The sequence below is a fragment of the Schistocerca americana genome, chromosome 2, assembly GCF_021461395.2.
Source record: "Schistocerca americana isolate TAMUIC-IGC-003095 chromosome 2, iqSchAmer2.1, whole genome shotgun sequence".
Taxonomy (NCBI): Eukaryota; Metazoa; Arthropoda; class Insecta; order Orthoptera; family Acrididae; genus Schistocerca; species Schistocerca americana.
This window is the reverse complement of record NC_060120.1, coordinates 1,036,671,084-1,037,824,516: the sequence shown is the minus strand read 5'-3', so window position 1 is coordinate 1,037,824,516 and position 1,153,433 is coordinate 1,036,671,084. Positions and strand designations below refer to the sequence as shown.

The 1,153,433-nt window shown below is 44.0% G+C and overlaps 1 protein-coding gene and 4 pseudogenes across 3 annotated transcripts; 2 read left to right on the top strand and 3 right to left on the bottom strand.

The window, feature by feature from the left end:
• Positions 1-130,222: 130,222 nt before the first annotated feature.
• Positions 130,223-130,340, bottom strand: LOC124597560 (annotated as a pseudogene).
• Positions 130,341-284,959: 154,619 nt separating this feature from the next.
• On the top strand, positions 284,960-893,587 carry LOC124596430. 3 transcript variants are annotated; one of them, XM_047135562.1, is made up of 10 exons: positions 284,960-285,246; positions 671,696-671,837; positions 795,932-796,089; positions 827,608-827,680; positions 827,996-828,163; positions 831,299-831,497; positions 853,699-853,949; positions 864,157-864,253; positions 886,063-886,346; positions 892,028-893,587. In XM_047135562.1, the coding sequence occupies exons 1-10, from the start codon at positions 285,185-285,187 to the stop codon at positions 892,040-892,042; spliced, it is 1,449 nt and encodes a 482-aa protein (XP_046991518.1). In that variant the 5' UTR covers positions 284,960-285,184; the 3' UTR covers positions 892,043-893,587. The 3 variants fall into 3 exon arrangements, with proteins under 3 accessions (XP_046991518.1, XP_046991517.1, XP_046991519.1); XM_047135561.1 differs by having other exon boundaries at positions 284,965-285,246; positions 886,063-886,311; XM_047135563.1 differs by lacking the exon at positions 284,960-285,246 and adding an exon at positions 540,438-540,743 and having other exon boundaries at positions 886,063-886,311.
• Positions 440,863-440,980, bottom strand: LOC124596809 (annotated as a pseudogene).
• On the bottom strand, positions 500,766-500,883 carry LOC124597558 (annotated as a pseudogene).
• Positions 893,588-938,037: 44,450 nt separating the features above from the next.
• Positions 938,038-938,155, top strand: LOC124597542 (annotated as a pseudogene).
• Positions 938,156-1,153,433: the final 215,278 nt, after the last annotated feature.

Below are 1,153,433 nucleotides of genomic sequence, written 5' to 3'. Positions count from 1 at the left end.
TCTTCCTCAGATTAAGGTCTACGTTTCATACTAGCAGACTTCTCTTGACCATGAATGCCCTTTTTGCCTGCGGTAGTCTGTTTTTGATATCCTCCTTGCTCCGTCCGTCATTGGCTATTTTGCTGCCTAGATAGGAGAATTCCTTATCTTCATCTACTTCGTGACCATCAGTCCTGATGTAAAGTCTCTCGCTGCTCTCATTTTTGCTACTTCTCATTACTTTTGTCTTTCTTAGATTTGCTCAATATTCTGTACACATTAGACCGTTCATTCCATTCAGCAAATCATGTAATTCTTCTTCAGTTTCACTCAGGATAGCAATGTATTGCTGTCCTTTCAACCAGAACTTTAATTTTACTCATGAACCTTTCCTTTATTTCCATCATTGCTTCTTGGGAGTACAGATTAAACAGTAGGGGCGAAAGACTACATCCCTCTCTTACACTCTTTTTAATCTGAACACTTCGTTCTTGGTCTTCTACTCTTAATAGTCCCTCTTGGCTCTTGTACATGTTGTGTATTATTACTTACCCCTATTTTTCTCAGAATTTCGAACATCTTGCACCATTTGACTTTGTCGAACGCTTTTTTCAGGTCAACAAATTCTATAAACGTGTCTTAATTTTTCTTTACTCTTGCTTCTATTATCAACCGAAACTTCAGAACTGCCTCTCTGCAGCCTTTACGTTTCCTAAAGCCAAACTGACCGTCATCTAATACATCCTCAATTTTCTTTTCCACTCTTCTCTTTATTATTTTTGTCAGAAACTTGGATGCATGAGCTGTTAAGCTGATTCTGCGATAATTCTCGCACTTGTCACCTCTTGCATTCTTCGAAATCGAGTGTATGATATTTTTCCGAAAGTCAGATGGTATATCGCCAGACTCTTACACTCTACTCACCAATGTCGATAGTAGTTTTGTTGCCACTTCCCCCAATGATTTTAGCAATTTTGTTGGAATGTTATCTATCCGTTCTGTCTTATTTGATCTTAATTCTTCCAAAGCTCTTTTAAATTCTGATTCTAATACTGGGTCCCCTGTCTCTTCTAATCTTCTTGTCTCACATCAGACAAATCTTCTCCCTGATGTACTCTTTCCACCTATCCGCTTTCTCCTCTGCATCTAACAGCGGAGTTCCCACTGGAATCTTAATGTTACTACTATCGCTCTTAATTTCACCAAAGGGTGCTTTGACTTTCCTATACACTGAGTCAGTCCTTCCAACAATTATTACTTTGAAAGCACTTGCCCGGAAAAAGGCAAAGGCTCCGAGTTCGAGTCTCGGTCCGGCATACAGTTTTAATCTGTCAGGAAGTTTCATTTTAGCGCACACTCCACTGCAGAGTGAAAATCTCATTCTGGAAATTATTACTTTTTCGATCTCTTTACATTTTTCATGCAGCCATTTCGTCTTAGCTTCCCTGCAATTCCTGCTTACTCCTATTTCGTTCTTCAGCGACTTTTATTTCTGTATTCCTAAATTGCCATGAACATTTTTTTATATTTGATTCTTTCTTCTGTTACCCATGGTATCTTCGGAATTACCTTCTTTCCAAATTGACTGATTCCGCTGTTTAGACGTGTCCATTCCTCTCCAACTGTAGTGCCTAGTGAGCTATTCCTTATTGAAGTATCTATAAAATGGTTCAAATGGCTCTGAGCACTATGGGACTTAACATCTGAGGTCATCAGTCCCTTAGAACTTAGAACTACTTAAACCTAACTAACCTAAGGACATCACACACATCCATGCCCGAGGCAGGATTCGAACCTGCGACCGTAGCGGTAGCGCGGTTCCAGACTGAAGCGCCTAGAACCGCTCGGCCACAACGGCCGGCGCAGTATCTATAGCCCCAGAGAAGTTACAGAGTAAATCGTCATTGCTCAATCCTCTCGTATCCCACTTCTTCGCGCATTGATTGTTCCTGACTAAACTCTTAAACTATAGCCTACTCTTCATCACCACTAAATTGTGATATGAGACCATATCTGCTGATGGATACGCATTACAATACAGTATCCGATTTCGGAATCTCTTTCTGATCATGACGTAATGTAACTCCGGTCTTAAGTATGCGTCCTCCTTTTGTGATTCTTGAACAGAGTATTCGCTATTACTTTTTGAACAGCGTATTCGCTACTACTAGCTGAAATTTATTACAGAACTCATTTAGTCTTTCTCCTTTCTCACTCCTAGTACCAAGCCCATATCCCCCGTAACCCTGCCTTCTAGTCCTTCCCGTACAACCGCATTTCAGTCCCCGACGACTATTAGATTTTCATCTCCTTTTACGCACTGTGTTACCCGTTCAATATGCTCGTATACTTTCTCTACCTCTTCATCTTCAGCTTGCGAGGTTGGCATGTGTATCTGAACTATTGTTGTCGGTGTTGGTTTGCTATCGATTCTAACAAGAATTACCCCACCGCTGAACTGTTCACAGTAACATCTAATCTTTGCTACCTTCCTATTCATAATGAATCCTACTCTCGTTATGCCATTTTCTGCTGCTGTTGATATTACCCTACACTCATCTGATCAGAAATCCTTGACTTCTTTCCATTTCACTTCACTGGCCTCCACTACATCTAGAGTGAACCTTTGCGTTTTCCTTTTCAGATTTTGTAGTTTCTCTAACACGCCCAGGCTCCTAACATTCGAATCCACGACTCGTAGAACGTTTTCCTTTCGTTGGTTTTTTAATCTTTTTCTCGTGGTCACCTCCCCCTTGGCAGTCCCCTACCAGAATGGGAGACTAATCCGGAATCTTGTACCGATGGAGAGATCATCATGACAGATTTTCAGTTACAGACCGCTTGTCTTATGGATATACATTACGTGTTTTTAGTGCAGTGATTTCCATTGTCTTCTGCATCCTCATGTCGTTGATCATTACTGATTCTAGCTGCTTTAGGGGCAGTTTCGATCTCCAATAAGGAATGCCCTGAAGCTCTGTCCGCTCCTCCATCCTCTCTGACAAGGCCGTTGGCAGAATGTGAGCGACTTCTTACGCCGGGAGTTTTTGGCCGTCAATGCTGATTATTATTCAAAATTTAAGCGGTGACGGGTTTCGAACCCAGTACTGAGGACGTTTTGATTACTAATCAAAGACACTAACCCTAGACTTATCGATTATGTCTCATAAATGTTCTATGGAATTCATGTCGGGCGATCTGGCTTGCCAAATCTTCGCTCTAATTGTCCAGAATGTTCTTCAGACCAGCTGCGAACAACTGTGGTCCGGTGACATGGCGTATTGTCAACCATAAAGATTCCATTATTGTCTGCGTACGTGAAGTCCACGCATGGCTGAAAATAGTCTCCAAGTAGCCGAACTTAACCATTTCCAGTCAATGATCGGTTCAGTTGGACAAGAGCACCCAGTCCATTCCACGTAATCACAAAAAAAATGGTTCAAATGGCTCTTAGCACTATGGGACTCAACTGCTGAGGTCATTAGTCCCCTAGAACTTAGAACTAGTTAAACCTAACTAACCTAAGGACATCACAAACATCAATGCCCGAAGCAGGATTCGAACCTGCGACCGTAGCGGTCTCGCGGTTCCAGACTGCAGCGCCTTTAATCGCACGGCCACTTTGGCCGGTCACACGTAATCACAACCCACACCATTATGGAGCTATCAGCAACTTGCATAGTCTTGTTGACAACTTGGATCCACGGCTTCGTGGTGTCTGCTCCACACTCGAACCCCTTCTTCAGCTGTTACCAACTGAAACTGGGACTCATTTGACCAGAGCATGGTTTTCCGATCCTCTAGGGTCCAACCGATATGGTCACGAGCTCAGGAGAGGTACTGCCATACCCCATTAACGCCAAATTTCGTGGCACCGTCCTAACGGATATTTTCGTCGTATGTCTCACGTTGATTTCTGCGGTTATTTCACGCTTTTTTGCTTCTGTGTAAGCAATGACAACTGTACGCAAACGCTGCATCTCCCGGTCGCGCGGTCATGAAGTCAAGGCCGTCGAGCACTGCGTTGTCCGTGGTGAGACGTAACGCCTGAAATTTGGCATTCTCTACACACTTTTGACGCTGTGGACCTCGGAATATTGAATTTCCTAGCGATTTCCGAAATGGAATGTCCCATGCGTCTATTTTCAACTACCATTCCCCGTTCAAACTCTGTTAAATCCCGCAGTGCGACCATAACTTTTTTACATGAATCGCCTGGGTAAAAATGACAGCTCAGCCAGTGCACTGCGCCTTTATACCTTGTGTTCGCTATAGTACCGCCATCTGTATGTCTGCTTATCGCTTTCCCATGGCTTTTGACACCTTAGGGTAAGGGCGTGGTACTAAAGATGCATGTCGTATTAGTAGGTGTATTAGAGGTACCATTATACGGTTCTACTGATCTGAAAATCGTGACTTGTTACCACACTTTTTTTTCCATGCAGCTCTTCGTGTTGGCTGTGTTTTTCGAACGCATATCTACGATTTTACGGTGGCGTGTGTACCGATGTGCCTTAAAGACAACACCGCACAAGGAGCTGAGACGACAAAACAAGCACCTTTCTTGCAACAAAAGTGTGCCCTTCACTCTTTCAACGACAGAGAATCAGTCACACGTTCGTCCCACGGCCTAATGGAGCAGGGTGCTGAACGGCTTTCCCCAACCGCAACCATTCACTGTCGTTTACAGTGTCGTTATCTCGGTGGCGCCCAAGTATTTCTATGGCAGATAGAAATCTCTTTCTCACTCATCTCCTCTCTTCGTCCCATCCTTGCTTACTGCAATTACTGGTAGCTATCTCTAACAGGACTCCCTAATGAAGTGTCGCGTTCCTCTCTAATTTCCCACTAATCAACATGTAATGTTGACGACTGGTGTGTTTTCTCTGGGCTGCGGTGGGAATAACCCTTTAGTTTCTCTCGCCTTAATGAGATTACGTCACCAACCTTGGCACGCATGTTTACAGTGATACTACCTTAACGCAATTTGAATGCTAGCGAGTATAAGATACGACGGATTGATGTTTTTCTAACGTATTTTTGACTGGTATATCGTGAGAGGTGATTTAATCATGTCATTGGAAAGCCTTACTTTACTTTCACATATAGTCGCATTTCCTTCGTGAGCTATCATTGATGTGGATGCGTATGGCGAGAGCTTGCAGACCATGTTTTAGACATTGTTTGCCGCAGTGGTGAGGTGCAAAATTTGAAATGTGAAAGTGTTGCAGGGCCTAAGTTGTCGATTACACGGAGGCTACTGAATTGAGTGTCTTTTCTCTTTAACTGACTTGTCACTGTTATCCACAGCTCAGCACCATCCTCTATTCGGAAAAAGTGCCTACTCAATATCTGATCAGATTTACCAGTGAACTGAAGACGTACTAGCAAACGAAAACCACTAAGTTGTCGTTAACGGAGACACATCTACAGAAGCGAAAGTAGTGTCCGGTGTACCTCAAGGTAGTGTGATGGGCCCACTATATACAGGAAGGATGGTCAGAAACAGTCTCAAAAGTACCTTGGAGGAGCTGTCATTTTTACTCAGGCGATTCATGTAAAAGTTTATGGTCGGGAATTAACAAACTTTGAACGGGGAATGGCAGTTGAAAATAGACGCATGGGACATTCCATTTCGGAAATCGTTAGGAAATTCAATATAACAATAGTGACAGTTAACGAGAGCGCAAGTACAGTTGTTAGATCGTTGTAGGGTAGGTTGTGCTGAGAAATAATTGTTCAGAAAAGAATTCGATAGATTGCGCCGTTCCAGAGTTAATAAACATCATAGTAGGCCAATCAGGCTGTTGCACGCACAAATACAAGCGCCCCGCCAGATACAATTGATGCCGGTTGTTCTCACAGCGTAGAAGATAGCGCACGAGATTGCTAAGCTTTTGGCTCGGGTTTTATCCTTACTACCGTCCTACGTCCAGTTTTTGCACCGCTCTCTTGTTCGGTGTTAGGAAATCAAACGAAGGGCGCGCTTGGCGACATCGCCCAACGGGCAAATTAACTCGGGGACGGCGCAAACCATCTAATTTGTTAATTTCCTCTTCTAAATAAAAGTAATGTGATGGAAAGTGAACGGCGTCTTCTGCCATATTAATTCATGAAACAAGAGATGGCTAAAGTAATTATGTATTTCCATGTGATACACATCCGGATCGTGGAATTTTCTGCTATTAACTGGGAACATAAATTTTCAAATTAATCTTCAAAATAATCTGGACATAAACACTGTATCCTGTAGTGGAAAGTAAATAAACATAAAGCATAAAGGCAAAGGTAGCCGTAAGACGATTTCAATGCTTTATCTCCTCTACCAAAGAGGTGTAATACATATTAGTTGATTTTGGCCAGTAAGGTTCTGTGAAGGCCAGATCGTGTGCTAAGGTATTTAGTATCGGTGACATTATAGTGTACTCTTGTTATCAGAGTGTCATATACGCCGTGGGTAGAATACTGGATACGCTGATTCTTGTTGATTACAGTTGGAGCTATCGTAGAGCACGTGAACGATTTACAAGTTGCACAAACATCTGCAAAACTGTCTTAACGAAACCAGTAACAACAGTTATAGTTAACGAGAACGGAAGTACAGTTGTTAGATTGTTTTACTACTGCTAGGGACCATGAGAACAAACCCGTTTACGTTCTGTGTACATTAGATAGCTGAGAGCTTTAACATATGCGTATATTGTAGATGTATATTGAGTTGTAACTCATATTAGTCTAGCATGTAAACAACTACGACGTTTTGTCTCCTAAGATAGTTTTAAAATCACCTTGTTTAAATAAATAAAAGGTAAATTAGCTGATTCCTACCTCATATCAAAATAATAAGCTCTGAATTTATAATATTTAATTTGAAACCCTATAGTGGATTAATGAGCCAAACATATTGTGAAAATTAAATTAAACGTCTTCTTTTAAGTCAGTAGAGAAATAAAAAAGCACGGAGAACGGAACAACAATACATTAATGCACAGACTACATATTAATTAGATAATAACACATTTTAATTTGTTCGATTGTGGTATTCGATGTTATTGGAAGTGTTCTGTTCAAATGGAAGTAAAGAACTTACTTAAAAGCGATATTTTGAAACATCGCTGACGTCAGTGTATCTCATTTAGGATGTCAAATTTGTTATAAACCTTCTGTCTTCCGTGATGCCTATATCATGTGTATTTACTAAGAACTTGTTAGAACGAAAAATTCGTAATCTTATTTATCATTTCCCTTGCAAGAAGCTGCTATATTTTGTGACTTTACTTTCGTACGCGGATCTGAAGATGGTCGTTGTTGATTTTTCTTTTCTATAAGTGGTCGGAAATAGAGAGAGAAATAGCTTCACTTTTGGGAGCGCTGCGTTCTTAATCGCGATGATACTGCAAACTCATAAAATCTGTGTACTATTTGGTGCCATTCCGTTCAGATACCTGGAGAAATTGTCTCTACACCATCGATTTTCCAGAATCGTCGAATGGATGCTGTGTTAAAAATTCGACTGTGATTGAGTTCAAACGATGAGATATCGTCAAAAGAGAGAATCAATTCTGCATCAAAAAAAAATTCAAAGTATAAGAATGTTGACAACTTCTCTGAAACAAGATCTTTCGATTTCTATGATATTAATAAGCTGCGTATCTAGTTCTGTCTTCGTTGCTTGTTTATTCAGCACTACAGACTAAAATATACATACTCTGTAGTAAAAAAAGTGAAAAAAACCAAGAATTGAAGTAAATGAATGTACAAACTGATAATAGTTAGCCGGCCGAAGTGGCCGTGCGGTTAAAGGCGCTGCAGTCTGGAACCGCAAGACCGCTACGGTCGCAGGTTCGAATCCTGCCTCGGGCATGGATGTTTGTGACGTCCTTAGGTTAGTTAGGTTTAACTAGTTCTAAGTTCTAGGGGACTAATGACCTCAGCAGTTGAGTCCCATAGTGCTCAGAGCCTTTTTTTTTATAATAGTTTTGAAGATTACAACTGCTCTCTATTCTGGCACGCCGATAATGTGACTGCTAATTTTCGTAGTTTCACCCGTTCTACCGCTAGATGACTGTCGCGCTAGACCAGTACCTTTCGCGGCGGATCGTCGTGTAATATCCACTTACTGCGCTGAGGGTCTCTTTAGTGTAATATCTGCCATCTTCAAAACAGCGTGCCACGGAGATAGGTTCTGGAAAAGTTGTAGTGTGTCCCGCCCAGCAGCCAGTGTTACTCGCTGCCTGCTGCTTCGCTCACTCTAAGGCAGCGAGAACCAGGCCGTGGCAGAGGCGGCTGGTGAAGCTGTGCGACTTTGAATACAATGGCCCGTTCCCGCGGCACCACGTCCAGCCGTTTGGGGACAATTCGCTCCTCTAGAGTCTTAGAGTTAGGAGACGTGGCACGCGCCGAACAGGCAAAACGGCGACCACACAAAGCGTCGCCACCTTTTCTGCGAGCTGCCGCTGACAGTGGGGTGCGTTTGTGTTGAGCACAATGGGAGCCGCAGAAGGCGCTGACTTAACGCGTGTGGCCGTCTCCTCCGGAAACCTGTTGATAGTACCCTATTTCATCCATACATGGTCAGGTTGTCTGTGCAACAACGCGGCATTCCTTTCTCAAAATTCTATCACTCTCATAACTGACCATTGACAATGACACTTAAAAGGGGCGATCTACATCTACATTTATACTCCGCAAGCCACCAAACGCTGTGTGGCGGAGGGCACTTTACGTGCCACTGTCATTACCTCCCTTTCCTATTCCAGTCGCGTATGGTTCGCGGGAAGAACGACTGCCGGAAAGCCTCCGTGCGCGCTCGAATCTCTCTAATTTTACAATCGTGATCTCCTCGGGAGGTATAAGTAGGGGGAAGCAATATGTTCGATACCTCATCCAGAAACGCACCCTCTCGAAACCTGGACAGCAAGCTACACCGCGATGCAGAGCGCCTCTCTTGCAGAGTCTGCCACTTGAGTTTGCTAAACATCTCCGTAACGCTATCACGCTTACCAAATAACCCTGTGACGAAACGCGCCGCTCTTCTTTGAATCTTCTCTATCTCCTCCGTCAACCCGATCTGGTACGGATCCCACACTGATGAGCAATACTCAAGTATAGGTCGAACGAGTGTTTTGTAAGCCACCTCCTTTGTTGATGGACTACATTTTCTAAGGACTCTCGCAATGAATCTCAACCTGGCACCCGCCTTACCAGCAATTAATTTTATATGATCATTCCACTTCAAATCGTTCTGTACGCATACTCTCAGATATTTTACAGAAGTAACTGCTACCAGTGTTTGTTCCGCTATCATATAATCATACAATAAAGAATTCTTCTTTCTATGTATTCGCAATACATTACATTTGTCTATGCTAAGGGTCAGTTGCCACTCCCTGCACCAAGTGCCTATCCGCTGCAGATCTTCCTGCATTTCGCTGCAATTTTCTAATGCTGCAACTTCTCTGTATACTACAGCATCATCCACGAAAAGCCGCATGGAACTTCCGACACTATCTACTAGGTCATTTATAGATATTGTGAAAAGCAATGGCCACATAACACTCTCCTGTGGCACGCCAGAGGTTACTTTAACGTCTATAGACGTCTCTCCATTGAGAACAACATGCTGTGTTCTGTTTGCTAAAAACTCTTCAATCCAGCCACACGCCTGATCTGATATTCTTTGCTCTTACTTTGTCTATCAGGCGACAGTGCGGAACTGTATCGAACGCCTTCCGGAAGTTAAGGAAAATGGCATCTACCTGGGAGCCTGTATCTAATATTTTCTGGGTCTCATGAACAAATAAAGCGAGTTGGGTCTCAGACGATCGCTGTTCCGGAATCCATCTTGATTCCTACAGAGTAGATTCTGGGTTTCCAGAAATGGCATGATACGCGAGCAAAAAACATGTTCTAAAATTCTACAACAGATCGATGTCAGAGATAAAGACCTATAGTTTTGCGCATCTGCTTGACGACCCTTCTTGAAAACTGAAACTACCTGTGCTCATTTCCAATCATTTGGAACCTTCCGTTGCTCTAGAGACTTGCGGTACACGGCAACAAAAAGTTGAGGCGTTACTGCAGCCTATGTGCTACGTAGCGCGACTCCGATGCAGGTATATAAGTACCGACATGTAGGCAAGCTATAAGTGTGGCATTCGTGCCTTTCCGACCTGCGTGCGGTAAATGCTGAAAAATGTACTATGGCGACGTTATTACCAAATGCAACCAAACAGGACTAAGGTTATTGTTGTCTTGGCTGCCGAAGGACGCACACAGGTAGACATCTATCGGACAACGGAGAATGTTTATGGGCAATTTGTCCCTCGAAAATTACCATTGTGGAATGGTGCGCCAAGAGACGCTAGTTTGTACGGCCTTCGAACGGAAACTTTTTGATCGTCTCTTATAGAAAGCAGGACGAATTTGCCCAGTGATAAAAAATCGTATTCGCATTCACTGGGGATAAACTTCTGTTCCTGTTCTGTGAATCCCACTTTTCGTATACATGATTTCAGGCGAAAACCAGAGTTGTTACTTCCACAAGTGCACCTTCTAACAGTACTACCACTTGCAAAGTAGGTTAGAAATCAGATTAATAATGTTGCTCACGCAGCATATGTTCGCTTTATCGAGCAACAACAAAATTATTGACTGTGGATGGTATCGTCAGAATGGAAATAATGAAGTCACTGTAAAAAAAGTCATTAATTTTGGCCCTTATCTTGAATGGATTCCCACGTAGATTTCGTCGAAGTTGTTATGGCTCATCTTGTTGATTCTAGGGTGATTCCACTGTGACTGCTAGAAGGTCCAGATCTGTATTTTAGCAATATTTGAAGAGCTAACAAATATGTTTTTCTGGAAATTCTTAATGATCAAACAATCCCAAATCAGAACAATGGTATGGTAGAAATAATTTTTGACTTGTTGTTCACGATCCACATTTTTTATTAAACTTCTTGTAAATTCACATATACTTCTTAATTGTCACATCATCAAGAAAACAGTTTTGTATCAGTCTTCATGTATTTAATTTCCGCTTTAACCAAACACAAGACTTCACTGTTCTTTTACAAAGCGAAATAACAACTTAACTTCTGCAAAGTGAAACAAAGACTGCTCTGTGCGCATTCGCGCCAAAACGGTTACAAGTAAGTCAAAGATTATGACAGTCTCACAGAAATGAGTACACACAAGAACCATATCACTGTAATATATCGATCCATCGGAGTACCTATACATCAATAAAACCAAATGTGAATATTGTCACAAAGATATGTCTGTTACTTCGCAGAAAATTAGTACGATATTACTGGTATCGAGAACTGGGGTTGGAGTGCCGTAATGGTCACGTAAATATAGAACCATTACAACCTTCATTTCATTACCAGGTAGTTGTACAAAGTGCGGAAGAGACCATTGCCGACCACAATATGAATGCGATTTGAAACTCTAAACAGAGATATGATAGTTTTTTCATAATGTGGGGCCACAGTCATAATATATTTCTTTAAAGTCAGTACCGCCATTAGACTGTATTTTATTTGCAGTCTTACATTTACACGATCATGATTAGTGTTTTAAGTGTGAGGCACTGTATAAGTGCCATTATCAAGTGTTTTAAGTGTTAGGCACTGTATAACACTTAAATCACTCGATAATGACACTTTCAAGCCGAAATCATGATCGTGTAAATGTAACACTGCAAATAAAAAACAGTCTAATGGCGGTACTGACTTTAAAGAAATCCAAACAGAGACTCTGAAATCTAATATAGGGAGGATCTTTCAGCTGTGTACTATACTCGGAATGAAACCCGCAAATTAAATATCAGACGTATGTGACTGGCTGGAACAATAAACCGGCTGACTCAGCTGCCGTTAGCGATGGGTTTTATGCAACTTGCATCGACTTCAGATACCACGCGCAAGATTTTCATATTCTCTCGGTCACTACACGCAAACTATTAGTCCAATAGAAAAAACCGAACAGCCCTTTCTCTAGAAAATTTAATCTAGTTTAATTTTGTACTGGAATATGTTTTCGCTAGAGGTCGTAGTTTCCGAATTATTTAACAAAAAACTAAAAAACTGGCCATCAAAAGTTTTTTTTTTTAATAACTCCGAAGCTGTGGGCTCCAGCGAAAACGTATCCCAGTGGAAAATTCACCTTCATTTAATTTCTTACCAATAGGTCCTGTTCATTATTTATGCAGACGTAATAGGTTGCGTGTAGGTAGCGAGAGAATATTAAATTTTCGCATGTGGTTTTTCAAGGTATTGGAGTTGCATAAAACCCATCAGTAGGGGCAGCTCAATCACCCTGTGTTATCTGTCGATTTAATGGAAGTATGAATAAAATAAATTAAAATATGTATAATTAATGATTTATATAATAAAACGCTGCATACCACGATGTATATTTCTCAAGTGCAACTATTTACATTAGTACAACACGTGACGCCTGCGTGTGTTTTGCTGTGTTTCCCTTGCCCTTCAGTCTCCTTTATAACGTTTTGCTACGAGAGAAAAAAGACTTTGGATTTCTTAAATTTTAATCTCAGAAAATAATAGTACATTAAGCTAATTTTACATGTGATTTTGTTTTTGCTCAAGCTTCTATATAAAACAGATTGCACGGAATTTTCATTCTCGGTACACTTACACATCAACTGTTATATACTTAACCAATTCACAAAGCCAGCCGTAGGAACACTCGTAGGACGCTGTAGACCCATCCACAAACAAAGGAGAAGATCTTAAGCTAGTCCATCGTTTCCAGAAATCACAGATAATGGATTTAATGGAGGAACTGAAAATTCTTGTAAACCGAAAAAATCAGGAGAAAAGTTCTGACATGCTATACAGTGAATTGGTTAATTCCTTCAAATGTTTCTCCTGCATATAATAACAATAGGAAATCCATAAATATGTTGGTTCCTTCATACATTCCACTCAATATTTGTAACAAAATACTAGAAAAATACAGTAGATTGTAAAACGCAACTAATAATTTAAGTAGTCAGAGGAGTTACTGATAGGAAAGTTTGATGTAATTAGTCTAATCCACGAAAAATGTAACACTTCTGGCTGAATCCACACTCTTCGTTTACCAATACTGTGGTAATATATTTGTAAAATATTTCGATTTCACGTAAACGAACGAAGTGAGTGATGGTTCATGTGGATTTCTGCTCTATGAAGGAGGCACAATACCTTTAAGTAGATACAAAAAACACGAACTTCTAATATTACTGTCTAAAATATTACGAGATTTATTTTTTCCGGTTGCAGTAAAACTATAAAAGACGACTGCAGGGCAAGAGACGCAGAACACACTTGTAGACAACACGTGCAGTATTAAAATAAATAGATGCTCTTAAAAATGGGAATAAATTCCTGAAAAGCGTTGTGCTGCGCATGAAAGTACGTAAATGGTGCAGTGTTTTGCTATTTAAATGTTAATGAAGCAGCAGGAGTCTTTCGAAAAATATCGATTAATTAAAATATGTAATTAAGCGTAATACAAAATTCATGAGCTGCTTTCAAGAGAAAAATCTGGACCACTTTCGTATACAGAAAAACACAAAGACGAATTTTTCATTATTTTGTTTATCCAGGTCCACTAGAGCATGCTTCAAAAATTTCCCGTTATTGTTAGAGATTTAGCAGCTTTTGAAGTTCACCGTAGTATTGCAGAAAGGCTGTAATGCAGATTGAGTTGCTAATTTATCGAATGTGTGCTACTCATATTTGACAGTTATCATAATTTCTATATATATTTCAGGACGCCGTCAGTTAAGAGCAGCGGGTGTCGTTAATTCTGCTAATGGCCGCCAGATGGTAGGGCGATAGCGCGTGCTTCGGTAATTGCAGCGAGGAAGACGGTTGGAGCTGCATCGTTCACCCGGCACGCGTGGCGGCCAGATGGGGATCTATTTGTCCGTTCAGTGCACCGGCGGCAAGCGCATTCCGTCCGTCATCCCGATAGCCGACCGTCGCCTTTAAACTGTGCAGGCGCCGCACGTTTAGGTAGGAGACAATTCAGCGTGCGGCATCAGACTGCCGTATCGACAGCCGTGACAACAGCAGATGCGAGATACGACCCATTCATCGCCGGTCACGAATCTGTAACGAGTACCGAGAAGGATGCGTCTGCTCTGATCACAATCGCGAAAGGATAAGAAACTTTACATCACGTCGAACTGTCAAAACCCTTTCAGGTGTCAGAAAACTGATTTTTTTCCGAACATGTTGTTAACGTTGCAGATGTAACGGACGTTTCACACTGTTCTCATGTCAACGTCCCTGGGGATAAAATCTAATCGTTAGATACATATCAGACTGCTCTTGCAATGTGTGGCTAGCTTATATGCCACGATAAGCAATCATAGGAAAATAAAATAAATTAATTCAGAGGTTCTTCAACCTGAAAACCTTCCACCACAATTTTAATCTAGCCTGTGAGCTCATAAGAGACTATAATCCAGGTTTTATGTCCCTCTAAGGGAAATCCAACACATATGCGAATGAATGCAATCTAACTTTTCTTTCAACTTTCGGACACTGCAACGGAAGAATTAACGAGCTCTTTTAACAAGAGTTAACCATACTATAGCACTCATGGAGTTGGTAAATAGACGGGTGAATGAGCTGCATTTTATAGATGCAATTCGTGTGAAGCAAATGTTTTTCGCTCTCCATATCGTACACCGCCAAGTAAACTCAAAAGATCTGAGCTAATCTGGTAGCAGAATTTTCAACTTCTCCACCTTCAATGCCTCCTGTCCCGAAGTTCAACTACGTCACAAATTTACTGCATAGATGAAAACCGTAATCAATAAAATTTTCGTAGCTGCATAAGCTAAGTTATTCCCTCTGGGGTTTAATTGCAGTTAAAGTGAGAATATACTCCATAATTGAAGTTATGGAACACATGGAAGGTTCACTCGAAAATGAAGCAAAGTAAATGAAAATAAGCCCTTAAGAATGTTCACACTCAGTGTATGATGTTCGATAACTAAATACAATAAAATATTTAATGTATAAAGTCAATTCAACGGACCGTGTGGCTTTACTCCCATCCATATACAGAGTATTTAAAATTAAACTTCCGAACCGCTGTAGAAATAACACAACTGGTCAGAATGACGTCAAACTGCAACGGAATATTATTGGAGAAGGGGGAAAACGCATGGCAGAAGAAAAATAAATAGTTACAAAATGTAGCAATAGATGGCGCTGTAAGTATCATAATTTAGCAGTGGTCGACTACAAATGACAAATGAATCATGCAAGAATGTCTAAACTGTACGTTGACGCTAAACAAACTATAGCACTCAGTGTGCATGGGTGTGATACTGTTAGTTACGTAATCTCATTCACCACGGCAAGGTTATATCACATCGGATGGGAAAAATCGGTTTTGAATTGTCCTGAGCCCAAAAACCGCATAAAATGCATAAATCAAATTGGATAATTAATTTCCGTGTGACTGGCGCAAAACATGTTCAATATGCTGTCCACCGTTTTCTGCAACAAGTTGAAATTGAGAAACAGCACGTTCCACAGCTGATCGAAGTGCTTCCGGGGTCACGTTCAGAATGTGTTGCGCAGTGCGTGCCTTCAATGCAGCTACGTTTTCAATCGAAACACTGAACACAACACCTTTCAGGTAACTCCACAGCCAGAAGTCACACGGATTAAGATCAGCAGCTAAAACTGGATTTGCAATGTGCAGAGGTGCGCAATCTTGCATAAAAATGATACCATCCACACACCCACGCTGTTGGAGAGCCGGAATGACGTGGCTGCGCAAAAGAAACTCATAGCGGTTACCAGTGACGGTGCAGATAACAGGACCGGAAGCACCTGCCTCTTCGAAAAAATATGGCCCTATGATAAATGAGCCTTAAACACGAAGCACACAGTGACCGTTTCAAGACGAAGTGGTACTGGTTGATTTGCTTCGTCTGTCCTCAAAATCTTCCACGGCCAATCATTGTCTACTTCCATGCGAGCAAGAAATTCTAAAGCAAAGGTCTCTCTTGCTGGTAGGTCAACAGGAGGCAACTCGTGCACATGGGTAATTTTGAATGGATAGCAAAAAGGATGTTTCGTAGGATTTTACGCACCGTGTCCACGGGTATGTCCAATGTTCGGGCAGTTCTCCGTGCACTACACGTTTGCACACCACCACTCGTCTCCTCCTGCATTGCTGTGGCCACTGCTTTTATTGACGTCGAATCTATTCGTTTCCTCCCTCTACCAGGTTACACACCAAAAGAACCAGTCTTTTCGAATTTCCCAATCACTTTCTCCAGACCCACTGCAGTCATCGGGCCAACGCCTGTTTTCAAACCCTTCAGTGTCCGGAACTTATGCAGAGCGACGTGTGCAGTCATCATTCTTGTAATACATCTTTTGCTATTTGAGCAGCAAAATAACTTATAATGGCCGAATTAGAGAGGACATAAAATCTGGACTGGCAATGGCAAGAAACACTTTTCTGAAGGAGATAAATTTGTTCATCGAATACAGATTTAAGTGTTCGGATATCTTTTGTGGAAGTACACTGCTGGCCACCGTAAATGCAACACCCTGAAGGAAGCATCCGATTCAAGCGAATTTTACACCATGGGTTTGCAGCGATGAGATATGCAACTGATTAGAATTTCAGCGCAGACGCACATCACGCGCGCCTGTGGCGCCACCTCATAGCGCCATTTAAGGCATGGCGATTTCGACGAGTGTACGTTCGGCACGTGTGTTTACCTTGTGGTTGTTTCGCAAGACGATCAGTTATGCCTCGTAGACAACAGCGAACATCTTTTGATCAAGTATCTGAGTTCGACAGAGGAAGGATAGTGGCTTACCGAGATTGCGGACTATCATACAGAGAAATCGCTAGTCGTGTTGGACGAAACCAAACAACTGTAATGCGGATATGCGACCGTTGGATGCAGGAGGGTACGACGGAGCGACGTGGTCGATCGCATTCACCTCGGTGCACCACTGCACGTGCTGATAGGCAAATTGTGCGCATGGCAGTGACGGATCGCTCAGTGACATCCCGAACCATAGCACAGCACATTGCGTCTGTAATGCATCATCCAGTGTCTGTGCGTACCATTCGACGCCGTTTACGGCAGGGTGGCCTGTCCGCAAGACGTCCATTGCTTCGTCTACCATTGACGCAGAACCACAGACGTCTCCGTCGCCAGTGGTGTGATGACAGACGGATGTGGACGGCAGAATGGAATGACGTTGTCTTTACTGACGAGGCACGCTTCTGTCTGCAGCACCACGATGGTCGGATTAGAGTGTGGAGACACCGTGGAGAGAGGATGCTGGACAGCTGCATTATGCTCCGCCACACTGGTCTTGCACCGGGTATTATGGTATGGGGCGGTATTGGATATTAGTCTCACATGCCTCAAGTACGCATTGCCGGTACTTTAAATAGCCGGCGCTACATATCCGAGGTGCTGGAGCCAGTTGTCCTTCCTTACCTTCAGGGCTCGGCCACAGCCATATTTCAACAGGATAAATGGCGACCACACGTGGCACGCATTGTCCAAAGGTTCTTCGTCAATAACCAGATTGAATTGCTTCCCTGGCCGGCTCGCTCTCCGGATCTTTCGCCGATGGAAAACCTGTGGTCCATGGTTGCTCAACGAGTGACCCAGATTATATCCCCAGCTGCCACACCAGATGATCTTTGGCAACGTGTGGAAGCTGCTTGGGCTGCTGTACCCCAGGAACACATCCAACGTCTCTTTGACTCAATGCCGAGACGTGTGGCAGCGGTGATCTCCAACAATGGCGGCTACTCTGGCTACTTATTCTGGCAGGAACCACATGTCACAGACGTCTGTAAACGTAATCATTTGATACTTGGTCAACATGTTATCTACAAAATAAATCTTGTTGTGCTACCTCTTGTCTCTCTTGGTGTTGCATTTACGGTGGGCAGCAGTGTATTTGTCTGGAGCGTAGTCATGTATGGAAGTGAAACATGGACGATAAGACGTTTAGACAAAAAGAGAATACAAGCTTTCGAAATGTGGTGCTACAGAAGAATGTTGAAGATGAGATGGGAAAATCATGTAACTAATGAGAAGGTAGTGAACAGGATTGGGGAGACAAGAAATTGCAGCACAACTTGACCAAAAGAAGGGATCGGTTGATAGAACACATTCTGAGACCTGAAGCGATCACCAGTTTGTTACTGTGGGGGGAGGGGTATAAATCGTAGGAGGAGACCAAGAGATGAATACAGTATGCAGATTCAGAAGGATCTAGGTTCTGGTAGTTATCTGAAGATGAAGAGGTTCGCACAGGATAGACTAGCATGGAGAGCTGCATCAAACTAGTCTTCGGACTGAAGGCCACAAACAATACGGAATCAACTGTTGGAAATGCATATTTATTGTGTTATGGATATACACAGCACACATCACATAACGATGACGTAGGACATGGTAATCGTCTAAAGTGACGACTGCTAGTCTCAGAGATGGCATGAAGTTCTGCTGCACATTGTCAAAGATACCAGCTAGCAAGCAGGTCTTCATCCGTTTCTACAGGGTTTCATACACCAATGCCTTGACGTAACCGCAGAGGAAAAAGCCCGGACGTGTGAGATTCGGTGGTCTCGTGATGGGACAGGATCTTCCCTTCCAATCCAATGATGAAGGTACGTGTTGTTCAGGATCTCGGGGACATTAAGATCGAAGTGCGCTGGAGCACTGAAGCCATACACTCCGTCCTACGCGCTGGGATCAGTGTATCAGTATCAGTGTATCAGTATCAGCAGCACATATTTTGTAGATGTACTGTTGCACATGAGCTGTAATTACGATATTTTTATCGAAATTTCTGTAGATGTAAGTATAGTGTCTTTTTCATTTGAACACACCTTATAGTTTGAGCTACATGACTCTTAATTATTGAGACTTCGAAGCTGTGAGAGGGTTAACCCTGTCACTCCGGTAAAGCGAGGCTGGAGACCCTTCAGTGATTTGATAATGTTACGGAGCAGGGAATTAATCTGCGTCCACCAGTGAACATTTCCGATTAAATCCGCGGAGGAATACGTCGCGTAATATGTCTCGACCGCTGCTCGTTGCCATGAGGTTGTGGATTCAGGCCAATGCTGTCAGTGTGACTTCGGCAGTGGCATGGAAGCTCTGAGGTACGTACGTAGGGAGCCTTTTACTTGCTCTGATCTTATTCTGAGGCTGCTTTTCTGCAACTCGTAGAGATACCTATCAGCCGAGTGGATAGAATAGAAAATCGCCAAAATGGTACCGGGTGGATATAATTAAGGTGCAGAAACTCACAAAGGTCCAGTGTGGGATATAATTATGGTATGGCAGCGCAGATTGGTAGCTATTGTAATGTTTTAATGCGGAACCAGGTGCCAGTCTGACGCTCTGAACAGTGAATGTAAGAAATGGGCATCGAAGTGTTTCCAAATGTAATGAATTAGGAAAGGGGGCGTGGGCAGAAAAGGTCAAACAACTGCGAGTTATTATGTTTATTTTGTTATCAACTCCCACTCTGTCTGCAGCTCGTGGTCTAGTGGCTAGCGTTGCTACCTCTGCATCAGGGGGTCCCGAGTTCGATTCCAGGCCGGAATTTTCTCTGCTCAAGGACTGGGTGTTAGTGTTGTCCTCATCATTTCATCATCATAATTTGTGACTGTGGTTAGATTGGACTGTGTAAAAAAATTGGACTTCGTAAAAATTGGGACTTCGTACGGCCTCTGATGACCACGCAGTTGAGCGACCCCAAAACCAATCATCATCATCATCATCACCATCATCATAAACTTCCGCTTTCACAGTTTCTTAATATTAGCATAGACCAAAATTGGAAGTGATTTGTTTCCCAGCGTAAATCGGTTCCGCATTATCGCAGTTGCATATGTCAAATTTTGCCATACGATAGTTATCGACCTCACTGAACCTCTGTCAGTAGCTGCACTTTACTACGTACAGGGTTGTTATAATTAACCTTCCTCTTGAAGCGTGCGGTGACTTGCGGAGGGTACAAATGCGTGACTCAGAAGGGCGAACGTGTGTGGGCTCTTCTTGTAACGCGTTGGACGAGCGGCGGTCCCTATGAGTGGCCGCCAGCACGTCTCGCCCGTGCTGTGTGACAGGGATTGTGAACGCCGGACGGCAGGATGGAATGGGCGCACACACAGGGTGGGAGTCGTGCCTTCACGGCCCATAAAAGAGCGAACGAAGCCTTACGTGAGCGAGGGCAAGCTCTAGCTGCCCGTGATGCGGCACATTCCCCGGTTCTGAAGCTGCCACGAACCTGTTGTTGTTGTTGACACTATTGTGCGGTGTCTGTCAGTGTCGCCGCACTGTTTCCATTCGTACGGATGAAGAGGGGGTGGTGTAAAGCGTTCCAGTAGTCTGTGACAGCTGTCACGCAACAGCTGACCAAAGGTAACATACACGACGTGATCATTGAGCTGTACTTACTGTTTCGAAAAAGAAATGAAGTTGCGTGATTGATGTTGTGTTCGTAAATGAACACTTGAAACAACTAAAGAGTTTCCAAGAACAAAAACTTGCCCTGTGAAGATTGGCTTGGAAGTGAATAGTAGTAAACCAAAATACTAATCCCAGATAACGAACCATTTAAGAGGCGGAAACCAATCAATAGAAGCTATTGATGAATATATCTATCTTGGATACAAGATTAAATTAGGAAAAAACAATCATAATGCAAAAATCCCCCTCAAAACAGGGCTCAGCTGGGCAGCGTTTCGGAAACTAAAACTCATCCTGACCAATAAAGACGTCCCATATAACCCGAAAGCTAAAGCCTATAACATGTGCATACTATCAATTACAACCTATGGCTTGGAAACTATGACTCTGACTAAGGAAAGTGTTTGTAAATCACAGTGGACATAACCAGCCGTGGAGCGACAGATGCTAGGAGTCAGTCTCAGGGATGGGTTTCGATCCTACACTAGTAGGAGAACACAGGTAACAGACGTCTTAGAAAAAATTAGAATAATGAAATGGCCGTAGGTCTGACACGTAGCTCGACAAGATCACAGTAAGTGGACGCCTAGGATCGCTCACTGGAGACCATCGGACCACAAGAGAGACACTGGAAGACCTCAGATGGCTTGATGAAGCGAAACTGGTGCTCAAACTCGAATGTACCAGGTACGAAGGCGATGGAAACATATGGAGCAGGTATATATCCAGCAGTGAACTGAGACAGCCTACAGAAGGAGAAATGTGATTAATTTTTGTTTCTTTAGAAGAGTGAAAAGAAAATTGCGCAGCCCATTCATAAAGCGGAGTGTAGTGCGTTAGTTGTTTTCTGCATCTGAAGAGGAACAACGCTGCAACAAACCATGCTGAGTTAGCGGGAGCATACGGCAACAGTGCACCATCAGTTGACATAGAGATATCGAGGCGCAGACGCTTCCATTGTGGTCAAACAAACCTGAATGACGAAGAAGATCATCTCTCTGTGAAGATAAGTGGAGCCCCTGGTGGTCGAAGTCCGGCGTATCACAATCGAAGCGATAGTCGAAAAACTCCAAATCAGGCATTGATCAATTTCCATGTTACACATTTCAGACACGACAATGATTGAAAATGGCAGTACCCGTTCAAACAGCCCGTCTAACATAGACAGCAGCGAAAATGCTGCAGTTTCACCAGGTTATCCTAGATGACTTGTTTAGATTCGTAATCGCCATGGACGAATCTGAGTGTTTCACTAGGACCAAGAGACAAAGTAAGTAATGGATACATGTGGATTCGGCACCTTGATCGGGCGAGGTGTTGTTTCTATGGACCGCAGTGGTGTGGTACCAACAGATTATCATAGTAAGCGGAAAACAGTCATAGCAGCATACTACCGAAATCTGACGAGGCTGCGAGAGGGTGTCAAGACGAAGCTTCGCGGGAATCGTCCTAAGGGTGTTTCTGGTCCACAAATATGTCCCTGTTTACTCCGCACAGGATACAAGTCACACATGTTGCTTCGTCGGGCTATCAAATTTTTGCCCCCCCCCCCCCCCCCCCCCCCCCGTATTCTCCTACTTGACATCCATTGCGTGGAAAGTATATCCTGAATGACGGTGGGTTGACATCCGAGGTGGATCGTTTCCTGATTACCGAAAATGCAGACTTTTACAACCGAGGTCTCCATCAAGCACGCCATCGCTGGGAGAGATGTGTCGTATTGAAGGTTGAGTATGTACAGAAAGACCGACACCATCACTAAGTTTGATGTTCGCCGCTTCTTCTTCTTCTTCTTCTTCTTCCTGCGAGTATTCTACACCATTTGGCGTCTCTCGCATCCATTGTAGCTGGGGACTTCCTCTTTTTCTATCTCGTGGACGTCTCCAGTGCTACATTCTAGAAGACCATTTTTCCTGAAGCATTCTTCTAAGATGTCCACATAATATTAGCCGTTTGGTTTATATTATGTCTACAATACCCGTGGAAACTACCATCTATTCTCTTCATTTCTTATTTCGTGTTTCCTTCCTACTTCACAACTTTGTCATCAGAACTCTATTTCCATTGCTTTTTATTTCTTCCCAGTGACCGTTCAGACTTCCCACAGTTCAACACCATACCGAGCTAAGCTCTCAACTACTGTTTTGTATATACTTTTCAATTTTTTACGTATTTTTATTCCAAATGATGGTATGTAGCTACTTGATTGCTACCTTTCCCTGGCTTGTTCTGTGCTTTATTTCCTCATTGCATCCATCCTTGTCCGAAATCATTGCCTCCAAGTATTTATATGATATAACACACTTAAGATCCATCACCCGAAGAAAGATCCCCTCCTTTACCTCGACAACGAAGTATTCAATCCTTTTGAAGTTTATTTTCATGCCCTTCTGTTCATATTCTTCTTTAAGGTTTCTTAACATGTAACATATATTCATTTCTTCCTCGGCGAAAATGACCTTATCGTCGGCGAGATTTGAGAGAACAGGGTATCATTGCCAGTTCTAATGCCCATGGTTTTTGCACTTCCTTACAAATTTTTGCTAGGCGATAGTACAAACTGTGTCAACACCTCCTACCCTACTGAGACTGCAAATGAGTGTTGTTTGTAAGCTTTGTTAGTCAAATAAGACTTATTGTTGTCCACCTTCAACAAAGATATGCTACTTCAGTTATGACACTCTTGCTCCAGTTCACAGCGCGGGAAAATATATTCGTTGTCCATTCAGATGCGCAGAACAGAATTTTTGTTGTCAACATATATTGTCTCCAACGTCACGTGACTTTGATTAGGCATAAAGTTTCTCGGCAAGCGCCGTGTAGAATTGTGGTCTTGTATCTCTGCTACAACTCCACCTCACTGAAAAGTGCCCTGGATTTTCATAGGCATCTTAAGAATTTGCGTTCGATATCTGAAAGAAGTTTGGTTGTAAGTTATGAAGAGAAATCTAAGAATTTACGAAGAGAGAAATATAAGAAGTTACCACTTTTTGCGACAAGTGTCACAGCTAAGATGCCGCTTTTTTGTTAGCCGAAATGATTCGATAGCCGTCGCTAATTTTTAAGTTGTATACTGGACTTAGCGTATTGATTAGTCTCTGTTTTAATAGGTTATGGTGCAGCAGCACAGCTTTTTAGAAGGAAAAAGTGAAAGTATTCGGAAGGTCATCGAATTTGGAGCAATGATAGTAATTTATGACACACTGAAAGATTTTTAGCGACGAAAGTTTTCCACTTATAGTTAATAAAATTCTTCTGGCTTTGAGGCCGCATTGTCAGCTGTAAAATTCCTACTTTTCGGTGACTATTGCAAGACGCCTTCCTCATGGTGTATTGCAGTTAGCAACAAACCGTGTATTGCAGTTAGCAATAAACCCCGAGGAAGGTATTTTGCAGTAGTCGCCGAAACGTCGGAATTTTATAGTTGACAATGCGTCCCCAAACCCAGAAGAATTTTATTGGAAGTGACAACGGCCGCGGGAGCCTACGTTTGCATTTTCCCCTTTACTGTGTGGTACCATATGTTTTAAATATTCGTTCACCCTTAGGGAAACCAACATTGTACACATCATAGGAACCGTTACTACGTTCCTTATTGTTGGTACCTTAAAATAGGCATTAGTATAATCCGGAGGTAATGACTCAGGCTGTGATACAACCACCTTACCTGCAGCTGAAAACTGCTCTCCACGGGTATACGTTCAAAGGATTAACTGGTAACACACTCCTACGCTACTGAATTTATGTAATACTTAGCTCGTTAATATATTGCCATGCAATCACAGGAATTGGCTCTACAGTATTAATTCTGCATTATGCTATGACTCAACATTTTCCGACGGATGCAGCACCTCTTACTACATCTACATGGATACTCTGGAAATTACACTTTAATGCTTGGCAGAGGATTCTACCTTCACAATAATACGCTATTATCCAATCCGAATGAAATGGTTCAAATAGCTCTCAGCACTATGGGACTTAACATCTGTGGTCATCAGTCCCCTAGAACTTAGAACTACTTAAACCTAACTAACCTAAGGACATCACACACATCCATGCCCGAGGTAGGATTCGAACCTGCAACCGTAGCAGTCGCGCGGTTCCAGACTGAAGCGCCTAGAACCTCTCGGCCACTCCGGCCGGCCAATCTCGAATAGCACGCGGAAAAATCTTCCCGTGCGAGTTCTGATTTCCTTTATTTTATTATGATGATACCTTCACTCTATGTAGGTCGACGTCAACACAATATTTTCGCATTCGGAGGAGAGAGTTGGTGACAGAAATTTCATGGGAAAGTCCTGTCGCAACGAAAGATGCCTTTGTTTTAATTATGTCCACCCAAAAAGCTGTGTAATGTCAGTGGCGCTCTCTCCCCTATATCTCGATAATCCTCTTTGAACTTTCTCGGTGTACTCCGTTAATCATTTGGTAAGGATCCCAGACCGAGGACTGACAAGCGTAGTGTAGGCAGTCTTTTTAGTAGATCTGTTGAATCTTGTAAGTGTCCTGCCAATAAATTGCAGTCTTTTGTTCGCGTTCCACACAACAGTTTATATGTGTTCTTTCCAATTTAAGTTGTTCGTAAATGTAATTCCTAGAATTTACGGCCTTTAGATTTAACTGATTTATCCTGTCACCAAAATTAAACAGATTCCTTTTAGCACTACTGTGGATGGCCTCACACTTTTCATTATTTAGGGCAGTTGCCAATTTTTGCACCACACAGATATCTTTCTTTTCTAAATCGTTTTGCAATTGGTTTTGATCTTCTGATGACTTTACTAGACGATTAACGACAGCAGCCTCTGCAAACAACCTAAGACGGCAGCTTAGATTGTCTCCCAAACCGATTTTATATATATATATATATATATATATATATATATATATATAAGGAACAGCAGAGCCTATAACACTACCTTGGGGAACATCAGAATTTTCCTTTGTGTTACTCTATGACTTTCCGTCAGTTACTACGAACTGTGATCTCTCCGGCAGTAGTCACATAACTCTGACAATATTCCATATGCACACAACTTGATTACAAGCCGCTTGTGAGGTACTACTAATATAACTGCATCATTAGACCTTTCCTATGCCAAGTAATTTACCTTAATGTGACGTATTTCGATTTACATCCGTTGCAGCACAATTAGCCACTATTGTTGTTACTAATAAATTAATGTGTAAAGATAGGGAAAATGTGATCTCCCGAACTGCGTGTCGTACAATGATGTAATTCTGCGGGTGTATTTACTGCGATATGTAGATGCTGTCTGCAAAATGTATAGCCGGCCGTGTGGCCGAGCGGTTCTAGGCACTTCAGTCAGGAACCGCGCTGCTGCTACGGTCGCAGGTTCGAATCCTGCCTCGGGCATGGATGTGTGTGATGTCCTTAGGTTAGTTAGGTTTAAGTAGTTCTAAGTCTAGTGGACTGATGACGTAAGATGTTTAGTGTTTAGAGCCGAGCAAAATGTATTGCGTGTAGAGTTAGTAGTAAAGAAGTAATAATTTAAGACGTCGTGTCTGATGCTGCAGTTTTACTTCATGAACAGAAAAAGTACAGTAAACGGTAAGCTTTTTACCTTCATCGCTTGGTGGGACTGTCAGCGAGAAAAAAATCGTTAAGTTTAGGAATTACGTGTAAAGTTTGTCGCAAGTAACTTCAGGGCACTAATTATGAAATACTCGATGAATATAGTGTGGGTATTTGTGCGCCGTGACTTCTGCTGCCTCAAGACATAATACACGATTTCTACCTGTAACATTTATCTTGGTGTCTTGCAGTTGCGTTGTATATTGAAAAACCAATCACGCTCCTATAATGTTTTTATTGAGGTGTTCTGATTGCTATGAGCTCATTTCGAACCGCATGGTAATTTTCAAGCTATCTGAAAAAAAAAATCAATTTTGAAGTTTGTGTACGTTTTCGTTATCCACAAATTATGTTACAATTTTGAAATACTTAAATCATTAACACATCTTTATTGCTAATACTGTGTAAATGTTAACGTAGGTGGAGATATATTGGCCTTCAGTTTATCCAGGTACTGCACACTGTTTTTGAGATGGTCGATCATTTTTGTATTAGACTGCTTCTTTTGACAGCTTTTAGCGATGTACTATGATCATATCTCTGATATTCTTTGTGAGATGTTGTAATCTTTGTTTTGTTTACTTGAATTATCGTTAAGTATCTGATTTATTTTATAGGTTTGCGAGTAGATATATTTTTTATTCTATTTATTGGCACTATTTTTTACGTCTCGGTTATTACTCTGTGGATTTATGTGGTTTTTTTTTACCTTTGTTTTGTTTAGTGGTGGTGTTATGCTTGCTTAATTTATTTACCCATGATTGATTTCGATGATTTCAACAAAGTTGTCGATATACTTGTAGTTTTTATATTTTAATTCAATTTATTTATTGAAGATTTTGTTGGGATATTTGCGCGTATGAGTGTAAATTTCAATTTCTTTCGAACGATTTCCATAGCGTGTTCTGAAAGGTTTATTTGGTGATTTTCAGTTCTGATGTGATGATAGAATGTGGACTGGTTCATGTCGATATGTTTTACGTGTTTTGAAATTTCTGACCGTGTGTGTGTGTGTGTGTGTGTGTGTGTGTGTGTGTGTGTGTGTGTGTGTGTGTGTGTATTTTCCACATCTCCTCCTAAACTATTGGATCTATGTCAACGAGACTTGGTACGCGTATCGTTTACTCTTCGACAACAGTCGCTGTCGCATGAGAACCGCCTTCCTATATAGTTCAGGAGATAATACCTGATAAACACACATGCGTGAAAAAATGCCTCGTCATTCACGAAATTTTAACACATTTATTCTTTACTGCTAAGACACTCCTACAGTTGAGTGATTTTAAGGAAATCCCTGACAGCTGACAGCGCTTTCGACAGCCTTCAAACGCGAAGTGCAAATGGCTATAGGCGAAAGGAGTTGCCGTCTATAGTGCTAAGAGGAGGTGTTGCTATAAAGACGTTTACAAAATAGTGTCGTAGACACGCGAAGCAGCTGTGTCTAGCGTGCAGAAACTGTCCGTGATATTACTCTACAAACACAAATCGCTTTTTGTTTTCGTTTCTAATAGAAAATTGACAAAATCAATACCCCGGAAATGCTTGGTTTGTTAGCTAGTTCTGAAAACGTAAGTTTTATTGTCCTTGCAAGCCGATAGACAGACAACCTGGAACTCGGGCAGTTTCTTGGATTAGCAATTTAGTACTATGGATTGACTTCATTAATGGACGGTTTCTCTTTAAATAAGTACCATTTGCATCAAAAAATGATTGTCTATTGGTGAGAGATCCTTCGAGAACTAGGAGTGCCAGGAGCATTTACACTCACAGCTTGTAGCATAAGATCCTCTTCCGGTACGCAGACAGGTGGTGGTGTGTGAAGAGAAAGGCTCAAATTTCTGTCCAGACACACTGATTTAAGTATTTCATTATATAACTTTACACTAACGTCAGGATGGTTCACCAACAGGCTACAGCCGAATTACTTCCGCATCCTTGTCCTTTCCCACCTTGTACCCCGCCTGTAATGACACCGAACTTTCCAACCTTCCTGTTTTCTTCGTCTTCTTCCTCTCGGGGTCAGGTCTACAGGTAGTTCTCCCTCGCCCAATATGTTTCCTTTCACGTCATCATCACTTTCAACTGCAACAAAAATGAAGAAAAACAAATATCACTAGAAGCTAATATCGTTTAATAGGAACTCCAGATCTAGGTCCTTCCACGTTATCATCGCTTTCAGCCACTAAAAAAGCGTCGCCTCAACGAAATGTGTTAAACTTTTTATCATGTCAGATGCTCTGAATCTCGGCACCTCCTTGCCCTCCAGAGAAATTCGCGGTACTGAACGTGGGATCGGATTATGCTAACCCATTACTGATCTATGTCCTGTCTCCTTCTGTCTGCATACTTCTGTTCAGTCATCGCATAAAGAAAAGTAAAAAAGGTCGTCGTTATTTCATTCTGGAAAAACGAAAAAGAGTAAAACTGGTTAGGGCTACATGATTATTATAAGCACTTCATACCTTAAGACAACGTATCGTGTTAAACACCGCCCCCCAGTAAAGTTGATAGGATGATTTTATACTTTTCATTAATAATCATGGCTACTGGAAAGCAACTTCACAATTCAGTTACGGGTATTGACTTATACCGGTACCCTTACTCCTCGCTCTGTCACATAGTAGGTTTTTTCAGATGAATAATCCCACAGGAATACAGCTTTCAGCAAGTTCATACATGAACTTCACTACCTTCTACTCAGGACTACGTGCTCTCCACAGCTTACAGTTACGTCCACCACAAAGCTTCAACTGTCTCTGCTCCCGAACAGGGAACTGCTTCAGATTGGACAGTTAAAACCGAATAAAAATGAAAACGGGTTTAAAATTCGGAGATGCGTCTGTTGTACCACGGAACAAGGACAGTTATCCGTAAAACATTACGTTTGGGTGCAATCGGTGTCTGTGGATTAACGAATGTAAGGACTGTAGATGCGCAAGTAGCTGAAGAAACAATATCGAGTAACACACAGTCATGATTAAAGCACATCGGAATAGAACGGAACGTAAATTTGACGTTCGGCGCGCAGCATTACTTGTCACAAATTTGCATCGCGGCCTGTACTCCGCTCGTAATCATAAATATAAACATCATCATGACAACCCCAGTTTCATGGAGACGGAAGTGGTAGGAGGGGCGGGGGGGGGGGGGGGGTGAATAATGCAAAAGCGTTCGCCATGTCTTCCTGTCATTGAACAGTTCTTGGCCCTTGACATCCGTACCAGTTTAGCTTCTGTTTTTCACCTCTACTTTCACAGTCCCTAACCATCGTTTCCTGGAGCTTTCCCTTAGTCTTTTTTTCGTGGTTCATCTGCTTCGAAGTAATTTTTGCTATTTTACATTTTACCATGCCCGTCAAAGGACCATATCTGCAGTGTGATGTCTTCTATAACACCGGTACTGCCTGTTTTGAAACCAGCTTTCTTCCCGTTTATTTCAGTTTTGATCTAATGTTTTCTTAGTCCATCTGATTAGGTGTTTAGATGCCAGCTTCGTTCATGTTTAATTCCATTGTCTTATTTAGCCTTTTTAACAACGTTTATAACGAATTTCACTTCTACAGCTTGGATGTTTCTGGTTTCTTTACCTAGAAGCGTACATGATTTCAGTTCATAGTTCAGAATTGGTACAAACAGTGGAGCTGTACTATTGGATACTTTGTTATTCCGCAGAATATATTCCGCTTGTGTAAAGAAATGTGAGGCCTTTTGGGTTCGGTTGGTTAATTGTATTGCGCTATTGTGCTTCAAGATAATACTCACCATGTACTTTGAGCTGGAAATATATTCCAATATTTAATGTTTGAAACTTTTCTTTCCCTGTGTGCCGTATTTTCCACTGCCTTAGTTTTGATTGTTTATTGATCGAATTCACGGAATAGGTTTCTCCAAGTACTCAGCGTCACTTGCACTTCTGTTTCACATTCCCCTCCCGAATAGCAGAACGTTGCCTGGAAACATCACGCCATTAGATACACTATAACTTTCGTTAATGGACTTAATGATTCTGTCCATGACGAAGATATATGTTCGTGGTGGTAAGACACATCCTCCTTGAACTCCTCTCTGTGTTCCAGGCGTTCCATCCTTCATATGAGCACAGCTGTAACATTTCTGCTATAACACCTTCGCTTTATTAATCAGGAACAAGAGCAGGTTTATATCTTCTTATACCCCGCTAAGGACTGTAAATAGGCCATTTCAATATCAATGGCAACGGCAGAAAACGACGATTATTAAGAGTGAAAGTTATAGGTGACGTTTCGTGAGTTAACCGTGTCTTAAAGATTTAATGTCGATAAATTTCGTGGAGCGCTGTTCCATACGACCATCTGTGAGCTAATTGGTGGGAACACTTAAAGATGTGAGGGAGACTGCGATTACCCGTTGTAATGCAATTAGCAACGACTTGTGGAATCACGTATTTGTGGGTAGGAATGTGATGTAATACGGACGTAAAGAGCCTTGAGAGAAGCCGATTGGCAGAGCTGTCTTCTTCCACACTGACAGCACTCGTTTATTTAGCTTTCCGCGGCGAATTTGTCGTGGCGGCACAAACCGTGTGATGTCCGCCAACCGCACCAAAAATGGGGCTGTGACGTCACGCTTGCTGAGATGGAGTCGCGACGACCAGCGTTGCGAAAGATGCCTACAGCGGGCCCGTGTCACAGGCCTCGGAGCTTCGCTTTTGTGAGCGGGGTTCCCGACATCCGAACGCGGCTGAAGGACGCGGTATTTTCCCGTCTTTGGCGACGCTCCATTGTCCAGCTCGGATGGACAAAGTGGCCCTGGAACGCTGTAAAAGTCCTCCGTCACCATTCATTCATTGGGCCACACTTAACTTCCTTGGAACGAAGTTTTCGTGGTTTGACGATGAGAGAAGAAAAAAGTAGGTGTAATATAATGCCCACCTGTCGACTTCTATTAATGTTATTTCGATGGCTGTTCGGAAAGCAAGTTCCGATCCGTCGCGAAATGAAAATCACTGTGGAAATCAAAACTATTTTATATGCAATATTTAGTTGCACCTTCCACTTACTTCTCAGCATAGTCGCCGCTCCGACTTAGACGTCTGTCGTAGCGTTGTGTCAGCTTTCCTATACTCTCATGATAGAGGGCAGACGCCTGTGTTTTCCGCCAATACTCTACGCTGGTCCACAGCTCGTTGACTGTACCAATATGTTGCCTTTTTAGCCAGCGATTCATGTGGGCAGAGATGAAACTCGGGGACTGCCAGTTACGGGCTGTATTGTGGGTGATAAAATACTTCCCGTCGAAACCGCTGCATGAGCATCTTCATTGCCCCTGCAGAGTGCGGCCGGGAATTACCATGAAGAAGGAACTGCATGACAGTTGTGTTATGTGGGTTGCATGACATCAGGCGAAATCTCCCACTAGGCCTTCATACTTGCTGGGAGACGCTATTGGCAGTGCTCACTATGCACTCATAACTGAAAAGAGTTACGTGACTCGATCGACAGGCGTACTGGAGACACCGCCCAATACATCTGTGCAAAGCTTCATCGGATTTTCACAGTGGTTTCCATTTCGCGATCAATCGGAACTTACTTTCCGAGTGTTGTGGTTTCCAGTTCAGAGACTGATTTGGTGCAGCTCTTCATGCTACTCTATCCTGTGCAAGCTTCTTCTTCTCCAAGTACCTACTGCAACCGACATCCTTCTGAATCTGCTTAGTGCATTCATCTCTTGGTCTCCCTCTACACGATTTTTACCCTCCACGCTGCCCTCCAATACTAAATTGGTGATCCCTTGATGCCTCTGAACATGTTCTACGAACCGATACCTCCTTCTAGTCAAGTTGTGCCACAAATTCCTCTTCTCCCCAATTCGATTCAGTACCTCCTCATTAGTTACGTCATCTACTCACCTAATTCTTCTGTAGCACCTCATTTCGAAAGCTTCTATTCTCCTCGTGTCTAAACTATTTATTGTCCATGTTTCACTTCCATACAAGGCTACACTCCATGAAAATACTTTCAGAAGAGACTTCCTGGTACTTAAATTTATACTCTATGTTAACAAACTTGTCTTCTTCAGAAACGCTTTCCTTGTCATTGCCAGTCTACATTTTATATCCTCTGTACTTCGACCGTCATCAATTACTTTGCTCCCCAAATAGCAAAACTCATTTACTACTTTAAATGTCTAATTTCCTAACCTAATTCCCTCAGCATCACCTGATTTAATTCGACAACGTACCATTATCCTCATTTTGCTTTTGCTAATGTTCATCTTATATTCTTCTTTCAAGACATTGTCCATTCCTTTCAACTACTCTTCCAGGCCCTTTGCTGTCTCTGACAGAATTTTCCGAGTAGCCGTTACTTTATTTTGTTTAGCTCTTTGAAGAGCAAGTGGAACCACTAAATTAGCTCTAGTCTTATTGTTCATATGTTGCCAAAACTTCTTCATGCTGCCGCTATGGGTCTGTCGACGTTCTAGTGTTCATGCCTTTTTATTTAGTCTGACTTCTTTCTGTTAGTTGTTTTGGCGTGGACGCATGTTGAGTCGATCTCTGTAATTGCCTCTGAGTGAAAAGCTACTTCGTTTCGATCCTTTATGGTGTCGATTAGCCATCGCACTGAAGTTCCCCGGTTCCGTTTTTTGATGCTGAAGATTTTCTTGTGCAATCGTGAGTTGTCTATTCGTGTTCATAACATTTCAGACATTCTTTCCGTATAATTTAACTTCAACATTCTGTCCGTATATACAGTTTTCAAATATCTTCCAGTATAGGTCGTTCTATTTATTCGATAAGGCTGACATTCGTCGTTAACGATGATGTCTCAACTGCTTGGAGTGCCTCTGGGAGAACGTTAAGTAGTAGTGTAGTCTGGATTTGATGGGAAAGAATTCCTAGTAACAAATGTTCCATATGTGTGTCTAGACCATTTTCAGCGTTTCTGCACGAGTCATATTAGTCTTTTGACATTGTCCAGAGCAATAGCAATTTCAGCCAAGTACCTGAAGAGTTGAACCGGAGTGAGTTGGCACATCTGTCGTGAAGATTTACAGGTCTGCGTGTCGTGACCTGAGCCTTATTGTAAGCGACTTGTGGGTCACTTTTGACAGCGATCTCACGAAATTTCTGTAGGACGTGTCCGGCTTCATTCATAGTTCTGGTATTTATTACTAGGTCATCGGCAAAGGGATGACTTTGATGTTACTACTTTTAGCTTTTGTTCTCAAATTTATTTTGATGATTTGTTTAGAATCAAATTGGAAAGATGTGAATATAATTCACACGTCAGTGTAGGACAATGTAGTTCAGCACAATAAAACACTTCCTAAACAAATAGCTCAGTGGGTAAGTATCCAACAAAAAAATCCAGAAGTGAACAGTTCCAATCCTGCCCGTCCATGGGTTGTTTCTGTCAGTTATCACGTCTTTTACTCCTGCCAGTTAGTTGTGAATTCGAAAAACGCACTGCTGTGGTCTGGAGTTCACTTTAAACTGTAGCTCCTCCCATTACTGACTGTGATCAGTCAGTTTGAAGACCGTAGGATGGCAAAGGCGTACCAGCTCCACTAACAAGACCATCCATGCCTGGTAAAGCACTGTGCTGTTAAAATCATCCTTCGGACTCTGGACAACTTCATATTACTGTACTGCTTAAAAGTTCATTTACAGACGTAAGTTACGCGATAATCATTTTACCTACTGATATGAGATTCGTCTTTGAAACTGCTCGTTTCATTTGTGGTCGAGTCTCAATGTCGCTGAATTTACAATGACCAGTATCGAATTTCCGTAGACGTCGTCGGACATCTGGGGGACAAAATTGCTCGGAGACCCCGATATACATTGACGTGACGAAAGTCATGGGATACCTTCTAATATCGTGTCGGACTTCTTTTGTCCGGCGTAGTGTAGCTGCTCGACGTGGCCTGGACTCAACAGGTCATTGCAAGGCCCCTGCAAAAATATTGAGTCATGCTGAGTCTATAGCTATCCGTAATTGCGAAAGTGTTGCCGCTGCAGGATTCCGTGCATAAAATGACCTCTCAATTACGTCCCATATGCGTTCGATAGGATTCATGTCGTGCGATCTAGGCGACCAAACCAATCGCTCGAATTGCCCAGAATGTTCTTCAAGCCAATCGCAAAGAACTGTGGCCCGGTGACATCATCCGTGAAGATGCTATCGTTATTAGCGAACATGAAGTCCATGAATGACTACACATGATCTCCAAGTAGCCGAATATAGCCATTTCCTGTCAATGATCGGTTCAGTTGGACCAGAGGACCCAGTCCATTCCATATAAACACTGCCCACACCATTATGGAGCAACCGCCAGCTTGCACAGTGACTTTTTGACAACTTGGGTCCATGGCTTCGTGATGTCTGCGCATATCCGAATCCTGCCATCAGCTCTTACCAACTAAAATCGGGACTCATCTGACTAGGCCTCTGTTTTCCATTCGTCTGGGGTCCAACCGATACGGTTACGAGCCTAGGAGAAATGCTGCAGGTGTTGTTAGCAAAGGCACTCGCTTCGATCGTCTGCTGCCATAGCCCGTCAACGTCAGATTTCGCGTCACTGTCTAACAGATAAGTTCGTCATACGTCCCTCATTGATTTCTGCGATTAATCCACGCAGTGTTTCTTGTCTGTTAGCATTGATAACTCTCTCAAACGCAGCTGCTCCCGGTCTTTAAGTGAAGGCCGTCGACTGTGTTGTCCTTGGTGAGAGATAATGCCTGAAATTCAGTATTCTCGGCGCACTCTTGACACTGTGGATCTCGAAATACTGAATTCTCTAACAATTTCCGAAATTTAATGTCCACCGCATCCAGCTCCAACTACCACTCTGCGTTCAGAGTCTGGTAATTCCCTCTGTGCGGCCATAATCACGTCGGAAACTTTATCACATGAATCGCCTGAGTACAAATGACATCTCTTCCAATGCACTACCATTTTATACCTTGTGTAGGCCATCTGTATGTTTGCCTATCGCTGTCCCATGACTTTCGTCACCTCAGTATATGGCTTCTCAAAAAACAGTAGTTATTGAGACAGCTACGAATATTAGGAGAACTACCAAATATGCAGCATCCAGTCGCAAAATCATGTTTTATTTATTCACTTTTGCAAATCTATTTCAACTGATTCCTGCATATTTGGTAATTTTATAGTTTACGGTCGCTGCACAACTTGGGAAACACATGGAGCCCACCATTCATTAGGAGAATTGGCTTGAACACATCGCATGATCTCGTCGTGCCAGATATCGCTGCTGCTACTGTAGAACGGTTACTGCTGATCGACGTTATAGTGGCCGACGGACTTTTCCTGGATGCCGGTGGCGTTCCAGAATTCTTGAAATCACTCATTTGCAACGATTTCAAGGCTGCCGAATTTGTGCTCTATTTTTCGCCTACTTCAAAGCGTTAGGTTATTTTGACTTGCAAACCAACGTACTAACGGGACCTTTGGTGTATTTTGTACAAAATTTGACTAGTCTACCCTTTGTTCACAACGAAACTGCGAATTCCAATAAGACATTACAGATTTCTTGCATTGCTTCTCCGTATGTCTGAATCACGCACTTATTCAGTCTTAGTTATACTCTTTCCGTACATAGATATCACAGTTCTGTTTCCTGGGAAAACTTTGACAATCGTTTGGAGTCACTATCCACCTTTTTTCCATATTTAATTTTTCTCGACGGCGTTTAACGTTACGAGATTTGTATACGCCTCTATGTGAGTAAGATACTGGCTTCGGAAATTACTGTCAGCCGGTACCTGGTAATCACTTTATTTCACATCCACTTCTAACATGAATCCTCAGCTCCAAAGACGATTTCATTATATGCATGCGCATTTTCAACTTAGGTGATAATGATTTAATTTCATCCGGAGGTGCTTCTTTTTTATATAGTTAAACTAACATTTTGCAGGCTGTTGAAAGTATCGTACGCCAACAGTACAGTATATTATCACTGTTATCTGTTCAAAGCTGTTTATGTCGTACTCACACAAGCAAAATGATACACAATTTCTATAACGGTATGTAGATTCCACTTCACAGCGCATGGTGGCTTGCGGAGAATAAGCGTAGATTTAAAGTAAGTGCTAGGCATGCAGATATATTCGATTGAATTTCGAAAGATGTAGCTCTTTTAAACAAAATAGTTAATGAAAGTCTCTGTTTCCTGTGGCAAACAGTATTTACTCAAACGCTTCGCAGTGGGTGCAGTTATCTGTAAACGGGTACCGTAAGAACAAAGCTGCATAAATATTCGCTTTGAACTTCATGTCCGAATAAGTAAACACTTACAGATGCACGTGTTTAACAGTTTTGAGGGATATGAACTGGATTGATCTCGCAAACTCGGTCGTGGATAAGGCATGTGACAGACTTCGGTTCGTTGTCAGGATACTGGGAAACTGCAGTCAATCTGTAAGGGAGATTACTTGCAAAACACTTGTGCGACACATCTTAGAATATTGCTCAAGTGTGTGGGTGGGAACTATACCAAACCGAGGATATTTACCAGCCTGGACTAACAGGTATTATTGAGCGTATGCAAAGAAGGGTAGCATGAGCGGTCATAACTTTGGTGAATTCATGACCGATACTGAAAACCTGGGTTGGCAGACTCTAGAAGATAGATGCCAACATCTCATGAAAGCCTACTTACACAATTTCAAGAAGTAGTGTTATGTGAGTAATCTGGAAATATACCTACGTATCGCTGCCACAGGGACCGCCATGACAAGATTAGGCTAATAACATCGCCCACAGAGGTATCTAACTCGTCATCCTTCCTGCGCTCCATACACGACTGGAATGGGAACAAACCCCAATACCTGATACAGCTGGAGGTACCCTCCGCCATGCACTTCACTAAAGTTTACAGAGTACAGATGTAGACAGACATTTTGTCATATGGCCTTGCGTGAGGTCAGTGCCTCATCTTCGCATAAATAAAAGCACTTTTCCCACAAGCTTCCATTTTGTGAAGTCGAAAATTTATTGGTCGGTTGATTGATTCACTGCTCTCACGATATTGTAGTGTGCGTCATTCGCACACTACAGTACATTCTACTAATTTGCAGTGTGTCTGGAGAGACAGACAACTCTGACCGTAGTTAGCACTAGGGTTGTAAGCCCTAGAGCCGAATCTCCTCCCACCCCCCCCCCCCCCCCGCCCCACCCCCCCTCCCTGACGGTGTAGAATATTCCTCCACAGAGTCTCATCATCTTACAGCAGAGCATGGTAAAATAGTAAAGTTGATAATTTCATATACGTTGGTGATACAGTAAAGATGAAAACTAGCGAAAAAGAAGCCAACAGCGGCAGGGGAGAGAAGATAGCCGCTTCTTATTGTAGGACGCATATTGTACGTAAGACAAAGACACACTCAGCGAAAGCTAAACGGAAGCACTGTAACACAGCAATCAAACCCAAATGCCTAAGCACGCAAGTGAATGCCACAGAATAACGGGAAACGATGGACTGAGGGAAACCGACGAGTTAGAGTTCAACTACTTTCTTAAAACGATGGATCCTAAGGTTACAGACGAACACAATAGACGGCGAGGATGAGAAGATTTATACGGGAATAACAAACGACTGATGCAGTCAATAAGGAAACGACTTCTAATGTTCTACGGACGCCATTGTCATAGGAATAACTGCCAGCCAATTTCTGGGATTCATAGTTCAGTAAGTTAAGGTATTTTGCATAGTTTCGTTCATTGATGTTTTATGGAATAATATCCTAAGCTATCTCTTCGATTAAACCAAAAGTGTTTATTGCACAAAAGAAAGTAAGTAGAATAATGTTTAGTGTTCACACTCATACACGTTGAGGGTATCTCTTTAAGCAACTGGGAATGTTAACGACACTCTCACAGTACATTCATTCACAAATGAAATTTGTTACCGGCAATTCATCTGGTTTGAGAGTAACAGAGATATTCAGAAGTACGACACTAGAAGGTAAACTGATCCACATTACCCTGTAATCAATCTAACTTTGACACAAAATGGGGTGAAAAATGCAGTGGTACCTTGACAATTTACCCATGGAAAAAGAATGTCTTACAGGTGATGGTGTTTTCAAATTTGGATTAAACAACTTTCCTTTAACAACTGCTTCTATATCATAATGAGATTCTTGATTAGAGGTGATTATTTATTTTAATAGGAAATAGCTGTAAATTGCCAGCATGTACTAACACAATTTTTTTAAGTTTTATATAAATATTCCATGTTTATAGTGTTCACTCATTCCATCTGTATCGTGAATGTAATTTGTGAAACAAGTAACTAACTATCAATATAACTGTCTCATTCCATGTAGGCTTTCACGGCCGGCGTCTTTATCAGTAAACTCTTCCGGGCTAAGTTGCCGCGGTCGATCTGTAGAACTTCTTCTCCCTGACGTTTCGTTCTCAACTACGGAGAACATCTTCCGAGGTGAGTCGACGACTGGCAGCTAGGAGCTGGGGCCGCCGCTTGTATAGAGATCGTAGGGGGCGCCACCACACGTCACGTGGCGTCGATGTGCAGCTATCTCTGGCTATCGTCTGTTCTCTCGATTGCAGGCAATCGATTGTCCCGTGATTGATGCAACGTCGACCGCCATATCTTATCCAATTTTAATCCTTCTTCTTTACGATTAAAATTGTATTGATGTTTGTGGATTTCAATTGCCTCTCTATACATACGTGTATAATAGTGCGACGTCCTCGCTAGCACGCTTGTTTCACCAAATTTTATTTCGTGATCTCCATCCTTAAAAACATGTTCCGCTACTGCCGATTTGTCTATATGTCGCAAGCGACAGTTTCTTTTGTGCTCCGTCAACCGTGTATTGATGCTTCTTTTTGTAGTTCCTATGTAAATCCTGCCACGTAATTTTGTATACCCCGGGCGTGGCTAGGGGGTGACGAGCATCTTTTGTTGATCTTAGGCATTCACTAATTTTCTTAGTAGGTCTAAAAATGGTCTCTACCTGAAACTTGGCTAGTAAATTTCCAATGCGATCCGTGATATTATGGATGAACGGAAGAAATACTTTTTCAGCTGATGGTTGTTGCTGTCTGCTATTTTTAGGCATTTTTCTATTTGTGTGAAGTGCTCGGTTAATCTCGTTTTTCGTATAACCATTTTTCGCAAAGGCCATTCGTAAATGATTTAGTTCTTCTTGTAAGTGGCCTGGTTCACAAATATTATTGGCCCTATCCACTAGTGTTTTTATGACCCCCCTCTTTTGCCTAGGGTGGTGGTTTGAGTTCTTATGGAGGTAGCGATCAGTATGTGTACCTTTCCTGTAGACCTTATGGACTAAGGTCCCATCCGCCCGTTTGATAATTGATACATCCAAGAAGTTAAGTTGTCCATTCTTCTCCTTCTCCATAGTAAATTTCATCTTTGGGTTGATGCTATTTAAGTGCAGCAGGAAATCATTCAAGTCTTCTTCCTCATGATTCCATATTACTAAGGTATCATCCACATACCGATACCACTTCGAGGGGCTTTTTTTGGCCGACTGCAGTGCTTGATGTTCAAAATATTCCATGAATAAATTCGCAATTGCGGGACTTAGGGGGCTTCCCATGGCTACCCCATCGATCTGTTCATAAAATTCACCATTGTACTGAAAATAGGTTGAGGATAAACAGTGTTGGAACAAGGCTACTATATCAGTAGGGAACATATCGGCTATATGGGAGAGAGCTTCATCAACTGGAACCATCGTGAACAAAGACACTATATCAAAACTGACAAGTATGTCATTAGGACCGACAGTAATTTCCCTCAATTTCTCAATGAAGTGTAGAGAGTTTTTAATATGACTCTCAGTTTTGCCTATGTAAGGTTGTAACAAAGAGGCAAGGTGTCTGGCTAGTTCTTGGGTAGGAGCTCCAATTGCGCTGACTATTGGTCTCAAAGGAACATCAGGTTTATGTATATTTGGTAATCCATATAATCTCGGAGGATAAGCCTCCGTTTTACAAAGATACTTTTTAACTTCTGTAGGAATGGAAGACTGTTTTATCAGCCGATTGGTGGCATTCAGCACATTCGTTGTGGGATCCTTTTTCAACTTCTTGTATGTGCTGGGTTCCAGGAGATCACTGATCTTCTTGTGATAATCCTCAGTATTCATTAAAACAGTAACATTTCCCTTGTCAGCGGCAACTATAATAACATTCTTGTCTGCATTGATCTCCCGCAATGCCTTCCTTTCCCCTTGAGACAGCTTGCTGCTGGGTGGCTTAGCTTTGCGTAATATCCTGGAGGTTTCCATTCTAATTTCATCAGCAGAATATGATGGTAACTGACGAATTCCTGCCTCTATATTAGCAATAATGTCCTCCACAGGAATCTTGGATGGAGTTATTGCAAAATTCTCTCCTTTAGACAGAACAGAAAGTTCTTCCTTAGACAATTATTTTTCCGATAAATTAATAACCGTTTGGGAATTGTTTGGAATCGGTGTTTCCTGTCGATCCTCTTGTAGACGATCAAACTTCTCCTTCTGCCTATTGGAAGACACTTCTGCACTAATCTCCATAGATCTAAATGTTAAACTGTCCACTTTGTTCCAATGACAAAACTACATAGTATTGTTAATAAGTAAATGAAGATTTAGCAGTTGGCCATCACATACCGCCAGTCCTCGTCGTGTCTGATGTATCCGCTCACGTAGTAATGCCAGTTTCATACGAGAGTAAATACGGTTAGCTTGTGCCGAATGAAACATTCTTCTCACTTTAATATAACTGTCTGTCTATTCACAACTGCCGAAACAGATTTTAATGTACTAATACTTAACAAGAGATATGAAATCTTCAATAAGTGGTTCATGGAAGTAAAGGAGGACATCAAGAGAACTGAACTGAATCCGGAAGATATCTCTAGCCGATCAAGGTAGAGATCATCGCTCAACAGCTTTAAGGGGGTTCAAAAAGCAGAACAGTAGTTGGACAGAGGGGAGAAGGTACGCGGTCAGGAAAACAATGCGAGGCTTTCGGGCTGCAAACGAGGCTTCCAGAAATATCTTCCACATACTTGGCGTAGTCTCTAATGGCCTAAATAAAAAACGAAATTCTGCTTCTGCTAAATAACTGCTTTTTTGCTTTTCATAGTATCGCAATAGTGAATCAGATGCACGTTAACCACTAATCTACTTTTGTATAAGCTCTCTCTTAAGACTCTGCAGAAGGAAATATGCGGCAAATACACTGCCGGAATAAAATCACAACACCAAAAAGTAATGTAGAGTAATTAAATTTCTGGAATACATTAGTCCAGGTATAATATTTCGGTGATTTCAGTGATTCAATAGATTCAGTGGTACATTAATAACCGGTGCAACCGAAAGAATGTTGAATACAAACAATGCAATGTGTTACACAGGTGCCAGATGTCAGTTTGTGGAATGGGATTACATGCCTGTTGCACTTGGTCGGTCAATAAAGGGACTGTTAATGTTTGTGGATAATGGTGGAGTTGCCTTCCGATGATAAAGCATATGTGCTCTATTCGAGACAGATCTGGTGATCGAGCAGGCCAAAGCATTCTGTAGATGATGTTAGGTGCTAACAGCGGTATGTGGAAGGTCGTCATTCTGTTGGAAAACCCCATCCTGGAATGCTGTTCATGAACGGCAGCACAACAAGTCGAATCAGTAGACTGATGAATAATTTTGCAGTCAGTGTGCATGGGATCACCATGAGATTGCACCTGCTGTTATACGAAATCGCACCCCAAATCATAACTCCAGGTGTAGGTCCAGTGTGTGTAGCACGCAAACAGATTGATTGCAGATTCTCAACTGGCCTCCTTCTAACCATCACTCGGCCATCGCTGCCACTGAGCCACAACCAGCTCTCATCAGAAAACGCAACAGATCACCACCATGCCGTCCAATCAGCTCTCGCTTGACGCTACTGAAGTCGCAAACCGTGGTGGTTTGGGGTCAGTGGAACGCACGCTACAGGGCGACTGTCTCGGAGCTGTCCTTGAAGTAACCGATCAGCAACAGTCCGTTGTGTCAGTGTGGTGCCAACTGCTGCTCAAATTCCTGCTGCAAATGCAGTACGATGCATCACAGCTGTAGGCCAAGCACGATGGTCTTCCCTCTCGGTAGTGCCACGTGGCTGTCTGGAGCCCGGTCTTCTTGCGACCGTACGTTCTCGTTGACCACCGCTACCAGCAATCATGTACTCGTCCAGTGCCTCCATTCCTGTCAAATCTTCCTTCAGTATCGCAGAAGGAACATCCAGCTTCTCATACCCTATTACACGACCTCGTTGAAACTCAGTGAGGTGTTGATAATGGCATTTATTTGTTTATTTACTCGTCAAGTTCCGTAGGACCAAATTTAGGAGCAAATCTCCAATTACAACATAAAAGTAATAACAGATAAAAATGAATGTTCATGAACCTTAAAAAAGTCAGTCCATAAGTTTAAGTAAGCGCTATCAGGAAAAAAAAGAAAATGACAGATTAGTTTTTCAAGGAACTGCTCGACGGAATAGAAGGAGTGACCCATGAGGAAGCTCTTGAGTTTCGTTTTGAAAGCCCGTGGATTACTGCTAAGATTTTTGAATTCGAGTGGCAGCTTATTGAAAATGGATGCAGCAGTATACTGCACACCTTTTTTGCACAAGAGTTAAGAAAGTCTGACCCAAAAGTAGGTTTGATTTCTGACGAATATTAACAGAGTGAAAGCTGCTTATTCTTGGGAATAATCTAATATTGTTAACAAGAAACGACAATAAGGAATATACGTATTGAGAGGCCAATGTCAAAATACCCAGACTCGTGAACAGAGGCCGGCAAGAGGTTCGTGAACTCACACCACTTATTGCCCTTTGAGCCAAAAATATCCTTCCAGAATGAAAAGAGTTACCCCAAAATATAATACCATACGACAATAGCGAATGAAAATAAGCAAAGTATACTAATATTCGTGTCGAACGATCACTCACTTCTGATACCGTTCGAATAGGAAAAATGGCATTATTAAGTCTTTGAACAAGAACCTGAACGTGTGCTTTCCACGACAGCTTACTATCTATCTGAACACGTAGAAATTTGAACTGTTCGACTTCACTTATCATGTGCCCGTTCTGTGGAATTAAAACGTCAGGTTTTGTTGAAATGTGTGTTAGAAACTTTAAAAACTGAGTCTTACTGTGATTTAGCGTTAGTTTATTATCTACAAGCCATGAACTGTACTATTTGAAACCGAGCCAATGTTGCACACAACATCCTTTACTACCAAGCTAGTGTCATCAGCAAACAGAAATATTTTAGAGTTACCCATAATACTAGAGGGCATATCATTCATGTAAATGAGGAACAGGAGTGGCTCCAACACTGATCCCTGGGGCACCTTACCACTTGACAGTACCCCACCCAGATCCCACATCACAGCCGTTATCAACATTGTGAATAATGACCTTTTGCTGCATGTTGCTAAAGTAAGAAGTGAACCAATTGTGAGCTACTCCCCGTATTCTGTAATGGTCCAACTTTTGGAGCAATATTTTGTGATCAAGACAATCAAATGCCTTAGTTAAATCAAAACATATGCGAAGCGTTCGAAACCTTTTGTTTAACCCATCCAGTACCTCACAGAGAAAAGAAAATATAGCATTTTCAGTTGTCAAACGACTTCTACAGCCGAACTGTACATATGATAACAAATCGTGTAATGTAAAATGATCAATTATCCTTACATACACAGTCTTTTCAGTAGCTTTAGCAAATACTGATAGCATAGAAATAGGTTTAAAACTGTCTTTCTCCCTTTTTATAAAGCGGCTTTACTACTGAGTACTTTAATCGCTCAGGAAACTGACCATTCCTAAAGGAAAAATTACAAATATGGCTAAATACAGCACTAACACGTGCACCATAATACTTTAATGTTCTGCTAGACACTCCATCATATCCATGAGAGTTGTTAGTCTTCAGTGATTTAATTATTGACTGAATCTCCCTCTTGTCTATATCACAGAGGAGTATTTCAGAGGCCGACCGGGGTGGTCGAGAGGATCTAGGCGCTACAGTGTGGAACCGCGAGACCCCTACGGTCGCAGGTTCGAATCCTGCCTCGGGCATGGATGTGTGTGATGTCCTTAGGTTAGTTAGGTTTAAGTAGTTCTAAGTTCTAGGGGACTGATGACCTCAGATGTTAAGTCCCATAGTGCTCAGAGCCATTTGATTTGAAGTATTTCAGACATCAATGTTGGAAAGGCATTTTTCGCCTTAAAGACATGCTTGGCTGACGTCAACTCAGGACATCCAACCTCAAAGGTACCTAACGCTCGCGACCGTTACAGCGTGTATTTAAAGCAAACCTGATTTTCATCCTCATAATGGCGCTACTATCGCCACTCTTATGCGACTGGCGAGAAATTTGAATAGACATCGACTTCCAGATGGAAAACGCTCCTACCAAATTTCGTTTACGTCGCAAAACTCCTCCTTGTATTACGATTTTTGCACCGTCAGTGTATAATATTTTTGAAGTGTGTAAGAGGTCCATGATTAAGGGCTTTGTTGTTAGCGCAGTCGAGAAGATGTAATTTCGATGGATTGCTCACGCGCTGCCTGCGATATGTAAGCTATAAGAGAATCTCAGACCAGAGAGCAGTGTTGGCTGCAGTAGGAACTGTGTAATAGTAGCGAGCAGTCGTGTGTGTGGAGTTGGCTGGGTCGGTCGTGGGGATCGATGGCGGAGCCTGAGCCATGTAGTATACAGTAAAAGCAGTCTCGCGCATATGTACTATTTTTATATCAAGTCCCATGTAAATGTTCTTAAAAAATCTCTTAATAATCTTTCTTATAAAAATTAACTTTTGACAATTATTCATCTCAGTTTAAAGAATTTACTAGTTTCTCCAATCCATGGTCATCCCGATTATTGCAAAGAAAAATCAGTTGTTCTTTTTATACATGACAAATCTATTGGCCAACATTGCACTGGGCTGTGCCAGAAAAATTTCTTATAGGAGCAGATATATACGCGTTATCCGGCGACTTAATTGAGGTAAGAATTTTCTATTTATTCAGTATGATCTTTCAGGGCCATGACGCGGCACTGCTGACATCCAAATTTACCAGTTTCAATTCACAGTCAGTCAATTATTGAAAGCTGGTATATGAGTCAGACTTTTTATTAGGAGGTTAGTCACATTGTATTATTGGTAGGTTACGGAATTTATTTATTGGGAGGTTACGCTAAATGTGAATGCTATATATTTATTATTTACTGTTGGAAGGTTATTATATTGTTGGGCGCCGTGTCGTGAGTAGGTGTGAGCTCGGCATCTCGTGTGCACACATTCCTGCGCCGGCGCACTCGCTAACGGCGCGGCGCCACAGCAGCGCCGGCCGTCGCCTTGACCATTCATCTTGGTCAGCCACAGGGGCTGCCCCCATCCCCAATAGCGCCTCAGCTCACGCCGTCCAGGAGAAGGAGAAGAAGCTATTAGCGTGGCCAGCACGCACCGACGCACCGCCACTGAATAATTCATGTGTGTATATGTGTGTGTGTGTGTGTGTGTGTGTGTGTGTGTGTGCAGCGCAGCAGAGCTGGGTGGTGTAGCCAGAGGTCGCGCAGCCATGAATGGCCGCAGCCTCTCTAATACCAGCCCCACGGAGCCGTTTGACTGATGATGGTTGACGCGGGGGTCTGGCGGAGACGTTCTTCCGTTGCGTCAGGTGTCGTCACGCGCTCACTGCGATTACTTTCTCATTCATTACGCGGCGGTCGCTACCTCTCCGTTCCGAACTCACGTCAGCCAGGAATGTTTCCACATCGTCATCGCGGCGTGTCTACGGCGATAGGTAAAAATGTTGGGGCTATGTACCAGGTGGTAAGAATAATAGCGGCTGCAGATATAGAAAATGGAAACACAGTGAAATAAACACTTCAACGCAGTCAAATGGCTCTGAGCACTATGGGACTCAACTGCTGAGGTCATTAGTCCCCTAGAACGTAGAACTAGTTAAACCTAACTAACCTAAGGACATCACACACATCCATGCCCGAGGCAGGATTCGAACCTGCGACCGTAGCGGTCTCGCGGTTCCAGACTGCAGCGCCAGAACCGCGCGGCCACTTCGGCCGGCTTCAACGCAGTCAACAGCATGAATACGTAGGGACGTCTGAAAGCAAGTGACACGTGTAGTTCCACTCTAAGACGAGAGAGATAGAACACAAATTCGGTGAAAAAATAGCGAAGTGAAAATAGTCAGTGGAAAGTGAAGTGCACTGCAGATTATCACCTAAACGGTGAGTGTCACAGAAATGATACAGGATTTGGGCTGGAAATCGTTAAAAGAAAGGCGTTTTTCGTTGCGACGGAATCTTCTCACGAAATTCCCATCACCAACTTTCTCTTCCGAATGCGAAAATATTTTGTTGACACCGACCTACATAGGGAGGAACGATCACCACGATAAAATAAGGGCCGCGCGGGATTAGCCGGGCAGTCTCAGGCGCTGCAGTCATGGACTGTGCGGCTGGTCCCGGCGGAGGTAGAGTCCTCCATCGGGCATGTGTGTGTGTGTGTGTGTGTGTGTGTGTGTGTGTGTGTGTGTGTGTGTGTGTGTGTGTTTGTCCTTAGGATAATTTAGGGTAAGTAGTGTGTAAGCTTAGGGATTGATGACCTTAGCAGTAAGTCCCATAAGATTTCACACACATTTGAATATTTTTTGATAAAATAAGGGAAGTAAGAGATCGTACGGAAAGATATAGTTGTTTATTCTTTCCGCGCGCTGTACGAGATTGAAATAATAGAGAATTGTGAAGGTGGTTCGATGAACCCTCTGCCAGGCACTTGAATGTGATTTTCAGAGTATCCATGTAGATGTATATGTCTTCAAGGCATATGCTCGGTGCCTACTAGATGCTGCCGAAAACTGGTGCGCAGACGTCGTCTTCCATGCATTACACCAGCCGGCACAGAATTTCGCCGTTTAGGTTACAGGGCCGCTATGAAATTAAACTCCCTACGCCGTTTTGCATTTGCGCCCTGTATCTTCGCTGATTACCTGCAGGAGTTTCAGCTCACCTGGGTCGTCTTCTATAGATGCAGTTTATAGATATTGATGTCTCCATTGGGATTCTTCTTCTCAGCAGGTCGCGAGTTCGTTGCTCGTATATTGAATGGTGCACAGACGAACAGTGGTGCAGAATAAAATTCCAGACTATGATTCGGCAGAAATAAAGAAACGGACACTGACTTAGAGTGCTTCTCAAATGCCTCTCAAAATGTATTCAAACCATGCCGTAAAAAGTCTGCAGACGCATACGCCAGTAAAGGTAAATTTTGAAACTTAAAGTATTTTCTGAATTCCGTGAATAACAGCCTCACTGTACGCCATATGCTTTAACATTTACTTTATATATCTTCCGGTATTATCACACGCAATATTTCAGTGTGACTCAGTGTTCTCTCACTTACAACAAACGTCTTTCACACCTTTCGGTCCCGATCGCGACTCCTGCAGACGCTGAACCACCGTTTCGGCCCTGTCTCCTCCTGATCGCTTCTGATTGGTGCATCTCAGCATCCAATGAAAGTTCGCCTTAATTAAAACTTCTGACTTTTCTCATAAAAATTATTGAAGTTGTAATTATTAACTGGGTGTTCTCAGTACAAGTAGGACCACCGATGTGGTTGGAAGTTATAATTTAATGGTAATCTGTAAAAACAAATGGTGAACGACATGCGGCTTGGCTCCCAGTCTGAACGGTTACTCCCCGCTACTCCAGCATAGGAAGCCTCTCGAACGATCCGTTTTCCCACATTACGTGACTATATGTCGTCGCGTGTTGTAAGGTCAGCTCTCTACTATCGGCTACTGATGCACCTTCGCTCTATACACTGGAGCCTGTAATGTAATGTAGGAATAAAAGTGGGACGCAATGTGTCATAAATGCTTCAATTTAATGTTCGTATTGTCCTGCAGACATACTTCCACTGCTGTACGGTTAGCAGGTGCTTCATAGTGCGACACTGAAATGGCGCGGCAACTGGGATATGTAAACTAAAGTACGCGGGACAGTACGATTCTTGTGGGCAAAATATCTGAATTGAACAAAGATTCACTGTGAAATTCTAGCTGTGTATGGACCAAATGCAGTGTCGCGTCCAGCAGTAGTGAGACGGTGCCAACAATCTCAGGAAGACTGCACTGAAGCTGATTGCGAAATGCACATTTTGCACAGTGCTGTTTCCTTCTTTACGGCAAACTGAAAGAACATCTGGAGGGAAAGAGATTTTCACACCTGTTTTCCAATGGCTCCATGACCAAGGAGCGAGCTTCTATTGTCGAGGAATTGGACAACTGATAGACTTTTATTTACAGAGACTTGGTGACTAAGCTGAAAAAGAGTGTCATGCATCTGTGTCATTTAGATGTGTAGTGAAGCATTCAATAAAAGTTATTTGGCCTGCCATCATAAGGCCTAACTTACTTTTATGTAAACTTTTATAAACGAGAGAAAAGGAGGAGATTAGTGTTTAACGTCCCGTCGACAACGAGGTCATTAGAGACGGAGCACAAGCTCGGGTGAGGAAAGGATGGGGAAGGAAATCGGCTGTGCCCTTTCAAAGGAACCATCCCGGCATTTGCCTGAAGCGATTTAGGGAAATCACGGAAAACCTAAATCAGGATGGCCGGAGACGGGATTAAACCGTCGTCCTCCCGAATGCGAGTCCAGTGTGCTAACCACTGCGCCACCTCGCTCGGTGAGAGAAAAAATTGCAATATTTCTCAAAAAAGGGCTTTTTAATTCGCCCATTCGTCACTGATAAACTGAGTGTAAGGATTTAGAAGCATGTATCAGTAGAGAAAGACAGATGTCGCCTACAGAAAAATTAGAGACCTTTGGAGAAAAGAGAACAACCTCATTGAATATAAAGAGCTCAAACGGAAAACTAGTCCCAATTAATGAAGGAAAAGCAGAAAGGGGGAAGGAATATATAGGGGGTCCTAGTTTACGATATACGTCTTTCAGCTAATGAAGAACAGGATGTAGGCATTCTCATCGGCCATTAACTGCTCCTGCCTTTACGGCAGTTCTGTAAGGCGCGATCTCCTGGCATGACACTAAGAACTGCTTTGGCAACGGAAGTTAACCGTCAGAGGGAAAATGCTCTCCCAATAAGCCCGCCATGAAGACTCCGGTCACAATCCATTTAGGAGGTTCAGGGAACCTCCGTCACCTCCAAGACTTAGAAAAAAAAAACCTTCACTCTGCAGCCGCATACTGGACCAGATTACTAAAATAACGAACAAAGCTAGCGCACGCAGGTGGCTGAGAAGCAATACGTTACAGTGTGATCTAAAATGTTCTAAACATTTAAGTCACCACTGTGTTTGAACGAATACTTTAGTGTACGTATAAACGTTGGCTTCTGGTCACGTGCAAGCAACGAACTCCTCCTATCTTCTGCTAAGCATTTTAAATCGAGCTGCGCTCTCGCGCCGCTAGCATTGGACCCACACAGCGAGTTTACGTAAGAAAGCTGCCTTGCTGACTGTATAGTGTACAGTGCCGCCACCTGCCAGCTCTCTACGCAAGCAGAGAGAGCTAAGGACTATGGTTGAGCCGCCGTCCGCTCTCTAGCGCTGTAGTCTGCTGTCGCTCTTTCTCCAGCTCTCTCGCCAGCTCGGTTGCCGTTTCTGGTACGGAAACGGCAGGAGTAGTGCAATCCATACATTTGTGCGTTTACCATCAGGGCCGGATTTACGCTTAGGCCAGGTAGACCCCGCCTAGAGAGCCGAGAGGGAAGGAAAGAGGGCACCTCGTTCATATTTTCCGTAAACTTGGCAAGAAAAAACGATAGTGACTTGAAAACATGGAAAGCAAGCTAGTATAATTGTCGCCAGCGTAGGTTCTGGTTCATTATTGAGATTATTTGGAGGTTGGTTGATAATATAATTGGTAATAATTACTGTATAGTGGTGTTTCTCTTCGATTAGTGACCAAGTTGTCATTGCTTTGGTTTTCAGTTGCCATGAATAAGCCCTTAGGTATATAGGGTGTTTCCGCAAGAGCGTGTAAAAATGTAACGCGAGAGAGAGAATGCTCCACTGAATAATTTGAGGTAGGGAACCTGGGGTCGGAGAAGCCAGCTTAAGCTGATATGGAAGTATACTTCTGTCGCTTTGTCTAGCATTACTGTTCTCTAGTTTATTTACAACTAACTAGTGTACAAGTTTACAAGTACTGTGCTGTTTATTTACGTGTACATTCTTTATTTCTTCCAAGGAAACAAGGACGATGACCCTGTGCACTAGGAAGTCTTGATGCAGGTTTTGTTTACTTGTCCATAAAGAGATTCTGTTATATCGTATTTACATTGTCACATGACAGAAAGTCTTATGAATCCATAGAATGACAGTGGATCGCCTCACTTCAGGCTGAATGTCCGCAACTACCTCAATGCTGTATTTCCTGGCCGCTGGATTGGCTCATAGCACTATGGGACTTAACATCTATGGTCATCAGTCCCCTAGAACTTAGAACTACTTAAACCTAACTAACCTAAGCACATCACACAACACCCAGTCATCACGAGGCAGAGAAAATCCCTGACGCCGCCGGGATTCGAACCCAGGAACCCGGGCGCGGGAAGCGAGAACGCTACCGCACGACCACGAGCTGCGGAGGCGCTGGATTGGAAAGGAGGTCCTATTCCAAGGACTCTAATTATCTCCTATGGGGATATCTAGCGTCACTTGTGTATGGGTCCCTAGTGAACACGGAGATAGTTGCCAGAATTGTAGCGGCCTGTGATGTGGTTCTAAACGCACCAGGAATATTTGTCAGGGTGCGTCAGTCTTGTTCACCGATGTCATTCTTGCATTGAGGTTGAGGGCCGTCAGTTTCAGCACACTTAGTAAGACACAGTACAAAAAATGGTTCAAATAGCTCTGAGCGCTATGGGACTTAATGGCGGAGGTCATCAGTCCCCCAAAACTTAGAACTACTTATACCTAGCTAACCTAAGGACATGACACACATCCATGCCCGAGAGAGGATTCGAACCTGCGACCGTTACAGACTGAAGAGCCTAGAACCGCTCGGCCACTACGGCCGGAACAGTACAACTGGTACGTTGAATGTGTCAGTGGTGGTATTTGCAGTTAACTCTAACTAAAGTGTATAAAAAAGTACACGGTAATGTGATTTTATTCCTTCTATCTCCTTAAGCTGGCTTCTCCTACTCCTGATTCACTATCTCAAATCGTTCTGTAGAGCATCCTCTTTTTCCTGTTAAATTTTTGCAAGCGCTTACCGAAACACCCTGTATATTTTTAGAAAGTAGCGCATCGAACGCGATCAGCGACGTGAAGAATCTAAGTTCTGCTCAAAATAAGTAACCATTTCTTGAATGAGAAAAGGAAGATTTCGTTCAAGCTAAAATATTTGTGAATATTTTTATCAGCGTACAAATTAAAATTTAAACAGCCCGATCTGTACTAGCAATGTTAACAGTTGGTGCGAAATTTTTATACCATTTTATGAAAAAGTTGTTGGTTGTGAAACGAGCGAGTTCAGTGATGGTCGAGTTAGAAGTGGGAACGACATTATTGTTGATTTGATGTTGATGTTAAAGAGGCACTAAAGACGAAAGTGTTTCTCGGTTACGGCAAACTTTCTAGGTCAATCTTTATTTTCAGCATTCACATTAAATTTTGTTTTTGTTTTCTTTCTGCGGAGAAACCCGCATCGCCCTGATTTGTTTCGTAGTTACTCTAAAGTGCAAGTCGCTACTTTTCTTATGACTTACCATTCCCCCCTCTCCATTTCCGACTAAAATGAGACGCCACGTAAGTTGAGCCTCTTCCTCCCCATTGCACCGTCTGGATTAAGATGACCTTAGGCAGAAATATTAATATTAAATGCGAGGATCTTGATACGCGTACTACAAGTATTTCCATTAGTGATTACGTTATTCGTTATAAGGAATCTTACTTCTGCAGTGCAACAAAAATGTGCTAAAACTAAAAACCTTGAATGTCCAAACCAAACGAGTGAGAGTACGAGGGTGGGGGAGCTAGGGAGGGGGGGGGGGGGGGGGAGGAGAAGAAGGGGGTGGGGCACCGGGAAAAGATTTTCCTAGAGAGTCGCCGTTTGGAAATCCGTTCCTTTTTACCATACTATCGTGTGCTGTACGCTGGTTTGCATCGAGTGTAGTGTGCGAGGCCCCCTTGTTACAAATGGTTTCAATCTGAGGAGCTTACGTTGCCACACTTTGATTCACCAGTATTGGTAGGTGTATCTGCTGCTACCTCTACCTTCATTTCCTTCTAAAATTACTTTACTTGACAACTACTGAATCAAAATCACTTTTTATTAAGAATTTGAATTCATCTACACTACTTGCCATTAAAATTGCTACACCACGAAGATGACATTCGACAGACGCGAAATTTAACCGACAGGAAGAAGATGCTGTGATATGCGAATGCTAACCTTTTCAGAGCATTCACACACGGTTGGCGCCGGTGGCGACACCTACAACGTGCTGACATGAGGAAAGTTTCCAACCGATTTCTCATACACAAACAGCAGTTGACCGGCGTTGCCTGGTGAAACGTTGTTGTGATGCCTCGTGTAAGGAGGAGAAATGCGTACCATCTCGTTTCCGACTTTGATAAAGGTCGGATTGTAGCCGATCGTGATTTCGGTTTATCGTATCGCGACATTGCTGCTCGCGTTGGTCGAGATCCAATGACTGTTAGCAGAATATGGAATCGGTGGGTTCAGGAGGGTAATACGGAACGCTGTGCTGGATCCCAACGGCCTCGTATCACTAGCAGTTGAGATGGCAGGCATCTTATCCGCATGACTGTAACGGATCGTGCAGCCACGTCTCGATCCCTGAGTCAACAGATGGGGACGTTTGCAAGACAACAACCATCTGCAAGAACAGTTCGACGACGTTTGCAGCAGCATGGACTATCAGCTCGGAGACCATGGCTTCGGTTACACTTGACGCTGCATCACAGACAGGATCGCCTGCGATGGTGTATTCAAGGACGAACCTGGGTGCACGAATGGCAAAACGTCATTTTTTCGGATGAATCCAGGTTCTGTTTAGGCATCATGATGGTCGCATCCGTGTTTGGCGACATCGTGATGAACGCACATTGGAAGCTTGGATTCGTCATCGCTATCCCGGGGTATCAGCCGGCGTGATGGTATGGGGTGCCATTGGTTACACGTCTCGGTCACCTCCTGTTCGCATTGACGGCAGTTTGAATAGTGGGCGTTACATTTCAGATGTGTTACGACCCGTGGCTCTACTCTTCATTCGATCCCTGCGAACCCCTATATTTCAGCAGGATAATGCACGACCGCATGTTGCAGGTCCTGTATGGGCATTTCTGGATACAAAAACTGTTCGACTGCTGTCCTGGCCAGCACATTCTCCAGATCTCTCACCAATTGAAAACGTCTGGTCAATGGTGGCGGAGCGGAGCAACTGCCTCGTCACAATACACTAGTCACTACTCTTGATGAACTGTGGTATCGTGTTGAAGCTGCATGGGCAGCTGTACCTGTACATGCCATGCAAGCTCTGTTTGACTCAATGTCCAGGCGCATCAAGGCCGTTATTACGGCCAGAGGTGGTTGTTCTGGGTACTGATTTCTCAGGATCTATGCACCCAAACTGCGTGAAAATGTAATCACATGTCAGTTCTAGTATAATATATTTGTTCAATGAATACCCGTTTGTCCTGCATTTCTTCTTGGTGTAGTAATTTTAATGGCCAGTAGTGTACATTTTAAGTCACCAATTCGAGGCCCGGAAAATCGGTACGGGCTGCAGTGTGCCTATCTACCGGCTTTCAGGGCAACAAAAATTTGATTTTCTGTATTTCATATAAGTATTTACCGGATTTGAAAATATAAAATGTCGTCATACTCTTCTCATTACCTTAAAGGTTTAACACAATGAGACAAGTATTACACTTAGAAACTGTGTATGTGTCATAAGGCAGTGTAGCTCACTACATGCAAATATCCCTACTACGAGGACGTGCTGAAAAGTAATGCCTCCGAATTTTTGTTTTTTCTCACTATGGTTGTGCTATTACATGTCTTGCATATTACTTATTCGACTTTCCCTCTTGGCTGATGGAAGTTGCGACCCTCTGCCACTAGATGGCTCTGAATTGTAGCGAATAACATAGCGGGGTGTAACGTAGCTATGTCGGTACATGGGAAAACTGAAAGCACGAATTCGAAAAGTTCGTCCAGACACGGACCACCCCCTCCTTCATCATGACAATACCAGACCTCACACGAGACACGAGCGCTTAGACATCTGCAACAATCCGACGCTTTGGGTTCACTGTCATCCATCATCTTCCACAGAGTCCCGACTTGACCCTATTCGATTTTCGTCTGTTTTCAAAAATTAAAGAACAACATCGAGAAGTTCACTGTGATAGCGACGAAGCGGTACAAGCAGACGTTAGGTTGAGGCGCCGTCCACAAAATCAGACATTCAGTGACGGGATCAACAAACTGGTCTCGCGTTGGGAGAAATGTGTTCGTCGTCAAGGTAACTACGTTGACAAATATATATGTAGACATAAGGATTAAAGACGTAGAATGTTAATAACGTTTGTTGTATTTAAAAATCTTTAACAGTTTTCACATACGAAACTCGGAGGCATTATTTTTCAGCACGTCTTCGTACATTCACCCAGTGTTTGAGAAAGAGAGCCCTTAGCGACTTCCACCCAACTTAAACTTAATTTCAAACCTTTTCTAAACTTTTACTCGGTTACAGTGTTAACGTATAGTAATTGACTCATTAAATCATTGATGCGTCCAACTCGTTTCCGAAAATTTTCTGGAAATTCTCTTAATGTGTTAAAAGAGTGACTTGTTCATCCACGTTTTTTTGTTAAGTGGTCATCCAGTTACATTTCCCTGTGTCTTTCTTTTAGCTCTTGTAAGGTTTTCCATCTGTTTTATTCCCAGGTGTAGCGCCTTCTACCCTTACTCAGTTGCCTTCATGCGTGTGAGATAGAGTGATAGTGTGGCTCAAAGCTAGTGAGATGTGAGTGAGTGAATGAGTGACACTTTAGAGATTTCCTCCACATTGTGTGCAATAATTTTAGAGATTTTATTCACATTCGTTTGTTTTGATGAATGTGAGGGCGCTGATAATCTCGCCGTTGAGCGCCCATAAGCTGCGAACACACACACACACACACACACACACACACACACACTAACTCGGACTTCTCAAGCTGTTCTATAGATAAGAGTTCGACTCTTTAAGGAAGAGTTAGTGGTATCTACTATTATGATGTGCATTGGTCTCTGATATACTCATGAAACACCGTTGAGATGATGCTGATGATGGTGACCATGATAATGATGGTTACGATGAAACATATGGATCAGTTTTGTGCTGGCGTCAAAATGTAAAATGCGATGTCACATTTCGATTTACATTACATTTTAAATCAGGCCCGCTAGGATGGGGTGACTGAATAAACCGTTAGGTTGGAGGAGGATAAGGAAATATCACTTCCAATGGGACCACCCTACAAAACCATTAGGTAGCGGTGCCGTAAGTCCCAGTTACTGTGAAAGGTCATGGCCAGTTTCCGTTTCCACATCTCTGCTTACCGTCCTTCCCTATTGACCTTGTCGCCGAAAAGACGTTAAACTCTAATCTTCCTTCATTCATTCTTCCTTTTCCAAGGTTCCTTACGCTGCGTGGGGGTGATGAAGAATGTTCCAGTATCGCAATGTTTTTTTTACAAAGACACAAGTCTATTGTAAACAATGAAATGAATAACACATGGGTACTGAATCCGAAGGTAACTGCTTGACATTTGATGGCCTGCCCTCTGTTTCTTGCTGACCTGCATGGCTGAGCAGTCTCACGCTTGTACAAGAAGTCGTTAATGGACAGGTGGAGCTGTAAGTGAAATGAAATAAATCGCGAGATACAAAGAGAAGGCTTAAAACTAACAATGGATAAGATCAAAGGCCAGGAAAACCGCTTCGAGTGTCACGTTGTGGAACTCATACGTAGAAACTAAAACCACTTGCCATAACTAACTGAGCGTGAGATTTTTGTACTGGACTCTGAAATGCAGCTCATCGTCAGTGCTAGGTGATATGGAGAATAAACGAGAAACGTATACAGACCTGACAGGTACATCATTTCAAGTAGATGAGCACTGAATTAAGTTTCTACTTTAGTTCATACGAAGTGTTCTCTTGTTTCTGACACAGGCATGCATAAATTTGTTGTTTATCTTCTATTTCAGATACCACAGATGATGAGCTATATGCACGAACATCAATCTGGCAAATAAATAATTTTGAAGTGCAAGTCATGGAGTATAACAAGATGTCCTTTATCAAATACATACAAACTGCGAAGCATCCAATACCCAGAATTTCAATATCAGACGTTGACGGCGAGTTTCTCCTTCCGAAAGAGACACATACAGCAGATTTTTGGTCTTGAATAACTGAAAGAGGAGACGAATAAAATAAAAATTATCACCTGTAGTATAGAACATAATGATACTGCGAGGGAAATGTACAATGGGTGTCTTAATTTGCTGCAATTCTGCACTTTTCTGACTTCCGTTGAGATAAGTTACATGGATGAAAGAGCGCAGGTTGAATATTAGTACGGTGTGTAGAACACACTAATTGCAGGTACTGTGACAATATATGTTCAATTGTTCCGTCACGTTTTGGTAGAACAACTTCATAATCATAAATGAAGAGAACAATATAGTGTATTTTCAACAGTATTAATTTTTTTCTCTTCGACAATTTTCCGTTCATAGGACCATCCTCAGACTTTAAAGTTACTGTAGAATATGAACTATATTGTGCTTTTTATTTATAATACGTTTCATTCTTTGATAGCACGTTAAACCTTTATTGGAAACCAATTCCCAGTTCCAAACGAGAGAGAAGTTTCAGCTCTTAAGTACATCTGTCATGGCTTGACAGTTGTAACAATGTTGTTAAAGTAAAACTGGGGAACAAAATGTATACAGCTATCAATTCGTGCGAACCGTAGTGTTTATCAATGACTTGCCTAGCCGGCCACGGTGGCCGAGCGGTTCTAGGCGCTTCAGTCCGGAACCGCATGACTGCTACGGTCGCAGGTTCGAATCCTGCGTCGGGCACGGATGTGTGTGATGTCTTTAGGTTAGTTAGGTTTACGTAGTTCTAAGTTCTAGGGGACTGATGACCTCAGATGTTAAGTCCCATAGTGCTCAGAGCCATTTGAGCCATTTTTGAATGACTTGCCTATCTTCGTTTCTTCTTCTACGTCCATTTACGACAAAATGAACAGCAGGTATTTTAGCAGTTCATGGCCGTCCTCAAATGCTTGGTTGTCTACCTACATTACTCCTACACAATAGACTTGCACAATTAGACTTGCTGTAGCGCGCGTACACACACACGCACTTGCTGAAGTGATGATAATTACACCGACCATTCGCATTAATGTAATGTAATCCTGTTCCTTATTAATATAAATGATATGCCCTCTAGTATTACGGGTAGCTCTAAAATATTTCTGTACGCTGATGACACTAGCTTGGTAGTAAAGGATGTTGTGTGCAAAATTGGCTCGGTTTCAAATTGTGCAGTTCATGACCTAAGTTCATGACTTGTAGATAATAAACTAACTCTAAATCACAGCAAGACTCAATTTTTAAAGTTTCTAACACACAATACAACAAAACCTGACGTTTGAATTTCACAGTATGGGCATATGATTAGTGAAACTGAACAGTACATATTTCTAGGTGTTCAGATAGTAAACCGTCGTGCAAAGCTCACGATAAGGATCTTGTTCAAAGACTTAATGCTGCTATTTTTACTATTCGAACGGTATCTGAAGTGAGTGATCGTTCGACATAAAAATTAGTCTACTTTGCTTATTTTCATTCGCTTATGTCGTGTGGTATTATATTCTGGGGTAACTCTTCCCATTCTAGAAGGATATTTTTGGCTCAGAAACGGGAAGTTCGGGTAATAAGTGGTGTAAGTTCACGAACCTCTTGTCAACCCCTGTTCACGGGTCTGGGTATTATGACATGGGCCTTTTAATATATATATTCCTTAGTGTCATTTCTTGTTAACAATATTAGATTATTCCCAAGAATAAGCAGCTTTCACTCAGTTAACACTCGGCAGACATCAAACCCGCATGTGGATCGGACTTCCTTAACTCTTGTGCAGAAAGGTGTGCAGTATACTGCTGCATTCATTTCAAATAAGCTACCATTCAAATTCAAAAATGTTAGCAGTAATCCACGCGCTTTCAAATCGAAAGTGAAGAGTTTCCTCATGGTTCACTCCTTCTATTCTGTCGAGGAGTTCCTTGAAAGATGATTCTTGTTGTATTGTTGATTGCGTTTACTTAAACTTAAGGATTGACTTTTTTCGGGTTCGTGAACATTTTATTTTTGTTATTACTTTTATGTTGTAATTTCATGTACTGACACGTTCCATGACCTTGGAGGTTTACTCCTCTATTTGTTCCTACGGAAATTGACGTGTAAATAAAAATGAAAATGAATAACCTTTCAAAAATCTTAATAACCAGCTTTCGCAGCGTGGACCGCTGCTAAACGTGCAGGAAGAGTATCTGGAAGGTACCGACAGGGATGCGAACTCATGTCGACTCCAGTGCCGTGGCCAGCTGCGCTAGATTTCTCGGTTGAGGATACATGGCGCCAACAGCCCGATCGAGGTGGTCCCGCAGATTCTCGATTGGGGTTAAATGCAGGGTCTGGTGGCCAGGGGAGTATGATGGTAAACTTATCCTGGTGCTCTTGGAACCACACACGAACACCGCGAGCTGTGTGGCGCTTTGCTTTGTCCCGTTGGTACATGCCATCGTGCTGAGGAGAAACAAATTGCATGTAGCATGGAGATGCCCCCCCCCCCCTCCACCCAAGATGGATGCATACTTGTGTTGACCCCCTGTGCCTTCCAGAATAACGAGATCATCCAGGAATGCCACGAAAGCTTTCCTCCGTCCCGGACCCTTTCGATGACTGTTGTAGGATGTTTACTTTCAGACATTTCACGCTGTACGAGCCAATGACTGTCTGTAATCTGAAACGGCCACCTCTCGCCACTTAGTGAGCGTTTAGTTGCGGTAATGACGTGCAGATCCCAGCGTTCGTAGCCTGTGAACAGCTGTCGGCATGTATACGTGAACCAAGCACCTGCTGCAGAGGCCCATACGCAGCAACGTCCGCTTTACGGTCGTTGAGGAGTCACTGTTGGCAGCCCCTTGGTTCACTTGGGCGGTCAGTTGTTCAACAGTTCCAAGTCTAATTGCCCGTAAACATCGTCGCTCACCCCTGTCATCCATGGCCCGTGGTGTACCATAGTTGCCTCGGCGCCGGTTTTGGATAGTGCCATTTTACCATGCACGGTTGAAACGTGGGACTTCCGGAAAGCAGGAAAGGTGTGGACGGTGCCTAATCAGGTAACCGTTGGTTGCACAGAAAACACATACACTTTATTTTTAAAAAACAAAACTCTCAACAATCATTTTTTTAAATTTTACTACACTGGCGGCTGAAAGCCTTATTAGGAAAATTGCAAGCTATTGTCGGCTGAAGACCACAAGCAATTTCAGAATACACAAGGGCTGAAGGCCTGCATTACATGTTGTGACTTGGCAAGACAGCCAAGCCACTACGAGGCACGCGTTTAAGCTCACGCAGGCTGGCGTGAGGTCTGGAACAGGTAAAGTAATTATACTAGCAAAAAAGGTACATGGCTGCTGGAATACTTAACTTTAATCCATAATTGGTGAACATCGGTCTGACGGTACATGCATCACAAGATAAATAGCAATTGATAATGGCGCCTTGCTAGGTCGTAGCAAATGACGTAGCTGAAGGCTATGCTAACTATCGTCTCGGCAAATGAGAACGTAATTTGTCAGTGAACCATCGCTAGCAAAGTCGGCTGTACAACTGGGGCGAGTGCTAGGAAGTCTCTCTAGACCTGCCGTGTAGTGGCGCTCGGTCTGCAATCACTGACAGTGGCGACACGCGGGTCCGACGTATACTAACGGGCCGCGGCCGATTTAAAGGCTACCACCTAGCAAGTGCGGTGTCTGGCGGTGACACAACATTACAAATAGACAGTTACACTTCAAAAATACTAAAACCCTTTCTAATTATCTTTATTAATTGTAACAAGCTATAGTGATGGCTGAATGACTCACTAAAACAGGATTGAAAATTATTTGTCGGCTGAAGGCCACAAGCAATGTTACAAACAATTAACAGCTGAAGGCCTGATTAAGAAAGGATTCAAAGTTATTGGGGACTGAAGGCCAGAAGCAACTTTCAGAGTACTCAACGGCTGAAGGTCTGAATTACTTGCATGTTAAAATACTAAAGCCTTTTTAAAAACAATCTTAACGAACTGTAACAGGCAATAGTGACTGCTGAAGACCTTATTAAGAGAAAATTGAAAATAATTTGTTGGCTGAAGGCCACAAGCAGAGTTACAAACAATTAACGGCTGAAGCCTGGAAGGAAAGTGGGGAAGGCAATAACATGTTAAAACACTATGTTAAATTTTAAAGAATTATGACAACTTGTCCAAATAAGACGGAGTGATCCACAGACAGTGCTCCCTGGATCGACCTGAGGAAGGTGACTCCAGCTGTGTAAGCGGTGAGACAGGCAGCCAACAGTTGTACTCACGTAACAGGATGGCAACTCACCCTAGGTGTAGCTTAACCACCGACCGACCGACTAACCAATCCGCCTAACGTCCGATCACTGGTACAACAATGGAATATTTTTAGGCAAGGGCGAATAGACGGACAGCACTACATCTTCAGAAAAACACCCAAGGCCGAAGGAAACACTAGAACCAAGGTAGATCTCCCAAAAACATTTGCACAGTACAATTAAAGAGGCTGTCGAACTACACAACGTGTCGGACAGCATCAACACGACGAGGAAAGGTACACTGCCGGAAAAGAAAGCTAACCTCCAGGGCAGGTAACTGGTGCGTTAGCGGCCACAAGGCAGAGAGTACCGCTGGTTGCACTTCACTTATAAGAACAATAATAAATCCAACTTAACATCAAGGAGTAGAAGGCGGCTAATGGTTTCCGCCAACCTGACAGACTCCACTTGTTGCAGTTGGTCTCACCGACCCTGGGAGCAGCAAACAGCGAGATCTCTCTCTCTCTCTCTCTCTCTCTCTCTCTCTCTCTCTCTCTCTCTCACACACACACACACACACACACACACACACACACACACACACACCATTCATATTATGTTTGATGAAGTGATGATAATTATGTCGGTAGAGGACGTTCAGATGCACGGTTAGCATGGCCGTTATATAATAAGAAGTAAATGCTTAACTTAGTGAAAATGAATTCTTTCCTCATTAGTAATCTTCTTCAGACAATGACGTGTGGGCATGTTTTAGAAATTTCAAACACTGTCTGGAAATGGCAACATATACAGTGGTTACATCAACATACACTGTGTTTAAAAAAACAAGTTCCCCATATATCCCTACAGGAGGCAGTATTGGGCAAAATGGAAGGAAAGTTCATTTAGCGATAAATATTTCCGGAAACCAATACCTGCAATATGGGACAAACTATCCCTTAGCTCCACTGGCAGACGTTACGAGGGGACGTGGTGCATCACGGAAAGATTTACTATTGAAATTTCGGGACAGTCCTTCTCAGGAGGAGTCGGACAACATATTACCTCCCCCCCACCCCCTCCCACATCTCGCGTATTGACCACGAGGGGAAAATTCGAGAAATTAGAGCCATTACAGAGGCTTACCGACAGTCATTCTTCCCACGCACTATTCGAGAGTGGAACAGGATTGAAGGGATCAAATAGTGGTACCGAAAGTACCCCTCCGCCACACGCCATTGGTTGGCTTGCGGAATATGATGTATATGTAGAGAAACATCATGATATATCCCCCAGTCCTTCTTCGTAGTGTGATTCACTCATTCTTTCAAATACACCTGACTCTCTTCGGATAGCGTCACATGTGCTGGTCAGACGTCACGCTCCTGTAACGTGTGCTCGTTCTCCATGGATTGAGCATACATCAGTGCCTTTAACCCTAGGATGCATATACAGGGCCTCCTAGGCCCTTGTATGTCTTCATTTTTAACGATTTCAAACTGCTTTCCAGTACTCTTTCACTGACACTGTGACATTCCTCCTATCAAGTCTGAACGAGATACCTTTTTAAGTTTTTTGTATAATTCAATACGTTTACCCATACACCGTGAATGCATAAGCAGGACTTCAGAAGCCATCACACATTTATAAACGTTCTTTAGCCTATATTGTCTTCAACATTTGTTTGGGAGCAGTTATTAATTCAACAATAACTGTAGTGGTATTTTCAGCAATAGGAGTGCCAACAGCAGCATTAGCTGTAGTAGTAATAGTATAACTAGAAAATCACAAGCTGCTGTTCGAGAGACACGCCTTTTGCTATGAATTCGACACGCAAAGCAAGAGACTCAGTACGTGCAAATGCAGCTAATTTTGAAAGTGTTGTGGCTCAGTGGTTTGAAGAAGATGATTCTTGCGAGGAAGGAAATGTTTTTGAAGATGCAAGTAGTGAAGAATCAGCCAATGAACCTGCAGATGTGAATATTGAGGCAGATGACAGTTCTTCAGATAACATTACTTCATCAGAGTCTGAAAATGAAGAACCACCACAAAAAGGTATTGAAAACCACACATACATTAGTCGGAATGGAACGATTTTGAAATTAGATCCTCCTGCAACTTTTCGTACGCCTGTCCATAATATCGTAAAGAAGACACCTGGTCTAGCCCGTGGTTTGAAAACCTGTAAACCTAAGGGTTGCCTGGGACTATTTCATCTCCAAGGAAATACTAGAGGAAATCATCAACTGCACAAATATTGAAGGCAGAACAGTGGCTGCTTTTCGCGGTAAAACGTGGAAAAACGTTTCGCTTGCTGAAATGGAGGGTTTTCTTGGCCTTTTACTACTTTCTGGTGTTGAGAAAAGTTGGGATGTCCCTGTTAGAGAATTATTCTTGGATGAAAAGGCAAATCCTACATATAAGGCCACCATGTCAGTAAATAGATTCGAGGATATAAGGAGAATGATTAGATTTGATGACAGGCGTACCCGTGAAGCTCGATCTGCAGATGAAAAACTTGCAGCTGTTCGCGATGTATGGGAACTATTTCTTGACAAGTGTAGAAATAGAATTATTCCCAATGATTTGCTCCCAGTTGACGAACAGCTGGTCCCATTCCGTGGAAGATGCAGCTTCACCCAGTATATGCCCTCTAAACCAGCCAAGTATGGCATAAAAATATTTTGGTTATGTGATGCTACATCTGCATATGCTTTAGACGGAATTGTTTACACGGGAAGGAAGCTCCATGAACCTATTCAGAAAAATCTTGGATTGAATGTGGTGAAAGATCTTGCTAAAAGCATTGAAGGATCATCAAAAAATATTACTGTTGACAACTTCTTTACTAGTGTGCAGCTGGCAGAAGAGTCAGAAGAGATGCTTCAGAAGCAAATTACAGTGGTGGGAACAATCAAACAAAATAAACCAGAAATTCCTAATGAGATGAAACCATCTGCCTCAAAAGCGATTCATTCCTCTTTGTTTGCATTTAGAGGTGACATTACAATGGTGAGTTATGTTCCCAAAAAGAAAAAGTCTGTAGTTCCCCTTAGCACAATGCATCACGACAGAAACATTGATGAAACTCATGCAAAAAGAAACCAGATATAATAAAGTTATATAACTCTACGAAGGGCGGAGTAGACCAAATGGACCACAAAATTCGTTATTACACTTGCAAGAGACAAACAAGAAGATGGCCATTTGGATTATGAATGAATATGATGGACGTCGCACCAATGAACAGTGAAATTTTATTTTCCGCCCAACATCTGACGTACCATAGTGGAAGAAGTGATAAAAGGCATTTATTCCTAAGAGATTTAGCAGAGGAAATGGTAAGACCACTAATGGAACTTCGTATTCAGATCCCTAATCTTCCAAAAAAAATCGTTGATACCATGCAGAGATGTGGTGTTCAAAACGATGTCACACTGCCGAACCAACTACCTGTTTCAGGAAAAAGAAGAAGATGCAATTATTGTCCATATAACAAACACAGGATAAGTGCTATGACATGCATTAAGTGTAAAACCAACATTTGTAAGGAACATAGTGGCGTTCGTTGTACTTCTTGTTTGTAACATGTTGAAAACTAAGAAAAATGCAATTTTATGTGAACAATGAATAATAACTTTTTGTCAAAATATTGCCTATATACATAATATTGTGACTAATGAGTATGTTTTAATTGAAGAAATTGGTTGTAATAAATGTTATAAAATGTAAACTGCAAGTGTGAATTAATAAAATTATTTGTATATGTTGTATGTAAATGGATGTAATTCACTCTTGGTTTTTTAAAAAAAATTAGTAAAATGTTAATCAGGCCCACCAGATCCTGTTGCTGTATCTTAGGAATTTTTCAATATGACAATAAATTTGACAGAAATAAATTTAACTCCAAAGAATGATTATATGAAAAGAGGAAAATTTTAAAGTAGGGCAGGGCCTTGGAGGCCCTGCATATGCATTCATGTGTGTTTTCGGCACCATGCATCCTAGGGTTAAATGTCCCCATTGCCAGAAGTATCACGGATTCTGGTCCGGTGAGCGAGGAGCCCACGCTACCGAACCCCCCTCGAGCAGTCCACCGCCCACGAAACGGTGAGGTGAAGTACTGTTGCACAATCCGTGGGAAACGGCGTGGTGCCCTGTCGTGCATAAAACCACAGTAGCTGTCTTTCTGCGAATACGAGATTTGTTCAAAAAAATCGGAAACTTTTACCACAAAAATTTTCTCGCTCACCTATTACTTATTGTGCATAGTCTCCTTCGAAATACTCTCCTCTACAAATGATACACCGCTCCCAACGTCGTTTTCACTTCCGGAAGCAGTCTTCGTACGCCCCTTGCTGGGTCGCGAGAAGCGCCGTTTGCGAATTCTCTTTTATCCCGTGCATCGTTGCAGATCTTCGTCCTTTCAAGAGGGGGAAAAAAGTCCGCAGGAGCCAGGTCTGGAGAGTAGGGAGGATGAGGCAGCACAGTGATTTCCTTTTTTTGTACAATAGTCACGCACCAATAGGGATGAACGTACGGGTGCGTTATCGTGATTCAAGAGACATGAATATTTCAGCCCGTTTCCGTCTCACATTTTCTCGCATGCGTCGCAACACGCCTCGATTGTACTATCGATTAACAGTTTGTCACTGTCACACGAATTCATGATGAACTAACCCTTCATAGTCAAAGAAAATATCAGCATGCCTTTGACATTTGGCCTGACCTGATGGACTTCTTTTGGTCTTGGAGAATCTTTCCCGATCCATTGTGAAGATTGAACCTTGGCCTCAACATCATAATCGTAGACTACGTTTCATCACCAGATATAATTCTCTTCAGAAATCTCTCCTTCTCATTTGCGTGATCCAAAAGCTCTTCACAGATTGTGAGGCGAATGTTTTTCTGGTCTTGACTCACGAAGCGTGGGACGAACTTGGCGGCAGCACGATGCATCCCAAGATACTGTGTCAGGATTACTTGACTTGATCCAACTGGAATGTCACACTCGTCTGCAATCTCTCGGGCAGCCAGTCATCGATTGGCACACACAGTTTCGTTGACGTTCCTGATATGAGCGTCGACGGTAGACGTCGAAGGGCGTTCTCAACGACGGTCATCTTTAATTTCCGTTGGGCCATTCTTAAACCGTATGAGCCATTTGTAGCACAGAGTGCGGCTGAAGCACTCAACACCTTAGGCTTCCTGCATCATTTCTTGTAAGTGTATGGCACAATTCCCACTCATACATTGATACTGAAGCGGTCCTGATGCATCAGCTCTATGACTGCTCGAGGATTTCCGCCTGCCCATAAGTATTTATTGTAGTAATTTACCACGAAATGTACAGTGAATCCTGCCTCATCTATAAATAAAATGCATGTTGTCAACCGCGGATCTTGAACGGCCGATATACGAACAGGTATTGGTGTCCGCACCATTAATAAAAACAGGGAATACCCGGCCACAGTACTAACAAGTAAACGTTGGTAAACAATTCTATGCATGGATGTTCAAGGTTCTTCAATAAAAGCCTGCGTCTCAGCTATTTAAGCCGGGAAATGGAGATGCAGTCAAAATTTTGAAACCATTAACTGCTATTGGATAACCCTCAAAACATTCACCGTTATATTCATTCATTTCCTTATGTGGGGAACAAGCTTTTCCTTTCTTGACCTGTCAGTATAGGGTTGATCCATCATTTCCTCTTCTGCTTTCTTTCATTTCGACGACGAGGAAGAGTAGGCCCTAATATACACAATGCGGAAACTAATTTGCTATCTGAAGATAAACTGTACATTGCTGTTCTCGTGAAGTTGCTACCCCGGCGCCTGTGCTTGACCGTAGTGCCAATACCATACAGATTCTCCTGCTCTGTATGGCCGCTGCACCTAAAGATACTCATGACGCGCTTCTTTCAGCGTAAATCCCGTTGGAGAATTCGCACGTGTCGCCAAATAGTCACTGTAGACAAATGTGCGCCTCCACAATGCTTAGTCACTGTGGGATTCAAATTAAGCACAGGCTTGAGAACAGCTTTAGTTTTAGTGAACAGTATATCTTTGTTTTCTGTCCACTCAGTTTTCAATCATTCAAGTAAACTCTGTGTTGCTTCTATAGTTAAATTCATATAGGTTTCCGGAATAATTAAGGAAACGGCAGGCTGTGGCAGGCTGCCGTTCAGTTAGTGTGGAGTCTGTACGTAAGAGAGCGCCATGTGCACTTGCGAAGTGAAAGTAGTTCCAACAGAAATCGCGGAGTGGCGCTGGCATTCAGACGGTAGCTTTCTTGCTGCGGTCTACGCCGCGATTATTTGAAGTTTTCCCGTGGAGGTATATCAAAGTTTTCTTTCTTTTTTTCATTTTGACTCCTCTTAAAACTAGCTTCACAGAGTGGTATGGCAAATAGAGAAACGGCATCTGAATCAATAACTAGATACTTAACGACACAATTACCGGCACTGGAAGAAGAAATTACACGTAAGGTCGTGCTGGAGCTTTTCTATGAATGCCTATGAAATTAGGTTGATGAGAAGTAAATAGTTGTTCTGCTTCTGACGAGAGCTGAAAATGATTTCACCTAACACCCGAGAACAAGGGCACTTCGTGTCACCATTTTCTGGAATTTGTTTGCGGCAGTGGTTATCTGAATTTTTGTTTCAGTGCTATTGATCTGGCCTTAAATAGATAATCACAAAGTTGTGTACCTTGAAATATGAGACATCGTATGTTTTCTGTTACATTTATGCGTTCAACGATACTTTGGAATTCTTGCAAGATGGCAGCCAAAGTGTCAACTGCAATACGCAATTATGTTCTTATTGCAGGCTAAAATATCGTTAATTAGCCTAAAGGATTCTGATTGTTAAAGGGAAAAGGTGTACTGTTTGTTGAGAACGGTAATCACACAAAACTCAGATAGTCTTTTCGTGTGAAGCTTCCTCTTGCACTCTTCATAGTTTTCGTTTGTTTGCTTTGTAGCGCCATAGCGGGCTTACGTAGCCCACCAGATGGATTCGTGTTTCGTCCAACTTTTAACTGACGTCTTACATATCCGAATTCTGAGTGAGTAAATATGCAGCCGACCTGGCTTTTCGAGCCGCAACGGATAAAAACACTTGAATGCAGCAAGGGTTCGGCCCTCTCAATGAGAAACAGGAAAGATTAGTCTCCTGGGAATATCTTCGTACTGGATATGATGACTCCTCAGTGTCATGTTCCGACAGAACGAAGCGGAGCTGTGGTTAAAGCACCAGTAGTTCTAATCTCTGTCCGACCGCTCAGTTTGTTTTTCGTGGTTTCTTTAACAAGAGAAGAATGAAAACAAAGGGTTTCGCACATGTTTCGCACGATTGTAATACGTTCTTATGTATCTCAAATAATGCTCTAGAACGGCACGCTTCTGCAGCATTTTCGAGAAATCAAGGTTCAGTCTTACGGCCCGACAATCAGGACTGACAGTCTGGGACGCCATTTATTTTCAAAGCACGACCCCTCTCTCGTTATCATTCACGGCACCCTAACAGCACAGCGGTACGTCGATGATACTCTGCGCCCCGTTTTGTTACCCTCACATGGCGCGCCATCCTGGCTTACATTTCAGGAAGACAACGTCCATCGGCACTCGGCGAGAGTTTTTATTGCTTGTCTTCTAGCTTGCCAGACCCTTCCTAGGCCAGCCAGGTTGCCAGATCTCACCCCAATTCAGAATGTTTGGAACATTAAGCGCTGTGTCCTCCAACAACTTACTTCGGGATTTTTTTACAATCTAACGCGCCAGTTGGACAGAATTTGGTACGATATCCCTCACGGTGATCTATCAATCAATGCCAAGTCGAATGACTTCTTGCTCAATTTGTGAAGCTCTTTCTCTTGAATAAGTCGTCCAATTTTTCTGAAATTGAAAGCATTTGTTTTTCCGTACATGTAGATCACATCTACCGATTTCCGTACCATTCGGATAATTCCTTAGTGATACATCGCTTTTTTTTCTTTCAGCGTATGTGTAAAAAAAATGGTTCAAATGGCTCTGAGCACTATGGGACTTAACTTCTGTGGTCATCAGTCCCCTAGAACTTAGAACTACTTAAACCTAACTAACCTAAGAACATCACACACATCCATGCCCGAGGCAGGATTCGAACCTGCGACCGTAGCAGTCCCACGGTTCCAGACTGCGCGCCTAGAACCACTAGACCACCGCGGCCGGCGTATGTGTAAAATGAGCTTTAACAGCGAGAGGATGAAATTTATTGACAATGATAAGGAGAATGAATTGACAATGTTAACAGATAAGGTTGCAGAACGTTAAACAAAATCATAAAGCTGAGTAAGCTAACGGTGAGAAAATTAAGCGAACAAGAAGCGAAATGTACACAATAGTTTTCACTTTTGGTTCAAATGGCTCTGAGCACTATGGGACTTAACATCTGAGGTCATCAGTCCCCTAGAACTTAGAACTACTTAAGCCTAACGAACCTAAGGACATCACACACATCCATCCCCGAGGCAGGATTCGAACCTGCGACCGTAGAGGTCGCGCGGTTCCGGACTGAAGCGCCTAGAACCGCCACAACGGCCACAACGCCACAACGGCCGGTCCCTTACAAACGATTCTCACGTTCCTGCGTAAGAACTTTTCACGGATGAATCCTGTTTCACCCGAGATGGAATGCTAAATAGTCGCAATACTCATGTTCGGGCTGATGAGAACCCGGTGCTATAACAGTGAAGAGCCATCAACAGAGATCGTCACTCAAAGTGGGGACAGGCATAGTCAGTGATTGCGTACTAGGCTCGTTTTTCGTTCCTTCCCGCAGAAATGCACCAGCGTACACAGTGTTTATCAGTGTCGTATTACTCAGGTTCCCAGAACATATCATATTTGTCATTTGTCAACGGGTGTGGTCCCAACGAGATGGAGCCCTACCTCACTTTGGGCTTAGTGTTCTTGAACACGTGGGTGAGACGTTCTCTGGTGAGTGGATAGGAGGAGGAGGAGGCCCTACCATATTTCGTTGCGAGCACGTTCGCCTGATCTGACCCCACATGACTACTTCTTGAGGTGCCCTGTTAAAAGTCTTGTGCATGAGTCGCCTGTCGAGACTGAAGAGGATCGCCTGGCAATAGTTCTCCCTGGCTGCAACACCGTTCAAGCGACCCTGGAGATACTGGAAAGGGCACGATAGAACTTTGTGCGGCGATGCCATGCCTGTACTGGCGCTGAGGGACGCCATTTTGAGCAGCTGTTGCAATTGTAGCAGCTTGTGAAACTTATACAAGTAAAAGGAATTCATTGTTACTGTACCCTACATTTAGGATTTTCGGTCTGTCTGACATCGAGTTACGTCCGCCGCTACTAGACCATCAACAGTGGAAATCATATGAGGGTATTAGGGTGTATTATGCGGGAATTCTGTACGTCATGACCAGGGTTCGGAAGTTGCGATCCTTAGTTTGCTGCGAGGCTAAGGCGGCACTTGATTTTCGCTTATACCTTTCGACTCGGTCGTTTCGCCCTATCTGAAATTGTTACATTCCTCCTCACGGAACTAGTTTGTGTGGAAATTCACACACGTTAGCGAATGAACACGATTAAATTGAACTAGCCGAGTACCGGCGTTTCCGTGGGATGTATTTACTTCAATTATCTCCTCTTTCCCTCTCTCTCTGCCCATATCCTTTGCCTCTCACCAGTCCATCTCTTCTGCCCCTTCTCTCTGCCCAGTGTCCACCTCCTTCACCCCCCAGTCTCTGTCCACTTCCTCCTGGTCCTCCCTTTGTCCATCTGTTATTTCCCCCCCCCCCCCCCTATCTCTGCCCATCTGCTCCTCTTTCTTTCTATGTCCATCTCCTCTCGCCATTCCTACGCTATCCCTCTCTCTGTCCATCTCCTCCTTCCCTCACTTCTCCTGAACTATGCGTCACAAAATAATATAATTTTGTAGTTACATTTAAAGGCGTATGTGGATTCTGTCTGCTAAATAGCTGCAAATGGAGTTAGTTGCAAATGAGTAATAAATTTAGGGGTCATGACTGATGCGACAGTTTCTGCATTAAAAGCGAAAATGCAGGAAGCGACAATCTTTCTTTTTTTCTTTCATCAATTTGTGGAGGTTGTCAGCGAGAAAAAGTTTCGTAAAGGTTTAAAATTGTGTGTAAAGTTTGTTGCAAGTCACTATGTGCTGTCATTCTTAAATACTGGCTGGCGCGCTTAGCAGCTATACATTATGCTACGCGTACATTATGCAACAAATAATGTGGAAGTATGGACTGAGCATATTGAGAATTGCAAAAGCGTTGCATTCATTACTTTCAGTCCTACCACGTGGTACGTTGTACGAATAAAACCATTTTCAAAAATATGATAAAGTTCTAAAGTCAGAGACTAAATAGCTTTTTTAGTAGATTTTGCCCCTAATTCGCGTATAATCGTCAAATCAATAAGTATTTTGTACTACACGCTTTATAAAGTAACTTACGTTCTTCCCCAGGCTTCAAGTTATCTCCTTACCAAACTCCGTCGAAATCGGTTCAGTAGGTTAGTAATAGCAAATTTAAACATCACATAAAATGTGGCAGTTTTACACGCATTTCCGTGTTTGTGACGTCATATATCCTGAACTGTTAGTTGTACAACGCCGTAATTGTGCAAGTACATTTAGTGGTATACGTGACCACTGTCTGCAAAACGTGTCGCGAATACGGTTAGTAACAAAGAAGTAATAAATAAAAAGGCCATGCCTCATTCAAAGACGAACAGCGAAAATGTAGTAAGCGATAAACATTTTTCCTTTCACTATTATGTGGAAAGGGGGGGGGGGGAAGAGTATCACCGAGAAAAGTTTGGTAAAGGTTAAAAATTATGTATGAAGTTTGTTGCAAATCACTAAGTATCATCGTTGTCAAATACTGGATGAATGAAAACTGGGTGCCCTCGCGTCGTGGCCTACACTTCATTTTCACTTCCTGCCCCCCCCCCCCCCCCCCCTCCTCTTCTTACCGTTTTGACAGGTAGGTTTTTTACCTCCACAGCGATTTTTTTACAGATTATGACATGTGTTTTAAGTTTGGTTGAAATTGGTGCAGTGGCTTCGGAGGAGATGTGGAACATGCGAACATACGTACACACATTTTTATAATATGCTTGAATATACTTCTTTCTTCGTTATCCGATCTTGACGAAATACAGAGCCCGTAGCTAAGAATGAGTTACTAGTGAAAACCCCATAAAACTTCGTCTAGTAGTTTTGCAGACTGGCGTGTCCAGTCAGTCAGGAAGATATAAAAAAGTTTTAGTGAAACTTTGAATCTCGATATCTTTTTCGTCTGTGATCCGATTTTGTTGAACTAAAGCCTGTACCGTGCCCAAACTAGGCACTATTTACCTGCGAAAAACTCCTGAAAATTCGTCTGTTGGGTTTAGAGATTCAGCGCGTTCAAAGAGGGACGGATACGACGGTTTTACAGATTTTATTATTAGTATAGATGATGGCGACGGTCATCTCCACAGACCTCGAAGTTGACGGGAGTTCCTCTCCCCTAACCTTCCTTTCCAGTCTTTAGGAAGTGACAGGATAGCCGCCGGCTTCTTCGGGCTGGGTAACAAAAGGGAAACGGCCGTGGCAGGCAGAATGACTTTCCTTCCCCAGGTCAGCAACGTCACCAGCAGATCCCGCGAATCTCCGAAGGTCAGCGACGAGCAGAGGTACACAACCACAATGAACTACAGAGTGCAGTTTCCTTTGTAACAACTACGCGCGGACCCGTAAACCAGGGGGCCTTCTTCAGAGTGACTTATAAGTAGTCTGGTGATCGCTGCACCGGGTCTCCGAATATTAGCAGAAACAAGGGCGTTAACTGATGCCATTTTATCCGTTCTTTACTGCAAAAAAGTTTCGCAGTCGTAGTGTTTTACTAAAACTATTTAGTACTAGTACTGTCTCAGAGACCCTAAGCGTAACATACGCACCTAATTTGAAATATTTCAGTTAATAACGCATGTTGACTCATTTACTTAATGAAATGCGAATTTAGTTCTTCAAGAATGTTTGCTGCAGGCGAGTGTGATGAGTCCCTTTAGAGTGTATTTTTTGGTTGTAGTTGTATGCTAATATCGAAGGGAGAGGTTAAAAACCTTGTACTCACAGCCTACTCCTTTTGAATAGTAGCACGAGTCGCACCAAGCTTAACGCTCCATTCTAGTGATGGTAATCACTGCAAGTAAAAGAGCGCGGATGTGTGGCGTTTAATTAATGATTTTCGTGTGCAGTCTGGTGATGAGGAAGGAACTGTACATTGTTACTTTACCAAACCTTACCGGCGAAATTCCACGGACGAATTTATCTTCTACTGAACTCCCGTACTTTGAAAGCCATCAGAAACAAACTAGAAACGACACAAACATGTTTCGTTTTTTTTTCTAAACGTACTTGTAAAAAGGTTCTTGAACCTAGGTTCTCAAACCTGCTCCAACTGACAGCCATCACATGCGACACGCAAGCGAAGATTTTCCGCGAAGTTTTTCGAAACTTTCCGCAGTATATCCTGAGCAATGGCTGCGATTTATTCTCTTATTGCCCTCTCAAGTTATTGGATGGTTTGAAACCGATGTTGTAAACCTTAGTTTTAATTTAACGCCGTCCGCCCCGATAGCTGCGTGCTCAGCGCGACAGAATGCCGTGCAAAGGGACCCGGTATCGATTCCCGGCTGGGTCGGAGATTTTCTCCGCTCAGGGACTGGATGTTGTGTTGTCCTCATCATCATCTCATCCCCATCGACACGCAAGTCGCCGAAATGGCGTCAACTCAAAAGACTTGGATCAGGCGAACGGTACACCCTAGCCACACGACATTTCATTTCATTTAACGCCAAAACAAATAAAAATATTAGAGTCCCTGATTTCATCTACATGTTCATGATTACTCTCCAATTCACAATTAAATGCCTAGCAGACGGTTCATCGAACCATCTTCAAGTTATATCTTTCTGCCGTTGCACTCTCGAACAGCGCGCGGCAGAACGAACACTTAAACCTTTCCGTGCGAGCTTTCGCAGGAGAATGTCTTCAATAGCTGCTCCCAGCAGCCTACGTGCGTGGCGCGCTGCTCGTTTGGAGGTTGGGTTGGGCTGTTTGGGGGAGGAGACCAGACAGCGAGGTCGTCGGTCTCATCGGATTAGGGAAGGATGGGGAAGGAAGTCGGCCGTGTCCTTTCAAAGGAACCATCCCGGTATTTGCCAGGGGCGATTTAGGGAAATCACGGAAAACCTAAATCAGGATGGCCGGACGCGGGACTGAACCGTCGTCCTTCCGAATGCAGATTTCGAGCCGCCGTTCTACTGGATGACGACCATCGACCTAGTGCACCAAAAATTTGATTCACCCGAAGAGCTGACACGTTCCATTGATCCGCGGCCGAATCCCAATGATCCCAATGATCCCGAGCCCACTGAAATCATAATTGATGATGTCGTTGGGTCAATATGTGACCGCGTAGGGGTGTTCTGCTCCGGAGTCCCAAGTTCAACAATGTACAATCTGCGATGAACGCACCAGCATTTTGCTCTTTCGTCAGAGATGGCAAAGATCAGCATCTATCCTAATTTACAGAACAGACAAGCCTCCGAAACCCACGTTCTGTAAAGAGTCGTTAACGTCCAACCATATAGCGTCCAGTTGTCGTTTCACTGGCCTACTTCTTTCCGTAGACGCTCACGACAGCAGCACGTGAACATTCGATCAGCTCCGCCGTTTTCGAGGTACTCGTTCAAAGGCTCTGCGTAATAATAATCTGCACTTTCTCAGAGTCCCTTATCTCAATGTATTTCCCCATTTGCAGCCCATATCTTCGCCAGGGTGATTCACTGTCCGCATCTGCTGTGCTTACATACTGTTGTTACTGCGTCACGTGCCCGCAACGCGCCAGGCGGCGGCTTCCAACATCGCGGTGGGCAGTGGTCATAATGTTCTGGCTTATCAATGTAACTGTGCGTGTCAGAAGGCCAGAATCGTGCTACAGTGGTCTGAAGAACATAATAGCGGACTTACGACATAATGGGCACCGAAGTCTCCTGATTGATCGGAGCCCGGTGGAAAATACCTGGGACGCTATGGGGCGCCAGCTGCGTAATTTAAGGAAATTTCGCGGCCGTTGCGTAGACGTGTGATACCGCATACCTTCGGAAAACTACCAGGGACTGGTCGCAGAATCACCGCTATATTATGTTGCAAAGGTAGACCGACACGCACCTAGGTAGACTGTCATAGTGTTTTGACTCAGCAGTATATGCGATTGTCTTCGTGTAGAACACTCTGGAAAATTCAAATGTGTGTGAAATCTTATGGGACTTAACTGCTAAGGTCATCGCCGATCGGTGTGGCCGAGCGGTTCTAGGCGCTTCAGCCTGGAACCGCGCGACCGCTACGGTCGCAGGTTCGAATCCTGCCTCGGGCATGGATGTGTGTGATGTCCTTAGGTTAGCTAGGTTTAAGTAGATCTAAGTTCTAGGGGACTGATGACCTCAGATGTTGAGTCCCATAGTGCTCAGAGCCATTTGAACCATTTTGCTAAGGTCATCAGTCCCTAAGCTTTCACACTACTTAACCTAAATTATCCTAAGGACAAACACACACACACCCATGCACGAGGGAGGACTCGAACCTCCGCCAGGACCAACCGAACACGCTGCAGATTACTCGACGGACCCCTTGACAGCTGCGATGTTTTTTGGATTTCTGGATCGACTAGAATGACCAGATTGTTTCCTTAGTAACTTAGGTCCAGTTTTCCTTGGATTTAGAACCCGTCTCTGTATTGAGTCTCCATTTGACACGGCCAGGTTAGGATTGTTACGGATGCTCTTCTGAATCAATCTTTGAATCACGTTCCTCCATTCAGTGTTACTGAAGAGTGATATAGTCCGATAATCCCATTGTTCTCTTGGCCATGACATTTTGCTAGCGGGAAACCTTATCAGTTACCAAGGGGATAGGACGTCACCCTGCCTGCTTTACGTCCATCTTCGCTAAGTCTGTAACGTAACGAAATATGGGAGTCTATTCGGCCTCGCCCTTACCTTTGGGACCTGGGGCACCTACATAAAGATTGCGAACAGCTAATCGGCGGTGTCGTGTATGCGTTACTGCGGAACCGATTTACGGTGGAAAAAGTTAGTTCCAGTTTTGACCATCGCGTGGAAGTCTGGCCTTTGTATGCAAGAAAAACGTACAGAATTTCCATGTTTAATGTGTTAGGATCAGGATATCGGCAGAAAAAGTCGAACAAGTGTGAAAGGCAAAACCTTGATTTTGTTAATAACCGAGGCTTACACAGTTTGTTCAATATGAGTACCGGAAACATCGACGAATTGCTGCATCCGTAAAACGACGTGACCGGCAGCGCCAGATTTGCACCTGGTGGTGAAAATTGGAACTAATTTTTTCAGCTTAAAGCGGTCCCTCATTAACTTATTAGCATATCTACCAAGTTTCGCTGCCATACGGTAATTACAGCCCATACCCGACATCGGTGAGTAGCCGCACCTCAATCATAACCTCCTGGTACATTGCTTGTAATTTAAGGTGAAGGGAATACCAGCCGGGCAGGGGTGAAACAGATGTAGCAGAGATTGAAACAGCGCACAGAAGACGTGAAAGAGCGATGGGAGTAATGTTGATTGCTGCCTCAACCACAGCCCATCGCCAGACAGACTAGACAATATTACGGTGCGTGGGTGTTACACTTCGGAGATTGAACTTCCGGAGGTCTGTCTAACAACTAAGGGCTAGGAGGAAGACATATTAACTGCTATTCACGCCGAATTTAGACGCATGTCCTAGAGCTCAAATTACAAATCCCTTTCTGTTCCACTTCATTACGCTTTTCATTTATTATTAAGCCACTTCATGCACATACTAAGGTGGTTCCCATATTGAGGCAACTGCCATTGGCCGAGCGGTTCTAGGCGCTTCAGTCTGGAACCGCGCGACCGCTACTGTCACCGGTTCGAATCCTGCCTCGGGCATCGATGTGTGTGGTGTCCTGAGGTTAGTTAGATTTAAGTAGTTCTGAGTTCTAGGGGACTGATGACCTCAGATGTTAAGTCCCATAGTGCTCAGAGCCAACTGCCATTTCCTTTCCGTGTCCCTGTTCAACTGAACTAGTTCTACCTTGCTAATAACTTCAGTAACGAGTAGTGACTTCGTGGCAGATCACACGACACGACATTTCGTCGTTTATCAGCGTATTTAGGGTGTTGTAAGTAACAATCTAAAACAGCTTGCATCCACAATTCCAGTGTAGTGATTTGTTCAGTCCTTGAGCGTATAAATCTGGTGATACCTCTCATTGGAAGCTGGGAGGATGGAGGGCGGAACAACGGCGTGGTTATCAATTATTAATACTCATTCTACAGAAAATATCTACTCACCTTCGTCTACAGTCCAGTCCACAAGCCTACCCTGTTAGAAAACGAACAATCTATTTCGACTGGAAAAGTTGTAGTGTAACCAATCGCATCATTCGTGTCTAGAGGTTGCAACAAATGTTTTGTAGTTTCAAGATTACACACACACACACACACACACACACACACACACACACACACACACACACACACACACAGGGAGGGGGAGGGAGAGAGAGAGAGAGAGAGAGAGAGAGAGAGAGAGAGTCAAAGTCACTTGCATTAGCCAGTTCATGGTAATACATCGAACCCGTTAGAAAGAGATTACAAAACGTACTGACTGTGACAAATGCTCGCTCAGATATTCCACAACACGACTGGACATTTGGACATTCAGGTTCCGGTCTCGATTTGCACAAAACATCACGCACATTTTAGTTTATTCAAAAGTTACAGTTTCTGCATGAAAATCGAAATTTCGCGTGTTTGTCTCTCACACAAACATGGTCGCGCTCACATTGTGGCACTCCACAGTCAAGTTTAACTCATAATTCCGCAAAATCATGACTTCTCTTAAGGGCTCTAATACAAGCGTCCCAACTCAATAAAGGCTGAGCTGCAACTGCCCTATACGTCACAAATCAGTTCATAAGTTCACAAAACACGCGTGAAAGTACCGCCCTGCGACTGTCTGATAGATATCACAGCCAATCCGATATCAGTACTAAACCCACGCTACCCCGCGTCTTTTACATTTAACCAATCACAGCCTAACAGCTTTTATGAATAATTCATTAAATAAGCAAATTTAAAAAATACGCAGATAACAAGATGGCTATCTCGTCAAATAATTGAATAATAGTAAGATATTTCTTGTTTTCTCAGTATCAGTACAATAAACTGGCTAGTGGCATTTTTGAAATTTCCCATGATACTATGATTCACTCTACATCCACAGTTCTCACGCTAAGCAAGATTAATAGACATGATAATGTCCATTGATTATATTATTTCACATCCACACCTGCATTCACAGTAATAACTAAATTTAATAAATCAATAGTAATTAATAGATGACGTAATATTCACAGAGGATACAGTACAGTTTCCAAAAGAAATTATTTTCACTGCTAAGAATTTTATGGTGCGTAAGATGCTGACACCTTTCAGGAACAGCCATAACTACTTGCAGCTAGCTGTTTGATCTGATCGTAAGTCTATTACGACATACTCATGACTCATCCCTGCGGGAAGCTGGTCACTCGTATTAATTGCTATAGGCGCGACGTGATGTAACGGTGCTACGTCTCTGGGGAGAGTGGCGGGGTAGGGGGTTGGGAGGGGGAAGAGAAATGAGGGGATATTGGCCAAGAAACTGCAAGATTCTTTTAGGATTATACAGCCGTGGGTGAGGCAGGCGCGACAAAATTCATCCATTTGGTGAGTAAGATGTATGAGACAGGCGAAATGCCCTCAGACTTCAAGGAGAATGTAATAATTCCAATCTCAAAGAAAGCAGGTGTTGACAGATGTGAAAATTACCCAACTATCAGTTTAATAAGTCACCGTTGCAAAATAATAAAACGAATTCTTCACAGACGAATGGAAAAACTGGTAGAAGCCGACCTCGGGAAAGATCAGTTTGGATTCCGTAGAAACGTTGGAACACGCGAGGCAATACTGACACAACGACATATCTTAGACGATAGGTTAAGGAAAGGCAGACCTGCATTTCTAGCATTTATATGGTTCAAATGGCTCTGAGCACTATGGGACTTAACATCTGTGGTCATCAGTCCCCTAGAACTTAGAAATACTTAAACTTAACTAACCTAAGGACATCACACACATCCATGCCCGAGGCAGGATTCGAACCTGCGACTGTAGCAGTCGCTCTAGCATTTATAGACTTCGAGAAAGCGTTTGACCATGTTGAATGAAATACTCTCTTTCACATTCTGAAGGTGGCAGGGGTAAAATACAGGGAGCGAAAGGCTGTTTTTGAATTTGTACAGAAACCAAATGGCAGGTATAAGAGTCCAGGGACACGAAATGGAAGCAGTGATTGAGAAGAGAGTGAGACAGGATTGCAGCCTATCCCCGATATTATTCAGTCTGTATATTGAGAAAGCAGTAAAGGAAACAAAAGAAAAACTTGGAGTAGGAATTAAAATTCATTGAGAAGAAATAAAAACTTTGAGGTTTGGCGACGACATATAATTCTGTCAGAGATAGCAAAGGACCTGGAAGAGCAGCTGAACGGAATGGACAGTGTCTTGAAAGGAGGATACAAGATGACCATCAAAAAAAGCAAAACGAGGATAATGGAATGTAGCCGAATTAAATCGGGTGATGCTGAGGGAATTAGATTAGGAAATGAGACACTTGAAGTAGTATGAGTTTTGCTACCTAGGAAGCAAAATAACTGATGATGGTCGAAGTAGCGAGGATGTAAAATGTAGACTGGCTATGGCAAAGAAAGCGTTTCTGGAGAAATTTGCTTACATCGAGTATAGATTTAATCGTCAGGAAGTCGTTTCTGAAAGTATTTGTATGGAGTGTAGCTGAGTACGGAAGTAAAACATGGACGATAAACAGTTTAGACAAGAAGAGAATAGAAACTTCCGAAATGTGGTGCTACAGAAGAATACTGAAGATTAGATGGTTTAGGTCACGTAACTAATGAGGAGGTGCTGAACAGAATTAGGGAGAAGAGGCACAACTTGACTAGAAGAAGAGATCGGTTGGTAGGACACGTTCTGAGACATCAAGGGATCACCAATTTAATATGTGAAGGAAGCGTGGGGGGTAAAAATCGTAGAGGGAGGCCAAGAGATGAATACAAGCAGATTCAAAAGGATGGAGGTTGCAGTAGTTACTCGGGGATGAAAAGGTTTGCACAGCATAGAGTAGCGTGGGAGAGCTGCATTAAACCGGTCTCTGGACTGAAAACAACAACAACAACAAATGGTTCAAATGGCTCTGAGCACTATGGGACTCAACTGCTGTGGTTATAAGTCCCCTAGAACTTAGAACTACTTAAACCTATCTAACCTAAGGACATCACACACATCCTTGCCCGAGGCAGGATTCGAACCTGCGACCGTAGCAGTCGTGCGGTTCCGGACTGCGCGCCTAGAACCGCTAGACCACCGCGGCCGGCTCAGATTTAAATTTTTCGTGGTTTCCCTAAATCGCTTAACGCACACGACGGGATGGTTGTTTTGAATAAGACATCGACAGTTTCCTTCCGTCAATCCGAGGCTCTGTGTTCCGTCTCTAACCACGTCGCTGAGCACTAATCTAATTTCCTTCTTTGAGTTTTTCCTCTTTTTTTTAACATATCGTAACGGAATGCGTCAGTGTACGGACTTACGCCATTAATTACGGGGATCACTCAGTGAAACGGGACCCGCTGGAGTACAAACCGTCTTTCGCGTTTCACCGCGACGACTCGCGTGTGGTCGTAATTCTCTACATATTGTTACATCATATAACAGTCGCCACTCTCAACACACACGTTAAGTAGTAGTTGTTGCACCGGCTTCCGGATATGTAATAAAGGAAAATAATACAGGAAGCCTGGCTGTTAAAACGAGAGGGAGAGGTGTCAAAACAGCGGTGTTCCATCACCACGTTCAGGTTTATGTAGCACTGCAATACTGAGGTTCTGTTGTGCATTTTTCGCTAAATTATGAAAACCAAGACGCCCAGTGAATGTATAAAAGTAGAGGTTTTCTTCTCTGGTGAAGTGGAACATTAATTTTTTTTTTCTTTCAAACTTGAAGAAGAGTTTGTGTGTGGAGGGGGGGGGGGGGGGAGTCTTTACGCACATCGTGAATATTCTCGCTTACATATTTTTGTCACTAACACACGTCGAACGGAGATTTATCTTTCTAAATATCAACTACTTGTGTCACATGATATTTTAAACAAAAGAGTTTGACAAATATGAAAACATTTTTTCTCCATAGGATATATTTGCCCTGGATATAACTACTCCTACACCAAAAATAAAACACCCGCTAGCACCTTTTTAGTACTGCTTTTGTGTAATATCCAGGTCACTGATGAAACCTTCTCTGTTTGTCATCTGAGTAGCAGTGTCGCCCTTAAGCAAAGTTTCAAGTTTCCCACTCGTCATCGTTGGGCAAGAATGGTATCAAACTTTTTGAAATGTGTCTTCAAGACGACACTGTCACTCGGATGATAATGCGACTGGAATTTTTCGAGAGAACCGCCAACTTCATATCCAAATTCTTCTTCCCTCATTCAGGGAGCAGCACGCCCAATTACGGATACAGTTCATGAAAAATCTGTTTCTCCAGAATGGAAAGTAAATTTCGGCTTGAATTTCTAAGTACATTCTGACTAAATATATGCTTCCTGATTGAGTTATTGTGTGTTTTATCCAAAACCGTACTGAATACTTGAATAAGAGCAAATTTAAATTAAATAACAAAGGACGCTTCATTTCGGATAGTGCAGTTACCTAATTTCGTAATCTAAATTATTTAGCTTAAAGCTGATAACGGAAATCCTTTCATTTACTCCGTAAAATATTTGATTCATACGTAGATTTAGGGGTGTCATAATGAAATGTAATTTGCAGCAATGCCATCCTTAATGTGACAGTACTACAGAATGGAAAGTAAATGAAACAAAATACTGTATAAATTGCGCACAAGCCTATCACAGCTGTTGTTTCTGCACAATCGTTTGGCCGGCCGCGGGGGCCGAGCGGTTCTAGGCGCTTCAGTCCGGAACCGCGCGACTGCTACGGTCGCAGGTTCGAATCCTGAATGGATGTGTATGACGTCCTTAGGTTAGTTAGGTTTAAGTAGTTCTAAGTTCTAGGGGACTGATGACATCAGAAATTAAGTGCTATTCGAGACGGAAACGGCAGAGAAATATCCTGAGAGTTGTTCGATGAAGCTTCTGCCAAACACTTAAGTATGGATTGAAGAGATGTAGATCTAGATGACGAATATACAGACAAACCACCACAGGTAAAATATTATTTTGTTTATTACTAGTTTCGCTCATAAGACGCGATCATATTCACATATTCATAGCACGATAGTCGTGTTTTATCATTACTTTCACTGCAGAATGGAACCACAAAGTGGCACATGCTAAATTCAGATAGTGTAAAAATGAAAAAGGTGGCTGCCACATAGACACCTTTACCTTCCGCTTTGGGATCCAACTGCGACGCGGCACAATTTTTGGGCTTAGATTCCGGCACTTACTTGACCATTTCCGACAGTATCCGAAATTGGGAACTTACCTGAAAATGAGGCATTTTATCTAACTTCCTTCAATTTCGAATTACTAGCAATATGTCTCTTCTCGAGACTCCGTAGGCAACGGTGTTGGCGTCTTCAGGCTGTACGGATGATTACAAGGCATGTGGTGTATGGTGCAGCCAGTCACACACGGGCGATATTTATGTCGTGCTTGGTACCCAGGACGGCAATTTAGGGTGCGTGGGAAGGGGGGGGGGGGGAGGGGAACGGGAACGGGAACGTAGGTAAACGACAAACGACGCGTGTGCCAGGTGTGCACGGAAGGTGATGCGGAGAATACGATATGCAGAGAGCGGTAGAATTTGGGAGAACTAGGAATCCAGTCAGCTTTAGTATAGGCAAGAAGAGATCTCAAGGTTTTTGAGGGCTACAATGGAGACAGAAGGGCGTACCGTTCATTTCGTGACCAGTTAGGAGTTTATTCTCTGCTGTAGCAAGTCATCCTTGTGAACTAATACATCGACCAATTTTAATAGTAATACGAAAGTTGGAACTTTAATAGTGACAACTATTTGTTTACAGCTCGTACAAAATAGATACGTGTTTTAAAGTTTTACTGACCTTCAAAGCAGTCACCAGCATTGTGTATAACCCGTTGCCAGCGATATGAAAGCCGTAGGATACTCTTAGCAGTGCCAGTTGTGTTGACAGTTCGAGCGGTGTTGCCCGACGAATTTGTAGCAGTTCTGAAGCAAATGCCGTGAAGTGTTTCGTTCAGTTTAGAAATCGAGTTGAACTCACTAGGGCTAAAGTCAGGGGAGTGCAGTAGGTGGTGTAGCACTTAGCAGCCCCATCAGTCAAACAAATCAGTAACAGCTTGCACTGTACGTGCTTGAGCATTGTCCTGCAAAATGATGGTCAGGTCCTGCAGAAAGTGTCATCACTTCTGTCTCTATGCTGATCATTTTTGGAACACAACCTACGATCAGCTTACAGACAGAAGTGATGACACTTTCTGCAGGACCTTACCACTATTTTGCAGGACAATGCTCAAGCACGTACAGTGCAAGCTGTTACTGATTTGTTTGACTGATGGGGCTGCTAAGTGCTATACCACCTACTGCACTCCCCTGACTTAAGCCCTCGTGAGTTCAACTCGATTTCGAAACTGAAGGAAACACTTGACGGCATTCGTTTCAAATCTGCTACAAATTCGTCGGACAACAGACCGCGCCGCTCGAACTGTGAACACAACTGGCACTGCTAAGAGTATCCTACGACTTCCACATCGCTGGCAACGGGTTATAAACAATGCTGATGACTACTTTCAAGGTTAGTAAAACTTTGAAACGCGTATCTATTTTGTACGAGCTGTAAATAAATAGTTGTCACTAGTAAAGTTCCAACCCTCGTATCTGATGGAGAACTGATAAGTATATGTGTGGAGCTTAAAGATCATCGCCAGACCGAGGAGAAAGTGTGCCATTTGGTCTCTCTCACGTCGTAGGTCTCAGTACTGAAGCACATTTAGGCTAGAAATGAAGTGAGTGCATAGTGTGTGTTTGGACCCATCCAGACACCAGATGGGCGAACGTTTTCTCGTGTTTGGAGCGCAATACGCAGATGAGTGCCACAGAGGCAGCAGACTGGGGAATGCGGAAAGAGCGGACAAGGCCGGCCGGCGTTACTCAACGTGATGACTGGCAGTCTGTCTGTGGCCCACATGAAGCTCTCTCGACACACATTCGGCATGCCAGCCAGACGCGTTCGCTTTCACTGATGGTTCTGATGAGCCGGCTCCTACTCTCAGCTCCTCTGCAGCAGCTTCCAGGCACTGTCGCCTACGTTACGCGGCGCACGTTTTTCTACAGAGTTCTCCTCCTTCACTTTGTGTACCTTAGAAAATGTTACAATGTGATGTTCTTGTGACAGGATCTTCACAAACATCTGCTATACATCACTGTACTGATTGCAGGAATAATGTCAGAGGGCCAATCAGGACAGCCATACTTCCGCTACGATGTAATAATAAAACGGTGAAATAGAGCTGCCAAACAATACACTGAGGTTACAAAGGCTGCGGAATACCTCATAATACCGTGTAGGTTGGGTTGTTTGGGGAAGGAGACCAGACACTGAGGTCATCGGTCTCATCGGATGAGGGTAGGATGGGGAAGGAAGTCGGCCGTGCCCTTTCAGAGGAACCATCCCGGTATTTGCCTGGAGTGAATTAGGGAAATCACGGAAAACCTAAATCAGGATGGCCGGACGCGGGATTGAACCGTCGTCCTCCCGAATGCGAGTCCAGTGTTACCGTGTAGGGACCGCTCTTCGCCGGCGTAGTGCAGCAACACGACGTGGCATAGACTCAACGAGTCGTTGTAAGTCTCCTGCAGGAAAATTAAGTCATACTCCCTCTAAAGCCGTCCATAATTGCGAAAGTGCTGTTGGTACGGGATTTCGTGCACGAACTGACCTCTCAATTATGTCCCATAAATGTTCGATGGGATTCATGTTGGACGATCTGGGTGGCCAAATCATTCACTGGTACTGTCCAGAATGTTCCCCAAACCAGTCGCGAACGACTGCGCCCCGGTGACTTGGAGCATTGTCATCAATAAAAATTCCATCGTTGTTTGGGAACATGAAGTCCATGAACAGCTGCAGATGGTCAATGATCAGTGCAGTTCTAGCAGAGGACACAGTCCATTCCACGTAAATACAGCCCACACTGTTAAGGAGCCACCACCAGCTTGCACAGAGCTTGGTTGACAACTTGGGTCTGCGTCCGGCCTTTCTGATTTAGGTTTTCCGTGATTTCCCCAAATCACTCCAGGCAAATGCCGGGATGGTTCCTTTGAAACGACACGGCTGACTTCTTTCCTCGTCCTTCCCAAATCCGATGAGACCGATGACCTCGCTGTCTGGTCTTCTCCCCCAAACAATCCCAACAACTTGGGTCTGTGGCTTCGCGGGTGGTCTGCGCCGCACTTGAACCCTACTATCAGCACTTACCAACTGAAATTGGGACCTGACCAGACCACGGATTTCTAGTCGCCTAGGGCCCAACCCCATATCGTGCACGAGCTCAAGAGAGGCGTTGCAGGCGATGTCGTTGGCAGAGGCACTCTCCACGGTCGTCTGCTGCCGTATCCCATTAACGGCAAATTCTCCGCACTGTTCTAACGGATACGTCCGTCGAACGTCCCACATTTATTTCTGCGATCGTTTCACGCAGTGTTGCTTGTGTGTTAGCCCTGACGATTCCACGGAAACGCCGCTGCTCTCGGTCGTTAAGCGAAGGAACGCGATCACTGCGTTGTCCGTTGTGAGAGTTAATGCCAAAAATTTGGTAATTCTCGATACAATCTTGAAACTGTGTATCTCAGAATATTGAATTCTCTAACAATTTCCGAAATGGGATGTCATGCGTCTAGCTCCAGCTACCATTCCGCATTCAAAGTCTGTGTGGCCATAATAACTTCGGCAATCTCTCCACTTGAATCACCTGAGTACAGCCGGCCGGTGTGACCCAGCGGTTCTAGGCGCTACAGTCTGGAACCGCGCGACCTCTACGGTCGCAGGTTCGAATCCTGCCTCGGGCATGGACGTGTGTGATGTTCTTAGGTTAGATAGGTTTAAGTACTAAGTTCTATGGGACTGATGACCTCAGATGTTAAGTCCCATAGTGCTCAGAGCCATTTGAATTTGAACCTGAATACAAATGACAGCTCCGGCTATGCACTGCTCTTTTTATACCTTGTGTGCGCGATACTACCGCCATCTGTATATCGCTGTCCCATGACCTTTGTCACCTTACTGTACACCCCAATGAGGACCAATTGTTAACTTTGAGTCATCTCGAAATTGTTATTAGTAACTAAGGATGGGAGGATCTACGTGAGGCATATCGCACTTTAACACAGAGATATGAAGAAGCGAGGTGCAGAGTTACTCATCTCCTTAGTTTTTATTTGAGGTTTTGTTCAATGGTCATGGACATTCATTACGATGTATTAGTGGTGGAAATGCATGTAAGTGCTGCTACATCATCTGCCCTCGAACTTTCTGCGAGGAAGCATCACATTAACCTTTGGGCACAGTGAGAACAAGGACATCGCACCACCGCATTTCGAGATAGACGTGCAAACCAATCTTGAAAAAGAGAAAAAATAAAAATAAAATCACTCCCAAGAGTACTTCGCGCAAGAAAGTGCAAATGAATACCGACCGTTCTCATATTCTTTGGATTTAACACTGTAACATTTCTAACAAATGAGGAATTCTATAGTATGTTGTCAATTGCTGAGAACAGGCTGCACTAGTAGATTATTGTTGTGGTCTTCAGAGAGTGTTATGATGCAGCTCTCCATGCTGCTCTGTCCTGTGCAAGCTTCTTCATCTCCCAGTACCTACTGCAACGTACAACCGTCTGAATCAGCCCAGTGTATTCATCTCTCGGTCTCCCTCTACGATTTTTACCCCTCCCCCTACAATACCAAACTGGCGATCGCGTCCCTCCAATACTAAGGTGGTGCTGCCTCAGAACGTGTCTTACCAACCTATTCCTTATTCTAGTCAAGTTACGCCGCGAATTCCTCTTCTCCCCAATTGCATTCAGTACTTCCTCATTAGTTACGTAATCTACCCGTCTAATCTTCAGCATTCTTCTGTAGCACCACATCTCGAAAACTTTTATTTTCTTCTAGCCTAAACTAGTTATCGTCAATGTTTCACTTCCATACAAGGCTACACTACATACAATTATTTTCAGAAAAGACTTCCTGAACTTAAATCTATACTCGATGTTAACAAATTTCTCTTCTACAGAAACGCTTTCCGTGCCATACCCAGTCTACATTTCATATCCTCTCTACTCCGAGATTCATCAGCTATTTTGTTTCCCAAATAGTAAACCTCATTTACTACTTTATGTGTCTCATTTCCTAATCTAATTTCCTCAGCATCACCTGATTTAATTAGACTACATTCCATTATCCTCGTTTCGCTTTTGTTGATGTTCGTGTTATATCCTCCTTTCAAGACACTGTCCATTCCGTTCAGCTGCTGCTAGTAGATTACTGGGAAGAAATTGAAAACCCATGTGGTGCAACCTGAGTGGGCACATTCCCAAATATTTATAAGCTGCAATTTATTGTAATCAGAAATATTTTCGGAAGTATGGTGGTTATTTCAAACTATCGCACTTATCTTAGAAGCCGAAACTGACTAGCACTGATCTTCCTGCGATTTTATCAGGTTAGTACTCTAATGTTTATGTAATCTTTTCTCTCCATGTTCAGTTTATCTAATTCGTTTTTACGATTCTGTATTTCATGACTGCCCGGTGGCGGTCAACACAATGCAGTTGCACTTGAGAAGCCCCTCCGGCCATTCCATCTTTTCGACGTTCCCCCAAATTCAGACTGAAATCAGAACTGATTCCTGTGTAAAGGACACATCCTATTTCCTTCATCATTCGTGTTGTTTTCAAATTTGTGCTGTATCTTAATAACCAAAGGGTTCCTATTCTGCATCTCTAGAAATCTCGTTGTCCACCTGACGTACCACAGTCTTCTTTCCTTCGATTTATTTTAGGAAAGAACAGCACACACTTTAGAGCTAAGCAAAGCGCGCTCATTTCATGGTTGTTACCAAAGCAACCTCGTTCGTCTTGGTGGTGATGTGATGATGCACCGTTATGTTGGAAACAAAATTATCTTGTCTGATAGTGTCTACAACTGGACGGTGAGGCGGATGTGCAAACTGTGTTCACATGTAGGCTACCTCGAGCCGTTTTCTGTACCTTCAAAGACAGGAGACCCGATGATATGTTTACAAAACAATATTCGCACAGATTTTTTCTATTAAACTCAATTTTCTTCCACGAAAAGCTGTAATTTGACTGATCATCAAGATCTTCCATAATACATTCTGTACTGAAGATACAATTTCGGGATGCAGTTACACACTGCACATTCGAAATATCCTTACGATTTATTATTTTCGAGCTATGTAATTTACAGCAGACATATACAATACAAATATTTCTGAGTGACTCCATAATTCTTGGAAATGTTAAGGTTCATTTTTTTATTGCACTATTTTCGCCTTAGGCCGTTTCTCAGGTTCTGTACCTCAGTCGGTAAAAACGGAACTCTTATGGGTACACTTCGTAGTCCGTCCGACTGTTAAAAACTACTGTACTCAAGTAGTGGTAGTCACACCCAGTTCAAATTTGTATCCCTTGGCGGCGTAAAAAATTGAAGTTTTCTTGTCCGTGCACTCAAAAGAAATGGCCATTTATGTCACGTATTTTGACACTCCGAAACGCATTCATCAAAATCTGTAGGGTTGCTTCCCGTGGACCCACAATCATGAGATTTGGCAAGAAGCAAAGTTTCACAGCACAAGTAAAGGAAAAATATCCGAAAATTGTTAATTTATGATTATATCTCACGAAAAATTATTTCTTTTGTCATTTGTCATCCAAGTCAAAGTTGCAATGAAAACAATCAGTAGTTCTGCGTTCAGACTGACTCGGTTGCAACGGCGAAAGCCAGACATAAGGCAACGTACGCCTTTGTTGCTCACATGGCGCGTTTCGGAGTATATTCATCATAAGATATCGAGGAGCGATTGCTGCACGTAGAAATGAAGATTCCAGATGTATGTGAGACACACAGTCGTAGACTAGTCTATCTGAACCGAGAAATGCTGATTATTATACACTGAAGGGCCAAAGCAATTGGTATATGTATGCGTATTCAAATACAGAGGTATGTAAACAGGCACAATACGGCTCTGCGGTCGGCAACGCCTATATGAGACAACAAGTGTATGACACCGTCGCTAGATCGATTACTGCTGCTAAAATGGCAGGTTATCAAGATTTAAGTGATTCTGAACGTGGTGTCCTGGACCATCACCAAGCTTCAGCCTGCGAACCATTCAACTAAACTTCATCGATGTGGGCTTTCTGAGCCGAAAGTCCACTCGTGTACCCTTGATGACTGCACGAGACAAAGCTTTACGCCTCGTCTGGGCGCGTCAACACCGACATTGAATTGTTGATGACTGGAAACATGTTTCCTGGTAGGACGAGTCTCGTTTCAAATTGTACCAAGCGGATCGAGGTGTGCGGATGTGCAGACAACCTCATGAAGCCATGGAAGCTGCATGTCAGCAGGGGATTGATCAAGCTGGTGGAGGCTCTGTAATAGTGTGGGGCGTGTGCAGTTGGAGTGATATGGGATCTCTGATACTTCTGGATACGACTCTGACAGGTGACACGTACGTAAGCATCCTGTCTGATCACCTCATTGAGGTCCATTGTGCATTCCGACGGACGATGGCAATTCCAGCAGGACAATGTGACACCACGCATGTCGAGAATTGCTACATAGTGGCTCCAGGAACTCTCTTCCGAGTTTAAGCACTTCCGCTGGCCGCAAAACTCCGAAGACATGAACATTACTGAGCATACCTGAGATGCCTCGCAAAGTGTTGTTCAGAAAAGATCTCCGCCCGCTAGTGGTCTTACGGAATTATGGACAGCCCTGCAGGATTCCCTCCAGCATTATTTCAGACATTAGTCGAGTCCATTCCACGTCGTGTTGCGGTACTTCTGCGTGCTGGCGGGGGTCGTACACGATATTTGGCATGTGTGCATGTTTATTTGCCTCTTCAATGTAAAAATGGTCGTCTACCTCCTGCTTGACTTTTTTATTGAAACTGAAACATTGTCGAAAAGCTTGGTATTCCTGAGATCAATATCTTGCCAGTATAAATGTCGATAACAGGTGAAAATGATCAAGATTCTCGATTCCCGAAATGGATGAACTTTCTATGCATATAAATAAATTTGTACGCAACCCTGAATGTGCGCCTACTACTCGCCCTCTGTTAGGTCTTCAGCATATCATTTTTTAGTTAAAGCTGAAAGCAGTGACCAAACCGAATGTAAGTTACGCTGTGTGTTATGACTTCTTAGATACATTTGTTAGGTGTTTGATAAGAAAAATATGTGCGATGGCAAATAATGCCCATTCAGAAGAACGGTTTTGTCACAAAGGACTTATCCCAACTGCAGACTGTAGCCCTAGAAAGATGATAGCACATGCCTCGTAGCTTTTCTGTATCCAACAGTGCAGGCAGTGGTAGGTGCATTGGGCGATTCTACTGACATTTCAGCAACACTATGTATAGTACATCAGTTACAGTAAATAATAAAGTATGGTGATATTTGACAACAGCATATTAAAACTGCAGTGTCTTTGAATTGAAGTATCTTCATAACCATCGGTACTGTGTCTGTGTCTATCGTCAGCAAGATATAGAAAACTTGTGTCACATGTGTCTATCAACTTTGTAAAGTTTGCATAACTTCTTTGTAATAACACCTTCCGCTGAATGGCGATATTTGGCATCGCAGATTTTTATGTTCAGATAACTAATTAATGTATCCACTAAGTCATTAGATCTAATATTTCTTATATTCTGTTATGTCGCCACTTTTAACTTTAAGTACAAAGTTATGTACTGAAGACGTAATATTTTTGAAAGGGTACTTGGAAATAGCCCATACCGAACTTGTACAATACTGTAAAAGAAAATTAAAAAAATGAAAGATGCAGGAATCATAGTCATTCAAAAAGCTCATGTCTGTGTGAACCCAGGAACCAAAAAATCACTTAATCACATCCTAGCGAGGCACGTAAGAACGTGCTGCATTATCAACAATATAAATAACTAGCTGCAGTGTCCGGTATCGCCCTGGATGTTTAATATCTGCCGCACAAAGTGATTGGCCCTGTGCCTTGTTAATACCACAGCGAATTCAGGCCAGTTGGTTTAAACCTAAGGGGACATTTGATTGACTGGGTGTCAACGGAACGCGTCGAATGAATTCGTTTCCACCTATGTGAAAAGGTGATTAGTTGCGCCATCAGGTGTTACACATTGCGATTCGTCTTCCATTTTTTCAGCTCAGTTTTCTCCATTTGGAGTGGAGGTGTGTTCGAGCACGATTCGAACTTTTCGAACAGCTTACGTCACAGTTAGGGAAGTCTCGGGTTTTATTCAATCTTTTGATTGGCCCGCGGTCTATAACTTTTGTTGGTACTATATCCACGACTTGCCTTGCCGTTTGTATAGCAGTGTGGTATTGAATAACATGTAACATGTAACAACGGCAACTAATTAATAAATCAGAGTTTGTAATCATGTCCCTGTCAAATTCTCGAAAATTCGCTCGTCCCCCTATCTAGCAGCTTCTGATAGTACTACGTCGAAGATGAGTATTTCCGCTGTAGGTTATTCTCGCGACGGGAATTACAGTCAATTTACTACAATATAGTTCGTTTGTTAGGCATTTAATTTTTCATTAATTACCTTCGTTGTTTCATCTGAATGTAGATATTTGCAATAAATCGGAGATTTTTGGCAACAGCCTTTCCCGTTTATGTATTACGTACATATACGTTCCAAGTCAGATTATGAAATCTTATGCAGACACCAATCTTCCCCTTGTCTTGGAAGTTAATTGTGCAAAATTTAATCAATGCCGGAATAAAACTGTACATTTGTACGAATTACAAACAAATAAATGGACCCTCTTCTTTGTATTTTTAGCTGTACTAAACAATATTTCCAGAGAAAACTCCAGCACCAAAAAAATTACTGGGAAGTACCTGTTTACTGCTCAGATACATATGAAATTTCGATAGGCAACGGATGCAAAGACAAAATATGTGACGTCTTATTCAAATGCGGTTGCGACAACATTACTTTCGGGCAGTGCGAGTGGATTTCCAAACAGCCCCGTTCCCAAACGTCAGCGTTTGTCACTTGCTCGGAAAGTTGGCGGTAAAAGCGGTGTAATTAGCTCAAGGTCTGCCGACGTGCTGCTTGCTTTCTCTTCCTCCCGCGTCGCGAGCGGGCGGTGCTGATTCAGGCGCTCGTGGCGATGAGGTCCAGCTCCTGGGCACGCCCCAACTTTCCCTTTCTAATGTTGTGTGTCGCGTAGCTTAGAGGAGAACCATTCGTCCCCAGTGGGGGAAAACCCGACATGTCATCTCAGTGGTCAATTCACCACTTGCGTAGACGCGCCTTTTCCATAGGTCTATTTCATTGTTTAGATCCCATTTCATCAAGTTACACCAGTTCTTGCAGTACTTGTGTAACCATTACTTAACTGTATGAGGCGAAGTTTGTTCCCGTCGTCAACTATTTGTTTGGATCTGTCAGACGTACTAGGGGCGTTCAGTAAATAATGCTACACATTTCTTTCTCGTCCGGTTTCAGTTGAGAAAATGCGGAATTTTTTGTGGAACGTAGTGAAATATTCCCCCTTCAGCCCCCTCTAGTTTCACGGCACAATTATACGTAGCCTTCATAATGGCGTCTGTAACGGAGTGATACATTTTGTTACTAGGAGTTACACTGAAACGAAATGAAACAAGTTTGGCGAAATGGAAACGGCATGCCAACTAACGGAAGATTGATATTATAAAAAGAATCCCTCCTCAGCGTCATGTTCAGTCACTATAACTCAATAGTAAATCCCGCAAGAATTAATGATGCAGAATGCACTCTCAGTTATAGTGAGGGAAATAGAAAAGAAAGGAATATTTTAGCAAATTTCTTGGGGTTGCAAAGAATAGTGGACGGACAATTTGGGCAAAGAAGAAATGAAGATTTCTACAAGAAAGAAGAAGGCTAGATGATTCACGTTAATATGGAAGAAGCAAATTAGGTTTTTGGACCATATATTTAAGACGATCGTAACAGATTCACCAAATAAATTTTTAAGCGGAAATAGACAGCCAATACTTGCACCAAAAAAGGAGACAGTACAAAAATGATTAACAGAAACACGACACAAAGAAATATCACGTTTATGAATTTGTTAAAGATTTGTCTACCAGAAAGCTGGAAATGGAGTGGAGAACTGACGTAAACCAATTTAGTGGGTAATTAAGCGTGGTTTGTAGATGTCGGACTCCACTTACTCGTAAGGGTATTCGTCATCTGGGGCGACGGTACTTTTCCTTTGGCAGCGATGCTACAGTGAAAAGCCTGTTCATCAGAATACGGTCGTGATAGACGACCAACAGGTGTGAGCAGTGTTCAAAATGGCTCTAAGCACTATGGGACTTAACATCTGAAGTCATTAGTCCCCTAGACTTAGAACTACTTACACCTAAGGACATCACACACATCCATGCCCTAGGCAGGATTCGAACCTGCGAGCGTAGCAGCCGCATTGTCCCAGACTGAAGCGCCTAGAACCACTCGACCATAGCGTCCGGCTGTGAGCAGTGTAGACGAGTGAACGTTTGTGCTATTAAATGAACGACCGGCTAACTAAGTTGTATTTCAAGGTTTGTAAAACAGTTCCCACTTCTCTCGTAATTTTGTTTTTGTAAGAGAACGCCAATGTCCGACTACATTTTATGATAACACACGGTTTCTGCTCGAAACCGGCACGGAGTTGAAAGAAAACATGCATTATGAATCCGGTTCATCATTACTAAACTTGCGGGACGCGTACTATTTAATGAGGCCGTAAAGCAAAAAACGTAATTGCCTGCAAAGAAACAAACAATCAGTAGAGCAAATTGATTAGGAGCTGTATAGTGATTACGCTGTTAGCGCTGGGGGCATCCCGAAACCGCGGAACCGGACCTCCACGGCCGAGCAATGCTATCCAAAGACTGATGCGGCATTTAGGTGGCAGCATCTGGAAGTTACGAAATGGTGGCTATTTTCGTGCCGCAAAACTGCTGAGTATCTCGAATCGCACTAAATTAACCATTCTCTTCGTACATCCACGAAATTAAGGCGCAGTGTAAATCAGCTTCCGAGGAATTTTTGTCTTGTCGGTCTAATTTCAGTGTCACATTATCATTTCTCATGGCTGTGTTTAAGTGTTATAGGACCACTGTTGTTCGCTACATAGAAGATTCATATAACAGACGTGGTGGACGGTGTGGGCAGGAGTCTGCGGTTGTTTGTTGAAGATGCCGTAGTGTACGGTAAGGTGTCGAAGTTGAGTGACTCTAGGAAGATACGACTTAGACAAAATTTTCAGTTTTTATGATGAATGGCCCTAAATGTGGATAACATGTAAGTTAATGCGGATGAGTAGGAAGAAAACATCTGTAATGTTAAGATGCAGTATTACTAGGGTCCAGCTTGACGCAGTCCAGTCGTTTAAATATCTGGGCGTAACGCTTCAAAGCGATATGAGGTGGAACGGTCATGTGAAAGCTGTGGTAGGGAAGGCAATTGGTCGACTTCGGTTTATTGGGAGAATTTTGGGAAATAGTGATTCACCTGTAAAGGAGACGGCCTATAGGACGCTCGCCCGACCTATACTTGAGAACTGCTCGAGTGTTTGCAATCCGTACCACATCGGATTAAAGGAAGACATCGAAGTAGTTTAGAGAGAGACTGCTAGAGTTGTTACCGGTAGGTTCGAAGAACGCGTAAGTGTTACGGAGGTGCTTATGAACTCAAAATGGAAATCCCTAGAGGGGAGGCGACGTTCTTTCGAGAAACACTATTGAGAAAATTTAGAGAACCGGTATTTGAAACTAACTGCCGAACGATTCTACTGCCGCCAACATACATTGCGCGTAAGGACCACGAAGATAAGACTCGAGAAATTAGGACTCTCAGAGACAGTCGTTTTTCCCTCGCTCTATTGGCGAGTGGAACAGGAGGGTGGTGCAGAGCACCTTTCGCTACTCACTTTACGGTGGCTTGCGGAGTATCTGTGTAGATGTAGGTGTAGAACGATATTTCATAATCAAAGCAAACGGTAATATGATTACACATGTTGCTTCATCTTAATATGTTCCAAAACTTCGTGCATAGAAACAGAATATTCCGGTGCTCATATCACGGGATCCATTTGTGATAAAAAGGTAGGGTCAAATGTTTTAGATAGCCCTTGGGCTAGGCATCATCTATCAACGGAAGGATCGTCTTAGTCACTGTCCTATAGTACAGGTTCTAAGTATGAATATTGCACACTTTCTGCTGCTTAGGCAAACGGAGTAAATGGTTGGTTCTTTTTGAATTTTAGGTGGTCTTCGGTGGGTTCGGTGGGGCTTATGTAGGTACCTTTAGTTCATTGGCGGTTCCTTCGGAAAAATGATTTTTGTACTACGCTTTCGCCATCACCAGCGGACCAGAACACAGTCGACGGTTCCGAGACGGCTATGCACAGCGAATGGCTGAAATTTTTACGATATGTTCCTTATATTCAGAACTAGAACAAAGCTGAAAATTTTTTCACATTTTTATCCGTTTCCAAGATACAGAGGTTCAAGTTCCCCAAACGTAAAATCGCGGAGTGTGACGAAAACGTTGTTTGACGTAGCACGGAGAAATATGCTCTAAAGTATCTCCATTATCAACTGTGAACCTCATTTTGCAGTAATGAAGAACTTGCAAAATTTTTTTGCACGTAAAATCCGATCTGAGGTGTAAGATTAGTTTTACATTACTTCAATTTCACATAAGTAAACTATCTAAATTTTACTGACAAATACATACTTTTTCATACGACTTATGCCCAGCTGCAGCAGGGAAAAGAATGGAACCAATGCAAAAATACTCCTATCGGAGTACCAAAAATTCCAATATTTTTCAGTTTATTTAAAAGATTCCGACTGGAAAGTGGGGCACCAACTGCTTCGTTCTACCTTCCTGAGCTCCTTTAAAAAAATTTCCAAAAATTTTGGCATTGGAACATATTCGCGGTTTTTTATGCTGACAAAGGAGGAGATTGTGGCAGCGGGACAGAGACGGAAAAGTAATAAACACTGGAAGATAGTAGACAGTGGCTGTGCTCTAGAAACATTGAAGGAGACAATGGCAGTGTAAGAGAAAGAGAGGGACACAAGGGCAGTGGAACATAATTGACAGTGACAGAACAGTGTTACGAAAACAGTGAAGGATACAGTGACAGGTGGGGGGGGGGGGGATTAAAGAGAAAGAGATAGTGAAAGTGGATCGCAGCCAGTGATAATGACAGACAGAGTATTTGACAATTTCAACGAGGAAGAGAAACAGTGAGAAGAGACAGCAGCAGTAGGAAGGAATGAGGTATTATCAGTAAGAGGGAGTAAAAGGAAGACAGCAACACTGAGAAGAGACTGTAGTAGAGACAATGATAGAAATACACAAAGAGACATTGACAATGAAATAGGTTGAATGAGTAAGAATGAGCAACTGGGATTGGATGGGTATGAGCGACTTACAGATGGACGTGTAAGTGAGTTACAGTTAGGGGAGCTTGTGGCAGTGAGAGGTGAGTTGCATGTTCAAAAAAGCGCGAATTTGTTCACACATCAAAATTTTTGGAAAAATTTTGAAGTCGGCCCCGGTGGCCGAGCGGTTCTAGGCGCTTCAGTCTGGAACCGCGCAACTGCTGCGGTCGCAGTTTCGAATCCTGCCTCGTGCATGGATGTGTGTGATGTCCTTAGGTTAGTTAGGTTTAAGTAGTTCTAAGTTCTATGGGACTGATGACCTCAGATTTAAGTCCCATAGTGCTCAGAGCCATTTGAACCAAAATTTTGAAAGCTGCTGAGGAAGGTAGAATGACACAGCTGGCACCTCCCGTATCAGTCAGAGTCTTTTAAATAAACAAGAACGTATTCGTACTTTTTGTGCTTTTTCCCCGATGGTTGTGTTATGGAGGCTACATTCGCGAGGATAGTAATCTAAGACATCATGACAGTCCAGGTCTTCTGAGCGTTGTTAGGAATTGCCTGCAGCCCTTCATGCACAATGTCTCCTCCGATGGCGTGGTGCCTTCCAGCAGGCTAACTATCGAGTACAAGGTCGTTGTACAATAGTCTGAGGAGCATGATAGTGAACTCATGTTGATATCTTCGCCATCAGATCCACCTGATGTGAAACTGTGGAACACGTCTGGGATCCTCCTCCTCTCCGACAAATCATTGGCCTATGGTTTATGGACTTTGCGTGATGGATAGACTTCTGTTACCTTATACATCCGGAAATATACCAAGGACTTGTCGAAGCCATGCCTCGTAGAATCGCTGCAGTATTGCTGTCCAAAGATGCACCTCTACGCTATTGAACAGGGGTCATAATATTTTGGTTCGTCAGTGTATATTGCTTACTATCTAGGAAAACATTTTTGTGGAAGTAAAACGTTCCTAGCATTCCCGTTTGTGAGAGTTTAGAAAGGATAGTGGTGAGCAGAGTTGTAAAGCTACTGCAGCTTACTGTAGGCTACCGTGTGTGTAGACTATAGTAGCTTTCCTGGTAGCTTTGGTCAGTGAAGGTCGTACCTGCGTTACCTGTACATTGGGTGTGCTGCATACCTATTGGGCGTCACCTTATAATGATCGCTTTCTTTACATATTGCGATAGTGTCTTGCTAGATTACTCCAAAAACTGGAAGCGGTGAACCATCTAGAAAATTCTTACTAAGAATTAACAGTATTTATAGCAAAACTGAAACTGTCAATGTATGTCTCGAGTTTTGTTAGGAAATTGTTTCTTTGCAACGTGAAATAGAAGCAGGGTGTAGTAAAAATAAAAAAAACAAATACAGATGTATCATATAGCGCTAGAAAGCGCAATTTCCTCAACAAAAAGGTAAAATAAAAAAACACGACATAAAAATATATGAAATATCGCTTCAATACTTAGTGGAACATACATAAAACATGTTTCTATTATTCATAAACAGCTTTCACATTTATCAATAATAATTGGAAACTCATCATGATGAAGAACTTTCTAATGAGTACAAAATAACAACAATAATAATTACATGTATTATCTTTATGTTTGAGCATGTAAACTGTTCTTGCATCAGAAGTAATTGCTCTGATTACATAAGAGCGCAGAAGTTATGCGATCTTACCTACAAAATGCAATTTATATTATTTAAGCATGTAAAATGCACTATGGACTAACACAGAATGCTGCGCGGTTCTAATTATTTGCAAAATAAATTTAAAAAAACAAGGAGAAGTCGTAACTAGCTGATGCCATTTGGTCCGACAGATCTTCATTTTAAATTTAAGAGAGATAATTCAGAGGCGCAGCTTATCAAATACTGTGGAGTGGACCTGAGACCACCATGTTCCTCTCTGAGGTAACTATGTTGTTTGCTCAAGAATGGGTCCACCCAATAATATATACTTGAACATGGTAGGGAACGTATGCAATAGAGTTTTGTGTTCATGCTGGAGTGAAATTGAAAAATCTTTACTTTATAACATGTATACTGAATTTATACTTTCAGAATAAGAGAAATAAGCGACTGGGTAACTTATAGCGCTGTTGTATTGCGAGTGACGGAGAGTGTTCCGTACTAATGCTAGAGATTTTATTTTCTGTTCCATTTGGTTTCTGAGGAAGGAAAAACTACAGCCGTTATTTCTTAGTATGCTTCCTAATCTCTCTTGTCACAGTGGCGCACAGCGGGCTAGAATCTTAGAAGCATGGTCAAAATTGCAAAATCTGCTCCAATATGGTCAAAAATGGGTGTAATGGGATTTGTAACCTTCCTAACAACGATTTTCTAAATGAAAATTGAAAAATTCAAAATGGTGGATCGAATAAGGCGAAAAAAATTAATGAATGGAAAAAAATGCTTTTGGTGTACATTGATAATTTTTATGGTAAATATTATTACAAAACTGCCTTATTACTGTCTTCATTACAGAAAATATATATTAGTAACAAAAATAGCCTTCTTAGTCTTCTTCCTTTTATGCTTCTTGTTCTTCCTCTTCTTTTCCTTTTTCATCGTCTTCCTCTCCCACATTTGTATCCTCTTCATCATTCTCAGCATCGGCTTGCTTGTAATCCTCTGCAACAGATACCAAGGTAGTAACAGTCCCCGACAACAAAGTTTTCACTTTCCTCGAAGATGGTTTCCGCAAAGAAGAAATACGTAACAGTAAAATATAGTTTTAAAAAATATAATCTATCACGGAAAAGACTAGATATGAAATAATGTAACTATCTTATAAAGTGTCTTTCTATGTATTTTGATTTATTTAAAGTATATTATTTTACTCGGAAATTGATGTTTATAATAGCTCATTTGCGGTGTTATAGCAATGAGAGTTCCATGATTATGTGTGTATGTGTGTTTTATTCGTATTTTAGTGAAATTTTAAATTTTGTTTTCTCAGTATCAATAACGACATTTTGCAATTATCGCTTAAAAATAGCTCAACGACGGACTTGCGTCTACTGGCTGGATTTTAAGACTGATTCGCAAAGATAATAGCACATACTTCAGGACGGAATGAAAAAGAAGGCGGAATGTCGTGGAATCCAAAACGTATTTCTCATTTTCGCTCGCGTTTTACAATTTTTTTGCTTGCATTCCGGTACGAAGTTAATTAACAAAAACCAAATATAAATTAATGGCCAAGTAATGAAATAAGAGTTCGAAATTAAATACATACCTCCTGGAATAGCCTCGGTCTGAAAAGAAAATCTGTCTGATTTCGCTGAACAAAGATATTTCACCCGAGCGAAATTTAATATTCGGAAGAAACAATTGGCAGCTTCTAAGGCCGGGATTCAATAGTCTCAACATTACTCTAGCCCATCTATTAAATGAAACTTCTTAACCCTGAACTTTTTTTAAATTTATGGCCACTTTTTCGGGATTCTGACGGGGACGTTGGACCCTTATTTATCTGGCCCCAAGATACGGGTTTTCTATGATTTCCCTAAATCGCTTAAGAAAACTGCCGGGACAGATCGTTTCGAAGGGAACAGTTTATTTCCTAACGCATCCTTCCGCCATCCGAGCTTGTGTTACGTCTCTAATGACCTCGATGTCGACGGGACGTTAAACATTAATTTCCTCTCTTATCGCAGGTCGGAGACGCCGAGCGGTTCTAGGCGCCACAGTCTGGAACCGCGCGACCGCTACGATCGCAGGTTCGAATCCTGCCTCGGGCATGGATGTGTGTGATGTCCTTAGGTTAGTTAGGTTTGAGTAGTTCTAAGTTCTAGGGGACTAATGACCACAGCAGTTAAGTCCCATAGTCCTCAGAGCCATATTGCCTCTCTTTTCATTTGCATTTAAGTTTCTTGTGCACCTCTGCTACATTTTCATGTTCAGCAACCTGTTATTCTTCTAGTAGCGCATCTCCCAACTCGTGCGATGTCTGTTACCATCATTGCTTGATGAGGATCCCAACCGCTGGAGCAATAACTTAGAACTGGTGGCACTTGCATCTTGCATACAGTTTCATCTACTATCTAAGAAATCTCCCGACAAACCATACTTACTAATGATTCATCACTTTGTACTTTTACTCTTACACACACAAATGCTATGATGTAGTCAGTAAATATCCGATTAGTCCTGTAACCTAACCGGATTCTTTATTTTTGTTACAATTGAGATGCTCATGAAGTTGGAGGTTTATAAAGTCTAGATCTTATTTTTTGTCCACTATATGGAAAATCAAAGCCTAACAACGTGTGAATTTATCACCATACATGGCTATTTATTTGGAACAATGCTCGAGTGAACGAATCTCTCTTACATTTCTTTATGAGAACATTAGGTCAGCTCAAAAACAAAAGAAAAGTAAGAAGCTGACAATTTGCATTTAGCATACGTGCTAATTTCTGATTACAGTTAGTCATCTTAAGCCACAGGATCGTCGTGTATACCCTCTGGTCATTAACTACAATGAAGCGGAGTTATTCTAGTGACAGGAGACGGAATTCGATTCTGCCACACTTCCAGGAGGTGGCGTCTACTTTTCAGAGTTCCTCGCAGGTTTCTCCTGACATGTAAACGACTCAGGTGGCATTAGGGGTATTCCGTGACGCACGTCACGTAGCGTGAGCTGCAACGCTGAGCCATTTTGCGTAACGGCGTGGCAGGATGCGCGGGATATAGCAAGTGCGAGCTGAGTCGACGCCTGCCGCGGCCGACATTGACCCACTGCCGGGTGGACAAGCCGACGACCCACTTCTGCCTGTTCCTCCATATCACGAAGGCGGAGTCACTGTTTTGATCACAGGTTTTTTTTGTTACATACGTAATACTGCATGTTTGTCCCGTCTCATTTTAGTATTAGAGTAGGTGACGATTTCTCCTCCGATTGTTTTTCTCCTATCGTCGCCTCATTCTGAACAGAAATGATTAAAAACCGCGACTGTTATAACCTCAACCTAATTTGCGTTTACAGTACGGCAATCTGACATCTGTGAGCCTGCGCTCTGCTTCCAGCAACAGGGAACTATGCCTAAACGATTGTTCATTAAAAATCGAGCTTATTGCCTAATTTTACTTTCGTTTGTTTTATTTCTCGGAATGAAGCAAGTAAATAGCCCTATTTCACTCTCGTGCAGTTCAAACAATGGTTCTCGCTCGGATGATACACTTCTATCATTTTCAACTCCACAAGCTCAGTGATTAATAAATTCATATTCACAATTTAATCATTATTTCTGTAGATTACTGCAAGCCATTTCAAGGTCCTCTATATTACAAATAATCCTTTGAAATAATTTCTCTTCGGTAATTACACTACTGGCCATTAAAATTGCTTCATCAAGAAAAAATGCAGATGATAAACGGGTATTCATTGGACAAATATATTATACTAGAACTGACATGTGATTACATTTTCACGCAGTTTGGATACATAGATGCTGAGAAACCAGTACCCATAACAACCACCTCTGGCCGTAATAACGCCTGGGCATTGGATGGCGTGTACAGGTACAGCTGCCCATGCAGCTTCAACACGATACCACAGTTCATCAAGGGTAGTGACTGGCGCATTGTGACGAGCCAGTTGCTCGGCCACCATTGACCAGACGTTTTCAGTTGGTGAGAGATCTGGAGAATGTGCTGGCCAGGGCAGCAGTCGAACATTTTCTGTATCCAGAAAGGCCCGTACAGGACCTGCAACATGCGGTCGTGCATTATCCTGCTGAAATGTAGGGCTCCGCATGGATCGAATGATCGGTAGAGCCACGGGTCGTAACATATCTGAAATATAACGTCCACTGTTCAAAGTGCCGTCAATGCGAACAAGAAGTGACCGAGACCTGTAACCGGTGGCACCCCATACCATCACGCCAGGTGATACGCCAGTATGGCGATGACGTCGCCAAACACGGATGCGACCATCATGATGCTCTAAACAGAACCTGGAATCATCCGAAAAAAATGACGTTTTGCCATTCGTGCACCCAGGTTCGTCGTTGAGTACACCATTGCAGGTACTCTTGTCTGTGATGCAGCGTCAAGGGTAACGGCAGCCATTGTCTCCGAGCTGAAAGTCCATGCTGCTGCAAACGTCGCCGAACTGTCCGTGCAGATAGTTGTCTTGCAAACGTCCCCATCTGTTGACTCAGGGATCGAGACGTGGCTGCACGATCCGTTACAGCCATACGGATAAGATGCCTGTCATCTCGACTGCTAGTGATACGAGGCCGTTGGGATGCAGCACGACGTTCCGTATTACCCTCCTGAACCCACCGATTACATATTCTGCAAAACAGTCATTGGATCTCGACCAATGCGAGCAGCAATGTCGCGATACGATGAACCGCAATCGTGATAGACTACAATCCGACATCAAAGTCGGAAACGTGATGGTACGCATTTCTCCTCCTTATACGAGGCATCACAACAACGTTTCACCAGGCAAAGACAGTCAACTGCTGTATGTGTATGGGAAATCGGTTGGAAACTTTCCTCATGTCAGCACGTTGTAGGTGTCGCCACCGGCGCCAACCTTGTGTGAATGCTCTGAAAAGCTAATCATTTGCATATCACAGCATCTTCTTCCTGTCGGGCCGGCCGGAGTGGCCGAGCGGTTCTAGGCGCTTCAGTCTGGAACCGCGCGACCGCTACGGTCGCATGTTCGAATCCTGCCTCGGGCATGGATGTGTGCGATGTCCTTAGGTTAGTTAGGTTTAAGTAGTTCTAAGTTCTAGGGGACTTATGACCACAGCAGTTGTTTCCCATAGTACTCAGAGCCATTTGAACCAAATCTTCCTGTCGGTTAAATTTCGCGTCTGTACCACTTCATCTTCGTGGTGTAGCAATTTTAATGGCTTGTAGTGTACTATACCTACGTGCGCGGACTACGTTCGTCTGCCATCGGCAAGAACCCATCACTGACTCTACCCTACACTGTCGGTGATATCAGGCAGTAGCTGCAGTTGAAGAGAAGAGAAACCGTCAACAATATTCTGGAAAATCAGCGATATTCGCAGCTATGTGTACCGCTGGCTAGGATACCGATATCGCTAGCCTTCCAGTCTGAGGCAAAACAGTGAAAACTAAGTGTTCAGCTTGGCAGAAGCATGTCATCACCGGAATTAACAATGAAAAAATATTTACAAACGCTTGTTGTTCTGTGTATATTTGACATATTTTCATTGGGTGCCAGTCATGAAATGAATACCAATATCCACATGTGACAGTGCAAGAATTGTGGTAAAAAACAAGCACTACAATGGGTCTGTGAAAGTTAGTTGCAAGTGTTCTTCTGTTGTGTCTTTATGTGCTTTAAAATAGCTTTTTAAACTGATACATTAAATGTAGTTGAAATAATGTGGTAGCGGGCACAACGGTTCAAAATGGTTCAAATGGCTCTGAGCACTATGGGACTCAACTGCTGTGGTCATCAGTCCCCTAGAACTTAGAACTACTTAAACCTAACTAACCTAAGGATATCACACACATCCATGCCCGAGGCAGGATTCGAACCTGCGACCGCAGCAGCGCACGGTTCCGGACTGCGCGCCTAGAACCGCGAGACCACCGCGGCCGGCGCACAACGGTGGTTGACAGTCAATGTAAAAGTAATAAGACGAATTTAGTGGTTTCCAATGTGGTGTCCATTATATTAAAAAAAATTATCGGTGAATAACAAAATTTCTGGTGTTCAAGTATACAGATGACTGCAAGAAATGATATGTGAAGTTTTTACATTAATGTTGCAGGAAATCTATAATAAATAGAAAAACAATTTTTCCTATCTGGGATACATAAGGTATACTTGTGAACACTGAATGTGGACACTACCAAATGATAGTACAATTGTCGTCACAAAAAATTCGGTTTGTCCTCAATTCTTGAATTTACAGATCCCATATCTGTAAGTCTCAGATGTGTGACATTTGTGTAAGTGAGGGATCCCCAAGTGCAACCAGCTGTCTCCAGCTATTGTACCTGCCAATGTACCAAACAGACAAACAGCTTGTGATTGTATGCAGGTCGAAGGAACCTGACATACTCACAACACGGATTTTTGCAGCTATAGCATAACTACTCAAGACTACTAGAAAGCTTTTAGGGAGGAACGTTCTTGGAAAATGCATTAGGGTGATACGCAACAGTAATGAAATTTGTTAATGAGTAACTCAGCTGGCAAGACAAAAAATCCAAGCTGGTCACCCAGTTAGTCATCACCAGTAGCACCTGGCTCTACTCTTTGTCACCGCCATGGGAGCTCCCTTGCTGGCCCACTTCGCTGCTGTTACTCCTTTCCTTGTCAATTACTGGTAGTTCCTTAATTAACATTATCTGATCATCGCTTGGGTAGAATTCAGTAAGCACAACGGGTTGAGATGTCCCTATCAGTTAATTATATACTTTGTGGAAAACTGTTATTGAGCTATACTAAAAAAATTGTATCACGATTACTGGAGACATAGTTCGTCTAATGCAACTTATTTAAAGGCTATTTTTATTGTGCTATGCATGTTTCGGTACATTTTCTTTGTGAAGCATGTTCGGATGCCTGTAATGTGTACCTGTTTTCTTATAACTGCGCTGTACATAACACAATTATCATAGCTGCGTTAGACGAAGTGCATCCTAAGAACCAAGGAACGATGATTATACGACGATATTCGAATAAAAATTCAGATTTGATGAATCCTCCCATCTTCGATGACTGCCCGATTACTGCTCCGTGCAATTACTACATTTCGCCTGAAACGCGACCGTAAATTTCGGTACACGACTCGGTTGCCATTCGACTGCTTCCTCCGGCAGGTTTTTCGAGACTGCTCGCTACTGTGGACTATAAAGACTGCCACCCTAGCAAGTGCTCAATAACAAACACCCGTAAAACACATTGTAGGGTCCAGAAATGTTTAAGCGCGGATTGTCGCAACTCATAGAGGATGTGCCCCTTTGTTGTATCGATCAAGATACAGCAACGGTGACCTCGGCATCTCCATGTAAAACCTCCCATCCGTATACGCTGTCTGTTCACTCCTGCACACAGTATGGTTTGGTTTACGCCATCCAGAATGGAATAGCCCCCCTGGTAAAGATATGCACTAAGAAACCACAGTGAAAATCAGCCTGCCAATTGTTCCTTTGTCTAAAATCTGAGAAGACGACCCTGAGATGATTATTATATTTTTCTGTAATGTGCTATAGATAACTATTAAGCGTGCCAGAATAAGCTTATTAATGGGTAATGACAGGAAGTGCGGCTGTGATCCAAACGATACACAGGGTGAACATCAATAAAGCCGACAAACTGTAGGGACAGGTTCCTAACTGGATATCGGGGAAAAAAGGTCCTATGAACATGTGTCCGCAAATGGACAGTGTGCCTGCGACGACAACAAATAGTCCCGTAACACAGCACAGAGCTACATCGCATCCACGTCACAAATGTTCAGGGTGGCCTCCGTGAGATGCATTGTACGCGTTCACACGTCGCATAATGGACTGCCGCACTCGTAATCCTACTTTGCCTTACACCATGTTGGCGGACCACTTGCCCGGAGCTTGTACTAGACTCCGTCTCAGTATACTGTAGAACCTGGCCCTCCACATTTGGTGTCCGCACAGTACACCACCTCCCTGCGCGTAGGTCTGTCTGGAAGGACCCGTGATCACACAGACGCTCAAAAAGGGCTTCAAATGTTGTGTGATGTGGTTGGTGTCTGTTAGGGTACTGTTTTGGTATAGCCGTGCTCTTTCGACCTTTTCCACCTGCTTGGCTGTACACAAACACAATCACGATCTCGGCTTGTTTCCAGTATGAATACCTGACCATTCTGCTGCTTACGGTACGCTGGGTCAATCTCACAGCCTGCAACGTGCAAGGAACACACGGCACTTGGTCAGAGGAACAGTCATTCAGCAGCGCCATCTATCGCGGCAACGATGCATTGCCGTACACGTGTTCATAGGATCTATTTTCCTCCACTTGCAGCCAGGAATCGTTCCCTGCCGTTTGTCGGTTTCGTTAATGTTCATCGTGTATATTTTGTGGCAACAAAATGTTTGTAATGTATCCTATGAACATTCCAGCATTCTATACAACCAATCCTTTTTTGGTTACTGATTTCAAATGCTGTTCTCAAGTGTAAATTATTTTTGTGTAATAAATTGAGTAATAAACGAATTTCCCCTGGGATAACAACACTGCAATAGCTGGAAAGTGGCAAACAGGTAGAACAACCTCACTCTTGCACCCTTCCCCTTCTCTTTCATTATCATCTTTTCCAGAAATAATGATGGTGCTCTCCACATGCTGTGGAACATCAAAAAACTTAAAGCACTTGACTCGCAGGAGTCAGCTATGAAGGGTTTCACCAAGCCATGAACTGGCATGAACGAAAAAAAGGGTCTCCCATGGAGAGATGATGATGATGATGATGATGTTTGGTTTGTGGAGCGCTCAACTGCGCGGTCATCAGCGCCCGTACAAATTCCCAATCTGTACACAGTGCAATCTAGCCACTTTCACGAATGATGATGGAATAAAGAGGACATCACAAACACCCAGTCCCTTGGAGAGAGGATTCACACTGAAGCTCTTTACTTGGTGATATAGTACGGATGCGTCAGTACGCCTGGTAGCCATGTTGGTTTAATTATCACCTCGAAAATACAAAAACAAAAACAAAAAACAAAAAAAGAAAAACAAGCTCTGACCATGAGACCTGACGGTGGTGGTAGTCCTGCTGTTCATATTCACTCTTCAGTGGTACACCTTTTCCCCAGCGACTGATGACTTGGCGAAGACCATGACTGTGGAAGTCACAAAACGTTTCACCTCGAAAATCACTTTTTCCTCACAATTTAAATGAATGCCATGATATGTTTTGGAAGCCCGGTTGTTGTATTGTGAATTAATGTCAGTCTTCGACTAACTTATACTTCTAGGGGAAGTGGATTTAGCTCTCCCTAGTTAATAAAAACAATTTGTGTTAACACAGGACGAGCGATTGCAATTCTCTTTGCTCTCACAGAGTAATACTCGTACGTCTATTATCCTTGTTCTTGGCCGCTGTGTGCAAGGACAACACGGACACGCTGTAATGTGTCAGGCAAATCCAACACCTTCTATGAAAACCCTGACATGATAAGCAAATCAAGTAGTATGTCACATAACTCCGAATAAATCGGGACATTAAATTAACCAAAGTAATACGAGTAACGAGTGAGCAAATGGAATACCACAGGCTAACACAAGAATGCCTAAATGCATGTCATACCTTCCCGCCGTGAGACAGACGCAGTTCCGAGGGGAGAAACGAGAACAGAAGCCGAGAGCAGAACCGTGTTAAGCTAGAAGGCCCTACGATAAGGGACGGACCCCCGCGTCGCCAGCTAACCGCTAAGACAACACCCCAGCCGCAAGTTTTAGCGTGAGACTTTTTCGCGTCTCTGTTACGTCAGGACCACCCCCCAGCCCATGTTAAAAGCTAGAACCCTCCAGAAGAACAGTATAGATCTTACGATAACACAAAAAGGACCACACCAGTTGCAAGTTTTAGCGTGAGACTTTTTCGCGTCTCTGTTACGTTGCAAACTTTAAAAACATTGCCCCACCACGAAAAGTATAACGTTTCTCATTGGATAGACAGAATTTTTGTAGGCGGAGCTTAAGGTTAACATTGAGACCCTGATTGGTCAGATGAAAACACAGCCAGATAGTTTTTTTAAGCCAACTTCGGTAAATTGTAGTAAGGAGAAGTAAGAGGGGAGTTGCTTCCGAGACGGCGAGGTGAGCGGAGCTGTGCTGCCCGCCGCCCCCTGACGAACACCGACAAGGTAATGAACGCACGCGATGCCGCCTAACAGCGCATAAAGCTTCACTCAGAAGTGCAAAAGTCTCATCTGTTACACCCCCTTTTTGTGTACTACTAGTGTCGATCGTCAATTAAAGCTCATCGTGTTCACATTTGCCACTTGAAGTAAAGATTTGAGACACGATGATTTTTCTGTTATATAGTTATTGAGAAGCCACATCAGCCACTGTAATTTACGACAAGTTAGATAAGTAATTAAAGATAATTGAGGGTCACTGTAGACCATTTTGATAGTTTTCTCTCTTGTGAAACTTAATTTAAACCTAGATTATAGATGTGATATGGCATAGGACATCCTTCGATCCATTGTAGAACTTGGAAACCCACTCAGGAAATATTCGTTCACATTTTTGTTGAACGCAGGTGCTTTTTATCGTCCTGTATTAAAACATTTCCTTTTATCAATAGTGCAATTTATAAACAATGTTTTGCGATTAGAATAAAATTTCCAATGGTAAACTTAATTGCTTTTTTCGACGTTATTTTACCAGCTAACTAAAAATAGGAAAGCCTTGAACCCCTTCCACTAAATTTAGTTAGTATTAAGATTCTTTTACAGGGAGTGCAGTGGAGCTGACGCTGAAATCATTAAGTATTTGGTTATATCATCGCTAGTCTCACTGAACTCTTCTGAATTCTACATGTCATGTGTGGTCTGGCGTCTCCTTACCAGCAACAGGTCCCAGGTTCAAACTAGTCAATTCCCTAAAAAACACGCTCAGAGCGTCGTTGCGCGAAAGTGGTAGGGAGACACGATATAGAACAAACAGACACCACGCAGAATGTTAGAACGCCTTAAGTCAAGCAATTTGGTAGAAAACAAGATATGTTTATTTTTAATGTGTCGCCTACCCACGAAAAGTTGGCGGACAAGTTAAAGATTCTTGAAAATTAAGTCACGTCTGTGTATAGCAGGGGTTTATTTGTACCGTCCGTTTCATGAATTTAACAACAAACTGAAAGGGATCTAAGTCATCTGCATATATGTAAGTTGACTGATAATGACTCTAATAGTGTTGGAGTACCAAAATATACCTGGATGACTGCATGGAAAAGGAAACACCAGAATTCTTATATTTTCAACTAGCGGTTTCAGAGTTAAGGAATCCAAAGTTACAGAACACAGTCAATCAAATCCGCAACACTCGCTGCATAATTGAAACACACAAGTAAGTGAGTTGCTCAGAATGACACCCAAGATTGCAAACTTACATTTCCTCAGGAACACAAAGTCTACCAAACAGCACCAATTCGGGAGAGCGACGCTTCAGACCCGCGTCCGGCCATGCTAATTTAAGTTTTCCGTGATTTCCCTAAATCACTTGAGGCAAATGCCGAGATGGTTCCTTTGAAAGGACACGGCCGACTTCCTTCCCCATCCTTCCCTAATCAGATGGGACCGATGGCCTTGCTGTTTGGTCCCCTCCCCCAACCAACCAACCAAACAGCCAACCAAACAGCACCAGAGGCCGCTAGGAGGCAATCCATCAAAATTATCTCCCCACACAGCAGCCGGCTGCCAAGTGATCCTAACTGTCTTACTCCTTCCCAACTCATCTCGAAAAACTCAACATGGAGGATACGATTCCATGCTGTTGTCAATATGATGGGCTAGGAGTGTTGCTAAATTCATGAAAAAAGTGTGGGAAGCAAATGTAACTTCCCTCCTTATGCTTACTACATGCAAGTTGGTGCTGGTCCGAAAGCAATGTCTACACGACTGGTCAGCCTCCCATGAGCTGAACATTGCCTTGAGCGACGCAATACTATTGGCTGAACCCAATTTTTAGAGTCAACGCAACTGTTTCTTCTATGCTGGTCAAACAGAGCCGTGGCATCTTGCTTTTTTAAGTTCATGCATTGTCTGTGGACTGTAGGGCAGCTGCGGCATTCGCTGACCACAGGAGATGTCGGCGCGAGCCTAGCTTTCTAAAGCCGTGGAGCGGGCAGCTACCCGACTTCCGCAAAACTGCCTGTATTCTGAAGAAAGGGGGGGGGGCTCTTCACCTAATGAGATTCACGGACTGCCTTCTGCTAACAAAAGAGGACATAGAGACATTTCCAGCGACACACGACCCAAATGTGGAAGGCGCAAGGCTATCTTTCCAAGCACACGGCATCAGTATTCTCACTAAAATAATCAAGAAATAGAGGGAGAAACTGAACTACTGTTGTATAGTGTTGTGTGACAGTAACATCACAGGTTTCTCTGGTACCGAGCGCCGCGGGTTCCGAATCCGCACCGGACGGCAAGGACGTCGATTACCACTAGAGGTCTCTGCAGCCGTCGCGCCGTATGCCGTGACTGCACGCGCGTTCCTGGCCTTCATATAACGTGAGGGCGCCGCGGTGGAGCAAGTGGTCCCGGCGGCCAATAGCGACATACTCTATCATGTATTGAAGCGCCTGCCTCTCGCTCAGCAGGCAGTCTGATATTCACGTTAGTCTATCAACATTTCGCCTACATACTGTGTGTTTACTTTACGTTGTTTCCGTGTAGGAGTGGATGTTGTCGTTTGTGACCCTGTTGCTATTTGCGTATTTTTGTTCGTTAGGTCTTGCTCGGTCGTCCGTCGTTGTTCGTGTCCATCCTTCCCCGTTCGTTTTGTTTGTTCGCGGACCGCTCCCGTTTGGTCCAGCAGCGCTTTCTTTCTCGGCAACCCCGCGACCGTTCCGGTCGCGGTTACAAAAGTTTCTGCATCCGAGGAAACTGGAAAGACTTATTGGATGACACGTCGGGAGAGTACGGGATAGTCTGACGAAGCAGCATTTGTGACTATGTCCAGTACAGATGACCTTCGTGTTTTTCTGGAGCAAAAACACACCTTTGATACGCTTCACAGGATGCTTTGTGTTGATAACCTCCCATACCCTCTTCAGTTTATTTCGGTAGTACTCTCCTGTTCCAGTGTGCCTTTTATGAGGATTAACTGTTAGCATGCATCATGGCAGTCCCAAAGAATACTCATCATCACCTTGATCGATGATAGCTTTGCCGGTGGTGGCTAATCCATGCATCAACTGGCTGCTTTTCTTCATTGTCTCAGGCTTGTAGTGATTCAACCAACAGTCGTCCATGATGATTAAGAGCCCAAAGTCATCCGGATTTTCCTGACACGCTGCAACATTTCCGCTGCTGCCTCGTCTCCGTGAGGTGTGAGCGAGACTGATTTTGACTTCATTTTCACTATCGCTTAGATTGTGATACGCAGGTGTTTGAGCACCTGGACTTCCAATACTATTACGTTTCTTGGATCAGAAGCATGGTCTGCCACTTTGTTCTTAGTCATTCATATTTGCTTGTCCACATTGGTAGCGTCGGAACCACATGACCACATTGTCGTATGGTGATGTACTGTTGCTGTTCAGTTACACAAACTCAGTGTCGATTGTTGTGGCGCTGTTCCTCTTCACATGAAGAAAACGAATTACAGTACCACACTCGACTCAATCGAAGGGGTGCGCTATTTTCCTTTGGCCACTTTAGCGGCCTGCTGTTGTATGGAGACACAGGGTCCTCAGTACTTATCAAGACAGCAGAGATAGGGAACAAATAAGAAGTTGATTATGTAGCTTCATTTACACTGAAGAGCCAAAGAAACTGGTACACGTGCCTAATATCTAGTAGGCCCCCGCGAGCACGTAGAAGTCCCGAAACACGACGTGGTATGGTCTCGTCTAATGTCTGAAGTGGTATTCGAGGTAACTGGCACCATGAATCCTGCAGGACGGTCCATAAATCTGTTACGGCCTAAAGTAAAGCGCCGGCACGCCAGTCGGGAACGTCAAAGAAGAGAAGGCTGTGAGACGAAGTCAGCCAATTGCACGCTGACCGGACCTCCCTCCATGACGACAACGCGGCAGCAGCGGCTCATATGTGAAGAAACAAAAGCGCCGCGACCGACGGGTGACAGCCCAGTTCAGTAGCAGCTTCAAGATTAGCGACTTCGATAGGAGCTTCAACTCTAGGTACTTTGCTTGTACTCTCTATGTGGCACAGACTTGGGACTGTCTATACTGAAGAAGATTGATTATTTTGTGTGTCGCCCTTTGCTTGTGAATCATCTGTGTGATTGCCAAAGTTAAGTACTGTAATTTTCTTATTGTAATAAAACTCCTTAATAGGACTTCGTCCGCCCCCGGTAGCTGAGTGGTCACGGCAACAAACTGTCAATCCTAAGGGCCCGGATTCGATTCCCGGCTGGGTCGGAGATTTTCTCCGCTCAGGGACTGGGTGTTGTGTTGTCCTAATCATCATCATTTCATCTCCATCGACGCGCAAGTTGCCAAAGTGGCGTCAAATCGAAAGACCTGCACCAGGCGACCGGTCTACCCGACGGGAGGCCCTCGACACACGACATTTTTTTTAAAGGACTTGGTTGGTTGTTTGTCTAGCGAACCGAGTACACAGGCTTTCTAGAAACTACAAAATCCGTAAGAGTACGAAGGGTTGGAGATCTCTCCTGAACAGCACGTTGCAAAGCACCCCAAATATGCTCGACAATGTTCATGTCTGGGGAGTTTGGTGGCCAGCGGAAGTGTTTAAACTCTCAAGAGTGTTCCTGTAGCAATTCTGGACGTATGTGATGTCGCATTGTCCTTCTGGAAGTGCCAAAGCCCGTCGCAATGCACAGTGGACATGAATGAATGCAATCTTCGTTGATCCATTATGGATCGTGGGACGACGGCTGGCACGAACTTCTTGATGCAATAATTTACCAATAGCCGTATTAATTGTAGTAATTTATTTTATTTTATGAACTTATGTGTGCTACCAATTTCGGCATTACATTGATGCCATCTTCAGGGCCCACACGTCATAGTCGTAAGATCGCTATACACGGAAGGTCAGTGTCGCCTGTCCACCAAGAGCTGTTGCAGGACGATTTGATTCACGGATCCAGTTATATGGCTCCTTCCGTGTATAGCGATTTTACGACTGTGACGAGTGGGGCCTGAAGATGGCATCAATGTAATGCCGAAACTGGCAGCATATAGAAGTTCATTAAATAAAATAAATTTCTACAATACATACGGCTATTGGTAAATTATTGCATCAAGAAGTGAATGAATGCAGGTGATCAGACAGGATGCTTACGTACGTGTCACCTGTCAGAGTCGCATCTGGACGTATCATGGATCCCGTATCACTCCAACTGCACACGTCAAGCACCATTACAGAGCCTCCACGAACTTGAACAGTCAACTGCTGACATGCAGAGTCCATGGATTCATGAGGTTGTATCCATACCCATACATGTCCATTCGCTCGATACAATTTGAAACGAGACTCGTTGGACCAGGCAACATACTTCCAGTAATCAACACTCCAATGTCGGTTTCGACGTGCCCAGCCGAGGCGTAAAGCTTTGTGTTGTGCAGTCAGCAAGGGTACACGAGTCGGCCTTCGGCTCCGAAAGCCCATATCGATGATGTTTCGTTGAATGGTTCGCACGCTGACACTTGTTGATGGCCCAGACTGAAATCTGCAGCAGTTTGCGGAAGGGTTGCACTTCTGTTACGTTGAACAATACTCTTCAGTCGTCGTTGGTCCCGCTCTTGCAGGATCTTTTTACGGCCGCAGCGATGCCGGAGATTTGATGTTTTTCAGGATTTGTGATATTCACGCTACACTCGTGAAATCGTCGTACGGGAATATCTCCATTTCATCACTATCTCGGCGATGCTGTGTCCCATCGCTCGTGCGTCGGCTATAACACCACGTTCAAACTCAAACTTTGATAATCTGCCATTGTAACTAACAACTGCACTTGTCTTATAGAGGCGTTGCCGACCACAGTGCCCTATTCTGCCTGTATTTGAATACGCATACCTATACCATTTTCTTTGGCGCTCCAGTGTATTTGTTTTGATAAATAAAACTTTTTGACTATCGCTCGTATGCTCTGTTACATAAGGATGATTCAGAATTCGGCGATGGCCTTGAGAAAAGAAGTATTTTACTGAAGCTACCTTTATGTAGGAGCGAGACTCAAAACCGGGACTATTGCCTTTCGCTGTGCCAATTGAACTATGCCAGCACGATTCATAACCCGTCTTTACAGCCTTACTTCCACCAGTACCTCATCTCCTAGCTTTGTGATATCACAGAAGTCCTTCTGCCTAACTTGCAGGATTAGCACCGCTCAACGAAAAGATGCTGCCGAAACATTGGTTAGTCACATCCTGGGCGATTGTTTCAGGAATGAAATTTCCAGCGCTGATATTAAACATCTTGGCAGTTTGCAACTCGAATCTGGGACCTTTGCCTACGACGGGCAAATTTCTTTCTGAAGTATCTTACTGTTTGATTTGGTGAAACTGCTGACGATGGGATTTGAACTTCGGCCCTTTAGAACAGTGTGTGGTGTCGTAACCACTGCGCCACGAGGAGCCTAATTGCTATGATGGTGCTGAGAAGCCGCTGTGTCGGCTTAACGATCGCTTTTACGGCAATTATGTGAGCATTTCAGCTTTGTGACCGTGGGGTAGGCCGAATCGTTAAAGACCTGTACTATCTGGCCACCAGTGGACAGTTTTACTGTCGTCTTTACCTCCGCGGTACATTCAATAGCTACTCGTATTTCACGTCACTTCACTTTGGACAACGCGATCGCTCATCTCGGCTGTGGACTAAGCGGCCTCTGTGATCAGCACGGTTCCCGTTTCTCCCGTCTTTGTATTAAAAGCGTTTGGGTACCCACCAGGTAGACGACTGGTGAAAGCGAACCCGAAGTTACTATTCTTGTCGTTTGCACACTGGGTAGCAGGAATACGTAGCACTTGAATGGTTCAAATGGCTCTGAGCACTATGGGACTTAACATCTGAGGTCATCAGTCCCCTAGAACTTAGAACTACTTAAACCTAACTAACCTAAAGACATCACACACATCCATGCCCGAGGCAGGATTCGAACCTGCGACCGTAGCGGTCTCGCGGTTCCAGACTGACGCGCCTAGAACCGCTTGGCCGCACCGGCCGGCACGTAGCACTTGAATTTCGTTGATTCACAAACGAGAATTGGTATGTCAGACTGTTCAACACTAGTTTAAAGAAACCACAGATGAAAACACGTCAATTTTATGCGGAGACTAAATAATTTGATCAGACATCATATGTTGTGTAAATATGATTTTTAAATCCACTCTGATGCCATACGTTTGACGGAAGCTCACTAGAAGAAATGTGAGTCGGCCCTTCAAAACGGCCCACTGCTTCCTTTACGGCGCTGTAGATGGTGCAGAGCTAGTACCAGGCTGCCATGGGCCATCCAACGCTGACAAGAGTCAGTCGGTTGGGAGCCAGCGAGGTATACGGACCTTGCAACAATGACGTCACACTAGTAGGATTGTCCGTTACACTTCGAGAATGTTCGGCTCCGTGCAGGGCCCACGGGAAATCAATGTTTAACTGAAAAGATACCCAAATAAGATCTAGATTTTGTCGTCTGCTGTCGAGAACTTTCATCCATTGAAAAGTGCAGTTAAGAATTCGTAAAATCATCTGAAACAGTTACTCGTTGCTCTCCGTAGACGGCTGCTGGCACTCGTAAGACGTACATTATCACGCGCTGTGACGTACGCGCCACAGCCTGTCTTTCTCGTGGACCTCGGTCGGTTGCATGGAATCAGCACAGTGGTATAGGTCGACTGGCGGACTTGAGAAAATGGCAGGGAGCTACTGTCGTATTTCGGCCTGTCCATGTCAGCACCGTGACTTAAGTTGCAGAATATGTTGGCGTATCAGCTCGGACAGTCAAGTTTGTCTACAAGGCATTGAGTGTCACTCACAGTTACTCAACAACGTGTAACGGCATTGATCGTAAAAACTTTCTCACAAACAGAGACGAATGTCACGCCTTGTCTATGACAGTTGGTTTCAAAGCCGATAGGAATTACTGTTGGCAGTGAATTCAGGTCGATGTCAACTACTTACCGAACAAACATACTCGTAACTAAGAGAAACGCATACCATGGACGTTTGGAGTCGCGTCCCTCCCAAAAGGACGCTGCTAACAGTGCCATCCAAAGCTGCACGTCGGCAGTGGTGCAAACAGTTCAATAGCTAACGGGAAACGTGTAATGTGGTCCGATAAATCACAATTTCTCCTCCTTTTTACACCAAGCAAAGCGTAGAGAACATCGGCGGCGCAATGATGCTTTTAATCCGAAAAAAGTATAGAGTGTATAGTTAGTGTAGGGGGCCGTTCTCTAATGTTTTTGGGATGTTTTTCGTACCACAATGGGATACATTCATAGGTTACCGTTAATATGGAGCAGAATATCGAAATAACCAGTCTCGGTGCCCATATATTGCCATTGTATACTTTAATGATGAAAATGATGTGATGACTTCCGTCTTTCTAGACGATAACAGGCGAGTTCCCAGGGCTGTTCGCACAAGTTCCTGGTTTGTCGAACGCTTCCCGCTAAATCGCCTAATGTAAGTCCCATGAAAAAATGTGGAACAGCGAGTTAAATGTAGTAACCGGCATCCCTGTTATTTGGTACCTCTATGGGATTTAAACACCGATGAGTGGCGTCAGTTGGTTATGGGATACCTGGACACTGTTCGTCATCGAACTGAGGGCATTATGAAGGCTACATTCGGTGTCATATAATATCTGGCTGACAGCTGCTTGCGGGTGACTAATTTTTTGCGCTGTGTCATTATATCCGAATGCACAGTGACATTATAACACACTGTTGTGGGTGCTCTGTAATATGTAGTTCAGTGCAATGGGAAAATCGTTCATATTAGTAAAAAACTTAAGTCATATGGCGTTATCGCCTGTGAGACGAAGAGAGAACCCGCCAGGGTAATCGAGAGCTCTAACGCGCTGCTTCCTGGACTCGGGTAGGCGCGCCGGCACTGGATCGAATCTGCCCGGCGGATTAACGACAAGGGCTGGTGTGCCAGCCAGCCTGGATGTGGTTTTCACGCGCTTTTCCACATCCTCCTAGGTGAATACCGGGCTGGTCCCCACGTTCCGCCTCAGTTACACGCGCCCCAGACACTTGAAACACGTCCGCATTATTTCACGATTTCCACTAGACGCAGACAGTTGGGGTACACTGATTCTGTCCTGGGGGGTACAGGGTGGCGGCAGGAAGGGCATCTGTCCACCCCTAAAACAACTAACATTGCCAAATCCGTTGTAACCACGCCGACCCTGCGATCGCTGCGGGACTGTGGCGTGAACGAACGAACGAAGGAACGAACTGGGAGACGCCGAGAGGCATGTTCAGCTGCCTAATTGTAAAGGTACTTCCTCTTCTCCGCACCTGCTGCACCTGTCCTTCGCGAAGTGTGAGACCGCCGAGCCTAAGGTCCCCTTCCTAGGGCGGGTCACCTTCAGCATCGTCACGTGCCCAATGAGACACTGCGTCTAGAGTTAAAATTTAATTCAGGAGACTGGCGTGAAGTCTGGTGATCAGGAACTTTACGCCACCACTCCTCTTCCACTTTGCCAGAAAATCAAAGGGAAAATTACCAAGAAGCGTAACGTACCCGGGCGATTAATCATGCGAACACTGAACTCATTCTTTCAGTCCGTGGTACAGGGATTTTGTAGCATCGGTGATTTCATACTAATGGCGTATTTCCAAACAGAATGAGTAGAAATGTCTGTTGCGGCTGAAGCCAATGGGGTTCAAAGGATTAACTTGGGTGATCTGAGGCCAGCCGGGGTGGCCGACCGGTTCTAGGCGCTACAGTCTGGAACCGCGCGACCGCCTCGGGCATGGATGTGTGTGATGTCCTTAGCTTAGTTAAGTCCCTTAGTGCTCAGAGCCATTTGAACCATTTGGGTGATCTGACGGTAACCAGTGTATTTAACAAGACAAGGCCATCGGCTTCATATTAATAACTACTGTCTCTTATTGTGGTGTTATCGCAGGTGTTCTTCGTGAATTCGTCGAGATCAATTACGAATTCTACAGAAGGTTACGAATTATATATAGACACCATCGGAAGCTAGTCCAAGGCTACGTCTTAGCGCGCAAAATGTCGATCGCCACCAACGGAATGATAAAACTGTTGCGACGTTCCCTTTTAAAAATATTGGAAGCTACGACATTTCGTCCCTAAATAAATAATAAATGGTTGCGGTGATGAATTTACAGCACAGTACGGGCGTAGCACTGGTTCTGTTCTGATTGTGTGTGTGTGTGTGTGTGTGTGTGTGTGTGTGTGTGTGTGTGTGTGTTTGTATTTTAGAAAAATATCACAATTACGAAACTTCCTGGCAGATTAAAACTGTGTGCCCGACCTGTGTGAGGCAAAGGTCCCGAGTTCGCGTCTCGGTCGGGCACACAGTTTTAATCTGCCAGGAAGTTTCATATCAGCGCACACTCCGCTGCAGGGTGAAAATCTCATTCTGTTTGCAATTGCGCTTAACTGTATTTTTATGTCAGTGGTTTGCGTCCGTCATGAGTGCACTGCTGATTGAACTGCACATATAAACGACAAGGCAAACGCCTTATTACGGCACTGCTGAAAGTATATCATAGACCGTGGTATTACAAAAACCAAAACATTGTACGTCGCAGAATCGTAAATATACTCATTGCACTCCGTGACGTTTTTAATACATTCAGAACAATTTCTTTATCGGCTGGCAGTGACTACACACCCATCAACAAAATAAGGATCAACAAGATGTAGGAAAACAATCCTTAATTTTTACAAACGACGGGTAACCTATTCTTAATAACCATGGGATGTCGCTTGGTTAGCTCGGTGTAATTTCTTATCAATTTCGAAGACACATGTTGAGAGACGCTACCTTCTTTGATGTTGTTAAATGAACGTTTCAGAAGCAGTTCTTTGGCATATATTTCCACAAAAAGGAAAAAAAGGACGCTTCTGAAATCTGCGAGGACCATTCAGTAATTAAAGTGACAGATTGATCCGGGGAAAAAAACTGTTAGTAGGGGAAGTTTGGAACTTTTATGGCTTTAAATTTGCGTTACTGAGATGAGCCCTGATCAGCTGATGCATCAACATTGTTTTGTTTGTAACTTCAAAAATACATTTCAAGATGGCGAGTCCTCTTGAAACGTCCACATTAGTTGAACAACGTCTGTTATTCGTTTTTACTTCCTGAAGGTAAGAAACCAATGAATATATGCTGTAGAATGTCTAAAGTTTATGGTGAAGGTTGTACGAATCTTGAAAATTTTTACAATTGGGTAGAGCAGCTCAAAAATGGTCGCGACTCAGTGGCTGATGAACACCGTTCTGGCCGACCAGTTACAGTTTCAACTCCCTCACTTGAAAGTCGAATTGATGACATTATTCGTGCCGACCGCCGTGTAACTGTCGAAATGATAGTTGATAAGGTTCAGGTTAGTACTGGTACAGTTCATAACATTATCTGTGACGAGCTGAAGTACCGCAAAACATGTCCAAGATGGGTCCCAAAGGAGTTGACGCGGCTACACAGGGAAACAAGGTTGAGAGTGTGCAGAACTAAAGGTAGTGGTGAATGCATAAAAACCTCAAGAAGGAGATATCTTGAGCTACCTTTACTTTTATCGTAATAAAAAATAATCTAGTCACATGCAGAGTTCAAGAAAGTTTTATTTAAACTGTTTAATTATTATTAATACTTCACAATCAACTGATCACTCTCACTCTTGACTAATCTTCACACTTGCACGTGCTGCAACTAGGACTTTTTACTTTTTAATTCTTCAGTCGTAATATTTCTGCTTCTGAATGTAAACTAGCTTCCTATTCGGCGAATAGTCCGCATTTATGCATAGAAGGTTCTCTGTACAAGAAAACAATAGAATATTCGCGACTTTTCTCAAACAAATGCCACACAGAATAACGTATCGAGATCACTAGAATGGCCGCGACTTTTCTCGCAGGTATGTGTTAGCTATCTATGTGCCAGATAGAAAAGTATAAAATATGATGACGCGGAAGCCAGTGCTACATAGGAAAGTACAACTACTCGATAACTTGATTCAGTTGAGTCGACTGACGTAAGAAGCGAACGAATAGCGAGCTGGCTGACTGGCGGGGGCGGCGAGGGTGCCAATGTTGGCAGCCCCGCGCGCCCCCCACATGTATCCACCATTGGCTAAAGAAACATTATGAAAGAGAAGGTGAGCACTTCCTCAACAAAATTTTGACTTGTGATGAAACTTGGGTTCACTGTTATGAGTCAGAATCAAGAAGACAAAGCATGGACTGGAAGTAGACCAACACACCTGTCCACAAAACATTAAAAACCCAAGCATCAGCAGGAAAAGTCATGTTGACGGTGTTTGGGGATTCCGAAGGTCTAGTTTTTTTTATTATCTCGAAGAGCAGCGTACAAAGAACAGCCCATACTACTCGGATTTGTTTTTAAACAAGGTGAAGCCAGCCACGAGAGAGAGACGTCGTTGATCTCAGAGGAGAGGTGTGATTCTCCAGCAAGACAACGCACGCCCTCATATTGATCAACTAATACGTGAAACCATCGACAAAATGGGCTGGGAAGTAATGGCTCATCCTCCTTACAGTCCTGATTTAGCACCTAGTGATCTCCAGTTGTTTGGTGCACTGAAGGTGGCATTACGTGGGAAGAGGTCCAGGACAACAAGGACGTGAAAGAGTTTGTGGGAAATTGTTTCAAACATCAAGATAAAGAGTTTTTTGCAGCTGGAATAAAAAAAAGCTTGTAGTCCGTTGAAAAGTAGAAAAAGTATTGTTTTGTTAACGCACTCCTGGAAATGGAAAAAAGAACACATTGACACCGGTGTGTCAGACCCACCATACTTGCTCCGGACACTGCGAGAGGGCTGTACAAGCAATGATCACACGCACGGCACAGCGGACACACCAGGAACCGCGGTGTTGGCCGTCGAATGGCGCTAGCTGCGCAGCATTTGTGCACCGCCGCCGTCAGTGTCAGCCAGTTTGCCGTGGCATACGGAGCTCCATCGCAGTCTTTAACACTGGTAGCATGCCGCGACAGCGTGTACGTGAACCGTATGTGCAGTAGACGGACTTTGAGCGAGGGCGTATAGTGGGCATGCGGGAGGCCGGGTGGACGTACCGCCAAATTGCTCAACACGTGGGGCGTGAGGTCTCCACAGTACATCGATGTTGTCGCCAGTGGTCGGCGGAAGGTGCACGTGCCCGTCGACCTGGGACCGGACCGCAGCGACGCACGGATGCACGCCAAGACCGTAGGGTCCTACGCAGTGCCGTAGGGGACCGCACCGCCACTTCCCAGCATATTAGGGACACTGTTGCTCCTGGGGTATCGGCGAGGACCATTCGCAACCGTCTCCATGAAGCTGGGCTACGGTCCCGCACACCGTTAGGCCGTCTTCCGCTCACGCCCCAACATCGTGCAGCCCGCCTCCAGTGGTGTCGCGACAGGCGTGAATGGAGGGACGAATGGAGACGTGTCGTCTTCAGCGATGAGAGTCGCTTCTGCCTTGGTGCCAATGATGGTCGTATGCGTGTTTGGCGCCGTGCAGGTGAGCGCCACAATCAGGACTGCATACGACCGAGGCACACAGGGCCAACACCCGGCATCATGGTGTGGGGAGCGATCTCCTACACTGGCCGTACACCACTGGTAATCGTCGAGGGGACACTGAATAGTGCAAGGTACATCCAAACCGTCATCGAACCCATCGTTCTACCATTCCTAGACCGGCAAGGGAACTTGCTGTTCCAACAGGACAATGCACGTCCGCATGTATCCCGTGCCACCCAACGTGCTCTAGAAGGTGTAAGTCAACTACCCTGGCCAGCAAGATCTCCGGATCTGTCCCCCATTGAGCATGTTTGGGACTGGATGAAGCGTCGTCTCACGCGGTCTGCACGTCCAGCACGAACGCTGGTCCAACTGAGGCGCCAGGTGGAAATGGCATGGCAAGCCGTTCCACAGGACTACATCCAGCATCTCTACGATCGTCTCCATGGGAGAATAGCAGCCTGCATTGCTGCGAAAGGTGGATACACACTGTACTAGTGCCGACATTGTGCATGCTCTGTTGCCTGTGTCTATGTTCCTGTGGTTCTGTCAGTGTGATCATGTGATGTATCTGACGCCAGGAATGTGTCAATAAAGTTTCCCCTTCCTGGGACAATGAATTCACGGTGTTCTTATTTCAATTTCCAGGAGTGTATAAACGCTTTTTTCTCCAGACCAATTTGTCTCATTAATTACTGAATGACCCTTGTATTTAGACGAATTTTTCTCATAACACAACGAAAATCGGATATAACTCCAGGCCGCGCGACTGCTACGGTCGCAGGTTCGGATCCTGCCTCGGGCATGGATGTGTGTGACGTCCTTAGGTTAGTTAGGTTTAAGTAGTTCTAAGTTCTAGGGGACTGATGACATCAGATGTTGGGTCCTATAGCGCTCAGAGCCATTTGTACCTCCAGGCGTAATAAACATGGGCATCGTGCAAAACCGGAGGAGCTCTTTCGCTTTGTTGTGTGAATGATACTGAACAGTAGCGTACGGAACAAGTTTGTCAAAACAATAATAAAATACGAATAGCCGTTATTTTGCTTTTATTTGTTAGGTAGCCAGTTTCGTCATTACAATATGCCATCTTCAGGCCTGCGTATAGAAATCTGTAAACTGGTATCGTGAAGATTTTTTTTCCCACGTGCATGTGCGCTCCTTGGACAGTTATCAGTTATTGAGTTGTTGACAACTATCAAGAAGCACACATGCCCGTGGGAAAAAAGCCAAAATAACGGTTGTTGGTATTTTAGTATTGGAAATTGACCAGCCGAAGTCCCGCACTCCGGACATAGGATGGAGTTACATTTATAGGTTTCTCAGATGTCGTAAACTGCCGCTGCACCAAAATGAACGGCAAAAGCACCACTCACAGTAACAACGGTTTGTGCGTAACACACATATTGCACAAGAAAATTTTCTTATAAACATGTGTCTAACTACACGGTTTTTAGCTGTGAACGATATGGTCGTGAGAATTCAAAACACGAGGGGAAACTGCGTCAGCATCAAGAGTGCTTGCCGAAATCACAAGTTACTCCGAAGTTCTTTCGCAGGCGCCAACTTTCCCATTATTAATGCAACCGTGGTCTGTAGGTGGTGTTGCGTTCGGAGGGAAATCGAGCTACAGGAGGCAGGCGCGAACTGCTAAAGAATTCCGGAAGCGGTGTCCTTGGCATACTGACCAGAAATCCACTTCTGGCAGGCCAAACACGCAAGTATTCTTGCAGCGTATAACGGAACACTCGAACAAACTGTTGCAGTAAACGCTGAGAATTTGTGAGAATGACAAGCGTTTGTAGGCACTGAACGGCATAAATTTTTCAGCGATGTTCTAGTTTTTAATGTACTACTTTGCGATCACAAGACTCGATTACGATGTATAGTGCAGGGGAATTTATGTAAGATCTATCGCTACCTGCGTGGTGGCCAAGCAATCCGTCAGAGAATATTACTTCATTATACTCGTATGATGTGACCACAACCAAGGCATCTACAACAGGTAGTCGTAAAGTTCTACACAGAAGAGCCAAAGAAATTGGTACATCAGCCTAACATCGTGTAGAGCCCCCGCGATAGGCAGAAGTGCTGCAACACGACGTGGCATGGACTCGACTAATGTCTGAAGTAGTGCTGGAGGGAATTCACACCATGAATCCTGCAGGGCTGTCCACAAATCCGTAAGAGTACGAGGGGGCGGAGATCTCTTCTGAACAGCACGTTGCAAGGCATCCCAGATATCCTCAATAATGTTCATGTCTGAGGAGTTTGGTGGCCAGCGGAAGTCTTTAAACTCAGAACAGTGTTCCTGGAGCCACTGTGTAGCAGTTCTGGACATGTCGGGTGTCGCATTGTCCTGCTGGAATTGCCCAAGTGCATCGGAATACACAATGGACATGAATGGATGCAGATGATGAGACAGGATGCTTAGGCTCGTGTAACCTGTAAGAGTCCTATCTAGACCTATCAGGGGTCCCATATAACTCATAATGTGAATGTTTCGGTCTCCTAGATCTCTTTGCAAATCACGAACAAAAGCTAATTTCACGCCATACCGCACATGCCGAAGTTGAGAGTATTTCTGTTTTTCTCGGTTATGACGTATATTTTATTGCTGATTAAGAGATATTAAGAGTTGTTAAGTGGTGTGGAGTGATGTGTTGCTGAGGATAAGTTATTCTGGTGGAAAGATTAATCCATTCAATGCCTACAGCCCGCCAAGCTTAATGCATTATCTGACAAAAGGATGGCCATCACCAATGCCATATGAGATCATAGGACGCTTAGGGCAATATTGGAATTTAGTGCACAATACTGGCATACTGTCGTCAGGACTGAATTTACTTATGACCATTGCTGGTCGAGCTCTCGAAATTTTCTTGCACCGCCAACACTCTAATTGGGCAGCTTCAGATAGGATGACCCCCTATTTTACTGGCCGTGACCATTGGAATGAATTTTTTCGTCATACGAAGGACAAAATTTGATTATTACCAGGGTCAGATGTTTCTAATCATATATAGTACACCTTGCCCGCTGGTTCTACCAGAATACAAACCGCAACAGAACAAGCTAACCAACCGTCTTGTCTGCGGTTTTGCAGTTTTCAGCTCATATTAGATCGAGGTCTCTACAGAACGGATAATTTCTCTTGCTTGTGTATTATTAACAAATCGGAAATGGTCTGCAGTGGAGACCATGCTGGGAAAAAGATCTGTATTTCGTTGTGCACCTCGGACTGACCTACTCGTGTAGCGTAACGCGCAGCGCTCAAACTTGCCAGACGGGTAGGTGAACCAGAGCCTCGCGGTTGATTAAAGACCGTGCGATGGTGTACCCGACCAGCTTGTGTGTGGCTTTTAGGCGGTCTCCCTCATTCGTTTAGGCAAATGCAGGGTTGCTCCCCAAATTCCACCTCAGACAATACAATACACAAACAGTTCAAACAAAATAACATCCAGAACAGAGTTAAACGATTTACATAGACTTCACCCGGCCGGGGTGGCCGAGCGGTTCTAGGCGCTACAGTCTGGAACCGCGCGACCGCTACGGTCGCAGGTTCGAATCCTGCATCGGGCATGGATGTGTGTGATGTCCTTAGGTTAGTTAGTTTCAAGTAGTTCTAAGTTCTAGGGGACTGATGGCCTCAGAAGTAAAGTCCCATAGTGCTCAGACCACTTCACCCCCATATGTTACTATGACGACTGTGGAGGCATGAAAGGTCTTCCGCCCACGAAGTTAAATAATGAAATAAAGTTTGCCAAGTAGTGAAATACCTGACTCGGAACTAGCCGTGTTAAATGGTAGGGAAAAGAAGAAAAGTGCACTCATCAGATTCCACGCACTACAAGCTGAGTGGGACGCTCAGGTATCCAGCGTGTTGGAGATCACACGAGATGCATGTGAAAAGAAATACTCGGCCCAGTCACATTACTATGATCGCAGCCTATGTTCGACGCCAGCGTGCAGTAACCACTCACAGATGATGATGATGAGGATGATGATGATGATGATGATGATGATGTTTGGTTTGTGGGGCGCTCAACTGCGCGGTCATCAGCACCCGTACAAATTCCCAATCTCTATACAGGCCCCACTTTCACGAAATGTGATGGAATGATGAGGTCGACACAACACCCAGTCCCTGGGCAGAGAAAATTCCCGAGCCCGCGGGGAATCGAACCCGGGACCCCGTGAACCGGTCACAGACGGCAGGTGACAGCACCAGCTGTGGAGGGTATATAAAGCGTGTCGAGGGGACGGGGAAAAGAGTGCTGTCGTTGTAGTAGTGCAGAAACGGAGCGATGTATCTGACAGACCAGTGACTTTCATGCCAAGGCTGGAAGTATTTCCGAAACGCCTAAGTTGGTAAAGTGTTCGCGTGCCGCCGTGTGCGACAAAACGGCGCTATACAAAACCGGTGCCGAGGCAACAGTAGTGCACCACGGGCCGTGACAGGGCTGAACGACGGCTGCGCAGATGTGTACGGGCGAGCAGACGGTCAGCAGCTGACCGCCCAGATAAACCAAGGGGCTACCAACAGTGTCTCCTCGATGACCGTTCAGCGAACGTCGCTACATGTGGGTCTCCGCAGCAGGCAGTGGTTCATGAATCCATGTTGACTGCTGTTTGTCGCCGACGAAGGCTGGAATTTGCACGCCACTATCGCTACTGGAGGTCCACTGACAGACGACAAGTGGCCCTTTCAGATTAATCACGATTTACGCTCCATCGGACAGATAGCCATTGACCTGTACTGTCTTGCAACAATCGTCGAAGGGTACATGCCGGAGGAGAGATTGTTATTGTCCGGCATGGATCCATCATTGGAGACCATGTCCGACCCTACATGTGGTTTGTTTTCCCTCGCCAAGATAGCATGCACCAGCAAGCCAGTGCAACGTGTCACACAGCTAGCAGTGTACGTACGTGGTTAGGAGAGCCCGAAGATGGATTTACCGTACTCCCCTGGACACCAAACTCCGCGGATTTAAACCCGATCGGGATTATGTAGGAATACAACGATCAGGTTATTCGCGCCATGGAACAGCAACCGAGAAACCTAGCGCGCTTGGCCGAGGCACTGGAGTCATCATGGTTACACATCCCTTTCGGTACCTTCCAGAAACTCATCGACTCTCTTCGTGGACGTCTCGCAGCGGCCCACTCTGCAAAATGGGTTTTTCAGGCTTTTGACAGATCGTCACATTAACGTGACTGGACCGTTTATAATGTTCACTGCCTCATCTTGGAACACGGGCTTTAGGAAGAAGAGGTGAGGCGCTGTGCAGCGCGCCATTAGGAGACTAACTAGACACATCCGTCTCGTATGGCTGTGCTGTGAGTCTTCAATATCGCTTCACTTAATTCAGCTTTATAATAGGTCCATCAGTACTCAAGAACTTATCAGGTTATAGTTCGGGGAGATTTGATTACTTTACCTTTGATTATTTCTATGAAGCGCTTGTAGGACACTGGACTGGTGGTTGTAAGCACTACGGCTCGCATCCGCATCCAGCCTTCCTGCCTTGGATTATCCGTGATTTCCATAAATTGCTTAAGGCTAATGCCGGGATCAGTCCTCCACTAATTGGAGCTAAGAGTCTGTCGCTAATGACCTTGTAACCGATGCGACATAGAAGTCTAACCTTCCTTCTTCCTCCCGCTATTCAACACGGATTACATTACGTTTGACTGTGCTATGTGGCAGCTGCCATTCTTTGCAAAAAGCATTGGTAACCTACAGCTCTTCTGCATTCCACTACAATACAATTTTTAACCGTTTTTTTAACGTGAAGTAAGTCATACCTCATTTTATTGGCGCTCCTACTGCGAGTTATATTTGAATTTATTTCCTCAAAGTTTTCACTATGCTTCCAGAATGAGATTTTCACTCTGCAGCGGAGTGTGCGCTGATATGAAAGTTTGAAAAGTAGGAGACGAGATACTGGCAGAAGTAAAGCTGTGAGGACCGGGCGTGAGTCGTGCTGCGGTAGCTCAGGTGGTAGAGCACTTTCCCGCGAAAGACAAAGGTCCCGAGTTCGAGTCTCGGTCGGGCACACAGTTTTAATCTGCCAGGAAGATTCATATTCACTATGCTATTCATTCACTACGTTGGTTGTGTTTCATCCATCTAGCCAGAGAGGAAGGCACCAAGGTTGGTGTTTAATGATCCCGAAGTCACCAAGTGTTAGAGTTGGTGCAGTATCTCGTGTCTAAAATGGGAAAGCGAAGCTAACGTGATTTCGTATTATGTTAGATGCCCCTTTGGTTTGAAGTACAGAATGGTTATAATTAAACTTTCGCCGTTTGAGAGGGTCTCTATGAAATCGTAAGACAATGAAATGCTAATGCCACATTTGTAAGGACATGCAGCAGCAGAGAAATAATGAATAAACCGTTGAACCAAACATATTTTAACCTCCGCGTGATAAGACAACATTTCTTAATTGAGTGTCATGTTTATTTTCCATACAGATTTCGCTCAGTGTGACGACCACCTGCATCCACGACAGCCGGGAACCGCACTAGAGGTTGCTCTACTGCTGCCCAAAATATCTCCTTCGCTTTGCTCATCTACAACCACCACCGTGTGTTAGGATCCCGTTCATAAAGTCTGTCCTTCAGATAATCCCACAGTCAGAAATTACACGATTTCAGACCTTGTAATCTTGATGACCACGCATTTTCGAACGACCTTCCAATGACTCGATTTTCTGCAGGTGTATTGCGGAGTAACCAAGTGACATCACGAGCAATGCGTCGATATTGAAGAAGAGTAGCAGCACTATTGCTGTTTTTTCGACAAAACAGCTTTAGAGTAAAGATCTGTGCCCACCTTGTTCACAACCATGTTGACTGCCTGCAACCGTAATGCACATTGACAGTTATGTTTCAGCCCTTCGTCGCCGTACCAGTAACGCAGGCTAACAGCAAGTTATGGCAGTAACACTACTGTAGCGCATAGGTCTGAACACCATTCCTGTAAAGTTGGGTGCCCGTACCTTAAATAGTTTAGCATCTGCGCTGGCTCAAGTCGCGAAAGTTTAAATGTAACAGCCCTGTAAGTTAGGAGAACCGCAGAAAACTCATATCTACATGGCTGGACGTATTTCTCAATCCTGAAGCTGTTGAAGCATCATTTATTATTTGTGTACTTAGAAGAATAAAGTAAGAACCAATTACCGATCTCACAGTAAACTACAAAAATATTATTTTCACGACGGACATTCTCATTAAAATTGTGATAAATCCATGAGCTGAGTTAAGCGTATGCAATGACTGGAGGCAGGATAGTGCTCCTAATAGGTTGCCGACTTTCCCAGTCATACGCATCTGTAACAAGATAGTGGTAATAACGGGTTGTCGATAGTCACATTACTATGCATCTGTACGCGGCGTTCCTAGCTGGCTTGCAGCTGTAATCTTCTTCAAAATCTTAAACATGGCTGCGAAACAGCAACTGTATAAATCTTTTTCTTGTGATTTTGTCCCAAACTGGGGAAGACTCGGGGTGGTTGTTATCGGATTCGATATGGTTAATTTGGCTGGAAGCCCTTTCTGTCGCTGCCCTCTTACCCCTGGGACGGAATATGTGTACCCCAACTGTCTGTGTGCAACACCACTCATGTGAAAGTGAGTGAAAGTTTTCTAAATGTTTGCGAGTTGTGTAAGTGAGGCGGCACTTGGGTACCAGCCCGGTATTCACATAGTGGGATGTGGGAAAGCACCTAATAATCACATCCAGACTGACTGGTACACCGACCCTTGTCGTTATCCGTCTGGCGGATTCCATCCGGTTACGAGGTATCTCCAAAGCGCGCAAGCGGGAATTTAACACGCAAAGCTATCCGTGCGGGTCAAGATATGCAACTCTAATAATGCGAACATTTTCAGCACGTCGTGTACTAAGAAAAACCTAACCTCGTCCCTAACAGGTCATGAAGGCCCAAAGGGACCGACTAGCCGCCGTGTCATAGGCGTCACTGGATGCAGATATGGAGGAGCACGTCGTCAGCACACCGCTCTCCAGGCCGTATGTCAGTTTCCGAGACCGGAGCCGCTACTTCTCAGTCAAGTAGCTCCTCAGTTTGCCTCACAAGGGCTGAGTCCACCCCGCTTGCCAACAGCACTCGGCAAACCGGATGGTCACCCATCCTAATGCAAGCCCAGCCCGACAGAGCTTAACTTCGGTGGTCTGACGGGAACCGGTGTTACCACAACGGCAAGGCCGTTGGCACGTCGTGTACTGGAGCTGTCAAATATTGAAGAAGAGACATTTTAACACCAAAGCTGCTGTTTATTTACTGGCTGACTGGTTTCGGGCTTTGCCAATTTTCACAATCCACCTATTTCAGAGAACCTGTAAGCCGTGGGAGGGAAACAAGGGGGAAACAAATGGTAGCACCAAAATTTTTCTTTTAACAGGGCGGCTTTATTGGAGTGAACAGTTACACTAATTCTCAATCTTTCAAAATTAGCTTCAGTTCTTTAAGGCAAGCAGCTGCGACTAATCAAAACAACAAACACTTTTAATACATTAGCAAAGGGCAAGCTGGGAAGACAATGAAATTTAAATAACAACTCTCCACAAATATGGCTTCACAGATAAGATTAAATTTATGATTGTTAAAATTCTTTTTTTTTTAAAAAAACTTTCAACAAATATCCCTTAATGCCTTTAGTAAAACAATAAGTGATAGGCCTAACAAGAAGGTGCAGTCCACCCAAACATTTCCATAGATCAAAGACAGAAGTTGCACAATTTAACCCCAAGGATTTTCCAAGATAAAATTTCCGCAAAACGTAGAAGATAAATCACTACACTAAAATGCTGCATCAGTTATCAACATGAAAATTCACAAGGAGGCCAAGGTTAGATTTTAACATTTCTGACATCGCAGCAGCAGGCAAGATAAAATTACCTCAGTTAACAAAATACAATTACACCAAAACTCAAATACAAGTTAAAATTCAACACACACGGCGACAACCGCCAGCTTACAATAGTTCAAAACATTATTCAATCTCATAGGTGCGCAGATGTCATTACCAAGTGGAGTGTGCGAACCAACTTGAAGCAACTATAACATGGCATAGACCAAATTACAGATTCGGCAGTGTATACAGAGAAGTCGGCAAGGAACGGTAAACAAGTCAGGAAACGATCACCGTCGCCCACATACACACACTCGCGCACGGGCACAGAGGAGCCAACCTTAAGCCAGGGAGACAGGACAAGCAGGGTGAAAAAAAAAAAAAAAAAAAAAGGCAGTTCGTCATTCGTCACGAGGCCCACCGAACCACTGGAAGGGAACTACCAAAATTCACTCACCTTAAACTTTACGTATGACCACCGGGCGAGGAAATGGGAAATCGTACGGGCACAGGCCAGCAAAAATACCAGACAAACACACAGAATCTCATAAATTCCAAAACATAATTTAATCAGTTATCCCTGAAAACCGTGGAACTTGGAACAAGCGAAATTACAGGCCACAGGATCCAAAGGCACTCTGCAGGAGAGTAAGGAGGGAAAAGGTTAAACGAAGTTCTGCAACGGCACAATAGAACGCCAAGAAAAACACACTAAGTAAGGTACATCACCCCACAGTAGGCCGAGAAACACGAACACTGGGGTTTGCCCACGTTTCCGACATAACAACGAAGATAATCTTCTTAGCCGTAGCACCCTGAAACACACGAACAGCACCAAACATCCGAGGACGGAAAAGTACTCCCTGTAAACTATATCCAGGAGCAGCACAGCCACAAGCTCTTGCCAAGGCACGGTCCAGGGAAATCGCCGCGAGAAAGATGATCCAGCACGAGTATCGTCACCCAGACCTCAGCGAGGCGCAGTCAGACAGGGCAGGAAAGCTGGTAACCAGGCGACGACTCCAACCACGGACCCGGGGAGCAGCGAGTAACACCAGCCCCGGCCAGCGACAGCGCGGAGGGACCCACCGTCCGACGCAAAAAGCAATCCTCGCGCCGCTCGCGCCCAAACTTGACAGCCCGCGCACACAACACGCCACCGGGCAGAGACGGCGCCACCCGCCGCCAGGTGGCGCCCCGCAGCGGAGAAACAAACACCACTCGGAGGCCCAACGATCGAGAATGGATCGGGAATACCGCCACCACGGCACAACTTGCAGTTGCTATGATTGGATCTGTAAATGTGCATAATAAGTCAGTGATGTTAATACAGTAGCTAAGTATTGACTGTATTAGAAATTACATAAGACCTTATAATAAAATTCTTTGCATCACCGTCTATTAAAATTTCCACAACAGCTACGATAAATAAGTCTGCGTGGTACACAGTGTAATCCAGTAAGAACAAATTCTCCATTGCGTACACAATACTGTTGTCACGTGAGCCGGCCGAAGTGGTTGTGCGGTTCTAGGCGCTACAGTCTGGAGCCGAGCGACCGCTACGGTTGCAGGTTCGAATCCTGCCTCGGTCATGGATGTGTGTGATGTCCTTAGGTTAGTTAGGTTTAATTAGTTCTCAGTTCTAGGCGACTGATGACCTCAGAAGTTAAGTCGCATACTGCTCAGAGCCATTTTTTTGTTGTTGTCACGTGGGTCACTTCATGCTGGATAACAAAGGTACCACAATTATACGGGGTGATTTTTTCCGCTGTGTACAAAGGACTGATCGATGAGAGGCTATGGAACAAAAAAGGTATAATGAACTTATGTCCGGAAATGCATGGTTCACATGTTAGGGACCATTTATTCAGTCACACATTGTTACAGAGACAGCGGGTTAATACGCGCTGTACCATGCAGCCACAATTAAAGTATGCGTTCAAAATGATTTCCATGTGCCTCAACGCAAGAATGTATGCTCACGTTCACATAGGCCAGGCGCAGTCCGAACAGTGTCAAAGGCAGCACGTATTTTTCTCTGCCTCGTGATGACTGGGTGTTGTGTGATGTCCTTAGGTTAGTTAGGTTTAAGTAGTTCTAAGTTCTGGGGACTGATGACCATAGCTCTTAAGTCCCATAGTGCTCAGAGCCATTTGAACCATTTGAGCAGCACGAATACGCTGCTCCAGTGTTTCCACATCTGGAATGCCTCGCATACACGATATTTTTGAGATGGCCTCATAAGCAGAAATTGCAGGGGTTGAGATCCGGTGAACGAGCAGCCCTTGCAGCTGGACTCCTCATCTGATCTATCGACCAGGGAAGACACGACTGAGATGCGTCCGAACGTTAACAGCGAAGTGGGCTGGAGCACCATCATGGAGCAGCAACATAGCCCTTCGAAACATCAGTGGCACTCCTTCCAGCAGGGGAGGCAAAGTCACCCACAACAAACGCCGATATTTCCGGCCTGTTAGGCGACGTGTAAGGAAGACTGGTCCCTAAATACGGTCACCAGTTACCCCGACCCACAAATTCCCGCTGCACCGATGTTGATGATTCGCTGTCTCCATACCATGGGGGGTTCTGCATACTATCCCACAGATGACTGTTATAAAATTTGAAGATACCACTCCACGTAAAGGTGGCCTCATCTGTGAATGGGATGGATGACACAAATCCCGGAATTATGGTTGCTTGGTGAAGAAACCAGTGACAAAACTGCTCCTGATGTGGAAAGTCTGTCGCTAGTAAGCCCTGTACAAGCTGTAAGTGATAAGGGTAGTAACAGTTGTCGTGGAGAATGTCCCACACGGTCGTCTGGCTTACCCTGTACTGTACAGTCTGGTACTGTCAAGGCGGTCGCCTTCCACAGGGTTAATCACACTTCCCTCCAAGTTTGTCGTCCATACATTTCGGGTACATCCTTCATGATTTCCTGATTACTGAAACCACCATGTCTCAGACAAACGGCGAAACACTGTTTCAAATGTTCGATTCTGTGATTGTTGTCGATAGGGACAGGTCTCCAGATACAACCTTGCTGCCCGCCGCCGGCCGCCCGTTGTCGTTTGCTTTTCCGTAAGTAAACACCATGTCGGCAAGTTTTCGATTCGAACGCGGAACCATTGTGTACAAAGCCGTATCACATCCACTACACGGTGAGTCAGCAAGAAAAGTCAATCGGACACGACCTTACAAATTACTAAGGCAGAAGAGGGTGCTAGGTCATGACGTACCAGGGTAGTGTTGAACGAACTGTGACAGAAGCCCGAACAACAGCGGACTGACGTACTACAACATGCATTGATAATGGCTAGGCACGAGGCGAAATCTGGGAAAAAAAGGTTCAAATGGCTCTGAGCAAAAAAAAAAAAAAAAAAGAAAATGGCTCTGAGCACTATTGGACTTAACATCTGTGGTCATCAGTCCCCTAGAACTTAGAACTACTTAAACCTAACTAACCTAGGGACATTACACACGTCAATGCCCGAGGCAGGATTCGAACCTGCGACCGTAGCAGTCGCGCGGTTCCGGACTGCGCGCATAGAACCGCTAGATCACCGCGGCCGGCGGCTCTGAGCACTATGCGACTTAACTTCTGAGGTCATCAGTCGCCTAGAACTTAGAACTTATTAAACCTAACTAACCTAAGGACATCACACACATCCATGCGCGAAGCAGGATTCGAACCTGTGACCGTAGCGGTCGCTCGGTTCCAGACTGTAGCGGCTAGAACCGCACGGCTACTCCGGCCGGCCGCGAAATCTAGATTTGCCTAATAAAACATGAAAGAAAAGAACGACTGATTGCTAAGCTCTATCATTTGAAAGTCATATCACAGTCGTTGAGTGCACACACATTCCTAATGGAAGGTAACTTGATGGTTGAATAAATGGTCTCTAGCATGGAAACCATGAATTTCCGGATAAAAGTTTATTAGACCTTTTTTTGTTCCGTATCCTCTCATCGATCAGTCCCTAGAGTCTGTACACGGTGGAAGAAAATTATCTTGTATACTATGCACTTTAAATAGAGATGGGGCTCCTCCACGCACGCACCAACGTGGTGACCAAACCAAAAGTTCTGTCACCTCCGTCAACATGTTAGTTATATAACAGGTGGATCATAGGATGCTGGGGCCGGCCGAAGTGGCCGAGCGTTTCTAGGTGCTACAGTCTGGAACCGCGCGGCCGCTACCGTCGCAGGTTCGAATCCTGCCTCGGGCATGGATGTGTGTGATGTCCTTAGGTTAGTTAGGTTTAAGTAGTTCTAAGTTCTAGAGGACTGATGACCTCAGTAGTTAAGTCCCATAGTGCTCAGAGCCATTTGAACCATTTTGAACAGGATGCTGGTCTGTGATGTTATCCGTGCGTCTGGGTAAGACTACGCATTAACACGGTCCATCAGGTGACAGATAGTGGACGAAACGCGAGTGAGAGTAGCGATTTGAAGAGCAGAGGGAAAAAAGTGCCAAGGCTCGTGCCGTGGCAAAAAACCTCTGCGACAGTGGGATGGGTAGTAAGAGCAGTAGTGGCTTACTAGCTGCGATAGTTCATGCAAGGTTGGGTTTGTTAGTATGGGTATCATGCATCATTACCGTGGCAAGCGATGCCGATGTATCCGAGTTTGCTGCAGCCGTTGCATTCCTGGAACAATCAAGATCGTTATATATTAGTGGGAGATCGGCCATAGATCATCTCACTGTGTGGGGTGTGTGTGGAGCTTGTCTGCATGTAGTGTACGGTACGGCTTCCCTGTGTGGTGCCAGTTATCCGGCAAGTGTGTTCCAATTGGATATCCAGTAATGACGGCTGATTAACAGGGGCTCACCTGTACCGTTGTGTTTGCCTGTACTTGGCCATAGATGTTAGGTCCTTACAAGTATGTCTTTTGGTCTTTTATGTTTCCATCTATGGTTGTGGTCGTAGTTCCCCAGATTCAGAATAAACAGGTTCTGCGAATGTCTGGAGTTTCTGTATAGTCTTGTGATGAGTTTGTGGATTACCTCCGTGAGAGTCTCAAATCGGTATTCCCGGTGAAGGTCCGCGATGCGTGTGTATCGTGGAGCATTGCTTATGATTTTGAGTACTTTGTTTTGTATGAGCTGCAGACGGCGCAGGCGTGTGGGCGCAGGGTATCCCCAGACAGGAGCTGCGTACGTCATCAGGGGTCGAATAAGTGTCATGTACATGGATCTCGACACCCCTCTGTTCAGTGTGCTATGCCTGTTGAGCATAGGGTAGGGCTGTTTGAGTCTCGCGCTTGCTCGGTTGGTCATGTGTTGTATGTGGTCCCCCCAGAGTAATTTGCGGCCCAGCCAGACACCGAGGTATTTGACTTTCTCGCGGAAACGTATAAGGCGTGCATGTAGAGTTATTGGTCTGCAGTAGCGGTGTTTGCGCAGTTGCTTCCGTCTTCTAGTGAACAGAACGGCTTCGCCCATGTCGACGTTTACTCTAACACGACATTTCTCTAACCAAGGCTCAGCCACTGTGAGTGCGGTCTGTAAGCGTGGCGTAATGTTTGATGGTTTCCAATCTTGCGCGAGGATGGCGGTGTCATCCGCGTAGATTGCCATCGTTGTGTGTGGGTGGGAAATCGTTTATGTAGAGGTTAAACAGTAAGGACCCTAGAATGCTTCCCTGGGGTACTCCCACGTATATACCGTGTCGTTTTGATTGCTTTCCCTGCACGTCGGTGTTGAAACTCCTGTCTGTGAGGTATGAGTGTATTAGACGCACCAGTCCGTCGGGGAATCCCGCGTCGCTGAGTTTGCGAATGAGGCCGTTGTGCCATAGACGGTCGAAAACCTTTTCGATGTGCAGGAACACCGCCCCTGTTGCTTTGTTTGTGTTGAAGCCATGTGTTATATGTTCAACGACCCGTAGGAGTTGTTGTGTTGGGGAGTGATGATTCCTGAAGCCGAATTGCCCCGGTCTCAGGATGTCATTTGTTATGCAGTGCCTAGTGATACGTTTGATAATCACCTTCTCAACAATCTTACTGAGCGAGCTCAGGAGACTGATGGGTCGGTAATTTTGTGGTTCATTAATATAATACTGTAAGGTGTAACTACATGTGTGATATCTTCTAACGTACATATTTACGTGTGATAACGTAAACAGAAATGTCCACACCCACCATATCTTAAATACTAATATACAAGTTGTTACCACGTGAATCAGCCTACCACTGATGTATTTATTATCCTCGTTCTGTACGTCTAATCCTAAAAAAAGTTGTTTTCTGTAACAGGTGGTTTCTGAAAATGGGCAAAGCCCATAATTAGTTAGCCAGTAAATCAATGGCAGGTTTCGTATTAAAATGTCTCTTCTTTCGTAATGATACGATTATGGCACCAGTGTTCATGATAATGTAAAACAATGGAGACTAATTCAGTCACGTATAAAAGTCCGAGCACTGACCTCATGAGTGTACATAGGATTACTTAGGTAATGTGAACGCTACTGCTATCGAAAGAAGGTTTTTATTAGTGAGGCGAGTATTGTACTGTATTTTTAATATCTGCAACTTGTTGAGATGCAGAGATATTGGAGTGATGACGATTTTTTTTTTTCGGAATAAAAGATGTTAGTTTCTAACGGCACCTACAGGTCGCGGAAATAGCACAGCAATGTTTCACGCATCAACATCAGAAGTGAGACTTTCGGAAAAATGTCCTTGTCATTTGCTCTGTGTATGAGACTGAGATCCGGTAGAGTTTCGTTTTCTTGTAAACGCAGCTTAAAAGACTTGTAACTTCCTTCAGTTACAGCAACATTAAAGATAACTTTGGGAAATGTATCACTGAACTACTCTATTCAGGAAGTAAGGAAAACAATTACGGAAGTACAGGGTGTACATAAAGCCCTGGAACATGTTCAATTACTTATTGCACAAGAACCAAATATTGTACAGATATCATACATACATCATTTTGAAGAGAAACCCTGAAATTTTTTTTCATGTATACTGAAACAGCATAGTTTGGCAATTTGCCGATAGTCGGCGCTAGTCGCAAACATGGCGAGTTCAGGTGCGGAGCGAGCTTTCTGTGTGTTGTAGTTCGACATAAACATGTGTGCTACAGCTGCTCAACGTGTGTTTAGAACCAAGTACGGTAAGAAGCCACCAACAAGGAGGGCCATTTACCACTGTCACAACAAATTCGATATGACGAGTTGCTTGTGCCCGGCAAAGAGAAGCGGACGTCCCAGTGTGAGTGAAGGGAATGTGGAGCGCGTACGAGAGACATTCATAAGGAGTCCAAAGAAATCGGTGTGTCGTGCATCCCGTGAACTCTAAATGGCTCCAATGAGAGTGTGGAAAGTCCTGCGACAGAAGCTGTCTATGAAACCATTCAAATTGGAGCTAGTGCAGAAGCTCAATGACGGCGAAAAAGACAAGCGTTTTGAGTTTTGTTCGCAGTTGCAACAATTGAATGACGACGGGGATGATATTGTTGAACGCTTAATTTTTAGCGACGGAGCCACTTTTCACACTAATGGGAAACTGAACAGACATAATTGTCGAATCTGGGGTAGAAAGCATCGAAACGAATGCATTGAATTTGAGCGTGATTCCGCAAAGATAAATGTTTTTTGTGCCTTGTCACACTGAAAACGGTACGGGCCATTCTTCTTCGCCGAGAGCACTGTCACTGGATATTTCTACTTGGACATGTTGCAGCAATGGCTGATGCCTTAAATGCAATCGGACTCTCCGTTCATCTTTCAGCAGGATGGGCTTCCACCCCATTTTCATCGTGAAGTTCGTGGGCAACTGAACACGGAGCTGCCGCATTGATGTATTGGATATGCTACGGAAGGGGACAGCTGTTTCAAGAAATGGCCTCCCCGATCACCAGATCTCATTCTGTGTGACTTTTTCCTCTGGGGACACATTAAAGGTCTGCTGTATGAACCGCCTCTACCACGTGATGTAGCAGAGCTCCAGGAGAGAATACGGGAAGCGACTGCCGGGTCTGTGGGATCACTCATGGTTCGCATATTGAATGTTCCTATAAAAAAATAAAAAAAAGACCTTTCAGAGTTTCTCTTCAAAATGCAATATGTATGACATCTGTACAATGTTTAGTTCTTGTGCAATAAATAATTGAAAGTGTTCCCAGACTTTATGTGCACCCTGTATATCGTTTCTTTTAATGCGAGATCATAAATACCCCAGCATATCTCCAAATAAATAAAAACATTCCTAGTATTAACCATGCATTAAACGGTATATTGATAATTTTTACTGTATGGACCGTCAGACAGCAACTGAATGAAACACACACACAAACATACACTCCCCCCTCCCCCCACCACACACACGCTTCCGGAAGGCGTTCGATACAGTTCCGCACTGTCGCCTGATAAACAAAGTAAGAGCCTACGGAATATCAGACCAGCTGTATGGCTGGATAGAAGATTTTTAGCAAACAGAATACAGCATGTTGTTCTCAATGGAGAGACGTCTACAGACGTTAAAGTAACCTCTGGCGTGCCACAGGGGACTGTTATTGGACTATTACTTTTCACAAAATATATATATGACCTAGTAGATGGTGTCGGAAGTTCCATGCGGCTTTTCGCGGATGATGCTGTAGTATACTGCAGCATTACAATATTGCAGCGAAATGCAGGAAGATCTGCAGCGGATAGGCACTTGGTACAGGGAGTGGCAACTGACCCTTAACATAGACAAATGTAATGTATTGCGAATACATAGAAAGAAGGATCCTTTATTGTATGATTATATGATAGCGGAACAAACGCTGGTAGCAGCTACTTCTGTAAAATATCTGGGAGTATGCGTACGGAACGATTTGAATTGGAATGATCATATAAAATTAATTTCCGGTAAGGCGGGTGCCAGGTTGTGATTCATTGGGGGAGTCCTGAGAAAATGTAGTCCATCAACAAAGGAGGTGGCTTACAAAACACTCGTTCGACTTATACTTGAGTATTGCTCATCAGTGTGGGATCCATACCAGGTCGGGTTGACAGAGGAGATAGAGAAGATCCAAAGAAGAGCGGCGCGTTTCGTCATAGGGTTATTTGGTAAGCGTGATAGCGTTACGGAGATGTTTAGCAAACTCAAGTAGCAGACTCTGCAAGAGAGGCGCTCTGCATCGAGGTGTAGCTTGCTGTCCAGGTTTCGAGAGGGTGCCTTTCTGGATGCGGTATCGAATATATTGCTTCCCCCTACTCATACCTCCCGAGGAGATCACGAATGTAAAATCAGGGAGATTCGAGCGCGCACGGAGGCTTTCCGGCAGTCGTTCTTCCCGCGAACCATACGCGACTGGAACAGGAAAGGGAAGTAATGACAGTGGCACGTAAAGTGCCCTCCGCCACACACCGTTGGGCGGCTTGCGGAGTATAAATGTATATGTAGATGAACTGAGGAAGACAGGACTACGAAAGTTGAACATACATTAAACACTTGTCATTTCGAAATTTGGTTGACGCCTAGTTCATATACATGCGCTAAGTACTTCTGCAACACAAAGGCCATTATAGTGATTTAGTCAGTGTTTTGAGGCGAATAATTTGTTGCCGCCGTCGGTTAACTGCAGGAGACAAGTAATGGCGCACGTATCGACCCTTGAGGAACGCGGCTGCCAGATATATAGTCGGTCCTGAAGCATGTGGCCGTTGGTGCGTGACGGCGGCGAAATTCCACAGCGCGCGCGCCCTGTTCATTGTTTACTCTGCCTCCCACTGTTTATTGGCTCTGTCCCTCCCCGCCTCCGTTGCATCGCTTTTGGGCCCGCATGACACTTTGCTCTTTCGCCTCACAATGGGGAAGGAACCCCGCTGCTCCTTGCACTGGGCAGTAAAAATATCAAAACATTTGCATCGCCAACGCGGTATCGGTCCATCGCTTTATTTTTCTTTGTACCTTTTTCCTGTCTGCGTCCCCCTTCCTCCTCTTACTTAGTCCGGATGCTGCGCTTTGCCTTCTTCGTGACCCGGCTGTTCGGTATTTTGGGACTGGACAGGCCACCGTTGTCGGCGAGCGACGTCGATGCAGTACGAAGGCAGGCAGGACCGCCCATGTCACGTTCCTCGGATCTTCGCCCACGTAGCAGCCTCCACAACGTCGCCAGTGAAAATACCTTTCAGCGTTGAATACGCCCCCCAGCTGAATAGCCCACATTCTTAACATCGCACGGGCAATACAATGAACGACAATGACGCTTAATTTTTCACAGTTTTTATTTTATTCTGCGTGACCAAACCTGCTTTAATTTTAGAGAGAATTGGCCATTCATTGTGACGACAGATATTTATGATGTAATACTGTGTATTCCGATCTTTTTGCGACGTTAGCAATAGGTAAATGGAAAAATGAAGACTTTTTTCTTTAGCACATGGTGTACTTATCATGCAGGCATCACTTTACTTCGTAGGTGGCACAATGATTACTCAAAAATGTTAAGGGCGTAAGTAGCCTACAATGGTAAGTAACAGATCGTTAATACCACGTCATGGTAAGTAGCAACAAAAATTACTCAGAATATTGCGATGGGGGGATAAAAGGTAAGAGGGACGTTCAATAAGTCCTGCAATACTTTCTTTTTCCGAATACAGGTTGGTTTTATTCACGATATCATTTCTCACTCTTTTGGCTGCAAAACACTATTTTTCAACATAATCTCCGTTCAGTGCGGCGGCCTTACGCCACCTCACTGGGAGGACCTTGCGGCGCCGCGGTTCCTTTCGTCCATTACCTGCACCTACCTGTGAGCTCGCTGCAGCAGATCGCCTTTAGTAAAGCCGAGCAGCTGCAACTTCCACCAGGCTGCATACCACGTAACTACTCTAAGAATCGGGAAAGTTCTTAATTCTGAATGGAAGGTGAAAATGCTGGCAAAACTTCGGTATATTCTGAATCTTGACAATGTACACGTTCATTGCCAAACCCGTGCTACTCTTAACAGAGTCATGCACAAACCATTTCATTCACGTTAGCGTTCGCCCCGATAGCTGAGTGGTAGCCGGTGCGGTAGATCAGCGTGTTCGGTCAGAGGGTTAGCTCCCCTCTGTAATAAAAGAAACTGAGTTAATCGATCAACAACGGACTTAAACGGGTGTCTTACGACGCCCGCCCCGAGCAGAAGCAACGAACGAAAGCGAAAAAAATGAGTTTCTATGCTCAGGGACTGGGCGCTGTGTTGTCCTCATTATCATTTCATCACCATCATCAGTGGAAGGCAACGGGAAACCACCACTGGAATCACTTCCCTAGACGCTCATCCGGTGGACCTCTCTGACGAGGTGTCCCCCTGCCGTAAGACAGAACACAAAGTTAAAGTTTCACGTTAGCATGTTTATGGTAACGTATTTCCCGAAATCTGAGCAGCTACTAAGAACGGATTGTTCTTAAATGAAAATGCTCGCCATACTGTTAAGTTTATCGGTGTCTAATGCACTCAAGTTTCTGGTCGCCAATCTGCTCAATATGCCACTAGGAATTACTGTCGCTTCTCATACACCAAATTACTTAAAAAAATCCGTACTTTCTAAAACACGCTCAGGAATAAATACTTCTTCACTTTACAACACTTTAGAAACATATAGCACAACTAAAACCGGCAAATTGTAACTTCCTTTGGAGATCATACTACGCACGACGGTACCATTGAGAGGCTGGGCTCCGATTCCCTAGACTGCTCTAAGCATTCTGTCTCCAAGAGGAAAGAAGCGAGAAGTATACTACGCAATGATTGGTCAGTTTTATTTAAGGCCAATAGAGAAACATTATTCTCCTGCGTTAGTCCGTCTTTTCATCACTAACCATTCAACAAACAACACACTTCCGAACTGTACTTTTTCCCGAAATAAATATTTAACATTCTGGTATTTTGTTTATACTTTACATTATTAACTATTTTCATTTGCACTCGAATTAACTTTCCTTTTACCACAAACTTACTTAACGTATTGTTGTTGTTGTGGTCTTCGCTCCAGAGACTGGTTTGATGCAGCTCTCCATTCTACTCTATCCTGCAAGCTTCTTCATCTCCCAGCACCTACTGCAACCTACATGCTTCTGAATCCGCTTAGTGTATTGATCTCTTGGTCTCCCTCTACGATTTTTACCCTCCACGCTGCCCTCCAATGCTAAATTTGTGATCCCTTGATGCCTCAAAACATGTCCTACCAACCGATCCCTTCTTCTAGTCAAGTTGTGCCACAAACTTCTCTTCTCCCCAATCCTATTCAATACCTCCTCATTAGTTACGTGATGTACCCACCTTATCTTCAGCATTCTTCTGTAGCACCACATTTCGAAAGCTTCTATTCTCTTCTTGTCCAAACTGGTTATCGTCCATGTTTCACTTCCACACATGGCTACACTCCATGCAAATACTTTCAGAAACGGCTTCCTGACACTTAAATCTAAACTCCATTTTAACAAATTTTTCTTCTTCAGAGACGCTTTCCTTGCCATCGCCAGTCTACATTTTATATCCTCTCTACTTCTACCATCAGTTATTTTGGCCCCCAAATAGCGAAACTCATCTACTACTCTGTCTCATTTCCTAATCTAATTTCCTCAGCATCGCCCAATTTAATTCGACTGCATTCAATTATCCTCGTTTTACTTTTGTTGATGTTCATCTTATATCCTCCTTTCAAGACACTGTCCATTCCGTACAACTGCTCTTCCAGGTCCTTTTCTGTCTGTGACAGAATTACAATGTGATCGGCAAACCTCAAAGTTTTCATTTCCTTTCCATGGATTTATATTCCTACTCCGGATTTTCTCTTTTGTTTCCTTTACCGCTTGTTCAATGTACAGATTGAATGACATCGGGGATAGGCTACAACCATGTCTCACTCCATTCCCAATCACTGCTTCCCTTTCATACCCCTCGTCTCCTATAACTGCCACCTGGTTTCTGTACAAATTGTAAATAGCCTTTCGCTCCCATTATTTGACTCCTGCCACCTTCAGAATTTGAAAGAGAGTATTGCAGTAACATATTATGACACAAAATTCCCCGTCGTCTGCATTGACACTGTCTTAAAACTTTCTCACACTAGTTCGTACAGCGTTCATCAGTAGAACCATGATCTACAAATTTATTTTAGACGACATTTACGCATCATTCACATTACTAAAAGCATATACAAAATTGTACAAACATAAATGAACAAAAGAGCCTTCAAGAAATAAACAGAACAATTCCCAAAACCATTCTCTTGGTCTGTTTCTTGAATAGATCTGTTCGCTACTGTCCTCTAGCAGATGAAAATTAGAACTACGCACTCGACTGAGCCCGCTTCAGACCACCTGTAACTGTGCACGCATGAGTCCTTCTCCCGATACACAGGCTGAAGGCTAGACAAAAGGGATATAAGGTGCCACGCCTCAACCTGTGTGCCTCCGTGGACTGCTCGACTGGTCGAAGTCGGAGTCAACGCCTTGCCACATCAATAAGCTCCCTATCATCCACGTACTTCTTCCTGCGGAGTGCATCCCTCTTTACGTCAGACAGATGAAAGTCAGAAGCTGCGAAATACTGGTGGTGGGGTCAATGAGGAAGAACGATCCAGTAAAGCACGAACGAGTGATTTGTAAGTCTCCTCCTTTGTTGATGGACTACATTTCCTAAGGACTCTCCCAATGAATCTCAACCTGGCACCCGCCCTACCAACAAGAAATATTTATTTCTGGAAGACGTACAGTTCGAAAGCGTATTATTTGTTGATTTTTAAGTCATAAAAGCGCTGACTAACGCGGGAGAATAATGTTTTTCTATTGGCCTTAGAGAAAACTGACCAAACAGAACACAGCATGTTGTTCTCATGGGAGAGAAGTCTGCAGATGTTAAAGTAACCCTGGCGTGCCACAGGGGAGTTTTATGGGACCACTGCTTTTCACAATATATGTAAATGACCTAGTAGATAGTGTCGGAAGTTCCATGCGGCTTTTCGCGGATGATGCTGTAGTATACAGAGAAGTTGCAGCATTAGAAAATTGCAGCGAAATGGAGGAAGATCTGCAGCGGATAGGCACTTGGTGCAGGGAGTGGCAACTGACCCTTAACACAGACAAATGTAGTATATTGCGAATACATAGAAAGAAGGATCCTTTATTGTATGATTATATGATAGCGGAACAAACACTGGTAGCAGTTACTTCTGTAAAATATCTGGGAGTATGTGTACGGAACGATTTGACGTGGAATGATGATATAAAATTAATTGTTGGTAAGGCGGGTGTCAGGTTGAGATTCATTGGGAGAGTCTTTAGAAAGTGTAGTCCATCGACAAAGGAGATGGCTTACAAAGCACTCTTTCGATTTATACTTGAGTATTGCTCGTCAGTGTGGGATCCGTACGAGGTCGGGTTGACAGAGGAGATAGAGAAGATCCAAAGAAGAGCGGCGCGTTTCGTTAATATTTGGTTAGCGTGATAGTCTACGGAGATGTTTAGTAAACTCAAGTGGCAGACTCTGCAAGAGAGGCGCTCTGCATCGCGGTGTAGCTTGCTGTTCAGGTTTCGAGAGGGTGCGTTTCTGGATGAAGTATCGAATATATTGCTTCCCCCTACTTATACCTCCCGAGGAGATCACGAATGTAAAATTAGACAGATTCAAGCGTGCACGGAGGCTTCCCGGCAGTCGTTCTTCCCGCGAACCATACGCGACTGGAACAGGAAAGGGAGGTAATGACAGTGGCACGTAAAGTGCCCTCCGCTACACGCCGTTGGGTGGCTTGCGGAGTATAAATGTAGATGTAGATGTAAGGTTTTGTGAACTCCTCTCGGGTGCACGGCCTTGTGTGAGGCCTTGCTTTGCCATGGAGAAGAAGTTCGATTGCATTTTCATGAGCGTAGCGCAGCACACTTCAGAGTTGACCATTGAGCCACGAGGGAAGACATCAAGCAGAATAACCCCCCCCAGAAGACCGTCGTCATGATTTTACCGGTTGAGAGAGCGACTTTAAAGTTTCTCATCGGAGGAGAGGTGGTGTGACGCCACTCTATGGATTGCCGTTTTGTTTCGGTTCGAAGAGATGAACCCATGTTTCAGCGCCTGTGGCAATGTTCGACAAAAAGTTGCCGCGATTAGCCTCTTAACGCGCAAGCAACTCCGCGCAGCTGATACTCCGTTGCTCCTTGCGCTCTCCTGTTAGGCGGCGAGGAAGCCAGGGGCCACACACCTTTGAGTACCCAAACTGCTGGACGAATGTGTCTGCACTACTAACAGAGACGTTCAGTAGAGCAGCGAGGTGTTTGATTGAGATCCGTCGCTCACCTCGAATGGTAGTGTCCGCACGTTTTAACACTGCAGGAGTCACATGATACGGTACTGCAGTGGACACTGCGGAAGGTTCAAATGGCTCTAGCACTATGGGAATGTGTGTGAATTTCTAAGGGACCAAACTGCTGAGGTCGTCGGTCTCTAGACTAACACACTACTTAAACTAACTTACGCTAAGAACACCACAAACACCCATGCCCAAGGCAGGACTCGAACTTCTGGCGGGAAGAGCCGCGCAATCCGTGACATGGCGCCTCTAACCGCACAGCCACTCCGCGCGGCATAACGGAAGGACAGATCCAGCCAACACCAGTCCTTTAGATGCATTTCAACTCGACAGTCCAGAAACATATCATAACTAGAATTGTGAATGGTGCGTATCCCAGCACTATAAAGGTGACCACCTAGCGGCCAAACAACCGAACGTCTCTTCGCGGCCATGGTTTACCTCGAAGACGTCATCAGTCCCCTAGAATTTAGAACTACTTAAACCTACCCAACCTAAGAACATCACACACAGCCATGCCCGAGGCAGGATTCGAACCTGCGACCGTAGCAGGGGCGCGGTTTCGGACTGAAGCGCCTAGAACCGCTCGGTCAGAGGGGCCGGCACTACGAAAGGTCTCTGTTGGAACAGATGCTCAGTTATAAGTGTACCTGACAAAAAATCGGTTACCTTCGGGAGACATTACGGTAATATCGGGGCGCCTAGCCTTGATAGTGGCGATAAGAGAGTTCACAAGTTCCTACATGTATGTCTCATCCATCCGAAGCCACCGATTGATGATTAGATCTCATAGAGTTATCAAACTGCAGGAAGTAGATTCTACGTTTTACCCACTATGCCAAATAATCCCAGATTTTTCTTTGGAATTAACGTTGGACGATTCAGCGGGCCAATAGAGATGCGATAGGGTCTGAGTGTTCGTCAAATAGAAACGTGTGCGTGGAGTCTTGTGAACGCGGCTGTTTTGAAAGACGCGAGTGTACGGGTCATACACATAATGGATATAATGTTGAAATAAAGACCGTTGTTTATTTTCACGGTAACCTGAACGAGTGGCCCCAAGTCATACTACGAGAAACACGCTTAAAATATCACAGAACAACCACCGGCCCAAATTACACTCTGTGCACACCGTGGTTTAAAGGAGCGTCGTCTGTCCGTCTGGCACCCGAGACGTTGCATCATTTGGAAAGAGGCATCAGCTCGGCTGCAATACACGCCCCCAGTCAGCTACAGCTCCGTTTCTGTGTCGTTTGGTCCATTGAAGACGTGTAGATTTACGGGCGGCTGGGAGCACTAGCTTTCCGAGGTGCCCGACTAAACGTCTATTGCATGAAGTTCCCTACGTGTTGTTCGCTCAGAAAGTGGTCGAGATTGGCCAGCATTTACTGGCGACGTCATTTGCTGCCTGATTTGAAATCGACTGACATTGATAAGGCGTAACACTCGTGCTTGGTCCCTGGCGGCACGAATCTGTTTTAAGCGATTTTACTCCGCTGCAAGTTGTGCACCATTCCTACACACATCGGACATTATGCGTTTATATGCCAGCAAATTGGGCAACTCCATTCACGGTGTGGTCGTGGCCACGTCTGAACACGGTGCTCCTTTATGCCATTCTGTGACGACGCTACGTTGAGCCATCTTACTGGCGTGATACCATGCGACCGACTGGCACATACACACCCCTTTAGTGCCATGACATAAGTCAGCGTTGGAGGACTTTGGGCAGCAAAGATCGTACAGTCAACAGTAGTTCACTACAGGCACACAATTGCAATTTCCACAGAAAAAAATAAAAAGAATTCGATGTACAAATTTAAGTTGGTAACGTAAAATAAAAACACTAATAGACGAACATCAGACAGACAGTAGTAGTTCCATCAGTGACAAGTTAATATTAGTGCAATTTTCACAGTAGAACTATGGTAACATTTTGAAGTTCAAAGTTAGGTTCGTTATATGAATTACAAAAGAAAAAAAAGAAAAGAAAGTTACGACCCAGGGTTCGAACCGGACAGATTCCAGAGGAGAATGAGATTCATGGCTACTTACAACTGAAAGCTGGACAATGGCGTCGTTCACAAAGATAAGTTCCTAATGCGAAGTAAAAATACACACAGATGTACCAGTTTTCGAAACGGGCTGGTTCCATGGGAGCACGAAATCGGCACTGCTTGCAGGTCAGAACTGGATACCGGCGTATTTTAAGTAGTTTGCGAGCAAATACTACCTATCGCCATCACCGTTGTGTCCCGATCACATTATCCACAAGCGATGATTTTTAACCGGTATAGGTACGAGCATGTTCCATCCACATGCGAATGAGAGAGGTCGAGGCCCAAGACAAAGACAGACCGCAGCGCCTACGTCACAGCCCGTGATATTACAGATCTTCCGAGTGCCGCAATCGTTTCCGGCGGAGAGCGAGTAACTATTTCAGACGAGTTTAATAATTATAATTTTTGACTGCCTGTTTAAATGCTTGCAAGTTCTCAGTAGCACACAACAAAATTAAGGCTTTTAGAGGGCACCTTTCCGATTAAATATTGATTTCCCGTGGACCTTGCACGGGGCCGAGCGTTCGCTAAGTGTGGCGCACAAGGCGACTAGTGTGACGTCACAAGTTCGTTGTAGGGTCCGCATTTCTCGCTGACCCCGGAGAGAGGTCACATGACGTCTGTCTAACTTCACCGAGGTAAACAATTGCCGCGAAGAGACGTTCGGTTGTTTGGCCGCCAGGTGGTCACCCTTATAGTGCTGGGATACGCGCCATTCACAATTCTAGACATGTTTCTTGACCGTCGAGTTGAAATGCATCTAAAGGACTGCTGTTGGCTGGAACTGTCCTTCCGTAATGCCGTGCGGTTATAGGCGACATGTCACGGATTGCGCGGCCCTTCCCGCCGGAGGTTCGAGTCCTACCTCGGGCATGGGTGTGTGTGTTTGTACGTAGGATAATTTAGGTTAAGCAGTGTGTAAGCTTAGGGACTGATGACCTTAGCACTTAAGTCCCATAAGATTTGACACACGTTTGAACATTTGAACGGATCTCTGACTGGCAAGCTGTTTTATAGGTCTGATCGGACGACTGTTATCTAAGCTAACTCCTTCGTTGACGGAATGCATTTCCTGGGGATTCCTCCAAAGAATCTAATTCTGGCAACTGCCTTTCCTGCGACTACTTCTATGTGGTCGTTCAGCTCTATAGACGTAACTGTTTCCAGTGATCATTCTGCAATCTTGTAATCATACAATAACGGCTCATTCTGTCCATGTATTCGCAATACCTTACATTTGTTTACGTTAAGGGGCAATTGCTACTTCATGCACCAAATGAAGATCTTTTCCATGTCATTCTAGATTTTGCTATAATTTTCTAGCTTCGCGACTTCTCTATATACAGCAGTATCATCCGCGAAGAGCCTCATGGAACTTCTATGTCATTTATGTATATTTTGTGAAAAAAATATGAATGTATAACACTCCCTTGGCGTACACGTGAAGTCACTTTTTTGTATGAGGACTTCTCTCCATTCAGAATGTAATGCTATGTTGTGTTTACGAGAAACCATCCAGTTGACACACACAGTTAGTCTCATATTCCGTACGCTCGTATTTCGTTCACTAGGGGGCAGCACGGAACATATCGTACACTTTCTGGAAGTCAAGAAACACAGCATCAACCCGGGCGCGGAACTGCTTTCTGGGTCTCACGGACGGATAGGGCAAGCTCTGCCTTCATGTGTCTTAACCGTTTTCGCCTGTTACTGCAAGTAATGGCGTTGAGAGGAAGATTAACCTTCGGTAACTCACCCTTGATTAGACATTCTCTATTTCTGTTCTGTACAGAGGTAAGGTAACTTTGGAGTTGCGAAAAACAAATCACAACTGAATACCAGCAATTCTGTGGTATGCAGTCCCTGGACTGCAGCGATCACGAAAATCCGTACCTGTTACAATTTTCGATCTATGAAACAATGAACTTGACACTGAAGAAAAACCAGTTACGTCTTCAAATACGCACTGGATCAGATAATCTACTTTTGATTTGTTTCGTCCATAATGCAGGTTGCAGGTTCTTGGTCGTATGCTAGTGGCACCAGAAAAGAATTTTGAAAACTGAAGTGGATGTACTCTCAAGGCTAAAGCGAATGAGTCTTTAAATTCGTTAACCTGGACTTCGTCTTCACGCTTACCGAACAAAGAAAATTCAAATATCAGAACGCTTTCATGATATGCATGGGCCTACTATTAAAATCACGTTTACAGACTCTGAATAAAATTTGGGATGATAAGCGCCAGTGGAGTGGATAAATTATCCTGTCATGAACATAGCGGAGAAACTAGTGCTTGCCGTGGATAGAAATTAATCACTCTCGTTAATTAGAGGAAGTCTGTGTGGGACGCGCTAGATGTTCACTCTCACCCGGTAATGAATATTTAAATTGGCGCTCTAATTTCTCACCTCGTTGTCTCGCTACAAGGCGCAGCTACTGACGGGAACCTCGCCGCTGGAATCTTCGGTCTCTCTAAGTGGAGACGAGTGTTTTCCTCCTTAGCAAGTGTGCAGGAGCGAGACGTCAGCTCAGTAGTTCTGTGTAGAGAACTTACACCTCTTAGAAAGCTGTTTGGGACTAAAAGGACACATGATCGGAATATTTAACCATGCCTCACTATTTCCAGGTGCATCTAGGTGCAATATTTACAAACAATGAACAACCATTCTGTCAGTTTTCATTTTTCTTGAAGTGTAATTTGCTCTGTGACACATGACAGAACAGCATCTGGAGAACCCAATATTGCCTTTAACCATCTATGACTGACATTATTTGAAATGCTTGGAATCTTAACTTCCTCTCGTCTTTGAAAGCCGTTGGTTTTTGCGTTACAAGTATAGTGTAATTCAGCACGTCGTGCGACATAAACAGTTACAGAAGGACTATTGAAACATTACCATAAAGAAGGGCGAAGACTGACAGTTTTTACTAAACATGTTGAATAAAAGGCCTTCCGCTCAGGTCGTTAAAGTCCTTTATTGAAAAGACACGACCGGTTTCGCATTCTTATAATGCATCTTCAGATCATAGCATCCTTTAAATTATTGTAGCGCACAGGAGAAACAGTTATAGTCCCATCGCTCATCGTCAAAGCTATAAAAATAACTTATTGTAAAGCGGTAATCAAGATGTATTAGGTTAGTTAAAGAGAGTGCTTCGACGCTATCAGCGCTCCAAATTCTAGTATTGCACATATCTGTGGAAAACTGCTTCTATGGGAGCACAAAAAAATGGGACTATGTTCCTGTTTATTTAAAAGACTCTGACAAGTGGGCCGCGCGGGATAAGGCGAGCGGTCTAGGGCGCTGTAGTCATGGACTGTGTGGCTGGTCCCCGCGGAGTTTCGAGTCCTCCCTCGTGCATGGATGTATGTATGTTTGTCCTTAGGATAATTTAGGTTATAATATTACTTGAAAATACAGCTCTTCGGTTGCACAGGTAAAAAATTTTAAACTTTACCTAGGTTTCAACTGCTCAAAGGCAGCCTTCATCAGAAGTAAAAAAATTTTACATTACATAGAGTAAATAGTTATGAAATGGTTTTGAGCAACAGTGCTCACGTTGAAGATAAAAATATATTTGTACATTATAAAATTTTCCTAGGAATGCACAACTTGATTAAGACGCGCCGCTAAGGGTCGCGTGTGGGGCCGGCACTGTAAGCGGCATCAGACTGGAAGATAGCAATCAATGGTTGTGTTACAGATAGAGCGAAAGAGACAATGTGTGAGAGGGACACAGTGGCAGTGAAAAACAGTTGACAGTGACAAAACAATGCTAGGAAAAGAATGAAGGAGACAGTGCCATAGGGGGGGGGGGAGGTGGCGGGGGAGGGGAGGGGGTGGAGGAATAAAGAGAAAGGGAAAGTGGAATTGGATGAGAGACAGAGTATAAGACAATTACAATGAGGAAGAGAGGTAGTGACAATGAGAAGAGACAGCAGCAGCAGTAGGAAGGAAGGAATGAGATAGTAGCAGTGAAAGAAAGCAAGAGGGAGACAGTGACAGTGAGAGGAGCAGATAATGAGATTGAGTTGGGCTGAATGAGTGAGTGAGAAAGGGCAACTGGGAGTGGATGGGAATGGAGGAATTACAGCCATGGGCTAGCGGGTGTTTGTGAGTTACAGTCAGGGGATCTTGTGGGAGTCTGAGGTGAGTTGCATGTCAGAAAAAGCGCGAATATGTTCATACCCCAAAATTATTGGGAAAATTTGAATGGTGTTGAGCATGGTAAAATGAGGCAGCTGTCGCCTTACTTTTCAGAGTCTTTTGAGTAAACAAACATGTTTTCGCCCGCATCTCGTGCTCGTGCGGTAGCGTTCTCGCTTCCCACGCCCGGGTTCCCGGGTTCGATTCCCGGCGGGGTCAGGGATTTTCTCTGCCTCGTGATGGCTGGGTGTTGTGTGCTGTCCTTAGGTTAGTTAGGTTTAAGTAGTTCTAAGTTCTAGGGGACTGATGACCATAGATGTTAAGTCCCATAGTGCTCAGAGCCGCCACAAACATGTTTTCCATTTTGTGCTCGGATAGGAGCATTTTTCAACTGGTATGTACAGTACACGAACTTGGAATGTTGATAGGGACTTGGCGCCCGAGTTAAATTCCTCTCCTTTAACGACCCCAACACGACGAAAGTTAACTACCTACTCTACATAGTTCTGTTTGGACTGAAGTTATGATAGTTTATGTGCCTAGTGAATCTGAATTCACAAGACACATGACGTTTCACTGTCTGGCAATCATTGGTAAATAGCGTCTTGCCGTTATAGAGGCAACAGATGATCATTGCCGGCAGGAAGTATAGCTCGGAAGAACTGACAAACCACAAATGGATCCGCAACTGCGGAAATGCAGGAAATGGCTGAGTGTCGTTGTGTGCCGCCATTCATCCGCGGCCAGCGGAATAATCTAGCATTTGTGATCTCGTTGAGGAAAGCAGGAAGTAGTTGCTGATTTCGGCGCCCCCTGTGGCATCTGAATTCACTAAGACGGATCGATCCGTTGCTTTGGATGACCTTTAGAGGAGGCGTCCGTTATTTCAGTATGTGAGCGCCATCTATGTGACGATTCGCCGGGACTTCGAGATGCCCGGCGTGAACGGCGTGCGCTTGGCGGAGTCCTCTGGTGATGTCCCTGTGTAGCTATTGACTGCCTATACAAAAGCATGTAACATAGCTTAGGAGTGGTTGTAGTATACAAATCCTAATCGACGGGGACCAGAGGCTATACCCCGACAATGATAACCGGTTTCGAGCACGACATGAATTGCTGTTACGGTGGATGCAGGTCCGTGTTAACCATTTTCCGACCAAACATGGCAAAGGTTGATGATGTTGGGACAGCAACGAGTCACAAATTTACTTTCAGTTCCTTTATTTAAAGGGTGCCGTTACCGGTTTCGAATCGTTATGATTCATCTTCAGACGGTTTGCATGCCTTCCTTACAACATGTGGTGCGTTTTTTCCATATTAACTGTCGTGAAATGTCGGTTTGAAGTGTTTGTTTTCATAACATTCGTCCAACAGACTCCAAACCGACATTTCACGACAATTAATCTGTAAAAACGCACCACATGTTGTAAGGAAGGCATGTAAACCGTCTGAAGATGAATCATAACGATTCGAAACCTGTAACGGTACTCTTTAATAAAGGAACTGAAAGTAAATTTGTAGCTCGTTGCTGTCCCCACACCATCAACATTTGTCTTCAAATAACAGCCACGGTCTCCAACCATGTCATCATATGACAAAATTCCATGGCGAAGGTTTACTTATGGCCTACAGCACTGGAGCTCCGGAAAATATCATTGCTCACATCTGCACACTTACCTGTATGTCAACGGGCCAAACAACACAGGAACTAGACGTAACTGGCTAGAGACGACTTAGACCCTTTTAAAGTGATGCAGGGTCCTGTGAAGTGTTTAACCCGCAATGTGTGGAAGGTGTGGTTGAGAATGACGTTCGTTTCTTTGATGCTTTGGGGTGTTTTACGTACGGTGGCTGGAGCCTACTGATTTAGGTTAGGGTGGACATGAGCCAGGATGTTTATATCGACATTGTTTTCATGATGAGCTTGCTGTGGATACTCTCCTCATCCCAGATGACAAGAGCAGCGTTCACAGTGCTGCACACACTGGTTTGACGAACACTCTGGCACCGTAACGCACATCCCCGAGCTGTTAAACCACCTAAACTTAAACCTACAGAACATGTCTCTTATTATTTGCAAGGCGGCTGATGTGCATCTGCGTACATCCACGCACTTTCGTAGCTGCACGGGATCTAATTATCAACGAGTGGCTTCAGATGGATGTGGTGTATGTCAGTTATGAAAGCTGTGTTATACTGTACTAGCGTGACGCGGGTATTGCAGTGGCTGTGTTGTTAAGAAGAACTAAGTAATGATCCTACGGACATGCATGCATGCATGCTTCCCTTTACGGAAATAACATAATTGTATACAAGTACGGGTTGTGACCCAGGAACGTCGACATGGAAGTTTGGGTCTTGGTGTGGGTCGCGCACGGATAACGAATGCGGAGCATGAAAAATGCTTGATAAGATCTGGAAACTGTCGCCGTACAGGTGCCTACACCACGAACCCGTTACGTGCATTTACGTATCCGAGCCTCCGAGCCATGGGAAAATAAGTTGCGGAATAGGATAATTGTTCTCATAGTAGCACTTACTTGCTATTCGTCGTATGTTTATCTACCATATTACACATGCCACTGCTGTCACATTTCAGGACTTTTGACAGCAGTAGCTTGGGAGTTGACTATGACTACACAAATAGTAGGGACAGACAATTTGGATCATTTCTATTAACAGTACACCGACAAGCAGATATCCACTGATGTAATGTACTGTCATATTCGTTGTGATGCACTTTAACACTTGTAAATAATTACAGTTTTGTATTTTTTTTATAAAGGAGGTATGTTTTATTTTCTAAACTCAAAACTGATGAGAGAGAAGATGCAGTAGTTTATTAGATTCCTAGAACTCGGCAGGTGCTGATTATTTTGCACATGAGGCTGATAGATAATTGACGTGTGTTAGTGCATTGAGTCGCACTTAATGTTTCCTTTTTTCTGAAAAAATAGGAAAATATTTAACACAAAGTGGTTTAAATTCTCTATTTCTTCAAGTTCTGTGAGTATTACATACTGTTTTTTTTTTTCTTTGTTGTGATTTCATTCCCCTGCCCCATATGGGCAGGGGAGGGCTGTCTGCGGCACAATCCGCCGCTCTTCAGCCGAGTGACATACATTACATACTGGTGACTTCTTACGTTTTAAGTTAGATCAGTGCCATTTAAGTAAGACCAAAGTGACAGTACTAATCCTAAATCGAAAGTGTGCCTAGATTCTCTTCCGTATCGAGTAAACACAGTTAAGAAGTTTCTCATTAAAGAATGGATCAACACCTGTTTTTATTCCATAAAAACATTTTGATCAGTAATTTGAAAATATTGGAGAGTAATTCTCAAACATACACTGGTATCCAAAATTAAAGCAACTAATCGCTATTCCCCCTTCCTATGTCTGATTCACTATATAATCATAAAAACTGTCAACAGATGTCCGTACGATCGTGTCCTGCACGTAATATGACATTCCGGTCAACGGGTAACGACGCCAGTGATGACGTCAGGGAACCCATCAAACGGGGTAGTGTTTGTCGGTTAGTCCTACTCCACAATCGCTGTGCACACAGCCACAGACGGTGCAGTATGTCGTAGAGAAGATGCATACCAGACACTCTACGGTGGAGGGCCACAGAAAGAAAGGAAGCAGGACAGTCGCAAACGGATGTGGACCGATAGCATGACGTGAATCGTACTGTTGTTTCTCTGATCTGGCGACAATTTATAGAGACCGAAACTGTATCCCGAAGACCAGGGCAGGGCCGACCACGTGTGATGTCAAAAAGGGCTGTAAGGGTACAACGGTATCGCTTTAGTAGTGCACGGCAACTGGCATCTGAACTCGCAAAATCTACTGGACGTGTCGTATCGAGGCAAATGCTGTAGAGAAGGCTTCAGAAGACTGGCCTTTATTGTCGGAGACTTGATGTATGTGTACCTCTGACACGTCTTCACAGAAGGGAACGTCTAGAGTAGAGTCATCGACATGCCACCTGGTCGTTCGAACAGTGGTCCAATGTTCTTCTCACAGATGAGTCCTGATTTAGTTTGGAGAGTGATTCTTGACGGATTCGGCTTTGGATGGAACGTGGAATAGGATTTCGGGACCCAAACGTTGTGGAAAGAGACAGATATCCAGGAGGATCACTAAAGGTGTCAGCAGGGATTACACTGAACAACAATTCTTCATGAAATTGTACAGGTGAATCAGTAACGTTTAACTGCTGTGAGGTATTGTGATGAGATCTTGGGCCCTCTTGTGCGGTTGTTGCAAGGTGCTGTGAGCCCAGGGTTTGTATTGATGGGCAATAGTGATCGGCCTCATAGAGGACGGGTGGTTGATGTTTTCTTGCAAACGGAAGACGTTGCACGCATGGCGTGGCATGCTCGCTCTACGAATCCCACAGAGCGTGTCTGGGATACACTGTGGAGACGCTTTGCATCACGTCAGCATCCACCAACCACTCCCCAAGACTTAGGAGCAGCTCTGCAGAAAGAATGGGCGTTATTGCCTCAACATGAGATTGATGACATCATTCTCAGCATATCCCGTCGTTGCCAGTCCTGGGTTGCTACCAGAGGTGGACACACCCCGAACTGAGTACCTTAATCAGTTGTCGGAATGTGCGTGCAAATTCGTTAAGTTGGAGAAAACGGAGAACATTTTTGTCTACCGTTACGCATGTTGTAGTTCCGTATTCTTTACATTGTTTCTACTTTACCATCACCTGTTTATTCTGTTGTATGGTAAAATAAACGCAACCTTGCAATTCCGTTCGTTGCTTTAATTTTGGACAGCAGTTTAATTGTACAGTAATTCATTTCACTGATTACTATTTTACATTTTTGAAGCAGCAATTGACTTCAAAGGTAAGATAGTTACTGTACCAACTTACAATAACGTGTTTAGTGGGGAATTAGAAAAAAAAGTTTAAGGCGACTGCTCGCATAAAGCGGGAAATTTGCGTTCGAGTCCCGGTCTGGCACAAATTTTCATTGTCATTCCCTTACACAGCTGATGGTTGTTCGTATTCACAACAGCGAATACATTTCATGTGTAGGCGTGATGTCGTTCTAGGGGTGACTGCTTATCCGGTGCGATTACTTTTGTATCTGCTCTACTAATAACACAGTGAGCACTGTGGAAAGGCTACTGTCATCCACTTGACGTAATATCAGGTACTTTGGGCGGCCGCCCGCATCCTTTATTGCTATGTCACAACACAGTCAAGGCAATAATGTTCACTGCAGGAGAAAGGCCGTGGTCGTAGCGATGGCTCTCGTTTTGCAACAAGAAGAACGGCGAGGCAATATCGTTCCAGAGGCTGTGTTGGGCTCACGACACCGTTTACGATGTCTCATCTTTAGTGCCGACCCATACAAAGGGAATGTTACGTCAGTGAAAGGGCATACGTAAAGGGTCGTTGTGGAAATTTTACTTCCAGTAAAACAATATTCTTTCCTTGCAGCGTCGACGCCCGGGTGAGGCTGTAAAATTAATGAGCTGTATACCTGACAAAAGAAGCTACCACCATCTCGGGGTGGAATCCCAGTTCGGTTTTACAAAGTGTACTCTACGGCATTAGCCCCTTACCTAGTCTGCTTTTATCGTGAATCTCTCGCCCAACACAAAGTTCCAAACGAATGTAAATAAGCGCAGGTGACTCCAGTGTATGAGAAAGGTAGAAGAACGGACCCGCAAAATTACAGACCAATATCCCTAACTACGGTTATCTGCAGACTTCTTGAACATATTCTCAGTTCGAATATAATAAACTTTATTGAGATTGAGAAGCTTATGTCCACGAATCAGAAAGCATCGCTCGTGCCAAACTCAGCTTGCCCTATTACTCACATGATATACTGCAAACTACGGATGAAGGGCAACAGGCGGACTTCATATTTGTAGATTTCAGGAAGGTGTTTGACACGGTGCCCCATTGCAGTCTGTCAACGAAGGTGCGAGCATATGGAATACGTTCGTAGATATGAAAGTGTCTCGAAGATTTCTTAAGTAATAGAACCCAATATGTTGTCCTGTAACGGCGAGTGTTCATCAGAGACAAGGGTATCGTCAGGAGTGTCCCAGGGAAGTATGATAGGACCTCTGTTGTTCTCTATATGCGTAAATGATTTGGCGGACAGGGTGGGCAGCAATATGCGGTTGTTTGCTGTTGGTGCTGTGGTGTACAATAAGGTGTCGAAGTTGAGTGATTGTAGGAAGATACAAGAAGAATTAGACAAAATTTCTAGTTGGTGTGATGAATGGCAACTTGCTCTAAAAGTGGAAAAATGTAAGGTATTGAGGATGAGAGAGCCGGCCGGGATGGCCGAGCGGTTCTAGGCGCTACAGTATGGAACCGCATGACCGCTGCGGTCGCAGGTTCGAATCCTGCCTCGGGCATGGATGTGTGTGATGTCCTTAGGTTAGTTAGGTTTAAGTAGTTCTAAGTTCTAGGTGACTGATGACCTCAGATGTTAAGTCCCATAGTGCTCAGAGCACCTGTAAATTACGGGAAGTTTGTGACCTGTGCCTAAGCATCTAGTGCCACAAACCTCTGGAAACTTATCAGGTACTTTTAGGATCTGTGGCATGCAGAATCACTGCTGAACTGCGTTCCATGGATGGACCAACATGCTTTTAAGTACTCACGTTCATAAATTAAGGATAAATGCAGAATGTGGTGCCACATATCGTGGCAATACACAAAACTGGCGCTAATAGCATAGGCACATAGGGTACACACAAGACACAGATCTGTAAGTCCACGGTATTGGTGATAAGTTGAGAAAACCGTCCCGAAACATTTGTGCTACAAAACGGCACTGTTTCCTGCGCGTGTACCCCGACATCAATATGGGATATGATCACCATGCACACGTACACATGCCGCACAACGGGTTGGCATACTCTGGATCAGGTGGTCGAGCAGCTGCTGGGGTATAGCTTCCACTCCTGCACCAGTGCATGTCGGAGCTCCTGAAGTGTCGTAGGGGTTTGAAGACGAACAGCGATACGTCGACCGAAAGCATCCCAGACGTGCTCGATGGGATTTAGGTCTGGAGAACAGGCAGGCCACTCCATTAGCCTGATATCTTCTCTTTCAAGGTACTCCTCCACAATGGCAGCTCGGTGGGGCCGTGCGTTATCATGCATCAAGAGGAAGGTGGGACCTACTGCACCCCTGAAAAGGCGAACATACTGGTGCAAAATGACATCCCGATACACCTGACCTGTTACAGTTTCTCTGTCAAAGACATCCAGGGGTGCACGTGCACCAATCATAATCCCACCCCGCACCATCAAACCACGACCTCAATACATGTCCCTTTCAAGGACATTAAGGGGTTGGTATGTGGTTCCTGGTTCACGCCAGATGAAAACCTGGCGAGAATCACTGTTCAGACTCTACCGTGAACATAACCTGGGACCACTGTTCCAACGGTCATGTACTGTGTTCTTGACACCAGGCGTTACGGGCTTTCCTGTGACCATGGGTCAGTGGAATGCACCTTGCAGGTTTCTGGGCGATTAATAACCATGTCTGTTCAGTCGTCTGTAGACTGTGTGTCTGGCTGACAACTGTTCCAGTGGCTGCGGTAAAGTCCCGAGCAAGGCTACTTGCAGTACTCCGTGGCCGTGTGCGGGCACTGATGGTGAGATATCGCTCTTCTTGTGGTGTTGTACACTGTGGACGTCCCGTACTGTAACACCTGGACACGTTTCCTGTGTGCTGGAATCGATACCACAATCTTGAGATCACACTTTGTGGCACACGGAGGGCCCGTTCTACGACCTGCTGTGTTTGATCAGCCTCAAGTCACCCTAGTATTCTACCCCTCATACCGTCATCAATATGTGTTCTTTGAGCCATTTTCAACACACAGTTACCATTAGCACGTCTGTAAACGCCTGCACACTTACTCATTGCACCGTACTCTGACATGCATCAACACACCTCTGCGTATGTGGACTGCTGCGAGCGCCACCTTGGTACGACCGCAGGTGAAATGCACCGTATGGTCATACGCCGAGGTGATTTAAACCCGCATACCGCCGACCAGGGCGTTTCTTCCCCCATGTATCAGCATTATCCTTAATTTATGAGCATGAGTGTAGATGGTCATTGTTGTGGATTGGCAGGAGCCAATCCACGGGGTTTGGAGGAAGCCGAAAGGCACGCGTTAAGCTCACGCAGGCTGGCGTGAGGTCTGGAACAGGTCAAGTAATGGATACTAGCAAACAAAGTACGTAGCTTCTGGAATACTTAACTTTAATCCATTATTGGTGAACATCGGTCTGACGGTACATGCATCACAAGATAAATAGCAAATGATAATGGCGCCTTGCTAGGTCGTAGCAAATGACGTAGCTGAAGGCTATGCTATCGTCTCGGCAAATGAGAGCGTAATTTGTCAGTGAACCATCGCTAGCAAAGTCGGCTGTACAACTGGGGCGAGTGCTAGGAAGTCTCTCTAGACCTGCCGTGTGGCGGCGCTCGGTCTGCAATCACTGACAGTGGCGACACGCGGGTCCGACGTATACTAATGGACCGCGGCCGATTTAAAGGCTACCACCTAGCAAGTGTGGTATCTGGCGGTGACACCACAGTCATAATGTTGTGGCTCATCCATCACGAACATCTGATTATATACTGTCACGGAATTTCTCATCGTAGAAACCTTCTGTAATCACGAACGTTGTTGTTACAAACTGTCATTGTAACTCGGCCAGATACGTCTCGGAGTGTAGCAGTACCACGAGCACCAGCTTATGAGCCGAGGGAGGCAGACATCACCGGCAAGTGCTGGACTCATCGCCGTATCTCTGCAGATTACCTGGTCGGAGCAGCCCGGCACGCGCAAGACCCGGAATAATAGAGGGGTGAACAATGCCGACGGGGCCGCACCGTACTTAACCGCCTGCTGCATTCCTGCGCGCAACCGCCGCACCCGCGCGATATAGGTCGAGTCGGCCGCGAAATGCCAGCAGTGAAAGGGAAGCCGCGATAGTAAAGCGGCGCTGCAAAGTGGTCACTGGACGCTGCTGCTGGCGCCAGTCGCCGCTCTCAGACTCCAGGCGACCGTAACATACGTATTGTCGGTGCTCTTTATCGCTCTGTGTATCTTCTTTCTTTGCTTATTTTGCATGTACTTCAAAAAACTAACTCGAATTCACCGATCGGGGTGGCGCGATAGTTGAGGCAGTGGACTCGCGTTCGGGAGGTTACTGCGGTGTCGAGTCCGCAGACTGGTTTGAGGCAGCTCTTTGCACTAGTCTGTCCTGTGCGAGTCTCATCATCTCCGAATAAAACAGCAACCTACATCGATTTGATCCTGCCTACATTGTTTACCCCCTCCCCTAATCTTTCTTACATTATCAGACTGATGATCCTCTGCTTAGGATGTCTCCTATGAACCGATCACTTCTTTTAGTCAAACTCTGCATAAATTTCCTTTTCCCATTTCGAATCAGCACCTCCTCATCAGTTACTCGATCTACCCGTTTAAACTATCCAAAGATTTTTCTGTCGCGCCATATTTCAAAGGCTTCCGAGAAGCAATCAATAAGGAATGTAATGCATTTTGATCTCGGCCAATTTCGGCTGAAAAATCGTTGTGGGACTTCTTGGAATATTCCTGCCTCACCCCTATAGTTTCACGAAGTTCCGATAGGTGGCTGCACTATAAGCAGCATTCAAAATGACGTCAGTAACAGGGGAGCTTTCCAAACAGAGAGCTGTATTGAGTTCCTTTAGGTGGAAGACCAGAGCATTGTAGCTATTCCTGGGCCCTTGCAGAATGTCCACGGAGACCAGGCAGTGAACAAAAGCGCGGTGAGTCGTTGGGCGAGGTGCCTGTCATCATCGTAAAAAGGTCGCGCAAACCTGTCCGATCTCCTGCCTGCCCGCCGACCGCACACAACTCTGACTCCTGCAGTGCTGCCCTCAGGAAATTGAAGTAACTACTTCAGCTTGTTCTTCGTCACAAAAACGCAAACGAACTTACCTTTCTGCAAGACAATGCAAGGCCTGACACAAGTCTTTCCTACCGAAAGGAACTCACAAAACTCCCCTGAACTGTTCTTTCTCATTCACCCTGTGGTCCGGACCTCATACCCTCTGCCTTCTATCTGCTTGGCCCAATAAAGGATGCACACCGCGGGAAGCAGTACGTGGATGATGGGGCGGCAATTGATGCAGCAAGGCTTTGGCTTCCATGTCAACCAGATGAGCAGTACCAAGCAGGCATACAGGCCTGTTAAATGCAGAGGAGAGAGCAGATAGGTGGAAAGAATACATTGAAAGCCTCTATGAGGGTGAAGATTTGTCTGATGTGATAGAAGAAGAAACAGGAGTCGATTTAGAAGAGATAGGGGATCCAGTATTAGAATTGGAATTTAAAAGAGCTTTGGAGGACTTACGGTCAAATAAGGCAGAAGGGATAGATAACATTCCATCAGAATTTCTAAAATCATTGGGGGAAGTGGCAACAAAACGACTATTCACGTTGGTGTGTAGAATATATGAGTCTGGCGACATACCATCTGACTTTCGGAAAAGCATCATCCACACAATTCCGAAGACGGCAAGAGCTGACAAGTGCGAGAATTATCGCACAATCAGCTTAACAACTCATGCATCGAAGCTGCTTACAAGAATAATATGCAGAAGAATGGAAAAGAAAATTGAGAATGCGCTAGGTGACGATCAGTTTGGCTTTAGGAAAAGTAAAGGGGCGAGAGAGGCAATTCTGACGTTACGGCTAATAATGGAAGCAAGGCTAAAGAAAAATCAAGACACTTTCATAGGATTTGTCGACCTAGAAAAAGCGTTCGACAATATAAAATGGTGCAAGCTGTTCGAGATTCTGAAAAAAGTGGGGGTAAGCTATAGGGAGAGACGGGTCATATACAATATGTACAACAACCAAGAGGGAATAATAAGAGTGGACGATCAAGAACGAAGTGCTCGTCTTAAGAAGGGTGTAAGACAAGGCTGTAGCCTTTCGCCCCTGCTCTTCAATCTGTACATCGAGGAAGCAATGATGGAAATAAAAGAAAGGTTCAGGAGTGGAATTAAAATACATGGTGAAAGGATATCAATGATACGATTCGCTGATGACATTGCTATCCTGAGTGAAAGTGAAGAAGAATTAAATGATCTGCTGAACGGAATGAACAGTCTAATGAGTACACAGTATGGTTTGAGAGTAAATCGGAGAAAGACGAAGGTATTGAGAAGTAGTAGAAATGAGAACAGCGAGAAACTTAACATCAGGATTGATGGTCACGAAGTCAATGAAGTTAAGGAATTCTGCTACCTAGGCAGTAAAATAACCAATGACGGACGGAGCAAGGAGGACATCAAAAGCAGACTCGCTATGGCAAAAAGGCATTTCTGGCCAAGAGAAGTCTACTAATATCAAATACCGGCCTTAGTTTGAGGAAGAAATTTCTGAGGATGTACGTCTGGAGTACAGCATTGTATGGTAGTGAAACATGGACTGTGGGAAAACCGGAACAGAAGAGAATCGAAGCATTTGAGATGTGGTGCTATAGACGAATGTTGAAAATTAGGTGGATTGATAAGGTAAGGAATGAGGAGGTTCTACGGGGAATCGGAGAGGAAAGGAATATGTGGAAAACACTGATAAGGAGAAGGGACAGGATGATGGGACATCTGCTAAGACATGAGGGAATGGCTTCCATGGTACTAGAGGGAGCTGGAGAGGGCAAAAACTGTAGAGGAAGACAGAGATTGGAATACGTTAAGCAAATAATTGAGGACGTAGGTTGCAAGTGCTACTCTGAGATGAAGAGGTTAGCACAGGAGAGGAATTCGTGGCGGCCCGCATCAAACCAGTCAGTAGACTGATGAGAAAAAAAAAAAAAAAAAAAAACAGGCCCTCGCAATAAGGTGCCGCAAGTCCGTCGCATCAGACGGACATTATATGGAAAAATAGACTGGCAGCCAAGAGCGTAGGGAATAATAATGTGTCCTGGAATCTTGAATAAAACCATCCTGCTTTCAGAAGAAAAAATATTGTGTTACTTATTGGACGCTCCTCGTATCTCCTTGTCCGAACGCCGGTCGGAGTCGCCGTGCGGTTCTAGGCGCTACAGTCTCGAACCGAGCGACCGCTACGGTCGCAGGTTCGAATCCTGCCTCGGGCATGGATGTGTGTGATGTCCTTAGTTCTAAGTTCTAGGCGACTTATGATCTCAGAAGTCGCATAGTGCTCAGAGCCATTTGAACCTTCTCCGAACTGTTTATTATCCACATTTCAGTTCTGTGCGGGGCTACACTTCACACAATTACCTTCAGAAAATATTTCCTAACACTTAAATTTATATTATATGTTAACACATTCCTCCTTTTCAGACACCATCATGTCCGAGCATGCTTTTAGTCTCTCATGACCGCGTTGTCGACGAGAAGTTGCACCCTAAATTTCAGTGATGTAAGTGGAGAATTTACAGACAGGCAGTTTGTGACTTTTATATTGCCTGATCATTATGAATATTTAAACAATTAGTGGTTGTGAAGGTAAGAGATAATGCCACCATGGCTGTGTCCTTTGTTACAGGAAGCGATTGCTCTGACTGAAAACCCATGAAATGTACGGTGCACAGCTTTCAGAGCTTTGTACAGTCCCAAGTTACATAATCTTTAATACCTTACTTAATAAATCAGTTGATTATTGAAATTTAGTTTTATTTCAGGTAGTAAGAGAACGGTCACAGCAGACAAGAGTCATTAACTGCGTAGCTAAGGAGGTTGTCATAATTAGTTATCAGGGAAGACATAGACTTGTTACAGAAAATTCAAATAATGTATTTTGTTATACAGATGAAACCGATTACCGATGTTTCAAGTGTCGTACAATGAACTACTGTGAAATGCATCTATGAATACAGAGTTTCACTGTGGTTTAATTATACTAGTGTGATAGTCACTTTTGGATGAGAAACCATTCTTCTTTATTACTTTTCAAACAGTAAATTTTTGGCCGTTTTTTTCTATCATCAGTCACTTTAAAAATACTTCTGATTAAGAAAAACTATAATATGAAAGGACTCACATACGGTATTCATTCATTGCGCTCGGGTAGCCTGCCTCCTGGAACATCGTGATTGTTTTAAAAGGTATTGGACACTGAATAAAAGTCGTCTTTATATATAGTACGAGGAAATTTCAAAATCAAATAAACCTTTTTCCTTGCGTACGTAACTAATGTTTCACAGAACGTACAATAAAATGAGCTTCTTTTTGTTAATTTCTGCGTACTTTCCTATGCACTGACGTTCTGAAACCAAAATCAAATAGCAGAGGTTGAAAACAACACTATTGTTGTAAGGTTCTTTTAATTAGAATACGACAGGTTTCGGGCTGTTATACGCTCATCTTCAGGTGTTGTAGCTTGGGGCGCCGCGGTGGACGAGTACAAGACGCGGTTTGCTACCAGCGAGCGCAGACCACGGAGTCTATATTCGTGGACGCATTGCACAATGCTCTGTGCTCGCTGGTAGCACACCGCGTCTTGTACTCGTCCACCGCGGCACACCGAGTTATAACACCTGAAGATGGGCGTCTAACAGCCCGAAACCGGTCGTGTTCTAAATAAAAGTACCTTGCAACTGTAGCGGTATTTTCAACCTCTGGTATAAACCGCAGTTGCGGATGTGCCTCTGACAGGGTTGTTTGTGGCAAAATCTAATTATTTTTAAGTGAAAAGAAAATAAAAATCGCACCAAAAAAATATGGAGGCATAACTTTTAGATTCCTGTGTAACTGTTGTTATCAAGATATTTATTTATAATTCCAAATAAATTAAGAAAATAACTGCTGATGATGGTGGTGGTGGTGGTTGTGGTGGTTAGTGTTTTAACGTCCCGTCGACAACGAGGTCATTAGGGACGGAGCGCAAGCTCGGGTTATAGGAAGGATTGGGAAGGAAATCGGCCGTGCCCTTTCAAAGGAACCATCCCGGCATTTGCCTGAAACGATTTAGGGAAATCACGGAAAACCTAAATCAGGATGGCTGGAGACGGGATTGAACCGTCGTCCTCCCGAATGCGAGTCCAGTGTGCTAACCACTGCGCCACCTCGCTCGGTTACTGATGATGACAAACGAGATGTGAAAGGAACTTGAGCAATGAGATCAAGAAGATTATGCCTTTGTAAATAGAGGAGAATCGGATTTGTATCACCAGTTCTACAAACGCGAATATTAGAGTGTCACACAAACCAAGCATAGCGATCATTAGTGCCATTCCCGCTCTTAATAACCTATTCAGAAAAACGGTTCCGTTAAATCTTACTGTCTGAACATATACATCATTGGTCGCGGTACTGTGTTTACACACAATATTCGTTTAATCGAGTATAAGACTCAAGAAACTTTTTGTCAATAAGCTCCCAGTTTGGTGTCCTTTACTTCGCGCCCACCGTGGTGGTAACCACCTTATCGCGTGCGGCCAAGGGCACTCCAGGTTCCGTTATCTATTTCCCCCTTCCTTGTTCCATTCTTGTTATCTCTAATTTCCCGCAGTTTCTCGCTGTGGTCATCTCGCGAACCCTATGTAGTCCGGCTCTTCTCGGAACGTACCCCCTCGGAATTTCCACAATAACCTCTGAGTGATGCGCAGTACGTCTCTTGCAGCGTCTGTGGCTAGAGTATGCTGAGCATTTCCGTAACGCGATCGTATCGACTAAACGGACCCGTGACAAAATGCGCTACTCTTCGTTGCATCTTTCTATCTGTTCTATTAGCCCTATCTGATAAGGGTCCTGTACCGATGAGTTATAACTAGTCGAAGAAGTGTTTTGCAAGCAACTTCTTTAGTGGATTAATTTCGTTTACGTAGGTTCTTCCTATGAATATCAGACTGGCACCTGCTTTCCCCACATTTTGTTTTTTGTGGTTATTCCATTTAAGGTCGCTCCAAATGGTCATTTCTCGTCTATAATGCAATAGTACAGTATTGGAATCTTCACTTACGTACGCGTACTACGTTACATTCATTTAAGCTCAGTTAACCGCCTGCCCCCACATCAATGATCGATCTCTGCAGGTCTTTCTGCAGTTTGTTAAAGTCTTTTGCTGTTGCTGCCCCCTCTTATAGACAATTGCATCATCCACGATCGGCCATACAGAGCTTCCGACATTATTCACTAGGATATACGTGTGTATTCAAACGGCCTTGCCACAGTGGTAGCAACCGTTCTCGTCGGATAACCGAAGTTAAGCACTGTTGGTCTTGGGTAGCACGTAGATGACTAACCATCCGGGTCTGCGGAGCGCTGTTGGCAAGCGGGATGCACTCATCCCCTTGTGAGGCAAACTGAGGAGCTACTTGATTGAGAAGTAGCGGCTCGGGTCACGAAAACTGACAACGGCCAGGAGAGCCGTGTGCTGACCGCATGTCCCTCCATATCCGCATCGCCTGAGAATGACACAGCGGTCGGTCGGTGTCGCTCGGCCCCCCGAAGCCTGTCCGGACGGAACACATATACGTATGTATACAGGGTGATCGATAACTCCACGACGCTTTTCGAGGCGGTAGTATACAGAAAAATAATAAACTCCAATAAACATGGACTCTAAAATGCATGCCTTAAGAGCTGTTAGGAGTCGTTCATCTTCACTAATGTGAAACGAGTCTCTCTTACTGAACAAGTTTTCATAGCTCTTCAGATTTATGTTATACAGCCCATGTTTACTTGACAATTTTTTCATGTTTTTGTCCATACTACCTCCTTCCAAAATATGGAAACGAACGAACTTGCAGTAGAAGGTATGTGTTTCACAGTGTCGAAGATGAGCAAGTGCTCATACCTTTTAGTGTATGCGTTGTATGGCCCATGTTTACTAGACTTTTTTTTCCTATTTTGGTCCATACTACCACATCTGAAAGTTGTAGGTGGGGCTCTTCCGTATGCACTGGGGTCCCTCCTGAGAGTGATGAGACGCATTTGTTATAATACTTCCGCAGATATTTGCAATTTTGTTTTTGCAAGGTGTAGTTGGAGGCAGCCGTAACAAATTCTGCTCATCACGTCTGTCACACTACACCCAGTGTCAGCGGAAATCGTCGGTTTATTTCCCGTCACAAACAAAATGTTTTTTAAAGCTGGATTTTACGTGCCTATGCGACAGAGCGGCACGAATTAAGGTAGTGCGATATTAGTTTTAGGCATATGTGTCAATAGAAAAAGTGAAAAACTGTCATACCCTTACTTACATTTCCTCGGGCATGGATGAGTGTGATGTCCTCAGGTTAGTTAGGTTTAAGTAGTTCTAAGTCTAGGGGACTGATGACCTCAGATGTTAAGTCCCATAGTGCTTATAGCCATTTGAACCATCTACCCTCATTTAGATGTTGATGAAAAGTAACAATACTCCAGCAGTGACAGCAGCGTCATGGACTGCATCGTCTGCTAGCGCCACGCAGCAGCGCTGCTCAGTCGCTACTGGAGAGCTCGCAATTCTTCGTGTTTTACTGTCCCTGTTGATACATGTCCATAAAATAAATATCGCACTGGACCAGGTTGGAATCATTCTATCGAATGGAAACGTGTAATCCCGCTTTAAAGGTAATTTTGTTTGTAATGGCAATCAAATCGAAGCTTTCCGTCGACATTAGCCGCCGCATGAAAGACGTGTTGAGCAGTATTTGTTTAGACTAATTCCAACTACACGTTGCAAAGAAGAAATTGCAAATATCTGCCGAAACACGTGGAGAAATGCGCCTGATGACTCTTAGGAGGGACGCCCTGTATATATTGTAAACAGTAACGGTGTTATCACAGTTCCTTGGAATAATACTGAAAGTACCTTTACATCTGTCGATTCTGTGCCTTTAAGACTGACGTATTGACTTTTAACCGCAAGGAAATTCTGAATCCAGTCACAAATCTCCTTCGGTAAGCTTGTCTTTTGTTCAGTAAACGACAGTGCAGAACTGCATGAAATGCCTTCTCGCAGTCAAAGAAGCCACCTGGGCATCGATGTGTGTCTGCATGTCATGGACGAACATTGCGGGCTGAGTTCCGGTAGACCTATGTTTGCAGAATCCTTGCTGAGTTTTGGAGATTAGGTTTTCGTTCTCCGAAAACATAGTAATGCGTGAACGTAAAAAATGGTTCAAATGGCTCTGAGCACTATGGGACTGAACATCTGAGGCCATCAGTCCCCTAGAACGTAGAACTACTTTAACCTAACTAACCTAAAGACATCACACACCTCCATGCCCGAGGCAGGACTCGAACTATCGACCGTAGCGGTCGCAGACTGAAGCGCCTAGAACCGGTTGGCCACTCCGGCCGGCGTGAGCTTAAAAGATGTACCATGTTTCTAGACAGACTGTCTTGCTGTTCGGCCCGCAGTGACGCGTGTGAGGCCGTGTCTGCCGATCTCGCGCCCCGCTGCCCGCTACGCAGCCAGTTGCGACACGTACCGCAGCCCGCTGTACCGTACGGCCGCAGTTGATCGCCTCCGCATGCCTGCGATCTCGGCCGCGCTTGCGCAAAGTGCCCGCCTCCAGAGGCGCTGAACTCGCTCGCGTTCTCCACCCCACCCCACTCCACCATGGGCCTCAGTGGAAGCGCCGGCAGGGGTCGTTCTCCCTGTGGCCGGCGCGGCGTGGCGTAACTGCGGGCGGCGAGCGGTCACGTTCCGCACTGCTCTCGTGCACGAATTACGCCGCTCATTGCTCGTGCAGCGCACCAGGCCGCGCCAGTGAAAGTGCCCAGCTGATTCAGCGCCACAGAGCTTCGCCCCACCGCCGATATCTCGACATTCAAACCACTGTACTCACAGTGTACATGCCGCGTAGGTACAGGATAAAACTCCAAGCTTTCGACCACTACTTCCATGGTCGTCGTCAGGGCTAAGACTGACTGTCGTAAACTAGCGAGGCTCCCATTTTTATATGCAAATGACGTCTTCTGATTGGCTGGGATACGTCATGGCGACAGCGATATGGCGCTTAGTGAAGTGGTGCCCTCTACTTCCATACATGTAGTTTCTATCCCGTGTTGCTTGCAGCGCCATCTCTTGAATCAGGAGGTAAAGTGCGGGAAGTTTTCCTTTGCAATTTTTTTTTATCCAACGCGGGATAGAAACTACGTCTGTGGAAGTAGAGGGCACCACTTCACTATGCGCCATATCGCTGTTGCTACGACGTATTCCAGCCAATCAGAAGCCGTCCTTTTCATATAAAAGTCGGAGCCTCGCTAATTTACGACAGTCAGTTTTAGCCCTGACGACGACCATGGAGGTAGTGGTCGAAAGCTTGGAGTTTATCCTGTATTGACGCGGCATGTACACCGAGAGATTTTTATTCAAGAAGTACGTCGCGAAAGACTTCGTAGCCACACTGTATTCACAGCTCCCTTCCAGTAGAAGCTTCTCAACTTCCTGAGTCACCTTCACAGAAATTGGTATCTGGTGTGTCATCTAGGATCACAAGGACCCTAAATTCATCGCCGTAGGTTCTATTTGGTCCTCCACGACTACGCAGCATATGGGTCGACATATCATTCAAAGACAAAAAAAGGAGAAAAAACACGCACGACAAAGGAATTATCCAAATAGGTAGATCTGGTGTACATGCACAGTCAAACAAATGATCACAATCTCAGAAGAACTGGATGATTTATTCAAGAGATACAGCTTCACAAATGGCGCAAGTGAAAACGCGTTGCCCCACCTCTGGCCCTTATGCAAGAAGTTACGGCTTCGCTCTGATTGGTAGAGTTGCGGATGTTCTCCTGAGGGGTATCGTCTCAAATTCTGTCCAACTGATGCGTTAGATCATCAAAATTCGTAGCTGGTTGGAGGGCCGTGCCTGTTATGTTCCAAACTTTCTCAACTGGGAAGAGAAACGGCAACCTTGCTGCCCAACTTAGGGTTTCGCAAGCACTAGAAATTCTCGCCGTGTGCGGGCGGTCATTATCTTGCTGAAATGTAAGCCCAGGATGGCTTGCTATGAAAGGCATCAAAAGGGGCGTACAATATCGTCGGCGTACCGCCCTACTGTAACGGTGTCGTGGATGTCAGCCAAAGGGAGTCTCCTATGAAATGAAATGTAACCCTAGACCTTCAATCCTGGTTGTGGGACGTAAGGCGGGTGACCGTCAGGATCGAATCCAACCGCTGTCCGGGTAATCTCCAGACACGCCTTCGCTCATCATCGGGACTCAGTTCGAAGCCGGACTTTTCACTGAATTCTATTCCGGTCAGTGAGGCTCCAGGTCGAAGATGTACTCGGAGACGTCCTGGACAACGGTGGGACACCAACCTGACTGTCTGCCGCTGTACGGCCCGATCACCAGGAGGGATAGACTAGGGTGTCATTTCTTTTCATAGCAGGACTTCATCGGCTGCACATATACATTATAGCGGTTTGTCGAAAACATTCTATTTCTCGTTTTGTTGCACTCGGTGGCAATCCATCCTCGGCTTACTTTTCAGCAAGACAACGCCGGCTCGCATACGGCGAAAGTTCCTATTGCTTGTCCTCGTGCTTGCGAAACCCTACAGAGCCGCTGGATCTCTCCCCTACTGAGAATGTTTGGAACATTAAGTGTAGGGCCTTCCAACTAGCTGGGGAGTTTGACAATCTAACACACTGTTTGGACAGAATTTGGCACGATATCCCTCAGGAGGACATTCAAGAACTCCATCAATCAACGCCAAGTCAATAACGGCTTGCATAAGGGCCCGACGTGGTCCAACGCGTTATTGACTTGATGAATGCGTAAGCTCTTTGTCTTGAATAATCATCCAATTTTTTTGGAAATTGCAATCATTGTTTGTCTGTACTTGTATATTAGATCTACCTATTTCCGTCTCATTCGCACAATTCCTTCGTAGCACTCTGCTACACAATTTCCTGAGTGTGTATGTTTAAAAAGCTATAGTTTGCAAGTTAATAACGAGAGACGAGGTAAGGTTTGGAAGAGATGGAATAACAAATTTCCACAGTCACGACGTCCGGGCCGATCGAAATACTAGTCCTACAGTTCAGGCTAGATATCAGTGCCAGTTTAAGAGTAATGTGTGAGCTGGAAATGAAGGCCACTGTATAGCAGATCCATATGTTGTGCCAGCATCTCTCACGGGTGCTTCCCACAGGGACTTTACTCTGAATACTCTCCAAGACTTATTGGAAGTTGTGCCCCTGCAAGTAACAAGAAACGCATTGTTCATTGGTGACTGAGCCGCGCCACAAATAGGTCTTTTTAGATATATATGGTTGGTATCTACCGTGGAAGATGGGTGGGTAGAGAGGGACCTGTTCTGTAGCCAGACTTCAGTTCTTTGGATGTAGCAGACAAATCGGATGCAGAAACTCTTCATCATCGTGTCATAGAAGCCTACGATACCATTCGATACCGTTAGGATGTATTTGAAAGGCTGTGACGGTCCATAATTCGACGAGTCTATGCTCGTGTCGATGCAAGGGGACTTTCTGAATATTTATTATGGGTTTCTGAGTTGACAGCACTTTCAAGTTGACAATGTGTGGCTGATTTGTTCAGCACAAAGTTTCATTAACGAATTTAGGTTTTTTACACATATGTGTGAATGAACTTTTTCCCATTTGTATGATGAACCTATCCCCAAACTTCGTGAAAGTAATTTTGAATAACCCTGTATACATATGGCTCCAAGGACAATGAGACTGTCAGCTATGCATTTATGGAGCAAACAGAAAACTTTATTTTATTTTGAATTTTTCTGGTTTGGATCGCTTTGTGACGCGGGCGGTCAGGCTGTAGCCTAGATAATCTGCACACAAATGCGGCCGTTGGACCACCATAGCACTACTTATCACCTTACAAATAAATGGCGGGTCGTTGTGGCCGAGCGGTTCTAGGCGCTTCAGTCCGGAACCGCACTGCTGCTTCGGTCGCATGTTCGAATCCTGCCTTGGGCATGGGTGTGTGTGATGACCTTAGGTTAGTTAGGTTTAAGTAGTTCTAAGTTCCAGGGGACTGATAACCTCAGAAGTTAAGTCCCATAGAGCTTAGAGCCATTGGAACAAATTAATGACGTGGTAAAGACTTCTTAGTGTATGTTGCACAATGATATGCAACAAATTACAGAGGCGTGTCGTGAGCTGCTGGTGAAAAGCAAATTACTACTGGAACTTCAGGTCTCCCAAATGACACGTTGGTCGATGTTTCCATCCAATTTGACCCTAAGTATATTTGGAGCTTTGTGGCTACAACTGAGCATGTTCCAAGGTACCGCTTTAAAAGTTTCAGAAAAACAGACTCGATGGCGAAAGACACTCCTGCTACATTTTCATACAAGGGTCATACTCTAGTCGGCAGCTTTTCGTGAAGGGCTGATTTTCCTAAGGCAAATACAATTACCTATGGGAAGGATTCCAACGCTATGCACCATTTCGCCTATCAACTGAAAATCGAAGAAGGTGATGCCGTACCAGAACTGTCTTGGAAGCGTTTGACTCGATCTCAGTACAGGTGTGAATCAAGCACTCTGAACATCGATTAATCGAAGCTTATCGTGGAGATATAGATGACCGGGAAGGACTGAAACACTATCATAACAATGGGAGGCGCCCGGATTTGAATAATTAATTGAAAAGATCTCTGCGTAAAAATTTACATACAATCGAAAAAACCAAAAGCTGATATTAAGCACTGCAACTGCGAGGAAACAGTGCTCTCTCTTTCTTCCCAGTTTCAGTGCTTAGTATTCGTTTCCCTGTGGTATACATAGGGTGGTTGCAAAATCGGTACGTTATGTTTCAAAAAGTATACAATTCGTCGTGGTTTTATTTCTATTGAGCATATTGTTAAGGTGTAACGTTTGGTTGTCAAGTTACATTCCAACATATGTACCCTCATTTGCCACACAAATCTTCAATTTTTTAGGAACCGAATCCACGGCTTTTCCTAGCAACTCAGTTGATATATTTACAAATACATCATGGATATTTTGTTCATGACTGTTAGTATCCTTTGGTTTTAACCTGTACAATTGTTCCTTAGCCCAGTTCCAAAGGGAGAAGTTGCATGGAGTTAGATGAAGGCTGCGTGCAGGCTGTTCTGTCGGTCCCCGGCCACCAGTCGACCAGCCATGGAAATTCTCTCACTGGAATTGCGTAGTAGGGTGGAGGCCCATTTTGTATGAACAGAAATTCCCTTCCGTTTTCCCATTCTTGAATCACAGGCCATACGTACGTTCGAAGCAGCTGTAAATATTGTGCACCATGCATGGTGCCTCATAGGACGTATGGGCCAAATAATCTACTTGACGACATCCAATACGTGACGGTACCTTTTGGTGTTGATTGCATTTTTTCAGCCGTTAAATTTGGATCCTGATTTCAGCAATAATGAAAAATGTGAAGGTTCACAAAACCTCCAACGTGAAATACTGCTTCATCATGGCGCGTGATATTGTACGGATGGGGACGATCACCTCCCCAACCAAGCATAAACTCACAAAGTTCCATTCTCGTGCCGCAGTCTTCATCGAACAGTTGTTGCGCATAATGTGGCTTCCAAGATCGATGAAAATCGCTCACTTTTTATAACTGTCGTTACCGTGTGACGTGACAATCCCTTTTCCCTAGTAGCTTGTCTTGTTGAATTTGAAGGGCTCTGTTCAAAGATGTGCTGAACAACATTCACATTATCTTCCGATCTGGATGTTGAAGGTCTTCTACATCGACTTGATTCTTTAACTCTACCAATTATCATTGATTTCTTCTTACAGTTCTTTTTGCATTCCTACCTCACTCTTGCTTCCACCATGACTACCGACAGCCAAACTTCATACCTGGCAGCAATGTTAGCTCTCCCTTCTACTATGAGTACACCAGTAATTTTTTGGTTCTCACTCGATCAGCCTCAGAAATCATAAATAGCAAAGATTGGTCAATGTTCTTACACGCCAGCAAGAGATGATCGTACCTTCCAGGAGAAACAAAATTAAAAATAGGTATTGACTTTACAACCATCCTGTAAACCTTAATTCGAGGAGAGATTTCAATTAATGCGTCAAATTCGAGTTTCTCTCATTGTCGTGACTGTGGTGTGGCCCTTCCTGTTGTTTTCTTTATCAGGTATCAAATAAAGGTAAATGTTACAAAATGATAAATAAGCCACTTTAGGATAGAGACACGAGAAGGAAATACCAGCAACGACGAGCAACAGTGGGGCATGGTGGCGTGTTGCCTAGCCTGCAGTCCGTTGTATCTCGCCGTGTTGCGCAGACGGCGGTCGGATGATGTCCCTGATCGCGCGAATCGCGCGAATCGCGCGAATCACGTAGATCACGTAGGTCTCGCGAATAGTAAACGTGCTCGATCTTCAAAGACACTACTCCTGTAAGTATGTGAGGTCTTAGAGCCGGCCTTGCTCCAACATGGCGCCTAGCAAGAGGTCCCCTATGACGTACACTGAAAACACGGGCGCTCTGTTTCGACTGCTCCAGGACGCCAACGAAAATGCGGCTGAGTGACTTGCTTGGTTTTGTTTAAAGACTGGGCCCAGAAGAGAGAGGACTGTGAGGGTAGCATTATTTATTGTTGTCAAAGGAATCGGCTGTTTCTACAAAAACTTACGTCGCGTCCGGCGTACGCTTTAGTTCTGGGGGAAGTCTGCAGATTTGTAAGATGGTAGCTTACTGGCTGTTGACTCCCTCCAAGGAAGGTATCGCTGCGCTTCAAAAAGCGATGGAGAACATACTGACCGTAGTTTCCAGTCTGTAAGTCCACGTTACGCTTTGTGCTCACTGAAAAAAAAATGTTTCTACTTGCTATTTACTAAGCGGGATCTGGAACAATGACTATAAATAAAAGTTTTTTGTTCTAACTGACAGATATATTCTGTAAAAGTTCACTAGCACAATATAAAATAACATGTCCCTGTCAGAAAGAGCACTACTAAAAATTCAAAGGCGATCTCTCTGAGAAGTTCCAAGCAAAACGGTCTACCGCCCTGACTTCTAATCATCAAAGTTAATTGCTCGCCTTAAAAGTTGAAAATAATCTAGCCACTTGTCAACATTACCGGCACCACACAAACAGTTACCTCCGGGAAATACAAGCGATCAAGGACAGTGCACGGTCCTCGAGAGTTCACTTCTTACCTTTACGGAAAATGCTTTTAATAGATACTTTCACTGCCCTCTGGCTATATTTATACACACATCAAAAAAAGTTTTGCATCACTTCGGTTCCTAGAGTTCTGGAAACTGTACAGAGAATTGGAATAGAGATGAACATAAAAATCATTTCCGCCCTTTTTATTGCTCATGAAATCGACACATTATATGTTGTACCACCGCAGCGGAGGTACAACATATAATGTGTCGATTTCATGAGCGTAAATCCCTCAGAGTGATTGGTGGGTCACGTCGTCCATGAACAACCCTTTTCAATCTATCCCAGGCAAGTTCGATAAGGTTTACGTCTGGAGAACATGCTGGGCACTCTAGTCGAGCGATGTCGTTATCCTGAAGGAAGTCATTCACAAGATGTGCATGATGGCGGCGAGAATAGTCATCCATTAAGACGAATTCCTCGCCAATATGCTGCCGATATGGTTGCACTATCGGTCGGAGGATGACATTCACGTATCGTACAGCCGTTTCGCACCTTCCGTGACCACTAGCAGCCCACGTCGGCCCCACATAATGCCACCCCAAAACAGCAAGGAACCTCCACCTTGCTGCATTCTATGGACAGTTTGTCTAAGGCGTTCAGCCTAACCAGGTTGCCTCCAAACAGGTCTCCGACGATTGTCTGGTTGAAGGGATATGCGACACACGTCGGTGAAGAGAATGTGAGGCCAACCCTGAGCGGTCCATTCGGCATGTTGTTGGGCCCATCTGTACCGCACTGCATGGTATCGTGGTTGCAAAGATGGACCTTGCCATGGACGTCGGGAGTGAAGTTGCGCATCATGGAGCCTACTGCGCACAGTTTGTGTCGTAACACGACGTCCTGTGGGTGCACGAAAAGCATTATTCAACATGGTGGCGTTGCTGTCAGGGTTCCTCCGAGCCCTAATCCGTAGGTAGCGGTCATCCACTGCAGTAGTAGCACTTGGGCGGCCTGAGCGAGGAATGTCATCGACAGTTCCTGTATCTCTGTATCTCCTCCATGCCCGAACAACACCGCTTTGGTTGACTCCGAGACGCCTGGACACTTCCCTTGTTGAGAGCCCTTCCTGGCACAAAGTAACAATGCGGACGCGATCGAACCTTAGTATTGGTGGTGGTGGTGGTTAGTGTTTAACGTCCCGTCGACAACGAGGTCATTAGAGACGGAGCGCAAGCTCGGGTTAGGGAAGGATTGGGAAGGAAATCGGCCGTGCCCTTTCAAAGGAACCATCTCGGCATTCGCCTGAAACGATTTAGGGAAATCACGGAAAACCTAAATCAGGATGGCCGGAGACGGGATTGAACCGTCGTCCTCCCGAATGCGAGTCCAGTGTGCTAACCACTGCGCCACCTCGCTCGGTCCTTAGTATAGACCGTCTAGGCATGGTTGAACTACAGACAACGCGAGCCGTGTACCTCCTTCCTGGTGGAATGACTGGAACTATTCGGCTGTCGGACCCCCTCCGTCTAATAGGTGCCGATCATGGTTGTTTACATCTTTGGGTTTAGTGACATCTCTGGACAGTCAAAGGGACTGTGTCTGTGATACAATATCCACAGTCAACGACTATGTTCAGGACTTCTGGGACCCGGGGTGACGCAAAAACCTTTTTTTTTTTGTGTGTGTGTGTGTGTGTGTGTGTGTGTGTGTGTGTGTGTGTGTGTGTAGGTGCAGCGTACCGCTGAATAGAACATACGCTATCAACCGCTCAAGGCACAGGTACCAGCATCTAAATGGCCCTTTCTCGGACACGTATTAATGTGTCTATCATTTAACAACTGACAATCTTATTAATTTTCGTATGAATGTAGTTAAGTTTGCTTTAGTTACTGAAAAAGTTTTAGCTCGATTGTATTTAAACTGTGCCGGCTAGAATTTTTAGAACGGTACCGAGAGTAGAACACGACCTTTGAGCTTCCTATTTTAGATTCCTTGTGATGATTGTTATTTTCACTAAAGTTTTGAAACTTGATACAGCTGCATTGTTTTATCAGTGTAATCAAGTGCTGTAATTAGAACTTTCCGTATCAAATACATATGATACTTAATCTGTTATGAATAGGGATGTTTTCGTTCCAAATTTAATTTTAGCTGAATGTTTGAAAACTATGAGGTAGCTTAATGGAATCACAGAGTTAGTGTTTTTGTATCAAACTGAGGCTACATACCAATTTTCATCTTTATGAGTCTAATATTTAGCGCCCTCAAATTTTCTTAAAAATTGAGATCTTGACCAAAATATTCTCCGGATCAAGTTGGGATTTGTAACTTTTGGTTGTGACTTACATTTGTACGTTCTGAACAATTTTTAGCTTTCTAATTTCATTATTTAGCGCCACTTATTTTTTCTTTAAGTAATACATTTAGCATCATATTCTATAGATCATTCTGAGACTTCACAATGGTAACATTAATACACTGAAGCGACAAAGTTTGGAAAAGTTATTTTAATTTTTAATTTCACAGTTGATTGTGTCGCGTTCACACCCGCTCGCCTCTGCATGTCTCGAAATAATACTCGTACAGCACTCGTTTCGCCACACAACTACAAACCAATGAACATCTCTAACAAACACAGTCTTCTTGCTGACCACCAATAATTACAGTTTGAAAGCGTGGGATTAGAATTCATCTAGCCCTAAATTACTCCTTTAGAGAGAAAATGAAGGTATGTAATTTCCGTCTCACACTCGCCTCGAGCACACACAGAAAATCTGGAGTCAACTGTATTTGAATTTTAAATTATTCATTAATTTCATAATAAAATAAATATATTTTTAGATAAGATGTTTGGAGATTTGGCAGAGGTCTATTGCAAATTATCAATTAATAAAAAAGTGTAGGTCGCAGTAGTCTTTTTCTTAAAAATGATCATCTCCAGATTTAACGCACCTTGAACATATTAAGAGTATCAAATTAAAAATCAAGTGATAAAACAACAAAGTGTGCGAAGGAAGAAATAAGATCAAAACGAGTTAAAATAACGTAGCATTTACCCATATGGCTTCAGCCGGAACAGTTGTGTGAACTCAGTCATCCGCTGCTTTGGGCCAATTTCAAGTGATACAAGTATAAAAAATCGTTAGACTTGAGTAGAACACAAGGCATCTTAAAAATATGTATCTTAGATTGTATGAACCAATTATATCAAAAGTAAATTCGAGAACATTTGTGTAATAGGCTAATTTTCTGGCAGTTAGCATGAGATATTCACTTGATATGGTTGTGGAATAAGGTAGATGACCAAATTAAAGGTGACTGCTTAGAACCAGTGTAGCAAAGTTTAAAACCTGATAGTTGTAACACTTGAAAATGGCCTAAGTCCGAAATCTAGAGTGTGAATAAAACCTGTTGATTATCAGACTGGCGATTATATTTTTCAAAAAGTAAAAGTATTTCTAAAACATCATACCAAATGTAACTTACAAATAAATACATCTTACGTAAGTCATTTCTCGTTGGCAGAGGCTGATGTCATGCGACATAAGCGCGCTTTTTCCACTCTGTTTAACTTGTGGCAGCCATTAGCTGCAGCAAACGACTGTAATTTCACGCACTGCTGGCTGCAGCCATATTGGTAAATGCTACGTTATTTTAACTCTTGTTGATCTTTTTTTCGCATACTACGTTATTTTCTGACTCCCCTATTTAATGTGGCACTCTTTGTATCTGTATAATGTTTTAGGTCCGAAGATGTCCACCATAAAGGCCGAAACCGGTCATCATTTTTAAATAAATGATCAACTGTTTTCTTAATTGATAAAAAAGTAATAGCACCAGGAAGAGAACAGGCCCACGAAAAGACTGCACTAACGAGAGACGCGTGATTGGCTGAAGTAGACGCTGCGTTATTTCAGAGGGGCACTTCTGTAGAAAATGCCAAGCGGCTTGTAAACAAACAATTGATTTGTCACAGGGCTACATTTTGAATAGCTTTCCGAAACTGTTCTGGACTCGAAACATCGGAGAGACGAGAGCGCAATATCATAGAATGAATGGGCGCAGGTTTGGTGTTTCGCAAGGCGAGGAAGTTCTTATTTTGGAAGGTGAGGGATACCGTCGCCAACTACCAGACCAGTTACATTATAAATGCGTAGATGAATGCGTGCGTCACTTTTCGTCTGGAGCTCATCATTGGGCTACACCAGACAAAAGTCATTCACCGTGGGTGCAGACAATATTGAAGCAGAAATAAGCACCGTTGCAAAGTATTCGCATTTACGTGACTCTTATGACAAACAAAGTTTAACATGGCGAGCTTTTTTTCTCCACCAGAGATCAGAGAGCGTTGCAAGGACCAGTCAGTGGTTGAGTGTAAATCTTAAGAGGGGTATAATTTTCGATTTAGTGGTCGAGTAATTCATTTTCGGTCCAGTGGTCGTCGGCTCTGGTGGTTTCAAGCGTGTTATCACGTAGCAGCTGGACTCAAATCAGCGGCGCCGGAATCGTGACTAATTAACGCTATCTCACTGTCGAAACGTGACTGGCGATCCTTGTTAAAACAATTGCGCAACCGTAGGAGTGTAAGTGGTTGATTCGTATCCAATAAAATGTTTTCTTTGCCGACCTTGGGATAGTCACTTTACGTTGTAAAATCACGTGAGTTGCATTCTAGATTGTGGTAGGGGTTCTCGTACTTAGACAAGGTGAAAGTATTTTACAAAGCAAGTTGTTGATGTTGTTGTGGTGGTGGTTTTCAGTCCGAAGATCGATCTGATGCAGCTCTCCACGGTAGTCTGTCGTGTGCAAGTCTCTTCATCTCTGTACAGTTAATGTAACCTACATCCATTTGAACCTGCATGCTGTATTCATGCATAAACTACCCTCCTGCAAATTATTACTCCCTTGCCCTACCCACATACTTCCATTACCAAATTGACCTCAGAATATCTGGTTCTATCAGCCCATGTCTTCTTTTAGCCAAGTTAGGCCATAAATCTCTTTTTACCCCAATTGGATTCAGCACCTTTTCATCACTTATTCAATCTATCCATCTGTTCTTCAGTATTCTCCTGTAGCACCACATTACAAAATCTTCTTTTCTTGTCCGAACTGATAGCCAACGTTTCACTTCCGTAATGATCTACGCTCCAGACAAATAACCTCAGAAATGATTTCCTAACAGATTTACGTTAGGTGTTAACTGATTCTTCTTTTTTAGAAACGCATATTTTTCTGTTACCAGTCTGCTTTCTATAACCTCTCTAGTTATTTCGCTGCCGAAATAGCAAAAATCATCTACTTCTAGTATATTATTTCGCAATCCAATTCCATCAGAATTGCCCGATATAATTCGACTCATTCTGTTACCGTTGTTTTATTTTTATTGATGTTCATCATATGGTGTCACATTATGTCAGGACACTATCCTTTTCTTTCAACTGGTCTTCCAATTTCTTTGCCGTCTGACAGAATTACAGTATCATCGGCAAACCTAATTCCCTTTCCAGATTAGTCCTTGGCTTCCTTTACTGCTTTCTCTGTGTAAATACTGAATAACATTGGGGATAGCATACAACACTGTCTCACTCCCTTCTGAACCACTGCAGTCTGGTTTCTGTACGAGTTGCAAATAACTTTCGCTCCCTGTATTTAAATTTGATCTCCGCTACTTTAAAATTTTCAAAGAATGCAGTGCAGTCAATATTGTCAAACGCCTTCTCTAAATCTGAAAATGCTGTAAATGTAGATTTCCCTTTCTTTAAGCTATCTTCTGAGGTGTGTTGTACTGCCAGCATTGCATCCATGTTCCTACATTTCCCCAGATCTTCCCCGAAGTGTACTTTATCAGTTTTTCTGTTCTTCTGTAAACAGTTCGTGTTAGTATATTGTAACAATGTTTTATTAAACTGATGCTTCAGGAGTATTCAAACCTGTCTGCACCATCTTTGGATTCGAAAATATATGACCGGTGCATAAGTTCGTTCCTGTTTTGCATGTTGGTATTCCGATTGCTATGGGTTTATTTGTCGATTGTTATCCTTTATTTGTAATTGACTGTTACTATTTGAGTTAACGTATTATCGTTTTGTCATTTGGAGATAGCGAGTGGGGGCTGTGTACGCCACAGAATGGACTGCCAGATGGGGAAATAGGAAAATTTCGGACATATTCTTCGGTTTGAGTTCAGTGGAGGGGTGATGGCAGCGGAGGCAGCCGAAACATTTGCGCCGTCTGCGGGTAGAATTCCACTGGGCAGAACACGGCAAGGAAACTGTTTTCTCATTTTAAGGACGACTCCTTTGACTCTCCACGTTCAAGAAGACGTTGAGGGTTTGATGAAGATCGTTTAAACGCATTAATCCACATTTATACCTCAGCGTACTCGAGAACTATGATCATTCCACCATCGTGAGACATTTGCATGCAAAGGGAAAGGTTCAAAAATTGGGCGTGAGGGTACCGCATTTTCTGGACTAAAACCATCAAAATCATCAAGTGGCCGTATGTGCATCTCTGCTTGCTCGTCATCACTTGGCTCGTGAGCATCATCGACCTTTCGTATCCCGTAACGTAACTGGTGACGAGAAATGGTGTCTTTGTGGTAAAGTAAGGGAAAAAAAGGAGTGGTCGAGACCAAAGCAGCAGCTACCCGTACAAAGACCTGCTCGGATCCACAAAAGATAGTCTTGATCCATCTGGTGGAAAAAAATAGTTCAAATGGCTCTAAGCACTGTGGGACTTAATGTCTGAGGTCATAAGTCCCCTAGACTTAGAACTACTTAAACCTAACGAATCACACACATCAATGCCCGAGGCAGGATTCGAACCTGCGACCGTAGCAGCAGCGCGGTTCTGGACTGAAGCGCCTAGATCCGCTCTCCACAGCGGCCGGCCACACTGAAGCAAGCCCTTTCATATCCAACGTCTGGGATTGCAACAGCTGTGGAAGACAGCTGTTGGCGGTACCTCAGAAAACAAGAATTTCAAACTAACGTAGTGATGAACTATCTCTGCAAATATAACGTACAACAAAAGTCCGCTGGATGAAGAAAAATAAGCCACATACAGTAAATGAAATACATAGGACGCTCGGCCACAGCGGCCGGCATACATCTGGTGGAACACCGATGGTGTGGTGTACTACGAATTGCTTTCCCGACTTGTAGCCATCAGTTCTGACATTTTTTATCAACGACTGGGGCGTCTTGCAGACGCATTCCATGGGAAGAATGCGTGAAATGATGCTATTGCACGATAGCCCTCCCCTCCCTTCCCCTCCCCACCCACCTCCCCCCCCCCCCCCCCGCATTCTGCTAAATGGACAAAGAACACTGCACAGGAGATGGGTTTTGAAGTCATTCCGCGCCCATCTTTTTCACTTGATTTTTGCCCTCAGATTATCACGTTTTCCGCTATCGAACAACCTTCAAGAAATTCTCTTTGCGGATCAAAATGCTCTCCGAACATGGCTCGATGATTTCTTCGCCCCAAAACCACGTGATTTCTACAGTCGCGCAACAGAAAATTTACCCCAGCGTTGGCAGACTGTTGTAAATGGTAAAGGAGAATATATTATTGATGACTGATGTCTGTGTTATGTGTATCGCTAAACTTATGGAGAAACGCTACGAACTTATGCACGAACACAATATTACATTCTTCCTGAAACTTCATATACGCATCTCGCACAGCAGGTGGAATAGCTTTGTTGTGGCTGGCTCTCAGAGGATGTCAACATGTCAACGATTCTGAGGGAATGTAGGCTACTCCAGGGCCCTAGTTTCGACTTTGGTCTTTGAGTGCCCTGTCGAACATTTCTCACTGTATCATACCTCCCATCTTGTTTTCACTTACTTCCCTCCCCATTTGATTATATAACCTTCGATAAGGCATATAACACAAGATCATTTAATTTTTACGTGAGCCGAAACGGCAAATAATTTTACGCAACGGTATAAACATTAGCGAACGCAGACATACAGTATAAATATTGAATGCCCGAATCCTTTCCTTTTTACGAAACTGCTATTCGCTCGTATCCAGGCATTGTACCTTCGTTCATGATATGCATAATAAGAGCCATGCACGCTTGAACATTGTACAATTGATTGTTCAGGTTGACCCAACACTGAGTACTTACGTGAGAAGCTAATTGAAAGATCGTTGCCTCCCTTTTGCTAGGTGAAGTTTTATTTGGGAGCGTGATCGCACTGTAGTAGTACCTGTTGGCTATCCGAGGCGCTTCGCATCTGTTGCTGCTAATTAGCGCCTTGGCGGCAGGTTGTGGGATCGTTTGGACGATGACATCATGCGTCCAGCCCGATAAACAATGCGCTGTAAGAATTTATTGCACTCGCTTAGTGACGGTGCCAAATAAAGAGTGTAATCCCTCATCGCATTCATTCACTGTTCTCAGTACACAGCCGATATGATTTGCATATTTTAAGAGCGTCACCTGAGGGTATGGAGAATATGCTGCAGAGGAAGGAAATACTTTTAATTGGCTATATTTATTTACTATTCGTACGGCAAATGACGCAGCAGGCCTTGTCGCCGTTGATATGTGAATAATGCGCAACGTTTTTATTCAAAAGAAGTCTGGTAAGTACCTATGCAAGTGTTTACAATTTACGCAAACTTTGGAGAAAAAACTGAAAATGTGAGAAGTTACGGTAAACGACCGCCAAGGACCGCCACAGACTGGATCTGTGCTATGGTACAGGAAAAAGAGTATGTCCAGCTTCGAATAGGCCGGTGATTCAAAAATGTTCAAATGTGTGTGAATTCCTAAGGGACCAAACTGCTTAGTTCGTCGGTCCCTAGACTTACACACTAAACTTAAACTAACTTATGCTAAGAACAACACACACACGCACGCCTATGCCCGAGGGAGGACTCGAACCTCCCGCGGGAGGGTCCGCGCAATCCGTGCAGGACGCCTCAAACCGCGCGGCCACTCCGCGAGGCTGCCGGTGATTCAAACATAAAGAAAATACATTAGACCCCAATGAGGTTTCATTCGTCCTTACACTGTAGCTGGGAACAAAGTTCAGTTTCTCGGACGCTGTATCGCCAATATGTGAACTTATACATCTGTATCCTGCATCTTCGGATGCTTTGCGGCAGGTCACTTGCAGACCGTAGTCTTTACGGATATGTTCATGACATTTGAATACTGTTAAGAATCATAGAAACTTCGAAGGCAAGGTATAATTTTGACTGTGTGTTCTTTATGCTGTCTTGACCAGTGGATATACGGAACTTCAAATTTTAATTGGCGGTAGAAGGTATCTTGTAAACCTGCAGACGCACAGAGATGAGATACTCTAGCTATATGTAGGAGAGGTGGAGAATTACACTTCATAGACGATAATGTTCTAAGTTATGGTTAAGCTACAATATTTGAGTGCTGATGCAGAATATCTACAGGGGGTGGAAAAAATGTAGATTACCGTGCGGCGTAGGAAAACAGTTGGCTTTCTAAACAACTTCAGTCATCACGATATGGATAAATACAGCTCCTGTACGATTTTCAAGACAATATTGTACCGTTACTCCTACAAAACAGCGGCAAGTTCAGAGAACTATGATGGAGATGGATATCGACCAAAGTAGAGCACTAGTGCTGAATAATTTTCAGATATGGGAGCTGTGAAGGCCAGAGGAGAGCCGCCAGTTCATCCACGCGGAAAAGAAAAACATCTACAATCGCTTAGTAGTGGAAAGGACCACGAGAGATATCTATAAGAGTCTACAAAGATTGTGCGAAAGAACTTGCTCCCCATCTAGCAATAATTTATCGTAGATCGCTTGAGCAGCGAAGGGTACCTAGCGACAGGAAGAAATAGCAGGTCATTCCCGTTTTTAAAAACGACCATATGAAAGAGGCACACGATTATAGATATATATCGTTGATAGATATGTCAATATGTTGAAGATTTCTGGAACACGTTTTATGCTCAACAATTATGACGTTTTTGGAGAGCGAAAACCTCTATAAAAAGGAACATGGATTCCGCAACACAGAGATCCTACGAAACTCAGCTCGCTCTGTTCCTCCATGAGACCCACAGCACCGTATACAACGACGCTCAGGTCGATGCCGTGTTCCTTGACTTCAGTAAGGCATTGACTCCGTCCGGCACTCCCGTTAAGTGAAAGAAAAATACGAGCTTTTCGAGTTGAAATGGTTCAAATGGCTCTAAGCATTATGGGACTTAACATCTGAGATCATCAGTCCCCTAGACTTAGAACTACTTAAGCCTAACTAACCTAAGAACATCACACGCATCCATGCCCGAGGCAGGATTCTAACCTGCGACCGCAGCAGCCGCGTGGTTCCGGACTGAAGCGCCTGGAACCGCTCGACCACGGCGGCCGGCGCTTTTCGAGTATCGGAGCAGATTTGCGATTGGATTCAAGACTTCCTTGCAGACACAACTCAACACTTCGCTCTTAAAGGAACAAAATAGACAAATGTAAAGGTAGTTTCCGGAGTACTCCAAGAAATGTGATAGGAACGTCACTGTTTACGATATATACATAAATAATCTAGTAGAAAGCGTCGGATACTCTTTAATGCTATTCGCAGTTGATGCGGTTGTCTACAACAAAGTAGCAACGCCAGGAGATAGTAACGATTTGCAGAATTATCACCAGAGAATTGATGAGCGGCGCAGGCTCTGGCAGCTGATCATGAACGTAAGTAAATGTAACATACTCCGCATACCTAGGAAAAGAAATGCAGTACTGTACAGCTACACTATTGATGACAAACGGTTGGAAACAGTACCTACAGTAAAATATCTATGAGTAAGTATCCAGAGTCACCTTACGTGGAGTGACCACATGGAACAAATAGTGGGAAAAGCAGATGACAGACCCAGATTCATAGGAAGAACAGGGAAAGCAACTCATCGACGAAAGAAGTGGCTTATAAGGCGCTTGTTCGACCGATTCGTCAGTACTGTTCATGTATTTGGGATCCCTACCAGGTAGGACTGATATGAGAGAGAGAAGATCCAAAGAAGAGCGGCGCGTTTCGTCACGGGATCGTTTAGTCGGCGTGGGAGCGTTATGGACATGCTGAACGAACTCCATTAGCAGACATTACAAGAGAGGCGTTGTGAATAGGGAGAGCATTACTATCGAAATTTAGAGAGAGCACTTTTCCGGGAGGAGTCGCTCGACAAATTGCTTACACCCACGTACGTCTCACGTAATGACCACGAGGAAAAATTTCGAGAAATTACGGGCAATACAGAGACTTGCTGACAATCATGCTTACCAAGCGCTATGGGCGAGTGGAACAGGGGTGGAGGGCTAAGTTAGTTGTAAAAAAAAGTACCCGCCGCCACACACCATTAGGTGACTTGAGGAGTATGATGCAGATGCAGATGTAGATATAGATACTCACAACATCAGTCCAGGACGATGCGAGCTGTGTGAACATTTGGAACACAGCATCACCATTGGGGAACAAAGATTGTACCATGGGATGCATCTGATCAGCCAAAATGGTCACACAGTGCTTGGAAATAACGCGACCTTGCAGATAACCATGCGGTCTATGGAATACAACGATATGTCTGCCCAAATCACCACCGAACCCTTGCCATGTTTCACCCTTGGGACGTAAATTCGGCCAGAAGCTGGAAACAGTGTGAAGCAAGACTAATCTGACAAAATGCCTTTCTGCCGTTGACCCATACTCGATATTTTATGGTTTCGGTGGCACGTTTTTCTTTTACGGACATCTGCATCACTGATGAGTGGTTTTGGGATTTCAGGTCGCCTTACAATTATCTGCTTATGGAGCTCCATTCGTGTTGTTTTAGTGTTGACAGGGTTTGTGAAGACGACATTCAGTTCCACAGTGACTTTTGCAACCGTCATCTACTTATTTTTTGTAAAAATCCTCACCAGTGACCACCTGTCACGACCACTCCACATACACTTTCGTTCGCGTTGTGACTTGGTCGACATTGCCAGAGCACCTGATGGTATATGGCGGAGGATACTTCTGGTACCGATACCATTTCCTCCAGTCTGTGTTCCTTCCGACAGTGATGCCAGAGAAGCACGACTGCTGGTAAGACTCAGTAAAAGTTCTAAGTCTTTCTTCAAAAATGGTTCAAATGGCTCTGAGCACTATGGGACTTAACATCTATGGTCGTCACTCCCCTAGAACTTAGAACTACTTAAACCGAACTAACCTAAGGACATCACACACATCCATGCCCGAGGCAGGATTCGAACCTGCGACCGCAGCAGTCGCGCGGTTCCGGACTGAGCGCCTAGAACCGCTCGGCCACCGTGGCCGGCAAGTCTTTCTTCTCGTGGTCGCTTGCCAAGCTGTGTGTGGGAGAAACTAATATATCACCTGACTCTTCTTGCGATGTAAGCCCTCGAAATATTAACAGTACATTTATCAGTGACGCACTGCGTACTCTTGTAGCCTCTGCCACTGAAGTTTATCGAGCATCTTCGTAACGCCCTGCACCTTATTGAACTATTCCGTGAAGCTTACGCACCGCTCCTCGTTGGACCTGTATCTTTCTGAGAAACCGTCGAGTACCTGTGAGGAAGCCGAGGCTTGTTCGCTTATTTTGGCCCTTCTTCCACCGAGCGAAGTTACTAGGAAATCGGGTTATGGCACTTGCCGTGTTCGCCTCGTAAGTGGACTACGTCTGTCAGTATAGTAACCGTTTTGTGTGCACACATCCACACTTCCAACATCTGACCTGCTGCCCATGAGAAAGTAAGCATTAATGGCTTGCTCTTTCCACATGTACTAGGGGGTACTAACCAAGCTAAAAACATGAGACTTGTAATAGCTACAATTATGAGTCTGCAAATGACGTACATACTGATGTAATGTTATTCAGCACACCGTCTTCAGTCACCAATAAAAATACCCGCAGCACCCATTACACCCTGTATACGCAGACGTAGAAAGATTGCCGGAGGATGATGGCACCGTTAAAAGCCGCTTGCTGTGTTCTCTCACAGCGCTGGCCCCTCCCTCCCGCCAAGTAGATGGCTCCTTCGGCCTCCACAGGTGTTTGCGGCCGTGGCGGCCCGCCTCTAGAGAAAGTGTTCAGCCAGGCCAAGTGCGGCTCTGCCGCCGCCGCCGTGGCCGCCTGCGCCTCTCTTTGCTAAGCGATGTCACCAGACGCCCGCGGAGAAGCGGCCCAGCAGCTCTGTCGAAAAACTTTCGCCCGCCCGTCTTCCTCGCTTCACTTCCGCAGTTATTAACATCCCCGCTTCAGCATTTGCTACTTCCACTCTTTCCTACACGACGCCAGTAAAGACTTTCGTGGCGGCAAGGGGAGATGTTGCACTTTCTTTCTCGATGATTTGTAATTGCTGCTGGATTTACTAAGCTTACGTAGTAATTACACTCGAATAGTAGTTTAATGGAAGTTCAGGAAGGTATGTCTGTGAGCAGTTTGTTAATAAATCTTCGCGCGTTTCTTGGTTAACACTGGTTTCTATCTGTCCATACTACTGTATATGTTGTGACCATACGAAACTACAATCGTCCAGCCGTAACTGTGGTTTCTTTGATCGCTCTGCAAGAGGGCTCATCACGTTATAACACATGAAATATTAATGCACTTTATTTCATAATTGAATAAAAGATTTACGTAACTTGGACACAGTTGTTTGCCACAGGACTGCTTGTAACGTACACCAGTCATTGACTATGAAAGCATAATTTGATGCACGGGTTAAAAAGTTGTTCTCTTGTAGTACAAAATGCAACATTTACAAATTACAGTTCATCGGAAACTTTTACTGTCACTGTCCTACACGATGATGCTGACTTCTGTAGCTGTTGTCACGAACTGGGATAGGCTCTTGCGTGCTCGTCACTATATTGACCTCAGAGTGAGGGTGGGTCTTTTTTTTATTTTTTTAGTTTACACGTCTAGTTCCGCAGGACCAGGTTGAGGAGCAAATCCCCAAGGTCATGGAAGTGTCAGTGCATGAAATTACAACATAAAAGTAATAACAGATAAAGTTAAATGTTTATGAACCCGAAAAAAAGACAAGCCATAAGTTTAAGTAAACGCAACAAACAATATAACGTAGGATTCGCTTAATTTTTCAAGGAACGTCTCGACAGAATAGGAGGAGTGTCTCCCATTGATGGTAGCGGATTGCAGCGAGTGGTCCTCGCTAATGTGTGTGAGATCTATTCGCGTTGTCAGCTTCCTGTGGCACTGCGATCTGTGGACGAGCACCACAGTATATACAATAAGTATAATTTCTAGAACGCAACAAATATTCCAGACTGTACAGTAGCTTAGATTACGCAAGCCAGAACAGGTCTGTAACTGCAACACTGATACAAAATCTCTCTAAATAAAATAAGAAATTTGGAAACCTAATACTCGAAAAGAAATGAAAAGTTAAGAGCAATGTGGGCAGAAGAAAGAAACAAAAACGTGAATAGAAGATGAAGTAGAGTAGGAAAAGCAAGTTGGAATGGGATTAAGCTCTTTATATGGAATGCATATTCTGTGATACACTATAGCAAGTAGCCGCACATCGCACTGTCGAGATGATCGATTCGAACAGCGTTTTAACGGAGCTGATTTTGTGGTTGTTGTGATGTTCAGTCCTGAGACTGGTTTGATGCAGCTCTCCATGCTACCCTGTCCTGTCCAAGCTTCTTCATCTCCCAGTACTTACTGCAACCTACATCCTTCTGAATCTGCTTAGTGTATTCATCTCTTGGTCTCCCTCTACGATTTTTACCCTCCACGCTGACCTCCAATGCTAAATTTGTGATCCCTTGTTGCCTCAGAACTCAGCTGATTTTACATAATATTTTGTTATGGCACGATCGCGTAGTTACTAAAAAAATATTCACCTTACCGGTTGCGGTAAATCATCTCTATCGTAAGATGTGATAATTAATCCACAAATAGTTTTGTCATTGTGTATAAAAACTCTAGTTGTGTGCACACAGCACACTGTCCAACGGTGTAAAATATGTCAATAGACTATGCTTGCTAAAAGTGACTCAACGGTGCACTGAATTTTATCCATTATTGTCAATGTGGGAGCCATAACCGACTTACATTTATAAAATAATCATCTTTAGTCATATACCTTTCATTAAAAAATCACGATGAACTTAATATAATTATGTCGTCTCTCTTGATACACGAGACTTCCTACTGGAACTACGATAGTTGTTTGATGCGATAAAATTATGACAAACTTATCACTTGTACAAAATTACTTGTAGGTTCTGGTATCAGTTGCACGGGCTTGAAGCATACATGATTAATGTTTAAAACTACATTTTCTTGCTTACACATGTTAAGATTTTGAATACTTCTGTATACTTCAAAAATACGAACATTCTAAGGAATATCTGTACACAATAACATTACATTTTTCTCTATTCTAAGACTTGGGTTTGGTTAAGATTATAGCTTCCTGCAGATTTTTGTGCTTTAGATGGCTGTAGTAGCTCAGGTTTGAACATTTCTTGAAAGGAATTTTTAAAATTAGAGAAAAAAATGTGTCTGTTGAAATTAGTTTGTCCATTTAAAATGCATTGACAGTAAAACTAGTACACAATTTTTGTGCAAATGATTATTTTAGTCACATTGCATCATAAAATTAACTCGTATGTGGGTAATACGAACAGTGTGAACTAATATGTACCGTGGCAACATAATAATACTAAGCACTTAAAGAATGGTTTTCAGAGCTCTAAATGCATCGCATAACGTTACATTTTATCGTAACGGAAGGCTATGAGTCCTTCCTGAGGTTTGAATTAATCAGTTGCTTAGTTATAAAACTTCACTAAGCATAAGATTTTCTCACTCACTGTGCTCTGAACATATTGAGTAACTACTGTATTTTAAGAGGATTGTTCTAAATACCGCCACTGAACATGGTATCGCCGACATCTGTTCTGAATGCTATAAGAAAGCCATCTTGTAGTTCGACGTATAGTTTTGGGGGTGCCACTAAATACAGTTGTAGCATCTCGCTCCCTGTGATAAATAAGGCAGCGATGGAAATTTTCTAATCTTGTTCATATATATGCCTCCGTTCGTGCTGGGGAAAGACAGGGTGAATGCGACTGAGTATTATTGGTGCTGACACCATTTGAAGAGGTATGAAACAATATTTCGCAAAGAGCCCTATTTTAACTTCAGTCATTTAAATGAATGCTCGAACTGTACTGTGTGCATGATATTGCCCACTGACATGGTCCAAATGTTCCCTATAAACAATACGTTAGTGTCGGGGATCATATATCTGAATGCGCTTAAGTTCTTCAACCGTTTTGTATAAATTTAATCAATTTAATACTTTACCACTAGTTTTGTTTAACTAAGAAGGCATCTAAGGTGCCGTCTGACAGGAAGTAAAAGCCAAAATGATTAGTTCAACTCCTCAATCTGGGTGTCAATCCTCGTTCGAAATAAAGCAATGAGAAGACTTAAAGTTGAGTAGAGACAGTACGAAGATCAACTAATTATTCGAGACTACATAAGAAAAAATGAGGAAGGGCGAAACAAAATAACTGCAGTAGAAAGAAAGAAGCTCGGGAGGAAGCAAGTAGTGACTGTAGATTTAGAAACAAGACTTTGTTAATAACTAAACTCATATGAGAAGGTATGTTCTGGGCCTTACTCAGAACAACATGAATCAGTGACTTTCCATCTGTCTACTAATAACACTCTTCGCCATACGTTTTCCAAAGCAAATACAGTGCTGTTCAAAAGCGGTTGCACTTAGTTTTGAGGAAGACTCCAACTTTGTGATGTAATATTCCTCAAGGTCTTTAAGGAACTACTATCTAAGGGTTCATTGAACAAAAGACGATTTTAATTTTCACCATCAATCGTAAACACTGAACCTGAAAAAAAAGTCCGTAAGGTTATTTTTAAATTGTGTTCGATTAAATTATAGAAGCATCTCTGTATTGCTCTTTAAATCAGTTTACATCACATAGCATTGGAGAAACGTTGATTTTATAATTGGCATGTCTCGAACTCCTGTAACAGATGTTTTTAAACTTGCCTGATAGGCGGTATTAGGACAGCGGTGGGCGGAATACGGAACTCGTTTTCAGAAATATAGATTGTCTATTTTCCTGGAACTGGCTCTTATGATACCAACGGTAAAGGGTTAGAAAGGAAATGACTTTTGAAAACGTAAGTAGGGCGGATACTTGTAATTTTTATGGAATGTCTTTCATCTGTCGTCACAGGGGGGTGGATGACAAAATATAATAGCTACGGTAAGTGGAATGTTGGACACTCATTCTAATATCAGAATTCATGTATCATGATTCCAGCTGGTACTCAAGACAAATCATTCAACAAACAATATTTCAGAGCCTGTTTCAGACGTTCATGTCTTTAAGGAATGTGTTGAGCTGAAAGACTGGAATCCGTAAGTTGTCAGGGTTTGAGTGTTATTATGTACAATGATAGGAAAACATTAATGGCTTATAAAATCTCCTTTAAGATGTTCTCCACATCCTTGACAGCACACCTGTTTAGATGTATCATCAAAGAACTGCTATAAAACTTTATTTTGCTGCAACCCTTCCTGACTCTTTTGTCATCACCTGACGAAGTTAAATCATAAGTGGAATATACGATGGTTTGTAATTTCAGAATATGTTAAGTACATATTTTTTTAGATTGTGGAAACAATTGCACTTGGTTTACGGCACATCATCATCCAGCACACAGAGACGATTCAAGTTAACTTTAAGTGTAATAGATGAAGTCGAAATAGTCGCATCTAGCTGCACAAATATTAAGTTTTATAGCAGCTTTTTGCTGGTAAATATGAAAATAACTGACTCAGTTACAGTCTTTGAAACACAGTAAAGAGAACACTCCAAACGAGACATCGCATTCCATTATCAATAAAATAAGTGTCATTATAATACCGCGACAAGGTGTTACTGGTGTATCCACTATACGGCAAGAAACAGACTGCTCTCGTCCCCATTCTACTGTACAGCGAGTCCCATTCAGCAGGCTTTGCGCCTGTCGTCTGTCTGAGACGAGTTTTTGCGCCCTTCTTGCAGCGAGTGGCCGACCTGGGAGCCGGTCGTGAATTATTTGCCTCCCTTCTTCTGTATGTACCCACTAGAGCGCCCAACCGCTGAATGAATTTCATCGTCAAGCACCGTGAAGAATGTACGTCGTAAACCGCAGCTGCATTGCGAATCACTGAGAGTGCAATTTTACGCTGGGTCGTTGCTTCTGAGTTATTGGCGAACGAGGAATGGCCACACAGGAGAAGCAGGCGTTTGTGCGTACTCCGTAGGGGAAGATCGTCCAGTATCAGACAGCTTATTATTAACATGAACTCTTATTAAATTCTAGCACTAACGGAAGGACCCAATGCGCCACTGAAGTATAAAATAGAGAAAAGCAAGAGCGATCATGTTATTTTCAATCCAAAAACATCGAATTTTTCAGTGCACGAATTTAAGTTTGCAGTGCTGTATTGTGTTTGCAAGTAAGTAATATCACATTTACGAGGGGCATTCGATAACTAAAGCAACACTTTTTATTTTTTTCTTGGCCGGTTTCAGTTGGAAAAAAGCTGAATTTGTTGGGGGAAATCGTGGAATATTTCAGCTTCAGCCCCTATGGTTTCATGAAGTTCGTAAAGGAGATGCGTTCCAAGCAGAGAGCTCGTTGAAAAACACCGTTTTGTAGCCAAAAGCGTGGGGACTAATGTGGTATATTGGAATCCTAAATAAAACCGACCTACAGTCAGAAAATAAATCGTTGCATTGCTTATTGAACGTCCCTTGTATCTTTAGATACAATTGATATTATTCCCTGTAATGTAGACTGTCACAATGTCTGCTTCATAGCTCCAAAGGGAATGTTAAATTATGACACTGTTGCGTTCTGGTTGTATCAGACAAAACATTTTTATGCTCTACTGGATAAAAATTTAAATTTTTACGGTTTTAAAAAATTTAAGTCAAGTTTATTTCAAAGAAGTGCATGAGGAAATAGACGTAAACCTTTATGGGAAAAGAAACAGGTAGCTACACTATCTGATCAAAAGTACCGTGACACCTCCATAAAACAAACGTTTGTCATGTTAGGTGCATTGTGCTATCAACTACTGCTAGGTACTCCATATCAGCGACCTCAGTAGCCATTAGACATCGTGAGAGAGAAGAATGGGTCGCTCCGCGCGACTCACGAACGTGGTCAGGTGATTGGCTGTCATTTGTGTCATACGCGAGATTTCCACACTCCTGAACATCCCTAGGTTCCGATGTGATAGTGAAGTGGAAACGTGAAGGGACACGTACAGCACAAAAGCGTACAGGCCGACCTTGTCTGTTGACTTACAGAGACCGCAGACAGTTGAAGAGGGTCGTAATGTTTAATAGGCAGACATCTATCCGGACCATGAGACAGGAATTCCAAACTACGTCAGGATCCACTGCAAGTACTATGGTAGTTAGGCGGGAGGTCGACAGACATGGATTTCATGGTCGAGCATCGGCTCATAAGCCACACGTCACGCCGGTAAATGCCAAACGACGCCTCGCTTCGTGTAAGGACCGTAAACAATGGACAACTGAACAGTGGAAAAACTTTGAGTGGAGTGACGAATCACGGTACACAATGTGGCGATCCGTTGGCAGGGTGTGGGTATGGCGATTTCCCGGTGAACGTCATCTGCCAACGTGTGTAGTGCCATCAGTAAAATTCGGAGGCGGTGGTGTTTTGGTGTGGTCGTATTTTTCATGGAGGGGGCTTCCACCGCTTGTTGTTTTGCGTGGTACTATCACAGCACAGGCCTACATTGATGTTTTAAGCACCTTCTTACTTCCCAGTATTTAAGGGCATTTCGGGGATGGCGATTGCATCTTTCAGTGCGATAGAGCACCTGTTCATAACACACGGCCTGTAGCGGAGTGGTTACACGACAATAACATCCCTGTAATGGACGCCTGCACAGAATCCTGACCCGAATCCTACAAAACAGCTTTGGGATGTTTTGGAAAGCCGACTTCGTGACAGGCCTCACCGACCGACATCGATACCTCACTGCAGCACTCCGTGAAAAACAGGCTGCCATTCCCCAAGAAACCTTCCAGCACCTGATTGAACGTACGCCTGCGAGAGTGGAAGCTGTTATCAAGGCTAAGGGTCGGCAAACGCCATACTGAATTCCAGCATTACCGATGGGGGGCGCCACGAACTTGTAAGTAATTTTGAGCCAGGTGTCCGGATACTTTTGATCACATAGTGTATGAAACCTGTTTCAGGATATAGCTTTTTCAGAGAACATTCAGTGATAGACAGGATACAATATTGTACTATCTTTGAAATCTTCGCAGAAGACAGGCTTCATTGCCACATTTGTAGGGGCAGGGCCCTTGAGCATTGTCCTCGTTTAGAGCTAAATAGTCCTTAATATATTTGTGGTAAATATTTCAGCAATGGTTAATCTGAACGTTGACACTTTATAATATGCTTTTACTTATTTGAGACAACTTCCTCCCGATGTGACACCATAGTACCTATGTACAACATGTAGTTATTTTACTTTAATGTTTATAACCATTTATGATCAAGTTTAAACCTTTTTTTGTAACAGATATTACATTTTTCATGTTATAATTTCATGTCTGATACAATGCTTCAAAAATTTAAGCGACCGAAAAGTAAAGGGTGGAAAGAAGACAAAAATATCAACCCATGTATATTCTTATGACATCGTGTTTTATAATTCTATTAAGTAAGTATCACAGAGTTATTTAGAGCGAAGAATGTCCCTATACAATGGAAACTGGAAATTTGTGGTTATTTCCTACGGGACCGAACTGCTGAGGTCATCGGTCTCTAGGCTTACACACTACTTAATCTACATTAAACTAACTTACGCTAAGGAGAACACACACACCCAGGCCCGGGGGAGAACACGGACCTCTGACGGGGGCAGCAGCGCGAACCATGGCAAGGCGCGCAAGACAGCGTCGTTAGCCCCCACCGCTCCTATACAACCGTCAGAAAATATTATAATTTGTTACATGTTCACATTATATGTGTATATTTTTATACATAATTTTCTTAACTGTTCTCATTAGGTTTGATGTGTAGCATGTATCTGTAACTTGAACTAGATTTTCACTCTGCAGCGGAGTGTGCGCTGATATGAAACTTCGTGGCAGATTAAAACTGTGTGCCGGACCGAGACTCGAACTCGGGACCTTTGCTTTTCGCGGGCAAGTGCTCTACCAACTGATGTCATGGTCCCTCAGAGGTCATGGAGGAGATACAGAGAGACTGGAACTGTCGATGACATGCCTTGCTCAGACCGCCCTGCTATACTACAGCAGGAAATGTATTTCTTTTAAATTAGTTTTAAAACGCCACGTGTACAAAGGTACAGAAAAAAATTAATATGGATACGTAACGAAAGGATTTATCTGTGTGATCTAGCCTGTGCTAGCTCATCAAGGAAGACGGAATAATACTGATGTTTTTGCCACATGTCTGTCCCAGTAAGAGTATGCAAGGTCTTTCGCTCATTGTGTTCTTCAACTTTTGTACTTATCTTATTCGAGTAGGAAGTTGCACGAGACAGCGGGTTTTGCGTTTAATGATGTCAATATAATGTGCGGGCGCCCCCTAGTTGCGCAGTACTCGCATAAAGAGCTGAGAGCTATCGACGTCGCTAATTGCAGCTTAATGGGCGAGGCTGGCGTAACCGGCGACTCTGGCGCGGCAACCAAACACGGCGAGGAGAGGAGGGAGTCCCTCACTGGAGAACGTGGCGGGGAGGAAGCGGTCAGGACCCGTTCCGCTAGGGCGGGCAGCCGCGGGCTGTTTCCAGCGCAAACACGCCGCGGCCACCGCCGTTTATAGAAAGCCGGCCACCAATCTCCCGCGCATGCGTGACTTACGCATTAGGCACAGACGCCGTTCCGACTGAATCCCCTCACACTGCGAGGAAAGCGGTCCGAAGTTCGCGATTTGAGGGTCTGCATTCCTGTCGATCGTTGACGTGCTTCATTTCCGGTTTTATTTTATCGTGCTGAATTAATCAGTAAAGGAACCAGAAAGTGTGAAATATTGGGTTGTGGCATAAGTTCGTAGAGTTCTTTGCTTTGCATGTTGCTATTCCTGCTTCTCTTGGTCTATGTCTTGAAACTTCTTGGCACATTGAAATTATGTGCCGGGCCGGGACTCCAACTCGAGACCTCTGTTTTTCGCTGTCAAGTCCTCTATAGATTGAGCTATGCAAGAAAGACTCACGACTAGCTCTGACAGCTTTATTTCTGCCAGTACCTGGGTAGCTCAACTGCCGGCACGGTAGCTCAGCGTGTTCGGTCGAAGGTTAGCTGCCCTCTGTAATTTAAATAAATAAATGGTGTAGCAGGTCTGTGAATTATATCAGGATCCGTCAATAATTCATCATTTGGTTATCTGCCTTCCGGGAGGATTAGTTTCCAATCTTCTCTGTCCTCTGCTTTCCTCTTTATTCTTTGGTACCCTCCTCGAGGTTTACTGACGTCATACAGCATCTGGTACCTTTTCTGCCTTTCCCTCTCTTCTACGAAATGAAGTCTTGAAGTGTAACTACTATAAGACAATCTCGTCTCTGATTATGTCCTATTCGGTTTAGCTTAACATTTCCACTGTCAGCAACATCCTCCGGTCTTCTCCAACTCTCTTCAGTTCCTCCTCATTCCTGACCTCATCAGTTCAGCTGATCCTCCCCACTCCGCGCCATATCCACATTTCACAAGCTTCAGTTCTCCTCTCGTCTCACTTTCTCAGTTACCACGTCTCTGCTCTATAAAAGGCTGCGCTCCAGGTCGGGCACTTCACTAGCGCTTTCTTAACTCCGTGTTCAAGCCACTAACTAAGACTTTTTCCTGATTTAAAAATGCCTTTTACGCTGATGCCATTCTGACTTTGATGTCCTGTTCACAATGCGTATCTTTCCTGATTCAACTTTCTAAATACTTGAATGCTGCCGGCCGGTGTGGCCGTGCGGCCGTGCGGTCACCGGTTCGAATCCTGCCTCGGGCATGGATGTGTGTGATGTCCTTAGGTTAGTTAGGTTTAAGTAGTTCTAAGTTCTAGGGGACTAACGACCGCAGATGTTAAGTCCCATAGTGCTCAGAGCCATTTTTGAACTTGAATGCTCTCACCTGTTAGTTTCAGGCCCTAACTTAGCTTTTTTTTCTTTAAGCTCTAACCATGCTTTTGTTTACTTTTTATTTATTTTCATTCTGGTCATTTATCATGTAAATAAGAGGCCCTTCATTTTCTGCAAGAATCACCACGTCACTTGCGAATCTTATTCATTCTGTTTCCCGTCCATCAATCCTGACGCCTCTTTTCCCTTAAAAACAACTTTTCTCTATTTTCTCCATATACACTAAAGCGCCAAAGAAACTGCTATAGGGATGCATACTCAAATACAGAGCTATGTAAACATGCAGAATACGGCGCTGCAGTCGGCAACGCCTATAAAAGACAACAAGTGTCTGGCGCAGTTGTTAGATCGGTTACTGCTGCTATGATGGCAGATTAACAAGATTTAAGGGAGTTTGAATGTGGTGTTATAGTCGGCGCTCGAGCGATGGGACACAGCATCAAATGGTTCAAATGGCTCTGAGCACTATGGGACTTAACATCTGAGGTCATCAGTCCCCTAGAACTCAGAACTACTTAAACCTAACCAACCTAATGACACCACACACATCCATGCCCGAGGCAGGATTCGAACCGGCGACCGTAGCGGTCTTGCGGTTCCAGGCGGAAGCGCCTAGAACCGCACGGCCAGAACCGGGCGGCGACACAGCATCTCCGAGGTAGCGATGAAGTGGGGATTTTCCGGTACGACCATTTCACGAATGTCGAATGTACTATGAATATCAGGAATTCGGTAAAACACCAAATCTCCGACATCGCTGCGCTCGGAAGAAGATCCTGCAAGAAAGGGACCGACGACGACTGAAGGGAATCGTTAAACGTGACAGAAGTGCAACCCTTCGCAAATTGTTGGTGATTTCAGTGCTGGGCCATCAACATGTGTCAGAGTGCGAACTATTCAGCGAAATATCATCGATATGGGCTTTTGGAGCCGAAGACCTACTCGTCTGCCCTTGATGACTGCACAAAGTTTTACTCCTTGTCTGGGCCCGTCAACACCGGCATTGCACAGTTGATGGCTGGAAACATATTACCTGGTCGGACGAGTCTCGTTTCAAATTGGATCGAGCTGATGGATGTGTGCGGGTATGGAGACAATATCATGAATCCATGGACCCTGCATGTGAACAGGGGGTTTTTCACGCTGGTGAAGGCTCTGTAATGGTGTGGGGCGAGTGTACTTGTGGTAGTATGGGACCCTTGATACGTCTAGATACGACTCTGACAGGTGACACGTACGTAAGCATCCATTCTTGTACATTGTGCATTTCGACGGACTTGGACAACTCCAGTAGGACATTCAGACACCCGAAACGTCCCGAATTGCTGCCGAGTGACTCCAGGAACACTCTTCTGAGTTTAAACACTTCCGCTGGCCACCAGACTCCCCAGACCTGAACATTATTGAGCATATCTGAGATACCTTCAACTTGCTATTGAGAAATCGTGTCCACTTCCTCGTACTCTTACGGATTTATAAACAGTCCTTCAGGATTCTTGGTGTCAGTTTCCTCCAGCATTACTTCAGACATTCGTCGAGTCCATGCCAGATCGTATGGCGGCACTTCTGCGTGCTCGGGGAAAGGGGGGTGGGCTACAAGATATTAGGCAGGTGTACCAGTTTCTTTGGCTCTTCAGTGTATACATTAAGTAGGATCGACAAGACAACAGCAACCCTGCCTGACCCGTCTCCCGACGTCGCTGTCTTGCGAAGTGTCATTTCCTACCCGTATCCTTGCCGGCCGATTCAAGTTCGGGTTTGCAATCAGTCTTGTGTCCTCCCACTTTACTCCCTTTCTCTTCGAGGTATCCACCAGCTTCTCCCACTGCACTCAGTGTAAGGAATTTTCGAGGTCTGTGAAGGCTGCAAATATTTCTTTGTCCTTTCCCATGCGTCTATATATAACTGCAAAGCAATACATCGCATAACTTGTCTCCTACGCCGTAGTGGATTCTGGCCTCGGCCCCAACTCTCTTTTCAAAACTATTAGCCTGCAAGCAAGTGTGTCATACATTGAGCTGAAAAAAGTCGTGAGATACCTCCTAATATCGTCTCGGACCTCCTTTTGCCCGGCGTAGTGCAACAACTCGATGTAGCATGGACGCAACAAATCGTTGAAAGTCCCCTGCAGCAATACTGAGCCATGTTGTCTCTATAACCGTCCATAACTGTGAAAATGTTGCCGGTGTAGGGTTTTGTGAACGAATTGACTTCTCGATTATGTCCCTTCAATGTTCGTTGGATTTATGTCGGCCGATCTGGAGGGCAAAATCATTTGGTCGAATTTTCCAGAATGTTCTTGAAAATACGCAATTGTGGTCCACTGACATGACATCGTTGTTTGAAAACGTGAAGTCGATGAATGGCCGCAAATGGTTTCAAAGTAGCGAGGTGGCACAGTAGTTAGCACACTGGACTCGCATACGGGAGGAAGACGGTTCAAACCCACGTCGGGCCATCCTGATTTATGTTTTTCGTGAATTCCCTAAATCACTTCAGCTAAAACCCAGGATGGCTCCTTCGAAAGAGCATGGCCGATTTCCTTCCCCATCCTTTCCTAATCCGAGCTCTTTCTCCGTCTCCAGTTACCTCGTTGTCGGCGGTACGTTAAACACTAATCTGCTCCACAGTTGCGAAAGTGTAGGATTTTATGTAGTTGCCTCTCGATGACGTCCCATATATTTTGGTTGGGGTGCATGTAGGGCGATCTGGGTGACCAAATCACTCGCTCGAATTGTCCAGAATGTTCTTCAAACCATTCGCGAACAACTGTGCCACAGTGACAAGGCGCATTGTCATTCATAATAATTCCACCGTTGTTTGGAAACATGAAGTCCATGAATGGCTGCTAAGGGTATCCAAGTAGCTGAATGATCAGTTAAGTTGGACCAGAGGACCAACTCCATTCCATGTACACACAGCCCACACCACTGTGGAGCGACCATGAGCTTGGGACAGTGCCATGTTGGGAACTTAGGTCCATGGCTTCGTGGGGTCTTCGCCGCACTCTAAACCTACCATCAGCTCTTACCAACTGAAATCGGAACTCATCTTCCCAGGCTACGGTTCTCCAGTAGTCTACAGTCAAACCGATATGGTTACGAGCTCAGGAGAGGCGCTGTGGGCGGTGTCATGCTAAGGCACTAGAGTCTATTGTCTGCTGCCATAGCCCATTAACGCCAGATTTGGCCGCACTGTCCTAACGGATGAGTTCGTCATACGTCCCACATTGGTTTCTGTGGTCATTCCGCGCAGTGTTGTTTGTCTGTTAGCACCGACAATTCCTACACAAACGCAGCTGCTCTTGGTCGTTCAGTGGAGGCCGTCGGCCATTGTGGTGTCCGTGGTGAGAGGTAACACCTGAAACTTAGTATTCTCGAAACAATGTTGACAATGTGGCTGTCGAAATATTGAATTCCCTAACGATTCTCGAAATGGAATGTTCCATGTGTCTAGAGCCAACTTTCATTCCATGTTTAAAGTCTGTTAATCGCCGTTGTGAGGCCATGAATACATCGGAAACCTGATTACAAATGACAGCTCCGCCAATGCACTGCCCTCTTATACCTTGTTGTGCGATACTACCGTCATGCGCATATCTCTATACCATGAGTTTTGTCCCCTCAGTGCAAATACAAAATGGTTCAAATGGCACTAAGCACCATGGGACTTAACTTCTGAGGTCATCAGTCCCCTAGACTTAGAACTACTTAAACCCAACTAATCTAACGACATCACACACATCCATGCCCGAGGCAGGATTCGAATCTCCGACGGTAGCAGTAGCGCGGTTCTGGACTGAAGCGCCTACAACCGCTCGGCCACAGCCCATAACAATAAAGAGAAAAAACACATACACAGATATTAGATCCGACATTTTCCACACCAACTATTCGTTGCTTTTCTCTTTCATTCACAGAAGTCAGTCGAAGTTCCATAATAAAAGTGAGCGGCGGGCTGCAAATACCAGAAAAAACAGGGAAGCTCTCGCATTATATCAGAGGCTATGGTGACGCCTTACGAGGTCAAACCAAGGTGGAGGGTTGGAGGGTGGGACCATCCAACTGTGGAGCCGCGTATTGTGAGGGTAAAACAGTGTTTCAGAGGGTCGCAATGCCGAAAGACGCGCTGTTGTGATACGAAAGAACTGTGAAATATCATGCGTATCATGACCTGACAGATGTTTTTAATAGCCTGACCCTCTTCGAAGCGTTCTGTGAGCTGTGATAAACGTTAGTCGTCACCCTCGTTATGACCATGAGCAATTTGATATACAAAAGGATGGTAGAAAAGTACAAATTTCATTAAGTGATTGATTTGGCTGTGGCTGCGATGGTGATAGGTATGATATGATGGAATTGGTGTTGCTGATGCTGACGCTGATGATGATTAGGTGCTGTGGTTTGGATATTGTCGTCAGTGACTCGATTTCCAGTTCCAGATAAGAAAAGCCGAATAGAATGGAAATTTCTCAGAAGCAGCTTTCAGTATTTAGGAGAATTGTGGCCAGGTTCAAAATGGTTCAGATGGCTCTGAGCACTATGGGACTTAACATCTGTGGTCATCAGTCCCCTAGAACTTAGAACTACTTAAACCTAACTAACCTAAGGACATCACACACATCCATGCCCGAGGCAGGATTCGAACCTGCCACCGTAGCAGCCGCGTGGTTCCGGACTGAAGCGCCTAGAACCACTCAGCCACAGCGGCCGGCCGTCCTCGTTTCACTTCTGTATAAGTCTACACTCCATGCAGATACTTTCAGAATAGACCTCCTGACAATTAAATTGATATTCAACGTTAGCAAATTTCTCTTTTTCATAATCGCTTTTTTTTGTATTAACGGTCTGCATTTGATATCAACTCTATTTCCGCTGTCGTTAGTTACTTTGCTGTGCAAATACCAAAACCATCGATTGCTTTTGTGTTTCATTTTTTAATACTATCTGCACTGCCTGATTTAATTCGATTACACTCCGTTAGCTTTCTTTGACTTCTGTAGATTTTCAACTCACAATCTCTTCTCAAGACACTGCCCGATCCATTCCACTTATCTTCCAAGTCGTCTGCTGTCTCTGACAGCATTTCAGTGTCATCGGTAAACTTTAAACTTGTTATGGCTTCTTCTTGAACTTTAATACTTTTTCCACATTTCTCCTTGCTTTGATTTATTTCCTGGAATATGTTCCAAATCCACGTGATAGTACACAAATGAGATATTGTTGTTGGTTGTACGCCCGTCGCAAGAGGATCTGTCACTTTGAGTCGTTGTGTAAGATGGGTGTTTGTCCTCAGAAGCGGGACTGGTACTGGCGAAGCGACGTTCGCTCATTTAACGGCTGTGGGAGGCGTCTGTGACGGGGGCCTTGAGGCAGACGCCGGGACTCACAGCTCGCGACACGCAGTCGTGACTGCGCGCCTTCTCCTTGACCTACGGACGCGTCGCAACATTCCTCGCAGACCGTCGGCGACGCATCCGCGTCTTAAAAATTTGTCGCGATCCCGGATACTGGAAACCAGTTACCACGTTTCTCACAATCCTCATTGTTCATTTTGTGTTCCTATAATTTATCACTGAACAGCACGTCTAATTCTAGAGTCCCCACTGGAAACAGAACACAAATCATGCCGACACTGGTTAAAAAATGGCTCTAAGCACTATGGGACTTAACATCTGAGGTCATCAGTCCCCTAGACCTAGAACTACTTAAACCTAACTAACCTAAGGACATCACACACATCCATGCCCGAGGCAGGATTCGAACCTGCGACCGTAGGAGCCGAGTGCTTTCGAACTGAAGCGCCTAGAACCGCTCGACCACAGCGGTTGGCGGCACTGGTTAGTCGATAAACATTAGAACAACAAATATTCGCAGTTCGGCCAGAAGCTGATGAGAAGCGGTACATAAACATTCATTCTGACAAGAAGGTAACCTAAGAAGACAATACAAGCTGCGGTCAAAGAGTAACGCAGAACTTAAACCACAAGTCTTCTAGCGACATGTGGATGATACTTTTGCAATTTGGCCCCACCGATGAAGAAAGACTGACACTCTTTTTGCAGCATCTGAACTCTATCCAAAAGGATATCAAATTTACGAAGGAAGTGGACAAGAGCGGCTGTCTGCCTTGATCAGACGGAAAGTGGGTGGATTATTGGGGCATTCCGTTTACCGTAAGACCACCCACACAAACAGACCTGTATTTGCAATAGTCTAGCTGCCACCACAACACTGTTTCCCGTCTGACCACCTAAGATAAGCGCTGCCGGGCTGTGCTAGCACCGATCCAAGTGCTAGCACTTGGATCGGTGACCATCCTGTCTGCCGAGCGCTGTTGGAAAATGGGGTGCACTCAGCCCTTCTGAGGCAAACGCAGGAGCTACTTGATTGAAAAGTATCGGCACCGGACTCGTAAACTGACATACGGCCTGGAGAGCGGTGTGCTGACCACAGGCCCCTCCATATCCGCATCCAGTGACGCCTGTGGGGCAGTCCGGGGTGGCCGAGCGGTTCTAGGCGCTTCAGTCTGGAACGCGCGACCGCTACAGTCGCAAGGTTCGAATCCTGCTCGGGCATGGATGTGTGTGATGTCCTTAGATTAATTAGGTTTAAGTAGTTCTATGTTCTAGGGGAATGGTGACCTCAGATGTTAAGTCCCATAGTGTTCAATTAGAACCATTTGACGCCTGTGGGCTGAGGATGACACAGTGGCCGGTCGGTACCGTTGGGCCTTCATGGCTTGTTCGGGCGGAGTTTAGTTTTAGCTGCCACCACCCATACTATGGCCGCCCTTGGAACATTGTTTCACCGGGCACATATATCTCATGAAGACAGTCTTGCACAGGAGCTGGAGCACCTGCAATCAGTGTTCAAATATAATCGATATTCTCCACATTAGATCAGCACAGCTTTAAACAAGAAAAAATGTGACCATCTACGCGATCAAGACCAGAACGACGGTTGAAGTCCAGGGAGTCCTTCGATATGTCGGTAATATTTCGTCGAAATTAGGCAGAATATTAAGAAAACATAAAATCAAAGTAAATTCGGCCCACCTACAAAGACCTGTGCTCTTCTAGGTTCGGCAAAAGAAGATCTGGGATGCGAAAGGCTGGAAGCTATAGAATATCTTGCCAGTGGCAAAGCCGTCGTTGGTCAGACAACGCGCACAGTGCGTAAAAGATGCGTCGAACATGATCGCCACACTCGCCTTTCGCAGCCCTGTAAGCCAGCCATATCTCCACAGGACATTCCATGGTTTAGGCCCTCTCTAGCCTGTCCTTGACTGTAAGGAGCAGATTCGACAGTATGTTCACAAGCTTTATGCTGGCAGCTCTAAGACATCAAGACGAATGCTTTCGACATCCTGTTTTATACGAATGTGGAAGGGCTGGATAAAATGTAGTTGCAACCTGGTTGTAATTCATACCAGAATTTATTAACAGACATTCACCGTATTACATGCGCTCAGTATAATCGCCCCGAGTCTCGATCATCATCTGCCACAGAGATGTATACCGTCAGTGCATCCATCTCTATCGATGTCTTGCAAGCAGCGCTCTGTGGTAGGGATGGTGGCGTCTATTGTGTTGTAGAGACTGCCATTGTGGTGAACAGGTCGTAATCACATGGGCACACACTGGGTGACTAAGGTGGATGTTACAGTATATCCCACCCCCCAGGTACGCAACACTGCATTTTGGTTCGCCTTGTAGCATCGTGCATTGTCAAGATGGATGATGGAATGCAGTGCCAGAACGAAACATTGTTGTGCGCTCCGACCACGTGTCAATTCCATCTCTATCCACACACGTTGTTGATAATTCCTACACATACTGTTAGGGAGCTTGAATCGGCATCCCGCACTTTCAGACAGTAGATACTGCAACTGATTCCAATACAGCCACCGTCGTTCACAGCATTACTTCAGCTGACCTTCTGCTGTCCGCTACAGACAATGGGCATACCATGTGACGCACATCCTTCATGTTATGGCAGTGTTGCCATTACTTTTTGTCGAACCTAAGTAACGTAGAAATCGTTTGTATCCCCCAACTTAATTACATCTTAATTCGTTGAGGCCATATTAAAAGGATGTCATCGATTTTTTAATTTCTTTGCTTCATTCTAGAGAGCTTAACACCCCATCATCAACAAAATCTACGACATATTAAACAGCCTGGCCACAGGATTTGCTGAAAGACCAGCACCTAGCGTGATCTGAGGGGCCCAGGGAAAACATCAACTGTACAGATTTAACTGGGATTTGACACCGAATCTTCCTGAATATGAGTTCAACGTTCCACTGCTTCACTTCACTTGCCATCCACCTTCACGTAGCCATTTAATGTTCCATCAACATTGAAACCTTCCCGTCTCCTCTATATCCCTTTCGTTACGCAACCTTCTCTTCTACAATAACCTATGAAACCTTTCCTTAGGATTTCTATCTCTTGCTTAATAATAACAAATGAAATCTTCCCTCTGAAATTAATTCTCTTTCTCAATCTTCACATACAAATTTAACTCCTGCTTATTAAAAGTGATTTTCTGATTATTTCGACGAAACATAGAATGTGTCGTCGTCGTGGCCCTCAGTCGTTACCTGCAATAACCCAAAACTGTTCCTTACCTTTTTTACTGTTACTGGATCGGCATCTGACTGCTACATCGAACTGCGACATGAATATACTTACTGTGTTTTACCATACTCTATTAGTTGCTGGTGGGCTGTCATAATAAGTGGCTGTATTTATTACCAAAGCTGACATTATTCTTTAATAGCAAAGCTGACGTTATTCTTTAATTAATTTGACTGAAGTTAGGTAATTCATAGTTAAACTTTTTCTTAACAACAATAAAACTTTGCAAAGCTTTACGTTGATGGTTTTTGGATGGATTATAATCAGTAATGCAATATTGCTGGCAAAAATTAATTATATTCTGAATGAAATGATTTTGCAAACGTTCAAATGGGGCTTACATTTTACAATAATCTTACAACTAGCACTGCGCAAACATACCTTCAGTAGTCATGAGTTTCTAAAAAAAATAATTCAATAATATTCGTTCCTCTTCTGATAACAGTTAGCTGATGTCTGTGTACATCCGATTATAATCTCTTGTAAATCATAGCTGGTGGCTGGCAGGCACACCGCTCCTCTCAACGTCTCGCTTCAGACCTGCTACCGACTCGCTTCACTTCTCGCTTACTACAGACTTCCTACGAACGATAAAGTGCGGTCTCTCCTGCCAACAATGCTTTCTGGTGCAGACAATCCCTGCTACCATTACAAAATGTGTCAATGTGCGGTCTCTCCCGCTCTTTTCTTAAGATGTATCCATACGCGGTCTCTCCCTCCCTTTTTAAAATTATATCAATGTGCGGTCTCTCCTGCGAACAACAGTTTGGTGCAGACATTCCCTGCTACCACAATTATTTCCAACATGACGAATGTTAATTATTCCTATTTAAGCCTATTATTAAAATATAAACATATTTCATAAATTGTGGTTTGACAATAGACAATAGAAATATACACGTCTTACAACATCAGTCGGCATGAAGGTAAGACACAGCCCACCTTACCTCAGAGACGCGCTCCTTGATGAACCATCCCGAATCACCCGCCTTGATAGATGTGTGACCCTGCTGGCCCGTCGGGTTCACCGACCCCGTTTTCATTAGCAGCTGTCCCTCCAGGGTGTGACAGGCGCAGCGAGCGCCCCTGACCTATCGGCAGGACGCCCCCACCCCCCTCCACTGCCGCATTCTCGGCGGGTCGGGTCACGCCAATAGGTTAGCCGGGCGTAATAATACCCGGTGCCCGGCACCCAGCACTCACTGCCCGTGACTGCACGTACCGACATTCACCCTCGATACACTGCTCTACTGCCGTGCTCACTCGCTGACGCAACCGCGCTTTCTCTCAGATCGTTGCCAGTTCGCCTGGATGAGAGACATGCGAGAACTCTACTGAGAACATTTCGCAGCTGATTTTGCATCTACCGTGGCATACGAGGGCAAGACAAACAGTTTTAAAACTGAAATGAGATTTTCACTCTGCAGCGGAGTGTGCGCTGATATGAAACTTCCTGACAGATTAAAACTGTGTGCCGGACCGAGACTCGAACTCGGGACCTTTGCCTTTCGCGGGCAAGTGCTCTACCAACTGAGCTACCCAAGCTCGACTCACGCCCCGTCCTCACAGCTTTACTTCTGCCAGTACCCCGTCTCCTACCTTCCAAACTTTACAGAAGCTCTCCTGCGAACCTTGCAGAACTAGCACTCCTGGAAGAAAGGATACCGCGGAAACATGGCTTAGCCACAGCCTGGGGGATGTTTCGCAGGAGAGCTTCTGTAAAGTTTGGAAGGTAGGAGAGAGTCGTGCTTGGGTAGCTCAGTTGGTAGAGCACTTGCCCGCGAAAGGCAAAGGTCCCGAGTTCGAGTCTCGGTCCGGCACACAGTTTTAATCTGCCAGGAAGTTTCAGTTTTAAAACTGGCTTGGAGGTGGCGTTGATATTAACATACTTCTACCCGGACTGGCGAGACTGCCTTGGGAAACAGTGAGTGTCCGGCAAATTTTTTGTTAAATGTATATTTCAGCCTCAATTCACTGAGATGGTATCATTTTGACTATTACCAGGTCATCATAAGCTATTAAAATAATGTTGTTTTTGCTGTGGTTTTGACTCAGAAAACTGATTGGATGCAGCTCTGTATGGTACTGTATCCGGTGAGGCCTCTTGATCTCCGAATAACTACTGCGCCTTACATCCTTCTGAATCTGCTTATTGTATTCATCTCTTTGTCTCTCTCTCTACGATTTCCTCCGCACACCCCACACCCCTCATCCCCGCCTTATCTCGCAGTTGCCTCCAGTACTAAATTGGTGATATCCTGATGTCTCAGAATGTGTCCTATCAACTGCTCCCTTCTTTTGGTCAAGTTGTGCCACAAATTTCTTTTCTCCTCAGTTCTGTTCAGTACCTCCTCATTAGTTACGCGATCTGTCCATATAGTCCGCAGCATTTTTCTGCAGCAACACATTTCAAAACCTTCTGTTCTCTTCTTGTATAAACTGTTTATCGTCCATGTTTCACTTCCGTACAAATACTTTCAGAAAAGACGTCCTATCACTTAAGTCCATACTCGATTTAAAAAATTTCTCTTCTTCAGAGACGCCTATTTGTCATTGCCAGTCTGCATTTATATTCTCTCTTCTTCGGCTGCCATCAGTTAATTTTCTACCTAAGTAGCAGAACTTAGAGTAAACCTCGTTTCCTAATCTAATTTCTTACTGATTCCAGTGTCTCGTTTCCTAATCTTAATTTCCTCACTGTTTTCTAAACTAATTTCCTCACTTGATTAAAATAATAGGAAACTAAATGACGTCTGTACACAGCCACACCCCGCCAGTCCAAAAAGTTACGAGACTGGATTAATAAAAAATAGAGAACTGTCAATATATGGTGGTTTTAATGTTATAGATGTTCTACAAAGCCCCCCCCCCCCCCCTCGCCCCACTTGAATACAACTCACGGAACGTTCGTAAAAGTCCTTCTTTGTGCATCTTGTTCAACTCGTGTCACATTTATTGTACTGTCAGTTACGTCTTTAATGTGTTCAACCCTTCATGCGTATTTCTGCATATTTACGTTTTATGGTAGGTTAGTACTGATAACACCGTCTCATCACCCACGATGTTTTTTCTAAAAAAGCATTGTCGACGTTCTGCATTTAAGTACAGTCACGGCAAGCGCCCGGGCGCCGCTGTCTTTGTTCGGGAGTCAAGATTATGAGACCTTACGCATATGCATCTCATCACATCTCCATTAACCTTAACACAGTAACTCATCAACTGAAAAGATCCAGAGGGTCGCTCATTGTCGACACACATCTGCTCTCTTGTTATTGGAGGTGAAGTCTAGAGGTAAATCATCATAAGAACATCTAGATAGTTAAACTATATCCTTCAGTTCCAAACGATTATTGTGTTCACTTGACGAGTTACTTTTTTGAGTCATGAGTCTTCTGCCTGGTTTGACGCGGCTCCCCTCCTGTTCCAACCTCTTCACCTCAGAGTAACTCTTGCACTTAACGTCCTCAGCTGTCTGTCAGATATATTCCAACTTCTGTCTTCGCCTCGGGTTTTTACACTCTACGGCTCCCTCAAAAGTTGATCCCAGATGTCTTAACACAACCCCGATCACCCTGACCCTTCTACTTGTCCGTGTTTTCCGCATACTTCTCTCCTCACCAGTTTTGCTGACAAGGGAACCTCCCCATCGCACCCCACTCAGATTTAGTTATAAGTTGGCACAGTGGATAGGCCTTGAAAAACTGAACACAGATCAATCGAGAAAACTGGAAGAAGTTGTGTGGAACTATGAAAAAATAAGCAAAATTTACAAACTGAGTAGTCCATGCGCAACATAGGCAACATCAAGAAGAGGAACTCAGGAGCGCCGTGGTCCCGTGGTTAGCGTGAGCAGATGCGGAACGAGAGGTCTTTGGTTCAAGTCTTCCCTTGAGTGAAAAGTATAATTTTTTATTTTCAGTTTATGTCACAAACTCTTATGTATTCTTCACTTTTTTGGGAGTGATTATCACATCCACAAGAAAACCTAAATCGGGCAAGGTAGAAGAATCTTTTTACCCATTCGCCAAGTGTACAAGTTAGTTGGGTCGACAACATATTCCTGTCATGTGACGCACATGCCGTCACCAGTGTCGTATAGAATATATCAGACGTGTTTTCCTATGGAAGAATCGGTTGACCTATGACCTTGCGATCAAATGTTTTCGGTTCCCATTGGAGAGGCACGTCCTTTCGTCTACTAATCGCACGGTTTTGCGGTGCGGTCGCAAAACACAGACACTAAACTTATTACAGTGAACAGAGACGTCAATGAACGAACGGACAGATCACAACTTTATGAAAATAAAGAAAGCAAACTTATCACTTGACGGAAGACTTGAACAAAGGACCTCTCGTTCCGCAGCTGCTCACGCTAATCACGGGACCACGGCGCTCCTATGCTCACATTATCCTTGATGTTGCCTATCTTGCGCATGGACTACTCAGTTTGTATATTTTGCTTATTTTTTCATAGTTCAACGTAACTTCTTCCTGTTTTCTCGATTGATCTGTGTTCAGTTTTTCAAGGCCTACCCACTGTGCCAACTTATAACTAAATCTGAGGGAGGTGCGATGGGGAGGTTCCCTTGTGAGAAACTTCTCTTATCAGTCCGCCTAACTGTCAACGTCCTCCAATAGCATCACATTCCTAACGCTTCGATTCTCTTCTTTTCAGGTTCTCCCTCAGTCTATGATTTAATTCCACACAGTGCTGTGCTCCCAATGTACATTCTCAGGAATGTCGTCCCCAGATTAAGACCGATGTTTCACATTAGCAGAATTCTCTTGGTAACGAATGCCCACTTCGCCTGTGTTGGTCTGATTTTTATGTCCTCCTTGCTTTGTCCATCATGTATTGTTTTGCTTCCAAGGTAGCAGAATTGCTGTTAGGAGCAGACGATGGCGGACTTACTATGTAACACTTTCAAGCGTTACGGCGTCACGCTGCTATAATGAGGTGTTTTAGAGGCTCTATGTGCTGGGTATGTCAGGGAGGTTATGCATCGAGATTTGTCCCTGTACAGAGAGATTGGTGTATTTCATTGTGTACCTTAAGTTGGCTGCATGTTTAAATCATCTCACTTATATCTTTGATTACATTTATAACTGCAACTGCCCTTTTTTGACAGACAGAGCAAAGCAATAAACAGAACAATATCACTTCATACCTCCGCATTCAGTTGTTAACATTACGTATGAAATGATCGTATGGAATTGTTGGCCGGGAGGCCCCTTCCGGAAGTTCGGCCGCCGGGTTGCAAGCCTTATTTCAGGTGACGCCACATAGGGCGGCTTGCTTGGCGGTGATGATGAGATGAAGAGGAGGACAACACAAAACCCAGTCCACGAGCGGAGAAAATCTCCAACTCGGCCGCAAATTGAACCCGGGCCCGCTGCATGCTAGACAAACACATTACCACTCAGCAAAGCAGGCAGGCTATATTCCACATATTTTTAACTGATAAGATAAAAGCCGGCCGGGGTGGCCGAGCGGTTCTAGGCACTACAGTCTGGAACCGCGTGACCGTTACGGTCGCAGGTCCGAATCCTGTCTCGGGCATGGATGTGTGTGCTGTCTTTGGGTTAGTTAGGTTTAAGTAGCTCTACGTTCTAGGGGACTGATGACCTAAGAAGTTGAGTCCCATAGTGCTCAGAGCCATTTTTTGATAAGATAAAAACTTATTTCAGGTGCTCAGACTGAATACCCAAAAATATAAATAATCTTACTACGCCATGTGTATCAGCAAATAAATACGTTTGTATTTGAAAATATTGTTTTTATGGTGAAACGAATTTAATCTTAGCAATTTAGAACATTTGAAATGCAAAGAACTGAATCTGGAAGTGTGAACAGATCTTGTTGTGTTTATTCCTGTGCTCTGTGTGCCGAAGAAGGATATACTCAACTAAAAATATAAGTAAAGAAATAACAGGTTATTAAAAAAATTCAGTCTCCTGAAGGATCACACTGAAACAGTCTGTGCACGGGTAGGTTTCAGTACATAGCTTCATTGATACACCAAGAAAATATCTCTCAGCACACTCCAAATAAATACACAGTTAAAAGTTATTGAAAACTGAACCCTGAGGCTCCTGACGATGACAGAATTTTGCTGATATGAGCTGTGCCCATAAATACCGCTAAGTAAAAGTGACTCAAGCTGAAAAACTAAATTTTGCAAAACAGTTACTGATCACCAATTTCTGCATTAGACATATACATTAATTTTAAGCTTTTTAAAATACTGTCGACGGTAAATATGAATTGAATCGTAAACAAATCAAAATTTTTTTTTGCATCATCTCGACTCCGACAGTTCCGGAACCTGTACAGAAAACTGGAATAGAGATCAACATTAACATCATTACCGCCCATTTTATTGCTGACCAAAACCACACATTGCATGTTGTAGCACTATACAGCGAGACCTTCAGAGGTGGTGGTCCAGATTGCTGTTCACACCGGTACCTCTAATACCCAGTACATCGTTCTCTTGCATTGATGCATGCCTCTATTCGTCGTGGCGTACTATCCACAAGTTCATGAAGGCACTGTTAGTCCAGCTTGTCCCACTCCTCAACGGCGATTCAGCGTAGATCCCTCAGAGTGGTTGGTGGGTCACGTCGCCCACAAACAACTCTTTTCAATCTATACCAGGCATGTTCCATAGCGTTCATGTCTGGAGAACATGCTGGCCACTCTAGTCGAGCGATGTCGGTATCCTGAAGATCCTGAAGGAAGTCACTCACAAGACGTCCACGATGGGGGCGCGAATTGTTGTCCATGATGACGAATGCCCCTCCATTATGCTGCCGATATAGTTGCAGGAAGGAATTCACGTATGGTATAGCCCTTATGCCGCCTTCCATGACCACCAGCGGCGTACGTCGGCCCCACATAACGCCGCCCCAAAACATCAGGGAACCTCCATCTTGCCGCACTCGCTGGACAGTGTGTCTAAGGCGTTCAGCTTGACAGGGTTGCCTCCAAATACGTCTCCGACGATGGTCTGGTTGAAGGCATATGTGACACTATTGCGACAGTATTGCGCACAGTTTGAGTCGTAACACGACGTCCTGTGGCTGCACGAAAAGCATTATTCAACATCGTGGCGTTGCTGTCGGGTTTCCTCAGAGCCATAATCCGTAGGTAGCGATCATCCATTGCAGTAGTAGCCCCTGAGCGAGGCATGTCATCGACAGTTTCTGTCTCTCTGTATCTCCTCCGTGTCCGAACAACATTGCTTGGTTCACACAGAGGCGCCTGGACACTTTCCTTGTTGAGAGCCCTCCCTGGATCAAAGTAACAATGCGGACGCTATCGAACCGTGGTATTGGCCGTCTAGGCATGGTTGAACTACAGCCAACACGAGCCGTCTTCCTTGTACAATGACTGGAACTGCTCGGCTGTCGGACCACCTCCGTCGAATAGGCGCTGCTCATGCATGGTTTTTTATATCTTTGGACGGGTTTAGTGACGTCTCTGAACAGTCAATGGGACTGTGTCTGTGATACAACATCCACAGTCAACGTCTATCTGCAGGAGTTCTGGGAACCGGGGTGATGGAAAACATTTTTTGATGCGTGTATAATCGCTCAGAATAACAACAATCGAACCATATTTTTAACATATGAAAATAGCATATTACAGAGGAATTTTCGAACAGTTGCCTAAATGCTTTGAGATTTTATTTCTGTTTGTAATGTTTGTAGCAGCGCTGTCCAGCTGCTTGTGTAGTAAACCCATTGGCTTATTCTTTGAAAAGCAGCGTAAACATGAATATGTGGCTTTTGCCACCCATGTCAAACTGTCGTTAGGAACTGCGACCTACTATGACAGTAAAGGATTAATTGAAACAACATTCTGTGTCAGTCACTTTTAATTTACTGCCACGAAGCGTCCAAAGCGCTTACACCTTCCTCTCCAAGTGGATCAGTGGAGTACATTGGATTTTTGTTTGCTGGACGTATACCAGTAAGGTAATTGAGTATTTGTTTACATAATATGCCACTAGGAAAACATTTTTTTTAAAAAAATAATATAGCTAATTGCAATATGTTTCAGAAAGATAAAAATGTATATTTTTGACTACCATCAAGGTTATTTTTGCTGGAACATGTTTTAAGCAGTTTTATTATTACAAATTTGTAATCCTTCTACCATTATTGCTTATTTGTAGCGAAATAAAACACAAAACTGACAAAAATGTAGTGTAATCCACTGATCCACTTGAAAATCAGAAATGGTTCAAATGGCTCTGAGCAATATGGCACTTAACATCTTAGGTCATCAGTTCCCTAGAACTTAGAACTACTTAAACCTAACTAACCTAAGGACATCACACACATCCATGTCCGAGGCAGGATTCGAACCTGCGACCGTAGCAGTCCCGCGGTTCCGGACTGTAGCGCGTAGAACCGCACGGCCACCGCGGCCGGCCCGAAGATGAGAATGTAATTCGTCGAAACTCGTCGTGAGAGTAAATAAAACGTGACTGACGTAGATAATTGTTGTATTTTATCCTTTACGAGTACAGTGAATAGCAATTTTAAGCGTGACTGACAATGTTTTGCGGCATTTCACTTCGATGTATTCACATTTCATTACAGCTTGGATATTCTTCTTAAGTAAAATAATTGTTTTTATAATTATATGTTTTTGGCCACCTGTTCAAAAAAAGTTACTCGCTGCTCTGGATAATCTAATTGGTATTATGTAGCGATGTTGCCTAGTGCCGCTAGTTAGTTTGCTTTCCGCGTTACTTGTGGGAAATGACATAACCCGACACCAAGTTACGTGTCGGATACGGAATCAGATGTCATACACCGTACATTGCGGTAACAAGCGTGCCTGGCGCCGTTGTCTCCAGACATCATTATGACAAATTGCTGACTGCGTCCTTCAAGTCTGCAAATAAACGGGCGACTCTTATAATGGCTGTGTCGTCATCTCAGTTGTGTCCTCGCATGTAATTAGGTACAAGCGCATGCTAGATGAATCCGTAACTGCTTGAAAACTTTACAAAAAATTGTTGCGGGGAGTAATAGAAACGAAAAATCAACGTCTTTTCGAAGTCATCAACAAGTTGCGTTCTTGCCCTGTGGTTTGTAATATTAGATGTACTTCGAAATATGCGGGATGCGCTACAGAGGTGAATACAGAGAGCTTACATCTTCAGCACCTATTTCAGTCAGTTTCAGTTAGACTCACCAGAGACTCCGTATCCCTTGGTAATAGCTCTGATATCACTAACGCATCAAAACAGAATCTAAATTACTCTAATATAATAAGCAAAGGCTTAGAAAAATCTCGAGATCAATATTTGCAAAGAGATGTGTTAATATTTCCGGGTTGTACTTAAGAGTGATAATGATATAACTAGCATAGTTCAATCTTTTTTTTAAGGAAACTCTCCTATGGTCTAAATAGACGATACAAACGAGGATTTAGTTTTCTTTTTTATTTTTAGGTTGTGGTGCTGTCCATTAAGCATGTTTGAAAGGTCAATTATTGTAACTGAATCCGTTTACTTTTTGCAAATATACACCTGATTACTTTACACAATATATTTCGACACTTCCTAGACGTCTTTGGTAAGATTTCATTTCATATTCGAAATTTCAAAATTTTTTCATAAATAGTAGCAGTATACGTTGTTACTGTTGTTTGCCCTTTTTATTTTTGGGGGGACCGTTCCTTTAAACTTGTTGTTAGCCTCTCAACTTCAAGAACATTGTTGTTTAGGGAGCAGGTGGAACCTCAAGTAACTCTCATGACAACATTTGAGTAATTAGGGATTCTAGTGATTTTAACTTCGATTCTTACGATAATTGCTATTTCATTTTCGTTGTAGAACATTAATTTATTGGGTCTGGACAGCTTTTCATTAACTGACGTTCACTACAGTATCATATATAGCATAAATCCCACCACTGCGCATCATAATGATAGTGCGGTGCAGAGCTTAGCAGAGTGGCAACGATGAAAACATACATACAGAGTCATTGTCGATGTAATATTATCTCGGAACACCATGTGCGTGAAGAAAATTGGCATCGTCAAAAGAAACGGTTACTTGTAAATATTTGCGGAACAGACACGCTAGTTGACTGTCATTAATTTTCGCCTACTGTCCTAAACAGTAATATTCTCGTAGGTGAGAGGCTGCCTACGAACAGCAAAGGAACGGTCCCACCAAAAATAGAACAAAAGGCAAACAATAATAACAACAGTTTGCGCCTCATTTTTTAGAGATGAAAGAAATTATGGCCCGTTGCTGATAGCACGAAACTGTCGAAATATGTTTGACGAAAGAGATCAAGAAGAATTGCGTTTTCGCAGACATAACGCACCGCTCATTTCCATCCGTATATGAAATACCATCACATTACATAAAATTTAGACTGCAATTTAAAAGTGCTCACAGAAGACGCCAGAGAAAAAAACATTGAATCTATATATACTAGTACATCAATGCAAGTCTTTGCTTAACGTTTTTGACAAAAATCTCGAAAAGTAATTGCTCGTTTAATTCAGATTTTTGCGCGATACTCTGATACAAGTTCGGCCATACATATTTTTAATACACATAGTATTTAAATATACATGTAATCTATACTACTATATGAAGACAAGTCATTATTTAAAGTTGTTAGCAAAACTCTCGTAAAGCACTTGAGTAATTTATATCAAACTTTTATACAATGTTCTAATGATGATTCGGACGGACACAGGCGACATGGTTTTTTTTGTGTAATATATAAAGGAGAAACGTTGTTACCAAAACTCTCGAAAAGTTCTTGACACATTTACTTCAAATGTTACGCGATTAATAGACACTCAGACGGACACATGCTACATATTTTTTAAAGAATAATGTACAGGAAATTTTGAAATTTGTGGTAAGATCTTATCGGACCAAACTGCTGAGGTCACCGGTCCCTAAGCCTACACACTACTGAATCTAACTTTAACTAACTTACGCTATGGACAACACACACACACACACACACACACACACACACACACACACACACACACACACACACACACACACACACCCATGCCAGAGGGAGAACTCGAACCTCCGACGTGGGGAGCCGCACGGACCGTGACAAGGTGTCTTAGGCCGCGCGGCTACCCCGAGCGGCCAATGTACAGGTTTGCCGCTAAAACCGACTATGATAAAGAAAAGGCTGTGCTGTGATCTTCTGTGAATATGTGCTGTTTGTTTTCTTTCTCACAGTAAGCTAAGCTGTTTCTCCCATACATATTATTTTTCATAATACACACAATCCTTTTTTTCTTTTTTTTTTTAAATGGAAACACAACAGTGTGCTGTTTTCTTTCCAGCAGTCAGTTTTTATTGCAAACATAAGTTTTGTTTATAACTTATCAGGTTACGATTAGAATACCACAAGGGAATAGGAATCTGCAATAACAGTAACCGAGATTCACAGTGAGAGAAAGAGGAGGGAAGACGAGGGAGACAGAGGGTTGAGAGGGTGAGAGTGGACATAGAGAAGGGAAAGGAGGAGATGGACAGAGAATGGTGGGAGGGTGGAGGAAGTGATGAACAGAGAGAGGTGAAGGGGGGGGGGGAGAGGAGGAGACGGACAAAGAGCGAGTGAGGAGGAGATATATTGGGGGGAGAAGCAGATTAGAGTCTATATCTGATTCCCATACATGTTTAGCAATTTCAAAGCATTGCCGTATAAAACGAGAACTGTAGATCATTTCAGAATAACGATAATCAGAAGATACATTGAGATTCGCTGTCACATAAAGGGCGAGACGCGCCCGCTCGGATAGCGGCGCGAGCTGACGCTCCTGCTTCCGGGATACGGAGAGGCGAGCGAGCCCTGATCGAATCCGCCTCGCGGGTAAGCAAAGAAGGCAGGTCAGACGGTCAACCTGGATGTGGTTTTTAGGTGGCTTTCCACAGCCACCTAGGTAAATACCGGGATGGAAACCTCGTTGGGCTTCAGTTACCATTTACGCAAACAATTTGGAAACGAAATCACAGTTGAAGAAGAGAATTACACCAGATGCAGGCAGACGGGGTACACAATTTTGATGTATATATGTTATGCATACTAAAGGGATCAATGAAAATTTGCACAAAGTCCAGGGTTCAAACCAAGGTCTCCTGCTCACTAGACAGATGTGCGAACCATTACGAACCCTGGCAAACCCGGGTTCGATTATCGGCTGAGGTAAAAATTTTCATTCGTTGCTTGAGTCGGTACGTATACAACATAGATGTTTGAGACTTAGGAAGGTCTCTCGAAACATATACAGGGTGTTTCAAAAATGACCGGTATATTTGAAACGGCAATAAAAACTAAACGAGCAGCGATAGAAATACACCGTTTGTTGCAATATGCTTGGGACAACAGTACATTTTCAGGCGGACAAGCTTTCGAAATTACAGTAGTTACAATTTTCAACAACAGATGGCGCTGCAAGTGATGTGAAAGATATAGACGACAACGCAGTCTGTGGGTGCGCCATTCTGTACGTCGTCTTTCTGCTGTAAGCGTGTGCTGTTCACAACGTGCAAGTGTGCTGTAGACAACATGGTTTATTCCTTAGAACAGAGGATTTTTCTGGTGTTGGAATTCCACCGCCTAGAACACAGTGTTGTTGCAACACGACGAAGTTTTCAACGGAGGTTTAATGTAACCAAAGGACCGAAAAGCGATACAATAAAGGATCTGTTTGAAAAATTTCAACGGACTGGGAACGTGACGGATGAACGTGCTGGAAAGGTAGGGCGACCGCGTACGGCAACCACAGAGGGCAACGCGCAGCTAGTGCAGCAGGTGATCCAACAGCGGCCTCGGGTTTCCGTTCGCCGTGTTGCAGCTGCGGTCCAAATGACGCCAACGTCCACGTATCGTCTCATGCGCCAGAGTTTACACCTCTATCCATACAAAATTCAAATGCGGCAACCCCTCAGCGCCGCTACCATTGCTGCACGAGAGACATTCGCTAACGATATAGTGCACAGGATTGATGACGGCGATATGCATGTGGGCAGCATTTGGTTTACTGACGAAGCTTATTTTTACCTGGACGGCTTCGTCAATAAACAGAACTGGCGCATATGGGGAACCGAAAAGCCCCATGTTGCAGTCCCATCGTCCCTGCATCCTCAAAAAGTACTGGTCTGGGCCGCCATTTCTTCCAAAGGAATCATTGGCCCATTTTTCAGATCCGAAACGATTACTGCATCACGCTATCTGGACATTCTTCGTGAATTTGTGGCGGTACAAACTGCCTTAGACGACACTGCGAACACCTCGTGGTTTATGCAAGATGGTGCCCGGCCACATCGCACGGCCGACGTCTTTAATTTCCTGAATGAATATTTCGATGATCGTGTGATTGCTTTGGGCTATCCGAAACATACAGGAGGCGGCGTGGATTGGCCTCCCTATTCGCCAGGCATGAACCCCTGTGACTTCTTTCTGTGGGGACACTTGAAAGACCAGGTGTACCGCCAGAATCCAGAAACAATTGAACAGCTGAAGCAGTACATCTCATCTGCATGTGAAGCCATTCCGCCAGACACGTTGTCAAAGGTTTCGGGTAATTTCATTCAGAGACTACGCCATATTATTGCTACGCATGGTGGATATGTGGAAAATATCGTACTATAGAGGTTCCCAGACTGCAGCGCCATCTGTTGTTGAAAATTGTAACTACTGTAATTTCGAAAGTTTGTCTGCCTGAAAATGTACTGTTGTCCCAAGCATATTGCAACAAACGGTGTATTTCTATCGCTGCTCGTTTAGTTTTTATTGCCGTTTCAAATATACCGGTCATTTTTGAAACACCCTGTAGTTTCATTTGTTCAGAGATTTCATCCCAGTAGGAGTGGTGGAGTTAGGAAGGGCATCTGGCCACCAACGCATTAACACTGCCAAAACCGATATATAATAATGTCTACCCCATAGAGAAACGGGAAAAGACAACAGGAAAAGAAAGAAGAAATAATAAAGAGTGAAAGGCGTCTGCGGCTGTAAAGTCTAACGTTGTAGCATCAGTAAGGAGTTTTGTTCGTAAACGAATATCATTGTAACATGTTAAATAATTTGATACACGACTAATTAAAGATATTGTTCGTCACGTGAAGGAACAAGTTATGCAGAGTCGAAAGGCTTTCGGAAAAAGCGACACTAGTCGTGGATCCTATCAAGAGACACTCTAACGGTGAAGAAGCTAAGGTAACTTTGAGGAGGCCGATGCAACGTGGCTGCACGAGAGTTCGTCTTACAGTCGAGTCCGAGCAGGATACGGTGGCCGATGCACACCGACCAATTTTCGTCCGAAGCCTGGGCGGGTTCATTCGTTTGTTGTGAAGGAGAAGCCAACTGTTTACCCGCTCTCGGCCGGTTGGCGACGCAGAACTCTGACAGAATCGAGGCACACTCCCTGTAATACTTCTCAAACGATTTTACAAAATCTAGATGTTTGGCGCCTTATTAATAGCTTTATATGTCTGCTTCATGACGTGCCCTTCATTTCGTTAATGGCCATAGTTATTGCGATATTTGCAATTAAGTAAGACACTGCACGAAATTCGAAAAAATTTGCAATAAAAGACAGGGGTCAATATGATTTCGCGTTTGGTGCGCATTACATAATAAGTTGCTGCATATGAAATTTAACTAAGATACTGAATTTTTCTTTAGACTTGGGTAGAGGACTCTATCTTCTCATATAACCAAGAAAATTCATCTTTCGTTCAAATGGTTCAAATGGCTCTGAGCACTATGGGACTTAACATCTGTGGTCATCAGTCCCCTAGAACTTAGAACTACTTAAACCTAACTAACCTAAGGACGTCACACAACACCCAGTCATCACGAGGCAGAGAATCCTCACTTTCAGAGTTCTCACTCTATTGTATTTGCACAACGTATTAGTCAAGTGACATCATATAAACTCTTCTGTGTTTTGGCAAGAGAAGCAAATTTTAACAAATCAACAAGAGAAATGTAGGTTTTCATCAAAATTCGACACTCACGACGCTTCTATGAAAGTTGCAGATGGTTAACAAGTCAAGCGAAAATAAATTTCTGTATTTGCTACATTTTCAATGGAAATATTTTTACATACCAAACAAAACGAAAGTGACTTTAGATTATTAGCACGGTCACCATGGAAGGGCTCCACTTAATACAGTATCTGCAAACAGATGTGAGTGTAGGCTTCAGTTTAGAACGGCGCTTTCCCTCCAGCGCTCGGCTTTTCCTCTATATCGTGTTGCACGCAACCCCCACCACTACCATTCTGACCATTCTTGCCCTGCCGACTGCACTTCTACCGGTCGTATTATTCAGCGCGCACTGTAACATGCTTCGCGGGTGCCACGTGCTAGACTAACTGCGTGGTGCGTCGGTAAATAAAAATTAGTAGACACCAGTATTTCGATAATTTCTATGGCGTGATGATGGAGGGCTGAATCAAGGCGGGTAGTACTCAGGAGTAATGGGTTAAGAAAGCTGGGCAGCGAGAAGTACCTTTTCAATTACAGGCCTAGAAGAACGAACGTAACGTCAACCGCAAATAAGGGATAAAGTGCATGGTCGCCTGAACGCTACACCGTGAGAGAGACGCAGCGGCCCTAGTCGTAATATGTCCGCAAGTTATAAATTATCCAGCCTCACAGACAGCCATTAGAATGAAGTCTAGTACCTGTAAAGGAGTGGTTTCCAAGCTTTCTTAACCCATTACCCCCGAGTACAACCGCCTCCTTGTTGCGACCCATCCATTTCTCCCCCGTCAACATTAGCGCCCAAGAAAACTTAAGAATGGTAAAAAATATTCTTTGAACGTTTTTATTTTTCAAGTAGCGAAAGATAAATGATATGTAGTTGGAAATGTTTTATTGCCGGCCGAAGTGGCAGTGCGGTTAAAGGCGCTGCAGTCTGGAACCGCAAGACCGCTACGGTCGCAGGTTCGAATCCTGCCTCGGGCATGGATGTTTGTGATGTCCTTAGGTTAGTTAGGTTTAACTAGTTCTAAGTTCTAAGGGACTAATGACCTCAGCAGTTGAGTCCCAGAGTGCTCAGAGCCATTTGAACAATTTTTGTTTTATTAAAAAAAGAATAAGTCAAGGAGATAATGCGTGATGCTTGATTCTGTCAACATTTTTGTTATAGAATGATGAAGCAATTCGCAGTGCATTGCTTGTGCAACCTTCTCAGAACAGAAAGCTAGCTATCCACATTCAGAGAAGGCATATCCTACAAATTAAGTTCCTCAGAACTACTTGCCTCACTACCGACACGTACTTCACACACACCATGCGTCCCCATCCAAGTTAAAATGTGATCTAGGCCTGTTGTTTGTAAATTACTTGATTGTGGACTTCTCAATTCTGAACTGGCAGCAACTGGAAGACTTCAAGCTGCCAATAGCACGTGTGTGAACACTGCCACTAATAATAATAATAATGATGACAATAATGATAAGAAAAAGAACAAAAAAACAGTTTAGGCCCCTAATGCAGTGTAGTAACCATTATACAGTTACTGAAGTGTCGTGCTGCCAGTTAGTTCGTTCACTGTTGCGAAGTGAATATTAGGCAATTTCCGTTCTAGCGCGGGAACTATCTACAACTGGGAGAAAGCATTTTCATAAATATTTATGCGTATATGGTGTATACTGAAGAGCCAAAGAAATTGGTATTCCTGTCTTATATCGTGTAGGGCCCCCGCGAGCACGCAGAAGTGCGTGACACCACGTGTCATGGACTACACTAATGTCTCAAATAGTGTTGGCGGGAACTGACACCATGAATCATGCAGGGCTGTCCATAAATCCGTAAGAGTACAGGGGGTGGAGATCTCTTCTGAACGGCACGTTGCAAGGCATCCCAGACATCCTCAATAATGTTCGTGTCTGGGGAGTTTGGTGGCCAGCGGAAGTGTTTAAACTCAGAAGCCTGTTCTGGAGCCACTCCGTAGCAGTGTGGGGTGACGCATTGTCCTGCCCGAACTGCCCAAGTCTGTCGGAATGCACAATGGATGCAGGTGATCAGGCAGGATGCTTACGTACGTGTCACCCGTCAGAACGTATCAGGAGTCCCATATCACCCCAACTCCACACACCCCACACCATCACAGAGCCTACACCAGCTTGAGCAGCCCCCTGCTGACATGTAGTATCCATGGATTCATGACGTTGTCTCCATACCAGTACACGTCCATCCGCTCGATACAATTTGAAACGAGACTCGTCCGACCAGGCAACACGTTTCCACTCATCAACAGTCGACTGTCGGTGTTGACGGGCCCAGGCTAGGCGTAAAGCTTTGTGTCGTGCTATAATCAAGGGTACACGAGTGGGCCTTCGACTCCGAAAGCCCCTATCGATGATGTTCCGTTGAATGGTTCGCACGATGACACTTGTTGATGGCCGGCATTGAAATCTGCAGCTATTTGCGGATTGGTTGCAAGTACATCACGTTGAACGATTCTCTTCAGTCGTCGTTGGTCCCGTTATTACAGGATCGTTTTTTCGGCCACAGCGATGTCGGAGATTTGATGTTTTGCTGGATTCGTAATATTCACGGTACACTCGTGAAATGGTCGTATGGGAAAATCCCACTTCATCGCTACCTCGGAGATGTTGTGTCCCATCGCTCGTGCGCCAACTATAATACCGCGCTCAAATTCACTTAAGTCTTGATAACCTGCCATTGTAGTAGCAGTAACCGATCTATCAACTGCACCAGACCCTTGTCTTATATACGCGTTGCCGGCTGCAGCGCCGTCTTCTCCTGTTTACATATCTCTGTATTTGAATGCGCACGCCTACACCAGATTCTCTGCCGCTTCAGTGTATACGTCTCAATTTTACTGTCATAGAAGCATGATGCAAAGTACAAGTATGTGTATAGTGGGTGAACTATGTGAGGAAGCTGTTATTCATACATCACTTCACAAGCTGTAACCACTACACTGTGTCACATGATACTGTTGTAAAAAATGTAATTATTGGTAACTTACATAATAAGTACCATCATTTACGAAACACTGACTGTAGTAGTGATCTCTTAAAAATAATTTATGGCTGGCTCTGAGCACTATGGGACTTAACATCTATGGTCATCAGTCCCCTAGAACTACTTAAACCTAACTAACCTAAGGACAGCACACAACACCCAGTCATCACGAGGCAGAGAAAATCCCTGACCCCGCCGGGAATCGAACCCGGGAACCCGGGCGCGGGAGGCGAGAACGCTACCGCACGACCACGAGCTGCGGACAAAAAAATAATTTAGTTTAGTGATAAAAAAGTATTGAACTTTTTCTTTTTACACTGCGTCAGGGGGTAATTACCCCCAGGCTGGGAACCACTGCCGTAAATCAACCCATGAGTTACGACGAAACCAAGTAATCAGTCGATAGTGACTCTCCACGCACGTTTGTATGGAGAAAACTGGGTGAACGAGGTAATCCACTCAAATTCCTGGAATACACGAGGGCAGTGAGCAACACTGTGGTGTAGCTAGTGCGGCTGTAAGGGCCGTGCTTCGATTGCCACTCGGTACCTCTGAACTGTTTTTAGCGGAGGAATGTCTGTACCTGTGATCACTCAGTTTCTTAAAGCCAGATAATAATCTGCTAGAATAAATAAGTAGCGACATTAGTAAACGCTTAATTGGCGTCAAATCGATAAGCCTGAATCTAGCTGTGGCGAGTAACACGGAATTTATTTCTTTGCCGGCATTTCCTGAATTAACACTTAGCTCCTCGTGCACCGGCCGGCCGGAGTGGCCGTGCGGTTCTAGGCGCTACAGTCAGGAGCAGAGCGACCGCTACGGTCGCAGGTTCGAATCCTGCCTCGGGCATGGATGTGTGTGTTGTCATTAGGTTAGTTAGGTTTAAGTAGTTCTAAGTTCTAGGTGACTGATGACCTCAGAAGTTAAGTCTCATAGTGCTGTTTGAACCATTTTGAACCTCGTGCACACGGGCCCAAGGGGATATACGGATCCTGCAACGAACTTGTGACATACTAGTAGTCTTGTAAGCCACACTTCAGGAACGTTCAGCTCCATGCAGGGCCCACGGGAAATCAACATTTACTTGTTTCAATTTTGTTGTGTACTATCGAGAGCTTGCATGAATTTAAACGTGCATTTAAGAATTATTAAACTTATCTGAAACAGTTACTCGCTCCCATCTGGAGACGGCTGCTGACACTCGTAATACATGAGGTGTCACGTACTGTGATGTACGCACCGCAGCCTGTCTTTCTCGTAGGCCCCGGCGTGTATCTGTGTGACGTCACGGTTGCACAGTGATGCCGGGACGTAAGTGTGAAGGGTTAGATACTCACAAGGAAGGGCAGTCATTTAAAATGACAGTAATCCCAACACACACAGCACGTGTCGTTAACGAAAACGTTTAGGAGCACATTATGCAAAGAACATACCAACCCGTCACGATTCCGGAATTCAGTGATATCGATAGAGTATTGGACAACCTCTACGATGCTTTCTCTGCTCTTGCCTTCCTGCTGACTACACACAACCGTTTCAGAGCTCTCTCCAGTTGAACGATGATGGAACGTATTTCCATCAACGGTTCTCAAGCGCCCCAAATCGTTTCATAATATTTCAGTGAAATACTTTTTGGTGTTGCATCACGTCATTTTAGAACAGTGAAACAATAATAAAATCGACGTTTCTGGTGTCTTGGCAGGGGTCCTCTTCGGGGCAACTAAACTATTACGGTGACACAGTTAGGGCAGCTCCGTTGGTAGAGCACTTGCCCGCGAAAGGCAAAGGTCCTTGGTTTGAGTCTTGGGCCGAAAAGAGAGTTAAAGTGTGCCAGGAAGTTTCATATTAGTGCACACTCCACTGCAAAGTGAAAATTCATTTTGCATTAGTACAGTTCAGTTCGTGTGCAGGTGTGGTACGTAGTGTGTTGTAGGAGGAATGGTAAATATTTTAGGAAGTGGTAGTATAGTAGAATTGCATTTAAATGCCATTTAACATGTGTCCAATTTTGATTAAGTACAGAGATTCACCTAGTTAATATGTAACCGAAACGAACTTAAAGCAAATCAGGAAGTTCACAGTTGATTTTCAAACATTGCACCGCCAACTCCAATTCATTTTTGACGTCTCTTAGTAACACCATTCGTAGCTCTTCTGAGGTCTTCTTTGAGTTACTTTATGAGGGTTCCACTTCTCATAATCTGAAGGATCAAAATGGATCTTGTGGCTAAACTTACTTGTTAGACTTCGCCTTTCAACCATCCCCACAGGCTAAAGTCCAAAGGGATAGCGTCCGGCGACCTTGGTGGCCAAGAAACGTGCCCATATCTACCGATCCATCTTCCAGAGAATATTCGGTTTAGCTGATGAGTCACCTGACGACAGCAATGTTCAGGAGGCCCTTTATGCTGGATGAACATACGCATTCTTGTCGCCAAAGGAATTTCTTCCAATAATGCAGAAAGCTCATTTTGAAGAAAGTGTAGATAACAAGATCTTGTGAGACGATGCGGAAATACAACAGGCCCAATCATCTGATGGTCTATCAAACAACGCCACACATTTAGAGAGACACTACTTCCACTGACTGAATAATGTCTTCTACTTCATGCACACTCTGCTCATTTACACGTTCGTATGCAGTATGACTGCTTGGCACTGTACCAGTGTCACGTACTGTATTGAACAAACGAGTAAACATTCTTGAATCTGGTAGTCTGCGGTTAGGAAATCGTATGCCGTATTCTCTACAAGCAGCAGCAGCGTTTCCATTACAAAACCCATACACAAATACCATATCGGCATACTCAGCATGTGTAAATATGTGCGGCATGTTTACACGCTGCTGTACGGTAGACTTGGCCAATAAATCGCAATACAAACTCCATTGTAAACTAAAACACAACTTCACAACGTGAACATCAACACTCTACTGCTGACATAAATGTGCCCATAGCAACCTGTGTACCAACACACGAAACGAAAATGCATTGAACTCAGCTGTATGTCTGCACTCTGTAAAAATTGGACACGTGTTGTATAGCATTTTTATCGCAATTCGTATATACTGCCACCTCCTAAAATACACTGAAGCGCCAGAGAGACTGGTGCAGACATGCGTATTCAAATATAGAGATATGTAAACAGGCAGAAAGTGGCGCTGCGGTCGAGAACGCCTGTATAAGACAACAACTATATGGTGTAATTGTTAGATCGGTCATTGCTGCTACAATGGCAGGTTATCAAGATTTAAGTGACTTTGAACGTGGTGTTATAGTCGGCGATCGAGCGATGGGACACAGTATCTCCGCGGTAGCGATGAAGTGGGGATTTTCCCGTACGACCATTTCGCGAGTGTACCGTGAGTATCAGGAATCCAGTAAAACATCAGATCTCCGACATCGTTACGGCCGGAAAAAGATCTTGGAAGAACGGGACCAAAGACGACTGAAGAGAATCGTTCATCGTGACAGAAGTGCAATCCTTCCGCAGAGTGTTGCAGATTTGAATGCTGCGCCATCAATAAGTTTCGGCGTGCGAACCATCCAACGAAACGTCATCTATATGGGCTTTCGGAGCCAAGGGCCCACTCGTGTAGCCTTGAAGAGTGCACGACACAAAGCTTTACGCCTTGCCTGGGCCCTTCAACGCCGACATTGGACTGTCGATGACTAGAAACATGTTGCCTAGTCGGACAAGTCTCGTTTCAAATGGTGTCGAGCGGATGGACGCATACGAGCATGGAGACAGCCTCAGGAATCCATGGACAACGCATGCCAGCAGGGGACTGTTCAGAGTGTTGGAGGCTCTGTAATGGTGCAGTTGGAGTGATATGGGACCCCTGATGCGTCTAGATACGACTCTGACAGGGACACGTACGTAAGCATCCTGTCTCATCACCTGGATCCATTTACGCCCATTGTGCATTCCGACGGACTTGGGAAATTCGAGCAGGACAATGCGACACCCCACACGTTTGGAATTGCTACAGAGTGTCTCCAGGAACACTGAGTTTAAACACTTCCACTGGCCACCAAACTCCCCAGACATGTACAAGCCGTGCAACGTGTTGTTCAGAAGAGATCTACACCCCCTTGTACTCTTACGGATTTATGGACAGCCCTGCAGGATTCATGGTGTCAATTCCCCCCAGAACTACTTCAGACATTCGTCGAGTCCATGCCACGTCGTATTGCGGCACTTCTGCGTGCTCGCTGGGGCCATCACAATATTAGGCAGGTATACCAGTTTCTTTGTCTCTTCAGTGTATTTACCGTTCCTCCTGAAACACCGTGTGTAGGGGACGTGAACAGCGTCGGATGTTGGGTGATCACTGTGAATGAAAGAGAGATGCAGCGTACTCTTCTGAGATAGTGATAGTAGCACCAGGCAGAGTATGAAAGGGGTCTCGTGGTGGGCCGGTCTCTGGAATCTTACGTTATCCAGATTTGTGGGGCATTCAGGTGTGACTGTGACCCGACTTAGATTGCATGGGAACGTGATGGCAGGCATAATCGTCGTCAAGATTCCGGCCGACCGTATCTCCCCATTACAAGGGAGGATCACGGTACCCCCTACACAGCGACAAGAAAAGAACTCCCTGCCACGTTCTGAGTCATGCCGCACCACTGGTCAGAGACTAACAGCAGGTGAACTGGGGATTTACCGTCCTATATAGGAGTTGACATCAGCACAGCACAAACGGCAGCGACCGGGAAGTAAAGAACTGCTGATAAATAGCGTCGTATCGTGTTAATCGATGAATCAAGTTCTTTGTAAGTCTGCCTCGATTAAATGTTCATTGAAATGACATCACTTACCTCTTCATTTCGTTTCCTCTTCCCCTTTTGGGTGAGTCACTCTTCCTGAGATGTAATCCTTAGCTCTGTTTGGAGGGCGTTTCCGCAGTGGTAACACCGGTTCCCGTCATACCATCGAAGTTATGCGCTGTCGGGCTGGGCTAGCACTTGGATGGGTGACCATCCGGTCTGCCGGCCAGTTGGCAAGCGGGGTGCACTCAGCTTACGTCAGGCAAACTGAGGAGCTACTTGATTGAGGAATAGCCTCTCCGGTCTCGTAAACTGATATACGGCCGGGAGAGCGGTATGCTGACCACTTGCCCCTCTGCATCTGCATCCAGTGACGCCTGTGGGCTGAGGATGACATGGCGGCCGGTCAGAACGGTTGGGCCTTCATGGTCTGTTCGGGCCGAGTTTAGTTTAGTTTGGTTTGGAAGTAAGAGTGGAGCCTTATGCGCCGCTAGCATTGAGGTGATTTTAAAGGAGCTATCTAACACATATATGACGGTAAGTCGGCACATGTAATTTAATTAAAAATGTGAAACAGAAGGGACAATAGATGAGAATTATCTCAGATATCTGCTAGTACACAGTTGCTGAATTCTGTCAAGACGGTTATGTCGACTTTAGAGAATAGATCTTTAATTGAAGGTGGATCGCTCATCCGGATTTCTAAACCAGTGCCATTTCACTCCGGAGCACAGCTTCGTGTTTAAGAAGAGGTCCAAAAAATATGAAGACGCTCTATCAGCGTTCATAAGCATTCACTGTAACCCATATGGAAGAGAAGAAATAGTAGTGTCTGTGTTATTAAGAAGTACGATGTAATTTTCCTTCGGACATGCATGTATGCTGTTTCGTATTTATTCACCAATACCAGGTCCTCGACTCTCAATAAATACGTCCTTCCAAGACCGCAATATACATAACATACGAATGGAGGTTTTGATACGTGGACGACGACTTACGGAAATTTGGGTCTGGTGGTATTCGTGCAAAGATAGCCGAAAGTGGTCCGTTATTGTTTTGCACTGAAAGAAGCAGTTTATATTTGTTATTGTTAAACCATTTATGTAAAAAAAGTCCACTTATTTTTGTTTCCCAGGAATATTTTATTTTATTTAAAAAAGTAAGCAGGAGATCTAAAAAAAAAAGGAAAAGTGGGCAGAGCACTTGCATTAAAAAATGATAAGCAGGAGATCCTGGGTTCAAATCCCATAGAGTAAAAAAAAAAAAAGAAAAGAAAACCTGCTCGCGTAAAGCGCGAAATGCCGGTTCGAGTCCCGGTCCGGCACAAGTTTTCGTTGTCGTCTTTCCAGTATACAGCCGATATGAAAGCATTACGGAGTTTTTCTGTGGAGTTAGAAATGACTGGAAGAAAGGTGACTTTTACTCAGAAACTGCAACTGGGTCAGTCTGGTGTATCTTTATGCCATGCGACGGTCACATTTCATCTCTATGACAGCAACGGCATCAATACTTTCATAATCTCATTTTTCTCCGTTCCCTGAGTTGACAGATTACCTAGTCGTTTGGGTTCGTAAGTCCTACAAATCAAAACCTATTCCTCACAAGGTTCTTCCATAGATTCTATTTTTACTCTGAACTGTTCAATGATTCTGCATTTCAAACGTCATCTGTCCACATAACTGCCAATACGATTTTTCTTTTTTTAAAACTGTGTTTCAAATGTTTAAAGTTTCTCTCTTTCTATTTTCTGTACATTGTGTAACACACACGCATCCATTTGCGTTCCTTTTATGTCGGATGACAGCCGGCCGGAGTGGTCGAGCGGTTCTAGGCGCTACAGTCTGGAATCACGCTACCGCTACGGTTGCAGGTTCGAATCCTGCCTCGGACATGGATGTGTGTGTTGTCCTTAAGTTAGTTAGATTTAAGTAGTTCTAAGTTCTAGGGGACTGATGACCTCAGAAATTATGTCCCATACTGCTCAGAGTCATTTTTTTGTCGGATGACAGCCGCATTTGACTGTAGAAACACAAGGTATAGTAAATGACAGGATAGACGCCCGTCTTAACTCAGCAGTGTAGCGCTACGCACGTGAGTTACATTCACACTGAAGGATTTGTGGGGCAGATTTGTACCCTGCATAAGCAGTGGAGAAGAGTATCTCGGCACATGTATGTCGGGACTTGGTTCAGGGACATTTGCTCCGGCAGAAGCAGCGAACATGAGCGTTCTCACTGCCGACATACAAGCAGTTAGTATCACGGAATATGGCTCCCAACGCACAACTTCTCTTTCCTTATGCTAGCGCTGTAAATACTCGAGAAAAGAAACGTAGATAGCGGGCGCGTAACTTTCTCAGTAAACGGTGTAGTCAGGGAGCTGACAGTCCAGTGACCTAAAAGTTCAAGACATACACAGTTTCAAATATTATGTTCGTATCTCTATCTCTATGTCTATGACGGACTTTGAAGTGTTACTAAATGCGACAGCTCAATACTACATATTAAAGGATACAAAGTTTCTTGAATCCGTAACATCTGCTGATCAACTTTCCATTGCATTACGCTTTTTAGCTACTGGAGATTCGTACACGTCCTTACTGTACATCATAGGATTTAAAAATCCGAACTTGGTGAAATAATACAGAAAATCTCATATATTTGACACTGCGGGAGTTTGGAGGCGATTTGAGAGTTACAGTATTCTAAAAGAATCAAGTTTTCCAAGATAGTTAGCAATTCTTTTTATTACTATGATTGCTTTCGACAGTTCTATGCTGTCATCATCGGATCTTGTAACATTATTATTTATACATGCTTTTTAGAAAACTGAAGAATGTGTCTTTCATTATTGTAACAAGAATGTACAACTAATAAGATTCGAAGATGACAGCGTAGAGCTATCGAACCGTTGATGATAATAAAAAGAATTCCTCGCGATCTTGGCCGGCCGCTGTGACCGAGCGGTTCTAGGCTCTTCAGTCCGGAACCGCGTTGCTGCTACGGTCACAGGTTCGGATCCTGCCTCGGGCATGGTTGTGTGTGATATCCTTAAATTAGTTACGTTTAAGAAGTTATAATTTCTAGGGGACTGATGACCTCAGAAGTTAAGTCCCATAGTGCTCAGAGCCATTTTTTTTCTGTGCACTATCCTGATGTCCTCGAGGATAAAAATCTGTTAAATTCACAAAGAAATAGTGACCTCAAGTTCTGAATTTTTCTGTCCAATTCTTTATCCGAAACGTGACGTTAGTCCTTTTTCGAAATTCTTCAATTAGTTTAACGGTATTGTTTTTCGTTCACTACGTCTAAACAAACTGCTACTGAATGTACACAGCTGATCACCTTCACCCAAGATGCGATACCACCAGTCTGCCTGTGAACTCACTGGGCATGCTCAGTAGAAAATGTATCAGGGATTTGTGTTATGTTTCCTATGAGCGAACGGACACAGGCGAGGGTGCTAAACAGAACAAAAAATGGTTCAAATGGCTCTGAGCACTATGAGACTCAACTGCTGAGGTCATAAGTCCCCTAGAACTTAGAACTACTTAAACCTAACTAACCTAAGGACATCACACACATGCATGCCCGAGGCAGGATTCGAACCTGCGACCGTAGCGGTCGCGCGGTTCCAGACTGTAGCGCCAGAACCGCTCGGCCACCAGCGGCCGGCAAAAACAGAACATTTCTCGGAGTTCTAGTCTCGATGTTGCAGGTACATTTCGCAGGAACATGCAACTTTTGCGAAACCGTGTCGGCTGCATGACAAATCCTCCAATGTGAACGTAAATTTAGGAATCCAGTTCGTAGTCAACAGTCATCGACTGCAGAAGCACCAGTAAATCAGACTCCCTGAGAGAAAAAGCGACTATCGTGGCAACGTTAGCCGACGTAGCGTCCGGCTGACAAATCACAGTGGTAAACAGCACAGGCGTAGTACCATGGGGGTGAGGGTGATGCTGCGGACACCCCCAGCCCCTTCCGCCTCGCCCCTGGGCTATCCTAGATAAAGAGGCGACTGGACACCTCGTGACGGCGTTTGTCGCCTAGTTCTCGTGTGACGGCTTAGGGTCCCTCTCCCGAGACAGACCCAGCTGGATAGCAGACCAGCCGATCTGATAAACAGAACTGCCGAGTACTAAAGTTCCCGCCTTACATTACGTAAGAGCGGCAAATTGTGTTAGACGTATCCGAAAATCCACTGAAATTGCTTTCAAATTGAATTCAGCATTTAAAGTTATTTCCATGATCTTGATAAAAGCATCTCCGACAATCTCACATTAATCTTTCTATTTATAGTGCTGCGCTATTCGTCATTCTGCTCCTACTCCCCTTCGTCCTTCTCCTCCTTCTCCGCCTTCTCTTCCTACTTTTTCTCCTCCTCCTTTCTCCTCTTTTTTTCTTCTTTTCTCATCCTCCTCTTTTTCTTTTTCTTCTTCTCCTCCTCCTTTCTCCCCTCACTTCCGTATTTCCGCTCCTCCTCCCTTTTCTTTTCTTTTATTCGCTTCCTCCTCCTCTTCCTCTTTCTTTTCATTTCTCTGGGCCTCCAACTTCTTCTTCTCCTCGTCTTCTTCCTCCTCCTCCTCCTCCTCCTCCTCCTCCTCCTCCCCCAACTTCTCCTTTTCTCCTCCTCCTCCTCCTCCTCCTCCTCCTCACTCTTCTTTTTCCTCAACGCTATAAAAACCTTCATTAATCTTCGCACAACGCCTGGGGACAGGAGCTGGACTGTAACACACATCAAAGTGATATTATTATCCATGGAAACCCCAGGTAATTTTAAAGCCTGTCGTTTATCGAATATAACAATTGCTACGACTAGCAATGATTTAGAAGGTTCCATCAACTGAACAATGGCGACGAAGAATTGTGTAAGGTCTTATGGTGTACCAGACCAGGCTAGGTTACAGGATGGGTAGCCTTAATGAAACAAGAGCCCGGAACTGGAGCGCCTGTCGACCTTCTCTTGAGAAGACGAGGCGAGAAGAAAGTGTGACCGACACGGTGAATTAATGCGGCGAAGCCCGCGAGCAGAGCAGCTACAACTAGGCGCGCGTCCGTCTGCGATACAGAGCTCTCTCGTCTGCAGACTCGTTTCTAAACGATCACTCTGGCGCGCAATTCACTACAGTACGAGTCGTCCCGCCGTCTGTGCCACTACCTTTGATTGCATCTACTTACTTTCCCAAATTCAAAGCTTTCCGCCACGAATACCTTGACCAAGCGCTACCCAAATGATACTCTATTTTTTCCACGACTGTCGAATGTGTTGATTAAAATTTCATTCTAAGCGAGCTTACGTTTAGTATTTCTAGTACAAAATTAGCCAATACTACAAATGAACAGCTGTGTGAGTACATGATGGCTACTGAGTGTGTTGCTATAACTTCTCAGGTTTAGATCTCAACAAAGTATATCCGGGGACGTGCATGTCCAGCTTATCGTCTGTTGTGGACTGGCAAAACAGCCAATCCACTGTGACGGGTAGCCGAAAGGCACGCGTTTAAGCTCACGCAGGCTGGCATGAGGTCTGGAACAGTTAAAGGAATTGAGTGTAGCAAAAAAGGTACATAGCTGCTGGAATACTTAACTTTAATCCACAATTGGTGAACATCTCTCTTGACGGTACATGCATCACAAGATTAATAGCAAATGATAATGGCGCCTTGCTAGGTCGCAGCAAATGACGTAGCTGAAGGCTATGCTAACTATCGTCTCGGCAAATGAGAGCGTATTTTGTCAGTGAACCATCGCTAGCAAAGTCTGCTGTACAACTGGGGCGAGTGCTAGGAAGTCTCTCTAGACCTGCCGTATGGCGGCGCTCGGTCTGCAATCACTGACAGTGGCGACACGCGGGTCCGACGTATACTAGCGGACCGCGGCCAATTTAAAGGCTACCACCTAGCAAGTATGGTGTCTGGCGGTGACACAACATCGTCATCTTTCGGACTTCGAGAAAGGTCCAGTCGTTGGCATGAGGGTCATTGGAGCATAATGCCCATAGATCGCAATGACAGCTATAGTACCATGACGACATAGCGAGTGGTGACGAGATGGACTCGAGACGACAGTGTGGCAAGAAGTACAGGCTTCCAGAAGGACTCGGCCACGAGAAGATCGTAGGATTATTCTACTGGCTGTGACGAATAGACGGATGACAACAGATGAAATATAGGCAGAGCGACGCTACGAGCCGTCGACAACAGATTACACAGAAGTTGGGTTCTGATCTCGAGTTTCCACAGAACAAGAGCGATTTGCATGGTGTACTAGTCAAATGGAGAATTAAGTGGCATTCTCTGGTGTTTGGCAATGAGTCCCGTTTCTGTTTGAGGCGGTGAGAAAGACGCCAATCCGTCCCTAGAAGATCTGTTAAAAGATCATGTTATTGTTGTTGTTTGTTGTGGTCTTCAGTCCAGAGACCGGCTTGATGCAGCTCTCCATGCTACTCTATCCTGTGCAAGCTTCATCATCTCCCATTACCTACTGCAACCTACCTCCTTCTGAATCTGTTTAGTGTATTCATCTCTTGGTCTCCCTCTACGATTTTTACTCTCCACGCTGCCCTCCAATACTAAACTGGTGATCCCTTGATGCCTCAGAATATGTCCTACCAAGCGATCCCTTCTTCTAGTCAAGTTGTGCCACAAATTTCTCTTCTCCCCAATTCTATTCAATACCTCCACATTAGTTATGTGATCTACCCATCTAATCTTCAGCATTCTTCTGTAGCACCACATTTCGAAAGCTTCTATTCTCTTCTTGTCTAAACTATTTATCGTCCACGTTTCAATTCCATACATGGTTACACTCCATACAAATACTTTCTGAAACGACTTCCTGACACTTAAATCTATACTCGATGTTAACAAATTTCTCTTCTTCAGAAACGCTTTCCTTGCCATTGCCAGTCTACATATTATATCCTCTCTACTTCGACCATCATCAGTTATTTTGATCCCCAAATAGCAAAACTCTTTTCACTACTTTAATCTAATCCCCGCAGCATCACTCGATTTAATTCAACTACATTCCATTATCCTCGTTGTAGGAAGCAGTAATTCTCGAGATTCCTACAGCTCCTGCATTCATGGTGTGTACAACTATTGGATCTGGCATTAGGATTGATTTGGCGACTGTTGATTGGAGCCAGAATGTTCGCTGGTATCTGGGTATAATGATAAACTCTGTTGTCATATCCATTATGACCATGGTACCAAATAGCATAATCCAGCAGGACAATGCAGCATACCACACCGTAGTTCACACCAGAAAACCTCGAGGAATGTATAGATCCTTGACTGGATTGGTCGGTTCCCTGATTTTTCACCCATAAAGCTTGTCTCGAACGCGGTGGAGGTACGTATATTTTCATACTAGCCTCCGTACAGCAACCATCATGAACTGACAAAGCACGTTTTTCAGACATTGTAAGAGGTTCTTCAAGATGACATTCGGAGTCACTTTGCTACCATGCCACAATGAACGCAAAAATGTACTCGTGCCTGTGTGCGTCACATCTCATAGTGATGCTGATGGTAGACATTAATTCCGAATGGAATGGAAGTTTAATCACTTAGTACCAGTTGTGTGATGTTCATCTCCTCAGCCTCTAATGTATCATAGAAGTTGTCATCCATATGTTAGCGAAGTGTTTACTATATTCATTTCGTATGCGGAAGGGGCTTAGTTGCATTCCTGTTCAGCCTCCTGATATATTTGAAGTGACTGACTTCTTCAGGCTGGGAGCCACAGTCTCGATAAATTAACAGAATGACCGTTTCCTCCAAGCTGTAATATTTTCTTTATTAAGCAATTTAGCAAGTTTTGTGCTTTTCTGATTCTGAAATGTAGTCTGGAGTGTTGTTATGGTTGGGGATGCACGTAAGAGTGAGAACAACAAGAAACTGGCTAGTAATTATTAATAAACTATTATTTTAAAATAAGAACAGCCTGGAAACGATGTCATTCTTCATATCTGAATCGAAGTAAATGCGTCAGTGTGTATGGATCGATGGAGATGAATTCAATCAAGATGCATTGTCACTAAATGATATCCAGAATGAATTTTCACTCTGCAACGGATTGAGCGCTGGTTTTAAACTTTCTGGCGGATTAAAATTGTGTGATGGACAGGGATCGAAATTTTCGGGTAAGCGCTCTGCCAAAGGAGACTTCCAAGTAGAACTTATATCCGCCCTTACCGGGAATGTGGGAGGTTAAGAGAACAGGTATCGGCGGAAGTACAGCTATGAGGAAGGTTATGAGTGGTATTTGGATAGCTCAGTCGGTACAGAAATTGACCGCAGAAAGCAAAGGCCCGAGGTTCGAATCCCGGTCCAGCAAGGGACACTATTGGCGTCTTCATATATAATCATTTGTAGACAAAATAGGTCATAGTGTCTGGTATACCCAAAAATACACTTAAAAAAAAACGTGTGGCCTGAATATTCATTTAGGTTTCACAACTATAAAAATTACAGAAAAGTAAAATAGTTGACAAGTATGCATCCCAACCTTTTCTTATTAAAGAACACGAAACACTAAGTGAAACAAGCTGTATAGTCCACAATTAGTTTAGATACATCCAAGTACCCACTTTTCCGTCTAATATAGTATTAACTATTTAGTTTTACTGTTTTCGTTCAAATGGTTCAAATGGCTCTGAGCACTATCGGACTTATCATCTGAGGTCATCAGTCCCCTAGAACTTAGAACTACTTAAACCTAACTAACCTAAGGACATCACACATATCCATGCCCGAGGCAGGATTCGAACCTGCTACCGTAGCAGTCACGCGGTTCCGGACTGAAGTGCCTAGAACCGCTCGACCACAACGGCCGGCTTATTGTTTTCGTCTGTTCTGTAAACTGGGTATCTTCTTATCTTCTTTGAGAAGAACGTTATTGTAGCACGCCTCCTATTTTGTTAATATATGATTATATAAAGATGCCAATAACATTCATCTGCAGCACTTTTAAATTGTGAGTTGTACAGGCTGTAAGAAAAAACTTACGACAGGATAATTTTTTTTTACAATGCATCGGAAAGAATTTGTACCTACGTAACTCATAGAACCAATGCAAATGTGGGTTGTAGTCTTAAGTTTGTTGTAACGTAGTCTATATTTGCAGTTTTTCTTTTATATTTGCTGTAACAGAGCTGGAGACAGTCAACGCCTAAAACGGTAATCACAGTATGGAACATGGAAATGATTGTAAAAGTACCATACATGTTGAATCAAGAGAAGGATGCACCCTCTAAGAAAAAAAAAAGAAAAAAAAGAATCACGCACCACGAAGGAATTATCCGATTATGGTGAAAATAGGTAGATGTAATGTATACGAACATACAAACAAATGATTACAACTTCATTTATTGAAGAGAAAGAGCTTCACAAATGGAGTAAGTCAATGATACGACGGTCTTTCCCTATCCCTTATACAAGCTGTTATTCTGCTTGGCAATGATTGAGAGAGTTGTTGGGTGTTCGGCTGAGGATATCGTGCCAAACTCTGTCCAATTGGCGTTTTAGATCGTCAAACTCTGGAGCTGGTTGAAGGGTGCTGCCCATAATGTACAAAACGTTGTCTTCTGGCGAGAGATCCGGCTACATTGTTGACCAAGGCAGGGTTTCGCAAGCACGAAGACAAGCATTGGGAACTTTAGCCATCTGCAGGCGGTCATTATCTTGCTGAAATGTAAGCCTAGGATTACTTGCCATCAAAGGCAACAAAACGGATCTTTGATGGACTGCTATTACTTCCCGGTCGTTGTGTGTCGACCAGCCAGTTGGAACTCGCCAGCTGTTAGTTCGGACCTGGCAGTGATTGAGTTGGCACGCGGCACAGGTTTCAGTTGGGGCGCGGCAGTAGTGAGGTCCGGACGGCCATGGCTCGCCTGACGGTTGCCGACACACATGACTGGAGTGGCGACGACTTTGGTTGGTCGTCGGTCGGTCGTCTTGGCGGACAACGTGTGTTTGGCCGGCGATTGCTTATGGGTTGGCTGTGTGTGGCGACCCGTGATTCTTCCCTGTTATTGGTTGGTTGGTTTGGTTGGTTGGTTGGTTGGTTGGTTGGTTGGGGAAGGAGACCAGACAGCGTGGTCATCGGTCTCATCGGATTAGGGAAGGATTGGGAAGGAAGTCGGCCGTGCCCTTTCAGAGGAACCATCCCGGCATTTGCCTGGAGTGATTTAGGGAAATCACGAAAAACCTAAATCGGGATGGCCGGACGCGGGATTGAACCGTCGTCCTCCCGAATGCGAGTCCAGTGTTTAACCACTGCGCCACCCCGCTCGGTGTCCCTGTTATTGTACAGTCACTTGCGTTAGCATTGTCTGGTTCTTCGTGCAAATGTTCGTGAAACTGTTGGAAGACTTGTTTTGGGGTAGTGGCCGCTATTAAACTTGAATAAAATACGTTACTGTGACAGTGACGGCTAACTGCCACCAACTACTGAATCAAAAGGGATATTGTAAATAACTTGTATTTATTGTAAATTATCTCACGATAGAAATTAGATCATATTGAACTAATCATGAATGAAAACAAATTAAACAAATTGTACACTGTTCTTAGATATACTACGCTGGTAAGATTGGCTCTCAGCTCTTAATGTTAAGTTGATGCGAAGTTAGATTTAATTATGCCCCTGGATAAGCAAATGGTAAATGCGATCTGACTGCGTTCCTATAATCTTTTTCTTTTTCTGTGTGTCTGAAATAATACGCACTTCGGACACCACCACCAAGAAACAAACCAAACAACATGCTAAAAGACAAATAACCAATAACGAATCGTAAGCAAAACTGCACGGATGCTCAGTGGATGGCAAGAACACGATCCAACAACTATTTCTGAACTTTACTGCCGCTGCTGCAAGTTTTACAATTCCGTCTACCAGCGTGCTGGCTCCGTCGATACTGCTGGGGCGACGACTGCAGTCGCTGAATTTAAATAAGTCTCTCAAATATCTTGAGCAGAATAAACTACTCAGAAACTACTAATACCACAAGCCCTATATTTCCTCTAAATGGTATACAACGCTTTCGAGACTGGCTCAACAACCTTTAAGGTGCAGCCCAGTGTGTCTTGTACTAACGTGCAATACCAGTATGCTAGCTCTGTGCACTGGTTGACTACGTTTAATGGTGACTGCCAGCCTATAAGGCGGAATCAACGTTTTGGGTTTGGAGTTCCTTGTGTACTAGTCGAGTGGATAGCAAGTCGTCTTGTCGGTGGGTCCGTTGACTGCCTCTTGGTTGGGTTGCCGGCGGATCGGATATAGTTGGGCCAACTACCTGTCTCCCGTAAGCGAACGTTAATATTTCAAGTGCACACCGACCCCTGGTAACTTTGGATCGCCGCTGGCTGTACTGCCTTTTCTTATTGGTGTTTGATTGTGTATTTTAATGGCTCATAGCCGATGGTTTGAATTTGTATGCTTTTAGTTGGGTTTTAAATAATGGGCCTTCAGCTGTTTTAAAAGTGAAAGTTCCTTACTTGTCAATTCTTGCAGTGTTTGGGCCTGCCTCATTTAAAATATTTTTTGGATAAAGCTTTGAGCCTTCTGCCTTTTGAAAATTTATTGTTGTTGTGTTTCTCAAAGATGGGCCTTTAGCCGTCTTAAAATTTAAATTCCTTACTTGTTCAATCTTAGATTGTTTGGACCTTCAGCCTCATTTGAAATATTATTTAAGGATTAAACCTTGCGGTTTATGCCTGTTGAAAATTTATTGTAGTTGTGTTTTAAATCATGGGCTTTCAGCCATTTTAAAAAATAAAGAGGTTGTGTCCTTGAGCCATAAGTTTGTGTGACATATTCAGTCGATAGTTAAGCTCGGAAATTTGCGCTGTAATGTTTGGGCAACTAAATAAAGTTATATGTGTTCGAGTGTAACTGAGAGCCGACCATTTTTGGCCCCTTTCCACAATTCCAACTACCTGTTCTGTTCTGCGGATTTAACCAGGCGTTTCATCCGCCCCATTTGGATAAGTCCTTCATGGGCGTCTTTCTTTTTTGCCACTGGGTGTATTTAGCGTGGTTTGTTATAATTGATAGGATGGATAGATCTCATAGATTACGCTAATTTGTTGGAGAGATGGACTGTCAAACTGCTGTGGTATTTAATCAACCAGACGAGCCTCTGGCTCCGGCTATAAATCGTATCTGCGGTGACCGACAGGAATAGCGAGGACACAACTGGCGTGAGTCTGTGCCTCAATAGAATCCATGTCGGTCGCATCTATAGCCTCTTCTGATGGGGATGCAAAACGAGAGATGGGAATTGACGACTTGTGGTATTTGTTGTCCTCCGCGAAAGAACGAGACCTCCACGAGACGGAGGACGCGGCGTTAGCCAGCGCATTCCGCCTGGAGAAGAGCAAGCCGCACTCGCGCTTTCCTCGCGGACCGGGCGTCCTTGCCTTGCAGCCCAACCGCTGTTGGCAGAGTAGCGGCCGAGTAGCGGCTGTGTGCGTACAGTACAGCACAGCACTGCGCTGGCGGTGCCGCTGCCCGCCTGCATCCGGCTGGCGCGGTGCGTCAGCGTTACGTCAGCCGCCACCCGCGCCGCCCGGCCGGCACTTCACACCTGGCCCGCGTGGGCGGGCCGCGCCAAACTGATGGTTAGCGGCGCTCCGTGAGCGGCCCTGGGAGGGGAGGGGGGGGGGGAAGTGGGCTCGCGTCTGCCGACAAAGGACGCCTCCGAAATAATGGCGGCAGCGCGCTGCTGCGATTACCCAACCGGCTCGTTTAATCTTCTAAAACTGCATCCTGCTCAGAGTCCGGATCTGGTTGCTTACGAGGGCCTCGAATAAACTTATGAGCTGTAACGGCACCAGATGCAACAGCAGACGCGGAGGCGTCAGCTGCAAGAAGAGCCCAAGTACGCCAGAAGGTCGATACACGTCTCAGACCTTTGCGATCAGCATCGTGGAACTCTTCGACTCGGCGTCAGAGCAGAACTGATCTGTACCAGTCTTTTGTATTTGCCAGTAAACTTACCTAAGGGATACACTTAGATGTAGTCCGACTTTGAGTATGTTGCAGTGTAGAGGAAAATAATATGCCTGTTAAGGGGCTGAAACATTTATTTGGAAAAATTGAGTTTAATAGTTTTGAGTTCACCGTTGAATCGGTAGAAGATATAAAAACATACTTCACATAAAAATTTTCTGGTTTTAGTGTATGTTACAATATTGCACCTAGATTTGTGAAAAAACGTAGTTCTTTTTGAAATCCGCTCCCTTCACTATTTTGTTTTTCATTTCGACATTTAACTAATACTATTGTGGACTGACCCGATAGCCAATCCACTAGGACGGGTAGCCGAAAGGCACGCGTTTAATTACATGCTGACTGGCGTGAGGTCTGAAACAGGATACGTAATGAATGCTATAAAGAAAAGTACGTAGCTGCTGGAATACTTAACTTTAATCCATAATTGGTGTACATCGCTCTTGTACAGATATAATATCCATTTTAATATACACTAGAAATGGCGCCTTGCTAGGTCGTAGCAAATGTAGCTGAAGGCTATGCTAACTATCGTCTCGGCAAATGAGGCCGTAATTGTCAGTGAACCATTGCTATTAACGTCGGCTGTACAACTGGGGCGAGTGCTAGTACGTCTCTCTAGACCTGCCGTGTGGTGGCGCTCGGTCTGCTATCACTGACAGTGGCGACACGCGGGTCCGACGTATACTAATGGACCGCGGCCGATTTAAAGGCTACCACCTAGCAAGTGTGGTGTCTGGCGGTGACACCACAAATACCAAAACGTATAGCATCGTTAATGCCAAATTCAAAAAAATTGTTCAAATGCCTCTGAGCACTATGGCACTTAACTGCTGAGGTCATCAGTCCCCTACAACTACTTAAACCTAACCTAAGGACATCACACACATCCATGCCCGAGGCAGGATTCGAACCTGCGACCGTAGCAGCAGCGCGGTTCCAGACTGTAGCGCCTAGAACCGCTCGACTACTCCATCTGGCCCCGAACTCAATCATATATGATGAAGTAATATTTCAACGACACGTTTGTGGGAAATAAGCTACAAATATCTAGATCGCTGTGGGGCGCTCGATAAGTGTCTACTTCAATGCCAGTTGTCACGTTGGGTTGCTTAATGAGTCTTACCCAGATATACATATATATGAAGTATAAAAGAATCTTACGTTGTATTTGTGTTTTCTTTTTACATTTGGTGCATCTTTTTCCGTTTTCAAGTTGTAACCTTTTGAGATTTAATCATTTTATTTGAAATTGGTCATAAATTATTGTTGTAACGTTAATGTAAATCCGTACAATAATGACGAACCACAGATTTGTTCGGGAAGAAAAAAAAAGAAAGGCTGCTGAATGCTTGTCTTTTTTCACCCACTTAATGACCCTATCGGCACATATAACAAAATATGTATCTCTTATTTTTCTGTACACTACAACGTATCCGATCAAAATCGAAGTGTATTCCTTGGGTAGGTTTACTTGGTAGAATTTCACTGTCATGTTTATAACTTCTTTTTTACGTTTTATTCCCTGCATGATGGGCTGTTCGAAATCTCGATCCGTTGTTCAAAAATGGTTCAAATGGCTCTGAGCGCTATGGGACTTAACTGCTGAGGTCATCAGTCTCCTAGAACTTAGAACTACTAACATCACACATATCCATGCCCGAGGCAGGATTCGAACCTGCGACCGTAGCGGTCGCGCGGTTCCAGACTGTAGCGCTTAGAACCACTCCGGCCGGCTCGGTTCGTTGTAGAGACCGCATCTTCTCAGCCAGATTTCAGAGAGCTGCGATTGGGAGAGGTGGCCCCCGCATGAATGGAAGTATGTGGAAGAGAATTACCAGTGCCTTACGATCAAGGGGAGTCTCCTGAATAACTTGTTCGGAACGGGGAGCTGGAACTATTGTTTAGTATATCCTTCAGTATTTCCACCCAGACAAAAATGGAGGGAACTAAAGTGTGTTCATGCATGTCAGTCACCAGCTTGATATGTGCTTACCTGCTGCTTTTCTTGATACGTTAAATACCTTTCTTCAAAGAGTAGAGCCGACTGTGGGCTGTTTGAGATCTGTCCCAACTGGTCCAATTTTTCTTAGCCAAATATGACGAGAGCTAGTAGTCTCAACAGAGAAGACTTTTTATTTTATTTTGATACACTTCGTTCTCTATTCCTAAACGTACAAGCTGTTCGGTGATTTTTTTATTCTTTTATTTATTCATTACATGCTGCAAAGAGATCAGACCCAAAATAACAGACTCGGTTCTTTTCAGCCAAATAGCTGGCAAAATGGTAGTTCGGCAATAATAACTGACAGTAGTCCACCAGTCGTGGCAAGTGCCTTACAACCAAGCGAAACATCTCAAAGCTCGTAGTCAGAAGCTGGGAAGAACATCTCAATTTAGTGTGTGTGTGTGTGTGTGTGTGTGTGTGTGTGTGTGTGTGTTCATATTTGCCTCGTACTTTTATTAATAGAGAAAGACGCAGTACTTCGATACATTGCAATAGCACTAAGAAGATTAACTGATCCTCTGTTTCACTATACTTTCGCCATCATGATGAAGTAGATATAGGACTAGATGCTGCACGATTTTTAATGCGACTTTTTTTCGACAGCCACTTTTCTAAAATCTATTCTCATAGTAAGACCGATTTTTGTAGTTATTTGAGGAGGGGGGGGGGGGGGATGGATATTATGAAATCACTTACAAGAAAGGAATGCATGGAATTGTAGAAAAAATAAAGCTCATATCCAATGATTGTTGAGTGTTTCTCTGTTTCTCGCCTGTTTTAGACCCATGATAGGTATTTCGTAAATAAGAGTGAGAGAGAGAGAGACGTTCCAAAGAATCGCACAGGTTAGTTTAATAAGCGCGAGAGAGATGCTTGGCGATGCTCATCTAACTACATAGGCAGACGCTACGAGAGAGATGTTTATCATGGAGGAGGAATTTGAAATTAAAATACCGGCAGTGTACATTTCCGTCAAAGATGAACGTCGCAACGCATTGTTTCTGACAATAAGTGAAATAACCACGAAGGGAGAATTCATAGAAATTCAAAGAGGGAAATCAGCGGCGTGCTGATAATCGCCCTTGCCGAACACCATTCACGAAAGAAACCGGATCTGAGGGAAAGGATAATGGTATACAAAGTACCGTCAGCCACACACCGTGAGGTTGGTTTGGTAATGTATACAGTGACTTTCACACTGATAAGAGAGCTCCATAGTATCAGTAAAAAGGAACTTACACATGTGAATCACATAGTGTGCATATTTGATGCAAGTGATAATGAATGTGTTGTTCTTTCTTTTCGTTTTTTTTTTCGTAATTTATGAGTTACTGAGTGCTCATGAGAAATAGACCACTAACTGAGTGTATTAGTGTTGAGTGATGCAAGTGATTGCAATCTTGTTAAGTAATGATGCTGCTGTTTGAAGTAATCTTCCGAAAACGTGGGATGTCGAATCCTCAATAGCCGAATCGGAATTTCATAGATCGTGCTCGGAGATACAAATCCCGTTGCATAACTATTATGTTCATCAGTTTTGAATTTAGCTGCAGAAAAATGAAATAGCCTATAGAGACCACCACTACCGTCATCGTCATCATCATCATCATCACCCAATGCTCCTACTTTCGTAGGAGAGGAAAGGAAATTTTAATCCTGTTAAAATTCTTGTCTGTTAAGTTAGTTTTTTAAATGCGGTGAGACATCAAGTACTTGGAAGGAGGAAGAAAGTTTAGGGCGTTCTGTCCCTCCGAATTCTAGGTTGCCAGAGGCGAAGCACTAGCTCTGTTGGGGAAGGATAGGAAAAGGGAGTGGCCGTGGGCTATTTCAGAAACCATCCTGGCATTTAAGGGAACCATCGATAACACAAATCAAGAATTGTAGGTCGGACACTTGAGTCCCACAACTCCAGGACACGAATCAAATAACTTTCGAGAGCATTTCTCGTGAAAAGAAACAGCAATCTGCCTAAAATACTTCAAAATGAGTTAAAACAGTTTTGACTGCAATAAAATATGTATTTGCAATGGAAACCGGTTATGCTCAGAATGTGACCGTTTCAGACCATTTATATCATCATGGTAATAATGTCCTGAGTGAGAGCACATAACTGTAGTTTTATTGGCAAAAGTAATGTGAAGTGTAAGTAACGCCAAAAGAGTTTAAGAGAAAGCGCAGAAAAACAAAAACTGCCAAGTGTATACGTGTAACGCTTGTTCCACTCTCCTCTAACAAAGAAGGAAGAAGCAATGGTCTGAAGAACATCACCGAAGATGCATTACAAATAAAAGCGAAACGCGTCTGGTACAAAATTCTCTTTAATTAATTGCAGTACGGTTAAGATGGAAAAACCAATAATAATTGACCTTACTTTTATTACTTTTGGCATGTAGTTCAAAACGGCACCAACAGTGAACACTGCAGACAACTCGAGGAACACTTATACAAGAGGTGTGTAACATTCGGTTGTTTGAGCACGTCACTCCAGCCCATGACATGTTTCATAGACGAGACAGGCTAGGTCACGTCATTTCCACCAGCTCCATTTTCATTCATGAGCTTGTTAGTCGCCTCTTCTCGCATATAATGCACCTCTTATTGGTCCATAACTGCAATGTATATGCCCAGCGTCTTAGTTGTACCTGTGTTTACCTGTTGCTCCATCATCTTTTCCAGTTCAACCATACAACTCTGGATCAACCTACCTTTTAACAACCTGTGTCTTATACAAAACCACTCTGCATTCGGGAGATTAAAGAGGTAACTATTATCATCGATGTTGCCTCCCTCTCTGTATATTTCAGCTGTCTTCTTCTCACATCCTAACTTCCAAAGTCTCATATTTTCTGCCAGCAAACCTCTCTGAGATACGAGAATTTTTTCTGTCTCCTCTTGCCATATTGTTTTCGGGCGTTCTCTACTTCTTTTGTTAGTTGGAATGCATTCCATGATCTTCTTAGGCCATGCTTCATTCAAACGGCATAGATGCCCATACTATCTCAATCATTTTGCTTCGACTGTATCCACTACTTTGGTGCCCAGGTTCATTCAATTGCTTATGCCTTCACTTTTTAGTTAATCCTGTAGTGTGAATCTACAGCAACATCTCCAAAATTGCATTTCCATTCCTCTTAATTCTTTCACCTACACCTCAAGTTTTTAATCCATAAGTTGTTATACTTTCTAAGATACTTTTTTATGTGCTAATTTTGGTTTCCCATTTAATATGTGTATCCATTTAATTGCTTGACTGTTTGTCTACCTCAGCCAAGGCGGTTCTTAATTTTTATTTTATTGAATCCCTCTTTGGTAATAGTAGCTCTCAAACAATCCTAAGACTCCAGAGAGCTTACTAACCCAAAATTTAGCTTGAGATGTTGATTCAGTCCTCCAGTAACCAAATATTCAGTTTTCTTTAAATTAATGATTCACCCTCATTTTGATATTCTCTGTGCAGCTTTCTAACCGTAAAGATCTTAGTATCCTCATTATGTCCAGATTCCGTTAGCCATCAGCAAGTGTAAAGTCAATAACTTGTCATTATTTGTAGACAGACCCATACTGCGACAGGAACGTTTCCACGATCTTAAGGCGGAATTAAAGTATGCTTTAAATAACGTATCTGATTTGGCGCATCCATGCAATCCTTTAATCACTATAATCTCTCTAGATATTTCTGTACCTACTTCAGTTCTACAATTTGTGCCAGTATATAAGGCTCCAACGGCCTGAACACGTTACGATTCACTATATTATCTAACGCTCCAGTCCACAATCTACACGAGGCAAAGCTGTCATAGGCTTCCTTAATATCAGTGAAAACTATATGGGTCTCTAAATTCCTGGCCAGTCTTTCTTCGACGATCTGTTTTGGCAAAACATATTGTCTCTGCATGTTCTTCCGGCGCGGAACCCGTTCTGCTCTTCTTTTTTCGAAATCTGTGATCCGATTCTCGCTTTTATAATTTTCTCATATAATCGAGAGACTGAATTTGTTGTTACAGTTGTTCGTCTTTACTTGAAGCTTCTTTCCTGTCAGCCGTGCTATGTACGAAAGGCGTTCAATAAGTAACGATGCATTTTTTTCCCTTGGTCAATTTTGGTTGAAAAATTGTGGAAACTGTTGTGGGACATCGTGGAATAAAAAATGGCTCTGAGCACTATGGGACTCAACTGCTGAGGTTATTAGTCCCCTAGAACTTAGAACTAGTTAAACCTAACTAACCTAAGAACATCACAAACATCCATGCCCGAGGCAGGATTCGAACCTGCGACCGTAGCGGTCTTGCGGTTCCCTACTGCAGCGCCTTTAACCGCACGGCCACTTCGGCCGGCATCGTGGGATATTCCCGCTTCAGGTCCTATAGTATGCAGTTCCGATAGGCGGCGGAGCTATGAGTAGCCTTTAGAACGGCGTCTTTAACGGAAGTGCGTTCCAGGCAGAGAGAGCTGTCATTGAGTTTCTTTTGGCACAAAACCGGAGCTTCCCATATATTCATAGACCCTTCCAGAATGTCTACGGTGACCTGGAAGTGAACAAACGCACTGTGAGTAATTAGGCGAGGCCTCTGTCATCATCGCAACGAGGTTGCGCAAACTTGTCCGATCTCTCGCACGACGGCCGGCCGCACATAGCTGTGAGTCCTGCAATATTGGACCGTGCGGACACTCTCACTGAAAGTGATCGGCGGATCGTAGTCGAACACCTCGCTGCACAATTGCCTTCACACAAGTTCGCGCAACAGAGAGGAACTCACAGAACTTCATTGGACTGCTCTTCCTCATTCACCCTACAACCAGGATCTTCCGACTTCCATCTCTTTGGCACAATGAAGGTTGCACTCGTCGGGGAGCAGTATGTGGATGATGGGGTGGTTATTGACCCAGCGAGACGTTGGCTCCGACGTCGACCAGTAGAGTAGTACCACGCTGGCGCATAGGCCTTCCCAGTAAGGTGTCTCGAGGCTGTCACACTGAACGTACATTACGTTGAAAAATAAGGGGTCTTGCAGCCGAAAGAGAAGGGAATAATATGGTCTATTGGAATCCTGAATAAAACCGACTTGCTTCCAGAAAAATAGTGTTGCATTACTTATTGATGGCCCCTAGTGTGTTGGATATGTATGATGGTTTCAGTTTCTCTGGTTATTGTTCTCCTAATGGGGAGCAATTGGAAACATAGGCTATTAACTACAAGAATTTAACTGATGCAGAATTTATCTGATGTAGAATTTATCTGATGTAGAATTCGATGGGTAATCCATTTGGACCCGATTCTCAAAATGTGTGTGACTTCTTAAGGGACCAAACTGCTGAGGTCATCGGTTCCTAGAGTTACACACTACTTAAACTAATTGAACACTAAGGAGAACACTCACACCCATGCCCAAGGGAGGACTCGAACCTCCGGCGGGAGGGGCCGCACGATTAGTGACATGAGGTCTCTAACCGCGCGGCCACTCCACCCGGCTTGGCCCCGATTCTCGTCGAATCTTCGTAGCCATATGGAGTTTCTTGCCTTCTGCAGGCACGATTGTTTCAATTTCTACGAGTACACATGTCTCACAAGAATATCCGAACACGCTCGAAGAAGGTTTGTTCATACAGCCTCGGAGAGCAAATGTATACAGTCTGTTCCTCCGACCTGGATTTCGAGAAAGTGCTAAGCGCCAAAATTACCGCCAGCTTTACAACCGCTCTTGCTCCGGCAATCTGCAGGCAGCAATAATTGTTGGCGAGGGCTGTTGTTAGGGCTTGCTAAGTGGAGCAGCGCCGGAGCTCGTCTGGAGACGAGGCTGGGCCGGCGGTTTCTCCAGCTGAGGCGGCCCTGCCTGCCGCAGACACGCGGCGCGTCCTCGCCACGGGAGAGAAGAAGGCGGCCGCGCTAATGAATCAGTGCGTGGCTGGCGCTGTGGGTGCCGGCGTGCACCAGCCAGAGACACAGACAGACAGCACCTCACCACCTGCTCGTCGCGCCACGACCTGCAACAGCAAAAAGCTCGAAGTAGCTGTCGCTACCTGGTTTCCTTGTGCCATTCCTACATACGACACACAGCGTAACGCGGCGGATCTTCCCAGGACGGCCACTTGCCGCGATGCACGCCTGGATGGTCGAGTCGGGTAGGAAATAATAAGCAATCAATCAGGGGATTGTTCCAGGACTATATGTACGTGAAATGTATTCGCAGTTGCGAATACGGACCATTAGCAGCTGTATAGCGGAATGACGACAATGAAAGTTTGTGAATATTTCGTCCATAAGAGACGACATTGTAAGGGCCGCGACTGTTGATCAACACAGATGAACCAGTTTCTGCGCCAATCACTTGTTTATTTTGCAGCTACGCGTTTCCATGATACACACCATCATCTTCAGGTGGAGAACTGTTTATTTACATGGCTGGTGTTAGTGAAGAGTACAGACATCTTTTCACAATCACAGGCCAAGGGCAGTGTAGGCTGTTTTGCAAATGAAAAAAAAGTTTATTTAGAAATGGCAATTTGGAGGTTCTAACAACCCTACCATAACAAAGGTCAAAAATTAATTATGATTGTAGTGATGCTCACGCTGCTAAATATTGCATTTTCGGGCAACAACAAAGTTATATTATGTGTGCAGGTGTCATTAAAGCACAGTTAATAAAGTCATTTCTTGAAATAATGGATAAACTAGGCACTAATCTTTTCGTGTTTCCACGCTGGTCTCGTTGTGAACTCATGGCTCAATCGTCGAAAATCTAGGTAGTGATGACGCCAAGCTCGGATGCAAAGAGGCCTAGGTGTTATTCTGCGATATTCAAAAGTTTTGTAGATGTGTGTCATAAACCATTCTTGAAGATTAAACTTTTGCAAGTTAGGACAATGGTGATGTAAAAATGTAATCAGCACTCCGAATTTAAGTTACACTTCTTTTTTATTACTTTTGTTGAAACATCACTTCACAGTATAAAACATACTTTAAAATATCTTTCTCACTGTTAAAGTTCACATTTCATAAACTGACTACAATTTTCGTCTTTTCAACATGACGATCACGACTTGACTCTCTAATAACCGCTTACGCGCCCAAAATTCAGAATTACAACTACTTCAAAGATCATAGTGACAAAAGAATGAATAAACATAAGAATAATATCATTGCAATATAAACATATCGATGTATCAAAGTACCTCTACATTAATGAAATCGAATCTGAATGTTGTCACAGAAATATGTTAACTATTTTACAGAAACACAGTAAAATATTGCTGGTATCGAGAGGTTGAGGTGAGGTGCCGTAATGGTTACGTAATTCAAGTACCATTACAAGGTTACAAACATGAATTTCTGACAGTGAATTGCACTTACAGGGACGATAGAGTAGTAGAAGGTCTGCATACTACTGGCTGATGTATGTCCTCTCCACTGCAACCAGAAGTTGTACATGTCACAGACATGTTTGTTTACATTGGGTACAGAGATACAAGATTAAATAGTTTCTACAAAAATGGGTTTATCTTTTTTAAGTATATGAATGGGCTGTACGAGAGTACTGACACGCGCACAACTCAGTTACTATGTAGCTATATATACATTCTTTAACGCTCTCATTTCTTAAAAAGCACGAAAACATGTTTATGTACATAGCCATTTAAAAATTATTTTTGTATCCAGAGCTCTGTATGCCAGTAAGGCTGACGTTCAGCTGAATGAGAATTGTAACGGGCACCCTGAGATCAACCCCACCACTAGGCTGTCTGCTCTCAGTGGCACCGCCCCAACACTTTTGAGACGACAAGAAGCAGCGGCCCGCGAACGGGAAAATATTAATAACGAAGAGCTTCCCCAAAGCTACCCGACCAGGAAATACCGCTCAATCCACCCTGCACACGTCTCAAATCAAGAAAACCATTCTGGACAGATCGAGAACCCGAACCATTTAAAATTGAAGATGTGTGGAAGGAGAAATGGAAAAACTACACCAGCATACGTCGCCGACCCCGAAGACCTACATGCATATCAGGCTTCCAACTACCTAGAAGAACATGGTGTGTGCTCAACAGAATCCGATGTGGACATGGAAGAACTAAGTCTTTCACGTACAAATCGGGACTCTCAGCCGGCCGGGGTGGCCGTGAGGTTCTAGGCGCTTCAGTCTGGAACCGCGCGACCGCTACGGTCGCAGATTGGAATCCTGCCTCTGTCATGGATGTGTGTCATGTCCTTAGGTTATTTAGGTTTAAGTAGTTCTAAGGGACTGATGACCTCAGATGTTGAGTCCCATAGTGCTCAGAGCCGTTTGAACCGCAGCAATGTCGCCAGCACACATACGCCTATTCGTTCAATCGTCGATCGCTACTATCCCTCTCTCCACTGGCTCCAGTCACGTGGTATGATTCACCAAAACCTGCCCCTTCGTCAGTTTAATGTGTGTCAAATGGTTCAACATTCTCTTCCCGATTTGATCACAGCTCTGTGTATCGTTTCAGTATGTCTCTTCTGTGTCGTTTTTTCACTGTGTAACGTCATCGAAGGCTGCCCTCGGTTTAATATTGTGTTTTGCTCAGTTCTGGTTCTAGAACAATTCTCTGTCGTTATTACTCAGCAATTCTTTTCATTTCAGTATTGTAAGATCCTCCCACCTTCCTCAGTATCCAAACAAACCAAGGAACACCTACAAGTAGCAACGTAGATTACACCTTACACAGTCGGGTAACTAATTTAAAATCCCATCTGCTTGGTAAAATTTATCGTGCTCGCACACTGGAGCTCAAAAAATGGTTCAAACTGCTCTGAGCACGATGGGACTTAACTTATGAGGTCATCAGTCCCCTAGAACTTAGAACTACTTAAACCTAACTAACCTAAGGACATCACACATATCCATACCGTAGGGAGGATTCGAAACTGCGACTGTAGCAGTCGCGCGGTTCTAGACTGAAGCGCCTAGAACCGCTGGGCCACAGCAGTTAGCACGGAGTTCAGATAACGTCTCAACGTGAGTATAGTCAGAAAAAGTGCTCTCAATCAATGAACGCGCGACTCCCTACCCGGAGGCGAAGTCCAGAATCGTGTAAGTTCGCAACAGTGCAGTGCCTAACCGTTCTAACTATAAAATCTCCTGAGAGCAAAGACAGCAAGTCCGTATGTACCAACAAAAGCTGATACTGAGTGACCACCAAACACGGGCGCCCAGTACGGAAGACCACATCCTCTCCACTGCTGGCTTCCCAGCAAAGCTCGGCTCCCCTCCCTCATAACTGCAGAATGCGATCATATTCTCGAAACCTCTCTCTACAGATTCTTCCGAACGCCGACTAACCATATTTTAGTCTTTTGTCGTCCAGCGCGGCAAGTTTGCGAGGAAATACCTATTCCTGTTCATTAGGAATGCATACAATGGTACGATTCTCAGAGCAAAAATCCTCGGAAATAACCCAGCCTGCATGACTTCCGAGGTAGGGCTTCTTCGTTCGTCTCTGTTGCATCCAAGATTTTCAGAGTTTCCGAAGTTATCCTTCCGTCCTCGCTACAACACCAGCCGGCCGCCATTGTGTTGCTTCAGCGCTCAGGTGCCCTAACCGTCCGTCTTGGCTACTTCCTGTGTCAGCAGGACCAACACACATGTGCAGGCTTTTCCACCCAGGGCCTGAGCTACGCCCGCCATTTCCACTGGCGTTCCAACCTCTACTAGTATAGGCAATCGTGCATTACGCCGTTTTGATAATAAAGACACTCCACCATCTTTCATGCAATAAGCGTTAACAACTATTTGCAAGGTGTACGTGACAATGTCAGTCTTCTTTAAATATTCATATATACGATGTACAACCTATCAAATGATACCTAATTCCGGTTGTAAATCACGGCAATTATGTAGACGAGTGCTCGTAAGGTGCGAAATTATAGCCACCTTAGAAAGGTCATGTTTGGTTGGGTTTGTGGGGCGCACAACTGCGCGGACATCAGTGCCCCTACAAAGTCCCAATTTTTACACGGTCCAATTTTTACTGTCACTGTCACGAATGATGATGATGATGATGATGAACTGATGATGATCAATTGATGAGGACTCCAATTTTTACTGTCACTGCCACGAATGATGACGATGATGAACTGATGATGAATTGATGAGGACAACACAGTGGAACTGCAGCGGCCGGGAATCGAACCTGGGAGCCCGTGATCCAGAGGCAACAAGGCTAGCCACTAGACCACGAGCTGCGGAAAATTTGTAAGGGTGAGCCCGTGGTCTAGGGGTGGCCCTGCCTACTAATCAAAACATTAGTGTTTCGAACACAGCCATTGCTTAATAAGGGTTATGCCTATGTGACATTTGTTAGTCTAGATCGGTCTTGGAGGCGTACTCGGATAGTCGAAGTTGTTAAGGCGAGCGGTCGCGATAAATGGGTAGTCCGGGAACGAATTCCAGTCCGGCACAAATTTTCAAACAACCGACGATAATGCATAGTCGCAGAATGCGGATACATTTCGTAATGTTGACTGCAACTGTAATCGTCAGTCTTCATACATGCATGCCTGTCTGAAGACAGTACATTGCGAAGATACAGATACCGTATCAACACAGACACCGTAAGCGTCAATGATGTCTGCATTGAACTTCGTGATATCCGTAAACTGTAGTGGGTGATTGCTTTCTCAATATCCCACAGTATTGGGTTTCTAATTTGTGAACTTTTTGTAATATGATATATTCTTGTCGTTAGCTGTTCGGAGACTGCTGCATACGTAACGTTCAGCGTTAGTTTCTCTCAACGTACGTTACCACGTGGGCCGTCGTTACCACAGGCACTGGTGCCTAATTCGGTAGGTCGTCCTGTGCGCAACTTTTAAATGACGCATTTAAGCCGACGTGACCCAGTGCAATAACTTCTTATCAGAAATGAAAGGGACACGTCGATTCTGAGTCGAAACAAGGTCCCCGGAGTAGACAACATTCGATTAGAACTACTGACGGCCTTGGGAGAGCCAGTCCTGACATAACTCTGCCATCTGGTGAGCAAGATGTATGAAACAGGCGAAATACCCTCAGACTTCAAGAAGAATATAATAATTCCAATCCCAAAGAAAGCAGGTGTTGACAGATGTGAAAATTACCGAACAATCAGTTTAATTAGCCACAGCTGCAAAACAGTAAGACGAATTCTTTACAGACGAATGGAAAAACTAGTAGAAGCCGACCTCGGGGAAGATAAGTTTGGATTCCGTAGAAACACTGGAACACGTGAGGCAATACTGACCTTACGACTTATCTTAGAAGACAGATTAAGGAAAGGCAAACCTACGTTTCTAGCATTTGTAGACTTAGAGAAAGCTTTTGACAATGTTGACTGGAATACTCTCTTTCAAATTCTAAAGGTGGCAGGGGTAAAATACAGGGAGCGAAAGGCTATTTACAATTTGTACAGAAACCAGATGGCCGTTATAAGAGTCGAGGGACATGAAAGGGAAGCAGTGGTTGGGAAGGGAGTAAGACAGGGTTGTAGTCCCCGATGTTATTCAATCTGTATATTGAGCAAGCAGTAAAGGAAACAAAAGAAAAAATCGGAGTAGGTTTTAAAATCCATGGAGAAGAAATGAAAACTTTGAGGTTCGCCGATGACATTGTAATTCTGTCAGAGACAGCAAAGGACTTGGAAGAGCAGTTGAATGGAACAGATAGCGTCTTGAAAGGAGGATATAAGATGAACATCAACAAAAGCAAAACAAGGATAATGGAATGTAGTCTAATTAAGTCGGGTGATGCTGAGGGAATTAGATTAGGAAATGAGGCACTTAAAGTAGTAAAGTAGTTTTGCTATTTGGGGATTAAAATAACTGTTGTTGGTCGAAGTAGAGAGGATATAAAATGTAGACTCGCAATGGCAAGGAAAGCGTTTCTGAAGAAGAGAAATTTGTTAACATCGAGTATAGATTTAAGTGTCAGGAAGTCATTTCTGAAAGTATTTGTATGGAGTGTAGCCCTGTATGGAAGTGAAACATAGACGATAAATAGTTTGGACAAGAAGAGAATAGAAGCTTTCGAAATGTGGTGCTACAGAAGAATGCTGAAGATTAGATGGGTAGATCACATAACTAATGAGGAAGTATTGAATAGGATTGGGGAGAAGAGAAGTTTGTGGCACAGCTTGACCAGAAGAAGGCATCGGTTGGTAGGAGATGTTCTGAGGCATCAAGGGATCACCAATTTAGTATTGGAGGGCAGCGTGGAGGGTAAAAATCGTAGAGGGAGACCAAGAGATGAATACACTAAGCAGATTCAGAAGGAAGTAGGTTGCAGTAGGTAGTGGAAGATGAAGAAGCTTGCACAGGATAGAGTATCATGGAGAGCTGCATCAAACCAGTCTCAGGGCTGAAGACCACAACAACAACAACAACAACAACAACGTCGATTCTAAAGCAAACCTCACAACCGGACTCGTTTCTTCGGTGGTGCGACTTTCAAATAGAACATACACTTCGACTAGGTTTCCCATTGCGTCCTTAAGTCCCTTGCTGCGAATGTCAGTATGGTTTCTTTAGTAGGTCGCGGCCAGTTTTTCTTCACTTCAGCTATTGTCCCGTCTACAGTGGTGATAAGGACTCTGACCTTAATTCCTCGTTACGGTCGCAGGTTCGAATCCTGCCTCGGGCATGGATGTGTGTGATGTCCTTAGGTTAGTTAGGTATAAGTGGTTCTAAGTTCTAGGGGACTGATGACCTCAGATGTTAAGTCCCATAGTGGTCAGAGCCATTTGAACCATTTTTGAACCTTAATTCCTTCATGCCGTTTCGTTTTCAGAATGCCGAATCGCGCCTTTATCTACCAGAACAAACAATAACGTCGTGTTGTGATCGACATCAGTAAGTACGCCGAAGGAATCTGACTTTAGAGGTGGTTTCCCTTCGTTGCGAATCCAGTGTCTTAGCCCTGCGCGTACTCCACGCGCTTGGCTCATAGCACAGAGGTGCGTTGGTTGACCCTCTCACAGAGAGAATGAATCGTTAGCGGACTTCATTAAGAATGCTCACGTAATTGTGACGTCGTAGTGCCGTAGTAGGATACCGAGACCTGCGAAGGTGGGCGGCTTTTCATTGTGGAAGCTGTCGGAATTAAAAGTGATAGCACATTGTTTTCTTCAGCCGCAGAATAATAGAAACGTAGGAGCGAACCGAGGTTCCCACAAACGTACGAGCAAGGTGGGCCAGGTCGTAAGGTTCCACGGTGAGTCGTCTAGCGAACTGAGTCAACTATGAGCCTGAACACTGTGCTCATTAGGGGGGCCAAACGTATCACACAGCCCAGTGACATTCAGCGCACTGTGGCTATCTAAAGACGGAAATACAGTTTTTCAATCGGGCGGAAATTTTATTTAGTGTTTGAAAATCTGACAGTTTACCTTCATATTGAAAGATGTTGTTGTTGTGATCCTCAGTTCGAAGACAGATTTGATGCAGCTCTTCGCGCTAGACTATCCAGCGCAAACCTGTTCTACCTGTTTTCAGCTTAACTTCCTGTTTTCAGTTCAACTTCTTCCTGTATTCATCCCTTACACCCTACACATTCCTCCGTTACCAAATTGAAGACTTGTTAATGCCTTAGAATGTGTCCTATCAACCATGTCAAGTTGTGCATTGAATTTATTTCTTCCTTAATTCCATTCAGTGCCTCCTCACTAGTTATTCGATCTACCCATCTAATCTTAAACCTTCTGCAGCACAACATTTCAAACGATTCCATTCTCTTCCTGTCTGAGCTGTTTATAGTCCACTTTTCACTTCTGTGCAACCTTACGCTCCACACAAATACCTTCAGAAAAGTTGTTAACAAATTTCTCTTTTTAGGAGTGCCTATCTTCCTACGGCCAGTCTGCGTTTTATATCCCCTCTACTTCTGCCACCATCGTTTTATTTGCTACCTGAACAGCGAATCTCATCTACTACTTTTAGTGTCTCATTTAATAATCTAATTCCCTCAGCATCAACTTAATTATTTCTACTACATTTCTTTAGCCTTGTTTTACTTTTATTGATGTTCATTTTATAACCCGTTTAAGACACGGCACACGCCGTTTTCCATCTCTGACGGAATCTCAGTGCCATCGGCAAACGAAGCTTTCATTACCTCTCCCAGAATTTCAGTTCTCTTTCGAAAATTCTCCTTGGTTTCTTTTACTGCTTTCTCAATGTATGGACTGAGTAGCATAGGGAGTAGGCCACTAGTATATGTTTCTTCTCACTTGATGTTTCCCCTCATGTCCCTAGACTCTTATCACTGCTATCTGGTTTCTTTACAAGTTGCAAATAACACAACGCTTCCTGTATTTTATCCCTGCTATCTTTGCGTTTAGAAGTGTGCACATTGTCGAAAGCTTTCTCTAAATCTGCAAATGATATAAAAGGAAGTTTGCCTTTTTTTAACCTATCTTCTAAGATAAGCGCCAGCACAAGTTGTAAACAACCTTTCGCTGTCTGTATTTTATCCCTGCTATCCTCAGCTTCTACAAGAGTGCATTCCAATTGACGATGTCAAAAGCGTTCTCTAAACCTACAAGTGATATAGACATAAGTTTGCCTTTCCTCAACCTATTTTCTCAGATATGTTGTAGAGCCAGTACTGCCTCGCATATTCCTACATTCCTTGGGAACCAGAGATATTTTCTCTCTTCTTCAAGGCAGCGTGGTAATATCGCTACTTTTAATATCACTGTTTTTCATCTTGCACTGTAAAGAAATAACTTTCCGAATTGCAGAAGAATGTTATCCGTACAGATCTGCTGTATTAACCGTGTTTAAAGAAGTGCGTCTTATTCTTGTAGTAGGAAATGTTGGTCAAAAATAGAAAAGGAAACCTTACAGCCATATATGCGGAAACAAAAACCAGCTGGTATATGTATCAGTCTGTCCTCACACAGAGACCTGTGTTTTAGCAATACAGATATCTATACGTATTACAATTTTCAACCCTACCGTCAGCAGTAATTTCGTTATCAGTTTATTGCCAACCAGTTTCAGCGATACATTTCGTCATCGTCAGGTCATAATAGTAGTATAAAAGCATCTACATCAACAACAGCATGACATCAAAACGAAATACTATCTAGAATTAAAAATGTAATACATACCTAACCTATTGTTTAAAGTAAAAATTGTGTGTGTGTGTGTGTGTGTGTGTGTGTGTGTGTGTGTGTGTGTGTGTGTGTGTGTGTGTGTGTGTAGGGGTGTGTGTAGGGTTGTAATCATCATGTAGTGCTCTGTCAGTACTGCTATGCACACTGTCAGATATACTAAAACTCAACACTGTACAAACAATGTAACGTGAAAATAGAAATGACTACCTATATGCAATTAAGACCCAATAAAGAACCAATCATGTACGTACTTGGAAGACTAATACAATGGAAACCAATCTATATCACAATAAACGACATAATTAAAAATACTTTGTTAATGACATCGCGCAAATAAATATTCACAAATCTTGGGCACGATCGCGAATACAACATAATTACAAACATAAACTAGTGGTATGAGATACATACACCTGTACAGTTAGCGTTCGTGGTAACCGTCAATAAAAATGAAAATGCATGTCATATACACTATAGACCCTTGAATATCAATAAGGTGATGTAAACTGACGCTTCTATGTGCGATAAAGTAAGTGATCGGATCCATTCTACGAGTGGGAGACTTGGAAACTGTTCTCTGTCTGTTCATATTTCTTGTAAAAAACTTGTTAGAACTATACCGGCATGCAGTTTCTGAACTATCTAGAGATAGTTTCTACAGGGAATCATATAACTCTCTTGGCAAATACCTTTCCGAGATTGATGTCTAAAATACTCCTGTGTTATACAGACAAAGGGGAGATAAAGTCAATAATTATATCACTGAAGAGTAAGGACTCTCATAGATATGATGGGGTGCCTAGCCGAATATTAAATTACTGTGCTGCACATGTTAGCCCTGTATTTAGCCATATTTGAAATTTTTCCTGTAGGAATTGTCAGTTTCCTGAACGATTAAAGTACTCAGTAGTAAAGTCGCTTTATAAAAAGGGAGAAATGGATTATGTAGACAATTTTAAACCTATTTCTATGCCATCAGTGTTTGCTAAAGTTATTGAAAAGGCTGTGTATGTAAGGAAAATTGATCATTTTATATCACACGATTTGCTATCAAATGTACAGTTCGGCTTTAGAAGTAGTTGAACTATTAAAAATGCTATATTCTCTTTCCTCTGTGAGGTACTGGATGGGTTAAACAAAAGGTTTCGAACGCTAGGCATATTTTTTTATCTAACTAAGGCGTTTGATTGTGTTGATCACAAAATATTGCTCCAGAAGTTGGACCATTACGGAATATGGGGAGAAGCTCACAGTTGGTTCACCTCTTACTTTAGCAACAGACAGCAAAAGGTCATTATTCACAGCGTCGAGAACGGCTGTCATGTGGGGCCTGAGTGGGGTACGGTCAAGTGCGGTGGTGCCCCAAGGATCAGTGTTGGGGCCACTCCTGTTCCTTGTTTATATGAGTGATATGCCCTCTAGTATTACGGGTAATTCCAAAATATTTATGTTGCTGATGACACTAGCTTGGTAGTAAATGATGATGGTTGAAACACTGGTTCGGTTTCAAATAGTGCAGTTCATGATATAAGTTCATGGTTTGCGTAAAATAAACTAACGCGAAATCACACTAAGACTCAGTTTTTACAGTTTCTAACACATAATTCAAAAAAACCTGAGGTTTAATTTCACAGCATGGGCATATGATTAGTGAAACTGAACAGTTCAAATTTCTAGGTGTTCAGATAGATAGTAAACTATCGTGGAAAGCCCACGTTCAGGATTTGGTTCAAACATTTAATGAATCCATTTTTACTATTCAGATATCTGAAGTGAGTGATCGTTCGATACGAAAATTAATCTACTTTGCTTATTTTCATTCGTTTATGTCGTATGGTATTATATTCTGTGGTAACTCTTTCCATTCTAAATGGATATTTCTGGCTCAGAAACGGGTGGCTCGGGAAATAAGTGGTCGACCCCTGTTCAAGAGTCTGGGTATTTTTCAATTGGCCTCTCAATATATATATTCCTTATTGTCATTTCTTGTTAACAATATTAGCTTATTTCCAAGAATAAGCAGCTTTCACGTAGATAATACTCAGCAGAAATCAAATCTGCATTTGGATCGGATTTCCTTAACTCCTGTGCAGAAAGGTGTGCAGTATACTGGTGCATCCATTTTCAATTAGCTATCACTAGAATTCAAAAATCTTAGTAGTAATCCACGCGCTTTCAAATTGAAACTTAAGAGTTTCCTCGTGTGTCATTCCTTCTATTCTGTCGAGGAGGTCCTTGAAAAATTAAGCTGATTCTTGCTGTATTGTTGATTGCGTTTAGTTAAATTTATGGCTTGACTTTTTTCGGGTTCATAAACATATTATTTTTATCTGTTATTACTTTTATGTTGTAATTTCATGTACTGACACGTTCCATGACCTTGGAGACTGGCTCCTCAATTTGGTCCTGCGGAAGTTGACGTGTAAGTAAATAATTAATATTTCTCACAGACTGGACGTGAGAGAGTACATTAATTTGGACGAACTTTCACAGATGGATAATCAAATTCTCCAGACACCTGTTATCTTGTGGAAATATACACAAGTCTAGTTACAACAATAGACGTATGTAGGAAAATATAAGTTATGCTTAGCCCATATTTTGCAATGCTTTGTGTGGTATACTTTCTTCGTTTGTGATGTTGGGTAGTTATTAGTCTTACAACTCGCTAGATATGGCCTATGCTAAAATATCATCTTCCATGTCAAATTCTCTGCATATCTCAGTTATTTGTTTTGTACAGACCACATTTCGGCTTTCCCCAGAACTGTTGCCTCTACTGTAGCGCCCTAGCAAGATGGAAGTTACATGTCCCTTCATCCTGTCCCATCAACTAGCTACAGATTCCCACATAATCTTTCCCTCGCCGATTCTTCGGTCAACCTCCTCATTATTTATCAGTCCACTTAATTTTCAGCATTTTGTTGTAACAGCATGCGTCAAACTCTTAGATTTTCATTTTTTCCAGTTTTCCCGTGGTACATAATTGACTCCTATACAACGTCGCGCTCCAGACATGGATTCTTTGAAATATCTTTCTCAAGTTAGGTCCTATGTTTGACACTAGTAGTCTTCTTTTGGGACGAATGCTCTCTTTGCTGTGCTAAATTACTTCTCAAGTGTACTTTGCTTCGTCCGTTTTGCGTTATTTTGCTTCTAAGATAGCATAGTTCGTTCATATCAAGTATTATGTTGTCCAGAATTTTGCTGTATTCTTTTCTTTTCCTGAGAAGTATTGTATTTACGTTTTTCGTCGATTAATTGAATTTTGTGGATCTGGGAATGGATGGAGTGAAAACCTGTGCCATTATGCGCGCTCGTGAGCCGTGCTGGGATGATCCCATCGCAAGCATTGAGAGATGTGGAACAGTGGTGTGTGGCTCGACACGTATTCCGTAGTGCAGCGCTTCAAATTACCGTCTTGTTTTCAGTGGTCTCCCTAAATTGCTTAAGACGAATGCCGGGATGATTTCTTTCCAAAAGGAGACAAACTTTTTCCTTACCCATCCTTCCGCAACTGAGCTTGTGCTTCGTCTCTAATGACCTCGTCGTCGACGGGACGTTAAACACTAATCTTCCTTCCTACCGTCGCACAGTTTGAGTGTGTTGTTAACGTGTAGCCCAGTCACCGGTTGAAGGGGCTTGCGTTCCGGTGGTCCACAGGCGGGCATTGGTGCTCGTCCCAAACAATGTGTAAGTTCAGCCTTGGTCGGGGAGAGGAACCCAAGCCTGGCATTTTACGGCCGCTGACCTTCGTGTTCGATTGCCTCTCGTCTTGGCAGACGCGGACCGTACCGTTTGTGGACGTTTAGCACTCGGCGTCTACTGCTGTTGCAATGAAGTGAAGGCTAGGTGCATCGTGAGATATGCGTAATGCGTAACTCTTTCACGAACAGCTGAAAGCGGGACGTGATTCCCACTCATTAAGTCGACAAACTGGTTTGTGTAGCGTTACTGTAACATTGCCGGAGTTCCGCTTTTTTTTAGGAACTCCACATGTCATACATGAAGACTTTATAGTTTCAGTATTTTCCACATGTCTACCATATTTTCTGTTTTTCCTGTAATCCCTTTCATTTTTAATGAAAATGATGCTGATATTACTATAGTTTGCTTCCCGTCTTCAGCTTATAGCAATTTAAGAGTGGTGTTCACGAGACACTGTTCGCTTTTAGCTACAAAGAATCTTCAGCGGTCGGTCGGGAATGGCGTATAAATGACATGTTCTACATTGTGCTACGTATAGATAAGAATAGATTTCTTAATAAATTTAGTGTACTGTTTGCCTACTGTGTTTTGTCCTCTGGTTTGCATGTTCTCAAGTCTGGTGCTTTTTCCCCCGTTGGTAGCTGTGGCTGAAGTCGGAAAAATACCGGTTGCGCATTCACCTTTCTCAACTTTTCGGCTTTTAAGACCTCACATTTTGTGTGTGTTTTTGCGCTTCAGTTGACTTTTGAAAACTTCAAAAAATCCGTCTTCATAATAGTACTAGTGTAGTTTCACCAATTTCGCACTCAGCACAGTGCTGTTTGTTAATTCATTTGTTTTTTCACGTAGGTTGTGAGTGTTCTCAGCCTCGTAAATACAATATTTTTACTTATTCATGTCGTGTTGTTAATACTCGCTACCTACACCGAAAAGAAAGTGAACAAACATTTAAATTGAAGGTGGAGGAGAGAGAAGACAAGGAATGAGTGGAGATTACAGATATCAGCTGCATCGGGACATTAGCGGAATCAGAGGCGACGAATGAAAATGTGTGCCGCACCGGGATTTCCCGCTCACTGGGTAGGTGCGGTAACCACTGTGCTCCCCGGTACACAATGTTCATCTCACCTGCGCGGACTACCCCTGGACGCCTCACGGCCGACCCACATTCCCACCGAGAACCACCTGTCTGCTGGTCCCTGTCCGTTTCCTCCATGCTCGCTATTGTGAGATTACCTTAGGAGGTCGGCCGTACTTTTGCATCCGCACTGAAGAAGGTGGATCCATTGTCAATCTAGGCGAACCAATTATATGGATGCGTGGTGTCTGTTCTTTCTGGCAAGTCCGAAAGAACAGGCACCACTCATTCATATAAATGAACAAACAAAACGCTCTGCTGAGTGCAAAACATGTGAAAATGCAACACTTTGTCTGTGAAAACAATGTTTGTGAAGTTTACGAAAGCGAAGAGACGTGCAAAAATCGCAAATACGACTAAAGAAAATGCGAGTTCGTAAATGCTGAAAACTCGTGAAAGGTGAGTGTGCAACGATGTGTTGTTTGTCTTCAAACTCCGCTAACAACGAGGGAAAAGGCAGTAGATTTCAGTGGAAATCTAAAAAAGGGGAATGAAGAACGTAAGTAAATTCCACACCAAATTTATAAAGAAAACTATTTTTAATCTGATGATGATGAAGATGTTTGGTTTGTGAGGTGCTCAACTGCACGGTCATCAGCGCCCGTACAAAGTCCCAATTTTTTTCACAGTCCAGTTTCTTACACAGTCCAATCTAGCCACTGTCACGAATGATTATGAGGAGGAGAACAACACAAACACCCAGTCCCCGGGCAGATAAAATCCCCCAACCCGGCCGGGAATCGAACCCGGGACCCCGTGATCCAGAGATAGCAACAGTAGCCAATAGACCACGAGCTGCGGGCGTTTTTAATCTGTAAATAGCAAAATGTAGAAACATATTACACACACCATATTTCGAGAACGACCAATGACGATGCTTTGTGAACAAAAGCGAAATGCATCTGGGGAAAAATACTCTTAAATTACAATAAGGTTAAGACGGGAAAAAAGTAATCACTGATACCTAACAGCTACAGCGGAAGATGGCCACGCAAAGAAAAACATCTTGTATATTTCGGTCTTAAATGTAACCTATGTCAGTCACAATTAGTGACTTAAAATCTTTCAGGTAGTACTCCTTTTATATTCGCGTTTGCGCCCTCCACGGATCATGTTATGGCTTCTAGCCGCCCTCTGTTGGTCACGTAGGGGACCTCTGCTGTTTCTCGGGTTTCCTGAACTCTTTGCGTGTTTTCGTGATATACGTTGCTGGGGACGCTGTATTCCTCTTCTGCATGAAAGCAGTCGAACTTTGGTGGAAAGTGATTAAAGTTTGCATCGCTTTCATCTTGGCAGGAAACATCTGGTCAGGCTATGGCGTCTGCTGGTACTAAGATTTTAGGACTAGAAAAATTCGTTTAGGTAGTGATCCGTCATATTTAATATAGAAAATTTTTATACAATCGCCCTATTCATTTGAAGAACGATAACTGTATTTTCATGCCTCCGCCCTCTACAACAACCAAAATGCCATTATGAGATATAATAATGTTTAAGCACTTCCGTTTATTGGCAGAACAAGTGAGAAATTATTAAACGTCATTTTAAACTATTAATACCACATGTCTTTGCTTTATTAGTGGAAAAAGATTCGCTGCGTGGGGCCTTTAGAGGCTTTCTATTATTCTTCTGTACGCGTCTCTTGTCTTCTGTGGTTAGGGATATTTGCTCTACGTCTTTTGAAACTTCTCTCATCCATGCCATGATGGTCTTGCATTTCTTAGTGTACTTCCCGATTCTTCTAGAATTCTGCTGCCGCTCATTCTAGAAATATGCCAGTCAAACTTCAACTATAATATATATAATTTCTTCTGTCAGTTCATTGGTATGTGTACGCAGCTCATGATTTCTCTATTTTTTCCAAATTTCACCTGTCTTCCTTAGTATTTTTCTCGCCTTTTCTGATCTCCACGGTCTCTTCGTTGTGTGGCTTTAGTTTACTTTCGATAGACGATTTCTTGTTGTAAATGTATTGCTTGTGCTGTAGGCCAATTCCAAATTCGTAATCCTCTTTTATTAGCGTCTTTGTTTACACATTTGGCTGTAACCATTCTCGACCACACAGTGTTATTTGTACACTTTCAGTTTTCAGGCTTCTATTCTGGGTTGCTTCGTGTAGCTTCTGCAGCATCATCTTCCCCCACCCAGTCTTCTCTGTCAGTAAGGATCGCTGCGTCATCACTATAAGCTGTACATCTACTCGGCGCATGAGCTTCCTTTTCTAAATATACTATTAATGTCTTTTCCTAAATGATTTCGTATTTCAGATCGGAATAACGATTTCCTATCTTTACTTTTTTTTTAGTTTACCATATAGAGTTCGGCCAGCAAACCACTCTGTGGTAACAGCTGCTGGCTGCCTTTCCACTCCTCATGCAGGGGAAAGGACGAGCTGCGCAATTATGTGGGCTGTCTAACGAAAAACAAGACTTCCTCGTGAGCTTTCACCTACTTACGTAAACGTATTGCCACTTACTGAAAGCGAAATTCACAAAATATCCGTCAGATAACGTCGACTTTCTTTCTGATTCATGTGAAAAAGTTTAGCACCTGAAATAACCTTGAACTGCACTGAATGTACCCTATTCTGAAGTAACTGGAACAATTTACGCTTTGACCGCCTAAGTCTAAGTGTAATGTCCTTTCTGTATTTTTTTTTCAAGGTAAGCACCGCGGTAGTTCTACTGAATAGGCCAAGTCAGTTTTCCTCCGCTAGCCATAAACAATATGAGATTGTGCTCATCTGCAACAGTACTCCTTAGCAGGATACTACACACAAAATAGTGAGATGCAGTGGCAAACGCATTACCACGTCGCCGTTAATTCAGGATGGCAGCTCTGATTGCAACAGCTGGGAATTTATGGGAAAGAACAGTAATTTTAGAAAACATGCGTACGAGAAGCCAAAACCAATGATGAATCCTCAAACCTCACATTTGGATTTGCAAGGTTTGCCCAGTGTACTTCATGAGAACGCCGGAAAAGTTGTTTTGACAAGCCACGTCTGATCTCCTTCCTCGACTTTCTGAAATTGATCTTGAGGAACATGGCTCTGAGCACTATGGGACTCAACTGCTGTGGTCATAAGTCCCCTAGAACTTAGAACTACTTAAACCTAACTAACCTAAGGACAGCACACAACACCCAGCCATCACGAGGCAGAGAAAATCTCTGACCCCGCCGGGAATCGAACCCGGGAACCCGGGCGTGGGAAGCGAGAACGCCACCGCACGACCACGAATCTTGAGGAACATAGTTATTATTGCATGCCGAGGCTCACTCTTATCAATAGGAACAGTTGCCAAAAACAAATGTTCCTGATTCTTCTTCAAAGCGACATACGAAATATAACATATACTGATCCAAAAAAAAAGTAACACAAAGAAGTTGAGCGAAATAAACGAAAGTTGGTAGGCGTGTTTCTACATCTAAAAGACGGTGTCTATTCATATTTCGCACCAGTTGGATAAGAGTGGCGCTTGTAGCATGCAAATCAGGTTTGCTTTAAATACACGTTGTAACATCTTGATGTTGAAGCTCTTTTGTCTGTGTTTGCTTTAACAATAACATATGTTTTTGAGTGGGGTCCACCTTTATGTACACTCACACACACACACACACACACACACACACACACACAGGCCCCTCTGAGAAATTCAAAACAACCGACACTGACATCTTCAACTTTCCCATTGTCTACCATCTTGTTTTCACACCTTCTACTGTTCCACTGTCCGCCATCTTGTTATTTCAGCTGGTAAACAGTGACAGTGACAACTCAATACACACACTCTTTCAGATGAATTATTAATCTCAGGGGTAGCCATAACAATTTAGAAAACGTAATTCTTGCGTAAATCACTCAATACACACAATCTTTCAGATGAATTATTAATCTCAGGGGTAGCCATAACAATTTAGAAAACGTAATTCTTCCGTAAATGTTTTGCCTACATTAAGTTGTATATAGTTGCAGGTGACAAACTGTAAAGAAAAACAGTCACTGTAGAAACGTAATACAGCAGGAAAACCACACCATGTGGTAAGAAGGTATGAATAGACAATTTTATGTGCTCTTCAAAAACCTGTAATTACGATTTAGAAACTAATATTTATATGTATTTAAACAGTAAAGAACATTCCTTATGTTTAACAGCCATAATAATTAAAAAAACACTGATGATGCTGCAACTGCAGTGAAACATGTCTGGGACAAAAAACAAAACTGTGTTTTGCTAAAAGCGGACGCCATTCAAAATCACCTTGTAACGCTCGTGAGCGTTAGTTAGCTTTGAGACACGTGGTGAGTTGATGTTAACCAAGAATAATTTTAACGCGACAAGGACCCTATTGTCAACACCTCACTGAGTTCGAAAGACGTCATGTAATAGTGCTACGAGAAGCTAGATGTTCCTTCTACGATACTGCAGCCACTGTACATGACTGGTGGCAGTGGTGGCCACGGTAATGTACGGTCGCAAGAAGATCGGGCTCCGGACGGCCACGTGGCACTGCCGAGAGGGAAGACGAATGTGTTCGGCGTACAGCTCTGAGGCATCGTACTGCACCTGCAGCAACAACTTGAGCAGCATTGGCACCACAGTCACACAACGAACTGTTACAAATCAGTTACTTCAAGGACAGCTCTGAGCTGGACGCTCTAAAGCATGGGGTCCACTGTCCCCTAACCACCGCCATTTGCGCCTTCAGTTGTGTCAAGCGAGAGCTCGTTAGAGGATACGGTGTAGGTCTGTTGTGTTTTCTTATCGAAGCTGGTTGTGCGTCGGTGTCAGTGATAACCGTGAGTTGGTTAGAAGGAGGCAAGTTGAGGGCCTGAAACCAACCTGCCAGCATGCTAGACATACTGGGCCTACACCAGGAGCTATGGTCTGGGGTGCGATTTCGTATGACAGCAGGAGCACCGTCGTGGTTATCCCATTCACCCTCACTGCAAATTTGTGCGTCAGTCTGTGGATTCGACCAGTTGTCTTGCCGTTCACGAACACCATTCCAGCTCGCCGACATACCGCTGTTGTAATACAGCATCCTCTACAGAGTGTCGGCATGTTGCCCGATCGCCATATGAGTCTCCAATCGAGCACGTATGGAGCGTCATCGCACAACAACGTCAGCTTCATGAACAGCCAGCATTAACCGTCCCTGTATTGACCGACCAAGTGCAACAGACAGGAAACTCCATCTCGAAAACTGGCGTCCGGCACCTGTACTACACAATGCACGCACGTTTGGATGCCTGCACTGAATATTCGGACGGTTACTACAGTTATTAATGTACCAGAATTTCACATGTTCAGTCGCTTTTCTCTCGCTTACATTAACCTGTGATCTTGCAATGTTCATCACTTAAACATGTTACCTAGAGAAATGTGTTCTCGAAATTTCATTACTCTATTTCGTTTTTTGGTGTTGCTAGTTTTTTCCGTCAGTGTAGTTGGAAGAAAGGTTGGATATTATTGTGGACTGATTGTCTGTTTTACTTCCAACATGAAGATCAACTAAGACGCCGACGGATGTATGGCGCTTACAGTTTGTCAGGGAATGAGGGAAGGTTCCAGCGTAGCCCTTGCCACGTACTGAAAGAACAGACACATATCAAAATAACATTACATGGCGGAATAAATCCTAAGAGGGAAGTAGGATAACTTCTCACGCCTTTACGTTTGTGTTGTGAAAGCCATCAAGTTGCACATACCAAGTGCATAACGCTATAAAATGCTATCTATATGTTTCACCCTAGTTTTACGTCTGTTGATGATTAAAGCCATTAGTGATAGATGATGTGTAAAAATTAGTTCATTTCTTTTAGATGATGTGTAAAAATTAGTTCATTTCTTACCTACCACGTCTATTTTGTTTTTTTTTGCTGCCGTCATTCATCTTGCGTTTTTGCATCCGATAAGAAAACACTTTCTTATACGTAGTATGTGTGCTACGTTCATACACATTGAATCCGTTTCGACGATTTCTGTGTTTTAACTGTATTCGTGTTTACTTCGCAAGACGGCGATTTACTGTTCGTCTTCGCCCAAGGGATGTACAAAAATCGCCTAAAATACACAGCTACACTGTTACTGTAAATCCTTGGTTTGAAGCGACCAGATGCTATAATAAGAAGGAAAGAGAGCGGGTGTCGTCCAAATATTTCCCCATCACCATTGCAAACTTCTAATTCCTAGCAGAGATAGTGCGGCGTCTTAGCGTACTACGAGCATTCTGAAGAACGCGAATCTTGTCTTTCGGAAACTACACACATGTCGAAGGAAGTGATCGCATGAAACTCTGTCGTAGAAGCAACTGGAGCTTCAGCCGTAAAATTGCGAGAATTCAGCAATAACTAAACTGTGTATGCTGCTAATATTTCGACTGCAAACCGTTCATTCATCTTTGGGACGAGTCCTCCTTGTACACCGATAGAGTGAGACCAGGGTGAAACAGCACATGGAAAATCATAGTGGGAGGAGTACCATACGGGAAGCAGAGATATATGCTACCATGAGCCCTCTGTGAACGATGTTGTTTCAAAACTTCTGGTCGACATGCAGACAGTACCGTTGTCTGTGACAGCTAACTATTGCCAGTGTGGATCCCACAATTTGTCAAGGTTAAAACCGTCGTCATGTTTAATTAAATCATTCATTGAACTATTCCAGTGGCTCCCCTGAAAACTGAATCCCAGAAGGATGAATCAGATGTTTAAATCTTAGCGTGCTCGCAGTCCATAAGGTGGCTTGCTTGTATACAGTGCTCCACCAAGACAGATTTGTCACGTCGTCTCCATATACGCATCCAGTGACGCCTGTGGGCTGAGGATGACACGGCGGTCGGTCGGTACAGTTGGTCCTGAGTGGCTTGTTCGAGCAGAGTTCAGTTTTAGCAGGCGAGTGTAGCGTTTCTGAACTTTACCTAAAGTATGTCCGATAAACGGAAAACCACACTGACAGGGAATATCATGCTCGAGTTCCTTTCGTGGAATCAAGTCATCCTTCACGACCTATTTTACAAGACAGATTTTCTAAGAACGTTAGGCTTCTTGATACGGAATACTCAATTTCGGTTTGAATTACAAAATCTTGCGGATTGTCCATGATAGATAAGCTGTTACCTTTAGTCTCTTCTTCGACATTTTAAAGTTCTTCTTTTACATGGTCGTTATCTGCAGTCATGTATACCCTCTGTACAAGTGCTTTCAGGACACCATTGATCTCCGCAGAATGACGACAGCTGTTCCCTTCCAAGTACAGATTTGTGTATGTCGGCTGGCGAAAGACACCATGTCCCACAGTGCCGTCGGTTTTACGATGAACCAAGACATCTAAGACAGGGGGCATCCGTTCTTTCCCTGTTCCGGATGTTCCTATAAATCGCCCAAGAACTGATCAAGTTTCTTCTCACAATGGAGTCACACTACAAAAGTGTCATCCACATACCCCCAAAAGATTTGGAATTCAACGTCATCTCTTCGAAATCTTCCACAAAAATGTTGATCAATTAGGGAGATAACGCAAATACGATCGCATCCCCATGACTTTTGTCACGTAATTCAGTATTAAATAAAGTGTAAGATGAGGAGAATACTTGCTGAAACAATCTTATAACCTGTTTGCTTTAAAAAGTTTTCCACTGAAGTATAGAGATACTGCTGGTGGAACTTTAGCAAATAATGACACGACACTAAACTAACCAGCAAATCAGAGCTGCTGAGCTTTAAAGTCCTCAGCCTGCTTAATCCCGGATGTGGTGAGGGCACTTCTCAACAAGGGCCTCAAGAAGTTAAATGCTAAGCTTCGTAATATGTGGGGATAGCAAAACTGTCAGAGCGCAGGAGTACATCGTTCTTGTTGACCTTAGGAAGCTCATATAATCTCTGCAGATCCACGCCCCCGGGGTTCTAACCTGCTCCCAACATCTTCGGCATTTTCATGAGTTGGGCCGCTATGTGTACCGACGAGTCCGTATGATCCTTATTCACCTTGTGGTGTTTGGAAACATCCAACAGACATTACGTCTGAGAAGTGTAAACCTTGCGAGATATTAACTCGATGGCGTTATCGAGACGGAGAACAACCGTGCCCGCATCCTCACTAAGTCTTCGTAGTGCCGGGCTTTCAACACCGGAGATATTACTTCATTGTGGGCGAGAAGTGGTTCGAGGAGTGTGTACATGCGGATATAATCTTGGAACATGGTATCGGTGATCGTCACAGCGGAAGTATGAAGGAATTTCATATTCCTGGGAGATTGCGTGGGATAGATCTTTCTTTAGTACAGACGGAAACTAAACATCTAATATTCTAATATATACCGTTTCCCTCGACGTTTGTAAAAGTTTTATTCGTTTACTGGAACATGTAACTCCTGTTGATTTCGAATGTTTCTGTCAGTGTGGAACGCTGCACTTTTCCAGTGGCCGGTCAGTCTTGTCGGAAAGTGGGTCTGCGGTTTCGCGTTAGCTTCTGTTTACGCGAATTCCACCACACAAAATACTTTCTCTCGCCTCGAGTACGCTGTTACGCATAGCCAACGCTGCTGGCCTTAGTATCGGCATTTGCCCAAATTACAGAGACAGAGAACATGATGAACGATTTCTGATAAGTGTGATCAATACATGTAAGTTTTTATCAAATTTGCTATACACCTACCACTTTGCACGGATATTTTCGACTGACTTAGTGACACAAAGAGTGACTGTAGTAGTACTAGTACGCATGGATTTCCCAATAGCCTTTGGTTCTATAAACACCGAATACTTCTGTGGGAAAGTGTGTTTCTGCATTTGAACCAGAAAATTTCTATACTGAAAACAGATGAACAAGAAAAACAAGGAAAAGAGTTTCACCTCGTCGATTTTTAATACCTTATACGCCTTGAGAGCAACATAGCATTAGCTCAGATGGAAAAACTTTGTGAAAGAAATCGGCCGTGACTCATTCAAAGGAACTATGCTGCCATTTGCCAGAAATAATGTTTGGAATCCACGGACAATGCTCAGCACAGTGCCAATGTTATTATTCTGTTGACGCATATCTTTGGAGCGAGTGATTTCCCCATCTTGTAGAGAAAAGACAGCAATGACGATTTGAAAAATATGAAGTTAGCTTGAAGACCATTGTAGACGTTCAATTAGTTTGGCAAACTTAACGTGTTTATCAAATTATTTGCCACTGTGCTACTTCGTTTGACGTATTTGTCAGACATAGTCTGTGTTTGACGTGTTTCATCGACGTTTTGATTGGCGCACGAGTTGAAAAATAAGTTTAACCATTTACCCATGTGTTTATCACCAGCTTACCGGACTATTATTTGTAACTGCGATATCTGGCAGCTGAAGCAGATTTCGAAAATGTGAGGTTTCTATCTTGCATTTCAACTCGTACATTCCCCACCAGTGTCAAAAATAAGCACAGCTTGACAGCTGCTGCAAAAATGGTGTTGCATTTGATAGACTTGCTTGGTAGGACTGCGAGCTTGTTTGTAAAAACCCGGGAGTAGCAAACAGTGAATTTGAGAAGTTTCATCGTTTACGGCGCCTGATGTGTAAATTGTAAGCATTTCGGATAGGGTGTCTCAACTTAATCTACGGAGCTGCGTAGCGTCTGCTTTAAAGTCACTTAAGAACATCTCGTATCTCTGAGTTCGGTGTTATTCTGTCTGGCATCATTCATCCACAATGTAAGTAACGGCGGTAGGATCAAACTATAACTGCGTGTAGTCTTTATCTCAAGTACCAGTTTCACGTCATTACAATACGGTACCTAGCTTCGTGAAAATAGCCGGCCGAGGTCGCCGAGCGGTTCTAGGCCCTAAATTCTTGAACCGCGCGACCACTAGGTCGCAGGTTCGAATCCTGCCTCGGGCATGGATGTGTGTGATGTCCTTAGGTGAGTTAGGTTTAAGTAGGTGTAAGTTCTAGGGGACTGATGACCTTAGAAGTTAAGTCCCATAGTGCTCAGAGCCATTTTTTTTCGTGAAAATGCCTAACAACTTTCTGATGGAGTCTCTTTATCACTCCCTCTCCTATCTGTAGAAATAAGAATATCGTGAGTTATTTGATAATTTACTAAAATGATAAATGTAGACAGTATTTATCATATTAGTGTCATAATTTCAGTTATGAGGGTCACTGTGGTAGGATGGGCAGGGTTTATTGCTATGTTCTTTTAACTGACGTGTGTTGCAGGTACCTATTTCAGCAGCGAACCATTAAACAATTGAAATGTAGAATCAAGTATCAGGAAAGTCGAGAATACGTAAACAACTTCCTTCCATTCTGTAACTACATACCACAATACTACAATAATAACATTAGATAAATTGGGAAACTCTGTACCCTTAGAATCTTCGTGTATTAACCATGTTGGGTGGCAAAATTAAACTGTCTTCATTTCCATCTATATGAGCGTCTACATACGCACTTATAAAAGACTCTGTGAAGTGCACGGCCTAAAATTGGGACAGGATCAAAAGAAACATACCATTATAAATCCTCGAAACTATCTTGTTTGATCCTTAGTACGATGGAGAAGGAAACTGTTTCAATTTATTTGAAATTGTTATTTTCTAATTTTTTAAATTAAGAATTTCATCTTCTGTTCAAAGAGCTAGGCTGAGAACGTGAGCATCACAAATTATTCCGATAAATTTAATTATCCCAATGTTCCTGGTGCCTAAGTACGTTTCATGTTCATTCAATTTCATGTTCATTCAATTTCGTATTCCTTTTGTAGCGCCAGTGGAGTCTATGAAATTTTCAATAACGGATAAAGGCGCTCTGTACATGAAGAGTAATTTTGTGCAAGTGGTTTTATGTGCGTTTACTGCAATTTTACTATGACGGTTTTGTGTAGACAACAGAATCATTGGTGATGAAAGTGGGTGTGTTCCCTATGTCTGCTTGGTAAATTATTTGTACACACATTGCTCCTTGTAACATTGAAGTCCTAAATGCTTTATAAACAGTTAACGGTGTCGATATGAGCTTTTGTAGAAGCAACTTTATGCAAGAGAATTTTCTTTGTGGTTTTGCTCCGTGTAGCGAAAGAAGGACGCTGACTGTTGGCAAAGCTATTACCATAGGAACGTAAACAAAACTGGTTACTTGACTGGTCGCAGAAGGTGCATGAAGCAGTCACGGCAAACAAAGTCTAAATGATTGAGCTCTTACTTCGCCGTAAGTACTAAAACACCCTTTGCCTCTTTAACTTTTCTGTTATTTTTTAAATTAAGCAGGTGTTTTTATAGCCGCATGCAATGTGAAAACCAAGTCTAACCCAGTTTCGTCAGTGCTAAGAAGTATTCAGTAAAATCGTTTGGTATTGCTGACTGGAAGATCTTTGAGTGGTTATTAAGCCACATAATTGGAAAAGGTTTTAATGCTCTGCGAGCAACGACTCGTTTTCTCACAATGAATGAGCATTGTAGTGTTTTATTTGTACCTCTTGAGTGTAGGTGACACTAATGTGTATAGGTAGTGTCATGTTTGTGCTGTATAATGGTATGGAAAAGGAGAGTGTGACACCCTGTGCCGATACATGGTCCACTCCGCTCGAACAGCACCAACGGGGTTACCGAGCTTAACGTCCACAACCGATGGACGGATCACCACAATGTCAGATGTCCTGCCCTCATTCGATGAGACACTGCATTGAGGTTTGGGATTTGATCCACAGCATTTGCTCAAAGTCTGCTGATCAATATGTTTACACCACCACCTCTACTCCCTTTGCCGGTTAGGTCCTGCCAATAAAAATCTCTTCCGCCACCAAGGCTCGATCAGGCCACCTCCGAATCCTCTGCCACCGCACAGGCTGACGTTAGCAACCTCTGCGACGGAGGCGGATACGATTTGGGCGTGGTTTCAAAACAATGATATTCACATTTCAAATAATTTCTCTGTTGTCTTGAGGAAACGTTACACAGCAAATACAGGTGTTGTACGAATCAACTTCTCCTTCTTGATGTCTCAAATATCTGTACGAAATATTTGACCAGGCAGACATCAGCGACTGCGGAACATATTTATATAAATCCAGCTGTCAGTAATTTCTTATTTATTGCACGACTGGTGTCGAAGCTTAAACCTTCATCTTCAGGTGCCACGAAGTAATTACAGAAACATAAAAGCGTGGCGGTCATGGGGGTCACGCCCAAGTCAAACAAACGCATGGGAGCGTAGGTCGTTTTCTCCAAAGAGATGTGTTCAGCACCCCGTTGAATGACAAAGAACTGGAGCATGGAGTAGCGCTGTCTTATCAAGATTTACGAGATGTTTCGGTGGTGTCATCGCAGAGGTGAGTGCAGTATTGCAAGAAATGCGAAGATGACATTAGAATGCCTCCTTCAACAGATACCAGTGTCAGTAAATTGTAACAAGTGCTGAAATTTTATTGTGTTTCTTGTTAAGCCAGGCCACAGGCCATGGTTGAAATTTCAGCGCAACTACTTGGAGATGTCGTCGAAAGATTTACATTTCGAATACATTTGTTCTAATTGCGACAATATTTGATACTGAAGTCAGTGGAGCTTTGTAAGCATACATTCGCAGTTATCTCTCAAAAGGTTTGTTTGCAAACCATTGTTTATAAGCACTGTTATAATGTGCTTTCCCCCGTGTCCCTTTTTGCTGTTAATGATGAGACACCTTATATACAACTGCATCGTCATGCAAAATTCTGAGGTTACTATTAATATTGTCTGCTGGACCACCGACATACTACATGAAGAGCAACGGTTCCAACACACTTCCTGGGGCACGCATTGATATCTCTCGACGTAAAGAAGCAACAGAGGAGAATCATCAGATTCACAAACAAGAGAGAAATGCAGCAGTCGAGCAGTGAAACTAGTTCGCCAAGAATGTTGGGATAGGTTTACAAATTTAATACAAGGCGGTGTTCACGGAAGGCAAATCATAGATAATAAAACAATGAAAATGCTAAATAAAACAGAAAAAGAAGTTACTAAAATAAATCAACCCAATAAGCAAAACGGATAGAACATTGCAAGCACTTACGGTGTGAAAAAACGTGCTCCACAGAGAATGTAGAGGATGAAATTGAAATTGGATGTGTAGACAATTTATGCACACATGATTTAAGAGAAGCTTTCAACTCCACAAGAAAAAGAAAAGCTAATGGTGCGGATGGTATAAACGCTGAACTCTTAAAATATGGAGGCACTCTACCGCAAAAGAGATTGCTGCATTCATTTAATGTGTGCTGGATAAATGCAACTGTTCCAGAAGCATGGTCACGTGCAAAGGTGGTTTCACTATTTAACAAAGGAGACAGCTATAGCTGTGAGAACTATAGAGGAATCAGCTTACGTGAAACCGCATACAGAGTTTATGCAAAAATATTGAACAAGAGGTTAAAGATTACAGCCGAGACTTTATTAGGCGAAGAACAGATGGGATTTCGGAGGGGCAGATTGACAACAGCTGCATTATTTATAATAAAAGAAAATTTCGAAAAACAGTGAAAAGGTAATAGGGAAACCAGTTTAGCGTTCAATGGTTTTATTAAGGCTTTCGATAATGTCGATAGAAAGAAATGGTGGAGAATTATGAGGAAAAGAGGATATCCACAACACCCAATAAACATTTCAAAAAGTTTGTACAAACATACGACTGTAATTTCAGATATAACCGCTACTCCCACACAGCCTGTAACCACAAACAAAAGAGTAAGACGATGGTGTAGCATTTCACCCACACTTTTTAACGTTTATTTAGATGATGCGATTCGGAAATGGAAGGAGATTTTTATCGGGGATTAAGATTAACAGTAACTCCCGCTTGAATTGTCTTTTATATGCATACGACGCCACGCTGCTGGCTGATAATGAAGATGACCTACAAAAGGGAATTCATTTATTAGGTAAGGTTTGCGAAGAGTACCATTTGACGATTTCAGAAAAAAAGACCAAAAGCAATGGCTTTCAAGGGGAAATATCCTGTGCGGACAAAAATTGTGATCATCAATAGAACAATTGGACAGGTCAAATATTTTAATTATTATGTTGTGACGTCACATATCAGTATAACGATGATAAAAAAAGAAAACACATTCAAAAATGGCTCTAAGCACTATGGGACTTAAGATCTGAGGTCAAGAGCCCCCTAGACTTGGAACTACTTAAACCTAACTAACCTATGGACATCACACACATCCATGCCCGAGGCAGGATTCGAACCTGCGACCGTAGCAGCAGCGCGGTTCCGTACTGAAGCGCCCAAGAAAACAGGAAAAACCAAGACTGAATTTTGTAAGACAATGATAGTTCCAATACTTTTTTACGAAAGTGAAATGTGGGGGTATAAGTAAACGCCACGAAAGATGCATACAGGGCACAGAGATGAGGTTTCTAACAACATCTGACAGATTTCGAAATTCGGGATTTAGGGAAGAACTAAATACATTTAACATCATCAGCAGCATATAAGGAAATACGAGAACTGGAATAAACATCTCGAAAGAATGAGTGGAGAAAGATCGCGTTTCCAGGTAAGACGATTTTAACCAGTTGGGAGAAGTAGTCAAGGAAGTGATCGGTACTGTAACAGGGAAAACGAAAAAAGCCTAATGCCTGAAGTAAAGATGATGATGACTAAAGATGTCGGGATGTGGGTACAGTACTTCACAGTCTGGTTGGAATCCAGACAGCGAGATTGAAAAACGCAGTTCGCAGCACCTGAAGAGGACGATAGAGGCAGTCGTCGAAATATCGTGCAGAAAAATGGACATAACTACTCGACTGAACTCCTGAAAGCACTTGCCAGGAAAGTACTTGGGCTCGAACAAACACAAATACACCAAAATCAAGTGAGAAATAATGTAAAGGTATCTTATTGCGCTAGTGATACTCCCGCATCTGCAAAACTCTGCAGTCGTCCGGTAGAGGCCTCTGCGTATGCCACGCCGCATTGCACACTGACCTGCCGGTACGCCAGTCGGGACCAGCAGGGACGGTGCAGTGCGCCTCTGAAGTTGCGTTTTGTGACATTATTTGTGTACTGAAGCGTCAGATGGCTCGGCGATTGGTGATCAATCCTGCTAATGTTTTACGATTGGTTGAGATGAAGTTACGAAGAACCCTTCTTCGTGAAGATGGTATTGGTGTAGAAGACGAATCATTCGCAAGTTTTCTGGTATCTATTATAGTGCAGAAATATGAGCATAAGTTATAAACAGATACTGTTGTAACACTACCACATAATGATGATGATAGGACTGATAATGACGAACAACTCATTGCAAACGGTAGTGCTACGGCAAGTGCGGGAAGAGGCGATGGAAGCAGTGACAGTGAATGCCAACCGTCTCCCAAGAAGAAGGTTACAGTTGCAAGTATCATCACGGCGTTTGATGATAACACACTGGAGAACATGTACGATGATTATTACGTAAGAGGTTTCGACACATACGACAAGCTTCTGAAAAGATACCCTAAACTGAAGTCTAAAAGCGATATTAAAAACATACTGGATTACGTGGCAAAGGAAAGAGAAGGACATACAATTTTCAAAGGAAATCGTACACTGCTGTTCAAGACCATCAACGAGCGTGTAATGGCGAAATTCGATGAAGCGCGAGAATGCGGTTCCGCCGTTCATTATTGGCATTTACAACATTGGGCATTGGTCGTAGCCAGAAATCTCGGGTGTACAAACTTCACAGCTTCACTAAGATTTATTACTAATTTGAAAAAGGAGTTTAGGATAACATCACGCCGTATCACTATGCTCCAAGCACGAAAACATAAGGATGACGAAGAAGTGCTGATTGAAAGAGCTCAAACGTTTGTTTCTGACGTCAGTGAGATTATCACGAGAGAAATATCGATATTAGTTCTGTATGGAACTGTGATCAGAGTCAGTTCAACTATGAACTTTCTTGCGACAGAACACTATCCATGAAAGGGGAGAGAAACACTGTCGCGATGTTGCAATCAGTTAACTGTGCAACACATAGTAGATAGTGTCGGAAGTTCCATGCGGCTTTTCGCGGATGATGCTGTAGTATACAGAGAAGTTGCAGCATTAGAAAATTGCAGCGAAATGCAGGAAGATCTGCAGCGGATAGGCACTTGGTGCAGGGAGTGGCAACTGACCCTTAACATAGACAAATGTAATGTATTACGAACACATAGAAAGAAGGATCCTTTATTGTATGATTATATGATAGCGGAACAAACACTGGTAGCAGCTACTTCTGTAAAATATCTGGGAGTATGCGTGCCGAACGATTTGAAGTGGAATGATCATATAAAATTAATTGTTGGTAAGGCGGGTACCAGGTTGAGATTCATTGGGAGAGTCCTTGGAAAATGTAGTCCATCAACAAAGTAGGTGGCTTACAAAACACTCGTTCGACCTATACTTGATTATTGCTCATCAGTGTGGGATCCGTACCAGATCGGGTTGACGGAGGGGATGGAGAAGATTCAAAGAAGAGGGGCGCGTTTCGTCACAGGTTTATTTGGTAAGCGGGATAGCGTTACGGAGATGTTTAGCAAACTCAAGTGGCAGTCTCTGCAAGAGAGGCGCTATGCATCGCGGTGTAGCTTGATCGCCAGGTTTCGAGAGGGTGCGCTTCTGGATGAGGTATCGAATATATTGCTTCCCCCTACTTATACCTCCCGAGGAGATCACGAATGTAAAATTAGAGAGATTCGACCGCGCAAGGAGACTTTCCGGCAGTCGTTCTTCCGCGAACCATACGCGACTGGAACAGAAAAGGGAGGTAATGACAGTGGCACGTAAAGTGCCCTCCGCCACACACCGTTGGCTGGGTTACGGATTATAAATGTAGATGTAGATGTAGAGATAGTTACACGATCGATGTTGTTACATCGATGGACGGACGATTGGCAGACAAACTCTATATTTGCTTCCAAGAATCCAGTGGAAAGTTTGGACCCCGCGTGTCAAGGGAAATAGAAACGCGGTGCCCTCCAAATGTCGTCGTCGATGCAAGTGTGAGTGGGAAGATGACGAAACAACATCTGAAGACGATTTTTCTATCAGTTTTGAATCCACATTTGTCGAGAAAGTCATTAGTACTTTGTGACTCCTGGTCTGGACATAAGGATGAACGAGTACTACTGGAAGCATCAGGCGGAAAACATATAGATTTAAAAATCATTCCGCCTAAAATTACAAAATATGCACAACCTCTGGATGTGCATTTCTTCAGGCAATATAAAATATATGCCAGGAGAATAACAGACTTCATTAAACTACGTTCCAGTAATTTGCAGCCGAAATTGCATGACAGATTCTTTATCATGAATATGCATTCTGTCATTTACAGTCAGTTATCTGCGGGAGTATACAGACCAATACTTCGTTACGCGTGGCAGAACGCTGGCTACGATATTGGTGAACCAGTAAACAAGTTCAAAAGTGTCACTTACGTGGCGTTCAACACTGATATTATAGAATGTGCAAATGCGCCATGCGATCAACTTGGCATTTCTTCACTGTGCGTTTTGCAGTCATTCGTATTGCTCGGAGCATTTTATTGACATTCCGCATTTACATTTATAGTTAAGATTGCTGCATTGCGTATGGCGTCTACAATTACATCTACAGTGATATCTAGAGCATGACTGCAGAGTTTCGCAGAAAAACGACACCCACCAGCACATTCAGAGGTAGATAATGGTCCTGTAACCAAACGTTCATACAGATCTGTTTGTTCGAGCCCAAGTACTTTCCTGATTAGTATTAGGGCGCCCGTGTTACGTAGGACACCAATTTTAAAAACTGGGTGTTTTTGGAAATCAGCCTTATGCGAACACATTTAGTTTAGTTCTACATTTACCCAGACATGTTACCGAGCGAGGTGGTGCAGTGGTTAGACACTGGACTCGCATTCGGGAGGACGACGGTTCAATCCCGCGTCCGGCCATCCTGATTTAGGTTTTCCGTGATTTCCCTAAATCACTCCAGGCAAATGCCGGGATGGTTCCTCTGAAAGGGCACGGCCCACTTCCTTCCGCGTCCTTCCCTAATCCGATGAGACCGATGACCACGCTGTCTGGTCTCCTTCCCCAAACAAACCAACCAACCAACCAACCCAGACATGTTTCGACACCAATGTGTCATCTTCACGGAAGAAAGAAAAGAGGAGCTTCAAACCTTAGTAAAATGAGGACATACATTTTCTTACTGAAGATATAGACCCTTCGGCTATACCTACAGTAATGTAGCAGAGCTCATAAGCAGTGGCGGATTTCGCAGAAAGTTGCAACAGTCACTGATGTCAACTGTTTAGTCATCAGCGTGTGTACACCGCGAGCGTGTACACAACATCGCAGTTCGCAAAATTCTACGGGCTTTTCTTCTGACGCGTTCCTCCTCTAGAGCATCACTGTATCCCTGACCCAAATCCCGACGGCAGGTAAATTCCGACACCACCGACTTGGGTGTCATCAGGTGTGGGAGAGATTCCATTCGCGTTTGTGATTCATCTCGGCAGTGCCGCGACATTCCGCGGCTCCGCGGATGACACGCGTTGGCGGCCGTTCGGACGTAACCGCGAACGGCTAGCGGTACCTGCCGAGACAGCTCAGCCCTTAGCCAGCAGCTGCAGCGAAAGTCGCCCGTGCGCGCAGCGGCAGCGGCAGCGGCGTGCACGCGCCCACCTCCGGCCAGTAGTACCGCGCCGACTTCCCAGCGAGCACCAGCGCGTCCGCTCTCCACCGTGCCATGACCACACGGACCGGTCACCTGCCATCTCGTCTGCACTACTGATCGTCTCCCGTTTGTCGCGGCTCTGGCAGTAGTTGGCTGTGTGCGATAACTTTACTCGCTCCGCGTCTTCCGTTCTGGTGCTATACTCTACGTGTGCCGATACTAGTAGTGGTCAGCTGTTTTCCTTGTGTGTCGACTCTGTACAGTTCTCATTTGTGAGTGTTGGGGAGTGATTGTGTGCTACGACGTCGTACTCGGCCAAGATGATGTCCTTATACCGAACCCTCAAAGGCGGGGGAACGAAGAGGAGTAGCAAAAGTAGCAGGTAAGGCAATATACGTATAACACATTAATGAAAAAAAATACCTGTGAGATCATTGTGCGGAAGGATGATAGATAAGAGGTCATTAGAGACAGTGCGCTGGCCGCTGTGGCCGAGCAGTTCTAGGCGCTTGAGTCTAGAACCGCACTGCTGCTACGGTCGCAGGTTCGAATACTGCCTCGGGCATGGATGTGTGTGATGTCCTTACGTTAGTTGGTTTGAGTAGTTCTAAGTCTAGGGGACTGAGGGCCTCAGATGTTAAGTCCCATAGTGCTCAGAGCCATTTGTACCAAAGAGACAGTGCGACACGTAAGTTGGAGATGTATGGGGATGAAATCGAGTGTGGCCGTATTGGAGAAACCATTCCAGCATTCGCCAAAAACTTACGAAGTTGCTAATAGAAAATGCATAGCACTGACTCACTTCGACACCAGATGGGAAGAAAGGACCAAACTGGGAGCGAGGGAGTGGGGGGGGGGGGGGGGGGGGAGGCGCGGAGAGCACCCGAATGCTGCAAAACCAGCCAAAAACTTGTTTTCAAAAAGAAAAATGACTTTTTCTTTCAAAAATGGTTCAAATGGCTCTGAGCACTATGGGACTTAACACCTGAGGTCATCAGTGCCCTGGAACTTAGAACTACTTAAACCTAAGTAACCTAAGGACATCACACACATCCATGCCCGAGGCAGGATTTGAAACTGCGACCGTAGTGGTAACGCGGTTCCAGACAGATGCGCCTAGAACCACTAGGCCACACCGGCCGGCCTTTTTCTTTCATCAAGAGATGAATTTATCAATTTTGTAGCTTACAGGGTAGCTATAAATTAATGGAGAAAAAAAAAGGGAAACTGACTGTCAGTTCAAAATAATATCCACATCTACATCCATACTTCACAAGATACAGTGAACCGCGTGATGGAGGGTGCATCGTACCAATATTATCGGATTTTCTTTTCTGTTCCATCCGTGTAAACAGCGAGGGAAAAATGACTGTCTACATATCTCCGTACGTGCCGTAATCTCTCTTATGATCCCTGCGCGAGATAGACGTGGTAGCATAATGGTAGCACAATCTTCTCCAATAAGGTTTTCTAAATTTATCCGGTAGGGAAGAACGATATATGCTAAGTTATCACAGACGGAATAACACGTAAGTTGGAGACGTATTGGGAAGAGGACGAAACTGGCTGTATTGCAGGAACCATATAGGGGTTCGCCTAAAGTGATTTAGGAGAACCACTGAAGAAGTGGCTAATAGATGGAAAATATGCAACGGATGTGGTGTTGGTTCGTTTGAAGACAGAGTCGGAAAAAATGTTCAAACTGGAGAGGTTGGGAAGCGTTGGATGCCGCAGGGGGGAGAGGGGGGGGGGGGGGGGGTGGGAATGTGAAAGCTACTGATGAGTTACTAATAGTGCTCAAAGTTGTGAAACGAACGATACATCAGTTGTCACAAAGAAAAAGAGAACTGCGAACCATACTACGCTACATCAGGACGTGACTTTGTCAAGGGAATCCGTAGACCGTATAAGATGTCCACGAAGAAGGGCTTATATGGAAGATAGAAATTAAGTGAGGGGGAAAAAAAATTCGTTGCGAGTAATATCTACTTCTATGAATATACTCCGCGAGCTACGGTACAGTGCATTGCGGAGAGTACTTTGGACTAACACTAGCGATTTTCTGCCCTATTCCTTATGAGTTTTGAGCGAGATATAAATAAAAGACAGACATAATGTCACGTTGAGAGCCCGCGATCACGAGGCACTTCTATTGCGATTATTTTAAGCTGTTGATCGCATAAGCAGCTTATTATGATTACCGCTTTCGGCGTTAGCCATCTTCACTCTTACTACTGAAAATGTGAAAAAAAATCTGGACTTGAGAATTTCATTTACAGTAAACTTAAATAGGTGCAATTCATATTTGTATAACCGATACGATTAACATAGATACGATGCACAAACAGCAATTTTTCCCACTGCTAAATACAAAATGTATCTTGTAAGTTTTTCTCTGCAGCGTATAAACGTCACAATTTAAAAGTACTGTGGGTGAGTGACATTGGCATTATTACATAATCATACATAAGTAAAACAGGTTACTTGCTTCTGAATGTCTGGTATACGGAATAATATACTTTCTAAAATACGCAGTTTTTTGAAAAGCACATAAATTTATATTAAAATTGTCCTGAATACTCGTTCAGGTTTTACAAATGAGAACATAACAAAAATAAAAGTAAAAAATTTGTTGAGTTGTAACATCTAAATAAATATTCAGGTCAGTTTTTTATGTAAATTCATGTATATTTTTAAACAACTGCATATTTTAGAAGTACATTATTCCGTTTCTTAGATATGGATGATGCCATTTATTTTACCTACTTATTTTTGTATATACATGCCATTACCACCCATCGGCAGCACATTTATATAACGACATGTACACGCCGTACAAAAAACAACTTACGACAAGATGAACTTTGCATTTAGCAGCAGGAAAAAGTATTATGTTTGTACATCTTACCTGTATTACTCATCGGAGCTATATAAATATGAATTACAGTTCATTATACTTGTTGTAATGTAATAATAAATTGTAGATCTTTTTCTACGTATTTGCTGTAAGAGATGTGAAGAAGGCTAATGCCGAAGACGGTAAAGTGCATATGCAATCAATTACTTTTCATGATTCCTATACGAGATGTGCAAGGGTGACAACAGAATTTTCTCAGAGTCTTCCTCGAACAGTGGCTAAGTGTATCCAATAGGAATAGGGAAGGGAGAACCAAGTCGCCTTCCTTCTAGAGGTTCTCAGCCGGCCTCTGTGGCCGAGTGGTTCTAGGCGCTTCAGTCCAGAACAGCTCTGATGATGCGGTCGCAGGTTCGAATCCTGCCTCGGGCATGGATGTGTGTGATGTCCTTAGGTTAGCTAGGTTCAAGTAGTTCTAAGGCTAGGGGACTGATGACCTCAGATGTTAAGTCCCATAGTGCTCAAAGCCATTTGCACCATCTAGAGGTTCTCATTCATTTTCCTCAAGCATCTCAGTACCGGCTATACTTCCCAATTACGAACCTAGCAGCGCGTCTCTGGTAAGGACTCCAAACGCTAGAGGAGTCTTCTGTAACTGGTCTCGCTAGCCTCTGTTGGGTCTCTGTTGCAGATGTACTGCTCTTTCCTAGAACCCTTCCATTCGCCTTCCCCAGTACTGATATGTTTTATTCGTCCTGTTCGTGTCACTCCTCTCTACAACCCCTAAATACATGGTCGATGTTAGTGAATGAATGAATGAAACAAACTTGTATCCAAACAAGACACAGCGAATATCGTCGAAATTTGCAGTGGGCTGCAAATATTTCCCGTGTAATAAATACAAAAATAAATGGGAATAAAAAATCAAACGAACTACACTCACTCTGTAACGAGCCAACGGATACCATTGGTATCGAAATACTCAGAAGATATTCCTTAACAACATCCCAAATTTTATCTCTGCAGTTCGGGTTCTTCCCGTAAAATGTTAATCCGCTACTGGTTCCCTTTCCTGGAAAAAAGAATTACTTCAAACTGTTTATCGAAAGTGTGCTAACGTTTCTAACGATACCCAGAAGACTGCAAGAAAAAGTAGTCCCTTAATATCAACTGTTCGTAGATAGTTGTCTTAAATCAAGGAAAAGGTGATTCTATCAACAATTGTGTTGGGAATATCTTACTTTACACTGAAGATGTTACAGCATAGAAAACTGAATCAGCGTGACTACGAGATATTATCGGGCATGGTTTGTAAGCTGTGTGAAGAGTGACTCGATAGACTTGGGTTCGTTGTTCGGAAGTGATCCGAGTAGCTGTTGGCATCTCAGAACGAGGCATTGCACTGAAATATCCATCCTCTCAAGTTGTTCACCAGCACCACTATTTTTCAATTCACACTTAAGTGCTTGGCAGAGGCTTCATAGAACCATTTTTTGTTAGACTACAGTGTTTCTTGACCGTTCCGCTCTCGAATAGCACTTGGGAAAAATTAGCACCTAAACCCTTTCGTGCGACGTCTGATTTCTCTTATTTTTTGCGATGGTTATTTATTCTCATGTTGGGGGAACCAACAAAATAATTTTGCATTCTGAGGAGAAAATTGGTGATTTAAATTTCGTGAGAAGATCTCCAGAAAACGAAAAACGCATTTGCTTTGGTGACTGCGACCCCAACTTTCGTATCGCATCCGTGACACCCTCTCCCCAATTTCACGATAATACAATACGAGCTGCCCACCTTTCAAATTTTTGGACGTACTGCGTCATTGCTATCTGATAAGGATCCCATACAGCACTGCAGCACTCTTTAAGGGATAGGCAAGTGTAGTATAGGCACTCCCTTTAGTAGATTTGTTGCATCTTTTAAGTGTTCTGCCAATAAAATAAAGTCTTTGGTTCACCTCCCCAGTTTAATTTGCTCGTAATTATAATCTCTTAAGTTTTTACTTGAATCGGCAGCCTTTAAATTTGTGCAGTTTATAGTGTATTTGAAATTTAATACTTTTTTAGTAGTCATAAGGATGACCCCACATTTTTAATTGTTCAGAATCAACTGCTATTTTTTACGCCGTACAGATATATTGTATAAACCATTTTGCAAATCGTTTTGCTTACTTCACTAGACAATATGCGACAGCATCATCTGAAAACGATCTAAGAGGTCTCCTCAGATGGTCCCCTTAGTCGTCTGTATACATTGGGGACAGCTGAGTAGGGGAACACCAGATGTCACTTGAGTTTCAGTCGACGACTTCTTGCCAGTTACTACGAACAGTGACCTTTGTGACATAAATCACGAATTCGGTCGCCCAACTGAGACGATGTACAGTAGACATGCAATTTGATTAAAAACTGTTTGTGAAGAACGGTGTCAGAAGCCTTCTGGAATCTAAAAATATGGAATCAATTTGATATCCACTATGGATAGCACTCATTACAACGCATGAATGAATAACCAATTGTGTTTGACATAGACGGTTTTTTATACATCCTAGTATGTGTTATTTCTAGAAGCGCCATTTGCCAACATTCCATTCGTCAAAGTGAAGTCGTCATCACAAGGAGGACAGAGCGAGATGACTCAGCGTTAAGACACTGGATTCGAATTCGAGATGGGAGCCGCTTAAATCCCCATCCGGCCATCTATCTATAGTTCTTCCGAGATTTTCCTAAATGGCTTAAAGTAAAAACTGTGATTGTTCTTTGAAAGAGTACGACTTATTTCCTACCTCCGTCCTTCCACAATTCGAGTGTCTCTATTGACATCATTGTTAACCACTACGCATACTTCGTTCCTTTTCCATCGTTAATAGTGAAAAACTGTCTAGAAGTGGTGCAACTTCTGTCCGAACAGATAATTAAAGGCTTCTATACAATCTCGTTCAGGTCATGATAAAACTAATTTATCGTACAAGAACTTTGATAGAAGGCTTTAGTGACTAGTGTAAAGATGGTACACGCCAGTACGAGTGAGTCAATGCCTGTTTTTCTGCCTTTGGGAGAGGCCTTCCACACTGGATCAGGTTCTGTCGTTTCATCCCGTAATGGACAGCCGCCAGTTGCAAAGTAAGGAATACCCAAGGTTAGCTCTCTTTGATCGGCTTCTTCCGTTTCGTCAAAGCAATGTAAGCCGAAGGATCACTTGAATACCACAGCGCTTTAAAGTCATGATGGTCTTAGGATGCTAACCACGGACTAACCTCACCTAGAGATGTAAATTTTATGATAAAGGGGAGGAAATATACTGGAGCAGAACTAAGACAAAATCTGAACGTATGTATTCATCAGAAAGTCATCTTCTCCGCTACCAAGACCGTATGTTCTGTCGAAATATCAGCCATAACATTGTACATCTGGAAGTTCCCGTTTCAAAGAAGTGCTAGTTGCTAAATGTCGACCATTGATACAACTGTATGATGTCCACATGTCCAGTGAATATTATTTTAACAGATGTACTGCACTTTCTGCATAAACCCTGCGAAATCAATCATGTTACTGACGTTTACAAAGGTGCGTGAAAATTTAGCATTCGAGTAGGAGCTTTTTCAGGACGTTATGCACAGATAAACCGCCACACACATCGCATATTGCTTGATTTACTGCTAGTTTTGTTCACCACACACGAGCGTCTTCAGATATTCACGGTCCTGATATATACGGCTCAGTTAATCTGTCCTAGACATTTGGCGTATGTACCACATTTCTGGTCTCCTGTTTCACTTCACGATTGTGCTCGAGGCACTGATCGGCGACAGCTGATTTGCTTGATTGTTTTAGGCGTATATGTTGCTAACTGTTCTCGCACCTCTCCACGACTGTTCTAAAAGTCTGCTTTTGTGGGCATACTATTAGAGCAGTCCAGGACAGGTGTGATGACCATCAGTGACACATCCGCCTAAAACAACCAGCATAGCCTCGAACGTAATCATGAAATGAAATACGATGAGGCCAATATCGCGCTGAAAACGCCAAGTCTCGGAGAACTTAAGTAACGAGTCTATCGAAATAAAATGTTGGAACATCTAAGAAATCTGGACAGTGGTTTCAACTTGAGCAGGACTTGGGATCCGACACTCAACTTATTAAAAGTGTGCCGGCCATCTCACGAGCTGTAAAAACGCCAAGAGACTGCGCGTTTTGGCCGGCCGATGTGGCCGTGCAGTTCTAGGCGCTTCAGTCTGGAACCACGTGACCGCTACGGTCGCAGGTTCGAATCCTGCCTCGGGCATGGATGTGTGTGATGTCCTTAGGTTAGTTAGGTTTAAGTAGTTCTAAGTTCTAGGGGACTGATGACTACAGATGTTAAGTCCCACAGTGCTCAGAGCCATTTGAACCATTTGAACTGCGCTTTTTACGGAATGACTGGAGGCACCGAAAAACGAATGAGCATCATAATGCGTAGCGGACGCCGGGACTCGAACTTACGTATAAGTAGCAGGCGCGACACCAACAATACATCACAGGTTGGTTGGAATCTAGGTAGCGAGTACACGTAAACAATCAAGCTCGCAGCACCTGAAGAAGACGACTGGGTCGTTGAAATGCGAGTGTCTTGCAGCTAAATAGGATCAACAACTCGGCAGTACATGCGAAAGCCACCATTAATCATACACGCCAAGAAAACCGTAGTGATGGTGTTTATAACGTGTCTCTTCATGTTTTCGCACAGCAGTGACTAATCCATTAGATTTAGTGCGTGCAGCAGCAGAACCCCTCTTTCTTCTTATGATATTCCGGCTTGTACCTCTTGGCCTGGTTCCGAGGGAGCTGACAAACTGAAACTACAGCAGCCGCTCCACCCTTTGAGGGTTGAGTTGGGTTGTTTTGGGTGAAGAGACCAAACAGCGAGGTCATCGGTCTCATTGTGTTAGGGAAGGACTGGGAAGGAAGTCGGTCATGGACTTTCAAAGAAACCTTCCCGGCATTTGCCTGCAGCGATTTAGGGAAATCACGGAAAACTTAAATCAGGATGGCCGGACGCGGAATTGAACCGTCTTCCTCCCGAATGCGAGTCCAGTGTGCTAACCACTGAGCCACCTCACTCGGTCCACCTTTTGAAATCCCGCGGACCGCCCCAGTGCGCTTGCAGGCACAAACACCAGTGTTGATGCTCGGCGTCAAAGACCTACGCATCTGTTGTGCTATGACGTGAAGAAACTACAATCGTCTGGTCATAACTGTGGGTTCCTTTGATTGCTCTGGGGTATGGCTCATGACATCTACAACATGTCAAACATTAGTTCACTTCCTTTCAAGAATGATATCGATGATTACCTTTATACAGTCCACTGCCACAGGAGAGTGTGGAATATTTACAACTGCCTTTAGATAATAAGTCCAACATTTACAAAAGTACAGTTCAAAATGATTCAAATGACTCTGAGCACTATGGGACTTAACTTCTGAGGTCATCAGTCCCCTAGAACTTAGAACTACTTAAACCTAACTAACCTAAGGACATCACACACATCCATGCCTGAGGCAGGATTCGAACCTGCGACCGTAGTGGTCGTGCGGTTCCAGGCTGTAGCGCCTAGTACCGCTCGGCCACCCTGGCCGGCGTACAGTTCCATTTGAGACATGAATACCATTGGTATCCTTACCAGATGACGCTGACTGTTTCATCAGATGTCACGAACTGGGACAGAACGAGTCGACGGTCAGCTCCATATCGATCTCAGTGTGATGGCGCTGCAGTGCTGAGAGAGAGCTGTGTGTTCAGGAGCGCCTCCCATTTGAAGCGAGACATCGTCTGTGGTATCGATGCGTGTGGTGTGGCATAACGATCTTTGGACGATAGCACATACTGAATATGTTGTTATAAGGTCGATCCATACTGCTATATCTATGTATCATTAGGCGGTGCACTGTACCAACGTCTTTGCGAATTTATTAAAGAAAGGGCGCAATTACATGCTTTGTCCAAGTTGAAACAGCTGTGTTTCCGTTCTTCGTAAAACGAATTTCCGCTACTTTCGTTACTACCTAGTCCCAAAAATATGAAGTCAACGACAGAATTCCGATTTTACACAGCGTAGAGTGCCCCGTAACGATGCCCTGCTCCAGCTCAGCCGATTTATGGGGCTGTAAGAACCGGATGTATGTATGTTCTGTGTACGCTGCATCTTTCACCAACTATACGCGTCGTCTGCCCGATATACGAAAGGCCGCAATTTCAGGGGTTCTTATATATCACATCCTTGCAGAGCATCGTCTTTTGGAGGTACCTAAAAGTCTTGCTGTCTTCGATGGAGGGCGAAAACTCACTTTGACTTGATGATTGCTGAGGATCCGATCAATTTTAGACCACAGTCAGGAAAGCCTACTTTAGGTTTTATCCTCGGTACCTTAGGCTATGTACCTTTCGTGGAGAATGCCCCTTTCCTTGAAAAACTCCTTTTAACCCTTTCCGAGCCCACATTTTATGTCGCATTAGAAAAAGGTAAAAACTCTATTTTTGACTTGTAAGTACTTCTAGAAGCACTGTAAGCATAATTTAAAGTTCTTTTTGTGTTAAGGCATTATTTTTTCTAATGGACCCAGACTGAGAATACAGTTCAGGAATCTGAATACAGTCAATAATATTCATAACATTATTTTGGAAACTTTAATCAAGTACTTGAATACTTTCTTGTTATAGGAAAAAAAAATTGTGATATCCAGTACAAACAGTCGACCTCATTGGAAGAAAATTGCAATATTCACTTCGAGTCAAATTTTACACAGATATACACAGGTTGCATCTTTGTTTGTTACCGTCTTGTACAGTCCATTGTACAATATGGTCGAGCATAACATCATCAACAAGTGCAAGATGAACAGCATGGAGGTTGCACACTCGCTGCTTTAGCTCCTCTTGTCAGGTTTCTCAGTCCGAAGCAATGCATTGGCCATTTGTATGCCGAACTTTAGCAAAGACATAGGCTCCTCTTTGGGCTGGGAACGACGAGGCTTATAAAGAAGCCGAGCGTTCACTACGCATACCTTTTTGCCTTTGGATTCGCTATTCACACAGTAATGTTTCCTTGGATGACTACTGGACTCGCATTCGGGAGGACGACGGTTCAATCCCGCGTCCGGCCATCCTGATGTAGGTTTTCCGTGATTTCCCTAAATCGCTCCCGGCAAATGCCAGGATGGTTCCTTTGAAAGGGCACGGCCGACTTCGTTCCCCGTCTTTCTCTAATCCGATGAGACCGATGACCTCGCTGTTTGGTCTCTTCCCCCAAAGAAGCCAACCCAACCCCCCTTGGATAACTTCACTTGCAGATCTACGACTAGGTACTAATGTTCCCACTGCGTCCCTGTGGGCCCATTTCTTTATAACCTTGTGATACTTCTCTGAAAAAATACAATTTTTCAAAAGCATTTCGTACAGTATAGCTACATATTTTTAAATTAAAAAATAAACAAAATTTACCCTAAAAATAATTCGTTAGCAGATCTCCTGCACTAACGACCCCATGCACACAATTGAGCACAAAATGGAAGAAATGTCCTGTGTACCATCCTCTTGGTACTGCCATCTGATGAAGTTTACACACTAGCATGCCATATTGACATGTGGAACCAGTTCGATTTCGTGGATTGTTCAGAAATTTCTAAAAATTGTAATAGGTCGAAGTGGGCCCAACGGGCTGGAAAGGGTTAAGTGTAGAAGCTTATCCAGCAGAGCACCCAGTGTGTAAGGTTTCGGCGCTGCCACACGCGGCGAACGTGTTCAGCGAGGGCTCGGTGGTGTGTCGTCACTGCACGGGGCGAGCCCGGGGCCTTGGGCACGCGACCACTGCAGCCGGTTGCTGGGTATTCAGCGCTGGCGGCGCAGCTGAAGAAGTGCGGGCCGCTTGGCCACCGGCAGCCGTTCCCACGGCCCCCGGGCGAAATTGCCCTCCCTGCCAGCCCCTCTGTAGGTCAGCGGCGCACCGGGGCGTGGCACGGCCGCCGCAAATGTTACCCGCGGCGTTACAGCTCGTTACGCCTTCTAGATCCGATCGTTCGGCCACACCTTCACCTTTCTTTGTTCCCTTGAGGAATTCCACAGCACTCCGTGCAAGTACGCACACCCCTCTCCGTCGCCGGACGGAGTGCACTACCGTTACTTTCGCTCTGTAATACGCTCAAGTGACCTCTTCTGACCTACGTCCTTGCAGCATATGTTCCGTGCAGCCAGTTCGCTCCTTTCTGGACCGGAATCGTGTAATTTCGCTGCGGTACTAGTCTACATCTACATCCATACTCCACAGGTCTAAGGCGCTGCAGTCATGGACTGCGCGGCTGGTCCCGGCGGAGGTTCGAGTCCTCCCTCGGGCATGGGTGTGTGTGTTTGTCCTTAGGATAATTTAGATTAAGTAGAGTGTGAGCTTAGGGACTGATGACCTTAGCAGTTAAATCCCGTAACACACTTTTTTTGAACATACTCCGCAAGCCACCTGACGGTGTCTGGCGGAGGGTACTTTGAGTACCTCTATCGGTTCTCCCTTCTATTCCAGTCTCGTATTGTTCGTGGAAAGAAGGATTGTCGGTATACCTCTGTGTGGGCTCTAATCTCTCTGATCTTATCCCCATAGTCTCTTCGCGTGATATACGTAGGAGGGAGCAATATACTGCTTGACTCTTCGGTGAAGGTTTACCGACGATCAACATTATATGATCATTCCATTTTAAATCACTCCTAATGCGTACTCTCAGATAATTTATGGTATTAACCGCTTCCAGTTGCTGACCTGCTATTTTCTAGCTAAATGATAAAGGATGTATCTTTCTGTGTATTCGCAGCACGTTACACTTGTCTATATTGAGATTCAATTGCCATTCCCTGCACCATGCGTCAATTCGCTGCAGATCCTCCTGCATTTCAGTACAATTTTCCATTGTTACAACCTCTCGATATACTGCAGCATCATCCGCAAAAAACCTCTACGAACTTCCGATGTTACCCAAAAGGCCATTTTTATATATTGTGAATAGCAACTCCCCTGCGGCACACCAGAAATCACTCTTACTTGGGAAGACTGCTCTCCATTGAGAATGACATTCTGCGTTCTGTTACCTAGCAACTCTTCAATCCAATCACACAATTGGTCTGATAGTCCATATGCTCTTACTTTGTTCATTAAACGACTGTGGGGAACTGTATCAAACGCCTTGCGGAAGTGAAGAAACACGGCACCTACCTGGGAACCCGTGTCTATGGCCCACTAAGTCTCGTGGACAAGCAGCGCGAGCTGGGTATCACACGATCCTCTTTTTCGAAACCCATGCTGATTCCTACAAAGTAGATCTCTAGTCTCCAGAAAAGTCATTATACTCGAACATAATACGTGTTCCAAAATTCTACAACTGATCGACGTTAGAGATATAGGTCTATAGTTCTACATATCTGTTCGACGTCCCTTCTTGAAACTCGGGATGACCTGTGCCATTTTCCAATCCTTTGTAACGCAACGCTCTTCTGGAGACCTACGGTACACCACTGCAAGAAGGGGCGCAAGTTTCTTCACGTACTCTGCGTAAAATCGAACTGGTATACCATCAGGTCCAGCGGTATTTCGTCTTTTTAGCGATTTTAATTGTTTTCTATCCCTCTGTCATCTATTCCGATATCTACCGTTTTGTCATCTGTGCGACAATCTGGAGAAGGAACTACAGTGCAGTCTTCCTCTGTGAAACAGCTTTGGAAAAAGACATTTAGTATTTCGGCCTTTAGTCTGTCATCCTCTGTTTCAGTACCAGTTTGGTAACTAGTGCACTTAACATTACATTCATCAACCACATTTTGAGAAGCAAGGGAACTAAACCTGTATCAATCATCATATGACTGGAAAGTTATTGCTTGTCAAAAATACTCCTCCATGTGTTTTTAGAACCGATTTTGCGGAAAAAAGCTATTTTCCTCGAGCATCTGAACTGCTGTTACAAAATTAATCATTTATAAAAAGCTTAAAACACCAATGTTCACATTTACCTCGGAAACTTAGTCATTAAGGTTAATTGGGCTTTGATCCGGGGTTGGTGGCCAGGGGAGTACGGTAAAAGCATCCTCGTGCTCTTCGAATGGCGCACATATACTGCGAGCTGTGTTACACGTTGCATTTCATTGTCCTGCTGGTATATGTGTCGTAAGGGTCTAGACCGGAGGAGAGAGCGTTATGGTCTGGGCAACGTTTTCGTGGCCGTCTCTGGGTGATCTCGTCATTCTGGAAGGCACAGTGGATCAGTCCTTGGGGACCTTGTCCATCTCTACATGCAGTTTGTTTTTTCCCGCATGTTGCGCCGCGTACCACGCTGTAAAAGGTAGGTGTTCAGGCTTTTAACAGTGGTCGCATTAATGTTGGTGGACACTGTGTGTACTATGCAGCCGATGGCAGTACCTCAACCTCCATCTTCCTTCTTCACAGCTTGGGCATCTAGCAATCCAATAATTTTTAATTTTAATGACCAAGTTTCCGAGGTAAATGTGAACGTTCGCTGAATGGTCGTTGAGAAGACACTGTTGGTGGCCCCTTCGTCCATGTGGGTGGTCTGTTGCTCTACAGTTGCAAGTCTGTAGGCTCGTGTTGGCTCTGTGGGGCCACCTCCATCGGGCTATATGCCCCCTGGATTCTCAGCCAAGAAACCTAGCGCTGCTACTCACGGCACACTCAGTGGACGATCGTTGAAATGCAATACACAGCAACGGTCATCTTTACGGTGGCGCATGAACCGTGATTTATCTGGAAAGACCACTTGTCTCAATGGACGTCCAGTTGCGGTATTGTGGTGCTAATTCCACATTTCGCCACCGATGAAGGGTAATCAGCATGGGTGCATGAAACTGGCGCCTGCTGTGGAGTCGCATACGCAACAACGTTCGCTAAATGGTCGTTGAGAAGGCACTGTTGGTGGCCCCTTCGTCCATCTGGATGGTCATTTCCTCTACAGTTAGAAGTCTATTGGCTCCTACACATCTCTACAGTTGTCCGTGGTGCTCCACTGTGGCCTCGGCATCAGTTTTGGATAGCACCATCTTTCCATGCACGGTATACTTTAACCACGCGAACGGCTTACAAACTTAATCCTTCGCACAAAGGCCAAGTATCGTGTCCTTTTGGACGTTAGATAAGTTGCTCCGTTTCCAAATTACGACGACGAATACATTGTTCCCCGCGTCCCCCCGACACGCTATATGCAGCCACCATGGTTAGTGCTGGCACCTGCCCCCAGTCAGGTTATTGCACGATGAGGTCGTTGTCTCATTGATGTGACTGGACTCTGTATAAAGGTCCAACTATTACTGGAACAGTGAAATAAGCGAGATTGTCTACGTTGGGGCACGTGGCACGGATGAGCGATTCAGTTGTAACTGAGAAGATCTCAGATGGGACTTCAGGGGGTCAAAGAAGACGTGATCGACCGAGGACTAGACCGGTCTATGGCGTCATGGGACACTGCAGAAAATAGGCTGTAGGAACGTTCGTGCGTTGGATCGTGATTATTAGCCGAGAACTACTGAAGAATTCAAGGTTAACAATGAACTGCAAAGCCAAAGAAGAAGAAGAAGAAGAAGAAGAAGGAGGAAGAAGTAGTAGTAGAAGAAGAAGATACGTTTTTTGGACAAGTAAGTCTTTCGCTTAGAAAAAATCATCAGACATGTTGTGGGTCAGCTATTCTCAAATAATTAACAGGGTGTCCCAAGAGAAATGGTCAATGTACAGGAATATGGCCTGGTCACTATCAATGGACCACCCTGTATATAATAAACTACTGAACTACACTAGACGTTCAAAATTTTCTTCTCAGTTTATGTTATTAATAGTTTCGAATTATCGTTATAATGAATCCAGAAATTGGAATGTAAACGTTTACTATATCATACAACATCTCTTCACAACCAACGCTATAAATGTAGGAGATATTTGGAAACAGTTGAAATTATTCCCATAGTCCAAAATTAGCTTCCAGTATGACGGTGCGTTTGTCGAGTAGCTGTTAATTTACAGATCGAGCACGTTTGTTTTCATAAGACTACTTCTACATTCACATTTTGTCTTCTGTTTCCGTAAGTCAGATATATTGCCTAAAGCGAAAAACTGCTTTTCGTTACATAGACGACCTCGAATTTCGTAGAGACTTGTGGGGAAGACGCTAGTACCATCTTCTTTTGAGATCAGCACGATGCTTAGCTGTTTGTGAGGTCAGATTTTCCGGGGATCTTTACCACGATAGATTTTCTGGGGCAAGAAGGAATTCTGATTTCTTAAATGTACAGATGTTGGGTAATCCATTCATCTATTTAACTGTTGGTATTTAACTCAACTGGCAGTAATTCTCTACTATATTTTATGTATTTTACTGTGTTATTGTTGACAGATCAAAGTAGTTTAAGTTAGATCGGTCCACACAATGATGGGAGTGTAATATCACGTGGTCGGATTGCCGTGTAAGTTGCGTCCACAGATACACTTCCACTGTTCCCCTTAACTTCCGCTCTCACACGATCTTTCATTTTCCTAAATTAGAATAAATAAGTTATTTTGCAATCTTTTGCCTGCATATATTTGTGATAGCAGTTCGTATGTTGCTGTGTTGTAATGATTTTATATTCATTATGGTTTGGTTATAACACGGCTGAAAATTTAATTGTTTAAATCCTGAAGCGATCATTTGAATTAAATACTATCAGTAAAACAATTGAGTACTTCATCCGACAGCAGTACACTGACGAAATACAGAGCTTAACGCCCTTAAGATTCCATCCATGAAGATCGCGATCATCTGAATTAAATAGGTCTACATCAATAAAACAACTGAATACATTGTCCGATAGAAGTATACTGACGAAACACAGCTTAGCGCCCATCAATGTGGATGAACCACACTAGAATTCGGATTTCTTGATAATTGATTTAGTCAGTACCATGGCGTCGCGGAGACGTTCAGGGTGTATTGCCAGCGAAAACGGCGTTCCTTCTGCTAGACTCTGTAGTATATATTTTATAACAACTCTTCAACGCATACTGTACCAAGTTACTAGTGCTTCCATAGTATATCCCGCCTTGCAACGATTTTTTTAAAAAAAGAGTGTCAGGATGAATTCAAAGACACGCAGTTTTTTTCCCGAAATTCATCCGCAAGTAGTCCGAAGGGTCCTCGGTAACGAAGTGAGAAGTACGTGCATATAGGTAGATGTACAATACCTTTCCCGTAGTATTTATTGTTGAAAAACCGTAAGTGAAGTTACACTGTCTTCGTTCTGCGTAAATAGTCCGTTCAGAATTGCTACAAACTCAGTCCCGTTAATGTAAATCAGACGGCAGAAGTAAGTGGAAAACTGAGAAATATTCAGCAATTAAACTTGTTAAAGTACGTGGTTGCTGTTTCGAGTTGCTGTTGATACGTGTACTCTGATTCGTTTGTGATGTTACACTAGTTACTCTGGATAATTTCGCAGATTTTGTAACGAGCGTAGCGCTGTGAAAAGCGCTTCACATGCTAGCAGCAGGTGTAGTGGATGTTTTAACGGTATCCGAGGCAGAAAAAAAAAACTGGCTCTCAGTGTGTCAGCGAAGTACCAACGTGGGCGTCCCGCCTGCGACGGCTGGAATGCGAACGAAGCCGTTCACCTTTAGCACGTTTCCTTTTTATGTGGTGCCGCGGCGGGTGATCGCCATTATGGTTTATGTGAAGTTACGCAACGGCACGAATCAGGGCAAGCAGGTGCGGCGCTAGGGGAGCGGGAGGGGGGGGGGGGGGCGTGATTTGACGGCGACGGTGCCTGTCGCTGCAATCTGGAGGCGTCGCACTTAGGACCTCCCTCGTGTCACGTGCAGAGCGGGGCCACTTACGCGGTGTGGTCCATAGTTTCGAAATTCAGCAACTTAGTTAACTATTCTATCAAAAATTCCTTTTCTCGTTTCAGGGCGAACCCGATACGAACCGACAAAATTTCGGATATTGTTCGTGGGTAGTTTCTCACTATTTTGATAGAAGGCGCCCGAAGTCTCTTATGGCTCGTTACAGAGTAATAATCTATTTACAAGCTTTAACAGAAGTAAAAAGGCTAAACGATTATGCACTGATGTGATAAGTCATGGAACAGTGGTATGCACATATACGTACGGCGGTAGTATCGCTTACACAACGTATAAAAGTGTAGTGTGTTGGCGCAGCTGTCGTTTGTACTCAGGCGATTCATGTCGAAGGACTTCCGATGTGGTTATCACCACTCGACGGGAATTAACAGGCTTTGAAGGCGGAGTTTTAGCTGGAGCTAGACACATAGAACATTCCATTTCGGAAATCGTTAGTGTATCCATTAGTTGGAGATCCACAGTGCCAAGAGAGTGTCTTTCACCACGGGCGACGCAGAGGTCAACGCCCTTCACTTAACGACCGACAGCAGCGGCGTTTGCGCAGCGTTATCAGTGCTAACGGACAAGAGATACTGTGTGAAATAACCGCAAAAATCAGTATGGGACTTACGACGAACGTGTCCGTTAGGACAAGGAGAGAAATTTGGTGTTAATAGGCTACGACAACAGACGAGAAGAGAGTGCCTTTGCCAACAGCACATCGCCTGCAGCGCCTCTCCTGGGCTTGCGACCATATCCGTTGGATGCTGTACAACCGTGACCTGGTCAGACCAGTCCCGAGTTGAGATGGTAAGAACTGATAGTAGGGTTCGAGTGTGGCGGAGACCAAACGAATCCATGGACCAAGTTGTCAAAAGGGCACTGTGCGAGCTGGTGGTGGCCCTATAATGGTATTAGCTGTGTTTACATGGAATGAACTGGGTCCTTTGGTCCTACTGAACCTGCCATTGCCTGGAAATGGCTATATTCGGCTACTTGGAGACTATTTGCAGCCGGTCATATAATTCATGTTCCCAAACAACAATGGAATTTTTATGGATGACAATGTGCCATGTCATCGGGCCACAATGGTTCTCGATTGGTCTGAAGAACATTCTGGATAATTCGAGCTAATGATTTGTCCACCCAGATCTCCCGATATGAGTCCCATCGAACATGTATGGGTCGTAATCGAGAGGTCAGTTCGTCCACAAAATCCAGCACAGGCAACACCTTCGAAATTATGGACGATTGTAGAGGCAGCATAGCTCAATATTTCTGCAGAGGATTTGCAACGACTTGTTGAGTCCATGCCTTGCCGAGTTGCTGCACTAGGCCGGACAAAAAGAGGTCCGACACGATATTAGGAGGTATCTCATGACTTTTGTGACCTCAGCGTAGTCGAGTTGGGTTAGGAAATTCGATACTGAAAGTAGTACAAGAAGTTTGCTCTTTGGGTGGCAAAGTAAATGGTGGCGATCGAAGAAGACTGGATAAAAAACGCGAATTGCCAAAATTGTTAGGGATGCTTTTTGAAGGTATTTGTATGGAGTGTAGCCTTGTGCGGAAGTGAAACGTGGACTATAAGCAGCTCAGTGAAGAAGAGAATAGAAGGTTACAAAACTTGGTGTCAAAGAAGAAATTTTGAAAATTATTAGATCGGATAATTAATGAGGAGATACTGAATCGGGTTAAGATAAAGAGAAATTTATGTCACCACTTAATTAAAAGAATGGATCAGTTAATAGGACACATCCTGAGGCATCAAGGAAGCGTCAGTTTGGTGATGGAACGCATTGAGGATAGGAAAAACTGTAGATGAAGCAGAGAATACAGTGAGCAGGCCAAATATATCTACGCTGCTGTAGTTATCCAGAGATGAAGAGATATGCGCAGGACAGATTAGCTTGGACAACTGTATCAAAGCATTCCAAGCACCGAGAACCACAACAAGAACGCCATATTGTACTATAAAGGGTGAATCCGAAACGAACCGACAAAATATGAGAGGCTCTTCAAAGGTATATTCTATTTTCAGACGAGTATTAAGGGACCCGTTGTCTCCTATGGCTGTTTACAGCTTAATTGATATATATTGCACAAAATATAGTCCTGTGAGATTCCTCTGGCGCGCGCCCGAAATTACTTTTACGTCTGAAGAGTTCTCTCCGTTCAGAATGACACGCTGTGATCTGTTTTGTAGAAACTCTTCATTCCAGTCGCACAGTTGGTCCGATATTCCATACGCTCGTACTTTTTCCGTTAGGCGACAATGCGGAACTTCATCGAATGCCTTCCGGAAATCATGGAACACGGCGTCTACTGGGCTCCTAAATCTACTGCTTTGTGGGTCTCGTGGACGAACAGAGAGCGCTGGGTTTCATAAGATTGTTCTTTTCGGAATCCATCTTTGGTTGTTATAGAAGAGATTTTTGGCCTCCAGAAATGTTGTAATACTGGAGCAGAAAACATGTTCCAAAACAGTGCAACTCACTGACGTCAAAGATATAGGTCTATAGTATTAATCCGTTTGTTATCTCAGTTACATTACTTTCCGTGGAAATATGTTCAAAACAGTGAAAAAGCCCGTAATACGCTTTCACCAAAACTTACAGCAAAAAGCATAGAAGTAATGTGACAATGGTCTGAGGAGAGGTCACAGTTCGTAGTAATTGACGGAAAGTCATCGAGTAAAATAGAAGGGATTGCTGGCGTTCCCCAAGGCAGTGTTATAGGCCCTTTGCTGTTCCTTATGTACACAAACGATTTGGGAGACAATCTGAGCAGCCGTCTTCTGTTGTTTGCAGATAACGCTGTCGTTTATCGACTAATAAAGTCATCAGAAGATCAAAACAAACTGGAAAACGATTTAGAAAAGATATCTGTATGGTTCGAAAATTGGCAGTTAATACTAAATAACGAAAAGTGTGAGGTCATCCACATGAGTGCCAAAAAGAATCCGTTAAACTTCGGTTACATGATAAAGCAGTCTAATCTAAAAGCCGTAAATTCAACTAAATACCTAGGTATTACTATTACGAACAACTTAAATTGGAAAGAACACATAGAAAATGTTTTGGGGAAGGCTAACCAAGGACTGTTTTATTGGCAGGACACTTCTAAAATGTAACAGACCTACCAAGGAGACTGCCTACACTACGCTTGTCCGTCCTCTTTTAGAATACTGCTGCGCGGTGTGGGATCCTTACCAGATAGACCTGACGCAGTACATCGAAAAAGTTCAAAGAAAGGCAGCACGTTTTGTATTTACGCGAAATATGGTAGAGAGTGTCACAGAAATGATACAGGATTTGGGCCGGACATCATTAAAAGAAAGGCGTTTTTCGTTGCGACGGAATCTCCTCACGAAATTCCAGTCACCAACTTTCTCCTCCGAATGCGAAAATATTTTGTTGACACCGATCTACATAGGGAGGAACGATCACCACGATAAGATAAGGGAAATCAGAGCTCGTACTGAAAGATATAGGTGTTCATTATTTCCGTGCGCTATACGAGATTGGAATTATAGAGAATTGTGAAGGTGGTTCGATGAACGCTCTGCCAGGCACTTAAATGTGATTTGCTGCGTGTCCACCTAGATGTTGAAAAGTACTGTAATGTCGTTCAACATAGCTTCGTAGTGCCGCTGTTCCATTGCATTTAGTGGACCCGCACACGGGGTGTGCGTATCGTTCAATTCTTGATCGGTGTACTTATCTATACTGCTATGTATCACTGTGAATGTAAAACTAACACAGCTGGAAACGCAAACCCGAGACAGATGTAATTCTGGCGCCGTGAACGGAAGAAAGACGTTTAGAAATGTTTCCATATGTGATGGATTAAGAATGGGATGTGGGCAGAAAAGGTCAAACAAGTGAGAAAGGTATAATGTTGATTCTATTATTAACCGCCACTTACACAGTTTGCTCAATATTTGCACCGGAGACATCGACGAGATGCTGTACAGCGCCAGATTTGCACCTAGTGGTCAAAATTAGAACTAATTTTTTTACCAGCTTAAATCGCATCCGCATCAACGCATTAGCATATCTACCAAATTTTCTGCTATACGTTGATTACAGCTAACACTGGACCTGCATGAATAGCTGCACTTGAATTATAAGCTGCCGGTATTCTAGTTGGAGCCACCTGTCAGGCGTACAGCTTTAATATTTAGTTAACGACTCTGCGAAGAGGTAAAGCAGCCTATGTCCTCTCACGAGTACGTCAAGAGCAATGTTGTAATCTGAATGCCACGCATAGTGTACAGTTTTTCACGAGAAACGAAGTGGGTGTTTGTAGCGAGACGTGTTCCGGAGTGCGGCGACTTTCTCCATGCCTGACACCTACGACGGCGAAAGCTGCCAGGTCGAGATGGTTCCTAAGGAGGTGTCCGCCCATGCGATAACGCGTCTCAGAAGACACGCAGCCGCGCCGCATCCTGCGACGGCTTTCTGCGGATGTCCCTCGCGGACGAAACTGGGCCAACTGTCAAAGTGCATCCCACTTTACTCGCTTTCCTCTACCTGGTTTCCCAAAACAAAAAAAAACTGCGGAGCGACCCGAACAGAGCACGCGATCGGCGCTTGTCACGTCGCGATGGCTCCGTTTCCACTCGGCTGGTGGCTTGTCGAAAGATCGCCCAGCTGGCAGCTCGTCTAGCTTTGGGCTACGAGTTTCGTTCGGGACGATGCGCATCTTACGCTCCGATGAGCAGAGATGATGACAATGAGGCAGAACTGGGCCAGCAGGCTGCCTAGCGATTTATCTGTGGGCAGCCCTAGGGACGTCACACCTGAGTGATTGGTAGAGAGCGGAAAGCATACTCGTTCCTCCTACAGCTACTTAATACTCTCCGCAAGCCACTGAACAGCGCATTCCAGATATTATTGATTAGATATGGCAGGGGCAGTGATCTTGTGGAAGACGAGGAAACGACATTATAAAACGTGCTGGACGGCCAACGGATGCATGTAACTGGCCATAATGCATGGAGAAATCTGAGCTCTTGCTGCGTAAGGTGGTGGGTTTAACGTTTACCTCGACGAACACCTTATTTTAATTATATGATATACTTTTGCCCCAACTGAAAGTTTTCTTTACAAATAATAGACTTTCCGTAGTATTGTCCTATATGTTAGTAGCGAAACAAGGAGACTGTGATTTTCACTATCATCTTTATTCATCCAACCATTATCTCACAATACCATACAAAATATAACAACAGAATACATGACATTCCGCGCGGGATTAGCCGAGCGGTCTACGGCGCTGCAGTCATGGACTGCGGCGGAGGTTCGAGTCCGCGCTCGGGCATGGGTGTATGTGTGAGTTTGTCCTTAGGATAGTTTAGGTTAAGTAGTGTGTAAGCTTAGGGACTGATGACCTTAGCAGTTAAGTCCCATAAGATTTCACACACATTTGACCAATATATGACAAGGTTTGTGAGGATAGGACAGAAAGAGGATCAGCCGTGGCCTTCATTAAGGAACCATCCCGGTATTTACCATAGTGATTGAGGAAAACCACGGAAAACCCAAATCGGGGAGTGCATCTCCATCTTCCCGAATATGAAATCAGTGTCGCAACAGCTGTGCGGCCTCATTTGCTTGGTCGCTGTTGTACAATGTTCCTTGATCCAGACAGTTTATTTGAGGTATCTCTTAATACACACTAACGTTCTTCATCTCCGAAGCCTTCCACTGGAGACTTTCGGACTGTGAAGATGCTGCCGTGCCCCTTGCTCTATCATTAGTCTGTTCCGAAATCAGATTCCATGTCCACACATATTCGACTATGCCCCTCAGTTGACATGAAAAACTGAGTCACCGAGCGAGGTGGCGCAGTGGTTAGACACTGGACTCGCATTCGGGAGGAGACGGTTCAATCCCGCGTCCGGCCATCCTGATTTAGGTTTTCCGTGATTTCCCTAAATCACTCCAGGCAAATGCCGGGATGGTTCCCCTGAAAGGGCACGACCGACTTCCCTCCCCATCCTTCCCTAATCCGATGAGACCGGTGACCACGCTGTCTGGTCTCCTTCCCCAAAACAACCAACCAACCAACCAACCAAAAACTGAGTCAGCATTCCCCGTGATGAGTGAGATGGTGAAGGCAGGAGAATGACAAGACATCACTATCATGCATTTTACATCTTGACACGTCATTTCCTTGTCAAAGAAGTAAATCGTGATCTCGAATTGAAATGTGGCAAGGTGTCGTAGTTATTCCCTTTCATTACTATCCTCTACTCTAACTCATCTAAGTGAACGTTAATTGTGTGGTATGCGTTACTTGTAAAGAATGTTTAGCTGCCTTTTTAAACAGGTGTACATTAGTAATCTTTTTCATTTCCTTTGGCAGTTTATTATACAGTTTTGTTCCTTGATACAAAATTTTGTTTTGAATATTTTGTTTAATTTTCCTCAGCAGATGTAAGTCAGAGTGGGCTCTCATTCCACGATTATACATAGAATTATTAGTGAGATACTTGATAATATTTTCCCCGGTTCGCACAACAAACTGGTGCCGTAAGGATGTCCAGTTCTTTAAACAGCTTTTTACAATGACCCCGCCTACAACTTCTAGCTATTATTCTTACCGCCCTTTTCCGCACTGTAAAAACTGGTTCCATATTTCATGGCTTCCACCCCCAGAAAATACTATGTTAACGTATCGATTTGTCACCGAACTTTGCAAGAACAAGAAATTAAAACAATGCCAAACTGTTTGTTATTTTTTTATTGAGTTTTATTTTATTTTAAATTTCGCTACTAGACCATACATCCGGCTCGTCAGCAGGGTGGCTGCAGTAGTCTTTCGTGTGTTCATCTCAAATTGATTATTTTCTGTCATCAGTCTCCTGACTGGTTTCATGCAGTTCCCCACGAATTCCTCTCCTGTGCCAACCTCTTCATCTCACAGTAGCACTTGCAACCAACGTCTTTAATTATTTGGTCGATATATTCTAATATCTTCCTCCAGTTCTTACGCTGTATAGCACCCAACAGTACCATGAAAGTTATTACTTCATGTCTCAACAATCTATTACCACCCTGTTCTTATTCTTGTCGATGTTTCCCACTCGTTCATATCTTCACCGATTCTCTGGAATCTCCTCGTTGCTCATCTTATCAGTCCACCTAATTCAGTGTTCTTCTTTAGCACCAAATCTCAAACATTTCGATTCTCTTTCCACAGAGCATGATTCACTTTCACACAGTGCTGTGGTCTAGCTCTACATTCTCAGAAACGTTTTCTTCACATTAACGACAATGTTTGATACCAGTAGACGTCTTTCAGTCAGCAATGCCCTCTTTGCCGGCGCTAGTCTGTTTTTTACGTCCTGCTTGCTTCGTCCTTCATTTGTTGTATTGTTTGCAAGGTTGCTAATCTCATTTCTGCTACTCATCATTACTTCCTTTTTATGCCGTTAGGTACAAAACAGTAATATTATACTTACCATACTTACTTCATCATCATTCTCTTCTTTATCATCAACCAGTCTGATTACTTGGTGATGTGGCCTGTTTTAGTCGGCGTGCAGCATAATATCCCTGCAGGTTCTTCCATTGAGTTTACTGTTGCCAATTCAATACAGATAGCTGCCTTTCTTAAGTCTCTGCCTGGTGCTCTTCCTCTTGGTCTTTTTGGTAAACTCAGTCTTGTACTTGTTTTGACCAAATGCCATCTTTTCTTCGAGGAACATGAGCAGTCCGCTGCCATTTCAAGGTATTCGCTCTTTCCATTGTGTCACTCACCTTTGTTGTCCGTCTGAAACCAGTTGCTTTCTTTCTGTCTTTCTTTGCGGAGCCCAACAGTGGTCTTTCCATTTCTATTTGGATTACTATTATTTTTCTAACAATGAATTCTCTTAATGTCCATGTCTCACAGAAGTTAGTTATTACTGGCATTATACTTTGCTCGGGAACGTTTTCTTCAGCTCACTAACATCTTAGACTTCAAAATTGAAAAGTATCGTCCATAAACTTGCCGGATAATTTAATACACCGAAATATTTCTGGTTTTACGTCTCCTTTCATATTTACAAGGTGACTCAGATAGACGCATTCCATGACCCTTTGCAGATGCATACTTTCAAAAGATATATTTTCCCTCCGGTGTCCATCATTCATCATGACTTTGGTTTTATCATCGCTCATTTTTAGACCAGTTTTAGAGCAGGCTAATGCAAATTCCCTAACAAAGATCTGAAGTTTTCACTTATTACAATGGATTTCCTTATTTTAAATTTTAAATTATTATTCACAATTTGTTCGCATTTCTGTCGCTTAATTTCACCAGTAGTGGACATACGCACTAACGGCACATTTTAAGCCCACACCGATGGCATTTTACTAGGCAGTACTATCACGGAGTTCTGCACTCTGAAAGTTTTGAAATGTGTTTCTTGCAGTTGAAATGCGCTCTTAAAATTTAGAAGTGTCTGCCTGTCCATATGTTCTCTTGTACATTTGTATTTTACTAGTCGTTAGCTTCTACTCTGACATTTCAAGAACACTCACACTCAATAATACAGCAGAATACCTATGAGATAAAAATCGGATTACTCTGAAAGAAACTGAGGGACAACGTCTGCATGTGCATGCACTGCAGAAAGGTAAGGCTGTAAACAGAAAGGGAGACGTCGTTTATGTGGACAAATGAGATGCTTGAGAGGAACAAGTTAATGCAGGCCATCTGGATTCAGTGCGTTATACAGACTGTTGATGAATGTGAAATCGACGACGTGTCTGGCGTGCTGTAGAGTGCGGTAGAAGTCGCTGACCAGGTTCCGTGTCACTGGGAACATTAGTTCCACTAACGGGAACCTATTCGTGGTAAACATCATGTGGCTTTTGTGAAGACCATAAACCACCTATCACAAGAGGGTAAACCAATGCAGTACCTACCAATGATACTAGGTACCGGGTGCTGGAGAGCCTCGTAATCCTCTCAATGAACAGAAAGGCAGTAAGACGCGCAGTCAGTGACAGAAAGAATGGAAAACTTCAGGCCGTTGTTACACGTAACGAAGAAAGCAGTAGTGCACTAAAGTTTTAAAATGGGATGTCTTTGTTCCCTTAAACTCTCTAAGTCAGTTTTGAAAAGTGTGATTTTTAAGTGCTGCAGAAGTTTCACCAAAGCATTTTAAAACTAGTTCATACAACCACGTACAGCGTCCTTCGTATGTATGGTTATTAGTAAGCTGACGCTCGAATCGTGGGTAGTAGAAATTTTCGTCATCAATAACAGTTGTTGGAATACACACTACTGGCCATGAAAATTGCTACACCATGAAGATGACGTGCTACAGACGCGAAATTTTAACCGACAGGAAGAAGATGCTGTGACATGCAAATGGTTAGCTTTTCAGAGCATTCACGCAAGGTTGGCGCCGGTGGCGACACCTACAACGTGCTGACATGAGGAAAGTTTCCAACCGATTTCTCATACACAAACAGCAGCTGACCGGCGTTGCCTGATGAAACGTTCTTGTGATGCCTCGTGTAAGGAGGAGAAATGCGTACCATCACGTTTCCGACTTTGATAAAGGTCGGATTGTAGCCTATCGCGATTACGGTTTATCGTATCGCGACATTGCTGCTCGCGTTGGTCGAGATCCAATGACTGTTAGCAGAATATGGAATCGGTTGGTTCAGGAGGGTAATACGGAACGCCGTGTTGGATCCCAACGGCCTCGTGTCACTAACAGTCGAGATGACAGGCATCTTATCCGCATTGATGTAACGGATCGTGCAGCCACGTCTCGATCACTGAGTCAACAGATGGGGACGTTTGCAAGACAACAACCATCTGCACGAACAGTTCGACGACGTTTGCTGCAGCATGGACTATCAGCTCGGAGACCATGGCTGCGGTTACCCTTGACGCTGCATCACAGGCAGGAGCGCCTGCGATGGTGTACTCGACGACGAACCTGGGTGCACGAATGGCAAGACGTCATTTTTTTCGGATGAATCCAGCTTCTGTTTACAGCATCATTGATGGTCGCACCCGTGTTTGTCGACATCGCGGTGAACGCACATTGGAAGCGTGTATTCGTCATCGCCATACTGGCGTATCACCCGGCGTGATGGTATGGGGTGCCATTGGTTACACGTGTCGGCCACCTCTTGTTCGCATTGACGGCACTTTGAGCAGTGGACGTTACATTTCAGATGTGTTACGACCAGTGGCTCTACCCTTCATTCGATCCCTGCGAAACCCTACATTTCAGCAGGATAATGCACGACCGCATGTTGCAGTTCCTGTACGGGCCTTTCTGGATACAGAAAATGTTCGACTGCTGCCCTGCCCAGCACATTCTCCACATTTCTCACCAATTGGAAACGTCTGGTCAATGGTGGCCGAGCAACTGGCTCGTCACTATACGACAGTCACTACTTTTAATGAACTGCGGTATCGTGTTGAAGCTGCATGAGCAGCTGTACCTGTACACGCCATCCAAGCTCTGTTTGACTCAATGCCCTGGCGTATTAAGGCCGTTATTACGGCCAGAGGTGGTTGTTATAGGTAATCACTCATTGACAGCAGGTGGCAGCATTGTCAGTGGAAGGTATATAAAGCGTGTGGGGTGGCGGGGGGGGGGGGGGGGGGGGGCACGCGGGAAACAGTGCAGGCCTAGTCGTAATGCGGAAACGAAGCGATTTATCTGACGCCCAATAGGACATGATATTTGGCTTGCTGACTTCCGCTGATCTGTGACGAAGGCTGGAATTTGCACGCTAACATCGGAACTGGACCTCCATTGAGTGGAAACAGGGGATCTTTTAGAATGAATCACGTTTTATGTTCCATCGGAGTGAAAGGGTTGGAAAGGACATACACAGCAACAGTCATCAGAAGGGCCCAGGGCGGAGAAAGGAGCATTATGGCCTGGGGAATGTTTTAGTAGCATTCCCTGGATGATCTCGTCATTATGGAAGACACAATGGATCAAAAAGTATGCGTCAATCTTAGGGACCATGTCCACCACTACATGCAGTTTCTTTCCGCTCTGCATGATGGCGTTTACCAGCAGGAGAACGCAACGTATCACACAGCTCGTAGAGTACATGCGTGGTTCCAAGAATACGAGTATGAGTTTACCGTACTCCCCTGACCACCAAGATCTCCGGGTTTAAACTCAATACAGACTCTGAGGGACCACCTCGATCGGGCTGCAAAATGTGACTATTCAGACACATTAATGTGAATCAACAGTATAGATTCGCTTCAGTCAGTACCTCATCTGGACTAGAACTTAGATATGGTCTAGAAGAGCTTTCTAAGAGCACATAGACGCATCTACTTCTACGCCAAGGAGGCTACACCCCAGTTTCGCTTACACTCAGTTCCCGCTCTGAAGACAGTACAGTTAAATTGTATGAGGAGTACTTTACTAGGTATCGAACTTAGCAGGCTTCTGGACGAAGTAGGAGCGGATGTGTTCTGTCTCTAGGAACAAACCATAGGTGGTGAAAACGTTCAAGGGCTTCCAAAGCATTACATGACAGTCACAGAGGCAAAAGACGTAATGTTGCTATAGTAATAACAAACATGACCTTCACGGTAACAAAGGTTACACAGCTCTGTTAGGGGACATAGCCACAGAAGACATTACTCAATATACGCACATTAATCGTACGACACTGAACCATTTGCATACCTAATCAGGCACACTCCACAATTTTGCATAGATAGAAGACTACGTATACTCACAGACATTAACTCCTGCTCTACGCTCTGGTACGCTGATAGAATAAAATGAGTGCAACCTCTTTGAATCAAAAAAGAGAGGACAAGCACCAACATATCGTGGTAACGCTGTGGGTGTCAGTAATATAAACATATCACTAGCAAACAAAAACTCACTAGCACACGTAACAAAACGGGAAGTACTGGGCATAGCAACACACATTGACCACAATGCCATAGTCATTCACACAGACACATATACGAACACACTCAGCATGACCTCGCAGCATCAGCGATTGCTTCTAGTTCGTGAAATAACAGAGGAAAACATTGTAGACATGCGTCAATTAATGAGATGGCGCCCTAAAACATGGTGACGGGTGTGGAAGACGACCGAAAAATGCCGTCATGTGTTTCCCTTCTTCCTCAGTATATGGGAACGGCTGAAGCTGAAGCATGCTGATCCAAGCCGCGGCGTGGTTCAGTTTTTGACTGGCCTCGGGCCGTACCCAACAAGTTCGAATCGCGTGGGCGTTAGCCGCAGTGCTACGTACACATGTGTGACGTATGGGTCTCCTGATCACGTGACAATACATTGCAACTCTCTCACAGACGTAAAAAATATAGCAGAATACAATGACATCAAAGAAATGTTTCGCGATCCAGACAGAGTGTGTGCTCTTGGCAACATCACTGATAGGGTTTCAAGGACACTACGTGATGTCTGTAGACAAGAAAACCCATACGTCAGATCTCGAACAGAAATTTAACAAACACGACAACAAGATCATTGGGAGAACACAAACTCAGACACAGCCACACACACTGATGTAGGTGCAGAAACAGAAAATGTTATAAACACAGCAATAACATTCCCAGAATGCCAGGAAGTTTCAGCAATAACATTATTCACAGACTCATAATACATAGCAATATAACACCTAAAATAGATAAATAAGATAATTATAAGAAAATCAGATACATCACGTGATTGGATCATGCATCTAAATTGCTCTTCAAATATTAAAACTAAATAATGTAAAGGAAAATGACTAATATAAGCAACGAGACAGTCATTATATCTAAACAGTACGCCATACGGGGAGGCGAGGCCCGAAGTTTAAGTTCCGAGGTTTCCCTCTCGCCTTTGATACTGGCCAAGGGAAATAGTATCACACACACAAACAACACCACCCACGCAACATGCAGAACAATATCTCGCTGTAGCAATACAAACAGAACTACGTCCAGATACAATGGTTCAAATGGCTCTGAGCACTATGGGACTCAACTGCTGAGGTCATTAGTCCCCTAGAACTTAGAACTAGTTAAACCTAACTAACCTAAGGACATCACAAACATCCATGCCCGAGGCAGGATTAAAACCTGCGACCGTAGCGGTCTTGCGGTTCCAGACTGCAGCGCCTTTAACCGCACGGCCACTTCGGCCGGCGTCGTCCAGATACAGCAATACCAATATTGTAATGTATATGTCCTACATAAGCCCTTAAAATGTAACAAGTAGTACTAATTCTTAGACAGTAGAAACAAATACCCACAGTCATTCATGGTGTATTTCTTTCAGTAATGTAAGAAGACACAGTTTTGTACGCTACTTTAGGTGGAACAGGCTCGATGTTTCTGCCGAGGCCCTCCCTCCTGGAATAGCCCCACGAAGCATAATTTATATATTTTGTTTTAACAGTAAAAGAAAATTTGTAGATCGTTCCTTTCCTATCTTTCTATTATTTTCTTCTAAATTGCTAACATTTATTATTTTAACGTTCTGTTTACTATAGCTAATTTAATTTTCTTCGAATCTCATTGTATTTACCTTTGTTTTATTGTTCAAAACAAAGTTTGATAGTAATGTGCATCAACGTACTATTGCATATCGTATAATGTGCGACCTTATTTTTAAAATATCGGGTAGCATGTCTTAAATAAGCAATAAACGAAGTGAAATGAAATCTCTTATTTTCTAAACCTCACAGAAATTCTTTATCATACCTAACGGGACTAGCATTCCGGGAAGAATGGAAATTGCAGAGAAGTGGTTTAAACACAGCCTAGAAGGGCGGGAGAGAGGTATTGACAGTAATATAGCTCTGAGGACGGGTTCTTCGTCGTGCGTGAATTGTTCAGTCGGTAAGAGAAATGCCCGCGAAAGGCAATGTTCAAGCTTCGATTCCCCGTTAGGCACACAGTTTTAATCTGCCAGTACACAGTTTTAATCTACCAGGAACTTTGGTAGCTGGTGTTACAATTTGACACTCTCACTTTATGGAAATAAAACTGACATGGGACACAGAACAACCTTTAACGCCTCAGGTGGGGAGTTCATCCCGCTACGGCTAACGGCATTCCGTGTGTAGCCGACGAAGCGGAGGAGATAAACACAGTTGCTACGGAGATATGCGGGTCAAGGAGATCCGCTCAAGACCGCCACCTCTACGGCGAACCCTCCAGCCGCGCCTGTCCATCACAGGTGAACACGCGAGAGATACGCGTCTTCTCTACTGCTCCGATCTACGTTACGTCATTTAGGTTGTCGCCACTCCTCAAAGGCCAACTCTACGCCAAACAGTAGCTCGTTCTCTTGCGGATACGATGAAACTGATAATGGGAGAATGGTAAGGTTTTGATCAGTTCTTTTAACAACTTCCCCCTGAAGCCATGTTCCCGCTGTTAGTCTATAACACAATTTACACTACTTCTTTGCAGCCGAAATATAACTGACAAAAGTGTATTTGAATTGGATACACTAAAGATGTGGCCCAATGGAGAAATGCTTTACCTATATCTCAGAAGCATTATGTTTTCATCTCGACAGCGCTGCCTTATTATTCGGCTTTTTCGATATTTCCCTACACGACAGACTCGCTTCAAGAACGTGACAATCGACGCCTGCTGCAACTGAATTAGTGCTCCGGCATCAATGATCCCTTCAGTTACTGGATCCTTTAAGTTGCCAAAGCTGAAGCAATTACAATATTCCTGGTATTCACTCAAAATTTACTTAGTAATATTACCTTTTACGTATGCTAGATAACAACCTGATTTTTATTACTACTATGTACCCGTGTACAAGCAATAGTTGTATGTTTCTCTGTGTGAACACACGTTAAAGTAGACAGAGAACGCCGGCCGGTGTGGCCGAGCGGTTCTAGGCGCTTCAGTCTGGAACCGCGCGACCGCTACGATCGCAGGTTCGAATCCTGCCTCGGGCATGGATGTGTGTGATGTTCTTAGGTTAGTTCGATTTAAGTAGTTCTACGTTCTAGGGGACTGATGACCTCAGATGTTAAGTCCCATAGTGCTCAGAGCCATTTGACAGAGAACCATATGCCTACCTTCAAGGAAGTCACATGGAATGCGAAATTTTTGAGTCTACTCATTAAGCAGGTAGCGAAGTATATATTTCTTCCATCACATATACTGTAACATGGAAAGGAAATGAGTGAGAATGTTTGTGTTGGTCTTAATGTACTTAGGAACTGAAGATATGGGAAAAAAGTGAAAAAGTCGTAAGATTATTTGGCAAATATTTTTAAGGTACATCAAATATTTAGGGATCTCATGCTTATGGTTACAGATAAGTAAATTTATATACTTAAAAAATTAAATTGTCCAATGCTCATATGGATTAGCGTACTTTCAGACACACAGACAAAGTGAACTTAAGTTATTTTTCTTGTTTTCTTATGTCTGTGAGTTTCTTGGGCGAAAGTTGTGTAGCATTACGTATATGAAGGGAAGTACAGAGTCGTAATGTCTAACTGATGTTAATATGACTCTAAATGTATTGTAAAATTAGTTCCGTAACACAAATTAAGGATTTCAATAGTTAAAACTAATACTGAAGACAGGAAATACTCATTTAAAGACAGCCTGAGATACATACTACTAACACAAAGGTTAACATGATGACGCATCCACAGGAACAGCCCTGGAAAAAACGTTTCTCATTCCAACAATAAAAGTGTTAGGGAAACCCCTGTTCATATGCATATGCTCGTCTTAGATGTTTCTGTCCAGCAAGAGCTTTTTCTTTCCCAACCTCCAGATAACAGAAACCCAACGTAAAATACGGTAAACTGACGCAAACAGCTTTTGTCGCTTTTCTGGACACCACTCATGATAACATGTGTATGTAAGAATGACTCTGCTATTTCAGTGAGCTAATAACGCTTGGGCACACGACGACTATTACTTTAGTTTGCTGTAATAGTCTAATACAAGCTGTTATCAGGCAGTACAGTCCATAAAATAGATGAATTTTGTCTCATTGCTTCTTATTGTTACCAATAGAGAAAAAATGTTGATAAACATAGTAAAATGCAAGTATTTCTATAATTACGTTACGCCGGCCGCGGTGGCTGAGCGGTTCTAGGCGCTTCAGACCGGAACCGCGCGACTACTACGGTCGCAGGTTCGAATCCTGCCTCGGGCATGGACGTGTGTGATGTCCTTAGGTAAGTTAGGTTTAAGTAGTTCTAAGTTCTAGGGGACTGATGACCTCAAATGTAAAGTCCCATAGGGCTCAGAGCCATTTGAACCATTTATAATTACGTTACACAAAACTACAAAGTAGTAATATTTTATGAAGTAAGACACCTCTTGAAACAATTATTTACTGATGTAAGGCAAATGAACTCTTACATCATCCAGTGCACCTCACATTGTCAGATTTGAAAAAAACTCGTTGTCCTCCCCCCCCCCCCCCCCTGATCTGTTGTTTTTTCTTCCCATAGGCATTTTAAACGATTTTAGGTATTTGTAGAACACATTTTTATCTATTGGGAATAGTTGGCAATGGCTAAATAGATTTCCTCTTGTTTTGCTGTTCTCCTTCTTCTAAGAAGGTGGGTCGATGAACCATCTGTCATGCACCTAAAGGTGAATTTCAGAGCAATGATTTAGTCATGTAAGAGGGGTGTTCAATAAGTAATGCAACATTTTTTTCTGAAAGCAAATCAGCTTTATACAAGACCTAATACACCATTATATTTCGCACTCTTCAGGCTAGGAAACCCTATTCTTCAGCGTAATCGCAGTTCATTGCCTTACGCCACCTCCCTCGGTGCCCTTGGATGCCCGCGTGGTACCACTCTACGGGTCGACGTCAGAGCCAACGTGTTATTGCATCAATTACGTCACCATCATCCATTTACTGCTTCCCGCGTAGTGCAACCTTCATTGGGCCAAACAGATGGAAGTCGGAAGGTGCGAGATCCGGGCTGTAGGGTGGATGAGGGAGTACGGCCCATTGAAGTTTTATGAGTTCCTCTCGGGTGCGCAGACTTGTGTCAGGCCTTATGTTGTCATGGAGGTGATGGGTTGTGATTCGTCGATCTCCTCGACTGAGAGTGTTTGCGCGTTCCAACACTGCAGAAGAGACAGATGGCGGCCGGCCGGCACGCAGGAGATAGGACAGGTTTGCCCGACATTGTTACGAAGATAGACGCCTCGCCCAACGCCTCGCCGTGCTTTTGTTCACTTCCAGGTGTCCGTGGATATTCTGCAAGGCCCTATAAATATTTGCGATGTAGTGGTTTTCCTCCAATAAAAACTCAATGGCATCTCTCTGCTTGGAACGCACCTGCGTTACGAACGCCATTTTGAAGGCTACGCATAGCACCGCTACCTATCGGAACTTCATGAAACTATTCGGGCTGAAGCGGGAATATTAGTGCAAGTTAGTACTATATAGTCTACAGTAAGGTAAACTGAAATAAAGAGTGATTTCTTAATCTCACGTAAATATTTAATCATTACAGTGGTGTACGAAGATAGCTCATTTTCCTTCTCGTCACAGTAAGGCTAAAGATCATGTTTAGAAAAGTTACTTCAAGGAGTTGAGATGAATTATATTTGGGTAATATATATTTTTTTGTGGAGAATATGCTTGTTTATAGCCTGTTTCCACGGGCTATTGAGTTCAAGGGCTGCCTCCTCGTTAACATGCGGCACGGGAGATTCGGCTGCCGATTGTTTCTCCGCTGTGGAGAGGAAGTACCGGCGGCTTTCCCCCCCTTGTGTTTGCCAGTCAAGCTTCCAGGCTCTTTACATAACCACGTCGCGTGCAAACAACCGTGCCTTACCGCGTCTTAATGAAACAAAAATTTCTCCACGTCGCGTGGAATTATACGTAGACTGATTTCCACATGACACGGTAGATACTTTCTAACTTTCTACGTCTCAGCTGCTTCATCCGTCTTACTAGCGACATATTAAATTTCTGTCCTGTCGTCGAGATAAACTATCGTCTCATCACGGTACTTAAGACGTGCTGACCTTTCAAAGTTCCTGCCTTATTACACTAACAACAGCAGCTTTCATACTACTATGCTTGAGACGTACAGTATCAGAATTCGCACTACACAATACAGATTTATGAATGGGTTGCATGTGCTTCACATCGAGTTGGTGTAAGAAAGAAAAAAAAGTTGACCGTTAAGATAAGTAATCAGAATGTACTCCACAGAATCGTCGAGGATAGGAATATGTGGATCATATTGACAAAGCCGGTCGGAGTGGCCGAGCGGTTCTAGGCGCTATAGTCTGGAACCGCGCGACCGCTACGGTCGCAGGTTCGAATCCTTCCTCGGGCATGGATGTGTGTGATGTCCTTAGGTTAGTTAGGTTTAAGTAGTTCTAAGTTCTAGGGGACTTATGACCAACGAAGTTAAGTCCCATAGTGCTCAGAGCCATTTAAGCCATTTCATATTGACAAGAAGGGACAGGAGGATAGGACGTGTGTTGAGACATGGAGGAACAAGTTCCATGATACTAGAGGGAGTAGGCCGGCCGGAGTGGCCGAGCGGTTAAAGGCGCTACAGTCTGGAACCGCACGACCACTACGGTCGCAGGTTCGAATCCTGCCTCGGGCATGGATGTGTGTGATGTCCTTAGGTTAGTTAGGTTTAAGTAGTTCTAAGTTCTAGGGGACTTATGACCACAGCAGTTGAGTCCCATGGTGCTCAGAGCCATTTGAACCATTTTTTTTAGAGGGAGTACTCTCTGCAGGGGCAGATAGAGATTGGAATACATCCAATTAATAATTGAGGACGTCGGGTGTAACAGTTGCTAGTTTTTGTTATTTTCCACTTTTTCCTTAGTTTTCATCAATAGCCTTTGCTTTCAGACATTTTAGTTTTTGTTGCACCAATCTCTGGGAACTTAACGTAATGCCACTCAAAACTTTATACGACAGTTTTGCTTTCGGAAGGCATTCATTTCTTCCGGCTGCAGGGGACCATCAGTTTCCAACTTATCTCTACACCGCAAGCGGTACTAGTTGTTTTGGGCTTTTGATTCCATTTCCATGTTGTGATTATTATTCTCCATTTGTTTCATCTACCGTGTTAAGACTATAGGAGACTGTAGACAACTTTTCCGAGTTCCACCACTCGTTGAACAACCATCTGGATCAAAACTGCGTCAAGTGATCTTTTCAAACGAGAGATAAGATTATAGAACGTTGCGCCATTCAGAGGTCACACTTAAACACTGATTACGATGCTACTCTGACGATTGTGCAACATCGAAAGGGCACATAATTTAACACTCTATCTTTTCAGAATCTAGTGAAGGGTCAAGTTCACGAGAAAAAAAAGCGTCATTTATGCAGTGACGCAGCTTCAAATATGTTTTTATAAAAACAAGGTCTTTCCAATTTATAATCTATACTTAACGTTGTTCGGAAAACGCTATTCATGCGTGTAGGTTCCATAAAACGGACACGGCAACCGTAGTTCAATCGACGTTTTGTATCTAGCACTGGACATTCCAAACTGGTCTATAATTTACTTACAGCACAAAGAGTTTGATGAGACTGGTTATTAAATCAAACTTCATTGACTATCCTTCTATTTCTCAATACTGAAGTGAAAGAAATCAGAAAGTGATATTTTTAAAACTCTAACGAATCACCGCCATCTGCTATACAACATAGTTTCTTCTGCTTTACGAATACGGTTTTGCTAAAGGCAATAGAAGCCATTCTTATGCAATATCGTTTCCAAATAGCATAGGGCCTATTCCAGCAAAATGATATCTCAAACAGTGATCCAGTTTTTCACACATGTGGCGTTGCATACGTCCGAAAATGTGGAGTGATTAAATTGGCAGTCTTAAAACGCAAGCTTTCGGAACGGCGATGTTACAGTTATTTAAATTTCCCGCCTTATTTTGCGCTGGTCGACTGGATTTTCTTTGTACGTCTTACATTTTAATAATTGTAAACTGTCCATGTGTCTTCGGCACTAGCAGGGAGTGTAATCTGTTTTGAACGCTCTGGAAGGTTAAAACAATGTACTGGCCGGGAGTCAGACTCGTAACCTAGCATTTCGCGATTGATCACCTTAGTGTCTGATAACTGACCGCTAAAAGTAATGTTCTACATTCGAGTCTCGATACGTCATTCAGTTTTTAATCTGTCACGAAATTTCGACACTCATTAAAAAATGGTTCAAATGGTTCTGAGCACTATGCGACTTAACTTCTGAGGTCATCAATCGCCTAGAACTTAGACTAATTAAACCTAACTAACCTAAGGACATCACACACATCCATGCCCGAGGCAGGATTCGAACCTACGAACGTTGCGGTCGCTCGGTTCCAGACTGTAGCGCCTACAACCGCACGGCCATACAGGCCAGCGACCCTCATTAAATTAGAATATTTTGTGAGGTTCTTTTTCCCAGAGAGAACGCTCACAAATTTGCACAGTTCATCTGCGAAGATGATCAGTACGAATGGTTTCGGTGCTAGCAAGAAAGGACGCCACTTCTCTCGCAAATAACGGATTATTACTATCTCAATAAACTGTCCTATTGGGCGTTCACGTAGCTGCCTATGCCACCATTTTTATATCCTATAATAAAGGGGGTCCCAATGAAAATGCACTGTTTTTGAATTCAACAAATTAGATACTTCAGAAGTTGAAATGTTTTTATTTTTAACTCAAAAGTATGCAATATAGTTCAGCGTGGAAAACGGCTGACAAAGTCTGACATTTTTACAAACTTTGAATGACATTCTCACGAATTCTTTGATCTTTTTCCGCAATGACTCTCTCAATTTGATGTTTAAACTCAGTATTTGTTCGCGGTCTGTCGTCATAAACACGTGACGTTACGCAACCCCAAAGGATATAGTTACCATGATGAGGCAAGACGTTGATTGTCTATTCTGATCTCCAAGGTGTGAGATGCCACGACCAGGAGATTTCTCGTAGCAACCAGTACTGTGTGTGAACTGATTTGCTTTTTCCCGAAGAAGACATTCAGCGCATGCCGTCGACGTTTGGACACTTGTGCAGATAAATTCATTCAATGCGGTACAGATACGAAGATTCGTGGGGGTAAGAAATCAGACGAAATGCGATTACGAAACAGCATTGCTTCTATTATTAATAAATACGATGCAATGTTCCGTTGGACATGCATGCACGTCCGAAGGAACATTGTATGGTACTTCTTAATAACGCAGGCACTACTATTTATTTATTAATCGTCAATACGAGGCCCTCGACTCTCAATTAATATGTCCTTCCTGGACGGGAATACACGTAATGTACAAGTGCAGGTTCCGACACTTTGGGTCTGGCCGTGATTCGTGCACGGATAGCCGAAGCGGTTAAGGCGACTGGTAAGGCGTGAAATCCGCCTTCGACCCCCGGTCCGGCACAAATTCTCACTCTCGTCATTCAAATACACAGCCGATGGTTACTCATATTCGCAATTGCGGGTATGTTTTATGGAATGCAATTGATCTGCAACTAGCCATCGGAGACAGTGGGTCGCTTTGAAACTATCTCTGAGTAGCTTCCGAAATGTTGTCGACGGTGCCGAGCGCCTGTGTAAAACAAACTCAGTGTGTCTCTTGACTAGCATTTTTGGGGGAGACTGAGAATACTTTTGCCACGGCGTGGTTGGTCGAGTTGGAATAGCTGAAGAACAGCCTCGCTGTGCATCCCGTTCCGCCGCTAGGACTGCTGGACGCCGCCAGGTAGTTCTGAAATGCTCGAAGGCCAGAAGCAAGCGGCTGGGGACACGATACGGATCTCCATCCGGCTGCCGGCGCACCTAACGGATACACTCCGTCTTCGCTCGGAACTAGGCGAACTGACGGCTTCGCGTGGGGTTTCACTCAGAGTAACGCGGCCAACGTGTAGTACGAGGTGCTACCCTTGACACTACACATCCTCTGGGAAAGTACGTGTTAGCAGGCACCCGTCCGCGCGCTCTCTCTAACGCGCAGGGCGAGTGAGCACAACTCAGCGGCGTTATAATTTTTTTTCCGTAGAAGTAATGAATTACACGCTGCGACCACTAGGAACTTGATCATTGCTTGAAAGTATATGAGCCATTAGTTTCTACTCATAGCTCATTTAGTGCTAGCTTGTGTATCAATGTGACGAAAGTGTAGTACAGATGGTTAAACTAATTTTGCTTTATATCAGCATATACGTCGACACAGAATACAGCATCTCATTCATAACGCGAGAAATATTCAGATGTAAAAGTAACTTCAGGTGTGTGCAGTAGTATATAACTGTTTACAAAATACCGGGTGCTTCTCCTATGCATCGTCAGGCGCACTTTCTCCTGTGTTTCAGTAGATACTTGCAATTTAGTTTTTACATTGTGAAGAATGAGTCAGACCAAACAAGTGTAGCTCACCACGTCTCTCATGCGACGCCTATTTCCGACGGAAAGCGTCGCTTTGTTTCTCGCTACAAACCAAATGATTCTTAAATCGGAAATGTACGTGTACGTTCGATAGAGCGGTTCCAAATTAGGCCAGTGCGATATTCGTTTTATCGACATGTATTGACAGGGACAGGAAAACTCGAAGAATAACCAGTACTGCAGCAGAGACTGAGCAGCGCTTCTGCAAGACGGTAGCACTCAGCGCAAGAGCACTGGTTATTCTTCGTGTATTCCTGGCCAAGCCAATACATGTCAATAAAACGAATATCGCACTGGACTAATTTGGGACCGCTGTATCAAATCGGCAAGTAAAATTTCGGTTTAAAAATCGTTTACTTTGGAGTGGGAAACAACCAATGCTTTCCTCCAATGCTGCATGTAGCATGAAATATGTGGAAATTAGTGTTTGTTTGGGCTGACTCCATTTAGTTTTTGCAAAAACGAAACTGAAAATATGTGCCAAAACATCAGAGAAAATGCGCGTTACGACTCTTAGGGGAGACATCATGTATACTGGATGGTTCAGATGCCCCTACCAGTGGATTTTATGCAACCCGCAGTGCCTTCAAAAACCACAGCCGAGATTTTCGTAATCTCTCACTCACTACGTAAAACTATCAGTCATGCATAAGAAATAAATGGGAGTTTCTTGTAGTAAATTTAACAAAGCCAAATTTTGAACTACGATGCATTTTCACTTGAAGCCACGGTTTTCGAATTCTTCAAGAAAAACGCTTCTGATGGTTATTTTTGTACGTTTCTCTTCAATAATTCGCAAATTACGGCTTCTAGCAGAAACATAACCCAGTACAAAATTGAAATAAATTAAATTTTTTACAAAAAGGTCCCATTCATTTTTTGCTGTAGGACTAATAGTTTGTGTGTAACGAGGAGAGAATACGAAGATCTTGCTCATGGTATTCGATGCCACCGCGGGTTGCATAAAACCCATAGGTAGCGACAACTGAATTACCCTGTATAAATGTCCTAGTGAATAACTTAGGAATCTGTATGATAGAAATTGCAACGCTAAAAAATTGTATCAAAGTGCAGGAAGAGCTGCAGAAGGTCGACACCTGGTGCTGGGATTGCTTGTTGACCCTCAAGATAAACAGACATAGGTCTAACATACAGAGCGTATACCGACTGGAAGACCCGTTATTATACGATTATTCCGTTGCAGAACAGTCACTGGAAGGGATCCACTCCATTAAATATCTGGGAGCGAATTAAAATGTAACGACTCGCAGGTAAGCCAGATGCCAGACAGATTCGTTAGAAGAATCCACAGGAAGTGTAGTCCAGCCGCGAAGGTGATATTTTCCAGATCACTTGTTCAACTAATACTTGAATATTGTTCGTCAATCCGAACGAGTAACACGGGAACGCGTGAGGTAGCCGAGCGGTAGCCACGGTTCTCGCGGCTCCCCCCCCCCCCCCACCTCCCCTCCCGCCGCCGTCTGAGGTTCGAGTCCTCCTTCGGGCAATGGGTGTGTGTGTTGTCTCCGTAGCGTAAGTTAGTTTAAGTTAGATTAAGTAGTGTGTAAGCCTAGGGACAGATGACCTCAACGGTTTGGTCCCATAGGAACTTACAACAAATTTCCTTATTTTCTGAAAGAGTATCAGATTAAATTCGTATAGGAAATAGGGAACTTCCAAAGAAGAGCAGCACCTTTCGCCATAGGTTCTCATAGTACGTGCGGAGGCGTCACAGAGGTGCTCAAACAACTCGAGTGGCAGACGCTAAATAGAGGCTTTCTACATTACGGTGTGGTTTACTATTAAAATTTCCAGAGCGTGCTTTCCTAGAAGTTTCGAATTATATCTTGCTTCTTCCAACTTATATTTCACGAAAAAATACATGAAGGTGAAGTTAGAGTCGGGTGCTCTCCAGCAATCGTTCTTGCTACGGAGTATTCGCGCCTGGAACAGTGGTGAAGGAATGGGAGGGAGGGGCGGCGGCAGAAGGAGCGAAATGTCAATGGCACACACCATGCTTGAGGATTACAGACAACAGCTAATGCTACAATGAGGAATGTGCTTTGGAGAAAGATGGAAGTTCCTGTATGCTTCTGAAAACCCATATCGTCGCTATTGAGTGCTCCAGTTTTGCTGTCATAACGAATCTAACAGAAAGAGAGATTCCGTAAATGTAGGACACAGGAAAGTAATTCATTCTGGAGAGCGCATTAGCCTTCTCGGACAAGCAGCAATGGAATTTCGCTAGCCCCTCTCTCTATCTTCCTCTGCTCTCTCTCTCTCTCTCTCTCTCTCTCTCTCTCTCTCACACACACACACACACACACACACACACACACACACACACACACAAACGGCCGTACACAGTACAAAATTCTAAGTTTCCCATTCTCTGCATGAGCTACATGTGTATAAAAAGAACCACAAATTTTCTGTAGTTGAGTTTACTGAACAGAGGAAGTAGTATTCCACCATTAATTGTTGCATGGGATTTCGCTTACCTTCTGGTCCCTTACTTGTCTGTCACTGTAGATTATTGTGCACTCGCGTGTTTTTAATCATTTAAATTACTCTTGTCACAGGATGTGGAGCGTGTGTAGCTGTAGGATTGGTGTATTGAACAGTTTTTCGAAAACATTATTTTCTTTCGTCATCTCTTCCCATCTTCACATCTCTGTAAGTTCCCGGCAATCACCATCCTCGATAATCTATTCTACACATTAATTTGTGGTCTCCCTCCCCTTCCCACTGCCAAGCAAATTAGCTCAGTATGTCTTAGAAAATTTCCCGCTGACTTCTGATTAGTGCTTTCCCATATACCCCTTTTCTCTCCTTTCCATTCCACTGCCTCAGCATGTCGTACTTCATCCACACATTTTACTTTAAAAATAATTAAGCATGATCTCATTTCAAACGAAGTCAACGAAAATATATTACTGATCACTAAAGTGTCTCTTATGTGTATCCGTTGTGTTTAAACTTATGTTGGTGCATAAATTCGTAGCATTTTTCCATAACATTACTTCTAGGGAGCCGGCCGGATTGGCCGAGCGATTCTAGACGCTACAGTCTGGAACCACGCGACCGCTACGTTCGCAGGTTCGAATCCTGCTTCGGGCATGGATGTGTGTGATGTCCTTAGGTTAGTTAGGTTTAAGTAGTTCTAAGTTCTAGGGGACTGATGACCTCAGAAGTTGAGTCCCATAGTGCTCAGAGCCAGAGCCACTTCTAGGCAGGCATATATGCGATGCAGTTACCTCATTCTCTCACAAACTGATTAAAAAGTTAATATTTGAAGAGGCTGAAAAATCAGACAACCAGTTGCAAACAAATCGTTTCCCTTGACTTGGGTTTTATTTATAAAAATGTCTTCTTCAAAAAAATATCGAAACCTAGGTCAAGGGCTAAATAAAACTTTGGTTTGCATCTGGTTGGCTGATTTTTTTCAACCTCTCCAAATTTATGCAGTTACTGAAAAGCAGCCATGTTTAAGATTTCAAAATGTTAACCTCGACACCGGCCAAATGTGAAATATTAATCGTCACATGCTACTCTGTTGATCCCAAACGACAATCGAAAATACGCTGCAATCCAATAACGATGTTCGCGGTATTCGCTGGAAACGTGCAGATAATAACTTAATATCGTAAGATTAATAATTTTAATACTGTAACGCTTTGCGTTGCGTATATGCGTACGTACATACATACATATGTACGCACACGTACCTCCACATGCACATACACTACATGATCAAAAGTATTCGGACATCTGGCTGCAAAATGACTTCGTGGGGCCCTCCATCGGTTTGCTGGAATTCAATATGATGTTGGCCCTCCCTTAGCCTTTACGACAGCTTCCACTCTCGCAGGCTCACGTTCAATCAGGTGCTGGAAGGTTTCTTGGGGGATGGCAGTCCGTTCTTCACGAGTGCTGCACTGAGGAGAGGTATCGATGTCGGTCGGTGAGGCCTAGTGCGAAGTCGGCGTTCCAAAACATCCCAATGGTGTTCTATAGGATTCAGGTAAGGACACTGTACAGGCCAGTCCATTACAGGGATGTTATTGTCGTGTAACCACCCCGCCACAGGCCTTACATTATGAACAGGTGCTCGATCGTGTTGAAAGATGCAGACGCCATCTCCGAGTTGCTCTTCTGTAGTGGGAAGCAAAAAGGTGCTTAAAACTTCAATAAAGGCCTGTGTTGTGATAGTACTACACAAAACAAGGGGTGCAAGCCCCCTCCATGAAAAATACGACCACACCATAACACCACCGCCTCCGAATTTTACTATTGGTCCTACACACGCTGGCGGATGACGTTCACTGGGTATTCGCCATACCCACACCCTGCCATCGGATCGCCACATTGTGTACCGTGATTCATCAATCCACACAACGTTTTTGCACTGTTAAATCGGCCAATGTTTACGCTCCTTACACAAAGCGAGGCGTCGTTTCGCATTTACCGACGTGATGTGTGGCTTATGAGCAGACGCTCGACCATGAAATCTAAGTTTTCTCACCTCCCGCCTAACTGTCATAATACTTGCAGTGCATCCTGATGCAATTTGGAATTCCTGTGTGATGGTCTGGATAGATGTCTGCCTCTTACACATTATGACCCTCTTCAACTGTCAGCGGTCTGTGTCAGTCAACAGACGAGGTCGGCCTGTACGCCTCTGTGCTGTACGTATCCAGTCACGTTTCCACTTGACTGTCACATCGGAAACAGTGGACCTAGGGATGTTTAGGCGTGTGGAAATCTCGCGTATGACACAAGTGACAGCCAATCATCTGACGACGTTAGAAGTCCGTGAGTTCCGCGGACCGCCCCATTCTGCCCTCTCACGATGTCTAACGACTACTGAGATCGCTGATTGGAGTGCCTGGCAGTAGGTGGCAGCACACTGCACCTAATATAAAAAACGTATGTTTTTGGGGCTGTCAGGATACTTTTGATCACGTAGTATACGTACATACTGACATACACTCATGAGCCAGAGTATTATGACCAGTGCCCACCGCTAGATCGAATGGGGCCTAGTGAAGTTGTGTGCCCGTCACGTGCTAAGGGAAGTCGTAAGCGGAGCAGAGACGAATGGGGCTACAAGTGGGGTAATCGACTGGTATAAGCGACTTTCACAAAGGGCAGATTACTGTGGTCCGGCGCCTGAAAACGAGCTTCTCTGAAACCAAGGAGCTGGTCGGCTGTTCGGTTGCTGCTGTCTTGACCATCTATGATAAGTGGTTGATAGACAATGAGACCACTAACAGGCGACAAAGTGTTGAATGTCCACGCCTCGTCACAGAACACAGAAGTCGGAGGCTTACCCGCTGTGTGGAGCAGAACAGGTCGCGTTCCGTTACGGATTTGACGACAAAGTACAATGCCGATGCAGGCACAAGTGTTTCGTAGTGCATCGTTCGGTGTACAGGACTGGATATGGGGTTTCGCAACATGTTGTCAGGTTGGTTCAGCGACGTCGTCAAGTACGACTGCAGTGGGCATGCCATCATCCAGATTGGACATTGAATCAATGGAAACGTGTCGTCTGGCTGGATGAATCACGTTTCATGTTTCACCAGATGGTTAATGGTTTCCTGATACGCTGACATCCAAAAGTAATTTTCAGTCTACCGATTTTTTTTTCACGCAACAATATTGTCCCGCACAAAGTAGTTATCTTCGGCATCTATACCTTGACAGAGTCGTCCTTCCTAATCTTGGTACAGCACTGCAAGGCATCAACTGGTAAGCCTTTTAACATTTTGGTCACGTTATTTTGAATTTTTTCTAATTTCGGGAAAAGAAAAAAAATCACGAGAATTCAGATCATGTGGATAGGGAGGCTAAGGAGTACGGGAATACCTTTTGACGTTAAAAGTTCCGTGATGGAAGTGGCCGTCCGACATGATGCAGCAACCACTTGTATGCAATGCCCGATCTCTATCAATTCACCCTTTTCATGAGTCTTCCAAGAACATCTTTGTAAAATACATGGTTGGCGGTCGGTTCTGCTGAAACAAATTCCTTATGCACTATACCCCTACTGTCGGCATTGTTTTGATCTTTGATTCACACATTCCAGCTCATTTTCGGTCGAGGAAGTGTCTCAGTGCGCCTCTTTCCAGTTCGCTGCTTTGTCTCAAGATCGTACTAAAAAGTCTAGGATTCATCACCTGCGATCACATGGCTGAATCATTCGCGATTATTGGCACCCCTCTCAGGTTCATCGCACACGTTTTTTCGGTTGTACTTCCGTTAATTTGTGAAGTTTGGTGTAAACCTTGCGCATGACCAAAACTTCGTTGAAAATTTGATGTACGATGAAAGTGTTTATGTTCAACAGGTCATATTTATGATAAACGTCGATCTGATATCACAAAATCACGCACATGTTCCATGTCTTCGTCGTTTTTTGAGGCTGACGGAAGCAGGTTAAACTTCAAAGTGTTCTCGGTCTTACACAAATTATTTGTGCCAGCAAAAGACTTGTGCTCTTGATAAGGAATGTTCCCCATTGGCCTGTTTCAACTTTTCAGAGGTCACATTCGCAGGATTCCCCAAATTTAATACGAAACTTGATTGCGTAGCGTTACTCTAAATTCCGCGATTCCATTTTCGTAACACACAACAAAAACACAACTCCATTGATGCCGCTCTCAAAAATCACGTGGTGGCTGTACGGAGCTGAAACTCGGACGGAGCATCTGGAAGGCACGAACACACCGGTCTACATAAGTAGAACAAAACAGCGTTTCCAGGTTGCTCGCTTTGTTGTCAGTCTCATTACTTTTCGCGCACAACTCGTACATGCGACGTCTGTCAGTAATCGGAAGCAGAACGACAGCTTTGGACTACGCGAACATTACTGCGGTCTATGTGCATTCCTTTAAGTTTTCCAGATAGCGATGAAGTCTTCCAGCAGAACAACTGTCCGTGACGTATGGCCAGGACCGCTCTAGAGTGGTTTTAGAATCATAATACTGCACTCAAGTTCAGCTCATGGCCACCAAATTCGCCTGATCTGAACTCATTGGAACACCTCTGGGACGCTGTCAGGCGCCAGATTGGCACCCACAAGCCATCCGCCCCTAATTTAGCTATTAAGCATGTGGTCATAATGTTTTGGATTATCACTGTATATCATCCATCTTCAACGCACCATCCTTTTCTTTAAAAAAAAAAATGCGAAAACTCATATGTTAAAAATAAGCTTTTACATTTTTGTATGCAGTCGGCTTAGAAGCGGCAATTGATTCGCTTCCAGCACACATTCCAATAAAGAAATGAACAGTACTTGTCGACGACGCTAGTGAGTGTTCAGTGTGACCTGCTAGGCTGCAACGGAACGCTTGCAGCAGGCAGAGGTAACTCGGTCTGTGGATACCTAGGCTGCCCAGCGCCTCGCGCGCTCTCCCTGAACGCCGCTAACCGGCCGTGGCGCGTGTCTATCGGCTTGCGTAAGACCGCCTCTGGATTAGCAGGTGCGGCCCAAGATGGCAGTCGTGCCCGCGCGGGAGAAAGTGCAGGGTCTCGAGAGAAGACCTCTGCTAACAGCTCTGGCGCCACTTTCAGGCGGCGCTGGCTGATCGGAGAAAGGCAACATCATCTTTCCTCTATACAATTCGCAGAGATGCAACTAACTGCAGCTAGCCTTTCGTCGACACGCTAGATGGTCACGAGCTACCTACGGTTATATCCTCCTGGTACCTTACCGTTCACTTCTTTTTTCTACTCGAAACATCACTACTTTCTAAACCACTCTTGCACGAGGATGATTCAGTAGATATCCCTCTCAGGTGTTTAAATACCTTGTGTGAATTAAATTCCATGTCCAGATACAAGAGTTCCACCAAAGTTTTACAAATAACGTCCAATTCTTTCAACCCTTTCCATTTCGCATTGATTTCCGCATACGTTTATCTTTCCCCACATCTGTTACCACCTCATCAAATTTCTGTCTCTCCTCACTCACATTGAACACGTACGAACACGCTGCTGAGTCTGTACCGAAACATTATACGAACCCTACACTTACCCACGCTCCTCATTCTCTTGGAACGAAATTTCTGCCTTCTTCGTCTTCCAGACACTGAAATCCTTTCAATATTCCAACTATAATTCCACTCCGCTATCCCAGTTGGTCACGGCTCCCTCTTTTGCCCTTCTCTCTCCATCTTTCCCCATCTTTCCTCGTAATCACATCCCAAACCACTCATCCCTTCCTATCTTCCCACACACACTCCAACACCTTTTCCATCGCTTCATGAGACCTCTAATGCCAACACTCTCCTACCCTACTAAAAAATAACTTTCTTCCCTATAGCAGAATACCATTGTTTCCCAGGAAAGTTCAACTATTACTGAACGTACAGTCCTCCACTTTTTAGCTCACCGAATTTACAACATGTGTAAATCTATTCTTTCTATTTTTATTTTGTCTTTTACACATTCTTTGTTGTTTTAACTTTGTTAAAGCAAAGAAAATTAAGTTTCTTTTGTACGAAAAAAGCCTTCAAAATTGTACTTTTACAATGTTATTAATAGCCATTAAGTAGTGGGCTGCCATTGACTGAAACTTCTAGTTTAGGGATTATTTATAAACAATATCCCGTCGTCACTCATGAATATTATTTTCTAATTGGTACTTAACGCAGTTCGGAGCTACAGTTTCATTTTCAAGAACTGTATGGATATACTGGACGTCGCATCTGCTTCACTTGTTCATCTACAGAGACAGAACGACACAGTTGTTAGATTTAACGAGGTAAAGTATGCCACAGGTTGTATTAATGAGATAAAACTAACGAAATAAGAGAAATAAAGTCTAGTTACATATTACCTGCGACTGACCACATGACTTCCACATTTGCACGTGGATTCTGAAACTATTTAATATGTTTATTACAGAACTACATGATTCGGAAGGTGCATATTAACCTATGTTACAATGATGTGATGGAGTATTAGATTTACTGTTCAAAAAAATGGTTCAAATGGCTCTGAGGACTATGGGACTTAACATCTGAGGTCATCAGTCCTCTAGAACTTAGAACTACTTAAATCTAACTAACCTAAGGACATCACACACATCCATGCCCGAGGCAGGATTCGAACCTGCGACCGTAGCAGTCGTGCCGTTTCGGACTGAGCGCCTAGAACCGCTAGACCAGCGCGGCCGGCAGATTTACTGTTATTTACTTTTACATGTAAAAGTAAAACTGTTAACGGTCACTGCTCTAAGTAAATTTACAATTTATAATTTTATTTCCTCAACCGTTTGAGTCATGTAATGAACGTGTTGAACAGTTTCAAAAAGTAAATGTAAATACGGAAGTTTTTCACCAACGCAGAAGACAAGTCATGTGGTCAATCGTAGTTAATATGCTACTAGACTTCCGTCTAGTTTCTCTAGCTTTATCTCATTAACCCTCCCCCCTCCCCCCCCCCCCTGGACTATATTTTATCTCCTTTAATCTAACAACTGTGTCCTCCTGTCACTGTTAGGTGTAGAACTGAAAGAAATGTAACTCCCAGTACATCCGCACAGTCCTTAAAAATAAGGTTATAGATCCGAAATGCGTTGAACTGCAATTAGGAAATAAAATTGGTACTGTGGGCGGAATATTATTAATTAATTGATAAACCCTAACTTATCCTTTTGCAAATTTGTTGTTCTTGTGTTACGTATAAATCGCTTGCTTGAAGAGCGGGTTCATTATACTGTTGACAGCCCACCTGTCCCCAATAAGGGGGGCGGGGAGGGGGAGGGGGCGAAACGACGAAAGAAGGGGATGACAGAATTTTGTATGTCACAGCAATGACATTACTCTTCAAAATCCGGGTATATCGTCAGTAATTGAAGTGCTGGCAAAGCACGTCCACCACAGATGACATAGTATGCCGCGCTGAGAGGTTGATTCACGTTGCTTGTCGCATTCATGCTAGGCCGATTGCACGTGAACCCAGTATTGGAAGTGTAGTACAAATCGTGTACAACTCAACTGCCTACTGGAAAACGTATTCTCTTTGAGTATGGCGGCAACTGTCAAGCTAAGTAAATGAGACTGTCTCTCCTGCACATAATGCGTTATCAAGTGGAGGTTGTTACATTCCAGCACCGTATCTTCAAAGGGGACGAAACATAGGTCCATCACTGTTATCGAGACACCCCTGTTTAATCCCCATTAGAAGTTTAAAACAACGGTATCGGCGAAGAAAACTACGGTCACAGGCTATTGGGTCCCACAGGGAGAGCCGCTGATTGATTTCCTCACACGCAGAGAGACTGCGGCTGCTGCCGGTTATTGTTCCACGTTGGAATGGTTACGCAAGGCGATTCGGAGGAAATGACCGGGACTGCTTTCGAAATGTGCCGTGCTGTTGCATGGCAATGTACGACCGCATACGGTTTCGGATACGCATGGTTTGGTCCGGCATTTTGTATGGAACGTATTGGAAAGCAATACAGCTTGGACCACCGCCCAAGGGAGTTAGCACAGGTCTCCTACCAAATGGTTTTCATGTCTTCTGACCGTTAAAGAAGCGCCTGGCCGATCACCACTTCAGAGCCGACGCCTAAATTCAGGAGGCTGCCGTTGAGTGGCTCTTAGATTTGAAACATGACTGTTTTTTATGCCGGTTTCGGCAGAACGATTTTCCGGTAGACAACAGTGATGGCCATGTGGATAAGTAATATCTGCCAGTGCCTCACTAACCTGGTGTTCTTCCTTGATTTCCTGAATGAACATTTTCTCGCAGGTGACATGTTACCTTTACTATCTGAACAACTCTCGTATTTTGATGTTTACAAATGGTTCAAATGGCTCTGAGCACTATGGGACTTAACATCTGTGGTCATCAGTCCCCTAGAATTTAGAACTACTTAAACCTAACTAACCTAAGGACATCACACACATCCATGCCCGAGGCAGGATTCGAACCTGCGACCCTAGCTGTCGCGCAGTTCCGGACTGAAGCGCCTAGAACCGCTTGGCCACCGCGGCCGGCTTGATGTTTACATCCTGATGATTTTTCTACTGATCGTTTTGAGCCACAGTAGGCCTGTGGTCATCAGTCCCCTAGAATTTAGAACTACTTAAACCTAACTAACCTAAGGACATCACACACATCCATGCCCGAGGCAGGATTCGAACCTGCGACCCTAGCTGTCGCGCAGTTCCGGACTGAAGCGCCTAGAACCGCTTGGCCACCGCGGCCGGCTTGATGTTTACATCCTGATGATTTTTCTAATGATCGTTTTGAGCCACAGTAGGTCGCTACTGCGTTAATTGCGTCCGTAAATATACTGAGTTTCCTTAGAGCAGCGGTGTAATAATATTACCTTCAAAGATGACTTTTGAAGGAAGCATGTGTCCATATGAGAGTTGTCGAATAACGCCAGTTTTCTCCACAATGTTGCAATTTGCAGTTCTGCTTGATCTGATGTTCACTAATAGTTACAGACAGAATATGACTTACATTTTCGGTCACAGGAGCCGCTACAGTAACTTTCTTGACTTGCGTTGCATTACTTGTACGTTATTTACTAGTGATTTCTTGAATAGCCATTAGTGATAAAATAATACTATGATTTTATGTCGAAAAGAGTTTCGTAATTCCAGGCCATAAACGCGTAACCTCTCACTTTCAAACATTTTGCCTATGAAGGATGAAAGTTACCGGTTACCACATGGCAGAGGGTATTTGCTCTTGTATTGTAGGGCTAAAATTGAGTTATTGTTCTTTCTTTCTTCTCCCCCTCGTTCTTGTATTATACTATGATAACGTAGAAGCTACCCCTGGAGAAAGAAACACTTGACAGAAGGGAATTGCCCATGAATACTGGTAATAAGTATCACGATGGCAATGAGCAACGGCAAGGGTCAAGATACAGCAGGTGGCGTACTGCCTCACTTCCACAGTAAAATTTATCACACGGCCTGTTTCGGACAAGAGCAAACGAAAGATTATGCCTTTAATACGCAAATTTAATACCAGAAATCGGCTCACATAATCGAACTGTGCAAGTGAGACTACGTACCATACACTAGATCATCGCTGGCCGGAGTGGCCGAGCGGTTCTAGGCGCTACAGACTGGAACCGCGCGACCGCTACGGTCGCAGGTTCGAATCCTGCCTCGGGCATGGATGTGTGTGATGTCCTTAGGTTAGTTAGGTTTAAGTAGTTCTAAGTTCTAGGGGACTGATGACCTCAGATGTTAAGTCCCGTAGTGCTCAGAGCCATTTGAACCATTTTGAACTAGATCATCGATGTGTCATACAGAATAAATAAACGTCACAACCGCTTAGCCTTTGGGCGGAAGCAAATCTTGCGCATATGCGCAGCACCTCTAATACTGCAAGCGTATCGATGGTGCTGAACAACAACATCGTATATCAAAAAATTCTGTTTTAGAAGAGTGAAAAACATTATTATTATCTCGATGTCAAACAAATGTAAAATTATTATCGTTATATTATATCTCACTAACAAAGTGTTTGTTGAAAAAAGATTGGAAAATAAATTTCAAGTCATGCATTAAATAAAAACTGACGTACGTTTTACTGTATCAATAAAGTGACAAACGAGTTTGCTGTTCAACATAATCGATATCACGTGTGCTGGAGTCATTGTTAGTATGAGAAGTCCACATTAACGATGGTTAAAAATCACGAAGTCTCTATGAGTTTGAATCGTATTTGGGTTCGCCTACCGCTCATCATTTGGAGCTGCAGAAGGAGTGGATAAGAAACTGAAAAGCGCGCTAAATAGGTCTGACCGCTTATCTGGCTCATTTCGTTAGTAGTTCTCGCTGAGCTGAGGGAACTGACGTCCTACTCGTCTGTCACAACATTAACCATAATGCAGCGTCGACATGTGGGCAAATGTAGTATCATACGGTATATACTGACTCTTCCTTCTGTGCGCGCTAAGTTCAACATACCTTCGACGTCTCTATCATTAGGGATAACGTACCAAACTGGTTGGACAAGAATGGAGAAAGAAATAAACCGTGATCTTGGTGAACACACCACTTTGTCATGACAAGAAAGCTGTCATGATAAGAAAGCTGTAAAGGAAACAATAAGATAACGGTAAAGTTCGTCTTTCTGGCTCTTGAAGGGCCTTGCGGTCCGACCGACCACCGTGTCATCATCTAGCAACGACGTCATTCCTAAAGAATCAAGATTCTCTCAAAGACATTGTGGAGATAGTTTGAGAACGTCATCAGGCTCTCGTTTCTGGCCAAAGCTAAATTACTTCTGTGGAGGTAGCCTGACTAGAAAAGATTTCGTCAGATATTGGGGTGTACACTTAAAAACACTTAAAAACTAAACAATGTTACCAGAATGAGATTTTCACTCTGCAGCGGAGTGTGCGCTGATATGAAACTTCCTGGTAGATTAAAACTGTATGCCCGACCGAGACTCGAACTCGGGACCTTTGCCTTTCGCGGGCAAGTGCTCTACCATCTGAGCTACCAAAGCCCGACTCACGCCCGGTACTCACAGCTTTACTTCTGCCAGTACCTCGTCTCCTACCTTCCAAACTTTACAGAACTTTTTCGAACTTCTTCAAATCATTATGAAGGTGTTTCACAGTCTTTGCGACTAATGTCTAGGAGTGATGGATCGTGTCACGAGGAACGACTTTTTTTATAGGCAAAATGTTCGCCGACACTTCCTGACAATGTTAGGCGTCTTGATCAGTCAATTACGCTCCTTAGAGGCTTCTTGGTGTAGGCACTCCGCGGTGTTCGCACGCAATGCGTGTTGCCTACCAGTCATCTGCTCCGTGTGAAAGACGGTAGGCCGAGCTTCTAAAACATCTTTCTCCGCTTAGAGACACTCATTCTTGGGGTTTTCTTGTCGAAAGTCACTCTACCAGTTTACTAGGGTAGGCAATATGCAGATGCAGCATACCAGCTTAGTGGGCCCTGCTAGTTCGGTGAAATCCAGTCGCCCCAAGGCCAGCGAATTCAATAAAACGACGCCTGGCGTCACCGAGAAGCGTCAGTGAATATTGTTTCTCCAGCAGAAGTTGTTCGCCATGACGTGATCTGTCACCCCAAGACGTTTGACGAAAAGACTTTGAGGTGCAGTGGATATACGCACTGCAAGTCGATATTTAATTTTAATGTTTAGAATGAAAACAAGGCAGATGAAAAAAGTAAGTAAACTGTTTCTTATTTCAAAAGCACCATAACTGTTAAAAGACAACACTCTGGGACAAGACGGCGAATGTCTTCATGGAAAAATGCTTGCGATTGCGTACGGAAGCATGACTTTACCCTGACGTACACCTCTTCGTCCGAAGCAAATCGACAGCCACGAATGTCTTTCTTCAAGGCACCAAAATAAGGAAATCGCATCGGGAGAGATCGGTACTGTGTGGAGGACATGTAAGAGCATCCCAGCGAAACCATATTGGAAACATATGAGGAGGCATTATCCTACAACAGAATGATGCCCTCCGCCCATCCTCTGCTCACAGGTTCCTGGAACACAGCACCTCAATTAGAGGACACTTTGCTAAAATTATAGCGCGTCATCAAATCCAAACAGCCAGGAATGTTGATGGACAGCATCTTTCTGTTGAAAGATAATGCCCGCCCACGTATAGCCAATGTTGTTTCGACACCTACAGTGCAGAAGTTTCGCTGGGAACCCCCTACACATCCTCCGTACAGTCTCTATGTCTCCCCATGCAATTTCCATATTTTTGGAGCGCTGAGGAAAGACGTTCGTGGCCGGACTAAGAGGCGCACACCTGGGTACAATTAAGTTTTTGTAACGAACCATAAATGTTTCCCCATGAATGTCTTGATCATCTTGTCTCACAGTGGGATAAATGTATTAACAGATATGGCGATTGCTTGTGAAATAGTAAGCAGTTTACTTACTTTTTCCCCCTTTTGTCCCATTTTCATCTGACTCTTATATATCCATGGTAATGGTGGTTCAGCCCCATGGCCGTGGACTGAATAATATGAAGAACTACAGCAAATAGAAACATTTTATATAGAGTTTTTGTTCCAAGACGTGTTTCAGGCTTTCACCAATTTAGAATTGTATTGAGTCGTTTGAAGATGAGAGAAAGACAAGAAACTGCTGGCAAAAATAGAGCTATACTAAAAGTAAGATAATGATGGAAGGTGAAGAAATGAATTAAAATTTGTGCCACAGCTGGGATTCTAACCCAAGCCCCTTGCTTGCTAGGCAGGAATGCTTGCCATTACATCATCACGGAACTGGGGCTAACATTGCTGCACAGATTACCGAAGTGCATTGCCCTCCCCAACAGAAACTTCAATTCATATCGTCAGCTTATTTTCCCCTTCTTAGACCGTCTCTATTGCCGAGGCTCTCTAGCATTAGAATAGCACCCCAGGATTGGAAGTAATAAAGAGATTCTGTCCCCCAGGTGTGGGTGATCCATTGATCTTTTGGAAGTCTGTGCAGAAATGATAGCCATTGTTCTGCATTGCTGTAATGCCTAGCTTTCCTGCCTTCTAAGCAAGGAGACGCACAAATTTTAATTCATTTCTTCAGCTTCTTATCGTAGATAGGAATGAGACTCAAATGTCTCGATAAAAATTTAATTATAAGACATATTACAAGGGTCTGCTTGCTGTATTTCTTCAAGTAACATGAATATTTGGTCGCAGTTATACTGTACAATTAGAGAAGTTGGAGAAAAGTTACCTTAGTGTGATTGAGAGATAATTTTTGTGTATGAAACATAGTTTGCTTTAGCCGAGTCTGTTAATTAGTTGAAACGCATGGTAAAACAAAGAAAGAAAGTGAATAGGAACAGAGAACCTGTTTTCGACTTCAAAGTAATCGTCCTCAGTCACAATATCAGTTTTGCAACGTTTATAAAGTTTATAGAACTGGTTGAAACGGATGTCGTGCGTCTTTGGATGTGTGTCGAAATGTGACGCAGGTAGCTGTTCTAACAATTCCACCACTTGCAAAGTGGGTTAGAAATCAGGTTAATAATGTTGCTCACGGAGCATATGTTCGCTTTATCGGGCAACAACAAAGTTATTGACTGTGTATGGTATCGTCAGAATAGAAATAATGAAGTCACTGTAAAAATGTCATTACTTTTGGCACTTATCTTGAATGGATTCCCACGTAGATTTCGTCGAAGTTGTTATGGCTCGTCTTGTTGATTCTAGAGTGATTCCACTTTCACTGCTAGAAGGTTCAGATCTGTATTTCAGCAATATTTGAAGACCTAACAAATGCGTTTTTCAGGAAATTCTTAATGATCAAACAATCCCAGATCAGAACAATTTTTTACTTAGTGTTCACGATCCACATTTTTATTAAACTTCTTGTAAATTCACATGTACTTCTTCTTAATTGTCGCATCATCAAGAAAACAATTTCGTATCAATCTTCATTATTTAATTTCCACTTCAGCCAAACACAAGACTTGACTGTTCTTTTACAAAGCGAAATAAGAACTTAACTTCTGCAAAGTGAAACAAAGACTGCTCTGTGCGCATTCGCTCCAAAACGGTTTCAAGTAAGTCAAAGATTATGACAGTCTTACAGAAATGAATACACACAAGAACCATATCACTGTAATATATCGATACATCGGAGTACCTATACATTAATAAAACCAAATGTGAATATTGTCAGAAAAATATGTCTGTTACTTCGCAGAAAAGTAGTACGATATTACTGGTATCGAGAACTGGGGTTGGAGTGCCGTAATGGTCACGTATATAAAGAACCGTTACACTGCGTAACGCGGCTGTAATGCCCTACTCCGCTCAGACAGGCCTGCCTGTTTCTGCAGGCTGCAGGTTGCACAGCTATCTGTCCCATCGCCAGTTGTCTGCCGCGCTACGCCGTCCCGGATCGAACCCGTACCCTTTCGTTGCGCTGCAGGTGTTGCGTCACGGCGAAAGCTGCAGAATGCCTCCCGCTCCCAGCCGGACGTCAGAATAGTGCAGCCGCACAAGGTGCACGGAAGAGATAAGGCATACCTGAACCCGGCTGCTAGGGCTCAGTAGTGTGGAAACTGCCAGCAAGGAGAAGTAACTGAGCTCAGCGGACAAAATGTTAGTGCACAGCGGTCGCTAGAACTTTCTAGTTGGTGTAGAACTGGTACTAGGCAATCATTTGACCCTCCAACGATGACGTACGTGAAATGAAATGATTGTATGCCGGAAGTCCCCAAACGGTGAAGTTCGGCCGCCGTGTGCAAGTCTTTTCAGTTGATGCCACACTGGGTGACTTGCGTGTCGGGTTGGTGGTGATGAAGTGATGAGGACAACTCAACACCCAGACCCCCCCCCCCCCCCCGCCCCCCAGCGGAGAATCCGATCCGGGCGTGAATCGAACCCTGACCTGCTGTGTGGCAGTCAGACGTTCAAAAATGGCTCTGAGCACTATGGGACTTAACATCAGAGGTCATCAGTCCCCAAGAACTTAAACTTAGAACTGCTTAAACCTAACTAACCTAAGGACATCACACACATCCATGCCCGAGGCAGGATTCGAACCTGCGACCGTAGCGGTCGCGCGGTTCTAGTCTGAAGCGCCTAGAACCGCTCGGACACCCCGGCCGGCGGCAGTCAGACGTGCTGACCACTCAGCTAAAGTGGCGGACATGGCGTTAAGTCATGGTAGTGGAATGGCGAGTACGTGCCAATCAGTTGTAAGGATTCAGCGCACTGACAAGCAGATCAAACGCTAATCGGATTTCTTAAATTTATTATGATTGTGGTTCAAATATCAGTCGAGCAAAGCATTTCGATGCAACTCTAAAAAAATTTCGAGAAAACTGACTTCGAAATTTTCCGAGAGTATTTAATTCAGCAATTCTCGGACGATTTTGTCGATGCTCGACATGACTGTCGTAAAATGCTCGCTTGCAACGAGAGCGATCGGGGTTCGATTCCCCCCCCAACGTAAATTTTTGAACAATGGTAGGCATTATACGAACATTTCCATGATGTGTAAGATATGTAAAGGTGAAAAAAATCGTTACTTTTCTAGACGTAATTGCTGGTTAAAGTCTTTTATCGGTCATTATCTTTTCGTGTTTTCCGTTCAGAACGAATGGCTATGTCATTTAAATATAAAAGTCACAAAATATGTTTTGATTAACACATATCTAATTAAGATGCAATAGAATTACAAACACTGATGTGAGCGGGCATTGATTGAAATCAATGGGGAAAGTTAAAAATTTATGTCGGACCGGCATTCGAACCCAGGTCTTCTGCTTACTAGGCAGATGCTCTGACCACCAAACCATCCGGACACAGTAGTCATGGCAACTGATTGTGCTATCCTAGCACGCCTCCTGCCAGACCCAAATTCTCAGTTTATCCACACACTATTAACGTAGTGCTCCTTACCCATTATCCTCTATACTCGCGGTATTTCGCCTATTATGCAGGGTGGTCTATTGATAGTGACCGGGCCAAATATCTCACGAAATAAGCATCAAACGAAAAAACTACAAAGACGGAAACTCGTCTAGCTTGAAGGGGGAAACCAGATGGCGCTATGGTTAGCCTGCTATGGTTCAAATGGCTCTGAGCACTATGGGACTCAACTGCTGTGGTCATCAGTCTCCTAGAACTTAGAACTACTTAAACCTAACTAACCTAAGGACATCACACACATCCATGCCCGAGGCAGGATTCGAACCTGCGACCGTAGCAGTCGCACGGTTCCGGACTGCTCGCCTAGAACCGCGAGACCACCGCGGCCGGCTTAGCCTGCTAGATGGCTACTTCTGCTACTACTAATACTACTATATTCAAATGAAATACTTCAAATATTTACTGAAAACTGTAAAAAAAATAAAAAAAACACAATATCAGTCCTCAATATTGCCAATTTTGATTTCGACATATCAATATATTGGGTGAAATTTATCGCTGGTAAGTATCTACATTTGTTCGATGAAATATCGATATATCGATATTTTATTAACAAACGTAGTCAATTGGGAGAAAACAGCAACTGACGGAATGCAATGGAGATCGATTGTTGACGCAGCGCGGTCTACAGAACAGGTGACCGCTGGGGACGTGAAGTAGGTAAATAAGTAACTGTTTGCAACGCCTAGACGTGGTATCGAGTGTAGCCGTGCACTGACCGGGACAAGTCTGGCACGCTGGCGCTTCCAGTGTGTCGCAAGAGCCGCGCCAGTGACTGGGATGCGAGCCGCGTCCCCTGACATTACACGCCGCATTCCTGCGCCGAGTCGACCTCGTTGTCTGCAGCGGGCGGCGATGCAGGAAGCGAAGCGCAGCAACAGGCAGTCGCGGCGCGGCGGCACGGACAACTGGACCGCACAACGACCCATTCACATGGAGGAGCGTGTAATACGCAGTAACTAGGTTTTACAGGACGTGCAAAATTGTGTCTGGCGAGCTAAAAGCTGGTTGTATCAACTGGTTGCTAACGTACAAGACACAAACTCTTGTATGAAGCGTGCAGAAGGAGATCATTGCTGTCAGCTGCAGCGAGACATTACGCGGAATCAGCGGCGACGAACGAAAATGTACAGTGGACCGGGATTCGAACCCGGGATCTCTTGCTTACCAGGCAAGTGCTTTAACCACTGCGCTATTGGGGATACAGCTTTATCGCAACTCCGCGGACTATCTCGATCCCATCCAGCGCCACCTGTTCGCAGCCACTGTCCATTGTTCATTCACTGTTGACCACTCTAAGCGCAGTGGTTAACACACTTTCCTACTAAGCAGGAGATCCCGGGTTCGAGTCCCGGTCTGGTACACATTTGCGCTCGTCGCCGTTGATTCCGCGTAGTCACCCGCTACAGCCGACAGCAGTGATTTCCTTCAATTTACATTCAAACGCTTGTGGCACAAATACACGGAACAGCAATATCCAAGACGTTGCTCCACCAGACATAAAAAAGGTCTAACAATAACCATTCAGGAAATATGGAAAACATAAAAAATCCCATACGAGTGGAAGGAGCGTCTGGTACATCTACTACACAAGAAAGGCAATGAACAAGACGTTAGCAACTAGGAATGAATTCCAAGTGGTGTCCGAATGTCTGTGGAGGAAACGAAGCTCATTCTTGCTCAAGAGCAGAAACCAGAGCAGACAGTGATTTGGAGTCAGGTCGACGTTCTAACTCATCCCACAGATGCTTTATTGGGACCAGGTCGCGACTCGGTGAAGGCTTGTCCGTTTCCGTAATGTTATTATTTACAAATTGTTGCTTCAGAGATGTTGCTTTATGACAGTGTTTATTGTCATGCTGATTGTCATGCTGTTCCTCCACTGTACGATGTACACAATGCTGTAAAATGTATTCATATTCTTCTGCAGTTAGTGTTTTCTTAAGTACAATAACGGGACCACACGAATAACACCTCCATACCGCAGCATCACCTCCTCCGTACTTTACTGTTGGTACTATACCTGCAAGATTATTGTTTATTGGTTGGTTGGTCGATTTGGGAGACGGGACCAAACAGCGAGGTCATCGGTCCCATCAGATTAGGGAAGGATGGGGAAGGTAGTCGGCCGTGTCCTTTTAAAGGGACCGTCCCGGCATTAGCCTGAAGCGATTTAGCGAAATCACGGAAAACATACATCAGGATGGCCAGATGCGGGTTTGAACCGTCGACCTCCAGAATGCGACTCCAGTGTGCTATCCACAGTGCCACATCGGTCGGTCCCCCATTGTACACCATTACTTTTAACTCCTTACGCACAGTTGTTCTGCTAGCTGGACTGCTAGAATCACTTTGGAACTCACGAGTGGTTCCTTCCACTGATTTGATGCGACTCTTTACGACCATCGTGCACAACGCTCAATGATACCTGTCCTTCAGTACATGACCTCTGCCTGGTCTTGGTTTACCCGTCTCTGTTCCGTCCCATATCCACTTCGCAGTCACAACACCAACAGTCGCTATAGGCGGCTTTAGAAGGATTGAAATGCTCCAATGACATCGCTACCCAGGTGACATCCAATGATGACTCCACATCCGAAATGACTGAGCTCTCCTGGCCGAACCATCCTGCTGTTACTGCTTGTGTACTGACAACGCAAGGCTCCCCACCTCTTTTTATGCTGTCGGGTGCACCTATCGTGACATCTAGCGGTCAGTTGCGCCTTGTATACTGATGTCCAGACGCTTTTGATCTCGTAGTGTTCATCTACATGCTTACTGTACAATTTACTTTACAGGTTTCTTGCGGTGGAAATTATCGTAGACGCTGCATGTAACTTGCAGTATCTTAATGTGTAGGTCCGCAGCTCGTGGTCTTGCGATGCGCTTTCCGCGCACGGGGTCCCGGGTTCGATTGTCCCCGCCGCAAGATGACTGGGTTGGCTGTTGTGTCGTCTTCATCATTATCATTCATCCCCTTTACGGTCGGAGGAAGGCAATGGCAAACCAATTCTGCTAGAACCTTGCCTAGTACGGCGGTGCGGGTTTCCCGCATCGTCCCCTACGCTCCTCGAAGTATGGGACCTCATCGTCATTAATGTGTAGCGTGCATAAGGCGTTTTTATTTCATTATTTTTTATTGTTATGCTCTCAGACAAGTCTCTCCTTATTTACAAGGCGTCCTCAGTGGATGTCTTTAAATATTACATGATATTTTCGTTTTGCACGCAAAGCTTATAGATTTTATAACAGAATGGAAATGTTCTTACAGATCACCGTCTGATTCATTATTTGTAAATCAAACACCTTGATCCATTGTGAAAAAATCAAACAGTTTTCTTATGAGAGAAAACTGTTTGGTTTACAAATAATGAATAAGACGCTGATCTGTAAGAACCTTTCCGTTGTATTATAAAAGGTTCCATGTCTAATAAAACAGCCAGTTTTCCACATACGAGAAAGCTATTTGATTTACAAATAATGACTTAGATGCTTATTTGCAAGTACCAATCCATTTTATTATAAAATGTTTCCGTGAACTGTTTTACGCTGATCTGTAACGTTCCATTTTATTACAAGAAGTTCCATGAACTATTTTAATTCTATAACCTATGTCATACAATATTTCAAGACAGCTATTGAAGACACCTTACAAATAAGGTGAAACGTCAATTGGAAAGAACAGTCAAGATCGCAGAATCTCTCATTTATTCAAATGACCGGTTTCGGCCCGTTTAGACGGCTGGAGCTAGCAGTGTGGCGAACAGCTGCGTGTGGTCATAAACGTCACCGTTGTGATCACACGCGACTGTTTTCCATGCCACTAGCAAGGGATGGAGGTTATCGCATTAACAACCGGTTATCGGTTATATCGACTTATTTAAACGCCAGTTTAACCTGGCTGTTGAAACCGTTCAAAAAAAAAAAAAAAACAGTTTCTGAAATAAACTATTTTCGAATTTTTATTCGTCCTTTAATAAACCTAGGAATATAACAAAGATTGAAAAAATTTGGTTCCTTTTGTTTCAAGATACATAATATCAATATATCAAATTAAATACGCAAATAAAAGAAAACAGTCCATTCACCGTTTGCTGCTTTTCTGAGAAATTGATGAGTAGTTGATTACTACAAAGAGGCATCAGTATTCTTCCACTGATTACAATTTTTCAGAGCTCTGCTAAAAAATCGTTTTGTAATCGAGGAAGGGTGAAAACTCAGGCTGAAGAACCCTGTTTTTCGTTTTAATTTGTCCGGTTTCATGGGCTACAAGCACATATATCCATATTATGTAGATAACGCAGCAGAGCATCTATTTTCTATACTTATTCTAAATTATGAACGAATTGCGAAGTTTTAAGTTTTAAGTTTTTTCGTTATACGACGACCCAAGTTTTTTTTCTGACTGCTCCCGGTTTTAATCTTTTAAAGCAACTGTAGCATTGCGCTTTATTGATACCACACTTCCTAAATTACTTGTAGACTAGGCATGGTGCCAGCTGACGTCCAATTACGATAGTGGCGAACTTCCCTGTAGACCAGATGGAGCGAGTCTTGCACACTGCATGTGGAACGTACTATCTAATAGGTCACGCCACATGCTAACAGGTACGTAACTGTCAGTAATGCTGAGCCAATTCTTATGCAGCGTTTTTGTTCCTCGTTTCAGTCTGTATTTTCCTTAAAATAGCACTGATCGCTTTCCACTTTTCAACAATAGCGTAATATTTCAAAGCAATGGAAATTTTACGAATAAAAATTACTTGTTTTAAAAAAAATTATTTGAAGACAAAAAATTTTAGCACTGTTACTATGGCTAATTCAATTTCGTTATTTTTACTCGGTTATTAGTAAAGAATAAGGAACACCTGTTACACCCGAGACCGAACAAATACCGGCTATTCAAAACTAAAATACCGATATCGGTTTAACTGATAGTTTTTTTCCATTCCTGCCGCCAGCTCCAGCTAAATGGTGCTCATAATCTGAAGGTGGCCGTTTAAACGTACTGAAAGCAGCCATTTCAATAAATGATAGATTCTGCGATACTGACTACTTTTTTTCAATTGATCACTAAGAACAAATCGCTGTTACCTCCATGCCATGATGGTTAAAATTATGAAGGCGAGACGTGTCTGGGTGCACAAGGAAAATAAAAGAAATTAATGTGCGTCATGCAATAGGCGTAATCTTTTCTTTTTTTTCTTTTTACTTATGATGTCAAAAAGACAATGTCACATTACATATTGCTTAGTTAAAAGACTCACGATTTTTTTACACCAAGTTGCCACTTCAAACGATCTTTCTTCCCCAAGTGACTTTGTCAGCGCTCTGCGGGAGCTATGAAGTGCACAACCCAAGACGTCTTCACCGTTTGACAGCGGACTTAATGAGTAAACGTTTCGGCATCGATCTGCAGCATTCGTCTAACATGGTACTCACTTTCGGATATAGACTTAGTCTTCGTATTCCCGCGACATGCAGCAGCAAGGTGGAAGTAGCGAGTTCAGGCAGCTTGCGGACTCCTGATGTGCGCAAAAAGAAACTTGTGTAAAGACCCCGACGATGACGACGTTGTCTGGAACGAAAAATGTCCAGCTGACAGCTGGTGACTTACCAACAGATTAAAACTCTATACACGAGTGGCTCTTGAAACCAGACCCATACCTGTCGTGTCGTATAAGGCACTTCGGCAATGGAGCCTCCAGAACACGCCTCACAAAGCTAGATTCTGCGAGTACCTTTTCCTACAAACAAAGCGATTTCTATTAGTTCGTTTTGTGACGTGCTTAGTTCCCAGGCACGGCTGTAAATTCGTTCGCAAATACGTGTTAAAACTGACAAAACGGTGGAAATTACGTGGTTAGCGTCTATCGAAATGCAGAAGGCAATGTACATGTGGCAAGTAGGAGCTACCTTGCAGATTCCTTCTGGCTCGGCGTCCAGCGCTGATAATGTCAAGGCCAAGCGATTGTATCTCTCTGCGCGCAGAATGAATGGACTTCCGGCCGTGAAAAATACCTGATGCACAACATTTTCTCTGTGTGGTCACCACAGACGATACTGCAGTCTCCGCAAAAAGGAGGAGCACGGATCTACACCACCCACCCACCCTCCCCCGCGCGCACACACACACACACACACACACACACACACACACCGGTACGCAATCTCTGGTACTAAACCTCCGACTACCAGCGATTTTTTGTGATGTACCGGTGTCTTTAGGATGAAACCACGTTGCTAGTCGAATGCAGAGACTCCTAGTGGTGCACGGACAAACTTCTAGGAATGTAGTGCGCTGTACAGTCCCGATTAGCTTTTAAAGAAACGGTCGACACGGACATAGCGCTATGTGACGGTCGGAGATTCTGACTTTTTTTTTATAGTAGTCGTATTGAGGACATCATCGACAGTGAAATTAAGTATATCTAAGATGCTGTGACGTAAATTCGAGTTTGTAGTACTGCTTTTCTGAGTATTACTGAATCGAAACCACTGCGCGAGTACGTAGTGTTGATACAAAATTTGCTAAATTTTAGGCCCACTTTTGTTTCTTATTTATGACTACAATTTGTTTTATGCATTATGAGTTCATGAGAGTTTCGAGATGTGAAACTGTGTTTAGGATTAGTTCCTTTGCTTTCAAATACGAGTATATCACATGAAATGATGCATGATTGAAAACTGTACGTCCCCGTGGTTCCAAACTGAAACCACCACCTTAAAACAACTGACTGTTTACATTTCGCCAATTTCTTCTTATTTTCGTTGCTTACTATGGTAACAAAGATTAATTTTAATGGTAAAATTTTTCAGTCTCATTCTAAAGAACAAGAACCTCCTTAAAACTATTGGCTTATTGCCAATTTCTTCTTGTGTTCGTTGCTTATTATGACAATAAAGGTCAATTATGTGAACAATTTTAAAATTAATTTTTTTCATGTTATTTGACTCAGATGGTTAACAAACGTAGAACTCACTTCTCCCGGTGATTGTCAGTTTTCCCTAGATGTATCTTTACGTAAATAAGTTTTCAGTTCTATTACGGGCTGTTAAGAGGTCTAGCTTTAATTGTGAATTTAATCCGATGTGGCCCCAAGTTTCCTCATAAAAATGACGCAGTATTTCTCCGCTCCTTCACGATATTAGTGTTCGAAACCATCCTCCTTGTTGGGCCTGCTGATGTAATGGCATAACGCGTGCCTGGAGAGGTCGCAGGTTCGAACACTGGTCGGACCACGGAACATTTCAGTCTGCCTTTAACCTAGCCTACAGCGCTCAGTGTTGTGAAGCGTCGCCCGGAGTGACTCGACGACAAACTTAAATAATGGTTCAAATGGCTCTGAGCACTATGGGGCTTAACATCAGAGGTCATAAGTCCCCTAGAACTTAGAGCTACTTAAACCTAACTAACCTAAGGACATCACACACACTCATGCCCGAGGCAGGATTCGAACCTGCGACCGTAGCGGTCGCGCAGTTCCAGACTGTAGCGCCTAGAACCGCTCGGCCACGCCGGCCAGCCGATAAACTTAGACCCCATTTCTCCTGCAGGCTTGCTGGAGCAGGAAACGTATTCGCAATTGCGAATATGGACCAGCATCGGCTGTATACTGGAACGAAAACAATGAAAATTTGTGCCGTACCGTGACTCGAACCCGAATTTCCCGCCTTAAGCGAGCGGCCGCCTTGCTACCCGTGTACGGACAATGACCAGATGCAAACTTCTATATGTCGTCGTCCATGTAGCACAACCTGTACTCGTACGTTACGTATATTCCCGTCCAAGAAGGACATATGGACATATTTATTGAGCGAAATTAGAATTATATTAATGCTTTCAGCTGCTAACGGGCGTTGATATATATCAACGGGGACAGGTGAAAATGTATGCCCCGCCCGGGACTCGAACCTGGGATCTCCTGTTTACATGGCAGACGCTCTATCCTTCTGAGCCACCGAGGGCACGGAGGATAGCGCGACAGCAGGGACTATCTCGCGCACGCCTCCCGCGAGACCCACATTCTTCCTTTTATGTCCACACACTGCATTCGTAGTGTCCCACCCCAACACACACATTACTCGTGGAAGACACTCTTACCAAGTCCCGTAAGAGTTCGGGGAATATGTGTGCATCCGCACAGAAGAAGAAGGTCATGGCCGGTGTTGCCAGAACTACACTCCTGGAAATTGAAATAAGAACACCGTGAATTCATTGTCCCAGGAAGGGGAAACTTTATTGGCACATTCCTGGGGTCAGATACATCACATGATCACACTGACAGAACCACAGGCACATAGACACAGGCAACAGAGCATGCACAATGTCGGCACTAGTACAGTGTATATCCACCTTTCGCAGCAATGCAGGCTGCTATTCTCCCATGGAGACGATCGTAGAGATGCTGGATGTAGTCCTGTGGAACGGCTTGCCATGCCATTTCCACCTGGCGCCTCAGATGGACCGGCGTTCGTGCTGGACGTGCAGACCGCGTGAGACGACGCTTCATCCAGTCCCAAACATGCTCAATGGGGGACAGATCCGGAGATCTTGCTGGCCAGGGTAGTTGACTTACACCTTCTAGAGCACGTTGGGTGGCACGGGATACATGCGGATGTGCATTGTCCTGTTGGAACAGCAAGTTCCCTTGCCGGTGTAGGAATGGTAGAACGATGGGTTCGATGACGGTTTGGATGTACCGCGCACTATTCAGTGTCCCCTCGACGATCACCAGTGGTGTACGGCCAGTGTAGGAGATCGCTCCCCACACCATGATGCCGGGTGTTGGCCCTGTGTGCCTCGGTCGTATGCAGTCCTGATTGTGGCGCTCACCTGCACGGCGCCAAACACGCATACGACCATCATTGGCACCAAGGCAGAAGCGACTCTCATCGCTGAAGACGACACGTCTCCATTCGTCCCTCCATTCACGCCTGTCGCGACACCACTGGAGGCGGGCTGCACGATGTTGGGGCGTGAGCGGAAGACGGCTTAACGGTGTGCGGGACCGTAGCTCAGCTTCATGGAGACGGTTGCGAATGATCCTCGCCGATACCCCAGGAGCAACAGTGTCCCTAATTTGCTGGGAAGTGGCGGTGCGGTCCCCTACGGCACTGCGTAGGATCCTACGGTCTTGGCGTGCATCCGTGCGTCGCTGCGGTCCGGTCCCAGGTCGACGGGCACGTGCACCTTCCGCCGACCACTGGCGACAACATCGATGTACTGTGGAGACCTCACGCCCCACGTGTTGAGCAATTCGGCGGTACGTCCACCCGGCCTCCCGCATGCCCACTATACGCCCTCGCTCAAAGTCCGTCAACTGCACATACGGTTCACGTCCACGCTGTCGCGGCATGCTACCAGTGTTAAAGACTGCGATGGAGCTCCGTATGCCACGGCAAACTGGCTGACACTGACGGCGGCGGTGCACAAATGCTGCGCAGCTAGCGCCATTCGACGGCCAACACCGCGGTTCCTGGTGTGTCCGCTGTGCCGTGCGTGTGATCATTGCTTGTACAGCCCTCTCGCAGTGTCCGGAGCAAGTATGGTGGGTCTGACACACCGGTGTCAATGTGTTCTTTTTTCCATTTCCAGGAGTGTATATACTTGTGTGAATATGGTGTCTGTTCTTTCGGACATGTCCGAAACAACAGACACCATATTCATACAAATATTTATTGAGTGTCGAGGGCCTGGGATTGGCGAATAAATACGAAATAGCAGTGCCTGTGTTATTAAAAGGTACGAAGGAATGTTCCTTCGAACGTGCATACATGCATGCATGCGTGCGTGAATGAATGATAGCCTGAAGGAACATCGCATCGTTGTTCTTAACGACACAGGCACTGCTATGTCATATTGCTGGAGCAGGTTAGCGACACGCAAGTCCAGTTCAAGGACGTGCGCACCACAGGCCCTTCAGGCACACGGAGTTGTTATTACCAGACTGCGTTGTATTTTCCAAATTTTTAGAAGACCACATGTTTACGTTTAAGCTCAGTTAATATCTTAATTTTGCAAACTCTGTACCCAACTGAACTTGTAGCCACAGCCCTGTAATTTTTCACGTATCAGTGTAATAGATGATCGGAATCTGTCCATATTGTTTAATTCTAATAAGAATAGATCAATTTTCCTAACGCAAGCTACTAAACCAACCATGTGATTATGACATTGCGCGAAAACTGAGGGTTTCGCTTCGCATACGGTTATCTGTACATATACAAAGTGATTCCATGATGATTTTACAGACTGTCACAGATTATGTATCAATTTGTGGTCCGGAAACGACCAAGTCGGAAGTTATAAGCGAAAATTATTCTGATATCCCTGGCAGTGGACCTCTTCTATTTCAGCCTCTTTGCTTTTCATATTTTGAGAGGAGGTTGTATGGTTCAAATTGTTCTGAGCACTATGGGACTTAACATCTGAGGTCATCAGTCCCCTAGAACTTAGAACTACTTAATCCTAACTAACCTAAGAACATCACACACATCCATGCACGAGGCAGGATTCGAACCTGCGACCGTAGCAGTCGCGCTGTTCCAGACTGAAGCGCCTAGAACCCCTCGGCCACCACGGCCGGCGAGGTTGTATGGACCAAAACAAGAAAAAAAATGTGGGCTCTAAAGAGCACACCTTCAGAGCTATGAACACTCGTTCATCTTTGCTACTGTGAAACACATATCGTCTACTCAACAAGTTCTGTAGCTCTCAAGGTGTGTATCTTAGAGCGCATGTTTGCTACAAGATTTTCTTCTTGTTTTGGTCCATTCTATCTCCTCCAAAATACGGAAATCATTGAGCTTGCGGCGGAGGAGCTCCACTGTCGGACGTATCAGAACGATTTTCGCTTACAACTTTCGACTAGATCGTTTCCTCGTTTACCTTAAATTGGCACATTTACCCATTTACATACCGAGTGAGGTGGCGCAGTGGTTTGTACACCATCTCGAATTCGGGAAGACGACGGCTCAAACCCGCATTCGGCAATCCTGATTTAGGTTTTCCGTGATTTCCCTAAATCACTTCAGGCAAATGCCGGGATGGTTGCTTTGAAAGGCCACGGACGACTTCGGTTCCCATCCTTCCCTAATCCGATGGAACCGATGGCCTCGCTGTGTGGTCCGCTCTTCCCCAGATCAACCAACCAGCCCTTTTCCTTCATATCTGAAAATTTTTAACATAATCCTGTAATCACCATGTACAAAGAGAGATATTTCGCTGGCCTTTCAGGATAAAACATTAGCAATGAAATGTACCCACCGGAAAAGCAAAACAAACACAGCACATTGACTTGAAAGGAAACTACATAAAGAAATAAGTATTATTGTTGTTGTTGTTGTTGTTGTGGTCTTAAGTCCTGAGACTGGTTTGATGCAGCTCTCCATGCTACTCTATCCTGTGCAAGCTTCTTCATCTCCCAGTACCTACTGCAACCTACATCCTTCTGAATCTGCTTAGTGTATTCATCTCTTGGTCTCCCTCTACGATTTTTACCCTCCACGCTGCCCTCCAATACTAAATTGGTGATCCCTTGATGCCTCAGAACATGTCCTACCAACCGCTCCCTTCTTCTGGTCAAGTTGTGCCACAAACTTCTCTTCTCCCCAATCCTATTCAATACTTCCTCATTAGTTATGTGATCTACCCATCTAATCTTCAGCATTCTTCTGTAGCACCACATTTCGAAAGCTTCTCTTCTCTTCTTGTCCAAACTATTTATCGTCCATGTTTCACTTCCATATATGGCTACACTCCATACAAATACTTTCAGAAACGACTTCCTGACACTTAAATGTATACTCGATGTTAACAAATTTCCCTTCTTCAGAAACGCTTTCCTTGCCATTGCCAGTCTACATTTTATATCCTCTCTACTTCGACCATCATCAGTTATTTTGCTCCCCAAATAGCAAAACTCCTTTACTACTTTAAGTGTCTCATTTCCTAATCTAATTCCCTCAGTATCACCCGACTTAATTCGACTACATTCCATTATCCTCGTTTTGCTTTCGTTGATGTTCATCTTATACCCCCCTTTCAAGACACTGTCCATTCCGTTCAACTGCTCTTCCAAGTCCTTTGCTGTCTCTGACAGAATTACGATGTCGTCGGCGAACCTCAAAGTTTTTATTTCTTCTCCATGGATTTTAATACCTACTCCGAATTTTTCTTTTGTTTCCTTCACTGCTTGCTCAATATACAGATTGAATAACATCGGAGAGAGACTACAACCCTGTCTCAATCCCTTACCAACAACTGCTTCCCTTTCATGTCCCTCGACTCTTATAACTGCCATCTGGTTTCTGTACAAATTGTAAATAGCGTTTCTCTCCCTGTATTTTACCCCTGCCACCTTCAGAATTTGAAAGAGAGTATTCCAGTCAACATCGTCAAAAGCTTTCTCTAAGTCTACAAATGCTAGAAACGTAGGTTCGCCTTTCCTTAATCTTTCTTCTAAGATAAGTCGTAGGGTCAGTATTGCCTCACGTGTTCCAACATTTCTACGGAATCCAAACTGATCTTCCCCGACGTCGGCTTCTACTAATTTCTCCATACGTCTGTAAAGAATTCGCGTTAGTATTTTGCAGCTGTGACTTATTACACTGATAGTTCGGTAATTTTCACATCTGTCAACACCTCCACTCTTTGGGATTGGAATTATAATATTCTTCTTGAAGTCTGAGGGTATTTCGCCTGTTTCATACATCTTGCTCATCAGATGGTAGAGTTTTGACAGGACTGGCTGTCCCAAGGCCGTCACTAGTTCCAATGGAATGGTTTAATAGGGACACTGTTAAATTCTTTCACTGTTGTTGATATATGTATTAGTCTTGTAAACGTGTTACTAATTTATACCGAAGGGAACGCGAAAAATGTAGTTTTTTGTCAGTGAGGCAGAAGATCCATACCAAACACCTCACTGAAACAGAACGAAAGGTATTCTAAAACTTAAAAAAAATTCGTGTTATGCCCGAAAAATGAGAATGGCACATGTCATATTTGTTTCAAATATTTGTAGAATTACATTAAGATCAAGCGTGCACTGAATCACATTGTACGAGGATATACGACTTAGTCCGTCAGAATCGTAGCTACACTATGTGCTCAAAAGCATCCGGACACACCCAAAAACATACGTTTTTATATTAGGTGCATTATGCTGCTCCCTACTGCCACAGTAGTCATTACACATCGTGAGAGAGCACAATGGGGCGGTCTGCGGAACTCACGGACTTCTAACGTCGTCAGATGACTGGGTGTCACTTGTGTCATACGCGAGATTTCCACACTGCTAAACATCCCTAGGTCCACTGTTTCCGATGTGATAGTCAAGTGGAAGCGTGAAGGGACACATACAGCACACAAGCGTAGAGGCCGATCTCGTCTATTGACCGACAGAGACCGCCGACAGTTGAAGAGGGTCGTAATGTGTAGTAGGCAGACATCTATCCAAACCATCACACAGGAATTCCAAAATGCAGCAAGATCCACTGCAAGTACTATGACAGTTAGGCGGGAGATGAGAAAACTTGGATTTCGTGGTCGAGCGGCCACTCATAAGCCACACATCGCGCCGATAAATGCCAAACGACGCTTCGCTTGGTGTAAGGAGCGTAAACAGTGGACGATTGAACAACGGAAAAACGTTGTGTGGAGTGACGAATCACGGTACACAATGTGGCGATCCGATGGAAGGGTGTGGGTATGGCGAATGCCAGGTAAACGTCATCTGCCAGCGTGTGTAGTGCCAACAGTAAAATTCGGAGGTGGTGGTGTTATGGTGTGGTCGTTTTTTTCATGGAGGGGGCTTGCATCCCTTGTTGTTTTGCGTGGCATTATCACAGCATAGGCCTACATTGATGTTTTAAGCACCTTCTTGCTTCTCACTGTTGAAGAGCAATTCGGAGACGGCGACTGCATCTTTCAATACGGTCGAGCACCTGTCCATAATGCACGACCTGTGGCGGAGCGGTTACACAACAATAACATACCTGTAATGGTGTTCTATAGGATTCAGGTCAGGACTCTGTGCAGACCAGTCCTTTGGGGTGTTTTCGAACGCCGACTTCGTGCCAGGCCTCACCGACAGACATCGATACCTCTCCTCAGGGCAGCACTCCGTGATGAATGGGCTGCCATTCCCCAAGAAACCTCCCTGCACCTGATTGAACGTATGTCTGCGAGAGTGGAATGTTTCATCAAGGCTAAGGGTGGGCCAACACCATATTGAATTCCAACATTACCGATGGAGGGCGCCACGAACTTGTAAGTCATTTTCAGCGAGGAGTCCGGATACTTTTGATCACGAAGTGTAACTGGCGGCCACATCTATCGACAAGCACATGACTTTTTACGTTCGATTTTTTTCTTTTTTTTTCAGGGCACCACATTTGCAATGGTTTAAATATTTTGAGAAAAGTTGCGCTTTTGCGAGATAATGTACAAAGGGTTGTTTCGGCCCTTGTTTTAAAAGCAAAAAATTTTAAGGCAAATGACCTAGCAAATCTACGCAATAAACATTTTTCGCCTTCCTATTTCGACACAGAATGCTTTGTAATGGGAAAAAGTTAGAAGAATATGACTTGGCACCAATTTTTATTTTTCCTTCTCTTCACAAAATAAGATAAAAAACAGAAAATGTACCGTTTCAGAGAATCAAACAAGAAGAGCCATTTACATTTTAGAGCGAAATGTAAGTTGCACTTTATCAGTACATTATTCTTCACAAGTTCCAAGCCCTCAAATGTACAATTTCATACCATATTAAACATCATTTAGCTAACGTTAGTTCAAAAACGCAAGAGGGGCATCACGACTAATGTCTAATAAGAGCTGCTATTACCAGAACATTAATAGTAGGGGGCTCAGTTGAAAACTTCAGTAGTAGAATGTGATGCATGGAGTTGTAGACGTTTTGTAGCAAAAGTTTGGCACTTGATATTAAGAATCAGTATAGAAGAGGGAATTTATATCTGTCCCCACGTCGAAAACTCAAGGAATTTCGAAGATTTTAAGGCAAAAAATTAATAAATTATCTGATCCCCTACAAGAGTTTCCCTAATTATTAACATTTTTCGTTATAATCGGCTTCGTATGTTAATATTGTCTCAGTATTTATGCTGTATTAAACTGTAATAAAAAATGAACCTCAATTTTGCGTAAAAACAGAACGTGATGGATAAATGTGTATGTCATGTTAGATAATGGCATAACAACCTTTTTACACGTGTTTCTGAGAACCGTCTGAAAGCGAAATGCTTTCTCGCAAACTGATACGCTGTGTTCCAGGCTTACATGGACTGTGACCTGGATGAAGCAAAGTGTAGCAAAAAACGGAAATACGGTACGTCGAAGGAAATACGATATTTCAAACTGGACATGTTACACTTTTACGTGACCAATTGTTAAAAAGTGAATTAATTTTACGATTTTCGCAGCAAAAATGTCAATTGTAGCTGTTAAAATTAGTGCTTCATTTCAGCTATAAATGGGAAAAATTGCGATTGTCGAAATTAACGTAGCTCGCAATGCAGGAACTTTGTTTCACCATAACGTGATTCAGAATGAGGTTCCAAATCCCAGCACTGGTGAGCGTGGTCTAAAAATATTGATATAACCCAGATTGTGTTCTGTTTTATCACCTGAACATGCCCTGTACAAGCAAGCAATCATACTGCGTGACAGGTTTGTGAAGCTAAAGTAGTCACCGTAATTGGCGCTTTTTGTATTTAAAAATTTTAATGTTACGTAATTATGAAATTCGATCTTCTAAAAAGTGTCTTTTGTACCATTTGCGGTATGCAACTGCCGGGGAGCGTGACGCCTTTGGATACAATCATTGTGTTACGTCAGCGTATCACCTAGCATGTAATAGCCATCGGAGGATTATTTCTTCTAATACGAAATCAGTGTTTATTTGAATGAAAGATTCAGTCTTGAGTTTTATAGTTTTTGAATTACAATTTTGTTATAAGCTTGGAGTGCTTGTAATGATAACCGCGTTCTCGGAGATTAAATACTTGAATTTTGCCGGCTGCCTCGCGCAGAGTTTAGTACCAGCGATTGGCGTGCACGGCAGCGCCATGCAGTTGAGAGGCCGCCTCATAGATGGCAGCACGCGTCCCTAGTGCGGGAGCGAACCGCTTAGCACCGCAGCGGAGAGTGAAAGTTAGGGTCGGAGGTCGGACAGCGAAGAGCCTCTACCGCTATTCCAGCGGAGGACGTTCGCGTAACAGGTCCGAATTAGCGGTCATAAAGCGGCATGACGACGGGAGTTTTCGCTTCTCTCGCGTCCGTTTTCGTCGCAGAATTGTTCGTTTTTCACCCTTCGAGGTCGGTGGTATACTGCCAGTTAATGCGGGACACACAATACGCCTAAAATGTTCTAAAAAGCGAAGCACTTTTCCTTAACTGGATCATTAAGTTTGAAAGAGTGTACGATTCAAAATGGTCAGCAGTTTTCAGATTAGTTACGCTTATCAGAATAATACGAAAGATAACTTGAAAACAGTTAATGGGGCGTGGTTTAGGTCTAACCTGATAATGGGGCGGGGAACAAAGGCTTTGAAAACCGTTTTTCTCCCTTTCCTTCTGTTTGTGCGTACATGATCGGTCTAATTCCATACTTGCTCATTCTGTCAGAGAAACGATAGCATTCATCGAGATTCGTGGCACATTGCTTGTCCATAATAAAAGCTGTTCAATATTTCTGGTCTATTATAGCGTAATGGTTTTACACACAAAACGAAAATTGGAAAAGAGTCGGTATAAGGAACTCTTAACTTTATATGGGGTCCCAAAAATTTTGTGCAAAATGTAGAGGCACTATGGCATATTGGAAAGAAAATTCTCATTGTTTGGCGCACATGAAGATTGCTTTTCGTCTAGTCAAACAGGAAACATTTAAGTTTAGCAGCCACATGTCCGTTGTTCAGTTTCAGGTCATGTCATATTTATGTTAGAAATAAAGAGAGTTTACATGTAGAATATAAAATTGTCCTCAAGTTTAGCGCGGCCCAACGGCCGTCTTGGTTCCATTTTGGCTTTTAACCTGACAATTATCGCCCGTTTGAGGGACAGCTTGGTGCCGCTTTTACTTCAAATTGGGTTGAATGCACCAGTTGTGTGACAAACTAGCTCACAAACCTACCATGTCCCTGTTTTGCAATTTGCCCGTTTTCTATTATAAACGGAAACAAAACATGAACTGCGTTTGTACTGTAATATCGAAAAAATTTCGATTCCATGTATTCGTGAAAACACTTCTGAAATTGTGAAACAGTCGTACAAGGAAATATGCATAATGTATAAATTAAAAAGTGCAGCTGCTTCGGGTGTGTCTACAACGCTGCTTTGTAAACGTCTATATGGCAACGCCTGTTCATAGCTCAATAGACGGCGATAGTATTCGCCTGCATCTGCTTTGTACTTCTCAGTTGAAAGCCGTCTAATGCGCTGCCAGGTGTCAGGGATTTCCATAGGTGGAGTCCAGTGTAGGAGTGTCTTAGCAGTAAAGAGTAAATGTATTAAAACTTTTTGCGTGATGCTACACTTTTTCACACACCTCACAGTATGTGTCGCCTGGCCACCAAGAGCTGTTGCATAGCTATGTGGTTCACGGATCCTGTTATTTGGCTCCTTCCGTGTATAGCGATGTTACGACTATGACGTGTGGGGCCTGAAGATGACATCAATCTAATGCCGAAACTCGTAGCACATAAGAAGTTCATAAAATAAACTTCTACAATACATACGACTGTAGGTAAATTATTGCATCAAGAAATAAAATGTGGTTGGTCGGCGTTCGGAAGAATCTGTAGAGAGGGAGAATATTCCTTGGTTTCGAGAATATGATTCGCTTTCTGCAGTTACGAGGGAGGGGAGCCTAGTTTTGTTGGGAAGCCAGCGGTGGAGAGAAGGAAGTCATCCGTACTGGGCGCCCGTGTTTGACGCTCGCTCGGTATCAGCTTCTGCTGGTACAGACGGACTTGCTGTCTTTGCTCTCAGGAGATTTTATAGTTAGAACGGTTAGGAACTGTACTGTTGCGAACTTATACGATTCTGGACTTCGCATCTGGGTAGGGAGTCGTCGTCGAGTATGCAGTGTTCAGTGATTGAGAGCACTTCTTCTACCTATACTCACGTTGAAACATGATCTGAACTCTGTCTTTGTGGCTGGGAGTTCGTGTTTCTCGTCTGTAGAACACAGAGAGAGGAGAAGACAGTGTTAGATTATACTAGTCAGAAGACCGTCTTCTGCCGTCCGAGTGTCTGAATGAGGCTTTTTTTTATATTTTGTGGCTGGAGTTCTTCCATCATCGCAGACCTGTACGAGAACCATCTCCCGACGCAGTACATACGATCATATTGCTACTTGCTTCGGCTTATTAGGGCTATAAAGCTAAACAGCTGTGATCATGTAAATTTTATTTCCACTGAGGTTGCACACCAATGTAGATCATCTTTGAAAGTAGTGTCCTCTAGTGTTTCGTACGTAGGTGATATCAGTCATCTCGCGTTATTTATATTAGATGGTGTAGCCATAAAAAGGGGCAGATTTGGGCAACTGATCAGTCGTATTAGTTAGGAAATCAATTTGTATCTCTTTATGCCCATTGGACATTGATATGTAAACGTTTGTAATATATAAAGGGGTTTTAATCTACAATAAATGTATCAGCAGAAACAGCATTTATCATTTGTAGTTACTAGTTCCCTTAATTATTCATTTATGTTGATGTTGTAATTTATATGTTAAAGAGCAAGAAGGAGGAGATAATATCACCATTAAGAAATTCCTAAGATCTGCTTCATGGGGTAGCAGACAGAGCCAAATCTTGATTTTCGCGTTCAATTTTTTCTGTTGCGCACATTCATTTTACACCCGCCTGGACTAGCATCTTGGAGTCGAATTAGCTGGCAGTTTGGGAGTTGTTTGTGGGAGAGGCCGACGGCCAATTGCGCCAGAAATCGTTGAAGTTATTCAGAAAACTGGACGCGACGCGTGATCTTGGCTCAGTGCCGGAGCTGTGCCACGGCGGCTAGAAATTCCATGGTCCACCGTTCAGGTAAGTGCGAAATGGTATCCAGGCTGTCGCGGCTGTACGTGATCGTCACACTGAGCAACATCTGTAACGTGGAACGTGAACATGATACGCAATTAACAAATGTTGCCCTGTATTATGAAACGTAAAATGTGTTTCTTCCATGGTTTATTTGTTATACCTTTTCTGCATATTCTTAAAAAAGCTTCCACAAAGTGTCAATGTCCAACTGTCATTAGTTTTTCATGGGGGCATCTCAAGTAGCGAAAGTTTAACTATACCCACCCTGCATATTGCACAACAGCTCCAATGACGACTTTCCCTCGTCTGGAGTCGCAGATGTAATCGCCACTGCTTCTTCTCCTCCTCACATAATCGTTAAAATGTACGAAATCATCTAGTGTCACATTTGACCCTAAATCAAGCGAATGACACAGCGTAAGTCAAGCATTTGGACTTCTACGAAGTCATTTTCGCAATTGGTTTTTTGTACTGCACTACGATATTCATTATTGATACAACAAGTTAATGCCGTGAATAGTTGAATATCGAAACAATTACCAAAACAGCTGACGAAAACATTCGAATTCACAAATGTTAGATAAACACTAACTTCGAATTATAGAGAGTTTGTTGACGGTATGACACAATATAATCGCTTAGATTTACCGACTGTACCCAAACACACAGTACTTCTTCGATGTACCGAGATTTTTTTTCCCGAGACAGGCAATTAGTTTTATGTATCGAGGAATTCCATTTATCTAGGTTGGAATTAGCAAGAGTCGAATATATAAATCGAGCTGAAGAGCGACAATGTACCGCTGCCAGTCCATAACAAATGGTTCAAATGGCTCTGAGCACTATGAGACTTAACTTCTAAGGTCATCAGTCCCCTAGAACCTAGAACTACTTAAACCTAACTAACCTAAGGACATCACACACATCCATGCCCGAGGCAGGATTCGAACCTGCGACCGTAGCGGTCGCGCGGTTCCAGACTGAAGCGCCTAGAACCGCACGGCCACAGTCCATAACAATTAAGAAAAAAAACACATACACAGATATTAGAACCGACATTTTCCACACCAACTATTCGTTGCTTTGCTCTTTCATTCACAGAAGTCAGTCGAAGTTCCATAATAAAAGTGAGCGAGACGGCGCGCTTATTTGGACATTCCAGAGGTGCAGGTTTCGCATCCACATCACGCCATCTTCATTTAGGTTCCATTGACTATGATACAGCCGCATTTGTTTCGCAGTCCGAGCTTCTGCTCCGTCTATAATGACCTTGTTCAGTTCTGTAAATACGCAGTATAAATATCTGACAAATGGAGGGAAATGTGAAATTGTGTTTTACCCGTAACTACGTGGTTTGCGTGATAGGAATAATGCAAAGCAAGGCAATACGAACAAGAGGAACTCTCGTCTCTTCCTGCTACCCGTTGCTGCAGGCGCATCAGAATACTGTACTTGTGCTAGCAGTAGATAATCAACCGTACGGCGCCCTTGGAATACACAACCAATAAGCGCTGCCTGCACTCTGCAAGGGTGACGCAATGGTGAAACAATCGACTTAAACACGGCGCCAGCAAGATTCTCAGTCCTTGTAGTCGTCGCTGTTCTTTTTTTCCTCCAGACGGTTCTCACCACCAGCCAAGGACACGGCCCTGAACTTCGCCACATGGAAATCAGTTACGACTGTACCTCTCGTACTTCTGCCGCCATACAGCCTCCACCCACGCTCTAGACACTCTCTAACTACATTCAATATCGTCAGTTACCCGCAGTAAATTTGTAATTCGTCTGGCCTTACTGGCTGGAAACGTTTGATACTTCTTAGCGCAGGATCCTTTAATTTCCTTCGCCTTTTCAGAGTGTTTCTTAGATCGGTTGTACTGGTCGATATAAAAAAAAAAAAATTAGCTACACGATTAGACCTTGTCCACACACCGTGTAGTATCCCCGTCCTCCCGCGGAGTCGTAGTTGAGCTGCCGGCCAAAGTGGCCGTGCGGTTAAAGGCGCTGTAGTCTGGAACCGCAAGACCGCTACGGTCGCAGGTTCGAATCCTGCCTCGGGCATGGATGTTTGTGATGTCCTTAGGTTAGTTAGGTTTAACTAGTTCTAAGTTCTAGGGGACTAATGACCTCAGCAGTTGAGTCCCATAGTGCTCAGAGCCATTTTCGTAGTTGAGCTGACGTAGCAACGCAATAAAATAGTCCATAGGACTTCATTAAGAAATATTTTGCTGAGATCGATTAGGTCAGTAGTTGGATATTATGCATTACTGTCTGAACCCGGAGACGTGAAACGTACTTTCGACCACTATTTGTGTCCAGTACACAATATCTCCGTCAAATTGGATAGACACTTTAGCAATGCGACATATTTCCATTGACCCACGGACCAGTCTCGATGATCCCATCACAATCATAGCTGACGATGTCGTTGCGTCAACACGGGAACATGCAGGACTCGCCTGGTGCGTAGCCGCATGGTTCAAATGGTTCAAATGGCTCTGAGCACTATGGGACTTAACATCTATGGTCATCAGTCCCCTAGAACTTAGAACTACTTAAACCTAACTAACCTAAGGACAGCACACAACACCCAGCCATCACGAGGCAGAGAAAATCCCTGACCCCGCCGGGAATCGAACCCGGGAACCCGGGCGTGGGAAGCGAGAACGCTACCGCACGACCACGAGATGCGGGCGTAGCCGCATGTTCAACACTGTGCGCTGAACGACGTGCTCGGAAATACCTTTGCGTCCACAAGCATTATTCTCTGTCATCAGATCGCTGTATGTCCTCCTTTACCGAGCGCACAAGTCTCCGACATCCACGTTGCGCGATGAAGCCTGGACGTCCAGTATCTTGTCGCCTACTCACGGTTTCACCGTTCTTCAACCACTTTCCGTAGATGTTCGACAGTAACAGTCTTTTCCGTATCCGAGATGATCGTCTGCAGATTCCGGACCATAACTATCTGCCGCTTGCCAGAGATGTCAGCCGATATCCTCATCCATTGCTTGATTGATTCCCCATTCGCCTCTTCTCTGCTTATACACTTTCCTCACAGCGAAATGGACCCGCGAAGCCATCAGGTGACTTTCAGTCTCGCTGTGGGCCGTGACCATTTTTGTTCTGGCTAATCAGTGTATTGTGCATATTACGATTTCCACTCCAACTAATCCTCTGTTCCACTCGCTTTTTTTTTGTCCCTCAGCTGATGCATGTTGGGAATCACTGAGAGAGTGTATATATATTTCAGAAAACAGACTAGTAGAAGTCGCAATTATGATAGCAGAATTCTATGTTGCAGCGGAATCACTCTAATGAAAATCATTTACAGGTGAGCGAGATATTTATCATGCGAACGTATAGTAGAGAGACCAACGAGATTGCTGAATTCAAAGAAATGAGAAAGTACCGAGGGGTTATATTGGATGGTGGGTAGAGGACATTGTAAAATATCCAGGAACAACATGGGTAACAGAAAATCATAATGAATGGGAAACTGTAGACGGGGGTCTTTAGCCAGCGTAGAGCTCAAATGAATGACACCCACTCGGATAGCTCTACGCGTTAAAGCGCCCGCATCCTAGATGGGTAGGCATCCTTGCACGGGTTTGAATCCAGCCGACGGATTAACAATGAGGATTGGTGTGCTGGCCAGCCTGGATATGGTTTTTAGGCGGTTTCTCGCATCCACCTTGGTGAATGCCGGGCTGTTACCCACATCCCGCTTCAGATGCACGCTACGCGCCATTTAGCACACTTGAACATAGGGTTTACCCTAGACACAGACAGGTGGGGTACTCTGATTCCGCCCTAGGAATGGGGAGGGAGGTGAATGGGTGTCTGACGATTCAACATGTTGAACCTCGTTAACCCCATAATCAACAGCAGCAGAAATAACTGACAGTTATGCTGGATGATGTCGATAGTTGTGGGTGGTGGTGGTGGTGATGGTAAAAGTATTCTAACTGAATCTCGAAACAAATTTAGTTCAGACAGCTCTGTGCTTCTGAAGTCATTCGTATGTAGTACCGTCACTGAGTTTGTAAGCAGCATGTAACCTAATTTCACGAGTCTTCTAAACATGCTATCTGCGTGCATTTTCTTGTATTTGAAAGACATGTACCATGTCTAAGGAACATGGAAGAAGGTGCAGAGAGATTTAAATACATAGCTTTTCTGCCATGCGTGGGAAGCCTAGCGTCAACAAAAGGTCGCATCCTCCTCAAGCACAAACTTGGCCATTTTTCTCGCTCTCCACCAAAGAAAGCAGATTTTTGAGTTGAATTAAGGATGACCTGATGCTCGGCAAGCCTGCGGTTTACACGATTCCCTGCGAGTGTGGTCTTTCGTATATCTGCCAGACGATTCGTACTGCCGATGAAATATGCACGGAACACCGTAGGCACACCGGGCTCCTACAGACCAGCAAATGGGCTGTGGCAGAGCATTCATCCATGCCAGCCACACCGTGGGTATGAAAATATCGTAAATCTAGCGTGCTTCAATTTTTTGGGACTCGTCTGTAAACGAAACAGCTGAAATTAGCTTGGTGTAGATTTTAATTATAGAGATAGCGGTTTCAGCATGGACAAATCATGGAAACCGGCTCTTTCTTTAATAAATTCGCAGAGACTTTTCTACAGCGCTGCTATGATACATCGAATCAAGTATGGATCGACCACGTGGCCGCAGATTCAATTTATGCATGCTTCTTTGCCACAGATCAACGTCTCTGGCGCTTGTGTATCTCTGGTTGTACGCGCAGCGCCGCGGTTTGCGGTTTAAAAGGTCGAAGCGTGTGCTGGAGCTTCAGCCTGTCGACTGCATCTGAACACGACTCCATCTGAACACGCCTGTAATTACGGCCGAAATATTAGGAGAAGCAATAGGGTTCGTGCGGTTCCTCGGCTGAAATTTAATTGGTTCTCAGTATTGTATATGTGACACACCTTCTCGGAAAAGTGTTTATTGCACTTTCCATGAGCGTACTTCAGTCGTGGAACCGCTACTGAGACCTTACAGGATTTGCTGAAGAGGCATACCCGATTGGAAAGATCTGCAGTGCTTTTCTTTGCTGACTGTTATATTTTGATATATATATTTTTACGTGGAACAAAAAATTAAGGGCATGTATTTCGTTGCTCTATTGCACAGTCTCTGGAAAACTGCTTTTGTGGCTAGCTATTTCGTCTTCCATTTTTGTTACCGGAAATGTAATGTGCTGTTACCCAAATCATAGCGAGTCTGTTTCCCTCGGTTATTCTTCACGCCACTTTTAAAGTACCTTGGACGAAAGATGATTCTGTCGTTGTTCTGAGCTACTCTTCAGTAGTGTCTAGGTATAACAGAGGTGTAATTGTACAGCAAAGGTGTCTCCAGTCCCTTGTTGTGCGTGTTTAAGACGGCACTGCAGGTAATTTCGTTTCTGTTATCGACTAACTGTGAGGTATAGAGCGTGCACTGCTCAGCCTGAAATATTGTCGTGTCTGTATAAACGAAACCTTTTGAAATTAAATATTTCCAACCGTCCGTGTAGATTTGTCCCGCGTTACTCAGATATTATTAAGGAGGTTCGTACCGGATCTTATTTCAAAGCGTGTAATTTGATGCTTTACTGAGAACATCAGTATTTCCAGCTCAAGGATATTATCTAGAAATTCAGTATTATGAGCTATTACGGATCTGCCAACACATCCTTTAATTACACCTGCCGAGCTTACCACTTTTAACAGATAATTGTACGCCATTACCTGAACAAACTGTGGCGATGAGAATTAATTCTACCGGTGTATGAGCAACCCCAGCTACTGTTGATGGAGCTGAGAAAAGCACGATACTTAATTCGTTACTCAACGCGCATATAGGTTTCCTTTGCAGGCCTTTGTCATATAACAATGACAATTTCACCGTGTCTTAGAAAATTTAATGTTAATGGCTTGTTTTGATCCTGTAAGATTATTCGAAGCTATTGAAAGCTAAGCGAATAATCATCCGCACTGGTCAGGTATATCACCAGAAATTGCGCGGAAATGAATAGGGAAATTTCGTTATCCTGTCAATTAGAGTATTTGTTGTCATGACATGTAGTAACATTTGCAGTAAAGCGCATCTTACGACGCAATGTCGAGAGATGGTTAGATCAGCGTTACTTAATAAGATGATTACAAGAGGGAAAAAGATATTGTTGAGTCTCTCAGCTAATAATTACTTCTATGAAATCCTTGACAGACAGGTTCTGAGACAAGAAGTAGGCGCCTTCGCCACAAACAAGCTGAGAGGAAGGAAGGTCATGACGCAAAACGCGTGTGTTTAGACTGAATCACGAAGACTATACACATGCTTTATAGCTTATTGTGCGGGCGTCAGCTGGATACGTCGTGCTCCGTCAGTACTTAATGAACACCGAAACTCTACAGCAGAGAAATACAGTGCACCTCCTCAAACCGAATCTTTTATTTGTACGTCACATCACCAATACAGGGTGATTATGAAGTCCATGAAACTTTTTAAAAAATCGTCATAGATAAAAGGCTAAACATAATGTAACGAATGAAAAAAATACGTGAACGATAAACTCTCAAAGATTTTTTGAAGCGTGGTGACGGCAAGTTAGTTTGGAAAACCTCCGTCAAGGGCGCCAGCAACTTGGCTGCTGAAAATGACGGCGTGCTAGAGTTTGCCCTTTGCCAGTCGGTTGTGAGTGCGCAAATAGCTTTCTGTGACAAATTTACGAGAAAGCGAACGTGTTCTGTCTTGTGTCCAAGAAGACAGTCTATGAACCCTTCCTCTTCGCTGAGAGAACTGACGGTGGTTGGTATCAACTGTCTCGAAATGCTGCAGTTGTGGCTCATGACACAACTTTAAACTAATAGCAGCGATTTCATCTTTCAACAAGATGGCCCTCCTTCACATTTCCGCAATTGTGTACGAGATTAGCTGAAAGAGACGTTACCACGTCGATAAATAGAAAGTGTTGTGAGGTACGACCACTGGCGGGGTGCTAAGCGAGTGACCACCATTTCCACAGATCTTGGCAATTTGCAATTTTTTTTCTTCTGCTATTACGTCAGTAGTATGTCCCAGTTCTACCACAGAACCTCTAAGACTTGTAACACCACATCACAGCAGATGTCATTACTGTCACTCTTTACATGCTAGATTAGCCACGGCAGAATTAGACTATATCAATTAGATGTTTGTGGTGTGACGAAATATGGATTCAGAGAATATTTACAAACGTAGTAAAAAAACGAAAATAGAAAAAAAAGCTTTCAAATCTTGTTTTCCACATACCGAATCTTTTGTTATGTTGTTCTTGCCCATTTATCGGTCCAGATTTTTTAAAAAAAGTTTCATGGACTTTACAATTAATTTACTGGTATTACTTCAATGTAAGACTCCTCGGTTGTTCTTTGCTTAGGTCTTTTGATAGTATCAATTACAGATGATGATGATGATGATGATGATGATGATTGGTTTGTCGGGCCCTTAACTGTGTGGTCATCAGCGCCCTTACAAAGTCCCAATTTTTACGGAGTCCAAGCTTTACACAGTTCAATCTAGCCACTGTCACGAATGATGATGAAATGATGAGGACAACACTAACACCCATTCCGCGGCCAGAGAAAATCCCCAACCCGGCCGGGAATCGAATCCGGGACCCCGTGATCCAGAGGCAGCAACGCTAGCCACTAAATCACGAGCTGCGGACACCAATTGCAGCGAGTAGTGGTTTTAATCTCGCATTTTTGTAGTCGTACCTCAGTTACGTTCCACAATAAACATGTGAAACTCATGTATGACTTCTGTGGCGACTCATCCCATCCACCGGCTGAGACGCGACTCGTGTTTGATACCTGTTAATAAAACCAAACGGCGATTGACGAAAGCGGGAAGTGTCTCGCAGTTCCTTAAGCCCATCACTAGGTGTGTCAAATCAAGAGACTGAAAGCTATCCATCATGGGACACTAGATAACGCTCTATCCTTCACAAAGAAGAAACTGTTATAGTGTTCATTGTTACTATTGATCTCAGTATTATCAAGGACTGCCCTTAGACGAACCAGAGATCGCGACCTCTCTAGCTCTTAGCAAAATTTAGCCACAAGTGGAATTAGAAAGTCTGCTGGTCTACTGTTCACTGGGGAAATATTTGTTGATAACGATATGCAGATCAGTAACAATTTAATCAAAGTTATTTTTAAATCAAAAGCATAAAAAATAGAAACAACTACAGGGCACATACAGCGCATCCCAGGAGGCATAGTCAGTATCCAGGGATACGACAGGACACATCACTCGATGCAAAACAATTCCAGTGAATATGGGCTCTAAAATACATATTTCAAGATCTGTGGGCAATTGTCCCTTTTCACTTCTGTGAAACACATCTCTGTTACAGATTAACTGTTATAGCTTTTTCAGTATACATTTTAGAGCTCATGTTTACTATACAATTTTTTCTTGTTTTGTTACATCCTACCTCTTCTAAAAAAACATGGAGAACAGATAGCAATAGAAGAGATTTGTTTCACAGTACCAAAGATGAAGTACTGCTCTTATCTCTTAACGTATATATTTTAGAACCCATGTGTACTGGATTTTTTTGCTTTGAATGATCGTCCCTGTCATATCAGGATTTTGGAACATATATTGCGTTCCAACATTATGAATTACCTCGAGGAGAACGGTCTATTGACACACAGCCAGCACGGATTTTGAAAACATCGGTCTTGTGGAACACAACTAGCTCTTTACTCACATGAAGTGTTGAGTGCTGTTGACAAGAGATTTCAAATTGATTCCGTATTTCTAGATTTCCAAAAGGCTTTTGACACTGTACCACACAAGCGGCTTGTAGTGAAATAGCGTGCTTATGGAATATCTTCTCAGCTGTGTGACTGGATTCGTAATTTCCTGTCAGAGAGGTCACAGTTCGTAGTAATTCACGGAAAATCATCGAGTAAAACAGGTGTGATTTCTGGCGTTCCCCAAGGTAGTGTTATAGCCCCTTTGCTGTTCCTTATCTACATAAACGATTGGGCAGGAAATCTGAGTAAGCGTCTTAGGTTGTTTGCAGATGACGCTGTCGTTTATCGACTGGTAAAGTCATCAGAAGATCAGAACAAATTGCAAAACTATTTACAAACGATATCTGTATGGTGAAAAAATTGGCCCTAAATGGCCGGCCAGTGTGGCCGAGCAGTTCTAGGCGTTTCAGTCTTGAACCGCGCGACCGCTACGATCACAGGTTCGAATCCTGCCTCGGGCATGGATATGTGTAATGTCCTTAGGTTAGTTAGGTTTAAGTAGTTCTAAGTTCTAGGGGACTGATGACCTCATATGTTAAGTCCCATAGTCCTCAGAGCCATTTCAACCATTTGACCCTAAATAATGAAAAGCGTCAGGTCATCAAATGGTTCAAATGGCTCTGAGCACTATGGGACTTAACATCTTAGGTCATCAGTCCCCTGGACTTAGAACTACTTAAATCTAACTAACCTGAGGACATCACACACATCCATGCCCGAGGTAGGATTCGAACCGGCGACCGTAGCAGTCCCGCGGTTCCGGACTGAAGCGCCTAGATCCGCTCGGCCACCGCGGCCGGCGTCAGGTCATCCACATGAGTGCTAAAAGTAATGCGTTAAACTTAAACCATAAATCAGTCAGATCTAAAGGCCGTAAATTCAACTCAGTACTTAGGAATTACAATCTCGAACAATTTAAATTGGAAGGAACACATAGAAAATGCTGTGGGGAAGGCTAACCAAAGAGTGCTTTTTATTGGCAGGACACTTAGAAAATGTAAAAGGACTACTGAAGAGACTCCCTGCACTACGCTTGTCCATCCTCTTTTAGAATAAGGCCGCGCTGTGTGGGATACTTACCAGACAGGATTGACAGAATAAATCGAGAAAGTTCAAAGAACGGCAGCACGTTCTGTATTATCGCGAAACAGGGGAAAGAGAGTCACTGAAATGATACAGGATTTGGGGTGGACATCATTAAAACAAAGGCGTTTTTCGTTGTGGCAGAATTTTCTCACAAAATTTCAAACACCGGTTTTCTCCTCCAAATGCGGAAATATTTTGTTGACGCCCCATCACCATAATAAAATAAGAGAAATCAGAGCTCCCACGGAAAGATGTAGGTGTTCGTTTTTTCCGGGCGCTGTACGAGGTCGGAATAATAGAGAATTATTGTGGAGGTGATTCGATGAACCTTCTGCCAGGCACTTAAACGTGATTTGGAGAGCGTAGATGTAGATCCCTGAATATTGTCCGTTCCTCCTGGGTGACCTGTATGTGAGAACGGGTTCCTTTATGATACCGTACTCCAATAGTTTTCATTCTGGTAAATGTTTCACTTATCAATTTGTGATTGAGCACCGTAGTTATAGATCTAAATACGTTTTTGAATGTAGCCAAGTATATGACATTGAGTCGCCATGCTGTTTACGTCGTTTGACGTATATTTACAACGTCACTTGTCAAAACCAACGACTAGTATCACATTTTCATGTTTTTCCGAGATTTAAAGTCGCTTGAATATCTGCTGAAACACTTAGATCTAGTGTGTATGATACATTTTCTGTTTAGAACCATCTTCACAAATGCTTAGAAAAGACAGCTTTATTTTGCAGTCTCATAGATAAAGTGGTTACCCAAAAGTTATAATACCTAAAATTTCTGAAGAATGTGTAGTTGCCGCTCCAAGTGTTAAATTTCCAGTGCTTGGGAATAAGTCTGTTCATCTCAAAGTACTTTGTAGCACATAACGGAAATTTATTTCACAATCGTCATCATACGTATCATACTGAAATTCCTGCTGAACTTTGAACACAGGTATACCGCACGAATAATTGCAAAGCCTGAAAGGTATAGTCACTTTAAATTCCAGTTTATGGGTTGACATTTTCTTCATTAATTTACATTATTTATTATCGTTTAATCCTTACTATGAGCAAATTCCGAGCTCTGAAAAACGCAAGGGAATTTTGGTGACCTGGCTTGACTTATAGTAACACAAAATTTCGATCTTCTAACTCGATCAGAGTAAGCAACGGCAGCAGAGCAAACTTGCTGTGTGACTCCGTCGCTAACAAAACGTAAACTTTCATACGTTAATGAGTTCAAACTGTAATAGATGAGCTTAAATAATATTCTCACTGACATTTGGAGAGCATTGTGCTTTCTGTTGTTCAAGTAGTTTACATTGTTAGTTTTTACCCGCGTAGTATGTGCCATTGATTTGTTGTCTGTATCACGAATAACGAACATACCTTTGGCGTTGCATGTATTGTTTCATTTCTTACGGTGAAGTCGGTGAGATATGTCCACGTAACTCGGATAATGCTCTTTGAATTTGTTTCGGTATTTTAAATTTCAGACAACCACGTCCACTGGCAATATCGTTCCTGAATTTTGAGTGTTACTCCCAATTAAAACGTGTAACTGAAGATAGAATGGAAAAGTATTTTCGTGTAACAGATTCTTTTTAAAAGTACGATTTGTATGTACGTACATCCTTAGTTTTCACGCAGATGTGGAGAACCCGTAGATTTACTCAGGTTCGAAATAGTAGGTATCGTATTTTCTAGAATGTTGCTCATTGTACTGCTGTTCCATAGCGCACAGCAAGAAGACATTCGACGCTGTGCGTGATGGAATAAGCAGAATCAGGAACCGTCACAAGATAGTATACGTCCTTGCAACAAAATCCATTTGTTTCGAACCTCAGCGCAGCATGCAAGACAACGTACGCGGACGTTGTTGTCGGCATTCTGTGTTGTCTTCAGTGTGCTGAGTATTGGTTCGTGTGTCGTTAAAGTCAGGAAGTCACGTTCACTTTCATATACAAAAGCAGACGACGCGCTAAGCTCAGTGCTGCCTGCTACCACAGTCAGACTATGTTGACAGTGAGGGCAAGCTGTCACTGCCCCTCGAGTACCTTAGATTTGTATCGACTGAGATACGCCTCATCACCCACCGCGTTGAATATCTTCAAGTAATGTGCGAATACTACCCAGATACTTACTTAAAAACTAACACATTGACACGAGTGCGTCTGCATTTTTTTCATTTTTGAAAAGGATTTGCAAGTCTACCACATACTTTATTTTCATTATTTCATTACTCCAGATAAATAATTATTTTGGCAGTGATTCGTGATAGAGTTTATTTCTATCAATCCGATAGTTTATATGCTTGTCGAACTTTACTCAGAGAAAATTATTATGTTTCCGTACTTCAGTTATTTAGATCGAACTTTTCTTCATATTTCCAGTAAGAAATCCAGTCTGGAATATCATTAATTTGTAATTAAAAAAGAAACATTACTTCTGTAACTGTTCTCCTTCAGATAAATCAGCGTTCGTAATTGACTTTGTTATAAACCATAGACTCATATATGCAGTGCATAAAATCATATACCGTACTACATCGGGATCTAAGCACGGCTCCACACTATTTTCACGTAGTGTGAGACGACACATATGACGTTCGTCTTTTGCCAGCCGGAGTGGCCGAGCGGTTCTAGGCGCTACAGTCTGGAACAGCGCGACCGCTACGGTCGCAGGTTCGAATGCTGCTTCGGGCATGGATGTGTGTGATGTCCTTAGGTTAGTTAGGTTTAAGTAGTTCTAAGTTCTAGGGGACTGATGACCTAGAAGTTAAGTCCCATAGTGCTCAGAGCCATTTGAACCATTTTGACGTTCCTCTTTTTTTGCTTGTTGTTCTATTATTTCAGTTTAAGAGCCGGCGGTAAGCGAAACAAAGATTTAGAAGCAATTAAGCATTTACCTGAAAACTTAGGAAAAAATTAGCATAGCAGAGTTTACGTCCAGAGGTTGTGTTTGTTTCATTGCCGCTTAACGCCACCGTCTGTCTTAATGGCTGCAGGTAATCTGACCGCCAGTGTACAGTGAATATTAGAGGGCACTATGTAGTAATATTGGGCGCTTCTTGTTCTCTCACATTCGGGTATGCAGTGAGAGGAAAATTATTGATTGTGTGCTTCCATATGCAGCGTAATTCCTCCTATCATTTTCTCTTCAACCACACACACGGTACACGATGGAGACTGTAAAGTTATTACGCAATTTTCTTTGTAAACTTTTTATTTAAACTTTTTATTTAAACTTTTTCTTCAAACTTGTTCGAAAGAATAGTCTTCCTCCTTCAAGGACCAATACTTAAAATCGCTGCAAGGAAATACATCCTGTCTGCGACGACGTCGTTAGAAACGGAGCACAAGCTCGAAATCGGAAGTGATGGAAAAGGAAACAGGGCGTTCCCTTTCAATGGAACCATCCCGGCATTCGCTTCAACCAGTTTATGGTGGTCGTGGATAATATAAATCTGGATGGTCGCGCGGGGGTCTAAACCGCCGTCTTCGCGAAAACGAGTTTTTTTTTTTTTTTTTTTTTTTTTTTTTTTTTTTTTTTTTAAAAATTGGAAATTTGTGGTAAGGGCTTATGGGACCAAACTGCTGACGTAATCGGTCCCTAAGCTTTCACACTACTTAACCTAAATTAAACTAACTTACGCTAAGGACGACACACACACACACACACACACACACACACACACACACACACACACACACACACACGCCCGAGGGAGGACTCGAACCTCCGACGGGGGGAGCCGCGCGGACCGTGGCAAGATGCCTTAGACTACGCGGCTACCCCGCGCGGCGCGAAAACGAGTCCAATGTCTCACCACTACGCCCCCATCTTTTTGCCACTTACCCACAAAAAATACTTTTTAACAGGGAGTAGCACTGAAAATTAAAAATGATAAAACAAATTGCTCCGGAAAACTGAGCGTCTACGTTCCACTTTCGTGCCGTCTATGCTCATGCGTTATGATCCTAGCAATACGTCTCTTATTTCCTTTGGTGTCCTGCGTCTGCCATACCTTATAACACTGGTTGGAATAGTCTTAATTGCGGATTTCTCAGCGGATGCACTGTATTTCTTTCAGAATTCACCCAGCAAATCGATTTCGTATGTTCTTTGCAGTTCGTATCGTTTTGTACTACACCCCCTAGAAATCTAAACGGTGCAACGGGCTCTAGACGTTAAACGTTTTCACTGTAACAAGACACCATCGCATTCTTTCTCTCGTTCATGAGCACTTATATTAATTTGTCAGCATATAACGTTGACTTCCATTCTGCAACCCATATGAAAATGCTGTCAAATGTTATGTAAACTGAAAGTGGAGGGGAGAGAAAGGAAAGGAACTGATGATATCCGTTGGACCGGGACTTTAAGCAGCAGCGAGTGAAAATGTGTGCCGGACTAGTACTGGATCTCCTGCATGCTAGGCCGTTGCGTTATGCATTGCGCCACCTGGACACAGTTTTAATACCACATGCTTGGACTACCTCGGCACGCTCCTGGGCCTGCCCACATCCCCACCAGCACCACCGCTTACCCTCAGTCTCCGTCGATGTCCTCCGTGCTCGGTAGTTTTAGATTTCCGATGGAGGTCGGTTCGAGGTGGATTCACAGATCATCAAGGCATATCATAAAACTGTGGCGCCGTCTTTCGGACTTGTTCGGAGGCCATGGGCGGCGACTGCGGATAAGTTCAAAAAAATGGTTCAAATGGCTCTGAGCACTATGGGACTGAACATTTATGGTCACGAGTCCCCTAGAACTTAAGAACTACTTAAACCTAACTAACCTAAGGACATCACACAACACCCAGTCATCACGAGGCAGAGAAAAATCCCTGACCCCGCCGGGAATTGAACCCGGGAACCCGGGCGCGGGAAGCGGGAACGCTACCGCGCGACCACGAGCTGCGGACTGCGGATAAGTGGTGACACCAGGTAGGAATGTGGGTCGACTTAGGAACGTACTGAGATAATCCGCGAATATGCGATTAAAACTGTTTCCAGGTGGCGCAGTGGTTAACGCAAGTGCCTAGTATGCTGAAGACCCCGGATTCGAGTCCCAGTAAGACACAAATTTTCACTCGTCGTCGCTCATTGCACATATGGTCCCTATGCAGCCGATTCCATCAGTTCCTTCCCTTTCTCCCCGCTCCACCTTCAATTAAAATAACATGTATCACAGCTGTCGATTCCACGTGGTGTCTTTCGAACATATCCGAATGAACAGACACCAAGTATTCATATAAATGCCCTCGAAGTCCTGCTACCAAACTCTCAAATGATACAGTGACGATATCGTCCTGGAGACAAAAGCGTAGTTATCGGACATCCTGAGAGTGTTGCTCACCTCGTCTTATAATATGTCTAAGTGAACTGAGAACATTATCAGTACTACCTAGCTTATTTGGAACACTATCCGATGTTGCTCTCATATCTTTTTAACGTACATCCATCGCAACGTAGAGTTCCGTCGTATTGGAGTCTATACTTGTAAAACATACTACCTGTTTACAGCCTTGTTTACGGTCAAAGAGAAGTGTTAACGTCTTTGTGCTGATACTTCAAGCTACCGCAGAATCATTTTGCCCATTCAGTATCGGGAAAGAGTCGCCCACAAAGAATGACGCGCCAAGTCCAAAATAAGAAATATCCACCAGCCATTAAGAAATGTCCCCAAGGTCGTACAACATAATATGTTTTCCACGGGCATTTCCGGAGCAATAGTCCGTTTCGTAATGGAAGAACGACGGTGAAATGGCGGTGGTAAGAGGGGGAGGGAAGGTGGGGGGCGTTAAGGTGTCGTTGATGGAAGCAGATAGCAGCCGTCCAAAGCTGAAAAACCAGGACGTCCCCGGGCGAACTAAATTCGTTGCGCCACCAACTTAAGGTAGAAACTTGCAGCACGTGTGTTGTCGTTGGGTGATGGAAAATGGAAAGCAATGTGTTAGGTCTTGTGGGATTTCGTTAACATTGTATCTGTTTTTTAGAGATATGCCGAAACAACAGAACACAAGACACAATGCAACCTCCTTTTCTAATATAAACCTGCTGTTACAAATTCCAGATTATGTTGTCAATCAGGTGCTTGAGTCCACATTAGCGTTCCAAATGCGATGACCTCTCTGCTCGTAATTGCGGTTCGAACCAGGCTTTTTTTTCAGTATTGTCTAACCAATTGACTTTAAATTCTCGTCAGTTATCGTAATTCTTCTCGAGTGCAGATACTGCAACAATGCCTCTCCTTTTATCTTACCCGGCGTTGACACTGCTTTCTGGACCGGTTCGTTTGATTTCATGGAGAAGGGAAAAGTTTCAAAGTGATTGACTTAAAAACCTTCAATTTTACAACCTAAATAAAAAACATGTTCTTTGTTTATGTCTGAGTTGCGTAAGTTTATCTTCCACAGCGCTATGTCTGGTGTCATAATTGAGAATTTGTATGCTTATCGTTTTTTGCTTCAATAGATTATCGCATTTCTAGTCAGAATCTTTGTCATTTAGAGCCAAAATTTTTAATGGTTCGAAATTGTCTGTATAGAATTTTCGTAATATTTCCCGTAGCTACTTTGACTCAGTAGATTACAAGGTGAACAAATTTAAATTCTGAACACTGACGTGTTTCAGGATTTAGCAAATGTGGAATGCTGCAGCGTTCTCTGCAAGTTTGTTGGGAAACTGGTCGCTACTCTCTTCCAGTGTTGGAGCACCATGACAGTCTGATCTTAAAGGAATACGTTTCCCTTGCATTTCTTTTTAGCACTCAGGCCTCGTTTTCCTTACTGTTCCTTAATTCAAAGCAATCTGAACAAATTTTGGAGATTAGTTAGTGAAACAACTCTCGTACTCTCGCTCGTCCCAGTCAGTAATACTATTATATACTTTATGCATGAGGAAATAGATGAAAAGCTGTTTACACTGACGGGATTTCCCAAGCTGATCTATCAGCACCTCACCTCCTGGGTAAAATTTTTATTTGATCGTTTGACTGGAAACGGCTACGACTATTGATAACAGACTATTGTCCTCCACACGGATGGCACTGTCTGCGTAAGTTTAGACAGTTAGCGAAGTTTAGGGATTACCCGTACCTTAGGAAATTGGAAGAGGCAATATTAATCACAACACAAACCCTGTCGCAGATTGTGCATTGGTAGCTATTGTTTTTTCGATTAGGAAACAGTTCTTTCGGCCTAATGCAGCAAGAAAAGAATCATCAAGGTTTCCTGCGATTGGAAACGAGGGGACAGAGATGAAGATGAACCGTATCCGCTACTATAGGGGAACTACTTAAATCGCTGGCTCCAAACGATTCGAAGTATCACTTGCATTCGTCTATAACATTTGTTTCTGGCGATGTAAACGAACACTGTAACGGCTTGAAAAGTAATTGCAACAATGCAGGGATGTAGAGACTGATCCCTGGACTCATTTCCGGCGCGGATGTGCTTCAGATCCTCACTTGACCGTCCCGATTTGCGTATTAGTAATTTCGTTACTTTTAAAAATTGGCAAAGTGGTTATTTCGAAAAAGGCAGGACCGGTTCGTTCGTCTGAGCTAATGTTCGTAGTAACCTGTCATCAACAGAATGGCATGCTATAGCTATATTTCTCAGGAACAGATATGGTGAGCGACATAAATTTTGCTAGCAAAGCAAGCAGCTGGCCGCTGTGGCCGAGAGGCTCTAGACGCTTCAGTCCGGAACCGCGCTGCTACTACGGTCGCAGGTTCGAATCCTGACTCGGGCATGGATGTGGGTGATCTCCTTAGGTTATTTAGGTTTAAGTAGTTTTAAGTCTAGGGGACTCACGACCTCAGATGTTAAGTCCCATAGTGCTTACCTCAGATGTTAAGTCCCATAGTGCTTAGAGCCAATTGAACCATTTGAAAAAAACAGGCGTTGGCTCGATAATCTACTTGTCTGCAGTGGATCACATTGGTGTCCCTTTTGAATTAATATGTTATCAAGTTTCGTACCGTGAAACATAACGCCTATTGGAAGGCTTCACTAGACTGGAAACCCGAGATCTATACATTAACTGTTTCAACAGCCGTTATCTCTTCTGAGCCCCCGGATTCCATACCCCTAATTTCCGTAAAGCACATGACACGGTGTCACAATGTCGACTGATAACGAAGGCACAAGCATACGGGGTAGGTTCCCAGATGTATGAGTGGCTCGAATAATTCTTAAGTAACAGGACCCAGTATGTTGTCCTCGACAGCAATTGTTCATCAGAGACATGGGTATCGCTAAGAATGCCACAGGGAGGTGTGATAGGACCGCTGTTATTTTATATACGCATAAATGACCTGGCTGACACGGTAAGTAACACTCTGTGACTGTGTGCTGATGATGCTGTGGTGTATGAGAAAGTGTCGTCGTTGAGTGACTGTTGGAGGATACAAGATGACTTAGACAAAAATTTTAATAGGTACTGCGAAAGGTGGATAGTTCTAAATGTAGAAAAATTTAAGTTAAATAGATGAGTACAGAAAACAAATCCATAATGTTCGCCGGCCGTTGTGGCCGAGCCGTTCTAGGCGCTTCAGTCCGGAACCGCTCTGCTGCTACGGTCGCAGGTTCGAATCCTGCCTCGGGCATGGATGTGTGTGATGTCCTTAGGTTAGTTAGGTTTAAGTATTTCTACGTCTAGGGCACTGATGACCTCAGATGTTAAGTCCCATAGTGCTAAGAGCCATTTGAACCATCCATAATGTTCGAGTAGAGCAATAGTTGTGTCCTACTTGACACAGTCGCTTCTTTTAAATATCTGGACGTAACGTTGCAAAGCGACATGAAATGGAACGAGTATGTGAGAACCTGTGGTAGGGGAAGGCGAATGGTCGACTTCGGTTTATTGGGAGAATTTTGGGAAAGCATGGTTCAACTGTAAAGGAGACCGCATATATGTAACTAGTGTGAGTCATTGTTGAATACTGTTCGAATGTTTGAGATCCGCGTTAGGTGCATTAAAGGAAGACATTGAAGCAATTCAGAGGCGGGCTGCTATATTTGTTACCGGTAGGTAACGCAAGTATTGCGGAGATGTTTCGGGAACTCAAATGGGAATCACTGGAGGGAGCCGATTTTCTTTTCGGGGAGCACTATTGACCAAATTTAGAGATTCCGTATCTGAGGCTGACTGCAGAACGATATCTGCTGCCGCCAAAGTGCAGTTCACTTAAGGATCGTGAAGATTGTAGAGACTAGAGCTCTTACGGAGGCATATAGATAGTCTTTTTTTTCCCTTGCTGTATTTGCGAGTGGAACAGGAAAGGAAATTACCAGTAGTGGTACAGGTTACCCCCAGCCATACACCATATGGTAGCCTGCAAATTACGTCTGTAGATATGGATGTATGTCATAATAGTACGGAGTTCCTGAAGTAGAAAATAATATTAAGAGGTCTCCGACACATATTTGCTGGAAAAGAAAGAGATGTATTGAATGTAGCGGTTTTAGTTACTTGTAAGTTACAATGACGGCCAGAACTGACACGTGGGTGTAGGGGAATGAGAAAATAGGCAGGGTTTCACATAAGTGTATTGCATCAAATGGTACATGAGGAAACTCATTACCGTCAAGTTAGTTCCCGGATAGCAACATCTTTAATGATGTCCGTCATGCCCTGCAGGCAGCACGTCGCACCACGATACAAAGTCCGAAACTGCTCATTCATGAGGTAGGGTGTAGCGTCAATTTCTTTCCCCAACCACAGAGGGAGGCGGAAGACACGCAAGGAGGACGTCACTGGGAAGTAAGACGACGTGCCGATGTTCGTATACCGGATATTTTGGGATAACAGGACTGTCTATGAACGTGTGACGACACATCTCGGAGGGCCTAGTCATTTGCTTAGCACACAGCCTCTGACCACAAGGACGGACGGAGTGACGCGTGCATACGTCAGCTGCTCACTAAATGTCATTGTGGTCAGCTAACTGGCTGTAGCTTGTCGCATCATCGCCTGAGGCGGCGTTTGGGACTACTTCCTTCGCAAGTCAGCAAGAATTTCAACATCCGTATCCAGCGGAACTACGGCTGTAGAGACGTACGGTCTGCTTATACATTGAGATCTCGTCGGTCGGCGTCCTCAGTACGATGAGGATTGCTGCGCGCAGGCGCTTCCTCTGTGTTGACACCATTTTTCTATCGGGCTAATTGTTGTAATTACTGATTGCAGTCAGTCTTGCGGATTTTGTTCGCCAAATTCAAACCAGCTGTGCCGCACTTTTATCGAGTACCTACACCATCCCCTTCCCATCTGCACCGTCTTCCTTGAAAGATGTGGAATCTAGGACATTATCTGTTATGCGTTCTGCAGTTTAATTTTCAACTGCAGGAAGTTGCAGAATTCCAACATAAGTTCCGTAGTGATGTTTGCAAAGATTGGGGAAGAATGTTCTCTTCGAAATACAGAGAGGTAGTCAATTATAATTTGCCTCAGATCGTCTTTTGTGCGTTTGATGTTAATTACATATTAAATTTCAATAGCGGGGAAACACTTGCACACTTAAAAATATTTATATGTTCCAATCATACACGATTTTTATTGAGCATAGCTTGTTAGGAGTCGTAGCATGACAGCATGTAACTTGGTTGTCATACATCAGATTTAGATGAGACAAGTTGATCCCTAGTGTAATAGCACTGGCTTTATATCAAGGACTCAGTTGTCTTCTAATAATTTACTAACTTCAACTTGTACTACTTGCTACGTCTCTGATGTAAATTAGAGAGGATGCGTAAGTAGTCTCCGCTGACAGAGTACTACTGATGGTAGTCTCGAATGATGTATTCACTATTATTTTTATTTATATACTAATCGCCTGACATTGTTCTGTTATTTATTTTTCACTATCTTCCGTAGTGCCGTTTTAAATAATTTTGATTTAAATGTGCGAGTATAGTTTAAAAACCGAAATGAGTTGAACGTACTAGAAATCAGAGTTCTGTTCGTTATGCTCTACTAAATGTGCACTTAAATGCCATCAGTTTCACCACCAGTCAGACAAGCGACTCTGAAAACGGTTGACTTGACGCTAATATTGATAGTTTTCATTTACTTTACGGCTCCAACCTCTTATAAACTATAACTCGAATTTTAGGCGTACCAAGAGCGTCTCCTTCGCACAATATCTTCTTTTTTTCCTGATTGTAACGTATAAACTAATTTTGGTTGAAATTTCCGAAGGAGTTCCAGAACTACGCTGGAACATGCACAGGTATATGTAGACTTTTTTTTAATTTTCTGTTCCATAGCACCATTATTTCGCCTCTGTTATTATTTAACCCCCTTGCTGGTGTGTGACATGGCACGGGGGCTATTACCGGTAACATTACGTCCGCACATCTGTCAGAGACATTTAAAATACATAATATTTATTAAATACATTAAAAAGTGTTAAATTACACGCCGTTTATAAATTAAAGTACAATCTCCTTGAGAGTTATATAAATAAAAAATGACGTGTCCCATGTATTTTTTTCCAGTGAGCATTTTACTTAATTCAGACATCGCGCTTGCACAACATATGAAAAAATAAAATACCACTCTTCCATCTGCAGGAAAGGATTCCTAGTTACGTTTAACCCTCACTCCCACCCGAACCTATCCTCACCGCTTCGCATGCGTTCCATCTGAGCGCTGATGTTCCTCCAGGTTAAAAAAAAAAAGTCCTCCAATTAATTAATAATGCAGCAATCACCAGTGTGTTCGACATCACCCCGGAGAAAGATATAAACCTGTAAACATGTACTGAGGTTTATCGCAATCGAGAGTCATTAGTTATCCATCAGGAAGCGATTTTCTTCAATACGTAAGTTACTTTGTATGTACGTAACTGTTGATCAAAATCAGTAGCAAAAATGCTTGTAATTCCGGCAATTCAAACAGCCTTTGAGCTATTGGGTATATCTCACGGAAGTATAAAATATTAATAGAAAATGTAGGTACAGCAAAGTCTTCCAGTTTATCTTGATTGAGATAACGTTCTTTATTCCATTATAGTTGGTTCCTTCTGTTAATTCTAACTGTAAACTAGAGGAAAAATAAATTTTTGTGAGAAGTGTACTTCGTTCACTTGTCCTGAAAACAAAGCAGCATAATTTTAAAAGCTTCCACTTGGCTTTTGTAGTACGTCGGCATGTTTCTTTTATTTTCCTTCTTCTCTTGGAGGAGCAGTATCCATTAAAAGCACGTATTTGAGAAAAATCCCAGTCTTAATTTTTTTAACGCAGTGAATATTGTGTCGCATAGTAAAAAATTTCTTTTCTGTAGTAGATATGGTACTTGTAGGTGTTTGCTTGTATGAAAAAGAATCACCAGCAGTGTCCGCACGAGCACTAATGGACCACGTGGCTGCACCTTTCGTCCGTTGTATAAAGTCCGAGTAGTTACAAACGTGCCGCAGAAAGCATCTACCCGGTAGCTCTTTATTCGCACGAAGTAATGGCCGCTATCGACAGGGGATCTCAAGTTGATTCCGTATTTCTAGATTTCCGGAAAGCTTTTGACACGGTTCCTCACAAGCGACTTCTAATCAAGCTGCGGGCCTATAGGGTATCGTCCCAGTTGTGCGACTGGATTCGTGATTTCCTGTCAGGAAGGTCGCAGTTCGTAGTAATAGACGGCAAATCATCGACTAAAACTGAAGTGATATCAGGTGTTCCCCAGGGAAGCGTCCTGGGACCTCTGCTGTTCCTGGTCTATATAAATGACCTGGGTGACAATCTGAGCAGTTCTCTTAGGTTGTTCGCAGATGATGCTGTAATTTACCGTCTAGTAAGGTCATCCGAAGACCAGTATCAGTTGCAAAGCGATTTAGAAAAGATTGTTGTATGGTGTGGCAGGTGGCAGTTGACGCTAAATAACGAAAAGTGTGAGGTGATCCACATGAGCTCCAAAAGAAATCCGTTGGAATTCGATTACTCGATAAATAGTACAATTCTCAAGGCTGTCAATTCAACTAAGTACCTGGGTGTTAAAATTACGAACAACTTCAGTTGGAGAGACCACATAGATAATAATGTGGGGAAGGCGAGCCAAAGGTTGCGTTTCATTGGCAGGACACTTAGAAGATGCAACAAGTCCACTAAGGAGACAGCTTACACTACACTCGTTCGTCCTGTGTTAGAATATTGGTGCGCGGTGTGGGATCCTTACCAGGTGGGATTGACGGAGGACATCGAAAGGGTGCAAAAAAGGGCAGCTCGTTTTGTATTATCACGTAATAGGGGAGAGAGTGTGGCAGATATGATACGCGAATTGGGATGGAAGTCATTAAAGCAAAGACGTTTTTCGTCGCGGCGAGATCTATTTACGAAATTTCAGTCAACAACTTTCTCTTCCTAAGGCGAAAATATTTTGTTGAGCCCAACCTACATAGGTAGGAATGATCATCAAAATAAAATAATAGAAATCAGAGCTCGAACAGAAAGATTTAGGTGTTCGTTTTTCCCGCGCGCTGTTCGGGAGTGGAATGGTAGAGAGATAGTATGATTGTGGTTCGATGAACCCTCTGCCAAGCACTTAAATGTGAATTGCAGAGTAGTCATGTAGATGTAGATGTAGATGTGGATGAATGTAAACGTGTGTAGCAGGGAGTATTTCAAGCTCAGAGTAGATGTCATTTCTTAGAAGGAACTGTAATAGATAAATGTATTCTCGGACTGCAAAATAAAATGTTAAAGAAGAATGCGTGTGGTTGGGCACTGGATTCTTCGCAGAAGCGGCCACAGTACGTGGCAGACAGGCCTTGGACCTGTTACGGCGACATTGCGGCCACTTGCAAGTCACGGCAGGGAATGGAGGCGGTTGTTAACCCTGAGTGAATCACTCCACAGATCGAGTGTGAAACCGCAGAAAAACGGGCGCGGCTTTGCAGTGACGTGGGCGTTGCGCTGTGACCAACACATCCCATCCCACAGGGTACCATTCTTTCCTGGACTGCGATACGCCGCTGGGAAGTCCTAAGCTGTAAAACCTCTTCAAACAAGGCTACGTGAGTGCTTCGAGTTGGACTCGCTTACACACGACAGAAAGTAATCATTTTTCGCTTTTGTACCTGAAACACAATGACGGGGGTAGAACACCGCTTCAACAAGCTTTCATTAAAGAGTAGAACTGATCTTCTTCAGGCGATACGAGTGTCAATACATGTAACGATAAAACAGTGAACAGTTATTACGAAGGTCCTGACTTCAGACCCCGGTCCACACATTGCAATTGCGTCTAATGCATGCGATCATGGCCTCGGACGTTTTTCACAACAAGGACGTCGTCAACAAGTTTCACTGTTCAAATGATGCGATTCTGGCCCCTCCATCTCCTCCATCATGACACGCGGTAGTCAGGACTTTTAGTATATTGTAAAGAATGACGTAGTTCAGAGGATATTACTCACATCTTGAACTTTGATGTCAGAGCATGTAATCGCAATGGATGTTAATCTCTTATGGCTTATGGAACGTTTCTCGGTAGCGTAGTGTGAAATACAGATTTGATTTGAAATTTTGTAGTGATAAGGTGGTCGGTTTCCTCGTTGCGACATTACTCATCGAGAGTTATTGGAAGGAAGAAATTGCGACGTGATGCATCATTCTAACTTGCTTTACCCTTCTGTTTCCAAAAAATTTTCTTATTGCTGCAATGTTTTTTGATATAGGCGTTTGTGAACGAAGTAACAGCTGTTGTAAATGATTTAGCAAATAAAGCAGCGTGCTACTACCGACTTGTGGCTTGCGAACTGCAAACTGTAGCTTAACTGCTATCGAACACAATGAAATCAATTTTTGACAAAGAATTCTCGTTTTCGTCAAAGTAAAATTTATTGTTACGTGATCATCGAATAAACAGTGAAATCAAACACATCAAATTCTTTGATGCGAAGAGAGATGGCAAAAATTCGTTAAGTACCAGGTTCGAGACCATGCATGAAAATCGAGTGGTATTGTCCTTACCATAAGAATAATCTCCGTGCACACAGAGCCTCGAGAGCGAAAGTTTCTTTATTTTGATTATTTGTAGTAAATTATGTCCACCGGTATTATATCTTGATGAAACTCTTTTCTTTTATAAAGACTATGCTTAGCCCAGAACAAAACGGTCACAAAGATTCGATATGTCATAGCCCCAACTCAGCCATGCATATGCGTATACTAATCCATGGTACCAGAAGGAAGAAGTCGGACTCGTCCAAGAAGGATAGCAGTATTACCTTAGCCTTGACTTCACAGGAATACTATATCCATTTGCGGAACGCTTCCTTTATCGCTTATCTTATCTTGTGCTGGGATCATATTCATGTGGAATTTGCTTTTGGAAAACATTTTCGCCTTTGTTCGCTAAGCACGAAATTTGCCGCTTGTTAATGAATTCATGACAGAAATTGTAGTAGTGATATAAAGCTAACAGTCAAAGGCAGGAAGATGTTAAAAATATAATTTTACACTGTTTTTTGATCAGTTGCTGTGATTTTTGTATGCTGTGACTCGTCCTCTAGTTGAGTATCATCTGCTCACGCGGTCTCAGAATATACGGCGAAAATAGAAGACACAATGAAAAAATTTCCTTTCGAAGGCCGCACAGTCCAGGATCGATATAACAGTCTGGCATAATCTCCATGAGCATCGAGGCAACCATTCCACCGACGCACCGGGCTGAAGGTGCCCGTTTGGTAAAACACTGTGTCCTGCTCTGTGAACACCTCGGTAACTGCTTACTGCACTTCCTCGTCCGCAGGAATCGTCGACCTATTAGGTACTTTTTTAAGGGATTGAAGCAGTGATAATTGCATGGGGAGAGACCAGAGCTATAGGGCGAGTGTTAGAGCGTCTCCAAGTTGAGTTGGCGTAACTTCTGCGTTACATTTGCGATATGGGAGCGTGCGTTATCATGAAGAAGCAGCATCCTTTGTCGCATTCCCAGACGTTCCCACAGCAGTGGTTTTCGATAGACGTGCTGCCTCATACGCATTCTTCATTCTCCAATAGATACCTACCAGTGTTTGGCCTTCGGCAGCCAAGAAAAGAACAACAGCACGTTGGTCCTGTTTGGATGCATATGGTAACAACTTCGGCATAGTTCACGTTTCCGCATTTACCGCACGCACGTCGGAAAGACACAAATGTCACAGTAATCCCTTGCCTCCATGTCGGTGCTGATATACCCGCATCAGGGTCGCGCTAAGTTGTATATACACTAGAGCAGTGGTTCCCAATAGGTGGTCCGCGGACCCCCAGGAGTCCGCGAGGTATGCCAGAGGCGTCCTCAAGATGCTATTAGAACAAAAAATTTATTAAATATATTTCGTATGATAATAGATTTTTTTTTGGCCGCTTCCTGCATGAGCAGAGTTTTAGCGAACGCTAACTTCTGCGTCTAGCGTCTTCCTAGAGCCAACTGACACTAGCAGACTCTAGCGCAAAACTAGAATTAGATAGAAGCAAATAGTTCTGCTGTATGCCGTCAGACTGCGCGCGCTGTCTCTTTGCAGCTGACAACTGACAGCCACTTTACACATAAACTCGCATTTTAGACGACAATCGGCCATTGTTGATTTATTGCCAGTGCTTTCACAGACCGTGTTGTTTACATATTCAATGTTCTGTATTACGACAGTAGTGTTTGTAAAGCGTTGTTTTTTCGCGGAAGCTACGGTTCGCGTAGTTAAAAATGGACCGTTCGTTAAAAAGTAGTTCGTTAAAACGAGAACAACTGAAAATTAAAACTAACTGTATACTGATGGAGTACTCTGTTGTAGCTGTATTTTTTTCAAATAAATAATACCTTGTATGAAATCAGTGTTTTCTTATTTTTCACATTTGTCTACTCAATGCAATCTCAAGTGTAGTACACTTGAAAGACCAATACACTCACTTTTAATTTTTTCCTGTCATTCTCAGTTCATACTCAATTTTTATTTTTTTAAGGAGTTTGTTATACTAAACACCCAGATCTGAAGATAAAGATTTTAAGCAATAATCAAAAATTTAACAATAAAAAAAAATGAAATGATCGTTTGGCATTGTTGGCCGGGAGGCCCCGTGCGGGGAAGTTCAGCCGCCGTATTGCAAGTCCTTTCTAGCTGACGCCACTTCGGCGAATTGCGAGTCAATGATGATGAAATGATGATGCAGAACACACAACACCCAGTCATCACGATGCAGAGAAAATCCCCGACCCCGCCGGGAATCGAACCCGGGACCCGTGCGCGGGTAGCGAGAACGTTACCGCAAGACCACGAGCTGCGGACTTAACAATAACAAATATGGCTAAATTGAAAAAAAAGTTTTAAGCTCAATATTTTTTCAATAATAATTATGTCAATGTTTTTTCTAAGTACCAAAAATAGAAAACGTATAAAAAGACTCTTAATTTGGCTTTTTTTAGGTACTTGATACTGTCATATGACAAGGTACCAATCATGCTCGATGAGGGGGGGGGGGGGGGGGGTCCTCGAGAAAATTTTGTTGGGAACCCCAGCACTAGAGCAACGCCCTCAAACGTAATCTTTTTTTATCGCCCCCGCTAGTAAGAACAAAAGACAATGATGTTTTCGGAAACAAAACGATAGGTCGGTTGATATATATATAGCTTGTAGGTCTCCAATAATCAGTTGCCAACGCTGTTAGCATGCACATCAAGTAACTCTTGCAGACAAGTATAAGAGCAAATTCTCTTCCTTGTACGAACAGACTTCATATTGTGGATGGACCGTTATGTCATTAGAAACTCAACAGGTAAAATATTAGTCAACTTTTCAAAAGAGCACACTGTTCACTTTGGCGCGCTGAAGACAGCGTAGAACTGATGTACCGGCCAGTCACGTAACCCTCCATTGTTGAAGTAAGTCAGGCAGTGAGTTAGGTATGAATATGCTCCAGCTGGTATTATGGAATCATAAGAAAAATGGGTCTACCTGGAGACGAAACTTAATCATATTTCGGTGTGCCCATGACCACAAGATGAATGAAGTTGCCTAATTTGTTGGTATATCAACCCGATAGTCGAACGTCTCTACAAGGAATGGTGTACCATTTGCAGCCATGTAACAAGGAATAAGAACAGTTGTCATAAAAAGACCATAACCGTCGCCTTGTCTACACCGGACAGTTTCAGACCTACAAGAATTGTTGCTTTCAGTGATTTTAGGTCCGTCTCAATCAGCATCCGAGTGAACTACGCGAAGGGTACTGCGGGCACTAAGCATTTGGAGTCGAGTACCTCCCAGAGCGAAACATAAAGTCACACGTCTTCAGTGGGCTAAAATCACAGGAAATGGTCAGTAGCTGAATGGAGTTCAGTCACGGTTTTGCCTCTTTTCAAACTGTGCAAGAAGTCGAGTGGACCGTCGGCACAATAACGCGGTTAACCTACAATGTGTGGAAGACGTGGTTCAGACTGTAGACCTTTGTGACATTCTAGGGGTCTTTTTCGTATCACGATATCAATTCACTCATTTAGGTTACTTTGAACGTGAACTCGGACGTTTATTTCAACATTCTCGATAAACAAGTGTCTACATTCTTTATCGAGATAAACACACTATCTAATAAAAAAGATAAAGCCACTTATCTGTGGACGTTATTAATATGTGTCCACTCTTCGCCTTTATGGCGGCTTCTACTCATGTGGAGACACTTTCAACGAGGTATCTGAATGTCTGTGGAGCAATGGCAAATCATTCTTCCTCAAGAGCCGAAATCAGAGAAGAGTGATGTTGGACGCTGGGACCAGGAGCGAAGTCGACGATGTAACTCAACCCAAAGCTGTTTTAGTGGGTTGTGGCCAGTCCATTTCAGGAATTTCTATTCAGACAGTATATGCTTGCATCTTCTAAGATGACAACAGCCGTCTTCGCGGCATACGTTCTTTGTTGACGAACGCTTAGGCATACTAACCTTAATCACACAGAAAATACGTAAGTGTAAACCTTGGCAGTCAATATCCCCGTAGTCCGGTAGCTATACGGGATCTAATAATCAGTGGGTGGCTTTAGATGGGTACGGTATACCTGGACATACTTGTCACACTTGTCGACTCTCGCACCGCCGAATCGAGGTCATTATCAAAGCTAGATTTGGTGTTTTGGAGCGATGGCTCCTGAGGTTGAATAATTCTTTTCTAGTCTTGCTCATTAGTGACGATAGTCGCCCTGGAAGTCTAGTAGCAAAGCGAATGTCTGGAAACCGAAAGGTCGTGAGATCGAATTTCAGTCGGAACACGGAATTTTTTGTCTGCCTTTGCACTAGTGTTAACCTCAATTCAGTGTGAAATTTCACCAAAAACGACACGTGTTTAAGATTTCACTTTAAACTATAGGTCCTATTTACCCGGTAGGATTACTGCGGACAGACTAATCCTGTGTGTACCGGTGCCTTATTTCTGAAGCCATCATTATACAACTTTTGTTTTTAACGATCAGTGACTTTAGCATGAAACCACCGATGATGTTGCAAGATAAAAACATCTGGTGGTACAATGAGGTACGGCAACGAACACTAATAGCATTTAAAGAAACGGTCGGCGCGGAGATTGTGCTGTGTGATTGCAGGAACTCGTGACAAGTGGTCTTTTTTTATAGTGGTCATATTGAAGATATCACCGACAGTGAAAGTAGGAACAGCTAAAATTATTGTAACGTAAATTTGAGTTTGTGCTACTGCTTTCAGGTGTCGTTTCGAAATGAAACCAGTGGGAAAGTGCGTAGTTTTGATAAAACATTTATCAAATTTGAGGTCCATTTTGCTCTCTGTTTAGAGCTATAAATTGTTTTAGGCACCATACGTTTGTGAACGTTTCATGAAGTGGGATTGTTTCTAGGAACAAAAAGAATTTTCTTTCAAATATGCCATGTAAAAATGATGGCTGCTTGAAAACTGTGTGTCTTGGTGGTTCCTAAGTGAAATCGCCTGCTTAAAACAACTGACAGTTTACTTTTTGCCAATTTCTTCTTGTATTCGTTGCTTACTACGATAACAAACATTAATTCTGTGAAAAATTTTTCTTTGAGTCCCAGCAAGACACGTAAGCCGCCAAGGTGGCGTCCAATTGAAAGAATTGCACCCACCTGGCCGTAGAGCCACATGAAATTATTATTATTATTATTATTATTATTATCATTACTATTACTAGCGATATTGTGGAGGGTATGGCGCAGCACTCACCACAGTCCCTTTTTTGTGCCATTATTTGTTGTGCGTAACAAAATGGTTCAAATGGCTCTGAGCACTATGGGACTCAATAATCTGAGGTCATCAGTCCCCTAGAACTTAGAACTACTTAAACCTAACTAACCTAAGGACATCACACACAGCCATGCCCGAGGCAGAATTCGAACCTGCGACCGTAGTAGTCAGGCGGTTCGGGTCTGAAGTGCCTAGAACCGCACGGCCACCGCGGCCGGCTTGTGCGTAACACAACTGACAGTTTGAACGACTCGTCCGGAAAAGCAAGAGGAGACGCTTGTAACAGAAAGACATGCTACGTGCGTGTGGAAATACCTCGGATGCATTTAAACGAATGGTGCAAGTACGTCAGAAAAGATATCGACTAACGGAATTGCGCTAGCGTAAAATGTAAACGGTACTGCCGAGCAGCTACGAGCGGATTGCGGGTGTTCCTGCTAGAGAGGGAAGCGGAGGTTGCGTTCCACTCGCACTGTTGTTCCACGGCCATCGAGACATTTGATCGTAACTTGGCTTCGTGACAGGAAAGCGCAGCAAGGCGCGCTGTGCGCTTTACTAGTGAAAGCTCTACACACACACACCGTCTATCGTCTTACGTAACGCTGCTACGCTAACGCGCAGAAGCAATTGTGCTTCAGTTTGGTCTTTGGTATTTCAGGAAGAAATGGACAGATGTTAAGATGCGATTCATTGTACAGGATCGAGTCACAACTGTACCCTTACATGTACCTCGCTGGGGCATCTGCAAGGATTATATTGGTATTATAGTATTTTTGCACCAGCATACAATATATGTTTGAGACAAATAACTCTCGTAGAACTGTCAAGAAACTAAAGACCAAAAATACAATGAATACAGGGATTTTTATGCTACTGACGCGGCCATTTCAGTGGCGCACTGCCCGTAAATTTACGCCGTTCTCCGCCGCCGCATCAAGCGATAGGCGATGATTACGTCACACTGGACGGAGACTGGAGTAAACTTGCTGTCGGGTGCACCATTCAAACGACCTCAACAACAGCAAAAGTAAAAACAAAATTTCCTGTATTCATTGCATTTTTTATCCGCAAGTTCTTGGAAGATCTTCAAGGTTTAAATCACTGAAGTTCTCAAATAAATCAGGTATTCTGGCAAACAAAACATATTGTATTCACATTTTTTATTAAAAAAAAGGCTTACGATTGATGCAATTTTAGACCATCATTCACGAGATTTTGGAACCAAACAGCCTCTGTCACGTCAAAATTAGCACATCAGAATTAACATAAGTGGAACACTGGTCCACGCTGATTGCTACCACCATGCAGCAGCGTTCCTCAGTGGCTGCTGGAGTACCGGTTGTTCTTCGTGTTTTACTGGCCCTGTTTACATATATATCGGTAAAGCGTATGTCGCACTAGACGCATCTGGGAATGTTCTATGGCATGGGTGCGTAGAATTCCGCTCTAAAAATCAGTTTGTTTGTAACGGGAAGCACTAGGCGTCGCAGGAAAGACATGATGAGCAGTATTTGTTTGCCGGCGCCATCTAGACATTGCAAAAACGAAACTGCAAATATCTGTCGAAGTATCGACGAAATTCGTCTGACGACATATACAGAAGCATCTGAGAAAGAAGCTAAAGCTGAGTGCCAAGGTGCCAGGAATCGGGTGTTTCGGTATAAACGCTACCAAGTGGGCCGTCATGCCGATCTCCGTCGTTGCATGCAGCAGGAAAAGAATGTAATAGGTCTACGGTACTACGATCAAAGGCATTTCATTTTGCACTTACTTCATACATTATTGTTACACGCAAGCTTACATTGTTGTAACTGGAACTGCATGCTAACTTCTAGCGTTGCTATTCATAATATACATAAATGACCTTACGGATGACATCGGAAGTTCACTGAGGCTTTTTGCATATGATGCTGTGGTCTATCGAGAGGTTGTAAGAGTGGAAAATTGTACTGAAATGCAGGAGGATCTGCAGCGAATTGACGCATGGTGCAGGGAATGGCAATTGAATCTCAATGTAGACAAGTGTAATGTGCTGCGAATACGTAGAAAGATAGACCCCTTATCATTTAGCTACAAAATAGCAGGTCAGCAACTGGAAGCAGTTATTTCCAGAAATTATCTGGGAGTACGCATTAGGAGTGATTTAAAATGGAATGATCATATGAAGTTGATCGTCGGTAAAGCAAATGCCAGACTGAGATTCATTGGAAGAATCCTAAGGAAGTGCAATCCGAAAACAAAGGAAGTAGGTTACAGTACGCTTGTTCGCCCACTGCTTGAATACTGCTTAGCAGTGTGGGATCCGTACCAGATAGGGTTGATAGAAGAGAGAGAGAAGATGCAACGCAGAGCAGCGCGCTTCGTTACAGGATCATTTAGTAATCGCGAAAGCGTTACGGAGACGATAGATAAACTCCAGTGGAAGACTCTGCAGGAGAGACGCTCAGTAGCTCGGTACGGGCTTTTGTTGAAGTTTCGAGAACATACCTTCACCGAGGAGTCAAGCAGTATATTGCTCTCTCCTACATATATCTCGCGAAGAGACCATGAGGATAAAATCAGAGAGATTAGAGACCATGCAGAGGCATACCGACAATCCTTCTTTCCACGAACAATACGAGACTGGAATAGAAGGGAGAACCGATAGAGGTACTCAGGGTACCCTCCACCACAGACCGTCAGGTGGCTTACGGAGTATGGATGTAGATGTAGATGTATCAGGAATGCCTTAAGAAAAATGTGTTTCAAATGTGTGTACATACTGCGGACAGCTTTTGTGAAAACACGAAAAGAGCCGATACAACGGCGGAGCCTGGAGTGAGAGCCACACTTCGAGGTGTTTACACCGAAATAGCCGATTCCTGCCTCTTTGCCCTTCAATTTAAGCACATTGTCGGATGTTTTTCGCAAAAAATTTCAACGCAAACATTAATATGCGTTACATCACCGTACTCGTCTTATCAAGAGCTTTCGATTGTCGTTGCCAAGGTGTATCGTTCCTTTAAAAAAAAGCTGTAATTGTCTCAGTCTGGTTGATGCAAGAGCTAAGGAGATTACGCTCTGTCCTGCGTACTATCGTTGGCCTAATACCTGGTTTCGATACCTTTAACCGTTCACGATATAAATGCCGCTCACCCTGTACATACAGAGTGTTTCCGTAAGAGCGTGCAAAAATTTATGACACAGAAGATGCTCCACTGAGCAATTTGAGTTAGGGAACCTGGTGTCAGAGAAACCAGATAAAGAGATAATAGGAATAAAATCACATTACTGTGTAGTTTTTTATTTACATTAGGTACAGTTAACTGCAGATATCACCATTGACACAATGAAAGTACCATTTGTACTGCACCTTACAAAATGTGCTGCAACTGACGGCCATCAACCTTAATGCAACCGAGCGAGGTGCCGCAGTGGTTAGCACACTGGACTCGCATTCGGGAGGACGAAGGGTCAATCCCGCGTCCGGCCAGCCTGATTTAGGTTTTCCGTGATTTCCCTAAATCTCTCCAGGCAAATGCCGGGATGGTTCGTTTGAAAGGGCACGGCCGACGTCCTTCCCTACTCCGATGAGACGATGACCTCGCTGTTTGGTCTCTTCCCCCACACAACCCCCCAACCTTAATGCAAGCATAACATCGGTGAACGTCTTCAAAATCGGGTGTGACAGTGGTCCGCATGTTGTCAGGTCCCTCGTTTCTTCTTTCCAGTGAGCCAGTCTCCCGCATTCGTCGATCGAAAGAAATAAACACTCTTCGTGACGGATGTTGCCTGTTAGTAAATCGATCCCTGGACAGCCTTTCAGCATTGAGAGCATTTCAATGTACTTCCCCCTACACATTGTGCATGTCAGTCAGTTCTGCGAAACTGTACCGTACTGCTCCATCGCACTGAGTAATGAATGAGTCTCTCGCTGATTCATAGCACGTTCTGTCATGGGAAAATGTAAATACGATACGACAGAGCCACCTCATGGACAAGTAAAGTAAACAAAACCTGAATCATGAGTTCCTAGTAATCAAGTTCGTTCTCCTTGTTTCCTTGCAGGAAATAAAGAATGCACGGTAGATTAACACCACAGATACTTGTAAACCTTTACGCATGTTAGTTGCAAATAAACACAAAACAGGAATGCTAGATAAAGTGGTAGACAAGTTTACTTCCATAGCTCCTTACAATGAAATACACTCCTGGAAATGGAAAAAAGAACACATTGACACCGGTGTGTCAGACCCACCATACTTGCTCCGGACACTGCGAGAGGGCTGTACAAGCAATGATCACACGCACGGCACAGCGGACACACCAGGAACCGCGGTGTTGGCCGTCGAATGGCGCTAGCTGCGCAGCATTTGTGCACCGCCGCCGTCAGTGTCAGCCAGTTTGCCGTGGCATACGGAGCTCCATCGCAGTCTTTAACACTGGTAGCATGCCGCGACAGCGTGGACGTGAACCGTATGTGCAGTTGACGGACTTTGAGCGAGGGCGTATAGTGGGCATGCGGGAGGCCGGGTGGACGTACCGCCGAATTGCTCAACACGTGGGGCGTGAGGTCTCCACAGTCCATCGATGTTGTCGCCAGTGGTCGGCGGAAGGTGCACGTGCCCGTCGACCTGGGACCGGACCACAGCGACGCACGGATGCGCGCCAAGACCGTAGGATCCTACGCAGTGCCGTAGGGGACCGCACCGCCACTTCCCAGCAAATTAGGGACACTGTTGCTCCTGGGGTATCGGCGAGGACCATTCGCAACCGTCTCCATGAAGCTGGGCTGCGGTCCCGCACACCGTTAGGCCGTCTTCCGCTCACGCCCCAACATCGTGCAGCCCGCCTCCAGTGGTGTCGCGGCAGGCGTGAATGGAGGGACGAACCGAGACGTGTCGTCTTCAGCGATGAGAGTCGCTTCTGCCTTGGTGCCAATGATGGTCGTATGCGTGTTTGGCGCCGTGCAGGTGAGCGCCACAATCAGGACTGCATACGACCGAGGCACACAGCGCCAACACCCGGCATCATGGTGTGGGGAGCGATCTCCTACACTGGCCGTACACCACTGGTGATCGTCGAGGGGACACTGAATAGTGCACGGTACATCCAAACCGTCATCGAACCCATCGTTCTACCATTCCTAGACCGGCAAGGGAACTTGCTGTTCCAACAGGACAATGCACGTCCGCATGTATCCCGTGCCACCCAACGTGCTCTAGAAGGTGTAAGTCAACTACCCTGGCCAGCAAGATCTCCGGATATGTCCCCCATTGAGCATGTTTGGGACTGGATGAAGCGTCGTCTCACGCGGTCTGCACGTCCAGCACGAACGCTGGTTCAACTGAGGCGCCAGGTGGAAATGGCATGGCAAGCCGTTCCACAGGACTACATCCAGCATCTCTACGATCGTCTCCATGGGAGAATAGCAGCCTGCATTGCTGCGAACGGTGGATATACACTGTACTAGTGCCGACATTGTGCATGCTCTGTTGTCTGTGTCTATGTGCCTGTGGTTCTGTCAGTGTGATCATGTGATGTATCTGACCCCAGGAATGTGTCAATAAAGTTTCCCCTTCCTGGGACAATGAATTCGCGGTGTTCTTATTTCAATTTCCAGGAGTGTATATGTAACAGGATAAAACATAAATTGTCACTTTTCAACCTCTTAATTACGATAAACATCGGTGTCCAGAGTTTTTTTAAGACCTATTCAGTGCCAAAAAATGCCTAAAGCTCAGTATTTATCTTTGCAAGTACTACCTCTTGCACTCTGTCACTCCGAAATTTCGCCTTACCGAGGTGAGGCTTCAGTGACTGCGCACACACAAAGTAAATGAGATTCAGAAGTCATCACTTTCTTCCCGGCGGAACTGTGTGTGTGGCCTCTAGGTACCATGCCACAATTTCCTTCTCATTGCAGGCTACTATTGTGCAATAGAATACTTTGGTATAGGGAAGGAAGATCGCGGGTTAACATCTCTTTGGCGTCGAAGTCAGAGGCGAATCACAAAGTAGGATTGTCGGAATGGCAGGTAAGGAAATCGGTCGCGTCCTTTTCAAAGGAACCGTAATGGTAGTTGCAAAATTTTCCCTAGTTAGGTGCTGGATCATGACATACTTATTAAAGAAAATCACTGCAACTGGAGATGTTCTAAAATCGAACTCACCTCGGTAATCATTATAAACACAAATGTGGCTGCAGACTACATAAAAAATATTACCAGTTTCTGATATATCTCCACTCGAATCACGTCAAGTCTTCATGAATAAATATTTGTTACTATCCACACATTATTAGCTGTTACGTAGCCTTAGAGTCATCTTGACGTCTCTGCAGTATGGAGGCATTGTTCCAGCCCTTGTATAGCTACATAATTTGTAGCACAGGACACGTTATTTACTGCGTGTATATGTTGCATGATACAGGTTCAGAGAATGGAAATTAAATGTGTCACTTCGCTTTACTCCTTATTTGTATTATCTGTTTGTGTTATGAAAATTGTCAGAATTCTCTACTAAGACTGTACATTTATCTTTCTGTTGCAGGTAAGTGTCACAGATGGCTTCTGGCTTTCAGCTGTTAAGTTACTGTGTACACCGCACGCAGAGGTAGGCTTCTGTAACTACTTTTGTTACTGTATACGTTGAAGACTTCGGAGGCAAAGGGGATTACACTGTTAAAGCAGAAATATTTTACTTTTGGCTTCATTAGTAAGATCTATTGTGTGACCAGGAGCTAACTGAATATGTACCTACATACATTTTAAAAGCGTAGGCGAGTTTTCAAATTTTGGTAATAAGGAGCGCCTAAAGCTGCGCAGTGCCGAACAGTTGGATGCTTACCTAATCTTTCTTGTTGTAAAACGAGCCATGAAATCACTACATGTGTTCTATGAAAGTTGTAGGTTTCTTATGGTCCTTCTTTGTCTCTTCCTTCCCGCATCGCCTTCTGCCTCTTTCCCGATATCTTATCGAATCATCGTTTCTCTGTTATTGTCAAGTACACTCTCAGTAATACGAAACAACTTCTATAAACTTGCACTACAATCATATTCTGCAACTTCTCACTGCCCATGCATGTAATTTACCATTTATTCATGGTTTCATTAACGAATATTTCTCTATGGAATTAGTTTCGTGAAGCGAGACAGTAGGTTAACAGAGTAGACGCTATGATTGCAGCCGAAACATAAAAAAGGTTCTCAAATATGAAAATGAGAGATGTGCACCTCTTTACAAGTCACTCTCATTCACAAGGCTGGATCTATTTGTTCATAGACTACAACTAGGTTCAGGCGTTTTCTGTTCTTCTTCAGATATTTTGAAATGCATTAAAAATAGTTAAAGAATTAAATTGTTGTTAAGAAATGCTTTTCCAAACGTCGAGATAGTTCTGAGGATATTTAAGACTACGCCAGGGCCTGCAGCATCTTGTGAACCAATTTTGGTGAATTAAAGAAGATAAAAAGACTTCGTAGGGCCAAGTATCGACAGTCAAACGACATGCCTAAACTTGACGTCAGTCACATGATTAATGAGATTGCTTCGCTCAAAGCAAAAGAAATGCAAAACAAAATTGTAATAAAAGCACAACACCTGGAAACTGGTATTTTCTTAACTCTTAACTACACCCCTTTCTCTTTTATTTCTGATCAGTATTTTGTGCACTATTAATATTATTTGACGAGGAGCAAATATAATCTGTTCTTCATAATACATCTTACTGAAACCAATGCAAGTTAGTTGCTACAAACAATAATACATGTGTGTTTAGTTTACTTTCATTTTATTTTGAAATTTTTTGCAATTTCTGATTTATTTAGAACAATGATTCATATAATTTATTATGTGCAATATTTTTCGCCATTAGTTCATTAAGGTAAAATTTTTCAGTAACGCTTCATTTTTATTAAACCTGCTTACACACTTCACATTTATAAAATTTGTTAAATCTGAGTAGAAAATGTGTATAAAGGTAGTTTGATGGGGGGTGGAGGGGGGGGGGGGGGGAGGGAGGCATTTCTTCCAGGGGAGCAGGATGACATCGATATATTTTGATTTAACAGCTTGCAGTTAGGCTATTGACCATATTAAATAATTCTATGCAAATTCTGTATTGTGCTGCCACAGCTGTACTCGTAAAACGAACTCGGCCGCTGTTAAGAAATACGTTAATTTCCACTGCCGGTTACGGCACTTTCTGAAGTGTTTTACATGCATTTTGAAATAACCAGTTTGAATTAATATTATAGCTCCTGTGGCCAGTTCTGAGGAAGACTCGGATGACCTTTCGAAAAGAACGGACAGCACCCTTAGCATAGAATGTGCCTTACGGGTAAGCAGAGTGAAGACGAGGCTGATGAAGATTAACAGAAAGGAAAATAACGTCTTGCTTAGAATCAAAATTTGGAACGACATGAGAGTGGAGAAGTGAAAAGATTCTCCTGTCTAAGAAGTAAGATTAACAAGGATGACCGATGGGAGATATCACTTGCACATTGGACCGGATGAAGTCCTCTACCCACATCAAATAGTGAAACACAAATGAGAAAAAATACCCTCAAAGTAGACGTCTAGACGACTGAGAGTGCGAATAAAAAATTGGAGGCTTTGAAACATGGTGCTACTGAAAATAGTTAAAAATGATGGGGACAGTTTAAGTACAAAATAAACAAGTGCTAAGAAGCATCAGCGAGGAATTACAGCAGAAGATATCGGAAGGAGGAACATGGACGGTATGGTCGAATATTTACAGCAGCATCAAAAAATCCAGAAACAGTGAAGTTAGCGCAGAAGAAGCAGCAAAGTAGAGATGTAGCAGAGCAGACAAATTGTAGAAATGCAAAATAGATTGTAGACAATGTTCGGTGTAGTAGTTTAGTAGAGATGGCAGGCGCGCTGGACGTCGGATGTAACGACATAATGTAAGGAGCCCTCTTTTGCTGTGTGCACAGTGGAAACGGAAGCAAAGATCTACAACGCAAAAATAATGACTACGGTGGTGAAGGTCTATCTTGCGTTCTAATTAAGGATAGTACTGAAATTCTTGTCGACGTCGACGACGTTAGTGATAAAATTCATAAAATTGCAGTTTCTGAGCATCAGTCACGTTTTTATTCCAATATTTATAGGCACGACGCGTTGCGGCAGCATCAGTTGCCTACTTTTTGCACATAAATCAGTTTCCATCTCATAGATTCCTATGAAATGTAAAGGAATTCTCTGTTGGGTCTACCACTGAGGTTATGTGCCGAAATATTGTCGGCCCGTCCGGGTGGATTAATATGCACCATTCGGTGTACTGTATTATTTAAATAATCTCAAAGTTACTTTTACTTGCACGTAAGGACAGTGCACAAGAACAGATATCGCTTCACACTTTCTCATACAATTGTTTACAGCGCAATGGCTGGGGCATGTAAAACTTTCTGCTGCTGTTAAGATAATACATACACTATGGATGCAAGTATTTTTGTAGAAGCATAATTGCTTCATGACAAATGTTATACAGCGTTATAATCAGTTTATTTAATAAAATCTTAATCAGGGCTGCAAATTCTGCAACTGTACGACGATAAACTTTGAGTGATTGAAAAAATAAGCCAAGGAATTGCAAATGAAGGTGTATTGGCACCGTCGTTCTAGGTTTTGACAATTTTAAAAAGATTTCTTCTGAAGGTATACGGCACAAGATACATTATATGTTCTGAAGAACACAATTTTAAAATTACCAAAATCTAGGTCAAGGGTTTCAAAAAACAATTATTTGCATCTGTTTGGCTGATTTTTTTCCAGCTCCTCACACTTACATGTTAGAGAAAAGAAGATTTCTTTTTTTTTTTTTTAACTTTAGTTCATGGGACCAGCGCTCATCACGTATGTATTCCAGTATTGGACAAATACTCCCTATGTTTCTTTAAAATTTTATTTTGGACCATAACCTCATTGGTAGATCCAACAAAAATTTTGTGCAGTTTAGAAGAATACGTAATACAACAACTAATGTACAAATAACAAGTAATTGATGAAGACATGCTGCCGAAACGAGTAGTGCCAATAAATAGTGGAATAAATCTTGAATAGAGCTGACAAAAATGGTACTTTATAAATGTTGTACCACAGTAACAGTACTTAAGCAATCCTATCCGACATTGACAAATTTAGCTAAAGTTAGAGAGATCTCGTTCACAAGGGCATGGACGGGGGAAGGAACTAGTGCTCAGTTGTTCGAGGAACCGCACTGTCATTCAGCCCAAGTAATTTAGTGAAGTGCCACAGAAACAAAATCAATATAGCTCGACGAGTATTTGATTCCCACTGCTTCCGGATGGGAATACGGTATTATGAATTCACGAATTGGCCAACACGGTCTGTTTGTTGCGTGGTCGACCTTCAAGAGAACATACGCCTAAAACTGTTCTCTGAGACACGCTGTCTACCTCGAACAACTGTAACATATAGCCCTTACGCGTTTCTACTTTTCATCTTGATTAATGGCCCTGTTTTACATAAAACCACACGAAGTCGTATACAAAGGAGAAACGGTTACGCAAGATACAAATTACATCCATTGCTTCTTTGGTAAAGCGATATGCATTGTGTTACATTTATGGCTAGCACAAAAAATGCGTAGGCGAAATTTATAACGCGAGTCAGAGGAAGCTAATGACAAGGAAGGGGTGAGGAGGGGGAGGAGGAGGAGGAAGCGGATACTACTGTCTGCGGGACAATAAATTCCCCCCGCCTGTAACACAATACGTGAACGCCGGCAGCTAAGGCAGACTCATGACTGCGCCTAATTAGAGTCGAAAGGCGCCATGGGTGACACCGCCAAAGCGGAGACCGCCTCGGTTGTATACGGCCCTTAAGCCCTTGTCGCGTGGCAGTCGTAAAACACGTCACTCCATGAAGCAGTGTTTTACCCGTGGATCGGGCTGTGATTATAATTCTAACAACGCTGTGGAAACCTCCAGAAATTAACGTTAAACCGAATAGGGACGTCCATATGATTTCTACATTTTTCTGAAGACTGTGTGAGTATGTGACCAACGAGACCATTTACACTAAATACTCAGCATTCACGTCGTGAGAAGCAAAGATGATTAAAGACTTTTCTTTCCAGCGACAGATGACTAAAACGGCGTTCGGGAATTTCCATCCAGTAGTTCCAAATATCTTTTGCGAGCTGTATGGAAAATACTTCACTAAGAGATGGAGTGAAATTAGTGAGCCATACTGAAAAGATTTCGAATGTTCGTATCCTCCGGCATAATTAATCCCCACTTCTCTGTTTCGTCGATCACATTTCCTCCTCCAGAACCTTTTGTTGATCACTGTTACGTAATCTGCCCCACCACCTATTTTTCACCGTTTTGGCACCCTATAACTTCTACACGTATACTCTGAGAATCCCTTTAATGCATGGTACAGGATACCTGTTATCGTAACATTTTCAAGGGTTTCTTTCTGCGCGAGTCACAGATAGAGAGTGGCAGAAATGATTCCTTATATGCCTTTGTGGATGTCGTTTTTAAACTTATTTTACATTCAGCCTACACGTGGGTGCAAAACGTAGGGTTCTGACCAATATTTGCATATTATGACTTGAGAAACGCGTCCCTAAATCCAGTTGTTTCTGGGGCGATATTAACCCGTGATTGTGGATGTTTTTCCTAGTCGCGATAACATATTTGATAATGGGAAGAGTTGTTACACTCACATATATTTTTATAGTCAGGTAAATGTTGGCGGGTCACCTACAGGTTAACAATTTCATTATAGCTGTTTTGGTCTACTTCTTTAATCAAGAATCTGTAGAGGAATTGAGCGTTCGAATCCGCGTCTTCGTGATTTTAAAAAAGTGTAAATCCGATATTTTAGCTTATTTTGTAGCTGGCTGAGAAAACACAACAGTTACATAGCTCGGAATCTGTAAATAAGATCATCGTCTCTTCTTTTTTCATCCGAAACTGTTACACCGAGTGAAGTGGCATAGCAATTAAAGAGGTGGGTTCACATTCCTTTGTAACGGGATTAAAATCCTTGTCCAGAAAAACAGACTTACTTTTCTATGAATTCTTCAAACCACTGGAGGCAAATTCTGACGTGGTTTCTTTGAAGAGAATACAGTCGATTCCATCAGTACCCCTGTCATGTCTTCAGACATCCGTCTCTAATGATCTCGTTATCGACATAACGTTAGCGGTAATGGTACTTCAGTAACTGTTCTCATATTTAATGTGTTAAAGCGCCGTGAAATTAGAGACCGAACATTTCCACCCACTGGCTTTCGAAAAATTGAGGCACAGAGTACAAAGAATTTTTTTTTACGTTGATCACAGATTCAACATTAATCAAAAACTGAAACCACCTAGCAACTGACCGTGTGCCGGATCGCTACTCGAACCCTGAATCTGCTATCCACATACGACTCATGTGCGGCCCCCAGAGCTTCCTAACTAGCACAGCTGGTAAATGCGTTACGCGCGAAAGGCAAGATTTCGTGTCCTAAATTGCTAGGAAGTTACAAAACAACGCTCACTCCGCAGCAGAGTAAAAAAAAAATCATTCTCTAAATCCAAAACTGTCGTAATCTTCACTATCTGCTTCAAATAGCCGCATTATTTATCAGAATGCGATTTTTTAGCACTTATTTTGCATAATCCAAGAAAGACGAATGTAATGAGAAGTAGCAGAAATGAGAACAGCGAGAAACTTAACATCACAAATAGCGATCACGAAACAGACGAAACTAACGAATTCTGTTACCTAGGCAGCAAAATAACCCATGACGGACGGAACAAGGAGGACATAAAAAACGACTATCTCTGGCAGAAAGGGCGTTACTGGCCAAGAGAAGTCTGCTAGTATGAAATATAGGTCTTAATCTGAGGAATGTACGTTTGGAGTACAGCATTGTATGGTAGTGAAACATGTACTGTGGGAAAACCGGAACAGAAGAGAATCGAAGCATTTGAGATGTGGTGCTACAGAAGCATGTTGAAAATTGGGTGGACTGATAAGGTACAGAATAGGAGGTTCTCCGGAATGTAGGCGAGGAAAGGAGTATATTGATAATATTAACAGGAAGAAGGGACAGGATGATATGACATGTGTGAAGATATGAGGGAATAACTTCCGTAGTACTGGAGGAACCCGTAGAGGGTAAAATCTGTAGAGGAGGATGGGAACTGAAATACATCCAGTAAGTAATTGAGGACGTAAGTTGCAAGTGCTTTTCTCAGAAGAAAAGGTAAACACAGAAGAGGACGTATACTGTCCTAATCTTGCGATTCACTCTGTGCAGCCAAGTAAAGCATTGATTCGGACTCTAGAATCGTACTCCGGAGTACTGGAGCTCAAATTCGCGTTCAGCTGCCCTTATTTGAAATTTACATTGTTCCCTTAAACTGCGTCCCACCTAATGCCAGGATTATACCTTAAAGAACGCCGTATCCTTCAATTTTTTTCTCATTCTTATCCTGTTGAAATATCGCTCCAGTAATGTTGTATTTCGTTAATTTGTTGATTTACTTATCCTGACAAGATCAGAACGATCAGGCCTTCTTTTTCTTCTGATCAAGTATCCTACATGTACACTATCTGATCAAAAGTATCTGGACATCTATTAGTGGAATTTAATGTGAAGTGTTTCCAACCTTCATGACGACTTGATCTCTACTGGAGATTTCCAATTACGTGTCTGAATGTCTGTGGAGGAATGGCAGCTCATTCTTCCTCAAGAGCCGAAACCTGACAATGTAGTGATGTTAAGCGCTGGAGTTCGAAGCGGAGCTGACGTTCTATCAAATAAGTTCTGCTATGTTCAGGTCGGGACTCTGTGCACGCCAGTTCTAGTTCATTGCAGAAATGTTAGTGACCACATACGTTCCCTCCAGATGCTGCTTTATGACAGGCTGCATTGTTATGCTGGCACAATCTCCTCCGAACTGTTCGTCTGCTGTACGCAGTACGCAATGCAGTCAACTCTGTTCGTATTCTTTCGCCTTTAGAGTTTGCTTAAGCGCGATAAGGAGCCATATTCTAACCACGAAAAACATCCCCATTTCGTAAAACGACTTCCTCCGTAGTTTTCTGTGATCTCTCACTACACATGACGGCACGTAAACTTGGCCAGGCATTCACCAAGCCCATTCCTTGTATCGGATCGCAACACTGCACTGCATTACGCGTGATCAGAGGTAGGTGGACTGCCAGAGGATGTAGCGTGATTAATCACTCCAAATCACTGGTGTCGAATCGTTCACTGTCCAGTGGCGTCGCTCTTTGAATCACCTCAAGCGTCGTTCAGAATTAACTACAGAGCTGTGTGGCTGCCATTGTACCCAATTGGTTTCAACTCCCTACACAGTCATTGTGCTAGGTGGACTGCTGGTAGTGCTTTGTAATGCATTAGCGATTCCATCACCTGATTTCATTGCGATCTTCTCCCACCATCCTCCGCAATAGTTCAAATGGCTCTGAGCACTGTGGGACTTAACATCTGAGGTCATCAATCCCCTAGAACTTAGAACTAATTAAACCTAACTAACCTAAGGACATCACACACATCCATGCCCGAGGCAGGATTCGAACCTGCGACCGTAGCGGCCGCGCGGTTCCAGACTGAAGCGCCTACAACCGCATGGCCACTGCGGCCAGCCCTCCGCAGTGCTCAACGGACAGTGTCTGTCAGTACATGAGATCTCCCTGTCCTCAGTTTAGCTGCGGTTTTTCCTTCACGTTTCCACTTCCCACACAGATCACCGACAGTCGAGCTGGGTAACTTTGGGAAGGTTGAAATGTCACCCACGGATTTGTTACTCAGGTGACATCAATGCCTATATCACGTTGGAAGTCACCAGTCTCTCCTGATCGACCCATTCTGCTGTTATTGCTTCCCTACTGACAACGCTCCCCTTTATATTGGCGGGCTCGGCTCTCGTGGCATCTGGTGGTCAATTCTGCATTACATACGAGTGTCTGCATACATTTGATCGTAGAGTATATTTCACATTACATTCAGTACGACGAACGTGTGGTAAAAGCGATTAGGTATAATATACACTATGTGATCAAAAGTATCCGGACACCCCCAGAAACATACGTTTTTCATATTAGGTGCATTGTGTGAGAGCAGAATGGGGCGCTCCGTGGAACTCACGGACTTCGAACCTGGTCAGGTGACTGGGTGTCACTTCTGTCACACGTCTGTACACGAGATTTCCACACTCCTAAACATCCCTAGGTCCACTGTTTCCGATGTGATAGTGAAGTGGAAACGTGAAGGGACACGTACAGCACAAAAGTGTACAGGCTTATCTCGTCTGTTGGCTGACGGAGACCGCCGACAGTTGAAGAGGATCATAATGTGTAATAAGCAAACATCTTTCCAGACCATCACGCAGGAATTCCAGACTACATCAAGATCTACTGCAAGTACTATGACAGCTAGACGGGAGGTGAGAAAACTTGGATTTCTTGGTCGAGCGGCTGCTCGTAGGCCACACATCACGCCAGTAAATGCCAAACGACGCCTCGCTTGGTGTAAGGGGCGTAAACATTGGATGACTGAACAGTGGAAAAACGTTGTGTCGAGTGACGAGTCATGGTAAACATTGTGTCGATCCGATGGCAGGGTGTGGGTATGGCTAATCCCCGGCGAACGTCATCTGCCAGAGTGTGTAGTGCCAACAATAAAATTCGGAGGCGGTGGTGTTATGGTGTGGTACTGTTTTTCATGGAGTGGGCTTGCATGCCTTGTTATTTTGCGTGGCACTGTCACAGCACAGGCCTACATTGATGTTTTAAGCACCTTCTTGTTTCCCACTGTTGAAGAGCAATTCCGGGATGGCGACTGCACCTTTCAACACGATCGAGCACCTGTTCATAATGCACGGCCTGTGGCGGAATGGTTGCACGACAGTACCATCTCTGTAATGGACTGGCCAGCACAGAGTCCTGATCTGAATCCTACAGAACACCTTTGGGTGGTTTTGGAACGCCGACTCCGTGCCAGGCCTCACCGACCGACATCGATACCGCTCCTCAGTGCAGCACTCCGTGAACAATGGGCTGCCATTCCCCAAGAAAACTTCCAGCACCTGATTGAACGTGTGTCTGCGAGAGTGGAAGCTGTCATCAAGGCTAAGGGTGGGCCAACACCATATTGAATTCCAACATTACCGATGGAGGGCGCCACGAACTTGTAAGTTATTTTCAGCCAGGTGTCGGGATACTTTTGATCACATAGTTTATAATCGAACATTTAAAGGAACTATGACAAAACTAGTGCTGAACAGTGGTTTGTGTAGCAGAAAAAATCTTTTACCTTCGTTCATGGAAAGTAGAACAAGAAAATAAATAAATAAAATACAGGCAGATGGATTTAAACTGTGGGCGCTGGAAGTAATGGATATCGCAGAACGCACGGAAGAGGGGAGAAAGGGGATCACTATACAGATAATGAACATACAAAGAAAGTGGAGTGACTCATCGAGAAATGCAGAGAAATAAAGAAAGAAGTCTAAGTGGGAGAAGATGGGAGGATTTGTTTTGCTGTTTGACAGAAGCAAACTTTTGAAGAAAGTTTAGAGGTTGATAAAAGGAAGATGGTTCAAATGGCTCTGAGCACTATGGGACTTACCATCTGAGGTCATCAGTCCCCTAGGCTTAGAACTACTTCAACCTAAGTAACCTGACATTACACACATTCATGCCCAAGGCAGGATTCGAACATGCGGCCGTAGCAGCAGTGCGGTTCCGGACTGAAGCGCCTAGAACGGCTCGGGCACAGCGGCCGATGGTAAAAGGAAGAGCTACAGCTGTTTCTTAAATACAACGCTTCACTGAATTACGCACAGAGTCGTTGGTAGACGGATCATTAAACATAAAATTTCTTTTCTTTCATTTCAAACTGTCAAGTACTGTACTATGCTGGAAAGATCACACAGATAATGTTGTATAATGTTGTGGGGAGGGCAAAACAAGGACTGCGATTTATTGCCAGAACACTTGAAAGATGCAACAGGTGTACTGAAGAGACTGTTTACATTTCGCTTGTCCGCCGCCACTTGGAGTGTTGCTGTGCAGATGGGAGTCTTACCAGATATGTTTGACGGCGGACGTCTAAAAAGTTCAGAGAATGGCAGCTCGATTTGTGTTATTGCGAAATAGGGAGAGAGTGTCACAGGTATGATAGGAGAGTTGGGGTGGCAGTCATTAAAGAAGAGGTGTTTTTAGTTGCGGCGGTATCTTTCCACGAAATTTCAACCTCCAACGTTTTCCTCTGCATGCGAAAATATTTTCTTGGCACCCAACTACGAGGTGCATTCAAGTTCTAAAGCCTCCGATTTTTTTTCTCCGGACTGGAAAGAGATAGAAACATGCGCATTGTTTTAAAATGAGGCCGCGTTCATTGTCAATATGTCCCAGAGATGGCAGCACCGTACGGCAGATGGAATTTTACCGTGAGCGGCGAGAATGAAAACTGTTTTAAATACTTTAAATGGCGACGTTTTCCTTACTTGAACAGCGTGCAATCATTCGTTTTCTGAATTTGCGTGGTGTGAAACCAATTGAAATTCATCGACAGTTGAAGGAGACATGTAGTGATGGAGTTACGGATGTGTCGAAAGTGCGTTCGTGGGTGTGACAGTTTAATGAAGGCAGAACATCGTGTGACAACAAACTGAAACAATCTCGGGCTCGCACAAGCCAGTCTGACGACATGATCGAGAAAATGGAGAGAATTGTTTTGGGGGATCGCCGAATCACTGTTGAACAGATCGCCTCCAGAGTTGGCATTTCTGTGGGTTCTGTGCACACAATCCTGCCTGACGACCTGAAAATGCAAAAAGTGTCATCCAGGTGGGTGCCACGAATGCTGACGGACGACCACACGGCTGCCCGTGTGGCATGTTGCCAAGCAATGTTGACGCGCAACGACAGCATGAATGGGACTTTCTTTTCGTCGGTTGTGACAATGGATGAGACGTGGATGCCATTTTTCAATCCAGAAACAAAGCGCCAGTCAGCTCAATGGAAGCACACAGATTCACCGCCACCAAAAAAATTTCGGGTAACCGCCAGTGCTGAAAAAATGATGGTGTCCATGTTCTGGGACAGCGAGGGCGTAATCCTTACCCATTGCGTTCCAAAGGGCACTACGGTAACAGGTGCATCCAACGAAAACGTTTTGAAGAACAAATTCCTTCCTGCACTGCAACAAAAACGTCCGGGAAGGGCTGCGCGTGTGCTGTTTCACCAAGACAACGCACCCGCACACCGAGCTAACGTTACGCAACAGTCTATTCGTGATAACAACTTTGAAGTGATTCCTCATGCTCCCTACTCACCTGACCTGGCTCCTAGTGACTTTTGCCTTTTTCCAACAATGAAAGACACTCTCCGTGGCCGCACATTCACCAGCCGTGCTGCTATTGCCTCAGCGATTTTCCAGTGGTCAAAACAGACTCCTAAAGAAGCCTTCGCCGCTGCCATGGAATCATGGCGTCTGCGTTGTGAAAAATGTGTACGTCTGCAGGGCGATTACGTCGAGAAGTAACGCCAGTTTCATCGATTTCGGGTGAGTAGTTAATTAGAAAAAAATCGGAGGCCTTAGAACTTGAATGCACCTCGTACATAGGAGGACGCGATCTTTGTAATGAAACAAGAGAAATCAGAGCTCGCACGGAAAGATTTAAGAGTTCGTTTTTCCCGCGCGATATTGGAGAGTGGGACGATAGACAGATAGTGCGAAAGTGATCAGACTAACCCTCTGCCAATCACTTACGTGTGAGTTGCACAGTAGTCATGACAGAGGTTCGAGGGAAGGAACTTCTTTATATGCTCTTGTGAGCTGAAGAGGATCCAAACAGTTACCTGGCATGAGTGAGGCAGGGAGGTAAGACCTGCAGAGATCCCGGCCAATCGGCGCGGCTTGTCCTCCCGCTCAGATCCTCTACGGACCATCGAGTGCTGGAGAAAGGAGGGGAGGGGGTGTGGGGTTCAAGGCCGGTCACGGCCGCGGCTAAGGACGATCGCTCCGCAGCGGTGGCCCTCAATTTACCGCCAGCTACCAGCTACCAGCTACCAGCTAGCCTCGGAGCTAGCGTCCTCTTTCTGTTGTTTTTTTTTTCCTCCCGGTGGAGGCTGCGCGCGTCCGCTGGTTCACTCATGTGGCACGCCGGGGAAGGACGCGCCGCAGACGAGTTACCGCTGGAGACCGGACAGCTCGCAAAGCGGACTCTGCGGAAAACGTAATTACTTCTCTTCCGATCCACTTGGTAGGTTGGGGAGCCGTAATTACTAGTGTGCTCCTGGGGAAGACGTAGGTGGAGACGTCTTTGAGCACTACGCAGACTCCTAAGTGCAACTCGGACGCTGTTGACTGTCGTCTAATCGTTTAGTTGCTAGTGACGCCCTACCACCCACAATTCCTTATAGAAACGGACTCCCTGTACAAAACACCTGCATTTGATTATTTTCCAAATGAGTGTTAAATTGGTTGAAAACACAGGAGCCTAATTATCTTGCTGTTATTAGTTCCGGATTACTGACTGACGAAAAAGTCAAAACTAAAACCTAAATTATGGAAGTAATAACCCCTTTCTGTACTTACGTAAGATCTGTTTTTGCAAGTAATACATAGTTTTCACACACCTAATATTTATGATGTCACATGTCCTGAACTATGTGTCGTACAGTGACATAATTTCGCAGGAACATTTAGTGGCATATGTAGATACTATATAAAAGATGTGCTGCCAGTAAAATCAGCAGTAAAGAAGTAATAAATTAAAATGTTACGCTTGATGCTGGGGATATGCTGTATGAACAGCGAAAATGTAGTAACCGATACACTTTTTCCTTTAATTATTTTGTGGGGGAGTCTCAGGGAGAAAAAGTTTCGAGAAAGTTTGAAAGTATGAGCAAAGATTGTTGTAGACCTCTAAGTGTTCTTCACTAGTTGTGGGCAAATATAGTCTGGGTAATCTGCGCGGCCTGATTTACGCTATCGCAAGACGTACACATAGTTTCTAACTTTAGTAGTTGACTTACTGTCTTAAAGGTTTAATGTGACATTGGTTGGTTGATTTGGGGGAGGGGACCAAATTGTGAGGTCATCGGTCCCATCGGATTAGGGAAGAATGGGGAAGGAAGTCGTCTGTGCCTTTTCAAACGAATCATCTCGGCATTTACCTGAAGCGTTTTAGAGAAATCACGGAAAACCTAAATCAGGACGGACGGACGCTGGTTTGAAGCGTCGTCATCCCGAATGCGAGTCCAGTGTGCTAAGCCTTTAGGTAGGTAACCCGAAACTTGACTGGGTGACCGTTTTAGTCTTTTGTAACATGCGTAATACATAATTTTTCAAATAACTCTTCCGATTTCACAAGACTATATCTTCTCGGTGGCTAAATTCGAAGGTGTCGGGTTCAATACCTGATCGATCATAGGATTTTTATGTCTCACTTCATTCAGGTCTGGCAATATCTTTTAACGTCAAAACTGCTGAGTTTTACCGTTGCTCGGAGCACACGTTAACCTTTAGGTACCCCCACCACTGGCTGTGTGAGTCAGCTCAAAGGTCGCTCGAAGGCAATGGCACACCACCTCCATGAGGACCATGCTAGTGAAGCACTAAAGCGTTCAGACCAATCTTTGGAATGATGACAGATTTACTTCGTATCATAAGATAGAAACTTGGGGTAAATATTAGCTTAAGCACAGCCTTACGAAGTTTTTATTTTCACCAGAACCACACGATTTTACATGCATGCAAATACAGTCTCGGGTTATAGTTTAGAATTGCGTTTAGAATCATAGTTTACACTTAACTTTCATAAATATTCAGTGTACCGTCCACAGGACCGTCGATAAAATCTAGACGATAGTCAAACTCGTACCATACATTTGCAAGCGAGCTTGGAGTTAGTGGATTCACCGCTGCTGCTATGCGCACATTTATTGTAAGGGAAAGTAGATGGACAGAGTCTTTCACAACCCCGCCCCCCCCCCCCACCATCTCCTCCCCAAAAAATAGGCACACCGTGAGATTATGGGAACTTCATAGCCAATGCTGCTATGCGAGATCCGTACACCACTAAGGACCCGTCCGGCGATGAGGTAGTTCTTTGTTAAGGAATGCTTTTTACATGCAGGCACCACTGCGCTGATGCTCCGTCCGGTTGTATGATAGAATTTTCGACACGTTCTCGCAATTGTGGAAAAGGCAAAGTTCCAGGATATCCAGCTACGTGAGTCCTACAACACAGCGAACGGACTATCTGCGCCAGGGAGACCTCTACCGGCAACCAAATGAAACAAAAACTACAGCTGCCGCAGCAGTAAATTTTCCGTTTCGAATCGTAAGTTAAAATTACTAAAAGTTCTTATTCTCATTCATGTAGAAGACATAGTCTTATGAAACGGGTTGTTTCTTTTTGAAGAAGCTTGACTTTCAGCTTTTGGGTTCCTCTGCTTCTTTGATTGCGTGCGTTATCGGTGTGGATCACTTACTTCTCTCCTCTTCTCCGTTATACACAACTCCGGATATCAGTCATATCAGTCCAGGAAGAAAATTGCCCCACACTGGAACAATGCTAGAATTATTTGTTTGAGCTGAGTCATTTACCGGCGTTCCCTGCTTTTTTAAGGTTTGAGGTAATGACTGCATTACATAATTTATCGATTAGCTAATTTTGCCTCCTTTGGCATTGTCAGTTTATATACGGGCTTCACGTCAGAGTGTTGTGCCCTTATCTCATATTACTGCGCGAAACCATAATATTTTGCTTCCTCGTCACGCTTGTGAGGAAAGTATCTTGCTGTATACGTAACAACTTGATAATATCCAAGTGGCTGAAATTAGCTAATCGCTAAATTACGAAATGAAGCGTTCATTTCAAAATAATACTGAAACCTATGAAGGGAAGTGAATTCCCTCAAGAAATTCACATTGCCTATGAACTTGTGCATACAAAACACTGGTAATGCTATAACTGAAAGGTCCTGACAGAATAAAACTGTGTGTCGGTCTGAGGTATCCGCTCAAGATTCACAATCTACGAGCACCGCTTCACGTCTGTAAAACCTCTCCTCTACATTTCACGGAAGCTCTTCTGCGTACCTTGGAAGAATAGTTATTTTGGAAACAACCCTATGGGCTACGACTAAGACGTATCTCTGCAGTATCGTTCCTTTCAGTATTGGTAGCCAAACAAGGTAAGGAAGGGAGCTACTGTGAAATTTGTAAAATAACAGAAGAGGAACTGGCGAGAGTAAAATCAAGAGCTCAGATCGTGTAGCCATGATTGGGTAGCTCAGCCGGTAAGAGCATTGCCCACGGAAGGCCCGGCATACAGTTTTAATCTGCCAGGAACTTTCAAAACAGCGTGCACTTCGTCGCAGCAGAGTGCCAGAATCATTCGGGAATGTCGTAATTGTTCTATTTCACAACAGTGGATGGAAGCAAGAGATGAAAAGCTGTAGACATATCAACAGCCTCGTCGTAGAATATATTCACTAAAATCATTACCAATCCCTTAGAAGGAAAACACTGACCTTTAACCAAGTAAAGTACACGCAAGACCCAAGGAAACCGATACACCTGCCTAATGTAGTGTAGTGCCACCGCGAGCACGCAGAAGTGCCGCAACACGATGTAGCATGGAATCGACTAAGAAACTGACATCATGAATCCTGCAGGGCTGTCCAGAAATTCGTGAGAGAGAACTAGGGGTTGGAGGTCCTTTCTTAACACCAAGATGCAATCCATCCCAGATACGCTCCATAATGTTCATGTCTGGGGAGTTTGGTGGCCAGTGGAAGTGTATAAACTCAGAATATTGTACCTGGAACCAATATGTAGCAGTTATGGACGTGTGGGGTGTCGCTTTGTCTGCTGGAATTGCTCAACTCCGTCGGAATGTACAACGGACATGAATGGATGCAGGTGATCAGGCAGGATGCTTACGTACGTGTCACGCGTCGTATATGGACGTATCAGGAGTCCCGTATCACTCCAACTGCACATTCTCCACACCATTACAGAGCCTCCACCAGCTTGAACAGTCCTCTGCTGACATGCAAGGACCATGGATTCGTGAGGTTGTCTCCATACTCGTACACGTCCATCCACTCGATACAATTTGAAACGAGACTCGTCCGACCATACAACATTTTTCCACTCGTCAACAGTCCAATGTCGGTGTTGACGGGCCCAGGCGAGGCGTAAAGCTTTGTGTCATGCAGTAATCAAAGGTACACGAGTGGGCCTTCGGCTCCGAAAGCCCATATCGATGATGTTCCGTTGAATGGTTCGCACGCTGACACTTGCTGATGGCCAGCATTGAAATCTGCAGCAGCTTGCTAAACGGTTGCAGTTCCTATACGTTGAACGATTATCTTCAGTCGTCGTTGGTCCCGTTCTTGCAGTATCTTTTTCCGTCCGCAGCGATGACGGAGATTTGATGTTTTACCGGATTCCTAATATTCACGGTACCCTCCTGAAATGGTCGTACGGGAAAATTCTCATTTCATCGCTACCTCGGATATGCTGTGTCCCATCGCTGGTGCACCGACTATAATACCACGTTCAAACTCACTTAAATCTTGATTACCTGCCACTGTAGCAGTAGTAAGCGACCTAACAACTGCGCCAGACACTAGTTGTCTTATGTAGGTGTTGCCGACCGCTGCGCCATATTCTGCCTGTTTACATACTGTACCTCTGTATTTCAATACGCATGGGTATAGCAGTTTCTTTGGCGCTTCAGTGTATATTCACTGAAATCATTGCCAACCCCTCAGAAGGAAAACACAGACTTTATCCAAGTACAGGAACAAGTTGGGTTTACAAGTGGAGGTAGCACAATGGAACATTAGCGACTCTTGAAAGAAATATATAGAACGTGGTAGTGCGAATGAATTAGTATTTTATCTGCGATTCATAGACACCGAGGAAGCTTATGGCTCGGTTACATCGGAATGTGTATTGATATCCTTTGAGATTCAAGTCGCTGAATCAGCCTATGTTAGTGTGGTGAAGAATATAACCAAATAAACATCACTGCCCGTCACTCTTTTGCATGACTTGCATAGAAGAGTCAAGGTATAATGTAAAAGATTTTTTCTGACTTCAACAGGATTTCGTGAAACACTAAGTTCCCTTTCTTGGACTCTTATTTCGTAAATTCTTACGAGCAAATTTGGAAGCGCTTTAGCACTATTCGGATTTGAAGCTCTTAGTTACCGAGTCATGCTCACCAGAGAAAAACTGTTGCTAATATCTCTCGAGCTTTGAATGCAGTAATACCTGCAGAGAGCCGTATTGAAGAGAGTGGGCTGTTACGCACGAACTCCGTATCAGACGTGCCCCTCAGTGCTTCCACACATTCCCTGCCAGATAACATGCGCCAGTGCTCCATCTACAACCTTTCTTCGTGCCTGGCAACCTAGCTACTCATTCCGTCCGCGCAGCCGGCTTCAAAAGGAGGTCGAGATTAGCTTCCGATCACGAAGTGATTACAAAACGGCGGATCTAGCCTCGGAAAACGAGTCAGGAGCACGAATGTAAGCAGAGCAGTAGCTCTAACCGCGAGAGATCCATTCGGACGATATGTAGGACTCATCTAGATGCAAGCACTACGATGAGAAAAACATTCCACTTGCGTAATAAGAGAAATTAACTTCGTTTCCAATTTAAATCTGCCTGCACCACTCATAAGTAAAGCCCTCATTTTGAAATGAGCTTTCCGTTCGCGTGATATATATCGGCTGTGTTTAGCATAATCTTATAAAGGGTCTAGATACGATTCTCCGCGTCATACTTAATTACCTTCGATACTTTTCGCATTATATTCGCTGCATGATATAAAGAACAGCCTCTACAGTTCGCTTAAGCCACGTCAAACATTATCTTCATCTTCCTGACGTGGTTGATCGATGTGTTGTTATATGGATGTTGCCTCGAGCGATATTGTATAGTTACCTCTGCTGCCATTGTAGAGACGGCTCTAGATTTTTCGTGAGCGCTGTAGCAGGGAAGAGTGTTCGAGAAACCTGGTAACGGCAACTGAGATATAGCAGCCCTGTTAACACACTAGTCACTGAACTCTCGTCAAACCGAAAGACATGGGTGGTGTCCAGTACCACACGAAATTTAAATAGATGGCAACAGATAAAACGCGCAGAAAACAATAAATCTCCAGAAGTATAGTTGAAGCGTTGTTCTCACAAATATGTCGACGTAATATATTCAAAAAATAGAAGTGAAATGTAATTATTCATCAAGAAAAATACGAAATGTTTGCAAGAATTTCAACCGATTTCACAAGGCTATGTCTTCCATACGAACGAAAATAGGAAACTAGGGTAAATTTTTACTTAAGCTTAGCAGTTATATATAAAGTATGGAAACACCGAAAACACAACACTTATCATGCGTAACACGCTGTAGGAAAACCGTTGGCATCGAAACAGCTTCCAGTCTTCTGAGAATGAGTAAATACAGGCCCTGTATGGTTTTGAAGGGAGTCTTACACCATTCTTCCTGTGAAATAGTGGCAGAGAAAAACTGTTGCTAATACTTCTCGTGCCTTGGATGCAGTAACACGTGTAGAGAGCCGTATCAGAGAGAGCGGGCTGTTACGCATGAAGTCTGCACCAGGCGCGCTGCTCAGCCCTTCCGCACCTTCTCTGCCAGATAACATGCACCGGTGCTCTGGTAACGAAGATGGAGATGGACAGCCATCACGCGTCCTTCTCTCCAAAGTACACCACAAATGCTCAGTAATACTGAAATCTGGTAACTGTGTTGACCAGGAGAGATTCAACAATTCATCCTCGAGCTCACAAAATCATCTCTCGACGATGCAAACTGCGTGAAAATGGGCCCTCTCGTCTTGGAACTCAACGTCAATACTGGATACCAAATACTGTGTCCTGGATGGACCTGAGCAACCAAAATGGTCGCATAATCAGGTCCGCAGCTCGTGGTCTAGTGGCTAGCCTTACTGCCTCTGTATCACGGGGTCCCGGGTTCGATTGTCGGCCGGGTTCGGGATTTTCTCTGCCCGGGGACTGGGTGTTCGTGGTGTCCTCCTCCTCCTCCTCCTCCTCCTCCTCCTCCTCATCATCATCATCATCATTCATGCCAGCGGCTCAGTTGAATTGTGTAAAGATTGGACTGTGTAAAAATTGGGACTTTGTATGGGTCCTGATGACCGCACGTTTGAGCGCCCCACAAACCAAACATCATTATCGTCTCACACTCATTGACGATAATGCGACCTTCCATAGTAACCATGGGGCACATTGGAGTACCACGATGTGGTTCTCCAAATCGTCACCAAACCACCGCCATTTTCACTATTGGAACGTGAGCTTGCCCACAATTGGGAAATAGTGGGAAACGAGACTCATCCGACCAAATGCCTTTCTTCAGTGCTCCATATTCGAGGTTTTATGACTTCGGCACCACGTTTTCCTGTTACCGGCATTTGCATGTGTGGTTTTTGAATTCCTGTACGTCCTGCAATTCCCAGCTTTTGGAACTACCTTCGTGTTGTTTTCGTGCTGCCAGTGAATTCTGCAGCTATCGTCTTCTTATTCTTCGTCGAAATCCTCTTAAATGATAATCTGTCACGATCACTATGCACGCAGTTTCGTCCGCGTTGTGACTTAGCGGGTGACGATTTTCCGCGTTCCCTGTATGTGGTATAAATCTTCGATATGGTGGCTTTTGAAACAACAAGCACTTTGTTTCCCCTGATTACGGAAGCTCCCACCATGTGAGAAGCAACAATTTGCCCACGTTTTATTTCTCCGATCTCCGACAAAATGCAGTCACAACTTCACAGAACACTGTTCTGAACACGACTGACAGTTGCAACGTATTGATGACACTAAACAGGTCTCTATCATTGTCAAACACAACAGCGCAACATGTAGACTTGGCTAGCATTTGTATCTACACTATGTGATCAAAAGTATCCAGACACCTGGCTGAAAATGACCTACAAGTTCGTGACGCCCTCCATCTGTAATGCTGGAATCCAGTAAGGTGTTGGCCCACCCTTAACCTTGATGACAGCTCCCACCCTATGTTTAATCAGATTCTGGAAGGTTTCTTGGGGGGTAGCAGCAGATTCTTCATGGAGTGCTGCACTGAGAAGAGATATCGATGTTGTTCGTTGAGGTCTTGCACGATGTCTGCGTTCTGAAACAAGATGTTCTGTAGGATTCAGGTCAGGACTGTGGGTAGGCCAGTCCATTACAGGGATGTTATTCTCGTGTAACCACTCCCCCACAGGCCATGCGTTATGAGCAGGTGCTCGATCGTGTTGAAAGACGCAGTTACCATCCTCGAATTGCTCTCCAACAATGGGAAGCATTAAGGTGTTTGAAACATCGATGTAGGCCTGTGCTGTGATAATGCCACGCAAAACAACAATGGGTGGAAGCCCCCTCCATGAAAAACGCGACCGCACCATAACACCACCGCCTCCGAATTTTACTGTTGGCACTACACACGCTGGCAGATGACGTTCACCGGGCATTCGCAATACCCGCTCCCTGCCATCGGATCGCCACATTGTGTACCGTGATTCGTCACTCCACACAACGTTTTTCCACTGTTCAACCGTCCAATCTCTACGCTTCTTACACCAAGTGAGGCGGCATTTGGTACTTACCAGTGTGATATGTGGCTTATGAGCAGCCGCTCGACCATGAAATCCAAGTTTTCTCACCTCCCGCGTTACTGTCATAGTACTTGCAGTGGATCGTGATGCAGTTTCGAATTCCTGTGTGATGGTCTAGTTAGATGTCTGGGTATTACACATTACGACCCTTTTCAACTGTCGGCGGTCCCTGTCAGTCAACAGACGAGATCGGCCTGTGTGCTTCTGTGCTGTAGGTGTCCCTTCACGTTTCCACTTCACTATCACACTGGAAACAGTGGACCTAGGGATGTTTAGGAGTGTGGAAACCTCGCGTACAGACGTATGACACAAGGGACACCCAATCACCTGACTACGTTCGAAGTCCCTGAGTGCCGCGGAGCGCCCCATTCTGCTCTCTCACAATGTCTAATGACTACTGAGGTGGCTGATGTGGAGTACCTGGCAAAAGATGGCAGCACAATGCACCTAATATGAAAAACGTATGCTTTTGGGGGTTTCCGGATACTTTTGATCATATAGTGTATGTTCAAGCATGCATTTCTCGCGGTCTTTCTACAATTTTGTCCCACCCCTATATTTACTTTGACGCCAGTTAGAAGTTACCTGCTGACGTTCCCGGCAGGGGTCTCCATAGCGCAGACAGCTCGCTCGCTCGCACGTTTCTTCGTTATCCAGTGTCCGCCAAGGCGAGATGGTGATGACTCCTTCAAGATCTACAGTATATTCGTTAGAGTTTTGATTGTAGTCCACAGAAGTCTACTCGTCGTGGTAGTCGAGAGCAGTCCATTCTAGATGTGTTTGGAAGCGTTCTGTGGCGACGTTTGTGTTTCAAACCATAGAGGTTTCAGTTGCAGCAAGCTCTTCATGACGGTGACAGACAACAGCTTTCGAAATCGTTGGGGGGCCATGCTTGATGACGAGAGAGACACCCCAAAGCCTCGTGTATTTTGCGTCGTTTCCCGATAAAAGACTTTTCCCTTTTGTTTTGCTGAAAAGGCTGTTACTGGGGTCGTTTACTTGCGTATGTTGGTGATCTGGCTTTTTCTCCAGTTATGAGAACATGCCAAACATTTCATTTTTGGACATTTCGGAACATCAGCACTCAAACACCTGGCAGTGACCAATGAAAAACTGACAGGCATAAATCGGATCCTGACAGATGCCCCTGACACGTTCTAATGCACCTATCCATTGCTCAATTTTCAATTACCTGTCTTCTAACCAGACAATGATAATTATTTTTAATTTAGTTGCATCGAACTGCGCACCCACATGGTAAATTATTACTTGGTTGATTATATCGTTGGTTGTCCCGTTGTCTCCTGTAGGGCATGATGCTGGTCGTGGATTCTATTCTTTCGAAGGTAAATTAACTGCTGAAAGTATTGTGATATTATCTGATGAAAAGATTGTGATAATCAGACGGCTTTCAAAGATTGTCGAACGAAATAAAGTTTCTGAATTTTCAAACAATTATAATCAGCAATATTTCACACTCTGAACTAGTAACACAAAATACATCTGCCTTCAGTAGTCTTACAAAAGCACACCAGCTCCATTTGCAACTCCGCTCCCATCAAGCACAACTAACAAGAGCAGAGGTATAACATAGAAACCAAGAAGTTTACATCTTTGATAACAGCAATCGCCGGGACACCATCAAAAAAATTAATTTACTGCATTTTAAATTCATATGCGTAGGGTACGAATATTTAAGTATGAAATAACCACTTTTTATGAACATGTATTTGTACAAAGTTATTTTTATGTAACCAAAGATGTCAATAACCTCTGGCATCACAGGTTTCCTATTGTATCATTAGCTTGTTGCATGACAACATGCAGTGAACTCGAAACGGTGGGGCACGATATTTTGTGTCGGACGGTCGCAGAATATATCTTTGTAAAATATCGAATCAAATAAGAAATACACTTACGTACAATTGAGTTAGACACAGCTGCATAGTAGAGCGTACTGCCAACTGTAGCCCTGAAGGTGGTCGTGTCATGTCAAGTGTGGACCCTATGACGCACCGAAAGCGTTGTGGAATCATCGTGACCATTGACCATTCAACCAAAGATCGTAGCGCACGAAGATTGGTCAGTGCACACCAGGATCGATGGCGTCCCAGATACGCTTAATTGGGATCACACAAGAGCACCATCATCTCCGTTGGCGAGTTAGATGGGGATTCAATCGAAAAATTTATCTATCAATACGTTTACAACTACTAGAAAAATACAGAGTGATTCAAAAAGGACTTTCCAACTTCGGAAAGGTAGGCTATAGAAATTTATTGAGGTAACTTACAAAAACGGTAGCCGTGTCATTTTGTAGTAAAAACCTCAAGTTTGACGTACAAGTGTCACTTTAGTTTGATGTGACTACCATTTGTGATGCGGCGAACAATCCACTGGCAATCACTTCCTTCCGTCACTCGTCGGAGCAAATAGGGTGTAACTTGTGCAATGGCAGCGTAGATCCGATTTTTCAGGTCGGCTAAATTGTCTGGTAGGGGAGAAACATACACACGGTCTTTAATGACATCACAGAGAAAGAAATCCAGTGGTGTCAAGTCTGGAGAGCGAGATGGCCATGCAGTTGCGCCCTTCACGGCTAGTCCACCGGCCTGAGAAATGATTATCGAGGAAACCTCCAACTTCCGTGAGGAAACGAGATGGTGAACCGTCTTTCTGGTAGTAAATCATCCCATCTCGGTCATCTTCATCGATCCGTGGAATTAAAAAATTTTCAAGCGCATCTAGATAGAAAAAAGATGCAGTGGAGTACATTCCGCACCAGTGAAAGTAACTATTGTAGCTGTGCACTACCCTGGCGCTCCTGGTGGCGGATGGGTTAGTGGAATGAAATGAAATGCCGTGTGGCTAGGCCCTCCTGTCGGGTAGGCCGATCGCCTGGTGCAAATATTTTTGGTTGACGCCACTTCGGCGACTTGCGTGTCGATGAGGATGAAATGATGATAAAGACAACACAGTAACCAGTCCCCGACTGGAGAAAGTTTCAGACCCGGCCGGGAATCGAACCCGGATCCCTCGCATGGCGTTCTGCTGCGCTGGACACTTTTTTTTTCAGTTAAACATATACAAATGAGTGTTAGGTAAACAAATTATTAGAATTAGAATAACATGAAATACAACAAATTAGAACATATCCTGTTTTTTTTTGTTTTTTTTGTTTTTGTTTTTGGTTAAAAATTTGTATTGAACAAACTAAAAGTACATATATATTCACTATGCAAGAGTTCTTCAAGGTACCATTTAAAAATATACAAATGACTGTTAGTTAAACAAAAAAATTAAAAAAGAAAAACATTAAATACAACAAAATATAACATATTCTGTCTTCTTCCTTTTTTTTATTTAAAAAAAAAAGATGTTTGTTTTTGGTCGATGCATGAGAACGTGGATAAGGGTGTTGCATCATGTGACAGGTAGGCATGGTACACCCCAACTTTGAGGGGGGTCAAGGAAGACGCTGCGGAGATAACCGGCAAAAGTTTGTCGGTAAGATGGTTTTCGGGTGAGGGTGCTATGCGCGGTCACAACTTTGTACCAGAAGCCAAGGACTGTATGCGGACCACTCCGAAAGAGATATTCTAAAGCCTGTCCTCGAAACCAGATTAGGGTATGGTGCTTAGCAAGAGGGTAGTGAAATGTCTGGGGCAACAACAGGAAATCCGGGGTTACCGTCGTTGGCGGGGCACGGAGGTAAAAGCCCACGATTCGTTGGATGAGGAGCCATACGTTTTGTTTCAGGGGGCACGTAAGACGGTGCTCGTCGGTGTCTTCGAGCTGACAGTCAGGGCAGAGTGGGGAGGTGGCCAGTCCTATGCGATAAAGTCGACTATTAGTCGGGAATTTTCCATAGACTAAAACATACCAGAGTGCAGACACAGACGACGGTAAAAAGGGTGCATGCACACACCCCCAAACCGTGCGCCAGTTAATGTCAGGATGCTGTAGCACCATGGGGTCGCAAGGGTTGGACAGCATAAACAAACGATAATAATCTTTTGTACGGGGAGGACGGGTGACTGGAAGATCGGCCCGAACGTAGCTGAGTTCTATGAAACAATTGGCGACGTAGTACAATAATGGAGAAATAGGTGCCACATTGATCGGTGGATCGAGAGAAGCTGGTCGTAGGATATCTAAGAGACTGCGTGTTAAAGACGGGACCGGCCCCTGCCAGTGCCGCAACAGAGTGTGGACAAAGAGTGCAGAAGAGCGTGCCCGCACGTTGATGAGTCCGAGGCCACCTTTTGCAGGAGGCAGTGTTAGAGTGTTGTAGCGGACTTTGAAAAGTGCCCCTGCTGACACGAAATATCCAAAGGCTGATTGGATGCGGCGGCCAAGGAGTAACGGCATTGGGAGGATCTGGGCGACGTGTACCAGTTTAGGGGCGACATAGATGTTGACATAGGACACACGTTGGAGTTGGTTTAAGTTACGGTGCACTTGACCGCGGACATGGTGCCGAATCGACTGCAAAAGCCGCCGGTAAGCCAGGGCCACTGTGCGGTGTGTGGAGCTCGTAAATTCGATACCCAAGTAACAAAGGGTGGCACTAACTGGGAGTGGGGTCGGCACCATAGCCGGGACACTGAGCTATGTAGGCGGACTGGATGCGGTATTGATGCACTACGTGAATCAAACTTGAGGATGTTTACTACAAAATGGCACGTCTACCTATTCTGTAAGTTGCATCAATCCAATGTTATGAAGTCGTTTTTGACTCACTTTGTATATAATATTGAAGTGCCTGGCCGCTGGTAACCAGATATTCACAGTTGTCATTCATACACCTCGTTCGCGGAGCATGTTTACTGGAATGTTTTTGTTGCCTGGCCGCATATTTCAACCGTGTCAGTTGCCGCTACTAATCAGAATTCACCCTGCATTTGGCACAAGAAACACTCCAGGAATTTAAAAAAAATGCAGGCCATCAGGCTGCCTGAGTTAAAAACGGAATAGTTCGCTTTCAAACTTATAACTGGAAAGGCGAGACGGAACGGCATTCTGACACGGAGATGTTTCAATGCTTCTTCGTCGAACGTTACGGTTGATTCCGAGCTTCAGAAAAATAGCCTCTCGTGTAATGGCATCTCCAGGGCAGCAGCTCTTATGACAATTGGACGGATGGCCGCCCGTGCTACGAAGTACCTCATCCGTCAGCACTTTCTTTTGGGCAGTGCTTTTTCCCTGGGTTGCGCCGGCCAGCGTGTCGTGTTGACGCGCCATTAGGGGCTTCATTGAGCACGTGCAGTCGCGGGTGCCGCTCCACTGCGAACTGCAAGTGTCTGGGATGGGGCGGCCTTCCCACGGTGCGACCTCAGCGTCTCGTCCTCGCAGCCTGCTGCCTACTGCGTGTCTTCTCCGCACAACCGGCTGCGGCACCCGACATCCGCCCGTGCCGGTCACTGGATCAATCTGTTCCGAGCAAACTACGCCTCTGTTACACGAAGTACATCACCTTCTTCACGTGGGTTTCAGTCTGTTCGCATAAGACCGCTGTTTGTAAAGCTTCTAAAAAGCTGTAGATAGTTTTCTTGCGAGGGAGCATCTTCTTTGTTCATTTGACAATTTTCGTTTTGTCGAATGAGTCTTCAGGCACACTAAGACACAAAGGAGTTACAGACGTTGGCTGGAAGCGAGAATTGACTGAAATCAATGGGGAATGATGAAAATTCGTGCCGGACCCGGTCTTATTAGGCAGATGCTCTGACCACAGGGTCACCTGGACACACTGGTCATGGCAACTGCACGGACAGCGCTAGCACGACTTCCGTCAGACCCAAATTCTCAACTTATCCACGCACTACTAATCGAGAGAATAGACACCACATATACAGGGTGGACCATTGTAATCCATAATGGGCAATAACTCCGGGAGTGATCAGATACAGTAAAATTTTTTAGATAATTGTTGGTGACGAAGAGGGTCACCCATTGTTACTAATGATCTAACGATCGTCACTTTGAATGTGATTTTCAAGGGGATTTGGAAGATAAGGTGGTTTTTTTGCGGTTAACCCTAATATCTGAATATCTGATTTAAAATTTCAATAGAGTGGCAAATATTGCGTATGAAATTATATATTATTAAAGGTCATGGCAAGGTTCAAAGGAAGTCAAATAAGCAAATACGTTTGAAATCATTTTGACTATTTTTCAACCTGACTGTCTCAAGGAACATGTAAAGGTTTTTTAAACTGGTAGCGGTTATTTAAAAAAAAACCTTACACAGCAAATATGTCCTTTGTTCTAGCAGAGTTAATTCGGAATAAAGGAGGAATACAGCCAAATACAATGTTAAATAAAAGCTGGGAGGAACATAAAGGGTCACGTGTCATTACCAGTAACCACGATCTTAAAGGTAATTACCGAACGTCATTAGAAGATTGAGTTTCGTTTCATGGAGATCCCTGCTTGTGACGACGGGTTTGGAGAGAGCGAAAAGAGATTTGAACTTTGAGTTGTAATTAACCTGTTTATTGGCAAACATAAGTGCACCAAAACGTATAAATGTTATTTTCACATTTGCAAGACAGAACAACTACAAATAAAACTTAGATCTAGATCGCTCGGTATACCACTTCCAATTTGTATCAGACTTTTTTGCTTCTCTATCCCAAGTTAACTACTAGAACTGAAAACATATTTGCTTATATGATCTTCGTTGAACCTTATCATGACCTATGACCTTGCATAATGCATCATTTCGTACGTAATATTTGCCATGCCACTCTATTCAAATCTTAAATCAGATATTAGGAGTCCCATTAAAAAGAAAAAATCCCTTTAATCTGCAAATCACCTTCATAATCATGTTCAAGGTCGCGGCCATTAGCAGCAAAGCGTGACACTCTTAGCCACCTACAACTTTTATCGAAAACATTTTGCTGTATCTCGTCTCTATCCCGAATTATTCCCCATTATGGATTAAAATGCTCCACCCTGTACATACAGACAGATCAGTCTAACATTAATTGAAGGAAAATGATGGCTTGGCCTTATTTGATAGATGAATGTGGAATCAGTGTTACACTACGTCAGAACAATCATATGTAGGAAACTGTCACAGCGGGGTGGGCGGGGGCGGGTGGGGGGGGGGGGGAGGGGGGTTGCTATAGTGTCGTAACAAGTGTAATGTTCCCCTCCCCCCTCCGCCCCTTCGGGCCACTTCTTGCCGAACAAGCCCCGCTTTCCTTAATCCTCATCGCTGTCTTGCTTGTTTATTCCATTATTGAGATCGACATGACTTAACAATGAAGTAAACGTTACACAGTCAAATAATCATTTGTCTTGTACGATACAATTCAAAACATGAAATAACACGCAGTTCAAATTGGCATTGCTTGACAATACAACGCGTTTCCTTTTATACCCTCATCCAGTTTGATGTAAGGAGTTATAGAAAACATAAGGTCTGATACATCGATGGAGTTAGAATCATAGCTGTTATGTTCCTCTGACTCCTCATTACGTAAAATTTCAAATTATTTAATTGGTGAGTCCACTACGCACCACCTGGTAACAATATCTTCTCAATGTACCTTTGGTTTCACATGCTCCTTTCAATTCCTTTTTTCCCTCGTGTACCGCTGTCCATTATTATCCTCCCAAAAGCCCCAAGTCCGAATGGGACCTGCTCGTGAGCATATCATGATACATTATGTGGCTATTATACCACGTTTTTAAAAACTTTCTTTGCTATTCAGGTATAGATCTTCAGGTCAATACTGGGTAACACCAATCAGTGCAAGGCCGTAAAAAAAAAAGAGTGCGAAAGTATTGGTCAGAGGAGTGTACCGAGGCTCACCAAATGGTGTTGTGGTTTGTTCGATGAGAAATGTGAATGACGTGCTCCGTCTTCAATGATGTCGTCATCGACGGGTCGCTGTTCTTAATCCCCATTCCTCCACCCTTTACGTAATCTGTGATATTTGATTGTATCCCCTAATCGGTCCGAATAGGCGCCCCGCGAAATTAATCGGGAAGTCGCGGACGGGCACAAGAAATGTCTCTATCATGACATGCCTTTTCATTAAGCTTTTCCAAGAATACGAACATACTGTGCATCATGAAGAGTGTTCTATCAATGACTGTTCGAAACTGTGATAAAATTCCTGCCCACCTACACCGCAAACACAACGTAGACGTAATGATGTTCCTCTGAGACGCCAACATGAACGCCCTAAGCATACCGGATGCTAGACGCAGCTGTATGTGCGTGGCCTGTCCTCGGAAGCTCTTCAGAATGCGAATGGGCGCCGTCTCCCGTGAAAACCCAATGACGTCGTCTCCTGGAGCATCTCGCGCAGCTGATCTCAATCTTAAGCAGTGACCACAACAACGCAGATGACTTTTATACCCTCATCCAGTCTGATGTAAGGAGTTACACAAAACAAAAGGTCTGATACATCGATGAAGTCAGAATCATAGCAGTTATGTTCCTCTGACTCCCCATGGCTCACTGAAAATACGTAAAATTTCAAATTATTTAATTGGTGAGTACACTACGCACCACCTGGTAACAGTATCCTCTCAACGTACCTTTGGTTTCACATACTCCTCTCAGTTCCTTTTTTCCCTTCGTGTACCGCTGCCCATTATTAACCTCCCAATAGCCCCCCAAGTTCGAATGGGACCTGCTTGTCAGTGCACCATGATACATTATGTGTCTATTATGCTGAAAATACCACGTTTTTAAAAACTTGCTTTGTTATACAGGTATAAATTTTCAGGTCAATAATGGGTAATAAAATTTCCATATAGCATTTTCCAGCTCTTCACCTCCTCTTCGCATGGCTGCTCTTTTAGATTTATTTATTTTTCAAACTTGTCCATTGCCACCGAATCTCATTCCCTTGTTTTCAAAGTTACCTTCGTAACGTCAAAGCCATCACAGTAAACCTGTTCGCTTAGCCAGAGAAGCACTGACATCTGGAAAGACACCAGCATCTTTCTACGAATCGTACGATCCTTGTACGATTGTTATTAGAGCCTCACAAATGCACGTTACATTAGCAGATGTATGAGAATGCAGCGTTTCTTAATAGTAATGATTCGGAATAAATCTTTGTGGATTCTACTATTGCTTTTTCCACACGAAAATTTCGGACGTGGTGCTGCAGCTTTCTTTAACGGTTGTCTTCTTTTTTAGTGTGTACTGAGCACCACTGAAGAGGGACCAACTTCTCAAGAAGGTACCAGAAGTACTCATGAACAAAATTTCATTCCGTTAGGAAATGTATTTACTTCTACGAATGTGTTAAACAACAATGAAGTACGAAAACTACACATGAAGTAGAACTATGTTATAACTGGTCACAAGTGCGCCATGTCGCTTGTTTTAGCACGAATTACATCTCTGAAAACGATTTTGTAGATCTGAAAATTGTCTAGTGTTGCTGAATCTTAAAACTATTAATTTTTTTACGCGTTGGCTGCTCTAATCACGTCTTTCAGACTACCGAGGTTGGCAGTTTTTGTGCTTGACAGGTAGCAAATTGTGATCCGTGCCTTAATTATTTAAATTATTCAATCAACATAAGTATATGTAGACCTACTGGTGAAATTAAATCTGAGACAGTAATAAACATATACCAAGCAACACTTAAAGCCACCTAGAAATGAATTTACTTTCTTAATTTGTTTAGTTAACGACGATTCAGTCTGACTTTTTGCTTCTTTTCAAAGATGACAGACTTTGAACCTAGTAAATGACAGGAATACTGTCGGGATATAGGATGGCTAGACCTTTGAAACCTCTCCCCCTCCACCTGCAAATCCATTATTCTTTTCGCTGAGCCGTCTTGCTCGGGACAGGAAGGTACAAGCACCCTGCTCTATTAAAGCCAAATGAAACTGCCGGAATGCAGATGGGGAAAAACGGATGATTCACAGTCTGCGGTGTGGCGGGGAAAACTGGTGCGTGCGTCGCCTGGGATACGCATGACTTGGGCAGGACCCGCAATTAGTACTGTCCTTGGAGGGCAGGTGCGGAGAGCGCTCGGCAAAGGAATCAGTTTGCTCGCTCGCTTCCGTGGGCGTCGCGGCGCAACGCCTGGGGAACTCCCGTTCTCCGGGACTCACAGGCCAAGAGCTGTCGCAGGAAACTTTGCTCGTCGTATACATTCCTACAGCACGAGCACATGTTGTCGCGACAAACTTGTTCCTAGCTTTACAATAGTAACGCTTCATTAATACAGAAATCAATGTACTCGTAGACTCGCTCAGCAGTATCCGCTTTTGGGCATACATGTACTGCTAGATTTCCACTCTGAAGCAGTAAGGTTGTTCCAGTTACTTGAAAGCAAGAACAAACCGCACGTTTTACTCTCAGAATATTGCGAACAATATTTGTGGAATGTCAGGCTGAGATGGCATTGTTTTAACCAGACTGGCCTGGTATTCAAGAGTTTGAAAGCTCTAATTTTCATCAGACCATCTTCATATAGATTTCTCGTGGTTCCCTAAATTACTTCAAGCAAATGCTTTAAGGCTACGGCCGACTACCTGTCCCATACTTCTCAAACTAGTTCTATACGTGTGACAGTGTCTTTGTACAGGGCGAATCACTTAAAACTTGCACCAGAAATATTGTGGAAATAGAAAGTGGTACTGACGTGCGGTTTTCACGGAATGGATTGGTAGCCAAGGCTCGTACTTTTTAGCCAATCGACAGGTTGTAATGACACTTAGAAAATGTATTTTTTGTGCAAACTGAAAAACGTAATACTAGGCTCCAAAGTAAACTGAGAAATGACGGTGAAAATTGAAAGTCAGATTGCGTTGCGCTAACAAAATATTGTGTGTCAGTTTAAGCACAGTCTTGTATAATTCTTCAAAGGGGACGTTTCATATGTCGACCCTGCCAGGATGCCTCACTGGAATCTTCTGATTTTTTTATTGTAGTTTATGTAATTAGTGTAGATTTTGTTTATTGCTAGCGCGTAATTGTAGAGAAAATCTCCTTTGTAGTTGCAGACTTTCATTGTTGTACAGTAAAACAGTTGTGGCATGCATGTAGATTTGCACCAAGTATTTCGCAGCTGCAATTAACTAGATATTATTTTCAGTGCTATGTTAATGTGTTCTCTTATTTTTGATCTTCAAATTGTGTTTTTCTGTGTTGTCGTGTGAAATACTGTGACAATAATGGCGTGTGAAAAACGTAATACTAGGCTCCAAAGTAAACTGAGAAATGACAGTGAAAATTGAAAGTCAGATTGCGTTGCGCTAACAAAATATCGTGTGTCAGTTTAAGCACAGTCTTGTATAATTCTTCAAAGTGGACGTTTCAAAACATACACTTTTGTAAGTGGAACAAAGCCTTTCGACATTAACACACTAAAAGTAGGGTGAATTAGAATATCTGTGTTGTTTGTTGCAGGATTCTATTGCGACTCGTCTACGAGATATCGTATTTTGAAAAGTTTCCACACTGACAGTTGTGTGCGCCATTCAACCTGCACGGTTGATAGGTTTGATGTTGTTATGTTTGCTTACAGTGCGATCGTGTGTTCTTTGAGTGCATTCAGATTTGCTCGGAAATTAGTGAGTGACAGTCCAAGCAGTTGGTCGTGATTGGACGATGGGATTTACCAATGCAGAAAATACCGACATGCTCATGGTGTATGGAGTGTGTAGGAAGGATGCAGTTCGTTCTTGTACGGTATGTACGGCAAGATATTCCAATAGACGTCGTCCATCTAGGCAGCTATTTATCGGTCTCTTCAACCAGTGATGTGAAAGTTGTAGCGTAACATGTAGACAACGTAACAGAAGGAAACAAGTGACGACAGAACGGAGATTAATGTTCTTGTTGATGTTGCTTTTGATCCGCACGCTAGTTCCTGCGCAATCGCATGAGTAAGTGGCATTCCAGGCAACTGTCCTACGCATACTCCATCGACATAGTTTCCTTGCTTATCACATCTCTCTGCATGGAAGCGATTGTCAGAACCGTGTTAACTTCTGTACATGGGCATTAAGACAGCATAGTTCAGATGTATCACGTATCTCGTTTAGTAATGAAGACACATTTACCTGTCATAGTCAGATAAACCGCCCAAACATGCACTATTGGTCTGTTGAAAATCCCCATTTCCTTCATGTGGAACGTCAGCGGCCATGGAGTGTAAACGGGTGGTGTGGGACAGTGAACCATCAGCTCATAGGCCGGTGTTTCATTGACAGAACACTGAACACGCACAAGTATCGTAGCCTCGTAACAAACCGTCTTCCACGGATGCTAGAAGACGTTCCTCTGCAGACTGGAAGAAACCTGTGGTACCAACATGATGACTGTCCAGCCTGTAGTGCACGAAGTACTTCAGAATGTGAACTGTTGCCAAATCGTTGGATCGGACGCAGAGGAGCTGTACATTGGTCGGCCTGTTCTCCGTATTTGATACTCTGTGGGGAAAGCTGAAAGATACTGTCTACAAGGACTTATCAACTACACACGATGATATACAACGACATGTTACTGTAGCCTGCTCATACGTCTCCGCTGAAATGTTGGCACGTGTGCAGCAGTCGTTCCATACCAGACTGGCAGCGTGTATTTGCGCCGCCGGTGGTCATTTTGAACACACCCTGTGGTCTCGTCAACATAACTAGTGAACACACTCGTCTTATTCTATAGTGTGTGCTACCACTGGTGATGCACAAGTGTCGGTGTGGGAACTTTTCAAAATGCGATGTCTGGTAAACGACTCGCACTAGAATCCTGCAGTAAACAGCACTGACGTTCTGATTTAACCTAGTTTTAGTATGTTAGTGTTAATTGGCATTTTTCCATTTAAAAAGGTGTATGTTTGCGCAACAAATACACTTTCTAATTGTTATTACATCTGTTTGTCGGTTAACAATACGAACCCGTGACTACCAGTCTATTGTGTGAAAACTGCACATTAACAGCACTTTCCATTTCCGCAGTGATTCATATAATCATATGATTCATATATGAATAACGTTTTTTTGTTCTCAAAGTATAAAACCACGACATATCCAGTATCCTTGTAAAGTGACACACGAGTTAACAAAACTACTACTGCTGTTACTACTTCCCGAAAAACGAATGCATGAGGTCTTTCCCAAAAACCATGGAACACTCTAGTGAAAGTGCAATAAAAAATGGGTTTGTGATTCCGCTTTGATGCAAATACTTTGATACCTCCAAAGCAGTTTCAGTGCGATTTCTCCATCACCAGTGGGCTGTTTTGTTTCTTTTCCTCCACCTTTCCTTTGCATGTTACGGTTAAACGTATGGCGTCTGTCAACAACTTATATCAGTGATTGCGGGTGACAGTGAAACCTCTGTACGTTCATGGGAGCAAAATCCCGGCTGGTAGAGGTCATCAGTAGGGCAACAGAAACGTAAATACATAATTACATTAAACTGGTTAGCCATATCGTTGCATTCATTGGCGAATAATTCATACTAGTAATAAATATACATTATTGCCACATCACATGCTGTACGAGGAAAGAAAACGATGACCTGTTAAGATAAAAACACACTGATTATGGCGAGATTCTCTCCGTAACTAACTACAGTACTCGAAATAAAGCGGATGAATCGAGATAGATCGACAAAACCCATACTCCTTTTGCCAAAAGGTTTGACGAAAGATGTGAAGTAAATTGGAGGTAACATTAAAGCAACATTATTGCAATATCTGAGATAGAAGAAGTGGAGTTTGAGAACGTAAGCTTTTGTGGTTGTTGTTAATGAATTCTGTATCTGTTGAGGTTTATCTTTTCCATAGGTTGTTTTTTTTCGTTATAGGTATTTGACCACAGTCATACAATCATTACATTTACTACTGTGCGTTTTATTAATTGCTAATCACGAACAAATAGGGTATGAATTAATGATTGAAACCTGACATCACTAGAAACCACCCATAAGGCAGTTACGCCATTCTTAGAAAATACGACATCGTCGCTGGAGTCTTTTTGGCCGATGTGTACGCAATGAGTGTTCTGAAATCGTGAAACAACATTATAGTCAAAATTAAAAGTTTCAAAGTGGTGCCTATAAGTGCAATCGAACTGGAACACTGAGTACGGGAAGTCCCACTTCATACTTTCACCCTATGTGACATTGTCGCACCAAAGACAAGAACTCTGTGATAATATGTCCTATTGTCTGCTTAACATGTTAAGTCCCCATTATAAAATAAGCATCCGTGTATTTTGCGCTGCGTGCCTTGTAACGGCTTCTCGGCAATGTAGATAATTCTGTTGAAGCGTTACAGTTAATAAAACTATAAAAACACACTTTGTTCTTTTTCTTATAATACACAATAGTATATGTACATATCGATTGCAGTCAGGTTTCTGTAAAATGCGCGTTAGTGGTGACGATCGGTGAGATGGCTGACGTGTGTTGCTGATCGATAAGTAGAATGACATCGACCGAAACTGATTGCTTTCGATTGCTGTCCGTCTTAATTAGCGGTGATAGCGCATTCACGTTTACGAAAGAGACTCTGTAATCTTATGTGCAATTTAGTTTGAAATAGTTTCATTTATTGACATGAGTGGCGCAGCGTATAGTGTAATCTGCAAGTTAAGGTTGGAACCGATGGAAAAGCAGACGATATCAATCGTGGTCATTCGACATTTATCGATTATGTGACTCCAATCACCCCACTGAGTGTAATTTTAGCAGCGGGCGTGTAGGCTGTTAAGGATATGCCAAGAGGTAATGAAGATGCACAGCGCAAACATAAATGAACCTAATTTGTTATCGATACTTTTTCCAGACCTCCATCCGTACGATCGATTACGAGGAAGTGCGTGCGTTAGAATAGTTGATATAGAAAAATGTAGGACTGTTATTCTTTTCACGAAGCCATAAATATCGAAAGATTAATTGAGACATATAAATTACTTGCATACAATACCATACTCCATAATTATGCACGTTTGGTTTAACGGCGGTTGGAAACAATACGTCCTACAACAATGACGCTATATTTCTTCCGCAACTGGCAGCTGTTTTCACAGCGCTAACGACGAACTAACATTCTTTGATCTCATATATCATTTGCGAAGAAGACCCATATTAACAGCTTGTTGATTTATCGACCACGACAATCTGCAGGAGAGAAACATGGTTAGAAATTTCTCACATGATGAGCTCTTTCCGTTACGTGATCCATTATGCTTCTATGAACAGAGATAAATGCCCTTTACGCTCACATTAATCCCATAAATTAATGCTGATTGTACTAACTGACCGTCATTAACATTTCTTTTCTCTGCAGCAACTAAGACGGTATCAGAATTCAGAATTAGTGGATACGCAAGTATTCCTATGGCAACGTCAAGTTTATTGCCTGAAAGATGTGTCTCTCGTGGAAACTCTAACGTGCCTTGTAAGTAGATAAAACCGCTACACACGTTCCAGCTAAGCAGCTCCTAATACATGTCCTATCATCCTGCCCTTGTTCTTGTCCTTTTGCCACTCATAGTGTAATGGTCCGTGTTCATGTAATGTTATTATGCAGATGTCACGATCAGAATCAAAAACAAATGGTTCAAATGGCTCTGAGCACTATGGGACTTAACATCTGAGGTCATCAGTCCCCTAGACTTAGAACTACTTAAACCCAACCAACCTAAGGACATCACACACATCCATACCCGAGGCAGAATTAGAAACTGCGACCGTAGTAGCAGCGCGGTTCCGTACTGAAGCGCCTAGAACAGCTCGGCGACAGCGGCCAGCAATCAACAACAAATTTTAAGGAAAATTAGAATATAAGCTCCCCATGATCACAACTATTTCTTTAGGACATATAAATAAAGGTAAATATAGAACCAGCATTCCGGTAAATGTGAAACTCAGCTCACATTAGACCCAGAAAGCAGTAGGTGTCGGTTTCATTTACTTCCGAAAGGCGTTCGACAGAGTCTTGCTTTGTGACCTAATGAATAAAATACGGAAGTACGGAATATCAGACCGGTGGTGTGACTGGATTTTGGGGTACTAGCAAACAGACCCCAGTATGTCATTCTCAACGGGGAGAAATCTTCAGATGTGTATGTAACTTCTAGTTTACATCAAAAGAGTGTTACAGGGCCATTACCTTCCGCAATATACCTATAAATGACCTATAATTTACATCTATATAGTGACTCTGAAATTTAGAATTAAGTGCCTGGCAGAGAGTTCATCGAATCACCTTCAAGCTATTTCTCTACCGGTCCACTCTCGAACAGCGCGTAGGAAAAACGAACACTTAAATCTTTCCAACGTAGCTCTGATTCTTCTTATTTTATTATGACGATCACGACTTCATGTAGGTAACACCAAAAAAATATTTTCGCGAGGAGGAAGTTGGTGATTGAAATTGCGTTAGGAGATCCTGCCGCTACGAAAAACGCTTTTATTTTAATGATTGCGACTCCAGTTCGCCAATTATATTCGTGGCACTCTCTCTCCTATTTCGTGATAGTATAAAACGAGCTGCCCTTCTTTGAACTATTCAGTGTCCTATCTGATACGGATCCTATACTGTGCGGCAGTACTCCAGAAGAGGGCGGACAAGCATAGTGCACGCAGTCTCTTTAGTACACCAGTTGCATTTTCTAAGTGTCCTGCCAATAAATCACAGTCTTTGGTTAGCTTTCCCCACAACTTTATTTATGTAATCGGTCCAATTTATTCGTAATTGTAATTCCTGAGTATTTAGTTGTATTTACAGCGTTTGGATCTGTGTGATTTATCGTGTAACAGAAATTTAGCGGATTCCTTTTAGTATTTATGTGGATGACTTAAAACTTTCCATTTTTTAGAGTCAATTGGCACTTTTCGCGCAATATAGATATCTGGTCTATATCATTTTGCAGTTGTATTTGTACATCTCATGACTTTACTAGACGGTAAATGAGACACCATCTGCAGACAATCTAAGAGAGCTGCTCATATTGTCTCCTAATTCGTTTACGTAGGTCAAGAACAGCAGAGAGCCTATGACACTTCGTAGGAAAACGCTAGATATTACTTCTGTTTTACGCGATGACTTACCGTCGATTACTACGAACTTTGACGTTCCTGCCAGGAAATCACGAACCCTGTCGCACAGCTGAGTCAATACTCCATAAGCACGCGGCTTGAATGGAAGTCGCTTGTGAGGAACGGTGTCAAAAGCCTTCTGTAAATCTAAAAATTTGCAATCATTTTGAAATCCCTTGTTGATAGCACTCATTACCTCACGAGGATAAAGAGCTAGATGTGTTTCAAAAGAACGGTATTTTCTGAATCCATCTTGGCTATTTGTCAATAAGTCGTTTTCTACGAGGTAACTCATAATTCTCGAACACAGTATATTTCTAAAATCCTACTACAAATCGATGTTAGGGATATGATTTTGTAATTCGGTGGATTAAACTTATTTCATTTCTTGGGTGTTGGTGTGATTTGTACAGTGCAAGCATGAGGCTTTTCGCGGATGAGGCTGTTGTATACAGGGATGTCGCGCCACAAAAAATTATAGCGAAATGCAGGAAGACCTGCAGCCGATCGACGCGCTATGCAAGTATTGGAAGTTGCCCCTCAACATAAATAAACGATCAGTGTGGGGGCGATCTGCAATGTATGATAACTGAAGAGAACTTCACTAGCCGAGATCGCTAAAATGCATTTTAATGAATGACCGGTTTCGACAGAGTTATGCTGTCATCATCGGATCTTACACCGTAACATGGATAACGTATTGTAAAAAATTTTAAAGTATGAGATTCCATGATATTAGCATAGCTCTGTCAATACCGGTCATACAATTAAATGCTCTTTTAGCGATCTTGGCTTGTGAAGTTTTCTTCAGTTACCATAAACAAATGTAAAATATTGCTCATAAATATGGGGAAAAACTCAGTTTTGTGTGGTTACATAATTGCTGACCAATCAGTGGAAATAGTCACAGCCAAAAAATTTCTAAGAGTATGCGTACGGAGCTACACTCCTGGAAATGGAAAAAAGAACACATTGACACCGGTGTGTCAGACCCACCATACTTGCTCCGGACACTGCGAGAGGGCTGTACAAGCAATGATCACACGCACGGCACAGCGGACACACCAGGAACCGCGGTGTTGGCCGTCGAATGGCGCTAGCTGCGCAGCATTTGTGCACCGCCGCCGTCAGTGTCAGCCAGTTTGCCGTGGCATACGGAGCTCCATCGCAGTCTTTAACACTGGTAGCATGCCGCGACAGCGTGGACATGAACCGTATGTGCAGTTGACGGACTTTGAGCGAGGGCGTATAGTGGGCATGCGGGAGGCCGGGTGGACGTACCGCCGAATTGCTCAACACGTGGGGCGTGAGGCCTCCACGGTACATCGATGTTGTCGCCAGTGGTCGGCGGAAGGTGCACGTGCCCGTCGACCTGGGACCGGACCGCAGCGACGCACGGGTGCACGCCAAGACCGTAGGATCCTACGCAGTGCCGTAGAGGACCGCACCGCCACTTCCCAGCAAATTAGGCACACTGTTGCTCCTGGGGTATCGGCGAGGACCATTCGCAACCGTCTCCATGAAGCTGGGCTACGGTCCCGCACACCGTTAGGCCGTCTTCCGCTCACGCCCCAACATCGTGCAGCCCGCCTCCACTGGTGTCGCGACAGGCGTGAATGGAGGGACGAATGGAGACGTGTCGTCTTCAGCGATGAGAGTCGCTTCTGCCTTGGTGCCAATGATGGTCGTATGCATGTTTGGCGCCGTGCAGGTGAGCGCCACAATCAGGACTGCATACGACCGAGGCACACAGGGCCAACACCCGGCATCATGGTGTGGGGAGCGATCTCCTACACTGGCCGTACACCACTGGTGATCGTCGAGGGGACACTGAATAGTGCACGGTACATCCAAACCGTCATCGAACCCATCGTTCTACCATTCCTAGACCGGCAAGGGAACTTGCTGTTTCAACAGGACAATGCACGTCCGCATGTATCCCGTGCCACCCAACGTGCTCTAGAAGGTGTAAGTCAACTACCCTGGCCAGCAAGATCTCCGGATCTGTCTCCCATTGAGCATGTTTGGGACTGGATGAAGCGTCGTCTCACGTGGTCTGCACGTCCAGCACGAACGCTGGTCCAACTGAGGCGCCAGGTGGAAATGGCATGGCAAGCCGTTCCACAGGACTACATCCAGCATCTCTACGATCGTCTCCATGGGAGAATAGCAGCCTGCATTGCTGCGAAAGGTGGATATACACTGTACTAGTGCCGACATTGTGCATGCTCTGTTGCCTGTGTCTATGTGCCTGTGGTTCTGTCAGTGTGATCATGTGATGTATCTGACCCCAGGAATGTGTCAATAAAGTTTCCCCTTCCTGGGACAATGAATTCACGGTGTTCTTATTTCAATTTCCAGGAGTGTATATGAAGTGAAACGACTAAATAAAAATAGAGGTAAGGCAGATGGCAATCTGAGATTCACTGGAGGAATCCTCAAGAAATGCGAGCGGCCCACAGAGGAGCAGCTAACAAAACCTTCGCTTGACCAATACTTGAATATTAAGCGTCAGTCTGGTATTCGTACAAGATGTGATGGATAGAGCAAATAGAGAAGGTCCAAATAAGATCAACATTTTTCTTTACCAGATTTATTTATTAAGAGCGAAAATGGCACGCAGATGTTCATATAACTCGACAGGCAGAATATGCGAGCGAGGCGTTCTGCACAACGATGTGGATCACTGCTAAATTTCCGGGTGCGCAAGTTCCTAGAACAATAAGCCAATATACAGGGTGTTACAGAAAGGTACGGCCAAACTTTCAGGAAACATTCCTCACACACAAAGAAAGAAAATATGTTATGTGGACATGTGTCCGGAAACGCTTACTTTCCATGTTAGAGCTCATTTTGTTACTTCTCTTCAAATCACATTAATCATGGAATGGAAACACACAACAACAGAACGTATCAGCGTGACTTCAAACACTTTGTTACAGGAAATGTTCAAAATGTCCTCCGTTAGCGAGGATACATGCATCCACCCTCCGTCGCATGGAATCCCTGATGCGCTGATGCAGTCCTGGAGAATGGCGTATTGCATCACAGCCATCCACAATACGAGCACGAAGAGTCTCTACGTTTGGTACCGGGGTTGCGTAGACAAGAGCTTTCAAATGCCCCCATAGATGAGTCAAGAGGGTTGAGGTCAGGAGAGCGTGGAGGCCATGGAATTGGTCCGCCTCTACCAATCCATGGGTCACCGAATCTGTTGTTGAGATGCGTACGAACACTTCGACTGAAATGTGCAGGAGCTCCATCGAGCATGAACCACATGTTGTGTCGTACTTGTAAAGGTACATGTTCTAGCAGCACAGGTAGAGTATCCCGTATGAAATTATGATAACGTGCTCCATTGAGCGTACGTCGAAGAAACTAAAATGAGCTCTAACATGGAAATTAGCGTTTCCGGACACATGTCCACATAACATCTGTTCTTTATTTGTGTGTGAGGAATGTTTCCTGAAAGTTTGGCCGTACCTTTTTGTAACACCCTGTAGAGTGATTCTTGTGAACGTGTAAAAATTCCCAAAGCGACGCAGATGACGCTGAGATATGTCATTTAATACAAGACGCATATGGCCACAGATGTCTTGAAATTCTCCAAAAGTGGATGACAAATGTTGAATACGTCGCGTGACCAGACGTTACTTGTCGTTACTGCTCTCGCCGATATACAGGGCAGTGGTACAGATCGATCCGCTAGGCTACTCTGTTTTCGACCACCCTTCATAAATGTGAACTGTTGTAAACGTTGAACTTACAAAATTATTGTCCTCGCTGTAAGTAAACAGAAGTTGTCCTTATTTTGTGTTTCTTTCCTTTCGTCCCTTCCTTTTTTGTTTACAGACTTTAGATAATAAAGAAAACGTGAGTCATTTAATGGTAGTCATGCAGTTCGGAAACTTATACTTATTTACCTGTGACGCAATACGGCAGGTTTTCGTTGTACTGTACTCTGCAGTTACCCAGCGAAGACGGTAAATAAAATAATAAATCTTAGCTCAATGCAAACAAACAACTTTCCGCCGTAATGCAAAAAAAAAAAAAAAATCACGATTCCTGCCAGATGCGAGATTCGAACCTTGGGCCCCACGCGCTAAAATCGCGCACTTAGGCCCGGAGTGGCTTCACATGTTCAACATTTGTCATCCGCTTTTGAGGTCTTTCCCGACATTTCCTGCCCGTATGTCTTATATTAAATTACTTGCCTCAGCGTTATGTACGTCCCTTTAGTGGTTTTAAAACGTCAATAAGCATCATCCCGTATATTACTTCCTCCTATGTTTATCTCGCGGAAAGGTAGTGAAGCACTCCGTCTTCAGGTCACAAGTGGTCCATCGGGACCATCCGACCGCCGTGTCATCCTCACTGAAGATGCGGATAGGAGGGGCGTGTGGTCAGCACACCACTCTCCCGGTCATTACGATGGTTTTCTTTGACTGGAGTCGCTACTATTCTGTCGAGTAGCTCCTCAATTGGCATCACGAGGCTGAGTGCACTCCGAGTAATGGCAACAGTGCATGGCGGCCTGGATGGTCACCCATCCAAGTACTGACCACGCCCGACAGCGCTTAACTTGGGTGATCTCACGGGAACCGGTGTATCCACTGAGGCAAGGCCGTTGCCCAAAGGTCGTGAACGTAAAATTAGATTCGAGGTCATAACAAAGTTTGCCAACATTGATTTCATTTGCTACATATTTAAAAACATGCTGCCTATTTTAAAAAGCAGTCCGTACATTTTACAATTTTTCATGTTGCTGTACATTGTTCCACGTTTCTAACAAAAATTGTTCAGGGCAATAAAACAAGACTAAATGGTTCAAATGGCTCTGAGCACTATGGGACTTAACATCTGAGGTCATCAGTCCCCTAGAACTTAGAACTACTTAAACCTAACTAACCTAAGGACATCACACACATCCATGCCCGAGGCAGGATTCGAACCTGCGACCGTAGCAGTCCCGCGGTTCCGGACTGAGCGCCTAGAACCGCTAGACCACCGCGGCCGGCAATAGTGCAGCTTCCAGTAATACATTATGGAAAATGATCTGTTATGGGAAACTTACTGCTTAGACGGCCTTTGACAGTAGTACGACATTCGTGTGTAATTACTGGCAATGGCATGGCTTTTCCTGTGGCAGGCAAGCCTCGGAAGTTCGTCGAACCTCGCCTCCCCAGGAAGTTTCAGCTCATTGTATTTCTGAATGTAAGTCTTTACGAAATTAAACTTCGCAGTTATTTACGTGTAAGTATAATTACAAATCGTATATACTTTCTATCGTTGGCTAATATTCTAGAAGTACATGCATTTTTTATTATTCTCTTATTTTATATTGTTCTCCGTATCCATGTTGTCTTGTTCTCAGTTTGTTGACGTCCGTGTGTCAGTGGTTTTGTTGTTGCCGGAATCGTTCCATGTGTTGTTCTGTTGTAGGTTGATTCCCTATTCTCCGTCTCATGTACGGTGGTTCCTTTCTGTATGCTGTGTGGAGTGCTTGTGAAATTTTATCTGGCTGGTGTTTAGTTCTAACCAGTCATTCGTCTATCTTATCCTTTGTCGTATGTGTCTGAACATGTCGCAGTGTAATGTGATGTGTTCCGCTGTGCCGATTTCTCCACATGTGCACATGTCTGTGTCACTTAGTCCAACACGATGGAGATGATGTGGGTACGGTCCATGCTCTGTAAAACAGCGGATCATACCATAAGACAGTGGACTGTACGACGTGTCGGCTTTATACATTTCATGCTTATTCACTCTCGGATGTTCGGGATAAATGTGTGTACTCTCGACTATTGTCTGTTTTATGATATTCCAGTGCCTGTGTTACTCTGATTACGATGCAAAGTCGCCGCAGGAACAGGCACTGCGGCGAATAAGGACAAGCGTTAGGTGTAGAAAAGAATGAACGCTACATGTCCAAAGAAACTTTGCATCGCACTCAGAATAACACACGCACTGCAATATCATACTTCTCTGCCAATACCGGGCAAGCGTCTTTCAAGTATAACGTACAGGAGTATACACAATAGATGTGCGAGTACAGGTCATAGACGCACCGTTGATGACATATGGAAGTTTGGTTCTGGCCGTCAGTCGTGCACGCAGAGCCACATGGTAAGGCGAGCAATCGTGATTGCGAATACATTTAACGTATTTGTCTGTTGTGTACCATGCAGTCTGTCAGGTGTCATTTCTCCGTTCATTAAGCTGTTTATTGCCAGTTATTTGTTGGCTTGTAATTTGCTGTACTTAGTCCTGTCTTCCCTTTTTCATATACACTACTGGCCATTAAAATTGCTACACCAAGAAGAAAGGCAGATGATTAACGGGTATTCATTGGACAAACATATTATACTACAACTGACATGTGATTACATTTTCACGCAATTTGGATGCATAGATCCTGAGAAATCATTACCCAGAACAACCACCTCTGGCTATAATAACGGCCTTGATACGCCTGGCCATTGAGTCAAACAGAGCTTGGATGGGGTGTAGAGGCACAGCTGCCCATGCAACTTCAACACGATACCACGGTTCATCAAGAGTAATGACTGGCGTATTATGACGAGCCAGTTGCTCGGCCACCATTGACCAGACGTTTTCAATTGGTGAGACATCTGGAGAATGTGCTGGCCAGGGCAGCAGTGGAACATTTTCTGTATCCAGAAAGGCCCGTACAGGACCTGAAACATGGGGTCGTGCATTATCCTGCTGAAATGTAGGGTTTCGCAGGGATCGAATGAAGGGCAGAGCCACAGGTCGTAACACATCTGAAATGTAACGTTCACTGTTCAAAGTGCCGTCAATGCGAACAAGAGGTGACCGAGACGTGTAACCAATGGCACCCCATACCATCACGCCGGGTGATACACCAGTATGGCGATGACGAATACACGCTTCCAATCTGCGTTCACCGCGATGTCGCCAAACAAGGATGCACCCATCTTGATGCTGTAAACAGAACCAGGATTCATCCGGAAAATGACGTTTTGCCATTGGTGCACCCAGGTTCGTCGTTGAGTACACCATTGCAGGCGCTCCTGCCTGTGATGCAGCGTCAAGAGTAACTGCAGCCATGGTCTCCGAGCTGATAGTCCATGCTGCTGCAAACGTCGTCGAACTGTTCGTGCAGATGGTTGTTGTCTTGCAAACGTCCCCATCTGTTAACTCAGGGATCGAGACGTGTCTGCACGATCCGTTATAGCCATGCGGATAAGATGCCTGTCATCTCGACTGCTAGTGATACGAGGCCGTTGGGATCCAGCACGGCGTTCCGGTTACGCTCCTGAACCCGCCGATTCCATATTTGCTAACAGTCATTGGATCTCGACCAACGCGAGCAGCAATGTGACGATAGACCGCAATCGCGATAGGCTACAATCCGACCTTTATCAAAGTCGGAAACGTGATGGTACGCATTTCTCCTCCTTACACGAGGCATCACAACAACGCTTCGCGAGGCAACGCCAGTCAACTGCTGTTTGTGTATGAGAAATCGGTTGGAAACTTTCCTCATGTCAGCACGTTGTAGGTGTCGCCACCGGCTCCAACCTTGTGTGAATGCTCTGAAAAGCTAATCATTTGCATATCACAGCATCTTCTTCATGTCGGTTAAATTTCGCGTCTGTAGCATGTCATCTTCGTGGTTTAGTATGCCGCAGTTGTAAAACGGACGGTAATGTTTATTAGGTACACACCCAGGACGACGCATAGTGCCTTTGTAGGTTATCCCAAACGCCAACAATCGTTGTTGCCTCGAATTATTCGCGACTGGAACAGGAATTAGGAGGGAAGAGAGTGACTGAAATACATAAAATGTACCCTCCTCCAAAAACCGTATGTTGACCTGGGAATTATATTTGTTGGAGTAGATATGGCTGCAGTGGCTCCTGCGTTATTTATTGACCGACTTTTTTAATAACCAAGCAACAGCAGAGTAAGGTTAAATACTCCTGTTGTTGCATGCCGGAGGTGACATAGCGATGTCAAAGTTGCGCAGATGGGTCGTAAAGGCGACTGGAATGAGATGCGTGGACCACAACCGACTCATTGTAACGGTGTCAGTAACCGCACGCTGGAACACGAAGTCCCGCGCCCGCCTACGAGTGATGAGCCGCTAACAGGCCCGCATTGAGCGGCGCGCTCGCGGTATTTGCGTGACAAAAGCCCGAGCCAGATATAGCGCCGCCCACGCGCGGCCGGGCGCTCGCGAGTTCCGCAGCCTCTGCCGCGGCGGGGTCCGCCCGCTTACGACACAATGGCGCGGGTCGCGGGCCGAGCGCCGCGCAGGCATTCTGGGGCGCCACGCCTAGCCGGGGAGCAGCCGACTCCAGGGTACGGTGACGCAACGTCGCTCCGGAACTTCGCGCCCGAGATCCAGCTCCAGGCGTGCTCGTGATGCAAGACGTAGCTGATGAGGACGCTATCCTGCAGTCGAGGAGGAAAGATGTACACACGGCATTGCTTCGTCAGGTCTGGCACGCTCTCTTCGAGACTGATCAGCTACAACGTAGGCTAACGTTTGTCAAAATAAGGATGTGGAGCGTTACTGACCGCAGCGTCGTGGTCAGCTGCGCTGTATTTGTCGCTTGAGAATCCATAGTGCGAACAGCCCGATCCAGGTGGTCCCACAGACTCTCGATTGGGCATTTATCCAGGGAGTTTGGCGGCCAGAGGAGTACGGCAAACTCATTTAGGTGTTCTTTGATCCACGCATATATACTGCCAGATGTGCGACACGTTGCATTGTCCTTCTGGTAGCTGTCGTATGCCTCACTGCATGTGAGTGGATATGGTCCCGAAGGATAGATGTATACTTGTGTTGATCCACTGTGCCTTGTACAATGAACAGATGACCCAAGGAATGCCACGAAAATATTCCCCACAGCACAGTGCTCACTCCTCCAGTCTGTATCTTTCTGACGTTTGCTGCAGGGGCCGGCCGAAGTGGCCGTGCGGTTAAAGGCGCTGCAGTCTGGAACCGCAAGACCGCTACGGTCGCAGGTTCGAATCCTGCCTCGGGCATGGATGTTTGTGATGTCCTTAGGTTAGTTAGGTTTAACTAGTTCTAAGTTCTAGGGGACTAATGACCTCAGCAGTTGAGTCCCATAGTGCTCAGAGCCATTTGCCATTTTGCTGCAGGGTGTTTGTTTCCAGCCCGACCGAGCGTAAAACGTGATTCATCTGAAAAGGCCACTTGTCACCACGCAGTGGACGTCCAGATGCGATACTGGTGCGCTGTTTCTAGCCTTCGGCGCCGATGAATAGCAGTCAGTACGGGTGTACGAGCCAGGCACCTGCTGCGGAGGGCCATACATGGCAACGTTCGCCGGGCGCCGTTGAGGAAACACTTGTTAGTTGCCCCTTGGTTCATCTGGACTGCCAGTTGTGAAACAGCTGCATGTCTATTCGCCCGCACACATCTCCGCAGCCGTCGTTCGCTCCTGTCACCTACGGCCCGTTGTGAAACACAGTTGCCTCGGCGCCTGGTTGGGATAGCGCCATTTTCCCATGCACGGTGTATATTAACCACGGCGGGACGCGAACAACTGACATACTTAGCCCTTTCGGAAATGCTTGTTTTTTGGCCCGCAAGCCAACGATCATGCTCTATTGGACGTCAGATAAATCGCTCCGTTTCCACATTACGATAGAGACTGCAGTGTTGTCCACGTCACTCCGACACGCTTTACATATCCTCCACTGCTAGTGCTGCCATGTGCCATCTGTGGGTGGCTATCACACACTGACGTCGAACATAAGTGGTGGCCGCATTAATGTGGCCGGACCAAGTATAAGGTATCGAGATTGGGTGATTTCGGGGGCCAGGTAAGCTGCGGTAGCGTAGCAGACTGTTCTAAAAACCAGAAACATATGCATGCAGCCCTGTGAAAGCGCCCGTTATCTTTGGGAACGAGTGTTGGTTGGTTGATTCAGGGGAGGGGACCAAAAAGCGAGGTCACCGGTGCCATCGGATTAGAGGAGGATGGGGAAGGAAGTCGGCTGGGCCCTTTCACAGGAACCATCGCGTCATTTACCTGATGCGATTTAGGGAACTCACGGAAATCCTAAATCAGGATGGCCGTCGTCCTCCCGAATGTGAGTCCAGTGTGATAACTACTGCGCCACCTCGCTCTGTGTAAACGACTGTGTCTCCAACGTACACATCTTGAAGATGTAGAAGAAAAGGCAACACTTGGTCACGAGAATGTTAAAGTTATCGTCTCATGTTAACCGTAACCTGAATGAGTGGACCCAAGTCGTCGTACCAGAAACATCCCCAAAACATCACAGCAACCATGCGCGGCCTGAACTGCACCTTACACACTCTGAAAATTAAACGCGTTATTCGACTAAAGGTCCAATCGACACCCTGCAACGTACGAGAAGAGACAGAATCGCGTATCGCCTGTGCTACACGCCTGCAGTCAGCTATTGTTTCTTGGTCGTTTGGCCCACTGAGGACATGGAGCTTTACGTGTGCAGTGGTCGCTTGCGAGGAAACGGACTCCAAATATCGAATCCACGTCGTCGCGTTCGCAGAAGCTGGTTGAGAAAGGCCTGCATTCTTTGACATCAGCAGTTCCTGTCGCATTTGAAACTGATTGTCATCGACAAGCTCATCACTCATCTCCGGTCCCTGTCAGTTAGGATCTTTTTACGAATATTACTCTTAGAGTGGTACACCATTCCTTGTCGACACTTTTGACACTCTACATTGATGCATCACCAAATGGGGCACCATCAGTCACGGTTCTTCATGTATACGACTGAACACTATAACCCCTTTCTGCCATTCTTCCACGATCCTGCGCCGACCCGTCTTATTCTACTTATCCCAGACAGGCTACTGGTTCATAGACACTACTTCACTGCTACAGTGAGTGGGCGGTCAGATTCCTGCGTAGTACTAGTTCTACATCATCAGCAGCGTTCCTACGAGCCTACTGAGCATCGCCGCGATGGGGAAACCTGTTCGTGTCAGATCACCGAAGTTAAGCACTATCAGCTTGGCTGGCACTTGGATCGGTGACCGTACGGGTCTGCTGAGGTCTGTTGGCAAGCGGGCTGCACTTGGCCCTTGTGAGGAAAATTGAAGAGCTACAGACATAGTTGAGAAGTAGCGGCTCCGGTCATGAAAACTACCGGGAGAGCGGTGTGCTGTCCACATGACTCTCCATACCCGCGTCCAGTGGCGTTTATCGTCTGAGGATGACACGGCGGTCGGTCGGTACCGCTGTGCCTTCAGAGGCGTGTTCGGACGGAGTTTTAAGGGGTGACTTATATTTTGTTCCGTGAAGTTGATGTAGAAGCAGAATAATTCGCTGATGCTCGCTTACAGTAAAGTGTTCTCTGGAGAAGCTGCGCCTACTGTACGTTTGTGGTAGAGGGCTGGGAGATGCCTGCACGTGTGAGAGCAGAGGCGACGCGTGGCCTCGGCTAACGCGTCGGCAGCTTCGCGAGTGCAGCCTTGGCGCGGCGCAGCCGTCTCCTTCCTCGGCGGCATTCCTCGCAGGTCGCGGGTCCACAAGCGACCAGCCATTGTTCCGGTAGTGCCCTTTCCCTGGAGCCCCCGGGTCACCGCCGCTCACCAGCCTGCCCCTTCAGAATGGAGGCTGTGCGCTCCATTTCCCAGCTGTAGGCAGGCTGTCATTTTGGTGACTGCGCGTGTACTATTCGTTAAATTGTTGAAGAACAAAATAAGATGATGCAACACGAATGTACCCTGTAACTGCTGTGACATACCCAATCCCAATATTTTTTATCTTTTATTGACGCAACAACTTTTGCTTTCCTTGTACAGCTTTGACAAGGGGACTTTACGGACTAATCCTCAACGATTTTCTTCATATGCGGGTCACTGTCAGAATTTAATACAACAGCACGACACAACTGTCCGCCCCTGGCAGATGAGTGGTCAGCGCGACGGAATGTCATACCTAACGACCCGGGTTCGATTCCAGGCTGGGTCGGGGATTTTCTCCGCTTAGGGACTGGGTGTGGTGTTGGTCTTATCATTTTCTCCCAATCGACACGCAAGTCGCCGAAGTGGCGTCAACTCGAAAGACTTGCACCAGGCGACCGGTCTACCCGACGGAAGGCCATAGCCACACGGCATTTCTATTTCCACGACACAATTACAAAATAAATAAATAAGAACCAAGAAAAAATCGTCACTGATGATTGCTGATGCGCTATTAAGTATAACACATTTGTATAGTTGTTGGTAGCTGAGTGCGTGGCCTAGGAAGCGTAAAGTTGCTGGTTCGAATGTCGCTATTATTTTACTTTTGTTTAACTTCCGTACATATTAACAAATAGAAATGTTAGTTAATAAATATCGAATCATATTTTAAAATAAAAATAACATCTATTCATTTCTAATTACTGCCTGCATGAAAAAATTAAGATTCATGAAATACCTTACTGTTAAATGAAAATAATAACACACATGAATAATACTGCTCTTCTTCTTCTGATGTTTTTTTTTTTCTCTGTTTCGCTACGTAACGGCATTGTTCTATCGGATTTGGTAATGTTAGTAGCATATGGTGGCCCCATGCCCTTCCTGACGCCAGTCTTTCTCTAAAGAGCGACATCAGGAAGGCTTATGTCCACTGTTGATCTTGTGATTGTGAAGTGTAACTGCGAAGGAAAAACTAGCAAGCAGAATCGACAGCTATGGAACATATTATGCCGATTGAAGGAGGACGGGGGTGAAAGGAAAGGGAATGTATCATTGATATCAGCTGCATCAGGACTTGGTCCAGCACAAGCGGCGACGAGCGAAAATGTGTGCCGGACCAGGACTTGCTTGCGATAAGTGGTTCAAATGACTCTGATCACTACGGGACTTAATTGCTGAGGTCATCAGTCCCCTAGAACTAGAACTACTTAAACCTAACTAACCTAAGGACATCACACACATCCATGCCCGAGGCAGGATTCGAACCTGGGACCGTAGCGGTCGCCCGATTCCAAACTGTAGCGCCTAGAACCTCTCGTCCACTCCGGCCGGCTCGCTTGCGACAAACCCTGTGTGCGTGTGGCGCAGTGGTTAACGCAATTGCCTATAGCCGCCACGGTAGCTCAGCATGTTCAGTCAGAGGGTTAGCTGCCCTCTGTATTAAAAAAAACTGAGTTAATGGATCAACAATGAACTTGAACAAGCGTCATGGAACGTCCGCTACGAAGAAATAGGATGAACAATCACAAAGAAAATTACAACAAAAAAAGAGTAATCAGGAGATCCTGGGTTCGAATCCCTGTCCGGCGTCCATTTTCGCTCGTCGCCACTGATGCCCCGCAAAGTCCTAATGCAGCCGATATCAATAATTCCTTTCTTTTCCATTCCTTTCCTTTCCTCTCCTTCCTTTTCTCCCCCCCCCCCCCCCTCCTTCAATTTTTATACTCTTATGTTTATTCATTGCGGATTACTCTTAGCCCTGAATCGTACAGGACTTAGCGTGATGCCACGAGCAATAAGAGGAAAAAAGGTCAGGGGCGCTACTTTGGTAGTGTGCGGCAAATGAGAATTTGGACTAAGGGGGGAGGCGTACTCGAGTATTCCGTGAAATTGTGTCTAACCCCTGTGCCAATGTGGTGTAGACGGTTAACACCTCTGCCCTGTAAGCAGGAGACCAGGTTCTGAATACCGGCATTGGTACGAATTTTCATTTGTCGGAAGTGAAATCTTTCATTGCCCGAATGCGGCAGAGTTCGGAAGTTCTCCTTCCTGAACGTAATCGATTTTTTCTTCCACACTTGCCTCTACCTTCGGCAAGACAAAATCCAGTAATTCAGAAGGAAGGAAAGTTAATTTTTTCTTCCTGTTTAGCAGTGCTACCTCATGCAGTAGAGAGCAAGAAATGGTTTTCCATATGTACCAATTTAACTTCGATTTTCCGTAGTTTCCCTAAATCACTACAGAAGTGAGCCAACGAGCAACTCAAATTCCTTAACGTGCTCTCTTTCCACACAGAAATAACTCATTTTGTAGCAATTCAGTTCGACGAGTGTGGGAGACCGGTTAAAGTGCTGTTTAACGGATGCGAATTCACGATTGCCAGTTCCGAGAGCGGCTGAGGAACTGAAATTGTCTTTTGTACCTACCTGCTACTACTGCATAGAATGAAAGACAATGTTCTCCGTCTCAGGATGTATGAGACATTAATTAGTGGAGTCAGCCGCTAGGCAAGTATATTCAGATTTCTTAATAGATCACAAACAACTGCTTGCCTGCCTTTCACGCCGTCGACGTTCTGGAGATGATCAGTGACAGCTTGCTGGAAACCCGGATCCTTCCCAGACTGTGTTGTCACCGCCGTGCCGACACGACTGAACTACGCAACCCGCCTGGCGCTACACGAACTAGGACGCGAACTCAGGACAGCCAGCGCCAATCTCCGGGCACCATCGGCTTGTTGCTTGCCTCAGCTGCCGCCCAGACAGGCGAAAGTGAAGGGCTGCAAGATTCTGAGGAGCATCCAGTGGGTGATTATCGTGAGTTGCCAAAAATTATCGTGACATCAAGGGTTATGGCATGCACGAAGCTGATGAACATCCTTTCTCGAGTGTCTCATATTCGTGAGACATAATCTGGTACCTTGTTTCACAGGCAGTAGATTAAAACGTTGGATTTTCGTCTGAGGGTCTCTTTAACGTAAGTCTCTTCATCTGTCGAGGGACAAGTTTCTCTACCTTTGGTTAGAGCTGCTCAACTCTGTTTCCCGCATGTGTGAATTCTCAGTGTAAATGGAATAATCGGTTTTGAGGTACGCGAAATGACATCAGCTTTTATCTAATTTTGACCATCATAATCAGCGACACGAATCTAGTAGCACAAAGCTTCACCTGTGTATAATCTCGCTCGCCGTATGCAATTTGAAATTTTACGCTGCATATTAAGATGGTGTATTTGAAGGAATAATAAAGTTTAGCTTTCTTGCGACAGGAACTGTATCCGGCCGCCCTTAAACTAACCGTGCCAAATCCATTCATAACCAGGCCGAACCTGCGCCGATGCGCGACAAAGGCACAAGAAAAGAAGAAAATAAATTCAGCTTAGAGAACAATAGCCCTTGGTCAGTTCTTTGCATCAGATGGACTAACAATGGCCGCGCGGGATTAGCCGAGCGGTCTAAGGGCGCTGCAGTCATGGACTGTGCGGCTGGTCCCGGCGGAGGTTCGAATCCTCCCTCGGACATGGGTGTGTGTGTTTGTCCTGAGGATAATTTAGGTTAAGTAGTATGTAAGCTTAGGGACTGATGACATTAGCAGTTAAGTCCCATAAGATTTGACATACATTTGAACATTTGAACTGACAATGTAGTCCACAAATGGTTCAAATGGCTCTGAGCACTATAGGACTTAACTGCTGAGGTCATCAGTCCTCTAGAACTTAGAGAACTACTTAAACCTCACTAACCTAAGGACATCACACACATCTATGCCCGAGGCAAGATTCGAAACTGCGGCTGTAACGGTCGCGCGGTTCCGGACTGTAGCGCCTAGAACCGCTCGGCCACCCCGGCCAGCTGTAGTCCACATTTTATGCTTAAAAATGACAAATGGCTTTCGATCCGTTAGTGTGAAGGCTTTTGACGGTCTTTATGCTTGCCTACTAGCGAAAAAAATGGTAATTTGATAATCATACATGGAATCTAAAAAATGGTTCAAATGGCTCTGAGCACTATGGGACTCAACATCTTAGGTCATAAGTCCCCTAGAACTTAGAACTACTTAAATCTAACTAACCTAAGGACAGCACACACACCCATGCCCGAGGCAGGATTCGAACCTGCGACCATAGCAGTCCCGCGGTTCCGGACTGCAGCGCCAGAACCGCACGGCCACCGCGGCCGGCTACATGGAATCTCTGTGTTGTTTAAGTCTTAACATAATCAGTGTATTATCATGAACAAAATGTAACTGTCTTGGTTTAGTTACCGTATAGCGAAGCCTCTGCATTGTTCAGATACTGCGTTGAGTCCAAAAAATATCTTATATCGTAACTCGATAATAAATGACAGAGAAAAAAGTCAAGATGGTGGTTTTCTTGGTATTGTCCAGAGATTGAAGTGCCATACCGAAGTCAGCAACACGAATGGGTACTACAAATATTGGCGAGGACTCGCTGCAATCCGCAAGAACCGTGGCAGGCGTTCCAGAAGATAACCCCTCAGCACGGCAGGCCGTCACATCGAGGTCAACATAATGTTGAGCATGCAAGAGCCCAGCCTCAGTTCGTGACGTTATGTGAGGGAATTAACATCATAGGACCAACGAGTTGCTAAACTGTTACGGTGTAAAGTCAAGCGCCGGCCCGTCACTCGGGAACAACAAAGAAGTCAGCCAATCGCACGCTCATCGGACCTCCCTCCAGGACGACAACGCGACAGCACCGGCCCCTATGTGAAGAGGTCATAAGCGCCGCGACCGACTGGTGAGGCCTAGATCAATAGCAGATTCAAGATTAGAGACTTTGATAGCGGCGTCAACGCAAGTCACTTAGCTTGTACTCTCTATGTAGCTCAGACTAGCGTTTGTTTATGCTGAAGAAGAGTGATTGTTTTGTATGTCACCCTTTGATTGCGACACATCTGTGTAATTGCAAAAGTTAAGTATTGTAATTTTCTTATTTCAATTTTCTTATTGTAATAAAACTCATTAATACGACTTGTTTGATTGTTTGTCTAGCGAACCGCGTATGCAGGCTTCCTAGACACTACATAAACATCGTGATGAAATGTACTTTGGTATATGTAGAGTTTTGTAATGCAGGAGAATAGTTTGTTAGCCTGTGCATCAAATGGCGTTTTCGTAGTCAATAACAATTGTAAGTCACCAAGCAGTCCTGTGGCAAAGAATCGTGGTAAAGTTACGTAAATCTTTTATTCATGTATGTAACAAAGTGAACTAATATTTCGTGTGTTCTACTTTGGTGAGCCTTCTCTCGGAGCAGTCTAAGAAAGCAGAGTAATGGGAGCACGAAACTAGTTTCGTTTGTTCACAACAGTTTTACTGCTTCATGTTATAGTCGCCCTCCCCCTCCTTCGGAACGCACAGAACGTTCGTACTACCAAGTGAAACAGTCACAGCTTTTCTGATGTTGTACACCTTGCACGTCACATCGTCTCGAACGTCGGTTATGTCGTCAAAGCGTTGTACCTTCAAGAGAATTTCAGCACTTGAGTTCGTTACTAGTCTTGTCGCACGCGATGATTCTTTCCAGAAAAGATTTTTCCACATTTTGCATTTCAATCAAGTATCGGCAGGCACCCACGCGTCGTTTCTGTTCGGGAGTCAAGATGTGCTGGACAGACTTTTTCGGTCTCTAGGGAATTTATTATATTCGAAATCGGAATATGTTGTACAATTCTGCAGCAAAACCGAAGTTAGGGATATTGGTCTGCAGTTTTGTGAATTCCTTATTTTACTCTTATTACATACAGAAGACACCTGCGCTTTTTTTCCAGTCACTTGGGACTTTGCGCTGGGTGTGAAATTCGTGATAAATACAAGTAAGTACAGGTTGTTCAAAAAGATTCATAAGATTCAGGCACGCTCGCATTCTGATAAGCTGACAACAAACCCTATACAGGAGTTGGGTTGGAAAGTCATTCTGCACCCACCATATTCACCTGATTTTGTGTCTTTAGATTTTCACCTTTTCCGCTCCCTATCGAACAGTCTTCAAGGAATTTCCTTTCCGGATGGAAATGCGCACCCAAGATCGAGGAGTTCTTTGTCTCAAGACCGCTTATTTCTGCAGCCGCAGAATCGAAATTCACTCCAGCGTTGGCCGACTGTTGTAAATAGTGAAGGACAATGTACACACATCAAAAAAAGTTTTACATCACCTCGGTTTTGAGAGTTCCGGAACCTGTACAGAAAATTGGAGTAGAGATCAACATAAGCAAAATTTCTGCCCTTTTTATTTCTCGTGAAAACCACGCATTGTATGTTGTTCCACCACACAGCGAGACCTTCAGAGGTGGTGGTCCAGGTTCCTGCACACACCGGTACCTCTAATACCCAGTAACACGTCCTCTTGTATTGATGCATGCCTGTATTCGTCGTGACATACTATCCACAAGTTTATCACGGCATTGTTGGTCCAGATTGTCCCACTCCTCAACGGTGATTCGGCGTAGATACCTCAGAGTGGCGTGTGGGTCACGTCGTCCATAAACAGCCCTTTTCAGTCTATGCCAGGCATGTTCAATAGGGTTCATGTCTGGAGAAGTCCGCCCCCGGCAGCTGAGTGGTCAGCGCGACAGAATGTTAATCCTAAGGGCCCGGGTTCGATTCCCGGCTGGGTCGGAGATTTTCTCCTCCCAGGGACTGGGTGCTGTGTTGTCCTTATCATCATCATTTCACCCGCATCGACGCGCAAGTCGCCGAAGTGGCGTCAAATCGAAAGACTTGCACCCGGCGAAGGGTCTACCCGACGGGAGGCCCTCGTCACACGACATTTACATTTATGTCTGGAGAACATGCTGGCGACTCTAATCGAGCGATGTCGTTATTCTGAAGGAAGTCATTCACAGGATGTGTACGATAGGGGCGCAAATCGTCGTCCATGAAGACGAATGCCTCGCCAATATGCTGCCGATACGACTGCACTGTCGGTCGGAGGATGGCATTCAGTATCGCACAGTCGTTACGGCGCTTTCCATGACCAGTAGCGGCGTACGTCGGCCCCTACATAATGCCACCCCAAAACAGTACGGAAACTCCACCTTGTTGCACTCGCTGAACAGTATGTCTAAGGCGTTCAGCCTGATCGGGTTGCCTCCAAACACGTCTCCGACGATTGTCTGGTTGAAGGCATATGGCCCGCATCTCGTGGTCGTGCGGTAGCGTTCTCGCTTCCCACGCCCGGGTTCCCGGGTTCGATTCCCGGCGGGGTCAGGGATTTTCTCTGCCTCGTAATGGCTGGGTGTTGTGTGCTGTCCTTAGGTTAGTTAGGTTTAAGTAGTTCTAAGTTCTAGGGGACTTATGACCACAGCAGTTGAGTCCCATAGTGCTCAGAGCCATTTGAACCATTTTTGAAGGCATATGTGACACTCGTCGGTGAAGAGAACGTAATGCCAATCCTGAGCGGGCCATTCGGCATGTTCTTGGGCCCATCTGTACCAAGCTGCATGGTGTCGTGGTTGCAAAGATGGGCCTCGCCGTGGACGTTGGGGACGAAGTCGCGCATCATGCAGCCTATTGCGCACAGTTTCGTAACACAACGTCCTGTGGCTGCACGAAAACCATTATTCAGAATGGTGGCGATGCTGTCAGGGTTCCTCCGAGCCATAATCCGTAGCCAGCAGTAGTAGCCCTTGGGCGGCCTGAGCGACGCATGTCATCGACAGTTTCTGTCTCTCTGTATCTCCACCACGTCCGAACAACATCGGTTTAGTTCACTCCTAGACGCCTGGACACTTCCCCTGTTGAGAGCCCTTCCTGGTACAAAGTAACAATGCGGACGCGATCGAACCGCTGTATGTACCGTCTAGGCATGGTTGAACTATAGACAACACGAGTCGTAAACTCCTTCCTGGTGGAATGACTGGAACTGATCGGCAGTCGGACCCCCTCTATCTACTAGGCGCTGCTCATGCTTGGTTGTTCACATCTTTGGGCAGGTTTAGTGACATCTCTGAACAGTCAAAGGAGTTGTGTCTTTGATACAATATCCACAGTCAATTTCTGTCTTCAGGAGTTCTGGGAACCAGGGTGATGCAAAACTTTTTTTGACGTGTGTATTATTGATGACAAACGTCTCTTATGTATGTCTTTCGTGTTTATTAAATTTACGGTAAAACGCTAAGAACTTATGCTCCAACCTAATAGTAGGAACTGGAGCTCAGAAATATGCGAGATACGTGGAAATTCAGCCTTACGCCAGGATGACACACCGGTTCCTTTACGGTCTGTGGTAAACGCTGGCCGCTGCAGGTGCCTCTCATAAGCTGCAGGTGTCCCACGTCAGGTACGGCCCAGACGGAACATGCCACTACCGGTGACGCCCACTGCCGACGTTAAGAGGTATCGGATGGAGGGCATCCCTCACCCAGCCCCTCCCCAGGCCTCCCTTAGGCACGTTTAATTATAGTCAGGGGGCTCACTTATTTAATTAGGTATCGCTTACGCGCTGCTAGCCGGTAATGGACAAGGCGGCCGCGGCGGTGTGCTATCGTATTTCGTGGGGCGCGCGCTCTGCCTTGGCAGGGTGCCTCCCTATAATACGACGTGGGCAGGCGCCGCCACCTCTCTCTCCTGCCGACTGTAAATACCGGCGCTGCGACGGTAATTGCGGTGGAATCGTCCCGGGCTGGACGTGAGCTACGGCACCTTCGCTTTACGAGCGCGCCTAGACGGAATGTAGTGCTTTCCATTCGGCACGGATGATGGCCGCCTGCACAGGTCCGTCCAAGTATCGCTACGGAATGCAAGAGCAAGAGAGCACCAGTTCTCCAGCGCTCGAGGCGTCTGGGTTCACTGCCACCATTAGACTTAACACGTATTCGTCACGTGGGTGAACCAGTACTTTACAGCGAGCTCGGAAAATTAATGTAGGTGCTGTCTTGCGACGTTACGGTTCTCCGTGGTATTTTCGAGATTCCAGTAGTGTGAGGTGCCTGTGGCTGAGTTCTCCTTGGTCAGTGTGGAACGTTAAGACGTGCAGTTGGCACTTTATTTTGTTAGGGATACAATATAGGGAGCGAAAGATTATCTTAAAATGGTTCAGAAATCAGACTGGACTGTGAGACATACCTTTTCGAACTGTACATAGGAAATACCCACTGGACGACAAGGGGATAGGAAGAAAAATATGGTATTTGAGGTTTGGTGACGGCAACGGACGAAAAAGAGTCGCAGGAAGTAGTTGAGGTCACAGAAGCTAAAGCAGAGCGCTATGGAAAGAAAATCAGTAGAAGAAAAACAAGAGTTACGGTAACAGGAGGAGATAAAAATGAGATGATAATGGTGGTTGCAGAACATTAAGGTCACGTGCAAAAGTTTAAACACCTATCAAGGAGAATACAAGTGATTCGAAGTGCATCACATGAATTAAAAGCATAATAACGACTGCGATAGATGCATTTTCTAAGAAAAGTAGAGTTCTCTGCACCCATATGAACAAAGATTTTAGGAAAAGACTGATTTTAACACATCTAACCTGATGATATGGCTTTTAGGCTGCGAAATCGGTCGTTAAATAAATTATTTAGGAGAGCATACAAGCGATTGTTATTCCAAATGACTGATAAAGTATTTTGTATGGAGTGTTCTCCTGTGTGGTACTGATAGGTGGACAGTGCAGAGGAAAAGTCAGGGCTGGAGGGTTCTGAGATGTGGACGTGGTGATAGATGGGAAGAGTAAGTTGGTTACTATAAGAAACACAGCAACCAGCCACTTAAAAAAAATCCCAATAAAAGTTTCGGACTTGCACCCACGTCCTGTCGACGTAAAATGTACTCCAATCTTTAGTAGCAAATCATTAGCACATCTACTGCATTTTGGATGGTGCTGCTGCCATGTATAAAATAAATCAAACAAATAAGTCTACTTAAATGTATTACAGTTTTGAACATGGCTGCTTGGTTCAGTCACCGTGTATAAATTAAAGTTGAACTAAGTAAGCCCTTGGTCACAATTTTTAGTCTTTTTTGACCGGGTTTAAACACTTCTATGAGTGCCTTCATCAGAGACTAAATATTTAAAGTGGCATGTCACGTATAAAATAAATATCAAGCCAGAAAGGCTTTAGTCACAAGAACTTTAAAAAGAATACATGAAAGGCGAGCCAGTTTCATCTGGATCTGGCGACACTTATTTGTTCTTAATAGTTTCAGCTGGTTTTCATCGCCAGGTATGCCTATTTCTATTTCCGGAGTTTGTGTGGCGGCCAAAAAAAAAAGTTACGTCTGTACGGGCCTCCTGTATCAATAATCTTTTAATCGTGAAATTTAAAAGTTCACTCTTGTTTTTGCTGTGCTCTACTGCCACATCAGACTGGTCTATGAATGACTGAATAGAAGCCTCCGATCCACTTAGCGATTTTAGGAAGGACTAGAATTTTCTGAGAATCTCGGCAATAATTATTGCCAACGTATGGCGGTGGGATTTGTTGTATGCTTCGCGAACAGATCTTTTTATGAACTCACTAATTTCCTCCCACCATTTGCCTGTAAATATGCTAACAGAAAAAAATCGCAACCGTACAAAATAATTCATGTAGAGTGATAAAATTTCAAGAATACATTTGTCTAGGTAACATCTTTAAGTGATTAACATCGCAAGATCACATGTTAATGTAAGCGATAGATAATCAGTTCCTACTGTGAAATACTGATATATTAATAACCAGTGTAATTGCCGGACTGTTGGAAGCAAGCTTGTAAACATTGTGTTGTACGCGTTCCGGATGTCAGTTAGTGGAATGGAGTTCCATAGCTGCTACACTTAGTCAGTGAAGGAACGATTAATGCTGTTGTTGGATGATGCTGCAGTTGTCGTCCAATGACGTCCCATACCTACTCGATTGATCGAGAAGGCCAAGCAATATGTCGACACTCTGTAGAGCATGTTGGGCTACAGGCGCGGTATGTGCGCGAGCGTTATCCTGTTGGAAAATACCCCCTGGAATTGCAGTGGGGAGGCGTGGGATAACCACGAGAGTGCTACTGCTATAATACGAAATCTCATCCCTGGCCGTGACTCCATGTGTAACTCCAGTGTGTCTAGCAAGGAGACAGGTTGGCTGCAGGCCTTCAACTAGTCGCCCCCCCCCCCCCCCCTTAACCAAAACGTGGCCATCACTGGCACTGAGGCAGAAGCTTCTTTCATCAGAAAATACAGCATAACTCCACTCCATCATAAAAAGAACTTTCGCTTGACACCACTGAAGTCGCAAATGGCGGTGGTTTGCGGTCACTGGAATGCACATTGCAGGGCGTCTGGCCCGGAGTTGTCCTTGAAGTAACCAATTTGTGGCAATTCGTTGTATCACTGTGGTGCCAACTGCTGCGCACATTGCTACTGGAGATGCGGTACGATGCCCCAGATCCATACGCCGAACACGATGGACTTCTCTCTCGGTAGTACCTCGTTCAAATTCAGTGAGGTGTCGATAATGGCGTCTTTATCACCGTAAAGGCATTTTTGACTGATTTTAACTCATCGTGTTCAATCTCGTTACAGCATGTATTTAAAGCAAACCTTATTTGTACCGACATCATCATAGTAGCGCTCCTAGTGGCACTCTTATGCTACTGGACATCATCTTGCAGACGTAAAAACACGCCTACCAACCTTCGTTTATGTTGCGCGACTGCCTCTTGGTGTTGCGATTTTTTCTTTTCGTCAGTGTATTTTGCTAACGTATGGCGGTGGAATTTATTACTCTCTAGTTTCTACTGACACTCGACTGTCGGTATTTAAGTGCGAAGAGTTTCCAGTGGGGAGGTCTGCAGTTATACATCATGCATCCGCAGACGCCGTGGCGTGTCAACGCAGAGTGCGTGCACCTGCTGCGTGTGTTCCCGGCTCGGAGCAGAAGAGCGCGTCCCGGATCTGAACCCGGAGTACACGGATCGAGGGCTGCCCCGACATCGCCGGAATTGCCCATAGCCGCGGCCTACCCGCCTTTGTCATGTAAATCCAGCCAGACTGTTCACCTCGCACGCCGAGCGGTTACGGCGGGCGGCGCGCACGCACCACCTGGCTTTATGTATTCTGCGTACTCGTCGGGTCGCAGCCGGGGGACGTCCACCCTCCGAACGCAGTAAACTCGAATATTACGTCCGTGCTTTCCCAGCAGGAGTCCGCGGAACTCACTGTGATTTATTGCTGCACGTCTGAGTACCGAGAACGTTATAAATAACACTACAGGTCTTCAAGTCAGGTTTCGGCTCGTTGTATGACGATCGAAAACGTACTGAATACGGAATGAAATCTTCGCTAAACGAGAGGCCATTCGGTATTCAAATTAAAATCTCTTTAATTATTTTTATTTCGTGTAACGGACAGAGAAACTTGCCTGTCTCGAAATGTTCTTCCAGTCTCCGTCGCCGGTGACTAATGCCATTGGCTATTGACGGAGGTCTACAATACGTGGAGAACATATTCAGATTTTTTTCTAGGGTGGAAGGGATTCCAGTCAACCTTTCGAGGCCAGCCGACAAGGTAGGTTGGTCAATAAGCATAGACAATCACCCATAACCCTCTGAAGTGGCATCAAATCGAGAAGCTAGACCACGTTGAAACTATACGACCAGAACTTCTCATAATTCATTACTACTACAACTACTACAAAAAAAGTGAGTAGTTGACGAGACAGAATAGTGCAGGAAGCCAAGGGAGATCCCTGACAAGATTAATTTTATAGGTGTTTCGTACATTTACAGCAGGTATCTACATATGACTGACAGAAGTAAAAAAATCTTGTCTTTGATCGAGACATTAGGAATATCGAAACAGTTGTCATTTATACTTACTAAAGGACAAGTTAACTCATACCCATACTAATTTTACTACGCCACTTCGGCATTACTCATAAGTAACACGTGAAGTGAAAGTAACTACAGTCGTCAAGTACCAGCTAGCGAAATATTTCAAGGTATTTCATTTCGTTTCTGATGCTAGTGAAGAGAATAAGGAACAAAAGAACATGGAACTATGAGGGCCATAATATCTGCCGTGACTGACGTTCGAAATGCCACTGTGAAAAGTTTATTTTTAGTACAGTCACCTGGCATGGTACTTGATTCAGCGTGATACATTTGTAAATGACGGTTACAATTTAATAAAGCTAAGAGACTTTCCAGTTGCACAAGGTGATACGTGTTTCAGCTTGAGGTGTCTTCAGAAGAAGCGTTACTAGATTTGAACTGAGATCAGTCACCATCGATAGTGTAGCAGTGGGTGGTGATCTGTGCACTGGTGCAGATTTTTCCAGCTTAAAATTATATGTACGACTGAACCCTTTGGCTAGTTTGGGCAGTATATGAAAAACAAAAAACACGAGGCAGTTCCACATAGCAGGCAGCAACCGCTTCACTTGTGATGCGTCGCTGCCAAACTTAGTGTAGCCAGCCTCCAATGCATACCACCTTTTTACGCGAGGATGGAAAGAGGTGTGGCTCTCCATCTAGCGTTAAAAACAATTTCGATAAATCAGCCACATTTCATACCAAGCAATGTTTGACCTGAAACGCATCAAACGTTAAGTGGCCAGCGACTACATTCTTCACTGCAAACTTTTCAAAATACGTGCATCAGATTATTTACCTACAAAGTATCACAGGAACTATGGTTAATAGTGAAAATAAAACCAATTGATTATCAAGCTGCAATGTGAGACTATAGGATGCGAAAAAATTCATTTTTTTTACGTAATAGTTTCGTTAGATTCGAAAGGGAGATGCTGTGAAACTGAAAGGCATGGTTTTTAACTTTTTACACAAAAAATAAAATATGCACAGAGAAACTAAGTAGCGGAACAAGTCTGGCTTTGCTTTATTCACATAAAACAACTTTTATCCAGTCACCTTAGATGACACGATGTTAGGTTATCCCCTCCTCTCCCCTCCCCGTGTATTATACGACACTGTCGTGTCGATACAGCAGGTTGTGCCACGTGGTACGACAGAGAGATATGTCGGTGCTGTATTGCTGCAGTCCCAGTGTCAACCAGTTACGTCGCTTCAACTATGTTTCTGTGTGCTCCACCAATGCAGGTTCCTTCTTCGTCATATTGCGAGTGGCGCAGCGTATCACATCACACATTGTAGCGGATCGCCTCAGTGGGAACAGTGCCTAATAATTATCGGATATGACCTTGATATCGACAAAACGCAAAATTCTGATAGCGTTTACTAGTCGACCACAAACTGTTATTGTACCTGGGAGTGAAGGCGATTTGATGCACTTACCGTGAGTCGCTACGTAATCGGGCTGAAGTTCACTGAGGTGAGAAAAGTTATGGGATACCTCCTAATATCATACCGGACCTCCTTTTTCCTGGCGTAGTGCACAATTTTGACGTAGCATGTAGTCAGTAAGTCACTCTAAGTCTCTTGCAGAAATATTGAGCCCTGCTGTCTCTACAGCCACCCGTAATTTCGAAAGTGTTGTCGGTGCAGCATTTTGTGCACAAACTGACCTCTAGATCATGCCCCATAAATGTTCGATGGGATTCATATCCGACGATCTGGGTGGCCTAATCATTCGCTCAGCTCGTTCAGAGTGTGCTTCAAACTAATCGCGGACGATTGTGGCCCGGTGACGTGCTCCCTGTCATCCATAAAATTCCATTGTTGTTTGGGAACATTTAAGTTCATGAATAGTAGCAAGTGGTCTCCGACTAGACAGACGTAACCATTTCCAGTCAGTGATCGGTCCAGTTAGATCAGAGCACCCAGTCTATTCCACATAAACACAGCCATCACCATTGTGGACCGACCACCAGCTTGTACAGTGCCTTGTTGACAGCTTGAGCCCATGGCTTCGTTGGGTCTGTGCCACACTCCAACGCTACCATCAGCTTTTAACAACTGAAACCAGAACTCATCTGACCAGGCTATGGTTTTCTAGTCGTCTCAGCAGTTCTCTTAGGTTGTTCGCAGATGCTGCTGTAATTTACCGTCTAGTAAGGTCATCCGAAGACCAGTACCAGTTGCAAAGCGATTTAGAAAAGATTGCTGTATGGTGTGGCAGGTGGCAATTGACGCTAAATAACGAAAAGTGTGAGGTGATCCACATGAGTTCCAAAAGAAATCCGTTGGAATTCGATTACTCGATAAATAGTACAATTCTCAAGGCTGTCAATTCAACTAAGTACCTGGGTGTTAAAATTACGAACAACTTCAGTTGGAAAGGCCACATAGATAATATTGTGGGGAAGGTGAGCCAAAGGTTGCGTTTCATTGGCAGGACACTTAGAAAATGCAACAAGTCCACTAAAGAGACAGCTTACACTACACTCGTTCGTCCTCTGTTAGAATATTGCTGCGCGGTGTGGAATCCTTACCAGGTGGGACTGACAGAGGACATAGAAACGGTGCAAAAAAGGGCAACTCGTTTTGTATTATCACGTAATAGGGGAGAGAGTGTGGCAGATATGATACGCGAGTTGGGATGGAAGTCATTAAAGCAAAGACGTTTTTCGCCGCGGCGAGATCTATTTACGAAATTTCACTCACCAACTTTCTCTTCCGAATGCGAAAATATTTTGTTGAGCCCAACCTACATAGGTAGGAATGATTATCAAAATAAAATAAGAGAAATCAGAGCTCGAACAGAAAGGTTTAGGTGTTCGTTTTTCACGCGCGCTGTTCGGGAGTGGAATGGTAGAGAGATAGTATGATTGTGGTTCGATGAACCCTCTGCCAAGCACTTAAATGTGAATGGCAGAGTAATCATGTAGATGTAGATGTACACGTATCGTACAACCGATATGGTCACGAACCCATCAGAGGCGCTGCAAACGCACTCGATTCATCGTCTGCTGCTATAGACCTTAAGGCCAATTTCGCTGGACTGTTTCAACGGATACGTTCGTTGTACGCCCCACATTGATTTCTGCGGGTATTCTACATCTACATCTACATTTATACTCCGCAAGCCACTCAACGGTGTGTGGCGGAGGGCACTTTACGTGCCACTGTCATTACTTCCCTCTCCTGTTCCAGTCGCGTATGGTTCGCGGAAAGAACGACTGCCGGAAAGCCTCTGTGCGCGCTCGAATCCCTCTAATTTTACATTCGTGATCTCCTCGGGAGGTATAAGTAGGGGGAAGCAATATATTCGATACCTCATCCAGAAACGCACTTTCTCGAAAGCTGGACAGCAAGCTACTCCGCGATGCTGAGCGCCTCTCTTGCAGAGTCTGCCACTTGAGTTTGCTAAACATCTCCGTAACGCTATCGCGCTTACCAAATAACCCTGTGACGAAACGCGCCGCTCTTCTTTGGATCTTCTCCATCTCCTCTGTCAACCCGACCTGATACGGATCCCACACTGATGAGCAATGCGCAAGTATAGGTCGAACGAGTGTTTTGTAAACCACCTCCTTTGTTGATGGACTCCTTCTTCTAAGGGCTCTCCCAATGAATCTCAACCTGGCACCCGCCTTACCAACAATTAATTTTATATGATCATTCCACTTCAAATCGTTCCGTACACATACTCCCAGGTATTTTACAGAAGTAACTGCTACCAGTGTTTGTTCCGCTGTCATATAATCATACAATAAAGGATCCTTCTTTCTATGTATTCGCAATACATTACATTTGTCTATGTTAAGGGTCAGTTGCCAGACTCTGCACCAAGTGCCTATCCGCTGAAAATCTTCCTGCAGTGTTTCTTGTCTGTTAGCACTGACAGCTCTACGCAAACGTCACTGCTCTGGGTTGTTAAGTGAAGGTGGTGGGCCACTACGTAGTCTGCGACGAGGGATCATGCCTGAAATTCGGTATTCTTGGTACACTTCTGAATCGGCTAACGATTTACGAAATTAAATGACCCATGTGTCTAGCTCCAATTAGCATTCTGGTTTCACAGTCTGTTAATTACCGTTTTGTGGCCACAATCACGTTGAAAACGTTTTCAATGGTGGTGGTAAGTTCCTATTGGACCAAACTGCGGAGGTCGCTGGTCCTTAGGCTTAGACACAACTTAATCTAACTTAACTAACTTACGCTAAGCACAACAGACATACCCATACCCGAGTGAGGACTCGAACCTCCGACGGGGACAGCCGCGCGAACCGTGGCAGTGCGCTTTAGACCGCACAGCTTCCCCGCGCGGCGTTTTCCCGAGTAAAATTAACAGCTCCGCCAACGCACTGCCCTTTTATACCTTGTGTAAGCGATACTATCCCCATCGGCATTTGTGCATATCGCTATCCCATGGCTCTTTTTCACCTAGTGTATGTTCCTATGTGCTCCACCAGAGCACGTTGCTCCAGCATTCTATCGCGAGTCATGCAGCATATCGTAATACATATATTATCGCCTCAGCGGGAACCGCGCCGAATTGCTGTGCCTGCCGGGTATCACCTTGATATTGACAAAATACGAAATTTTATTAAGTTTACTTCCATTCGCGCTGTGCTTCCTTCAGGCATGCGTAGACCAACTCGAAGTGCTGGAGCGCACGCAGTGCGATGGCCGGCCGCCTGAAGGGTAGCCACAACAGGGTACGCATTGCGTGCGGAGCGTCCTTGCGCTCTCACGCATCCCGTAATGGGCATTCCTGGCGGCTGCCAGCGCGCATGCAGGTTCCGCTGCGGCTGCAGTTGGGAGCTGCGTGAGAGCGGCTAACGGGGCAATCACGGCCGGCCACAGAGCACGGAAAGCCACGTGCTCCGTAGTCCTCGTCCGCCCGTGCGCGCGTGGAAGGGCGAGAAACGCCGCAGGAGCACCGACGTGGGCGGTGCGGGAATCGCTCTAATCAACCTTTAACTGCGAATTAATCGTGCTGTGACTGCTGCCCGTGTAGGCTGTAATCTCTTACAACGAGCAGTGCGTAGCAAAGCGAAGCCGAATCGGGCAGCTGATCGTGATGGAAGCTTCTCAGATATTTCTTGAGGCTTCGGAAACTCTGCTACTATAAGACCGATAGATTTATTTTTAAAGTACATCTACCACTGTGCACTGCGTGGCTGGAGGCCAGTTCCCATTGTGCCACAAATTAATAAGGTACGCAACACATACACTACTGGCCATTAAAATTGCTACACCAAGAAGAATGATGATAAACGGGTTTCATTGGACAAATATATTATACTAGAACTCACATGTGATTACATTTTCACGCAATTTTCGTGCAAAGATCCTGAGAAGTCAGTACCCAGAACAACCACCTCTGGCGGTAATAACGGCCTTGATACGCCTGGCCATTGAGTCAAACAGAGCTTGGATGGCGTGTACAGCTACAGCTGCCCAAGCAGCTTCAACACGATACCACAGTTCATCAAGAGTAGTGACGCGTATTGTGACGAGCCAGTTGCTCGGCCACCATTGACCAGACGTATTCAATTGGTGAGAGATCTGGAGAATGTGCTGGCCAGGGCAGCAGTCGAACATTTTCTGTATCCCGAAAGGCCCGTACAGGACCTGCAACATGCGGTTGTGCATTATCCTGCTGAAATGTAGGGTTTCGCAGGGATCGAATGAAGGGTAGAGCCACGGGTGGTAACACATCTGAAATGTAGCGTCCACTGTTCAAAGTGCCGTCAGTGCGAATAAGAGGTGACAGAGACGTGTAACCAATGGCATACCATACCATCACGCCGGGTGATACGTCAGTATGGCGATGACGAATACACGATTCCAATCTGCGTTCACCGCGATGTCTCCAAACACGTATAGGACCATCATGATGCTATGAACAGAACCTGGATTCATCTGAAAAAATGACGATTTGCCATTCGTGCACCCAGGTTCGTCGTTGAGTACACCATCGCAGGCGCTCCTGTCTGTGATGCAGCGTCAAGGGGAACCGCAGCCATGGTCTCCGAGCTGATAGTCCATGCTGCTGCAAACGTCGTCGAACTGTTCGTGCAGATGGTTGTTGTCTTGCAAACATCCCCATCTGTTGACTCAGGGATCGAGACGTGTCTGCACGATCCGTTGCAGCCATACGGACAAGATTTCTGTCATCTCGACTGCTAGTGATACGAGGCCATTGGGATCCAGCACGGCGTTCCGTATTACCCTCCTGAATCCACCGATTCCATATTCTGCCAACAGTCGTTGGATCTCGATCAACGCGAGCAGCAATGTCGCGATACGGTAAACCGCAATCGCGATAGGCTACAATCCGGCCTGCATCAAAGTCGGAAACGTGGTGGTACGCATTTCTCCTCCTTAGACGAGGCATCATAACAACTTTTCACCAGGCAACGCCGGTCAACTGCTGTTTGTGTATGAGAAAGCGGTTGGAAACTTTCCTCATGTCAGCGCGTTGTAGATGTCGCCTCCGACGCGAACCTTGTGTGAATGCTCTGAAAAGATAATCATTTGCGTATCACAGCATCTTCTTCCTGTAGGTTAATTTGCACGTCAGTAGCACGTCATCTTCGTGGTGTAGCAATTTTAATGGCCAGTAGTGTATAAGACCGATAGATTTATTTTAAAAGTGCATCTACCACTGTGCACTGTGTGGGTAGAGGTCACTTCCCATTGTGCCACAAATTAATAAGGTACGCAACACTTTTTTCTTGGAGAATTTTGGTTGAAAAAAAGATGAATTTGTTATGGGACGTTGTGAAATACTCTCGCTTCGTCTGCTACAGTTTCATGAAATTCCGACAGGTGACGGCGCTATACGGCGCCTGTAACGGAGTTCCTTTCCAGGCCGACAAGTGTCACTGAGTTTCTTTTGGCAGAAAACCAGGACATGTCAGATGTTCTTCGTCGCTTGCCGGATGGCAGTGACCAAAAGCACTGTGAGTCATTGAGCGAGGCGTCTGTCGACATCGCAACGAGGTCGCGCAAACCTATCCGATCTCCCGCGTGCCATTCGGCCGCACACAGTTATCACTCCCGCAGTGTCGGAACGTGCGGACAGTCTCATTCGAGGTGATCGGCGGATCACAATCAAACACCACGCTGCGCAACTGGACTGACACACTCGTCCAGCAGTTGGGGTACTTAAAATTCTGTCTCCGCTGGGTTCCTCGCGGCCTGACAGAAAACCATAAACAGCAACGAAGGACCATCTGTTGTGCTTTACGAGGCTGATAGTGGTAATTTTTTGTCGAACATCGTCACTGGCGATGAAACATGGATTCATCACTTAGAACTGGAAACAAAACGGCAATCCGTGGGGTGGCGCCGCACCGCCTCTCCTCCGAAGAAAAACAACAAAGCTGTACCCTCAGCTGGTAAAGTCATGGCAACGGTCTTCTTGGGCTATGAAAGGCTTAATGTGTTATACGAGGGTAAATCCAAAAGAAATGCACACTATTTTTGCAAAAATACTGTTTTCCTTTTGCATGTGTGAAAGTTTTACAGTGTGTAGATACATCCTTCCCGCTTGTTTTCAAACTTAGTTCAACCTGTTCCCGTGAGTGGCGCCGTCACAGCATGTCTTCAAGGTGGTTGCTACACTTGACGTTCGTCAGAAGCAACGTGCTGTCATAGAGTTGCTGTGCTGTGAAAACGAGACAGTGGGACACGTCCACAAGAGGTTGAAAAATGTGTACCTATGGAGATGCTGCTATCGATAGCAGTACAGTTAGTCGGTGGGCAAGCAGGTTACGTGATGAAAGCGGGCACGACAATATTGAGGATTGTCCTCGCAGCGGGTTTCTTCTACACGGGGTTGACGCATACTTTCTTCCAGCCAGTGGGAAAGCTGTGATGTATTCCAGATGTTTACCGCGTACTATGGTTAGAAGGGACTTATTCAGCCAAAAATTCTGTATTCTGTCTGATAGGAATTCCATCGTGATTTTGAGCTTTGTTAAATTTTAACGATTTCAGCTGTTTCTCAATGCCGTTGACATTAATAGTGTAGCTATATCGATCATCTTCACAGGGGTACGAGAATTAAGCTATGTAGAACTATAGAAATTGATGCGAAATTTTCATCACGGTTTGGTTAATGAACGTATAGGCTTTCGTCACTTTTAACTGCACTCTTTTACTTATTCACAATCGCAATTGTAATCTTCGGGAGATTCTCTAATGTTAACGAAATTCTTCAGCAAACTTTGGCTTGATAACGTTTTATTTTTCACATATATTTGATTACTGTCTGACATTGGCCCGAAGGCCAAACCTGCAACTACAGATGGATGAATAATACAGTAGAGTGTACTACTTACATTACTCATGCAAGTGTGAGACAGTATTTATTTTTTAAGCAAGCGGAAAACAAACAAAATTTGTGTTTTTGTGTATTTGCGAACTCGACGAACAAAGGGTCGTAGCGGTGAAGCACTTGGACTCGCATTTGGAAGGAGCGACTTTCAGATCCATTTCTGGTCGTCTCGATCTATATTTTCTGTGATGAATCCTAAATAGCTTCAAGCGAATACCTGGATGATCCCTGTGAATAGCAATGACCTATTACCTTCTCCATCCGTCTCCAAACATAGCTAATGCACAGTGTCAGATGGCCTCATAATCAACGATACGTTTAACCCTAATCATATAACTTTCCCCTCATGTTACGCACACATTGATTGTTAAGAGTATGGCGGTTTCCCAGCAAACCCTGCCTAATCATTTACTGGATCTTTCATGAACGTTTGGGAAAGATGCTGAAATTCTGCGGCGGGATATATTACTTAATTTTATTGGAAAACAACAAATCCGCATTTTGTAGCCTAGTAAATAGGACATATAAAGGAGCCCAAAATTTTTCTTGAAGTAAGCACAACCAAAAAACAGTGTCAGTTTAGGAGCAGTTTCTCACGTTAATATACATAATGGTAACATAATTAATTTTTTTCGACTCGACAAGACCTTTATGCTTGGCTGCATGTGGGGTACCTGTAGTTGCCTACTGTAATAGGAGTGACAGATCCAAGTTCAACCTTCGGTGTATAGCCTTGTTATTTAAGTAAGCTGTCCGATATCTACACTCACAGACAATGTTATTTATCTGCGGAATTGGTAATACTACATTAAATATATCGCTACATTCATGCTAGTCTAGAAATGACCCTCCGTGTTGTGTAGTTTAGTATTGTTCGGAAGTCGGGTGGAATCCGTTGCATTCCTTTTGAATGAAATGACATATTTCCAATTTCTTGTTTTTGGAAATATTAAAACATTAGATATTCATTATGAGTGTCACCAAATAGTATGGCGTCTCCCAAGAACGTATTCTGTTTTGTACGAGTACACTGTATCCTATCGAACCGCATGTTTAAGAGAACTACCTACAGTATTCCAAAGTGCAGTGCCACCTAGGGCATATTTATTTTTTATTTTTCAATCACCCTTCCTACGAGAGACGAATGTTACTACTACAGTATTGTAGCATTGAATTTTTGTATCCCTTCTGACTTTCCGAATAGCCCCATCCGTTATTTATTATAGTGCTGCACTTGACAGCGTTGCCCTCGTATCGACTGGCTTGAGCGGAAAGAGTCATAATACAGTTTGGCGGACATCTGAAGCGTCCATCACGATAATAAAACACAGGTGTTCACTTTTACGGTAAAACGTCCCTTCACCTCAACTCTGACGGTGAAAGTGAGGCCACGGCATGTCGGTGAGCACCCAGAGACAGTGAGCTTCGAGACGTTGGGCGGGGTTCAAGACAAAGAGTCATCTAGATATCGCTGTTACGAGAGCGGGTTTTCACATTTACTACAGCGGGAACAGATGGAAGGATACTTCTAAGGTCGACAGGAAGTGCAAAACTCCGATTTATGAAACTACACTTATCGATTGTCCAATACAAACTGCAACGAAAACATGCTTGAGAATATGGGTATCAACTGCATAAGTACAAATCCGAAGTTTCCCACGCTTTCTCAAATCTGCACGCAGGATGCGTCATGTGCGGTTTATACACAACAGGCGGCTTGAGGTGATATAACATCGAACGGTGACGATACTTTAAATTCTGTTCATTATCGTTTAATGAACAGAATGTGTCGTCGATACAAATGTATCTACTTGTTCACGTGTTTCAGAAAGAATATCAACAGACAGAAATACAACTCTTTTGTACAACGTAGACGTCCACGGTATTACAATCCGAACAGCAGGTAGAACGTTTTCGTACAGGGAAAATTGTTATTTTCTGTTGCTTGCAAATCTTAGTAGGAAAGTGGTGTGAGGCAATACAAAAAATAGTTCAAATGGCTCTGAGCACTATGGGACTCAACTTCTGAGGTCATCAGTCTCCTAGAACTTAGAACTACTTAAACCTAACTAGTCTAAGGACATCACAAACATCCATGCCCGAGGCAGGATTCGAACCTGCGACCGTAGCGGTCGCGCGCTTCCAGACTGAAGCGCCTAGAACCGCTCGGTCACCCCGGCCGGCTGAGGCAATACAAACTACCTAATACAGTGAAAGTTATTGTGTATACTTTGCACTTATCAAATATTATTTGTCCTTTCCCATTTGTCAAAATGAGTAATAATTGTCTGATGCGCTGCCCTCGTCTGACCTTAGATCATCTCACAGTAGTGTACCCATACTCAGACTCATCATTTTCACCCTGTACATTCACTCTGGGACCTTTCTCCCTCTCTCAGTGATACAGCAGTAATTCATTGTTGAACTATTGCTTATTTCCTTGACGTGTTCTGGTTGTACTACATTCATCCGATACTGTTTCAAACCACAGGTATATCTCCAATGCATTATGCTTCATAATTTTATTTTCTTCACTCAGTTTCTTACAGAACTCTTAAATACTGCGTTTGTCTCTTGTGAGATACACCAACATTTTATGAATACCTGTATCTGTTAACAAGAGAAGAGGCAAATTACAGGTTAATTTAATCTTGTGCGTTGATTTCCTGTGTATGCTCTTATATTGTTTCATTTCACACTTCGTCCACTAGTCTTCCGTTCGCCACTTTCTTGCATCTCTTTTATACTGTCGATTTCTGTCTTTGATAACGTGCTTCAATGGAATTTCTTGACTACGACAGGCCTATTTCAGCTGTAACTGCAATCGTGAAATTGTCTGCGAATAATACATAGAATTTTATCTTTATCTGCTTTAATTGTTGTACTTACATTTTATAGCAATAAGGTGTACGTTCGTATTTGCGTCTAGTTATTCTTGACTTCCATACGACATCAGTGGGTACTGTCACTCGCGAAATTTCTATGATTTCGTGATCTACGTTTGTAGTCTACCGAATTCGTGACGGTCCTTTTTCACGACAGAGGATGCCGTACAAAGTAGTCCGTATTTATATGTTAAAGAAGTTCTGAAAATATATTTGACCATTGCACCAACGATGCTGTATGCTTATAAAGTTGCTTTATACGAGATGAATTGGCTAAAACTTGCACCGCAAATATTGCGGAAGTGGTAAGCGCTACTGATGTGCAGTTTTCACAGTGTGGATTGGTAGTCAGTGGCTCGTATTGTTAGCCAATCAACAGATTGTAATAGTACTTAATGGGCAAACATATGCTTTTTTAAGTAGAACAATGCCTATCGACATTAATAGGCTAAAAGTAGAGTAAATTAGAATGTCACTGGTGCTTGTTGCAGAATTCTAGTGCGATTCGTTTAAGAGGTATCGTATTTTGAAATGTTTCCGCACCGACACTTGCGCAATTCAACCTGAGTAGTTGGTAGGTTCGATGTTGCTATGTGTGCTTGTGCGTTCCTTGAGTACATTGCGTTTTGCTAGTTATTTAGTGTGTGACAGTCCAAGCACTAGGTCGTGAGTGGGCGATGGGATTTACCAATGCAGAAAAAACCGACATGCTCATAGTGTATGGAGAGTGTAGGAAGAATGCATTCGGTCTTGTACTGTGTACGCGGCAAGATACTCCATCAATAATCTCGGCAGCTATTTATCATCCTCTTCAATCCGTTACGTAAAAGTGGTAGTGTGACACCTAGACAACGAAAGAGAAGGAAACAAGTCAAGCGAGAAGAAGGGGACATTAATGTTCTTGTTACTGTTGCAGTTGATCCGCGATCGCACGAAGAAGTGCAGGTCAGGCTAGTGTTCCACGCATTCTCCATCGACATAGATTCCATACCTATCACATCTCTCTCCATCAAGAACTGCATGAAAATGATTATGAGAATCGTATTAACTTCCTTGCATGGGCGTTAAGATAGGAAACTCTAAGTGTATAATGTATCTTGTTTAGTGATGAAGCCACATCTACCATTCATGACCAGGCAAACATCTAAAACATGTACTACTGGTCTGTTGACAATCCCCTTTGGCTTCGTCAGATGGAAAGTCAGCGTCCATGGAGAGTAAACGTGTGGTGTGGGTTAGTGAACAATCAGTTCAAATGTCTGTGTTTCATAGACGGAACACTGTACGCGACCAAGTATCGCAGCCTCCTAACAGACCATCCTCCACGGATGCTAAAAGACGTTCCTCGGCAGATTAGGATGAACCTGCGGTACAACATAATGGCGTTTCAGCCCATAGTGCACGAAATACTTCAGCTTGTGTTTACGAATTGTTTCCAAATCGTTGGATTGGACACAGAGGACCTGTTCCTTGGCCGGCCCTTTCCCCAGATTTGACGCCTGTAGACTTTTACCTTTTAACAGACGCTGTTTACAAGGACATACCAACTAAATCCGATGATATGCAAGGACGTATTACTGAAGCCTGCTCGACCATCTCTACTGAAATGGTTGCACGTGTGAAGCAGTCGTTCCATACCAGACTGGAAGCCGTTGCTGGTGGTCATATTAAGTACAACCTGTGATCCTCAATTGTCTCGTTACTGCTCAGAATCCACATGACGAGTGTATGCCATTGTACTGTTTCTATTGTTCTTTACTTTGTGCTATAACAGGTATTGTACAAACGTCGGTGTAAGAACTTTCCAAAATACGATATCTCGTAAACGACTCGCACTAGAAGCCTGCAACCGTACTTCCACTTTGTTCATGTCAATAGACATTGTTCCATTTAAAAAAGTGTATGTTTGTGCAACAAATACACTTTGGAAGTAAGTTTACAATGCGTTTATTGGCTAGCTTAACGAGCCGCAGACTACAAATCCATTCTGTGAAAACGCACATGAATGCCACTTTCCATTTCCGCAATATTTGCGGTGCAAGTTTTATGTGATTCATCCTGTGTAGTCTATGATGTTAGTTGAAGTTAATTTTCTCTTTGGTTATGAAATTGTTCCGTTATGTCTCTGGTTATCCATTATCGTAATTTAAGACTTCAATAAATTTTTTTGTATCGTTTTATGTTTAAAATCTGTCTGTTCGTTTAGTACTTTCTGTCATTGTTTATCTGTATGCATACTTATTTCTATTTTTTCAAGAAATATGTTTCATAGCCATAAGTCTAATTTTCTAGCACTACTAACCACATCACTTCCTTGTACTTGCACCTTTCCAAGCCGGCCGGGGTGGCCGAGCGTTTCTAGGCGCTACAGTCTGGAACCTCGCGACCGCTACGGTCGCAGGTTTGAATCCTGCCTCGGGCATAGATGTGTGCGATGTCCTTAGGGTAGTTAGGTTTAAGTAGTTCTAAGTTCTAGGGGACTGATCACCTCAGAAGTTAAGTCCCTTAGTGCTCAGAGCCATTTGAACCATTTGAGCACCTGTTCAGTGTAGAATCGTATATCTAAATTTCTAATATGATTTTAAGAAGTGTGTATGTCAGAAGTGTTAATACAAAGAAAAGATGTGTAGTCTCTTACAAGTAAATTGTTAGCGACCGCACTCATGTTATGTCCACTTCAATAGTCTTCGTTCAGGTTTTGTTTATAAACTTTTTTCCGGTTGTCCTAATTTAGTATTATATCAGTTTGCATATAATTCTGAACGTTTGATTTTATTCTCCTATGAAGAAAACAAAAATAAGTTTTCGCTCTGTCAGTAGCTCCCGAGGTTTATGTTCCGGTTTTCCTGAATGTTGCCGTTTGTCTTTCGTGACTTCGTAAGCCGACAACCGTTTTCTGCAGTACAGAATCCATTACTAGAGGGAAATATTTATTAAAGAGAAAAAAAATTGTGTAGAGATATATAGCCCAAACCCGAAGTACACGGACAAAATTTCGGACGTTGTTTGAGGGATATTTCCTGAGCGTTTTGGTATAACCGAACCGTATTTTTTGGTGGCTCCTTCTCCCGTCTTCCTGGGCTGCACACACCCGTTTCTGGTTTGTTCAATAATCAGAAATTTTCCGCACCTCGATCGACTCGCTAAATCGCCCGATTTCAATACCAGAGAAAACAGGTGGGGTTATCTGAAGCCGGCTGCTGTGAACGAGCGGTTCTAGGCGCTTCAATCAGGCACCGCGCTGCTGCTACGGTCGCAGGTTTGAATCCTGCCTCGAGCATGGATGTGTGTGATGTCCTTAGGTTAGTTAGGTTTAAGCAGTTCTAAGTTCTAGGGGACTGATGTCCTCAGATGTTAAGTGCCATAGTGCTCAGAGCCATTTGAACCGTTTTTGATTATTTGAAACAGCACTGAAACTATATAATCAACATCCCCGAAATTCGGAAACTCTAGGGAATCTAATCATCAATGAGTGGGTTCAGCTGGAGACGGCATACATAAACAAACTCGTGTATTCTCTTACTCGCCGAATTGAGCCCATTATCGAGAGGGCACGTTAAATGGCGTCTGTGTGACGACTCGTGGCGGTGACTAATTTTTTGCCCAGTGTGCTTAGAACCACAAACCTCAACAAAAGTTTGGAATATCATAAAGTTTACTATAATGACTTCTTATAGTGCACCCACTGAGGTTTAAACAATACCTTATTAACAAAATAAGCATAATTTATTCTGAAAACAAGAACGATTTTGCTTAGTTAGAAAAAAATTATTGCAAAACATACCAGGCTCTCTCCTAAGTCTACATTTTGCAAAGAAATGCAGTGAAAATCTTTATCTCCTGACGATGATTATCAGCCTTCAGTAGTGAGTATGTCCTCCCTGCACTCGGATGAGCTCCGCATGAGACAAGTAATATGAGTTCCCGCTCCTCAATGGCAGCTTCACTGAGGTGCTGAAGATCGTCAGTTGGATTATGACACTGTGCAATCACCACCCTTAATAGGTCCCATTCTTGCCCAATTGCATTCGTGTCTGTGGACAGTGCTGACCAGTGCCTTCGGTTGATGTTGCATCTTTGAAGATACGGAGATCCTGTTAGAGCACGATGCAGTCTTTCATTGTCATCGGTAGGATGAAGTTGTTACCGACTTCACGTCTGTAGGGCCTTATAGTCATTTGTAGGACCTTTTGGAAGTATCGGCGACCAGTCAAAATGTCTTGGATGTGAACTAGAGGGGTCCATTCTCCCATCATAATTGCCGCCCAGAACATTTCATTTCCACTTGCAAGTGGATGGAACATACCGGCGTTCCTGATGTCGTCTAACGCTTGTCCAAACCCTAACACATCTAGATTTCGGTCGAAAACCAATCCTCGGCTTCTCGGCGAACATGACATTACTCCATTCTGCAATGGTCCAACGATAATGTGCAAGAGCCCAGATCCTTCGAATGCATCGGTTCCGTTGGTTCATTGTGAAACTTCTGATTGGTGTGAGATACGAATCCATGCTTGCCGTGAGAAGTTATTTCCAATATTTCTGGCAGCTGACGTTGGGCGCTTGTGAGCCGCATTGGTGTTGGTCTTGTCATACGAGGATGACCACTGCGAGGTCCATCGTTCACATTTCCCATCCCTCTGTAGTGTCTCCACACCTCAGACACACCATTTTGAGTGACATGTAACCGATCGGCAACATGCTTTGTACGACCTGCTGAAAGTAAAGCCACTTTCCTGACTCTATAAAAGTGTTGTATGCCTCTACATAGCATGTTACTGCAGTGCTGAACACAAACCGAATGAAGCTGTTGTTGATAATGGACTATTCGCGGAGTGCCGCCGTGGCTACGGTATGTTTACGTGACTCTGTAACGGTTGCAAAGCACGCAAACAGTAAGGACCGTCCACTAAAAGGGCTCTAACTGGGTACTTCATGAAGTGCCTAGGTCAGTGAGAGACCTCTAGTATCGTAGACTACATCTCACAATAGTACACCAAACTTTTGTTTAGCAGTGTACTTCGAGAGAAGTTAATGTCATAGAAGTTTACAAAGTAATGTTAAATAAGAACACAGAAAATACGCCGGAAGAAGTGCACTCTGTATTATAATGTTGTTGTTGTTGTTGTTGTGGTCTTCAGTCCTGAGACTGGTTTGATGCAGCTCTCCATGCTACTCTATCCAGTGCAAGCTGCTTCATCTCCCAATACATACTGCAACCTACATCCTTCTGAATCTGCTTAGTGTATTCATCTCTTGGTCTCCCTATAAGATTTTACCCTCCACGCTGCCCTCTAATACTAAATTGGTGATCCCTTGATGCCTTAGAACCTGTCCTACCAACCGATCCCTTCTTCTGGTCAAGTTGTACCGCAAACTCCTCTTCTCCCCAATTCTCTTCAATACCTCCTCATTAGTTATGTGATCTACCCATCTAATCTTCAGCATTCTTCTGTAGCACCACATTTCGAAAGCTTCTATTCTCTTCTTGTCTAAACTATTTATGGTCCACGTTTCACTTCCATACATGGCTACATTCCATACAAATACTTTCAGAAACGGCTTCCTGACACTTAAATCCATACTCGATGTTAACAAATTTCTCTTTTTCAGAAACGCTTTCCTTATCATTGCCGGTCTACATTTTATATCCTCTCTACTTCGACCATCATCAGTTATTTTACTCCCCAAATAGCAAAACTCCTTTACTACTTTGTCTTATTTCCTAATCTTATTCCCTCAGCATCACCCGACTTAATTCGACTACATTCCATTATCGTCGTTTTGATTTTGTTGATTTTCATCTTATATCCTCCTTTCAAGACACTGTCCATTGCGTTCAACTGCTCTTCCAAGTCCTTTGCTGTCTCTCACAGAATTACAATGTCATCGGCGAACCTCAAAGTTTTTATTTCTTCTCCATGAATTTTAATACCTACTCCGAATTTTTCTTTTGTCTCCTTTACTGTCTGCTCAATACACAGATTGAATAACATCGGGGATAGGCTACAAATTATAATGTTACTGATGCTTTTTCTGAAGAAAGGTGCTTTTTGTGGTTGCTGCACTTTAATATGTGGGCGTCTGGTAGTACTCGTGTGCCAACGCGTACGCCACTTGAGAAACAGTAATTCCTCCAAAGAAGGGTAATGCATGCAAATACATTGACGTCCATCACTTGACGCTTTGCAAAATTTATCACCTGGCAAGACACGTATTCTAGGAAACCCCTCAAACAGATGGCAGAAAATGGGCAGACTAGGACGCGACCAGCGAATACCTACGGACGGCGAGATTACTGCAAATCTCCTCTCCGGCCGACGGATGCCAATGCGTCGTGCAGGACAGAGCGTGACGGCCGCACACGCGTCCAGTAATGGCGGGGGCGGTCCGGCGGCGCCGTGACCCCTGACCCGTCCTTGCTGTTTCCTGGCTCCCTACCTGTCCGCTGCTTCTTTTACGATTGCCTCTTGGTACTGCCCTACATTCATTGAGCCTTATTATTATTATTATTATTGTTATTATCATTATCCAATCCTTCCAATAAATAAAGACGTTAAGGAGCACATTAAGCGAATAACTGAGTCAGTTTTTCTTGAGGTTCTTCTTGTTGTTCCAGAAGGTTTTCATTCTTTCCGAGAAGATTGCTTACGTTCTTCCGATCACTCTGGTCTGTTCTGTTTTATGTTTTGGTTGCTCAGATGGAACTATCCATTTGTCTACTTTACATGTGATGGTGTCTGTTTCTAAGACGTGGGCTGGTCTTATGTTTGCGTTCTGGAGGCCCTTTCGAATTTCGTTCAGTCGAGATGTTGAGTTCTTGAGTATGTTACACAACCTTTTATCCTTTTTGCCACTCGCATTTGTGGTAGTCTGTTGAGATGACCAAAGAATTTCATTCGCCTTTCCTTAATGTCAATTTAGAAGTTTGAAAACTTTTCTGTTGTCTTCATTGATGGTTTCTCTCCCTCTTGGGTACACCTTGCTCTTAAAATTGACCCAATGGCCTTTCTCTCGTCTTTTTTTTTATCTCTTCGAGTTAGTGTTTTCTGTTAAGCATCAATGTTTCGCTTGCGTAGATGACTGTTGGTTTTATGACTGTGTTGTAGTGCTGAATTTTTGCCTATCTTGACGGGTTTTTTGTTGTATAGCTTTTGTAGTAACCCTAATGCTATTTTTTACTTTTTGGGGGCGATTTTGCTGTCTCCGAAATATTTAAAGTACGGGACCCTGTTGGTTTCATAGTTTAACCGTATTTTGTTTTCAGGTTCGTGATTTCTGTCTTGAGTGTAAGAATTCTGTTTTCTCAAATGAGTTTTGTAACCTCACTTTTTCTCCACGTTCTTTAAATGTATCGAGCATCGAGCCTTACTATTATTATTATTATTAGTATTATTATTATTGTTATCATTATTTTGAACAAAGACTATTATAATCTGTTGACAGTTGTGCTGCTACTCCTGCGATGATGATGACGAGGTTAATTTTCACGTCTATGGTGTAGAGAAGGTTATTTGTTTCCGAAACGAGCGTTTAGTTGGAATCTTCTGTAATTATGAACCAAAAACATCCTTCCTGGGCTTGGAAGATCCTGTTGACGTTTTCTTCCTTGTTTGCGAATTAAATTTGTCTTTTTAAACTCCATCTTCTGCGATTTTTTTTTTACCCATACGCAAACATAGTGTCTGTTGGTGAATATTATTTTACTCCCAAATCTCGTTTTGTGCAGAGTACAACGTATAAAAAGCGGTGTATCTAATTGCAATCAAAATAGAAAACAAATCGAATATGCAGAACAGATCAGAAAGCATGTTATACTTTCAGATCCCAAAAACGGCTTAAAAGTAAGCCGTTCTGTACAGATCTATCTTCACCATTATGTAATTTCAGTAATAAACTGAGACCCACAGAAGATGACGTGTAGGTGTCGAAACATATCTAGGTAAATAGAAAGAAGAAATACATTTTGTTTTTCTGAATGCGGAGTTTAAAATAGTTAGAATGAAGGAGGAAAAATACCTACAAGTATTTTTTTTACTTATGTCAGTAGCCGTTTCCTGTTAATAGGTATTTTATATGTACTGTTGCTGCAGCTTAGGCTTCGAAGGTTTCTGTCGCTGTTATTCCTATTCCTTTTCGTTTGAGTTCTTAATTAGTGGTGCTACAACAGCTACGGTATATTTGTCGAATTATCCAGTAAAATGTTATACAGCATGTCAAATACCTTTGTTCAAATGATATTTATGCCATTGGAATGTACAAACTTCATTTTATATTGCTATCATTTTGGTCCTTCTCACTTCCTATGCATTTGTATAAATATTTTTTCAGTGTTGTGCCTGATAATGACTTAAGGTCGAAATCATGTAGTAATACTAAATAAAGAAGTTAGTACCGCCCAACGGCGGAAATATCATTTAAACATTATTACATGTGGTCCAAAGATATGAGAACACTAAAACAAATACTTTTGTTAAATGTATATTTGTATTTGTACACTAATTCTATTATTCATCGTTAATATCGTTACACTGTGTCTCTAGCTTTTCCTATAAATCACCCAAACTTAATGTCCAGTCATTTGTATACATGTCAGTCTACAGTAGACTTAAGAAGTCCTTCGTTTTAAACTGTGTTTTTTGTTGTGTTTTCATATTATGTCTTTAATTTTTTTTTTACTCTATGTAATTATTGACCTTGTAGCTGGCTAAATAGCCGCTAGGTAGTGAAGGCCAAATGAAATAGGGTTTTCTCTGTATAGCGCACTGCAATACAGTGTTATGTGGAATGAAAATCAGATCTGATTATCTTGGAGAGTAATCTGCATGATGCTAAGTCAGGGATAACTTGGTCCCTTACGATGTTTCGGAGTGAAACTGTAGTAGTGTGGACAGCTTAAATTATCTCCGGCACTTAGAATATAGTGTTTTCCCAAATACTGTATTATTTGACCAAACCGTCTCAATTGAGATGAGACCATTAAATGGAAAGGAGTTTCGTTCACTGATTCTAAATTCTAAGCTTGTCTGTTTCTAATTTTTTGCAAATTTTTCAATAATAAAAACAAAGAAGCATGCCTTGTACCTACCATACGCATATACACAATTTCGTATTGGCACACACATGGAGCGAAAGAGCTTTGGCAGCGATAAGAAATAGTTATTGAAATAAACACGGACAGTAAGTAAAAAGATTACTAACTCCGATTGCTGCTCTGTTCCTTATCAGCTCTATTTCGAGTTCTTTAATGTGATTCTTCTTTTTCGTTTGTATGTGTTCATTTGTCTGTGTTCACCTCAGGATATTCCGTTTCGATTTACACCAACCACTGCTTGATCTGTTGTCAAATTGACGAGTGCCACCAGCTTTCCCACTCTCGTTGAAGCTGTTTTTGATAGGCGTCTACTACCATGTGCTTTGTTTTACATCAGTTCGTGCTTTATCTCTCAGTAAATGTTGAGCTTTTTTATAGCTTCACGATTCGATATTTCGTGTTTTCTTTATTCTGTGTTTTGTGCTATCAGCGTGACTTCTGTCTGGAGTGGTCACAATTTATAATTTAAGATATTCTCATTTGGCTTTTAGTAGCACTCAGATTTTATGTCTTATGTTAAAGTATTATACTGCTCAACTCTACACAAAGAAGCAATATTTTTACTCACTTTTTAGCTGCCTAGTTTTCTTCAGTTATGAGCTTCTGCAGTTCCTTTTTCTTCGTTTCTAATTGCATATGGTAGCAACGCAATTTATCTGCATACAGCTCTCTGCCCTTCTACTCAACAGAGTCCCGACAGTTCAAATGGCTCTAAGCACTAAGGGACTTAACATCTGAGGACATCAGTACACTAGAATTAGAACTACTTAAACCTAACTAATCTAAGGACATCACACACATCCTTGCGCGAGGCAGGATTCGAACCTGCGACCGTAGCAGCAGCGCAGTCCCGACTGAAGCGCCTAGAACCACTCGGCCGCAGCGGCCGGCTCAGTTCACTCAGAACAAAAAAAATGGTTCAAATGGCTCTGAGCACTATGGGACTTAACATCTGTGGTCATAAGTCCCCAAGAACTTAGAACTACTTAAACCTAACTAACCTAAGGACATCACACACATCCCTGCCCGAGGCAGGATTCGAACATGCGACCGTAGCAGTCGCGCGGTTCCGGACTGCGCGCCTAGAACCGCTAAACCACCGCGGCCGGCACACTCAGAACACAATTTCCCTCCCGTAGGCCGCTAATGAAGGGGGTGACTGCCGCGTTTCTCCTAGCTCTCCGCACACAACACTGGAGAAGCGTTCCGACTCGTGACTGGAGCTGAAACAAGGCGTAGCTTCCTCTCATAGAGTTCGTCTGCAACACTGGACAGTAATTTCCGTTCTTTAGCCGGAAGACAGAGAAATTGAAGGGGGTGGGGGGGTGCGGGAGGGTCCGGCAGTGCGTGCAGCGCCGGGAGAAAGGGAGTGAGATGGAGTGAAAAAAGAAAGCCGGGGCGCGGAGGAACGCTAAGTGGAAAAATCTCCTGGCCCGGTCGATAGCTGCGGACCGTGACTAATGGGATGGACAGCGCCGTAAACGTTGCTGTGCGGTGCGAGGGGCTGCACCGCCGCGCACAAGAAACCCATCTGGCTCGGTGCGTGGCAGATCCTGCCCACGGTACGTACGGCCGCGCAGCCACCGGCCACCGGCTACCTGACGATTCGGGACACTCCGGAGTCACTGACCTCCAGAGAGGCTCCCCAACCCGCGCACGGCCTAGAGATGCGGTGCCTAACGAAACATATCACCGCTTTACTCATCATCACGATGGCGTTCAGTAAATATTGCAGCACATTTTTTTTCCTCGGTCACCTTGATTGAAATAAACGTGGAAATTATTGTGGGCCATCGTGGAATATTCCCGCTTCAGCCCCTATAGTTTCATGAAGCCCCTTCGAAATGACGTCTATAACGTAGGTGCGTTTCAAGCAGAGAGCTGACACCGACTTTGTTTTGTCAGAAAACCAAAGCATCGCAGCTATTCATAGGCGCTTGCAGAATGTCTACGGAGACCCGGCAGTGAAAATGGTTCAAATGGCTGTGAGCACTATGGGACTTAACATCTATGGTCATCAGGCCCCTAGAACTTAGAAATACTTAAACCTAACTAACCTAAGGACATCACACAACACCCAGTCATCACGAGGCAGAGAAAATCCCTGACCCCGCCGGGAATCGAACCCGGGAACCCGGGCGCGGGAAGCGAGAACGCTACCGCACGACCACGAGCTGCGGACACCCGGCAGTGAAAAAAAGCACAGTGTGTCGTTGGACGGGCCGTCTGTCTTCACAGTAACAACGCCGCGCAACCGTGTCGAATTTCCTGCGCGTCGGCCGGCCGCAAATAGCTTGGCTCCTACACTGTTGGAACGTGCGGACACACTCATTACAGGTGACAGACGGATCGCAATCAAACATCTCGCTGCTCAACTGGACGCCGCTGTTGGTAGTGAAGACACACTAGTCCACCAGTTGGGATACTCAAAGATCCCTTGCCGCCTGACAGAAGACGATAAAGAGCAACGATGGTCCGTTGTCAGAGATTGCTTGCACGTTACAAGGCTGAAAGTGACAATTTTTCGTCCAACATCGTCACAGGGTCTTCAGTTGAAGCTTCCGGGCTGAGAGGCCGTGGTCGATGTATAAAATTTCCACCTAACGTTTCGTCTCCATCTGCGGGAGACATCTTCTGAGGTCGTCCGGCTACTGCCTCCGAAGATGTGTCCCGCAGATGGAGACCGAACGATAGGTGGAAATTTTATACATCGACCACGGCCTCTCAGCCCGGAAGTTTCAACTGAAGACAACACTGGCCGTGAAAGCCTACATTGTATGATCGTCGCAGGGGTTAATCACTACGAACCGGGAAAAAAACGGGTAACCGTGCATCGGTGCGACACAACGTCTTCTCCAAAGAAAAACTTTAAAGCCGCACCCTAAGCCGGTGAGGTCATGGCGACGGTGTTCTGGGACACTAAAGCTGTTATTCTATTTGATGTCCTCCCTCATGGTGGAACGATCTACTCTAAAGTGTACTGCACTATCCTCAGGAAATTGAAGAAACGACTGCAGCGTGTTCGTCGCCACAAAAATGGAAACGAACCTCTTCTCCATGACAAGTCTGCGCACCCGAGAGGGGCACACAATACTTCATTGGACAGTTCTTACTCATCCACCCTACATCCAGGATCTCGCACCTCCCGACTTTCATCTGTTTGGCCCAATGGAAGATGCACTCCGCGGGAAGTAGTACGTAGATTACTGGGAGGTTAAGACGTTGGCTCCGACGCCGACCAGTAGAGTAGTACCATTCGGGCATAAAGACTCTCCTGGAAAGGTGGCGTAAGGCTGTCGCATTGAATGGAGATTTCTTTAAAATAGCCAAAAGAATGAGAATAATATGGTGTATTAGTACCCTGAATAAAAACAACATGCTAACAGAACAGAAAGTGTTGCATTACCTATTGAACGTTGCTAGTAGAATCGTAGCAAAAGGGTGGTTCTCATAAAAGTGTCCAAAGAAAATGGATACACTGAGGTATCTATATTAATAAACGTCTAAACCGTTTGCCCTGTCGGCCCGTCCCAATTGCAGATTGCCTCTCTAACGGCTTCCAGGGGCAAAAAAATCTGATTTTCATTATTTCATATAATTATTGACCATATTTAAAATTAAAAATGCTGTCATTATCTACTCACTAAAACGTATAATCCGCCAATAAAGGTTTAGCACTGTAAATGTGGTATCGATAGTTCCGATGCCACAGCGTAGGTTGGCACTACGAGAGCGGAAGATCTACACCGACCACAGCGCCCTCTAGCCCACGTTGTGCAGCTCTACGAGCGCCGCTCCACTTTCGCCCAGTTCATGAAGAGCAGACGGCCGAAAACCATCGCTTTAGCTTAGCTTGCTATTGAGACTTTTTTGTCTGGACTTTGGCTGCACTCCTAAGTGCTCATCTGTACAAAGATACGTGTTCTGATGTTTATACACCAGTAAAAATCTCTTTTACTTTACTTGCAGTACCGACGTGCTTTACTTCACCTGCTCCTACTCGCTTCCTTTCATTCGGCCTCTTTGTCAGATTTCAGGATCAGACCCACGCACCGCCTTCCAGGCGGGATACAAAAGTAAACAAGGATTAACATTAGAAAATTTGTATATGCCTTGGGTGATGGATCATTTCCGCGCTGTGAGTTATGCTGCATAACTCGACCAGTAGAGTGGTGCCATTCGGGCATGAAGGCCCTTCTATAAAGGTGGCGTAAGGCTGTCGCACTGAACGGTTTTGTAGCTAAGAGAGTGAGAATAATATGATGCATTGGTACCCTGAATAAAAACAACATGCTAACTGAACAATTCATATTTATACCATATATCATATTTAATATATTCATATTTATGCCATATACTCTAATAAATGCAGTAACAGTATTATTATAAAACTATTTAAACAGACGATGAGCGCGCACGTACTTTTCTTTATCTATAATTTCCAGAAATACCAGTTTATGTTGTGACTGTGACTGAGTAACCATAATAGACTTACACGCAATACATCACGAGATGTAAAATTCTCCAAACTAGTAGCTAATGAACGTAAAGCAGAGTCCACATGAACAGTAGTAGGGTAGGCCATGATTGACCAACAGTAATTTCTCCATCAGTCAACACAAAATCGCAGTGAGAGATTTCCATAAAATTTTACACGTAATTTCAAAGGTTTTCGATACATTTTTCTCTCGGATACCCCGCACTAAATGCTGAAAGGGAAAAAGTTTATCGGTTACTACTTTTTCGCTTTTAATGAGGCAGATCCTCAGCATTGGACATTACGTTCTAATTTGTTACTCATTTACCTCTATTCACAAAACATTTTGCAGACAAAATTCAAGTTTACCTGTGAATGTAACTGCAAAATTATATCATTTTACAACACACAGTTCAGGGAATATGATGTTATAAACATCGAAATGCGTGTAAAAACTAGCTTTTCTTGGAACAATAATCAGACGTCTGAAGTGCTTTGTACATGTGACTTCGATACTTTAAAGAATCGCGGGCGGCCAGTTAATAGTCGACGCTAAGTTTAGATAAAAAGCCTAGCATAGCAGGTCTTATCCGCTCCAATGTCTCCACTTCTATATTTAAAAATCCATCTGTAAGACAGAGAGAGACACAGGCAGCGAGAGAGAGATTAAATTTTCATAAATTTTAAATTATTTTATTATTATTTAAGTTTACAGTTTTAAAAATTTGCATCTTTACATCCTTAAGTACGTAATAAATTATCGGAAAAACAGTTGAATAGTACCCTAAAGTAAATAAATTAAATCTTACTGAACTTCCCAACCTCCCACCGTGCAGTCATTCAAGACAAAAAATTTATCCGATCGCCGGTAATCTGTTACGTGACCTTAACAACGTACTACCTGCCTTTGAACATAAACGATCGTTGGAATCGTCAGGTACTCGTTGTCTATTTTATACAACCGGGGGAATAAAACTTTCGTGTATTCCCTTTGCTCTAAAGGAATGGCAACAGTGGTGACAAACGTATTGTCAAATAAATGCTCATTCCATCTCTTCATTTTTGAGTCTGCTAGAGCAGGTTCGAAAGAGGCAACTGCTCAGTCTTCCTTCTTTTGTTTGTTAGTCCTAAAGTCTAATGACAACTCCAAAAGTAATGTACCGTTTCAAGAGGAAATTCACTATCTGGTTCGCTGCTGCTGGTACGAGCAGTGTCAGCAAGATTATTAGCTGATTGTTGTTGATACTGGCTTAACACGAGCTCTGGTAACCTGGATAACGTATATTTTTAAATCTTGTGTAAATCAGGCAGGATGTTGCAGCCAAATTATTATCTTCAGTTTGTCGAAATCTGCGTTCTGTGTGGTTATTTAGCTCATTTATTGTCACTCATTGCCCTGTTGCCGCTCACGTGTACATCTGTTGAAAGTGTTGGTGAGCTGTGTGGCCAAAACTTTGGGTAAACAGTAAAATAATTCGATACGATACCTGTTATAAAGTACTGTTACGAATAAAAGTTGGAAACTATCGAGTAAAGAAATATGATGGTTGGACCTTAACAGTGGCAACTATTTATTTACAGCTCGTACAAAATAGATACATGTTTCAATGATTTACTGACCTTCAAATTAGCCACCAGCATTGTGTATAAGCCGCTGCCAGCGATGTGGAAGTCGTAGGATACTCTTAGCAGTGCCAGTTGTGTTGACAGTTCGAGCGACGCGGTCTATTGCCCAACGAATTTGTAGCAGTTCTGAAGCGAATGCCGTGAAGTGTTTCCTTCAGTTTAGAAATCGATTTGAACTCACGAGGGCTTAAGTCAGGGGAGTGCAGCAGGTGGTATAGCACTTAGCAGCCCCATCAGTCAAACAAATCAGTAACAGCTTGCACTGTACGTGCTTGAACATTGTCCTGCAAAATGATGCTCAGGTCCTGCAGAAAGTTTCATCACTTCTGTCTCTAAGCTGGACGTAGGTTGCGTTCCAAAAATGAACAGCATAGAGACTCTATCTGTCTCCGTCTAGACTAAGTCTGTGTTCATGTGTGTGGACGTTTCGTAAACGTTTGCATATCGTGTATCTGAGGCGGGACCTGGGTACCACCGGTCCGGTATTTACTTAGTCGGATGGGAAAACGACCTACAAATCACATCCAAGCTGGCCGGCTCACCAGCTCTCGTCGTTAAACTGTGAAGCGGATTCTATCCGGGGCAGGCTCGCTTCCCTGTATCTTGGAAAAGGCGCTTTAATGCGTTCGGCTATCCGCGCGAGTTCAAATTTAGTCTAGAACCTCGCATAGCAAAACAATAACATAAACTGACTGAATTTTGTCATGATGAGAAATCAGAAGGAGTGATCTGTTTTACTTGGTAGAACCTCGCTAATGCCAAGATCGCATAAATACTTTTTTGTGTGCAACGGACAGTTTCGACAGACCTTGCTGTCATCTTCAGGTCCTCAAAAATTTGTGTTGTAAAACGTGTTCATTTTGAGTTGGAACCTCACGCCAAGCTATGACGTTAGTGGATAAAATGTTGCATATTACACAAGGGTTGGATATTTACATAAGGTTCTTTTTGATTTTATTTATGACAAACCTTTGGATAATGTGCTACATTTTATCCACTAACACTGCAACTTGGCGTGAAAGTCCAACCCAAAATGAACACGTTTTATAACAAAAATGTTTGAAAACCTGAAGATTACAGCGAAGTCTGCCGAAACCGGTTGTTGTAAATTAAGAAATATTTATGCGATGTTGGCTTTAGAAAGTTTTTGTCAAATAAGACAAACATGACTGCGGCAGTTCCTGCTGGATCGTACGTTTTCTTTGCCACTTACTGTCTCGTCTCAAGTACGCCAGCAGTTAGTTCCGGCCGATGCGAGCGTTCGCGTGTTTACGTCAGAAGTGGAGCAGGACGCACGTGCTGTCCCATATGGGAACGGAGGGGCTAGCGAGGGGAACGTTACCAGCCTGTGCGTGGACAACACAATTCCCTCGCCGTTTGTGGCACGACTTTCGCTCCTACCAGAGAAGGCTAATGAGCTTTCACGCCGGGTCGCGTTCATTAACCTGTGGCTTCTACACTGTCTGTGGGCGCACACCCGTCGCCCACGAACGAAATCTATCATAAAGCTTCACTTGCACGGACACCGTCACCAGAACAGCACACGCCCTTCGCTTCAGTCATCAAACAGTCTTACGTCATTTCGGCAGCACACTTTCTCTTAACAACTTATCCGAATTCATAAATATCATATTGTATTTGTTTTGGTAATAGGAATTCTACACTTACACTTTATTCCCTTTTGTCTCTGACCAACTAGGACCACGTAACAACTCCAGTACCTCTTATATCTTTGTGTTTTCCTATTTTTCTAGTACGCCTTCACTGATTCCCCGTAGGGTAGAGGAGGGTAAAGCCTTGCAGTTTCCCGTTTTTCTAATATTGAGGTCATTGAGGGGCAGATCTTCCCGCGATTTTAAATTAACTCATCCAAATTCCAGCTCTGTCTGATAATTAATTCCAGAGAAATTTACAATTTAGCTAAAACAAAAATTGCGTGATTTTACTCCACGAAATGAGGTAAAGCCCGGCAGTGTAGGTCTTTGCTCCATTCGAAATAAACTTTGATGAAAATGGATGACTGCACAATAAAAACACTTGAAATAACCCTTTTTAACATTGCTGTATTGTAGCCAAGTTACCCAACACAATAGTGAAATGAATGCTTAAAAATACCTGCACAAAAATAATTCTTTCTTCTCTACGACAGGAGGAATAGTAGGGTAATCCGAAAGACTTCAGTTAGTCAGGCCAAGCTACCTGGGCACCTAGTAAGTAGTACTTTGCTAGGTCCTCAGAATCTTCATTGAAGTCCCAAGCTCTTGTTCTTGCTCTTCTTCTTCTTCTTCTTCTTCGGATGCTTCTTCACCAGACAGTAAGTCCACGTCTATATCTGAGCAGCTGTCATGGTGTGAGAAGTCTGATTCTCACTCTAAAGAATAATCATTTAGCTGTGTATTTTGTTTTCTTCCTTTTCTTTGGCACTGTTGTAATGAACTCTAGCTTACGTTGTTTTGTTCCTACAACACGCTCTTCAATTTCTTTGACTCGTCGTTCCTTCTGAATAGAAAGCTGCTCTTTTCCCATGCATTCTCCTTCCATTCGTTCCTTATTGGGTGTTGACGTTAGAAGTACCGAGTTCAATGCTTCGTCAGAAAGTTTCCCCTAATGTTTATTGTATATAGCGTAATTTAACCGCAAAGACGCAAATGCAAACAAAAACAAGAAACTGTATTGTGGAACTGCTGCTTCCATAAAAAAATCGGTATCAATTTCTGACCCACAAAGAAAATTATCCTTCCAAAATAATGGAAAAGATCGAGAAGATCATGAGAATTACCATATTGCGTTATTTAGTCTATGATGTGAATGTAATTTCAGTAATGGTATAGCTATCGCTCATATTTAAGTGATCCAGTGTCTCTAAATCGGTAACGGCACGATTCTTTTTTGATAAATAGGTAAATTAATAGTCGATGGTAGTTGGTTTTACTTTCTGTAATAATCCACTTGCGTTTCCATAGTACCACATCAAAAACTAAGCTGCACATTGTTACGGCAGGCCAAGTAACTATTATTGAATGCTGCACTACAGTTCAGAGTGACACAGATGCATGACACTTTTTCAGCCTAGTCCCTGAGACCCTGTAAACAACGTTTGGAACCTTCCCTCAGTCGTACATCTCCTGGACGATAGAAACCTGCTCCTAGGTAACAGGGACATTCTCTGTGCTTCCAGGTTATCTTTCTGGAATGCCTGGATAATATCCTTTCTGATCGATGTTGATGGCCTTACTTACCTTCTATGTGAGATGGACGCTTTCCCGCATGCTATGGGTCTGAAGCAGTTGGTCATTACCACTGATGTTGATACAACTTGTCATTATCTGGCATACGTCCTGTAACTGATGTCTTCCTATTGTGTAACCCCAGTTGTTTGTAATAACGTGAGTTTTCAAAAGTATTTAAAAGCTCTAAATCATCACTTCCTTAAAATACGATATTTAATTAGGGAACAGAAAATGCGGCATTTACATGCGGCGTTCAGAGAAGGAAATCGTTGCTCGCTATGAAAACAAACTTTTAAAGAAATACAGTTAATGAGCTGACTGGGGTGCGCCAGCGGTGCTCAACAACCGATGTATTTTACATCCACACACCTACTGCAGAAGTCACCATAAAGTGCACGGCCGAGGGTACTTTGTATGACTATGAGTGATTCCGTTTCCTGTTACACTTGCAAAAGGAGCGAGGGAAAACAACTGTCTATATGCTTCTGTACGAGCCCCGATTTATCTTATATTCGCGCTCTTTACGCAAAATGTACTGTGGTTGCAGTAGGACCGTTCTGCAGTCTGTCACAAACACCAGTCTTATTTCCGATGTATCGATCATCTAGTACTCTCCACCCTAGGAAACGTGCTGAAAGCCTCGAAACAAAATGATAATGCTCACTAGACTGTTTGGTAAATTTCAAGTAATAACTATTATGAAAGTACAGACGTGCAAACATCACTTCACTAAGAGAGGGCCCGCATCTCGTGGTCGTGCGGTAGCCTTCTCGCTTCCCACGCCCGGGTTCCCGGGTTCGATTCCCGGCGGGGTCAGGGATTTTCTCTGCTTCGTGATGGCTGGGTGTTGTGTGATGTCCTTAGGTTAGTTAGGTTTAAGTAGTTCTAAGTTCTAGGGGACTGATGACCATATATCTTAAGTCCCATAGTGCTCAGAGCCATTTGAACCATTTTTGAACTAAGAGAGGTGGCACAGTCGATTCGTAGCCCTGAGTAAGGAGCTTCAGACCTTCTTTCGCTCGTTGTGACTAAGGTTTTCCAGGCAACTCTTAAGTCACTTGGGACGAAGTCCGGGCTGTTGCCTGCTACAAGGCCAAGAGTTGTGCCTCCCCTTTTCTGAAAACGTGATGGTGCTGAGGTCTTTATAAAACCTTACCCTTTTTCAGATATTTTAAACTTTATATTACTTACGTTATATTGGGCATTAGATCACAGGTCATCGACTTAACTCTGTCAAAGAGGAGGGATTGGATTGCTAAAAAGAAAACAGGGTAAGTATTAAGTGCTGCAGAAGAGCATCAGAAAGAGCCACGTAGAAGGTGCGTTATGGAGTAAAGAGGAAACTGGGAGACAATACCCTTCTCCTTCTTTTTAATCTTCTCCTTTCGTTCTCGATCCGTAGATCGGTCTGCAGCAATTCGTGTTCTCCCTCTTCCCTGTCTCCTGCAAGCCTCTCCAGTACCGAATGTGTTGTCGGTTTCAGGTGCTGTTTTATCTGCTTGATGTACTGTAATTTTGGTCTTTCTATACATCCTTACCATGCATTTTTTTCATCTATTAATCTCACAGTGAAGGGGCAATGTCAGTTTAGTTATCCAGACATTCGGTTCCTCTGTTCCTTGATAGTCCCACACAACCAACTCTTCTCTCATTTGTCGCCGAAATCCTTTTTCATTGGTCATTCTCTTAGTCCATGGAATCTTTAGGACTCTCCTTCGACACCGTGCCTCAACAAGCCTGTGTTGTTTTCCATTCTGGCTCCCCTGCTGTTCATGTCTCCGAGCCATACAGGGCAACGGTCCAAACAAAAATGTTTACATGAAGTATTCTGATGTTTAAACCAAGAATTTTCTACGTTAGTACCATTTTCTTAACGCTGAATATTGATTTAGCATGTGAATTCTACATTTAATCTCCTGTCAGAATCTATCACCGGTTGTTCTACTACACAGGTAATTAAAGCTGCTGACCCCATTGTCAGAGAAAATATACCACATTAAAAAAAATTACGACTGACAGATTCTAAGGTCATCTTGTTTCTTTTGCGCTTCTTCTCCTTCCTTACTTTTCCCTCTAGTCTTTTTTTTCTTCCAGCAGTCTCGTTTGCTTCAGTCGAAAGTTGTTAAAGCCATATCATCCCTTGCTCGATTCCCGTGACAAAGATGAATATTCTCTTTTATTTCTCCAGTGGGTCCATATTAACTCCTTGTTAAGTCACCTGTCATTACTAATTCTTTAAATATGACCAAAACACTGGATACTTTTATTCTCCACTCTGATCGTTACGAACTGTTTCTTCCACTTATTTCAAGAAAAAAAACGTTCAAATGTGTGTGAAATCTTATGGGACTTAACTGCTAAGGTCATCAGTCCCTAAGCTTACATACTACGTAACCTAAATTATACTAAGGACGAACACACACACCCATGCCCGAGGGAGGAATCGAACCACCGCCGGGACACTGATTTCATATTTTATATGTTTTGACCTTATTTTCACGTGCGACATGCAGGTCTCTTCTCATAAAACATAATTCCACAGTCCTGATCTTGTTCTTTCTTTCACTCGTACGTGGCCACATTTCTGCACCATAAATAACTAGATTCTCAATAATACTGTGGAACGTCCTTTTCTTGGATTGTTGACTAATACCATCGCTCCAAATCAAGCCACATACGGACTTTGTTACACGCTTTCGAGTTGCTCCTTTGAGCTGAATATCATTGTGACAGATGCCTTCACTGGATATAATAGACCGTAAATAAATAAGATTTCCACATTATTTTAAAAAAATTTTCGTCTCAAGAATTAAATCTGTTGCTTGTTTACCAATATACATGTACTCTGCATTTTAGAAATTATATTTTTATACCCCATCTTGTGTATACCTCCTGCAATTTATCCACCATGTGTTCCGTGTCTTGCCTGCTGCTTTGAGTCATTTAACACGTTTATTAAAGGCGGTGTTTTTTCACTTAACAGAACATTGTTGTACAGCTATAATGGCGGTGATTGCCTTAGCAAGAGCTACATCAATTAAAGAACGAGAGGCACAGTGGATACTTGTATTACCAACACGTTTCAAGCAACAAGGAATGCTCCTAAAGCCAGGCAGTGTGCCAGCATTCGAACAGTCAGGATACAGAACGCTAGGGAAACGAACATCTTGCAGCTGTCTAGTATGTAGAGTCGTAAAACTACTGTAGGGTGCAGTAGTCTACTGTAGCTTTTCTAGTAGCTTTAGTCAATTAAGCTCGCAGCCGCGTCACCTGTACGTAAGGTGTGTTGCATACCTATTGGGCGTTATCTCATTTCGCTCGATTTCTTTGCGTATGTCTTACTGTCTGCCCCCTGTAGCTGAATGGCCAGCATGACGGATTGTCAATCCTGTGGGCCCGGGTACGATTCCCGGCTAGGTCGGGGAATTTTCTCCGCCCAGGGACTGAAGGTCGCCGAAGTGGCGTCAAATTGAAAGGCGAACTGTCTGCCCGACGGGGGGCCCTAGCCATACGTTAATTTGAGTGAGGAGATAGAAAAGGCCGTGTAATCTGCAGGGCATTTTTGTTCAACATAGCTATCCTCCTCTCTGTTATTTACAAATAAAAAGCATTTATAGCAAAATTGAAACTATCAATATTTAATTCGGGTTTCATTCGAAAATTGTCGATTTGTACCGTGAAACAGAGAGCATTGTAATAAAAGTAAAAGTATACAGCTGTCTAGTATGTAGAGTCGTAAAACTACTGTAGGGTGCAGTAGTCTACTGTAGCTTTTCTAGTAGCTTTAGTCAATTAAGCTCGCAGCCGCGTCACCTGTACGTAAGGTGTGTTGCATACCTATTGGGCGTTATCTCATTTCGCTCGATTTCTTTGCGTATGTCTTACTGTCTGCCCCCTGTAGCTGAATGGCCAGCATGACGGATTGTCAATCCTGTGGGCCCGGGTACGATTCCCGGCTAGGTCGGGGAATTTTCTCCGCCCAGGGACTGAAGGTCGCCGAAGTGGCGTCAAATTGAAAGGCGAACTGTCTGCCCGACGGGGGGCCCTAGCCATACGTTAATTTGAGTGAGGAGATAGAAAAGGCCGTGTAATCTGCAGGGCATTTTTGTTCAACATAGCTATCCTCCTCTCTGTTATTTACAAATAAAAAGCATTTATAGCAAAATTGAAACTGTCAATATTTAATTCGGGTTTCATTCGAAAGTTGTCGATTTGTACCGTGAAACAGAGAGTATTGTAATAAAAGTAAAAGTATACTGATTTATCATATAGCGCTAATAAACGCAATTTCCTAAAGAAAAGCTAAACTTTTAAAAAATCGCAAGACAAAAACTTACCAATTATCGCTTCAGTACTTGGGCGCGCTTATATAAAACATGTTTCTGGTGTTCATAAACAAATTTCGCACTTATCAATAACAGGAACTCTTGCCTTTGATCATGGTGAATGATATTCTACTAAATATAAAATAAGAATAATAATTATATAGATTTTTTTTATTTTGTCCATGTAAACCATACTTACATCAAAAGTAATTGCTTTAGTTACATAAAAGTACAGATGTTACGTGGTCAATTAATTTTTATTATTTATAAAATGCAATGTATATTTTGTAAGGATGTAAAACAGACAATGAGCTAACGCTGAACGACGTGCAGCTCTAATTATGTTGCAAAACAAACAAACAAAAAACAAAGAGAAGTCGTCGGCCCCAGTTTCTCTCTTACACATTCATTTATTTTTCTTTTCCTACCAAGCTACAAATACTACCGCTAATCCTACCGTTTGCTACGTCATTCATGTAATGTACCGAAACTACCGAACCGTACTATTGTTAGAGCACACGACTGCTAGTACGTGACTGCACCAAAAGCAAGGCACGCGGTAGCCCGTTTGCGAGTGTTCACGCAATCGCGACGAGACTGCCGCAGAAGGTTGCGAGCCGTCCTTGCTCGGAATGTGGAGCCCTGAGCTCTCTGGCGCGCATGCGCATTCCGCAGCGCGCTCCAGTAACGGGCCGCAGCGCCGCGACCAATTATGCGCCGTTTCGCTTTCCTCTCCCCTGCCGGAACAAATGACTGCCGGGCGCTACAGCCAGCTTGTTTTCTTCTCTCCCCTCCATCCTCCACTCGCATCCTCCTTCACTCGTCCCCCTCCCTCTCTCCCACCAACTCTTGTCGTAACAGTCCATCTAGGCAATCGCTTATATTAGATTTTAATGGTGATGACGCCGACGGGGAAGCGGCTAGTGGCTTGCAGCGTCAGCGTCTGTATCTCGCTCCAAATTATTTTGAAACTGACTGACGGACCTGTCGAAGACAGCATGGACACGTTCCACTGTTGAAAGCACACTTATCGGTACCTATAAGCGAATAGCTGATATAAGCCACTCCATACATGCGAGAGCAATACGTTATAAGACTATTTGAAGTAAATTCAAATTTCTGGCAGAAGCGGAGCAATCCTGCCTTTTATAAAAGGGCCACCCGGGACAAACTAAGTAATGGGGTAAGCTGACTAATCATTTGGTTTACGTTGAAGCTTATATGTAGTATCGACATACGTAGAGCTGCACTCTACCAAAACTACGGTTTGTTAGTTTGGCACAGTACATAAATAACGTAGGAAATGGTAGGACTGTTGATAGTATTGCTAGCAGTGGTAGGAAAGAAATGTAAATGAATGTATGAGAGACGAAGTGAGAGCAGACGGCTTCTCTTTGGCCTTAGTCCGTTTGTTTTGCACGTAATTAAAAGTGTACGCCGTTCAGCCTTAGTCTAATGTGCATTTTACGTCTTTACAAAATATAAATTGCATTTTATAAGTAATAAAAATTAGGTGCTCGCGTCACTTCTGCGCTGTGATTTAACCAAGGCAGTTACTTTTGATCCAAGTACAGTTTACATGCACAAAGACAAGAAACCTATATAATTGTTGTTAGTTTGTACTCAATATAACGTTCTTCATCATGACCAAAGGCAAGAGTTTCGTGTTATTATTGATAAGTGCAAAAGCTGTTCATGAATAACAGAAATATGTTCTACGTATACAAGGTCGACGAAGTATTGAAGCGATGTATGATAGCAGCGCGGGATTAGCCGAGCGGCCTCAGGCGCTGCAGTCATGGACTGTGCGGATGGTCCCGGGGGAGGTTCGAGTCCTTCCTCGGGCATGGGTGTGTGTGTTTGTCCTTTGGATAATTTAGGTTAAGTAGTGTGTAAGCTTAGGGACTGATGACCTTAGAAGTTCAGTCCCATAAGACTGCACACACATTTGAACATTTTGATGTATGATATGTTTGTTCAGCTTGTTTTAAATTTTATTTATGTATTTATTTTTGAGGAAACTGCATTTTCTAACGCTATGTGATAAATGGGTTGGGTTGCTTTGGGGGAGGCGACCGGACAGCGAGGTCATCGGTCTCATCGGATTAGGGAAGGAAGTCAGCCGTGCCCTTTGAAAGGAACCATCCCGGCCGGCCTCTGTGGCCGAGTGGTTCTTAAACGCTTCAGTCCGGAACCGCGCTGCTGCTACGCTCGCAGGTTCGAATCCTGCCTCCGGCATGGATGTGTGTAATGTCCTTAGGTTAGTTAGGTTTAAGTAGTTGTAAGTCTAGGGGACTGATGACCTCAGATGTTAAGTTCCATAGTGCTTAGAGTGATTTGAACCATTTGGAACCATCCCGGCACTTTCCTGCAGCGATTTAGGGAAATCATGGAAAACCTAAATCAGGATGGCCGGACGTGGGATTGAAACGTCGTCGTCCCGAATGCGAGTCCAGTGTGCTAACCACTGCGCCACCTCGCTTGGTATATGTGATAACTCTGTATTTTTTGTATTTTATAAAACATAGCTCTGCTCCACTTTACAGATCAGCAGTTTTGGAATAAAGCCTGAATCAAACATTGACAGTTTCAGTTTTGCTGTAAATATACAAACAAATTTGTCGAAATGAGGAAACGCCCAATAGGTGTGCAACATACCTAACGTATGGGTGACGTGACTACCATCTTAACTGACCAAAGCTGCTAGAAAAACTGCCGTAGTCTGCGCTTCGTTACGGTAGCCTACGGTAGTTTTGAAACTCTAGTCATACGGTAACTACCAACTCTTCACAAGTCGACACACTAAGAACTCCCACCGTGGCGCGTTTGGCAGTTACAGTGTACACTGTCTGACGCGTCACTATTCTCAAGGCATTCAACGTAAGCTCTTGTTGAATAAGGGGTAGACATTTGATTATTCTTTGCCATTCATGACTACCTCACGAAGTAAGCGTTCGAAAGCCGCTCTTCACTTACATCTTATTCTTCTTAATCCTACACCAGAGATCAAAGTCTTAACGTAGCTGACTGGGGCAAGATGAATGAGGTAAGTTCATTACCTCGTCGTCTGTTGAGGCTGATTCTGTAAAGGAGCTGCAGCCGGTAATTCAGTCCATTGGTTCTCGAAATCTGTTCTCGAGCCTTATGACCCATTCTGTTCGATGAGCGTGATTTTGCTTCGGCTAGAAATATACATCGTGATCTTGCTACGAACCGCATAAAATATGAAAATGTTCCTACACAGACTGCTGAAGCCGAAAGCCAGCACACAGCAACTCCTAATTAATCTCTTGCTTAACACCAGGTAGGGAAATATGAAGAACCAGTACCTTCAATAAATGGTGCAACTATCACGCCGAAATTTATTTCGGATTACTGGCTAAAGGAAAAAGAAACGGAAACGCCACAGTATGCAAAGCGCAAGTATCATTAGAAGCTCACCTACGATACAGATGTTCTTGGGAACGAAACACACTAGGTGGGACAAAAACTTTCAAAGCAATATTGGAACACCTCCAAAGAAATTGTAATGCGGTGTCCTGTACGTGCTCATTTCTTATGATGACCCTCCTCCCAGGGCCGGCCGCGTGGCCGAGCGGTTCTAGGCGCTACAGTCCAGAACCACGCGGCTGCTACAGTCGCAGGTTCGAATCCTGCCTCGGGCATGGATGTGTGTCATGTCCATAGGTTAGTTAGGTTTCAGTAGTTCAAAGTCTTGGGGCCTGATGACCCCAGATGTTAAGTCCCATAGTGCTCAGAGCAATTTGAACCATTTTCTCCTCCCAGAAAGCAGGACAGAGCACTGCAAATGCCACACATTGTGTTATAAGGACTGCTTTAACCTTGAAGGTGGAAAATTTATGTATGATTTCTGTGAATGAAACATTGACTTGAATTAATTTTGAATACGACGATCGTTTCGTTATGTACGTACTATTCAATAAGCTGTAACAGTGGTTCAATACTTAATCCACTGTCTTACATTTCCTAAGAATAAAACTGAATTCAATTTTTATCAGGAGTGTCATCTTGCGCCGCGGTCAAAGTAATCTTGCCCCAACGCTGTTTTAATAGTTTGTAAAATTGGCAAAATGGTTGTGATTATATACAAATAAATAATAATAAACGGTCATTTCGTTACTGCACACCAAGAAAAGGCAGTTACCTGAAACAATGAGTTAGCCGTTAACATAGTCAACTTGTCTCCATTTCGCCTGCCATCTGTTGAGATAGTGTTCTTGCAGCCGTTTTTGTCAGCTGTTGTGCTGATTTCTGAACGCAGTACGATGTGAATAAACTGGACGAGATCTTTAGAAGGTAGTGCAACGTTCGCAATTTTTTATTGCGGAGTTTCGCGTGTGTTCTCAGCGTGTATATAAATGGTATATCGGGATACACTTTACGGCTAGGCTTCGTTATTTGTTTCGCATCTCTCTCTCTCTCTCTCTCTCTCTCTCTCTCTCTCTCATCTATGAGATTCTTTTGTTACCAGATATGTCTGCGTCTTCTGCTTGTCTTTGTTTACACAAGTTGTTTTTCTGAATTTGGTTGTACGTCTTACGCAGACGGACTTACTGACTACTTGTATTAACGGATGCTACACTATTCTGTTGTCCGTGACAAGCCGCCCTACACCGCGTGGCTATCCCGCGCGGCCTTGTTGAAGGTATTGATGGTTATGATGATCAGCATGATGACGACTAAGATGACAAATGCTTTACCGTCGGGTAACATAATATTTATTTTTCCAATATCCCACCAAACCCACTCCGCCTGTACTTGGGCTGGGTGGACGATGATTAGTAAAATGTTCCTTCGGCCACTGCATGTGTACTGACTTAAGTGTTGATTCTTGTCGTACTTCTTCAAGTCAAAAACGATTTTTCGTTTTAATCAAGTATTGATGTCGTTGGAATGCACAATTCCCCAAACGTTTTATCTGTGTGTACAAGCACTGCACAGAACTGTAAGACATGTGACATAACAAGGAAAGCAGGTAACGAGCAGGCTGTAACTACTTTTCACTGGCAGACAAAGTAGAGCAGCACATTAATTACGCACAGCGTCGACAATGCAGCACTGATGCGGCCTGCGATAGCGGTGTCCGGTTTCCCGTGCGCTGCCTTGCAGTGCAGCCGACGTGTCAGGCGTATATTAACTAACGCGGGCTTCACAAAGTAATGTTGAAGGTGTTGCTCAGACACTAGTTTTGTAGTGTGTTTCAATCTAGGCCCGTCTGGCAATAACTATACTCTGCGAATTTAGTTCTCTCTTTACAGCAATACTCACAACATTGAGATCTGGAATATAATTTTCAGTATCCCATTTTCTTAGCCACAGCGACACACATTTGACAATGTGGAATTACCGTTAGTTAAAATACGTGTAGTTCACTTTTTTGACGATGAATGCTTCGAAAAAATAAGCGCAAGCGACTGTCTCCAATGGAGGCAGGAACTCCAGAAGTTAACTATTTCTACTACCAACAAAAATTTTGCGATTCAAGGTTACCCGTTCTCTTACGGCTTCTTTAGGGCTAACGATGACATTCATGTAGAGCGATGAAGAGTCGAACGTCCACGTAAATTTCCTGATGGTAGGTGTGGACACATTATTTGGAAAAATGTTGCGAGTTTCAGTCTGGGGACGTGTTTATGCAGCTGTCCACACTGGCCTATCCTGGGGAAGCCTCTTCATCTCTCGATAACTACTAAAAAAAATAAACTCCTCCCTAACACGCCACGAAGGCCCAACGGTACCGACCGGCCGCCGAATCAGCATCAGCCCATTGCCATTACCGAATGCGGATATGGAGGGGCATGTGGTCAGCACACTGATCTACCGGCCGTATGTCAGTGTCCGAGAGAGCAGCCGCTACTTCTCAATCAAGTAGCTCCTCAGTTTGCCTCACAAGGGCTGAGTGCACCCCGCTTGCCAACAGCGCTAGGCAGACCGGATGGTCACCCATCCAAGTGCTAGACCAGCCCGACAGTGCTTAACATCGGCGATCTGACGGGAGCCGGTGTTACCACTACGGCATCGCCGTTGGCTCGATAAATACTAAAACCAGCATCCACCTTAGTCTGCTTGCTCAATTCGTGCCTAGATCTCCCTCTAAAATTCATACCCCTCCCCCTCCTTCCTCGCCCACATTTCCTCCCATCACCAAACTGGGTATTCCTTGTTGCCTCAGAAATGTGCTATCAACCAAACCTTCTTTTAGTCAACCTGGGTCATAAATTTATTTTTTCCGGTCATTCGACTCAGTACCTCTTCATCTATCTATCCATCTGACATGAAGCATTCTTCTGTAGCATGACATTTCAAAGGATTCCATCCTCTTCTTGCCTGAATTTCTTATCCACATTTCATTTCCACACACGGCTATACTCCACAGAAATACATTCAGGAAAAATACTTCCTAACAATTTTATGTTCGATGCTAACAAAATTTTCTTTTTCACAATTGCTATTCTTGCTATTGCCTGCCTGCATTTTCTGTCCTTTCTCCTGCAGCCAATTACATTATTTAGCTGCCAAAATAGCAAAACTGATCTATTATTTTTAATGTGTTACTTCCTAATCTAATTTCTTGAGCATCGCCTGAGTTAGACTACAGCCCATTAACATTGTTTCACTTTCGTTACTGTTCTTCTTATAACCTCTCTTCAAGACAGTATCAATTCCGTTCAGTTTCTCTTAAAAGTCCTTTGACGCCTTTGAGAGAATGACAATGTCATTAACAGATCTCAAAGTTTCTGTTTCCTCTCCCTGAACTTTGATTCCCTTTCACAATTTTTCTATGGCTTCCTTTCCTGCTTGCTCGAGGTACAAATTCTACGTTGAGGAGCGTACATTCAGAAGTGTATTTCATTCACGGACGCTATAATTTGCAGGTATTTCGTCAATGTATTGATCAGTTCACGTCGTCAGTGCGGAACCTGTAGTAAATTTTTTAATGAAAGACGAAAGTTTAAAAAAAAAACTACATTATTCGGTATAGGTTATTCTATTTAGTGTGAGAACCTCGCTAATGTATGGGCCTACCTCTGCAATCCGGAGAGTGAACGCTTCATAACGAGTCGAGAAACATTTTGCCTTGCACTAAACGAGTTCCTCGTAACAGCCACCACGATAGAAAAATTAGGCCTGCACGGGTGACGTACAGGCCGACGTACGTCCCGCACACTATTCCCATATGGACGGTGGGGATGAAAATTAGAGATAAGGAGGGAATGACGCAGGTACAATATGAACCCCATGTCACTCAATATACGGTGAGATATGGAAGAAATCGAAAATTTTAGTAAAAAAAAAAATCTGGATATTAATATTCAATGAGCAATGCGAATTGAATCATAACTGTTATTTCAGTCCCTAAACTCCAGAATATGACTGCTGGAGCTTGCGGTGCACAGATGTGGAAGTACATATAGAGGCCAAATGGAATTTGTTTTTGTAATGTCGACTAAGATCTACGACAGTTGCACCACAGGTTGCTAAACCGTGTGGTATTGGTTAGGTCTATCAGGTATCATGGTCGATTTACGATTTCTTTGCTGATTACCCTTGTCAACCACTCTGGCGAAGACGACCACAGCACCAGGCCCACATATGACAGTTACAATTGTAGCTTTTTCATCGAGTCATTTAAGCGCTGCAGTCCCTCTACAAATGTAATTCCACGGACGATGTATATCCCACCGTTCACTGCAAAAATTTAACATTATCGATATTTGTATACTGCAGCATCGATAGTATACGACTTTGCGGCTGCCTAAGACGATGGAGCGACAGCGTTCTAACCTCGGTGGCACAATTTACTTTCTTCCTGAATGGGAGGAACAAAATATCATCGATGCCTTGTGAGGAAATCTACGGAAATACTTTAGAAATAGTGGCTCCGATCTCTAAAGTTAACAATAACCGCAGGGAGAAAAATTTGCTGAGCAGTCACAGGTCCCACTCGTCCGAGTCTCCTCCTCCCCCCTCCCCCCTCCTTCCTTCCACCTGAAACGTCCCCTTAGAAAAATTAATGAATGACTGTGCTGATAAACCTCTTACGTTATTTGGTTTTCAAACAGCTGAGCAGAACTGAACGTACTCAGACATTTCGCTCTTTACCTATTCTGATCAACACTAAACTGACACACAATATTTTTAGCGCAACGCAATCTGACTTTCAAAAATCCCTACAAAAGAATGGCCCTGACTAACAATAACCTATACCTTTCATGAATCACTTACCTCACAAAAATCTTCGTTTCTCGAACTACTGCAATACAGCGAGCGCCACTACTGCCAGCTAAATGAAAGATTCAAACTACGGAAGGCACTAACTACTGATAGGCATACTTAGCAACTGAAAGATTTTGATAGAGAACAAACAATATATTTACCTTAATAGTGTTCAAAATTCAGCATATATATATATATATATTCACGACATCCATCTTTACAAATTTCCTTTTTTTTTTGGCGGACACACGTCCAGATCGTCCGCTTATTGCAACCTCTCAAAACTCCGCCATCTCTCTCTCCACATCCACCACTGCTGGCAGCTCACCTCCAACTGCACAACGCTACGTGCTGTTAACAGCCAACTGCCCAACACCACAATCGCGGATATTCCTACAATGCCAACCAGCCACAGACTGCACACAGCACAGCGAGTGATTTTCATACAGAGCGCTACGTGACGTTACCAATATAAAAACCTAACAGCCTACTTACACACACCCCTCCTCCCCCTCCCACCATTTCTGTTCTCTGTCATTCAGTGGCGCCTCAAGCAGTGATAATGTACTGTGTCGTTTTGTCTGAGGTATAGAAGTAGGTTGGTCCGGTGTTTTTGGGGGGGAGGGGGGAGGGGCTGGGGGTTGTATGGGTTCTTTCAACTGGTATGATGAGGCTCGCGGCTAATTCCGCCCCTGTGCAAAACATCTTAGAACAGTTCTTAACTTAATTCCTTATTTATTCGTTGCATATATTGCATTGTCCGTCTTTCCCTACAGTTTTCAACCTCTACACCTCCCTTTCATACCATGGAAATTATTCCTTTTTTGTCAGTTTTTTTCTGTATAATCCTTCCCTAGCCGCTTCTGCGGAGGATCTCCTCATTTCTTATCTTATCAGTCCACATAATTTTGAACACCCTCTTATAGCATTACATCTGAAATGTTTCGATCCTCTTCTTTTCCGTTTTTTCATAGAATGGTGTACTCCAATCGTACATTTTCAGAAATCGGTTCCTCAAATTATGGCCAATTTTTGACACCAGTAGATTTTTGGCGAGTAATACCATCTTTGCATCTGCTAAACTGTTTTTATATCCTTGTTAATGCCTCATGTGCTTATTTACCTTCAGCACAGTAAAATTTCTTAACTTATTGCACTTAGTGCGTTTACCGCTAATCTCATATCTGCTACTGCACATTGCTTTCGTCTTTCTTCAATTTATCGTCAGCCTACATCCTGTACTCATTAGACTGTTCATTCCATTCATCAAGTCCTGAAATTCTTCCTCGTTCACCGAGACTAGCAATGTCATCATTATATCTTATGATAGATATCCTTTTATCCCGGATTTTTATCCTACTCCTGAACTTTTATTTGCGCCTTTGCTTCTGGTACACCTGCCTAATATCGCAGCACGCAGAAGTCCCGCAACACGACGTGGCATGCACCCGACTGATGTCTGAAGTAGTGCTGGAGGGAATTGACACCATGAATCCTGTAGGGCTGTCCATAAACCCGTAAGAGTACGGAGGGGTGAAGATGTCTAGATGTCTTCCAAACAGCTCGTTTCAAGGCATCCCAGATATGCTCAACAATGTTCATGTCTGAGGGCCTTGGTGGCCACCGGAAGTGTTTAAACTGAAAAGTGTGTTCCTGGAGCCACTGTGTAGCAATTCTGGACGTGTGGGGTGTTGCATTGTCCTGGTGGAGTGAATGGATGCAGGTGATCAGACAGGATGCTTACGTACGTGTCACCTGTGAGAGTCGTATCTAGACGTATCAGGGGTCCCATATCACTGCAACTGCACACGCCCCACACCATTACAGAGCCTCCACCAGCTTGAACAGTCCCCTGCTGACATGCAGGGTCCATGGATTCATGGGTTGTCCCTACACCCGTACACGTCCATCCGCTCGATACAATTTGAAAAGAGAGTCGCGCAACCAGACAACGTATTTCCATACATCAACAGTCCAATGTCGGTGTTGACGGGTCCAGGCGAGGCGTAAAGCTTTGTGTCGTGCAGTCATCAAGTGTACACGAGTGGGCCTTCGGCTCCGAAAGCCCATGTCGATGATGTTTCGTTGAATTTTTCGCACGTTGCACTTGTTGATGGCCCAGCACTGAAATCTGCAAGCAATTTGCGGAAGGGTTGAACTTCTGTCACTGTGAATGATCGTCTTCAGTCGTCGTTGGCCTCCCTTCTTGCAGGATCTTTTTCCGGCCGCAGCTATGTTGGAGATTTGGTATTTTACCAGATTCCTGATGTTCACGGTACACTCGTGAAATAGTCGTACGGGAAAATCCCCACTTCATCGCTACCTCGGAGATGCTGTATCCCATCGCTCGTGCGCCAACTACATCATCACGTTCAACCTCACTTAAATATTGATGACCCACCATTCTACCGATCTAACAACTGCGCCAGAAACTTTCCGACCGCAGCATCGTATTCTGCCTGTTTACTTGTCTCTGTATTTGAATATTCATGTCAATACCTGTTTCTTTGGCGTTTCAGTATGTCGAACTCTGCATTGTTGTTTTGCACTATTTTTTATCTACATCTACATCTACATGATTACTCTGCAATTCACATTTCAGTGCTTGGCAGAGGGTTCATCGAACCACAATCATACTATCTATCTACCATTCCACTCCCGAATAGCGCGCGGGAAAAACGAACACCTAAACCTTTCTGTTCGAGCTCTGATTTCTCTTATTTTATTTTGATGATCATTCCTACCTATGTAGGTTGGGCTCAACAAAATATTTTCGCATTCGGAAGAGAAAGTAATGACTGAAATTTCGTAAATAGATCTCACCGCGACGAAAAACGTCTTTGCTTTAATGACTTCCATCGCAACTCGCGTATCATATCTGCCACACTCTCTCCCCTATTACGTGATAATACAAAACGAGCTGCCCTTTTTTGCACCCTTTCGATGTCCTCCGTCAATCCCACCTGGTAAGGATTCCACACCGCGCAGCAATATTCTAACACAGGACGAGCGAGTGTAGTGTAAGCTGTCTCTTCAGTGGACTTGTTGCATCTTTTAAGTGTCCTGCCAATGAAACGCAACCTTTGGCTCGCCTTCCCCACATTATTATCTATGTGGTCTTTCCAACTGAAGTTGTTCGTAATTTTAACACCCAGGTACTTAGTTGAATTGACAGCCTTGAGAATTGTACTATTTATCGAGTAATCGAATTCCAACGGATTTCTTTTGGAACTCGTGTGGATCACCTCACACTTTTCGCTATTTACCGTCAACTGCCACCTGCCACACCATGCAGCAATCTTTTCTAAATCGCTTTGCAACTGATACTGGTCTTCGGATGACCTTACTAGACGGTAAATTACAGCATCATCTGCGAACAACCTAAGAGAACTGCTCAGATTGTCACCCAGGTCATTTATATAGATCAGGAACAGCAGAGGTCCCAGGACGCTTCCCTGGGGAACACCTGATATCACTTCAGTTTTACTCACTGATTTACTATCTATTACTACGAACTGCGACCTTCCTGACAGGAAATCACGAATCCAGTCGCACAACTGAGACGATACCCCATAGGCCCGCAGCTTAAGTCGCTGGTAAAGGAACGGTGTCAAAAGTTTTTCGGAAATCTAGAAATACGGAATCAACTTGAGATCCCCTGTCGATAGCGGCCATTACTTCGTGCGAATAAAGAGCTAGCTGCGTTGCACAAGAACGATGTTTTCTGAAACCATGTTGATTACGTATCAATAGATCGTTCCCTTCGAGGTAATTCATAATGTTTGAATACAATATATGCTCCAAAACCCTACTGCAAACCGACGTCAATGATATAGGTCTGTAGGTCGATGGATTACTCACTACCCTTCTTAAACACTGGTGCGACCTGCGCAATTTTCCAATCTGTAGGTACGCATCTATCGGTGAGCGAGCGGTTGTATATGATTGCTAAGTAGGGAGGTGTTGTATCAGCGTAATCTGAAAGGAACCTAATCGGTATTCAACCTGGACCTGAAGACTTGCCGTATCAAGCGATTTGAGTTGCTTCGCATCCCCTAAGGTATCTACTTCTAAGAAACTCATGTTAGCAGCTGTTCGTGTTTCAAATTCTGGAATATTCCATTCGTCTTCCCTGGTGAAGGAATTTCGGAACACTGCGTTCAATAACTCCGCTTTAGCGGCACAGTCGTCGGTAACAGTACCATCGGCACTGCGCAGGGAAGGTATTGACTGCGTCTTGCCGCTTGTGTACTTTACATACGACCAGAATTTCTTCGGATTTTGTACCAAATTTCGTACCAAAGCACTTTGTTGTTGGTCCTCCATACTTGTTGCTCCCCCTCGGCTTTTGTACAAATTGTATGCTGTAGACGAGGAAACAAAGGGTGAATAGCCGCAAGTGGATTTTCTAGCGGTTGTGTCGAGAAAGGAAAGGCACCGCAGGCGTAGGCCGGTTACCAGCTTCGCGCTTTGTTGGCCGCTCGGGGATCACGTGATGGCGAGCTCCGCGAAGCGCTGGCTGTAAAATCTGAGAGCGCGGATTGCTCCGCGGAGCGGGCGTGGTTGGGCAAGGTCGGCCGCAGATCTGCCTCAGCGGCGCTGTTTCCGTCCGGCGGGTGGGCGGCCTTGGCTGATGGCGACTGGCGAACGGCCGCTGCTAACGAGGCACCCAGCCAGCCCCCCCTCACCGGAGGCCCCTGCCGGCGTCTGCTGCGCCACGGGCTGCCATCTCGCACAGTGCTAGTTACCACTCTCCATTGTGGCTTCTCTTACTGCGATGGGGCGATAAGGCGATCCAGCCGACGCATCCCAGTTCAATTGTGAACGGGGCAGTCTTTTCTCTGTGTTGTCGGCGAAAGATTTTTTGAAGGCTGTCCTTGGAGTAAAAGCATCTGGACGAGACGTTGGAGTTCAACGTACCGTCGACAATGGTGTCATTAGAGACAAAGCACTTCTCACAAGAAGGGTAGCAGAAAATTGGCAGTGGTCTTACTCAAGTACACTACTGGCCGTTAAAATTGCTACACCAAGATACGCTTCCAATGTTCGTTCGCCGCGATGTCGCCAAACACGAATGCGACCATCATGATGCTGTAAACAGAACCTGGATTCATCCGGAAAAATGACGTTTTGCCATTTGTGCAGCCAGGTTCGTCGTTGAGTACACCATCGCAGGTGCTCCTGTCTGTGATGCAGCGTCAAGGGTAACCGCAGCCATGGTCTCCGAGCTGACAGTCCATGCTGCTGCAAACGTCGTCGAACTGTTCGTGCAGATGGTTGTTGTCTTGCAAACGTCCCCATCTGTTGACTCAGGGATCGAGACGTGGTTGCACGATCCGTTACAAGCATGCGGATGAAATGGCTGTCATCTCGACTGATAGTGATACGAGGCCGTTGGGATCCAGCACGGCGTTCCGTATTACCGTCCTGAAACCACCGATTCCATATTCTGCTGATAGTCATTGGATTTTGACCAACCCCGAGCAGCAATGTCGCGATACGATAAACCGCAATCGCGATAGGCTACAATCCGACCTTTATCAAAGACGGAAACGTGATGGTACGCATTTCTCCTCCTTACACTAGGCATCACAACAAGGTTTCACCAGGCAACACCGGTCAACTGCTGTTCGTGTATAAGAAACCGGCTGGAAACTTTCCTCATGTCAGCACGTTGTAGGTGTCGCCTCCGGCGCTTACCTCGTGTGAATGGTCTGAAAAGTTTATCATTTGCATATCACAGCATCTTCTTCCTGTCGGTTAAATTTCGCGTCTGTAGCACATCATCTTCGTGGTGTAGTAATTTTAATGGCCAGTAGTGTAATGAGTGACTTGGAACGAAGAGGAAGAAACCATAGGAAAGAAAAATAAGAGTTCTTGCGGAAACAGACTGAGAAAGCTACAGGAAAATACAGAGTGATTTTTTACGCCGCGTACAAACTTCAAGGATTGATCGATAAGAGGACACGGAACAAAAAAGGTCTAATGAACTTACTTCCGGAAATGCATACTTTCCCTACTAGAGATCATTTATTCAATCATACAATCAATTCCGGAATCATGGTTGCTCCCTTTGTGGAAAGCCTGTCGTTAGTAAGCCTTACACACGCTGTAAGTGATAAGTGTAATAACGGTTTCCATGGAGAATGTTCCACACGGTCGTCTGGCTTACCGTGTACTGGCGGGCCAACCGCCTGGTACTGACACGGCGATCGCCTTCCACCGTGTTAATCACATTTTCCTCCAAGTCTGGTATCCGAACATTTCGGGTACGTCCTTCATGATTTCCTGCTTCCTGAAACGGCCCCGTCTCAGATAAACGGCGAAACGTGGTTGCAAACATTGAATGCTGTGATTGCTGTAAGCGGGGATACGTCTCCTGATACTACCTTGCTGCTCACCACCCACTGCATTTTGCCTTTCCGTAAGTAAACGCCATGTTGGTAAGCTCTCGATTCGAATACTGAATCATTGTGTACAACGGTTGTCACATCCACTACAATGTGAGTCTGCAAGAGAGGTGATTCGGACACAACATTACTAATTACTATGGCACGAAAGGGTGCTAGGGTACGACGTATGAGGAACAGTAACACCTTCTACGAGGATACTTGCGTACTGTTACTGTGGCTGCATGGTACAGCGCGTATTAGATCGCAGTCTCTGTAACGATGTATGATCGAATAAAGGGTCTCTAGCATTTCCGGACATAATTTCACTAGACCTTTTCTGTTCCATATCCTCTCATCGATCAGTTCCTAAAGTTTGTAACCGGTGGAAAAAATCACGCTGTTTAATGAAATCAGAAACGAAAAAAAATTATGGAAATTTGTGGTAAGATATTATGGGGCCAAACTACTGAGGTCATCGAGCCCTAAGCTTACACACTACTTAATGTAAAACTAACTTACACTAAGGACAACATACACACCCATGCCCGAGGGAAGACTGGAATCTCCGACAGGGGGAGCCGCGCGAACCGTGACTGGACGCCGCAGACCGCGCGGCTACCCCGCGCGGCATCAGAAATGAAACTAAAACAATAGTAAGATATCGCACATAGATCTTCGTGGGATACATTGACAAGGAGATCTGAACTTGACAAACATGGTAGACAGGAAACAGCATGTAAACTAATAACAAAACTGAAAAGAACAAAGATAATGTACATAATAATATATTTCCTTCAGAACACTTGATAAATCACCACATAAAATTATGGTATAATCCGGATGCAGAAGAGCCCACGGAAGAGAAAGCAGAGGAATGGAGACCTAAGAGGTCTGAGAGAACTGAAACAGGCATTCGAGAATACAAAAAATAGAAAAGCGCTTTGTTTATATGGAATTAACTCAGAACTGACAATATATGGTGGAACATTTCTAGAGTTAAAAATACTCCATCTGTATGACATGTGTGGGCAAACAGGTGAAATATTGTAAGAGTGGAGATGTACTAATGCTGTGTCACTGTTTAAAAAATGGAACAGAGGTAACACAAGTAATTACAGGAGAACCAGTCTTCTGAACTTTTCTTGTAAAATTTACATCAAAGTAATTAATAAAAGGCTTCGAAACATCTCTCATTCAGTAAGGGAAGACCTTGTGTCCGTGATGTTTTCACTCTGAAACAAATTGTACAAAAAGACGAGTATTTAAAATGGAGGCACACCTAACATTAATCGACTTTGAGAACACATTTGACCGCATCCACAGAAAAAAGCTGTGCTCAGTACTGGAGGAAAGTGGTCTCCTCAGACACTTCACAAGAGTATACCAAGTTTTATACAAAAACACCAAAATAAGAGTAGAGACTGGCAAAGAGCTGGCAACAGAAACAGAGAAAAACCAGGGAGTGAGGCATGGTTGTATTACGCTACCTACACTGCTCAACATCTAATTGGACGGTCTGGTCAGGCACTGGTTGAAGGATATATACCTGAAGATATTGCCATTGGGCCAATCAGATTTCTAAATACGATGCGTTTTGACGACGACCAGGTAATTACACAGGACAGTGAAGACAAACTATAAATTGCGGTACATACATTGAGCATACAAGCCTAATTTATGATATCAGGATATCAACAACAGAAACAAAACCAATGGCCTTTTTAGGAATATACCTCACAAGGACTCTGACGATCATCAGTTCAATGAAATAATAATAGAAAAGGTGCCTCATTTCCAGTACCTAGCATGTCATATAAATTTTTAAGAACAGAAAGATATAAATAAGAAAATTAACAGTATCAACATACATGTGGCACGATAAAAAGAATATTGAAGGATAAAACGAGAAGAGAAACGAAAATGAAATTTTATACGGTTTTTGCATACCCACAGTACAGTACGCAGCAGGAAGTTAAAGATTAGATTCAAAAGACCTAAGACGGCTTGAAACATCAGAAATGAAGTTCCTTATATCTTTAAAGGCTGCACAAAAGAAGGCAGAATAAGAAATGAAGAAAGAAGGAACTGGGGGTACAGCCATTAAATAAAAAAGTAATTGAATAAAAAAGTAATCCAACTAAAACAGGATGGGAACGATGCTCTTGCATATGCCATCTCAGAGAATCCCTCGACAAGCATTGGAATATAATCGTATTGGGAGAAGAAGTGCTTGAAAACCGAGGAAGAGATGGTGAACCCTGATCCTGAATTGGCACAAGAAGAAGACTGAGAAACTACGATAAACGAACTTCAGGGTGTCGGACCGCAATTAGAACCGCCGTACTCCCGGAAAGAAGTCCGGTCTTGACCACTGGTCTAATTAATAGTGTGTGTTTAAAGTTGGAGGAGCAGCGGGAAAAGATTGGCGACAAACTTACCATCAGAATAGAGACCATATGGTGCACCAAGTGAAGGAACTGTGCTGTCTTGGAAGCAAAATAACACATGAGAGGGAAAGCAATATTACGGTAAGCGAAAAGAACATTCCCAGCAAAAACAGGTGTACCCTTATCGAATACTGACATCAAGGTCGAAAGAAATTTCTGAGAATGTATGTGTGAGGAACAGGATTGCTTAGAAGTGAATTACGTTTCTTGGTAAAACCGGAATATAAGAGAATTTGAAGTGTTTGAGATGTAGTGTCACGGAGCAATGGTGAAAATGTAGTAGCCTAATAAAATATTATTCTTAAATATTCATCAATGGGTGCTTAACAGTGTGTACGTGAAAGCTGAGTGCACTTAAATGGATTGACATTTACCACTATTTACTTGCTGAGCGAATTAAGGAATCATTACTGCAAAACCTCTCAAAAATACAGATTTGAATGGTCTGAATTGCTTCAGTTTCTGATTTAAGACATGCATTAACAGTTTTTGTAATAATAAAGTTTAACAATCTCAAAAATTAATTCGTGATTCAGCACATTATAGAATTAATTTTAACAAGCACTTTATCACAGCAAGTAAACGACGTTAGGCTCGGCCCTTAAGATTTCTACTGTCACCCTGTCACGTAAATTTACGTAAAGTGAAGTAAGGGAAAGAACATGGTTTACTTGGTTAAATAAATATTCACAGTTACCTAATTAGAAACAGCTTTTGAAGCGTATTTGCGTTCGGAAATATATTCAGAATTTTTATCTGTCTCGTAGTTTCCACATCAACCTCACATTCGTAAAGATCCTCTCTGAAAAGAATTTTCTGGCTCGAACATCGCACGCATTACTACTACTGGTAGCTATGTTTACGGCTCCTACCACTCTTTACATTTACACATCCCCACAAAGTTGCCATAAGCATGGGTTCATCATGGACCTATCAACTTATATGAACACAACACATCGCTTATCACATTTTGCATGCAATAACTACGTTTCTCATCGATTGTCCCTTACCACTGTTTACAGTCGAGGTCTTCATATTCGTTAATTCGTGTTCTTTACTCAATTACTGCCTGAGCTTCCGCTTTTTTCATCAGTGAGTACACTACTCCTAAACTGAGAAATGTGTAATGTTAACTTGATCGTATGGAAAGCTCACATTTTTCTTTTGCTTCTCAGGTATCGAGATGGCGCAGTGTTTAAGGCATACAACCTGCATTAGAGAGGACAGGAGTTAACCTCCTGCCCGTTAATGCAGACATAGATTTCTCCATGGCTTCCCGAGGTTACTGGGGCGAATGCTTATATGCTTCCTTCAGAAATAAAAATTTCGTCCGCTCTAAGGATGTGCATCGTTTATATGAATTCGTTGTCGATGGAAAGTAAATTCCTTGTCTGTCAACCACGTACTGAATGTGACAGAAATTGCACATTACCCAACCAGATGGTTTGAACGATCAGGCCCTCATAAATGCACGAAGCAGTTTTTACTTTCTTCACGTGAAAGGATAGTTCCCTGGTTTCCGCGTGGTTTTTTTGACACTAGTTGATCGGCGAGCTTGAACGAAACCCGCTGCAAAACCCGCAGCTACAAGGTGGAAACGCTGGCCTCCGCGTAGAAGCGGTTCCGCCGCCTTATGGGCTTCCTCATAACGGCGACGAGGCGAAGCGCGGCGCAGCTCAGGGAAAGTGCCAACACTCGTATTGTCCTCTGCTACCAACTCGTGACGCAACAATTACGTATTGTTGCTCTGGTTCGGCGTTGCTTTTTCATAATGACTTATTTCCTCAAACAAAGCTCCACTTTGCTACTTCCACGTTCGTAGTTTGCCTTAGTGACAACGGAACCTCGGGCTCCTTCGAAGGTGGCCGTTCTCATTCGGCACTCGTGGTCTTCGTAAACATAATTGTTAGTCCATAATTTGTTGTAAACTTCTGAACGTAATTACATACACCAACACAATGTGATCTCTCAGGTGTTCTCGGAACGGTTGATTAATGGTATGCTTCCAGATGTTGTCCTCAGTTGTTGACTCACAAAACTCGCAGCGCGTGTAGAAGACAGCTGCTTCGGTTGTAGAAGAGTTATGCATGAGATGTAAACAACATCTCGACAGAAAGCCCGAAAGCACGCCATTGTTACACCAACACAGTTTCTAAAATGAAATTTATGGACGAAATACCTGACTCCCTCGTGATCAAAACTGGTTTCCTACAGGGAGACAGTCCGTCCCCACTCCCCGTAAACATTGTTCTGGACAAAATCATTCGAGATTGGAAAAAGAGTTTAAAATTCAGAACTCTTGGATATCTGTGCAACAGGGACGCCAAACAGTTGATACCATAACTGAATGCTTTATCTTTGCAGACAATTTAGCCATATTAGCAAATCAGAAGACCACTGCAATAAACATGCAGAAACGCACAAAGACTGTCAAATACCCAGGCAAGGTCCTTGAACCTACTGGGCTATAAAATAGCACAGAGAATTCACTTACAGAAAATTAAGACAGCCTATGGAAGAACTTACGACATCTGCAATAAGAAATGCCTCTCCAAACAAACAAACAAACAAACAAACAAACCAAAAAAAAATTGCGCTACAATAACGCTATCAAACCAGAAGCCCTGTATGGCAACTAAATTCTCATACGTCACATACAATTATGGGAATCGTTTAGAAAGAGGAACGCAGAACTGTGAGAGAGGTTCTCGGGGCAAACAGAACGAGCGATGGCTGCAGACTGAAATCTGGGAAAACAACATAGAAACTATCCAAACTCGCAGCAGACATCTGGAAAACAATATTAAAATTGTATTCACACATCCACAGACTTCTAGTTCAAATCAAATGGCTCTGAGCACTGTGGGACTTAACTTCTGAGGTCATCAGTACCCTGGAACTTAGAACTACTTAAACTTACCTTAACCTAAGGACATCACACACATCCATGCCCGAGGCAGATTTCGAACCTGCGATCGTAGCAGCAGCGCGGTTCCGGACTAATGCGCCTAGAACCGCTCGGCCACACATGCCGGCAGACTTCTAGTAAAAAGACATACAAAATTTTAACATATACGGAATTACTGAAAATTATACCCTGGATCAAAACAAGTCAAAAACGATTTACAAAGAGCTCCGACAAATTCTTGGAAGTTTTATGTAGAAACACATACAGATAAGAAATTGGAAAGTTGGGGAAGCGCTGTCGTAGAACGTAGATACGAAATCAAACGGGAACAAAATTGATGAGAAAGAGAGAGAATCTATGGTGAAGGTGAGAGCTGAGGGGAAACAGAAAATTTTATAGTGTTCTCGCGCTTCCAGCAGAGTGAGGTCGGTCAAAAAGGTTTTGCGCTTCGAAAAGATATACTCCCAAAATCTCATCGAAGCGTCATAATTTTCAACAACGGCTCTTGGTCGGAAACACGAAAATTTTCAGCGACAATTCCGAAAAAAAAGATTCAACGCCATCAAGGCCTGCTATTTTTTTTTCTTCTTTAGGGCTAGCACCATAATGATGTCTGATAACGACATGATTATTAGAATAGATGTAGCAAATAGCTGCTTAATCTTTATTCACAAGAGACTATTTCAGCCTTTATCGCTACTGTCAAGTACCTGAAATTACAATTTTTGTGAGAGTATGTATAAATATGAATGTCATTTATATTAAATATGATAAGGCATATATAAAATGAAATATGGCAGCTGTAATAGCTTTTACATTGGCCAAACAGGAGTAACTTTTAATGTGAGGTATAAAGAATACATTAGCGACAGCACGAAAATAATCATTCGACCTCCTTTCTCCTCCTCAAAAACGAAAATCACCCTTTTGATTCGAACGAAAATATTGTCCAGATTCTGCACAGAATATCAAAAGGTTTTGCAATGAACATTCTAAGAGACTTATAGATCCATATACACACGATAAATATTAAACGAACATGCAGAATTTAGACACAAGTATTTTCTAGAAACTTCATTGAACTTTTAGAACACGCAAATGGATAAATTGGAAGTTACCTATGCAACAGCCGTGGCCGCGCGGTTCTAAGCGCTACAGTCTGGAATCGCGCGACCGCTACGGTCGCAGGTTCGAATCCTGCCTCGGTCATGGATGTGTGTGATGTGCTTGGGCTAGTTAGGTTTAAGTAGTTCTAAGTTCTAGGGGACTGATGACCTTAGAAGTTAAGTCCCATAGTGCTCAGAGCCATTTGAACCATGCAACAACCGAAGACAATCGTAGCAAATTGTAGTTAATAAAATACTATCGCTGATCACCTATACAATCTTTGTAAACATACAGCGTCATAAAAGTGTAACTGTCGAAATACTGTCACACCATAATTAACATTTTATTTTCAACATATTTACATCACTTACCATCTTATTAAAACATTGACGGTTATAAGACAGTTCATTAACGACGTAATATGGACGTCACATCATCTAGGCGTGAGCACAATATAATCACGTTAATATAAATGATATTCACATTCTCATCAAAAGCAGGTACATGACAATGGCGATAAAGGCCGAAACAGTCTGTCGTGAATAAACATTAGTTATTGTAAGCAGCTATTTGGTGCATCTGTTCTAATAAACAAGGGCTGCGTCCAGTAGCACCACGGTATAATATGTGGATAATGAGGGATTGTAGTGTTAATGATTCATTTGTCACGGCCATCGGCAACCAGATGGGGCTCAGAAGGCCTGTCTCTGCGCCCTCTGCTTTGACTCTGTAGGCAGTACTTGTACTTAGTTTAGAGCTGATTAGTGTTTGCAACATTCATTCTAGGTTACAGCCATGTCCCACCGACGAGTACGTACTCCTATTGAACAGTTTCAGGCTTTTGAACGGTATCACGTTGTGGCCCTGTGCGAAGCAGAATGGACTTACTAGCAGACTGTTGCACACAGTGTTCTGGTGATGTGTCGCCGCTTTCAGCAGTGGTCTGCGGAACATTCCCACACCTGCAGAGCAGGATGTGGGCATCCATGCAATACAAAAGAAAGTCATTGTACGAGCAGCGGTAGCCGACCGAACATCATCCAGGGACGAAATCTGGGCACATGTCGCACCTGCTGTCAGAAATCAGTGGGAACTGCCTGCTTGCGCCAGGATTAATAAACTGTATGAATCTGGCTGGCTATCACTGACACCACGACACCGCCATCCATACTACTGTGGAGTCGTGAAACAATTGACTGTCGAGTGGAATGGCGCTCTTTTGTATTCAGGATGAGAGTAGACACTGTCTGTATATGAGTGGTGCACTACACGAGTACGACAATGGCTTGGTAAGCCGCCTAATACAGTGTGCGTTCGCCCACAACACACATGACCCATCCCCGGCTTCGGGGTTTTTGGGGCCATCAGTTACAAAAAAATGGCTCTGAGCACTATGGGACTCAACTGCTGAGGTCATTAGTCCCCTAGAACTTAGAACTAGTTAAACCTAACTAACCTAAGGACATCACAAACATCCATGCCCGAGGCAGGATTCGAACCTGCGACCGTAGCGGTCTTGCGGTTCCAGACTGCAGCGCCTTTAACCGCACGGCCACTTCGGCCGGCACCATCAGTTACAACTAGCGGTCACATTTGCTGTTTCTGCAGTGTAAAGTAGCCAGTGTCCGCTAACTGGGACAGGGCGTTATCCCCCTGCTAAGCCCATTTGTACGACAGGCGATGGTCATAGTGTAGAACAATAGCCATGGCCATCAAGATCATCAGATTCCTCTCGCCATTTGAACATGTATGGGACACGATGAGGCGGGAAATTACTCGTTCTCCAGGGCCTACAAGAACTATCGCCATATTAAAACAAAAAGTGCAAGATGCTTCAGACACTCATAGTACAAAGGACGTTCAAGAAGTTTTGCACAGTCGTCTATAATTTTTTTATTTTCTGTGGGAGGAGAATGAAATGTTTTGTGAACATACTTGGAACGTTTAGCTATACATTGAGCCTATCAATGTAGCCTCCATCACCTGTGACGCATCTGGCCCAACGTTCTTTCCGTGATGTAAATGCACTTTGGTAAATTTTTGGGGATTGACTTTTACACCATCGCTTGACACAGGAAATAAGGTCTTTCTCACTAAGAAATGTTTTACCGTGCAGGTGGGCCTTCAGACTACCAAAGAGGTAAAAATCAGACAGAGCCAAGTCCGGACTGTAGGGAGGATGAGGAACAATTTTCCAACCCATTTTCCTTATTTCCTCCTGCGTCATAAGGGCTGTATGGGGTTTGGCATTGTCATGGTGTAGTCTGATGAGCTGACCTTGAAGCTGTGGTCTGTCGGTCTTGATGACACGTCGCAGCTTGTCCAATGACAAACAGTAACGGTCCCGGTTAATCGTGGAGTCAGGGTCCAAAAACTCAATGAAAATGACACCACACTGATCCCAGAAGAAGGAGGCCATCACCTTTCGGCCTGCTGTTCGTAAAGTCTTGGTTTCTTCTTCCGAGGGGAACCCGGATGATACCACTCTATGGATTGGGTTTTGCTCTCATGTTCGGACAAAAACAACCATGTTTTATCCTGGGTAATGACGCCGTCAAAAACACTGTTTCCACTCTTCAGTAAAGGTCTTCATGAGATCCTCGCACACATTCTCCCTCATCGTTTTCATTTCTCTTGTCAATAATCTAGGCACCCAATGTGCACAGATTTTTCTGTACCCTAGTGACTGTACCAGTGATATCACACTACCCAGTGACAAACGAGTCATTTCAGGAAGCTGTTGTGTCGTCACACATCTGTCATCTTGGATGATTTGATCAATTGTCTCGTTATTCACATCATTCACTGCTGTCGATGGTCTATCGCATCGTGGATTGTCCAGTAAAGAGAAATCACCTTGTTCAAACCTCTGCAACCACCGCTGGAGACTGCTGCGATCCACTGTGTCCTCCCCATAAACAGGGAGCAATTTCCTGTGAATCAATGTGGCAGAGTCATCGCCGGTCTTGAAGAGGAACTCCATCACCGACCGTTGTCGCAACCTCACATCAACTTCACGTTCCTTTATGGCTCACCTGTAAATAAAATAAAATACTTTTATACACCAACTTATAGCTAAATGTTCCAAGTATGTTCACAAAAAATTTCATTCTCCTCCTGCAAAGAATAAAAAAATTAGAGACCATTGTGCAAAAATTTTGGAACACCCTTTGTAGAATACATTTATGACTGCATGCGTGCGTTGCGGCGAGAGAGGGTACACCGTGTACTGATGAAACTGTTTGGGCATCCTTTACTGTGAGACGTGTTTATCACTTGGCTGATTTAAATTTGTTATCACATACTCGTACAATAATAATAAAAACTTGTGATCGTCCTGTGCGTGTGGGAACATTGTCTCCGAGATACTGACGACCCATCCTAGACCCTGTTGATATCGTAAACAAAATTCAAAAATGGTTCAAATGGCTCTGAGCACTATGGGATTCAACCACTGTGGTCATCAGTCCCCTAGAACTTAGAACTACTTAAACCTAACTAACCTAAGGACATCACACACATCCATGCCCGAGGCAGGATTCGAACCTGCGACCGCAGCAGTCGCACGGTTCCGGACTGCGCGCCTAGAACCGCGAGACCACCGCGGCCGGCGTAAACCAAATTCTTGTGTAATTTCCGATATCCTATGACCCACGTGTCTTGAACCGATGGTCGTCCCACGTTCAATGTAGGTTTATTGGCGACGTTGTGCAATGTTCACTACACATCTGTCTACGACAGATTGCTCATAATCGCGTCCACACTTTCGCCGTACGCCACGTCTAGCTGCAACATTCGCGGCACATCTTCACATGTCATAGCACTTCCTGTGACTTTTGAATACACAGTTCACTAATGATCTTAAAAAATAAAAACAATGGGTATTGTTTTTATAATTCGCGTACAATCCGAAAAGACATAATGCCACACCACCTCCATAGTTCAAAGCGACAATTTTTTTTTTTTTTTTCATGAACCATAACGAGGGCGAGAAACACCGCTTACTGGAAGCCCATGTAGTGAAAATAACAGTCGTCGTTTCTAGATAACGGATGGCAGTTTATGACCGTCAAAGGCCGTAAACTGCGCGGTACCGCAACGGCACTAACCTTTCTTGGAATTCCGCACTCTGCCCACAGCGTTCCCTCACATACTCCTTACGTATGACCGGATGTAGAAAAAAAATAAATTCTCTTCTGTGGTGAGGTGGTAAATATAATTACTTGCACTCGACAATAATTGTTACATTAAACTGACTTAAATCTTGATTTGATGCTAAAATCTCCTCCGGTGATCAGCATAGTGATGGCGTCGTCTTGTCGCAACATTTCGATGAGTTTGGTTGCCACAGGCGAAGATGACCTGAAGATGATGGCTATTAAACTCACTGAAACGTTGCAACAAGACGACATTCGGACAATTCCTTCCTTGTGCGTCGTCTTTTTTTCAGAATGTATGTCTATCATTGAATTGTATTAGCGCACGTAACGAAATGTAAATTTTAATGTGTGGCACCCATTCTCATATCAGCTGCACTACATGTCACGTCCAAAACTAATCACCGGTTCCGATGTCTATGGTGTTCTAAGTTGAAATGCGTGTGTTTCAAGAGTTGATGCTACCGTATTTAAGTTAAGAAGAAAATGGAAACTTTTATTTGCATACGTAAACCAATAAATTTGATTTTAATATATAACAATTCGTTAAAAATATTTAAAATATTGATTATAATATTCAGAGTGACCACCGTCCAAGGGCCGAGTTGATAAATACATGAGTGTACCTCTTACTGCCAAGAAATTAATCTCGAATGTGTCCGTGTTTCTCCTATGTTGAAAAGAAAAGAAGAATGAAGAGAAAGCGAAGAAATATCTTGTGAAGGCAAACGACGACATAATGTTTCGCTAAGTTTCGTGCTTTTGTCCCTATTACTCCCTTTTTTCATTGCAGTTTTCACAACAGATCTTTATACTTTATAACGTATAAAAGGTCTTATAGCTTACGTAAGTTTCTAGTGGATCAGTTATCCAAAACGGTCTGTGACTACAATAAGCTGTTAAATCGAAGAGCCACAGAAGACTGTTGAGTAGAACTTAGCACAATAATAGACCGTCCAGAAATTGTCACGTTAAACAGGAAAATGTGACTCTTTATATTTCAGTCATCGTGTTACGTCCTTAAAGACAGATATTAGAATAAAACTATATGTGTGTATATTAATGAAATCTGGACGAGGACAGAGTATTAAAAAGATTTTAACATCAAGAAAGGGAGAGAAACAGCCATACATTCATCATAATGATTTCAGCTGGAATCAACAGACGGGGATATGTATTATTGGAAAAAAGAAAAAGAACTGATGATTACAGGAAAAGCTGAATGTTGTATCTTCGCGATCTTTTTCTTTATATGGTGAGGCAAAAGAACTTTTAAATCTGCTGAGAAATAAGTTGCTTTTAGAAATATAGCTACGTCGCATTTCGTAACCACTATTTAATACACTTACTCGGAGAACGGTAGCTGTAGTGAATATCACATTGTGTAGCGCTCCAGACAGATGGCAGTAACGTGCACGTAAGGAGACGGGAAGTGGTGCCTGCACGTGCCGACCGCTGCGGAGGGCTTTGCCCCAGGTTTTCCGCGTGATTTAGGGAACAACAAAAATGCGCTCCGAGCTGGCTAGACGCCACTATCCGCTCCAGCATCTGGACTCTTCGTCTCCGTCACGCACAGCGCTCCTGACGGAGAGACCTACGAGGAAAGAGGATACCCGGAAAGGATTTCCGTCTTCGCTGGCGTCTGGGGACGAACAGCTGCAGGTATCGTGTGCGCAGACGCAGTTCAGGTTCAGCTTAATAAATTACTTCACGATGACCAGCGTTTTACATCGAAGTCTTTAAGTGGCACGTGGCACTCAGTAAGCAATCTGGAGATTTCTATGCGTGGTAAGAACAGGAGCACCAACACTGACATCGTTAATATTACCACGAGCGCGTAATCACTTTGTCATTTGTCTCTCTTAAGGCGTAAAAGCTTGTATTTTTTGCTTATATATGACTTTTGTTAACATTCATGTCTGTATTTCCAGTACATTATTCCTAATGCAATTTTCCAGTGATCTCCCCATGTGACTTCAAGCAAGTGACGGGACGGTTTCTTCAATGACTCCTTTTTCCAATTATTTTTCAGTCCGAGAACAGTACCACATCTGTATCTCAGCGTAACCACAAGTCGAAATTTAAGCTTGGTTCCTTCCTTCTCTAATGATTAGTGCACCGTCGATGAATCATTTGGCCCCAGCGATCGTACTACAAAAGGAAACTAGCTGATAACTTAGACTAGGAGAAAGTTTTCGAGTGCTTTTTGTATTAATTAAATTTACGTAAATGAAATCACTCAGGGTATACCGGTTGCACCAGACTTAATGCAAAAAATTTTTATTTATTGTATTCATGATGAAATAAGAACTAGTTTATTCGGCTGCCAATTTATTTAATATGCAAATATATTTTCCTCTCGTTCAGAATCATGACATTCTCATACAGCTGTTAAGGTGGTTCTGAATAATCGAGAACTCAAACGTTAAAAACTCTCCAAACAAATTAGAAAAGTTTAAAGCATTCACGGATTCCGGAATGAAAGCCTGTCTACACGAGAAACTCCACCAGGTCCGGTAACATGTGCTCACTACGACTTGCAAGTCTGACATTTCCACTAGTGAACGCGAGCAGTATTTGCAGTCGAAGGAGTATGAAAGCGGCTGCTAGTTACGGAAAATAGTGGCCATCCTGGTACATGCTGATTTTTAATTCCAGAATCCGTGGATACGCTCACATTTTCTGCCTGGTTTCTTCAGGCAATTTTCAACTTGCCTTCTTTCTCAAGATTACTCATGGCGCCATGTACAGGTGGTTAGAGGTGGGACGCTTATAATTCTGAAGTGCAGTATTAATTTGAACATCGGAATATATAGCATAATTGAGAGATGAATGTACGTGTGGTAGTTTTAATTATCATCTCTAAAAACTCAAACTGTGACCATAAACCTTAGTTATCGTGTTAGACTTCTCTACACATTCGCCACTCGCCTTTTTCCCGATGAGTGGCTCTGTCGAGACCTTGGTTGTAAAATTCTGCTTTTCGCATTTTGGCTGTTCAGGAAACTCCCGTGACGCCATGGTTTCTTCACCTGAAGAAAGAAAAAGAAAAGACGTCGCTGGTTGTCATGTCAGGACAAAACAACGGCGGGATGGCGGGTGTGGGAGGGGGAAGGGGGGGGGGGGGGAGGCTGCAAAACGAACTGGAGCGTTGTCGTGGATCCAAATCAACCTTTGCAGAGCTTCCTGAGACTCGTCGTCTTGACAGACTTCCATAAACTCGCCAGGAGATTTCTGTTGTATACTCTTGCGTCGGTTCGCACCTTACGAGCAATTTGTGTTTTCACTATATCCTGGCAATCCCAAGAAAAACAGCATCACCTTGCCTCTTTCGACGTTGGTGCATCCTCACTTTTCCACTGCTTGCTTTGCTCTCGGTGTCGTTCTGATACGTCAAGAGCTCGCCCATGTTGCTTAGGTGGCTAAAGATGTCATCTGGATTGAACTAACATAGCTACAACATTTCTGCTGCCTCTCAGTCCGGCAGTGTGCACCGGTTTGCTTAGTTTCTCTATCAGCAGGATTCAGAAGTGTGCGTGAGGTTTCAGTATGTACCAGAACTACAGAGGTATACGTGGAAACAAAAAATCAATTATGTAACTTAAATTTTGGAGGTAATAATTTAAACTATGTGATCACGCCTTGTATTTAGCATAAATCGAGGGTTATTCGGAAAGTAAGCTCCGATCGGTCGCGAAATGGAAACAACTGTGAAAATCGTAAATGTTTTATTTGCAAGAATTAGCTACAACTTCCAACAACTTTTCTAAATACTCATTGCTCTCACGTAGACGCTTGTCGTAGCGTTGTACCAACTTCCGAATACCCTGGTCATGGAAGCCAGCTGCGTCAGCGTTCCGCCAGTTCTCTGCTCTGGCCAAAATCCTGTCTTCATAGGCGGTTCACATGAGCAGAGATGAAAATCAGAGGGAGCCAAGTCTGGGCTGTGTAGTAGGTGATCAAACACTTCACATTGAGGACGCTGCAGCAGCGTTCTCATAGTCCCTGCAGTGTCACGAAGAAGGAAATGCATGACAGTTACGTTATGTGGGGCTGCACGAAATCAGGCGAAATCTGTCAGCAGGCAATCACACTTTGAAGGAGACACTATTTTCTAGACATCTTCAAGGGCTCAGTGTGCGCCCAGAACTGAAAAGAGCAACGTGATACATCTGTGAAAAGGTTAATCTGACCTTACTTTCCGAATAACCCTCATAAATTGAGCAAGACTATTTGAAAAAAAAAGGATTAAATGTTGAACTGGAGGGATAAATTTATAGTGTCATATGTAACACTGATCTCAAGGGAACGTTTCGCCATACTTTGTCTGCTTATCCCGCTTGTCTGTTGTGACCGTAGTGTCTGCCGGCTCAGGGCGTTCCCGCCATGTGGTGCTGCCTCCCAAGGACGCGCCCCCTCCTCCCACGCACTGTGCTCTCGTCCGTCTGTCTGTCTGTGTAGGTACGGCGCGGCGCCATCAGATAGCGGCGACGCCCCCGCATCTGCGCGTGCAGTGCTGTTGCACGAACGTACAAAGGAGCGCGACAGGCGCCGTCTTGGTAACGCAGCGCACGCCTCTCACGGTGTACACCAAGACATCTCTTAATCCTCTACTTCTCCACCACTAGGGATCCACGGGCTCGTAAAATATAGGAACGTGTGTGGATATAACTGACAGGGAAAAGAAGCCTACACTAGTGTTTACAGATATTTAGAGTCTTAATTTTAGTTGTTCCTTCAGGCATCAGTCATTGATTATTCAGTGGCAGTACGGCTGAGATGATGATGTAAAAGAAATCCTCGACGTCCCAGCCCAGAATTCATCATCAGTTACGTGAAGACCACCTACCTAATAGCCGGTACGTCTGCCTTTGGCACGGATAAAAATGGCGATGCGTCGTGGCTTGGAAGCAATTTATTTTATTTAACCGTATGTCTAGGACCCCCCGTCGGGCAGCCCTTCGCTGGGTGCCGGCCTTTTCAATTTGACGCCACTTCGGCGACCTGCAGTCGATGATGATGATGATAGAATGATGATGAGGACAGCACAACACCCAGTCCCTGGGCAGAGAAAAATCCCCGATCCAGCCGGGAATCGAACCCGGGCCCAGAGGACTGACAATCTGTCACGCTGAACATTCAGCTACCGGGGCGGACGTGGAAGCACAATGAGGCCTAGGTTAGTCGCTGGAGGTAGTTGGCACCACATCTGAACCTAATTGCCGCAAATTCGTGGGAGGGGCCATGAGCTCTGACGCCACATTCGATCACATCCTTGGTGTGTTCGGTAGGGTTCAGATCTGGCGAGTTGGGGAGGGGGGGGGGGGCTCTTCACTGTGTTCTTCGACCCACTTCATCAGAGTCATGGCCTTGTGGCTTGGCGCACTCTCTTCTTGAAAAATGCCTATGCTGTCGGGAAACATAATCGTCGTGAAGGGGTGTACGTGGTCTGCGAACAGTGTACGATAATCGTTGGCCGAAGTGGTGCCTTGCACCAGTTTCACTGCACCCGTGGATGCCCACGTGATGTTCCCCAGAGCATAATGAAGCCGCCGCCAGCTTGTCTCCGCCTCGCAATGCAGGTTTCAAGGAACTTCTCCCCTCTCATCGGCATAATGAAGAGGATATTGGGGTTCATCAGACTATACAACGGAGTGCCACTGCGCCAACGTCCAGTGCCGATGGTCACGTGCCCATTTCAGTCCTGGTGTTAACACTGACACATGCATGGGTCGTTGGCAGCGGAGACTTATCGTTGGGAGTGTTCGGTGCACTGCGTCACAGTGGCCTGAAAGTCGCTTATGTTGTCAAAGCATTGACTCTTCATGTGAATTTCTGCACTCCGTCGTTTTGTAGTAGATTCGTGTTTATAACACCAAATCTCACGATGTATTTTCCAAAAAAGACTCGTTCGCGTTTTGCATCTAATCAACTCGCAGCAGGCGTCCACGCGTCGTTGTTATTCATCGGGAGTCAAGGTGTGCGAAACAAACATTGCACAAACTTTTCTTGTCTTCTGAACACTCTGGAGAACATCTCGGACACTTGATTACGAGATATTGCTCCGCTTCAATTTGTGGCACAACAGCGTTGACACACTATGCCCGCACGTCCACTACCTAACACAGCCTGCTCACAACACACTGGTCGAATGCACATCTGTTGTCTACAATTATTAATTGTTATTGCGCTGGCGTCGTTTATACGCTAGGAGTAAAATCAGTCTTTTGGCGCGACTGTGTGATTTTCAAGGGAACCGTCCTGGCATGTGCATTAAGAGCTTTAGGGAAAACACGTGAACCGTAAATCTCAATAGGAGTGCGGGGATTCGAATCCTGTCAAATGCGAGTCTAGTGTATTACCGCTGTTCTACCTCTCTCGGTCCGCTCTCCTAATAACAGCATGAAACGTTCAGAAACATGAGCAGTCTTATAGGTCCCACACTAGAGAAAACATTAACAGACTATGAATGCGATGATATGTTCCGTCGATAGCCGTGCTTGAAGATGAAGCTGTAATAGGATCAAAATAGATTGCAAATAAGTTGAAATAATAAATACAGCTGAGTGGAAGACAAGTGGTTGGAGAATTGCCATTGTTCCCCATAACAAAAGTTGGTAGGAATTGGAGGACTGGGGGATTGGTATTATCTAATTTGCTTCCTTTTCTAACAACCTACAGCGTTCTTAACTACGTAGGTGGTTTCAGGGACATCACAAGTATGCCAAAGCACAAAAAATTTAATTATTTCATTTTTCTGAAATTTATTTTTCCGTCCATAGTGACCTATAAGTCTTCGTCTGTAAGATGTCAACTTGTATTGCAGACAAAGGTTCAGGATACAATACCCGATAGCAAAAGACGTTTTATTTGTTAGTTTAGTTGGTAGAGTTGAAACTGTTTCCACTCAGCACCACAGTCATTTCGACATGACGTAGCCCAGATATTGGAATGCAACAGAAGATAGCTCTTACGAAAAGATTACAGTATAATTTATGCTCTGCTAGGATTAGTACACTTCGTTTTGGTACCAGTTACACGTCTTAGGGCGTGTCTTCGAACGATCTTCAGAAAAGCGTTGTTGTTAGTTTAGAGCTGGAAGGAAATCGGAATTTACTTGACTGTGTGGTTATAATGGAAACGTGACTGTTTTCCTTAAATAATTCCGCAGATTGGAATCGTACCTTAACGTGTTATTTTTAGGCTCTAAATGACCGCCGTGCTACACGTACCAACGGATGCTTTGTTCCGCGAACCGTGACGGAGCCAGCTTACTGTAATGCGAACAGAGACCTCAGGAAGCGTAGGGCATTAGCCCATACCGCCATTCCTGCGGTTCCCCTCCCGCCTCTACAGCGGAATATGTGCACATTGAACAGTCACAGCATCTCCGTTGCGGCCATTCAGACACTGCATAGTAAAGGAAGGATGAAATAAAGTGGCTTATCTTGTCCGCCCCGGGTAGCTGAGTGGTCAGCTGCGACAGAATGTCAATCCTAAGCGCCCGGGTTCGATTCCCGGCTGGGTCGGAGGTTTTCTCCGCTCAGGGACTGGGTGTTGTGTTGTCCTAATCATCATCATTTCATCTCCATCGACACTCAAGTCACCGAAGTGGCGTCAAATCGAAAGACTTGCACCCGGCGAACCGTCTACCATTTCACTACAGCTGCACGCCACCTTACATTTGGTTAGTATACGGACAGAATAGATGTTTCATGTCCCGATATATTGATGAATATTTTCAAATGAAATGAAACTTTTCAGGGAATAGAATAAGCGATGAAAACACAGTTATTTCTTTCTACAGAAAACCAACTCATATTACATCTGTTTAGGGTAAGGCGTCGACAACGTTACTAATTTCTCACGGTTGAGGTTCACAGTCAGGTAGAATTTTTTAAACGGTATCATATTCGCCGTTGGCTGTAGAAGTTATTTATTTCGTTGTTGCTTTTTCGGCCTTGGGGCAGTTTTCAGATGGCACTGCAGAAGCAAAATCTTTTGCAGTGCCACTTGGAAACGGCCCAAAGATGGAAATTACAATAGTGAAATAGTAGTTCGAAAATTAAGTTCCGATTCTATTTTTCTCGGCGGCACTGCTGGGATCGCAGTTCCGCTCATGCACAGTAGTATCTCTTGTTCAAGCAGAACGAAATGACGCCGTTTCGAGCTCGCTCTGTGTTGTATGTCGTCCGTAGTGATTGTTTATAATAGCATCGTTGATCGAAAATACCGCCGCAAGTGAACTGAGATCTGTGAATCGTGTTTTGAATGCCAAGAACATTAAACGAAGTGACATTCATAGAAAAATCTGCGAGGTTTATGGAAAAATGTAATGAGTGCTTCAATGATGAGAAGATGGATTCGAAAAGTTAAGGAAGGGCGCGATCAAGTGCATGACGAAGAACGAAGTGGACGTCCATCTGAGGTTTCTGATGAAGTGGTTAGTACTCGTCAACTTTCATTTCGTGAACTGTAATACACGAGATTGTTATTGAAAAACTGAGTTTTCATAAACTTTGCTCTCCTTGGATGCCTAAACTTCTTAGTGAACGACGCAAACAGCAGCAGATGGGCAACGCGCTTGAAATTTTTGTCGCGTTTCAGTGACGATGGCGAGAAATTTTTATCCCAAATAGTCACGGTGCATGAAACTCGGGTTGGTTATCACACCCCTGAAACGAAAAGGCAATCGATGGAATGGAGGCTACGTTGAAAAGTAGAGTAGCTGTTATAGATTTTTGTGAAATAAATTGCTTCCTTTATATGCATTCGATTCCTTTTTTAAATACCAAACGGAACTTACTTTCCGAACTACGCTCGTGATTTTTACAGTCAACGGCGAACATGATGTTCTCTAAGAAACGACGTTATTGTTGTTCTGCTCGTAGTATACAGCTTCCTGAAGACGCATTCGCGGGTCTGAGTGCCATCTCAGGTATGTTTCCGAGTCATTATGGTCTGTAGCTCTTTGCCGTCATCCCGATCAAAGGCTTTTGCAAAATAAAAAAATAATGTTTCCTATTTCCCAATTCCCGCATTCCCGTCATCTGGTTCAATACAAGCTTTGATGCTCGACGGTTTCCTTCCGTGAGTGGAACTTATTGCGGATGTCTTTATAGGAGATTCACACTTTGGTTTTCGTAACTCCGAATGTTTGTAAAATATTGTATTTAACATTTGAAAAGTTAGTAGAGAACAGACAACTGGAGGCTACACGAAGGTACGCCGAAAGCCTCTCGACGAGACGCGTACAGAATTTCAGGCCCGCCACAGTATGCAATCGACGTCCTCGAACTTTGCAGTTCGCGCTGGCCACCGCCCGCCTGACCTTTGTCGCCGTCTGCACGGGAGCCCGTCCCGTGTCGCTGGTCGGAGGTCGGCAGCCAAGTCGTGCTCACCGGAGACGTGTGCGTGACGCTCCGAGGTCAGCTGGACCAACGACTTCGACATTACAAGAAACATACGTGCGTTGTCGCCCTTTATTATCGGTTCGCGTACCCCTCCCTCCAAAGCATAGCGAAGGATTGCATCAGCCAGTTGACAGCGTGATACCTGTGAAGATAATGTAATAAAGTAGGTGTTATCATTCTCAGGGGTGGTACATAAATCCTGTTGGAATGAAACGTGCACTCATTGCGCAAAACAAAAGGCTGGATTCGGATCCAATGCTCCTCCACCTCAGCTGTTGCTCGAGACCGAGTATTTGGGAGGAGGAGTAACCCAGTAATGGTTTCACCATGTCGATATATATTTTCTGCGGGTTACACTTAAAGCGTAAGCCGGGATGAACATGTACATATCTTTAGCTTGCTACATTAGTACAATATTTGAACATGGTTCCCTGTTATTACTGCTTACTGCTTTTATGTTCCCAGGTCAATCTCGTAATATTACCCTACTCATTACGGAACACTAATATCTATACTCCTTTCTTCCAGATACATCACAAAAGGCACAAAGGATAATTATCCTAAGCAATGAGAGCATTCTTTAACTCTAAAATATTTTGTCCACTCACACTGGCGACTGAATGATGAAGTTTTAAACATGCATCTTAGACTCTGGCAAAAAGGGAAGCATTATGATGGACTCAAATTAGTCCATACTTGTACACTAACTATGTAAAGAAAAGAGCTAGTGATATGCTTTGTTCCAGTTAGTATCTGAAACATTTCAGTAGCTCATCCGGTGTAGAACCGCTCCTGAAGTGTAATGTAAATAAGCTATAAAGAAAAACAGTGTTTCATGAAAAATATTTTTCGTTGTGTATGAAAAATAATAGTAATCAACTGAGGAGAATTATTGGTACTAATCATTGCCTTTCTGTTGTGGATTGCTCGACTTTATATTGGGGTATGACACAGGCATTCTTAAGGCACTGGATCTATAAATGGAACATAGGGGTTTCGAACTTCGTCCTTTCATCCGGATTTAAGTTTTCCTTGGTATCCATAAATCGATTTAAGCAGGGTCCAGGATGGTTCCTTTTAAAAGGACAACACAAATATTTCCTTGTCCAGTGGGAGCTTGTGCTTCGTCTCTAGCGACCTCACCGTTGAAGGATTGTTGAAACCTAATTTACTTTCCTTCCTTTGTTGTATTTGCCCTCGAGTATTCCGTTGTCTTAGATTCGTCCTCAAGACTGAATTCCACATATATATGCTAAATATCGCCACGAAACACTCTTCGCTCACAGTGGAAATGCAAACACGACTGAGACATAACAGGTCTGTTTGTCGTTCTGTTACAATTGAAAGGGTCGGCGGAACTGAAGTGCTACCCCTCAGTTTAGTGAAGATTAGACCACTTTATCTTAAGTGTTGTCGAATGCACCACATGATAGTAACAACTAGTTTCACGTGTAACGCTTGAATCCACTGTCTACTAAATAAAATGTTGCCACCGAATCTATGTTCCTGTCGTTGAAATTAATCGAAAATGTAGTCTGGAATTTTCCTAGCTACGCTCATGTGCGTTAGCAGATTGTTCCGCTGACCGCTTCAATTGTGTATCTTCTCTTATACATACAGTACAACTCCAGTTTGGATGGAAATTTAAGAGGTTGTGTAATTTTCCCGCACTTCTTCCCCATTTTAGACATATTGGGCTGGAGCATAAGTTCGTAGCGTTTTTCTTTTGCATGTTGGTATTCCGGTTGGTATGGGTTTATTTATCGATTTTCATTTTTAATTTGTGGTTCACTATTGCTATTTGAGTTTAAATATTGTAACATTTGGAAACAATGAGTGAAGCTGCGGATGCTAGAAAACGATGTGCCAAGCCAAGAAATCGCCCCGACATATTCTTCTGTTTCAGTTCAGTAGAGGGATAACAGCAGCGGTGGACTCCAGATATAGTTCTGCTGTGTGTGGGGATAAAACCATTGGACAGAATATGGCAAGAAAAGGATCGTTTTGACATTAGGATGACCTCCCGAATTGTTGAAGATCGTTTAATTAATCCACAATGCTCCATGTCGTTTTACTCCAGTACTGGCAAATGTGATGAGCTGTGATCATTCCACAATCTGGCGACATTTCCATGCACTAGGGAAGCTTCAAAAATCGGCTATATCGGTACCATGTCTTTATGCTAAAGTAAATGAAAGTAAAAGAATGCTTGAGCCCAAACAAAGATCTGCGCGCATCCACAAAAAATAATGTTGTACTTTTGGTGGAACAGCGACGGTGTCATGTACCACGTACAAACTGCTTCCCCGAATTGTAACCATCACTGCTGACACTTATTTTAAACAACTGAGACGTCTTGCAGATACAATCTGAGAACAACGACCAGGAAGACTGCGTGAAGGGATGCTACTCAAAGATGACGCTCGTCCTCATTCTGCTGGTCTGACGAGAAATGGGTTGGGAAATGACTCCACACCCACCTTATTCACCTGATCTTGTGCTCACGGATTTTCACCTTTTCCACTCTCTAGCGAGTAATCTTCAAAGAACTTCCTTTCTAGATGGAAATGCACTCCCAACACGGTTCGACGAGTTCTTCGCCTCAAAACGACTTGATTTCTACAGTCGGGGAATCGAAAAGCTACCCCAGCGTTGGCAGACTATTGTAAATTGAGAAGGAGAATGTATTATTGATGACTGAAGTCCCTGTTAAATGCGTCTGTTGTCACTTACATAAAAACGCTACGAACTTATTCATCACTGTGTCGCTCACGCCAGCAGTGATGCAGCCGAACCATCACATTTGCTAAGCGGGCTGCATCCGCCCGTTTCGCAGGCGCGCAGTGCACTCTAAAACAGGAAAGCCGCATCTATTTCCTCCCACTCACATCTCGTTCCTTAGGTAGCGGTTCCGTTCATCGTCTGCAGTGATGACGCTAATCAACGTAGAAATATAGCAGAGTGGGAGAAGTAGGGGGGCAGATATATTACAAAATCTAATTTCCGGTGGGAAACGACGAAAGCGGACGACGTTCTTCAAAGCCGAATCTAACATGCTCAGTGTGACTTTCTGAAACTGGTTTGTACTGAAACTCTGATGAACATCACAGTATAGTTGGCCTCACTGCATACGACTCTGTTCTTTGCACATGCTGGCGTAAATGCTTGATAACTGTTCCCATTTGGAGATTTCGTTGGTCTTTTTCATTGCGGTTGTGTTTGGCAGGTTACGCTTGGGGCCTGAAGATGACACTGTTTGGTGTAGAAACTGGTAGCATGTATTAAAAAGTATAAACGATGTTGGATTCCAATAAGCTTATTCAAGTACGTTTGGTATTAGTCAGTGTTAGCGAAATACTTAACTTGGTGATCAGCTTTTTTAATGATAAATCTGAATTGACATTGAAAGCGTTAGGACAATGCCTTTTTGGGATGGAATAAGTCTGTTAAGAAAAAAGTACTCTCGATGCATTGATAAACCCTTGGAAGTCAGCAGATAGTTTTTATGCGATGAGCGAGTACTTTACACATACGTTTCGTGATTCTGCACCTAACGTAGAAGGCAGTGCTTGCATGTCTTATAACTAACCTCAGTGAAATGCATCGTACGGCAGCTGCTTCTATGTGGCGTGCACAATTAGGACATAGCTTCTCACTAACAACTCCTGCACAGTCCAGTTATTTCAGTTGGCATTTCCCCCAATGTTGCGGTAAGCAGCAGCAAAGGAACTGCCCAGACGTCATCCCAAGTCGTTTTGTAAGTGTTTACCCTGGAAGCTTTCACCTCAGCATGCGTTATTTCGTCAACTGTGGTATTTCTCCACAAAACAATGCAAAGGAAATGACGTCATTACCTACCGTTTAGGTACGTAAGAATCGTTCGGCAATCGGTCTGCTCTGGAGCTTGCACCAGTGATCGACGTAGCTGCGGGGAAGGAGCTACAGTGTGGAAGTAGCTGAAGTTCTATGTCCGTAGAAATGATTCTTACTAACGCCGGTTGAGAATCATAGTAACGCTTTTCTCGCCGTGTTCCACCTACATGTACATGATTATCCTGCAGTTCCCACATACGTGTTCGGCAGAGAGTGACGTGCAAGATTTTATAAAGTCAGTGACTGTCTAACGAGAAGAGTCACATCTTGTCTATAGGATGACAGTTACCTGCAAATTACAATTTTATGCCTAAAAGAATGGTAACCGTGTTATTAATGCGATATTATTTTACCACATGTGGGCAACGTAGTATACTCTGTCAGTGGAACTCTGGCTATGCGGTCTCAGAATACATTCGGAGTTTTGTGTATTTCCTGGTTTCCTTCTGTCACAAACACAGTTTTGCCGGTGTTTGTCTTCGATTTAAGAAATTTATTTTGATGTCGTATTCCATGTTCCTCGACGTTTCTTGTATGCGAGTGAGCACGTCCATTAAACTACTTGGAGTGATATGGTATTGAAAAAGAATGAAAATGCAATCCGTAGTGGTAACTGTTCTCGAATCAAGTGAAAAGTTCTTAGGTGTACGAATTGAGGAATGACTGAAGGTGACATCGAACATGTTTACATGTATCGGCAGTAGACTGTTGTTTAGAATTATCGTAAGGTGATGTTTTCTACTATGTGGAACTTGGCTTTGGACACATTGTCATCCGCCAGACTTAACATAGTATCATTGTTATTACAAGCTCTACATATGAATAATTACACTAGTTCATCTGGCTAGGGCGCTGCAGTCGTGGACTGTGCGCCTGGTCCCGGCGGAGGTTCGAGTCCTCCCTCGGGCATGGGTGTGTGTGTTTGTCCTTAGGATAATTTAGCTTAAGTAGTGTGTAAGCTTAGGGACTGATGACCTTAGCAGTTAAGTCCCATAAGATCTCACACACATTTGAACAGTTCATCTGGATTAGGATGGGTAAACGAAATTCTTCATCGTCTATTCAGAGGCTCCGTAATTTTTCACATTGAATGATTAAAGGAAACTTAAATCTGGCTTGTCAGACGGAGATTTGAACCCCGCCATCCTAAATGCAATTAGAGTGCTTCAAACTTTGCACCATCTCATACGACGATGTTTCACTTAAGAAATGTTGGTTACGTGTGTGTGACAACGGTATATGGAACCCCGCCATCCTAAATGCAATTAGAGTGCTTCAAACTTTGCACCATCTCATACGACGATGTTTCACTTAAGAAATGTTGGTTACGTGTGTGTGACAACGGTATATGTACCAGTTGCATTCATCAGCTGTACATCCATTTAACTGCAAAAGTACTGAAACTTCCTGGCAGATTAAAACTGTCTGCCGGACCGAGACTCTACCACTTGCCCGCGAAAGGCAAAAGTCCCGAGTTCGAGTCTCGGTCCGGCACACAATTTTAATCTGCCAGAAAGTTTCATATCAGCGCACACTCCGCTGCAGAGTGAAAAAATTCGTTCTGCAAAAGTGCTGTTCGTTCTAACTGATGTTGAACAGATCGGCCGGCCGTAGTGGCCGAGCGGTTCTAGGCGCTTCAGTTTGGAACCTCGCAACCGCTACGGTCGCAGGTTCGAATCCTGCCTCGGGCATGGATGTGTGTGATGTCCTTAGGTTAGTTAGGTTTAAGTAGTTCTAAGTTGTAGGGGACTGATGACCTCAGATGTTAAGTCCCATAGTGCTCAGAGCCATTTGAACAGATCAAATCAAATCAATGACTGAAGAACGGTGGGTAATAGTTGGATGATGTGTCATAGTAGATCGAAAACATACGTGGTATCAGTGCTTCAGGCAAATCCGCAGGAAAGCAGTTGGACGTTTGCGTGCCCTGTGCTCACTGATAAGTCTGGATCCCACGCTGCTTCCACAACTTGACTCTTATCCTCTATATGACTGTAGTGTGTCCGCTGCTAGAGTATACTTCCGTAGGGTGGGGAGATACGATAAGAAATGAGGAGGTCCTCCACAAAATGGACGAGGACAGAAATATGTGGAAGATATCAAGAGAAGGGACAGGATGATAGGACAAGCGATAAGATCTCGGAGAATAATTTCCCTAGTGCAAGCATTGTAGGGGAAACTGAGATCTGAATATTTCAGATAAACAATGGAAGACGTTGGTTGTAAGTGCTACACCGAGATGAGGAGGTTGCTACGTGTCACGTAACTTCCTTTCGCGATACCTCGCCGAGTTCACTAGAGTTCCTCTACATTGCAACTATTGCCACCAGACCGTTCTCAAATTCTACACAAAAACGCGGCGGTACGAGAGCTGATTTCTCAGAGTGTTAAGCAGAAAAATTCACTGTATGCCTGAACAAGACGGCATGATCTACTCCGAAAACTATACTATTGCGACAGGGTTATTGATGATCACCTGTGTTGTGTCAGAAGGTGACTGCTCGAAAACTACAAGACTAAAAGGAAATAACACAGGAAATTGCATGTCTCTAAGTTTTCGTTCGTAAAACGCACCGTGCTGAATTGCAGGAGGAGGAGCAGGCGTGTAAGAACACTTAGACAAACCGTCCGCTCTGTTTTGTCGCATCTAATTACTTCTCGTCTGCAGATGAGGAGATTTGCAAAGCGGGTTGCTGTTGCGCTTTCTTTGGTAGGTGACAAATGTCCATGTTGAGCACCTGTGATCTGGATAGAAACTGTCCAATGATGAGTGTTTGCTGTGAGTGTTTTAGTTTTCATGCAGTGGTCTTCTGAAACCTCGGAGGTACTGATGAATAGCCGTCATTTATGGGACAAAATGAACTGCGGGCATAGCAAGGGTGGCACCACAGTCATATTACAACCGAGAAACGGGGAGGGGAGGACAGTAATAGCGTACACTCCAATAACCTTATGAAGTTCGATCAAAAAGTTTCTATTTGATGGCCGTACCGTCAAAAATCGGCATGCCAATCAGACAAAATCGCCCTGAGCGTTGAAGGAATTATCTCACAGGTACATCAGGTTGAAGATACCCGGTTGGTAAAACAACGTGTCCTGCTGCGTCAAGAACACCATAATGCCTGCTACACATCTTGCGTCCGACAGGAATCGTCGACCCTTCAAGAGCTAGTCGCTTGGGGAGAGGTCAAGGCTATAGGGCGGGTGCTCCAGTGTCTCCCACTTCCGCGTACGGGGAAGTGCGTCATAATGAAACAGCAGCACCTCTCGTTGCGTACCATCCCACAACAGTGGCTTCGGAAGACATGCTGCCGCATACACATTCTTCATTCTCCGATGGATGTCTACCTGTGTTTGTCCTTAGACAGCCAAGAAAAGAATAATAGCTCGTTGGTCCTGTTTCGATGCATTTGATAAAAACGTCTTCATAGCTAATGTTTCCGCACCTGTCACACGCACATCGGAAATGCACGAATGTCACACTAACCCTTTGTCTACAAGCCGGTGCTTATACACCCGCATCGGAGTCGTGCGTTGCATGTAAGTAGCAGCACCGCCCTCAAACGAAAATTTTTTGATCGCCCCTTATTCATGCGGAGCACTGGAATAGCTGCACTTCTACACGCCATTCCACACGTAGCACCACATTTAAAAACTGAACGGCACTATCGATTGACAATTAACTCGCAGTGTAATGAGCATGGATCCACATTTCTCCTAAATAAACCATTAATCGCTTTCATTCTGATGCCGAATTACTAAATAAAAATTTAATACAGTGTTTCCTTTTTTGAAACCGTCTCGTCTCCGTTGAACACGGGATGACTCTTTTATTTTAGCACCAATATTTTTTGTCAAAGTTTCCTTGTTAGCCTTAATGTCCAATTCTGTGCAACAAATCCTGGGACGTTTTTTCGCGAAGTTGATATTTCTATGCATTGCTCATAATATTGCAGTAATTGCTGCCTAAAACACATTTAATGATGTAGTCAATAAGATATTTATTTTGTGTATTTTGCTTCTAGATCTCTGAATCATATTCTTTGAGTCCTTTCGTACTGCTGTATGTGGCACACCATGGACTTACTCAACTTCCGCATTTAGCTTTCGCTTTCCGTCATCTTTTCTGTCAGCACTGTCATCGATAATAAATATAATGACGTTAACACCAACCGTCGCGGCTGCCCACAAAGGCATTTTCCCGTGATGATTTGCCATACTTGCACTGCGAGGCAACATCTTACACTGCTTTGAACTGTATCGTGACTGTATCCACTCACGTGACCAATTTAATCGTCGCTACGGTCAGATATTTTGTCGAGTACTAATGTAAAGTAATCCAATACACGAGATACTTACTTATTTACTTTCCATTTCAGGGCGAGAACGTCTAAATTCTCTTCTTCCATAACTCTGCAGCTTTAATTGTAATGTCATTGCATAAAAAAGTCTTCAGCTGTGCAAACAAGCTCCATCCTTGGGCGCATACGGAAATGTCCGATCGCCTGTATGTCTTCGCATTCACGCTGGTCATCTTAATCATGTTCACTGTTCGTTTTATGACTTCCGTCCTTAATTTACTCAGCGCTCTTCAAGTACTGTACTGCAGCTACTTCCCTTGTCTGATTTCTACTTCCGGATGCTGGTTTGTATTTTTCACAGTACCGAACCATAAAAATGAGCGGTGAGTCTCAGGTCGGCCTTTCAGCGGTACTGTGCGTTGGATACAGCTCTTCCTTGACTTGGTGATTATACATTAAGGACAGTGACCCGGTTCGCTTTGGTGGTGCTATGGACGCAAGTAGGTACATTTTATGGACGCGTGTAGGACTCAGACATCCGGCGACAATACTGACTGCCTCATGTAAAGCGACTTCAACTTGGTTGGAAAACAGAGTCCCATTTCTGACGATCGAAGAACTTCAGGCTGTGCTGCCCATGTAGATCCAGTGAGTTTACGTATAACTTTGTTCCTTGTACATATTCTTTCCTTTTAGCTCATTGCCAACGGCTAGCCCTTTTATCATCGGCAAACATCAGAGAAAGAATACACGAGACGACAGGAAATTAAATGGAAACACCACCTACAAAAATAGTTTTGCAGACAAAACCAGAATAGTTGTTAAACAAATCCATCGGATAAGATGTCGACTAGTGTCCAAAGAGCGTGTGAGGATAGTAACTTTGGACCTCTTGGATTGACAAGTCCGTTAAATTTCTACGAACTAGGTGTATACTTTAGAGAGCGACGTAGTTGTCGTTAAGTTTCATTCAAGTAACGGTTTTGCTTAAAGTTCCAAACAGATGCAGCGCAAGTTTTTACTGTTGATAACGGATGTTACACAGTTTTTGGAAATGGGTAAATATGAGTATCGTGCAGTGGTGAAAACGTTATTGTTACAAAACGGAGGGGGGGGGGGGGGGGGGGGAGATCGCTTCCATGGTGCCAAATGAGCTCATGAAGTGTTTGCACCAGCATTCAAGTCCGTTCATTACTGGATAAGTGAATATCGTGGTGGTACGAGGACTGCAAATTGTACACGTTCCAGATGCGCGACTATCATTCTTTGTGGACAAATGTTCGGAGAAATTCGTGGTACGGGGTGGAACATCGTTTAGATGGTAGGCCTCTCATATAAGAAGGTATGGTTAGATTAAAAGTGATCGAGAAAGACCATTTCAAAATCGCGTTGAAAAAGTTCAAACATAATCTAAGGGACTTCTGACGTTGTTATCTGACCATACACGATCCACGGATTAGCTGTTACACTTAAGGTGGCAAAACTGGCATCAAAAAAGTGGTGTGACGAAAGAGACATTCCGCTGAAAAAAAACCTAAAACCGTTTTACTGTATGTAAGCGAACATTGGCATCTGTAACATATTCGAGGAATTTTATTATAGGTACAACTGCTGCACTTGTCATTTAACAGTCGAGTTCGGCTGTACTGGACCATCTTCAGGCTGTATAAAACATGATCAGCTAAACATCATACAAACATATCCTTACAATATCACCACTTTTGACAAGTTTTGTATAGCATGAAGTTGTCGTATTGTAAAGCCAGATTTGTACGATGTTCGTCTGATCATTTTACTCGTATGTAGTCTGGAGATGGTCCAGCATAGACCTAAATGAGTTGCTAAACAAAGAAAAGGAGAAGTGCAGCAGTTATACATACAATGAAATTCCTTTAAAATCATTTTGTCGGTCGGAAATGGTTTACGAGACAGAGTATTCCTACCGAAACTGGAACGAGGAGTGATCTACTATCCTTATTTCTAGAAAATACACGTATTTCAATCGTTATTTCATTATCTTCAGATCGCCTGTTGTACGCAGTGTCGACAGTCTACATAACATTCGCAGTTATTCAGCACCTGTCTTAGAGAAAAATACATAATAATGTATGTAAAATTCTGGTTTGTGTCCTACCAGACAACGCGATGTGCAAGGGTCATTTTCGTAGTTTTCTTTTGGCTTTTCTTTACTCCTTTATTACTTTCATTCTCTTAGAACAAGCTCTTTTCCGTTGGTGAAAACACGTTGTTCCGGGCTTAGTGAGCTTTTCTGTGGGCCAACTGTCCAATAGTGAATTTTCTTTCTAAATTATTCTTTGTGTGTAGTGCACCAAATTGTGTTACAGCTGCTTCTTTCATGTGCTGTCCATCGATCTTTCTTATTATCCTATTTTTGCTGAGATGATAAAACAACAATCGACAAACTGATAGTGAACTATCTAGAATAATTCTTACATCCATCGTACTTAGAAATTCCTCCAGCGGTTTAGTGTTTAAAATATTTCTGTAGATTTAATAACAACGCAACTGCGACGGTCTGTCCGGTATTGAGGTTCCCGCTCGCTTCAGCAGTGCGAGTTTTCTACAGTATCCGGAACCGTGAAATCCCGAGGATCCCAGCGGGCTGAAGCATTGTTTGCTCGGCTTCTTAATTCGGCGATAATGTCCGGGGATTTCCGCCAGATGTCAGGCCCGCCGCTGGAAACGGAAAGTGGTCGCGGTGCTGCTCGCTGTACAGTTAGCGGCGGCTGCGGCGGAGGGCGGCTACGTCACAGTGGTGACGTCACGGCGCCCCTCCTCCGGCGCGGCGCTGAGCGAGGCGCGGCCAGCGACGGCGTTCGTTCCAGTAAGGCTGCGGCGGTGTCGGGAGCCAGGCGGGGTGCGAGGGAATGCTGTCAGAGGCGAACCACCTGCTGGTACACGGGGCGACTGCTATTACCTGGACACTCTGCCGGCCATCCTGTGACACGAGTCGCCAGTGAAACGGAACGCTCTGTGCACAAGGCTATACTACTCAGTGACGCACGCTTTCTTCAAGCTCCAGACACCACTACCATCTATTGGAGGAAAAACTGGTGAGTCTTTGCTCTCGACCACTGTCATCCTTTACACATACTACCAGTTCACAGCTTTGTATAGCTCTGTCATTAGTGTCACTTCTATCTGTCCAATTTCCACTGCGTCTTCTTAATGTTTGTCTGGGTGCAGCGAAATCTCACGTCATGTGTAGGCGTAGAAAAGAAGCTAGCAATGGCGTATATCGATTGTCACAATGCACCTAATGATGGGGATGATATAACTGTGTCCTAATTTGTCCTCCCATCATAATCACCAGTTGTACCCAATTGTGTTTGTCAGAACAAAAATAGTCGAAATTCTATATATTCCTTAAAAGATGTGATTTCCTTCCGAAAACCATTCTTTTACTTTGAAATGAACAGTTACTTCTACTGTTAAGCAAATAGCTATTTTGTCTCCCTAGAGCATCATCAAGTTGCATCACAATAAAGTATGCTTATCGCTTGTTATGTTCCACAAGTCACTACCTGAGAACAACCGAAGGCTCCCTAATAAAATTGTCTTGTCACTTGTTGCTTTCTCTCACAGTGACGCATGGTACATAACATACTGTAAGCATAATATTTTTACCTTGATAGAGCTTGTGATGTCAAAGAGGAAGAAATTATAACTGCTGAACAGTGAAATAGGGTTTATTACAAAAAAAAAAAAAAAAAAAAAAAAAAAACGGCCTTCGCAGGAAAATTAATTCCTTTAAGGGATTCACAGAGGCTGTAGATCCGAATGTACGAAAGATTATCTACCTACTTCCATGGCATTTTTTCTACCTAATGTACTCTCTTTCTACCCTAATATTGTGTGTCACAGAATGCTAATAGTCAAAAGATTCAGTTATCGATTTTAACGACGAATTACTTCAGGGAAATTATCGAAGCCATCGATATGACATATTTACCATTGATAAATCTTTTTGTGTTTACGTGTGACGATCTTGAGCTAGCATGAGGAATTCTCTCTCTGACTGTGTTAAGTCGATCTTTTTTAACGATGACCCTGACCTCTGTCTTTCTCAGAGAGTGATCTGCTAAATGAGGCTTTAGTACAGGTCGATATAGATCTTGAATCGCAGTGCCAGTCTTCTACTTCACCCATCTCCACAGATGCTCTGACGTCAACTACGCATGTCCAGCCCTACTTGGAAAGAATATTTAAAAGAATTGTCACAGTGTTAAGAAGTGGTTCCAAAATAAATAAATCGATCTTCCGGATCGTGGCAAAATTTGTAAATAGTTTTCTGAGGCGGTCACGCCTCGTTCAGCTATACAGTGCTACCCATGAAAGAATGCTGATGTTCTGCTCGTTCCTTGGTCTTGTACATTGTTTTAGTATCACAGAAAGGTTTAAAAGACTGATTCTTGGTTACTGCTGCCTGAAGTATTTGATGACGCGTCTACGGTCATGATAATTGAGAAAATACTGTCGTTTGTATTAATGTGCCGATAAGGAAGCAAATATAAATATTCAGATTAAATCGGATAATATAACATTACTGGGAAACCTGAAAAGTGAGGCATGTAAGAATTACTGAATCAGTACTATAAACTCCGCAGTTAATCAACTGCTTCGCAGAAGAACACCGTGTGCTACCTAATATACGTGCGCTTACAGATGCAGATAAAAAGCTGTGGAATTATATGAATTAATCCGAAAAGCTCTGAAAATATTTCAAGCCAAAGTCTTTGACGACAGTCTCTCTCAGATTCACGGTACCTTGCCAACGGATAAAAATTGATTTCAGTGTCAACCAGCGGCGACTAGTATGATCTAATATTTCGATATTTTTAATTCTTTGCTTCAGTTATCGCTGAACGTTATTCGTTTCCATAGCCTTTTGATCATGGAACGTTTAAGAACTGTTCTCTAAATCGCATTATTCCTATGACATTCTACGTTTTTAATGGATCAAAAACTAAATACATATTCCAGTAATATTAAAAGTGTCAGCTAAAACAAGGTCCAAACAACTGCAGCGATTTATAGTATCGTAGTATGAAATGTTACCTAAGCCTAATTGTTAATATATCACATGAGGTGATCTGGTTTACTGAAGCAACAAAAAGATATCGCCTGTTTGTGAGCTGTGGAAAGCGGCTTAAGGGCAATGGAAAGTAAACATTGCTAGTTATTTTCGTACTTTTCAAACATAGTTGGAAGTTGGGATGAGCATTTGAAACTAGTCATAAGCTAGCAGTACGCCATGTCCAAAGAAGCGAAGGAAACAGAAGTACAAAAACTCACTTTGTAAAACGAATTATTAGCGTCTGCTGTTGAATCGGAGTCTCGGAATAATATACGGAAATAAAAAAGTTCTGATGGACTATATTATGACGGTTCCTCCTCTTCGCTCTGTTAAATGTGATAGTGTGGCTACTGCAGTCTGGAGCGCATTTGTTTACAGAAATCTCGGTGGAGGTCATTTTGTTAAGATGTCTCTACACCGTTTAAGGAAGTAATCTGGAAAGTTATTTGCTAATGAATGTCTCCTGAACTAACTCAAAATAAATAATTTAGGTCGACTGAAGAGGCAGTCTCAAAATGTTTTGTATGTGAGGGCACAGAGGCGATTATCTGTTCACAAAAAAAAAAACTCTTGCAATGTGACCCACGTTAATGAAGTTCTTAACCAGATGGTACATTGTAGCGTTGTAGTCGATATGTAAGGGGAATCACTTCCAGTTTTAAGAGAGCCGAAGATCGTATTCGAGATATCGGGCAGAGAAATTTAAATTTTAAATTTATTAGAGGTACTTAATGTAGCACCGAGAAATTTTGAATATAAACTGCTTGAGACCAATCCACTGGTTCGGAAGCAGGTTCCTTTCTCAGATATGTCCTCTGATTTTTCTCATGACGTATGAAATATGTATGGTCAGAGATTCGAGTCACGTCCGTTGTTCGTTGCATTTACATTTCTAGAGACGTTTTCCGATCGATTTGTTGGTGCTTCATGTCATCCGAATTTGTTCAGTGGTATCATTTCCATAGCCTTGAATATTCTGAAACCGTTAATAGCTTAAGACTGTTTTTGGTATCGGAACTGGCAAGCTTCTGTTAAGACTGGTGCATTCACCAAAACACTTGCAGCTGGATCCGTCACGTAACATCATGAAATGTTCAACAATTTCGTTTTCTTTTCTTCTGATACTACTCGACAATGACCGAGCGCTAGCATTCACGTGTCTCTCAGTGTATAAAGCTGGTTTGCTGTAATCTTGGGTGACATAAAACATAGTCGTAGCCTATAACGAATTTTGTCAACGAATGTACATACTTTTTTATGCAGACTGCGATATTTGGGAAACATACAGTAACATGGAAAGACTCTCTATAGATCTTTCAACGCTATGCTCAAACGATTATGTTATTTGTATGGTATTTGTATTGTACTGTATTGTAAAAGCAACGGTGAGACCTGGGGAAAGAAATGAGTATTAATCAAGATAGATTATTCTCGCTAGACAGTAAACGAACTACAGCGCAAGGTCAAAAGTTTCGGTTATTTCCTACCTTCAGAAAGGGGAAATCTGTACACCAATACTATTCATAATAAGATTGAAATCATAGTAATACGGGCCTTCATATATTCAGAAAGATACGCGTCCTTTAATTGCTTAATGTAATACCAACATGCATCAGCAACACACATTTAAAAGGCACATACTTGTGACGCTACTCTTTAAAAACACAGCGGGTACAGGTCTCCAGAAGCAAAAATATTTCTCCGTAGTTGAAGTTAATGGTGAGCAAATTTCCTTCTATTTGCTGAGAGTTGTTCGCTCAGAAAGCAGCAAACGTATTCCAAGATTGACCCATGCTTGGTTCTTAGATTATAAAAACATTGCGCCCTTGTCCTCTGATTCACTTAGAAAAGAGTCTGAATATCAACCCTATTAGTGCATTAAGAAAATCTTGAAAGAGAAGGTCATCGCCATCTAGAATCTAGCCTACCGTTATGTATGCAACTCTGAGATATTTACACTCCTTGAAATTTAGCGACGCTAGGAATTTCTGGCTTTGTCTTTCAGTAAACAAAAATAAAGTAGTACTGCGTTGTTTGCTGCACAGTGTAGCCGCCTCAATTGGACAGGTGCTCTTAACTCTCACCATTTGGACCATTCTTGCGAAAAATGTATGTTACGGCCAGAGCTCAGTTGCTCAGTATAGGGGATTATTGAAAGTGCGTGTGGAGGGCAGTGCTGTGTTGGCATTGTTGATGATTCATATGAGGAGTCGGTCCATTCCTTTCGAAAAATACGATGCTAATCGGTTTCATCGACCACTGGAGGCAAAAATCAGCATCATCAGTGCCCTATGTTGTCAGTTCATAAGATGCCTCTTACGAATAAGTGAGGCAGTAAGACCAAGTAAGAGCTTTCGCCTCGATCCCAGGACAAATGGTTCAGATGGCTCTGAGCACTATGGGACTTAAAAGCTGTGATCATCAGTCCCCTAGAACTTAGAACTACTTAAACCTAATTAACCTAAGGACATCACACACATCCATGCCCGATGCCCGCGGTGGTCTAGCGGTTCTAGGCGCTCAGTCCGGAACCGCGCGACTGCTACGGTCGCAGGTTCGAATCCTGCCTCGGGCATAGATGTGTGTGATGTTCTTAGGTTGGTTAGGTTTAAGTAGTTCTACGTTCTAGGGGAATGATGACCACAGATGTTAAGTCCCATAGTGCTCAGAGCCATTTGAACCATTTTTGAACCATGCCCGAGGCAAGATTCTAACCTGCGACAGTAGCAGTCGCACGGTTCCGAACTGAGCCCCTAGAACCGCTCGGCCACCACGGCCGGCTATCCCAGGACATAGGGGTACAGTGTGGCGACCACCAATTGTAACAGAATTTTTTTTTTCATTGCGAATTTGCTCTACCTTCTAGTGTAGAAGCTACCCAGTAATCTGGACACTGTTAAGAAAGTTTGGAGCACTGGCATTTGTGGCTGACCGTAAAATAATTCTACTGCCGCCAACGTACACCTCCAACTCGAATGATTGGTAGCCGAACGAGCCTGAATTCGATTCCCGGCCGGGTCGGATACTTTCTTCGCTCGGGGACTGATCGTTTTCTTGTCCTCGCTTTCGTATTCTCGTAACTGACATTCCCCGATTGAATGGCCGTATGGGCTCGTTCCGAAAGCGATTTAAAAAGATGTACATTTCGCTTAGTACCGTAAAGACAAGATAAGAGTGATCAGGGGTTGGATGGAAGAATATAGATACTCGTTTTTCTCTCGCTCCGTTTGCGAGAGCAAAAGGAGAGGGAATTGCTAACAACGGTAGAGGGGACTCTCGGACATGCTTCATATGGTGACTTGCGGTGTATGTATGATGATGAAGAAATGTGTATTCTGACATCGGTCGTGTTTGTAGTATGATAAATCACATTGAGTGAAATGCAGCATGAGGATGTCGACAGTCTTTGACATTAAAGAAAAGGTGTACAGAATTATCAGGTATGACACTAGGCAGATTAGACCTTACGGGGCGGACGAAATGGAAGTATTATCTACGAGTGAATCGACGTCCGTGATAGACTAGTATCACTGGAGTGTGGAAGATCCTCCTCATTGGGGTTTTGCACGGCGTAGCAGCAGTATTTTGGGGTGAGGTGGCGACTGCTGGCCGCGGAAGAGGAAGGTTCCCCAAGGCCAGGCTGCTGCCAGCAACGTCCCACATGGGAGGCGGCCCGGACAATTAGCGGCGGGCCTCCCAGCTGCCTACACGGCATTGTCGCACGGGCCTTGGCGGGCGCGCCGCGGTGCGGCGGAAGCTGTCGCTGTAGCCGGGCTCTCTCGCTGCTGCTCGCTTCTTTTGCACGACGCTGGGCGATGGCCCCCACATGAAACAGACACACACAGCTGGCCCTCTTCGATCTTCTTCATGCCTATCACACTTATAGAATTTAAAGCTCAGCTCTCAAAAAAAAGTAAAATACACTGCCTGACCAAAAAAAAAAAAAAAAAAATTGAAGGACCGAAAAGACATGGTCGGATGTTTTGTCTAACATGGTGCATGTACGCACTGCCAGCGCCTATGTAAATGATTCGAGTTACAATTCTCTGCAAGAGGTAGAATGGCTACCAGAGTGCATTAGTGTCGCTGTCAGGCCTGGTAGGGTATATAAGAGGCATGAACCGAGTCAGATGTCGAATGATCAATTGAAAGTATCCTGGCAGGGTCGCCAAGTGAAAGTATCTAACCAAAATTGTATCCTTTTATCCAGTGAATGTATCAGTGATAAGACTGTTCTAAATTGATTATTCAGCAAACCTGTATCTGACTGTGTCTGTGAAGTTGTTTTTTGCACTCCTCCATTTTGCCAGAAATGTAACATGTATTTGACTCAGCAATAAAATTTAAGAGAGTAATGCCGTTTGTGCAATGGCATTAAGATGGTACTGGACAATTTACTTTTGGCCCTGATGTTTACTTGGTTCTTTCATTGGTGGGTAACTTCACGCTACTACTCATTTTCATATTCAATTTAAGCAAAGGATTTGGATTATGATTTACGCTGTTAGAAACACAATGTTGATCTCAATATATATATATATATATTGTTAAACTTTTAAGTCATACACAAAACCTACCGTAGCACGAAACATTCTTACAAAAATTTTACCAAGCGCTTACTGTGTTCAAACCTTGGACATACAAATCCTAACTCTGAATATTATCTAACAAAACCAGTTTGAAATCATTGTATATCTTCTCTCATTAACATGCTGAGATTTGGTCTGGGGCAGCGAGTGTGACCTACGTTACAGCTGTCACCACACGTCTGCTTCCTCCGGGCACCTAGCTGCAACTCCTCGGTTTTTTACTGCACGCGCCCGGCTCTCTTAACCATCAAAGAAACTCCTACTCAAAGATACGTATTATACTCGTTCCACCTTGCGATTGGCAACTACCGACTATTTTCTGGAGCTACCCTGATCAGACCTTAGCACATACCTTTCACAATGTGTAGGGCGCGGAGGTACGGTGTACTTGTCTGAGACAGCGTTACCAGCGTCTCAAGTTTGAAAGGAGCTTCATTGTGGGTCTCCATTTGGTTAGCTGGTCGAATCGTGCAATATTCAGACTTGCAGGGCATTCGGCTGAGACAGTGGTCCGATGTTGGACTGGATGGAACGTAAGGGCAGGCATACTCGCCTTCAAGGTTCCAGTCGAACACATCTGACCACCACAAGGGAAGATCACCACACTCTGCACCGAGTTCGTCGTAACCGTTCCACAACTGCAGCTGCCATCGGAGGACAAGTCCTGGACTCCACGCACCACTGTGTGTCATTTGACAGCGCTGGTTAGAGATTAGCAGCATCCAGGCTGTAATATTGCCGTCCCATGCGTAGGCAAACGGCTGCATTTGGAGTGGTGCCATGGCTGGAAACCAAGAGATGGCTGCTGAATGATATGGCACTCTGTTCAGCTATAATTCGCGTTTTTCGCACTCCTGAATAGTCAACGTGGGCGAGTATTTCGGCAACCTGGTCACAGGTCTCATTCTTCATATGTTTTGGAGACGCACATCAGCGTTACTCCTGGCGTCATCCTATGGGAATCCACCGGGTGTTTCAGGTCACTATTGAAAGTGATTGAGGGACGTCAGACGGAGCACGGACATTCTGCGGCCTCATACGCTACCTCTTATGTGACAGTACCTTGGTGCCATTCTCCAACAGAACAATTCGCGCCCACAAATGGCACGTCTCTTTGAACTGTTATGAGGTGTTAACATACTCATGGCACCTGAACCCGGTGACGTATACAGTGAACAAGTCACTGCCCACTACATCACGTGATTTGAAAAACAAGAAACAATGTCGCGGTATGTATCCGATTTGGACGTGGGTACCAATTAAACATGAAATATGGGTACCACAACTCACGTAGATGACAAAGTTTTCCACCAACCTACTAAATGAAACTAGAGGTCGCTATAACAATCCACTTTATTATTAGACGAATTAATGTGATTCTAGGCGCTGGATGAACAATACAGATAATGACAAAAGGACGCAAGAGTACAAAAATATGTACGAAAGATCTTGACGAGCCGGACGATGTGACCAAGTGTCTGGAACCGCGCGATCGCTACGGTCGCCTCAGGCATAGATGTGTGTGATGTCCTTAGGTTAGTTAGGTTTAAATAGTTCTAAGTTCTAGGGGACTCATGGCCTCATACGTTAAGTCCCATTGTGCTCAGAGCCATTTGAACCATTAGATCTTGAGACAGGTGGGTGATTTTGAAATAGCAATGATACAAAAACTGTGTCCGCGAGAATTGGCATGTTATTTCTGAACAAGTTGATAGCCTAAAGAAAAGGCGCAGAAAAAGTCGTACAAGTACTAGTCCTCTCGCCTAGATCCATATTGAGGGCAACTAGCTGGATGTATGGATTAATTCAGAAAACGAAGCTTTGATGTGAAACAAATAAATTCCTGGTCCCCTCGTCAGGACGTATGCAGACGCGGTCCATGCTTACCGCTCTGCTGGTACTCGGGTGCAGAGGATGGGCGCAGTAGTGGCAAAGTTCAGCCCTGGCATCAGCTCTGCAGCACTAAAGTGCTCTATCTGCAGTCTCCCTCCGACACGACGTGTCTTTCCCCTTTTCTCCACAAAAATATGGCTGGTTCTGTCAGAGCCACAACCTCGTAGCGAATAGCAGTATACTTTCAGACTTTCTACCAATGAAAAGTTCACAGCACTTACAACAATTTAGTTCTTCAGTTCTCTCTTAGAGGGGGCATTAGAGAGATATTCTCTCTCACTATACGTGTGTTTTTTGTTTCGTCCAATAGGAACAGCTGCTTGTTGGCACTCCAGTGACTCCGCCACCGCCGTAAAAGTAATCGTCATGAGCCAGCCGCAGGCCTCCCTACAAAATATAAACATCTACACCTGTAGCATGATCCGGTCCCCAATCACTATTCCCTCCGTAGATCGCTGCTTTCCTAAAGGGTGTCCATTAATCTCCTCACACACTGAAAATTTGCAGTGTGTCGGACCCTCTCGGTCTGCCACCCTACGGGAACCGCCTGGGATTTTCGTATCTGTCCCCAGCACACACCTGGCAGAGTCCTGGCTTTCAATAGAAACATTTTTATGGTTTGCGCACAATACTCTCCTTGCAGCTCTTGTTCCTACACATAGCTGGCTAGCCATTCCATGTTATGGAAAAACCCTACAATGATTCGTTACCGTACAGAATTAAAGGAAATTACACTATTTACCGTTGCAGTTACTGGTATTAGTTTTGACTGTGTGCGCACTTTCATGCAGCAATACTAATTTAAATTGATTTGGTGTCTTCTTCTGAATAATTATTTATTAATAAGGTTACGGAGTAGTTTTAGAAAAACTGTCCATAACACCATCTTCGTGATTTTGGGGTATTGCTGTGGTCAGTGCGATCACCACATGTGTACGCGGCAGATGATGTGTGGGATTAGTTACAACAGTTGTTGGCCAGCTAGCCTCAGAGGAGGATATATAGAATTTATGGCACCTTTCCCAACCCAATCAATGTATGCATCGAGGCCAAAGGGGGAGCAAGTTGGCTCAAGCTGCCCAGTCTTTGGTAAATTTGAATCGATTTTGTGATCACTGACATAGCATGTTGAGATTAGATTTCCGAACGCTATTAGGTGCAAAACCTTTCCAAGTTTTTACTTATTGGTCGGTAGATGAAGCTGAGGATTCTACAACAAGGCTAGAAGAAATGATTATACACAAATTTTTTGTTATGTGACGATTTTTATTGGATTTTCTGAAATTGTGTACATTCAGTTCAATAACAACTACGTAGCATCATAGCTTTCTAAGCGTGAAATCGATTTGAATTTCATTAACAACAACATTTTTTATTTTTTACATGCCATGTTAATAAACAAATGGAAATGTTAATAAACAAAGATTAAATAATAATTGTAATAAAAGTGACACATACTTACATGAAAATAAAGTACTCACAATAAGTCAAAATTTCCTACAGAGAAGGTGAAACATGGTATAGGATATAAAATAATTTCTTCTTTATAGAGGTAGAATACTATTACTGAGATGTATTTTTTAGTTATGTAACACAATTGTCTATATCAAATGTTAATTTATTTTAATACTACCAGTGATCAAAACTAGATGTAATTTTTTGAAAAATATTGTGATTTTGTATTTGTTAATTGATATTTCTATTTATTAATAAACGTAACATTTAAACAGAAGATAGGAAAAATTGCTGCTAGGAAGATCGAACCAGCGATTTCACGGTAAAAAACATATTACGTTACAGACAAATTGTTGATAAACTAGAAATTTTTTTATTTTTGAAGGCGCTCGGAAATCTTTTAATCTCGATTTTTTTTTTAAAATAGATGTCTAGGTGTTGAATTTCACACTCCGTAGATTTGGGGAAAACAGTCGAAAAGCGTCCGTCCGCAAGGTCCCCTTCTCAGCCGAAATAAATGCTACTCTAGCAGGCTGCGCCTCTCAAGTTCGCGAGAAATCTGTGTTCGAAATCTTAAGAGCCTGTTGAGTACTACACCTCAACGCCAGCCGTCGAGTAGCGGCGTTACCGCGACTTCTTGTTAAGGCAGTAGAATAGACGTCTGCGTCTGCAAACGTGCCAAGCACACAGCTGTCATCGAGTTTCTTTTGGTGGAAAACCGGAGCATCGCAGATATTCATAGGCGCTTGCAGATTGTCTTAGGAGACCTGGCAGTGAACAAAAGCACGGTGAGTCGTTGTGCGAGGTGTCTGTTATGACAGCAATAAGGTCGCGCAAATCTGTCTGATCTGCCGCGTGCCGGCCGGCCGCACACAGGTTGGAACGTGCGTGCTCGTTGCCACTGACTCCTTCTCCGTGGCAACGCAGGGCCTCACACAAGCCTTGCACACTCGAGAGGGGCTCATAAAACTTCATCGGCCACTTATTTCTCGTCCACTCTACAGTGCAGAGCTCGCATCTTCCGACTTCCATGTGTTCGGCTCAGTAAAGGATGAAATCCATGGGAAGTAGGACGTGTATGAGGCGGAGGTTGTTGATGCAACAAGATGCTGGCCCGACCGTCGACCAGTAGAGTGGTACCATGCGAGCATACAGACTTGCCAATTAGGTGGCGTAAGTCGGTACCTTTGAACGGAGATTATTTTGAAAAGCAGGGTTGCGTAGCCGAAGGAGTAGGGAGTAGTATGGTGTATTGAACTCCTGAATAAAATCATCGTGAAACTTTCCTGGCAAATTAAAACTGTGTGCCGGACCGAGACTCGAACTCGGGACCTTCGCCTTCCTGTGAGGATAGGGCGTGAGTCGTGCTTGGGTAGCTCTGATGGTAGAGCACTTGCCCGCCGGAGGCAAAGGTCGCGAGTTCGAGTCTCGGTCCGGCACAGAGTTTTAATCTGCCAGGAAAGTTTCATATCAGCGCACACTCCGCTGCAGAGTGAACATCTCATTCTGGAAACATCTCCCAGGCTGGCTAAGTCATGTCTTCCGTATGCTCGTACCTTCGTTAACAGATTGCAGTGAGATACCGTATCAATTGCTTTTCGGAAATCTAAAAATATGGAATCTGCCTGTTGCCGTTCATCCGTACTTCACAGTATGTCTCCGCGATATCCTTTCCTTCAGGAGTGCTAGTTCTGCAAGGTCCGCAGGAGAGCTTCTGTAAAGTTTGGAAGGAGACGAGGTACTGGCAGAAGTAAAGCTGTGACGACGGGGCGTGAGTCGTGCTTGGGTAGCTCAGATGGTAGAGCACATGCCCGCCAAAGGCAAAGGTCCCGAGTTCGAATCTCGGTCCGGCACACAGTTTTAATCTGACAAGAAAGTTTCACATCAGTACACACTCTGCTGCAGAGTGAAAATCTCATTCTGGAAAATCATCCTGCTTTCAGAAAAAAAGTGTATTGCGTTAGTTTTGGAACGCCCCTCCTAACTGACGAATGTGGCGATAGGAAGAGCGTCCGGCTACAAATTTAAAAATAAATTTGCAACTTCATGAAAAGAGCGGACTGCGGGTGGCAGATCGACTTCTAAGAAAGAAAGAACTTGATAACAAATAAAACAAGAGTTTTGCGATACAACGTGGATAAGTACTGGCTAATGCACCGTGGAAAATATGAACTGCTTTACACATTAACCGCACTCTTGAGTGTTTATAATTGGCAGCCAATGCTGTACAATCGCAATAAAATCATGAGATGTTCAATTGACTCTTTTATTAGAACATGTTACGTGTGTCGGGATTATACCCATCTTCAGACATCACAAACTTCAACTCCTTCGCCGGCCGATGTGGCCGAGCGGTTCTAGGCGCTTTAGTCTGGAACCGCGCGACCGCTACGGTCGCAGGTTCGAATCCTGCCTCGGGCATGGATGTGTGTGATGTCCTTAGGTTAGTTAGGTATAATTAGTTCTAAGTTCTAGGGGCCTGATGACCTCAGATGTTTAGTGCTCAGAGCCATTTGAGCCATTTCACCTCCTTGCTAACCAACCAGGCATGCAGCCTTGACAACTCAAAGAAAATTGTCGAATAACATATGACTGCGACACAAGCAGTCTTGAAGCAGAGTGTTTCGTTGACAACTGAATACGATTTACTTCAGTGTGTTGCTTTAGTGAAAAGAATCAGATTAATATTTAAAGTTTCTTACAGTGGGCCTATTTGCATTCCAAGTCGGAATCGTGCTGTGTTATTTGTATCTTTGTTATAGCGTCCCAGCTTCTTAAATGTTCTGTGTCAACTCGTATACAAAAAAATATACTATGCACTAAGACGTCAACGTTGTAAAGATCGAGGTACGGAAGGTCAACCAAAATCAGTGAAACATTTGAGGAGCCACAGCCGCTCGGTAGTAAAAGTTCTCCCTCGCCGGTGTTGCATAAGGATGAGGTGTGAGGGCGGCGGTACAATACCGGCGCTGGATAACGCCCGCTCGCGCCCACGGCACCTGCGCGCCGCCATTAGCATACGGCTTACCGCTCCGCAGGGGCTGGACGGCTGGGTAATGCCGCCCACCCCGCGGACACCTTTCTCCGGCACGGCGTGACACAGATATCACGGCGCAGCGCCGCGCGTCGTGGCCGCGTTTTCTCCGTCCGGCGTCGCCGCGCATGCGCAGTCGCTGCGCGCGCGCCTCGCTCTCGTGTAAAGCTGCAGCCAGCTTGCTGCCGCTACCATACAATCCGTGCTTCAAGTACGACTTATCAACACTGTGGCAGACACGAGTAAGTGTTTGAGGAAGAGGTGGACTTCCCAGTTCAGTCGTTCGCTACAGGTTATTTTCTAAACACAAAGACGTTGTTGTTGTTGTTGTCGCCGTCGTTGTTGTTGTTGTCTTCAGTGCGAAAACAAGTCGTCTGCAATCTCGACGATAGTCTCTCCTACAGAGGCCTCTACATAACTGCTGCAACCTACACCCGTTAGTCAAGCTTTGCTCTCCAGTTTTTATTCCCACACGTGCCTCCGTTACCAAATTAACTATTTAGTGATGTCTCAAGGCGTTTCTCGTCAACCAACCTCTCCTTTTAGTCACGTTGTGTCATAACTTCTCAGTAACTCATCATTAGTGATCCCATCTACTAATCTAGTCTCCAACATTCTCCTGTCCATCTACAACTACATCTACATACATACTACGCAAGCCACCGCTACCAGTCGTTTCCCTCCTTCCTGTTCCACTTGCAGACAGAGCGGGGGAAAAACGACTGTCTATGTGCCTCCGTATGAGCCCTAATTTCTCGTATCTTATCTTCGTCGTCACTACGCGACATGTATGTTGGCGGCAGTAGGATCGTACTGCAGTCAGCTTCAAACTCCGGTTCTCTAAACTTTCTCAGTAGTGTACTCGAAAACAGCGTCGCCTTCCCTGCAGAGATTCCCATTCGAGTTTCCGAAGCATCTCCATTACACCTGGTGTTGTTGGAACCTACCGGTAACAAATTTAGTAGCCCGCCTCGGAATTGGTTCAACGTTTTCCTTCACTCCGATGTTGTACGGATCCAAAACACTCCACCAGTACTCAAGAATAGGTCGCACCAGCGTCCTATATGCGATCTCCTGTACAGGTAAACCACTCTTTCCTATAATCCTACCAATAAACCGAAGTCGACCATTCGCTTCTCTACCACAATCCTCACATCCTCATTCATTTGATAATGCTTTACGTTTAGACAGTGTCAACAGGACTCTAGTAATACGGTATCCGAACATTACGGGTCTGTTTTTCTCGCTCATCCGCATTAACATACATTTTTCTACGTTTGGAGCAAGCTGCCATTCATCACACCAATTAGAAATTTTGTCGAAGTCGTCTTGTATCCTCCTACAGTCAAACTCGACCCCTTCCCGTATATCACAGCATCATCAGCAAACAATCGCAGATTACGGCCCATCCTGTCCGCCAGATCATTTGTGTGTACAGAACCTAGTAGCCCTTCTACCACACTACCCTGGGGCACACCTGACGATACCCTTCTCCCTGATGAACACTCGCCGTCGAGGACAACATACTGTTTTCTATTACTTAAGAAGTCTTCGAGGCACTCACACATCTTGGAATCTATTCCGTATGCTCGTACCTTCGTTGACAGACTGCAGTGAGATACCGTATCAACTGCTTTTCCGAAATCTAAAAATATGGAATCCGCCTGTTGCCCTTCATCCATAGCTCGCAGAACATCATGTCAGAAAAGGGCAAGCTGAGTTTCGCACGAGCGATGCTTTCTAAAGCTATGCTCATGCGTGAACATTTGCTGTGAAACTTCCTGGCAGATTAAAACTGTGTGCCGGATCGAGATTCGAACTCGGGACCTTTGCCTTTCACGGGCAAGTGCTCTAGCATCTGAGCTACCCAAGCACGACTCACGACCCGTGCTCAGAGCTTCAATTCTGCCAGTACCTCGTCTCCTGGCAGACGAGATACTGCCAGAATTGAAGCTGTGAGGATGCCTAAATAAAATGATTACTGTCCCTGTCAAACCTCAGTCCATTCGATATTAATCTCACAGTCACATCCTCGATGTTCGCTGTCGTTTATTGACGGTCGAACCAACTCGAGTGCATCAGTACCAGTTTCGCAGCGCCAGTTATTTTTGCTTACGGCTATTGGGTCAACTCTTCATGCACTTGTGTCTCTATCCAACTTCTTCGAGTTTTATAACAAAATTTGGACACGTACAACAAGTGAGAGGCGGCAGTAGAAAGCACGTTCCACTAAATAGTGCTTTACGCTAGGTGACGTTTTCCCCCTCTCCACACATTTTCAACACGCGTCGCTACTTACGTTTCAGTCCCTTCACGGAGTCTTTTAGATTGGAATTGTCTCTAATGAGTAATAACTTTATGTCCTGTGGTCATATTGTGCCGTTTGAACTTTTGCCTTGGATGATATGAAGAGGATTAACAGTGATACGTGCAGTCCAGCATTGATGATCATGTTATTCCACATACAGACATTGCCAAGAAAATAAAATTAATTGTAATTACACATCTCCGCTAATTCATTTCTCTGAGCAGAGCTATGAATTCAATAAAGACCGAACTACGTCACTTCACAAAGCGAAACGTCGGTTAAGGGAGCCGGGCGTTTGGCCTTCCAAAGGCTGGCGCCGGTCGCGGATGTCCGATGCGCCATCCATGCAGAGGAAGTGGGGAGAGGGGAAGTCGAGGGAGGGTGGGAGGTGACGGCCATGTGTGCACGCCACGCACAGGAAGCGAGCACCTTGCAGGGGTGCCTGCCCGGCTGCGCCTTTGTTTTCGCCTTTTCACACTGAACGATTTCAGTCAAAGTTGAAACTGTTACCCGAACACCCTCAAGGAACACCGTATTCGCTGACCCACATTCACGTATGCTACATTTACACGCAGCACAACTCCCAGAAAATATAAACCGAATTTCTGAGAATTTATTTTCGCTAAGACGAGTTTACTTGTTGAAGCCCATTCCCACATCAGTTTCGCGATCATCATTTCTTTGACGTAGGCAACGTGTTGGCTAATTCACTTCATTTAGATACGGGGGGAGGGGGGGGGGACTAATTCTTGCGCAGTCTAATTTTTGTTGTTGTCCTAACCGTCCAGATTATCCAACATTTTTAAAAGCACGTAGGAACCCGACAACGCATGCAAGTTTGAGAAACGGACAATCTTTTAAATGCGAGCGACGATAGATTGTATAAGAGTAAATCCGGCAGTTTCCAGAATTCGAGATCGGAGTGCTTACATGAAAAACCAGAAGCGATATTGGGAAAGCTGTTTACGAGAACTAGATTTGTGAACGTCGTGTAAAAGCAGTCTTAGTCCTGTTTGGAGGTGCTACACGGATCAAACTCAGCTCGAACAAAACAGGTGTCCTAGTCTGACAAATGGAAAACTTCCTATGATTATCCTCCGATGAACTGCTCCTTGCCATACATAGCAGATATTTGAAAATTGTGGGCCGTTGAGTGCATGGCCGGAACCAATTATAGTAATACATGAAATTTATTCGCAATTCCAAATATGGACTACCATCAGCTGAGCCGGCCGCTGTGGACGAGCGGGTCTAGGCACTTCAGTCCGGAAGCGCGCTGCTGCCACGGTCGCAGGTTCGAATCCTGCCTCGGGCGTGGATGTGTGTGATGTCCTTAGCTTAGTTAGGTTTAAATAGTTCCAAGTCTAGGGGACTGATGACCTCAGATGTTAAGTCCCATAGTGCTTGGAGCCAGTTTTTACAATCAGCTGATCTATGGAATGACGACGATGAAAATCTGTACCGGACCGGGACTCGAACTCGGATTTCCCGCTTATCGCGAGCGGTTGCCTTAACCGCTTCGGCTATCCGTGCACGACTCACGGTGAAACGCAAACTTTAATATGTCGTCAGCCATGAGCCTACTGCCTGTACTCGTACATCCTTTATGTTTGTTACCGTCCAGGGGAGACATTTTACTTGACAGTCGCTTGCCCGGTGTCGGCGGATAAATACGATGCTGCAGCGCCTGTGTTGTTTAGAAGTACAATGCAATGTTCCTGCGGCAGAAGGAACTTTACATCGTAATTCCGAATAACACAGGCACTGCAGTATCGTAAGTGCACTAAGCGCTGTATCGAGCGTTCCATCTTCAAAAGGAAAAAGTTTCAGCTTCCAGCTACAGACAGATATATCCGACATTATTATAGTGTAAGGTCCCAATGGTTTTCTAAAGTAAGTGGTACCTACACTGGAAACTGCTTGTTCGCCACACTGTTCGGTAACTGTTTCTACAAGTTGTCGTAGTCAGGTAACTGATCAACTTCTACTGAATCACAGTACTGGCGTGATGGTACCGGTATATTAGAACCACCTATTCCAGTACGAAGGAATAGCTGACAGAATTCTAGCTGACAGACTGACTGCTCACCGAGTGCTGCATGGGATGAGCAGGCAATTCGGTTTCAGGCCTGGGCGATCGTCATCTGATGCAATCGCCTTGGCGGCCGATGTCTGCGGCTCAGCCCCGTGCAAGTATGTTCTTAGCATGATGGTGGACATCAGTGGCGCCTTTGACAACCTGTGGTGGCCATCGCTCATCTCCTGCCTGCGGGAGAAAGTGTGTCCAGGGTTGCTATACGGCTGTCTGAGGAGCTATTGTGAGGATCGGGAGGTCTGGCTATCATCCTCTAGTGGGAAAGTCGGAAAAGCTATTATAAAGGGATGCCCCCACGGCTCCGTGTTGGGCCCCCTTTTCTGGGACACCCACATGGAGCCACTTCTGGACAGCTTGCAACAGAGCGAAGAGGTGCTAGAGGTGATAGCCTACGCTGATGGCCTCCTCCTGTTGGTCGGCGGCCGAAGTCGCGAGGATATAGAACCATAGATAGAGAGGGCTGTGGAAAAACTACAACTGTGATGCCGTAATACTAAGATGACCATTTTACCCACTAAATCAACTTACCTCTTATTTAAAGGACAGCTGGTTAGAAATCCAACCGTGAGAATCGAGGCCACGCCGGTTCTTCGGAGACGGGAGACACGTTACTTGGGAATCATCATCGACTAAAGGTGGAACTTCGGAGGGCACATTGAAACTGTAACCCAGAAAGCTTTACAAGTATTGAATAACCTCATTTCCATTGGACACAAAAGATTTCACCTCCCCCTCATCTGATAAAATTATATCGTAACAGCATATTAATGTCAATAGTGGGTTACGGCTTGGGAGTCTTTTTTTAAAAAAAATTAGAACCACCTATTCCAGTACGAAGGGTCTCATAAATGGTTCAAATGGCTCTGAGCACTATGGGACTCAACTTCTGAGGTCATAATTCCCCTATAACTTAGAACTACTTAAATCTAACTAACCTAAGGACATCACACACATCCATACCCGAGGCAGGATTCGAACCTGCGACCGTAGCGGTCGCGCGGTTCTAGACTGTAGCGCCTAGAACCACTAGGCCACTCCGGCCTGCAAAGGGTCTCATATGTCTTCCTTGTAATCCTGTTTTAGTTTTTCCATATTTTGCTCAATTGCTTCAAGGGAATGCCGATATCGTTTCTTGAGTGAAGGCACTGTCGACTCTCTCTCCCCATACCACACTAATCCGAGATGGTATTCCGTTTTTAATGACCTCATTGTCGATGGAGTGCTGAAATCCTTTTCCGTGCATCCACATTATTACTCGAACTTCAGTGAGCACAATGTCAACAGGCCGTTAGCTTCTAACCACCTCCTTTCCTTCCTTCCTTACCCGAGAACCACGAAAGCGTACACCTGTTCTCAGCGAATCCAGGCGAACGGAATAGGGGCTCACCGGTATTCCGTGCTGCAACGCGATAGCCCCGTCGCATCCACGGCGGCGAGTGAAATCGGGCGAGCGAAGAACCCAGGAACGATCGGCTCGTATGTGAGCGTAGCAGAGGAGCCGAGCAGAGAAAGCCGCTTCCACCAGAGAGGAGACACCACGCCGCCGGGCCAGGCGGCGCGCCAGCAACACGTGGCGCGTGGAACGTGCTGCTCATCACGGGAAAGCTGCTGGTATCCAGTACACGCTGATAACATCAGAGACCTCTGGACATCTACCGTTAGATTTACAGTACAACTTGCGGTGTGATTACAGGGGTCACGGTATTATCCGTGAAAAGCATACAACGCTGTATACGCAAGGAACGGTAACCAATTTTTAGTAATTCATCCAGAACGCTGATTTTCGTTTGACGTTCCCGTTGGCGTTCAGAAATTTGGAGGCTGTCTCAAGCTTACAGGCATATTGTAAAACGTAGTTTCTCAGTTTTTGTGTTTCTTTTATTGTTCTCACCATGCGTACATCCCGTGGGAGGAATAGAAGTTTAGATACGTAACTATGTTTCTGAATCTTACGTGAACTATGTTTTGGGACATGCAGATGATTAAATCACAACCGCAGTTTGAAAATGTATAATACGTAAACAAATAACAATGTATATATATATATATATATATATATATATATATATATATATATATATATATATATATATATATGGTCATCGTGAAGTGACGAAACTGCGCAGCTAAATTCTCATTAAACTATAAGCGTGTGATCCATTTTATTATGTACCTTGGACCTTTAACACTTTGGTAATTCAAAATTTGAAAAAAACATCGTTTAAAAATACTTTTCGGGCATCAGACTTTGATTTAATGCGGCCCGCTATTTCATCTCCTGTGCCAACCTCAATTATTTTCTGGACGTATTCCATCCTCTGTCCTCCCTTACAATTTTTGCCCTCTGCGGCTTCATGTGCTACAGTGGAAGGTAATCCTTAATATCATAACATCTATCTTCTCCCTTCTTCCAGTCAGGGATTACCAAGTATTCCTTTACCCGCCGTTTCTGCGTAGAACCTCATATGAAACATGTGTATTAATTTCTAAATTGCGAAGGCTTCGTTTTACACAATTTGCTATTGACTGCAGAGAATAAGTTTAGAATTAAAACAACAAATATGTAAAACAAAGAACAGTTAATGAAATGTGGAAATTTGTGGTAAGGTATTACGGGACCAAACTGCTGAGGTCATCTCACACTACTTAAACTAACTTACGCTAAGTACGACATACACCCCTATGCCCGAGGGAGGACTCGAACCTCCGGCGGGGGAAGCCGTGGTGACCGTAACAAGACGCCTCTTCTGACCGCACGGCTACCCAGCACGGCGAACAGTCGATGAGGATCCATCTCCGAAACTATGGAATTCCGAGTTCCACATCGATTAAAAAGGACATTTATCTTGCTCCTGTCAAGTCTGTTTGAGCTCACTCTCACACTTCATAGAAAATAATGCTTGTCAGTAGTTCATAACGTTGAAGACGATCTACAGTTCATCCCTCTAATTGTCAGGAGACATCGTTTAAATTACTTTTGTCTGTAGCGATGAGTACAATGACATGAAGTCAACGTTCAGTGAGCAGGAAAAGCAATGGTTGGTTCAAAAATGGCTCTGAGCACTATGGGACGTAACATCTATGGTCTTCAGTCCCCTAGAACTTAGAACTACTTAAACCTAACTAACCTAAGGACAGCACACAACACCCAGTCATCACGAGGCAGAGAAAATCCGGAAAAGCAATGACTTCCATGTCAAAAATGTCGGACTCCCATATAAGGCGAATACTCGTGTGTGATGTTTTGCAGATCATCAAGCAGAACGTTTTCCCATGGTTAATTTGACACTAATGGACGCTAAAAGCAACAGACGAAATGACGAGTGGACCTGCAGACAGAAATAATTTTATTATGCATTTTGTTTTCTTTCGGGGTCTCTTACACAACACAATGTTCTTTTCTGTCGTAAAGTAAAATGTAAAACCATGTTAGTGCGGCATTCCAGAGAGCTGTAAGCCAGAGCGTCGAGCGTGGCTCCATAGGAACGCCACCTAATGGACCAGTCGACCTTAGCACGCGCTGACTTTCTAATCCTGCGGGACTGTAAACACGGGCTGGCGGCTCCGACTGGCGCTCATCCCAGCCGTTACGCGCTCTGACAAACGGCAGGCGCTGCGCTGCCCTTCGTTAAGGAATGTGCCCTTCCTGGGACGCGAAACACAAAAGTCCGGTCCAGCCAGTCGGTACGGGTTGCTCCCGATATCACTTGATGCTTCAGAGACTTTGCATCTTCTTGAGGATATGACGTGGACACCTGTTATAGTGAAGCAATCAACAAGTGCGTCGCTACATAGAAGCAGTTTTGCGGATAATGTTAGTTTCGGCAATATTACGTGGTCAGTAATTTTTGAGTCATCAGTCTTCTGACTTGCTTAGTTATTTTAAATACGACAGTATGCCATCTTAGGCATTGTATAACATTAAAACACTTGATAATGGCAATTTCAAGCCGAAATCATGATCGTGTAAATGTAACATTGCAAATAAAAAGCAGTCTAATGGCGGTACTGACTTTAAAGAAATATATTATGACTGTGGTCCCACATTATGAAAAAATTATTAAATTAGGGAAGTACATTTCGACTTACCATTTTTTGTGGTTGATGCAAGCTACCTGTGAATCACATTGGCGACTAAAGAAATATATAACCTCAGCATTACGGTCGCCAATGACACCCATCGACAAGCAATTTTCCTCTGTGGGGAAACTGGGAATGGGTCGCCTCGGTCTTTCTATAGCGAGCCAGGAGAAAACTGTGGAGGAAAGAACGGTATTCCGTTTCAAAATCCAACACAAAACGGTAGGTAGAATGGTGTACTGATTACATGCACTCTCAATGGCTTTCTTCGGTGGCATTTAACGTCGGATCCATAGAATCTGTAACTATTCAGTTGCGAATACTTCGTATCAGCGTTGTGTACCCGCTTTTTCGATTCAGTTTGAAGTGAGGGAGAAATGGCTTATGCCTTTGTGGGCACAAGAGAATCCAACGTTGAACTAGGAATGAGAAAAACCACCAGTTAAAACAGATACCGTTATTTTAGTTCTGAATAACCGGTATCTTTCAGTATGTATTTTGCCTCGGTTATAGCATACGTTTCTGATTTTTTTTTTTTAAGTTAGTAACCGACTAAGAAAAAGAAATATCAGCAGTGCAAAAATTTTTAATTTTTAAGATGAACGTTTTGTAAAAGAACAGTATTTTTTAATCGTAAAATCACCATTTCTCTGAGGTATTGCGCTATTATAGAAAATGGAAAGAGCGATATAGTGCTACTTTAATAATACTGCTGACAGAAACGAGCGTAAGAATTGGTACAGCATTACTGAGACAATGATGAACCTGTTACCATGTAGCTTCGCTTGCTGGATTGTATGCGGGTACATGCATCGTGCGAGACTTCCCCCATCTGGTCTGGTTTAAGTTCAAAAATGGCTCTGAGCACTATGGGACTTAACATCTGAGGTCATCAGTCCCCTAGAACTTAGAACTACTTAAACCTAACTAACCTAAGGACATCACACACATCCATGCCCGAGGCAGGATTCGAACCTGCGACCGTAGCGATCGCGCGGTTCCAGACTGTAGCGCCTAGAAGCGCTCGGCCACTTCGCCCGGCGTAGTTTAAGTGCTGTCGCTGTCAGACATCAGTTGTATTACAGAATGGCACCGTCCCTAGTCCGGAAGTATTTTACGATGTGCGGTAACAGTGAAGTAAAATGCTTGATTTATTTAAAAGATAAAAAAATGGGAGGAGAGACACGAACATAAGAGATCATGTAAGGAGAAAACTTATGACTTAATAGTTCAGTAATAGTTTACAGTAAAAATACGTGATCTGCTGTCTGTGTCTCCGTAATGTAGCCTTATCTTTTCGTTGCCCTTGGAAACGGACAAGTTAACACGAAACGTTCTTCCCCATTAGTCTTCACCCTTTGGTACTGACTATTCCTGGTACCCAAATCATGGTACGTTACCCGATTAAAAATGATTGTTCAAAAAATGAGAAACAGTAGGAAAGTGCTCCTCAGTTTTTTTAGTATCCAACAGTTTACTACATTTCGAGAAAAGCAGCGAACAGTTGACGGAATAAGTTTTCTTTTATTTGGCTCATTAATTTAGCGTTTTGATTCTGTGCACATTGTAACTGAGGGAGTCAAAAATTTTTCAATCTTTGCTCGATTTCTACGTTTATTACAGCGAACAATAGGAATAAATAACCGAAAATCGGTCATTTCAGAAAGAGGTTATTTCGAGCGCTTTTAACACTCAGGATAAACTGGCGCAAAAAAAAAGACAGACGAAACCGGAAACCGGTTGTTCCCGCGTCCCTACCGTGAACCGTAGGATACTGCCAGAATTCGTTCATACGTAGTAGCATCTGCTGGAAGCTGTCAAGAGTTGTGGGTTCGCGGAGAACCGTGACACGCTTAGTGTGAGGTGCGCACCGAGGACGCCGACCGCTGGGAACCGTGTCAACAGGCCAGACGGCAGAGGGTTGCGTGGCGCCCCTCCGTTTAATAAGCGCGCCGTGGCGCTGTGGGCGGGATTGCCAACAAGGAGCCTACCCGGTCTGCGGTTCCACATTGCGCGCCGGCCTGCAACACCGTGCACGGCCTGTCTCGCTTTCGTCAAGCGCAGCGGCAGACGACGAGAGCCTCCCGCAGTGTCGAAACGCTCAGACGTATTTCGCACGCCCGCTGCTATTTCCGTGACGCGTACTTTCTACGGAGCTTCTCACGCGTCGGAGCACGTGCGATGGGTATCGAAAAGTTTAACGCTACGGATGATATTAAGAGGACCGTTTTATTCAAAACCTGCTTCCTGAAAAGACGGCTAAAAGGAGTTTTCTACGGCATATACTATTTCACGTAGCCGTGCTTCTTATTCAGGAAACAGTTTATTTCAAGACCGAGTTACAACCACAGTTACGCTACTGACCATTAAAGAAGAAATGCAGATGATAAAGGGGTATTCATTGGACAAATATATTATACTAGAACTGACATGTGATTACATTTTCACCCAATTTGAGTGCATAGATCCTGAGAAATCAGTACCCTAACAACCACCTCTGGCCGTAATAACGGCCTTGATACCCCTGGGCATTGAGTCAAACAGAGCTCGGATGGGGTGTACAGCTACAGCTGCCCAAGCAGCTTCAACACGATACCACAGTTCATCAAGAGTAGTGACCGGCGTATTGTGACGAGCCAGTTGCTCGGCCACCATTGACCAGACGTTTTCAGTTGGTGAGAGATCTGGAGAATGTGCTGCCCAGGGCAGCAGTCGAACACTTTCTGTATCCAGAAAGGCCGGTACAGGACGTGCAACATGCGGTCGTCCTTTATCCTGCTGAAATGTAGGGTTTCGCAGGGATGGAATGAAGGGTAGAGCCACGTTTCGTAACACATCTGAAATGTAACGTCGACTGTTCAAAGTGCCGTCAGTGCGAACAAGAGGTGACCGAGACGTGCAACCAATGGCACCCCATACCATCACGCCGGGTGATACGCCAGTATGGCGATGAAGAATACACGCTTCCAATGCGCGTTCACCGCGATGTCGCCAAACACGGATGCGACCATCATGACGCTGTAAACAGAACCTCGATTCATCTGAAAAAATGAAGTTTTGCCATTCGTGCACCCAGGTCCGTCGTTGAGTACACCATCGCAGGCGCTCCTGTCTGTGATGCAGCGTCAACGGTAACCGCAGCCACGGTCTCCGAGCTGATAGTCCATGCTGCTGCAAACGTCAAAAAAATGGTTCAAATGGCTCTGAGACTATGCGACTTAACTTTTGTGGTCATCAGTCACCTAGAACTTAGAACTAAGTAAATCTAAGTAACCTAAGGTCATCACACACATCCATCCCCGAGGCAGGATTCGAACCTGCGACCGTAGCGGTCGCGCGGTTCCAGACTGCGCCTAGAACCACTCGGCCACTCCGGCAGGCTGCTGCAAACGTCGTTCAACTGTTCGTGCAGATGGTTGTTGTCTTGAAAACGTCGCTATCTGTTGACTCAGGGATCGAGACGTGGCTGCACGATCCGTTACAGCCATGCGGATAATATGCCTGTCATCGCGACTGCTAGTGATACGAGGCCGTTGGGATCCAGCACGGCGCTCCGTATTAGCCTCCTGAACCCACCGATTCCATGTTCTGCAAATAGTCATTGGATCTCGACCAAAGCGAGCAGCAATGTCGCGATACGATAAACCGCAATCGCGATAGGCTACAATCCGACCTCTATCAAAGTCGGAAACGCGATGCTACGCATTTCACCAGGCAACGCCGGTCAACTGCTGTTTGTGTATGAGAAATCGGTTTGAAACTTTCCTCATGTCAGCACATTGTAGGTGTCACCACCGTCCCCAACCTTGTGTGAATGCTCTGGAAAGCTAATCATTTGCATATCACAGCATCTTCTTCCTGTCGGTTAAATTTAGCGTCTGTAGCACGTCATCTTCGTAGTGTAGCAATTTTAATGGCAAGTAGTGTAGAAGCTGCGCGCTGTCCGCCGTTATTCCAGAACTCCGCCACGAAATTGATGCAGCGAAACTCACTTTCTACAGCTAATTTTTGTGGGGTGAATAGTTTTCACTGTAATAACGCCATTTTCATTGCTCTTGTTGGTAACATCTGCGGAAGTGACGATATGACCTCGTGGCATTTGCTTTCATTCGATTTACATTATTGGTAGGGCATCGTCAGTTGCAAAAACTGCCTGTCTGGGTGTTTTATGTGTTCTTAGCCTGTGCTTAAAAGCTTATTTCTTAAATATAATGGCAGAAGAATACTATAAACCTGTAATAGGACTTCAAAGGGTCAGGAAGAGGAGTAGTGTGTCATACAAAAGAACCAGTGAAATATACCCTGGAGCAAGTGTGGGGCCCTTGCATGCCAGATGCGGTTTCCTCTCAAGCGACTATACGTCCAGAAGACGACCCAGCGACTGCTACACTACTGACGTAACCTACAGTGGAATGGATGGTTCAGAGAGAGAGAAGAAATTGTATCACCTAAGCAGTGTTATGACAGCGTCAGAAACTGTGGTGATGTCAATGTACTGAAAGATGATTAGAATATGTATAATCTCAAACAGAAGTCCAAATGGTCTTTCAACATTGCCAAAGTCCAAGTTATCCAGTAAAGCGACTTCAGGGAAGAAATTAGATTGATATGTTGAGGGGAGTGTGCTGTTGCGAAGATCTTCAAGAAAGGACAGAAATCCTTCAGAGCCACGGACGCAACCCAAAAAGTGCAAGCGATGAATTATGTCAGTAAAGAAAAGCGTCGAGACTTGGCAGAGTTGCCAAAGTCATGCCAACAGCCGATGATGCCAGGGAGTTTTATGAAAATATATTGAAGGAGAACAGTGATGTGGATAGTGCAGGTCGGAGGGATGTGACGGAAAATGTACATGGGGAAACAGAGTGAGAACTGAACTGTAAGCACGTTAATTGGATCGACTTAAATTGTGTAAATGATTTTTAATGTAATTACTGTATTCTGTAGCATTAATACTTAAAACAGCTATACGTTTACAACTGTGTTTCCTTGCTAAACGGCCGGCCGGAGTGGCCGTGCGGTTCTAGGAGCTACAGTCTGGAACCGAGCGACCGCTACGGTCGCAGGTTCGAATCCTGCCTCGGGCATGGATGTGTGTGATGTCCGTAGCTTAGTTAGGTTTAATTAGTTCTAAGTTCTAGGAGACTGATGACCTCAGAAGTTAAGTCCCATAGTGCTGAGAGCCATTTGAACCATTTTGGATTGCGGCTCCCCACCTGGGACGTTCGAGTCCTTCCTCGGGCGTGGGTGTGTGTATTGTCCTTAGCGTAAGTTAGTTTAATGTAGATTAAGTAGTGTGTAAGACTAGAGACCGATGACCTCAGCAGTTTGGTCCAGTAGGAACTTACCACAAATTTCCAAATTCCAAAAATGATTTGGCAGACAGGGTGGGCAGCAGTCCGCGGTTGTTTGATGATGATGCCGTGGCGTACGGCAAGGTGCCGAACTTCTCAGTTATTTTCGCATAATGGGAAATGGCAGTGTAATCTTCCTTAACTTTGTCTTTTTAATGAGTGTACGGTGGGTTTTCCTACTGTCGCCGCGATTGCTAGAGAAAGCGAGATTAACACCTGTACGGCAAGCTACGTAGACGCCGGCTGGCTATCAGTTATTTCGCGCGGCGCGGACCTGGGGCGTGCCACTATGCGCTGTCGCCCCTGCGCATGCGCGGTCCGTCAGCGTCGGAATGCCTGCGTGTCGCCAACCGGGGGGGGAGGGGGGGGGGGAGGGGGGGGGGACACATGAGATGCGGCGACGTGCCGGGGTGCGTGACGCACACGCACGCACGCGGCGCTGCGGACAGATTGGGCCACAGAAGCTGCACGTCTGACACCCGTGACAGGCCATCATCTGTTGCCTGGCCCTCCGCGTCGCCGTGTGGGCGCCGGCACTTTGTCTTCCTCTCTCTCTGGAAGACAGGACACAAACTGTCTCGAGGCAAAGTCGAAATAAATATAAATGGTCGCACAGTGTTTCATATTTCTTTTGTCAAGATTTAAGGAATCACACGTATGCAGTGCGTCGCACACTGGAAGTTACATTTGGGAAGGAAAACTGAAAAAAAAAAAAAAAAAAAAAAAACGTTATACCGTTCCGATCGTTACACGTACAGTTACGTGCCGCAGTTGTAAGATAACAGCATATTCACGTCTGGTGATTTCAGTTAAAATGTTGTGGTTGACTCGCTACACTGGTTCATCTGCTGAAATGTTCCTTTTATAGAGATTAAAATGTTTCTTTTCGAATCATTGAACAGGAGTTCCGTTTCTGACCACCAGAGCTGCTTCTCTGACGATCTCGCTTCCAATTGAAACGCTAAATTCCTGTCTCCACCACGCACACCTCGTCCACCCTCGTCCACCCCCATCCCCGTCAACGATGCAAGACGCAACGGTCCATTCACAAATGATGCACAGACTGGCAACACTGAGGATCGTAGGACAGAACAATAGTAAAAATTACGTAATTTTCTCTTAAAAGCTTGTTTCATACACAGCGTCCTGAATTTTAAGTAACGCGAACTTGAAATAGAACCTTCACGAGAGCCTGCTTGGATATTGAGTAATACACAAAAGAAGTAAATTAGACCGCCCGATATAAAATTGTAGTGATTCGAGAGAGGTTTTCAGGGAGTTCACAGGGGACTGTTGTAGTGTTTCACTGGTCTGATAGTTTACTTGACAGTCCAAGGTAAATGGTTCAAATCGCTCTGAGCACTGTGGGACTCAACTTCTGAGGTCATCAGTCCCCTAGAACTTAGAACTACTTAAACCTGACTAACCTAAGGACATCACACACATCCATGCCCGAGGCAGGATTCGAACCTGCGACCGTAGCGGTCGCGCGGTTCCACACTGTAGCGCCTAGAACCGCTCGACCACATCGGCGGGCGGTCCAACATAAGAAAGGCCGAAAACTTCATCAGGTGAACGAAGTGAAAAGTTTCTTACAGATTCTCTTGAAGGTCACCGTGCGGTACGCAATTAAAATTTTACGTCACATGAATTCCACTAAAGGGTCAAAAGCACTTATTCAAACAGAAAAAGCATTTCTGCATTATGGGTCGCTCAATGCCTGTTTGCAGATCACCAATTGAAACGGCTGGAGGTTACAGTCTTGCTGAAACCATGACTGGACGTGTTCTTGCCTCTAATTAATTCCACTGGTGAAATGTGGATCAGACACGTCGAATCGCATTTAAAATCACTGTCCAGCGAGTGGAGAATTGTTGATCTCTCACCAATAGGACATTGAGAATCGCACTGATAACTTTGGGAGACACTGATCTGACTGAAGTGACTAGCACCAGTTACAGAATTAGACGCTGACGATGATGTCCGCGCGTCGCTAACAATAGCTCTGCAGGAGGCAAATCCGAAAAAAAGAGAAGTACCCGTAGAAAACGCTGTGTCCCAGCAAGTATTGAAGTTCCTGGTTCAGAAAACAGAAAAGACATGTTTCCTTTTTATTTTTTGCTTAATCTGATGTCACAGACACATATATTATTATGACGCTATAACAACACAGAATAATGATAGCTGCGTAAATATACCACTTCACGGATAACTTAAGGTGTTCATAATTTTACGGTTTTTTTATCGACAACGAAATCAGAGGACAAAAAATAAGTAAATACTAGTATAAAAATGTACCACAAAATTAGATAACACTTTTTTAACCTCTTGAGTATTTAAATACGTGATTTAGAAGAAAAATGTATATTACCCGTTGGCGTTCGTTTACTCTCGCGTAACAAAAGGAAGAAGGAAGACCAGGGCTTAAGGTGCCATCGACGACGAAGTCATTAGTGGCAGTAGAAGTTAAAAATGGGGAAGGAAACGGATAACGTTCATTTAAAGACATTTTTCCGGAATTTGCCTTAAACAATTTAGGGAACCTAAGGAAAACCTAAATCTGGACTGCAGGGTGGGACGAATGAACTGCCATCCTCTTGAATGCAAGTCTGGTACCTTTCCACTACGCCATATCGCCAACGACACATGGTACTCAGACATATGTTGCATCATTACAGTATAACATAGTTTGGTGGCATGGGTAGGTAGGGATATGAATTTTTGAAACCGCTTTCTCTTCTCCTGTTAGCAGCGCATCGCGTCATGGGAGGTCCCACAACGCAACGAGAACAATTATCGGCGATATGCACAGTTAACGGCCAAATGTACGATGGCGGATGTATGCTGTCTCTTCTATTAGCGGGTTATTTCACGCATTAGCGGCAGCTTCAGTCATGTTGAACACACGCCCTAAGGAAACAAAGCTGCTCACTTCCATGAATTGCATCAGCTACTTGTGCACACCGAGCAGTTATCTCACTTTCCTTTTCTTTCCATCCCGTCTGCTTCTCTACTGTCTTATAACTGTACCTGACCCACCCTCTCCCCCTCACTTACCCTCGATTCTTTAAGGATTCAAACTCCTGTTAAAGAAAAGCTTCAAACGTCTGATTAGTTTGCAAATGAGTTAACGTGTTAAATATTTCACGATAAGCACGCCAGATCTTTGTAGTTGGAGACGCAAAGCCCTACTTACATTGGTGTCATCAGTTTCTGATTAGAATAAAGAAAGTTTAGAAAAGGTTTGAAATTATTTATAGTCTTCGTTGGATGTTGCTAACTGCTCTCATTATGAAACGCTAGACGAGTATAATCTTGGTTTTAAGGAAAGCTTTTCATTCAGGCGTCTCAATGTTTATGACGTATCTCCTGAGCTATGTGTCATACAAGGGTATAATTTTTACTAGTATATTCAGTCGTATATGTCTGCAAAATGTGTTGCGGAAAGAGTTTATAACAAATAAATAATAAATTAAAACGTCACGTTTGATCTTGAAGTTTTACTGCCTGAACAGCAAAAATGAGTAACCGATAAACGTTTTCCTTTCATCAATTTGGGACGGGCTGTCAGCGAGAAGTGGTTTCGTAAAGGTTTTTAAATTATGCGAAACGTTTTTAAAAGTTGCTAAGTGGTCTCATCTCAATTAATGGAAGAATAAAGTCTGGAGAATTGCCGCGTCATGGAGTTACGCTGCCTGAACATGAGATTGTACACTGAAGCGCCAAAGAAACTGGTATGGGCATGCGTATAAACACAGAGATATGTAATCAGTGAGAATATGGCGCTGCGTTCGGCAACGCCTATACAAAATAACAGGCGTCTGGCACAGTTTTTAGATCCGTTACTGCTGCTGCAATGGCAGGTTATTAAGATTTAAGTGAGTTTGAACATGGTTTATAGTCGGTGCACGAACGATTGGACACAGCATCCCCGAGGTAGTGATAAAGTGGAGATTTTCCGGTACGACCATTTCACGAGTGTGCCGTGAATATCAGGAATCCGGTAAAACATCAAATATCCGACTTTACGACCGGGAAAAGATCCTGCAATAACGGGACCAACCACGACTGAAGAGAATCGTTCAACGTGACAAATGTGCAACCCTTCCGCAAATTGCTGCAAATTTCTGTGCTGGGCCGTCAACAAGTGTCAGCGTGCGAACCATTCAACGAAACGTCGTCGATATGGGCTTTCGGAGCCGAAGGCCCACTCGTGTACCATTGATGGTGACTGCACGACACAAAGCTTTACGCTTCGCCTGGGCCCATCACCACTGACTTTAGTCTATTGATGACTGGAAACACATTGCCTGGTCGGACAAGTCGCGTTTCAAACTATATCGCACGGATGGACGAGTACGGCTTCGAAGACAGTCTCATGAATCCATGGATCCTGCACGTCAACAGGGGACTGCTGAAGCTGGTGGAGGCTCTGTGATGGTGTGGGGCGTGTGCAGTTGGGGTGATATGGGAACCCTGATATACCTAGATACGACTCTGACAGGTGACACGTACGTAAGCATCCTGTTTGATCACCTGCATCCATTCATGTCCGTTGTGCATACCGACGGACAATTCCAACAGGACAATGCGACACCCCACACGTCCAGAGTTGCTACATAGTGGCCTCAGGAACACTCTTCTGAGTTAAAACACTTCCGCTGGCCACCAAACTCCCCAGACACGAACATTATTGAGCATATCTGGGATGCCTCGCAACGTGCTGTTCAGAAGAGAGAGATATCCACCCATCGTACTGTTACGGATTTATGGACAGCCCTGCAGTACTCATGGTGTCAGTTCCCTCCAGCACTACTTCAGACATCAGTCGAGTCCATGCAATGTGTGGCGGCGCTTCTGAGTGCTCGCGGAGGGCCTACGCGGTATTAGGCAGGTGTACCACTTTCTTTCGCTCTTCAGTGTACCTCTCATGAGTAGATTGTGACAGCATTTTAAGTTTTTAAATTCGGTCAATAATTTTATCAAATACTGAACATAAAACTTTTATTGCCCTAGGGAGCCGTTGAGCCATTAGACACATAAACCGCAACAAAAATAGGCTGATCCTTTTATTAGTATTACAGATCTGGTCTTCGATAAGCCCTGTACGGAGTCAGGCATACAACGACACGATATACAAGAAATAGATTTTAGACGGTACATTCGCACTCACTACAGAAGACATTGTCTGCAACGTAACCCGAAAACATCCGTTATCGCTGACAGGGTTGCGTTGTAACGAAAGGAGGCGGCACGTAGCATTGGTAGTGCTGACGTATCACCGAGTAGCGAGGAAACAAAAGAGCGTGCTGGCACTTAAAGCGCCGCCGTGCAAGCTTGTTCCGGCGCGTTGTGAGGCGTCGATTTCTCTGGCGCGCCAGGGGAAACCGGCCCCAATGCTGACTGGTGAAACCCGGTGAGTAGCTCCACGCCACATGTCTAATTATCACAGCCGTGAAAACATCGCTCCCCCCCGCGGTGACATCTCGACTGTGAAGTGGGGAGAGGGAGGGGCGGGGGAGAGGGTAGGTACGAGGAATCTTATCTGCACCTCTACGTTTGTCCTGACAATGCAGGCATCAAAGACATAGTCGAAGGCTCGCTTCACATGCGAAGCAGCTCTTACTTGCACCCACTTTGTAATACGATTCTTGCTGTATGTATATCTTCGACTCTTTCGTCACGGATAATGATTTTTAAGCAAGTAATATTCAAAACCAACCAAAAGCTGCTGATGAAATATTCACTACCAGTCTTATTAACTGGTAATCACCGGGTATCACATAAACAATTATGCCAGTCTATATGGAATCATCGTTAATGTGGCGTCAGAAAATAAAATAAAAACCATACCGCGTTACTGCGTTACTGATGCTGCTCTCAACAGTAAACTACATTATTGAAGTCAAATGCATTAATGTTGTTACAAAATTTTATGTTGTTGTTGCGGTCTTCAGTGCAAAGACCGGTTTGATGCAATTCTCCACGCTAGTCGATCCTGCGCAAGACTTTTCATCTCTGCGTAACTACCGTAAACTACACTCTTTCCAACCGGCTTACTGAGATCAAGCCTTCCTCTTCCTCCACAATTCCCCCCCTCCCCCAAATAGTTCCTGCCATTACCAAACTGACGATTCATCTATGCCCCAGGGTGTGATTTATAAACAAGTTCCTTCTTTTACTCAAGTTTTGCCTTAAATATCTTTTTTCTTCTTTAGTTTCAGTACCACGTCTTAGTTTCTTTCGATGTGTTCATCTAATCTTGACGTCTGTAGATCCGCCTTTCAAAAGCTTCTATTCTCTTCTTGCCTCAACTGTTTATCGTTCGTGTTCACTTCCACACGAGTCTACACTTCACTCTTCGAAAGAGACACACCTCAAGTTCGGTAAACAATCACTCGCTTGTACGCCACGAAAGAATTCCCTTAATTATAGGAGCAGTTATATTCATTTTCTTACCGAAGTAGTTGTTAAATACCCAGTGATGTACTCCAAAATAAAGATAAGCATATTTGTCGTAACATTTGTAAGGTGGTCATGTCATTTGGTTTGTATATGTTATCGATGTGCACGTCAGAGAGAGAGAGAGAGAGAGAGAGAGAGAGAGAGAGAGAGATATAGAGAGAGAGTTACGTAACTGTTAAACAATCTTTGGTCTTGTCATGGCACAACGTTTGCCTCAGCTTTTTGAATATATATTTCACTCTAAAATCGTTGTCTTGGAATATCATTTCACAGGGATAGTTACACTCCCCACTCTACTGTTTATCATTACGCATTACCACATGAATCAGTTTGAATACGTATTTAGAAATTAAAAAAAATACAGCTTAGACGTTGCCTGCTTGCTGTTTGCTGTTGTGCTTTCGAGAAATATGCAATAACGTTGTCAAGATCCGAGGTAAGTGGAAATTTTAATTAGTACCAGGTAATTATTTTACCTCCGTTACGCATTTAATACAAATTCAAGCTGCATTCAGATCAGATACAATTCAGTTCATGTTAGGTTCTATAAAGTTGTGGGGGGGGGGGGAGGGGTAAATTTCAGACAGAAACAAATACAGAGTGCAACTTACACATTGACTGTTCGTTTGCTAGTCAGCTGTTGTAAAACGACATAAATCGAATGGTTTGATTTTAGGTACATTTCGATTATCATTGTCATTTATTTTTGGGTAACAGTAGAACTGTGGAACCCATTGTTAGTAAATAAAGCAGGGGAAAAAGCTTTGTTGCCTATTTATTATGAATATTAAACCGGTTTAAGGTTTGTAGATTTCTTAGAACTCTTGGGTGTTCGGCCGGATCACATCATAATTTCTCCGCGATATATCGGCAAACAGACTCGTTGTCTTCAGGTATTCTCTGATCAGGTAGGTCTACTATGTTAACTAGCGCCGAACATAGTTTCTGGAGCAGTTTTTTTTTTGCCCCATCTACACCCCAAGATTTGAATCAGCAGCAGTGGGAAATCACATCCCGGTTCTAGGCGCTACAGTCTGGAACCGCGCGACCGCTACGGACGCAGTTTCGAATCCTGCCTCTGGCATGAATGTGTGTGATGTCCTTAGGTTAGTTAGGTTTAAGTAGTTCTAAGTTCTAGGGGACTGATGACCATAGATGTTAAGTCCCGTAGTGCTCTGAGCCATTTGAACCAATCACATCCCCGTCTGACCATTCTGATTCATGTTTCCCCATTTTCCCTAAGTCATATTAAGGGAATGCTGGTATGGTTCCTAAGATATGGCCAAGATCCTTCCTTTCCATCATTAATTCCCTTTCCAAAACACTCTGTTACTGTTTGATCAATGTACAACCTGAATAATGAGGACAGGCTGGAAAACTGTTGCACTCCCTTCTCATTACAATTTTTTTTTCTACTTTTTAGTCTTCAGTCTTCCTACTGGTGCGATGCGGCCCGCAGCTAATTCCTCTCCAGTGCTAACGTCTTCATGTGAGAGTAGCACTTGCACTCTACGTCCTTAGTTATTTGCTAGATGTATTTCTGTCTTCCCCTAAAGCTTTAATCCTCTACAGCTCCCTGTAGCACCAAGGAAGCCATTCTATGATGTCTTAACATATATGCTATCACCCAGTCCCTTCTTCTTGTCAGTGTTTTCTGTATGTTCCTTTCTTCGCCCATTCTAAGGACAATCTCTTCATTCCCTATCAGTCCACCCTATTTTCAACAACCTTCTATTGCATGCTTCGATTCTCGTCTGTTACGGTTTCACCACTGTCCATGCTTCACTGCGATTCAATGCCGTGTTCCAAACGTACATTCTCAGAAATATCTTCCTCAAATTCAGGCCTATTTTTGATACTAGTGGACTTGTCTTGGTTATAAATTCACTCTTAGCTTTGGGTAGTCCGTATTTTATAACTTCCTTGCTTCTTTTGCCGTGTGTTATGTTGCTTCCAAGATAACAAAAATTACTTCACTTCGCCTACTTAGTGGTCCCCAATTTTGGTAAGTTTATCACTCAGCCAATTTCTCCTACTCCTCATTAATTTCGTCTTTCTTCGATTTATTCACAATTAGACAAAGACTGAGGATAGTTCTGTCACCAGCGAATCTCGTCACTGATACCCCTTAACCCAGTATATGAATCGTAGTCCTGAAAGTCTGTCTTAAATTCGTGATAGCTTATTCGTGATAGCTTCTTCGAAGCACAGATTGAACAGGTGGGGTGGAAGAAATGGATGCAGTCTTTTTTAATTCGAGCATTTCTTTGTGGTCTCCCATTCTGATTACAGAATCTTTATTTTTGTACATATAGCATTTATCAGTCTTTTCCTACAGATTACACCTATATTTCTGACAGTTTCGAACGTCTTGCACAGTTTTGCATTGTCGAACTTTTTTCTAGCGCAACAAATCTATGAACGTGTGAATTACAAGGCGTTATTGTTATACGAACAGGTGATACAGAATATGCTATTCGGTGTTACACTGTGAAAAAAGAGGCTGCATCCGTTAAAGTGTGAACAGACGGTTGTGGCTACGAGACGGTACTGAAACCAGAAGTAACGCAGCGCTGCCGGTAGCCGTGGTTACGGGGCTCGGAAGCGACTGCGCCGCGTCCTTCTGGGAAATCAGCGCGGAGCTGTACGGGCTTATCGGCAGCCCGAGTCTATCGCAGCCAGGGCGGCGATAGGGCCGTCCAGTAGTGTCCGGTGATAGGGCATGCGCCGCGCGACGTTCCCGCTGCTAGCACGGCCCGCGCATGCGCTATCTCGCCTCACAACGGCGCGCCCGGCTGGGACAGTCCGTGCAGGCGGAAGCGCAGATTTCCTGCTCGGCGCAGGCGCCGGTGTGCTCGCTGATTCACGCTCCTCGGCTGGTTCCGTCTTGCCAAACACCATAATTGTAGAGAAAGACGCTCAAGGACTGAAATGTCTAATGTACTGGAAGCTCATCTTCGTGAATGCTCTTGAAACATCATCTCTCGTCTCTTGGCTCTTAGGGGTAATTTTATACTTAAGTAACGTCTCAGTTGTCTGCGGCAATGTTTTTCTTTATTTTCGTGCAAATTAATATAAATGCGTTTTAGACAGGTACGTGCCGAGTAAAACTGTGAGGGACGGGAAAAACCCACCGTGGTACAACAACAAAGTTAGGAAACTACTGCGAAAGCAAAGAGAGCTCCACTCAAAGTTTAAACGCAGCCAAAACCTCTCAGACAAACAGAAGCTAAACGATGTCAAAGTTAGCGTAAGGAGGGCTATGCGTGAAGCGTTCATTGAATTCGAAAGTAAAATTCTATGTACCGACTTGACGGAAAATCCTAGGAAGTTCTGGTCTTACGTTAAATCAGTAAGTGGCTCGAAGCAGCATATCCAGACACTACGGGATGATAATGGCATTGAAATAGAGGATGACACGCGTAAAGCTGAAATGCTAAACACCTTTTTCCAAAGCTGTTTCACAGAGGAAGACCGCACTGCAGTTCCTTCTCTAAATCCTCGCACAAACGAAAAAATGGCTGACATCGAAATAAGTGTCCAAGGAATAGAAAAGCAACTGGAATCACTCAATAGAGGAAAGTCCACTGGACCTGACGGGATACCAATTCGATTCTACACAGAGTACGCGAAAGAACTTGCCCCCCTTCTAACAGCCGTGTACCGCAAGTCTCTAGAGGAACGGAGGGTTCCAAATGATTGGAAAAGAGCACAGATAGTCCCAGTCTTCAAGAAGGGTCGTCGAGCAGATGCGCAAAACTATAGACCTATATCTCTTACGTCGATCTCTTGTAGAATTTTAGAACATGTTTTTTGCTCGCGTATCATGTCATTTCTGGAAACCCAGAATCTACTATGTAGGAATCAACATGGATTCCGGAAACAGCGATCGTGTGAGACCCAACTCGCTTTATTTGTTCATGAGACCCAGAAAATATTAGATACAGGCTCCCAGGTAGATGCTATTTTTCTTGACTTCCGGAAGGCGTTCGATACAGTTCCGCACTGTCGCCTGATAAACAAAGTAAGAGCCTACGGAATATCAGACCAGCTGTGTGGCTGGACTGAAGAGTTTTTAGCAAACAGAACACAGCATGTTGTTATCAATGGAGAGACGTCTACAGACGTTAAAGTAACCTCTGGCGTGCCACAGGGGAGTGTTATGGGACCAATGCTTTTCACAATATATATAAATGACTTAGTAGATAGTGTCGGAAGTTCCATGCGGCTTTTCGCGGATGATGCTGTAGTATACAGAGAAGTTGCAGCATTAGAAAATTGTAGCGAAATGCAGGAAGATCTGCAGCGGATAGGCACTTGGTGCAGGGAGTGGCAACTGACCCTTAACATAGACAAATGTAATGTATTGCGAATACATAGAAAGAAGGATCCTTTATTGTATGATTATATGATAGCGGAACAAACACTGGTAGCAGTTACTTCTGTAAAATATCTGGGAGTATGCGTGCGGAACGATTTGAAGTGGAATGATCATATAAAATTAATTGTTGGTAAGGCGGGTACCAGGTTGAGATTCATTGGGAGAGTGCTTAGAAAATGTAGTCCATCAACAAAGGAGGTGGCTTACAAAACACTCGTTCGACCTATACTTGAGTATTGCTCATCAGTGTGGGATCCGTACCAGGTCGGGTTGACGGAGGAGATAGAGAAGATCCAAAGAAGAGCGGCGCGTTTCGTCACCGGGTTATTTGGTAACCGTGATAGCGTTACGGAGATGTTTAATAAACTCAAGTGGCAGACTCTGCAAGAGAGGCGCTCTGCATCGCGGTGTAGCTTGCTCGCCAGGTTTCGAGAGGGTGCGTTTCTGGATGAGGTATCGAATATATTGCTTCCCCCTACTTATACCTCCCGAGGAGATCACGAATGTAAAATTAGAGAGATTAGAGCGCGCACGGAGGCTTTCAGACAGTCGTTCTTCCCGCGAACCATACGCGACTGGAACAGGAAAGGGAGGTAATGACAGTGGCACGTAAAGTGCCCTCCGCCACACACCGTTGAGTGGCTTGCGGAGTATCGATGTAGATGTAGATGTAGAATATACAGCGTGGCCCACTGACAGTGACCGGGCCAAATATCTCACGAAATAAACGTTAAACGAAAAAACTACAAAGAACGAAACTTGTGTAGCTTCAAAGGGGAAACCAGATGGCGCTATGGTTGACCCGCTAGAAGCCGCTGTCATAGGTCAAACGGATATCAAATGCGTTTTTTTAAGTAGGAACCCTCATTTGTAAATACATATTCGTGTAGTACCTAAAGAAATATGAATGTTTTAGTTGGACCACTTTTTTCGCTTTGTGATAGATGGCGCTGCAATAGTCGCAAACGTATAAGTGCGTGGTATCACGTAACATTGCGCCAGTGCCAGCGGTATTTGCTTCGTGATACATTACCCGTGTTGAAATGGACTGTTTACCAATTGCGGAAGAGGGCGATATCGTGTTGATGTATGCCTGTTGTGATCAAAATGCCTAACGGGCGTTTGCTATATATGCTGCTCGGTATCCTGGACGACATCATCCAAGTGTCCGGACCGTTCGCCGGATAGTTACGTTATTTAAGAAAACAGGAAGTGTTCAGCCACGTGTGAAACGTCAACCACGACCTGCAACAAATGATGATGCCCAAGTAGGTGTTTTAGCTGCCGTCGCGGTTAATCCGCACATCAGTAGCAGACAAACTGCGCGAGAATGGGAATCTCAAAAACGTCGGTGTTGAGAATGCAACATCAACATCGATTGCACCCGTACCATATTTCTATGCACCAGGAATTGCATGGCGACGACTTTGAACGTCGTGTACAGTTCTGCCACTGGGCACAAGGGAAATTACGGGACGATGACAGATTTTTTGCACGCGTTATATTTAACGACGAAGCATCATTCACCAACAGCGGTTACTTAAACCGGCATAATATGCACTATTGGGCAACGCAAAATCCACGATGGCTGCGACAAGTGGAACATCAGCGACCTTGGCGGGGTAACGTATGGTGCAGCATTAAGGGTGGAAGGATAGCAATCTAAATGGTGCATTGTATGCTGATTTCCTACGGAATGTTCTACCGATGTTACTACAAGATGTTTCACTGCATGACAGAATGGCGATGTACTTCCAACATAATGGATGTCGGGCACATGGCTCGTGTGCGGTTGAAGCCGTGTTGAATAGCATATTTCATGACAGGTGGATTGGTCGTCGAAGCACCGCACGTTCACACGATCTGACGTCCCCGGATTTCTATCTGTGGGAAAAGTTGAAGGATATTTGCTGTCGTGATCCACCGACAACGCCTGACAATATGCGTGAGCGCATTGTCAATGCATGTGCGAGCATTACGGAAGGCGAATTACTCGCTGTTGACAGGAATGTCGTTACACGTATTGCCAAATGCACTGAGGTTGATGGACATCATTTTGAGCATTTATTGCATTAATGTGGCATTTACACGTAATCACGCTGTAACAACAGCATACATTCTCAGAAATGATAAGTTCACAAAGGTACATGTATCACATTGGAACAACCGAAATAAAATGTTCAAACGTACCTACGTTCTGTATTTTAATCTAAAAAACCTACCTGTTACCAACTGTTCGTCTAAAATTGTGAGCCATGTGTTTGTGACTATTACAGCGCCATTTACCACTAAGCGAAAAAAGTGGTCCAACTAAAACATTCATATTTCTTTACATACTACACGAATATGTAATAAAATATGGGGGTTCCTATCTAGAAAAACGCAGTTGATATCCGTTTGACCTATGGTAGCGCTATATAGCGGGCCGACCATAGCGCCATCTGGTTTCCCCCTTCAAGCTAGACAAGTTTCGTTCTTTGTAGTTTTTCGTTTCATGCTTATTTTGTGAGATATTAGGCCCGGTCACGATCAGTGTATAATATTGGAGAAGCTACTCCGCTTTCAAAAACAGCCACACTGAAGACATAGCATTTGGGCTATGGGTATGGGTGCCAAATGGGTAAGAATAAAGTATGGCTGTTGCGACTGACTCCTTAGGGCGTATTCCTGGAAAAGTTTTCATACGAACCGTGTGAGGTGTCAGGTTTGTTGAGGTACAGAAGTCGATTGATCTGACATTCTAATCCGACGATCCTAAGTACAGAAATTTCTTCCCCAGATCAATCACCCAATTGGCGACACATTCTGACGTTTTGCGTGATTTGTTTAACCCCCTCTTATTTTCGGGTCAATATGACCTATAAAGACGTTCTTTCATAAAATTTGTTTTTAAACACCAGCGCTCAAGAATTAGACTCTTTTTCTGCACATTCTACGTAGCTTAAGGCTCAAATGGAAACAAAAAGATATTCTCCCGCTTGATCAATTTCTAGCACTTCTTTCTCTTGGTTCTGTATCATGTGGGTGTCCAAAATTAAACAACAAGCAGAAATATTGGTAGTAAAATTTTATTATTGTGTTCGAGATACATTCATAATAGTTTCATATAAGAAGGCGCGTCTTCGCATCTTTATTATTGAAACCTTGAAGTTACAAAATAACAAAGATCGCTTATTACGTTCAAATCATCAAGCCATTATCGCTACCAGTAATTATTCATAAACTATTTTGCTGCAAAAGCAGTCCAAATGCGTAACGTAGTAAATTTTGTGTGGCTCTTGTGACGAAACGGATTCTCTCTGACTGTGAAAAGTATATTTCTGAGGAAGGCAGTCACTCCAGTGACGACAGCATTCATCTTACATCTTAAACATAAGACACTTCACACACTGATCCCGCACGTGGCAACGTGGAAGTTGTCGTCGTAGTTCAGTCAAAAGAAGAAAATAACCATGTGGAACTTCATCTTTCCCACAAACTGCAAAAGCACCGCCGGCCTTTGTGACCGAGCGGTTCTAGGCGTTTCGAAACAATATAATTGTGATACGAATGAAACCGTGGATGAGTGAATAGAACCTGAAATTATTCTTTTATTAATTTATGACTATTACGCCCTGAAATACCAGTCGGGTTATTATGACACGAAAGAGTTTTTCTTTGTAGCTTCTTTAAGGAAAGGAATAGAGTTAAATAACTAAGTGCGAGTATTACTTTGGTTTTCTCTTCTCTGCTCCTCCCCCCCCCTCCCGCCCCACTCTTTAGCCTCTCAGCGAGTGCTTTGTCGCTAATGACCTCAACGTTGATGCTTACTCTAGACCAGGGCTTCCCAACGTGTGGTCCGCGACCCCTTAGGGTATCGCCGGCTCTTTCTAGGGGGTCCGCGGCCACCCTTCAACAAATCGTGTAAAATAATGAGTAAAATTATTGAATAAAAATGTAAAAATCAAATTCATCACTATTTTTTTCGTGCGAAAAGAAATGTGTACTTTTACTTCAGGTCGTATTCCCAAGCAGCCTTTGCGGTTTCTAAGTGAGAACGCATACACAGTTAAGTGCCGGACAATGCGGCTTCTGTGATCGACTGTTTCGCAACAATACGGGGGTCGTTTGTGCGCCGGCTCACGGCGGTAGATGCGCTGAAACCTTTTACGGATGCGCGGAGCGAGCTTTGTCGACCAATCACAGCGCTCGCTGCCACGTATGCGGCTCCAGGCATCATTAAATGTTAAACTTGCATTGTCAGTGCACTACCTACTTCATAAGTCGATTTTTGACCTTCAAGTTGTTTTCATTCGTCTCTAAACCGAAGACTATTGATACTTCGAGGGGGGAGGGGGGGGGGTCATTCGGATCAGACTAGGGGTCCGCCATGGATTTTCGACTGAAGAAGGGGTCCACCAGCTGAAAGGGTTGGGAAGCCCTGCTTTAGCCCCTCTCCCCTTTCCAGATAACACTTATAAGACTAGCGGTACGTGCCAAGTTAGCAACAGTGCAAATGTACGCAGTTTCAGCTGCGCCAAGTTTCTCCAGTACAATGCCGCGCAGCGGAAGCCGCTACGCCGAAAATACTTTGCGCAACTGGCGGCGCGGTGTCCCACGCACGCTGGAGAAACGAAAGCTCGCGCGCTCTTGGTATGTCTCAAGCGGGCCAGTAGCGCCGGTTCGGCTCGGCTCGGCGGCGTATCGTTTCTTCTTTTCGCAACAGCCCGCCACCGCCACCGCCACCGCCACCGCCATTGCCCGTGCAGAGCACGTGCCGCGGTTTCACCTCTGCGCTCCGCTCCGCACGCAGCCCGCCCACACGGGACGCCTGCAGCTCCGACACTCCGGGACTCTGATTTACGCCGGCTTGCGCTTTCCACTGCTCCGGGCAGTGCTCCATTGACACCTGGGCGGGGCTTCAGTACCGTGCGGTGGTCTGTCCCCTGTTGTTAGAGCCCGGCTCTGTGCTGCGTTTTGCTCGCGCGGACACTCAATTACAGCTGTAACCGTTTCTCGGAGGCCGTCAGAGCGGGGAAATCGCAGGGAGACTTGTAGTGGCTTGTTTGGCGCACACGTGCTTTCGATAACCGGTACTGCATATGGAGGAGATGAAAACTAGTTCCAGTGGTGAGTCACAAAGGCGATATATCGCACTGCGGAACATACCGATCGGTCCAAATAACACTTGCTGTCCCAGGTGCAGAAGCTGTCTGATAACATGCAGGGCAGGTAGTTTTGAAGATGAAATGGTTTATTTAAACAAAATACTGCAAAGAACGTATTTTTACAACAATGAAAACTGATTTCGTAACAAAATCACCATTGATTTTCTGTGGTAGGTCGAGGCCCAATGTTTTTGCTTAAATCTTATATCTACGTCTTTGCAAAGAACTGAGAAGCCCGTTGCAGAGGGCACTGTCCATTGTACGACTGATTAGGTTTTCTTCCCGTTCCATTCTCGTAAGCTCGGGAAATGTGATAGCCTAAAAGCCGGTAATTAGTCTCACCTTGCATTCTCGGTCCCTAAGGCAGCGAAATGAAAGGTGTAAATAAAACATTAATGTCTAGTATTTGAATTGAACTACAGTTTCAAATATCGAAATTTATTCCTGAAATTCAACTTAACTGTAATAGGTGTAGACCTACTACCTGAAGAGACACACACATGAAAGTTTATTCAAATGGTTCTGAGTACTACGGGACTTAACAGCTGAGGTCAGCAGTCCCCTAGAACCTGTTGTGTTGTTGTGGTCTTCAGTCCTGAGACTGGTTTGATGCAGCTCTGCATGCTACTCTATCCTGTGCAGGCTTCTTCATCTCCCAGTACCTACTGCAGCCTACATCCTCCTGAATCTGCTTAGTGTATTCATCTCTTGGTCTCCCTCAATGATTTTTACCCTCCACGCTGCCCTCCAGTACCAAATTGGTGATCCCTTGATGCCTCAGAACATTTCCTACCAACCGATCCCTTCTTCTAGTCAAGTTGTGCCACAAATTCCTCTTCTCCTCAATTTTATTCAATACCTCCTCATTAGTTATGTGATCTACCCATCTAATCTTCAGCATTCTTCTCTAGCACCACATTTCGAAAGCTTCTATTCTCTTCTTGTCTAAACTATTTATGTTTCACTTCCATACATGGCTACACTCCATTCAAATACTTTCAGAAACTAGAACTTAGAACTACTTAAACCTAACTAACCTAAGGACACCACACACGTCCATGCCCGAGGCAGGATTCGAACCTGTGACCGTAGCGGTCGCGCGGTTCCAGACTGAAGCGCCTAGAAAGGTTTTTGCCTGACGGGGAGTCGAACACGTATTTCCCGCTTATCGCGATCGGTCGCCTAACCACTTAGGCTGTGTGCTTGAAACTATAGTTCATCATTAAATATAAATATATATAAGGCGAAGCTGGTCCTGTGACGAAAATGTCAACGATAATCTAAAACTTCTCGTTGTCTTGATACTAGCACCTGCGGGGGAATGACGAGATATGTGAGTTTGAGTAAATAAATTAATAATATATAAGAAGAAACTGGTATGCGATATATGGAAGTTTGGATCGATCCGAGGAGCGGGCTTGGATGGCCTAAGTGGTAAGGCGGGAAATACGGGATCGAATCCCGGTGCAACACAAATTTTCATAAGTCATTTTAGGTAGCACATCTATACCTATTAGAGTTAAGTCGAACTTTAAAAGTAAATTTAAATGTATAGTAAGTACACAGAGAAGATAGGTAGCCTCGATGCGAAATGCAATAAGAAAAAAAAAAACAGTTTGGACATATGAACGCAGAACCGGACCATTATAAACATATTACAGCGTTACTTACATCCACATAGCCTAACCTCATAAAATTCTCTCCGCTCTTCAGACAGATTCTCTCCCAATACTGCAACTACCACGTGGTCGGTGCCGGGCATTCTACAAAGTGGTAGGCAGGTGCCGAGATCCGCTGCAAGAACTTGTTACGGTGCCTTCAACAGTGGATTGAAGCATGTTTTTCCTCGACGTATCGGAAGGAAATTAGTCGACTTCTAGCTGTCCTGTTGGGTGGTCACGGTGTAATGGATTACACCGTGTAGGTCTTGTTTGTACTGGCCCAACAAACTAATCTTCTCTCTTCGTTACACCTCTCCGTTAATGAAACACTCCTCCGATTTTAACAACAACAATAAAAAAAAACTCTACATCACGAAACAAGAAATTTATACGTATAGCGTGTACTGTGAATCTAAAAAAGGGTCATGCATATGTTCAGAGATATGATTAATCGGAGAAAACAAGGCCGGAAAAAATTCAAAGTGATGGAAGTATTGAAATATTGTTGTTCATATTAAGAAAGATGAGGAACTTACAAAATGAGGGAAATGGAAGAGAATGATCTCAAGTCAGTCCTTCGCATTTAACTGAAAAGAGAACAGTTCAAAAAGTTGATTACATTAAATAACTTAACAGATTATCTATTTCAGGATGCTTATTCTCCGGCACTGAGTTAGTTTCACACCCGAGTACGGCATGCGGGAAGCAAAGATTAAAAAAGGGAAAGAACTGTGTGAACTTCTTCGGGCACCAGAAAAGGTCAATGCTTCGTTAACGTGTCAGCACTGTCTGTTTACTCCCCTCATCCTTGTGCGCTGATTACATTTTGTAATGTGAACACACGCGGGAAGCAACGTGAATTCACATAAAAAAAGGTTTTAACTACTTTGAATTAGTGATCATCGACTGAAGAGCAGAGCACATATGTGACGGTATAAGACCAACAGAAGGTGACAATAATGTGTCGAAAGAAACGTGTAGGAGTACATTTACTGAAATAGAAGTAAGAATATTTCTAATACATATTACGCACATTATACTCGTACTGTAACCGAAACATAGCAACATCGAGGACCGCCGGCCGAAGTGGCCGTGCGGTTAAAGGCGCTGCAGTCTGGAACCGCAAGACCGCTACGGTCGCAGGTTCGAATCCTGCCTCGGGCATGGATGTTTGTGATGTCCTTAGGTTAGTTAGGTTTAACTAGTTCTAAGTTCTAGGGGACTAATGACCTCAGCAGTTGAGTCCCATAGTGCTCAGAGCCATTTGAACCATTTGAACATCGAGGACCAAAGAGAAAAATTCGTTAGTATAACATTTCCCTTGCGGCTGCGGATGCTTCTCATGTGTTTCAATTTCGCTCACAACGCTTTCAGCTTGGAAAGACTTCTACAAGACTTAATAATAGTTCGGCGAAATTCTGAGTGCGCTAACAAATGGTTCAAAGGGCTTTGAGCAGTATGGGACTTAACATCTGAGGTCAATAGTCCCCTAGAACTTAGAACTACTTAAACCTAACTAACCTAAGGACATCACACACATCGATGCACGAGGCAGGATTCGAACCTGCGACCGTAGCAGCAGCGCGGTTCCAGACTGAAGCGCCTAGAACCGCTCCTCCACAACGGCCGGCAGTGCGCTAACATCTAACAACTGTTGGAGAGTTAGACATGGAGAACATGTTCCCCACGTCTTGTAAGTGACATATATTGATAAACATCGAAACAAGTATCGTATCCTCCTGTCTAACTGGAACAAAGTTTCGGCGTCCGCACCCATATTGGTAGTGTTTCATAATATGTGACAAGATAACAAGCTGAAGACTTACTCAACATTTATTATTTTAGTTAGCTTCAGCGAAGCATCTTGTCAGCTGCCTCCTGAATGGTTTGATGCAGCCAGAAGCGACTTCCTCTTCTGTGCCGTCCTCATCTCAAAGCAGAATTTACATCCAAGTTCTTCGATTATTTGTGGGACTTATACCTCTCTGTGTCATTCGTACAGTGTTTGGCCTCTGCGGCTCCCTCTAGTACCACGGCAATTATTCCCTGATGTCGGAACGCATGTACTATCATCCTCTGCATTCTTCCAGTCAGTGTTTACCACATACTCCTTTCCTCGTAGATTCTACGGAGGACCACCCCACACATTACGTTATCAATCCATCTTATTTTCAGTATATTTATGTAACACCACATCTAAAACATTTATATTCTCTTCCTCTCCGTTTTTCCACACAGTGATGGTTTACTTCCGCACAATACTGTGCGACAAACGTACATACCCAGAAATTTCTTCCTCAAGGCTTGTGGTTGACAGTATCAGACTTCCTTTTACTGCGCTAGTCTACTTCTTATATCTTCATTGCTTTGTTCGTAATGTATTCTTTTACTTCAGAGATAGCTTACTTGCTTCACTCCTACAGGGGTTTCAATGCTGATGTTAAATTTAACGCAAATCTCATTTGTGCTACTCCTCATTACATTCCTATTTCTTCGGTTTACTCTCAGTCCACATTCTGTGCTCAGTAGCTCACTCCCTTCTCCAGGTCCTGTAAGTCTTCCTGACTTTCTCGAGGGTAGCAATGCCAGCAGCTAATCTCATCGTTGTGATATCTTAAGATTTCGCAACATGCACATGGCGTCTATTTATGTACACGACTGCTCGATGATGATAATGATGATGATGATGTTTGGTTTGTGGGGCGCTCAACTGCGCGGTTATAAGCGCCTGTACAAATTCCCAACCCTTGCTCAGTCGAAACTCGCCACTTTCATGAATGATGATGAAATGATGAGGACAACACAAGCACCCAGTCATCTCGAGGCAGGTGAAAAATCCCGTGCCCCGCTGGAAATCGAACCCGGGACCCAGTGCTTGGGAAGCGAGAACGCCACCGCGAGACCACGAGCTGCGGATTTCGACTCCTCGATTCTGACCTCATACACACTGATCAGGCAGTGCTAACACGTGCTCGATCCAGTTTCCCTTGGACGTGCAATGACGAAGTTGTGGGAGGTCTCAGATTGTTGGCTGGTTCAGACGTCTGCTCAGCCACACAGTTGAACAAGCGAGGCGCGCTTATCACAAAAGCGAAATTCACGTCATGTGCGAGACTTGGACAGGGCTGTCGAACGCCTGCCCTTGCTAAACGGAGTAGAACCTTCGCAGACTAACGCTGAGAAGTCCGCTAGCATTTGCACTGTGACACTGCGTGTCGGCCAACTGGACGCCCGCGAGAAGCATATCTCATCTCGGGTGGGACGTGCCGCTTTTCACAACACGCCGGGCCGCGAGCACCCTTCCGTCAACAGAGCCTTAGGTGACGCCAGCGCAGTCTTGCGTACGGAGCCACCACGCTTCATTTCTGACCTACGTGCAGCTAATTAATAACGCCCTGCCGCCGCCAGCAGCCAGTCTTGGCGTGGATCTGGCTGGCATAGGCGCCCACTTCCCACGGGAACTGCCATCTTTGTTCCCGTTGCGCTTCGCGTAACTCTACGGTGATGGCGTGTGAGGATAAGTAAGCCCCTTCACCTACAACGGCAGTAGAGTTCCGCACGAATTGCAAAGCGAAGTTGCCAGGTGACACTTCCAGACACGATTGACAGTCACTTCTTAAACTCGGAGAGTGTTAACCTCACTGATTGTACCAGTGACTATGTCTTCCAGAAGGAGCGTCTGGAACTCTGCCTTTGCCTCTCTCTCGAGTCGTGCATTTGGTAGCGAAATATTCTGCTGGACATAAGAAAGTGTAATACGTGACAAAATCAGTTAGTTGAATGTAGCCCTAACGCCGTAGGTAAAGGAATTTCACAATAACAAGTACATCTAAGGCGATTCGTTTCTTCTCTTTCAACTAACATTGCACCTCATCTAATGGCCCCGCAATAGACAAATGGTTCAAATGGCCCTAAGCACTATCGGACTTAACATCTGAGGTCATCTGTCTCCTAGATTTCGAACTACTTAAATCTCACTAACCTAAGGACATCACACACATCCATGCCCGAGGCAGGATTCGAACCTGCCACCGTAGCAGCAGCGCGGTTCCGGACTGAAGCGCCTAGAACCGCTCGGCTACAGCGGCCGGCCGCAATAGACAACATATTATATCTCAGTGTCCTCCTCAAAAAGTTTTCTGTTATTTTACTTCAGTCATTAAGATCACGTTTCAGTCAACATTTGTAATGCTTAAATAAAAGCATTTTCTATTTATAAATTCTAATCAACTAAAAAGCTTCCTTGCCTGCACGCGATGAGGTTTCTTCAAGATATACCGTGCTGTAATGGCAAACAGATGGGTGACTATAAATTAAAAGTTAAATGGAACTGTTCTTTTAATTTATATTTCATATAGTCAGATCTCTAAGAGTGTTAATATTTATCGTACTCATAAATCTGAGATCTACGAGTAAAAGTGATGCATTATTTTAATGGCCTGAGCATCAAGCACGTGCATGGGAACATACATTGTTCTCGAAATAAAAGCACCAAGCTATAGAATGTAGTACCTGATTCAACACCCAGCGAGTATTACACCTTCCTTTAACTGTAGGCCGTTTGGATGGTTCTGAAAAGGGAGGCGTGGATATTATCAGAATCTGCTAGTAAAGAGTGCAGGGGCTTCAAAGGTCTCGCTGCCTGCGTTACAGATTATGTCTGAGGCGTTAAGGACGAAACTAGTTACCATATCTTCTTAATCTCCCGTATTAGGTATGTTGTTGCCTGTTACGCATCTCGTCTTGTTGAAAACTGTTCTTTCTAAGTTCTCATGTTTTCTGTGCAACGTATACAGGACGACAATTATTGAACTATATGAAATGAAATCGTCATAACTTCTGAACTGTTTGCGTTAGGACGTTCAAACTCCACGCCGCGCGGGATTAGCCGAGCGGTCTCAGGCGCTGCAGTCATGGACGGTGCGGCTGGTCCCGGCGGAGGTTCGAGTCCTCCCTCGGGCATGGGTGTGTGTGTGTTTGTCCTTAGGATAATTTAGGTTAAATAGTGTGTAAGCTTAGGGACTGATGACCTTAGCAGTTAAGTCCTATAAGCTTTCAAACACATTTAAACATTTTTTTTTCAAACTGCACTGTTGGCCGCAGGGCATGATGGGAATTAGTATGCGTATGTACAGTTTTGTTTAGCGACGAAGCGAACTTTCTTTTGGATGGGTTCGTCAACAAGAAAAATTGGCGCGTTTGGGGGACTGAGAATAATCACTTCGAGATCGAGAAGTTTCTTCATCCGCAACGGAATAATCGGTGCGATATTTCTTGATGTCACTGTGACTACCGAACTGTACGTGAAGGTTTTGGAAGATGATTTCATTCCCGTTATCCAAAGACGGAACTCAACCCCATCGAAGTAGGAGCGTGTGTGATGTCCTGGATGAGCACTTTGGGGACCGCATCCTGGTTCTGGAATACTCAGAGGTCATGAGCCTAGATTGGCCGTCACATTCTCCGCATATGAACACATGAAACACATTTTTGTGGGGCTATATTAAAGACAAGGTGTACGGCAGTAACCCCAAGACCATTGGTAAGCTGAAAACAGCCATACAGGAGATCATCGACAGCATCGATGTTCCGACTCTTCAGCGGGTCAAGCAAAATTTCGCTATTCGACTGCGCCACATCATCGCCAATGATGGCACGCATATCGAACACGGCGTAACCCAAATCCGAATATCCGTACATGTTGAATAAAATGTATGCACCCCGTAGTTTGTAACTAATTCAAGTTTTTTCGTATAGCTCAATAATTGTCACTTTGTGGATATACACTCCTGGAAATTGAAATAAGAACACCGTGAATTCATTGTCCCAAGAAGGGGAAACTTTATTGACACATTCCTGGGGTCAGATACATCACATGATCACACTGACAGAACCACAGGCACATAGACACAGGCAACAGAGCATGCACAATGTCGGCACTAGTACAGTGTATATCCACCTTTCGCAGCAATGCAGGCTGCTATTCTCCCATGGAGGCGATCGTAGAGATGCTGGATGTAGTCCTGTGGAACGGCTTGCCATGCCATTTCCACCTGGCGCCTCAGTTGGACCAGCGTTCGTGCTGGACGTGCAGACCGCGTGAGACGACGCTTCATCCAGTCCCAAACATGCTCAATGGGGGACAGATCCGGAGATCTTGCTGGCCAGGGTAGTTGACTTACACCTTCTAGAGCACGTTGGGTGGCACGGGATACATGCGGACGTGCATTGTCCTGTTGGAACAGCAAGTTCCCTTGCCGGTCTAGGAATGGTAGAACGATGGGTTCGATGACGTTTTGGATGTACCGTGCACTATTCAGTGTCCCCTCGACGATCACCAGTGGTGTACGGCCAGTGTAGGAGATCGCTCCCCACACCATGATGCCGGGTGTTGGCCCTGTGTGCCTCGGTCGTATGCAGTCCTGATTGTGGCGCTCACCTGCACGGCGCCAAACACGCATACGACCATCATTGGCACCAAGGCAGAAGCGACTCTCATCGCTGAAGACGACACGTCTCCATTCGTCCCTCCATTCACGCCTGTCGCGACACCACTGGAGGCGGGCTGCACGATGTTGGGGCGTGAGCGGAAGACGGCCTAACGGTGTGCGGGACCGTAGCCCAGCTTCATGGAGACGGTTGCGAATGGTCCTCGCCGATACCCCAGGAGCAACAGTGTCCCTAATTTGCTGGGAAGTGGCGGTGCGGTCCCCTACGGCACTGCGTAGGATCCTACGGTCTTGGCGTGCATCCGTGCGTCGCTGCGGTCCGGTCCCAGGTCGACGGGCACGTGCACCTTCCGCCGACCACTGGCGACAACATCGATGTACTGTGGAGACCTCACGCCCCACGTGTTGAGCAATTCGGCGGTACGTCCACCCGGCCTCCCGCATGCCCACTATACGCCCTCGCTCAAAGTCCGTCAACTGCACATACGGTTCACGTCCACGCTGTCGCGGCATGCTACCAGTGTTAAAGACTGCGATGGAGCTCCGTATGCCACGGCAAACTGGTTGACACTGACGGCGGCGGTGCACAAATGCTGCGCAGCTAGCGCCATTCGACGGCCAACACCGCGGTTCCTGGTGTGCCCGCTGTGCCGTGCGTGTGATCATTGCTTGTACAGCCCTCTCGCAGTGTCCGGAGCAAGTATGGTGGGTCTGACACACCGGTGTCAATGTGTTCTTTTTTCCATTTCCAGGAGTGTATATGAGGGTTCTCGAGTTAGTGTTACCTGTGCTACTGGGAAGCCATTGGGCGACTAAATATCTGTTAAATAAAGTATTAAAAGCAATGTAAAGGAGTAATCGACTCGAAGCTTGCTTTCAACACCGTAGCAATTTACTGGGAATGTTCCTATGGAAGGTAAGATGCCCCATCCGCTCCAGCGGTATTTAAAGCGACTTACCCAGTTTAATGGCCTTTGGAATCACAGTGCAGCTTGGCATTTTTAAGTTAAAAAATCAATTCCAGAAGGAAAAAAAACGATAAATGACAGAATATATCCTAGTATGGATATGGAGTGAAGAGTGATTGCTAGTCTGACATTTACCTTCTTGGGCTCGGAGCCACACTACCGCCAAACCGATTAACGCCTATGTTAAAGTAGTATTCCTCAGTGGAATAATGCCAGCTTACTGATCTCGAGGTTTGGGTTTCTGTTCCCAGTAGATTCTAGGATTATTTCTACCACTTGTATGAAAAATACCAAGTTACACCGTGGTTCGTGTACCGAGTTAAGAGGCGCTTCCCAGCATAAGTGGGTAGCTGAGTTGAAAGCTTCGATGAAGATATGAGCGTAGTGTCTCCAACAGGATCATGCTTCATAAAGCAACGTGGCACTCTTTCCAATCTTCATGTTGTGGGCGGCTTTTACTTACTTTAAAAAAATATCCAATGAAAGCCATTTATCTCTCCTTTTTGTGATTTATAATGTTTTTGACTATGTTTGGTGGGTTTACGATAGTTCACCGGTTTCGACTCTTCTGTCTCATCATCGAAACCAGTATCTTGTTGTAGTAGTCTAGCGACAGTCTTGGTCACTTGATTTCATACCGATTGAAACCAGTAAACTGAATGTGATAGATTTGTGAATAAGAAAGAACTTTCAGAATAGATCCCGAGCTCCAGTCTGATAATGTCACATTTGGTTGAACTTGTATGTGGAGTGCAGCATTGGCCCTGTTGAGGATGTGAGTGTCGGAGAGAAACGCGCGGGCAGCTAGCTAGCTGGTGGTGGCAGTAGCCAGTGGCCGGCGGCAGCTTGGCCAGCAGCTCGCCTTTCTCCCACCGGTAAAAAGCGAGAGGGCCGCGCCGGGGTGGGGAGGGGAAAACAACCAGAGACGCAGGGCAGAGGAGAGAAACCCGCGATGAAACCGAGAGCACCACGCAGACAATCTGGAACGCGCGCTCCCCCGTGTGCCGGAGGCGACGCGTGGCGACGTGTGTGAGGAACGGTACGGCACTCGCTGGCCGACGCACACACTTTATTCAACATATAAACGTTACTAAAGATATTCGGATTCAGGTTATGACATGTTCGATATTCCTGCTATAATTGGAGATGATGTGGCGCAAACGGATAGCGAAATTCTGCATGGCTCCCTGGAGTGTCGGAACATCGACGCTGTCAATGACCTCCAGAATGGCTGTTTCCAGCTCAGCAGTGGTTTTGGTATCATTGATGTACACCTTGTCTTCAATATAGACCCACAAAAAGGAGTCGTGTGTGTTCATATGCCAATCGAGGCCCATGTCAGTGGCCTCTAGGTACCCCTGAGCCACAGTGCTCCTCCGGGACATCAGTCTATTCCTTCGATGTAGTGAAGCACGACTTGCATGAACCACATCTTATCGAAATTTGGATAATGGAGATGAAATCTTTTCCAAACCTTCACGTACCGTCCCGCAGTCGCAGTGCCATCAAGGAATATCGCACAGATTATTCCGTAACTGGACGTTCCACGTCACAAACTCACCGGTTGAGGGTGAAGAGACTCCTCGATCGCGAAATGTGGATTCTCAGTCCTCCAAAATACGCCAATTTTGCTTATGGACGAACCCACCCAATGGAAGTGGGCTTCGTCGCTAAACCAAACCGTATTCACATCTTATTCCCATCATGCCCCGCGGCCAACCGTGGAGTTTGAACGTCCTAACGCAAACTTTTCAGAAGTTATGACGATTTTATTTCATATAGTTCATTAGTTGCCATTCTGTATCAATTCTGTTTCTCGTAGTCTGGATAACAATCTTGTCGTATCAATCGAGGTACACTAACATGCAGTTTGCACTCTAGTTGACGACTATACGGTGTTTCCCTGAAGGGTAAGAAATCTTACGGACGGGTTTGGCGGTCAAGAGGTGAAGCGCGCGTCTGGAAACCGAGAGGTACCGAGGTCGGGTCCATCGAAATTTTTCAATCTGCCTTTAACTTAACGTTCATTGCTCAATTATGTGAAGATTTGCCAGAAACGACACTTGGTTGGGATTCCCCTTTCTCTCTGTTGCATTACTGGGTAAGTTGGGACACCCAGTTCGTCGAAATGACGTCCAACTGAATCGATGGGTTGGAAATTACGTTTACTAGAGGTAACTGATCTTCGTATCTGTACGCATCGTCTTCTATAACAGGGGCTCTTGTCCCATCAACAGAACCGCTCGTCAGAAGGGTAGTGAGTTACAGAAGGTACCATGTCCACTTTAGCAAGTGTGTAGTGAATCTGTTCCAGCAAAAAAGAAGAAAGTAGACGATGTAAGGAAAATTCTACTATATGTTCTCGACGGGCATGACCTTTTTATAAGAGCTTCTGCTAGTGGCCAGCGAAGGATGAACAAGATAAAGATGAAGCATACCCACCATTGTCTGCTTTTATGTATTTTGCTTGTGGTTGTTTTTGAGGTACATTATGAATAAACCTGTGTGTTCGTAACACACTCTTTTATTGCTGCAATGAATATGTATAATATAAACTTTCATAACACAACCGTTTCGCTGCAAACAGAACGCTAGCCGCCTCATCACGGTCATCCGGTTCGAAAAGGGTGTCACCTCCGTACATTCAAATTTTATTAATAACCGAAGTCGGTGGCTAAATATTGTAATGGTGTACATTGTTTCACCCTGGTACCAATTGCTATACGGCAATGCCACGCCAGCATGCTTAAACCAACTGTGTAGTAAAATAGTTTTTTGTGTCTCCTGAAAAATTTATTTTCTGCCACGTGACCCCTTTTCCAACTCACCGAGTCAGTTGAAAGATCAGCACCAGGCCGTTAACACACACGTATTTTTTTTCTTTCGCTAGAACCTCAATAGTATTAAGAGCAGCCACTTCATGGATTACGTTTTACACTCCTCCTCTCATCCTTTCTCATTATCTCTCCCAATCTTGTTTCCAGGTCTGCAGTATTCTCTTCTCTGGTCTATTCCACTGGTGACTGTCAGTCCTCTCGATCTTTGGCAGGTTGCTGTATGTACTTCCTTTTCCAGTGCCCTCCTTACTAAGCTGATCCCACCATCTATGACTAATACTTCCAGAATTGAACAATTCACTTATTTCTCTCGTTTCCTACCGGTTGCCTCCCATAATCTTTTAGTTATTCCATCTATATTCATCCTGATCACATGTTCCACAAATCTAACCCTTTTGGTTTTTCTCATGACATCGTCTTCATGATCCGGTACAGTTTTTTTGTAGAATTTCTCTTCCATCTTTCATACACCTCTTTTAAGACTCAGGATTTTCCTCAATATATTTCTCTAGTTATTCCCCACCATTCCATACGACGTGAGTGGCGCGACAATCGGCTAAAGGTGTGAGACCAGGATTACACATCTGAAATTTATAGTATCCTCCAGACCTCGCTAACCGTAGTTCATCCAGAAATTATAAGAGGCAATCAAAAATTTTCTGTTACAATGCAACGCTAATCCCTTGCCTACGCGCCGGTATTTGCAGACCCTCATTGGTGTCGCACAGTGCTGCATACACGCTTCAGCAACGTCCGCAAACGAAAACTTTTTGCCCGCCCCTTATATTTAGATCTTTTTCCGCTTTTTTAAGCACCTTGTCTCATTCGCTTAGACTCAGTAGTTAGCTTGACGTTCAGTATTTTAGTGTTATCAGAAGCGTAAGACATCCATCACTTCTTTTACGATAGCCTATTGGTCGATGAGCTACCAGCGTACTGTGATTCGAAAGTATAGCAACATGCCAGTGGAACAGTTCAGGATAAATGAAGCTATTTGTTAACGAAACGCCGAAAATTTAGCACAATACCAGACAACCGATTCGGTTCTCTTGCAATCGAAGTCGTGTTGCACATTTCCTTTTTCCGCAACACAAGCTGCAAATGAAGAGAGGATAGCGCATCGTGTTCGTTGAAGACGACACGCGGCGAGGATGCGACAGCTACGCAGGTGCGTGAATGCGATAGCCAAGTGGCTCTCGGCAGCAGACGGCTCGGCAGATTTCTCTGCGCTCGGCTCTCGTTGCGAAGCTAAAACTTGACTCTCACTTTCTACACTCGATATTTTACCCGCTGTCAGGCTGGATGCGGAAATTTTCACTCTCAGTCGAAATGAGAGAAAATAAATGAAAAGGAAAGGATAAGCTGGCGACACAAATGATCCCTCGAAAAACAATGAAGATGTGCGGGACACTAACTGAGATATTAAAATATGTGCATTAATATGGACATTATTATTGTCACTGGTTGCTAATGCGCGACATCTGAGCGCTCATATTACATGTAGTATAAATGACAAGTAGTCCTATGACAGGTCATTTTTTTCAACTGTCTCTTTCTTGTTGCTTAACCACGTATTTGTTATGTTCAACGTTACAAAATATTCTAAACTTAGGATACATGTGACCTAAGAAACGGTGTATATTACAGTTTGAAATGTGAGAATGGAATTAGCAAATGAAAAATGCGCCCCAACGTAAGATCGAACCCTTGACCTCCTGCATGCTAACCCAAAATTCTGGGCCCTGTGGCGCAACGGATTACGCGCCTGACTACGGATCAGAAGATTCCAGGTTCGAATCCTGGCGGCCACTGCACCAACTGTACAGCACATCTAATATATGCTTACAAAGGTACTTACCGTACATGTGGTTACAGTGTTGCCTTTTTCTACCGGATGTACTCGCCGGACGAACTTTTGTGACAGACAGACATTTTTTTATCACTGGCATGTGAGGAGCCTCACTGCGATGCCCGAGTGCGCCAGTTTCACTTCACTCTGTATATATAAAAGATCCAGTAGAAAGCGTCGGACGTTCTCTAAGACTGTTCGAAGATGATGCGGTTGTTCTATAAAAAGTAGTGACGGCGAAATATAGTAACGATTTTCAGAATGACCGCTAGAGAATTGTCCGCAGCTCGTGGTCTAGTGGCTAGCATTGCTGCCTGTGGATCACGGGACCCGGGTTCTATTCCCGGCGAGGTCGAGGATTTTCTCCTTCAAGGGACTGGGTGTTTGTGTTATCCTCATCATCTCATCATCATTCGGGAAGTGGCGAGATCGGAACTGACAAGATTGGGAACTTGATGTTCACGATGTTGGGCGCCTCATAAAGCAACATCATCATTTTCGTCCAGAGAGCTGATGAATGGTGCAGCCTCTGGGAGTTCACTCTGAACGTAAGTATATGTGACTTGTTGCGCATGGATAGTAAAAGAAATCTACTACTCTCTAGCCACACTATTGATGACAAACCGCTGGAAGCGGTACCTGCCGTAATATATACAGGCGTAACTGTCCGGGGCGACCTTAAGTGGAATGACCAGACACAACCGATAGTGAGAAAACAGATGTCAGATTCATAGAAAGAATATTAAGGAAACGAAACTCATTCAGGAAGGAAGTGACTTACAAGGCGCTTGTCCAATGCATTCTTGAGTACTGTTCATCTCTCTTGTGGTATCGATAGCTACGATGCCACAACGTAGGTGCGCTCTGCTAGGTTGGCACTACGACACCGACACCGACGACAGCGCCCTCTAGCCGGCGCTGTGCAGCTCTACGAGCGCCGCTCCAGTTTATACCCATTTTGAGTCCGAGTAGACGACCTAGCAACATTGTTTCTATTTCATAGCGGGCGAGCCACTTCAGATTTTGCCTGTGTTAGCTTTGGTACATCCGGCTTCGCACCTACGTGCTCCTCAGTGCAAAGTTAGGCATTCAAGTTATGTATTAAAGTTAATATTGTTGTGATATAGTAAAACCATATCTAAGATCAGTACCCAAAGATTTTTACCTCACATGCTCCTACTCGCTTCCTACATTCGGCCTACCCTTCAGTTTACAGGAACAGACCCACACGTCGCCTACCAGGCTGCATACAAAATCTCTGGGATCCCTAGCAGACAGGAGAAATAGAGAAAAGATAACGAAGAGCGGCACGTTTCGTCACGGGATCGTTTAGTCCGTACAAGGGTGTTACGGAGATTCTCAACAAACTTCATTGGCAGACGTTACAAGAGAGGCGTTGTGCATCAGGGAGAGACTTACTATTGAAATTTTTAGAGAGCACTTTCCGCGAAGAGTCGGACAACATATTACTTGCCCCTACATACATCTCGTGTAATAAACGTGACGAGAAAATTGAAAAAAAAAGAGCCAATACGGAGGCTTACCGACGTTTATTCTTCCCAGGCGCTATTTGCGAATGGATCAGGGTTGGAGGGCTCAGTTTGTGGTACAAAAAGTACCCTCCACCACACACCATTAGGTGGCTTGCGGAGTGTGATGTAGATAACAGTGTGTTCTTTGATTGCTCTGGGAGATGGTTAATTGGAAGTAAAGCATATGAAATATTAGTTCACTTTATTACATGAATAATAAGAAGACGCACTTTACATAATCCTTTGCCAGATGAGTGCTTGATAATTTACAATTGTCATTGACTATTAAAGCATGACTTGGTGCACTAACTAACAAGCTGTTCTCCTGAAATACAATGTTCGACATTTACAAAAGTACATGTCCGTCTGACACTCGAATAATTCTTGACTGCATCAGATGAGGTCACGAAATGGGGCGGAGCGTTTCCATGCTCGGTTCTATGTTGACCGCTGTGCAAGGGCACTACTGTGCTGAGAGAGAGGGGGCGGGTCTTATTTTGTGTCGTCCATGCGTCATTTCGGATTGCAGCGAGACGTTGCTAATGTGTGTGGTATCGATGTGCGTTGCCGACTGTGGCGTGGCATCGTGATCTTTGGACGACACCAAATTTTCTAAATTTCTCACACGCCAGGCGAAAAGCTTAGACGCTGCCGTCAGGTTTGGTCACGATGTTGGCGGGCGCCAGTCGCCGGGGATTACCCAGGGTGTTGGGCTGTGGGTGCTGTTGCAAGGCCAAGGCGACGCGTGCGGTACAGTGGGCCGGGCTGACGTCGTTCTCCCGTTGCTGGCAGAAGACTCCGCACGCCGTTAGTCCCGCGGCTAACTGACCCAGCGGCCGACAGCCGCCTGCCAAAGACGGGGCGGACGGAATAGCAAGTCCCGCACCTGTTTACCACTTCTCCTGTTCCGACAACACCTCGCCCTGGAGCGCCGCCGCACCGTTACCAGAGAACGCAGCCGGAGCAAGCCAAGTGTCAACGTGCGAAGTACCGCTTCACGGTCAACGTCTCTCCCGTAGCGCAAGCCTTCCGCTTTGATTCCTGTAATTTGAGACACAGTAGGTGGAGTCATGAGTATCATCTGCTCAATGGGAAAATTCGTATCCTATGTCATCATTAAACAATGTGTGAAAGCCCCAAACAATTTTAGAGTTCAGTATGCACATGGTTACCGAGGATATGAGAAGTTGAAGGTACGCTGACATCAAAGGAACATACAGTAATATGATGCACATAGTATTTGCAAAGACAAGAAATCCTCAGTAAGACGAGTCAAATACCGGGGTCTCGAGAAAAACAGCCGCCACCTTAAAAAGTCCTCCCAAGGAAATTATAGGTTGCATCTTGACTTATAGAGCTGAGACAACATCATGTAGTTGGTTCCGAATATACGTTTAAATAAGGATTAAGCCTAACGTCCTTTAAAATTCCATGTTTTGAGAGGTAGTAGTACGGACCAAAAGGAGACGAAGATGTCCGGTAAACATGGGTTCTAAAATGTACATACTTAAAGAGCTATATATGAGCGCTCGTTCATCTTCGCTACTATGCAACACACGTCTTGCACCGCAAGCTCTTCGATGTTACAAATGTCCTGCAGAATACAATAAACAAATGAGGACTGAATCCTCTGTTATAGTACATGGATACAGTATTCAAAGTTCTGGATAAGTGCAGCGCATAATTTATTTCTAATGGAACCAGTCTGTGTTTTGATACGCTTGTGAAATACTTTGACACTGTAGTTTTATCTTTGCGCTTCCCTGTATAAAGGAAGATCATAATTCCACAAGCGAAATGGCAGACATGATCAGTTATGACTCACAAGTGCATGTCGTATGTAACAGCAAGCAGATTACATTAGTAGCTCTGCTGTCTGACAGTAATAACGTTTTCTGTAAAAAATAAGTGTTTCACAGTAGCGAAGATCAACAAGTGCTCATAGGTCTCAAGTTATGCATTTTAGTGCCCTTGTTTACTGGACACTTTTTTGTGTTGGTCTATGTTTCCACATCTCAAAATATGGTATATTTCTTAACACAATATATGTATGTTAAGCAATGGAATGGCTTCAGTATCAAAGAAGTAGCAGAATCATTTGTTCATTTATTTGTTTGATGTATGTTGTAATATTGTTTCATATGCATGAGTCACATGCCCCTACCTATAGGTTTTATACAGTTCGCAACAGTTTCAAAAACCATGTGCAAGATTTTCAAATTTTCCCACTTGTTATGCACAAACTATTAGTCCTACAGAAAAAAATGAGCAGGACTTTTTTGTAGGAAATTTAATGTAGTTAAATTTTGAACTGAGACACGCTTTCACTGGAGATCACGGTTTTCGAGTTATTCAAGAAAAATGCGAAAAGTGAGGCCTGTGTGTCCCAGCACAAAATTTAACTTCATTAAATTTCCTACAAGAAGATCCTGTTCATTTTCTTCTGTAGAACTAACAGTTCGCTTGTAGCGAGCGGGACAATACGAAAATCTTGCAGGTGGTATTTGAAGGTATTGCGGGTTGCATAAAACCCGTAAGTAGGGGCACATGAATCACCCTTCATATACAGCTTTCTGTAGGAATAAATCGGGGGCGTGAAGCTTCAGTAAGAACGTGAACTGCTCCCGCTACTCCAGAGACTCAACCAAAGAGCAAATAACGCCTCCAGCTACCAGACACACAAATTTTCAGGCTGTCTGAAACAATAACTCGGCGTAGATCACACATCGCTTTCCAAAGCTAACTTGAAGAAATTTCTGTAAGAGACAACAGCTTTTTTCAAGGACATCTCATTTGCCGTAGAAATTATTTATTTCACAATTGCAGTTTCAGCCTTTGGGCCATTTTCAAGTGGTACTGCAAACGATTTTGCTTCAGTAAGTCACTCTTTAAAATCCTCTGATACGTATAAATGTTATCGTCAAGAATAGGCCTTTTCACTTTTTGATGATGACATGTATAAATTCGGAAGATTTTACAGTGTGACGTGTTCTGAAGCACAATCCTTTGCAGTACTACTCAAAAACGGCCCAAACGAAAAAAGTGCAGTTGTGAAATAAATAATTTCTTGCACGAATATGTTGTCCTTTAAAAAATTATACATGACTGTGAACCCCGACCATGAGAAGCAAGCAGATAATATACTGTAAATATCGACTTCTGTAGTTTTTATTTTCTTATTTTGTAGTCATCCTTTTTTATTATTTTAAATGAACAGCATGTAACGAAAAAGCGCTGTAAAGTGTCAAACTTTGAATCCAAAGACTCGGGTTCCATACCTGGGCAGCTCAGCATTTTTATATGGCACTTGTCACTCATTTCACCACTGATAATGTTTTTTAACATCAAAAGTACCGTGTAGCATCATGGTTCGAAATACACATGAGATCTTCCTTTACTCGGGTGTGGAAGTTAATTCAAAGGTCGAAGGAATTCAGCGGCAGATCATTTTCAGTAGGACCATGCCTAGTAAACCACTGAAGCGTTACAACCAACTTCTTGTTTAAAAAGATTGCTCTATAGTAGAACTCCTAACGTGAAAGCAGCTGTCCTGCTGGCTTTGTGACGATTAGTACTCACTCTTCTAGACTCATCCCTCGCGTACGCAGTTTAATATCCAGTTGGACCTAGGATTTGCTCTGCTGGTTAAAGCAAAGTCAAGACACCGCTTAGGTTTTCCGAGTGGTAGGTGGTAATCGGACCTTCACATTTCTAATAGACGACGTTGTTGTTCAAACGAAACTTACTTTTCAATATCCACAGTAAAAGTTTTGGTAAAACATTAAGTTTCACAACGGTTTAAAGTGCTGATTTCCCCCTGCAGATGGCTGAGTAAGGTCATTAGTAGACCAAAAGAAGGTAAAAGGCATTTTGTCTCCAGTAGGACAGTGTCAAAAAACAACAGTTTTCCAAACAGATTGAGGTTTCCTGGATAGTTTTCTTTTAGCTTTTCTTACATTACTGAAACTAACGTATACTTAGCAACAATTTCTGACATATGCACAGAATCATTACTCCATCAAGTAATAAATAAATTGTGTGACCTAAGAAGCGTAACACCTCATGTGTTTTACAGCGACAAACGTGCAAAAATGAATCATCAGCTAAGAGACCGATAGAACTGAAATATGTAAATGAGGATTAAAAAGTGATTTTGTGAGAAACATAACAGTGATACTGTGTAGCATAGTAAAATTTTGAACTCGAAACTGGAGATCGTTTTCTGCTGGAAAATCTGACGGACGTAAGGTATTCGCGGAATGACCTTGTGGTTACGTGTTCAGGCGGGGAATGTTGTTACTTGATAAGTGACACATCACTAAACATAGAAGCGCTTGCGAAGCATTCGCAGACACCAAGCAAAGAGTATCCGTTGTCAGAACAACTTTGCTGATGTACCACAATCGGTACATCGGTACTCTGATTTCCCACTCAGTAGCGCATGCGATGATGAAGGAAGTGTCTCTGTTCGCAGGTGTACTGTTTACACCTCTGTCGTTGGGCTGGAGCAATGGGTAATTTCCCGTAACGTGCACGTTCTTGAATAGTCACTATTGCTAATCTGTGAAAATACGGCGCAACTAGATTTTCTCGGTACCAACTGCAAGTCAAAAGGAGTAATGAGACACAGGTATGTCAGACGTCTGCGAGGAGAGTGTCTGGCTCCGGCGCGTAGGTTAAGCAACCGTTTCCCATCTTACAGCTGGAACACACGGTCATGCGATAATCGCAAAATAATTACAAAGCCTCGCGATGAAATTACAAGTGGTTGGAGAGAAGCAGCATTCAGGCTTCTTACGCAAGGCGTCGCTAAATGCTACACCGAAAGCAGCACTACTACCATCAGAATTCTTTCGACACGTCGATGCAGCTGTTCGAACAAAGCTGCTTTTTGTGGAAAGATCAGGTGAAACGTGGCAGCACCGATGACAACACCCAGGCGTACCTAAACTACGCCGAGGCGAAGGGACGTGCGATTTCACATGCGGGCCAAGTACGATGACTCCGGTTTTCGGCGATTAGTTCTGTTCTCAGGGGTCTCACCAAACAGAGACATACAACTCTTTATGCAGTCGACAAACGAGTAAACACAATCGTCAAAGTATTCGATGGGTTAACTATTACGTTTCAAAGCGATAATGCAAGAGAACTGGCCTTGTAGCAAACAATTTACCCCGTTTATCATATATCTTTGGAGCGAAGTAGGGTCCACAGATATCGAGAAAAGGCGCAGTTGTTGCGAGCTTTTAATACAGACTGCAGCTCAGATTTATATAATTACATGCCTACTTAGCAAGCTCCATTTGTTGTAGGAATATGAAACATTTCTTGTGCTCTCTTTAATGGCTTTATCGGAGATCACTGATGAGAATCGATTTCCATTCCTAAAACGTTGATATGCTCTCGACACTCAGTTAGTAACAGACATATGAAACAAATCTACGCCGTCTTTCTTCACTTTGAGGGCTTTCGATACAATTTCGCTGTGCCGTCTACTGAAGAGAAGATGTACTTAAGGTGTATAAGAGATGTAAATGCCGTGTGACTAGAGCCTCCCGTCGGGTAGACAGTTCGCCGTGTGCAAGTCTTCCGATTTAACGCCACTTCGATGACATGCGCGCCGATGAGGATGAAATGATGATGATAAAGACAACAGTCCCTGAGCGGAGAAAATCTCCGACCCAGCCGGGAATCGTACCCGGGCCCTTAGGATTGACATTCTGTCGCGCTGACCACTCAGCTACCGGGGGAGGACTGTAAGAGAGCATAAGCTACAGAACTGACATTTTCTTAGGAAAAGGATCTCAATGACTCGTTCCTTACAAGCTGAAGCGGAATCAACGTGAGAAATGCCTGAAGAAAGCGCGATAACACAGTTGATGATGTATCCAAGTTGTCTGGTAGATGCAAAGGAAGCTATCTCTCACACTATGCATTTGAGCACAGAAGGCCACATTATTAGAAAATAGTCAACGCTTGATTCCTGGCAAATGAGTGGAAACTGATATTCGATCTCACCATCAGAAAGTGGAGTCAGTGACTAAAGGTAAATAAATATGCTTAGAAGTACCCTATACAGGGACCATGAACATTCTGACTGCTACAGAGGTGCTCTCTGCATTCCGTGCTGAGCTTGGCTTCGTTGTCCCTGCACTGCTTGCCTAATGCTTTTGTCTGTGCTATGACGGCGCTCCGGTCGCTGTGAAATGCTTATCATCCGATCTTGGTCGGTTGGTCGGTTTCGGGGGAGGGGACTAAACAGCGACGTCCCATCGGATTACGGAAGGATAGGGAACGGAATCGTCCGTGCCCTTTCAAAGGAAGTATGTCGGCATTAGTCTGAAGCGATTTAGGGAAATCACGGAAAACCTAAATGAGGATGGCCGGACGCGAGTTGGAACCGTCGTCCTCCAGAATGCGAGTCCAGTGCGCTAACCACTGCGCCACCTCGCTCGGTCATCCGATTTTAAGAAAACTATCTGCTGAACAAATTTGATGTTTGCACATCTTAGTCTGACAACTTCGCTCCATAAAGGAATAAATTTCTTTTCGTTATTCGTCATAGTTACTGTGCTATATCAAATTAAGTAAAGCAATGCACAAAATTTTTAACTGTTTGCAGAGGCAAAGAAGCATTGTGTAAGCTTTGCGCGTGGTTGCCTTCGGATTATACACTGCTGTGTATGAAAAGTAGATAAGGTAACGAAATTTTATTTAACATAGAGAGGAGAATAATATCTCATTTCATGCACGACTTATTGGTTTTCATATACAGCGAACGCCCGCTCATGACGCGCGCAATTCCGTCCCTGTGCACCAGGAATCGTGGGATCGTAACAATCATCATATTTCATAAACGGTTCAAGATATCGGAACGAGGTTTTTTTGCACATGATTTTCACCGAGGGAAAAACCAGAGGCCGCATTTAAATACATCCTCAGCATCTGAGGAGAAGCGGAGTATGACAAGCGAACTCGTCCACAGCAGAGACAGGGTAATCTGCTTGATGAAAAGCTCTGGTGGTGGTGGTTAGTGTTTAACGTCCCGTCGACAACGAGGTCATTAGAGACGGAGCGCAAGCTCGGGTTAGGGAAGGATTGGGAAGGAAATCGGCCGTGCCCTTTCAAAGGAACCATCTCGGCATTCGTCTGAAACGATTTAGGGAAATCACGGAAAACCTAAATCAGGATGGCCGGAGACGGGATTGAACCGTCGTCCTCCCGAATGCGAGTCCAGTGTGCTAACCACTGCGCCACCTCGCTCGGTGAAAAGCTCTGTTTTCCAGCCAGGCGGCAGTGAGGAAATACTGCGACGTTTCAACTAGTGTCATACCCCTCGTCTTCTGCTACTTGGGTGCAAAATCGAGAGCTTTTCATCTGTAATATCCACCTAGAAAGTCTATATTTCCATAACAGTAGTCGCGTGGAAGGCAGTTTCCACACTGCAGCCGACTGGAAGCTTCGTGAGGAAGCGTAATTTACCTACGAAAAATTCTTTATCAGTATGTTTCTTTAGTATAGACTTTTAGGAAGATCGATTAACGGAAGGAATAGAGAAGATTCACAAAAGATTTGCACAGTTCATCACGTCTTTCTTTGGCCAGTATGAGAACATTACTGAAATGCTTAATAATAAACAAGATGTGCATGATGACAAGATCCGCTCTTCAAATTCTGAAAGGGAATATGTTAAGAGGAAACTAAGCGAATATTTGAAGAGGAGTACTAAGTCCAACATAAAAGCCTCTTGGCGATAATGACTCCAAAATAAAGAACATCTGATAGATACAGAATCTGGCTGTCATCCACTAACATAATAGGGAAAGGGGAAGAAGATATTGTTACACTTGCTCACTATGTACCCCTTTACTCGCAGCTAGCTCGGTTGCTGTGCACAGAAGATGTACCTACAGGTTTATAGGGTGTATAGTATGTTTTAAAAAGTTTTACATATTTCCTACAGGTGGTAATATCGATCAGAACTAGAAAAAAGTTCTGATAATTATGTCGGGGTCAGGGATTTTCTCTGCCTCGTGATGACTGGGTGTTGTGTGCTGTCCTTAGGTTAGTTAGGTTTAAGTAGTTCTAAGTTCTAGGGGACTAATGACCATAGATGTTAAGTCCCATAGTGCTCTGAGCCATTTGAACCATTTGATAATTATGTATCCGGAAACCAGTACGTGTCGAGATATGGGTTGAAGATCTGGAATTCAAAACAGTGTGCATTCTGTATATAGATGGCAGGATTTACAAGGGACATCACAGTAAGTGACCACTATACTGACGGAAATCCTCGAGCAATCGTGGAGCTGAGGTATTGGGGTCTTATCAGTATCAATGTAAGGGCAGGGATTGTAGATGACACTCACAGGGTCAAGCACTTTATCAGATTTACAGGTACGGTGTATCACCGATTTCTGCCAGATGAATTACTAGCGCTGTTGCAGAAATTTACCCTTACCGAAAGGCGACGACTGTGGTGTATGCACGACTGGCCACCACCCCATTTGCTATGGACCGAGCGACAGCACTTCACTGCAATGTTTCACGGGAAACGGACTCGTCAAGAAGGTTCGGTAGCGCGGTCTCCCCGTCGGGCAGCGCTACATTTAATTGCATTGGTGTATCCCAAACCATCGACAGTATGCATACGTTACAGGATCGTGTGCATGTGACGCTGTCCGAATGGAGCTAGGTGTATTTGAAAGACTGCGTGATTCATTTCGGAAATGGATGAAGGATGTGTCAGGATGCTTGGTGACCATGTGAAGCATTGCATACATTGCCTACGTCTACGTAACAGACAGAGAGGAATGAGCAGACAGATTGATACATATCTCGAGAAGTAAGTGTTGGTTTAGGGAAATGTAATTTCAGGAAATTTTCTTCTAGTTTTGACCGTACTACCTCCTGCAGAAATATAGGACAGTTTCTTTCAAACAGCCTGTATAGCAATTTGTATAAATGAATTTTTGAGCTATGCACCACAAGAACTGCACAAAGGTTGTCGGCTGAGATTGTCATTTAGAATGTTGGATGCGTTTTGCACCTAAGTGGCCAGACCTACGAGTGAGCGAGCACCGTGCAGCGTGAGTGTAGGACGCAGCGAGCGAGAGGTGCGTGTGTGGGAGTGTGGAGTGGCGACACACTCAGCTGTCATTGCTCCCTGCGGCATCGGGATGCGCCGCGCGTCGTGGGAGTTGGCAGGGCCCGTCGCCGGCCGCTCGCCGCACGCACCAACGCACACGCACAAGCAGCGCTCTCCCGCGAGACGCTTTGTCTATGGACTCCTACGTAGATACTGGGCGAGAATGACGTGTGGAAGAACTTCGTCCAAGATGCATCAACACTAAATCGTTCACTCTTCGGAACCTGCGTAGAACTGGATATATATTGAAGGGGAGGCCTTAAAATGCGATATCCCGAGGATGCGGATAGGAGGGGCGTGGGATCAGCACACCGCTCTCCCGGTCGTTATGATGGTATTCTTGACCGAAGCCGCTACTGTTCTGTCGAGTAGCTCCTCAATTGGCATCACGAGGCTGAGTGCACCCCGGAAAATGGCAACAGCGCATGGCGGCTGGATGGTCACCCATCCAAGTGCCAGCCACGCCCAACAGGGCTTAACTTCGGTGATATCACGCGAACCGGTGTATCGACTGCGGCAAGGCCGTTGCCTTGGAGGTTCTGTCGGATGGTCCCGGTAGGCCACTCGTGGCCTGAAGACGGAGTGCTAATAATAAAAAAATATACAAGTGCTTGAACGTGACAAAGAGATCACACGTTCGAAATAATACTCCACATACTGTGTTGTAGCATCGTGTTAGAGACTTCGGTTGCATTCTTCTTGTTAATGGGGTGACTGATAAATTCTTGCTGGTTGTCTGGAATGATGAACATCCATTCTACATACGGACGCCTGTTTGTAAGGTTTACGAACTTTCACAGAGTCATTGAGTTTTCCTTGTACTCTGATCTGTTGCACGAGGCGTAATGTATTGAGAGTCGAGAAACAGTTCGTAGCTACATTTCCATTCGTTTCGTGAAGCTTTCAGGCCAGAGAAGTACAGCACACGAGCGTAGTTCGCCACCTCCTATGAGTTGACGGAAAAATGTAAAGCTTTATACCTCAGTAAGTAATCTCCAGTCTCTGTCACTTTCCAAGCATTTATTCCGACTGGAGGGGTCTGATATAATGATTAACCAGATTTGGCGTGTTAATTTTAAGGGGTGGCCTGATGCCCTTCCTGTCGCCACGCCGTACCCCCCCGGGTCGGACCGTGTGTACCCCAACTGTTTGCGTCTAACGTAGTCCATGGAATAGTGTGAACGTGTTGCAAATGACTCTGAGTTGTGTAACTGAGGCGGAACGTGGGGAACAGCCCGGTATTCACCTAGCGGGACGTGGAAAACCGCCTAAAAACCACATCCAGGATGGTCGGCACACCGGCCCTCGTCGTTAGTCCGCCAGGGGGATTCCATCTGGGGCCGGCTCGCCTACCCGAGTCCAGAAAGGAGCGCGTTAGCGCTCTCGGTTACCTTGTCGGGTAGTACGTAATTTACAGTATTTCTCATAAAATCTCCCAACCAGTCTCGCAGTTGCGAACACTGGTTTTCCAACTAAGGACTCTTTCGAAAGTCCATTCTCTTTATTCCAGCTATTCTCATAAAAGCTTGCTCTGCGACTCCGAAACTATATCATGCAGAGGAAATAAGTTAGAACCTTTATTGTATGCCTGTGATGTCTTTCGCTCATTTGGTTCACAACAACTTGATGAGAACTCGAAACAGACGAAAGTATTGTAGAATAGGTTTCTGAAATATGCTGTATGTGATCTTGTTTGTAGATGGGCTTAATTTTCTCCATATTCTCCTGGCTAAAGTCTCAGCACCGTTCATTTTAGTTCACGTTATAAACGATGTTGCCTCGAAATGCTAGGCTCCAGGTACTAAACGACTGAGGTTGAACTGACTAATTCTAAATTAGAATGTTACTGGACTTTGGTTTCCATTTATGCGCTTTATTTTACCTTTATCCACTTTGAAGGGGAATATAAATGACTGCTTCAAACGAAAAAATTTTCTCGGTCAGTTTTCCAATTCTGTTATTATAGGTTGCCGCAGATATCAGCTTAAAAGACAAGCATTGTAAACGAGTGACTGAGCTTTATGACCGATAACAAGTCTATGTCTACTGTGACATGACTAGTGATATCATGTCTGTGCAAGAGACTCTAGGATTGCCTGTGATTCTCATTAATGCTATGTTGTAGGCTCCAAGAATATAATCTAGCAGATGAAGCATTGCATAACGTATCCATCTACAACAAGACTCCGCAATCTACCTTACGGTAACACCTTCCGCTAACATTATGTTTTCGCCTTTTACTGTTCCCTGCGCGAATGGTGCGTGGAGAAAATGGTTAGTCGGAACTTCGGCATGAGCTGATCTTCTCGTCGTGGTCATTTCGCGAGAGGTATACGGGAGTAAGTAGTATTTTTCCCGATTCTTCTACAATTGTTCATTCCCATCATTTAGTCAACCTGACCGTGATGCTGGACGCCTGTCTTGTAGCGTTTGCAACTGGTGTTAGTTGAGCATCTCCGTAACGCCTCCCACGGACTAACCGAGCCCATGACCAAACGCGCCGCCTCTTCGTTGAATCTTATCTCTGTCTTCTGTTAATTCAGCCTGGCAAGGGTCCTCGACTTACGAGCGATACTCAAGAATCGGTCGAACGAGTGTTTTGAGCACCACTTCTTTCGTGGATCAGTTACTCTTACTCTTCCAAAGAACCTCTGACTGCCATCTACTTCTCCTACAATTTTTTTATGTATTCATTTGACTGTAGTACGCGTGAAGAGCGTAGTACAAATACTCGTCCACCCACCCAAATTTAGTTTTTAGCGATATACCCAAGTCGCCTCAATAGGTGCTGCAGCCTAGATCCTTTCGCATCCGTGTCCAGCATGAGATAGTGCTCCACAGCTAATTATTTCAGTGTGATGACGGGAAGCTGAAGTATAACTTTCCTTCCTTTATGTGTCATAGTTACTATATTTGGCTAATTTCAAATAATTTTTGTGAGTTTAGGTACGTCCGCTAAACTCTTGGTGCACAGAAATGGAGGAAATCTGCAAGCATGTGTTCGACGTCCACCCTGCTAGTTTCCGATGTAAAAAAAAATGTCGCGAACAAGTGTCTTTCAGCCAATATATCCAACCCGGTAAGAAAGGTACTACAGACACTATAAAGACAAACTACGGCGAGTCTCTCGGAGTCTACCGTAATCGTTTTCTTTCGTAATTAAAATTGTTTGACAGTTGTTTATGTAGAATAAGATGAGCAAAGAGAGAAAGGGTGATTGTAATGATGAGGGGAGAAACAAAAATCGACAGATCCTGTGTTATCGACCTATCTTTAACACGATGATGCGTTATCGTGGAAAGATAATGAAGACGTTTTCTCATCATGATGCATCGTGTAATAAAATGACACAAAAAAAACGAGCATCGGGATTCGTAATCCGGTTACTGAATGAAGACATGTTCTTTTTTGGAACATGGAATCAACACTTAAGGCCGCGACAATGGGGGCCGATCCAGTGCACCATCGTATTACGACGCCCGATATCGAATATTTGCTGAAAGATATTAAAAAATCAGATTGGGACAAGGAATAAAGTAATAATAAGAAGTCAATAAAGTATATACTGTCCGCAGCTCGTGGTCTTGCGGTAGCCTTGTCTCTAACCGCGCACGGGGTCCCGGGTTCGATTCACGGCGGGGTCAGGGATTTTCCCTGCCTCGAGATGACTGGGTGTTGTTGTGTCGTCATCATCATCATCATCATCATTCATCCTCAATATGGTCAGAGGAAGGAAATGGCAATCCATCTCCACTACGACCTTGCCTAGTCGGCGGTGCGGGCCTCCCGCATCGTTCCCTACGCTCCTCGGAGTATGGGACCTCATCATCATCATCAAAGTATATACTCATGGTATTACTGTATAATTACATTCAGACGGTGTTTAGTGCAGGAAACCATCTTTCATACATCCGTATAAAACAACTGAGCAGAACTGAACGTACTCAGACATTTCGCTCTTTGCCTATTCTGATCAACACTAAACTGACACACAATATTTTTCGCGCAACGCAATCTGACTTTCAATAATCCCTACAAAAGAATGGCTAACACTAACCTATACCTTTCACAAATCACTTACCTCACAAAAATCTTCGTTACTCGAACTACTGCAATGCAGCGAGTGCCAATACTGTCAGCTAAATAAAAGATTCTAACTACTGAAGTCATTAACTACTGATAGGCATAGTTAGCAAATGAAAGATTTTGATAGTGAACAATCAATGTATTTACCTTAATAGTGTTCAAAAGTCACAATATATATATCAGCTCATGACATCCAGTCTTACAAGTTTACTCTCTCTGATGGACACATGTCCAGATCATCCGCTCTCAAAACTCCGCCATCTCACTCCCCACATCTACCACTGCTGGCGGCTCACCTCCAACTGCGCAGCACTACGTGCTGTTAACAGGCAACTGCGCAACACTACAATAGCAGATTCGAACAATGCAAACCAGCCACAGACTGCACACAGCACAGTCAGTAATTTTCATATAGAGCGCTACGTGGCGTTACCAACATAAAAACCTAAACAGCCTACTTACAAATGCTGCATTATGCTGCTAGTAGCCTCCCGAACATAGCAGCGATACGGTTTTGCCGGTCATATATTTTCAAATGATATCTGTTGAAGCGCATTGCTGTAAGAAACGTTTATCCCGTCACCAAAACACAGAGCTGGCTCAAGGGTAGTCGTGTTGCACCGGCTACAGGACGTACTAGGAAGCGTGCCGCCTGGTACGGGTAGCGCGCCGGTAACACGTCGCTCTCTGGCCGAGCACCAACTCACGAAGCGACACGACGCACACCGCACGTCCGGCAGCGGTCGCGCCAACGGTACCGACAACCGATCTCATGCAAATGTCGCTACGGAACACGTGTGGACGCTGTTGGAGAGTCGATCCAGCGGCCGCCTCGTCACTGATACGAAACTCCCACACCGGTCTGCAGAAAGAGGGAACGCAAAAGAACGCGTAAATCCAACTCGGTTCTGACCATCCAACTGTCGATATCCTACTGCAAATCCGGAAAATCTCGGGTGGTTGCCAGTTTCCGTTTCTTTCACGTCTGACAAGGGTTTTGTGTATGAAAAATGCCATCTTGCACCGTAGTTTTCAGCTCATGTTGAACTCTATGTCATTACGATAACTTACTGAACAAGTCAGCTCGAAGGTCGGAGAAAGGCAAGAGCATTCCATCTCCAACACTACCTAACGTATTGCAGTGCTGTACTTTTTAAAAGAACTGTCGCGTTATGTTCAGCGTTACTTAGTTACCGCTTTTTAGTCTGGAATTGACGTACGTAGATTTCACAGATTAATGTAGTACAGCAGCACGGAACAATTTGGTCCTTTATATTTTTACACTCCATTTTTCGAAAAACTCGGCTAATACACATATTGTCTGCAGTGTTATATCTTTCAAACTACAGCCCTTGAGCTTCCACACAGTTAACATAGACGTCGTTCCCTCGTAGTAAGCTGTTACTAAAAGCCGGCCGGTGTGACCGAGCGGTTCTAGGTGCTTCAGTCTGGAACTACGCGACCGCTACGGTCGCAGGTTAGAATCCTGTGTGATGTCCTCAGGTTAGTTAGGTTTACGTAGTTCTAAGTTCTAGAGGACTGATGACCTCAGATGTTATGTCGCATAGTGCTCAGAGGCATTTTTTTGTTACTAAAAAATTCGAGGGAACACCTGCACATTTTATATTTCCTTGCGTTAGTCTAATAATAATGATAATTATGTCTGATCAGATCTAGTGAATAAGCAATCTCGCGAACTGACGTATACGGTATGCCGAATGAGCTGAATCATTTTCAGGAAACACCGGTTGCTATCTACAGCTCTAGTCTTCATCAAATAACAGCTTCACGATCACTGATCTTGTGTGGTTGGCTCTACTGCGCATATTGATTGTAGCTGACAAATGCGTCACCTCTTCTTGCTTCAGACCAGCCGGGCTGTAAGCAGACATGACAGCCTTCGGGAACTCAGAAGCAGTAGATTCAACTGCTACATCAACAGAAGCAGCAGCAGTAGCAATGCCTACAGTGTTTACTATCATTATGCGTACGTCTTGGTCCTCGGTCGGGATGCCGTGTATAGGACCAGCAATGATTACAGAAAAACTAGCAACTTTCTGGATGACTTTATGAGGGTGCCCATGAGCATTCTCTGTAGTAAACAAAAACCGAGAGCAATTGAGACTTAAGTTTTTTCTAAAGCCGTCTCTCCCCGCGAATAAGCGGCCAACCCTGAAACAGACATCATTTGTCTCTAAGAATGTAACGTTTCAGAGAGTAATCACTTGCCAAAATGTATTTCAGAAGCATGAAATGACATGCTGTCATCGTGTGTCTAATTCTAGAACTACAGGTATTGTAATTTGTCTGTCTGACCATCCATATCATTTTCTGCTCCAAGCCTCTCTGTTACTTCATTCTTCCGCTGGTATCTCCGTTCTCTTCCTACTTAATGTTTCACCAATTCTTTGACTGGTCATCTACTTATCCTTTTAAAACATATCGCCAAGCCGGCCGAAGTGGCCGTGCGGTTAAAGGCGCTGCAGTCTGGAACCGCAAGACCGCTACGGTCGCAGGTTCGAATCCTGCCTCGGGCATGGATGTTTGTGATGTCCTTAGGTTAGTTAGGTTTAACTGGTTCTAAGTTCTAGGGGACTAATGACCTCAGCAGTTGAGTCCCATAGTGCTCAGAGCCATTTGAACCATTTTTGAACCATATCGCCAAATAAACATTCTTAAACTCTCGATTGTCTTCAAGTTGATTCACGGATCCAGATCTTATATCCCGATATCTTTAAATTTCCTCTACCACTGCCATCTCGATCCATATTCTTTCTTTTTGTGTACTGTTTGCACGCTCTCTTGGAGCTTTTTCTGTGAACTGATTTTGAACATCCAAGCTAGCGTTCTTTCCGGGTACGTGCATTTTATCTCAAATACTTTGAGCTTTGCATCGTATTTTCTACACTTCTTACTTGTTTGTGCGCTGTATGCATTTTCTCAATTTTTATGGAATCTTTGATTGTTGTGCAAGGTGAGGCACCTAACACTTGCACCGCATATATTTCGGACGTGGAAGGCACTATCGATATATGGTATTCTCACAATTGATTTGTTGACGAAAGTGCAGTTATTTACAACAGTTCCAAATTTCTAAGTGGGACTATATATATTGACATTAAAATCTTAAAAGTAGCATAAATGAGAATGAAAATTGTGTTTGTTGAGGGAGCTTTAGCAAGTAGTTTACGAGTTGTCGCATTGTGAACATTGCAAACACCGATACCTGTTTGTTCCATCCTATTGCTTACGCAACAACGTTATGTATGTTTACATTGTGTTTGTGTAGGCCTACAATGCGATTACATTGCGACGGTTCTGTCAGTTATCGTGTGATAGTGGACGTAGAAGGACGAGCTTGGAAGATGATATTTTCCAACGCGAAAAACGCGGAAGTAGTCATGGTTTATGGTGAATGTAGGAAGTACGCAGTTCATTCTTGTACCATACACGATTAAAGATATCCCAATACGCATCAGCCTCCTCAGCCTCTCCAAACAAAACAGATGACTTGAAACGGTGTATTACTGGTGCCTGAACTGCAATTTCCGCTGAAATGCTAGAGCATGTGAGGCAATCGTTGCATGGTAGTTGGCAAGCTTGTATTGACAGTGGTCACTTTGAGAAACGGCTTTGAGTATACACTGGTTCTTTACGTGTCAGACGCCACAGAGGTTCTGTATTCACCTTTGTCTTTCGTGTGGCCTACTCAATGTCCGATTTGACAACACGGGTAACATAGTGTAGGGTTGCATAGACGCCCATATACGAATTTCATATTCGTTTGTACTACCACATGGAACAAACAACTGTTCGTGTTTACAATGTTCAAACTGCGATACCTCGTAAACTACTTCCACCAGACTATTGCACCAAACAAAGTTGACATTGTTGTAATTTAATCCACTTTAGGTGAGCTACTGTCAATACGCATTGTTCCATTGAAATATTTGTAACTTTTGTCAACAAATACACATTTAAAACGAATCTGTGAAATCCGCATATCAATGGCCCCTTTCATTATCGAAATATTTGCGGTGCAAGTTTTTGGTTATTCACACTGTAATTTTAGAACTAAATTGAACTTGAATTAATTCACACATCTCAAGTCAATATTATCATGTACGAAACGCAACTGCTATGTTCCTTCGTGATGTTTCGGTTTCCCCCTCTTACAAGCGACGACGCCAAGTGGAAGACTCCTCCGGCAGAAGCTGGGTAGGCAACGGCGCGAGACTTGCCCAGTGAGAGGCTTCGCCGTGAACAAACGGTGCAGATGCTCGCTCCTTTGTGTTACTCAAGCGCCCGATACACTCGGAATATGCCGCCGGTGGTTTGGTAATTGCGCGCCATTCTGATCTAATCTGCTTCCGACAGCGAGCGGTACGCAACTCCGTCACGTTCTGCAACGAGGCCCTTTACGAAACTCGTCCCCGCTGCTCTGGCGAGCTCGTATTCTGTTCTCAGTCGCAGCGGAGTCGCTCGGAACCTCCTGAGACGGTGCTCCAGCAACTCTTCGCGGCGCTTGGCACAGCTTCTGTCAGTGGCTTGGAATAGGACTCTTAATATTGTTAAAAATATGGGGAATCCGATACATTGATGTTTGAGAAATATTATTATCGGTCTTCGATGTATCGAGCAGTGTCGATTTTGTCGGTACATCGACGCGGAAAGTATCTGGCCTATAAATATATGGGGTGCACATTGCAAATACACTTCCGATTTTAGAGCTGTATATTTAAGTATTGATTTATTATTAGATATTCTGCATACCAACCAGGTAGCACCCTATTTTTGAAGAATGCCGATGTCAGGAAATAGCACACTAGTTGCGTAAAAATACACTACTGGCCATTAAAATTGCTACGCCACGAAGGTGACGTGCTACAGACGCGAAATTTAACTGACAGGAAGAAGATGCTGTGATATGCAAATGATTAGCTTTTCAGAGCATTCACACAAGGTTGGCGCCGGTGGCGACACCTACAACGTGCTGACATAAGGAAAGTTTCCAACCGATTTCTCATACACAAACTGCAGTTGACCGGCGTTGCCTGCTGAAACGTTGTTGTGATGCCTCGTGTAAGGAGCAGAAATGCGTACCATCACGTTTCCGACTTTGATAAACGTCGGATTGTAGACTATCGCGATTGCGGTTTATCGTATCGCGATATTGCTGCTCGCGTTGGTCGAGATCCAATGACTGTTAGCAGAATATGGAATCGGTGGATCCCAACGACCTCGTATCACTAGCAGTCGAGATGACAGGTTATCCGAATGGCTGTAACGGATCGTCAGGCACGTCTCTTTCCCTGAGTCAACAGATGGGGACGTTTGCAAGACAACCATCTGCACGAACACTTCGACGACGTTGGTAGCAGCATGGACTATCGCCTCGGAGACCGTGGCTGTGGTTGCCCTTGACGCTGCATCACACAGGAGCGCTTGCGATGGTGTACTCAACGACGAACTTGGGTGCACGAATGGCAAAACGTCATTTTTTCGGATGAATCCAGGTTCTGTTTACAGCAGCATGATGGTCGCATCCGTGTTTGGCGACATCACGGTGAACGGACATTGGAAGCGTGTATTCGTCATCGCCATACTGGCGTATCACGCGGCGTGATGGTATGGGGTGCCATTGGTTACACGTCTCGGTCACCTCTCTTTCGCATTGACGACACTTTGAACATGGACGTTACATTTCAGATTTGTTACGACCCTTGGCTCTACTCTTCATTCGATCCCGGCGAAACCCTACATTTCAGCAGGCCCTGTACGGGCCTTTCTGGATACAGAAAATGTTCGACTGCTGCCCTGGCCAGCTCATTCTCCAGATCTCTCACCAACGGTAAACGTTTGGCCAATGGTGGTCGAGCAACTGGCTTGTCACAATACGCCAGTCACTACTCTTGATGAACTGTGGTATCGTGTTGAAGTTGCATGGGCAGCTGTACCTGTACACGTCATCCAAGCTCTGTTTGACTCAATGCCCAGGCGTATCAAGGCCGTTGCTACAGCCAGAGGTGGTTGTTCTGGGTACTGATTCGTCAGGATCTATGCAACCAAATTGCGTGAAAATGTAATCACATGTCAGTTTTAGTATAATATATTTGTGCAATGAATACCTGTTTATCATCTGAATTTCTTCTTGGCGTAGCAATTTTAATGGCCAGTAGTGTAGTCTTTTAATGCAACTGGTGTACTATTTCTTCACGTCGGAAAAGTTTTTAATCCATTCACATTGCCATCCTCCAGTGCAATCGAACTTCTTCTTTGTGCTACCTATACTTGCTTCACAGAGAGAGAGAGAGAGAGAGAGAGAGACTGGACGTGACGAAAGCTCAAAAAGTAGGAAGACTCATTCGCACAGTGAAAGTAAAATTATGTTCTATTACAATTTCAAAAGAACAATTTCAGTTATTTACGGAAAATTGCGAAAAAATATAATGTAAAATAAAAATATCGATACCTCCATTTGCTTTATGATATCGATGTATCGAATATATGTGTCACAGACAGATACCGATATCTTTTTTGTGAAACATATCGATGTATCGACATTTACCTGCAGCCCTACCTCGGAGCACCCAGCGCTGGTTGCAGGTGAAGCCGCCTCGGAGCGTGACTGCATGCCTCGCACCGGAAGCCGGCGCACAGTTCCGCATACTATAGCGTCTGGCGTCCACAGGCGGCGGCAGCGGCGGCAGCTCCATACAACGCCGTAGCTGCAGACACCGCTCCGTTTTGTTTATGGCCAGTGAGCGACAACATAATAACAGCCTGCTGGCGTACCAATAGCCGGAAAGTCGTTTCTTTTAAGAACTCCGTCAAATAGCGCTACGTTCAAGAATTTAGGCTTTTGTAGGGTATTCAGTGCCGGTACCGACCATGGCAGTTTAAGTTCGTATCTCATGAAGAACCTGACGTTATAGCAGTGTCTACCGCATACAGATATCGTTGACGCCTTAAAGAAGCAAGCCTTTTATGAGTGAAAACAGATGCGGCAGGTCTCACAATAGCAGAACAAAAGACATTTTGAGTCAGCGAAGAACTTCATTTTCACAGATACAACTGTCTATGCTATACACCATTACTATAACACGTATCAGGTTGAATCACGGCTGTTATCTTTCGCACCTACATAGCATGAAACACAAAAAATAAAATTTTCGCGTATGCTCCACAAACGGTAGACGTACGACCATTTGCATGCAAATGCTTGATAATAGCGATTAGGTGCAAATTGGCCAAACTATATTAATATAAATGTAAACGTTCTTTTCTTCAAAATCGTAAATCTCCGAAAGTTCTTCACCGGTTGCTTTGAGATTTTGACCCAGCGTTGCATTCGAATACGGTCGTGCTTTTATATACTTAATACAGCGCCACATATAATGTATGAACATATATCTGATAACTGCGAGGGAAATCTATAAAAAAATGTAGATGTTCATTTGTTCAAAATCAAGAATCTGTAAATGTTCTTCGCCAACTGCTTCGAAGTTTTGAGCCAAAGATGCATTATAAAGAGGATGGACTATTACCAAAAATCTCGAAAAGTTCTTGACCGATTTATTTCAAATTTTTTACACAATACGCTAATGAACATTCGACATTGGGGGAACATAGGGTATAGTGAAATGTTGTTAGCAAACATCAAAGTTGTTTTATGATTAGAATACTACTACAGGATCTGAATTTACAATAACAAAGGAGAAAGAGCAGATGGACAGAGGAGAGGGGGGAAACATCTAGAAAGCGGAAAGGGGGAGAGCGACAGAGAGAGAAGGCAGGAGGAGGTGGACATAGAAAGGGGAAGAAGATGATGGACAGAGAGAGGGGCGAGGAGTACGAGATGGAAAAAGAGCAGGAGGAAGAGATGGGCATAGATAGGGGACAGAAGGAGGTTAATACGTGTATACCTATCCCAAACATATTGGAAACGTACGCTTTTGATTTTCTTTCTTTTCCATTTAACTATATTGGCCACAGCGACTCCTGGTCGGAAATACCTAGCAACAAATAAAAATATTACACAAAGTTATAGCTTCAGCTGAAACATGTCTTCGTTTAACCGGTGTCTGATGACTGGGAACACAGTTATGAAGGAAACAACTGAAGTAATCGGATGGGTTTGGGATGAAAATAATCTATACTGTCTGTCCATACGATCGCCAATTAGTTATTTGAACCAGTCGCAAAAGTTAAGTATTTATGAGTAACATTCTGGGTCGAGTTAAGGTAGAGTGACTACGCAGGTCTAGCCTTATCGAAGGTAGATCATGGACTGTTTACGAAAGGGTACCTCAGGAAATCCGTTACAAAAAGACTCGTTCGAACAAGTCGTCGCTGGTTTCACACGAAAGCTAAACAGCCTCCACATAAAAGACGCCGTACATTGCAAAGAGCCGCACTCTGAAATTTATGAGAAACCATGTCCGATATGAGTAAAGAAAAAAAATGACGTTTCCAGATTTACATCTCACGCAATGCTGACGACGATACAACTAGAGAAATTCGGATCTTACAGAAAAGTACCACAAACAATCGTTATTCCCTCCTACAATTAGTGAACTCAATAGAAAAAGGAGGTGTGTGTGTGTGTGTGGGGGGGGGGGGGGGGGGGGAGGGGAGATGATACTGGTACAGTATGCACTTTCTGCCACGGAACGTAGGCTGAAAGGAAAGATATAAACGTCATTCCTTTTGCATCCGCTTCTGGGGACATTGCGATTTTCTGTTGGTATAGGTCACTGGAGACATTCTGTGAATCAAATGTTGGAAACTGTGTCGTTTGTACATAATTATCGCCTTATACTAAGAAGTTTGGTTTGTTTGGAGGGGGGGGGGGGGGTGGGAGAGACCAAACATCGACGCCATCGGATTAGGGAAGGATGGGAAGGGGCCGTGCCCTTTCGATGGAACCATCCCGGCATTTGCCTGGGGCGATTTAGGGAAATCACGGAAAACCTAAATCAGGATGGCCGGACGCGGGATTGAACCGTCGTCCTCCCGAATGCGAGTCCAGTGTGCTAACCACTACGCCACCTCTCTCGAAACTAAGATGTTTGTTTATTAAACCAATCCGCAAGTAGATTCACATGTTGTCTCAAGCCCTTGTGCTAGCAAGGTGCAGAGTAATCTCCTCTTCACATCTAAGGAGCAAGATTATCACTTCTCGATAGCTTTTAAATGAGGACGGAGCCGCTTCAGTACCAATAACATTGCGACGGTCGGATTGTGAAATAACGAGATGATGGTCACGTAGGAATTCTCCCGCAATGTATCCGTTATCACCGAAAACGAGACAAACACGTTGCTTAGAACATCCTATTACATTTTTGAGATTTAAAAAATGTATTTGTTCGTTATGTATTGGAATACGACAATTTTAGTGCCGCTTGCACTGTGATGATGCATACATTTTTGATTTTTTTCCACTTTTGTGAATGATTTGAATGATTAACTAGCATTATTACTCATTGTGACATTTAAGACGTTGTGACTGCACACTCAAATTTGTTTATCTATGCTGGTACGAGTCACTGCGTCAATTAATAAGTTTATTTTATTTCTAATTTTGATATTATCCTACCAGTTTCGGAATACGTTAAAAATATCTAGATCCAACTACGTGTTTACAACAAAGAACTAGTTGTAAAGCTATTGAGGGCGGGCTCGAAACGTGTTGCGTTGTACTAAAAATAAAGTTTCAAGTTACTGATACCAGAGTAACAGGTAAGGTGGTACTCATCTTTTCCGTTTTATGTAGCATCTTTCTCTTCAAACACGTGCAGGAAACAAAAGCTGCTGACGACTACTGAAAAAAAAGAGAGTCCACGATCTGTTAATGAGAAGTAGCCTGTTGCTGTTTTAGCTTGACCCTGATATCCTTAATTAATCCCACTGTTTGCATTAGTTTTTATTCCATAACAAAATTTGTATTAATTAAGTAAAACAAGTATTTAATGTCAAACGATGAATCATGGTCGTAATAACTAATGTCGTGCGAATTTCCCAATAAAACGAAAATGCAACAAAAACTTAGTATGAAAGGGAATGTTTGCTTCATAGCTATTACACAGAGAGAATGACAAACCGAAGTTTTGTATTTTAGAGAGGGATTAAGGAGCTGTTGGCCTGTAACAAAAAAGTGTTGTGAGGCGCGTGGGGCACAGAAATATCTGCGTCCAAAGAACATCAGCCAGTTCAGTTCTCCATTTGAAATACGATTCAGATCTCTCATGAAAACGTAATGTCTTCAGTTTATTATAAGCGCTCTTCCAATGATTCAGTTGCACGGTTTAGTACCGCATGCAGAGAACAGCTTCTCCTGTAAAATTAAACAGAGAAGAGAGGCAGTAAATTAATCTCAAAAGCTGTCATCGTGCGCTATATCTGTTAAACCTAATCCGCACTCGCTGAATAAAAGGATCAGATGGCAGACGTGCGATCGGTACACAAAGCCGTTATTGGAAAATCTCGCCCTGCGCCATCTGCGTCTGTGTAAACAGTGGTCGTACTCGTTTTGCTGCCACTGCTTTTTGCGTCAGTATAAACCGCTTACGCCGCTGCACGGAGGAATTTGTTCGTTAAAACTGACGGCCGTCGATCGACTGGTGGCGAAGCAGGGTGGAGGGGCGGCATTGTGCCATCCAATCTCGGCTGGCAGCTCCCAAAGAAAGCGACGGCGACTGACAGGCACCAGCCTGGAGTGTCCGCCGTGGCCACACCTGCTTTTGTGGTCTGCTGCAGCAAAGCGAAACCAGATTATAAGCGCCGCCAGCGTCTTTCCTTGGCTCACAGCTACCGCATAAAAATTCACCATGGACGACTTCTTTACGAAAGGTGTCACAGTCATCTTTTGCTCTACATTGTTCAGGTCTTCATACATGCACGAGGTGATTCAGCTGCCCCTGCTGTTGGGTTCTATGCAGCCCACAACGCCTTCAAACACCACTTGCAGGATTTTCGTATTCTCTCGCTCGCTCCGTGCAACCTGCGAGGGTTATTCGGAAAGTAAGGAACAATCAGTCACGAAATGGAAACTACAGTGAAAATCCGTTGTAGTTTTGCACATGTGTGTTGGGCAGTGTCTTAGTATGCCCGTCGATCACGTTGCGTCGTTCTTTTTAGTTCTGAGCACACAGGGAGCACATAAAAATACCTGGAACGATAGTGTCCCCCGCCATGTACGAGGGCGTGGTGAGAAATTTCGCCTGAAGCTATGCTGCCAACATTATATAACTGCCGTGCGTTTTCTTCTTCAAGACAATTCTCAGCCGCATTCTGCAGGGGCAATGAAGATGCTCCTTCATCGTTCTCAATTGGAAATATTTGATTACCCACAATACAGCCCGTAATTGTCTCCTTCTGAGTTTCACCTCTGCTCACATGAATCGCTGGCTATGAACACAACAATTTGGCACAGACAACAAACTGAAGGCCAGCGTAGAGAATTGGCGGAAAGCACTGGCGGCTGCCTCCTATAACGCGGGTGTTGGAAAGTTGGTGCAACGCTACGACATACGTCTAAGTCGGATCGGCGACTATGGAGATAAGTAGCTGGAAGTTACAGCTAACAGTTGCAAATGAAACAATTTAGATTTTCACTGTGTTTTCCATGTCGCGACCTATCGTTCCTTACTTTCCGAATAGCACTCGTATTATTTCTACAGAAAAGATGAACAAGACCTTTATATAGGAAATTTAAGATAGTTAAAATTTGTACTGGGATACGTTTCCGCTGGTGGCCACAGTTTTTCGAGTTATTCAGGAAAAACGCGTCTGAAAGGCACTTCTTGAATAATTCGAGAGGTACGGCCTCTAGCGAAAATGCACCTTATCACAAAATTTAACTACATAAAATTTCCTAGAAAAAGTTCCTGTTCGTTTTCTCTTTAGGACTAGTAGTTTTCACATAGCGAGCGAGAGAGTATGAAGATCTTGCATGTGGTACTTGGAATAAGTGCAGATACTTCTGTTGGTGAATGAGGACGGTGTACTGAACAATATTACATCTGTAATTACGTAATTTTCACACTAATTATTATAGGCATTACAAGCCGTATGTTTTTAGATTCCTTAGTACCTCCAAATTACAAGTTGTATGTTTTGAGATAGGTTAGTACCTCCAAGTACATGTGGCATGAGCAAGCCATTAATGCTTATTTTCTCCTGGCCAGCAGATCGCATGTTGAAGTGTGGACGCGTGGAAGCAAAACGATGAGTCTATAGTGACAGGAATGGTAACACTTAGTGGTGCAGTAAACCACGTAGAAAACATCAGGTCGTATAGTTTGTGATGTGTTTGTCGGAAGACTATTCGACACAAAGGAAAAACAACTAACATAGTGATATTAAGGTACCACATATAAAAATAACTGCTCTTATACCTATTACACCCTGAGTGTATGGAACTTGTAGAGGGGAGTGAGTGCATGATATTTTAATTAGGAACCCATGTCCGGAAACATACCGTTCCCATGCTACAGCCGTCTGAAAACATGTTTGCCAAGTAGGTATGCAACAGGGTAGTCATGATGGCGGGTGGTTACATCGGATCGGCTGATGTCATTTGACTTGTATCATACCTGTCCGACCTGATTCGATCCTCATTCACGTGTCTGTGAGCGTTAGAGCAACACGGTTAAGTACACGTTTGCAGAATATTCCGACATGATCCATCTGAATGACGAATTTCACAGTAATCGAAGAGCTGCTCGTCGCCTTTATCAAGATCGTTCTCCACAACGTCCGACTCCATGGCACATCCTTTTCGCCGCAATTACGCAACGGCTTCGAGAAAGGGTACCTTCACCGTCAGCAGGCGTGACTGTGGTGCTCCTAGGAGACGCCGCAAATTCGAATTGGAATTACTTGTAAAAGCGGTCGCGTTACCTACATGTTTTCAAATGGCTGGAGCACCGAAACGGTCCGTCTCCGAACGTAGGTTTCAATTCAGAATATTATCTATCACTCCCCTCTACAAGTTCCAGAATTTTGCTACGTGAATTTCCGAACAGCCTGTATAACATAGTAGAAGTGCGTTTTGATTCGTCATATGTACCTGCTGATGTATCAGAAAGCACGTCAAAGTGCTTGAACTGTGCACCTTTTCTTTTGTTAAAGAGAAACCTTGTAGCCGGTTTTATTTGCCACGTATGTTCAAAAGAACAGTGATAGGTTTTACAGTTTCTGTTTTGGAATAAAGAGGGAAATGGTGAACAATTTTACGCGCCAATTGCCACCAAACGCAAAGAAATATGATCAGTGTCTGATGACTTTTCTGTCCGCCCCAGTGGCACCCCCCCCCCCCCCCCCCCCCAATTGCCACCAGGCTGTCGCAAACCCAGGGATTCCCGAAAAAAATGACGCCGAGAGAGACACTTCACAGCACACTGCTCGCTTCCCCAACCTGTGCCCAGTGCGACAGCGGCTGGACGTCGGAACGCACAGGTGGCCTCTAGAGAGAGTTTCCTCAGAGAGCACCACACACCACACCACACCACACGTCACAAGCCACGCGGATGCCGCCGGCCTCCACTGAGAAAGGAAACACGAGGCGAGCCGCCGATTCAAGGTTGTGGAGGGAAAGTTCCCTGGGGCCGGGATGATATTGTTTTCGTCCCACCGTCTTCGCGGCCTTGAGACGGCAGGTACGTGGATGTACCGTGTGAGGCTGCGCCACCAGCCCGTGACGCCTTACTGCCTTTTGCTTTTGTCTGTCTTTCACGTAAAGTAGGAAAAAAATATTTTCCAAAAAAATCACCTTCAGATAAATGTTCCCTGTACAGACGACGTACTAGGCTCTCCACTGATAACTAACCGTCACTAGCTGAGTATGTAATAATGAGTAATAAATGAGTAATATTGCTTTGAAGTTACGGAGATCAATCTAAAATGAAGGAAAAACATACATTTCACGTGTATGTGCGCGCATATCCCCCCCCCCCCCCCCTCTCTCTCTCTCTCATTCTTTCTCTCTCTGTTTTTTTTTTTTTAAGGAAATAAAATCTTTAGAAACAATAATCCTTGAACCAAAGCTGATTTCATTTCATCCACACTTGCTAGGAGGGATGAAACGACGACGGCTAATATAGACGCTCGAAAGTAAATGTGTTGGTTTCTTTGCTGCTCGTTATAGGGCTTATACGGAAAAATCAAAACATACGGCAGGTGTGAGGAAAGTAATCAGACTGATTTTCCATCTACGAATATTTTTATCTATTTATTTATTTATTTTTTCAAACAAAAAATTGTTCCTTTCAAGGTAGTTTCTTTCGGTAGAACTCATTGTTCCCAGTCTTGGTAGCAGTTCTGAAAGGTTTCAACTGGCAGGGCCTTTACATGTTGATCACATTCTCCAGAGTCGTTTTAAGACACTTTTCAATTTCTGAAAAAGAAAAAAGTCACGAGGACTCAGATCAGGTTAACAGGACAGCTGCGGAGTAACAGGAATGCCTTTTGCGGTAAAAAATTCCGTGGTGGAAGTGGCCGTGTAACATGGGGCGTTGCCATGGTGCAGCATCCACTTGTCTGCAATGTCCAAGCTCACTCGATTCATCCTTTTCCTGAGTCTTTCAAGGGCATCTTTGTAAAACACTTGGTTTACAGTTTGTCCTGCAGGAACAAAATCTTTGTGCACGAAAATCTTTGTCAGAAAAGCAAATCAGCGTTGTTTTGTCAAAAAAGCAAATCAGTGTTGTTTTGACCTCTGATTTGCTCATTCCGGCTTTTTTCGGTCGAGAAGATGTCTCAGTGTGCCACTCCTCACTTTGCCTCTTTGTCTCAGGATCGGACGCAACCCGGGTTCCCGGGTTCGATTCCCGGCGGGGTCAGGGATTTTCTCTGCCTCGTAATGGCTGGGTGTTGTGTGCTGTCCTTAGGTTAGTTAGGTTTAAGTAGTTCTAAGTTCTAGGGGACTGATGACCATAGATGTTAAGTCCCATAGTGCTCAGAGCCGCCTCGGACGCAAATATCCGAGGTTCGTCGACCGTAGTCACAAGGTTGAACCATTCATGGTTATGGCCAATCCTCTCGACAAGACCAACGCATGGTTTCGTCAGTTTTTCTTCTGCTCAGCTGTACTGCTTTGTTCCGCGTGTCACTAATATGTTTGCTTTTAAAATTCCTGTGTGGTGTACTGGGAATAATGACATGCTCTACATAGGAGACGTGGCCATTGTTTAAGTAGTGACAGATGTGATGTTGTGGCTTAAACTGTTTTAACACTAATCCGTGAAGATGGTCTGCAACTGAAAACGGTCGATACTTGGGTTTTAATAAAAAAAATCAGCCGATAGTCGAATATGATATCCTCTAAAAAATTCTGCGTGAATGTGAACCCCGACCATGAGAAGTCAGTTAATTACGACGACATTCCGATCCAGCTACAGGCGTAATCTTTTAGGCTCTTACACATTACCCTGAATGATTTAAGGATATTAAGACAGCTGCTTCACCATGACCTAAGGTAATAATTTTTGTTGTCATCATTACAAAACCGTTAGCAAGTAAAGACTTCTTTGTTGTTGACGTTACCTTTAAACCCAGTAAAGATGGGTATCATTTTCCGAATAAGTCTTCGTGTAACGTGGTAACCTAGATTCATAGAGCGATGAAATACGGTGCTCCTATATCTAATAGGTCGAACGTATCAAAGAAATGTGTGGCACTCTATCCAATTGATCGAACGCTTGAAAGAAATGTGTGGTATCTTCCACATATCTCAAAACGACTTACTACAACGGTCTGTAGCTTTTGCTGGAAGTACTGTCACAGTAGGTACTAGGAGATGAAAAAGCTTGCACAGGATAGAGTAGCATGGAGAGCTGCATCAAACCAGTCTCAGGACTGAAGACCACAACAACAACAACTGTCACAAAATATAATAAATTGGCCGTATTGTTAATAGGCATGGGGTGCACATCCCTTTCTCAATGCTATACATCGTAAATTTGTATATCTACCACTCCAGAAGTACCAGTAAGTTGTTCTTAACGGCGAGAAGTATTCTGGGACTGGTGGCGCCTGTATTTGTCATTGTTTCACCGTAATTTGTTTTCCGTGCATTCCAGCCTTCTCCCTGTCAGTGTGTTATGTCTTATTCATGAACTGTGGGAAAGGGGGAAGACGAAAGGTGTGAAAAGCGACTACGTGATAGTTTCTCCAGATAAGGGTGGGATGTCATCTAGTCTTTCTTTCCGATAAACTTTCGACATCTTGCAAATTCATACGCAGAGCGAGGATGAATGGAAATTCGACATTCATATTGCACAGTCGTCGTCCGTGCCGCGGAATAACTCAAAATATCCGAGGACGTCACAGTATGTAAACAAGCACATTCCTAACACTGAGCACGTCTTTAGCGCCACGTTTGGGCCGCTGGCGGCTCTCTTTGGTTCGCCTTCCCCAAAACATTTTCTATGTATTCTTTCCAATTTAAGCTGTTCGTAATTCCTCTGTATTTAGTAGAAATTACGGCCTTTAGATTTGACCTATTTATCGTGTAACCGAAATTTAATAGCACTTTACTAACCTCGCAAATAGAGCTAGTGAATATTATTGCATTTGTTTTAGGTATTAATTTAAGCTTTTCTGTTCTGTATTGTAGCATTTGAGGATGGGCTTTGAAGGACGAAACCGGTTGTCATTGTTTCATTAACCACTGATTGAGTGAAAAATAAACCAAAATAATACCTTACGGACGTGAGAGCCACGCACGCGTGTTATCTGTGGCTACGGAATACAGGAGGAACTACAAGAATGTTCGGGAAAATCAAGGAATACAGGAAATAAATAAGAAGTCCAGTAGAGCTAAGACGAAATGCCCGCATGAGAAATGTGAAGAAAAAGAAATGGTTGTCGGAAGGACTGACTCAGCGTATAGAAAAGTCAAAACAAAATTCGGTGAAATTAAAAGCAGGGGTGGCAACATTAAGAGTGCAGTGGGAACGCTATTGTTAAATGCAGAGGAGGGAGCTGATAAGTGGAAAAATTACATGGAAGGCCTCTATGAGGGCAAGACTTGTCTGGTGACGTGATAGAAGAAGAAACACGAGTCGGTGTAGAAGAGATAGAGGATACAGTATTAGAATCAGAATTTAAAAGAGCCTTAGAAAACTTAAGACCAAATAAGGCAGTAGGGATAGATAAAATTCCACTAGAATTTCTAAAATCATTGGGTGAAGTGGCAATAAAATGACTATTCACGTTGATGTGTAGAATATACGAGTCTGGCAATATACCATCTGACTTTCGGAAATCCATCATCCACACAATTCCGAAGATTGCAAGAACTGACAAGTGGGAGAATTATCACACAGTCAACTTAACAGCTCATGCGTCCACGTTGCTGACAAGAATAATATAGAGAAGAATGGAAAAGAAAATTGAGGATGTGTTAGATGACGATCAATTTGGCTTTAGGAAAGGTAAAGGCGCCAGAGAGGTAGTTCTGACGTTGCACTTGATAACGGAAGCAAGACTAAAGAAAAATCAAGACACGTTCAAAGGAACTGTCGACCTGGAAGAAGCGTTCTGCAATATCAAACGGTGCAAGAGACTCGAATTTCCGAGAAAAATAGGGGTAAGCTACAGGGACAGACGAATAATACACAATATATACAAGAACCAAGAGGGAACAATGATAATGAAAGACTAAGAACGAAGTGCACGGATCAAAGAGGGCGTAATACAGGTATGTAGTCTTTCGCCCCTTCTGTTCAATCTGCGTATACATCGAAGAAGCAATGACGGAAATAAAAGAAAACTTCAAGAGCGGAATTAAAATTCAGGATGGAAGGATATCAATGATAAGATTCACTGATATTGTTGTCCTCAGTGAGAGTGAAGAAGTATTACAGGATATGCTGAATAGAATAAATAGTCCAATGAGTACAGAATATGGATTGAGAGTAAATCGAAGAAATCGCCCGCCCGGTTGGCCGTGCGGTCTAACGCACGGCTTTCCGGGCGGGAAGGAGCGCCTGGTCGCCGGCACGAATCCGCCCGGCGGATTTGTGTCGAGGTCCGGTGAACCGGCCAGTCTGTGGATGGTTTTTAGGCGGCTTTCCATCTGCCTCGGCGAATGCGGGCTGGTTCCCCTTATTCCGCCTCAGTTACACAATGTCGGCGATTGCTGCGCAAACAAGTTCTCCACGTACGCGTACACCACCATTACTCTAGCACGCAAGCATAAGGGTTACGCTCGTCTGGTGTCAGACGTTCCCTGGTGGGGTCCATCGGGGACCGAACCGCACAATAACCCTGGGTTCGGTGTGGGGAGGCGGAGGGGTGAAGTGGACTGCGGTAGTCGTCGTGGGGTTGTGGACCACTGCGGCTGCGGCGGGGACGGAGCCTCTCCGTTGTTTCTAGGGCCCCGGTTTACATACAGGGTGTTTCAAAAATGACCGGTATATTTGAAACGGCAATAAAAACTAAACGAGCAGCGATAGAAATACACCGTTTGTTGCAATATGCTTGGGACAACAGTACATTTTCAGGCAGACAAACTTTCGAAATTACAGTAGTTACAATTTTCAACAACAGATGGCGCTGCGGTCTGGGAAACTCTATAGTACGATATTTTCCACATATCCACCATGCGTAGCAATAATATGGCGTAGTCTCTGAATGAAATTACCCGAAACCTTTGACAACGTGTCTGGCGGAATGGCTTCACATGCAGGTGAGATGTACTGCTTCAGCTGTTCAATTGTTTCTGGATTCTGGCGGTACACCTGGTCTTTCAAGTGTCCCCACAGAAAGAAGTCACAGGGGTTCATGTCTGGCGAATAGGGAGGCCAATCCACGCCGCCTACTGTATGTTTCGGATAGCCCAAAGCAATCACACGAACATCGAAATATTCATTCAGGAAATTAAAGACGTCGGCCATGCGACGTGGCCAGGCACCATCTTGCATAAACCACGAGGTGTTCGCAGTGTCGTCTAAGGCAGTTTGTACCGCCACAAATACACGAAGAATGTCCAGATAGTGTGATGCAGTAATCGTTTCGGATCTGAAAAATGGGCCAATGATTCCTTTGGAAGAAATGGCGGCCCAGACCAGTACTTTTTGAGGATGCAGGGACGATGGGACTGCAACATGGGGCTTTTCGGTTCCCCATATGCGCCATTTCTGTTTATTGACGAAGCCGTCCAGGTAAAAATAAGCTTCGTCAGTAAACCAAATGCTGCCCACATGCATATCGCCGTCATCAATCCTGTGCACTATATCGTTAGCGAAGGTCTCTCGTGCAGCAATGGTAGCGGCGCTGAGGGGTTGCAGCGTTTGAATTTTGTATGGATAGAGTTGTAAACTCTGGCGCATGAAACGATACGTGGACGTTGGCGTCATTGGGACCGCAGCTGCAACACGGCGAACGGAAACCCGAGGCCGCTGTTGGATCACCTGCTGCACTAGCTGCGCGTTGCCCTCTGTGGTTGCCGTACGCGGTCGCCCTACCTTTCCAGCACGTTCATCCGTCACGTTCCCAGTCCGTTGAAATTTTTCAAACAGATCCTTTATTGTATCGCTTTTCGGTCCTTTGGTTACATTAAACCTCCGTTGAAAACTTCGTCTTGTTGCAACAACACTGTGTTCTAGGCGGTGGAATTCCAACACCAGAAAAATCCTCTGTTCTAAGGAATAAACCATGTTGTCTACAGCACACTTGCACGTTGTGAACAGCACACGCTTACAGCAGAAAGACGACGTACAGAATGGCGCACCCACAGACTGCGTTGTCTTCTATATCTTTCACATCACTTGCAGCATCATCTGTTGTTGAAAATTGTAACTACTGTAATTTCGAAAGTTTGTCTGCCTGAAAATGTACTGTTGTCCCAAGCATATTGCAACAAACGGTGTATTTCTATCGCTGCTCGTTTAGTTTTTATTGCCGTTTCAAATATACCGGTCATTTTTGAAACACCCTGTACATACATACAAATCGAGGAAAGACGAATGCAATGAGAAGCAGCAAAAATGAGAACAGCGAGAAACTTAACGTCAGGACTGGTGATCACAAAGAAGAAAAAGTTAAGGAATTCTGCTAGCGAAGCAGGAAAATAATCCATGACGGACGGACATCAAAAGCAGACTAGTACTGGCAGAAAGGGTATTCCTGGCCAAGAGAAGTTAACTAGTATCAAACATAGGCCTTAATTTTTGGAAGAAATTTCTGAGAATGTTACACGCAGCATTCCGTGGCAGTGAAACGTGGACTATGGATAAACCACAAAAGAAGAGAATCGAAGCATATGAGATGTGGTGGTACAGAAAAATGTTGAAAATTAGGTGGACTAATAAGAGGTAAGGAATGAGTAGGTTCTCCGCAGAATCTTCAAGGAAAGTGATAAATGGAGAACAGTGATAAGAGGAAGGGACACGGTGATAGGACATGTGTGAAGATATCAGGGAATAACTTCCGCGGTACTAGAGAGAGCTTTAGAGGGTAAAAACTGTAGAGGAAGACACATGCAGCAAATAATTGAGGACGTAAGTTGCAAGTACTACTTTGAGATGAAGAGGTTGGGAAAGGTGAGGAATTCGTGGCGGACCGCATCAAAAAATAAATAAATAAATACGTAATGCAGTAGAGACGGTTGCTGCGCTACTAGACGTGGCAACCGGGTAGAACAGCGCGCCGAGCGGCGGCGGCTGCTGCTGCAGGGAAAGTGGGTGAAGGAAAGTCACCGTAAGAGGGGAGGGCAGGCTCTGGACCACAGCACACCGCTGCACGCTACGCGGCCAGCAGTACCGGCACGCGCCTTCACACGTCGCCTCCGACGGGCCCCACTGCTGCCCTCTACATCACACACGCTTTCACACATGCGCTACTGGCAGGAATGAGCGAGGTGGCCAAACACTGGCCTCGCACTCTGGACGGACTGGGCACTGAAGTCGGCCGCCAAATTTCCCCCAAACCACAGACACCAGTGCCAGATTGGTATAACTAACGTGGTCAGGAGTGGTTTCCTGTCCCCAATTCCCTAAACATTTGTCGTTTCTTTTTTGTGGGCTATGTCCGAACAGAAGACCGTCACAGTGGAACTATTTATTCATCTATAGGTTCAAATGCTTCAGATGGCTCTGAGCACTATGGAACTTAACATCTGAGGTCATCAGCCCCCGAGACTTAGAACTACTTAAACCTAACTAACATAAGGACATCACACACATCCATGCCCGAGGCAGGATTCTGACCTGCGACCGTAGCAGCAGCACGTAGAAGTGCCTAGAACCGCTCGCCCACAGCGGCCGGCCATCTATAAGTCATTTTATAATGACGCTAACAGGCAGACCCTGTCTTGCCCGGATATTCAGTTTGCCACTTGTCTATTAGGAACGAAAACAAAAAATGAACTCTGTTTCTATTGTATTATCGAAAAAATTTCGTTTCCATTTATTGGTGAAAACATCTTTGAAAGTATGTAACAGTCGTGCAAATAAACATGTTTAATGTACAAATGCATAAATACAGTATCGAAATTAAGGAACACAGTGCATGTAATGCAAATTCTCTGTAATGCTTATTTAAGTCAGAACTTGATTATAAACAGTATATTTAGTTGCACATCCAGGAGCTACGATGAATAGAGTTACCAGCTAGAAGTAATAAATTTATACATCATTCTCAACGCGCGCAGTTTTTCAGTCATCTCAATGTTTATAGCGTTGTATCTCCCGAAAAATGTGCGCTACCACGATATAATTTTGTATGCGGACACTGTCTGCGAAATTTATTGCGAATACAGTTAGCAGCACAGCAGTAATAAATTTAAACCTCATGCATGATGCGGCAGTTTTTCACGCATCTCACTATTTATGACTTCATATCACATGAAGTATGATAGGTAGTTCGTTCTTACCCCCATAGCGATTCTTTCATGACAGTAAGGGATGTGTGTACAAAGTTTGGTTGAAATCGGTTCAGTCGTTTCGGAGAAAATGTGGAAAACACACACACACACACACACACACACACACACACACACACACACGTATAACGTATATATATATATCAGCAAGATCGCTGGTGGAACCTGCCAGAGAACTGCCCAAGACCGCTCCACTTGGAGAGGACTGCTGAAAGCCTACCCGAATCCACGATTCGAAGAGACGACATCATTTGATGATTTAATTGGCTGATTTTTTATATATTTATATATTTGTAATATGTATGAATTAAACATATCAGCCTAATAAAACATTATATATACTTAGAAGTTATTACTAACAGGTCTAGTTAATTTCAAAACCAGTTACGTTATTCATGTAGATAATTTCTGTGTTTTGTAACAGAATGATCACTTTCTTCATAACCGAACAAGTTTCACTTCTTCATACTAGGCATTGTCGTAAACTTTGTCCATAGGCGGTGGCGGATCCATTGGTAACGATAGACCGACGCGTCATCCTCTGCCACTGGCGTCGATGCATGTAGTACTGTGTGTTAACTGTAAGACGGCAGAGTTGCGAGGGGAGTGCGGAGAGAGGAGGAAGCAAGCATTGGCTGGCGAGGGGAGGGGAGCCGTTGGGGGGATAAGGCACACCTACCAGTTGCAGTGCTGGCACTACAAATTGCGCATCATGCTTACACGAAAGCAGACGAAAGGCTTGGAAGTAAAACTCGCTTTAATTGTTGTTCGTAAACGAAACTGAAAGTGCGCAGGCTCGGCACAATCTTCCGCACTGAATAAAATTCCGCTGTCGTATCGCGAATGACGTGCTGGTTGAAATAATCGATCATTACTTCGATTTCTCCACTTCTTTTCCAAAGTTAAAAGAGAGAGAAAGATTTATAAGAAAATGCCTTCTGCACTGCATGTATTTTTTTTGAATTTGGAAATGTACTGTAATATGAATGTGTTTCGAAATAATACAGTAACCAGTGGTGTTTCCATACAAAGCAAAACGGTAGCAAGGAAAAATGAAATCTAAGGTAATTCGGACGAAATAGGGGACTCCTTCAAAGTGATCGCGAACAAAATATCTCAAATGGAAACTCACCTTTTCTTGCCAGGCGTTTGTGGTGATACACTAGGATGATTCTTGGAAAACTGTTTGAATCTTCCAATGCTACGCATACTTTGTCCCGTGTATGTAGCAGCTCTCGCTGAAGATTTGTAAATGAGGTGAAGCAATTTTTTCTGCTCCGTTCCCCTTTCGCAGCATTCAGTCACGCGCAATATAATTTTGCGAGCATCGCTACGTAATACTGGTTTCCTTCTAACCGTAGGCCTACCGGTAGGGGTTGTTGGCGACTCCCGAGATGGGCCAGCAACTGCCTCTTCACTCATTTTGATAATGTTTAGCACAACTGTACAATAAAAACACGCAGAACAGTACAGCGCAAAACAATAACGAAGTAGACGACAATGGCTACCTTGCAAAACACAGTCAACTACGTGATGTTGGCAGCAGTCGAAACTGCGTGCCTACCGAAGCCTCCCGACGTTTACCGACTTCTACCGATTCAGGACTAGGTAGAGGTCTGCCATCTAAAAGTTTGGAAACTGTACAGACGGTGAGCGCACCGCTCTCCCGACCCCTGTCAGTTTGCGTGACCTGGAGCTGTCACTACTCAGTCAAGTAACTCCTCAGTTGCCGACACGAGGCTGAATTCACGTGGAATCAGTCCTTCCACCAACAATAAGTCCTTGAAAGTATCAGGACTCTAACGGAGGACGTCTGCATGGCATTCAGCTGTGCTGACGACTCAGCTACGACGACGGATACTAGGCTTTATCAGTGATATAGAGAAAATTATTTAATTACACGTATTTTGTTAGGTGATGGGTCGTGTTTCCTGGGAGCACATTACGTTATCTATTTAAAAATGAATGGATGTGATTTCTCTGCCTTTCATTTTCCTATTCTTTTCATGTGTCCATTGGGCTTTATATAGACACTGTCAATCGAAAACCTGTGCTCTCTGCATCTAGTGCCTGCAGAAGAGCCAAAGAACAAAAAAAAAAAATAATATAAAAACGAAAGTGAGAGATAAATCACGCTCATATTTGTAAATCGATAGTTTAAATATGCTTCCGGAAAACAGTACAGACATTCTAACAAAATATGTGTAGCTAAATAATTTTCTCTGTAATACAGAGCATTGATGAGCCTAGTATGAATGGGTGAAACGTGTTCGGTTAGAAACAAAATGATCGTTCAGTTGCAAGATCGCCGACTTAGCTGAGTGGTCTGCACGTCTGACTAACTCTCTGCTCTGGGACTGAGTGTTGCGTTCTCCTCATCGTCATTTCATCTTTGTCGATACGCAAGTCACCCAATGTGGCGTCAACTGAGAAGGCTTCCAGCTCGGTAGCCGAGCCTCCCCAGGTGCGGTCTCCCAGCCATCAGTGCCGCACGATCAATTCATTTTTTCAGTTGAAAAAGACTGATTTTTTAAACCTTTAGATGATAAACATCATTACGTACCGAATGAGGAAGAACGGCTGCAAATATTAGTAATATCTCAAACTAATGTCACACTGTGTATCCACATCACCTCACGAGTCACTGCAGACAGCACATACGCAAACTTTCGTCTGACATTAGGAGTATGATGCTACACTTGCCTCTACATTACATTCATTGTACGTTCCAATTTGCATGTCCCAAAGGCTGAATCATCAGTTCTCCACAACGAAGGAGATGAGCTCAGTAAGATCTTGCTCATACGTGTAAATTTATCTATATATTTCATTTTTAAGTTTCTTTTTCGCCAAGTCCCAGTTTGATTTGTTAGAGCAGTTCGTCATTGTACTCTTTCTTTCCTAGCGTTTATCCCTTTGTGGAGGGCCCGCTATTTGCTTGAATCGGCAAATTTATTTCATTATTTTAATTGCGTGTCCAGATGATCGTTGACGAAGAAAGGTGGCGCAGCGGTTAACATACTGGACTCATTCGCGCATACGTTACTAGTCCCTCTCCTGTAATCCAAATACAAGTTACCCGTGATTTTTCTGATTCGTTTAAAACAAAAGCCATGATTTTTTATTTGAAAATGCACGGCTGATTTCAATCCTCATCCTTTCTTAATCTGAGTTTTTGCTCCGTCTCTAACGTCCTCGTTGCCGAAGGGAAGTCCAAATCGTCGTTATCAAAATGGCGGACATAAACCTGTCATTGCAATGAAATATGCGTAAAATGCATGTGATAACTACAGTTATATTTAGTCCAGAGAAGTCACGCTCCCTGGCTTCGCCAACTCACAATCACCGTCAGCTTCCATCCTGAGCCACACCTCCGGCTATGCTGCCAATCACTATATCACCATAACTAAGATTACTAAGAGTTCTGGTCCACTTGGGCTGGCTTCACCAACTCAGAACCGAAGTGTCACCTTCCACAGATATAGATGTAAAAGCAACATCGTCGGTAATATATCCCGGTTTTCACACGTATAACATCAACCGCAGAAACACTATTACAACGCGGGTCAAAACCAACTTCAAAAATTGGTTCAAATGGCTCTGAGCACTATGGGACTTAACATCTCAGGTCATCTGTCCCCTAGAACTTATAACTACTTAAACCTAACTAACCTAAGGACATCATACACATCCATGCCTGCGGCAGGATTCGAACCTGCGACCGTAGCGTTCGCGCAGTTCCAGACTGAAGCGCCTAGAACCGCTCGGCCACACCGGCCGGCTAAAACCGATTTCCAATGTATGTAGATTCATTTCATCCGACTATGGCACACTTGGCAAAGACGGATTGTGTATTCATTGATACATGTCTACGTGTTTCCCATGTTGACATTATGAGAAATGGGTTCTTCAAAACTGTTGGCGAGTGGACTTGATAATTAAGAAAGCAAATCTCTTTCGAGGCCTGTTCGCCATTCAGTGCTTGATGAGGTAGTTTTGGTTGTCACAAAGGAGGGAAGGGCATTAGACGGAAGCACGGCAGTGTATCTGCAGGCATCAGTTATTACTGTTCAGATGGAGGAGGAACGGCGCGGTGACGTGATGTTGTGCGAGAGGGGGAATAACCCCGTTCGTGACGGAATGCGCGTGGGCCAGAGCCGCCGCATCAGGTGCGAAGCGACCCGCCGGCTGCTGCGCAAAGTGCGTTTAAGCGCATTGGCTACCGCTGGCAGCTCCATGAGCTCTATAGTTCCGACAGCTTCAGCACATACACTATGTGATCAAAAGTATCCGGACACCGCCAGAAAACATACGTTTGACATATTAGGTGCATTTTGCTGCCACCTATTGCCAGGTACTCAATATCAGCGACCCCAGTAGCCATTACGCATCGTGAGACAGCAGAGTGGGGCGCTGCGCGGAACTCACGGACTTCGAACGTGGTCAGGTGATTGGTTGTCACTTGTGTCATACGTCTGCACGCGAGATTTCCACACTCCTAAAGATCCCTAGGTCTACTGATTCCGATGTGATAGTGATGTGGAAACGTCAAGGGACACGTACAGCACAAAAGCGTACAGGCCGACCTCGTCTGTTGACTGACAGAGACCCCCGACAGTTGAACAGGGTCGTAATGTGTAATAGGCAGACATCTATCCACACCATCACACAGGAATTCCAAACTGCATCAGGATCCACTGCAAGTACTATGACAGTTAGGCGGGAGGTGAGAAAACTTGGATTTCATGGTCGAGCGGCTGCTCGTAAGCCACACATCACGCGGTTAAGTGCCAAACGACGCCTAGCTTGGTGTAAGGAGCGTAAACATTGGGCGATTGAACAGTGGAGAAACGTTGTGTGGAGTGACGAATCACGGTACGCCATGTGGCGATCCGATGGCAGGGTGTGGGTATGGCGATTGCCCGGTGAACGTCATCTGCCAGAGTGTGTAGTGCCAGAAGTAAAATTCGGAGGCGGTGGTGTTATGGTGTGGTCGTGTTTTTCATGGAGGGAGCTTCCATCCCTTGTTGTCTTGCGTGACACTATCAAGTATAGGCCTACACTGATGTTTTAAGAACCTTCTTGCTTCCTACTCTTGAAGATCAACTGTCCATAATGCATGGCCTGCGACGGAGTGGTTACACGACATTAACATCCCTGTAATGGACTGGGCTGCACAGAGTCCTGACCTGAATCCTATAGAACACCTTTGGGATGTTTAGAAAGCTAGGTATGCACTAGCACTTCTGTGAAATTTGGAAGGTAGGAGAGAGAGATAGTTTCAAGTAGAGCTGTGAGGGCAGGTCGTGAGTTCTGCCTGGATACTTAGGCGATAAGAGTACAGCCCGCGAAACGCTATTTTCCGAGTTCGGTCCCGACACACAGTTTTTCTGCCAAGAAGTTTCGAAACAGCGCACACATTACTGCATACAGAGAGATTCAGTTTGGATCCCCGTTTTCCCGGTGTCTAAAGCAATGTTATGTTGTATTAATGACACAGAGATATCTTGAGGGGTATTCAGTTGTCGGACTCTGGGACTCGCAACGTAACGACAACACACGTGAAAATAAATGAAAAAAGTTATAGCCTCAAAATCGGTGGTCATCAAACTGCAGGCCGAATCAAGTATTTGTCGGCCCACGGTTCTCAGTTGTATTTTATAATAATATGCATCTAACAAACAACAGCTAAATCCAAAATCGTCATCTACTGTTAAAAGGTTCTTAAGGCTGTAGTTTCCCTACTCAGTAATAAGAAATACTTGCAAAGGCCATAATATTTTAAGATGAGAACAGTGGACACGAAGCCTTCCGATTAGTTCCTACGTTTACCGATCAGAACTTGGCGGCCCGGCGGCCAATTTATCGCGTCATTGCAGCAGTAAGTCTTTTGAGGGCTCAAAACAGACTAACTTATATAGGTTACCAGTTAATAATAAGATCGGTACATATGCGGTCCGGGGTACCGCCCCCTTACATCAGTAGTGACTCTTGAGCAAAAACGTTTCACGGCCGCTGCACTACATAATTCTATAAACAAAAATCGTTTTTAAGAACGCAAAATCGTTTTCGAATTAAACGTACCTCTGGCAGTAAAGTACATAATCTTATCATTGTGAAAGGAATATACTGTGTTAAAGGAGTTCAGTATAGGTACAAGAAAGAAAGAAATCTCAACTGTTATTCGTAGAAAATCTGTGTTGCATGAAATCATTCAATACGAAACGTGCTTCTCGCTCCAAGTCTAATATGCCAAACAGCTCCGAGCAAACAAAGCGAACAACAATGGTCCTACAAGGGAGAGGTAATACTAGTAAAATAAAATAGCAAGTGTTAATGAAACTCCGCTGGCCACCTCTTCACAATGCTATAGGCGCAAAGGGTGTGGCGTGGCCTTGGAAATACCATTTGTTCCCTAAAGTCGTTGCCCTTGAGCCTCTATCTCGTTACAGCCACTTATTCAATCGCCAAGTAATCAGTGCGCACGATAGTGAAATTAGTGCTTATTGGTTTACTGTAGCGTTGATTGGTGCTCGATGACACAGCAGAAGAACCGGGCAACAGTCCGCGTAAGAGTATGTAAGTTGTGCCCAATTGGCAAGGCTTTTCATTCTCGGACTCCTTCTTCTTTGTAGATTTACCAGTTCCAAGTTCTGTGCGCCGAATGCTTCAGTTTTCCCGCTGCGAGTATACTGTTACCGTATTCTTTACGACCCGCAAACGAATGGTATATTTCTGCTGAAAGTACATCTATGAAAACGTTCCCACCGCGCATCTCGTCAGTTTTGAGTATTTTCAGAATACACTTGTAGAAAAATCGCAAAAGTTGAAAATTTGGGAGCATATTGGTTTCTCAGACGCATAGTCGCTTTCTCCTACCTTGCAGGACTGAAGGTGCCCTTACTGTAATATTTGTGAACTATGGGAAAATGTGATTAAATTTTGTAGAACAGGACAAGATTCCAGTATCACCGACTTAGTTATGTTCTCTTTTGCATATACCTGACAAGGTGGTGGTGGTGGTGGTGGTTAGTGTTTAACGTCCCGTCGACAACGAGGTCATTAGAGACGGAGCGCAAGCTCGGGTTACGGAAGGATTGGGAAGGAAATCGGCAGTGCCCTTTCAAAGGAACCATCCCGGCATTTGCCTGAAACGATTTAGGGAAATCACGGAAAACCTAAATCAGGATGGCCGGAGACAGGATTGAACCGTCGTCCTCCCGAATGCGAGTCCAGTGTGCTAACCACTGCGCCACCTCGCTCGGTGAGAAGGTGGCCGTTGAGTACGCACGGGTCCATTTACTTTGGCAAAGGCTTGGAGCTGAGTTGCCTATCCGGCTGAACGCCTTCGACGTCTCAGGAACGCTAAGGTATTTTCATCTATCGAAATACTAAAAACTGCATTTGATTCGTAACAATACTTTTGATAACTGGGGCGCCATTGTTTTCTTATTGTGGGTTTTGGGTAAAATTTGGGTTCAGAGTAATCGTCGGAGCTATCGTAGAAATACATAATGGAAGTGCGAATGCGCAGTCTCAACTCTCAGGACATATTATCTGGCTCAGCCAGTTACAAAGCGTACTTATAGTGTGGTAGGAGTTTGCATTCCATTTCTCGCCGTACACTGTTGCTGCAGTTTTGTCTGGTGCAACGAGACGCTTCATGCTGACACAAGACGTAGCATCACAGTGCACGAAAGACGCTGCATAGGCGGAACATCCCGCGGACCACGCCTCGCAGCTGTGACGTCACAAGGGTGTGTGGTTGCCCATTGTGCGGCCCACACGTGTCTGGCACGAGGAGCAACCGGCCCAGCACCGACCACTCGCCGCTGCAGAATTTTCACCAACGTCTTTTCTCTCGCAACGGAATATTTCTTGGCATCTCGTTAAAAACCTATCACCACCGATCGTTTTCCTGCTTCACTTTAATCAGACACACACAAGATTTAAAATCATGTTTCCAAGTGAAGTACAGATAGGTATAACGGATCAGAAACAACATGATTTACTTTTACCAACAGAATTTCTCGTGCCATTTCATTCTACGTGTACGATGATCCTGCTAAAACTGTGAATCATCCGCGAACAATAGCGTACCGATAATCTGAGCTGGAAGGTTCTTTTTGGGAAGGGGAGGGGGGGGGGGAAGCGCATGTTAATATAGCGGTGAATGACGAAATAGCTTCGACATTTCACGACAAATGTCTCTGGGTGCACTTGCTACTAGTCAATATTCATTACATATATTTTGAGCTTTCTAAACCGATATTGAGTTCGACTGGCAAAGATTGGGAACGGGTGTGGGATGGTGAGGAGGGAGAATGCGCTCTTCTGCTTCTCGCTGGAGGGTTCGCCCTTCACCACGAATACACTAAAAATCGTCAGATATCACCCTAATAAGAGTATATCTGTTCAAAAGAGCTCCATTTTTGTTCCTTGTACGCGTGTCAGTTTTTCATAACATTAGTGATCGCGTCTTGCTTGTGTGAACACACATTTAGAGACGTATACAAACATGTTTTTAGTATTAAGTTTCAAATAAACCTATAAAAGTTAGTCTATGCCCAGCACAAGACGACTGTGGTTGGATAAGTCATTAAAAGCAATGAGACAGTATTCTATGGGCGGGGAGGGAGAGAGGGGGGGGGAGGACCTATCTTCCGATGGGTTTAACACACACAGCGCCAGGATTTCTTTTGTTGTGCAAATCTCATTGTCACAGTAGCATTTACACTCAAATCTTCATTTTTTTTTCTTCTATATATTCTAATCTGTCTCCTCGCATAATTTTTGCCTTCTGTGTCTCCCTCTATTACGATAGACGTTATTCTGTAATGGAAACGCAGGCCTTGTCCGATCTTCTAGTCATTGTTATGCATATATTCTTCTCCTCGCTGATTCTGGGAGGCCCTCAAATCTTATCACTCCACCTAAGATTCAGCAGCCTTCTGTAATGAAAGATGTCAAACGTTTCGAACCTCTTCTTTCCGTAAGATATTTCGCAATTATATCTAATATTCAGAGGCAGAGATGTTGGCTGTTTCCATAGTGGAAATGTTTGACTATGACTGAAAATACCAACACTAGATATTTACCATTAATTAGAACTAATCTGTGCATTATATTAGGAGCTCGGTCAAGTACATTATCAGTATTGAAGTAACCATTTTATAAATTACGTCAGTGTAAGACTGTGAAATAACGTACGTGATGTTAATTTATGGTCGTTGTGTGTAAACTAATAATTCTGGGGACTTACAAGATGGACAAAGTGCTGCAGCTTTTTGCATGCTACGCATGGGGATGGATTTCCAGGTACTTCGTGCGAATGCTTCGCCTCAGTTTAATCGGAACACAGCGGCAGCTGCCTTTCTGGGAAAACATTCGCAGCGTCACCGTGGGCGTTTCATACTAACCAGCGCCCGTCACAGTGGCACGGGGCGCGTGTCAGCTCGGGACTAAGTTTAGCGAGAACACTGGAAGCAGTCTGAAATCCCGTACATCAGCAGGCAGTTGTTGTCGTAGGTTGTACTGGAAAGTGAGGAGTTTCAAATGGTACAAATGGCTCTGAGCACTATGGGACTTAACATCTGAGGCCATCAGTCCCCTAGAACTTAGAACTACTTAAACCTAACTAAAGACATCACACATATCCATGCCCGAGGCAGGATTCGAACCAGCGACCCTAGCGGTCGCGCGGTTCCAGACTGAAGCGCCTAGAACAGCTCGTCCATAGTGGCCGGCTGGGGAGTTTCCCTGTTGACTACTATTCATGCATAATGTATCATGTGAAGAGTTGAGGTACAGTGCCTTCCATTTTATTTCAGGTAATATAGAGCGTAGAAGAGGGAGGAGGAAGGGAACTGGGGAGTTAAACTTGAGAGCCTGCAGCCTGTTAATACATGTTTCTAGTCGTAAAGCGTCATGTGCGGTCAAAGCACTTCCATTTGCCTCCCCCCTCCTCCCCTCACCCCGCACACACACACTGACACACAAAATAACACAATTAATTCCTTTCTAGAATCATACCTGGTCTCTTTATTATGTTTGTTACTTCATCTTAAAGCTGGAATTGGAAGTTCCTATCAGCTGTATATTTATGGATTTTATGAGCACTATTCTTTGCGTTGATCCGTGCCCCGTAGGGGGCAGAGATCCGAAAGCATTATTTCCGTCTAGCACATTGTTAAATAGTGTGTAAAAGCTGAGGAGAGCTCGACGTGATATCTCTTACACGTCTCGTAGCAAGAACATAATCGACTAGAAACACGCTGCACAAGGATAGACAGTAAACAAGATTACAGCATTACATCATCGTAAGCGGTCTATTTCTGTTATCGTAAGTTGGCATGATTGTCGATCAAACACTGGAAGCAGTAACATCCGTAAAATATCGGGAACTGTCCGTATGGAGCTATAAATTGAACGACACCATAAAACAGATAGTAAGAGAGGCGGATGCCAGACTGAGATTCATTAGAAAAGCGTAGTTAGGAAGTGTAGTCCACCCAAAAATGAGGTAGCTTACAAGCTCCTCATTTGACCAATAATTGAATATTGCTCGTCGTCTGGGCTCTGTGCCACACAGAATTGATAGAGGACGTAGAGAAGATGTAAAGACGAGCAGCGAAGATGGTTACAGGTTTGATTAGCTAGCGCGAAAGCCTCACCGAGATACTCGGCCAACTCCACTGGCAGGCACTGCAAGAGAGGTGTTCTGCACCATGGCGTGGTTTATTGTTAAAGTGCCGAGAGCGTACTTCCCTAGAAGATTCAACCAATGTAGTGTTTCCTGCTACGTATAACTCGCGAAAAGTCGATGAGGGTGAAATTAGAGCGATTCTTTTTTGCCATCTGGGAAATAATATTTACAAGGTAGTGAAAATGGAACGTTATACGGAAATCGGGACAGTGGCGAAGAATATTCACTCAAATCTGTATCTACATCTACAGTCTGCAAACCACCATGTGGCGTGTGGCGGAATGTGGGTAGTAATCGCTCTTTCAGCGCACTGTCTGCGACTGGAACAGAAGAGGAGGGGGGCAGGGGGGGGGGGGGGTAGTGATAGTTGGTTACAAAATACCTTCCGCCAGACACCATTTGGTGGCTTGCAGAGTATAGGTGTAGATATCGATTTGAGTGAATTTTCTCCGCCATTTTCATATTTGAGTGAATTTTATTCGTCACTTTCCCGATTTCCAATTAACGTTCGATTTTGGCTAGCTTTCAAATATTATTTCCCAGATGAGTAGTTCCATGAGCTGCAGAAGACTGAAGAAGAATGGTTGAAACTCTCATTTCCCTCTTGTCTTTCTAATCATTCTTCAGTTATTCCTTAACCATTTTAAACATGTTTTCTTACAGGGTGACAATTATTGAACTGTATGAAGTACAATCGTCATAACTTCTGAACAGTTTGCATTATGACGTTCAAAATGTACGGTTGACCGCGGAGCATGATGGAAATTGGTATGCACATGTATGGATGGGTTCCTCAGTAAGCAAACTTAGCGCATTGCGGGGACTGAGAATCCGCAATTCGCAATCGAGAAGTCTCTTCACCCTCAACGGGTGATTATGTAGTGTGTAATGTCCCGTCACGGAATAATCGGTGCGATGTTCCTTGATGGCACGGCGACTGCGGGACGGTACATGAAGGTTTGGAAAATGATTTTGTTCCCATTATCCAAAGTTACCCTGACTTCGACAAGATGTGGTTCATGCAAGTCGGAGCTTGACCCTATCGAAGCAGGAGAATGTTTGATGTCCTGGTGGAGCACTTTGGGTTGGTTGGTTGATTTGGGGGCAGGAGACCAAACTGCGAGGTCATCGGTCTCATCGGATTAGGGAAGGATGGGGAAGGAAGTCGGCCGTGCTCTTTCAAAGGAACCATCCCGCCATTTGCCTGAAGCGATTTAGGGAAATCATGGAAAACCCACACCAGGATGGTCGGACGCAGGAAGCACTTTGGGGACAGCATTCTGGCTCTGGGGTACCCAGAGGGCACTGGCATGCGCATCGATTGGCCGCCATATTGATTGAGGACATATGACTCCTTTTTGTGGGTCTGTATTAAAGGTAAAGTGTGTAGTAATAACCCCAAAACCATTATTGAGATGAAGACAGCCGTTCTGGTGCCGGCCGCGGTGGTCTTGCGGTTCTAGGCACCTCAGTCCGGAACCGCGTGACTGCTACGGTCGCAGGTTCAAATCCTGCCTCGGGCATGGATGTGTGTGATGTCCGTAGGTTGGTTAGGTTTAGCTAGTTCTAAGTTCTAGGGGACTAATGACCTCAGAAGTTGAGTCCCATAGTGCTCAGAGCCATTTGAACCATCTGAACAGCCGTTCAGGAGGTCATCGACAGCATCCATATTCCGACACTTCTGCGGGTCATGCAGATTTTCACTACTCGTCTGCGCCACATCATCGCCAATGATGGCACGCGTATGGAGCTTGTCATAACCTAAATCCGAATAACTGTACTGACGTTTACTTGTTGAATAAAGTGTGTGCACGGCGTAGTTTGTAACGAATTTACATTTCTTCGATATAATTCAATAATTGTCACCTGGATCTGCGGCGAACGCTGGCTGTTATACTGGAGTCACTTTTCTTGCCGGTGCTGTTCTCCACGGCACGTTGCTCGTCCTACGAGGCGCGTGATGTTTATTACGGCCGCCATGCGAACAGAACAGGAGAAGTTGCGCAAAGCTGTGGTGGCGTCAGGCAGCGTAGGTGTCGGCAGCGGCGGACTAACTGTCCTAGAGAAGGAGCTGTGTGCCTCACCTCGCTGCAGTCAGCAGACGACTAGCGAATACCAGCTCCAGCGTTGCTCCTGGTCGGTGCCGAAAATCTGTACCTCCACAAGTGGTTTTCGACGGCACAAGTCCCAGGAAGGTCAGACACGTGTCTCAAAACAAGATTCGTATCATTTTCGCCCTATTTAACAATATTCGTCAAAGAAAATCATTCTGCCCAGAAAAAAATTAATGCCATTATATGGGTCCGTAGTAAACCTGAGCTACGCTGTTGATGAATAACCATATTAGTGTGCGCCGCCCAGGGTGGCCGAGCGGTTCTAGGCGCTTCAGTCTGGAACCGCGCGACCGCTACGGTCGCAGGTTCGAATCCTGCCTCGGGCATGGTTGTGTGTGACGTCCTTAGGTTAGTTAGGTTTAAGTAGTTCTAAGTTCTATGGGACTGATGACCTCAGAAGTTGAGTCCCATAGTGCTCAGAGCCATTTGAACCTTATTAGTGTGCCACATTCACGTTTGGAAAAATAAAATACATAACGATAAATAAAGTAAATAATGTAAAACTTTGGTAAATACATAGCTTCTCGAAAAGAAGATCGTCTAAAGGTGAAAACTGATGATATTTCGGCCCATCATCAGGTGGTGCTGGAACCTTGGATACAGCACATTCGCCGGGAAAGCCTCAGATCACATATGACGCAGTGACTACGTCACACTTTATCATTACATGACAGCATTAATTCTGTTCCGTTGATTATCATAAAAGCCATCAATAGTAGAATACGTGACACTGTCAACAGGAAAATACATTAAAACTGTCAATTTTCATTCACTGTTGTTATCAGGTTAATATGTATAGTGCCTCCATACGAAAAGAGGGAGCTATGTTTACGTACAAGGTGTCCCCAAGATGAATGATCAGTATTTATGGATTTGACAGAATCGATCATTTGAAGTAAAAATGTCTATTAAACATGTGCTCTAAAATGCATACCTCTTCATCTGCGATACTGTGAAACAAATCTACTCTACTGCAAGAGCATTCATTCTCTCTTTTTCAGAAGTGGTAGTTTGCACCAAAACAAAAAACAAAAAAACAAAAAAAAAATGTCCGGTAAACGTGGTTATTACAGCCCATACCTTAAGAGCTACGATCATTTCGCTACTGTGAAACACATCTCATCTACCGTACAACTGTTCATAGGTCTTAAGGTTTCCATTTTAGAGCTCATGTTCACCAGACTTTCTTTGCTTCGAATGATTTTTCCTGTCGTGTCCTTGAATATTGACCATTCCTCCTGTGACAGCCTATATAGAGTGCATCCACACGAATATAGGGAACCCGATCATAACAATATAGGAAGGTTAACAGTTTTAATGCATGTGGAATAATCGGGTCTACTGCCGGATGGCCGGCCGGTGTGGCCAAGCGGTTCTAGGCGCTTCAGTCTGGAACCGAGCGACGGCTACGGTCGCAGGTTCGAATCCTGCCTCGGGCATGGATGTGTGTGACGTCCTTAGGTTAGTTAGGTTTAAGTAGTTGTAAGTTTTAGGGGACTGATGACCCCAGAAGTTAAGTCCCATACTGCTCAGAGCCATTTTTCTTTTGTTGGGCCCCTGCGTACACGAGCGCTTAGCGGATTCAAAGCCTACAGAATGCGCCACTCTATCTCGTGTCGTCGTCGTCCTGCTTGCGTCGAAGTGAAGTGAAATCTCCTCAGAGAGAGACGGCTGACCGGAGCAAAAGTAATTGTCTGGGGAATCCGTTGAAAGTGGGTCGCCGCCGCGGCTTCTGCGCCCGCGATGCTCGCCACAGAGCCAACACAGAAGCCACGGCCGAAAACGACGCACAAGCGCAGCTCGAAACCCTCTGCTCACGGAATGTGCTGAACTTGTATTTGAGAAAAGAAAAGTTGAAACAGAGTAATTGTGCCAGCGATTGAGATTTTCTCTGCGTCGAAATCGTGACCCTTCGTTTAATCTATACTCTCTCCAACAAACACGACTGAGTTTATCGGAAGAATCTATTTACAGCTGGAACGTACGCGTCTGTTACTCATCTTACATGAGACGGATGATCAACTGTAAATAGCTGACGGAATTGACAGCTGCAGTCTGACAGCATTTTTTTTTTTTTCGATGACTGCGGGGCTTTCGGGTTGGAGTGGGTAGGGGGTTGATAGTGGCTGATAGGTGCAGAGACACGATGACGTAACCACAGTCGAAACACTAGCACATTCTTGGCGTAAGGTACTTGTTACGTGTTACTATGGGGAGAATCCTGGGATTCAGTGGAAACGTTTTGGGAAACTTTTATCCCAGTTGAAACTTCCTGGCAGATTAAAACTGTGTGCCCGACCGAGACTCGAACTCGGGACCTTTGCCTTTCGCGGGCAAGTGCTCTACCAACTGAGCTACCGAAGCACGACTCACGTCCGGTACTCACAGCTTCACTTCTGCCAGTACCTCGTCTCCTACCTTCCTCATTTTATCCCAGTTGTTCCGTAAACTAAGACGAAAGATTAAAACCAACGTCTTTGGTGTAAGGTGCCTGACAATTTCGTAACGAACGATGCGTTGTGCGGTACCACTTCGTCAGTAGCCGGTAAAGAGGTGAAGCGGTTGTTCTTGCAGCCGGAATGGGTTCAAAGACCCAGCTGCCCACACGATACACGAGCGCCGCCTCAACTGAACGGGACCCTGGCTCAGCCAAGCGCTCTCTTGGCCACGAGTAAACGGTCGGCTGTGTCGCAAACACTGCACCTCCGCGCCCAAAATGGAGGGAGGTGTACTTCCGTAATGCATACTGCAGCTTTTCAGTTCAGAGTGGTGCGGGATATTAACATCTTTAAATAATTTCGACACCCCAACCTACAGTCCGATATACTTTTAACTGAATTACTTCTGGGAAGTTGCTTTCGCACGGTCTCACATACAGTAATATTTAGAATGTGATATGTCTTACCTGCTGGACGTATTTTAAATTCTCACTCATTATATGGCTTGTATACCACATATTTTCCACCGAGTTCTTGCCGGTTTCATTACATATACGGCTAATTATCATATAGCTTACTGTCAGTGGCTTCGGGTTTTAACCGTAGAACACGGTGGTACGGGGGGGAGGGGGGGGGGGGGGGGGAGAAGGTGTTACTTTGCTAGTAAACCATCCTAAAGTTACTACTCCACATTTTATTCATAGGGAGCCATATAATTACAAATATTAGATCTCCAATGGTATTTTACGGGCCAAAATAAGTACAAATTGTCCTTTTTTATACCCTGCTACAATCTTAAATTTTACGATGTTTTAATAATGTAGGGTTAATCTTCTGCTAGTTTCTCTTACTGTGGGGCTAAGAAGCTATTTATTATTGAAAATTAGATTCATTGTAATAATCATTAGTTTGTCTTGTTACTGTTTTCACTATCACTATTATTATTATCATTATTATTACTACTACTACTACTACTACTACTACTACTATTGTCTTTTTCTGTCTATACTACTACAGCAAAGGCCCTTTATTTTTATGCAGTATGCATTTCGCTTCTTTTTATTTGCGAATCATTCTCAGTGTCCTGTAATATATGATTGTTCTATACATATATATCGTCATACAATGTATGTGTTTCCAGATGCGTACTATTTTGCGGTTTTTTCATAATTTCTCTTATTGTTTTTGGAGGTTAAGTCCCCTACTGTTTGATGCTACGTACGATTTGTATGAGATCTCGTTATCAGACACACGTATGTCACCCTGGCGAGGTTCCTGACTGTCCCGCGTGCATAAGGTTGTCCGATTTTCGACATTTGCAAAGCAAATTTCACCTAAAAACCAACAAACACTTATGTCACTGAGGAGGCTTCGCAATTAAAAAGAAGGGAAACTGGTTTGAAATGAAAATAAACAGGCTTTTATTTAGCTGAATTGAAGGACCACAATAATAATAATACAGAAGAAGCTAAAGAATAACAGAAAACGTAAAAACTCACACCCTCTTGTTATTTTATTGAGGACTGAATTCTGCATTAAGCTGCGGAACCGTCAAAACGCTCTTCAGAAATACATTCATCCGACAACATCAAAGGGGACTGACAAAAAGCGTGGGGAAATTGACATGCGGACGTCTTCCGTTTCATCAGTCAACAAAATCTGTGTATCCTTTACTGGAAATAATTGTATAGAATGAATGACATATAATAAAATGTTACCCACTAGCACTGAATGAATTTTTGATGTAGATATTTTTTCTCATCTTATTCTAGATTATGTACCTATGGTCGCGGCTTGTCAGGGAGATTTTTAAAGTGTGTACATACTGCAACAAAATTACGTAGTTCTAATGTTCGGAGAGAGAGACGTTTTACTTTCCGGTGCGATATTAATTTCCTTCAATTCTCCACCTTTCTCATTCATCTTATGAACTTGGCATTATTTATTTAAACTCACGTATCAATAGTAGGTTTGATAGAGAAAACAGACTTCACTAAACGACCATCAACATCGTTTTACGTGTGGAAACATCCATGCAGTATTAAAAATGGACTGCAAGTCATTTGATTGCTTGTTAAGCACAAAAACGAATTCAAACCTTCCGATCATTATACCGTACGCAGTTGAATTTCATCTTAAGCAATTACTTATTGACCATAGCCTCCGTTAAATCAACCATCTTCTTCGTGCCCCAAAAGAAAGAGAGTATGAAACGTTTGACTTTCGGTCCAGGTTGATAATGAGTTAAATTCTCATCTGGCTATGCGTGTTCAGGTATTCCGTGGGTTTTTTTAGATTACTCCAAGCAAATTACGGAAAGATTCGTTCAGAAAGACTGCTGGTGATTCCTTCCTTATTGTCGATCAACTGGGCATCACGTTTCCAGCGAGCTCGAAGCCCTGGCTGGCGTCTTCAGTAATCAAACGCAATTATCTACAGCTCTGTGTCTCAAGTTCAGCGTAATTATTTGCAGAACATGCCGTAGTGTTGTTATGCGTCGCTTCTGCTGGGAGGATTCGATGAACCCGGAAGGCCGTACGGGCACATGCACGGCGCCCCTCGCCGCGATCTTGAGTCAGCGCTCCGTTTCTTCATCGCGTCCCACGCGGCCGGTTACGTTGGCAAGCCTACGCGCCGCGCGGGACGCTGGCCAATGGCGAGCCCTCTCGCGGACTGGCCGGCCAATGAGGGGCGTGCAGTCTGCGCTCGGCTACCTTACCCGAACCCCGGGGACGCAAACCGGCCGGTGAGACGCCCGCGCACCCTTCCCTGTTAAGGCGTCCTCTCCCGCAGCCGAGCAAAGCCCGACCCATCCGCCGGAGCGGAGCCACAACCGAGTTCTCGCAGCTGCACCTTTCGCCATGCGTTGCCGTGCGAACAAAGGCCTGCTGCCTCACCCAGCAGGGCTGCCGGTTATGCCCATTTAGGCGGAACTGTACCTGTTTTCCTGCTAAAAACACGAGTCATCATAAACAAAAGTCCCGATTACACCAAAAACATGATATTTCACATAGTATAGCCCGTTCATTAAGCGAGTGTTCGAAATAACAGGCAGTCTTGTAAACGTAGCTGAAATTAAAAATTGAGCTTTTTGTCTGAAAAAGAGCTACATTGGTAAACATGCACCCGACAGACTTTACAAAGAAGCCAACGATGATAAACAAAATCAGTTGTTGCTACTGTGTATTTTACAGTTCGTGAAGCATTTTTACAAATGGATTCGTTGTCACCCAGCGAAACTTATGCAGTACCGGAGCTGCAAATGAAGCACTAATTGAAATAAAAACAAGCCTAATAATGAATTGCTTAATGCTTACCAATGGCTTAACCGAGGCCAAGAGTACTTTTGTGTTAGCAGAAGAGCCAACACCGTGTTACGAGTGGAGGCCGAAATGCACGCGTCTTAGCTCACGCACCCTGGCGTGAGGAGGGAAGAACAATACTGACGTGAGGTCTGGAACATGACAAGGAATGAGAATTCAGAAAGCGGACGTAATTAGTTTGATACTTAACTTTAAACCATTAATGACGAACGTCGCTATTGGCGGTACATGAGTCACAATATTATCTGTTCAGAAGACATTCTTGAAGTAATTATAGTAACTGAATATGGCGCCTTGCTAGGTCGTAGCTGAAGGCTATGCTAAACCGTCGTCTCTGCAAATGAGAGCGTATGTAGACAGTGAACCATCGCTAGCAAAGTCGGCTGTACAACTGGCGAGTGCTAGGGAGTCTCTCTAGACTAGACCTGTCGTGTGGCGGCGCTCTCTGCAATCACTGATATTGGCGACACGCGGGTCCGACGAATACTGACGGACCGAGGACGATTTAAAGGCTACCACCTAGCAAGTGTGGTGTCTGGCGGTGACACCACAAGTACTACAGTATTCATTGTTCTCTGCGTCCCCTGTATTTCAGTGTGCCTCATGGAGGCAAAAATGTCCTTAAAATGGGCACATTATGCCGTGTCGTCCGAACAAGAGACAGACAGGTCAAAAGCACCATATGCGGGAAGATGCGAGCTGTTGCCAGTGCCATAGGGACTCGGCACTTGCGCCAGTTGCACCAGCACCAGGGGCGGCGCTGAGGATGAAGATATCGACTTCGCCTCTGCCATTGCCGACCGCGTACAATCCGCCAATGACCGGACGACAATGGAAGGAAGTCTGCTCGAAAGACAGAAGAGCAGCTCTCGCCCACTTGGTAATAGATCGTCGTCCAGGGCTGACTTAGACAGGGAACGTCGTTTAGCGAATTCTTAGAAGTGAACAGACAGTCGTTGTATACTGCACTTGCTGTGTACTGTGAAGTTTGCCTATGATTATTTGCACTTAGCCATTGAGGACCTTTTTTTCGTTTTGTATTACAAGCACTGTTGAAGACTTTATTATTCAACTAGTTACAAAGATAAGTAAATCTTTTAACTCGTTTGTGTAACTTTCTTACTAATTTGTTGGAGTGTTGTAGAACCTTCGTTCTCCTATCTCGTTACCTGACTCTGCGGCAAAGCTGTACAACAGTAACCGGCCGCGCTGGTCTCACGGTTCTAGGCGCTCAGTCCGGAACCGTGCGACTGCTACGGTCGCAGGTTCGAATCCTGCCTCGGGCATGGATGTGTGTGATGTCGTTAGGTTAGTTAGGTTTAAGTAGTTCTAAGTTCTAGGGGACTGATGACCTAAGAGGTTAAGTCCCATAGTGCTCAGAACCATTTTTTGTACAACAGTAGCAGGGAGAAATTGTATTAGCGGTGTACTGCACCATAAGCCGTTTCACCTGCTCTCAAACTCGGCCTATCGTAACAACAGTGGCACCTCGGTCTCCACAGCAATAGCGACGAGGCCTTTACAAAACTGGCGACGAGGATATACAAAACACATGGCTTACGGGCCTCTAATTTTGTCGTTCACTCGACGGTAGAGAATGGCTGTTTCAATTATGGAGTTTAGAGAGCAGAAATATCAGAAAGGTATAATGCAGTGCACATTAAATACAGGAAGTGATATACCAAGAACTTTAGACCTGCATGTGTTAACTTGAGCTCTTAGAGATGTCACTTTCGAACAAAAAGTTCCGACGTTGTTCAGTATAGAAGTTTCACATCCGTAAAAAAAGTCCGGACTTGTTTTGAAAAACCTGGTAATCTTGCCACCCACGGTCAGGATTGGCTTATTATGTGGTGTCAGCGATTACTTAGTGCAAAATGTGACTATCGAAAATGTCATATTCTCTCATCCAATCCACACATTAAAAAGTTAAATGAAAGGAAACGAGATTTCCATTACATAATTATAGATATTTTGGCGATGAAGCTACACTATATCATCGATAACGACGAGATGTAATGATGAAATGTAGTGTAGCGAATGTGTGCGTCCTTGACGTATTTGTCTCATCAGTCAAGAAGCATGTGCTATTAACTGTCAGTGGCTATCAAGTCTGTCATTCAGTCCATGATGTTTAACGAAAGTTAGGATGACCACCTTTTTAAAATAACAGACTATAGAGGCCGTAAAGTGAAATGACGTCACACCAACCAGCTTACGAGTACTTGGAAATAATGGTCACAAGCAACTGAATAACAATTGCGAATAATCCTAGTTCATGTACCCAATCATCAAAAGATGTTTTTACTGGCAGAGACAGTACAAGAACGACATTTAGCCAAAAACAATGACTGCAGTCGACGACTGTCACACAATATACGACGGCGAAGAATTTTAACGGGTGATTACCGAATGGAAAGGCAGACTTCATTATGCACTGTCACAACCCAGTCTTGTTGTATGGATTTGGCGACTAACAGGCGGAGAAAGAAATTTACATTGTCAAAATGTAGCGGATTAGTTAATGCTCATTTAGCTCTTTGAATCGTGCACGGTCTTCTGTGTTGTGTCAACAGTTTTCAAACGGCGCTTTTTGCGTTTCCGTTAACAAAGTTCCGTTCATAAGGTGATGTAATGGCAGTACGGTTTTCCTAGGATGGGAGCGAATGAATTTGAATAGCGAGACCAGAGCCCTGTCCTGATTTTAAAGAATCCGGAATGCACTACAAATAACCGCTGCAAACGTCAGCAAGTTGTGTTAGGTGCAAATCGTTTTGAAACTACACACGTATATTCACACAACTACAATTTATGCCCTGAGATATTCCCCCAGATAGTGAATATGACCTATGGCTAACGCGGTCTGACTTTTGAATGGCCGGCCGCTGTGACCGAGCGATTGTAGGCGCTTCAGTCCGGAACCGCGCTGCTACGGTCCCAGGTTCGAATCCTGCCTCGGTCATGGATGTGTGTGATGTCCTTAGTGAGGTTTATGTAGTTCTCAAGTGTAGGGGTCTGATGACCTCAGATGTTAAGTCTCATAGTGCTTTACAGCCATTTGAACTATTTTCAAGAACTGTCTATTTTTTTTTTAAGAAAGTACAGTTTTCTGTTAAAATTCTATGCTTGTCTCATTATCTCTGTTGACACAAGAGTTAAGAGTACTACCCAAGCAGCAGAATGACGTGTATCTCGTCTTGCTATCATTGACAAGAGAACATCTTCGAAACAGTTGCAGTATTTAGTTCATTCTATAGAGTGAATAGGGAAGAAACGCCATTACGAGACTTGGGAGTCTGAAGTCAGGGTGAAAATTTACAATCGCAAATGAAATGCAGCTTCCCTTCGTGAGTAGAAACTACTGCACCTCGGCATTGGATGCCACCGTTCTGACAATGCGTGTTTTTTCGACGTATCCACCGCTACTGGCGGGGTCCTTGTCCGACCTCGTACGTGAGGCGACGTAGCGGCGTGTCCATGGCCGCCGCCTCCGCAGTAACGGCTCCTGCGGTCCCGACGCCACACGTTTCTCGCACGTGTCGGCGTTTGTTTACATGTACTCCACTCTTCAGGCAAGAATTCCGTATAAATGTGTACTAGCAAGTGAGGTGATACCGCTTTCGTGACAGCCACTTAGCCTCTTCATCCAGATGTTGACTTCCTTGTTGAGGTCAAAAAGAAAAAAAAAAGGTCTCAGTAGCTATAAAAATTACGAAGTTCTTCCAGGCGACTGTAATTGGAACCAAATTCTAAAAGCGATCCACAGTGTTGTTACATCTGTCCTTTGTATAAATTTTGACTAGAGACGACGCTGCGGTTGCATTTTAAAAAGATGAATTACTCCTTCCTTTTTTTAAAGGTATTTATTTGTATAAACCACAAATCGTCGCCTTGGCCATAACTGAATGCCGTTAGAGAAAGGAACAGTACCCACGGCCCATTGTTACTTCTTACAATCTGCTGCACAGTCGTATTTGTTGTTGGCTACGTTTCCCCACGTCTCTTCTTCGCATTTGGATGAAGTATTTCAGTCGTCTCTTCAGTGAGTTCCGAAGTCTTTCAAACATTCTCAGATCATCTTATTAACCTTAAGAAAACTGCACAGTTCCCTGCTCCAGTTCTTCAACCGTCTCAGTGGGAATTCTGAACATTTCACTATTGATACAGAGAGATACCTAGCTCCGAGATCTGGTGATGCTGGAGGCTAAAGTTCAGGCCCTGCCTGAACTATACATCTTGGACCATTTGGTATATTATCCATCTCCAGCAGCTGTAGTTGTCTATATCGAAATAATCAGCAATTAGTTGCATACAAGAAATTTAATTTCTTAACCGGTTTCAGGCACTTGGTGCCCACTTTCAGAAGGTTATAACTACCGCATTATTTGAGAGTGTCAACAATAAGGTGCATGCAGCATATTTCTGTGGTCATGTGGTTCATAGTGGCTGTACAAAAATCGTATAAAGGAGCTAGACAACAAGTGCAGACATCATGCCAGAACTGGAGCTAAGTATCTGATTAGCTCCAGCTTTAGCATGATGTCTGCACTTGTTGTCTAGCTTCTTTATACGATTTTTGTACAGCCACTATGAACCACATGACCACAGAAATATGCTGCATGCATCTTATTGTTGACACCCGCAAATAATGCGGTAGTTATAACCTTCTGAAAGGGGGCACTAAGTGCCTGAAACCGGTTAAGAAATTAAATTTCTGTTACACATCTAGTTAGTGATTATTTAGATGTATATCTTGGACAATTTTTGGTGTCTTCAACGTCGGCAGTAAAATGTGCCATATACTCCAATATTGGGCCCCCATGGACGAAATTTCAGCCCAGTTAGTTGAGAACTTAATTGAAAAATTGGCATTTCAAAGGGACAAAATTTCATATCCAAGTCTGTAGCAGTGGTAGGCGACAGTTGCAGCTGTCTCGCAAACGGCTCTTTTTCATACCGTTGTTTAGTGACACGTTTTAGTTACTTTCATCATATTTTTTCATCCATGCCAGTTTTCTTTGTTAGTTGTGATAGACCCTGCGTGTAATAGCTTCTGCGAAGAGTATTAACGAAATTATTAATCGGAAGTTTAGTTTCAACGGCATAGGTCTATGGTGTTCTTGTAATCCTCCAACAGTGATTAAACGACGACGTTCAGTTAAATGTAGCTTTACAAAACGATTTTTCACCCCACTCAAGTGAGCTGCAAGAATTCAGTTCTAAAAGAAACTACCATCGAAACCCGGGTGTTGGTATTCGTGAACTAGTAAGCAGGAGTATCAGACCACCAAAAGGCATGGATTCTCAGTGATTCATTTAGACAAGAATTTTCGTAAAGTAGGTAATAAGTAATGCAACATTTTTTTTTTAGCGAAAACAGGTTGATTTTATTCAGGATTCCAATACGTCATATTATTCCCCACCCTCTTGTTCAACACAATCTCCGTTCAGTGCGACTGTCCTACGCCACCTTCCTGCGAGGGCCGGTATGCCTGCATGGTATCACTCTACTGGTCGACGCCGGAGCCGACGTCTTGCTGCGTCAGTAACCTTCCTATCATTCACATACTGATTCCCGCGGAGTGTATCCTTTGTTGGGCCGAACAGATGGAAGCTCTTTATGGTCTTACGTTAGTTGTCGAGGAACCCAGCGGAACCCAACTGGTGGACGAGTGTGTCAGCACTACCGACAGAGACGTGTTCAGTAGCGACGTGGTTGTTTGTGATCCGTCGATCATCTTGAACGAGAGTGTCCGCACGTTCCAACATTGCAGTAATCACAGCTTTGTGCGGCTGGCAAGCATGCGTTTGTACGGCCTTGTTACGATGATGACGGACGCCTCGCCCAACGACTCATCGTGCTTTTGTTCACCAACGTCCGTCTCTCTCTCTCTCTCTCTCTCTCTCTCTCTCTCTCTCTCTCTCTCTGTCTAGTCATTCTGCAAGCGCCTATAAATATCTGCGATGCCCTGGTTTTCCACTTAAAGCAACTCGATGACAGTGCTCTACTTGGAACGCAGCTCCGCTACAAACGCCTTTTTGAACGTTACGGATAGTGCCGCCACCTATCGGAAATTCATGAAACTACAGGGACTGAATCAGGAGTACTCCACGAAGCCCCACAGTAAATTCCACATTTTTTCAGCCGAAATTGGCCGAGGAGAAAGATTTGTTGCGTCTAGTTACTGAACGCCTCTCGTATTTCTTAAAGATGCTGTCGTATAGAAAAGAAGTTCCGCATCGCCCACAGGGATACAGCGACCGGTATTGATGTAACGATAAACCAACACAATTCGCGTATTATTTGATTTAGTCGCCTAGATTCACTCATCAGAAGCGGGTATCCACATAAATTCATTGACCTGGCGGCAACACGCCAGAGGTTAAACCTCCGTTCGACACTGTCATCAACACAAATTAGTTCGAGATGCAGATCTGTCTCGCACCACTTTGTGTTGACGATGGTGCCGAGAGATGGTTGCTACCTCTTAACGTGTTGCCATCGGGCCAATGAATATCCCCAGATGCTCCCTTCCGATGAGCGGAACTAACCGAATAAATCAAATAACACGATACCAGTGGTGGTTTATCTGTATGTTTAGAAAGTAAGTGCCTCGAATTTTCTCGTCCAAGTCTTACGTGTCCCGCGTCACTGCTGAATGAGAGGGAGAGATGTGTGAGAGGTGGCCAGGGAGAAAACTGTTGGCGTGACGCCGGAGCGCACCTGTCGGTGAGCCGTGAGCCGTGAGCTGGCCGCCGCATGGGCGCTTTCAAGGTCAGCGGCCGCCACGCGCCTCCGCACTTTCCCTGCCTCTGGGTGTGTGGCTCCTCTTCCACAGGTCCTAGCACCCATCCTCACTTTTAATAGCCGCGAGACGCTTATACAGCCCGCCAGACTCGGCTGCGGGTGCTAATTTTCCCGTCGTCTCTGATCTCCGGGATGATGATGTCTCTTCTGCTGCCGTACTAGCAGAACAAGGTTTTTAGCTCCAGATTCTGGGGCCAGTCCGTTGTACTAGAACACAGCAAGGGAATCAGCTATGGTTCTTCCCACTGGTCCTCAAACGCTGAGAACTCTTTCGCTTAGCTGCCTGCGAAAGCCAAAGTTTTCCTGCCGTTCATTCGGGATGTCAGTGTTCGCGTAGGGAAGATCTTTAGTATTGTCCAGTAGTTTGCGACCATTGCAGGGTGGGATTAACAGAGGCGGTGGAGAACATCCAAAGAAGAGTGGCGAGTTCGCGAGAGCGTTGCGCAGACGATCATCAGATTCCAATGGCAGGCGCTACAAAAGGGGCTTTGTATACCACAGAGATCATTACTATTGAAATATCGAGAGCGTACATTACAAGAAGAGTGAGGCATCATATTACTTCCTCTCAAATACGCCTCGCAAAATGACTTCGACAAGAAAAATCTGCTTTACCGAGAAACATTCTTCCCATGCGTCACTCGTGAATCTAACAAGGAAAGGGGCTGGGGTCAGAGATGGGGAGGTATCCGGAGGGAGGAGGGGGGGGGGGAAGACTTATGGGTACCAAAAGATCCCTCCCTCACATACTGTAAAGCAGCTTGCGGGTATAAATAGAGATACAGACGTTGAAGAAATGGATTGTCGCCGTAGTCTAAAACCCAAATGAAAGATGCAGGAACTCCTTAGGTCGGCCGATGGTGGTCGGAAATCGTTGGAAAGAGTAGGAATTACATAATACGATTAGCTGTGGAGACGTGTACGTCGGTACATTGAAAAGAACGCTGCAAGAACGGCTGGAAGAACTCTAGGGCAGCTGTAGAAGAGGAGAAACAGAGCGATCAGCTGTTGCGAAACACCCTCTTTAGTCGGAAGTCAGTCACATTCGGTTTGATAAGACTCGGACCTATCTCTCACGAACTGATGTGATAGAGTGTGTGGAGAGTAAATCGGTGTTATTAAACACACCAAAAATTTTGATTGGTAGAAGACGTGTACCAGCCGTCACTGCGGGGTGACAGCAGCAGCGGACGACAAAAACCGACAACGACCAATTGCGCTTGAGATTTGAAAAGGTTTGACGTCACCACTCTGCACAGAAGCCCCGTAAATGAAATTTTACTCTAGTCAGTAGCGAGAGAGATTGCCATTCGTTCGTAGAAATTAAAATCACACTTGTAGATGCTTTTTGCAGGTGGGCACGAAATTTTGGTTTTATCTAACGAAGTCATTAATGTGACCTTTTTGGCCGTTAAAATCCACAGTTTTGTGTCCACAATCCTTAAGAACCGTTCACAGCTCTCAGCACATGCTGAAGCCATTTCACCTCCATAACTTTTTCGTAGGGTACATCTCTTTACCCACCTCCCATATCACAAAATAACTCTCAGCTCTATCCATGTGTAATCCAAAAGTAACACACCGCACTTGCCCCAAATGAAAGTTCAAGCTCACCTTCTTACTATCTGAAACCTTGTTCACTTCCGAAGCCCAAGCAATAGCCGCACCAAGGTTCACAAATCTGGCAGCGGCTAGGAGAGTGGTGGTTTGCCCCCATACCGCAATACCACTTTCAATTAAGTCTTTGGAAAAGGACACGGCATTGCATCGTCCTCAGGGCCTGATGACAGAGCTATTTTTTATTTATAATTTCTCTTCTGTATTATTCTGAATGTTTTTAAAAGCTTCCGGTACAATTTAAACGTATAATACAAAAGGGAAAGGCGTGGCGAATTTGCCGTACAACTGGAGGAGAGGTAAAATGGATAAAATGCAGACCCTATGCGTAAAAAACAAATATGCAGATAAGACAATAACAAATACGTAGTTAAAACACCATATTTGTAATTAGACCAATCACATTCGTAATTAAGTAACATGTATCAGTATGACAGACGGCCTCTCTTTCGACCACTGTCAATGTTCGCTAAACGACGGGCAGCCCCAGATGGAAATCCTCTGTCCAGAACGAGCCCACACTTCCCTCCCACTTGAGGAGGCTCGTATCGAGGTTTGTGGACACGACTGCTTCGCGGTGCGGGCTGTAGTCCTCGCCGGCTTATCTCGGCAGGTCAACAACAATGGACAGGTGAGGCAACCGCCGGCGCCGGAAAAGAGGCTCAAGGGAACGCTGCGATGGTGGGCAGGAGGAGCCGACTGCGTACAGCTAGCAGCGGGTAGGGAGGGAGGGGCACGTCGTGCCGACTGCCTTGCTCGCGACCTCTCCCCCCACTCGCTTCCGACAACCGCCTCCGGCCTTCTCCCAGACACACACACAAACACAGGTCCAGGTGTTGGACAAAATAGCGTAAACATACACTTAATGAGAACCATTCAGGCCAGTCAGGATCTACCCCAACGAAGATGCGTATACCGAGTGTCCCATAAATGCTACGACAAACTTCCAGATGTTGTAGAGGGTGTCTTGAGGAACAAATCGAGGACAGCAGCCCGTGTCCGGAAACCTCATCTAACGAAGATAGAGAGCGTCGAAATTATAGGGGCAGATGCCTTACATTTTAGGCCACCCCTTCGGCAGCAAACGTGACTTTGTACGCTGACGGACCGTCGGCGGTAAGTCTCGCAACGTTCTTTGCTACTCAGTGATCACGACTGATCGCCAATGGAGAAAATAGAGCTAAATTCTGCTTAGAAGGGCCCCGTCTCCCATAAATGCGATGCTCTGTGGCCTCGGTGGATCACAGTTTGGGACACGGATTTCCATCCACAGTTAATTTTTCTCCAGGAACCCTCTAAAACCTGCAATGTTTTACGGTATACAGGAGAAAAATAAACTGCAGCCGGAAACCCCTGTCCGAAAGCGTCATCCACAGAGGCAACAGATCATCGCATTCATAGGAGGCAAGGCCTGTTTACGCAGCAGCTACATCCATCTTCTCCACTGGTGATCGTGGCAATCAGTAGCGATCACTGAATAACAAACAACATTGCGAGATGTTCCAAGTACAGTCCGTCACCGCACAAAGTCACGTTTGCTGTCGAAGGGAAGATCAGAGTAGAGTCCAAGACGTTAACACGAGCAAAGTTTTCCAGATAACCGTAGCTCGGAAATGCACCGTAATGAGGTTACGATCTACAAGTGAGAGGCCGTCAGCAACAAACGAACGTCTTTTGATGGTGCGGCAATCATTCACAATTGTCTAGGAACTTTAGAGAGGCTGCGCCATTCATTTTTCGGCAATATCAACTTTGTAGCTACGTCTGAGTCAGAAATTTAGAAGCATTTTCTACAAAAAAAGTGTGATTTCTAAAAGAACTACGGTTTGGATTTGTTTTGTTTTTCACCATGGGCTACTTGACCCTAACGGATCTAGTGTACGTGTGAGGAAAAAGGCAATTCGTGCTCTCTGTACAGTAACAATACTTTAAAAAAATGAGACCTTAAATTTCATTGTTAATAATATAGCACCTTACAGTACCCCATGTCGACTATCTTACTGCAGTGCTGTTCCTGCAGAACAGCCTATTATCTGAAGAAATCAAGGTCGTTACCGTACTTTCAGCGTAGTTCATTTAACAGTCAAGAATTACGCTGTAGACGTTACAGAATTCGAAAATGTAACGTAGCCTGGCATTAACAGAAACTTAAAGTTAGCCGAGCTCTGACTGTTCTGCTGAAACCATAAATTGCAGCTAATTTAATAGGTAGATGCTTTCTTTAGGATACCACATTGTAGCTGGGGTAAATTATTTTAATTCTCACACAGTTCTGCGCCCTCAGCATGGCAGACAAGTGCAACACAATTGTCGAAGATCTACTGCCCTTCAGAGCACTTCTAGAGATATCATACAAGAGGAAAACTAATGTTATAGTCAGTACACTAAAATAATAAGGAAACTGTAGAATTCAGATGTTGCTTCCAGTGATATCATATTACTTCTTCAATTTGCTGTTTTTGTTCCTGAACGTTACTTTTGAGTTTTTTAATTACTTTTGGGTAACTGTTACAGTTTTCGGAAAATACTTAAAACCCGAATCAAAATGATTGTACATAATATTCTTAAAATGAAGAAAAAGAAGAACGCAAACAAACGCTTCAACTTTTGAACAAATAGTGACAGCCAAACAGTCATCGTCGTAATTGCTTGCCTATAAACATCTAATAACACATAATTTTTATAAAACAGTCATTCATCCGACACAAACATGTACTTTCATCACTTTTAACCATTTTAACAGTCAGTGAAGAGCATCCACAGAAGATCACAAATGGTGTTTTTCTAAGCCACTCCTAAATATACCCGTTAACACTATCATAAGGCCAATGTACTTCTACAATATAGTTGAACGCATGCTTTCTTGACTGCTGCTTCTGGTTCGCCTATTCAGCTTGTATGACTCGCATATATGAGTAGTAAATTTACTCCTCAATCATGATTCTCAACAGGGTGTTTGTCATTTTAGGACGGGGATTAATGTGGTACCCGGTTACTGCCTCAGATATTAATTAAACGAATCAGGATAGTTATAGCTAACTCTCCTCGTGGCAAGAAGAGTATCCAATCGCGAGCTTTTTGTGTGGAGATAGCAAGTGTTTGAAAATTACAAGAAAATTATTACCTTTCGTAATATCTGTGTTAAATGAGTGATTTTATCTGATGTTCGTCAACAGAATTTGTGACTTCCGTATATGGACTACACTGAACAGTCTTCGGTGCTTTCACGATTGTTTACTCGTACGTATGTATACGATTCAGAAAGTAACCTCTGGTAACATAATGTAGACATTCACTAAAATAAATGAACAAACAAATCTAGGAATATAATCGTATGTTGTATACGTATTATTAGCTAAATCATGTCAAAGAATGAACCAAGGAGGGGTGAAAGGCCACTGTTCCTGCAAGTCATCTCAGTCAACTCGTTTCAAGTTTCGCGCAGCAATCCACCGCCGTCGCCGCTTTGCGCCTCGCGGTGTCTGGTTAGGCTACCCGCTCCACCAACCTGCGATGTGTGCTGCGCGGACGGCAGGCGCTAACTTCCCTCCGACTGTGTAACTCTACGCAGCCCCGAATAAAAATAAAAGTTAATGGCAGTAACGCAGGTAGCTAAAATGCAGTACACTCCTTCGCATCGGTATTTACAGAGTGAGTGTAATATCAGCTGCAATGGGGAGGGGACAAGACATTTCAGAAATTGCTCTGGACATAGATCGTGTTAGTCAAGTGTCTACAACTGGAAAGAGACAATATCTATCGGATTTACTCTAAATACAGTTTACCGTACGATTTCCGTCCAGTCTCCAGAAATAATAAAACTATGCAAACACACACTCGCAGATAAATAAACGTGAGAAATAATATGTTGACACGCAGGAGTCAGTATCTATATCAGACTAATTGGTATTAAATTTTGGTATGTACAACCATATCGATGGACATACAAAAGAATCAATGCACTCAGATCGTCTTTACACTAAATAAAACATCGTAATTAATGACATAGGGGCCGTTGTTGGTACAGAAGGGGAAACGCCTAATTGGAGTAAGTAATGTGCAAAATTTACCGACTAAAATGCTATTTGCAAATTTCTCCGTCTCTGCAGCCGTATAGAAAATTTCCGTAGTTGAAATGCCACTTCTGCAATAAATAATGTAGTTACCTGCTGACTTACATGTTCTGGCATGCGGAGAAACTGCGAGAAATTGAATCACATTTCGTGTACGGCATCTCCATTCCCAGTGTTTACGAAACACGAGTAAAAACTTAGCGGTGAATTTTAGCATGCCAGATGAAACTAAAAATGCTAAAATGGAGCTGAGTACTATCTTGTAGATTTTAAGCAGTTTTAGTATCCTCACTGCACTTATATTAATGTGAATGACGAGTTTTAATACCAAAGATTCATCGATACATTCTAAATTAATTGTTTTGTGTTGAATAACTTTCATTTTTAGAGTTTTTCCTTCGATTTTGACCATCAGAGACAATTATTGTTCCTTCTCATTTCCTCTTTCCTTCCATTACTCTGTCATCTTTCCGCCATTTCCCGTTTTCTCATACTTCAGAACTCTTTAGGTCTACTCTCTTACTGCTTCTCCCTTGAATCCTTCTAAATTTAACGCTTTCTTTCTGAACATATCTATTTCTGATGCTTCTCCAGCTTTTATGTCGTTTATTTTTTATTCTTGGATACGAGTGGTTGTTAACGTCTTTTCCCAGAGATAACTGAAGCTTTATTTATCATCCTCTACAAATTTCCAATATATACCAGGTTTCTTACAGTTTCTATTTTTTTTTCTTATACTTGGATGTATGTCATCATTGCTTCTTAGTTACCAGGCCTGTATGTAAATTTGTCCTCATCATTCTTGTCTCTATTATTTCTAGTTTGTCTACTTTGTAAGTCAGTGCTAGACGTTCATTTTCATAAAAGCATTCTAGATTCACTACCGTTTTGCAATGCCTTTTTTTTCGTATCTTCATATGCTCTATTTATTGTAGTTTATTAAAAATTTGGTATGTACTTTCCATTTTGTCATTTCTTTCACTATATAACGTGTTCTTGAATTATCTCTCGTAGATACTTAAATATCTTCTATTTTAACTTTATTTTGTATACATTTTTGTCTGTATTTGGGGTCAGGAACAAAGTGATAATTTCTGGAATTGAAAAAGAAGGTTCGTTCTTTCATTTATTTTGCCTACCAAACCGTAAAATTTGACTGGGAGCCTTCCCTCTCCATTTACTGATTTTTCAGCAGCTAAATTCTTATTTAGACTTTTACAGAAACACCACGGTGTTCTACAGGGCGCCATACTCCATGACAACAATTTTGTCATGTAACTTTGAAATTAACAGAGGTGTATTAAGGAATTTGTAATGGCGGCCATCAAATGCCCAGGAACCTTTATGAGATTCGTATCTTGGCAGTCACCATGGCGCAACATTTCTGGATTGTGCCACGTAGCCAGCTATTTCGCTGCGGAATGTCGGCCAACGTTTTCGTGGCAGGTCACTTTCACGGTCTGGCCTTGAGCGTCTGAACTCGTCATCGCTACCTGAGGGCCCCCAGCAATTTGTAAGGAATATAGCGGACCTCTCCAAGAGACATTAGCACGTCTGCTGTTAAAAATGTTTATTACCATTCAGTTGCGGCATTCGTAGCCAGTATTGCACTGCAATTAAATGTTAACAGCAACAATAACAGCATCACAAAACTGCCTCGTAAAAGATACTGAAATATGGAGGGTGAAGATTGCAGGGTTGAAAGTTAATGCCACGAATTATACAACGGAAAAGATCGTAAAGTGAAATCTGACTTTAATGGCGGAGACATCTGGAAGAAGCTTTCGTGATTGTGACTAACAGATTTCCTTTGTTGTAGAAGAGACCGCTAAGCCGTGAGATCACTTAGTGCCGCCGTCAACGGTCTCCCCTTTGGGTCAGTCGGCGACCCTGCATAAAAAAGGAGATGCGGTCGGAAGGTTTCGGTAGCAGCTGCCTGTCTGCTTCTTTATTTCACTGCGCCCGGCACTCTTCACAAGCCCCAACACAAAGGTGACCCCGAGAATATAACGACACACATACACACACCGGCACATTCACATGCATGAACACACAGAAATGACACGCTTGTAATAAACCACCCTGTAATCTAGGGATCCTAACCAATGCTCACGTTCCTTTCTTCGCTTCCCTCTTACGCTCCACTTTTCAACACTCGTACTTCCCACTCACACTGACCTCTATGCATCAAGAACGTCAACGATTCCTCCGAGTCCTCCTCTCCTGTCTCCGAAACTGCTTTTTTTTTTATCTTGATACGTAACAGCTCCCTAAGGTGTGTGATATATGTATTGCTCGGCGTGGGTTTTTTATTAGCACTCATATGGACAAACCACGCTGTAGTATAACAACGTACAGAAAGACAGGAGCCACCTGGACGATAAATTATATGGGTTAAGTACCAGAAAACAGCGGAAAGAAAAGGAAAGCGCATTATAGTTCCACGAATAACGAGAAACCACAAAAAGCGGCCTTGCGTTTTTATGATATTACCTCTTAAACATGAAGAGATATAGTTTGTGTTCCTATATTAGAAAAGCAATTTCTCTTACAGTTAAAAGTATCATACGGAAATACTATACTTTCGTGTAGAAGGTAGCTCTTACCATCACTTATAAGTGTGTATATCGCTTGATGTCATAAGCAGATTGGAAAGCGCGACGAGGACCAGTAAACCATACGATCCCATAGTGAAATTTGATCCTATTACATAGCGCCTTAATTTAAAAGTTGACATTTCAAATACATTTCGTGATACGTGGCCTTTTGTACCTCCTGGGAAGACGGTGACATTTGTAACAGGTTACATTATAAAGTCCACATGGTATTTTGTTAAAATTGATTACTGGTTTCGGATTCTTAGCCATTGTCATATCTAAAAATTTAGCAGCGATACGTAGACATGTAGTCACTACTGACATTCGCCTACATATTGTTGTTATGGTTTTGGATTTGATTGTGCCCGAAAAGCCGAAACCGGTAACCAATTTTAATACCCTATTGAGTCATCAAGCCACTGATTTTTATAATATAGTCAAATACATACTTCAAACAGAAGTCTGTGACGGCTCGTAATCAAACATCCGAAGTTATCTCGCAAATGGTTTGTTTGCTGACTCGTGGTTACTGGCATGTTTTTGCTTCTGCTGTCTGATACGGCAATCCGTGCCAGTCCGCTATTAATTACGATAAACCCTGTATATTTTATTTGAATTTTCGCCTCATAGAATATTTTAAAACTCTCCAGTAAATTTTATAATTTTTTTTTTTTTTTTTTTTTTTTGTGGTCCGAAGAGCTCCATAGAGAGATGACGGCCTCTCCCCACAGGGAGATGTTGAAATGATCCATAACAGTAAAAAATGCTTTTTCGTTCATAGTTGTCTTTATAGTATTTGGTGCATTTATGACAACCGTTCTCGAATCTAATGGGCTGTCAGTAAAAACGGTATCTTAAAATCAAGTGACCAACGCCAAATGACGACATGACGCGTAATTTCGTAATAAGGTACTGGTTCTGATGATGAATCATCAGATTCGAAAACAACTGCCGTAAACATATTAAATGCCATGGTGGCATCTGCAAATTAATAAAAAGTGTTTTTCAAGGTACATAGGATATTCCTATTTGAGCATGTTAGATTTGGAACTTCTTGGCAGATGAAAACTGTGTACTGCCCTCAGGACTCAAACCTGCAACATATGCCTTTTTTGGGGCAAGTGTTCATCTACTGAGCTATCCAAGTACAATTCTCGAACCGTCACTCACGAACCGTCCTCACACCTTTACTTCCGCCACGAACTCTCCGATCATCCAGGCTGCGAGTGCGAGGATCATGGATGGTGGTTCATGAGTCGTGTTTGGAAAGGTAACTTGGTGCAATATTCAGTGAACATTCGTCTCATGCCGCAGGTCTTTGTGTATGAAGCCAGGAAGGTCTTCGTGTCATGTTATCAACTATCACATATTACCATCAAAATGCTCGAAGAAAGACATGTGCAGAGTTAAACTATGAAGAAAGTTTTGTAGGCAATCAAAGAATTTCTAAATGAAGCAACATTTGATGGCTACGTAACTCTCACGTCAGCTTGGTTTCACTTAATTAGATGTGACAGATTCGGCAGATACCGATACGATAGAAATCTTTGCATGGAAATGAATTGGTAAGTTTAACAAAGTTATTTAAATGTGCCTCTAGATATGACATAGTTACGGTCAAAACCCGATGCTTTTGTCTTCTAATCTCCAAATCAGGAGAAAATTTCAGACTATGAAATGAAACTGATGAACTTGTTCAGGAGCATTTGAGAAATTAGAAGTCTTGCATAATAAGGCTTCCGTCAACAAAATTTTCTTCCATTTGCCGAGACGCGAGCCAGTTTGGCGAATAATGTGTAATGTCATGGTAGGAAGAGAGTGTAAAGTTTTCTCCGGCAGGAGACACTGGTTCAGTTAATGCAAAATTGGCACAGATTGTTAATGTTGACAGATAGGTAGGGTCAGCGACTACTGGAATGCAAGAACCAGTCATTTTGACATTTCCATGCAGACACGTGCCATCTTTTACAAAGGCCTCACCCATTTCACCTGTCATTCAGCTTCCAGTGTCTACTGGTGTTCCATTAGTTGTGGAATATAAAATAGGCGATACGAGCTACATTCCTTAACGTCACCTAAGATTCAGGATGACGAGAATAATTAATTTGTACTCGAAGGCCACGTTAAGTCCTTTGGTTTCTTTCAAAGCATTTCAAGAAAAGTCTTTTCATGTATTTTGTGTGATCTATAACGGGTAATATGCAGAGGGAAAAGTGAATCACTGGTTTGTTACAACCCAACTTCACAATATACAGAAACTGTTGTTTTATGGAACTTATCAACTGCATCTACTTCTACATGATTACTCTGCAATTCGCACTTAAGTACTTGGTGGACAGTTCATCGAACGAGCTTTAGCTATTTCTCTACCGTAGGCTCAACAAAATATTTTCATTTTCAGAGGAGAAAGTGAAATTTAGTAAAGCGAAAAACGCCTTTGTTTTGATGACTGCAACCCCAATTCGCGTCTCATATCCTTTCATATCCTTCTCTCTCTCTCTCTCTCTCTCTCTCTCTCTCTCTCTCTCTCTCTCTCTCTCTCTCTCTCTCATTTCGCGATAATACGAAACGAGTTCCCCTTCAATGAAGTTTTTCGAAGTCCTGTGTCAGTCCTATCTTTTAAGGATTCCATACCGCGCAGGAATGTGTTAGAAAAAGACGGACAACCGTAGTGTAGGCAGTCTCTTTTGTGTATCTGTTGCATCTTATAAGTGTTGTGCCAACAAAACGCAGTCTTTGGTTCACTTTAACCACAACATTTTCTAGGTTCCAATGTAAGTTGTTCGCAGTTGTAATTCCTGGATTTTTTTTTTTATTTGCTGTTTTTAGGTTTGTGCAATTTATTACATAAAAGAAATTTTTAATACTCATGTGGATAACTTGATCTGTGAGACTCTTAGCAAGTTACTGGTATCACGTAACCTACTATTCGTGCAGTACTAAATTTTGTAGTTTAAGTTGGTGGCTTTTTTTACAGTGAAATGTATTTTTATACAGGATGTAAAGAGTATAAATGCATGGCTGTTACTGCACAACTAAACTGACTACATCTTTCACTACAGGCCAACCATTTTGCGTCCTTGTGTAGACACTTCCACAGCCGACCTGTTGCCGAGGGGAAAATAACGTTAATTACATGTCACATATACGAAGGCTATTCGGAAAGTATAGTGCGATCGATAGCGAAATGAAAGCCACTGTGAAAATCGAAAATGTTTTATTTGCAATGATCTTTCAGCTACTTCTCTACATAGTCGCTTCTCCGCTTTAGACATTTTTCTTAGCGTTGAATGAACTTTCCAATACTGTCGTCATAGAAGGCGACCGCCTGTGCTTTCCTTCAATTCTCTACGCCGGTCTACAGTTCGTTGTCCGTGCCAGAAAGTTGTCTTCATAGCCAGGTGTTCGCGTGAACAGAGATGAAACTCTGGGGAAATAAATTACGGGCTGTAATGTGGGTGATCAAACACCTCCAATCGAAAACGCTCCAGGGGCACCTCCGTTTCCCCTGCACAGTGCTGTCAAGAGAAAGGAAACGCTTTACAGTTGTGTTACGCGGGCTGCATAACATCAGGCGAAATCCCTCACCAGGCCTTCATACTTGGTAAGAGACACTGTTTTCTAGGCATCTTTGCGTGGACCGATGGCCTTTGTAGTCTGGTCTCTTCAACCCCCACACAAACCAGTCAACCATAGCAAACCACATGAAAGACAAAGGTCCCAGGTTCGAGTCCCGGTCTAGCACGCACTTTTTCAATTTGCCCTGAAGCATCAAATCGGGACGAACTTCGCTGCAGAGTGGAAACTCCTTCCGGAAGTATGCCAAATTTCGTTGAGAGTAATAAGTTGGGTGCGGGACCTTGCGGCCTGGAGCAGACGGAACTGCAGCGGGGCGGGCCGCGGCCGCGCCGCAGTGTGGTAACCGCTCGCGCCGCGCCGCCTTTCACTGGCGAGGCCGCGGGCAGCCGGTGGCTGCCAGTCTGCCGCCGACTACCGAGCGACACGCTCTCACCGGCCGCCCGCGTCTCTGTTGCAGCTGCGGCCCCGCTCCACACAACGAGATGGTCTCCCGCAGGAAGATCCTGTCCCGCTCCAGGGACGACCTCAACCTCGACTCCACGTTCGCCGTGCAGGAGGAGGAGGAGGACGTCTGGTACCAGAGGGACAAGCTCTACAAGGTCAGTGCCGAAAAGCTACTCCTCATGTCACGCCACCGCTACATCACACAGTTGTCACCCCAACTGTTGATCGAGTATTAGATTCCTACATGTCCTTTTATCATCCTATTGTAATTACTACTAACTGCCCTAGTAACCGTTCCAGAACCACCTCTTTGCTAAGTTTAGTGGCTGGCTTGTCAACTGTACGCGATGTATCAGCCTCTTTCTTGGGTTATAAATATTTGTAGTGACGTTCTCTGCGTGTTTCTGCTGGATATTTCTAGTACCGATATGCTTTAGCTGTGTTGTAATGTCACTTACTGCCACTTCAGCGCGTGAGGAATACCCAAAAGCACCGTAGTTGGGATACCATATTAAATTCTAGGCCCTCCAGTAGTTGACGGTTGATCTCAATACTCGAATACATGGAAGGCCAGGAATTACCATCACCAATATGATGTTCATATCAGCTATAGTGCTGAGGAACAATTTCTTTTTCTTTTTATTTATTTTTATTTTTTTGATTTCGAGGAAGGAAACTTTCGAAAGTTACTTTGGAAATTTCAGTAATTGATACATACAATAATTTTTGCACCCAATATGGCGTCTTGTAATGTTTTTACTTCCTCAGTGATCGGTTTAGAGAGATCCAACTGGTATCTTAGGATCTTCTGGAAAAGTCGAAAACGTCATTGAGGATACAAAAATATTTCAACTCTTGATAGCAAAAATTCTTATTTATCAATAAAGAACAGGTCGCACCCAGCAGCACGTGTAACTTAAATAATCCGAATAATATTTTGCTTAGCAAATCTGCTAAAAATTTTCCCTAGTGCCGAGACTGATTTTGACATTACGTTTAAGAGAAGTTGTAACTAAAATAAAGATCATCGCCTCAACGACGTAAGAGGTGCACTTCTTGTTATTACCTGACAGTAGACTGTGGACCGCAGTATAGCTTTTCCATTATCATGAAAATGTTTAATGTTTATTACGTTCCAAATTTATGTGGAGAGTGCTCTTTTCTTTAAACTTAAATTTCACCATAAGATTTTAGTTCTCTAGAAGAAATATTCCGCAGTATTGTAGTCTCTGGATGTTAATCATGGTACAGTGGAAGCAATTAATTTGTCATAAATATCATCGTCAGTAAAAAGACCACTACATGAAACTAGATGTAATGGTTATCTAACGTCAGTAGCACTTCAGTATTTTTTTCAGTTTTGTGCTTTTTCTAGCTCTGAGAAGAGAAGAAAACGTGTGTGTAATGTACTGAGTGACTACAAGACTAGCCCACGTTCCAAGGAAACTTGTTGATACTACAAGGACTTTCTGTGTGCCGAACCCAACGAATTGCTTCATCGAAGTGATCGAACTGTTGGATAAGCAGCTGCATTTACAGGACAGTTATCAACAATGAAAGTGTCCATGTGCTCTGAACGGTGCGTCGAAGCCTGGAGACATTACGTGCATGAAATCGTGCTGTGGTCGACAAACACCTATCAAAATATGAAGCTGTACATCGAGTGTTTATTACTCTGTCGACTGTGCAATTGCCACTTCTACAGTGTGCGCTACCGTGGAAGTACTACAGAAGCCCAACAAACATGTGCAGTTTTCCGGGTGTCAATAGCATTTCTTTGTCCCTACTCGAGTAAAAAGACAGGAACTTCAATCAGCAACTGTGTGACGAGCTGCAAGTACCATTCAGGTTCGTGGAGAAATAACGTCAGCACAATCAATCGTTCAAAATAAAACGACTCCTGCAAACAACAGAATTTTTAAGTTCAATGTTATGTCTCTCTTGTTGAGAATACTTATTCTTTTCATTTCGACCGTGAGACGAAAGACGACATAGTTTTCACAGCTTTGTAGTGACACTATTGCTCAACCCTCGTTGACGTCAGCATCATATAAGAACGACAAAAGGAGTTCTTTTATTGTTATAAGACTATAGTATTAAAAAAAATGTGTGTATCCGAAATCAAACTCTAGAAAAATACCCGAATTTTGGGCCAAGATTTATTCAATGCCAAACTACATTACAACAAAAATTGCATCTGTTGACGTATGTTTTATCACACAGAACGTATGAAGATAGCCCTTTAAGAGATTGTCCTCTCCTCACACAATAGACTCTGTTGCATAATTATGAAGGGGCACAACGATCATTGTCATTTATTTTAGAAACAAGTAACAAATAATCTTGTGGTGTCGCAGTTCTTCTTGTCATGTCCGTGCTTGCAACTACATGGGAAGAGGAATTCTGCCTTATGCAAGACACGTTTTTTATTCTGTTTTGTTTCACCCAGACATGTTTCAGCACGTTTTGTGCTATCTTCAGTGGTTTTTTTTATTTTTTAACTGTAAAATTGTTGTTACATATTAACATTTAGCGAAACTTTTTGTATATAGTATTTACAATTGTGAATAAATGTATAATATTTTACAACAATTATTCATTCACAATTGTAAATATTATGTACCAAATGTTTCGCTAAATATTAATATGTAACAATAATTTTATAGATAAAATATAAAAAGGAACCCACTGAAGACAGGAAAAAGCGTGCTGAAACATGTGTGGGTGAAACAAAACAGAAAGAAACAGTGTCCTGCATAAGGCAGAATTCCTCTTCCCATAGTAACAAATCATTTGAGGGGAATAAGCAGTTGACGATTCCGACTTACAAAGATCAGTTTGTATAGACCTGTACAGGTCTTTGTAACAGAATAGCAAAATACCGTTAACCACACGACATCTAAAGAGTGGTCCACGCCACTGATCTGAGTTGACTTGCCACTGGCTAGGAATGTTTGCGGACCGGAAGTGTTTCCACAATGGCCGCTACGTCAGTGTCATATCGTAAGATCGCTGGAGTGAACGGTTCGACATATTACAACAAGACCCGAAGCGGAACTCCCTGGCACCTGTCCTTGGTCCATAACGTCACTCGGCGTTGCAGCAAGCGCGCCGTAGGGGCATTGCCAAACGCCATGCTTACTGGAGGAAGGTAGCATCGGCGTCATCGATTAGGGAGCTGAGGAAACACAGAGCAGAGTCAGTGGTACGTGACGCAGTCCAGCACAGTGACTGACTAAGGGAATGAATACAGGATCACTTATTCCTTCAGTGACTACGGGAATCACTTAAAGCAGTGCATTTCTACCTGCCAGCGCATCTGAGTGACATCTGCATTTCAGTCCGCTGGCGCCAGCACAAACATTTCTTAATTTGCCATCGGCGTGGCTAAAAAATAGAAAATGAGGATTACAGATAATTTTAACGATCTCGACGACGTTCGTTAATAATCCTAGAGCATATTCTCAGACCACATGTTGTGATAGTCCTGGAGAAATCAAACTTCTCTAAGCGAATCCGTAGGGGTTCAGAAAAAAAGACGCAATCATGTGAGCTGCTTTGTTTATAAGCGGCAGCTTGCAAACAGTAGTTGCGTGTGTACAAGTAGTTACATTCCGTCTGTTTAAAACTAACCAAGATACGACCATACGGGTTGTGTTCTTAAGTATGTGGTTGCCTCTAGGAATGTTGCACAGAAGCGAAAGTTACGTCCATTGTGTCCCAAGGACGCATAATAGGACCTACATTTTCCGCTATACAAAAAGGGTGTATCAGCCAAACTCAGCACCACTGGCTATGCTGTTGTTTATAGCAAAGTATTGCCCCCTAGACAATTTTAGGGAACTGCGCAAAAAGGTGCACATAATTTGCACTTGATGTATTGAATGGCAGCTCTCTTTAAATACTGATAAATGTAGGACAACTACTGTACAGTGATAAAGGGCTCGATAGTACCTCACTAAAACATCGGTCTTTAACGTTATGATCTCGTTACATTGTCCGTTTAGGGGTAATACTAAGAAGCGATATGAAGTGGGACGATCACGTAAAAAAAATTAGGAAGGTTATTGGAATGTTTAGATTTGTTGGTACTGACAAAAAGCAACCCATCTGCAAAGAAAATCGCTTACAAGATGCTAGTGCGACCAGTTCTAGAATACTGGTCTAGTGTTTGGAGGCTTTCAAAGTAGACGTGACAACGGACGCAGAAGGTAGACAGAGACACGCTGTCAGGATCGGAACAGATCGGGATATCCCATTAGGAAATGTAGCAGAAATACTCGCACAATATAAATGGGAATCCCTGCAGTAAGGGTGTACCTCCCTTGAAACCCTGGTGGGTAAATATAGAGATCCGGTAATCGAAGAAGACATTATGTGTCTACCAACGTATATTGTAGGGATCATGGAATGAAGATAAAGAGTGATTAAGGCACAGAGACCTATAGACAGTCATTATTTCCTTGCTCAGTACGGGAATGGAATAGAACAAAAAATCGATAACACTGGTGCAATGTACCCTCCGTCCTGCACTATAGAATGGCTTACGAAGTACGTAGATGTAAATGTGGACAGTTAAAACATCAGCACCTAGGTTCATTAGATATGTAATAGATCTTTGTACGTTTTCCAAATTTGTGAATATTATACACAGGAGAACACTAATGATGATGAGCGAGTCTCTTCGAGATGGGAATGTCCCTTTGCGTCATCAGGGTACTAATCGCCTCCATGTTTTCGTGGGTAGTATCCGCTGGTTACTAATCTGCCGGGGGCCGGGGAACTGGACTCGATTCCCCGCGATTGCCTTGCTTGATACGAACTGCAGTGCGATTCACCGAGCGTCTGGAAGCCAAATGATAAGCCCTTCGGTAAAGAAGTAGCGATATTATAGCCATGTCATCAAGAGGCGTTTAAGCGAATGGCTTGCACCAGAATAGAAACCAGATGGCATTTATTAAATTTATATTTACCAGACTTCCTTCGTTTAGATTAGTCGTAGTCAACTTCTTTTCACCTACCGCCCACTTTTGTACCTCTGTTAACAGTAAAATCTTCTGAACGCCCACCATTCCACAGTATTGATGATTTATAAAGTAGGAAAGTAACTTAGCTTTATAGACTTGATGGAAGAGAGTACACGGGATCTCGGATTCGATTCCCGGCGGGGTCAGGGATTTTCAGCTGCCTCGAGATGACTAGGTGTTTGTATTGTCCTCATTATTTCATGATCATGCATGGAAGTGGCGAGATTGGGCTGAGCAAAGGTTGGGAATTTGTATGGGCTCTGATAACTGGGCAGTTGAGCGCCCCAGAAACCGAACAACAACACCATCATCATCGTTATGGAAGAGAGTTACAGATAGTTAAAGCATCAAATTCTTTATGTCGAAATTTTACGAAAATACAATGACAATGTTTTTAAACCCCCTATCACCTACCGTCTACAATGAAAGCTGGGACGCCCTGTAGTGGGCGACAGGGATCAGGTTCACTACCACTGGTTTAGATCATTTGCCTGCATAATATAGAGACTTCCGAGATGTATAGCCGAGAAAGAACTGTCTTTAAGTTGAAAAAAGTGTCTGAGTTTCTCGACGAAGAGAGAGGACAGTGGTGCTCCCGTGTTGTGTGGTCGATACAGCCAACTGTGTCCACACACAAAGGGACAAGACAACGCGTGGCGCAGCTTGCCAGCTGACGCGTAACCTGCTCACGCCCACTTTGCGTGCGCGCTGTGTGTGTGTGTGTGTGTGTGTGTGTGTGTGTGTGTGTGTGTTTATGGGTAGGAGCCGCTTTCACCTGCGGCGGCAGTAGCTGTCCCCTGCGCGACTGCACTGGAGAGCCACTGGCTAGACGGCGGTCCGTTCGTCTCGCAAGGCAGGCCGTGGTTTTCCTGCGTGGAAATGTCCTACGCGGGAGAGAAACCAAACTGGTCTGAATGCGGAACTTAGTCTTCTTTAGACCTGTTTACCTTCCGCATCCAGATGCCACTGGCCGTAAGCTACCTACAATAATTGCAGTCTCTTATTTCTGCCTTTAGAATCGTTGAAGAAACGTATCAGAACACGGGAAGAACTAAGCAGCAGAGAAAAAGTAATCTAGCATTGCCTCAGTTATTGGAATTTTGTGTGGCAGACCAACTAAATTCAGTGAGGTTGTTCACGAATCGGTCATATGCGACCAAGCCACTGTGATACGCAAGCAGCTAGTGATGGAACAATTCCCGCCACGGCGTTCAGAGGCCCAGTGTCATTTTAAACTTGACTGAAGGCAAGAACGCTTGTACTCCAGACTAGTTTTTTAAAAGTTTGTTTCCTTCAATTCCAAAACTATATGAAGCTTTCATCGCGTTATATCTACCGATGGATCTAAGCAGAGGAATGCAATCGGCTATTCAGCAGTTTTTCCTGGTAGGATTCTCAAAGTTCGTCTTCTAGAAAAGATACCAAATCATGATGCGGAGACATACGGAATTCTGAAGACACCACCTGCTCTATACAAGCTGTAAAAAATGCATCCAGTAGAAAAAATGACTGAGACCATCTACGACATTTAAAGGCGGACCCAAAACCAAGGCAAAGTGGTGGTGTTTTTGCTGGATGCCATGATATGTTGGGGTACGGGCAAACAGCGCAGACGATAAAGCAGCCAAAGAAGGGTGCAGATATGGTGTATTACTTCGGTGTGCGGTTTCTCAGTAAGCCATCATCTCATTGTCTGACGGAAAAGTCTGGCGTCAGTGGGAATACCAATGGTTTGAAGTGACAAACAACAAACTGTGGACAATGAAACTGACCATCCTGGAGTGACGCACTTCATGCCAGCCGCACCGATGGAAGGACGGGAGACTGCCCATTTACTGTTCGGCGGGAAAATCCACCAGTATATGAAACTTTTAGCCTAATACTTTTGGTACTGCATGCCTTAACTACATAAAATGTTTTATATCGCGGCATAACGGCAACTCTCAGTTTGGCTGGAGACTTGTTGACCGTCCTCACTGACAACAACAGTGTAAAATATATTATAAGATTCTGTAGGTCAATGAGCTGTGTGTTAATTGTTCGACCAGACAGTTGAGCACTGTCAATCACCTATTTAGACTGTCGTAGTTTGGTGTATCATAAAAGCGATTTCTACAATTGACAATTAAATTATAATACACTAGAAGCAACTCGGCTTGGAGGACAGACACTGTTCTCTGCACGAGATTGGCATGCAGTCACTCAGTAAGGGTGCTGATGACCATTCTGAAGAGCACCCCAAATCCAGTATCATCATATCACCATTATGCCTATAGATAATAATAATAATAATAATAATAATAATAATAGCTGCAGCCCAGTTTCCTAGAGAAAGTAATGAAGGATTAGAGAAAAAGAGCAGACGGAGAAGAAATTTATTGGATAACAATCTGGAGAAAGGAAGATAATCTGAGTTTTGATTGTTTGGATTTTGCAAACGACTTTGCCATCTTAGCTTAAGCTACAGATGATGCAACAATGCAGATAAACTTCCTACAAGAGACAGTTCAAAAGGCAGTCCTATCGGTATCTTGAGGAGAAAAAATACAGTATATGACGATGGGAATGAGGCAGCGAAGTACGTGGAAACAGATTATCTAAGAACACGTAGAACTACGCAATATAAATATATAGTAGAATTAATACAATCAAATACTTCGGGCGTTAACTTAGCGACGTCAAGGAAAATGGATGCAGTTTTTCAACTAACAAAAGACCTGCATAACAAGAAATACACTTCCATAAACGCAAAGCTTCGACACTACAACATTATCATTAAACCAGAAAACCTTTATGCTTCAGAATGTCATTCGTTAAATACAGCTAAACAAATATGGATATTAAGAAGTAATAACGAAATTTATGAAAAAATAGGACCAATATAAGTCAGAATGAGGAGAGAAGAGTTGTATACTATGGACACGTCAAACGGCTAGCTAGAAAGAGACTAACAAAAAAATATATATTTCTGACAGAAACTCAAAAACATCAATGACGTGGGTAGAAAGAAGTTAAAGCAGACCTGAGAGAAATGGAAATAACGGAGAAAGAAATAGGAGAAAGAAAAAAAGTACAGAGCAAAAATAAAAAGTTTGAAGGGCCTCCAGCAGAAAACAGGTAGACTGGTTTAGTATGGACAGAAGAAAGAAGAGATTGGAAAGACAGATTTAAAAACTACTGGAAAGAAAGAATGAAAGAAAGAAAGAAAGAAAGAAAGGAGAAAGAGAGAAGATGTAAGCTATTTCATATTGTCCTTAGCAGTCAAAACCAATAAAAAAAATAATGATGATGGTAATAATAATAATAATAATAATAATAATAACGGAAGACAGAAATCCTTGTACAACTAGGCAGTAGCTACAGATTTACAGAAAATTTTTAGCGAATTTCTCAACCGTGGCAACGTTCAATACGTTTTGAGTAATAGCTGTAGGAATGGGTGTACTACGCAACAGAGTTTGACTCAGTTGGGCACTTTACCGTTCTGGTTTGGTAAGCTGCGGGCCACGTCATACTCAGCAATAGGTGTGGAGATGCCGCAGCACCGGGCTAGAGTTCGGCAACAGGGCACAGGGCAGCGAAGTGGGTGGGGGGCAGCGGCAGCGTTAATCCGACTCCGTTAGGCAAGGACGCGTGCCGTCGTGAAGGCTTTCTAGGCGCGAGGAGAGGCAAACACTCTGCAACCGCTGCGTTACTTCATACACGACTCGTCGCGCTGACGCGGAGCTATGGCACTTGGCTTGTTTGGAATGCCGCTCCAATGTTTGTCGCTACTGCTTCTCCGTCATACCTGATTCTGCAACAGAATTTGTGCGACATGTCTGTACGCTGGGCCTTTCGGAGTGGCTGGAGTGTCGTCTCTTGAATACAAAAAAAATTCTCAGTTTTGACGACGAATTCATGACAAATCTCCGACAAAAGTCTTCTACGTCGGTGACTGTGTCATGGCAGCACACGTCCCATAAGCTACCGGAGCTATTACTACTAGCGTAGGTGACTTTCGTCACAGTGACAATACGTATTGATGACTCTGTGCCATTAGAGCTGTACAGTCAGTTCCAGAATTCCTATTGCTGGTTGTAGAGATGACATAAATTTACACAAAAACAAACGGTCCATGTTACAATGTAAATAAAATCAGCTCACGTTTTTACTCCCGAGTTAATATCGATGTTTATTACTGACATTGGGGTGAAGAAAACCCCCATTCCACGCGTGATGGACTTTGGCACATTTGGGTAATCTGTGCATGGACAGATATGATGAATTGATGAGGCGGTCCACATTGCCAGCCAACGGCTCATGGGTACTTGCTTTCCTTGCAAGAGGTACTGGTGGATCTGCGACAGAGAATTCGCTGTCAGGAAATGTGATTTCGACACGAAGATCCTCGTCAGAAAATGTAGCAGTTACCGCTGGAGATCTCCACGCAACATTTGTCGGATGGTGGGTAGGTAGAGGTGCATCCCACCGCGATCCTCAGATTTTCGTTCTTTCTCAGTTTTCTGTTGTGGGAGCTACAAGCTTTAGTATTTAACTGCATAAGAAACTAGTATGTAACATTTTTTAAGAGACCACTGCTATAACTTCATTATGCTGCTGCCAGTTTCGACAGTTCACGTCATCACTTTGCAGACTTTTAAAGATTAGCAAGGTGTGTAACATATTTCCATTATCGTAAAGCATGCATATGCCATTTTAAACTCTAAGGTCTAGCAGATGATGACGTAAATTATCGTAAACAGTTGCATTGTAGTAACAGCTTATCATCGTATACATAAAAATGTCTTATATAAATGCTGTCCAGCACAAACTGAAGAAGATTTTAGTTCGAAAATTAAAACGCCTAATTGATGATATTTACTTCGTATCATGAAAATGATATTCTCTGGACATATGCACCCATTTAAAAAATCTAGAATTTCCACAAAGGTGTAACAAACATGTTGGAGCAGCGTGTATGTCCAGTACTGTTTTTCCCTATTCCTGTCAATTCATGAAAGTAGGTCAAGTCACCAGCATTTTACAAAATATAATGCTTACTCCTACGGCTCTCCCAGTATTTCTGCGAGGTAGCGAGTGCAATGTTCTAACAAAAACAACGTGGCATACAGGGAGAAGGAACGCAGTTATTATCAAGAACAAGACTCTATCTAGAGCAGGTAATCTGAAAAGAAACTATGCGTCAAGTACTAAGAATGGAAACAATTATAAAAAGAAAAAATTACGAAATATGTATCGCAACAATTAGCATAAAGGAAGGACAGTGCAAAGCTTCCGAAATCAGTAACCAGTTATACTCCAGATGGATGAAGAGACAGAGGAGCACAAACAAAGAGATGAGAAGATAATTCTTGAAGGCGGGAAGAATTCGAAGTTTAATCCATGAAGCAAAGTAGTAGTAGGAGAAGAAGAAGAAGAAGAAGAAGAAGAAGAAGATGACGACGACGACGACGACGACGACGACGACGACGATGATGATGACGACGACGACGATGACAATGGTGGTGACCGCCAACATATTTTGTCGACCAAGTCATTTGTAAGAATGCCGTACTTTACACAGTCACCTGTTGCGTCCAATGACTTAACGGTGCAAGTGTGCCCTCAGGGAGAGACACACAGAAGCGCGCTCCTATCGCGGCAGCCCAGTAGCCCAGTGGCAGAGTGCGCGGCTAACCCAGTGGCTGGTAAGTCGGCAGCAAGTAGCGGCAAGGCAGAAACCTGTTGCTGGCGGCGCGAACACCGGTTCGGACCGCCAGCGTCCAGACAACGAACGAGGGGAATCAGCAAGTGTGCAACCGCAACGATACAATCTGACGTACGTGTTTTGTTGAGTAATTGCTGCACAAGAAGTGGCATAAGATGAACAGCTGTGCTACGTGTCACAGTGTGTTTCTAGAGCTAAGCTACTTGCAGCCATTCGACACAAATAGCTTTTATGCTTCTTCCTTCTCCGTAATAGTCATAAAACATACAGCACTCATATTCTGTAGTCAGGTAAACCCACGGCGAGAACAAATTGACGGGAACAAAGAAACGATCTGAAGTTAATAATTTAGAACTCGAAATGTATGTACTCGACTCCAGTTGGAGAGAAACTGCGCATGGGAAATAAAGAGTCGTATTAGACCGTAAAGGAATCGATGTTTCTAACCTTTTGCAATATTCGTGACACAGTAACGCATCATTACAAATGGAACCAGCTCCAGCAGTGATGTTCGAAATGGAGTACAGTTCACATCTAATCAAAATATCACATAGAATACGTGGATAAAAGAGAACTCCATGTGTCCACCGTACGCCGGTTTTCCCGAATAGTAGTGACCAGTTGAATTCTACAATAATTCACCAGTGTACTACTGTTGATTCTAATTTTTTTGAAACCCCGCTCAAAAATCATGTTGTAATCGAGGGGCATACCACTATCCAGGTATTACGAATAGTCGGCCCTTAAGGATGAAAACTGAGTTTGGAATACTCCAACTTTCGTGTTACGTTGTCCGTTTCCAAGGGCTACAAGTAGGTAAGGTATAATATGTAGACACAGGCAGCAGGAAGCTTTCTTTTTGTATTATAAAATGTTGATGAATTATTGTCTACAGCAATGACAGAACAGATGTGGGCAAGTCGTCTCATGCTGCACGTGTATCATCTAATAGACAGTGCCACACAGCAACTGCTACATTATTGCCTCAGCAGTGCCATACCGATTGTTACGACATGTGTTTGCAGTTCGTTTCTAGCTGTCGGCGTTATTAGAATAGCTTTTATAGCTTTTCCCCTTTTTTTTATAGTAAGCCAATATTTCAGAGCACAGCAATGTTTCGAATAAATTTTACTCGTTTTTGCTTACCAACCAAAAATTTTAGCAGCGTTGCTCTGGCAAACGGGTGTATTGGATTTTTAACAGGTTAGTAAAAATAACAACGAAGCCAAAGAAATACCGAGAATGGCCGGTTATTCAGAACTAAAATACCAGTTTTTCCCATTCCTATAGTGAGCAAAGAAGCAGTGTGACCCATGTCCCAGTTATCTTAATTATGTCAGTGCCTACACATCATGCTTGGATCGTCGACAGCATTAGCCTATATGACTTTGCCAGGGCCACGGCTAGCGAGGGGTAACCCTGTTATGCTGGAAACACTTCTTCTCGTTACCCACTTAGCACCACAAATGTAACAATTCCAAACAGTTTGAGAAGTAGATCTTCAGGCTCTCCGTGAGGAGCTGATCAAAGTGTGACTCCCTGCTCTGCCACCGGATCACGTTGTGCTAATTCCACAATGTTTCTTCGAGTCAACTGCTCGATATCGCTTGTAAACAGCAGAGACCACATTACGATGTGTAAGAAAGACTGTATGATTTACACAACGTGAACCAGCGATAGATCGGAGGGGTCACTCGTAAACTGTAATTTGACATGTGACAGACACAGATACCTGCGAACGACAGGTGACGACAAACATAGAGGAATTGTCGCAGCCAGTCTACAGTCTGAGCTGAGGTAGTAGCATACATACACTACTGGCCATTATAATCGCTACACCAAGAAGAAATACAGATGATAAACGGGTATTCATTGGACAAATATATTATACTAGAACTGACATGTGATTACATTTTCACGCAATTTCGGTGCGTAGATCATGAGAAATCAGTACCCAGAACAACACCTCTGTCCGTAATAACGGCCTTGATACGCCTAGGTTTTGAGTCAAACAGAGCTTGGATGGCGTGTACAGGTACAGCTGCCCATGCAGCTTCAACACGATACCACAGTTCATCAAGAGTAGTGACTGGCGTATTGTGACGAGCCAGTTGCTCGGCCACCATTGAGCAGAAGTTTTCAATTGATGAGAGATCTGGAGAATGTGCAGGCCAGGGCTGCAGTCGAACATTTTCTGTATCGAGAAAGGCCCGTACAGGACCTGCAACATGCGGTCGTGCATTATCCTGCTTAAATGTAGGAATTCGCAGGGATCGAATGAAGGATAGAGCCACGGGTCGTAACATACCTGAAATGTAACGTCCACTGTTCAAAGTGCCGTCAATGCGAAGAAGAGGTGACCGAGACGTGTAACCAATGGCACTCCATACCATCACGACGGGTTACGCCAGTATGGCGATGACGAATACACGCTTCCAATGTGCATTCACCGCGATGTCGCCAAACAGGGATGCGACCATCACGATGCTGTACAAAGAACCAGGATTCATCCAAAAAAAATGACGTTTTGCCATTTGTGCACCCAGGTTCGTCTTTGTGTACACCATCGCAGGCGCTCCTGTCTGTGGTGCAGCGTCAAGGGTAACCGCAGCCATGGTCTCCGAGCTGATAGTCCATGCTGCTGCAAACGTCGTCGAACTGTTTGTGCAGATGGTTTTCGTCTTGCAAATGTCCCCATCTGTTGACTCAGGATCGAGACGTGGCTGCACGATCCGTTACAGCCATGCGCATAAGATGCCTGTCATCTCGAATGCTAGTGATACGAGGCCGTTGGGATCCAGCACGGCGTTCCATATTACCCTCCTGAACCCACCGATTCCATATTCTGATAACAGTCATTGGATCTCGACCAACGCGAGCAGCAATGTCGCGATTCGATAAACCGCAATCGCGATAGGCTACAATCCGAACTTTATCAAAGTCGGAAACGTGATGGTACGCATTTCTCCTCCTTACACCGCGGTGGCCGTGCGGTTCTGGCGCTGCAGTCCGGAACCGCGGGACTGCTACGGGCGCAGGTTCGAATCCTGCCTCGGGCATGGATGTGTGTGATGTCCTTAGGTTAGTTAGGTTTAAGTAGTTCTAAGCTCTAGGGGACTTACGACCTAAGATGTTGAGTCCCATAGTGCTCAGAGCCATTTGAACCATTTTCCTCCTTACACGAGGCATCACAACAACGTTTCACCAGGCAACGCCGGTCAACTGCTGTTTGTGTATGAGAAATCGTTTGGAAACTTTCCTCATGTCAGCACGTTGTAGTCGTCGCCACCGACGCCAATCTTGTGTGAATGCTCTGAAAAGCTAATCATTTGCATCTCACAGCATCTTCTTCCCGTCGGTTAAATTTCGCGTCTGTAGCACGTCATCTTCGTGGTGTAGCAATTTTAATGGCAAGTAGTGTAGTTTCATTTCAGTCCCCACGTCCTGTGCTTGAAAACGTTCACTGGTGCCCACTCCATCTCCTGTATAATATTTGCACTTTGTTACGAACCCGCCGCGTTGACGTCATAGTCGTCGACGCTGACCTCTTCACTGCCACGCAGGCCGCGGGCACCTTGACCTCGGGGATGACCGAGCTAAAGGCGAGTGGCTCCCGGCGCGTCTCTTAAAAATGCATTGAGCCGGGCCGGCCCTTTTAATAACCGAAATCACACCGGTTAATTAAAAGCGGGCAGCGCCGCACCGCCGCCGCATCCCCGCGCGTTTCATCGCAGACGTAGGTCACGTCCTCAGCGCCGCTTCTTGTGTCTGGCGGCGGCGGCCGGCCCTTTCGCTTTCAACGCGGGACCCGCCGCCCAGGGCAGGATTCCTGCAGCCAGACGGCATCCGTTCGGTTTTGCCCGCCGCTAATAAACAAGCCGCCATTGTGCGACCGCGCGTCGCTGTCTCCGTCCCGCCAGACGACTTTTTCGCGTCAGCCGTCAGACGTCAGCGCAGTCCGACCCGTGTTCTGAATAATACATACATACATCGGACGCGACCCGCTGCCGCGCAAGGTCTGCCGCTACTTGTCCACCTACAGCGTGTACACGCAGCACGATAATACAGCCCGCATGTCCGCTCACGTTTCCACGTCGTGGAATAAGTAACCCGTCTGTTGAGCGCACGGGTACGAGAGGAATCTTTTTGCTATCGACACAGCATTACAAAGCTGCTGGAAGTAGTATTGAAAGTCAGAATATGGACTTCCTTTTCTCCTTTTGGGTATGAAGGCCATGCAGCCCTTCTCATGTGTTTTACGAATCTTCTAGGATTTTACTGTGTGAAGTTCCAATTACTTTTTTTAAAAAAAATTGGCCAGGTGCGGGTACGACTCGAATTAATTGTGTACATAGATAGTTCATCCATTCCGGGAACCTAGGATCTCGACGATTTTTGCCTCTTATCGACATTGATACTGGCAAGATATCGGTCCCGGGAATTCCAAGGCTTTCGAGAATGCTTTAATTTCAAGTTTGGACTAGGTTAACAAATTTCAAAAGAAATATTTTTTCGTGTGATATAATTACAAAAAAAAAAAAAAAATTGTTCAAATGGCTCTGAGCACTATGGGACTTAACATCTGAGGTCATCAGTCCCCTAGCACTTAGAACTACTTAAACCTAACTAATCTAGCGGTGACCGCAGCTCGTGGTCGTGTGGTAGCGTTCTCGGTTCCCGGGTTCGATTCCCGGCGGGGTCAGGGATTTTCTCTGCCTCGTGATGACTGGCTGCTGTGTGATGTCCTTAGGTTAGTTAGGTTTAAGTAGTTCTAAGTCAGAGGGGACTGATGACCATAGATGTTAAGTCCCATAGTGCTCAGGTCGATTTGAACCGTTTTTAACCTAGCGGTCGCGCGGTTCCAGACTGAAGCGCCTAGAACCGCTCGGCCACACCGGCCGGCATATAATTACAAATTAACAATTTTCTGGTTCTTTTCCTTTACGAGTACTATGAAACCTTTCATCTTGCCAAATTTCATCATACTACTTAAAGGGGAAGTAGCCTATTGATTTTATGAATGAGTTTGCGAGTGACAAAATGTGTAACATAAATGGCCCTATCTTTTGATTGCACTGACTTAGAAACAAACGTTTATTATATCGCCAAGAGACCACAGACGTTAGTATGTGACAGTCCGCCCCCGGTAGCTGAGTGGTCAGTGTGACAGAATGTCAATCCTAAGGGCCCCGGTAAGATTCCCGGCTGGATCGGAGATTTTCTCCGCTCAGGGAGTGGGTGTTTTGTGTTGTCCTCATCATCATTATTTCATCCCCATCGACGAGCAAGTAGCCGAAGTGGCGTCAAATCGAAAGACTTGCAGCCGGCGAACGGTCTGCCCTGCGGGAGGCCCTAGTCACCCAACATTTACAACGCAAAAGTGCAACTTGAGCGTGCAGTTTCTCAAAAACATGTACCATGGTGGCGTGATGAAGGTCATCTGGCTACCACCTCCCACCAATATGCCAAAATCCATATATAAAATCCGACGGAAGGCTCTAGTCACACGACATATATTATATAGTATGTGTCAAATCCACCTGTTCATGAGAAACACACAACACACACACACACACACACACACACACACACACACACACACACACACACACAGAGAGAGAGAGAGAGAGAGAGAGAGAGAGAGAGAGAGAGAGAGAGAGAGAGAGAGAGACGGACACCAAAGCGATCCTACACTGAAGAACCAAGAAAACTGGAACACTCTTCTTAAACTCTCCACAGACATGAAAGTTATTGAGCATATTTGGGATGCCTTGTAACGTGCTGTTCAGAAGAGACCTCCACCCCTTCGTACTCCTACGGATTTGTGGACAGACCCGTTGGATTCAAGGTGTCAGTTCCCTCCATCACTACTTCACACATTAGTCGAGTCCATGCCACGTCGTGTTGCGGCGCTTCTGCTTGCTCGCGGGAGCCCTACGCGATATTAGGCAGATGTATCAGTTTCTTTTGCTCTTCAGTGTAGTCCAGTCCAGTGTTACGAAAACCGTAATTGCATTTCCCAGTGACAGAATCATATTTCCAGTGCGACTACACTACCACGACATAATGCAGTCCAGACGACCTTTATTTGTGATGTACACATGATCTGGGAGCTGTGAAATCTGTCACGAACAAAATATTGACTTACTTTGTATTGAACGTCCGTAAAAGTCTATAGCGCCTCGTTTGGCCAGAAGCTAACGTCAAGGAACTACGAAAAAAGTATGATGTTTCAAATGGCTCTGATCACTATGGGACATCTGAGGTCATCAGTCCCCTAGAACTTAGAACTACTTAAACCTAACTAACCTAAGGACACCACACACATCTATGCCCGAGGCAGGATTCGAACCTGCGACCATATCGATCGCGCGGTTCCAGACTGAAGCGCTTAGAACCGCTCGGCCACACCGGACGGCAAAAAAGTATGAGTTTTGCAGAAAGAACGGACAGGCGCAGTTGATTGATAAGGACTTACTGGCAGGTGAGCCATTGGCGTTATGTCGACGGTGAGGTAGAAAGTAATTATTCAAATAAGGAATTGGGAGTAGCTGTGCCTGAATGCTCCCTACTCTGTCTGCGAGGTGCCGCCCGTTGACTCGCCCCCTTGAGAGGATTACCCCTGTGGACTGGCGCGGCAGATTAAAACGTCTCTGTCGCCGGCTGTGCAGCGTGTACCACGGAGGCAGCCGGCGTCGGGGCTCCCGCGGCAGCTCAAAGGCGGGACATCGCAACACAGGGCGCACTGCTCCCCCACACAAGACGCCGCCTGCCGTCCAAGTCGACTTTTTGGTCGTTTCCGGCTCTCGGCCGAGAGTAAATTTTAATTAAATATAAATTAATAGGGCGAGCGGGTGCTAATATATATTCCACGAGCGGCCCCACCGGAGGCGTGGAGAAGGCCAGATTTATGGGGGCTCGACCCCTGGGACACGTTCTGTAATTAACCCTCTATTCAGCGGCCGAGCGCACTGAGCCCGAGCCGCTGGGAGGGCGTCGGGGTAGGCTGCGGGAGGACGAGAACGAGTTGAGAGGGTGGACTGTGTAGTCAGGAAATCATGTCCTTTTTCAGCTGGAGGGTTCCTTCCGCACAGAGTGCGCAGCTGCTTCAGTACTCGTACCCACAAGACAAAGTTTTGTTTCTTTGGGTCAAAGTTTCCGGCGCTGCGTATTGGCAAATATTCCATTCGCAAGCTCTCCTTGTTCTTCGTGTTATCTGTAAACAACAACAACGTTCTGCGACAAGCACACCTACTTTATTTCAAGATCACGGCGATATCGCCAGGTTCTTCCATAATTGGAGTCGCTAACTGTGTAGTATTCAGTGTGGGAGGAGAGGTGCAGGTGTACGATTCATAACAACCGGACGCTACGTCGAAGTCCCTGGTTAAACTGCAGTCCCCTCCGTGGTATATGATGGAGAGAAGGCGCTGGCACTTTTGGTGGTGATCTGGTCATAGGATGGGGACATAACACTAAACTGCATATACAATCATTACGGTCATATAAGCGAAGCAATTAGACTTGGTACCTGGTACGCAAGCCAATCAACTAGTGACAATCGGAAGAAACGGCTCGCATCAGGCCCCGATGATCGTCATCGTGCCGGGCGGTGTGGCCGAGCGGTTCTAGGCGCTTCAGTCGGGAACCGCGCGACCGTTACGGTCACAGTTTCGAATCCTGCCTCGGGCATGGATGTGTGTGATGTCCTTAGGTTAGTTAGGTTTAAGTACTTCTAAGGGGACTGATGACCTCAGATGTTACGTCCCATAGTGCTCAGAGCCATTTGAACCATTTCTTGAGCGGTGGGATACCAACATGGACTGCAGTTATGCTTTGAAAATGAGAGGGTGTGCTCGTGTCAAAATATCGGTGGTTGTCGACGATGTCACCTGGCTGCATTCCAGCACGTTATTTGTTTATCTGTACATGTACATTATATCTATCGATTTCCGTCCCATTCGGGTAATTCCTTCATGGTGCGTCTTCCTTTTTTTTTCTTCTTCTTCTTCTTCTTCTTCTTCTTCTTAGAGTGTAATCAGCTGTATACTTTTCGGACATCTTGCGACTGAGTCCACACACTGGAGGTTCAACTCTCGCATACGTTATTTTGAACGCAAGAGATACATCACTGCCCTAGCTGACATAGAATGCACAAGCACCAGAGAAGATATTCAGTGGCAAAGGGCTTTGTATGGTACGGTTATGTGGATGGGCGCTTGATCTTTGCTGGTGTCCCACTGAATGGATAGCAGTCTCACTATAGCAGTGTCATTGCGAGTTTATCAAAGAAAAAGCCGGATTCTGTGTTTTGTTTAGACTGAAGCTGCTAGACCACATTTTGCCAGTGTAACCCTGACCTATCTTGATACAGAAGGTGTTTAACTGTTTCTGTGGGGAGCGTGTTCTCAAGTTCTCTCACCCGTCCAGAAGGTCTGGTGGTGGGTTAGTGAGCGCCAGCCACTATGGTTGATGAGTCCTGACGTAGCGTTGAAACAATATGGACTGATGTAGCCTTTTCTGTCATCCAAGGGATGTTCGACTCGATGGCCGCCCATGTTAGAGCTAATCTTGCTGACGGAAGTGGAAGCTCCGCGTACTAAATTTCACACCCAGTATGCCCCCAAATGAACTGCAAATTTAATCCTACTGTACTGTGTACGCGCAACGAATAAAATTTCATTATGTTACAATGTAAACGTTCAGCAGACCTCATACTGCTTCCGCCATGGCGCACGTACAGCTGCAGGCGCGGGGTGGTCGAAGTCTCGGTGGACACGGCACGGCGCAGCGCGGGACGTTACGCCGTCTCGAGTTGCCAATCGTGTGTCGAGTTACCGGCGAGGCTGTCGCCAAGCGGTGCGCGCCCGAAACCGGAGCCGCGGCGCTTACGTAAACCGGCTGCGCACTGACCGCTCGCTCTGCGCCACAACCCGTCAAGTCGCACACACATTCGGTTAGCGATACACAGTCGCCAACTGTTGGTGGCATTTGCTGAGAACTGGCTACCGGAATTTCACTAGCCCTTCTATCCGTTACACAAAACGCCATCTCAAAAGCTGGCGGATGGATACATAGCAAGGTCGCAACTCCATGATTTTCTCCCTGACCTACGAGAGAGTCTGAGAATAAAATGTATCGATCCCAGCCATCTTTTGACTCGACAAATATTGGCGGAATAAAATAGACACGAGGTGCGTTCAGTAAGTAATGCAACACTGTCTTTTTCTGAAAGCTGGTTGCTTTTATTCAGAATTCAAATACACCATATTATTTTCCACTCTTTTTGGCTGCAAAACTCTATTTCTCAACATTACCTTACTGGGAAGGGGCGTTGTGACCGAACAGTACCGCTCTACTCGTGGAGGTCAGAGCCAACGTCTTCCTGCAGCAATTACCTGCTTATAATATACGTACCGATTCCCATGGAGTCACTCTTTCATTGAGCCAAACAGACGAAAGGTGCAAGATACGGGGTGTAGGGTGGATGAGTTAGAAAAGCCCAATGAAGTTTTGTGAACTCCTGTCGAACGCGCAGACATGTATGACGCCTTTCTTTGTGATGTAGAAGTAGAAGTTCGTCTACATTTTTGTAGCGACGAACACGCTGAAGTCGTTTCTTCAAGTTCCTGACGATAGCTCAATGCACTTCAGAGTTGATCGTTGCACGATGATGATGAACATCAGACAAATAACCTCTTCAAAATCCCGGAAGACCAACGTGGTGCTGGATTATGATCCGTCAATTCCCTTTAATGAGAGTGTCCGCACGTTCCAGAATTGCAGGAGTCACAACTGTGTGTGGCCGGCCAATGCGCGGGAGAGCAACCTTGTTGCGACGATGAGAGACGCCTCGCCCAACGACTCACCGTACTTTTGTTCACTTCCAGGTGTCTGTAGACATCGTGAAAGCGCCTATGAATATCTGTGGTGCTCTGGTTTTTGCAGCTAAAGCAACTCAGTGACGCCTCTCTGTTTGGAACGCAACTCCGTTACAGACGCCATTTTAAAGGATATATATAGCGCGGCCACCTGTCAGAACTTCATGAAACTAAAGGGGCTGGAGCGGGAAAATTCCACGATGCCCCAAAACGAATTCCGAATTTCATCCAAAGAATTTTACCAAGAAAGAAATGTGTTGCTCTTCTTGTAACCGGAAACCAATATCTGTTGAGCTGTGGACTATTTCATTTGTGACGAGTGTTGTGTAGTATCTGTTGGTGCAGGCCGTCTTACTGTTGGAGAAAGCTACGCAAGGAATTATCAGCACTATTAGAGAACGACAGTGACTGTGGTTATGCACTACGGGACACTACCTCGATATTTACGAATCGCGCGACAGTACCCCACCGCATTGTTTCGTGGGCGAGAGATTAGTCGAGATGGTTAGGTCGCGCGGCTTCCCCGTTCTCCAAACCCGAATCCGTTAGATATGTGGCTATGTGGACGTTTAAAGACATTGGTGAATGCCCAACCCACTGATAATGTGCAGACGTACAGCAGCATGTGACCAACACACAGGGCGCAATCGGAATGGTGGCAGCTGTATTTGAAAGAGTGCTCGATTCACTTCGAAGAAGGGATAAAGGAGGTGTCAAGATGTGTGGTGACCACATACAGAACTTTAGTGCCTGTTTCAGATGGGAATCAGAGGGGAAATCGGCTCATATGTTGACAGGTATTGGTTCCTGGCCATATCATATGAGAACTTTTCTTCTAGTTTTCACCAGTACTACATCCTGTCCGAATGTTTCACTTTTTGGGGTGCAGTACCTCAGTCGGTTGAAACAGAACACTTATAGGACCAACGGAACACTTACACCATCACTTTGTTGTCTGTCTGTCTGTCTGTCTGTCTGTGCGAAGATTAAGACCCCTTTTTCTCAGGAATGGGTGGAGGAATCAAGCTGAAACTTGTCAAATACCAACATATAAGTGCCTTGGCAATGTATATAATTGAAGCTTCTAAGTCAACGCAGTCAAAACATACGGCCACTTACATCACATATTTTGATACTCGCGAACTCACTCATCAAAGCTTATAAATGAATTGACTATAGGCATGTCGGGCCCGGTGATTTAGCGGTAAGTGCGTGTCTGGAAGCCGAGAGATTGCGTGAGTCAGTCTTAGTCGGTCCACAGATTTTTCGGTCTTTGTTTTAACCTTGGCCTCACACCTCAACGATGTGAGGATTAGCTTGGTTGCGATTAACTACAGATTCCCTTTCCCCGATCGGATAACTGAGGCAGGTTAGGGACACGCGAGCTGACGATGTGGTGTCCAATACAAAGACTTGCACCAGGCCATTATTTACATAAATAATTAGGTGCTTTAGTCAAATAAAAGTATACGGTTCCTGAGACCTTTTCAAGTCCCAAACATCTGTTACATATATATGCAAACTGAAGGAGCGAATGAAAATTCTACCTAGGCCAGGATCCGAACACGAGTCTCCTGGTCACGACGTAGATGCGCTAACCACTACGCCACCCTGGCGCAGTGGCTTTGCAAAACTGCACGGACTATCATAGCAGGCTTTCACTCTCAATCTAAATTTCCACATATAGATCACAGATGTTTGAGAAATCAGAAGGTCTCTATATATAATTTGGTTAGAACACCTATGCATGAATTTCAGGCAGCATCCCCCGTTTCATTCGAAGCTGAGGTTGTATTCCAATATGGGTAGAGAGCCTCTGCAAGTGGTCTGAGGCGTGAAGAGAATTTGGATTCAGCAAGCAGGTCTGTTGGGGTGGTCCGTGCAGTTGTGCAAAGCCACTGTACCAGGGTGGCGTAGCGGATAGCGCATCTGCCTACTGAGCAGGGGACCCGGGTTCGAATCCAGACCTTGGGAGGAAAGTTCCATTCGTTTCCATAGTCTGCATATACACACTTATCATTAAGTTTGTACGGAACCCTCAGAGCTAGAGTTCTGTAAGCACTTACCCTGTTCTTATTTTAAACACCCCGTATACAGCAGGGTCTTGGAGTGACGGTGCTTTGTTCGCCCGTGTGCGGATTACGGGTTTCCCGGCTGCTGATACCAATCGTTGCGCAACGGGTCAGGCCACTCGGGCACGGTTTCTCCGGAGTGAAGGCGGCACATTGTCGTCGTCGCCGTGGGAACCGCAACCGTAGACGAGGGCCCGTTTTCTGTCAGAGCGGAGCCGTGTCTTATGGCCCGTGCAGAATCGAGAGCTGACGTAACAGGACGGCTGGCGGCCGCTCGCCGGGGTCCTCTGGCGGCTAGAGAGAGCGTTCCGGCCGCGCGGTTCTCGCGCTGAACGACGTGCTGCTCACAAGGAATCTTCAGAAAAACTTGGGGTCGTAAAACTCTGACTAGGGTCGACATTGAATACATGGCATAGTGTACTAGGAGGAGTATCTGCAAATGAATAACCGATGAATATTTTGGACAACACGTGGTTGTGTGTAACTGGTTGTTATCAGAGGCTACACTGTCATGCCAGTAGGTTTCTTATGATGCGTGATGGTGAGTAATTAAGGTATTGCAGTAACGTCAGCTGCCCTCACGCGTCTGCCTTTTCGGGTAAGCATGGCACCCCTGCTCCCGAAACGTCCCAACTCACTATGCCGCGGCAGCATGTGGTCCATGCGGAAGGGTGTGGCAGGAGTCTGCAACTATGCATTGTGCTGTTGAAGTAACTATACATTATACAAGGTGTAAATTCTACAACAAATTTAATGTTTTATTAATGCTGTTTTTGTTCAGTCATGAAAAACAAGATATCACGTTTACTACTTCGCCGTCTTAGAGGCCGATTTATTTAATTTTCACTTTCTGAAGTAACCTATGTTGTCCTTCAGGACTCATCTATCTCGGTACCAAATTTCATCGAAATCGGTTCCTTTTGTCCTGAAAACGTAACACACAGACTTACATCCACATTCAATACTATTAGCACGCAAATGTAAACCCGTTGAGGATTATATATACATTATATTCATTACTCTGAATGGTTTTACATAGAACATTTCACCCGATAATAGCATTTTCATAAATATGGTAAAGTTCAAAAGTCGAAGAGTAAATAGCTTCTTCAAAGAGTAAATAGTTTTCCTTAATTTGGGTAATTTACGATATGTTTTGTTTTTCATGATCCCATTTTGATGAAATAACGCTTGTGTGTTGCCCCAAGCTAATCTCAAATTACCTGCGAAAACCCCACGAAAATTCGTCTACCTGTTTTGGAGATCAGCGCGTCCAAACAGACAGAGAGAGACACGGTTTAAAGTTTTATTGTTAGTATAGAATAGATATAGGTGGGTATAAGGCACTAGTTTGTGAACTGTTGAGGGCTTCGTAAGGGACTGTTAGATGGCGCGATCAGTTTGGCTTTAGTAAAAGTAGAGGCACCAAAGAGGCAGTTTTGACATTGGACTTGATAATGGAGGTAATACTTCAGAGAAACCACGGTACGGTCACAGAAATGTTAATAATAATCAGCACAGCCGCTATTTCACGTGCGTTTATTAAGACATAACTGGGTGCATTCTAAATGAACACTTTCAGTAGCAGAAATGAGCCGTTGTCAGGACTCGAAAATATCATGCCTACTTGTGACACCGGCGCATTTCTGCTACTTTGTCGTCTGAAGATTTTAGAACAATCCAGGTTGTGTCACAACAAACGCACCAGAACTAACAGCTGCGGTGGTCTTCAAAAACATTCGCATTATTCAGCTGTGGAGGCACAAAATAATCGAGATTACTTTCATAGAATTTGTCGGTCTAGAAAACTAGTTAGTATCTTGTTCTGGGTACCGACAGGGAAAGATTAACATTAAGAATCGCCAGAAAATGCAGAAAAAGGACTGACAACGCAGAATCGCGAGAAGTTGAACGTGAGAAAGAATTGAACTCGTACAAATATTCTGATGCAGTACATAAATGTTGGGCGAGAGGTGTTTCGATGAAAGTGTTTCTCATACTCGGCTCTCATCGAAATGAGTTAAGGGCGTTTAATGACAGCAATTGTACTCGCTTCAACATTATTCTTATAGTCACTTACAAAGATTTAATTACATGTCTAGTTCTATTACTTACTGATTGACAGGTTTTAATAATTCTGTTTTCCTTCTTTTACAGGTTTGTGCATTTCTACTTTATCTTCACTTGACAGATGGGTGGTAAGTACAAAACTATCTGCTTTAAGTTTGTACGTACTTCTTCAACCCCTGCGTGCGCCTACAGCTAATGATACAACGAAATACAATAATAGAAACGAAATACAGACCAAAAACAAAAGAGAGAATTTTTTGCTGTATTCCAAAGTTGTGACAAAGAAAAGTTTCGTAATACAAGTTAAGTTTCTCAAAGTTTAGTACTTTTATCGACTGCTTAGCACACATTGATGTGATAACCTCTCTTTACGGCACAGATTCAGCCTCTTTATGCGATGCATACGTGGCGAGCGTGGTAAAACTGTACTATTTCGTCAGACTAAGCGTTACATTTATACGTACCTATATCTGGTGGTCTTACGAGAAACTCCATTACAAACACTGACTTTTACTGTATAGTCGTGATTGTTGTTCGCTTGATGTTTTCACGCACGACCCAATTCCTCTAAAGTAAAGTACGTTTTCAGTTAAACTAAATACTACAGTTCGTTCCTTATTCTGGAAGCTAAACGGTTCATAACAGTTATCTACAGAAGAAAATACCCAGTTTCCAACTACGACTTGCCCAAAATCTTCTCTTGATATCTATAATCGTGAACGCTACGTCACACACGCAATTTAAAGATAAATGTTCCATGAAACGCTAAAGTTCATAACGCAATACGTAGAAAGCCTAGCTAGGTTCTTTAATTTATCTACATGGGTTTTTGTTAAAAGTAGCGGCAACAAGCTTATAATTCAAACTAAAATTCATTGACAGTTGCTCATGTTATTACATGTCAATATAATCGCCCCGAACCTTGATCATCTTCACCCACAGAGATGGAAGGCGTCGTACATCGTCAGCGTATCCATCTCCGTCGATGTCTCGCAAGAACCGCCCAATGGCACGGATGATGTCTTCGCACAGACTCATACCGAGCAAATACGGTGAATGTTCGAGTATATCTCACCCCTGCCCCCGCACGTGCGCAGGAACTCCTGCATGGGGTTTGCCGTGTCGCATCGTACATTGTCGTGAAGGATGCTGGAATGCAGTACGAGAGGGAAACACTGTAGTGCGCTCCAACCACGCGCCACTTCAGTCTTGATCCACACACGTTGTTCATTTTTCCCACACTTACTGTTAGGTCACTTGAACTAGCTTCATGAGCTTTCAGACAGCAGACACAGCAACTGACTCAAACGCAGCCGTCGCCGCTCACTGCAGTACATCAAGTGAGCTTCTGCTATCACCTGCAGACAGTGGGCATATCATGTGATGTACATCCTTGGTGTTACGGCAGTGTTACCACTACTTTTTATCCCATTCATATACACTCCTGGAAATTGAAATAAGGACACCGTGAATTCATTGTCCCAGGAAGGGGAAACTTTATTGACACATTCCTGGGGTCAGATACATCACATGATCACACTGACAGAACCACAGGCACATAGACACAGGCAACAGAGCATGCACAATGTCAGCACTAGTACAGTGTATATCCACCTTTCGCAGCAATGCAGGCTGCTATTCTCCCATGGAGACGATCGTAGAGATGCTGGATGTAGTCCTGTGGAACGGCTTGCCATGCCATTTCCACCTGGCGCCTCAGTTGGACCAGCGTTCGTGCTGGACGTGCAGACCGCGTGAGACGACGCTTCATCCAGTCCCAAACATGCTCAATGGGGGACAGATCCGGAGATCTTGCTGGCCAGGGTAGTTGACTTACACCTTCTAGAGCACGTTGGGTGGCACGGGATACATGCGGACGTGCATTGTCCTGTTGGAACAGCAAGTTCCCTTGCCGGTCTAGGAATGGTAGAACGATGGGTTCGATGACGGTTTGGATGTACCGTGCACTATTCAGTGTCCCCTCGACGATCACCAGTGGTGTACGGCCAGTGTAGGAGATCGCTCCCCACACCATGATGCCGGGTGTTGGCCCTGTGTGCCTCGGTCGTATGCAGTCCTGATTGTGGCGCTCACCTGCACGGCGCCAAACACGCATACGACCATCATTGGCACCAAGGCAGAAGCGACTCTCATCACTGAAGACGACACGTATCCATTCGTCCCTCCATTCACGCCTGTCGCGACACCACTGGAGGCGGGCTGCACGATGTTGGGGCGTGAGCGGAAGACGGCCTAACGGTGTGCGGGACCGTAGCCCAGCTTCATGGAGAGGGTTGCGAATGGTCCTCGCCGATACCCCAGGAGCAACAGTGTCCCTAATTTGCTGGGAAGTGGCGGTGCGGTCCCCTACGGCACTGCGTAGGATCCTACGGTCTTGGCGTGCATCCGTGCGTCGCTGCGGTCCGGTCCCAGGTCGACGGGCACGTGCACCTTCCGCCGACCACTGGCGACAACATCGATGTACTGTGGAGACCTCACGCCCCACGTGTTGAGCAATTCGGCGGTACGTCCACCCGGCCTCCCGCATGCCCACTATACGCCCTCGCTCAAAGTCCGTCAACTGCACATACGGTTCACGTCCACGCTGTCGCGGCATGCTACCAGTGTTAAAGACTGCGATGGAGCTCCGTATGCCACGGCAAACTGGCTGACACTGACGGCGGCGGTGCACAAATGCTGCGCAGCTAGCGCCATTCGACGGCCAACACCGCGGTTCCTGGTGTGTCCGCTGTGCCGTGCGTGTGATCATTGCTTGTACAGCCCTCTCGCAGTGTCCGGAGCAAGTATGATGGGTCTGACACACCGGTGTCAATGTGTTCTTTTTTCCATTTCCAGGAGTGTATATTACTTGGAACCAGATGAGGTCTCCGATTCTGGTATGAATTTTATAAACAACACACTATTTAGTTTGTCGTTATCTTGTAATGAGTAGGTTGGTACCTGATGATGGGAGCATGTTGCGAAACGCCTAATGCTAAAATAAACACTGATATTAAAAACGTGACTGGAGTCGAAAACTAAATTTTTTGTAAAAACTTCATAACGAAAATGTATAGTGCTCTTACGGCTGAGCCGACTTAGAGCCATCGTGTTTCCGGAAGCCTGCCTTCGAAAGCGAATCCGGCGTCTTCTTTGTAGAGCTCCTCATCTGCGCTCGCAGACGGAGGCGGTCCGTACAGCGGCGCACGGGCGAAAAAAGGCGCCATTACGTAGCGCAGCCGTGCCTGAGAAGAGCTGCACTTCTTGCCGCGTTCTTCCCCACCTGCCGCGATCGCCGGGCAGGACTTTCCCTCCGGAGCACCCCCGCCTCCCGTATCGCAGCAGCTTCCCAAGTCCGTCGCGGTCTGCAGCGCGGCGCTTCTTGCAGCCCCGTAAGCCCGAGTCAAATCGCGAAGGCGGCCAGGAACAATCGCGTGCTCTTCCCCGTGGCCCGAAAACATCTTCACGCGTTTGGACTTCTAAGAAAATCTAGAACGGTCATGTACAAAAGGAACGCAAGGTAAATACACTACTGGCCATCAGAATTGGAACACTATGAGGACGCCACGCACTAAACATAAAATCGGTAGAAGTAACACCATCAACATTCCATATATTAGGAAAGACTCACATCGTTTCTTCTTCTGACGATTGATGAATTACTGGAGCGCAGTTCCTCACAAAGGTGGCGACAGAGTCCGTAACAAAATTTTATTAATAAGTAGTATACAGGACGGTAAAAATTGAGTTGGTCCGGAAAATATTTCATACATCTTCAGGTAGGTCACCTAACTCATATCATACACTCCGTACCGTAAATGTGTGGCCTGGATTATAAAATTCCGTATTCGCTGTGGAGAAGCGCCTGCAGCGTTCGCTGCCCGCAAAGCAGACGTGTTGCGCAAGGCGGCGTGACCGCTAAGTAGGGCGCAGCCGCCGTTACAGCCGCCCAGCTATTTCTGAATGCAAGGACGTCGTCTCGGCAAAAGCCAAGTAATACCGCTAGTGCTACGTCATCATCTCGTACGGATCTCAAGTAACACTGCATACAAAGAAATTTTGAGGCAGTCCTAAAAATTAGCGCCATCTAAGGTACTAATAGCGCTGATTGTGATGACGCAAATTAGCTGAACAGTTTTTGATACGATCGGTGAGAACATGGTGTGAGCACGGGCAGTGATTTGCCGAAGCTAGTATTGCGATGTGGACAAACGATAAATTTGATAGTACTGCGTATGTAGATGCGAAATAGCGGAGCAGGATTTGTTAAATACGTTGCAAGGGTCTGAGAAGGGGTAGTCTGAAGTCGAATCCGATAATTACGAACCGATACGATCGAGATTTTGAATAAATTTAATCCTTGACTGAAAAGTGGTCGCTCCATCTGACGTTAAACATAATGTCAAGTTTTATGAAAAAGAGTCTCACTGAACCTAATTTGTTTCGGATAGGAGGCTGACAAACTGCTACAAAAATGTTCCGTAATCCAATGTTGGACAGGAGAAAAGAATCGGTTGTAAACACCTTTCTTTCTGCTTAATCTTTCTGTATCATGTAAGAGGTCTTGAATAGAACCAAGCATTCACGGGGAGAAATATGGTTATTAATAAAGGTTAACTATTGTGGATGATTGCATATTAAATGACTTACAAGCACGTATAAACAACTGTCCCCAGTCACTTATTACTTTATTTGTTTTCACTAGTTTTGGAGCCGTTTGAGGCTCGATTTCACATGAAATGAAAAGAATTTTAAGTAACCTTAATGACAACTGAATGCTTGATACTGAAGGTTTCTTCATGTGCCAATATTGGCTATTGGCGGTATTTGTACTGAAATGCCACTGACAGGTTCCACAGTTACTGCCCATTAGTCGAAGAGTAAAGCACTGTGGACTTTCACTGAATATTTATACTCGTTATACGTCGTAGCCACTGTGGGAAATGCACACTCTTTGAAATTCTGGAAGTAAAATTAAGAGACTGAAAATTTATTTACAACTTTGACATATCATAGCACTCGAAGGAAGAAGCATTGAGAAGTTAAGTCCCATAGTGCTCAGAGCCATTTAAACCATTTGATAGTGGAATGTCAAATCAGGTGATGTTGATAGAACTGGATGAGAAGCTGAGGGATTAAAAGTAGTAAATGAATATTTATATTTGGGCAGTAAAATAATTGACGATTGCCGAAGTAAAGAGGATATAAAACTCATACCGGCAACAATAATAAGAGTGTTGCTGAAAAAGAGAAATTTACTAACATCGAATATAAACTTAATGTGTGGAAGTCTTTTTCCTGGATGTGTCAGTATGGAGCGTAGCCTTGTATCGAAGTGAAATATGGACGATAAACATCGCAGATAGGAAGAGAATGGGGTACTTTGAAATGTCGTACTGTAGAAGAATGATGAAGATGAGATGAGTAGATCGAATTAGTAAGCTATTGAATTAAAATGGGGAAAAATTTGTAGCACATCTTGACTAAAAGGAGGATTCAGCTGACAGGACACATCGTAAGGCATCACGGAATAGACAGTTTGGTAACTGAAGAAAGTGTGAGAGTTAAAAATTGTAGAGGGAGACAAAGGCTTGCGCAGGCTTATGGCTAAGAGATTCAAGTGGATTAAGTTGCAGTAGTTATGTAGAGATGAAGAAGCTTGCACAGTATAGACCAGCGCGGAGAACTGCATCAGACCAGCTTTCGGACTGACGTGCACAACAACAAAATCGCTATCTCCTGTGAATATTGGAGACTTCATTTTCCTAACAGACTAGAAAAGTAAGAGACAGAAGGTGTTTGTCAAAAGAGCACAGTGATTAATTTCGTTGGGAGGACTTCGGTCACATCCATTTGCAGTACGCTGTTTGCTGATACCGGCAGCTGGTGTGTCGGACAGCTGTCCGGCGACGGCTGTTTGTTCGCCCAGGGCGGGAATGCGGAGCAGGAAGGCCGCAGCTTGCGTCACCGGCTGCCCCAGTTGGCCGCGGGACCGGCATTCGACTCTCGCTTTCTGCAGCCAGCCGCGAACCGAGCCGCCTTTCGCTCGGGTCGACGTTCTCTCGCTAGCAGGTGTACCGTGTAAACACCCGCAAATTCTACAAGACTGCTGTGTGCTGCGGGGTTGGCACGTGGCTAAGAGCTATAGACTCACAGTCCGAGAGGGAGACGTTCAAATGTCCTCTCGCTTATCATTGTTACTCTAAGTCATTAACTTTTAATGCCGGGATAGTCTCTTTGAAAACATCAAGAACTGAACATCCATATCTACTCCCATTTGAATTTTTGATCATCTGCATATACACTCTGGAAGCCATCTTATAACTTTTGAATGATAGATACTGTACCACAGTCTGCTCTCCCCTCGCAGATTCAGAATTTCGGTGCAGATGTTGGAGCCAGCAACAAGCTGTCCAGCCCGCCTGCAGCAAGAGGTAATTGCAGAGGCGAGTAGCCGCAGTCTGTGTGGGATAGAGGTACAGCAGGGCGTGCCTGACCCAATTGCGCCACGCCAACGGCGGCGGCATCACGACCCTCTGCTTTCGTCAGCCCCAGTTGCTGCCGCTGTTGCTGCTCCGTGTTCTCTGTGTTGCCGCCAGTACGGCTTATACACCCAAGACCACACCTTAGCACTGTTTGCGTCTTTGTGAGCGAACTGTCGGAAACTACATTATGTTTTGTGCAGGCGGTGCCCTAAAAAGAGTCACAGAAAAGCCAAGGGCTGTTGATAAATATTTCTGTATGAAGCAGTGCTATTGACAATCTGCTCATCTTCAGGATATGTAATACAGATTTTAAATAATTTTATGATACCTGACGATGATCATGTGATCGAAACCCATGGTTTTGGTTTGATATAAAACACCGTTTTTATTGAGTAGTAGGGACAGGTTATCGGGTATCTAGAGTAATTTCGTGCGCATCCTGCGACCCCTCGCGTAACACATCTTTTATACAATTCACACACACACACACACACACACACACACACACACACACACACAGAGAGAGAGAGAGAGAGAGAGAGAGAGAGAGAGAGAGAGAGAGAGAGAGAGAGAGAGAGAGAGATCTTTCCACAAAGAAGATATTCCATCCAGGAATTAAACAGCCTGCTCTTAATTGAAGGCAATTAAAAGTCTTAGCTCTGTGGCTAAGTGAGGAAACGCCTGGAAAAAAATCAAAGGATCATATGTTCAGTATTCTATCCATCTCAGGAAGTCCTGATACTTCCGCTTCATTCTCCTGTAGATTGTGGAGTGAGCTAAGGTGCAGCGCGTTTTGGAGCTCACAGAAAATCGTAGGTGCCACTGCAACTACCTGGGTATGTCAGCTGAACGTTCGGATGAAGGCAAGGGCTAATAAGTCTGTTTTTCAACATTCAGGATGAGGGTGACTTTATCTTAAGTGGCTGAAATTATCTTGTCAGCTCCTTACACGTTCCCCTATACGGCAAAACTACAAGTTATTTCTGGGTGCACCGAACACAGTAGCGTAACTCGCTAACGGTGACCAGGGACTTGCCACCCACTTCCCCGCAAACATTTTAGCATTTTTTTGTTTGAACCCCATCCCTGGTTATTATCCGTTTATTGAGATCAAAGCGACTTACAGATGAGGCTAAACGTACATATTACAACAGTCCTGTTTTTTATTACGATATAGTTCAAAACATGAACACAACACAGTCTAAAGTCGCATTACATGTGGCAGTAACGCTGTTTCGTTTTCATTGTTTCATGGCAAGCCGTAAGAAACAAACTAATACAAGCGAAACATATTCTTCACATTTCTGTTGTGTTAGCTCACTTGCCATAATAAGTGTGCTCCATCTAGTAATGGAAAACCAGAAACAGTTGTTTCTGTACCAGGCAATGGTAGTTATTGTGGGACTGTTGCTCAGAACACTGCAATACGATGAATGCAAGCTAGCTCTAAATGTGGAAAAATGTAAGTTAACGCAGATGAGTTGGAAAAACAATCCTGTAGCGTTCGAATACAGTATTGAAGGGTGTGGTGCTTGATGCAATCACGTCGATTAAATATCTAGGATTGACGTGGCAAAGCAACTTGATATGGAACGAACATGGAAGGTCGATTGTAGCAAAGGCGAATGGTCGACTGGTTTGTTGGGGCAATTCTGGGAATGTGTAGCTCCTCTTTAATGTAGATAGAGCTCGTACAGAACACTTATGCGACCCATTCTTAAGTTCTGCTCGAGTGTTCGGGACTCTCACCAGCTCGAATTAACTGAAGCCATCTAAGCAATTCAGAGGCGTTCTGCTAGATTTGTTACCGGTTGGTCACATCAGCAAGTGCGTGCCAGGGGAAATGGTGCTCAAATTGGAGTAATGCCAAGAGAGAAGAAGACGTTCTTTTCGTGAATCAATAATCAGAAAGTCTAGAGTTCTAGCATTTGCAACATAACTGCAGAACAGTTCTACTGCCACCAACCTACATCTCGTGTAAGGACCGCGAACACAGTTGAAATCAGGGTTCTTAAGTTGAAATCAGGGTTCTTACGGAGACATGAAGACAGTAGTTTTAGTCTCGCTCTACTTGCCAGTGGAACAGAAAAGGAAATGACTAGCAGTCGTACAAAGTACCGTATGCTGGCCTGTGGGGTATGTATGTCCATGCAGGCGAATCGAAATACGTTGCCTTTCATACATCTCCGTCCCCTTCGCATTTCAGTGCTCTCCGATCCATCTCTCAACGAGAGTGATTCGTAGAAGGCTGTAGTATATCTCCAGATCCTTCACTTATAATTGTTTATTGGAACGAAGTGTAAGTTACAAAGTATCCAGTTTGCTTCACTGAGGAATATTCAACGAACTGTCATAAGATGCTACGGTAAAGCCATTCTCAACCCGAAGGCTGAGGCTCCTTGTTGGGATCTCTTCAAAATTGATTGCATTCACTAGCAGGGTTGAGAATGTAGAGTTATATTTTGTGTGCAACAAGTTTCGTCTCTGAACGATGCTGGAACGAATTAGTAGACCAAAATATTATTGCACCTGAGAATGAAGGCGTTTCGGTCAGTCTATCGTGAGATTTTATCGTGCTATTTCACGAACATACGCAGTACCGCTTCATAGTACACTACTGGCCATTAAAATTGCTACACCAAGAAGATATGCAGATGGTAAACGGCTATTCACTGGACAAATATATTATACTAGAACTGACATGTGATTACATTTTCACTCAATTTGGGTGCATAGGTCCTGAGAAATCAGTACCCAGAACAATCACCTCTGTCCGTAATAACGGCCTTGATGCGCCTGGGCATTGAGTCAAACAGAGCGTGGATGGCGTGTACAGGTACAGTTGCCCATGCAGCTTCAACACCATACCACAGTTCATCAAGAGTAGTGACTGGCGTATTGTGACGAGCCAGTTACTCAACCACCATTGACTAGACGTTTTCAATTGGTGAGAGATCTGGAGAATGTGCTGGCCGGGACAACAGTCGAACATTCTCTGTATCAATAAAGGCCCGTACAGGACCTGCAAGATGCGGTCGGGGATTATCCTGCTGAAATGTAGGGTTTCGCAGAGATCGAATGAAGGGTAGAGCCACGAGTCGTAACACATCTGAAATGTAACGTCCACTGTTCAAAGTGCCGTCAATGCGAACAAGAGGTGACCGAGACGTGTAACCAATGGCACCCAATACCATCACGCCGGTTGATACGCCAGTATGGCGATGACGAATACACGCTTCCAATGTGTGTTCACAGCGATGTCGCCAAACACGGATGCGACCATCACGATGCTGTAAACAGAACCTGGATTCATCCGAAAAAATGACGTTTTGCCATTCGTGCACCCAGGTTCGTCGTTGAGTACACCGTCGCAGGCGCTCCTGTCTGTGATGCAGCGTGAAGTGTAACCGCAGCCATGGTCGCCGAGCTGATAGTCCATGCTGCTGCAAACGTCGTCCAACTGTTCGTGCACATGGTTGTTGTCTTGCAAACGTCCCCATCTGTTGACTCAGGGATCGAGACGTGGCTGCACGATCCGTTACAGCCATGTGGATAAGATGCCTGTCATATCGACTGCTAGTGATACGAGGCCGTTGGGATCCAGCACGGCGTTCCGTATTACCCTCCTGAAGCCACCGATTCCATATTCTGCTAACAGTCATTGGATCTCGACCAACGCGAGCAGCAGTGTCGGGATACGATAAACCGCAATCGCGATAGGCTACAATCCGACCTTTATCGAAGTCGGAAACATGATGGTACGCTTTCTCCTCCTCACACGAGGCATCACAACAACGTTTCACCAGGCAACGCCGGTGAACTGCTGTTTGTGTATGAGAAATCGGTTGGAAACGTTCCTCATGTCAGCACGATGTAGGTGTCACCACCGGCGCCAACGTTGTGTGAATGTTCTATAAAGCTAATCATTTGCATATCACACCATCTTCTTCCTGTCGGTTGAATTTCGCGTCTGTAGCACGTCATCTTCGTGATGCAGCAATTTTAATGGCCAGTAGTGTATTTGCACAGCTGTCCTTAAAGCATTCGCAATGCGATGTCTTTTCCTTAGTCACCACTGTGCTTGCTTACTGTGACGTCATCGCGTGTTTCCGATACAGCCACGGGAGGTCAGGTGCAATAATATGGTGGTCGGCTAGTATCACGTCGGTGCAGGAATCTGTTGATGAAGTGGCCACCAAATGACTTCTCTCTTACTAGATGTTTGTTGTTTTGCGGCTTGTGATCACGAGCGGCGTGTCCGCTGACGCGGCGTCAGTTACGGCAGAGACGAGGTGAGATGTAGAGCACGGCAGTGTCGTGTCGTGTCGTGTCGTGTTGTGTTGTGTTGTGTCGTGCGATGCGCCGGCCGTGGCCCAGTTGAGGGGAGGAAGGCAGCACCTTTGTAGGAGCAGCGGCGGCGGAAGCCGGCCGAAAAGCGAGACGGGCCTCGACCCTGCGTCGCGGCGCACCGTGGGAAAGGCGATACGCGCGCGGTTTTGCCTGCACCACGCAGCACGCACCACGAACCACGCACCCGGCCCAAGGACGCCGCTGCAGGCGCGTCGCTGGATGGCTTCCAGTCTGCTCCAGGCCTTTGCTCGCCGGCTGTGTGTCCACAATGGGAAGCACTTGCAAAGTACGAATACGTAGGTCAGCACGGCTGATGTTATTAAAATCCTTCTTTGTGTGCTGCCGCGTCATCTGGAAAAATACCTAAACTGGCTAAAGTTTTAAATTAACCAACTATAGGTACTGTCCCAGTGGCTTTTCTCAGGGCACAGCTAACCGGCGTTGCGGTTTTGTCCAAACATTCCCGACGCTATATCCCACTTCAGCAATATTTACTGATAGCCAGATCCGTTTCGGATGGGTTCCTAAGTGACATATTTATGCTTTGAATTACAATGTCCAAAGATTCCAGAAAGGTTTCCACACCCATTTTCAATTTGGCCACTCTGTACCAGCATCATCGTGAGTGGTACAGTACGTTCACATTTTTTCCTCTTCTCTTGATAGGTTTGTGTCTGCAGTAAGCAGAGATTTGCAAAACTACCCTAGGCTACCATAGACTAACGTAAGTAAGCGAAGATTGCAATAGTTTTCCTAATAGCTTTGGCCAGTTAAACTCGTACATGCATTACCTGTACGTTAGGTGTGTTGCAAACATATCGGGCGTTACCTCATAACGATCGATTTCTTTACATATATGATCCGTGTCTTACTGGATTCCCCCCAAAAACCAGAAGCAGTAAAGTGCCTATAACCTTAGTGAGGACGGATAAATAATCGTGTAATCTACATAATGTTTTTTGTTCTACATAGTTATCATAGTGTCTGTTACTTAAAGTAACCGAGCGAGGTGGCGCAGTGGTTAGCACACTGGACTCGCATTCGGGAGGACGACGGTTCAATCCCGTCTCCGGCCATCCTGATTTAGGTTTTCCGTGATTTCCCTAAATCGTTTCAGGCAAATGCCGGGATGGTTCCTTTGAAAGGGCACGGCCGATTTCCTTCCCAATCCTTCCTTAACCCGAGCTTGCGCTCCGTCTCTAATGACCTCGTTGTCGACGGGACGTTAAACACTAATCACCACCACCACCACTTAAAATAAACAGTATTTATAGCAAAATTGTAGTTTTCAATGTTGAACTCAGGTTTTATTCGAAAATCGTCAATTTTTAACGTAAAACAGAGGAATGTCGTCGTAAAAATTAAGAAAAAGATACAGATTTAGCGCTACAAAACTCAATTTCCTGAACAAAAAGGTAAAATTGAAAAAAAAGCAGTACATAAAACATGTCTCTCTTATTCATAAACAACTTCCGAATTTATCAATAACAACAGGAAACACTTACCTTTCATCATAATTAAGAACGTGCTACTGATCACAAAACAACAATATTTACCAATTAATTTGTTTGTGAATGGAAGCTTGAAGTTCTCACTGGAAAGGCGCCGATGTAACGTTGTATTGCTAAATTCTTATATGAAGAGCCAAAGGCAATAAAATTTTTAAAAAACCAAACCAAAGTCTGTTCAAGCTACCATGGGCAAGACTTTCATACACGAATTATATATGTTTGTGAATGTAAATTGTCCTTACATCAAAAGGAATTGCTTTGGTTACACAAAAGCGGAGAAGTTACGCGATTATCTAATTTTTGTTGCTTATATAATGCAATTTATATTTCGTAAGAATATGAAACACATATCTGACTAGCACTGGATGATGTACGGTTCTTCTAATGTGCAAAACAGACAACCAAACAATTCAAAAAACAAAGAGAAGTCGTCGGCTTCTAGTTTCTCCCTTACACATTTATTTATGTTTTTTCTCTACCCGTGATGTCTGGGTGTTGTGTGATGTCCTTAGGTTAGTTAGGTTTAAGTAGTTCTAAGTTCTAGGGGATTGCAACAACAACAACAAGTTCTAGGGGACTGATGACCATAGATGTTAAGTCCCATAGTGCTCAGAGCCATTTTTTTCTTCTCTACCAGTACTACCGTAATCCTACCATTTACTATGTCATTTATGTAGTGAGCCAAAACTTAACGAACTGTAGCTTTGGTAGAGTCAATTCTAGTTTTGCATCAACACACTCCTACAAATTCTACGCTGCCACCATGTCAGACACTACCGAGCGAAGTGGCACAGTGGTTAGCACACTGGACCCGCATTCGGGAGGACGACCGTTCAAACTCACTTCCAGCCATCCTGATTTAGATTTCCGTGATTTTCCTACATCACGTCAGGCAAATGCTGGGATGATTCCTTCGAACGGGCACAGACGACTTCCTTTTCCAATCCGATGTGATCGATGACCTCGTTGTTTGGGCTCCTGTCCCAAATTAACCAACCAACCAACCAACCGTCAGCCATTGAGGCCAAAGGTGATCCTGCTGTTTGCTTGTTACGTCCTACGAATGGCCCCTTACCCTCGCAGTGTATGCCTGGTTCCTAATCAATGCACGTGGAATATTGGTGCTGTGTTTCCCTTGCGGTGTGCGCAGGGAAGCGACTAGGATGTATGTAAGGACGGTAGGGCCAGCCAGCCTGGAACAAAGCCCTGGTGCCCGCCACGCGCCTCGCCTGTCCTGGTAACTGGAGCGGCGGCCAGTCGGCAGCCACAAGGACGCCGTACCCCCACCGCTCTCCCCTTCCACAGCCAGTGGCTTCCGGTCGCTTTCTTTCCTTTCCCTCTCTGTGGGAGGGACTCAGCTGTCCACAACAGCCCGGCAGCTAAGCGGCTCCCACCACTGTAGAAACTAAACATGCTGTGCGCAGTACTTGCATAGCATTTTGTGACCTCGATCCCGCTATGTTACCTTACATCTTAATTGGAATAGTTTTCTTTGTAGTGAACAGACACGGATGGTTACCAGAGAGAACACGCTTTAGAAGAAAAACTGAACGTGTCACCTAAAACAACAAAGCGTCTCTATTCTTTATAAGTGAAAAAGTTCATACCATTTACTTCGTTTATTGAGTTCGTAAGTAACACACTTCCCAGCAATGGATAGTCCCAGTCAGACTCATATTAGCAGTTAAATTTAGTTCCCCTTTCGCACTGATATTCACCTTTGAGTCATTGCTGTATCACGCTATAACAATATACGGTACTGTTAATAACTATTCAAATAATAATACAGCCTGCCAGCTACTGGCTAACAGTGACCATCCTGGTTTTTTCCATCGATTTCGTTTGTAGTTACGCGCAACATCTGTGCACAAATCGATTAATCACTCACACTTCGACGTAAAACTTAAAGATTCATAATTTGTCAACGCTTGCAAACTGTTAGCAAATTTTTGATGCGGCTCGATTGCATCAGACCGTTCCATGCGAAACCTGGACAACGACTGCCCTCGTCTTGCGTAAAGGCTCTTGGATGTTGTTAAACGACGCAGCAAGATAGTCTCTCCTATTGTAAAAGGCGCGCTCAGGACAGTTTTTTCCACACAATCTGCAATGCGTAAAGGGTAAGATCCTTCATCAGACCACTATCGGTAGTAGTACCCGTTATAACTTGCATCTCTATCCGCACATGTTTTATGTTGTACATAGGGCAGACGGTCCAATACTTCGCAAAGTTAGTTCTGGGGGCGGGGGGGAGGGAGGGAGGGGGGGGGGAAGAGGGGGGGCCTTTCAGAAACTTGTGTCTTGATCTTGATATTACACTTACTCTTTCTGATGCAGATCTTTTTGTATGTAGTATGCTTTACCTCTGAACTCCCAATAACTATTTCACAAATAAAGTGTCCACAGCAAGCTTTTTTGAGCTCCAAAGTAGCGAAAATGATTGTGCGTGTACGTGAGCAGCCTCTGAGTAAGAAGTCCACGCACTGAAACATCTCATTATGACAAACGTAAATTATCAGACAATCACCATTCCAAGATAAAAATTCATCGAAATTCGTTATTACAAAAACGGTATATTCACAATCAAAGAATCTCTCAAACGTCTGTGCTGGAATGGTTAAAGGAGTGATGGTATCAAAAGGTACTTACGGTAACCACGACGAGCATCGTTAGTGGGACAGTTCACTCACACTACTGCGTACGCAGCGCCTTTCATTAATCCATTACTCATGATCAGGCTTCACAGCGTCATTTACAACCCTTCACATACGCTGTATTAACCAACTTCTAAGACATTTGCCGAAATGACAAGGTTGGCGAATCGTTTGTGTATTTCTGACATTAAGTTCTGTGTGAAAGTTTTGCCCATCGTTTTTTAACTTGAACGGACTTCTGTTAGGTTTTTTTTATTTTATTGCCTTTGGGTCTTGTTATACCAATATAGCAATATAATGCTACATAGGGGCCTTTCCACTGAAAAGTTCTAGCTTACATGCTAAAAAAAATAAAAATAAAAAAATTTAAAAAAATTGCTTAGTAGTTAAAAACACAATTTCATTGACATTAAGAATAACACTCAAATAAATATCTGCATCTTAGGTTAATAAACTAGTTTCTAAATAAACCAAATACACACACATGCACTAGTAACACACAGAAACAAACACACACACACACACACACACACACACACACACACAGAAATCCAGACCAATTATATTTTAGTCCCAACTTTTAATGAGAATCGTACGAGCAAATTACTGTTGTCAAAAGTACCAAGACATTATAGGGAAATCCTTGTTTCATGCTAACAATCCCCCGTAATTATCCAGTTTGATTTCTTGATTATTTCGAAGGAATATTTTGTACTTCGCGAGATTTCAAAATTTCGTGACAGATCGTGAAAGTCATAGTTTAAGTTTTTCACGAAATGTTGTATAATCAGAAGTGAGAGTTTTTCATTTGTAATAACGTAAATATGTTAACTGAAAGGTACGTGCGATGCATCTGTAAGTTTTGCACTACTTGATGCTTGTAGATAAACGGTTGGCTATGAAAACTTGTTTAGTGACCTTTCCTCTGAGACGAAAGTAAGTGATAGTGACATTTTTTTGGCTGTAATGCTTAATGATGCAATTAGCCCGAGCGTTGCGTTAGCAGGTCTCCGACCGAAACATCAACGTAATAACTTCTTAGGCAGGCACTGGGAGTAGAGTAATGTGTCACGACACGATCCGTAGAAAAGTGCGCCGACTTCTCCGGCATTGTTTTCGAGTCGCACTTTCTGCGCCGCCGTCCTTGGAAGTTGTGATACCGCTGCAGATCGGCTCCCCGCGCGGTGCGGCATGCGGGAGTTAATACGGTCGGCGGGTTGCCAGTCGCGGGACTGGCTGGCCAATCACGCAGCGGCAGTCCTTGACATTTGCAGCCGCGTGGCTCGGCTGCCAGCACCACGTAGCGATGGCCAGTTTACTACCGCCTACTGCGCTCTGCCCAGGTACGGCTGGTTTCGACATTCTTAGCATTTCTGAGCCACCTTCAGCGCCTCCACCAGTATTTCCCAAAAAAAGCTGATGAAAAACATTCGGGTGTTTCTTACCCTTCACAGCTCATGCTTTGGTTCAAGGAGGATTTGTTTCTTCCGGTCATCCCTTCTGTCACCTTTGCTAATGATTTGTAGACCTATATGCCAAAGTTTAGCCAACGTTCTTAGTCCACGGAAAACTCTAGGTTCTGTTACAAGGGAAACTCCCCATCGCAACCCCCCCCCCCCCCTTTCCCCTCTCAGATTCAGTGGTAAGTTGGTCCACTGGATAGCCCGTCAAAAACTGAACACAAATCAAACAGGAAGAAGGTATAGTGTACTGTGGAAAAAAGAAACAAAGAGCGGTTCAACCCTAATATATGCATTATCAAATGGCTCTGAGCACTGTGGGACTTAACATCTGAGGTCATCAGTCCGCTAGATCTCTGAACTACTTAAACCTAACTAACCTAAGGACATCACACACATCCATGCCCGAGGCAGGATTCGAACCTGCGACCGTAGTGGTCGCGCGGTTCCAGACTGTAGCGCCTAGAACCGCTCGGCCACCCTGGCCGGCGGCAGTAACGAAGGAACTTCCAGACGTACGAGGATTGGAACTTAAATAGTGGCAGCTATTTATTCACAACCGATACAAAAGAGTTACATGTTTGCACCTGTTAGTGTCCTTCAAAGTAGTCACTAGCGTTGCGTAGAATCTGCCTGTCGAATCTCTGGAACAGTTCTGAAGCGGATGCCGCCAACTGGTTCTTTCATCTTCGGAATCAAATCAAAGTTACAAGGACTTAAGTCCGGGGAGTATGGTGGATGGTACAGTACTTCCCACTCCCATCGACCGAACACAGCAGCCACAGCTTGCGTTGTATGTGCCCGCACATTGTCGTGCAAAGTTATGGGTTGGTCGCGCAGAAAGAGTCGCCGCTTCTTTCGCAAAGCTGGTCGCAAGTGATGCTCCAGAAACGAACAGTAATTCTGTGCATTGACGATCTGCCGTGGAGGAACGTAATGGTTTAGGATAACGCCATCACAGTCGTACACGAGAATCACCATAACTTTTACCATACTGGGGCTCTGACGAACTTTCGACTTTCGCGGCGACCCATAATAACGCCATTCGTTGGACTGGCGTTTCAGTTTAGCCTTCGTGGCATTCACTTCAGAACTGTTCCAGAGATTAAACAAGCACTAGACCGCTCCATTCGCACCATCAAGAGAAGAGGCTCGGCTAACGGTATACTACGCCTTCCACATCGCTGGCAACCATTTCTACACAAAGCTGGTGACTACTTTGAAGGACAATAACAGGTGCAAACATGTAACTCGTTTGCATCGGTTGAGAATAAGTTCCAACCCTCGTATGTACCTCCTATTTGTTCTGCACAGGTACCACACATGCCTTTTGCGCTTCGTTTTGGAAGTTTTGACCCATTAATTCCTACGTTGGAACGTAGCCCACACCCGTTTATTTGTTATTTTCACTTCTGTGAGACTCTGTGTTTTTCTGCGTCATGAGTGTATGGATCGCCACCAAACGTGCTTCAATTCTTCAGTGATGCTCAGTAAATAAAAAAGTTAAATTTTCGACTCAGACAACTTCAGCGGCAACTGATCATCGTCTGCTGTGCCTGATGATGATAATTGTTTGGATCTGAAACGTCACAAAGAGGCGTGCACACGAACGCCAGACTTCCGGATGCTTGGTGCAGTCCTCGAAGTGCCACAGGGAAGTACGGGAGCAGTGAGTGAGCCCTGAGGTCGGCGGGTGTGGCCGCGACGGCACGGCCTCGCGTGCCCCCCTGGGTCGCGCCTACCGTTAAACATTGGGTCGCCTGGTTAGCGAGTGCGTCCGCCCTGTGTGCTCACCTTGCGCCGCTGTGCGCCCGCTGAATACTCAAGTGGCATTCCTTCCACCTCCCGTTTGCTTACTGGCTACCAAACAATGCGTGTAACATGTTCAAATAACTCACCGGAATGCACAGTGCAAACGTCCTCGAGAACGTAAATTATTTAACGTAGTGTAGGCCGGGGGAACGACAAGTTTCACAAGAAGTGTAAATCCAAGTAACGTTTGTTCTTCTGTTCAACTAAATGTCCCTCTAACACTGTTCCGAGAAGGAAATTTAACAGCTAACACTGTGCAAGATGTATTTCATATTCGTTGGTTTCATTCATAAACATAGATTATTGTTATTCTGAATCCCGATCAAGACTTCATAGCCCTCCGCTGATTAGGATGGGAAATTTGGTGGTAAGTTCGCATGGGGCCAAACTGGTGAGGTCATCGGCCCTTAGGCTTAGACACTACTTAATCTAACTTAAACTAACTTACGCTAAGGACACACCACACACACACACACACACACACACACACACACACACACACACATGCCCGAGGGAGGACTCGAACCTCCGACGGGGGAAGCCACAGGGACCATGCGAATTGGAAAATCTGACGCCAACTTCCGTAATCTCTTCAGGTCAGCTTCCTATGTTAGTAATTATGGAAAATGACATCAAATATCCCAGTTCGCCCTCCTAATCAGCGGAGGGCTATGAAGTCCTGATCGGGATTCAGAATAACAATAATTTATGTTTATGAATGAAACCGTCGAATAGTAAATACATCTTGCACAGTGTTAGCTGCCAAATTTCCTGGTCGGAACAGTGTCAGAGAGACATTTAGCTCAACAGAAGAACAAACCTTACTGGGCTTTATACTTCTTGTGAAACTTGTCGTTCTCCCGGCCTACCCAACGTTAAATAATTTACGTTCTCGAGAACGTTTGCATTTGACGGTTCAAACCCACGTCCGACCATCCTGCTTTATGTTTTCCGTGATTTTCCCCGGTTTCCTTCCCTACCCTTCCCTAATCCGAGATTGTGCTCCGTTCTGATGACGTGTTTGGCGACGGGACGTTAAAACACTAATCTCTTCCTCCTCTGCCTCCTCTTCTGCTAAGGGCGACACAATGTAGAAGGAAAGCAGATTAGGATTTAACGTTTTGTCGATGACTAGGTCATTAGCGACGTTGTACAACCTCGTAGTTCAGAAAGACACTTACGGAAATCTACCGGGTCGTTTTCGAAGGAATCATCACGTCATTTACCTTAGAAGACTTAGGTGAATCACGGAATACTTGAAATTGGATAGTCGAAAAGAGAACTGAACCGCCGTCTTCCGGAGTGAAGGTCCAGCGGCCTGCCATTGTCCCACTCTGCTCATTATGACACGATTCAGTTGCTGCATACTTGTAATAGAGGAGGAGGAGGGGATTTGAAATACCAACTAGGTAAGCTTCAGTAGTTTTTCAAAAATTCCTAACAAATTCACTGTATGCCGGAGTGATTTAGTTATTTAGGATTTCCATCACACTTCCCCCAAATACGAAGTCTGAGCAAACGCTTATGTAAACACGTTACGTTTCACGCTAAGCAAACATATAATGACTTTACTGGAACAGTATATCCGTATAAGGATTAAATGATAAGAGATGATTGGCGGCTTCTCTTACGGTCTCTTCTCCAGTGCGACTGACCTCATCTGCACCTGTGGAAACGACCACCTACCAAAAGCGTTATTTTCGTATGATCGGAAGTAAATTATTTAAAACATACCTGGGAATTATTGCATCAACCAGGGTGGAAACTTTAAATTTTGTTTTACACTCATCCATTCTAGTCACCGAGCCGCAACACGTGTAATTTAAATGTACTGGCTCAAATGGCTCTGAGCACTATGGGACTCAACTTCTGAGGTCATCAGTCCCCTAGAACTTAGAACTACTTAAACCTACTTAACCTAAGGACATCACACACATCTATGCCCGAGGCAGGATTCGAACCTGCGACAGCAGCGGTCGCTCGGCTCCAGACTGTAGCGCCTAGAACCGCACGGCCACTCCGGATGGCCTTTAAATATACTCTTCCGTTGTTATAACCGCATCAGTGCAATTTATAGGCTACCGTTTTGCACGAAATATATAATTTTCATTTTTCAGTCGTTTTAATGCTTTTCTTTCCCATTTTGTAATTATTTCTTGCAGTTAGTATTCCTGTCGTAGTTAGTTTATATTTGTATCAGCATGATACCATTCTTACACGTTTTCCTTTCCTTTTTCTTTCAATGCGTTTTCTGCCTTTACGCTGGCATATTCAGTTTTCTACCACTTTTCTTCAATTTTGCTATTCACGCTAATGCTTTTATTTCCCTTTTTTAATCTTCAACTTGGCTTTTATTTATTCCCGTATATAATCTTCCTTACTCATTTTTCTTTTCGTTTTCTTTCCGTATTTTCCCTATTTGCTCTCTATAGTGACAGCTTTCGTTTTTCACTACTCTTATACAGTCTGTTATTCCTGCTACACTCTAACACTCTAAAGAAACCGGTCACATTTGTTCTCGTATTACAGATATTATTATTGCTGTAAACAATGACACATTGCTATTATCGAAACAATTATTCTGTTTTCGTAATATTGCAGTTGCCACAGTTTTAACCACTAATTTGACTGGTCATTCGTTGGTGATTGAGAACAGGAAGTGGTCACTTGTGCCTCGTTACCAGAAACTCTATATCGTTCGTTCTGAACTGTGTAAGAATGATTGAACACGTTTCAATGCTCCGTTGGTAGTGACTTGCGGCGTACTGGGAACGGTCGAGCCCACCCAGCCTTACTCTGCTGTCACAGGGCCCCAGGCACGCTCTTGTCTCGCCGTTAGCCACCGCAACGTACGGTAGGTCGGCAGCCGGCAGGGAGCGGCGATGATACAGTCATCGGCGCGCCCCTTGCCAAGTAGGAAGACAGCGAGGGGGTCAGCGGCAGCGGCTCGTCCTTGCGTGGAATGCGGCTGCTCTGGGGTCACGCAGCTCGGGTTGGGCCCACGTTCCGCTGCTGCTAACAGTACCGCCAGCCTGCCAGCACGTGGCCACACTACTGACACCGACTCGGCGCACACTGCGGCCTAGCGAGATAGGCCTCGGAATGCAGTCTTCCTTTTCCACGATACTGGCTTACGATCCTCTGTCCCTACTGCGGGAGTCGCTGGGCAGTGTTCCGCGAGAAACAAGTACCGTAATTACCCGACTATGAGACGACGATCCAATTTCCAACTTTTTGTGGTACTTGACTCATTTTAAACGAATTATGACTAATCAGTATTACGAGATTTTTAATTTAATGTAATGGTATGGCTGGACTCCCCGTCGGGCAGACCGTTCCCCGGGTGCTGGTGTTTCAATTTGACCTGCAGTCGATGAGGATGAAAAGAAGATGATGATGACAGCACAACACCCAGTCCCTAAGCGGAGAAAATTCCCCGACCCAGCCGGGAACCGAACCCGGGCACAGAGGATTGACAATCCGTCACGCTGACCATTCAGCTACCGGGGGCGGACAGTATTACGAGATATCTAGTTCATAAATTTTTTTTGTTTTTGTTTAAGGTAAACCCATGTCCAACCCGAGTGTTAGCTTGGGAACGGCATTGCTTTACTTGACACGGTTCTAATGGTTCTTTTGTAGCTTCCGTGGAAGCAACACAAGACATGATGGACAACGCATAGAGGATATAAAAAAGCAGACTAGCACAGAAAAGACTGTGTTCCTTGCCAAGAGAAGTCTACTAGTATCAATCGTTGACCTTAATTTGAGAGAGCAACTTCGTCAGAATGTACATATGGAGAAAGTATTGCATGAAAGTGAATTGTGGAAACAGAAAAAGAAGAGAATCCAAGCGGTTGAAATGTGTTGAGTGTTGAAAGTGAGGTGGAATGACAAGACAAGGAATGAATGTTCCTCCCTAAAACGTAAAATCGATATGTGGAAAACATAGACAAGAAGTGACACGGTGATAGAACATGGAATGACTTCCGTAATACTTAAGGCAACTCTAGAGGGTAAAAACTGCGGGGGAAGGCAGCGATAGGCATGGATCCAACAAATAACTAAGAACATTGGATACAGAGAGAAACAGCATGAAACAAATCTGAAAACTAATGACACCCCTCCCCCCCATATATATATATATATATATATATATATATATATATATATATATATATATATATATACTTTTGAACGTGCACTCGGAAGCTCGGTGCAGTCGGGAATTTTTGACTTGTAAAAGTTGGCTAAGAAACGTCATAATTCCAATGATGGTCTCTGTTATTTAAATAATCGCATTTCTGGATTCAAAGTGCGTAATATGGATGACCAACCCTGGATCGCCGAGCATGTGATAGGTATGTCCTCTCGTGTGCTAGTCGCGTGAGGTCGGTATAACACCCATCGATTCCATATTCACAAGTCAGTCGTGGGATTCCAACCAGCAGGAGTAGTAATAACGCGGATAGACCTCAGTCCTTCCGCTTTCAAATTTCGACACATACTGGTACGCTTATCTCGTTCTTTCACTATGCATAACCTAGTCTCCTCATATATATGCAATAGCCGGCAGGAGTGGCCGTGCGCTTCTAGGCGCTACAGTCTGGAACCGCGAGACCACTACGGTCGCAGGTTCGAATCCTGCCTCGGGCATGGCTCTGCGTGTTGTCCTCAGGTTAGTTAGGTTTAAGTAGTTCTAAGTTCTAGGGGACTGATGACCTCAGAACTTAAGTCCCATAGTGCTCATAGCCATTTGAACCATTTATATGCAATATTCAAATTACCCATTACATACTTATCTGTTACGTCCGTTATTCTGAAATTCTCATAATTTCCATATCTAGTACGCGTATCCAAACAATTGATCAATTTGATGTCTCTCGCATGCCGCCTGCGTGCCGCTGAAATTTAATGGCCAGCAAAATTTTATGACGAACACAAACTAAAGAATTAAACACCCTAACTTACAATTTATACTTCGTGACGGCCTCTACTGCGCTTGTAACTGTCGCGGTGACATCATGTAAATGGGGATCTCCTTAGAGGGGCCGTAATAAGATCGGAGGTCGGCCGACAGGCCCCGCCGCTAAGGGATAAACAGATTCCAGCAGACGGCCTCGAGGCGTCAAGATTTACAGGCCGAGCTTGAGAAATTGAAACTTGGAAAAAGGAAGATGAGGACGTCCACCCGGGGAGCGCAGGTGTTGAGCGAGGTCGTCCACGGCTCAAGGAATGTGAGCACGGCCGACGGCTCCAGATACATATGTATGAGCCGCGCGGACAACGGGTACGCGACTCGCGGCCAACCGAAACGTCATACCCGCTAAACATCGAGAGATTCTTCCAGATCTACGTTCTGTCACTTGCTGACGTCTTCCATCCTTACTTCATCTTTCACTGCTCAACTAGTACTTCTTATATTCGCCCAGGAAATTTCTTCCTATAAGTAATTGCATCATACACCCTTTCTAGTATATTTTCTACCCTCGTAGTAATATATTGACTCTTACGTGTAACTATTGATTAGAGAGTTCTTGTACCCACCCACCACTCTCTTCTCTTTCCATTACATTCTTCATTGCCGTTTCGTTGCCACTGTGGCTTGGGCCTCAACGATAGTGTCACATTGGCATATGAGAAGAGTGCGTAATATGGATGAACAATTCTGCATTGCCGAACGTGTGATAAGTAAGTCCTCTCGGGCGCTAGTCGCGTGAGGCCGTTTAGACGCTACATGACAGTCAGTATGGCCTTCCTGAACCCATCGATTCCATATTTACACGTCAGAGCCACGGAGTGGAAGGAGAGAGGCGCTTAGTTTTGTGAGAAATGACGAAATAGTTTTGCAGTTTCGCGAAAAATACCTTGGGTACACCTGCTACTAGTTAATATCCATAAGATGTTGTGGCTTTCGCCAGCCTGAAGGTCTGTTTGCCAATCCATGATCCAAGATGGGTATTTGAAATTTTGTTTTGCATGGAAGTGGATGGGTGGGGACACCTGACTTCCCTTTTCCCTCTCTACGTAGACGCTAGGTGTAGGACAGTAAGGAATATACGTCCAGTTCAGTTTCGTTATCTATTTAACGCCTTTCTTCTGGTATTCGTATTCACTCTTGAAATAATCGTACGTGTGGCATCTTGTGGCCATGTCCAGGGAACATACGTACCTATAACTAGGTATTCATGAAAAAACAATATTTAAAACTTTAGCATTTATAATTTTAAATCACTGCACGACTGTTTTCATAGAGATAGTCTTTGTATTCATTTCTGCAGAGAGCATACGCTTGCAGGTCATTTATTGAACCTAGAAAACACTTTTTTCAGCAGTTAACGGAGTGCCAAATGTTAACGTTGTGAAGATGAAATACTTCAGCTACCAGGAATAAGAACAACTGCCAGTAAAATTTCTAGGAGATGACATGTTCTTCTCACTCTGAAGAAGATTCTGTTCTACTTTCTTGTCTGAATGTCCTCAATGTCTTTCGCTTTTGATTTACAAGTATCTGTCATTTTAGTTAACAATCTCTACGCTTTTTCGGTTCTATTTTATTGTTTTTAACCAAATTCAGACGTTGCCTGTACGGCACAGTTGCAATTCATTTTCGTCGGTTATGGTGGACAACGGAATAATGAAGCTGAATGTCTTCAGCTGATTAGAATAATAGCTAACCAGTTGCAAAATACAGGTTTATTAAACCCTGACCATAGTTTAGACAGGTTTAAAAGTCTTTTACAGAAGTTAGTGCACATAGAATTTCACTGTCAATATTCGATGTCTGGTACATGTGCGTGTCATCCACTTAATCACCACTAAAAATACATAATTTAGAAATAGTAGCTCTTTACGGTGCAGCTTTGTCTTAAAGTTTTTAAAATATCACACATTTGACATTGCCTCCTTTACTATTGAGATCTACTACTTTTAAATCATGTATCTTAAATGGTAGCTAAGCGGATGAGACGCACATGTACTAGACACAATCAACGACTCCAACATTGGATACACGGTATATAATGGGATTATATATACAATACCCTCTGAAGAAGTTAGTTTTAAAACGGTCTAAATCATGGTTAGGATTTAATAAAGCTGTATTTTGCAGCTGGTTGGCTGTTATTCCTGAACAACTGAAGGCATTACGTGCATAGTTGATGAAACGCATGTTCAAAATCTTAAGCCGAAAGTATTTGCGAAATGCTGCAATTTTGCAAAAACTATGGATAAATCAGATAGCTTATTCTCCGACTACTGCTGTGGTACACAGATACTCGTACTTCGTCCTAATACGCAGCCTCTTGTTCCCGGTTTTACGAAATTTTTCTCACTCGAGCATGTTAATGAAGTAGATCTTGCACTCGATGTGTATTTGCAAAGCAACTCCGGCGTAGTGCAGTTTCTGCTGCCAGTGTGTTTGTTATCTTGAGGTAGAGTCTGGCGCCCCAGTTGTCGGCAGCAGGTGGCAGGTAGGCGGCTCCACCTGTTGCTTGCGCGTGCAAATTATGCCTTCGCCCCGCACTTTCTCCCCCAGCACTCCGCTTCAAGGCGCCCACTGCTGCCAACTTTACAGCGCACAACTTGTCGGGTAAGAAAGCCACTCCAGACTCCACTTGGAAAACTGTAACCGACGTGGTATAGGAAATAGGCTTTATAGCTACAAAACTTATTGTTGAACGAGTAGAATGAGTGCCTCGAGAAAAAGGAAGAAATTTATTTCTTCATTGACTTCGAGCACTAACACAACTTTTTTCTTTTATTCTCTTTCGTTGCTATCAAAATTTCAACTGATAATATCAGATCAAAGGATGCTGGAGATAAGCGCGGTGGGTAAAGTACGCCACAGATTTACATCGTCTCGTTCAAACTTGATATTCTCATTTACTTTCCGAGTCTGAAAGTGACCGAGAATAAGAGTGAGAATTCTTGATCATGTTGAGGCCACAGCTCACATTAATTTTAATGGTTAACGAAAACCATCTCAGCTGTGTTATTACACATTTATTGTGTTACGAGCAGTTTCCTTTCGTTTAACATCTTCAGGTTGCCTCATACTAAATCCTCACAGAGTTGCGTTGAAGTCACGACGTAAATAGTGTGGTTGTCGTATGTAATGTACGTAATGTTAAATGCCAAATCAGTCGTGAGTCGTGCTTAGGTACCTCAGCTAGTACCCCGCGAAAGGCAGAACTCCCGAGTTCGAGACTCGGTCCGGCACACAGATTTATTCTGCCAGTAACTGTCATGTCAGCGCACCCTCAGCTGCAGATCCAAAATTTGATTCTAGTCTAAATTCATTTTATTTTATTTTACTTTTTTTGCGAAAAGAGGTGTGATTCGAATATACTAAGAAAATAATAAATTAGTTCGAATCACTTCGTCAGCAGGATAGAATATATTTTTGAGTGCAGCTGCTTCCTGGTGAATAGAATTCAGTTTAGCTTGCCCGACTGATATCATCGCTTCAGCGTTATAGGCAAATCAATCGTTCGAAGAAAAGAAGTGGATCATAAAAGTTAACAAACGTCTCTGTAGAAGGTACTACACTATTTCCTTTTTTTGGAACATTAGTTTATTTACTTTCCATGGTAGACAAACGAATATGAGACTGTCATGTTTTTCTTCAAAGCATAAGAGCGATTAGGGTCCACGTTGTGGAATACACTGAGGTTACAGAAGTCATGGGACACCACCTAAGCCGGCCGGAGTGGCCGAGCGGTTCTAGGCGCTACAGTCTGGAACCGCGCGACCGCTACGGTCGCAGGTTAGAATCCTGCCTCGGGCATGGATTTGTGTGATGTGCTTAGGTTAGTTATGTTTAAGTAGTTGTACGTTCTAGGGGACTGATGACCTCAGATGTTAAGTTCCATAGTGCTCAGAGCCATTTGAACCACCTTCTGTATATATGCATTTTGATGTCCCATGACTTCTGTCACATCAGTGCCTAGACGGTCATTTTCCCCTCATTCGGTACGCGAAAAGCATAGGACAGAATAAGCAGTAAGAGCTTTTTACTGTCCTTGGACTTTGGTCCATCATCTCAGTACTCATGCAGCGGCACATTTGCTGGGGAAAAAAAAATTCTTACTGAACGTTTGCGGTGACTCGAACCTGCGTGCGGCGCTTTGTAGACACGATATCTGAGCAGTCTGTTTCAGACTGCCTCCTTTTGTGCTGTCGGATCCGCCTCTCGTCACATCTAGTGGTTAGTTCCACATGACATAGGGGTGTCCCGATAATTAGATCGCATTGTGTAGACACAAAGTAGGCTGAGAAAGCCTGTTTACTGAGGTTTAAGAACCAGCTTCAGATGATGAACCTCGGATATGCTGGTACTTCAAACATGTACGTGTCGTTCCCGTAGAAGCCGCGAGGGCAAGACCAGATAAATTACAGTGCATATAGAGGCACTCCTTTCGTGACTGGGTCAGGATACAGGTACAATGGGAAGACCCCTTGCTATGTGTATGATAATGGTTTGCAAAGTATTGATGTAGATGACATTTGGCCATTCACAGAGTAGGTGCCTGCAGCGATAAGATGTAGTGAAAGAGTTGCTGTAGACTACAGGGGTATGGCACTCGGGACGCAGTACCAGTGTTGACGGCAAGTAGGACATGGGAGACAGGGGCGGTAGCTGGCGGGTACAGTGGCCCGACAGCGGGACCAGTTAGGACCCGGCGGGAACGGCAAGGCGTTGGGCAACGGCCGGTGCAACCTGTCGCTGCGGTGCTCTGTGCATAGCAGTGGCGGCTGCGGTTTCAGCGTCGAAAGCGGTGCTTGCATACGGCACGGAACGGTATGGAGCAGCGAAAGGCGGCGCGGGGTTGGGTTTCTCTGCGGCTGTCCGCCGGCCGTCGACCCCGTCAGCTGTTTTGCTCCCTTCTGTGTGACGGCGGCGCCAGCGCTACTCCATCACTACTGCCGCCAGTCAGAAATTAACGTCACACCGACCAGAAGGTGTGCAGTAATTGTGGCCGCCACCACAGTCTTATCCGCACGTACGGGCGAGTATAGGCGGGATGCCAGAATGGTCGCCAGGGGCAACCGAATGACATAAATAACATACAAATTGTGTCTGCATTTATTGCAGTCTGGGGTATACAAAGGGACTCCCCCGGAATTTGTTGTCGTACATCGTGGAATATTCCCGCCTTCATCGCCTACATTTTCACGAAGTTTCAACAGGTAGCGGCGCTGTGGTAGCCTTCAAAATGGCATCTGTGACGGAGTTTTTTATGGCGGAAAACCAGAACACCGCAGATATTCATAGGCGGTTGAAGAATGTCTACTGACACTTGTCAGTGAGCAAAAGCACGGTGAATCATTGGGCGAGGTGTTTGTCATCATCGCAACAAGATCGCGCAAACGTGACCTATCTCCCGCGTGCGGGCCACACACAACTGTGACTCCTGCAATGTTGGAACGTGCGGACACTCTCAAACTATGTGATTGATGGATAACAGACACCTTGCTGCTCAACTGGACGTCTCTGCTGGTAGTGCTGAGACACTCTTCCACCAGTTGTGGTACTCAAAGGTGTGCAGCTGCTGGTGTCCTCACCACCTAACAGAAAACCTCCATCTGTTTGACCCAATGACGGATGCACTCCGTGGGAAGCAGTACGTCGATGATGTGGACGGTATTGATGTAGCAAGACGCTGGCTGCGACGTCGACCAGTAAAGTGGTACCATACGGGCGTACAGGCCCTCCCAGTAAGGTGGCGTAAGGACGTCACATTGAACCGATATTATGATGAAAAACAGGTTTCGTAGCCAGGAAAAAATTGGAAATTTGTGATAAGGTCGTATATGGGACCAAACTGCTGAGGTCATTGTTCCCTAACTTACGCTAAGGACAATACACACACACACACACACACACACACACACACACACACACACACACACATATATATATATATATATATTTATTTATTTATTTATTTATTTATTTATGCCCGAGGGAGGACTCGAACCTCCGACGGAGGGGGCCGCGCGGACCGTGACTAGGCGCCTCAGACCGTAGCCAGAAGATTTGGGAATAATATGGTGTACTGCAATCGTGAATAAAACCAACTTGTTTTAGCCACCAGCCGAGTTCGAGTGGAGTGCTGGAATCTCTGTCACTAAATCTTGTTCCAAATGAAGACATAATGCAACTCAGTGTGCACTGACCTAGAAGTTATTACACAATGTCCCAGAAACCCCAACAACACTGCCATCAGAAAAACACAGAAAAGGATACCGAACATCTATTAGGACCGGAAAATTTTGTAAACATTGCAGCGACCTTATCAGAGCTTTCTTGTTCCTCACTTGCATTAACACTAGGAAATTAACATTTGCTATGTGTGCAAATCGTGCGCCAACCCTAAGAGAATAAACCGGAGAATCTGATGTTTTTTTCAGCTGTTTATCTTGATATTTGCCATCTGAGTGTTAAGGATTACAAAATACTTATCGAAGGCATATAGTCTCTTAATCTTGCGATTAATAATTAGTTATGTGTATACGCCTTTTTATAATCGTCCGTTCTGTACTACTAGTTTTCTTTCTTCGATAGTTACACATTTTCTTGTCTCCCTTTCTCTCCCCTGCTTTATCTACCTTCCTTAACCCACACTACTCCCCTAAGTCGCAGTCACATCATCTTATATTATCATTATGGAAATGAAACAATAAATACTGTAACTCATTTGCAATCTGCAAAATTTTAACATAATGGCCGGCCTCTGTGGTCGAGTGGTTCTAGGCGCCTCAGTCCGGAACCATGCTGCTGCTACGGTCGCAGGTTCAAATCCTGCTTTGGGCACGGATGTGTGACGTTCTTAAGTTAGTTAGCTTTAAGTAGTTCTAAGTTTAGGGGACTGATGACCTCAGATGTTACGTCCCATACCGCTTAGAGCAATTTGAACCATTTACCATAATGTACATCGAGTGTAACATTCAGTCCAACCTGATGACAAGATTTTGACAAGCGGACAACATTAATATTACATTAAATCTAAGAAGAGACCTCTAAAAGACTTACAGTGTTGCTAATAGCCCCTTAGGAGTTTTTTTTCTGCACCATCTTAATTATGCTATTGCCAACGGCCTTGCCGCAGTGTATACACGGAAGTTAAGGGCTGTCGGGCGAGGCCGGCACTTGGATGGGTGACCATCCGGGCCGCCATGCGCTGTTGCCATTTTTCAGGGTGCACTCAGCCTCGTGATGCCAACTGAGGAGCTACTCGACCGAATAGTAGCGGCTCCGGTCAAACGACCGGGAGAGCGGTGTACTGACCACACGCCCCTCCTATCCGTATCCTCATCTGAGTATGACACGGCGGTCGGATGGTCCCGCTGGGCCACTTGCGGCCTGAATAGCGAGTGCTTAATTATACTGTTCCATAATCCACTCCTATCAATTACATTTGCTAAACAAGCTCCGTGATTATTGCAGTTGCTTTCTATAGCGTCTGTACAATTACTCTAACTTCTTCGTTGACGGACGCTGTTGTTATGCTGTGAAGGCCGCTACCAAGTGACCACCTACGCAGCAGATGCCCATACTTGGCAGGAAATAGCGCTAAGGTCAGTCAGCGGCTTCATTACGTTCGCTCGCTTCCTGAAAATCGAACCCGATGAGCAACTCCGCCGGTAGTTCAGTTGATGCCGTGAAATCGGTAATCAGGCAGCGATGAGAAGCGAGAACAGCTTCAGGGGCACATTACGAAACAAGATGGACGCCGCCACTACTGGGGGAAATATATTTACAGCTGGTGGTCTCAGTAGATTACTCAGGCGGCAGTGTTTACAAGCTAATTTCGCAACTGTTATTATCGAACAGAAATAGCATATTTGTGGTCTTATAACTACCTGTCCTCTACAGTCCTACTGTAAATGAGAAAATCCAACGCTTCATAACGAAAACATTTTAATTTGCTGTTCCTCTGACTTATCGGACCTTTCCCATGTGAACGGAGATTTTGAGCCATTTTCACGATTCCAAATGCTCTTCCCTTTCGGGCTGGAAACAAAATTCACAACTAGCATAAATAAAAATGTTTACAACATTTATTCGTATGAGATTCACATTTTTTGAAATTCGTACATCATCTTTGCCGTGAACAGTCAGTGAGGTAAACTATTATAGTAAATTGTAATAGTACCGAACTTTTGGAATACTGTGAAAACCCACTGTCTGCGGTTGACATTCGAATCGATATACAGTTTTAATTTACCGTAAATCACTACTGCCTCAACAGTGAACTATGAATTAGAATTTCACTGCGACAATTCTGCAGAGAAATGTTTGTCCGAACTCGGCCTTCCCCGTGAGATGATGTTCTTTTATTTGTTGAACATAAGAGGTTGCTCTACAAAAGGGGAAGCTTTTGTACTCCCATTGATTTTACTCGACCAGTTATTAGAGGAACCAAAAGTTAGGCTTAAATAAAGTGATTTATTATAACTTGTAATTTTTTTTTGTTAAAGAGCTCTATAACGTACTACTTTTTCTGAAAACTGTTGCTGCTTGTGATACGAAGTTGAATTGGATATCACATGAAAACAGAATATATTAATTCATACATACTCTTGGAATTGTTAGATCTGACACAGGATTTCTTGTGAAGTATTAAATATGACTGAGGTGTCTTAACATAGCTGTAAAAAAAAAAAAAAAAAAAAAAAAAAAAGATTAAAAACTGCAAAGAGAAACGAATTCATTCTCGAAAGACATACCCACGTAGTCCAAGCTACATTTACTTTGTGGCTTTCCATTTTGATGCAATAGCTATTTACATGCACCTCGGACACTAGCATTATCCTGTGCTGCGAAAAAATTGCGAAGAATAGAATATTGCAGCGAAAGTAGTACCGAAACGCCGGAAGATCTGCAAAGGATAGACGCGTGGTGAAGTGATAGGCAGTTTACCCTCGCCATAAATAAATGTTGCGTATTGCGAATCAGTAGGAAGGAAAATTCATTGTTGTGTGATTACACGATTGCAGAGCAGTCACTTGAAGCAGTCATGCCCACAAAATACTTCGTATCTTACGTATGAACGGGGAGATTTAAAATGGATCGAAGCACATAAAACTAATCGCAGACAAGGCAGGTGTCAGACTGAGAATCGTTGGAAGAATCCTCAGCAAGTGTAGTACACCCACAGAGGAAATAGCTTACAAAACACACAAAACCCTCGTTCGACGAATACTTGACTATTGCTCGTCAATCTAGCGTACGTACCAGATAGGGTTGATAGAAGCCGAGAAGGTCCAAAGATGAGCTGCACATTTCGTGACAGGTTCATTTAGTAAGCGCGAAAGCGCCACGGAGATGCTCAGCGAACTCCACTGGCAGACGCTGCGAGAGAGGCCTGCTTCACAGGTGTGCTTTACTGTTACTGTTCCGAGAGTGTACGTTTCTAGGATAGACACCCAGTGTATTGCTTTCTGCTACGTACATTTCGCGAAAAGACCATGAAAGTATAAAATTTGGGTGTTTCGAACCCACACGGAAGTTTATCAGTAAACGTTTCTCCAGCGAATCACATACGACTGGAACAGGAAAAGAAGGGGAGGTGGGAGGGGGAGGAGAGACAGTGGTACACAAAGTACCCTCCACCACAGAGCGTAAACTGACTTTCAGAGCACAAATGTAAATGTATAAAATTAGGTTAAAATGAAAGTACAGGGAATGATTTTATGATAATTACCTGCACGCCATAAGAAGGGTTTTAACCGATGCAGACGCCAAGTACTTAGTGACCGAATGTACTGGGGGACAGCTATTGAACTACATGAAGAAAACGGAAATTACATACAAACTGCAGCGTGCACACACTTTATTCAACATGTAAACGTCACTGCAGATATTCGTATTTAGATTATGACATATTCGATATGCCTGTCATCATTGGTGGTGATATGGTGCAGACGAATAGTGAAATTCTCATGAGCCGCTGAGGTGTCGGAATATCGATGCTGTCGATAACCTCCAGAATTAATGCTTCCAGTTCAGCAATGGGTTTGAGGTTGTTTCTTTAATATACCGCACAAAAAGGAGTCGTATGTGTTCAGATCCGGAGAATATGGCGGGCAATAGAGACCCTTCCCAGTGGCCTCTGGCTACCCCAGGGCCAGGATGCGGTCCCCAAAATGGTCCTCCAGGACATCAAGCACACTCCTGGTTTGGTGGTGTCGAGCTCCGTCTTGCATGAATCACTTCTTGTCGAAATGAGGGTCAAATTGGATAATGTGGATGAAATCATCTTCCAAAACCTTCACCTACCGTTCAGTAGTCATTGTGCCATCAAGGAATATCGCACAGATATTCCGCTACTGGACACTGCACAGTCACCCGTTGAGGGCGAAGAGACTTCTCGATCGCGAAATTTGGTCATTAGATGCGCCAATTCTGCATAGTGACGAACCCATCCAAATGAAAGTGGGCTTCGTCGCTAAACCAAACCATGCAGCGTAGACTAATTCCCATCATGCCCCGCGGCCATCAGTGCTGTTTGAACGTCACAATGGAAACCGTTCAGAAGTTATGACGATTTTATTTTATATAGTTCAATAATTGTCACCCTGTATGTACTACTACTACTACTACTACTACGTGATCAGGCCCAGTGGACCGCACGCATCTAAAAGTTTCCTCCTCCACCCTGTATGTACTCATTATAAATCCAGTATTTACACATTAAATTACATTGATCATGTGGTATCGTTTCTTTACTGCTGGGTGAAAAACTGAAACGGCTGCAACGTTCAAAACCAAATGGACTCCTGGTAATCAGTACGTTTATCTTCGAAAGGTGATGCACTTGAGTACGAAACAAGATATTCTGACTGAAGATGGTGCGGTATTATTGAAACATTCCTGACGTGGAAATAGCAGTCCTAGACCGCCGACAACGATGAAATGACTATTAATGAAGTAATTGTGATGGATGGTTTTCTGAATATATCAGTTACATCTCTTCTCTAATTTCGAGGTCTAGTGCATCGTACACGTTTGTTCAGCATCTGATGGTACTAGAAACGGTACATGGCGAAGTCTTGCGCACTTTACCAACACCTTTCGTCTGCAGAAGCTCAGTGACATCATTTTACGAAATCATTAAGCTCTGAAAAAAGTGTGGTTTTCTTATATGTCATTGTGACCACATAGGGTTTTAGCTTCATGCGAGCTTCAATGCTCATTCTAACGCCGACTTCGTGGAGATGCTTTTTAAAGGCCAAGAGCCAGCCACCATAGGTCCTCGACCAGCTGTGAGCACACAGTGAGATCAGCCTCCGCTGAAGGCCATCCGAAAGAACACTCCCCGCGGTTGGCTCTCACGATGCGTGACGCCTCGTTGCCGACCCCTGACCCAGCCTAGACGCTTTCTGGCCGAATTTGCTGAAGGTGGAAGTGCGGCGAAAGGCGTCGGCCGCCCTGTGAACGCGAGCCTTTGTCCGTGGGCGGCCCCCTCGCGACACGTAACGGGGGGACGGGGACTGGTTGCACTCGGCGTGCCGCTTTTTATCGATACTGCGAGTCTATCGTGGCCTTGGAGCCCCTTCTAACACTGTTCAGTTTCCACGCCGCGCAACTACGAACTTGGCTGCCTCATGCGGATACTGGAGACCACTCTATAATTCACGAACGTTAAGCTATGGTTCGCCGGCCGCGGTGGTCTAGCGGTTCTGGCGCTGCAGTCCGGAATCGCGGGACTGCTACGGTCGCAGGTTCGAATCCTGCCTCGGGCATGGGTGTGTGTGATGTCCTTAGGTTAGTTAGGTTTAAGTAGTTCTAAGTTCTAGGGGACTTATGACCTAAGATGTTGAGTCCCATAGTGCTCAGAGCCAGCCAGCCAGCTATGGTTCGAGTCACTCAAGTTGTTCTGGATGTAAAATAGAAAAAAAAATAAATAAAAAGGAATTAGCGATTTTACTACTGTCACGGGAAATCCTCATCAAGACGAATGTCGCGTCACCGAGGGTTACGTGCACCAGGACTTGTAAACGATCAAATTTGTTTGTCAAATTTGCTGTATACTGCACACGAGTTTGTCAAACGAACCAGCAAACAAAACAACCAAGTACGTCAGATTTAACATCAGTGATGAACCAGCTATCTCGCTGTCCATATCGTCTCGCGAAGTATTTTGACGCTAATGAACGATGTAGCAGGTGCGATATACAAACTTTAAATCTTCTAAAACTGTTCCAGCTCCCAGATATGTCAATGTTATAGATAATAGTCCGGCTAACGACACCCTATTGTTTGACAGACGCTTACGTAAACAGTCAAACTTTTTAGAAAATTCTTTGTATTTTGTTTTGTATCAAGATGCGTTAAGGCCAAGAAGAATTTCACTGCTTCAGGCTCTGATCTTTTGTGACGTCATACGTAGCATTATAAAAGGCCGTTTGTGTAACTGCCAAATCTTTCTCTTCAATTACTACTCATGGGTTATAATTAATCATTTCGACAATTAGCTGGAACCTCTTAGATTAAACGAATTACCGGTTAGCGGATTACCGTTTGGTCAACTGTTCTGTAACTAGACCTGTTGATATATGTTAACGCTCAGAGAAAGGAAGCTGAGTTAGATACGGATGGAACACATGCTAAAGGCCTCTGTAAACCGTCAAAAAATTTGAAAAATTTCCTGGTTTGTCAAATTTTTTTGGCTTTATATCGCTTCGTTTAACGTGTCTGTCTAACATAGATCGTGTCCGGCGTGTTTGATTAACGGTTGTTAGACAAAAATATTAGACTGTCTACCCAAGCGTTTGTCAAACAATAGCCTGTCGCTAGCCAGACTATTATCTATAACTTTGAGATATCTGGCAGCTGGAGCAGATCTAGAAGATTTAAAGTTTGTATACTGCGCCTGCTACATTGTCCACTAAGGTCAAATTACTTCTCGAGACGATATGTACAGCAAGACAGCTGGTTCGTCATTGATATTAGATTCGACGTACTTGGTTTTGTTTGCTGGTTTGTTTGACAAACTCCTGTGTAGTAAACAGCGAATTTCACAAACAAATTTGATCGTTTACGAGGGCCTATTCAGATATGGGACTAGCAGGATGTCAGTGAGAAATTTTGATCGAAGGTGGTTCTCCGTACTGTGTTAAGTACAAGGCAAGGCGGCTCCCCGCCTTTACTTCCGAAAAATAGCACGTGGACAGCCAAAATTCCAGTGTTGAAAGAACAAAGGTTCGTGGTTTACAGACACGTAGCGCACTCTAATCTTCTTCCTTCGGGTACCTGAAGCTTATGGGGAGTGGATGGCCACTAACTTAAACGTAAGTGACGAATGTTAGTTTGCCAATCCCCCAGCCGAAGAAAAACACTGAAGAAAGAGGGGAAACGCTGTTGAAGTACTGTATTGATGTATAAACTTAGAATGTAGGCGTAGACATATCTATGAAGCAATTTATAATGAGATCGATGGAATAGCATTCTGACGAAGTAGGGCTAAGGGTCGAGAAACGAACCATAATGAATGGGAATCCGTCAGTCTGAACAATAAACTGAAGCTTACTGTTGGTCTACATAGTAAAATTCTGACTCCCGTTTTTGATACAGACCGCAGTCTGTACCCCACATACGAACTTTAGACTTTCCTGGTGGGTGATACGGAAGTTTTAATGAAATTACTTACAGTTTCTATCAGTTTAAAAGCTACTGAACAAAGACTAATTACGGATGTATTGTGCAATAGTCTGTACGTAGTGGGCAAATAAAACGGGTAGTTTTGTCCGAGATTCTAAGCAGGAATGAGTGGAGTAGAACGATAACCCAAAAATGACTACAAACAAATTAAGCAATGGTTTCAGTAGGGTCCGCTTTACATTTGTTCGCAGTGAGCATTCCACGGGTAAAATAAAAAGTCCGCTTGAAGACAACTCACAGCTGAAATTATATTTAACCACATCCCAACCTACCGTATTCTGGGGGCAGGTGCTCCGCTGTAATCTCAGTGAGGCTGATGGACCGGACGTGGTGACTGGGAGCAGTCAAGGACGCGGTCTCCGTCAGAGCCAAAAACGCTCCGTGAATCCTCTCCTGTTTGTCTTTTTCTCCTCTTGCCGCTAGCTAGCTGTCGGGCCATTAACTCAACCCGTTAGCGATGCGAGTGAAAACACCATGTCATTGCTGGCTGGCATTTTGGACGTGACGAATATACCTTCCCCATCTCACGTCGATTATGCTCCAGCTGTAGCACTCCACGTCCAATTGGCGTAGGGAAGAGGACCTACAAGAGCAATAACAGACTACTAATGGCATAGCGGATGTGTGTGTTAAACTCAAATTCTCAAATAAAGGATATTAAAAGTGGCGTTGTCTTTACGAGGTAGGACCCAACCATTGCCAAAGTAAAAGTTTGTCCGCCACATCCCGATGAAAAATGAGAAAAATAGCGCAAGTTTACGTAGGTTTTGTTTAAAGGAAATAAGTATTTCCATTGGGTGGGCATGAAACGAAATGTGATACCAAGGTGACTGTCGCCCACCATACGTCCCGAGAACTAGGTGCTTTTCATAGCAGGATCCCTTTGGTTGTCATCCGCAGGACCCTCAACACAGTGGTGCGTCGATGATATTCTAGCTCCGATTTGTTGCTCTTTATGGCAAGCAGCCTTGGGCTTGAAACTTCCTGGCAGATTAAAACTAAGTGCCGGACCGAGACTCGAACTCGGGATCTTTGCCTTTCGCGGGCAAGTGCTCTACCATCTGAGTTACCCAAGCACGACTCACGCCCCGTCCCCACAGCTTCACTTCTGCTAGTACCTCGTCTCCTACCTTCCAAACTTTACAGAAGCTTTCCTGCGAACCTTGCAGAACTAGCACTCCTGAAAGAGAGGATATTGCTAAGACGTGGCTTAGCCACAGCCTGGGGGATGGTTCCAGAATGAGTTTTAATCTGCCAGGAAGTTTAATATCAGCGCGCACTCCCCTGAAGAGTGAAAATCTCATTCTGGAAACATCCCCCAGGCTGTGGCTAAGCCATGTCTCCGCAGTATCCTTTCTTTCAGGAGTGCTAGTTCTGCAAGGTTCGCAGGAGAGCTTCTGTTATGTTTGGAAGGTAGGAGACGAGGTACTGGCAGAAGTGAAGCTGTGAGGACGGGGCGTGAGTCGTGCTTGGGTAGCTCAGTTGGTAGAGCAGTTTCCCGCGTAAGGCAAAGGGCCCGAGTTAGAGTCTCGGTCCGGCACACAGTTTTAATCAGCCAGCAAGTTTCATATCAGCGCACACTCTGCTGCAGAGTGAAAATCTCATTCTAGTCTTGGGTTTACGTTTCAGCAAGATAATGGCCGCCTGCACACAGAGAGATTTTCTACTGCTTGTCTTCTTGCTTGCCAAACTCTACCTTGGCCAGAAAGGTCACCGGATATCTCCCCCAACCCAGAAAGTTTGGAACATTATGGCCAGAACCGTCCAAGCAGCTCGGGTTTTTGACGATGTAACGCGCCAGTTGGACAGAATTTGGCACGGTAGGCCTAAAAAACACATCCGATACCTCTGTCATTCAGGGCCCAGCCGAATAACTGCTTGCATAAGTACCAGAGGTGGACCAACGCTTTATTTCCTGGCTCAATTTATTACACTCTTTCTGTCGAATAAATTCTGTTTTCTTTATAGACTATACTTTTTCGCACTGCAAGTGCTGTGCTTCTTAGTGGTGTAATTTTAATGAACAACGGTGTAGAAGCAGCCCCCGTATGCTGCATACGCGTCTCGGACAGCGCCCACCTTGCGATGGAGGTGTGGGGCAGCCGGCGGCGTCGCAGCTCGTCCTTGGAGCACCTCATTGAGGATGCTGGCGGCTGGAAGGAGCGGTCCGCGGCTCACGCCACTTTGCACTTCTCCAGAGTTAAATATAAACGTGAGCCTGGGTTGCGTAACACGCATGGTGCAGTCGCTGCGCGGCGACCCGCTGCAACTGTCGCGGCCTGGCCGCTTCTTCACAATTTCACGCCTCGGTGCACAGCTATGTACACAAGAAGGCCGGGCGGCCTCTTAGCAGGCGGGGGAATGTGTGTGTGGGTGTGTGCGTGTGTGTGTGCACCGTTAGCCTGACCACCGCTATACCTAACAAATTTGGGCAAGGTTACGCGATGAGTAACCCACGTTTACAAGGATAAAAGCGCTGTACCTCAGCGTTGACTTATGCCGCACTAGAGCTTACGATTTCTTCAAGCGCAAAGGCAGTAACAGAACTGCTTGCACCAGGATGTGGCCAGTACACTATGTAGACATTTTGCAAGATTTACGATACGACTAATTTGGCATAATACAGGAACCTTAGCTGATCACGAATCCAGATAGACTGTCATCAAGAACACGATAACTTCTCTGAGTGCAGGATAATAGCTGTAATATCTGACTTCGTAAGTCTTGAAAAAACTATCCAAATAATAGAGGGCACAGCAAGTCATGCTCTGGTTAATGCTCCGATTCATATTGCCATGCAAACATCCTATATCATGTTTTCCCGTGGTTTAACTACGTTGTTTCAGAATAAATTTTGGAGGACTCCAACAAATCCTGTCCTTGTGCATTAAGAAGTGATGTTCAGTCGTAAGCGATCTTGATGTCGATGAAAAACAATCCTCATACTTCTTTCTGGAGTTTCCGCGTGTAATTTCTGCAATATGTGCTTTCACTTTTTTAAGAAATTCTCTCTTAAATCTGGTAGTACTAATGGATTTTGTTCTCTGCTTTTTCGGGGTTTCGGCAGCGAAATAGACTGCATAAATATTAGTATTATACGCCATTTCTTCCATTAACCGATTCAAACAATCCACTGGACGACAAAGGAATAAAAATTGGAGCAAGGAAAATACGGTGTTTGAGGTTCGCAGAGAATATGATCCTTCTAACAACGCGTACAGGGAATAATGGATGCCATTGAAATTAAGCGAAAGAGCTATGGAATTCAAATAATACGAAACAAACGAAAGTAATGGCACTAGGAGGAGGTAAAATGGTAAGGATGAACGTTAGAACAAGTGCAGAGTAGAAAAAGAATGGAAGTGCATTACATAAAATAAAACAAGGGTCACAATCGGAAAGGAGTCGTTTTAGAATGAAAGAGTGTTTCCTGCAGCATACTGAAAAATGTTTGAGGCGTTTTGTTTGAAGTGTTTTGTTTGAAGACTCATCTTGCGTGGTTGTGAAACGTGGAGAATGAGGAAGAAAGATGGAGGGTGTTGAGATATGGGTGCGGTGGAAGATCGTAAAAGTAAATTGAGTAGATAGGTCGAAAAATGTGGACGTATTAGAAGAGTGGGAGAGCAGAGATAATTACTGAGTGTAGTAAAAGGAAAGAAAAGAAACTGGTATGATATTTTATTAAGAATGAATTAGGGGCCTTGAAAGAACAGCGTTAGGATGGGAAGAGAAGGCGATTGAGGAAGATATTTCACATACTGGACGATGTTCTAGACAGAGCACATACAACAATATTTAGAGGAAAACAGTGGATGCCAGAAACAAAGATGCAAATTATCTGCTAACAAAACAGAAAAGTCGTGATGAGAGAACTAACGGGTGTGTTATAGTATTTTCTGCCATGATGACGATTGCGTAAATGCTAGATGTGGGGAGTCCTGTGGAGAGCAAACTACAGTAAAAGCAACTATTCTGACGCCGATTAATGAAATCTCATGCCGCTGTGTCAGCAGTGACAATTCGTTGCGCAGTAGCATACAAGCGTGTGGTGAGTAAATGCACAGAACGCTATACAGTGATGCGCCAAGCATTTTGTTATAAATTTTAAGAGTTTGATATGCTTTCTCAGGGTAAACCACTTAAGTGTTAAATTCAGGAAGTAATCGAAATGCCACAATATACTGAAATCATGGAAGATCGGTATGAATCCATTCTCTAAAAATTGAAGGAACGCAAATGTGGAAAATTTTCCTTCCATAGTGTTGCTGTTTGCTCCTGGGGCTCACCAGCGATGGCTGCTTTCCGCGCAAAACGGAGCGACCTTGTAGGAATCAGATTTGCCGCTACCGTCGGAAGATGAAGTCCCCTTCCGAGAAGACGCCCGTGCTCTGCGTTTTCGTACGCGCTCACAATGTCATGTGTGCCGGGGATAGCATCGGAAAGCGCGGCTCCTGCATAATGCATGAGGTACCCGAGATGGCGAGGCGGTGTAGAGTTACCCGCGCTGAAACCAATCTGCTGCTCACAACATACACAAGCACACGCGATCCGTCAGTCCGGTGAGCTATCGAGAGCTAGCAGTGAACTACGACTGCCTGTCTCGGCCGTAAAGTTCCACTATCAGAGCTTCTGCCGATCGGTGATGTATTCGTCCACTATAAACGAGCGCGGTGAAAAGCGGTTGGAAGTATAATATGAAAATTTCGAGTGACATAGTATAAGTTATGAAAGAAATCTGCAATCTACGAAAAATATTACATAAGGCATTGGTAGCAAGGAAAGCGTCAGAAGCACATTAGTGCAGGAGATATTGAAAAGGTGATTTATGAAAGTACAGATCGGCAGTTCGGCAGTGTGCGGTTGTAGATGCGGACCCTGTAAAAACCGGAGGAGACTGAAATTTGATGCTAACAAAGACTTGGCAATTAACTGGTCAGGTCTAATACGAAATGACATGGTACTAGAAAGCGTAGCTGAAGAAGGAAGTCCGTGGAAAACTTATGATGGAAGAACGAACAGATTAATCGATGTGCTTCGAAAGCTATCTAATTTGTCGGCATATGTGAAGACAGGAAAGTGTCAGAACACGTGAAGCAAAGTCGAAGACGTGTGGATTCATGCATGTGTGACATGAAAATATCGGCAGACGAGGAAGAATATGCAGAGGATTTCAGTCCAGGCGAAATACAAATATAGAAAAAAAGTTAATTAGCAACGATTATAGGCCCACTGAGGAAAACGTAGTTTACTTGTTACTAAGGAATGTTTAATTAGTCCAACAATTTAACTAATTTTAGTTACATTTGCGTTTATCGTCTTTTCCAATACGAATCTCTCCGTTACACTTAAGTATGGGAAGTAACAGCGGATTAAATGTAGGTCAATTGAGTAAATAATCAACATGACCTCTCTAGAATTGAGGAACCAACTTACTATCAAGTTTTTAAGTTTTAAAATGAGATAAGTTCTCATTAATTAAATGTGGTGACACCGTGGGAACGTTCACTCTTCGCACAGGGCGAGATGATAGTAGAAATACTTTCTGTGTCGAAAATGTAGAGCTCGGTGACTGTACTGAGGTTTTTGAAATGTAGTTGTTTTCTTGTTACATTATGTACAATAACGAAAATGTACATAGCCTACTAGTCTCAAAAAGAAAAAAAATGGTTCAAATGGCTCTGAGCACTATGGGACTTAACTGCTGAGGTCATCAGTCCCATAGAACTTACAACAACTAAAAACTGACTGACCTAAGGACATAACACACATCCACGTCCGAGGCAGGATTCGAACTTGCGACCGTACCGGTCGCGCGGTTCCAGACTGGAGCGCCTAGAACCGCTCGGCCACTCCGACCGGCCTAGTCTCAAAGAAAACGTGGAGCAATAGAAATTAAGGTCGATTCTGATGGGTAGACACACATCATAAGTGCACTACCACTTTCAGTTTTAAAATTTATTTATTGCTCTTTGATCAAGGCTGGCCCCTTTTAATTTCTACGAGAAGTAGTTCTACTCGCTAGTGGTACAATATAGGTACTACAATCCATTATTTTTCAAATCATAGTCCTAAAGTTATTTGTAGCTAAATAAAACTGTTTGACATTAAATACTGTGTACTTAAAGTAAAACAAAATGACACTTCATGAATTCGGTATGAACCCTCCACCAACTTAAAAAAAATAAAAAGAAATCACTGCTGCTATCCTTCCGATAAGAATGCGATGATGTTTGGATCTAAGCCTAGATATTACCAGACAAGCAAAACAACAGGATTTGTATTCAGACATATTATTTTAGAAGACTTATACCAATGGAATTCATGCGACGCAAGCGGACAACGCATTGTTGCGATGTTACTCAGTCGGTGACGCCGGTGAATCAGCAGTATGTTTTACTGCCGACCGAAATGAGTATCAGCTGCGAGCCACATCACAGACAGGTGGGACCACCGTTGTTTGCGCAGGCCATAATTAAGCTGGTTGCATCCGGCACGTAGCTTGGCGGCTGGCGAGGATCCGGAATGTGTCGGAATGCGAACCTCTCGCCGCTCCGACAGCCAATAGCGGAACAAGGCCGCGAGGAAGGTGAGCAGCTGCCCTTACCTGAGACGGGCGCTCTGCAACACGCAGCCCGTCTTCTGCACACCGTCACGTGCCACGTTCTCACCGACACACAAAGCGCGAATTCCATTTCACGCGTACGTTCTGTATTTTATTTTGTTTCCTGCTCTTAACTATTTGAAAAAAGTCACTTTTCAGAACTGTCAAGAGCTCCTGACAAATTAACGTTTATTAACTGTCGGTTTGCATAATCTGATCATTTTTAGATATGCAGAGCGCATTCTACCCTTAAGGATAGTATCTGATGAGGACAGCGTACTAAGATTAACTAAATACAACAGTGCATTTTACTATTCACTGTGTATTGTATTTTATTTTGTTGTTGGTAGTGACACGGGATAGCCACTGTAAATCATTTTATTGTACTTCAAGATGATCATAAAGTCGATAAGGTCGAAACCACTAGTTAATATTTATTATCATAAAATATTTTTTTCAAAAAATGGTTCAAATGGCTCTGAGCACTAGGGGACTCAACTGCTGTGGTCATCAGTCCCCTAGAACTCAGAACTACTTAAACCTAACTAACCTAACTAACATCACACACATCGATGCCCGAGGTAGGATTCGAACCTGCGACCGTAGCGGTCGCGCGGTTCCAGACTGTAGCGCCTAGAACCGCTCGGCCACTCTAGCCGGCAATTTTTTTTTTTTTTCAATTGAAGATACACACTTAAACTTTTAATCAGTATGATGCCCGAAAATAATGGAAACGTAGGTGACTCGACCGATGGTGCTTCACCACACTCAGAAAATAAAATTGGCTCAATGAAAGCTGCACAGTAGTAGCCTAACGTGCACAACGCACGTTATGTGGTAGTCACAGAAATCACATCGAGCCATGATACACTCTGACTATAGTGGAGAACTAAACGCATTGCCTGATAGAGATGGTGTGGTCTTTATACAGAAGGCGAATACATTTCTAAATATGCCCTTCCTCGATGACTTTGCCGATGACCTTATTTCCTACCTCATCAGTCCACCTAATTTTCAAAATTCTTCTGTGGCACCACATCTCAAATGCTTCAGTTCTCTTCTTTCCCGCTTGTCCCACAGTCAATAATTCACTTCCATACGAAGCTGTGTTTCAAGTATAGCTTCTCATAACTTTCTTGCTCACAGAAAGGTTTATGTTTGGTACTTGTAGATAGTTTCCTTAGTTAGGAATGCCTCATTTTACCCGTGCTAGTCTGCATTTTGTGTCGTCCTTGCTTTGGCTGACATGCGTTATTTTACCTTCCAAGGTACCTAACAGAATTTCTTCATCCACTTCATGATGTCAAATATTAATGTTAAGTTTACTGCGTAACTTTTGTCTACTATTTCTCAATATTTTACTCTCCTACACGCATATTGGAAGAAAATCTCAAATCGGCACAATATTTTCGAACGCTACTCGTAAATCCCTATCTATCTGGTTAAATAATGTTGAGTTCTGTGGTGAGGGCGGGATATTATTTACCTCTCCTCTGCTTAAGTCGATTCAATTAAAGCGCGAAGAAAAAGCAAGGAATTTTCCCCAGCCGTCTCTCACAGCTGTTACGCCAGCGAGCAACTCATCCTAGAGAGAAAGTTACGCCCGCTTCATTTTTCCGGACTCTCTTTCTTCTAACACCGGTTTATTTTATAGTGGGGTCACGGCGGGCTACGGCACGTACTCGAATAGCGAACGTCTCGGAGGAAGATCTCACACCGGGAACAAGCACGTGTTTAAGTGGTGGCGTAACCTATGTTGTAACTAATGGTCTGTTCATATCTGCATGACACGTACTGTTTCTGTTGGAAGTAGCTGGGGGTCTCCGGTAGACACGGCGAAGCTCTGAGATTATTCAATATTCCACCCCACTCGAAGCGTGTGCGCACGTTCGCTTTCTTCTAGCTGGCGCCCCCCTGCAACCTTTGCAAACACACGCTTTGTATCTGACGTGCGCCATCTGTGTCGTAAAGTCTGATCCTCCACGAGTGCTTCTAGAGGAGAGAAAACCAAAGTGGGATACGTATCTGAGTTATTCCACTTTGTGTGTTTGCTCGACAGTTTCTACTACACTCTAAATAACTTTAATAAGACATCTTCTGTACAAATGCAACACTTGTTCGTGAAAGGATTTCAGGTTCGCTGCGAGTTTTCCAGAACGTGTATACTGTTCTTCAGGTGGGTGTATACCTCTATGCGTTTCTTTTTCTCCCTAAAACTACAGAATGTGGCAGTCATAATTGAGGTCTCCCTTGGTCTTCCTAAGTTATTCAAACGAATACGAAACAGGTTTACCAATAAATCCACAGTCGAGTACGTTCCATAGACTATCCCAGTTCTAATAATATTTTCCCCTTATTTAGGTCTACTTCTGTGGCCCTTTTAACTTCTTTCCGCAGGAGGTCCTACTTCTTCATAAGCGATACTCTTAGTGTTGACGACATATGAACGACCTGTTACGCTGAGGTCGCGATTTCATTGCCCGTTGCTCCTGTTGTTGTTGTTATTGTTGTTGTCGTGGCCTTCAGTCTGAAAATTGGTTTGACGTAGCTCTCTACGCTGGTCTATTGCGTCAAAGCCCCTTCATCTCCAAATAACTACTGCAGCCTACATCCATTTTAACCAGCTTACTGCATTCGAGTCTTGGTATCCCTCTACAGTTTTGGGCTCCCGCCCTTCCCTGGATTACCAAATTCAAGCAGTCGAGTTCAAATTGACGCAGAAAAATCTTTTGTCTCCAATTCAGTTCAGTACCTCCTCATTAGTTACTCAATCTGTCCCTCTAACCTTAAACATTATTCTGCAGCACCACACTTCAAAAGCTTCCACAGTCTTCTTGCCTGAGCTGTTTACCGCCCAGAGTGCAATTCCATACAAGGCTGCCCTCTGTACAGATACCTGCATACAAGACATCCTAACATTTGAATTTATATTCGATGTTAATAAATTATCCTTTTCTATAAATACTTTTCTCATTATTGCCAGTATGCATTTTACATCCTCTCTGCTTTGACCACTGTCAGTTACTTTGCCGCAAACTTTAAGTGTCTCATTTTCTAATCTAATTACCTGATTTAATTTGATTACATTCCATTGTCCTTGTCCCACTTTTGTTGGTATTCCTCTAATAACCTCTTTTCAAGACTGCTCTTCCAAGTCCTTTGCTTCCTGTCGCACATTTGCAAACCTCAAATCTGGTGGCATTACATATTGACTCTCAACTTTATCTCCGATATGGATAGAAGTTGAAGTAATGCGTTAAGAGTTGTGCTATGGTCGGGATTTGAACTCGGGTCTCCTGCTTACTAGGTAGATATGTTATCTATTACACCACCCTGTCATTGTGGTTAACACCGCAGCACGGATTATTCTAGTCCAATGCCCTCCCTTTTCCCATGATTGGAGAGTTTCAGCAATAATTAAGATGGGGAAAATTAAGAGGGGCTGAGATGTGAAATGAAGTTTTTGTTAAGGAGGGCATTGGACTACAGTAATTATCTTCTGTTCCTATCAAAGGGAACCTCAAATTCTTTATTTTTTCTCCCTCAACTTTAATACCATCACCAAATTTCGCCTTGGTTTCCTTAACTGCTTGTTCGGTACACACATGAAATAATGTAGGGTATAAGGCATCGGTAAAGCAGGTTCTTGGGAGGGGAAACATTTTATCTCGTGAAGACATCAGATTGGCTCCTTGAAGGAGAAGTAAAGGTTCCGGTTTGGAAAAGCATACACTAGAAGCCGGGAGAGTTTACCTGCTAATCACTTGAGTCTACACACAGACGCCTAGTGACGTCAGAGGCGTATGCCACGGTTGGTTAGCATATCATGGACCTCACGGCTTTATCACAGACGTTTTGTAGTGGTAGGTGCCAACAAATGAAATACGCACGTCAAGACTATAGCTTAACACATAATGAGTGTTGCCTATAGTTGTTGTTATGCTCTACCAAAACTACCATTTTGCAGTATTGGTGCACTACATAAATGACATAGAACGGTAGGATTATCGGTAGTATTGGTATAATTGGTAGAAAAAGAAACGTAAATGAATGAGTAAGATAGAAAACAGCAGCCTACGATTACTCTTCGTTTTTGTTTTGCACGTAATTAGAACCACGCATAACTCAATGTTAATCCATTGTGTATTTTATATTCTTATAGATTATAAATTTCATTTTATACGTAACAGAAATTAATTGATCACGTAACTTCTGTGCCAAAAGCAATTGCTTTTGATGCAAATGCAATTTATATGAATAAACATAAAAATATATGTATGATTATTGTTATTTTGTGCTCAATAGAACGTTCTTCATCGTTATCAAAGGCAAAAGTTTCCTGTTATTGTTGATAAATGCGAAATATGTTTATGAACAGAACCATTTTTTATGAAGTTCGACGAAGTATTGAAGCGATGTTTGATATATTCTTGTTTTGTGTTTTTTTTTTTTTTGCCATTTTTGGTGCAATTGCATTTTCTAGCGCTATATGATAAATCTGTATTGTTTTCTTTATGTTCACGACATCACCCCTGTTTTGCATGTTACAAATCGACAATTGTCGAATAAAACCTGAATTAACCATTCATAGTTTGAGTTTTGCTATAAATATCAATTATTCTTAAGTAACAGACAGGAGGGTAACTATGTAGAACAAAAATATTCCATAGGTTACCTGGCCCTTTACATACCCTCATTTAGTTTCTAGACGGTTCAGTGCTAGAGGAATCTAGTAAGACACTGATCACATACGTACAGAAAGCGATCGTTACTCGGCAACGCCCGACGGGTATGCAACACACTCGACGTAAAGGTAACGCGGGTACGTCCTTAACTGACCAAAACTACTGGGTAAACTACTGTAGTCTACGCTTAGTCAGCGGCAGCCTGCGGTAGTTTTACAACTCTACCTATGGAACGAAAAGTGTCTACGAGAGTTTGCTTTGAATAGTATCTGCAGTTAGCATATCATGGGAGGTTCGCCGCCGGAAGCGAAGTGTGGCGGGCGCTTGGAGTGTGTCCGCCGTGTGCGGGCAGACATTAGCACAAGGCGGCGGCGGTCACGACGGCGCGCGTAACGAGCAGCGTATTGCGGATGTGTACAACAGGAGAGCGGTCTGTAGCTGCCGCTGTTATCGAGCGTGACGAGCGATATACAGCCAAGGCTGACGTGCTGCCGGCAGGCGCAGGCGAGAACGGCCGTCCGTTACAAGCAGCACGATTTCCTGACGTGATACACACGAATCTGCTGCCCGAGACTCGTGGGTTTGTCCCGTAGTAGCTCCTGTACAGAGTGATAACTAAGCTCATTGACTAAAATGTTAGTCATCCCCTTAAAAGGGCACACACACCAGGCTGCCACGTAACCCTTCACCGTTACATAAGTCATGACAGTAGTGTGTATGTTCCACTCATCTCTCCGGAATCAGTGCCCGTCACAATGTAAGAATGGCGGAAAGGAGCAGTCGTGTTCAGATGAGTTCACGGCCACGACCACTCCTAATTTTTTTGGTGTATCAACGCGAAGTGTCCAACGCGGCTACAAGGAGTGGTGCACCACTTCCAGCCACAACCCTGTAATAGGCCAACCAATAGGATCAGCGACAGGTATCACGTCTGGTCAACGATAATCTGTTTCAAACTCGACAGTGTTGCCAGTGAACCCATGTCCATCTCAACTTGTTTGTAATCGAACATTGTGAAGGAAACTCATATTTAATGATTCAAGTTGCTTACCTCGCTATACGATCTTTCACGGCCGAGCGAACAATGTCTGTCCTCTCGAGCGCTAATCGCGTGCGGCCTTTGAGATCCTGCGTAGAGTACAGCACTTTTGAGCCCGTCGAATGCGTTTTTCCATGGCAGTTATTATATCTCGACCAGCATGAGCAGCAATGTCGCCGAACGGCAAACTGCATTCCCGTTAGTTCACAATTCTCCCGCTATTCTATTCCATTCCCCTCCTTACATCATTTTGAATGAGAAAGGCGCTAACTAATATTTCCTTACATACAGAGCGTATCTGACGTTACTCCCACCTACCACATGCAGCTGCGCTGAATGCTGATCATCTAGATATCCACTGATGCAATACACTTCATGCCAGTTTGATGTTTGCTGCCTGCCTTCTTCACGGCTTCCCAGTTTTCATGGCTCCTTAGTTGGAGGAATGATGTCTGTAGTGGCCCGAAGTGGTTCGGAAAACCACAGAAGGCGTAGTCAAAGGGGCGTTATAAAGTTCGCTCTTCTCGAAAACGAGTATTTCAACCACTGTGCACACATGTGTGAAAACCGCGTATGCTGCTTGTGTGAACCTTCTTTCATTACTGACTCACTTGTTTTAATTTAAAAGGAACATTACTTTCACGTACCTTTGAATTATGATCATTTGTATTCTAATGAACAGTTATCCAATCAAAATTTCTTCATTTTATCCTGTAACAAAGAACTAAATACGTTTGGAGAAATATGTATAGGGGAGGCAGGGCAGGTGGTCGCAGTTGGTTGTCACAAGTTTCTGTTTTTGGTCGTTGCTGCTTGCTAGCTGCCTAAAATGAAACCGCAGCTCGATTATAATATTCTGGGTATTCTGCATGCAGTTTCTAGGTTCCTGGCGACAGTTTTCTAGATTTGTATTGGTGTTTTTCTGTTTTTCGCAGCTGTAACAATTCGTTTACTGATATAATTACCTCTCATTAATCACTGTGTATTCAATGAAGTCATTTTAATTTTCTATTGTTTTATAATAACTGCACAATGTTGGTCCATATACACATTGAGGTTAGATTCAAGATCTATTTTTACAGTTTGTTTTTTCTCTGAAATTTCTCGTCGGGGTTGGCTGCCACAAAAATTTCGGGCATGGTGTTACATAGTTTGTTCGTGTATTTCAGGTAAATATATTGAAAATCTTAAAAATAAAGACGTACTAAGGAGAAGCTGCTTCCCACGTCACGTTCTCAGCAGTGAGGAAGTTAAAAAAAGTGAGTTAATTCGTAATGCTACAGTTATCAAATTAGTTACTGAACTCTAGCAAGATATAAGATTAGACGACGAAAAGGTAGTTCGGTCCTCCATAACCGTTGGTTATTTTTCCTCATAGGAAATGTTTTTGTGATGATGACGAGGAGCCGGCCGGGGTGTCCGAGCGGTTCTAGGCGCTACAGTCTGGAATCGCGCGACCGCTACGGTCGCAGGTTCGAATCCTGCCTCGGGCATGGATGTGTGTGATGTCCTTAGGTTAGTTAGGTTTAAGTAGTTCTAAGTTCTAGGGGACTGATGACCTCAGAAGTTAAGTCCCATAGTGCTCAGAGCCAACCATTTTTGATGACGAGGATTTAAAGCAATGTGTTCTACAAACAGCCGAAGCTTACTACGGATTAACGCCAAAACAAATCAAAACTTTGGCTTGAGATCTTTGCGTGGCAAATTCCGTTAAATGTTCTAAATCGTAGTAGCAGCATAATGAGTGTACCGGAGATGACTGGTTCGCTCATTTTTTTAAAAGACTACCAACTCTTTCACTACCAAAATCAGAGGCTTATCAGAACTTCTAGCTTCAACCGAACAGACGTGGAACCCTTTTTCAATAATTTGACAAGTTTTCGGAAGAAATAATCTTCAACCTCATCAAATGCAGAGACCATACAAAATGCTTTCTTTTGCCAACATAAAAACAAAGGGAGAATGTATCTGTTGATTAGAATGTAAGAAGTGAACTCACGAATTGTTTACTAACAGACTAAATAATTTTTACACATGTGAAAATATCAAAAGTAGGATACTTTCTTAAATATTTATTTAAACTATTATTTTAGTGTCTAAATTGATCTTAAATATTTATTAGTGCTTCATCAGTATTACTGTCTAATTTATTACTTTTATGAAGAGAGAACTTATTTTTTGATTAGTCAATAATCCTTGACAATCAACCTGGAGTAGACATAAAACATCGATGCACTTAAAGCGGGCTCGAAACATTCAGGATGCCATGAATGATACCCTTAAACTTATTAGATGAGCCTGTCTGCACATAATCATACACGCTCTTAACCAAACATTCGTCACTAAGTGGCCATCAGTGTCCCCTAGTAATTAGGGATTGGCAGATTTTTGCTGCGTAGCGTTCTCTGAATGTCACACGAATTGTACCGGCCCAATACTTTCATGATTTCTCGTCTGAAGGATTAGGTGAACAGGTTCTTCAATGTCGGCGTCCTCGTGTTCGTCGGCAATCGCGAGGCACAAAAAAGGCATAGCTGCGTAGGCATCTCGGCAGAAACCTTGCTACAGTTTCCAGCCCTCAATCAATCACGCCAACGAAACAAATTTGCAAAGCTGCTTCATTTTGAGCCTTCCCACTGCGTCCAGGTTTCCCACGCCGTAACCTTTCGTTTCGCACGCACACAGCGACACGTAATTAAATGTTTAAGCGACAGTAATTCTGATTAAGTGGAGCGTCCCGAGGCTGACTCCACTGTCTTCGTCAAGCTATTCAAATATAAGAGTTACTACTCTAATAGACTGAAAGTAGGTATTCAGATTTTTTATGTTACGTTACATGTAGGTACTTATACAAGTATTTATTCGAAACAAACTACATCATAGTGCATGGGGGTTCCATTCAGAGCTTAAAACATCTATTATTGTATGAATATATATTTATTCTAAACAGGCTACATCAGTGTCAATAAAGGTTCCAGTCAGCATATAAAACGATCCACTTTTTTCTTATTTACTACTATATTGCTCAGAACACCAACAATATCTTAATCTATTCGGTGTAGCTTACAAAAAAATTCTGGGAGACTTGGAAACCTACGTTGTGTTGTTACACTATGCCGGTAGGGTGACTTGTAATAACAAATGTAAGAATCAATGAGTTATATAAACGGTAAAAGGAGCAATTAGCTGCTCCTAATTCTTACTCAGTTGGCATTTTTCTAGTCTGATGAAAGAGAGAACATCTGAATTCGTGAAAATTAAAGTACTTCAAAGATTTCTCCTAGAAACGTAGAGTAAGGTGACAGGTATGCTATTTTCCACTGTGACGCATATATTTCTCTGCGTATTTATTGCCGCACTCAATTGAGGAAGAATTGTGCAGTCGGTCTACAACGGCCATCTGCTTGTGAGGGTTCAGTCACATAATCGTAAATGTTAATCGCTTGAAGCAGCGCGTGCAAACCCGCCGCTAATGCCAAAGGAACGCCGTGTTCCCCTTTGGCGGTGAAAGTGTACGCCGTTTGTTTATCTAGCGTTTCCCAAGCTGTTAGCGGCGAAGATGCGCGAGGACTTCGTCTTTTGCGAACGTGCGAAGACCCCTCTCCCTCGCCCCCACCCTCCCCAGTTCGCTTTCCCTCTGGCAACAAAGCAGGCGTGAATGAAGTTATTTACTGTGTCTTCCACGAGGAAACTAACGCGACAAGTCGTTCACAGACATCGTCTCTGTCCAAAAAATAGTTCAAATGGCTCTGAGCACTATGGGACTTAACGTCTGTGGTCATCAGTCCCCTATAACTTAGAACTACTTAAACCTAACCTAAGGACATCACACACATTCATGCCCGAGGCAGGATTCGAACCTGCGGACGTAGCGGGCACGCGGTTCCAGACTGAAGCGCCTAGAACCGCACGGCCACACCGGCCGGCTCGTCTCTGTTCTTCCGCTCTCGTGGAAGCTAGAAGCCAAGGACAAGATTGGGATTTTCAGAAAGGATGGTAATACCAATGCAGACAGAGGAAGATCCCTTAATCAACAGCAAAAATATGACGAGAACGTAATTTCTTACTGATTAACTTTTGATTTGGTCTGTTTCTTCTCTTTTAGTAGAGATTAGTCTACAGCAGTACACCATTCCCATCTGCATACTTAGCACACACTGCTTCTCTATGAATCTGCTAAATGTATGACATCTTGGTCGTTTCCCGAGGGTACCTTCCCTCAGTAGGTCCTTCTTTTAGTGTTCCAATGATGTTATTGTGTTTTGAAGTATGTCCTAACGGTTGTATTCTTTTGTTTGGATGTGCGTGCATAGAAATGTGGTATCGTGCATTCTTCTCAACAAATCATCTATCGTAACTCTCTCTCTCTCTCTCTCTCCTCTCTCTCTCTCTTTCTCTCTCTCTCCCTCCCCTCTCTCTCCCTCCCTCCCTCCCGCTGATTTCATCATCATTCTGTACCATTAAATTCGCAGGGCTTCTAACAATCTTCTCTCCTCTTTTGCTATTTTCCCAGTTTCACACAACACAATTGATTTCATCATCCGTCTCCTTATTTCCAGATTGATGTTCTTGTTGTTTGCAATGTTGTTTGTCAAATTGAATCCAATTTTCGCCTGCTGTATCCTGCTCACAACGTCTTTCCAGCTTCTACAATTCCTTGTGGTCCTCCGTATCAAGTAGGTACATTGCTGCATCACGCATCACTTCTAACTCCACTCTGAAAGTTATAAAAATCGTGGAATGAAGACGTTGAGAAGTCCGAATTGTGGTCTGGACCGCGAAGCCTACTGCTCTGGCCGACATGTTTAGGCAGCTGTTCGCCCCCCCCCCCCCGCCCCCCCCCCTTGCCATGCCACCCCATCCCCTCCCCGTCTCAAGTGGCCAGACGCCAGAAATGGTAATAAGTATTCAGCGAAACCGGTTGGCGCAGCGGTGCGAAAAAACTCGTCCTCCCCACTATAAAGCGGACCATAAAGTTGCGCATAAACGCCGTGTGTCGCTAGCGACAAAGGCGTTTCACTCTCGGTCCGTAATTACGGTATGTTAATGGCCGACGGGCGACTGTTCATTGTAGCTTTCAGGCGTTAAATTAACACTTTAGGTTTTTAGAATGCTGTTTGTAACTTTTGCCGTCAGCCTCTCGACTGCCCCCATAATTCAACTCGAAACATGGGCACGGTTTCGGTGAACTAAGTAATAGATAGCAGAAAGAACAGAGAAAAATTTACGATAACTTACGTTTATAACGCTACAGTGTCTTATTACAGCTATCTATTTCAAAATTTCACGCACTCTCTCTTTAAATGTGGATAACTGTAAAGTAATGCCTATAAAAAAAAGGGGGATAACCCGACAGTAACCGATTACAAGATGAATAATGAATATATTGAGCACGTCACACCGTGTAAGTATTTAGCGGTTATACTAAGACACGGTACGAAGTGGAACGGTCACTTACAATCAGTACTAGGGTAGGTTTATGGAAGAAATGGATTTATTGGCAGGGTTCTGGAAAAAATCCAGTGCACCTGGAAAGGAAATTGCTTACAAGACGCTAGTGTGACCAATTCTAGAATACTATTACCCTTATCAGGTAAGCATTACAACGGACATCAAACTAATCCAGGGCCGTGCTGCTACGTTCGTTACAGGCCGGTACACCCCATACGAAAGGTTAACAGGGATGCTCGGGGAACTTAAATTTGAATCACTAGAAGGAAGACGACGTAGTTTTCGCAGAATTCTCGTGGGTAAATTTACAGAGCCTTTATTCTAACAACATCGTATATCTCGCTTTGGGATTATGAGAATAAAATAAGATGGACTAGGACACGTACAGAGGCATCAAGACAGCCGTGTTTTTCTAGCTCAGTATGCGAATGGAATATGAAAGGAATTCTATAACTATGGTGATAGTACCCTCAACCATGTACTGCACACTGGCTTAGAGTTCAAGTATGTAGCTGTATGCGTGAACTCCGTCTACAGTCCCTCGCAGGCCCAACGGCACCGACCGACCGCCGTGTCATTCTCCACCAATGGCGTCATTGAATGCGGTACGGTGGGGCATGGAGTCAGCACACCACTCTTCTGGTCGTTGTCAGTTCCCGTGACCTGAAGCCGCTACTACCCGGTCAAGGAGCTCCTCAGTCGGCTTCGCAAGGTTGAATGAACCTCATTCCTGTCCTCTCCCGAACCAAAAATCCCTGGCAGTTATGCGGTTTATTCTCTCGTAGAACTAACTGGATTCTGGACAGTTCAACTGTGAAATTCTGGCATCTCGTCCAGTGATGCATTGATTATAATTGCTTTCATGTCTATCTATAGTGGTTCCAATATCTTCCTGCCAGCCTGATGTGGGATTTTTGGGGCCCCTTTATGGCTTCATGGTAGTTTCCGAATAATAGCGCAAAAGAACTTACCACCTTCCCCCCCTCCCCCCCTCAAGCATATCACTGTCTATATTTTGCGTTCTCTAGCTTTTGGTAGGGGGTATGTTTAAGCAGGGCACACATTATGGATTCCCTCTTTATGTCACTGATGGAGCGTAAGAAGAATTAATGCTTATCTATCTACACGCTATTATTTTCGCCTTAATTTTATCTTCACTCTCTCAACAAGGCATTATGGTCTGTTAATTTATTTTTGGAGATTTTTAAGTAGGTTTTCGCGAAATACGTGGTCATCCAGTTTGTAACGTCAATAAACATGTTTTTTTACATGCGTGTTACATTCTCTTGCCATTCGAATGTACTTGTAATCTAAGGAACTCGTATGTGAAAACTGCCGTGAGCTTCTGTTGCAATAATTCTTTATATTGGTTGTTAGGGGTATAAGTAGTTATTTTTGTTGTTGACTGAGGACAGTAAACGGACAACATTACATCAGTATGTACTTCATCTGCAGGTTAATAATGATAGCTATTAGGAGGCGTATGTTTTTAGGATGGGTAATATCTCCAAGTACACTCCTGGAAATGGAAAAAAGAACACATTGACACCGGTGTGTCAGACCCACCATACTTGCTCCGGACACTGCGAGAGGGCTGTACAAGCAATGATCACACGCACGGCACAGCGGACACACCAGGAACCGCGGTGTTGGCCGTCGAATGGCGCTAGCTGCGCAGCATTTGTGCACCGCCGCCGTCAGTGTCAGCCAGTTTGCCGTGGCATACGGAGCTCCATCGCAGTCTTTAACACTGGTAGCATGCCGCGACAGCGTGGACGTGAACCGTATGTGCAGTTGACGGACTTTGAGCGAGGGCGTATAGTGGGCATGCGGGAGGCCGGGTGGACGTACCGCCGAATTGCTCAACACGTGGGGCGTGAGGTCTCCACAGTACATCGATGTTGTCGCCAGTGGTCGGCGGAAGGTGCACGTGCCCGTCGACCTGGGACCGGACCGCAGCGACGCACGGATGCACGCCAAGACCGTAGGATCCTACGCAGTGCCGTAGGGGACCGCACCGACACTTCCCAGCAAATTAGGGACACTGTTGCTCCTGGGGTATCGGCGAGGACCATTCGCAACCGTCTCCATGAAGCTGGGCTACGGTCCCGCACACCGTTTGGCCGTCTTCCGCTCACGCCCCAACATCGTGCAGCCCGCCTCCAGTGGTGTCGCGACAGGCGTGAATGGAGGGACGAATGGAGACGTGTCGTCTTCAGCGATGAGAGTCGCTTCTGCCTTGGTGCCAATGATGGTCGTATGCGTGTTTGGCGCCGTGCAGGTGAGCGCCACAATCAGGACTGCATACGACCGAGGCACACAGGGCCAACACCCGGCATCATGGTGTGGGGAGCGATCTCGTACACTGGCCGTACACCACTGGTGATCGTCGAGGGGACACTGAATAGTGCACGGTACATCCAAACCGTCATCGAACCCATCGTTCTACCATTCCTAGACCGGCAAGGGAACTTGCTGTTCCAACAGGACAATGCACGTCCGCATGTATCCCGTGCCACCCAACGTGCTCTAGAAGGTGTAAGTCAACTACCCTGGCCAGCAAGATCTCCGAATCTGTCCCCCATTGAGCATGTTTGGGACTGGATGAAGCGTCGTCTCACGCGGTCTGCACGTCCAGCACGAACGCTGGTCCAACTGAGGCGCCAGGTGGAAATAGCATGGCAAGCCGTTCCACAGGACTACATCCAGCATCTCTACGATCGTCTCCATGGGAGAATAGCAGCCTGCCTTGCTGCGAAAGGTGGATATACACTGTACTAGTGCCGACATTGTGCGTGCTCTGTTGCCTGTGTCTATGTGCCTGTGGTTCTGTCAGTGTGATCATGTGATGTATCTGACCCCAGGAATGTGTCAATAAAGTTTCCCCTTCCTGGGACAATGAATTCACGGTGTTCTTATTTCAATTTCCAGGAGTGTATATGTGGCAAGAACATGCCAATAACGCTTACTTTCCCCTGGGTAGCAGGTCAGGTGTAGACGCGTGGACGCAAAACGATTAGTCTGTTCTGACAAGGGTAGACCACTTAGTGTCGCAGTTAGCAGAAAACATCAGATAGTAAATTCTGTGACGTGCTTGCAGGAAGACTGTTGGATACAGGGAAAAAACAACTAACACACTAAAGTGGGAACGGATTAGAGCACCAATGGTCACAGTATCTGAACTTACACTCTTAACACACTGTATACTTCCGTTTTCGGTCAGCTGATCATCATGTGAAATGACATTACTTCCAGCGGCCTGTATGCTGACGTTCTGTGGCATCAGATGCAATCTGCATCACTGCCGTCAATAGTAAAATACATTACAGAGTCCGTAGTAAAATGTTCTGACACGGCTAATGCATCTTCAAATAATACCGCAGTTAGGTTCCTCCTTTTCATTTCCAGTGGACTCTACATGCTGGGAGTTCACAGCTGATTTATATTTTTCCGGCAGGTCTTGGTGGTTTTGAAACATGGCGTTTTTCAGATATTTGCTTGGTGTGTGGCAACACCTGTACAAAACATACACTTTGTGTACCCTTTACTTGGGTACACTTACCGTTACTTGTTTTCTGACAGGACACGTGATTTGTAAACAATGTCCTTCTTAAGAAATTTAAGTGTACTTCGTCTTTGTCCAACCAGTGTCTGTATTCTGTCTTTTACGGTCTCGATGCAACAAGCACACTTCGATAAATCTTTCTGCCTAGAAGTGCTGCAATTTCCCGCTTACAGCAGCCACAACTCAGCTGTTTGGTGCCAGCGAGCAGCAGATCTGCGTGTCCCGTTGCCCCCAGTTAGTTAACAGGCGAGGCTGTGAACGACCTACGACCTCGACTTCGTGACTCGCCTCTGTAACGCCAGTAGCCGAGGCGCAGGCCCCTGCTCGCTGTGCGAACGCAACCCGCAACACCGTGATAATCCTCTACGCTCTCAGGAGCTCGCTTTCATTTTCACGGCGTTCCGGTCTCTTAATGTCCGTCCCGCGTGCACACTCTGTAGATCGAACATGGACAAAGACGCGGCAGAGAAGCCCCGATCTGACTCGCTTCCCTGTGTCTTTGCAACGGATACGGATTAACCAACATCGTCACGCTATTTAGGAAAATTGTCGGTGCTCTGCAAAATAGTCGTTCGTGCTCTTCCTAGCATATCCTAGCATTTGTAGGAGCAGTAGCTACGTAGGTTCCAGACTGAAAACGACAGGATCCAATTACTATTTCTCACTAACTCGTGTTTCTGTGATTCACCTTTGATAATGTTTTCTCATATTAAAGACAAGAGACGTCCGCGTTTCCCAGATAGAATTTCTGCCACAATATCTATTCACTGACTACTAATCGCGTTAATTGGCACGCGCGTCCTTTCCAGTGTCGGGCAGCTTCCGCTCGTCACAGGATAAACCAATCGATCGATGCTGCAGATAAATTAAAAATAAAAAACGAACTTGTCAATCTTGACTGTACACAGAGTACCTGAAGACAAAGTGAGAATGGAAAATTCACAAAAATTGAGACCATGGTAAAATTACCCATCTGAAGGTAGCCCCAGATAAGCACGGGATTCTTGCACCTATCTTAACAAGAACGTCAGTGTTCATCTGAAACGATGTATGGAACTCGTGTGAAACACGAATCTGAAACTTCCTGATAAGAGTAAAACTGTGAACAGGGCTTGATCTCGAAGTTGGGATTAGGTTCAGATCTGGAACACAGTATTAATCTGGCAGGAAGTTTCACACCAGCGCACACTCTAGTTAAGAATGAAGGTTTCATTCTGGGAGATAAATATGGTCGCCCAGTCAGGGTATTTTAATCTTCCGTTGTTACGCTGGTATATTTCCGTATACTCATTAATACACTCCTGGAAATTGAAATAAGAACACCGTGAATTCATTGTCCCAGGAAGGGGAAACTTTATTGACGCATTCCTGGGGTCAGATACATCACATGATTACACTGACAGAACCACAGGCACATAGACACAGGCAACAGAGCATGCACAATGTCGGCACTAGTACAGTGTATATCCACCTTTCGCAGCAATGCAGGCTGCTATTCTCCCATGGAGACGATCGTAGAGATGCTGGATGTAGTCCTGTGGAACGGCTTGCCATGCCATTTCCACCTGGCGCCTCAGTTGGACCAGCGTTCGTGCTGGACGTGCAGACCGCGTGAGACGACGCTTCATCCAGTCCCAAACATGCTCAATGGGGGACAGATCCGGAGATCTTGCTGGCCAGGGTAGTTGACTTACACCTTCTAGAGCACGTTGGGTGGCACGGGATACATGCGGACGTGCATTGTCCTGTTGGAACAGCAAGTCCCCTTGCCGGTCTAGGAATGGTAGAACGATGGGTTCGATGACGGTTTGGATGTACCGTGCACTATTCAGTGTCCCCTCGACGATCACCAGTGGTGTACGGCCAGTGTAGGAGATCGCTCCCCACACCATGATGCCGGGTGTTGGCCCTGTGTGCCTCGGTCGTGTGCAGTCCTGATTGTGGCGCTCACCTGCACGGCGCCAAACACGCATACGACCATCATTGGCACCAAGGCAGAAGCGACTCTCATCGCTGAAGACGACACGTCTCCATTCGTCCCTCCATTCACGCCTGTCGCGACACCACTGGGGGCGGGCTGCACGATGTTGGGGCGTGAGCGGAAGACGGCCTAACGGTGTGCGGGACCGTAGCCCAGCTTCATGGAGACTGTTGCTAATGGTCCTCGCCGATACCCCAGGAGCAACAGTGTCCCTAATTTGCTGGGAAGTGTCGGTGCGGTCCCCTACGGCACTGCGTAGGATCCTACGGTCTTGGCGTGCATCCGTGCGTCGCTGCGGTCCGGTCCCAGGTCGACGGGCACGTGCACCTTCCGCCGACCACTGGCGACAACATCGATGTACTGTGGAGACCTCACGCCCCACGTGTTGAGCAATTCGGCGGTACGTCCACCCGGCCTCCCGCATGCCCACTATACGCCCTCGCTCAAAGTCCGTCAACTGCACATACGGTTCACGTCCACGCTGTCGCGGCATGCTACCAGTGTTAAAGACTGCGATGGAGCTCCGTATGCCACGGCAAACTGGCTGACACTGACGGCGGCGGTGCACAAATGCTGCGCAGCTAGCGCCATTCGACGGCCAACACCGCGGTTCCTGGTGTGTCCGCTGTGCCGTGCGTGTGATCATTGCTTGTACAGCCCTCTCGCAGTGTCCGGAGTAAGTATGGTGGGTCTGACACACCGGTGTCAATGTGTTCTTTTTTCCATTTCCAGGAGTGTATTATTTATGGCCTATCGGAGGCCGGGTAAAAGCGACCCACGTATTTGTCGTGTTTTTTCACTTGCGTCCATTACCTGTAAATAATTCACTTGTTACTCCCTTTTTACCCCCAAATTCCCGAGCTAGCGTACAATGCCTCGAGAGGCACGCGAAAAGGCCCGTGGAGCGCGCCTGGCGATGACCGCGCCGATTTCGCGGTAGCCGTGCCAGCTTGCCCCCGGGGTGTCTGTCGTCCGTTCTGGACCTCGTCCTAGTGAGACCACCCACCGGGAGGCGGGACCGCGGGTCAATTACTCCACATGTTGCACGGCGCAGCGCCACGACGCGTCGCCAGTCCAGACGATGGAACGCGCAGATACGTCGCTACGGCGCTCGCTCGCTGGCCGTCGGGCGCACCTACCTGGCTAGCTTCAGCTGGCTGCCAGGGCGGATCTGTGATTTATCGACAAACTGCTAGTGTAGCTGACATACTAGGAAATACAAACAGGGGTCACTTACAGAAGAATGGAAAGATTGATAGTTGACCTCGGGGAAGATCAGTTTGGGTGTTGGAGGAATGCGAGGCAAAACTGATTATATCTTACCGTAGAAGGTAGGTTAAAAAAGGAAAGCCAACGTTAATAGCATTTGTAAATTTAGCTTTTGTCAGTGTCCCGCCTGGGTTGTTGGCATTTCCAGAATTACCGTCTCTAGTGCTAAACTAAAGAGTGGCGCACAAATCAAATTTCCTTCCCGCAGTCCCCTGCCTACGTGGGACTCTCGTGACAACTCCTATTCTGACCTTGCAAACTACTTCTTCCATTGTCATTCCCCTGAACATCGTTAATTTTACTGGGATTATAATATATTTCTTACTTTAGAGAACCTAATTCGTATCTAGACAGTCGTATGCACGCTGGATAATGCTGTTTGTCATATTCATAAAATTTGTCTAGTACTTGTCTCAATATTTAACCACCATTTCGAAGTGGTGGTATGCGCTGGCGATGTAGCATTAATTGCAAGGAATGTCACAGCTCTGGAGGATAGCCATGCTGCATTATAAGAAGCGACTCGAAAGTTAGAACCGGAAGCGAATACAGACAAAACAGAGTACTCGTAAATGATGAGGAGATGTTTGTAGGAATATAGGGAAGACTTCATTGAAAGTAAATGACAAAGGATATTAAAGTGTGGAAGCGTTTAAATATCTCAGTTTGACAACAATGAAGATAACAGGATAGCAGTAGAAATTTAAGAAAGAATAGCAAGTGGAAACCAATGCTATCATTCGTTGCAGAATATGTTCAATTCCAGAAATGTCAGTAGGAATACAAAAATAAATCGCATGTTTGACAGTACTCAAACCTGTAGTAGTGTATGGATCGGAAAGCTTGATGATCGCTAGAAAAGAAGAAGATTGGTTATAAACATCGGAAAGGAAGATTCTGAGAAAGATGCTTCTGGCAGTGGGATTGGTTATAAACATCGGAAAGAAAGATTCTGAGAAAGATGTTTCTGGCAGTGAGAGAAGGAGAAAGGTGAAGGAAATGGAGAAATGCATAACTACCGACAGTTGTTGGACAGGTGAATACGGTAGTGAAAATCAAGCAAGGAAGAATAAGTTGGGCTCCTCATATACAGAGAATGCTGGAAACTGGGAGTGTTAGAGAAAGTATTCATAGAAAACCCCAAGAGGAGAAGAGGAAGCCTAACGAAAAAGTTGAAGATATGAAAGAAGAGCTCAAAGCAGTGGGGACCAGGAAATGGAGAAGGAAAGCAATGGACAGAGAAGACTGCGGGCGGTTGACAAACGAGGGCCGGCCGAGGTGGCCGAGCGGTTCTAGGCACTACTGTCTGGAACCGCGCTGCTGCTACGGTCGCAGGTTCGAATCCTGCCTCGGGCATGGATGTGTGTGATGTCCTTAGGTTAGTTAGGTTTAAGTGGCTCTAAGTTATAGGGGACTGATGATCTCAGAAGTTAAGTCCCATAGTGCACAGAGCCATTTGAACCATTTTGAAAAAGGGGGGCAAGATTCTACTTGGACTGTAGCGCTGACCATTTGAAATTCTGAAGGCAGCTGCATAAAATACAGGGAGCTAGCGATTACTTACAGCTTTTACGGAAACCAGATTGGAATGATAACAATCTAAGGACATGAAAGGGAAGCAGTAGTTGAGAAGGGAGTGAGACCGGGATGATGTTTAGTCTGTACATTGAGCAAGCAATAAAAGAAACCAAGAAGAAAACTGGAAAGGTAATTACTATTCAGGGCGAATAAATAATTATTTTCAAGTTTTAACGGATACGTTTAATTTCCTCTGACAGCAAAGGACCAGAAAGATCAGTATAATACAGTGGGCAGCGTCTTGGAAAAAAGGTTAGAAGAAGAATGATAGCAAAACTAAAACTAGAGAATTGGAGTGCGTTGCATAGGTAGGTTTTTTAATGTGAAATTAACCGAAAACTAAAATTCATGTCCAAACAGATGAATTTTATTACTACTCATCTGGGCCCGCTGCATCGTATATGTCATCAAAGAACATTACATATTATGCTATGAGACCAAGATGCTGCTGTGTTCGATGATATTCCTTATTACAATTTTAAGAAACAATATTATCTGACGCAGCAGCGTATTGGTCTCATAGCATAGTATATAATGTGCTTACACGAGTTGTAGGCTGCGAGGAGTGGCCGCGAGGTTTGAGACGCATTGTCACGGATTGCGCGGCCCCTCCCGCCGGAGGTTCGAGTCTTCCCTCAGGCATGGGTGTGTGCATTGTTCTTAGCATAAGTTAGTTTAAGTACTGTGTAAATCTAGGGAAGGTGAAATCACTTCAGCAGTTTGGTCCCTTAAGAATTCACACACACATTTGAGTTTTAATTAAATTTGACAGACGGAGGAGCACTAGTTTATCACGTTGACACTGAAGAGTCGGAGTGTCGGGTTCGATTTTGTTATAACAGTAAAATATTACTCGACCCCGAAACTTTAGTGTTGTTTAAGGGAATTTGGTTTAGTTGTTTCCCCATCTTGAATACTTTACATGCTTTATTGCTTGTAGCCGCTCCATCTGTTCGACTGAACACCAACTACAAAATGCTCTCGACGTCAAATCATTAGCGACCCTGCAGCTGAGAACAACCTTTAAACATAGCAACTGGAAGACAGCCTTCAATTATATTCAGAAAGAAATTACAAGGTTTCTTTGACGGTACACCGCTGAACTCCAGGGTAGCGCAATACCGTCTTCGAATAATGACGCCTCACCTCATTACGTGTAATTGCGTAACTCAAAATATTTTCTCGGGGTCATATAAGCTCGATGAAGCAATTCTGCTTTACTCTTACAGATGTGTTCTGTATTACAGGGCAGAGCACTACAAGGCCGTCCATTTACTGCCGACAGTAAAAATTAGGGAATTCCTGCGTCGCCCTGCACTGTCATTTGGAGTTCCTCCGTGGTAACCAGGAGAATGTGACGTATAAACGATAAAGAAAAACGACTAATAAGAGTTTTACCGATATATAAATTTTTAATCCAGATCTTTCTACTTGAGGATTTCAGTTTTTGCCGGAGATGCCCTCCTTCTGACCTGTGAATAAAGATATTAGTAGTCTCTCTGTTGGCAGCCCCTTTACTGGTAGAATTTTATTTTCTAGACTGCCTTTGACTGAACATCAGCGGAGGGCTATGGCGTGTGGCATTCTTCCTCGCATAACATAACAGAACCTAATAACAGTAACATTCTTAGCTATTCGTTGGCATTGTCGGAAGGCACAACTAGCAACTCACCCGTCACGGAAGGCAGTTATCCTGGTTCGAATACCTGTTCGGCACATAGTTTTGACTTCCGCACTGAACCAATCTGACTTCCACTCTAGGAACAATATGAAAAAGTAAAATCAATATCATCTATAATCTTCACGAATTCATATTGTTATGTTCTTATGAAAACGATGCAATAACAGTTACAGATGAGCGATTTCAGCTGCATTCACGGGCGTGTTCTCGAATGTCACTGGATTGTTTACCCATCGTAGCCATTGTACACTGAAGAGCCAAAGAAACTTGTACACCTGCGTAATATCGTGTAGGGCGCCCACGAGCACGCGGCAGTGCCGCAACAAGACGTGGCTCAGACTCGACTAAGGTCTGAAGTAGTCTGGAGGGAACTGACACCATGAATCCTGCAGAGCTGTCCATAAAGCCATAAGAGTGCGAGGTGGTGGAGATCTCTTCTGAACAGCACGTTGCAAAACATCCCAGATAAGCTCAATAATGTTCATGTCTGGGGAGTTTGGTAGCCAGCTGTGGTGTTTAAACTCAGAAGAGAAAATGGTTCAAATGGCTCTGAGCACTATGGGACTTAACAGCTGTGGTCATCAGTCCCCTAGAACTTAGAACTATTAAACCTGACTAACCTAAGGACATCACACACATCCATGGCCGAGGCAGGATTCGAACCTGCGACCGTAGCGGTCACGCGGTTCAAGACTGAAGCGCCTATAACCGCACGGCCACACCGGCCGGCCTCAGAAGAGAGTTACTGGAGCCACTCTGTAGCAATTCTGGATGTGAGGTGTCGCATTGTCCTGCTGGAATTGCCCAAGTCCGTCGGGAATGGTCTTGAATGGATGCAGGTGATCAGACAGAATACTTACCTACGTGTTGCCGGTCAACACACGCCCCACACCATTACATACCCTCCACCAGCTTGAACAGTCCCCTATGGACATGTAGTTTCCATGGATTCATGAGGTTGTCTCCATAGCCGTACACGTCCACTCACTGGATACAACTTGAAACGAGACTCGTCCGTCCAACAACATGTATCCAGTCATCAACAGTCCAATGTCAATGTTGACGGGCCCAGGCTAGGCGTAAAGCTTTGTGTCTTGTAGCCATCAAGGGCATACGAGTGGGCCTTCGGCTCCGAAAGGCCGTATCGATAGTGTTTCGTTGAATCTTTCACACGCTGACACTTGTTGATCTGCAGCAATTTGCGGAAGGTTGCACTTTTGTCACGTTCAACGATTCTCTTCAGATGTTGTTGGTCCCGTTCTTGAAGGATCTTATTCCGACCGCAGCGATGCCAGAGATTTGATGTTTTACCGGATCCTGATATTCAAGGCACGCTCGAGAAATGATCGTACGGTAAAATCTCCACTTCATCGCTACCTCGGAGATGCCTGTGTCCCTTGGCTCGTGCGCCGTCTATAACACCACGTTCAAACTCACTTAACTCTTGATAACCTACCAGTGTAGCAGCAGAACCCATCTAGTGCCCTGTGGAAGCCACCATCATCTTCAGATTGGGTATATTTAGTCACTGGAAGTCGAGACACAGCTTTGCTGTGGGGCTGATGTGTGGCGAGATAACTAACGGGAGCCCCCTGCAACCTCGAGTTGACGGGAAGGAACCGGCGGCGAACTCCAGCGAAGGCCATCGCAAGGGAACAGCGGCGCTCAAGAGGTCTCTGGAGGCTGGTGGTCCGGCTGGCAATTAAGGGCAAGGCCGACCGGGCACCGCGCGCTGGCCTCGCCTTCTGCGTTTCACACCTCCGGTCGTCCCTAAAGCTTTCTAGCTTTAAAGATCAAGATTATTCTTAACGGAAAACTATACTTACATGTGTTAATATTCTGGGAGCTGATACACCTTGTGGTATCAATGAAGAACCGCTTTGTAGTTTAGAAGGTGTGCAGACGAACTAGTGGCCACCTGATGCCTCCTCTTTGTGAGTGAAATGTGTTGCGAGAGCGCTGACGAAGTGGCCGAGCGGAGTGGCCGAGCGGTTCTAGGCGCTACAGTCTCGAATTGCGCGACCGCTACGGTCGCAGGTTCGAATCCTGCCTCGGGCATGGATGTGTGTGGTGTCCTTAGGTTAGTTAGGTTTAAGTAGTTGTAAGTTCAAAGGGACTGATGACCTCAGAAGTTAAGTCCCATAGTGCTCAGAACCGTTTGAACACTCACGGTAAGAAAGAAAAATATTGACCGCTAAAGAGGATGAACATCTCACCTCAGTGGCTGATTCGTTCTGTACAATTACCACGCTCCCAGTATACATATATGATTGGTGTTTTGCGTATTGAAACATCCTGGCAGTTTAAAACTTTGAGTCCGTTCCTGTGCGGTGCACAGTTTATATTCGCCTAGTATTTTCAACACAGTATTTTGGTGTAATTCGTTACCGTTCAACTAGGCTTGTCGTATTGTCCCGGGAGAGGGCTTTATAGAGATCGTTCGTAAAATACAGATGATAAATTTATGGGAAGTAAAGAGAAATTACGTCATTAAGCGCCTCATTACGAAGTAGAACTGCGTCCTGCCCATTATCACTCTTAGCGAGCTTCGTTGCTGTCCTTTCGAGAAGGACCAGTCTTCTGATCTATTCCTCTATGCAAAAGAAAAAAACATCATAGAGCTAAACGAAGATAGTCAGAGTACTAGTAACTACTTCCGGCTATTTGCAAGATAGTTTCTTGCAAGATACAAATTTAAAATTTTATTACAGAGTCAAATTTACCGGTTAGTTAAAGGAAACAGAGAGATGATATTTTCAGTTGGTATTTGAACAAACCATGTAAGTGGAATGTGCATGACGATCATTGTACGGTCAACTAAAAATGTTCTTCACATGTACTACAAATGATATGCAATTTTTTTAGAAAGGTCACAACACCAGTGAATCACCTGATAATGGCTACAAACCCGAAATTGATACAGGATATCCAGAGGGCAATAAGTAACAATCAAATTCCTACACAATGATCATCTAGACAATTATACATGAATGTGACTTCCAATAATAAGAAAATAATCGTTAATACAAAAATGGTTCAAATAGCTCTGAGCACAATGGGGCTTAACTTCTGAGGTCATCAGTCCCCTAGAACTTAGAACTACTTAAACCTAGAACTACTTAAACCTAACTAACCTAAGGACATCACACACATCCATGCCCGAGGCAACCTACGACCGTAGCGGTCGCGTGGTTCCAGACTGTAGTGCCTAGAGCCGCTCGGCCACTCCGGCCGGCAATCGTTAATACATTGGGTTCTCATTTAGGAAGAGTTAAGTTGAGCCCCGGTTCTATCATCCTTCGACGTCAAACTTCTTTTTTGTCATTAAGAACGAAAGACAAGTAGGTGTCCTTCACTCGGCCCACGTTGTATACCGTGCGACGGACAAGTTTCGAAAAAATACCGAATGCAGTGCTAGCTTCTTTTTTGTTTCCTTATTTAAGTTCACAGTTGGGTGCCAGAGTTGTACGGAAAATCTGACAATTATTAAAATGCTTTTGGCAGAGAAAGCGGTTGTCGACCGTCTGGCCGGGGGCGGGTGGTTTTCCTTGAGCCAAGTGAACACCTGTCCCGACAACGGAATGCAGCCAACTTCTGCATGCGAAAAATACAGCGCTCCCATCGCCAACAAACATGAAGTTCGAAACTGATCCCTCTTGTAGAGCAGCTCTTAAGCTTTCTGCCTATACGTGCTATATTTGCAGCCTGTTTCCATATCTTTGTTTCCATATTCAGAATTACCTTAATATGGATCAAAAGTGCATCTCTCACTGCGTACAGAGAAAAGTATGAATTGTCGTTTGGAATGTCATATCAAGATGTCTCTTACTGCGGTTGTAGATTCGTATTCAGGAAGAGCAAATCCTAATCTGATTTAGCATTTTTCTTTGCCAGAACTTTAGAAGAACGGCTCTTGTTTCTCTCAGTACTTGTCCAATCCATACCGTCGGAACATTAAATTCTAACGGTTCTTCCTCGTTTGTTGAATTTTCCGTCGGTACTTGACCGAAAATGATAATAATATTAAAGAGGGAAACACTTCCTAATGCTCTGCAAACTTATTGTCACCTGAAGATGGCCTCAGAAGCCGAAAGCCGGTTCGTGAGAGTATACAGATTTGCAGAACGTTAGAAAGTGTTTCCCTCTTTAATATTTATTCCTCGTTTTGAATCTCATAATATTCTACTACAGGCACCAAGTTGTGAATTTAGTTTGTGTTTCACGAATGTATTGCTTTTACTGAGATGTTATGTTCAGTTCCTTACGCCGCAGAGAGCCCGGTAATTCTTAGTTCACGTCATATCGATGTCTATGATATTGGCAGCAGAATATTGGGTCGGCCAAACGACGGCGAGGAAATAAACATTTTTATCTCTTTCATGACTCTGCAAGTGGTTCAATGAAATACGATAAAGCAAGTCAAAATCGCCGTTTTGTGATCTGTGACCTGCTTATTTAGAAACTACGTCTAATGTCTCAATAGCGTCATCACCAGACTCTGCCTACGGTTACGGATGGTTTCCTGATGGCAGTTAGATTTGTCTCTCGTTTGTATACCGTGAGACACTGGGTATCTTACGTCGCACAGGTGACACGATTCTGCTTTCTTCCAAACACTCCTTGCAAATGAGTAGTTCATTATGACTAATATTTAGAATACTGATGGCTTCCGCATCTTATTGGGATGTCTTAAGCTTATGTCAATGACTTTTATCTCTCAGAAAAAACAGGTACGTTTATCCTCACTGTTTTAGCATATTAGTATCTCTAAGCTTCTTTGGAAACAATCACAGTGCCGATATCATCATTTGTGCCGAGCCTAGGCTGAGTTTGCAATGCATTGAAGAAGGGAATTGGCAAGGTAACGTTCTTTGTTTCCAACTCTTCAGCCGCGATGTCTGTGCACCGAAGAAGGACATAAGCTTACATAATCATTTAGCCATTCCTCCGTGTGATACGTAGAGTGCCAGGAATGTAAGCACGTTTCAGTCACTCATCGGGCAGTCATAATTAACACAGTATCATAGCTGCTACATTTGTCCTATGCGAAAATGTTATGTGCACTGCAGTTTGCAACTGTACTGTGTATAATATAGTAAATCGGACACTGCTGCTGGTAAGTTAGTCACATCGAGAGAGTAGCATAATTTTGTAGGAGTAACTCAGCTACAAAGTGTTCTGGCGCAGACAGCATCAACTGTGCCACATTGCAGAGAACCACCGTAAATTGGGTGCTCTCCGGCCGTAATCAGATAACCGGCTATTTCACGCTCTCTCTGTCGACTTTCTCCGCATTCAGCTGTTAGCCGGCTAGAATCGCGCTTTTCACGGTAGCAACGACCGACTTGGCTAAAAGAAACAAGGTGCCTGGAACTCGGAGTTACCTAACCGGCTTTCATCAGATTCTGCTGCCACTGTTACGTCGAACGGTTATGTACCATTCACTGTAACTGATTTGTGGACCACCTGCTGGTGGTTTGGTCCACTTCATGTTTTACCCTGTGACACAGTCAGCTTGGAATAGGAGTAAATAGCACTTGATTCAAACGGCTTCCAGTGCCTTTTGTATCATATGGTTTGTTTGTGAAGTAATCACTGCCATACGGTTTGTTTGTGAAGAAATCATGGAGAAAACAGTCCGCGATGTATTAGACCACTTGTAGTTTCCGTACGCAGACTTTCCATGTTAGGCTTCACTCCATATCCTGCCAATGCTTGTTTCACTGTTACAGTTCTCATCATCGTGTAAGTATATTTATTATACCCAGAGTGTACTGATTATTCGAACTAATTTGATAACAATTACCGTTATATCCTGTGTAATGAGGAAACTGTATTCAGTTGCGATATAATACAATGTTTTCTTTGTTTTCTGATAGACACGTGAGTTGAAAAAGTCTCACATACGCTGCGTCGGAACGCAGAATCTTTGACATTTCGCTACGACGTTTTTTCATCACGAACACCTGCGCGGGCTGAGTCACTAGCCGTAAGTCAAGAGAGCTTCTAACCTTTACCTGGGTGCAAGTGGGCAAACACCTCTGCAGCAACGTCGAAATTCTCGCGGATCTCAGAAACGTAAATTTGGGTCCTCTATGCACCGCACGTCAACAGTCACAAAGAAAGAAACCAGTTTCTTCACAGTCAGTCAGACACGCGTGAGCAATTTATACTTCTCTTTGCCTTTAAATTTCGAGTTTCTCTGGGACAGAGCACTCAGCCAGACCCACTCGCTCCCTTGCAATCATATTCTAGTTCATAATGAATAACGGCGTGCAGTGACTTTAGTTATAACTGGAAAAAAACTTTCATCGCTTGACAATATCCTCCTGTCTATAGGCAGATGAGTCACGCTACAGAATTACTCTGCTGGGACTGCTTCCTTGTCAGCGAATCTACATCAGCACCTACATGTACATCTACATGTATACTCTGCAAACCACTGTGAAGAGCATGGCAGAGTGCACTTAGGACGGTACCACATGGTAGGATTACTTCCCTCCAATCGCGTGTGGAACGCGGAAGGAACGACTCTGCGTGTCCTATCTAACGTTGTCCTCACGGTGCCTTCTAGGCTTAGGTAGATGGCTGGAGAATTTCTCAATATTTTACATTTAGTACTGTATCTTAGAAGCCTGTAAGTATTATTTGCGCAAACCAGGTTGATATTCGCCACGGTGGCTGATGGGAGTGACCGCAAAGATATTTCCCATTTACGGTCGCTCCTATTATGCGAATAGTGGGCTTTCTTAATGCGTGTGCCAGTTCAGGTTTTCCAGAAGTTCTACGACGCTCTCTCGTGACTGAAACAAACCTGTGACAGTTCGTGCCGCCGTTCTTTGTGTATTTTCAGCATCCCCTGTCAGTCTTATCTGGTACGGATCACACGCACTTGGATAATAGTCTAAGACGGGATGCAACAAGTGATTTGTAAGCTCTCTCTTTCGTAGACTGGGTTTTCCCCGTTTATTGCCAGTAATCCGAAGTATGCGAAATGGATACCACACGAATGAGTCTTTGTGACGATTCCAAATCATTACCCGACAAATTGTTATACCCAGAAATTTTTGAAAGCCGACTGGTTCCAATTACGACTCATCGATGTTGTAGTCAAAGGACACTAATATTTTCCTTTGGGTAATTGCACAATTTAAATGACTCTGAGCACTATGGGACTTAACAGCTGTGGTCATCAGTCCCCTAGAACTTAGAACTACTTAAACCTAACTAACCTAAGGACATCACACACATCCATGCCCAAGGCAGGATTTGAACCTGCGACCGTAGCAGTCACGTGCTTCCGTCTGACGCGCCTAGAACAGCCCGGCCACCGCGGCCGGCACAATTTAAATTTCTGTACATTTAATGCACTGTGACAGCCCTTGCACCGATTTGAAATCTTATCGAAATCTAACAGGACATTTGTGCAGCTTTCTTTACAAACAGCACTTCACAACGGATTACCGCATCATCTCCAAAAAGAATGAGGTTATTTTTGAAACTGCCTTCCACGTCAGTAATATACAACATGAATAACAAGGGTCGTAACACGCATCGCTGGGCATGCCTGAAGTTACTTCTACTTCTGAAACTTCTTGGCAGATTAAAACTGTGTGCTTGAGCGGGAGTAGAATCTGTACTTGAGACTTCAATCGACTCATCCAAGATAACATGCAGCATGCTCCCTACCAACAAATGATATAGTCGTAAATTTCGTTTGATAGCCCTTATGAGTGTACTTTCACTAACAGTTCTTGGTGTGTTCGCGATTCGAATGCTTTTTGGAAGTCAGGAAACACTGCATCCGCTATATCGTCTAGATCGCCAGTCTATATGCTCCGCTGTGCCCCTGCCCGTGCTCGGCGGTGTGTGCGCCTGCGGTGCAGGCAACCAGTGGTGCGCGAGGTACCTGTTCCTCGGGAGGCGGCATGTTGATGTGTGGCCGGGCTGGGCCGCGTGCGTGTTTAAAAATAGAACATCCGGCTGCTCGGCGAACCGCCGCACCTGCAGACACCGTCAGCCCGCGGCGCCTCCCAGCCTGTCGCTAGGCTCTGCTCCGTCACCTGCTTCTGTGCTTACGGTTGCTGCCAACTGAGTTTCGCCGGACTCTCTTAGAGCACACTAGCGACCCGCTCCGGCTTCGCGCAGGCAGCACTAAATATCTACGGCTGGAAGATCTGTTTATAAAATTTAGTGACACTCTCAGATATTTCTCTTGAATCAGTCTATCTATTTCTGAAAATCGCATGAAAAATTAATCTTAGAAAGAGATGTACCAGACTCAAATTGATTGGAAGAATCCATCCATGAAGAAGGTACCTTACAAAACCCTCGATTCGACTGTTACCTGTGTCTCAGACAGTTACCAGACAGTACTCACAGACGAAATAGAGAAGATGCGAATGAGTGTTTTTCACCATTAGCTCGTTTATTTAGTAAACTCGAAAGCGTCACTCAGATGCTGATCTTACTCCTGTGAGCCATTACGCATCACGATACAGGTTACTGCTAAAATTCCAAGAGCGGAGGTTCCTATAAGAATCACGCAATATATTGCTTCCTGTTACGTATATTTCGTGAAAGGACAATAGGGATAACATTTGAACCATTCCTTCTTTCTGCGTAGCATTTGCAAGTCGAACAGTAAAGAGTGGAAACGCGTTGATACACTAAGTAGCCTCAGCAACGTTCCATACTGTGACTTGCAGAGAGTAGATCTGGATGTGTATTTAGATACAGGTAGAGGTAGCTATTGCTTTAAACATTTGGCACATTTACACTAACCCTACGTGTTTTATAAAGTAATATAAGTAAGTTAATAAATATACTATCATAGTTCCGGAGGGTATTTTTGGTCTGTCGTTACAACTACAAAAAATGCGTGTTTCTCTCACCAGGAGTATTTTCTTGTCGTTGAATCGACGGGATAAAAATACACTCATGAATTGTAAAGCAACTACGGACAATATGGCCACACAAATGAAAAATTTAAATAATATCATAAATTTAATTTTGAAGACTCAACAAACAATACGCTATTTTTACACATGCTGACGATAATGACTGCCCTGATTTCATAGTGGAATACGCTGGGCCCTTGACATGCTAATTAAACACACAAGATATCTGCCTTTCCATATTGAATTTCTTTCAAAAACATCTACCATCTAATTACTACCGAGAGTAACAGAAATGCATTCTTAGGAAAGTTCTTGTCACCACCAACTACTGTAATGTGACTCTCCTTAAATCGGAAAGGGGCTCGGAAATTTTTGGGGAGGATAACACTGGCAAAGTATGGGCATACTTGACTACGTATGCTGTAGCAAAAAGGAGAGGAAGCAAAACAATGTAGACTGTAATACAGGACTCCCCGTGAAAGTAGTTAATTTTCTGCAAAAAAAGTAAATTTTTCACCCCCAGCACTAATGTAGGCCGTTCTATGGAAGCAGTACCGGTACTTTCACGATATACAGGCAAAAAAGTCACGGGAGAGAACACGCAAGCAAAAACAGAAGGATGTCGCTTGTCACAGAGCAATTCGACTGATTGTGAGAGGTTTCAAAACCGCGAGGCCTCCAATATTTGGGACTTGCTTTTTTGAAGCCTTAACGATGGTCCTTCCAGTCTGAGATACGCACGCCGCAGCTTGTTAAGAAGTAGTCCTCCGGAAGGTTAGTGGAGCGGAAGGAATCCCCTCCTGTCTGACCGGCGGAGGAGAAAATAACGGCCGAGTCGATTGTTTTCATTTCACTTCTGTGCTCCGTGCCATGCGCCGCTCGGCCGGTTTCCTGTCTCGCTCTGTGGCTAATGTGGGCCACGGGCTGCGAAAACGAAAGTGACCGCGACGCGCGCGCCGTCTGGCGGGCTGCGTGCGCACTAGGCGCCGCGACTGGTAAAAGTCCATCCCCAGTACGACAGGTGGTTTACTTCTGTCATTGGTCAACTGGAGGGGCTGTTGCGTTTAGTGACTAGCAGTATTGACTGCAAAATGAGTCTCTCATCATACTCACTATCGTCATCATCGTCGTCGTCACCCATTTTACACCACTGCTGGATAAAGTCCTTTTCTATTCCTTTCTGTACATTATCGTCTAGCCCGCATCTCGTGGTCGTGCGGTAGCGTTCTCGCTTCCCACGCCCGGGTTCCCGGGTTCGATTCCCGGCGGGGTCAGGGATTTTCTCTGGCTCGTGATGGCTGGGTGTTGTGTGCTGTCCCTAGGTTAGTTAGGTTTAAGTAGTTCTAAGTTCTAGGGGACTGATGACCATAGATGTTAAGTCCCATAGTGCTCAGAGCCATTATCGTCTATGCACGTTCCATGCCACCTCTGCTTCCTAGGCGTCTACTCTCCATACATTAGGTCAAAATCTCACACTTTTCTTATCTTTTAGACTCAAGCGAGAAACTTTCTTGGTCATTGTATCATCTATATCGTTGGATACATGTCCCAACCGCCATCATATAACATCTAAACTGTATAGTCAATATCCAATGAAAATACATTTGTTTCAGAAAAATTTATATTGTTTTCTGAATAACGAAGCCTTAGTGAACTCGTCCAGTTGTTTTTTTCTGCTATATACGCTATTATTATCCCCTGTCTTCACTTTTCGATCTGGAGCTAAACTGTTATCCAAATTGCAACAGGTATAAGTGCAGATATTTTTATAGATTGTACATTTATATGTACAGACATCAGCGTGTTGGTTGTTGTTTCTCTACATCTAACAGTCCTCCTACAAACATGTCACAAGCTTTATGACCTGATGTTTCCTGTATAGCTGTAACTGTACCAGTAAGCAGACTACGCCTGTCAGTATAGACTTGCCGTTTGTGTGCACGTGTCTTCACTTTCAACACCTGACCTGCTGCCCAGGGAAAAATAAGCACTATTCGCTTGCTCTTGCTACAAATAGATGGAGGTACTAACCAACCTAAAAACATTCTATTCGTAACACTTGCAAATGAGGTAAATGTTGATGTAATGTTGTTCATTACACTGTCCTAGTCAACAGAAATATCTGCACTTATACTCGTTACACCATGCATTTTCCCGACGAATGTGCTGGTAAAACTGCACATTATCCAAATCCACTGTTTATCCTAGAGATTTCATACTATATTTTCCTCAAACAGTACTGTTCTGAAAATATTTTTCCTTGTAGATTTCGCCCATCTTACAACCAAGGACGTGTTATTGGGGAGTCAACACAGTGTTGAAAACACACTCGTGTATACGGAAAGGAGACGGAACGCCACTATTTTTTTTCACAAATAATCACAATACACGTCTCCAATAGCCAGAACCGTGGGTTCCACGATTACATAATGTCACTTATGGTGTCCAACAGAGCAAAGTTCCTAAATCACAGTAATACTATATATGTCGTGGTAGCTGATCTGAGTCCCAGTTCTAGAAGTAAGTATTGTTAGTAATTAGGCAGTATGGGGCTAGGTTGTAAATTACTGACCACGAAAGAAAGTGCCATTGTTCAGAATTCATCCTACATATTTCCTCGGTAACATATAGTGGCAAAAGACGATAGTGAAGAGATCCATCCATGTCATTAGGCAGTTAGAACAAGTGTTTGCGCCCATCAAGTGCAGCAGATGTGTAAAACACTACGATTCAAAAACGTACACTACAATCATATAAACGATATAGTTACACATTACATCGATAAGAGTCAGAGGAAAGTAGTCGCATGCAGTTTACACTGGTACTACTACCCCACAAAGACCAAGCATCGCACGTCTTATGGATTGGAACAGCAGCTAATAAATCTCTATTGATATGTTATATACATAAGGAAGTGATGTTACATCTTAAGCATTGACTCACAACGGTTCAAAGTGTGGGTGGTCACTACTTTAGCCGGTATTTTATTTATTTATCTTTTTTCCAGTCCTGTATCAGCTTAGTTGTTTAATGCGGAAAGTAAAGGCAGGGCTGTGAGCTGTAAAGACTGGAAGAGAGTACCGGTCCGTTGGGGCGTATTGTAAAATCGTGTCGTTTTTCCGGGAGCTCCCGGAAGAAAACAGCCGAGCGCTTTAGGGACAGGTACAGGCTGCCGCGGCGACGAAAGCTACGCCACGGCCGCAAAACATGTCGGCGCTGGCTGTTTCTGGTGCGCGTTGTTAGTCTCGCCCAGTGGGCAGGGCAGGCAGCGGCCGGAGAAACTACGGCCTCTCTTATGTCAGCAGGTGTGGAATGCGGCAGACGTGGAGCGGTCAGCGCGCTCTGGCCAGCGGAGGAGTACCGCTGTCCATTCACTGGAAGCAGGAGGAGGCAGCGCGGGGGTCGAGGTGCAGCCGGTGTCTTGTCGAGGATGGTCAAACACTGCTCACCTAAAACGCTGTAGGAGCGTCTTCATTGCCCCTGCAGAACGCGGCTGAAAATTGTCTCGAAGAAAGAAATGCATCACATTTATGTTATGTGGGCTGCATAGCTTCAGGCGAAATCAGATCCATATACTTGGCGGGATACATTGTTGTTTTAGGCATTTCTACGTGACCACTTTGCACTCTGAACTGAAAAGAGCGACTTGAAGCGATGGACAGGCACGCTAAAGACACTGCGCAACACATCTGTGCAAAGTTCCATCGGGTTTTCACAGCAGTTTCCATTTTGCGCCTAATCGGACCTTAGTTTCCGAATACGCTTCGTGACTTGTCGGTAAACTGAAGATCGTGCTGCTCTGGCCTAGGGGGAAGTGCCCTTTAGCGGCAGAACACTACAACTGCCGTACAGGATCACTAACAATCAGTATCTCATCTCGCAATGCAGACCAGCGTGCGGTGATATAACCAGGTTCTATCGTCTGCGTTTCTTCCGTGTTTTGTGTTTGTAACCAATTCTGAATTACATTTAGTGTTTAGTCTTCAGTGAAAATAATCTTTCCCTAGCCCTGATTCCACACCAGGTCGCCACTGATTCAGAAGGTACGGTGTGAAAGCGGCGGCATAACTTGGTGGAACAATCAGTTGTCATTGTGACGTGGTTGGGTAACGAGAATGGAGACTCGCCTGCTTGCTCTTCAATTTGCGAACGGAGTGGCGAGGAAGCACGCAGCGCTGGAACCGGCGGAAATGGCGGATTCTGTCTGTCTGTCTGTCTGTCTTCTTTCCTTATACTGGCGTCTACCATTGGGTGCGTTTTCCGCCCAACTGGAAACCCCTACCCCCCTAGGAGAAAGCAGCGTTCACTGCGATGGGCCTCGTTTCCGGAACGGCAGATTGATTGACATCAAGCGGAAAGCAGTCCAGAGTCACTCGATCGGCATTCCCAGCAACGGTGGAGTGAGCAGTAGTGGAGGTGGAAAAAAGAAACTGCTAGGAAATATTCAAATAGCACAACACGGATGTTATTCTAAGATTTTAGTCGTGCATATACCGGGTGTTTCCATAGGGCCGTTCAGAAATGTAACATGTCATAGAGAATTCTCCACTGAACAATTTTAGGCAGGGAACCTGGGATCGGAGAAGGCAGCTTAAGCAGATATGGAAGTAAACTGGTCTACCGCTTTATCTAACAATATTGTTTTCCAAATCATTTACGGCTGACATGCGTACTGTGTTGTTTATTTACATGTACATTCTTTATTTCCTGCTAGGAAACAAAGAGCACGAGCCTGATAACTAGGAAGTCGTGGTGCAGCTTTTGTTTTACTTGTTCATAAGATGGCTCTGTTGTATCGTATTTACATTGTCCCATGATCCAACGTGCTATGAAATAACGACAGACCCGTTAATTACTCAGTGCTATTCAGAGACGTACAGTAGAATATGTTGGAGCAATATCGGTACACTTTCGCAGAACTGACTGACATCCACCTTGTGTATGGGGAAGTAAGTTGTAATGCTCTCGCTGCTGAAAGACTGTACAGGGAACGATTTCCTAACAGGCATCATCTGTCACGACGAGTGCTCATTTCTCTCGATCGACGATTCCAGGAGATTGGTTCATTGCAAAGAAGAAACAAGAGACCTTGCAGCAGGAGGGCCACTCCCACACCAGAATTTGAAGAGGAGGTGCTGGAACGCGCACTTGTAGTATTACAGGTGAAATGGGCGCTGCATCCCAGAGATGGAATTAGTTTCCAGAAATGTTGGTGCCTGGGATGTGACTCGATACACACTAGGGATATTTGTCAGAATCTTGTTCGCCGGTGTCATACTTGCATTGAGGTTGATGGCCGTCAATTTCAGCACATTTTGTAAGATACAGTACAAATGGTACGTTCACTGTGTCAGCGAACTGTTACAGCGAACTGTAACTAACGTAAAAACTACACAGTAATGTTATTTTATTCCTATTGTCTCCTTAAGATAGCTTCTCCGACCCCAGGATCCCTACCTCGAATTGTTCAGTGGAGCATCCTCTATCTCGCACCTTGTCACTTTCGCCATTTCCTTGTAAGCGCCCACCTGTTGGCGACATATTATTACGTTTAACGTACTAGGGCTATTCGGAAAAGAAAGGTACGATGGAAACCACAATGAAAATAAAAAATGTTCTATTTTCAACAGTTTGCTACACTTTCCAGCTACTTATCTACATAGTAGTCGTTCCGAGTTAGACATTTATCAAATGGTTCAAATGGCTCTGAGCACTATGGGACTCAACTTCTGAGATCATCAGACCCCTAGAACTTAGAACTACTTAAACCTAACTAACGTAAGGACATCACATACATCCATGCCCGAGGCAGGATTCGAACCTGCGACCGTAGCGGTCTCTCGGTTCCAGACTGTAGCGCCTAGAGCCGCTCGGCCACTTCGGCCGGTCAGACATTTATCGCAGCGTTGTACCAACTTTCCAATACCCTCTTCATAGACAGAGCCGCCAGTGCGTTCCGCCACTTCTCTACACTGGCTTGCAGTTCATTGTGTTTGCCTAAAGTGTTCATGCAAACAGAGATGAACATCAGAGGGGGCTAATTCTGGGCTGTGTGGTGGACGATCAAATGCTTCCCATCGAAAACGCTGCAAGTGCATCCTCATTGCTCCTGCGTTGCGTGACCGAGAATTGTCATTACGCAGGAAACGCATGACAGGTATGTTATGCGGTATTGCATAAATTCAGGCGAAACCTCGCAGCAGGCAGACATACTGTTACAGGCATGCTCATTGTGTGCTCAGTACTGAAAAGAGCGACGTGACGCGATCACTGCCCAAGACATCAGTGCAAGGTTTCATCGGATTTTCACTGCCGTTTCTGTTTCGTGACCTATGGGACCTTGCCTTCCTAATAGCCCTCGTAAAAGTCTAGTGAAAGGATTGGTTGAATGATATACATGCTGAATTGGCGTATAGGCAGTCGAGCGTACAGACGTGATATAGGAGGGTAGTTTGCCTGTTTCAACGTTACCAAATTATTGATTGGTGAGATACATGTGGGCAAAGCTGTCAGCCACGATTCATCTCCAAGTGCAGGGAGCGTTGCAAAGCTGTCGTGCCGCGACAGAGTGAACGCTGGTGTCCTGGGTTTGAAGCCCGTGCGCTCGGGCAGGTATAACGGCGGCACGTAGGCGGCGGGCCTGGCGGATCCGACGGACGGATGTGTGAGGCGCGGAGCAGTGTCGGCAAGGTCGCGGGGCGAAGAGGGCGTGCCGGATGCAGCGCCACTCCCACTACCGCACAAGGACGGACCCTCTGCTCCGCTGCAGTAGCGGCCACTGGCTTGCACCTCCTCGTTATAGAAACTTCTCGGAGAGGCGCGCACTGTGCTGCTTAAGGCCCTCCTCACCGACAAGTGTCGATGAGGCGCTGCCTGGGATGGTGTCGCCAAACTGTACGATGCTCCCACGCAGTACTTGCTATAGTCCCGGGCAAAGTGGGCTTGCCGCACCTCCCTACCCCACCTGCCAACAGCCAGCCACGTAATGCGATTTTGTGCACCTTTCTAACGCAGCCCCTGAGTGTCGCTGCAGCGATTACTATTGTAGTCAGTCACGTAGCTTCCGTATAGACAACGTTCTTTTGCGTTACACAAGTGGAATCTGGCGACGGCGCTACCACCTGCTAAGGTACTCCTAACATAGTCTGAAGGATACTCATCTCCCAGCGATGAATCCATCGTTGGATCCCAGCAAAGCAGGAGTTGTCGGGAAAAAACAAGGACGTAAAAACTCCAAGGAGTGACTCACAGGAGCTTGGTAAACAGCGCGCTCTGTAGAATTATTTTGACAACAGGCTGTAGAATTGGTTGCTGGAGACGGGGGAGCAAAGTAGCTGTCTGTTAGATCGAGCACTGCGCAGTCCTTACTGTCGGGAAGTTACACTGAAGAGCCTAATATCATGTAGGGCCCACACGAGCACGCCGAACTGTCGCAATACGACGTGACATGGACTCGACCAATGTCTGAAGTAGTGCTGGAGGGAACTGACACCATGAATCCTCCAGAGCTGTCCATAAATCATCTGTAACAGTACGAGGGGTGGGGGGGGGGGTGGAGATCTCTTCTGAACAGCACGTTGCAAGGCATCCCAGATATGCTCAATGATATTCATGTCTGGGGCGTTTGGTGGCCAGTGGAAGTGTTAAACGCAGAAGAGTGTTCCTGAAGCCACTCTGTAGCAGTTCTGGACTCATGGGGTGTCGCATTGTCCTGCTGGAATTGCCCCAGTCCGTCGGAATGCACAATGGACATGAATGGATGCAGGTGATCAGACAGGATGCTTACATACGTGACACCTGTCAGAGTCGTATCTAGACGTATCAGGGGTCCCATATCATTCCAGCTGCACACGCCCCTCACCATTACAGAGCTTCCACCAGCTTGAACAATCCCTTGCTGACATGCAGGGTCCATGGATTCATGAGATTGTCTCCATACCCGTACACGTCCATCCTCTAGATACAATCTGAAACGAGACTTATCCGACCAGGCAACATGTTTAAAGTCATCAACAGTCCAATGTCGGTGTTGACGGGCTCAGACGAGGCGTAAAGCATTGTGTCGTGCAGTCATCAAGGGTGAACGAATGATCCTTCGGCTCGGAAAGCTCATATCCATGATGTTTTGTTCAATGGTTTGCACGCTTTCACTTGCTGATGGCCCAGCACTGATACCTGCAGCAATTTGCGGAAGGGCTGCAGTTCTGCCATGTTGAACGATTCTCTTCAGTCGTCATTGGTCCCGTTCTTGCATGATCTATTTCTGGCGATGTCGGACATTTGATATTCCCGGTACACTCGTAAAATGGTCGTACGGGAAAATCCCCACTTGATCGCTACCTCGGATATGCCGTGTCCCATCGCTCGTGCACCGACTATAATAGCACGTTCAAACTCACTTGAATATTGATAACCTGCCATTGTAGCAGCAGTAACAGATCTAACAACTGCGCAAGACACTTGTTGTTTTACGTAGGCGTTGCCGACAGCAGAGGAACAGTTTGAAGACGGTAACTGACTTAATCAGTATGACAATACACCCTGTTTAAAGTAGCAACTGCGAGCCAATGGTGTGTGGACAATGTTTCTTCGGGTTAGATTGTTAAACAATGTGGTCTAGTATGCATTATTAGAAAAGAGCAATGTATATATGTGCCCGCACTGATTTCCACGCTCTCTACCGCATCGGTTTTATTTTTGCTACCATTCATAATAACATTGGAACACATTATGCTCCTCAATGAATCTCTCAATGCATCTGTATTCTGCAATTGGAAACCCGAGATATCACCAAGTGCTGGTGTTGACAAATGAATGGGTCCCGGCGGAGGTTCGAGTCCTCCCTCGGGCATGGGTGTCTGTGTTTGTCCTTAGGATAATTTAGGTTAAGTAGTGTGTAAGCTTAGGGACTGATGAACTTAGCAGTTAAGTCCCATAAGATTTCACACACATTTGAACATTTGAACAAATGAATGCATGTACATAGGATGTAGCTTTCACTGTACGAGGAATTACAAGTTGTTCAGGTAACTAACTACAAAACATATTAAAACTGTGCCCCTTCCCACCCACCCCCTCCCCCCCACCCCCACCCCCTCCCGCCCACGGAGCTATATTTTGAGCTCCCTTTTTTTGAAAAATATAAATGAAACGTAACGTAATCAATCACTAAATGTAAACTCTCTTTATTTACAACGTATTCCAGAGGCGTTGTTCCAGTATCTAATAGCAGTTCTGGTCTTTAGTTCAGGCGCATTATTCCTGGGAAACCACGATGTAGTACCTGCATTCCTGTGCATCATCGTTGTGTACATTCCTCGACCGCACAGCACTTGAGCTTGACCTTTTCGCTGTTTACAGTCCTTATCAAAGATGTTCCAAGGCTTTCTTTGAGATACGAACATTGCCCCAGGATTAACCAAACAGTGGTGCTCCGTCATGAGATATTTGTTTGCAAATTGTACATGTTTTTAATATTAATATTAAGGGCAGAGCCTAGTTCTCTTGCGTATGTGCATCTCTCCTTCTTTAATTACATATTTCATCGATATTGTATACCCTATGAAAGATACTGTCAATATGTAGACTTTGTAGACGCTCATACACGAGCTGAGCCTGACATAAAGACCCAGCTGGAAGAAGTACTCGGTTGTAATGTCTGACGGAGAGTTTGCAAAGTGCGATGCGCGCTACTCGCAGGAGCGCCGCTGCAAGGTGGCTGTAAACAGGTGCGAGCCGAGGCCACTGGGAACGTCAACCCGGGTCGAGTTGCGACAGGCATCCGCACCGCAACCCGATACACCCACACCACACCACACCACTCCACGACACCAGTTCCAACTACAGCCACGGGATGCGCTGGCCGCAGCCGACACCAGTCTGCCTCTGCCAAGACACTCTCAACTGAAGCTCTTACGTATTGAATTCTTTAAACAATTAAAGTCCCCTGTGTGAAACAGCTGAGTGCTTTACAAATAAGCCTGTATATTAAATACTTGACGGTAAGTATACAAGCGAGAAAAAGTTCAGAAAAGGCTGAAATTATGCTTAAGTTTGTTGAAAGTAGGTAACTGCTCTCATTATGGATCATTGGATGAACGTAGTCATTTGCGCGCAGATTGTAGCAAAAGCTAGTTTTTCATGCATCTCAAAGTTTGTTTCGTCACATCTCTTGGACTATGATTCGTACAGTGACGGAATTTTGGAGGTACATTCAGTGGTATATGTGGATGCTGTCTTCAGCACAGTTCGTAGTAAAGAAGTAATAAATTAAAACGTCATCCCTAATGCTCACACTGGACTCGCATTCGGGAGGACGACGGTTCAATCCCGCGTCCGGCCATCCTGATTTAGGTTTTCCGTGATTTCCCTAAATCACTCCAGGCAAATGCCGGGATGGTTCCTCTGAAAGGGCACGGCCGACTTCCTTCCCGATCCTTCCCTAATCCGATGAGACCGATGACCACGCTGTCTGGTCTCCTTCCCCAAACCAACCAACCAACCTAATGCTCAACTTTTCCTGGAAGAACAGCAAAAATGTAGTAAACAATAATATTTTTTCATTTTATCGTTTTGTGTTGTTTTTCAGGTAGGAAAAGAAATTGTGAAACTTTTAAATTGTATGTAAAGTTTCTTGGGAGTCACTGAGTGTTACCATTCTCAAATATTGGACAAATACAATCTGGGTAATTCGCGCCCCATGAGTTATGCTGCTTCAAAACATATACACAACTGTAATGCAGTAGCTGTATTATTGTGAGAAACCTTCAACACTGTATTATTCTTCTTAATGAGCAAAATATGGCAGCATTTTAAATTTTGTCAATAATTATATGAAACACCGAACATTAAATCTTTGTTGCCCCTATGACCCTTTGGATAGGCTTTCCGATACTGGGATAGTGCACCATGAACTAATAAGGCCGTTTAGTAATATAAAGAACGATACTGACAAACTCCTTTGGGTTGCAGATGGTGTTTTGAGGAACAGTTTGAGAATAGAAACCTGCATCCAGAAACGTCATCCAACGACGTTACAGAACGTCGAAGATATAGGTGCCGGCGCCTGCCCACTAGGCAACCCCTTCAGCAGCAAATGTGACTTTTTACACTGAAGATCTGCTGGCGGAACGTCCTGCAATATTGTTTGTTATTCAGTAATCGCGACTGATTGCCACATTCGCCAGTCGAATGCGGCGTAGATAGGCCTTGTTTCCTATGAATGTGATGCTCTGTTGCCTCGGTGAATGAACGTTTCGGACACGGGTTTTTATCCACTGTTCATTTTTCTCCTGTATACCGAAAAACTTTGGGGATTTTAGAGGATTACAGAGAGAAAAGTAAATTGCGGATGGAAAAGCATGCCCGAAAGCGTCATCCACCGAGGCAACAGAGAATCGCACTCATAGGAGACGGGGTCTGCCTATGCATCAGCTAGCTCCATCTTCTCCACTGGCGATCGTGGCAATCAGTCGGGATCACTGAATAACAAGCAACATTGCAGGACGTTCCGCCAACATACCCTCAGTGTACAGAGTCTCATTTGCTGCGGAAGGGGTGGCCTAGTGGCAGGCCCCGGCGTCTAAAGCTTCGACGCTCCGTAGCGTCATTGGTTGATTTTTCCGGACACGGGTTCCTCTCCTCGATTTATTCGTCAAGACTCCCTCTACAATCCCTCGAAGTTCGTCGCAATATTTCTGGGACAACCTGTAGATAACAGACGCACCCCACCGAGCTTCTCCCCTGGCCAGCGCGCCGCAGAAGCCAGCCGGCGACACTTCCTGACCCGCGTGCCTTCCCCCTCCCCGCCACAGCCCACCGTCCCGCCGCTGCTCTGTCGCCCACACAGTGGCCGCTATTTGCCATTCGCAGCGCCTTACGCAGGAGAGCGACACCACATTAGCGTCGCTCTCGCACGCGGAAACCGTCTGCGGGAGGTTCTTACAGGAGGAAGTGTCTGCTGTGACGGGCGGTAGGCCAGGGCAGGCAGTACACGGCGACCGCCGGACCGTGTCGAAGCGACACCTCCAGGCGGGAAGTGTCGTCGCAAGAGCCGATCTCACTCACAGGGACAAAGCCCCCATCAGACCAGCGGTGTGCGTCGCATATCTGCTCGCCTTATTTTTTACATACGCGACGCTACAAATGTACTATACAGAGACTTTCCAATCGACCGAGCAAGTGGCAGTATTGGGAAGTTCATAGCCTTCTTATTAGTTACGGTTTTTTACGTTACCAGATCTTACAACATTCCAGTAAATAGCAAGCCAAATATAGTGTTAGAAGATCGGTTAATGAAACTGCCAATTCTTGTCACTAAACTTTGGAAAAAAAAAAGAAAAACACACACAACATGCAGTTCAGAACTTGTCGACAAACAGAGAAAGTTGACAGTATTAAATTCTTCCGATTACAATCGAAAATAAATTCAGCTGGTAGCAGCACACCACAGAGCTACTGAAGCGCTTCCACGAATTTTTATTTGCAATGCGAATGTTATCAGACGTAGGTGATACAAAAATGAAAAAGCTTGTGATGAACTCGCGCAACTGAGTACGGTAGCAACCTTACAAGTTTCTACGACGGAAAGTTCCGCAGTTTATCAGGGATAGGTCTACTTCTGCCCTTTAAATCGAGTTATGGCCATGTTGATATATTACTATAATAAAGCGCCCATCATGGTGATATATTGTAATGCATTACGAAGATGTACGAGACTCGTGTAAACTTGAAGTTGCATGGTGGGAGGCTGTTAGGCTTGCCTCGATTTCCACTGGACAAACTTTTAATAGAAGAGTAAGCTATTCCTCCACAAAGCACCACCTAGTTTGTACTCCAGATTGGCATTGCCTTACAGATACGAAAGGCTTGCAAATTCCCCATTATGTGTTTCTGTATGAACGGTAGCCAACATTTACCTACCACATTATAAAAAAATCTGCAAATTACCAAAACAATTTACCCACAAACTGTTATCCAACTTAAACCGATATACTACCCTTTGCTAAACGGAATCTAGTTTTAATTGAAGTGTAACTGGTCTGAATACAATTTGTCTTTATGTTAAATGCACAACTGAAGCAAAACAATTATTGGGCCCTAATCAAAATTTCCATTTACCTCGCATCTTAGACAACAATGTTGCAGAGCTCTCGGAAGCACAACAGCAAACAGCCGATAAGCTACATTTCTATTTCTTAAATAAAATTTCCAAACAATATTCAGACTGTTGCATACCACATGATGCCCCACGCGGGATTAGCAGAGCGCTCTCAGGCGCTGCAGTCATGGACTGTGCGGCTGGTCCCGGCGGAGGTTCGAGTCCTCCCTCGGGCATGGGTGTGTGTGTGTTTGTCCTTAGGATAATTTAGGTTAAGTAGTGTGTAAGCTTAGGGAGTGATGACCTTAGCAGTTAAGTCCCATAAGATTTCACACACATTTGAACATTTTGAACCACAAGATGCAGTGTGGTAATGCGTAATGATATACTTTCTTTGAACAGTGGGATAGGGAAAGTAACTCTTCCTATGAGATGATATTCCGAGACAACGATTTTAGGATGAAGTATGTATTCAAAAAGACAGAGTAAAACTTCGCGTCATCTTTACAGCTACCGTTGGTCTGGACAATACCATGCTTAACAAAGTCAACGACGATCTGAAAAGAGTACAATGTTTCTACAAAAACCAAATAGCTTAATCAGTTGATAGGTTAATGCATGATTCAGGAATGTGGAGTGGTCTATCTCTCAGCTCTGAGCAAGTGAACTACGTTAACTAGCGACAATAATCATTCCGACAATCTAGTTGCGACAAACTAGCTGCCCAGTGCTGCAGCCTTATCTCAAATTACGTCTCTCCAAAAAAGTACTTTAATCAAAATTAATATTCTCTTCGCCTTTCGATATGTAAGTCATATCCATTCTTGCTCTCCTTTACAATAAATCGCTCTTCCTCCAATGAACACAATCTAAACTCAACACAGCACTACTGAATTCGTCACCACCTACCACACTTCTACTACGAATGTATCGGACTGCGCAGAGGCAAAGACTGTGCCACAACAAGGCCAAATATTGTTTAACAGTAACGTAACTTGCTCTCCCTCTGACGTGCCCATCGATCACTTACAAAAAATCAAAATGACATGCCCATCTTACAGACTAACGAAAGCGCAGTGGAACCCACACTACCAACGCGGCTTCCCTGAGCAACCTAGTGCAAATTATCGCAGATCTCCTTGCAATGTGTGGGATGCTATCGTACTGAGTGCAGTTAGAAAGTGGAGCTGAAATCCGAATGAGCGACCCCGGCCTCCCACACGGCTGACTGGTTCCGCTGTCACTCCGGCGCTACTGCGTGTGTGTGTGTGTGTGTGTGTGTGTGTGGGAAGCACTTTGGTCGCCGCCCTGCAGCCATGGGAGAAGGCGGTGGGAAGCGGCGTGGCGCAAACGGAAACAAAAGAGCAGAATGCGCAGTCGGGGGTCGTTGTGCAAGGCCCCTGAGAGCCGTTTTCTCCCCGTTTCCAGCCGCCGGCGTTATCTGTAAACAAAACAAGCCGCGCTTGCCCAACGCGGACAGGCCTTATGAACCACAGGCCGCTCACTGCAACCACAGCCCGAGGCAGGTCCGCAAACGAGCGGCGTTACTAGGCCGGACGTGCTAGCTGGTACAGTTTCCACCTGTCCAGGGAGCAGGAATTATGAAATCATTTGACACATGGCCGCTGAACTCCGCTATTTGTCTTTCGCGTATGCGTTGGTGTATTCCATTGCTCGCCCTCGACGTCCACGATGCCATTTGGCGCTCGAGCTATTGTGAACTGTAAACCGATTACTTGATAGTCGACACTTCGCTAAAACCGCACAAGACGCAGTTCAGCGTCACATATACAGTTACTATAATCACAGAGATCGACTTACTTTAGATAAGTTTCGCATGAAATTGCGAGAAGCTGCATTTTTGAAGGTTCCAATTAATCGTTAGGCAACGGCCTTGGCGCAGTGGATACACCGGTTCCCGTCAGTTCACCGGAGTTAAGGGCTGTCGGGCGTGGCCGGCACTTGGATGGGTGACCATCCGGGCCGCCATGTGCCAGTTTTCGGGGTGCACTCAGCCTCGTGATGCCAATTGAGGAGCTACTCGACCGAATAGTAGCGGCTCCTATCACAGAAAACCACCATAACGACCGGGAGAGCGGTGTGCTGACCACACGCCCCTCCTATCCGCATCCTCAGCTGAGGATGACATGGCGCTCGGATGGTCCCGATGAGCCACTTGTGGCCTGAAGACGGAGTGCTATGTGCTATGCTAATTTGTCGTTGCGGTTGGGTCACCAGAGCCATAAATATATAGTCTTTCGAAGTTTAGTGGCGTGGCGTAGTGGTTAGCGAATAAGCGTGACGTAGGTTCTAATCTCGTCAAATGGCTGCAGTACATTAGGACTTTGTTTTTATGAGACAGGTCTGATGATGGTCATTAAAGACCGAAACCTGTAATCTGTTAAACAAAAAAGATTGTGACCATAGACGTAAAATAAAGGAAACGTATTGCACCTATTTTTTAATTTCTAAAACTAATGAAGAGGCTTTTATTTTTACTCAGTAAATTGATTTATATGTATTTTTTATCCCTATTATCTTGTCGCTTCATGTTCAAAATAGTATTGAGTCTTTTATTTGCTCTTATTTTTCGTCCTACCATTCTATTTTCGTTTGCAATCTGCTTATCTTCCCTATAATCTGCAACCAATTGCCAACCAGGACTGCTGTTCGACTGGTAACGCGGAAGCGCCTGTAGCCAGTGTGAGAACAGTTTCAGTATATGAATGTGTGCGAAAGAACAGACACCCCACATTCATATAATTTGACGGGCATAGCTGGGCATGAATCCACTTTCTTCAGTACGGATGCGGAAATACGTCCGACCTCCTGTGTGAATCAAGGAAGAGTGAATATGGAGGAAATGGACAGGGAAACTGGCAATCATTACAAAGAGAATCTTCCAAATGAGATCCTTCGGCATTTCTCTGTCTCCCATAAGACGGAACAAACTGCGACTATTTGCATTGTCCTTCTTTGGCTTACTCACTGTGCCCTAACGGGACGCACAACTTTTGTTTACTACCATTCATTTCTGACATGTCAGTTGTGCATACTCTAGAGATTTCGTAGCGTAGCCAGTTGCATGTGATAGTTTAAAGGGCCTTAGGAACAGTGTAAGAGTATGGCCAAAAGTGGAAAATAGCACTCGTCTGAGAAAGCTGCTGCAAAACGACCACAAACCTGTAAATTATTCGAACAGTCCACAGGAAGAACTGTTAAAAAAAAGACAGCGGCGCAGCGCAGTGCAAGGTGCCCGTCACTCTGGACTCTGCGTCTTCATTTAACACTGGCCTCTGCTGGAACGCCACCACCTCGCAACCGGTGGCAACGACCGCACGGGACATGAGGGAACACAACAGCCGGCCCGATTCGCCGCGCCGGCACTGGTTTTGTGCTCTCGGCTACCGCGCGTGCCGACCCCTGAATCATTTTCCTCGCGTTCTAAACGCCTGTAATAGGCTGCATGAGCTGGCAACTACCTGAGTCCGCGCTTCCTCCACGTGGTCCGGCACGTGCAGCCCACGACGGATTCTCCAATAGCGACCTTGGCGGTAGCCAATCTCCTCTCTCGCGCTACACTGCCTCGCAACCAATTAGCACCGCGTGGATCAAAACGTTGACGGGAGATCGGAACTGGGTGTCTATTATCGCGTTGCGTGAGTCTGCAATTGATTGCTCTGGGGTTTTGAGAACACAGCTTGCGACTCTTAAGCGGTCTGCAATGTGTGAGAGAGCCACTGGATACAGCTGTGTTGATTATACACCTCTCTTCCTTCCTCCATCTCTCTCTCTCTCTCTCTCTCTCTCTCTCTCTCTCTCTCTCTCCCTCCCTCCCTCCCTCCCTCCCTCCCTCCCTCCCTCTTTCTCTCGCTCTTTCTCTCTTTCACTCTCTCTCTCACTCCCTCTCTCTCCCTCTTTCTTTCTTAATTGAGTAAGTCGTTTACTACAACTCCTTCTTTATACAGCGTGAGCAAAATAAAACAGACCCAGGAAATGTTATCTGTCACAGGAGCAGATGATGTAAGTTCAGTTGCATATCTTAAGGTACATGAAATATTTATTTTGCTCCCACCTCGTTTATCTCCACTAAAAAGAGTATGAATAACAGGTAAGAATGAATTTTCCTCAGACAACAGTTAAATAATCATCAATTTTGTGTTAATATGATCGATTTCGAGGCTTCTAGCCTCATCTCCAGATGAACCTGTGCACAGTACCTACTTCCTGGCGAGATATACATATGTAAATATTTAAATTTTCCATTGTCGACGGAACCGCGGGGCTGCAGTCATAATTTAAAGTGAAAGAAAAAGTGACTATACTTTAGACTGCAATTAAATGATCTTGAATTTATTTTAAAATGATAGATTTCGGAGCCTCTAGCCTCTGGCAATGATGGTAACTTAAATACATTTACAATATTTACACCTCCACCGAATTTTCAGTATTCACATGTACCTCCCTACATGAGGTTAGAAGCCTTGGAAACGAACATAGTAAATCAAACGGAAGATCATGTAACTGTAATCTGAGGCAAATTCATTATTACAGGCACAGCCTGAGGCATCAAGGGACCACCAATTTGGTACTTGAGGGAAGCGTGACGGGTAAAAATCGTAGAGCTAGGCCTAGAAATCAATACAGTAAGCAGATTTTATGATACGCATATGTCCCCGCGGTTCCATCAACGGCGTAAAATTTAAGTATGAATGGCTTTTTTTATTTCTGTCGTTTCTGATGTTGCCTATTTCCCATCTCATATATTATGCTGTTATACTAAATTCATCGAACTGGTTTTATCTCTGATCTACGCTCTTATTAGCTTCTGGAAACGCTGCCTTAAATGTATTCAGTTCAATGATGTTCGTTTTATACATCCCGTAGCCTTTTTTTTACTAACCGTCTGACGTGCAAATCGTCTTTCGCTTCAGATTTAGTTGAAAAATAAGTTGTAAACTATGTTGTCGTTGATTCCTGAAATGTGTCTGAAAAACTCACTGCATCGTCTTCGCATAGCATTTGATATACTGCCGAATCTCGTACAGTTCTTGGTTACCAAGGCATCAGTGGATCTCACAGATTTTTATTGATTCAACGACATTATTTGCAGTTTCCACGACTTGATTTACATTATTTGCAATTTCCCCTACTTGGTTTATAAGCAGTCTGGTATTTGGGTTACGTCACTAATCTTGATTATATCTGAAAACTGTAATGCATCTGTTTTCCAAGTGTATCAATTACAAAGAGTTGCATGACTTCACCTTTATGAAATTCGAGTATTTCACAATTCTTTTCCATGGTGCATCTTCCGAATTCTGTGAGATTGCGTACGAGTTTCAACTTATCGATCGATTTCAGGAAGACAGTTTTTGCTTTGTTTCTTGCAGTCTGTTAATTTTGTTGAGTACTTTATAGGGAGACATTTTAAGTTTATATTGATATAAAGGAAATTAACGTAGATTCTGGAAGCATATCGTGCTTAGCCGGTATGTCGCTGCTTTAACTTTCTGTTGCATACTGACAACTAAGTCAAATAACAGTTGCTATTGTAGGAACTATTGGGTTCTCCCTATGTGATATTGGGCATCTTTGTTCCGTTTCTCTCTCTTCCATTCCGTGGAAGATATGCGTTCATTGAAGTTGCCATGTTGGTCATGCTAGATGACAAGTACAAATTCTCTGCGCTTAGCGTTTCCAACATTTCGTTCCTTTTCTGGCATTTAAAGATTATTACAACATATTTTAAGAAGGTGGTGCCCCACAGCTATTAAATATTTGGAAGAAAATCGTGATTCACCGCCAAGAATTACTGATAAAAAATTGTTTATCATACATCCAGTTTTGTTCCACAGACCATCATTACGTATCATTTACAACAGATGACAAGACGATGTAAAATCGACGCCGTTAGCAAAATTATGGATTTTATCTTTCCTGACGGCACTGATTTTATATTGCCTTGTAAACTGTTGTAAAAATTCTGTATTTTTTATGGTCTGTGGTCCGATTCTGCTTTTATTATAAATATTTATATGAGCAGCTTTTGGCGGTTAATCATGACGTTCTTCAAAGATCGTTACTTTTTTATCAGTATTACGTAGATCTTTGCTAAACGACAAAATTACTTTGCAGTTAACAAGACGTCACGATAAGGCTATTGCGTACTGGAGCGAGATTTTCGATGTTTTCAAAATTTACACTCAGTGCACATTATGTATGGCAAAAAAATGCAATGAATGTGGTTAACTGTTGACATAGTCCATTGTGTTCTTCGTCTCAGTCATGGTCCAATAGTCTCATACGTCACATACTACCCCCGCACTGGGTGAAAAGGGTTCCTAAATTATCGCTAAACACACGGTCACCTAGAACGTGACGTACGACAAGGCTGAGAATGTATCAACCGTAGCAGAGCCCGTATTCAAATTGAAGTTTCGCCTTCTGCTGGGACGAGTTCGCTTCCTGGAAGTTCTCTGCATTGTCGAGTAGTGATTAGATCTTCGCGGTTGGAGTCAGGCCGGGCTTTTTATCTCGCCTGATCGAAAAGTGGCTCTTCTTCTGCCAGACTGATTGTTTCTTTTCTTTATGTTACGATCGGCGTTGCCATTCTGCTGTTACCAGCGGTGATCGGGGAGGAGGTGTGAAAACTCACAGCCGACAAGACGCATCTAATCTCGGACTGCAGTAACAACCCGCTGTTACACTCCACTGGGCTTCGGCCCCCTCAACTGTAGGAGAGATGCCGAAGTGCTGCATTCGGAACGCGGAACACTGGCACAAGATTTCTTAAGGGCATACGTTGACGCCTTAGTAACGAAAGCTGCAATCACACACCACTGTGGTTACGAATGCGCATACGTATTTTTTATTCAGTAACACAGCACTCATTAATTTTTGTCCGAACTGTGTCTATGCAGTTCCATCTCGATAAACATTCCTGTTTAGCAAACACAAGCTAACTATAATTTGAAACAAAGAGAAAGCATCCTTCTTCCATTTCGCTCGTTGCTTAAGATTTTACTAATTCGATGCTATTCACAAAATATTTCAGTTTATTATTTTATATTTTGACTGAGCTGTCACATGTTATTGCAGTCTCATCTTCTGTTACATAAAAAACGTTACCAACAGCAATTATTCCTATAATTTTGGCTGAGCAACATTATGTCGTCATGGATTCACAATAATGAATCATGTGCAGGAATTATTGTTTGTTCCTAACCCTGAGTTTCTGAAGCTATCGTTATGTTTATAAAATTATGTAGTTGGCTGCTTATGTTGGTACGTGTAAAACGCAATGTGTTAATGAGCGCAAGTAACACAGATATTTTTTATGGATCTTTGCACTTTTGAAGGTCAGCCAGCATCTCTGTTTCTCGTTTTGTGGTCACAATAACGAATTTTGTTGTTCGAGAAAACAGTAATAACCAAAGGTATTAATAATCAGGAGCAGTAGTTTAGTCTGGCCATGGACTGAAGAAAGGAGGCATTAAAGTGAAATAGCTTTTTTCAGTTCATTCATTATTAGATGCCGGCCCTAGTGGACGAGCGGTTCTAGGCGCTACAGTCTGGAACCGCGCGACCGCTGCGGTCGCAGGTTCGAATCCTGCCTCGGGCATGGGTGTTTATGATGTCCTTAGGTTAGTTAGGTTTAAGTAGTTCTAAGTTCTAGGGGACTGATGACCACAGCAGTTAAGTCCCATAGTGCTCAGAGCCATTTGAACCATTATTAGATACACAGATAACTGCTACGGTTGCGAAAGAAAGTGTACTGTAACTCATGTTACAGAAACACATCCTTGAATAGCTACATAATTAGTAAGGGTTTGATAGTAAGTTAGATATCATTCAGTAGTTTCATTTGATTAAAGCGGAATATCAAAACCTTAAGTAAGTCGGAAGATACTTTGATACACACTTCATAGATGACAACATGCATGTCTTGAAGTCGGGATATAAAGGTACATTTTTCTGTTATTGCGTATATGAAAACTGCGTTTTCCTTTGACGTGGAGACCAATTTTTGAGTGATCTGATCCTTTCAGTCTACTAATGCAAATGCTTAGTATGCGTTGCGTTAGGTGTATCTCAGTTAGTTTTTCATCAGCTCGTTCACATCCCGAACACAGAACTTCGGAACAGTATTGTTGTTGTTGTGGTCTTCAGTCCTGAGACTGGTTTGATGCAGCTCTCCATGCTACTCTATCCTGTGCAAGCTTCTTCATCTCCCAGTACCTACTGCAACCTACATCCTTCTGAATCTGCTTAGTGTATTCATCTCTTGGTCTCCCTCTACGATTTTTACCCTCCACGCTGCCCTCCAATGCTAAATTTGTGATCCCTTAATGCCTCAAAACATGTCCTACCAACCGATCCCTTCTTCTAGTCAATTTGTACCACAAACTTCTCTTCTCCCCAATCCTATTCAATACCTCCTCATTAGTTACGTGATCTACCCACCTTATCTTCAGCATTCTTCTGTAGCACCACATTTCGAAAGCTTCTATTCTCTTCTTGTTCAAACTGGTTATCGTCCATGTTTCACTTCCATACGTGGCTACACTCCATACAAATACTTTCAGAAACGATTTCCTGACACCATCATCAGTTATTTTGCTCCCTAAATAGCAAAACTCCTTTACTACTTTAAGTGTCTCATTTCCTAATCTAATTCCCTCAGCATCACCCGATTTAATTTGACTACATTCCATTATCCTCGTTTTGCTTTTGTTGATGTTCATCTTATATCCTCCTTTCAAGACACTGTCCATTCCGTTCAACTGCTCTTCCAAGTCCTTTGCTGTCCCCGACAGAATTACAATGTCATCGGCGAACCTCAAAGTTTTTATTTCTTCTCCATGGATTTTAATACCTACTCCGAATTTTTCTTTTGTTTCCTTTACTGCTTGCTCAATATACAGATTGAATAACATCGGGGAGAGGCTACAACCCCGTCTTACTCCCTTCCGAACCACTGCTTCCCTTTCATGCCCCTCGACTCTTATAACTGCCATCTGGTTTCAAGCTTAAGTATTAGAAATAAAAATCTTAAATATTTTGATGCCCTTCACATGTTGCTTTAACAACGCAAGAGTCGTGTTTCTATTGTGACGGATGTTTAGGAAAGCTGTTGCGAGATCCGTCGGTCCTTGCAGCGGTTACACAAGCATTACGACTGAGCTAGCGACAGGGATTCATTTACCTCTCATCGCGTGACCCGCAGAGTCGGCTTTCCCTCGGAGACGAGGTTCTTACTGTGACCCTTGGCCTACAATTCGGAACAGCGATTCTAAAGGGAAAAAGACCTGCGCGGCCTCGGGCCTAAAGATCGCACAGAGAAAGCCGCCGTCTGGTAGTTTTGCTGCGCTAAGAGCGTTTCTGCGATTTCGTCACTTCTCTGCGAAGCAGCGGGGGGACCTGGCAGAGGAACCATTACCACGCTGAATGAAAATATCTGCCACAAAGAAAGTGCAGTTACTTCTTCGTCGCCGTAGATTCGCCGTATTGTGAGGCTGAACGAAGATAAGTTTCATATTCTATGCATTAATTCATGTTCATGATGGTATACAACTCCTTTATTTCTGTATGTATAGCCGTATGCCGAAATCGAAAATAGTAAAACTGTTCTGTCACATTGCTTCCTTGTAGGGCAGTGAGAAAGGAAAATAAATGTCATAATTGCCGGCCAGAGTGGCCGTGCGGCTCTAGGCACTACAGTCTGGAACCGGGCGACCGCTACGGTCGCAGGTTCGAATCCTGCCTCGGGGATGGATGTGTGAGATGTCCTTAGGTTAGTTAGGTTTAAGTAGTTCTAAGTTCTAGGCGACTGATGACCTCAGAAGTTAAATCGCATAGTGCTCAGAGCCATTTGAACCATTTTTCATAATTTGTTTTCTGCGCTGTTCTCCGATGAATACTGAAAACCATTAGGTAATCGTATCGCTACCCAACGACTATGAGACATTATTTAATGTAAAAATATGTCCGCACTGCCTGGCGAATAATGAAAAGGAAATGTGAGCGATTATGTTGTAAGTGTAAATTAAGATGCAAGTTCCTAAGTATAATTAAATGAATAATCAAACAATGAGCGTTCACCGTCTCGGATAGTCTTATCGTCAAGTACACGATCATCACACTATTACACCACGAGAACAGTCCATATGACCTTTCTGAGATAATCATTCGAATTAGGTCATTGAAATAACAAAAATGTTAATTAGATTTATACAGCTCATCGAGTGAGTACGTTATTACTGCAATGCAGCTTACAACAGGGCGTCAATACGCGCCAATCCCATATATTTTCAATGTCGTCAACTCTCAAGGACAGTATGATTATTTTAAATATTTCGTAAATGAAGCAATGTGAAGAAAGACGGCTGATAGAATCATCCGCGAGCAGAACGTCTTTGGATTACTAGAATCCCCAATGTAGAGATTATTATTATCGCAAGCTTACAAGATTTAATTTAAGTTGTGTTACAAGTAATGAATACACGGGGAACATACCAAAAACTGCCTTTTGCCAGTACCATCCTGTCTTCATTGCAATACACAGTTCAATACGGCAACTGTCGATTCATTTCAAAATATATTTTTTTTTTTTCCGTCATTTCCCTTGCTCTTGGGCCATTTCAGTTCTGTTATTTACTTGTTGTGTTCTACGTTTTGTAACTCATCTGTTGCAGAACGGGAAGGGAAGGTAAATAATCATATTGTCAGAAATGCTTGGGAGAAAAGACGGATCAAAGTTTTTTTGGTCTTTATGTTCGTCAAACGTGTGACGCTGAACTTACGAGATTTGCTTTGTTCCAGTCGCACAATTTTGTTTACAGACCAAGACTGTTCATACATGTGGTTCAAACAATTAGTTGTTAAGAAACAATAAAATTTGACAGATATTATTTCATTATAAACATTAGTTTTAGTTAAAGAGGAAACATCTCCTGTATCTAGTGTTGTACTGAGAAGCGGTTCGCTTGTATTTAGTATAAAGCGAGTATTGCAAAGAGCTGTACAATAGCGTTCCATGTTTTCCACACAACAGATTTTTCACAACGTGAGCTATGGCATTGGTCTGATTCGACAGAGAATAGTTTCTTCAGTGGATGACAGTGAACTGTCGTCCGTCAAGAAACAACACTAGCAGATATCGGTCAGCTTCAACAAAAAAATGTATGAGAATACTATACCACTCATATCTAGAATGTGCCTTTTCAATTAACTTGTATCAATTTGTACTAAAAAGAGTGTAGTAGCGTTTACGTTTCGTGAAGTTTACCACTTTATGTTGCTGAAGACATGCAAGATTAACCTAGTTATTTCATACTGGCCACTCGGAAGATATGCGATCTGTTACGTTAAAAAGTGTGGGTAAAAGATCCTATGTCAAACTCCTTTATTGATAACTAGACCATATCGTTGACAAGACATTTTCAGATCAATAAAAAATTATTACTTAATTCAGCGTGTATCAGCCACCAGACACTACACACCGCCATAACCTGTTGAGCTGAATCGGTCTTGTTGTCATGCATACTCTAAAGTAGGTTGTCAAGTTTTACAGCATTTACAACGTTAGCCATGTATGTCTCCAGCGCTCATATTGTCACACTTGCGTTTAAATGCAAGGAGATTTATAGTGGTAACTACCATACAGTCCATATCTAGATGTACGAGGGCTATTCGGAAAGTGAGGAATGATTGGTCGCGAAATGGAAACCACTGAGAAACTCCGACGAGGCTTTTCACAGACGTTTTGGGCAGTGTCCTTAGTATGCCCGTCGATCGCATCAAGACGCTCTTTTCAGTCGTGCGCGCGCTGTGAGCGAGTAGAGGTGCCTAGAACAATGATGTCTCCCGCCAAGTAGGGGGGCCCTATGAGAGGCTTCGCCTTAATGAATGCAGCCCATCTAACACAACTGCCACGCACTTCCTTCTTCATGGCAATTCTCAGCCGCACTCTGCAGGAGCAGTAAAGACGTCCTGCAGCCTTTTCGATAGGAAGAGTTCGATCACCCACAACACAGTCCTAATTGGCTTGTCCTGAGTATCATCTCTATCCACATGAAACGCAGGCTACGCGCTATAGATCAGCGTAGAGAATTATCGGAAAGCGCAGGCGGCTGCCTTCTATGACGATGGTGTTGGAAATTTGGTATAACGCTCTGACAAATGTCTAAGTCGGAGAGGCGACTATGTAGAGAAGTACCTGGAAGATGTAGCTAAATGTTCAAAGAAAACGGTTTTGATTTTCACTGTGGCTTCAATTTCGCTACCGGTCGTTCCTTATTTTCCGAATAACCCTCGTATATGTGGCGTATCACTCACAACGCTAGTTACAGGAAGAAGGATGTAACTTTACTACGGCTGAAACCAGTAGGAGTAGTTTTAGTGATCCTGACATAGGATTATTTACCTATAAAGCATAACGCAAGACTAAACTGTTAATCTTCACACAAGGCTGGTAGTTTTTCAAGACCTTGTTAGGCGACCCTCAGAGATAATACAGACCTCTATTCATTTATAACCAGCTAAGTGTGCCTTGTAATAACATTATTTGTCAACACTTACCACGAAATAATGACGATGACTTGACAGAAGTGAGTCGTTTTGTAAGATGTGCAGCCTGCAAATCGTTTCTTCGCTGTGGGCGGTGGCTGACTTGCATTTCTGGTGTGCTCCCGCAGGACCACATCCAGGAGGTGCTGGACAAGTGGACTCAGATCGACGACGAGATCTGGGCCAAGGTGATCGTGCTGGAGCGGAACCGGCGCGTCGCCAAGGCTTACGCCCGCGCGCCCGTCCTCACCATCAACGGCTCCGACGACGGCTTCGACGGCTTCCGGTGAGTACCGCCGCTTCACAGCGAAGCACGCCTCTATCCGGGGCTCTATCCAGCCTGGGCAATGGTTGGGCAATGGCTTTCTATAAGATGGTGGAACTCTGGGTACGACCGGAATGGAAGCGAGATCTTCGCTTGTCGCCGCCGCGTTGTTTCTAACAGTGAGTTCAATTTCGACCGCGTACACAGGAGGGTTACTGTGTCTCGTAATCTTTCGCTCTTCAATAAAACCTTCTTGGTTTACAAGTTGCTTCACCACGAGTAAAACACTCGAGCTTTTGGTAGCTGCCTCCAGCTTTGTCATCAGGAGTTAAAACCACTGTCTGCCTGGATTGGCTTGTGTGGATGCAATGGTAGCTTTCGCAACCTTCCAGGGAGTACGTGAATGATTCAGGCCCGTAAGGCAAGTTTGGCAGCTCCTAGCGACTCCGTTCCGCCACGGTACCGAGGTACCCCGCGCGGGGTAGCCGCGCGGTCTCAGACGCCTTGTCACGGTCCGCGTGGCTCCCCCTTCGGAGATTCGAGTCCTCCCTCGGGCATAGGTGTGTGTGCTGTCCTTAGCGTTAGGCAGTGTAAATTAGATTACGTAGTGGGTAACCTTAGGTACCGATGACCTCAGCAGTTTGGTCCCATAAGACTCTACCACAAATACGAAAATACCGAGGCCCCCGAGAAAGACAAGTCGCGGCGCGTACGTCACGAAAGTAGGCCGATCGCGCACAACTCAGCAGACAAACTGCGTTTCTGTACCTGTTAACTCGTCACTGAGAGTGTATGTACAAACCAGAGCTGCATCTTCTACTGGAAGCCACTAGTATTCAGTCTTACTGTTATCAGTCGTACAAGGATAGGAAGTCCACAAGCGTAATGATAATTTATTACGGCTGTACTGGAGTATAATAAAGTTAAAATCATGCCAATTGATTATCTGTGTCATAAGACACCACATCTTGTTGACATGAGAACTAATAAGCAGAAGAGACTAAACGCTATAAACAAGCCCTTATGTCATTAATGTCAAGAATTGATCTTACATGTTGTTGTACTACCGTCAATCAGTAAGATCTCATAATAGCAGATTCCAGTAGAAGATGTGTCGGCCGCTGTGGCCGAGCGGTTCTACGCGCTTCAGTCCGGAACCGCGCTGCTGCTTCGGTCGCAGGTTCGAATCCTGCCTCGGGCATGGCTGTGTGTGATGTCCTTACGATAGTTAGGTTGGTTCTAAGTCTAGGGGACTGGTGACCTCAGATGTTAAGTCCCATAGTGCTTAGAGCCATTTGAACCATTTGATCCAGCAGAAGGTGCAATTCTCGTTAGTACATACACAACCATTTGCGAGTTAGCAAGTTTAAAAATGCATTTTGTCCGCTGAATTGAGCGAGCGAGCTCAGGCCTACCTTCGTAACCACCGCTTGTGTTCGAAGTGAGCGTGCAATAACAGTTCACAGACCGGAAGTGGTAGCACTAGCAGTGGAGGGTATGTATAGTGCGCCGAGGGGACGGTAATACACAGTAGTCATTTTCGTACTGCAGGAACGGAGTGATTTATCAGACGTCCAAAAGGGCATTATCTTTGGATTTCGGGCCAAAAGTGTAATCTTCTTCGAAACGGTCAAGTTTGTAAACTGCTCGCGCGCTAGCGTAGTGACAGTATACTGTGCGTGGCAAAATGTCACGATCCGAAACCGTCATCGAGGCAACTATGGTGCACCACGGGCCGTAAATGACGGATGAACGACCGCTGCAGATATGTGTACGGGCGAACAGAAGTGCAACTGTTGAGCAACTAACAGCCCAGATCAACCATGGGACTACCAACAGTGTCTCCTCAACGACCGCTCAGCAAATGCTGCTTCAGCAGGCGCCTGTTTCCTCCACTCATGCTGAGTGCTGTTCATCAGCGACGAAGGACAGAATTTGCACGCCAGTACCGCAGTTGGGCGTACGCTGGCCGTCTACAGGTGGACTTTTCAGTGATGGTCGTAGGATTGTCGGGAGGATCCACACCAGAGGAGAGAGTTTTACGGTCTGTATAACGTTTTCTTGGCATGGGCAAGGTGATCTCGTCGTTCTGGAAGGCACAGTGGATCAACAAAAGCATGAATCTATCCTCGGCGACCATGGACACCGCTTCATGGAGCTTGTTTTCCCTCGGCACGGTGGCATCTACCAACAGGTCAACGCAACGTGTCACACAGCCCACAGTATACGTGCGTGGTTCGAAGGACACCAGAACGAGTTTACAGTACTACCCTGGCCACCAGACTCCTCCGTTTTAATCTGTGGGGCCAACTCAATGGGGTTGTTGGCGTCAGCGATCCTCGACCGAGAAACCTAGCGAATCTGTCTTCGGCAGTGGGGCCGCTATGGTTCCACATCTCTGTCGGTACCTTAAAGTACACAACTTGCCAATAAAATTGCTACACCAAGAAGAAATGCAGATGATAAATGGGTATTCATTGGACAAATATATTATACTAGAACTGACAAGTGATTACATTTTCACACAATTTGAGTGCATAGATCCTGAGAAATCAGTACCCACAACAACCACCTCTGGTCGTAATAGCGGCCTCGATACGCCTGGGCGTTGAGTCAGAGCTTGAATGGTGTGTGCAGGTACAGCTGCCCATGCAGCTTCAACACGATACCACAGTTCATCAAGAGTAGTGACTGGCATATTGTAACGAGCCAGTTGCTCGGCCACCGTTGACCAGATGTTTTCAATTGGTGAGAGATCTGGAGAATGTGCTGTCCAGGGCAGCAGTCGAACATTTTCTGTATCCAGAAAGGCCCGTACAGGACCGGCAACATGCGATCGTGCATTATCCTGCCGAAGTATAGGGTTTCGCAGCGATCGAATGAAGGGTAGAGCCACGGGTCGTAACACATCTGAAATGTAGCGTCCACTATTCAAAGTGCCGTCAATGCGAATAAGAGGTGACCGAGACGTGTAACCAATGGCACCCCATACCATCACGGCGGGTCATACGCCAGTATGGCGATGACGAATACGCGCTTCCAATGTGCGTTCACCGCGGTGTCGCCAAACACGGATGCGACCATCATGATGCTGTAAACAGAACCTGGATTCATCCGTAAAAAATGACGTTTAGCCATTCGTGCATCCAGGTTCGTCGTTGAGTACACCGTCGCAGGCGCTCCTGTCTGTGGTCCAGCGTCAAGGGTAACCGCAGCCATAGTCTCCGAGCTGATAGTCCGTGCTACTGCAAACGTCGTCTAACTGTTCGTGCAGATGGTTGTTGTCTTGCATACGTCCCCATCTGTTGACTCAGGGATCGAGACATGGCTGCACGATCCGTTACAGCCATGCCGATAAGATGCCTGTCATCTCGACTGCTAGTGATACGAGGCCGTTCGGATCCAGCATGGCGTTCCGTATTACCCTCCGGAACCCACCGATTCCATATTCTGCTAACAGTCAGTGGATCTCGACCAACGCGAGCAGCAATGTCACGATACGATAAACCGCAATCGCGAGAGGCTACAATCCGACCTTTATCAAAGTCGAAAACGTGACGGTGCGCATTTCTCCTCCTTACCAGGCATCACAACAACGTTTCACCGGACAACGCCGGTCAACTGCTGTTTGTGTGTGAGAAATGGGTTGAAAACTTTCCTTATGTCAGCACGTTGTAAGTGTCGCCACTGGCGCCAACGTTGTGTGAATGCTCTGCAAAGCTAATCATTTGCATATCACAGCGTCTTCTTCCTGTCGGTTAAATCTCGCGTCTGTAGCACGTCATCTTCGTGGTGTATCAATTTTAATGGCCAGTAGTTTACTCACTGACTGTTCCTGTACGTCTTGCAGCGCTCCGCACAGCAAAAGTTGTTCAGGCTTTTGACAGGTGTTCTCGTTAATGTGACTGGAGAGTGGATAAGAAAGCGAACTGCATCGTATCATACGGTTCTAGGGGAGCAGTTGGCGGTTGCGGACTGCTGTCGCAACGGCGTGAGGCTTGCGTGGCGAACGCAGTCCGCATACGGCAGCGGCTGTCGGCCGGGGCGAAAGTGTGTGCTGGGCCGGTGGCCAGTGGCCAGTGGCGAACTTCCTGCGAAGCTTCCTCCGCCGCGCTCGCGTTTAGTCGCGCCGCTTGTTAGTTCCGCGTGCTGGGCGCGCGGCCTGTCCTTATCAGGATAACGAGCCGTCTGTGCTCGTCTGCCCGCGTATCTGCCGGCGCATCGGCGCTCCAGTTCGCTTCCTGCCATCGAATCGGCAGGATCGCAATGCGGCCGGCGCCGCGCGGCGCCCTGCCCAGAAGCGGGACCCAGACACTTTGCTCCCGCGCCGCTACGAAAGCTCGCTGCGCCGAGACTTATCACACTCGTGACTAGCGAATTAAGCTTCCCATCAGATCTCTCCTGCGACGCAATAACTCCGCAATATCTGTTCTGTTTCCTCTTCCACTGAGTCAGCGAGAAGGCTGTACGTCTCTTGTAGCCTGCGAACACAAAACAAATTGCTATTGTTACAATTTTCTGTGTTTTTATTTGGAGTCTAGATGACTTCCTGCATAAGTTTCGTGATTACAAAGATTTGGGATTAGACATCACTCGCCAGCGCTAGCGGTTTTCCTGTCACGAGTTCAGACATATTCGCAACAAGGTTCCACAGCAATCCAGGCAATATTATTATTATTATTATTATTATTATTATTATTATTTAAACCCAGTCTTGGATCACAAAAATTTTATTATCCATGTAGTTAATTTTGGTCAGCTGTGACCATCTTCAGACCCCAATTAATCAACTACTGTACATAATTCGTGTCACTGGGCATGTAGATGGTACAGTCGCTTACTTTTATTTCACTTCTGGTAAAGACTCACAGGTGTGAAAAATGCTAATTGCACTGTGATTCGGAGCTCACACCGAACTGAGTTTCCTCTGTAGCTGCCTGTTTACTTGACGGAAGAAATGAAGGACACATTAGGCTATAATAAAGACGTTTTTTTGTAACCGAGACAAATCAAAATTTGCTGGTATGTTTCTAAGATTTCATCTTGATAAGATCTCATCGTCAGAACAATTTTTTGGTACCGCCGTTGTAGCCCCAGACGGGTCAACCGGCACCGACCGACCGCCATGTCATCCTCACCCAATAGCTTCATCGAGATGCTGTATGGAGGGAGGGGGAGGGGGGGTGCGTGGGTGTGTGCCGCTGTTTCGCATTCAAGTAGTCCCTCACATGGTATCACGAAGCTGAGTCCACCTCATTTTAGTCCTCCAATCGATGACTAATCCCTGGCAGCACCGGAGTACCGGGAACCGAACCCCTGACACCGGGTACCCTGCATGGTAAGCATTCGCACAGACCCTCAGCTATGGAGGCAGACATCACAACATTATGACGATTAAATGAAGCAAAACATACAGAGTATAGAAAAAAATAACTTATGCAAAATTAGATAAAAATAAACCCTTTTTTATATGGTGAATGTGTCACATGAGACGGTTCCCACGCTAGGGGTCTTTGGAAGGTTCGATGATATGTATGTTCAGAAACTGTGTTCAGACTGCCGTGTGATGCATATTTGATAGAGATGTTGCTGAAACTGTCGAAACGAGTTGCCTCAAGAACAATGGCTGCAATTTCATCCAAAAGGGCAATCAGCTCTTCTGGCAATTCTGCTGGGGGTCATCCGCAACTGAGCATAGTAATAGGCATGGAAATCACCGTTTAAGTTGTAAGGCTTTTATAATTCGCGACAGATTTCGGACTAACAAATGCCCATCATCAGGTGCAGTTGCTGAAAACAAACAAGAGAAGTGCGCACAAAATAATTTTTACATACGCTCGTGTGCATAAAATTAAGTAAACGAGAGCTATGATTTATAAAATTCTGCGGTTGGGCTTGATGCGGTGAAAAGTGAGAAAGGAGTACGTCGATGTACCATGGCGACAACTGATAATAAAACAAACAAACCGTTTAGGTGAAGAGGCATGGTATAAGATAAGAGCCAGAACTTTTATTTTACTTATTTTTATCTCACTTACCTTGTTTATTTTCAGTAATTGCACCTAATGATAGGCATCTGTTAGCCCGCAACCGGTCGTGAATTAAAAAATAAAAGGCTTTCTACTGATGTGGTAATTTCCATGCCTACTGCGCTTTTCTGGAATGCCTATCAGAGTCTCGTACACCAAACGCTTCATAGCCTCGGCACAAAAAGAAATGTATAGGAAGCCAGCAAAATCACTAAAACAATATTCATCATACGGCTGCTTGCACATTACCTTTTTCATATCAAAAGCCACCGAAAGCTTCATAGATCCCCGGCAGAGAAACGGTGCACCTGTGACATTTCTGTCCTCTAAACACTCACTTTCTCTCCTCCCATTCCCTTCTTTAACTTGTTCCATATACAACTATAATCAACATTATTACTGGTCTGAAAATTCCAGTGCTTTCACTGCGGTCTAGATTATTTGAGAGATACGCTATATTGACTCATGTAACAACACACCCATCGGTTTACAGGACGCCTCTCTTTAAATAACGGCCGAAGCGAAAGTGACATTTTTTTCAAAAAATGGTCCTGCGATTAATCGACACTTCAATCTAAAATCGTGTGTGTTAGTGATCTTATAACAAGTAAACCATCGATTCTCCAATGATTTTAGTAATTTGTCAACAACAGTCCTACAGGGAATCTGAAACGCTTCAGTAAAACTTTTTTACTGTCCCTTCTCGTTATCGAATTGTAATATGGTCTTTTTAGTATGGTTCTCTTCCTAGATTTCAATTTATAATTATGAACACCTTAGTATAAAAAGAATGTGGCAGTTCATATCAATTAGATGCGGAACTTTCGGAGTCCATCAGCTGTTAATAAGCCATTGTATGGGTGGCCCACTCGCGTAACGCGCGTTTAATATTCAAGCTGCAGTGATAGCAATATTATTTCGCAATCTCCAGTTCGACGTTCTTTAAACAACAACTGTACAGACAAGACTCATCTCTGAAGAGTTGCGACATATTTTGGCGGCTATGCGACAGTGGCTCCGCAATATTCGAGTGTGTTACGCAACAGCTACGTAGAGGGAGGCGAACGGTAGGCAGAGCACGTTGCCAATCCGCCGTTAATGGTTCGCTTTTGGCTGGCGATAGAAAGCTGCCATTGCACAACGTACAGCGAGAGCATATTTAGGAACCATTTCTCAGCCTAAAACTACTCCTTTTTTCCCCACATCCCTTTCCGTATACGTCGCGTAAGATACAAACAACTCCTCCAGCAATCTGATTACTGAAATACTGCGCAACTTCCATAAAATCTGGTCCACAGCAACGCCTTATTTATTCAGAAGCTAAAATTAATTCGCAGTTTCGATAATAGGGTTTATTATCAATACTGGAGTACCTATTACATGTAAAACACCGCAAAAATTATAGGACTTCAGGTCTGCGTTTTATGCGAGCAACTATTATTTATAAATATTGAAACATGTTTCAGCACATTTGAGCAATCTCCAGTGGGTAATTTCATACAGTTCTTATTTTCTACTCTGCTTAGTTCCATAGGACTCTCTTCGCATTATTGTACACGAGTAGCTTGCCATCTCCAAAGTTATTTTCCAAGAATCCGTCCTTATCTGCACGATCCTCTTTTTGTAGCGTAAATGCACACAGCGACACGAACACGTTTCTGGGGAGCTCGACACGCAAGTTACACTTCCGCACTTCGCAGCTTCACAAAACATTGTGTACAAGTCTAGTCCAAGGACTAGAAACACAGCAGCAACGTAAACGTTGTGTCCAATTCTAGTCTAAGCACTATACACACTGCAGCAAGATAAAGACGACGTTTTACGTAACGCAAAAGTGCAACTTGAGAGTGCAGTTCCTCAAAAACATGTATCATGTTTGGGAGTGAATTCCGCTGCAGAGGAGCATACACATAGGAACAGATACTTCGAAAATAACTTGTACAATAATGCAAAGAAATGTAGATGATGTGTGTGAATAAAGCTACCCGCTAAGTGTCGGAAGGGGCGGGGGGGATCGAATACGTCTCGCGGATTACTCGCGAGGGTTGGTGAGATGGCCAGCCTGGATATGATTTTTAGACGGTTTCTCACATCCAACTCGGTAAACAACGGGCTATTACTCACATCCCGCTTCAGATACACGCTACGCAGAAATTTAGAAAACGCTCATACACTTCAACGTGAGATTTACCTCTAGATGCAGACGAACTGGGTACACAAGTTCCGTTCCAAGGGGTGAGGGGGGTGGTTGGTGGCGTCATGGTCATCTGGCCACCACGTCACACCAATATGCCAAAATCCATATAAAAATGTCGACCCCGTAGTGAAACGCGAAATGATAAGGACGAAGGTAAAGAAGAAAAGTACCCATTGATGATGGAACAAAGGTGCTGAAACGTGAATGGGCATTTATAAACAAGAATTGTTTGCATGATAGCCGGACGAGAATACCCGGTATTTAATCTTCAAACGCGGTTGCTACTAGAGCTTCAAAACCAAGGTGATTACATCGCAGAAATGATTTCTGCATGGGGATATAAAGCATCGGAAACTGAGCCACTGGAATATTTGCTTTGTTCCCTGTTGGGCGGCTGACAGCTTGGTCCGCGCAACTCTGCAACGCGGCGGAGCGTCCTTGGTGGCTGCCGAGGTAATGAAAGACGAGCGGAGGCCGTTTGCCCGTAACTGGTTTTCTTGTGATTCCCTTTTGGCGAATGTAGCCGGTCCGACTGCTCCAGTGAACGCGCCGCGCCATTGGCTGCCTGCGGCTAGGGTGGGGCCGCCTCAGTAGCAGCACACGCCACAGGCTGCGTCTCGGGGCTCGATCTGGGACGCTCGCCACCTGCGCTCTGCTGACCACTCGCTCAAACAACGACCAGTCAAGAGGCATCCCCAGGCACCTCGATCGCCGTCATTTTATGGCCTGGCAAAACATGAAGGAGGACACACGCTTACTGCCCATCTGAGGACCACTGGATCGCCGTCTTATAGACCTTGTATTGTATAGTATGTTAACCAGGGACCTAGAAACGACGGAGAGGCTCGGTCCCCGCCGCAGCCGCAGTGGTCCACAACCCCACGACGACTACCGCCGTCCACTTCAACCCCGCCGCCCCACACCGAGCCACTCTTTCAGATTTATTGTGCGGTTCGACCCCCAGTCCATCCCCCCTCCCCCAGGGAAGTCTCACACCAGACGAGTGTAACCTCTATGTTTCTATATTTCTATATTTACTATCATCTTCTATATTTACATCACTACTCTGCAATTCACATTTAAGTGCCTGGCAGAGCTTCATCGAACCACCTACTACCGTTCAACTCTCGAAAAGCGCGCGTGAAAAACAAACATTTAAATCTTTCCGTGCGAGCTCTGATTTCTCTTATTTTATTACGAAGACCATTTCTCCTTATGTAGGTGGGCGCCAACAAAATATTTTCGCCTTCGGAGGAGAACGTTGGATATTGTAATTTTGTGAAAAGATCTTGCCACAACCGAAAATGCATTAGTTCCATTTACTGCGACCCCAACGTTATTAAGTTGAATTGATAGCCTTTATATTTGTGCGCTGTATCGTGTAACCGAAATTTAGTGGATTCGTTTCAGTACTTATTTGGACGACCTAAGGCTTCTCATTATTTAGTGCCAACTGCCAATTCTCGCACAATGTAGACATCTCATATAAATCATTTTTGCAAACCGTTTCGATCTTATGATGACTTTATAAGACGATAAATGATGGCATCATGTGCAAACAATCTAAGAGGGCTGCTCGGAAGGCCTCCTAAATCGTTAATATAAATTAGGAACAGCAGAGGACCTGCGACACTTCCTCGGAGAAAGCCAGATATTAATTTTCTTTTATTCCATGACTTTCCTTCAATTATTATTAACTATAGTATCAGCTTCCATTGTCTGATATGACAGCTCTGTATGTCTATGTAAAACTATTAACTGTGGCAATGATACATATTGGCAGCGTACCACTGGTTGACCAACGATTATATCAGTATCATATCCTCACTTTAACATGCGCACCGTGCGCTGGTTATTCTTTGGTATCAAGTACTTTGACGTATCTATGTATGGATAGAGTGCTGCGGATTGTATCTGCTTGGTATGGATAAGCTGTGAAGAGAGTTGTTAACGAGCGATTAGACGACTTCTGGCATTACATGTTCACTGAATGTAAATGAATTGCGAAGAGAGTAAAATAGATTGCTGGTGAGACACAAATCAAATTATATCGGCCACTTATTTTATTAATCAGTCATCAAGGTTCCAGTTGCGACGGCACGAGCTTAATGCGTGGTAGAGCAATAGTGTTGTACGCGTAAGTGGAGAACTTGTTTGCGCAGCAATCGCCGACTTAGTGTAGCTGAGGCGGAATGAGGGGAACGAGCCCGCATTCGCCGAGGCAGATGGAAAACCGCCTAAAAACCATCTACAGACTGGCCCACTCACCGGACCTCGACACCAGTCCGCAGGGCGGATTCTTACCGGGGACCAGGCGCTCCTTCCCAATCCGGAAAGCTGTGCGTTAGACTGTACGGCTAACCGGGCGGGCTCTTACAGACCTTACTCTACACATCGGTCACTTTGTGTACCACATGAATAATACGACCGACTTCACCAGCCGAATTAAACCTTTGGATCAGCTTTGATCTGATCTCTGTATTCACGCGTGTTCCCATTCAAACATTCTATATATCTGCTCGCCCAGTTACTTGACGCCACTGTTGTGCACCTTATTAAGCACACCCTGACCTCATCGTACTTTTAGTATGGTGGAGAACGTTTCAACCAGATGGACGGCTTCACGATGGTAATTTATAGCCAAGCTGTTTATGGAATACTTGGGAAACATCGCCCTGGACGCGGCTCCTGTAAAGCCTAATTGCTTTTATCGTTACATTGACGACACGTTCGTTCTCTTGCCGCATGGATAATCTGGAAGAGTTCTTCATCTACATCAACATGTTCCATGACCATAAAAATTTCGGAGACAGACGACGCCTTGCCATTCCTTGTCGTCATTGACTGTCGAAAAGTGAATGGGTGTCTCAGCCACAGTTTTTATCAACAATCCACCCACCCTGACCTTTTACAACTGTTCCCCGTCCCTGGAGATCAGGACATTGGTACCTTTAGTGCCACTCGCCTGTATGAGAACCTAATATTCAACTCTCGATAGTAAGTGCGTTAGGAATAAATTAATTTAACGCAGTATCTTTATGATGGTTCTTGTACAAACCTGCTACTGATGAAAAATAAAGGGCAATACACTGAAACGACACTAGAATTCCATATCGATGCATTGATCTTGTTTTCTTCAAGAACATTTTCCCATCCTTCATTTGTTGCGTGTTCTGAATCTCTGACGATGATGCATTAGCAGAAGAAATGCGTTCCGACAGTGTGGTTCAAATGGCTCTGAGCACTATGGGACTCAACTTCTGAGGTCATCAGTCCCCCCGAACTTAGAACTACTTAAACCTAACTAACGTAAGGACATCACATACATCCATGCCCGAGGCAGGATTCGAAGCTGCGACCGTAGCGGTCGCGCGGTTCCAGACTAGCGCCTAGAACCGCTCGGCCACTGCGGCCGGCTACGACAGTGTGTAGGCTGCAACGGCGATTTAGCACTAGAGTTATTCGAGTGCGTAAGCTGAAAAAGGAGTGCGTCGTGAACATTCCTTAATCTATTTTCTCAGAAAATATAAACGGCTCTGTGGTAGATTTTGTAGGTGGTTCGTGCTCTAGAGGTACGTTTTGTTGCTTTTAGGACTTGAAAGCTCTTCTCGCACTGTCCTCGACGCCTCTCTCTCCGTGTTGACAGCAACGGAAGAGGCTGCTAGAGGAACACAAGCGGCGCGTCCGGCAGCAGTGTGTAAACAGTTCTGAGGGCACTCGACTGCCGCTGCTACCGTGTCCCCACATAGGGGGGGATTTTCGTGAAGGACACGGGCTCATCCAATACTGCCCCACTCTGAATTCACCAGAAACACCCATTAGTCGTTCGACGTGGACAATTTCTATGTGGGTACGGTAAGCGCGTTTCCGAAACGGGAACCAAACAGAGCACTTGGCATCTCGTCTGCAAAGGCACTGTCACAGAGTACCGAGTCCAGGGTGATAGAATTCTGAAAAACGTCGGCATCTAATGAGGGTGGCGTTCATCCGTGCAAGGCAAGACTGGCTACGATTATCACTCCCACGAGCTAATGCGGGTAGCGGAATACATACGAGCGTTTACGGAACAACATTCTTTCTCAGTCTTCGTCCAAAGCGTGCTACTTGACGAAAAATTGATCATATTAATGCCAGTCCATGATGAAATCACTAGAAAGCATCCAGCAAATAAGTGTTTTCCTTATAACTAAGCGGCCTCTTACCTCATTTCCAGTGGTCCTTTATTCTCCTTCCTGATTTTGGAAGCGGGCGTCATTTACTACTTATGTATCCCCATTTCAATATATCTGCTTCACATTGGTATATTTGATACTGCCTTTGGATGCACAGCCCGTAGTTTCAACGTACGTTCTCATTAAAGGGCCTGACTTAGAATAAGAACGGGAAATGGAATCGCAAGAAGAAATTTCAACTATCTTCCTCACGTACTCCATTAGTTCGACCACATTTTTGGTTTTTAAAATAATGTACAGCATCTGAAATCTGACAACAGTTTCGTCTAACACTTGTCGCTAATTCTGTGTTTGTAGATCCGTAATTTGAGTTATGTAAGCAATGAATACGTTCTGAGGATACCACAGAATTCACAGACATGTGAAGAGTAAATTGAGGTAATGTCGTGGCCTCGGAGTGGACAGCTAACGACAGAAACAACTATCTGATTTCATTGCTTTTATAGCATAGTTCCCAGACAGTCAGCTCGTTTCTTACTATCGGGATAAGTGAACTGCGCTGGCAACCATTAAAACAAAAGTGTTTTACACTGTAGCGAGATCTTTTCACGAAATGTCCTCTGAATGCTGTCTGTAGCATCACGTCTCAGACTCTTCGATTCACTTCTTTTCAGCCGGCCGCTGTGGCCCAGCGGTTTTAGGCGCTTACGTCCGGAACCGCGCTGCTGCTACGGTCGCAGGTTCGAATCCTGCCTCGGCCATGGATGTGTCTGATGCTCTTAGCTTAGTTAGGTTTAAGTAGTTCTAAGTCTATGGGACTGATGACCTCATATGTTAAGTCCCATAGTGCTTAGAGCCATTTGAACCATTTTTTTCACTTCTTTTCCGTTTTCGTTTTAGTTCATATTCAGTGTTGTACAATGTTGTGCTCCAAACGTACATTCTGAAAAAATTGTGATTAACATTAAAGCTTATGTTCGATGCTAGTAGACTTTTCTTGGACGGGAATGCCCTGGTCGCGTGTGCTAGTCTACTGTTTATGTCCTCCTTCCTTCGTCCGTCATGGGTTTATTTTTTGCAAGATGACAGAATTCCTTAACTTCATGTACTTTGTGATCACCAACTGTAGCGTTTAGTTTATTGCCCTACTCCTCATGACTTTCGTCTTCCTTCGGTTTCTTCTCAAGAGATATGCTGTATATATTAGACTGTTCATTTCATTCAACACGTCCTGAAGTTCTTTTTAGCTTTCAATAAGGCTAGCAACGTAATTAGCGAATCATCTCATAGAAATCCTTTAATCTCACTCTTGAATCTTTATTTTAATTCCATCATTGGTTCCTCGATGTATAGATTGAACAGCAGGGGTGAGAGACCGCAACCGTGTCTTAGAGTCCTTTAATTATTGCACATTGTACCTGGTCTTCCAGCAGCGCGGGGTAGCCGCTTGGTTCAGGGCGCCTTGCCACGGTTCGCGGTGCACTCCCCGTCGGAGGCTCGTGTCCTACTCGGGCATGGGTGCGTGTGTTGTCCTTAGCGTAAGTTAGTTTGGATTAGATTAAGTAGTGTGTAAGCCTAGGAACCGATTACGTCAGCAGTTTGGTCCCATAGAAGCTTACCAAAAATTTCCAAAATTTTCTGTTTTTTTCCCTATTTTTTTCAGAATTTTGAACATCTTGCACCCTTTTACATTGTTGAACGCTTCTTTCAGGTCGACAAACCATGTAACGTGTCTTGATTGTTCTTGTCTTGTTTATTATTTGAAATTTATTGTTCAGAACAACGTGGATATACACGCTGAACACTCAATAAATGAATTCGGGAGACAAATTTTTGTCAATAGCAAGGTCAGTTCACCGGTACGGAATTTTACCGTTGTATTACTACTCTTTATATTAAATCGTTTGCAGGTTCGTATTAGAGCGATACTGTATATTACCAGTCTTTCCGTATAACGTATTCCTATTTCGCTCGGAATTTCGCACATCTTGCAGCATTTTATAGTTTCCAACGGCTTTTCTGTGTCGACAAGTCCAGGGAACATATCTTGATAAAGAGCTAAGACTTTTATTTGCGTTTTCCGTTCTGCGCCGCAGTGGTGCCCTCAACGGCAGGCAGAGGCGCGCGAGCGCACGCACAGCCGGCAATTGCGCGCATTCCGCGCTGCGCACCGGTGCCCGTTGCGTAACCACCGGTCCGCTAGTCGAACCCCGCCGGGCACTCGCCCGCAGCGGTCCAAGGACGCCCACTCCGCTCCGCTCTGCTACCTCCCTGTGTGTTGCTTTATTTTGATTTCCAACTCCGCCGATAGGTTCTCGAATCTTTTTTCCCCGCTGCTCGCGGAATACAATCGGCGCTAAACCACTGTAGAGGCGCACCTGCCGGCCGTGTTCCACTGGCCGAGTACTCCATGTCCACTACTTTGCTGTATATCTTCTGCACAATGGCCGCATCGATTATCTGCTCGACATCACGACATACATCAGCACGCGACACAGACGTACCGCGCTTGCCGATTACTGTCGCACGGATATTTGTACGCGTCTCCGTTTTCCATTGATTTATACACGGCGGCCTACTTCAGATACTTGTTTCTGAAAACAATACACGGCACTCTAGTCCCCACTGTTTCCTTTAGTAGCCATGACGTCGCATGGACTCAACCTGCTAGTTGCAGATTATCTATTTTAAATCGTCGAACCAGGTTTCTTGGTTCATGAAAAAGTTCATTCAGCCACTATGGGTCCCTAGCAGTAAATTACGCATTCAAACTACCGTCATGCTCAGTGACTGGGGAGCTACACTTGCTCTTGGAGCAAGAGCCACTTCAGATTCACTCTTGCCAGCTAAGATTTTGGATGGTTTCCTTATACAGATTTAGGCGAATGCTGGTAAAAGGAACGGGCGATTTTCCTCTCTGTTCTTGCCCTAGCCTAGCTTTAGCCACGTCGCTACCGCCATCCTCATCGACAGGTCGTTAAGGTCCTGTCTTCCTTTATTTTCCTGGAATGGAGAGACACGTACTAATGGCGTCTGCTACAAAGAAGGAAAAAAAAGGGGGTGGGGAGAGAGAGAGAGAGGATACTTCTACTCTTTACTAAGAATTTTATCGTTTTTGCGATCATATTCACAATTCATATAAGATCGTTTGCATTGGCATAAAGTTATTCTTTTCTAGAAAAGTTCTTTTTTTCAGTCATATGTCACATAAGGTCATTGGAAGACGCTAGACCCTAGATGTGACTCTGAAATCAACAGGAAAGAACAATGGAGATTGGAGTTTTCTGGCAAGTGGAAGTCTGATTTGAACACCTGCTGGGTATGGACATATTCCAGTAGCTGGGTCCTTGAAACTTCCTGGCAGATTAAAACTGTGTGCCCGACCGAGACTCGAACTCGGGACCTTTGCCTTTCGCGGGCAAGTGCTCTACCATCTGAGCTACCGAAGCACGACTCACGCTCGCTCCTCACAGCTTTACTTCTGCCAGTATCTCGTCTCCTACCTTCCAAACTTTACAGAAGCTCTCCTGGCGTGAGTCGTGCTTCGGTAGCTCAGATGGTAGAGCACTTGCCTGCGAAAGGCAAAGGTCCCGAGTTCGAGTCTCGGTCGGGCACACAGTTTTAATCTGCCAGGAAGTTTCATATCAGCGCACACTCCGCTGCAGAGTGAAAATCTCATTCTGGAAACATCCCCCAGGCTGTGGCTAAGCCATGTCTCCGCTATATCCTTTCTTTCAGGAGTGCTAGTTCTGCAAGGTTCGCAGGAGAGCTTCTGTAAAGTTTGGAATGTAGGAGACGAGATACTGGCAGAAGTAAAGCTGTGAGTACCGGGCGTGAGTCGTGCTTCGGTAGCTCAGACGGTAGAGCACTTGCCCGCGAAAGGCAAAGGTCCCGAGTTCGAGTCTCGGTCGGGCGCACAGTTTTAATCTGCCAGGAAGTTTCATATCAGCGCACACTCCGCTGCAGAGTGAAAATCTCATTCCAGCTGTGTCCTTGTTTTCTGACACACTCAGGCAGTTAGGAGGAAACCTATAATATAATGAAGTATCTGTACCGCGAAGCAAAATACCAGCTTTCACTTACTTTAAATGCTTCCAATGAAATCCACCGAACTACAAATGATAAGAAATGTTTTGTAATTCCGTTTACATACAAAATCGTTCGAGATTTACAATGTTTACTGATACATTCGGAAGTATGTTTTAGTGTGTCATCGTCACAGATGAAAACGGTATCGGATTGAATACTGACAAATAGTAGTACAGTTACAGCTTATGATTTGATAACATTAGCGATAGCGATATGTTTGTGAACCAAGCAGTAGGCTAGGATTCAGTTATTCTAAGCGGTATCATTTTTTTCGTGCCTACTATCCTTGAAAGAGCAGGAAGAGAATATGACTTTTGACAAAGTAGGAGAATTTCAAGTAGACAACTTTTATTCAGTCTTTGTGGCATGTTTTCCTACCGCTGACATAGTCGCGGTTTCTCATGTCATACCCCTAAGGTTAAAGTCATATTTTCCATTTTTTTTTTTTTGGTATTTCGGAACCAAGAAATGCTAAATAAACCGAAGAAATCGTTATTTGGTGAAATTTAATCCAAAGTTTTCTACGTCGGTTTAGGCCAGTACGACATTCTCGAAACAACTTGTTCCCAAGGTTAAGTCCCACGGTGCATTACGTGGACATCACATCTGCCTTGTGAGGAACGGAATTACGTGTTGCGGCCTTTTTATGCGAGCTTCGCACGGCTGCACGAAGATGCAAGAAACAGTTAATGCTCCTTAGAAAAATGAAGTGTTCTGTTTGCTATGTACAGCCTTTTCAGCATGCGCACATGAGACAGGAAAAGGTTTGTAGATGATTTATGACAGGGCAGCGACGATGTTAGCAGCTAGGAAGTACAGATCCGTAAGCGCGCAGTGTCAGATGCTGATGTTCCTCCTTCGTGGCCGCATCGTCACAACTTGCCGTGAAAAGCCCTGGCCCCTTTCTCACAACACCCACCGTGGGGACAGACGAACTTTCTCCTTCAGTTACTTCTTTGCTCGCTAAGAGCATCATTAACGGCCATCAAGCGCTCACACCTAGCACTGTTCTCTCTCACTATTGCGACAACCTTCCTTTGATGTACTGATGTGCAGATTATGAGACACGCAATTTCAAATTTCCGCAGTCACATTACACATTGTGCTAGTCAGCAATGCATCAGCACAAAGGCAGGTTCAAAACGTGGTTCGCAGCTTCAAATTAAATTTTTCGATAGTTTATCACTCCCATGTAGCATTCAAATGGATGCTTTCCTAATTTTGCCTCAGCTCTTGTAAGCCCGCCAGTACAATCCGTCAGCACTCACTAGTTTCTAACAGAGATAACTGGCGAATCGCATCAATTTTGACGGAAATAAGAGTACAAGAACGCGAAACGATGTGTCTGTATCTGTGTTTTGTTAGCCATTCCTACAGTCACCAATATAAATTGCTACTCATGTCTTTGTGTTCTTCTGTATTTTGCATTTCCCTGCCTGAGCTATTTTTTAAAAACAAGAATCTTGGTACTGACAAAGCTAAGATCACGTAATAACTGTAATTCCTCTGTTTCCTCTTTCGTCTCCTATTTCTGCATTACTCTTTCGCCTTCTTTACATGTTCTCCTTCCCTGCCTTCTGTTCATGTTGTTCCTGATTTTTTTATGTTTTCTTCGAAACGTTTTAAATTTGGTATTTTATACTCAAAAAATTTCTTTCTGTTATATCCGATTGATGTTTCTTTCTAGTTGGTGCCTTATTTCTGTAATCGATGTTGTTATTCATTTGTTTCCCAGGAATACGGAATATTTGTTTCATTATTTGTGCTGCTTCATTTAGTAGATGTGTCCAAAGAACACTACACTTTGCACACTACTCCTGGTACTTTCTGTATATTTTGGTTCATCTCATTTTCCAACTATATGTAGTGTGTATTTCACCCATAATTTTTCTGATACGAGTAATCCGCCTTTCAAGTATCTTTTTCTATCCAGCTTACAGTTCGTGATTAATCATTCACATGCATATAAAAATTCTATTCTTATCACTGTGGTGTAGTGTTTCAGCTTTCATTTGTAGAGATGTATTACTTGTTGTAGATATTTTTAGTTAAACAAATAGGCTCTGTCCATTTTACGAACTCTTACATATATCGCATATTTATCTAGCCCATTCTGCGATAAGGTTTCTTCAAGATATTTAAATTCAATAAATTACTCTATTTCTTTGTATTTCTATGTATTGTGATGTATTTTTATATTTGTCACGAAATTAGTTTTGGTTCAAATGGCTCTGAGCACTATGGGACTTAACTTCTGAGGTCATCAGTCCCCTAGAACTTACAACTACTTAAACCTAACTAAGCTAAGTACATCACACACATCCATGCCCGAGGCAGGATTCAAACCTGCGACCGTAGCACTCGCGCGGTTCCAGACTGAAGCGCCTAGAACCGTTCGGCCACTCCGGCCGGCAATTAGTTTTCCTGGCAAAATTCTGAGAGCAGTTCTACAGGCTATTCTTTCCATAAGATTTATTAGTATGACTGCTTCTGCCATATTTTCTGAAAATATAGCGAAATCGCCTGCATTCGACAGGCAGTTTACTTCAATTCCATTTCCTTCCCAGATTTATTGGTTCAATTTTATAAATTTTTCGCTACTAGTTCCTGATTCTTACATTTATTTCTGATTCGTGGGTAAACAGTAAAAGTGATAAGCCATCCTCTTCTGTAACACCAATTTTTATTTCAAATTGCATACCGGTAGACAAATTTCAATTCGGGTATCTTATTTGTCACTACGTTTTCTAAAGTTGCTTTAATACGAAACTCTGTAATGATTTTATCTATTGTTTCTTGGTGTACAGAATCAGACGCTTTTTTAAAATCAAAAACATTATACATTTATTGACTTGCTGATTAACATTCTACGGCGAATTATCACACTGTTAGTTCTTTTTTGTTTTTTAAATTTGTTTTTAAGTTCAGTTGCATGAGTAGGACTAAAAATTGTGTGTTCATTAATGTTAACACTAATCATGTACACACATCCCGTAAACTGCCTCGTTCCATATCTTTTTGGTAAAATATCGTGAAAATGTTGTAGGGAACATTTAACTAAGTAACTAACCGACTCCCATGTAATGTTACTGGAAGAAAACTTGAAGTTACAGGCAAGTTTCTGACACTTAAACAAACGTAAACAGACTGAGACCGCAACACTTATCACTCACCCTGAATCTGCACAACACACTTTACGCAGATTAGGGAAGACCAGGTCATTAGCTCTCGTCTGTTGACAAACGTGAGTTTCCCCAGCCCACATGGTCTGGAAATGTCCCACGGAACTTACTCTGGGGGTCCTGGTTTAAACTCACCGGCATCCAGGATCACGTCCGAATTTGCGGACTTCTATCGGATTACACTCAGCTGAACGTAAAATCCCTCTCCTAATTAAAATCTAAAGCGGATAATTACTGTTCCAAACACTAAACAATAAGTTCTCGAAAATGATGCGTCGCAGATGGAGTGTAGATGTGTGTTGAACACAACAGGTCTGTCGCTCCATATTGTGTTCGACAAACAGTATGTGGTTGGACCGATTACTGCGCCGCCACCAGACGAGTGTTGCACAAGAAGGTGGCTGCCTGGGGTCCCGTTCCAGGTGGCCCAAGCATTACGTTGGCGTCGCGGGGCGTGACCGGTGGGCAGCAAGTAAGTAGAGCAAGCAGGCCGTTGCGAAACCCTGCTGCGATTAAGTGCGCGGCCACATTATATTGCTACACTCCTCGCTGTAGCCGAGCCAGAGCTCAGAGTTGATACGTACTGTGCATACGGCCGGGAGATGGCAATGACATTACAAGTTATTCTCCAACAACGAGGGCAGGTTAGCATTTTACCATATAGCTACCCATCTTTTGCTTTTCGTGTTTTGCTTCTCAATCTCATTTTGTGTTCTGGGTAACTTGTGATTCGCTTCGCTAATGTGGAGCTCTGAGATAGGTGCACCCACAGATCCTGACTAAATAAATACATTATATAAATGTATTACTCGGTACTCGAAAATCGAAATTAGAAAGCTCAGACAGCGATTTATACTCCTCACCAGTCGATTTCGAATCTAATCGTTTATGTCTGAAGCACGCACTCGATAGGGATGCTCTGGTCTTCCTTATCCCGTCGTATCCTTCGTTCCTCACAATTTTATTGAAATCTGATCTGTCTCTAATGACCTCCTCTTCGACGGGACGTTAAGCCGTCGTCTTTCCCCACCCTTCTTTTTACGAATCTGTGAGTGGCTTAGACGACTATCTTATATAACTGATGTGAATAAAAATATTTAATTGAACGTAATCTTCTTGATCTAATTCTGTAAGTCGTGTAAAATTTAGTATCATTAACTGCTTCCGTGTCCCGCAGACCGAACGATTGTTGCGCTAAACGTGAAACCTATATCGCCGATTTAACTCGCGTAAATGATCCATTCCACAACGAATCATCGAAATGATTTGCTTATTTAGGTACCCGAGAGTCATTTCGAATAGTAATTCCCGATAAAGTTTCACAACAGTTGAAGCACGCTACGAACGATCAATTAATGTGTGTAACACATAGTAATTTCACGTATATTGAAAGTCAATGATCTCCTAAAAAAAAAGTTTGTGGAATACAAACACGATGAAAAGGCAACTGAATACAAGAGTTGAAAAACGAGAGAACAGATAAATTCAGCTATTTTTGTGAATAGATTCAACAAAATGGGCTTGTTAAAGGAGCAAACAAAGGACAAGACAGAAACATGGAACATGCATACGAGTTAGATATAACAACAGAACAGCCCCCTACACTGCAAAGATGAGGCAGTGCACAACAGTTAAGTCAGAAGCATTTTACAGTTCAGAATACTGGTTACTGGATGAGAAAGGAGAAGAGGAAGAACCTCGGACCGCAGAAAAGAAACGATGGTACATGGAAGAAAGAGAAAAGTGAAGATCAGTATCAACAGGTGAAGAAGATCACAAGCGCTGTATGGAAGAGAGAGCTGAAGTTGCATGGGGCAGTTCTTCAGAATGAGTGAATGCAGATTGACAAAGAAAATCTGTGTCTACGCCATCAAACTACAGGCGAACAGAGAATGAGTTGAGTAAATAAGAAAGGACGTGGAGGAAGTTAGGATAAATCAGAAAGAGGTCTGTGATAGAGAGGTATTTTGAACGAAGTTTGAGTACTTCAAGGGGGTTCCAAGAAAAGCAAAGTGCACGACCTAAGACCGACTGGACAGAGGAAAGAATGAAGAAATTCTGAGAGGGGAAGAAAAGACTACCCAGCAAACCAATTGATTCCTGTGGTCTAAAGTAGACCGAAGTAAAAAAAAATTATTCTTTTGGTAACTCGTGTTCTGCGTACTTTACCCTTATAATTTCAATTTCTGTTAAACGTCTAGTAAAATAATAGAAGCACCGTTTGATAGGCAAAAAATAAATATCACGTTGGTATCTATGCCTTGTGTCATTTTAGGCGCAGCAAAAAACTGGACCTAAAGCCAGATTTCCTAACTTGGTCTGAAATACAGTATGAGCGTATCAAGAACGGTAGGTCTGAATGCAAATCACGTGCATCGTCTCAAATTGGGCTCGTTGACTTCCACGGTTGCGAAATCGCAAGCAGTAGGGCGGTGTCCACGCACATCACGTGCGTTTCACGCACTCACGCACGTGTGCGGATACCAGAGTGCGCACGTGCACGAATGTGCGAGTAGAAAGGGAGCAGCGTAGCGGGGCGGGCGGGTCGTAGCCGGATACTGGGGCGGTCAAGGAGACAGCAACAGCAGCCGCAGCCAAGCTACAGAGCGACACAGTACAGCGCGGCCGGGCCTCTCTTTGTTCCCGACGTCGGATCACGTGGCATGGATTCCGTTCAGATCGATCGCCACTTCAGCACTCGCCTTGTTTCACAGATGACAGTATTCGCGTTATTTATAGGAGCCTTTTCACCTTTTGTTTCTTGGAGTAGAGAAGGTAGTCAGTCACTGAGAGAATCTCAATCGCTACTTAACAAAAAGGGTTGGCACTGGACCTGCTATTACCTTGTAAGATGGTTGAAACCAATATTATTTTTGTGCTACAGACGTTTTTAAAACATATGTAGGTTTGAGACAACTGATCTCTCATCGGTTCGCTTCGATAAAGTTTTGATACATGTAACGGTTGCACATATATCTTACACACTGAATTTCCTGCAATTTGTAAATGTATTAAGAACGTCATATTCCTCGATATAAGCTCACTACCAGTCATACGTCGACATTCACACAATGCAAACTGCTGAGAACTGTATGGCAGAGGGTACTTTCCACTGTAAAGCGTACTAAAGTTCCCAACGTTTCCATTCGCTTAAAGGCTCTGTAAATAGACTATATTGTTTCTTCTGTCCCTATCTGAACGATTCGTAAGGGGCTGGAGTATATTTCTAGATTACACAGTTGATACCAGGTTTTGAAATTTTAGAAGTAGGTTTTCGCGAGATACTTGTCTGCCTCCAAGCCATTCCCCTTCAGGCTTTTCAACACTTGCTAGGCACACTTCCGCGAATTACACAAACAACTCACCACTTGGCGTTGCCCATCTTCACTTAAATTCCATATGTCCCGTTAGTACTATCTGGTATACGTCCCAAATACTTGAACAGTATTTCAGGATGGGCCGCACTATTGGTCTGTAAGCAATATCCTTCGGAGGTTAATTGTGTTTTCCCAGTATCCTACAAAGGAACCGAGGACAGTCACTTGCCTCACCTACTGCTGAGCCCATGTGATCGTTCCATTTCACGTCTCTACATTCATATTGTAGTGACTGTATATCACACTTTAGTGTTGTGTGAAGTGCACACTTTTACATTTCTCAAATTTTTATTGCACCACTTTGAAAACTTATCAACATCTGACTCTATCGCACAAACAATCATCACGTATTTGGCGTTTAATGACAGCTGATGATTCCTGACCTGTGCCACCGAAACTGATAGTAAATAAATCTTTGATTCAAATAGCAGCATATCACGGTTAATATGGCGTGATTTAAATGTAACAGATGCTTTATACTTGAAATTTCATGAAGAAGTAAAGAATAAATCTCATGTCTTCAGTCTGGTTTGATGCTATTTTCCCCGCTAGATTATCCTGTAGAAGCCTCTTCATCTCTTCCTGACTACTTCAGCCTACATCCATGTGAACCTTCATAATGGATGTTCTCAAGCGTTGGTCTCCCTCTAATATTTAAACCCCTCCCCCATACACACACACACACACATACACACACACACACACACACACACACACACACACACACACACACACACACACATTTTCCTGTGACAGGGATCGTAGGTTGGCTGGCTACAGTTGAAAGTAATTGAAACAATGAAGGAAAGAAGGTTAGAAATTAAAGTGTTGTCGACTAGGGAAAAAAATCCAATCAAGAGCTGAAGCAGAGAAGGATGGAGGGGTAGGTGTTGGGAGGGGGGAAGAAATCGGTTGGTGGTATTTGCTTAACCATGCCAGTATTCGCCTCGCCTGTGGTAAGTGAAGGAAGCCATTGGAAAGCCAACAGAGATTCGAATCCCACAGAATATTTCCGGAAAAAAATTGCCTTATGTTTCATAAACTCCTTCCACACGATCTGGTAGGCCCGTCGGTACCGACTGACCGCCGTGTCATCCTTCTCCAACGGCCCTTTCGGATGCGTTGTAGAGGAGCGTGGCGTCAGCACACCGCCCTCCCGCTCATTGTCTATTTTCGTGACCTGGAAGCGTCGCTCCTCGGTCCAGTAACGCCACAGCTGGCGTCAAGAGGCTGAGCGCACCCGTTCCAGCCTTCTCATCGAGGAAAAATACCTGGCAGTACCGGGAATCGATCTCGGGTCCTGACCACTCAACTACGGACTCGCACTCATCAGATAACAGATGGTCGTAAAACACAGGATGGACAAAACGAAACTGGCCCGGAAAATATTTCATGTACTTGGAGACAGGAAAAGCAACTTACATCATCCTTACCTGAGATGAATGATGCAGGTTGGGTTGCCTATTTAAAGTGGGTGGAATACCTTCCGGGTTGCTTTAATTTTGTTCGCCGTGTAAAACACAGGATTTCTCATTAAAGCCGTTACATAAAACGGAGCGAATGTTAGGCTGACTCTTGGGCTGCAGAGCTGGGTGTCACACTGTGCGCCGTGCGTTTAGAGGAGAAGCGCCTCCGCCACAGGCCGGCGCTCCGCAGCGCCAGGCGTCCTCGAGGCCAGCCGAGCTGCCTAGCAACACCGTTACCAAGGCCGCCCGTCGCAGATCGGGCGCGGCTGCTGGCCGGCTTCAGCGGCTTTCCAGCCTTTTCCAGCAGCCGCCGCTCCCAGCCGGCCGCCGTAGCTCGCTACTGAACGGAACTCCAGCGGACTGCGCCATGCGGACATACGCGAGGGCGTGTGCACCACAGTTACGTGTTATCACGAAACTACCTACGAAACACGTGGAACACTGACATTAATACACAACTGGCCATTAAAATTGCTCCACGAAGAAGAAATGAAGATGATAAACGGGTATTCGTTGGATAAATATATTCTACTAGAACTGACATGTCATTACATTTTCACGCAATTTGGGTGCATAGATCCTGAGAAATCAGTACCCAGAACAACCACCTCTGGCCGTAATAAAAGTTTTGATACGCCTGGGCATTCAGTCAAACAGAGCTTGGATGGTGTGTACAGGTATAGCTGCCCATGCAGCTTCAACACGATACCACAGTTCATCAAGAGTAGTGACTGGCATATTGTGACGAGCCAGTTCCTTGCCCACCATTGATCAGACGTTTTCAGTTGGTGAGAGATCTGGAGAATGTGCTGGCCAGGGCAGCAGTCGAACATTTTCTGTATCCAGAAAATCCCGTACTGGACCGGCAACGTGCGATCGTGCATTATCCTGCTGAAATGTAGGTTTTCGCAGGGATCGAATGAAGGGTAGAGCCACGGGTCGTAACACATCTCAAATGTGACGTCCACTGTTCAAAGTGCCGTCAATGCGAACAAGAGGTGACCGAGACGTGTAACCAATGGCACCCCATACCATCACGCCGGGTGATACGCCAGTATGGCGATGACGAATACACGCTTCCAATGTGCGTTAACCGCGATGTCGCCAAACACGGATGCGACCATCATGATTCATCCGAAAAAATGACGTTTTGCCATTCGTACACCCAGGTTCGTCGTTGAGTACACCATCGCAGGCGCTCCTGTCTGTGATGCAGTGTCAAGGGTAACCGCAGCCATGGTTTCCAAGCTGATAGTCCATGCTGCTGCAAACGTCGTCGAACTGTTCGTGTAGATGGTTGTTGTCTTGCAAACGTCCCCATCTGTTGACTCAGGGATAGAGACGTGGCTGCACGATCCGTTACAGCCATGCAGATAAGATGCCTGTCATCTCGACTGCTAGTGATACGAGGCCGTTGGGATCCAGCACGGCGTTCCGTATTACGCTCCTGAACCCACCGATTCCATATTCTGCTAACAGTCATTGGATCTCGACCAACGCTAGCAGCAATGTCGCAATACGATAAACCGCAATCGCGATAGGCTACAATCCGACCTTTATCAAAGTCGGAAACGTCATGGTATGCATTTATCCTCCTTACGCGAGGCATCACAACGTTTCACCAGGCAACGTCGGTCAACTGCTGTTTGTGTATGAGAAATTGGTTGGAAACTTCCTGATGTCAGCACGTTGTAGGTGTCGCCACCGGAGCCAACCTTGTGTGAATGCTCTGAAAAGCTAATCATTTGCATATCACAGCATCTTCTTGCTTTTGGTTAAATGTCGCGTCTGTAGCACGTCATCACGTGGTGTAGCAATTTTAATGGCCAGTAGTGTATGTTTCTCGAAACAAATAGGCCAAGCCCTGTGCCGGTCTGGAATCGCCTTTTGGAGAAACTAGACTAGAATTACCATCCAGCAGTCTAGTTTTTTGGGAGAGATTCCCTGTGAGTGTGGGATATCCTGCACTGGGCAGACATTACAGTGCAAGGCAGATGTGCCGGACGTCATCCTCATATGCATCTCCACCAACTGGATGAAATTTCAATAGCGGGACATTCCGTTAGTACAGGACATTGCCTGCTGTACAAGAAGACAAAAAATATGGCCTCGGTTTCGTCCTGGGGCTGTAAAGGAGGTAATACATATTCACATGGCAGATAACCTTATAAATAGGGTCTAAGTAGAACCTGGAACCATGAGCTTGCTGCCATTATGTATACAGGGGAACAAGAATATCTGTTGACAGATCCCCCACAGCATAGTGTGCGATCCACCGAGATATTAGTTTTAGTTTAGCCCCCGGCCGCAGCACAGATCGGCAGCAGCACCAGTGGCTTGGCACAAAAGGCCCGTTGGAAACAGATCGGCAGTACATGCGCACGTGCGACTTTGGGACGAGGCCTCCATAACGTACTCATTGCTGCCGCTCAAAAAAATGTTCAAATCTGTGTGAAATCTTATGGGACTTAACTGCTAAGGTCATCAAAAATGGCTCTGAGCACTATGGGACTTAACATTTGTGGTCATCAGTCCCTTAGAACTTAGAACTACTTAAACCTAACTAACCTAAGAACATCACACACATCCATGCCCGAGGCAGGATTCGAACCTGCGACCGTACCAGTCGCGCGGTTTCGGACTGAGCGCCTAGAACCGCTAGACCACCGCGGCCGGCGCTGAGGTCATCAGTCCCTAAGCTTAAACACTACTTAACCTAAATTATCCTGAGGACAAACACACACACCCATGCTCGAGGGAGGACTCGAACCTCCGCGAGGACCAGTCGCACAGTTGCTGCCGCTCACTAGCGAGCACTTGCCTCGAAAAACTGTCGTGGGATTTATACAACGTGATCCGGTGGGAGACCAAGACCCATATGTTGAGTAAATCTTCCGTGAAAGTCTGAAGAATCGCGTAAAGGTTTTTGTGATTTCTCTAAATCTATAAGGTAAATGGCAAGATTTTTGAGTTGAAAAGTACGTGGACGATTTCCAACACAATCATTTTACAATTCGAGCTTGTGCTATGTTTCCAAAGACTTTGTCGTTGACGGGACGTTGAACTTAACTTCTTCTATTTCTCTCCTTATAGACACGCGACGAACATTGCTTTATTCGAGTAATATAATTTCACGTGAATTCGGTTGCAGTATCGAGCAGCGCACACCATAAACTTTTTTAAAAGGTGTATTGAAAATCATCTGTATGGTCGACTGTTTTGGCGTGTGCTTTTACGTGTAATTCGAGCGACATTTAATGTAATAGGAGCTGGAAGTTAACGTTAAAATTATAGTACGGTACAATATAACCTACGTAAGAGTGGAATGAATCACATGGCAGTGACGTTGTAACATTTAACAAGAACGGCGCTATGTTGACATCGGTGCTGTCGTTCAGTTAACAATGAGTTCGGAGGAACGCGAACTCAAACGTTGACTGTGGAGCTAATGATACTTTAATCACGAGAAATTGTCACAAACATTCATCTTCTCAACAATAACGAAACCGTATTGTACAATGCCTGTTCCCGTACGGAAGATTGTGTTCTTCGTTTCTTTTCTAGCTGCACATATCTAGTGTACATTGTACACAAATTATGCAAACTGAATTTTCCGCTCATACGATGAGAACCAAGATGAGTTTCTACCGTATAAGAGACGCCTTTATACTAACTGTGACTGTCGTTTTTGCCACCAAAGCCTTGAAAAATGCCGACGTGCTTAGTTGAATTTTATTATTCTGGGCGGACTTCAGTTCGACGTAACGTTGGAACGCTATTAAATATAATCGACGGCGTCTTCATAGGCGAAAAAATAAACTGTCACTTCAGGAATTTCACTAGCGAGGCAGCGTTTAGAATTTCATACCTGAGCGTACGGACAAGCCGGCCATCTGCCAAACGCGATACTTCTTTTTCGCGTGGGAACCAAGGTCATATATTCTTGACGTGACTCGCAAACATACTGTATGGCTTTTCTTTTTGCCTATGTCGTCCTATAGTTATTCTCGCGTCGCATTCCGTGTCTTGCTGTGACACGACACGACTTCTCCTTTATAGTCTGTATAGCGCCCAGTATTTTACGTGCACTCCCGTATAAATAAAACTGTGATTCAGATCATGTTACGTTCTCTGATGCTGGGTATGAACGGTCGGAGTGGTCAGACTCTGCAATGCCTTACAGTTTACCGATATAAACGCCCATCCGTATAGAAATTTGACATTTCTTACGAATGGACTGTGTCAGTTTGGTGTTATCTACTTTTAAAGTGTTGAAAAGTATTTGCCGTGAAGGATGACAAGTTACACAATTTGAAGTATTACGGTGCCAAGGGATATCAGCAGTCATTGCCCGAAAAAAAATAAAAAAATATATAAAAATGAACACTTTGCCCCTTGCTCTGGAACACTCGGTTGTTCTATTTCTAAATCCTCTGCAAACATTGCATCAACTGCTACTTTTCCACTTCTCAACTAATTACTAATTATTATTTGCCAGCAGCCAATGTACGTATAGGATGTTCGCCAGGTTACACTAGGAGAAAGGTCTATCGGCGCCTTGGTTGTTGAATGAACAGGTCCTGGAACACGACTACTATACCCATAGCAGCTCCATCCAAACTACAGGGTGAGGAAAACACGAAGTATAACCAGTACTCCAGTAGCGTCAACACCGCCGGGCAGCAGCGCAGCTCAGCCACTGCTGGAATTCTGGTTATTCTACGCTTTACTCACTCTCTTAACACATGTTAACAAAACAGATATGGCAAAAGACCAAATTTAGACCGCTCTGTCGAATGGGCATGAAAAATTCAGCTTTAAAAAATTTTATTTGTATCCTTCGACGCTGGGCCTCGAATGATAAACAGAATGAGCGGTGTTTGTTTGGGATAACTGCTGCTACACGCTGGAAAAACCAATTTGCAAATATTTGCCGAAATATCAGAAAAAATGCACCTGACGGCACTTAAAAGGGACATCTGATGCACAACGTTATTCGTAAGTACCTCTGGGTTTTCAGAAGACGCTCGCGCGAGAACTACCAGAGATACAGAAAACATACACACATCAGTGAGTAGAGCATCTTCTTCAAGTTATTAATTCACATTACACACGCTCAGTATGGACACCGTTGCGTTACGGGGAACGTCAATACGTGCGCGTAATTCATAGAAATCGCTGACATGTAATTCTCGGGAAAGCGCGACAGAAGCCCGGTTTGGAAATCTGTTCATTGGTTTGCCTGCCGGCAAGCGCGATATAATGCGGTGCGACATTATGTTTTGTCTACAGGTTCTGACACACCTACCCTATAGCACAACTACGGTGCGTCGCGTATTAAGAAACGAAACTCGCAGAGACGCTCTACCCACTGATACTTGTCATTGTTCTATATGGACTGTCATCTTTGTGTAGCCTTTTTTCTGAAATATCAGAGGTACTGACGAATAGCCAATCGCGCGCATGGTGTGTGTGTGTGTGTGTGTGTGTGTGTGTGTGTGTGAGAGAGAGAGAGAGAGAGAGAGAGAGAGCCAGCGAGTGAATGAGTGAGAGAGAGAGAGACAGTCAGACAGACAGACGGGAGAGAGAGAGAGAGAGAGAGAGAGAGAGACAGCGAGTGAATGAGAGAGAGAGAGAGAGAGAGAGAGAGAGAGAGAGTCAGACAGACAGACGGGAGAGAGAGAGAGAGAGAGAATTTTGCAGTAAACTGTTATTGCGCACCAAGATTTCATTTGTCACAAAACTTGGTGAAAATCGCTGTAGAACAGCTGGAATCTCATGGGCAGTATTCCCTTCCGCTCTGTTTCCTTCCGATCTTTATGAGGCGGGTTAGGATGCCGTATTGGTGGGAGACGGAACCACGATGCCGCCCGTTCATTAGCGTACTGCGTGGGGAGGCAGCGGGCTGTTGGATAACCGTCGCGTGTTCTGCTACGCAGACAATAAAATGCCTCGCCAACGCAGACTCCGGCGTACACTACTTGCCGATCGGAAGGGTGGCATTGCAGATGGGCCGTGCCATTGTCTGCCGAGCGACAATGGACGTAATGCCGGGCTAATTTGAATACGCCGTGTTGGCTGGCTCTCTAATTGGCGCTTTCGTCTTCCTGATCCGCTGTCCTTGGGCGTAGGCATGTTTGTTCCACGGCGAAGTGAACTCTCTTGTTGCATTTTGAGCGCGCGTGGGACTTAATCTGTGCTCGGTTAGGTCACGAAGCATCTGTGGGAAAATCTTAGATTAGGGTTTAAAGGCCCTTCGACAGCGACTTCATTACGAACGCAGCAGATGATTGCGTAGGTGAAGGATGTGCGAGGAGCTCGTTTACTCTTTTATCTCTGTTATATCTTACTGTATTATACTTTGGTGCTTTCACAGTGATAATTTGTAAGGGCTTTCAGAATGTCATTCCTTCGTATACATTCTCTTGGGAATTTGTGGTTGGTAACTTGGACTCATTCAAAAGTAAAAGTAGCGTGCAGTCATTGAACATTTGACAGAAACACGGATTGCTTCCTCAACTATTTGAAAGAAATTCGTGCACGGTTGTGCAGGACCAAACCCTACAGGCTTCCACGACGACTGTAAACTTCCACGTTTTTAAATCTAAGTTGATTGCCTTCCTTGTGGCGTACTTCTTTAAGTTACGTACAGGGGTTTCTAGCAAATAATTGGCTGTAAGACAAGTGATGGAACTGAAATACCTTCCCAAATATGTCCGATTGGAAAAGTTCCGCCTCAGTCTCTGTTCGTTGGGATTAGCTGATCTTGCCCACCAAGTTAAGTAATCTAATGTGAAAAGAAGATTCTCTTATTGTTATGTTTTCTCTTTATTTTTTAATAGCATTTATTCGTACCATGAACGAGTAGATTCGTCTCAAAATGGTCTCATCTAATTGGGAAGAGAGAGAAAAATATGTGACATAATAGCGGTAGATATGTAGTCCCCACAGCCAACATTACCGTATTTCCTACTTGCTGTCGTGCTGCAGAGGCATATAACAACGTTTCGTTTTTGCTGTGTTACAGGATCGGGCTGTGCGGATTTGACAACCCAATGCGGGACGCCAAGACAGAGGAAGTCAAGAGACACATTGGACAGGTATGTTATAATGTCAGCTGTTAGATTTTATTACATATTCTTTCCTAACTTGTTTATACATGACTGTAAAGACTAGAAAGGAAATTTAAATTGCTCACATCTGCATTTTCCTTTCCTGTCTAGATGAAAAAAATTCAGAGTACAAATTTCTGTTGCTTATGAACTGTATAAAATAACGTGATAGAATTGCTTCTCTTTGCTTGGTAGGCACTACAAGTTCAATTAAAGTATGATTGAGGTTCTTGTTCATCTTGTGCAGCGTCATACTGGGTGTCTAGCATGTACAGTGATCTGATACGACCCTCGGATCCACAGGGAGTGAAAGTCAAGATGGACGACCAGGGCAACATCCTGGTGAAGCGCGTGTCCAAGAGCAACGTCTACGTGAAGAGCACGGCCGGCTCTCCGGACGAAGAGACCAGCATCGGAAACGACGTGCTCAAGCTGCCGGGCTGCGCGCTCGAGATGGAGAAACCAGTCAAGGTGAGCATGCAGACACTTCGAGGCGCCTCTCACTGGGATGGGGAAAACACGCGCTAGGTACGCACTAGCAGTTGTTGTAAGTAGCTACAAGGCCAGACAAATAAAGTGAAGCGCCCAGAAGACAGGGTCGGGCGCCAATGTAACTTTGTACAGGTACACACTATAGGTGGATCTGTAAGTGATTAAAGCTCCAATTCCTTGTGACAGGTAGAACGGCCAAGAATACAGTTAGTGTTGTCCGTGTTTAGTGTTGTTACCAGGGTATATAAGATATAACAGATGATGGAGGATACGGCGCGTACTCGTGTGAGACAGTTTTATCAGCACCTGACAGAGTTTGAAAGGGTCTCATTGTGGGTCTCCATTTGGCCGGCTGGTCGAATCGTGCTATGTCCAGATTTGTGCTGCAGTCGTATATGACGGTGGCCCAGTGCCGGACTGGATGGGAACATCAAGGCAGGCATACTCACTGTCAAGGTGCTGGTCGTCCACGCCAGATCATCGCAAGGGAGGATCAACTTATTGTGTCCCTTCGTATCTGCGCCTGCCGTCCTCCTACAAGTGACGGTCTCCCTGTAAACCTCTTGTGTTATCCCGCAGCATTGATCGGAGTGTCGCAGCAGCCGGACTTGTGAACTACCGTCTCATGCGTAGGCGCTCGTTAACACCACAATACCAACGACTGTCTTTCATGAGACCGGGAAGCACGGGCTGCAGATGAACTAAACACATTGTGTTCAGCGATGAATCGCGGTTCTGCTTAACCGCAGTTGACGATCGGCAGTGTGTACGGCGGCGACCTAGGCAGAGGTCCCATTTTGAAATGTTTTCGAAAGGCGCAGTGGTGCTACTTCTGACGTCGTGGTGTTGGCAGCCATCATGTATGACTTTAGCGAACTCTGGCGGCATAATAGTATGTCACTCACATAGCGCTTTGTCACGTGTTACCTCTTATGTGACAGTGCAGTGGTGCCATTTTTTGACAGAGCATCGCTTGTCGACACATGGGACGCGTCTCTATGAACTATCTACGTGTTCCTGAGATACTGCCGTGGCGAACAAAATCCTCAAAGCTTTCCTCAATAGAATATGTCTGGGACCAGCACGGTCGTAAATTCCGTCCCTGTATCAGGGATGCGACGTACCAGTTGCAACAGCTGTGGGCGGGCTTATGCATCCAGGACAGAGGGGGTGCAACGTCATGCTAATGAGTAAGCTCATGCTGTCAAGCTTATTGTAAATATTACTCGATTTTGTTGTCATTGAAATAATGTCACTTACCTTCTCAACCCGTGAGGTTTAATTTACTTTCCTCATCCCTTTCTGGGTGCTACACATTTTTTGTCAGGTGGTGTAAAATATGTAACATGAGCCTTACAAGATGGGTGTCCCAAACATTTGGGTCAAAATTATGCCGTAGTGTCTCAACTGAGTACATTTTTAATCAGAAATATTTGCATTTTATTGATGGAAACAACTTGTACCTTACAGCAACAGCATAAGGTCAAAGTAACTGTTTAACATTTCGACCTCCAACCTCAAAGAACGCACTACAACAAATGCACGCACAGAACGAAATCGAGTTACTTTCTTGACTAACAGTAGTGTTGTTAACAGTCCTGGTAGGGTATATAAGGGATGAAAGATGATGGAGGACACGGGGCGTACTCGTGTGAGACAGCGTAATCAGCACCTGACAAAGTTTAAAAGGGGCCTCATTGTGGGTCTCCATTTGGCCGGCTGGTCGAATCGTGGAATATCCACGTTTGTGCTGCAGTCGTATATGACGGTGGCCCGATGTTGCACTGGATGGAAACATCAGGGCAGGCATACTCACTGTCAAGGTGTTGGTCGTCCACGGATTTCATTACGTATATTTTTCATCGGTTCTTGAGAGAGAATTATCAGTTAATGTTCGTCTTGGGTATTTGCTTGAAATATTCTAGGGGTAAACGTGAGTTAGGGCCCTACTACCAAAGTAGTTCTATGATATCAAAGCTGACTTTTCTCTCTTGTGGTTTTTTAAAACTTGTGTAAATTTAGACTGGCTGTATTTCATCCTTCTTTTATGTGTATACAATCAGCACAGTATGTCTCCTGAACAGAATTTCCTCCACTTAAATTAATTTTTACATAAAATGTAAGAAAGCGCGCAACCATATATCTGTAAATGCATAATAATATAGAGGTACCAAGAATCACTACAGATCTCTTATCACAATATGCCGGGTGATCAAAAAGTCAGTATAAATTTGAAAACTTAATAAACCACGGAATAATGTAGATAGAGAGGTAAAAATTGACACACATGCTTGGAATGACATTGGGTTTCATTAGAACCAAAAACAAAACACCCATTATTGCGCGCGTCGTTTGGTGATAATCGTGTGCTCAGCCGCCAGTTTCGTCATGCTTGGCCTCCCAGGTCCTCAGACCTCAGTCCGTGCGATTACTGGCTTTGGGGTTACCTGAAGTCGCAAGTGTATCGTGATCGACCGACATCTCTAGGGATGCTGAAAGACAACATCCGACGTCAGTGCCTCACCATAACTCCGAACATGCTTTACAGTGCTGTTCACAACATTATTCCTCGACTACAGCTATTTTTGAGGAATGATGGTGGACATATTGAGCATTTCCTGTAAAGAACATCATCTTTTCTTTGTCTTACTTGGTTATGCTAATTATTGCTATTCTGAACAGATGAAGCGCCATCTGTCGGACATTTTTTGAACGTTTGTATTTTTTTGGTTCTAATAAAACCCCATGTCATTCCAAGCATGTGTGTCAATTTGTACCTCTCTATCTACATTATTCCGTGATTTATCCAGTTTTCAAATTTATACTGACTTTTTGATCGCCCGGTATATGATAGATCAATAGTTTCCTTTATATTACAGTGCACTGATGATGCCTAGCATGGAAAGGTGAAACATGTTTCGTAGGCGCAAACAGTGAGAGGGAAGAGACGGAATTTTTTCTTGCCTATATGATAAAGCATAAGTGGACACTGTGGAGAGTTGGCTACAAGTATTAACAACAGTGAAGGTTTTGTTAGGCTTGGTAGCTGTGTGCCGCCTGTTATCGCCCGCGCACAGTAGTAACACGGCGTGGTTTTGCGTGGTGTGTTGGCAGCTGTTCGACATGAAGAAGTTCCAGCAGAACGTGAGCCGCGAGCTGCGGCGCGCCTACCCGGACCGCCGCCGGCTGGAGTGCCAGTGCCTGAGCGCCGTCGCCTTCGTCAAGAACGAGGCCGAGCTGCTCGACTGCCCCATCTGGGTGCTCGTCGTCAACGTCGTCGCCATGGACATGCTCAAGAGCAAGCTGCCGCCAGGTGGGTCCCAGCGCTCGCTCGCCACTGCCTGCCTGTTCAGGCTGCCGCGCTATATCCCTGATCACTGTCCCCAAAGTATTCCAAGCCGTGGTCGATTGAATTTCATTTGAGAAACTCAACGTTTCGTCCTCATCGACGGAGGACAATTTCAGCGGATGGTCTATGTGAAGGAAAGCCTGACTCCAGCTGACCAGAGGATGGTTCGTTATAAGATGAATGTAATACAATGACGTGACAAAAGTCATGGAATACATCCTAAAGTCGTGTCGGACCTCCTTTACCCTAGATAGTGCAGCAGCTCGACGTGACATGGACTCCATAAGTCGTCGGAGATCCCCTGCAGAGATATTCAGCCAAGTTGCCTCTACAGTATTGGGAAAGTTTGCCGGTGTAGGGTTATGTGCACGAACTGACCTCTCGATTAAGCCTCACAAATGTTCCATTGGATTCATGTCGGGTGAATTGGGTGGCCATATCATTCGCTAGAACTGCCTAGAATGTTCTTCAAACCAATCGCAAACAACTGTGGCTCAGTGACATGGTACATTGTCATCCATAAAATTTCCATCGCTGTTCGGGAACGTGAAGTCCATGAATGGTTGCAGATGGTCTTGAAGTAGCCAAACATAACCGAAGACCCAGTCCATTCCACTTAAACACAGCCCACACTATTATGGAGTCACCATCAGTGCCTTGTTGAAAACATGGGTCCATGCCTTCGTCGGGTCTGCGCTAACTGAAATCGGTGCTAACTGAAATTGGGACTCATCTGACCAGATCACGATTTTCCAACCGTCTAGGGTCCAACCTATGTAGTCACGAGTCCCGAAGGCGATATCGAGCTGTTAGCAAGGACATTCGCGTATGTCCTCTACGGCTTTAGCCCGTTAACGCCAAATTTCGCTTAACTGTCTTAACGCACATGCTTGTCGTACGTCCCACATTGATTTCTGCGGTTATTTCATGCAGTGTTGCTTGTCTGTCAGCACTAACAATTCTAAGCAAACGCCGCTGCTCACGATCGTTAAGTGAAGGCTATCGGCCGCTGCATTATCCGTGATGTGGCCTGAAATTTGGCATTCTCGGCACACTCTTGACACTGTGGATATTGAATTCTTTAAGGATTTCCGTAATGGGATGTCCTATGCGTATAGCCCTAACCATCATTACGCTTTCAAAGTCCGTTAATTCGCGTCATACGGCCATGATCACGCCAGAAACTTTTTCACATGAATCACATGAGAACAAATGGAAGTACCACTAATGCATTCCCATTTTACACCTTGTATACGCGATACTACCGCCGTCTGTATATGTGCATATAGCTATCCCATGACTTTTGTCACGTCAGCGTAGTTCCGGTCGCAAAGAACGCAGGTGCTGGCCAATGCCCATAATAACGAATCATTAGTTTAATAAGTTATGACTGCAAAATATTTACAACAGATATTTACGGAGGATTGGTAAAACTGTTTGAAGGTGACCTCGGCGAAGACCAGTTTGGGTTTAGGAGGAACTGAGGGACACATCAAGCAGGACTAACCCTATGTCTTCTCTTAGAAGATGGATTAAACAAAGGCAAACTTACGTTCACACGATTTACAGATTTCGAGAAAGCTTTTGACAACGTTGACTGGACCGCATTCTTCGAAATTCTGACGGTAACAGAAGTCAAATACAGGGAGCGAAAAGTTATTTACAACTTGTGCAGATACAAAACTGCAGTTACAGGTTCGAAAGACAAGAAAGGGAAGTAGTAGTAGTTGAGAAGAGAGTGTGACAGTGTTGTAGCCTATTTACGAAGTTATTCGATCTGTATACAGACCAAGCAGTACGGGAAAACTAGGACAAACTGTGAACGGGGATTTAAGTTCATGGAGAAAAAAATAAAAAGTTCAATTTTGACGATAACATTATAATTCTGTCAGAGACAACGAAAGAATTGGGAGAGCAGTTGAACGCAATGGATAATGTTTTTGAAAGATGTTGTAAAATGTTCATGAAGAAAACTAAATTATTGGAATGTAGTCGCGTTAAATCAGGTGATGCTGAAGAGATTAGATTAGAAAATGAGACTCTAAAAGTAGTAGATCAGTGTAGCTATTTGGCCAGTAAAACAACTTATAATGGCTTTAGTTGAGACGATATGAAATGCGGATTGGCAACAGCACGGAAAGCATTTCTGAAAAAGAGGTATGAAAACTTAAGTGTTAGGAAGTCTTTGATGAAGGTGTGTGAGTGAATTGTAGACTTGTATGGAAGTGAAGCATGGACGATAATGCAAGAAGAGAACAGAAGCTTTTAAAAAATATGATATTACTGAAGAATGTTGAAGATTGAATGGGTAGATCCAATAGCGAATGAAGAGGTACCAATTCGAATTTGCAGAGAAAAATAAATTTACGGCAAAACGACTAAAAGATGGGATCAGGTGATAGGTCCCATCGGGAGGCGATTTGGTAATGAAGGGTAGTGCGAGTAAAATTGTAGACTGAGTACAACGGATTAATACAGTAAGTAGGTTTGGATGAATATGGGTTTCAGTCGTTATGCAGAGATTACACAGAATACAATGACGTAGAGATTTGCATGAAACCAGTCTTTGAACTGAGTTTTAGAATAACAGTAGGTGGACAGTAAAATGAATATGGTAACGTCAGATGTTGGTCATTCACGATGTTACCACCGCAACAGACGTCTTTTGTAGTCTTAAACACAGTCACGTATCCAATATTCGTTACTAATTTGGTGAAAAGTTCCTCCACGAAATACTGTTACATTTTTCATGTTCCTTTTCTGTGCCGTATCTTCCTGAGGGGACAGTGAATTACTGACAGCGTGGTCCCTCAACAGATGTCAGATGCCTCGTCAGCCGGCCGGTGTGGCCGTGCGGTTAAAGGCGCTTCAGTCTGGAACCGCGTGGCCGCTACGGTCGCAGGTTCGAATCCTGCCTCGGGCATGGATGTGTGTGTTGTCCTTAGGTTAGTTAGGTTTAATTAGTTCTAAGTCCTAGGCGACTGATGACCTCAGAAGTTAAGTCGCATAGTTCTCAAAGCCAAAGCCATGCCTCGTCTTCGTGTTCTTGAGACAGACAGCCCATTAGCGACACAGGCTGACACCTGTTCCGCGTCGCGAACTCTAGTTAGCTGGGACTTCCGGACGACCGTGAAGCCGTGCGACTCATAGCCAAGGCCCCCTCTGACGGCAGAACAGGGCGTGTCTGCTCCACGGTGTCTGACATCGGGCAGGAAGACGCCGGCGCGTTACGCAAACCTGCCGTACACTTCCGCGTCCACCGTGACTCTGCTGTAACGAAGCTGTCGCACAGTTTCGGCGGTCACTGAGCACAAGTGTTTTCACGAATGAAAAATTGTAGCTGGATAGAATGCGAACACAGGTAGATATACAAGTAATCACAAACGGTTACCTTAGACATTAGGATACCCGAGAATGCTTCTAGGAACGACGTAAATAATGTTACTTACGTTTTCCTCCAATTTTTATCCCCACATTTTCATTACACTACAGATCCAGTATTTCAAAGCAGATTTTATTATCGTTTCATACCATTGCGTTTTATTGATTGCATTTATTGATTCATTCCAGTGAATTTAATTCAATAGATGTAGAACTTTTTACTGCCAATCATATCAGTTGTCTGAGCAATACACTGTCCTTGCCACTCGTTCTTTACCTTCTCTTCCTCTTTCTAGCATTTAGCTCCAATGCTCCAAATCGTTTCCACGACCAATCTCTTAGATGGAGCCCTACCACCTCCTCTGCCGTACCACACTAAATGCTACGGACAGTGAACCGTATAAATGCGAGCACAAGATTTTCCTAAGTATCTGTTGCCATAAACCGGCCTAGACGAATAAAATCCTTTTGGTTTTTAAAACGCGTCGTTTTGTAATAACACTAACGGTAAATTGATTTTTTGTAGTAACCGACGTTTCTTGACCGTCTTTGCAGCGGTCCTCTTCATGGTTTATTGATACAAAATTGTATGATCTAATGACCAGAAAGATTTCATTCCACTGGCTGTAGAAGCATAAACATTTGTATCAGTGTTCGAGAGTTTCTGAGACGAATGCAAGGCCGATTCCCGTCTTCATATTCGGTAGTTATAATTAAAGTGCAGCCACTAGTGTGGGTTGTCATATCATATGGCAGCGAAACTTGGTAGATATGTTAACACGTTAGTGCGGAAACGATTTACGCAGAAAAAACATTAGTTCCGATTTTGGCTACCAGGTGCAAATCTGGCGCTGTACAGAATCTCGTCGACAATCCCCGTGCTCATATCGAAAAAAAATGCGTAAGTGGCGGTTAATAATAAAATCGACATTATGGCTTTTTCACTTCTTTCACCTTTTCTCCCTATGTCCCGTTACTAATCCATTATACGTGGAACAACTTATACGTCTTTCTTGAATTTTTCAGGACCAGATTTGCACCTGGTGGCCAAAAATGGAATTATATTTTTCCAGTGTAAATTGGTTCCTCATTGACGCAGTAGAATATCTACAAAGTTTTGCTGCCACACGAAAATCACAGCCCACACTCGGTCTCTGTGGGTAGCTGCTCTTTAATTATTCCCATCTAGTACTAGGAATGTGTAGTCAAGGTTATTGGGTCTAATGATGTTGATGTTGGTGTAAATCTCATTAAAAAGAAGATAAAACAGAGACGTCAAGCTGTAACACGCAGGATACCAGTCCTAAATGGCCTTGTCATGCAAAGAGAGCGACAACTTACATCTTGGAAACATACCAAGTAATCCATGTGAATTATTAGGAATAAAAGCAACAATACACAGCTGCTGTACAGTTACGGTCTTCTGCAATTGAATTTAAATCAAGTAAAAAATGTCAAATGAAAGAATCGTTGACATTCGTAGATTCTAAGCTGTGGAGTGATTGTAGTGTATGACCCAGCCAGGAACTGGGGGAAGCTCTCAAACGTCCCAGAACAACATTCTCTGGAAGAGACAAGTATTCTCTGAATGCAAGAGGAAAGAACAACGCTTCCAGACGATACGCAAGTACTCTCCTCGGCTCAAGGTAAATAGTTCATCGTCAGCTCTTAATGGTAAGTTCAGTGTCATGTCTCTAGCCGATTCGTTCCAATATAGAGGCAAGTAACGCGAGGAATATGGATCACTGGCAATCGCAACAGCTAGTACTCGTTGCTGAATCTATAACGCACGAACAAAAAAGCATGATTCATTAGCACACCCGTAAAGCTATGATCGCCGATCACTTTTTCAATACAAACCTTCTCCGGGCAGAATCCGTTAACGGAACCTTCTCCGTGTACAAAACGCTTAACCTATACACATATAGAATGTCGCTGCATGCAGTTCTGGAGATCGTGACCAAGATGGCTAAGGACACTTTGAGCATACACTCAAGACTGGGAATATGTCCTCAGTGTTGCTCCACACTTTCTGGTTTTCTACAAAGTCGTACACTCCACTGTTTCACGCTAATCGCAAACATCAACTTCAGCTACAGCTACCTGCGACTTCCGCTGACTGGGCTCCGTCACCCAGACCCCAAGATCTGCAAACCGTGTTTCCTAACGACCTTTCGTGGACTCGGCTCGGATACCCATTCGTCACTCCACACACCAGTGACGAAGCAGCCACGGGCAATGATGCGAAAAAGGTATTTTCGACCGTGACAGAGTGCATGAAGAGCCAATTAAGGGGAGGAGTCGAAGGAATGCGGCTCCGGCGTCTTCTTCCGCTGCTGCCCGGGAGGAGCAAGAGAACCGGCAATTGTCTCGGAGGATCGGGTTTGCCGATGACGCACAGCGACGGACAGAGAGGATGCGGTATTGCCAGGGGTCGCAAGCTGGTTCAGCGATGAGTGTTCCTGTAGACACATCCTAACCTGTCCGTGGTACAACTTCTACTTGGGTGGATGGACTGCCTTCTTAATTCAGTCGAATAGTACCGCGTTAAAAATATTTACAAGTACGAGTGAATCATTCGCTTCGATGCAGTGTTCAATATTCTCTTCGTAGCTCATAGCTAGTCGTGAGTTTCTATCCGAAATCTGTAAGCTGTTTCATGGTTACTACTACTGGGACGTATAAATTAGTGCAACGGACAACATTGCAATGTGCCAGTTGCATATCTGTACCTGAAAGTTCACAATCGTGTCGTCATTCCGCGAGGTAATACGGCAGGAGTTTAATATTTAACGTGGTCATTCAGTGTGAGCAAAAAACTAAACCAAACTCCTCCCGAACAGGCCATGAAGGCCCAATTGAACCGACCGGCCGCCGTGTCATCCTCAACCATAGGCGTCCCTGGACGCAGATATGGAGGGGCTTGTGGTCAGCACACCGCTCTCCCTGTCGTGTGTCAGTTTCCGAGACCGGAGCCGCTACCTCTCAATCAAGTAGCTCCTCAGTTTGCCTCACAAGCGCTGAGTGCAGCCCGCTTGCCAACAGTGCTCGGCGGACCGGATGGTCACCCATCCAACTGCTAGCCCAGCCCGACAGCACTTAACTTCGGCGATCTGACGGGAACAGGTGTTACCACTGCGGCAAGGCCGTAGGCCATTCAGTGTGAGCAGTCCGCCACCATCTCTCCAACCCTCGCTTTCCAAACAACTCTACCACGAACAGTTTACCTCAGGATCTGGCGCTATTATACTGTCATCCATCAGCAACTTTATCCATTGACGTGGGTCGATTCGTAGATAAGTAATGTGAAATGTTACCGTATGTGGGTAGCACCATTTCCTGTTTCCGAGTCTGAAAATTGGTAGTAACGATAGCACTTCGTGCATAACAAACGTCAGACTTCAATACCTCGGAATGGTTATTAGTTTACGGAAAGTTTCCGGCAATAGATCGAGAAGTAAAATACAGAGACATACGTTCCTGTATTAGCTGAGGACGCAGTGTTAACTGTTAATGAGTGACGAGTGTTCATTTAAGTGGAAGCTGGAAGTGAACTACAGATGTCATTGACTGGAGACTGCCATGAAATTCATTTCCTGTTAAAGAGCGTGAGTTTCAAATAAAATATGCTGATATTGGGCATAGAGCCCATCATCAGTGGCATACACAATATAATGCACGTCCGTACCAAATGGCGTGTGTGTCAAATTTAAAAAAAAAGTCTAAGATGTCAAAGTTAATGTTGATCTCACGGTACACGAGCCGTCGTGCGTACATTTCTTATTCTCAAACGCTAAACGGCCACGTGTCCTGGACACACGAGACAGTACTGTCACGGAATGAAGATATGGAACTGGTGGACAGGCATCGAATGAGCTCTCCAATAGAGATTACTTTTATTTGTTTATTCCCGGAGTCGTATCGGGCGCACATGCCCGTCATCAGCATTGTCTTACATAATGTTTTCTTAGCACTTGACAAGAAGTTTGCCGACAATGGGCTAATAATTATCCAGTTATTGGAAGATATCTTGGTATATGCTAGAAACCAATATGTAAGATGCAGCTGATAGTGGGTAAATGCGAACGATATCAGGCCGGTAATAAATGACATACGAGAGGCATTCAATATGTAATGCAACGCATTTTTTTCTGAAAGTACGTTGCTTCTATTGAGGAATAAAGTACACCATAACATTCCCCACTCTTTTCCCTACAAAACCTTATTATTCAACACAATCTACGTTGAATACGACGGCATTTCGCCAGCTTACCGTGAGGACCTGTTGCCCGAATGTTAGCACTCTAGTGGTCAACGTCGGAGAGAACATCTTGCTGCATCAACAACGTCCCCATCATCCACGTACTGCTTCCCGTGCAGCGCATCCTTCGTTGGACCAAAGACATGGGGGTCGGAAGGTGCGAAACCGGGGCTGTAGGGTTGGTAATGTAATGAAGTTTTGTGAGCTCCTCTGGGGGTGCAGATTTGTGAGGTCTAGTGTTCTCATTCATAAGGAGAAGTTCGCTTGCCTTTTTGTAGCGACGAACACGCTGAGACTGTTTTTCCAATTTTCTAAGGGTACCGCAATACACTAGAGAGCTGATGGCTGCACCACGAGAGAGGACATCAAAGAGAGTAACCCATTCAGAGTCCCAGAAGAACGTCGCCGTGGCTTTATCGGCTGAGAGTACGGCTTTGAACTTTCTCTTCGGAGGAGAGGTGGTGTGGTGTTACTTCATGGACTGCCGTTTTGTTTCCGGTTCGAAGAGATGAACCCATGTTTCATCAGCTGTACCAACGTTCAACAAAAAATTGTTACGATCAGCCTCGTCATGCTCAAACAATTCGTTAACAGTCTCATGCTAGGAGGTGAGGAACCCAGCGGCAACGCATCTTTGAATACCCCAAACAGTGGACGAGTTTTGTCAGTATTACCAACAGAGACGTCCAGTTGTCCAGCGAGGTGTTTGATTTTGATCCGTCCATCGCCACGAATGAGAGTGTCCGCGCGATCCAGTAATGCAGGAGTCACAGCTGTGTGTGGCCGGTCGGCACGCGGGAAATCGGACATATTTGCGCGATCTTGTTGCGATGATGACAGACACCTCGCCCAACGACTCACCGTGCTTTTGTTCACTGCCAGGTCTTCGTAGACATGCTGCAAGCGCCTATGAATATTTGCGATGCTCTGGTTTTCTGCCAAAAGAAACTCAATGACAGCATTCTGCTTTGAACACTCCTCCGTTACAGACCCTATTTTGAAGGCTACGTATAGCGCCGACACCTGTCGGAACTTCATGAAACTACAGGGGCTGAAGCGGGAATATTTCACTGGTTGAGGAAAAAATGTGTTGCGTTAATTATCGTGCGCTGCTCGTATTTCTTTCTTATGGAGCGTGCTTGAGACATATTGCATTTTGATCAGTGATATACACTCCTGGAGATGGAAAAAAGAACACATTGACACCGGTGTGTCAGACCCACCATACTTGCTCCGGACACTGCGAGAGGGCTGTACAAGCAATGATCACACGCACGGCACAGCGGACACACCAGGAACCGCGGTGTTGGCCGTCGAATGGCGCTAGCTGCGCAGCATTTGTGCACCGCCGCCGTCAGTGTCAGCCAGTTTGCCGTGGCATACGGAGCTCCATCGCAGTCTTTAACACTGGTAGCATGCCGCGACAGCGTGGACGTGAACCGTATGTGCAGGTGACGGACTTTGAGCGAGGGCGTATAGTGGGCATGCGGGAGGCCGGGTGGACGTACCGCCGAATTGCTCAACACGTGGGGCGTGAGGTCTCCACAGTACATCGATGTTGTCGCCAGTGGTCGGCGGAAGGTGCACGTGCCCGTCGACCTGGGACCGGACCGCAGCGACGCACGGATGCACGCCAAGACCGTAGGATCCTACGCAGTGCCGTAGGGGACCGCACCGCCACTTCCCAGCAAATTAGGGACACTGTTGCTCCTGGGGTATCGTCGAGGACCATTCGCAACCGTCTCCATGAAGCTGGGCTACGGTCCCGCACACCGTTAGGCCGTCTTCCGCTCACGCCCCAACATCGTGCAGCCCGCCTCCAGTGGTGTCGCGACAGGCGTGAATGGAGGGACGAATGGAGACGTGTCGTCTTCAGCGATGAGAGTCGCTTCTGCCTTGGTGCCAATGATGGTCGTATGCGCGTTTGGCGCCGTGCAGGTGAGCGCCACAATCAGGACTGCATACGACCGAGGCACACAGGGTCAACACCCGGCATCATGGTGTGGGGAGCGATCTCCTACACTGGCCGTACACCACTGGTGATCGTCGAGGGGACACTGAATAGTGCACGGTACATCCAAACCGTCATCGAACCCATCGTTCTACCATTCCTAGACCGGCAAGGGAACTTGCTGTTCCAACAGGACAATGCACGTCCGCATGTATCCCGTGCCACCCAACGTGCTCTAGAAGGTGTACGTCAACTACCCTGGCCAGCAAGATCTCCGGATCTGTCCCCCATTGAGCATGTTTGGGACTGGATGAAGCGTCGTCTCACGCGGTCTGCACGTCCAGCACGAACGCTGGTCCAACTGAGGCGCCAGGTGGAAATGGCGTGGCAAGCCGTTCCACAGGACTACATCCAGCATCTCTACGATCGTGTCCATGGGAGAATAGCAGCCTGCATTGCTGCGAAAGGTGGATATACGCTGTACTAGTGCCGACATTGTGCATGCTCTGTTGCCTGTGTCTATGTGCCTGTGGTTCTGTCAGTGTGATCATGTGATGTATCTGACCCCAGGAATGTGTCAATAAAGTTTCCCCTTCCTGGGACAATGAATTCACGGTCTTCTTATTTCAATTTCCAGGAGTGTACATCATTTTGATGACGTCATGAGTGGTGTCAGTAGGTTCAGTATTTGCAAACTATTTATAGACAGGAATAAATAAAGTTTTCCTGTAGGCTACAGAAACGGCAGTACATCACAGACGCACATCGTTCCGAACAACGCATGAGTAGTTACGACATGCCTGGTAGGTATTTACCGTCGACTGCATCTATGAAAGGCGTGCTCCCGACATGTGGCCAGATACCATACAGAATCCTATACTTGGAAGCGTTTGCGCAATACTGGTCGGAACAAAGCGATGAAGCAGATCTGCCTGGCACGGCACACCATAAATTTGTGACGTTACCGCCTGCGGCGACGGGTGGGGCGCGTGCTTTATCGCCCGGCCTGCCGCGCTTCAGCCATAACTCGCGGCCGACGTCACCGAACGGAGAGGGAGAGGCGTTGCTGGCTGCGGATGACTCGCCGCCGCGTTGGCGGCGTCGGAGGAACAAAAGACGAGCGCCGGTGGCCGCGCAGACGCGTGGGAAGCGTCCGTCCTTGCGGCCCACGCGGGCTCGCTGACCGCTGCGTCGGCTACTGCCGGCTGCGGCGCTTGCTGCAAGTCTGTGCGCACCTAAACTCCGAGGCAAGTACACTTACAGCTTCGTCGAAGGCTATGATGTCGAGTGACTTCAATCTGATCGCCTACAGGAAAGCGAGGTATCACATACAGCAGGTAGATGACCTGACAGTGACTCAACCCGGTGCTCGAAGGCCTGCACGTGTATATGGCTGCTTACAGTAGTCTGGGAGGCTCCGTACGGCTTCCGAACGCTGCGTGGCGGCGAATACGACGATTTTAGATAGCCTCACTCAGAGATAGTCGATGTTGTAGATTGAAATGAATAAAGTAGCGGGCTGTTCACGGAGGAATTAGTTCACAGATATGTGAGTGTTTCGAAGACGTCTTAGATTAAAAAAAAAAAAAAAAACAGTTTGTTCTCCTGGACGACGGTTGTTGATCAGAGACAAGGGTATCATCAGGCATGCCTCAGGGAAGTGTGTGTGTTCTCCATATACATATATGATTTTGCGGACAGTGTGGGCAGGAATCGGCGGTTGTTTGCTGATGATGCCATGGTGTACGGTAAGGTGTGAAGTTGAGTGGCTGTAGGAAAATAAAAGACGACTTCGGCAAAATTTCCGGTTGCTGTGATGAATTGCAACTAGCCCTAAGTGAGCAAAAAAGTAAGTTCATGCAGATGAGTAGAAAGACGAAATCTTTGATGTTCGGATACAATATTACTACCGCCCTGCTTGACACAGTCAAGTCGTTTAAATATCTGCGCGTGAAGTTGCAAAGCGATCTGAGGTGGAACGAGTATGTAAGAACTGTGGAAGAGAAGGCGAATGGTCTACTTCGGTTTGTTGGGAGAATTTTAGGAAAGAGTGCTTCGCCTGTAAACAAGACTGCATATAGACGCTGGTGCGACCTATTCTTAAGTACTGCTCGAGTGTCTGCGGCCCGTACCAAGCCGGTTGAAGGAAGCTATCGAAGCAATTCGGAGCCGGACTTCTAGCTTTGTTACCCACAGGTTCGAACAACATATAAGTGTTACGGAGATGCTTCGCGAACTCCAATGACAATCTCTGGAAGGAAAGCGACGTTGTTGTAGAAAAACACTATTGAGAAACTTTAGGTAACTAGAATTTGAAGCTGACTGCCAAGCGATTCTACTGCCGCAAACACACTGCGCGTAAGGACGATGAAGATAAATAGGAGGCATAAAAGACAGTCGTTTTTTCCTCGCTCTATTTGCTAGGGGAACAGGAAAGGAAATGACAGCTAGTGGTATAGGATACCCTTCGCCAAGTACCGTACGTCAGCTTGTGAAGTATTTATGTAGATGTAGGTCGAACAAGACTCCATACCAAGCGAAGAAAAGGCTGTTTATACGAGTGCTATCCACAAAGTACATTACGTTTTGGAATTAAAAATAAATAAAGTATTGGAATTTTTTTTTATTATATACAGATGAAAGCCACACTTAAATACTACTTTTCTACATAGTTGCCATTTAAATTAAGGCACTTATCGTAGCAATGGACGAGCTTGGAAATTCCTTCGTCGTAAAATTCGGCCGCCTGCTCCTTCAACCACGTGGTCACCTCTTCTTGTAGCTGTGCGTCGTTATCAAAACGCTGCATAGCCAACCACTTCTTCATTGCTGGGAATAAGTGGAAGTCGCTCGGTGCCAGGTCGGGACTGTACGGCGGATGAGGAAACAACTCCCACTTAAAAGATTCGAGAACTTCACTAGAGGCATTTGCCGTGTGGGCCCGGGCGTTGTCGTGAATCAGCAAGATCTTTGAGCCCAACTTTCCCCTGCGCTTGTTTTGTATTGCTCTTCTGAGGTTGTGCAGAGTTTGGCAATACCTTTGAGAGTTTATTGTAGTGCCCCTTTCCAGGAAATCCACAAAAATCACACCTTTTCTCTCCCAAAAGAGGTAACCACGTGGTTGAAGACGCAGGCGGCCGAATTTTACGACGAAGGTATTTCCAAGCTCGTCCATCGCTACGATAAGTGTCTTAATTTAAATGACAACTATGTAGAAAAGTACTATTTAAGTGTGGCTTTCAACTGTATATAATAAAAAAAATTTCCAATACTTTATTTATTTTTAATTCCAAAACGTAATGTACTTTGTGGATAGCCCTCGTATAAACCTCCAAGTAGTTGTTATAAACCTTTACCCTGGAGCTGCTGCCTTCGACTATTTTGTCCTCATCTAGCAGACCAGAAAACTCCAAATGTTACGTACTGTGTGTCCATAAGTGCTTCGCCACTAGAAATGGGGGGTGTATTTTTGACAATGCTAGCTGCTCTAGCTGACGAAACGTCACAAAAAGTACCGACTGAAGATAAGCAAACGAAAGCCAGCTGGCAAAATGTCAACAAATGACCACGAAACTCTAAAACATTCGGTTAAAGGCGCTACAGTCTGGAACCGTGCGACCGCTACGGTCGCAGGTTCGAATCCTGCCTCGGGCATGGATGTGTGTGATGTCCTTAGGTTAGTTAGGTTTAAGTAGTTCTAAGTTCTAGGGGACTGATGACCTTAGAAGTTAAGTCCCATAGTGCTCAGAGCCTAAAACATTTTATACTCCAAAGTATGTTAAATACATGGCGTTCGCAAATTCCCGTTACGAATTTTTTGGATTTGTAGAGGGAAAGAATAGATAATATTTTGAACTGGAACTCATGTCCGGAACCTTGCCATTTCCCGTGCTACAATCGTTTAAGAACAGGGTTGTAAAGCGAACTTGTTTTACAGCTACACTTGTTAATAGCCAAAGAAATTTGCTCGTGTACTCGTTGGCGGGTTCTCTTCAACGCCATGCTGTACGGCCTCTTCCAATTCGAGTGTGCGGCGTCTTCTTGGAGCACCAGTCATGCCTGCCGACGGTGAAGGTACCCAGTCTCGAAGCCGTTGCGTAACCGTGGCGAACAGGTTACGCGGTGGAGCCGGACGTTGTGGAGAACGATCTTGATAAAGACAGCTCTTCCGTTACTACGAGCTTCGCCAGTCGGAAGGATCATGTCGGTGTATTCTGCAAACGTGAGCTCAACCATGTTGCTCTACCACTCACAGGCATGTGAATGAGGCTCGAACCAGGTCAGAGAGGTAGGACAGACGTCAAATGACATCAGCCGATCCGACGTAAACACACCCCACCATGACCACCCAATTGCATACCTACCTAGCAAACATATTTGCAGTCGGCTGTAGTACGGAAACGGTACGTTTCCGGACATGGGTTCCTGTTCAAAGTGTTATGTACTCACTCCCCTCTACAAATCCTAGAAGTTCGTAACGCAACTCATGAACACTCTGTGTATAGTTTAAATTGTGGACACGAGGTATGTGTCATTTTGAGCTTTAAAATCTACCAGATGATGGAGTAGTTGAAAGCAGATGCAGCAAACTAAAGTTTTGTAGCAGCTCTTTGGTACTATATCTAAGAATGTCTTACGGGAACTATAGAGTACAGATTGCAGGGCGAATTTTGTTTTTGAGACATTCTTTCATCTGTACGTGAACACAATCCATTTGTATGGATTCTCTGGATCGTAAAGATGACCAACATCAGCAGTAGTTACAAAGCAATTTTTTATTCCTTCATCATCGGTTTTCTGACTGGTTTGTCAACTGCCCTTCACATGACTTCCTCTTCTGTGTCTATCTCTTCACCTCAGAGTATCACTTATACCCAACGTATTCTATTATTGTTGGTTTGTTCTCTACAGCTCACACCGAGCGAGGTGGCGCAGTGGTTAGTACACTGGACTCGCATTCGGAAGGACGACGGTTCAATCTCGCGTTCGGCCATCCTGATTTAGGTTTTCCGTGATTTCCCTATATCACTTCAGGCAAATGCCGGGATGGTTCCTTTGAAAGGGCACGGCCGATTTCCTTCCCCATCCTTCCCTAACCCGAGCTTGTGCTCCGTCTCTAATGACCTCGTTGTCGATGGGACGTTAAACACTAATCTCCTCCTCTACAGCTCACTCCAGTCCTATGCAAGTTATTCCCTGATGTCCTACCATGAATCACTGCTTCTGGTCAGTGGTTTTCGGATATTTCTTTCCCCACTGATCCTGCGGACATATTACTCATTTCTTATCACTCCGCTTAATTTTCTACATCATTTTGTAACAGTGCACCTCAAAAGCTTAGATTCTCTTGTTTTTCGGTTTTCCACAGGCTTTGGTACAGTGGGGAAATGTGAATCCAACCGATAGTCAATCGGTAGTAGTCCATTTCCGACACTGTCATGCCAATGAAAACTTTTCCGACGATGTACAGTCGTTGCTGCGCGTAAAAGACCTTCCGTCTGCTTTCGAGTCCAATAGCAGCGTTTTGCTGAATAGCAGAGGGCCTACTTATTATAATCTGTTATTATGACATGGTAAAACATATCTTTCTGGTTGTTTTCGAATAACTGAAAGACTTATATTCTGAAGATTCACAGGAACATCTTCGTGAAGGTAGTGGAAGCGAATAAGAGTTTATTAAAATTAAAGTAAATCCGTCGTGAATTTGATTTGTGACTCTGCTTGTAGCCGTAATATTCTTGCGTCTATACATGAAAAATAACGAGCAATGCCACCAACTAAATTGCCAGCATACCTCGTTCAGGGACTCTACGAGTGTCGGTGGTCAAGGCTAGAACGCTCGCACGAGGTTTCGTTTTCTGCCCACCTATAATCTGCGCCTACAAAACGCTCGCCTTGTATCCCACTCGGCGACCTTGTCAAGGCTACTTGAAAGCTTCAGCGGCTATTTACTCGGGCGACCTTACGTTCCAATGCTTCGTTGGTTTGCCCGTTATTCAGCTTAAGGGCAGAACTGGCGAAAGGGTTGCAGCTGGTCTGCCATTCGTGTGGAATCGAGTACGAGTAACTGATGAATCGAAAAGGCGTCATGACGAGCCTTAAAACGGGGGGTATTTTTCCGTTTCGATACCAGGCGGAACTGTTCTTTATGTTAAATGGACTTCACTAACCTCAATCTCCCTTTCAAATTTTCTTGCAATGATCTAGTCACATGCTACTATTCAGAAAACAATCCAGACCTATCTTCCTCCTCTGTGTTTTTTCCTCTGGCCACGCTGCATCTTGGGAGAAGTCGTGTGGAGTTGGCAACTGACTGGAAGAGATGAGGTCTAACAGAATGAAGTTGTCAGGGAAACCAGGGCGTGGGACTCGATAGCTCGATTACCAAAGTGTTGTCTGAGAAAGACGACGGTCCAGTTGCGAGGCTATGTTCAACAATCAGTTTAAATCTGTCACCTAAAATTAATTCAGCGAATGGTGTTTTAATGTATGAAAAAACAAAATGATTCCAACCCAGAATTGTTTTGCATCTTAATTGTCGTGAGTTGGTTTTACAATTTATAAAAACAAAATTTTATGCGATAACACTTAAAGACTTGGAAAGTATCTTCCAAAGTTCAGAACTATTACATTAGGGTAATCGGTTTTGCGTTAATCGCTGATGTAATTATTTAGTACGACGAATAATAAACACGTATATTGTACTTGGGTACAAGGCAATAAGACTCAAAAAATCTGCAAAGTTCGTGTAGTAGGAGTTTTTTCGCTACTTATTATTTATGATTAGAAACCCTTCACTTTTGCAAAATGGTAAACTTCAGGTGTAAAACCGTAAGAAATCTAGTATTAGCTTGAAATTATGCAACATATTTCGAATTACTCTGTGATTTTAAAGCATGTATTTTATGTAGTATTAGCACGTGCACTTGTTGTGCCAAACCTAAAATATCCTTCGTCCAATATGAAAGAAATGTACTGTTGATTTAGAGTTGGTTTTCTCTAGGAACTATGTAGACATCGAACGCTGATGTAGAAGATCCACTGCAACGCGTCTCGATGAGTCATGGACAATGCTGCAACTCCTCGCGGTTAGCATCCGTAGCTTCTCTGCTGTGAACGTATTTGTCAAGACTCCTAGCGGTGTAATTCTTGTGCAAGGTCGACTGCCTCTTAATACACAATCACCTTTTCTACTCCGACTGCAGTGTGTCGGTCGCTACGTACAAGAGACGTTCACGCTGCCTTTTTTTTTTATGGGCCTTGACTCCATGTATTGAGACTATTAAGAATTTCCCAAAAAATATTCGTGCCTTTTGAAACCCTTTATTATCACGTATTCGTCGTCATTGTTGGTGGATCTGTACCGGTAGTTAATTTATATATATATATATATATATATATATATATATATATATATATATATATATATATATATATAAACTAGTATGTTACACTCCTGTTACTCCTTGATTTTTCATCTGTATTCATCAACTGTAGAACTGCGCGTGATGTTACCGAGAAGGGTATGAAGCTGGGAGTACTTTGATGTGAGTTAACCAAATATTTTTTTACCAGTGACTCAAGAAAAAAGACTTTTCTTCTCGCTGTCGATGCCACCAACGAAGCCAAGCAAAGCATGACGTTACGTGGGCACGACTCGCTTTGTTTGTTCTTCTTCGACAAAGCGTTTCTTTAGTCGCCTTGCAGGCCACCTGGAAACCCAATTGGTCACGGAACGAACAGTTGAGTTACTGTTTTCGCGTTGGCTCTACTATTTCCCAAACAGCGTAACCACCTGAAAATTGTTTGTCGTCTGCAACCCTTCTAGCACTAACTACGACAACTGACTCGTTATGTTAAACGCCTCAGCTAGAACACCCCGCATGGAGGTTTTGCAGCAGGGGTTTGGCAGGAAATTGTGAATGTCTCAGACGGGTACGTCATCCTAAAGCCTGAGTAGCTCGTGGATGCTCCTATAGGCTGACATTTAACGACGTTACACCAAATCACAACTTAATGCGTTGTGGTTGCCTGTACGGCCTTGTCGTCACTGCGCCTACGGTTTTACGAGGTTTTTAATCATAGTTCTCTTTGTACGGAGGCTGGCACTTCTGCGGTGGCGTCTGGTGTAACCAGACGAAAGAAATAGTGGCGCAATTGACCGTAAGTTGTTTATCCGTCTTGTCGCTCGTATCTGCGATAGTTTTGTTGACGGATTTCTGTGCCCAGCAACTCTGTCTTCTTATAAAGAACAAGTTCTGTGATATACGTGTCGCTTATTGAAAAATAAAAAGATAAACCTCTCCGCTGTGTGTCACCGTGACAGGCTGTATGCCTCTGTTGGAAGCGATACGTCCTTCGAATGGGCTGCCCCATTGTTCCTATTCGAGAAGTGTAAGCTATGTGCCGACACCGGTTTTCAACCTCTCTCAAATGGTTCAAATGGCTCTGAGCACTATAGGACTTAACACCTGAGGTCATCAGTACCCTAGACTTAGAACTATCTAAACCTAACTAACCTAAGGACATCACACACATCCATGCCCGAGGCAGGGTTCGAACCTGCGACCGCAGCAGCAGCAGCGCGGTTCCGGGCTAAAGCGCCTAGAACCGCTCGGCCACACCGGCCGGCAGCCCCTCTCATTTCTGGCGTTCTAATCGACGACACAAACACGATATTACCCTAACACGCACTCGATATTCGCACTAGACAGTTACGCGTCTAGCTGCTTAACAGCTCATGTATACAGTTGGCTGACAAAAATAGCTTATAGAAAAAAGGGAGAAAATTGAGGGTTGGTCAGATGACGGTTAGTTTGGCTTTCAGAAAGGTAAAGGCACCAGAAAGACAGTTCTGACGTTTCGATTGATTGTGACAGCAAGACTTAGGAAAAATCAAGACATTTTCATAGCATTTGTCGACCTGGAAAAAGCATTTGACAATCTAAAATGGTCAATGTGATCAGAATTGTCAGGAAAATAGGTGATCATTATAGATGAACACGAGTAATAAAGAATATTTAGAAGAATCAAGAGGTAAAAAAGAAAAGAAGACCAATAACGAAGTGATCGAATTAGAAAGGGTAGAAGACATGAATGCAGTCTTTCGCACCTACTGTTAAATGTATAGCAGGAAGAAGCAGTGACAGAAATAAAATAAAAGCTCAGGAGTGGGATTAAAATTCGAGGTGAAAGGATATCAATGATAAGTTTCACCGATGGCATTGTTATTTTCAGTGAAATTGAAGGAGAATTACAGGACCTGTTGAATTGAATGAACTGTGTAATGAGTACGGAATACGGAAACTGAACAAAGACGAAAATAATGAGGATTGGAAAAGCTGAGATCAGCTATAAAGTTAGCATAAAAATTTGGGACAATGGAGTAGATGAAGTGCAGGGATACTGTTGCTTTGGCAACAGACTGGCACTGGTAAAAAGGAGGTTCCAAGGGAAGTCTACTAATATCAAACATTGGCCTTAATTTGAAGAAGAAATTTATGAAAGAGTACATTTAGAGCGCAGGATTGTATAGAAGTGTGGGGAAGCCGGAAATGAAAACAGCGAAAGTGCTTGAGATGTGATGATATAGAAAGATGATGAATATTAGGGGGAGTGATAAAGAATGAGGAGGTTGTCCACAGAATCAACGAGGAGACGAGCATGCAGAAAACATTGACCTGATGAAGCGACCGAAGGATAGGACATGTATTAAGACATCATGGAATCACTTCCACGGCACTGGTGTGATCTGTAGAAGGTAAAAACTGTTGAAGACGACAGAGAATGGAAAAATCCAAAGAAGCAATTGAGGACGGTAGGCGGAAGTGGTACTCTGAAATGAAGAGGTTGGAGCAGGAGATGAGTTCGTTGTGGATCGCATCAAACCAGTCAGAAGACTGACGACCCAAAAAAACCTCGATGGTTCCGTTACTCATTGTAATACGCGCTGCACAATGATAGCGAAATGCTTCGTATCTTGTTTTTTTCCGCTTCCTCAAGGAGCAAGTCCTTGGATACTATACTGGGCTGAAGATTCCACGTATCAAGCATGTGCAGATTTTCTAGTGAATGAAGTAGCGAGTCCTAGGGCTCCTAAGTGGAAGGAAGATTTCTTGTGACTGCGCATGCGCAGCGCCTCCAATAGCGACAGGATCGAGGCATTCGCTGCCCGCCTCGGTGTCTCTGTGGATGACTAAGGCGGATCGCGCGTGTTCACGCCCAGTGGGTTCGGTACATACGTCCGTCGGTTTCCTCGAGTCACGCCAGATAAATATAGGCATTGTGGCGCGTGTGCATTGTGCAGCGGCTATCGCTGGCAGACGCTACACCGGCATCCAGTCTGAGGCAGCTCCTGGCAGGACCCGACCGGGCACCTCCTCGTTTTGTGCTCTTCCGACCGGACATGACGTTAACGAGGCCCGACGGCCGCCACAGAGCAACCACTGACAATGCCATCTGTGGTAACGTACGCGCAACGAGACAATGCCGCGGCTCTCCAAACGAAGCACTTCATCACGCGCGCCTGGTTCCACGCGTCGGTCGCAACAGAAACTAACCGGCGAACTGTTACTACTGAACTGGAAACTACAGACCTATACTAACGTTTCAGTCATATAGCCCCATCAGAACACCCCTAGATTCACGCTGTGCGCAATATTAAGAGGGCCTTTAATAAGTAGTGCAACATTTTTTTTTTTTTCTCGGCCAGTTCCGATAGGCGGCGGCACTGTACGCAGCCTTCAAAATGGCGTCTGTAACGGAGGAGTGGTCCAAGGAGAGAGCTGTCATTGAGTTTCATTTGGCGGAAAGCCAGAGCGTGGCAGATATTCACAGGCACGTGCAGGATGTCTACGGAGACCTGGCAGTGAACAAAAGCACGGCGAGTCTTTGTGCAACAATGTCGCACAAACTTGCCCGATCTCCCGCGTGTCGGCCGGCCGCAAGCGGTTGTGACTCCTGCAGGAAACGAATAACAGGTCTCATCTTCTGTCACAATTCATTGGCGGCGACATTTTTTCGAAGAGAGTATTGGGACGCTTGTCCAGAGGTACAAGTCCCTCAAGCGTTACAGTGGTTATATCGAAAAGCAGCCACAAATGTGCGTAACTTTTAGAAATAAAATAATTTGTTGAAATAATTACGTTTGTCTTCCATTTATTATCTATTGGAGGGCAAACAAAAAAACTACTTTATAACTTGGAATCTTATTTCAAGATGCAATTTGGCGTCAGTCTTTGATGCGATATTTACAGGGGGTGTACAGAAATATGGAAACAGCGCGAGAATGGTTTCCTTGAGCATAACTCCAGATGGTAGCCAAGCCTACAGGTTGTGGTGTTGTATTCGGCTGCGAACTGCACCTGTGAAATGTCCTCAGTACGTTGCAAGTGTAAGTCCTATGTAGTCGTGAGTGCGTTACATCGGAGCTCAGTGCATTCGAAGGTGGGCAAATTGTTTGTGCTCACATGGTGGTTGCTCCTGTAACCAAGTTAGCCGACGCGTTTGGTTTTCGAGAGCCACCATAGTGAAGGCTTACACCGCATACGGGGAAAGCGGAAAAAGATCATCCGTCAAGGCACATTATGGACGAAAGTACGCATTGAATGAGGATTGTGGCGTAAAATAAGGGCATAACAGTTGCAGAAGTAACTGCAGCGATGAACGTCGCACTCGCGAATCCCGTCAGCACCAAACCAACACGAAGGTAAATAATTGCAGGGCGACCTGGAATTACAAAACCGTCCATCCATGAAGCAAATGCCCGTAACAGGTAACTGTGGTGCCGAAGGAATTAAACCTGGATTATGATCCAATAGAATAAAGTTATTTGTTCTTATGAGTCTTATTTCACGTTGTTTCCAACCTGTCAAGGTTCACTTCCCAAGAGTGAAACTTTGCCGGGCTTTGGTGAAAGTTTGGGCAGCCTTACTGCGATATTGCATGGGCCCCATGGTAACTCTGCGAGGTCGTATTATGTGGTCATTCTTGCTGGTCAGTTCCATCCCATGGTACAATGTTTGTTCCCCAATTGTGATGCTGTGTTCCAAGACAGGGCTGCTGTTCACACTGCTAGCGCCATCCAGGACTGGTTCTTTGAGCACGGGGGTGAATTGTCGCGTCTCCCCTGACAACCACATTCAGCTTCTATGCTCTACTTCGGAGAGAAGGGTTGTGATTACTGTGCACCACAATCATCGTTATTTGAACGTACTACTATTAAAGAGGAAGAGTGGTTTAAGATACCCCTGAAAACTAGTACAGTATCTGTATTTATCCAGTCCCCGACGATTGTTTTGAATGCCGGCGGTTTTCCTAACCGTATTAGACGCGATAAAACCCTGTGTTTTTAGTGTTTCCGTACTTTTGTACTCACAACATCAACACATTACCTCTGTTCATACTAAGTAATGAAGCACTGATAATTAATGGCAATTTGTATCAACCTATTACTTATTTTTAAGTGTGTCTTCCAGTTCTTCCTGATGTACATCTTTAGAAGTCGGCTGCTTTCGCTGGAGCCGCATTGGACGCGGGGTGCTAACAGGTGTCTTTGTTTCTGTGCGCTGCAGTGAAACGGCCAGTGGACATACGCAACCGCCCACGCATTCCGATCCCCGACGAGGACCCGTACAGCGTGGCGGGCAGCGGCGGCAGCAGCGGTGGCAGCAGCGGGGGTGGCGCCGGGGGCGTCGGAGGCGGGCCCGGGGGCGTGGTGGCCGCCGCCAGAGACCAGCTGATCCAGCAGCAGCAGGCCTCGCGCCGAGACCGCCCGCCAAAGCTTCCTCCCAGGGACACCGCCTACCCGCAGGACATACCCAAGGTACGTCGCAAATCCTCGTTGTCTGAGGGACTTATTTGTGGAGTTGTAAAACCACCGTAAGTGAAAATAGACTGCGGCCGTTTGCCTAGTAGCTCCGTTCAGTTAAGTTCGTATCCGCTTTACCTGTGTATTTGGTGTGTTGCATACCTATCGGGCGTTATCTCATAACTATTGCTTTCTTTGCGAATGCGACCAGTGTGGTGTCACCGCCAGACAGCACACTTGCTAGGTGGTAGCCTTTAAATCGGCCGCGGTCCGTTAGTATACGTCGGACCCGCGTGTCGCCACTATCAGTGATTGCAGACCGAGCGCCGCCACACTGCAGGTCTAGAGAGACTTCCTAGCACTCGCCCCAGTTGTACAGCCGACTTTGCTAGCGATGGTTCACTGCCTACTTACGTTCTCATTTGCCGAGACGATAGTTTAGCATAGCCTTCAGCTACGTCATTTGCTACGACCTAGCAAGGCGCCATATTCAGTTACTATTGATATTGTGAATCATGTACCGTCAAGAGCGACGTTCGTCATTAATGGATTAAAGTTAAGTATTCCACCAGCTACGTCCGTTTTTCTAAATTCTAATTTCCTTGTCCTGTTCCAGACCTCACGCCAGCCTGCGTGAGCTAAAACGCGTGCATTTTGGCCTCCTTTAGTGAAACGGTGTTGCCTCTCTTGTCAACCACAACAACCAGTGTCTTACTAGATTCCTCTACAAAAGTACCCTAAAAAACCGGAAGAGGTGAACAATTTAGAAACTAAGCGAGAAAATATAAATGGACAGGTAATTTACGGAAAACTTTCGTTTCACACAGTTACCCACCTGGCTGTTACTTAAGAATAAACAGCATTTATAGAAAAACTGAAATTGTCAATATTTCATTCAAGTTTTATTTGGCAATTGTTCAAAATGTTCAAATGTGTGTGAAATCTTATGGGACTTAACTGCTAAGGTCATCAGTCCCTACGCTTACACACTACTTAACCTAAATTATCCTAAGGACAAACACACACACTCATGCCCGAGGGAGGACTAGAACCTCCGCCGGGACCAGCCGCAGAGTCCGTGACTGCAGCGCCTTAGACCGCTCGGCTTGGGCATTGTTAATTTGTAACGTGAACCAGAGGGGTGTCGCAGTAAAAATAATGAAAACGATATAGATTTATCGAACAGCGCTAGAAAACGCTATTTCCTCACAAAGGAAAAAAAACAACGCAAAACAAAAGTACATCAGACATCGCTTCAATACTTCGACGAACTTACATAAAACACGTTTCTGTTATTCACAAACAACTTTCGCATTTTTCAATAATAACAGAAAACTCTTGCCTTTGATCTTAATGAAGAATGTTCTAATGAGTACAAAATAACAACAATAATGACATTTTTTTAAAGTTCCTGCATGTAAACTATACTTGCATCAAAAGTAATTGCTTTGTTTACACAAAAATGCAGAAATTACGTGATCAACTAATTTTTATTATTTACAGAATTCAATTTAGATTCTGTAAGGATATAAAATACACAGTGGACTAACACCGAGTGATGTGCGATTCTAATTGTGTACAAAGCAAGTACACAAACTAAATAAAAAACAAAGACAAGTTGTCGGCTTCCAGTTTCTCTCTTGCACCTTTATTTATGTTTCTAACGGTAATCCTAGCAATTACTACACCATTTATGTAGTGTCCTTCGTACTTCTGAGGCGGCTAAAATTGAACTGAGGGTTACGTACGCGGCATAATATAGGAACATAGCGTTCTCACATAATTACGCGATAAGCAGTTGGGTTCTAGTGGTCCTGTCGGTGAGACTGAAATTTAGCTATCTTCAGGCAGCAAGTTTCTCTCTCTCTCTCTCTCTCTCTCTCTCTCTCTCTCTCTCTCTCTCTCTCTTTCATCGTCACAAATGTCCAATATCCAGACAGAGTGAAAGCGTTGCTTAGAAAGACAATAGTTAATGGCAGTATTTGACTTGCGAAATTATTTTGAAATCAATTCCTGTGGATCTCAGACAGTAGGTGGTTATCCTTAATTTCTTAATTTTATTGGTCCACAGGACAAGCATGTTCAACCCTGTTTTCTTTCGAATTGACACAGTGTGGTCTGTCATTCGGTACGCCCTTTGTTTGGCTGGACTCCCTATTCAATCACGATTATCTAGATTAAATAGAGCCTTCAGACACAAGACAAACAAATCGCAACGGAAGACGGCCAATAGTCGCGAAGGAAGCAATCTTTTTCAGTCGGGTAGCGCAACAACACTTCTCATGATGCAGTTAGAAGTGCCGTTTCCTTCGCGGCGTATTTAGTTGGGAGTGAAGTAAATACTTTTATGGCTCCAGAGTTCATACATTTCTGCTCTTTCTGAGAAATAGGAAATAAAAGGAGCGAAAGAATCGCGATTTCGAGAGTTGTGTCTTACGCCTATTCTAAGACCCAGCGAGGTGGCGCACTGGACTCACATTCGGGACCATGATGGTTCAAAGCTGCGTTCGGCCATCTTGATTTAGGTTTCCGTGATTTTCCTAAGTCGCTGCAGGCAAATGCCGGTGTGACTCCTTTGAAAGGGCACGGACGACTTCCTTCCCTAATCGATGGGACGGACAATCTTGCTGTTTGGTCCTCTCTCAAAATCAACCAAACAACCTATTCTAAGCGATGACCTGTGTTTTTTTACAAAGGTGGAAGCGATACTAACCACAGAGCCTCATCGTTCTGCCAGAGTCTGGGGTGATTTGCACACTGTCAGCTACCTTACGAGTAACCGTGGGGCAGAGGCGATTGGACTGTGGTGGCGGGTTGCGAAGAGCCTCCCACTGCCAGGCACACACACACACACACACACACACACACACACACACACACACACACGTGTGCGGCATTCCGGACGCGCTCCGGCTGTGACACTTGCCTGTGCTGTGGTGTGAGGCGGCGACACTTTCTACGCCATGAATATTGCACGAGCGCGCCCTGTGCCCTGTAGGACAGCGGCGCGGAATGCCGGCCCACGCCAGCAGATGCCTCTGAGGCGCCGTTTCTACCCGGGCGAGAGAGCTTTACTGTGCTACAACAGCCAGCTGTTTACATCACAGCGAACGACCCTCGTATATACTTGCAAGCACCTTGTTTGCTCACGACGAAGATAAGTTTCTTGTGCTGTTGGAGGTCCATAGTTCATCCGGTAACGAAATCGACCTCTGGGTTGTTACGTAATACCACTTCATGAAAATACAAGTAATGCAAAACATTCTTTTTCGGCCAATTTCGGTTGAATAAATGCGTAATTTTTTGTGAGACATCGTGCAATATTTAAGCCTAGCCCCTATAATTACATGAATTTCCGCTATACGTAGCCTTCAGAATGGCGTCTGTAGCGGATGTGCGTCCTAAGTAGAGCGCTGTCATTGAGTTTTTTTCGCCGGAAACTAGAGCATTGCAAACATTCATAGGCGCTTGCAGAATGTCTACGGAACCGGGCAGTGAACAAAAGCACGGTGAGTCGTTGAGCGAGGCGTCTGTCATCTTCGCAACAATTCGCCAAATCTGTCCAATCTCATGAGCGCCGGCCAGCCGCACACAGCTGTGCTGCTCTCAGCCCTAAGGAAATCGAGGGACCGACTTCAGCGTGTCCGTCGCCACAAAAGTTCAAACGAACTCCTACTCCTCCGTGACGATAGAAGGCCTCACACAAGTCTGCGCACACGAGAGAAGCTCACAAAACTTCACTGGACTGTTCTTCTTCATCCACCCTACGACCCGGATCTCGCACAGTCCGACTTTCATCTGCTTGGTCTAATGAAGGATGCACTCTGCGGGAAGAAGTAGGTGGATGACAGGGGGTTACTGACGCAGCGAGACGACGAACAATAGAGTGCTACCATGCGGGCGTGTAGGCTCTCCCAGCAAGGTTGCGCAAGGCCGTTGCATTGACCGGAGATTATGCTGAAAAATAGGGTTTTGTAGCCGAAGTTGTGGGAAATAATTTGATGTATTGTAATCCTGAATGAAATCAACATGCTTTCAGAAAAAAAGTCTTACATTGCTATCTTAATGCTCCTCGTACATTTATGACTTACACTCACGCACTAACACACAACCACAAACCTCACCATTGGTTGGCGAAAGCAAATGAGTTTAGATAATCTTGAAACGGAGCAAATTCAACTTATTTACATGTCGTAAACATTGTCCATTGGAAAATCTAACTTTCGAATCCGACGTTGAGTGAAAACATGTTCTTCTTCTTCCTTGAATTTCATCCGCTTCTCTATGGGGTCGGATTTTATGTATTCCAACAGTTTTTGTCTACAGTAACTCATGTTCAAACGTGAGAATGTTTTTTAAATGTTTGCGTAGCATTTATTGAGGCAAGCGGTGGTCAACAGCCCGGTACTTACATAATTCCATGTGGGAAACCGCCTAAAAACCACATATAAGCTGGTTGACTCATGAGAACTCGTAATTAATTCTCCTGGCAGGTTCGATACGGACAAGCTCGCCTGTCGGAATCCTGGAAGCTGCAAGTTAACTTGCTCTGCTATCCGGGTGGGACTCAAGGTTGGAGATATATGATACTATAAACACAGAGACAAGATTTTTGCTCGTTATTTAGTCATGTTATCATTAAGACGGAGAAATTAAAATACTGAAGTGAAAGAGAGGACCAGCACCAGGTATGCAGTTCTTACATTCTAGTGCTACTGCGCGTATTTACTAGGAGACCGCCAATGATACGCTCAAGCCAACACAGGCGCGGAGAAAACAACACGCAGAGGTTAGCGCACTTTCCCGGAAGCAAGTCCGTTCTGCCGTCGCTCTTCATTTCCTCATCTTTTTCGCACGGCTTCCACAGCGTAAACAGTTGCCGTGGTTTGTAGCTTTTGTACGGCGCGAGAGTGAAAGTAAATTACAGAAGGCGTCCATTAGCAGCAACGGAGAGAATTATTTCCCAGCAAGAGTGGCTTTGCTTGCAAGCCTGAATAGCGGTTCCTGCTTTCCGACCGTCTTCTAGGATTTTGCAGGTGTATTTGTGTGATAAGAAACATATCCAAGTGATTATTTCTCGGATCTTTGCTTCAGATGCCGTCAATGATAGTATACTTCTTCAACCCTGGCATTTGCGCTGTGTAACCATGCTATGGAAAGAAGCTGTGAAGAAGCAATCTTCGATTCGGGTTCTTGATTCCAGGTATTACAGAAAATAGGGAAACGTTTCGTGTTATACGTCAGAAGTATTTCTAGTATGTACATTAGTATATACTTCTGTGTAACAACAAACCAGCTTCCTTTTAATGCACTTGCAATGTCCAATTTTGTTCTAAAATAGAGAGATCTTATATTGCGAATACTTCAGTGCAGTCGTCAAGATTCTTATAATGTTTGTCGACCCTGCGCACAGAAAGATAGCAAAAAGGGACTATAATCCTTCTGCTTTGAATAAGCAGTCTTCTATCTTTAAATTCTTCAGTAGGTACAGAGCTATAAACATGTTTAACTACACGCAGCGGTAATTTTATGTGTGACTTAATTTGCATCTCAGACTACCACGAACTGACTGTATTGTTTCATTTGACACTGTCGACCGCGGCCTTCCTGTCCCATTGTAATCAGGGCCTGAAAACTCAGATCACTCGAAAATAAAGTCTGTAAAAAGAATTAATGGTTAACTAACGGTGTCAAACACGGAAAAAATACCAAGTTTACGATCACTGCATCCATTATCGTTGTCACGGGCTGCTCCTGACGACAATAATGGAGGCAATCATCGAAATCTTCAGATTTCATCCGAATTTGACGCATCAAGTTACCCGGAAACTTTTTATCTAGGGGCTCCGTCGCGCAAGAGTTCGTAGCCGAAAATAATGTACGTTTACTGAGGGAATTCATCTATAGGTCTTGTCACCGATGACGGATCGTATTAACACAAACTGAAGCTCGTTCAAGAGGTGGTGAGTTTAAACTGCAACATGTTACCTCACTCCAAGAGGCTATACAGAAAGGTTAGGATAAAAGAGGGATATTCGATTATCTGGAATTATAAACAATTCCAAATAACATCCCAGTATTGGCGAAGAAAATTTCTTCCGTCACTGTGCTATCTGCGGACGTAGCGCAAACGGAGCTAGTATGCTGTAACGGCCTCTGAAATCGAAGGTAGTTCTTCTTTCGTGTATAGGTGAGTAACACAAAAGTAAAATAACAGCCTAGCTGGTACCACATGCGTTATTGTCCGAATGACCCGAAGGGAGAAAATGTTTCAAATGGCTCTGAGCACTATGAGACTTAACATCTGAGGTCATCAGTCCCCTACAACTTAGAACTACTTAAATCTAACCAACCTAAGGACACCACACACATTAATGTCCGAGGCAGGATTCGAACCCGAAGGGAGACCTGTTGGTATATAAGACATGAACATTGAAACAGATTATTTTGGAATTCATGTTTTTTAAGCAGCCCGTCCCACACTTACACTGCTGGGAATTTCCCAAGCCCAGATACGTGTAATAACATGCGCGAGCCACGTGAGCGATTAAATTATTTAAAATGAAATGAGATGAAGATCGTAATTTCTGAAATAACCTGTCCATTCTCCTTTCACATTTTATTCTGAGTTCTTACTGTATGGTACTTGACATACGTGATTTTCTAGTTATTTATCACAATTTCAGTATTCCGGATTTACACACGGGTTAGTATTCATCTGTGTCCACTAGTTTCACAGACCTCGTATACAGTGAAAATAAATGACTGTAGTTTATTTTACCGTGTCAGACGTGCCTGCGCGTATACGACAGAGAGCTTTTTGTAGGGAGTAAGGCAGGCTGCGTGCGTGCGATAAGGAACAAAAAGGTGAGCGCGCCTGCCGTGGGCAGTGTGCTTTGTACGGCTCACATTTGACGCCCGTGGGATCCTAATTAGCGCTCATTGCATCGGCCCGCTCCCAGAAGAGGAGGTAATGAGCAGCTGGAGAGACGGCCGGTAGTCTACTGTACGGGGCTGAGAGTAGGGGTAGCACTGCCAGACACACCTTGTGAAGGAGCCGCGGGCTGCCCGTCTGGAGCGCCGGCCCTCCTTCTAGGGGAGTGCTTCCGTCCGCCCATCACGGAAATATACCTGAGTACGCATCTCCCGGCGGCACCTATTCCACTGTGTTTAAACACGTTTTCTGGCAGACACCTTGGTGAATTTGATCTGTCGCGGGATTTTCCTTCACTTCGTCTCTGCACTCAGGTAACTTGGTCTTCCTGTCTCATCCCTTTTCGACCTGTAATTCTACATAGTCAGGCAGAAGCACTGAGCGACACCCAATCAGAATTGTGATTACATAAGAAACTCGACTAACAAAACCCACTCTGTTGTACAGGACAGCGAGTTTCACAGAATCGAAAGTAACATCGGGTGTGCCCCAAAAAATTATATAACAAAACTTTATAATTTTTTGCTAGAAACGTAACCAATTTATCATAGAGGATCGGCAGCACTTATCATTAGACCTGGAACCCAATAACCTGATTTGTAAACCAACGATTCTCCACTGCCTCGTGGGTACAAGTGCAAATATTTTTACTGGCAACTGAGGACGGTGTACTGAACAGCCTTGCATCAGTATTCACTTCGTTTGCAGAGAACCTGTTAGCAGTAGTATGTCTTTAGGCTGGTTAATACCTCCAAGTACATAAGGAGAAGAAAGTCATTAACGCTTATTTTCTCCTTGATAGCAAGTTAGGTGTTGAAGTCTGGACACATGGAATCAAAATGGCTAGTTTATACTGGCAGACGCAGTCCACATAGTGGTACAGTTACGACCTTGCAGAAAACGTCAGGTAGTAAATTATGTGATGTGATTCTGGGTAGTCTGTTAGATGCGGACAGAAAAACAACTAACGCACTGAGAAGAGTACATATTCAAGTATCCCACTGATCACAATATCTAAAAACCTGTACATTTGATTTCGAAGCTTAATAAAATTTGAATGAAGAAATAAGATGTACAGCTTAAATATAAGCTAAACGAAAACTGATGAAGAACAACTAACCACTAGAAATCAATAAAAATATAGTACCTCGAAAGTAAAATTACTTGCAAATAAGAATAACGGATTTCAATTTCAATAGTTAAAATCGTCTGTTACGAACTGAACGTCCCAAATTCCATTTCCAATGACCACGCAAGATTCTCCTGAAGTGGGAAAGGTCGTCAACGTCATCACTCAGTCTTGCGTCACCAAATTAACAAAATAACCAGCAAAATTTACAAGCAAGCCACCTAAGTGTCAAGAAATGAGAGGCAGATACCTACAACATATTTCTACGCCGGCACAAAATCAATGGTGTCTCGTGGGCAAACGAAAAACAGAAAATACGGCCAAACCTTTCATTAATAATAGGCCTGATAGGTATTTTCAGATCTATATTTGACTTCCGTTAGACAACGATCAGTGTGGCTTTAATGAAGATAAAGGCACGAGAGGGACAGTTCTGACGTTACGCTCGCCTCAAGAAACTTAAAGATATTTTTAGCGGATTTTGTTCCCTGTAAAAGGCGTGCGACGATGTGCAGTGGTACAAGTAACTACAACCGATGATGGGTAATATGCATTATGAACAGAACCAAGAGAGAAAAATAAGAATAGAAAAGTTAAGAGCGTTTGCTGACGATGATGTTCTGTGAGGAAAGTGCCATGATTGGACAATAGTAAAAAAGTTCCATTCGGTGTAATTTTGTGGACAACTCTCTTTGAAAGTGGATAACTGTCAGATAGCGCCTATGACAGAGACAAAGGAACAGGAAGTATCCGATTACAGGATTGCTGCCCGACCTATTGAGCCCGTTACGGCACTTAAGCATTTAGAAGTAAACCTAAGAAAAATCAGTGTAAGGGATGGCTAATGAAAGACTTGTTGGAAAGGTTTAGAGGAAATGAAATGTGTCTGTAAAGGAAACCCTGAAGAAGATGTTGGCGAAATAAATTCTGACTATTGTTCTCGGAGAATTTAAATGGGAAAATCATGTTCTTGCGAAACTGTTGGGTTCAGAGAAGCTGTATTGGAACAAAACTGTGCGACAGTTATGCTTCCAGCATTTTCTATCCCACGTTGCGAACATGGGGGGCCGGCCGCGGTGGTCTCGCGGTTCTAGGCGCTCAGTCCGGAACCGCGCGACTGCTACGGTCGCGGGTTCGAATCCTGCCTCGGGCATGGATGTGTGTGATGTCCTTAGGTTAGTTAGGTTTAAATAGTTCTAAGTTCTAGGGGACTGATGACCTCAGAAGTTAAGTCCCATAGTGCTCAGAGCCGTTTGAGCCATTTTGAACATGAGGGTAAGAAATCAGACATTAGGGCACGTACAGATGCATATAGAAAGTAATTTTTCGTTTATGCCCTTGTCGTGTGTGTTGCTTACCTCACGCAGAACAGTTCGAAGTCCTAGATTAGCGTATGTAATGTTAGGCAGAGCCAGTGCAGTAAAACATTTACCATCTAAAATGGAAGACTAAGCACGTAGTAGGCATCGGAAGTAATTTGCGTGAAACATTAAACGAACTTGATCATTTAACGCATGACTATATTCCTGACGCTGCTTTTTTATAGCAATCAGATTTCGTTAATTTTATAGGAATGATGAAGTATTTCAGATTCGACATGAATCAGAAGATAAATTAGCTGCGATGATACTCAAGTGATCATTCGCGTAAAAGCCTAGAAGCCTATTAACAAAACTAAAAGTTATTGGTATATTAAAACCTTTTATTCGATAGCGCTTTTACCTTCATTATTTAATGTGTATATTTTATTATTTACTGCTTAAGAATGAATATATTGTTGCACATTTCATAGGTAGATGGAAAGGGAGCAGCTGAGCTGTTGTACTTAATTTATGATTTTCTTAATTCTTTTGGCTAAGCAGCCGAGTTCTGGAACTTCTACACAACACAATTGCCTGGGCAACAAAATCGAATACAAAGCAATCTCTACCTTTTTGCTGTGCATTTGACACACCTGGGTATCTAACAGAACGAAATGAAAAGGAGAATTATACTCTTCTACTACGCATGTATTGACTAATAAAATCGATGTTATTTATTTATTCTGTACACGTTTTATTATTTTTGTGTCATAAAGGGAGTTTACCTTGTATGACACTTAGATCTCAGCCGCTAAAACATCAGAAAACTCGACATAACTATGGTATTTGTTCTTACAGCCGGACTACGATGACGTCGATGAAGACAACAGACTGAAACCATTCCCGTCGTCCAGAAGCAGTGGTCGCGACAAGGCGAAGGACAGCAAGAAATATGGTGAGTACCACACTTTACAGTAGCTTTCCACAGTCCACAGCGCGTAGTTACATTCCAACTACAGGAGCGATGAAAGATAAGGTATCGTGCAAACTGGAGAATCATGGAGCAGGGAGGCAGCGTTGAAGACTCCTTAACGTATGTGTGCCAGTTCCGTCCAGAAGTTAGCTGGAAGCATCATTTGTTAGCAGTACGTCGTGTACAGCACTTTTATAGTCAGCTTTGCTCTTATGCAGCTTCACTGTGTCTCTATTTGGAAGACAAAGCTGGCACTGTTCTGATACACCTCATTCGGCACTGTCAGGACAGTTTCGTTACCAGTAGGTCCCTTGGCATCAGCACATACATTGGTATCAAAGATTAAAGCAACAAAACACTTTTTTCCTGGGCCTATATCTAATTCGTGTTGTAATGATACAAACTCTGCATGGAATGTAGCATTCCGCTCAACGAACAACCATGGAGAGGATGACATCGGGGCACCTATCAAACGGGGTAGTACTTGCCTGGTGTACACAGCCATAGACGTTGCTGTGTGGCACAGTGAAAACACCTACCAGACCCTCTCTGGTGGAGGGATGTAGGAAGAATGGAAGCAAGACAGTCACAAATTGATGTGACCCGATGGCTTAACGTGAACCATTCTGTTGTTTTTCGGATATAGCAACAGTCATAGTGACCGGAACTGTATCCATAAGACCAGAGCAAGGTCGACTGCATTTGACATCAGCAAGAGAGGACCGTTATTTGGCCGTTGGAGGACGCCGGTACTGCCTTAGTACGGCACGGCATCTGGCATCTGACTCCGTAGCATGTACTGGACGTGTTGTTTCGAGGCAAACGGCGCTCAGAAGGCTTCAGCAGAGTGGCCTTTATTGCCGGAGACCTGATGTATGTGTACCTCTGACGCGTCTTCACAGAAGGGAACGTCTAGAGTGGAACGGTCAACATGCCATCTGGACGGTCGAACAGTGGGCCTTACAGATAAGTCCCAGTTTGGTATGGACAGTGATTCTCGACGGATTTGCATCTGGCAGGAACGTGGAACACGATTTCGGGACCCAAACATTGTGGATAGGGACCGATATCAAGGAGGGTCCCTAATGGTGTGAGCACGGGTTATGTTGACCACTCGAACACCTCTTCGTATTCTCGTACGGTAGAATCGGCAAAGTTTAACTGCTGTCAGGTATCGTGACGAGGTCTTGGGACCTCATATGGGGTGAAACTTCCTGGCAGATTAAAACTGTGTGCCGGACCGAGACTCGAACTCGGGAGCTTTGCCTTTCGCGGGCAAGTGCTCTACCACCTGAGCTACCCAAACACGACTCACGACCCGTCTTCACAGCTTTAATTCCGCCTGTACCTCGTCTCGTGCCTTCCGAGTCTCGGTCCGGCACACAGTTCTAATCTGCCAGGAAGTTTCATATCAGCGCACACTCCGCTGCAGAGTGAAAATCTCATTCTGGCTCATATGGCGTGGTTGCGATCTGCTGTTGGCCCAGACTCCGTACTGATGGACGATAATGCTCGACCTCAAAGAGTATGGGTGGCTGATATTTTCTTGGACACGGAAGAATTTCCACGCATGGCGTAGCCTGCTTGTTCTCCCGATTTGAATCCCACAGAGCAGGTCTGGGATGCACTAGGGAGAGGGGTTGCATCTCGCCAGTATCCACCAGCCAATCTGAAAGACATGTCAGGAGCTCTGCGTTATTGCCTCAACATGAATCTGATGACATGATTTACAGCATGCCCCACCGTTGTCATTCCTGTACTGCTGCCACAGGTGGTCACCCCCCGCATCGAGCACAGTAATCAGTTGCCGGAAAGTTGGAAAAAACGAAGTTATTTAAATTTTGTATTCTTTACGTTGTTTCTACTTTACTGTCATTTGCATAAACGTTTTTGTGGCAGTGTAAACGCAACTTTGCAAGATTTCTGTTTAATGCTTTAATTTTGGACAGTAGAGTATTTCCAAAATGACGCCACTGAACTGCATGAAATTGAGTGCTACTACGGCTCGATTCCAAATCGTTATTTGGGAAGACCATGGGATGACATTTCCGTACGTTGGCCTGTGTCTCGTGCGTGAACGAAGAAAGAGAGTGTGTACACGAAGCGTGCAGATGTCCTCGCTAGCTGATCCCACCTGGCGGCTGTTTTCGCAAGCATCCTCCCCAGCAGTGAGGCGGCAGATAGCGGCCGGCGGCAGCTGTTAGCCGGCTGATAGCATCCGCTGCGGCGCTGATGAGTATCAGCGGCAGAAGTGGCCCAAGGATGCTGCCCCGCGGCGTTGAGGACGTGACAGCGCGCCACTCTGCCGACGCCCTCCTCAGAATAACGATCCACGCCCACCGGTCGCCCTCGCCGTGGTTGTGTAAATGCCTACTCCGAGCGAATAACGTACGAGGTACGAGCTTCACCAGCATACCGCTCCAACAACTACAAAAGGGTGCAGTTTTCGTACGTATTTACGGCGACATAACGGATGTGTTGTAATGGTTTCACTTACCTATTCTGCAACACCTTTCCCCGTCTTACTTCGCACGAGAAACAATTTTCCACACTTAACCAGGTCATAAGTTCGTAAACAGCAGTGCAAAAGTATTTTCCTTTCCCAAATTACATCATCAGCACTCCAAACACTATATAGGTGAACGAGAAGTAACTGGTATTTAGAGGTAATCTGATTGTACATTCTCTGACTTCAAACGCGCCATCGAACAACTAATAGCTGACCGTGTTGTCTCCAAATGAATATTATCTATTTGCTCCAGAGTCAACTCCGAGTACTCTTGCTGCCCTGACTGCAACATGAGTCGTCCTCAGTCAATTTACAACAACAGTTAAAGGTTCTAGAACAAAAAGATCGTCAAGCGGTTCCGTTTCGACGTGTGATTTTTATTTAGAGCCTTTTCGTTTAATGTTTAAGAGAGTATATTGTCTGAATATTTAATAATAAAAAAATATGGAACGTTTTTTACTGTCATTAGTAGTATTACCAACAAACTTTGGCAGCACACAGTTATAGTGTTTTCTTTGTTACATTGTTTATTTTGTAAGGCTGTTAATGTTACATAACTGCCAAAGCTGTCATCTTGTGACGACCTAAGTGTCTTTCTATACCGATGTTCTACATTACTGGTATTGTTAAAAACATCATTGTGTTTACATAAGAAATCATCACTTATGCAGTGTGTCGAGAGTGCATTTTCGGAAGTCTATTGCGCGGAAAATATATTGTATCAGTGAGTGAGATATCATTTTCCTCACATTTAACTTGCCAGGCACGTAGTATTAATTTTTCAACTCCAAAAATATATTAATTTTAGGTGTTACTCTAAGGCACATCTCCACAGCTGCCTTCAGCTTTATTATGTGATTGAAAAGCGCTGTTATTAACTATTTTTAATAAAAATGACTGCCTGGTTTGGGATATCTACAGGATTCGAGAACGTAAACAGCAGTTTAATTCGGTTTCAGTGTTAGAATAGTTTTCATTGTAGGAGAGGTCAAACTTGATTTTGGTCATTCCATCGAGTAAGCTATCTTTCTATTGTTCATTATTGTTTCATTATACGCGAGGTCAAACTTGATTTCGGCCATTCCATCGAATAAGCTATCTTATATTCTATTGTTTCCAACAACAAATTTTCACGTTGTAGTAAAAAGTTATGTCGTTCTCCTACAAAAATAGTCGAAATTCTGCGATTGTCATTTTGTTCACATAAGCTCTTCAGATGTCCTTTGTGTGTGGCTTTCCGAAATGTTTTCTACCGTTTCTGCCATTCTGGTTCAAATGGCGCTAAGCTCTATGGGACTTAACATCTGAAGTCATCAGTCCTACTTAAACCTAACTGACGTAAGGACATAACACACATCCATGCCGGAGGCAGGATTCGAACCTGCGACTCAGTCCGGAACCGCGCGACTGCTACGGTCGCAGGTTCGAATCCTGCTTCGGGCATGGATGTGTGTGATGTCCTTAGGTTAGTTAGGTTTAAGTAGTTCTAAGTTCTAGGGGACTGATGACCACAGATGTTAAGTCCCATAGTGCTCAGAACCATTTCGAACCTGCGACCGTAGCAGCAGCGCGGTTCCGGGCTGAAGCGCCTAGAACCGCTCGGTCACAGCGGCCGGCTGCCATTCTGCATCTGGCACCGTCAGGTGTTTACTTAATTGCTGACGTTGTATTGACTTCGAAAGCTTAATAATTTTCTGGTGAAGATGAATATTTTCTAGCTTAGCTGAAATTGCGCATGTCCGTTAGTAAGTCGCGTCTTACCAGCAGAGACGACAGCAACTAACACCAGAAGAATATGTCGAACAGTTGTCTCCGTGAAATGCTGTGGAACGTGCTAAAGGATGAGCGTATCTGCGACAGTTTTGAGGTTTGCAGAGCGTACTGCATGTAGCTGGCTACTGTTGCAAGAAGATTCATTCCATTCTGCTTGAGCATACTTCCTGTGTGATATGCACATGCAAGACGAGACCGGTTTATTGGTTGGTTGATTTGGGGTAGCGGACCAAACAGCGACGTCATCGGTCCCATCGAATTAGGGAAGGATGGGGAAGAAAATCTGCCATGTCTTTTCAAAGGAACCATCCCGGCATTTGCCTGAAGCAATTTAGGAAAATCACGGAAAATCTAAATCAGGATAACCGGTCGCGGGTTTGAACCGTCGTCCTCCCGAATGCGAGTTCAGTGTGTTAACCATTGGGCCACCTCGCTCGGTGGAGCAGTTTATACTATACAGGACAAGAGAAGACAAAGTTTGAAAGTCAAATGATGGCTAATAGAGACAGCGTATTAGCTCAGTTCAAGGAGGCTGTGTCAAGGAAATAAGTGTGTCTCTGTTGACATGACATACAGGCTTTATCATGGCTGTGTCTGTGTCGAAGGACCACGTCTAGCTGCCGTCGCAAGTGATCCACGGGAATCACGAAAAACTGGAGACAGCACAGGTCGTGGAGATTCGAATTCCAGACCTTCTGTATCTGAGTCCAGCGTTTTCAAGATTTTTTCACCTTGACCGTAGTATTACGTAAGTGGACGAAGCATATATCCCTATGGCAGTAATTTTCTTGTGGTCTACTACATGCAGAATCCGGCGTCGTTATTTTTAAACGTCCCCTAGCGTGACAAATGGAGGGAAAAGGCCCGTGTTCTCGTGCACAGCTTGTCTGGCGCAGTCAGTGTTTATGGTAGCGCAGTGGGACGAGTTGAGCCAGCCGACAGCGAGGTGGCGTCTGTGGAAGCAGACAGGCGCTTGCCTCCTACCAGCCACACAGCAGCGCTAGCCTGTGGTCCGGCTACAAGCGGGTATTATTTATTCCTAATCAGGGGAAAGCGACACGGCGACCGCAGGTTGTAGAAATGCCACGGCGGCCGCGGAGAACATTCCGTAAAAACAGCGCAGGGCCCGCAGCGTTACTGTGTCACAGCAGACCACAGGCGCAGACCGCGGCGGCTGGTCCACCGCCGGTCCAGACTGCTTGCTGTCGCTCTCCAGAAAGCCGCAGGGAGGAATGGGGAGGCGTGGCTTTCACATGTTACTAGCAGCCAGGCAGTCAGATATTTACACCTGTAGCTACAGCAAAGCATAGGGCAGGGGGCTCCCATGTACAGGGTGATTCAAAAAGAATACCACAACTTTAAAAATGTGTATTTAATGAAAGAAACATAATATAACCTTCTGTTATACATCATTACAAAGAGTATTTAAAAAGGTTTTTTTTTCACTCAAAAACAAGTTCAGAGATGTTCAATATGGCCCCCTCCAGACACTCGAGCAATATCAACCCGATACTCCAACTCGTTCCACACTCTCTGGAGATGTTAGAGAATTGGCTGTTCCCTCAGCTCGAACAAGAAGCACAACAATTCATATTTCAGCAGGATGGAGCGCCACCACATTGGCACTTATCTGTCCGTAACTACCTGAACGTCAACTACCCGAGGCGATGGATCGGCCGCCAGGCAGCCCGTGACAGAGCACTTCATCACTGGCCTCCAAGAAGCCCTGATCTTACCCCTGCGATTTTTTCTTATGGGGGTATGTTAAGGATATGGTGTTTCGGCCACCTCTCCCAGCCACCATTGATTTGAAACGAGAAATGACAGCAGCTATCCAAACTGTTACGCCTGATATGCTACAGAGAGTGTGGAACGAGTTGGAGTATCGGGTTGATATTGCTCGAGTGTCTGGAGGGGGCCATATTGAACATCTCTGAACCTGTTTTTGAGTGAAAAAAAAACCTTTTTAAATACTATTTGTAATGATGTATAACAGAAGGTTATATTATGTTTCTTTCATTAAATACACATTTTTAAAGTTGTGGTATTCTTTTTGAATCACCCTGTATATAGGACGAGTCATGGATTTCACTCTCCACCTCTGCAACAGATCTACATCCGCATACATACTCCGCAAGCCACCATACGGTGCGTGGTTGAGGGTACCCTGTACCACTACTAGTCGTCACCTTTCCTGTTCCACTCGCAGAGCCGGCCGAGGTGGCCGATCGGTTCTAGGCGCTACTGTCTGGAACCGCGCGATCGCTACGGTCGCAGGTTCGAATCCTGCCTCGGGCATGGATGTGTGTGATGTCCTTAGGTTAGTTAGGTTTAAGTGGTTCTAAGTTCTAGGGGCTGATGACCTCAGAAGTTAAGTCCCATAGTGCTCAGAGCCATTTGAACCATTTGACTGACTTACAGAACAAAATATCCTAAAATTGTTTCGTTTATACTAAGGTGATTTCTGATGCCTTCTTTTGTAGTTTTGCAACAATGAGTACGACAAGATGCCTCTCCGTTTCGTACTTTTCAAGTTAGTCATTACCGATCGAAATTAATAACCTGGTTTATAAATGTTTTTCTGGTTCGTAACTGCAATAAACTATATATAAAACTACAAGGTGCTGTTCAGAAATTGTTCTGAAGTGCATTTACGTAATGTCGTCATTGCTGGGGAACCACTGATGCCTATAAAGATACTGTCGCGTACACGATTTCACTAACACACGTGAAAACAAAATATACTGCTAGAGTGTTTGGGATCCCCACCAGATCGCACTGAAGAGACAGTGTATTTATTGAAAGCTCATTGAAACCTCCGCACAAAACGTTGCACATGCAACCATACTGCGTAAAACACAACCTTAATATTGAAAGAGAATGTTGTGTTAACAAAAAACGGCATTACACCACATGATATTAATACACCGCCCTCCAGTAGCTATATCCTGTCTCTAATATGATCTATGAAAGTTTGAAATATGACACGGGAAAAATGGAGTAGTGAAGAAATCCCTTGCACTTCATCACGTCTGGCCTGATAAAATCCGTTAGGGTTTCCACCAAAGAATTTCTTTACCCACAAACATTTTGCCTGATTGTCCAAGATCTTCTCCATTATTGTGCAACGATGCTTGCCCGAGTCTTTGAGGAACCAGTCACAATGAAAACCCTTTGTGCTACACGGTAATGATTCTCTCGCCAGGCGATAAAAGTGGACACTGACACTATACGAAAACATAAATAGTGCCCAAACATATTCGACGTGAACATCTTTCAGACTACATTCCAATTATTGTGATAAGCTATCTGGCGCCCTCTCAGCTTTTATGAGATTGGGCTAAATGGAAAAAAGTTCTGCCACGAACAACAACCTTCCCTGTCCATTTCTGTACGGAACTAAAGAAAACAGCAGCGTTCGTCACTTCAGTATCTATGGGGTAAATCATTGATCGTTTCTTACGCTGCCTTCATGGTCTTTGTGACACTGTGCGAGGAAATAGCGCTAAATGGAAAGGTTCGGACTACTTGCTGAGGTGTAATGCGCCATTTACTATTTAACAGTCCTTTTTGCACTTTATAAGTACAAAGATAATTATACTGAGGAACTATCATCCCTGAAGAGTCAGAATATATCAAAAGACAGCCTTTTCCTGTTGACACAGTAGGCATGTTGAACAATAAATCAAACAAAGCTGCTCAGGGAAATACTGGATAACAATGAATATTCGTGAGACATTATATACACAGGAAATATTACTGTGATATACATGCAAATATTGGACTCAGTAAAATAGAGGAATAATAAAAAAAAACAGTGAAAGAGCTAACAATGAGTAACTGTTTTTGATACTGCAAAATGGACTGAATTCAACAAAGTAGTAATTATATTAATGTGATTTTTATATAAAAGTAAAAGTGATAATACAGTAACAGAAACAGAAGCTGTGAAATAAAACCTCAAACTTTTAGCTGCAGGAGCAGAAGTTCGCTCAAATGGAAACACAGAGAACCATAATGAGAAGATAAAGGGGTAATACGAACAGAAGAAGGTAAGATTAGTAAGGAAAAGGAAGAGAACAGGCAAAAGCAATAATGCCAGGTAAATATTCCATAGTTTCGTTGATTGACGAAAATACGGCTCGTACCGGAACGCAAGGGGATGCAAGCCGATGATAGTAAAAATAAAATCTAAACAATAGTATTTTCCAAGAGACTGTTTAAATGAGTACCTTATTAAGCACTACAAGAAAGCTGCAAACGTATAACCATTTTCAAGTGCTGCTCAGAATAAATCATGCAGACACCTCAGACTCCCATTGAATATAGTCTCTCTTCTGTAGTGCGTGTATTACTGGGCAGCTTGTTCCAGAGGTGGCGTAAAGGAAAGGGGGGATGGCGGGGGGGGGGGGGGATGATTGCTTTGGAAAATCAGTTTCACTGTTACTTTTAAGTACAGCCAGGGAACTGGACGGATCACCAGTATGCCAAGATGCTGAGCACGTCCATAAAATCATTGACATTGATAAATTGCGAAATATAAAGCGGATTAAGCCTTTAAAACCGTTTCTCTTTATTTTCGTCCTTGCATAATCAACAAAACAAAAATTCGCATTTTCGGCCCCCGTCCGACATGCAAATGAGCGTCGGCTTCTGTATCCATTATCGGAAAACGGCTCATTGTGGATGCAGAGAGTGTTCCGGGGTCCGGACCGGGGGATCAGCGCCTGCTGTTTGAACTTTCCCCGGCGCGCTTCGCGTGTTCCAGGCACGAGGCGGGCCGCGAACTCACGACCCCTGCCTCGCAGCGCCGCAGTCTGCAGTGAACCGTGGACGAGAGTGCCCCGGCGCTTGCGACAGAGTCGCAGCTTGTCGGAATATATTGCATCAAGGAGGTCGTTCGTGAGCGAGCTGTCGCGCACGCAGTCTGAAGCAAGCGTACTGTACTTCAGTGTTGTGCTCAGACTCACTATCCCACTCACATGCTGTCAAAACTTAATAATCACTTTCAAAGTGATACTGCATGTCAAAAGTCATGCTGGAGCCCACTTATTCATCGTAAGTGGACGAACGGATGTGATTGACCAGTTTATAACAAATTCCCTTTACGAATTCGAAGGAAACGCGGCGATTACACAACGATTCAAATATGAACCAGTGATCAGAAATCAGGGACGAATGATTTTTCTTGCTACTGGAGTGAAGATGTGAAACGATGTGTTTCAGTACCTCGGGTGTTCTGGGAGTAAAAGTGATACTAATTTTAGAAATTCTTCCAGTCCATATGTGGCATACAGCAAAATATTTCTAAAATCTTAATTTGGTATTTCTAGAAACGTTTTTACTGAGTTTAAGGCGATGTTAGCCTGATATATTCGACGGTGCCCATTGGCTAAACTGACTGAAAGATTCTTCTAAGAAACACCAAATTAAGATAACCTGAAGATGCCTAAATAAGGCGAAACGCGTTGTTGAAAAATAAAAAACTAAAATTGCAACCAAGACTGTTCTTAACCAATAATACTAATTTTAGTAACGTCTGGACTAGATTGTAACCAACTATTGAATGTCGTACGAAAGACAAGTGCTAAGGTAAACAACACCAGATATTCACATGTCTTGCAACATCACACTACCGATGTGTGTTGCTGCATTGATGCATGGCATCGAGAACTTCGTTTATATCGTGGGTTACTATATTAATTACAGGGTTGCAAATATAGCAACTTAAGGTGAGGAAGAAAAGATTTTTCATGTTCGTTCGTGTAGTACGGAAACGGTTTGTCTATGTATATGGATTCTTGTTCAGACTCTCACGCAATCGGAGATACTTACTGAAACTGCGAGCTTCTAATGCGATTCTAGAAACAATACAGTTTTTTTCTGCACAAACTTGGTCTCTCTCTCTCTCTCTCTCTCTCTCTCTCTCTCTCTCTCTCTCTCTCTCTCTGCCCACCCCCTCCATCACCTCCATCTCCCCCGCCCCCACACACAATCTAACTGTTCCTAAGGAATATACTGCAGCAATAGATTAACTAGGTATATTTCATAGCTCCGTGAGACCATTTGGAGCAGTTCAGGAATCAAGAACTTCCTTAATATGTTGATGGAGGTAGATCGCCACAAACTTTTTGTTTAACTGGACACCTCATATTGCAGCTGATTCTAAAAAGTGGTTGTGATACGTATGTTGTCTACGTGTTTCTGCGAATGCGTAGGGGGTGGAATACTAGAAGAATATAAAATCCGAAGCACGGGGCTGTACGCCCGAAAACACCAAGCAGCACGTGACGAGTATGCATAGAGTAACGTACGGATCATCTTCGTCGAGCGATGCAAAGGATCGGTTTCCAGACATGCTCCGACAGACCCTTTTGCTCGATCAGAAAGAGTCGTAGTGGAGATTTCTGATATGCAACCTAGTAATCTTCGCACTCAGTTTGTTAGAAATTGTTCTTTTGTCCCCTTTCCGACCAAATCCTAGCGATTACAATTCGGGGCTGCAGAAACCGTGATCATACTAGTAGAGCTAGATTTTTAGTTGTCTGAAAAAGCAGATTCTGTAAAACAACAAATGTTAAACGATCAGACTTGTGTAGTTGAAACGAATGCAGCCAGACCGGCGAATAGCAGCCAATACCCACCCGTATCGCTGCAAGACATCTCAACCGAGAGAACACGCGTGGGCGTTCTGTAAAGGCAGAGAAGCCTGTCTCTCGCAACACCTGGGGCGACGCCCATTATCACCGCTGTGGCCTGATTTACGGTACACTTTGGTGCCGCATGGCTGCCCGAGCTGCCCCCTGCACGCGCGCACACACACACACACACACACACACACACACACACACACACGCACAACTGCACTTTGTAGCTTCTCGCTCAGTGGCCACTGTTCTGTAGTGTCGCCACGGCCGATACGTTTAGTATGTACGGCGTGGCTGCCCGTCCTGCTTGAGTGGACAGTCGTGGGCAGTATGTCTAACTGTCCGCTCGGTAACATAAAGTACGCAGGAGGAGGCAGAGGTACGACGGGGTGTCGAACCCAAGACCTGAACAGTATGGGGGAGATGTCACGAAGAAGAGCGCTAGGGAACGCCTTCACCAAGACGCATTGTGCTCTCTCCTCCAATCACCTCTGCCGGATAATGTTGAAGCGTTGGAATTTGTCGATCGCCAGATTGTACTTTGTATTACACCAGAACCCTCAGTACAACCAACCCCCCCCCCCCCCCTCCACACAAATACACACACACACACAGCCGGCCGCGGTGGTCTAGCGGTTCTAGGCGCTCAGTCCGGAACCGCGCTACTGCTACGGTCGCAGGTTCGAATCCTGCCTCGGGCATGGATGTGTGTGATGTCCTTAGGTTGGTTAGGTTTAAGCAGTTCTAAGTTCTAGGGGACTGATGACCACAGATGTTTTAAGTTCCATAGTGCTCAGAACCATTTGAACCACACACATACACATACACATGTAGACGGATCGTCCGTGACCACTAGAACGGTGACATAATGAGAATATGTCTAACAGGTCCTAGCGAAGATAAAGTTTGACGTTATCCTAAATAGTGGTACAAAATTAATTTATTGCATATAAAAGCACTGACATGACACAGTCGTTCAACTTACTGTTGCAGTATTTCAGATTCCTACGAAATCGATATGAACGAGTAGAATAGACCGTTTCAGACAATTGTAGTCAGGTTTCACTTCAGTGAATTTTATGCTACGTTCCGCTCATCCGTCTCTACAGTATCAATTAGCATAACTTTTTGTGCCGCTGTTCAAAACAGACTTAGGAACTGTCACGTTCCCTCTACCATAGCTTTTTTCTGATGGACCATAAGCATAAAAGAAAATTGGACATTCATGCCAATAAAAGAACGTTGAAATTATTTTGGTACGAACTACTGTTTTCCATTAAACAGTAACATTGACTTGCTGCGCATGAGTCCAGAAGTACACACTTTCCAGAACAAGTAACATAAAATAAAGCGAACAGATTCGCTAGATAAATAAGCTCTAAAGCAAAGTGATGCTCTGAAGTTGAGAAACGCACAGTACAAAATGACAGAATTTGGATGTCTAGTATGGAAGACTATACACCCATCACTGACGTCTATAAATCTACTGTATTTTCCGTTATTTCCGTTCAAATGGCTCCAAGCGCTATGGGAATTAACATCTGAGGTCATCAGTCCCCTAGACTTAGAACTACTTAAACCTGACTAACCTAAGGACATGACATACAGCCATGCCCGAGGCAGGATTCGAACCTGCGACCGTAGCAGCAGCACGGTTCCGGACTGAAGCGCCTAGAACCGCTCGGCCACAACGGCCGGCGTTATTTCCGTCTTCTTCCGTACGAGACAGCTCTGATTCTTGTTTTCCTCAACAAGGTTCAGTGTTATTGTACGACCTTCAGTCGGATATTATTGTACATCAGACTAATGTGTATTAAGACTGTCGCCAATAAATTAATTTTGTTAGCTCGTTACCTATTTCTTATAATTTGCTCTATTGTGTATCATCTCGTCCGTCCTAGAACTGTAATTTTTAAAAAATAATTTTATGGCCATGATTTCTATGGGGGAAAAACGTACAGCTGGCGAGGCAAAGCTGCCATAAAATGAATAGTAGGGCAGAAAAGGAAGAGGTTCTTCAGCGACATACTGAATGGGGAAAGGCTTTGAATCTGCGTCGATGACGAAATCCACTCTCAGAAGTGAAACGCCTACAATTAGAAGACTGGAGAATCCGGAAACTATAGGCTTTGGATACGCGGTGTTACAAAAATATGATGAAAATTAAATGGACCACTGTACCAACCCGTTAAGGAATGTTAAAAAGGAAATTTAAAGTATGATATCAAATGTAAAAGTAGAAGCGGGATATGTACTACGCTATCCTGGTGAAGTAGACCTCAACAAAGAAAGAAGGTCGTAACTTGCAGAGAGTGAAAATCGTGTGAATGTTATTATTAAATCAGTGGAACAAATACAAAATCATATAATCAAATTATTATTTGGTAACAATATTAGAACAAATAAGCCTTCGGTCACAAATATAAAGTCAAAATTGACCAGGCAACGACGCTACTATGAGCGTCGTCTTCAGAATTAGACTAACTGTTCTAAAACATATTAAGTAAATAATACATTAATAAAATTAAAGTTTGCACTGACTGGAAAAAAAATACAGTACTTCGTCACTATTTGATAACATTAAAAATAGTTACCATAGTTATCCACTACAAGTAGTGGTCGGTAGCATGATTTCATGGAACAACAAGGGCGCTAGGTTACGCGGAAACTCTATGAAAACATAAACAACTCACGTAAAAACGTAAACAAAACACGTGTTCACCAAATGTCAAGTTTGATCATTGCTATAAGAAATTTGATTATTGACGATGTCAGATGGCACGGATCCACCAATGAAGGAAATATAGGACGAAATCAAACCAGTCGGAGGACGACGTACTGCATATAAAAAATTATATGTCGCACTTTTGTTACAGGTAAGATAGCCAAAAAAACTTGCCACATGTGTGGCGCCCGAACGCCACGCCCGACTGTAATTACTGCACCATCTGTTGCGGCAATCGAATTCCTCCGCACAAAAGCCAAGTATTCCAGTGAAAGTAATTGGACTCCTTTCTTGGGCCGGCCGGGATCCTCCGCAGCGGTAGCGCATAAAGGAGACTTGTCGCTTTGCCGCTGACGCGGTCGTGACAGCTTCTAATTCGCACAAAATTGGACGGCATTCCGGCGCTGGGCCGCGCCGCCGTGCGTGCCTCCCCGGCGCTGTCTTTTGTTGACTCGACCACGGAATTCTGGGAAGATGCGCCATTGCGTCTCCGCTCCCACGGACGTGCAGGGGCCAGATCGTGCGTAGCGAAAAATTAGTCACGTCGGTATCAAATTGATTTCCTTATTCTCGAGAAACAATTTGGCATAACAATCGCGTAACTTACCACGTTTAGTGGCAGTGAAAAAACAAACGAGAAGGGAAATGAGGTTAAGTTTTCGTGTGTCTGTTACACCAATGATTCAAGAAGGACCGGCCGAAACCTTACTGAAGGAATCATCGCTACATTCGATTGGAGTGGGTTAGAGAAACAGCAGATAGACTAAACTAGGATGCTCATACGAGAATATGAGGTTTACTTCTTGCAAAAAGCATAGCAACATTTCAGTGACAATCAATTAGCTTCCTGTCCCGGTGCTCAAATGGTTCCAAGCACTATGGGACTTAACATGTGAGATCATCAGTCCCCTACATTTAGAACTACGTAAACCTAACCTAAGGACGACATACACATCCATTCCCGAGGCAGGATTCAACCTGCGACCGTAGCAGCCGCGTGGTTCCGGACTGAAGCGCCTAGAACCGCTCGGCTACAGCGGCCAGCTCTCTCGGTGCATTTTAGTTCAGGGAGACACCATAGGCAGGGGTGAAAAGACGATTAGGGCACAGCGTCAAATGCTCCAGTGATCCTGGTCGCAGGCTTTTTTTTCCCCCATGCGCTGTGCACTAATTAGTATGGTATATACACGGACTCAGCCCGCCTCTCGTGGTCGTGCGGTAGCGTTCTCGCTTCCCACGCCCGGGTTCCCGGGTTCGATTCCCGGCGGGGTCAGGGATTTTTCTCTGCCTCGTGATGGCTGGGTGTTGTGTGCTGTCCTTAGGTTAGTTAGGTTTAAGTAGTTCTAAGTTCTAGGGGACTGATGACCATAGATGTTAAGTCCCATAGTGCTCAGAGCCATTCACACGGACGCAGAAAGGGAGCACTTGAGAGGTTGGAAGTAACACCCTCAAGGAATAATCTAACACTAATGCACGGTGAATCAGATAATCACTGGTGATCTATGTTGATGTGCAACTCACGTGGGGTGTGTTGACATGTTGGAGAGATTAAAATATGATATGTGACTGTGGCAGTCGTCAGACATTCGACTGACTACGTCACTAATGACCACGGTGTCGACTGCCAGTTAACTCATATCTGCCTCCTTTACTTCTTGGTTATGACTGCTAGGTTGCAGAAGTTTTAGGGAAAGGTAATAGTCCTCAGGTCCAGACTATAAGGCACTCCATATCCATGAAGGTTTAGACACCGGCCTTCCGATGGTCGATTGTGTCAAGAGTCAGAGACTAGTGGCTGTATTAGGGCCACCTCCATGATGATAAAATGTCATTGTCAACAGAGTTTGGATGATAGGCTTCTGTGCTGGGAAGCGACAATATGTAGGCCGTCGTCTTCTGCAAAACCACCTCGTCGCTACGGTGTAGAGTGGTATCATACCGTATGAATGCCTCTGCTAACTGAATATCACGTGATACAGAAAATACCATAGATTACGGAACATTATGACTGGACAGTTGAACGTGCGAGATAGTCTTGTTGATAAATTCAGTGCAAGAATGGTTCAGCCGGCCGAGCGGTTCTAGGCATTTCAGTCCGGAACCGCGGTGCTGCCACCGTCCCAGTTTCGAATAGTGCCTCGGGCATGGATGTATGTGATGTCCTTAGGTTAGTTAGGTTTAAGTAGTTCTAAGTCTAGGGGACTGATGACCTCAGATGTCAAGGCCCATAGTGTTCAGAGACATTTGAACCAAGAATGGTTAAAAAGGAGGGTACTGTTTATGTCGGAGATGGTGTCCTTGTCTGGAGAATACTTACGTGGAATGTAATAAGAGCTTTGCCGTGCGCGAACGGCCCATAGCCGTTTTGGCAGACCACGTAGAACAGTTTCTTAGATTTCATCAAGGGAGAAAACAGCCACACTTCTTCAGTGTGTACCAACCATAAAGGAAGGCTTTGTTTGGTTTATAACCAAAGACTCATAAGTAAGGAAATGAAACGGTCATTCAGAATAAAGACGAAGATCCCCATTACAATGACAAGTATTCACTGCTGTATTAAACTCCAAACTGTTACGAGTAACCGCGCGGAGTGGCCGCGTGGTTTGAGGCGTCATGTCATGGATTGCGCTGCCCCTCCCGCCGGAGGTTCGAGTCTTCGCTCGGGCATTGGTGTGCGTTTTGTTCTTAGCATAAGTTGATTTAAGTTAATTTAAGTAGTGTGTAAGTCTAGGGACCGATGACCTCAGCAGTTTGGTCCCTTAGGAATTCACACACATTCGCACATTCGTTACGAGTAAATACTTGCACAAGCAGCGGGTGCTGTTCACTTAAGGCTCACTTAACCCATCCCGTGGCTTGAATCACGCAATACACGGCAGATACGTGCTACAGAGCACGATTGGTGTGCTTTATTACATAACCAGCATTACCTTAAAATTGCTGGTAATAAAAATTGGTAACAGTCATCGCGCAATCGGATGCGTTTAGTGTCGCATCTTCTTCGCAACCGATGATCTCTATGTTTTTCATCATGGAAGGAAACCTTATTGTCTTATGACTACCGGACTGCACAGTTCCCTGGTAATAGAAATTCCTTGTAGTTGTATGTGAGAATGTAGACTTTCTCGTGTTTCCAGTATGATGGTAGCGTTAATAAGATACCGCGGCGTTTCGACCAGTGTCTAAAACACCTTCATATGGCGTAGTGTTGAGTTTTTTTTTGAACATTTCATTCTCTCCCCTGACGGGCAAGAGCGTACTTTTCTCTTTTTAGAGAATTGAGTGCAAACATTTTTTTCAGTGTTTCTTTTATGTATCTTGTTCTACTGCAGTTACCGCGGGATTCCACGCCGAACTAAGCTGGTAACATTCGTCGCTGCTGACGATGTTCTCGTGCATCTTTATTTCTACAGACTCCTTTACAATGCTGTCCCGATAACCGCTTGCTCGGCATATTAACTTGCTGTTCACAAAATCGAAAGTGTGATCTTCGTATATGTTATGCTCTGCTGACGATCATTTCTCTGTATGTCCAAGTCGTACTCGGCTGATATGTTCCACGTAGCGTTTCGAGATGAAGCGCCGATGTAATGGCGGTCCCATTCACAAGGAATGCTGTATATCCCTGGTAGGTTAAGTTTTAATGGGTGTCTCGACGGCCGAGAAAGTCTTTCGTTTCAGGCGATGGTCGGAAGGCGGTTTTCATGTTGCCTTTTCCAAGCAGCCTCGCAATTCTGTTTGACAGCGTCCCCAAGCAAGGAAGGAAAGCGAGTCTCTTGTCTCCATCCGCCTCTTCCTACTTCGTTGAGTTTTCACTTTTCTTTAGTGCCTGCGATCCTCATAGGCTACTGTTTCACTAGGGGTCTTCGTAATTGCCACTATTTCTTGGAGACAACTGCTTGAATAATTTTATGTATTTTCTTTTTTTTTAGTGTGCTGTAAAAGTTACGTCAGGACAATGACTTTCGTTCAAAAGCATTATAAGAAGCCTGGTTTACTCGAAAAGTCGTATAAGGCTGGAATATTGGCAGTTTGTGCAGTATCATGGCAACAGTGGCGATAATAAGATGTTATTCGCCCAGCGATTTTCCCTGGCTTAATCAGCTAACGCCCATTGTCCACCGTCGACAACTTCATCATCATGGCCATTGAACAAGGCTCCCTACCGTCAGCCAGAACGCATCAATACACGCGAAAAATTTATTCGCCATGCTCGCCAATTACCCCCTCTATATCTGGGAGCTCTCTGTTCGGAGCCTCATCTCAGATGCGGAATTCAGAATGTGCGGCCCATTAGCCTGTCACCGTTCGCACGTCGGGACCAGAACCAGTTATTACGCACAGTGGTACGACAGCGCCCGGGGTGTAGGCGCACCAATCGGGACTCGCCAAACTGTGGAGACCGATTACGTTGCTCGCTTCCTTTTTTTCCATTTTGCGTCTGCCGTTCGCTGCAAGATTAATCCGCGTAGCCGCTTCGTAAGCGCAATAAAAGGAGAGCGCAATTTATTGCTTCTCCGGCACACAATAGCTCTCGAATCGGCCGATCGTTAAATACCGACTGTCTTATGTTTTTCTTCCCTTTTGTGTAGACGACCGTAACAGCCCTAATTCCGCTTCGTTATTAATTGTCACGATAGCCAAGACTCTACTGTACTGTTGAATTCTAGTGTCACGTTTCTGCAGCTAAAGAGTAATTTGCTGTTGAAGATATCAAAGAAATACGTTATTAGCGGGCAGAGCTACGACACAGACACGTAACACACTTGTATGTGTGTACCATTACTCTGTTGCCTGCTGCAGGCGGCACCTTTTGAAGATCGCGTGCTGTTGCTGAGGCGGCGCACGTGTCACACACTGCAAATGGAGACCTCCCGCAGTGGTAACTGCTGTTAACCAGAAACCCAATCGATTGCGGGTGGTCGCTGCAGTGTGGGTGTACCATCGTGGTTCCCAGTCAGCGCTCGTGTTGTAGAGAAAGTTATTTTGTAGAAGCAGCTATATCTCAAGCTGATTACGAGCGAGTGAAATATCTTCAAACTCTCACACAAACAGTTCGCATACCAGCAGAGTGTTTGCGACCGCTGGCGGGGAATGTTGGGCTGTGCTCTTTGCACACCCTGTCCAGCTAAATGCTGGCCAAGTCTTCATTTTTGTCTTGCATTGATAAATACGCATACGTTAAAGAATAATAACATGTGTGTGGCCCAATAGATGATGTAGTAACGGCGACAGCTATGGGAATTGCATTAGCCCAGAAAAATAATAACGGAATCCTGCGTAAACAGATACCCAGTTTCTGCGACTAGACCAAAAACAACATGCAGCAGAAACATTACAAAGATATGCTAACCACTCCTCACGCCTGCAACTAAGATGTCACCAAAGCGCATATGGCAGCATTACTGACGTGTGCGGACTCTGCAAAAGTTCTCTTCAGAATTTTCTAATAAAAAGTCGACAACTGTATTTGTCAGCTGGCCGGGTGCTGACTCGGATGAACCGATCTGGAGCGAACTGTCCCACTCTGGAACCTCTTTGCGAGTTGCATCACTGACATACATGACTGTCGCTTCTGTTTTGCATTTGTTACAAATCATGATTTCATGTGCTACAATCAATGACAATACTTTTCTCATTACCACGTACTAATCGAAAAGTGCCCTCAGAAACTTTTCGAATTCTACAGTTTTTTCTTTGCGGATGGCTTATTTCCAGTAGTCTTGTAATATCAATGGAGAATTAATATAATAAGATAACAAAATTTAAAAAAATGTGTATTATCTTGATCATCACCATGTAATGGCAGCTCAACGTCAAATGAATATGCCATATCGAAACCATCATTTTCGGCACTCCCTGTCAACTTGTTAGCGGATCTGTTTATATTATTTAAAACATTTTGCAACCAAAGACCTCTATAATACTTTCAGATTTGCACTAAAATAGTGTTATGTTTTTTGTGACTGATGACAACATTATTACTTTGTGTATTCTTTGCACTTATTAAAGTCTAGATGCCCTATTCGCGTACTTAAGTGTTTACGAAGTGTGTGTAATGCAAACACGATAGAAACCGGAGCCTGTGACCACTGGAGGTATTTCTATATTTATATTTTTGTTTATATTAGGAATCAAAGTCCTCCACAAAATTCGAGCCATGTACTAAAATAGTATTTCGTTTTTGTCTTCTGGAAGTGGACAGTTACTCCAAAGTCGTACACGTAACACATACTTATATTAACCCACATATTCCTCATGATTCGGGTTTAAAACTCTGAAAAACTTGTTGGAAATGTTAAAAATTGTGATTAGTAACAGTAAACATAGAGTTTCAATAGATATTGTTAACTGTCATGGTAAAACCCATCCTGAAATGTTCGCGCTTGAAGTAGAAGTGTTCGCACTTGAAGTAGAAGAAGAAGAAGAAGAAGCTAATCAATTTTCATTCGGGTGATAACGAAATTATTATCGAATGACGCGCTACCTCAAAGGTTGGTCACAGCCACCCTTGTCATACCTAAGTATGTTAGAGTCGATGATTTAAGATCGTCAGAATTAAATATGTCACGTGCCAACCTTAAATGCCCCTGGAATTGAATTAGCTGTTGCAACAGGGACAAAAATCATCATCTTGTGTTCTTTTCGTTGGTTACTGTAAACCAATCTCCTGTCCGGCACTAGCCAGCATGACGTACAGCCAAAGGATGTACTCTGTCCGAGCAAAAGTATCCAGACACCGGTATATAACTCGCAACTGACGGGTAGATTTCTTGAGAGGCAGACCTATCAGTATAAAAGATAGTGGAGAGTATTGCGTTGTCAGTAGAGAAGCAGTAATAGCAGACTGCATCCGGCAGGAAAACTCAGTGACTTGGAACGTGGATTAGTCTTCGGATGTTACATCTGTAACAAGCCCATCACGGACATAGCAATGTTTGTGAAGCTGCCTAAGTCAACTGCTGGTGATGTGACTGTGAAGTGGTTTAGCTGCGGTTATATCTTCCCGTTTCCAAGACGAGACAGCTGGACGGCACCAGGCACACCTTATGCACTGATGGACAGGGACCGTTATGCATTGCGGACGATGGCTGTACACATTTACATGAAATCGGTGGAAGGAATCACTCCAAAGTGCTATGAGCAGCCCAGGTTGCACAATCCGTGTAGGGATAGTAGCAAGCGGACAGTAGATGACTGGAAAGATCTGGAGTGATGAATCACTCTACACCCTGTGGCAGTGCGATGGAAGAGTTTTGAAATGTTGAACTCCTGGAGTTCGTAACAGTTTTCATATGTCTTGTCAGCAGTGAAGTATGGATGGGATTAGGTATGTGGGTGTTTCTCGTGTTTAGTGTGTGTGTGTGTGTGTGTGTGTGTGTGTGTGTGTGTGTGAAATCTGATGGGACTTAACTGCTAAGGTCATCAGTCCCTAAGCTTACACACTACTTAACCTAAATTATCCTAAGGACAAACACACGCACCCATGCCCGAGGGAGGACTCGAACCTCCGCCGGGACCAGCCGCACAGTCCATGACTGCAGCGCCAAAGACCGCTCGCCTAATCCCGCGCGGCTCGTGGTTAGTGTGTGGTCTCCATATTGCGGTTTTGAGAAGGCTAAATACGGAAGGGTATGGACACGTTTTGCAGCATATGTACTGCATACAGTAGCGGAATAGTTAGGAGACGACATTGTATCGGCATGAAAGTGTAACCTGTCCTAAAGTAGCATAATGTTTTGTGGACAGTAACATTTCTGAAATGGGATGACCTGCAAAAGTCCCGACCTGAACTCAATGGAACATCTTTGGGATGGGTTAGAACGTCGACTTCGCTCAAGACCCTGTGCCCAACATCACTACCTTCTTTGGTTTCGGGTCTTGAGAAAAAATGGGCTGCTATTCCTCCACAGACATTCACACACCTCACTCATACTGTCCCCAGCAAAGCCATCATACAGGCGAAGGATGGACACACTCCATATTAATGTCTAATAACAGATGGATACTTTTGATGAGACACAGGTTAATATTACTCGGTTTAACAGCTGTTAAAGAACCTAACCATTCTAGAGTGAGAAGCTATTAGGCAGCTGCTGTGAACTCGTACTTACAAGGTGGTGTTCTCTTGTTGCAGATGACCCGTACTACTGCGGGCTGCGCGCACGTGTGCCCAAATTCGTGACGTCACGCGTGCCGCCGCCCAAGGAGGCGGCGCCGCCGCCCCCGCCGTCGGTGGTGGGCCGCTTCGCCGCCTTCCCGCCGCAGGCGCACGTGCAGGCGCAGCAGGCCATCTACCACCAGCACCACCACAACCACCACCCGCACCACGGCCATCACCCGCCACCCACCATGTGGCACGCGCGCTCCTTCGACAGCGGCATGGGTGTGTATGCACTCGTCAAAGCCGCTGCCGCTACGGTAACACGCATGCCTCTCTCTGTCTCTCTCGCTCTCCTTCTGAGCTCCTACTAACTCGCGACAAAGCACCCAAGACCCGGGGGGGGGGGGGGGGGACAAACTATACTTTACTTTTGCCCCACCACTCTTCTGACTGGTCTGGTGCGACCCGCAACGAATTCCTCTCCTGTGCCAACCTCTTCATCTCAGAGTAGTATTTGCAACCAACGTCTTCATTTGTTCTACAGAGGGGTCCAAAAAAATGTATCAACTATTTAAAAGTCCATAACTGGCAAACTAATTGACGGAGTTGTCTCAACTTTGGTAGTTTAATAGTTTGTAGTTCCGGCTATCGCCACACAAGCGTTGTATTGCGTTGTTTTGTTTTGTCAGATGACAGTCGCCAGATAGTCAGTGTTTTGTTCTTAGTTGCACCTAGTTACTCGAGTAAACATGACTGGCGCAAAGCTTACGTTCGATGAAAGGAAGACAGTTTTGAAGTGGTATTTTAAGTACGAAAGCATTAATGAGGTGCAATGGCGAAATGAGTATCAAACGATTGCTACACGCAATGAACGAGGACGACCCAGATCGTAGAATGGAGTACAGATGACTGTGTGGTCTGATGAGGCACAGTTCAAACTCAGTGGTACGGTAAATCGCCACAATTGCATCTACTGGACCGAAAATCCGAACGTCCATGTAGACAAAGCCGTGAATTTGCCAGGATTAGATGTGTGGTGTGGGTTGTCTTACCGGGGCTTGATTGGGCCATTCTTCATTGACGACACAATTACCGGTGAGTTGTACCTTCAGAAGCTTCAGACATCCATTTTACCTGCCATCCGAGACTTGTATGGAGACGGAAGAGTTTACTTTCAACAAGATGATGCCTCAGCCCACTACCGAAATCGTGTTAGGGCGTATCTCGACGAAAATCTGCCAGGAAGATGGATAGGCCGTAGAGGTGCTGTGGAGTATCTACCACGTTCCCCGGACCTAATTCTTCTGGGATTTTACCTGTGGGAAACACTAAAGGACGTCGTTTATCGACAAAAGCCACGCACATTGGATGAACTTCGAGAATCCATCGTACATTCATGTGCAAATATGCAATTGAACACGTTGCAGTCAGTAGTTCGCACAGCAGTTCGGCGGCATCGTTTGTGTGTGGATGTTAATGGTGACCATTTCGAACACCTAGAGTGATATCTTTAAGTTGGACTTTATGGTACACTTTCACCAAAAATGAAACAACTCCGTCAATCAGTTTGCAAGTTATGGACTTTTAAACTGTGGATACATTTTTTTGGACCCCTCTGTATATATTAGAATCTCTCCTCTTCCCCTACAGTCTTTACCTCTACAGCTCCCTCTAGTACCGGGAAAGTTATTCCTTGATAACATTCTCTGGAGAAACTACTCATTTCTTATCTTATCAGTCCACCTAATTTAGAGCATCCTTCTATACTACAACGGCTCACACATTCCGAGCCTCCTCTTTTCTGCTTTTCCCACAATCCATGATTCACTTCAATACAATGCTCTAATCTGAACGAACATTCTCCGAAGTTAATAGCGATGTTTGACAATATCAGTCATCTACTGGCCAAGAATGAGTTCTTTGCCCCTGCTAATTTACTTTTTATTTCCTTGCTTCATCCATTATACATTATTTTACTTCCTAGCTAGTAGAATTCATTTGTTTCATCTTCTTCTCGATCTCTAATTTTGGTGTTTATCGTTAATCTCATTTCTGCTACTTCTCGCTGCTTTCGTCTTTCGATTTATTCTCAGTGCACATCTTTAGACTGTTCGTTCCATTCAACAGGTTCTGCAATTCCTCCCAAGTCTCATTAACAGTAACAATGCCATCATTGAATCTGCACGTTGATATCGTTCAATCCTGGATTTTAATGCCACTCCCCAACCTGTCTATTATTTCCGTCATCGCTGTTTGACGTACAGATTGAACAGTAGCGGCGATATACGGTACTCTCTATATAACCGGTCACTTCTTTTCTGGGCTTTTATTCATTATCTGTCCCTCCTTGACTCATGTAAATATTGTATATTGCCTGTTTATACCTATAGCTTACATTTATTTCCTAAGAATTTCGAACACCTTGCACCGTTTTACATTGTCGAATTCTCTGTCTCTTTTTTTTTTTTTTAATGAATGACAAACTGCAGCAAAAAGCGTTGAAAGCAGTGAATAGATTAAAATTTTTCATGGTAGCGGAGGTGAGGTGGCACTCCCTGTAGTTCGTGGTCCCGTTTCGTGGGTCCCACTGGAATGGAAAGCCATGGCCTAACCGAACAGTCACGACGTTAGTTTCTTCAACCGAATGGGGATTTCAGTCACTGCACAGATCCAATAATACCGTGTTGGGGTCAGGAAAGTACTGAAGGTAACGCTGTTTACCTACATAAGACTCAATGGGCGTGTTAAATATGGGACACTGATAATTTTAACGCAATCAGCTGTTGTATAACCAACGTGCTGTGTTCATTAATGACAACTATAGATGGGTTCAGAAGAATCGCGGACGGGGCAGAAAATAACATTGCTCATTCCGTACACAGCCGTAACGAAAGGAAAAACACTAAACATCTGTTAATAAGTGACGTGAACTAATGAGAAGGAATTTATCATAAAGGCAATCTGTAACCAAATAATTATACGGATGGTACGTTTATTCTTTAGTTAAGTTCCGAAATATAAACTGTTTTTTTGCTGGGAATTGAGTATACTAAGACACATTTTCCGACACAATTACTAACACTAATAATTTACATAACTATTTCTTCAAATTTTGTAAAATACTTATTTCAGTATCTGCACCTTTATCAGAATTTAAAATATGTTCTGTGTATATGTATGTTCTTACTTTAATTTTCAGTTCTACTCCAGATTTTCTTCTGATAAAGGGAATCTGATTTACGAGGGAACAGTAAGAAAGTCACATACATAATTCGTCCTGAATATACTTGCTTACTTTTGTGTCACCTTTCAAATATATGTTCTGGTAAATGGTTCTTTACGCACGTCTGTTTTGCATATGTCCAATCTATGGTTACTGGGGTTTTCATTTATGTGATCTCTCTTTTTATCTACTCCTTTTCCTACAATTAACTCAAAGGTTTGTGTTTCTTCTGTGGGTCACTTTGTGTCTAACATTCACGCACTGACTGTCTACTAATTCGGCAGCGGCAAAATTAAATATGACTATGTGTAAGAAATTTAAATTAATTTTTTGGGTGGAGCAAGAGACGATAAAGAAAATAATATGCATGGAGAGGGTATACCATAGAGGTACATGCATGTTAATACTGCAAGGTATCAGTCTACTAAACTGTATAAAATATGTCTTCTTCAGGGATGAGAATTCAAAATTATCCGAGTATTGAACTGGGTAGTCTGTGCACTGCAGCAGAAATCAGCAAATATACAGGAACATATAAGCTGGATCTCATACAACGTGAACAGTTTCCTCAAGTATTTACGAGGACTGAAACCGGGAAGGAAGTAGTAACTAGTAACATAACTACCACTGAAGAATCAGTAATCACTATTATAAAATGGCATGACAAAGGTCTCTAAATGTTGTGGGAAGGTGTTACTAGGTCTCGACAAAATATTTTCATTTCACATTCATTCTACGCTATTCCATAACATCCGATCCGTTTCATTTACCTGTACATTATGTTTTATTCAGATGGAAATGTTGAAAATCCTTCACGCGGCTGTAACTTAACATCCAACTACAGTTACAAATTTTTCCTTTCGGTGTCTCTCTATATATTTGCAGTTCTTTTTTTAATTCGTATCAACTTTCTTAAACTGCATGTTCTTTTTATTTGCTATAATCTGTCATTCATTTCCAAAAAGACATTTGCATTTTCTAAATCGTCTTGTTTAACTGTTCCTCTCCTTCCTGTTTATTGTGTTTCTCCACCACCTCTCTGGCGAACAAACACCGCAGTAAACAAATATCATAGTTGGTATTGGTTAATATAAAGCTATACCTGAATGCCAGCCCGTAAATGTTGCAATGAAAGACAAATAGGCAGTATCCTCTCTTTATAAAACAGATTGTTAAAAAAAAAGTACCTTTTTAATGTGTCCAGTCATGTGAATCTGCCCAAGCAATAAGGAATTGCTTTTCATGCATCCCGCGAGTAAGAAAAATGTGACCAAGAAGGAAACGAGGTGCTGAGAACCATAAGGGCCTGAAGCACACTGTTATCGGTTTTGCGATTGTAGCATGTATGCATGCTCCTGACATCTGTTTATCTTACGGTGAATCAGTGTTACTCTGTTGTACCACTATACTGGTATATATGTGTATTTGTGAAAAGCTATCTCACTTATTTCTCTGATATTCACTTCCATATGGGTCCAAAGCATGCATTTTCATTGCTGTAGGAACTCTCCCTGGCTACACTGAACCCCATTTCTCCATAAAAGCTTGAAGCACCTGAAGGAATGCCATTACCACTGCGTCACGTTCCATGGTTTCAGCATTAAAGTGTGTACAATGGACGCTAAGAATTTGGAAACCTTTATGAGCATTACCGACCTCACTACCAAACCAAAAGATGATATTCCTGGTGACAATGCACATTCCAGAAATTTTGTAACGATGAAATTGTGAACAGGTTGCCATGAATTGCTGTTTAAAGTAACATATTCTTTATTGGAGTCGTATGAAGTCACCATTTTCTTCACGCCACGTTGCCCACAGTTTCTATATAGTTTGCAAAATCTAGTGCCCAAATACGTAGGTGGAAGGCAAACATCAACCTTGAAACATGAAGGCTTAACAAAACTACTAGATTGAATTTAAAACTCACGGACTTAATAAAACTACTGGATTTCATGCCTGAGGTGAACAGACAGTTTTATCTGAACCTCAATCCGGAGAATGTTGTTAATGAAGATGGTGATAAGGAGAACCATGAAGTGCTGGGAGAGGTCGCAGTTGGGTGTGTAATGTGTTTAGTATCCGTTCTTTATGTTCTGATTCTAGTTTCACGTAAATTACAAACCATACGACAGTGAAAATGAGACTGATGCTAGATTATTTATGAAAATTTTGTTTGTTAACATTAATAATAGTAATCCTAAACATTAATTAAAATTTCGTAACATAAAGTGGGTATATTATTTTTTATAGGAGATATAGGGTGTTGTGACTTGGTTAAATAACAAGTTAAATCTATGAGAGTGGTGGTTTGCCTATAAATTTGATTTTGACAAACATCTATTTTTCTCGAAACTCCGTGTTTGTGCCTTGGCCCCTTATGGCTCTCAGCATCTGACATGTGTTTAACTAATAGCTGATACCTTTTTATGAAATCACTACGGAATAGAAGTATTCTTAACTAGAACAATATAAAAATACTTAGATTTTTCTATGGAAGGTGTGAGGTGCAACTGTTAGACGAAGATAACTGAATACTTAGAACAATATGAGTTTTGAGAAGCTCATTTGTAATGAATGCACAAGAAATGTCGAACTTCAGTACGAAAAACAGTGGAACGAGGTAGTGGGTAATTTTCTTGTCGACAGCTTTCTTATTAGTTCAGAATGATAAGGAGAGAACAGGAGGGGATGAAACACTGTACTCACTTGCTGTGTAATACGACTGCCTGTTCCTGCAGCTGTGCTATAACGCTGCTCATGTTTCTGTTGCAGACTCTGAGGCGCTAGAGTCGCCTTACAACCACATATACGGCCGCCTGCCTATCCCGACGAGAGCCTACATCCCACCGACGCCGAGAGCCATGTTCGTCGGCGACTGGGACTGAAGGACCCTCCCACAAGAAAAACACCGCCGCGAGCGAGCGCTGCTCGTCTGAATAGGCGCCCCTGCATTTCTTGTTCTCACTTTGTTGCGTCTGTTATCACTCTTCGTTACCAGGCTGTCGCCACTAGCGCGGCCGTCGACTGACTGTTATATTCTGATTGAAGCCGGAAACTTGTCCGGTGCGCGGAGGGGCCATGTGGTTTTCTTGTGCGTGAATTCTGAGTGTGTCAAAGACTGCTTCAAGAGAGAGAGACAAGTGTCTCCTCGCTTCGGAACCGACGGCTGAGCGGGTTTCGTTGCTGTTGCGCATCAGCAGTTAACATTCCCTCGCTTTACCGCCTGTTCCCACACGACCCATACATTCCGACGGAGCTACGTCGCCGAATGGAGTGCCTTGTTGTTGCGAATCGAAGGATGTGTAATTATTATTTAAAAGTTGTGTATGGCTCGCGAGACCACTATAAAAAAAGAGTATGATAAGTGGTCTTTTGTTCTTCAGGCGTTGATATCAGCTAGAGGTGACACAGTTATGTACACGTTATGACTATGATCAGTTTGTTTTTAATTCTCTCGTACTTCAGCGTAATAATTTTGTATCTTATTTCCTATTTATAATGATATTAATTGCGAAATACTCAACCAGTAAGTCTTTTGAGTAAAATACTATACGAATCGTTCTGCATTTTGTCCAGAACAAATGTGGAGATGTCGATTCGCTGGTACAATGGAAAAACTTATGTACTCTGGTTTCTTTTGTTCGAAAAGAAACACTATGTAGCAATTATATTGTATTGTTCTGAACGGAACCATCTGTTTCAGAATGTGTAATATTTCTAAATACTAAATTTATTTTTAATAATAGGCCCCTTTGTGCAATAACCACAATGTTTTTGCTTAGTTTTCGGTATGTTTTGTAGTGTTTATCCTTTGTAAATACAGTACCCCGTATGAAAGGTTTGACTGTGAATGAGATTTGCCATTTTTTGAGTGTCTGCGTGTAAATTTGTCCCCTTTTGTGATTGATTTGTTTGTTTTCATCTTTTGCGTTGCTTGCGGGGGTGCGCTTGTCTCGATGTAAACATGCTGTGTAGCGAACGAAGACAATCGATGGGTTTGCTTTTCTAATTTGTAAAAAAGAAATGTGCTTTTCTGGAAGGTTAGCAGAGATTTGTCCGATGCGATGAAATGCCTTGGACGAATTTCGAGAGCAAAATCAAGTGGCAGTGTTCAGATACAGGCTAGCAGAAGTGTTTGGAGGATGAGAGCAGGTTTCTGAACGCGTGTGACCGCATGTGAGCGAAACGTCCCGATGTGCCTTACGGCGCGCCTCGCCTAAGTAAACTGCGAAAGTGAAGAGCATGACTGAGTAATGTGTACGTCTTAATGTGTTCCTTCTGTATTTTATCAAAATTTTGTAAGAGCATGCAATAAAATGGTGATGGAATTAATACAGTTGTCTCTGTGTTTTTATTTCCTCAACCACTAAGCTTTACCCACAACCTCTTCCCTGTCTGTATTTTCGCCACACAGCGTATTCTCGTAAAGCATTTATTGCTACCCATACTTGTCAAATCTGTACATCGAGGAAGCAATGATGGAAATAAAAGAAAGGTTCAGGAGTGGAATTAAAGTACAAGGTGAAAGGATATCAATGATACGATTCGCTGATGACATTGCTATCCTGAGTGAAAGTGAAGAAGAATTAAATGATCTGCTGAACGGAATGAACAGTCTAATGAGAACACAGTATGGTTTGAGAGTAAATCGGAGAAAGACGAAGGTAATGAGAAGTAGTAGAAATGAGAACAGCGAGAAACTTAACATCAGGGTTGATGGTCACGAAGTCAATGAAGTTAAGGAATTCTGCTACCTAGGCAGTAAAATAACCAATGACGGACGGAGCAAGGAGGACATCAAAAGCAGACTCTCTATGGCAAAAAAGGCATTTCTGGCCAAGAGAAGTCTACTAATATCAAATACCAGCCTTAATTTGAGGAAGAAATTTCTGAGGATGTACGTCTGGAGTACAGCTTTGTATGGTAGTGAAACATGGACTGTGGGAAAACCGGAACAGAAGAGAATCGAAGCATTTGAGATGCGGTGCTATAGACGAATGTTGAAAATTAGGTGGACTGATAAGGTAAGGAATGTGGAGGTTCTACGCAGAATCGGAGAGGAAAGGAATATGTGGAAAACACTGATAAGGAGAAGGGACAGGATGATAGGACATCTGCTAAGACATGAGGGAATGACTTCCATGGTACTAGAGGGAGCTGTAGAGGGCAAAAACTGTAGAGGAAGACAGAGATTGGAATACGTCAAGCAAATAATTGAGGACGTAGGTTGCAAGTGCTACTCTGAGATTAAGAGGTTAAAAAAAAAAGTTGTCAAATAGTCGCACATTGTTTATGGAAGGCAGAGAACAAAATGAAAAAGGTGTAGGAAACAGAAGGTTCGTTCTTTACATACATGATATTATTGTCACACATTGTCACACTCCAGTTGGTGTTTCTCACGAACAAACCTCATTCTGTCGAACTACTGCTGCTCAGTGTTCACCGTTTCTGATGCACATAATATCTAATGAATGTGAGACATATCCGATCGTGGAAAATACTTTGCTGTACTAAACACAGCAAGCAGTAGCTTTAATTAATAACGGAACAGTTTGTTTCAGAGGAACGATGCAGATTGATATGAAGATTGTGGCAACACTTGCGATAATTTTAATTAAAAAAACTAGTTTTCCAAAGAAAGTATATAAAAGCAATATTAAAAACGGAAAATAAAAATTTACGTGACAACCTAAAACGAGCTGAAGTCTAGAATCAGTCGCGTGTTATGATAGCTATTTAAGAATAATGAACTAACATATTACACTCCGCATTCGAAGCTGAAACAATTAAGTCAAATTTGTACACAGAGAAGTGAAAATTAATATGTAGCTACAAAATTGATAAACCTTCTAATTACATTAAACAAAATAAAATTAACTTTGTATTAGAGCAGTCTTGGTCATCTCTGAATAGTTTTCACTTGAAAAAACAAGCCGAAATAATAAAATTATAGAATCAAAATTTTATCTTGGAAATCAGACTGCTTTACAACCGAATAAGTTGTTTTCAAAGATCACTGTGTTCCCCTTTTATGTGGTACCTTAAGTCCATAAATAGGAGGATAATGCATATTAATTCAAAAATTACATGGTACTTATATGGTACTCGAGGGATAATGCTTCTGTTTTTAGTTACTACTAATTATTTCATTCACAACTACCTGAAGATAAAAGCCAAATTTATGTTTTTGGCCAGAGTGAAATTTGAGCTAAGTGCTTGAACACAACATTAGACAATATGATACCAGAATAGATTCTTCATGGTTCCCCACCAGAAGAATAAAGTAAACTCGAAACCAGCAGCCTATAATATTTTCAACAAAATGATAGCGAGCTGTTGCCACTGCACAAAATTATGTCTTCAGCTATTTGTAGACATCAATATAATTTATTTGGATAACACACAGATGGGTTCACATACAAAGATGTACGAGAGACCATATTTTCTTAAGTTTTACTGACCGTGTCTTTAGTTTAAAGTTATATACTCTAGGCTTTTATGCTTATTATGTCCATACTGGAGTGTCATCATCGTGAATATTTTTATTGTCTCTTTCAAAAACTAAAAGTAAGCGAACTTCGCACTTCGTACAGCATGAATATAACCTCAATGAAAATGATGCTAGGCTACAACTAACTGTAGTTACAAGAAAACACAATTTTTATTTCATTTTATTTATTTATTTATTTATTTAGTTTTGTAGCTCCTGAAAGACATTGTCCAAGAAGGTGACGCCGAATTGAAATACATCATTCAAATCTTTCGCAGTGAACTGAAATTGGTCTGTCATCTCTTGGGGTCACCCATTCCCCAGACCTCTAAGTAGCACACGTGTGAGCGTCCTAAACTGTCTTGTCCTGTCAATAAATTTGAATCAGAAGTTAGTTCTTAACAGTTCTGCTATGAAGGGATATTGCAATTTTTTCAAAAGTCTTTCTTACATAAAATGGAGCAATATCACTGATACTATGATGAACATGAGGGATTCTTCAACGCAAGACATGCTGAAATATTGGAACGAGCATTACAAAAACCAACAAGAAACCTGCCATGAATGGAAACACTACCAGGTATATTTAGGTTGGCAACTTGCCTTTATGATACAGGGTGGGCAAAATGTTTCTCTCCCGGATAATACAGTAGAAGGCAAAAAAAAAAGAAAGAAAAGACGCAGCGTGAAGGAATAATTGTCCGAATGGGACGGAAATCGGTAGATGTGATGTACATAAACAAACAAACAAATGATTACAGCTTCAGAAAAATTGAGTGGTTTATTCAGGGGAAAGAGCTTCTCAAATTGAGCAAGTTAATGATGAGTTGATCCCCCTCTGGCCATTATGCAAGCAGTTATTCGGTTGGCATTGATTGATAGAGTTCTGTCCAATCGGCGAGTTAGATCGTCAAAATCTCGAGCTAGCTGGAGGACCCTCCCCATAATGCTCCAGACGTTCTCAGTTAGGGACAAATCCGGCTACGTTGCTGGCCAAGATGGGGTTTGCCAAGCATGAAGACAAACAGTAGAGACTTTCGTGGTGTGCGGACGGGCTTTATATTCCTGAGAACTAAGCTCAGGATGGCTTGCCATGAAGGACAACAACACGGGGCGTGTACTGTAAGCATGCCGCGAATGACAACTAAACGCGCAGTGATACGTCGACGATACTCTACGCCCCGTTTCGTTGCCATTCATGGCAAGCCAACCTGGGATTACGTTTCGCCGGCCGGGGTGGCCAAGCGGTTAAAGGCGCTACAGTCTGGAAGCGCGCGACCGCTACGGTCGCAGGTTCGAATCCTGCCTCGGGCATGGATGTGTGTGATGTCCTTAGGTTAGTTAGGTTTAAGTAGTTCTAAGTTCTAGGCGACTGATGACCATAGATGTTAAGTCCCATAGTGCTCAGAGCCATTTGAACCATTTGATTACTTTTCAGCAAGATAATCCCCGCCCGCACATGGCGAGAGTTTCTACTGCTGCTTGTCTTCGTGCTCGCCTAACACTAACTTGGTCAGCAAGGTTGCCGGATCGCTCCCCAATTGAGAAGCTTGGAGACTTATGGACAGGGCCCCTCAAACAGTTCCGCATTTTGATGATCTAACGCTCCAATTGGACAGAATTTCGCACGATATTTCTCAGAAAATATCCAACAACTCTGTCAATCAATAACAAGCCGAATAACTGCTGGCATCAGGGTCAGAGGTGGACAATTGCATTATTGACTTGCTCAATTTGTGAAGCTCTAGCTCTTCAATAAATCATCCAGTTCTTCTGAAATTGTAATCATTTGTTTGTCTGTACATTTACATCAGATCTACCGATTTCCGTCCCATTCGAATAATTCCTTCGTGGTGCGTGGTTTTGGTAGGTGTAAGTAGGGTTGCCTATCTTGAGGTGCATGAAATATTTTGTGGACGAGATTTATTTTGCCCATCCTGTACAAAATCTTTGTACTAGTGTTAACTGTAAGTAGATAAGGTTATAATGAATTTATTCTGGTAAAGAAGTCAAACACTGTATTTCTGTAACGACGGGAACAAAGGAAGAGATTCATTAATCAAAGGAAAAGAGTTGTGAAACCCAAGTGAGACGCCCTGCTAAACCCGCAGGTCAGGACAGGTAGTTTAAAATGTGGAAAGGGGCCACAATAAGCGGCTGTCAGTTACACTCGAACATAAAACCTTTTATTTGATCAAATATTACAAGAACCAAGAAAAATTTTAAAAAACACAGCTTTAGTTTTGGAACATAATCAGCAGCTGAATGCGCCGTATAATCTCATTACCTTAAGGGCAAGACCACTTTAATTTAAAAACGGCTGAAAGCCACTAACTTAAAGCTCGACCAAAATCAGAAATTTAAAAGGCAAGCCTTATCTTGAAACAGTCCTTTAATTAGGTTGAAGGCCCAAAGAATCTGACACTTTAAGAGCAAAGAGCTTAAATTCAAAATCAGCTGTAGGCCCAACACTTAAAACTCAATAACATTAATTTTAAAAATGCCAAAGGCTTTATGTAAAACAGTTCTTAAAATTAGGCTGAAGGCCAAAACAATCTAATGCCTTAAGGGCAAAACAGCCGTAATCTAAAAATCGGCTAGAAACCATACAAGTACAAACAACAAGAACAAACAAGAAAAGGCAGTACACACAAGGGCGCTCAGAAGTTCCAAGGGTCGGCCTGGAATTCAAACACTAACACTCGCTTAGGTGAGACAGGCAGTCGGCCGAACCATTGTCGATCCGACGACAACCCAACTGACAGACAGTCAACAGTCCCACCGACAAGATAACCTCAGCTTCACCCGACCAGCACACAACAGGGGGTTCAATGGAACAAGATAGAAGGTACTGGCGCCCACAACCAATTATACATTGAGCTGTTAAACTGCACACCAAGTTGGACAGTGACAACACGATGAGGAAAATACACTGCCTGACGGAACGTTAACGGCCACAAGCCGGAAGATTCCGCTAGTGCACTTCAATTCAAATAACCAAGTACAGTTGAACTCCACCGGAGGATGGTTAAAATTTGCCAGCTTGAAAATACGTTGTTGCTCGCGGGAATATCCCAGCAGCCGACAACGAACTCCGAACGACACAATGTGAACAGTCGTGACTTGCTGGTAGATTAAGTCAAAACTCAACTTTCATGTCCAGGATCGGTGAGCTGCGAACCTCATAGCAATGGGAACAGCACCTCGTAGAGGCCGCCAGCGGGCCCGGCCAAACAACGCGCCGTGGAGATTTCCTTGCTGCCCCATGCCAACCGACCAACTGCCCACACACAGCCCAGCTGGAAACTATAAGCGCCAGGCCAAAGATAGTCCAAGGTGCGAATATCGATACACGCCGATGCTGCTACCCATGGAAAGAGAGGATAACAACATAATCGCGATAACCGCTGGAGACTAAACACAGAATAGCAACCAAGGTTTAATCCAACACATAGCATGAGCCAGCCACGACTCACCAACAAACATTTCTTGGTTGGGCAGAGCTACGACTTATTTCAGCATGTGACACCTGGGGCTACAGCGATTAGTCGGCTGTTACTCTTGGGGATGAAGATAACTGCTATTTGCTGTCCTGCGTTTATGAGATCTACCATCACCACCTTGAAAACTGTCCAAAGACAGTCCGGGAGGGGGGAGGGGGCGTTTTTGACTTCTCATAGCTTTGTACTGATTGTTCATCATTCCATTTCAGTACCTTAAGATTGATGCTAAATTTAGACGACTTCGCTAATAATGCTAAGAAACATAATTTACTGAAATATCCCCTGAATGCCATTGCCAGCGTCACAGATACCACTTACGAACTTCCTTCCCAAAACACTGACAGCGAATAGTAATTACAGGGCAGGTAGGGAACTGCTGGAGTTTGACTCATGGTCAAGGCGTAAAAATGTAAGTGGGCATGAAACCAATGTAGAATACTATCAACATTGCTGGTTAAAGAACTGGATACTTCATTACCGACTGCTTTATTTTATTTTTACGAAACTAATACTGCAACTTTAACTGCATATAATTCTGCTGCGTCCTTTTTCGGAGTAATAATAATATTTTAGTGCAGCTGAACGGTCTGATGAAACTCTTTCAACTGGACCCCATTTCGGCTACTTGCATGTCCCTAATCTACTCCATTAATCGTGCCGGGTAAAGGGAACCTTCAGTTTAACGTGAAATCCGAACGACTTATCGTTTTTGTAGAATAGTAACGTTATTGAAGGGTGAAGGCTTGGTTAAAGGCGAACTGAAAAATTTCCGTGGTAGGTCCAGGATTCCATGTCGTGACTTCTCGGTTTTTATTCCTGCGCCTTATCACCAGACCTTTAGGTTAACTCCTTTTTTGCGGAATAATGCGAGTAGATAATAATTACTGTATCTTGCTCTGGTGTCAAATGGGCTCAAATTATTCCACGAAGTTGCGAGTTGTCTTTCAGTATTATTGTCGAAAACTTTTCGCTCAGTTCTCAAGTTTACGTGGAGTTGTGATAGGAACACTGCAAGCTTTACTTTGTGACGAGTCAGTGTTGTACACCACAGCTAACTGCGAGGGCTAGGACCGTCTCGCATTCTGCAAAAAGCCAGCTACAGAGAACTTTTTTCTGTGAATGACAACTTTACGACTTCAGGTAGTAGCAGGAACACGAAAGTGCCAGCTGATTACGGAGAATGCGCGATCCTCTGGCAAATAACTCGTTTGTTACGATCATAAAAGCTGTATGTTACTGAATTTGGCACAAAGAACATAAGCAAACACGTGGTTACTAAAGAGGGGTAGCAGCCATTACAATAGGGACAACAGTCTGGATGATTGACTGATCTGGTCTTGTAACGTTACCCAACGTGACTTTGTTTAGTTGGCACTGAGAACCGCAGAAAGCAAGGGGCAGTTACAGCCGTTACTTTTTCAGAGGGGATGCAGCTCTTCTCTACGATTAAATGATGATGGCATCGTCCTGGGCAAGATATTCCGGAGGTAAAATACTTTCCCATTTGCATCTGTAGCTGGGGACTACTCAAGAGAATATCTTCAAGAAGAAAAACGAAACGTGCATTTTACAGGGCGAATCATGGAATTTTAGACCTCGTAATCGGGGAAGGAGGCTGGAGAATTAAAAAAGGTAAGTGGATAGATTGAGTTAGGTATAGCGGCCATTAGTGAAAGGCGGTGGCAGGAGAAACAGACTTTTTTGGTGAGGTGAGTGCAGGGTTATAAATACAAAATCAAGTAGGGGTAATGCAGGAGTTGTCGTAGCAACGAATGAGAAAGTAGAAATGGAGGTAAACTACTATGAACAGCATAGGGAATGCATTATCGTAGCCGTGATAGACACGAAACCAGCACCCACCACAGTAGCACAAATTTATAGGCCAACGAGCTCCGCAGATGATAAAGACATTGAAAGAATGTTTGGTGAGGTAAAACAAATTATTGAGATTTTTAAAGAAAAGGAAAATTTAATTGTGAGAAGAGACTGGAATTCGATAGTAGGGAAAAGAAATACAGGAAAAATTATAGAGACTTAGCGCACACCTGGCAGAATTTTGCAGAAAGTATGCTTTAGTCATTGCTGACATTTTGTTTAATAATCCCGTAAGATTGTTGTATACACTGAAGAGACCTGGAGATGTTGGAAAGTTTCAGATTGATCATATAACGGAAGGCAGAGATTTTAAATTGTAAGATATTTCCAAGGTCAGATGTGAACTCTGACCATAATTTATTGGTAATGAACTGTTGTTTAATACTGAAGAAATTGCAAGAAGATAGGGAATTAAGGCGATATGGCATGGCTACGTTGAAAAACCAGAGATTACTGAGAGTTTTAAAGGGAGCATTAGGCAACCTGTGACTGAAATAGGGGAAGGAAGTACAAAGAACACGAATGGGTAGAGACGAAATAGTGAGGAGGGCAGATGGTCATAGCTAAAAATGCAAGGCCTGCTACAAATTCGTGGGTAACTTAATTAACGAAAGTAGAAAACATGCAGCAAATGAAGCAAGCGAAAGGGAAAACAGATTGGCAGTATGTGCAAAATGGCTAAGCAGGAATGGCTGGAGGCCAAATGCGGGCTGTAGCAGCATGCATAACTAGGGGAAAGACAGATGCAGCGTATAGAGAGACTGCAGACACCTTTGGAGAAAAGAGAATCAACCGTTTGAATATCGAGAGCTCAATTGGCAAGCCAAAAGTAAACAAAGAAGAGAAAGCTGGAAAGTGGAAGGAATATATATAAGAGCTACACGAGGGAAATGAAGACAATATTACAGAAACAGAAGAGGAAGTATATGCGAGAAGAACTGGGCAGAGCATTGAACGAGATAATTTGAAACAAACCGTTGGAGAAGACGACGTTTCCTCAGAATTTCTGACATCCTTCGGGAGAGCCAACCATAACAAAACACTTCAAGAAGTATGTAATAACCCCAATTCCAAGGAAAGCAGATGCTGGCAGGCGTGAATATTACCGAACTATCAGTTTCAAAAGTCATTGATGCAAAATACTGGCAAGAAATATTCACAGCAGAATGGAAAAACAGGTGGAAGGCGACCTCGGGAAAGGTAATTTTGGGATCTGGAGAAATGTAGGAACACGCAAGGCAATAATAATACTACGTCTTATCTGAGAAGCTGGTTGAAGAACTCTAAATTACATGTATCGCAGTTGTAGACGTAGAGGAAGCTTTTGACAGTGTTGAGTAGGACACACTGTTTGAAATTCTGAAGGCAGCAAGCATAAAATAGAGAAAGAGAAGGGTTTATACATAGTGCGTACGGGAACCAGGCTGGCGTCATAAAAGTCGAAGGACATGTAAGGGAAGCAGTGGTTGACATGGGCGAGAGAGACAGGGCTGTAGCCGATCCTCCATGATATTCACTCCGTTCACTGGGCAGACAGTAAAGGAGTAATTTGAAAAGGGAATTTACGTTCATAGAGAAGAAATAAAAATTTTGAGGTTTGCAGATGAGATTGCAGTTCTGTCGGAGACAGCAAAGTACTTGGAAAAGAAGCTGATTGCAGATGGTGTTTGCTATTTGGGCAGCAAAATAATTGATGATGGCCGAAGTAGGGACGATATAAAATGCAGACTGTCTATAACAGGGAAAATATTTGTGAAAAAGAGGAATTTCTTAACACTGGATATAAATTTAACTGTTAGGAAATGTTTTTTTAAGATATTTTTCTTAAGTGTAGCGTTGTACGGAAGTGAAACGTGGAGGATAAACAGTTAATACAAAGCCTTTGAAATGTGGTGCTACAGAAGAATGCTGAAGATTAGATGGGAAGATAGCGTAACTAATGAAGAGGTAATGAATCTAAATTGGAAAATAAATCTATCCCATAAGTTGACTAAACTGAAATTATTAGAATTGTAGATGTTCTAAAACACTAAGGCTCATATGGCATTGACAAAATTTCAAACAATTCTTCAATTCAGAAGAACTGTTGTAACCAAATACGTAATGTTCTTAGTAACACATGCGGTGCATCACTGGCACAGGTAATTCTTCCACACATATTAAAATATGGAGTTCTTAAGCCTCTTTATAACCAAGGCAATAAGAAATTTCCTTACTGACATCTCTACCCGAAATGTTCGAAAAAGTAATGTACTCAAGAGTAGTTTTACGTTTAAGTAGAAACAACTAACAATTTACTCAGCATCTCACAGTTTGGATTCCAGAATGGTTACTCAACTAGGAATGCTATCTACGTATTCACGCACCAAATATTACAAGCCTTAAATAATAAAATATTGATAGTTGGTATTTTTTGAGCTCTTTACAATGCCTTTGAGTGCGTATGTCATGTTCCCCTCTTAGAAAAAACTTAAGTTTTATAGAAAAATGTTCAAATGTGTGTGAAATCTTATGGAACTTAACTGCTAACGTCATCAGTCCCTAAGCTTACACACTACTTAATCTAAATGATCCTAATGACAAACACACACACCCATGCCCGAGGGAGGACTCGAACCTCCGCCGGGATAAGTCGCACAGTCCATGACTGCAGCACCTTAGACCGCTCGGCCAATCCCGCGCGGCTAAGTTTTATAGAGCTGATGGCTTTATACACTAACTGGTTTGAATCATACTTAACAAACATCATGTAAAATGTTGTGTTAAAAAATTCAGAAAATGTTGGAAACGTAGAAAATTTCAGTGACTGGAGAGGAATCACAAAGTGAGTGCCAAAGGCTTCAATTTTCGATCTACTCCTATTCCATATGTATGTGAATGACCATCCACTTAACATTCAACAAGCAGAATACATTGGCATTTTTTGCAGACTATGCTAGTCTTATAATAAATCCCATTACAGAGAAAGCAAAGAAGATATTGTTCATAATATTTTACAAAAAACTATTAAGCAGAATTCCGAAAATGGACTGCAATTAAATTTTGAGAAAACACACTGTATTCAGTTATGCACAACAAATAATGTCCTACGAATAATTGATGCAGCACAGGACTGGAAGGCAGTAAATGGGGCAGAATGCTCCAAATTTTTAGGTGTACGTTTCGATGAAAAGTCGAAAAGGAAGAAGCGTATTATTGTGTCTCTCAAACAATTAAGTTCACCAACTTCTGCTCTTTGCATAATTGCTAGTGTCCGAAACAAAAGAAACAATCTTCTGACTTACTTTGCATATTTCCATTGAGTAAAGTCTTGTGAAATGATTTTCTGGGGAAACTCATCACTTGGAAAGAATCTATTGATTGGATAAAAGCGAGCTGTAAGAATAATGCGTAAGTTTACATGCAAGTCTTCAAGCAGCTAGTCATTTTAATTACACTGTCACAATACATACATTCGTTAGTGTAATTCGTCACAAACAATTCACCACAATTTGCGAAAAATAGTGCTGTCCACACCTACAACACTAGAGCAAAAAATGACATTTATTACCTACTTTAAAAGTTGTCAGCTGTCAGAAAATAGTTCTACAAACAGTAACAAAAGTTTTTAATGATTTCCCCAACACTAAAAAATGTTTGATAGGTAGAAAAGCAAGTTTTAAATCTAACCTCAAATAATCTGTCCTCGACAAATTCTTCTGTTCTACAGACGAATTTCTAATTAAAAACTGGTAACTTGCGAGTGTAGTGGCATAAGTTGGGCTAAAATATAATATGTTCGTTAATGTTAACGCTAATTATGTGTATGCATCCTGCAAACTGACTCGTTCCACATCATTTCTCAGGCAGCAAACACTCGTCAGTATGGATGGTACTGGAGGGAAGTATGGCCTGTAAAAATTGTAGAGGGAGACTAAGGGTAGAGAACAGCGAATAGGTTCAAATACATGTAGCTCCAGCAGTTATTCAGAGAATATGTCTTGTATGAATATCAAGAGCTCAGATGGAAACTCAGTTCTAAGCAAAGAGGGAAAAGCAGAAAGGTGGAAGGAATATATAGAGGGTCTATACAAGGGCGATGTGCTTGAGGACAATATTATAGATATGGAAGAGGATGTAGATGAATATGAAATGGGAGATCTGATACTGCGTGAAGAGTTTGACAGAGCACTGAAAGAACTAAGTTGAAACAAGGCCCCGAGAGCAGACAACATTCCATTAGAACTACTGACAGCCTTGGGAGAGCCAGGGCTAACAAAACTCCACCATCTAGTGAGCAAGATGTATGAGACAGGCGAAATACCCTCAGACTTCAAGAAGAATATAATAATTCCAATCCCAAAGAAAGCAGGTGTTGACAGATGTGAAAATTACCGAACTATCAGTTTAATAAGTCACGGCTGCAAAATACTTACGCGAATTCTTTACAGACGAATGGAGAAACTGGTAGAAGCAGACCTCGGGGAAGATCAGTTTGGATTCCGCAGTAATGTTGGAACACGTGAGGCAATACTGACCCCTACGACGTATCTTAGAAAACAGATTAAGGAAAGGCAAACCTACGATTCTACCATTTGTAGACTTAGAGAAAGCTTTTGTCAATGTTGACTGGAATACTCTCTTTCAAATTCTAAAGGTGGCAGGGGTAAAATACAGGGAGCGAAAGGCTATTTACTATTTGCATAGATACCAGACGGCAGTTATACGAGTCGAGGGACATGGAAGAGAAACAGTGGTTGGAAAGGGAGTGATACAGGGTTGTAGCCTCTCCCCGATGTTATTCAATCTGTATATTGAGCAAGCAGTAAAGGAAACAAAAGAGAAATTCGGAGTAGGTATTAAAATCCACGGTGAAGAAATAAAAATTTTGAGGTTGATGACATTGTAATTCTGTCAGAGACAGCAAAGGACTTGAAAGAGCAGTTGAACGGAATGGAAAGTGTCATGAAAGGAGGATATGAGATGAACATCAACAAAAGCAAAACGAGGATAATGGAATGTAGTCGAATTAAATCAGGTGATGTTGAGGATATCAGATTAGGAAATGAGATAAAGTAGTAGATGAGTTTTGCTATTTGGGGAGCAAAATAACTGATGATGGTCGAAGTAGAGAAGATATAAAATGTAGACTGGCAATGGCAAGGAAAGCGTTTCTGAAGAAGAGAAATTTGTTAACATCGAGTATAGATTTAAGTGTCAGGAAGTCGTTTCTGAAAGTATTTGTATGGAGTATAGCCATGTATGGAAATGAAACATGGACTATAAATAGTTTGGACAAGAAGAGAATAGAAGGTTTTGAAATTGTGGTGCTACAGAAGAATGCTGAGGATTAGATGGGTAGATCACATTAACCAATGAGGAGGTACTTAATAGAATTGGGGAGAAGAGGAATTTGTGGCACAACTTGACTAGAAGAAGGGATCGGTTGGTAGGACATGTTCTGAGGCATCAAGGGATAACCAATTATGTTTTGGGAGGCCAAGAGATGAATACACTAAGCAGATTCCGAAGGATGTAGGTTGAAGTACGTACTGGGAGATGAAGAAGCTTGCACAGTATAGAGTAGCATGGAGAGCTGCATAAAACCAGTCTCTGGACTGAAGACCACAACAACAACAATTCAGAGATGGACAGACTTGCACGGGATAGACTAGCATGGAGAGCTGTATCAAACTAGTCTTCGAAGTGAAGACCACAACAACATAAACAAATCGAAGTCCTTCCGGATCACGGTGTCCCGGGTTCGGTTCCCGGCCGAGTAGGGTTTTTTCTCCGTCCGGGGACTGTGTGTTTGTGTTGTTCACATGATTTCATTATCATTCAGCAAATTGGCGAAACTGAAAAGTGAAAAGATTGGGAATTTGTCCGGGTGCTGATAACCATGCCGTTTGTAGCTGCCCGTCGTCGATCTGCTGTCATCGACTTCTTTGACGGAAGATATAATGTTATTATCTACTGTATATCGTTAGACCTATATATAAGATGGAGCAGCCACAAACATCTTCACTGTAATAATGACTGCCGGCCGAAGTGGCCGTGCGGTTAAAGGCGCTGCAGTCTGGAACCGCAAGACCGCTACGGTCGCAGGTTCGAATCCTGCCTCGGGCATGGATGTTTGTGATGTCCTTAGGTTAGTTAGGTTTAACTAGTTCTAAGTTCTAGGGGACTAATGACCTCAGCAGTTGAGTCCCATAGTGCTCAGAGCCATTTGAACCATTTTTGTAATGGCGACTAAATTTCGGGTTTCTATGATAATTAATGTTAACTTTTTGTTCAGTCGATCACCCTTCATTTGTTGCTGCGTTACCCAAGACAGGATAGTTAATAACGGCTTTGGATGTTAGTTATTATTTACTAACACACACGCCATTATGGAAATCACTTTAGTTTTTTATTAAAAACACTCAATAATAATAAAATGATCATGAATGAATGCGTTTTGTGTAGAGGGAAAAGGAGGGTTGATCCTATAATTACTCTCAGCAATTACAGCAACTAACATTCCATGATTTTAAAAGATTGTCTCTCAGAGATGTTATATCAGGGACTATTGGTTCAAATGGTTCTGAGCACTATGGGACTTTACTTCTGAGGTCATCGGTCCCCTAGAACTTAGAATTACTTAAACCTAACTAACCTAAGCACATCACACACATCCATGCCAGAGGCCGGATTCGAACCTGCAACCGTAGCGGTCGCGCGGTTCCAGACTATAGCGCCCAGAACCGCTCGGCCACCCCGGCCGGCCTTCGATAGAATCATTCAAACGCCGTAGCTTTTATTTTCACAATGCTAAGTGTCTTATATTCAATTTACCGTCTCTTCGTATAGTCCACAGATCCAATTATCAGTTATTTGACATGTACTAGAATTTAATACTGAGCGCTACTTTTTCTCGCGCACACAATTCCTCAGATATTCTCAGTCCGTGACCTACGGCAAAAGTCTGCCCCGTATAGATTAACTATGTCAGTTTCCTTGCAATTTACAAACGTGTCCAGATCACACGAGAAAGGCCAGCTACATCGCACGGCGCAGCTACATAGACTTAATCAGAGCGCAGAAAACAAAACAACTAACAATAGCCCCGCATGGTTTATATAATAGAATTTAGAAACAAAAGTAGCCGCGTTAAACCCTCTTTGTTTTCCCTGAGGCACTATTTTGCTGCGGGCACTATTCTGGTGAGAGATTATATATCGACCATTTTAAAACTTTTTCAGTGCTATTAACTATTACCGATATTATCGATCACCTCTCCCCTATACGAAAATAAGCCTGATAATTTTGGTCTTAATTAAAAGAGTGGTTATACTTCGAGCGCCCTGCAAACCAATCTCATCATCATCGAAGACCGGTTGGTGACTGTTGTTACGGTCACACGAATTTATTTCGTGACAAAGCCAGACAAATAAAAGTAGAAATAGCTGGTTCAGGCACTCTGTGTTCAATACAATCGCGACATTAACAGGACCAGACGGAAGTGTTAGAAACTGAAAAAGAACCAACACTATTAACAAGAGAACTCTTCCTCAAGCACAAAGTTATATCCAATACAGCAGCAGTCACACCGGCAGAAGTGTACGTGGCTATTTGTACTGTTTACTTCTCTAGCTTGATCTCCTTAATTAGTCTCAACTTCCTTTGTTGTCATTTCTTAAATTGAAAATTAGGTTTGATGGGAAAAAAATTTCCGTCCCACGAAGACGTAATCGTCTCCATCTTGAAGAGTTTCGCAAAACATAGTTTTGTGATGGTCTGAAAGAAAACCAGACCTAGTGTATAGACATTCCAACAAGGGAAGTCCCTCGGCTCGAACAGGAATTCGATCTTCCAGTTGTATTTAGCAGCTTTACGTACCACTGTGATTAGGATGGTGAAAGCATTCGATTGTGTTATTCTTAGTTTGCCCATTCTCAGATTTTAAAAATGTACATGTCGTTCCTCAACAAAATGCATGAAAAAATACTCAGAATCACGACAGGCGCATTTGGTGAAAGTAATAGGTGGACAATGTTCAGAATCACATGCAAGAGATAGAATATCAAATGTCATTTGAATCACATTCTAGAATTCAGCAAATGTACGGGAGTATTGTACCCAGCCGCTTGCCGGGAATACCCTTATTGCATATATTTTTCACCACTAGAAGATATATACATTCAAAGGCTGTAATTTCATGGTTTCTGACAGAATTATTATGTTTTCAGTGTCTTCACCTGCAAATGAATCATTCACTATGGTTGTGTCTTTGTAAGGGGTCCAAGTATCATAGAGCAGTATACACTTCCGGTTATTTACGACTTTGTCATTAACGACATTCACCAAAAAGGGATCTTAAATGGTCTTTTGACATTTTCCCCTTTTGCTGTCTTTCGAAGCTTTTCTTCAACAGCCCTTCTTAACTTCCAGGTCGAAAGTTTTTTCCTGAAGACAAATACTCAGCCTTTTTGTTAGGTGTGTAGTCATTGAAAGAGAAACATCTATTGCATAACTATGAGTTGTATTGTATGCAGGCTACACCAAGGAAACTCTATAGTATTCCCATTTTTAGATAGCGTCACATGAGATGCACTTTCACCAGTTTTCCAATGCAGTGTGGATTTATGTGCAAACTTGCATTTTTCTGGTTCACTTCTTCGACAAAACGGGTCTTCTTGTACATTTCTGGCTATCTTCAAAGCAGTGATGTATCTACGGCCCATTCTGTTTTATTTCTTGAGAAGAACTATGAAATCTCCAGAATATTTAATTTTTTGTGCCCAGTTTCTCTTGCTTTTTGCATTGCCCAAAATTTCATGTGCCAGTAATGGACAAATTTTCCTACATTCCTTGCTGTATCAGACTTGTTCTTTGATTGCCTTGTTTCCTCTAAATGGATGCTCATTACGTCTTCTTTTCTCTTTACATAACCAAATATTACTTTGATGTTCGGTGTGCTTATTATAGTTGGATGACTCTTCAGTAACGAACTGTAGTTCGCAACTTTATGTACAGAAGTATGATAATCATCACAAATATGTGCAAGATGTTCTTCCGAAAATTTTGTTACAGTACTAATAGTATTGAATTTCTTTTCTTGTGAAGCTTCATAATCACCAGAACTTTTACCTTCTCTTTTCCGCCACTGCCACTACCATTACAAACTTGAACAATATTAATCGCGTTATCATCTTTAAAACCGTTTTCTTCATGCACTATCCTATCCAGCGTAACTTCGGTTGAGCAGTCACATGAATATTCATATTTCTGAATAATCGAATCCACAAAAACACTGCGAAAGTGTCATAATTCTGTCCTTCAGTTACATAACGGCATTTTTACCTTGAATGCCACAATATTTCAAACGTTTCAAACATTATTACAGATTTCGTCCATTTTTGCTGTACATATACTCTGACAATACTGATACACGTATACTAAACACGTCATCTGCTTGCGGAAGTAAGTGATTGGCATGTTAATGCGCCCTACCCACCTCCAAGACTGCAAGCGCTGTTATGTACAAACGAAGAACAATACAATCATAAGCCGTCGCAGGCGTTGTTAGAAATGTGAGATGTGTCTGTGGACAAATGCTTATATACGAATTCCTGCTACAGTCGAGAGACATTCCTTGTAAGAAGACTACATGAATCAACATTTTCCTTACTTCTGTATTTGAAGAATATCATTTACTTCACGGCATTCAATGAAGTCGTTAATGCCATGACAAACATCCTTATCATGAGAGTTCGATAATGACAAATATAGCACAACACATTGTTACGGACAGAGAAATTGTCATTATACACTCCTGGAAATTGAAATAAGAACACCGTGAATTCATTGTCCCAGGAAGGGGAAACTTTATTGACACATTCCTGGGGTCAGATACATCACATGATCACACTGACAGAACCACAGGCACATAGACACAGGCAACAGGGCATGCACAATGTCGGCACTAGTACAGTGTATATCCACCTTTCGCAGCAATGCAGGCTGCTGTTCTCCCATGGAGACGATCGTAGAGATGCTGGATGTAGTCCTGTGGAACGGCTTGCCATGCCATTTCCACCAGGCGCCTCAGTTGGACCAGCGTTCGTGCTGGACGTGCAGACCGCGTGAGACGACGCTTCATCCAGTCCCAAACATGCTCAATGGGGGACAGATCCGGAGATCTTGCTGGCCAGGGTAGTTGACTTACACCTTCTAGAGCACGTTGGGTGGCACGGGATACATGCGGACGTGCATTGTCCTGTTGGAACAGCAAGTTCCCTTGCCGGTCTAGGAATGGTAGAACGATGGGTTCGATGACGGTTTGGATGTACCGTGCACTATTCAGTGTCCCCTCGACGATCACCAGTGGTGTACGGCCAGTGTAGGAGATCGCTCCCCACACCATGATGCCGGGACGTATGTAGCAAATTATTGAGATATCACAACCTGAATAATAAAAACGTGAAAGAAATTCAGCATTGGCCTTTGCAAGAGGAACCATTACGACGGCGCATCAGGTGGTCATAGGAAAACATTGGCCAGAAGGGAATTTGAGTTCCGCCTCTCCTCAATTCGAATCTAACGTTAAGATTACTGGACATTGCGTCTGGTATACTGTGCTCACTTCAGGTGCTGTAGCAATAGATACAAATGAGAAGTCACAGATGTGGTACAGTTGAAACTTCTACTTTGAATGTAAAGTATGACAGTGCTGGAAAAACGCTTACGTTATTAGACTTTCAAACAGCAGAGCAAAACTGAACGTACTCAGACAGGTCTTTAAATATGTCTGCTTGTGTCTGTATGTGTGGATGGATATGTGTGTGTGTGTGCGGGTGTATACCTGTCCTTTTTTCTCCCTAAGGTAAGTCTTTCCGCTCCCGTGATTGGAATGACTCCTTACCCTCTCCCTTAAAACCCGCTTCCTTTCGTCTTTCCCTCTCCTTCCCTCTTTCCTGATGGGGCAACAGTTTGTTGCCAAAGCTTGAATTTTGTGTGTATGTTTGTGTATCTATCGACCTGCCAGCGCTTTCGTTCGGTAAGTCACCTCATCTTTGTTTTTATATATAATTTTTCCCACGTGGAATGTTTCCCTCTATTATATATATATATATATATATATATATATATATATATATATATATATATACAAAATCTCTTTCCTCACATCCGCCACTGCTGGCGGCTCACCTCCAACTGACCAACGCTGCGCGCTGTTAACATCCAACTGCCCAACAATACAATAGTGAATATTCCAACAATGAGTCCGACCAGCCACAGACTGCGCACAGTGCACTCAGCGATTTTTATACAGAGAGCTACGTGACGTTACCAACATAAAAACCTAAACAGCCTACTTACACAGCTACAGGCAGGTAATATTCTCTTAGACAAAAAAAAATAAGATGCATCGCAAAGGAGTTACGCGGACTGGTCACAAACTAATATTCATAGAGATATTGACGGAAAATGCAAAACTGTAAACTTTGGCGGCCGATAGATGAATGTGTGACGCTGCAGTGCAGTTTCACTGTACAGCTGGTGAGGATACTAAACAGTCGATACCCGGGTGAAAGCTTTGAGAACTCCACCCCATGTACTCAGACAATAACTAACCCTTGCAGATAGGCAAGTAATCAATAAACACAGATGCCAGCATTTGAGAGAGGACGTCTAGTTGGGTTGGTTGGTTCAACTGGCTCTGAGCACTATGGGACTTAACAGCTGTGGTTCAAATGGTTCAAATGGCTCTGAGCACTATGCGACTTAACTTCTGAGGTCATCAGTCGCCTAGAACTTAGAACTAATTAAATCTAACTAACCTAAGGACATCACAAACATCCATGCCCGAGGCAGGATTCGAACCTGCGACCGCAGCGGTCGCGCGGTTCCAGACTGTAGCGCCTAGAACCGCTCGGCTACTCCGGCCGGCTAGTTGGGTTGGGAAGAAGCCAAACAACCTAGAGAGGCGACAGGAAGAGAGGGCCGAGCAGTAGTCAGAGAGGCACTCAGAGCCCTGGATTCATCGTTATCATCGATCCACGTGCACCTGGTGCCTCAGTGATCACAGAGACCAGTAACAGATGACCCTTTCGTCGACTACCATTGACCTCTGAACGCCAACAGACCACTTTGCAGTGGTGTCTAGCACATTCCGCCAGGAATCTCATTGACTGGAGTAGAATTGTCTTCAGTGATGAGCACCGTTTCGAACTGAGCACCGATGTCCAGTGGAGACGTATCAAGAGACGCCTCAACCTGATTCTCGTCCGCCATACGGCTCGACAACCAGGAGTAATGTTCTGTGGTGTCATTTCATTTCATAGTAGGACCTGTCATCCGCGGCGCTCTTGCAGGACAGCGGTACCCAGACGATATTCTACACCCGGTTTTGTTTGCCTTCATGGCAAGCCTTGCTGGGCTTACATTTCAGCAAGATAATGCCCGCCAGCACAAGGCGTGAGTTTCTACTGCTTGTCTTCGTGATTGCCAAACCCATCTTGGCCGGAAAGGTCGCTGGATCTCTCTCTAGTTGGAACGTTTGGAGAATATGGGCAAAGCCCTCCAACCATCTCGCGATGTTGGCGATCTAAAGCGCCAATTGGACAGGCTTGGCACATTATCCCTCAGGAAGACATCTAACAACTCCATGAATCAATGCCACGCCGAAAAACAGATTGCGTAAGGACCAGAGGTGGACCACCACGTTATTGACTTGTTCGACTTGTGAATATCTTTCTCTTGAATAAATAATCCAATTGTAATAATTTTTTGGCTATGCATGTGCATCAGATCTACCGATTTCCGTTCCTTTCTTATAATTCCTCCGTGGTTCTTACTTTTTTTTCCAAGGGTGTAAATGACCTACAATTTCCGGAAGGTTGGACCGTCTGCACGCAGACTACTCAAAAGGCTCTCACGTGAACGTAACCTCCCTTGTGCTTTACCTACGAGTGAGCATGTGTCGCCGTTCCATATCATATCCCTACAAACTGCTACACCCAGTGTGAATTGACGAATTCCTACAGTGACACTGATATTGTAGTCATAGTGCCCCCTTTTGTTTTTCGAAGCTGAAAATTTTACGCTTCTGACATTTAAAGCAAGTTTCCAGTCTTTACACCACATTACAATCTTATCAAGCTCTGGATGAGTGTCAACTGCACGAAGTCAGAGGTTACTATTGCTCCTTACCGAGCGACCGGAGGCCAAAAGTGCCCTAAATCACTACCATAAGGAAACAAAACTCATCCACCTTTGAAAATTCTCGGTAGTCCTAATTGTATCTACCGTCAGATAGGTAGTTACGTGACGCAGAATTCCCAAGCGGTGTTTCCGGAGACTGATGGAGGACATAGTGCATTCGGGTATGCTGTGGATCCCCTCTCACCTGTCGACCGTGGTATTATGGCAAAAGCGAAATGTCACAGCCACCGAGAACCTGTTGAATCATGTCATCTGGGTCTTATGTTGTAACATGACAACCAAGTCATTTCGAATAACATCATCAGTCTTCTGATTGGTTTAATCCGGCCCGCCACTAATCCTCTTCTGTGCCCAACTCTTCATGTCAGAGCAGCAGTTGCATCCAACGTCCGCAGTTTCAAGTTGCATGTATTGTAGCCTCTGCTTTCCCCTGCAGTTTTTACTCTCCCTCTAGTACCATGGAAGTTATTCCTTAGTGGCTTATGTCCTATCACTCTGTCCCTTATTTTCGTCAATGTTTTCGCTACTTCCGTCATCTATCAGATTCTGAGGGATACCTGCACATTTCCTATCTTATCAGCCAACCTTATTTCCGTCACCCTTCTATAGCACCACATCTCAAATGCTTCAATTGTCATCTTTCCCACAGTCAATGATTCACTTCTGTAGAATGCTGAGCTCAAACTGTACGTTCTCATAAACTTCTCCCGTAAATTAAGACCTATGTTTGATACTAATAAACTTCTTTAGGCCTGAAATATACTGACTGCCTATGCTAGTACATATCTTATATCCATCTTGCTTGATCCTATTATTTGACTTCCAAGTTTGCAAAATTTCTTCACTTCGTCTACTTTCTGATCCACAGATGCCCAATATTGATATTGAATTTATCTCTAATCTAAGTTCTGCCACTCCCTATCACTTCCGTCTTCCTTAGGTTTATTGATACTCCATATTGTGTCCTCGTTGGACTGTTAACTCGATTCAACAGGTCTTGTAGTTCTTCTTCACCTTTTAAACCCAGTCTTGCGCCTTTCTTTTATTTCCGTCATTACCTCTTCAATGTATAGATTTAACAGTAAGGTTGGAAAAACTACAGCCCTGTCTTATACACTTTCTAATCCGGGCACTTCTACATCTACGTGATTACTCTGCTATTCACAATAAAGTGCCTGGCAGAGAGTTCAGTGAACCACCTTCAAGCTGTCTCTCTACCGTTCCACTCACGAACGGCACGGGGGAAAAACGAGCACGTAAATTTTTCTGTGTGAGCCCTGATTTCTCTTATTTTATCGTGGTGATCATTTCTCCCTATGTAGGTGGGTGCTAACAGAATGTTTTCGCAACCGGAGGAGAAAACTGGTGATTGAAATTTCATGAGAAGATCCCGTCGCAAAGAAAAAGTCTGTGTTTTAATGATTGCCACTCCAATTCACGTATCATGTCTGTGACTCTATCTTCCCAATTTCGCGATAATACAAAACGAGCTGCCCTTCTCTGTACTTTTTCGATGTCATCCGTCAGTCCCACCTGATGCGGATCCCACTCCGCACAGCAATACTCCAGAACAGGGCGGCAAGCGTGGTGTAAGCAGTCTCTTTTGTAGACGTGTCGCACCTTCAAAGTGTTCTGCCAGTGAAGCGCAGTCTTTGGTTTGCTCTACCCTCAATATTATCTATGTGACCGTTCCAATTTAGGTTATTTGTAATTGTAATCCCTAAGTATTTAGCTGAATTTACAGCCTTCAGATTTCTGTGACTTATCGCGTAATCGATGTTTAGCTGATTTCTTTTACTACTCATGTGAATAACTGCACACTTTTCCTTATTCAGGGTCAATTGACACTTTTCACACCATACAGATATCTTATCTAAATCATTTTGCAAGTCGTTTTGATCATCTGATGACTTTACAAGACGGTAAATGACAGCATTATCTGCAAACAATCTAAGACGGCTATTCAGATTGTCTCCTATGTCGTTAATATAGATCAGGAACAATAGAGAGCCTATAACAGTTCCTTGGGGAACGCCGTATATTATTTCTGTTTTAGTCGATGACTTTCCGTCTATTATACGGACTGTGACCTTTCTGACAGGAAATCACGAACCCAGTCGCACAACTGAGGCGGTACTCCGTAAGCACGCAGTTTGGTTAGAAGAACGGTGTCGAAAGCCTTCTGGAAATCTAAAAATATGGAATCAATTTGACATCCCCTGTCGATAGCACTTATTACTTCATGAGTATAAAGAGCTAGTTGTGTTTCACAAGAACGATATTTTCTGAATCCGTGCTGACCATGTGTCAATAAATCGTTTTCTTCGAGGTACTTCATAATGTTCGAATACAGCATATGTTCCAAAACCCTACTGCAAATCGACGTTAGTGATATAGGCCTGTAATTCAGCTGATTACTCCTACTTCCCGTTTCGGGGAATTGGTGTGACTTGAGCAATTTTCCAGTCTTTAGGTGCGGATCTTACTGTGAGCGAGTGGTTGTATATAATTGCTAAATATGGAGCAATTTTATCAGCATACTCTGAGAGGAACCTGACTGGTATACAATCTGGACCGGAGGACTTGCCTTTATTAAGTGATTTAAGCAGCTTCGTTACTCCGAGGATATCTACTTCTATGTTCCTTATCTTGGCAATCGTTCTTGATTGGAATTAAAAATATTTACTTCGTCTTCTTTGGTGAAGGAGTTTCGGACCACCGTGTTTAATAACTCTGCTTTAGTGGCACTGTCATCAGTGACTTCACCGTTGTTATCGCGCAGAGAATGTATTGATTGCGTCTTGCCACTGGTGTGCTTTATGTATGACCAGAATCTCTTTGGCTTTTCTGCCAGATTTCGAGACAGAATTTCGTTGTGGAAATTATCAAAAGCATTTCGCATTGAAGTACGCGCTATATTTCGGACTTCTGTAAAACTTTTCCAATCTTGGGGATCTTGCGTTCTTTTAAATTTGGCATGCTTTTTTCGTTGCTTCTGCAACAACGATCTGACCCGTATTGTGTACCATGGCGGATCAGTACCAACATATATTAATTTAGTGGTATATTTCTCCCAATTGCTGTCGATACTATCTCTTTGAAACATTCCACAACTTTTCTACATTACATGATCAGATCGGAAGGAGTGAAGACTGTCACTTAGAAAGACGTTAAGAGCATTTTTATCAGTTTTTTTAAATAGATATACTTTGCGTTTCTTTTTGATGGTTGTAGGTGTTACGGTATTCAGCCTAGCAGCAACTGACTTGTGGTCGCTAATTCCTGTATTCGTCACAGTACTCACTATTTGTCCACATTTAGACGGACGTCCCTTCTGTGGTTCCCTGAGACCCTCTAACCTAAAAAACCGCCCAGTCCCTTCCACACCCCCCGTTACCCGTGTAGCCGCCTCCTGTGTGTAGTGGACTCCTGAACTATTAAGTGGAACCCGGAAACCCACCACCCGATGGCGCAAGTCAAGGAATCTGCAGCCTACATGGTCACAGAACCACCTGAGTCTCTGATTCAGACCCTCCACTCGCCTCTGCACCAAAGGACCCCAATCGGTTCTATCGACGATGCTGCAGATGGTGAGCTCCGCCTTAATCTCGGAAGCAAGACTGGCAGTCTTTACCATTTCCACTAGCCGCCCGAAACCAGACAGAATCTGCTCCTATCCAAAGCGACACACGTCATTGGTACCGACATGAGCCATCACCCGCTGTTTGCAGCACCCTGTGCTCTTCATGGCATCCGGAAGCACCCTTTCCACATCCGGAATGACTCCCCCCGGAATGCACACTTCCTTCTTGTTCTTCCTCTCTTCTTTTTCTCCCTTGATTCTTGCATATTCTGTATATTTCCCCCCTTTCCTTATAGCCAATACCCATTTTCCAAATAATTTCTATCTACATGTACCATTTTAACAGTGTGTAAGCCTTTTCTACGCAGACAAATCATACAAAGGTGTCTTGATGTTTCTTGAGCCTTGTTTCAATTGTCAAGCAGAACGTTAAAATTGCTTTTGTGTTGTCTTCTTCACCTTTCCTAAAGCAGAGAGATACAATCTTCTTTTCCATCCTTGTCTATGTTATTCTTGTCAGCAACACGAATGCGTGGGCTGTTTAGCTGATGGCGCGATAGTTCTCGCAGTTATCTTCCCTTGCTATCTTCAGGATTGTCTTGATGAGATTTTTTCCCAAATTCTGTACGTCTCCAGTTTCATGGGTTCTGCAAACCGACGATTTTAGAAATTTCGAAGGAACGATATCTACGAGGGGCATTCAGTAAGCAGTGCAACACTTTTCCCCTGAAAGGAAGTTGGTTTTATTCAGGGTTCCCCACTCTTTTGGCTACAAAATCCTGTTCTGTGAGGCGGCCTTAAGCCACCTTTCTGGGCGAGCATCTATGCCCGCATGCCCCGACACTACTGGTTGTCGCCGGAGCCAGCGTCTTGCTGCATCAATGACCTCTCCGTCACCCGTGAACTTCTACTATCGGAGTGCATTCTTTATTGGGCCAAACAGATGGATGTCGGAAGGTACGAGATCCGTCTGTAGGGTGGATGAAGAGGAACAGTTAGGTGAAGCTATGAAAGCTCCTTTCGAGAGCGCAGACTTGGTTCAAATGGCTCTGAGCACTATGGGACTTAACATCTGAGGTCATCAGTCCCCTAGAACTTAGAACTAGTTAAACCTAACTAAGCTAAGGACATCACACGGATCCATGACAGAAGGAGAATTCGAACCTGCGACAGCAGCAGTCGCGCGGTTCCGGACTGAAGCGCCTCGAACCGCTCGGCCACAACGGCCGGCGCGCAGACTTGTGTGAGGCATTGCGTTCCTGAGGACAAGGAGAAGTTCGTTTGCATTTTTCTAATTTAATTTATCGTAAGGTCTTATGGGACCAAACTGCTGAGGTCATCGGTCCCTAAGCTTACAGTCTACTTAATCTAACTTCAACTAACTTACGCTAAGGATGACACACACACCCATGGCCGAGGGAGGACTCGAACCTCCGACGGAGGGAGCCGAGCGGACCGTGACATCCTCAGACCGATTATTTTTTTTTTCTTTTTTTTTGCGACGAGCACGTGGCGAGGCTAACACGGTAGTTTCACCATGAAGGAGGCCGTCAAACAGGATAACCTCTTCAGAGTCCCAAAAGTCTGGCCCCATGACTTTAACGGCTGAGCGTGAAATTTTTCTTTGAAGCAGAGGTGGCGCGGAGACACTCCATGGATTGCCGTTTTGTTTCCGGTTCGATGAGATGAGTCCACGTTCCATCGCCCGTGAAGATGTTCGACAAAATATTGTAACGCTCAGCCTTGTAACATGCAAGTAGGTCCGCGCAGATATTCCTTGGTTGCTCTTCATTTCTTCGGTGAGGCGGCGATGAACCCAATGGGTACACAACTTTGAGAACCGCAACCGCAACCCCGTGAAGATGTTCGACAAAATATTGTAACGCTCAGCCTTGTAACATGCAAGTAGGTCCTCGCAGATATTCCTTGGATGCTCTTCATTTCTTCGGTGAGGCGGCGATGAACCCAATGGGTACACAACTTTGAGAACCGCAACTTGTGGAAGAATGTTTCAGCGCTATCAACAGAGACGTCCAGCTGAGCAGCATGGCGTTTGACTGTGATCTGTCGATGACCTCGAATGAGAGTGTCAGCACGTTCCAACACTGCAGGAGTCATAGCTGTGCGCGAGACACCACCACACGACAGATCGGACAATTTTGCGGGTCCCTTGATGCGATGATGACATTCGCACAACGACTCACCGTGCGTTTGTTCACTGCCAGGTTTTGGAAGCGCTTATGTATATCTGCGATGCTCTGATTTCCCGCCAAAACTAACTCAACGACATCTCTCTATGACTCTTCAAGCTTTCCCGGCGGATGTGTTGTAAATAGTCTTCACGGGTTTGCCGCCGGATCACGTTGTGCAAATTCCACAATATTTCCTCGGAGCAACTGTCCGACATCTTCAGGTGGTTGAACCTTGCTCGTGGCTAGGTACGACTGACGGTATCCGTACACCGACGCCCCGGGGCGGTTGAACCACCTGAAGATGTCGGACAGTTGCTCCGAGGTAATATCGTGGAATTTTCATAACGTGATCCGGCGGCAAACCCGTGAAGACTATTTACGACATCTCTCTACTTGGAAAGCACCTCCGTTATAGACGTACAGCTCCGGCACCTAACGGAATTTTATGAAACTATAGGGGCAAAAACGGGGATATTCCACGATTTTGGACTACGAAACTGACCAAGGAAAAGAATGTGTTGCATTACTTGCCTTCCGCCTCCCGTGATCGCATATCTTTAAGAGCACTATTTGTCTGTAATACTGGATCGTCTATGTCTTCCATACCGACTCCCACTTGTTCTCCATGACGTCAGGGGACAGTTCTCCAACCCCATACAGTTCTCCAATGTAGTCTCCACCTATACGGTCCCTCTGCCATCATTATCGTGAAGAGTATCTACACTGCTGGCCATTAAAATTGCTACACCACGAAGATGACTTGCTACAGACGCGAAATTTAACCGACAGGAAGAAGAAGCGGTGATATGCAAACGATTAGCTTTTCAGAGCATTCACACTAGGTTGCCGCCGGTGGCGACACCTACAACGTGCCGACATGAGGAAAGTTTCCAACCGATTTCTCATAGAGAAACAGCTGTTGACCGGCGTTGCCTGGTGAAACGTCGTTGTGATGCCTCGTGTAAAGAGGAGAAATGCGTACCATCACGTTTCCGACTTTGATAAAGGTCGGATTGTAGCCTATCAAGATTGCGGTTTATCGTATGGCGACATTGCTGCTCGCGTTGGTCGAGATCCAATGATTGTTAGCAGAATATGGAATCCGTGGGTTCAGGAGGGTAATACGGAACACCGTGCTGGATCCCAACGGCCTCGTATCACTAGCAGTCGAGGTGTCAGGCATCTTATACGCATGGCTGTAACGGATCGTGCAGCCACGTCTCGATCCCTGAGTCAACAGATGGGGACGTATGCAAGACAACAACCATCTGCACGAACAATTGGACGACGTTTGCAGCAGCATGGACTATCAGCTCGCAGACCATGGCTGCGGTTACCCTTGCTGCATCACAGACAGGAGCGCCTGCGATGGTGTACTCAACGACGAACCGGGATGCACGAATGGCAAAACGTCATTTATTCGGATGAATCCAGGTTCTGTGCACAGCATCATGATGGTCGCATCCGTGTTTGGCGACATCGCGGTGAACACACATTGGAAGCGTGTGTTCGTCATCGGCATACTGGCGTATCACCCGCCGTGATGGTAAGGGGTGCCATTGGTTACACGTCTCGAACACCTCTTGTTCGCATTCACCGCACTTTGAACGGTGGACGTTACATTTCACATGTGTTACGACCCTTCATTCGATCCCTGCGAAACACTACAGGATAATGCACGACCGCATGTTGCAGGTCCTGTACGGGCCTTTCTGGATACAGAAAATGTTCGACTGCTGCCTTGGCCACACATTCTCCAGATCTCTCACCAACTGAAAACGTCTGGTCAATGGTGGCTAAGCAACTGGGTCGTGACATTACGCCGGTCACCACTCTCGATGAACTGTGATATCGTGTTGAAGCTGCATGGGCAGCTGTACCTGTACACGCCATCCAAGCTCTGTTCGACTCAATGCCCAGGCGTTATGAAGGCCGTTATTACGGCCAGAGGTGGTTGTTTTGGGTAGTGATTTCTCAGGATCTATGCACCGAAATTGCGTGAAAATGTAATCACATGTCGGTTCTAGTATAATATATTTGTCCAATGAATATCCGTTTATCATCTGCATTTCTTCTTGGTGTAGCAATTTTAATGGCCAGTAGTGTATTTACCGCTGTCTGGCGAAGGCATCCGCAGAGGCCCCAGCCGCGGTGGACCGTCGGCGGGCGTGGCGGCTGCCGCGGGGGCGATCTGCGAGCCGGATGCTGCTTGCGCAACGGCCAGCAGTCCGGCGCGGTGGGTGAGTCGCGGCCTTGCCGCAAGGTCGCCGGCTGGCCAGCGCGGCAGCCGACCTCCGCGGCCTCGCCGTCGGCTGGTGTCACCTCCACAACCAGACAAGCGCGACTGGAAAAGAAATCTGAACGCGGCGGAAATATAGAGTTTCCGGGCAGGCACCTGCTAACCAAAAATCTTGGAACAGCCGCATGGTTCTCAGTATTTTCACCGTGCACTACAGGATAGCGGCCGGCCGTTGCGACCGAGCGGTTCTAGGCGCTTCAGTCCGGAACAGCGCTGCTGCTGCGGTCGCAGGATCGAATCCTGCCTCGGGCATGGATGCGTGTGATGTGCTCAGGTTAGTTAGGTTTAAGGGGGGTAGGACGTCAAACGGGTCAACATGGAGCAGGAGCGGCACCACAGGACATTTTATTTTCTACTGTCTATACGTTTTCAAATAAATTCGTAAAACTTTGTCAGAATGACCAGGAAGGATTCAGGATTCATACTCATAGCAGTGGAAGTGCAAAAACATTACAAAATAATTTTTTTTAGATATGAAATTTCATCATTTTTGGACTTACTGTTGGCTGCATTTGTTGCTATATGTACATTTTTCTTCACAAGTGAGACAGATTCTTTAATGAATTTTGCACAGCATACAAACCATACTTACAGGTGAAACTTTCTGGCAGATTAAAACTGTGTGCCGGACCGAGACTCGAACTCGGGACCTTTGCCTTTCGCTCTACCAAAGGTCCGGAGTTCGAGTCTCGGTCCGGCACACAGTTTTAATCTGCCAGAAAGTTTCATATCAGCGCACACTCCACTGCAGAGTGAAAATCTCATTCTCCATGCTTACAGGTGTATGAAACTCTAGAATTTTCCAAATCTATTAAAAACTGTGGAAAAAATTGAGATAATTAATAACAAAATTTGATTTTTTTCTAAACGTAAAGTTTAAAACGTAACAGCTCATGCATTTTTTCATAAATTATATAGATTCTAGAGTTTCAGACACCTGTAAGTATGGTTTGTATGCTGTGCAAAATTCATCGAACATTCTCTCTTACTTATGAAGAAAAGTGTACCTATGTAGCAACAACTGCAGCCAATAGTAAGTGAAAAAATGATGAATTTTCACATGTAAAAAAAATTATTTTGTTATGTTTTTGAACTTCCGCTGTTACGAGTGTGAATCCTGAATCCTTCCTGGTCATGCTGACAAAGTTTTATGAATTTACTTGTAAAAGTATAGACAGTGGAAATTAAAATGCCTCTACTGCTCCAAGTCGGTCCGTTTGACGTCCCACCCCCATCAAGTAATTCTAAGTTCTAGGGGACTGATGACCTCAGACGTCAAGTCCCGTAGTGCTCAGAGCCATTTGAATCATTTTTTTGACGTACAGTAAGGTGACAGAAGTCATGGGACAGCGATATGCACATATAAAGATGGCGGAACGGTAGTATAGCGTACACGAGGTGTAAAAGGGCAGTGTACTGGTGAGCTCAAGTGATTCGTGTGAAGAGGCTCCGGCCTGCTTATCGCCACACGACGGGAGTTAACAGACACTGAACGCGGAATGGTAACCGGAGCTATACACGGATGGGACATTACATTTCGCAAATTATAAGGGAATTCAGTATCTTGAGATCCACAGTGTGAAAAGTGTGCCGAGAATAGCAAATTGCAGGCGCTATATCTCACCATGGACAAGGCAGTGGCCTTTACGTAACGACCGGGAGCAGCGGCGTGTGCGTACATTTGTTAGTGCTAACAGAGAAGCAACACTGCGTGAAATAAACGCAGGTATAAATACGGGAAGTACAACGAACGAATCAATTTGCACAGTGCGGAGAAATTTGGCGTTAATATACTAGGGTAGCAGACGACGGACACGAATGTCTTTGGTAACGGCAGGACAACGCCTACAGCGGCTCTTCTGGGTTCGTGACGATATCGGTTGGACCCTGGACGACTGGAAAAGCGGGAGGCTCGTGAGATGAGTCTTGATTTCAGTTGTTAAGAACTGGCGGTAGTGTTCGATTGTGGCAGAGACGCTAAAAAGCCATGGACCCAAGTTGTCAACAAGGCACTGTGCAAGCTGATGATGGATACATAGTGGTATGGGCTGCGTTTACATGGAATAGACTCGGCTCTCTGGTCCTGCTGAACCGATCATTGACTGGAAATAGTTATGCTCAGCTACCTGGAGGCCATTTGCAGTCATTCGTGCACTTCAAATTCCACAAATAACGACGGAATTTTTATGGACTACAATACACATTTGTTTGTATGAAATCGTAAACGTTACCTGTTTATATCATTCCAAAACAAAAAGGAACCCAGCATACTGTATGTAGAGAACAGGACTGATGCATTACAACAGAGGCTTGATGTTTCCTTTACCCACTTCTTAGGGAGCAATTTCCACGGAAACACGTATTTTCTTATTTCGAACTGAGAATCCAAATACAAATTTTCAAAGAATTAGCTTTCATAGTGAAATATATCCATAAAAATTTTCATCCCCTATTTCACTCCTTTATAGGTTCAGTTTCAAAAAATTAAAGCATGTATTTTTATTTCCAACTGAAAAGCCAAATACAAATTTTCATTATGTAGTTTCAAACATACTTTAATAGTTCTTTAACAATGATTTGATTTGAAAAAAATGTTCCCGTCCCTTAGAGGTTGTATTTCCAAGAATGCTGAAACAAGAATTTTTTTAAATTTCTGACCCAGAAATCATACACTAATTTTCGAAATTCTGGCTTCAAAATTGACTTAATAGTGATATATTTTGAATAAACCTTTCATCCCCTGTTTCGCCTCTTTAAGGGTTGAATTTCCAAAAACAATGGAACACGTAATTTTTATGTCTAACCGGGAATTCAAATACCAATTTTAATTTCTATAGCTTTAAAATGCTGTAACAGATGTTTTAATAATGATTTATTAAAAAGAAAATTTAGCCAGTATTTCACCCCTTTAGAGGTTTAATTTCCAAAAACGCTGAAATACCGATTTTTTAAATTTCCAAACGGTAAACCGAACACCAGTTTTCGTAATTCTAGCTTCAAGATAGAGTTTTCAAAAAAAAAAAAAAAAAAAAAAAAAAAAAAAAAAAAAAAAAAAAAAAAGAAAATTCATGACATATTTCACCCCCTTGATTTTCTTAAACGATGTCTACAGTGTAAGATTAATGTCCTCTCCAAATCTCCAATTTCTGTCCTTAGCGGTTTGGGCTGGCCGATGACGAATCAGTCAGGCTATTTTCTTTTATATGTAGAGACTAGCTTAGCGACCGCTGCTTCGGTCGCTAGACAGCATGGTCTGCACAGATCTTTTCTTTTTTTTGTTTTTCTTCAATCAGATTTTTATATTGTTCCAAATTGAAGCAACTTTCAAACTATACGGCCTTAATAGCATGGTTTTTTCTGAATATACTTCTGACCAAATAGCGGTGCTGATAGATAAAATCCAAGGTTTTTGTTAATCATGCCTTTTGCGACTTGCAACGATATTTCCATAGAAAGTATCATCCCCTAACAAGTATTTATTTATTTCTAACAAAAAGTGAAGTACCAGTTTCCATTTGCCTAGCTTTAAAAATTGTTTAACATAACAAAATTTTTACATTAAAATTTTCATCTATTATTTGATCCCTTTAGGGGCTGAATTTCCAAAAAAAAAAAGAATGACGTATTTTTTTTCCAACAGAGAATCCAAATACAAATTTTCATTGATTTAACTTTGAAAATTCTTTCATAGTGAAATAATATCGTAAAACTTTTCATACCCTATTTCACAACTTCAGGGAGTTGAATTTCCAAAAACGCTATAACACTTTTTTTTAAATTTCTAATCATGAAGAAAAACACCAGTTTTCACAGACGTAGCTTCAAAAATGCTTTAATTGTTCTTCAAAAGTGATTTATTCAAATAAAACTTTCATCAGCTGTTTTACACCCTCAATGGTTGAATTTCCAAAAATGTTGAAACACGTATTTATTAAATTTCTGACTGAGAAATCAATTACCTATTTCGATAGTTATAGCTTGAAAATTACCGAATAAAGACATATTTTAATAGAGTTCCTAATCCCCTGTTTCTCTCCCTTAGGAGTGGAATTTTGAGGAACTCCTTCTTAATCGATATCCTCTCCAAATTAGAAAATTCTAACCATCCCCCTCAAGGGTGGTATTTCTAAAAACATTGAAACATATGTTTTCATTTCTAACTGAAAAGCAGAATACCAATTTTCAAAGATTTAAGTTCGAAAATGCATTTACAATGAAATATTTTCCCTAAACTTTTCACCACCTATTTCACCCTCTTAATGATGAATTTCCAAAACAGTGAAACACATAACTCTTTTTTCTTTTTGCAAATTTCATAGCTTTAGCTTGAAAAATGATTGCATGGTGAAACATTTCCACAAAAACTTTCATGCCCTATTTCACTCCATAGCGGTTGAATTACCAAAAATAGTTAATCACAAATACTTTATTACTAACCGAGAAGCCAAAATTAAATATTCTTAAGTTTAACTTTAAAAATGCTTGTTTACAAAAACAATGAAACACACATTTTTTATTTATAACTGAGGAGTCAAATAACAATTTTCGTTATGTAGCTTTAAGAAACTCTAATTGTTCTTTGAAAATTATTTACTTTCAAGCCGGCCGCTGTGACGGAGTGGTTCTAGGCTCTTCAGTCTGGAACCACGCGACCGCTACGGTCGCAGGTTCGAATCCTGCCTCGGACATGGATGTGTGTGATGTCCTTGGGTTAGTTAAGTTTAAGTAGTTCTAAGTTCTAGGGGACTGATGACCTCAGATGTTAAGTCACATAATGCTCAGAGCCATTTCAACCACTTACTTTCATAAATACTTTTATCCACTGTATTTCACCCCCTAGGGATTAAATTTCCAAAAATGCTGAAACATGCTTTTCTTGTTTCTGACCGAGAAACTAAATACTATTTTCGCAGGTCTAGCTTCAAAATATCCTTAACAACAACATATTTTCAAAAAACCCTTTCATAATCTATTTCACTCCCTTAGGGGTGGAATTACGAGAAACCACTTCTTAAACGACGCCTATAGTACAAAATCAACACCTTCTTCGAATTTCGAGTTTCTGTCCTTAGCGGTCTGGGCTGAGCTATGATGAATCAGTCAGGTCACTGCCTTTTATACAGGGTGTTCGGAAATTCCCGTTAAGAGCTTCTAGGACTTGGAGATCGGTGTGAGTACATAATATTTGCAATAGGAAGCCATGTCCGAAAATGTACTGTGCCAATGTAGATGTTTAACTCATCAACTTCTGCTTGAGGAATTGAATTAAGCGTGACATAGTACAATTATTAGGTAACAATTCGAAAGGAAACATAGCGAAACACCCATTTATTATTTAAGCACATTTGTTTGTATGAACTCGTAAACGTTACGTGTTTATATTATTCCAAAACAAAAAGGAACCCAGCATACTGTATGTAGAGAACAGTACTGATGCATTACAACGCTGGCTCGATGTGCTTAAGTGATAAATGGATGTTTCGTTATGTTTCTTTTCGAATTGTTACCCAATAATTGTACTGCATCACGCCAAATTCAATTTCTCAAGCAGATGTGGATGAGTTAAACATCTGCATAGACACATCACGTTTTCGGTCAAGGCTTATTATTCCAAATACTATCCACTCACTCCCCTCTTCCAAGACCTAGAAGTTCGTAACGGGAATTTCCGAACACCCTGTATAAAAAGCAGAACGCATAGTTCAGTTCCTCAAGTACAAGTAGATGACGAATGAAACAGTAATTTTACTGTTAGCAGTCACAGTGACTGGTAACAGTAAATCTGTTGTTTCATTAGATATGAACAATAGTCACAATAAAATCCTAACGGAAAATGTTTGCATTTAAAGAAGCGGATAAGTTTCCGGGCATGGATACCTATTGAAAATATTATGTACTCACTCTCCTCTACAAGACCTGGTGGTCTGTAACGGGAACTTCCGAACACCCTGTACATGCAGATATTAACAGAAGCTGCCAGGAGAGAAATTATTCAACACGAGGGACGTTCACAATAAACTGCCTGACACAAAAACGAAGCACCCAGAAGAGGAAGACGAATCGAAATTAAACTTGGTGGACTGAGAGGGTCTGCGATAGTACTTCGGTGATTACAACATCGAGTCAAATTTATAAACGACTTGGCAGTATGTGGCTGCTTGTCACCACAACGTCGCATCCCCAGTGGCCTGGATGCATTGATTCGATTGCGACAGGTGTCATAAAGCCGTTGTATCCTGTCCTGACATAAGGCGGTCCACAACTGTGGTGAATGGTCCTTGATATCTTGCATAATAGCATGAAGAAGGAGTTGACGACCTGCTGGTCTGACACACGTTGTTTTCGGGACATGTATGGAGCTCTCGCTGGCCGTGGGAGTACCTCAACATCACGCAGACAGTTGAAAGACGCATGTGTTATGTGTGTAGGAGCACTATCCTGTTGGAAAATGTCTCCAGGATACTACGCCATCATTGGACACATATAAGAGGGCCCAGGATTCCGCCACGTACAGTTGTGCTGTCAGAGTATACTCAGTTTCTACCAGTCTTGAAGAGAGGCCACACTTTTTACAGTAAGCTACTTAAAACAATGATATGGGTTAACAGAGGTTTCACTTGTCAGCTGGAATTGGTTTCTGTTTTCTTTCTCTTTTTTCTTTGAAGTTTCTTGTGTAACTTTTTCTGCGATGAGTCGCTTACTGAACTTCTCGGGAATGTCTCAGCAGTACATTAAATCAGCTCCTTTTTGAAAAAACTTGGAAATTTGCTGCTCTCTCTTTCTATACATGTGTATGCTAATTCCAACCGCTAATAAGTTCTTTTCTTTTAATGTAGAGCCAAGCAATTAAGCTCGGTCTGGGTAAACAATTTGGTGTCTAGACTTCCTGTACAACAATGGAATTCATCATCATCTAGTTCATGTAAATCGGATTGTACATCATAAAATACTTCTGTTGCAATAGAATTTAAACCATCTGACGTTTCAGGAACCGGCAAATATGCACCATACCCTTCTGGTTGGATGGAGAACGGAAGGTTAGGGCAGCTTATTACCTTCTCGTTTTTCGAATTATGACCAGTAATATCAAGACTGCAAAAGTAGCAATCATCGGAATGATTTCTTTGCTCCCTCCATATCAGATCTAAAGGCTTTTTCCTCCTTTCTCGACCATTTTCTCAGATCTTCAACACACGCATAACATACCTTATGCAGCGCCCAAGATATGTCTTCATCACCAAATTCAGATCCAAAGTATGATAGATAAACCTTTTTCACAAAGTCTGTAATGTTTCTTTGGTGTTTCTTAATCACAAATTCACCACAAATATAACAAAAACTGTCAGCAGAGCTTTTACAACCACGATTAGACATTGTACTGAGCGCATGTACAGGAAACGGAAAATGAGGTTAGGTTGACAGTAAACAAAACACCATCTGTTAACACAAAAGTAGAATTGACCCGTTTTTGCCAGCAAATGTTTTTCAGGAGTGCTAACAACCTCATCTACATTCTTTGCACCTCCTTTTTAAATTGTTTTAACTATATAAAAGCTGTTAAATTCTTTTAAAAAATCGCTTAATTTAATAAATTTAACAGTAAAATGTGAAGAAATGGTGGGTGATACGGTTTTTTAAGTATCATATCTGGATTTCCCACCATAAAAAACACAAGAAAAAGGTATTTTCAGCAAAATAGTTTTTCTGTCGCTGGCCTGTGTAATTCTAACTGTAATGATTTGCATACCTGCCGATGGTGTGTACATATAGGAAGTTATCTTGAAATCTGGCTGTGTCTTCTGGTGCTTCACCGTTTCTGCCAGGCAATACACACTCATGTTCAGGTAAAACAGAACACCATGAACAACTAGAGATAGGGCATTCATATTCACAGGACATGTACGATAGGGTGTTCTGCAGGAATGATTAGCATTTGAACTATGTCGGCTGCAGGCTCAAGGTCAACATCCATCTCGTGGCGCAACATCACCTGCCGGTAAAATGTGTCTGGAGCTCTCGTTGTCGCTGTAAACCTAAGGTATCGGATCAGTGTGATTGGGGCCGACGTATACTATGACTCGCAGACGTATGCGCGAACCGTTGCACGATGACTCGCAGACGTATGCACGAACCGTTCCGTCAAATCAGTGAGCTTGAAAGAGGACGTATTACTGGCGTCGGAGAACGTGATGCATCCATCTGGGAAATTGCTGCTCGTGTGGGACGAAGTGTTTCGGCAGTGCCCAGCCCTCGTCCCCCCCCCCCCCCCCTCCCCACCACCCCTGCCCACGGAGAAGACTGACACCTCATTCGAATGGAATTGCAAGACAGATCTGCGTCCTTCTCGGCTCTCGCGCAACAGTGGAACAGTGGAACGCATCGTACACTATCAGGGTTGACAACCCGTCGCCGTTTATTACGGCATGGGTCACGGATGCGTCGTCCACTTCTCAGTCTACTTTTGACGAATGTGCATAAACCTGTTAGACGGCAATGGTGAATGGAACGACGCCACTAGGGAGAGGGATGGCATCAGATAGCGCTTTCGGATGAATCCAGGTTATGTTTGTTTGAAAAATATGCCCGCATTTTGGTTCGCCGCAGACAGGAGCAGCGGCATCACAGTGACTACATTCTCACAAGGTATACAGCGCCATCTGTGTGGGGTGCTATTGGTACAACCACAGTTCACAGTTGGTTCGTGTCCAGGGTACTGTGATCAGTGTGGCGTTAGTGAATGGCGTCTTGCGATCCTTGGGTATATCCTTTCTGCATGGCATTTTTCAGCAAGACAGTGCACGACCACATGTTGCTGCACGAACATGTGCATACCTCGTGTCACGGGAAGCCTTTTGCCCTTGCCCGCCAGATTATACGACTTGTTGCCAATCGAAAATGTGTGGTATAGGGTGAAACGACAGGTGCAGCGTTATGATCCAATGCCAACCACCACACATGAACTTCGGAACAAGGTGAACGTAGCATGAATGGCTGTACCATATGACGCCAATCGCACGTTATTCGTGTCGATGCCATCACATGCAGAAGAAATTATCAGGGCCCATGGCGGTAACTGTGCCTACTACACAACAGGACACATGCTGAACTGAGATGACTAAAATTCTTATAATGACTGTAGAACATACTACTGTACATGTCCTGTGAATACGAATGTCCTAAGTCTTGTCGTTCAAGGTGTTCTGTTTTTTTTTCTGAGTGTGTAAACCTGAATTTCTTTGTTTCAGTCGTTTATTGATGTGAGCAGCCCGGTGCGCTGAGGAATCGCGTTTGGGGGAGAAAGAAGGGGCGACAGCCACCCACACACGCGGCCAGTACGTTCAGGTCCGCCATTTCAGTATCGCTTGAAGTGAACGGAATGTTCCAGTTTCTGTTGCCTAACGCGTTGTTACTCGTTTTCTCGCCGACGGAGGTGTGATAAGAAGCAACATACTGAACAGAGTTAGGTTTAAGTAGTTCTAAGTTCTAGAGGACTGATGACCTCAGAAGTTAAGTCCCATAGTGCTCAGAGCCATTTGAACCATTTGATAAGGAAAGACAGTGTAAGCACTATTGTCCATAAATATTGGCAGACGTCGAGGATATCCAACTTCACGTGTCCACGTCGTGCGGGGTAGCCGCGCCGTCTAGGCGCCTTGCCACGGTTCGCGCGGCAGAGGGTCAAGTCCCTCCTCGGGCATTTTGTGTGCGTTGTCCATGGCGTAAGTTAGTTTAAGTTAGATTAAGTAGCGTGTAAGCCCAGGGACTGATGACTTCAGCAGTTTGGTCCCACAGGAACTTGTTACAAAAAGGAAAAAAACACGTGACCACAGTGCTTCGAGCGATTGCACTGACGGTTTGAACAGCTTTACACCGAATATCAGAAGTGTGTCGCAGTTAACAGTGATTAATTTTAATTTTAATAATCAACAGCCTCAGTTGCACCGTTCACCTAGAATTTACCTAGGTTTCAGTCGGGATAACGCATCCTTCTTTAGAATAATAGTATCTACCGTTTGTTCCTAGTGGACATAGTCAAGATACAAGTACAAACCCATACATTGTCGTCGGACTCTAAAAACGTATCTGAAACTGCCTCGGCCCCATTTCGCTACCGCGGTGCGGCAGTTCCAGTACAACCGAAATAACGAAAAGTGTGAGGTGGGGCACATGAGTGCTAAAAGGAATCCGTTAAACTTCGGTTGCACGATAAATCAGTCAAATTTAAAGTCCATAAATTCAACTAAATGTCTAGGAACTACAATTACGAACAACTTTAATTGGAACACATAGAAAATGTAGTGAGGAAGGGTAACGAAAGACTGCGTTTAATTGGCAGGTCACTTAGAAAATGTTACAGGTCTACTAAAGAGACTGGCTACACTTCGCTTATCCGTCCTCTTTTAGAATACTGCCGTGCAGTGTGGGGTCCTTACCAGATAGGATTGACGTAGTGCGTCGAAAATTTCAAAGAAGGGCAGAAACGTTTTGTATTATCGCGAAATAGGGGAGTGAGCGTCACTGAAATGATACAGGATTTGGAGTGGGCATCATTAAAACAAAGGCATTTTTCGTTGCGGCGGAATCTTCTCACGAAATTTCAGTCACCAACTTTCTGCTCCGAATGCGGAAGTCTTTTATTGACATCTACATAGGGAGAAAAATGGTTCAAATGGCTCTGAGCACTATGGGACTTAACAGCTGTGGTCATCAGTGCCCTAGAACTTAGAACTACTTAAACCTAACTAACCTAAGGACATCACACACATCCATGCCCGAGGCAGGATTCGAACCTGCGACCGTAGCGGTCACGCGGTTCCAAACTGATGCGCTTAGAACCGCACGGCCACACACATAGGGAGAGACGATCACCGTAATAAAATAAGGGAAATCAGAGCTGTTCGTTTTTTCTGCCCGCTACACGAGATTGGAAAAATAGAGAATTGTGAAGATGGTTCGTTGAACCGTCAGTCAGGCACTTAAATGCGGTTTGCAGAGTATCCATGTAGATGTAGGTGTAGATGTAGATGTGGAACCTTTTAAGGGACGGAATTAAAGGAACCACGCAATAATAAGCAAAGGAGCAAAGAAGGAGTGTTACATTGAAAGGTGATATCTGCTGGGGGACAACATCTGCCTCCAGATAGGTCAAAAAACGCTAGCACACCGACGTGTTCCTTTATTCTACAACAGACTGACGCTTGCGGAACAGGCTGATAGATATGCGCACATGGAACGCTTTGTTCTTCTAGCGACGCACGATAACACGGTGGAACGTCTGCTGCGTGCAACAAGCGTTTAATTATGCGCAGTTAACGACGGTCAAAGCTTAACTGCCGCACCGGGCGACAGGGGAGTCAAAGACCGAGCTTGCTGGAATGTGTCTGACTCCTCTGGATGCACGCCGCCCGCTGACGTGAGAGCCCTCTCTCGGAAGTGCCCTACGTGCTTCTTGTTTATTTTTTTCCCCCTCAGTCGTTCGCCGCCAGGATCTGTTTCGCATGGTTAGCGTCACCAGCGGCGCGGACGAGCCTCTGGCGACCTTGGGGGTAGGTCGCAGCTGCCCAAGTGTCGCGGTGCCAACGTACGGTGGAGAGCTGAGCAGCGGGCACAAGGAATGTCCGCAGCGGACTGCCAGTTGAGGCTGACTTCAACTGTGCGGTGACGTGTACTCAGCTGCTGTCTGCTGATCACTCCAAGCGAATCCACTGTGGCTCCGGCGTTCTGGATCCAAAATATATAGTGTTGAATTCACACACTGTCTACTTTCATACGCCACAGGCAACTCTTCAATACTAACCTGCCAAATGGAAATTAATCTTGTAGGATATAAGGTCCGCCAGTCGTGCAAAACACCGTTTCTTCCAAGTTCCCAAACATGTTTCAGCACCTCTGTGCCATCATCAGTGGGTTTCTTTTATTCAATCTGTAATGTGAACATTTTTACTAAAAGATTACAAAATTATGTGGATGTTTAGTTCAAACAACACAAGGAGCTGCAAATCCAAATTATGTAAATTAATCTTTAACCTATTTTAATAAAAATGCAACTGTTCGTTTCTTCGAAATTGTAAATCACCGACAGTTCTTAACCGATAGCTTTGAAACTTTGATATGAAGTTCCATTCGAACACGCACATGTTTTTGTACACCTAGTGGAGGGACAATTTGTTTATAAATATATCGATACCTTATAAAGGGCGTACGTTGTTAGCAAAAAGCTCCTATTCGTTTGTTCCAAATCTTAAATTCCGAACGTTCTTCACCGATTACTTTGAAATTTTGACACAAAAATGCATGTGAATACGCGAGTGTTTTTGTCCGTATTTTTAATAAATATTATTTATATAATGTACACTGAAGAGCCAAAGAAGCTGGTACACCGGCCTATCATCGTGTAGGGCCCTCGCGAGCACGCAGAAATTCCGCAACACGGCGTGGCATGGACACGACTAATGTCTGAAGTACTGCTGGAGGGAATTGACGCCATGAATCCTGCTGGGCTGTCCATAAATCTGTGAGTACCAAGGGGTGAAGATCTCTTCAGAACAGCACGTTGCAAGGCATTCCAGATATGCTCAATGATGTTCATTTCTAGAGAGTTTGGTGGCCAGCGGAAGTGTTTGAACTCAGAAGCGTATTTCTGGAGCCACACTGTAGAAATTCTGGACGTGTGGGGTCTCGCGTTGTCCTGTTGGAATTGAAGCCCGTCGGAATGCACAATGGACATGAATGGATGCAGGTGATCAGACAGGATGCTTACCTACGTCCCACCATCCAGAGTCGTATCTTGACGTATCAGGGGTCCCATATCACTCAAACTGCACGCACCCCACCCGATTAAAGAGCCTCCACCAGCTTGAATAGTCTGCTGATGACATGCAGGGTCCAATGATTCTGAGGTTGGCGCCATATCCCTGCACGTCCATCCACTCGATTCAATTTGAAACGAGACTCGCTCGACCAGGCAACATGTCTCCAGTTATCAACGATCTAATGTCGGTGTTGAAGGGCCTAGGCGAGGCGTTAGACCAGTTAGTAACAGTTTCTTTCAACGTGCAGTGCAGTCATCAAGGATACACGAGTGGACATTCGGATCCGAAAGTCCATGTCGATGATGTTTCGTTGAATGGTTAGCACACTGACACTTTTTGATAGCTCAGCATTGATATTTGCAGCAATTTGCGTCAGGGTTGCACTTCTTCCACACTGAAAGATTCTCTTGAGTCGTCGTTGGTCCCGTTCTAGCAGGATATTTTTCCGGTCGCTGTGATGTCGGAGATTTGGTGTTTTACCGGATTCCTGGTATCCACCGTAAACTCGTGAAATGATCGTACAGGAAAATCCCCACTTCATCGCTACCTCGGAGATATCGTCCCCCATCGGTTGTGCGCCGACGGCACCACCTTCAAACTCACTTAAATCTTGATAACCTGCCATTGTAGCAGCAGTAACCGATCTGTCAACTACACCAGACACTTGTTGTCTTATATAGGCGTTGCCGACCACAGCTCCGTATTCTGCCTGTTTACATATCTCTGTATGACTATACCAGTTAGCCGGCCGGTGTGGCTGTGCGGTTTAGACGCTTCAGTCTGGAACCGCGTGACCGCTACGGTCGTAGGTTCAAATCCTGCCTCGAGCATGGATGTGTGTGATGTCCTTAGGTTAGTTAGGTTTAAGTAGTTCTAAGTTCTAGGCGACTGATGACCTCAGAAGTTAAGTCGCATAGTGCTCAGAACCATTTCAACCTATACCAGTTATTTGGCGCTTCAGTGTATAAATAAAAATGTAGTATTTAAAAGGGAACATTGCTACCAAAACTTTTCAAAAGTAGTTGACGAATTGAGTTCGAGACTTTGCATGAATTTCTAAAGAATCGGAGAAATGACATAGACTATATATCTTTAATATAGGAGGGTCGCTTTTAAAATAAGAACGTATTTGCAATGGAGTAAGAGAAACTTTATTACACATTTTTTTAGTTTTCAACAGAGTCACCATGAACATCTAAACATTTACCAAGTCGTGGCACCTGCTTTTGCATACCATCATCAATGAACTTTGCCACCTGACCGTTAGACCAGTTAGTAACAGTTTCTTTCAACGTGTCTTCATTTTCCAAGCGCTTTCCGCCAATAAATCCCTTCGTATTTGGAAACAGGTAAAATTCTGATTGTGCTAAGTCAGGGCTGTACGGTGGATGACGCAGTAATTCCCAGTGAAACTTGTCCAGTTGCGTCTTTGTTCTCGCCGCAGCGTCAGGCCGAGCATTGTCGTGAAGCAGAAAGACGCCGCTCGAGAGCAGTCCCACCGGAGATTTTAAATAGCTAGCCTAAGCTTTAATAATGTTTCACAGTACCTCTCAGCATTTATTGTCATTCCTCTTGGCGAAATATCTAAGAGAAGAATAGCGTTCCGATCCCAAAAAAGCATGGCCATGATTTTCCGTATTGAAGGTTCTTGTTTGAATTTTCATGGTATCGTCGGGGAGTTTGAATGATGCCACTCACTCGACTGACGTTTATTCGCTGGAGTGTAGTGCGCTATCCACGTTTCATCACCGTCGCCATGTCACTCTACAACTCGTGACCATCTTTGCAGTAGGACTCCAAAAATGGCAGATAATGTGCCATTCGCTTTGTTTTGTATTCTTCTGTCAATATTTTCGGCACCCGTCTCGCACACATTTTTTGTAGTGAAGTTTGTCAGTTACAATGTGATAAACAATTTATCTTGAAACTTGTGGAACTTTCTGCTGCAACTCGTTAATAGTGAAGCGCCAGTTTTGACGAATTACCTCATCAACTTTTTGTGTCAAGTTTTCGTTCCAGACACTAGGTCGTCCAGACCATTCTTTATCATCATCATTTGTCCTTCTTCCATTAAACAGCCTACACCATTTACAAACATTTCCATCATTCATTACACCTGCACGACGAACTTCAACAAGCCGCCGGTGAATTTCAGGAGGACGAACTTGTTTTGCATTTAAGAACCGTATAACCGAACGCACATCACAGTCGGTGGGATTACCGATAGAAACGGCGACAAACGAAGCAGTATAACCATTCAACCAACAGCTGCAGAGACGTGAAACGGGACGGCGGCCTAGTGAGGACTGGCCAAGGGTGTGCGGTCGTGAATGGACGTCACGTGACACGATGCGCGGGCGCGATGCGCTATCGGTTTCTTACTTTAAAGATGACCCTCGTATGCAAATATGTATCCGTCTTGGAGGGTGACTCAGCTGCTCCTACCGATTCGTTTTATGCAACCTGCACTGCGTGTGTATCAGAAGCGTTATCCAGACAGGCGACAGCCACGTAATCGAAACGAGTTCCCTCTCAGAGCTTTGGATGAATGTCAGCAAGCGTGATAATACCGTAAAAAATACAAGTAAGGATTGGCCGTCAGTTGCACAGTATTTTGGGTCAAGATATGCCTGTCGCGTCCCGGCACAGGTGATGCCTTTCACCAATATGAAGTTGGTGTTTCCTGCGTGGTTCAGTCAAGATGTTGGCGACATCGGACTGCTTTCCTGAAGTAGGAACCACCATTCACAACCTTTATTACGGAGATGAGAAGGAAAAATAATCTCCTTGGTTTATTGGGAGTTTGATAATGTCAGTTTTGTCGACTATAAAGGAGTGGTGCCAACGGCCTTACCGCAGTGGTAACACCGGTTCCAGTCAGATCACCGAAGTTAAGCGTTGTCGGGCTGGGCTAGCACTTGGATGGGTGACCATCTGGTCTGCCGAGCGCTGTCGGCAAGCAGGGTGGACTCAGCCCTTGTAAGGCAAACTGAGGAGCTACTTGATTGATAAGTAGCGGCTCCGGTCTCGTAAACTGACATACGGCCGGGAGAGCGGTATGCTGACCACATGCCCCCCAAATCCGCATCTAGTGACGCCTGTGGGTTGAGGATGACACGGCGGCCGGTCGGTACCGTTGGGCCTTCCAAGGTCTGTTGGGACGGAGTTACAAAGGAGTAGTGTTGCAGATATATTCTGCAGAAGTTGTAAGTTATTACTTTAATGGAACTCTTTTATTGAGCTGTTAGATACAAGTGAGATTATGAAGAATTAGAGTAGCTGAGGTGTCAGATCTACTACCCATTACTATAGAATCAGTCAACTATCGAAATGAATCAGAGGCGAGTGTTCCTAGTCACATACGTTCTGCTAACCACTGATCCCCCGGGCATGTTTCAATATTGCTGTATAGCCACTTTGGCTTTGAAGTACAGGAGACAAGTCGCCAGTTACAGCTTTGTCCTGCAATTTGCCGAATTGCTGAAGTATTACTAGCTGAGACAGAGACGGGTATCCTCTATTCAATACTTTTCCATGATATTTCCTATAACTACTGGTCTTGAAATTGTTATATGCCCCCAGAGACTCTCCACGAGCATCTCATGGCTGAAGAAACTAAAGCTACACCTGCTGTTACGGCGGCGTCGCCAATTTGTACATTGACTGCTCCGTACGGCAACTGATTAGCGAACCTCCTCTCTGCTGATAAAGGCCCCTTTATATCCGTCATAATTGATCTGGCTGCACACAAACTTCCCGTGTGACGTCAATACTGCCTGGTTTAATCCATTAAGAAGTTTTTCATCAAGTGCATTAATGCTGTATAGCGCAGTTGGCCCATCTCTTTGGGAGAATTCCATCTGTATGTGCCTGCCTTAACGTTAGATTATTTCTGTTGTTGTACGTTATGTGGATCAGTGGAATATTTCCTCTGTGTTATTTCACCCTGTCCTCTCCGTGTCTGGGCGCCTTGTCTAGTGCATGTGCGCTGCTTGGTTGCCTAAATGATGAGTGCCTTCCAGTTTAAAGTGGCGTTATCTTCTCCAAATATCGAGTTACCTGTCCAAATATTGAGTTACCTGTCCTATTTGTCATATACTCCGGCGACGCAATGGACTTCTGCCATCGTCAAGTAATTCTGTTTTCGATCTGACACTTCATCAGATTTTTAAATTGTCTGAGATCACGACATGTCTTACTTCTGGCACACTTATCCAAGTGTCTCCAGCCTTTCTTTGTAAAATTCTAGGTATAGTCAAACATATTTTGGATGTGTCTGTAAGTTTATTCGGTATATAGTACTTAATCTTTTGTAAATGGTTCAGAGGTTACCTAACGGAAAGTTTTTACTTCCATACTTCCCATTATGATATCTCCTGTTAATTTCGCTGTTTCTGTTGGCGAAACACACTTTATAAGGCAACGTCTCTGAACCATTTGCTCGTATTTTTTACAGTGTGATTCCCTTGTTAACAATCGCCCAAAGGCCTGCGAGGGAACTTGTATCGATTACGTCGCTGTGACCTGACTGCATACCGATCGTGATACAGAGGTAAGACGGTTTGCATAAAACTAATCAGTAGGGGCAGCTGATCTTGAAAGGTTTACTGACAATTGTACATAATACTCTAATGAATATATGTTCTCTTGGAAGAAACTAATTCACAAAATGGTCAAAAGTGTGTTACCCAAAAAATGTTCGTACTCGACGACAAAACATTGTTACTCGTTTACCAGGAGTGAGAGGAACCGCTAAGAATGCCAGAACGCCGATGGAATGTTGGGAACTCTTTTTCGATGGTGAATTACTTTCTAGTATTGTTGATCGGACAAATAAATAGATTTCTGAAGTACAGAAAAATTATTCCAGAGATAGGGATGGTCAACTGACAGACGCATCTGAAGTAGAAGCGCTGTTAGAAATATTGTATCTATGTCCTGCAAGAAAAGTTACCCATCCTAACACCCTACATACATGGGCAGCCAATAAAATGGGAACTGAGTTATGTCGTCTGCTAACGACTAAAAAACGATTTAGGTTCCTGTTGTATTGCTTGAGGTTCGACACCTAGGATACCCGAGAGGAAAGGAAGAAGGTGGATAATTTAGCCCCCATACGTGAGGTGTTTTCTTCCTTTGGGGAAAATTATAAAAATGCTTATTCTGTTGGGGAGTACTGTACTACTGATGAAAAGCTGGAAGCTTTCAGGGGCAAGGGTTTCATCAGACGGTACATCCCTAGAAAATCAAATAAGTATGGGCTGAAAATATTTGCTTCGGTGGATGCTAGGATGTATTACACAGCCAACCTGGAAATTTATGCTGGTAAGCGGCCTGCAGGGCCATTTTCAGTTAGCAACAAATCAACAGAGGTTGTGAAACGCCTCACTGATGAGATTTCAGGAATTGTACATAATATAACTGCAGACAATTGGTGCACATCATTAGAATTAGCTGATAACTTGCTTCAGAAGAATGTTACTATGGTTGCAACTATGAGGAAGAATAAACCTGAGATTCCGCCAGAGCTTACGCAAACAAGAAACAGGAAAATAAGAACAACACCGTTTGGGTTATAAAACTCAACTCTAATGTCATATGTCACCAATAGAAAAAATGGTTTAAATGGCTCTGAACACTATGGGACTTAACATCTGAGGTCATCAGTCCCGTAGAGCTTAGAACTACTTAAACCTAACTAACCTAAGGACATCACACACATCCACGCCCGAGGCAGGATTCGAACCCGCGACCGTAGCAGTCGCGCGGTTCCGGACTGAAGTGCCTAGAACCGCTCTGCCACCACGGCCGGCCACCAATAGAAAGAAGACGGTTGTGATACTATCAATGCATCACGATAACGCAATTTATGCCACTTCTGGCAATAAGCAAAAGCCAGTAATGATAACATCTTATAATGCAACCAAATCAGGAGTTGATACTGTCGATCAGCTATGCAGCACCTACAATGTATCAAGAAAAACCAACGGGTGGCCAATGGTGACTTTTTTTGCCATGATGAACAGGCATAAATGCGCAAATAATATACCATGGCCGGCCACTGTGGCTGAGCGGTTCTAGGCGCTTCAGTACGGAACCACGTGGTTGTTCAGTCGCAGGTTCGAATCCTGCCGCGGGCATGGATGTGTGCGATTCCCTTAGCTTATTAGGTTTACGTAGTTGTAAGTCAAGGGGACTGATGACCTCAGATTTTTAAGTCCGTTAGTGCTTAGAGCCATTTACACCAATATACCATCCAAATAACATCAGTGCTCGCACCAGGCGCAGTGAGTTTCTGAAACTTCTGGCACGTAATCTAGCTGACGGTTACTTGCGCTTATCGTTTTCAAGAAATCTCAGACAAGATATTTAGAATCTTTTTCCAGGTGCAGCCGCTGTCCAACCTACAGAAAAGGACCAAAACTCAAAAAGACAGAGGTGCCGTAAATGTGGACGTTCAAAAAACCGGTACACCAAGTACAGATGCCGCACCTGTAAGAAATATTTGTTTTTACAACATATGCTGACTGCTGAGAGTAGTGCTCACTGAATGTGATATTTCTGTTATAATTTGTACAACGCAATTAACTTGCAACGTTTCCATACATGGACTGTAATGCAATTTTTTGAAAATCGTATGATAGTTTTTCACCTTTGTGATGAAAGGCATTAAAAATTACGTAATGTGACAGTCAATAGTTTTGTGAAGCACACTTATACTTTATAATAACAAAAATAAATTATTTTCGCGTATGTCGCTCAATTCCTCTTGGTGTTGCAATTTTTTCCGTCAGAATATGTGTTGTTCAGGATAAACATATTTCGGTCTGCTTCATTCCTTATCTCGTAGCATCAAACATTATACAAACAGCTACCCTCCTTTTCCAGAACGGAAACGAAACACCACAATTTGTCTAACTGAAATTTTGCTGCGTTGCTATTAAGGACGCACATCTAGGCCAGATTATTACAAACTTAATATGTACGTGCAACATTTTCAGTACATACATCACCTCGATAGAATAGACCGATAGAACGCACCTCGCTGCCATGAAAAACTTCAGATTGTGACTTTCTTAGAATGTTCTTGTGTCGTGTTGTGATTTAGCCTAGAGCCTAGAATGACTAAAGGTTCTGGGCATCGTGGTGTATGTATCGTTTGCGCACACTCCGAGCTGCCTCAGCAACGCTAAAATACGGACATTTATAAAGCGAATGCCACGAAGTGGTCCCTTCATCTTCGGAATCAAATCAAAGTCACAAGGACTAAGTCCGGGGAGCATGGTGGATGGTACAGTACTTCCCAGTTCCATCAACCGAACAGAGCATCCATAGCTTGCGCTGTATGCGTCCGCTCATTGTCGTGCAAAATGATGGTTGGGTTGCGCAGAAAGTGTCGCCGCTTTTTCGCAAAGCTGCTCGCAGGTCATGCTCCAGAAACGAACAGTAATACTGCGCATTGACGGTCTGCCGTGGAGAAACGTAATCCGTTAGGATAACACCATCACAGTCGTACACGAGAATCTCTATAACCTTAGACCACTCCATCCACAACATCAACAGAACAGGCTCTGCTAACGGTATACTACGCCTTCCACATCGCTGGCAACGGGTTCTACTCAACGCTGGTGACTACTTTGAAAGACAGTAACGAGTGCAAACATGTAACTATCCAACCCTCGCAGACAGGAAGCAGTCGAGAATGGGTGAGCCAGGGATTCTCCTCCCGCCTCCACCTCAAGTCGATATTATTCAGTCTGTGCATAGAGCATGTAGTATAGGAAACGAGGAGACATTTCCAAAATGAATTAAAATTCAAGGAGAAATAAAATTTGAAGCATGTTAGTCGATTCTTCCATAAGTAAATAGTGGTGCAGTTTCATATTTGTTTACTACGAACTGATTTTCGGCTTACTAGGAAACCATCAGGTAAACTTGTTGTTTTAAAATTGGAAGATCAGTTGAGGAGAATAGATTGGGCCTCGAACACAGGTAACAAGATTAACGTCAATATAACTAAAACTGGTAATGGAGAGTAGTCGAATTAAATCAGGCGATGTTATGGCAATTAAATTAAGAAATGAGACACTAAAAGTAGATGAGTTGTGCTATTTCGATAACAAACTTAGTAACAATGGCAGGCGTAAAGAGGATACAAAAAGGAGACTGAAACAAAAAGATTCTGAATAAAATAAATTTGTTAGCAAACATCTTAAAATAAATGTTCGAATGTCACTGCTGCAATTATTTGACCGGGGTCTAGCCTAATATAGAAGTGACACGTGGACCATAAACAGTATATACAAACAGAAAGCTAATATAACAATTCGAAATGTGCTATTACGGAACAAAGCTGAGAATTAAATGGGTAGATCGGATAACTACGAAGAACTATTGAACCTAACCGGGGGGGAAATAGCTTAATAGCACAACTTGATAAAAAGAAGGGGTTGATAACACATATTCTGAGGAGCTGTTTAATTGTCAGTGCGAGACAGTTCGGGTTACATGAAGAAGAAAGATAGTAGGTAGATTATGGTATAACGTCCCGTCGACAACCATAAAAATTAGAATCTGAGTTCTGAAGGAGGAACGATTAGGAAGGAAACTCGCTGTACCTTTTCAAGGGGACCATTCCCTCATTCGACTTAAGCTATTTAGGGGATTCACAGACAATCTACACAAATCAAAAAGAGTTTTGCGTCACCTCGGTTCCCAGAGTCCCGGAACCTGTACAGAAAATTGGAATAGAGATTAAAAGAACATCATTTCCGCCCTTTTTATTGCTTGTGAAAACCACACATTGCACGTTGTACCTCCATACAACGAGACCTTCAGAGGGGGTGATCCAGATTGCTGTACACACGGGTACCTCCAATACCTAGTAGCAAGTCCTCTTGCTTTGATCCATGCTTGTATTCATTGTTGCATACTATCCATAAGTTCATCAAAATCCCACAGAGTGATTGGTGAGTCACGTCGCCCATAAACAGCCATTTTCAAGCATGTTATACGGGATTCATGTCTGGAGAACATGCTGGTCACTCTAGTCGAGAGATTTCGTTATCCAGAAGGAAGTCATTCAAAACATGCGGACGATGGGGGCGCGAATTTTCGTCCATGAAGACGGATGCCTCACCAATATGCTGCCGAGATCGTTGCACTATCGGTCGGACGACGGCATTCACGTATCGTACAGCCGTTATGGTGCCTTCCATGACCACCAGCAGCGTATGCCCCCCCCCCTCCCCCCCTTAATGCCACCCCAAAACAGCAGGGAACCTCCATCTTGCTGCACTGGCTGGACAGTGTGTCTAAGGCGTTCAGCCTGACTGGGTTGCCTCCAAAAACGTCTCCGATGATTGACTGGTTGAAGGCATATGCGACACTCATTGGTGAAGAGAACGTGATGCAAATCCTGAGCGGTCCATTCGGCATGATGTTGGGCCCATCTGTACCGCGCTGCATGGTGTCGTGGTTGCAAAGATAGACCTCGCCGCAGACGTCGGGAGTGAAATTGTGTATCATACAGCCTATTGCGCACAGTTTGAGTCGTAACACGACGTCCTGTGGCTGCACGAAAAGCATTATTCAACATGGTGGCGTTGCTGTCAGGGTTCCTCCCAGCCATAATCCGTAGGTAGGGGTCATCCACTGCAGTAGTATACCTTGGGCGGCCTGAGCGAGGCATGTCATCGACAGTTCCTGTCTCTCTGTATCTCCTCCATGTCCGAACAACATCGTATCGGTTAACTCCGAGACGCCTGGACACTTTCCTGGTTGAGAGCCCTTCCTGGCACAAAGTAACAATGCGGACGCGATGTAACTACGGTATTGACCGTTTAGGCATGGCTGAACTACAGACAACATGGGCCGTGTACCTCCTTCCTGGTGGACTGACTGGAACTGAGCCGGCCGAAGTGGCCGTGCGGTTAAAGGCGCTGCAGTCTGGAACCGCAAGACCGCTACGGTCGCAGGTTCGACTCCTGCCTCGGGCATGGATGTTTGTGATGTCCTTAGGTTAGTTAGGTTTAACTAGTTCTAAGTTCTAGGGGACTAATGACCTCAGCAGTTGAGTCCCATAGTGCTCAGAGCCATTTGAACTGGAACTGATCGGCTGTCGGACACCCTCCGTCTAATAGGCGCTGGTCATGCATGGTTATTTACATCTTTGAGTGGGTTGAGTGACATCTCTGAACAGTCAAAGGGACTGTGTCTGTGATACAGTATCCACAGTCAACCTCTATCTTCAGGAGTTCTGGAAACCGATGTGATGCAAAAAGTTTTTTGACGTGTATAAATCTGTTTTTTTTTTTATGACAATCCTTCTGATAGGAGGTTTGAGGGACTCCCGCCGTTCATTTATGCAATAAAATGGAACAACTGGAGCCACCTTTTCGATCTTATTTATTATATGGCAACCAGTTTCGATGATTCAGTGCACCATGTTCAGGCCTTAATTGACGATGAGGGGGTTAACATTAATTGTATACACGATCTCATCACGGACCACCATCTATGAACTGGTGTCTTTAGACTACTGTAACAGCGATGTTGTATGTGCAACCATTGTTGGGAGTTGGTTGTTGATGGTTGCAGAAACATCATTGTTGCTGTAGTCTACAGAAACCAGTTCATAGATGTTGCTAACTGATGGGATCGGTATACGATTGGTGTTCACCCCCCAACATCAGTTACGGCCTGAACATGGTGTACTGAATCACCGAAACTGGTAGCTATTTAATAAATAACAGCTGCAGGTGTTCCATTTTTTTACCAAAATCTGGATGGTTGAACAGATATGTGAACTTTACAGGTATTAATTACTGCTGCAAAACCTCACTCGGTTGGAAATGATGAGCCACGTTTGAATACACGAGCAGGCTCAAATGTATGAACGCTTCAGAAGCTACGCAGAGAAGAAGAGATTTACGCAGCATGGAGTGTTGCCTCAAACCAGTCTTCGAACTGGTGACTGCTACAGCAACATGGAATACTGCCAAACTGACACGCCAACGCTATTTATCTCTAGCGTCCGTCAAGGTCGTCGGTAGGTGGTGAATTCAGACCGGTAAGCGATGGTCAAGTCCTTCTATTAGCAGCTGTCAGTGGTACCCGTGGCCACAACAGTCGTGACCATGTGTCTGCACTTTGAGTCCAGATGCGACCGACAGAATATAAACCACAGAAGATAATCCAAACTCTGACCACACGGTGCTGAAAGATGAAAACAAGTTTGCTACGAAGTTTAGAACACGTAAATGATTTTTCCTTTGGTGGCAATGCGACTCAAGTGTGATCTCGAAAATTCTACATCAGCCTTATTTACGTTTGGCAAATTTCTAGGCGTATTGTCACAGATTAGATTACTTGTCAGTGATGAAACATACATTGTCGTGCCAGTTGTTGAATCATGAGAGGAAGCAATCATTGTGGAAGGTGTATTTGGGCGTGTTCGCAACTCACTGCTGCCCTATGTATTCAGGCTGAAGGTTTCAAAACTCGTTGAGAGGTGTTGTGAAGCAGTCTTCAGATGCAGTAAATGATAAGTATAATGAACCGTTGCTTCATTTGACGTATGAGTGTCAGTATAATAATTCATACCCATGGTATTTTCATGGACGATTCGATGAATGAAAATAAGGCAGGGGTAGAAGATAGAAACAAGAATGTTATCGAGAAACAATGACGGCAGTGGGAATTTCTGAACACGGTTGGGGTATCCGCAAGAATTGAAATGCACTAGGAACGCTAGTAAAGACACTAGAAGTGAAATAAAAGGACAGTTAAATGACTTCTTGGGAGGATAACTCGGGAAGGTAAATGTGAATTGAGTAAAGTACTGGACGCTAAGCAAGCGAAATAGAAATTACTGAAATAATTTTTCAAAAGGCACATGGCGCAAGAGATGTTAGAAATATACTGTGAAGATAACGGTACACCTCCTGTTCCCCGACATTCCTTTACTTTCTCAGTGTAATGAACTTAATCTAATTACGTCTGTTACTTGCAATCTTCACCTACTTTGATATCTCTTGCATTGTTTTTCTGCCTTGTTGTTAGTTGCTCTACTTAGTGTCTAGCTCATTTACGAGGGTCATTCTGAACGTAAAGAAACTTCGTTTCTCTGGAAATTTTTATTCGGGTTAATCAAATAAAAATTGTTTTACAGTGCATTTTGATATCACAGTTACTCTACCAAGTAGGCGCAGTTCAAATTTAAACATTTGTCGTAGAGCGCCACTATCTTCCCTATACTCAGTTGCCGCCAAGTTATGTCCGAAAGAAGAGATATCACGCATTCATATAACCATCAATAATGTTATCTTTCAGTTGGTTGTAATTCCCACTGTATTTTCCTCCCAAAAATGCTTCAGTTTGGGAAAAATAGTAATGACTAGGGGCCAAGTCTACACAATAAGGCGGATGTTCATAAACATCCCACTTAAGCTACCGAAAACAAATCCTTCGTTAACGCAGAAGAATGCGGGCGAAGGTTATCGTGAAGAAGCACATTGCCACTGCACAACAGTCCATGCTGTTGGTTTTACAGCGCGTCATAGTTGATGATGACTCGAACAGTAGGAAAATGGTCTCCTCTCTAGGCGTAAAGTCGATGAGTAAGTCTCGTTCTCAATCCCACAACATCGTGACCACAATCTTTGTGGTGCTCGGAACTGTTCAACGTTTTTAGGTTTTGATAGGGATCGTGAACGATACAATTCCATTGACCGGAGCTTTGTTCTGGACTTTTATGCGAAACCCTTGTCTTTTCACCAGTAACGAAGTGGATCAAAAACTCTTCACCATTCTTGTCGTATCGAGTGAGAAAAAGTGTAGAGAAAAATTGTATCTGGTTTAAGTATGTGTTCATGACGAAAATAAGAAAATTACCCATAAAACGGCTATATTGATCCGAGGAAGTCTGTTTTAGTACACTCTCGTTCAGAAAAAACGGAACACCTTGAACGTCCATACCCACAGGACATGTACATGAATATTACAGTCACCTCGGTTCAGCACGTGTCCTTTTGGGCAGGAGGAACAGGGTCCGCCATGGGCCATGATAACTTGTCCCATGCACGATGGCATCGACTCGTATCAGGCGCGAATGGCGTGCTGTGGAATAGCCATTCGTGCCGCATTCGCCTGGTTCCACAGTTCATCTGTGGTGGTTGGCATTATGTCACAGCGCTGCAACCGTCGTTTCATCACATTCCACACGTTTTCGATCGGTGTCAGGTCTGGTGAGTTGGCGAGCTAGGGCAGAAGTCTGACATGCTGTGACACCACGAAGACACATGTTCGTGAAGCAACATCTGGTCGTGCATTGTCTTGCTGAAAAATGGCGTCTGGGGTGTTGTGCAGAAAGGATACGGCTACAGGTCGCAGGATGTCATTGACTGGTCACAGTGCCCTGGACACGCACTAGCTGTGATTTGTGGCTGTACCCAATAGCACCATAATGCCTTCAGTTGGGGCGCTGTATGTCTTGTGCGAACGCAGTCACTGTCATGTCGCTCCCCCCGTCTGCGGCGAACCAAAATACAGCCATCACTTTCAGACAAATAGAACCTGGGTTCGTACGAAAACACCATCTGATGCCATTCCTGTCGCCAGTAACGTCGTTCTATACACCATAGCCCTCTAGCATGTTTCTGCACATTCGTCAAAGGTAGGGTGGGAAGTGGACGAGGTGTACGTGACCCATGCCGTAATAACTGGCGTCGGACTGTCACCCCTGATAGTGTACGAAGTGTTACGCTGCACTGCTGTTGCACCAGAGCCGATGAGGACGCAGATCTGTCCTGCAATGCGTCCTCTTTCAGACTCACTGATTTGACTATACGGTTCGAGCATACGTCTGCGAGGCATCCTGCACGTCTGTTCAAATCACACTGATCCATTACCTTGGTTTATAACGACAATGAGAGGAGGCGCTGGTACATTTTATCGGTAAGTGGTGTTGCGTCGCGGTATCGATGTTGACTTTGAACCCGCAGGCCAACGTGGTTCTAATGCTAATCTTCTCTGCAGAACATATTAATATACTTGTCTTTTCAATATGTACGTCGTCTCTCTTGTCGTTCAAGGTGTTCATTGATTTCTGAACATGAGTGTACATAACGCAGCATGTGTGGGTATGTTACTTTCCTTCCCAGACCTACTGATGAATTATGTATTATGTGACGTAATGCTAGGAAAAAGTACTGAAAAATTGTCTTTCAACGCACGACCTTGTTGTTAAGAGAGCAAAAATACTCCGTAACCGGTCACTAAATGTTACGTTTATTAGTTTTGAAGCGTTTCCGATATCCATAAGCTTAGATTTTAATTGTTCGGTGTTGCCGCCATACGAAAGTGACGAATATAGAACAAAATCAGATTAGTAACAACTGCATCTGACTGCTTTTGAAGAAACTGTAGGTCAACAAAGTTTTGTCGAGTAGTGTTCATTCCACTTTAAATGTTTATGAGTTCTAAGTTATTACACCCACTTCCGGATACATTCCACAGATAAATTGTGCTAAACAGTAATCTGTGTTAATAAAATGCAATTTCCGGAAAAATTGTCGGGTTGGAAATCTCGAAGGCTGTGTAAACACAGAAGCATTTCCGTTACAGTAATGCCGCGTGGTGGAGTGAGTAATCTAATGAAAGCTTCACTGCCCTTAAGGGCCTTATGTATCTCGTCCTAGCTACAAAACAACGACTAATAACAGCCAGGGACTCCTAAATTACACCCCACGCAAAAGGGCCTAATTTGAGAAACCTGTTCCGATTCGAAACGCGAGTGAGAGTTGGCACTATAGTTGACTCATAACTCGACCAGGAATTACAGTGATTATGAGTCCTTTGTACACGCCAGCCATTGGGTGGTCTTAAGGATGAATAGCACCTGGTCGTAGAACACAATTCCGGGCAACACGAACGTACAGCGCTTTAAGAGAGTCATTAGAGTTGAGCATAGAAGCCACTACCTGCGAAAAAGTAAACGATATTTTTCTAGATGTTGTCTTACAAAATAAGAAGACACAGCACATTTTGTTGTGTACTGTCAAAAATATAATACCGTCGTTCGACCTGTACTAGGGTATTATTCTGTCTGCGATCCTTGAAAGATAGGACTGATAGAGGAAATATAGTAGATTTAAAGAAAATCAGTGCGTTTCCTCACAGGTTTATGAAGTAAAAAATGCGTTACGGAGATGCTCTTCCAACTCCGCTGGTAGACTTTACACGGCAGGTGTACTTGGTTGTTAAATTCTGGGAGCGTACGTTGCTGGAAGAGTCAACCAACATAGTGCTTATCCGTCGTATAACTCGCAAAAATTGCACGTACTTAATTCTGCACACACACACACACACACACACACACACACACACACACACACACAGAGAGAGAGAGAGAGAGAGAGAGAGAGAGAGAGAGAAAGAGAGAGAGAGAGAGAGAGAGAAGCACACATATCGTTACCATTGTTTTAATAAGATATAAGTATTAGCCATAGCCCCATAGTGCTTTTCGCATTACATTCTCTGTGGTTTCTTGAATCATTAAAAGGTCACTGTAGGTTACCCATTCCACCCTCACTCTAATGACACTTCATTTTCCGCCTCTCGGAAAACACAGCTAATAATTCGCTGAAATTGCCAAGAGAATTAATATTCGTTTAAACGCCAGAGACAATTAGAAGTTGCTTTGTTGGGATGTGTCATTTGTCTACACATAGGAAACATTTTATTTACACTAACTGTGCGAAATACACTAATAAATTACTGTTAAAGCATTCCGTTTGTAGGCCGCAAATAGTACATGTTTTCGCCCTAGCCATTCCGTGGGTGAATAAAATCGTAGCCAAATGCGCATACGGACTAGCAACGTATCGTCGAATATACCTCCGTAAATCTGGAAATGTACCTGAAGAGGGAAGACACTTTACCCTCATCCTGTGGAGCTGCGATCGGTTGTATGTAAACGGCCGCAATACAAAAAGCATCCGGAAAATAAACATCTGTCTATAATTCCGAATGTCAAGAGTTCAGGTGCGATTGTTCAAACGATTTCTTTTCTTCATGTGACTGAATCTACGGTAAAAGTGAAAAATAAATAAATAAACTTCTCCTTGGTCGCAGCTTCAAACTACTTTCGTTGGTAGTCTGTGCTGAGACTGCTTTGCTCTTTGACAACTTTAAAATTTTTGGTAACATCAGTGAAGAAGCATTCTAGATAGCTACGGTACTTTATTAAAATGACTGGTTTCGGCCTATACTTAGGCCATCTTCAGACAGAACCGTCAGTTGAATTTGACGATGCGTACAACAGCCAGTTGACCTCAGTCGCTGAAATTGCTTCTCAGGTCAGCTGGCTGTTGTATCCATCGTCAACTTCAGCTGATGGTGCTGTCTGAAGATGGCCTAAGTATAGGCCGAAACTGGTGATTTTAATAAATTATCGTAGCTATCTAGACTGCTTTTTCATTGGTTTTATTTTGACAACTTCTCCGCGTATGTTCCCGTTATAATATAGACCTCAATACGTTGCAAGTGTTAATCGTGGTCAGGACATTGTTCTGTGTAGTTGTGGGTTCATTTTGTCGGATCGAAGTGAACTGGAAAGTGGGCAAATTGTGGTGGGTGCTTACTTAAGCAAGGTAGCCGAAGTTTTTGGTGTTTCTAGAGATTTATACCGCATACATGCAAAGCGGAAAAACATCATCCCCTAAGTCACAATGTGGACGAAAGTGTTGTAAGGTGTCAGGCAAAACCAACACTTTCCATGAAAACCCTGACATGATAGCAAATCCGGCAGTATGTCACGTAGCTCCGAATAAATCTTGACATTAAATTAACCAAAGTAATACGATCAACGAGTGAGCAAATGGAATACGACAGACTAACACAAGAACGCCTAAATGCATGTCATACCTTCCCACCGTGAAACAGACGCAGTTCCGAGGGGAGAAACGAGAACAGAAGCCGAGAGCAGAGTCGTGCAAGCTAGAAGGACCTACGATAAGGGACGGACACCCACATCGCCGGCCGACCGCCAAGACCACCCCGCAGCATATGTTAAAAGATAGAGCCCTCCAGAAGAACAGTATAGATCTTACGATAACACTAAAAGTGCCACACCAGCTGCAAGTTTTAGCGTGAGACTATACGCGTCTCTGTTACGTTGCAAACATTAAAAACATTGCGCCACCACGAAAAGTATAACGTTTCTGATGGGATAGGCAGAATTTTGTAGGCGGAGTTTAAGGTTAACATTGAGACCCTGATTGGTCAGTTGAAAACACAGCCAGATACCTTTTTCTTAAACCAAGTTCGGGAAATTGTAGTAAGGAGAGGTTAGAGAGAGTTGCTTCCGAGACGGCGAGGTGTGTGGAGCTGCGCCGCCCGCCGCCCCCTGACGCTGACTAACCACCGACAAGGTAATGAACGCACACAATGCCGCATAAGAGCGCATAAAGCTTCACTCAGAACTGCAGAAGTCTCATCTGTTACATCCCCTTTTTACGTAATACTAGTGTTGATCGTCAATTAAACTTCGTGCTATTCACATTTGCTACTAGAAGTTAAAATCTGAAATGCGATGATTTTTCTGTTATATAATTATTGAGAAGCCACATCAGCCACTGTAATTTACGACAAGTTTAATAAGTAATTAAAGATAATTGAGGGTCACTGTAGACCATTTTTCACAGTTTTCTCTTTTATGAAACTTAATTTAAACCTAGATTATAGATGTGATATGGCATAGGTCATCCTTCGATCCATTATAGAACTTAGAAACCCATTCAGGGAATATTCGTTCACATTTTTGTTGAACTTAGTTGGTTTTTATCATCCTGTATTAAAATATTTTCTTTCATCGATAGCGCAATTTATAAACAATGTTTTGTGAGTAGAATAAAAATTCCAATGGTAAACTTAACTGCTTTTTCGATGTTATTTTACCAGCTAACTAAAACAGGAAAACCTTGAACCCCTTCACCTAAATTTAGTTAGTATAAGATTCTTTTACAGGGAGTGCAATGGAGCTGACGCTGAAATAATTAAGTATTTGGTTATATCATCGTAAGTCTCACTGAACTCTTCTGAACTCTACATGTCTTGTGTGGTCTGGCGTCTTCTTACCAGCAACAGGTCCCAGGTTCAAAGTAGTCCATTCCCTAAAACACACGCTCAGAGCGTCGTTGCGCGAAAGTGGTAGGGAGACACGACTTAGAACAAACAGACACCCCGCAGAATGTTAGTGTGTGTGTTGAGTGATCGTGACAGACGGTCATTGAAGAGCATTGTGACGAAAATTAAGAGGTCTGAAACTGCAGAAGTGCACTACAGAATTGAATGTCACACTCAGGAAACATGTCAGCATTAAAACAACACGAAGGGAGTCCCATAAGCTAGGAATTTCAGGTCGAGATGGAATTCCAAAACTACTCATCATTGACGCAAATGCTCTTAACAGCAAAACGTGGACTACGTATCAATGGAAAAAATGTCGTTTTGTCGCATCAGTTTTGTTTCACACTGTTTCCAACGTCGAGTTTACTTTCGAAGTGTGAAACACGGCGTGGGTTCGGTGACGATTTGGGTAGCAATATAGTGGTATTACATGGGCACCATAGTTATTCTGAAAGATCTCATTGCTGTCAAGGATTATGTGACCATTTCGGCTGACCAGGTCTGTCCCATGGTACAGTGTTTGTCCTCCGATGTTGGTGTCGTGTTCCGAGACGACTGGACCCCTGTTCACACGGCTCGCATCGTTCAGGACTGGTTTTGTGAGCACGAGGGTGAATAATTGTAATTTCCCTGACCAGCACCGTCACCAGGTCTCAGTATTACTGAGTCTTTGTGGTCTAATTAGAAAGGAAGGGTGCATGATCGCTATCCACTTCCAGCATCACTTTCTGATTGAACTTGGAACTGTACTGCAGGAAGAACATCGTAATAGTTCTTTGAAAACCATCCAGGACCTGAATGCATCCATCCCGAGACGACTGGAAGCTGTTTTGTACGACAGCCGTTTTCCTGCACCCTATTGAGCAAGGTAATATGTGGTGTTTGTGATGTTTCAATATTTTTGTCCGCCCCTGCACTGTATATAGTGAGGTATCACCAAATAACGACATTTGACAAGACTTCTTTCGAACTGCATACATGTATTGATCAATTCAAATTCAAACTGATTAGCAGAAACATGAGCATGAGGTCTCCCATATAGAGTGATCTAACTCCTTTGTAGATCAAGGAAGAAATCACATACTGAGCCGTGTGTGGCTTGTGTTCGTGCTGTTATTGTTTGACATCTTGATTTGGCGGTACTCTCGTCTCGTTTGTTATTCTATTTACTGGCGTCACTAAGTTGCTGGCTTGCCTGCTCGTGAGTGGCAGCAGCAGCGCCTATCGATAAAAGCACTGTCGTACTACGAGGTGCATTCAAGTTCTAAGGCCTCCGATTTTTTTTCTAATTAACTACTCACCCGAAATCGATGAAACTGGCGTTACTTCTCGACGTAATCCCCCTGTAGACGTACACATTTTTCACAACGCTGACGCCATGATTCCATTGCAGCGGCGAAGGCTTCATTAGGAGTCTGTTTTGACCACTGGAAAATCGCTGAGGCAATAGCAGCACGGCTGGTGAATGTGCGGCCACAGAGAGTGTCTTTCATTGTTGGAAAAAGCCAAAAGTCACTAGGAGCCAGGTCAGGTGAGTAGGGAACATGAGGAATCACTTCAAAGTTGTTATCACGAAGAAACTGTTGCGTAACGTTAGCTCGATGTGCGGGCGCGTTGTCTTGGTGAAACAGCACACGCGCAGCCCTTCCCGGACGTTTTTGTTGCAGTGCAGGAAGGAATTTGTTCTTCAAAACATTTTCGTAGGATGCACCTGTTACCGTAGTGCCCTTTGGAACGCAATGGGTAAGGATTACGCCCTCGCTGTCCCAGAACATGGACACCATCATTTTTTCAGCACTGGCGGTTACCCGAAATTTTTTTAGTGGCGGTGAATCTGTCTGCTCCCATTGAGCTGACTGGCGCTTTGTTTCTGGATTGGAAAATGGCATCCACGTCTCATCCATTGTCACAACCGACGAAAAGAAAGTCCCATTCGTGCTGTCGTTGCGCGTCAACATTGCTCGGCAACATGCCACACGGGCAGCCGTGTGGTCGTCCGTCAGCATTCGTGGCACCCACCTGGATGACACTTTTCGCATTTTCAGGTCGTCATGCAGGATTGTGTGCACAGAACCCACAGAAATGCCAACTCTGGAGGCGATCTATTCAACAGTCATTCGGCGATCCCCCAAAACAATTCTCTCCACTTTCTCGATCATGTCGTCAGACCGGCTTGTGCGAGCCCGAGGTTGTTTCGGTTTGTTGTCACACGATGTTCTGCCTTCATTAAACTGTCGCACCCACGAACGTACTTTCGACACATCCACACATGTCTCCTTCAACTGTCGATGAATTTCAATTGGTTTCACACCACGCAAATTCAGCAAACGAATGATTGCACGCTGTTCAAGTAAGGAAAACGTCGCCATTTTAAGTATTTAAAACAGTTCTCATTCTCGCCGCTGGCGGTAAAATTCCATCTGCCGTACGGTGCTGCCATCTCTGGGACGTATTGACAGTGAACGCGGCCTCATTTTAAAACAATGCGCATGTTTCTATCTCTTTCCAGTCCAGAGAAAAAAAATCGGAGGCCTTAGAACTTGAATGCACCTCGTGTGTTCTGAGCGACCGCTAGTATTTCCGGGTCGTTGTGTGTCGGGAGTACAGTGGGGACGGAGCAGCAGTGAGAACCGGACAGCCATGACTCGCCCGACCGTTACCAGCACACATGACTTCAGTGGGGAAGACGTCGATTGGTCGTTCTGTCAGTTGTCTCATCAGACGACGTGTATTTGGTCGCCGACCGCTTACAGGTTCTCTGTGTGTGTCAACTTGTGATTCCTCCTACTTGTTCTACAGTGACTGGTTTTAGTATTGTTCGAGTTGTTTGTGGAAGTGTTTCGCGGAGCCGTGTGTAGCTTGTGTGATTTTGACCGAGCGGTTATTTTAATGCTGCCTGCGTGCAGGATTTAGTCAGTCGGTTGGGACGGAGCAGTGAGGAAGTCTCCGCGGCGCGGAGCCAGGCTGACACCGCTGGCGGCGTGCGCTCGCTGTCGGATCGTGAGGCGGTAGCTGCGAGAGCGACAAAGTACGTTGTCCACCGCACCTGGACGCTGAAGTTGATGATCAGTTAACCTGTTATGAAACCTCAAGTACTGTGGCATCTCTTTCGTTCATTTGCAGGTTGTTGCTCCCTGGGACGTTCGGGGTAGCAGAAATGTATGTTGTGTTGGAGTCAGTGAAATCTTGCAGCCGTCTTCCTATATTGAGATTAATTATTAAATTGACTGTGAAGTTCACCAGTGGTATTTTCTGCCCTGTGGCCCTTAACGCCCCAGTTACCTGCCCTGGTCGTTTGCATAGTTTTCCGGCAGTGTTCCTTTCCTCATCGTGTTGATGCTGTCTGGCATGGCGTGTAGTTCGACAGCCTTTTAAGTTGTTTGGTTAATATTTTGCTTAGAGTGGTCGTTGTTCCCTTGGCTGTTTTTAGACGCCAGTTTCTGAAGACGTAGTGCTGTTCATCCTCGGCCGTTATTTTCCATCTTGGTGCCGTTGGTCGGACAGAAGGGAATCGACTAAATTGTTGGTCGGTCCTTGGGCCATCCCTACTTTGGGTTGCCATCCGATTATTCAAATCTTGGCTGCCTGTCTCACCTCACCTTACGTTTGAGCCACCTTCTCAGGCCGACCCTTGGAACACTTCTGAGCACCATTTGTTCTGTTAGTTTTAGATTGTGATTTTCATGTTAGTTTGAAGTATTGCGCAAGGCCTTCGGCCGTATATTAATTCAGTTCTTTTAAATTTGACATAAAGGCCTTCAGCTGTTTTAAATTAAAATTTTGAAGATTGATTTTATTGCATAATCAAAAAATTCCTTAAAATTGGTTCTATCTGAAATTGTTTGTAATCCAGGCCCTAAGCTGTTAGTTGTTCGATGTGTTACGTGTGGCCTTCAGCCAAGGATTGACGTGAACCCCTTTTGATTAGGCCTTCAGCCATGTGTATTCTTTAAAGGAAATTTTTTTTATAAGAAGGAAGGGGTTTATTTTAAATTGTTTGTCTGACTTGTTGCTCAGGCCTTCGCCGGCCGGAGTGGCCAAGCGGTTCTAGGCACTTCAATCTGGAACCGCAAGACCGCTACGGTCGCAGGTTTGAATCCGGCCTCGGGCATGGATGTGTATGATGTCCTTGGGTTAGTCAGGTTTAAGTAGCCCTAAATTCTAGGGGACTGATAACCTCAGATGTTAAGTCCCATAGTGTTCAGAGCCATTTGATTTTTGTTCAGGCCTTCAGCCGTTGTTTCAAATTTGTTTGCGGCCTTCAGCCATGCAATAAGTTAATATTTCTTTAATTAGGCTATTGGCCGTTCTGTTGTTAGTTTAAAAGGAAATGTCTTGGTTAGTAAAATTGTTAATTAATGTGTTTTAATTATAGTCGTCCTCCAGACGTGTAGTGTAGGCCTTCAGCCGCTAATTGTTTCAATTGCATGTTGTTTTTAAATTATCTTCTATTTTAATGGCGTTTGATTTATAAGTCAGGCCTTCAGCCGTTCTTGTTTTAGGTGTGGTTTTGGGCCATCAGCCCGGAAAGAATCTCAAGTTTTCTTTAACTAGGTCTTCAGCTGTATTGTTAATTGCAATCTTTAAAGCAATGTGTAAATAAGTGGTTCTTAGAAAAATAAAGTTGTGTGTGTGATTGTGCAACTCACAGTAACTGTTTACGGCCCCATCCACCACCGTAATCTTATCCCGTGCGCTCACTGAGTACGTACCAACCAGGTTTCACGTACTAAGAATGCTAAGGCTGCAGAGCAAGAAGCAACTCGTTCGCCAATTTTTTTTAAACTGAGGAAACTACAATAAACCACCAACAGTAACACAGTCTTCAAAACCAAGAAAACAATAAGGATCCCTTCTGCGGATCAAGCAAATAACAATTAATTCGTATAATCAGAGTTCCCTTCGACTCTATACCCGTACAACTGTTTCCCGTCGTAGTCGGCTGTTAGCAGCTGGTAGATAGCCTAACACGACGGAAGCGACGTATCACAATCGTTGCGGAAGAAAGGATGATCACGTTGGCACACCACTGGACCGGCCAATGATCTCCGCACTCGGCGAGTCGAGAACCCTCCGCTGAACGGCCAAGCGTCGTCTTATCTAGCCCCGGGAGGAAGGATATTTCAGGGACTATTTGCAGACACGTGATCGCCAGGAAATAGTTCGTCGATCGTCGCGCCCCCTTGCCCTCTGATGGACGTTGGCTGCACCTACGTGTTTACTGTCAACTGTGGTACTTGCTTGTAAACACTCATGCGTCCGCCAGATTTCGCAGCAGAGTCGCGCAACCCGCATCGCTGGTCTGTATGTGACGCTGCGCTGCATTAGGCGTCTGTGGTGACTGCAGCAAAGAATATATTGAATACAGAGATTTTTGAGCTATTGTTGCGACCGTTCAGTGGCATGCAACCCGGAAGTTTACACCACTGTCCAAGGAAACTTGCGCCGCCGGACTGACACGCTGTGTCGTGCTTGTGCATTAGAGTTTACAATGGTCTAAACATGTTTCGTGACGAAGAAAACGTTATATCGCTGGAAAGGAATTCATTTTGACATTAAGATAATTATCTTTTTTGCCTCCCACAACACATCGTTAAAAGCATGTGATGCTCGCAAAGGAATGTTTGTTAGTGTCAAAATTATTGCAATTTGCTGTACAGATAGTATCGTTTTAAAAGAAAATCAAATAATTTCTTCAGTTTATTTACATATGCTGTGTTTTTAGCACACTGATATAAAATCGGACATTAAAAATATACATCAAATACATAAAACGAAAGTTAAGGAACCAAAAACAATCAATAAATTTTGTGCAGTCACATTTGAGTATATTCAAAGTGAGAAGCAAATACATCACTACATTATCGTATACGCGGCATCACTAATGAAGTCACAACTGTCAACATATGAGGATTAATCTCTTAACAAGCAGTTGTTATTCGCTCTCATGCTCTCCACAGTAGTTGAAACTTGTGGACCATATACATTACATGATTCCCGTAGTAAGAACTTTAGGCGAGCAGGCTGACCACCTCTGAACTGTTTCTTCCCACCTACCAGTTTACAAATAAGTATTTTAATACAGGTCTTGCTACGTAAGAACTATGGAAAGAACATCCGTCATGTTGTAACCACATGACCTGACGAGTTCTCAGAGAGACATTATTTAATAACAAGAATAAAGTACTCATCGAAAACATCAGTGTACCTTTCCCAGATCGTCGTACCATCAACTAAATTAAGACCTATCAAGTAATATCCTGTTATGCCACACACCACTAAATTGTCTTCTACAGTACTGGCTATTACAATTGCTACACCAAGAAGATGGCGTGCTACATACGCGAAATTTAACCGACAGGAAGAAGATGCTGTGATATGCAAATGATTAGCTTTTCAGAGCATTCACACAAGGTTAGCGCCGGTGGCGACACCTACAACTTGCTGACTTGACGAAAGTTTCCAACCGATTTCTCATACACAGACAGTAGTTGACCGCCGTTGCCTGGTGAAACGTCGTTGTGATGCCTCGTGTAAGGGGGAGAAATGCGTACCATCACGTTTCCGACTTTGATAATGGTCGGATTGTAGCCTGTCGCGATTGCGGTTTATCGTATCGCGACATTGCTCGAGATCCAATGACTGTTAGCAGAATATGGAATCGATGGGTTCAGGAGGGTAATACGGAACGCCGTGCTGGATCCCAACGGCCTCACTAGCAGTCGAGATGACAGGCATCTTACCCGCATGGCTGTAACGGATCGTGCAGGCACGTCTCGATGCCTGAGTCAACAGATGGGGACGTTTGCAAGACAACAACCATCTGCACGATCAGTTCGCCGACGTTTGCAGCAGCATGGACTATCAACTCGGAGACCATGGCTGCGGTTACCCTTTACGCTGCATCACAGACAGGAGGGCCTGCGATGATGTACTCAACGACAAACCTGAGTGCACGAATGGCAAAACGTCATTTTTTCGGATGAATCCAGGTTCTGTTTACAGCATCATGATGGTCGCATCCGTGTTTGGCGACATCGCGGTGAACGCACATTGGAAGCGTGTATTCGTCATCGCCATACTGACGTACCACCTGGCGTGATGGTATGGGGTGCCACTGGTTACACTGTAAGTAGGCTGTTTAGGTTTTCTTATTGCTAACGCCACGTAGCGCTCAGTATGAAAATCACTGGCTGTGCTGTGTGCAGTCTGTGGCTAGTTTGCATTGTTGTCTGCCATTGTAGTGTTGGGCAGCTGGATGTTAACAGCGCGTAGCGTTGCGCAGTTGGAGGTGAGCCGCCACCAGTGGTGGATGTAGGGAGAGAGACGGCGAAGTTTTGAAATTTATAAGACTGGATGTCATGAACTGCTATATATATTATGACTATTAAGGTAAATACATTGCTTGTTCTCTATTAAAATCTTTCATTTGCTAATTATGCCTATCAGTAGTTAGTGCCTTCCGTAGTTTGAATCATTTATTTACCTGGCAGTAGTGGCGCTCGCTGTATTGCAGTAGTTCGAGTAACGAAGATTTTTGTGAGGTAAGTGATTTGTGAAAGGTATAGGTTAATGTTAGTCAGGGCCATTCTTTTGTAGGGATTATTGAAAGTCAGATTGCGTTGCGCTAAAAAATATTGTGTGTCAGTTTAAGCACAGTCATGTATAATTTTTCTAAGGGGACGTTTCAACACGTCTCGGTCACCTCTTGTTCGCGTTGACGGCTCTTTGAACAGTGGACGTTACATTTCAGATGTGTTACGACCCGTGGCTCTACCATTCATTCGATCCGTGGCTCTACTATTCATTCGATCCCTGCGAAACCCTACATTTCAGCAGGACAATGCACGACCGCATGTTGCAGGTCCTGTATGGGCCTTTCTGGATACAGAAAATGTTCGACTGCTGCCCTGGCCAGCACATTCTCCAGATCTCTCCCCAATTGAAAACGTCTGGTCAATGGTGGCGGAGCAACTGGCTCGTCACAATACGCCAGTCACTACTCTTGATGAACTGTGGTATCGTGTTGAAGCTGGATGGGTAGCTGTATCTGTACACGCCATCCAAGCTCTGTTTGACTCAATACCGAGGCATATCAACGCCAGAGGTGGTTGATCTGGGTACTGATTTCTGAGGATCTGTGCAACCAAACTCCGTGAAAATATAATCACAAGTCAGGTCTAGTATAATATATCAGTCCAATGAATACCCGTTTATCATCTGCGTCTCTTTTTGGTGTAGCAATGTCAATGGACAGTAGTGTAGATCAACATCCGGCGAAGCTAATCGGGGTTTCTGTCGAACATCACTACATCTTCCTGAGATTTGCATTCACGTGATTTGTGAACATGGCATCGTCAGTGAACAATACTTTCCCCATAGAATTATTGTCTTCTTGAAGAACACGCTAACAGTATTCAAAATTATGGTGAAAATCACTAACTTGTAGCTCTTTATGTACTGAAGTTTGGAATGGGTGATATTTGTCTATTGGCTTATGCCAACCTCTCTTTGTATTTGACAAGAACTGACACGCGGATTTACTGAAGCTTCTGCAATAAACGCTAGCTCTTCAGCGTAGATGGTAGAAGGCTTCCTTAAGGGCAAAACTTTCAGCCTCGTGAAGTCTCTTGATAGTATTAACGAAGGTGGGACGAATTGGACAGCGTCTGGGGACAGTTCTGTATCTTTTTCTGTGCTCTTAATACATCTGGGGGACCTTAGCCATGATGTGCCGCACGTTGACCAGTTTTTCAGTTCCTCATAATAACCTCATCTACGTAGACAGTGGTTCCATTACACTTCAGTTAACTCCTGCAAAGGGCAACACACATCTGAAAAAGCATCTCTTGTATCGACAACAGAGACTTCCGTAGAGAGCAGCGTAAACATCAGTTACCTATTGCTTCGACGGAGCAAATTTTCTCGAAGAGTCGAGTAAATTTCCTGGTCCTGCTGGTTGGTAGCCATTCTATGGCCACAGCCACAGCAGAAAAATTCCCATATTCAATGTGTTTTTACTTCGTGGTTTCTTGTTACATTTACAAAAGAGTTATATCACTAAACTTGGCTCATCGAGATCTGCTGTCCTGGCTGCAAAAAATTGAATAATTCCGTTTTTAAAAGTTTATACCTGCATCTTGGTTATTAATGAAGTTACTAGAATGCACTGCTGTTTCTTTCATAAGACCCTACTCGGTTGACGCCTACATTAAAACACTTACGAATGTCTCGATCGAGTAAAAAGTGATTTGAGGTGAAACAAGTAGGAACATTACACTGCATACGGAATCGCACTTCCACAGGTGACGACATGTGTTTAAAATGAACATAAACAGTCTCAACTGCAAAAAACTGCAGTTAGCTTTCGTGCAGTCGTAACGCCGGCGCCTGCTCCGTTCACCGCCTAAAACAGAACGAAACCGCTAGCCTCAACAAAAAAAGGCTCCTTGGGGCCGAGATTGTTTGCGTTCATTTTAAAGTAATAAAATAACCACTGTTCTACAAGAGAAATATTCTCAAATTTTCTTTGACGACATGTGTGTGTATGTACACATGGTCACATGGACACGTACTTGAACCTACAATCACATGCACGTGAACTGCAATCATAAGAACGTTGAAGTTCCACAGTAAGTGAAAGGAACATTAATTAGCCGTTGCCAGCCTCGCTTCGACAAGCGAGACAATGTTGTTAACCACTTATTCTATAATCATCTATCCTGCAACACTTCGCTACTCACAAAACCCAGAGATCCGGCCACTGGATTCTGTAACTAGCCTATTCTCCCCACCTAGAACTACTTAGTTCTAAACATATGTTAGCAAATTTATTCCCTAACTCAAAATAAAGACTAGTACAATGAAGTTAAGATTTCATCTGGTTTACCAGCCGCATTCCTAAAATTAATAATGAATTTCACTGTCACGGTCTCGAGTTCTGCTTAGACACTGCTTCAGAAAGATCCGCAGACTCCTCTAAAAAGTGACATTTAATGTGTTTCGCTGCCATCAACAAAGATAAAAGGTCTTTTGTTATGTTACAGTCGATCTAGGTATTCGGAAGCCAGATGTGTAAGGCATTACTCAAAAACTGAGAATATTTTTTATGGGAAGGTACACTATTAGAATAATCGAGGAGGTGTGCAAACATCAGCGACATACCCAACTAAGACAGCTAACCAACTGCCTCGAATACTATGGATTTTATATTGTAGCCTAGTTGACAAACGCACCGTTTTCCGGATATTCCTTTTTCCAATTGTCTATTAGAAACGAAAACAAAAAATTAACTGTGTTTGTAGTGAAGCATCGAAAAATTTTCATTTTCATGTATTCGCGAAAACACCTATGAAACTGTGAAACATCATACAAAGAAGTATGCGTAATGTATAAGTACAGTATCCAGATTATGAAATATGGTCCCGGAGACTTTCTGTACGCTGTGGGGCAGCTGCTTCACATATCTACAACGCGATTTTGTAAAGATCTCCACGGCAACGCCTCTTCATAGCTCTATAGACGGCTGCTGTTTTCGCCTGCAGTCGTTTGCGCTTCGCAATCGAAAGCCGTCAAAAGCGCTGCCAGGTGTCAGGGAGTTCCTTAGTTTGACTCGACTGTACGAGTGTCTTAGCAGTAACGAATATATGTATTAAAACTTATGCATGGTGCGGCAATTCCTCACACATCTCAGTACGATGTCATACTCGTTTCTCATGAACTATGTGTGCTGCTAGGTGGCATTTGTGTAGGAAAATTCAGAAAGATATGTGGATACTGTGTGCGAAATATGTTGCAAATAGAGTTAGTAGCAAAGGAGTAATACATTTAAACGCCAAACATGATGTGGCAGTTTTTCACGTATGTCAGTGTTTATGACGTCACGTCTCCTGATCTATGGGTCATACGGGGATATAATTTTGTAGGTACATTCTGCGTAATATGTGGATACTGTCTGCAAAATGTGTTGAGAGCAGACTTAGTAAATATGAAATAATGAATTAAAACGTAATGCATGATGTGATGGTTTATCAGGCCTCTCAATGTTTATGACGCCATATCTCCTCTACTATGTTTGCTAGGTTGTTGTTCATCCCATATCGTTGTCTGACAGGAGAGGATATGTGTACCAAGTTTAGTTTAAATCGCTCCAACACACACACACACACACACACACACACACACACACACACATAAAGAATGTGCAGAGAAAGTTGGTCTGCAAATATCTAAGTCTGAGTTCATCGCTGAACCTTGGCGAGCCTGCGCCAGTCTTATTTTGTCCATGTATCGCTGAGATCGATTGTGGTTGAGATAACTTATCTTTGCTTTTCGCGAGTCTTACCTTGCGGTTTGGTAACCCTCGAGATCGCGTGTCATTCGCGGGGGAAGACATGTGTCAACGGCTGCCGAACGAGTGTGATGACCGTTACACGTTGTGGTGTGAAATTGGTTGGGCGTTTTACCGACATGGGCAGCTTGGACATACAAGTTCTGTGACTTCGCTGGGAACAAAATTTGAACGGAAGCGGTGAAGTTGTAGAACCCGCTCCCTCGTATTGTGTACCTGATATGTAGTAAGTCGGCGTAATTCAAAAATGGTTCAAATGGCTCTGAGCACTGTGGGACTTAACATCTGTGGTCATCAGTCCCCTAGAACATAGAACTACTTAAACCTAACTAACCTAAGGACATCACACACATCCGTGCCCGAGGCAGGATTCGAACCTGCGACCATAGCAGTCACGCGGTTCCGGACTGAGCGCCTAGAACCGCTAGACCACCGCGGCCGGCTCGGCGTAATTGTTTGTTCACCGACGCGCTCAGAGATTTTAAACTGTTATAATTATTATTATTATGGGAGACTTTCTTGCCTTAGTTAAATGGTGGCCCGTATTTGAAAATTTTTCCAGAAGTTCTTTTTTGCCTCTTGCTGTCAAATGATTTTATGTTGCTGTTTTTAAAGCCTGCACTCTATTAATACATGGGTAAGTGATTCAAAGGTTCTGCTTAGTGCTTCTATGTTTCAGAGTTACTGGAATGCCTTTGTGATTCGGGCAGAAACTTTTAATCGTGCCAGCGCCTTGGCGGGGAGCGAAATGTCATCCGAGGTCTAGGCCTGGCAGTGTTTAAGAACCTGGCCACTTGTGGAGTTGGTCACATATCCCCCTGCAATGTTTAGTATTTGTCTTCCTCCCCTAAAGGCCGGTTAAGCTTGTAGATATATATTTGTATGTAGCCTGTTTGTATATGAACTTGTTTTCTTAAACATTACGGACTGGCAACTCGCTAAACCTTAAACTGCATAGCATCTGCTGAGTTCCTTGCAAGCTGTTTACAGTAATTTTTTATTAAAACGTCTGAGTACATAAACATTTTTTTTAAATATCAGTGTCTCTGTCGCAGTGCCGGCTGAGGTGGCCGAGCGGTTCTAGGCGCTACAGTCTGGAACCCCGCGACCTCTGCGGTCGGAGGTTCGAATCCTGCCTCGGGAATAGATGTGTGTGATGTCCTTAGGTTAGTTAGGTTTAAGTAGTTCTAAGTTCTAGGGGACTCATGACCTCAGAAGTTAAGTCTCATGGTGCTCAGAGCCATTTGAAGCCATCTGTTGCAGTTTTTCTTAATTAATTGATTCTATCATGTTATGTAATGGCATCTTAGTTTGGCACTAGTGCTCAAGCGTTATTAAGTCACCCTTTACTTGTAACTGTCAATTTTTTTTTTAAAAAAAAAGGTTTGTTAGAGTACTGACTACACTGGGTTTCTAATTGTACTTGCAAAGTTTTATCTAGTGGCTCGTCCACAATTTGTAACTCTCAAATTATTTCTTTAAAGGCGTAATGCCAATACAGTGTCTTAACTGTGAAGTGTGATTACCAACGACGAATCCATTCCGCTTCCTCTTTTATAGTGTTTAAGATACGCTGTGCAAGTGTGGTACGACTGAGGAATCACGTATCAATCGCCACAAAAACTGTCACCCAAAACTTGACTACAAAATACAGTCATATCAATAGAGTCCCATATTTTAAATACTTAGGTGAAGTCCTTGAACCTATGAGATGAGAGAAAATAGCACAAAACATTCGACTCCAAAAACTAAAGAGAGAGTATGGAAACAACTACAAGGTGCACAATAAAAAATGCTTGTCCAAAAACACTATAATACAGTTGTAAAACCCGAAGTTCTGCATTCCAGTGAAACCCTGACTGTCGACATAAAGTGTGACTTAGAAAGCTTGTTAAAGGAAGAACGTAAAATCATCAGAAACATACTAAGGCCAAGGAAACAGAAGAGGGCTATAGACTACAATCTCGCCAAACAACAATGAAATTGTCCAATCTTGCAGCAGACATTAGAAAAAAGGCGATTAAAATTTTATGTGCATGTCTCAAGGCTTCCCAAAACAAGACTTACAAAAAAATTCTTAAATACATAGGACTTAAAACGATACCCTGGATACAAGAGGTCAAAAAGGACGTACAAAAAGCTCAGAAAATTATTCAGATATATTGGACAGAAGGATATGTAAGCAGAAAGTTGAAAGACGGTAAGTTAAGTTAGCGAACGAAGCTCCGGAGAAAGCAGGAACAAAATAGACAGAGGAAAGGGAGAGAGCCCATGGAGAAAAAATTAGAGCAGTGTGGAAAAAATATGAAAAAGAATCAAGAATCATTGCGTGATTTAACAGGGTCTAATCGCACATAGTAATTATATGGTGTCTCTCCTACGAGCCAGCCCAAAGAAATGTTGCTCATCGCTTCTTCCATGCAATCCCACATAAGCATCGGTGGACAGCGTCTGTTCCTTTCCCGCTATAGACAGAATGACTTCTAAAGTGCTATTTTATGTGCCCATTCGACAGAGCGGTCCAAAATTAGTCTAATGCGATATTCATTTCACCGATATGTCTTAACAGGGCAGTAAAACAACAGAAATAATGGGTACTCCAGCACCCACGTGGACCGCGCCGACTGCTGCCGCCATTCAGTAGCAGCGTTCAGTAGCTGCTGGACTGCTGTTTATTCTTCGTGCTTTACCGTTCCTGTTAATACACATCGGTAAATTGCATTTATTTGGGACCGCTCTAGCGAATGGCCACGTAAAATTCTCATTTACAAAAGAATTTTGTTTATAATTGGAAGCAAATCGACGTTTTTCCTCGACACTGTGCGTCGCATGAAAGACGTGATGGGCAGTATTTGTTCCGGTTGACACCGACAACACCTCGTAAAAACGAAATTGCAAGTATCTGTCGAGACACCAGAGAAAATGGACCTGACGACCCACAGGAGAGATATTCGGTATACATGCATCCATTTTTATAATGCGTATGGATTTGTGGAAATTGGAAATTTGTGGAAAGGCCTTATGGGACCAAACTGCTAAGGTCATCGGTCCCTAAGCATACACACTACTTAATCTGACTTAAACTAACTTACGCGAAGGACGTCACACACACCCATGCCCGAGGGAAGACTCGAACCTCGGACGGGGTCAGCCGCGCGGACCGTGACAAGACGCCCTAGACTGCGCGACTACCCCGCGCGGCTATGGATCTGTGGATTTTATTGAGATGGTGCAGTAAAACTAATGTACTCTGTACACTAATTATCTCGCATAATCGTGTTTTTGTTTTGTAATGTCAGCAGATGTCCTGTTGGTTATCGCTATTTGACACAATTACTGAAATTTATTTTGTCTGAAACGAATAATATTCAAAATGTACCGCAATAAAATGGCATACAGCCGGCCGCTGTGACCGTGCGGTTCTAGGAGCTTCAATCCGGTTCCGCGCTGTGTAGTGGGACGCGAAATTGAAGCGTCACCCATCCACCGGTGTCAGCCCAGTTTGCAGGTGAATATAAGTTTAATTTAGTTTTGTTTATGTATTTTTGTAATATTTGTAATGGTTGTGAATTGTCTAAAGTTTTTGTATTTATTTTTTATGTTTCATGTACGGAGAGGGCGGCGCAACGAACGGAGACAGCATCTTCGCTGCTGGGACCAGAGAGAAAATTGCTGGCCACTATACGTCGCGGGTCGACGGCCAAAGAGCAACAGAAGATCCTGAAACCGAGTTGTTGCGTCGTGCTTCTAAAAATCAAATAATTGAGAATTTGTAATGTTTTGTACAACAATGATATCATAGCAAGTTTAATCTTATTGAAAATGTTAGTTTTGTCTCGTCAAGGCTCAGGTTCACGTCTGTGGCTCTGAGCACTATGGGACTTAACTGCTACGGTCATCAGTCCCCTAGAACTTAGAACTACTTAAACCTAACTAACCTAAGGACAGCACACAACACCCAGCCATCACGAGGCAGAGAAAATCCCTGACCCCGCCGGGAATCGAACCCGGGAACCCGGGCGTGGAAGCGAGAACGCTACCGCACGACCACGAGATGCGGGCAGGTTCACGTCTGTATGTAGGAAGATAATAAATTAGTGGATGCTACTAAAGTTGAAATACGTGTTCCGAGGATTTATTTATGAAGAATTATGTGAATGAATTAATAATATATTTGACAAGATTATTGAATTTTGACAGCGTTCATCGCGACTTTGAATCTCAAAGTTTATTCAATGTGGTTCTAATATCGATTAAATCAGATAACGTGTATCAATATAGTTTCTGAGGAGAAACAAACGACATCTAAAATTGAAAAAGTTTACGCAGACCAATTGGCCCGGGTGACGTAATTCTGCGCATACGAATCAAATGATGAAGTTTTAATTACAGTTTCGTTCAAGAACCATTCAGAGACAAATTTAAAAAGAGTTTAAATAATTTTGAAGTGTGTTGTAACTGACGTAGGTGACGAAGTCTGCACATGGTCATATGTCAAATGAAAATCATTTAAACAAATCTATACGTCGTTACACTACAGCTGCTGTTACGTTCGCAGGTTCGAATCATGCCTCGGACATGGATGTGTGTGATGTCCTTAGGTAAGTTAGGTTTAAGTAGTTCTACGTCTAGGGGACTGATAAATGGAAATGTCGTGTGGCTAGGGCCTCCCATCGGGTAGACCGTTCGCCTGGTGCAGGTCTTTTGATTTGACGCCACTTCGGCGACCTGCGCGTCGATGGGGATGAAATGATGATGATCAGGACAACACAAGGGGACTGATGACGTCAGATGTTAAGTGGTGGTGGTGGTGGTTAGTGTTTAACGTCCCGTCGACAACGAGGTCATTAGAGACGGAGCGCAAGCTCGGGTTAGGGAAGGATTGGGAAGGAAATCGGCCGTGCCCTTTCAAAGGAACCATCCCGGCATTTGCCTGAAACGATTTAGGGAAATCACGGAAAACCTAAATCAGGATGGCTGGAGACGGGATTGAACCGTCGTCCTCCCGAATGCGAGTCCAGTGTGCTAACCACTGCGCCACCTCGCTCGGTGTAGATGTTAAGTCCCATAGTGCTTAGAGCCAAAAAATGGCATACCACAAGACCAACACCGAGGTGTAAACGTCAATTATCTGGGAGGGCGTAATTGTGGAGCCTACCGAAATAAAAGGACAGAAAAGTTAATAAACTGGAATGGAGGTTTCTATTTAACAAGCCTTGAGATCCGTTGAGATCCGGCGCTTAGTTTACTTAGTTCTCGCCCTCTGCCTCATCCACCAGAGTTGTAAATCACAGAGAAAATGTGTGTTCCATGAAATAACAATGCTGGCTCCGCAAAAATAAATGAGCAATGAAGTGCGCAGCTGGCACTGGGGAGTCGAACTCGGTTATAAATAACGGCGCGACAACAACAATACCTCACAGTGTGGTTGAAATCCAGGCACCGAGTGTGAATAAATACGCAGTTAGCAGTAGCTGAAGAGAACCACTGTGTCGTTCGTCGAAATAATAGTGCAGGAAAATCTAGCTAACGCGGCTGAATACATACAATTAATGCCTGCAATTTTCAGCCGATGGCCTGAGCATGTACAACTGACATAATTTTTATTGGAGTGCATAGTGATAAAAAAAATTGTCTTGATCACACATTTGTAAAATGATGACCGGATTAGATTGCTCAAGCAATCATTTTCGGATCTAAAATATAGTCTGGCCGTTCCTTGCCGAATTAGCGGAAGTGCCGAATTATTATGAGTGTCTGAAATTTACTGTAAACACGTAGGGATTATACTTTATTAAATCCAACGATACATTCAGTGTCATAGAAAACTTAGTCCTAGAGGTGAACCTGTACAGTAGAATCACCCACTATCAAACATGTCCCAGATTTTTAGTTGTCGCAATGATGATACGCGACGGCAGCATGCTTTATCACACAGTGGCTTTACAAGCATTGCACGTTTCTGATTGTTACCAATGTACGGCAGGAAGATGTCTTCAGTTTCAGCGTCGGCAGTGTGAGATATCTTCAAGTTATCTCCTCTCATGTCCTCATTTTCATCATAACTTTCCTGTACGCTTTTGATTATCTCGTCGTATGTTAAATTTTGGTCATAAATAGTTGCTCGTCCAACACTACTCAGCAGCGATGGCTTTCTACGAAGAACATAGCTAGAACTTATCTCTAATTTCGAGTTTTTTGCCGTGATATTGAACCGTAAGGCAAACCACAGTTACAAACATGTATAGTATTGTTTAATATTGTAATTAAATAACAACATTGCCGCACACAAGAACTCATTATTGTATCTGTGAATGCTGCTTGAACAGCTAGAGGCTAGATATGGGTCGGATTACTGACAAGGGAACCTCCCCATCGCACCCCACTCAGATTTAGCTATAAGTTGGCACAGTGGATAGGCCTTGAAAAACTGAACACAGATCAATCGAGAAAACAGGAAGAAGTTGTGTGAAACTATGAAAAAAAGAAGCAAAATATACAAACTGAGTAGTCCTTGCGCAAGATATGTAACATCAAGGAGAATGCAACCGCAGGAGCGGTGTGGTCTCGTGGTTAGCGTCAGCAGCTGCGGAAGGAGAGGTCTTTGGTTCAAGTCTTCCCTCAAGTGAAAAGTTTACTTTTTTTATTTTCGCATAGTTATGAATTGTCCGTTCGTTCATTGATGTCTCTGTTCATTGTAATAAGTTTACTGTTCATTGTAATAAGTTTAGTGTGTGTGTTTTGCGACCCCACCGCAAAACCGTGCGATTAGTAGACGAAAGGACGTGCCTCTCCAATGGGAACCGAAAACACTTGATCGCAAGGTCATAGGTCAACCGATTCCTCCACAGGAGAACACGTCTGCTATATTCTATACGATACTGGTGACGGCATGTGCGTCACATGACAGGAATATGTTGTCGACCCACCTAACTTATACACTTGGCGAATGGATAAAAAGATTCTTCTACCTTGCCCGATTTAGGTTTTCTTGTTGATATGATAATCACTCCCAAAAAAGTGATGAAAACGTAAGAGTTTGTCACATAAACTGAAAATAAAAAAACTTATCACTCGAGGGAAGACTTGAACCAAGGACCTCTCACTCCACAGCTGCTCGCGCTAACCACAGGACCACGGCGATCCTAACCCAACACTATCCTTGATGTTGCCTATATTGTGCATGGACTACTCAGTTTGTATATTTTGCTTATTTTTTCATAGTTCCACACAACTTCTTCCTGTTTTCTCGATTGGTCTGTGTTCAGTTTTTCAAGGCCTATCCACTGTGCCAACTTATAACTAAATCTGAGGGGGGTGCGATGGGAGGTTCCCTTGTGAGAGGCCGCTCTACTGACAGCCGGATTAGCGGGAGTTTAGCGTAGTGGGTGTTCTATGACGCTGCTATTTAGGACAAAGGCAAATTCACATCTGCTAGAGCAGCCACCTTAAAGTAAGGGACGCGCCTGCCCCGGGGAGGGGGGGGGGGGGGGGTCGGGGACGATGGGCGATGAGAGTGGTAGAGGGGGGGCGCCGTGTTTTCCCTGAAATATTTGTGTTTCATACTATGTAGGAAAAAAAATTTCCGATGAACAAATATTGCTAGCGTCAGATTCTCATTTCTATGAACCAAGTCAGGAAGCTCCTTCATACTCATAAGTTCGTAGGCTTCCACTGCCGGTGTCATTTTGGATAAAATGGACCGTCCTGAAGAGGTTCACAGCACGTCGCTCGAAACATCGGCAATTTAGCCGTCTTAGTAGTTACAATGACGTAGCCCAATACCCAAAATTATTTTATCCTTCATCGTTTTCACAAGAACTGACCAGTAGATCCCGTGAGCAGGACAGCCGGGAAACTATCACGGACCACTCTCAGGATTAGCCACTTGCCAAGTATTTAAAAAAAAACGTTAATGACAATAAACAGCTTGACAATTTGACGGCGACTTCCTTGCAACGCTGACTACAATAAACAGATTGTTAATCACAGCCATTCTGACTGTCCACTCGATTCCAGCCAGGCTTCTGAAGTCAGCTGAAAGGCTAAACGTAATATGCTGTGTCCTCGCCAATGTACGCAGCTGGAGCTGGCGCGCTGAGACAGTTTCGCACTGGCGCCACGGGCGGCGCTTTGAAGTTCGCCGCCCACCACAAGCGCGGCCCAACCAGCAGCCTCCGCGCCACCGGCTACGAGGTGGACTTTCGCGTTGTGATAAGCGCCGGCCACGGGCATCAACTGTTCACGTTCTGTGTTGGCGTACGACAGCTCTAGTACGGAGTTCCTGGGATGCAGTTCACTGTGGACATCAGCCTGCGAGACGTAGTCCACAAGTGGAGTCGACTATAGCGTTCGCATAGGGACAAGTGTTTACTACAGTGATTGAGAGTATGCCGCTCGGGATGGACGTAGTCTTGTTGACGTTGTATTCAGCAACGCAGCTCCTGACAGGCCACTGCTTAGTTGTGTCTGTCCGCAAGCAAATCCAACAGGATGCTGTACAACTTAAGTAACGAATCACAGCGCAATTACGTGTGTACTTCGTCTGTCAGTGATTTGTTTGAACTGTCTCAGTTCCTCCGTCCACCTCAGAGCGCGTAAACTGTTCTACCCAGACGACCCGTAGATATCAAACAGTTAGCTACAAGTTGATTATAATGCATGTTCAGCGGAAGTAGATAAGCAGATTTCATATAAAGCGATACAAAGTTCTGCCAGTCCCATGGATAAGTGGCAGATTCACAGTCGTGACAGTAGGTCCTATGGTAGTGATTCAGCGAGTATCTCTTCTCCTTGGAAAGCATGCAGATATAATAAGAAAAAGATTCGAATTTAAGGCGACAGGTCCAGCAAAATCGATTTTCGGTTTTCATCATATTTCCATACATTAAGGTTTTATCTAAGATTTATGAAAAGAATTTTACTGAAAAAATTTTTTTTCGATCATTTAAAGAGCATTTTCCCACCACGTGTGTTTATGTACCACGCCCACTATCCGGTCACCAACTTTTCTGTATATATTTCAGATGTTTATATCCCCTACATTGCACGTTAGGGATGTTTTTTTACTCCCGAGTGTGTTGGCTATCCTTGGAATGCAACGGTCGGTATTCTTTTGTTTCTGTTGTTTGTAAGCCACACGCTTTCAAACACGCGGTTAGTTTTGTTCAAGTGTGATTGCGAGTAGTTGTTATAGAAAACTTGCAGGTATACTATGGGCAGGCAATTAGGAGAAATAAAGAAAATCTGGAAGCAATGAAGAGAGATGTTTGGGCCATATTCTTCCAAAGTCCTCTACTGATGATAAGCCATGTCATGGATTGTGTCCATCAGGTGCAAATGCAATAGGGCTCAGGCAACTGGAGAATCTTATTCTCACCAGCCTTCTCTTCCTGCTGCTGTTATTACAGCAGCTAAACCTATTTTCAGAGACTTGGCTCATCTTGACCTTCTAAGGAAATGTCTGCATTGGCAGGCACAGAACCCAAATGAATGTTTCAACAACTTAATTTGGAACCGCCTTCCTAAAACTGTATTTGTAGACATGCATACAATGAACTTAGGAGTTCATGATGCTGTTATTACATTCAATGGTGGTAATATTGGAAAGTGTTGGGTACTGAAAAAGCTGGGAATATGATCACTGAACTGCAACATTGCGATAAAATGTGGATAAGCCGATACAGACAGGTCTGCATCTAATATGGCCAAGAAAGCAAGACAAACACCCAGGAAGGGGAAAAAGAAGCTGGAAGACCTGATAGAGGCCAAAGAAGGGCCATCATATGCAGCAGGACAGTTTTAATTAACTGTAAGCAACAAGTTTCAAAAGTTTTTTCTTTAAAGTCAATTTCACGCAAACTAAAATTTTCAGTACATGTGCCCCGTTCTATCAGAAACTATCATAGATAAATGAATGAAATTTTCAGAGACTCTGCATAACATAAAAAGCCACCTCTGGTACTACATTCATTAATATTCCCCCATTAGGAAGCTCACAGAAAAATATTTTCTGTAGAAGAAACTTAATATTTTTTGTTAATAAATTTAAAAAGTATTTCTTAAAAACTACAAAATGGATAAAGTAGGTTTTAGTACAGTTAACTATTAGCATCATGTAACATACAGCAAAAATATTAAGGTCCTGCATCAGTTTTTTCAGAAATGGGTCAGATACTTGCCTAAATTGACATGGGTTAGATAGGCAGGGTGTGGTCCCCTTAATCAAAGTACATTCTTCTTGTGCGTCTTTCTCTGTTCTTATAAATAACGTTAGTTCAAAAGCAAAGTGCGTAAACGATAAATTGGTTATCTGACATTAGGCTTTACTAGCATCCTTTTGAATAACTTGCAGAACCACAATGTGTTTTCGATTTCAGCCAGCGACAGCTTGAAGAGTATAAATCTAAAGAGAAACATGCAGACGAAGCATCGAGTCTATGTGAGTAAAACCATCGAATTTTTTAGCGTCATGAGGAGTACCTAAAAGGAAACGTCAGAGACCTCAAATTATAGGTATCAGCTCATAAGAAAGATGTGTCTTACTTAATTGCAAAATCCAAATTCCCACTCATTATTGACGAGAAATTACCTCTTCCCACACGAGTCAAAATGCATGGAGAACAGTTTGGCGAGAGTCTGAAGTCGGTACGAGAGTCTGAAGTCGGTACTACTCTCAGATGATCCTATCGTCATCGTATTTATGCAATAGCCTATGCCAAGAAACGTTAATTGCTACAACGTCTTTAAGATACCTCAAAACTGCAACCTGATGGCAGTACTGATAGCCGTGATTATTCCCAGCTTCTTGCTTTTGTCTGCTACTGTTAAGAATATGAAATGCACAAGGACTTCCTATTTTGTAAAGCTCACGAGGGGAGGACACAGGATAAAACATTGTGAGTTTCCTTTTTGTTGTCAACATGTAGGCAAAATTAGTAGGATGGGTGTAGAACACCTCGAAAAGCTTCGTTAACAATTCGAGGATACATTTCCAGAACCTTCCATCTGGTTGTACCTGCATCCACCACCCGTTCGATAGTATCATATCCTTCTCAACAGTAGAAAATTAGCAGAGAACAAAACTCTCGAGTGACAGAATATTTCGAAATGAATTTAAGTCGAACTCTCTTGAAAATTTGTAGGCGCAGATTTGGAATGACTGTCCCAATTTAGAAAGAAGGCAGTGGACGTGTTATTACCCTTCGCATCGACTTACTTGTGTGAGTCGGCATTTTCCGTAATGCCATTAATCAAAACGAAATATTGTTCTGGGCTGCAACTGGAAGAGGATCTGTGATTTGCCGTTTCAGAGATGCAACCAAGACTGGAAATACTTCCTTTCCTAAATTTAAGTACACACGTGGCACTAAATGTACAAATGTCAGAAAATTTCCGGGTTTTCAACAATGTGCTTTTTAACTCTTGTTATTTTCTTTTTGGGCGACCAATCTAAACTTAAAAGTTTTGAAACTGGCATTTAAATGTTGACCATTGTTCTGTTGTAATTTGTACTCATTAATATTTCATATATAACGACTGAGTTAGAAACGGTATACTCTACATTGAGGTTACAAAAGTCACCGCGCGACCGCTCCGGTTGCAGGTTCGAATCCTGCCTCGGGCATGGATATGTGTGATGTCCTTAGGTTAGTTAGGTTTAAGTAGTTATAGGTTCTAGGGGACTGATGACCTCAGAAGTTAAGTCCCATAGTGCCCAGAGCCATTTGAACCATTTACAAAAGACATGGGAGAGCGACATGTACATATACAGGTGGCAGTAGCATCGCGTACACAGGGTATAAGAGGACAGTGCATTGGCGGAGCTGTCGTTTGTACTCAGGTGGTTCACGTGAAAATGTTTCCAATGTGATTATGGCCGCACAACGGAAATTCACCAACTTTGAACGCGGAATGGTAGTCGGGTGTAGACGCATGAGACCTCCCATTTCGGTAGTCGTTAATGAGTACAATATTCTGAAATCCACGGAGTCAAGAGTGTGTCTAGAATAGCAAAATTCAGGCATTATCTCTCACCATGGACAACGCAGTGACCGACGGCCTTCGCTTTACGATCGAGAGCAGTGGCGTTTGCGTAGAATCGTCAGTTCTAACAGACAAGAACCACTGCATGAAATAACAGGAGAAATCAGTACGGGACCTTCGACGAACGTCTCCGCTGGGATAGCGCGGCAAAATTTGGCGTTAATGGGCTATGACAGCAGACGACGGACGCGAGTGCCTTTGCTAACAGCACAACGTCTGCAGCACATCTCCTGGGCTCGTGACCATATCGGATGGACCATAGAGCGTGGTCTGGTCGGATGAGTCCTTATTTCCGTTGGTAAGAGCTGATGGTAGGCTTCGAGTGTGGCGCAAACCTGACACCGCCATGGACCTAGATTGTCAACAAGACACCGTGTAAGCTGGTAGTGGCTCCATAATGGTGTGGGCTGTGTTTAAATAGAATGGTGTGGGTTCTCTGGACCAACTGAACCGATCATTGACTGTAAATGGCTGTGTTCAGGTACCTGGAGACCATTTGCAGCCATTCATGGACTTCACGTTCCCAAAGAACTATAGTATTTATGTGGGTGCCAATGCGCAATTTCACCGGTCCACAATTGTACGCGATTGGTTTGAAGGACAGTCTGGACGATTTGAGTGAATGATATGGCCACCCAGATCGCCCGACATGAATCCCATAGAAAATTTATGGGACGTTGCCGAGAGGTCAGTTCGTGCACAAAATCCTGCACCTGAAACACTTGCGCGTTTATGGACGGCTATAGAGGCTGCATGGTTCAATATTTCTGCAGGGGACTTCCAACAAGTTGTTGAGTCCATCCCATGTCGAGTTGCTGTACTACACCGGGCAAAAAGTGCTCCGACATGGTATTAAGAAACGTCCCATGAGTTTTCTCACTTCAGTGTACATCGAAACTGTTGATTTTTAACTAACTAGTTAGTGAGCTAATTTGTAACAAAATGTAGTGAAGTCCATATATTTTCTCGGTTCCAGTGACTACACACAGAGCCGTGGTTATTTATATATTAGTTCTAATCGTTCGATTCTAGTGCCTTCCAATAACGCAAATTTATAATTTAAGCAAAAATTTTTAACTCTGTTGTGCTTGAATGACACACATTATTATTATTATTATTATTATAACTTATAGTTGCATATGTAAAGACAGGTAAATATCCTGTGGACCAGAATTAAAGGATACTTTTTCGAAATCCCGTAATCCCCACCCTTTGCGACGCTTAACAAAGTTTGAATTTGGCTCAAAGGTGTGTACAACCTCTGTAATGATGCAAAAGCGTCGAACCCTGAGACGTCACCATCGGGCCCGACGACAGTTCGAACAGCAAGGTGTCGACACTTGCGAAAAATGGCCACAGCGCAGAACATCATGTGGCGCATAAGAAGGGGTAATGACGTCAATTTGGCATCAAATTTTACCAAAATTCTGCCCAGTAACACCGTGGACGTGTCACACATCGGAGTAGGAGGATTCAGTCCCACGTCGGGCCATCCTGATTTAAGTTTCCCGTGATTTCCCCAAATCGCTTCAGGCAAATGCCGGGATAGTTTCTCTTATATGGCACGGCCTTCTTCATTCCTCATCCTTCCCCAATCCTATGGTACCGATGATATAGCTGTCTGGTCCCCTCGCCCAAACCAATCATGTAACCAACGTGTCACACGATCGCAAAAGCGTCACGCCCCCTCTTATCCACATTTCCTCCCTTCTTTTGACGCCTCAGCTGGGGAGGTCCGAACCGCGACGCGCAGCGTTGAAATCGCGCCATATTCTTACGAGTAGCCTAGGTAAACGTTCATGAAATACCGCCGCTCAGATTCGGCACGAAAGGGCCGCAGGAGGTGCCATAAAGTGTGTCAATGAAACCTTTTGCATGGGGCGTTGATTCCCACACATTTCGTGCTGGAAAACTACAGTTCGCAGTACGATGAGCGACAGGAGGACGTTCTTCACAACCTTTCACACTGCTAACACTCTCCGGCGTTACAACTGTTTTCTGAGGACACTGTGGAGCTGCATCCCCATCGAACGTCATCGCACCCGTTTGGAGAGCAGCGCGAGAGTATATTTGCGCTATGGAACAACTAGGGACCGTTGAAGGCTTTCGAAGAAATTTAAGCGGGATCCAAAGCAGCTGACAGTGCTTATACGTTTTCGGAACTACTATTTTGTGTCCTTCTGCGGAATGATCACAGGGGTATGCGACATTCACACAGGCGTGAATTAAACGGCAAAGGATCCCTCTAAGACCATCAGCTCGGCAAAATCCACAGTGGCATCCGTCCATCTTTTTTGAGAATTTTAGAAATGCACGTCCTAGTCGCTTGCAGACTAGCAACCCCTTTTGCAACCTTCGATTCCAGATGGCCTGCTATCAGGCGCAAGAGCAGCACTGCAGCACTTGTTCTGTCATTCCAGGTGCATTATTAAAATTTTCCGTAAATGTTGGCCCTGGCACCGAGGTTATACAGGAGGGGGGATGGGGGAGGTCTTAGAGGGGCCCAGTATCAGAGATTGTGAAGAACGTCTTCCTGTTACTCACCGCAGTGCAAGCTGTAGTTTTGGACTGCGAAATGTATGGGAATCAACGTCTCATGGAAAGGGGTGGTTTCTTTGACGTCCTTTATTCCACACCCTTGAAATCCCTGGGCTAGCAGGACAGGGCGGAAGCGATTTGTGGAAAGGGGCCAAAATAAGTTACTGTCAGTTGCACTCAACATATAAACTTTATTTGTTAAAACACACAATCACATAAGCAAGAATCAAAACTCTCAAGGTTTTAACGAAAGGCCTCCTTTGATTTAATTTAGATCGGCTGAAGGCCACATCGAAAATCCAAGGCACAAGGCCTAAGTAAGGAATTGAGGTACAGGAGTTCTCATTGAGGTTTCACTTCTTTAGAAATTTTTTTTATCAACATAAATAGGCTGAAAGCCTTAGCTCAAATTTTTCCCATAGAACTCGCCTGAAGGTCTCATATGAGTCAAGAACAGTGTTACAGCTTAAGGCCGAGACAAAGATTTTCAAAGTTTAATATAAACAGGCTGAAAACTCGGCTAAAGGCCGCATATCAACAAAACAATTTGCCGGCTTAAGGCCTAGGAAGAAGAGCTTTCAATTTGAAAAGTCTGAAGGCCTTACCTGAAAATATTTCGTGTAAAACTCGGCTGAAGGCCTCATACTAAAGAATAACAATCTTAATTTTGAAAGGCTGAAACTCGGCTGAAGGTCACATACCAAACAAGAAACATTTCTTTTTTTTACGGCTTAAGGCCTAAGAAGAAAAACTTTACAATTTTAATAACCTAAAACTCGGCTGAAGGCCATACAGAGTACTTAAGACTAAAAGGAAATGACTAAGTAAAACACAAGGAGCGGCGCTCAGAAGGTTCCAAGTGTCGGCCTGGGAAGTAACAGTAACGCACGCTTAGGTGAGGCAGGCAGCCAGACCGACAAACCTCTTAATCGGAGGGCAACCCAACCTAGGGACGGTTCACAACCGACCGACAATCTGACCGATTTACAACGGTCAGATCCAGCCGCACAGATAATGGAAAATATCGGCCGATGAAGAGTAAACTAAGATACTAATAAGTTCAAACTTGGTCTCACCAAAACCAAGAGATCAAACACCACTCAAGACAAGTTTAAAAGAATACCGAAAACACAAGTCAGAACTGTCAAGTCACTACGGGAGGCTGCAGATTCTAGGCAACAAAACACACGACTTGTTATCTCACGCGTCAACAGCGGAGGAAACAACAACCCACAAATAACGAACAAATCTAACAGTCGAGTTTTCATAACGGGTAATTAATTACTCAACTTGAGGACCCTGCTTCGGAAGAAAGCGAAAGTCGCTCACACAGCTAGCGCCTCCAAATGCAACAGCGCGTGCCCGCCGCCAAAAGCTCCAACCTGGTTTCGCGCTGTGGAGACTGCGTCGCTGCTCAGTTCCAACGAACCAACAAGGTCCAACCACATCCCGACTCGGAAAATAGTGTTCGTCCTGAGGATCCAAGACGTCGTCGGCTGAGACGATCGGCCGCGCAAACGACCGACGGCAACCCACTTTCGCTGACTGCAGTCCCGGCGAATACTAACACCATACGGACCCGACCGTTGCTGGCTGCCAACTCTTCCCCGACTGATCCTGGTGTCAGTGCTCAGCAGACCACACGTCGCCATCCGACGACCAGCCGACCGACCGACCAACGGCCTTCCGCCTGCGTCGACCACGGTCCCGGCGAGTACTTGCACCGTACGGACCTGCCTGCTACTGACTACCAACTCATCCAACCGCCGAGTAACGACAAACCAGAATCAGTCCACAACTCAAAAGCGACTGAGACTCAGAGCCGACTGACTAACATGCGACTGTCTGCCTTCCGACTGACTCTGCCCACTCACTGCACCGACACCGTCCACCGACTCCACTGCTGCTGCGTCTCCCACTGAACTCCAGACAAGCGACGACCCGGAAATAATATCGGTCGCTCCAGAGACGGTACGACAGTGCACTTATCGATAAGCGCTGCTGTTGCCACTCACGGCAGGTAAGGCAGGTAGTTAGTGACGCCAGTAAATGGAATCAGAAAACGAGGCGGCAGTACCGTAAGAGAATGTTGATAACGGCTGTGATGTGGGATCTGAATGGGGTACTGTCAAGTGGTAAGTTGCCCCAGGGATCAGTGTTGGGGCCGCTCCTGTTCCTTATTTATATAAATGATATGACCCTCTAGTATTATGGGTAACTCTAAAATATTTCTGTTTGCTAACGACACTAGCTTGGTAGTAAAGGATGTTGTGTGCAACATTGATTCGGTTTCAAATAGTGCAGTACATGACCTCAATTCATGGCTTGTAGAAAATAAAATAACGTTAAATCATAGTAAGACTCAGTTTTTACAGTTTCTAACACGCAATTCAACAAAACCTGACGTTTTAATCTCACAGAACGGGCATATGATTAGTGAAACTGAACAGTTCCAATTTCTAGGTGTTCAGATAGATAGTAAGCTGTCGTGGAAGGCCCACGTTCAGGACCTTGTTCACAGACTTAATACTGCCATTTTTACTATTCGAATGGTATCAAAAGTGAGTGATACTTCGACACGTAAATTAGTCTACTTTGCTCATTTTCATTCACTTATGTCGTATGGTATTATGTTTTGGGGTAACTCTTCCCATTCTAGAAGGATATTTTCGGCTCAGAAACGGGCGGTTCGGGCAATAAGTGGTGTGAGTTCACGAACCTCTTGTCGACCTCTATTCACGAGTCTGGGTATTTTGACATTGGCCTCTCAATATGTATATTCCTTATTGTCGTTTCTTGTTACCAACTTTAGTTTATTCCCAAGAATAAGCAGCTTTCACTCGGTTAATACTCGGCAGAAATCAAGCCTCCATTTGGATCGGACTTCCTTAACTCTTGTGCAAAAAGGTGTGCAGTATACTGCTGCATCCATTTTCAATAAGCTGCCACTCGAATTAAAAAACCTTAGCAGTAATCCACGCGCTTTCAAATCGAAACTGAAGAGTTTCCTCGTGGGTCCCTCCTTCTATTCTGTCGAGGAATTCCTTGAAAAATTAACCTGATTCTTATTGTATTGCTGATAGAGTTTACTTAAACTTATGGGCTGACTTTTTTTCAGGTTCATGAACATTTATTTTTATCTGTTATTACTTTTATGTTGTAAGTCCATGCACTGACACGTTCCATGACCTTGGAGATTTGCTCCTCAGTCTGGTGCTACGGAACTTGACGTGTAAATAAATAAATAAAGACAACCAATAAAGGGCATGAACACAAGCCGCGCACGCCTCACTCCTGACGCCTCTTCGTGCCGGTTCTGAGCGGCACTGTTCCATTGTGTGTGAGATATTATGGGACTTAACTGCTAAGATCATCAGTCCCTAAGCTTACACACTACTTAAGCTAAATTATCCTAAGGACTAACACACACACCCATGCCCGAGGGAGGGCTCGAACCTTCGCCGGTACCTGCCGCACAATCCATGACTGCAGCGCCCTAGACCGCTCGGCTCATCGGCACTGTGTCTTGAATGTTTTCCTCACCCAGTCATAAGAAAACCGTGTGATTGCAACGCTGGACTTCGTAGTTCTGGCCTCCGTCGCAGAGGCGACAAAAGAAGGCGTGAAATGTGGGTAATATGGGGTGTGACGACCTTCTCATTATATGACACGTGCACAGTAACATTGACCAGAATTATGGCGAAACTTGGTGCCAATGACATCATTAACCCACCTTACACATCACATAAACTTCTGACCTGTGACTTTTCTTCCTCATGTGTCGACACCTTGCTGTTTGGGGCGTCATCGAGACCGATGGTGACGTCACAGGGCGCCAGGCTCGTGCTGCACCGTTACAGAAGAAGGTTTGAGCCAAATTTCAAACATAAACGTCGCAGTGAGTGGAAATTACGGCGTTTCGAAAAAGTGATCCTTTAATTCTGATGCGCAATGTAGATACCGTGGGCCATTTTGGGCCAAGTGTGAGAAGTGCTGAGGAAGGAAAGAAAATTTGGGGGCGGGGGGTGCGGTTACTAATTTATTTTTCAGAAGGGGGGATGGAGAAACTTAGAGAATCCCTGCGCTAGAGGGTGCAACAGTGTGCACAGTTGCATGATTAAATTTATTGTATATAAACAAAATACACAGAAGAAGAATATTGGAAGTTTAAGAGAGACTAGTAACAAATTCCACAACAGATAATCGTAAAAGAAGAGGTATGAGACGGTAGAAAACGTATTCAGAATGAAGAAGCTGCCAGTTCATTAATGCAAAGGTGGACATTGGTAAATTTGACAGAAGGACACTTGTTATGTCTTAATATAGCACATATGAACACATGCCGTCAAAATATCAGATCACTGAAGCAGCTGCTTGGAAATATTAAAATACTCGTTCTGACGAAACTCATATTGTTGATTTAAAGTCCGTTTTGAACAATGCTTTTTGTTGCTAAAGAGTTCAGTTGTCTTTAGCACATCGAGCAATCTACCCTTGGTTACTCTATGTAGTACTTGCATGTTCTGTCCTATGCTTGGGAGTTATGTTGTTGCTGTTGTGGTCTTCAGTTCAGAGACTGATTTGATGCACATCGCCATGCTACTCTATCCTGTGCAGGCTTCTTCATATCCCACCACCTACTGCAACTTCTATCCTTCTGAATCTGTTTAGTGTATTCATTTCTTGGTATCCCTCTATGATTTTTACTCTCCGCGCTGTCTCCAATACTAAATTGGTGATCCCTTGATGCCTCAGAATATGTCCTACCAATCCATCCATTCTTCTAGTCAAGTTGTGCCACAAATATCTCTTCTCCCCAATTCTATTCAGTACTTACTCATTAGTTATGTGATGTACCCATCTAATCTTCAGCATCCTTCTGTAGCACCACATTTCGAAAGCTTCTATTCTCTTTTTGTCTAAACTATTTATCGCCCAAGTTTCACTTCCATACATGGCTACCACTGGACTCGCATTCGGCAGGACGACGGTTCAATCCCGCGTCCGGCCATCCTGATTTAGGTTTTCCGTGATTTCCCTAAATCACTCCAGGCAAATGCCGGGATGGTTCTTCTGAAAGGGCACGGCCGACTTCTTTCCCCATCCTTCCCTAATCCGATGAGACCGATCACCACGCTGTCTGGTCTCCTTCCCCAAAACAACCAACCATACATGGCTACACTCCACACAAATACTTTCAGAAAAGACTTCCTGACACTTAAATCTATACTCGATGTTAACAAATTTCTCTTCTTCAGAAACGCTTTCCTTGCCATTGCCAATCTACATTTTATATCTTCTCTAGTTTGACCATCATTAGTTACTTTGCTCCCCAAATAGCAAAACTCATTTACTACTTTAAGCGGGGAGATATGTATGCTCTTTAAAATGAAGTGAACGGCCTGTTCGGCATGCACATGATGTTTCAGAAGTGTTGGTCAGTTTTCAGAGATGTGATAGGAATGACCATTCGAAAGAAAAAAGTCAAGTAAACGTGGGCTCTAGGTCGCATAGCTTAAGAGCTATGGGCAATTCTTGACTTTTCGATATTGTGAAATACATCTCTTTTACTGCAAGCTCTTTGTTGTCCATATTTTTGGGAAGTGGAAGCACCGAACAAAACAAGAAAAATGTCCAGTAAACATCTGCTCTAAAATGCATACCTCAGAAGTTATAAGCAGTTGTTCATTAGAAGAGTTGTGTTTCAATGTAGCGAACATGAACAGGTGCTCATAGCTGTTAAGGTATGCATTTCAGATCACATCCTTACTAGCCATTTCTTTTCTTGTTTTGGTCCATACTACCACTTCCCAAAATATGGAACGCAAAGAGCTTGCAGTAGAAGACGTTTGTTCCAAAGTATCAAAGATCAAGAATTGCTCGTAACTCTTAAGATATGGGTTTTAGAACCCATGTTTACGTGACTTTTTTGTTTCGAATGATGATTTCTGTCATATTCCTGAATATTGACCATCACTTCTGAAACACTGTGTATAATACTGAGCACAGTGTCTCCACACACGAGTTCAGGAACTTGTACCTTTTAGGTCTATGATTTCAAATGGGACTTTTTGTTTGCCAACTTATTGTAATGTTTGTCTTTTTTAACTACCACTATACTCTGTCGGTAAACTGAAGAGCGAGCGAGCGAGTCCCCACTCTGCCAACCCAGCTACGTCACAACGCGCTTCTACAGGCTGTTTCACAACGTAGTACCGCCCCTGCGGCGGCGCGCGCTTTAAATCTGTGCGACGCCGTGCGTACGTCTCGGCTGCATTCATTTTTAGACAAATGCATTAAGACCATAAGGAATACAAAAAACGATAGCTTCTTCCGAAACACAACATTATAGAGTAAATAATATAAGATAAGAATGGAAGTCAGGATTATACTACAAACATAGAACCGAATGCCTGTTCATGTGAATGTATTGTATGTTCTTCTTTGGCTATTCGTAAAACGAATCCCATATAATGCAATCACTCTGTAGAATTTAAGGCTTGTTCTTACTTTGTGTTTAAACTAAAAGGTAGAAGTTTTCTTTGAAGGACTTGCAACACGAAAAGTGTTTGAAAGTAAGCAGAAATTTATAATTTTGTGTGTTGTATTAGTCCGATTTGCACTACTTTTTTGTCGCTTTCTTCGTAAACATGTTATGCATATTGGGTATTTACTCTGTTGTCAGTTGTCGAAAAGGTTACATGTGTTTTGGTAGCATCAAGGATTATTTGTTTTGTATAAAAACAAATTAGAGAACTTGTATTTAATTTTGTTATAGGATTGGAATAAAGTGTATGAAATGTTTAGAAATGTTAAGTATTGCCTTTGGTGAGCCTGTTATGAGTGAACCAAGGACATACAAGTGGTATAAACATTTCAAAGCTGGCCTTAAAGGACAGCAGTTTTACAAGCATGGATGAGATTAAAAATGCACAGTTAAGAGACCTATAAACTATCCCGAAGAAACTGTTCCTAAAGAATTTCTGGAATTGGAAAAAGCACTGGCACAAGTGTATAGTATGTAATGGGGAATATTTTGAAGAGGATAACATTGCTGTAGATTAACAAATAAAGTTCTTACCAAAAAATAAAAATTAATATGTGTACGCACCTCGTACGTTAAGCTTTTTGCTTAGAAGTCCAGAATCGATGTACATGTTTCGAAGAAAATTTCAACAGTGTTTAGAATAGCTACTGCGCACATACCGGGTGATCAAAATGTCAATATAAATTTGAAAACTTAATAAACCACGGAATAATGTAGATGGAGAGGTAAAAATTGACACACATGCTTGGAAGCTTGGAATGACATGGGGTTTTATTAGAACAAAAAAAAAACACCCCATATTGCTAGACGCGTGAAAGATCTATTGCGGGCGTCGTTTGGTGATGATCGTGTGCTCAGCCGCCACGTTCGTCATGCTTGGCCTCCCAGGTCCCCAGACCGTGCGATTATTGGCTTTGGGGTTACCTGAAGACGCAAGTGTATCGTGATCGACCGACATCTCTAGGGATGCTGAAAGACAACATCCGACGCCAATGCCTCACCATAACTCCGGACATGCTTTACAGTGCTGTTCACAACATTACTCCTCGACTACAGCTGTTGTTGAGGAATGATGGTGGACATATTGAGCATTTCCTGTAAAGAACATCATCTTTGCTTTGTCTTATTTTGTTATGCTAATTATTGCTATTCGTATCAGGTGAAGCGCTATCTGTCGGACATTTTGTGAACTTTTGCATTTTTTTTTGTTCTAATAAAACCACAGGTCATTCCAAGCATGTGTGTCAATTTGTACCTCTCTATCTACATTATTCCGTGATTTATTCAGTTTTCAAATTTATACTGACTTTTTGACTACCCGGTATTTCAAGCAATAGGTCTCAGAATCAGATGAATAGTGACCGAGATAGAGATTTAGTGTTCCATAAGCATGAAAGGTCTTCCGTGATTTTGAATCTGTCTATAACGATCGGTTTCCTCTCAAGATTTTCCTTCGTGGTGATTACACTAAACCATGCGGCTTCTTTTCGCGTTCGTTCCTTATGCGTTCTATTGGACGATGCTGACGTTTGCATAGATTGCAGCCCTTTCATTGGGTTTAAATGGGTCTGAGCACTATGGGACTTAACATCTTAGGTCATCAGTCCCCTAGACTTACACCTATTTAAACCTAACTAACCTAAGGACATCACACACATCCATGCCCGAGGCAGGATTCGAACCTGCGACCGTGGCAGTCGCGCGGTTCCGGACTCAGCGCCTAGAACCGCAAGACCACCGCGGCCGGCCCCTTTGGTTGGGACTGGTAATGTTAGCCAATAGTTCTTTCTGGGTCGCCTCTTTAATACACACTGTAATAACATTAGAGACGGTCGAACGCTCGTTAATCCGCAAATACCTCTTCTTCCTCGTATTCTGCACTTTCTCTTGCAGTGCTAGACGATTATCCATCACTCCCGGACATCGAAGTATATCAGTAAGTGTACAAAGTTAACTGACTGACACTGGCAACTAAGACCCCACGACCAGAAACGACGTATATCACTGCACGCCGGTCTACACCGCAAGACAGGTAACGGGCAACACATTTTGGGTGACCCCGTAGGCCGGTGGCAGCGTTCATCCGGTAAAGGCCGCTTCCCCCACCAAAAGCGCTGCTCGCTCTTGAGTTTACAGACAGACTACACTAAGTGACGAATTGTTCACTGTAGCTGAATTTTAATGGTATGTTCTCTGCTGCTTTCTTGTATTTTTATACATTACATCTACATCTACATCCATACTCCGCAAGCCACCTGACGGTGTGTGGCGGAGGGTACCTTGAGTACCTCTATCGGTTCTCCCTTCTATTCCAGTCTCGTATTGTTCGTGGAAAGAAGGATTGTCGGTATGCCTCTGTGTGGGCTCTAATCTCTCTGAATTTATCCTCATGGTCTCTTCGCGAGATATACGTAGGAGAGAGCAATATACTGCTTGACTCCTCGGTGAAGGTATGTTCTCGAAGCTTCAACAAAAGCCCGTTCCGAGCTACTGAGCGTCTCTCCCGCAGAGTCTTCCACTGGAGTTTACCTATCATCTACGTAACGCTTTCGCGATTACTAAATGATCCTGTAACGAAGCGCGCTGCTCTCCGTTGGATCTTCTCTATGTCTTCTATCAACCCTATCTGGTACGAATCCCACACTGCTGAGCAGTATTCAAGCAGTGGGCGAACAAGCGTACTGTAACCTACTTCCTTTGTTTTCGGGTTGCATTTCCTTAGGATTCTTCCAATTAATCTCAGTCTGGCATATGCTTTACCGACGATCGACTTTATATGATCATTCCATTTAAAATCACTCCTAATGCGTACTCCCAGATAATTTATGGAATTAACTGCTTCCAGTTGCTGACCTGCTATATGGTAGCTAAATGATAAGGGATCTTTCTTTCTATGTATTTCGCAGCACATTACACTTGTCTACATTGAGATTCAATTGCCATTGCCTGCACTATGCGTCGATTCGATGTAGATCCTCCTGCATTTCAGTACAATTTTCCATTGTTACAAGCTGTCGAAATACCACAGCATCATCCGCAAAAAGTGAATTTCCGATGTCATCCACAAGGTCAGTTATGTATATTGTGAATAGCAACGGTCCTACGACACTCCCCTGCGGCACACCTGAAATCACTCTTACTTTGGAAGACTTCTCTCCATTGAGAATGGCATGGTTACGTAGTGTAACTAGATACAGCTTTTAACAACAATATTTTTATGTCTGTTTTAGACTGAAAATGATTGCTCCCGATCTTCATTTTATAAATGTGTAATGAGGACAAATGAATTTTACACGACTGTAATTGCGTGCTCCGCAAACGTGATCATGCTGGATCTCGTAGAAAGATTCTGCATGATTCGAGAGTCTCGGTACTGGAATGCACAAGTTTCGGAACACTCGGAGACGCTGTTCGCCGTCGCTGTCGTGCCGTATATCTCGGGACGAGCGCAGATCGTCGCCTGCTCCGCGACTCACGCCTCCGCAAAAACAAGTCCTTGCCCGCACCCCTCGCACGATCCGAGGACTGTGTCGGCTTTATCTCTCCGGTCGGAGAGCGCGGTCCGGCGTCGCTCGCAGGATGTAAGGACCATTAAGTCCACGGCGTCGCGAATCGTGGGTTCAGTGATCGCGCAACGGCCCCCGCGACAAAAGTCCGCCCCGCTTTTGTTTTCAGCGAGCCTTTTGTTGGCGCTGGCTGCGACTGTACGCCGCGGACAAGAAGGCGGGCGAGCGAGCGTCGCGCCGCCGGCACACCGGCACACGATCCATCGCCGGAGGAGCGAGTGGTCAGTGCACAGCGTAGCACACAGGCCGTCGGCAGCGGCGCGGAAGGCGTCCGGCGGGAGCCTCCTTGCTCTCACGACTCCACGCCTTTCCTCGAAACTGCTGTACCGTTTTTTGGCCACATCGCCTATTTCGCTTCTCGTTCCATTTCCGGCAGAATAAAAAACAGTGCTTCTGTGCGTTATTACGAGGGTCACTCCAAAACAAATGCACACTATTTTTGTAAAAATACAATTTTCATTCTGCATGTGTGAAAATTTTACAGTGTGTAGATACATCATTCCCGCTTATTTTCAAACTTAGTTCAACATGTTCCCGTGAGTGGCGCCGTCACAGCATGTCTTCAAGATGGCTGCTACTCTTGACGTTCGTCAGAAGCAACGTGCTGTCATAGAATTCCTGTGCTGTGAAAATGGGACAGTGTGAAACATCCACAAGAGTTTGAAAAAGGTGTATGGAGCTGCTGCTGTCGATCGCAGTACAGTTAGTCGGTGGGCGAGCAGGTTACGTGATGAAAGCGGGCACGGCAATATTGAGGATTGTCCTCGCAGTGGCAGGCCTCTTACTGCACACACTCCAGACAATGTGCAGAGAGTTAACGAACTGGCGACTGCTGACAGACGCATCACACTGAACGAATGGTCACACTACGTTGGGATAGGGGAAGGAAGTGTTTGGAGAATACTGAAAGTCTTGGCTTTAAAAAAGGTTTGTGCCAGGTGGTTTCCCAGGATGTTGAACATTTGGAACAGTACGAGAATGGTGGTGATGAATTTCTTGGAAGAATTGTGACATGTGATGAAACATGGCTCCATCATTTTTCGCCAGAGACGAAGAGGCAATCGGTGGAGTGGCATCGTGCAAATTCACCCAAGAAAAAAAAAATTCAGAACCATACCTTCTGCTGCAAAAGTTGTGTGTACGGTGTTTTTCGATTCCGAAGTACTCTTGCTTGTGGACATCGTGCCAAGTGGAACCACCACAAATTCTGATGCATATGTGACGACACTGAAGAAACTTCAAGCTCGACTGAGTCGTGTTCGACCACATCGGCAAAAGCAGGATGTTTTGCTGTTGCACGACAATGCACGGCCACGTGTCAGTCAAAAAACCACGGAAGCGATCACAGAACTCGGATGGACAACACTGAAACACCCGCCTTACAGTCCTGACCTGGCGCCATGTGACTATCATCTCTTTGGAAAACTGAAGGACTCTCTTCGTGGAACAAGGTTTGAAGATGATGACTTCGTTGTGCACGCTGCCAAATAGTGGCTCCAACACGTTGCTTCAGAATTTTACCGTGCGGGTATACAGGCGCTGGTTACAAGATGGCGAAGGCAGTTGAGAGGAATGGAAATTATGTGGAGAAATGAAAATATTGTTCCTAAAGGATGTATCTACACGCTGTATAACTTTCAAACATGCACAATAAAAGATGGATTAAAAAAAATAGTATGCATTTAGATTGGAGCGACCCTCGTAGTTGTGTTACACTGCAACCAACATATGAGGGGCAATCATTAAGTAACGCAACACTTTTTTTTCTCTGCAATTTCGTTCGAAAAAATGCAGAGTTTGTTGCTGAAGATCAGGGAATTTTCCCACTTCAGCCGCTATAGTTACATGAAGTTCCGGTTGGTGGTGGCACTATACGTAGCCTTCCAAATGGTCTCTACTGTATAACGGAGGTACGTTCCAAGCAGACACTTGTCATTGTGTTCGTTTTGGTGGAGAACCAGAGCATCATAGATGTCCACAGGCGCTTGCCGAATGCCTACGGAGACCTGGCAGCGAACAAAAGCACGGCGAGTAGTTGGGCGAGGCGTCTGTTATCATCGCAAAAAACACCCGCAAACATTCCTCGTACCGGTCGGCCGCACATATCTGTCACACCTGCTGTGTTCGGACGTGCGGACACAGTCATCCGAAGCGATCGACGAATCGCAGGTTATCACCTCGCTGCTAAACTGGACCTCTCTGTTAGCAGTGCTGACACACTTGTCCAACAGCTGAGGTACTCAAAAGTGTGCGTCCGCTGGGTTCCTCGCCTTTGTCTCTCATTTTATACAAATATTGTATTGTCAGCCCGCCTGCTTAGCAATCGGCACGGCAGCTCAAAAAAATGGTTCAAATAGCTCTGAGCACTATGGGACTCAACTGCTGAGGTCATTAGTCCCCTAGAACTTAGAACTAGTTAAACCTAACTAACATAAGGACATCACAAACATCCATGCCCGAGGCAGGATTCGAACCTGCGACCGTAGCAGTCTTGCGGTTCCAGACTGCAGCGCCTTTTAACCGCACGGCCACTTCGGCCGGCACGGCAGCTCAGCGTGTTCGGTCAGAGAGCTGGTTGGCCTCTGTAATAAAAAAACTGAGTGGAAGGATCAACAAACGAACTTGGTCGGATGTCAGTGACGTCCGCAACGACCAAACACAACCATCAACAACGAACAAAATGAAAAAAAAAGGCGACTGGCCGTGTTGGAGATTTTCTCCGCTCGTGGACTGGGTGTTGTGTTGTCCTCATGATCATTTAATCCTTATCACCACCACGCGAGTCGCCCACTGTGTCGTCGTCTGCGATAAGACTCGCACTCGGGGGCCGATCTTCCCCGGATGGGGCCTCCCGGCCAGCAATGCCACACGATCATTTCATTTTTTTTTATGTTGTCTTCTTTTTCTGTTTCGTCTTTCCCATAGTTCATGGAGGTATGTACCGTCTATGCAACTAATTGAAGGCTGTTTTTTTTATTTCGGTTCTTTCATTTGGGAAGCATCATCAGTGGCGATTGCCAGCGCTGTTAACTCATGTTTGTGGTCCTTGAGATGTATTCGTTAGTTTCCATGCTCCATCTGGCCGATTTCTGGCGTTCTTTCACTCACATTTGTCACATTGCATGTATCACTTGCATTTTTAATTTTGTGATCAATGTAGAGCTAGGAATAGGAGGAGAAGATAGGTACGGCTTAAGTTTCCTATATACATATGCAATCCTGGCCTTTTAGTTAATACAAAAAAGCGTCTTGTGCATATTATATGTAATGTATCCTGATCTAGGGGTATTTTATTTCATATTTATTTTAAAGTATGCTTCGTCAAGTATAGGAGAAACGAATTTTAAATTACGTTTTTGCAATTTGTTTTTCACGTTTTAATGATGTCGCTCTGAGCACTATGGGACTTCTGAGGTCATCAGTTCCCTAGAACTTAGAACTACTTACACCTAACTAACCTAAGGACATCACACACATCCATGCCCGAGGCAGGATTCGAACCTGCCACCGTAGCGGTCGCGTGGTTCCAGGATGTAGCGCCTAGAACCGCTCCGCCACTCCGGTCGGCTCACGTTCTAAACTGAAGATTCTGAAAATCTGGTCAAACGTAAAAATTTTCTAATTATGCCCAACAGAAAATAAAATTATAGTCACTTCCGAATGTACAATTTTGTCATTACGCTTCTTGTTCTAGCATCTCTAGTCCTATTCATCAGTACACCACGTAAGAGACCCCCCAAACAAGTTGCGGAGCTCGGACAGCGCTGTAAGTGAACCTTTTCTCTACCTCCACTAGGCACAAATTTCATTGGGCGCGAATTTCACTGGGCATTGTTTAGAGGACACCCGCCGGCCGGGTTGGCCTATCGGTTCTAGCCGCTACAGTCTGGAACCACGCTGCTGCTACGGTCGCAGGTTCGAATCCTGCTTCGGGCATGGATGTGTGTGATGTTCTTGGGTTAGTTAGGTTCTAAGTTTAGGGGATTGATGACCTCAGCTGTTAAGTCCCATAGTGCTTAGAGGCATTTAGAGAACACCCCTTCCAAAACCTAGGCAGTAATTTTAGGGCTAACCACCTCCGTGGCTTCTATTACCTCATTATTTACTGTGATGCTATCCTACAGACCAACAGACTAAAATATCGGGTGGTTGTAATGAAAGTGCAGCTACTTAGGTCCAGTGTGGGCTGTAATTATGGAATGGCACCGAAACTTAATAGATATTTTAATGAGTTAATGCGGAACTGATTTACGCTAGAAAAATTTAGTTTTACTTTTGGCCACTACTTGCAAGTCTTGCGCCGCGAATGCAAGAAAGACATAAAGAAATCTTTCCATATAAAATGGGTTAGGAACGGAATGTGAACAGAAAATGTCCAACAAGCGAGAAAGGCATAAATTTGATTTTATTATTAACCGTTGATTACACGATTTGTTGAATATGAACACTGCGGACGTCGAAGAGACGCTACACTCTTAAAAAGACGTGATCAAGAGTTGTTCGCACCAGTTCCCGTAGAATCTGTATACTGGCCTTCAGATCAGACAGAAACCGAACGTGTCCCTTGTAAGTGGTTTCTATTAGATAGCCCCCGGACCAAAAGTCACTTGGATGCAGATCAGGTTATCTTGCAGGTCAGGCACCTGCAAAATGTCTGGAGATGACACGTTCGTGGAAGGTTGCATTAAGCAGATCTTTCTCTGTTCCAGTGACGCGGTATGTTGTTGCCCCATTTTGCAACAAAACAGTGGTTTCCATACAGTTGCGATCTTCCAAAGCAGCAATCACTAACTGCACAAGGAGATCTCGCAAACGTGCAGACGTCTCGATACACCTTGCAGGCCTTCTGGGCGTATTTTCTTCAAAGAAGAATGGACCGAGAATAAACATACTTGTGAAACCACGCCACACAACGACATCGAATGTAATGGCTAATAGTGCAGTACACCAAATCTGGCAGTAGTGTATTCACTGCAACCTATAGTGTAAAACGTACTTCGTCTCTCCATAAAATACTGTCCGGCTTCATGTCATCAACTTCGTTCAGTGCCAGAAACCGAAGAACAAATTTAGAACGTCCCTGCAGATCATGACGTTTCACTTACTGTTCCATCTGGATCTTGTGTGTGTACCGGTGTAAAATAGACCGCAACCTTGCAGTACCGTTAACCATGGGATGGACAATACTTGTGACACTGCACGACCACTAGCACCATGTGGCGCATGTGCTTCATGGTCAGATACTATAACAGCAATAACTTCCACCAGAATAGGACACTTTCTGTGGTGTGCGTACTGTAAGACCTTCGGTACACACACCATCAGATTATTTGACTTGTCGCTCTAGCGAAGTAGGCGAGTGTCAGCAATATGTCTCGTGGTCTTATCGTGGCGTGTTTATCTTCTGCCGTTAGGTCAGACGATAGAAATGCCACTTGCACGCTTAGAGTAGCAGATTGACGGTAATCAACTTTAAACAGAACTTGATTAATTTTCACACACATTTATTAAAATAATAACAAGCATAAACCAAACTTGATTCTGGATGCCATTTACAATTGACAATCTGAAGTTCCTTTGGTATTGGCACGTTTATCTTATTCTCACGTATCTCTGATACTTGACAAAGTGTCTATTCATTTATCTTCATGGCCATGTACAGGAATATGGTAATTTTATTAGGCGCAGACTGAAACTTGACTATAGACTGGTACAGACAAATGCAGACTAATGCAGACTGTAATTTTAAACACCTATACAGGCGGGCTGTCAGCAGCATAGTACGCTGCTCTTCAGCCTTAAGTGGAACAATAAACAGGACAGAGAGGTGATATATACAATACAAAAAACGGCGGGCAAAAAATGGAGATACAAAAAACAATAAACAAGAAGCCGTTCACGTTGGATGAAAAAAAAAAACACTAACACTTGGAGACACGGCGCACAAAACACGGAGAACGGCGACGGCACATGTGAACAGTTGAGTTGTAACTGCACGAAACACAAAACGATGCACACACACTAAACACTGATGGCGATGATCTCCGGCGCGCGAATGTTCACTGAGCGTGGACAAGTCCGGGGACCTGCCAAGAGAGGAGGTGGAGGAGGAGGAAGGAGAAAGGGAGAGGGGAGAGCAGAGATGCCATGGGCAAAGGAGAGAAGGGGAGGGAGGTACGGGGAGGGGAAGCCCGGGGAGAGAGTAGGAGGGAGGGGGGAAAGGAAAAAGAAGGGAAGGGAAAGGGGGGGAGGGAGGGTGCCTAAAGGGAAGGACACAGGCGGTGGGGGGGGGGGGAGGATCAAAGTTGATAGGTGGGGTAGATGCAGGGGAGGAGGACATCATCAGGGAGGGGGAGCTGGCGGAAGCCACCTTGGGAGAGGGTAAGGAGGGTTGAGAGATGGAGACCGGGTGGGACGTGGGAATACAGGCGCGGCAACGGGCGGGGGTGGGTAAGGATCGGGGAGATGAGCGGGTGAGGAGGGTCGAGTTTACGGGAGGTGTACAGGATCCGTATCCTTTCAAGGAATAGGAGGAGGTGGGGGAAGGGGATGAGAGCATACAGGATCCGCGTGGGGGAGGGGAGACGGATGCGATTGGCGAGGCGGAGAGCATGGCGTTCAAGGATTTGGAGGGATTTATAAAAGGGAGGGGGGGCGGAGATCCAAGCTGGATGGGCATAACAAAGGATAGGGTGGATGAGGGATTTATAGGTGTGGAGGATGGTGGAGGGGTCCAGACCCCACGTACGGCAGTAGAGGAGCTTGAGGAGACTGAGTCGGGAGTGTGCCTTGGCTTGGATTGTCCGGAGGTGGGGAGTCCAGGAGAGGCGACGGTCGAGGGTGACGCCAAGGTATTTAAGGGTGGGAGTGAGGGCGATAGGACGGCCATAGATGGTGATGTAGAAATCAAGGAGGCGGAAGGAAGGGGTGGTTTCGCCTACAATGATCGCCTGGGTTTTGGAGGGATTGACCTTGAGCAACCACTGGTTGCACCAAGCGGTGAACCGGTCAAGATGGGATGGGAGAAGGCATTGGGAGCGCTGTAGGGTGGGGGCAAGGGCAAGGAAGGCGGTGTCATCGGCAAACTGGAGAAGGTGGACGGGGGCTGACGGCGACGGCGACGGCATGTCCGCCGTGTACAAAAGGTACAGAAGGGGGGAGAGGACGGAGCCTTGGGGCACACCGGCAGAGGGGAAAAAGGTGTAGGAATCTGAGTTATGGACGGTGACATAGGAAGAACGGCGGGAGAGAAAGGAGCCGATCAGACGGACATAGTTAATGGGAAGGGCGAAGGTTTGTAGCTTGAAGAGGAGACCGGAATGCCATACGCGGTCATAGGCACGTTCGAGGTCCAGGGAGAGGAAGATTGCGGAGCGACGGGAATTAAGCTATTCGGAAAGGAGATGAGTGAGGTGAAGGAGAAGGTCGTCGGAAGAGAAGGACGGCCGAAAGCCACACTGGGTGACGGGAAGGAGGCGATGCTGGCGGAGATGCTGGTGGATGCGGCGGGTGAGGATAGATTCCAGGACCTTACTAATCGGAGGTCTGTACACTCGTTATAATACATCGCGCGTTCAGGTATCACTGCGCGAGTGTGATCTGCGAGGAGAAAAGGTTCTATGTTAGCAGCAATCTCATTGGCTGCGTTACATATTAATACGCGGATCCGCAGAAGCAGAATTTGGTCCGTCTCTAAGACAGCGCCATCTCGTAGTGCGGAGACGGACGAGCGCTGCGCCTGCGCTGTTGTGCATAGCGGGGCGCACTCTAGTGGGAAAGTTGTGTACGCACTGACTATGCGGAACTATGTACACAACACTTTCCTCTTACAGATGTCACATAAAGCTCACATGTATTCTCTAATTTCATTCTTTAAATCGCTTAATGTCATCGGGCCTCTCTTTAAACCTTTCAGTCGGTGAATTCTCTCAATGCAGCACTGTAATCTCTGCCGTTGACATAAAACAGTTTCACTAGCAGCACACAATGTCTCTTCCCGATAGCCATATTGTTCACTCACAATATGGCTCATCAAATGACAGTGTGGATGTCATATAGTTATACAATAAGTGTACATCGCCAGATTTACACCTGATGGCCAAAATTGGTACTAATTTCTTACAATAGTCAATCTGTTCCGCATTAACACATTAACATATCTATCAAGTTTCGCTGCCATACGACAATTACAGCTTGCACACGGCCTTTGTCAGTAGCTGCTCTTTAATTATAACCTCCCGATATCTGGGACTAAAATTCGAACAGCAACTAATATGGAAACCCCATGTGCTAACCATACAACAGGAAGCACACAATAGGCTAAAACTACACCCCTCTGCTATCCTCCATATCTACATAACCTTGATGCGACCTATTCTCTCCTATGCAAATGTTACAAGGAAATCAGCTTCACCTAACAATATCTTACAATCCTTGAACATCATACATCTGTTTACCTTCTCCCATATGGAATCTTTACCATCTCATCAAATTCTCACCTCTTCTCACTTACAAATGAACGGCTTTGAACAATCTACAACATCTGTAAACTCGACTCCAATAATTCTACTGTCTCCCCTCTAATTTCCAAACCTAGTAGACTGTTGTGCTTATAGCGACACGTTCCATCCAACATAAACCTACTGAACACCCTCCACGTGCTCTCCCGATGAAATTTCAAATGTCTCCCCGTCCCAACCAAAGAAATCGGTCACGTTGTTTACCCATCCCATTAACTATAATTTCCAACCCACTTATTGGCTCTGAGCACTATGGGACTTAACATCTGTGGTCATCAGTCCCCTAGAACTTAGAACTACTTAAACCCTAACTAACATAAGGACATCACACACATCCATGCCCGAGGCAGGATTCGAACCTGCGACCGTAGCAGTCCCGCGGTTCCGGACTGAGCGTCTGAACCGCTAGACCACCGCGGCCGGCAACCCACTTATTCCACCTCATCGGGGTTTCATCCCTTGCCTCTCCATCTCTCCACTTCTTCGCCATCAGTATTACCCAACAGGCTTCTGCACGTAGTTTCACTCTCTCCTACCCTACTAAACACGTAATTTTTTCCTACCTGACAATTCACTGCTTCATTTTTAACGTAACTATTATCACAAAGTGTTTTAAACGTATTCTAATTGTTTTATTTTCCAATATCAGTTTTTTGTTCCAACTTTAAACAAGCAAAGAAACACAAAGATGTTATACATAAAATCTTCTTTTCACAAATTGTAAAATTATTTGTAAATATAACATCTTTTAAATTTTTTCTGTGTGTTGCCTAGACATTGCTTTAAGAGCGGTTGACTTGCAGATAGCCTCTCCTGCACAATGGAGCGAGAGGGATCAAATAACAACAACAACAAAAACCTAGGAACTACAACCAATGGGGCACTTTCTTTTTCAGTGTTAGCACACATTCTGTCATATTATATACTACTGCTTAGCTGGATGCTAATCTCCCATGAGAGCGGACCCAGGTTCGATTCCTTGCCAGCTTGGGGATTTTCTCTACTCGGGGACTGGGTGCTGTGTTGTCCTCATCATAATTTCATCCTCATCCCCAGCGTGCAAGTCGCCCAGTATGGCATCGAATGAAATAAGACTTGCACTTGGCGGCCGAACTTCCCTGAATAGGGGCCTCCTGGCCAAAAATGCCATACACTCATTTCCACTACAAAAGTGTGTAAGGTGGCAGAATAAGTGAAGGTCAGATTCGCACCTTACATGAGAGCTTTATACATGGCAACGGGAAGGTGAATATGACACCTAACTGAATTTGGCGTTAATGAGAAAATTTGCCTATCAGTATGTAATGCAAAAAGGGATGACACTCAATTGACAGAAATAAAGACACTGTTCCTACACTGCATATTTGAGCAAAAGGTGAAACAAGCAGTAAGAGGCGTTTTAGTTTGGAATTCAGAGGGACGAGGGCAGAGGCAAGGCCACACTACAGGGGGTACCGTAGAAACCACTTACAGGGGTGTCCCAGATGGAAAGTCAATGACTGACCAGGTGACTCAGATGAGGAGAGTGAGTATAACAGCCTATCTGAGGGAAGACAGGAAAGAAGCCTTTTAGAAAACTGCATTTCGGAATTCCAAATGGATACAAAAGAAGACCAGTGACGCATTTTCGATCACATGCCCAGTGAGTGGTACACACGCGAAAGAGCCAATGTACGCATTTAGACGTCTGGAAAGGCCACAAAACTTCCGATTGGCGGAAACGCGCTAGGAAGGAGAAAAGAGCCAAAGTTTGACGCAATTTAATGGTAGGGACCTTGCTATTGGTAGAGAGAGTTTCCACAAATTAAGAGGAACGCTCCTATTAGTCGAAAAAAGCCGTAACGCGAAGAACGAAAGAAGCCAGGTGGGGAGACAGTTCGGCTATGAGTAAGACAAGACGGAAGTTTTCGTGGACTCTTCTCTGAACTGGCGTCAAGTGCACAACGGAGCGCATAACGCTCTGTACGACGCAGAGGAGTAATTTGTGTGAACAATGCGTTCACAGCGGGCTGATATCCAACTAGAAATTAGCTGTAGCATCGCGTAGCTCCAACTGTGGACTAACGAACCAGCCTATTAGTTAATTGTTCTTGTGAGAACTGAGAGAGCATTATAATACCCACACTGCTGCAACCATGCGCGTGTATATCGCCACATTCTAAGACTAGGGATGTGTTCATGTTTCTCGCATAATGAGAAACATAGGGAAAGTTTCTGCTGGAAAATTCAGCAAAGGTGTAATTAGTTTTATAGGAATTTCAGGGGAAGAGAGCGGCTTTCCAGACGACAGTTCATCGCAGTTTAAGGTAAAAACCGCATGCAGAGGAGTAAACTTGTTGGTTCACCAGCTTGCGTCCACTGTAAACTCCAGCGACGTTGGGTAATCTTTTGTTCAATTTGTCACATAACTAACCATCCACCGTAGACTTGATTGTCATCCTAAAAATACTACCGAACTTTGAACCGGAACTGAACGATTTTCGTAATACTGACCAACATCACACCATAAGTATAGGAACAATTTTGTAAAAAAACTTCTAGTTAAACTTTAATATTACCGTGTTTAGGACATTTTAACCTTCTGAGAGTTAATATTCAGTATTGTTGTGTTTAGGATTATATCACGTTTTGATGTTAACGAGATGCGTTATGCTGACAACTGTTTTTTGTTTTCACATTGAAAACCGTTTAAAAGCGCGTATTTTTGTGCTAATATTGCGATAGTAGACATGTCATTTCAGCTTACACAGTTGTCTTCAATCCTAGAATAAGTAAACCACAAATATTGCATCCTTAAAAGTGGAAGTCCTGACAGTCGGAACTGCACTATGATGTTTTTACATACTGAGGCCGGTCACACACTCCCGTCACAGCTTTTCAGGATGAGAGTGAAGTGTCTTTCCAAGTCAGCCACTCTTCCAGATTTACAAAAGTACACTGATCAGCCAGAACATTATGACCACCGACCTACTATCGATATAAACCCGTCCAGGAGATAGCGGCGTCACCTGGTGAGGAACGACTGCCAGTCAGACACACGCATGGTTCATGTAGTATCAGTGACTCTTCTGACGGTATGTACGAGGTGCATTCAAGTTCTAAGGCCTCCGATTTTTTTTCTCTGGACTGGAAAGAGATAGAAACATGCGCATTGTTTTAAAATGAGGCCGCGTTCATTGCCAATACGTCCCAGAGATGGCAGCACCATACGGCAGATGGAATTTTACCGCCAGCGGCGAGAATGAGAACTGTTTTAAATACTTAAAACGGCGACGTTTTCCTTACTTGAACAGCGTGCAATCATTCGTTTTCTGAATTTGCGTGGTGTGAAACCAATTGAAATTCATCGACAGTTGAAGGACACATGTGGTGATGGAGTTACGGATGTGTCGAAAGTGGGTTCATGGGTGCGACAGTTTAATGAAGCCAGAACATCGTGTGACAACAAACCGAAACAACCTCGGGCTCGCACAAGCCGGTTTGACAACATGATCGAGAAAGTGGAGAGAATTGTTTTGGGGGATCCCTGAATGACTGTTGAACAGATCGCCTCCAGAGTTGGCATTTCTGTGGGTTCCGTGCACACAATCCTGCATGACGACCTGAAAATGCGAAAAGTGTCATCCAAGTGGGTGCCACGAATGCTGACGGACGACCACACGGCTGCCCGTGTGGCATGCTGCCAAGCAATGTTGACGCGCAACGACAGCACGAATGGGACTTTCTTTTCGTTGGTTGTGACAATGGATGAGACGAGGATGCCATTTTTCAATCCAGAAACAAAGCGCTAGTCAGCTCAATGGAAGGACGCAGATTCACTGCCACCAAAAAAATTTCTGGTAACCGCCAGTGCTGAAAAAATGATGGTGTCCATGTTCTGGGACAGCGAGGGCGTAATCCTTACCCATTGCGTTCCAAAGGGCACTACGGTAACAGGTGCATCCTACGAAAATGTTTTGAAGAACAAATTCCTTCCTGCACTGCAACAAAAACGTCCGGGAAGGGCTGTGCGTATGCTGTTTCACCAAGACAGCGCACCCGCACATCGAGCTAACGTTATGCAGCAGTTTCTTCGTGATAACAACTTTGAAGTGATTCCTCATGCTCCCTACTCACCTGACCTGGCTCCTAGTGACTTTTGGCTTTTTCCAACAATGAAAGACACTCTCCGTGGCCGCACATTCACCAGCCGTGCTGCTATTGCCTCAGCGATTTTCCAGTGGTCAAAACAGACTCCTAAAGAAGCCTTCGCCGCTGCCATGGAATCACGGCGTCAGCGTTGTGAAAAATGTGTACGTCTGCAGGGCGATTACGTCGAGAAGTAACGCCAGTTTCATCGATTTCGGGTGAGTAGTTAATTAGAAAATAAATCGGAGGCCTTAGAACTTGAATGCACCTCGTAGAATGGGGTAGGCGCGCCGATCTATAGAGTTCGACCGAGAGTAGGTTGTGATGACCCGGGGGCTCAGCTCGAGCACTTCGGAAACTGCGCGATTTTTCGGGTGTTCGAGGAGTGCTATGGTGAGTCAACACGTGGTGAAATGACGGTGAAACCACGTCCAGACATCGTGAAGTTGGGTGGCCACCGCTCATTACAGATGTCGGACGTCGTAAGCTGGATGGACGGCTAAAACAGTGCAGGCGGCGAACTCTAGCAGAAGTAACTTCATACTTTAATACTGGGCAGAGTACAGGTGTGTCTGAACACACAGTGCACCGTAGAACGCTCATAACGATTGTCTCCGCAGCCACCGACCCATGCATGAGCTAGTGTTAACATCGCGTCATCGCCAACTACGACTGAAATGGCCACCTGACCATTGGCATTGGACGCTGGCGCAGTATCAGACAGCTGCATGGTTTGATAAATTCCGATAACTTCTTCATTATGCCTATGGGAGGACGCGAATCCATCGTCTTTCTGGCAAACAGCTCCAGACTGCAGGACGAAGACAAGCTAGCGAGCGCTCCATTATGCTCTGGGGAACATTCACGTGGGCATCCTTCGGTGGTGGAGCTCGTGCAAGGCACCGTTATGGCCGAGGAGTATCATACACTGGTTGCAGACCACGTACGCCCTGTCATGACGGCCGGCCTCTGTGGCCGAGCGGTTCTAGGCGCTTCAGTCCGTAACCACGCGGGCTGCTACGGTCGCATGTTCGAATCCTGCCTCGGGCATGGATGTGTGTGATGTCCTTGGGTTAGTTAGGTTTAAGTAGTTCTAAGTCTAGGGGACTGATGACCTCAAATGTTAAGTCCCATAGTGCTTAGAGCCATTTGAACCTTCATGACGATCATGTTTTCCAATGGCAGTGGCATTTTTCAACAAGATGAAGCTCCATGTCACAAGGTCAGGTGTGTGATGGAGTGGTTCGAAGAACACAGTGGCGAGTTCCAATTGATCTTCTGGTCCCCTAACTCGCCAGATCTGAACACGATCGAATACATCTGGGATGTGATTGAACGCAGCGTTAGACCTCGTCGCGCCCCCCTCCAAGGAATTTACTGTAATTAGGTGACTTTTGTGTCCACATATGGCGCCAACTTCCTTCAGTGACCTATCACGACCCCATTGCTTCCATGCCATTACGCGTCGCCATTGTTATTCGTGTCAAAGGTGGACATACAGGCTGGCCATAATGTTCTAGCTCATCAGTGTATATTTGTCGATACTTTGCTTGTCAATATACACATAGGAATAGGGAGTTTGTATCACGGAATGACTTGGACAAAACACTTCGCTGTTTATCACTTACAGACAGCGAAGTTTGCATTGTAATTTTAGAGTGTAATTTGCCCATAAATTATATAAAAAAGTTGTTGCACTGATGTCATGCACCAACCCAATATTTGCTAACTGCCATAGTGTTTTAATGATTATGAGCTCTCATGCAAGTTGTTGACAACGCGGTCATTAGAGCAAGGCTCAAATGGCTCTGAGCACTATGGGACTTAACTACTGTGGTCATCAGTCCCCTAGAACTTAGAACTACTTAAACCTAACTAACCTAAGGACATCACACACATCCATGCGCGAGGCAGGATTCGAACCTGCGACCGTAGCAGTCGCGCGGTTCCGGACTGCGCGTCTAGAACCGCTAGACCACCGCGGCCGGCTAAGAGCAAGGTTGTGGCAGAAAATCGACCACATCCCTTTGAAAGGTCTTTAATTTATTTAGGGATACGATACAAAAATGTAACGGGAAATTACTGTCACACCATAGCCAATATTTACATCTGCTTAAAAGAGGGACAATAATGTGTGTGTGTGTGTGTGTGTAGTTTTTTGCTGTGTTTCAATTAGTTCTTTTTGTGCAATGAAAACGTGTTGTTGAAAACTAAGTTATCCACAATAACAGCGTTAGTCCATAGGAGGCCGAGTCGTCTTATAGTTACTACAAATCGTTACGTTCAAGCAGACAGCACTAAACTTACTTATTCCAGGATTCAAGAGCATGCCAGACGCAGCTCCACACAGGGATTACGAGAAATATGTTCGATTTACTAACAAGCCGTTTGAGGAAGTTTTTTGACACGTGGTGCTCCACAGCAATGATTTATTGCAAGGTTGGTATTGTTACCGATATCTTTAGCTGTTGAATGAAACATGTTTATTCACTACTTGTTTCAGTCTACATGATCTTCCTTAGGTAAAAACGTTGGAACTCATATGTGTCAGCAGTGTATCATTATCACACCCTGGTTGCAAACCATTAGTAAGCTTTCACATATTCAGTACTAATATGCTGATTGTACTGAACACATCCACAAAGATTTAAGTGATTACAACTACTTTGCAGAATAAAATATTGTCGTTGTCTTTACGTCATATTTGTCACAAATACACTAAACTTAACCGGCTTACACTACCAGTAAACGTATCTAGTGTAATGCTAAATATCGTAGGTAACATACTCACATAGTATTTACTTGCACATTCATGTGCCTGTAATATTCTGATTGTAACTTGTTTGCTATCGCATGACCCAAAAATTTCAGTAAATACGATAGACATCATTACAGGTGTGGTATCGATAGCTGATGCCACGGCGTAGGTTGGCACTGCGACACCGACACCGACGACAGGGCCCTCTAGCAGGCGCTGTCCAGGCCTACGAGCTCCGCTACAGATTCTACCCAGTTGATCAAGAGCAGACGACCGGGACACTTCGCACCTCATTGCAAAGTTTTGTATTCTTCTTGCTACAGTAAAGGTGATCTTAATTCACACTGCAGTACCGACGTGTTTTACCTCACCTGCTCCTACTCGCTTCCTTCACACCGCCAACCTTTCAGTTTTCAGGAGTAGACCCACGCGAAGCCTTCCAGGCGGGATACAAAAAGAGGCAAAGCACACATCTGTAGATGCATCGATGACGATTTCTACGTAAAAACTTGTAAATATACCTACAATGTACTCAAATTCATAATTACCAGAATCTGTAACAATTTTTACCTGAAACTCTATATAAATAATTTATGGCAAATGCTAAAATGTCGTGATCTACCAGCCGCCAACTTTGTGGCTACTCCCTATGTCGGAAGAGCTATGTTCGTTTCACAACAATGCAAAGGTAATTCCATACATCAGTATACAATGATGTTAGGCCTCTACCTAGCGAACTTCACCATATGTGACAGCTCGACGTCGTAATTTCTTAACAGGCACGTGACGATGAGGATAGCTACTTCAAGTGCAATAATTTTCAATTTTAGGAGCTGCCAGGAGTAATTACTGTTCTTACTTGTGTCGTTTTACCTACATTGAACAATCGCATGAAGATATGTGTCGCCGGCCGCGGTGGTCTCGCGGTTAAGGCGCTCAGTCCGGAACCGCGCGACTGCTACGGTCGCAGGTTCGAATCCTGCCTCGGGCATGGATGTGTGTGATGTCCTTAGGTTAGTTAGGTTTAAGTAGTTCTAAGTTCTAGGGGACTGATGACCACAGAAGTTAAGTCCCATAGTGCTCAGAGCCAAGATATGTGTCAAGTAATGAATCATTTAAAATAGCTGCTGAATAAATCTGTGAAGCTTACCTGAACAAGTCGTAGGTGTGAAACACTCGCTAGCGCTTGAGAGATCTAAATCGCGACCCCACAATGCACCAAGCACGAGTTGTCACAAAAGCTGATGTTTATTCATGTAGAATATTTCTTCTATCAATTGTTTCGGTTACGATACTGAGCCAGGTTGAATAACGTACCAGTAACACCAGCGTGGTGAAAATAAAAAAATTATGGACGGTATAAACTCAGATGTGTTGACGAATGTATAGCACCATCCCGTCCGTTCTCCTTGTTAGGGTTTTCTTCAAATTCGTTGCCTTGCCCATTCTGCAGAGAACCTCACCAGCTCACTAAATTTTTAGCATCCTTCTTTAAGACTACATCTCGAACTTTTCGATCCTCTTTCTCTTCTGTTTCCCACAATACGTGATTCAATTCCACTGCACTCTGTGCTCCACACGTACATTCTCAGAATTTTTCTTCTTCAAATTTAGGTCTATGTTTCATACTAGTGGACTTCGTTTGAAAAATAACGCCCCCTTTGTCTGCTTTATATATCCCCTTTGCTTCTTCCGTAATCGAAGCTGGCAGAATTCCCTTTCTTCGTCATTCTCCAGTTTTGATGTTGTTCATCGCCACTTTTATTTCTGTTACTCCCCATTATTTTCGTCTTTTTTCCGTTTACTCTCAGTCCACACTCCGTGTTCATCAGATCGTTCATTTCATTCACTATGAATAGCAGTACCATCAGCGATAAACTTTCACTCGGGCTTTTAATCCCATTCCCTAACCTTTCATTTAATTCTGTCATTCCTTCTTTCGTGTACGGCATGAACAGTAGAAGCGAAAGTCTTAATCCCTGTCTTACAATCTTTCTTGCTCTTCCATTCTTATCATTTCTTCTTAATTGCTATGTATATTCTGTAACATCCGTCTTTTCCTATAGTTAACACCATTTTTTCTTGAGAATTTCGAATATCTCGCACCATTTTACATTATCGAATGCTTTTTCTTGGTCGACAAACCCTATGAACGTGTCTTGGTGTTTCATAAGGTTTGCTTCCATTATGAAGCCCATTGATAGAATTGTCTTTCCGCTGTCTTCATCTTTCCATAAATAAACTGACCGTCATTTAATACGGGGGATAAGATGAGTAACACCTTTCGCTGCAGACTTTGTGTGTGAACACATCAATTTTGATGGCAAAGCATTATTCCTCCGCAGGACCGAATTATGTACTGCAGCGTTGCTGACTTGATGGAAGGAAATACCTACCGAACAGGCGTCTTTCGTGTCCTCACTTGTCTACTAAACACATTTGTAAGGTATTCCCTTACACGTGTGGCAAAATGCGCTTTCCCCCGTTATTGTAGGAATCAGATTCGAATAAGAGGTACAAACGTTGCAGATGCGGTTTATACTAATCAAGTACAAGGCAACTTAACTTAAGCGACTCAAACTTTTCTTAAGAAAAAGAAGTGTTCATAAAACGTATGAACATATTGCAACCCAAATATTTTCAACTCAACAGAAAATTTGGAATTTCCTTACACCAGAAATTAAGACTCCTATTTTAAACTGCAGAAAATGGTGGTGCAACTTGAGACTTCATCCTCTGTAACGTCGAATAAATAATCGACATAAATGAAGCTCAAACCAACTTTTTTAGTTTTCGTCTCTAAATAAGCGCAAATGATTACTAGGTGAGAAGGATAAGTGCTCAATGTCCGTACCGTGCTGCTCCTTGATAAATCTCCTGCCGGTTAACTATTGCAGCCCACTGTAAAGAACAATGCTCGTGCCTATTATGTACGATTAGCTTCAGTCACACAATTCTAAGATTATTTCAATCTGTTTCTTCATCAGCTGTTTTATTTCCTTAATATCACTTATATTTCCACAAGATTCTATATATCAGACTTCCAGTGTAATAAACTCATTGTCCAAACGTATTTGCAGTCGAAAAGCTCATAACAACTTCCAACTCGCTACTCCATACCAGACAAGACTCAGTACCACTGGTTACACGAAAATCAACAACAGAATCACATGAACCCGCAGTTAAGCGATCCTAAAATACATCGACCTTTTACATCCAAAGACTACAGCTTGCCAATTGTTTCCAGAATAAATCATACAAATACAAATAATAACAATAATTTTAAATTATAATTACAATTCCAAATTAATTTGGTAATAAATCTTGCGTCGTTTTTATGTCTCGGTTCTTTTTATGAAAAATATGAGAACAATTTTGGTTTTTGGATTTAAATTTTTGATTCAATTTGTTTGCCTCATAAATCAGATGTGAACGTTAAACCTAGTCGTGAACTAACATTGGCTCGCACCCAGCGCTCTCCTTTTGTGTTGTCCTCCGTATGTCGACATGCGCAAGGTGACTCGTTGCCCCAAGGAGCAGCGAGATTAAGCGACCTTGTTTACCACTAATCAAGAACTAGGTGGGGTATGCAGAATTCTCAGTTTGCAGTGGACTCTTCCCTAATTTAATCAGCGCGCAATCCACTGCAGCGTGAAAATTCGTTCTGTATCCATCATGTAACTGTTGAGTTGTGAAAAACAAGGCCTGCTTATATCACTGCAAAGGTTACGGTCCTGGCAGGACACACTGTTTTAATCTTCCAGCAACTTCCAGGTAGAGTCCAATCGGACAGATACCTACTTTCTCCCCCCCCCCCCCCCACTCTCTCTCTCTCTCTCTCTCTCTCTCTCTCTCTCTCTCTCTCTCTCTCTCTGCCTCCGACCTACCGACCTATCGTCTAGACGATAACAGCGTCACCTGGCGAGGAATGACTGCTAGTCAGACACACGCACGGTGCATGTAGTATCAGTGAGTGTACTGTCCGTGTGTAGAATGGGGAAGGGGCGCGTTCTACCTGAGTTTGGTCGAGGACGGATTGTTCAAAAAAATGGCTCTGAGCACTATTGACTTAACTTCTGAGGTCATCAGTCCCCTAGAACTTAGAACTACTTAAACCTAAATAACCTAAAGACATCACACACATCCATGCCCGAGGCAGGATTCGAACCTGCGACCGTAGCGGTCGCGCGGTTCCAGACTGTAGCGAGGACGGATTGTGATGACCCGCAGACGCGGAAGAGCATTTCGGAAGCTGCAGGACTGGTCGGGTGCTCGAGGAGTGCTGTGGAGAGTGTCTTCAACAGCTGGCGAAACCAAGGTGATACCACGTCCAGACGTCGTTGTGTTGGGCAGCCAACATTCATTACAGATGGACGTCGTAGGCTGGGCGGACTTGTAAAACAGGACAGGCAGCAAACTGTGGCGGAACTAACACCAGACTTAAGTGCTGAGCAGAAAACAAGTGACTCTCATTACACATTGCACCGAACACTCCCAACGATGGGCGTCCGCAGCCGACAACCCTTGCGCGTGCCAGTGTTAACACTAAGACATCGGCAACTACGACTGAAATGGGCACGTGAATTTCGGCACTGGTCGTTCACACAGTGGCAAGCGTTGCATGGTCTGATAAATCCCGATACTTTCTACATGATGCCGAAGGGAGGGCGCGCGTCTCTCGTCTTCCAGGGGAATATCTCTGAGCCGTGGTAAAATTTGCTGTTTTGAAAAGCGTGCCGCAGCGCGTAGTGTGAAGCAGTCGCCCTCCGATTCTGGTGGTGGCGCCGCTGTGGCAATCGCAGCTTTGGTGTCTCCCTCTGGTGGGAAAGGGGAAAGGTAGCCTGCTCACGTGCATGTAGGAGGCGCTATGAGCTCGCTAGGCGAGGAGTCTGGTCAGTTGGTCAGCCAGGTCAGTGTGGCGCAGTCAGTGTCTGTCTGTCGTCCGGAGTGCCAGTATGTGTCAGGCCGCCAGTCCGCTCGAGTTTGTTCAGGCAATGAGAATTGGTGGTTGGATCGATCGGTTGGTCGGTCGCGCTCTGGGACACGACCGTCTCGAGCGTCGGCGCATGTGAGGTCGCCATGTCAGTCTATTGGGCCGCGCCGTATAGCGAGGGGTAGTGGCTTCGCGGCCGACACGAGAGCAACAGGAGTCAACCCACGATATCAGTCTGGCCGGCGCGAGCTGCGACGCCGTGAGACGGGAGATCGGCGCGCCTTGCTGCGTCCGTTGAAGCGGCTGGCAGCGGACGGTTCGGGAGAGCGTTTTGGGCGTGTTGCGCCAGGTCTTCGCCAGACATCGCAGTTTATTAAAAGTTAAGTGATTCGTGATATGTTGTTTCATTTACTTGTTAAATTCTACTTGTGTTCTTGGTCAGTCTCTCGTCCCCAGCTTGCTCGTCTGTCTTTCGTCCGCATTTTTTAGGCAGTTAGTGTCTGTCTGTCTGTCTGTCGGTCTGCCGTACGTTAATAGCTGCCTCTGTCAGGTTTGTCGGATTCGGTGTTAACGAATATATTGCTTAAGGTGTAAAGCCCGAATTCCTGAAACATGTTTGTATCTTGCCTATCATCTTGAGAGGCGGTATATGTGTAATGTAGAGAATGTTTGTACATTTTATGTAAGACTGCATGTCTTGGGTTTTTATTTAAATGGTCATTTTAGTATAAAAAGCTGCCACCCTTCCACCGTAAGAGTTTTCTTTTAAAAACAAGTTGCACTTTCGGTAGCAAGTAATTTTTTTTTAATGTGAGTGTTTTGTACCATTTCCATCCCTCCTACTGGGTGCGTAGTTTATGTGTTTGTGCGAGTTGTTAAAATTTTTAGTTTAAAGTAATCTGGTGTGTTGCAGATTGGCACCAGTGTAGTCTTTCAGAGGTTGTTGTGAGCGGTCGTGACTACGGCCGTGTTAAAAGGGAGCGGCAAGGTTCTCACCCCGAAAGCTCATACTGTAAAAAAATAAAAAAATAAAAAAAATGTTATTTCTGCCTCTGAATATATTGTAACTTGATATTTAGAGGGTGCTTTCTGATTATAATTTTAAATCTGTTTAAAAAAAGAAACGGTTTTCAGGAATAAAATTTCCATTTGTTGAAAGGAATTTGTTTTCATCAGTTACCCACTGGCAACTACTTCCACGCTCACATAGTGTGATTAAATGTGTTAATGTTCTTGATGAATCGCTAGTAAATAATGCAAATTCTTTAAGAAAAGATTCTGAAAGTAAATCCACGGTTCAAGCTCCGTGACACACGTACTGCGGGACAGAGACAAGCTGGCGGTGGCTCCAGGGTGCTCTGGGAAACATTTACGTGGGCATCCATGCGCCCAGTGTTACTGGTGCAAGGCACCGAGACGACCAAGTACAGTGGTTGCAGACCTCATACACCCCTTCATGACGATCAAGTTTTCCGACGGCAGTGGCATTTTTCAACAAGATAATACGCCACATCACAAGGCCAGAAGCGTGATGGAGTTCTTCAAAGAATGCAGTGGCAAGTTCCAATTGATGTTCCGGCCTCCCAATTCGCGAGATCTGAACCCAATCGAATACACCTGGGGTGTAATTGAACGTGTCTGTAGAGCCCATCGCACCCCTCCCCAGAATTTACAGGGGTTAGGTGACGCGTGTGTGTGCAGATGTGGTGCCAACTCCCTCTAGCGACATACGAAGGCTTCATTGCTCCCATGTCACGATGCGTCACCGTTTTTATGCGTGCCACCGGCTATTAGGTAGGTGATCGTCATGTGATGATTGATCAGTATATTAGTCGATGAGAATATTATTACACCTAGAACTGAGAGCGCTTCGATCGGCCTATTGTGAGTCAAAGCGTAGTCGGGGTGACAAGGGAGGGATGGAAGAAAGGAGGGAGGGATGGAAGGAAGGAAGGAAGGAAGGAACAACTACAGCTATACAGTGGAAACTGCGCTGAGCTTGGTGATGAGGGTTGTGAAGTTGATGGTCCATCATGAAAAGTGTGGACGCCAAGTTCTTCGTCTGCTGTATCTGTTTCACTGTAATCCTTTCCAATTTCATCCGCCGGGTGAGTTTCTCTATCACAGTCGTCTCTTGTGCTGTATATTCATCTTCACTCTCCAGATCAATACTGATTTTTCAGTTCCTTTCACGTGTCCGAAAGGTTTTACGCAATCATGTTGGGTAACCTGAGATAAAGACTTTTTGGTTACTTGTTTTAAGATGGTTAAATTAATGGAAGAAACGTTTTTCGCTCTTTTTTGTTTCGTTGTAATCCAGATTAGCTCAGAGTGGTATGGTGGGAGCCTCAGAACTTGATAGGCTATAATTTACGCCTTAAAATGGACTCTGCTTTTTAAAAAAAAGGCTTTGATTTTGCAACCAAAATTTACAATGTATAAAAGATTGATGCAAAACCGAATTTGTTTAGAATGAGCCATTCTGTTATGTCCTGTTTGCGTTGCAGTAGTGGTGGCGGGGTGGGGGGGGGGCGAAGGGGGGGGGGCTTTATTTCTCTGAACAACACGATACAGTGCGTTATAAAGAACAACAGTCTTACCAGCTAGGATGTTAGGAATAGTTTTCCTTCTAACCATTTGTGATAATTATCCACATACATATCATCGTGAGATTCCGAATCACAAATTTACTCAGCTTCCTAAACGAAACTCATTTCTCCTCCAGCGTGGACAACGATAGCTCTTTGGCCTGCTCTGCTGTTACTTATTCCCCCTAGAACTTCTTCACGCTGCCAGCACTTTTTCATCATAAAATGCGTGTGCTGCCCCGTTTTGTCGGTGTATACCATGGTGTATTTGGCCCCCTTTTCAAACTTAAACTAGGTTCAAATGGTTCTGAGCACTATGGGACTTAACATCTGAGGTCATCAGTCCCCTAGAACTTAGAACTAATTAAACCTAACTAACCTAAGGACATCACACACATCCATGTCCGAGGCAGGATTCGAACCTGCGACCGCAGCAGCAGTAAGGCCTAGAACCGCTCGGCCACAGCGGCCGTCGCCCCTTTTCATTATTTCTGGTTGATCTCAAGTATACTACACGCTAGGCAACAATGTCGGAGCGTTGAGTTAGGATGGTTTCTCTCATTTTTACATTTCTTGAATCGAAGTGCTCTCTCTTCCACAATTTTCCGAAATGTTTCCCTTCCCGCCTGAAAATTTATCTTAGTTTCTGAACATGTAAGCAGGTTTCTCGTGGTTGAGGTTACTTTCTTCTGCTCATAATACTTCATCATAATCCTTCAGCGAAGTCATCTGGAGGAACTACTTTTTTAGTACGGCTTAGTTTTCTGGGAGTTGTAATTTCTTCCCCCGTTTGTTCCGCTTTCTTAAAACTTTTTGCTGTCCTTTCTTATTTCCCCACCATTTTTTTGCTGCCCATTAGAATGCTTTCTGTAAAGGTATCATTACCTCATTCTGCTTTTTTTTCTCCCAGGCAATATTCATCTGAATGTGTCCACTTTCGCGATATATTCTTCCTCTGTCTTCCGCCCTTGTGGGTAGTCAAGATTGTGGCTAACACCGCAGTGGACTACGAACGGTGTTCAAATGGTTCAAGTGGCTCTAAGCACTATGGGACTTGACATCTGAGGTCATCAGTCTCCTGGACTTAGAACTACTTAAACCTAACTAACCTAAGGACATGATACACATCCATGCCCGAGGCAAGATTCTAACCTGCGGCCGTAGCGGTCGCGCGGTTCCAGACTGAAGCGTATAGAACCGCTCGGCCACACCTGCGGGCTACGAACGGTGTTTCTCGATGACACGCTGAACTAATTCACAGCTAATCCGGAGGCATTGATTGTGTGATGAGTTTTCCTTAGTTACCACCGTACTTGTTCACACTAACGCCACCGCGTGGGTCCAGTGATGGTCATGGAACACCAAATACAGAAATATCGTGGTTGGGTAGTCTCCATGTACCAAGAAACAGCCGACGCGGCAAAACAACAATAACATTTTGGAATTCCCATCTCTATGTGTACCTTCTTTCAGAATCTACCAACGACGACGGGCCACCAATGGCAGTGGGAAAATTTTTACCCAATGGCTCCAATATTCCGAAACAAAGCTGCAAAATACCCTTTTTTAAGTGTACGCAACACTCTCTTTCGGCATTATTCAGCTATCCAGGTACACCAATCCTGAAGAACATCCCCGCAGAGCGATGGAAACGGTGAAGAGAAGGATAACGCTACCTAACGATTCAAAAAATTATGAGCTAAATACAGTGGTACCGTACCTTCTGGTTACCTTTCATTTAGCTCACGTCCCTCTTACACAAGCTGGGGCGCTGCTCGGTAAAGCTGCGTGAGCAAGCCGTGGAATCGCTGGAAAAAAAGAAAACAAATGAAATGTCTCACATGTTCTCATTCTGGAATTCACACACAGAAATTTTCGCATTGAAGGTAGGAAACGTAAACTACAGAACCTGCTCCGAAAGGTGCAACATAGAAAGCGATAGAAACGATGCCGTCTCTGGCTAGGAAAGTGAGTCTGGTTCTGCCGCCGCTCCCGACTGCCGTTGAGAGGAAAAGTCCTCGAAGGCTCTCGCGGAAGATAAAACACCTGCGTTGCGCTAGCCAACGAGTACCGGCGTGTCGGTGGAACAGCGGGTCTGCAAAATTACAGCGACTATTAAGATATTCTCTGGACGTTGGCCCCTGCATGCAAATCGTCCACTCCCACCCTTTCGCTCTCTCCTCCCAACCTTCAGACTACGCCGAAGCCGGCAATTTGTGGTCAAAGTTTTGCGCGAGAGATTAGATGCGGTCTGGAAAACACGCATCGCTAGGTTAGTGACTCGCTCCCGATCTGACGCTAGATAACATACGGGCGCTGTCCAAGTCTTCCCTCGCACACGCAGCGGATGAGAAATGGTCGAATGCGAAATGAGCCGGACGTGATTGGGATAACGAAGCAGTGAGAAAAACAGAAGGAGAAATCTCAGCTACAGAGGAATCGCAATTTGCTTAACTTCTCAGTCCACGATCGTCAGAGGAGTTGGTCTGGCGGGTAAAATAAGAAGGGAATTTTAAAGAAGCGTTAAACGTATCACGCAGTTTATGCGTCGAGCCTACTGGTATCATAAAAATTGACGGCACGGGCGATTTTTTTCGTGTTGATCTTGTTGCACCGTGTCCAGCTGCGCCGGCCGCTGACTCCGCCCACCGGATAGCGACTGGCCAATGGGGTTGCGCGGACGGCGGGCTGTTTGCGATTCAGGGCAGCGGCTGGGAGCGCGGCGCCTGCGACCTTGGACCCTGTCGCCGACCCCCATCCGAAGGAAGCTGCGCGCTGCCCGCCGCCGAGGCGCGACGCCAAAGAGAACCAGAGGACGAGACGGCGGCGGCGACGAGAAAAACGTCCGCAGGAAGCCCCGGCGTGCTCAGTGGGGCAGAAAACTCGTTAATTCTCCGCCGGGACGATGCCATTCTTTAAGCCGCCAGATGTCTCAGTAAGGTTCTTCCAGTGCTACCAACTTCATTTCGCTGCGGAGGACTCTTCTTGTACTTCGACGGCCTTGGAGGAATATCTAGATGGTTGCAAAAACTTGAAGCCAGCACCTGTCGTACGGCACTAATCGTAAAGAAATCTGTGTGAATCGTCATTTCTCGATCCCATTAAATCGAAAAAGGCGCGTCTAAAATATCCTCTCCTTCCTATCATTGGGTCATACGAATAAAACACAGAATCTACTTTATTCTCGGAATTTCCGAGAACGTTCTCAGTTTCGCGTGAATAAAGCGAATCGGAAAATATTCATCTTTTGCATTTGCAGCTCTTGTATTTTTTCATGTTTGCAGTTATAATTATTAGATACAGGTTCCGCCTGTTAGATCAGTTACGATAAAAAATATGTTCACTTTTTACACTTGTTCAATAAACAAAACCCACTGATGATGGCACAGGGATGCCGAAACATGTTTGAGTAACAAGAGAAAAAAATGTGTGAAATCTTATGGGACTTAAATGCTGAGGTCATCAGTCCGTAAACTTTATGAAACGTCCCCTCAGAAAAATTTATGAATTACTGTGCTGATAAACCTCTTACGTTATTTGATTTTCAAACAGCTTAGTAGAACTGAACGTAATCAGACATTTCTCTCCGTACTTATTCTGATCTATACTGAACTGACACACAACATGTTTAGCGCAACGCAGTCTGACTTTCAATAATCCCTACAAAAGGATGGCCCTCACAAAAAATCTTCGTTACTCGAGCTACTGCAATACAGCGAGCGCCACTACTGCCAGCTAAATAAAAGATTCTAAATACTGAAGGCACTAACTGCTGATAGGCATAGTTAGCAAATGAAAGATTCTGATAGAGAGCAAACAATGTATTTAACTTAATAGTGTTCAAAAGTCATGATATCTAGTACTACAAATTTACTCTTTCTGGCGGAAACACGTCCAGATCGTCCGCTCTTAAAATTCTGCCATCTCTCCCCCCACATCCACCACTCCTGGCGGCTCACCTCCAACTGCGCAACGCTACGCGCTGTTAACATCCAACTGCCCAACACTACAATGGCGAATATTCCAACAATGCCAACCAGCCACCGACTGAACACAGCACAGCCAGTGATTTTCATACAGAGCGCTAGGTGACGTTACCAACATAAAAACCTAAACAGCCTACTTACAGCTTACACACTACTTAACCTAAATTATCCTAAGGACAAACACACACACCCATGCCCGAGGGAGGACTAGAACCTCCGCCGGGACCAGCCGCGGTAACAAGAGAAAACTGTGTTTTGCGTAAAAGGTGGAACATACATCCAATAATCGGACAATGCTCTTCACCTGAGAATGTTCTCAGCTTGACTAAAACAGTGGGGGAAGTCGCTCAACGCGAAAAATATTCAACATCTTCATATGAATAAAACCAGAGGAGTTTCTCACAAGCGGAGAATATTCTCGGTTTTTTAAAGTGAGCTCTGTAGCATACATCTATCTGAATAAAAGTAAAAATGGTAAAATAAAGTAAAAATGGTAAAATTTATGTTGCTCGGAGCCCGAATAAATACTGAAGAGGGAAACTGAAGAAGTTTATACAGCGTTAATAATAATAATAATAATAATAATAAAAACAGGAGTTGGCTTACGAAATTCCTTCCCAAAAATAATGAAGCGAAAGTGGGCAACATTTTTGTGCTATTTAGCAGACACAGGTTTTTAGACTGGTATAGGAGAAGACTTAGGTATACACCAGACAAATGTGCAAATGACATTTTCAGATGTTCATCATCATGTTTTCTCACAGTATAAACCTTATGTTACAAATAAGTAGGTAGGTCATAAAAATTAATATCTGATTTATTACAATGCTCGCGATCTGTTGCTCGTAACAAAACCGCACGGGCGACCCCTTAAGTACTTGACGCACAAGCTGACGATTATGCGTTATGTTTAACTATACTTGTCTCGTGTTAGAGAGCTCTGTCAGAGTCCCGGTTTGGAACATATGAAAATATGTATTCTTAAGATCTCGTTCGCATAGTGTGTTCACTAAATTTCAATAACAAAACAGTTTACCCAGTGTCGAAAATTCGGTAACAACGTCAGAAAATATTTTCCTAAACAGACCATAGTCGTCTTAATAATCTGTTGCTTCACGTAAAATCGAAACGTAGTGCAACTCTTCCAGAGCACATTGATGCCAGTTCCATACTTGAACATTGAATAGTTTGCCTGTTTGAGCGAGATGAACGTAATATAAGATTGCGTGTGTGTTCTGTGCCGGCCGCGGCTTAGAAGCACCTAGAACCTTCTCAAAAACGACGTGAGGAAGTAAGACATAGCTCCCTCGTCAGAGAATATTCTTCCAGTTTTTTATTCGTACATGACTGGGAATTTCTTGAGAGAATGTTCTTTTGCTCTAAGAATCTTCTCCGGAGATTTTTTTTTTTAATTCATCATCCTATTGTCTCATCATACGTGGTAGGTGGTTCTCATAATCTAGTTCATTTATTTCAGATTTATTCCTAGGGAGGGAAGTGGTGTAAACTTCATTCTGTGTACTACGACGTGTATTGTGGAGGAGATTGGGACCAACCCACCATCCATCTCATGGAGCGTGGAAAACCTCTCAAAACCCACACTCAAGTTGTCCAGTGCACCAGACAAACTGTCCATGCACCTCGCAAATTGGATGCAGGTCTGTCACCTCCCTGTCTCTCAAGTTATTCGACAAGAACGTCCGTTTCAGGTAATTTTAGTTTCAATAACAACGTGAAAAACCTTTACAGAAATTGCCAACTTCATTGTTTATATCACATCCAGATAGCAAGTCCTGTTGTGATCCGTCTGGAGACGTCGTCTTCACCAGTTTTTCGCAGGTGACTCGTATTATATGCAAAAGTCGTTTGCGGTTACGACTGAAAATGAAATTATCTTGTAATAACTGACAGTCACTGAAACTCTGCCACCATATGGCTAATTTATACAAAGCATTATGCGGATGTCACTACAAAATAAAATGGAAGATATGGATAAAATATCTTTATTCAATTCAAAGAAATTTCTGTAGTCCAAATCCATGTTGACAGTGTTCGTAAAGCTGCTTGAAATTGACAGGGATTGTTTCTTTCTGAGTCTATTGTAGTTAAAGTGACATGCAAGTTTGGATGCCGGTCGAACTGTGATGCAGGACAAAACTGTTAGTCTTTCGTATAATCGGACCTACAGTCAACTTGACTCTCTTGTACAAAATATTAAAATATTGTTTCCTGCAGTCTGATGTTATTGAGCTGCTGCTTTTTCCGCACTGATTATGTTTTTTTTTTCATTTAGAATCACCAAAAAGCCGACGTTAAGTAATCGCTATAAATGATAAAGCATCACTTGTAGCCTGCACAATAAAAAAGTTCGTCCAACACACTGGTAGCGCAAGGTCGCATGCCCTGGGTTGATGATTTGGAGAAAATTAACAAAGCGGTCAGAAACGGTCTGAAAGGCTTGTAATGACGACGCAGGAAAGGTTGTGCTGAGAAGTAGTTGAGAAAGTAACTTGATACGTTGCGCCGTTTCCGAATACTGAAGTTAGCCAATCAGGCCGTATCGGGCACAAATTACTGTCAGTTGTTCTCATATCGTAGGTGATAGAGCACGACACTGCTCAGCCTTTGGCGCGGATTTGATCCTGTCCCGCCTGCAATTTTTGTATCGCTCTCTTGTACGGTAATACGAAGCCAAACGAAAAACACGATTGGTGACACTGTCTCTGGCAGTACGCATGGATTGCCTAACTTCAATGCTAAATAGCTCGGAAATAGCGCAAAAAAAAAAGAGGTTCAAATGGCACTGAGCACTATGGGACTTAACATCTGAGGTCATCAGTCCCCTAGGACTTAGAACTACTTAAACCTAACCAACCTAAGGACATCACACACATACATGCCCGAGGCAGGATTCGAACCTGCGACCGTAGCAGTCGCGCGGTTCCAGACTGTAGCGCCTAGAACCGCTCGGCCACTCTGTAGCGGGACTTTGAATTTCGCCGCGCTACACTCGTTCCCACAGATAAAAATATCCCGTCGCAGCGGTATGAGCGCTCGACGGCAGAGAGAAAATACTAAGATTGTTAACTCTTTTTTGTTTTTTTATTCCGTTTCAATTGTCTCTTGTTAGCCGAAGCTTAAGGCGGGCGTGATCTGATGCTGACATAAAAACTTAATGATTGTAATGTGTAGACATTGTGGAAGTTGTTAAGAAATTCGGTGGATGGAAGTAGCAAAGTGAATTAAATTGCATACAGTATCAAGATGATTTTAATTGGTATAAATTAGTGATTCCTGAACGATTGCAAGATTTCGGAGCAGACTTTTCACGCAGAAATGAAGGAGATTTTTGAAGACCTGGACGCCGCACGAAAGAAGACATGTTAACCTGGTAAAGAATGAACTCAAAGCTACGCCATTTCCCCGTCAGTTACATTTTGTTATTCTCTGTTATTTTTCAAAATTTTTTGTAGTGGAAATTGGTTTAACTTTTGCTCAAAAACGCCACAAGGTCCACCCCAACAATAGCTTTTTCGAATAACGAAGTCCGATAGCTTTTCTGTAATACAAAGTCCGATTTGCATTTCATTCTTTACCTTTTTTACGGTCTCTCTTCTCCATTTAATTTTTTTTATTAACCACTACAACTGGCTCCCGTGACAGGACGCAATTTTCGGATGTGTCGTTTTTGAGCAAATTTGAAACTTTAATTTGTATTTTTTCCCAACAGAGAATAAACAAAAATCCTGAAGTTTAAAGGGTAACGAAAACACCAACTTTATTGTACAAATGATTATACAACAATATAGTAAAGAATTTTTGTAACTAATTCAATCTGTTTTCTTTTCATGGCATATATTGATGCAAAACTGTTATTTTGAGGCCTTTTGGTGATTATCCGATGGAGATGTATTAAGAAAACCCATATTTTGACGAATACGATTTACGCAGAAGTGTTTGACCAGCCGCTGCAGGACAGAAAATTTAATGGTGAGTCACACAATTATGTTTCATTCAAACATTCAATAGCCAACTGCAGAATCCATTTTTCTCTTTCCACACATCCTGTAGTTTTCTTCTAGATTTTTCCAAAATTATCTATCTCTATTGTAGTTTGTGGTAATTATAGTATTGTTGTAGCATATGAAGATCGTGAATTTCACTGCTAAGCAGTCATTTGTTACGAAAAATTTTGGCCGCCCTGCTGCATCTTTCTCAACCATTGTTTGCAATAGAGCAATCATTTACACTGACGAGAAAATATTTCAACCTAAATTTGAGTCAAATCTTTATTAATCAGACTTATATTTTTCCCTTTTTGACTTACGATTATACATCCTATTACAATGGAACGCGGTAAGGTAGAGATAGTTTTGGCAGATGAGTTAAGTGAAGTAGATTCATCTTTCAACCAACAAGAAAGTCCGCGTTTCCCTCCATGGACGAGTTCACAGATCAATGCAATGATTTTGCCTCAAACTCGCAACATTTGTGATAATACACAGATGGCGACTTTAAATGACGAAATGTGGAATGGACGCGAGACTAGACCGTCAGCGCCACTGTTAACATCAATGTCAGAACCGAATATGAGACAAATTCAGCAATGTGACACAAATCGGACACAGGAAACTGACAAACTGGACCGACTATTAGAGTTATTTGCAGACATGAAACGAGACGTTAGTCAGAAAATTGACGCAAAACTGGACGCACTTGGTCAGGACTTTAAACAAAGGCTAGATAAAAGCGACGAAAAATTTGACGTATTAAACCGTACTATGACCGAAAATTTTGAACGAACGACAAAACAGATGACAGAATTAAATAACACCACTAAACAGCTCAGCCAGCGATTTGAGACATTATCCGATCGAGTCACTAAACAGGAAGAAACTTTGGTTACATTCACACATGAAACAAAAAACAATATCACCCGATGTGAGAATCAGTTAACTCAAATAGTTAATGTGCAGCAGGAAGTGAACACTCGTGTGGAAGGGTTAGCTCAGGCCCACACTTCAGCTAGCTCCACCCAAGAAAAGCTGACTAAAGAAGTGGGAAATATTACCCAACAGCTCACAATGGTAGTTCTTGAACAAACCCACCTCAAAGAAAAGATAGAAAAATTAGAAGATCGAGCGGACCTCGCGTCACTAAACAACGACACTAACATGGCCGAAAGAATTGTACACGAATGTAAATTGTGTGACGACTACCTGGACAAAAAACTTGAAACAATTACACAGGACATACTTTCAAAAACAAAGACACATGTTAAAGACGAGACAAAACACATACAAGACGAAGTGACAAAATTACGAGACAATGTTGTGCCGTGTTTGGCGATAGGTGCAAACGCATCGTCAGGAAACGACAAAACAGCTAAAACCATGGCTAATGACACAGACAGAACACCACCTATTGTGGAATCACCTATTTCAAATCAAAATTACAATGTGCCGCTTTCTTTTCCACCAAACGAGCAATATTACGGTACGACACCTAGAGTAGCAAGTGACACAAACTATGTCAATACAGTTATGCCAACCGGCATGGCCGATGACACGTTTGTAAGACATGGGTATTTCCAGACATTTTCCAGTGAGGACAAGCACAAAGTCCACCCTATTGTGTTTATTAGATCATTTGACGGTGTTTTTCCACGTAGTTGGTCAGAAGTCGATAAAATCAGATACGTCACCAATCTCATGAGAGGACGAGCAGCTAAATGGGGTGCCGATATGAAACGGCGGTGCTTTACGTTTGAACAGTTCGAACAAGCCTTCTTGGACGAATTCTGGTCCGAGAATGAGCAACGGAGTCTAAGGAGAGAAGTGTGCAACCCCGAGACCTATGACCCTAAAAGAGAGACATTAAGACAATACTTTGAGAGGTACCTAGACAAGACACTGTACTGGTCCAAACCAGCCGACTTGCCAGCGATAATTGACACTTTAAAGAGCCACTTACCCTTTCCATACCGAGACAGATCAATAGGAGTAGCGGAGAATGACATTAAGAGTTTTTTAAACTTCTTAGATCAAATGGACATAGTTTACAGAGGCGATTCACGCCATTCAAATTTTACTCATATTAGTAACCAAAATCAGCACTCACCCCAAAGGAACCGTAGTGACGGTGGTTGGTGGAACCATCCGTCCGCGCCGCGACACAATACGATGCCTGCGCGCGAAACATACTCAAATGGAAACGTGTATGACGGTAGGAACAACCGCAGAAATTCGTGGAATAACGATAACAACAATAATTATCACCCATATACAATGCTAGACCACGTAGTAAACGGAAAAAAAGTCCACAGACGATAAGTAATACCCAGAATACCCCAAGGGACTCTGTTAGGGCCGTGATTGTTAACGCTGTATATAAATGTAGTAGTAACGCCAGAAGAAAATATAGATTTGCAGAATAACCCGCAGAGATTTAATCAATAGTACAAGCATTGGCAGTTGACCCTGGGCGTAAATAAATATAATATATTGCGCATGGGCCTACTTATAAAAAGAAATCAACTACTGTACAACTACACTATTGATGACAAATTGTTGGAAACAGTATCTACCGTAAAATATCTACGAGACCTTAAGTGGAACGATCATATGAAACAAATAGTAGGCAAAGCAGAAGCCAGACTGAGATTCATAGGAAGAATCTTAAGGAAATGTAACTCATCCACGGAGGAAGCGGCCCTACAAGACGCTTGTTCGACCGATTCTTGAGTATTGTTCATCAATGTGGGGTCCTTAACAGGCAGAGCCAGTAGAAGTTATAGAGAAGATCCAACGAAGAGCGGCGCGTTTCGTCAGGGGTCGTTTAGTCGCTGCGGGAGCGTTACAGAGATTCTCTACAAAGTCCAGTGGCAGACGTTACGACAGAGGTGCTGTGCATCAAGGAGAGGTTTTCTATTGACATTCTAGGAGAGCACTTTCCCGGAAGAGGAGGACAACATACTACTTCCTGCCAGATACATTCCGAGAAATGATGAGGTGAAAATTGAGAAATTAGAGCTTATATAGAGGCTTACCGACTATCATTCTTCACACGCGCCAATCGGGAGTGGAACAGGGCAGAGAGGATCAGTCAGTGGTACCAGAAGTAGGCTCCACCACACGCCGTTAGGTAGGTTGCCGAGAATGATGTAGATGTGTGATATCGATAGCAACGATGCCACGGCGTAGGTGCAAGTTCATAAGTTGGCACTACGAGACACCGACGACAGCGCCCTCCAGCAGGCGCTGTTCAGATCTACGAGCTCCGTTGCAGAGTCTACCCATTTTCATCAAGAGCAGACGGCCTGGAAACATCGCTTCAGCCTCACAGGGTATTGGCTTGCTATTGAGACTATGTGCTAATTACGACGCGTCTAAAGCTTCGCACCTCAGTGCGAAGTTATGTATTCAGTTAATATTGTGATATAGTAAGTCCATTTCTAAGAGCAGTGCCGAGAGATTTTCACCTTTTCCTGCTCCTACTCACTTCCTACATTCGGCCTACACTCCAGTTTACAGGAGCAGACCCACGCGCCGCCTTCCAGGCGGGATACAAAAAGATGTAAAAAAAAGTCTTGACTAATTCCATACGAATCAATTTGGTTCATGATGGCCAAGAAGACACCGAATACATTTTTACTGACATACGTTTCATTCAACATGCATTCTTGTATTTCATTATCAAATCATAATCGCCACAGGAGTTGTGGTCCTTTATGCGGAGGATCGTCGTCAATCACCTGTGTAAAAATTTGGAAATTTGTGGTAAGCTCCTATGGGACCAAACTGCTGAGGTTATCAGTCCCTAGGCTTACACACTACTTAATCTAACTTAAACTAACTTATGCTAAGGACAGCACACACACCCTTGCCCGAGGGAGGACTCGAACCTCCGACGGGGGGAGCCGCGCGAACCGTGGCAAGGCAATGTGACCACATCCCATGTTCGATCCCGATGTGCAATAACCACTCGTAGACACAGGCGGCAGCACTAGAAGTGGAGGGTATTTAAACAGTAACTGGTGTAAGGGGATAGCGCAGTTGTTGCAGCAATGCGGAAACGGTGCGATATACTTGACGTCCAAACGGGGATGATCATTGGCTTTCAAGTCAAGCGTCGAAACACTTCCAAAACGGCTAAGTTTGTAAAACTGTTCGCGTGCCGCCGTGGTAAAAGTATACAGTGCATAACAACATGGCGATATCCATAACCGATGTCGAGGTAACTGTGGCGTATCACGGGTAATAGAACAGAGGTTGTAAGTAGACTGTTTAGGTTTCTATGATGCCAACTGTATTAAAATCGCTGTTTGCGCTGCGTGCAGTCTGTGGCTGGTTGGACTCATTGTTGGAAGTTTTTCGCCAGTGTAGTGTTGGGCAGTTGGATGTGAACAGCGTGTAGCGTTGGACAGTTGGAGGTAGAGTTGGGCAACACGATTCTTTTTCCCGATTCGATTCCTACGATTCAATCTCACATTGCGAATCGATTCCTGCGATTCGTTCACGATTCTTTCACGATTCATTCTAGTCTGCGACGGCACGATTCTTACGGAATGCAAAAAGTTCTACATCTTACTCTCAGATGGCAGGACATGTCTGAAATTGTCAATGGGGTTAGAATCGAACTGTGTCATGATAAGATATGCCAGAAACAGTTTATTTATGAGTAAACATGCATATGACGTTACAAGTGTGATTCTCGATTTATACGTGTAATGCCTTAATTGATGAAAGGTCACGTTTGATTTGATTGCATCTATTGTTTTATTTCAGTATGCCGCGAAAGAGGAGTCGATTTGTGCGAAAGGTGGTGCAAAATGGCTTCCTTTGTTCACATGCATCCTCCACTTGACTGCCATCTGGCGGTCGTAATCATTCGCTACGACTCGGCATGATTCGGAAGTTGCCTTCGAAGCATAGCGTACTAACAAGGGAACCTCCCCATCGCACCCCCGTCAGATTTAGTTATAAGTTGGCACAGTGGGTAGGCCTTGAAAAACTGAACACAGATCAATCGAGAAAGCAGGAAGAAGTTGTGTGGAAATATGAAAAAAAATTAGTAAAATATACAAACTGAGTAGTCCATGCGTAAGATATGCAACATCAAGGAGAATGTGAACACAGGACCGCCGTGGTCCCGTGGTCCCGTGGTTGGCGTGAGTAGCTGCGGAACGAGAGGGCCTTGGTTCAAGTCTTCCCTCGACTCAAAATTTTACTTTCTTTATTTTCGCAAAGTTACGATCTGTCCGTTCCTTCATTGACGTCTCTGTTCACTGTAATAAGTTTAGTGTCTGTGTTTTGCGACCGCACCGCAAAACCGTGCGATTAGTAGACGAAAGGACGTGCCTCTCCAATGGGAACCGAAAACATTTGATCGCAAAGTCATAGGTCAACCGATTCCTCCACAGGAAAACACGTCTGATATATTCTATACGACACTGGTGACGGCATGTGCGTCACATGACAGGAATATGTTGTCGACCCACCTAACTTGTACACTTGGCGAATGGGCGAAAAGATTCTTCTACCTTGCCCGATGTAGGTTTTCTTGTGGATGTGATGACCACTCCCAAAAAAGTGATGAAAACATAAGAGTTTGTCACATAAACTGAAAATAAAAAATTAAACTTTTCACTCGAGGGAAGACTTGAACCTAGGACCTCTCGTTCCGTAGCTGCTCTCGCTAACCACGGGACCACGGCGCTCCTTGACTCCCATTGTCCTTGATGTTGCTTATCATCGCATGGACTACTCAGTTTGTATATTTTACTAATTTTTTTAATAGTTGCACACAACTTCTTCCTGTTTTCTCGATTGATCTGTGTTCAGTTTTTCGAGGCCTATCCACTGTGCCAACTTATAACTAAATCTGAGGGGGGTGCGATGGGGAGGTTCCCTTGTAAGAATCGATGAGTCGTTGGAACTTGGAATCGTCACGACTCGGAAACACGCAATCGTTCTTACGATTCTTTTGAACGACGATTCGTCCGTATCACGATTCTATTCTTACGATTCTTTATTTAGAGTCGTTCAAATGAACGACCCATTCACGAATCGCCACAACTCTAGTTGGAGGTGGGCCGCCAGGAGTGATGGATGTGGGGAGAGAGCTGGCAGAGGTATGAGAGGTTACTATGAGCGGACGATCTGGGCATGTGTCCGTCAGAAAAAAGAAATCTGTTAAACTGGATGTCAAGAATATATATATATATATATATATATATATATATATATTAATGACTTTTAAACGTTATTAAGGTAAATACATTATTTTCGTTCTCTATCAAAATCTTTCATTTGCTAACTATACCTATGAGCAGTTAGTGCCTTCAGTAGCTAGAATCTTTTATTTAGCTGGCAGTATTGGCGCTCGCCATATTGCAGTAGTTCGAATAACGAAAATTTTGGTGAGGTAAGTGATTCATGAAGGGCACAGGTTATTGTTAGTCAGGGCTATTCTTTTTTAGGGATTATTGAGAGTCAGATTGCGTTGCGCTAAAATATTGTGTGTCAGTTCAGAAACGATCAGAATAAGTGAAGAGAAAACAGTCTCAGTAGGTTCAGTTTCACTCTGGAGTTAGAAAATGGAGTAACATAAAAGTTTTATCAGCACAGTCATTCATTTCATACAAAAGGGGAAGTTTCAGGGTGAACGACGGCTGCGGAGATGCGTACGACCGAATACGCGGACAACTGTTGAGCAACTGAATGCCCAGATGAACATAGGAGGGGGGGGGGATGTTTTCGTGACATCCCCTGGGCGATCCCGGAGGACCAACACAAGTATGCATCTGTCCTTGGGGGCATGCCCAACCCTAGGTGCAGTTCGTCTTTCCTAGGCACAGTAGCATCTACCAGCAGGACAATGCAACGTGTCACACAGCTCACAGTCTCGTACGCACTTGGGTAGAAGAGCACCAGGATGGATTTACCGTGCTGCCTTGGCCACAAAATTCACCGGATTGAAACCCAATCGAAAATGTGTCAGACCACACCGATGAACCTAACGCAGCTGGCCGCGGTACTGGAGTCGGCATAGCTCCATATCCCTGCCGGCACTTTGCAGAACCTCAGTGTCTCTCTTGCTGCACATCTCGCAGCAGTCCGCGCTGCAAAAGGTGGTCCTTCGGGCTTTTCTCAGATGGTTACATTAATGTGACAGGTCAGTTTATATCCGACGACTTGATAAACTCCTACCGCGTGAAGAATAGCCGTCAGTGCTCGCCAGAGCTACACGAGGTACAGGACGGGCAAAATGAAACTGCCCCGATAAGTATTTCCAGTAGTGATGTCGAATTGGCCCTTCTTAATGTACCGGTGCAGGAAAACTACCCATCACAGTAAATGGCGGAAAGCGTCATTTCGATGGGGCAGTAGGTTGCTGTCGCTTGTCTACGGACGCGCATCTCCCGTATGCTCTGCCCGAGTACTTCGCTGTGTCATATTGTTTTACTGAGTTGGAGGAGCAGTCGTATTTAGTGAGCAGTTGAATGCAGAAAAATGGTGTTCACAATTAAACAGCGCGTGTCCGTTGTGGGCGCTATGCGAAGCAAAATTCATGGAAAACGTGCGCGGAACTGTTTGTGCAAGAAGTGTTTCGGCAAAACCTCCATCAGAGTCTCAGAACACTAGTGACTGGCTCGGGGCTAGCAGCGTTGTGTCCCCCCCCCCCCCCTCCCCGCCCACCCGCCCCCTCCCAGACACCCAATCCAACGGCCCACCATCCTGAATGTCTGAAAGTCAACATGTAAAATCAAAGAAAACACTTTGCAGTTCATTTTAAACAAAAATATTATAATAAATTCATTAGGTTAATTATACACCTTCACACGCTGTGCAGGCGGCGTAGTTCTTTGTGATACTGTGCAACTTCCGTATCAGCATACAATTTACTCGAATTTTCCTCATCATAAAGTTTATCCTTTCTGTGTCAAAACCACATGAAACACCCGTGAACACAAATTTTGCTCATAATTCCTGTTCCGCACCTCTGCACCGAATCGTAGGAGTATCCTTCACCACTCTTCTGAGTTTGTAGCATAACTTGATGCTTACGCACAGCTCTGTTGCATTTCCCTGGCAGCCGCACTCAAATCTGGCTCACTTTTGTGCGTTGAGTGATTCTTAGCTGCATGCGTATTCGCATTTTTAACACACTTCGTCTTTTAAGTACTGGGCTGTCATTTGACCTTTGTGGACGCACTTTGTGTCATTTGTCACAACATGTGTGTTTCGCGAATGTAATGATTTAAAGTTCACGTCAAATCGGGGCAAGTTATTAACGATATACTAGCAAATACTAGATGTAAGTGCAATTTGTGGGAAATGTACTTCAAGGTACTCCCAGTTTAGCGCCGGCCGGAGTGGCCGAGCGGTTCTAGGCGCTACAGTCTGGAACCGCGTGACCGCTACGGTCGCAGGTTCGAATCCTGTCTCGGGCATGGATGTGTGTGATGTCCTTAGGTTAGTTAGGTTTAATTAGTTCTAAGTTCTAGGCGACTGATGACCTCAGAAGTTAAGTCGCATAGTACTCAGAGCCATTTGAACCAGCCATCCCAGTTTAGCTGTTCATTTAACTTTGTAAACACTGAAATAAAACTAAATAACATGTTGACGCGTGAAGTTTGATTTCACTTCCTCCTCATCTTTTTGCTTAGTGAATGTACGTGGTGCATTCGAGTTACAAGAGCTCCAATTTTTTCCCTCAGAAATGGAAACAGATAGAAACATGTGATTTGTTATAAAGTACGCATGCACGCGTTTTCCATTCGTGTCACAGATGGCAGCACTGTATGGCACACATAATTCGTAGCGACAGCGACTCGAGCGAGGACTGTGTTTGATATTTAAAATGTAGACGTTTTAATTACGAGGACAGCGTGTAGGCTTTCGTTTTCTCCATTTGCGTAGTGTGACACCGAGTGAAAATCATCGCCGGTTGAAAGACCCATGTGGTGACGGTGTCATGGTCATGGATGTGCCTAACGTGCGTTAGTGGATGCAACATTTCAAAGATAGCAGAGTGTCATGTGTCAATAACTCAAGACACTTTCGGCCCAACACCAGCCGGTCTGACGACATGATCGAGCGAATGGAGAAAGCTGTTTTGGTGGGATGTGTGTACACAACACCGCATGTAGACCCGAGAATGCGAAAAGTGACCTCTAGGTGGGTGCCACGAACGTTGAAGGACGATCACATCGCTGAGCCCGTGGTATGTTGCCAGTACCCGTTTACGCGTAACGACAGCAACAATGGGACTTTATTTTCATCGACTGTGACAATAGACGACACCTGCATGTCGTTTTCCAATCCTGAAACAAAGTGTCAGTTATCTCGTCATTTTAAGTACCAAAAACAGTTCTCACTCTCGACGCTGCTACTGCACATATGTGCACCGTACAGTGTTTCCATCTCTGTTGCGGATTGACAACGAGTGCACGCATATTTTAAAATAAACTGCTTGTTTCTATCTGTTTCTTGTACAGAAAAAAAATCTGAGGTGTTTTAACTTGAACACACTTCGCAGTAGGACTATGGAATCCCGAAACGTTGTCCACTTCATTAAGGGATAAGAAACGACTGACACTAAATTTTAGGAGAGGGCGAAGTAGACACACCTCATTTATTGTTACAGTGCAGCAGGCGGACACGCTGGACTCGGATTCGGGAGGATGACGCTTCAAAATTCGCGTCCGACCATACGGATTTAGGTTCCCCTTGATTTCCCTTAATCGCTCTAGGCGAATGCCGGGATGGTTTATTTGAAAGGACGCAATTAATTTCCTTCCCGATCCTTGAACATTTCGACATGACCTCTATGTCGACTGGGTTAACTGATCATCGTGAGCTGCGTATATCGATCTAAGTTGACTGTCTTACTGACTCGCAACGCAGTATCCATCTATATGGTGCAACTGATGTTCTTACCGTTACGCTGGACGATCAGTAGAGCAAACTAGACCCTGTATGGCCAACTGGCGTGCAGAATATTGTGGGTGATTCGCGATGTCGTCGATGCTGCTACTTTAGGGTCCTAAGGTCGATTTCAGGGGTAACACGTCGCATGGTGAACTGGCGACTCTCGCTACGCAATTAGGATCAGACGAACGGCTTTGCAACGGTTTAGATATCAAATATCTGCCGAGAACATCATAGTTCCAGAATGAGATTTTCACTCTGCAGCGGAGTGTGCGCTGATGTGAAACTTCCTGACAGATTAAAACTGTGTGCCCGAGCGAGACTCGAACTCGGGACCTTTGCCTTTCGCGGGCAAGTGCTCTACCAACTGAGCTACCGAAGCACGACTCACGCCCGGTACTCACAGTTTTACTTCTGCCAGTACCTCGTCTCCTACCTTCCAAACTTTACAGAAGCTCTCCTGCGAACCTTGCAGAACTAGCACTCCTGAAAGAAAGGATATTGCGGAGACATGGCTTAGCCACAGCCTGGGGGATGTTTCCAGAATGAGAATTTCACTCTGCAGCGGAGTGTGCGCTGATGTGAAACTTCCTGGCAGATTAACATCATAGTTCTTCGGATCGCGAAGACATTGGCACGAGAGCAATAAGACACGGCAAGACCTCCGCAGGCCTCTTTCGTTTCAGACATCCTGTCCTACATTTCTGTCTTTCATTCCTTCCTGTGCGTATTTTTCCCCACGTTAGCTCTGGAAGACCAAGAAGGGTTCGGTTCGGTAGTTTGGGAGAGGAGACCAAACAGCGAGGTCATCGGATTGGGGAAGGAAGTCGGCTGTGCCCTTTCAAAGGAACCATCCCAACATTTGCCTGGAGCGATTTTGGGAAATCACGGAAAACCTAAATCAGGATGGTCGAACGCGGGATTGAACCGTCGTCCTCCCGAACGCGAGTCCAGTGTGGTAACCAATGCGTCACCCCTCTCGGCAGGAGACGAGGAGATGAAACACTAAACAGATTCAGAAGGACTTAGGTTGCAGTAGATACTTGGAGATGAAGGAGCTTGCACAGGATAGAGTAGCATGGAGAGCTGCATCAAAGAAGTCTTTGGAGTGAAGACCTCAACAACAGTGGTCAGGACTCATTTGGCAGATTTGCAGAACTCCGGCCGCTCTTTTCATACACACCGTCGTACATCAGCAAGCACTCTGTGGGAAACACTTAGATATTTCTTGTGTACTCAAGTCAGTCTCTTCAGCTGTGAACTTCATTTGGTAACATGCACGCAGACACCGTCAGTTTCTTTGTTTTTCTTGTAAAATGTTTTTCTGAATTCTGTGACATGCCTAATCACACGCAGTGACGTGGCTCAGCTGTGGTAAAGTCCTCTTTCGTTTCTACAGAGTCCTAAACGAAATAGTTGTTTTTTCTGATTGAAAGATTTGGAGCTTATTCACAGCTGTCAGACCCTACCTACCTGTAAAAGTTGTTATTTTTAGTCGTCGTCAAGTCCGACATGAATGAAGCGAATTTTCAACTTCACGAAGAGGATAACCTCGTTTGTAATCTCTACAGAATCATCAAAGGATTTCAGAGAAAGCAGCCGGTCGCTGTGGAGGAGCGGTCCTAGACGCTTCAGTCCGGAACCGCGCTGCTGCTACGGTCGCAGGTTCGAGTCCTGCCGCGGGCATGGATGTGTTTGATGTCTTTAGGTTAGTTAGGTTTAAGTAGTTCTAAGTCTAGGGGACTGATGACCTCAGGTGTTAAGTCCTATAGTGCTTAGAGCCATTTGAACCATCAGAGAAAGCTGTCATTTTTTGAAGCACAACAGGAAGGCGAAAACGTTTCTCATTTTCACTGTTTAAAAGAGCTTTGTGTTAAAATACCCGAAGATATCAATCTCAGTTTACTGTAAACAATTATTCGTGGCTTAAACAGGTATTTTTGGAGGGATTTTTAGGTCTTATTAAAAAAACGACACTCGTCTGTTTCAGAATCAGTTCGATTGTAATCTGAAGATGTGCCAGTTGAACTATAGTTGGAAGTCACTGATTTGCAAACAAACGACTTGTTGAAAGCGAAGCACATAGGATGAAAACTTGTTAAATTTTACCATTGCTCACATGATGTCGTTTTCCTAACTGAAGAACTTGCTGCCGTTTCAGTGTTTGGAAAAACTTAAGTCTCCGAGCAAACATTTTCAGAAAAACAGTATGGTATCCCAGCGAGTCAAACGAGATTGACAAATGAGCATTTGAAAGCAATTATCTTGACTGAATGCAGCAGTACCCAAACAAGCCTGATGTCAATTTCAACAATCTCAGTAACGTTTTTCGCTAGTGAATTTGTGAGGCTCACGTACGTAAAATGTATTTCAGAGCCGGAAAAGCCTTTAAGATCCAAGCTACAAATTAGTGTGTTCAACTTTAATGGATAAGACATATTATTAAAGGGCCTCCCTATAAACCTCAAAACGGAGGATTGTCTCGATAAATTATTTAATATGAACGGTCGCTGTTTAACAGAAACAATATCTCGGTTAACACAGTAATTTATGCAATAAAAGCGTAATTATTAAGAGAGAATACGAATGGAATGTGGAACTGGTTCATAAATTCTTTATGCAAACACTAATGGATATTGCATGGGGGCTTAATTAATTACAATGCAAAATATTTTTTATTTTAGTAGCTGACTGTCCGATTACGAGTCTCGTAATCGGTTGGCCCTGACGTATTAGTACGCAATCTGACTGCATAGAATAACAACAAAGAATGAAAGAAAATTTCCGTTAACACAATTAATTAATTAAGTCCCCAGCAACTATAAAACCTACGAAACAACAAAACAGAAGTGTAGCTGTTCTGTGTGTGGAAGTGTGATTCAACGTACACATCTGGCACGGCTCTTCCTCAATAAGACCAGATATTTTAAACACCATTTATACTGAAATAATTAAAAAAAACCAGAAATACTATAATTGCACATATAAACCAGAAATACAGTCTAATACAAGAACACGAGCCAGATGCTTTGTTGACTGAACCTGTGACCAAGAGGCATTATTGTTTAAGACATTGAAATTATAAAAAAAAGGAATTTTTTACCTTCATATATATTGACCAAAAGCACACTCTGATCATTACAGCATCCCCAATCCAACAACATCTGGTGTCTAGCCCATCAAAACAATACTACAAGTTCTGAACAAGCACTCTCCATGGGAACTTCTCAACAACGACTCACCACTGCCAGATCTCAACAAGCACTGCCTACTGCTACTTCTCAGTAAGCACTCTCCACGACGACTTCTCGACAAGCACTGCCAGTGGAGGCGGCTGAATAATACTCTTTGGCGCAATCTCTGGCGCTGTGGCTCAGTGTAGCCACCTTTCAATATGCTGATTCGCAGCGTTACTTGAACCAACAAGAAAGTGTCCCTCTGACCATAATGGAGGTCTGAAATTTACTCCTGACTCTTGTTAGTCCCAGATGAAAAACAGTGACTGTTGACCAAATAGTAACTGAAAAATGCATACATTCACTACAGCAATTCACTGCTACTCGACAAAGTTAATCGTACTGATTTCCCCAAGTGCGGAACAAGGAAATGCCGTATCACACTGGTGGGTCTAATTACGCTCACTGTAATTATTCACCGACACCCCAGCCGAGCAGAACGCCACCAATGTGCGACTGGTACTACAGAAAGGTCGCACCGTCGTCGTACCAACTCTGGACTCCGCTCGTCTCTGAAGATGCCCGCCGCTGTCCGCTTCCAATGTATGTGGCTGATCTGCCCACACGTACACAGGTCCACCCCTCCAAACAAACTCTAAAGATGCGCTCTCTAGGGCAACCACACAAAATTCCGTGAAGACACCGATTGCTTTAAAACGCCAGCCACATTACACAAAGCCCTTCTGCATATAAAAAATCGTTTCAGCCCCGTCTCCATGACTTTACTGACAGTTTTTGCAGGTGGCGCGTTTCCATGCCCAGTAACTAGCCTTGCCTCGGAGGACTTCTGAAATTAGACAGCTGTTCATGGAACTAGACCATAATTTTGGCAAACCGTGTTTCTTTCGGAAACCATAAGATGTTTAGCTTCACAAAGGTCTCTGAAAAACATAATAAAGTGTGGCTCTCCTACAGCTAGAACCACTTCCCATCTTCAGTTCAGCCACTGCCCGGACATCAGTTGCAAAATACGCAACGATGCGCTACCCCCCTTCGACGGCTCCGGCATCCTAACTTCTGTCGAAAGAGACAGCCTGGGCTGACAGCAAAAAAGATACTGACCTGCCTGTCCCAAATCCAGTGCGCGGCGGCTTCACACACAAACACGCACACGCACGCACACACACACACACACACACACACACACACACACACACACAGAGAGAGAGAGAGAGAGAGAGAGAGAGAGAGAGAGATAGAGAAATCACCCAGAAAATATGAAAGTCCAGCGCCGTGTTAAATGAAAGTAAATGAAGCTCGAAAGAGCTCAGTATGAACAGTCATTATGATCCAGTATACGTTGAAATTCAAGTAAAAGGGCATGCGAAATCTGTGTGTGTGGCATGATCGTCATATCTGAAATCAAAAGTCATATATTCTAACACTACTCATGTATCTACATCTACATCTACATCTATACTCCGCGAGCCACCTTACGGTGTGTGGCGGAGGGTACTTATTATACCACTATCTGATCCCCCCTTCCCTGTTCCATTCACGAATTGTGCGTGGGAAGAACGACTGCTTGTAAGTCTCCGTATATGCTTTCACCTAAGCTGGATATTTCTGCATGTACAGTATCCTGTCTCAAATGTTGTCTGGCGACATCTGAACTGTGGTTGTCGCTGTCAGGATTCACTGGCAACGGGCGTTACGAAGTCCGTTCCAGCGCCACATTTCAATTAAAAGTGATGCTGCAACCGTCATATAGTTGGTATAAGGTTATGATCTTACTTTTTGTTACCGGCCGCTGAAGCCGAGCTGTTCTAGGCGCTTCAGTCTGGAGCCGCGCGACCGTTACAGTCGCAGGTTCGAATCCTGCCTCGGGCATGGACGTGTGTTATGTCCTTAGGTTAGTTATGTTTAAGTAGTTCTAAGTTCTAGGGGACTGATGACCTCAGATGTTAAGTCCCATAGTGCTCAGGGCCATTTGAACCAATTTGCTTTTTGTTTGTGTTCCTCTTAAGTTTCGTTTTACAGTATAACTAAAAACGTTAAAAACAATTCATAATTCAAAAAAATTGCTTTTAGTATGTATAGCTTAAAGAGTAGGCCCTACAGATATGCTCTTAGTCTCGCTGTAGTCGGCCTACTGATGTGGAGCAACCGCTGTGTTTTTTTTTTATTTTTTTTTTATTTTATTTTTATTTTTTTTTTCTGCCGGCCGAAGTGGCCGTGCGGTTAAAGGTGCTGCAGTCTGGAACCGCAAGACCGCTACGGTCGCAGGTTCGAATCCTGCCTCGGGCATGGATGTTTGTGATGTCCTTAGGTTAGTTAGGTTTAACTAGTTCTAAGTTCTAGGGGACTAATGACCTTAGAAGTTGAGTCCCATAGTGCTCAGAGCCATTTGAACCATTTGAGCCATTTTTTTTCTATACCATAGCTCATATTTTTTGCAAATAGATGTTATTTTGTAGCTCTTGGATAGCACCATCTGCTGCAGAAAAAGGTCACATTAGCGTCCATCTCTGGGACTTTCCAATCACTGACCGTCTTTCTATGATCCTGAATGTCCCTTCCCACCCACACGGCTGTTGTGCTAGACACGATTATTTGAGTTGATACCGATTGGCAGCTGCCTGCCGCTGATAGTTTTCTGGTTTCTGGCCCACGCCAGCACTAATCGTTAAGTCACCTTCATATCGAAGTAAGAAAGAAATTTGTCATCATATTTTCTTCAAAATAAAATTTCTGGGTTACCACATTATAATAAAAGAGCGCGGCTCCCCCCGTCGGAGGTTCGAGTCCTCCCTCGAGCATCAGTGTGTGTGTTGTCCTTACCGTAAGTTAGTTTAAGTTGGATTACGTAGTGTGTAAGCTTATGGACCGATGACCTCAGCAGTTTGGTCACATAAGATGTTATCGCAAATTTCCAATTTCCTAAGAGTCATGAAACAAATTAAGGCATCCAACAAACATATCACACCGTAGACACGGGGTCAAATCAGAGATATTTGGGCTTACGAGGATAGGTGCTGAGAATTTTTCTTAGCACGTAGCACCTTTGAGTAAAAAATGGTTACACTACGTCCCCTCGTTCACCTTGTGGAACTCAAAGGTGAATGTAAAACAGAAAAAGACAATTTTCACTGTTATCATATAACAACGAAGAAACCGATAATTACTGGGTACATGTTTTAGATACACACCGCACTGCAGAATGAATGAGTCATTCTGTTACTCTTTTAGTAATTGCTCTATTGTTAAATCATAGCTATAACAAACAGTGGTGGAGGCATGTTAGAAAACTACTATCAAAAGATTTCCTCAAACACTGACCAAAGTTTCGTTGTCCTTCGAATGTCAAGTCACTGTCCAGTAGGTGGTACAGCTTGTTAACCACGAATTAGTGTCCCAGACGTGACAAGTGTAAGACAAATAGCCCACGAACGCGCAGATGCCATTTTTTCCCTTCCGGCATCAATATTTATGAATATTATAATGCTGCAGGAAACCAGGCACAGGCTTTTACTGTGTATAAAGAGAGCAGGGTATCAGAACGGTGAGAGGGGGGGGGGGGAAGGAGGGGGGATGGTGAACTCACGAAGGCATAATTGACGCCAAAACACTTTAGAGGGCAGGCGCTGCGATTTACAGACTCGTTCCTATTTGCATCTTGGTTCTCTGCCAGACTGCGTGTAATCTAGTTCGTTCACCTGCTTCAGAACATCGGTAGTTCTTCTTTATGCACCTGTAACAAAACTTTTAACATAATCCTTTAATATTACTTATTCATCTGTGGGGGAACGAAGGGTAGCATTCACTCTCAGTGATAAAGTGGCGGGCAATAAACCATCCGGAAGACATTGAATTAGTGATTTTTCTGTAGTATAATATGATTTTCGTTCTGTTTGTTAATGCACTTTCTGCTTATTCTCCTCTCCAACGCATTCTGCTACCAGGAAAGCAACCGAAATAGCTGTCTTATACCGTGCCATTATACACCGTGTAAATCTCATTCGCTTGTTGTTGTGATTGGGTTTATGTTGGAGCAAGAGCGCCCATGGAACAGTTTGTATGGAGAAGGTCAAGATCTGGGGATATGGTGTATTTTTCATATTTTGAAGCAGCAAGTAGCCATAAAAAAGTTCCAGTTGAGATACTGTTAAGAACCTACATAATATCGATTTATAATTGATTTTCTTGAAAGAAATAAACCTGACTACACTGCATCTTTTCGTTTCCTCAAGAACTAGGAGGAGGCTGTAGGGTGGGGGGCTGCGGCCCCCTTGCCACTGGATGTGGGCGCCCGTGCCTTGGAGAAACTACAATACTTCTCCACTGAATTGCGAAAGTCTTTTTCTTTCTGTGCCTCAGTGTATTATCACAGAAGTTATTATTAAATTCTCCTGCAAAAGCTTTTTGATATACAAAAATGTTATAGAAAACCATTAAAAATGGTGATTGTGACTTCCCTATAGGTTTTTGGTCAGATTTTAAAATTCCTAAAAACTATCTTGTGACACAATCAGGAACTGCCTTTTCATTCTTTATTGACCAGTTATACTTTAAGATAATAGTACTCTAAGCTATCTCACTTCCAAAAGGAATTGCTCTTTGTGGTGCTGGAACTTGAGACAAGCGCAAGCGAAGATCAAATGATTAATATCTTCAGTATTTGAATTTCTCAGTTTTGAGTTACACAAATTTGCAGGGAACTTGTCGTGATCGAACCTCATCGGGAGTATTTGTTACGTGCAATGTACTCGCATGTTACGAACCCAAGGAATGCAAGGTTTGTGAGTTTTAGCGCGTCCATAATATTTTCCTTTATTTGCGTTTGATATTTACCACTCTTCCTACTGGAACTTAATCTGTAATTTTTCATGCAGTAAAAAGTCGGCGAATGGTAGGTCAGAAATACATCTATTAAGGTATAGCATCTTCCCTGGCGAACATGTCCACTGTTTTGTTGCACAAAATGACTGAATGAACTTTAATCCAGAGCACAGTAACACACTGTCACAGTAATGTGACCATCTGTCAAAAGCCTGAATATCTTAACTTTTGCAGCGCGCGCCGCTGAGAGACCGTCACGTTACTGAGAGAGGTATGGAGTCAAGCCGACCCCACTGGCTTGATCAGCTGCGCCAGGTTTCTCTGTTGAGGATACATGACGCGAACAGCCTGATCGAGATGGTCCCACAGATTCTCGACTGGCCTTAAATCCGGGGAGTTTGGTGACCAACGGAGCTCGGTAAAACTCACCCTGGTGCTCTTCGAACCACGCACGTACATTGCGAGCTGTGTGACACGTTGCATTGTCCTGATGGTGCCGAGGAAGAATAAACCTCTTTTAGGGATGGGTATGGTTCCCAAGGATAGATGTATACTTCTGCTGATCCATAGTGGAGAGTGACGAGATCACCCAGAGAATCCCACGCAAACATCCCCAAAACCATAACATCCCCCCCCCCCCCTTCTCCGGCCTGGACCCACGCCCGGGTTCCCGGGTTCGATTCCCGGCGGGGTCAGGGATTTTCTCTGCCTCGTGATGGCTGGATGTTGTGTGCTGTCCTTAGGTTAGTTAGGTTTAAGTAGTTCTAAGTTCTAGGGGACTTATGACCACAGCAGTTGAGTCCCATAGTGCTCAGAGCCATTTGAACCATTTTTTTTCCGGCCTGGACGCTTCCGACGATTGTTGCGTGGTGTTTACTTTCAGATGTTTCACGCCGTACGCTCCAACGGCCTTCCGTCCGATGGAGCATGAAACGTGATTCATCTGAAGAGGCTACCGGCCGCAACACAGTGGACGTCCAGTTTCGGTACTGGCGAGCAAATTCCAGTCTTCGTCGCCGATGAACAGTAGATAACGTGAGTGCGTGAACCACCCCACTACTGCTGAGGCCGACACGCACACAACGTTCACCGAATGGTCTTTGTTGGTAACCTCTTGGTTCATCTGGGCGGTCAGTTGCACGTCTGTTCGCCCGAACACACTTCCGCAGTCGTCGTTCACCCGTGAAATCTACGGCCCAGAGTTCACCATAGTTCCCTCAGCGCCGAATTCGGATAGCGTCATTTTGCCATACACAGTCTACACTGATGAGCCAAAACATTACGACCACTGCCCACCGTAACGTTGGATGCCGGCTGTTGGTGTTGCGGGCACTTGTCGCCCTAACAAAAGAATGTAAGCGGAGCAGACATGGACAGGCGATCACCCAAGCGAAGATACAAGCCGAAAATGAGGAAATCCACTAAGTGACTTTGACAATGAACAGATTTTTATTACGCAGAGCATGCGAACGAGTATCTCGAAAACGACGAAGCCAGTCGAATGTTCACATGCTAGAGTCGGGTGTTGTGACTTGGCAAGACAGCCAAGTCACAATGAGAGGAAGCCGAAAGGCACGCGTTAAGTTCACGCAGATTGGCGTGAGGTCTGGAACAGTTAAAGGAATTAATAGTAGCAAATAAAGTACGTAGTTGATGTAATACTTAACTTTAATCCACAATTGTAGAACATCTCTCTTGACGGTACATGTTATAACCACAATATAAAATAATATCAAATGCTACGGCGCCTTGCTAGGTCGTAGCAAATGACGTAGCTGAAGGCTATGCTAACTATCGTCTCGGCAAATGAGAGCGTAGTTGTCAGTGATCCATCTCTGGCTAAGTCGGCTGTACAACTGGGGCGAGTGCTAGTAAGTCTCTCTAGACCTGCCGTGTGGTGGCGCTCGGTCTGCAATCACTGACAGTGGCGACACGCGGGTCCGACGTATACTAACGGACCGCGGCCGATTTAAAGGCTACCACCTAGCAAGTGTGGTGGCTGGCGGTGACACCACATCGGGAGCATCGACAGAAAGAGGTAGTGAAACTACGATCAGGCATTAAATGTTTGGACTTCCTCGACTCTTCACAGAACGTGGGGAGGCTTGTCTGCTCTGTAAATTGGGGTAGGTTTGTGGCATCTCTGTTGGAAGAGCACAATTCTGGTACACCCACAAGTGTTTCAGGGCGCACCGTTCATCGTACATTGTTGGAAATGGAGCTCCACAACAGACGACCCCTACATGTTCACATGCTGACGCAACATCATCGTCAATTACGACTGCGGCGGTCACGGGATCAAAATGGTTCAAATGGCTCTGAGCACTATAGGATTTAACATCTGAGGTCATCAGTCCCCTAGAACTTAGAACTACTTAAACCTAACTAACCTAAGGACATCACACAAATCCATGCCCGAGGCAGGATTCGAACCTGCGACCTTAGCAGTCGCGCGGCTCCAGACTGAAGCGCCTAGAACCGCTCGGCCACACCGGCGGGCGTCACGGGATCATTGGGATTTGACAGTCGATCAATCGAAACGTATCGGCTCTTCGAGTGAATCAAATTTTTGCTATATCAGCTCAGTGGTCGTCTCCACAAACGCAGTCATCGAGGTGAACGGCGGCTCGAAACTTGCTACGTGCCACAGACGCAGATTGGTGGGAGCAGTGTTATACTAAGGGACACATTCCCTTGTGCTTTAAAGGGACCTGTGGTAGTGACCGAAGACACGCTGACAGCTGCGAACCACATGCGTCCCTTTATGCTTGATGTCTTCCCCGACGGCGCAGTCATCATTCAGCAGTACAATTGCCCATGTCTCAGAGCCCGAACCGTGCTACAGTGGCCTGGAGAGCATTATACTGAACTTACGTTGATGTCGCAGCGACCAAATTCGCCTGATGTAAATCCTGTTAAACAGGTCCTCATAATGTTATGGCTTATCAGCGGAGGCCCTACTTTAACCACGGCGGTACGCGAATAGTTTACAGACTTAGCCGTTTTGGAAATGATTCCACCCTTGGACCGAAAGCCAATGACCATGCCCTTCTGGACGTCAAAATAAGTGTCTCCGTTTCCGCATTACGACAACGAATGCACTGTTTTCCACATGCCCCGACACACATTATATATCCTCCACTGCTAGTGCTGCCACTTGCCGTCTGTGTATGGTTACGCACGTTGACGTCGAACATGGGTGGTGGTCACATTAATGTTTCTGGACTGTGCATATTTATTTCAGATCTCTGCCTAAGAGGACATGCGTGGAGCTACCTCGGACGTCAACTCGGTCCCAGGATATCAAGGACCAATTGCAATGGTTGTAAGCTAGCTTGCCTCAGGAATATCTGCAACGGCAACGGCTTCGTGGTTCCCTTCTCAATCGAATCAATTATATATACAGGGCTACTACAAATGATTGAAGCGATTTCATAAATTCACTGTAGCTCCATTCATTGACATATGGTCACGACACACTACAGATACGTAGAAAAACTCATAAAGTTTTGTTCAGATGAAGCCGCACTTCAGGTTTCTGCCGCCAGAGCGCCCGAGAGCGCAGTGAGACAAAATGGCGACAGGAGCCGAGAACGCGTATGTCGTGCTTGAAATGCACTCACATCAGTCAGTCATAACAGTGCAACGACACTTCAGGACGAAGTTCAACAAAGATCCACCAACTGCTAACTCCATTCGGCGATGGTATGCGCAGTTTAAAGCTTCTGAATGCCTGTCTTAGGGGAAATCAACGGGTCGGCCTGCAGTGAGCGAAGAAACGGTTGAACGCGTGCGGGCAAGTTTCACGCATAGTGATGTGAAAGATTCAGTGTTTAAACCTCCTCTACCAAGAAACGTGACAGAACTGTGAGCTCGCATCAACAATGCTTTCAAACTCATTGATGGGGACATGCTGCGCCGAGTGTGGGAGGAACTTGATTATCGGCTTGATGTCTGCCGAATCACTAAAAGGGCACATATCGAACATTTGTGAATGCCTAAAAAAACTTTTTGAGTTTTTGTATGTGTGTGCAAAGCATTGTGAAAATATCTCAAATAATAAAGTTATTGTAGAGCTGTGAAATTGCTTCAATCATTTGTAAATATATATATATATATATATATAGAGAGAGAGAGAGAGAGAGAGAGAGAGAGGAGGGGGGAGGGGGGGGGGATGCAACGTAATGCTTATAGGCGGGCTCTTACTGACAAGTAATTTGTAAAGTTGATTCGATTTTGTAACAACTGACATAAAACTACATGCATCGAGCTTGTCAGGCAGTGTTTGATGAAATCGTTAACAATATACTGTACGATTACAGTGTCGATGGCAAAGTAGTCGGAGATACAGCAGAAATTCTGTATCACTGCTCTCGACGGCTGTTGACGATGAACTGAAGTGCAAATGTAGAGTTTCAACTCGCGGTATAAAACTGGGTAATGTCATAATTGTGGATTTTCATAATGCACTACGGATCGACAGAAAATGGTGCATCCTAGGCAAGTGAGTATATTATTCCAATCCACTATGTTTTAATCACTTCACTGAGGTACGAAGTTGCACGTCTAGAAAGATTTAAGGGAAGAAGGAACGACAAAACGACAACAACACAACTTCTATTTAGAGAAGTATGATACTGTGAGTGTAGGATTGCTGCAAGAAGGTGTCTAGCATTTCGCCAAATGATACATCGCTTATGACATCTGTGAATCTGCTTGTGATAAATACCTGTTACATGGTACTGTTTCGTCACTCGCTTGAGCTGTACACTTTAGCTTCTTTGACCTCCATACTTCAGTTATACCCAAAGGCTAAGTCATACAGGTACAGGGCTATTACAAATGATTGAAGCGATTTCATAAATTCACTGTAGCTCCATTCATTGACATATGGTCACGACACACTACAGATACGTAGAAAAACTCATGAAGTTTTGTTCGGCTGAAACCGCACTTCAGATTTCTGCCGCCAGAGCGCTCGAGAGCGCAGTGAGACAAAATGGCGACAGGAGCCGAGAACGCGTATGTCGTGCTTGAAATGCACTCACATCAGTCAGTCATAACAGTGCAACGACACTTCAGGACGAAGTTCAACAAAGATCCACCAACTGCTAACTCCATTCGGCGATGGTATGCGCAGTTTAAAGCTTCTGGATGCCTGTGTTAGGGGAAATCAACGGGTCGGCCTGCAGTGAGCGAAGAAACGGTTGAACGCGTGCGGGCAAGTTTCACGCATAGTGATATGAAAGATTCAGTGTTTAAACCTTCTCTACCAAGAAACGTGACAGAACTGTGAGCTCGCATCAACAATGCTTTCAAACTCATTGATGGGGACATGCTGCGCCGAGTGTGGGAGGAACTTGATTATCGGCTTGATGTCTGCCGAATCACTAAAGGGGCACATATCGAACATTTGTGAATGCCTAAAAAAACTTTTTGAGGTTTTGTATGTGTGTGCAAAGCATTGTGAAAATATCTCAAATAATAAAGTTTTTGTAGAGCTGTGAAATCGCTTCAATCATTTGTAATAACCCTTATATATATACACTCCTGGAAATGGAAAAAAGAACACATTGACACCGGTGTGTCAGACCCACCATACTTGCTCCGGACACTGCGAGAGGGCTGTACAAGCAATGATCACACGCACGGCACAGCGGACACACCAGGAACCGCGGTGTTGGCCGTCGAATGGCGCTAGCTGCACAGCATTTGTGCACCGCCGCCGTCAGTGTCAGACAGTTTGCCGTGGCATACGGAGCTCCATCGCAGTCTTTAACACTGGTAGCATGCCGCGACAGCGTGGACGTGAACCGTATGTGCAGTTGACGGACTTTGAGCGAGGGCGTATAGTGGGCATGCGGGAGGCCGGGTGGACGTACCGCCGAATTGCTCAACACGTGGGGCGTGAGGTCTCCACAGTACATCGATGTTGTCGCCAGTGGTCGGCGGAAGGTGCACGTGCCTGTCGACCTGGGACCGGACCGCAGCGACGCACGGATGCACGCCAAGACCGTAGGATCCTACGCAGTGCCGTAGGGGACCGCACCGCCACTTCCCAGCAAATTAGGGACACTGTTGCTCCTGGGGTATCGGCGAGGACCATTCGCAACCGTCTCCATGAAGCTGGGCTACGGTCCCGCACACCGTTAGACCGTCTTCCGCTCACGCCCCAACATCGTGCAGCCCGCCTCCAGTGGTGTCGCGACAGGCGTGAATGGAGGGACGAATGGAGACGTGTCGTCTTCAGCGATGAGAGTCGCTTCTGCCTTGGTGCCAATGATGGTCGTATGCGTGTTTGGCGCCGTGCAGGTGAGCGCCACAATCAGGACTGCATACGACCGAGGCACACAGGGCCAACACCCAGCATCATGGTGTGGGGAGCGATCTCCTACACTGGCCGTACACCACTGGTGATCGTCGAGGGGACACTGAATAGTGCACGGTACATCCAAACCGTCATCGAACCCATCGTTGTACCATTCCTAGACCGGCAAGGGAACTTGCTGTTCCAACAGGACAATGCACGTCCGCATGTATCCCATGCCACCCAACGTGCTCTAGAAGGTGTAAGTCAACTACCCTGGCCAGCAAGATCTCCGGATCTGTCCCCCATTGAGCATGTTTGGGACTGGATGAAGCGTCGTCTCACGCGGTCTGCACGTCCTGCACGAACGCTGGTCCAACTGAGGCGCCAGGTGGAAATGGCATGGCAAGCCGTTCCACAGGACTACATTCAGCATCTCTACGATCGTCTCCATGGGAGAATAGCAGCCTGCATTGCTGCGAAAGGTGGATATACACTGTACTAGTGCCGACATTGTGCATGCTCTGTTGCCTGTGTCTATGTGCCTGTGGTTCTGTCAGTGTGATCATGTGATGTATCTGACCCCAGGAATGTGTCAATAAAGTTTCCCCTTCCTGGGACAATGAATTCACGGTGTTCTTATTTCAATTTCCAGGAGTATATATATATATATATATATATATGTATATATATATATATATATATATATATATATATATATATGAGAGAGAGAGAGGAGGGGGGGGGGGGGGATGCAACGTAATGCTTATAGGCGGGCTCTTACTGACAAGTAATTTGTAAAGTTGATTCGATTTTGTAACAACTGACATAAAACTACATGCATCGAGCTTGTCAGGCAGTGTTTGATAAAATCGTTAACAATATACTGTACGATTACAATGTCGATGGCAAAGTAGTCGGAGATACAGCAGAAATTCTGTATCACTGCTCTCGACGGCTGTTGACGATGAACTGAAGTGCAAATGTAGAGTTTCAACTCGTGGTATAAAACTGGGTAATGTCATAATTGTGGATTTTCATAATGCACTATGGATCGACAGAAAATGGTGCATCCTAGGCAAGTGAGTATATTATTCCAATCCACTATGTTTTAATCACTTCACTGAGGTACGAATTTGCACGTCTAGAAAGAATAAGGGAAGAAGGAACGACAAAGCGACGACACAACTTCTATTTAGAAAAGTATGATACTGTGAGTGTAGGATTGCTGCAAGAAGGTGTCTAGCATTTCGCCAAATGATACATCGCTCATGACATCTGTGAATCTGCTTGTGATAAATACCTGTTACATGGTATTGTTTCGTCACTCGCTTGAGCTGTACACTTTAGCTTCTTTGACCTCCATACTTCAGTTATACACAAAGGCTAAGTCATACAGGTATATAGATTAGTGTTATTTTAAAATGAGTTTTTATCATTTTTAGCCCATCGAGCTGGGGCACTTTCCTTGGTACTGAATGGACTTCATTTTCCTATCAAATTCAGTCTGGCATCTACCTTTCCTGTTACTAGTGCTATATGGTCGTTTCACCTTAAATTTCTGCCGACGCATGCTAAACCAAAGACAAATCAGAGAGTTCTCTACCTTGCACTGTTGAGCTTCCGTTGTCTCTGCCTGCTGGCGGGAAGACTCCGGACCATGGCTCCGTTGTTGTTTAGCGATGGCCGCAAATACAGCCACCAATCGCCTCGTGAAACAAATAAATGAACTGAAAATTTATTGCCACTCAATATGCTTAGTAACACTGTTCGGGGACAGTAAAATGTTTCAAATCACCTCAGGTTGGATATGTGGATAGGATGCAGTAAGTTATTTCTTAGAACGCAATTACGTTATAGACAACAAGGTACAGACACGCAGTTATTTACTTAGCCGATGGGGCGTTAATTTATTCAGAGATTTCACTTGCAAATATGTGCCACGCCCTTAAAACCATAAATGTAACTCCAATTACTTTGTCAATCACTTCGGTTCTCACAAAAATGATTTTTCCCCACTAAAACACAGTCCATCTTCGTTTATGCCGACAAATATCATTGCGACTGCATATGCTGCTAAACACAGTCTTCACTCCTTCACACATTATCAATAAGAGTGTAATCTGCCGCTAATTTTCTTCAAGACATTGTAACTGCCGTTCGCCATTAATCTTTCTTTCGATGTCTTGTTCCTTGTCTGTCTTCTATATTTCTTCCAGGACGACTTTATTTTATTACTCTTTCTTCTGATCCCTTCTTTCTCGCAGTGCAGCCTTCTTCATCGAAAGACTTAGAAACTTAATGATCTGCTGAAAAGTTCATTGAGTCATTATTACATGACGCCATTATATCTTCGTTATGATGACACAGTGTCGAAAAACAACATCACTTCTTCACTTTCCAGTAATCATTCCATAAGAACTCTCCTGTATACTTTATCGTCCGTCCATTTCCACAACATACTTGCTCCTTCCACAAAATAGACCGATTGATTCCATGACATAAACTCCTTTTCCGACTCCCTCTTCAACCGTCCCCTTCCTCGTTTTAATTACACAGATGTTACTTGTCCTACTGGGCCATAGCACTTCTTTTACATGAAGTACAAAATTTACATGGACTTTTACGTAAAATATAACAACAAAATATATATTTACAGATATTACTACATATACACTCCTGGAAATGGAAAAAAGAACACATTGACACCGGTGTGTCAGACGCACCATACTTGCTCTGGACACTGCGAGAGGGCTGTACAAGCAATGATCACACGCACGGCACAGCGGACACACCAGGAACCGCGGTGTTGGCCGTCGAATGGCGCTAGCTGCACAGCATTTGTGCACCGCCGCCGTCAGTGTCAGACAGTTTGCCGTGGCATACGGAGCTCCATCGCAGTCTTTAACACTGGTAGCATGCCGCGACAGCGTGGACGTGAACCGTATGTGCAGTTGACGGACTTTGAGCGAGGGCGTATAGTGGGCATGCGGGAGGCCGGGTGGACGTACCGCCGAATTGCTCAACACGTGGGGCGTGAGGTCTCCACAGTACATCGACGTTGTCGCCAGTGGTCGGCGGAAGGTGCACGTGCCCGTCGACCTGGGACCGGACCGCAGCGACGCACGGATGCACGCCAAGACCGTAGGATCCTACGCAGTGCCGTAGGGGACTGCACCGCCACTTCCCAGCAAATTAGGGACACTGTTGCTCCTGGGGTATCGGCGAGGACCATTCGCAACCGTCTCCATGAAGCTGTGCTACGGTCCCGCACACCGTTAGGCCGTCTTCCGCTCACGCCCCAACATCGTGCAGCCCGCCTCCAGTGGTGTCGCGACAGGCGTGAATGGAGGGACGAATGGAGACGTGTCGTCTTCAGCGATGAGAGTCGCTTCTGCCTTGGTGCCAATGATGGTCGTATGCGTGTTTGGCGCTGTGCAGGTGAGCGCCACAATCAGGACTGCATACGACCGAGGCACACAGGGCCAACACCCGGCATCATGGTGTGGGGAGCGATCTCCTACACTGGCCGTTCACCACTGGTGATCGTCGAGGGGACACTGAATAGTGCACGGTACATCCAAACCGTCATCGAACCCATCGTTGTACCATTCCTAGACCGGCAAGGGAACTTGCTGTTCCAACAGGACAATGCACGTCCGCATGTATCCCGTGCCACCCAACGTGCTCTAGAAGGTGTAAGTCAACTACCCTGGCCAGCAAGATCTCCGGGTCTGTCCCCCATTGAGCATGTTTGGGACTGGATGAAGCGTCGTCTTACGCGGTCTGCACGTCCAGCACGAACGCTGGTCCAACTGAGGCGCCAGGTGGAAATGGCATGGCAAGCCGTTCCACAGGACTACATCCAGCATCTCTACGATCGTCTCCATGGGAGAATAGCAGCCTGCATTGCTGCGAAAGGTGGATATGCACTGTACTAGTGCCGACATTGTGCGTGCTCTGTTGCCTGTGCCTATGTGCCTGTGGTTCTGTCAGTGTGATCATGTGATGTATCTGACCCCAGGAATGTGTCAATAAAGTTTCCCCTTCCTGGGACAATGAATTCACGGTGTTCTTATTTCAATTTCCAGGAGTGTATTTAAATATAATATTTATTTCAAGGATTGTAAAAAGGATATAAAATATATTAGGAGTACATCAATATTACATCAATAGACAGTAAATGAAAAGATACTACGGGAATGGATTTCACAGAGGTGAAACTGGCCTTTCCTCCTACTGGCGTCCGATACATTACATATGAAGTGTCAAGGGAAAAAAATAACGTTAAGTCAGGTTTTATGAAACTCGAGAAAAGTGATTTTAATGTTTGAACTGTGCGTCATCAGCACACTATGACCACCTACTTAATAGCCAGTATATCCGCCTTTGGCACGGATAACATCCGCGACGCTTCGTGGCATGGAAGCAATATCGCCGTGGTAGGTCGCTGGAGGGAGTTCGTACCACATCTGCACACACAAGTCACGTAATTCCCGTAAATTCTGTGGAGGGGCTCTGACGCCTCGTTTAATCACATCCCAGAATGATGTGTTGCATCGGTTTCAGATCTAGCGAGCTGGGGCGCCAGCACATCAATTGAACCTCGCCACAGAGTTCCTCTAACCACTCCTAGCCTCCTGAAATGGCGCATTGTCTTGCTGAAAAATTCAAATGTCGTCGGGAAATATGATCGTCATGAAGGGGTGTACGTGGTATGCAAGCAGAGCATGATACTCCTTGGCCGTCATGGTGCCTTGCACGTGCTCCTATGGATGCATGGATGCCCATGTGAATGTTCTCCAGAGCACAATGGAGCCGCCGACAGCTTGTCTCCGTCCCGCAGCACAGGTGTCAAGGAGCTGTTCTCCTGGAAGGCGACGGATTCGCGCTCTCCCACCGACGTGACGAAGAAAGGATCGGGAGTAATCAGACCATGCAACGCTCTGCCACTGCCTCAACGCCAAGTGCCGCTCGTCATGTTGTAACGTCCCCTTAGAAAAATTTCTGAATTACTGTGCTGATAAACCTCTTACAATTTGCTTTTCAAACAGCTGAGCAAAACTGAACATACTCAAACATTCACTAAAGTGACACACAATATTTTTAGCGCAACGCAATCTGATTTTCAAAAATCCTTACAAAAGAATGGCCCTGACTAACATTAACCTATACCTTTCACAAATCACTTACCTCACCAAAAATCTTCGTTACTCGAACTATTGCAATACAGCGAGCGCCACTATTGCCAGCTAAATAAAAGATTCAAACTACTGAAGGCACTAACTACTAATAGGCATAGTTATCAAATGAAAGATTTTGATAGAGAACAAACAATGTATTTACCTTAATAGTGTTGAAAAATCATAATATACATAGCAGTTCACGACATCCAGTCTTACAAATTTCAAAACTCCGCCATTTCTCTCCCCACATCCACCACTGCTGGCGGCTCACCTCCAACTGCGCAACGCTACACGCTGTTTACATCCAGCTGCCCAACACTACAATGGCAGACAACAATGCAAACTAGCCACGGACTGCACACAGCACAGCCAGTGATTTTCATACAGAGCGCTAAGTAACGTTGCCAATAAGAAAACATAAACGGCCTACTTACATAGCCCCCATGCTCCCCAAAAAAAATTTTAGAAATTGTTTTGGGCAGTGACCAATACAGATTTGAAAAATTTTTTCATAATTACAATAACAAAGATATCAAATGCACACACTTATTGATACAATGTTGGCCAAAAGCTAAAATTTTCTCACAGTCCATAAAGACAGTCCTGATCATTCATCACAGTAAAATTGCAGTGTTTTTCTCAAAGTATGAGCAGTAAAAGAAAATGCACACAGAAGTAATGGATTTCCATGCAGTCTTGAACAAGTAGTGTTGTCCTTCCAACGGAAAGACAGTGCTGACTCTTGACATGCAGGCAGGTAATGGGCCACAACAGAGCAAACCCACAACAGAGTCAGTCGAAGTTTTGAAGAATACTGGTAAGTAGGTCATCACAGAGCAGACCCACTGTAGTCTTAGTAGAGATTATGGTATTGGTGGGCCACCAGAGGTGCAGACCCACTGCAGTCCTTGTAGAAATAGTGGTATTGGTGGGCCATCAAAGATGCTGACCCACAATAGTCCTTGTAGAGATGGCCAGCAGCCATCTGTTGCGATTGTGCAGGTGCACAATCACCATCGAAGAGTCTTGCGGACAATATAGCAAGTCCATAAACCACCACTTGTGCACTCACAAAGATTTTTTTTTTAAATGTCCTTAGAACCAGCAATGCTGTTATTCAGTCCCTTGCTGAATTATTAACACACGAGCAAACACTAACATTCCCTACTTCTCACATATTGTCCATATATTATGACCAACAGAATCGTGTGCAGTCTACCCTGTTTTACTAGTCTGCCCAGTCTACGACGTCCGATATCTGTAATGAGAGCGTTGGACGGCCTCCCAAACCCACGACGTCTGGACGTGGTTTCACCTTGGTTTCGCCACGTGTTGAAGACACTCACCACAGCACTCCTCGAACAACCGACAAGTCGTGCAGTGTTCGAAATGCTCTTGCCGAGCCTCCGGGCCATCAAATGGTTCAAATGGCTCTAACCACTATGGAACTTAAAATCTGAGATCATCAGTCCCTAGACTTAGAACTACGTAAACCTGTCTACATCATACACACCCATGCCCGAGGCAGGATTTGAACCTGCGGCCGTAGCAGCCGCGTGGTTCCGGACTCAAGCGCCTAGAACCGCTCGGCCACAGCGGCCGGCTCCGGGCCACCACAGTCTGCCCTCAGTAAAACTCAGATTGCGCGCCTTCCCCATTCTATACACGGACAGCATGCTCCTTAACACGCAGATCAGGTCGTATAGAGGAACCGACTGTCATCAGACCACTTGCTCGTTGTGTGTAGACTTAAACTGATTTTCACCCACATGTATAGGAAGAAGAACGAGACAGTAGAACCTGCTTTGAACGCCAGGAAAAGTGGAAATAAAGAACATATGCTACAGAAATAAAAATCTGTTATGATGCTGTAGAAAACCTAGAAGAAAGAGAGAACGTAGAGGAAAAAGAAGAAATAAAGGCCACGGCACTAAGGGTCGAAGAAGAGACGATTATTCAATGAGACATTCTAGAAAGCTGCACAAAAGGAAGATAGAGGAGGAGTGGCAGTCTGACACGGAGAATGAGCAAAAAGGCAACATTTTCTAAACACAAGAAGGGAGACAAAGCGAATTCTCACAACAGAAAAGAAAATATATCTAGCCAGTTTATTAGAACAAACTGAGGCAGAGAGCTACAACAAAAATTCTACACAATTTGTCCAATGCATCAAAACTCTCAGATGTGGATTTTACAGCCCAACCTATTTCGTTAGAGATAATAATGGCAGCTCGGTAAATGGCACTGAAAGAACTGTGGAAAGATGGAGAGAATGCTTCTCAGAACTCTTGAATCGCTCAGACCCAGATGCGATGCTACCTGCGGACACCACGGAGAAAGGAAAGATAAAGAAAAATGGGGAGTGAAGGAAGAAGATGTGAAGAGTGCAATCAAAATTCTCTTAAACATCAAGGCCCCAGTGGAGGACAGAATGAGACGACAATTAATCAGAGGGAACGGATAGCTTGCACTTAGACATATATAGACTGATCCAGTTGATATGAAAGGAACAGACATTGCCAGAGGAGTGGAAATTGGCCATTATAAGCCACATATCCAAGAAGGGAAGAAAATTGGAATGTGGTAATTACAGAGATATAAGCTTGCTGCATGTAACCTACGACGTACTACCTATCATTATCTTCAAAAAATTACACCCATTAATTGAGAATAATATATAGGAACATCAAGTTGACTTTCAACAAATACCATCAACAATAGACCACATTTTTACTCTAAGACAATTCTTTGAAAATCACTGGGAATATGATAAAAATATCTATATTCAGATCGATCATTTTCAACGTGTACAGCCGGCCGGTGAGGTCGAGCGGTTCTAGGCGCTTCAGTTTGGAACCGTGCGACCGCTAAGGTCGCAGGTTCGAATCCTGCCTCGGGCATGGATGTGTGTGATGTCCTTAGTTTAGTTAGGTATAAGTAGCTCTAAGTTCTAGGGGACTGATGACCTCAGATGTTAAGTCCCATAGTACTCAGAGCCATTTGAACCATTTTTTCAACGTGTATACCACAGCATCCACAGGAATAGCCTATGCAATGCACTGCGTGACTTCAGAAGCTAGTGAGATTGGTGCAACCCGTATAGATGGACCAAGGGCAGAGGTGCGTTTTCGAGGGCTCACGTGAGAATGGTTCGAGATTGAGACAAGAGGACGCCTAATGTAGGTTAATTTTTACAAACAAGAAAACAGCAACCAGTCACTATTAATAGCGGACACTTTCTCGTGTGTTATGTTCAATGTAATTAGAGGAAGTAATAAGGGAAAGTAGGCAACAGGAATGGGCTGGAGTAAAATGGGTGGTAATTTCAATTGTCATGCATATGCAGATGATATAGTACTGCTAAGTGAATCAATCCATGAGTTGTAAGAAATGTGCCATAAAACGGTAGCTACGCACAGAATATTTGGGATGAAGATGAATCAAGACAAAATGGAGTTCATGTAATTAGGAAGAACCCGAGAACAGCAATAATTTCATGAGATAGAAGGCATGAGGTTCAAGAGAGTTCACTAGTTCAGATACTTGGGATCTTGATTTACCAGCTAAAAACACCAAAGAAATGGGCACCAAGGAAACAAAAGCAGTAGGAATGAAACGCATGTGTTCGCTTAAGGGGACGCCCAGCCAAAATCAATATCACCAAATACTAAGACGAGAATATGCAGGGTGATTTTTTTCCACCATGTACGAACTCTAGGGACTGATCGGTGAGATGATACGGAACAAAAAAGGCCTAATGAACGTATGTCCGGAAATTCATGGTTTCCTTGCTAAAGACCATTTGGTCATACTTTGTTATAGAGGCCCGGCGGGCAGCAAGATTGGATCAGGAGACATCTCCGCCGACAACAACCACAGCATTCAATATTTGCAACAGTGTTTCGCTCATTCTCTGAGACGGAGTCGTCTCAGGAAGAGGGAAAACATGAAGGAGGTACCCGAAATGTTCAGACAACAGACTTGGAGGAAAATGTGATTAACGCTGTGGAAGGCAACCTTTGTGTCAGTACCAGGCAGTTGGCCCGCCAGTACAGGGTAAGCCAGACGACCGTGTGGAACATGTCAATTCTTACTACCCTTATCACTTACTGCATTTGCAGGGCTCACTAGCTGCAGATTTTCCACATTGGGAGCAGTTTTGTCACTGGTTTCTTCACCAGACAACAATGGCTCAAATGGCTCTGAGCACTATGGGACTTAACATCTATGGTCACCAGTCCCCTAGAACTTAGAACTACTTAAACCTAACTAACCTAAGGACAGCACACAACACCCAGCCATCACGAGGCAGAGAAAATCCCTGACCCCGCCGGGAATCGAACCCGGGAACCCGGGCGTGGGAAGCGAGAACGCTACCGCACGACCACGAGATGCGGGCCAGACAACAATGATTCCGGTGTTTGTGTCATCTATTCTATTCACAGATGAGGCCACGTTTCAAAACAGTCGTGTGTGGAATAGTATACAGAACCTTCATGGTATGGTGACAGTGAATCATCAGCATGTGTGGGCCGGGATAACTGGCGACCGTATTTTGGGACCAGTCTGCCTTCCACGTCGCTTAACAGGCCGTAACTATCGTCGTTTCTTGCGGGAAGAAGTGCCATATCTCAACCCGTGCGATTTCTGGTTAAGCGGCCAGCTAAAAGTATTGTGTATGCGGAGTCCATTCCATATGTGGAGACACTGGAGCAGCGTATTCATGCAGCCTTTGACGCTGCCTGGACGACGTGAACGTGTGAGACAGAACATGCTACTGAGCGTACACGCATGCGAAAGGGAAAAGGTAACCATTTTCAACTCATACTGTAAGTGTGGCTGAATGGTACGGCGCGTATCAGACCGCAATATCCGCAACAGTGTATGATTGAATAAATGGTCTCTAGCGTGGAAACCAAGGACTTCCCGACATAAGATCATCTGACCTTTCTTGTTCTGTATATGTATGATTGAATAAATGGTCTCTAGAGTGGAAACTACGCATTTCCGAACATAAGTTCATTTGACCTTTTTTGTTCTGTATCCTTTCATCGAACAATCGCTAAAATTTGTACGCAGTGGAAAAAAACCCTTGTATAACACAATGATATGCCCAGCAGTCATGTACGGTTCAGAAAAGTGGAGCATGACAAAACGCGAAAGAAAAATTAGAAGTATTTGAAAGAAGAGTAATGGGGAAGTTATAGGGACCAACTTTAGAAAAATGAGAATGGTGGAGAAAGAGGAATGAGGAAATCTACCTCTCGATGCAACAACCAACAATACTAAAGAAGCTGAAGAGCAAAAGAATCTATTGGGCAGGGCATGTAGCCCATGCCAGATGAAAGACAGGCGAAGAAAGCATTTGAGGGGAAACCAAACACCAGACGCCCCACTGGACGGCCAAGATACCGTTCGGTGGACGACCTGGTGAAGAATCTGGCAGCCATTGAGACTGGAAACAACTGAGGAAGGCAGCACAAAACAGAAGGAATGGAGGCAGTGTGTGGAAGCAGCGCATGGTATGCAGGGCCTGTGACCGCTGGATGTGTGGAGTTGGTTTGTATGTGCAGAAATTCGATTAAGAAATGAGACACTAAAAGGCGTAGATGTGGAATGCTATTTGGGCAGCAAAACAGCCTATGATGGCCGAAGTGCAGAGGACCTAAGTGGTAAAAAAACTGAATGGTGCTTATAGCATTTTTTTTGGCGCGAGATCCGTCCTGGATGTTGGATTCCCTGGTGCAAATCCTTTTATTTTACGCCACACCGGCGACTTGCGTGTCTATTAGCATGAAATGATGATGAGGATAAGACACACACACACACACACACACACACACACATATATATATATATATATATATATATATATATATATATATATATATATATATGAATAAGATTTTTCTCTTCATGAGAAATGTTTTTCATGCTCTAGTCAATCTACATGTTTTAGCGTCGACAGCTCGTGGTCTTGTGATCAGAACTGCTGACCTTCAATCATAAGACTCCAGTTTCGATTCCCGACAGGGCCAGAAGTTTTCTCCGCTTGGGACTATACAGTGGAGAAAACCTCTGACCCTGTTGGATATAGAAATCAGAGTCTCGAAACGTACACCTGCCTAGTATCGTGCAGGGCCCCCCTTGAGCACACAGAACCACCGCAACACGAGGTGGCATGGACTCAACTAATGTCCGAAGTAGAGCTGGAGGGAATTGACACCATAAATCCTGCAGGGCTGTCCATAAATCCGTAAGAGAATGTTGCAAGGCATCCCAGATATGCTCAATAACGTTCATGTCTGGGGTGTATGGTGGTCAGTTTAAAGTGTTTAAATTCAGAAGAGTGTTCCTGGAACCACTCTGTAGCAGTTCTGGACTTGTGGGGTGTCGCATAGTTCTGTTGGGCAGAATGGACATGAATGGATGCAGGTGATCAGACAGGATGCTTACGTATGTGTCACCTGTCAGAGTCGTATCTAGACGTGTCAGGGTTCCCATATCACTCACTCCAATTGCACATGCCCCACCATTACAGAGGCTCCACCAGCTTGAACGGTCCCCTGCTGACATGCACGGTTCAGGGATTCATGAGGTTGTCTCCACACCCGTACCCGTCCATTCCCTCTATTCATTTTGAAACTAGGCTCGCACGACAAGGCAACGTGTCCCTGGCGAGGCGTAAGGCTTTGTGTCGTGCAGTCATCAAGTGTACACGAGTGGGTCTTCGCCTCCGAAAGCCGATATGTTTCGTTGCATGGTTCACACGCGGACTCTTGTCGATGGCCCAGCACTGAAATCTACTGCAATTTGCGGAAGGGTTGCACTTCTGTCACGCTGAACGATTCTCTTCAGTCGTCGTTGGTACCGTTCTTGCAGGATCTTTTTCCGGCCGCAGCAATGTCGGAGATTTGATGTTTTGCCGGATTCCAGATACGCACGGTACACTCGTGAAATGGTCGTACGAGAAAATTCGCACTTCATAGCAACCTCGGAGATGCTGTGTCCCTTCACTCTTGCACGGACTGTAACAACACATTCAAACTCCCATAAATCTTGATAACCTGCCATTGTAGCTGCAGGTAACCGAGCTAACAACTGCACCAGACCGCAGCGCCGTATTCTGTCTGTTTACGTATCTCTATTTCAATACGCATGCCTATACCAGTTTCTTGGGCGCATCGTAGATATAGTTACAAGCGGAGAAAACCTCTGACCCCATCGTAAATCGAAACCAGAGTCTTATGTTCGAAGTTCAGCAGCAGCACTGACTACAAGAACACAATCTGTTGACGTTAAACATGTAGATTGACTAAAGCAGGAAAAGCGTTTTTCGTAAAAAGAAACTTGTTAACATCGCATAAATGTTTGATCGTTGATAGAGCGCTGCAGATAATTCCGTGGGCATTTCTCTAGTATTTGGATGTCATCAGCGCGTAAGCGGCTTTGTACTGTTCGAAATTATATGCGCGCTGTGTCATCAGAGATCCTGTGTCGCCTGTAGGTTTGCTTGGACCATCTCTGCTTTGCAAGACGCGCAGGGGATACTGCGCAATGTCAATGGTGAGATGAGGAGACATAATAGTCGGCAGTGGTGTGTCATGAGTGACTGACTGTACAGCATGGGCTGAGTGGTACGGTTGCAGTTATTTTCTGAGGAAGTGGAGCACGTCGAGATACTGATTTGTTATTTGAGATTAGGAAGGAGATTGAAGCATTTTGAGAACAACATTTTGTTGTGATTATTTTGATGAGCAATAGAACATGATTTAATTGATTGTAATTGATTTTAGATTTTGTACTTTGTTGCGGTAGCTTGTAGTTACGCATTTTGTTTCAGACATCCAGAGACTTAAGAATAGGGAAAGATAAACAGCCATGCAGAATTTTCAGTTTGAAAATTTTCGGTTTGGCTACTCACGTCTGTCCACTCAAGAACTGTAATTTTTTGTGTATTAATGTTAGTGAAGCAAAGGAAGACAACATTTTTCAATATAGAACTTTTCTAATCAGAAAACTAATTACATGTTTTAATTTATTCCAAGCCAATGTCCGCATCCAAAGTACTTGCCAGAATATGAGTAATTACTTTTACTTTTTCAGATTTGTTATGAACCAAGCATGTTTTGCCTTTATTTAACTCTGCAAATGCGACGCGCTTTCAAGACAAGAGCAGTGTCACAATGTTTCCATTGTGCAGTAGATAAGACAAAATTAGATATAAAAAAAAGGGAACATTTAGTTTTTCCAGGGCCGGTTTATCTGTTTAAAAGTTTAATCACTCATAGTGTTGGATTCAGACAGTATTATTGCCATTACGAATGTTTAAATAGACAGGTAAACAGAGAGGCACTTCCAAGTTACTTTCTCGCAATTGCAAGACGTTCTCGCAGTCGAATTTTTACTTTCTATATAATCCAACAGATAACGACAAGAATGGGAGGGAAGCGTTTGAAACATGATACTGCCGAAGAATGCTCAAGTTTAGATCGGTAGTTCCACTAACAAAGAGATACTGAACTGGCAAGAAAAGACATTTATGGCATACTCTGAGATATCAATGGCCGGGAATAAAGGGAAGTCTTGGGTAAAACTTGCAGAGGAAGACCACGGCCTGACTATAGCAAGCAGGTTCCGCTGCATGTATGTTAGGTTGCAACGTTTACACAGAGGCGATGAGGCTTGGAAGTACAACCACGGAGTGCTGTCTCTGACCAGTCTTCTGACTAGATACTAGAATAAGTTTTTTGTTTTCATTATTTTCGTAACCCATACATTTTGTGTGTGTGTGTCCCCCCCCCCCCCCATGAAACATGGGGAGGCCTGCGTGGGTCAGCGATACAGACAGCCGTACCGTAGGTGCAACCACAACGGAGGGGTATCTCTTGAGAGGCCAGACAAACGTGTGGTTCCTTAAGAGGGGCAGCAGCCCTTTCAGTAGTTGCAGAGGCAACAGTCTGGATGATTGACTGACCTGGGCATGTAACACTAACCAAAACGGCCTTGCTGTGCTGGCACTGTGAACGACCGAAAGCAAGGAGAAACTACAGCCGTAATTTTTCCCGAGAGCATGGGGCTTTACTGTGTGGTTAAATGATGCTGGCGTCCTCTTGGGTAAAATATTCCGGAGGTAAAATAGTCCCCCATTTGGATCTCCGGGCGGGAACTACTCAAGAGGACATCGTAAACAAGACAAAGAAAACTGCCGTTTTACGGATCGGGCAGGTAGGTTAGAAAATTTAAAAAGGGAAATGGATACGTTACAGTTAGATATAGTGGGAATTTGTGAAGTTCGATGGCAGGACGAGCAAGACTTTTGGTGAGGTGACTACAGGGTTATAAATACAAAATCAAATAGGAGTAATGCAGCAGTAGGTTTAATAATGAACAAAAAAGTAGGAGTGCGGGTGTAGCTACTACAAACAGCATAGTGAACGCATTATTGTGGCCAAGATAGACACGAAGCCAACGCCTACTACAGTAGTACAAGTTTATATGCCAACTAGCTCTGCGGATGACGAAGAAATTGAAGAAATGTATGATGAGATTATTCAGATAGTGAACGGAGACGAAAATTTAATAGTCATGGGTGACTGGAATTCGATAGTAGGAAAACGTAGAGAAGGAAACGTAGTAGATGAATATGGATTGGGGGTAAGAAATGAAAGAAGAAGCCACCTGGTAGAATTTTGGACAGAGCATAACTTAATCATAGCTAACACTTGGTTCAAGAATCATGAAAGAAGGTTGTATACATGGAAAAGGCCTGGAGACGCAGGAAGGTTTCAGATAAATTATATAATGGTAAGACAGAGGTTTAGGAGCCAGGTTTTAAATTGTAAGACATTTCCAGGGACAGGTGTGGACTTTGACCACAATATATTGGTTATGAACTGTAGATTAAAACTGGAGACACTGCTAAAAGGTGGTAAATTAAGGAGATGGGTCCTGGATAATATGACACAAACGGAGTTGTACAGAGTTTCAGGGAGACCATAAGGGAACAATTGACATGAATGGGGGACGAAATACAGTAGAAGAAGAATGGGTAGTTTTGAGGGATGAAGTAGTGAAGGCAGCAAAGGATCAAGTACGTAAAAAGACAAGGGCTCGCCGAAATCTTTGGGAAACAGAAGAAATATTGAATTTAATTGATGAAAGGAGAAAATATAAAAATGCAGTACATAAGCAGGCAAAAAGGAATACAAACGTCTCAAAAATGAGATCGACAGGAGGTGCAAAATGGCTAAGCAGGGATGGCTAGAGGACAAATGTAAGGATGTAGAGGCTTATCTCACTAGGGGCAAGATAGATACTGCCTACAGGAAAATTAAAGAAACCTTTGGAGAAAAGAGAACCACTTGTATGAATATCAAGAGCTCAGATGTTAACCCAGTTCTAAGCAAAGAAGGGAAAGCAGAATGGTGGAGTATATAGAGGGTCTACACAAGGGCGATGTACTTGAGGACAATATTGTGGAAATGGAAGAGGATGTAGATGAAGATGAAATGGGAGGTATGATACTGCGAGAAGATTTTGACAGAGTGCTGAAAGACTTAAGTAGAAACAAGGCCCCGAGAGGAGACAACATTCCATTCGAACTACTGACAGCCTTGGAAGAGCCAGTCCTGACAAAACTCTACCATCTGGTGAGCAAGATGTATGAGACAGGCGATATACCCTCAGACTTCAAGAAGAATATTATAATTCCAATCCCAAAGAAAGCAAGTGTTGACAGATGTGAAAATTACCGAACTAAGTCACGGCTGCAAAATACTAACACGAATTCTTTACAGACGAATGAAAAAACTGGTAGAAGCCGACCTAGGGGAAGATCAGTTTGGATTCCGTAGAAATGTTGGAACACGTTAGGCAATACTGACCCTACGACTAATCTTAGAAAGTAGATTAAGAACAGGCGAACCTACGTTTCTAGCATTTGTAGACTTAGAGACAGCTTTTGACAATGTTGACTGGAATAGTCTCTTTGAAATTCTAATGGTGGCAGGGGTAAAATACAGGGAGCGAAAGGATATTTACAATTTGTACGGAAACCAGATGGCAGTTATAAGAGTCGAGGGGCATGAAAGGGAAGCAGTGGTTGGGAAGGGAGTGAGACAGGGTTGTTGCCTCTCCACGATGTTATTCAATCTGTACATTGAGCAAGCAGTAAAGGAAACAAAAGAAAAATTCGGAGTAGGTATTAAAATCCATGGAGAAGAGATAAAAACTTTGAGGTTCGCCGATGACATTGTAATTCTGTCAGAGACAGCAAAGGACATAGAAAAGCAATTGAACGAAATGGACAGTGTCTTGAAAGGAGGATATAAGATGAACATCTACAAAAGCAAAACGAGGATAATGGAATGTAGTCGAATTCAATTGGTTCAAATGGCTCTGAGCACTATGGGAGTTAATATCTGAGGTCATCAGTCCCCTAGAACTTAGAAGTACTTAAACCTAACTAACCTAAGGACGTCACACACATCCATGCCCGAGGCAGGATTCGAACCTGCGACCGTAGCGGTCGCGCGCTTCCAGCTGGAGGGCCTAGAACCGCTCTGACACCACGGCCGGCGTAGTCGAATTAAGTTGGGTGATGCTGAGAGAATTAGATTCGGAAATGAGATACTTAAAGTAGTAAAGGAGTTTTGCTATTTAGGGAGAATAATAGCTGATGATGGTCGAAGTAGAGAGGATATAAAATGTAGGCTGGCAATGGCACGGAAAGCGTTTCTGAAGAAGAGAAATTTTATAAAATCGAGTATTGATTTAGGTGTCAGGAAGTCGTTTCTGAAAGTATTTGTATGGAGTGTAGCCATGTATGGAAGAGAAATATGAACGATAAATAGTTTGGACAAGAAGAGAATAGAAGCTTTCGAAATGTGGTGCTACAGAACAGTGTTGAAAATTAGATGGGTAGATCACGTAACTAATGGGGAGGTATTGAATAGAATTGGGGAGAAGAGGAGTTTGTGACACAACTTGACAAAAAGAAGGGACCGGTTAGTAGGACATGTTCTGAGGCATCAAGGGATCACCAATTTAGTATTGGATGGCAGCGTGGAAGGTAAAAATCGTAGAGGGAGGCCAAGAGATGAATACACTAAGCAGATTCAGAAGGATGTAGGTTGCAGTAGGTACTGGGAGATGAAGAAGCTTGCTCAGAATAGAGTAGCATGAAGAGCTGCATCAAACCAGTCTCAGGACTGAAGACCACAACAACGACAACATTTTGTGCCTACACGGGAATTCAGTAATGGTGTTACAAACTTTCAGGGATGATGGAGAACGGTGAATGTAACAATTCGAGGTAAAGGACTCTGGCCCGGAAACGACCGAGTCTAGAGTTATAAGCGAACATCGGTCTGATAATTCTGACAGTGGACCTCTTCTGTTGCAGGCTCTTTGCTTTCCACATTTTGAGAGGAGGTAGTGTGGACCTAAAGTAGAAAGAATTTCCAGTAAGCCTGGGCTCTAAAGGGCTTACGTTACGAGCTATGTGATCTTGTTGATCCTAGCTACTATGAAACGCATCTCCTCTACATAACAAGTTTGGTTCAAATGGCTCTGAGCACTATGGGACTCAACATCTTAGGTCATAAGTCCCCTAGAACTTAGAACTACTTAAACCTAACTAACCTAAGGACATCACACACACCCATGCCCGAGGCAGGATTCGAACCTGCGACCGTAGCAGTCCCGCGGTTCCAGACTGCAGCGCCAGAACCGCACGGCCACCGCGGCCGGCCACATAACAAGTTTCAATAGCTCTTAAGGTATGCACTTTAGAGCCAACTACTACACAAATATTTATTTGTGTGGTCCATACTGCATCCTCCCAAATGCGTAGCACTGTGGTCTCCCCTATCTTCGCTGGCAGCCGACATATTCATGGAAGCCTTTGAAGCAACGGCCCTCGGTTCAGCTCCTTTACGCGCACGTTGCTGATTCAGATACGTGGACGACACATTCGCTATATGGCCTCGTGGTGAAACGGAGCTACATAAGTTTCACGAATATTTGAACAATATGCACGGGAAGATACAGTTCACGCTGGAAGTAGAAAAGAATGGTGAATTCCATTTCTAGACGTCGAAGTATAGAGGAGAACGGAGGGCACGCTGGGGCACAGAGTATATTGCAAGCCTACACATACAGACAGGTATCTGCACGCCCAATCCTACCAACACGCAGCGCAGAAGAACCCTGTCATCCGTTCTTTGGTAATCCGTGCGCAGCGCCTAAGGGATGCTCAAAACATCACACCTGAGCTGAAAAGGCTACGCGCAACGTTTCTAGCCAACTGCTACAGCCGTAAGTGGATCCACAAAGCCTTGTCGACGAATACAAGTAAGAAAGATAAGCAAGAAATAGACCAACTCCAGCCAACAGTGCGCTTACCTTATGTGAAAAATGTTACCGACCGAATAGGCAAACACTTTCGCCGCGTTGGGGTGCAGCCTATCTTCTATAGTGGTCGGAGGATCCAGGACGTGCTAGGCTCCACTAAGGACACGGTGGGTGCATTACACACCGCAGGCGTTTACAAGGTGGAATGCGAATGTGGAGAGGCATACATCGGCGAGACTCGTAGGCCAATAGCAATTCGCGTTCGGGATCACGTGAGCTGTATTCGTCTAGGGCAACACAATAAATCCGCAGTGGCAGATCATCAGAAAGACTGCGGAAAAGAAATAAAAGCGAAGCCTGTGTGTTGGCCGAGCAGCCAGTGACGAAACATAAAATCAGAGAGGCCATCGAAATACTTAAACATCCTAATAACATGAACAGGGAGGATGGACTTGGCTGCCAGCAACAAAGCCCAACAGACCGCACTGTCAACACGAGGCACGAGCACTACCGGAGAGTAACTGCCGCCGCGCGGCCGGCGTCCAGCAGTTGGTAAACAGCAGCCAACTTCTCATTCGACGGTGACCACCAGTCATGGTACACAAAACAAGAGCCAATAGACAACACAGGTTACGTTGTCCCTCCACCGCAATAGCCTATTAAAATAAAGTTCCCTCTCATTCTTCCTTAAGTGACCAATGAAACTAAGTACCTTTCTAAAATTATGACGTAATGGCATGCGCAGTTAACAGTAACAACGAAATATAAAGGACACTGCATAGCTATAACGCACATCTCCGGCGGTAATTCGGTTGAATACCGCCCTTCGATTGTGCTCTTCCGGTACCAATCGAAGCGTTAGGTGTTGCAGGTTCCAGCCAGCCATCCAGCCCGTCGGCGTGCAGCAGTCCAGCCAGCAGCGGTCCCCGCAAGCAGCCAGCAGCGGTCCCCGCCAGCAGCCAGCAGCCAGCAGCCAGCGGCCAGCGGCCAGCAGCGGTCCCCACCAGTGACCGCAGCCACTAGCGGTCGCAGCCGGCAGCCAGCAGTGGTCCTAGCTGCCCCCAGCAGCAGCAAGACCAGCAGCAGCAGCAGCGCCACCACCACCACCACCAGCAGCAGCAGAGGCGTCCCCACCGTCCTGCTAGCCGGGTCGCCCACCATGCCAGCAGCAGCAGAGTAGGGCTTCGGCCCCAGTCTCCTTCGTCCTTCGTCACTCTCCGTCCCTTTCTACTCTGTGTCTCTCGTCGCCCTGCCCGTCTCTCGTTTGCTTCTTGTCTTGTATTGCGTTTTTTTCCCCCTTCTCATAATGTCGACCCCCACCACCTCTTCTACAGCCACCACCACTGCCATCATATACACCTCCCCCTCCGCCGCTGCCACCACTATCATGTGGTTTGCCGCATCACCCCCCCCTCAGTCCATTCCCCCATTGCTCACTCTCCCGTCTCCCTCCCTATTTGTCGCCCCATACCCAGCTCCTCCCTCCCACGCCTCCTCTGATCCCTTCTCTCCACTCCCTCCCTCTGCTCCTTCCGTTTCTGCGGCCCCAGCTCGGGTGGTCGCCCGGAGGGCTACGGCCCATGCTCCACTCTCCCCTTCGCCTTCATCATCATTGTCTTCACCGTTGCCTTCGCCATCGCCCTCACCGTCTCCGGCGCTGCCTCTAGCACCGGGACCTGCCACTCCCCACCACCATCCAGTCGCTCCCATCCCCCACACCTCCTCCGTCGCTGTCAAGTGCCCCAGTGGCACCATTGCATCCTCTATTCCCAAAAAGGCTCTCCCTCGTCCCCCTTCCCCCACCCATGATGTCATGGATGTCTCCCCGCCTGTCTCTGCCCCCTCCTCCTGCTCCTCTACCCCCTCCTCCTACCGCTACCTCCTCTCCCATCCTGATCCCTCCCTTCTTGAAGCCCGGAACCTCACCCTCTTCCTTTGCCAGAATTTTCCTGGTGCCCCCATCTCCCTCCTCACTCCTCACCGTGATTCGGTGCTCATCTCCTACCCCAGCCCTACCCTCCACACAGACCTCCTTTCCCACATCCCTGTCACCCACTTTGGCCCTAATGCCTCCCTCACCCCTGCTCCTTCCCCACCTCTCTCCCGCCAACCCCAACCCCCGCATCGCCCGCCAACCCTCACCACCGAGATCGGCTTAGTCCGACGATCACGGAGGAGGAGGTGTTGGCGGAGCTTCAGGCACATCCCCATCTGGAGGTGCGTGCGGTTCGTCGCATACACAATGCTGCCGGCCCCACCCGCCTTATATGGGTCTTTTCCGAGCACGCCCCCTCCATAGACCGTCTCCTGAAGGAGGGTGCCCTCCTTTTTAACCGACGTTATAAAGTTGACCCCTCCTGTTCCCCTCCTCAATCCCTCCGCTGCCAAAGGCGCTTGCGGTATAATGTACACCCGACATCTGAGTGCCGCGAGGCCCCCACCTGCCCGCACTGTAGGCAAGCCCACTTTTTACGGCAGTGCCCCAATCTCCAGTCCCCCCCTCCTGCAATACCTGTAACCTCCCTCATCCTACCTACTCCCAGAAATGTAAGGCCCGACCCCCTCCTACCACTCCTGAATGCACCGTTCCTGTCCGCCCTCTGAACGCCCCCACCCCTCCTGGCAATTCCCTTCGCCCATCCCCTACCGCTGAGGACATCATCAGATTCCTCACCATCGTCCTTCAGAACGTTCATCCTTTTCAGCGCCCACACACCCTCCAACAGATCTCCCTCGCCGCCCGTTCCGTTTTCCAACTCAAAATGTACGCCACCTACTCCAACAACCAGGCCCATTTCACCTTCTCCAGTCTTGACACCCTGGTTTAAATTCCTGTCATGGCGCGACAGCACCGTATCCTTTTCAACAACATCTGCTCCCTTCCCGCCAACAAGAACATCTTCCTGAACACCCTTGCCACCCACCGCGTGGATGCCTTCCTCCTCAATGAAACCTTCCTCCAACCCCACCACACCATCCACACTTCGCCCTACCTCCTCCACCGCTCCGATAATCCCCTCTCGATTGTGCGTGGCGGAGTTGCCATTGGTCACCACCGCCAGATCCCCGTTCAGCTCCAACCTCTCCTTCCCGACCCCACCGAACACCTGATCCTTAGTCTCTTCTTCCCCAGCCTTACCGTTACCTGCGCCACCATCTATGTCCCCCCTAACGCCCCTATTCCCTTCGACTTCCTCTCCCACATTGACCATACCTTCTCCTCCTACGTGATCACCGCCGACCTCAACATTCATAGTTGTTCCGCCGCCCAGTTACAGCGGTGGCATCGGTTCCTCTGCTCCCTTCAAGGCGACCTCATCCCCATCCCCCAGCACACCCGTCCCAAATCCAACTCCACTCCCGATGTTATCCTTTCCTCCCCCAACCTCCTTGGCTGCATAACAGTGGATGTCCTGGGGCCTATTGGTAGCGACCATCTCCCTGTCCTCCTCACCGTTTCAGACGGTCGTCGCCCCCGCCCTGACCCCTTAGTACATCCATGACTGTTCCTGTGCCAACTGGAATGCCTACCCGGACACCCTTTCCACCCAGGTCGATAGCCACCCCTTCACCTACCACCACCCTGGCGATGTAACCCATGCCGCCTCCTTTCTCCAGCAGACCTTGTCTGAGGCCGTGGAGGCCCATGTCCCTACTGTCGCCATCCACCCCCACCGTCCTACCTTACCCCCACAGGCCATCCACCTCCTTCGTGAATCCCGCTGTCTCTACCGTGCCTTCCTCCGCACGCATGACCCGGACACACTACGACGCCACCGGCAACTCCAGCGCCACATTCGTAATTTGCTTGCGGCTAAGAAACGCTGGGACTGGCGACAGACATGCACCCGTTTAAATCCTACCCTACCTATAAACTCGTCCAAGTTCTGGTCAGCCTTCCGTCGTCTTACCGGAACTAAACCCTCCCCCTACTATCCTCTTCTCCATGATGATCACCCCTTCCCTGACACCCTTAGTAAGGCCAATCACTTTGCCTCCTACCTCTCTGATGTATTTTCCATCCCCGATGATCCCCAGTTCGATTATTCCCTCTTCCCAGATGTCCGCAATCGAACTGACACCTCTGTCCTTCCCCTCGCTCCTGGTTTCCAGTACTTGGACAACATTACACACACGGAACTCAATGCCCCTATCACTACACAGGATCTCATTGCTACACTCCGCACAAAACGCAACACCGCTCCTGGTCACGATCGTGTCACCTACCATCACCTTCGTGAAACTCCTGTCTCTTTCCTCTCCACCCTGGCCAGGCTCTACAATGTAGTCCTGTCCACCGGTTACTACCCCAACCTGTGGAAAACCTCCCATATCCTAATGTTCCTTAAACCTGTCAAACCGCCGTCCGTCATCTCCTCCTACCGTCCCATCATCCTTAACTCAGTCTTCAGCAAGGTCCTGGAATCTATCCTCACCCGACGCATCCCCCAGCATCTCCGCCAGCACCACCTCCTTCCTGTTACCCAGTGTGGCTTTTGGCCGTCCTTCTCTTCCGACGACCTTCTCCTTCAGCTCACTCATTTCCTTTCCGACCAGCTTAATTCCCGTCGCTCCGCAATCTTCCTCTCCCTGTACCTTGAACGTGCTTATGACCACGTATGGCATTCCGGTCTCCTCTTCAAGCTCCAAACCTTCGCCCTTCCCATTAACTACGTCCATCTGATCGGCTCCTTTCTCTCCCGCCGTCCTTCCTATGTCACCATCCATAACACAGATTCCTACACCTTTTTCCCCTCCGCCGGTGTGCCCCAAGGCTGTGTCCTCTCCCCCCTTCTGTACCTTTTGTACACGGCGGACATGCCGCCGCCGTCACCCCCCGTCCACCTTCTCCAGTTTGCCGATGACACCGCCTTCCTTGCCCTTGCCCTCAGCCTGCAGCGCTCCCAACACCTTCTCCAAACCCATCTTGACCGGTTCACCACTTGGTGCAACCAGTGGTTGCTCAAGGTCAATCCCTCCAAAACCCAGGCGATCATTGTAGGCGAAACCACCCCTTCCTTCCGCCTCCTTCATTTCTATCTCACCATCTATGGCCGTCCTATCACCCTCACTCCCACCCTTAAGTACCTTGGCGTCACCCTCGACCGTCGCCTCTCCTGGACTCCCCATCTCCGGACAATCCAAGCCAAGGCATGCTCCCGACTCTGCCTCCTCAAGCCCCTTTCCGGCCGTATGTGGGGTCTGGACCCCTCCACCATCCTCCACACCTATAAATCCCTCATCCGCCCTATCCTTTGTTACGCCCATCTGGCCTGGATCTCCGCCCCCCCCCCTACCTTTTATAAATCCCTCCAAATTCTTGAACGCCATGCTCTCCGCCTCACCTATCGCATCCGTCTCCCCTCCCCCACGTGGATCCTGTACGATATCATCCCCTTCCCCCACCTCCTCCTTTTCCATGAAAAGATACAGATCCTGTACACCTCCTGCAAACTCGATCCTCCTCATCCGCTTGTCTCACCCGTCCTCTCCCATCCCCGACCGCTGTCGCACCTGTATTCCCATGTCCCACCCGGTCTCCATCTCTCCACCCTCCTTACCCTCTCCCAAGGTGGCTTCCGCTACCTCCCCCTCCCTGATGATGTCCTCCTCCCCTCCATCTACCCCTCCTATCAACTTTGATCCTCCCCCCCCACTTCCTGTGTCCTTTCCTTTAGGCACCCTCCCTCCCTTCCTTTTCCTTTTCCCCTGTCCCCTCCCTCCACCCCCCTTCCCCTGGGCTTCCCCCCCCCCTTCCTCCCTTCCCCCTGTCTCCCCTGCCCATGGCATCTGCTCTCCCCTCTCCCTCCCTCCCCCACTCCTCCTTTCTTGGCAGGTCCCCGGACTCGTACATGGTTAGTGAACATTCGCGCGCCGGAGATCAACGCCTCGTGTTCTGTGTGTGTCGTCGTTTTGTGCTTAAGTGGTTCAGTGTTATTCGTTTTGTGCACCTACGTTCACGTGTGACAATTCTCGTTTCTGTCTGTGTCCAAGTGTTTGAACAATTTTATCTTGGACTCTACGCCCGAGAACGGCACCTTGTATTTTAAAAAGTGTTTGTCTCCGTTTGTATGTCCATCATGTTTTTTCTCTAAATGTCTTCATTTGTCTATCCGTGTTTCTCTGCGGCCAAAGAGCGGCGTCGTATGCTGCTGCAGGCCTGCCTGTACTACAGGTTTCAAAATAACAATACAGAAAAAAAAGCTATAACGCACCATGAGACACAGAAGAAGGCCGCTGTAACTGTGGCCGAAACGTTGGTTTTTCTCTAGCAGCAGTATTTTTTTTACTTTATGACGGGGTACCAAACCCGGAAAACTTTTATGTCGTCCAGATGACCACATGTCACCCAGAATCATGACACCTCCACTACCGTGTTTAACTGTGGGATGCCGATGCTTCGATTGAAATTCGTCACATGGTTTTCTCCAAGTCATAGGTCTTCAGTTTGAGAAGAATATCTGCACTTGACATTCATCGACAAAAATTACTTCGTTCCACCAATTGACACTTTTATTTACGTGCTGCTTCGCGAAGTCCAGACGTTTATTTCTATTCCTCTCATTTATCATAGGCTTCTTCCTGCTACTCGATCATTATATCCCTCCCGTCTGACAATTCGTCGGACTGTTTCAGGGTGCACGACCTTCCCATATTCCTGCTGCACTGGGGCAGCAATTTTCGTTTCCGACAACCTTGGGTATGTTTTAATTTTTTTTATTACTCCTGTTTCCTCTCTTCTACTCAGCTTCTTTGATCGACCTGTTTTTGGTTTATCTTCAATTCTATCTTCTCAGTTGAATCTTCGTATAATGTCACCTACAGTACTCTTACTCATTTGTAACAATGTGGCAATCTGTCTTTCGGAACGTCCTTTAGCGTGCTGGAAAATAACAAGCTGTCGCTTTTCAAATGACGTATTGTTTCCTTTCCGCCCCATCGTACTGTGCACCATGCGTGTTAACAATATGGAAACGCTGCACGGAACGAGCCTGCTCGGTCTACAGTTAGCACCACCGTCGCCGATACGACGTGTCTTATAATGCAAATATACATCGCACCTAGTTAATTATATTATACAGCGACCTGTTTGTGGCACATTGTCAGACAATATTCACACTACAGAATGCAATTGCTTCTCGTGGGCCTCAAATATTCGAAGAGAACTCCACATTTCAAGAGCAGTGAGGGTGGTCGAAGACTTTTGTGGTGCACTGTATCAGAAGGATTTCCGCTAGTAAGTTTCGACTCGGTCTTTTCCGAACCAGAGTCCCTTACCTCAAATTAGTGCATTTACCGCTCTCCATCACCCATGAAAGTTTGTAGCATCACGAGGGAATTCTGCCTCTGTCTGAAATCACAAAGCACATTTTAGGATGTTTCGAACAACGATAATCCTGGGCGTAAGATATTGTATTCGGGTGTACTTCTGATTCTGTTGCTCACTTTTATGGGTGTCATCCACACGTCTTTGAGTGCGTCATTCTTTGTTGAATTCGCAGATTCTCGTTTACAAAATGAGGATGCACTAGTTTGAGATTTTGTTCGAATCAGTAAATATTTTTGCCGCATGTGTTCACAAATATATCGATTATATGCGTTCCGTAATTACTTTTTACTGTTAAGGGTTCTATGATCTGTATTTTGTGAATACTGTTTCTTTGAACCTTTGTCCTACATTTTAATCCTATTGGGTCCTACACGACACCATCACCACCACCACCACCACCAACAACAACAATAACCACAACCGTTGGAATCCGCTTCCTGTCCGCACATACTACCACCCCTTTAACTCCTTCATCCTTCTATACCAGGCACCAACTGTCACCTCCAACAGATAGCCTGACATACTTAATACCGAAACCTCCGATTCTTTAGAGAATCGAATTTCCAATAATAAGCCTCAAACGTCTGTTGCTATACGGATCAGTTAATGTGTAAAATGTTTTTCGTTAAGCGTGGGTAAAGACGTATAGCCTTAATTATGTTTGGTTTTATCAGTTTCGGATTTTTCGCTCATAGGCTAATGAAAAATTCAAAAGGCTTAAAATAATATTTAAAGTTTCTTGAAAGTCGATAAGGGCTCTCATTATCAAACACAGGACGAGTATATTCTCGGTAATATGCATTCCATTTTATGCTTAAGCTAGTTTTTCATGCATCTCAATGTTTATGACGCAATATCCCCAGAACAACGAACTGTGAAATGATATAATTTTGCATAGACGTTCACTGCTGTATGTGGATACCGTCTGAAAAATGTATCAAAAATGGTTCAAATGGCTCTGAGCACTATGGGACTCAACTGCTGAGGTCATTAGTCCCCTAGAACTTAGAACTAGTTAAACCTAACTAACCTAAGGACATCACAAACATCCATGCCCGAGGCAGGATTCGAACCTGCGACCGTAGCGGTCTTGCGGTTCCAGACTGCAGCGCCTTTAACCGCACGGCCACTTCGGCCGGCAAAAAAAAAAATGTATCCCGAACAGAGTCATTAGTCAAGAAGTAATAAATTAAAACATCATGCTTGATGCTGCTGTTTTACTAAATGAATAGCGAAAACGTATTAAGAAACAATTTTTTTCTGTTCATCATTTTGTGTGTGTGTGGGAGGGGGGGGGGGGGGGGGGCGGGTATCAGCAACGAAGCGACGAAAAGTTTCTAACGGTTTGAAATTATGTGTAAAGTTTATGATAGTCGTTAAGTGCTTTCATTCTAGACTAACTATGACACGCGTCAATCGACGTTATTTCTTCGTTATTTGTGGCCCGTGGTTCTCGTTCATGTGTCCTTTACGAACCCAGTTACAATCAAATATTAAATTAATATCGCATTAACAGCTATTTTCAGTTTAAAACTGCAGACCGAGAGTCGCAGATTCAGCAACAGAATCAGCTGTATCCTGTAAACGTAAATTTTTCTTGTCTGTACTAACAGTTTCATTGTAAAAATGCTCATTAACCGTTTTCACTTACACCTTGTCGAAAAAATGGCGTGTGTCTCAGTATCAATGAATGATAACTGGGACTTTGTTATTGATATAACAAAACTCTTCTGTCTTTTGATCGTTTTATGCTTAAGTATTTTATGCTTACATAATTGGACTTATTTGGTGCAGACAGTATATTTGAGGTAAAACATCATTTTGTGCATATCTGTAACAGATATTACACAATTACTTAATTTATCTTACAAAAAATGCCACTATATTTCTTATTTTCCTGGACGAACAGTATTGGAACAATGTAGTTACAGTGTCTTGCTGCTGAAACACTGGTTTTTCTATTTCTTATCGCAGAAACAGAAACCTTACTCTATGAAATTACAACACATGTCAAAACGCCTGACATCTACTGCAGTACAGTTTTGCACAAGCAGCAGCGGAAGACGCGGAAAAATGTAACACTATTCCTCTTGCAATTACGCTAAACACGTACTGTCAGCATTACATTTACTGCCCTCAGTGAATGAGTTTTGCCAAGCAGACGTGAAAATCCACTGTTCACTTGGTACTTGCTCATAGAAATTCCCTTTTCAGCTGGGATATACTGGCACGTGTCAAGTAAGGCTGTCTTCTTGGCACTTTTTCTAGCAGAATTTTATCACACAAGATAAGGAAATCTTTTCCCAGTACCTGTCGGCTCTTTTGCAATGCTCTGACAAGTCCACGGCTGCTCGATGTTACGATTTTTCCTTTCCCTTAGAGCAGTATTGTTCTCAGATGAGATGTGTGGCCAGACACACTCAGATATTTTGAACAAGCACCAGTGCAACCCCAGGACAAGCGCGCCAAGTTCCCTGAAATCCTCTGGATCCATCTTATACAGAAGTAATCCGTTTTCCTTGGCATTGGCAATGACTGCCATCCAGTTTTCTGGGTGAAAGGATATTTTCTACCGCATGTTAGGCAACTATGCCCTGTAACGAGGAATTGCTGGTCTGCATCAGTTCAGTATTTTATGTATGATCAGCTTTTGGAAACGCGTCCTAATATTTTGAAGTTCTCTCGCAAAATAAGCAATATTGAGGCTTAGGCTCAAATGAAAATTATATGAGAAATAGGAATTATGGTCAAAATATTCCAGTTACGTTGCTTTTCTCTGTACCTCACATCCTCTAGCGCAAAACACACTGAAGAGCCAATGAAACTGGTATACGCATGCGTATTCAAATGCACAGATATGTAAACAGGCAGAACACGGCGCTGCGGTCAGCAATGCCTGCATAAGAAAATAGATGTGTGCCGCAGTTGTTAGATCTGTAAGTGCTGCTACAATGGAAGGTTCTCAAGATTTAAATGAGTCGGTGCACGAGCGATGGGACACAGCATCTTGGAGGTAGCGATGAAGTGGTGATTTTTCCGTGCGACAATTGCACGTGTGTATCGTGAGTATCAGGAATCCGATAAAACATAAAGTCTCCGACATGGCGGCGGCCGGAGAAAGATCCTGCAAGAACGGGATCAACGACGCCTGAAGAGAAATGTTCAACGTGACAGAAGTGCAACCCTTCCGCAAATTACTGCAGATTTAAATCCTGGGCCTGAGCCAGATCGCTGGTCGATCATCAGCGATCGGCTTGTTATCTTTGGCGCATCCCCGGGCATGAGCATCTTTGCGTTTTCGGCTGGGGCGCGCGGGACGGCAAGAGGCAGTCCGTTTGGGGCGGCCGGTGAGACTGGAGGAGTTGTTGCTCTGGCGTAAGCACATGTGTGATGTCTGTTACGCTGGGGCTGTTAGCTAATCGTGAAACTCCTGCGGCCGTTACTGGTTGCCTGGAAGGCATTTCATATAAACTGTGCCAATCTTCGCAGTGAGAGGGGAGTCCGGAGTTGGTGTTGGCCTAGATGTTTGTACAAACTGAGGTGCCTGTGTGAGAAGCACGGCGTGGGCCTGTCGGTTGCTTCTTCCTTCTGGCAGCCACCGCAAGCGGATGTTCGGCCGGAATGTCTACAGTTTGTGGTGAGCATAGTGTGAACATGTTCTCGCAGGATGTGCTCCCAGCCTGACTCTTAGCCTGTGCTATTTGTGAGTGCCGACCCCTTGTCTGTAACTGCTTCCGGGTGTCCTGTAAGATTTCACAGCAAAACTGTGTTTTTGTGGCATTCTGCGTTTCTGGCTCAGCCTCCGCCTAGAAATGGGAAAGATTTATGCCTCAATTGAAAGGGGGGAGGTGTTCGATTGGACATCTTTTGGAATTCCTTAACGCTGTGATTTAAACATATTAAAAAATTGTTCTTTCAGAATAAGCGCCTGTTTCTTTGGGACACTGCTGTTCAAACAGAAGTGGCGTAATGTCAATGAGTATTTGTTATTCGTAAAATGAAGTGTATTTAATGTCTTGCAGCTTTCTGGGGCATGCAGCTGTGTTATTGAACTCATTTTGAAGTGTTCTGTCGGGCGAATGACTGCTCCCCACTTCAGTGTGTCCTTTTGAGTAGTATTGTAAGGTTTTTTGGATATTTGTCAGTGGGGTGTATCGATTCAATTTTGTTTTGCTCTTTCTTTTGAATTACGGAGAATTGTTTAGTTTATCTGGTTATTGGCTTAACTCGCGCTTCACGCACCTAAATCAGCTGATACTGAATTTTTTTTTTTTTTTTTTTTTATTCCTGTTTAATGTCGGACAGATTCAAATGTAACTTCATTTATGTTATTTGAAATAAATGTGTTGGATTGACCTTAATGAATTATGTGCAATCGAAGCAAGAAACCCAGACCTTCATTAGTGCTTAACAGTGGCGCGTGGTTCAGGTTGTGAGCCCCGTGGCAAGTGTTACGGTGCGAACCACTCAACGAAACATCGTAGGAACCGGAACCAAAGGCCCACTAGTGTATAGCCTTGGTGACTACACGACACTAAGCTTTACGCATCGCCTAGGTTCCACGGACATTGGTTTGGTGACGACCAGAAACGTGTTGCCTGGTCGGGCGAGTCTCGTTTCAAATTGTATCGAGCGGCTGGACGTGTGCGGCTATGGAGACAACCTCATGAATCCATGGACACTGCATGCCAGCAGGGGACTGTTCAAGCTGGTGGAGGCTCTGTACTGGTGTGGGGCGTGTTCAGTTGGAGTGATATGGGACCCCTGATACGTCTAGTTACGACTCTGACAGGTGACACGTAAGTAAGCATCCTGTCTGATCACCTGCATCCATTCATGCCCATTGTTCATTCCGACGGACTTTGCAATTGCAGCTGGACAAAGCGACAACCCCACGCGTCCAGAATTGCTACAGAGTGGCTCCAGAAACACTCTTCTGAGTTTAAACAGTTCCGTTGGCCTCCAAACTCCCCAGACATGAACATTATTATCTCTGGGATGCCTTGCAACGTGCTGTTTAGAAGAGATCTCCACCCCCTCGTACTCTTACGGATTTGTGGACAGCCCTGCAGTATTCATGGTGTCAATTCCTCCAGCACTACTTCAGAGCTTAGTTGAGTCCATGTCACGTCGTGTTGTGGCACCTCTGCGTGCTCGTGGCGATCCTACACGATATTAGCCAGACGTACCAGTTTCATTGGATCTTCAGTGTAGAAGCATTTTTGAGACATTCTGTAAAAACGCTGGAAAATATCGGGATCCTTGTTTAGTTCTCTCATTACAGCGAATGTGTCATACGTATTTCTTCCCCTTTTTTCAACCATAACTGAAGTACACAACATATTCTTCGCTGCTCAACGTATACGAACTGCAAAAGCTCCAATACCTTACTATCTTCGTTTGATGCAGGCGACATTTTCTGATCAATTAGTAGCATGACTATCCCGCATCTCTCTCACGAGACCACTTCGGTGTGAATTGTTCGCATCCCGTCCGAATCACGCCATTGACTCGTCGCCGCTAGACATCCGTGCCACGCCGTTTCTGTGTGAATTGATTCTCAAGGAGCTAATTAGAAGAAGTAACCACAACATACATGGGGATCTACGGATGGAAGAGATGAAGTTGAAGAAAGATGATAACTTTAAATTCTTGGGATCAGAATCCAACCGGAAGAACAATAATCCAGATAGAAATAAACTAACAAATTGTTAATGCTTTCAATCATACAATAGCCTAAAATGAGCCATGAAATCAAAGGTAACCTTAACAAAAATTAAAATGAAGGAAAATGGAGGCATATATTACAGTAACTGCCAGAGTGCAGTTAGATAGCAAAGAAACACTGAGTGCCACCAAGAGCAACAAGGAAAGGCTTATAATGTCTCAGAGGAAGATCGTGTAAAAGATTTTTAGGCCTATGGAGGAAGAAGCATAGTGGAGGAGACTGAAAAATTAAGAAAAATTTTCTTTAATGAACCAGCCCAGTATTGTTCAAAGATCAAAGATTAAGGGACCAGAACTGGTGGGACATGTTACAAGGATTACAGATGAGGCTTCGTCAAAAGTAGTGTTGGCAGGAAGGCCAGAGGGAAATCATCCCCAGGGAAGATCACGAACAACATGGCTGGATGGACTACAGGAAGACGTGCAACAACGGATGTTCACAAGAAACTCGAGGGAAGCCGGACAGAATAGAATCAGTTGGAGACAGTTTGTAAGGTCGGCACACGTTCTTCAGTCTACAAGGTCTCTTATTGCCCGTTGAGTGAGTACTGAGTTCGAAAATAATAACTCTTCCGAAAAGTGGCTAGACCGAACGATTCTCGCGTTAGCAGCTACATTTTGTTCCAGAGTCACACTGACGTTTGCCACTGCTGTATTCCTTTTCCAGATTTAGCTGTAATGCTAAAACCGCTCACAGGAGCGTTAATAATTGATCAAATAATAATATAGCCCGCCAACGGACGCTGATGACTAAGACTGACGACACCGATTCGTACACTGAAGTCATGTTCAATTAACTGATGTCATGTGTAATTACGCGCACCATCTGCAAGTTAGATCTACATGTACAGGGTGTTACAAAAAGGTACGGCCAAACTTTTAGGAAACATTCCTCACACACAAATAAAGAAAAGATGTTATGTGTACGGAAACGCTTGATTTCCATGTTAGAGCCTGTGGTGTCACCGCCAGACACCACACTTGCTAGGTGGTAGCTTTAACTCGGCCGCGGTCCGCTAGTATACGTCGGACCCGCGTGTCGCCACTGTCAGTGATAGCAGACCGAGCGCCACCACACGGCAGGTCTAGAGAGACGTACTAGCACTCGCCCCAGTTGTACAGCCGACTTTGCTAGCGACGCCACACTGACAAATACGCTCTCATTTGCCGAGACGATAGTTAGCATAGCCTTCAGCTAAGTCAATTGCTACGACCTAGCAAGGCGCCATCACCAAGTTATATTAAGATGATAATACTGTATCAACAAGACCAATGTTCACCAATTGTGGATTAAAGTTAAGTATTCCAGCAGCTACGCACTTTTATTTATAGCATTCATTACGTATCCTGTTTCGGACCTCACGCCAGCCTGCGTGAGCTTAACGCGTGCCTTTCGGCTTCCTCTCGTTGTGACTTGGCTGTCTTGCATGGTCACAACAGAGTTCATTTTAGTTTCGTCAGTATGTACTGTACTTCCTCGATTCACCGCCATGATTTCATACGGGATACTGTACCTGTGCTGCTAGAACATGGGCCTTTACAAGTACAACACAACATGTGGTTCATGCACGATGGAGCTCCTGCACATTTCAGTCGAAGTGTTCGTACGCTTCTCAACAACAGATTAGGTGACCGATGTATTGGTAGAGGCGGACCAATTCCATGACCTCCACGCTCTCCTGACCTCAACCCTCCTGACTTTCATTTATGGCGGCATTTGAAAGCTCTTGTCTACGCAACCTCGGTACCAAATGTTGAGACTCTTCGTGCTCGTATTGTGGACGGCTGTGATAAAATACGCCACTCTCCAGGGCTGCATCAGCGCATCAGGGATTCCATGCGACGGAGGGTGGATGCATGTATCCTCGCTAACGGAGGACATTTTGAACATTTCCTGTAACACAGTGTTTGAAGTCACGCTGGTACGTTCTGTTGCTGTGTGTTTCCATTCCATGATTTATGTGATTTGAAGAGAAGTAATAAAATCTGCTCTAACATGTAAAGTAAGCGTTTCTGGACACATGTCCACATAATATATTTTCTTTCTTTGTGTGTGAGGAATGTTTCCTCAAAGTTTGGCCGTACCTTTTTTGTAACACCCTGTATATTCCGCAAGCCATATTCAGTGTACTTTGTGTCGCTACCCCCGTCTCCCCTTCCTGTTTTAGTCAAATGGCTCTGAGCACTATGGGACTTAATTTCGAAGGTCATCAGTCCCCTAGAACATCACACACATCCATGCCCGAGGCAGTATTCGAACCTGCGACCGTAGCAGTGATTAATCGGCTTAGCATTGACCAATACATGAATATCGCTCGACAGCGAATACTTACCAGATAGGGGAAATAGAGAAGATTCAAAGAAGAACAGCGCGTTTCGTTACAGGTTAGTAAGTACGAAAGCGTCATGGAGTACAGCAGTTCAGCTAACCCCAGTGGCAGACGCTGCAAGATAGGCGTTCTACAGCATGATGTCACTTACTGTTAAAATTCTGAGAGCATACGTTCCTAGACACTCGACCTATGTATTACTTCTTCCCAAATATACCTTGAGAAAAGGTCACCCAAGGGCTCACCAACAATCGTTTTTTTCACGAAACATTCGCGACTAAAACAGGGCCGGCCGCGGTGGCCAAGTGGTTAAAGGCGCTACAGTCTGGAACCGCGCGGCCGCTACGGTCGCAGGTTCGAATCCTGCCTCGAGCATGGATGTGTGTGATGTTCTTAGGTTAGTTAGGTTTATGTAGTTCTAAGTTCTAGGGGACTGATGACCATAGATGTTAAGTCACATAGTGCTCAGAGCCATTTGAACCATTTGATTAATCACTGACTGTTGCCTTACCAAACGATAGATAACTTCCAAACTCATATTGTATTAAATCTGGAAATTATATATTTTTCCCGCGATTCGACTGCATAGGAACATTCTGCGCGAAACCTGAACAACGACTGCCTTTGCGTAGCACCAAGATACGTCGACGGTAGCATTCAGGCTTTGTTGACGAAACAGTGAGACAATTCCTCCTACTAAAAAAGGAGCTTTCAGCTCCGAATGTTGCAAGGAACCAGCGATGCGTAAGGCGTACGATTGACTACATCGTACCACTATCGATAGTAGTACCCATTACAACTAGTTTTTACTGCTGCTCATTTGCTACTTCGCGCTGTTCTTGTCCACCGTGACGCAATTTTAGTATGCTGTAACGAGTGTGTGGAGTTGCCACTCGAGGTAATCTTCTGCATCTTCATCTACATGTCTACTCTGCGTTTCACACTTAAGTACCTTCACACTATTTCTCTACCGTTCCACTCTCGAACAGCGCGCGGAAGAAACGAACATTAAAACTTTTCGTGCGAGCTCTAATGTCCCTTATTTTATTACAGTGATCATTTCTTCCTACATAGGTGAGTGTCAACGAAATATTTTCGCATTCGGAGGGGAACGTTGCAGATTTAAATTTCGTGAAAATATTTCACCGCAACGAAAAACGCCTTTGTTTCCATGATTGCCACCACAACTTGCGTGTCATATGACACTCTCTCCCCTATTTCACGGTAATAGAAAACGAGCTGCCCTCCTTTGAACTTTTTCGATGTCCTCTGTCAGTCCCATCTGGTGACGTCCACTTATAGCACGGCAATACTGCAGCAGAGGACGGACAGGCATGATATAGGCAGTCTCTTTAGTAAGCCTTTTGCATCTTCTAAATGCTCAGTCAATAAAACGCAGCCTTTGCTTATCTTCCCTATAATATTACATATGTGGTCGTTTCAATTTAAGTTGTTCATAATTGGGATTCTTAGGTATTTAGTCGAATTGGTAGCCTTTAGATTTGTCTGACTTATCGTGTAACCGAAATTTAACGGATTCCTTTCACTACTCACGTGGATGACCCCACACGTTTCGTTATTCAGAATGTCGCAACAGGCATATATTTTGTCTAATTCATTTTGCAACTGTTTCTGATTATCTGTAAGCAATGTAAGAGGGCTGCTCAGATTGTCTCCTAAATCTTTCATATAGACTAGGAACTGTAGAGAACCTGTAATACATCTTTGCGAAACGCCAGATATCACTTCAGTTTCATTTTCCGTCGTCTCTTACGTCTAATTCGTCGTAAATCCACCTAAGATTGTACTACATAGTTTCAGAAATAAATAAATACTCCCAGGATATGCCACACACTCCGAAATATTTCTGGAGCTCAAAGAAAGAATAGCATTGTCGGTGAACATGTAGTCTCGTCTCCATACCATTTAATGAAATTTTTTCGGACCGCCAACAGGGTACAGGGGTTTTAGCTCCACGAGTATTTATGCGCGTGTCTGCTACAAGGTCTTTGTCAAGGATAGGCCGTTGGCTGCAATGAGGCTGGCAGCGCCGTTCTTACACAGCCGTCTGCCAATTTGACTTCACTGGTCCCAACATGATATAATGCATTGATAGAAAGCTCTGGCAGCTTTGAGAAGTCGCGACGTTTCGATGAGTGTGATAATCATCACTCTCTGGCGACGTCTTCAATCACATTTTCATTCGTAAAGGAAGTTTCTTGAAGATTGTTCTATAGAAAGGGGAAAAAGGTGAAAATCTTATCGCAAGATCAGGTGAATAAGGTGGGTGCTGGATGACTTCCCAATGCAACTCCTGTATATTGTTTTTTGTCAATCTAGCAGAATGCCGTTGGACGTTATCGTAGAGTAGCATCACTTGAAAGGTCTCTGTTGGATTCCTTTCATGTTAATTTCTTAAAACTGTTGTCATTTATGGCTTACATTCCAGTTCTAAATTTACTGTGGTGTTTCTAGCTCTATCTGGGAGGAGACTGAGCAGTGAAACGTGTTACTTTTACACATAATCAAGAATGATCTGTCACACTACTACACTTTAAAACGCAGTTTATATGTAATTCATGTCACACAGTCTCATACGGAACCTACATCCGCTTTCTTTTATATACTGTATATGATAAGATACTGTCATCCCCCTTCCCTTCTGTGTGAAAGGATGAATGAGCAAATGTATTTCTAGTTGCATGCTCGATGGTAGCAGAGAAGCCTGTCTACCAGAGAACAGTAGGACCAACGTCGGGACAGGTAGCTACACTTTCTAAAAGCAAAGAGGTTTCTATTCTTAGTATGGTCCTGTCCGTCCCTTGTCATGTTGGTATAGGTGCTGCCTCTCTGGTCACTTCCGTTTTGTAGTACCCTCGGTAGGGACCCACGCCAGTCTGTCCGCGGCAAGCGTCTGAAGTGGTAAGATCTCCGGCTAAGCGCATCTCTGATAAGTCCGTAGGACAATGGGTTTCTTAAGTGCAGCCTAACAGAAAATTTAATCACCTTTATTTCAGGTTTAGATCTAAAATATCTTACGTTATCTTAAATTGCAACGCAGTGTAATTCGAGTGTGAAGATCAGAATATCTTCCAGTAGTTGCTTAGTCACTACTTTGTGAGCAAAGTGGAACCACGTGTTGATGATTCGTAACTCTAATTAAGATCATCAATCTTAAATGCGAATGTGCGTGAGATTATAACTTCTCGTCTTGACAATATTTTTCAATATAGCAACTTCTCTTTATGTTCAACCCACGTGGGGTGTAGTTTGTGAGGCCAGTACCACGTGCTTATACAATTGTTTGACCCATCAGGTTAATAGTAAGACGATAGTAATCAGTTCGTGTTTTTTTTTTTTTTTTTTTTTTTTTTTTTTTTTTTTTTTTTTTTTTTTTTTTTGTAAACTGCGTTTCGATGTGATTTATTTTAAGTATCAAAATTATTGGGAAGTTAAAGTCTTTGTGTAAACCAAGTTGACCACGTGAAGCATGTTGCATAATCATCAAAGTAGCCCTCAGCTATTCTTTTCGAGAAGATTTCACAGAGAGTTAGTATGAATTTAGTATACCAGTGTGTGGTAATTTCATGACGGACAAGATTGCGCTACGACCGCAACTTCTTTGGGTGAAAATAGAATCGGTTGGTTGTGGTTAATTTCCTCTTGCATATGTTTCAACGTTCTTCGTGTGTTATTTTATGAATGCAGTGTTGTATGCAGTCTCCCAATCTTGGCTCCATATCTGATGTGTTCCGTAAGATTACAAACTCACATTTTGACAATCCCAAACAAGGTACCAGTTTAGTTTTGAGTCAAGTTTAATGTGCTGAAATTTTAACAGAACAATGATCAATGTTAAAATAAATGTCTAAATATAAAATGATTTATTTCTTTTTATTTAAATTCTATTTATGTATAAGTGGTGTCACCGCCAGACACCACACTTGATAGGTGGTAGCCTTTAAATCGGCTGCGGTCCGTTAGTATACGTCGGACCCGCGTGTCGCCACTATCAGTGATTGCAGACCGAGCGCCGCCACACGGCAGGTCTAGAGAGACTTACTAGCACTCGCCCCAGTTGTACAGCCGACTTTGCCAGCGATGGTTCACTGACAAATTACGCTCTCATTTGCCGAGACGATAGTTAGCATAGCCTTCAGCTACGTCATTTGCTACGACCTAGCAAGGCGCCATTATCAATTGCTATTTATCTTGTGATGCATGTAGCGTCAGACCGATGTTCACCAATTATGGATTAAAGTTAAGTATTCCAGAAGCTACGTACTTTTTTACTAGACTCAACTCCTTTAACTGTTCCAGACCTCACGCCAGCCTGCGTGAGCTTAAACGCGTGCTATTCGGCTATCTCATAGTGGCTTGGCTGTCATGCCAAGTCACAACAATATATATATCACCTGTTGTCGTAAGATGACTATTAAAAGATTATAATTAATGTTAGTCTGGTTGGCAATTTGGTAAACTAGACTGGATACCTGATGAAACAGTTGCTTAGTTATGCAAGGATAACTTCCCCAGATAGCTCACAGCTTTTAACCCGCTTTCATTATCTTGAATACCATCACCGCTTTCAGAAAAACTTAATGCATCAACATTACACACTTCAGGCAATTTTTCTGGTCGTTGTTGTTGATAACAAATGTCAGCAATGATGGTTAGTTATCGGGGAACAAATTTGTGGTTGCGCGCAGGTTGTGTACGGGGAGTTACTGCTTTGTTTGGGCTCAGTTATTCCTTCCTTTTCCTTATGTTAGCTTAAAGACGCCATTTCTCGTCACCAGTAACGATGCAGAAGAGGAATGGTCGGTGTTGGTAACGAGTCAATTGATGACGAGCAAACAGAGAGGCACATAAGGCAACCCGCTGATTTGTGTGATTTTGTCTTAGAGCATGCGGTTCCCACACATACGGATTTTACACCTTCCCCAATGAATGCAAATGTTGCACGATCACAGCTCATCACATTTGCCAGTTCTCCAGTACAATGACGTTGGTCACTGCGAATCATTGCGTTTAAACTTCCTGAACGTGGAGAGTCACTCATGTCGCTAATGTCAAAAGAATCCTTCTTAAAACGGGAAAACCATTTTCTTGCCATGGTCTGTCCAATAGCATTATCTCCATGCACAGTGCAAATGTTTCGGCTACCTCCGCTGCTGTTACCCCTCTAGTGAACTCAGAAAGAAGAATATGCTGGAAGTTTTCGTATTTCTCAGCTTGAAACGCCATTTCCTAGCGTACACAGTTCCACTCACTACCTCCAAATGATAAAATGACAATATGTGAACTCAAATAGCAACAGTGAACTACAAATAAAAATGGCAATCGATAAATAAACCTTTATCAACAGGAATACCAAAATGCAAAAAATAGGTACTTATGCACCAACATAATACTTACGCCCTACCATTCATATCACTGTGTACACAGTACTGGTCTCAATTTCACAGGAACTGGAGTCTGTAGTTGTCCCAAAGCCGAGGTATCGGATATCCACCTGGTACTATTGGCTGAAATTGATCGCTACCGTATGTGACTCGGGTCTTTAGGCTCAGACAGACTATTAAGTGACGCAACAGTAACAAGATCAACAGGCATACCCAATCATCTAAAGAATAACGTAATAATTTCCACATATAATGCAACTGCAGCGACGCTGCCGAACTCATTGATCATCCCTGCCTCCCTCCATGTTCCTGAAGTCTTCTACACCCCTTCACCACTTGGTAAGAGCTTCTTTTCTCACCACATCTGCAGCGCCAATCGCCGAAGGGAAACCGGATGCAAAACGTTTCCCATGAGCTCACGGCGGTTTCAGTAAATTGTTTTCGAACACGCTTCGCCCGACACGTGATGTCCGCAAGCGAAAATTAAATTAAATCACAGAACTGATTAGGTCGGTGTTGGCGTCGTCTACAAAGCGAACGCCTCATCATCGCCTGTAACTCACCACCAGCCGCGTGACGAAGCCACGAAGACAGCCGGCAATTAGCACCAGGAACGTGGGATCACAGGCGCACACGTAAACCCTCGCTCATGTTAACGTATTCTTGCGGCAGACCACATAGACGCCGAACCTTCAAAATGCGACTTTTTTGTTGCATATAATATTATGTTGAAGACAGTTGTTAACTTTAATGAAAGATCAGTAACGTTTGATTACAGCTGATATAAATGAAAATGCCCTTAAAAAAAACACTTTACGCAGAGCTTCAGTTCATCGTCATTGTATGCGTTTACTTGTCCTCATATTGAGAACAGTCTACTTGTTACACCAGAATGCGAAACTGTCCGTTACAACAGATACACACTGTCTCCTTGGGACTTAGGTTCTCAAGCTGCTTCTACCTGCTCCCCCCCCCCCCCCCCCCACCTCTGACGTGATGGAAACTCGCCACACTCTCTTCTTATTTTTGTACATGCTTTCCTATACCTAACGTTTGTCTCTGTGGGTGTAAATCTTCAAGCAAAATTTTTGCTCGATTTCTTTTTACCCGGCTAAACAGACATTTTGTATGTAAATGAGAATTTGATCACAAGGAATATTACATTACCAGTACAAATAAATTTAAGAGAGCACTTTTAAGAGAGCACTCCACATTCAAGAACTGACTACCTATGCACCTGCATACAATAACGTTTAGCTCCCCCTTGAAGAACAAGCTATTTTCGTTTTTAAAATTCTTGCCCTACCACTTACCGTAGTGCTTTTAACTGGACTTATGCACAAAAATTTGTGATTCGGAGAATAAATAAAAAACAATACCACAAACGTTTTATAGTGTCGTTAGGTACTAAAATGGACCAGTGCATACTATAACGACATGCTAGTGAATCTTTTCATTTATCAGTATTTATTTGGGAAACCGTAATCAAACCTTAACAACACGGATAAGTCAGCTGTTCTAATCTCAGAAAAAAGTTACACTGTACGGAAGGTTACTCGTTACTCATAGCAGTCATTTCATACACTACTGGCCATTAAAATTGCTACACCACGTAGATGACATGCTACAGACGCGAAATTTAACCGACAGGAAGACGATGCTGTGATATGCAAATGATTCGCTTTTCAGAGCATTCACACAAGGTTGGCACCGGTGGCGACACCTACAACGTGCTGACATGACGAAAGTTTCCAACCGATTTCTCATACAAAAACAGCAGTTGACCGACGTTGCCTGGTGAAACGTTGTTGTGATGCCTCGTGTAAGTAGGATAAATGCATGCCATCATGTTTCCGACCTTCACAAAGGTCTGATTGTAGCCTATCGCGATTGCGGTTTATCGTATTGCTACATTGCTGCTCGCGTTGGTCGAGATCCAATGACTGTTAGCAGAATATGGAATCCGTGGGTTCAGGAGGGTAATAAGGAACGCCGTGCTGGATCCCAACGGCCTCGTATCACTAGCAGTCGAGATGACAGGCATCTTATCCGCATGGCTGTAACGGATCGTGCAGCCACGTCTCGATCCCTGAATCAACAGATGGCGACGTTTACAAGACAACAACCATCTGCATGACCAGTTCGACGACGTTTGCAGCAGCATGGACTATCAGCTCGAAGGCCGTGGCTGCGGTTACCCTTGACCCTGCATCACAGACAGGAGCGCCTGTGATGGTGTGCTTAACGACGAACCTGGGTGCACGAACGGCAAAACGTCATTTTTTCGGATGAATCCAGGTTCTGTTTACAGCATCATGATGGTCGCATTCGTGTTTGGCGACATCGTGGTGAACGCACATTGGAAGCGTGTATTCGTCATCGCCATATTGGCGTATCACCTGGCGTGATGGTATGGGGTGCCATTGGTTACACGTCTCGGTCACCTCTTGTTCGCACTGACGGCACTATGAACAGTGGACGTTACATTTCAGATGTGTTACGACCCGTGATCCTACCCATCATTCGATCCCTGCGAAACCCTACATTTCAGCAGGGTAATGCACGACCCAATGTTGCAGGTCCTGTATGGGCCCTTATGGATACAGAAAATGTTCGACTGCTGCCCTGGCCAGCACATCTCTCACCAATTGTAAACGTCTGGTCAATGGTGGCCGAGCAACTGGCTCGTCACAATACGCCAGTCACTACTCTTGATGAACTGTGGTATCGTGTTGAAGCTGCGTGGGCAGCTGTACCTGTACACGCCATCCAAGCTCTGTTTGACTCAATGCCCAGGCGTACCAAGGCCGTTATTACGGCCAGAGGTGGTTGTTCTGGGTACTGATTTCTCAGGATGTATGCACCCAAATTGCGTGAAAATGTAATCACATGTCAGTTCTAGTATAATATATTTGTCCAATGAGTACCAGTTCATCATCTGCATTTCTTCTTGGTGTAGCAATTTTAATGCCCAGTAGTGTATATTACAGTACATTACGACGAGCAGTTTTAATTATCGCATCAAAAACATAAAATTACGTAACTGGTGCTCTTGCTTATTTTGAGGTGGTTATCTGTAGGCATGAGAAACTGTCTAAACTATCAGTCACACAAATGGACGACAGTTAGACTATATCGCTTCAAAATATAATTAATTTCGATGGTATAAATGTTATTATTACGAGAACAGATCACACTACGCATCATGCTGGATAAGTTTCATGCGGTGTGCAATGCGTGTACAATTGAGCAATTAATGGTTAGCGACAGAATTTTCATTCCTTAGTAGCAGAAAACATTGAAGATCAACTCCGGAGATACAGCCTCTAAAGTGCTTGACCAGGAGTCGACAACCAATGACACACCACACAAGTAATCTCAGGTCTTAGACCAGGAGTTCACATAGTCATTATTTAAGTTCAAGAAACGAATAATTACGTGGAATTGTCTCATCACTTTAATTACCTTCAGTCTCACCAGATAACAGCAATAAATATTAACCGTACAGACACATCCACTAAGTTTGAAAAAATGGATTATTACGATACTATTCATGTAATGTGTCACGTCTGTCTAAAGACAAAATCAGAGTAATATTTTAACGTTTTCCTTACTTGGTTTAGCGGCCCCTAGACGGTCAGTAATAGTACGCTGTGTATACTCAAGCGCAATAAAACAGTATTGACCGTATAGGATTGAGAATGAGATGTTGCCCAATAATGTTGCGAACATTAAAATCCTTTGAAATATATTGCACTGCCCGGAAGTATTGTGCCGTCTGTGGTCAATATTACGCAATATCTTTCACTGTCTCTCGTGTGCTCAAGTGTCTGGATATCTTTGAGTTCACAGTTCGTTGTTGTTGTTGTGTTAAAAATGAGTTCAGAACAATACGAAAGAGCGATCTTATTAGAGTGCATCGACATGTATAAAACATTGTCGGCATTTTGGGGTGTTAGGGCATATGAGCACAGAAACTAAGAATGTTAAGACTTAATATCATGAATTTTGCTCAGAAAATACAGGTAATGATACCATACAGCCACGAGAGAGGGTGTTTAAAAAATTAATGCAAAGTTATGAATAAAGGCATATATAGATATTTATGTGTGTATACACCCGAATATAATTCTTTAGCGCACGAGTTATTCCATGACACGTTTCTATAACTTTGAAATGAAACTGCAAATGTAAATTTCAAGTCTTCGAAAGAAATGCCAGTAGCAAAGTATCATAGTGTTGCAGATAAGTAGAAATGTGTCTCTCATTGCACTATTTTGTTTTTTGATAATAAGCTTAGGGACGTCCACAGAAATTTCTCAAGAGGGGGCCAGACTCAAAAATTTCCATTTCTTATGTAAATGATTTGGTCAGTTTTCTAGACGTTCCATCCCACAAGAACTAAATTTTGTAGGTGACAGAGAAAACGTATTATATCCTTGAGAACGGATGGTTATCCACTCAATATTTTTATAGGTTGTCTGTTAAGTAGGAATGTGGTCGGCATTACACATAAATGGTAGAAGGTATCACCTTATTTCTTTCATAACTCAACAGAGGGAATCTTTTTCCCTCATGCAGTGCCCGTAAAGCAATAGTTTACTTTGAATTCTTGACTTAGATACACAACAAGACACATGAGTGCAGCTTTCGCGTCACGTTTGTGGAAGATGTTTGATTCCGACGGCCAAACGTTGGTTCAGCGACGAAAATGAAGACTGAATACTGCAGGGGAGCTAAGATCCGAAGCATCGCAGCAGTGACTGGAAAAAGTTGAACCGTTTGCAGGTACTGGATTGGCCATCACAGTCGTTTGACGCTAATTCTATTGAAAATGTGTGGTCTTACAACAAAAAGAAGTTAGAAAGCAAAAAAGATTTTCGCTTTTAAGAAGCTGTCAACGCAAATTCGACAATTTGGAGGTCTCATCCACTCGGTTTCAAGCTTGCCTTGGAGATGTCAAACAATTATCGACGCAGCGGTGACTGGACGTATTAATTGTAACTGAATTTTTCTCTTGTTAATATACAGTGTTTCTGTAAGAGCGTGCAAAAATGAACCAGGGCATAGAGAATGCTCCACTGAACAATTTGAGGTAGAAACCTGGGGTCGGAGAAGCAAGCTTAAGGAGATATGGAAGTAAACTTGTCTACCGCATGGTCTAGCATTACTGTTTTCAGCTTATTTACAACTAACATGCGTAAAAGTTTACACGTATTGTGCTGTTGATTTACGTGTACATTCTTTATTTCCTGCAAGGAAACAAGGAGGACGAGCCTGATTACTAGGAAGCCATGATGCAGGTTTTTTTTTCTTTATTTGTGCATAACGTGACTCTGTCGTGTCATATTTACATGTTCCCATGACGCAACGTGCTATGAATCAGCGACAGACCCATTAATTACTCGGTGCTATTCAGAGACGTACAGTACAGTACGATGAAACAGTACAGTAGAGTTTCGCAGTACTCGTGGACATGCGCCATGTGTATAGGGAAGCCTTTGCTGTTCCTTATCTATGTAAACAATTTGGGAAACAATCTGAGCAGCCGTCTTCGGTTGTTTGCAGATGACGCTGTCGTTTATCGACTAATAAAGTCATCAGAAGATCAAAACAAATTGCAAAACGATTTATAAAAGGTATCTGAATGGTGCGAAGAGTGGCAGTTGACCCAAAATAACGAAAAGTGAGAGGTCATCCACATGTGTGCTAAAAGGAACTCGTTAAACTTCGGTTACCGATAAATCAGTCTAATCTAAAAGCCGTAAATTCAACTAAGTACCTAGGTATTACAATTATGAACAACTTAAATTGGAAGGAACACATAGAAAATGTTGTGGGGAAGGCTAACCAAAGACTGCGTTTTATTGGCAGGACACTTAGAAAATGTAACACACCTACTAAGGAGACTGCCTACACTACGCTTGTCCGTCCTCTTTAGAATACCACATAGGACTGACGGTGTACATCGAAAAAGTTCCAAGATAGGCAGCACGTTTTGTATTATCGTAAAATATGGGAGAGAGTGTCACAGAAATGATACAGGATTTGGGATGGGCATCATTAAAAGAAAGGCGTTTTTCGTTGCGACGAAATCTTCTCACGAAATTCCAATCACCAACTTTCTCCTCCGAATGCGAATATATTTTGTTGACACCGACCTACACAGGGAGCGACGATCACCACGATAAAATAAGGGAAATCAGAGCTCGTACGGGAAGGTATAGGTGTTCATTCTTTCCGCGCGCTGTACGAGATTGGAATAATAGAGAATTGTGAAGGCGGTTCGATGAACCCTCTGCCAGGCACTTAAGTGTGATTTGCAGAGTATCCATGTAGATGTAGATGTACGTTGCAATGCTCTCGCTGCTGAAAGGCTATACAGGGAACGATTTCCTAAGAGGAATCATCTGTCACGACGAGTATTTATTTCTCTGGATCGCCGAATGAGGGAGAATGGTTCACCGGACAGAAGAAACGAGGGACCTGGTAACACAAGGAATACACCAGGGATATTTGTCAGGGTGTGTGAGAATCTTGTTCGCCGACGTCATACTTGACGGCCGTCAGTTTCGGCACATTTTGTAAGGTGCAGTACAAATGGTTCAAATGGCTCTGAGCACTATGGGACTTAACAGCTATGGTCATCAGTCCCCTAGAACTTAGAACTACTTAAACCTAACTAACCTAAGGACATCACACAACACCCAGCCATCACGAGGCAGAGAAAATCCCTCACCCCGCCGGGAATCGAACCCGGGAACCCGGGCGTGGGAAGCGAGAACGCTACCGCACGACCACGAGATGCGGGCGCAGTACAAATGGTACGTTCATTGTGTCAGTGGTTGTATTTGCGGTTAACTGTAACTAATGTAAACAAAAAAGTACACAGGAATGTGATTTTATTCCTATTGTCTCCTTAACCCGGCTTCTCCGACCGCAGGTTCCCTACTTCGGACTCTCCAGTGAAGCATCCTCTATGTCCTGTTAAATATTTGCACGCTCTTACGGATACATCCTGTATGATGTATGTATATGTTTTAGTTTGTTGTCAAATATATTTTTCAATTGATTAACCCGACCACAATAGTACTTAACAGACTGTAAATTACTTTGATGCTTAAAATCAACAAACACATATATCACAAATAAACTACGAAAAATGCCAGGGTGATCCAATAAGTAACTTGCACTCAAACATAAGTTATACAGCAATTGCCAAAGTTATAGTATTGTTTCACTGCGATCAGACACGTGGTGCTACATGAGAGGTTTAGCGGAATCACGGAAAATCACTTCTAAAAGTGAGTGAGAGTTTTTTAGTGAATGAAAGCTCTGTACTCCAGATTCCAAGGCGGGAGGAGCGCCTATGTCTATTCATGTTCAGAAAAAACAGAACACCTTGAACAACTGCAGACAGAACGTTCGTATTCACAGTACATGTACTTTAGTGTGTTCTGCAGAAATGATTGGCATTTGGACTTTGTCGGCCGGTGGTTTCAAGATCAACACTGATATCGCGGCGCAACACCATCTGCGGGTAAATGTTCCCCCGGCTCTCGATGTTGCTATATACCGAAGGTAATCGATCAGTGTGACTAAAGCAGACGTGCAGGATGCCTCGCAGGCGTAGGCACAAACCGTATCGTAAAATCCATGAGTTTGAAAGAGGACGCGTTTCGGCATGAAAGAATGTGATGCATCTACTCGAGCAACTGCTGCTTGTTTCAGCAGTACAACGGGTGTGTGCAAAATGATTCATGGTTCACAGAACACCGTAGAACACAACGATATGGGCGTGGTCGCACCATTCAGACCACGTCTGTATGGAACAACGTCACTGGGGACAGGAATGGCATCAGTTAGTATTTTCGGGACGAATCCATTGTCTGTTTGTTTGAATATGATGGCCGCATTTTGGTTTGCCGCAGACGGGTGGGGGGGGGGGGGGGGGGGTTGGGGGGCATCACAGTGAATGCACTTATGGTTCCTTCGGCGCGCATTTGACTTAAAAACTGACCACCACGCGCAGCTGACCTATTTCGGAAAGTGATTGTGCACGCAGTTGATCACGTCAAGGGCAGGTAAAATTTTGGGATTGCGGGCAATCGGTATTAACCGCTATACTGGTATGCTACTGTCATCTGGAAGCGGAACGAGCAGCACGTGGCCATTCCTTGGACCTGTGTTGCGAAAGTACCAGAGCTCCAAGCGCTAATAGAAAGCACTGATGCTCAAATCGTTATAGGCACTGACAGCTGGCTAAAGCCGGATATAAGCTCAGCCAAAATTTTTGCGAAGAGCCTAACGCTGTTCTGAAAACATAGGCTAAACACGGTTAGCGGTGGCGTGTTTGTTGCTGTTAGAAGTAGTTTAACTTGTCGCGAAATTGAAGTAGATGCTTCCTGTGAGTTAGTATGGGCAGAGGTCATTGTAGGCAACCGGAATAAAATAATAATTAGATTCTTTTACCGACCTCCCAGTTCGGATGATACGGTTGCTGAAAGGTTCAAAGAAAACTTGAGTTTGATTCCAAACACGTACCCGGCTCATACGATAATAGTTGGTGGTGACTTTAATCTACCCTCGATATGTTGGCAAAAATACAATGTTAAATTCCGGAGGTACACGTTAAATATCATCCGAAATTGTGCTTGTGCTAAACGCATTCTCTGAAAATTATTTCGAGCAGTTAGTTCATGAGCACACGCGAATACTAAACGTTGAAAACACAGTTGATCTCTTAGCAACAAATAATCCTGAGTTAGTAACCAGCATCAAAACCGATATAGGGATTAATGAACACAGGGTTGTCGTAGCGAGACTGAACATTGTAATCCCCAAATCCTCTAAAAATAAGCGAAAAATATACGTATTTTTGAGCAGATAAAAATTCACTTGACGCCTTCTTGAGAGACAATCTCCACTCATTCCAAATTAATAATACAAGTGTAGACCAGATGTGGCTTAGATTCAAAGAAATGGTATCGGTAGCAGTCGAGAGGTTTATACCAAATAAACTAACAAACGACGGAGCTGACCCTCCTTGGTACACAAAACACTGTTGCAGAAACAACGAAACAAACATGCCAAATTTAAACAGACGCAAAATTCCCAAGATTGGCGATCCTTTACAGAAGCTCGAAACTTAGCGCGGAGTTCAATGCGAGACGCTTATAACAGTTTCCACAACAAAACGTTGTCTCGAAACCTAGGAGTCGTTTATCGACTAATAAAATCATTAGACACAAACGGCAAAACGATTTAGAAATAATATCCGAATGGTGCGAAAAGTGGCAGTTGACCCTAAATAAGGAAAAGTGTGAAGTCATCCACATGAGTGCTAAAAGGAACTCGTTAAACTTCGGTTACACGATAAGTCAGTCTAATCTAAAAGTCGTAAATTCAACTAAATACCTAGGTATTACAATTACGGTTACACGATAAGTCAGTCTAATCTAAAAGTCGTAAATTCAACTAAATACCTAGGTATTACAATTACGAACAACTTAAATCAGAAAGAACACATAGAAAATGTTGTGAGGAAGGCTAACCAAAGGCTTCGTTTTATTGGCAGGACACTTAGAAAATGTAACAGACCTACTAAGGAGACTGCCTACACTACGCTTGTCCGTCCTCTTTTAGAATACTGCTGCGCGGTGTGGGATCCTTAACCAGGTAGGACTGACGGAGTACATCGAAAAAGTTCAGAGAAAGGCAACACGTTTTGAATTATCGCGAAATATGGGAGAGAGTGTCACAGAAATGATACAGGATTTGGACTGGAAATCATTAAAAGAAAGGCTTTTTCGTTGCGGCGGAATTCCAATCACCAATTTTCTCCTGTGAATGCGAAAATATTTTGTTGACACCGACCTACATATGGTGGAACGATCACCACGATAAAGTAAATGAAATCAGAGCTAGTACGGAAAGATATAGGTGTTCATTCTTTCCGCGCGCTATACGAGATTGGAATAATAGAGAATTGTGAAGGTGGTTCGATGAACCCTCTTCCAGGCACTTAAATGCGATTTGCGGAGTATCCATGTAGATGTTGATACAGTGCTGAGCTGCTCTCACCTGACTGACGTGTTAGTTAGTTGACAGAAAGAGCCATCCAAACTCCCGCAGTTCGTATCTGGCCGAAATCCAATTAATGACATTCTGAGATCTCTACATCTACAAATCACAAATGTGACAGAGGGGCCCTTCTTCCCAGCTCCATTCGCGAATGTTGCGTGGCAAAATAGACTGTCGATAAACTTCCGTATGTGATCTAATTACTCCGATTTTCTCGTCTTGGCTATTCTCGAGGCATGAGTGCGAAGAAATATGCTGCCCGACTTCTCTTCGGAAGTATACAACCCTCTCCTAGATACAGATCACATTTGATGTAGCGTCTGCCAGCGGAGTTGTTGAGTATCACCGTAACGCTGTAGCGCTTACCAAACTATTTCCTGGCGAAATGTACCGCTGTTATTCGAGATTCTGTCTCCTCCGTTAATCCAACTTGGTAAGGACCCCAGACTGTTGAACAACACTCAAGAATTGGACGAATAACTGTTTTGCAAGCCACTTTTTACGTGGATGAATTACGTTTCCTTCATATTCTTCCAATGTATCTGTCTGGCATCTGCTTTTCCTACAATTAGCTTTATGTAGTCATTCCACTTTCAGTTGCTTCGGAAGGTTCCTCCTACGCAAGTCAATGTCTCGCTGTTGCAGTGATTTATCACCAACAGCGTAATCGAATGGATCTCTTCGCTTGTTTACGCGCAGTTCTCGCACCAATCATCAATCTTCCGAGGTTATCATGCATTTCGCTAGGGTCTTCTGACTTTGTAACTATCATGCAGCATCATCTGCATAAACCCTAATAGAGTTCGCCATGTTATCTGTCACGTAACTTTTACGCCTGAAATAGTGATGTCCGCTGTCCCTTCCCTACTTATGTGTTAGATACGTACGTTAATGGTCAGAGGAGTTTACTCACAACTTTTTGGGGAGGGTAACCACAGCTCAGAGACATCATGAATAACAATAACAACACACGGCACTGAGTAAACGTTCAAATTACCATAAACATTACAACAATTATCAAGTCAAGAAGGATAGGTGTTTTCAAAAGCCGAATAGCTGTATGAAGATGCTTTATTCGCAGCTACCGGTCAGGTCAGTAAGATATAGACGCATCTTCAGGTTTATAATGGTTATATTATCATAAAGGAGGTGGACAACTACAGAGTCCCAGCTTTGGGGAAGTTATCCACGTTAATAGTCAAACCACAATGGTGTGCTGTCATAATAAAATTGAGTACACGCAAAGGATGCTTGTCACAATGTAGGACACATTATGAGATCGATAGACACCAACTGCATTAAACCAATGAAATAAAACTTAAAATCCCGTGTAATGTGCGTACTTTCACCTTATTGATAACTGGCCAATGTGGTTTAAGCGGCCCGTGGTAACTAGCAGTTCATCATACAATTCCTGTCTGCCGGATCTCATAATACATCCTACAAGGTGATATGCGGCCTGGCTCATTCGACAGTCATGATATGTACATGTTAACATGCATCTTCTCCGCTTACTCGATTTGTTCATGATAAGCCACGACAATGGTTTCACTGTCGATGCAAGTAACTTCCAGAAAGATGGAAATTAAATCCGAGGTGCGTTTTGCTATTTGTTTTGTTTTATTTTAATATGACAACCCACCATTGTGGTTTGACTTTTGACGTGCATAGCTTCCCGGAAGCTGGAACCCAGTACCTGTCCACCTTCTTCATGAAAATATGACCATTATAATCCTGAAGATGCGTCTAACTTTCTGACCTAACCGGTAGATGCGAATAAAGCCATCTTCAAGCAGCTACACGGCATTTGAAAGGGCATGCGTCTAACTTTCTGACCTAACCGGTGGATGCGAATAAAGCCATCTTCAAGCAGCTACACGGCTTTTGAAAGGGCCTCATAACATGATAACCATGTACAATCATTTCAATATCGATCCTAACCGGTAGATGCGAATAAAGTCATCTTCAAGCAGCTACACGGCATTTGAAAGGGCATGCGTCTAACTTTCTGACCTAACCGGTGGATGCGAATAAAGCCATCTTCAAGCAGCTACACGGCTTTTGAAAGGGCCTCATAACATGATAACCATGTACAATCATTTCAATATCGATGTTAAAATATCGCGGAGGGCTGGAGGGCCTAACAGTTGGTTAAAATGAAGCGAGTTTCAAAACCAAGTCTTATTTTTTAAATGGACTTGTAGTCCGGGGTGATATGTTACAATACCGCATCACCGATCTATTGCGATCTAACTGTGTTGGTGACTGAGTCACTGCAATTCACTTTGGAGGTGTGGCGGTAGGACTTGTCGTCTTCCAACTCGACAAATATTATAGCGATTATGCCGTAAAGTGACTGCGAGCGTCTAACGCTCTTTGTTCTTATTAATTACTACGTGATAGTAATACCAATGAAGGGTAAAATGAGTGTGTAGATGTAATTAGCGTCGGTACGAAGTATTGTCTGTACGCCACAATGTGACGAAATAACTAAATGTGTATTTGTGACTTACTGTGGAGAGTTTTTATCGCGGAATTTTCATGAAGAACATGAGGGACCGAAGATGTATTCCTTGATAATATACTTCATTTATGAAAGGTATGTCTCGCTGTTTTCATTATGCAACCAGAATCTGTGTAACGTTTATCGGTTTCTCAGAAGCTTCTGGATGCTAGTCAGAACCTGCAACCAAATTTTAACTATATGAAGTATTTTATACGAACTTAATTTCCTTACTACACAGTCACAGACAGCTCTGACTGTTATCTGCTACTCAGTGGACTGTGTAAAAGCACGTTGCACTTTCTTGCCATCTTCCTGCATACTGAAAGTTGCTAGTTCGATTCACGACTAAAAATCATGATTATAGTTGTATCTAAGAAATTTTAGGACCGCGAAGAGGTGCATACAACATCCAAGTAGGCTGGTTATCTGCATGAAGGTTACATTCCATTCCATTAATCTCTACGTAGTTAACACACTATATAATTAAAATAAACTTTTAGTGTTGGATAGCTGTTTAAACTTAAATAATCAGTGAGCAGAAGGATATGAGAGTACGTCATTCTTACAATAGCTGCAGAAAGTATTGTGATCATTTTAGTTGCTAGAGGGACACCACTTACCACACGCATACACCCATACGAAATTACAACAGCCATTTGAATATTAGGAATTAGCTTTCTTCGAAGGTGCAAAACACATATCCATTAAAATCTGTGTATCACGCCAATTTAAACATGGCCCTATGACACTCCCTTCGGGTACTCCATATATTATCTTTACATCTATTGCGTTGCATTAGGAATTATGTATACCGTTGTAACACTTAAGAACTCCAGAAACAATTGGAAAATATGCTCCAATTCTCGGTATTTTATTTACCAAGCGACAGTGCGGGATTGTGTCAAATTAGAGCTCTAGATAAAATATCGTTTTATTGATGCATCGATATTTTTCCAAAAAGACAGCAATATGTGGGGTGACATTGATTCACGCGATGTATCGATATATCTTAATCAAAATGGCAATAGCGAGTGCCGACATTTGTATTTTATATTACATTTTTTCACCGTTTTCCGTAAGAATTTAAAGATATTCTTTTTTGGAATTGTATTTGAATATAATTGTACTTTCACTATGTGGAGGAGTCTTACTACTTTTTGAGCGTTCATCACGTCCTATCTTTCTCTTCGACTGTGTGAAGCAAGAATATGTGACACAATTGAAGAAGTCCTATTACACAGGAGCATGGGTGTGTGAATGTAATAACAAGATTTCCGATGTGAAGCAATAGCAGAACAGTGTGCCAAAAAGCAACTTTTAACGCAATTACTGTGCTATTTCTTCACATCGGCATTCTTAAAAAAAAATTGCCCACTGCTTGAATACTGCTCACCGGTGTCGGATCCGTACCAGATAGGGTTGATAGAAGAGGTAGAGAAGATCCAACGGAGAGCAGCGCGCTTCGTTACAGGATCATTTAGTAATCGCGAAAGCGTTACGGAGATGATAGATAGACTCCAGTGGAAGACTCTGCCAGAGAGACGCTCAATAGCTCGGTACGGGCTTTTGCTGAAGTTTCGAGAACATACCTTCACCGAGTAGTCCAGAAGTATTTTGCTCCCTCCTACGTATATCTCGCGAAGAGACTAAGAGGATAAAATCAGAGAGATTAGAGCCCACACAGAGGCATACCGACAATCTTTCTTTCCACGAACAATACGAGACTGGAATAGAAGGGAGAACCGATACAGGTACTCAAGGTACCCTCCGCCACACACCGTCTGGTGGCTTGTGGAGTATAGATGTAGATATAGAATTGGTGAAAACGACCAACAAAAATATAAATAACAAGATTGGCTTTTGCGGTGTGCGGAGACATGTAAGGGGAAATGCTGGTGTAATTTGTGCTCAGCCCTGCCAACATGAAATGCAAGATTTAGCTTTTCCACGCAGTTTTAACACTACAACAGCTAGGTCGCTTGTGCTCGCAGAAATGAAAAAAGGAGAAGTCGACATTATGAATTCCGGTCAAATCCGATATGTGACGAAACCGATCGACAGACCCATCGAACACCTTTTATTGTGACACTTACCTGCAGTTGCATTGCTAGCAAAGTAGTTATCGCCAAGCGTGACCGTGCATCGTTTTCCTTTCAATTCGTGCTCTGAGGGTGATGGGCAGGCTGCTAGCTTGTTGATGTACAGAATGTCTAATAATAAACCAATGCTTAAAGCCGTCCGGAGTCGCCGTGCGGTTCTAGGCGCTACAGTCTGGAGCCGAGCGACCGCTACGGTCGCAGGTTCGAATCCTGCCTCGGGCATGGATGTGTGTGATGTCCTTAGGTTAGTTAGGTTTAATTAGTTCTAAGTTCTAGGCGACTGATGACCTCAGAAGTTAAGTCCCATAGTGCTCAGAGCCATTTGAACCATTTTGAACCAATGCTTAAATATACAGCTCTAAAACCGACAGTATATTTACAATGTACAGACAATATTTTCATGGGCAGATACGACGATATTATTTCAGTCGGTATATCGATCCTTTTTCGATATGTTGCGAGCCGGAAGTGCTACTCTTTTATGTATCGATATATAGGATTCCCGATACTTTTAAACATATCAACATTCCTGAGTCGAATTCCATTCGGAAGTCAGGGAACATGGCATCAACACGAGCGCCTTCGTCTACGGCGCTCTGAATTTTACGGAAGATCAGCGCAAACAGTTTGACGTGATCTCTGTCTACGGAATCGATATTGGATTTTATAGAGGAGATTACCGTTCTCCAAAAACGTCATACGGTGTGAACATTCAACATGTTCCATAATCTAACAACATATTGACGTCATCTAAGCAGACCTATACTCGTAATCACGTGCATCAGTTCGACAACCTTTCTTGTAAACAGGAATGATCAATGATTTTTTTCCAATCACTTAGTATCCTTCATTGTTCCAGCGACCTACGTCGAACTGCTATTAAAAGGGGAGTAAGTTCTTTCGCGTAACCTCTGCAGAACGTCAGAGGCAGGCGTTTCCAGTACTGAGCGATGCCCGTTAACTCTGTTCAGTGCTCAGAACGGTACACCAGTCTTCCTGCTAGCGACGTTATGGGGTCTGCATTTCCATGTACAGCACTTGGTTTCTACTATTTCCTAAACAAGGTATTTTGAGCTCCCAGTCACCAGACTTTGAGCCAATGGCCTGGATTAAATTTACAATATCTCCCCCGTGTCTTCCCCACAGAAAAGATGTGACCCTGTCGTTGGCGACCCGTCGGTCTTATGGGAATTTCATGCTCGGCGGTGCTATGCGTGAGGAACAGGCTTTGTGCCAGCAGTGCACTACACCCTCTCCCTTCTGTGGACTGAAGAGAACTCTCATACAACGGAAGGAAAGGTGAGACTGAGCGTTCAGAAAGAAAATAGTTTCTGATTATGCGGCAGGAGCTGTCACTCCCTTTACTGCCTTCTGCAGTGGCTCAAAGCAAATATGGCGTTTCCTTAGAGGAGCTCTTTTACTTTTTCATTTTCTACTGGAGAAGTTATCCTGAAGTACTGCCTTGATTCTGGTTTCAATAGATAAAAGTAATTTTGAAGTAATTTTTGAAGTATGCAGTTTCGGAATTAGTTTCTGAGGATAGAAAAACAAACACCTTCCGAACAGGCAGAGAGGGCCGGACGGTACCGACCGGCCGCCGTGTCATCCTCAAACCTGAGGCATCACCGGATTCGGGCACACAGGAGCATATGGTCTACATACCACTCTCCCGGCAGTGTCTTGTGAACGGTGTCTCTATTTCTCAGTCTAGTAGCCAGCTCAATTGGTCTCACAAGGGCTGAGTGCACCCCACCTGCCTGACAGCGCTTAACTTCGATAAATGGAAACGAGCGTTTGGGCGACCTGCGGGTCGGATGGGGATGAAATGATGATGGAGACAACACAATGCCTAGTCCCTGAGCGGAGAAAATCCCCGACCCAGACGGGAATCGAACTCGGGTCCCTTAGGACGGCAGAGCGTCACGCTGACCTTTCAGATATCGGGGCAGACGCTTAACTTCGAAGATATAAGGGAAACCGGTGTCACTACTGCGGTAAGACCGTTGGCTGTAGAGGGTAGAGGAGGGTTCAAAAATGGTTCAAATGGCTCTGAGCACTATGGGACTTAACATCTATGGTCATCAGTCCCCTAGAACTTAGAACTACTTAAACCCAACTAACCTAAGGACATCACACACATCCATGCCCGAGGCAGGATTCGAACCTACGACCGTAGCAGTCGCGCGGCTCCGGACTGAGCGCCTAGAACCGCTAGACCACCGTGGCCGGCCGGTAGAGGAGGGATTGCTCTATGATGTGCGAGATATGTCATGGAGAGGTTCGCGAGTACGTTGGCTGTACCATTCCCCTAGCTTTTTTCTGTCACCACACATCGAAAAACCCTCGTATCCTGGATATATATGTGATCGAAAAGGATGAGAATGTATTTCTTTCCAACGAAGTAATAAATGTCGTAATGTTTCCTGATGACAATACATTTAACAAAGGCAACAAGTGTCTACTGAAACTAGTCTCGTAGTCTAATTGTAAGATTAACTTCCTTGCTAGTTTACTCGCGAAGATAGGGATAATAACTTCCTCCAGTTCGCAACTTGAATCCAAGCGTCGAATGTCAGTACCGCGTCAATAAGCGGATTGAGGACCACTTGATAACTATAACACATTTCTCAAAAGCTTTCCAGCCTTAAATAATGACAGCCGCGACAGGAGACAATGGTCGATGATTTTGGTACAAATATATGTTATTACTTCCCAAAAGTAAGAGCAACAGACTAGCAGGAGTAAAGCTGTCAGGGGTTGGCGAAAGGTATCTGTATCAGGAGAAATAACTGTAAAACATGTGAGTACACTGAAATCTGGTTTCGCAGGACAGAGCGGATCAGCTTGTGGAAAGGGGTCAAGACCAGTTACTGTTAGTTTCACAAGAACACACAACTTTATCCTCTTTAAAACAACAAGGATCAATTCACGGCTGGGACCCAAGTAACTTATCAATAACAAAGGGTTTAAATAATTCATTTTAAAACACAAGGATTTAGACAAACGGCTGAAGGCCTTACTTAAGTAAAATTAAAATATCTTCACGGCTGAAGGCCCAAACAATTATTCAGAATAGTTAAAGACAAACCCTAAGATAAGCATTTACACAGTACAGCTGAAAGTCATTTTAAAAATTCAAGATAATTAAAGAGAAACCTTACAGACAGGAATTTACATATTACGGCTGAAAGCCACAAATTTTAAAACAAACGCGGCTAAAGGCCTAAATACAGAGCAAACAAGAATGTTAAATAAAACACTGCTGAAGGCCTAATCTTAAAATACTTCACATAAGGTTCGGCTGAAGGTCATATACTGAACATAGAACAGACAAAATCAATATACGACTGAAGGGCTGGCACAGCATTTGGGACGAAAGAAAATCACAATCACAAACAACAGAATAGTGGTGGCCAGAGGTGTTCCAGGGGTCGGCCTGGGGAGAAAACTCTAAAAAAATGGCTCAGAGCACTATGCGACTTAACTTCTGAGGTCATCAGTCGCCTAGAACTTAGAACTACTTAAACCTAACTAACCTAAGAACATCACACACATCCATGCCCGAGGCAGGATTCGAACCTGCGACCGGAGCGGTCGCTCGGCTCCAGACTGTAGCGCCTAGAACCGCACGGCCACTCCGGCCGGCAGGAAACTCTAACCTCAGTTTAAATGCAGCCAAGGCACAATGACTACTCAAAAAAAATGAACAAACACAAAGGCGTGCCGGACAGCATTGACACAGCGAGGAAACACACACTCGCTGCTCTGTCGCAGCCGACCGACTGCCTGCTCCAGTACGCAGACAGCATTCATAACTGCTCAGTGTAAATCACAGAAGCTACACACAGCTCCAAGCGGTCGGCGACCAAATACACGTCGTCCGATGAGACGACCGACCGAACGACCAACCAACGGTCGTCCCCACTCAACTTATAAGTGTGAGCAACGGTCGGCCGAGTCTTGGCTGTCCGGAGCTCACTACAGGTCCAACCCAACTCAACTCAATGTCCGTTAGGAACTCCGAGACACGGGCGACCCGGGCACAGTGGCTCGGACCCAGCCATGCAGAGGTAACTCTTGCGCATTGGCCGCGACATCTCTGCACAAGGAAGGCACCGACCCACGTCCGGCAAGTTTTGACCAACTGACGAGGCCCAGAAACGGCCAAAAGACCAAATACAGGTCGCCCGATGAGGCGACCGACCGAACGACCAACCAACGGTCGTTCCCACTCCAATCTCCTTCCGCCGGACAGTGCATGTGTGTCGCCAGCGGTCGGTGAGCACGAACTGTGCAGACCTTACTGGAGCTCCATCCCGATTGAACTCCCGACCACGACGAGACGGAAATACTAGCGGTCGCTCCAGAGATAGTACGACAGTGCATTTATCGATAAGCGCTGCTGCTGCCACTCACGGGCAAGCAAACCAGCAACTTAGTGACTCCAATAAATTGAATAAGAAAAGAGGCGACATTACGGTAAAGACAAGGTGACAAGCAACAACACGCACGGCTCATACACTACGTGATCAAAAGTACCCGGACACCTGGCTGTAACTGACTTGCATGATAGTGGCGCCCTCTATCGGTAATGCTGCAATTCAATATGGTATTGGCCCACCTTTAGCCTTGATGACAGCTTCTACTCTCTCAGGCATACGTTCAATCCGGTGCTGGAAGGTTTCTTGGGGAATGGCAGCCCATTCTTGACAGAATGCTGCACCGAGAAGAGGTATCGATGTCGGTCGGTGAGGCCTAGCACGAAGTCGGCGTTCCAAAACATCCCAAAGGTATTCTATAGAATTCAGGTCACGACTCTGTGCAGGCCAGTCCATTACAGGGATGTTATTGTCGTGTAACCACTTCAGCACACACCGTGCTTCATGGACAGGCGCTCGACAGTGTTGAAAGATGCAACGGCCATCACCGAATTGCTCAACAGCGGGAAGCAAGAAGGTACTTAAGACATTAATGTAGGCCTCTGCTGTGATAGTGCCACATAAACACGACCACACCATAACACCATCGCCTCCGAATTTTACTTTTGGCACTACACACGATGGCAGATGACGTTCACCAGGCATTCTCCATACCCACACCCTGCCATCGGATCGCCAGATTGTGTAACGTATTTCGTCACTCCACACAACGTTTTTCCACTGTTCAATCGTCCAATGTTTACGCTCTTTACACAAAGCGAGGCGTCGTTTGGCATTTACCGGCGTGATGTGTGGCCTATGAGCAGCCGATCGAACATGAAATCCAAGTTTTCTCACCTCCCGCATAACTGTCATAGTACTTGCAGTGGATTTTGATGCAGTTTTGAATTTCTGTGTGATCAGATGTCTGCCTATTGAGACATTACAACTCTCTTAAACTGTCGGCGGTATCTATCTGTCAACAGACGAGGTCGGCCTGTGCGCTTTTGTGCTGTAGTGTCCCTTCACGTTTCAACTGCACTATCACAGAGGAAACAGTGGACCTAGGGATGTTTAGGAGTATGGAAATCTCGCGTGCATACGTATGACACAAGTGGCACCCAATCACCTCACCACGTTCGAAGTCCGTGCCCCATTCTGCTCTCTCACGATGTCTATGGCTACTGAGATCACTGGTATGAAGTACCTGGCAGTAGGCGGCAGCACAATGCACCTAATATGAAAGAGGTATGTTTTTGAGGGTGTCTGGATACTTTTTATCACATACTGTATCATGATAAATGTCAGTTTATTTGAATTATTTGCCACTACGAGCATCTTTGCATGCCTGAGTACATGAGCGATATTCTTTGGCCACCAGAGGTTGTAGTATTATTGGGTAGAGCTCGAGCGAACAGAGGAGTCAGAAGCAATTGGCGGCCAGAGAGGGGGCAGAGTGTTCCATCACGACAGAGAAAGGAACTAGGAAGGTGGCTGTGCAGCACTATCTTTATTTGAGATGTTTGATGAAATGTAATTGAGTATAGAAGATGATTTGCTATCATTGTATAGAGAGACAGCTCACCTAGAATAAGGTAATGTGCTTTGAGTTAATTTCTCTGCAAGAGCTAGTTCGGTAATTATCATAGTGTAAAGATTTGATTGTGTTTGACAATTTCTGTGTTGGTATCAAGGAAGAATTACCAGTCATGCATTCACCATTCTAGTTAATTTCCCCCACCAAGACTGACTTAAGAATATTTCATTAGGAAAAGAGTAAGTTATATACGATTTTAAAAGAGTGTCTGTTTGGCAAGGTTAATTTTAAGGGGTGGCCTGATGCCCTTCCTGCCACCACCCCATACCTTCCAGGACAGAATTAGTGTACCCCAGCTGTCTGTGTCTGGTGCAAGCATGGAATAGTGCGAATGTGTCATATGTCTGCGAGTCGGGTAATTGAGACAGAACGTGGGTGGACAAGCCCGGTATTCACCTAGCAGGATGTGGAAAACAGCCTTAAAAACCACATCCAGGCTGGCCGGCACACCATCCGACGTCGTTAATCCGCCAGGCGGATTCGATCCGGGGGCGGCGCGCCTACCCGAGTCCAGGAAGCAGAACTCTCGGCTAACCTGGTATTCATTTATAAATATTTAATAAGACTTACGTACATTGTTAGGTGAAAAGTAGATTTGGTGAAACCTACACTGCCACATCTTGCAATGTTGTGTGGACAGTGAATCATATTTTTAGAAAAAGAACAAAAATTTAATTTAAGAAAACAGCTTGAAATAGGATAAGAAGTGATCATGTTAATGTTGAAGCTCTTCTATCTGTGTTTGCTAACAAATAGCTTTGTTTTTTGAAAGGGCCCTTCTTGAGCAAAGCAGAATTTTATCTTTTCTTTTGTTTCCCAGACATGCTTACCGAAGTTTCATCATCATCGCTGGGATTTTATTATCTATCAAACAGGAAAAATGCTCGTTACTATTTGTACATACATAAATTTCGAGTTTTTGAGGTAGTATTTACAAACATGGAAACCAGACAAGGTTTTGTACATGCTAAGCATTACTGGCCTAACGTTGCCTAAGAGTGGAAGGACTGGGCAAAGTAATGAATGAACATCGCTCTTATCAAGACTTTAATTAACACTCCACAGCCAATATAATTCTACAAATTAGGTTAATAGAATTGTGACATATTTAGACAAAATTGTGTAATTGGACAAAACCATTCAAGAACAATTACTTATAATCTGTCAACAATGTAGAATATTGCAGTAAGATTAATGACAAAAGGTTGTAGCGTTAATTGAAATATTTGTTCTCAACTCTGCAAAAGATCATTCATGGAAACATGAAGTATGAGAATTTAAATTTACAACAAATGTTAATTCTCTTTTCAAAATATACAGTTTTTATGTGCCACTGGTTACTATTTTCGAAATATTTACGGCCAATTGCAGTAAGAGAAGCAAGGCAATAGTTCATCAATTGAAGTTATATAACAATCTCTTCGAAGGTTCTAAGAAATCAGTCTTTAAAACAAGCAGGCCATAAATATTTCTGAAATGTGTTTGACCAAAGTACAACAAATCATTCAGATATACTGAAAAAGAAATTCTTTAGAAGAAAACACAATTAAAGCTCCTTGCTATGAAATCGCCACACGTCGGGTAATGTGATTCGGACGAATCGGCCCGAAATTACTTAGTGCAGGCTCGATACGCTACTCACCACACTACTTTCCTAAGCAACCAGTGGAAGCATGCCCGAAAGCACAAACATACGATGATAGCATGATGAGCAGAGAAGTAATTTTTAAACAAAACGAGTGAAAGCAAAACGAGAAAAGAACGAGTAAATTATACGTTGGGAGCGTAGACAAAACATTTATGACATGTAGCTAAAAGACAATAAGATAAATGGCCAAGGCAACCACCCCCATTCAGACCTGATAGTGAAGAAGTTCAGCGGCCAACCGACATCCAGTAGCAAATCACACCACGTGGTGGAAACGATGAATTCTTAACCGTCGCGCGGGACAAGAAACATAGGTGGAAAGAAGGCACGAACAGGTTTGGTGATGAACCTGACTTCTGCAAACACAACTTTGGCTTGGAAGTATAACCCTCTAAAATACATGCAACAATATTTGCCTCGGTAAGACGCACAAGATTGTGAGCTTCAAATATCTAAAAAAAAAAAGCGACTTGATGATTTAGTGCACAATGTACAGGACAAAAAAATACTTTGGACGTCCTGAATAATGACGCACTAACCATTAAAGCAGATTACAAAACACCAATAATTTAAAACATACTATCTATCACAACTCTATGATAATTACCAAATCGAAGCCATTATGTTTTGAGGAGCGACACGCTCCTCAAATCGCCTGACCGGACGGAGGAACAGAGCGCAACAACAACAGAAGGTTCAACCGAATCCGATGTAGAAGCAGCAGGGCACAAACACGCTCAGGAAAAGAACCAGTCACAATTACCAAGCTCAAAGCGCAGAGCTAGATCAGTCCTTCCGTATGCCACGTGGTCTTGGCACCGAAGCAACGAACTAAAAGTAGCTCATCGAGCATACAAAGCCGGTGTACGACGACAAACAGTGGAAAAACGTGGAGCTGCCTGAAGATGTGTGGGTGACGACGCCCCACCGCTCGCCTCCAGACCAAAGGGATAACGTGTCCACTCCCTTTTGCGGTGCAGGTCCCTTGTGTCCTGACGATCCTCAGCTAGAAGAACTTGCGAGTCACACGAGCGGTAGAACAAACAGCTGGTCCCGTTGCCCCTCAGCCCTGCGCTATCCGTGTTGCTTCACACACTGCCTCTTCCGGAATCACGGCCTCAACGGCACTTACGACAAACGTGCCCCTCCCCCATCACGCCAAAGATTCTGTACGCGTGGCGCGAGTTATCGATAGCGCAACGATTCAGTATACCTACAGGATGATAATTATTGAACTATATGGGAAAAAACTGAATCAGTTACAAACTACGGCGTGCACATACTTTATTCAACATGTAAACATCACTACAGATATTCGGATTTGGGATATAACATATTTGATATGCCTACCATAATTGGCGATGATGTGGCGCAGACAAATAGCGAAATTCTACATGACGCGCTGAAGTCTCGGAACATCGATTACCTCCTGAATGGCTGTTTTCATCTCAGCAGTGGTTTCGGGCTTATTGCTGTACACCTTGTATTTAATATAGCCCCACAAAATGGAGTCGCATATGTTTGTATCCGCAGAATATGGCAGCCAATCGAGGTCCATGCCAGTGGCCTTCGGGTACCCCCGAGCAACAATACGGTCCCCAAAGTGCTTCTCCAGGACATCAAACACACTACTGCTTCGACGGCGTCGAGCTCCGTCTTGCATTATCCACATCTTGTCGAAATCAGGGTCACTTCGGATGATGGGTATGAAATCAACTTCCAAACCCTTCATGTACTATTCGGTAGTCACCATGCCATCAAGGAATATGGCACCTATTATTCCGTGATTAGAAACTGCAGACTACACAGTCACTCATTGAGGATGAAGAGACTTCTCGATCGCGAAATCCGGATTCTCAGTCCCCCATATGCGTCAATTTTGCTTATTGACGAACCCAACCAAACGAAAGTGGGCTTCGTAGCTAAAACCAAACCATATTCTGTTCGTCAATTCTGTGGACAAGTGTTGACAAAACATAACCGCTGTTCCATGGACCTGGGGCTTAATAGATGGGTTTGAATTTTGAATGGGAAGAGATGCAGGTCTGCAACAACATTCTGGCGCAGTGTCTGCTGGTTGATTCCCATCTGTTGTGTAGCTCATCTGATCAATTTCCTGGGGCTGGTTTGAAACACATCGCTTGTTTTATCGACGTTTTCAGGCGTTTTCACCCTTTTTGGACGAGTGACATGCCAACACAGTCGTCACGAAAACTACCCGTTCTCTCAAACTTGCGAAACAAGTTCTTGATTGTTAGTACACTTGGACAGGTTGTCTGCAGCTTGATCTCGGTGGCAAACTTCCTTTGAGCCGCAGGTGGGCTGTTATTCCTCGCATAGTAGGCCTTCACAGGCGCTATACGCTCAGGCGTGACATTTCAACGTGCAAATGGCCGACAACAACAACGTGCATGCACGTACTAATTCCCATCATGCTCCGCGGCCAACATGCAGTTCGTACGTCCTAACGCAAACCATTCAGAAGTTATGATGATTTTATTTCATATAGCTCAATATTTGTCATCTGTACCGTCTTATCAAATACTGAGGTTTACTTGGAATTTTGTTTTTTGTTGCAATGTTTTTCTTCACAATTTCTCATCTGCAACCATATAGAACTTGGTGCAGAACAGTTATTTAATTCAAAAGATTGTGTGTGTGTGTTTGCAATATGTTTCACTTACTTTTTCTGGCTTCCCCATTAAGTTCACTGTGAAGACCTGCTTGTCATTATGGGTGTTCTTGTTCCTGTGTGCAAATGTGTCTGTTCTGTATGTTTGTGTTCTCTGTGTTTGTGTTTGGTGTGTTCACGTTCTGAGTGCGCTCGTTATTATGGGCGTTTTTTGTCCGTGTATGCTTGAGTGTGTGTGTGTGTGTGTGTGTGTGTGTGTGTGTGTGTGTGTGTGTGCTCTGTGCGTTTGTATTCTATGCATTTGTATTTTGTGTTTTTGTTCTGTGTGTCTGTAAGCTGATGACAGGCTGTTGGTTTTTATGTGCTAGGTGTCCCCTCTTTTTTATTTTAAATTTTTGATTCAGTTTCTCTACAACATTTGTATCATATCCATTCTCTATAGCTACGTGTTGATTGTATGTAGTTCATTTTTGTAGTTGTCTACAGTGAGTGGAGATTTGTTTAGTCTGTGCAGCTCATATTGGATGATTATAGGACTGTGCTGGTGGTGGTGACTTTCTGAATGTGGAGAATTGGTGCTGGTTGTTGTGTCTGTGTTTTTTGAGGTGAAAGAAATTTAGCATTTTCTCATTTTCTGTGGTGAATTTTGTTTTAGGGTGAACTGTGTTTATATCATTGTGTAGTTGTTGGATGTGACTAGATGTTTCATCTATAAGGCACGTGATGTCACATACATAGCGATACCAATTCAATATCCTGTAATGTTTGGGTCTTACTATTGTTTCAAATATTTTTCCCAGTGTGTTGACTAGGAGTCCACTGACTGATGACCCCATGTGAAATTCATCCTGCCGGCCGCTGTGGCCGAGCGGTTCTAGGTGCTTCAGTTCGGAACCACGCAGCTGCTACAATCGCAAGCTCGAATCCTGCCTCTGGCATGGATGTGTGTGATGTCCTTAGGTTAGTTAGGTTTACGTAGTTCTAAGTCAAGGGGACTGATAACCTCAGATGTTAAGTCCTATAGTGCTTAGAGCCATTTGAACCATTTTGAAGTTCATCCTGTTGTAAGTAGAACTGTTTATCAAACGAGAAACAGTTTTGCCCTGTGGTTAGTATTAGAATGCTAGCTGTTTCTTTCATGTCGGGTATGGGAATGACTTTCAGTTGTCGTTTGATGATGTTAGTGGTTTCACTGGTGGGGATATTTTTGTACAAGGATTTAATGTCGAATGATGTGAGTATGCTGTTGTGGCTATACTGATATCTTTGGTTTTTTTTGTGTCAGCTCTTCAGTATTGTGAATGCTTCTGTTATTTGTGTACACATAATGTTTCTGTAAGTATGTATGTATTGTTTTGGTAGGTTATATGTGGGTGCACATCGGAAATTTACTACTGCCTGCATTGCAATATCCTTCTTATGGAGCTTTAGTAGGCTGTTCATTGTAAGTGTGTTGCTCTTCTTTTCTTTTAGACATTTCACTTTCTGTTTTGTGAATATGTGTGAGATACAGAAGTGTCTCTATATTTTTTAGTACCTTTGTGTTGGGTCACTGGTTACCTTTGTTATTTTGTTTTCTTCTAGACATTTTAAGGTTTTGTCTTTGTATTCCTCTTGTTTTACTAGCGACATGGTGCTGCACTTGTCTGATCTCGTGACGAGAGCCCTGTTGTTGTTAACTTTGTTAATACTTTTGCTGGAAGTTTTTTTTCCCGTTTTTGTTTTCTTTTATTGCGCACCTTATTTCTTCTGCAACTAATTCTCTTATAAGACTTGTTTTGTAGTTTGAGTTATTACATCTTTTTTTCTTATGTATTCAGTTTCTGTGATAACATTCTCTATCTTGCGCGTAATGTGTGTGTTGACGTTCCATTTGGGTCTTTTTCTATCAAATTTATTTCTTGGTTAGTTTGTTGTATGTTAGTAAGGTTGTCCAGGCATTTGTAGGATGTGTGGTTTGTTTGCCTTCTGTTTTATGTATAATGAGTTTATTTTGCTTCAAAAGTGAGTTTAGTTTCTGTTGTTGTTTTCCTATTTTAGTTTTTATTAATGCATCTGTGTTTTGTCGGACTGTATGCATGATGTCATTAACTATTTGAGAAATTTTGATGTGATTTCTTAGTTCCATGGAGTCCCTGCTTTTTTGTGTGTGCACACCTAATTTCTTGTTTCAGCTGGCCAATTTCGGCTTTGTGCTTGGCATGTTGGGCTGCAGGTGACATACGTTGTGCATTGACATATGTATAGTTAGGTATTGCATTATGTGAAGGATAGATTCTGTTGAATGTAACGTTTGAAACAGTTTCATGTAATTTAGTTGTTGTGTTCCGAAACTTGTTGTAGAGCTTGCTTCGAAATGCCTGGCAGGGCATTCAAATAATCGTCTTGAGGCTGAACCTTGCAAAAAATTTGTTTTTCGAGGGGGTCCGCCTTGAGAAAAAACAAGGTTTTATCTTTTCTTTTATATCACAGATATGTTTTGCTGGAATTTCAGCATCATCTGTGGGCTTTTATTATCTTTTTAGTAAGCAGGAAAAATCTTTTTTATTACTTGCATACATATAAATTTGCGTTTTTAAGATAGTATGCACAAATATAAAAAACACGTGTTGTGGTTTTCCTGGATTTTTGTTTTCTGTTGCAGTTGTCTTCTTTCACAGGTTGTCATCTTCAACCATATAGAACTAAATGTAGAGGTACTTAATTCGAAATTTTACGACCGGGAATGTTATGGTTATGCCTAACATTAACTAATTCTATGTGAAGGATTTTGTGTGTGTGTGTGTGTGTGTGTGTGTGTGTGTGTGTGTGGAGAGGGGGCGTTGGAGGTTTATGAACTAGTGTTGTCTGATAGTTATTTGAGGGCAGAGGACAGTGTTCTGTTCCAGAGAGCTGTATATTCATTTGTTATTTGTTTCTCATCAAGTATGGATTTTTATATTTAATAGTTTTCTTCAATGGGAGCTACATCTAGCAAAGATTCTAGACTACTGTTCAGAAAACATTCAACTGTTCAGCTGCCCGCTATCTTGTTTCCATAGTTCGTAAACAGTGGCAGTGATGCACAGAGTAGCGCAGGTCTTCACAGTGAAGATAATGGACAAACCAGAAAAGGTAAGTGAAACATATTGCAAACGCGCGCGCGCGAGCGCACACACACACACACACACACACACACACACACACACACCATCTTTCACATAGAATTGCCTAATATTAGGCGCAACCATAACAATCCAATTCGTAAAATTTGAAATAAATATACAAATGAAGACCATACGGAAAGTAGGGGTTAAGTCCATTTTATGGACTTTTCAGGAGAGCAGATTCAAAGTTAAGAACGTTACAGTTTCATTGGTTATTGAAATACGCTTTTGTAATTTATGCAGTACACTCAACGACCTTTTCTGCAGGATTCCTTAAAAGTGAGAAAAAATATTGTTAAAAATTGAACCCTGTATGTATTTTTATTTGAATGTCTATTTTCTAACTTCTTTGTATAATGCACTAATTAGATGGCAAAAGTCAAAATGTAATGTGATATTGAGATGATACTTCACTATAAAACTTCCCTGTTACTCCGTTGATAAAGATCTATTCATTTTAGACACTAGTCATTATTGTACAGGATGTTCATGACTAATCAGGTTTTAGGAACAATACTGTTATTAATATTCTATTTTTATTTATTCATGCAAATTATAATGATTAATAAGCCCATGTGTCAAGTTTTGTATCTTTAAATCACCTGGTGTACAACTACCAATAATTATTCAATAAATGGTTACAACACATACATTAAAATATAGTTAATAGGACATCATTTCAGTTATCAGCATATATTCACAGTTTTTATAACCCACAGTCTTCATTTATCACTTTTTAGTTATTACAAACAGATAACACAAAACGCGTTTGTAAATTCACTGCTGGGAAGGAATATTTGTATAGTATTCTTAGGCTCCTGCGTCACAGAAACCTTCAGTTCTTGCAGATCATGATACTTTCCCTTGCTGATACGTAGCAGTCCTGAAACATTGGACATGGTATCTCAACAGGTTTGTTATAATAAAGCAGGACCCTCTATTTCACACACTGATATGATCTAGTTTCATTTAATTACTGTGACTAAAGTCTTTACCTGCCTACCTTCGTAACAGGCTGAAGGGAACAAAAACTCTCCTTCTGCAAGTTCTGGTTCCTCTTCCATTCGTCCAGCAGCAGCAGGAACAACTGTAGTGATCCAAGATTCGTTGTAAGAGTCACTATGTATGATAAGCCTTGGAAGGTGACGTTCTATCTTCATCTCCTTAATAGTTCGCGATGGAAATGGACATTTCGGTCGGTATGACTCCTGAAATGAAAGCGCACAGTCTTGAAATTTTACAGGGACTCCTCTTGCATTACGAGAATGATGGTGACGCCTTTCTCCATTCAATTGCGACAGGAGACGAAATTTTGAGAGAACTGTGAGACTGTGGTTGCGGAAACAGAGTGTCGACTTCTTCCGTGACGGCTTCAGAAAACTTGTTCGTCGTTGGCAGAAACGTATCCAATTGGCTGGTGATTATGTGGAAAAGTGAATATTGGCAATTAAAGATCACATTCTAAGGTTTGTTTCTGCGTTTGATTTATTAAAATGTTCCCATCCAAACCCAATTAACGAAGGTGGAAGCATTACTTTTCATTCAACCGTCGTACATTTTCGCTGTTCATGCAGTAAAACTGCCGCGTGAAACATTACGTTTTAATTTGTTCTTACTGCGACACATTTTTCAGGCAGCGTTCGTATACACCACTGAACGTAACAGAAAAATTTTGTCGTTGCACAAGTAGTTCAGGAGATAAGACACTATAAAAACTACTGAATCACGCATGAATTTTTAATTTGTTACTTTGTTATTAACTCTGTTCAGAACACAACTCGCAGACAGTAGCACATATACCATTGGACATACCTATGAAATTATTTCGCTGCACAGCACATAGTGCAGGGATATGACGTCGTAGCCAGCCGGAGTGGCCGTGCGGTTCTAGGCGCTACAGTCTGGAGACGAGCTGCCGCTACGGTCGCAGGTTCGAATCCTGCCTCGGGCATGGATGTGTGTGATGTCCTTAGGTTAGTTAGGTTTAATTAGTTCTAAGTTATAGGTGACTGATGACCTCAGAAGTTGAGTCGCATAGTGCTCAGAGCCATTTGAACCATTTTTATGACGTCGTAAACATTGAGCTGCCTGAAAATGAAACTGCAGGGCGAAACTCGCTAGAGAGACTGCTGAAATCTACGTACAGATGGCGCTAGTATTGCGCACGCAAGGTATAAAAGGGAGTACATTGCCGGAGCTGTCATCTGTACTGAGGTTATTCATGCCAAAGGTTTCCGGCGCGATTATGGCTGCCCGACGGGAATTATCAGATTCTGAAGGCGCAATAGTACTTTGAACTAGATATGTGGGACATTCCATTCCGGAAATCGTTAGGGAATTCAATATTCCGAGATCCACTGTGCCAAGAGAGTGTCGAGAATGCCAGATGTCAGGCATTACCTCTCACCTCGGACAACGTAGTGGCCGACGGCCTTCACTGAACGACAGAAAGCAGTGGCGTTTGCGTAGAGTTGCCAGTGAACAGACAAGCAACACTGCGTGGAACAACTGCTGAAATCAATGTGAGGCGTATGACGAACGTATCCCTTAGGAGAGTGCAGCGAAATTTGGCGATAACGGCTTATGGCAGGAGGCGACCGACGCAAGTTTCTTTGCTAACAGCACGGCATCGCCTGCAGCCCCTCTCCTGGGCTCATCACCAAATCGGTTGGACCCTAAACGTCTGGAAAACCGTGACTTGGTCAGATGAGTGCCGATTTCATTAGGTAAGACTGATGGTAGGGCGCAGACCTCATGTCTCGATAATGGTAAGTACCGTGTTTAGATTGAATGGACTGGCCCAACTGAGTCGATCATTGATTGGAAATGACAACGTTTGGCTGCTTGGTGACCATCTGCAGCCATTTATGGACTTCACGTTCCCAAACAACGCTGAAACGAATGACACTGCCCCACGCCACCAGGCCTTCCGAGATTGGTTTGAAGAACGTTCTGGAAAATTACAGTGAATGACTTGGCCACCCAGATCGCCTGAAACGCATCCTAGCGAACAATTATGGGACATAATCGCGAGGTCCGTTGGTGCACACTTCCGCAACTATGGAGTGCTATAGGAACAACATGGCTCAATGTTTCTTCAGAGGACTTCCAACGGTTTGTGTTGAGTCCCCCCCACGTCGAGTTGCTGCACTACTCCGGGCAAAAGGAGGTCCGACACGATATTAGGAAGTATCGCATGACTTTTTACCTCGACAAAGTGATGGATAGAAAGCTCATCCTAAGCCCCTGGAACAATTTCAGCCAAATTTCGTATTGGTATTACACTGAAGAGCCAAAGAAACTGGTATACCTGCCTAATATCGTGTTGGTCCCCCGCGAACACGCAGAAGTGTCGCAACATGATGTAGCATGGAATCGACTAATGTCTGATGTAATGCTGGATGGAATTGACGCCATGAATCATGCAGGGCTGTTAGTAAATCCTTAAGATTACGACGGGGTGGAGATCTCTTCTTCTGAATAGCGCGTTGGAAGGCATCCCAGATATGCTCGATAATGTTCGTGTCTGGTGGCCCAAGTCAGTCGGAATGCACAATGGACATGAATGGTTGCAGGTGATCTGTCAGGTGATGCTTACGTACGTGTCACCTGTCAGAGTCTTATGTAGACGTGTCAGGGGTCCCGTATCACTCCAACTGCACACCACTACAGAGCCTCCACCAGCTTGAACAGTCCGCTGCTGAAATGCAGGGTCCATGGATTCATGAGGTTGTCTCCACACCCGTAGCACGTCCATCCACTCGATACAACTTGAAACGAGGCTCGTCCGACCAGGCTACATGCTTCCGGTCATCAATAGTCCAATGTCAGTGTTGACGGGCCCAGGTGAGACGTAAAGCTTTGTGTGGTGCAGCCAGTGGTACCGAGTGAGCTTTCGGTTCCGAAAACCCATATCGACGATGTTTTGTTGAATGGTTCGCAAGCTGGCACTTGTTCATGCCTCAACATTGAAATCTATGATTTGAGGAATGGTTCCAGTTCTGTCACGTTGAACGATTCTCTTCAGTCGGCGTTAGACCCGCTTTGCATGGTCTTTTTCCGGTGGAAGCGATATCGGAGATTTGTGTTTTACCGGATTCTTAATATTCATGGTACAGTCGTGAAATGGTCGTACGAGAAAATCCCCACTTCATCACTACCTCGAATATGCTGTGTCCCATCGCCCGTGCGCCGACTATAACTCCACATTCAAATTCACTGAAATCTTGATAATCTGGCACTGTAGCAGCAGTAACCGATCTAACAACTGCCGCAGCCATTTGTTTTCTTATATAGACGTTGCCGACTGCAGCGCCATACTCTGTCTGTATACATTACTGGCCATTAAAATTGCTACACCACGAAGATGACGTTCTACAGACGCGAAGTTTAACCGACAAGAAGAAGATGATGTGATATGCAAATGATTAGCTTCTCGGAGTATTCACACAAGGTTGGCGCCGGTGGCGACACCTACAACGTGCTGACATGAGGAAAGTTGCCAACCGATTTCTCATAGACACACAGCAGTTGACCGGCGTTGCCTGGTGAAACGTTGTTGTGATGCCTCGTGTAAGCAGGAGAAATGCGTACCATCACGTTTTCGACTTTGATAAAGGGCGGATTGTAGCCTATCGCGATTGCGGTTTATCATATCGCGACATTGCTGCTAGCGTTGGTCGATATCCAATGACTGTTAGCAGAATATGGAATCCGTGGGTTCAGGAGGGGTAATACGGAACGCCGTGCTGGATCCCAACGGCCACGTATCACTAACAGTGGCGATGACAGGCATCTTATGCGCATGGCTGTAACGGATTATGCAGCCACGTCTCGATCACTGAGTCAACAGATGGGGACGATGGAAGACAACAACCATCTGCACGAACAGTTTGATGACGTTTGCAGCAGCATGGACTATCAGCTCGGACACCATGGCTGCAGTTACCCTTAACGCTGCATCACAGGCAGTAGCGTCTGCGATGGTGTACTCAACGACGAACCTGGGTGCACGAATGGCACATTGCAAGCGTGTATTCGTCATCGCCATACTGGCGTATCACCCGGCGTGATGGTATGGGGTGCCATTGGTTACATGTCTCGGTCACCTCTTGTTCGCATTGACGGCACTTTGAACAGTGGACGTTACACTTCAGATGTGTTACGACCCGTGGCTCTACCCTTCATTGGATCCCTGCTAAATCCTACATTTCGGCAGGATAATGCACGACCGTATGTTGCAGGTGCTGTACGGGCCTTTCTGGATACAGAAAATGTTCGACTGCTGTTCTGGCCAGCACATTCTTCAGGTCTATCACTTATTGGAAACGTCTAGTCAATGGTGGCCGAGCAACTGGCTCGTCACAATACGGCAATCACTAGTCTTGATGAACTGTGCTATCGTGTTGAAGCTGCATGGGCAGCTGTACCTGTACGCGCCAGCGAAGTTCTGTTTGACTCAATGCCCAGGCGTATCAAGGCCGTTATTACGGCCAGAGGTGGTTGTTCTGGGTACTGACTTCACAGGATCTGTGCACCGAAATTGCGTGAAAATATAATCACATGTCAGTTCTCGTATAATATATTTGTCCAATGAATACCCGTTTATCATCTGCATTTCTTCTTAGTGTAGCAATTTTAATGGCCAGTAGTTTACATATCTCTGCACTTGAATACGGATGCCCGTACCAGTTTCTTTGGCGCTTCAGTGTAGTTACAACCTGGAAAGAAATAATGTGGTAGTAAGAACTATCTTACCTCAGGGAGTCACACCTAGTGATACGTGGCTGGCGACCACGGGGCCCCGAGCTGAGTCCTGGCATTGCTTCCACTTACTTATCCCAGGCTCCTCACTCTTATCTTTCCTATCTGGCCACCCTCGGCCAGCTCTTGTTCTTTTCCGACCCTGACGCTATTAGGTTTCGAGGGCTAGGGGTCTTTCATTTTCCAACCTATACTTCTCATGCAGCGTCTGACCCGGAGCGGGCGGCTGCAAAAGGCGTCTGTATCCCATGTTAGGGGCGGCCTCCAGAACTGCGGAAGGCAACGGAATACCACCGCAGATTATCTTCCCTGCATAATGCAGTCTCCATTTTATGCACAAAAAATGGCTTCCTCTCATGTTAAATCAGTGTCCGGAGGTAAAATAGTCCCCCACTCGGATCTCCGGGGGGGACAACTTGAAAGGAGGCAAAAAATCAAAACGAGAATTGGTACCTGGAATGTCAGAACTCTGCTACAAGCAGGAAAACTAGAAAACCTTAAAAGAGAGATGGAAAAGAATCATATGGACCTCGTAGGAGTTGCTGAAGTAAGATGGAATGGACATGGAGAGTTGCAGTCAGATGAATATGTATTCTACTACTCAGGAGGAGAAGTAAAAGGAATTAATGGAGTAGGAATGATTATGACAAAGGAATTGGCTAAATGTGTGGAATATGTAGACTATGCAAATGACCGGGTTATTGGTGTAAGGCTGAAAGGAGCACAAAAAGATTTACTGATTGTCCAGGTGTATATGCCAACTTCAGAACATGATGACCAAATTGTAGAGGAAACGTACAATGTAATAGAGAGAATAATGGACGAAAATAAAAAATGCTGCAAAATAGTAATGGGAGACTGGAACGCCATTGTGGGAGAAGGGAAAGAGGGAAACATAGTAGGCAGTCATGGTCTTCGAAAGAGAAATGACAGAGGTGAATGGTTAATTGACTTCTGTAGGGAAAGGCAGCTGATAGTGGCAAACACATGGTTCAAGAACCATAAGAGGAGGCTCTACACTTGGAAATCACCAGGGGATAAATATAGAAACCAAATCGATTTTATACTGGTAGAAGACAGATACAGGAACGGAATCAAGAAGGTGCACACATTACCAGGTGCAGATATTAATAGTGACCACAACTTACTTATGGCAGAAATAGAAATAAGAATGAAAAAACTGAAAAAGGCGACAATGGTGAAGAAATGGGATCTAGAGAAGACAAGGTCCAACAAAGAACAAATTACAGAAATGCTGTCTCGGGACTTTCTAAACACATTACGAGACAAAGAAGCACCTGATAATGCCACGAGTACTGGAATATGCTGAAAGAAGGAATCATTAAAGCAGGACAGCAAAATATAGGATATGTAAAAGGGAAAAGGTCAAAAAAACCATGGGCCACACAAGAAATGATTTCCAAGATGGAGGAGAGAAGAAAATTGAAAAACAAGAACACTGAAGATGCAAGAAAGATATACCGAAGGTTAAATAACGAACTGCGAAGAGAAACAGAGCAGGCTAGGAAAAAATGGCTAAAAGAGGAATGTGATGAAATTGAAGAACTGGACAGGAAAGGAAGATACGCCTTACTATACAACAGAGTAAAGACTATGACATGGGAACAAAACAGAGCAGGAAATGCTACTATGGAAATTTTGAGTAAAGACGAAGAGGTAGTGTATAAAGATCGTGACGATGTCCTCCAGAGATGGGAAGAATATATAAAAGAGCTATATGACACAAATAGCAAACCAGAAACTCTGGAACTTGAAACACACAACAGTGTAAGTGATGAAGAGAAAGGACCGACCATCATAATGGAAGAAGTAAAGTCTGCTATTGCTGCAATGAAAAATGGCAAAGCAGTAGGTACAGATACAATACCGGGAGAAATACTAAGATGCTTGAACCACAATGGAATAAGAGAAATATTGAGGTTATGTAATAAAATATATGACAGTGGTGAATGGCCTGAGGACTTTTTGACAACAGTAATGATTCCATTGCCGAAAAAACAAGGAACCAAGAAATGCAGCGAGCACAGGACAATCAGGCTCATTTCACATGCAGCCAAAGTGATGATAAGAATAATTAATAAAAGACTTGAAAAAGTAATAGAGGAGAATCTCGGCGAGGAGCAGTTTGGCTTTAGACGGAATACGGGCACCAGAGATGCAATAGGGCTCCTACGAATCTTAGGAGAAAGGTTTATTGAAAAAGGAAGAGACCTATATATGTGCTTCATCGATTTAGAAAAGGCATTTGACAATGTGGTTTGGGACAAGCTGGCGACTATTATGAGGGAAAAGAGAGTGGACTGGAAAACCAGAAGACTTATAAACTCATTGTACCTTAATCAAAAAGTTTCAGTTAAAGTGAGAGGAGAAAGTACGAACTGGATCAGACTAGGGAAAGGAGTAAGACAAGGATGCTGTTTACCACCTACTCTTTTCAACCTGTACTTGGAAAATATGATTGACCAATGCTCATTAGATGACAAAGGAGTAGAAATTGGAGGAAGAAGAGTAGGGTGCTTGAGATTTGCTGATGACATGGTCCTTCTAGCCACAGGGGAAAAAGAATTACAGGATTTGGTGGACACCATTGCAACTAACGGAAAAAAATATCGAATGAAAATTAACACAAATAAAACAAAAGTATTGGCAATAGGAGGAAATAAGTAACTAAAAATTGTGCTGAATGGAGAAAAACTAGAACAGGTGCAAAATTTTAAGTATCTTGGAAGCAGGATAGACACCGACTGGAAGTGCACCACAGAAATTAAAACAAGGATAGCAATGGCAAAAGAGGCGTTTTATAAGAAAAGGAGAATCTTCTGCAGCGGTATGGACAGAGAACTCAGAAAGAGACTCATAAAATGTCTTGTATGGAGTGTTCTTCTATATGGCGCTGAAACATGGACTATGAGGAAAAAAGACAGAGAAAGGCTGGAGGCTTTTGAGATCTGGACGTGGCGGAAGATGGAAGGAATAAGTTGGATGGACAGAGTAAAAAATGAAGAGGTACTGAGAAGAGTGGGAGAGAAAAGGCAGTTACTAGATGTAATAAAGAGAAGAAAAAGAAATTGGATTGGGCATATATTAAGAAAGAATGACGGACTGATAAAAACAGTTTTAGAAGGTTATGTAGAAGGGAAAAGGAAGCGAGGAAGGAAGAGATTCCAGATACTGGATGACATGATGGACGGTACAACATACAGCAGCCTTAAGAAGGAAGCAATGGATCGCAGAAAATGGAGAGGCAAAGGACCTGCTAATATAGCAGATAACTGATGATGATGAAGAACTATCTGCCTCCCATTGGGTTTAACGTGATGAAGTGGGGAGAGGAATGGAGAGAAGATGGGCAGACAGCGAGAGGGGAAGAGGATATGAATAGAGAAGAGGAGCAGATGGGCAGTGACAGGGGGATAGAAGAGATGTACGAGAAGAAGACTGGAATAAATATATACCCGGGCAGCGCCATGTTCTCAGCTAGTACGCCGTAAATTTGCACGAAGCCGGTAATGACGAGAAGGCGCGGTTCTCCTGTTAGCGCGGTACGGCAGGTGTTCAAGAGGCTCTGAACACTATGAAACTTAACTTCTAAGGTCATCAGTCCCCTAGACGTAGAACTACTTGAACCTAACTAACCTAAGGACAGCACACACATCCATGCCCGAGGCAGGATTCGAACCTGTGACCGTAGCGGTCGTGCGGTTCCAGTCTGTAACGCCTAGAACCGTTCGGACACCCTGGCCGGCACGGCAGATATCAGTTGCTTCCTGAAGCCGCTTGGTAAATTCAGAATGTGCCAGGCGACATGCGTTCGGCATGCGAGTTTGAGGAGGAGCGCCCGCGGGTCGGAGGGGTCGGTGGCAGCTGCCAAGGCCGCGCCCCGTCCCGTCCTGTCCCAACAGCTGCCGGTACGGCGCGTCGCCCGCGCTGGCCGCCGGTCGCGGGCTGGTCCGCCCACGGCGCCGATTGCCCGCTGTTTTTACGGCGCCGCCCAGCAGCAGGCTCGCGGCTGAGCCTCCAGAAGGGGCAGAGGCCCGGCGTCCTCGTGGGCGGTGCGCGGTCGGCGCCGTCTCCGGGAACGCCGGTGGGAGAGTTACCACGCGGCACTACACTCCTCGGGTCCAATGACCGCGAAACATCGCCCATAGGCGCTGTTTGTCACGGGCTTTATAGTCCACTGCTGCCAAGGTCGATGTCTGGCACAGCATCCCATTATTTCAGGTCGAGGAAGCCGCACGTAGTCGGTCCTAAGATTAGATTACATCGCTCGTTCCATACCGGCGCAGTGAGATACTCCGTGGCTGTCGAACATGTCTGCAACGTGGACCACGTAACCTGACGGACGAAATTACAGTGACACTATTCAAACAGCACACTAGTCACTTTGGAGCACTGTAAGTAGCGTAAAAAAGAAAACTGAGAATGTAACAGTATTATGAAAAGGATAGCTGCTAGTCACCATATAGCGGAGATGCTGAGTCGCACGTAGGCACAACTTAATGACTGTCACAAAAAAAATGTCTCTGAAATCTTACGGGACTTAACTGCTAAGGTCATCAGTCCCTAAGCTTACACACTGCTTAAGCTAAATTATCCTAAGGACATACACACACACCCATGCCCGAGGGAGGACTCGAACCTCCGCCGGGACCAGCCGCACAGTCCATGACTGCAGCGCCTAAGACCGCTCGGCTAATCTCACGCAGCAATGACTGTCACAAAATAAGCTTTTAGCTAAGAAGGCCTTTGTCAAAAATAGATGACAGACACACACAAACATACTCACGCTAACGCAACTCACACATACATGACCACAGTCTCTGGCAGCTCTAGGTATGGTTGTCTGTCGTCTGTCTTTGACAAAGACCTTGTTGGCCGTAAGCTCATTTTGTTGTGCCTATCTGCGACTCAGCATCTCCGCTACATGGTGAGTAGCAACTACTCTTTTCATAATATTGTTACATTTCATCCTCGATTTCCCATCGTTTAATATTGAGGATGTGTTAGATGAGGAACAGGTAAAGGTACCAGAGAGAGAATTCAAATGGCTCAAATGGCTCTGAGCTCTATGGGACTTAACATCTGAGGTCATCAGTCCCCTAAATTTAAGACTGCTTAAACCTAACTAACCTAAGGACATCACACACGTCCATGCCCGAGGCACGATTCGAACCTGTGACCGTAGGAGCAGCGCGGTTCCGGACTGTAGCTCCTAGAACTACTCGGCCGCACCGGCCGGCCCAGAGAGAGAATTCTGACGTTAAAATACTTCAGAACAATCAAGACGCCTTCTCAGAATTTACCGACACAGAAAAAAGAGTAGATATGAGATTGGAGATACGATGCTGCGTGAAGAGTTTGACAGAGCTGTAAAAGACCTGAGTCGAAACAAGGCCCCGGGAGTAGACAGCATTCCATTAGAACTACCGATAGCCTTTGGAGAGACAGCCGTTACAAAACTCTTCCATCTGGTGACCAAGACGTATGAGACAAGCGAAACACCCACAGACTTCAACAGTAATATAATAACTGCAATCTCAAAGGAAGCAGGAGCTGACGGTTGTGAAAATTACCGAACTGTCAGTTAAATAAGTCACGGTTGAAAATACAAACACGAATTCCTTACAGACGAATGGAAAAACTGGTAGAAGCCGAACTCGGGAAAGATCAGTTTGGATTCTGTAGGGATGTAGGAACACACGATGCAATACTGACTCTACGACTTATCTTAGAAGGTACAGTAGGTTGAGGAAACGCACACCTACATCTCTAGCATTTGTAGACTTAGAGTAAGCTTTTGACAATGTTGACTGCAATACTCTCTTTCAAATTCTGAAGGTGGAAGGGGTAAAATAAAGGGCGCGAAAGGCTATTTACAATTTGTACAGAAATCAGATGGCAGTTATAAGAGTTGCGGGGCATGAAAGGAAAGCAGTGGTTGGGAGGGGAGTGAGGCAGAGCTGTAGCCTATCCCCGATGTTATTCAGTCTGTACATTGAACAACTAGTAAAGGAAACCAAAGAAAAATTTGGAGTAGTAATTAAAATGCAGGGAGAACAAATGAAAACCTTGAGGTTTGCCCATGGCATTCAAAAAATGGATCAAATGGCTCTCAGCACTATGGGACTTAACATCTTAGGTCATCAGTCCCCTAGAACTTAGAACTACTTAAACCTAACTAACCTAAGGACATCACACACATCCATGCCCGAGGCAGGATTCGAACCTGCGACCGTAGCAGTCTCGCGGTTCCGGACTGCAGCGCCTAGAACCGCACGACCACCGCGGCCGGCCCCATGGAATTGCAGTTCTGTCGGAGACAGCAAAGGACTTGGAAGAACAGTTGAATGGGACGAACAGTATCTTGAAAGGAGGATACAAGATGAACACCAACAAAAGTAAACAAGGATAATGGGATGTTGTCGAATTAAGTCAGGTGATGCTGAGGGAATCATATTGGGAAATGAAATACTTAACGTAGTAGATGACTTTTGCTATTTGGACAGCAAAATAACTGAGGATGGTCGAAGTAGAGAGGATATAAAAGGTAGGCTGGCTATAGCAAGGATAGCGTTCCTGAAGAAGAGAAATTTGTTAACATCGAGTATAGATTTAATTGTCAGGAAGACTTTTCTGAAAGTATTTGTTGGAGCGTAGCCATGTATGGATGTGAAACATGGACGATAAATAGTGTAGGTAGAGAATAGAAGCTTTTGACATGTGGTGCTACAGAAGAATGCTGAAGGGCAGATGGGTAGATAACGTAACTAATGAGGAGGTACTGAAAAGAATTGGGGAGAAGAGGAATTTGTGGCACAACTTGACTAGAAGAAAGAATGATTGGTAGGACACGTTCTGAGGCATCAAGGCATCACCAGTTTAGTTCTGCAGCGAAGAGTGGAGGGTAAAAATCGTAGAGGGAGACCAAGTGGTGAATATGCTAAACAGATTCAGAAGGATGTAGTTTACAGTGTTTACTCGGAGACGAAGAGGCATCAAATGGTTCAAATGGCCCTGAGCACTATGGGACTTAACTGCTGAGGTCATCAGTCCCCTAGAACTTAGAACTACTTAAACCTAACTAACCTAAGGACATCACACACATCCATGCCCGAGGCAGGATTCGAACCTGCGACCGTAGCGGTCTCGCGGTTCCAGACTGTAGCGCCTAGAGCCGCTCGGCCACCCCGGCCGGCGTCGACCGTAGCAGTCCCGCGGTTCCGGACTACAGCGCTTAGAACCGCACGGCCACCACGGCCGGCGAAGAGGCATCCAAAGGATAGAGTAGCATGGGCAGCTGCATCAAACCAGTCTTTGGACTGAATACGAAGACAACAGCAATGTAAAATGGAGCAAAATGTTCGTAATTCTCAGGGAAATAGGTCTACGGTATTAAGAATAACGGATAATAAACAATATGTGCATGAAACAAGGTATTGAGAATAACTGATAATAAAAAATATGTGCATGAAACAAGCGAAAAAATAAGAATGAAAGACCAAGAATGATGTGCTCGGATTAAAGAGGGTTTAAGACACCACCTTTCGCCGCTGTTGTTCAATCTATACGTCAAAGCAGCAATGACAAAAATAAAGTAATTGATTAAAATTCGGGGTGAAAAAAGTGATAAGACGGGCTGACGACTTTGCTATCCTCAGTGGATGAAGAATAACAGGACCGGTTGAATCCAGTGTTCTGTTGCGTGCAGAAAATGGATTGGGAGTAAACTGAAGAAAGAATCCTGTAGCCCAGTTCAGAGTCCCTAGCGACTGGAAAAAAGAGCAGGAAACTCCTGTATTCAACAAGGGTAAAAGAACGGACCCGCAAAATTACAGAGCAAAGTCCCTAGCTTCGGTTTGCTGCTGAATCCTTCAGTATATTCTCATTTCGAATATAATAAATTTCCTTGAGAGGGAAAAGGAAAAGCTTTAGTCCACAAATAAGCACCATTCTTCCGAAATACAGCTTACCCTTTTCTCATATGGTATCCTGCGAACTACGGATGAAGGCAACAGACGGATTCCATATTCTCAGATTTCTGCAAAGCATTTGACACAGTGCCACACTGCCGACTCTTAACGAAGGTACAGACATGCGGCATAGTTCTCCAGAAATGTGAGTGGCTCGTTCTTAAGTAACAAACCCAATATGTTGGATGGCGAGCTTTCATCAGTGACAAGGGTATCGTCAGGAGTGCCGCAGGGAAGTGTGATAGTACCACTGTTATTTTCTGTATACACAAATGATACGGAGGACAGCGCAAGCAGAAGTCCGCGGGTGAGTGCTGGTGATGCTGTGGTGTACGGGAAGGCGTCGAGGTTGAGGGACTGTAGGACGGTACAAGATGACGTAGACGAAATTTCTAGTTGATGTGATGAATGGCAGATCGCTCTAAATGTAGAAAAATGCAAGTTAATGCAGATGAGCTGGAAAAACAAATCCATAATCTTCGAATGCAGTGTTAGCAGTGTGCTGCTTGAGACAGCCACATCGATGAAATATGTAAGCCCAAAGTTGGAATGCAGTATGAAGTGAAATGAGCACATAAAGGTTGTACTAGGGAAGGCGAATGGTAGACTTGGGATTATTGGGAGAATTTTAGGAAAGGCTGGTTCATCTACAAAGAAGACTGCATATGGGACACTAGTATTGTTCGAGTGTTTGGGATTCCCACCAGGTCGGATTAAAGGAAAAGCAATTCAGATGCACGCCGTTAGATTTGTTACCATTAGGTTTGAACAACACCCAAGCACAGGGTCTACGTAAAGTCGGGGAACACTTTCAATATTTATTGCATAAGAACCAAACATTGTACATATATCATACACATGTCATTTTGAAGAGAAACCTTGAAAGTTTTTTTCATGTACTCTGCCACAGCGTAGTTTGGTAATTTGCCGATAGTGCTAGTCGCAAACATGGCGAGTTCAGGTGCGGAGCGAGCATTATGTGTTTTGGAGTTCGAGAAAAACAAGTGTGCTACAGCTGTTCAACGGTTGTTTAGAACCAAGTACGGTAAGAAGCTGCCAACAAGGAAGGCCATTTACCACTGGCGCAACAAATTCATTATGACGGGTTGCTTGTACCGGGCAAAGAGAACGGAGGTCCCAATGTGAGTGAAGTGAATGTGGAGCGCGTACGAGAGATTCATAAGGAGTCCAAAGAAATCGGTGCGTCGTGCATCCCGTGAACTCGAAATGGCTCCAGTGACAATGTGGAAAGTCCTGCGACAGAAGCTGTCTATGAAACCATTCAAATTGGAGCTAGTGCAGAAGCTCAATGACGGCGAAAAAGACAAGCGTTTTGAGTTTTGTAGCAGTTGCAACAATTGAATGAGCATGGGGATAGCATTGTTGATCGCTTAATTTCTAGCGACGGAGCCACTTATCACACAAATGGGAAAGTGAACAGACATAATTGTCGAATCTGGGGTACAAAGCAGCCACACGAATGCACTGAAGTTGAGAGTGATTCCCTAAAGTTAAATTTTTTTTTGTGCCTTCTCATGTCGAAATTCTTCGCCTAGAGCACTGTCACTGGATATTCCTACTCGGACATGTTGCAGCAATGGCTGACGCCTCAAATGCAATCGGACTCTCCGTTTATCTTTCAGCAGGATGTGGCTCCACCCCATTTTCATCGTGAAGTTCGTGGGCATCTGAACACGGAGTTGCCGCATTGATGAATCGGCCGTGCTACAGAAGGGGACAGCTGTTTCATGAAATGGCCTCCCCGATCACCAGATCTCACTCCTTGTGACTTTTCTCTGTGGGGACACATTAAAGATCTGGTGTGTGTACCGCCTCTACCACGTGATGTAGCAGACCTCCTGAAGAGAATACGGGAAGCGACTGCCACAGTCGACGATGCCATGCTGGGACGGGTGTGGCAAGAATTCGATTACCGTATTGACATCTGCCGGGTCACTCGTGGCTCGCATATCGAATGTTTGTAAAAAAAAAAAAACTTTCAGAGTTTCTCTTCAAAATGCAATATGTGTGACGTCTGTACGGTGTTTAGTTCTTGGGCAATAAATAATTGAAAATGTTCCCGGACTTTATGTACACCCTGTATTATGGAGATGCATCGTAACTCAAACGGGAATCATTGCAGGGAAGGCGACGTTCTTTTCGAGGAGCACTACTGAGAAAATTTTGACAACCGGCATTTGAGGCTGATTGTAGAACGATACTACTGCAGTCAACATAGATTTAGCGCAAGGATCGCGTTGCGGCCCATACGGAGGCGTACAGACAGTCGTTTTCCACTCGCTCTATTTGCGAGTGGACAGAAGGGGAAATGACTGGTAGTGGAAGAGGGTAACGTCCGCCATGTACCGTGCCGTGGCTTGCGAGAATGTACGTAGATGCGGATGTATAAAGACGAATGAAATGAGGTGTTGTACGAATGAGATTAGTGGCAAATTTAACATCAAAATTGGGGACCACGAAACAGATGAGTGTAGGAACTCCCTGTTGGGAGCAAAATAACGCATGACGGACAAATCAAGGTGGACAGAAGAAACAGACTAACACAGGCAAATAGGACATTTCAAGCCAAAACAAAACTACCGGTATCGGATATAGACCTTAATTTGTAGAAGTCGTTTTTGAGGTTGAACGTTTGGAGCACAACATTGTATGTTACTGAATCATGGACTGTGAGAAAATCGGAAAGAAGAGAATCTATCTATTTCAGAAGTGTTGCTATATCAAGGTGTTAAAAATGAGGTCGTTGGATAATATAAGAATCGGCGAGGCGAGGAATATGTAGAATCATTGAAAAACGAAGATACAGGATGATAGTACAGGTGTTAAGACACTAACGAATAACTTCCGAGGTACGGTCCGTTCCACAAGATAGCGTAATTTTAAATATAACGTCCGCAGCGACATCTCTGGTAGTGGTCTCGAATCTGTACTCAATGCGTTTTTGCACAGTGTATAGGTTAACAGTGTGAGAGTTGAATGTTTTGTTTTGTAGGTTGCAGTTTGAAGTGAGTGCGAAATGTGTGAAGCGTCACGAGGCAGTGTTCCTTGTAAATCATCCAAAGGGACTGTGACGTCACCTGGCAAGACATTTACAAAATCGTTATAATATACAAAAAATAATGAAAATAAATATTTATCTGTATTATTATTATTATTATTATTTCATTACTGTATGAATGGTTGTAGATTATGTATAAAAGGAAATAACAATTTTTCATTTTTATGTTTGTGCGATATTTATGTATCTATATTTCACAAATAACGTCTGTGGTCGGCGAATGTATGTATCGAAGCAGACAATGATAATTAAAAATAATTACAAAGATGCATTTTAAAATGCCTACAAATAGTGGAGGTTAAAACATTACTGTCTCTGTCTTCTTCCAGCCATTAAAGTTGTAAGAGCCTGTGACGCTCGCTTGAATGCTTAGGTAGCCTTCGTTTGTCTTTTGATCGAGAAAGACGCCATTGGAGGCTGATATTTGTAAAAGCTGTGTACTTTCAATTCATGTTGATTTTTTGAATATGGAAATTGTTAAAATTATTACCTGTAATAATTTATTGCTAGCTTTCCCAAGATTTCATTCCACATTCTTAGCCGTTTCCAGCATATTAGGAATGTTTCATGACGCAGAGCCGTGCAGCGATCGCGGTAGCAGCTGCCGCGGCAAATTCAAATTAAATTGAATGAATGCAGTTTTCCCGCAATATAGCGGTACATTAAAATTATCTCTTTCAACTTCCTGGAGACCTCAGAGGGAAATTGTGGACCTTATTATGTTACTTTCAGGTAGACATGGGCAGCTGCTAGTATGTTATCAGTTACGTACATAATTCATGAGTGATAAAATTTTACTTGTGTGTGATCAAAGACTGCTGTGCAAAAATTCTGCCTAGTAACATAATAATCAAATTTCATTTTTTTTTGTTTCATGCTCCCATGTTAGTCGTGGCAGTTAATAGTGTTCATATATAACAAAAATCTACTGCAGCTTTTGCGTTTAGCGAACATAACATACCGTAATTTCCGTACGGGTAATAAGTAATTTTCAGTGCATTCAAGGGATAATAAGTAGCGAAGGACATTTTTTAAATTCCATAATTAGTTACAGTAGTGATACCATGTTCCATATCTAACAAGCCAGATCAGTGTTATATAAAAGTTGTTTGGAAACTAAAGATCTTACGTCCACAGCAGGAAATCTTTCAGTGTTGTGCGTATCCCCACATAATAGGTCAAAGTGCATCAAGATAAAATATTTTTAACTGCAGAAACTAATAGTGAGAACAGTCGTGCTCACAACAATAAGCAATATAAAATTAATTAAAATATTATGCCATATAAACTGCATATAAAGTAAAAAAGGTGTGCGGTGGGGATTACGAAAGCTTTCATAGGGAGCTGCTGCTAAAATTCTTAGAAATTCAAAGATATTAGTTGCGAAGTGGGTCAAGGCAATGGGCTGTCCACGATGGATTGGCCTGTCTCCGGATGCAAATCTGATCGCAAGTGTGTGGTCGTATGTTAAGATGAAGCGTAAAAAAAAGCCAATACAGACTTTGAAGCAGCCGTCATATAAAATCAGGACGATATGGAGATCGTTACCGAGAAAATATGCAGATAATCTCGTGAAAAGCATGCGAAAAAGTTCCGAAGCTATAATCGATAATGGCAGCGATTGGATTAACTATTAGGTAATTGTGTAATTCTTCATAACATTTATTTTCATGTAAACATATATTTATAGTAGTGTCTTTTATTTCATACAGATAACGGCGTACACTTTCTTGTGGAACTGACTGTATTAGATGGAGATGTAAAGTGTAAATACTGTAGCAGAAGACCGAGATGGGGATATATTCAGCAATTAATTGAAGACGTTTGGTGCGAGTGCCACTAAGAGATGAAGAGATTGGCACAGGAGTTGGTGGAGGTCCGACGACGTTGAAAGAAAACCTCTGGAACCTCTGTCATGATAGCCTGTTTTCCTGCCTGAGAGGAGACTTTCATAACCAGTACAAGATACACACTTTTGGAATGCGTGCTCTCGAACCTTTAAATATGGGCTTAAATTGTTTGCTTACGAAATTTCAAGAAATGACTAATAGTGAAGAAGAGGAAATGTGCGTGTTGCTTGGGCTTCCAGTCGGGTAGACCGGTCGCCTGGTGCTAGTCATTTTAGATGACATCACTTCGGCGACTTGCGTGTCGAATGAATAAAGTGAAGGCGACATTTCTCTCACTGTGGGATCTGGCATAAAGAAAGAAAAGGGGAATAAACTACGTCGACGACACAAGAACATGGAAGGAAAAGAGATGACGTAACTCCGCATTCCCTGATTTTCTTTATGATGTGTTATATCAGATAGATTGTTTAAAAAAATTTACTGATGATAATAGCATTGTAAACAAAGGAAAATTTCTCTCAAAAAACAGAACATTCCATCATCACAGCGTTGTTTGAAACATATCAGTTTTTTGGAATAGGCCTACTTATTTTGGCTGGAGCTGGTTGCAATTACACATCACTACCGTTAATTATTTTTAGTGAACAATAATTTTTATTTTCATCCTGATACATATCTTTGAAGCTCAGACGAGAGCAAGACACGTTTTAGCTTATCGTTGCGCGGATTTCGTTCCTCACATGTTTTAGTCACTATTAAAATTGCTCGTCTTCTATCTTCACCATTTCTGGCGTAGGCACCGTAGCGAACGACACACTTTCGGCCATTGCTCCGTCTCAGTGTTACACATCTGTTTAATTTTCTGCTAGGTCATGAACACAGGCATTTTTGTGGAAATATAATTGATAGAGCACCAATGGAAAGGATTGATTAAACGCTAAGGTAAAAGTATAAGTCTGGCATTTCTCATTTATTGTTAGCAGCCTGAACTTTCTTCATTGTTAATACTGTGTGTTTTTGTTAAAAAAATGTTTATCCATGTTGTGCGGCATTCCGCGTATGGTTAAACGCAGCAGTTGCGAGTACTGTTAGGTAAAGTTCTATGGATGAAATTCTATATACTCGCAACCTGTCTGGATTTTTATGTGACTAACAGTACCTGCAATGAGAACAGTCAGGCTTGATTACACATCATTGAAAGTAACTAAACGATACAGTTTACAATTACCAGTATCGTCTTTATCAAATCTCTCATGAACATAAATTTTTTGCTCACTAAGTGAATACGTAAATTCATATATCTTTTCAGTGTACCATCATAATTATTTGTGTATGTTCGCGAACGATATATTGGTCAAAGGTTAAAATATGGGATGTAGTGATTGTTTCTCGTGATCGATTTCATAACAGCTTGCAAGTAAATGATATCAAGCTTCCAGAAGAATATGAAAATCGTGAAAAATTGTCGAAAATCAAGCCATTTCTGGAATACTTGAGAAATACAATTCGGTAGATGAAGATCGCGTGCAACTACTGTAGTGACTGAAACCGAAAAAGATGACGCTGTCGTAAAATCGCGAAGTCGCTTTTGGGATGATGGCGCTTAAAATTGTCGTTCGCTCATCTTGACTTTAGAGGGAGGCAAGGCCATGAATACAGTAAACAGTTTCAAATGTGCGTAGGTTGCAATAGCTACGCACAGATGAAAAGACTCGCACAGAATAGACGCATGAAAAGCAACGTAAATCAGCCGCCGAACAGCAACGATGTCTACGGTATTTTGAAGAGGGAAGTGAAAGAGGCAACTAAAACTGAGTAACCGTCAGACGCCATGTTGCTACTGAAGAAGAATGCAGCAAAACACCTCATCCTCTAACCGATGAGACGGGTCATTGGCCTCAAAGCTTAAAGTCTAGACGCGCACACCGTATCAAAAAAACTTTAGCGGAACGAAGTGTTCGGCATGTACAGTATCATCTTGTTTGAACGAGAGAAAGAACAGTTTAAGTATTTTTACAGTTAGAAGTTGAAAATATCTGATGATAGACCTATATGACTTATGTGGCCGAATTGTTAACTAGCGGTCATTGAGAGCGTAATAAATTCATTTAAAGTAAGAAAACATTTAACTTTGCATTCCCATACACATTACACTGTCCCAATTATGTCGATAGGAACCACTTTAGAATCTCTAAGTACAAACCTACTTTTCTAGAAAATAGATCCTATACTTCACTTCTGTGACATTTGTACCATAATGCGAAAGAAGTTTTTTCCTGTCCGTAAAAAACGCACGTCAGAAGTGATTTAAAGGCACGTACTTACTGGGTACTAAAATGCTGAGAAGAACAGAAATGCACAGACCTTCAGAATGTGGAGAAATAACAGCTGAATATTTCCGGAGTGAAAACCGTAACGAGATTTAACTCGTTAAAGAAACCTGTCGACTAAAGAGGAGAGCACGAATCAACAGATAACAGCCTCGAAGAGTTCAAAAATAAGCAAAACATTTGTTGCAAGTTCTTTTAAAATGTACAACATGCACTTACCGCAAGGAAAGACTGATTCCTGCAAGAAATAGGTAACAGCTTTTGCATTGAAATTCACGTTGAATGAAGACCCCGTCGGTTTACTACAAGAAACTGCTTTTGTGGCACTCCGTCTGTATGTAGGGAACTTCCCACGGGTCGGGAGGAGATCTCCGTGGATGAAACTCTGCTTTCGGCACGGTTCCTTCTTGTGACTTGGCTAATGCCCTCGCCGTGTGAGGGGTCGGCAAAACGCCTGCTACTGGCTTGTTCGATTCACAGCGCCCATGAGGTTCTATTGTTAAAACCGTACTTGAGAACTATACCGTATTTTCGGATAAAAGACAAGAGCTTAATTAAAGATTTGCCTTCAGCTTACCAGTTACGTTGTTTGTGGATTATATATATCTCATAAACGTGTGTTCACAGGAAATCTAGGCAAACCAGACAGACATTTCTTCATAAGCTCAGATTGCTAAATGGAAGAAGCAGTATCTTACTATATTAACACGGATTTCTCATTTGCTTAGACCGAGTTAATGTTGAATAATTTTTTCCGCAAGTTGCACGTCATGTAGTTATATTTGTGACATACCGGTCTCTTAAAAGTGACTCGAACAAATAACTCTTTCCACTGGAAAAACTAGTTTCTAAAATATCAGATATTCAAAACGACTTGCCAAATCTAAATCAGGAATTATCAGTTAGCAAGGTGTAGTCCACTACACGCACCATTATTTTTGGGAAATACGATAGTTCTGAGTCTTCAGCGGCAACAGAATCATCCTGAGACTATTATCTCCGACAAAGAAGTCTCAGATGTAGGAACAGAGGTCCCAGGTTGAATTGCGCTGTGATCTGAGAAATATTTCGCAGGGACTGATTTTCTAAGGCCCTTTGTGAATTGTCTGGTGAGGATTTAAAAGTTAAAAAAAATGAAGAGCGGAACAATCTTTGAATACATACTATCTTGTAATGAGGGCAACCGCAGCCATAAATAGACATCTTGAATAACAAAAACCTTGGATTCTCTTGTAAATAATTTATTTAACAAATATAAATAAAATATTAATCATTCAATTATCATTTATCATTTAGCTAAATAATTATCTACAGAAGCATCCAAGCGATTATTATTCAGGTTGTTATATCTCAATAATTTGCTACATACGTCGCGATGAAACTATAAATTACATGTGTGGATCATTTGCGTTTATGTACAGTAATGACTGTGTCTCTTTCAACAACGCCACATTAAGAGAAGAACGTGTCATTTGCTATATTATATCCAGTATCTATTGTTTCAACATCGATCTACTGTGGACTAAGAGAAACAGTTGGTTTTCTGTTTAGTCTTTTTTTCTAATACCAAAGTCCCGTCATTTCTTCGCTAAGTTTCCTCGTACTTTCCTTTGTCTTGATGATCTCTGTCCTTGTACTTCGTTTTTTCTGGAGCACTTTGAATTTGTCAACCTTCATTCGAAATCCCAGACCTCTTTCTGATAAATCCCACATTCCTCTACGTCCTTTCTTATTTCCTCGACTTATTTTTGCTCGCATTTAGTTTCCTGATGCAGCTGAAGATTTTCTTTGTCGGTCTCCATCAGCTTATTCTGAAGAAATGTCTTACAAATTCTTTGTTCTTCCCCGACTGTTGAATCAGATCTTTCTTTCTTCTTTCAAATGCCATCGCTTCGTTTTTACGGTCCGAGGGTTTTGCTTGCTCTCTAGTTCGTCTATTTCTCCTTCCTCATTGATTATAGGAAGAAGAATTTTTGTTTCGATATTTTAATGCGTGGTGAATAAATCTTCACGGGACGTTAAAAGAGCAGTTCTATTGATATTTACATGTTGAAATGATTTTTACTCGTATTCAGAGCGATGTTTTACACAATGTAGGTAGCTTAATAAATACACACTGTTTTCAGGTACATTTAATTTTCCAGTTATTGAACATTTAAGTTTTACTTACTGAACACTGTTTTGAGGACCATAAACACAAAAATGAAAACAGCAACAGTCAACAATGAATAACCTTTCAAATTATCGTAAAAATTATAGTAATTAAAAAGTCAAGAATGATAAGATATTCCCAAAAGCTGCACAACTATGAGAACGTACTTTATTCGCAACTGCCGGTTCCACGTCAGTACACTAGCATTTTGTATTATGATGGTTACATTTCCATAATGTAAATGGATAATTACGGAGTCCCAGTTTGCCGGCCTGTGTGGCCGTGCGGTTCTAGGCGCTACAGTGTGGAACAGCGCGACCGCTACGGTCGCAGGGTCGAATCCTGCCTCGGGCATGGATGTGTGTGATGTCCTTAGGCTAGTTAGGTTTAAGTAGTTCTAAGTTCTAGGGGCTGATGACCTCAGATGTTAAGTCCCATAGTGCTCAGAGCCATTTGAACCATTTTTTTGGAGTCCCAGTTTTCGGGACGCTGTTCACGTTAACAATCAAACCACAGTAGTCGGTTATAATAAAACTCAGTACACCCAAAAGACGCTTGTCAAAATATACAAAGCAAGACTACTGAATGAGCCAGGCTTGATCTCACACCGTAGTATGTATTATAATATCCGGTAGACACCAGCTGTATAAAACCAATGAAGCAGAACTTAAATCCCGTGTAAAGTGTGTGCTTACGCTGTATTGCTGACTGCTGAATGAGCCAAGTTTGATAGCACACCGCAATATATATCATAATGTACGGTAGACACCAGCTGTATAAAACCAATGAAGCAGAACTTAAGCACTAAACATAGCTTTTTTACGGCAGGCTGAAGATGCCCGTGACAGTGATGCCAGATTTCCGGTGCATCGCGAGCAGACAAGATGTATCTTTTATTATTAACTTACCGTGGCAACGTCACAGCAATCACATCTAATTAGACATTTTTCATATGTTACATTATTTTCACAGGGACGGACGTGTTATGAAAAACTTACATTTAACATGAGATGCAAGGGTAGTAGAGACTGGTGATTTATTTGGGTACAATATGAAACTCGTGTTTTCTTTATCTATTTTTGATACGATGTATTTTCTGTACGATTAACTACACTGGCCAATATAGTGTAAGTAGCCCGTGGATGCTAGCAGAACTATGAGTAACCTTCTGCACAGGACGTAAGCACATTACACGAGATTGAAGTTCTACTTTACTGGTTTTATACAGCTGGCGTGTACGAGATATTATAGTATATACTACGGGGTGTTATCCGGCATGGCTGATTCAGCAGTTATGCCGTGTACATTTTGACAAGCATCTTTTGGGTGTACTCAATTTTATTATGACAATCCACCACTGCGGTCTGACGCTTAACGTGGATAACTTCCTGAAAGCTGGGATTACGTTTCAGCTATGCGACTCACCTCATCATTCTTGAATTTTTAATTGTTACAATTTTTATAACACAATTGGTTATTGAGTGTTAGGAGTTTTTACTGTTGTCCTCCTCAGAAAGTTGTTTGTACAACACAAAATTTAAAGCGCTTTCCAAATTACAGCCAAGAAGTCTAATGCCAATGGCTGCGATACAATCAGGTAACTCCGTACGATTTTATACAAGCAGAGGTAGTTGCAGATAATAGCTCCACTTGAATGAAACTAATGAACTGTAATCTACAACAATAACCCTACTTGTAATCGAGAACTTTTAACATTGCAGCGCTTCAGCAATCGTAAATAATTTAATGATTATGAAGAGTCCGCCTCGATTGCAAATAGAAACCGGATGTTGACCTAGGTTTCGGAGCGGATAACCACGCCTTCTTCGGAACACCGGGACACACTAAAACTACAAACTGCCTAAAGAGGCATGGTGCAACATTGGGCGTTATGTAATAATTTTGGACCATGCCTCTTTAGGCAGTTTGTAGTTTTAGAATGTTCCGAAGAAGGCGTGGCTATCCGCTCCGAAACCTAGGTCAACATCCGGTTTCTATTTGCAATCGAGGTGGCTTCTTGACACTTGTACTACGGGAGGAGACAAGCTGGCAGCAGTTCCATATTGCTCTGGGGAACATATATGTGGGCGTCCATTGGTCCAATAGAGGTCGTGTAAGGCACCATGATTGCCGAAGAGTATAGTACACTGGTTGCAGACCACGTACATCCCTTCACGGCGGTCATGTTTCCCGATGGTAGTGGCATTTTTCAACAAGATAATGCCCCAATTCGCAAGGCCAGGACTGTGACAGAGTCGTTTGGGGAACACAGTGGCAGTTCCAGATGATGAGCTGCCAACCCTTCCCCCCCCCACACACACACACCGCGCCAGATCTTCAAATGGTTCAAATGGCTCTGAGAACTATGGGCGAGGTCGCGCAGTGGTTAGACACTGGACTCGCATTCGGGAGGACGACGGTTCAATCCCGCGTCCAGCCATCTTGATTTAGGTTTTCCGTGATTTCCCTAAATCACTCCAGGCAAATGCCGGGATGGTTCCTCTGAAAGGGCACGGCCGACTTCCTTCCCCATCCTTCCCTAATTCGATGAGACCGATGACCACGCTGTCTGGTCTCCTTCCCCAAACAACCAACCCACCAACCAACCAACCAACTATGGGACTTAACTTCTGAGGTCATCAGTCCCCTAGAACTTAGAACTACTTAAACCTAACTAACCTAAGGACATCACACACATCCATTCCCGAGGCAGTATTCGAACCTGCGACCGTAGCGGTCGCGCGGTTCCAGACTGTATCTCCTAGAACCGCTCGGCCACTCCGGCCGGCGCGCCACATCTGCAGCCGCTGTAACACATCTGGGATGTGATTGAACGTGGCGTCAGAGCTCATCGTCCACTTCCCTGAATTTACGGGAATTACTTGACTTGTGTGGTGGCAACTCCCTCCAGCGACCTACCAAGGCCTCACTGCTTCCATACCACGACGCGTCGCCGCTACTATCCGTGCCAAAAGTAGACATACCGGCTATTCGGTAGGTGGTTGGAATGTTCTGGGTGATCAGTGTACGAGGGTTGTTTAAAAAGTTCTGGGAACGGAATAGCAAAAAAGCACTTACATCGCTGAAACTTTTTTTTATTTTTCATTGCAGTCTCCTTGTAGATTGATGCACTTGATCCAACGATGTTCAAGTGCCTCATCCCATCTCAAAAATGAGTTTCCTCCAGGCCTGCAAAATAGTTGGTAATTCCGACTATCAATTCTTCGTTTGAAGTGAATCTTCGTCCACCAAAAAAATTTTCAGTTTTGGGAAGAGATGAATGACGGAGCCATATCAGGTGAATAAGGCGGGTGTGACAACAATTCATACTTTAGTTCGCGTAATTTTGCAATGGCGACGCACATGTGTGCGGTCGCGCTTTATCTTGATGGAAGATGACTTTCGTCCTTGCTAAACCTGGTCTTCTTTCGCGTATCTTTTGTTGCAGTTTGTCCAGGAGGTTAGAATAGTATCCACCATTATTTGTTTGCCCAGCGGGGGGATAATCTACAAACACAATCCCTTTCGCAACCCAGAACATTGATGCCATGACCTTTCCTGCCGGACGAACTGTCTTTGCTTTCTTTGGTGGCGGAGAATCACCATATTTCCACTGCCTTGACTGTTGTTTTGTCTCTGGGGAATAGTAGTGCACACAAGTTTCATCTGTGGTCACAAACCAGGGCAAAAATATCTTGTTCGTTTCTCCTAAAAAGGGTCAAACATTATTCTGATATGTCCATTCTCAAGCGTTTTTGATTCAGCGTCAAGAGTCGCGGCATCCATCTTGCAGATAATTTTTTCGTTTCTAATTCTTCAGTCAAAATGTGGTATATACCCTTTCAGATGATATCTGACAAGCGTGAGAAGTTTCACGCACTTTCAATCGGCCATCCTCCATGACCATTTTGTGCACTTTTGCAATGATTTCTGCAGTACTGACACATTTTAGCTGACCACTGCGCGGATCATCATCTAAGCTCTCCCGACCAAATTTAAATTTATTTGTCCACCTGGCGACAGTTGAATATGAAGGAGCACAGTCCCCCACTGTATTGTGGTAATTGGCATGAATGTCCTTTGCTTTCATACCTTTCACTGATCGAATCTCGATTTTTTCCATCTTCGCAAATCACTACGCAGTAACAGCAGAGCCACGTCACCGCCACAGCTCTCTTGCATAGCATTTACTTGGCACGTGTTTACAGGAACAGTCCAATGAATATCACGTGAACAACTCGTGCTGGAGCTGACCTTTCGTGGTGATTCCGAGAACTTTCCAAACCACCCTTGTACATTTCCGTTTACCTGTGCAACCAAATATCTCCGCAATGCTTTGAGACCTTCTCCAAAATATTATTTTATTTTCATACGTATTCTTTGCACTTATTACATTCTAGGCGGCATCTTTACTCGCTTCATTATTTGCCAAGTGTGATGATGCATGTGATGTAACACGACGGATTTTTACATTCACATTAATGTTTGGGCTCATCCTTTTAATCAAAGATTTCCAGAATACTAGAGCCCTGCACTGAAATAATGTATGCATGTTCTCTACTAGACAGTGCCACAAGTCAAAACAAAACACATACACTCCATATTGATCCACATGAAGGCACCTGATGATGAAAGTTTAAATCTCCGAAACGCGTCGTGTAAATTAATGGTGATAAGTAGCAGTTAGCTTGTTGTTTCATTCTAGGTACAATAAATCCAAAAACGAAATTTTCGTTACTTTCTGTTTCTGGGTCCCCTTAACGAATATTTGTGTGGGACAGTCAAATGAAAAGAAGACAAGTGAGAAAAAAGTAAGTCAATGTTTATTACTTCAAAAGTCATCGCAATAACCGTTAATATATTTACCACATGGTGAGACATGGCGATCAAAGCCTTCACGTAAAAATGCTTGCGGTTTCCTACAGAACCATAATTGTAACCAGGCAAGCGTCTCTTCGTTCGAAGCAAATTGACGGCCACGGATGTCTTTCTTCAGGACTCCAAAGTGCTAGAAATCGCATGGGGAGAGATGGAGACCGTATGGAAGATGTGTAAGGACGGCTTCATACTTTGCCAACGTTGTTCCGAATAATCTGAAGAAGTTTCGTTGGGAAGCCTTTGCACAGCCTCCATACGGCCCTGATCTCTCCCCATGCGGTTCCCATATTTTTGAAGCCCTGAAGGAAGACATGCGTAGCCGCCGGTTTGCTTTGGATGAAGAGACCCTCGCCTGTGTAAAAATTATGGTAAATTATGATTCTGTAGGGAAACCACAAACTTTATTTCGTGAAGGCACTGACCTTCTTGCCTCTCAGTTGGATAACTGTATTAACAGTTATGGCAATTACTATTGAAATAATAAACAGTTTATTTACTTCAGAATGAGATTTTCACTCTGCACCGTAGTGTGCGCTGATATGAAACTTCCTGGGAGATTAAACTGTGGGCTCGAACTCGGTACATTTCCCATTCGCGAGCAAGTGCTCTATCAACTGTGCTACCCAAACGTGACTCACGATACCTCCTTACAGCTTCAGTTCCGCCAGTACCTCGTCTCCTACCTTCCAAACTTTACAGGAGCTCTTCTGTGAACCTTGCAGAACTAGCACTCTTGGAAGAAAGGATATTGCGGAGACATGACTTAGCCACAGCCTGGACCCCCCCCCCCCCCCCCAGGCGTGGCTAAGCCGTGTCTACGCAATATCCTTTCTTCCCGGAGGGCTAGTTTTGCAAGGTTCGCAAGAAGAGCTTCTGTGAATTTTGGAAGGTAGGGGATGAGGTGCTGGCGGAATTAAAGCTGTGAGCACGGGTCCTGAGTCGTGCTTGGGTAGCTTAGTTGGCTGCTGGCACGTTAGCTCAGCGTGTTCCGTCAGACGGTTAGCTGCCCTCTGTAATAATAATAAAAAAAAATTGCGGTAATGGATCACCTGAACAGACGTACTTGTACGTCTGCCCTGAACAAATAGAACGAACACTAAAGAACAAAATGACGTTAAAAAAAAAGTTGGTAGAGCACTTGCCGCGAAAGGTAAAGGTCCCGAGTTCGAGTCTCGGTGCGGCACACTGTTTTAATCTATCAGAAAGTTACAGTTTATTTACTTCTTTTCCAACTGTTGCACTTTCATTTGACTGCTCCTTTTATCTGAAAGGTGGCTACACTGAGTCACAGCGCCAGAGATTGCGCCGAAGATTATTATGCCGCCGCCTCCACTGGTGCAGTAATAGTTCAGAGGTTGCCGTGGGCAGTTCCAGTTGAGAGGATGTCGAGGGCAGTACCAGTTCAGAGGATGTCGAGTGCAGTTGTTCTGTTGGGCGAGAGAGTAGATGCTGTTCGGTTGGTGTAATGTATAGATGGAAGATGTTGCAATAATCACAGTGTATTTTTCGTCAATATATATTGAGGTATAAAAAAAATTATTTCACGTTTCTTTAATGACAATGCCTCTTGGTCACAGGTTCAGTCAACAGAGCACCTGGCTCGTGTTCATATATTAGACGTTTTCTGGTTTCTATGTGCAATTATAGTATTTCTGGTTTTTCAATTAGTTTATTGTAAATGGTGTTTAAAATATCTTGTCGTATTGAGGAATAACCGTGCCAGATACATGTACGTTGAATCACACTACCACACACAGAACAGTTACACTTGTGCTCTGTTGTTTCGTAGCTTTTACAGTTACAGGGAACTTAATTAATCAGTTGTGTTAACGGAAATTTATTGTCATTCTTTATTGTTATTTTACGCAGTCAGATTGCGTACTAATACTACTCAGGGCCAACCGGTTACGAGACTTCGTAACCGGACATACAGCTACTAAAATTATTGCATTTTAATTAAGCCCCCATGCACGTGGCGACCGCTGCTTCGGATCGTCCCTTGGAATTCTTTTGATAGCAATAATAGCAGACAGTTGCACTGTTGTAGTAAATTGTAGCTTAGTAACTGTAGTCTATATTGCATGTGTAGATTTGGTAATTGAACATTTATAGTTGTCTTGTCATTCTTCTAATGGTATTTTTGCAGAATTCAATTTTTGATGTCTCGTATACGGGTTTGACAATTTTGTGCAATTGTGAAGGTTTTAATTGTTCGTTAATCGTGTTTGTCGGGAAGCATTTCGTGTGAATAGTATTGTTGGTGATAAAGTGTTATATTGTGTGTAATTTTCGTAGATTGACGAGTATTGTATGTTTTGTAAATGATTACGCGATCGATGAAAAAGGCAAAAATGATGGATAGTCTGAATGACGAAATTTTTAACATGGCAAACTCGCAAACACAGGAGAACAGTATGATGAATAATGAAGTAGAAAACAATTTAATAAGCCGGAAAAATAGTCCGAAACCAGTTCAAAATTTTTCACAATCAAAAAATTCTCAGAATACGAGATTAACGACAGAACATTCAGGAATAGTATCGAACACAGATAGCTTGACAGCTATGACGAAGGAAGTTAGTTTTACGGGAAATGGTAGGGGCGAAAAGAATTTCGAACCAGTTAATATGGAGCAGTTGATGAGTGCAATATTAAATTTGGGATCACAAATAGGAACAATTAAAACTGATATGGGAACAATGGAAACACGGTTAGACTCACTAATTGGGATATGTTTTAAAAACATGAAAGATGAATTAAAGAAAGAAATTAGAGAAGAAGTACAACCGATTTTGAATGCTCACAATAATAGATTAATTTCAATAGAAATTGGACAAAAGGAATAGGATAGAGAACAGGAAGAAAGAGATCGCGTGATAGTACAAAAATTTTCAGAGTTAAATTTACAACGTGATACACGATAAGGAAAAAAATATTTGAATGAATCGAGGAATCCGAACCAAATGACAGAATAAATAACCTAACGCAACAATATGAACAGTTAACTACTAAATGTGTCAATACTGAAACCCGAGTCGCGACACTTACGGAAGACGTAAGTAATCAGAAAGAACAAATAGGTGACTTATCGGAAAACGTTGAGGAGATTTCAGATAAATTGACAAGTCTTAGTTTAAATGGGGACAGAGATTCAGATGATACAGCTCCATTGCCATTTGCAGAAACAGAAGAGTACCAGAAAATAAATAAACATGTTGAAAATCAGGGAAAATTTAATGAAAAGGAATTTGAGGCGTTACGAAAGCAAGTTAAACCAATCGAAAGCGACATCGTAGGAAAAGACAATAGAAGAAATTTAGAATCACCGATAGCAGCGGGTTTTGAAGAAAATAATTTATTTCACTTACGAGATGCAACAAGAGAGCGACAGGCGCGCGAACTTGACAATAATCGACATTCGGACTGGGACAGACGCGGTAGGTCTTTGTCGCCACGAGGCGAAAACCTTGACTATAAACGCTTTTTAACTGTTCGGAAATTTAAGATCTTTCGCAATTCTAAGAATGACATACATCCATGTTCATGGTTAGATCAGTTTATGTACGCACTTCCACCAAATTGGCCACTAAGTCACAAACTGGAATTTATGTGTGGCTATTTATGTCCTCAGGGCATTCACTACACTAAGTGAATATGTGCCGTAGCGTGCACAGGGCCCCGAGCTGTAGTGGTGCTATTTCCCTTTTAGTTTTCTGCACTGCTGCCTACTATTTTACTATTCTTTGTATCTATCAAAACAACTCTTCAACTGTCAATGTATCTAGCAAAGGAGTCGGTAAAGAAGAACCGGATATAACTATTTTACCCAAAAGTGATTTCGGAAATTACCGTTTGGACTTACTGTATCTTCAGCAGCATTCATTCGTGGTTTAAACGACATTTTACCTGTTTATCTACGTAACAATATTACTTCATATGTTGACGATATTCTTATTGCTAAACGTTCTTGGAGTGAGCATAACAGAATTTTGGATTCATTATTACGTATTTTGGCAAAAGTTGGCATTACAGTGAACTTGGAAAAATCTGAATTTGGTCGTTCTCAGGTGAAATTTCTTGGTCATATTATTTCTACAGAAGGTATTCTTCCTGATCCAGAGAAACTAGACGCTATTTGTAATTATGCTGTTCCTACTACTAAACGTGATGTTCGTAGTTTCCTTGGTGTCTGTAATTATCTTAGACGCTTTGTTAGATTGGACAATTTGGCCACAACTCGTTTATGTGAACTTTCTGGAAAGAATTCTAATTGGTGTTCGGGATGAGGAAGCTCAATGAAAATTTGAACAACTTCGTGATGCTTTAGTTGATGCTCCACTTCTTTCACACTCGGATTTATCTAAAGATTTTTGTTTGGCGACGGACTCATAATACAAAGGCCTAGGAGCACACTTATTTCAAGAGATAGAAGAAAACGGCGTTGTAGAACAGAAAACTATTGCATTTGGAAGTCGTGTTCTCTCTAAATCAGAAAGGAATTATTCGATTACGGAACTTGAAGCCTTGGCTGTTGTTCGGGCTTTCACAAAATTTCGCATCTTTTTGTACGGCAGACATACTAAGGTTTACACCGATCATCGAGCTCTGGAATTTCTTATGTCAACAAAATTAACACATGGAAGATTGTCACGATGGGCGCTGTATCTACAGGAATTTGATTTTAGTATTGTTTACATACAGGGTTCTTCAAATACACTCCTGGAAATGGAAAAAAGAACACATTGACACCGGTGTGTCAGACCCACCATACTTGCTCCGGACACTGCGAGAGGGCTGTACAAGCAATGATCACACGCACGGCACAGCGGACACACCAGGAACCGCGGTGTTGGCCGTCGAATGGCGCTAGCTGCGCAGCATTTGTGCACCGCCGCCGTCAGTGTCAGCCAGTTTGCCGTGGCATACGGAGCTCCATCGCAGTCTTTAACACTGGTAGCATGCCGCGACAGCGTGGACGTGAACCGTATGTGCAGTTGACGGACTTTGAGCGAGGGCGTATAGTGGGCATGCGGGAGCCCGGGTGGACGTACTGCCGAATTGCTCAACACGTGGGGCGTGAGGTCTCCACAGTACATCGATGTTGTCGCCAGTGGTCGGCGGAAGGTGCACGTGCCCGTCGACCTGGGACCGGACCGCAGCGACGCACGGATGCACGCCAAGACCGTAGGATCCTACGCAGTGCCGTAGGGGACCGCACCGCCACTTCCCAGCAAATTAGGGACACTGTTGCTCCTGGGGTATCGGCGAGGACCATTCGCAACCGTCTCCATGAAGCTGGGCTACGGTCCCGCACACCGTTAGGCCGTCTTCCGCTCACGCCCCAACATCGTGCAGCCCGCCTCCAGTGGTGTCGCGACAGGCGTGAATGGAGGGACGAATGGAGACGTGTCGTCTTCAGCGATGAGAGTCGCTTCTGCCTTGGTGCCAATGATGGTCGTATGCGTGTTTGGCGCCGTGCAGGTGAGCGCCACAATCAGGACTGCATACGACCGAGGTACACAGGGCCAACACCCGGCATCATGGTGTGGGGAGCGATCTCCTGCACTGGCCGTACACCACTGGTGATCGTCGAGGGGACACTGAATAGTGCGCGGTACATCCAAACCGTCATCGAACCCATCGTTCTACCATTCCTAGACCGGCAAGGGAACTTGCTGTTCCAACAGGACAATGCACGTCCGCATGTATCCCGTGCCACCCAACGTGCTCTAGAAGGTGTAAGTCAACTACCCTGGCCAGCAAGATCTCCGGATCTGTCCCCCATTGAGCATGTTTGGGACTGGATGAAGCGTCGTCTCACGCGGTCTGCACGTCCAGCACGAACGCTGGTCCAACTGAGGCGCCAGGTGGAAATGGCATGGCAAGCCGTTCCACAGGACTACATCCAGCATCTCCACGATCGTCTCCATGGGAGAATAGCAGCCTGCATTGCTACGAAAGGTGGATACACACTGTACTAGTGCCGACATTGTGCATGCTCTGTTGCCTGTGTCTATGTGCCTGTGGTTCTGTCAGTGTGACCATGTGATGTATCTGACCCCAGGAATGTGTCAATAAAGTTTCCCCTTCCTGGGACGATGAATTCACGGTGTTCTTATTTCAATTTCCAGGAGTGTATTATTGCTGATGTTTTATCACGTGCACCTATGGGTTTGAAACGAAGTGCTGAGGAGGACTACAAAGAAAACAATTATTGTTTGATGTATATTCAAGGTGTTGCGTTTGAAAATTTTATTTCGTCTTCGCTCCAGGACATCGCTAAGGAGCAAAACAAGGATCCAGTCTGGAAGGACATTAAGGAGAAGCGGAGGAGAAAGGAAAGCGTAGCGATTAGACAGTATTATTTAGTTCGCAATGATATTCTTTTTAAACGAAAATCGGCTGACAACTCTGTTTGGTTAGTTTGCATTCCTGATGAATGGGTTATACACATTTATTTGGTATACACATTTCAGTGATGCACACTTTGGTCCCAGAAAATGCTTTCACAAATTACGAGAAAATTGCTACTTCAGTAACATGGAAAAATGTTTTCGATTTTTTCTTGCCAAATGCAAATTATGTCAAAGGGCTAAGCCGCCAACTATTTCTCACGGAGCACCGTTGTTTCCTGTCATTCCAGCGAAACTAAAGGAGATGGCTGCAGTCGATTTGTTCGGTCCAGTGGTTCGTTCTACTAATGGTTTTGCGTACATCTTGGTAGCAGTGGAAATGACATCAAAATATGTGTGTTTTACACCTTAACGTAAAGCAACAGCTCGTTCAGTATCTAATTCTTTCACCAAACATTTTGTTAAAGAAGTGGGTCATGTTGATAAAGTTATATCGGATAATGGATCACAGTTTCGCTCTAAAATTTGGCTTCGTACTCTACGGCGTCGTAAGATTAAACCAATTTTCATTTCACTTTTTCACCCTCAATCTAACGCTTCAGAGAGATGGAAATCAATAAATTGTGTCGTCTTTATTGTCATCATAAGCACAGACCGTGGGGTCAGTATCTTCATATTTTTCAAAACATTCTGAATGAACTCCCTAATGATTCAACTTCTTCACCGCCTAGATTGATATTAAAAAATAAAACACCGACAAATCGCATTTCTGAAATCGTTCCTTTTCCGCCTACATCTACGGCATTCTGAAGTTGTCAACCTGGCTCTACAAAATATTGCATCTGCGGCTGCTATAAGAGAGAAATCAGCTAAACGCCCTGGTCGTTTAAAAACTTTGTCAGTTGGTCAAAAGGTGTTAATTAAACCTCATCGTTTGGCTCACAAAGGAAAAGGCTTATGTCACAAATTTTTTCTGCTTTATAACGGTCCATATAGAGTTCGCAAAATTATTCATGATAACACTGTCGAAGTGGAAACTCTTAAATCACGGCGCTCTAAGGGAATACATCATATATTGAACGTAAAAATTTTTGTGGAATGACATCCTTTTGAGAAATTAACAGTTACACGTAAACACACAGAGAATACAAGGATACCGCGCCGTGTTCTGGCGGCGGCATATACTCAAAGCGACAGTCAGTCCGCGTGACGCACAAGGTAGCCGTAGACCGCAAACAATTACTTCCTACGTCACGCTGATCGAGCGCTCAGTGCAAATGCACTGACAGCTGTAGACAAATACACAGTCTAATTTCTCCGATTAAATTCAGTATAAAGCTATAGTGACTTGATAAATTATGTTATTAACGTTCAGTTTTTTTCAGCATACAGTTGTATAAAATATTTAAGAACTTGAGGTAAATTCTGTGTGTATCCGACGTTAAGAGGACTTGCTATCGAGAAAATTTCAGGAAGAATGTAATTTCGAAGAAGAAAGTAATAAACTAAAAAGGTAACTATTAATTGAGTTTATTTTTCAGGTAATATATTTCTGCTTAGGTACGTACTTTATACGTAATTTGCTGCTCGCGATTACGTGATTTATACTTTGTGTTAACCGATTTTGACAATGTTTTATTAATGAACAGGATTGTTATTTATGTATATTATGCATCGCTTGGCTGCACTGCTTTTTCACTGATGCCATATTTTTTTTTATTATGCGCCTGCTGTGCTTATTTATTTAAATTATAATTGTCACCTGATTAGTTGTGCTGATATGGTTATGTATGTAAGTTATACTTTGTGATTTATCTGCTTGCGCCTTCATGTTTACTTATTGAGATTACATACGAACATTTATTTGCTTATGGTGATATGATGCTAATGAACTGTTTATTATGTAAGATATATACTTGCTGCTTTGCGTATGGATTGTATATTTACACATTTCTGTTTTGTTGTCATAACTACTCTTTAATTTGGTATATAGAAATGCTTATATAGTGTGTACGAACATGGAGTTTAGGTCACACTATGGTATTAATTATAGATTGTTCGCTTGGCAGAGTCTAGTTGTACGGATTGTGCTACATCCACTTGTTGACATTCTGTTCTCTACTGGTGTATCTACTCGCTATTGCATGTTTTGCTTACGCTCAGTGCTTTATATTTTAAGATAAGAAAATGAACTGCTATAATTCTAAGAACTACATTGGTACAAGAACCTTTATTGAAGTCAAATGAGCTGGAGGTTTTATGGAAGCTGTATAAATTTATGCTAATAGAAAGGAAGCTAAAGACATGAAATACCAACACTAGGTTTAGACCATTGACAGTTATTAAACTGCATTCTTCGTGAACCATTGAAATAGCTAGTGACACTTGACACATAGAAATACTCCACATGTTTGCTTCTGTTTTGCCATGATTCTTGAAGTGGTGTACACACTGTGAAATATTACGACTTATTCATTCAAAGTCTTATGTGATCATTCATACCACGTACTCGCACCTACTTACTGAAAGTTATTCGAAATGAAGGCTGTTAGAGGTCATGTATGCATTTCTTTTATTTTATGATGGACAAGGTAACCAGAATGTATTTTATAATTCATAATGAGTAAAAGATTTGGCTCAGGTGGATTACACAGAGGTTGTGTGTGGACATTGTGTCTTCGGATTGTATGGGATGATGAATTGAAGTTTGCACTTGGATTTTATCTGTACTTGTTCGAGGAGACTGACTAGAGGAAAGAGTTGTTATGGAAGTGAAATGATATAGGCATATCTATCGACGTATTGAAGAGGTATTACTGAAGTATTGAGATTGTGGGATGTTGATGATTATTGGAGTTTTGGTGGTAAGGTAAATAATGTTGGTGATAAGGTTTATATGTATCGACGTATTGAAGAGGTATTATTGAAGTATTAAGATTATGTGATGCTAATGATTGTTGGAGTTTTGGTGGATAAGAGGTATAGCAAGTGAGGAGCATTTTTTGTTTTTTGTTTATATGGAACAAGAAAGATGAAGATGGCAGACTAGAACACTCCAGTGGAAGGAAGATTGTCTACACACACACTTTGTTAAATCAATAAGCAGTATATACTTTTTTTGGAGAGAGGAAGTATTTGCACATCTTGGCACACTGACAGTTGTTCAGCAACCGTACATTTTGATTTGGCTTGGCAAACATTGGTCTTGACATAATGACTATGACGTTGACTAACTATTATTGACTGTTATACACTGTTGCCACTACTACTTGATACACATGTTGAACATCAAATTTTGACAGAATTGCATTTACACAGTTAACACTATTCAATTACACAGTAGTACTTAATATGTGGATGAAAGATGAGTGAGTGTGTTTTGTGTGTTTTTCTTTCCTAATCCCAAATAATTGGTACTAACCTACCTCCTAAATATTATTTTACTCATTTGTTGTGGCTTGCACTGACACCCATAAATATTATAGGTTTACTGATATTTGTGTATTTGTAATAGTTAATATGACAATTATCTGATATCATTGGTGTGTTTATTATAATTTGTATGTTTAGTGTAAGAGCATTGGTAATAATTTTGTAAAAGCAATTGTGTGTGCATTCAAACTGTTGTTTGTGCTTACACCTATTATCATTGATGGGTGCCACTTGGGAATGTCTGCACCTGTTAAACATTGCTGGGTGCCACTGTTGGAACTGCTCAACCATTGATGGTGTCACTTGTTGCTGTCTGCACCTGTCAACATTGCTGGGTGCCACTGATGGAACTGCTTCTACTGAAATGATGTCACTTGTTGCTGTCTGCACCTGTTCAACATTGCTGGATGCCACTGTTGGAACTGCTCAACCACTGAGATGATGTCACTTCTTGCTGTCTGCACCTGTTCAACATTACTGGGTGCCACTGATGGAACTGCTGCTACTGAGATGAGATGTCACTTGTTGCTGTCTGCACCTGTTCAACATCACTGGGTGCTACTTGTTTAGCGAACTACTGAAAAGATTTTATGTGAATATTTGTATAAACTGATTTTTTGTGTATTTACTGTTTATGAAATGTTATGAGACTCTTACCTGCACCTATTCGTCATTCCTGGTGTCATTGATTGAACTGTTTAACTACTCTGACAAATGATACTTGTGTAAACTATTATGTAAAATCACATGTATGCAAGCATTTGTATTCCTTACTGTATTTTATATATTAGGTTATTGAAGGGTCATTGCAAAGACAAAATTTATTTAGTTCTGTGATATTTACTTATTAATATCATCTTTTCTTTTTGTCTGTGTTTTTTGGACGAATTTGGGAGTATTTTCACCACCAATGCTGGAAAAAATACCATCATATCCCGTGGAGGAGGGGCATATGAAAGGTGGCTACACTGTAACAGTGCCAGATATTGCGCCAAAGATTGTTATTCCGCCATCTCCACTGGTGCAGCAGTAGTTCAGAGGTTGTCGAGGGCAGTACTAGTTCAGAGGATGTCGAGTGCAGTTGTTGTTCTGTTGGGCGAGAGAGTAGATGCTGTTCGGTTGGTGTAATGTATAGATGGAAGATGTTGCAATAATCACAGTGTATTTTTCGTCAATATATATTGAGCTAAAAAAAATTTTATTTCACATTTCTTTAATGACAATGCCTCTTGGTCACAGGTTCAGTCAACAAAGCATCTGGTTCGTGTTCATGTATTAGACTTGTAATTCTGGTTTCTATGTGCAATTATAGTATTTCTGGTTTTTCAATTAGTTCATTGTAAACGGTGTTTAAAATATCTTGTCGTATTGAGGAAGAACCGTTCCAGATACATGTACGTTGAATCACACTACCAAACACAGAACAGTTACACTTGTGCTTTGTTGTTTCGTAGCTTTTATAGTTGCAGGGGACTTAATTAATCAATTGTGTTAACGGAAATTTATTGTCATTCTTTATTGTTATTTTAAGCAGTCAGATTGCGTACTAATACTACTCAGGGCCAACCGGTTACGAGACTTCGTAACGGGACACACAGTACTAAAATTATTGCATTTTAATTAAGCCCCCATGCACTATACTGTTTCCGTCAGACGGTTATAATTAAACTAATAAACGTAAAGACTAATAAAGTTGTAGTAATGAGTCTGTTGTAATTGTATTATTAATTTAGTATCATATTCCGAGATATGAAGCTTATTTACAGTATGATGAAATTAATTTTAAGTCGTATCATTCTAAAATTTGATAAAATAAACCAAAAAATTAGTGCTAGAGATGTTTCAGTCTCATACATCTTTTACTCACAATGTACCGCTCTCTATAAAAAGTCCAGTTGACAAATCTGACGTGGCTCACGCGGACCGTTTGCTGAATCCGAGTACTGAGAATAGGTCTGCCGCCGTGACGGAGGATTAGTGTTCGCGCCCCAGTACAAGCTGCGCTGTACAGTGCAGAAGGCTTGGATGAAGCACTCCGTGCAGCAAGAGTGACATCTGGACGGAACAGCGACCACCGGTTGATAGCGCTATCCTGGAACATGGCGAGTGCCGTCGATCTGTCTACACCGTGGCGTAGGCCATCCATCACCCGGCTAAAAGGCCTGGAACTAAATCAGACCAGTGTATCGCTTACTTGACGAGACTAGATAAAGCTTTTCTTTTCGACAGCATGAAGATCCCCGTGACAGTGACGTCAGATTTCCAATGTATCGCGAGCAGACAACATATATCTTTAGTTATCTACGAGGCTCGTTCAATAAGTAACATATTTATTGTTAAAAGTCAGAATAGCTTGTGTGGAATATGGGATTTAAATAAACAAAGTAAAAACAAAGAGTATGGTCATCAGTACAAGACGCAGACCGTCCAATTATTAAAATAGGACAATTTACCATTAGCCAAGTAATGTCTTGTCCATGTCCTGTTTTTTTACATAGTTCCCATCACGTTCTATGGCCGTAGGCCAACGTGGTGGAAGAGTATGTATTCCATGCTTGTAAAAGCTCTTGCCCTGTAGGGGTAGCCATATTTTCACTGCATGACTGACACTCTCGTCGTCTTCAAAGTGTGTTCCCCGTAGAGAATCTTAAAGCGGCTCAAAGAGATGGAAGTCCGAGTGTGCCAGGTCTGGACTGTAGGATGAATGAGGCAGTGATGTCCAACCCAATTTGGCGATGTGTTCCCGGATTCTCAGGCTTTTGTGTGGGTGTGCATTATCGTGTTGGAGCAAGATTTTCTGCTGGATTCTTGTCCGATGGAACACGTCGGAAATGGTTATTAAGTTTATTCAGAGTCTTCACGTATGCCTCTGAACTGATGGTTGACCCTCTTGGCATCACATCCACGAGAATGACGCCATCGCAGTCTCAGAAGACTGTCACCATGACTTTTCCGGCAGAAGGGGTTGTCTTGAATTTCTTCTTTTGTGGTGAATGAGAATGATGTGACTGCATAGACCGCATTTTTTGTTTCCGGCGCAAAGTGGTGCAACCGGCTTTCGTCCCCCCTAACGATCCGTGACAGAAAGGCCTCTCCGTCAGTCTCAAAACGCTCCAAAAATTAAGATGAAATGGCCTTCTTTGAGTCTTGTAGTCCGCTGTGAGCCTTCGTGGAACCCATTGTGAGCACCTCTTTAGATATCCCAAGTCTCGATCATTGCACGCGCACTTCCAATGCTGACCGACTACTGTAGAGCCAATTGTGAAGTTGTGATGCGCCGGCCGGCACGAATAATGGCATCTGCACGATTCAGCATGTCCGGAGCAGTGGCTGTGACAGGACGTCCCGAGCGGGCCGGTCATGGAGCTCTGGATTTCCTGATGCTGTAACTTTCTTGACCCATCGCCCAATTGTACTCCTATCAACTGCAGCATCGCCATACACTGCGCACAAACGTTTATGATTGTTCACCACTGTTTCTTTTTCTGCACACAAGAATTCAATAACAGCACGCTGCTTGTAACGTGGGTCCTATGTAGATG

Excerpts from the sequence above, each read along its gene's own strand:
- LOC124596430 (XM_047135561.1), top strand. The coding sequence starts at position 285,185 with ATGATGTCCTTATACCGAACCCTCAAAGGCGGGGGAACGAAGAGGAGT. Across the intron at positions 671,838-795,931 it reads AGAGGGACAAGCTCTACAAG|GACCACATCCAGGAGGTGCT; the intron begins GTCAGTGCCGAA and ends GTGCTCCCGCAG. Across the intron at positions 828,164-831,298 it reads AGATGGAGAAACCAGTCAAG|CTGTTCGACATGAAGAAGTT; the intron begins GTGAGCATGCAG and ends GTGTGTTGGCAG.